The sequence below is a fragment of the Gouania willdenowi genome, chromosome 20 (genome assembly GCF_900634775.1).
Source record: "Gouania willdenowi chromosome 20, fGouWil2.1, whole genome shotgun sequence".
Lineage (NCBI taxonomy): Eukaryota > Metazoa > Chordata > Actinopteri > Blenniiformes > Gobiesocidae > Gouania > Gouania willdenowi.
Window position 1 is genome coordinate 1221712 of NC_041063.1, and position 1153433 is coordinate 2375144.

The 1153433-nt window shown below is 38.8% G+C and overlaps 8 protein-coding genes, 1 long non-coding RNA gene, 2 other non-coding genes and 1 pseudogene across 25 annotated transcripts; 5 read left to right on the forward strand and 7 right to left on the reverse strand.

Annotated features, from left to right (window-relative positions):
- Window positions 1-15868: 15868 nt before the first annotated feature.
- LOC114454246 (gap junction delta-4 protein-like) lies at window positions 15869-17345 on the reverse strand. Its single transcript, XM_028434561.1, has 2 exons — window positions 17188-17345; window positions 15869-17100 (listed from the first exon to the last, which is right to left on the reverse strand). The coding sequence occupies exons 1-2, from the start codon at window positions 17249-17251 to the stop codon at window positions 15971-15973; spliced, it is 1194 nt and encodes a 397-aa protein (XP_028290362.1). The 5' UTR covers window positions 17252-17345; the 3' UTR covers window positions 15869-15970.
- Window positions 17346-20333: 2988 nt separating this feature from the next.
- Window positions 20334-103701, reverse strand: LOC114454183 (cyclin-Y). 7 transcript variants are annotated; one of them, XM_028434445.1, is made up of 13 exons: window positions 103399-103701; window positions 103090-103314; window positions 55695-55769; window positions 51544-51564; window positions 49121-49155; window positions 49023-49046; window positions 46543-46643; window positions 46415-46450; window positions 43620-43677; window positions 43330-43449; window positions 35586-35752; window positions 24369-24531; window positions 20334-21603 (listed from the first exon to the last, which is right to left on the reverse strand). In XM_028434445.1, the coding sequence occupies exons 2-13, from the start codon at window positions 103244-103246 to the stop codon at window positions 21487-21489; spliced, it is 1074 nt and encodes a 357-aa protein (XP_028290246.1). In that variant the 5' UTR covers window positions 103247-103314; window positions 103399-103701; the 3' UTR covers window positions 20334-21486. The 7 variants fall into 7 exon arrangements, with proteins under 7 accessions (XP_028290246.1, XP_028290245.1, XP_028290247.1 ...); XM_028434444.1 differs by having other exon boundaries at window positions 103090-103317; XM_028434446.1 differs by lacking the exon at window positions 51544-51564 and having other exon boundaries at window positions 103090-103701.
- LOC114454607 (uncharacterized) lies at window positions 85019-85136 on the forward strand (annotated as a pseudogene).
- A 7578-nt stretch (window positions 103702-111279) lies between the features above and the next one.
- Window positions 111280-114969, reverse strand: LOC114454475 (cyclic AMP-responsive element-binding protein-like). The gene is made up of 3 exons (XM_028434977.1): window positions 114578-114969; window positions 111704-111833; window positions 111280-111629 (listed from the first exon to the last, which is right to left on the reverse strand). Exons 1-3 carry the CDS (start codon window positions 114612-114614, stop codon window positions 111485-111487), a joined length of 312 nt encoding a protein of 103 aa, XP_028290778.1. The 5' UTR covers window positions 114615-114969; the 3' UTR covers window positions 111280-111484.
- A 5126-nt stretch (window positions 114970-120095) lies between these two features.
- Window positions 120096-144150, reverse strand: LOC114454103 (cullin-2-like). Of its 4 annotated transcripts, none has more exons than XM_028434290.1 (21): window positions 143980-144150; window positions 143113-143251; window positions 142783-142885; window positions 138325-138419; window positions 136700-136778; window positions 134969-135051; window positions 134718-134814; window positions 132416-132526; window positions 129422-129584; window positions 128080-128261; window positions 126293-126400; window positions 126106-126165; window positions 125892-126020; window positions 125725-125811; window positions 125485-125637; window positions 125330-125407; window positions 125170-125236; window positions 122477-122679; window positions 122296-122397; window positions 121952-122068; window positions 120096-120374 (listed from the first exon to the last, which is right to left on the reverse strand). In XM_028434290.1, exons 2-21 carry the CDS (start codon window positions 143229-143231, stop codon window positions 120243-120245), a joined length of 2268 nt encoding a protein of 755 aa, XP_028290091.1. In that variant the 5' UTR covers window positions 143232-143251; window positions 143980-144150; the 3' UTR covers window positions 120096-120242. The 4 variants fall into 4 exon arrangements, with proteins under 4 accessions (XP_028290091.1, XP_028290093.1, XP_028290092.1 ...); XM_028434292.1 differs by having other exon boundaries at window positions 143972-144150; XM_028434291.1 differs by having other exon boundaries at window positions 143968-144150.
- Window positions 144151-194745: 50595 nt separating this feature from the next.
- On the forward strand, window positions 194746-196798 carry LOC114454318 (uncharacterized). The gene is made up of 2 exons (XR_003672529.1): window positions 194746-195318; window positions 196518-196798. It is a non-coding gene; the product is annotated as an uncharacterized LOC114454318 (long non-coding RNA).
- A 13984-nt stretch (window positions 196799-210782) lies between these two features.
- LOC114454167 (cullin-2-like) lies at window positions 210783-235295 on the reverse strand. Of its 4 annotated transcripts, none has more exons than XM_028434417.1 (21): window positions 235125-235295; window positions 233508-233646; window positions 233178-233280; window positions 231378-231472; window positions 229727-229832; window positions 227997-228079; window positions 227746-227842; window positions 225316-225426; window positions 222357-222519; window positions 221015-221196; window positions 217488-217595; window positions 217301-217360; window positions 217087-217215; window positions 216920-217006; window positions 216680-216832; window positions 216525-216602; window positions 216365-216431; window positions 213326-213528; window positions 213145-213246; window positions 212849-212965; window positions 210783-210949 (listed from the first exon to the last, which is right to left on the reverse strand). In XM_028434417.1, the coding sequence occupies exons 2-21, from the start codon at window positions 233624-233626 to the stop codon at window positions 210818-210820; spliced, it is 2295 nt and encodes a 764-aa protein (XP_028290218.1). In that variant the 5' UTR covers window positions 233627-233646; window positions 235125-235295; the 3' UTR covers window positions 210783-210817. The 4 variants fall into 4 exon arrangements, with proteins under 4 accessions (XP_028290218.1, XP_028290220.1, XP_028290217.1 ...); XM_028434419.1 differs by having other exon boundaries at window positions 221072-221196; window positions 235117-235295; XM_028434416.1 differs by having other exon boundaries at window positions 235117-235295.
- A 76276-nt stretch (window positions 235296-311571) lies between these two features.
- On the reverse strand, window positions 311572-365366 carry LOC114454232 (cullin-2). Its single transcript, XM_028434540.1, has 21 exons — window positions 365247-365366; window positions 364325-364463; window positions 364094-364196; window positions 363350-363444; window positions 357366-357471; window positions 350322-350404; window positions 350071-350167; window positions 346716-346826; window positions 321310-321472; window positions 320025-320149; window positions 318435-318542; window positions 318247-318306; window positions 318033-318161; window positions 317866-317952; window positions 317626-317778; window positions 317468-317545; window positions 317308-317374; window positions 314312-314514; window positions 314131-314232; window positions 313847-313963; window positions 311572-311945 (listed from the first exon to the last, which is right to left on the reverse strand). Exons 2-21 carry the CDS (start codon window positions 364441-364443, stop codon window positions 311814-311816), a joined length of 2238 nt encoding a protein of 745 aa, XP_028290341.1. The 5' UTR covers window positions 364444-364463; window positions 365247-365366; the 3' UTR covers window positions 311572-311813.
- Window positions 365367-371917: 6551 nt separating this feature from the next.
- On the forward strand, window positions 371918-371989 carry trnaw-cca (transfer RNA tryptophan (anticodon CCA)). Its single transcript has one exon. It is a non-coding gene; the product is annotated as a tRNA-Trp (tRNA).
- Window positions 371990-383023: 11034 nt separating this feature from the next.
- On the forward strand, window positions 383024-946041 carry LOC114453931 (partitioning defective 3 homolog). 3 transcript variants are annotated; one of them, XM_028433953.1, is made up of 24 exons: window positions 383024-383538; window positions 459163-459261; window positions 559633-559807; window positions 595322-595506; window positions 599829-599966; window positions 629779-629888; window positions 633350-633433; window positions 643756-643881; window positions 648452-648679; window positions 649684-649874; window positions 665132-665271; window positions 665515-665643; window positions 687703-687888; window positions 689149-689319; window positions 720684-720825; window positions 741084-741270; window positions 757376-757524; window positions 777793-778026; window positions 785906-786128; window positions 821046-821174; window positions 829992-830294; window positions 921579-921699; window positions 935905-936020; window positions 941958-946041. In XM_028433953.1, exons 1-24 carry the CDS (start codon window positions 383419-383421, stop codon window positions 942376-942378), a joined length of 4107 nt encoding a protein of 1368 aa, XP_028289754.1. In that variant the 5' UTR covers window positions 383024-383418; the 3' UTR covers window positions 942379-946041. The 3 variants fall into 3 exon arrangements, with proteins under 3 accessions (XP_028289754.1, XP_028289756.1, XP_028289755.1); XM_028433955.1 differs by lacking the exons at window positions 921579-921699; window positions 941958-946041 and having other exon boundaries at window positions 935905-936006; XM_028433954.1 differs by lacking the exons at window positions 921579-921699; window positions 935905-936020; window positions 941958-946041 and adding an exon at window positions 876327-876504.
- Window positions 451238-451309, reverse strand: trnaw-cca (transfer RNA tryptophan (anticodon CCA)). Its single transcript has one exon. It is a non-coding gene; the product is annotated as a tRNA-Trp (tRNA).
- Window positions 946042-1093197: 147156 nt separating the features above from the next.
- On the forward strand, window positions 1093198-1095473 carry LOC114454518 (sperm-associated antigen 6-like). The gene has a single exon (XM_028435067.1). The coding sequence runs from the start codon at window positions 1093452-1093454 to the stop codon at window positions 1095471-1095473; it is 2022 nt and encodes a 673-aa protein (XP_028290868.1). The 5' UTR covers window positions 1093198-1093451.
- Window positions 1095474-1153433: the final 57960 nt, after the last annotated feature.

Here is a 1153433-nt window from a genome sequence, read left to right on the forward strand (position 1 = left end):
TTTTGCCTAAAAAAAATCTCTGATTTTTTAAAGGAAAATTCGAGTTTTGATTCAATTTGCAATTTTTTTTTCTTTTTTCAATGAACTTAAAAATGACAGCAGACATTAGATTTATTGTCAAAAGTACAACTTTACTGCAGTGATTGTCCTCAAGAGTTAAAATGTATAGAACAATAAAGTAAATGAGGTTCTGTCATTCAACTATTTCAAGCTTTAACCAGGTTTAAGTTAAAGTGCAACAGTCACTTCACTGATTAAGAAATTAGATAACTACATATTTTATAACATGTAACATTACAATTAATAAAATAATAAACTCTTCCCTTAGCATCTCAGCTTAGTGTGAATAAAACATTAAACATGCCTGTGACACACACATATAGCTACTCAGAGGGTAAACACATGTAAACAAAGAGGGGGCGGGCTCACATCACACTACGGTAACCCACAGGGACGGAACGCAAAAAAAAATGGAAAAAACAAAAATTTCTTTTATTTAACTTTAAAATTTGCAAAAAAATATCATGTTTATCTAAAAATTCTATAAATCAATTAAATTGATTTTTTTGCCCCGCCCTACTTTTTTTTTTAAAATTCTACTCAAGTGCAAATAAGTTGTACCTAAAATACTCAAGTACAAGTAAGAATAGCTGAATTAAAAAGTACTCTAAGTAAAAGTAACTGTTACTTTCACTCCCCCACATTTATTGTTGGTAATAAAACATGGTTCCCTCACATACAGTAAACATCTCATGTAGAAACTTATAAAGGATAAGATGAAATTTTGCACAATTAGAACTTATTTTATTTTCTACAAAGGCATCTTTATAAAATAAAAGGTTTGTCAAAATGTACAATAATAATAATAAAAGATAACACCAATTAATTCAATTTAAAATAAAAATATATATGTATATGTACATTTATGAACTATAACTTATTATGAAAATAACCAGAATTCACTGCTGTTTTGTTGCGGTACATTACGTTTAATCTGATTGGTCGGTTATGATGTGATGCATTTGATTGTTGTCTAGTCATTTCAGTATTTGTAGTTTCACAATGAACGTTGATCATTTAAAAAACATATTTAAGTACAAGTAAAAATATTGATTTAGAAATATACAAAAAAAAGTACAAGTATCCATAAAAGAAACTCAATTACAGTAATGTTAGTACTTATAATCCATTACTTTCACTTCTGCTTCCATCTTATCTCCAAAGTCCTGACCTAACTGTGAATCATCTGCTTTCTTTAGCTTTCACATCCATCCTTGTGTTTGGGACGATACGTATATGAAGTTCACCAGACAAAATTATGATTGTGTAAGGGGAAAAAGGAATCAAAAAATGCAGTTTAAAGTTTGGCAAACTCTGGACATATTTACATATACTACATACATACAGTACATACAACCATTTCATGTCAATAGGGATATTAAAAATAAATAAGACCAATTTGTCTGACTGAAACAGAACGCAAAACCAGAGACTGAAAAATCCACATTAGCCTAACATTAAAACCAAATCATGTCATTGTGACATTTTTCAAAATAAAATTTCTTTCGTAATATTGCGATACCATTCGTACCATCATATACAGTATCTAATGATATTTTTATAATGCGATATCCAGTGGTGACAGTAATGAATTATATATATATTTGAGTTGAATACTTAAAGTGTTTTTTTTGAGTATCTATATTTTACTTGAGTATTACTTTTGGGGGATACTTCTTACTTTTACTCCACTATATTTTAAAAAAGACAAATATTGTACTTTTTACGACATTAGCTACTCTGTCAGTTCATGTTTATTTATTGCTTCAGTTCTGATATTAAAAAGTTTCTGTTCATCCTCATCCCAGTTCTACCAAACATTTAATACGTAATGTGTGTCAATGCAACAGCCAATCAGAATGAGGCAGGTCACGGATCATAGTTTAGACGATCGCTTTGGCAGAGATTAAACCTGAGAAGGACAAAGATCTTCCTCCTGAGCATGCATTTTTTAAAAAGTGACTCCTATTTATAAAGAAAAACAGCAGTTTAATGTCTGGTTGGCTAAACAGCAGAACATTGCATTATTAGGGGCTATTTTTATCTAATCTACTAGTAGATTGTACTGTAGTGGAGGAAGGCTTACAGAGAGGCTATAGGACTGTTTATTATTATGATTATTATGGAACATAATGGCTTAGATTCTTGTTCAGCTGAAAAAAGCCCAAAATGTTCCTGGTTTTCTTAAAGAACTAAATGATGCGTCACTAAAAACTAAATCAGATTGAAATGAGTAGTCTGAACATGATGAGGACATGATGGGCCAAAAGTTCATTAAAATGACACAAATTTAGCATGGCTAGGCTAAAAGTTCCTCTGCTTTACGAATACTACATAATGTTGTTCATACACAGGCTTGGGAACATTATTTTCCTTGTTGTTATTGATAGAAGCATAACCTGTGATGAACATTGTCATGGAAAAATAAGGTTGGGACATTCAGACCTAAACTATCACATAAAATACAATCTTTAAAGTTAGATAGAAGAGCCAAATATGGCTGTAAAGCTACAGAGAATAATGCTACGTGATAAAATGTGAAACCTCTGTCATATGTTGGGATATTGTTGACTTGGAGAGTAAAAATGTTAGGGGTGTCCCGATCCGATAAATATATTGGATATCGGTTCAATATCAGCCAGAAAACAAATATCGAATTTTATCGGATTGTATCTAAAATCTCCGCTATATATTATATGTATTCAATTGTAGAATAATGTAGATATTATGTTGAATGTATAAATGTATGTAACAAACTGGTTAATAATAAATAGGTCAGTTTTTCTCATTCCTATTGTTGTTGACTATTGTTCTCTGTTTGAATAACATCACATGATCAAACCTTTTCAAACAAACCACACTACAAAATAAGTCATAAAAGTATGTGTGATTTGTGGTGATAATGTATCGGTTTGATATCGGTATCGGCCAATACCCAAGGCAGCAATATCGGTATCGTATCGGAAGTGAAAAAGTTATTTTGGGACATCCCTAAAAAATGTCATTATTTGTGAGGATGCAGGAGAATCGTTAACGACTCCTACATCATTTGTCATATTTTGACAAATAAGCTTCAGTTTATTTAAGCTGTGCTTTTATCATTTGTAACTTTTGAACTTTTTGACTTAATACATTTTTGGTGAAACTGCATTGCCTGCGAATGCTAATGCTAGGTTAGTGCTAATGCTAGGTTCATTCTAATGCTAGATTAATGTTAATGCTAGGCTAATGCTAGATTAATACTATTGCAAGGTCACTGGTAATGCTAGGCTAATGCTAATGTTAGGTTAATGCTATTGTTAGGCTAATGTTAATACTATTGCTAGGTTAATACTAGCAGCACTGCCAAGCCTCACCCTTTTAGTGTGACAGTCACGTAATTTGACGCATTCTCACACCACACTTGACATTTCTCATGCTTATATTTCCCCATTCAGTACTCTTTTGGTTTTTTCGTGATAATGAATTTGGTCCTCGCGGGTTGCCGTAGGTCGAGTAACTCTGATTGACTGACCGAGATATGTATATGTATGTAACTATCCAGTTTTGTTCACGGTTAATATTGCTGTGTGTGTGTGTGTTTGTTTACTCGTATAAAAAACTAACTCACTCTTTCTCTCTCTTGAAACTTGGCAGCCCTGGTTAATGCTAATGCTAGGTTAGTGCGAAGAAAGTGTCTATTTGTATGGTTGCCGTACGGACAACCCCCGGTGCTATTCGTATGTTTTCTAAAGTACACGTACCTAGCGTCTTTGGGTTAGCTTGTAACCCAATAATGCAACAATTATTAGAGTTAGGGTTAGGTTTAGTCTTAGTCACGTGACCTAAACTGACCAATGAGGGGCGCTGCATACTGATAGAATGTCGGTATATTGACACGGTAACCGTACGGATAGCCACTGCCTACTGCTAATGCTATCTAATGCTAGCTAATGCAGTGCGACACAGGCCAGCACCTGCATCCTCACTTGCATTTTCTTCAAGAAAATCGAATATTCCATTTACAGTTAACATCAATAAAAAAGAAAAATGCTCTTTTTCCATCTGAGCTGATGGCAGCTGTAAACATGCAAACTTGTGACGTTCAATGAAAGCTAGTGTTTGTGTGAAGAACTTCCTGTTTAGATCCAGGTCAGTGAGCTGTTTGGACTGATGCTGAGGCTCTACTAGAGTTCAGCAGGGTAACAGGAGAACGTTTGACACTGAAAGAGTTGGAACCCAAACATTCATACTGTGGTTTAGCCACAGAATTCATGACTAAAGAGTGTCAGCCTTTGCTAACGTGTCAGACTGCATTTCTGCTGTTATTAGTGAGGTCATCATCAGCCTGGCAAACCTGTCACGTCCAATCAGCTCAAAGCAAACGGAGTCACTCGCAGCATCTGGAGCAACTGCCATTTTCCAGCTACGCAGCATCTTATTATATCAATTGATTCATTGGGCCGTGACACAATCTGTTATTCATGTGTTCACACGCAGGCACATGCATGTACACATAAATAGACTTCATTGAACATCACCTTGTTTTTAATCAGACAAAGTCTGTGTGAGACTAAAGTATCTCTGATCTTATTGTGTGTTTTTAGCAGAACGTTTAATATTTCCTTTCACACGCACACACCAACAGAAGTTTTAGCACTTCTCCTACTATCGGTAACATGCAGACAGCCACGCCCTGAGGCTAAACCCAGGGTGACCTGATAACTGTCTGCCAGGTAGAGGGGTGGGTGTTCTTCCAGGAAATGAATGGTTGTCCTCTGACCACTGACCTGCAGCTCTGTTTACGCAACACGTGAGCTTGTCACAAGTCCTTGAAAAGTAAAACATTGGAGAAAAATTGCCAGGAATCTCCAGTGATTTACTACAAACGAGAAGAGTCGACATTTGACTTTAAGGAGCAAATAATGGGTTAATCGTCACGTTTTACCTTCACCAAGGAGGTAATATTTTCACTGGCTTAAGTGCTTAAATTATTTTGTCATTTTGTCTATATTTGTTGTTGTTTGTGTTATGATTCAGTTTGTCTGTTTGTTGTTTTGTAATTTTTTTTTTTGTTAATTTTGTACATATTTGTATAGTTTGTGAGGAACTTTTCTGAATTTCTTGTATTATTTTGTTTATCTTTGCTGTTTTGTGTATGTACATCTTTATAGTTGTCTTGTGTGTATTTTTTGTAACTTTGGGGGATTTACAACATTAGAGTGAGCGCTGCATATCTGATGTAATGATAGAAGGTAACCATTGACTCAAGATGACCATACAAGGATTGCTGATGCCTTGGAGGAGTCACATGTTCCTCTGTGAGGTGGTAAATGTTTCCATAACACTTTGATTCAATCCAAAACTATATAAATTAAAGTAGAAACACTAGTTTTAGTGAATCCTATCACTCCAAACAGGGATTCATGATGGGAAAAATCTTTGTGAGGTTGAGGCAAAATACATTTGTAGTTATGAGGTGAGTTTAAATCCTTTGATCCATGCCTGGAAAACCTTCACTTTGCAAACCAAGATGTTTAGCGATGAGGAGAGAGGTGGCTAATGAGGTGCCTGCATCAAAAACAATCCAAACTGTTCAGGGGAATACTTACTTTTAGCTTTACTCACAAATGGTAGAACAGCAAACTATCCAACACTGGCTACACATATTCACACAAAGAAGAGACAAGCATTCAAAAATACATTACATCAGTTTTAAAGATGAAAAAAAACACTATTGAGTGCAGTTTCTTAGTCTATTCAGTGCTTCATTTCAGTGTGTGTTCAAATCTATTAGATTAGATTCCCTTTATTTAATATGAATATCATAATTACATTGGTTACCCAGATGTATTGTTTTGAGTGTGTTAAAGGTAACAGAAATGATAGGAAAGTAAAGTTAAAGTGACTAAACCACAGTAAATAAAGTCAAAGTTTAGTGCCTTTAAAAACCAAATCACACAAACCAGAAAGTTATTTTTTACATTAATAAATAAAAGGTTTGGTTTTCCTTATCAGATAAAAGCAGCATGGGAGAAAAAGTTTAAATCCTCTTTAAAGAACGCCGACCAAATTTAGATTGATGAGAATAACAGGCAACTCAAGGCAAGGCAAGGCAAATTTATTTATATAGCGCATTTCATACTCAAGGCAACTCAATGTGCTTTACATGATAAAACATTCAATTGTTTAAAATCAATAAGAACATTCAAAATCATCAGTAAAATCAATTAAAATCATCAGTAAAATCATCATTACATCAACAACATGACCATAAATCTCTCTCAATCATATGCAGTAGAGAAAAAAAGTGCCTTTAACTTTGATTTAAAAATGTTCACATGTGATGCTGACTTCAGCTCTGCTGCAGTTTGTTCCACTTCTTTGCAGCATAACAACTAAAAGCAGCATCACCATGTTTACTGTGAACTCTGGGCTCCACTATCTGATCTGTGTCCATAGATCTGAGAGACCTGCTGGGTTCATACCTGACTAACATCTCACTGATGTATTCTGGACCAAACCCATTCACAGATTTATACACCAGCAGCAGAACTTTACAGTCTATTCTGAGGCTGACTGGGAGCCAGTGTAAAGACTTTAAAACTGGAGTAATGTGTTCTAACCTCTTTGTTCTGGTTAAGACCTGAGCTGCAGCGTTCTGAACCAGCTGTAGCTGTTTGATGAAGACCATTACAATAGTCCAGTCTGCTGGAGATAAAAGCATGGACCAGTTTCTCCTGATCTTTCTGAGTCATTAAACCTTTCACTCTGGAGATGTTCTTTGTGACTCAGTGTCACACACAACCTCCTTTAACACACCCTCAGTCTGACGGTATGAAAGCAGGGCTTTTCAATCTTGGGTTCATGACCCCATGTGGGGTCGCCTGAAAATTACTGATCAAAAATATATTTCAAAATGCAAAAATCATAATTCTTTTTCAAATTAAAACACAAAACCTTAAACAACGGTATTCTATACTTTCACTTTATCAAATATAAATTCAAAATAAATGTAGTTCATATGAAATGCAGTTTAAAAAACAAGAGAAAAAGGAAGTAAAATAAATAAATCAATAAAATGCAGTATAAAAATATCTGAACTGGAACATCTTTATGCACTAGTCCTGGCTATACTCTGTATTTGTTACATATCATAACAAACATAATCACAAACTAATTATAGAAAGAAAAAAGTTTGAATGAACTACGGCCATGCTACTCCACGCCGAATAACACGTACCACGTTCCTGAGAATTCAGTCAAATGACTCGGTTCCACTGAGTAAAAAAAAGGCTGTAGACATCCGCTCATAGAATATTCATGTCAAATTAAAGCCTGATTAAACGAGCATTAACGGAGGAGGAGTCATTTGAAGAATGGCTCCCCCGTGACACATACGGAGTAATGGTCCCCATTCATATGTTGGTATCAATGATTCGGTAAAACCAACTGTCGCAATATTTGACTCACAAATAAATGAGAAAACGACTTTAATGGAAATTGCAGAAAGAGGTGGGGGGTGGGGGGGGACGGGGGGCAGGTTCTTTGGCCCTCTAATGTAATTGTGTGAGGCATAATCATAAACTATGTTGAATTACCTTTGAAACAATATATCACGCAACTATGTTCCCATAAATTTGGAAACTACCTGAAATTGGGGGTGGTCCCCCTACCCCATTTAAAAAAAAGGCGTCTCATCATATTAATTCATAGAGTATTCATACCAAACTGTCAGAGGAGAAGTCATTGACAGATGACATATCATAATGCTTTTTTTCAATTAATATCTAGATCAAAGCCTCTACCTTCAAAATAAGGGGAAAATATAAAATATGTTTTAGGTGTAATGACCCCTACCAACCAGAGACCATTGCATAATATTTCAGTGAAGGCCTGGATTTCTTATCTTGCTAAATATACGAGGTGTAAAAGTGTAACTTTTTCTTAAAACTGTCCTTGCGCCAAAAAAAAGAATGCATTAAAGTTAATTCTGCTATCAATTAATGACAAGGCTGGAATATTTTCATTAAAAATAGTTCACTTTGGTACTCGCTTTTTTCTTTTTAAATACTGCATATTAGGGGTGTCCCGATCCGATACCAGCCAGAAAACGAATATTGGATTTCATCGGACTGCAACTATCGACCAATACTCAAAGCTGCAATATTGATATCGTATCGGAAGTGAAAAAGTTGTATCAGGACATCCCTACTACATATTTAGTGTAAAATTATTGGTTCAACTGATAAAAAAGTCCATAAAAACATAAAAAGGGTTTGAAAATTATAATACATTTTATATCTATGGGTAGGTCTGAAATAGTTGAAAAGATTTGAATCGGTGGAAGTAAAAATACAATTCATGGACTACATTTTATAGCCACACAAGGTGTCCATTTAAAGGTGTGCACAAGGGTTAAGATTAAAACGTTGGGTCCATTATTAGAAAAAGGTCTGAATTCCCAAGCATCTCCAGCCCAAAACTCCCATCCCAGTCCTTTATGACACATCAGACGCTCTGCGTTTTGTTTGCTGGTGTCTGTCTCTCCTCTCAAACCTAACAGCACCAATCATTGCTAAATACACACTCTAACCTCATCATCCCAACAATTTCCCTTTGTTGAGCCTCTCAGAGCTGCATGCACAGGCCTGACCACTACACACACACACACACACTGTAATTATCAGCTAAAAGCCATTTAGATGCCTTCAACAGGAGAAAGTCTGAGAGTTTGTTTAAGAAAGGCTTCACACAGACTGGGCAGGGTTCAGCCAAGGATCGGACTGGAGCTGAGAAACCTGCGGGTCACCTCTGAGGTAATGTTTGTTTATAATCAGGGGCCATTTTCGAGAGACGCCACAGATCTGAGGAGGTGATCGGGCTTTCCCCGTCTAACTGCCACTGGATGGGAACTCAAGAGGAACTTCTTCAAACTGAAGAAATCTACGTGTGTCGGTGATTGAATCTTATCATGTCTTGATTAACTCGGATAAAAATGTCAATCAAATAAAAATGGAACTTGTATTATTTGAATCCTTTCACAGATTACACCCAAAGACGATGAACAATAGCATCAAACTGTGAACTTTCCATTTATATTGATGGTGAAGCTCCTGACCTTCACTCCATGCACTTTATTCCCAGTTGGGCTTTTATTTCTCCAGATGTTGAAGCTCAGCTTTCTGAGCTCCATCAGATTTATGGCATCAAGGGGACTCAGGGAACCAGATTGGATAAGAAATGAGTAACTTGTGGCCTATGGGGCCACATGCGGCCCTCATTCTGAATTTGTGTGGCTCAGAAAAGTTAAATGTACAAATTGGCTTCAAAAACACATAAAATGGTAGAAAAATATGCACAAAAACCAGCAAAAATACAAAAAAAATAAACAAAAAACAAACAGCAAATATACACAAATCACTGCAAAAATACACAAAATGTCTCCAAAAACATATGTACACAACAGTAAAAACAAATGCACAAAAAGATAACAAAACTAAACACAACAAAAATGCCCCCATTGGTAGCAAAAAAAAAGTACAGGAAAACACAGCAAAAGTAAACAAAAAAATACACAAAAGGGCCTGTACTACAAAGATGGATACATATATCAGGGTTATCACTCCATTAACAGGCTTCATTTGACCAAACATTCTTAATCACAGAGCAGCTGTACTACAAAGCAGGTTATCAACACATTCATTTAAAGACAGCAGTTTTCAACCTGGCTGTGTGCGCACTCATAAAAGGGGAGGAGTTTGCAGCATCTAACCAAACATGCAAATACGGTAAAACCACAGGCTAAAATACAGAGGCTGCACCTGAATAGTCCCACCTTTCTCCTTTCCTATCCACTTTTCCTTAATCCCGTGGGTAACATCACAGGGTTAAGGAAAAGTGTTAGAGGAGGTGTTAGGAAAAGGCCATCACGTTCGTTTTGACAATCAGACGCACTTCCACTAGGTGACGTAATAATCTGACAGGTTAGTGGCGTCTGTTGTGGTGAAAAAACTACACATTTCAACTATATTAAACATTTCTTATAAGTGTACAGATGTAAAGGACATCTAAAAACATGGCAACATTAACAACTCACATTTTGTACAGAAATGTCAAGAAAAATGAGCTCATGTCAATAAGACAGAGGCTGTGTTTGAAATCACATACTAACGTCTCTCTATACGGCTCTGATACTAACGTACAACTCATAATGAGTATATAGTGCGTTCACATTAGACAGTATTAAAAGTTTGAGTATGAAATACAAATGTATTCTATATCAGATATAGTATACATATATAGTAATACATAAAAAATATTTGTATATAATATATCTGAACATTTTTTAAATATGCACACTAGTCATACTCAACCACCCCCTTGACCTGAAAGCATCTCTTCTTGTTTTCCTTCTTAACCGGAAGTTTAGTCAGTAACACAATGACGTGAAATGTGTTTCTGTGAGATTTATGGATCAAATGAGCACATGTTGATATTCTACTTGGTCACGTTCTCACTTAAATGTTTTCAGAACTTTCAAAAAATGGAGAATCAACATCAATCAATCAATCAATCTTTATTTGTATAGCTCCAAATCATAACCAATGGTATCTCAAGACACTTTACAGTAGAGCAGTCTTAAGGACGGACTCTTCATTTTATGGATACACACATATGCATATATACGTATATACACATACATATGTATCCCACACCCAACATGAATTCATCATGGCGGCAAGGAAAACCTTCTGTTAAGCAGCAGGAACCTTGTGTGGATCCCATTCCTATGATGAACAGCCATCCACGTTATGCTGTGTTGGGTGTGTCAAACATGTGCTTCAGGTTTTGGTTCTTGTAGGTTCCAAATGCATCTTGGGAAACTTGGAAGTATACTTCAGTGGGAACGCTCATCATCTTAACCATCCTAATAGTCCATATTAGATATATATAGATATAAAACATGGAGATGGTTTAAGGGGTGGATCTAATCTGTTTGAAGAGCTACATCAACAACAGAGTTCAGGTTGTTCAGGTCAACACAGGTTTAGACATTACCTGTGGTGTCCAACAGGGGTCAGTACTGGGCCCTAAACTATTTACTTATTTTATATAAAGTCTCAGATTTTCTTGTTTCTTGCATTTGCTGATGACATGAATATCTTAGATGTTAAAAATGGTCCAGAATGAATTGTGTAAACTTAAATGCTGGTTGGACAAAAACAAAGTGTCACTAAAAGTAAATAACACAAAGTTTAGGTTCTGTGGAAATAAAAAAAAATTGATAATAAAATTGAATTGGATATTGATTATGTATTAATTGAAAGAGTCTAATTCTGATTGACAATAAACTCTGCTGGAGACCATACTGTACATAAAATATCTGTGCTGAAAATATCAACAAGTATTGGAATAATCAGTAGAACAAAGTACAAAAATATCCACAGGATATTTTTTCTTCATGTTATGAATAATCATTAACTAATATTGACTTTGTCCTGGTTCCATGTCATGCGCTGCCATTGTACATTCTAGTCGTTAATATCTCCAGTTTAGGAGATATTAAAAAGGCTCCTCAAGATATCAAAGGCTTTTGAGCAAACCGAGTAATTTGAGTAATTAAAACACTGTATAACCAGAACAAGACCGAATTTATTATACTGTAGTCTATGTGTGTCAAAATAAAGGTCAGGGGGCCAAGCCTGGCCTTTTGTTCACAGCCCACATAAGAAAAAGCAAAATTGACAGAGAAAAAAATAATCAATGTGTAAATTATTAAATAATTCAGTTGTAGATATCTCAGTTCCTCCAAATTCACAAATTTAATGAAACTCCACAATATTTGCAGGGGCTCATAGGTTTTCTGTGTTTATTTCACATGACTTCAGTCATTTTTAATCGCAAAATGTGAAATGAACTCACAAATTTCTTAAAATCCTGTCATTTCTCACAAACATTGCCAGCATTTTGACTAAAACGCCAGTAGAGGGCAGTATTACCTTAGCATTCTGTTACAGCTAAGGTATTAATTAAATCCCTTTCATTGTCACATATGAACATGATTAAACGCATGGTATTTAATTTGTTGTTCAAGTAGTTTTATTAAATTTTACCTTGAAAAAAAAAAGATACAATTCTGGCAATGATGTAAAACAACTATATGATAATTCACCACACACTGATATTTTACATTTTTGCAGGTGCTATATACAAACAAACAATCTAACATTTGTCATGTTTTTTTGGTGAAATGCAATTCCGTTTGTTTTTGTCAGATGATTCATCTCCTGGTCGCTCAAAGACCCCTGGGTGGGTGGGTGGGTGGGTGGGGGGAGAAAGTTTCTTTTGTTGTCATCTTCAAAAAGACAACAAGAGGGAAAAGACCAAGGTGTCCCATTACAAACAGCACTATTGAAACACGTCATGTGCTGATTCTTTTGATGGTTTTAGGCCTACAGGTTAGAGCAGTGGTTCTCAACCTTTTCAGCCCCCGACCCCCAAGATAAAGGTTCCAGAGAGCGGGGACCCCCACTGTAGCTGAAGGTGGTTGAACACAGACACGAACATTGAAGAACAGTCATGTGGAGACAGGACCATCTATAAGGGGGAATAAATAGGAGAGATTTTTGGGGTCCATCCATAAAGTCAGTAAATGATGGTTTATTGTTCTATGAATCTGTGATAACCACATTTATTTATTCATCTGAATAATATCCACTGTTATCCAGGATATTTACTATTATTTGTGCCATAGTATATAGTCATCTTAAAGATGTAAATCCTTGTTTTAATCAGACATAAAATGGGTTAAAAGTGAACAAAATGGTGGAAATGGGAAGGACTCGTCGTACGTTCACGGAGGTTTGGACTCCAAAGGCAAACCAGCAGGGGCTGTTTACGGAAATTTGGAGATCCAGAAGCGGGTGATGGAGCTGAGTTTCAGGGACTGTCACACTGAGCTGTCTAACATTCAAGAACAAAACTGTTTTTTGTGTGTGTTTCTTTGCGTTGTGTATTTTTGTTGTTTTGTTATTGTTGTGTATATCTTGCGTTGGGGGGTGCACAAAAATGAAGGAATGACACTCGAACACCTGCTTCAACACTCTTAGCTGAGTTGGAACAGGTGTAAGTATGGTATAAAAATCAATAATGAAAAAAGGTTTTATGCTTTACTGCAGCCTCACCCCTGTTTTACAGTATTAAATTTGAACTACTTTTTAGAGTCTTACCTATAAAAATAAAAATATATATATACTGTATATTTTTTGGTAATTTTGCTATTTTTATGCTTTAGTAGCCACACTGTAAACAAAAGTCAGTAAAATATACAGACTGTCAAATTCCAACAGTAAAGGAGCATAAATCCCAAAACTTCATTTTACTGTATTAAATACATCAAATAACAGTTAATTGTGAGACTGGACAAAACTTTATTTTTACGGTAATGAAATGTTGAAATGACAAAGATTTTCTGTAGAAACAAATAAATATACTTACATTTTAAAAGTAAATTTTGTAATGGAAAAAATGTCTGACAACCATAGATTTTACAGCATTGTAAAACCCTACGATGGACTGGTGCCCTGTCCAGGGTGTACCGCCACCCAGCGCCCAATGAGAGCCGGGGATTAGCACAGGCAGACCCCCGCGACCCTGACAAACAGGAATAAGTGGGTCTGAAAATGTATGGATGGATGTTTGGGCAAAACTACATCCTACGGGGTTGTGCACATATCAGCAGTAAAGGACAATAACATACATATATATATATTTATTTATTTTTAATTCAGAAACTGATTCACTGCAGACCTAACTATTAATGTGCATATCATTGTTAACCTTTTCACCAAAAAAAACTCAACAGCTAAAAAAGATGTTTAAAATGAAGTATATGGTTGCTGAATAAAATTGATTTCAAGTATCTTTTTTAATTTAAGTTATTATTCAAAAACAACTTTGTTTTGTTATGTCTCACGCCATATTATCAGACCACCTTAACCCCAATTTCCACTGGATGCGGCTCCGCTGCGTTTCGTCTCCACTGTGCCACCGGAGCTGATAGGTTTCCACTTTAGTCTATGTATTAATTTCCACCAGGTCCGCGGACAGCGGAGAAAAAACGGATCGGTGACGTGGCGCAGCGGAGACGTATCCAGTGGAAACCCCCAGTAAGTGTTTTATTTTCAAGTTAGTTGGGTCCTCTTAGTTTAAGGTACACTCCAACACAGTAGGTGGCGGTAGTGCACCTGCAACACTAAACAAAACAAATCTCTGCTGAGATGTGTGCAGATCGCTCTTTTTACCTGGACACCTGTTGACCTTGCTAACGGACGCAGTTTCGAATTCATACCAGAGCCATTTTAGCTGCTGGGACCACAGCATCTTTGAACTTTTTAGGTGCTTTCACACCGAACGCAACTGAAGTGACTGCTTACATTACTGACTGATTACATTAAAATCAATGTAAATGACGCAATCCCAAGTAATCTCCTCTCCAAGCGACGTAATTTGAGCAATGAGGTTGCGCTCGTCTTCGTCGCTCAAAGTTGAAAAATCTGAACTTTTTATAAGTAGCAGATTTGAGTGGCCAAAAAACAGACAAAAAAGTGGTCAATATTGGCTTAAAGTGGGAGAAATTAGGGGATGGGGGGTTTGGGTAATGAAATTTAAGTAGAAACTATTAGTTTAAACTGGCAAATAATGCATGACAAATCGTGAATGTGGTTAAATTGGCCAAGAAATAAGCATGAAATATGAATATGATGAAAAGAGATTAAAAGTGACAATAATGGGTCAACATATGAAACATTAGGTGGGAAAAGTGGTGGAAAGGGTTTAAAAGTGGAAAAAATGTGCATAAAATGCATTGAAATTTGATGGAAAAGTGTCCGAAATGGGAGTAATGTGGCAAAAATGCATTAAAATGAGGAAAAAATATGACAAGATAAAGTGATGAAAATGGGTTAAAATATGGCAAGTCTGTTGTAGTTGCAAAAAAAAGTGTTGAAATAAGCAACAAAAAAAAAAAAAAAAAGTGCTCTAATTGTTCAGAAAATACTTTTAATTTCTTGAAGGCATCTGGCGACCCCAAACGCGGTCCTGACCCCAAGGTTGAGAGCCCTTGGGTTAGAAAATGTAAAGGAGAGCCCTCAGTGCAGATTCCGTTCATCTTGATTAGCGTGTGAGCGTCATCAGTAGAAGCTTTGATCAAAGTAGCAACACATCAGAGAAGAAGTGATATCCTGGACGCCAACAGGCAGTGTTCCTCTTCTAAGCTCAGCTGCCTCTATTTGGAGTGTAAGGTTTGTATTCCTGCTAAGCTCCGGGACGCCCTGAAATAGAGTGACAAGCTGTCCCCATAAATACCCAGTCCCTCCAGGGGAATGTAAGTGCTTTGTGATCTTGTGTCAGCTTTGCTCTGAAGGTGTGGAGACTTTGTTATTCTGTGAGTCTGGTAAGAGCACCTTTGTCAACCTTTCATTTTGGTCATCTAAACACCAAACACAAGGCCTGGGGGCTGTACGTGTCCACCGTCACCCCTGTGACCCCTGCACAAAAGTAAGGTGTCATTCATCAGCGTCAGAGGGTGGGGGGTGTTTGTGTACTTAGGATGGCCTTCGTATACACAGTGTGTCAGAGACATGGGATAGAACTAACATGTGAAGAACAGGTGGCTCGTGCTCCCTCAGACATCCGGCAAGGGTGAGGTTTAGCTCAAGGACACACAAGGCTCGGGTATCCTCATTTGTTTAGTTTGGAGGGTGTGTTGAATACTTGTCACTTTGCATCACTGGGAGTTTAGTTCAAATGGCAAGAACAATACACACACATACAGTAATACCTCAGCAGAGGAATTCTTCCTTAGAAATGGCCCCAGAAGAACCCACAGCTCACTCATTTTCTCCATCAGCAGGAGATAAAGGATGAGTTACACCCATTCAGATCTTTTTTCCTGCCCATCGTCCTTGGTTTGTACCACTGTGTACGTACCCACCCCTTTACTGCAGAATGTTGTTGTGGAAACATTAACTGGAGCTGCTGACCCAACAGCAGGCAAGCTAAGATCCCGTCTGGGTGGAGGGGGAGGTTTGAGTCGGCTACGTTTGCTCACTCGAATGGATCTGGGTGTCCCGGGGACCTCCTGCGGACATAGAGCCAGCTCGCTACCGTTGCACTCCTCATGGGAAAACAAACAGCCATTATTCAGGTTAGTAGTTATCGGTGAACTGCGATCCAAGGAGGGAAGTTCTTGAGCTAAATTGTGCATCACTCCTCCACTGGACCCCTGGCTGCCTCGCCTTCTCCGAAAACTTCCCATTTGAACAGGTGGGGGCTCCATATCAGAGTGACCAAAGGAGCAGATTGGGTCAGTTCGTCTGGATGCTCCTTTGGCAGAAACTAAACATTGCTCCTCTTCTTCAAATTGTCCCTTTGCCATCCTCTTCTTCTTGTTCTTCTGTCTCACTGAGCGTTTAATGGCACAGACAAAGTCTAGTATGTTTAAAAGGAGGGACAGAGCGGCAACACCCTGCATAAAGTTGAGCATTATGGTTTTCTCAGTAGGCCTGGAGATGTAGCAGTCCACCTGAGTGGTGCAGGGAGGATACTGGCACAGAAACCTCCTTGGGATGTAAAAACCAAACAAATAGTAATGAGCTGCTCCAAATCCCGCCTCTAGCAGAATCCGAAACAGCAGCTGAAGGATGTAAGCTCCTGTGAAACAACCCTGCTGACCCCCCAATAGAAGCAGCTGGTTTGATGGGAACTTAATAGAAGCTTTGGAGTTTCCCGAGGTGTCCAGTTCCACTGTAAGTGCATTAGACACTTTGTGAACCACATAAATGACAAAAATGGTGAAAGGAAGACTCAAGGTGACAAGCTGGACCAGCCAGAACCGCAGGAGCGAGATCGGAGAGAAGAAGTCGTAGCAAACATTGGCACAGCCTGGTTGGATGGTGTTACACACGAACCGGTCCTGCTCATCCTGGTAGAGAGGGTAGCCGGCAAAGATGAGGACCAGGATCCGGAGGAGGACCATCACAATGACCCACACCTTCCCTACGAGGTGAGCCACCAGTTCAAAGTTACACATTATTTAATAAAATAAAAATCCAGATGACACTATGTTTATTTAGTTTTACTCACCCATTAAAGTGATGCTGTGATTGACAGAGATAAAAAGGATGTCACAGGCACTTGATCCTGCCATGCTTCCAAAACTTTTCCACGTTTGGATTTCCAGGTCAAAAGCTTCCAACAGCTAGAGTTTTCATCCACTGGTCATCATCCCAATGCTTCAGTGTGGCTTCCAGCCAGACAATAGCCACACAATCCACATCAACGACAAGTCTCAAGAGTCCTTATAGTGTCTGGTCCCTGTGGGAGAATTCCAGTCTGGTCAGATTTGGAACGATCCAGGTTGTTGGAAAGCCCTTTGGTCGTACCTCTTCCACTGTTCCCCACAGACAACTGTCTGTCCTCAGACAACAGAAGACGGGAGCGTGCCCCATTGTCGGTCTATTCTTAACACTCTTCCAACGGCACGTCGTCGTCCTGGCATTGCTGAGATATTTTAGTACCGTCGGCAGAACTTACAGGACAGGAACAAGCTCCTGGAAAACTTGGTCTTAATGGTGCATTTAAGTTGTGTGATACAGAAGCGAGCAGCTCTGTTGTCCTACCTATTTTTGCTATAAAATGTGATATTGGTCAACATCGGTATCAGGTTTTTCCAGATGCTGTTGTTTGAGAGTATATCTTAAATAATATGGCACTTTTTCCATCACTGAACTTCAATTAAGTATTATTGCTTTGCACAGATGATTTTTGTTTGTTGAATACATCCAATTGATGTATTGATATATTGATATGTATGTATATATATATATTTTGTATATTTATATAGTTTGTTTTGATCTTCAAAATATTCAAACGTCAACTGAAAACATTACCTATGCATGTTTTAAAATCAATGTGGCAATTTTAAGTTGATAACTAATTTCATCATACATTTATTGGACTATAGCAAGAATCAAACTAAATCTTCTCAGTAAATTAGGCCTACAGATAAAAGTTTTGGCAGACATTAACAATAACAATAAAAATGGCTTTTTTCTAGGAGACTCAAAACACGAGACAGAAACCATTATTAATTCACACCAGTCACTCTCATCAGTCATACCGGTGGTGGTCAGCTACAACGTAGCCACAGCTGCCCTGGGGCAGACTGACAGAATCGTGGCTGCCATTTCACACCTACGGCCTCACTGATCACTAACAACATTCATGCTCAATTCATACCCATTCATACGAGGCAATGTGGGTAAAGTGCCTTGCCTAAGGACACAACAACAATACTTGGATCGAGTGGGATTTTTTTTTTTACATTTATAAAGATGACTTCAATGCGGAATATTCCAATATTTGGATATTTTGTGCATTAGGAATGATTGATCTAACAAAGCTATTAAAATAGTCTTGTAAGGTTTATGTCTTATGGTTCCATCAGGAACATCAAGTTCTATTAGCCTCCAGGTAAAAAACTGCAACTACAGAGAATTAAGGGGAAAAAAAAACATAATTTTGTTTCAAATCATTTCAAGGATATTTTTTGTTTATGTCCCGCTTAATTTTTTATTATAATTCTGTTTAGAATAAAGCTCTGGTTCGTCAAAAAAGAAAACTAATTTGTAGATCAGAACACACAACAGACTAAAGCACACAGACTAAAAAAACAAAACAACAGTTGTTGGTTTTATACTGAAAATTTGGTCAAAGAAATCTCCAAATTAAGAAGAACTGTAAAAATTAGGAATTTCTCAGTAATCCACATGGACATAGGACACGTTCATCTACTTCTTCCATTCAGTGGTGAGAGCAAATGCTTTCAAGGTGTGGTCAGACCTTCAAAAACCAGGAAACATCCTTGTATCTACCCTGCGGTGGGAGCAGATGACTCGTTTCCCCATTGCACAGACTGATATAATCACTTATTAAAATTCTTGGTGTTTTCTGAATGAATTTGGGTTCCAGCATGAACTAAACCATTCAGTGAACTACAATAGCTCCTGTTTTCCCCTTAGACCATCTTTTATGAAACTGTAAGAATAATTTACTTGCATTGATATGGTTGTTTGCTTGGGGCAGGGATCTTTGAGCTAAAACCAGTTTTCTGACTTGTTTTTTTGCATCATCTCTTGGTTTGTCAAAACACGGTTCGTGATCTGGACTGGGGGTCTTTTAGTGGTCCAGGAAGTGCAATTCCCCCTGAAGACCCCTAGGGGACAGTCTAACCCAGGGGTGAGGAAATCATTTTAGTTCAGGGGCCAAAAATGGACCTGTTTGATCTTAAAGCCTAATTTAAGGTTCTGCGTAAAATCCTGACTACCAGTCAAGGCAACGCATTGACGGATAGACAGCTAGGGCTGTGATTGGTCAGCTCCAAACCTCAACCCCAGTCACTGCCTTTTCCAGTCACAACGCCATGTTTTAACTTTTAGCGTAGCGATACAAGAGTTGTTTCTACAGTGGATTGAGTGACAGAGAGAACCGAGACGGACTAAAAGTGCCAGAGCTTTATTATTTCCTTTCATGGCTGCAGCACGTGAAACACTGTCAAACGGGGTCAATCAAGGCCAAAAGGTGTGTGTTTACTGTTATCACTACTTTGCCTCGTCTCTGTACCTACAGTGTGTGTGTTTTATTAACAGTAAACAATGACCAACATGCTGTGGAGGCTGGGTTAGGGTTGAACTTTAAACCAGGCTTAAGAGGGCCTCAGATTTAAGGAGGGAAAATGAGTAATTTCAACAAACAATTTGGAGTTTCATTGACTGTGTGTATTTGGAGAGGCTGAGATCAGTACAACTCAATTCGTTGGTCATTTACACAATGACTAATTTTGACTTTTACCTACGGGCAGAATTGGATGCTCTAAAAGGTCGGATTTGGCCCCCGGGCCTTGAGTTTGACACGTGTTCGTCAATAAACAGGAGTTTTTATTTTCAGGTCAGCCTAATGTGTGGTTAACCATCAAAATCTAATGAATCACATCAAAACCAAACAGAGATAAAATGCTTTTAAATTGCTCATCAAACACTGAATTTAACCAAGTTTTGGTTAAGACTATAAACTAAACAGAAATAACAACACTTCTTAATGAGTTATTTTTGACTTACCTGATAATGCTAATATTTTCTCTGCTGTTTGAAAGCTCTGTATAAAAGGTGTTCTATGACTTTAATCTGAAGCGTGTGGAAATGCTGTGAAAACAATGTTCCCTTCAAGAATCCTAAAAGAGCCAGATGTTTATTACTCTTATATCTTATACAACATGGGACACATAAAATGGCATTTCCCGCAGTGCAAACAAAAACAGGGGTCCATCATTTAAATGTTAATACTTCACCACTCTGCTGACATTGATTTGTGGTAGAAACAGAGAATCAGACGTACTGTATGTACTGCCCTCTGCTGTACAGTAGAAACTCATTCCATATAAATAATCACATTGCTCTGCTGTTTTCTTACAATTCAGTCTACAGATTTTTTTTGCACACTGGTGCAGTATTTACACTAGACAAAGACTATTTACCAAAAAGTTATACAATTTATGATTTAGTACGTAGTGTGTAAAGTCTGAGTCCTGGTCCTCGTTGTGTGTTTACAGAGCGTATTACAGGCACCACAGGTCGGGACAATGGCAGTGAAAAGAGATGAATGAAGCTCTACGGCACGGCTCGTATCAGACACGCTCGCTCTCTCTGTGTGTGTGTGTGTGTGTGTGTGTGTGTGTGTGTGTGTGTGTGTGTGTGTGTGTGTGTGTGTGTGTGTGTGTGTGTGTGTGTGTGTGTGTGTGTGTGTGTGTGTGTGTGCTTCAAACAATGAAATGCAGGAATAATATTGCTTCATGTGGTTGGTAACAAATGGCCCTGAATCTGGAACGAGAAGTTTGCATGTGAGGTCCCCACAAAGATGGTCGCTGATATGTGGTCCTGGAATATGGACAAACTTCCCACAAAGCATCTGAGCTTTTCTAGTTCCACATCAGAAGATTCTCTCACAGTAAGCAAATGAATCCAAACGTCCTCCATCATCACCAGCTGTCACCAGAGTCCTGTTTATTCCTCTTGTAGATTATGATCGTTCTTTTCCCCACAAACAGACGAGTCTGCGTTTCCGTGTCACAGTCACTGCATGTTTGTTTGGTTCTGAGAAAGCGGCCACTTCCACCTCTTTATGTACAACAACCAGAGAAAGTGCAATCACACTCGTCAGGGTGTGTGTGTATGTTTGCGTGTGTGTGTGTGTGTGTGTGTGTGTGTGTGTGTGTGTGTGTGTGTGTGTGTGTGTGTGTGTGTGTGTGTGTGTGTGTTTGAGACAGACGTTGATCCTGCCCTGGTTTTCCAGCTCACCAAACCAACCAATCCAGTGCAGACGTGTGCGTTAGGAAATAACGGCCGGACACCACCGCACCACGGCCAGGTTGTCGGCGCTCACCGACCGCTTCTTGGCTAGTTTCCTTAAGTGTTTGTATTTGTCGTCACACAAACGTGCGATGGCCTGAAAAAAAACCCCAAACATCACGAGTAAGACACAGCCAATCAGATTTATAAACTGTATTCAGAATAAAATTTAAAAAAATGACATTTCTAATTACCAACATGTATACATTAAATATCACTATTCTTTCATATTTACGAAGCCCCTAAAGTCAAATTAACAAACTTTTGCGAGATCGCATAAAACTAGGGCGTGTAAAACAAAAAACAACCAAAAAAACACCTCAAGTAAAGGACAAAAAGCCCCTAAAGTGCCTTAAAGAGGCATCGTTTCCCAACTTTTTAGGAACATGATTCATCCAAAGTGAGATAAAGTCACAAATATAAAAAGGTACGACTGTATTACCAGTTTGCACTAGGGGCTGAACACACTCGTCGATTAGTCGACTTTAGTGTTGTCTCGCGACTCTGTCCACGTAACATCGACTAGTCGCAGTACCTGACTTTTGCCCAAGATGGCAGCGCAACACAGCAAATGAGGGTCCTAGTACCCCTGCACAGCAAGGCACCACAACATACAGTGTTTCTCGCTCCTTCCTGGTTTGTGCTCAAACTGCAGCTGGTAGGCAGATACTACGGCTAATATACATGCTAACGTTAGCTGTAGTGGTAACATGTCTGTGTATTAAGCAGATCTGGAAAACATCAGTAACGCAGGACGGAAGCTCCTTTAGCGGCGAAAGACCGCTGTTGTACCAAAATCTGTGACCCGAAAAAATCTGTGACCGCAGGTGGCGACAGTTCCACTCCTGCGGCTTATCGGCGTACATTTACTCCCCCTTAAACACGTATGTAATTTTTCTCCAGTCTGCATTTACTTCACCCACCAGAGCGTCATGTTTAAGGGGGAGTAAATAGCTCCTGAATAGCTACAAAGAGGTTTAGCACTCTTCTTCTCTACCGCAGAGAAGCCGCAGCGGTCACAGATTTTTTCGGGTCACAGACTTTGGCACAACACTAGCTTCGGTGAAGGAAGCTATTAAGGAGCTATTTACCCCCCCTTAAACATGACGCTCCAGTGTGTGAAGTAAATACAGACTGGAGAAAAATTACAAACGTGTTGTAAGGGGAGTAAATGTCTGCCGAGAAGCCGCAGGGGTTGGAATTGTCACCACCTGCGGTCACAGATTTTTGCACAACGCCGGTACTTGGCTGCCACTCGGCTCAGCTTCAGCTCTTGGTGACGTCGTCAACACGACTAGTATGCACATAAAGTCGACCTTTAAAATGATGTAGTCGTTCAACCCCTAGTTTGCACTTCCAGATATAAATAGTATGTTAAGTAAGTACGTAAGAAACAAACAATATCCAAGCAATCAGTGACATATCAGTCCCTGCTTCATCTTCACCTGTAATTTAGAGAAATTGCAGGATTTTGGAAAATATGAGTTCTTTCAAACAATTGAAATAAAAAATGACAGCCATCATATGATACAATCAAAGGGGAAACTGTGAGCAACACAATTATTGCTCAGTGTTATTGCATTTCTGTATTTGGAGGAGCTGAGATATCTACAACTGATTTATTTGGTAATTTACACAATGATTCATGTTTTCTGTCATTTTTACATCCTCCTGCAGGCCACATTGGATGCTCTAAAGCACATGTGAAAATCAAGGCCCAGGTGCCAAATATAGTCCTTCAGAGCATTCAATTTAACCCACAGGAGAAAGTGAAAATTAAAGGTAGGGTAGGTGATTTTCAAAAGCTAGCATAATTTTGAATGTAGCCTCCCCGACGGCTGCAAGCTGCTGCAGTAGAGGAGCTCAGCTCATCGTTTGTATTGTGTAGAAACTACGTTGTCTCATGTCTCATTCAGCAATAAGTAAACAATAAAATTTACCATTATGTATGTTAAAAAAACGTAACCAAAAACTCTGTTTTAACTGTCAGCGGTGACGCGCTTTCTGTGTGAGCTCGTGCATGTGATGGATCAAGAATGAGCAGGAAGACAGAGAGACGTGATTTGTTTTTTTTTCCATTGGTCAAAGTTATTACAGATTTACAGCTGCTACAAATGATGGATTTTCTTTGTTCCTTCTTCAGAGCACATACGATCTTAATTTCTGTCAGGACATAAAGACAGTTTCAACCAAAAACTTGAAAAGTGTATCTGGAGAAAATCACCTACCCTAGCTTTAATCAGTTTCAAATTGTTGTTGAAAGAACTATTTTATTCCACAAAATCTCCCCAAATTAATTAAAAATTGGTCAAAATAAATAAATAAATGAAGGACATTTAAGAATCTGTCACTTGTTGTTTAGATATTGTTGATGGCTTCCATATTTTATATATAATTTATAACTTGGTTGGTTTTTCCACCTAAAACCTGCGGCCCACTTGTGATCAAACTGGTTCATATTTGGCCCCTGAACTAAAATAAGTTTGACACCCCTGCATTAATGGGAGGGATTTGGCCCCCAGGCCTTGAGTTTGATGCGTGATGTGAAGGATTACTAAGGATAGTATTTCACTGCATATGTTGACTAAGAACTCAATCAGTGATGTTTGTGGAAGGATGACTCAGCATGTTTGAGGAAAAATGACTCAGCAGCAGCTGATATTCACTGAGGTTAATTACACAGCAGCAGCGTCCTGTCCTTCACCCTGCAGACAAACTAGCATCAGCGTTGTGTGAAGCTAACGCTAATTATCCAAATGACCTCGGCTCATTGTTCACATCCTGCGGCCGCACTAATTTAGTGTTAGACTAACCAATTTACTTTTTTAGAATGTTCTACAAAGACTGCACAGTGTGTTTCACCTCCAGTTTGCGAGCCTTGTCCCTGCTGAGAGGTTCCAGGGGTAAGCTGAGGTTGTTGGCCTCCGCTAAGGAGCGCAGGTCAAAGTAATACTTGGCGTAGACGCTGGACGGCACGTTGATGTTGAACTGCAGCAGCTCCAGGAACTGACGCTCCAGCTCGTTCCTTCAAACACAAGGAGGGACGCTTTTTAAAATCCAACACAAACGTTTGGTTACGTTTCAAACAATGCATTAATATTTAATGCTTGAGCAAAAAGGAGACAACAGAGTTAATCTATGGCCTCACAGTGGGATCCAAAGGCTCTGTGTGAATCACCACTTCCACCCACAGACACCACAGTGGAAGCTATGGAAGCTATGGAAGGGGTGTTAATCACATCTCATTAAAATGCTTTTCTCATGTATTGGATCAGAACTGACAGCTCTGCGTGTTGACATCCACCCTCATCTCTCAGCACCTCAGCAGTGCATCCAACAAACCCATCCATCCATCTCTTCTTCTTCCACACCCACACACATTTAGAAGCACGCAGAAACAGGAGCTAAATTTAGCCTCCTCTGCATCCAAATTTGCCTTAATAATCATTGATCGATGTTGCATGTATAGAAACAAAACTAATTGTTTAGATGATTGAAATGTGCAGGAAAGATTGTTTCTTATCTTAGAAATAAATGATTAAATATTCCACTGAAGCCACAAACCAACCAAAGCATTACGCAGTAATTCTAACTTTTTTCTAAGGCTGGGAAATGTGGACGAAAACTCATAAATATTTTTTTCTGAAAATGGCGATTTGCCCCACTGCTGAATGACCTAGGATCTGGCTCTAATGAGGTCAACACACAACCTTCTGGAACTGCAAAGACTGAAAGTGCTTCAGGAAAACAAAAGTGACATGGTAGGCCAAAGCAACAACCTCACACACTGATAGTGGGAGACGTTTCTGTTAAAGATGCTCAGAAGATGTTTAGCAGCAACGTGAAAGTGATCTGCTTACCTAATGACACAGTATCAGACCTGGCTGACAAAATCTTGCATATCGTTGCAGATTACCCACATTTGAAAAATGTTGTGATTCATTTTGGGTTAAATGACTTAGCCAAGGAGGAGTCTGAGGTGTTAAAGCAGGATTTCACCCATCTGCTAAAAACTGTGAGCTGTTTACAGCCTAAAGTGTTCATCAGTGGCCCGATACCTCCAGTCCGCAAAAGAGATCTGAAATTCTCAAGGATTTACTCTTTGAATAAATTTCTGTCTTCGGCTTGTGCTGCCATTTCACTAAATTTTATAAAAAAATTTCCTATTTTTTGGGAACGTCATCATCTTTTTAGAGCAGATGGACTGTGTCTAAACAAGGCTGGAGTAAAACTCTTCACATCCAACTTGTTTTACTTCACCAGTCACACTGCTATCAGTTCTGATAAAGACAGAGGACAACATGTACCATCGGAGAACAAAACAACAAGGAAAGAACATGGAGTCGATGAGCTTCCAGCAAAAAATAAAAATCGCCAATATGAAAAGGTCAACCCAACCCCCACATCTCAGGACCCACCTGCTTCACCCCAAAATTCACCTACTTCCACCTCATCCAGCTTCTTTCCTACCCCTGCCTTCTTAGATTTAACTGCCCAGATGAACGAGCTGGTTCTGGCTGGCACAAGACTAACACCCCACCCTTTACCCCACCACGGTCCCATCTTATCTCCTCTTAAGAACCAATCAGCACCACCCATCCCTCCTCGACGATATCAGACCCAGGATCACTCTTCTTCTCAGGCCAGCTGTGTTCATCTTAGAGCGACACAGTTCTGATGTGTGCTGGGTCTAGACTGCAATAGCTCTATTTTTAGGAACAACCAGAAAAAGTCAGGGCCTTATGGAGTTAATGCAGCTTCTTTAATTCCTGTGGTGACAGGTAACACAGGTAAAATTGTGAAATTAAAGAAAAGCAAAAAGCTTTATAGAGATAAAAATGTGACTCCTATAACATGTCATTCAAAGAGTCCACCAGTGTCTCCAGTAAAGTCTTTAAAATTAGCTCTTCTTAATGTTAGATCTCTTGTTAACAAGTCACTAATAATTAATGATTTTATTTTGACACATCACTTGGACTTTTTATTTCTTAATGAAACGTGGTTGAATGATGGTATCAGTAATACTATTCTCAATGAAAGTGCACCACAAGACTTTATTTATTTCAATAAGTGTCGTACTTACAGGAAAGGTGGTGGAGTTGCTGCCATTTTTAAATCAATATTTCAGTGCAAAGAAATAACTTTTGGGGATTTTATCTCCTTTGAATATATGTCATTCTAACTGAAGGGTGATTCAAGAGTTCTGTTTTTAGTCTTTTATAGACCCCCAAAATATTCTGGAGAATACATGGATGAGTTTGCTGAACTACTGTCAGTTGTATGCACTGAATACAACTTTTTAATAATAACAGGTGACTTAAATATTCATGTAGACAATAACATGGACAATACTGCCAAAGAACTGTATGCTTTAATGGATACTTACACAACATGTGACTGGTCCGACACACACTCAAGGTCACACTTTGGATCTGGTTATCTCTAAAGGTGTTGATATCTCTGCTGTTGATGTAAGAGACTTAGCTCTATCTGATCATTTCTGTGTCTTTTTTTACCTAGAGACTGTAACATCTGTTTCCCCTAGTTATGTGTGTTTAAAGAAAAGGTACATAAATGACAACACAAGTGCACAGTTTATGGAAGCCATAGCAATGACACCAACATTGAGTGCTGAGACAGTTGATGATCTTCTGGATGAGTATAATAGAAAAGTCTGTAATGTCATAGATGTGGTGGCTCCAATCAAAACTAAGAGAAAACCAAACACACAGAAAACACCTTGGAGGAGGACTGAGATAATGCAGAATTTGAAATCTGACTGTAGAAGAGCTGAGCGTAAATGGAGATCAACAAAACTCCAAATTCATCTAGAACTATACAAAATAAGTCTGCGAAAAGTCAATGATGGCTTGTTCAAAGCAAGGCAGCAATACTTTTCTGAAATTATTGCCAAAAATGTCAACAACTCTCGCACGTTGTTTTCTGTATTTGAAAAGCTCACAACCCCCCCAGATCAGATAGCCCCTGAATTACTGTCAGCTGGAAAATGCAATGAATTTGCTGTATATTTCAATGAAAAAATACAATCAATAAGGTCAAACATCAGAACAAACCAGCAAAATCACAAAAAGCTTGAACAGCTTCAACCACTGAAGGATGAGTCAACTACAATGTTAGAGTTTATTACAGTGAACCCAAAAACAATAGAGGAGACTGTTCAGCAGCTGAATCCATCAACATGTTGCCGTGACACAATACCCTCAAACTTCTTTAAAACTGTTGTAAAGTCAATTGTCACTGATTTGTGTCAGATAATTAACTGCTCATTCCAATCAGGCACCGTACCAAAATCCCTGAAAGTAGCTGCTGTGAAACCTCTGTTTAAAAAGAGAACACTGGATGCCTCTATACTGGCTAACTATAGACCAATCAGCAACCTTCCATTCATGGCCAAGATCATTGAGAAGGTGGTCTTCAATCAACTGAGTCAATTCTTAACATTCAACAAAATATTTGATAAATTTTAGTCAGGTTTTCGTTCTCATTACAGCACTGAAACTGATCTGATCAAAGTGATCAATGACATAAAGTTGAACACTGATTCAGGAAAAGTATCTGTTCTCATTCTATTGGTGCTGCATTTGACACTGTAGATCATACAATTTTGTTGCACAGTGCAAACATGGGTTGGACTAAATGGAAAAATAATGCAATGGTTTAAGTCATACTTGGAGGAGCAAAGCTATTTTGTAAGCATTAGAAACTTTGAATCTGACAGATTACCAATGTCCTGTGGGGTTCCTCAGGGCTCTGTTCTTGGACCTCTTCTGTTTAGCCTTTATATGCTTCCTTTAGGACAAATTTTACAGAACTGTAAGGTTGATTATCAGAGCTCTGCAGATGACACACAACTATATCTATCACTGAACCCAGATGACTATGGTCCCATTGAGGTGTTGTGTGACTGTTTAGAAAAAGTAAACTGCTGGATGAGTGAAAACTTCCTTCAACTAAACCATGACAAGATGGAGGTGATTGTCTTTGGTAACAAGGAAAAGAGGACTACTGTCAGCAAGTATCTAGAGTCTCGATCTTTAAAAGATAAAGACCAAGTCAAAAACCTTGGTGTTCTGATTGACTCAGATCTTACATTCAGCAGTCAGATCAAATCTATCACAAAACCAGCTTCAACCACCTAAAGAACATCTCCAGAGTGAAAGGTTTAATGGCTCAGAAAGATCAGGAGAAACTGCTTTTATCTCCAGCAGACTGGACTATTGTAATGGTCTTCTGACTGGAATCCCCCAAAAGAGCATCAAACAGCTACAGCTCGGGTCTTAACCAGAACAAAGAGGTCAGAACACATTACTCCAGTTTTAAAGTCTTTACACTGGCTCCCAGTCAGCCTCAGAACAGACTTCAAAGTTCTGCTGCTGGTGTATAAATCTGTGAATGGGTTTGGTCCAGAATACATCAGTGACATGTTAGTCAGGTATAAACCCACCAGGTCTCTCAGAACTATGAACACAGGTCATATAGTGGAGCCCAGAACTCACAGTAAACATGGGGATGCTGCTTTTAGTTGTTATGCTGCAAAGAAGTGGAACAAACTGCCAGCAGAGCTGAAGTCAGCATCACATGTGAACATTTTTAAATCAAAGTTAAAGGCACATTTTTTCTCTACTGCATATGACTGAGAGAGAGATTTTTGGTCATGCTGTTGATGTCATGATGATTTTACTGATGATTTTAATTGATTTTACTGATGATTTTAAATGTTCTATCATGTAAAGCACATTGAGTTGCCTTGAGTATGAAATGCGCTATACAAATAAATTTGCCTTGCCTTGCCATGCCTAAACAATGCATCGTTAGCGGACCTCCCGGCACGTTGCAGCTAAGCGGCGGCCGGTGTTTTGAGTGTGCATGTTGAGCGGCTGCGTTGCATCACCGCGGCAGTGTGCAAGCTGCGTTTTGTGGTGTTGCTCCAGTTAGATTCACTGGGAGCACAGTTTGATCACTCCAGGCTGGTGCGCTCGCTGGCCTGAGTGAAGTTCCATCATTGAAGCCGCTGCAGTTTGGCGGTTATCAATATAACTATTATTAATTTAATTATTATTTGTATATAATTAATATAATTATCATAAATATTATTTTTATATAATAATAATTTGTGTAATTATTATTTATATCATAATATTATCAATAAAATGAATAATATTAATTAATATTAAGGAAGAATTGGAGAAGAATGGACTGCCATTTGTGTCTCTCCTGCATGGCCCACCTTCAGGCAGAGGACGGTCACGACGGGCAGGCTAATGTCGACGATAACGCTGACTCGTCGCCAGATCTGGCTGGCAAAGTCCCCTCTATCCGAGCCATGTCGCAGAACATTGCATTCTCTTCCGGTTGTGCCGGGCTGGACCTTTGGCCCAGCGGCATTGCAGGCCTTGGAGCGTAGCGTGCAGGCTGGCCAAGCGAGGCAGCAGTTTGCCAGTTTGCGCCAGGCTCCCCATGCCCCTCCTAGGCAGGGACATTTGGCAGGAATGGGTGCAGATCACCCATATCTACGGCCGACTGCTCATCCGTCTGGGCAGCCCAAGGGCCTGCAGGTCACAGTGCCAGGAAATCGGCAACGCCGTGAAGCCACACGTCCGTCTGCACAGAGGCCAAGGGGTTCTGCACCAAGTCGCCGCCCCCCTAGAGCCCCAAGGGGCAAGGGGGACGGAATCTGAACCTCAGGAGCCGGTCGTCTGACTCTTTTCCCTAGAGCAGCTCCTTTGCTGGGAAGAGCAGACCACAGACCCTTGGGTAGTGTCCACGCTATCCAGAGGTTACACATTACAGTTCCGACGCTGGCCCCCTACATTCAGCGGGATCAAACACACTGTGGTCAGAAAACCCATAAAATCCCTTGTGCTACGTCACGAGGTAGTCACCCTTCTGGGGAAGGGTGCCATCGAGCTCGTGGAACCGGAGGCTTGCCTCAGCGGGTTTTCTTGTGCCCAAAAATGAGGGCGGATTTCGCCCAATCCTGGACTTGAGGGGGTTGAAGCAGTTTCTCAAAAATCTCCCCTTCCATATGCTGCATGTAGCAGATGTCCTTTGGACTGTCTCAGCAGGAGACTGGTTGGTGACGGTTGATCTGAAAGATGCTTACTTTCATGTTCCCATTGCCCCTCATCACAGACCGTTCCTTCGTTTCATGTACATGGACACGGTTTATCAGTTCAGGGTTCTGCCATTTGGGCTATCCCTGGCCCCTCGAATATTTACCCGGTGTGTGGGAGCTGCTCTGTCACCGTTACAGGCCAGCGGAGTTTCAATACTCCCCTATCTGGACAACTGGCTCGTCATTTCCCCGACTCTGGAGCAGGTGTTGAGGGACACTGCTGCTCTTCTCAGTCACGTAGGCAATCTAGGCCTCAAGGTGAATTATGCCAAGAGCAACCTCGTACCCAGCCAGGTGGTGAGGTACTTGGGGCTTGTGCTGGATTTCTCAGTAATGCGGGCCTCCCTCTCTCCAGAGCGAGTCTCCGCCATCCTAGGCTTTCTACGGTGTTTCCAGCATGGCGCCCTCCTGCAGTATGGCCTGGTCCTGCGACTCATGGGGAAGTTGGCCTCGGCATCCATGGTCGTACCACTGGGGCTTCTAACACTGTGCCCGTTTCAGGTGTGGATGAGCAGCCTGCATTTAGACCCCAGCTGCCACCGGCACAAGGTGGTCAGGGTGTCTGCCCAGTGTTTCCTTACCCTCCGACCCTGGAGGAAGAAATACTTAATGTCGGGTGTACCCATGGGGAGGGTAGCCTCCCGCCGGGAGGTTGTCGAGACGGACGCCTCTCTTATGAGTTGGGGTGCTGTGTGGCAGTCCAGGACTGTCAGGGGCCTGTGGAGTGCCCAGCAGAAGCGGCAGCACATAAATGGGTTGGAACTTCAGGCTGTATTCCTGGCGATCAGGCACTTTCTCAATGTTCTGAAAGATCGGCATGTCCTCATCCGGTCAGACAATATCTCAGCTGTGTACCATATCAACCACCAGGGCGGCACCAGATCTCTGACGTGTCTGCGGGTGGCACACCGGCTCCTCACGTGGGCTTACCCCAACTTCCTGAGCCTCCAGGCAATGCATGTTCCTGGTCTCGGGAACACTGCCATGGATCTCCTCTCCTGTCAGAAGCCTCCATCCAGGGAGTGGAGACTTCACCCCGAGGTGGTGGCTGTGATATGGGCCACGTTTGGCAGAGCAGCAGTGGACCTCTTTGCCTCAGAGGCAGCAACTCACCAGCAACTCACTGCCCTCTCTGATAAAAGAGACCAGACCCCTCGGGCGGGACGCCCTGGCGCACACCTGGCCAGACGGCCTACTTTATGCATCTCCTCCACTCCCCCTCATACCAGCAATGCTTCACAGGTCTCTGCCTTCTTCTGGTTGCCCCATGCTGGCCAGGAAGACCATGGTTCCCGCTGTTGCTCAAACTCCTGCGGGTATACAGTGGCGTCTTCCGGAGAGGAAAGACCTCCTGTCTCAGGTCAACGGCCGCATATGGCACCCGAGTCCGGGTCATCTGAGGCTGTTCTTGTGGCCCCTTTAGTCGTGGACCCACTTTTGGCATCCTGCGATAGGGCAGTTGCCCACACAATTTTAAACTGTCGAGCACCATTCACCAGGGCACTTTACGCTAACAGGTGGAGGCTATTTGTGGAGTGGTGTCACTCTAACAACAAGGTGCCGGGGACATGTTTAGTGGTGGCAATACTGCATTTCCTGCAGTCAGTTTTTGACAAAAACAGGACTACTTCCACCCTCAGGGTGTATGTGGCTGCTATTTCGGCCAATCATACAAAGGTGGATGGCCAGACAGTGGATTGTTTAGGGGAAAAGTCTGGGTTACTCACGCCGAAATAGAAAACTCAAAATATCTCGAATCTCGATAAAAGCATACATCCACCAGAAACAACGAATGCTGTACTTGTATTTTTCCACAAATGTTCAGAAATTAATTTGTTTGTTATTATCTCTCTATAAAAGCAAGGAATTTCACTGTGTGTGTGTGCGTGCGTGCATGCGATTGGTGACGTGGAATGGAATGTAACCAATCAAGAAGCGAGCTGACTGAGGAACAAGTAATGCTGTGTTCAAGACGAGTTAAGCGAGAGCACTTGGAAATTTCTCAAACATGACACAACAGAACACGTCTGAACCGAATGAAGCCAACGTCTCTTTAAGCATAAACCCAACGTCTCTTTAAGCATGAACCCGTTTCAACCAGCCATATCCGTGCGTGCGCATGCAATAATCCGATGAGAGTTGCTTTAATATCAGCTTTATTTACTAGTCTAAACTAAGCAGCTGTGTGTGACACTAGGCAAGGCAAGGCAAGGCAAGGCAAATTTATTTATATAGCGCATTTCATACTCAAGGCAACTCAATGTGCTTTACATGATAAAACATTCAATTGTTTAAAATCAATAAGAACATTTAAATCAATAAGAACAATTAAAATCATCAGTAAAATCAATTAAAATCATCAGTAAAATCATCATTACATCAACAACATGACCAAAAATCTCTCTCTCAATCATATGCAGTAGAGAAAAAAAGTGCCTTTAACTTTGATTTAAAAATGTTCACATTGGATGCTGACTTCAGCTCCGCTGGCAGTTTGTTCCACTTCTTTGCAGCATAACAACTAAAAGCAGCATCACCATGTTTACTGTGAACTCTGGGCTCCACTATCTGATCTGTGTCCATAGATCTGAGAGACCTGCTGGGTTCATACCTGACTAACATGTCACTGATGTATTCTGGACCAAACCCATTCACAGATTTATACACCAGCAGCAGAACTTTAAAGTCTATTCTGAGGCTGACTGGGAGCCAGTGTAAAGACTTTAAAACTGGAGTAATGTGCTCTGACCTCTTTGTTCTGGTTAAGACCCGAGCTGCAGCGTTCTGAACCAGCTGTAGCTGTTTGATGCTCTTTTGGGGGATTCCTGTCAGAAGACCATTACAATAGTCCAGTCTGCTGGAGATAAAAGCATGGACCAGTTTCTCCTGATCTTTCTGAGCCATTAAACCTTTCACTCTGGAGATGTTCTTTAAGTGGTAGAAGGCTGTTTTTGTGATAGATTTGATCTGACTGCTGAATGTAAGATCTGAGTCAATCAGAACACCAAGGTTTTTGACTTGGTCTTTAGCTTTTAAAGATCGAGACTCAAGATACTTGCTGACAGCAGTCCTCTTTTCCTTGTTACCAAAGACAATCACCTCCGTCTTGTCATGGTTTAGTTGAAGGAAGTTTTCACTCATCCAGCAGTTTACTTTTTCTAAGCAGTCACACAACATCTCAATGGGACCATAGTCATCTGGGTTCAGTGATAGATATAGTTGTGTGTCATCTGCATAGCTCTGATAATCAACCTTACAGTTCTGTAAAATTTGTCCTAAAGGAAGCATGTAAAGGTTAAACAGAAGGGGTCCAAGAACAGATCCCTGAGGAACCCCACAGGACATTGGTAATCTGTCAGATTCAAAGTTTCCAATGCTTACAAAATAGCTTCGCTCCTCCAAGTATGACTTAAACCATTGCATTACTACTACACTACTACACACTACGTGTGTGTGTTCCTCAAATATCTCTGCAGATCAGGTTCAAGGATGTGCAACGTCGGATTTCATGTAAACTGAGATGTGTAAGAATTTGAAGATGAAAGATACTGTTTTATTTCTTGATGTCAATTTATTTTTATTTTAAACTGTTTTTAAGTTGTCATTTACATGATCAATATAAATCACATCAAATTAAATCAAATATTATTCTATATAATTTTAACTGTATATAATGTAATACACTGTATTGTCTTCATTGAGAAGGTATTTTTGGCTCCAGGAGGAATTAAATCCAGGTGAGATGAGGTTAAATGGTTCCTTGTCGAGTAAAGGTTACAGACCCCTGACCAGGGAAGAGGGTTAGGAGACCCCACTATCAGAGCTGGACCCTCTGAATTTAATTACATAGGGTGAAACAATGCAGATGCTGAGTTGGTTATGTTACTGTTAACTTAATTCAAGTACAGCCTTTCTGCAAAATAAAAAAAACAGAATACATGTAACCTGTTGTTATGCTTTGCCGTTATTTAAAAAAAAATTGTGACGTCTTCTTTTGAAATTATATGAAATAAATGACCTGTTATTTCAGCCACTGCTTGTTGCAAAAAAACTTGTCATTGTCAATCTTTACTTCAAACAAAACTACGGTACTCCAGGTAAGTCAACTGTTCATCAGCATGTATGTCTATGCTGTACACTACCCCCAATCAAAAAAAGGGTGCGACCAAATTCTGTGCTGGTGTGACCAACTGGAAAAGTTAGTGTAGAGCCCTGAAAAGGTCTAAAATGGTGAAAAAGATAATGAAATAAGATTTTAAAATTAGAGTGGCCAAGAACAGACAGAAAAGGTAGTAAAAAGGGTTAAAAGTGGCAAAAAAAGTAGGAACAATTATAGTTTAAACTGGCAAATAATTGGCATGACAAATCATTAATGTGGTCAAATTGGCAAACAAACAAGCATGGAATATGATGAAAAGAAGTTAAACATGACAATAATGGGTCAACATATGCAACATATGCAATGTGTTAAAAGGCATTGGAATTTGATGAAGTAGATGATCTAAAAGAAGTAGCAGAAATGGGAGTAATGTAGCAAAAATGCATTAAAAGGAGCAAAAATATGGCAAGAAAAGTGATGAAAATATGTTCAAATATGGCAAATTTGGTGTAATTGCAGAAAAATGGTTTAAAAAAGAAAGCAAAAATGGGCTGAATTTCAAAATAAATATTTCTAGTTTCTTGAAGGCAAATGCATGCGCTACAGGTATTTTGCAGTTGGAAAGATCAGATGCTATTAAATTGGGAGCTGTATAGGTCAGACCGTTAAAGCTGAATCTTGTTGGATATAAGCCTTAATGCATAAAGGAAACTAGCTAATTCAGCAGCTAACGCTAACCTAATGTATTAGCCACTAGTGAGTGAAATTCCTCTTTTAGTGCTGAAGAGAAGTGTCTAGGTTGCTTGCGTGGCGTGGGATTGTCACCATTATTTCAGACACTTACATGTCCTCCACTGTGATATCTTTGAGAATTTGGCAGTAGTCCACATTCCAGACGGCCTGGTCGTCCCAGACTTTGGAGGCCAGGAGGATGGCGCCCAACACAATACGCTTCCAGTTGGCGGGACAGATGTCGATCTCAGCGTAGGTCAGAAGTCTTTCCAGGTACACCTGAGACAAAGATACACGTTACGTATGGTTACTATTTTAGAGTCATAGACGTATAACAAAAGTGTGCGAGACCATGTTGTGAAGCTTAAATCTAATTATGCATTATCAATTATCATTTGAATGGTAATAAATCAATTTATTCAAGGAAATCAACTTTTTATAAACAATGAGAATATTATCAAATTTCTAGACAAAATTTGACAGATGTTTCCACAACAAACACACAAAAAGATTCCAAAAATGCACAAAAAAAAATCCGACACACACAACAACAACAACAACAGAGAAACACAACAGCAAATATACAAATGACTCCAAAGACACACAAAATCACAACAAATATTCAGAAAATGACAGAAACATATGCAAAATTACAAGAACACACAATGGGCAATTAAAAACATTGATTTTGAATACTACAAAACCCACAAAACGACTACTATATACTGTAACACAAAAAGATAATTTGTTTAATGTATTACACAAACAAAAGGAGTCCAAATAGACAAAATTCCAAAAAAAAAAAAACAATCAACTCCAAAAACACAAAAAATGACAACTAAAATTCAGACAATGACAGAAAAAAAAACTAATAAAGAAAAAACTTTAAAAAACAATGACTGAGAAATAAAATCCAAAAACACACAACCTTAATTAACAAAATCACAAAAAGACAACAAACGAAGACACAAAAGCCTTTGTTCTTTCCTGGACAGTTGTTTAGATTGCTCATTATATTATATATTATAGTGATAATGTGGCCCTTGGATAAGACAATCACACGTGTGGCTCTGCTGTGATTAATTATCTGGTTCATTAAAGTGACTGTTTATAGTGACTGAAGCATCTCAGCAGCAGCGCTCACACTATAATGAGCCATTCAGCGTTTCATAAAACACCAGTGGTCGCTAGATGAGCATGGCTCTGGTGTCATGTGACCCACAATGAGATCCAGAGGGTGAGACAAAGCTAAAGAGAGGAGGACAGGTTGTTGTTGTTTGATGGTGTCATTTTGCAGCCTGCGCCGACACTACATCAGGCTCTAATTGGACGAGTCGTGCTGGGCTGGGATTAGTGCCTGCAGGCCGTGGTTGGCCGCTTTCTGCCGTGGAACCATTCAGCAAACGGAGACGACAGCCTGTGTGATTTAATGGCTGGACCTCATGCTGCTCAACTCACAATATAAACAGCACAACAGAAAAAAAAGGAGGAGGTGGTGTTTGTTTTTTGTTCCACCACAATGAAGCCAGAGGGTTAAAGTCTGGTGATCACTTCTATCACTAGATGATCTAAAAAATAAAACTATAAATATATTCCTTACAAATGTGGGACAGTGTTGGTTCTGTTAAAGTGAAATAGTATTCATGAATTGTTTCTTTTGACATACTATAATTATATATCGTTATACTAAATATCCAATAGCCCTTATATTAATTATCCATAAACAAAATATATTCTTACAAAACATAATTCAAACCGATCATTTCATTTTTTCGATCTGATTTCAAACCTATCTAAAGAACAAAATAAGCTTTAATTCATCACTATAACCTGACAGCTTTGATTGTTTGTTCATATTATTATGAATCTTGTTTCATTTTTTTCTACTGTAATGTGTACACTTACTATTTAATCCTTATTTAATTAAAACTTTTAAACTAAATTATGTACGTTTTTCTTTCTCTTTCTTTCGTGTTTATTATTTTTATTTTGTATTAATTATTAATTATTTTTTTATTTTGTAATATTTCTTGAGCATCTGTAACACAGGTAATTTCCCCCTGAGATAAATAAAGTACTTCTGATTGTGATTACTTAAACAACGAGACAATCAGATATAAACAACCTCACGGACAGACAGTTTATCAATAAAGACAGATTGAGATCAAGTGCAAAAATCTAACAAATGCAAAGTCTGCCTTTTAAATACTAAACTTAATACACATTGAACAACTCATATACATATACCAAATAAATCAAAAAAGCACAATGTTAAATAACTGATCAATCAATAATCTTGTATGTAATTTGTATTGTTTTAAATTATGTTCTCATTTAATACATTTTGATTACAATTAATCACAATTACTGAGCCTAAAATAAATAACCTAATATAAGTTAACCTTCCTGTTGTGTTAGCCTTCTGTTAGCATTCTCTTCTCTGGTCTTTGGAGAGAGCAGACGTGTTTTCGTTTGCTCCGATAACACGACCTTGGCTACAGCTGGCTACAGCTGGCTACAGCTGAACAGCCTGAACAGCCTGAAAAACTGGGCCCAAGACTGAAGGAAAATGGTGAAAAAACCGCAGGGAGGCCCTTCAGAACCCAATTCCGGTTTGGAAGAGGTCAAGGAGATGATACGCGAGGGTCTACAAAACCTATCTGCCGAGATAAAGTCGTTGGAAAAGACGCTGGAAAACTCACTGGAAAGACTACAAAGCGAAACAAAGGTACTGAAAGAAAAGAATGAAAGAAATGCTGAAGAGATAAAATTGTTGAACGCGAGGGTTGAACAGCTGGAACAAAAGGAAAGAGAGAAAGATGTCATCATCACAGGCCTAAAGATAAAACCCAGGAGTGACGAAGAAACAAAATCGATTGAACAACAGGTCATTGACTTCCTGAAGTCGAAGGACATTGTCCTGAACCCTGACAACATCAACTCCTGCCATCTCCTGCCAAAGAGAAATGATACCAGAGCTGTAAAAATAACCTTCACGAATATAAAATTCAAAGGAGAAATACTCAAGCAAAGAAATAAACTCAAGGGAACGAAGGTGTACATCAATGAAAACCTGACGAAACAAAATGCAAGCATTGCATGGAAGGCACGTCAAATAAAAAAAGAAGGAAAGATTGTCAAGACTTGGTCAAAAAACTGCAGGATTTACATCCTGGAAGAAGAGGACGGAAAACCAGTTCTTATCAAAACGATGGACAACTTGGGAAAATATGAAGGATCCACCTAAACAACAACACTACTGATGGTAATCATGGATATGGACCCAGATTTATATAAACACTGGAAACAAAACTCAGACTGTGATTATTTTACGGAGACCGATTTAAATGTGAAACCAAGAGTAAAAAAGGTCTGTCATTTATTCATTTCAATTACTAGGTGGTGGGGTGATTAAGGATTACATTAAATTTAAATTCAAAGTGTTTATTGTCATATGTGCAGTTAGAAACACGTTTTTTTTTATACAATGAAATTACGGCCTTGCTTATGAGCTGGGATATAATAATGTGTTTATACAAGTTAAATCTAACAGTGGAAAATACAACACTGCCAATAAAACTAACAACAGCAGTTAGAAACATGCTTATGAACTAAGATATATTACATTAAAATACTGCCTTGCTTGTGAACTGGGATGTAGTGATGTGTTTATACAAGTTGGATCTGATCCCATCATCAGACAGTGGAGGATACAACACTGCCAATGGAACTAACAACAGCTGGATTACCCTTGATGTAGAGACAAAACAAGGTGACATTGTGGATGAAAAGGGAAAAACCTTCCAAACACCTTCGAAAGAGGAACTATTCTTGAACTGGAGGAATGCTAACAACGTCTGGCAGGGAACAAGGCCAACGCAAACAAAGATAGAGAGGACAACACTGACTACAGATGGACGTTCAGAAGAAATCAAGAATGTTTGACCAGAGAGACATGTAAACCCATGTAAATTTGCGATGGTAAAACAGGGGACGGGACCCGGATAAGCAAACTGCTTCTCTCGTCTCCTTTTTCGGCATGTACAAAAAAAAAAAAAAAAAAAAGTGAATGTAACCATGTCGGAAATAAACTGAATAAATAAATAAATCTCTAATGAAAACAGGTCCTAAATCAGCTGTAAATACACTGAATACAAATATCCATCATCTAATTTATTTCCTATCTATTGGTTACATTGTTAGGCTTCCTAATCAATGAAAATATAGGTTTTAATAATTATGGTGTGGTCGTCTGATACGTTTTGTGTCAGTGTACCCCTAGATTAATTTTTTATGTAAATGGTAAAATGTGAGAAAGCTTTATATGTACATGTGTGTCAAACTGTAACATGGTTCCCCAGTTATGCGTTAAATTATAATTGACCTTTTCTTATAGAATTTTCATGGCAATTACAATTACAAAATCAATTATCTGAACTCAATTACAATTTATTTACGATTACGACAGCAACATTTTATGAAAATTACAATTACAATTGTGCCATAATTGTAATTAATTACAATTCTAATGGACTCCAACCCTGCCGCTCATTAGGTTAATTTAAATTCAGTTGATCAAAACAATCAATAAACCTGATCAGATTCAGTAAACCATTGATTCCTGAGGGAAAATCAGGTGACGTTAATGGCGCGTTCACACCAAACGCGTCAGGTGTACATAGACAATATATGGTGGACACGCTTCTCGGAGCGTCAAGAGGTCCCGCTGTGCGTCCCGTGCCTCCTGTGTGGCGCATTTTGTAGCTTTACGTGCGGCGGACGCAGCACGTTTTGAGATTTCAAGCTTCAAGCCTCCAATGCGACAGACGCTTGAGTTGAGATTGTTGAATTTTTTAAAAAACACAAACTGGAGACAGATGGACAGGGACTCTTCTATAATAAGAGCATAATAAAGTTGTATTATGGCTTCATACACATACAAAGTCTTTTTATCATTGATTCCTTCAATCGTTAGTTAGAGGATGGTTTGCTCTTTCTTACTACAGGGTGAACACAAACACCTCGCTACAATTTGATGACGCGTTCCCACTTTGATGACGAATTCCACTGAGCTGGAGAAGCCGCGCCTCCAGGAAGCTCTCTGCCTTGATTGACATGTAAACAGACACGCCCACGAATGTGTGCATTGAGCATGAGCTCGGCTACGGAGTGGGTGGGAGGAGGGCGGGCTGTCCTCTGGCCCTACGTCACCACGTGGCGAGGAGGAAGTCAGTGTCCCATCGATAGACACGCCCACTCATGAATATGCATAAGTAGGCCACAAATCAGCCTGTTTGTGTAGAGTTGCTCAGAAAGTGACTTTTTAGAGGCTGAAACTCTGGAAAACAGGCGAGTTTGGGAAAATAAACCTCAAATACTATGTTTTTGGGGTTCTTGGAACAAATGGAGATGATGAAAAAAAGCATGACATGTGACCTTTAATATTACTTATTTTCTTATTTCTTACGTTTATGTTTAATTATGGTTTTCTTTTTTATTAGTATGTATTCTGTTTCCTCACAGGAGTTAAAAAGTAATATTTTTTGAAAAAATTGGATAATATTTAAAAAAAAAAAAAACTGAATTTAAAAAAGTAACGTGGAAAACATGGAATTTGGAAAAAAAACAAATGAATTTTAAAGGGCCCTGAGTGCTTGTTTTTCTATTGACTTGATTGAGTGTCTCTCTGATGCTTCTCAGGTTTGAACAACTACAGAATAATTTCACTCTATTCTAACAAAAGCTGTTTGTTTTCCTCTTTACTGTGAGATCAGAGCTATCAGTTGAGATAAAGACACATTAGTGAATCACCTTTATTCACAATCTGACCAACAACGCTGTAGTTCATACATGCTCCCTTTCCTTGTTCCAGGGCTAAAAATCCAATTTGACTGGATTTTTGCTGAGAGCACATGCTGAACGGGTCTATTCCATCCCCTGGAGAAAACTCCCTCCTTCTCTATGATGTAATAACTGCCTGGCTGCTTTTATCTCCTCTCTGCTCTACTGTTGGCTGTGTCAGCTGAGATAACTTCATCCTCCAACAGCCAAAAGCTCAATTTAACTCCTGGCTGCTTGCCAGCATCTTTTTATTTTTTGCTCTGTGGGAACTGAGAGGCGCAACATTTGTCAAGCTGTGCATTTGAGAGTCTTAAACAAGGATTTTTGTTTCCAAGAGATCACCTGCAGCTACAACCATAAGAGTGTCAGTCCTATTGGTTTCATGTTGCTCTGTGCACAAAAAAAAAAAACTTTCCTCCTGTACTGGGACACAAAGTGAGGAAAAAGGAGACACACATTGATCTGTGACTGCTAAGGATATCCTTTGTGCTGCTTGGATCAACGTTTAATCCCATATATTTTAAAGGTCCCATACTATGCAAATGTCACTTTTTAATGTTTTAAAACAGTTATATGCATCTCCATAGCCTCAGTATTAACTCATTGCCTGCCAGCTATTTTCACAACATAAACCCCCCTCGCTGCCAGCCATTTTAGAGCATGTTCACTGATATTTTAAGACCCACAGAACATTTTTTACTATGACTATGTATAATCTGAAACCAGATTCTGAAAGAATAGACTCTTTACTTTCATCATAAAAAAATATGTTTCGTTCTTCTGTAATCAGCAGTTGAATATCAGTAAGTTTCACAGAAAATGTCAATTTTTGACCCGAAAGCTGAGAAATCAGGCTTTTTGTGAAAAAAAAAAAAAAAAAAAACTATCAAGCAGAACATTGTCTTTGAGGCTAATGTTTTCAGCTTTAGTGACACCTCAAACATCTGAACATTGGTTCCTTCTATCAAACAATAAATCAACACTGAGACTGGGCTTTTGATTCAAAGTGTTTGTTGTCATTTGCACAGTAAAGGAACATGTTTGGTTGCACAATGAAATGCGGCATCGTGAAACGCTCTGAGTCTCACGCTTGTTGAATGTCTTTTAACACGACTGACACATTCCTAATAGTCCTCCTAGATCCACACATGCTCTGCTCCAAGTGTGCGCTGCTTTAAATCTACCATCTTACACTCTTTTTTCCATTTTCTCCCTCATAATCTCTTCACCTCCTTCTGTGCAGTTTATAACCATCACTAATTTCTCAACCCAAAGTGCAGTGCTGCCATCTACAGGGCAGGAGTTGGTGACTACACCACAGTAGAAGTCTTCTATATAATGGGAGACCTCTGCCACAGTGCTTCCTCGCAACCCCTGTGATAAAACATAGTCGACGTACATATTCGTCAATGGCAGTGAACGTTCAGATTTGAAATGCCGTATATGTACATCAAAGGCAGTGAGTTAATCTCCAAAAGTGAAAATGTATGATTCCACCATCCCTGGTTTGCTCTATATGTTGTGGAAAGTGTGCTCAAACAGGCAAGTTGGAGTTTGTTCCGTTTATGATGTCATAAGAGGAATAACTGCCCCTCCACTACTCCTGCAATTTGAGCTCCACCCTCACTATTTACTTTGTGGGTAAACAGACGTAATTAAGGCAGGACGCCACACACAAGTGTATTTTTCCTCCCATCAGCTGAGCCTCTCAGGACCCAATGGAAAGATTTTATGTTTGCTGGTTGTTAACAACACCTCATAACTGAAGCACAGTCATAGAAGATGTAAGTTCATATAATTTTGTAAAGTTGTTTTATGCTACCCACAATGATTTTCAAACAGATGTAATATTTATTTCATTTTGGAACCTTATTTACAGATTCAGACTTAGGGAACTAACTTCCAAATGAAATACATCACTTTGAAATTTGTTCCTAGAAGCACGAAAAAAAAAATAGTTTATTGTGTTGCACGCCTGAAAATAAAAATACGTGAGAGTTTCACGATGTGCGTACCAAAGTGACGATGGCACACTCCGCAGTGAGCTGCGCTGCGCTGAACAGCGTCCTCACAAAGCGATAGATCTGCTTCTGCTCTGGATCGTGTTTGTCGTAATCTGCTGGAACCTCGGATTTCTACAACAAACCAAATGACAACAAAAAATAAAAATCTCAAAAAACACACTGGAGATCTCCATGTTATTTCATTCACATGATGAGCCTATTGCTTGTCCTACTGATGAACTCTGACTGATGTACAACTTGTACAGGATGAAAAGTTGTGTTAAAGTGAGTACGGTACTTACCGAGAGCGGATGTAGTTTTTCATCAAAAATGTCTAACACCATTCTACCATCAACGTCCCTGAAATCACAAAGTAAAAAGTCACATCATGAGTGCATGGAAGAAATTATAATAAAACATGGAAATTGTTTTTTTCCATATTTTTACTGCAACCACATGATCACTTAACACATCTGAGTCTTTTTGCTTTCACACTTACCTATTATTCATTTGAACACGCCTTTAAACAATTAATGGTCAGCCAACACCGTGTGACTTTATTTAGTTTTCAATTCCAACTTCCATTTAGCAGCAGAATGCTCCTGACAAAGTTCTAAAAATCAGAGCATTTCTGGCATTTAAACCATTCTTCAAAATTGTCAGTCAGGTGAAGGCTACAGACCACGTTGGTTTAGTTTAAAGTGTTGGCTAAATACTTAGGCTTTTGAAATTAAAGGCAAACACTTCGGAAAGCAGTGGTTCCCAAATAAGGGTGTAACAAATATCGCAATATTTATTTACGCAAATATCGTATTGACCCAAAAAATGTCCATATAGATCTTTTTAATTATGTTTTTAAACAAAAATAATAATAATTGCGCTAAACATACTGTATGCATAGCATGTAAATGCCCGGTAACTGTCAGTGAACCACATCAGACCTTATTAATCTACCTCACTCCTCTATGCATTTTAGCTGAAAGTTAAATGCACTTTATTTTCATAAAACATACTGGGCACTTTTATAGATGAATGTGGTTACTTTGTATTTTTTAAGAATTTGAGAATTTAACAGAACCAGAATCTGATGTAGAATCAGAAGTTAAACTATTTTGAAAAATGTAATTTGACAGTTTGATAAACATTCCACTTGTTTTTACAGAACTGTAAGGTTGATTATCAGAGCTACGCAGATGACACACAACTATATCTATCACTGAACCCAGATGACCATGGTCCCATTGAGGTGTTGTGTGACTGTTTAGAAAAAGTAAACTGCTGGATGAGTGAAAACTTCCTTCAACTAAACCATGACAAGATGGAGGTGATTGTCTTTGGTAAAAAGGAAAAGAGGACTGCTGTCAGCAATTATCTAGAGTCTCGATCTTTAAAAGCTAAAGACCAAGTCAAAAACCTTGGTGTTCTGATTGACTCAGATCTTACATTCAGCATCAGATCAAATCTATCACAAAAACATCTTCTACCACCTAAAGAACATCTCCAGAGTAAAAGGTTTAATGACTCAGAAAGATCAGGAGAAACTGGTCCATGCTTTTATCTCCAGCAGACTGGACTATTGTAATGGTCTTCATCAAACATCTACAGCTGGTTCAGAACGCTGCAGCTCAGGTCTGAACCAGAACAAAGAGGTCAGAACACATTAGTCCAGTTTTAAAGTCTTTACACTGGCTCCCAGTCAGCCTCAGAGGAGACTGTAAAGTTCTGCTGCTGGTTATAAATCTGTGAATGGGTTTGGTCCAGAATACATCAGTGAGATGTTAGTCAGGTATGAACCCAGCAGGTCTCTGAGATCTATGAACACAGGTCAGATAGTGGAGCCTAGAGCTCACAGTAACCATGGTGATGCTGCTTTTAGTTGTTATGCTGCAAAGAAGTGGAACAAACTGCAGCAGAGCTGAAGTCAGCATCACGTGAACATTTTTAAATCAAAGTTAAAGGCACTTTTTTTCTCTACTGTGTATGATTGAGAAAGAGATTTATGGTCATGTTGTTGATGTAATCTGTTTGTTGATGATTTTAAATGTTTTTTGCTGCCGACTAGATTTTAAGCCGTTGAATGTTTTCTGTTGCACTTTTTGATCATGTAAAGCACATTGAGTTGCCTTGTGTATGAAATGCACTTTACAAATACATTTGCCTTTTGATATTTGTGCTTGAATTAGAGTTAGTTACTATTTACTTGTTCTTGTAAGTATAAAAAAATGAAATAAATTGTATTTCATACCATCTTGTACTTGTAAAGGTGAAATTTGTAATTACTGATATCGCGATGTGAATCGTGAATTGTATCGTAAGACCAGATTCACGGCAATGCACGGCCTTGCTGAACATTGAGCATGAATAATCAAAAAATATTTAAATTCTTTGCACTCAAATAACTTTATTAATACTGTTCTAAAATATGTGATTGTACATTATTTGTTATTTTCATGAGTTTCAAAGAAGAAGTGCCCATTTTTACCTTTTTCAATAAAGGGTAAATTTTTTAGCAAATTTTGCAAAAATGTAGCTGTGATAGCAGGTTGGGGTGGGGGGGCCTAAAAATGTTTTATTCTTCAAGGGGGGCAAAATAGAAAAACTTTGAGAACCCCTAAAAGAACTTAAAAGCATCGATGTCATAGTACATTAATGGTCAGACTGTCTCGACTTTTCATTCATTTATTTATTATTATAAAAAAGCTCTTTTATAATTAAAGTTATTGTGCATTAGACGATTGGTTACAATTATTATTAATAACATTAGAGTCCATAAAATGCACACACTCTCTAACCACAACCTATTTTTATGAATGTGAACAATGAGACATTGAATTTTAAATACGAAACTGATGCAGTTCTGAGTCTTGATCTTAATTTATCAATAAATTATTTTGGCAAATATGATGCAATAAGTGTAGTTTTTACTGGTAGTAAAAAAGAAACTCATAAAACTGGTTTTGGCCACTTGTGATGTTTGTTTTTGCTTCCAGGCACCAGTGCATGTGTGTCTAGAAGTTTACAGTCCTTCAAAGAGTAATTTCAGCTTCATTTAAAAACTAAAAGAATTGAATTAAAAAAGAAAAATACTTTATCTTACCTGTTTTTTATGTGATAGTATATCGCTAGGGCTACACTGTAAAACAACAACAACAACATGGAAAGAAATCAACATTTTCAGCTTCACTTTGACCATATTTAATCATTGAATGCAGCTCAGTTAGTTACCATTTGATTGTGTATTTGAGGTTGGGTTGACTGACAGTGCTGTCGTCGATGAATATTGTGGAACACGAGCTGTACTTTCGCCTCACGGTGCCAGAATGATGCTGTTCATATACATTCCATTAAAGAAAACACACACACACACGGGTCAATTTCTATTTGCGTCACACACAGACCAGACAACGGCCTCCTGGTGAGGACGGTTCAGGAAGTGGAGCACCTGCTGCCCCCGAGCTCACTCTGTCCTCCGTCACAGCTAACGATGCTACAGGCACTAACACGACTGAAAACAACCTTTTTCCACTGAAAACATTTCTATCATCAAACCAACACTTGTTTTCTTTCTTAATAATAAATTCTATTATTGATAATTTACTTTTATATATTTTATTTTAAGGGTTCTGGGGTGGCCGATACATTTAAAGGAATACTCAACCCAAAATACAAAGACAGCTAAACTGAAAGATGCACAAGCAAATTGGCTGAAATCTCCAAAATTGTGAATCCCACTAGTAAAAAATATGTTATGAGCATTAGAAGCTAAAAGTTAATAATCATGACTCCAAAAACATTTCTTACACAAATTAGTAATGTTTTGTTCAGCTTTAGAAGGGCTCAGATGGTAGAGGGGTCGTCTTCTGATCAAGAGGTTGGGGCTTCGATCCCAGTCAATACCTGTCTATAGGTCGAAGTGTATTGTAAAGCGATTTGAGACTACCTAAGTGTAGGGATAAAGAGCTATATAAATCAACACTATTTACCATTATCTAAGGTGCATTCATGTGATGGGTTGCGTATCACTTTAAGTAGCTTCAAAAACACAGGAGGGGATGAAAATGCATTTTTTGTTAAAACTACATCTGTAACAAACATCAAACTAAAGTGGGGTACACACATAAAGATAATCAAGCCGTGTGTGTTCCCTTTCCCGACCAAGGACAGATTATCTTATGTTTTATATGATCATCCAATCAGAAGATACTGTGGTGTGTTAGGACTCAGTAAATTTGTCTCAATAATCTGCTTGAAATGGGTCAGGGACGACAATCGTGAATATTAAACGTATTCAAAATTTACGATAAAAACTCCTCGTGTGTGTGTGCGCGTGCGTGCATGCGTGCGTAAGCAGACGACTCACGATTCATGGACGTGTGATCGGTGACGTGGAACGTAATGTAACCAATCAAGAAGCGAGCTGACTGAGGAACAAGTAATGCTACGTTCAAGGCAACTCAGAATTTTCAACTCAGCCTTTCAGAGTTAAAAATTCTGATATCTGAGTTTAACCGAGTTAAGCGGGAGCACTTGGAAATTTCTCAAACATGACAACAGAACACGTCTGAACCGAATGAAGCCGACGTCTCTTTAAGCATGAACCCGCTTCAACCAGCCATATCCGTGCATGCATTGATCCGATGAGAGTTGCTTTAATATCAGCTTTATTTACTAGTCTAAACTAAGCAGCTCCGTGTGACACTACTACACGGTACGTGGGTCTTTCTCACGCTAATCGAAACACATCACCTGACTGTTTATTTACTGCGCAGCGTTCGAACCCGTCCCAAGCTCATAGTATCAGAATCAGAAAGGTTTTTTTTTTTGGCCAAGTGCAGCCTAAAACAGCCCAAGAAATTTAACTTGGCAGTAACCATAAAAAATAAGCCAGAATCTGGTCGGTCGGGTTCGGGCAAAGAATTGAAGCTGTAGCCGACCGCTATAGAGTTCAATATTTTTTCCAACTTTATCGAGTAGGAGTTCTGACTTCAGGTGGCGTTCCAAATCACTTTTTCAAAGTAGGAGGTTAAAAAATCCCAAGTTAAAAGTTGCTTGGAATGCAGCATTAAGGTGCGTTCACACCGAAAGCGACTCTGGCAACTAGATTACATTTAAAATCAATGTAAATCACACAATGTCAAGCGACGTGACTCATGCAATATCAGCGACTCAATCGCACAATTGGAGTCGCTGGAAGTCGCTCAACATTGAAAATGTTGAACCTTTCAAGCGACTTTGAGTGACGCTGTATCGCGATATTCAATCGGCAATGAGTTTCTCCCGGCGTCACGTCATGAGGGCTAGATGAAGTGAAGAAGCCAGCAAAAAGCGCAACTATGTTCAAGCGACTCATCAGGGGCCATTGAAGTAATATAGTCGCTGAAGTCGTGTTCATTGTGAACGCACCTTTAGATCACATTCTTAGATCACTTGTTTGGTCACGTGAGATTTCTGTCTTGGAAGAAGATCGGTGGTGGAACTGAATGGTTTTGTGCTCTCACACAAACTGCTCATTGCCTGGTTTTTAATCATCTGTTACAGATAGAAAATCTCTTGAAATTTAGAAAATCCTTATGCGTGTACCCTTCAAAATGCTCCTATGGATGGAAGGCTAAATGCGAGGATGCACATGACTACATGTCATTAATGAAGTGATGAAAAACAGAGCGACAAGGATCAAAACTGAGTAAAATCAAAGGAGGATTTACCTTGTTTTCCGAAATGTGTGTAAACTTGCAAAAATACAAGACACTCAAATTACTTTCTGCAAATTATTATTTAAAAAACGTTATTTGATGTCACTTACATGGTTGATGTAAAGGCTTTTCCGTTTTTCCCGCACTGCAAAAGAAAGAAGAAGACAGGCGTTACATCGTGATTGTCAACAGTATCGGTGCATGAGCCCCAGAGGCAGAGAGCAGCTTTAACCCACAGTTATCACATCAATTTATACAGAATGAGACAAAAAAAACCTCACAGTTTACATACATTACAGCCGGGAAAGCAGCTGTAATGAAAAACATGGAAATCTTTATCTACCCCCTACATTAGAAAACAGCTTTCCTTGAGTTTTTGGACTGATTTGGGATCATTCTGGAATAAATATGATGCATGGACTTTGAACATCTTGGTTGTATCAGAACAAATTTGGCACCTACACACGTGTGTTTATTTGCGTCAATGTATCTCGAATGCTCGCTCTTGGTATCTCAAGACACAAAAGGAGGAAACAGAGCAGATGGAAAAAAAGAGAGGAAAATAGTTCACATTCACGCAGCGCAATGTCTCAGATTTTTCAACCCTCTTACGTTTTCTACTGGCATGCCACACGTTTATCTGCAGAGCCATCGTGATAGTATCTGTGCTTTCTATGATATAATTATCACGCGTTCCTGTTTTTGTGTTGATTCAAAATGGAAAAAATCTGTGTTGATCTTCTCTAAGGATAGAGAGTCAAACTAACATTTAATTTAAAAGTTGTTCTCTACCACTACCGATCCCAAAAACTCTGCCAAACTTACATTTATGATGTTTTCACAGAAACATCATAAATCATCATAAAACAGAAAGTTGTGCCAAACAATGGTGGATGTTAATACTGTGGCTTCAATGGACAAACCCGATGACGGATTAAATTTTAATTAACATACTATGGCAAACAGTGCAAACAAACCAGAACTAAAACAGAATCAAGCCAATCACTTTCTTCCTAATATCAGAAATGTCACTTCAAATATTCTCCAGGATTCCCAATCCCACAATGCAAAGCAAATGACCCCATGTGTCAACAAACCCCATTGTTTGGGATAGAGTCAAAAATAAAATCACAAGCAACTACTTCATTTGTTGATCTACAAAATCTATAAACGTCGTGATTTCTGATTGTGTTATTAAATGCGAGTTATCGTCCCCAGTTTCTTTAAAGAATAAAGATTAAGGCTTCCTCCTCTAGTATTTGTCTTACTACCAGGTAATATCCTTACAAGTTAAAGAAAACCCTGAAAAGATGGATAAGATGTATTTGTGTGATGCTACTGTTAGATAGATATACTGTACTTACTTAAACATGTTTTAAATTTGACTTGATACACGTTAGCTTTTAAATATTTTTTGGCGTAGCCATGCAGAGTTTTGCATCATAGACCACAAACATGAAAAAACACAGATAATAATTTTGCACCATACATAACAAAAGACTGATAACTATTCAAACTAAACACTCCAAACTTAAAGTTAATCTTGCTGGAATAGTTTGCAAAAGTATTTAAATCCCCACATTTTTTAATTGGGGATTTTTTAATTTAGGGATTAAATTTTTAAATCACTAAATTTCCAAATTTGTATTTTTGTTGAATTATATATTTTATATTTGTGTTATTTTTTTGCATACATTCTATTTACATAACTAGTGTTTTTCTATTTTTGTTTTTGTTTTATACTATTCGTTTTTTACTCTATTAATTCTTTGAGGACTTAACGGGGAACATGGGAACGTTATTTCATTATGTACATGTTATGCACATAATGATGAATCAAAATCACTGAATCCTTAAATGACTTCTGTAGCAGTTCAGGCACAAATTTATGAATTAGTAAAATATCAATAAAAAGAAAACAAAACAAGAAGACAGTCATCAACATCTCCTGCCAGATTAGTTGTCAATATAACTCACAACCTTTTCCCAAATATCTTAAATCTAAGAACATAGATGTATACATAAGAAAATATTATCACATCAGAATATAAAATTACTAACTATCTTAAAAGGTTTCTAACAAACCCTTTGAAGATACCTCAAACAGAGTAAAAAAAAACAGATCAAGGGCAATAACTCCGGAAAAGGTATTTGCGTACTTCTCATTTTCGAACTCCATCAAGGTATTGATACCCTGAAGCCGCACACCAAATTTGGTAATCGTATCTTAAACAGTTTCTGTGAAAAGCTGTCCCCTTTAACAGACGGACGAAGCTCAAACCTATGTCCTCCTTCCACACTTTGTGGTGGGGGATAATAAAGCAGTAGATGTAAACTACATTAGCCTCTAATGCTGTGGGGTTTTCTTTTAAACGACAGAGAAATAACAGATATATAAACAAAGAATGACATCAGCAGCAAAGGCCTGAAAACAGAACATGTAGAAGACTACACCACAGTGAGACTGCACCACGCTGAGCCAGACACTGAGCATAAAGGTCAGCCTGCTCACTGACAACACTCACAATCTTACCTTTTCTGTTGGACACAGCAACTGAAAAACAAAAGCTCAAGTTGGATCTATTTGTTCACAACAAAGACTGTACCTAAAAAAAAAAATCACCTTTAATCAATGTTTCCATAAATCCTCGGGGATATCAAATGTCTCTCTGGGCAGAAAGTAACAAATAGAACTAAATTCCAGAACATTAAACCAGCCTTCATGCTACAAATTCCAAAAACGCACAGGCTAATTCACGCTGCACGCTTACAGAAAACTGATTAAGCTTCTTATCATCAAGTAAGGAGATTATGTCACAAGTAGATTTAAAAAAACAAATATTTTACTTAAACTTTCTAATCCCATGAGTCTGTTATACTTGAGTATTCAGAACAGGAATGATCAAAACTCCTCAGTTTTTATCTGTATGAGGGTTTTAGTCTGGATTCATTTATCCACAAAGCACATAGTGGGTGACATTATGATCCTTAAAAATGCTTTTTTATCTTCCCAGTTTAAATCTCCACAATCGACTGATGTCAGTGTTTGAAACAATCACAAGCTAAGAAGCTAAAGCTGTGGAAATATCATCATGTTTGGAGTTGTATATTATTAGAAATACCCAGTATCTTGATGCATAAAGCATTTTATTGTCATCTGAGGTTCTAGTGCTGTTGCACTGTAAATGAACGATGTAGTACAGACAGAACTGGCGGCCCGGGGGCCACATATGGGCCTCACTCTAATTTTGTGTGGCTCCAAAAGCAATTCCCCAAAAATTGTTATTCAAGAAGTTAGAAGGAATATGAAAATAACTCCCAAAACACACAAATCTGCAGCAAAATGCACAAGGTACACCAAAAAAAAAAAAATTACATAAAATATAGACACAACAACCACTTAAACAAAATGACCACAAAACATTACAGAATAGCTTTACAAACACACAAACTGAACAAAATTACACAAAATGACAGGAAAACACAGAAAGTGACCCCGAAAATACACAAAATGATTGAAAAATGACAAAACCACAAACAAAGACAAAAGAAAAAAAACATTTTCCCCTCAGTATTAATGCTGTGATTGGTCATTATACTAAATGCTGACATGAATCAAATGATGAAATAAAACACCGAACATGTTTCATTCAGAGCTTTTAACAAACCTTTAACTGTGTTTGTAACTTTATTTTGTTAAATCTGCCTTACTAAAACAAAAGACATGAATTGAACTGCTTTAGATCTTTCTAATTCAACTCTTTTACAATGCAAAAATAGAGAAATTTAAACATATACCAACAGACAAGTCCATGTCCATCTACAAATAACTAATATATAGTGAAGGCTTCCAATTCCCCATATTGTGGTTCAATGTTGACCTATTTCCGTTTAATTTGTGTTTCCTCGGCTTTCCCTAATCAGATGTCATTACAGGTCATTAAACTTCCCCAAATTATGCCAAAAACAGTTATGGAGTCATCCATTTCAATAGTTTACATTAATTTTATATTTGTACTCAGCAGAAATGAGCTGAAACTATTTAGAGCAAGGTTTGGAGTTCAGCAGTTAGCTAGTTAGACATTAGTCCAATCGCTTCACAGCTAAATAATTGTTTATGTTTCTTTAATGGTGTTTTACAATGTTGATTTTATTAGATGGCTAAATGCTTATTCATGTGGATCTTGTTGGGTTTTTTCTTCATTATGAATTTTATATTTTGATAAGCACATTGAGACGACTTTGTTGTAAATTGCGCTATACAAATAAAGTTGAATTTAACTGAATTGAATTGAATTAATAACTCGCCAGCAGAAACATATGGAATTGTCATTGGTGTTGACATTGATGGTCTCAATTTGGAACGCCCTGCCTACCCAACCCAACCCTCGTGCTCACGACACGTCACTGTTCAAAGGGGGGGAGCAGCAGAAAAAGTTCAGGAACTACTGGTTTAGTCCCTGACATTGAACTATTTATTTCCATTTCAGAAAGTAAAATCTCTCATATTACATCAGAATTTACACAACAAATTACATTTCCGTCACTCTGACCACATGTTTATGAAGATAAACTGTCTGGATGTGTGTGATATTTTGCCAAAACATTAATGCTGCAAAAACAAATCGATGTAATTGATAATAAATTATCAAATGCATCGATTCGTCGTGTTGCGCGACAATGTCTCGGAACTGTGACGTCACTGTCATGGAGACGGCGCGGAGCAAGAAAAGGAGAGGAGAAGAAGAGCACGGGATGATGGCGGAGGCAGAGAAAAGGATTAAAAACAAAGTGTCGAAAGTGTGGGAGCACGTTAAGTTAAACGATAAAAAAACACAGGTAATTTGCAACATTTGCAAGTCGGACCTGGTATGGCACGGGAGTACGACCGCAATGATGCAGCACCTGAGACGTAGGCATGTCGGAGTGGAAAGCGGAAAGGAGAGCTCAGTAAGTGACGAAACTTTGTCAGGTTTTAGGTGTGAAAGGTGGTTCCAGCTGCACCAAAGTGTGCTGGAGGAGGCTTGGCAGGCAGAGATGTCAAACAGGAGAACCTTCACCTGTAAGTGATAATGTGTGGGACGAATCTGTGTGTCACTGTGTTGTGCAATTACCGTTACATATTTTACACATCTTAAGTTTAGAAATATTATATAATACAAGTCTTGGTAACAGTTTTTTTGGATTTAATGTTCATTTATTATTGCTCCTAAATCTCAGGTCCCTTTATGCAACAAAAATACCTCATTTTTATGCACATAAAACCTTTTTTTATATAGCATTTATTTGTGTGTTTTTATGTTATTACAGATGTTTGATAAAGCAAAGCAATTCAAAACTGTTTTATTATTTATGATTTTATATCTTATCAGCTCTGGGACATTTCAACTGAGAACATTTTATGCACTTTTTGTACTGTTTTTTTTTTAACTAATGTTCTGTTATGTACCTTATTGCGTTTAAGTTTAGAAACATTATAAAAACAAGTCCTGGTAACAGTTTTTGATTTGGATTTAATGTTTGTTGTTATTGCTCTGAAATCTCAGGTCCCTTTAAACAAACATTTAAAAAATGTTTTTAATAATTCATGATTTGATATCTCATCAGCTTTGGGACATTTCAAATGAGAACATGTGCACTTTTTGTACTGTTGTCTGTTTTAACTGTAATGTTAAATAAAGAGATGGAAGGAAAAAAAAACATGTTTCCCTTTATTCCCATTTTAAAAAATGTTCCCCGTAAATCTGATTAATCGATTATAAAAGGTTAGATTAATCGATTACTAAAATAATCGTTTGTTGCAGCCCTACAAAACATGCATGTACGGAAATATTCATAGCCATGCTGCAATTTCCACTTTATTTTGTTTTAAAAAAAATTAAAGAATATTGTCATTTTCTTTTCAGGAAATGAATGCCGTTTTTTTCATTTGTTTTCCATAACCATAAGAAAATTGAGGCAATACTTTACTTGCATGTGCAGTGAGAGATTGTCAGGTGTGCCTAGGAAATTACTCAATTTCACCTAATTACTAGTCTAAAAAATATTTTTTTTGTGCTGCCACGAGCCCCTCCCCATTATATTATTAGTATTATTATTATAATTATTATTATTAGTATTATTAATAAAAATAATAATAATAATAATAATAATAATAATAATAATAACATATTTATGTATTATGTATTATCAAAATAAAATATAAAATTACATGATATAAAAAAATACATTATATAAACAATATTTAACAGAATAGTTATAGTTCAATTGTAGTTAAGTTCTAATCATATTTTGTTTCTATGTTTTTATCCCTCCCACAATGTATATCAAGTATACAAACTATTGAACATGATTTGTTTGATTAGTTTTCTGGACACTTAATAAGAATTGCTGCATATTATTAATTGTACTTTTAATTTTTGCTGTTCATTTGATTCCTATTAAACCACTTATAAGAATGACTGTATATTGTTCATTGCACTTTTTACTAGAAAGAAGAAATGTGAAATATCATGAAAACCTTTTTTGTGTTTAAATGATTCCTATTCAAGACACTTTGATAAGAATAATTATATTATTAATATAATATAGGCTACAAAGTTTCATTTCTAATTTTATTCAACCAACAAATCATTTCAGCCCTAAAGGAAAACATTTAATAAATGGGTTTAAATCAGGACTCACCATCAGTTTGAGACTTGCTAAGGAAGATGGTACTGGCTCTGGGATGATCCGATGGATTATACTCCATTGGAAGATCTGAAAACAGAAAAATAAACAAGGGAAATGCTTACAGGTGCTTAAGTAGATGATTGGAATTACTTCACAGAGCATAAATAATCAGCACTCTATTGCTCAGGTGTCAAACACAGACTTTTCTTATTCTCAAGTGGGCCCCAGACTAAAGGTGGGGGATATTATAATATTACAGTGCCAGGGTTGGCATTTGTAAGTAAGGCACCGACAATATCCAAGCAATAAATGACTGATAGGAGTCCTCGCAAGATCTTCACTTCAGATTTCCTTCATTTTGTGATCAATTTTTGGATGATTTGGGGGAGTTTTGTCAGAATTTGCAGGATTTTCAAAAATTCTTTCCACAGTTTGCGGTTAAAAATCAGATAAAAACACAGAAACATTGTGAGCCCCTCCAGACATTAGGAATTTTTATTGTATTTGTGAATTTGGAGGGATAAAGTTATTTAAAGGGGTGGTATTGTGAAAAAATTATGATATACATCTCTTTAGCCTCATTCAGAGGGCCAAAGTTGAAAACGTTGTTTCCTCCCTCCTTTGTTATTCCACATCTAACTAAAATCTAACTAAAAAGCAAGGGACATCTGTGTGCGTGTGCGTGTGTGGAGCAAATATCTCCCCGACGCGGTGCAAGTTCGACCTGAAACTCGGTCAACAGGTTCCAAATACCCCAAGTGTGTGTATCTGTTATTTTGGAGTAATTTGGTCATTTACAAATGTTTATTTTAATTTTATTTCACTTCTGGACGGCCCCCGAAATGAAACCTATTCAACTTTTGACCTCAGGGTGTGAGGGGGCGCTAGCGCACCATCTGTTGAGAGACGACTTCCAGCATCCATTTTGAAGGCGAAACAGATGAACTGTGAATCAACTGCTATTCATCCACGTTCCAAATACCCCGAGTGTGTGCATCTGTTATTTTAGAGTAATTTGGTGATGAAAAACGCTCAAAACATTAATTTCATAATTACGGCTCCCTCGGTAAGAGCGCGCTACTTCCGGTTCCGGGTTCATGACGTCACCGTGTCGCAGGTTGTTTGGGTTAAAAAAAAAAAAGGTCAATATTAAAAACGTTTTTGTACCGCTAAAAGTCATTAAAGTTAATATTTCATGGTTATTTAATATTATTTCCGTGATTCCAAACTTCCTTTAAATCTCCGGTCACGGACTTCACTTCCTGTTTTGTCTCATGACTGTGAGCAGTGGCTGTGCTGATGAAGGGTTAGTCTACCTTATCACAAACTATCTGATTATTCAGACAGAGGAATGTAATGTTTTTGTGGTCCACAACACGGCTCTACTTTGATTATTGTTTGTTCTGCGCAAGGGTAAGTGTTCTTATATTATTCTATGTGCTAAGAAAGGATGCTAGCAGTTACAATGTAAACACACACACGCACACGGCTGATGCGGAGCACACAGAGCCGTTTAGAGAGAGTTGCGACTTTGGTGTTGCAAAACGTTTATTTTTCGGGATACTTCCGTGTCTCTCTTAGCAAGACGCGCGTGTGTGAAGATAACGCACGGAGGAGATGGATGTAGACGCACACACACGGTATTTATAATAAAATAATAAAATGTACTAAATGAGTAAAAAAAAAACTAAACAATAATAATAAAAAAAATTACTCTAGAATAACACTACAATGGCAACAAAAAACAATTATTATACAAAAACAACAGAAAGTTTTGAGTTTTACGTTCTGTTTTGCGCAGTTTTGTTGTTTTTCTGATTGGCAAAATACACAAAATGACAAAAGAATCACACTACAATGGCAACAAAAAAACTATAATTATACAAAAACACAACAGAAAGATACACAAATACTCATGACTTCAAAAAACATACATTACAGAAAAATACACCAAACAAAAAAAATATAAAATTGAGTTAAAAAAAACACATTTATCATGTTCATATATATTACAGAAAAATACAATGCGGGTGCACGGAGGAGATGGATGTAGACACACACACCCACAGTATTTATAACAAAAAGATACTAAATGTGTAAAATAAAACCAAAAACTAAACAATATTTATACAAAAAGTACACACAATTAAAACATAAAGGCATAACAATACACAAAATTAAATATTTATACAAAAAAATACACAAAATGACAACAGAATCACACTACAATGGCAACAAAAAACTATATTTATACAAAAACACAACAGAAAGATACACAAATACACATAATGACTCCAAAAACATACATTACAGAAAAATACACCAAACAAAAAAAATATAAAAGTGAGTTAAAAAAAAACAACAAACACATTTATCATGTTCACCTCTATGTACATCCAATCTTCAAACATGTACTCATTTGGCCATAATTAACTCTACTGAAGCTCCCACATGAATGATTACTTCCAACGGGCACTGTACTAGTTTTGTAAAAAGTCAGCTCCAATTGGATTTTTCTCGAATTGTGACGTCACCTAACGGAAACTCCTCCTACTGACAATCCTGGCTCCTCCCTCTCAAACTAGCTCACAGGTAAAACAAACATAGCAAAGGCAGGTTGATATTACACCTAAGCAATTTATTCAAATATTACGTGTAAGTGAAAGACACATCAAACGCCTCTGAATGCTTTGGATTGATTGTATTGAGTTTTAATAAATGCTCTGGGTTCAATAAAAACCTGTAGAAAAAATACAATAAAACACCAGATTGTGTGTGCACACAACATCCTGCAATTACAGTAAAAAGATAAAGTTGGATTAAGTTCAGAGGTTGACTATCAACCAGGGTTGGGGTCAATTACATTTTCAATTACAATTACGTCTTCAATTATCCATGTTCAATTACAACTCAACTACAATTAAGTTGACTGACATTTTTTCCCCAATTACAATTAAAATGATTATTTTTCAACTAAAAGTCAATTACAATTACATTCTCAATTACTTTAGTTCAAATTAAATTAATCCCAATTACTGAGTAAATAAGCCGATAAAACAACAATCTTCTGATGAGAACCGGTTGGTTTGGATCCATGTCCTAAATCAACTGTAAAATACACCAATAAATATCATATTAGTGTCTTTGGTGTGGGTGTCTGAGTCAGTGTACCCCTTAATTTCAGTTTATTTAAAGAAGAAAAAAAAATATATAAATATATATACTCAAGAGAACTGAAATGTAATGGGCAAACTTGATATGAAACATATTTTAATAATTAACTGCATACGTGTAAGTCAGAGAACTGTAACATGGTTACCCAGTTTTGTGTTTTAATTAAAATTCCCATGCCAATTACAATTACAAAGTCAATTATCTGACCTCAATTACAATGAAATTATAATTACAACAGCAACAGATGTTTTCAATTACAGTTACAATTATAATCACGAAATAATTGTAATTAATTATCAATTACACAATTGCATCTATAATTGACCTCAACCCTGCTATCAACCTGGTCATTTCCTGTGAGAAAAGAAAAAAGTGCCAACAGTGCCGCCATCCTGCTGTGTGAACGGAATAACACAAAAATCACAAACTCATCAGAAAGAGCAGCTGGCAGGAGAAACAGCAATAAATGAAGAACCAATGTTGTTCCAACAGATGATGAAGTCGTGTATGTGTGTGTGTGCACTAAATAAAAACCAGGGGCATCATGTACAACAGGTACGTACGCCCCAAAAATGTGCGCACGTCAAAACCCTGATGTTCAGAAACTGGAGTGGGCGTGGAAATGTGCGGTGTTTCACATCAAGTCCTGAGGTGGCGTACGTACGTTATTACATAGTTGATGCTTTAGATTCTAAGGATTTATGAGGCACACAACCAAAATAATACAACACATTTACACATGAACCTCTGAGCTGCTGTTGACATGTAGCATTTACACATTTTTTGTGAGTTACAGTTTTTAATTTTTTTTTAAAATGAGTCAGATACATGTTGTTCACTACCTGTCAGAGTTCTGTGAGCTGATCTACTACAGGTGATCAGACGCCCTCTGAGATACACACACTTACGCCTGAACACAACCATCATTAGCAGCCACACGCACATGCACACGCACTCCAGACTGATCACCGCAGTCGACCGGTGCGTGTGTTTGTATCACAGGGGGTCGTATCGGGCACAGGAGGGAGGCGGTGGGGTTGGCGACTGACGTACCGGTAAACGGACTTCACTTTTATGGATTGCTTTAATACCAAAGCTTTTTACGCTGAGTCATATTAATCGGTTACTAGGGATGTAACGATTAATCGTAAGGCAGTTAAAAATCGATTCATAGGTATCACAATTGATATCGATCTTCTGAAAATTGAATCGCAGTACTTTTTTTAACCAGCAGAGGTTATCCTATCCAGAAGTGTAGGCGGCGGGCGGAGTCTGCTAATACTTTCTTTCTGGCTGCCTTCTACTCTTAAATATGTTAATAAATGATTCATTACCCCTTCAGCACCGAAAGAATATCTGCAATATTACATGAATACCTGTAAACGTCACGTTATTCTATTAGCTCTGTCTGCTAGCATAGCATCTCTTCTTCACTGCTCGATTAGCTGCATGCCAACCGAACACTGAGTTACCAGCGCCCTCTGCTGGTCCAAACAAATATCTGACGTAAATACAGGGCAATGACGTTTTTTTTTTTTTTTTAAAGTCCAATTGTTAAGGCACAAAATACATTTTCAGTTGCACTTTTAAAAAGAAAAAGAACTATTATGCAGTTTTGCATTGTTTATTATAGAACCAGAATTTAAATTAATAAGCTTCTTCTTCATTTGTATTATCCCTTTATTTATTTAATTCAAGATTTATTTTTAGTTAAATTGCATTATTTTGAATAGTTTATCAAGGGATTCTTTTGACAATGAAAAATAAAAGGAAAATAGTACCGTATTTTCTAAAAAATAAAGGAATATTTTTCAATCATCGTTTGTCTACAGTCTCATTTTGTAAAATAAATCGTGAGAGAATCGTATCGTGAACCCAGTATCGTGAATCGAATCGTATCGGGAGTTGAGTGAATCGTTACATCCCTATCGGTTACACATTCACAGCCTGTTGGATGATCGGGAGACAGAGACACACATTAAGCCTGATGTGCATTAGATTGTCATATTTTGCAATTATTATCATTATTATTATTATTAGCAGTAGTAGTAGTGTACTGTGTGTGTCTATATTAATGTTTATATTAATTCTAGTATCTTCACTGTTGAAACATCTCCATCTTACATGTTGCTCTTGGAGTAAAATGTTTTAAAATCTCTTCTTTCCTGTGTTACTGGTGGTAAGAGCGGCAGCTTTTTCTGATGACGCTCAGTGGAATCCCTGTGACAATCTCATTTCAATATGATTTACATATGTAAATGATTCACATGTTCAAATGATAGGTGCGTGGATCCCATCCTACACACAGATTTAAACATCGGAATTTTTACGAGCGTACGCCTGTCTCTGGATTGAGACGTACGCTTTTTTCACACCATTTTAATTTACACGCAAGTTTTTGTATTTGAGGCCCCTGGTTACAGTTCAGCCCAATCATTTCTAAGTGTTTAAGGTTAAAAATCCAACAAAAATCGTAACCAAAGAACAATTTATAAATGGTGAATAGAATACACAGGCCTTTTTTCTCTAATGGGTGGAATCTATAACAAAAATCAATTTATGGTAACTAACTAATGAGGAAAAAAAAACATTAAAATGCTGCCTTTGTATTTAAGTCAAAAAGTCAAAGTCGGCTTTATTGTCAAATCCACTACATGTACAAGAGGGGTCAGGTGGTAGTGGGTCGTCTTCTGATCGAGAGGTTGGGGGTTCGATCCCAGTACCTGACTATGTGTCGAAGTGTCCTTGGGCAAGACACTGAACCCTAAGTTGCTCCCAGTGGTCGACTAGCACCTTGCATGGCAGTCCTGTCCCACTGGTGTGTGAATGTGAGAGTGATTGGGTGAATGAGCTGATATGTAAAGTGCTTTGAGACTGTTTCAGTGGTGATAAAGCTCTATATAAAATCAAGTCCATTTACCATTTACCATTTACAAGACATGTAGAGATTCAAAATCACTATTCTCTCCGCCCCACACATTTACAGACACAAAAACAGGACAATGTAGAATATATAAATTGTAAATACTAGACAACAACAACAACACAAGTATTACAATATTTATAAGTGTCTTTCTATATTATTTATATATTTATAGGGCTTAATGGGGGACATGGGTTCATACTTTCATTCTGCACAAGTTCACTCATCAGTACCCAAGACACACACATACAGTATATATATATATATATATATATATATATATATATATATATATATATATATATATATATATATATATATATATTTGTCGACCTAAAAAAACTTATTGTTGGAAAGAAAATTAGTATCTTAATTTCTTTGATTTACTTCAAATTAAAAAAAGACAAATAATAAATCAAGGCTATTTTTGCATAACGTAATTTACTGGTGCTCTAGAGATTATATATAGAGAAGGTTCTTGACCTTTTTAGCACACGTCCCCCGAAGCAAAGGTGCCAGAGACCACCACCATACCTGAAGGTGGTTGAACAGAGAAATGTACATTTAAGAACAGTCATGTATTTGTGCCATAGTATATAGTGAAGTCATCTTAAAAATGTAAATCCTTGTTTTAATGAGAAATAAAATGGGTTAAACTTGGGGTTTTAAAAACCACACAAATTAGTTCAGAGTTGCAAATTCGCATGGCCAAAACCTGACTGAAAAAGTGGTAAAAATGGTTTAAAGCGTCAATTTTTGAACAATTAGTTTAAACCGTCAAATAATGGACATGACAAATCGTAAAAGTGTTTAAATTGGCCAAAATAAGCATGAAATATGGTGAAAAAGAGGTTAAAAGTGACAATAATGGGTCAATATCGGCAACATTAGGTGGGGAGAGCGGTGGAAAGCAACAAAAATGTATTGAAAGAGAAAAGATGTGCAGAAAAGGCATTGAAATTTGATAGAGAAGTGGCATAAATGGGAGTAATGTAGCAAAAATGTAATAAAAGAAGCAAAAATATGGCAAGGAAAGGTGATATAGATGGGTTTAACTATGGCAAGTTTGGTGTAGTTGCAGAAAAAGGGTAAAAATAAGCAAAAATGGGCTCAAATTGTTTTAAGGCATCTGGCTATCCTTCCATTGTCTTGTGACCCCAAGGTTACACATTTCTAACTACTGGCATGGGATGTCATTTAAATTAGAATACGTGTTCGAAGATGAATCAATTTTAATTTTGTTTTCATTTATTGGCCTACCAATCCAATTAAAACCTTCTACTGCAATGTCTTTTATCATTGAAGCACTCAGAGAAAAGTCTAATTTCTCAGTAATGGATAATTCTGCCATCACTTGGAAAAAGTCTGATAAAATTGTGTCTGTATTTTTATTTAATGCCATTCGAAGGAGGAAGGTGACTGTTAAAGAAGCATCCCAACTCCTTCGGATGCATTTTGGGATTTTAGGATGCTTTTCTATAGAAACAGTGACTTGCCTGCAGCAGCTTCTCCAGCATGTAAGATCACTCACTGAATGTAGGCAGATTGATTAACACTGGACAACCATGAGTTAATCTGGTGATTTTCAGGACCAAGTTACAAGGCAAGGCAAAGCAATTTATTTGTATAGTATTTCAAACACAAGGCAACTTAATGTGCTTTACATGATGAAAAAGTTCAACAGAAAACATTCAACAGAAAACATTCAACAGCTTAAAATCAACAAGAATATTAAAATCAGCAGTAAAAACATTTAAAATCAACAACCAAAAATCTCCCTCTCAATCATACGCAGCAGAAAAAAAAAGTGCCTTTAACTTTGATATAAAAATGTTCACAATGGATGCTGATTTTAGCTCTAATGGCAGTTTGTTCCACTTCTTTGCAGCATAACAACTAAACTCTGGGCTCCACTATCTGACCTGTGTCCATAGATCTGAGAGACCTGCTGGGTTCATACCTAACTAACATCTCACTGATGTATTCTGGACCAAACCCATTCAAACATTTATACACCAGCAGCAGAACATTAAAGTCTATTCTGAGGCTGACTGGGAGCTAGATCTTTAAAACTGGAGTAATGTGCTCTGACCTCTTTGTTCTGGTTCAGACCCGAGCTGCAGCGTTCTGAACCAGCTGTAGCTGTTTGATGCTCTTTTGAGGGGTTTCTGTCAGAAGACCATTACAATAGTCCAGTCTGCTGGAGATAAAAGCATGGACCAGTTTCTCCTGATCTTTCTGACTCATTAAACCTTTCAAGAATATCAGATCTGAGTCAATCAGAACACCAAGATTGAGACTCTAGATACTCACTGACAGCAGTCCTCTTTTCCTTGTTACCAAAGACAATCACCTCCATCTTGTCATGACTTAGTTGAAGGAAGTTTTCACACATCCAGAAGTTTACTTTTTCTAAGGAGTCACACAACACCTCAATGGGACCATAGTCATCTACACAAGAAGGCCCTACTTTCAATACACGTAATGAACTTGTTGGATGTTTGCATGAGGAATTTGCATGTGAAGTTAAGTCATGGGAGGATGACTGTGTGAATGTAGAAATCTACAAACGACTGTATGGTGACATTTGTGTTCTATAGTAGTTTCATAGTAATCCCTGTACTTTCACAATTTGGTTAGTTAGGTCATTTAGTATCAATAGATTATGGATAATTAGATCAACATTTCCAATGTGGCTGCAGTATACAGTGCCTTGCCCAAATTAAAAAAAAAAAAGTCACACCTTTAGCTTTAACTGTGGCACGTTCTCTGTGGCCATGTTGTAAATGTCATACTAACGTACTACTCACACTAAGTCTGACGTCAAAATGAGTATGTAGTGCATTCACATTAGATAGTATGAAAAGATTATGTGATAATTACCTGGATGTATACTATATGAAGATTTTTTTAAGTACACAAGGTGTACTAGTCATACTCAACCACCCCATGATGCATTGCAAGGAATGTAAAATGGTCCTTAGACCTGCTTCAAGCTGAAAATCAAACATCCCGTGTTCAAAATAAAAGTATCTCTTCTTGTCTTCCATTAGTTTTTCTAACTCTTTTGTAAATAGGGCTTTTTTTATGTTAACCAGAAGTTTGGTCAGTGGCACAATGGAGGGTTTCCAAAAATCTCAAATGTCAGAATAATATGTCAGAATGAAATGTGTTTCCACAAGTTTCATGGATCAAAAGAGCACATGGTAATATTCTACTTAGTCACTTTCTCACTTAAAATGTTTTCAGAGCTTTCGAAGGTGGAGAATCAAGATATTTAGCCTCAGTGTGATTCAGGTTGTTTTTGTTGTAAGTTTGAAATGCATCTTGGGAAATTTGGAAGTATACTTCAGTGGGAACAGTCATCATTGATCATTAGCCTAATCATACTTATAGTATATAGTAGACAGTATGGTTTAATACTCTAAGCAACTTGCAACCATTGACTTGTATTACCAATATTACTTGTGTGACCATGATGTAGCACATGCAATGAGTGTGCAAACAATGTGGGTAAGGCTCCTCCCATAATCAGCTAAGTATTTTGTTGAATGATGTCATTCAGTGAAACAGGAAGAGTCAGGGAATGACCAACGCCCAGAAAGACAAAGGAAGAGAAGGAAAATATGGTCAGTGAATGTAAGGATTGAGGGTCAAAGGTCAGAAAGAGCAGAAACTAAGGAGGTGAAAATGACAAGATGTGATTGACAAGAAGGGTGCAAAAAAACTGCAGGTGAGAGTCAGGGATGCTGATAAAAGTGGAAAACACACTAATGCAGCGTTCACACAGGATGCGCCATGAAATGTCCGCATGTCCAGATTACATACAAAGTCAATGGATAGATGAGGCCCAGATGCGAAATCTTTCCTGTGCAGTGGTGCGGTCCGATCCGCACGTCAAGAGCGTTTTGGCCGCGCGAGCGCGCTCCTGATTTTACGCATATCCGCACATTCGCAACAGTTGCAAATATTGAACTCCTGCAACTGTTGCGCATGACGAAAGCCAATCAGAGACTCTGTTGACGATGACGTCAGGCCGTCAACAAAAAGAGATGGATGCATGTCCAGCTTTTTTTCTCTCTCTCTCACACAGAGCCTTTTTTCATCTCCGCTGTGTTTTCTGTCCACATTTACTGCAGCGATGATCTCTGCGTGTGTGTCTGCACCTGCTTGTCAGTCGTACTATTTTCTGGGACTAAAACTATCACCGCAAACTGTTCCAGATTTCATAAATCATATTGCTCCCCCTGCATTTATTTATTTTCATTTCCTCCTCCCATATTTTTGCTCCCCCTGGGAGATCCGCCTACTATACATATTTATTAAGGGGAAATGCGCTAAATGGATTGAGGGCACATTGGGAAGCGCAGCGGCGGCGCACTCCTGATTCCCTGAACTTTGTACTCCTAATTAGCGCGTGGAGTGACATTTACACACGTTTTAATATGATTAAACCTTTAGTGAATCCGCCCCTCAGAATGTACCTGAGATCACAGAGACTTTGCTATTGTCTCCAAACTCTTTTGAACTGTGCTCAAGAGCCACTTAAAGAGCCTCAAAGGACGGACGGACGCACGGACAGACGCACGCACGCACGCACACACACACACACACACCCCAAACTCCAAATCACATATACAGTGTAGGAGGAAGTGCAACACATCTACTGCAGCCTTGCATAGTGTGTGTCATACATTATGAACACATTCTTAAATCAAAGGTGTGTTAACAGGAAGATGAGCTCATTGTGTGTCAACCACCATGGTTTAGACTGGTGTTAGTTACCATGGCCACACCCATTACTTTGTTCACCACGAGTGTTTCCAACCTATGAACTCCAGCGTACAACTTCCTCAGTTTCAGGAAGCAGAGAGGAAATTAAGTCATGGGTTACATATTTTTAGGATGTAAAAGAGGGAGTGTGTCAGAGTGAAGGGTTTCAATCTTTTAAACATTGTGTTTAAAATGTAAAACTGCCAAATGCATGCATGAAGTACAATTTGTTCAGTGTATTCTTAAAGCCCATGGCTCATTCCAAATGGCCCATGCAATTCTGACTCAAAAAAGTCTGATAATTATACCAATTGTTCCATGATTATTCAAAAGCCACATTGTACATTTTTAGTTTGATCGGATTAATACTTTTTGAGATATGGCCAATTTAGTGAGGGGTGTATGTGTCAATTTTTGCACGTCCTTATTTATCTTCCATTTTTAGCTTTCAATATCTCAGGAACTACATCACATAGGAAACTGAAATGTATCTGGTGGACATGCCAGAACCTCAAATTTGGAAATACGTTTGTTGGGGTTTGGGTCTGGAACACTTTTGGTCCTTCAGTAAACAACTTAGCATAAGCCTCAGCTCCCTGTAATTTGATCATCTTTGAGCTATGAACATAGACTGTTCATATCACTAATGATTAGTCACATGCATTGGTTCTTGGGCTCTTGAAATCTAAAAAAAATGTTTTTTTTTTCTATTTTCATTGGTCCATAACTGCATGTGACAATGTAAGAAAAAAAATCTGATCTCTGTTTTAACTTATAGTATAAAAGTTATTCTTTATTGGGATATAAAACCATTTTTCTTCATGCGACTTCTTCATTTCTATTTGTTTTTAACTCCAACTTGGGGATATAATGGCATGAATCAAACAAAACCTTTGGGAAACAAGTAAAAGTCTAAATCGTTCTTTTTTACCCATCCTCATATTTGTGTGTGTGCACACCCTTATGCTTAAGTACAGCCTACTATGACAAATTTCCTGTAATTAAGGTTTAATAAATATATAATAACACATAATAAAATAATAATTACGTTTTCTCTCGACATTCTTGTCCCATCAATAAAAGGACACACCATGTGGAATATGAATATGTGGCATTATTACGCAGACAGATTCATTGGTTTTGTTTTTTATTCAAGGCCATCTTTGGTTTGCTGCTTCCCTACCGTTGTAGTTATGTGACCCAAAAACCCAGATGTAACAACAGCCTGAGCTCCAAAAAATTATTTTTACTCATGGTTCCGACTGTCCGTATTAGAGTGGGCCAAAAATGTGTTCTTCTTTGCAAAAACACATTTATCTCACAGAGTTGGCCTCAATGGGAGAGTTTATGCAACATTTCCAGCAACTTGTCACAAAAACTTCACCATGATCTTATTTTAGCTCATTTTTCTTTGACTATTTGGTGGATATTACAGTGTTATCTTTCATAAGCCGTTATTCTGTGACTGTGCCTTTTTAATGCTTTTCGTGTACTTGTCATATGTGCTATTTATTTGTTTTGAAAATATTTCAGTCTTATTTTGACACCGTAACTTGTGCTGCTGCTTACCTTAACCAGGACACACTTGGAAAACAGATTGTTAATCTAAATGTGGTTCTCCTGTCTAATTAATAAGGGTATAAGAAAAAAATCAATTCGCCATTATATCACAATATTTCACTGCGCCGTTATCGTATTGATCCAAAAAATGTCCAAATCAATTATATATATATATATATATATATATATATATATATATATATATATATATATTTTTATTTAATGAAAAAAACAGATGCGTAGCACGTAAACGCCCGGTCACTAGATGTCAGTGAATCACATCAGACCTTATTAAACTACATCACTCCTCAATGCATTTTAGTTTGGAAGTTGATTGCACTTTATTTTCATAAAACATACTGGGCTCTTAGATGTATGTGGTTACTCTATTTTAAGAATGTAAGAACTTACTACAATCAAAATCTGTTGTAGTAGCTAAAGTTTAACTTTTTGGAAAATGTAATTTGGCAGTTTGATAAACATTCTACTTGTTTTTGATGCTGGTACTTGAATAGTTAGTTACCATTTACATCAGGGGTGGCCAATCCTGGTCCTCAAGAGCCACTATCAGCATGTTTTAGATGTTTCCCTCTTCCAACACACCTGATTCACATGATTAACTCATCATCCAGCTCTGCAGAAGCCTGATAACGATCCTGGTCATTTCAATCAGGTGTGTTTGAAGAGGGAAACATCTAAAACATGCTGGATAGTGGCTCTTGAGGACCAGGATTGGCCACCCCTGATTTACATGTTTTCACAAGTTTAACAAAAAATGAAACTAATTGTATTTCATACCATTTTATACTTGTAAATGTGAAATATACACATGATATATCACAATTTGTATCGTATTGTTTAGTATTGAGATATATCGTATCGTGACATGCAAATCGTATCAGATTCAAAAAAAAAAGAGAAGGAATTAAAAAACAAAACAAACATGAATATCTAATAGTTTCGGTTGCAGATATAGAACAGATTTCCTTTTTTAAAGTATTGTGACATTATTTAACTAAATCAGACTGGTGTTAGCCCGGTGAAAATGTGACATTGTGTGATGAGATTAAAAGACTGAGCGAAGCGAGCACAAAAAAAAAAAAAGAGTGACACAAACAAGTGACGGATGTCTGGGGGTGGAGTCGTCGACGGGCAGGAAGAGGTTTTATTTCCCCTGCACCCAGCTGGGAGCTGTGAACCTTCCCTCCCCACCCTCACATCCTCTGTTGACTGTAACCAGGCAACGCTGGCTTGGAACCATTCAGAGGAAGAGGCAGACCCATCAAACACAGACAGACCGCTACTACTGCCATAAAGCTGAATATACAGTTTATCATTGTACATTAATACAGACTTTTATGGTGAGTGCACAATCCAAAGCCTCTCATAGCTTTATATTTAGCCCAGTGTACTGCACTGCCCCATGATATATTCCTGTCTTAAAATGTGTTTTCAGGCCAGAGGGCCATCACTGTGACACTATAATTAGGAAATTATGGACTAATCAGACAAATGTGAAGGTTTGGACTGTTGTGCCAGAGATTCAATTTGAACCCCATGGCAAAAATAAATAATAGCACAACATTTTCGCATGGATAGTTATTTTTTCCAAAGAGAAACATTCATATTTGATACCATTCCTAAAGTAGAGCCCTATAAAATCCACGTTAAAGGAATTGCGAACACACAAACACCGTCGAAACCACCACAAACACCGTCTAAACCACCACAAACACCGTCTAAACCACCGCAAACACCGTCTAAACCACCACAAACACCATCTAAACCACCACAAACACCATCTAAACCACCACAAACACCATCTAAACCAGCATAAACACTGTCTAAACTACCAAAAAACTACACAAATCATCACTGATACACTGTGTGTGTCAAATTTAATTTTAAAAATAAATACATAAATGTTAATATAAAAATACATAATAATAATAAACCCTTTTTTACTATTTGTAGGTCAAATACGTGACACCAAAAAATTACGATACCAAATATGTAGTAACTTATATATGTGCTATTTTTTTTTTTGTTACTTACTAAATAACTTCTGTATTTTTTTCTATTCAAAGTGTCAAAATATCTTGTGATGCGACTGTCTGGCCATGACTGATGTTTTGAAAAAATCTTCAAAATTACTAGAACAGAACGAAAATAGAGCAGAACATACATTTGAATAGATTTAAAGTATTTCTATCTTTATTTTGATCATTATATTCATTCAAACCTTGCCTGATGATTTTATGAAATATCATGCAGTGAAATCCTTATATGTCAATATTAAATATGACTGTAATATAATGTAATTACCTGAAGCAGGTGTTAAATCTATCTTTGGTTACAATGCAAACTGATAGTGTTAAAGAATTCTGCTTTACAGCAGGAGACCAAAAGAATCCCTTGATAAACTATTCAAAACAATGCAATTTAACTAAAAATAAATCTTGAATGAAATAAATAAAGGAATAATACAAATGAAGAAGCCTATTAATTTAAATTCTGGTTCTATAATAAACAATGCAAAACTGCATAATAGTTCCTTTTCTTTTTAAAAGTGCAACTGAAAATGTATTTTGTGCCTTAATTAAAAAAACAAAAAACAGTCTGCACTGTATTTACGTCAGATATTTGTTTGGACCAGCAGAGGGCGCTGGTAACTCAGTGGTCGGTTGCCATGCAGATATTCTGTGCAGTGAAGAAGATATGCTATTCTAGCAGACAGAGCTAATAAAAAAAAGTGACTTTTACAGATATTCACGTAATATTACAGATATTCTTTCGGTGCTAAAGGGGTAAGGCATCATTTATGAACATATTTAAGAGTAGAAGACGGCCAGACACAAAGTCGAAGCAGATTCCGCCCGCCGCCTCAGCATTTGGACAAGAAAAGGATAAACAGATAAAATTACTGCGACTCAATTTTCAGAAAATCAATATCAACCGTGATACCTATGAATCGATTTTTAACTGCCATACGATTAATCGTTACATCCCTAATTTGTTGTATGATTTAGTGATGCACTGAACACTTTTATTCAACGAAACAAGATGTAATTACGCCAGCAAACACCCACCGTGGTTAGCTAGTGTCTGTATACGAGCCAACGTGTCCGTGGAGCAGCCGTTTTTAACGCATCTGAGCTCTAAAGCATCTTCTAAGCAGAGGTTTGCACTCAAGTGTGAATTATGTTCCTTTGTTACATCGACACGCAGCGCTGTCGACACATGGACCCGGAGAGCTGATGAGATGATGAAATAACATTTCATTTAATTATCTTTCAGCACATATGCCTGTACATTTTTTACTGTAATTAATGTATGAGTTTAAGATTTTATGTAGTACTTTATATTGTGCAATGTTGGAATATCACTGCTAAATAAATATTTTCATATATTTTTAATTGATTTAATCTTTGAAGTAATAATATTAATTTATACAATTACAATTATATAATAGTAAGGTTAGTTTAGAGTTTAGAGTTTATTACAGTGAACCCAAAAACAATAGAGGAGACTGTTCAGCAGCTGAATCCATCAACATGTTGCCTTGACACAATACCCTCAAACTTCTTTAAAACTGTTGTAAAGTCAATTGTCACTGATTTGTGTCAGATAATTAACTGCTCATTCCAATCAGGCACCGTACCAAAATCCCTGAAAGTAGCTGCTGTTAAACCTCTGTTAAAAAAGAGAACACTGGATGCCTCTATACTGGCTAACTATAGACCAATCAGCAACCTTCCATTCATAGCTAAGATCATTGAGAAGGTGGTCTTCAACCAACTGAGTGAATTCTTAACATTCAACAAAATATTTGATAAATTTCAGTCAGGTTTTCGTTCTCATCACAGCACTGAAACTGCTCTTATCAAAGTGATCAATGACATAAGGTTGAACACTGATTCAGGAAAAGTATCTGTTCTCATTCTGTTGGATCTAAGTGCTGCATTTGACACTGTAGATCATACAATTTTGTTGCACAGATTGCAAACATGGGTTGGACTAAATGGAAAAGTAATGCAATGGTTTAAGTCATACTTGGAGGAGCGAAGCTATTTTGTAAGCATTGGAAACTTTGAATCTGACAGATTACCAATGTCCTGTGGGGTTCCTCAGGGATCTGTTCTTGGACCCCTTCTGTTTAGCCTTTACATGCTTCCTTTAGGACAAATTTTACAGAACTGTAAGGTTGATTATCAGAGCTATGCAGATGACACACAACTATATCTATCACTGAACCCAGATGACCATGGTCCCATTGAGGTGTTGTGTGACTGTTTAGAAAAAATAAACTGCTGGATGAGTGAAAACTTCCTTCAACTAAACCATGACAAGACGGAGGTGATTGTCTTTGGTAACAAGGAAAAGAGGACTGCTGTCAGCAATTATCTTGAGTCTCGATCTTTAAAAGCTAAAGACCAAGTCAAAAACCTTGGTGTTCTGATTGACTCAGATCTTACATTCAGCAGTCAGATCAAATCTATCACAAAAACAGCCTTCTACCACCTAAAGAACATCTCCAGAGTGAAAGGTTTAATGGCTCAGAAAGATCAGGAGAAACTGGTCCATGCTTTTATCTCCAGCAGACTGGACTATTGTAATGGTCTTCTGACAGGAATCCCCCAAAAGAGCATCAAACATCTACAGCTGGTTCAGAACGCTGCAGCTCAGGTCTGAACCAGAACAAAGAGGTCAGAGCACATTACTCCAGTTTTAAAGTCTTTACACTGGCTCCCAGTCAGCCTCAGAATAGACTTTAAAGTTCTGCTGCTGGTGTATAAATCTGTGAATGGGTTTGGTCCGGAATACATCAGTGACATGTTAGTCAGGTATGAACCCAGCAGGTCAGAGTTCACAGTAAACATGGTGATGCTGCTTTTAGTTGTTATGCTGCAAAGGAGTGGAACAAACTGCCAGCGGAGCTGAAGTCAGCATCCAATGTGAACATTTTTAAATCAAAGTTAAAGGCACTTTTTTTCTCTACTGCATATGATTGAGAGAGAGATTTTTTGTCATGTTGATGTAATGATGATTTTACTGATGATTTTAATTGATTTTACTGATGATTTTAAATGTTCTTATTGATTTTAAACAATTGAATGTTTTATCATGTAAAGCACATTGAGTTGCCTTGAGTATGAAATGCGCTATATAAATAAATTTGCCTTGCCTTGCCTTGCCTTGGCTAGTACACTTTCACACAGCCATAATTTTGATTATACTAATAACTGGCATAATAATTTATTTTGCTGTTTTGGTTTTGGCCTAGAATTTTCATTTCTGTACATCCCTCGTTTGATTATTTGATTACATTCATATCCAGGTCTCCCATAGTACCGCTAGTTGTTATTAGAGTTGTGCATCAAGCACTTAATTGTGTTTACAGCAATTTTTTTTTTTTTTTTGTAAATGTTTGTTTAGGCAGGAAATGAGTAAACTACCCACATACTTACATGTTGGACAGTTGTCAGCCTAAATTAACTAATCAGATGCACACACACATTCTCCCCACAGTCAATTCAGGTACTCCAATAAGGTACTCTCTTAAAACCGTTTAGAAGACTAGAACAGAAAGAAGCCTGGTATTTAATAAGACTAGACCTTTATTAGCCCATGGGTCGACATTAAGTCAATCTTGTATTTTCAAGCCAAGCATAAAAAACATATAGAATTAAAGACAGCACTGTTTTATTTCATTATTTTCGAAATCTGCTAATACTTTCTTTCTGGCCGCCTTCTACTCTTAAACATGTTCATAAATGATTCCTTACCCCTTTAGCACCGAAAGAATATCTGTAATATTACGTGAATATCTGTAAAAGTCACGTTTTTCTATTAGCTCAGTCTGCTAGCATAGCATCTCTTCTTCACTGCAAAATATCTGCATGCCAACCGACCACTGGGTTACCAGCGCCCTCTGCTGGTTCAATGAAATATCTGACCTAAATACAGTAAAATGACTGTTTTTTTTTTTTTTTTTAAGTCCAATTGTTAAGGCACAAAATACATTTTCAGTTGCACTTTTAATAAGAAAAAGAACTATTATGCAGTTTTGTATTGTTTACTATAGAACCAGAATTTAAATAATAAGCTTCTTCTTCATTTGTATTATTACTTTATTTATTTCATTCAAGATTTATTTTTAGTTAAATTGCATTGTTTTGAATAGTTTATCAAGGGATTCTTTTGACAATGAAAAATAGTATAGTATTTTCCCAAAAAAAATAAAGGAATATTTTTCAGTCATTTATATACAGTCCCATTTTGTAAAATAAATCGTGAGAGAATCGTATCGTGAACCCAGTATCGTGAATCAAATCGTATCGGGAGTTGAGTGAACCGTTACATCCCTAACTACTACTATAATACAGAATATGCAAAGTGCTTAAGTCGAGATGTTTTTGGAGAATTTTCTACATCATAGCTGTGGATTAGTTAGTTTGGTCACTAAAAATGCCAGAAATACTGCTCATTCTGCTTTTGTTTGACAGAACACAGTCTCTCTCCATCTGTGGTGACACAAGAAGTCACTGTTAAATACTTTTGAAAACAAAGTTGGTTTCTATAATGCTTTACAAAATTAAAACATTTAGTCTGTGATAAAATGCAAATAATATCCAATTTAAGCTCCCAATTACAAGATAAAATGGCTCCAGAGTCCGATTCCTAAAAGATAATTGAACCATGTGTTTTGTGAACCATTGTTCCAGGTAAAGCTGGATAAAAATAGCTTTTTAAATCAAAATATGAATTGAAGAAAATCCGAAAATTGCCCTTTTCCTTTAACTAACATCCTCAGCTATTCTATTTCATCTTTGTTCTGCACACCTCTGACTTCATTCCCTCTTCCAGCATGTTTGCTCAGAAACGTGATGTGGGTCACCAGCAAAACAAACACATCGTTTTGAACTATAAATAAATACACAGCACTCTGAACTTTGTGTATATTATGGTGAATGCAGTCACATACTAGGTTACATGCATTCTACATGTATGTACATGTTAGACATGCACTGTTATTGGCAGCTGCACTGATGGTGACTGAGGCGGTGCAGTACAGTACCTAATGCAATGGGTTTTTTATTTCCTCATTAGCATAGCATCCATTCCCCAAGGAAGCAACACTCGTTTATTTTCATTTTGAATTAGACAGGTATTACTTGTGCTAGCGATGACAGTGTGCAGTGATACATGACTTCCTCTTTAGAATGAATGTGCGACAAGTACAGTACTACAGTGTAGCAAAAAAGTATTTAGTCAGCCACTAATTGTGCAAGTTCTCCCACTTAAAAAGATGAGAGAGGCCTGTAATTTTCATCATAGGTAAACCTCACCTATGAGAGACAAAATGAGAAAAAAATCCAGAAAATCACATTGTAGGATTTTTAATGAATTTATTTGCAAATTATGGTGGAAAATATGTACTTGGTCAAAAACAAAAGTTAATCTCAATACTTTGTAATGTACCCTTTGTTGTCAATGACAGAGGTTAAACATTTTCTTCACAAGGTTTTCACACACTGTTGCTGGTATTATGGCCCATTCCTCCATGCAGATCTTCTCGAAAGCAGTGATGTTCTAGAGGAGGACTTTCAACTCCCTCCAAAGATTTTTTATGGGGTTGAGATCTGGAGACTGGCTAGGCCACTCTAGGACCTTGAAATGCTTCTTACGAAGCCACTCCTTCATTGCCCGGGCAATGTGTTTGGGATCATTGTCGTGCTGAAAGACCCAGCCATGTTTCATCTTCAGTGCCCTTGCTGATGGAAGGAGGTTTTCACTCAAAATCTCACGATACATGGCCCCATTAATTCTTTCCTTTACACGGATCAGTCGTCCTGGTCCCTTAGCAGAGAAACAGCCCCAAAGCATAATGTTACCACCCCCATGCTTTACAGTAGGTATGGTGTTCTATCTCTTCCAAACACGACGAGTTGAGTTTTTACCAAAAAATTATTTTTTGGTTTTATCTGACCATATGACATTCACCCAATCCTCTTCTGGATCATCTAAATGCTCTCTAGTAAACTTCAGATGGGCCTGGACATGTAGTGGCTTAAGCAGGGGGACACGTCTGGTACTGCAGGATTTGAGTCCCTGGTGGCGTAGTGTGTTACTGATGGTAGCCTTTGTTACTTTGGTCCCAGCTCTCTGCAGGTCATTCACTAGGTCCCCCGTGTGGTTCTGGGATTTTTGCTCAACGTTCTTGTGATCATTTTGTCCCCAAGGGGTGAGATCTTGCGTGGAGCCCCAGATTGAGGGAGATTATCAGTGGTCTTGTATGTTTTCCATTTTCTAATAATTGCTCCCACAGTTTATTTCTTCACACCACGCTGCTTACCTATTGCAGAATCAGTCTTCCCAGCCTGGTGCAGATCTACAATTTAGTTTCTGGTGTCCTTGGACAGCTCATTGGTCTTGGCCATAGTGGAATTTGGAGTGTGACTGTTTGAGGTTGTGGACAGGTGTCTTTTAAACTGATAACCAGTTCAAACAGGTGCCATTAAAGGGGACATATCATGCTAAATCCACTTTTTTAGCCCTTAAATGCATTTTGTTGTTTATTTAGAGTGCTTAGAAGTACAGAAAAAAATCAAATTAGTCTCTTCAGGGGCTCCGTAGATATCTTTATATTCTGTTTTGCTCATATTTTTCAATCTGTTTCGATTTTTCTATTCTCTATTACGTTTTTTGAACTATTACATCACAGTATTTGCAGCGGAACTGCCAAATTAGTACATCAACTCCAGGTCCAACACTTTGAGCAATCCGCCATTTTTATTTCTCGCTTTTATTTTGTAGTCCAAGCTCAAGGATGCCGAAGTTACGAGAGGACAAGTCAAAATGTTGGGTTGTTGGATGTAGTAACCCACACGCTTCATTACACCGTCTCCCAGCATCAGAACCTTTTCGAAGTGCCTGGTTGAGTTTTATTTTTCACAGAAATGTACCCACATCTGTGGGTAAGGTCATTTTTGTGTGCGCAAAGCACTTCAAGGATGACTGCTTGGCGCCAGTATAAAGAAGGATTTGCAGAAAGACTTTGTCTGATTGAGGGTTCAATTCTTTCCATCTTTGGAGACGACAAACAGAGCACTTCGGTAAGCTGTAAATAACGCTAAAAAGTGTGATAAGACGTCCCTGTCATTGTTTTGTTAGCATTAGCAGTTGCACCGTCTTCAGACTTCATGTTAGCGCTGTGTGCTCGTTTTAGATCCTTGATGATATGGCCTACGTGATTTAAGTCTAAAGTTTTCATTAGTCATTTCATTTTGCCGTTTTTGTCTCCGAAAAGACTGTATTAAAATGCATTTTGTGACGTTAGCTTGGCGCTAGCGTTAGCTCGGTTCTTGTGTTAGCTCACTTGTTAGGGTTCTGCAGGTTCATCATCTTCATTTTCATCTCGCTCCGCCGGGTCAGACTCTGGCTGGAACATGTAAGGCTGGATGGACAAGTCTTCTGTTGTTGACATTTTGTAAATAACCTCTGAATAAAAAGTTTATGCGCCGCTACATAGCCGTATCTCTTCTATCAAACTACAAAAATGGCCGAGCAGGGTGGAGTTCAACCGAGTGTCACCTGAAGAGGGGGCGGGGTATGGAGTGTCTCATTTGCATTTAAAGAGACCGCACCAAAACGAGTTGCTCTCAGAAGCACATCAGAAAAGGGGTAGAAAAGGGGCCTGTGGAGCTATAATAATGAGGAATTCATACCCAAGCATTGCAGTTCCGCTTTATATAGACCACAGCTGTATGATATATATGTAAAAAGGAAGGATTTAAAACCATGATATGTCCCCTTTAACACAGGTGAGGAGTGGAGGACAGAGGAGCCTCTTAAAGAAGAAATTACAGGTCTGTGAGAGACAGAAATCTTGCTTGTTTGTAGATGACCAAATACTTATTTTACTGAGGGATTTATCAATTAATTCATTAAAAATCCGACAATGTCATTTTCTGGATTTTTTTTCTTCTCATTTTGTCTTTCATAGTTGAGGTTTACCTGTGATGATTAGGAAAAATAAAGGCAACTTACACTTGAACGGGTTTTGGTTAGCAGTGGATTTAGCAGTAAGAGTGTTGGAGGAAATGATGGTGATCATGGTGGAGTAGGAGTATCAAGGAAGCAGACAGGTGTTCCACCTAAATAAGCTGGAAGCTTTGGAAGCTGTTGACAAAGTTTCAGGTCGAACAGATACTGCGTCGTAATGACATTATCTCCACAAACACACACATCAAGGAAAGGCGATTTGGCACGCTCTGGGGTGATCGGTCGGTGCGCCTGGGGCGACTTGCAGCGTCCCCTTGGTACCCTAGGCGGCTATGGGCGTGGTCGTCGTCCCTGGGGGGCGCTGCTCTTGGTGCTGCTTCCGTTCCGGGTCCTTCTGGCCTGGGGTCCGGTCCATGCTTGCCCTGGGCCCGCCGGAGGGCGCCCACTGGCTGCCCATTCGGCGTGGCTCTGGCCGTCTGCTGGGCGTGGGCCTTGGCTCTCCTGCTGGGGTCCCGGACGGGGGGCTCTCTGGGCCCTCCCTTCGGGGGGTTGGGTGCTTGAGTGTGGGTGGGTAGGGGTGGGGCGGGATGCTGGCGGGGGGCCTTGGGGTTGGGAGTTTGGTGCTCGGCTGCTTGGAGCTTCCTCGGATGTGTGCGTGGGGGGCAGTGGCTGCTTCTCGGCCTGGGATCTTGGGGGCGTCTGGGGGGCTGCTCCGCCGTGGGGGGGTGGCCTGGGGCTCCTTGGCCCCCACTCTTTCTGCTGTCCTGGCTGCATCTGCGGGCCCGGAGCAGTTCCTGGGTTTGCGGTAGCGGTTTTTGCACATTTACTAGTATACGATGCAATGGCACGCCTTGGGATGTGGGATAGAACTCATACTGGGCTTAACTTTAGACAGGTTCATCCCAAATACCTGCTTTAGGTACTACCACTCACTCATTCCCCCTGTCCACAGCCACCAACTTTATAGCTAAGTTTCACACTTGTCACCATACTGGGTAGATTACACAACATAATAAGCACAATATGTTCTACAACTTCACATCTCACTCTCACTGTAAAATAATCTATTCTTCCCCACCCTTTCTATTTCCTACCTTGAGTCTCTCCTTCTTGCTCCCTTTCCCCTCCCCCTTCACCTAGGTGTAACACTGCTCTCCCTTTTTATATCCTCCCTATAATAAAAGGTTTCTTACCCTTCCTTAAGGAGGGCTGGTGATGGTCACAATTGCGCAATAAAATAAATAATTTTTTGTTAATTCCAATAACTAAACATGCATTGCTGTCTCATATTGATTGCACTTCTTGTAGTGTCGACTTTTGACAGCATGTGCAGACAAGTAGAAAAAAAAAAGATCCCTTTAACATACATTTGGAATGGATACAAAAATATATGATTAATATCACATGATTAATTAAGAGGAAATATTTTAATCGATTGGCAGCCCTAATAAATACGCATTTTCATGTTTAAAAAAACTGTTGATAGTTTTCTGTATTTGTATGAAAACATCATTTTTATATAGACACGGATGGTAGCAGACTTCTCTAATCTGATTGTTTTTTTGGCTTTGTTTAAATGGACTCAAACATTGGTGGATGTGGACAAAGGTTTTCCCTTTAAAAATACATTACATTGCACATAGTGAAACAAGACAGTGGAGGAGCAGAAGGATCCAGATTTTATTAGACCTCATGATGTGTAACAAAGAACTAGTGATCTACATTTTTGTTTTAACAATCACGATCATTAGAAAACGTTCAGTTTCAGGGGCTTTATTGACGTCTATCAGAAAGATTGTTACATAGCTGCATAGATTTGTCATTTCTACATGTTACATTATTCTGCAATAACCTTAATACTAGTTATTTTTAAAGTAACATTTTCAAAATTGGTGCTAAGTTTTAGAATAAACACAAAGAAAAATAATCCATTGCTTCTGATTAAACTACGTCGCATTACATGCTCTTATGGACTCAAACTAATGCTAAAGAAGGGGGAAAAGAATAGAAATACTACTCCAACATCATATTCAGAGACACTTCGTCTTGCTTTAATGAGTGTCAGGGAATTGCCCTCTTTGTCTTCATCAGAGCAGGCAGAAGGCGGACGTAACGACATGTATTTCTCCAGAGACATCAGCGTGGGGAGAGGATGCTCTAGCAGGTAATTTGTGGACTGTAGATGCAGCTGCCCCCGACGAGACCATCAAAGCAAATGAGACGGCAGAATGAGGGTGTCACAGGCAATTGAGTTTTCATTAACACCCAGCAACAAGTTGATTTGTTTGGAAAATGAAAACTGTTCCATCTTAAACAACCTTCTGTTCCTTTGAGGACTAACAGAGTTTCAGAGTAAAAGAAATGTAGATGAATCCTATTTATGAAGCTGAAAATAGCATCAGCCGACACGATTCAGCCTCTCAAACAGTCATTGTAGGACTGGGTATCGCCAGGTACTTCGCAATATGATATATTTTGATTTATTTTTGCCCGCGATAATGATATTTTCCCGATACAGCGATATTACGACAGTCGATACATCGATATACTGCACTGAATCAATTTCACGTGAATAGCCAAGTAAAAACAGTGGCTCTTCTTAACACACACTGACCATAACTAGTCACATGTCCTTGTGTTACATTTAAGTCTTTAAGGGAAGGTTGATACTAAATAATGCTTCACTAAAATATTGTTAATAACGTTTGTGCAAATTAAATTTAAATCAATAAAAACTAAATGAATGTGGAGTATTATCAACTTCTCCATAAACATAGACACATATCAGTGCTGCTTAACAAGCAGAATTAACTGCATATGAAAAATAAACATTTCAGTCAGTGCATTACCCTGGCATCGATGGTCTCGTCCACAGCAACACGCGACTTTTCCCACAGATCTTCTGTAGCTCTGATTAGATGATGTTCAAACACTCTGAGCAAGTGAAACTGATTAAAGTTGATGATTTCCGTAGATTTTAAGTTTAGACACCATTTCGGGTGTTTTAAGCGATGTTTAATGCAGCCAAGACGGGAGGAGCGCTCCCCGAAAACATTTCCCTATATTAAAACATTCCTTGCCTCACGGTGACGCATTTCATGCCGATTCTGTCCATTTGATTCAGTTGTTGCGGATTTTATATATGTTTTAGAGGGCCCTATACTTAACTTGTGTAATAAGGGAAAAATATAGATATTTGGTGCCAGTGAATCGATAACGTACTGTTAGAAGAACCCTTGCGATATATTGTCAAATCGATATTTTGGCACACCCTTACCCGGGGTTTCCACTGGATACGTCTCCGCTGCGCCACGGCACCAATCTGGTTTTTCACCGCTGTCCGCCGTCCGGTAATTCACACCGGTTGCGTTTTGAGTGCGTCACGGTGCGCTCTGGTTGAACAACTGTGACGTCACGAGACAGAGCAGTTCTCATAATATTCATATAATCGCGCGAGAACGCAGTTAAATGTATGTGTTATAAACGCAACAATAAACAGATAAACAGGTCAGTGTTCCTAACGAAGGAGAACAAGAAGGTTGGACTCTGGATTTGTCACAGCCACATTTTTTAGCATTTTAAACTACCTCACTCCTCAATGCTTTTTAGCTTGAAGTTGATTGCAGTTTATAAACATACTGGACACTTTGATAGATGTAAAAATAAAAAATAAATAAAAATAGAATCTGAATCTGTTGTAGAAGCTACAGTTGAACTTTTTTGAAAAATTTAATTTGACAATTTGATAAACATACCACTTTGTTTTTGATATTAGTACATGAATTACGTTAAGTTTACTTGTTCTTGCAAGTTTTTAAAAAATTGAATGAATTGTACTTCATACATATCTCCATGTATATCATATTGTGACATGCAAATTGAGAATTCAATGCAACACCGACTTTAACCTCAAACGGACTATTTGTCTCGCGCAAAATATGATTTACTTCGACTTCACCATCTTCAATAGAACTAAATCCAGGTTTTGAGACAATATCACACATTTACAACAATATGTTTTGGCTTTGTCAAGTGTAGAAAACGGCTGGACATCAAATCTTGTGTAATCTTGTGCTTGTTTTGTAAAGATATTAAATTAATGACAATAGTAACTCCTTTAATCGTATTAAGTAACTGATTAAGTGTTTGCCATGATTGCCAAACACTTGATTGACGAAAGACAAGAAAACAGAAACGAAAATGTTTTTACTGATACGTAGATGCTATAGAAATGTGTAAAACTGATGCAAAATTGGGTACATTTTTAAAGGGAAAATCAGAGCCTCTACAATAGTTATTTGACTACTACAAACTCTTATCTTTATGTACCATTAAATACTTAATTTAGTTTGAAAAAAAAATAGTTTTTTTAATTTAATTTTGATTCAAATACTTATTTGGAATTCCCCATAGAAGGACATTTCAAATGAAGGCAGTAAATTCAACTTTACATAGGTCATTAACAATCCAAACATAATTAAGAGCCGTGCATAAAATAAAGAGAAAAAAAACTACGGTACTATAATGAACAGTAAATGTAGGTCAACATGTCTGGAATTTATAGTAAAGAGACACCTCAGGCTCATCAAGCAGCCATGAATAATCCATGGCTTGATTTCAATTAGCCTGCGAGCAACACTCACCCATGTGTGTTAGAAAATAACTAAGTTTACCATAGATGAGACAAACTCGTCACTCATTGACAGAAGTCTATGTGTAAATAAAACCCAAACAGAGGTCTGGTTCCTCCTCAGAGGAACATATTACATTACATGTAATCTCGCTTCACTTTTACTTTCAGCAACTGGAATACATTGTTTTGTAATTAAAGTGGAGTGAAAATAGCACCTCTTGGTTTAAAGTGTCTACAGAGATGTAGACTTTGTGTTTCTCTCCAGGACAAAACTTGAATTTGTAGCTTGGACAATATCGACGATGAAAAGGCATATTTAATATTTAATGTAATGGTAATTTACACACTTCAGAAAACAGAAGCTCAGGCTGTGTGAACTTGAAGTCATGCTGATGGAACCTTAAGCTGCTCCAGCAGACAAGATCAAGTTAAAGTTTAAACAGATTTTAACCGAGTCCATGAACTGCCCATGCAACTGCTCAGAATAAATGTTAATGCATTTTACAAAGCATTTATTCATTCTGTGCCTCATGTTTTATGACAATAAATATAACCTGGATTTATTTTTTAGTTGTAACCTGCTCCCAAAGTTACTTGTTAATTTGTATATTTTTCTGTATTTTTGTGGTCGGTGTTTTGTCTATCATTGTTCTTCTTTTGTGTGATTTTAATATATTGTAATGTATGTTTTGGAATTGTATGTTTTCAGTATTTTTTGTTGATCTTTTGAAGTTTTATTGTCCTTTTACATATTTTTTGTAATTTTTAAAATTTCAAATTAATTTCCTTCATTTTTGTTATTGTCTTTTTGTATATTTTTCTGTAATTTTGTATGTTTTTTGTGTTTTTGTAGTTTTAATTCTCCGTTTACGTATTTTTTGTAATTTAATTTGCATTTTTTTTTTTAAGTAATTTTGTTTATTTTTGTTGTTCTTTGAGTAAATTTTACTTTTATTTTTTGTATCGTGTCATTTTGTGTATATCTGTTATTTGGGTGTAATTTCAGCATCTTTTTGTGTAATCTTGTATTTGTGTATTTTTTGGAGTCAATGTTTTTATAATTTTGTTGTTATTTTAAGAAATATTATTGCCTTTTTGTGTATTTTTGCATTCTTGTGCTTTTTGTTTTGTGTAATTTCCTTCCTTCATTTCATTTTGTATATTTATTAATAATTTTGTTCATTTTGTATGCAACTGTATTGTCCGTTTGTGACCTGCTTCCTGATTGTTTTTCACAATCAAACCAATCTGTTTATGCTGCTGTAGCTCAAATAGGAAAATGTAGTTTGATATGAATGAACTATTTACAATTATAAAGGGTAAAAAACAGAAATGCATTTATGAATGCTGCATTATTTTTTTATAGCTACAAAGCACTCCAACCAAACAAGCCACCAGTAGCTGCAGTATTTCACCAATAATTCTGCCTCATCAGCAATCAATTACTTAACATCTTTATTGAAGCCATAAAATAAACAACTCCTGCAGGCGTGAGTTAAGATAAATCAGCTGTCAGGGGAAACATGGCCTTCATGCATCTTTTTCTCAGGTTAGTGTATGTTACCTTCAAACAAACTGGGAATTAAACCACTGCAGGTGGAAGAAATGGACCGTCTACAAGGCCCTTCATGGAGGCACTACAGAACTCCAACTTTAAAACTAGCATGCATCTAATTGTATTGTTAGATTGTTCCTCTGTACCCCAGACATGAACTGTTCATTTGATTGTGTGTATATGTCTGTTTATAGATGATTAACAATAAAAAAAAAAGCAAGTTTAAACTGATGGGTTTTCAATGACTCGCTCTACTCATAAGCAGGCACTTAAAAGACCAGGGTGTTCACTTTGGGTCCCAAAAATAGACAAGAATGTGTCTATTTGTATGGTTGCCGTATGGACAATCAACGGTGCTATTGGTACGTTTACCAAAGTACAGATACGTAGCATCTTAGGATTATGTTTATGGTGAGGTTTAGTCTTAGTCACCATAGGCGGAGTTTGAGATTCTTGCCAGGGGGGGAGCAAAAAAATAAATATATATATATATATATATATATATATATATATGTGTGTGTGTGTGTGTGTGTGTGTGTACGTTTCTAAAGCTGTATTATGGACCTGCCAAAATACAGTAAATCCAAAATGCAGCTTGAAATGCTCAGCCTCCACTGTAACATAAAGAGAGTAAAGTTGCTCAAATTAAGCAGTGTTATTTATTATGTTCTACATGATCTATCATAAAACACTGGATACATGTGCTTTAATTTAACTGTGGCCACACCAGCCTGTCATTGCCCGTTCCCGTTAGATCTTGGAAGCTAAGCAGGTCTGGGCCTGGTTAGTAGTTGGATGGGAGACCACTGAGAATTCCAGGTGCCACAGTGGGGTGGCAGTCGCTGCAGTGGTATCTGTCATTGTGTCCTTGGGCAAGGCACTTCACCTACATTGCCTAGTATGAACGTAGTGTATGAGTGAGTGTTGGTGGTGGTCGGAGGGGCCGATGGCGCACTATGGCAGCCTCGCTTCCGTCAGTCTGCACCAGGGCAGCTGTGGCTACAACAGTAGTTTGCCACCACTAAGTGTGGAGTGAAAGAATAATGCCTAAATTCTGTAAAGCGTCTATGATAAAGTGCTATATAAAATTGATGCATTATTATTATTATTACTGTCAGTTGTAAAACACTAAGTTAAACAATAGGTAGGAGAGAATAAAATCATCCATATGGATTAAAAGCATTTAAAAGTCCAACAACGTAGATTATTGCATTTAAAGTCTCTAACAACGTAACTCCACAGTCCGCATTTGAAAATTTATGGTAGCAAAATATTGTAGTTATACATGTAAATATTTACTACGCTATTAGTGCGAATGTGCCTGTAGGAGGCTTTCACGCGTAGGATTATTTTCCACTACACCAGCTTGTTTTTTCAGTGTCTATGGATCACCCGCGGTGTCCTCCATGTTGTAAACAAAGCACTCAGCTGCTACGGGAAGCAGGAGGGTCAAATGTCATCGGCTGCTTGTCCTTTAAAACTTTTTTACTTGGTTTTATTTTGTAAACCTCTGAATTTTATATCGCTGTTTTTATTCTTTCCTAGTCACTGTGTTTTTTGGCACTTAAAATATTTGTATATTGTGTAAGTTAGAAACATTTTGACCACTACGGGGGGCAATGCCCCACCTGCCCCCGCAAACTCCATGGAAAATAATACCAAATACTTACACTGTTGCTTAGATCCAAAACAAAAAAGCTAAGATTTTACAAACACTTTTCAGTAATTTGGTGAACATCTTGTTTATTTTTTTTTTTTTTTATCAATTCGTAAATCTCTAAAATGTGTATTTTCCTATGTTTAATTTTTCTAGGACAGCCTTGAAGTAAAAGCAAAATAATCCAGTTTGCCTAACTTTAAAAAGTCAGTTCTTAACTACATCATACTAAATGAAATTAAATAAAATGTATGTGTATATATTTAGAAATTGATTTGGATGAATTCATGCATTCAAACTTTTTGATTTTAAATAAAAATGTGTTGTGAAAGTCTAAATTACTTAACAAAATTAATAAGAAATACCTGAAATATGTTAAATTTACAAAAGAGAGGTATTTGTGTCCAACAAAAGCATATTTTGCTGTTTAGATACAATAAAACTAAAATAGATCGAAGTCATCTATGACCTGGAGTGTCTTTAGCAAACGTAAACAAAGTGCGTAAGAAAAAAAAAGTTTTAGATTTAAGGATGCATATAAGAACGTTTGTGCTCATTTTGATTATTTAAATCTGTGATTTATTCTGTTATTTAAAGTGTCAATATGTCATGCGGTGCGACTGTGCAGCCATGGTTGTTGTTTTGAAAAAATCTTTAATATTACTCTAAATCTATTCAAATTTTTTTTGTGCCCTATTTTAGTTCTACTATAGTCCTGTATAACATTTCAAAGTATTTCTATTTTTATTTACAACACAATTTTCATGCAAACCTTGCCTAATAATGCCCATTTTAGTAAATATCATGCGGTGGAATTCCTTATTCGTCAATGACCCTAATATTTTTGTAATAAAAATTACGGTCCTGAGGTTCTCATGGAAAAGTAGTGGAAATATTGTGCCCCTTTGGAACCCAGTGGCAGGTTGGGACCGAACATCAGTATCAGGAATGTGCGATATTTTATAGTTTATGATTTATTGTCAAAAATATTCTCACCGGTAAGAATTTGTCATCCCACGATATAAACGATAAATTCCCATGTCGGAAATTAGCGAGGCTCAATTGGCTCAATTTAGCCAAGAATGCCCCAAAAAAAACCTTGTTCCACAGGACAAAACTGTCCCTGTTTGATGTCAACTTATTATTCTCTGTAGCGAAACGTTGTTCATGGGAGCTCAGCAGCGAAGCCTCCACGGCGTGCACCACGCCTCCCGCCCCCAGCTCTCACACTCACAGACGGCGGTGCTCGTCACAACTACCTGAAGCTGCCAAGATGCGATACATCATGAACCACTACTTGGTTAAAACCAAACAACCATCCAACAAAGTGAACCAATCCAAGTTCCTCCATCAGATCCACCCTAAGTTCCACAAACACGGGTACAGAGATGAACCTGGAGCAACGATTATGAACTGGAAACTCAACTAAAGCTAACTATGCTAAGCTAACCCACTGACACACAGACTGAGCTAAGAGCTAATGCTAACCACTCAATATAAGGAATAATAGACCAAGTAAAAGAACTCGTCTTACTGTCATAAACCACAGAGAGCCATAGATTTGTTTATGGTCAGATTTAATACTTGTATGGAACAATAAAAACTAAACATGTCACACAATGTGTGAAATAAATATTAGCATAAATAATAATTATTCATTTGTCCAAACTTGTGAAACGCAATATTTTTAATTATATTTTACGTGTTCACAGACAAAGCTGGTCCCATTAGACTAATGTAACTATTGAGATTATTACACATAAATATACTGAATGATTAAATCATCAGCTTGATCTGGTTTAATTATAGGAAATCAGAGAGCTATTTTTTAACCATAACTTTATGTAACTCATAAGATAAATGAAACAAGATTCAACAGCAGTAAAAACACTGATGGAGTTATTTGTGCTTTTCTTGTGCTTTTTTTTTTTAGAAAATAATTTCATAATTTCATTTTTTCATAAGGAGCTTCAACTCCCACCTCCGGGAAAACTTCAACCATGTCTCGGAGGAGGCGGGGGACATTGAGTCCGAGTGGGCCATGTTCCATGCCTCTGTTGCTGAGGCGGCTGATCGGTGCTGTGGCCGCAAGGTAGTCGGTGCCTGTTGTGGCGGCAATACCCGGACCCGTTGGTGGACACCGGGGGTGAGGGATGCCGTCAAGCTGAAGAAGGAGTCCTACCGGGCCTTTTGAAGACCTCCTCAATCCCACCAACACGCCTTCCAATCAGGAAGCAGGGGCCGGGGAACAGAGAGTGGTCTCTCCTATCTCTGGGGCTGAGGTTGCCGAGGTGGTTAAAAAGCTCCTCGGTGGCAGGGCCCCGGGTGTGGATGAGATCCACCCGGAGTTCCTCAAGGCCCTGGATGTTGTGGAGCTGTCATGGCTGACACGACTCTGCAACATCGCGTGGACATCAGGGGCAGTGCCTCTGGATTGGCAGACCGGGGTAGTGGTCCCCCTTTTTAAGAAGGGGGACCGGAGGGTGTGTTCCAATTATAGAGTGATCACACTCCTCAGCCTCCCCGGTAAGGTCTATTCAGGGGTACTGGAGAGGAGGGTCTGCCGGATAGTTGAACCTCGGATTCAGGAGGAGCAATGTGGTTTTCGTCCTGGCCGTGGAACTGTGGACCAGCTCTACACCCTCAGCAGGGTCCTTGAGGGGTCATGGGAATTTTCCCAACCAGTCCACATGTGTTTTGTGGACCTGGAAAAGGCATTTGACCGTGTCCCTCGGGGATTCCTGTGGGGGGTCCTCCGGGAGTATGGGGTATTGAACCTCCTGATAGGAGCTGTTCGTTCCCTGTATGACCGGATTCAGGGTCTGGTCCGCATTGCCGGCAGTAAGTCGAAATCATTTCCGGTGAGGGTTGGACTCCGCCAGGGCTGCCCTTTGTCACCGATTCTGTTCATAACTTAGGGCGTTGAGGGGGTCCGGTTCGGGGGCCTCAGTATTGCATCACTGCTTTTTGCAGATGATGTGGTCCTGTTGGCTCCAACATACCGTGACCTTCAACTCTCACTGAATCGGTTCGCAGCAGAGTGTGAAGTGGCCGGAATGAGAATCAGCACCTCCAAATCCGAGTCCATGGTTCTCGACCTGAAAAAGGTGGAGTGCCTTCTCCGGGTTGGAGATGAGGTTCTGCCCCAGGTGATGCCCCCTGGACGCCTCCCTAGTGAGGCGTTCAGGGCAAGTCCCTCCGGAAGGAGGCCCCGGGGAAGACCCAGCACACGCTGGAGAGACTATGTCTCTCGGCTGGCCTGGGAAGGTCTCGGGGTTCCCCGGAAGAGCTGGAGGAAGTGGCCGGGGAGAGGGAAGTCTGGGCCTCCCTACTGAGGATGCTGCCCCCGTGACCCGGAAACGGCTAAGCGGAAGAAGATAGATAGATGGATGGATGGATGGATGGAATTTCATTTTAGGTCAGGAAATAAATTAATTTAGTACAACAACACTAATAGAGTGACCCACATGCACTGATTTTTATTGTGTTGATGGATTCAAATATATTTGTGTTTGTTTAATGAACCTGTTTACACTTTAAGTTGGGAATTGTTTTATTTATTTATAGTTTTTTTTTTTTTTTTTCGTGATGTTTATCGTTATCATGATAAATACCAGAAATTATCTGGACAATTTTTTTAGTCCATATCGCCCATCCCTAATCAGCATCCACTAATGACAGTTAGCCTCCAAACACAAGATTTTTAATGCAGTGTTATAGGGATGTAACGATTCACTCAACTCCCGATGCGATTCGATTCACGATACTGGGTTCACGATACGATTTTCTCACGATTTATTTTACAAAATGGGAATGTTGACATTCCCATATTTTTTGGGGGAAAATACTGTACTATTTTCCTTTTATTTTTCATTGTCAAAAGAATCCCTTGATAAACTATTCAAAATAATGCAATTTAACTAAAAATAAATCTTGAATTAAATAAATAAAGGAATGATACAAATGAAGAAACCTATTAATTTAAATTCTGGTTCTATAATAAACAATTCAAAACTGCATAATAGTTATTATTCTTTTTAAAAGTGCAACTGAAAATGTATTTTGTGCCTTAACAATTGGACTTTAAAAAAAAAAAAACAGTCATTTTACTGTATTTACGTCAGATATTTGTTTAGACCAACAGAGGGCGCTGGTAACCCAGTGGTCGGTTGGCATGCAGTTATTCCACCAGTGAAGAAGAGACGCTATGCTAGCAGACAGGTTTAACAGTAAATGGCGGCCAGAAAGAAAATAGTAGCAGATTCCGCCCGTCACGTCCGCTTCTGGAAGGATTAATATATAGCGCCCTCTGCTGGTTAAAAAAGTACTGCGATTTAATTTTCAGAGCATCGATGTGAACAGTGGTACCTATGAACCGATTTTTAACTGCCTTACGATTAATCGTTACATCCCTACAGTGTTATATTAGGGTGTAGGAAAAACTGATTCTGCGATATATCGCAATATTTCACCGTGCGATTATCGTATTGAACCAAAAAATTTCCAAATTGATTTTTGAATCATGTTTTTTAACAAAAAATAACCTTTAATTGCGCTAACATATGCGTAGCACGTAAACGCCCAGTCATTCTGTGTCAGTGAACCACATCAGTCCTTATTAAATGATCTCACTCCTCAATGCATTTTAGCTGGAAGTTGGACGTACTGGGCACTTTTACAGATGTATGTGGTTTCTTTCGTCTTCTTTTTTTTTTAAGAATTTAACAACTTAACAGAATCTGTTGTAGAAGTAAAAGTGTGAATAAAACATTAAACATGCCTGTGGCACACATATAGCTAGCTACTCAAAGAGTAAACACATGTAAACATAGAGGGGGCGGGCTCACATTGTGCTACGTTAACCCACAAGGATGGAACGTGTAAGACTTCGGCACAGAAAGACGGACGCTCATAAAAACAGGGATGTAAAGATTAATCGTGAGGCAGTTAATAATCAATTCAAAGGTGTCACGATTCACATCGATACTCTGAAATTGAATCGCAGTACTTGAAAAAAAAAAAAAGTTTTTTTTATTTTATTTTATTTATTTTTTTACTACAACAGAGGGCGCTATCTTTTTAGAATTTGAAATTCAGGATGCACCACCGTGTTTTAAATCAGAAGTGTGGAAGCATTTTGGCTTCCCCAAGACAAAATGAAAGAGATAAGAAAGAAAGAACATGTGAAATCTAAGGTCAGAGGGTCACAGAGAGGAACGGGACAAACGAGAGAGAGAGAGAGAGAGAGAGAGAGAGAGAGAGAGAGAGAGAGAAAATGAACGCCATAGTTTGTTTATTGATATTATTTCTTTGATATTGAATTTGTTTTAAAGTCCAATTGTTAAGGCACAAAATACATTTTCAGTTGCACTTTTAAAAAGAAAAAGAACTATTATGCAGTTTTGCATTGTTTACTATAGAGCCAGAATTTAAATGAATAGGCTTTTTCTTCATTTGTACTATTTCTTTATTTATTTCATTCAGGATTTATTTTTAATTAAATTGCAAGGTTTTGCATAATTTATCAAGGGATTGTTTTGACAATGAAAGATAAAATAAAAATACATTTTTATTTTTATGTTCGAAGGAAGAAATGAATATTTTTCAGTCATCATTTGTTTACAGTTTCATTTTGTAAAATAAATAGTAAGAGAATTGTATCGTGAACCCAGTATCGTGAATCGAATCGTATCGGGAGTTGAGTGAATTGTTACATCCCTACAATGAAATGTCTGGGTCTCCTCTTTTGTCTACACGTACCGCGTCATGTTTACTCAGAGAGAAGTGGTCATGTAGGTACATCATGTTCTGTGTTTCCATGGCACTTTTGTGACACATTTCAATATTGAAACGTCTAAAATACCTCTTCATGAAAAAAAAAAAAAATACTTTTTTGCAATATTTGAGGGTTTTTTCAAAATGTGGGTGTTTCCATCAGCAGTTTTTATTACACTATATAGATTTTGCACATTTCAGAGGGTAATGGAAACACAGCTAATGCCTTTTATACTTTATATAGTCTGTCATTTATACGTTGAAGTGTAAACAAGGGCAGAATAATGTTGAAATTGCTCTTGTCCCGCCTAAAATCTAACTGCTCCAAATTTGGCATTTGAAAATGAATTTGACAGCTTTGTTTGAGCCCGATATGTAAACAACGACACAAAATATTACAAAAGAAAATGTAATAAAACCTTAAATGTAATAACTGATCAATAATGTAACGAGATTCTCAGCCCAAAACGTTAAAACTTTTTGCCCAAAGTGTAACAAGATGTTACATTATGGGGCAGACAAAACATTGTGTGTATTACACCATAGAGTGAGTCAATCATTTAGGAATTATTATATCATATTGCATCAATGTAAAGTAGCATCATATACAGATACGTAAAATATATATATATATATATATATTGTTAGGAAGCAAGAACTCCCTCACAACTAAAATGTTGAATATTTGTTAAATGTAGATTTCAAACATGTATTTAATTGGTTTTGCAAGTGAGAAATTGTGTTTAATATATTTTGTAAAATTCTTGTTTTATTACAATTATGAAGGGTTCAGTTTTGGTTAAAGAAATGAGAGGCATTGATTGAGGAGGCGGAGCCTCGGGCCTATAAAAGCAGGTGAGGAGGGGAGAACAAGCCAAGATGGCTCCTGCAGCACACATGGAGAGGGAAATGTCTGAGCAGGTGTAACCCAGGTTTGTGTTTATCAAAGTGAAAGCATGTTATAAACAACAGTAATAAAAAAGAATTAAATAAATGTGAAAAGGGTTATTAAATAGGTAAATATGATAAAATGTTTTAAAATGTTTTTCATATTTTATTTATTTATAAGAATTTGTTAAAAGTTTAAAACTGTTAATTTGTGGGTTATTTGTTCAATCTACTTTAATAATAATAATTTTAAAAAAAGTGTATCTTCCTATTAAGCACGCAGCTGCGTGACCCATGTGATTAGCATCAGCCAACCGGATTGTTTCCCGGAAATGTACCTGCTAGGCGAGGGAGACATGCACGGAGCTGCTGCTGCGGTGCTGCTGCGGGGAAGGAAGAAAGGAGAGCAGAAAACAAGTCTAAAAGTTGTTGGATAAGTATTTTTGCTTTCCAACCTGTTCCAGTGCGGAGATTGGTATCGTGATAAACGGGACTTGGTGAGTGAGAGAAATTTATTTTTTTATTTTTTTATTTCATGTAAATGTAAAGCTATGGTAGCGTATTTATGTTGTTTTTGGTAAAATGTGAAGGTGTAAAGTGCATTTAAAAGCTAAATGAAGGCACAAACTCTGTTCGCTATTTCCGTCTTTCTGCTCGTGTCCGCCATTACGTGATGGCGGTGCTGCTTCAAAAAGCAACATTTACGGACAGAAATGCACATTATCGTTGTTTTAGAGCTACCCAGTGTTTTTATTTTATGTATTCATACCCATTTTATGTTGTGTATGATAGGCCATTTAGTGTGGGTTGAAAAATATCCAGCTAAAGTGAACTTTGAAGAAGACGTGTTTGAAACAAGATGGCGAGCCGCTCTCGAACCAGCCTTCGAACCACGTGGACCTTCTGAGCTGTGCATCTGCCTCGAGTGCTACGCCCTCTGCTGATAGGTGCATGGTTTTCATCTGAACTGGTAGGATTCACCCATACTTCTGCAACACTGCAAAAGATAAAGACTGAACTGAACTGCTAAGTCAGAGTGAAGGGAGAAGAGACTTTTTTCTGTGAAATACAGATTTGATTCAGCCTTTTGCTGAATTCTTTTTATTTCTATTTTTTGTATTTTTATTTTCTAATAATTGTAAAAGGGTATTTTACAATGGTGTTTGTTGTAAACAAACTGTCCAACTTAAAAGGTACCTAAATGTGATTCAAACTAATTAGTTAGCTTTTACCTTGAACCACTTGAATAAAAGTAACTTGAATATAAAATTAACTAAAAGGTTGCAACCAGTAAAACTCAAAATAGATCTGAAACTGAATTAAACACAAAAAGGGTTTAACAAAAAGGGATTCACACAAAATTGTGATTTTTCTATTGTATGTTTTATGTTGTCATTGTTGTATGTACTTATTCTTATTTTATTTTTCTAATACAAGCCGGCTATTTAAACTTATCCTCTGGTCTGTGGTCTTTTACTTACATTTCTGTAGTGTTAAGCTGTGAATTTCTCCAGCAGTCGTACCTTACCAAATTCTTCTGGTCCATTCTTGTGTGATACACTATTAGATGACATTACCCTGTAATTACCCCACTAGGGCGTTACACAGGTCTGAATTGAACCCCTTGATGGAGTATTTGTTTTTGATAATTCTCTCCTTGTTTTTCCTGTTGTTTAAAGAAGATATGCTGTCTGGACTGAAAGCAGAAAATAAATGGACTTATATTTTTTAAACCTGAATTGCTCCCAGTGACTTTGTCCTAAGCTTGCCATGACACAACCTTTTGCCTTGTAACATATATATATATATATATATATATATATATATATATATATTTATTTTTTATTAAGGCTGCAATGATGAGTCGACATAATCGATAATGTCGACTACAAAAAAACCATCGACGCGGATTTTATAGCAGCGATGCATCGTTTAATCTAACTAAAAAGCAAGGGAGGTCTGTGTATGTGCGTGCAGTAAATATCTCCCCGACGCTTTCCGAGTTCGACCTGAAACTCGGTCAACGGGTTCCAAATACCCTGAGTGTGTGAATCTGTTATTTTTGAGTAATTTGGTCATTTCAAAATGTTTATTTTAATTTTAATTCACTTCTGGACGGCCCCGAAATGAAACCTATTCAACTTTTGACCTCAGGGTGTGAGGGGGCGCTAGCGCACCATCTATATCTATTTCACTACACAGCTCCTCATGCAAGCAAGAGTCACGTGTGCGGCCACTCCTCCTCCACTTCCTCCTGTGCCATGCTATTGTTAGCTTCTCAAACATGGGAACTCTCTGAATAGATCATTTGAAACCGTCAGCCACTGGTGAGTCTTTTACAGACACGTTTCTCATTGTTTAAATCATATAACTGTTGTTTAATAACGCGCTGTTTCACTAGAGTCAGTATTGAACTCAAACTGTTCAATTCTCCATCTGGAAAACTGCAGATTCTCTGTGGTGCCGTGCATGGAAGTTAAGCTCTGACCACTCGGTTCGAAGGTAAACAATGATTTTTGTTTTTTAAAAAAGACAGCAGAATTGTAGGTAATACTTTAATTTACTTACTCACTTATGTAGTTGGGAGTTTTACGTTCTGTTTTGCGCAGTTTTGTTGTTTTTCTGATTGGTGCTACAATCACTATGGAGTTTGGTTATCAGCGTCTCAAACTTGACACGGAACACACACACACACAAGGTATTTATTTATTTATAATAAAAATACACTAAATGAGTAAAGTAAAACACAAAAAGACAACTGAAAGAATAAAAAATACACATAACTCCAAAAAATATACATTACAGAAAAATACAATGCGGGTGCACGAAGGAGATGGATGTAGACACACACAGTATTGATAATAAATATACTAAATGTGTAAAATAAAACAAAAAACTAAATTATATTTATACAAAAAGTACACAAAATTGCAACAGAAATGCATAAACATACATAAAAATTAAATATTTATACAAAAAAATACACAAAATGACAACAGAATCACACTACAATGGCAACAAAAACGTATAATTATACAAAAACACAACAGAAAGATACAGAAATACACATAATGATTCCAAAAAACATACGTTACAGAAAAATACACCATACAAAAGTGAGTTAAAAAAAACAACAAACACATTTATCATGTTCATGTCCATCGCACACGATATCTAAAATAATAAATATAATTGTAGTTCAGTTCTACTAAAATACATCTATATAAATATCTAAAATAATAAATATAATTGTAGTTCAGCTCTAATAAAATACATCTATTTAAATATCTAAAATAATAAATAATTGTAGTTCAGCTCTAATAAAATACATCTATTTAAATATCTAAAATAATAAATGTAATTGTAGTTCCAGCTCTAATAAAATACATCTATTTAAATATTTAAAATAATAAATACAATTGTAGTTCAGCTCTAATAAAATACATCTAACTAAAAAGCAAGCGAGGTCTGTGTGTGCGTGTGGAGTTTTTTTAGCATATTATATTATTTTGTTATTGCAATTATTACTATTAATATCATAAGATTACTTTTATTACTATTACTACTTTCACTATTAATATTACTAGTACAGTGCTCGTCGGAAGTATGCATTCACGTGGGAGCTTAAGTAGAGTTAATTATGGCCAAATGAGTTCATGTTTGAAGATTGGATGTACAAAGAGGTGTACATAGTGTAACGGTTTAATTCTATGGGACATGAACATGATTAATGTGTTTGTTTTTTTTACTTTTATATTTTTTTGTTTGGTGTATTTTTCTGTAATGTATGTTTTTTGGAGTCATTATGTGTATTTGCATATCTTTTTGTTGTGTTTTTGTTCATTCTTTGTATAATTATAGTTTTTTTTTTTTTTTTTTTTTGCCATTGTAGTGTGATTCTGGAATCATTTTGTATATTTTTGTTCATTTCTGTTCATTTTGTGTATTTTTTTGTATAAATATTTATTTTTGTGTATTTTGAGTCATTTTCATATTTTTGTTGTATTTTTCTGTAACTGTTTTTTGGAGTCGTGTATTTTTTTTTATCTTTCAGTTGTCTTTTTGTGCATTTTTTGTATAATTGTTTTTGGTTGCTAGTAAAGTGCCTGTCGGAAATATGTAATCATATAAGTGGGAGGAGCTTAAGTAGAGTTGTCAATTATGGTCAAATGAGTATGTGTTTGAAGGTTGGATTAACAAAGAGGTGTACATACTCTGTAGTGTTATGAAGGAGTATATTTGTGGGTGCAAAATAAAATATCGTGTGATTTCCCTGTTCCCTGAACATGATACATAGATAAAAGTTGCACCAATGTTTGCTGGACTTAGGTAAATGAATAATAAATGTACCAGAGCATCCCATCTTTAGACCCTACTTCGGCAAGGAAAAACACAAAACCCAGTGGGAAAATTAATTACACACAAACATGTCATGTACATCCAACATACGACCATAGAGGAGAGTACAGTAAAGGTGCCCCTCTCCATTTATCCAGGCTTGGGACTAGTTATAAAGGGTTTATTTTTGCGGGTGCAAAATAAAACATCGTGTGCAATTTCCCTGGTTTAATTTTATGGGACATGAACATGATAAATGTGTTTGTTGTTTTTTTTTTTTTTTTAAACTCACTTTCATATTTTTTTGTTTGGTGTATTTTTCTGTAATGTATGTTTTTTGGAGTCATTATGTGTATTTGTGTATCTTTCTGTTGTGTTTTTGTATAATTATAGTTTTTTTGTGGCCATTGTAGTGTGATTCTATTGTCATTTTGTGTATTTTTTTGTATAAATATTTCATTTTGTGTATTGTTATGCATTTCTGTTGTAATTGTGCGTACTTTTTGTATAAATATTGTTTAGTTTTTGGTTTTATTTTACACATTTAGTATATTTTTATTATAAATACTGTGGGTGTGTGTGTCTACATCCATCTCCTCCGTGCACCCGCATTGTATTTTTCTGTAATGTATATGAACATGATAAATGTGTTTGTTGTTTTTTTTAAACTCACTTTTATATTTTTTTGTTTGGTGTATTTTTCTGTAATGTGTCCCTCCACAGTATGCATCTACGTATGTTTATAGCTAAGAAAGCTATGCTAAAGCTAATCGCATGGTGCCCGAGGTAATCTCGCAAGAATTCGTCAGCAAGCTTTGCGGCATTTCCATAAAACTATGTTTTTTTCAGTAGTCTGTGTGGTTAATAAACATTGACATTTTCTATCTTTGACCTGGTTTGATTCTGGATTGATAACAGTAGTCAAAAAAACTGTTGACAAATACTTTTGAACTAATAAACTTTTGTACTTTTTCACTTTTTAACAGAATTTTAAGCAGAAACCAAGGAATTAAACCAAGACTTAACCCCGGGAACTCCTGCGCCTGGAGCAATGGTGAGCTTTATGCATTTAACATTCAGTCTCTAACACACTCTCACTTGCTCACTCAGTAGAAGGTGGGGGGAAGCTAGCTAACAGTTCTCTCAACCCTCACGCTACTCATAATCCAAGGGTGTGCATCCCTTATTTTTCACTTTTTTGGCGATTACGTTTTCAAAAATTTTATTTTAAACTAAACGCGGGTTAAACCAAAAAGGACTTGCAAGATGGGAGGAGCGGCTGAGCCGCACGCACTACTATTACCGTTCTACAAATCACTTGGTTGTATCATGCCAAAAAAATCGACATGCAGAAAAAGAGCGGAAACGTGAGGCAATGCGGCAGGCATGTGATGCTGAGTCACCTGAAGTCCGAAATGCCCGCCTGGCTAGCAACGCTGCGCGTGATGCAAGACATCGTGTAGCAGAAACAGGTGAAGAACGGAAGAATCACCTGGCCAGTAACGCGATACAGCACGCCGTGCAGCAGAGACGAGTGAAGAACGTAATAATCGCTTGGCGAGCAACGCTGCGTGCGATACAGAACGCCGTGCAACAGAGACGAGTGAAGAACGGAATAATCGCTTGGCGAGCAACGCTGGGCGCGAGGTAACACGCCGTGCAGCAGAGACGAGTGAAGAACGGAATAATCGCTTGGCGAGCAATGCTGCGCGCGAGGTAACACGCCGTGCAGCAGAAACACCTCAGCAGCAGGAGAACCGACAAATAAGAGATGCCCTGTGCCATCAAGAAATGCGTCATGCATGCGTAGAACAGGCACGCAAAAACAATTGCAACCTTGCTCGGTGTGATGACAGAATTTTTTAAAGAAGAGATTTATGGTGATTTCACACGCACACTCAGTATCACCTCACTGTTTGAGTGTCCTACATGCGTACACTGCAATGCCTATGTATGGAAAGAGGAGAGGAAAGGATTCTGTTGCGTGTCTGGAAAAATGGACCTCACATACAATCTCAATAAACCTAAACCTGGCTCAATCCCACCACAGCCTCCAAATGCTATCAAGGACCTTTTCATGAATCAAAACTTTGTTAAACATGCTAAACAATACAACAAGGCATTGGCAATGGCAAACATTGGCATAAAAGAAATCGCTATTCCTGGTTTAAACCCAGGCATACGAATACAAGGAAAAGTTTTTCATTTCATTGCCGGCCCCCTTCCTGAACAGGGTCAAATGCCCAACTTTGCCCAGATCTTTGTATATCCAACCTTCAAACATATTCTCACTCTACTTAAGCTCCCACATGAATGCATACTTCCGACGGGCACTGTACTCGTCTTGTAAATTAACAATAAAATCTAGCCCGTGGCCACTTCCTGCAGCAGTACCTTATATTGACCACTAGGGACAGTGTTGCATCACCAACTTTGTGCAAGAGAGACAAGCGGAGCCCCAGTTTGTACACAGACAGAGAGAGGAGTGACATCACTGAACTGCTATTTACCGGATCTTTCATTTCTAATCACATGCAGTTGTGTTTGTTAGTTGTGACAGTCTGTGATTCTAATAGGTTTGAATTAATAATAGGTTTTATTGGGTCTGTGTGTACGTCTGAAAGCATGTTTATCACTGCACTGCATCAGTGAGTCAGTGACGTACCTGCTTTGAAATATTATTTTCTGCTGATATGAATGTTTATTATGAACAGTAAAGTTCTCTAATTTAACGTATTATTAACATGTGATTTGGATAACATTAATTAGACATTTCTTAACTTGTAAGGATTCTTTCAAACAACATATTATTTATTATTTTATTTTATGGACTTGATTTAAAAGGAACTCTGTGATTGGTTTAAACCTCATTACCTCCACAAGCTACAGACAGGTTAGATCCAGCTTTTTAAAGTTACTTATTTACTCTTTGTTTACTATTACTACTACTTTGTTCAAGACAACTGGCACTTTAAGTTTGTGATATTTAAGTTATTCATAATTTCATTGTGATTTTAAGTATATTTTATGTGTTGAATATAACAACTACACTACAAGTACATATTTTATGTCATTGTTTTAATTCTTGTGTAAAACATGCTGTCACAGTATAACAGGGACACGTTCACAGGTGGAAGGATTTAAGCAGTGCTGAAAAAACCAAAATATGTGATTCAAAACACAAAAATAATTGTGACTAATCGAAAAAATAATGGATAGATAAGTCGACTATAAAACTAGTCGTTAGTTATTTTTATTAAAGCATTTTTTTTTAACCTTGACATTTTTGGTAACTTTTCTGGGGGGTTTTTAAAAATTTTTTTTACATTCCATTCCATTTGAGGCTCAGCACTTTTGTTAGATTATTGACCAGTTAATACATTTCGGGTAGGGATCGACCGATATGGGGGTTTTTTTTTAGGGCCGATGCCATTTTTTTTCCCCTTAGCCGATGACCGATACGGTCTGCCGATTTTCTTGAGCCGATATTTGCAGCAGATACTACATTTGCTCCCTCAATTTACATCATAAAAATTACACAATGATGATAAGAAATGGTACAAGTCTCAATTAAAAAAAGAAACATTTATTGAAATTAACCAAGGTGAAGCAGAATGACACCAAGTAAAAAATATTGAACAAATAATAAACGCGTGATGTAGAACAAGAACAAGTAAAAATAATGTAAATAATGCAGATCAACGAACGCAGCAGCCCGCATCAGCCGATGCACGTGAAAAAACGCAAAAATTGGCCGATGTATTGGTCTATCACTAATTTTGGGTTTTATTTTCTGCTCCCTGCACTTTTAGTTCCATTGTTAGATGTACGCGCGATAGTGGAAATGATTGGTTATCTATTCAGTGAGGTCTCCGTCCTTTGATGGAACTGATTAAAACATCTAATTAGACCACGCAGGAGTTCAGACAGACTTTTTAAATAAAACAGTCACTGTGTGTTATGAAGAAGAGCTAACTAGCGTACACTGCTTTGGCCCTTCAGCCTCTACAGCTGTGACTGATCTGATGTTAATGAGAGCTGCTCTTCAGACGCATTAGATCCTAAACTATGTCCATCATCAGAGATGGTTCCTCTTCTTTCTGTCTGCTTTATCCTGACATACAGAACTTAATTTATCCACTGCTCTACACGTCACAAACTTATATTATATTCATTCATTTAACAGTGAAGGAACATTTATGTGGTCGGAATCAATGACCTCAGGTTGGAAATCTTTAACGCTGGTCCAACATTTAATCACAGAAAACTATGATTGTCTTATCCAAGGGCCACATTATGAGAAGAAATGTCAGCGTTTAAAATAATGATGGTTTAAAGCATTAATACTGGAAATATGAAATGTTTTGTTGGTTTAGTGTGTTGATAGAGTTATTTAATGTATATATGTTGTTGTCTTGTATATTTTTTGGTATTTTTAAAGTTGTCTTCTGGGTTTTCAAAGTCATTTTGTCTATTATTGTTGTTCTTTGGTGTGATTTTAATGTATTTTTTGTAATTTTGTATGTTTAGTGAGTATATTTGGGGTTTCTGTTGTTATTTTGTAGTTTTATTGACAATGTATTTTTTGTAATTTTGTATGTTTTCCTTCATTTTGTTGTTCTCTGTGTAACTTTATTGTACTTTTTTGTAATTTTAAATATATTTGTCATTTTTTAGTTCAATTTCAATGTCTTTTTGTGTAATTTTTGGGCTATCTTTTAAGGGTTTTTTGTCCTTTTGTGAATGATTGTCATTTTTTGTAATTTCCTTTTGTGAATTTTTGGGAAATTTTAATATTTAAATGTTTTGTTTCTTTTCTTGTTTTTTTTTGTGTAAATTAATTGTGTTTTTTTGCGTATTTCTCATAATTTTATATGCTTTTTGAATTACTTTGTTCATTTTTGTGTAACTTCATTTAATTTTTGTGTGTATTTCTCATAATTTTTAACACTTTTTTTAATAATTCAATTGGATTTTTATGTAATTTCATTTAGAGTTGGGCAATATATTATGATTCAAGATATAGCAATTTTTCTATTTTGGTGTTACAGAAAATGACAATATCACCTATATTGATATATATCAATAGTTTCTGAACTTTTTATTCATACAATCACACAGTACAAATCACATCATACAAGTATTTAATATGAGTTGTAGAGTACAGTCAAAAAGTGTTGTTCATTACAATTTTTCCATGTTTCTGAGATATATATATTTTTATGGCTTATTTTAGGAGTCGCTGCTTTCGTTACTATTCAGAACAGCATGAAAAGCACAGTTAGATAGATTACTAACCCAGACCTTACCCTTAACAAGCTAAACTACAGAACTCACTCACATGTGCTGTCCCTTAGAGGAGAAAAAGCCAAAAGTGGCACACATTGTTCAGCTGTTTGTTAATTAATGTGCCTGTGTGGAATTTTGCATCAGCAAATTTACGCCATATTTGTCTTTCTATTTAAGACTTTGAGTTAAAAAAAAAAAAAAAAAGGAAGTGTCTACTGATACGGAAATGTATCAACAGCCCCCGGTTCTACATTAGGATAACCGCACCGTGGGTTCAAATCCCACTTTTGTCATTTTTTTTTTTTTTTTGTTTTAACTTATTTAACACAGCAAAATTTCACCTTTAAAAATATATATACAAAAAAATAAATAAAAATTTTAGGGCATTTCCTGGATTAGGGATAGGGCTCAAATAAAAGGGTTAGCGAGGTAGCTAAAAATAAATATGAGCTAAAATAAAACTGACAGAACTTTAAGTCACGTGACCTAAACTGGCCAATGAGGGGCGCAGCGTATGAATAGACTGCTAGTCTATCGATACATTTCCATATCAATAGCCATAGCCATTAAAAAAACATTGAGATTAATACAGTTAATCGCAATTTTGAAAAAAAAATATCAAAATTGGAGTTTTGGCCCATATCGCTCAGCCCTAAGCTCTAGAATTGTTTAGTATCAGGATATATCGGGATACTGTATATCATATCGTGACATGTCAATCTTATTGTCAGCTTCATGGTAGTGTACACCCCTACTAATAATAATGTATTGGTTCTATTGAGCATGCATTGTGTGTGTATTCTAGTGTTGGTTCTAGCCCGGTTCGGAGCCTCTTACCGTCCAGGTTCTCCCTATCGCTGATGTGCTGCAGGTTACATCCCGTGTCTTCGCGGCTCAGCTCGGGCTCCGGTCGGTAGGGCTCCAGCCGGGAGTGGTGGTTGTTCCTCCGCTGTTTGGGGCTGGACGACACGCAGCAGGATGTGGTGTTGCCCATGGTTGGAGCAGCTTGGGCGGCTCTCCGCCTCCTTCACCCAGCTCCCTCTACCTCTGCCTCCGCTGCTGCTGCTGGGAACAACCGGAGGGAGAACGGGGCGGTAACGCGGATCCACAGCTGTGTCCCACCCTGCTCGTCCCTCTAATACTCACTTAGCAGGACAAGTGGAGCCATTTAAACATGACAGCGAACGCTAATATGGCCTGATATGTCAGCGGGGCAGCTCCCCCACAGCTCCGGTGTCACGGTCCACTCCCACGGCTCGTGGTCCTGCTCCGAGCCGTTCAGGTGTGCCTATAAACGGATGTCCGGGCCCCGCGTCTGTGCGGGGAGGCTAAGAGAGAGTAAAACATAGTGGTGGAGGTCTCCCGGTAGTAAAATGAGTTCTCACAGCGCTACATGGTTGCCAGAGTGCGGAGAGAAACAGAAACCCGCAAACTGCTACATCCGCTGCTGTGAGGCGTTCAAAGACTACCGGAGAAGTGGGAATTATTACCATCAAACAATTATTAAAATAAAAAAAAAGTGAAGGTTCGTTTATTTTGTTTTTGTTTTTTTAATAATCAAAACCATCTTACAGAAGTGTAGAGCTGCCACGGGGGAAATTTATATTTTGGATCACTATGGTATTTTCTTTTTATGGACTAATCAACAATCCCAGATTACAATGATAGTTTGTACAATATATTGATAACACATTTGAACAATATTATTATATTGTTCGTATAAAATAGGTATATTGTTTACATATTACATATTGTTTACAATATAGTTTTGCTTTGTTTGTACATTATAATATCACATTACAATATCATTATATTGCTTATAAAATATAACTACAGTATATTGTTTATACAATGTATTATCACGTTTGTACAATATAAATATATTGTTCATAAAATCTGAGTATATTTTTGTACAATTTATTAACACAGTTGTACAATATTATAGTGTTTGTATAATATTATACTGTTTGCAGAAATTAGAGATATTGTTGTACAATTTAAATTTGAGTCCATACCTGCCCATCATTGCCCGATCTCGTAAGAACTTGCAAGCTAAGCAGGTTATGATTATCGTATTGATCCAAAATAAAAATAAAAAAACGTTCAAACCAATGTTTTTAATTATGTTTTCTTAACAAAAATAAATAAATAATTTAATTGCGCTACCATATGTATATATGTCAGTGAACCAATCACTCCTCAATGCATTTTAGCTGGAAGTTAATTACACTTTATTAGAATTTAAGAACGCAACAGAATCAGAATCAAAAGTTAAACTTTGAAAAAAAAATAATAATTTGACACTTTGATAAACATAACACTTGTTTTGATATTTGTTCTTAACATACAGTTAGTTTCCATCTACTTGTCCTTGCAAGTTTACAAAAATAAATAAACTGTATTTTAGACCATTCTGTATTTGTAAAAGTGACATTTGACATTATTACTATTGTGATATATTGCGTTATATATCGTATTATTTAGTATTGGGATATATATCGTATTGTGACATGTAAATCGTAAATAGTATTGTATCGTGAGATTCATTACAATGCACAGCCCTACTTATTGCACAGCAGTAGGTGCTGTGTTTAATACATTAGAAGTAACTGGAATTCAATGATTTGGATCGTTGAGAAAACACTTATGGCAATATCTAGTGAAAGATATCTCTTTCATTTCTGCATTTTTCAACGTGTGTCTCTGGTCGACTCTGTTGTTTGCTACATGTGTTTCACGGTACATGTTTGTTCCAACATATTCACACACATTATGCACTGTTTTTACATGATTTTATGGTCAGTGAGTGAGCGGAGCAGAGCTAGACTACCCAGTAGTGTTGTGTTCAAGAACACACTATCCGAGACCAGAATGCACCGAGACCAAGACAAGACCAAGACCATCAACATTTTTTTTTTAAATTTAAAAAAATATATAAATAAATAAAATTATGACAAGGTTCGACAGTTAAATAACATTCTCTCTTCAGTTTTAATTTCTTTTAAATACATTTGACGGACAAAAAAGGTGCCTGCAAAAAATGAACCAATAAATTAAAACTACTACTGCTACTGATAAATTCACAATTATTTTACATATTTGAAAACAAGATTTTTATGTCAGCTGAATGTACAGCAAGTGTTTAAAAGTATTTCTGCCAAGAAATAACATGTCTAGTCACCTACACACACCACAGAGTGTTTCCTCTTTGCTTTGCTTTTACAAATGTATTCGTTGTGGTTCGTGAAACCAAATTTCACAACCAACAAGTTAGTGGACATGTTTAACTCCGCCTCTCTCTCCTGCTTGTGTGTGAGTGTGTCACACACGTCACTCAGTCACATTAAGGAAGGTTGTGGTCATTATACAGGGTGGATTAAAGAATGAATAAAGGATTGTTTTATCCAGTTCTTCTCATTGTTATTATCACATTATAAAAAAGTTTAAAAATAGCAGGAATTAGTGCTGGTCTCCAACGGTCATGAGGGAAAATCCCGAGTTCGAGACAAGACCGAGACCTTTAAAATTTGGTCTCAACTACTACAACACTACTACCCTGTGATTTGTGTCTACATCACATGTGTACCAGTCTCCCCTGTGTACGGTGCAAGAAGGAAGGCCCAGCCCAGAAGATAACTGTGTGCTTTTTTTTAAAACTTTTGAACAGAAACAGACAGAAAGACACACAGACTTGTTCTTCTGCATGTGGGCTTCGTCTGCTAAAACTTTAATTGTGATTATAACTAAAATAAACCACATTAAAATAGTACGACTCTTGTCATCTGTCCAATTAAAAGAACCGGGAAGAAAGTAGAGAAAAACTTTACAGTAGCTTATAGGTTTGTTTAATCGACAGTGTTAAAGAAAAGAGAAAAAAGAGTTGTTTTTAATTGACACTATACGACAGGGAATTATAACACCTTGACATTTTCTACTTCTCTTGTTTTATTCCAACTTTGTAGAGGAAGTGATGAAAATACAACATTTGGAAATGAAGTCATAAAATGCTCCTCCAAGTCCACAGGTGAAAGTAATGGATTACAAATACTCACGTTACTGTAATTGAGTTGCTTTTATGGATACTAGTACTTTTTTTAGTCTATTTTTAAATCAGCAATTTTACTTGTATTTCAGTACATTTTAAAAGTAAAGTCATTTGTTGCATTTCTACACCCGACCGTTACTGAGTAAATTATTAATTTTTTGTTTTAAAATTATCAACGGACATTGTGAAACTGCAAAAAATGAAATGACGATCAAATGCATCACATCATAGTCGACCAATCAGACGAAACCTAATGCACCGCATTAAAACAGCATTGAATGCTGATTATTTTCTCAGTTTTAGAGTTCATAAATGTACAGTAGCTATACTTAGAGCTTGATAATTATTTTTTTTATTATTATTATTATTTTGAAGTGAAGTCATTTCATTGGTGTTACTTCATTCAAAAAATAATTGTACATTTTTACAAACTTTTTATTATACAGATGCCTTTGTGGAAAATAAATGAAGTTCCAATTACGCAAGATTCAGTCTCTTCTTTTTTAAGTTTATACATGAGATGTTTACTGTTTGTAAACATACTTTTATGGACAGAATTTCTAGGCGCAGCCAGGGCATTGAGGGGGTCTGGTTTAGGGGTCTCAGGATCTCATCACTGCTTTTTGAAGATGATGTGGTGCTGTTGGCTCCATCAGTGACCTTCAACTCTCACTGTGTGAAGCGGCCAGGATGAAAATCAGCACCTCTAAATCCGAGTCCATGGTTCTTTACCAGAAAAAGGTGGAGTGCGTTCTCCGTGTTGGGGATGAAGTCCTGCCTCAAGTGGAGGAGTACAAGTACCTCAGAGTCAGAGTGAAAAGGGAGCTGAGTCGAAACGCAAGACTCTTGATTAACCGCTCAATCTACCTTCCTACCCTCACCTATGACCAAAAGAACTAGATCGTAGGTACAGGCGGCCGAAATGACTTTCCTCCGTAGGGTGGCAAGGCTCTAGAGATAGGGTGAGAAGCTCAGTCATCTGGAGGGGCTCGGAGTAGAGCCACTGCTCCACCACATTGAGAAGAGCCAGATGAGGTGGCTAGGGCTCCTAATTAGGATGCCCCCTGGTGCCACGGTCTGAGTTTGCCTCGTACTAAGATTGATTATGAGCATGTGCACTACTGGAAAATGAATTTTCACTAGTTCACTAGTGATGTTTTATTTTAAAATCAGTACAGCAATCTATGTGCATGGCTAATCCAGTACGGGTAAATCTCAGTACGTAGCAGTCATGTACTGAGATTGTGAGAGAATTTCGGTACGGAGGTTAACTCAGGCCGTGACACCAGACGCCTCCCTGGTGAGACGTTCAGGGCACGTCCTTCCGGAAGAAGACATCGATTAAGACTCAGCCGGGAACGCCTCTGGATCCCCCCGGAGGAGCCGGAAGAAGTAGCCAGGGAAAGGAAAGTCTGGGCCTCCCTGCTATGGATGCTGCCCCCGCGACCCGACAACGGATAAGCAGAAGAAAATGGATAGATGGATGTTTACTGTATGCAAGCGAACTGTGGCAAGATTTATTACCAAAAATAAACATGGGGGTTGAAAGTAACTAATAACTTTTACTTTGAGTACTATTTAATTGAGCTACTTTTTACTGAGAATTTTATGTATGACTTACTTGTAGTTGTACTTGTACTTGTAATTTCAATCAAGTAACAGTACTTCTACTTCAGTAAAATATATCAGTACTGTTTATACATCTGTCCAAATCACACAAAACAACATACATTTAACCACAATTTTTTCCAAATGTAAAAACATAAAAACAATAATGTTGAAATTAAACAAAAGGATAGAAAATGGCTACTCATCCTTAATCTCTGCAGGATTAGGTGGGCTATGCAGGGGTCAGTGTCAACTAAGTGGAATCCTTTGGAATTAAATCCATTAAGAAAATCCTCTGACTGTGGAGACCACGTGCACTATGCAGTGTACCTGATGCATATGTGACAGGGAAACAAACAGTGGTTTATCATCATATTGTTTTGGGGTGACACATGCTACAGTGCAGCCTGCTGGTTGTACAGCTGTAGTGCATGGTCAACCATATTTACTTTATAATATGTTACGGTTTATTTTATTCAGACAACTTTTTTTTTTTTTTTCAGGAAATGTACTTTTGTCCTTATGAGTTATTTCTGAACTCATGAGGAGACATCAAAGCCATCAGCAGATGCCTCTGAGGAAGACTGTCAGTTGACAGCCGAAACATGTCAGGAGATCAAAGTGGAAAAAAAAAATGTTTGATTAAAAGAAACCCAACATATTATTCAAAAAGAAGACAAAATCCTCTTTGCTGGAATTGTATTTCCTGTATTTTCTCTCCCTGCTTCAACCTAAATCACAAGTATCAAACTCAAGGCCCAGGGGCAGAATATGGCCCTTTAGTTGATCCAACTGGGCCCTCAGCAAAAGAAAGTAAGAAAACATAAAACCTTGTGTTAAATATCAACTAATGCAGCCAGTTGTAGATATGTCAGCCCCTTCATATACATAAATTCAATAAAACTTCCAGAGCTCAGAGTTTGCATGCATATGTCAATTTTAATTAAGATAACTATCTTTTTTTTGTTTTTTTTTGTTGAAATCCTGCAATTTTTCTACTGTTATTCCAAAAAAATCCTGCAAATTAAATTAAAACAATTGGTCACAAAACCAATGATATTTTGATATGTTCCATTTGAACATGAATTATATTACAGGGTGAATGCAGGTAAATCAAAGTTGGAAACGAGGTTTGTTTTTTGTTCATAATTTTCTGCATCGATGGTGGCAAAAAAAAAAAAAAGAAGCAAATTATGATCATGTTTATTGTCACAACAGAATAATATTGAACTAGCATCTACTTGTGCAGCAATAATCATTATTATGTGGACTATTAAACCCATTAGAAACTTTAAATACCACTGTGTGCGACCACATTAGGGAGTTTGATCAGGTGGAAGGTTTGTGGTCGATGTTTTGTTATACAGAACAGACAGGAATAAGGTTTTAGAATAGAACCAGGTGCAGGTCAAATTTCAGTGGTGTTTTGCATTGTTTCCTCTGTTTTGTTTCCACTCAGCAGCAAATCTACGCGTGGGAAAAGACAATCCCAGGCTGATTCTTCTTTGGTATCATCATTTCTCACCTGAAATCAATACTTTTTTATCATCCAAATCATTATTTACAAAATGAAATGTGTTTTCCACCTTGAGGCGTGTGTATTCTGCTACCTGTGGTTTGTGGGAAGCACTAATGACTGTATTTCAGCATACAGTATACTGTACCTCAGCATGTCGTCTAAAAACAACCATGAGAGCATAGAAGAGGCAGACAACAATAACATGAGAAATCTAAATAGGTTCTGTGTGAAACGGCTGCACGTCATGTTCTAGACTTGGAGATACAGGGATGAAACATAGTTTTTGAAACAGTTTATTTACAAATCTACAACTAATATTTAAGATGATTACAGGTGAACAATTGTGCTTTGAACCAGAACATCAATCAGGTTTTTTTTTAAAAGAATGTGATCTGGAAGAAAATAGTAATAAAAATGCAAGATATTAATTTCCATGTGACAAAAAAAATGGAATCAAAGCAGAATATGAATACAATCACCACTAAAGTGTGTTTTTCACTGTGCTCTAGACCAGTGGTTCTCAATCTTTCTCCCAAAAAATAAAGGTAAGTTTCAAATTAGAGCTAGTGGCCAAAAAACGGACAGAAAAAGTGATAAAAAAAAAAAAATGGCTTTAAAGTGGTCAAAATTGGGGAAGGGGGGACTAATGTTGTCTAAAAAGTAGGAACGATTGGTTTAAATTGGCATATAATGAGAAAATCATGAAGATGGTTAATTTGGCAAAAATAAGCATGAAATATTGTGGGAAAAGGTTAAAAGTAACAATAATGCGTCAACATGTGACATTAGGTGAAAAGCATTTATAAGTGAAAATGTCTTTAAAGTGGGAAGAATTTGCAGAAAACGTATTGAAATTTGATGGAAAAGTGGCAGAAATGGGAGTAATGTAGTAAAAATGCATTAAAAGGAGCAAAAGTCCTAAAAAGTATGATAAGAAAAAGTGATTAAAATGGGTTAACATATGGCAAGTTTGGTGGAGTTGCAGAAAAAGGGTAAAAATAAGCATAAATGGGCTCAAATTGCTGACCCCAAGGTTGAGAACCCCTGCTCTAAACTAATGAAAGCATTTAAAGCCTGTCCTGTATAGAAATGCACAACACATCCACTTATTAAAACTAAACTACATTAAGTTTTTTTTTAGATCACTAAAAAGACAACAAGTCTGTATTTAGAAAAATATTTTCTAAGGAATGTCAATGATCAGTCGGGAGGAGAATTATTCAGCTTTTGGTCATCGTGCGTCTTCAGTGACATCATAAGTCGTCAGGTGATCTGTGCGTTCCCTGAAGTCACTTTAAACACTTTGTTACTGGTTGTTTCCCTAATGGTAATGGCACATAGATTAATTAGAGCCTACACAAGACCAGTGGTTCTCAAACATTCTTAGGCTCAAGTACCCCTTTCTCTTACTTTTGAATCCAAGTACCCCCATTTGTCCGACTACAACATTTTGCCTTGAAAACTATTTAAAAACAACTCTAGAACATAATGATGGAATGAACACGTTGTAAAGAATCTCTTTTGTAAATAAGTGGAAAGAAACAGTGTTTACTGCAGTGGTTCCCAACCTTTCTTGGATCGTGACCCCATTTTGATATCAAGAATTTCTGGTGGCCCCCCAAAGAGAATTAGTTTTTGATCATGTTTGAGCTCAATTATATCATAATTATATTTTTACTGCATCTTAGTTGAACTAGATTTATATCTCAATAAGTGAAAATATAGAAATACAGTTGTTTAATAATAATTGAACATTTTCAAAAATCTATTTTACTTTTCACAAATTTCAGGCGACCCCATTTAAACTCCAGGCGACCCCACATGGGGTTTCAACCCCAAGGTTGAAAAACACTGGTTTAGTGGCTCTGGACCAAGACATATTTGTTAATTTTCCTCTCTCTCTTTCTCTCTACTACCCCCTGTGTTGTCATCATGTACCCCTAGGGGTACACACACCCCCATTTGAGAAACCCCGCACAAGACTATAGTGAAAAGTAAGGACAAAGCGTGTTTGCGTGAGTCTTTTTGATCATCCAATGAAAATAAAGCCGCAGCTCTATTTATTCCACTTTGGTTTGATAGACGTCTTTCAGGGCTGTGAGCTCCTCTATCAGAGTTCTGTTTTGATGTTCCAGCTTGGAAACACGGTTCTCCAAACATCTGACATATTCTTTCTTCTTTCGTCGACACTCACGGGCAGCTTCCCTGAAAAAACAGCAACAGTTGGAAGTCCTAGAATCTTGTTTCACATGATCATAATCTGTGACCTTATCAGTTACCTGTTTTTAAGTAGGCGCAGTTCCTTCTTCTGTGAGGCTACTGCCTGTGAGTGGGGGGCACTGGCCTTTTTTTCCTCCCCATGATGGAGGCTGGAGGTGGCTTGAGGAAGCTTCATGCCAGTTCCAGAGCCTGGAAACACAAGTGATGAAGTTCAAACTAAGTCTTCTATTAACCTTTGAACCTCTAGCTGTAGGTCAGAACAAAGATGGCTTATACATGAATTATCGTTATCATGAAATCTAGAGTAACAAAACATCTGTGATAGAATTGTTGGATCTATTTTCAGCTTTCAACAATATTTCAACAATATTTCAACCTGGTTCTCATGTATTAGTGATCCAGATTATATATTTAAAACATAATGTGGTATGCCTCAGGGCTCAGTCTGAGGACCCATTTTATTCCTCCTTGATCGACAGAATCAGTTATTTCACCAATATCTAAAAAAAAAACACTTTTCTGCTGATTAGTGATGATGTACATTGTTTTCACTGAGAACATTTCAGTTTACAATATAATTATAGAATAGATTCTTTTTAGGATAATTCGTCCCCCAAATTTAGTCTGTTTTTTATTGACCAGGGCACAGAATATATATTGACACTCCTGATACATTATTAGTTCATTAGCTAAATTACATTAAAAATGTTCCATTAAAACCTATTGGAACAGTGAAATCCCTGTCCCCCCAGCGCCCCTGTTAGTCATGACTAATACACTTTATATCAGCCCTACAGGGGTTATACTGAGTCTGAGGAGTTATACTGACTTTGAGGGGTTATACTGACTCTGAGGGGTTATACAGACTCTTAGGGGTTATATTGACTCTGAGGGGTTATACTGACTCTGAGGGGTTATACTGACTCTGAGGGGTTATATTGACTCTGAGGGGTTATACTGACTCTGAGGGGTTATATTGACTTGAAGGGCTTCAGCATATGTTTCCTCACTTGCATTTTCTTCAGAAATGCAGTTTATCTAATTATAATTACTTTTAAATCCAACTCTCTGAACTCCAAACGCTCTGACAGCCCATTAACAAACTGAATAAAAGTTTTTACAGCTCCACACAGGCAAACCCGGGATAATTAATCCCTAAAATTAAGCAATTTATTGGAGACTTCAGTTCATCTGCAAACCCGACCTGAAGGACATACAGTACAGTATGAGTGTTATCTTCTACTCCACAATGTCTTTACAGAAAGTGCTTTTATCACATGGATGGCTGTAGCAGCTTTTTTTAATGTATTTAAATTAAAGTGACTTGGACCATCTCCAGGTTGTACAGAATACTATCAGTCCGAGTCTTTACTCTTAAAGCTTTGCGTGATCAGACACAATTGTTATATTACTGAGGTGCACACACCTGCTTAAGCTCAGATCTGACCTTGACCAGGGGTTCTGAAGTCAAGAAACTAAGAATATTTTTGAACAATTTGAGCCCATTTTTGCTTTTTTTTAAAAAAAATTTCTGCAACTACACCAAACTTTTAATTTTTTATCCTATTTTCATCACTTTTTCTCTTCATTTATTTTTTTTTTTTTGCACCTTTTGTTGCTACATTTCTACCGTTTCTGCCACTTCTCTATCAAATTTCAATGTTTTTGCTGCACATTTTTTCCACTTTCAAGACATTTTCAGCACTTAACACTTTCCACCACTTTTCCCGACTAATCTCACATATGTTGATCCATTATTGTCACTTTTAACCTGTATGTTACCATATTTCATGGTTATTTTTGCCAATTTAACCACATTCATGCCCATTATTTACTTTTAAACTAATTCTAAATTGTTTCATCAACTTTTCAGCCAATATTGACACTTTGAACCCTTTTTACAAGTTTTTATGTCCATTTATTTTTGGCCACTCTAGTTTGCAACCTTTAAGCAATTTCCGTGGTTTTTAAAATCCCATTTCAGCACCATTTTCTACCATTTTTGGTCACTTTTAACCCATTTTATTTCTGATTAAAACAATGATTTACATCTTTAGGATCACTATAAACTATGGCGCAAATAATACTAAACTTCCTGGATAACAGTGGATATTATTCAGATGAATAAATAAATGTGGTTATCACAGATTCATAGAACAATGGACCATCATTTTACTGACTTTATGGATGGACCTCAAAAATCTCTCCCCTTTATTCCCCCTTATAGATGGTCCTGTCTCCACATGACTGTTCTTCAATGTTCATGTCTGTGTTCAACCACATTCATATAAAGTGGGGGTCCTACATTTTTTACTTCTTATTCTTTATTATATTTTCATCTTGTTGTACTTTTTGAAATGTGTTTCATGTTTTTCTATGTGTGAAAGGTGCTCTATAAATACATTTGCATACTTTCAGATCTTCTAAGCATGAAGTGGTGCAACGACTTCTGTTCATTGTTTGCTCATTGCCACTGGTGTCATGCTGCCTTGCTAATCAATGTGGTATGTGGACATTGTGTAATCTCAACACGGCCAGTTGCTGCTACTGCTGCTGACGTCAACGTATGTCTTATTCACTGGGTGCCATTTACAAGTTTGCTGTTGAGAGCCTGTTCCAGGAAATGCTGTGACGTCACCTACTTCTGCTATGTGCAGTGAGTGGGCGGAGCATTGAGGCATTTCAATGAGAGAGCTTTCCTATTTATGCAGCAAAATGAAATTAAAAAAACTAGACTAATGCATTCTGATCTCTTCCTTTGTATGAATGCCTTAGGACAGTTACATTTTTATTCATTTTTTTTTTTTAATCTATATGAAAAAGCAGTGAAGTAAGCGACTATAATCCAATCCTAACTGTATTTTAACCCCAGAATCAGCGATAAGTGAAAAAGATGAGAAGCCTGTTGTAAATAATTTGAAATACAAACATACCTGATGATTCAGTCTCTTCCTCCCCAGTCACAGCCATGCTGGTCCCAGTCTTTCCCAGTTTCTCAGGACAAACTGTTTCCTTCCAAGTCTTCTGTCTCACTAAAGTGGGACTGCTTCCAACAGCAAGAATTTACAAATTAGAGGCATTGACATCACCGTGACATCATTCCTGATGTCAACAACTCTCTCTCTCTCTCTCTCTCTCTCTCTGGCCTGTGACTCAGGGGCAGCTACTTTTTTTCTTCAGCGTGACCAGAGCTCGTCTTCATCATTACTTTGAAGCTTTGATGTAATGAGTCATGTGATGTTAAATTGTCCTTTGTGCCAAACGATGGTAGTCACATGAGGCTTACCATCTGAGAGTGGCATGGGAGCTGTGCTCTCAGATATGGGAAGGATGTAAATTTGGCTCCATAAAGACAATATTACTCGCAGTATTTGTATATGTGTATATATCCATCATTTTTATTATTATTATTCCTAGTGCAGTGCCAGTAGGAAGTATGTATTGATATAGAAAAGAAGGAGGTTAAGTAGCTTTTTCATGGATGGTCACATGAGGTTGTGTTTGAAGGTGGGATGTCGGGGACATGCGTTTTTAAATATATGACATCACTGTAGAGGTTGGACAGATGACATCATCACCGTAGAGCTAGGACAGATGACATCATCACCATAGAGCTAGGACTGATGACATCAGCACTGTAGAGGTAGGACTGATGACATCATCACTGTAGAGCTAGGACTGATGACATCATCACCATAGAGCTAGGACTGATGACATCATCACCATAGAGCTAGGACAGATGACATCAGCACTGTGGAGGTAGGACTGATGAGCTAGGACTGATGACATCATCACCATAGAGCTAGGACAGATGACATCATCACTGTCAAGGTAGGATTGATGACATCATCACTGAGTCCGTCCACTCAGAAGGGTGGGGCGTGGGGGTGATGCGTCTAAACAAATCCGATGTCGAACACCCTTGAACCAAGCAGCAGCCATGTTGAAACTCTCAGGTCTCAGGAACACACACACACACACACACACACACACACACACACACACACACACACACACACACACACACACACACACCTTAACGTGGTGGAGGGGTTTGAGTACCCGAATGATCCTGGGAGCTATGTTGTCGGGGGCTTAATGTCCCTGGTAGGGTCTCCCAAGGCAAACAGGTCCCAGGTGACGGGTCCGACTAAGAGCGGTTCAATAGCCATATATGAAAGAGGAAAAACAAAGGCAGATCACGTCGCCCGGATTGGCGCTACCGGGTCCCCACCTTGGAGCCAGGCCCGGGGTTGGGGCTCGAGTGCGAGCGCCTGGTGGCCGGGGCTTTACCAAAGGGGCAGAGCCCGAAAGGATGACGTGGGCCCGCCCTACCGTAGGCCCACCACCCGCAGGAGGGATCATATGAGGCCGGTGCAGTGTGGATCGGGCAGTTGTCCAGGGCGGGGGCCTTGGCGATCTGATCCCCGGCTACAGAAGCTCGCGTTAGGGACGTGGAATTTCGCCTCTCTGGCGGGGAAGGAGCCTGAGCTTGTGTGCGAGGTGGAGAAGTTCAGACAAGATATAGTCGGTCTCACCTCGACACATAACAAGGGCTCTGGAACCAACCTTCTCGACAGGGGTTGGACTCTCTTCTACTCTGGAGTCGCCAATGGTGAGAGGCGCCAGGCCGGGGTGGCTATACTGCTTGCCCCCCGACTTAGTGCCTGTACGTTGAAGTTTACCCCGGTAGACGAGAGGGTAGCCTCCCTCCGCCTTCGGGTGGGGGGACGGATCCTGACTGTTGTTTGTGCCTATGGGCCAAACAGCAGCTCGGAGTTTCCATCCTTCTTGGATTCCTTAGAGGGAGTACTGGAGAGTGCTCCTTCTGGGTATTCCCTCATTCTGCTGGGGGACTTCTACGCTCACGTTGGCAGCGACAGTGTGACCTGGTGGGGCGTGATTGGGAGGAACGGCCCCCGTGATCGGAACCCGAGCGGTGTTTTGTTGTTGGACTTCTGTGCTCGTCACAGATTGTCCATAACAAACACCATGTTCAAGCATAAGGGTGTCTATATGTGCACTTGGCACCAGGACACCCTAGGCCGCAGTTCGATGATCGACTTCGTAGGCGTGTCATCGGACTTGCAGCCGCATGTCTTGGACACTCGGGTGAAGAGAGGGGCGGAGCTGTCAACTGATCACCACCTGGTGGTGAGTTGGCTCCGATGGCGGGGGAGGATGCCGATTAGACCTGGCAGACCCAAACGTATAGTGAGGGTCTGCTGGGAACGCCTGGCAGAGTCTGCCGTTAGAAAGAGCTTCAACTCCCACCTCTGGGAAAACTTCAACCATGTCTCGGAGGAGGCGGGGGACATTGAGTCCGAGTGGGCCATGTTCCGTGCCTCTGTTGCTGAGGCGGCTGATTGGTGCTGTGGCCGCAAGGTAGTCGGTGCCTGTCGTGGTGGCAATACCCGAACCCGCTGGTGGACACCGGGGGTGAGGGATGCCGTCAAGCTGAAGAAGGAGTCCTACCGGGCCTTTTTGGCCTGTGGGACTGCGGAGGCAGCAGACAGGTACCAACGGGCCAAGCGGAGTGCAGCCACGGCGGTCACCGAGGCAAAAGCCCGGACATGGGAGGAGTTTGGTGAGGCTATGGAGAACGACTTCCGGACGGCTTCGAAGAGATTCTGGACCACCATCCAACGTCTCAGGAGGGGGAAGCAGTGCACCGTCAACACTATGTATGGTGCGGATGGTGCGCTGCTGACCTCGACTCGAGACGTTGTGGATCGGTGGGAGGGAATACTTCGAAGACCTCCTCAATCCCACCAACACGCCTTCCAATCAGGAAGCAGGGCCCGGGGCTGTCCTATCTCTGGGGCTGAGGTTGCCGAGGTGGTTAAAAAGCCCGGGGGTGGATGAGATCCGCCCGGAGTTCCTGAAGGCCCTGGATGTTGTGGGGCTGTCATGGCTGACACGACTCTGCAACATCGCGTGGACATCGGGGGCAGTGCCTCTGGATTGGCAGACCGGGGTAGTGGTCCCCCTTTTAAAGAAGGGGGACCAGAGAGTGTGTTCCAATTATAGAGGGATCACACTCCTCAGCCTCCCCGGTAAGGTCTATTCAGGGGTACTGGAGAGGAGGGTCCGCCGGATAGTTGAACCTTGGATTCAGGAGGAGCAGTGTGGTTTTCGTCCTGGCCGTGGAACTGTGGACCAGCTCTACACCCTCAGCAGGGTCCTTGAGGGGTCATGGGAATTTGCCCAACCAGTCCACATGTGTTTTGTGGACCTGGAAAAGGCATTTGACCGTGTCCCTCGGGGATTCCTGTGGGGGGGTCCTCCTGAACCTCCTGATAGGAGCTGTTCGTTCCCTGTATGACCGGAGTCAGAGTCTGGTCTGCATTGCCGGCAGTAAGTTGAAATCGATTCCGGTGAGGGTTGGACTCCGCCAGGGCTGCCCTTTGTCACCGATTCTGTTCATAACTTTTATGGACAGAATTTCTAGGCGCAGTCAGGGCGTTGAGGGAGTCCGGTTCGGGGGCCTCAGTATTGCATCACTGCTTTTTGCAGATGATGTGGTCCTGTTGGCTCCAACATACCGTGACCTTCAACTCTCACTGGATCGTTCGCAGCCGAGTGTGAAGCGGCCGGAATGAGAATCAGCACCTCCAAATCCGAGTCCATGGTTCTCGACCGGAAAAAGGTGGAGTGCCTTCTCCGGGTTGGAGATGAGGTTCTGCCCCTGGTGGAGGAGGTCAAGTACCTCGGGGTCTTGTTCACGAGTGAGGGATGGATGGAGCGAGAGATCGACAGGCGGATTGGTGCGGCGTCTGCAGTGATGCGGAGTCCGCACCGGTCCGTCATTGTAAAAAGGGAGTTGAGCCAAAAAGCGAAGCTCTCGATTTACAGGTCGGTCTACGTTCCAACCCTCACCTATGGTCATGAGCTTTGGGTCATGACCGAAAGAACAAGATCGCGGGTTACAAGCGGCCGAAATGAGTTTCCTCCGTAGGGTGGCTGGGCTCTCCCTTAGAGATAGGGTGAGAAGCTCAGTCATTCGGGAGGGGCTCAAAGTAGAGTCGCTGCTCCTCCGCATTGAGAAGAGCCAGATGAGGTGGCTCGGGCACCTAATTAGAATGCCACCTGGACGCCTCCCTAGTGAGGCGTTCAGGGCACGTCCCTCCGGAAGGAGGCCCCGGGGAAGACCCAGGACACGCTGGAGAGACTATGTCTCTCGGCTGGCCTGGGAACGTCTCGGGGTCCCCCCGGAAGAGCTGGAGGAAGTGGCCGAGGAGAGGGAAGTCTGGGCCTCCCTTCTGAGGATGCTGCCCCCGCGACCCGGAAACGGCTAAGCGGAAGAAGATGGATGGATGGATTTTTAACTGGTTTTCTCTTCCATACTGGGTTTTTTCCACCGGTTCCATTTTGCACTCCATAATAGAAAAACCGCTATAACTCTCTCATATACAATGTTCAAACAGCCTCATATTTGATACATATGATGGCTCTACAGCCCTAAACAAGACTGAATGTGAAAATTACCCATCATGCTTTGCGTTCTCAGATTAGAATAATAGAAAACCACTATAACTCTCATATAATGCTGTTTCTTGTGATGTGGATTCGATGACAAAAAGATGGTGTGGAAAAAGTCTTTGGACTAATGACTTGTAAACAATATGCAGTTTTTTAATACAAACAAAAGTCCTAAACAAGTAACAAAGAATGAAATTATTGCAAAACTCTGATGCTGGGAAGGAAAATCCCTCGTTTATATCTTTTGGGTAGGCCTCCCAATCTTTAACATTAGCTCATCAACATATAAGGAGTTAACTCAGTTCTGGGTACCAATATAAGGGAAAACCAAGTCTCACATATGGAACAGTTATTAGGTTGCCATGTCCCTGAATAACGACACCTGTGTCAACGTTCTTGTTGCCCCAAAAGACATAGACCTCCCCTTAATGTCAAAATAGGGTACCTCACAATCTATTACTCAAAGAGGAACTTTGTGGACACAGAATCTAAAGGCATGTTGTTTCCAACCTTCCATAACACCCCCAAATTCTTGTGAGATTAGTCATGGTGTTATTGCTTAAATCAGGGCTAATATCCCTGCAGGAAATTAAAGAGACAACGATAAAATAATAAAGAGTTAAAGTGAACAAATTGTTCTATGAATCTGTGATAACCACATTTATTTATTCTGAATAATATCCACTGTTATCCAGTAAGTTAAGCATTATTTGCTCCATAGTTTATAGTCATTAAATCCTTGTTTTAATCAGAAACAAAATTGGTTTAATGTGGTGGATAAGGTGGTTCCAAACTTAATTGAAGAAACTGCACAAAAAGTATTGAATACAAACTATTATTATAGGTGTAAATTGATGATAATTGCCTGTAAAAGAAATCCCCTTCACAATAAAACACAAAAAACAATTGAAAACAAAAATAACACAAACTACACTTTGTGTATTTTGAGCACAGTATAGATATTTTATTGCATTGTATTTCCTAATTTCAGCACATTTAACAAAGAAAAATAAAACACACAACTGCAAACATGAGAAAAGAAAGCTTGTCTAGCCAGCAACGTGTCATTGATGTTATTACGACTTGTTTTCATTTTTTCTGTGTCATCTGCGAAGCCTACGCCACGTAGCTGTACTCGTCTGCTGAGGCCTGAGTTCTTTCTAGATATTGTTTGTCGATTAGCACCTCGATGCACTTCTTTATCATGGTCACACCTGGGTTGAACCTGGCTTTGGACTGATTGATGACCTGAAAAAAAAATGATTGAAAGAAACAAATCATTACAAGTATTACACTAGATTATGTTCTCTCAGAAAATGATTGAATTCTCACATTTGTTAGATATATTGATTTGAAATTTTGTAAATTGCCCAATTAATGTTTTTTAAGTAAATGCTAACTATTGTTAGTGGTGAAAATTCACAATAAAACACAAAAACCCAATGAAAACAATAACATGTGTTTGTCATCAAGTCAGTACATTTCTACAAAGGGCAAACATGTTCCAAATACAAACTTATCTTTTTAGAACAAGTTTTCATTAAGTTTTGCTTTTATTTGGAAAAACACTCTTGACTCAGAGCACCACGGTTACAATGTAACCATACGTTCTCTATCATCTCGAGACAATCTCTTCACCCAGTTACATATTTCTTATCCATGGGGTAACTCTTTAAGATACCCCATGAGGAGACGGTGCAGCCCATAACCCAATACACCAATATGTGACAGACGAACTATCTACAAATGTACACTATTAACATACCAATCAGGTGAGGCCCTGCAAGACGCAAGGGCCGAACTTGAAAGGCAGTCTTATGGTTAACAGACCAGGCTGAGCCCAGAGAATGATGTCATCATGTTGCTTTTTCATAATAAAAACCAGGAAAAAAAAAAAAAAAAAAACAGCGCAACAGGTTGGTCGCTCCAGCTCTCATCAGTCTAGTTAACCAAATGACCTGAAGCTAATGAGCTGCTGAAACGTTGCTCGCTTGTTATTAAGGTATCTTAATGAAGCCTTAATCATGTGTTCATTTGAAATGTAAAAATCACAAATGATCAGGTTAATTTAATCAAAATGTAATTAAAATACAATACAATCACAAATCACAAAAGTGTACTCAGATAACCATGTGGCTGCTGTACAAATGGCAGCCAGGGAGGAACCCCGCCATAAGCCCATGAGGTAGCCACGCCACGAGTCAAGTGTGCCCAAACCTCGAATGGGACAGGCACCCTCGAGCGCACCTGCTGAATTCTTTCCACAACCCAGTGGGACTATCTAGATTTTGCCAGGGGCGTGCCCAATATACTGGTGTCAAAGGAGAAGAAAAGCTCATCAGTCTTTCGATAAGACCGTGTGCGCTGGATGTACTCTGCCAAAATCTTAACTGGGCATAGCATAGGCTGGCACCGGTCCTCCTGGTCTCCTTCAGAGGTCGTAACAGAATGCTGCTTAATTAACTGGAACAAGTGGAACCTTAGACAGAACAGCTGAATCTGGACAGAGAATTACACCTGATTGTGGGTGCATTTTCATATGCTGAACACACGCAGTCCAGATTTCTTGGGATTTGTACCCCTTATTAGCATGTGGAGTGACGTTTGCACACGTTTTAATACCCCTTTAGTGAATCCGCCCTTCACTCTCTTAGCGGAGGCTAATCACCAACAGAAATGCAGTCTGAATATGAACATGAATTATTCTTTAAAAACATCTAACAAACAAAGCATATTCCTACAAAATCTTTATCTCTGCCCCTGATTCTAAATAAATGCACTAAATGTAGAGAATGTGTATTGTAAAGGCTTTTACTATTGCTCACCTCTTGGACCAGGGCGTTGTGTTGAAGCACTTTGCGAGCTTTCATAATTCTCACAATAGCAGTTTGTAAATAAATTTTGCGGTCGTCATCTACTGCACATCTTGTCTGCTCCATTTCCTAAATATTAGACAGATATGTGAACAGGAATCTATATTCACACACACACACACACACACACACACACACACACACACACACACACACACACACACACACACACACACACACACACACACACACACACACACACACACACACACACACACACACACACACACACACACACACACACTCTCTCTCTAAAGCTTTAAGGATAATGATGAAGGTCTTATAATTTCTCTGACCTGTGGAGTGTCTTTCTGCATCGATGTTATGATCTTAAACTTTGTCCTCTTACTGGTGAAACTCATATTTAGTGAAAACGAAGACTCCGCTTCAATCTCCTCCTGTGAGCAAAGACAAAGTTATTCTGCGTTCATCCTATGAGGGGAAATTCTCATGCAGTGATTGATGTTGATGGGAGACCTTCTCAGAATCGTGACTGAGCATCTTGATGTCCAGGAGGGACTTGATGGTTTTCTGTAGCTCCTTCTCGTTGATCTGTGTGCCATCTTGGAGCTCCTTGTAGCTCACTGTCAGGCTGTTGTTGAACGCCAACAGTACGGCCATCTGGTAAGTGGTTACCGTGGCAACATAAGGCTTGGACAGATAATTCATCTTCACCTCACCTAAACAAAATATATTAAAAAAAAACAGCACCGTGAGACTAAAACAGTCATTGAGCATCATGTGAATGGGTCATTTTATGTTCTCTTATCTCAGTGAAAAATTGTGTCTGATTTGTTTTGAAGTGTAATTTTACAGCAATTTTTTGACTTCATTGGGGAAGTTTACTATTTGTTTTAGTAAAACTCCTCCATGAACTGCCACCTTCACATAGTAGAAAGGTTTGAGGACCCAAATGGTCCCAAGGCAAACAGGTCCCAGGTTACAGGTCAGACGAAGAGCGGTTCAAAAGCCACATATGATGAAAAAGGCAAAGGAAGTGCATATCGCCCAGATTGGTGCGACCAGTGCCCCACCCTTGAGCCAGGCATAGAGTTGGGGCTCGAGGGCGGGCACCTGGTGGACAGGTCACTGCCCATGGGCAATGGCCAAAAGGATGAAGTGTGTCCACTCTCCCGTAGGCTAACAACCTGCAGGAGGGATCATATGGGGCCGGTGAGATGTGGATCGGGCGGTATTCCAAGCAGAAACCTTGGCGATCCATTTCCCGCCTACAGAAGCTGGTGGGGAAGGAGCCCCAGCTTGTGTGAGAGGTTGAGAAGTTTAGACTAGATATAGGATTGGAACCTGAGCGGTGCTTTTGTTATTGGACTTCTTTGCTCATCACAGATTGTCCATAACAAGCACCATGTTCAGGCATAACGGTGTCCACATGTGCTGAGGACACCCTAGGCTGCAGTTTGATGATCAGCTTTGTAGTCGTGTCGCCGGACTTGCGGTCCCATGTCTTGGACATTTGAAGAGAGGGTCGGAGCTGTCAACCAATCACCAATGGTGGTGAGATGGCTGTGATGGCGGGGAGGATGCCGGTTAGACCTGGCAGACCCAAACATATTGTGAGGGTCTGTTAGGAACGTTTGGTTTAACCATGTCTCAGGGGTGGCACAGGATTTTAAGTCCATTGTTATGGTGGCTGGCCAGTGCTGTGTCCGTAGGGGAGTCGGTGCTTGTCGTGGCGGCAACATCCAATATTATACCCATTGGTGGACACCAGGGATGAGGGATGCCTTCAAGCTAAAGAATGAGTCCTATCGGGCCTTCTTGGCCTGTGGGACTCCGGAGGCTGCAGACTGGTATCGTTAGGCCAAGCAGAGTGCAGTCATGGCGGTCACCGAGGCAAAAACCCGGACATGGGAGGAATTTGGTGAGGCCATGGAGAACCATTTTTGGATGGCTTCGAAGAGGTTCTGGACCGCCATCCAGCATCTCAGGAGGGGGAAGCAAGCACTGTCAACACTGTGCATGTATAGTGGGGATGGTGCACTGCTGACCTCGACTTGAGACGTTGTGGATCGGAGGAAGGAAATTCTTTGAAGACCTCCTCAATCCCACCGACACGCCTTCTCGTGGTCCAACTATAGGGAGATCACACTCCTCAGCTTCCCTGGTAAGGTCTAAGGTACTGGAGAGGAGGGTTAGCCGGATAGTTGAACCTTGGATTCAGGAGGGGCAATGTGGTTTTCATCCTGGTTGCGGAACTGTGGACCAGCTCTACACCCTCAGCAGGGTCCTTGAGGGGTCATGGGAATTTGCCCAACCAGTCCACATGTGTTTTGTGGACCTGGAAAAGGCATTTGACCATGTCCCTCTAGTGTTCCTTGGGGGGTTCTCCGAGTAAGGGGTATCAGATCCCAGATATGGGCTGTTCGTTCCCTGTATGACCAGAGTCTGAGGTTGGTCCGCATTGCCAGCATTAAGTCAAACCCATTTCCAGTGGGGGTTTGACTCTGCCAGGGCTGCCCTTTGTCACTGATTCTGTTCATAAAATTTATAGAAAGAATTTCTAGGCACAGTCTGCGCTGAGGGGTCCGGTTCAGTAGCATCGAGATTTGGTCCAGAAAAAGATGGAGTGCCTTCTCTGGAGGAGTTAAAGTGTAGTGATGCAGAGTCTGCACCAATCAGCCGTAGTGAAGAGTGCAATTTACTGGTCAATCTTGGTTCCTTCCTTTACCAATGGTAATTAGCTCTGGGTCATTATTGAAATAACAAGACTGCAGGGACAAGTGGCCAAAATAAGTTTTCTCGGTAGGATGGCCGGGCTCTCCTTTAGAGATAGTGTGAGATGCTCAGTCATGCAGGAGGGGCTCAGTGTAGAGCTGTTGCTCCTCTGCATTGAGAAGAGCCAGATGTGGTGGCTTGGGCACCTAATTAGGATGCCCCTGGACGTCTCCCTGGTGAGGTGTTCAGGTCAAGTTCCTTCGGAAGGAGACCCCGAGAAAGACCCAGGATATGCTAGAGAGACTAAATCTCTCGGCTGGCCTGGGAACATTTCGGGAACCCCGGCAAGAGCTGGAAGAAGTAGCTGGGGAGAAGGAAGTCTGGGCTTCCCTGCTAAGATTGCTGCCCCCTCAACCCGACTACAATTAAGCAACAGAAGATGAATGGATGTTTTGGTAAAAGCATCAAAGCCATTTTGCTAATGAATTTATTACCTGTGCAAAGATAGTGTAGCCAGGTCAGCTTTCTCCCACTGAAGTGCTGATTATAGAAGAGCTCAAACTGTAAAACACAGATAAAAGTAAAGTTTAGCCCATAATCACATGACTTTTCGTTGAGCAGCTCTCATCACTGCTGCACAGCTGTGCGACTCACCATCTGCACGCTCTTCTCCAGCTCCTGGGGGATGGCGAGTGTGGACGAAGGGATTTGTGTGAGAGGCCACGCACCAGCCTGTGAAACCACAAGAGGACAAAAACAAAATATTAGAATAAGAAAAAAAAAACGATGAGAGTCTCTCTCTCACAGACCTGTAATACGTAGATCTGAAAGCTGATTCCTAGGTCCACCACTGTCTCCTGGGTCTTGATAAAATTGTTGAACTTGTTGTTGAGGTCCGCGCTTACGCTCATATCTGTGTACATTCTGTGCAGTTTGCTGGTAAACTCATAGCCACAAGTTTGCTGCAGGAAGGAAGAGGAGAGTGAGGAGAAATTTAAAAGGAAATAAAGCAAACAAACAAGGAAAAGCAAAGAAAAAAACTTGTTTACCTTTAGTTTGTTGATCATGGCTTCTTCTGAATCCATTGACAATGATAAACCATGTATTAACCGCTTAGCCAGCATTCTAGCATAAAACTGCAAAGACATTGAGAAAACAAGAGGATTTTACTTCCACAGAACCAAACATGTCCTGAAGTCATTAGGGTTCTCATTACCTTCTGAAATATATCTTTGTCATCTATGTACTTAAACACTGTGATGAAGCTGGTTAGCTTGTCTTCCACCTCGTTCTCCGTCATTCCTTTTGCCGACTTCTTCAGCAGATTGTCACAATATTTCGCCAGCTGGACAAAAACACCAGGAGGGACATGACCTTGACACGACACTGTTTCAAATCCAATCCTTGTTCCCATGTGTTTGTGTACTCACCAGTTCAGGGGCCTTGCAGATGGACTTGGGCTCTTTGAAGTTTACCACAGATGTCAAAGCCTAGGAAATAAAAAAGTTATTTTTATAAAATAATCAAAACTGAAACAGATGATGAAACATAGCAAAAACCAATGTTTGTCTATGAACAGAGCCTTTCAAACTAAGAGTTTAACAGTGAAATCATTACCTTATCAAGTGCACTCATGAAGTGATGATCTCCATTAAGAACCGTGTTAATAAGCTGAACAAATTTACTGTGGACCTCCAGCACTGACTCCACAAACAGGGTTGGCATCTGTTGAGAGAAAAAGACAAAGCTGCAGCAGAAAAGCAAAATTTCCTTAAGAATCTAAACATGGGAAAATATTTAACCCCATGTTTAAAAAGTCTGGATAAAAATACTGTTTACTAACAAACAGGATTGTAAAAGTACCTAAGAGTTTGGTAAATTTCCACAGAATCTTAAGCAAATTTGGGAATAATCAAAAATATAAACTTTTATGGAATTAACCGGCAACTGCAAGTAAATTTAAAAAGCAAACCCCAAACCCACTTTTTCGTGCTGAATACATATGTATTTGGGTATTAAGTAGTGCTATTGATTAATCCTAGTCCAACTTTTAACAATTGAGTAAAGGTATTTTAATTTTAGTTGTAGAGTTACTGGCCACTAAGGGTTGAACGCCGGCTATTAAAAGTGATTTTTGCTATTGACTAAAACAGATTATTTGAATTCCCCTGCGCCATCAACTTCCACTGTTGGCCCCGCCCCTCCTATAACAGCTGAGAGGTATATAATGTTCCGTGTGTGAAACAGCCTCTGTAGAGAGGCAGATTCTGCACTAATGAGAGGGTTCATCAAGCTATAGGTGTACGCATTCCCATCTGTCTCTGTGTGTGCGCGAACGTGCATGTACTTATCACTGCAGTGTGTGTGTGTGTGTGTACTAAATATTTATACACAAAAGACAACAGAAATGAGAAAAACTACACCAAAAAAAGATACAAATGACTCCAGAATCACACTACTTATGGCAACAAAAAACAATAATTATACAAAAAATGCACAAATGATGTAAAACAAAAAAACTAAACAATATTTATACAGGAAGTACACAAAACAATAACAGAAATGCACAAAAATATACAAAAAGGCTCCAAAAACACAAAATTACTCCAAAAAACATATATTACAGAAAAATACACTAAACGACAACAAAAACATGAAAATGACTCAAAATACACTAAACTAAATACTTATACAAAAAATACACTAAAATGACAACAAAAATGCACGAAACTACACCAAAAAAAAAAAAAAAACAACTAAAATACACAAAATGACTCCAGAATCACTACAATGGCAACAAAAAACATTAATTGTACAAAAAATGCATAAAAACACAACTGAAAGGTAAAAAAAAAATACACATAATGATGACTTCAAAAAACATACATTACAGAAAAATACAACAAAAATATGAAAATGGCTGAAAATACACAAAACTAAATATTTATACAAAAAATACACAAAACTAAATATTTACACAAAATGACTCCAGAATCACTACAATGGTAACAAAAACAATAACAATGCAAAAAATGCACAAAAACACAACATAAAGTTACAAAAATACACACAAAAAACAAATTATAAAAAAAAAACAGCAAACATGTATGCACACCAAGACAACAGAAAGATTCACAAATACACAAGACTCCAAAAAACATACGTTTTCAGAAAAATACACCAAACAAAAAAATATAAAAATGATGATGAAGTCATGCACATGTCCCATAGAATTAAACCAGTAAAATTGCACCCCCATTTTGCACCCGCAAATACCCCTTATGCTCCCACATGAATGCATACTTCCGACGGGCAGTGTACTAGTCATTTAAAATTACTCAAATGGGTCAACTCTTTAGGACAAAAAGTCCATGGTGTGCCTTTAAGTTTCCATGAAAATTTACCAGAAATTTTCTGCTACTTTCGTGCCAACAAGCTGTTGAATGTGTGGGTTGACTAACATTTTCCTGAGAGAGGTTGCTGGTCCCTCGAATGCCCTCGTTGTGGATATGGACCTGCAGCTCCTGAATCATCTGAGGCAACCCATTAGACACAGCCCGTAACAGTGTGTACATGTTAGCCATGTCTGAAGAAAGAAGAAAATCACACAAACACAAAAGCATGAAGCTAATGCAACACATTTACATCCACATCTCCAGTAACATTTGATGTGCCACAAGCTTTTAAGACAGCTGTAATTATCTTCTGCTTGAAAAGTCTACTACCCAAGATTCAAGTGATTTGTCCAATTATAGGCCAATATCCAAACTTCCTCTTGTTTCAAAAACCCTTGAAAAAATCTTTGCAGGTCAACTATGTGACCATCTATATAGGAACAATTTATACAAGAACTTTCAGTCTGGCTTTACAGCCCATCACAGCACAGAGACTTAGTAAAAGTAAACAATGAGATCTCCTTTTAGCATCAGACAGAGGGTTGGTCTTAGTCTTGGTCCTCTTAGATCTCAGTGCAGCCTTTGATACAGTGGATCATAATTTATTGCTGCAGAGACTGGAAAGGGGGATTAAAGAAACAGCACTAAGTTGGTTTAAAAACTATAAATCAGACAGAACCCACTTTGTTCAGGTTAATAATCTCTCCTCAGAACACACCAGAGTTAATCATGGAGTTACACAAGGTTCAGTTTTAGGACCAATAATCTTTACATTACATATGCTTCCACTAGGTAACATGATTAGAAACTATAATATAAATGACCATTGCTATGCAGATGATACAGCTTTATTTGTCAATGAAATCAGATGAAACTCATCAGTTACGAAAACTCCAGGCCTATCATATCATGTTTTGCTGCAGTCTGCCTCCTCCTCTCCCTTCTCTTTTTTCTGTTTCATGTGTCTTGACGCTGGAGCTGGCAGTTCCTGATCTGTGGTTCACGACTCAACTAGTCTGGGACACTCTGATGTTCTATCTCTCTAACCTATTTTGTTCTCCTCTCTCTGTCCACTAACCTCAACCAGTCGAAGCAGATGGCTGCCACCTCTGAATCTGGTTCTGCTGGAGATTTATTTCAGTCAAAGGGAGTTTTTTCTCCCCACTGCAGCTGATGCTTGTTCAGGTGGATTTGTTGTTTTTTGTCTTGACAATTTTATATTCTGATAAGTGCTACGAGATTACTATTGTTGTAATTAATGCCCTATAAATAAAGTTGAATTGAATTGAATATTGAGGAAACAAATAAGGTACAAATAAAAGAAAAACCTAGAAAGGATCAGAGTACAGACCCTCTCTCTTCTCCTGTCGGATGATGTTCTGACACTCCCCGTGCAGGAACTGAAGGTGATCTGCCACCATCCTCTGCTGGCATTCATGGATGACTTTGGAATAGGAGCTAGGGTGCAGATACTTAATACACCGCACCTCTTCATCTTTCAACCGCGCCAAAACCTGAAAGAAGAAAAAGAGAAAGAGATGAGAATTAAAAAGTCAAGCATTGTTCACATCAGTAGAATGTTGTCTATAGAGCGTCAAGCTGTGCTTTACAACAATCTTCTACATCAACTACCATGTAAGGAGAAGATTTTTGTCAGACAGCTGATGTCACTTCAGCCGACAGTTTCTTCAATAATGAAAAACAAAAGGTTGTTTATGGCGTTACTGCTTATATTTGAAGATTTCAAGAAATCATGAAATGCTTGTCTTGTTCTTTGATGTTCAAAAACCCTAGGGCTGCAACGATTCCTTGAATACCTTGGTAACAACAAATGATCAATTTCTTATAATATATTTGTATCCATTTTCTTTTTAATTTATTTTAATTATTATTATTATTATTATTATTATTATTATTATTATTATTATTATTATTATTATTATTATTATTATTTACTTTACCTGGTTGTGTCATCTTAAGTTAAAAACACATCTAGTGGAGTCTTTTAAAGATAAATAGGCTTTTCTTTCCTACCCAGGGGTTGAACACAGGACCTTCTTGCTGTGAGGCAGACGTGCCAACCACAAAGCCGCAGATGAATACCACTAAAACATGCTCATTTTTAAAATAAAGGTTAGGATTTAAGTCAAAGTATTGTAAACAAACGTAATAATAACTAAATAATAAGTTCTTGATTTGATATTTTTACATTTAAGCTGTGAGCGTCAGAAAGTAGTTCTTAAGACGAGAGTTAATTTTTGCAGCCTTGTTCAGAAAAGCTCAAAGAGGAAGATGAATAACATCTTTATTTTGTGTTAAACAACATTTTGTTCAAAACCTATGTTTTAACCCAACAGTGATCATGGAAGAAGTCATGTTGCATTCCTGCAGCTGTAAACTGGGTCAGATTATGATAGGATATATAGTCAATGCGCCCTGTCCAGGGTGTACCCCCGCCCAGCGCCCTATGAGAGCCGGAGATTGGGACCGGCAGACCCCCGCGACCCTGATAAACGGGAATAAGCGGGTATGAAAATGGATGGCTGGATATAGTCAATGAGCGTGTTCTGATGGAGCTTCCTATCCTATACCAGCCAAACCCTGACTCTCACAGCGAGGCAACACATCAAACAGGCAGCTCTGGTAAACTGGAAGGCTTCAATGACAGAACCTGTTTACGTGCTGGAAGGAAAACTCAATCACATCAAACTGCTCACTGTCAGAAAGAAAGAAGGAAAAGGGGGGCGACTTTCAAAGGTTGCCCTGTGGTTTGCTAATACTGATTAATGCTCTCAACCCTCCTATTGTCCTCAAATATTATTAATTAACACATTTTATCCTTGGGGTCAGGTTGACCCCAAGGATATTTGCGTCCTGAAATAATTTTTGTTCACCAGGTTTTTGTGTCAAACACTTTGTTTATTTGTTGAATACATAAATAAGCCTTCGATAAGGAAACCTTGAGTTGTTCTCTAGCACCCTCATCAGGCCAAACTTTTAAATTAGAATTAATTTATCTTGAATACTTTTAATCCAAATCTTCTGAAATTTACTGACAATTTAATGATCACAATATGAACCCCATTGGTTTTGGTGGTGATATGATCTTTCCTACAGCGCCACAATCAGGTCAAACTTTCATCAAAAATCTTTTCTAATTTGGGGTGCACATTCATGACTCTCACAGAATGAACCATTTCTACCATGGTATTGCTCAGATGTGTTGAAATATAACAGCTCCGCGTGTCCATGGAAAATTTGGCCCGTTTCCTGCCGCGTTATTACAACATTCTGTTTTGGTTAGCTTTTTTCGGTGAGAAAAGTGTTTCGGCTGAAAATCCAAAATGGCCCAAAAGGGCATTTTGGGTTTTCGGCTGAAAATTTTTGGTGGCCGGAATTTCAGCACATCATTAATAAGCATATTTATTAACTTATCTTTATCTACTATTTTGTAACATATTTGGAGTCATTCACTATAATCCGTAATCCGAGTTTGGGACCGGCAGTGGCTGAGTTAAAAAAAAAAATATTTCTTTCTTAGTTTATGATTTTCGGTTTTTTTTTGTTTTGTTTTTTTTGCAGTACACACAGAGCATATTGAGGAACGATTTGGTTAAAGTGCTGCCATGCAAGCTTTTATGTTTGCACCTCCCGTAGTTTGCATGAACCAATGTCCTTGCAGGAATAGCCAGCCCTCTACAGTGCAGAGTAGTAGGTCACACACACACACACACACACACACACACACACACACACACACACACACACACACACACACACACACACACACACACACACACACACACACACACACACACACACACACACACACACACACACACACGTCCATGGTGTGGGAACGTTCTCATGAGAATATTGTCATCCCCCCTACCCCCACCATGACATGTATCAACTCAAAAGTATCAACTCTGCACCTGGAGTTGTGGGGATGTAAGGCCACACATGGGTGACACACAGAGTTTTACACAGCTAAAACAGCTTGTCATCTAATTGACCCCAGACGAACACCAATGCATGCAATATGTGTGATAATTGTATGCTTAATCAACTGTATCCATCAAATTAGGAAAAATCATGAAATATGAAGCAAAAAAAAAATCAACTATTATTTCTTGAATGATAAACATTGAATGGGGTCAAATTGACCCCAAGGATAATAAGGAGGGTAAGTCACTGCGCTAACACAACATGTCCACAGCGTTACAATAAAGTAAAAGTGCTGCTCGTGTGCAGACAACAGTCACACATCAGGGTTGAATTGTACCAACTCAAACCCACTGGTAGCAGCATTTTCATCTTTTTCTTGGACCTCCAGTGTTCTTACCTTCTCCATGTACTGTGAGCAGTTGGATTCCTGGAGGAAGTTGGAGGCTTCCTGTTTGTAATACTCTCCTGTCTTTATCAGAAATGGACCTTCAAAGATTTCCTGATAAAACTGTCACCACAGGGAGAGAACATCAACTTAGCATACATGCAAACAAAATGCACAAAGTGACAAAACTACTTAATATGGTTTTTTATTGTGACCTCAATGGTCCCAACATCAATGTCTGATTTGATCTGCAGTGCATTAAAAACAAGCATCTCAGATTTTCTTTCAGGTTTCTAAAGCACAGTGTGAAAACAAACTGAGTCAAATCAAGAGGTTCAAATTATCTGCCTTTCTCTGCACATTTGAGCTGAGTCTCCAATTATCCTGTACTAAAAACAGCTTATAGGGGACATATCATGCTAAATCCACTTTTTTAGCCCTTAAATGCATTTTGTTGTGTGTTTAGAAGTACAGAAAAGTTCAAATTAGTCTCTTCAGGTGCTCCGTTGATATCTTTATATTCTGTTTTGGTCAAATTTTTCAATCCGTTTCAATTTTTCGATTCTCTATTTAACAGTATTGCAGCAGAACTGCCAAATTAGGACATCGACTCCAGGCCCAACACTTTGAGTAATCCACCATTTTTATTCCTCACTTTTATTTTGTAGTCCAAGCTCAAGGATGCCGAAGTTACGAGAGGATAAGATGTTCGATTGTTGGATGTAGTAACCCACCGTCTCCCAGCATCAGAACCTTTTTGAAGTGCCTGCTTGAGTTTTATTTTTCACGGAAATGTACCCACATCTGTGGGTAAGGTCATTTTTGTGTGCGCGAAGCACTTCAAGGATGACGCTAGCGCCAAGCTAACGTCACAATACGCATTTTAATAGTCTTTTCGCTAACATATGAAGACGGTGCAACTGCTAATGCTAACAAAACAATGACAGGGACGTCTTATCACACTTTTTAGCGTTATTTACAGCTTACTGAAGTGCTCTGTTCATCGTCTCCAAAGATAGAAGGATTTGAACCCTCAATCAGACAAAGTCATTCGGCAAATCCTTCTTTATACTGGTGGAGGTTGCTGAAGCAGCGTTAGCTCGGCGCTTGTGTTAGCTCACTTGCAAACATCCATATGAAGACGTTGTTCTGCAGGTTCATCATCATCATTTTCATCTCGCTCCGCCGGGTTCGACTCTGACTCGAACATGTAAGGCTGGATGGACAAGTCTTCCGTTGTTGACATTTTGTAAATAACGTGTGAATAAACATTTTCTGCGCCGCTAAATAATCGTATCTCTTCTATCAAACTACAAAAAATGGCCGAACAGGGTGGAGTTGAACCGAGTGTCAGCTCTGCAACCTGGAGAGGGGGCGGGGTATGAAGTGTCTCATTTGCATTTAAAGAGACCGCACCAAAACTGCTGTTTTGGTGCTCTCAGAAGAACATCAGAAAAGGGGCAGAAAAGGGGTGGAGCTATAATAATGAGGAATTCAGACCCAAGCATTGCAGTTCAGCTTTATATAGACCACAACTGTATGATTTATATGTAAAAAGGAAGGATTTAAAAGCATGATATGTCTCCTTTAAGGAACTTAAGTAGGGCCTCACAGTTTCCGGGATCACGGAAAAAAAAAATGGAGAAACAGAATTCACATTTTTCTTTTACTGTCCATCTCTCTCTCTCTTAACTTAAAATCAGGCCCCAGCATGACACTGAAATACCTCACATGCAAATTTTGGGACATTTTTTCATTGGCTAACGTCGCACTTGTGATGCTATCTTGTGTGAATTCTTCCTGTTTTTGTATTTAAATCATCTAAATCTGTGGTTCCCAAACTTATCAGTCCCGTACCCCTTCAGACATTTAACCTGAAGCTATGTACCCCCTACTGCTGCACACTTAAAAAACACAATAATGTAATGCCATATAAAATATAGCCCTACAGTGAAATTTGTCTATGAATTTTACATATCATGTTAAGGAATCATATATAAATAAAAAGAATAATAATCTGTAAGCATGAATGTTCATGTGTGCAGTTTATACAGTTGATAATATGGCCATGTTATTAATGTTGTACGTGTATGTATGCACTTAAATATTCTTTCAGGTGATTACCTGGCAAACAACACCGTTATTGTGCTAGTTTCAGTTCGCATTGCATGTGCGTTGCATATGTGAATGAGACACTGGTTCACCAGTGAAGCATACCCTTTATGGTGAGAGTTATTGGATTTATGATCATTAGTTTAATAATCCCATTTTTTTGTTAAAACCAATATGACTGCTTAGTGTTTGGTTGTCTCACCTTAAGAGGAAATTTCTTCTTATACTGTTCAACATGAACAAAGGAGTTGATGACCCCGTGGATTACTTTCTGGTTTGGGTTCTCACCACATCGATCACTGTACGGTAAAATGAAGAAGTTAAAGACTTGTTAAGTGGTTAAAATAAGTGTGAACTACTTTTAAGTTGTAGAATTAAAAAAATCCTCTGTCCAGCATTTGAAATTAATGAACATAAATAAAAACAAGGAATGTGTGAAGAGACACCACCTACTTTTTGATTTCTTTGAGCAACATGCTAATCAGGACCACCTGAAGGGGTTCGATCATTAGCTTCCTCCACATATCCAGTGCCAACTAGAATGACAAAACAGAAGCAATCAAATAAGCACAGAATACTCACAGTGTAACACAGACTAGGGATGAAGAATCCATTGAATTTTAGTTGTGATTTTGGCCTCCACGATTACATTTACCTGACAGTCAGCCATTTTCACATTTAAAATGGGGGCTCTGCTGCATTTCTAATCAGACACTTTCTGAACCCCAGTGGTCAGCCAATCACCAAAGGGCGACCACATGATTAAGGCTGCATTAAGCTACAAAATAACAAGCGAGCAATGATTCAGGTCACTCTGTAAACTAGACTGATGAGAGCGAGTCATCAGCGAGTCATCAACTTGCAGCGCTGCTTTTTTTTTTTTTTTTTTTTTTTTACTAGTTTTGACTATAAAAAAGCGGGTCTGGGTAATCCGCCGAAAATCTGGAATTCCATACACACACAGTATAGCCTTTCCGACAGAATTCCGGAAGGCTATACTGTGTGTGACAAAATTCCAGGACCCAGAAAAAGCATCATGTTGACATGCTCTGGGCTCAGTCCGGTCTGTTAACCATAAGCCCCGCCCCTCTCTGCCAGGTGGAAATAAAACATGGATCCGTCATCCAGATGTCCATTTATACCTCTCCTTGTTTTTCCTCTGAGGGTGCGTTCACACCGATGGATCCTAGAGCGGTTAAAACACTCCAGGATCCGTTTGCTTTAAGACAGAAAAACACTGCGATTTTTTTAATTGTCATACTCAGCTCCAGTTCAGTTGGGGTCAATTATAATTGTAATTGCGTAATTGATAATGATTTACAATTACGGCACAATTGTAATTGTAATTTTGATCAAATGTTGCTGTCGTAATTGTAATTAAATTGTAACTGAGTTCAAATAATTGACTTAGTAGATGTAATTGCCATGACAATTCTATAAAAAATTTCAATTTTCAAGTTTTTTTTAAAAAATGTTAAACAAAAAGCTGCTCTGGGTTTAATTGAGCATTTGCACTTTTTATTTCTTGAAACAATTTATTTCCAAATTCAGTATCAATAGTGAGTGCTAAATTCACCAGGTGTTCAAAAGGTAACATATTTAACTTGTTTTCATGTACTAATTATTGAAAAAAATAAAAGATATGGAATTTGCTGGTTTAATAACCCTGTTTTATTCTTGAAGGGATGTTTGTTTTACTTTTCACTTTTTCACTTAAGTACATTTAGTAGCATGTACAATACTTTTTTACTTTTACTCAAGTAAGAGAGCAACTTCTACACTTTGACCAGTTATTTTTTATTCAAGTATCTATACTTTTACTTGGGTACTGAAGACTAGTACTTTTGCCATCTCTGGCCCGTAGTATTTTTAAAGTTATTGGGTAAATTTTGGTATTTATCATCATTCTTTAATAAAGTTTTTCATTCGCATTCTAAACTGTTCACATATTGTTTGTTAAAAAGTAGTTAAAAAAAATTACAGACGTTGTCCCTGACAGGATATAAATAATCATGATTACTTACAATATTGATCCAAATAATCATTGGTTGTCATTTAGACCATTATCGTGCAGCTCTAACACAGACAGGACAAAAGCTGCAGATTTGGATGCTTAATCCCATTTGTTTGAATTTCATTTGTTTTGTAGAAGTGCTTGTAATAGTGGTGGGTGTGGCCTATTACCTCGCCGATCTCCCTGTAGTCGTACTGCATGTATTCTTCTGACAGTTTGTTCTTCTTGATTAACTGTGTATTCAGGTATCTATCAATGACAAGAAAATAGTTAAATGTAGAACAAAGCACATTAAACAACAAACTAAACTAAAACTAATTAAAAACCAAGAACCAATGAAAACTAAACTGCAGGACAAAAAAAAATTCCCTTCGAGGAAACAAAACATTTATCTCATTATTTTGTATTTATATCTAAAGGGAGCAAAACAAAAACTTTCTCACTATTATTTCCATCTAATGAACCAATGCTATCTGAAAATGATGATACACATTGGTCATTGAAAAAATATATCAACATTCAGCAATGACAAAAGCAAAAGCCTTGTTTTTAGTATAATATATATGATCATTCCATTTCATTTCACAAATGGCTCACGCACTTCGGTCTCAAAAAAAATCTGCCATTTTTAACAATTGTTTTTTAATTATTCAATTGCCACACTGTAAATTTTCAGCTTGATCAAATTAATAATTTTTTGAGATATGGACAATTTAGTGAGAGTAATATGCGTCGATTTTCACTTATTTAATAGAAATGCAGCTCCACATACTCTCTGAGAACATACAAAAAATTCTGCTATATATGTCCTATTATGAGGGGCTGGCATGTCCGCCAGATAGGATGTATGGCAGATGTTTTTGTATATTCTGAGAGAGTGGGTGCATTTGCCATTTTTCTCAAAATTAAAAAAGTCTGTATGTAAAGCAAGTCTACTAAATCCTGCAGAGTTCAATAATAATAACAATTGAAGTCCTTTTACTTTATTCATATTACAGATAAAAACATGAGCCATGCGACATTCTCACACTACTGCGTGAGCCTGACTTTATCTCACTGAGGTAAAATAAAAAGGCAGTGATACATGGGTAGACTGCTGGAAAAAAGACATAAAAATAGATCAGAAACAACAATTTACATGACAAAAGCCTGATGACAAATGCTCTGCATGGAAGGTGCTATTTATGAGAGAACAGAAAGACTAGGAAAAGATAGTACAGTCTGTAAGAAAAAAGTGTAAAAAATTTTTTTTTTGGGCCGTGACATGCTGACCTAACAAAAGTAGAATAAAGCTAAACTGTCTTCATTTGGACTCCCTGTTATGCTATCAACCAAGCGTCTAACGATTAGTTTTAACGATGATTCAATACGAATCACGATTCAGTAACTTTTTCTTAGCTAAAATAATAATTCAACCATGGGATTGTGAAAGAAACTCCTGGATAATGTACAGTGCATGTGAACTTTCGTATATTCCTCATGTTTCTTGTAGGGGAATCATCTATAAATGTATTATGTACATTAACATACAAGTAAACATTTAATATCCAATGTATTCACATTTCATTAGAATAAAGTCCAACCAACACTTCAGTTTAAATTAACAGGATGTTCACCTTTTCTGCTCTAATTTTTAATGAATACACATTAGGTTTTTGTTTAACATAACGTCTTTAATATTAAAACACATCCATATAAAGTCCAGTTGGATTGTGCGAACATGAATTGATTAATCGATCTAATACATGAATCATTACACCCTTACTATCAACTCATCTCCAGCAGCCATGTTTACCTGTACAAGCAGTCCATGCCGTCTGCTCCTTTGCTGTACTCATCCCAGTATCTGTAGTACATCACTAAAACCTTCTCCTCTAACTCCAGGACTTTCTAAAAAAAACCAAAAACAAACAAAATAAAAGATGAGAGTCGCTGCAGAGGCAAAAAATGAAGTGCTGGCGTAGTGAGTTAGGGGTGTGCATTGCCATGAATCTGACGATACGATTAACAATTAGCATGTCATGATACAATATATCCTGATATTAAATGACACGATATACATTGTGATATCAATAATTACACATTTCACCTTTGCAGCAGGCTAAGTACACACTAACCAAGGAGATCAGAGTAACCAAGAGGTGCTACACTGAGAAGCTAAAACAAAGCTTCTCAAACAAAGTCCCTTCAGAAGTGTGGAAAGGCCTGCGTGAGGTTACTAACTACAGGAAACCCTCCCCCCACCCTGCAGGTAACAATAGACTGGCTAAAGACCTGAATAGCTTTTACTGCAGGTTTTCACACCCACCCCCCAGCTCATTAGCATCAGCCCATCACCTGGACTCTGCCCCACACTGTAAAAAGCAGGATTGAGGTCAATTAATATCCATTAAAGAATTATTAGTAACTAATACTCAATAAAATACATATATGCAGTTTGAAATCAGTTTATGTTGATTTAAACTATTTTTTTATTTTTTTTAAATTTAATTTCACATGGTTTTTGGTTGGATAAAATAAGCAAAAGTAGAGTAGAGTAGAGTAGAGTTTAATTAAAATTTATTAGAACCACCAAGAAAACAAAAATTGATAAATTCTACTCATTTAAAAATATCTAGTTTTAACCACGAAGTGCTTCCACCCAGAGTCCTTTGCGCCGAATGGGATCAGAGGTCATCACGTGCTTCGCGCTTTTTTTTGCTGTCTTTGGATGCAGGTCGTGCAGGTCCTCCATTGAACGCAGGTAAGACCTTTTCAATTATCATTTTAAACAAGTAGAGTTTATATCGCATGTAACGTTAGCAAGTTAACATAGGATTGAGCACCATTGTGTGAAAAAAATTTAACTAATGACGATTGTGTCAGGGTTTGGTTTTCGGTTTTCTTTTTTCCCCCGTTTTTTTTTTTTTTTAAACCTTGTAGGCTTACTGAACAGACAAGGCGGTTGGTACAGCGCTGGGTTACAACGTTGAAACTTTACAGCTCTTTTCGGAAGCAACTTTCTGCAAAATAATGTTAAACCGTACAAAAATTTAAGAAACTTGCTAAAATATCAATCTTTTCGGTGGATTCAAATTCCTCCCCCGCTTTCAAATGCTCAAACTTGCAACCTCTCTAGTGGTGAGAGGTTTTTGTTTTTTAAGATCTGCACATTGGCTGTCACGTTTGCTCCATTGCACGTTGACTTAGATATGTCTGTTTGTCCAAACTGTATTTGCAGGAAGAGCCCTTTGCTGAAATTCCTCAGATAGGTATGTATAACATGCACCACAAAATAAGCTGGAATAACATGCTTCATACAGATTGCAACTTCCCTACATGATGAAACTGATTGATGGATTGTCAAATTTCAGCAGAAAAAAATACAACCAATGACTGTTTTATCTTTACAATTGATTCTTGCATAATTTTCCTCACAGTATTTTCTATCGATTAGAATTTGATCAGGTTGACCCTACTTAATCCAACTTTTTTTTTGCAATAATTGGGCAGACAACAATTATAGAATATTTTCGAGATGTCATACTCAATCAAAGGTGCACAAATCCCCTTCCTCTTAAAAAAGTCGTGACAAACAGTTTAATAATTAGCCATTCTTCGACTTTTTTTTTCTTCTTACCTAAATTATTATAGGATTTGGCGAATGGGATGGCAGTGTAAGATCTGCAAATCTTTTTCTGCTACCAAGGGGAATCTACTAAAGCATTACAGACAACAACACGCAACATTTGGCCGTGGACAGCTCCAACCATGTCTGTATGAAAGTTGCCCTTGCACATTTAAAACACAAGGAGCCCTTCGGACACACTTGTCCAGATATCATGCAGCCAAAGACACTTCAAAAACTAACTGAAATGATGGATTTGTGATTAAGCACACCTAAAGCTAAATGACTAAATAACCTGACAAATCTGTTGTATAGCAATGGGTGATTGTTTTTTTCTTTTTTTAATTTTTTTTTTTTTATGCAAGATGAACTCTTAGACTGAATTAAGACTTGTTGAAATGGGAATGACTTTTAGATCTTGGCACTCTGTGTTAACTAAACTTGAACAAAATCCTATGGAAATAAAGTCTTGGTATTTGGAAACAATGATCTTACTTTATCCATCATGTCGACTGGTATGTGTTTGTTACTTAAACTGTAAAATTTAGATAGATTAGTGGTGTATATAAAACTGGAGGATGGTGATTATTTTTGTCTTTTCAGGCAACAAGCAATCCAAGCATCACTACTACCAGAGATCTTGTAATTCAGTGCCTGATGGTTTACCTTGGGGAACATACCGATCAACTCTTTAAAGAGTTTAATGTAAGTTGATGTGAATGTTTAAAACAGAAAAATGCAATTTAACTAACTGGCACATTGGCCTTTAATGAGAACGTTTCTCTGTTACAAGAGAGAGAAATTATCAACCTTAACAGCTAAAATATAGATATTTTAGAGCTTCACTATTTCATGTTCTACTAAAACTATTGCTTTTCTATTTCTTCAAAGGGTTAGTAGGATTTTGGAAGATAAAGGGTTTCGAAGTTTTCTTTTGGCATGACAGTGAAATACCCCATGTTTTTTTTGTTTTTAGGATGCTGATGGAGACAGTGTGTCACAAGACCTTGCTGAACAAGGGATGAAAATATACAAAATCAAGACCAAACTGTCAGAGGACTGTGATGACATTGGTATTGTGGTGGAGGGGGTGAAAGTTCTGGCTGCTCTGGGTAATGTTCCAAGGGCTTGCGCCATGCTTGTTGGATTGACATATGCAGTGGATCTTGCCTATCCCAAAGAACTAAGGTACACCTTGGAAGTATTCCAGAAACTCTTCCTTGAACTGGATTTTGCAAGGCTATCACCAAAAGTGAACAGCCTCAAGATTAAGTTGCTTACTTAAAAATGAACTATCATGAAGTGAAAGGGATGTGAGGTCACACTCAGCAATTTTACGCGATTACCTTTGATGCTTTAATAAATCTCTTTCACTCTCTCAATGATGCACTTGTCAAGTTAGACCCCACCCAGGTGGCACCTGTTGTTTGACAGGCTGTATTTGTTATCTCTTGTTTTAGTGTGTGTGACATTTATTGAGAAGTGTGAAAACTTTTAAAAACTAAGATGGATGAAACATTTGTTAAACTTTATTTCTTTTGCATCTACTTCAGTAGTCTTGAAGCTGTTTTTTTGGGGGGTTTTTTTTTCAACATGCTCAGTAACATTGTTACTGATGCTTTGTCATAGGTGTTATTTACTCAAATTTACAGTTTTCCAGTCAAAGTAAAAAAAAAAAAGATTAAAGTTGTCTTTAGTCTAAGCAATGTTGGGTTCAAATTTAGTTTTTAATGTTTACCATTGAGCCAAAGTTGTACATTCTAGCCTTGTAACAGTAGAACTGTATTTGTATTTTGTTTCTTTTTAGGTTGAGATTTAAAGGAAAAGTCCCGTTTTTTAAAACCTGCACCTTATTTATTGCATGAAATACGTTTGTAAACTCACCCGGACAATTTTGGAGTTACTTGAAGTCTATCAGGAGATATTTACATCCATCACGCTGGCGTACATATCCATTCAATGGAAGTGGTCGGGGCAACGTCATTTCAGCCTCTAAATAAGACATTATCAGCCACAAAGGGGCTTCATTTCACCAGTGTTTAGTTATTAGCTGTACTATCCCTCTGTGCCTTCAGAGCCGCTTTGTTGTCATCCTTTTTAAATGCTTTACTAAGATTCTTCTGTGGTTTCCTGAAACTTTACTAAGATTCCTTTCGTTTTCCTGAAACCACAGAAGAAGAATAGTCTTCTGACCAATTTGATTTTGATTCTGATTACAAGAAAAAAATTGCATGAAATACAATTTATTTCATTTTTTAAAAAAAACTTTCAAGAACAAGTAAATGATAACTAACTGTAATTCAAGTACCGTTTATAAAACCAAAGTAACCACATACTTCTATAAAAGTGTCCAGTATGTCTTAAATAATAAACAATCAAAATTAATAAAATGCAATTACCTTGTAAGTTAAAATGTATTGAGTAGTGAGGTAGATTAACAAGGTCTGATGTGGTTCACTGACATCTAGTGACTGGGCGTTTACGTGCTAATCATGTTAGCACAATTAAATGTTTTTTACGTTAAAAAAACATGATAAAAAAAATCGATTTGGAAAATCTTTGGATTAATACGATAATCACACAGTGATAGATTACGATAGATCGCCGAATAGATTTTTTCTTAAACCCTTAGTTGTGAGTGCTTACCTTATACAACTGCTTCACATGATTCTCAAGAAAAGACTTGGTCTCTGTATATAGTCGTTCACTGAGAGGCTCTGGATGTGCAACGCACAAGGCATAAATGTCACTGGTGGAAGAATTAAGGAAGAACAAGCCTCAATGTGCACAGATATGCATATTTATGTACCAGTACCTATGGAGGTTCAATACATGCAATAACAAAGAAAGATTACTATTGCCATTTAACAGTAAAAGATTATAAAAATCTAATAAATACATATACATATATCTGAAGAGAGGCTAAACACGTGTGTCAGGAGATGCTCTATTGATCTGAGGAATCAGAAAGGATACAAATAGCGATTCTTCCAAGTGGCTTTTTCTACATGGTCCAGCATCACAACAGCCTTGATTGTGGTGAGTAACTTGTTCCATGTCTCGTCAAAATCCACCACCCGAGGTTGTGAGGACATTGTACAAATTCCCCTACAATCTGAAAAGACAAGAATATACTGGTGAATTAAATGAAGACAGTGCCAAAATTATGAAATAAAAATTAGGTTAGCTAAGATAACAATCTTAAATTAACAACAATCAATAAAGGAACCTAAAATTCAATATCAGTCAAGGGAAATACATCAGAAACATGGTCAGAAATGTCTGCATCACTATCAAAACATTTGCTCACATGTCAACTACAACTACAGCAACAGCAGCAGCATTAATATTACATTAAGTCATAGCCAAAGTGCAAATAATCACACAAAGGATTCACACTTCACAACATAAATTGTTTAAAGTTTATTGACAGTATGTCAAGAGGAAAATCTCGGCCCTGTGACTGTTTGTCGCCATCCACTGAATTACCACCTTTTATGTTAGATCTTAGTGAATTGACCCTTAAATGTGTAAATTACTTTACATATAATAAAACGAGCAATATTTACTCACTTGATTCTGGAATATCACTGAATTAGTCATTAACATTTACAATATCAAAAGAAATTCACTTTCTGTCAAACGCTGCTCAGAAACCAGCCTCAGAAACCTTGGGGTTGTTTTTGATCAGTCCATGTTTTTGCTGTTCTTATGATATTTATGCACTCTTGTTTTATTATTCTATTGTGTTGCACTTGTACTTTTACCACAACTTTGTACAGCACTTTGTGACTTTATCTGCAAAAAGCGCTTTATAAATAAACTACTTACTTACTAACTTACTGAAAGCTTCTGCTGGTCAATCTTTACGGGGTGTTTCAAGGATATTAAAATACTTTAGTCGTGTCTGACAGTCCTTCGTGTAGTCAGTCCTGAAGAATCTGCATCATCTTTGAAGTTAGCTTGCGTTACCATGACTACCTGTCAACATTGAGCTGTTCTAAAAAGCTGCTGATTGTGACATCATAAAGCACACTTCAGCACATTATTTGGTCTTTTTTTTTGGACGTCCAGACGACTACATTACATTCAAAATGTATCTATCTATCGATAAAAGCAAAAAAGGTCTGTGTGTGTGCGTGTGTGTGTGTGTGTGTGTGTGTGTGTGTGTGTGTGTGGAGCGAATATCTCTCTGACACGGTACAATTTCAACCTGAAACTTAGTCAATGGGTTCCAAATACCCCAAGTGTGTTCCTCCTTTATTTTGGAGTAATTTGGTGTGGCAAAATGTTAAAAACGTAAATTTTAAGATTATTATGGCCCTCTCGGTAATGAGCGCGGTATTGAGTGCGATACTTCTGGTTCCGGGTTCATGACATCACTGTGTGATTGGGTTTAAAAAGAAGAGAAAAAGGTCATTATTAAAAAGTTTTTGTATTGCTTAAAGTCATTTAAGTCAAAATTTCATGGTTATTATGTGCATGATGCGCACGTTTGTGAGAGATATTTATAATAAAAATACGCAAAATGAGTAAAAATATAACAAAAAACTAAACAATATTTATAGAAAAAGTACACAAAATGACAACAGAAATGCACAAAAATATACAAAAAGGCTCCAAAAACACACAAAGTGACTCCTGAATACATACATTACAGAAAATACACCAAATAACAAAAAAATATAAAAATGACTCAAAATAAACAAAAATAAATATTTATACACAAAATGACAACAAAAATGCACATAACTACACCAAGAAAGATACAAAAATACACAAAACGACTCCAGAATCACACTACAATGGTAACAAAAAAACTATACTTATACAAAAAATGCACAAAAACACAACAGAAAAATACAAAAATACACATAATGACTCCAAAAAACATACACTACAGAAAAATACACCAAACAAAAAAAATATAAAAATGAGTAAAAAAAACTTGTTCATAACCCCGGTTCTATGAGTAATTTGAGTGAGATGTCGCACTATGGGATGCAACCTCTGTCTGCATTCCTCAGAAGCAAATTTTTCAATCTGCAAATCCTGATTGGCCAGAGAAGCGTGTCTGTCTGCTAGGGGGAGACCCACCTCATATAAAAGGAGGACGTGGACAGGTGCGCACCATTCAAAATAGGCACCTCTTCTCCTCGTTCGAGCAAAAAGAGTTGTGTGGTGAGACATATTACTCATAGAACCGGGGTTATATACATAACCTAAAGTTCTATTTCATAATATTTTGTGAGATGTCTCACTATGGGATATGGAAACTCCCGTAGTGCAGACATGCTCATCGAGCGGTACCAGCCCCAGGGCAGAAGTCTGATCAAATCAGGACAGTAAAACCACGCATGGGGCGGAATTGTCCAGTATGTAAATGCGGACAAATGTGAGGGGCGAGGTCCAACCTGCTGCTCCACAGATGTCCTGAACAGACACTCCCCTGAACAAAGCCCAGGATGTGGCAAGACCCTGAGTCGAGTGAGCATGCAGACCCTGACACGAGTACGCCAAAGCAATAGCCTCCACCACCCAGTGTGAGAGGCGTTGCTTAGTAACAGGCATCCCCTTACGGGGATTGGCCCAGGAGACAAACAGCTGATCACTCCTCCTGAGGCCCCTCGTCATATCCACATAAGTGCGGATCGCACAAACTGGACATAACACATCCGACCGCAGCTCACCTTGTGAGGCAGAAAAGGCCAAAAGGTCAATGGGAGAACACGAGCCCACAACCTTCGGCACAAAAGCCGGGTTGGGTCTCAGGATGATTCTCGCATCACCTGGGAAAAGCTGAGTGCACAACGGATGAACCGAGAGCTGATGTCACTGACCCTCTTGGCCGAAGCCAGAGCCAGCAAGAGAGGCGAACTTCATGGTTTGAAAGGGGGACGTTTAAGTCCCTACAAAACCACCGCCAGATCCCACGCGCCCGCTTCATAAACCGGCAGATCAGCGGGTGCTGATGGCCGATTTATCCCCAAAGCCAACGTAACATGCGGCGATCGCCGCGAAATACACTTTCACAGTGGAAAAAGCTTTGTTTTTGTCAATCAGGTCTTGTAGAAATGGCAAAATCACTCCCACCAGGCACTGAAAAGGGATGTGTTTCCTCTTCCCCTGTGAACAGGTCCACCTTGACCTGACCGTAACGGGCCCATAGCTTAGCCGCACCACCTCTGGGTACAGCATCCTTTCCCCATAAAGCGGCGCGCTCCTGGACAACAGGGTGGCGCCCACGTTCATGATCCCCAGAATGTGCGTTTCTCTCAGGAATGCATGAGCATGCTGAAGGTGTATTTCCTGAGGCACTTGTCCAGGGCCCGTAGGTCCAGGATGGGACAGATCCTGGATCCCCCTTGTTTGGTGACCAGAAAGTACATGGAGTAGAACCCCTCCCGAGACCAAGCGGGAGGGACCACTGAGATCGCACCCTTGCTGAGCAGGGATGTGATTTCCTCTTGTGACTCTCCGTGGTCCCGAGAGTGATTCATGCCGATGAAACGGGGAGGGACAAATGCAAACTGGGCGGGCCTCCACGAGGCTGTGACGGAGTTGGCTGGGGAACGGAAGGTCTCGCTGCTTTAACCCTCGGACCCTGGGGAGGAGCCTGAGGGAAGGCTCTTCATTGCACCGGTGGAGACGTGAGAAAGGGTTTCCTGGGGAGGCAGAGGTGGAGAGCCTCATCGTCACTCTTTTTTTCCTCGCAGCGCCGCTGCATCGAGGACAAACCGGAGCCGAAAATCCCTTGTGGAACAACGAGGGCATTCAGGATGACACTTTTCTCCCCTTTTAACAATTTGGCCAAGTCGAGCCAGCTGGCCCGCTCCTGGATAACCATGTTACCCATCACCTTCCCCCAGTGTTACTTTTGACAGTAACTAGTACTGTAACACAATATTTTTAAAAGAAATAACACAGTTACCGTTACAATATGCTGCGTTTGTTCGTTACTTTGCTAGCTGCAGTGTACTTCCTGTTTACAGTGGCGCTACATATTTTTGCAGGACGCCATGCCAACCTCGCTAAAACAGAAGAAGAAGAAACATTGTCAGCGTGTCTCTGTTTACATCACGTGCACCAATCATGGCGAGTCAATGCGTGAGCAGGCCTTGCTTCTCAGAGTGGAAATACGCATATTATTTTACTCATCTGTCTCGAAAAGATGCATCGGTGATGCCGGGGCCGAGGCTCACTATTTTTTCGCAGTGAAGGACAGCACCTGCCAAGCAAAGCAAAGTAAGAGCTGTATTTTTTACCCACTTCTCGACTAGTTGTGGTCCAAAGCAGGTGCTAGTTCTGCCAGTGTCCGGCGACTGGAATAAAGAAAATCCGCCTGTGGACAGTTAAGCTGGCAAAAAAAATGCAAGATAGCTGAGAGGAGAAGAGGTGTTTGAATGGTGCGCGCCTGGAAATTAAACTCTGACCACTCAGTTCGAAGGTAAACAATAATTTTTGTTAAAAAAAAAAAAAAAAAAAAAAAAAAGACAGCCGCATTGTAGATAATACTTTGATTTACTTACTCACTCATGTAGTTTAGAGCTTTACATTTTGTTTTGCGCAGTTTTGTTGTTTTTTCTGATTGGCGCTACAATGGCTATGGAGTTTGGTTATCAGCGTCTCAAACATTTCACGGGAACACACACACACACCACACATAAAAAACAAAAACATTTATGTAAGTTAAGGTACTTTTTTTTCCATTGCTAATAAAAAAAAATCCGCTTGTTCCTGTTTTCAGGGAGGTGGGGGTCTGCTGGTGCCTTTATTCAGGTCTCATTGGGTGTTAGGCGGGGGTAGAGCCCTTTAGTGAGAGAGTTGCTACAACAGAAGTCCAAAATGCTTCACTGTCACGTGATTCATGTAAAACTGAATTTGTTCCTGGAAGTTTGTGGCGGGCCCTTCGAATCCATTGATTACTCGTGACATACGTAACTGGGATTTTCGGTTATATGTCATGAATAACTGCATTGATTGACAATATTTATACAGTACACCATTATATGTATGTGTACATACAATATATATTTATGTAGTTCCATAATGGTTTTTTCCTAACGTAAATTTGTATTAATAATTAGTCTAAACAGCTAACCTGCCTTTTTTTTTTTTACATAGTTAAGGTCAGCATTAATTTGGTTAAAAAACGTGTTAAGTATTGTATACAGGATGTATTGCTTTGAATTTTCTTTAATTTTCTTAAAAAAGGGGTCACTAAAAAACACCACATCCAAACAGGACACATTAAAACATATTTATTATGTTCATACATATATAAAAATAAACATTAGATTTTTTTACTATGCACTTATGTACCAAGATAAATTCATTAAATAAAAGTCAAGACAAATTCAGAAACAATAATAACTTGTCATGCAGTTTGCTGTGCTGTATAGGGATGCACCAATCGTTCTGAAAAAAGAGCGAAAATGTTTGGCTTCCCAACCAAACCAGAGAGGAGAAAGAAATGGTTAGCCACAGTCAGCAGTAGCAAACTAAAAAATAAAAATCAGGATTATAACAATAAAAAAAATGTGAAGCAATCATTTTCAAACACTTAATTTGCACTTGTTCCACAAATAACACAATTGAAAACCTTATTGTTTGATAAAAAAAAAAAGAAGATATGTAGCCTATGAGAGTAGATAAAACGAAAAGTTACGAATGTAACTATGGTTCCATGAATCCCGAATGACCGCCAGAGGCGGTGCTTTAAGCACTGAATATTCCCCTTCGCGCATGCGCAGTGCAAGTATGTATACCAACAATGTCACCCGTGACCCCTGGATGACCCAGAGGAAGTTTATATCTTCCGGTATCACTCCAGGGTACATTCCTACAAAATCTTCTAGCGAGCACACGAGGGTTCTGTGTGACAAAGAGCTCTGGCAGTCATTCGGGATTCATAGAACCATAGTTACATTCGTAACTCTTCATTCTATTTCATCCCTGCTGACCGCCAGAGGCGGTGCTTTAAGCACTGAATGACTTGTACCAGAAAAGTCATGAAGAATCCTGCTTACCACCCTTCAGTGTGTAGGATCAGAGGACTCTGGCCGAAGGACCACAAGGTCCGCCCATCTGCAGAGAGACGGAAGCAAGCCTTACTGTCCCTCCAACAGGACTGCAGCTCCCTCAGATAATCCCCTGAATGAGGAATAGTGAAAGCTGTGGGGGCAGGCCTGCGCCTGAAGAAGGCGCTTGCAGATGCTGCCTCTGCCTGCTGTGGGACAACTGTGTGCAGCCGCTGTAGAGCCAGGCACATGACAGCGCGCATGGAGTTGTCTTCCACCTCGGCCCCTGAACTGTGATCTGAGTAGTGGGAGCCCTGCTCAGACACCTGGGATCCGACATCCAAATTCTCCCCATAATCACAGAAATGGCTAGCCGAAGCAGCCAAAGAGAATGTGTCCTTCTCGGGCAGCAGCGTTGGCATTGGGGGAGAGAGTGCCGCGTCAGCCACCAGGGGAATAACCTGGCCAGCAGGGATCTCATCTGAGCCATTTCAGCAGACAGCTGCTCGACTTTAGATGATAACCCACTATGGTCAGACTTTGTTCTCTTCCTGGAGGGGGCAGCTGCCGCAGCCTCTGCCCGCCTCTTGGAGCGTGTCTGACGGGTCGGAGGTGGCTGGCCTGGGGGGAGGTCGACTACGGCTACTGAGCCTTCCACCCCCGCCAACCTGGTAACCCTGGCCGCACGAGGCAAGTAGCTGCAGTTCATGCAGGTATTTCCTGACAGTGCCTCCCCCAGGTGCTCAGTACCAAGGCATGTGGGGCATAGGTTGTGGCCATCCTCTGGCTGTAAAGAAATCCCACAAGAAGTGCAGGTATGTGAGCCATCCATCGTAGATTCACTGAGAAGTCACTGATTTCAACACAGGCATTCAACAAAGGGAGGGGGCACGCACGCCGCCTGTCTGGTATCACCCTGCACTCCTCGGCTTAGCCTGAGCGCGGACCCGTAGGTTGGGCGAGTATAGGGACCGTATACTGGGGAAGGGAGCACGCACACTGCCTGCACAGTAGAAGCCAAATATGCTAAACAAAAAACAACCACTGTACTGTGGTCCTCACCCAAACTGGGCTCTTTAACAGAAGATGACACTAGCTTAGCCGGTGAAGCTAATGTAAACAAATCCACGCTGGGCTCCGGGCGTGCGCACACAACCCACCAGCAAACAAATAAAGTCGGCTAACGTAAATTTTGGGAGTATGCTGCTCAAATGCAGCCTTCACCGACCATCTCTTTCATTTTTATTTCATAAAGACAACCGTTGATCTGCCGAATAAGCGGCTACTTACCTTGTCAGCGTGTGTCGTCGGGACCAAACACAAACCATAGGCTGGGGGGAGGCGGCGCTAACGCGGCCTTTGCCAACAGAGGTTGCTAATGGGTGAAGCTACCGCTACCCAAACACTCACCGTCGCAGCTCTTGGAGGGCAAATGCACGCAGCTCCGACCTACCACGGTCACGGAGCTACTAGCGACGGCAGCTGTATGCACAGTATTCCAGTAACTGCACGCGAGAAGAAAAAAGGAAAGTACCCTGGAGTGATACCGGAAGATATAAACTTCCTCTGGGTCATCCAGGGGTCACGGGTGACATTGCTGGTATACATACTCGCACTTTGCATGCGCAAAGGGGAAAATTCAGTGCTTAAAGCACCGCCTCTGGTGGTCAGCAGGGATGAAATAGAACTGTGTGAAGTAAACGCTGTGTATCTGCTATTGAGCCCTTCATTTTCTAAGAAGAATTTAGATTTTTTTTCTTTTGAACATGAATACAACAGCAGTGTATCTCACAATGAAAAAAATTAATAGTAATAAAAAATAAAAATAAAAATAAAAATTTACTAGTTTAGTGGGGGATGATTAACTCACATGCCTTAATGCACACGTTAATGGGTTTAGATACGCTGATAATAATAATAACGTCTTTCCGTTCAAAAGTGCATAAACAGGCTAATCAGTTCTAGCTCCATTGGCTGCAATAGTAAACTGATCACTTACGGGAACAATTGTGAGGCTCCATGAGCCGCCATTGCTGTAAAAAAAAACAACCATCTCTCTGTATACAGTTCTGGGCGGGGGTACACCCTTGACAGGGCACCAGTCCATTGCAGCGACAACACTATGTCAATGTCAGCTTTATTTATATAGCACACTAAAACAGCCAGCTGCATACCAAATTTTCAGTGAGGAGAATAAATATATAACACCATAAAACAAGATATTAAACAACAATAAGACTAATAAAACATAAAAACATTTTAAAAATGAAAAATAAAAAAAATGAAATTATAATAAAAACTCTTTAAGCTCTGCTGAAGGCCAGGGCAAACAAGTAAGTTTTGAGCTTAGTTTTAAAAGAGGACATGCTGTCGGCAGTCCGCACAGCTAGAGGTAGTGCATTCCAGAGGGTGGGAGCTGCCACAGAAATAGAACGGTCACCTCTGGATTTTAAAACAGCCATCTGGTTGGCTGACCTCAGAGCTCTGGAGGGCCAGGTCAGCCAGGTACTGGGGGGCCAGCCCATTCAGGGACATAAAAACCAATAATAAAAAAACCTTAAAATCAATCCTGTATTTTGCTGGACGCCGGTGCAGACAGTACAGGAGTTATGTGCTCACGTCTTTTGGTCCCAGTTACATGACGGGCCGCTGCATTTTGGACGAACTGTAGGCGGTTGAGTTCGGACTGACCGATGCCATCATAAAGAGAGTTACAGTAGTCCAAACATTTTCTTGCTTCTCTCGATGAGGACAGTCACACTCAGTCTCTCTGTTTCTTCCTCCCTTCCGTTCTTATCTTTCCCAGCTGCTGTAAGCCTAATAAGAGCCTCTCTCTGCAACTCATCCAAAACCGGAATAATGTAATTAATTAGTTGGTCTCTCAGTGCTATTGATCAGATTTTTTTGACGAAAAGAACCAGGGTGGTGAACCCGCATGTCCAAGCGGGACGTTTGCGGCTGGATACGCACTTGACCCTTGGAACAAGTGGCGAGTTGTGTGTCTGTCCATCCTTTCCGTGGAAGACGTGGAGGACATCTACATGATTGGAATAATAATAGTAGGCATGCTGCTGATCGGAGCTGGTGGCTTCCTAATCTATCGAAAAGTCCGTACTACGCTGGCGACTGTTTTGGAAAAGCTGCCAGTGATTTCTGAAGGATGTAGCAGGGCTCTGAACACTCAGACTCATGTGTTGATCGATATCAAAAGCAAACAAGAGCTGCTTTTTGATCATCTACGCATTATGGATAACAACTGGGAGAAGTTGGAGACCCGGCTTGGAAGTGGAAGTTAGGCCACTCATTGGATTACAGCAGAGAGACCCAGGACAGGAGGCTATTGAAAATTGACATAGCCTGTATCAAATCACATTACTCATCTCACTTTCGGCTCCCCAGGCAGCCAAGGCTAAAGGTTGTCTCATCTCTTATCACCAGGATGTTTTTGCAGACGGCGGCTCTTACCCCCCACTCCCTCCCCCCGCTCCTTCCCTACATTCCCACCTGGAACTGTTGATGCTGAATGTTGCATGGGGCCATGACATTCTCCCCTAAATCTTTTCTCTTTGAGCAGGTACCTCATCAAGAGCACCTGCTTGATTGGCTGCAGGAGTGAGTCTGCTGGCTATTTAAGGCCTGCACTTCATTCTGAGAGGAGAGCTGGGACAGACTGGAGAGGATGCAGGGCTGGGCTGAGCACATGCTTCATTTTGTTGTATTTATTTAGTTTATTATTTTAGCTTGGTCTGGGAGTGACCGGTAGTCAATGTTTTCGTTTATATATTTAGTTTAATCCCAGTTTTCTAATTTAGGGAGGGGGAGCAGCTTCAACGGTCCTGTAGGGGTTGGCCTGCCTCCCCCTGCATTTTGTTGGTTTCAGCTGGAGCGTCCAGGCCCTTTTAGTTTTTCACTTTTGGTGAGTTTTGATTTATTTCATTAAAAACACTTAAATGAATCTTTGTGTGATGTCCTCAATTATGTTCTGGTCTTCTTATTTTAAGCCATTTGTTCTTTTTGTACTTTCCTTGAGGAGACCATAACATAATGGGGGCTTGTCCAAAAATTAATTGATAATTTATATTAAAATTGTAGATTTTTTTTTCTTTCCTGAATTGGAAATGTATTGGACATTTTTTGGTGTGCACAGTATATTAGCTATTTGTGAAACTGCATTCAAAATTAATGGAGCAGTATAGAGTAATTTAACTTTAATGTAGTTTTGAAGTTGGTTATTTCTATTGGTAAGCCTAAATTTTTGTACACCCCTATTTAGGACATCACTTTGAGCAGTTATTTTTGCATCTGCTCTTCAGTCTCTCGTCAGTTAGTTTTACATGCGAGCGTTTTGTGGCCTTCAGCCTAAATTGCTTTTGCAATTTATTTTTTTTGCGCTCTTTTGTCGCTTTGCGATGAATTGTCCGTGCAACCACTTTCTGCCTTATACAATTTGATAGCAGAATTAATTGCGCTAATTTGTTTTGCAGTTTGTGATTAAAGTTTAAGGTAGGTGGTAAAATTCTTGTAAAAATGGAATTTAATCGAGAAGATTTTGTTAAGCAGCCTACCCTTGAGGTTTTTAATAAATGCACGAAGGATAACCTGATTAATATTGTATATTAAAATCTCAAATATAAAAGCAAAGAAGAGAATAAAACTTGAGTTGTGGGCTGAATTGTTTGAAAAGGGTGTGTTGCCTGACTCTTGTGTGGCCATGTCACCAGTTCGATCAGATGGTTCTGATTCTAATATCAAGAAGTTAGAGTTGGAGCTGGAGTTACGCCGCATAGAGTTACAAGACAAGGCAGATGAAAGAGCAGCCAGACTTAAAGAACAAGAGTTAAAAGCTAGTATCCAAATAAAACAGTTAGAAGAGGAGACTAAACGGGAAATACGTTTGAAAGAACTAGAGCTTAATGGTAATGTGTTCTGACCTCTTTGTTCTGGTTAAGACCCGAGCTGTAGCTGTTTGATGCTCTTTTGGGGGATTCCAGTCAGAAGACCATTACAATAGTCCAGTCTGCTGGAGATAAAAGCATGGACCAGTTTCTCCTGATCTTTCTGAGCCATTAAACCTTTCACTCTGGAGATGTTCTTTAGGTGGTTGAAGCTGGTTTTGTGATAGATTTGATCTGACTGCTGAATGTAAGATCTGAGTCAATCAGAACACCAAGGTTTTTGACTTGGTCTTTATCTTTTAAAGATCGAGACTCTAGATACTTGCTGACAGTAGTCCTCTTTTCCTTGTTACCAAAGACAATCACCTCCATCTTGTCATGGTTTAGTTGAAGGAAGTTTTCACTCATCCAGCAGTTTACTTTTTCTAAACAGTCACACAACACCTCAATGGGACCATAGTCATCTGGGTTCAGTGATAGATATAGTTGTGTGTCATCTGCAGAGCTCTGATAATCAACCTTACAGTTCTGTAAAATTTGTCCTAAAGGAAGCATATAAAGGCTAAACAGAAGAGGTCCAAGAACAGAGCCCTGAGGAACCCCACAGGACATTGGTAATCTGTCAGATTCAAAGTTTCTAATGCTTACAAAATAGCTTTGCTCCTCCAAGTATGACTTAAACCATTGCATTATTTTTCCATTTAGTCCAACCCATGTTTGCACTGTGCAACAAAATTGTATGATCTACAGTGTCAAATGCAGCACCAATAGAATGAGAACAGATACTTTTCCTGAATCAGTGTTCAACTTTATGTCATTGATCACTTTGATCAGATCAGTTTCAGTGCTGTAATGAGAACGAAAACCTGACTAAAATTTATCAAATATTTTGTTGAATGTTAAGAATTGACTCAGTTGATTGAAGACCACCTTCTCAATGATCTTAGCTATGAATGGAAGGTTGCTGATTGGTCTATAGTTAGCCAGTATAGAGGCATCCAGTATTCTCTTTTTTAACAGAGGTTTAACAGCAGCTACTTTCAGGGATTTTGGTACGGTGCCTGATTGGAATGAGCAGTTAATTATCTGACACAAATCAGTGACAATTGACTTTACAACAGTTTTAAAGAAGTTTGAGGGTATTGTGTCACGGCAACATGTTGATGGATTCAGCTGCTGAACAGTCTCCTCTATTGTTTTTGGGTTCACTGTAATAAACTCTAACATTGTAGTTGACTCATCCTTCAGTGGTTGAAGCTGTTCAAGCTTTTTGTGATTTTGCTGGTTTGTTCTGATGTTTGACCTTATTGATTGTATTTTTTCATTGAAATATACAGCAAATTCATTGCATTTTCCAGCTGACAGTAATTCAGGGGCTATCTGATCTGGGGGGGTTGTGAGCTTTTCAAATACAGAAAACAACGTGCGAGAGTTGTTGACATTTTTGGCAATAATTTCAGAAAAGTATTGCTGCCTTGCTTTGAACAACCCATCATTGAATTTTCGCAGACTTATTTTGTATAGTTCTAGATGAATTTGGAGTTTTGTTGATCTCCATTTACGCTCAGCTCTTCTACAGTCAGATTTCAAATTCTGCATTATCTCAGTCCTCCTCCAAGGTGTTTTCTGTGTGTTTGGTTTTCTCTTAGTTTTGATTGGAGCCACCACATCTATGACATTACAGACTTTTCTATTATACTCATCCAGAAGATCATCAACTGTCTCAGCACTCAATGTTGGTGTCATTGCTATGGCTTCCATAAACTGTGCACTTGTGTTGTCATTTATGTACCTTTTCTTTAAACACACAGAAGTAGGGGAAACAGATGTTACAGTCTCTAGGTCAAAAAAGACACAGAAATGATCAGATAGAGCTAAGTCTCTTACATCAACAGCAGAGATATCAACACCTTTAGAGATAACCAGATCCAAAGTGTGACCTTGAGTGTGTGTCGGACCAGTCACATGTTGTGTAAGACCAAAGGTATCCATTAAAGCATACAGTTCTTTGGCAGTATTGTCCATGTTATTGTCTACATGAATATTTAAGTCACCTGTTATTATTAAAAAGTTGTATTCAGTGCATACAACTGACAGCAGTTCAGCAAACTCATCCATGAATTCTCCAGAATATTTTGGGGGTCTATAAACTACTAAAAACAGAACTCTTGAATCACCCTTCAGTTAGAATGACATATATTCAAAGGAGATAAAATCCCCAAATATTATTTCTTTGCACTGAAATATTGATTTAAAATTGGCAGCAACTCCACGACCTTTCCTGCAAGTACGACACTTATTGAAATAAATAAAGTCTTGTGGTGAACTTTCATTGAGAATAGTATTACTGATACCATCATTCAACCACGTTTCATTTAGAAATAAAAAGTCCAAGTGATGTGTCAAAATAATATCATTAATTAGTAGTGACTTGTTAACAAGAGATCTAACATTAAGAAGACTTTACTGGAGACACTGGTGGACTTTTTGAATGACATGTTATATAGGCAAATTTTTATCTAGCTTTTTGCTTTTCTTTAATTTCACAATTTTACCTGTGTTACCTGTCACCACAGGAATTAAAGAAGCTGCATTAACTCCATAGGGCCCTGACTTTTTCTGGTTGTTCCTAAAAATAGAGCTATTGCAGTCTAGACCCAGCACACATCAGAACTGTGTCGCTCTAAGATGAACACAACTGGCCTGAGGATAAGAGTGATCCTGGGCCTGGTATCATTGAGGAGGGATGGGTGGTGCAGATTGGTTCTTTAGAGGAGATAAGATGGGACCATGGTGGGGTAAAGGGTGGGGTGTTAGTCTTGTGCCAGCCAGAACCAGCTCGTTCATCTGGGCAGTTAAATCTAAGAAGGCAGGGGTAGGAGAGAAGCTGGATGAGGTGGAAGTAGGTGAATTTTGGGGTGAAGCAGGTGGGTCCTGAGATGTGGGGGTTGGGTTGACCTCTTCATTTTGGCGATTTGTATTTCTTGCTGGAAGCTCATCGACTCCATGTTCTTTCCTTGTTGTTTTGTTCTCCGATGGTACATGTTGTCCTCTGTCTTTATCAGAACTGATAGCAGTGTGACTGGTGAAGTAAAACAAGTTGGATGTGAAGCGTTTTACTCCAGCCTTGTTTAGACACAGTCCATCTGCTCTAAAAAGATGACGACGTTCCCAAAAAATAGGAAAATTTTCTATAAAATTTAGTGAAAGGGCAGCACAAGCCGAAGACAAAAATTTATTCAAAGAGTAAATCCTTGAGAATTTCAGATCTCCTTTGCGGACTGGAGGTATCGGGCCACTGATGAACACTTTAGGCTGTAAACAGCTCACAGTTTTTAGCAGATGGGTGAAATCCTGCTTTAACACCTCAGACTCCTCCTTGGCTAAGTCATTTAACCCAAAATGAATCACAACATTTTTCAAATGTGAGTAATCTGCAACGATATGCAAGATTTTGTCAGCCAGGTCTGATACTGTGTCATTAGGTAAGCAGATCACTTTCACGTTGCTGTTAAACATCTTCTGAGCATCTTTAACAGAAACGTCTCCCACTATCAGTGTGTGAGGTTGTTGCTTTGGCCTACCATGTCACTTTTGTTTTCCTGAAGCACTTTCAGTCTTCGCAGTTCCAGAAGGTTGTGTGTTGACCTCATTAGAGCCAGATCCTAGGTCATTCAGCAGTGGGGCAAATTGATTACCCAGTTCTACATGAAACTGGGTTTGTGACTTGGTGATACTCCTTCCTTTAGCAGATGTCCACTTTTGTGCCTGGGCAGACAAGGGAGTTGATGTTGAGGCTGCAGTCTGTGAAGGCAGTGGAGGCCAGTCCGTCTCATTATTGATATCAGGGTGCTTTGCTTGGACCGTTAGCCTTTGAAGTGGATATGATTTTTTCTTAGGCTTAGCTCCCAGAGTATTCCAAGGAGGACTCGCAACTGTTGGCTTATCAACGGGAACAGTATCCTCCCTAGGCCTGATAGCTTTGTTAGCACGGGCTGGTAGCGAGTTAGCTTCATCCACTCCGCTGTTTTGAAACAGCGGCACAGTCGTATCATTATCATATCCACAGTGTCCATTAACCTCAAAGTTTACTTGTATTCCTCGCACTGTAGTCTCCAGTTCAGTAATCTTTTGGAGAAGACTGCTGTATTCTGTTGTGGAGAAAGCCATTCTTCTGCTAGTTAGCTTGCTACTTGTAGCTAGCTAGCTTGCTACTTAGCTTTCCAGTTGAGCCAGCAAATAAAAAAGCAGTAGATGATAACCTCAGAGCCAGAGTCAGATGGTAAATGATAGAGTTTGATGTTGAGGTATCGTATCATTTCTCAGAAGAAAAAGTTCATGTTGAGTAAATAAATTCCTCTGTGAGCTCCGCTCTGCTCTTTTGCTGCTGTCAGCTCAGCTGCCGGAAGTGTAAAGAAAATAATGATTATTGAAAGGAAATTACACCTGAGTGGCTTAACAAACAACAAATACAGGTATTAGCAATATCGTTCTGTTTACAGCACACCTCAGGTCATACTGCAGTCCATTTTTGCAAATTTCCATAGCTCTGGGTATGGAAACTTCATGGACTGTAGCCTGTCATGACGTACACAAAAGAACATCTTCCATTTAGACATTAGAATAGACAGTCATGTTTGAGTTATGATATTAACCTTAAAGGTATTGTAGACGATGTTTAGCATCTGGGTGGATCATCAAGACTATTGGTCCTCCTAATTGTCAATCGTGTTTACGAAAGGCCATCGTACGTGCTCGTGCTCGTGCCCGGTGTGCACCGGGTCCTTTGAAAATGGATTTTCACTTACCGGTGGCGAGTCTGACAAAGTGGGAAAAGTGCAAATCTTCTTTTCTAAGGTAAGCTTGTATGACCGATGTCCACACCAACTTGTAAACAGAGCTGTGCACGAGGAAAACGGGGCTCGTGCACGCTCTCCCGCACACGTAGGCGTGTTGCGCATGCGCGTTTTTTTTCAAAATGTGGAGAGGACTATTCTTTTTCAAACATCGTCTACAATACCTTTAAGTAAAATGAATGACAATAGGAATCATACAAAAAATATTAACATGACAAATGTTTAATAACTTCCCTCTGGCATAACAAATGCCAATTGATAAGGGACTGTGGTTGTATGTGCTATTAACCAGACTTGTTAAAAAGCCCATCACTTTGTCCAGCAGCTCTTCAATGATGTCCAGGAGGATGAAACCTTCCCAGCAATGACTGCCTGCAAACATACTTATTTTGGCAGAAAGCTCAGAGTAAATGTACCAAGGCTAACATATGTTTCACTTTAATAATACATTCATCTTGTTTTTACCAAAAATAATGACAGTAGTTGACTCCAATTTAATTTTCCAACTCACTTCAAGATGTTGCCTTTGGCCTTTATGATGACTTCTTTTGTTGACAGCATGCTGAGCCATTTCCTAAAATGTTATTAACAGTATTCACATGGTAAAAAAAAATGGTTACTCTTATTAAGTACTGTACATTAGATCTGTTGTGTATTTTTTGTGTCCTCACCACAAGCATGTTAAAAGATGTCCTCACTCAGGATCCCAACATGTGTAAATGTGGTGACCACATCATATTGGTCCTTCATCAAGACACACAAAGACATGAGTTAGTGCACAGCTGTTAACACTTTTCACTCACATTAACCGGCTCTCAGAGTGGAAAGCTAAAAGGCCTGTTGGAGTACAGGTGATCTCGTTGTTTGGATGGTGTGTTGTGGAGTCTGAAAAAAACAAACAAAATATATTTTTTTATTTCTAGAGATCGAGCAGGATTGACATTTGCAGGTACCTTCGGAGGCGGGAAGCCCCGTGATGAAATCGAGAGCGATGGAGGCCCAGGGGCGATGTGGCACCAAGAGAGGGCGTAGGAGACCCACGGCACATTGACAAGGATCCTTGTGTTGGGCTCACACTGAGCAGGCAGTGACATACTCTCCGACCTCCCGCTCCATGCGGGGCCACAAGAAGCATTGGCGAATTACAGCCATGGTTCTGTGTATTCCGAGATGACACATGAACTTGCTGGTATGGGAACACTGAATAACCTCTGCCCAGAGGGCGGTAGGGACAAAGTTGGAAGGCCTCCCGGGTGGCTCCGGTTCCTCGCCAAGGGCCCTGCTGCCACTGGTTTCTATTGGCCAGTGCAAGGCACCGACCAAGACAGAGGAAAAGAGAATGTTAGTGGATTCAAAAGAGGATTCATATCCGCGTCGGGATTGGCTGGTCTGCTGGCTGGGTGCACCGGGCGCCGTGGGCGCCATTCCGGGGCGGGGGCGTCCCGGGGGTGGATCCGTGGTCTGGGTGTCCGGGGGCGTGCTCTCCTGTCATCTGCCCGGGGACCGGCCGCGGCGCGTGGCGGCGCTGCGCAGCCTTGGGCGGGGCGGGGCTGGTGGCCTGGGGCCCGCTGTCGTCCGGGGTGTGCTGGCGTCGGGGGGGTGTCTCGTGCCGGTGCGTGGGTCGTCGGGGATCGCCTCCGTGGGGGGGGGGGGGCTCTACTGGCGCCGTTGGTGTGGGATGGCGGTACCGGGCTGGGGGTGCTTCGGTACTCGGGCTTGCCGGTCCGTGGCTGGCGGGGTGGCCCTGCTTGGCGGTAGATGGTGTCCTCTTTCGTCGGGGGGGCCGGGGCCGCCTCCCGGTGGAGAGTGTTATATCGTGGCGCCGGGTGGGCCTGTGCTGGCCCTGGTGCGGGCACGGGCCTCCCCCCTGCTCGGCCGCCCTCCTTGGCGGCGGGGGGGCGTCGCTCTGGGCCGGCGTGCGGCGGGGGTCGCCCCCTGGAGCACCGGGGGATGGGGTTGGTGCCTGGCTGCGCCCGGGGGTGGGGGGTGCCGCCGTGCTCCGCGGGGCCGTCGCGGTCTGGGGGGGTGCCGTGGGGGGGGTCTCCGGCTTTGCTGCTCCGGGGCCCGCAGTGCCGCTTGCCCGTCTGCACCATCTACCCTCTCGCGTGGCCCGCCATGCGGACGGGCCCGGCTCGCACCAGACAGGCCTCCTACATGTACACTTCACCTCACTCCCAGCTGGTCTGGCTCACTCACATAATGCACCACACACCCATACCCAACCCTTGGGGGGCTGGATGGTGGGACTGGGGGTGGAGGGGGCCGCCACCTGTGTCACTATGTAGTGGCGTGGGGGCGGCACTCCCACCTCTAGTTACCATACTAATCCCTCCAATTTTAATCGCACTTCAACATGCCACCCCCCGGAGGGTGTACTCACCTACACCCTCCGGCCTATTACACCACATACACATATATCCACAGAGGCAGGATGGGGAGCACCGCTCCCCTCCTTCCCCCTTCTTTTAATTACACCCCATATATTCACTAAACACACATTCACACAGGGGATAGGGAAGTGCCTCTCCATTGGGGAATGGAGAGGCACCATAACAGGGTGGTGGGTTGGTTCACATATTTGGGCCTCTCCGGTGGGGGCCTGGCTCCTCTGTTGGTGGCTGGGCCACTGCTTAGAGTAAAAATACATCAGGATGGTGCGGTCGGGCGTGGCGGTGGGTCTCGGGGGGGCTTTGCTGGGGTCTCTCCTTGCGGGGTCTTTCCGGGCGGTGTCGGCCTGGTGGGGCGCGGGGGTGCTTCCTCCCCTTGGGTGTGGCTGGGTGCTTGTTTCGTCTCCTGGTGGCCTTGGGGGCGGGCCCCGCGGTGTGCGGGCCCGGGGCGGCCTGCCTCGCCGGTTTGGGGGGTGGGTGTGCTGGGGGTGTGCTGGTGTCCTCGCCGGGGTTGGGGCGGGGTTGCTTGGCGCCTCGGGGTGATGCTGTTTACTGGGGGGCGGCGCTAGCTGTTCCGGTGGTGGAGGTTGCTGTCGGCCGCCTGGTGGGTCTATCCTGCCGTTTGCGGACTGGTGGGTGGGTCCGGGGCATCTTTGGCTGGGGGCTGCTGTCCCGCACTTGATGTGTGCCATTGGGGTGCCTCCGTCCCCGCGGTGGGGATCGCCGGTTGCTCGCGGGCCGGCGGGGGGCGCTGCTCCGTGGCTGGCGCTGTCCGGGGGGCGGCGGGCCCTGGGCTGCTGGCCGTGGGCTGTCCGGGGCTGTGCGGTCCTGCTGGGCCGTGGCCGGGTCCCGGGCGGGGGTGGGGGATGCGTCCCGGGGGGCTTGGCCCGGGGGCTTGCCCTTGGGGGGTCCTGGTCCCGGGGGGTGCTCCTGGGGCCCGGGGTGCTTGGCCTGCTTGCCGGGCCGGTCCTGGCGGGGGTCTTTCGGGGCGGGTGGCGCGTGCCGCGCCCTTGCGTACCTACTGGTACGGCCCCTGCTTGGGCAGTGCCCCGTGAGGTAGGGTGTCGGGGGCCGGAATAGGGGGCCACATCCCGGCGGGGCGGTCTGGCTTGGCCCTTGGAGGGGGCACTGGCTTTAAAAAAAAAAAAAAAAAAACTGAAGCTCGTGGCGCGGGCGGCATCAGTGAAGGGTGATCTGGGGCGCCGTGGGGGGCTAGGTTGGGGTGCCTGGGGGCCGGCGGGGAGACTCCCAGCGGCCCCCTGGTGCCTTATGCGGCTTGGGGTGTGGTCGTCCTCCCTGGGCGGGCTGCTCCTGGTGCTGCATCCGTTCCGGGTCCTTCTGGCCTGGGGTCGGGCCCCTGCTGGCTCTGGGCTCGCCGGCGGGTGCCCACTGGCTGCCTGTTCGGCGCGGTTCTGGTCGTCTGCTGGGCGTGGGCTTCGGCTCCTCCGCTGGGGCCTCGGGCAGGGAGTTCTCTGGGCCCTCCCCTCGGGGGGTTGGGGGTGGGGTGGGGGGGTGGGGGGGGTCGATGGGGTGGGGGGTCTGGGGGTTGGGGGTGGGATCGGTGGTGTGGTGCGCTGGGTCCTTGGCTCCTTGGGGCTTTCTCGGGTGTGTATGGGGGGGGCGATGGCTGCCTCTCAGCTTGGGATCTTGGGGGCGTTCGGGGGACTGCTTGGCCGTGGGGTGGTCGCCGGGGGCCCTTAGGCTGCCTGCTCTTGCTGCTGGCCTGACTGCTTCTTCGGGCCCGGGGGCGGCTCTTGGGTTTTGCAGTGGCGGTACTTGGAAATACATTTGTCATGGATGCACTGGCCTTGGGCTGTGGGATAACACTCATACTGGGCTCAACCTTAGACACGTTGTTCCCAAATACCTGTTTTATGGAATTTCCACTCACCTCTTCCTCTGTTCACAGCCACCACCATTATTCCTAAACCACACACTGGTCACCAAACTGGCTTGACAACACAACAATAAACACAATATACACAACCACAATTTCACATCGCATCACTTAAAACTATTCCCCACCCATTCCATATCCTATCTTGTATCCCTCTTCCCTGTTAACTTCCCCACCCCCCTCCAACCCCTCACCTTGGTGTAACACTGCCCTCTCTTTTTTACATCCTCCCTTTAATAAAGTATTTCTTACCCTTCCCTAGGGAGGGCTGGTGACGGTCACAATTATGCAATGAAATAAATAAATTTATTTCATTGCAATAATAAAATATGCATTGCTGTCAAAAGATTGCACTTCTTGTAGTGTTAACCTTCGACAGCATGTGCAGACAAGGTAAAAAAAAAGAAAAAAAAAAACAAAAAAACAAAAAAAACAAAAGAGGATTCATGATTGCCATTAATGCGAAAAAGAGCATCTGGCTTACCGTTGTTGGAGCCTGGACGATACGACAAGGTGAAATCAAAGCCCACCTAGCTTGTCTAGGGTTGAGTCTCTTAGCCGAGTGCACATACTCAAGGTTGTGATGGTCATTTCCCCACTAAAAAGGGGCAAGTCGCACCCTCTAACCCATGGCACCACTCCTCCAGTGCTACCTTGACAGCAAGCCGCTCATGATTCCCAACATCGTAGTTCCTCTTCGCGGCCGACACCTTACGAAAGTGGAACGCGCAGAGGTGGAGCTTCTTGTCTGCCGGTGATCACTGAGACAGAATGGCCCCTATGCCTACATTGGATGCGTCAACCACAAACACAAACTGAAGTTGAGGGTCAGGCTGGGTGGGGATTGGGGCGGACATGAAGGCTGTCTTAAGTCTCCTGAAGGTAGCGTCCACAGCCTGAGTCCAGGAGAACCTGGTTTGTGGAGAGGTAAGCACATGGAGAGGCAAGGCAATAGAACAATAATGCCGAATGAAGAGTCTGTAAAAATTGGCAAACCCTAGGAAGCGTTGTAGCTCCTTCCTGGACTCAGGGACCGGCCACTCAACTATCGCATTAATCTTAGCCGGGTACATCTCGGTCTTGCCGGCAGACACTCTAAACCCCAGAATGGATACAAAAGGAACATGAAAAAATTGATGAGTGAGTAATCACTGTAGGACCTGTCTAACATGTCTCTCCTAGGTTTCCAGGTCAGTGGAAAAAATTAGGGATGCACCGAATATTCGGCCACCGAATATATTTGGCAGAATATTGCAAAAAAAAGGAACATTCGGCCTTCGGTTTTGTATATTCTATATTAAACAGCAGTGTTTGTTTTAGTTGTTAGTTAGTTGAAGAGGGAGGAGCTCACATTCTAAATGGCGTGTTCGGTGACGTCACCTGCCAACGTGGGCAAAATCCAACTGTCCCGTTTAAAGCTGACTTTTTACAAAATGTGGAATAACAAGAGAAGGAGGAAACAGAACTTTTTACGCTTTGGCCATCTGAATGAGGCTAAAGGATGTATATCACTGTAGCAAAATAATTATAAAGTCAATTTTTTTCATCACACCTCCCCTTTAATGCACTTTAGCTTTTTTTTGGAATGAATGTTTTGTTTTACATCTACAGAAGGTGGAGAAGATGCTGCTCCTCACCTCCTCAGAGAAAGACATTTTGCTACTAAACGCCAACAAAGAAATTACCAAACTACGGGAAGAGATTATTATTATTATTTTCTAACGAGCTAAAAAAGAAAGACGAATTACTTACCAAATATACAGGCACGGTTGTACAGCAGTCAGTAGCGCTGTCATCCTTCTTCCATAATATTCCATGTGACAATGACACAGTTCCCTGGGAGAATCCGGGTCCAGGACTGTCCTGTTCCACAACACACCTGCCATCGTGGGCTGAGGTCATTGTGTGGTGCGTTTGAGTGCGCTCGGAAATCTGGGACCTTTTCAATACAGTTGTTCACGTTGTGGTTTTGTGCCGTTTGCTAAATTGGTGTTTTGTTTAACTGGCCATGGATCACTATTAAATAAAATACAATGGAATTAACTGTATTAATGAATTCAATTGATTATCTCAACCTAAATTAAAAGGAAATAATGATTGCATTGTTGTATTCAAAGTACATGAAGGGAAATCATGATTGTATTGTATTTTTGGATTCAAAGTACATGAAGTATATAAAAGTTGATTGTGTTGTAAATTATATTATGCATTGAAACTTCGTGTTGGCCTTGTTCCCTGCCAGACGTTGTTAGCATTCCTCCAGTGCAAGAATAGTTCCTCTTTCGAAGGTGTTTGGAAGGTTTTTCCCTTTTCGTCCATAGTGTCACCACTCGGGAATGTCTCTTTTGGACACACAAGTTTGCAGCTTGTTTTGTCTCTACGTCAAGGTTAATCCAGCTGTTGTTAGTTCTATTGGCAATGTTGTATTTTCCACTGTTAGATTTAACTTGTATAAACACATTATTATATCTTAGTCATAAGCAAGGTAGTAATTTCATTGTACAGGAAAACGTGTTTCTAACTGCACATATGACAATAAACACATTGAATTTAAATTTAATGTAATCCTTAATCACCCCACCACCTAGCAATTGAAATGAATAAATGACAGACCTTTTTTACTCTTGGTTTCCACATTTAATTCAGTCTCCGTAAAATAATCACAGTCTGAGTTTTGTTTCCAGTGTTTATATAGATCTGGGTCCATATCCATGATTACCATCAGTAATGTTGTTGTTTAGGTGGATCCTTCATATTTTCCCGTCTTCCATCGTTTTGATGAGGATTGGTTTTCTGTTCTGTTCTCCCAGTGGTGTGATGTAAATTCTGCAGTTCCTTGTCCACGTCTTTAAAATCTTTACTCCTTTTTTTATTTGGCGTGCCTTCCATGCATTTTTTTTTTGTCAGGTTTTCATTAATAAAAACCTTCGTTTCCTTCAGTTTTCTTCCTTGCTTCAGTAGTTCTCCTTTGAATTTCATATTCGTGAAGGTTATTTTTACAGCTCTGTTATCATTTTTCTTTGGCAGGAGATGGCAGGAGTTGATGTTGTCAGGGTTCAGGACTATGTCTTTCGACTCCAGGTAGTCAATGACCTGTTGTTCAATCGATTTTGTTTCTTCGTCACTCGCGTAACTCCTGGGTTTTATTTTTAGGCCCGTGATGATGACATCTTTCTCTCATTCCTTTTGTTCCAGCTGCTCAACCCTGGCGTTCAACAATTTTATCTCTTCAGCATTTCTTTCAGTACCTTTGCTTCGCTTTGTAGGTTTTCCAGTGAGTTTTCCAGCGTCTTTTCCAACGACTTTATCTCGGCAGATAGGTTTTGTAGACCCTCGTGTACCATCTCCTTGACCTCTTCCAAAACCGAATTGGGTTCTGAAGGGCCTCCCTGCGATTTTTTCACCATTTTCCTTCAGTCTTGGGCCCAATTTTTCAGGCTGTTCAGCTGTAGCCAGCTGTAGCCAAGGTCGTGTTATCGGAGCGAATGAAAACACGTCTGCTCTCTCCAAAGACCATAGATAAGCCCTTTACTCAAAACACAGAGCACATACACCCCATAAACACTGTACTGAGCAGTACAGAACAACATGCAACTGTAGCCGGCTTGTCTGCACTGGCCGACTAGAAACTTTCTGCGTTGTGTTGTATGCGTTATTGAGCTGAGCCACACACAGGGGTTTGCCATTCAGGAAGGTAATTTACTGTGTGAAACACAAAATAACATCAGTACAGCCACTCCACGTTTCTTTTTTTTTGTTTGTTTCTTTTTTTTTTCTTGTCTGCACATGCTGTCAAAGGTCAACACTACAAGAAGTGCAATCATTATGAGACAGAAATGCGTGTTTTGTTATTGCAATAAAAAAAATTGATTAATTTTATTGCTTAATTGTGACCGTCACCAGCCCTCCCTAAGGAAGGGTAAGAAATCTTTTATTATAGGGAGGATATAAAAAGGGAGAGCAGTGTTACACCTAAGTGGAGGGGGAGGGGAAAGGGAGCAGGGAGGAGAGACTCAAGGTAGGAAATAGAAAGGGTGGGGAAGAATAGATTGTTTTACAGCGAGGGTGAAATGTGAAGTTGGAGAACATATTGTGCTTAGTATGTTGTGTAATCAAGCCAGTATAGTGACAAATGTGAAGCATAGCTATAATGGTGGTGGCTGTGGACAGGGGGAATGAGTGAGTGGTAGTACCTAAAGCAGGTATTTGGTATTAACGTGTCTAAAGTTAAGCCCAGTATGAGTTTTATCCCATATCCCAAGGCATGCCAGTGCATCGTATATGTGCAAAAAACCGCTACCGCAAACCCAGGAACTGCCCCGGGCCCGCAGATGTAGCCAGGCCAGCAGAAAGAGTGGGGACCAGGGAGCCCCAGGCCACCCCCCCACGGCCGAGCAACCCCCAGACACCCCCAAGATCCCAGGCTGAGAGGCAGCCACCGCCCCCCACACACATCCGAGGACGCCCCAAGCAGCCGAGCACCGAGCGCATCCCGCAGAGGTCAGCACCCCCCAGCGCGCCCACCCCCCACACCGGCGCGGCAGGCCACCCCAGACCCACACGCCGCAAGGCGTTCCCCCAAGGCAACCAGGAGACGAGACAAGCACCAAGCCCCACCCGTAGGAAAGGGGCACCCCCACGCCCCACCAGGCCGGCACCACCCAGAGAGACCCTGCAAAAAGAGCCCCCAGCCCCACCATCCAGCCCCCCAAGGGTTGGGTATGTGAGTGTGGTGCAACAAGTGGGTGAGCCAGACCAGCTGGGAGTAAGTGATGTGAAGTGCCCATGTAGGAAGCCTGTCTGGTAGGACCCTGGCCCATCCACATGGTGGGCCGCCGGAGAGGGTAGATTGTGCAGACGGGCACGCGGCACTGCGGGCCCCAGGGACGCGCCGAGCAGCACAACCGGAGACCCCCCCCCAGGCAGAACCAGGCACCAGCCACATCTCCCAGCAGCCCAGGAGGCGACCCCCGCCGCCAGCCGGCCCAGAGCGGACCGCCCCGCCAAAGCAGGCAGCGGCCAAGCAGGAGAGAGGCCAGCCCCCACACCAGGGCACGTCCGCCTCACAGCAAGAAGGTCCTGGGTTCAAGCCCTGGGGTGGACACTTGGGTCATTTCTGTGTGGAGTTTGCATGTTCTCCCCGTGCTGCGTGGGTTTTCTCCGGGTCCTCCGGCTTCCTCCCACAATCCAAAAACATGACTGTAAGGTTGATTGGGGTCTCTAAATTGCCCATAGGAGTGAATGAATGAGTGAGTGGGTATCTGTCTGTGTTGCCTTGTGATGGACTGGCGCCCTGTCCAGGGTGTACCCCCGCCCAGCGCCCTATGAGAGCCGGAGATTGGCACCGGCAGACCCCCGTGACCCTGATAAAACGGGAATAAGCGGGTATGAAGATGGATGGATGGATGAAAACAAAACTGTTGAACTGGTGAACAAAGCCATACGGCATATAAATATGAATCAGCTGTTCCCTGGGTGCACTGAGAGCAGATGTCTGTTGGGGAGAAACCCATTTCATACATCTTCTGTTGGGTAATGTGTGATCTGTGGAGGACCTTGTATTGAATTAGCTGAAGATTTGTGTTTTTAGTCATCTTTAAAGTATTACAACAAATTTCTGTCCAGAAATCGGTGTTCATAGTGATTGAGAGTTCAGCTTCCCATTTAGTGATTGGTAAGTGATTAGAGTTAGTGTTCAAGAGTGCTCTTTATATTTTTGAGAGTTCTTTTGATTTTGTTGAGATTTTTTTCATACATATGGCCAGCTCTGGAGGTTGTAAAGTGATTAAATTTATTGCCGTATTTTTCTTAATTGTCTCTGTTACTTGTAAGTACTGAAGAAAATTACTTTTATTTATATTGAATGTTTGGGGTAGATTGTTATACATATGTATGTCCTGAGCTTATCATTTTCGAAGAGGTCTTGGAGATCAATAATTCCGCTCTCTTCCCATGTTTTTAGATAGAGCGGTATTTCTCTGTTTCTAAAGTCGGGGTTGTGCCAGATTGGCGACAGCACGCTAGTTTTTAATTGAACATTTGTAATGTCCAGGTCTTTCCACCACGCAGTCAGGGTGCAGGCAATCAGTGGGTTTTTCAGAAATCAGAAATCAGAATCAGAAATGTTTTATTTGCCATGTACAGTTTTAAGGACAGTACAAGGAATTTGACTTGGTGGTTGGTGCACAAAACAAGCAACAAAAAGAAATAAAAGAAATAAAAACAAAACAACAAAGAACAACCCAGCAACAATAATAATAATAATAATGATAAATATAAAGGATGAGGGATAAATAAAGGATAGATAGAGAATGAAGGATAAATAGGATAAATATAAATATATATATACAGTGCAGCAGGTATCAAGCTGGTGGAGGTGGTGATCGGGTGGGGGGGGTTCAGTGGGTGACTTGGGGTGTGTTCATGTGGATGGTGGCAGAGGGAAAGAAGCTGTTTTTGTGTCTGGAGGTTCTGGTCCTGATGGACCGAAACCTCCTACCAGAAGGGAGAGATTGAAACAGTTTATGACCGGGGTGGGAGGGGTCGGCCACAATCTTTCCTGCACGCCTCAAAATCCTGGAGGCGTACAGGTCCTGGAGGGAGGGCAGATTGCAGCCGATGACCTTCTCTGCAGAGTGGATGATACGCTGCAGTCTGGCCTTGTCCTTGGCCGTAGCTGCAGCGTACCAGATGGTGATGGAGGAGCAGAGGATGGACTGGATGATGGAGCTGTAGAAGTTCACCATCATCTTTGTTGGCAGACTGAACTTCTTCAGCTGCCGCAGAAAGTACATCCTCTGCTGAGCTTTTTTGATAAGGGAGCTGATGTTCAGCTCCCACTTGAGGTCCTGAGTGATGATGGTCCCCAGGAAGCGGAAGTACTCTACAGAGCTCACTGTAGAGTCTCCCAGGGTGAGGGGGGTGAGGGGGGCTGGGTTCTTCCTGAAGTCTGCTATCATCTCCACTGTCTTTAAAGCATTGAGCTCCAGGTTGTTCTGGCTGCACCAGGACACCAGCCGGTCTGTCTCCCACCTGTAGTCAGACTCGTCTCCATCAGCGATGAGACCGATGATGGTCGTGTCGTCTGCAAACTTCAGGAGTTTGACCGACTGGTGAGAGGAGGTGCAGCTGTTGGTGTACAGGGAGAAGAGCAGAGGAGAAAGAACACAGCCCTGAGGAGATCCAGTGCTGATGGTCCGGGGAGCAGAGATGGTTTTTCCCAGCTTCACGTGCTGCTTCCTGTCAGACAGGAAGTCTGTGATCCACCTGCAGGTGGAGTCTGGCACGTTCAGCTGGGAAAGCTTGTCCTGAAGGAGAGCTGGTATTATTGTATTAAAAGCAGAGCTGAAGTCCACAAACAGGATCCTGGCGTAGGAGCCTGGGGAGTCCAGGTGCTGGAGGATGAAGTGGAGAGCCAGGTTACAGCATCGTCTACGGACCTGTTGGATCTATAGGCAAACTGCAGGGGGTCCAGGTGGGGGTCGGTGATGTCCTTGATGTGGGAGAGCATGAGGCGTTCAAAGGACTTCATGACCACAGATGTCAGAGCGATGGGTCTGTAGTCATTAAGTCCTGTGATCCTCAGCTTTTTAGGGACAGGAACGATGGTGGAGGCCTTAAAACAGGCTGGTACGGTGCATGTCTCCAGTGAGGTGTTAAAAATGTCTGTGAACACTGGAGACAGCTGATCAGCACAGTGCTTTAAGGTAGAGGGAGAGACAGAGTCCGGTCCACAAGCCTTACGGGGGTTTTGTCTCCTGAAAAGTCTATTCACATCTCTCTCTTTGATGGAGAAAGGTGTCTCTGTAGGAGGGGGGGAGGAGGGGGGGAAGATAGGGGAGATAACCTCTGTAGGCAGCTGGGGTGAAACTGTAGCTTTGATGTGGGGGGTGAAGGTGTTGGAGTGAGGCTGGTCAGAGGTGTGAGGGGGGTTGGAGTCAGGTCTGTCCCATTGTCTGTCAAATCTACAATAAGCAGTTATGACTTTGGAGGGTCGCAGTGATAAAAGGGAGATCAAAGAGTTTAATATGTTTGCAGTCTAGCTGTTCTATTTCTAGCCAGGTGTTATGGTATTCTTTTGGTTTTAGCCATTTTGTTAAATATAGAATTTGGTTTGCTAGGTAATAATGCGTGAAATTAGGGGCTTCCAACCCACCCTCGCTTTTATTTTTTTTGGAGGGTTGAAAGGCTTATTTTTGGTTTTTTATTCCTAGCATAGAATTTTGTAATTACAGAATCTAATCTTTTGAACCATTGTGTTGGTGGTTTCAGCAGGATCATAGAGAACAGATAGTTTATTTTAGGTAAGATTTTCATTTTAACTGAGGCTATTCTGCCAAGGAGTGAGATAGGGAGATTGTTCCATCTCTGTGGATCTTCTGTGACTTTATCCAACAGTGGATCCAGGTTCAGTTTAATTAATTCATTTAGGCTTGGTGATATATTTAAGCCTAGATATTTAATTGTATTTGTGGGGGAGGGGTATTGTGGGTTTTGGGTTGCTGGGTTCCATGAATTTTTCGTTAAAGGAAGGATTGATGATTTTGACCAGTTAATGGAATAGTCTGATAGTTTTGTAGGAGGAGATGAGTTATTATTAATGGGTTATATAACTAAGAATATTAATTATAATAATTAATATTACTTCAAATTTGCGGGGTGCCACTCCTTTTAACAGGAGAAATATGTCTAAGTTTTTAGACTAAACTCATCAATGTGAAACCAGGGAAAAATGAATTCTACCAGCAACATCTACACCATCATCACAGCTTTAATGAATCAGAGGAATCAAAGATTATGTTTAACCTTTTATTCAAAAGTCAACAATTAACACAGTCAAAATACCAATTGAAATGGGATAATTAAATCCTGATAAAATGCATTTCTAGGCTAATAAAAGTGAGGATTATATGTAATAAAGTGAAATCACTAATCTAGGAGGATGCTAGTCTACTAAATATTGAATAAAAATGCAGGATACATATTCGAATAATAAGATCATAAAATCAAAGAATAAAATAAAGAGAGCTCATAACAAAGAGAGGAGGACGGACAAAGGGGAGACGAACAAACGTGAATGAGATTTACTGTGTGTGGAGCATGTTGTTAGTGCGTGTAAGTTTGTAGTTATGGAAATATGTATGTGATCTATTGTGGGTGAAGTTGCTGATGAAAGTTCATTCTTGTACCTGGAAGGTGATGTCAGGTTGGACCTGGAGGTGCTGTTGAAGCAATGTAGCAGGACGTGCCACCGTTGGATTCTGTTATGTTTCACAGAGTGTAGCCCCTTCAGCCGATCCAGGCGGTTTCTGGCCTTCGCAGCTGGCTTAGAGAATGGCTCGTGGCTCACCCCAATGGGTCGCAGGCCGGGCTTCTGTCGGCTGTTACGCACGTCACTAGAGGCTGGATTCGTTCGAACCAAGCAGCTGTTGTTTCCAAAATCTAACTGTTTCAACTAAAAATAAAATAAAAAGATGAGGAGGGAAAGGAAATGCGTTGAGTATTGAAACGCCAGCGTCCCAAGGAACTAAAGTTTCTGGCGGCGTTCTTCCTTTTAAAAGCTTATTTTTGGGACTTGCCTCCTGAAGAGGGAACTTCGTTGATTGGTTTAAAGTTGTCAGCGTCTCAGCTGGCTGCCTTTGGGTGTGTCTTGGTGTGTGTGTGTGAGACAAAAGACAGACGACAAAGGGATGATTCTAAACATAAAAGAATGCCTAATAATTAATTCCACATATTTCAAAACATCTTTTCAACATCATATCTTGAAATATCATGTATTACGAAAGAGTTTGATACCAAACACAACTAGAAACTAGCCTAGAATCACTTTAGGAACCAATTAATGAATTTTACTTGTAATTACTCATACACATAAATGTCAAAAATCATGTTATACCTCTTCTTAACTATAGGGTTGCAGTAGGTACCTCAAACTAACTTTTGTGATGTTTTCTGGTATTTTTAAGCACTTTTAAATGATGAAACACTTAAAATAGCATTCTGTTGGTTATTGGATTACATGAAACGAGTGGGATCGAATCAGACAATATTTGCAATTTCGATTTTTGTATAAATCATTCCAAAAATGTTTTCATTTGTAATTTTTCAAACATAATACAATTTCTTTGTTCTCCCTTCTTCCCGCGGAGACATCTCAGTTAAAGGGCCTGGTAAGTGTCCTTCTGTGACATCTCACCACAGGGGGTCAAAGGGCATTGGGACCATTCTTTGAACTTACAGCATCCCAACAGTATCTGTTTAAACAGGGGGAGAAGAGGGATGTTCTTCTTTTGATCGTAAATGTTGCAGAGAGGTGCTATAGGGGGAAAACTGTCCTTGGATTCTCCTGTCCTTTTGTTCGGCAGGAAGAGGAGAAGGCCCCCCCTCCCTGTGGGGAGTCGTAAAAAGAAGGGTTCGTACTGAATACTTCAAAGAGTTGGTTCAGTCTCTGTGGCTCCGGTATTGAGTTCAAAGACCACATAGTGGGGTTAGCTCTGCATCTCAAAGTTGCATGGGCAGTTGTGTGTAAACAGTTCGTGATAACAAAAACAGTCTCCTTGGTTAATTCCTGCTAGCAAAAGGGGGGAGGCTTGACGCTTGATGTGGTTTAGTTTCCTACAGTTTAGAGAAGCTGTTTATTAATTTAGATACTTCTTCTAATGAGGATTGGGGTTCTTCCAGATAGAGTAAAATATCATCCGCATAAAGATTAATTTTGTGTTCTGAAATGGATGAGTGGATTCATTTAATAACAGTATTCTGACAAACAGCTGCTGCGAGAGGTTCAACAAATATTGCAAAAAGCAAAGGTGAGAGTGGGCAACCTTGTCTCGTTCCCCTCTGCAGTGTGAAGCTTTGGGATGTTATTTTGTTTGTGGTTACTGAGGCCTTAGGTTTAGAGTATAGGGTGGAGATCCATTGTATGAATGATTCTCCAAAGCCAAATTTGCCAAGGACAGCAAGGAGGAACGACCAGTTGACTCTATCGAATGCTTTCTCTGCTTCAAGTGACAAGATTATTGTATTTTTTTTTTAGAGTTCTGTGCCATGTTGATCAAATTAAACAGTCTTCTAACATTGTCTGTGGAGTGTCTATTTTTAATAAATCCTGTCTGGTCTTGGTATAAAATTGACTGAACTACTTTCTCTAACCTGGAAGTGAGTGCTTTGGAAATAATTTTTATGTCTGTGTTAATAAGTGAGATGGGACGGTAACTTGAGGGTAACATGGGGTTTTTGTCTGGTTTAAGTAATAATTTGATGTTTAATGTATTCATGTGACCTCCTACATAACCTTTATTTTTAATTTCTGTTACTACTCTGAAAAAGAGCGGGGCCAGCATTGACCAGAAATGTTTTAGGAATTCAGCAGAGAACCCATCCGGACCAGGTGCTTTGCCTGTTGACATGCTATCCAAAGCATTTTGTAGTTCTTGTAAGGTTAATGGTGAGTCTAAGGTGGTTTTCTGATCTATGGTGAGCTGAGGTAGGTTTAAGTTATTGAGGAAGGTTTTAATATTTTTAAGGTCAGGGTTTAAGTTAGATGAGTATAAATTTTGATAATAATCATTAAAAACCTTATTAATGTCCTGAGGTAAGTTTAAAGTTTGACCTGAATTATCAGTGATTGCCGCTATGAAATAGTTTTCTTTGTTGTGTTTAAGCTGATTTGCTAAATATTTGCCTGATTTATTATTGTAGTCAAAGTTTTTGTACCGTAATTGCTGCAAAATGAAATCAGTTTTTTTTTTAGATAAAACGATGTTTAGATTAAGTTTTGTATTTTGGAGTTTTTTCCATAAAAGTTCAGACGGGTTAGCTGCGTATTCTTCTGTAAGTTTCTTCATTTTTTTCTTCAATCGTTTTTTCTGCTATCTGTTCCTGTTCATTTTACCAAATTCACTGTCATTAAGTAATGAAGTATTACAATCCCACAGAAATCTCATGTCTGCTTCCTCATAGAACTAAGTTTTTTTTTTTTTTTTTTTAATCAATTTATCCATTTTTTTAAAAACATGGTCAAATAATTTACAGATAAATTCCTCCCTGCATAGCAATTCCACATTTTTCACATGAGCAATGAATCATTCACAAAAAAATATACATCACATGAAACAAAACAAAATACTTAACAAATATGTACAATATATTGTCTACACACCTGTGTGAAACACAAAATAACAACATTACAGCCACTCTGTTTTACAATCCCACAGAAATCTGCAAAAAAAAACAAAGAAAAAGGTGCCACAGTAATGTGACCCGGGGTTTCCACTGGATACGTCTCCGCTGCGCCACGGCACCGATCCGGTTTTTCACTGCTGTCCGCCGTCCGGTAATTCACACCGGTTGCGTTTTGAGAGCACCGCGGTGCGCTATGGTTGAACGACTGTGACGTCACGAGACAGAGCAGTTCTCACGATATTTAAATAATCACGTGAGAACGCAGTTAAATGTATGTGTTATAAACACAACAATAAACAGATAAAAAGGTCAGTGTTCCTAATGAAGATGAACAAGCTGGACTCTCTGGATTTGTCGTAGTCACATTTTTTATCAACAGCCAACAGAGAAGAGATAAAACTGCACCAGTAAAACATGAACTAAATCAAGGTGTCTGCAGTTTACAGTGAGTTACAGTATGAGAGGAAACAATGTAGTGGATGTGATTTTGTTTTTAAACATTATGACGTTTTGGTGATGTATTTACTTGAAATATAATCTGAAGTGTTATTTTGAAAAGTAACCCGACAATTTATTGCGGAGTACATGCTTAATTTCCTGTTTAGCTTCATTTGCTCTGTGCTGATTGATGCGTCGTGTTCCAGTGTCCGCCAGAAATAGAAGCCCTGTGTATATCTGGTGGAGGGCACCGGACTACCACATCTGGGAAGGAGCAGACACACACCGCAGCGGACCCGGTGGAAATTAACACATAGAAACCTATCAGCTCCGGTGACGTAATGCAGCAGAGCCGCATCCAGTGGAAATTGTGGGTGAGACTACACTAGTTAGCTTACATACACGTGCTAACAGTATTGTACTAACATAAAAAACGCTATTTCACACATCAACTACTAACAGAAATAATGGCAAAACCTAATAAAGTATAAATAATGTCTAAATATAACCTAACAAAAGTCTAACTATATAAAACTATAACATTTTAACCAGGAGAGCTGATGCAGATGCTCCTGTCTGCTTCCTCTTAGAACTGAAGTAAAACCCACTCACAGGAAGTAGAGGCACCTTCTAAATAAAAACCTCCATATAAAATATTACAAAATAAAACCAAATACAGCCCTTTTTTTTTTTTTTTTTAAATCAAGGAAACAGGACTTAGGGGAAATTGATTACTAGTAAGACCACATAGGCTACACAACACTAAACACTAAAGCCCACAATAGAGGAGTTAATCATAAAAATCTTATCAAAATTAAAACTACAAAAACAACACAAAACAATGAAAAAACCATTAAATGTGGACTATTAAATATCAGATTGCTTTCGTTTAAATCTTAGTGAGTGATCTTATAACTTATCAGTTAGGTGTATCATACCTCATGGAAACTTGGCTCAAAAGTGAAGATTTTATTGCTCTTAATGAAGCCAGCCCTCCCAATTATGGTAATCACCATATTCCCCATGAGAGTGGTCGGGGAGGAGGAGTGGCAGCAGTTTTTCACTCAAGCTTATCAGTTACCCCAAAAACCAAACTTAACCAAAATTCATTCAAAAGCCTCTCACTTGAAATTTGTAATCCCAAAAACAAGATAGAAAAACCCACTTTACTGGTTATAGTTTACCATCCTCCTAGTCCATATTCAGAGTTTCTCTCTGAATTCTCTGACTTTCTCACTGATCTGGGCCCAGTTGTTCAAAGGTAATCCGATCGGATTTTGGATAATGGATTGGTTTAAATCTTGAAAATGGGTTGATCGAAACCAAAAATGAATTCTGAGATCGGATTAGATCACGTAATCCAATCTTGGTTTTGATCTGGATAAAACCCTCAGTTTGGGTTGTTCAAAACTTTTTAGTAGGATCGGGATAGCTTTGATCCAAAAAAACAGGATTATTCTGATCCCAGCAGTTGGGAGGATTCAGGGGGGATTTCAGGAACAAAATGCAATTTTAATTAAATTCCAACTGGTCAAATAATTAACATTCATCGTGTAGTAAATATACATTTATGTATTGATTTTTTTTAACCTAGTTTTCAAACCATACAGTTGACATTTTATACTACTTTGCATCACAGACCAGTAATGTAGAAACAAAATAATCCACTCAATAGCTGTCAAAATCAAACGAAAGAGTATTCAATTCTAATTCTAATTGGAAACTTAATATTTACAGACACATCCAAAAATCATTGTTCAAAAATAGTTTCTGACGATGGCATCCCTTACTGCATGATCAGTTACTCTCTCATTCTGAGAAAAAGTCGGAGGTATGTCTTCGTTTTCAGCTGGCTCAGCAGGTGCATCATTAACCTCATCACAGAGAGGGACATTCCGCTTTGTAGCAATATTGTGCAGGACAATACAAGCAAGTATTATGTTGCACACTCCTTGGGGTTCCACTCGCAAGTAGTTGAGGCACGCAAAGCGCCTCTTCAGAACTCCATTTAGACGCTCAATGGCACACCTTGTTTTGGAATGAGCAGTGTTGAAGTGTGCCTGCTCAGGTGTGTTCGGTGCAAGAAAAGGGGTCATCAGCCATAGTAGGAGCGGATAGGCACTGCCCCCTAATATTATGCCATCTGGTCAGTTGGTCTGGAGCTTTCTGTATAGAGCGCTTTCCCTCAGGATACGTGCGTTGTGGACAGACCCAGGCCACTTCACAACACAGTTTGTGATGAGGAGGTCAGCATCACCCACAAGTTGTATGTTTATGCTGTGCCTTCCCTTCCTGTTGATGTACTCCCACTCTCTCTCATGGGGGGCTTGTATACACACGAGTGCAACCAATAACCCCAATAGTATTGGGCATGCTCCCCAAGAGTAAGAACTTGCGCTTGGTCTGGGAAATCTGGTCATCCCTTGGAAAACAAACAAACTGATTGACCAGGCTGGCCAAAGTTACTGACAGAGCTTTCACCACCTTACTCACAGTTGATTTGTCCACTCCTATACTGTCACCAACAACTTGGTAAAAAGACCCAGATGCATAGAAACGCAGAGCAATGAGGACCTGCTCTTCCACTGACAAACTGTGACTCCTTCTGGTTCTGCGTTGAAGCTCTGGCCTGACAAGGTCTGCAATGTATTTAATATCAGCATTCCCAAACCGAAATCGAGCATAAAGCTCCTCATTAGTGTATTGCTCTAGTGGTTTTGAACGCTAAACATACACCCTTCTACTGTATTCTCTCCTTCTAAAATGATAATGGCGATGGACTATACCTGCCATGTCACTGGCCCTGTGAAAGTCCTCTGAGAAAGACTAAATGAGATGGCTGTCTGATGAGCTGATGTGCTTCACCTTGTTCTCAATCAATCGATCCTGCCCAGGGCCTATAAAACCTCTGTGCACCACCAAACAGGTGGAACCATGGACTCAAAAGGATCTAATTTTACAGTGGCAGAAACCCATGCACTGCTGGAAGGTGTAAGGCATCGTTATGCCTTAATAGTAGGACGTTTTAGTTCTACAAAGGGAGGAGAACTGACCAACAAGAAGAAAAACGATGTTTGGGCAGAAATCACAAAGAATGTAAATGCCACAGGATCTGGCCAGAAGAGGACGACTGATCAGATCAAATTTAGATGGAAGAATCTAAAGGCCAAAGCAACAAAGGACCACTCAGAGGCAAAAAAAACTCAAACAGGCAACAAGCCCTTCAAGAGAGGTGAATACACTGACTATGTTCTTGACATTATTGGAGGGGAGCATTCACAAGCTCTACATGGGATTCAAGGTGTTGCAGGCGATGGTGAGCCCACAGCTGAAGGGATAGGTGAATCAGATCCTACTGATGCAGAGGTAACGGTGATCCTTGATCTCAGTACAGTTACTGTGGAAGAAGTTGGAAAAGGTGGATCTGCACAAGTAGAGACACTTACCACTGCAACAGGAAATCAAAGACGCTTAAAACATCCTTTGCCAAACAAAGATGATGATGATGCCTACAGGGCACTTCTTAAAAGAGAAACTGAGCAAGCAGAGGTACAGATTCGCCTGGCAGAGGAACAAATTACTTTAACCAGACTGCAGCAAACCAAAGCCAAACTTGAGATTCATCTTCTGAAAGCACATCTTCAAATGTCTGATCATTCCACAGAAGAAGACGGCTGAATGTGTGTGTGCATTCCTCATGTTTCAAGGTTGAATTTGAAATATGGAATGTGATATGGTCTGGCTGGTCAAAAGATATTGAAAATGGGATGTTTGTATTTTCTTTTTGTTTTCTTCAAATGAATACACTTTGAGTTACTCCATGCTGGCTATTCTACTTTTTTGTTTTTACGCACCTAGTGGCCTTCAATGTGATATGCAGTCTAATATAGAGCACACATTATCTGGATTTGGTAATCTTGAAAATTTGAATTTGGATCAGACTGATCCAATCCTACTGTTATGGTCATTTTTATATTCATCATCATATCGTCAAATGTATGTTCATGTGTACAATTTGTCATGTTTTAATACATGATGACTCCATTACTCTTTACACTTTTGAACAGCTGAATCATGATTAAACAGTACAGAGCGTACTCAGTGCACAGAGCCAAGGCCAGAGTCTCTGCTCGCATGCAGCACACACTATCAAGGAGATAAGAGTGGCGCCACATCTTCTTCATAACATGTACGTCTTCATCATCCTCAAATCTTTCCACTATTGGGCATCTGACTCCCCCCTCCTCCTTACCCCAGAGTGGAACTTTGCTCTTATCTGTATAAAAAGCTTAAGCTTTGAAACTGTTAGTCAGAGCGTTGGAACGGGTCTTGAACGGGTTTTGCATTTTTGCTTTGCCACCAGCCTTTGTTTTTCATTCTGTCAGGATGGAAGCTTCTTCTTTACTCCTTTTTATTTTATCTTATAATAAATCTTTTTTATAAAACCATCAATGCTCCGCCTGGACTCCATCATTCAACCAGAGCAATAAATCATGTCTCCAAATGAGGTCAACCGTAAATTCAGCCGTAACACTACTTTGCTTTGAACAACTGGGATAAAACTGAGACGGATTACATGATCCTGGATAATGAAAAAGGGATTTCAGAATTCGGATAGTTTTTATCCAGATTACACCTTTTGAACAACTGGGCCCTGGTGCTGAGCACTAATAAAGCAATCATAGTAGGTGACTTTAACATTCATGTTGATGATGAAAACAACAGCTTAAATAAATTATTTATCTCACTATTAGATTAAATCGGCTTTACACAACATGTAAACAAACCAACTGATTATCTTAATCATCCCTCCAAGGGCGTCTCCTCCTCAGCCTCCAGAGATCCCTCCTCTCCAGGCACCAAGGGCTCTGCGTCTTCTCATCTGAGGACCCCCGTCCTCCAACCCTGAGGGCTCTGCTTCTTCTCATCGAAGGACCCCCGTCCTCCAACCCTGAGGGCCCTGCTTCATTTCATCTGTTGACCCCTGTTTGCAAACTGGAGGACTCCACTCCTACACAACTGACAATCGTGGCTCCTACCCTGGAGTTTTTCATCTCTCCGCCCACCCAGTGAAACCACTACGCCAGGTTTCTTCAACTCAAGGTCGGTAAACTCTTTTACTTTCCAGGAACGTAATTGATTAGAATTTCGAAGGATCGAGAATCTAATCAAAAGGGGGGAGATGTAGGAGGTCATGTCAGACAGATACCACGGCACACTTCTTGACCACTTTGGTCAGAGAACAGTTTCCTCCTTTTTCCCTTTCAAACAAAGAGCTGAGAGCAGGAATTTATGACTGTTTGTCCTAACACAACTCAGAACCAGTGGAAACCTGCTGACTGAACTAGCTGTGAAACGTGCTGAACAAGGAACAGAACCGTCCAGCCTAACACAGGCCAGAACCAGGTCCAGGAAAGGACCCTTTCGTACACACTCCAGTGGTCCAGAGCCAAGCTTTGCTGCTTCAGACTTCTCTCGCCAGTCCGCTCTGCCACAAGGAAGGACCACCGACCACGGACCCATCAGAACCGAGGTACACTTGATCTCAAATTCTTTTTTTTTTTTTCCAAAATGTGTTTATTAGATTTTTCAACAGACAAAAAATAGGCATCACAGCAAGGTGACAAAGAAAAAAAAGAAAAAAAAACATTTACAATTGGAGCCAAACAAAATTACAGGAGTCAAGGCAAAATGTTGGTGAAAGCAAAATACTGACAGCCTGACACAATGTCTAAACGATAAGGTAAAGTGTCTGTAGTTTAATCCCCTTGGGCCCAAGCCCCCCACCCCACCCCACCCCTTATTGGCCACCAGAACACAGCACCACACACACACACACACACACACACACACACACACACACACACACACACACACACACACACAAAAGAAATTAAGAAAAGAGAGAAAAAATAAATACATTTCAAAAATAAATAAATAAAATAAAATAAACCACACACCACAAAATAATGGAAAAAGGGGCAAAGAGAGACACCTCAAAGGGTCACATCACTAACTTCAGGGGTTAGGTCAATATTTTTCACATGACTCAGCAAGGGATTCCAGATCTCCCAAAAGGCTTCGAGAGATCCCTTTAAAGAATATCGCAACTTCTCAAGACGGACACAGGCTTTTGTTACCTCTAGACTGGATTATTGTAATTCTCTTTTAGCAGGCTGCCCGAGCAAGTCGCTTAAGACACTTCAGCTGGTTCAAAATGCTGCAGCACGTGTACTGACTAAAACTAGGAGAAGAGATCACATTACTCCTGTATTAGCCTCTCTGCGTTGGCTTCCCATAAAATATAGAATAGAATTCAAGATTCTTCTTCTCACTTATAAAGCCCTAAATGGACAGGCACCAGTCTATCTCAAGGAGCTTGTAGTGCCATACAATCCCCCCAGAACACTACGCTCTCAAAATGCTGGACTACTCATTGTTCCATTCATCTCTAAAAGTAGTATAGGAGGAAGAGCTTTCAGTTATCAGGCCCCACTTCTCTGGAACCATCTACCAACCACGGTTCGGGGGGCAGACACCCTCTCTACCTTTAAGGTTAGGCTCAAAACATTCCTCTTTGATAAAGCTTTTAGTTAGGAACCAGCTCATAGCTCATAATTAAGATGCAATAGGCATAGACTGCCGGGGGGGGGGGTCTGGCATGCTCGGTTGGAGAGAGGTTGGAGAGGGCGTTAAGAGAGAGGTCATTTAGGTTAGAGAGGGACCGGAGAGGGTCCCATTCCTCTTTCAAACACTCCCTCTATGTCTGCTTACTCCCTTGTGTGTTTGCTCCTGTACTCCTTCTGGCTTTTGTCTTGCAGGTCCGTGGGATCCTCAGTGTGGAGTTACAGAGACTCAGCGGCTCTGTCTCCACCCTTTTCTCTGCACACACCCAACACAGCATAACGTGGATGGCTGTTCATCATAGGAATGGGATCCACACAAGGTTCCTGCTGCTTAACAGAAGGTTTTCCTTGCCGCCATGATGAATTCATGTTGGGTGTGGGATACATATGTATGTGTATATACGTATATATGCATATGTGTGTATCCATAAAATGAAGAGTCCGTCCTTAAGACTGCTCTAGTGTAAAGTGCCTTGAGATACCATTGGTTATGATTTGGCGCTATACAAATAAAGATTGATTGATTGATTGATAAGACCTCCCGGATCCACCTATTGTGCGATGGGGGGGTGGCTTGCTTCCATTGAAGAAGAATGGCACGTCTGGCCAGGAGAGTCGTAAAAGCTATAAGACGTTTCGCTGCAGAAGACAAGTCAGGAGTCTGTGACAAGCCGGAAAGAGCAGTCAGTGGATCAGGGGGGACAGGGGCAGCAAGAATTTGGCTGAGGGTTTTGAATATGTCTGACCAAAATTTGGTCAGCCTAGGACAGGTCCAAAACATATGTACATGGTTGGCTGGGGTTTGGTTGCATCTATTGCATGCATTGCTTTTACCTGGGAATATCTTAGCTAGTCTGTCATTGGTGTAGTGTGCTTTATGAAGGACCTTACATTGTAATAGACCATGTCTGGCACAGATGGACGAGGACTGCGTTAGGTAGAGAATCTTGTTCCACTGCTCAGTTGAAATAGAGATACCCAGATCGCTTCCCCAGGACTCTCGAAGAGAGATCACAGGTGAAGGGTTCAGAGAGTTAATTTTGCCTGAGACAACCGAGATGATTCGCTTATGGTTCGGTGAGAGGAGAAGAAACTGGTCAATTTCAGATTCGGGAGGTCGATTGGGGAAATGGGGGAACAACCCCTGCACAAAATGTCTAATCTGGAAATAACGAAAAAGGTGGCTGTTGGGTGGATTAAATTTAGCGGAGAGTGAAGAGAATGAAAGGAAGATCCCACTTTCGTACAGACTGTCAAGGGTTACAAGGCCTTTAGTTGACCAAACACGGTAAACAGAGTCTGTGAGAGAGGGAGGAAATGCAGAGTTATTCAGAATAGGTACATGCAATGAGGCTCTATGCAGGCCATAGTATTTACGAAATTGAAGCCAGATCTTAATGGTGTGTAGGACCACTGGGTTGTCCGCAGTGTTGGAGGTCTGGGTGGGTAGTTGTGAACAGACCACTGAGGCAGGAGAGCACCTGAGTGAAGAGACTTCCATTAGGGCCCATGCTGGGGATTCGGGAATGGAGTGAACGCATAGCCAATATGGCAGTTTCACAATATTGCAGGCCCAATAAAACGTGCGGAAATTTGGCAGGGCAAAGCCACCTTCTGATTTAGCTAACTGGAGCGTCGATCTCTTAATACGGGCGGGCTTGCCACCCCAAATAAAGGCACTGAGTATTTGATCCAGCTTAGTAAAGAAGGCTTTGTTAATCAGGAGAGGAACATGTTGAAAAAGATACAGAAATTTGGGTACCACCACCATTTTAATCAGATTAATGCGACCAGCAACAGACAAGGGGAGTGAAGCCCACCGGGAGATATCCAGTTTGCACCTCTCGAGTTGTGGTTGGAAATTCTCAATAAAAAGGCTTTTAAAAGAAGTGGAAATAAATATGCCCAAATATTTGAAGCCGTCCACGGCTATTTTAAAGGGAAAGGACGTCAGTGAGAGGGCTCTGGCTGAAGGATTAACAGGTAGTAGTTCACTCTTTTGTAAATTAAGTTTATAGCCAGATAGCTTTCCGAAACAATCTAAAATGTCAAGTATTGCACGAAGGGAAGAGAGAGGGTTGGAGACGTATAAGAGGAGATCGTCTGCGTATAATGACAATTTATGTATCAGGCCGTGCCGGATAATACCCTCAAATTTGTCGTCGCTACGAAGCCAAATGGCTAAGGGCTCTATGGCTAAGTTAAATAACAGGGGAGAAAGGGGACACCCTTGGCGTGTTCCCCGTTGAAGCAGAAAAGGTTGAGAAAAGGTGCTGTTAGTTCGAACAAAAGCACATGGGGATGCGTAGAGGAGCCGAATCCAGGAGATAAAGTTAGGATGAAACCCGAATTTGCCCAAAATATAAAAAAGATAATTCCACTCCACCCTATCGAAGGCCTTCTCTGCATCTAACGATACAATTATCTCTGGAGAGTGTGATGGGGTTGCATACAGAACATTAAAAAGCCTCCTAGTGTTAGAATATGAGTGTCTGCCCTGAGTGAAACCTGTCTGATCTGGTGAGATGACACTTGTCATCACTCGCTGGAGACGAGTAGCTAAAACTTTGGACAGTATTTTAAAGTCCACATTTAACAAAGAGATTGGTCTGTAGCTGCCGCAGCAAGTTGGGTCCCTATTTTTTTTAAGCAGTAGTGATATTGAAGCCTGTGAGAAGGTGTCGGGTAATTTACCTGTGGAAAAAGATTCATTATAAACTCTGGTTAGTATAGGGACTAGCAGGGTAGAAAAGGCTTTATAGAATTCGATCCCAAAACCATCTGGGCCTGGTGACTTTCCACTTTGTATCGATTGGATGGCAGTTTGAATCTCTATGGGGGAGATGGCACGACCCATTTCCTCTGCCACTGAGTCGTTGATTTTAGGGTAATAAAGTGATGAGAGAGGGCTGGAAGACAGAGACAGATCCGAACTGCATTCAGAAGCATAGAGTTTGGAGTAGTATTCACGGAAAGCTGAATTAATATCAATCGGGTTGGACACCACACTCCCTGATGGCGCTGTGATTTTAGTTATCGGCCTAGAGGCCTCCACAGCCCTAGCCTGATGGGCCAAAAGTTTCCCCGCCCTGTCGCCATGCTCAAAGAAGAGTTGTTTTGTTTACCTCAGCTGTTTTTCTGCTCTATGTGAGGTCAGAATATCATATTCTGCCTGCAATAAGACCCGTTTATTGTACATGTCTGGGGCGGGGGAAGATGCGTAGAGTGTATCGATATTCCCTAACTCAACCTCAATTGCCTGTAATCTTGCCCTTTCACCCCTTCTCAGCCGAGAAATATATGAAATTATCTAGCCTCGGATTACAGCCTTAAGGGCCTCCCAAAGCGTTGCATCGGAAACAGCCGTTGTATCATTGAACTCACGGTAGGATTTGATTTGCTCACTCATGAAATGTTTAAATTCTTTATCAGTCAAATTCTGGGAGGGGAATTTCCAGAGGCCTGGGGAGAGCCTGGGAGTGGGAAAATTAATGTCTAAGGAGGTGGGAGCATGGTCAGACACTGCTATAGGATGATATTTACAGTCGCTAATTTGGTGCAGTAATTTGTTATCAATTAGAAAAAAGTCTATCCTTGAGAAGGTGTGATGAACATGTGAGAAGAAAGAGTACATTTTAACATCAGGGTTTCTAAATCTCCAGGGGTCTGAGAGACCTAACTGTGTCACGTGAAATTGTAGCCTGCTGGCTGCTTTAGAAAGTGAGAGATTGCCAGGGTGGGATTTGTCTAAACTGACATTCTGCACTAAATTGAAGTCACCTCCAATCAGTAAATGGTGATTATCTAAATTAGGGATTTTAGAAAAAAAAATAGAAAAGAATTTATCATCATCCCATGTTGGTGCATAGATACAAGCTAGAATAACTGGGAGGTTCTGCAGCATGCCTGTCACAATAACATAGCGTCCATCTGTGTCAGAAATAGTTGAAGAATGATCAAACATGACATTTTTAGAAATAATGATAGCTGCCCCCCGCGACCTATCTGAAAATCTTGAATTAAATATGTGACTCATCCATGACCTCTTGGCCCGGGAGACATCCGATGACTTGAGGTGGGTCTCCTGTAGAAAAACTATGTCTCCTTTGAGTTCTTTTATACGCGTTAGTACCTTATTTATTTTGGTGGGCCTGTTCATGCCTTTTGTGTTCCAGGAGATCAAGCGGAGTCCGTTACCTGGCTGAGTCATGGAGATAGACACCCAAAAGTAAAGATAATAGTGATGATGTGTGCTCCGTTGCCCCACTTCTGTGAAGGATGTGAAAGAAGAAATAAAATATAAACACACACACACACCAACAACAAAGAGATGAGACACACACACACATAAACACACACACACACACACACACACACACACACACACCTGATTAAGGCCAAATCAACACTCAAATCTCGATACAAACCATATCCGAGCAACATAGCTCAAGACTTCCGAGCATCTGGCGAGTCAAAAATCTCGCTTACCCGATTGTGAAAAAATAAATAGATAACTATGTAAACAAAGTCCCTCTTAATTAAAAAGTATTAGTATGCGGGACAGTAACAAAAGGAAAACTGTGACAGAAAAGACCAAATAACGATAGTATTCAGTTTAAACATTAACACAATAGCTTTCAAAATGTGGATGTGAGGGGAAAAGGAGGAAAGCAACCAAAGGAAGGGAGAAAAAAGAAAGAGGTTACTGACGGCATTGTCACTGAACTGGGTAAACTGAATAACAATAATATATGAAAAATAACAAGACTGTTTGGCCAAAAGGTCAACGTAAACAATATTTAAGGCTGTAAAAACCCCTCAGTGCAAATAATCCTCATTGCAGAACAGGTAAAACGGATCCCGCTGGAACAGAACAAGCAGCAGTGATACCTCAGTCATGAAGGGCTGCCAGCTCCTTTAGCGTGTTATCCGCGTAAGGCCCATTGCCGGTGTAGCAACCCACCATTGCATTCAGTAAACAAGGCACAGCAAGCAACATTTCTTAGGAAGTAGTAGGTGGGTAAATAAAATAAGGTCAATCATTATCCGGCCGAAAGGAAGCGATGAATTGTTTCGCTTCCTCGACTGAGAAAAGCCTCTTCTTACCCCCTTCCGTGGTCGTGATGGTCAGCCGAGCAGGGAAAACCAAAGCTGGTTTCAGGCCGAGTTTATAAAGTTCCGAAAGCACCTCCCGATATTTGCTGCGTTGTTCCATCACCTCTGGGGCGTAGTCCTCGAAGATGGCAATCGGCGATCCCTTGTAATGTAGTTTGCCTCTCCTGGTCCTGGCCTCCCGTATAATTTTGTCCTTCTGCTGGTAGCGGTGCAGCCGCACAATGACGGCCCTCGGCCTTTCTCCCGGTTTAGGCTTAGCAGTTAGCGCTCTGTGCGCACGGTCCAGCTCGGGTGGTGTAGGAAGGATGTCGGGTCCCAGGACCTCAGAAAGCAGTTCAGCAAAGAAGGTAGATGGCCGGGGCCCCTCAATGGATTCCGGCAGCCCGACAATTCGGAGATTATTGCGGCGGCTGCGTGACTCCAGGTCAGTGACTTTAGCTTGTAGCTTAGCATTGCCATCCCGCAACGTGGTGAACTGTGACTCCAGAGCCTCGAGGCGCTCATCATGCTGGGCGGAATTTGACTCCAGCATGTTTATTTGATGGGTTTGTTCCGTTACAGCAGCCTCAATGCGACTGAGCTTCATCTCAAAAGTCACAAATGTCGCCCTTATTTCAGTGAGAATAGCTGCCTTATGCTCTTCCAGCAGGGAGGCCAACGAAGCCATGCTAACCTCGGTCCCGCTGGGTTCGGGGGGGTCTGGTTTACTAATTATGTCCTTCTTCCCCTGTCTGTTCATCTTCGATGTCATATTTGCGCTGGCACTGTTGCAACGTTACCGTCCACTTATATTACACTTTTAGCGAAGTTAGGGGTTGTTTAGAAAGTTAAATAAGAAAAGTTACGGGAGCGCGATCCAGACCGCGACTACTTCATTCCACTCGCTCCAGGAAGTCTCACCTTGATCTCAAATTCTAATCGGGCCTAAAATAATTGCAGCCACATGATTCCAAACTGATCATATCATAGCCCTCACACACACCCACACACACACACTCTCTCACACACACACTGAATTCATGCTACTTTTCTTTCTTTCTTTCTCTACTAAGCTTTTACCTTTAAAGTGTATATACATTTATCCTTAGTTTAGTGAGCGTAGCGCTCTTTTAGCTTTATTGTGTTAGTAGGTTTTAACTTATTTTGATTAACAAATGTTTATACTTTGAGAAGTTGTCTGTGGTTTATGAAAATATTACAATCATAAGGTTTGTTATATGGAGAGTAGACAGTCTTGAGAAGAGTTCACAACCCTGGATGACAAGGTATTAATAACTAATTAAGTGATCTGAAACACTTTAATTCAAATTCAGATGGCACCTCTTAGCAAATTACTGTAATATTATAATAATTAATATTATAAATCTTATCACTCCTTGTCCAAGCTCATCCTCCAACATTACACCCTTAGTTATCACCATATTCCCCGAGAATGGTCGGGGAGGAGAAGTGGCAGCAGTTTTTCACTCACGCTTGTCACCGCAAAAACCACACTTAACCAAAATTCATTCAAAAGCCTCTCCCTTGAAATTTGTAGTCCCAAAATCAAAATAGAAAAACCCACTTTATTGGTTATAGTTTACCGTCCTCCTAGTCCATATTCAGAGTTTCTCTCTGAATTCTCTGACTTTCTCACTGATCTGGTGCTGAGCACTAAAAAAGCTATCATAGTAGGTGACTTTAACATTCACGTTGATGATGAAAACAACAGCTTAAATAAATTCCTTACCTCGCTATTAGATTAAATCGGCTTTACACAACATGTAAACAAACCAACTCATTATCTTAATCATGCCCTGGACCTTGTTCTATGGTTATTGATCACCTGACAATATATCCTCAAAATCATCTTCTTTCAGATCACTTCCTGTTATCATTTAAATTCAGAATATGTGCCTGCTTAAACTCTGAGAGAAGAGTACACTATAGTCGATCACTGTCTGAAAATGCTGTAGCTAGATTTAAAGATTTAGCTCCATCATTGCTTACCTCTGATCCATATATCTCAACAGAGAGTCGCAATCAATGTCCTACGACAGAAAAAAAAGATGATCTTATCAACAACGCAATGTTGTCACTGCACACAGCTCTGAATGCTGTTGCCCCGCTTAAAAATAAGATGATATTTCATAAAAAGGCTGCCCTCTGGTATAAATCTGAATTGCGTCTTTTAAAACAGTGGCTCTCTTAAAACATGGAAGAAGTTCATATTGCTTGGAGAAAGAGTTTAACTTATAAAAAGCACTTCACGAAGCTAGAACCTCCTATTACCCAATTTTAATAGAGGAAAACAAAAACAATCCTCGGTTTATTTTCAACACTGTAGCCAGGCTCACAAAAAGCCACAGCTCTGTCGAACCCTCTTTTCCGGTCAACCTGAGCAGTGATGACTTCATCAACTTCTTTACTGATAAAATTCTAACAATTAGAAAAAAATCTAATGTCCCCCCTGCAGGAGTGCTTAATAATGTCTTAAACAAACTAGCTCCTGAAATTATTTTTGTATCTTTGTATTTTTGTATCTTTTATTTACATAGTTTCACTACAATTGGTCTATCTGAACTGACCTCAATAGTTAGCGCTGGATTGGTTTAAATCCTATTTATCAGACAGAACCCACTTTGTTCGTGTTAATAATCTATCCTCAGCGCATGCCAGAGTTCATCATGGAGTTCCAGAAAGTTCAGTTTTGGAACCAATACTCTTTACATTATATATGCTTCCATTAGGTTTCATTATCAGAGAACATGATATAAATTTCCATTGCTATACAGATGATACACAGCTCTATTTGTCAATGAAATCAGATGAAACTCATCAGTTATTAAAACTCCAGGCTTATCTTAAAGACATCACATCCTGGATGAGCTGTAACTTTCTCCATCTTAACCAGGATAAAACCGAAGTGATTTTATTTGGTCCAAAACACCTTAGAGATAAATTATCAGAGCAAATAGTGTCTCTGGATGGCATTACTCTGTCACCTAGCACCACAGTAAAAAAAAAAAAAAACTTAGGCATTATCTTTGATACTGTCTTATCTTTTAACTCTCATATTAAACAAATCACAAAGACAGGCTTCTTCCACCTCTGTAATATCTCTACTTTCAGGATGTCCCAATAACTTACTAAAAAGTCTCCAGTTAATTCAGAATGCTGCAGCTAGAATACTAACAGGAGAGAGCATATTTCTCCAGTAATGGCTTCCCTTCATTGGCCTCCTGTAAAATTTAGAATAGAGTTTAAAATCCGCCTGTTAACATACAAAGCTCTGCACGATCAAGCTCCTGTATATCTTAAAGACCTATTAGTGTCTTATCGTCCGGGCAGAACACTCCGTTCTCAGTTTGCTGGCCTTCTGAAAGTTCCTAACGTGTCTAGAAGTAGAACAGGAGGAAGAGCTTTCAGCTACCAGGCTCCTCGCCTTTGGAACCAGCTTCCAGTCTCAGTACGGGAGGCTGCTACTCTCTCCACCTTTAAGGCTAAACTCAAAACCTACCTATATGCTGAAGCGCATACTGTATAATAGCATTAACTTAACCGCTAGAGCGGACATGGGCTTGTCCGTAAACAGTCACATTTTACAGTCCTTGGAGTTGATGTTAGATTTCATATTAATGGGAGGAGATCCAAATTGTGATGTAGCTGGTTAAGATTTACAGTCCGCATAAACAGGACTGAATCATAACATAATCTAATTGCGAATGCGAACATGGGCTCATCTGTAAAAGGTTGCATTTACTGGTTCAATAAACGGGAGGAGATTCAAATTCAAATTATTGACTAGGCCACTGGGAGTGAGGCCCAAGGCCAAGGCAGGCTGACTTGATAATACTGTATCATGTTTTTCTGCAGTCAGTGCCTTCTCCTCGTCCTTCCCTCTCTGCTATGTTTTAGGTGTCGTGAAGCTGATAATGGCAGTTCATGATCTGCAGTTCACGGCTCAACTAGTCTGGGACACTCTGATGTTCTAGCTCTCTATCCTGTTCTGTTGGTCCTTCTGTCCACTAACCCCAACCAGTCCACGCAGATGGCTGCCACCTCTGAACCTGGTTCTAACGGAGATTTATTCCTGTTAAAAGAAAGTTGTTTCTTCCCACTGTCGCTAAATGCTTGTTCATGTGGATCTTGTTGGTTTTTTTTATTTCTTTTTTCCTATTATAAATTTTATATTTTGTTAATCGCATTGAGATGACTTTGTTGTAAATTGCGCTATACAAATAAAGTTGAATTGAATTGAAATTATTTGAAGGCCTATTTTTATGAAAAGCAAAGGCTACTGGAATATTTTTTTAAAAAGTCACAATATTCAATAAACATTTACTTTCTTTAAAAAAACATGTCTAAAAATGTAAAAAATTTATTCTAGGCTATTTATGCACTATCTAAAAAAATAGTCAAAAAACTCGATATTCGGCCAAGCGTTTATATTTTATTCGGCTTCGGCTTCAAATTTTCATTTCGGTGCATCCCTAGAAAAAATTTAAATGTCAATGTAAACAAACAAACTTATTGAACATGTCGCTAAGGATATCATTTACAAATGCTTGGAACACAGCCGGTGCATTAGTGAGCCCAAATGGCATGACGAGATACTCATAATGACCACTAGGAGTGTTAAAGGCAGTTTTCCACTCATCTCCCTTTCGTCCGAAAGTAAAAGTTCCCTGCCCGTCTGTCAGTCCTCTCTTTGTCGTGAGACTAAAACATTTAGTCCTCATCCGTAGTTTTCCCGTAAATATCCAAATATCACTAAACAGATCAAGATTCAATCTGAAAACCGAAAAACGCTGCATGTCTGTTTTTTATTTTCTGTATTTCTGTTTGGTTTTAAGTCATTAAAACAAAATAACCACATCATTGATTTGGTTTTAAAACGGAATAACCAAAGAACGACATAGACAGATTTTTCATCATCAGTAAACAGACTCATAACAGAGCTGCGACAGAAAAGCAAAGACTGAGTTTGGAATAAGTGAGCATGACATGCTGAGAGATGAACTTGTGTTAAGTATCACAGACTGTCACCTAAAAAAAGACTGTTACAGGAAAGACATCTAACGTTACACAGAGCAATAGAAATATGCAAAGCAAACGAGCAAGAAAAGACTGAACATGGAGTGCAAGAAGTTCCAGTGGATGGTGAAGTACACGAGAACCCACACAGGCAAGAAACTATTCAAATGTGATGTTTGTAGGAAATGTTTTACCCATAAAACTCACTTGCAGTCACACATGAAAATCCACACTGGAAAAAAAAACATTTTTTCAACAAATGTGATGTTAGTAGGAAATGTTTCCTCTGTAACGTCAACCTTAGGAGATGCATTAGAATCCACACTGGATAGATACCATTCAAATGTGATGTTTGTAGGAAAGTTTTTAGCTTTAAGACTCACCTGCAGTCACACATGAAAATCCACACAGGAGAGAACCATTTATATGTGATGTTTGTAGGAAATGTTTTACCCGTAAGGATTACCTGCAGTCACATGTGAGAATGCACAAAGAAGAGAAACCATTCAAATAAACAAAAGTCTGAACTGAAGGTCCACAAGAAAGTATACACATTGGAAAATACTTTAATGTGTGTCGTGTAGTAAGTATTTTCTTGATAGTTGTTAATTTCTTTTGTAGTTTATTTTAGCTACATTGGTTTAGGTATAGTTGAAGTTGAAGTGTAGTTGTAGTTTTTTTAAATGAGCTTTTTCAGTAAGTCATAACAAAGATTAGTTAGTGAACTAAACATTAACTAGTAGCGAGCAAACTCAACATGGGTCCAGTGGTGTACGTGTGGTGTACGTGTGTGTCCAGACTGTTGCCAGGTACATTAGTCCCACTCTGGCTTTCTAAAAGCTGGCAGCAGAAAAAATAAACTCAGCAGCAGGACAGCTTTGAAAACCTTCTGAAAAAGGATGTTGTCCAGCCCAACACACATCCAAGAAGTAAATAACCAGGAAGCAGGAGCCTTCGCACACTTCAGTGGCATTTAGTGGTCAGCTGAACAGCTGAAGTGTAAGAGGAAGCACCGTGGGATCAAACAGGATGGGCTATAAGGATGAGGAACTTTCTAAACTTGCAGTTTTCTGTCTTGACGCACCAGAGGAAGACAAGATAATTCTAAAGACCTTATTTCCTCCACAACGATAAAAATAAAGGGACACTTCCTTTAGAGGGTTTGCCATTATGTTCTATCACAGCAGATTTGAAGTCTCTCAGACAACATGATGGATCAATAGTTATTTATCTTGCATCCCAACTAACAACAACAAGAAAACACGGCCTGGGAGATCCTTCAATAATGCCATATATTTTATTATATTGACTAAATTCCTCCTCTATATAAAACTAGACTCTCCTTGTCTAGACAATATGTTATTGTGGAATATATCACACCTGAGGTTTATTCCATAAAGTAGGTTATGTTCAAACTCTGAGTATGTTCAGGCTCAAATGAAGGAAGCTGAGTATCTCATTCCTAAACGCAAGGTATGTTCTTCTCTGAGTATGTTACCATGGCAACATTGTCCATGAACTAAACCTGGTCTCTGGCAGGTTTTATCAAAGAAACCCTGGGTTTCTACCTGGCTCCGCCCACCTGAACACCGTTTATGAACACTGTTAAGTACTCTCTTAATTGTCCTGTACTTGATAGGACGAGAGATCCACTCAGAAGACGTTTGACAGGAATTTACTCTGACATCAGGTTTCTTTACTGCGTTTTTTTTATTAGTTGTAGCAGGTAGCAATGCCTTCAGTCTTTTGGCAGTCTTTAGGTAGTCTTTAGATCTTTAGGTAAAAAACCTTAAACACGAACAGCACTTAATTAATGTAGTAACAGAAACTGTATAACAACATTTTTATAATTACTCAGTTAATAAAATTTGGTATAATTTTACTCTGTCAAACACATTGTAATCAAAATAATTCTTACAATACCTTAAGTTCACATTGTAAATATTTCATACATTTAAACAAGATTCATCATTCTTAAATTAAATATTTTTCTTTATATTTTAACCATATTGTTTATATTTTACTCTAATACGTAATATACCCAATTTTCAAGCACTTAAATTATATCAAAATAATGTTTTAATCTTAATTCACAACAAAAGCAGTACATACTTGGTCACATTTGAGAAATACAGAGCGTCCCTGAATGCAACATTGTTGTACACATTTAAGACTGTGAATGCAACAAGCTCTTACCGGCAGTGTCTTCTCTTATGAGCGAGTTAGTTTGTAGTAGAGAAAGTCCTCCAAACATGCCGTCCATGGTACAGCCGTTCACGTGCTCTCTGATCCTTGCTGCTGCAGACAGCATGCCAAACACTCATAGGGCTTTTCCACCGGGCAGGAGCTGGTGCTAACTTGGAGCTAGCGCGTGTTTTGGCTCCGGGCCATTCTGTTTCCAACAACATAGCATCAGCTCTCGGAGCCAAAAACTGGGGCTACGCTGGTCCCACTTAGCTTCTGGGCTACAGCTCAGCTCTGAAGTGGGTCCGCGGTCCTCTAAAAAGGAAAAGCATCTTTTTTAAGCTGGCGAGCGGCTGGTCACGTTATTGCAAATCCGACAAATTTTTTTTTAAAAGTGAGTCCAAAGTAAGTTCAAGAAGATAGAGCAGTGGTCAGTGGAGGAGAACATTGTTTCCTGGTTCTGTTGGTGTCTGAAGAGATTCAGTGGAAAGAGGACGGAGCCCCACGGACCAAACAGAACTACAACCATGGAGGAGCTGGTTCTGTAGAACTGCTAATAATCCTGGTAACTTTGATTTCACCCTGTTGTTAAACTACTACCAATATTAACTTGCTACAATATTCCCTCATCAATATTATGAACGTTACGTCTAACGTGGTGCAGGCTAGCCAGTTAGCCGCTGGCTAGCTAGGAAACCATAACAATGCTTTAATATTCCTGAAAGCAGCAGTAATATTTCATTGATCTGTATTCAGAACATCCCTTATTGTTACACAATGATCATGTAATAATATTACTGAACTATGTGGTAACAACGTTTCTGATCATTTCAGAGTTAGATTTAAAGGTTCATCTGTAGCTCAGCTCGTCTTCATCTCAGAACAAATCCAGTTAGATTCATTCATTCTATGCAAACATGATCAATATTATCTGTTGGTCCATCCTAAAATATCATTTGTTTATGAACAAATTAAACTATTATTAAGAACTAATATTGTTTTCTATTCCTGGACAAAACCAGGCACATTCTTATTCAAAAAGCATTGCACACTCTTTCTTGTACAATTGTTTTACTATATTTGAGTTACTGTCTCGAAGTTCGGGGAAATACATACATGACGAACATCCAACCGTTATTTATAATGTAAAAAAGATCCATCAGACTCAGACGTAACGCTGGATACAGAGAACACACACATGGATTATTGTTAAAAACTCCAGATCTCATCAAACTCAAAACTGTTCAAATGATTTATAAAACAAGTAAAGGTTCACTTCCAAAAGTGTTGCAGAAAAGATTTTTAGAGCGAGAAGGGGAAAATAATTTGTGTATAACAATATCAGGTTAAATTATGGAACCACATAAGGGATGAAACAAAACATAAATCAGTTTAAAAAGTTTTTTTAAATCATATATTGTTATGAAGTATAAGTAAGAAGAGTAACAATTTCACCAAGTACATGGCATATATACATTCATGTGTATGTACATATGTATATATGTTTGATGTGAATGTATAAATAAAACTTGTATAGAATATATAGTTAAAATAGTAATATAAGCTAAATATTTTTTGTGTGATTATCTAGAGAACCTTGTTTAGTTTTATTGTGATAAGGTAGGTTTGTATAAGCTTTGCTTCAAACTACACACTTTTAACTTAAGGATTACACAGTTGAGTGTTTGTTTTTGTATTTTCTTATTGTGGAGAATGCTGAAATAAATAATAAATTCAAATATTATTTTTAATGCTTCTCTGCAGGAAAAAAAGAAGGAAGATGTTAATGCAGATGTTCTTCCATGGCGCAGTCAGCGACTCGGTTCATGGACCAGAACCAGGGCCAGGACTACGTCCATGGTCCATAACCTCCAGCTCATGATGAACTCCACAACACTGGTGTTGATTCTGGAGTAGACAGAATCAGGCTTTGGCCATTTCTAATAGAAAACCCACAATCATTTAAGTAAATGTTAATATATATTGAGTTGATTTGTACATCTATTTTTACTTTGTGTAAATAAAGTTACTTATTTTGTATTCTACAAGGACTTTGTTCATTATTTGTTGCCTACTTGTAAGCACACACACGTATTTTATTTCTATTCAGTTAATTTAATTACTCTTTACATCCACTTTTTTGCCCGAAGATAGAAACATAACCTGCTGTAGGACACACTATTAGGTTTGTATTTTTTTATTTTGATACATTTATAGAATTAAAAAGTTCATATAATACTCACCTATTAAGTAGGACAATTAAATAGAATGCAATTAAGATTTCTTCAATTCAAAATGTATTGAAACAAATCAAAGAGCAGCAATAGGTATAAAACATGTTGGAGTCAATAAGGTGTCATTGATCATTAATAACACAAGTTGAACAACATGATGAGGACACAAACATTTTAATAAAGCATCCATTCAGTCACACACAGTAAGTCCTTGGTCCAAATATATATGAATGAAATGACATCAGGACACGTTAGTTTGACACAAACTTGTTCTGATTCTGGTCGTATTGAGTCCCACCAACAGCATGGTCACGGACGTGCACAGTCAGCATTAAGAGCATCTATAATGATAAACATACCAAAATCAACTTATTGTCTTTATCTGCTGTACTTATGCAGGCGTAGTTGAAGCTAAGTAGCTTAGCAAATGCTAACACGGTCATTGTTAAGCAATAAAACGTCTTTGATAATGACCTGTGTTCACAAATGTTGCAGATTCCTGTGACTCCAATGAAGATGGTTACATTTGTTCAGCAGAATCTTTACGTAGGATAAGATTGTATTCATACGATGTCAACAGTCAAAACATGGGCTTCATTATGGCGCAGGTGCTCATGGGTAGACTGTTACGTAATCAGTGACGTACTGACGTATTGTGGTGACGCAAGGACGTGGCTCCAACTTGCCCCTGCTGCGGTGGAAAACCAAACCGGTTCTTCAGCTAAACAGGTCTAGCTCTGAAGTAGCTCTGGCACCAACCCCAGCTCTGTGCTCTTGGTGGAAAAGCCCTAACAGATGCCCTGCTGATTACCCACACGTGTGCACCTACTGAGCCACTCAGGTATGCAGCAGAGGAGGCAGAGCTCACCAACAGCCCGCCCATTGTTTGACCCAAAAAACACTTTAATGAACCTTAACACTTTTCTCTGAAACACATTAGTAACATCACACACCACAGACGTGTTCACATCATGACTAATGTTATGCTGCTTTATGTTTTTTTTTTGTTTCTTTTTAACATTGTGGATATAGATCATTAAATGAAAGTCACTGAGAGGTTGATCTGCATTAAAACATCTACTGACGTCTGTAGTAAAGTTCTCTGAATACAAATCTGTGGATAATATAAAGGAGGAGATGTCATTCTGCCCCAGGGCAGCTGTGGCTACAACAGTAGCTTACCACCACTAAGTGTGGAGTGAAAGAATAATGCCTTAATTCTGTAAAGCGACTTTGAGTGTCTATGATAAAGCGCGATATAAAATTGATGCCTTATTATTATTAATTTAAATGAATCCACTTTTAAGGCTCAATTGTTGTTTTATATTATTATACAGTTAAATCTGTAGATCACACATCTTCGAAGATATGATGGCACAGTGAATTGTGACGCTGCGCTTGGGAGCGATGGGTCGCGGGTTCGCGTCCCACTTCGGTGCTTTTTTAGGATGTTGAGATGACTCTGGCGACAATATTACATTAAAAATCAATATAATTGATTCGATATCAAGCGACAGTCACTGTCTTTATATCCAGTGTAACAGGAGGACTCTCTATGCAGCCATCCTATGCTGCTGCTGCCATGTCTCATCAGACACATTTTATTTATATTATTCACCACTCATCACGTCACTGAAGCAAAAAAGTGATGAAGCAACCAAAAAGTGTGACTAATTACGGGTGATTTAAACCACTATAGTCACTGAAGACTGAACACACCTTTAGAACAGGCTCATATTCCTCAAACACTGGCTTATTTCACCATCAGGTTGAATAAATCACTCTCTTCCGTTTGGTTGTCATGGCAGCTCGAGTTGATCTCTGATCCATTGATGATGGCACGTAAATAACCCAAGGTTTACATACTCAGGGCTGATTGACCCACTTCATACCAGCTGTAATGGAATCAGATACACAGAGTTTCCCATCGCTGGGTATGTTGACCCAGAGTTTATGGATAGACTCAGAGTTTGTTAACCCTCCTTTATGGAACACACCTCTGTAGCATTACAGTCAACAACACCAGTTGGTAAAAACATAAAACATCGATTTTTTTTTTGTTTATGAAGAAAAATTCCAGACCAGAGGGTGAAAAAGTAAACAATTTAACTAGAAAACCCTCTTAAAAATAACAAAAACATACATAATGACAGAAAAATATACAAAACAACAACAAAACATTGAAAAAGCCCATGAAACAACGAGTAAAATACACAAATGACTCAAAACAATCCAAGCAACAACAAACAGATGCAAAATGACATTAAATTAATATACAAAATGACTTGCACAAATACACAAAACAACAACAAAAACACACAATAGACACAAAATTGCATGAAAATATACAAAATGACTCCAAAGAAATACACAAAACCTTTGTTCTGTCCTGTATTAATTGATTGGTCATTATTCTAAATGCAGACCTGAATGTTCATAACGTGGCCCTTGGATCAGATAATGACATTTCTGTGTAAATGTTACTACTAGGGGTGTGAAAAAAATTGATTTCACAATATATCACGATTTTTTGGGTGCAAATTTTAAATCGATATATATATATATATTAATTTAATCAATATTTTTGTGTTCAGATCAGTGTTTAAACTAATAGAATAGGATAAATTATTTTTTCTTATTTTTGCGCATTGTCAGTAACTCAAGGTGATTTATCCTTAATGTTCTCACTTACAGTTGTTACAATGCCGTCATTATGTTGTCATGGTTACTTTGAAACTTCTACACAGTAGAAGAAACTTGTTGCACTTTATTTTATTATGACAATGTGTAACACTGTATTTTCTTTTTTTCAGTGAAAATGTGCAAAAACACTAATAATAAATAATAAATAGGATGTTTTGAAGTAAATAGTTTTGACTCATGATGAACATAAACAGCAACTTGATTTTTCATCTCTACATTTAATTTTGATATTAACTGGGTCGGATATCGTATCGTGACTAGGAATGTGCGATATTTTATCGTTTATGATTTATCGTCAAAAAATATTCTCACCGGTAAGAATATGTAACCCCACGATATAAGCGATAAATTCCCATGTCCTAAATTAGCGAGGGCCACTGGCCATTTGTCCCTCAATTTAGCCAAGAATGCCCCAAAAACCTTGTTCCACAGGACAAAAGTGTCCCTGTTTGTGGTTTACTTATTATTCTCCGGAACAGAACGCTGTTTGCGGAAGCTCCGCAGCGAAGCCTCCGCGGCCACGGTGTACACCACCACTGCTCCCGCCCCTCAGCCCTCACACCACACACAGACGGCGGTAATCGTCATGGCTACCTGAAGCTGTGATACATCATGGACCACTACTTGGTTAAAACCAGACAACCATCCAACAAAATGAACCTATTCAAGTTCCTCCATGAGATCCACAAACACGGGTACAGAGATGAACCTGTAGCAACGATTATGAACTGGAAACTCAACTAAAGCTAACTATGCTAAGCTAACCCACTGACACACAGACTGGGCTAAGAGCTAATGCTAACCACTATATGGAATAGGCCAAGTTAAAAGAACACGTCTTACTGTCATAAAACCACAGAGAGCCATAGATTTGTTTATGGTCAGGTTTAACACTTGTATGAAAGAATAAAAACTAAACATGTCACACGTTGTGTGAAATAAATATTAGCATAAATAATAATTATTCATTTGTCCAAACTTGTGAAACGCAATATTTTCTAATTATATTTCACATGTTCACAGACAAAGCTGGTCCCATTAGACTAATGTAACTATTGAAATTATTACACATAAATATACTGAATGATTAAATCATCAGCTTGATCTGGTTTAATTATAGGAAATCAAAGTTATTTATTATTTTTTTTTTTAGAAAATAATTTCATTTTAAGTGAGGAAATAAATTAATTACATACAATAACACTAATAGAGTGACCCACATGCACTAACATATTTCATAAAATATCAGCTCATGAACTCTTTGAGTCAGCAGTTATTGCAGCTTTTTTAATGTGGTGTATTCACATTTATTTGTGTTTGTAAGGAACCTGTTTACACTTTAATTTGGGAATTGTTTTATTTATTTGTAGTTTTTTTTTTTTATTTATCATGATGTTTATCGTTATCGTGATAAATGCCAGAAATTATCTGGACAATTTTTTTTAGTCCATATCACCCATCCCTAATCGTGACCCACATATCGTATTGCAACATCCTTGCCAATACTCACCCCTCGTTACTACTACCTCCAAGTGGTTAGTTTTTTCCATTACAATGGTCTAAATCAGAGAGCATCAGTTTCTCAGTCCAGCAGCAGACCTCCACTCTTAGATCCCCTCCACCGTCAGAAGGATGTGACATCAGGAAATAAAGTTAAAAAACAAAACAAAAATGAAATCGATACATTGCCTTCAAAGGTTCATTGGCTAGATACTTCCGGAAGGTTTTTCTGCATTTTATTATCTTTATGAACCCGATTCATCAATAGTGTTACATTCAAAAACAAAGTGGTAGCAAATAGGCTGTCACATTGTTGACCTTTGACCTCTGCTGGAGGTGCAGCTTTTGAAGCCCCAAGACCTTCCACCTGCGCCTCTATCAAGCAACTTTTCCCCCTTCGATCCTCTCCTCGCTGTCATCCTCCTACTGTACGTCTTCTTCCTCTGGTCACTTCTCCTCTATCTCTATCTCATCCTCTCTTTGTCATTCCCCTTCTCCCAGGGCGGTGACCAGACGTAGCAAATTAGAAACATGCGTCACATGCAGCCACTAATTACAGCGCTACAGCCGTCAGCGACTCACGCGGACACGTGTCAGGAATGACGGAGGTGAAGAGGGAAAAGGTTAATTCTGTGTCACGGAATCTGATTATATCTTTATAATTACAAATCGACTTACTCTCTACCCAAAAAGTCAGTGAGAAAATTGTTTTTGATACCAAACATTTATTTGGATACCACTTAAATAAAAACAACATTTAAGATCCAAAACCATTTTCTCAAAGAAACAACTCAGACAAAAGAAGTGTTATATTAGCAGCATTGCTGTTACATAAGGAATAGCAATGCACACTATTATCATCCCGTTGTTGGTATTGTTCGATATTGGGTTTAACTGATAATGACTCTTTCAACATTGAATCCTGATACCGGAACTCATTCATTGCATTTGTAGATGCCATATCTTCTGTCGAGGCGTGAACAAGCATCGCCATTTTGGGGAGCAAACTGCAGAATTGTTTATAAATTAATGAAGGCACGAGCCAACATGGTTTGACATGTTTTATAAAACATGAGCTTAAGTACTTTTATAATTTTGCAAAAAATAAATAAAAAAAATAAACTGATGACGTGACAATTTTCAGCTATGTAATGTCGGCATTTGCCATCAGACATGATTAGGAGCATGCAGAATAATTCTGCATGTTAATTCCACTACAGAAACTAGATCTCTGCAATTAAGAGAGAGGAAAAATACATAATGGTATCAATATATATTATTGGCCAAATGGGTTGTAAAATATTGGCTATCGGCCAAAAATACAACATGGTGCATCACTATAATAAACTCTAAATATACTGTAAAGGGCAGTTCAAAATTATAGGTCATAAGTTTTAAATATCACACTATATATATATATATATATATATATATATATATATATATATATATATATATATATTAGTTTGCATTGTTTATAGCTGAAACGGAATGTTTAGTTTTTAATGGTGCCGTCTGCTGCACAGCACTTTATTTCAATAGAGGAATAGCCAATAGTTCACCAAAATGTTGAAGTCTTTACTCACTGATGTAAAAATGTTGTTCATAAAATAAAATAAATTGTGAAATTTGGTTCAAGCTTTTTTTGAGTAAACAGTTTCATTTGAGTAAACAGTTGCATATATTGTCATTGATAAGTTTACTTTTTGCATAGACATTTTTGAGTAAAAAAAAAAAAAAAATGTATATATATATATATATTCAAGTTCATATCTTTATTTTAAAGCAGCATGGATTAATTTTAAGTATGCGCTACGTGCTATCGTGTTCATAGTACTTCTTGCCATTGCTTTCTATTGTCATTGTTAATTAAGTTGACCATCACATGCAAGACTAGTAGCACTTACTAAAGAAACACTGAAGTTTATGAAAAGATCAATGCAAAAAGTAAACTAAGCTTTGTGAGTAATCTCATTACATTTTAGTTCTGTACTCACAGATTGGATGGGATTAGTTGTTGCAAAAGCAGCGTGGCTTTTATCTTCTGTGCAATGGTTATTTCCTCATGGCGCATCACTGCCACCTATTGGTCGGGTGTGAGATCATAAACTGACACCCGGAAACTAATTGCATTATCTGTATTTTATTATTAGTAACATCTTTTTCAAACATGAACCTTATTCCTAGGGATGCTACTTTCATATTATGAATGAAATAAACCATCTTTCTAAAGTTCAAATTGCTTTATTGTTGACAGAGAACACCAACTTCCTCATCTGGCCTTTCACATTAAGAGCTCTACACTTGTAATCAACTTTTAAAGAGCAATCAAACTCTAAGGAGGTTTTGGCTTCATAAAATTCACTGATTATGGGTGGGGCTCATAGGGCAGTTAAGACACGCCCATTTTACACTATAGTATATAATCTTCAAAGAACAATCTATGCCAGGAGTGTCAAACTCATTTTATTTTAGGAGCCAAATATGGAGCAGTTTGGCCACAGATTTTAGGCGGGAAAATTAGTAATTTAATCATTATTGTGCTCTCGTTTGTATTTCTACATATAAATAAATATGTACGACACTGATTATATAAAAGCTATAAGTGACATATCAGTCCCTGCAGAATCTTGATTTTTAATTTATTAGATTTTGGGATCCATTTTACATACCCCCTGCTGGCTGGCTGCAGTATAAGTCATAAATCCCGCCTCCTCCATGATAACAGATGGGATTTGGGTCAAACTGTAAAGTTAAAATACTTGTCACATATTTTTTTTTTCCAAACCTAAACTCTGCTGTGATCATTAGTTATTATCACCCTACATTGTGTTCAGGTGCTCATTATTCTGTGGTTTGTTTTTAAATAAGTTATTTTTGGTTGAAATACGAGATTTGACATCATATATTACGATGACTGACAACCGATGATTGGGCACTATGCTAAATGGGCGGGGCCTGTTACCAGGGCTCCTCCCACAGGACCCAACTGTACAGACTGGCTCCAAATTATGTCAAATTTGCAAGATGGCTGCACTCCTAAGCGCTGTATAATGGCTTCAAGAATGTTAGGTGGGAACTATGGAGGACATCACATCCATTATTTTCACTGTCTATGGCCAGATTATCGATATATATAAAAACTAGATGACTTCCCTGTGCAGTTAAACAACAGGGAGCGACGTAGCAAAGTGGCAGCCATCTTACCTTAGACAGCTGGCCCCGCTCATTATATCGGTGTCAATGGTACATGTACTATTTAAATAACCCTTATTTGCTCAATTTTCAAAAGGTTTGATTTGTTATAAACGTCAGAGACATAGCTGTCAAGTTTCCCGTTTTGGCCGGGAAACTCCCATGTTTCACTCCCCTTTCCCGCCATCTTCCCCTATTATTATCCCGTCTATTTCCAATCGCTCTATAAAAGCAAGAGAGTTCTGCGTGTGTGTGTGTGTAGCGAATATCTCCCCGACGCAGTGTCTTTTCGACCTGAAACTTTGTCAATGGCTTCCACATACCCCAAGTGTGTGCATCCGTTTCTTTGGAGTAATTTGGTGTTGCAAAACGATCATTTTAATTTTAAGATTGCGGGCCTTTTTCACTATTGAACGTGGTACTTCCGGTTCTGGTTCATGACGTCACTGTCACAGTTTGTTTGGGTTCAAAAAAGTTCAATATTAAAAAAAAATTTGTACTGCTAAAAGTTATTTAAGATAATATTTAATGGTTTATTTAATATGTATTGGTATTTAATGACTTTCATTCATAAATTCATGTAGATAGCTTTTGATACGTTTTGCAAGAATTTGGGCAAGTATTAGTCAGTGTTAAGCAGAGTAATAGGTCTCCAATTTTTGATTAATTGTGGATCTTTACCTGGTTTTGGAATGAGACATATGACACCTTGTTTCATGCTAGAATACATTTATTCCTTGATTATACAATTGTTGAACAGATTCAATAAAGGTTTTTCAATGATTTCCCAAAAATGCAGATAGAATTCTGTTGTAAGTACATCGCACCCTGGAGACCTGCTTTATATATATATATATATATATATATATATATATATATACTAAATTTTGATGCCTCAAAGTCCTAAGTAGGTGGCCAGAGTGTCCCAACCCAAAAAAGGTTGGTAACCTCTGGGTTAATGTGAAGAAAAAAGAAAACATGTATAATAATGCAAAAATACTAGTGTAACAAATAAATAACACACTAGGGCTCAGGAACTGACTGCGAAAAAGGTCAACAGAAATAGGTTCGGCTGTAGAGCCAAGGTGTGTGAATAATTGGACACAGACACAAGGATTTCGTTTTAGTATATGTATATTAAAGATATTATATATAGTAAAGATATTTGGAGTCAATTTATATTGATATATATTATTAGTTGTTATTAATAATCAGGTATAGGCAATAAACAAACAAACAAAATACAATTACAAAACAAAGACAATATTTTCTTCTTTCAAAACTTGTAGTCAAAGTTCAGTTCAAGGTTCATTTCCTTTGGTGAGTTCAGTTCAGTTTGTTTGATTTCGCTAAGTTGGAAAGCGAAGGGTTTTGCAAAGTTCTTTCGCATTGGGGGAAAAAAATTACAAAACAGAAAAGGTCCCCAGGGTATAATCCACGTATTAGGTCTGAGTGTCCGAGGAAACAAAAAGATCAAATATTCCTACCGCGATGCAGCGGTGGTTGGGTGGTGGCTCGCCATCTAGTGGTCGAGAGTGGTAGGTGATCCAGAACTAACATAAAAACCTGACCTATAAAACAAGGCCAACAACAATCAGTCAAAAAGGAATTAACTTAAGTACATTTTAAAACAGAAAATACATTCACCTTAGCACATTTAAACAATTTGTCATTGTTAAATAAATAAACAGTTATAAATAAATGCTATAAATCATAGCAGAAAAATCCATATCAAGGTAAATCATATTGAAGCTTCATTCTATATATTCAGAGATCAAAGGGAATAAAGTGCACTTTTAAATCAACATCATTAGCTGTAAAGCTGTCATATCATATAAATTAAACATGCATGTTTTAAATAGATTCTTCAAATAAATCATTGTTGTAGCACAACAGATCATTTCATTTAGTAGGTCAAAGCCTATTCAAGACCACATAGCCGAATGGGCATTTCTTTCAAAAAGTAACAGAAATGGTCAAAATCAATCAAAACTACAAAAAGCGAAGTATTATCTTACTACAATACTATTCATTTAACAATTTGGCTTTGATTATAAATTAGAAAATAAAAGGATTACTTAAATAAAAGTGCAAATGGTCAGACTGACCATGTGTGTTCCGCAGCTAATGTTGGCTTAATTTTGCAGGAATTTCAATGGAGTCTGGTACACCACAAATCCGCAAAATACTTAGTGAAACACATTGAAGTACAATGTGAAACGACTCACCGGTGAGTGGAGAGATCTAGGTTATAGAAGATGTTCATCCAGGTATTTCTTATGAAGGTTTTGTTTCAGTGGTGATTTTCAATCAGTAAGCCGACCATGCAGACGCCACAGTGAGAGCAGCCATCACAGCATTCAGTGGAGCAAACAAGAGTGAAGGGGGAGGAGCCAGGAACTTTAAAGGTGTAGCGCGGGCTCATCACAATAAAACCATGGCAGGAAGTTGGCCTCTAGTTCACATGGGTTACACTAGCATAGTACTTGGGCCGGAAAAATAGTGTACTTAACTTACAGCTGGGGCCCAATATTATGGATTGTACCCAGGGCCCAAAATATGGTGCGACATCCCTGCCTCTCCTGTTAGGTGTTTTACAAAATCACAAAATATTTAATATTTCAATAAACTATTACATTTCCAGTAGCCACATATATTTTTGCTGCAGTTACCCTCTGTGCCTTATTATTTTACAACCATTTTATATAGCGCTTTTCTGGGTACTCAAAGTCGCTTTACAATGAAGGGAGCAGTGTTGGGGTTCGGTGTCTTGCTCAAGGGCACCTGGGCAGTGCTTAAGAAGTGCCCTGGCACCTCTCCAGCTACCAGGACAATTTCCGTTTTTTGGTCCGCACCGGAACTTGAACCGGCGACCCTCCGGTTCCCCACCGATTTCCCTACGGGCATGTGCCGCCCAGTGAAATCGTTATTTTATGGTCAGATAGTGGAGCATAACAATGATTGATTTCAGGAATGTATTGGATACATTGATGAGATGTGAACCTTAAGTCTATGCGTGATTGTAAAGATCTACTTGAGTTGGTCTATGTAAATTCAGTGGTTTGAAGATTTAAGAAGCGCCATGCGTCCAACAGTCAGCTGTTCTGATATAAAGGAGGTGCATTTAAATCTTGTTCGCTGTGTAGCTCTCGGTGGTAATCTGTCAAGAACATCATCTGGGGCGTCATTGAAGTCCCCTCCTATGAGCAGTATAGCATCCTATTTAGTTTGCAGCTTTTTTCATTTAAAGGCGCAGTCTGCAACTCTTATAAAAGTGACTTTTTGTCAGATTTGCTAAAGCTGTCACTATGTAAGGACAGCTTTATATCAAACTAGTAGTTAGTGTGTAAAAAACAGGCTCATTGAGCCCCGCCCCCTGCTGCCTTTGGCAGATTGCCAGAATGCACCACGACCGAGCCAAAAGAACCAATCAGAGCCAGGCTTGTGTTTACTGGGGTGTCTGACAGCTGTTGCTCACAGTCCCTGCCCTTTTCCAGAGCTAGAGTGCCGTCTTTTTTTTTTTTTTTTTTTTCACAGTGTATGGTCTGGAGGAGCAGAAGATGGAATTAGTGACTTTTCTGCTTGAAAGGTAATTACTACTGCTTGATTTACATTATGTTTGATTTATAATTGTTACACTAGAACTCTGTAGTGCATGTGTTGTTCATGTGCGCGCAGCAGCCTCCGTGTGAGCTGCTGTGACACTGTGTTGTTGCTGCTGCTGAGGTGTGTGCACATTGAGAGAGAAGCACTGCAGTAACATGCTTTTAACAGAACATGTTAGACTACCATTAGCTTGTTAGCTCTTCTGATGGAGGGACTTTGGAAAGTTTGGAGGCAGGGCAAGAGAGCTTGGGGGGAGGGAGGGACAGAGAGGGATCTGAGAGTTGCAGACTGCACCTATAATGACAAGTATAATACACCTCCCGTCATCACGACATTGAAGTTTCTATTATATCTGCATTACATTTGTTCAGGAGTACGGCGACCTCTGCTGAATGTTATGTGCCATGGTTGAAATAACGAAAATCGCCCCATTGATTTTTTTCTTGTAAACAACTAATGAGCGTTTCTCCACCTACATAATAAAAATATCGCTTTTCTCTTGATACTGTCTCGAATTTGTGATGGCATGCTATACAAATGGCCCAGCTTACCGTCGACTCACCCAGCTCAAGTCGGCACTGCGCGGTGTTATTTATTATTTATTCAGTTTATTTCCGACATGGTTAAATTCACTTTTTTTTTTTTTTTTTTTGTACATGCCAAAAAAGGAGACGAGAGAAGCAGTTTGCTTATCTGGGTCCCATCCCGTTTTACCATCGCAAATTTACATGAGTTTACATGTCTCTCTGGTCAAACATTCTTGAGTTGTTCTGAACAGTCCTTTTTTGTGTATTCTCATCTGTAGTCAGTGTTGTCTTTTTTTTTTTTTATTCCTCCTCCTCTCTATCGTTGTTCGTGTTGGCCTTGTTCCCTGCCAGACGTTGTTAGCATTCCTCCAGTTCAAGAATAGTTCTTCTTTCGAAGGTGTTTGGAAGGTTTTTCCCTTTTCATCCATAATGTCACCACTCGGGAATGTCTCTTTTGGACACACAAGTTTGCAGATTGTTTTGTCTCTACATCAAGGTTAATCCAGTTGTTGTTAGTTCTATTAGCAGTGTTGTATTTTCCACTGTTAGATTTAACTTGTATAAACACATTATTATATCTTAGTTCATAAGCAAGGTACTAATTTCATTGTACAGGAAAACGTGTTTCTAACTGCACATATGACAATAAACACTTTGAATTTAAATTTATTGTAATCCTTAATCACCCCACCACCTAGCAATTGAAATTAATAAATGACAGACCTTTTTTACTCTTGGTTTCCACATTTAATTCAGTCTCCGTAAAATAATCACAGTCTGAGTTTTGTTTCCAGTGTTTATATAGATCTGGGTCCATATCCATGATTACCATCAGTAATGTTGTTGTTTAGGTGGATCCTTCGTATTTTCCCGTCTTTCATCGTTTTGATGAGGATTGGTTTTCCGTTCTCTTCTCCCAGTGGTGTGATGTAAATCCTGCAGTTCCTTGTCCACGTCTTTAGAATCTTTCCTCCTTTTTTTATTTGGCGTGCCTTCCATGCGATGCTTGCATTTTTTTTGTCAGGCTTTCATTAATAAAAACCTTCATTTCCTTCAGCTTTCTTCCTTGCTTCAGTAGTTCTCCTTTGAATTTCATATTCGTGAAGGTTATTTTTACAGCTCTGTTATCATTTTTCTTTGGCAGGAGTTGATGTTGTCAGGGTTCAGGACAATGTCCTTCGACTCCAGGTAGTCAATGACCTGTTGTTCAATCGATTTTGTTTCTTCGTCACTCTCGTAACTCCTGGGTTTTATCTTTAGGCCTGTGATGATGACATCTTTCTCTCATTCCTTTTGTTCCAGCTGTTCAACCCTGGCGTTCAACAGTTTTATCTCTTCAGCATTTCTTTCATTCTTTTCTTTCAGTACCTTTGCTTCGCTTTGTAGGTTTTCCAGTGAGTTTTCCAGCGTCTTTTCCAATGACTTTCTCTCGGCAGATAGGTTTCGTAGGTTCTGAAGGGCCTCCCTGCGGTTTTTTCACCATTTTCCTTCAGTCTTGGGCCCATTTTTTCAGACTGTTCAGCTCTAGCCAAGGTCGTGTTATCGGAGCGAATGAAAACACGTCTGCTCTCTCCAAAGACCAGAAACACGAAAAGCCTCCGCAGGAGGCTGGCGTGTCAGGCGAGCCTCTCCGGAGAGGACCCCTTCTTACCTCCTCACGGCATCCCCGCCCCAGCGGTGGAAGAGAAAACAGCCCTGGGGAACACTGGGGCTGCTCATGGTTCCAGCTGGGGGCTCCCAGCTTGACCTGGCTGACATCTTCCCACACGAGGAGGATATCCTTGTGATAAGATAGCGGGCTGGAGGACAGACACTCCTCTCCGATCCGGATGAAGAAGATGAAGTCTTCATCACCCCAGCTTGAGGCCTGCAGCCTTCTGCCTCTGTAGCCTCTCAGGGGGAAGATGAGAGCTCAACACCTTTCTCCCTTCTCGCAAGCTACAATGGATGTGTATAGATGCGCTGCGGTGTGGTAAGTTCTCCCCGTCTTACCTGAGCCTCTGGTTGAGGCAGCCTGTGTTACTATGTATTACTAAAATGAAAAGACATGACCAACCTTTACATAAAACCCTTCAGTGTTTTTATTCATTTATTGGACAAGGAGCAGGAACATGTATGTCCACTTATTTCTTTACATTTGAAATTTTTTTACAATGGATTTCCTAATTTCAGCATATTTAACAAAAAAGAAAATAAAACACACAACTGCAAACATGAGAAAAGAAAGCTTGTCTAGCCAGCAACGTGCCATTGATGTTATTACGACTTGTTTTCATTTTTTCTGTGTCATCTGCGAAGCCTACGCCACGTAGCTGTACTCGTCTGCTGAGGTCTGACTTCTTTCTAGATATTGTTTGTCGATTAGCACCTCGATGCACTTCTTTATCATGCTCACACTTGGGTTGAACCTGGCTTTGGACTGATTGATGACCTGAAAAAAAAATGATTGGAAGAAACAAATCATTACAAGTATTACACTAGATTATATTCTCTCAGAAAATGGGAGAATTCTCACATTTGTTAGATATACTGATTTTAAAATCAGAAAATTGTCAACTAACTATTGTTAGTGGTACATATTGATACCAATGGGCTGCAAAAACTAATCTCTTTCACAATAAAACACAAAAACCCGATGAAAACAATAACATGTGTTTGTCATCAAGTCAGTACATTTCTACAAAGGGCAAACATGTTCCAAATACAAACTTATCTTTTTTAGAACAAGTTTTCATTAAGTTTTGCTTTTATTTGGAAATATAAAAACACTGTTCACTCAGAGAACCACGGTTACAATGTAACCATACGTTCTCTATCGTCTCGAGACAATCTCTTCACCCAGTTACATATTTCTTATCCATGGGGTAACTCTTTAAGATACCCCATGAGGAGACGGTGCAGCCCATAACCCAATACACCGATATGTGACAGACGAACTATCTACAAATGTACACTATTAACATACCAATCAGGTGAGGCCCTGCAAGACGCAAGGGCCAAGCTTGAAAGGCAGAGGCACTTCTTAGGTCAGAAAGACCCAACGAACCCTGATTAAGGACCCGCAAGAGGCAAAGGATAACACCGTCAAAGAAGACTGGAGATGACAAGTAAGTCACAAGGAAGACCCCACACATCGGCAGAGGCCTGCTCTTTGTCCAGTTGTCTAGCGACGAGCCACGCCCAGCACTTGCTCTGCAAAGGAGGGACTGGCGGCTTTAGTCGATAAATTCTAACAGAGGTGGACTCAGATGACCATGTGGCTGCTGCAAAAATGGCAGTCAGGAAGGCACCCTGCCACAAGCCCATGAGGTAGCCACGAGCTGAATGTGCCCGACCTCTGGACAGGACAGGCACCCCCCCGAGCGCACATATGCACAGGGACATCCGAGATTTTGCCAGGGGCGTGCCCAATTTCCTGGTGTCAAAGGAGAAGAAAGCTCATCAGTCTATCTATAAGACCGTGTGCGCTGGATGTACTCTGCCAAAATCTTAACCAGACATACAGTAGCATAGTGGCATAGAGGTGGTAAGAGAGCGCAGCTTAATGAACTGGGACAAGTGGAACTCGTATAAAACCTTAGGCAGAACATCTGAATCTGGACGGAGAATTACGCCCCTCCAAGGAACCTTCCAAGAAACCCACTCTGCACCACAGCAGACACAGACACCACACGCAGTGCCTGAGGCGTTCAGCTGTTTCTCTCCCTCACACACACACTTTACTCTGCATTTTCTCTTTCAGTGGCTGTTAATATTGACTATTGTTTCATTTAAATTATTTTCTTATACTCGAAAGGTGAAATAGAGCCTTTTTTTCCTCTCCGCTCTGTATTATGTCAACATTCACTGCAGCTATGATCTCTGTGTGCGAGTTTATACCTGCCTGTAAGTCGTACTATTTTCATCGCAGGAACAGTCACCGCAAACAGTTCCAGATTTTGATGAATTGCATTGCGCTCACTGCATTTATTTATTTGCATTTCCCCCTCCCATTTTTTTGCACCCCTTATGAGATCTGCTTACATTACATATTCATCAGAGGGAAATGGGCTAAATGGATTGTGGATTTCCTGATTTCTTGGGATTTATACCCCTTATTAGCGCGTGGAGTAATGTTTGCACACGTTTTAATACCCCTTTAGTGAATCCGCCCTTCACTTTCTTAGCGGAGGTTAATCACCAACAGAAATGCAGTCTGAATATGAACATGATTTATTCTTTAAAAAAATCTAACAAACAAAGCATATTCCTACAAAATCTTTATGATGACTCTAAATAAATGCACTAAATGTAGAGAATGTGTATTGTAAAGGCTTTTACTATTGCTCACCTCTTGGATCAGGGGGTTGTGTTGAAGCACTTTGCGAGCTTTCATAATTCTCACAACAGCAGCTTGTAAATACATTTTGCGGTCGTCATCTACTGCACATCTTGTCTGCTCCATTTCCTAAATATTAGGCAGATATGTGAACATGAATCTATATTCACACACACACACACACACACACACACACACACACACACACACACACACACACACACACACACACACACACGCACACACACTCACACACTCTCTCTCTAAAGCTTTAAGGATAATGATGAAGGTCTTATAATTTCTCTGACCTGTGGAGTGTCTTTCTGCATCGATGTTATGATCTTAAACTTTGTCCTCTTACTGGTGAAACTCATATTTAGTGAAAACGAAGACTCCGCTTCAATCTCCTCCTGTGAGCAAAGACAAAGTTATTCTGCGTTCATCCTATGAGGGGAAATTCTCATGCAGTGATTGATGTTGATGGGAGACCTTCTCAGAATCTTGACTGAGCATCTTGATGTCCAGGAGGGACTTGATGGTTTTCTGTAGCTCCTTCTCGTTGATCTGTGTGCCATCTTGGAGCTCCTTGTAGCTCACTGTCAGGCTGTTGTTGAACGCCAACAGTATGGCCATCTGGTAAGTGGTTACCGTGGCAACATAAGGCTTGGACAGATAATTCATCTTCACCTCACCTAAACAAAATATATTAAAAAAAAACAGCACCGTGAGACTAAAACAGTCATTGAGCATCATGTGAATGGGTCATTTTATGTTCTCTTATCTCAGTGAAAAATTGTGTTTGATTTGTTTTGAAGTGTAATTTTACAGCAATTTTTTGACTTCATTGGGGAAGTTTACTATTTGTTTTAGTAAAACTCCCCATGAACTGCCACCTTCACATAGTGGAGGTACCCAAATGGACCTGGGAATTATGTTGTCAAGGGTTTAATGCCGCTGGTAGTGTCCTGGTAGGCTCGAGGGCGGGCGCCTGGTGGCCAGGTCTCTGGTCATAGGCAACGACCAGGCACAGACCGAAAGGAAAAAGTGTGCCCACCCTGCAGGAGGGACCGTAGGGGGCCGGTGAGATGTGGATCGAGCGGTATTCCAAGCAGAAACCTTGGCGATCCATTTCCCGCCTACAGAAGCTGGTGGGGAAGGAGCCCCAGCTTGTGTGTGAGGTTGAGAAGTTTAGACTAGATATAGGATTGGAACCTGAGCGGTGCTTTTGTTATTGGACTTCTTTGCTCATCACAGATTGTCCATAACAAGCACCATGTTCAGGCATAACGGTGTCCACATGTGATGAGGACACCCTAGGCTGCAGTTTGATGATCAGCTTTGTAGTCGTGTCGCCGGACTTGCGGTCCCATGTCTTAGACACTTAGGTGAAGAGAGGGTCGGAGCTGTCAACCAACCACCAGCTGGTGGTGAGATGGATGCAATGGGCGAGAAGGATACCGTTTAGACCTGGCAGACCCAAACCTATTGTGAGGGTCTGTTAGGAACGTTTGGTTTGACCATGTCTTGGGGGAGGCAGGGGACTTTAAGTCCGGGTTGGCCATGTACCGTACCCCTGTTGTTGAGGCGACCAACCAGTACTATGGCTGTAGGGTAGTTGGTGCCTCTTGTGGCGGCAACATCTAATACGATACCCACTGGTGGACACCGGGGTGAGGGATGCCTTCAAGCTAAAGAATGAGTCCTATCGGGCCTTCTTTGCCTGTGGGACTCCGGAGGCTGCAGACAGATACCGTTGGGCCAAGCAGAGTGCAGCCACGGCAGTCACCGATGCAAAAACCCAGACATGGGAGGAGTATGGTGGGGCCATGGAGAATGATTTCTGGATGGCTTCTAAGAGATTCTGGACCACCACCCAGCGTCTCAAAATGGGGCAAGCGAGGCACTGTCAACACTCGACTCGAGACATTGTGGATCAGTGGTGGGAATACTTCGAAGACCTCCTCAATTCCACCAACACGCCTTCCAGTGGTCCAACTATACTTCTCAGCTTCCCTGGTAAGGTCTATTCAGGGGTACTGGAGAGGAGGGTTGGTTGAATCGTCAAACCTCGGATTCAGGAGGGGCAATGTGGTTTTCACCCTGACCGCGGAACTGTGGACCAGCTCTACACCCTCAGTAGGGTCCTTGAGGGTGCATGGAAATTTGCCTAACCAGTACACATGCATATTGTGGACTTGGAGAAGGAATTTCACCATGACCCTCACGGATCCCTGGAGGGTTCTCCGGGTAAGGGGTATCGGAGCAGCTGATACAGCCTGTCTGTTCCCTATAAGACCGGAGTCTGAGCTTGGTTTGCATTGCCGGTGTCACGGTCTGAGTTTACCTCCGTACTGAGATTCCTCTTACAAACTCAATACGTGACTGTTATATACTGAGATGTACCCGTGCTGGATTAGCCATGCACAGAGATTGCTGTATAGATTTAAACATCACGTTAGTCAACCATTGATTAAAAAAAAAATCGACCACTTGATAAAAAAATATGATTGTCATGATCAGATTTATATGAATACTTGTAACAATTAATCGTAAGGCAGTTAAAAATCGATTCATAGGTATCACGGTTTATATCGATTTTCTGAAAATTGAATTGCAGTACTTTTTTTAAACAGCGCTATATATTTATCCTTCTCTTGTCCAAATGCTGAGGCGGTGGGCGGAATCTGCTACTACTTTCTTTCTGGCCGCCTTAGACTCTCACACATGTTCATAAATGATTCCTTACCCCTTTAGCAAAGAATATCTGTAATATTACGAGAATATCTGTAAAAGTCACGTTTTTCTATTAGCTCTGTCTGCTAGCATAGCACCTCTTCTTCACTGCACAAAATAGCTGCATCCCAACCGAACACTGGGTTACCAGCGCCCTCTGCTGGTCCAAACAAATATCTGATGTAAATACAGTGGTACAAAATACATTTTCAGTTGCACTTTTAAAAAGAAAAATAACTATTATGCAGATTTGCATTGTTTACTATAGAACCAGATGTTAAATTAATAGGCTTCTTCTTCATTTGTATTATTACTTTATTTATTTCATTCAAGATTTATTTTGAGTTAAATTGCATTGTTTTGAATAGTTTATCAAGGGATTCTTTTGACAATGAAAAATAAAAGGAAAATAATACAGTATTTTCTAGTTTTTTATCAAAAAAAAAAGGCAAATTTTTCAATCATCATGCTCATAATCAATCTTAGTAGGAGGTAAACTCAGACTGTGACACAGGCATTAGGTCGAACCTGTTTCCAGTGAGGGTTCAACACCGCCAGGGCTGCCCTTTGGCAATGATTCTGTTCATAAAATGTATGTACAAAATTCCTAGGAGCAAACCAGCGCGCTGAGGGGGTCCGGTATAGTAGCCTATAGATATAGTCACCCTGGGAAGAGGGAAGTCTGGGCGCCCCCGCTAAGGATGCTGCCCTGCAACCCGACTACAATTAAGCAACAGAAGATGAATGGATGTTTTGGTAAAAGCATCAAAGCCATTTTGCTGATGAATTTATTACCTGTGCAAAGATAGTGTAGCCAGGTCAGCTTTCTCCCACTGAAGTGCTGATTATAGAAGAGCTCAAACTGTAAAACACAGATAAAAGTAAAGTTTAGCCCATAATCACATGACTTTTCGTTGAGCAGCTCTCATCACTGCTGCACAGCTGTGCGACTCACCATCTGCACGCTCTTCTCCAGCTCCTGGGGGATGGCGAGTGTGGACGAAGGGATTTGTGTGAGAGGCCACGCACCAGCCTGTGAAACCACAAGAGGACAAAAACAAAATATTAGAATAAGAAAAAAAAAACGATGAGAGTCTCTCTCTCACAGACCTGTAATACGTAGATCTGAAAGCTGATTCCTAGGTCCACCACTGTCTCCTGGGTCTTGATAAAATTGTTGAACTTGTTGTTGAGGTCCGCGCTTACGCTCATATCTGTGTACATTCTGTGCAGTTTGCTGGTAAACTCATAGCCACAAGTTTGCTGCAGGAAGGAAGAGGAGAGTGAGGAGAAATTTAAAAGGAAATAAAGCAAACAAACAAGGAAAAGCAAAGAAAAAAACTTGTTTACCTTTAGTTTGTTGATCATGGCTTCTTCTGAATCCATTGACAATGATAAACCATGTATTAACCGCTTAGCCAGCATTCTAGCATAAAACTGCAAAGACATTGAGAAAACAAGAGGATTTTACTTCCACAGAACCAAACATGTCCTGAAGTCATTAGGGTTCTCATTACCTTCTGAAATATATCTTTGTCATCTATGTACTTAAACACTGTGATGAAGCTGGTTAGCTTGTCTTCCACCTCGTTCTCCGTCATTCCTTTTGCCGACTTCTTCAGCAGATTGTCACAATATTTCGCCAGCTGGACAAAAACACCAGGAGGGACATGACCTTGACACGACACTGTTTCAAATCCAATCCTTGTTCCCATGTGTTTGTGTACTAACCAGTTCAGGGGCCTTGCAGATGGACTTGGGCTCTTTGAAGTTTACCACAGATGTCAAAGCCTAGGAAATAAAAAAGTTATTTTTATAAAATAATCAAAACTGAAACAGATGATGAAACATAGCAAAAACCAATGTTTGTCTATGAACAGAGCCTTTCAAACTAAGAGTTTAACAGTGAAATCATTACCTTATCAAGTGCACTCATGAAGTGATGATCTCCATTAAGAACCGTGTTAATAAGCTGAACAAATTTACTGTGGACCTCCAGCACTGACTCCACAAACAGGGTTGGCATCTGTTGAGAGAAAAAGACAAAGCTGCAGCAGAAAAGCAAAATTTCCTTAAGAATCTAAACATGGGAAAATATTTAACCCCATGTTTAAAAAGTCTGGATAAAAATACTGTTTACTAACAAACAGGATTGTAAAAGTACCTAAGAGTTTGGTAAATTTCCACAGAATCTTAAGCAAATTTGGGAATAATCAAAAATATAAACTTTTATGGAATTAACCGGCAACTGCAAGTAAATTTAAAAAGCAAACCCGAAACCCACTTTTTCGTGCTGAATACATATGTATTTGGGTATTAAGTAGTGCTATTGATTAATCCTAGTCCAACTTTTAACAATTGAGTAAAGGTATTTTAATTTTAGTTGTAGAGTTACTGGCCACTAAGGGTTGAACGCCGGCTATTAAAAGTGAATTTTGCTATTGACTAAAACAGATTATTTGAATTCCCCTGCGCCATCAACTTCCACTGTTGGCCCCGCCCGTCCTATAACAGCTGAGAGGTATATAATGTTCCGTGTGTGAAACAGCCCCGCTGTAGCGGGGCAGATTCTGCACTAATGAGAGGGTTCATCAAGCTATAGGTGTACGCATTCCCATCTGTCTCTGTGTGTGCGCGAACGTGCATGTACTTATCACTGCAGTGTGTGTGTGTGTGTGGCCGTGGTGTTCTGAGGCCCATGGCGAGAGTAGAGCAGGGACTGTTTGTGAGTAATATATCGTCTGTGGGGTTGTGTGTTTATGCTTTTGAGCTGTGTATTATATATAGTAGATGAGCAGGCAGTGGTCTGTTACTGCCAGCGTTGACCGGCTCTGTGAGTGGGCGTGGCTTACAACGTCAGGAGTAAAGCCCTTAATTAAGGTTTTAAATTTCCTCCCTAGTGGCAGGTCAGCAGAAAGCAGGGGTTTAGTTACTCTTTAAATAAGTTATGGTGATATTTTAGGCAATGCTAAAATATATTTTCCCAAATATATTTAATATTCTTCTTCGGGGCTATCTTTCAGTTTTGAAATTTTTCCATTATTTCCAATGAAAAGTTTCCAGCTTTTTACATTCACAGAATATTTCCACCCTTGTTAAAATGTTATATTTTTGAATTTTATTATTTTGAATGGATGCTAACATTTATTAGATATGATCCAGTGGTTTACAGTTCACCAAGTCAAATTCCTCGTGTGTATAACATAAAATTACTCACAATTTCCAGTTAATTTTAATAAATAATTCCCATGAAAAGTCCAGATTTTTGATTATTTTGGCCACTAGGGGCGCTAGACCGGTAACTTTCACGCAAGCGCCCCTAGTGGCCACAAGCACCGCAGCACTGTTGCAAAATCAACAAACAGTCAGTCGGGCCACACCGCAGTCGTCAGCCCCCTTCACCGAGAGTCTGCACGGCGGCCGGGGTCGGGGCGGACGGGCGATCCCACACACGCCGGGTCGCCGTCCCCCGGCAAAGGGGGCCAACAATGGTGGCGAGGCCAGGGAGTAGGGGAGAAACGCTACCAACACAGCGAGGCATGCAGAACACCGGGTCTCCGGCGGCGGGGAGAAGAGTGCGGGGGTGGCGGCTGCTCCTCCAGCCCATACTCCAGCCCATAGACTGTAGCCGTAGCGTGAGCCCAGCCATGCTTTGCACCCCAGCCCTTCAAGCCAATCTTTATCCCTAAGGTACGGATCTGACATGCCGACTTCCTTTACTAAAGAATTCACATTTAACTGAACTATCGCAGCGATTAGTGCACCATTAACCCAACATGCAATTACCATATTGTGCTCTTTTGGCTGTAAACAGAAGCTAACACGTTTCAGCTACTCACAGAAAAGGCGCCGGGTCGGGAAATACCCATATGTTGTGACGTACGTAACTATATATATCCGAGCCTGTGGTCACGTGACTGCCGTAAAGTGAAACGTTCCCCAGGCATTCTCCAGGTCACTTGACCTGGTGAAAGACTGTCCGTCTCCTCCAAACTTACATAGTCGGTATTTCAAGAGGGAAGCCCCGCTCGGAGCATTGATACTGTCAAGCGCTGTATATGTTACTTTGACCGTACGTTATTTAGACCGAACAGACCTCACCCGGAAGTTATTGACAGCAATGGCTGCTGTGTTGAAAGCTGCACATTTCTTCGAGGCGCATGTGTGAGAGAGAACCAACAGAGGAGATTAGAGTCCCAGGTAGAGAGTCTCACACACACAACACACACCCGTCGATCAGGTGCGCTTCACTATCGATCATCGTCTACGTGACATGCGTGCAGGTATGTGAGTGTTGAGTGTATAACGAACCACCATTTAGTCCGGTTACAGTCTGTGTCAAGACACCCGTCCATATGGTGGTAGTGACTGTAGTGTTATGCTCTAAGTCAGATATAAGTGTTAACATGTTACATAGACAGTGCTGCATAGTGAAGGTCACCTGATTACTGCAGCTTCACTCACGACACACCTGCCACTACATCTAACTACTGAAAATAGATAAGTTTAGTGAAAGTTAGGCAGGTACACATGGATGGACTGGTGGCATAAATTTAGAATGGATTCACCCCCCCAAACACACACACACACTAAACAACAACAAAAATATGAAAATACACAAAACTAAATATTTATACACAAAAGACAACAGAAATGAGAACAACTACACCAAAAAAAGATACAAATGACTCCAGAATCACACTACTTAAGGCAACAAAAACAATAATTATACAAAAAAAAGCACAAATGACGTAAAACAAAAAACTAAACAATATTTATACAGGAAGTACACAAAACAATAACAGAAATGCACAAAAATATACAAAAAGGCTCCAAAAACACAAAATTACTCCAAAAAACATATATTACAGAAAAATACATTAAACGACAACAAAAACATGAAAATGACTCAAAATACACTAAACTAAATACTTATACAAAAAATACACTAAAATGACAACAAAAATGCACGAAACTACACCAAAAAAAAAAAAAAAAAACAACTAAAATACACAAAATGACTCCAGAATCACTACAATGGTAACAAAAACAATAACAATGCAAAAAATGCACAAAAACACAACATAAAGATACAAAAATACACATGACTCCAAAAAACAAATTATAAAAAAAAAAACAGCAAACATGTATGCACACCAAGACAACAGAAAGATACACAAATACACAAGACTCCAAAAAACATACGTTACAGAAAAATACACCAAACAAAAAAATATAAAAATGATGATGAAGTCATGCACATGTCCCATAGAAATATACCAGTAAAATTGCACCCCCATTTTGCACCCGCAAATACCCCTTATGCTCCCGCATGAATGCATACTTCCGACGGGCAGTGTACTAGTCATTTAAAATTACTCAAATGGGTCAACTCTTTAGGACAAAAAGTCCATGGTGTGCCTTTAAGTTTCCATGAAAATTTACCAGAAATTTTCCGCTACTTTCGTGCCAACAAGCTGTTGAATGTGTGGGTTGACTAACATTTTCCTGAGAGAGGTTGCTGGTCCATCGAATGCCCTTGTTGTGGATATGGACCTGCAGCTCCTGAATCATCTGAGGCAACCCATTAGACACAGCCCGTAACAGTGTGTACATGTTAGCCATGTCTGAAGAAAGAAGAAAATCACACAAACACAAAAGCATGAAGCTAATGCAACACATTTACATCCACATCTCCAGTAACATTTGATGTGCCACAAGCTTTTAAGACAGCTGTAATTATCTTCTGCTTGAAAAGTCTACTACCCAAGATTCAAGTGATTTGTCCAATTATAGGCCAATATCCAAACTTCCTCTTGTTTCAAAAACCCTTGAAAAAATCTTTGCAGGTCAACTATGTGACCATCTATATAGGAACAATTTATACAAGAACTTTCAGTCTGGCTTTATAGCCCATCACAGCACAGAGCCTTAGTAAAAGTAAACAATGAGATCTCCTTTTAGCATCAGACAGAGGGTTGGTCTTAGTCTTGGTCCTCTTAGATCTCAGTGCAGCCTTTGATACAGTGGATCATAATTTATTGCTGCAGAGACTGGAAAGGGGGATTAAAGAAACAGCACTAAGTTGGTTTAAAAACTATAAATCAGACAGAACCCACTTTGTTCAGGTTAATAATCTCTCCTCAGAACACACCAGAGTTAATCATGGAGTTACACAAGGTTCAGTTTTAGGACCAATAATCTTTACATTACATATGCTTCCACTAGGTAACATGATTAGAAACTATAATATAAATGGCCATTGCTATGCAGATGATACAGCTTTATTTGTCAATGAAATCAGATGAAACTCATCAGTTACGAAAACTCCAGGCCTATCATATCATGTTTTTCTGCAGTCTGCCTCCTCCTCTCCCTTCTCTTTTTTCTGTTTCATGTGTCTTGACGCTGGAGCTGGCAGTTCCTGATCTGTGGTTCACGACTCAACTAGTCTGGGACACTCTGATGTTCTATCTCTCTATCCTGTTTTGTTCTCCTCTTTCTGTCCACTAACCTCAACCAGTCGAAGCAGATGGCTGCCACCTCTGAATCTGGTTCTGCTGGAGATTTATTTCAGTCAAAGGGAGTTTTTTCTCCCCACTGCAGCTGATGCTTGTTCAGGTGGATTTGTTGTTTTTTGTCTTGACAATTTTATATTCTGATAAGTGCTACGAGATTACTATTGTTGTAATTAATGCCCTATAAATAAAGTTGAATTGAATTGAATATTGAGGAAACAAATAAGGTACAAATAAAAGAAAAACCTAGAAAGGATCAGAGTACAGACCCTCTCTCTTCTCCTGTCGGATGATGTTCTGACACTCCCCGTGCAGGAACTGAAGGTGATCTGCCACCATCCTCTGCTGGCATTCATGTATGACTTTGGAATAGGAGCTAGGGTGCAGATACTTAATACACCGCACCTCTTCATCTTTCAACCGCGCCAAAACCTGAAAGAAGAAAAAGAGAAAGAGATGAGGATTAAAAAGTCAAGCATTGTTCACATCAGTAGAATGTTGTCTATAGAGCGTCAAGCTGTGCTTTACAACAATCTTCTACATCAACTACCATGTAAGGAGAAGATTTTTGTCAGACAGCTGATGTCACTTCAGCCGACAGTTTCTTCAATAATGAAAAACAAAAGGTTGTTTATGGCGTTACTGCTTATATTTGAAGATTTCAAGAAATCATGAAATGCTTGTCTTGTTCTTTGATGTTCAAAAACCCTAGGGCTGCAACGATTCCTTGAATACCTTGGTAACAACAAATGATCAATTTCTTATAATATATTTGTATCCATTTTCTTTTTAATTTATTTTAATTATTATTATTATTATTATTATTATTATTATTATTATTATTATTATCATTATTATTATTATAATTATTATTATTATTATTATTATTATTATTATTATTATTATTATTATTATTATTATTATTATTTACTTTACCTGGTTGTGTCATATTAAGTTAGAAACACATCTAGTGGAGTCTTTTAAAGATAAATAGGCTTTTCTTTCCTACCCAGGGGTTGAACACACAACCACAAAGCCGCAGATGAATACCACTAAAACATGCTCATTTTTAAAATAAAGGTTAGGATTTAAGTCAAAGTATTGTAAACAAACGTAATAATAACTAAATAATAAGTTCTTGATTTGATATTTTTACATTTAAGCTGTGAGCGTCAGAAAGTAGTTCTTAAGACGAGAGTTAATTTTTGCAGCCTTGTTCAGAAAAGCTCAAAGAGGAAGATGAATAGCATCTTTATTTTGTGTAAAACAACATTTTGTTCAAAACCTATGTTTTAACCCAACAGTGATCATGGAAGAAGTCATGTTGCATTCCTGCAGCTGTAAACTGGGTCAGATTATGATAGGATATATAGTCAATGCGCCCTGTCCAGGGTGTACCCCCGCCCAGCGCCCTATGAGAGCCGGAGATTGGGACCGGCAGACCCCCGCGACCCTGATAAACGGGAATAAGCGGGTATGAAAATGGATGGCTGGATATAGTCAATGAGCGTGTTCTGATGGAGCTTCCTATCCTATACCAGCCAAACCCTGACTCTCACAGCGAGGCAACACATCAAACAGGCAGCTCTGGTAAACTGGAAGGCTTCAATGACAGAACCTGTTTACGTGCTGGAAGGAAAACTCAATCACATCAAACTGCTCACTGTCAGAAAGAAAGAAGGAAAAGGGGGGCGACTTTCAAAGGTTGCCCTGTGGTTTGCTAATACTGATTAATGCTCTCAACCCTCCTATTGTCCTCAAATATTATTAATTAACACATTTTATCCTTGGGGTCAGGTTGACCCCAAGGATATTTGCGTCCTGAAATAATTTTTGTTCACCAGGTTTTTGTGTCAAACACTTTGTTTATTTGTTGAATACATAAATAAGCCTTCGATAAGGAAACCTTGAGTTGTTCTCTAGCACCCTCATCAGGCCAAACTTTTAAATTAGAATTAATTTATCTTGAATACTTTTAATCCAAATCTTCTGAAATTTACTGACAATTTAATGATCACAATATGAACCCCATTGGTTTTGGTGGTGATATGATCTTTCCTACAGCGCCACAATCAGGTCAAACTTTCATCAAAAATCTTTTCTAATTTGGGGTGCACATTCATGACTCTCACAGAATGAACCATTTCTACCATGGTATTGCTCAGATGTGTTGAAATATAACAGCTCCGCGTGTCCATGGAAAATTTGGCCCGTTTCCTGCCGCGTTATTACAACATTCTGTTTTGGTTAGCTTTTTTCGGTGAGAAAAGTGTTTCGGCTGAAAATCCAAAATGGCCCAAAAGGGCATTTTGGGTTTTCGGCTGAAAATTTTTGGTGGCCGGAATTTCAGCACATCATTAATAAGCATATTTATTAACTTATCTTTATCTACTATTTTGTAACATATTTGAAGTCATTCACTATAATCCGTAATCCGAGTTTGGGACCGGCAGTGGCTGAGTTAAAAAAAAAAATATTTCTTTCTTAGTTTATGATTTTCGTTTTTTTTTTGTTTTTTTTTTTTTGCAGTACACACAGAGCATATTGAGGAACGATTTGGTTAAAGTGCTGCCATGCAAGCTTTTATGTTTGCACCTCCCGTAGTTTGCATGAACCAATGTCCTTGCAGGAATAGCCAGCCCTCTACAGTGCGGAGTAGTAGGTCACACACACACACACACACACACACACACACACACACACACACACACACACACACACACACACACGTCCATGGTGTGGGAACGTTCTCATGAGAATATTGTCATCCCCCCTACCCCCACCATGACATGTATCAACTCAAAAGTATCAACTCTGCACCTGGAGTTGTGGGGATGTAAGGCCACACATGGGTGACACACAGAGTTTTACACAGCTAAAACAGCTTGTCATCTAATTGACCCCAGACGAACACCAATGCATGCAATATGTGTGATAATTGTATGCTTAATCAACTGTATCCATCAAATTAGGAAAAATCATGAAATATGAAGCAAAAATAATCAACTATTATTTCTTGAATGATAAACATTGAATGGGGTCAAATTGACCCCAAGGATAATAAGGAGGGTAAGTCACTGCGCTAACACAACATATCCACAGCGTTACAATAAAGTAAAAGTGCTGCTCGTGTGCAGACAACAGTCACACATCAGGGTTGAATTGTACCAACTCAAACCCACTGGTAGCAGCATTTTCATCTTTTTCTTGGACCTCCAGTGTTCTTACCTTCTCCATGTACTGTGAGCAGTTGGATTCCTGGAGGAAGTTGGAGGCTTCCTGTTTGTAATACTCTCCTGTCTTTATCAGAAATGGACCTTCAAAGATTTCCTGATAAAACTGTCACCACAGGGAGAGAACATCAACTTAGCATACATGCAAACAAAATGCACAAAGTGACAAAACTACTTAATATGGCTTTTTATTGTGACCTCAATGGTCCCAACATCAATGTCTGATTTGATCTGCAGTGCATTAAAAACAAGCATCTCAGATTTTCTTTCAGGTTTCTAAAGCACAGTGTGAAAACAAACTGAGTCAAATCAAGAGGTTCAAATTATCTGCCTTTCTCTGCACATTTGAGCTGAGTCTCCAATTATCCTGTACTAAAAACAGCTTATAGGGGACATATCATGCTAAATCCACTTTTTTAGCCCATAAATGCATTTTGTTGTATATTTAGAGTGTTTAGAAGTACAGAAAAGTTCAAATTAGTCTCTTCAGGTGCTCCGTTGATATCATTATATTCTGTTTTGGTCAAATTTTTCAATCCGTTTAGATTTTTCGATTCTCTATTATGTTTTCTGAACAATGACGTCACAGTATTTGCAGGGGAACTGCCAAATTAGGACATCGACTCCAGGCCCAACACTTTGAGTAATCTACTATTTTTATTCCTCACTTTTATTTTGTAGTCCAAGCTCAAGGATGCCGAAGTTACGAGAGGATAAGATGTTCGGTTGTTGGATGTAGTAACCCACCGTCTCCCAACATCAGAACCTTTTCGAAGTGCCTGCTTGAGTTTTATTTTTCACGGAAATGTACCCACATCTGTGGGTAAGGTCATTTTTGTGTGCGCGAAGCACTTCAAGGATGACGCTAGCGCCAAGCTAACGTCACAATACGCATTTTAATAGTCTTTTCAGACACAAAAACGGCAAAATGAAATGACTACTGAAAACTTTAGACTTAAATTAAATCACGTAGGCCATATCATCAAGGATCTAAAACGAGCACACAACGCTAACATATGAAGAGGGTGCAACTGCTAATGCTAACAAAACAATGACAGGGACGTCTTATCACACTTTTTAGCGTTATTTACAGCTTACTGAAGTGCTCTGTTCATCGTCTCCAAAGATAGAAGGAATTGAACCCTCAATCAGACAAAGTCTTTCGGCAAATCCTTCTTTATACTGGTGGAGGTTGCTGAAGCAGCGTTAGCTCGGTGCTTGTGTTAGCTCACTTGTTAACATCCATATGAAGACGTTGTTCTGCAGGTTCATCATCATCATTTTCATCTCGCTCCGCCGGGTTCGACTCTGGCTCAAACATGTAAGGCTGGATGGACAAGTCTTCCGATGTTGACATTTTGTAAATAACGTGTGAATAAACATTTTCTGCGCCGCTAAATAATCGTATCTCTTCTATCAAACTACAAAAAATGGCCGAACAGGGTGGAGTTGAACCGAGTGTCAGCTCTGCAACCTGGAGAGGGGGCGGGGTATGAAGTGTCTCATTTGCATTTAAAGAGACCGCACCAAAACTGCTGTTTTGGTGCTCTCAGAAGAACATCAGAAAAGGGGCAGAAAAGGGGTGGAGCTATAATAATGAGGAATTCAGACCCAAGCATTGCAGTTCCGCTTTATATAGACCACAACTGTATGATTTATATGTAAAAAGGAAGGATTTAAAAGCATGATATGTCTCCTTTAAGGAACTTAAGTAGGGCCTCACAGTTTCCGGGATCACGGAAAAAAAAAATGGAGAAACAGAATTCACATTTTTCTTTTACTGTCCATCTCTCTCTCTCTTAACTTAAAATCAGGCCCCAGCATGACACTGAAATACCTCACATGCAAATTTTGGGACATTTTTTCATTGGCTAACGTCGCACTTGTGATGCTATCTTGTGTGAATTCTTCCTGTTTTTGTATTTAAATCATCTAAATCTGTGGTTCCCAAACTTATCAGTCCCGTACCCCTTCAGACATTTAACCTGAAGCTATGTACCCCCTACTGCTGCACACTTAAAAAACACAATAATGTAATGCCATATAAAATATAGCCCTACAGTGAAATTTGTCTATGAATTTTACATATCATGTTAAGGAATCATATATAAATAAAAAGAATAATAATCTGTAAGCATGAATGTTCATGTGTGCAGTTTATACAGTTGATAATATGGCCATGTTATTAATGTTGTACGTGTATGTATGCACTTAAATATTCTTTCAGGTGATTACCTGGCAAACAACACCGTTATTGTGCTAGTTTCAGTTCGCATTGCATGTGCGTTGCATATGTGAATGAGACACTGGTTCACCAGTGAAGCATACCCTTTATGGTGAGAGTTATTGGATTTATGATCATTAGTTTAATAATCCCATTTTTTTGTTAAAACCAATATGACTGCTTAGTGTTTGGTTGTCTCACCTTAAGAGGAAATTTCTTCTTATACTGTTCAACATGAACAAAGGAGTTGATGACCCCGTGGATTACTTTCTGGTTTGGGTTCTCACCACATCGATCACTGTACGGTAAAATGAAGAAGTTAAAGACTTGTTAAGTGGTTAAAATAAGTGTGAACTACTTTTAAGTTGTAGAATTAAAAAAATCCTCTGTCCAGCATTTGAAATTAATGAACATAAATAAAAACAAGGAATGTGTGAAGAGACACCACCTACTTTTTGATTTCTTTGAGCAACATGCTAATCAGGACCACCTGAAGGGGTTCGATCATTAGCTTCCTCCACATATCCAGTGCCAACTAGAATGACAAAACAGAAGCAATCAAATAAGCACAGAATACTCACAGTGTAACACAGACTAGGGATGAAGAATCCATTGAATTTTAGTTGTGATTTTGGCCTCCACGATTACATTTACCTGACAGTCAGCCATTTTCACATTTAAAATGGGGGCTCTGCTGCATTTCTAATCAGACACTTTCTGAACCCCAGTGGTCAGCCAATCACCAAAGGGCGACCACATGATTAAGGCTGCATTAAGCTACAAAATAACAAGCGAGCAATGATTCAGGTCACTCTGTAAACTAGACTGATGAGAGCGAGTCATCAGCGAGTCATCAACTTGCAGCGCTGCTTTTTTTTTTTTTTTTTTTTTTTACTAGTTTTGACTATAAAAAAGCGGGTCTGGGTAATCCGCCGAAAATCTGGAATTCCATACACACACAGTATAGCCTTTCCAACAGAATTCCGGAAGGCTATACTGTGTGTGACGAAATTCCAGGACCCAGAAAAAGCATCATGTTGACATGCTCTGGGCTCAGTCCGGTCTGTTAACCATAAGCCCCGCCCCTCTCTGCCAGGTGGAAATAAAACATGGATCCGTCATCCAGATGTCCATTTATACCTCTCCTTGTTTTTCCTCTGAGGGTGCGTTCACACCGATGGATCCTAGAGCGGTTAAAACACTCCAGGATCCGTTTGCTTTAAGACAGAAAAACACTGCGATTTTTTTCATTGTCATACTCAGCTCCAGTTCAGTTGGGGTCAATTATAATTGTAATTGCGTAATTGATAATGATTTACAATTACGGCACAATTGTAATTGTAATTTTGATCAAATGTTGCTGTCGTAATTGTAATTAAATTGTAACTGAGTTCAAATAATTGACTTAGTAGATGTAATTGCCATGACAATTCTATAAAAAATTTCAATTGTCAAGTTTTTTTTAAAAAATGTTAAACAAAAAGCTGCTCTGGGTTTAATTGAGCATTTGCACTTTTTATTTCTTGAAACAATTTATTTCCAAATTCAGTATCAATAGTGAGTGCTAAATTCACCAGGTGTTCAAAAGGTAACATATTTAACTTGTTTTCATGTACTAATTATTGAAAAAAATAAAAGATATGGAATTTGCTGGTTTAATAACCCTGTTTTATTCTTGAAGGGATGTTTGTTTTACTTTTCACTTTTTCACTTAAGTACATTTAGTAGCATGTACAATACTTTTTTACTTTTACTCAAGTAAGAGAGCAACTTCAACACTTTGACCAGTTATTTTTTATTCAAGTATCTATACTTTTACTTGGGTACTGAAGACTAGTACTTTTGCCATCTCTGGCCCGTAGTATTTTTAAAGTTATTGGGTAAATTTTGGTATTTATCATCATTCTTTAATAAAGTTTTTCATTCGCATTCTAAACTGTTCACATATTGTTTGTTAAAAAGTAGTTAAAAAAAATTACAGACGTTGTCCCTGACAGGATATAAATAATCGTGATTACTTACAATATTGATCCAAATAATCATTGGTTGTCATTTAGACCATTATCGTGCAGCTCTAACACAGACAGGACAAAAGCTGCAGATTTGGATGTTTAATCCCATTTGTTTGAATTTCATTTGTTTTGTAGAAGTGCTTGTAATAGTGGTGGGTGTGGCCTATTACCTCTCCGATCTCCATCAGTTGTTTGTTCATGTTCACTCCCCTGTCGTCGTACTGCATGTATTCTTCTGTCAGTTTGTGCTTCTTGATGAAATGTGTATTCAGGTATCTGATCAATGACAAGAAAATAGTTCAATGTAAAACAAAGCACATTAAACAACAAACTAAACTAAAACTAATTAAAAACCAAGAACCAATGAAAACTAAACTGCAGGACAAAAAAAATTCCCTTCGAGGAAACAAAACATTTATCTCATTATTTTGTATTTATATCTAAAGGGAGCAAAACAAAAACTTTCTCACTATTATTTCCATCTAATGAACCAATGCTATCTGAAAATGATGATACACATTGGTCATTGAAAAAATATATCAACATTCAGCAATGACAAAAGCAAAAGCCTTGTTTTTAGTATAATATATATGATCATTCCATTTCATTTCACAAATGGCTCACGCACTTCGGTCTCAAAAAAAATCTGCCATTTTTACCAATTGTTTTTTAATTATTCAATTGCCACACTGTAAATTTTCAGCTTGATCAAATTAATACTTTTTGAGATATGGACAATTTAGTGAGAGTAATATGCGTCGATTTTCACTTATTTAATAGAAATGCAGCTCCACATACTCTCTGAGAACATACAAAAAATTCTGCTATATATGTCCTATTATGAGGGGCTGGCATGTCCGCCAGATAGGATGTATGGCAGATGTTTTTGTATATTCTGAGAGAGTGGGTGCATTTGCCATTTTTCTCAAAATTAAAAAAGTCTGTATGTAAAGCAAGTCTACTAAATCCTGCAGAGTTCAATAATAATAACAATTGAAGTCCTTTTACTTTATTCATATTACAGATAAAAACATGAGCCATGCGACATTCTCACACTACTGCGTGAGCCTGACTTTATCTCACTGAGGTAAAATAAAAAGGCAGTGATACATGGGTAGACTGCTGGAAAAAAGACATAAAAATAGATCAGAAACAACAATTTACATGACAAAAGCCTGATGACAAATGCTCTGCATGGAAGGTGCTATTTATGAGAGAACAGAAAGACTAGGAAAAGATAGTACAGTCTGTAAGAAAAAAGTGTAAAAAATTTTTTTTTTGGGCCGTGACATGCTGACCTAACAAAAGTAGAATAAAGCTAAACTGTCTTCATTTGGACTCCCTGTTATGCTATCAACCAAGCGTCTAACGATTAGTTTTAACGATGATTCAATACGAATCACGATTCAGTAACTTTTTCTTAGCTAAAATAATAATTCAACCATGGGATTGTGAAAGAAACTCCTGGATAATGTACAGTGCATGTGAACTTTCGTATATTCCTCATGTTTCTTGTAGGGGAATCATCTATAAATGTATTATGTACATTAACATACAAGTAAACATTTAATATCCAATGTATTCACATTTCATTAGAATAAAGTCCAACCAACACTTCAGTTTAAATTAACAGGATGTTCACCTTTTCTGCTCTAATTTTTAATGAATACACATTAGGTTTTTGTTTAACATAACGTCTTTAATATTAAAACACATCCATATAAAGTCCAGTTGGATTGTGCGAACATGAATTGATTAATCGATCTAATACATGAATCATTACACCCTTACTATCAACTCATCTCCAGCAGCCATGTTTACCTGTACAAGCAGTCCATGCCGTCTGCTCCTTTGCTGTACTCATCCCAGTATCTGTAGTACATCACTAAAACCTTCTCCTCTAACTCCAGGACTTTCTAAAAAAAACCAAAAACAAACAAAATAAAAGATGAGAGTCGCTGCAGAGGCAAAAAATGAAGTGCTGGCGTAGTGAGTTAGGGGTGTGCATTGCCATGAATCTGACGATACGATTAACAATTAGCATGTCATGATACAATATATCCTGATATTAAATGACACGATATACATTGTGATATCAATAATTACACATTTCACCTTTACAGCAGGCTAAGTACACACTAACCAAGGAGATCAGAGTAACCAAGAGGTGCTACACTGAGAAGCTAAAACAAAGCTTCTCAAACAAAGTCCCTTCAGAAGTGTGGAAAGGCCTGCGTGAGGTTACTAACTACAGGAAACCCTCCCCCCACCCTGCAGGTAACAATAGACTGGCTAAAGACCTGAATAGCTTTTACTGCAGGTTTTCACACCCACCCCCCAGCTCATTAGCATCAGCCCATCACCTGGACTCTGCCCCAGGAGCTGCTGATCATGTTCTACACCTCCATCATTCAGTCTGTTCTGTGCACCTCCATCACTGTCTGGTTTGGATCTACAACCAAACTAGACAGACACAGACTACAAAGGATAATCAGGACTGCAGAAAAGATCATTGGTGTTGATCTGCCCTCCATCCAAGACTTATACCTGTCCAGGGTCAGGAAACGGGCAGGTAGCATCACTGCAGACCCCTCACACCCTGCACACAATCTGTTTAAACTCCTCCCCTCCGGCAGATGCTATAGATCACTGTACGCCAAAACTACCCGCCATAAAAACAGTTTCTTCCCCCAGGCTGTCACTGTGATCAACTCTTTACAATCAAAGAGTGTCAGTCCTTTTTCTGTTACTGTAAAATAACCTGGAACTAAACATAACAACCCTGGATCAACCTGTCACTGAGAATGTTCATGGACATAATATTTTCATTTAAATGTTCACCTGCACTACTCATCAATGCACTACTGCACTATCATCTTATTATTATTATTGTAGTTTTATTGTATTTTTATTTCATTTCATTATTATTATTATTATTATTATTATTATTATTATTATTATTATTATTATTATTATTATCTTGTTTTTTATTTAGTTTGCACATATTAGTCTAACTACTCTTTATATTTATGTTATACTTCTTTTTTTATTTAATTTTCTTTATTCTAGTTGATTGTTATTATTTAATGTTTTACACTATCAGAGAAAGCACAGGGCACCAAGACAAATTCCTCGTGTGTATTCAATAGATTACTTGGTCAATAAAGTTGATTTTGATTTTGATTCCGATTACAAGAAAAAAATTGCATGAAATACAATTTATTTCATTTTTTAAAAAAAACTTTCAAGAACAAGTAAATGATAACTAACTGTAATTCAAGTACCGTTTATAAAACCAAAGTAACCACATACTTCTATAAAAGTGTCCAGTATGTCTTAAATAATAAACAATCAAAATTAATAAAATGCAATTACCTTGTAAGTTAAAATGTATTGAGTAGTGAGGTAGATTAACAAGGTCTGATGTGGTTCACTGACATCTAGTGACTGGGCGTTTACGTGCTAATCATGTTAGCACAATTAAATGTTTTTTACGTTAAAAAACATGATAAAAAAAATCGATTTGGAAAATCTTTGGATTAATACGATAATCACACAGTGATAGATTACGATAGATCGCCGAATAGATTTTTTCTTAAACCCTTAGTTGTGAGTGCTTACCTTATACAACTGCTTCACATGATTCTCAAGAAAAGACTTGGTCTCTGTATATAGTCGTTCACTGAGAGGCTCTGGATGTGCAACGCACAAGGCATAAATGTCACTGGTGGAAGAATTAAGGAAGAACAAGCCTTAATGTGCACAGATATGCATATTTATGTACCAGTACCTATGGAGGTTCAATACATGCAATAACAAAGAAAGATTACTATTGCCATTTAACAGTAAAAGATTATAAAAATCTAATAAATACATATACATATATCTGAAGAGAGGCTAAACACGTGTGTCAGGAGATGCTCTATTGATCTGAGGAATCAGAAAGGATACAAATAGCGATTCTTCCAAGTGGCTTTTTCTACATGGTCCAGCATCACAACAGCCTTGATTGTGGTGAGTAACTTGTTCCATGTCTCGTCAAAATCCACCACCCGAGGTTTTGAGGACATTGTACAAATTCCCCTACAATCTGAAAAGACAAGAATATACTGGTGAATTAAATGAAGACAGTGCCAAAATTATGAAATAAAAATTAGGTTAGCTAAGATAACAATCTTAAATTAACAACAATCAATAAAGGAACCTAAAATTCAATATCAGTCAAGGGAAATACATCAGAAACATGGTCAGAAATGTCTGCATCACTATCAAAACATTTGCTCACATGTCAACTACAACTACAGCAACAGCAGCAGCAGTAATATTACATTAAGTCATAGCCAAAGTGCAAATAATCACACAAAGGATTCACATTTCACAACACAAATTGTTTAAAGTTTATTGACAGTATGTCAAGAGGAAAATCTCGGCCCTGTGACTGTTTGTCGCCATCCACTGAATTACCACCTTTTATGTTAGATCTTAGTGAATTGACCCTTAAATGTGTAAATTACTTTACATATAATAAAACGAGCAATATGTACTCACTTGATTCTGGAATATCACTGAATTAGTCATTAATAGGGATGTAACGATTCACTCAACTCCCGATACGATTCGATTCACGATACTGGGTTCACGATACGATTCTCTCACGATTTATTTTAAAAAATGGGACTGTAGACAAATACTGTATTATTTTCCTTTTATTTTTCATTGTCAAAAGAATCCCTTGATAAACTACTCAAAACAATGCAATTTAACTAAAAATAAACCTTGAATGAAATAAACAAAGGAATAATACAAATGAAAATGAAGCCTATTAATTTAAATTCTGGTTCTATAATAAACAATGCAAAACTGCATAATAGTTCTTTTTCTTTTTAAAAGTGCAACTGAAAATGTATTTTGTGCCTTAACAATTGGACTTTAAAAAAAAAAAAAATTACGTCATATTTGTTTGGACCAGCAGAGGGCGCTGGTAACACAGTGGTCTATTGGCATGCAGATATCTTGCAGTGAAGAAGAGAAGCTATGCTAGCAGACAGAGCTAATAGAAAAACGTGACTTTTACAGATATTCAAGTAATATTACAGATATTCTTTCGGTGCTAAAGGGGTAATGAATCATTTATTAACATATTTAAGAGTAGAAGGCGGCCAGAAAGAAAGTATTAGCAGACTCCGCCCGCCGCCTACACTTGTGGATAGCGCCCTCTGCTGGTTAAAAAAAGTACTGCGATTCAATTTTCAGAAAATTGATATCAACCGTGATACCTATGAATCGATTTTTAACTGCCTTACGATTAATCGTTACATCCCTAGTCATTAACATTTACAATATCAAAAGAAATTCACTTTCTGTCAAACGCTGCTCAGAAACCAGCCTCAGAAACCTTGGGGTTGTTTTTGATCAGTCCATGTTTTTGCTGTTCTTATGATATTTATGCACTCTTGTTTTATTAATCTATTGTGTTGCACTTGTACTTTTACCACAACTTTGTACAGCACTTTGTGATTTTATCTGCAAAAAGCGCTTTATAAATAAACTACTTACTTACTAACTTACTGAAAGCTTCTGCTGGTCAATCTTTACGGGGTGTTTCAAGGATATTAAAATACTTTAGTCGTGTCTGACAGTCCTTCGTGTAGTCAGTCCTGAAGAATCTGCATCATCTTTGAAGTTAGCTTGCGTTACCATGACTACCTGTCAACATTGAGCTGTTCTAAAAAGCTGCTGATTGTGACATCATAAAGCACACTTCAGCACATTATTTGGTCTTTTTTTTTGGACGTCCAGACGACTACATTACATTCAAAATGTATCTATCTATCGATAAAAGCAAAAAAGGTCTGTGTGTGTGCGTGTGTGTGTGTGTGTGTGTGTGTGTGTGTGTGTGTGTGGAGCGAATATCTCTCTGACACGGTACAATTTCGACCTGAAACTTAGTCAATGGGTTCCAAATACCCCAAGTGTGTTCCTCCTTTATTTTGGAGTAATTTGGTGTGGCAAAATGTTAAAAACGTAAATTTTAAGATTATTATGGCCCTCTCGGTAATGAGCGCGGTATTGAGTGCGATACTTCTGGTTCCGGGTTCATGACATCACTGTGTGATTGGGTTAAAAAAAAAGAGAAAAAGGTCATTATTAAAAAGTTTTTGTATTGCTTAAAGTCATTTAAGTCAAAATTTCATGGTTATTATGTGCATGATGCGCACGTTTGTGAGAGATAACGCACGGAGGTATTTATAATAAAAATACGCAAAATGAGTAAAAATAAAACTAAACAATATTTATAGAAAAAGTACACAAAATGACAACAGAAATGCACAAAAAAATACAAAAAGGCTCCAAAAACACACAAAGTGACTCCTGAATACATACATTACAGAAAATACACCAAATAACAAAAAAATATAAAAATGACTCAAAATAAACAAAAATAAATATTTATACACAAAATGACAACAAAAATGCACATAACTACACCAAGAAAGATACAAAAATACACAAAACGACTCCAGAATCACACTACAATGGTAACAAAAAAACTATAATTATACAAAAAATGCACAAAAACACAACAGAAAAATACAAAAATACACATAATGACTCCAAAAAACATACACTACAGAAAAATACACCAAACAAAAAAAATATAAAAATGAGTAAAAAAAACTTGTTTATAACCCCGGTTCTATGAGTAATTTGAGTGAGATGTCGCACTATGGGATGCAACCTCTGTCTGCATTCCTCAGAAGCAAATTTTTCAATCTGCAAATCCTGATTGGCCAGAGAAGCGTGTCTGTCTGCTAGGGGGAGACCCACCTCATATAAAAGGAGGACGTGGACAGGTGCGCACCATTCAAAATAGGCACCTCTTCTCCTCGTTCGAGCAAAAAGGGTTGTGTGGTGAGACATATTACTCATAGAACCGGGGTTATGTACATAACCTAAAGTTCTATTTCATAATATTTTGTGAGATGTCTCACTATGAGATATGGAAACTCCCGTAGTGTAGACATGCTCATCAAGCGGTACCAGCCCCAGGGCAGAAGTCTGATCAAATCAGGACAGTAAAACCACGCATGGGGCGGAAACGTCCAGTATGTAAATGCGGACAAACGTGAGGGGCGAGGTCCAACCTGCTGCTCCACAGATGTCCTGAACAGACACTCCCCTGAACAAAGCCCAGGATGTGGCAAGACCCCGAGTCGAGTGAGCATGCAGACCCTGACACGAGTACGCCAAAGCAATAGCCTCCACCACCCAGTGTGAGAGGCGTTGCTTAGTAACAGGCATCCCCTTACGGGGATTGGCCCAGGAGACAAACAGCTGATCACTCCTCCTGAGGCCCCTCGTCATATCTACATAAGTGCGGATCGCACAAACTGGACATAACACATCCGACCGCAGCTCACCTTGTGAGGCAGAAAAGGCCAAAAGGTCAATGGGAGAACACGAGCCCACAACCTTCGGCACAAAAGCCGGGTTGGGTCTCAGGATGATCCTCGCATCACCTGGGAAAAGCTGAGTGCACAACGGATGAACCGAGAGCTGATGTCACTGACCCTCTTGGCCGAAGCCAGAGCCAGCAAGAGAGGCGAACTTCATGGTTTGAAAGGGGGACGTTTAAGTCCCTACAAAACCACCGCCAGATCCCACGCGCCCGCTTCATAAACCGGCAGATCAGCGGGTGCTGATGGCCGATTTATCCCCAAAGCCAACGTAACATGCGGCGATCGCCGCGAAATACACTTTCACAGTGGAAAAAGCTTTGTTTTTGTCAATCAGGTCTTGTAGAAATGGCAAAATCACTCCCATCAGGCACTGAAAAGGGATGTGTTTCCTCTTCCCCTGTGAACAGGTCCACCTTGACCTGACCGTAACGGGCCCATAGCTTAGCCGCACCACCTCTGGGTACAGCATCCTCTCCCCATAAAGCGGCGCGCTCCTGGACAACAGGGTGGCGCCCACGTTCATGATCCCCAGAATGTGCGTTGCTCTCAGGAATGCGTGAGCATGCTGAAGGTGTATTTCCTGAGGCACTTGTCCAGGGCCCGTAGGTCCAGGATGGGACAGATCCTGGTTCCCCCTTGTTTGGGGACCAGAAAGTACATGGAGTAGAACCCCTCCCGAGACCAAGCGGGAGGGACCACTGAGATCGCACCCTTGCTGAGCAGGGATGTGATTTCCTCTTGTGACTCTCCGTGGGCCCGAGAGTGATTCATGCCGATGAAACGGGGAGGGACAGATGCAAACTGGGCGGGCCTCCACGAGGCTGTGACGGAGTTGGCTGGGGAACGGAAGGTCTAGCTGCTTTAACCCGCGGACCCTGGGGAGCAGCCTGAGGGAAGGCTCTTCGTTGCACCGGTGGAGACGTGAGAAAGGGTTTCCTGGGGAGGCAGAGGTGGAGAGCCTCATCGTCATTCTTTTTCTCCTCGCAGTGCCGCTGCATCGAGGACAAACCGGAGCCGAAAATCCCTTGTGGAACAACGAGGGCATTGAGGATGACACTTTTCTCCCCTTTTAACAATTTGGCCAAGTCGAGCCAGCTGGCCCGCTCCTGGATAACCATGTTACCCATCACCTTCCCCCAGTGTTACTTTTGACAGTAACTAGTACTGTAACACAATATTTTTAAAAGAAATAACACAGTTACCGTTACAATATGCTGCGTTTGTTCGTTACTTTGCTAGCTGCAGTGTACTTCCTGTTTACAGTGGCGCTACATATTTTTGCAGGACACCATGCCAACCTCGCTAAAACAGAAGAAGAAGAAACATTGTCAGCGTGTCTCTGTTTACATCACGTGCACCAATCATGGCGAGTCAATGCGTGAGCAGGCCTTGCTTCTCAGAGTGGAAATACGCATATTATTTTACTCATCTGTCTCGAAAAGATGCATCGGTGATGCCGGGGCCGAGGCTCGGAGGTTCACTATTTTTTGGCAGTGAAGGACAGCACCTACCAAGCAAAGCAAGGTAAGAGCTGTATTTTTTACCCACTTCTCGACTAGTTGTGGTCCAAAGCAGGTGCTAGTTCTGCCAGTGTCCGGCGACTGGAATAAAGAAAATCCGCCTGTGGACAGTTAAGCTGGCAAAAAAAAAACGCAAGATAGCTGAGAGGAGAAGAGGTGTTTGAATGGTGCGTGCCTGGAAATTAAACTCTGACCACTCAGTTCGAAGGTAAACAATGATTTTTGTTAAAAAAAAATAAAAAAAAAAGACAGCCGAATTATAGATAATACTTTGATTTACTTACTCACTCATGTAGTTTAGAGCTTTACATTTTGTTTTGCGCAGTTTTGTTGTTTTTTCTGATTGGCGCTACAATGGCTATGGAGTTTGGTTATCAGTGTCTCAAACATTTCACGGGAACACACACACACACCACACATAAAAAACAAAAACATTTATGTAAGTTAAGGTACTTTTTTTTCCATTGCTAATAAAAAAAATCCGCTTGTTCCTGTTTTCAGGGAGGTGGGGGTCTGCTGGTGCCTTTATTCAGGTCTCATTGGGTGTTAGGCGGGGGTAGAGCCCTTTAGTGAGAGAGTTGCTACAACAGAAGTCCAAAATGCTTCACTGTCACGTGATTCATGTAAAACTGAATTTGTTCCTGGAAGTTTGTGGCGGGCCCTTCGAATCCATTGATTACTCGTGACATACGTAACTGGGATTTTCGGTTATATGTCATGAATAACTGCATTGATTGACAATATTTATACAGTACACCATTATATGTATGTGTACATACAATATATATTTATGTAGTTCCATAATGGTTTTTTTTCCTAACGTAAATTTGTATTAATAATTAGTCTAAACAGCTAACCTGCCTTTTTTTTTTTTACATAGTTAAGGTCAGCATTAATTTGGTTAAAAAACGTGTTAAGTATTGTATACAGAATGTATTGCTTTGAATTTTCTTTAATTTTCTTAAAAAAGGGGTCACTAAAAAACACCACATCCAAACAGGACACATTAAAACATATTTATTATGTTCATACATATATAAAAATAGACATTAGATTTTTTTACTATGCACTTATGTACCAAGATAAATTCATTAAATAAAAGTCTAACAAATTCAGAAACAATAATAACTTGTCATGCAGTTTGCTGTTTAACTTCAAAAGAAGCTGTCGGAAAGTGGAACGGTTGTGGAAAACAACTAAACTGGAAGTGCATCGACTCCATCTTAAGGAAAAGATAATGGAGCTAAATGAAATAATAAAGCGCGCCCGCTCTACTTATTTCACTAACCTTGTTCTACAAAATAAGAGAAACCCCAGAGTCTTGTTCAACACTATTGAACATCTTGTTACACCCCCACCGTCCCATGTCCCTGTACACACAAGGGATGATTGTAACATGTTTTTAAACTTCTTTGTAAATAAAGTAGAAGATATTAGGGCCAGTATCACGACTCCTTTGGTCAGCTTGTGCACTTCTGTAGCTCCCGTCAGCACATGGTCCTCCTTCTCTCCTGTCAGCCTACAGGATATTCAGGATCTAGTGAGAAAAATGAAACCCACATCGAGCCCTGTGGATATTATTCCAACCTCACTGCTTTTAAATGTTTTTGATGAAGTCGGTCCATGGTTGGTGAAACTGATCAACCTTTCACTTAAATCCGGCACAGTCCCCAGCTACTTTAAACACGCCCTAGTAAATCCCATTCTCAAAAAGCCTAATCTTGATCCAGGTCAGCCTATAAACTACCGGCCCATATCTAAGCTTCCCTTCATGTCAAAAATGATGGAAAAAGTGGTAGCCAAGCAGCTAACATCAATCATGGAAGATAATGATCTTTATGATAAATATCAATCTGGTTTTAGGTCGATCCACTCCACTGAAACTGCCCTTGTGAAGGTTTCCAGTGACGTGATGATGGCTGCTGATTCTGGTCGCTACACAGTTTTAACTTTATTGGATTTAACATCTGCTTTCGACACCGTAGATCACAACACACTGATCCATCGTCTCAAATCAGAAATGGGGTTTTCCGGTGCTGTACTACAGTGGTTTGCCTCGTATATAAATGGTAGAACTTTTAATGTGGCTTTTAATGATGTAATGTCCAATGTGTCCACCCTGTCATGTGGAGTACCCCAGGGCTCTGTTCTGGGGCCTGTTTTGTTTTTATTGTACCTGATGCCTCTTGGTCGGTTGATCCGTGGTTTTAAAAATGTTTCTTATCATTTTTATGCTGATGATATCCAGTTATACTGCTCTTTTAATGACTCAGAGTCTCACTTTTTACCTGAGTTCTTGGACTGTATCTCATGCATCAAAAACTGGTTTTCATCAAACTACCTCCAGATAAACCCCAACAAAACAGAAACTCTGATCATCGCCCCTGATAAAAAGATCCCACTTATTAAGAACTCTCTCGGTGATTTGGGTTCATCAGTGAAATCCAGCATCAGAAATCTTGGGGTTGTGTTTAACCAATCGATGTCTTTGGAGGGCCACTGTCGTCAACTGACTAAAAACTGTTTTTACCATCTGAGAAATATCTCAAAAGTGAGGCATCTACTGTCCAAACCTGATCTGGAACTGGTCATCCATGCTTTTATTTCGTCCCGCATTGACTACTGTAACTCAGTTTTTACCTGTTTTAATAAGTCGACCCTGTGTAAACTCCAAATGGTTCAAAATGCTGCTGCCAGACTTTTGACCGGTACGTCCAGAACATCACACATTACCCCGATACTTTCCTCCCTGCACTGGCTCCCTGTCAATTTCCGAATTGAATATAAAATACTGGTTCTAACATTCCGGGCTTTGCATGGCCAGGCTCCTCTATACATTTCAGACATGTTGTGTCCCTACACTTCAGGACGCAGCCTTCGATCCTCAGGTCAGGGTCTACTAAGGTTCCCAAAAACTAAATTTAAAACCAGAGGAGACCTGGCGTTCCAGGCTGCAGCCCCCAGACTCTGGAATGGTCTGCCCCAGTCTCTCCGGGAGATGAACTGTGTGGACACTTTTAAAAAACATTTGAAGACTTCGCTTTTCAAAAAAGCTTTTAGTTAACAAAATTTTATTTTTAATTTTTACTGCCCTTTTATGATGATACACATGTGATGTAAATGTATGTTTATTGTTTCTGTGTACAGCACTTTGTGATTTTATCTGCAAAAAGCGCTTTATAAATAAATACTTACTTACTTACTTACTTACTTACTTACTTACTTACTGTGCTGTATAGGGATGCACCAATCATTCTGAAAAAAAGAGCGAAAATGTTTGGCTTCCCAACCAAACCAGAGAGGAGAAAGAAATGGTTAGCCACAGTCAGCAGTAGCAAACTAAAAAATAAAAATCAGGATTATAACAATAAAAAAAATGTGAAGCAATCATTTTCAAACACTTAATTTGCACTTGTTCCACAAATAACACAATTGAAAACCTTATTGTTTGATAAAAAAAAAAAAAAAGAAGATATGTAGCCTATGAGAGTAGATAAAACGAAAAGTTACGAATGTAACTATGGTTCCATGAATCCTGAATGACCGGTGCTTTAAGCACTGAATATTCCCCTTCGCGCATGCGCAGTGCAAGTATGTATACCAACAATGTCACCCGTGACCCCCGGATGACCCAGAGGAAGTTTATATCTTCCGGTATCACTCCAGGGTACATTCCTACAAAATCTTCTAGCGAGCACACGAGGGTTCTGTGTGACAAAGAGCTCTGGCAGTCATTCGGGATTCATAGAACCATAGTTACATTCGTAATTCTTCGTTCTATTTCATCCCTGCTGACCACCAGAGGCGGTGCTTTAAGCACTGAATGACTTGTACCAGAAAAGTCATGAAGAATCCTGCTTACCACCCTTCAGTGTGTAGGATCAGAGGACTCTGGCCGAAGGACCACAAGGTCCGCCCATCTGCAGAGAGACGGAAGCAAGCCTTACTGTCCCTCCAACAGGACTGCAGCTCCCTCAGATAATCCCCTGAATGAGGAATAGTGAAAGCTGTGGGGGCAGGCCTGCGCCTGAAGAAGGCGCTTGCAGATGCTGCCTCTGCCTGCTGTGGGACAACTGTGTGCAGCCGCTGTAGAGCCAGGCACATGACAGCGCGCATGGAGTTGTCTTCCACCTCGGCCCTTGAACTGTGATCTGAGGAGTGGGAGCCCTGCTCAGACACCTGGGATCCGACATCCAAATTCTCCCCATAATCACAGAAATGGCTAGCCGAAGCAGCCAAAGAGAGTGTGTCCTTCTCGGGCAGCAGCGTTGGCATTAGGGGAGAGAGTGCCACGTCAGCCACCAGGGGAATAACCGGCTGGCTGTCGGCCAGCAGGGATCTCATCTGAGCCATTTCAGCAGACAGCTGCTCGACTTTAGATGATAACCCACTATGGTCAGACTTTGTTCTCTTCCTGGAGGGGGCAGCTCCCGCAGCCTCTTTCCGCCTCTTGGAGCGTGTCTGACGGGTCGGAGGTGGCTGGCCTGGGGGGAGGTCGACTACGGCTACTGAGCCTTCCACCCCCGCCAACCTGGCAACCCTGGCTGCCCGAGGCAAGTAGCTGCAGTTCATGCAGGGATTGCCTGACAGCGCCTCCCCCAGGTGCTCAGGACCAAGGCATGTGGGGCATAGGTTGTGGCCATCCTCTGGCTGTAAAGAAACCCCACAAGATGTGCAGGTATGTGAGCCATCCATCGTAGCTTCACTGAGAAGTCACTGATTTCAACAAAGGTATTCAACAAAGGGAGGGGGCACGCACGCCGCCTGTCTGGTATCACCCTGCACTCCTCGGCTTAGCCTGAGCGCGGACGCCGTAGGTTGGGCGAGTATAGGGACCGTATACTGGGGAAGGGAGCACGCACGCTGCCTGCACAGTAGAGGCCCAATATGCTAAACAAAAAACAACCACTGTACTGTGGTCCTCACCCAAACTGGGCTCTTTAACAGAAGATGACACTAGCTTAGCCGGTGAAGCTAATGTAAACAAATCCACGCTGGGCTCCGGGCGTGCGCACACAACCCACCAGCAAACAAATAAAGTCGGCTAACGTAAATTTTGGGAGTATGCTGCTCAAATGCAGCCTTCACCGACCATCTCTTTCATTTTTATTTTCTAAAGACAACCGTTGATCTGCCGAATAAGCGGCTACTTACCTTGTCAGCGTGTGTCGTCGGGACCAAACACAAACCATAGGCTGGGGGGAGGCGGCGCTAACGCGGCCTTTGCCAACAGAGGTTGCTAATGGGTGAAGCTACCGCTACCCAAACACTCACCGTCGCAGCTCTTGGAGGGCAAATGCACGCAGCTCCGACCTACCACGGTCACGGAGCTACTAGCGACGGCAGCTGTATGCACAGTATTCCAGTAACTGCACGCGAGAAGAAAAAAGGAAAGTACCCTGGAGTGATACCGGAAGATATAAACTTCCTCTGGGTCATCCAGGGGTCACGGGTGACATTGCTGGTATACATACTCGCACTGCGCATGCGCAAAGGGGAAAATTCAGTGCTTAAAGCACCGCCTCTGGTGGTCAGCAGGGATGAAATAGAACTGTGTGAAGTAAACGCAGTGTATCTGCTATTTAGCCCTTCATTTTCTAAGAAGAATTTAGATTTTTTTTCTTTTGAACATGAATACAACAGCAGTGTATCTCACAATGAAAAAAATTAATAGTAATAAAAAATAAAAATAAAAATAAAAATTTACTAGTTTAGTGGGGGATGATTAACTCACATGCCTTAATGCACACGTTAATGGGTTTAGATACGCTGATAATAATAATAACGTCTTACCGTTCAAAAGTGCATAAACAGTCTAATCAGTTCTAGCTCCATTGGCTGCAATAGTAAACTGATCACTTACGGGAACAATTGTGAGGCTCCATGAGCCGCCATTGCTGTAAAAAAAAACAACCATCTCTCTGTATACAGTTCTGGGCGGGGGTACACCCTTGACAGGGCACCAGTCCATCGCAGCGACAACACTATGTCAATGTCAGCTTTATTTATATAGCACACTAAAACAGCCAGCTGCATACCAAATTTTCAGTGAGGAGAATAAATATATAACACCATAAACCAAGATATTAAACAACAATAAGACTAATAAAACATAAAAAAAAAATTAAAATGAAAAATAAAAAAAATGAAATTAAAATAAAAACTCTTTAAGCTCTGCTGAAGGCCAGGGCAAACAAGTAAGTTTTGAGCTTAGTTTTAAAAGAGGACATGCTGTCGGCAGTCCGTACAGCTAGAGGTAGTGCATTCCAGAGGGTGGGAGCTGCCACAGAAATAGAACGGTCACCTCTGGATTTTAAAACAGCCATCTGGTTGGCTGACCTCAGAGCTCTGGAGGGCCAGGTCAGCCAGGTACTGGGGGGCCAGCCCATTCAGGGACATAAAAACCAATAATAAAAAAACCTTAAAATCAATCCTGTATTTTGCTGGACGCGGGTGCAGACAGTACAGGAGTTATGTGCTCACGTCTTTTGGTCCCAGTTACATGACGGGCCGCTGCATTTTGGATGAACTGTAGGCGGTTGAGCTCGGACTGACCGATGCCATCATAAAGAGAGTTACAGTAGTCCAAACATTTTCTTGCTTCTCTCGATGAGGACAGTCACACTCAGTCTCTCTGTTTCTCCCTCCCTTCCGTTCTTATCTTTCCCAGCTGCTGTAAGCCTAATAAGAGCCTCTCTCTGCAACTCATCCAAAACCGGAATAATGTAATTAATTAGTTGGTCTCTCAGTGCTATTGATCAGATTTTTTCGACGAAAAGAACCGGGGTGGTGAACCCGCATGTCCAAGCGGGACGTTTGCGGCTGGATACGCACTTGACCCTTGGAACAAGTGGCGAGTTGTGTGTCTGTCCATCCTTTCCGTGGAAGACGTGGAGGACATCTACATGATTGGAATAATAATAGTAGGCATGCTGCTGATCGGAGCTGGTGGCTTCCTAATCTATCGAAAAGTCCGTACTACGCTGGCGACTGTTTTGGAAAAGCTGCCAGTGATTTCTGAAGGATGTAGCAGGGCTCTGAACACTCAGACTCATGTGTTGATCGATATCAAAAGCAAACAAGAGCTGCTTTTTGATCATCTACGCATTATGGATAACAACTGGGAGAAGTTGGAGACCCGGCTTGGAAGTGGAAGTTAGGCCACTCATTGGATTACAGCAGAGAGACCCAGGACAGAAGGCTATTGAAAATTGACATAGCCTGTATCAAATCACATTACTCATCTCACTTTCGGCTCCCCAGGCAGCCAAGGCTAAAGCCAAGGTTGTCTCATCTCTTATCACCAGGATGTTTCTGCAGACGGCGGCTCTTACCCCCCACTCCCTCCCCCCGCTCCTTCCCTACATTCCCACCTGGAACTGTTGATGCTGAATGTTGCATGGGGCCATGACATTCTCCCCTAAATCTTTTCTCTTTGAGCAGGTACCTCATCAAGAGCACCTGCTTGATTGGCTGCAGGAGTGAGTCTGCTGGCTATTTAAGGCCTGCACTTCATTCTGTGAGGAGAGCTGGGACAGACTGGAGAGGATGCAGGGCTGGGCTGAGCACATGCTTCATTTTGTTGTATTTATTTAGTTTATTATTTTAGCTTGGTCTGGGAGTGACCGGTAGTCAATGTTTTCGTTTATATATTTAGTTTAATCCCAGTTTTCTAATTTAGGGAGGGGGAGCAGCTTCAACGGTCCTGTAGGGGTTGGCCTGCCTCCCCCTGCTATTTGTTGGTTTCAGCTGGAGCTTCCAGGCCCTTTTAGTTTTTCACTTTTGGTGAGTTTTGATTTATTTAATTAAAAACACTTAAATGAATATTTGTGTGATGTCCTCAATTATGTTCTGGTCTTCTTATTTTAAGCCATTTGTTCTTTTTGTACTTTCCTTGAGGAGACCATAACATAATGGGGGCTTGTCCAAAAATTAATTCATCATTTATATTAAAATTGTAGATTTTTTTTTCTTTCCTGAATTGGAAATGTATTGGACATTTTTTGGTGTGCACAGTATAAGTTTTGAGGTTTAGACTTATTGTGTCCACCTCAATTGATTTTTTTTGATAGGCTATTTGTGAAACTGCATTCAAAATTAATGGAGCAGTATAGAGTAATTTAACTTTAATGTAGTTTTGAAGTTGGTTATTTCTATTGGTAAGCCTAAATTTTTGTACACCCCTATTTAGGACATCACTTTGAGCAGTTATTTTTGCATTTGCTCTTCAGTCTCTCGTCAGTTAGTTTTACATGCGAGCGTTTTGTGGCCTTCAGCCTAAATTGCTTTTGCAATTTATTTTTTTTGCGCTCTTTTGTCGCTTTGCGATGAATTGTCCGTGCAACCACTTTCTGCCTTATACAATTTGATAGCAGAATTAATTGCGCTAATTTGTTTTTCAGTTTGTGATTAAAGTTTAAGGTAGGTGGTAAAATTCTTGTAAAAATGGAATTTAATCGAGAAGATTTTGTTAAGCAGCCTACCCTTGAGGTTTTTAATAAATGCACGAAGGATAACCTGATTAATATTGTATATTAAAATCTAAATATAAAAGCAAAGAAGAGAATAAAACTTGAGTTGTGGGCTGAATTGTTTGAAAAGGGTGTGTTGCCTGACTCTTGTGTGGCCATGTCACCAGTTCGATCAGATGGTTCTGATTCTAATATCAAGAAGTTAGAGTTGGAGCTGGAGTTACGCCGCATAGAGTTACAAGACAAGGCAGATGAAAGAGCAGCCAGACTTAAAGAACAAGAGTTAAAAGCTAGTATCCAAATAAAACAGTTAGAAGAGGAGACTAAACGGGAAATACGTTTGAAAGAACTAGAGCTTAAACAAGTTACTTTTAATGGCGGTCGTGAAGATTCCGGTTTTGATATTAATAAATGCATTCGTATGATTCCTCCCTTTAATGCTAAGGACGTGGATAAATACTTTGTTCTCTTTGAATGTATGGCGGACACTTTAAAATGGCCTAAGAATGTTTGGCCGTTATTGTTGCAGAGTGTACTAACTGGGAAAGCTCAAGAGGCATATGCATCGTTATCAGCGATAGATTGTCTTGACTATGACACGGTTAAAGCTTTGGTACTCAGAGCTTTTGAATTGGTGCCTGAGGCCTATAGGCAAAAGTTCCGCCGGTTTGAGAAATCTAACGGTTACACATTTGCAGAGTTTGGCCGAGTAAAAGAGGCACTATTTGATCGCTGGTGTCTGTCTTCAAAAGTCACAGCGTTTGATCAGCTGCGTGAACTCATCCTGCTGGAAGAGTTTAAGAACTGCCTACCAGTAAGGATTGCAACTTATGTTAATGAGCAAAAGGCTACAACTCTGTCAGCTGCAGCTGTTCTTGCAGACGAGTATGTACTTGCCCACAAGGACAGTTTTGATAGGACGCACTCGTCCTCAGAACGAAGCTTTGATCCTCCATGTCGCAAACCTTACTCTTTTCAATTAGACAAATCAAATTCTTTTCACGTAGACCCGGCAAAATCATCTGTTAAACGTGTGAGTGAGGGGAAGCAAGGTAAAACCGAATTGGAGGAGGGAGCTAAGGAATGGTTTACTTGCAATTATTGTAAAAAAATTGGTCACACCATTAGGAGATGTTATGCTCTTAAAACTAAGTCTCAGCCACATAAAACTGTTGCCTTGATTAAAAGTCAGTCGTCTTCATTACTTCCTGTTGCAGTAGAGTCAGTGTGCAGTCCAGACACCGAATTCCAGCCATTCCTTATGAAAGGTTTTGTCTCTCTGAAGGAAGGGGACCCAAAAGTACCTACTAATATAATCAGGGACACCGCTTCCAACCAGTCTATAATTCTAGAGAATGTTCTTCCATTTTCAGAGGAGTCTGCCATTAAATCAAATGTTCTTGTCAGAGGATATGATATGCATTTTGTGGGCCTTCCACTGCACAATGTTTTTCTTGAGTCCGATTTAGTCAAAGGGCGTGTTAAGGTGGGGCTCTGTGCGCAACTTCCAATCAAAGGGGTTACTCTTCTACTGGGTAATGATTTGGCTGGTGGTAAAATGCTCATTAGTCTGGAGGTCATTTCTGTTGCTTCGCAAGAAAACACTGATGATTTAGGCTTAAGATTCCCGAACGTGTTTTCAGTCTGTGCTGTGACTAGAGCGATGACAGAGCGTCAGAAACTGCTGTCTGAGGTGGAGCTGTAGGACAGTTTTCTAGTTGACAGTTCGGGTTCTACATCTGTCTCTCCAGAAGCTGCCGTCGGTTCTGTTTGGTTACCTCAAATTGATCCAAAAAAATCAATGTCTCGTGGACAGCTGGTTGCTGATCAAAAACGGGATGCTTCATTAGCTCCTCTTTTCGAAAAAGTTGTTTCAGAGGAGGATTTAGAGGACACGACAACTGGCTTTTTCTTAAAAGATGATGTGCTCATGCGTAAGTGGATGCCACGATGGCTGTCTGGCCATGATGATTGGGGGGTGGTGAATCAAGTAGTTATCCCTCAAGCATACCGTAGTGAAGTGTTAAAGCTAGCACATGATAACCCACTTTCTGGCCACCTAGAGATTAATAAGACTTTTGATCGCATATTGCGGTATTTTTTCTGGCCAGGCCTAAAAGTGATGTGTGTCGCCATTGCAAAACGTGTCATGTCTGTCAGGTTGCTTAAAGTCAGTCCATCCCTCCATATCCGCTGTATCCAATCCCTGTTATCGGTGAACCGTTCGAATATGTGCAGATTGATTGTGTTGGGCCTTTGCCTCGCACTAAGAGTGGTAACAAGTTCCTCTTGACCATTATGTGCACAGCGACTCGTTTTCCTGAGGCTATTCCATTGCGTTCTGTTACAGCCTCAGCTGTTGTTAAAGCATTGGTGAAGTTTTTCTCTGTTTTTGGCCTACCTAGAGTAGCTCAGTCTGACCAGGGTACTAACTTTATGTCATGCGTGTTTTCCCAAGCAATGAAACAGCTTAACATTAGACATCTGTGTTCAAGCGCATACCACCCAGAAAGTCAGGGGGCAATTGAACGTTTTCATAGAACTTTAAAGTCTATGTTGCGCACTTACTGCCTCGAGTTTGAAAAGGACTGGGATGAAGGTATCCATCTCCTCCTCTTTGCTGTTCGTGAGGTAGTACAGGAATCCCTCGGCTTTAGTCCTGCTGAACTGGTGTTTGCACACACGGTCAGAGGGCCCCTAAAGCTTGTGCAAGAGAAGTGGCTAGGTGATAGCAAGCCTCAAAATTTGCTTGTGTAGCGGTCAGTACGGGGCTCCCTTTTCTTAATTAAGAAGGTAAGGCCACTTCAGGAAGTGTCCTGTATAAAGGTCCTCCATGTCTGGTGATCAGTCTCGACTGCTGCTGGCTGGTGACAGGTGTGCTTTCAATCGCTCCCTCGGTTTCTTTTTAGCATTTTAACCTGCTGTTTAACACATCCTTCTGGTTTTAGAGCTGTTTTAGGATTCTGGTGGCAGCTATTTCCCCCATTGTTTTGAGCAGTTTTAAGGTAGGACAGGTATTTTAATATTTAGTTTATTTTTGTGTATTTGGGTTTTAACATCTGTTTACCTTTTAATTCCAGATTTTAGCCTGCTACTGTTTTGTTTAGAGTTTGTTTAGAGTTTGTTTGTTATCTTTTTTTTGTATATAGTGGAAACCCTATTTTAGCTCTGCACCAGTAAAGTTATACAGTCCCTGGGTCTTTTAGTTGTTTCCCTTGGGTGTGCTTGGGAGGGGGGAGAGTTGGCCCTTATTTTTGTGTTGCACTAAAGGCTTTTGTTATTTAATGTGCGTTTGTGGGTAGCACTTTTTGGTTTGTTTGGGTTGGGGCTACTTCCTCTCCAGCCACCCTTGCTTAGTTGTGTTAATCTTGTTTTTATTTTTTTCGATTCTGTTTGGTCCTGGCTCAGGGGCTGTAATGTCTTAATTGAATGTGTACTTTTAATATAGACTCCTGGTCTTAATAAATTTGAATTCCATCGTTTGAAAACACTGTCTCTGCCTATTTTTTACAAACTTATCTGTGTGTCCTTGGATATTATTATTGCTTTAGTTATTTTACCATTAGTTGTTTTAAATTCAGTATCTCCTTGGTCACACTTGACTATGTGTCTAAGTTCCGTTTCAAACTTCACCGTGCTTGTGAACTAGCTAAAGAGAACATGACTGTTGCACAGAAGAAAATGAAGTCATGGTTTGATAAAGATGCCAAAAGCACGAGTTTTTCTCCTGGTGATAAAGTACTGGTTTTGCTGACCATTCTTGGCTCTGCTTTGCAGGCACGTTACAGTGGCCCATATTTGGTTAAAAAGAAGGTTGGTGATCGAGATTACATCATTGACACCCCTGACCGACGACGACGGAGTAGGCTCTGTCATATTCCATCCATCCATCCATCCATTTTCTTACCCGCTTATTCCCGTTTAACAGGGTCGCGGGGGTCTGCCGGTGCCAATCTCCGGCTCTCATAGGGCGCTTGGCGGGGGTACACCCTGGACAGGGCGCCAGTCCATCACAGGGCAACAGAGACACAGACAACCATTCACTCTCTCATTCACTCCTATGGGCAATTTAGAGACTCCAATCAACCTTACAGTCATGTTTTTGGATTGTGGGAAGAAGCCGGAGTACCCGGAGGAAACCCACGCAGCACGGGGAGAACATGCAAACTCCACACAGAAAGGACCCAAGTGTCCACCCCAGGGCTTGAACCCAGGACCTTCTTGCTGTGAGGCGGACGTGCTAACCACTAAGCCATGTCATATTAACATGTTAAAACCTTATTTTGACAGAGACTCCCCATTCGTTACCAATCCTTCTGAGGGCACAGAGAGCAGTGTAACATCGGAGTTGTCCAGTGGGAGTGGTGATCTGAACAAGGTAACTCTGACACTTTCGAGCACCACTGACATCTCTCCTGAATCTCAGGATGATGACGATGACGTGGTAGGCATCTCCCCTGATGTTGCTCATGGGCGACTTAAAAACTCAGAAGTGCTTGATAATCTTAATAATAATAATAATAATAATACATTTTATTTAAAAGCGCCTTTCAGAACACCCAAGGACACTGTACAGGGCAGTCATTAAAATAAACACAATAAAAACAGCAGAATAAAACAGATAAAAACAAGTACAATGGAATAAAACAGGGTACAGTGTTGGTGTGGTGAATGTGTGACTAGATGCAGAAGGATTGTCTGAAGAGGTGAGTTTTGAGTTGTGATTTGAAGAGTGGGAGGGAGTCTATGGTACGGAGGTTAGTGGGGAGCGAATTCCAGAGCTGGAGGGCACAGTAGCTGAATGCTCTGTGCCCCATGGTGATGAGTTTGGCCGGAGGTACAGAGAGTTGGAGAGTGGAGGAAGAGCGGAGTGTGCGGGCAGGGGTGGCGATGTGGAGGAGGTCAGATATGTACGAAGGGGCCAGGTTATGAAGTGCTTTGAAGGTGATGAGGAGTATTTTGAAGTTGATCCTTTGTTTTATGGGAAGCCAGTGAAGTTGTTGTAGGATGGGGGTGATGTGGTGAGTGGAGGGGGTCCGTGTGATGATTCGTGCAGCAGAGTTCTGGAGGAGCTGCAGTTTCTGGAGGGATTTTTTGGGGAGGCCGAAGAGAAGTGAATTGCAATAATCAATGCGGGAGGTGACGAGGCTGTGGACAAGGATGGTGGTGGTGTGGGGAGTGAGAGAGGGGCGGAGACGAGAAATGTTCCGCAGGTGAAAATAGGCGGACCGGGTGATGTTGTTAATGTGTGAGTGGAAGGAAAGTGTACTGTCGAGGATGACACCCAGACTCTTAACCTGAGGGGAAGGAAGGAAAGAGGAGTTGTTGAAGGAAATATGGAAACTGTTGGATTTTGAGAGAGTGGATGAGGTGCCTACAAGGAGGACTTCTGTTTTGGAACTATTGAGTTTAAGGAAGTTGGAAGAGAACCAAGAATTAATGTCTTGTAAACAGAGGGTAAGGGAGGAAATAGGAAGAGAAGAAGATGGTTTGGTAGAGAGGTAGAGCTGGGTGTCATCCGCATAGCAGTGGAAATGGATATTATGTTTACGGAGGATGTGACCAAGTGGAAGAATGTAGATGATGAAGAGAAGGGGCCCCAGGACAGAGCCCTGAGGCACGCCAGCAGGGACAGGGAAGGTGTTGGACTTGTGAGAGTTGAGTTGGATGAATTGTGTACGGCCAGAAAGATAGGAAGTGAACCAGGCGAGGGGGGTGTGAGTGATGCCGATTGAGGAGAGTCTGTCAAGGAGAATGGAGTGAGAAATCGTATCGAAAGCTGCGGTGAGGTCGAGGAGAATGAGAATGGAGAGTAAACCAGAGTCTGAAGCTATGAGGAGGTCATTGGTAATTTTCAGGAGGGCTGTTTCAGTGCTGTGAAGGGGACGGAAACCGGATTGAAACTGCTCGTAAATATTGTTCGTGATGAGATGATTGTGGAGTTGGGTGGCGACAGATTTTTCAAGTATTTTGGAGATGAAGGGGAGATTTGAAATGGGACGGAGGTTGTTGAAGTTGGAGGGATCCAGACCAGGTTTTTTTAGGATGGGTGTGACTATGGCGGTTTTGAATGAGAGAGGGACAGTACCAGTGATGAGAGAAGAGTGGATGATATTGGTGATAAGGGGGGCAAGTGAAAGGAGGCAGGATTTAACAATGACTGTAGGGAGGGGGTCGAGCTGGCAGGTTGAGGGTTTAGAATTGACGATAAAATCGGAAATGGCTTGGATGGTGGGGAGGATGAAGCCGGAGAATGTAGTTGCCAGGGATGAGTGGGGGGCTGAGGAATCCACTCCAGAAATTGCAGCTCCGTGTGAGGTCAGTTGTTGATGGATGGTGGATATCTTGGAGACGAAGAAGGACATGAGTGAGTTGCAGAAGTCAGCAGATTGCATGTGGTGGGGGAGAGAGTCGGGGGTTTTGTGATATTGGTGAGGAGAGAGAAGAGAGTTTTAGAGTTATGTTGATTGGAGTGAATTAGACCAGAGTAGTAGACGGATTTAGCAGAGGAGAGATGATCTTTGTATTGAATGATGTGGTTATTGTACATTTGTTTATGTATGGAGAGTCCAGTTTTGTTACAAAGCGGTTCGAGTTGTCGACCTTGAGATTTGAGCAGACGGAGGGCGGGGGTGAACCAGGGTGCTGAGCGGGTGAAGGAGACAGGTCGAGTTTTGAGTGGAGCGTGAATTTCCAGAAGGTTATGGAGATTATGGTTGTCGTGGGAGGAAATGGTTCGGGGGAGAATAAGTTTGGAAAGAGAGAGGTTTATGTTGAATGTGATGAGCGAATGGTGAGAGTATGGGAGTGAATGGGGTTTACAGTCAGTGGGAGTGAGACCAGAGCAGCAGACTAGATCCAGGATGTGACCTTTACAGTGAGTAGGGAAGTGGATGTGTTGTTGTAAACCAAAACTATTTAAACAGGATGAGAAGTCTTTGGAGAGAGCATTAATGTTATTGTCCATATGGATATTAAAGTCACCAAGGAGGATTATGTTTTGAGATATGGATGAAAAATGTGTCAGTAGGTGGGAGAAATCATTTAAAAACTCCTTGTTAGGTTTTGGTGGGCGGTAGATGGTGGCAACAGCTGTAGGAGAAGGTCCAGGCAGCAGTGAGGCGGAGTACTCAAAGGAAGAGAAGACAGGAGCAGCAGGCAGAGGCACGACCTTCCAACTCTCGCGGTGAAGCATCGCGAGACCTCTGCCCCGCCGGCCGGAAGTGCGGGGCTGGGAGATGTAAACAAACCCCGGCGGAGCGGACTCGTTCAAAGAGGCGAAGTCATTTGGCTGTTGCCACGTTTCGGTCAGACAGAGGAAGTCCAGCTTTCGGTCCAGAATGACATCGCGGATCAGTTGCCCTTTGGTGCTGAGTGAGCGGATGTTGAGGAGGCCAAAGCTGACGGTGGTAGAGCTGGTCTTAGCCGCCGCGGAGTTAGCCGACCTAGCCGGGCTGGCTAGGACGCTGTGGTCAACATCCCGGGCAGCGTTGCGGGAACGGCGACGTGCGGTGGACCACATTGACTTTATTTGATGAGAGTCATTGAACTGGAACTTACGGCGAGAGCCACGGTGGACGTACCTCCGACGGGGCTGGAAAGCAATGTCCGGGGGGATGTCGAGCCCGAGCCCAGGCAGCAGAGGAGGAGTGGAGACATGGAGCCGAAGTTTTAAAAGTACAGCAGCTGAGTATTGGAGGAGTGCATCGGTTTGCAGGTGGACGAGGGACACGATGAACCAGATGACAGCAAACCAGCGGGCTGATTGGTAGATCAGCATCTTTTACCGAAGTAGGAATATGAGAGCCGGTGGTCCCAGGTAAGAATGTGACAAAAAAGCGGCCACTGATGCGGCTGACAGCAGCAAACTAACATAGATTTGGGTTGTAGGCCGACAATCCTTTAGTCACTGTGTGATCACAATGTCCAACACTGTAGAAAACAGTGTTTTAATCCGTTGTTTGTTTGGTTGAGCAGCGGCTGCAAAACGCTCCACATTGGTTGCAACATGATATTGATGTTGGTGATTCCCCACCGATAAAACAGCATGCTGTTATGGCCATTTTTATATTCATCATCATATCGTCAAATGTATGTTCATTTGTACAATTTGTCATGTTTTAATACATGATGACTCCATTACTCTTTACACTTTTGAACAGCTGAATCATGATTAAACAGTACAGATCGTATTGTACTCAGTGCAGCACAGAGTCTCTGCCAAGGCCTGAGTCTCTGCTCACATGCAGATATACACGAACGCACACACTATCAAGGACAGATAAGAGTGGCGCCAAATCTTCCTCATAATATAAACGTCTTCATCATCCTCAAATGTTTCCACTGTTGCATCTGACTCCCCCCTTCTCCTCTGCCTCAGGGTGGAACGTCTTATGTTATCTATATAAAAGCTTAAGCTGTGAAACGGTCAGGGGGAGCGGCTCTGCCTTCGGACGTCCGGCCGGACGGTCACTAATTTTTGTTCCATCTTTGTCTTTTTTTTTTTTACTTAGTTATATAATAAATCTTTTCTTATAAAATCATCAATGCTCTGACTGGACTCCATCATTCAACCAGAGCAATAAATCATGTCTCCAAATGAGGTCAACCGCAAATTCTGCCGTAACAATGCTTATCGTGTTAACCCTGAAAAACGGCTTTGTCTCCAAAAACAGGTGAATTACATGCTTGAAAACGGCATAGCTGTACCTAGCACAAGTGCTTGGAGTTCACCTTGTCTCTTAGCTGCCAAGTGCGATGGCTCGGATTGGTTTTGTGCTGATTATCGACGAGTAAATGAAGTCACTAAACCAGAGTGTTATCCTTTGCCCAGAGTGGATGACTGTGTCGACAAAGTTGGCTGTGCCAAGTACGTCACTAAACTTGATCTGCTAAAAGGCTACTGGCAGGTACCGTTATATAAATATATATATATATATATATATATATAACACCGAGGGCCCAAGTAATATCTGCCTTTGTGACCCCTGACTCTTTTCTTGAGTACACTGTAATGCCATTTGGAGTCAGAAATGCGCCGGCTACATTTCAGCGTTTGGTCAATATGATTTTGTTAGGTTTATCGGACTGCAACGCTTACCTGGATGATATCGTCATTTATTCAACCACATGGGACGAACACATTCAGCAACTCCGAGCAGTGTTTGGCCGGTTGAGTGAGGCTAATCTCACATTAAACCTTGCCAAATGCGAGTTTGGGCAGGCTATAATTGTATACCTTGGTAAAGTTGTGGGTCGAGGTCAAGTTAAGCCTGTGCACGCTAAAGTGGAAGCAGTCCTTTTGTTTCCTCGGCCTTCCACTCACCGTGGCTTAATGCGATTTTTGGGAATGGCAGGTTATTACCAAAGTTTTTGTAGGAACTTTTCTGCTGTCGCAGCCCCCCTAACTGACCTGTTGAGTCCAAAGGTGCCCTACAAATGGTCTCCGAGCTGTCAACACTCTTTTGATAGTATTAAAGCATTGTTGACGAATGCACCAGTGCTCGCTGCACCGGTAATTGAGCAGCCGTTTAAGCTTGCTGTGGATGCGAGTGATGTAGGGGTGGGTGCTGCCCTGATGCAGGATGGGGATGATGGGATTGAGCACCCAGTTTCATATTACTCAAAGAAACTCAATCAGCACCAACTGGCTTATTCAACAGTGGAGAAGGAGGCATTGGCGCTTGTTTTGGCCCTCAAGCATTTTGAGGTTTATGTGAGTTCCTCTAGTGAACCAACCCTCGTGTATAATGACCACAATCCCCTTGTTTTTCTGCGGCAGATGCGGAACACAAACCGCAGGTTGATGAGGTGGTCCATATTTTTGCAGGGGGTCAATCTGGAGGTCAGGCACATCCGTGGCAGGGATAATGTCCTGGCCGACACATTGTCACGCTGTTTGTCAGACGACCAAATAAGACCACAGTTTTATTTTCATACAGGGACAAAATGTATTGAATTAAGTTAACAGTAACATAACCAACTTAGCATCTGCATTGTTTCACCCCATGAATTAAATTCAGAGGGTCCAGCTCTGATAGTGGGGTCTCCTAACCCTCTTCCCCTGGTCAGGGGTCTGCAACCTTTACTCTACAAGGAACCATTTAACCTCATCTCACCTGGATTAAAGTCCTCCTGGAGCCATAAATACCTTCTCAATGAAGACAATACAGTGTATTAAATTATATACTGTTAAAATTATATAGAATAATGTTTAATTTAATTTGATTTACAGCATATTGATCATGTAAATGGAAACTTAAACAGTTTAAAATAAAATTAAATAAATAAAACAGTATCTTTCATCTTCAAATTCTTACACATCTCAGTTTACATGAACACAATGTTATATAAACATTTTTTTACTTAACGTATTTGAAAGGCTACAAAACGTAACTTGAATTTAATAACACATGATCATGTGATCAACACATGCTAACTACTCATTTCTTGCCACATATAAAACATGCATATTTAACCTGTACATTGGTGATTAAATGAATCTGTTCCCACACAATTAAAATCTCTATTTTCTTCCAGAATAGTGTTTTTGTTGGTTTAGTTATTTTACCAGAGATTTAAAACTTAAGGTTAGCCACAGGTGCAGGAAAGTTGATGGTCTGTAGATGTTGTAGGAGGTGAAGTAGGAATGTGCTGAGTCATTGTACAACGTGATTTATTATAGGTTAACAAATTATGTCTTGATTTTATTTGTCATTAATCATTAATAGCCTCTGTAAAAAAATTTTAAAAAACTTCATTTCATACACAATTAACACAATGTGCTTTACTTGATCAAAAACATCAGGTAAAGCACAGAAAACATTAAACAGCTTAAAATCAATAAGATCATTAAAGTCAGCAAAAAAAAAAAAAAAACAACCAAAAAACACATTTAACTTTATCTTCAGTAAAATCATTCAAAATTATTAACAACCTGACCAAAACTCTTGGTACGCAGTAGAGAAAACACAAACACACAGAACTGATCCTTGTGTCTCTTCAGCTGCTCCTCAGAGTCCAGAGCTCAATGTATTTTATTAGTTTCTGTCGTCCCTCCGTAGACATGTTTTTGCACATGTAATGAGCCATGAGTTGTTTCTCACTTATGACACAAAATGAAAGGCAAGGCAAGGCAAATTTATTTGTATAGCGCATTTCATCCTCAAGGCAACTCAATGTGCTTTACATGATAAAACATTAAATTGTTTAAAATCAATAAGAACATTTAAAATCATCAGTAAAATCAATTAAAATCATCAGTAAAATCATCATGACATCAACAACATGACCAAAAATCTATCTCTCAATCATATGCAGTAGAGAAAAAAAGTTCCTTTAACTTTGATTTAAAAATGTTCACATGTGATGCTGACTAAAACACAAACGTCACAGAGCCTGTGCGTCTTAAAGACTTGGGTACAACATTGCACAACTCCACACGCGCATGACTAACTGAGAATAAGCCGGCAGTTACAACAAACACCTCCATAGTGCCTTTAACTTTGATTTAAAAATGTTCACATGAGATGCTGACTTCAGCACTCCTGGCAGTTTGTTCCACTTCTTTGCAGCATAACAACTAAAAGCAGCATCACAATGTTTACTGTGAGCTCTGGGCTCCACTATCTGACCTGTGTCCATAGATCTGAGAGACATGCTGGGTTCATACCTGACTAACATGTCACTGATGTATTCTGGACCAAACCCATTCACAGATTTACACACCAGCAGCAGAACTTTAAAGTCTATTCTGAGGCTGACTGGGAGCCAGTGTAAATACTTTAAAACTGGAGTAATGTGTTCTAACCTCTTTGTTCTGGTTCAGACCTGAGCTGCAGCGTTCTGAACCAGCTGTAGATGTTTGATGAAGACCATTACAATAGTCCAGTCTGCTGGAGATAAAAGCATGGACCAGTTTCTCCTGATCTTTCTGAGTCATTAAACCTTTCACTCTGGAGATGTTCTTTAGGTGGTAGAAGATGTTTTTGTGATAGATTTGATCTGATGCTGAATGTCAGATCTGAGTCAATCAGAACACCAAGGTTTTTGACTTGGTCTTTATCTTTTAAAGATCGAGACTCTAGATACTCACTGACAGCAGTCCTCTTTTCCTTGTTACCAAAGACAATCACCTCCATCTTGTCATGGTTTAGTTGAAGGAAGTTTTCACTCATCCAGCAGTTTACTTTTTCTAAGCAGTCACACAACACCTCAAAGGGACCATAGTCATCTGGGTTCAGTGATAGATATACGTAGTTGTGTGTCATCTGCGTAGCTCTGATAATCAACCATACAGTTCTGTAAAATGTGTCCTAAAGGAAGCATATAAAGGCTAAACAGAAGAGGTCCAAGAACAGAGCCCTCAGGAACCCCACAGGACATTGGTAATCTGTCAGATTCAAAGTTTCCAATGCTTACAAAATAGCTTCGCTCCTCCAAGTATGACTTAAACCATTGCATTACTTTTCCATTTAGTCCAACCCATGTTTGCAATCTGTGCAACAAAATTGTATGATCTACAGTGTCAAATGCAGCACTGAGATCCATTAGAATGAGAACAGATACTTTTCCTGAATCAGTGTTCAACCTTATGTCATTGATCACTTTGATCAGATCAGTTTCTGTGCTGTGATGAGAACAAAAACCTGACTGAAATTTATCAAATATTTTGTCGAATGTTAAGAATTGACTCAATTGGTTGAAGACCACCTTCTCAATGATCTTGGCCATGAATGGAAGGTTGCTGATTGGTCTATAGTTAGCCAGTATAGAGGCATCCAGTGTTCTCTTTTTTAACAGAGGTTTAACAGCAGCTACTTTCAGGGATTTTGGTACGGTGCCTGATTGGGATGAGCAGTTAATTATCTGACACAAATCAGTGACAATTGACTTTACAACAGTTTTAAAGAAGTTTGAGGGTATTGTGTCAAGGCAACACGTTGATGGATTCAGCTGCTGAACAGTCTCCTCTATTGTTTTTGGGTTCACTGTAATAAACTCTAACATTGTAGTTGACTCATCCCTCAGTGGTTGAAGCTGTTCAATCTTTTTGTGATTTTGCTGGTTTGTTCTGATGTTTGACCTTATTGATTGTATTTTTTCATTGAAATATACAGCAAATTCATTGCATTTTCCAGCTGACAGTAATTCAGGGGCTATCTGATCTGGGGGGGTTGTGAGCTTTTCAAATACAGAAAACAACGTGCGAGCGTTGTTGACATTTTTGGCAATAATTTCAGAAAAGTATTGCTGCCTTGCTTTGAACAAGCCATCATTGAATTTTCGCTGACTTATTTTGTATAGTTCTAGATGAATTTGGAGTTTTGTTGATCTCCATTTACGCTCAGCTCTTCTACAGTCAGATTTCAAATTCTGCATTATCTCAGTCCTCCTCCAAGGTGTTTTCTGTGTGTTTGGTTTTCTCTTAGTTTTGATTGGAGCCACCACATCTATGACATTACAGACTTTTCCATTATACTCATCCAGAAGATCATCAACTGTCTCAGCACTCAATGTTGGTGTCATTGCTATGGCTTCCATAAACTGTGCACTTGTGTTGTCATTTATGTACCTTTTCTTTAAACACACAGAAGTAGGGGAAACAGATGTTACAGTCTCTAGGTCAAAAAAGACACAGAAATGATCAGATAGAGCTAAGTCTCTTACATCAACAGCAGAGATATCAACACCTTTAGAGATAACCAGATCCAAAGTGTGACCTTGAGTGTGTGTCGGACCAGTCACATGTTGTGTAAGACCAAAAGTATCCATTAAAGCATACAGTTCTTTGGCAGTATTGTCCATGTTATTGTCTACATGAATATTTAAGTCACCTGTTATTATTAAAAAGTTGTATTCAGTGCATACAACTGACAGCAGTTCAGCAAACTCATCCATGAATTCTCCAGAATATTTTGGGGGTCTATAAACTACTAAAAACAGAACTCTTGAAACACCCTTCAGTTAGAATGACATATATTCAAAGGAGATAAAATCCCCAAATATTATTTCTTTGCACTGAAATATTGATTTAAAAATGGCAGCAACTCCACCACCTTTCCTGTAAGTACGACTATTATTGAAATAAATAAAGTCTTGTGGTGAACTTTCATTGAGAATAGTATTACTGATACCATCATTCAACCACGTTTCATTAAGAAATAAAAAGTCCAAGTGATGTGTCAAAATAATATCATTAATTAGTAGTGACTTGTTAACAAGAGATCTAACATTAAGAAGACTTTACTGGAGACACTGGTGGACTTTTTGAATGACATGTTATATAGGCAAATTTTTATCTAGCTTTTTGCTTTTCTTTAATTTCACAATTTTACCTGTGTTACCTGTCACCACAGGAATTAAAAAAGCTGCATTAACTCCATAGGGCCCTGACTTTTTCTGGTTGTTCCTAAAAATAGAGCTATTGCAGTCTAGACCCAGCACACATCAGAACTGTGTCGCTCTAAGATGAACACAGCTGGCCTGAGGAGAAGAGTGATCCTGGGCCTGGTATCATTGAGGAGGGATGGGTGGTGCAGATTGGTTCTTTAGAGGAGATAAGATGGGACCATGGTGGGGTAAAGGGTGGGGTGTCAGTCTTGTGCCAGCCAGAACCAGCTCGTTCATCTGGGCAGTTAAATCTAAGAAGGCAGGGGTAGGAGAGAAGCTGGATGAGGTGGAAGTAGGTGAATTTTGGGGTGAAGCAGGTGAGTCCTGAGATGTGGGGGTTGGGTTGACCTCTTCATTTTGGCGATTTTTATTTCTTGCTGGAAGCTCATCGACTCCATGTTCTTTCCTTGTTGTTTTGTTCTCCGATGGTACATGTTGTCCTCTGTCTTTATTATAACTGATAGCAGTGTGACTGGTGAAGTAAAACAAGTTGGATGTGAAGCGTTTTACTCCAGCCTTGTTTAGACACAGTCCATCTGCTCTAAAAAGATGACGACGTTCCCAAAAAATAGGAAAATTTTCTATAAAATTTAGTGAAAGGGCAGCACAAGCCGAAGACAAAAATTTATTCAAAGAGTAAATCCTTGAGAATTTCAGATCTCCTTTGCGGACTGGAGGTATCGGGCCACTGATGAACACTTTAGGCTGTAAACAGCTCACAGTTTTTAGCAGATGGGTGAAATCCTGCTTTAACACCTCAGACTCCTCCTGGCTAAATCATTTAACCCAAAATGAATCACAACATTTTTCAAATGTGAGTAATCTGCAACGATATGCAAGATTTTGTCAGCCAGGTCTGATACTGTGTCATTAGGTAAGCAGATCACTTTCACGTTGCTGTTAAACATCTTCTGAGCATCTTTAACAGAAACATCTCCCACTATCAGTGTGTGAGGTTGTTGCTTTGGCCTACCATGTCACTTTTGTTTTCCTGAAGCACTTTCAGTCTTCGCAGTTCCAGAAGGTTGTGTGTTGACCTCATTAGAGCCAGATCCTAGGTCATTCAGCAGTGGGGCAAATCGATTACCCAGTTCTACATGAAACTGGGTTTGTGACTTGGTGATACTCCTGCCTTTAGCAGATGTCCACTTTTGTGCCTGGGCAGACAAGGGAGTTGATGTTGAGGCTGCAGTCTGCGAAGGCAGTGGAGGCCAGTCCGTCTCATTATTGATATCAGGGCGCTTTGCTCGGCCCGTTAGTCTTTGAAGTGGATATTTATTTTTTTCTTAGGCTTAGCTCCCAGAGTATTCCAAGGAGGACTCGCAACTGTTGGCTTATCAACGGCCTGATAGCTTTGTTAGCACGGGCTGGTAGCGAGTTAGCTTTATCCACTCCGCTGTTTTGAAACAGCGGCACAGTCGTATCATTATCATATCCACAGTGTCCATTAACCTCAATGTTTACTTGTATTCCTCGCACTGTAGTCTCCAGTTCAATAATCTTTTGGAGAAGACTGCTGTATTCTGTTGTGGAGAAAGCCATTCTTCTGCTAGTTAGCTTGCTACTTGTAGCTAGCTAGCTTGCTACTTAGCTTTCCAGTTGAGCCAGCAAATAAAAAAGCAGTAGATGATTACCTCAGAGCCAGAGTCAGATGGTAAATGATAGAGTTTGATGTTGAGGTATCGTATCATTTCTCAGAAGAAAAAGTTCATGTTTAGGAAATAAATTCCTCTGTGAGCTCCGCTCTGCTCTTTTGCTGCTGTCAGCTCAACTGCCGGAAGTGTAAAGAAAATAATGATTATTGAAAGGAAATTACACCTGAGTGGCTTAACAAACAACAAATACAGGTATTAGCAATATCGTTCTGTTTACAGCACACCTCAGGTCATACTGCAGTCCATTTTTGCAAATTTCCATAGCTCTGGGTATGGAAACTTCATGGACTGTAGCCTGTCATGACGTACACAAAAAAACATCTTCCATTTAGACATTAGAATAGACAGTCATGTTTCAGTTACGATATTAACCTTAAAGGTATTGTAGACGATGTTTAGCATCTGGGTGGATCATCAAGACTATTGGTCCTCCTAATTGTCAATCGTGTTTACAAAAGGCCATCGTACGTGCTCGTGCTCGTGCCCGGTGTGCACCGGGTCCTTTGAAAATGGATTTTCACTTACCGGTGGCGAGTCTGACATAGTGGGAAAAGTGCAAATCTTCTTTTGTAAGGTAAGCTTGTATGACCGATGTCCACACCAACTTGTAAACAGAGCTGTGCACGAGGAAAACGGGGCTCGTGCACGCTCTCCCGCACACGTAGGCGTGTTGCGCATGCACGTTTTTTTTCAAAATGTGGAGAGGACTTTTCTTTTTTAAACATCGTCCACAATACCTTTATGTAAAATTAATGACAATAGGAATCATACAAAAAATATTAACATGACAAATGTTTAATAACTTCCCTCTGGCATAACAAATGCCAATTGATAAGGGACTGTGGTTGTATGTGCTATTAACCAGACTTGCTAAAAAGCCCATCACTTTGTCCAGCAGCTCTTCAATGATGTCCAGGAGGATGAAACCTTCCCAGCAATGACTGCCTGCAAACATACTTATTTTGGCAGAAAGCTCAGAGTAAATGTACCAAGGCTAACACATGTTTCACTTTAATAATACATTCATCTTGTTTTTACCAAAAATAATGACAGTAGTTGACTCCAATTTAATTTTCCAACTCACTTCAAGATGTTGCCTTTGGCCATTATGGTGACTTCTTTTGTTGACAGCATGCTGAGCCATTTCCTAAAATGTTATTAACAGTATTCACATGGTAAAAAAGAAATGGTTACTCTTATTAAGTACTGTACATTAGATCTGTTGTGTATTTTTTGTGTCCTCACCACAAGCATGTTAAAAGATGTCCTCACTCAGGATCCCAACATGTGTAAATGTGGTGACCACATCATATTGGTCCTTCATCAAGACACACAAAGACATGAGTTAGTGCACAGCTGTTAACACTTTTCACTCACATTAACCGGCTCTCAGAGTGGAAAGCTAAAAGGCCTGTTGGAGTACAGGTGGTCTCGTTGTTTGGATGGTGTGTTGTGGAGTCTGAAAAAAACAAACAAAATATATTTTTTTATTTCTAGAGATCGAGCAGGATTGACATTTGCAGGTACCTTCGGAGGCGGGAAGCCCCGTGATGAAATCGAGAGCGATGGAGGCCCAGGGGCGATGTGGCACCAAGAGAGGGCGTAGGAGACCCACGGCACATTGACAAGGATCCTTGTGTTGGGCTCACACTGAGCAGGCAGTGACATACTCTCCGACCTCCCGCTCCATGCGGGGCCACAAGAAGCATTGGCGAATTACAGCCATGGTTCTGTGTATTCCAAGATGACACATGAACTTGCTGGTATGGGAACACTGAATAACCTCTGCCCAGAGGGAGGTAGGGACAAAGTTGGAAGGCCTCCCGGGTGGCTCCGGTTCCTCGCCAAGGGCCCTGCTGCCACTGGTTTCTATTGGCCAGTGCAAGGCACCGACCAAGACAGAGGAAAAGAGAATGTTAGTGGGTTCAAAAGAGGATTCATGATTGCCATTAATGCGAAAAAGAGCATCTGGCTTACCGTTCTTGGAGCCTGGACGATACGACAAGGTGAAATCAAAGCCCACCTAGCTTGTCTAGGGTTGAGTCTCTTAGCCGAGTGCACATACTCAAGGTTGTGATGGTCATTTCCCCACTAAAAAGGGGCAAGTCGCACCCTCTAACCCATGGCACCACTCCTCCAGTGCTACCTTGACAGCAAGCCGCTCATGATTCCCAACATCGTAGTTCCTCTTCGCAGCCGACACCTTACGAAAGTGGAACGCGCAGAGGTGGAGCTTCTTGTCTGCCGGTGATCACTGAGACAGAATGGCCCCTATGCCTACATTGGACGCGTCAACCACAAACACAAACTGAAGTTGAGGGTCAGGCTGGGTGGGGATTGGGGCGGATATGAAGGCTGTCTTAAGTCTCCTGAAGGCAGCGTCCACAGCCTGAGTCCAGGAGAACCTGGTTTGTGGAGAGGTAAGCACATGGAGAGGCAAGGCAATAGAACAATAATGCCGAATGAAGAGTCTGTAAAAATTGGCAAACCCTAGGAAAGCGTTGTAGCTCCTTCCTGGACTCAGGGACTGGCCACTCAACTATCGCATTAATCTTAGCCGGGTACATCTCGGTCTTGCCGGCAGACACTATAAACCCCAGAAAGGATACAACAGGAACATGAAAAAATTAATGAGTGAGTAATCACTGTAGGACCTGTCTAACATGTCTCTCCTAGGTTTCCAGGTCAGTGGAAAAAATTAGGGATGCACCGAATATTCGGCCACCGAATATATTTGGCAGAATATTGCAAAAAAAGGAACATTCGGCCTTCGGTTTTGTATATTCTATATTAAACAGCAGCGTTTGTTTTAGTTGTTAGTTAGTTGAAGAGGGAGGAGCTCACATTCTAAATGGCGTGTTCGGTGATGTCACCTGCCAACGTGGGCAAAATCCAACTGTCCTGTTTAAAGCTGACTTTTTACAAAATGTGGAATAACAAGAGAAGGAGGAAACAGAACTTTTTACGCTTTGGCCATCTGAATGAGGCTAAAGGATGTATATCACTGTAGCAAAACCATTATAAAGTAAATTTTTTTCATCATACCTCCCCTTTAATGCACTTTAGCTTTTTTTTGGAATGAATGTTTTGTTTTACATCTACAGAAGGTGGAGAAGATGCTGCTCCTCACCTCCTCAGAGAAAGACATTTTGCTACTAAACGCCAACAAAGAAATTACCAAACTACGGGAAGAGATTATCGCCTTTCTAACGAGCTAAAAAAGAAAGACGAATTACTTACCAAATATACAGGCACGGTTGTACAGCGGTCAGTAGCGCTGTCATCCTTCTTCCATAATATTCCATGTGACAATGACACAGTTCCCTGGGAGAATCCGGGTCCAGGACTGTCCTGTTCCACAACACACCTGCCATCGTGGGCTGAGGTCATTGTGTGGTGCGTTTGAGTGTGCTCGGAAATCTGGGACCTTTTCAATACAGTTGTTCACGTTGTGGTTTTGTGCCGTTTGCTAAATTGGTGTTTGGTTTAACTGGCCATGGATCACTATTAAATAAAATGCAATGGAATTAACTGTATTAATGAATTCAATTGATTATCTCAACCTAAATTAAAAGGAAATAATGATTGCATTGTTGTATTCAAAGTACATGAAGGGAAATCATGATTGTATTGTTGTATTTTTGGATTCAAAGTACATGAAGTATATAAAAGTTGATTGTGTTGTAAATTATATTATGCATAGAAACTGGAAAAATATGGAAATAATAGTTTCATCGTAAATAATATCTGACTCTATTCTTATACATATCAAGTAAATGTCATAAAATGAAATATATATATATAAATGTACTTATTTAATATATAATGGAAATGTACTGTTTTTGATAATGTTATAATTTATTCAATAACTGTGTTAGACTTTGTAATGAATATTTACACTGTGTTCAAGGTTTTTCACCTGCAAAATAAATGGGGAAAAGAAACTTAAGCCACGTCATTTGACAGTGAATCCCAGAAAAAAAAATCTTCAGTCCTGTGGGAACTGTGCAGAAAAGAAAGGGTCCACCTAACAGGTATAGAACGATTTAGTCGTCTAATACAGCAGCACAACTTCTTACAATTCTGCTGCAAACGCCATAATTTCACATTTGTTGATAACTTTGACCTCTTTTGGAAACGTGCTGATCTATTCAAAAAAGACGGTGTCCACCCTAATTTACATGGAGCACAAATGCTGAAATTAAATCTACGGTCTGTGATTCACAACTCCACAAGCGCATGGCTAGCTGAGAATAAACCGGCAGTTACAACAAACACTTATTATTTATTTATTTATTTATTCAGTTTATTTCCGACATGGTTGCATTCACTTTTTACATTTTTTTTTTTTTTTTTTTTTTGTACATGCCAAAAAAGGAGACGAGAGAAGCAGTTTGCTTATCTGGGTCCCGTCCCCTGTTTTACCATCGCAAATTTACATGGGTTTACATGTCTCTCTGGTCAAACATTCTTGAGTTGTTCTGAACAGTCCTTTTTTGTGTATTCTCATCTGTAGTCAGAGTTGTCTTTTTTTTTTTTATTCCTCCTCCTCTCTATCGTTGTTCGTGTTGGCCTTGTTCCCTGCCAGACGTTGTTAGCATTCCTCCAGTGCAAGAATAGTTCCTCTTTCGAAGGTGTTTGGAAGTTTTTTTCCCTTTTCATCCATAATGTCACCACTCGGGAATGTCTCTTTTGGACACACAAGTTTGCAGCTTGTTTTGTCTCTACATCAAGGTTAATCCAGCTGTTGTTAGTTCTATTGGCAGTGTTGTATTTTCCACTGTTAGATTTAACTTGTATAAACACATTATTATATCTTAGTTCATAAGCAAGGTAGTAATTTCATTGTACAGGAAAACGTGTTTCTAACTGCACATATGACAATAAACACATTGAAGTTAAATTTAATGTAATCCTTAATCACCCCACTATCTAGCAATTGAAATGAATAAATGACAGACCTTTTTTACTCTTGGTTTCCACATTTAATTCAGTCTCCGTAAAATAATCACAGTCTGAGTTTTGTTTCCAGTGTTTATATAGATCTGGGTCCATATCCATGATTACCATCAGTAATGTTGTTGTTTAGGTGGATCCTTCGTTTTTTCCCGTCTTCCATCGTTTTGATGAGGATTGGTTTTCTGTTCTCTTCTTCCAGTGGTGTGATGTAAATTCTGCAGTTCCTTGACCACGTCTTTAAAATCTTTCCTCCTTTTTTTATTTGGCGTGCCTTCCATGCATTTTTTTTTGTCAGGTTTTCATTAATAAAAACCTTTGTTTCCTTCAGTTTTCTTCCTTGCTTCAGTAGTTCTCCTTTGAATTTTATATTCGTGAAGGTTATTTTTACAGCTCTGTTATCATTTTTCTTTGGCAGGAGATGATGTTGTCAGGGTTCAGGACTATGTCTTTCGACTCCAGGTAGTCAATGACCTGTTGTTCAATCGATTTTGTTTCTTCGTCACTCGCGTAACTCCTGGGTTTTATTTTTAGGCCCGTGATGATGACATCTTTCTCTCTTTCCTTTTGTTCCAGCTGCTCAACCCTGGCGTTCAACAATTTTATCTCTTCAGCATTTCTTTCAGTACCTTTGCTTCGCTTTGTTGGTTTTCCAGTGAGTTTTCCAGCGTCTTTTCCAACAACTTTATCTCGGCAGATAGGTTTTGTAGACCCTCGCATATCATCTCCTTGACCTCTTCCAAAACCGAATTGGGTTCTGAAGGGCCTCCCTGCGGTTTTTTCACCATTTTCCTTCAGCCTTGGGCCCAATTTTTCAGGCTGTTCAGCTGTAGCCAGCTGTAGCCAAGGTCGTGTTATCGGAGCGAATGAAAACACGTCTGCTCTCTCCAAAGACCATAGATAAGCCCTTTACTCCAAACACAGAGCACATACACCCCATAAAAAATGTACTGAGCAGTACAGAACAACATGCAACTTGTCTGCACTGGCCGACTAGAAACTTTCTGCGTTGTGTTGTATGCGTTATTGAGCTGAGTTACACACAGGGGTTTGCCATTCAGGAAGGTAATTTACTGTGTGAAACACAAAATAACATCAGTACAGCCACTCCACGTTTGTTTTTTTTTTCTTTTCTGCACATGCTGTCAAAGCTACAAGAAGTGCAATCATTATGAGACAGCAATGCGTGTTTTGTTATTGCAATAAAATAAATTGATTTATTTTATTGCTTTATTGTGACTGTCACCAGCCCTCCCTAAGGAAGGGTAAGAAATCTTTTATTATAGGGAGGATATAAAAAGGGAGAGCAGTGTTACACCTAAGTGGAGGGGGAGGGGAAAGGGAGCAGGGAGGAGAGACTCAAGGTAGGAAATAGAAAGGGTGGGGAAGAATAGATTGTTTTACAGTGAGGGTGAAATGTGAAGTTGGAGAACATATTGTGCTTAGTATGTTGTGTAATCAAGCCAGTATAGTGACAAATGTGAAGCATAGCTATAATGGTGGTGGCTGTGGACAGGGGGAATGAGTGAGTGGTAGTACCTAAAGCAGGTATTTGGTATTAACGTGTCTAAAGTTAAGCCCAGTATGAGTTTTATCCCACATCCCGAGGCGTGCCAGTGCATCGTATATGTGCAAAAAACCGCTACCGCAAACCCAGGAACTGCCCCGGGCCCGCAGATGTAGCCAGGCCAGCAGAAAGAGTGGGGACCAAGGAGCCCCAGGCCACCCCCCCACGGCCGAGCAACCCCCAGACACCCCCAAGATCCCAGGCTGAGAGGCAGCCACCGCCCCCCACACACATCCGAGGACGCCCCAAGCAGCCGAGCACCGAGCGCATCCTGCAGAGATCAGCACCCCCCAGCGCGCTCACCCCCCACACCGGCGCGGCAGGCCACCCCAGACCCACACGCCGCAAGGCGTGCCCCCAAGGCAACCAGGAGACGAGACAAGCACCAAGCCCCACCCGTAGGGAAGGGGCACCCCCACGCCCCACCAGGCCGGCACCACCCAGAGAGACCCTGCAAAAAGAGCCCCCAGCCCCACCATCCAGCCCCCCAAGGGTTGGGTATGTGAGTGTGGTGCAACAAGTGGGTGAGCCAGACCAGCTGGGAGTAAGTGATGTGAAGTGCCCATGTAGGAAGCCTGTCTGGTAGGACCCTGGCCCATCCACATGGTGGGCCGCCGGAGAGGGTAGATGGTGCAGACGGGCACGCGGGCCACAGGGACGCGCCGAGCAGCACAACCGGAGCCCCCCCCCCCCCCCAGGCAGAACCAGGCACCAGCCACATCTCCCAGCAGCCCAGGAGGCGACCCCCGCCGCCAGCCGGCCCAGAGCGGACCGCCCCGCCAAAGCAGGCGGCGGCCAAGCAGGAGAGAGGCCAGCCCCCACACCAGGGCCAGCGCAGGCTCGCACGACACCACGACATACAGTAGCACCCTCCACAGGTGGGCGGCCCGGCCCACCCCGCTAGTGGCACCCTCATTGAAGGCGCGCCCTAGGGAACCAGGCCAAGGCGCCCAGACGGACTGGCGGAGAAACCCACCGCAACATCCCGCCACCCAACAACCCAGGACGCAGGAGCAGCCACTCCCAGCACCACCCCCACCCCGGACCCCCCCGTCCCAAAGCCATTAACCCCACCACCCCAGACCCCCAGACGAGCCAACCCCCAAGCTACCCACCCGGCACAGCCACACCCGCCCCCCAAGCGAAGGCCACAGCCCCCACACCAGCATCCCGGGCCAACAGGAGCCCCCCATGCCAAACCCAACGGGAGAGCAGGTGCAGAGCGAAGGCGGAGGAGGGAGGGAGGACGAGACAGGGGGACAGAGAGCAAGAGGAAAGAGTGGCAGAGAAACACGCAGGCCCCCAGCCCCAAGGGCCACCCAGACGTGCACAAAGGGGGCAGGAGAGCAACACCAAACTGCACAGGGACCACGAGAGCACCCAAAAGGGACGCAGAGGCACCCAAAACACCCCAGCAACCCACTCAAGCCACCCAGGTCAAGGCCACCCCACAAGCCCATGGAGGTCCAGGGCTACAGTTAGATCAGTGTGTTATTAAAGAGTGGTGCTGGCAGTTGCTTGCAGGCTAGATCATCAGGCTAAAAATGAAAAATCGAGATTCAATGCAATTAGAAAAGGAATCCAACGCTCCTTAAAGCAGGTTATTTTATTTTTTCTGAGAGCAGACATCTTTTCCATGGAAATAAATTCTATGAGGAGATTACGCCATTGGTTTATGCTTAACGATTTTTTATCTTTCGAATTCAGTAATATTGTTTTTCTTGCAATGGCGAGTGCCGCAAGGATGGATTGTGATTGGTTTGCTGGAATATCAAGCATAGTCAGGTCTCCTAACAGACATAGATTTGGAGATAGAGGAATCCTGCAGTTCAAAATGGAGGACAGTTTTTCAGTGATTAGAAACCAAAACTGGGCGTACGTCCGCACGTCCGCCTCACAGCAAGAAGGTCCTGGGTTCAAGCCCTGGGGTGGACACTTGGGTCATTTCTGTGTGGAGTTTGCATGTTCTCCCCGTGCTGCGTGGGTTTTCTCCGGGTCCTCCGGCTTCCTCCCACAATCCAAAAACATGACTGTAAGGTTGATTGGGGTCTCTAAATTGCCCATAGGAGTGAATGAATGAGTGAGTGGGTATCTGTCTGTGTTGCCCTGTGATGGACTGGCGCCCTGTCCAGGGTGTACCCCCGCCCAGCCCCCTATGAGAGCCGGAGATTGGCACCGGCAGACCCCCGCGACCCTGATAAAACAGGAATAAGCGGGTATGAAGATGGATGGATGGATGAAAACAAAACTGTTGAACTGGCGAACAAAGCCATACGGCATGTAAATATGAATCAGCTGTTCCCTGGGTGCACTGAGAGCAGATGTCTGTTGGGGAGAAACCCATTTTATGCATCTTCTGTTGGGTAATGCGTGATCTGTGGAGGACCTTGTATTGAATTAGCTGAAGATTTGTGTTTTTAGTCATCTTAAAAGTATTACAACAAATTTCTGTCCAGAAATCGGTGTTCGTAGTGATTGAGAGTTCAGCTTCCCATTTAGTGATTGGTAAGTGATTAGAGTTAGTGTTCAAGAGTGCTCTGTATATTTTTGAGAGTTCTTTTGATTTTGTTGAGATTTTTTTCATACATATGGCCAGCTCTGGAGGTTGTAAGGTGATTAAATCTATTGCCGTATTTTTCTTAATTGTCTCTGTTACTTGTAAGTACTGAAGAAAATTACTTTTATTTATATTGAATGTTTGGGTTAGATTGTTATACATATGTATGTCCTGAGCTCATCATTTTCGAAGAGGTCTTGGAGATCAATAATTCCGCTCTCTTCCCATGTTTTTAGATAGAGCGGTATTTCTCTGTTTCTAAAGTCGGGGTTGTGCCAGATTGGAGACAGCACGCTAGTTTTTAATTGAACATTTGTAATGTCCAGGTCTTTCCACCACGCAGTCAGGGTGGAGGCAATCAGTGGGTTTTTAAAGCAGTTATGAGGTTGGAGGGTCGCAGTGATAAAAGGGAGATCAAAGAGTTTAATATGTTTACAGTCTAGCTGTTCTATTTCTAGCCAGGTGTTATGGTATTCTTTTGGTTTTAGCCATTCTGTTAAATATAGAATTTGGTTTGCTAGGTAATAATGCGTGAAATTAGGGGCTTCCAACCCACCCTCGCTTTTATTTTTTTTGGAGGGTTGAAAGGCTTATTTTTGGTTTTTTATTCCTAGCATAGAATTTTGTAATTACAGAATCTAATCTTTTGAACCATTGTGTTGGTGGTTTCAGCAGGATCATAGAGAACAGATAGTTTATTTTAGGTAAGATTTTCATTTTAACTGAGGCTATTCTGCCAAGGAGTGAGATAGGGAGATTGTTCCATCTCCGTGGATCTTCTGTGACTTTATCCAACAGTGGATCCAGGTTCAGTTTAATTCATTCATTTAGGTTTGGTGATATATTTAAGCCTAGATATTTAATTATATTTGTGGGGGAGGGGTATTGTGGGTTTTGGGTTGCTGGGTTCCATGAATTTTTCGTTAAAGGAAGGATTGATGATTTTGACCAGTTAATGGAATAGTCTGATAGTTTAGAGAAGCTGTTTATTAATTTAAATACTTCTTCTAATGAGGATTGGGGTTCTTCCAGATAGAGTAAAATATCATCCGCATAAAGATTAATTTTGTGTTCTGAAATGGATGAGTGGATTCATTTAATAACAGTATTCTGACAAACAGCTGCTGCGAGAGGTTCAACAAATATTGCAAAAAGCAAAGGTGAGAGTGGGCAACCTTGTCTGGTTCCCCTCTGCAGTGTGAAGCTTTGGGATGTTATTTTGTTTGTGGTTACTGAGGCCTTAGGTTTAGAGTATAGGGTGGAGATCCATTGTATGAATGATTCTCCAAAGCCAAATTTGCCAAGGACAGCAAGGAGGAACGACCAGTTGACTCTTTCGAATGCTTTCTCTGCTTCAAGTGACAAGATTATTGGTTTTTTTTTTAGAGTTCTGTGCCATGTTGATCAAATTAAACAGTCTTCTAACATTGTCTGTGGAGTGTCTATTTTTAATAAATCCTGTCTGGTCTTGGTATATAATTGACTGAACTACTTTCTCTAACCTGGAAGTGAGTGCTTTGGAAATAATTTTTATGTCTGTGTTAATAAGTGAGATGGGACGGTAACTTGAGGGTAACATGGGGTTTTTGTCTGGTTTAAGTAATAATTTGATGTTTAATGTATTCATGTGACCTCCTACATAACCTTTATTTTTAATTTCTGTTACTACTCTGAAAAAGAGCGGAGCCAGCATTGACCAGAAATGTTTTATGAATTCAGCAGAGAACCCATCCGGACCAGGTGCTTTGCCTGTTGACATGCTATCCAAAGCATTTTGTAGTTCTTGTAAGGTTAATGGTGAGTCTAAGGTGGTTTTCTGATCTATGGTGAGCTGAGGTAGGTTTAAGTTATTGAGGAAGGTTTTAATATCTTTAAGGTCAGGGTTTAAGTTAGATGAGTATAAATTTTGATAATGATCATTAAAAACCTTATTAATGTCCTGAGGTAAGTTTAAAGTTTGACCTGAATTATCAGTGATTGCCGCTATGAAATAGTTTTCTTTGTTGTGTTTAAGCTGATTTGCTAAATATTTGCCTGATTTATTATTGTAGTCAAAGTTTTTGTACCGTAATTGCTGCAAAGTGAAATCAGTTTTTTTTAGATAAAATGATGTTTAGATTAAGTTTTGTATTTTGGAGTTTTTTCCATAAAAGTTCAGACGGGTTAGCTGCGTATTCTTCTGTAAGTTTCTTAATTTTTTCTTCAATCGTTTTTTCTGCTATCTGTTCCTGTTTTTTTCTTATAAGAAGAGTTTGATATAATCTTTCCTCTGATGACAGCCTTGTTGGTTTCCCATAGAAAGGACGGTGACACTTCCAGAGAATCATTTGTTAATAGAAAGTTATCATTTTACCAAATTCACTGTCATTAAGTAATGAAGTATTACAATCCCACAGAAATCTCATGTCTGCTTCCTCATAGAACTAAGTTTTTTTTTTTTTTTTTTTAATCAATTTATCCATTTTTTAAAAACATGGTCAAATAATTTACAGATAAATTCCTCCCTGCATAGCAATTCCACATTTTTCACATGAGCAATGAATCATTCACAAAAAATATACATCACATGAAACAAAACAAAATAATTAACAAATATGTACAATATATTGTCTACACACCTGAGTGAAACACAAAATAACAACATTACAGCCACTCTGTTTTACAATCCCACAGAAATCTGCAAAAAAAAAACAAAGAAAAAGGTGCCACAGTAATGTGACCCGGGGTTTCCACTGGATACGTCTCCGCTGCGCCACGGCACCGATCCGGTTTTTCACCGCTGTCCGCCATCCGGTAATTCACACCGGTTGCGTTTTGAGAGCACCGCGGTGCGCTATGGTTGAACGACTGTGACGTCACGAGACAGAGCAGTTCTCACGATATTTAAATAATCACGTGAGAACGCAGTTAAATGTATGTGTTATAAACACAACAATAAACAGATAAAAAGGTCAGTGTTCCTCACGAAGGAGAACAAGCTGGACTCTCTGGATTTGTCGTAGTCACATTTTTTATCAACAGCCAACAGAGAAGAGATAAAACTGCACCAGTAAAACATGAACTAAATCAAGGTGTCTGCAGTTTACGGTGAGTTACAGTATGAGAGGAAACAATATAGTGGATGTGATTTTGTTTTTAAACATTATGACGTTTTGGTGATGTATTTACTTGAAATATAATCTGAAGTGTTATTTTGAAAAGTAACCCGACAATTTATTGCGGAGTACATGCTTAATTTCCTGTTTAGCTTCATTTGCTCTGTGCTGATTGATGCGTCGTGTTCCAGTGTCCGCCAGAAATAGAAGCCATGTGTATATCTGGTGGAGGGCACCGGACTACCACATCTGGGAAGGAGCAGACACGCACTGCAGCGGACCCGGTGGAAATTAACACATAGAAACCTATCAGCTCCGGTGACGTAATGCAGCAGAGCCGCATCCAGTGGAAATTGCGGGTGAGACTACACTAGTTAGCTTACATACACGTGCTAACAGTATTGTACTAACATAAAAAACGCTATTTCACACATCAACTACTCACAGAAATAATGGCAAAACCTAATAAAGTATAAATAATATCTAAATATAACCTAACAAAAGTCTAACTATATAAAACTATAACATTTTAACCAGGAGAGCTGATGCAGATGCTCCTGTCCGCTTCCTCTTAGAACTGAAGTAAAACCCACTCACAGGAAGTAGAGGCACCTTCTAAATAAAAACCTGAATATAAAATATTACAAAATAAAACCAAATACAGCCCTTTTTTTTTTTTTAATCAAGAAAACAGGACTTAGGGGAAATTGATTACTAGTAAGACCACATAGGCTACACAACACTAAACACTAAAGCCCACAATAGAGGAGTTAACCATAAAAATCTTAAAATTAAACTACAAAAAATTAAAACTACAAAAACAACACAAAACAATGAAAAAACCATTAAATGTGGACTATTAAATATCAGATTGCTTTCGTCTAAATCTTAGTGAGTGATCTTATAACTTATCATCAGTTAGGTGTATCATACCTCATGGAAACTTGGCTCAAAAGTGAAGATTTTATTGCTCTTAATGAAGCCAGCCCTCCCAATTATGGTAATCACCATATTCCCCATGAGAGTGGTCGGGGAGGAGGAGTGGCAGCAGTTTTTCACTCAAGCTTATCAGTTACCCCAAAAACCAAACTTAACCAAAATTCATTCAAAAGCCTCTCACTTGAAATTTGTAATCCCAAAAACAAGATAGAAAAACCCACTTTACTGGTTATAGTTTACCATCCTCCTAGTCCATATTCAGAGTTTCTCTCTGAATTCTCTGACTTTCTCACTGATCTGGGCCCAGTTGTTCAAAGGTAATCCGATCGGATTTTGGATAATGGATTGGTTTAAATCTTGAAAATGGGTTGATCAAAACCAAAAATGAATTCTGAGATCGGATTAGATCACGTAATCCAATCTTGGTTTTGATCTGGATAAAACCCTCAGTTTGGGTTGTTCAAAACTTTTTAGTAGGATCGGGATAACTTTGATCCAAAAAAACAGGATTATTCTGATCCCAGCAGTTGGGAGGATTGAGGGGGGATTTCAGGAACAAAATGCAATTTTAATTAAATTCCAACTGGTCAAATAATTAACATTCATCGTGTAGTAAATATACATTTATGTATTGATTTTTTTTAACCTAGTTTTCAAACCATACAGTTGACATTTTATACTACTTTGCATCACAGACCAGTAATGTAGAAATAAAATAATCCACTCAATAGCTGTCAAAATCAAACGAAAGAGTATTCAGTTCTAATTCTAATTGGAAACTTAATATTTACAGACACATCCAAAAATCATTGTTTAAAAATAGTTTCTGACAATGGCATCCCTTACTGCATGATCAGTTACTCTCTCATTCTGAGAAAAAGTCGGAGGTATGTCTTCGTTTTCAGCTGGCTCAGCAGGTGCATCATTAACCTCATCACAGAGAGGGACATTCCGCTTTGTAGCAATATTGTGCAGGACAATACAAGCAAGTATTATGTTGCACACTCCTTGGGGTTCCACTCGCAAGTAGTTGAGGCACGCAAAGCGCCTCTTCAGAACTCCATTTAGACGCTCAATGGCACACCTTGTTTTGGAATGAGCAGTGTTGAAGTGTGCCTGCTCAGGTGTGTTCGGTGCAAGAAAAGGGGTCATCAGCCATGGTAGGAGCGGATAGGCACTGCCCCCTAATATTATGCCATCTGGTCAGTTGGTCTGGAGCTTTCTGTATAGAGTGCTTTCCCTCAGGATACGTGCGTTGTGGACAGACCCAGGCCACTTCACAACACAGTTTGTGATGAGGAGGTCAGCATCACCCACAAGTTGTATGTTTATGCTGTGCCTTCCCTTCCTGTTGATGTACTCCCACTCTCTCTCATGGGGGGCTTGTATACACACGAGTGCAACCAATAACCCCAATAGTATTGGGCATGCTCCCCAAGAGTAAGAACTTGCGCTTGGTCTGGGAAATCTGGTCATCCCTTGGAAAACAAACAAACTGATTGACCAGGCTGGCCAAAGTTACTGACAGAGCTTTCACCACCTTACTCACAGTTGATTTGTCCACTCCTATACTGTCACCAACAACTTGGTAAAAAGACCCAGATGCATAGAAACGCAGAGCAATGAGGACCTGCTCTTCCACTGACAAACTGTGACTCCTTCTGGTTCTGCGTTGAAGCTCTGGCCTGACAAGGTCTGCAATGTATTTAATATCAGCATTCCCAAACCGAAATCGAGCATAAAGCTCCTCATTAGTGTATTGCTCTAGTGGTTTTGAACGCTAAACATACACCCTTCTACTGTATTCTCTCCTTCTAAAATGATAATGGCGATGGACTATACCTGCCATGTCACTGGCCCTGTGTAAGTCCTCTGAGAAAGACTAAATGAGATGGCTGTCTGATGAGCTGATGTGCTTCACCTTGTTCTCAATCAATCGATCCTGCCCAGGGCCTATAAAACATCTGTGCACCACCAAACAGGTGGAACCATGGACTCAAAAGGATCTAATTTTACAGTGGCAGAAACCCATGCACTGCTGGAAGGTGTAAGGCATCGTTATGCCTTAATAGTAGGATGTTTTAGTTCTACAAAGGGAGGAGGACTGACCAACAAGAAGAAAAACGATGTTTGGGCAGAAATCACAAAGAATGTAAATGCCACAGGATCTGGCCAGAAGAGGACGACTGATCAGCTCAAATTTAGATGGAAGAATCTAAAGGCCAAAGCAACAAAGGACCACTCAGAGGCAAAAAAAACTCAAACAGGCAACAAGCCCTTCAAGAGAGGTGAATACACTGACTATGTTCTTGACATTATTGGAGGGGAGCATTCACAAGCTCTACATGGGATTCAAGGTGTTGCAGGCGATGGTGAGCCCACAGCTGAAGGGATAGGTGAATCAGATCCTACTGATGCAGAGGTAATGGTGATCCTTGATCTCAGTACAGTTACTGTGGAAGAAGTTGGAAAAGGTGGATCTGCACAAGTAGAGACACTTACCACTGCAACAGGAAATCAAAGACGCTTAAAACATCCTTTGCCAAACAAAGATGATGATGATGCCTACAGGGCACTTCTTAAAAGAGAAACTGAGCAAGCAGAGGTACAGATTCGCCTGGCAGAGGAACAAATTACTTTAACCAGACTGCAGCAAACCAAAGCCAAACTTGAGATTCGTCTTCTGAAAGCACATCTTCAAATGTCTGATCATTCCACAGAAGAAGACGGCTGAATGTGTGTGTGCATTCCTCATGTTTCAAGGTTGAATTTGAAATATAGAATGTGATATGGTCTGGCTGGTCAAAAGATATTGAAAATGGGATGTTTGTATTTTCTGTGCTTTCTTTTTGTTTTCTTCAAATGAATACACTTTGAGTTACTCCATGCTGGCTATTCTACTTGTTTGTTTTTACGCACCTAGTGGCCTTCAATGTGATATGCAGTCTAATATAGAGCACACATTATCTGGATTTGGTAATCTTGAAAATTTGAATTTGGATCAGACTGATCCAATCCTACTTTGCTTTGAACAACTGGGATAAAACTGAGAGGGATTACATGATCCTGGATAATGAAAAAGGGATTTCAGAATTCGGATAGTTTTTATCCAGATTACACCTTTTGAACAACTGGGCCCTGGTGCTGAGCACTAATAAAGCAATCATAGTAGGTGACTTTAACATTCACGTTGATGATGAAAACAACAGCTTAAATAAATTATTTATCTCACTATTAGATTAAATCGGCTTTACACAACATGTAAACAAACCAACTCATTATCTTAATCATGCCCTGGACCTTGTTCCAGGGCATCCCTCCAAGGGCGTCTCCTCCTCAGCCTCCAGAGATCCCTCCTCTCCAGGCACCAAGGGCTCTGCTTCTTCTCATCTGAGGACCCCCGTCCTCCAACCCTGAGGGCTCTGCTTCTTCTCATCGGAGGACCCCCGTCCTCCAACCCTGAGGGCCCTGCTTCATTTCATCTGTTGACCCCTCTTTGCAACCTGGAGGACTCTACTCCTACACAACTGACAATCGTGGCTCCTACCCTGGCGTTTTTCATCTCTCCGCCCACCCAGTGAAACCCCTACGCCAGGTTTCTTCAACTCAAGGTCGGTAAACTCTTTTACTTTCCAGGAACGTAATTGATTAGAATTTCGAAGGATCGAGAATCTAATCAAAAGGGGGGAGATGTAGGAGGTCATGTCAGACAGATACCACGGCACACTTCTTGACCACTTTGGTCAGAGAACAGTTTCCTCCTTTTTCCCTTTCAAACAAAGAGCTGAGAGCAGAAATTTATGACTGTTTGTCCTAACACAACTCAGAACCAGTGGAAACCTGCTGACTGAACTAGCTGTGAAACGTGCTGAACAAGGAACAGAACCGTCCAGCCTAACACAGGCCAGAACCAGGTCCAGGAAAGGACCCTTTCGTACACACTCCAGTGGTCCAGAGCCAAGCTTTGCTGCTTCAGACTTCTCTCGCCAGTCCGCTCTGCCACAAGGAATCGGGCCTAAAATAATTGCAGCCACATGATTCCAAACTGATCTTATCATAGCCCTCACACACACCCACACACACACACTCTCTCACACACACACTGAATTCATGCTACTTTTCTTTCTTTCTTTCTCTACTAAGCTTTTACCTTTAAAGTGTATATACATTTATCCTTAGTTTAGTGAGCGTAGCGCTCTTTTAACTTTATTGTGTTAGTAGGTTTTAACTTGTTTTGATTAACAAACGTTTATACTTTGAGAAGTTGTCTGTGGTTTATGAAAATATTACAATCATAAGGTTTGTTATATGTAGAGTAGACAGTCTTGAGAAGAGTTCACAACCCTGGATGACAAGGTATTAATAACTAATTAAGTGATCTGAAACACTTTAACTCAAATTCAGATGGCACCTCTTGGCAAATTACTGTAATATTATAATAATTAATATTATAAATCTTATCACTCCTTGTCCAAGCTCATCCTCCAACATTACACCCTTAGTTATCACCATATTCCCAGAGAATGGTCGGGGAGGAGAAGTGGCAGCAGTTTTTCACTCACGCTTGTCACCCCAAAAACCACACTTAACCAAAATTCATTCAAAAGCCTCTCCCTTGAAATTTGTAGTCCCAAAATCAAAATAGAAAAACCCACTTTATTGGTTATAGTTTACCGTCCTCCTAGTCCATATTCAGAGTTTCTCTCTGAATTCTCTGACTTTCTCACTGATCTGGTGCTGAGCACTAAAAAAGCTATCATAGTAGGTGACTTTAACATTCACGTTGATGATGAAAACAACAGCTTAAATAAATTAATTACCTCGCTATTAGATTAAATCGGCTTTACACAACATGTAAACAAACCAACTCGTTATCTTAATCATGCCCTGGACCTTGTTCTATGGTCATTGATCACCTGACAATATATCCTCAAAATCATATTCTTTCAGATCACTTCCTGTTATCATTTAAATTCAGAATATCTGCCTGCTTAAACTCTGAGAGAAGAGTACACTATAGTAGATCATTGTCTGAAAATGCTGTAGCTAGATTTAAAGATTTAGCTCCATCATTGCTTACCTCTGATCCATATATCTCAACAGAGAGTCGCTAGAGAAAAAGATGATCTTATCAACAGTGCAATGTTGTCACTGCACACAGCTCTGAATGCTGTTGCCCCGCTTAAAAATAAGATGATATTTCATAAAAAGGTTGCCCTCTGGTATAAATCTGAATTGCGTCTTTTAAAACAGTGGCTCTCTTAAAACATGGAAGAAGTTCATATTGCTTGGAGAAAGAGTTTAACTTATAAAAAGCACTTCACGAAGCTAGAACCTCCTATTACCCAATTTTAATAGAGGAAAACAAAAACAATCCTCGGTTTATTTTCAACACTGTAGCCAGGCTCACAAAAAGCCACAGCTCTGTCGAACCCTCTTTTCCGGTCAACCTGAGCAGTGATGACTTCATCAACTTCTTTACTGATAAAATTCTGACAATTAGAAAAAAATCTAATGTCCCCCCTGCAGGAGTGCTTAATAATGTCTTAAACAAACTAGCTCCTGAAATTACCCCAACATGTATCTTTTATTTACATAGTTTCACTCCAATTGGTCTATCTGAACTGACCTCAATAGTTGGCGCTGGATTGGTTTAAATCCTATTTATCAGACAGAACCCACTTTGTTCGTGTTAATAATCTATCCTCAGCGCATGCCAGAGTTCATCATGGAGTTCCAGAAAGTTCAGTTTTGGAACCAATACTCTTTACATTATATATGCTTCCATTAGGTTACATTATCAGAGAACATGACGTGGTGACGTATCGTGGTGACGTATCGATCATTTCCTGTTTACGCTCTACCGCTGCTTGCAGCGCTCTACTACTGTGTTCTGCTAACTCTAATCAAACTTGTTGTCATTGATATTTTAGCCTTGAAAACACTTGTTTTAATTTTTTACCGTACAGTTAAACGTACGAAGGTTAAGTAAAAAGCAATCTCGCCTCTTATAGGCAGTACAATCTCCTTTAAACTTCCTTTTGTCCTTAGCTTAGCTTAGCTTAAATTTAGCACCTATGGCTTCCTTCTCCTCCCCTCCGCTCTCCTGCCCGGTGTGTCAGATGTTTAGTTACTCCTCGTCCTCCTTTAGGGACAATGGTAGTTGCATAAAGTGTAGCGTACTGTTAGATATGGAGGCGAGGATCAACAATCTGGAGAAGCGGTTCCGCACCCCTGATACCAAAACCGAAGCTAGCAAGCAGGACCTAGCCGGTGCGGACCGTGCTAGCTCTAGCTTAGCCTCCCCCCCGGCCAGCAATGAGTGGGTTACTGTCCGTGGTAAGCATAGTCGAAGGTCAAAAAGCCGCTCGGGACACCACCATGTTCACGTCTCAAACAGGTTCTCCCCCCTCTGTGAGGACAACACACTCACCGGGGAACAAACTCTGATAATTGGCGACTCCATAGTGAGAAACGTGAAGCTAGCGAAGTCAGCGGGCATTGTGAGGTGCATCCCAGGGGCCAGAGCGGGCGACATAGAATCAAATCTAAAGTTGCTGGCAAAGAGTAATCGTAAGTTTGATAGGATAGTCCTCCATGTCGGCACTAATGACTCCCGACGTCGCCAGTCGGAAGCAACCAAAGTGAACATTGAATCAGTTTGTGCTTATGCTAAAACAATGTCGGACTCCGTAATTTTCTCTGGTCCTTTACCAAATCTGACCAGTGATGACATGTATAGCCGCATGTCATCATTTAACCGCTGGCTATCGAGGTGGTGTCCAGAAAACGAGGTGGGCTTCATTGATAATTGGAGATCCTTCTGGGGAAAACCGAACCTGATAGGAAGAGATGGAATCCATCCTACTTTGGAGGGAGCATCTCTACTATCAGAAAACATGGCACATTTATGACATCTCATGAATGAGACCATGTTACAGAGGGGGAGTCCTCCACGCCCCTCTGCGCTTGCCTTAGGACAGTTTCCCTCCCATTGCTATCAGGATAGCTGTGTTCATCGCCATGACAACTGTTGTGATGGTGATGAATATTATTTTATGGAGACGGTGTCAGTCCCCCGACCCATATTTCACAATGATTTTAACATAAAATCAAATAAAAGAGCTATCAATTATAAAAATCTGAAAAAAATTAAAATCTCAAATCTAGAAACACCAAAACATAAAACCATTAGATGTGCTCTATTAAATATTAGATCACTGAGATCCAAATCTCTACTAGTAAATGACCTTATCTCAGAAAATAACTTTGATTTATTCTGTTTAACTGAAACATGGCTGTATCAAGATGAATATGTTAGTTTAAATGAAGCCACTCCTCCCAGTCATTTAAATACTCATATGCCACGAGACATAGGCCGTGGAGGTGGTGTAGCAGCTATTTATCATTCCTCTCTCCTAATCTATCCTAAACCAAAGGCCAATTACACTTCCTTTGAAAGCCTGGTTCTAAATTTATCTCATACTGAATCAAAAACCTGCCAGCCAGTCTTATTTGCGATAATTTACCGTCCTCCAGGCCCTTATTCTGAATTTCTATCAGAATTCTCTGAGTTTATATCAAACTTAGTCCTCAGTTCTGATAAAATACTGATAGTAGGAGATTTTAATATCCATGTGGACAAAGATAGTGATAGCCTGAGCTCAGCCTTTATGTCCCTAATAGACTCAGTTGGCTTTTTTCAAACTATTAATGAAGCTACTCATCGTTTAAATCATACTCTTGATCTTGTTCTAACATATGGCCTTGATATTAATGAACTAAAAGTCTACCCTGAAAATCCTCTGCTATCAGATCACTTTTTAATATCTTTTAACATTATCCTAGAGGATCTCGCACTGTGCAATAAAATAGTTACAAGTAGAAATCTATCCAACAGTGCTGTGGCTAAATTTAAAGAGGCCATTCCTGCTGCCTTAAACTCAGTGCACCATCCAATAAATAACTATGACATTAATTATAGTCCCTCTCAACTGGATCTGCTTGTCGATAGCTCTGCTAGTCTACTAAAATCCACCTTGGACTCAATTGCCCCATTGAGGGAAAAAACTATTAAACGTCAGAGGAAAGCTCCGTGGTTTAGCTCTGAAACTCACACACTCAAACAAACAACCCGTAAATTAGAGAGAATGTGGCGCTCCAATAAAACAGAGGAGTCACGAATACTTTGGCAAGAAAGCCATAGTAAATACATGACAGCCTTACGACATAGTCGATCTACATACTACTCCTCACTAATTGAAGGAAATAAAAATAATCCGAGGTACCTTTTCAGCACTGTAGCCAGGCTAACACAAAGTCAGAGCTCTATTGAGCCCATGATTCCTCTAGCCCTCAGCTGTGAGGACTTTATGACATTTTTTAACGATAAAATTCACAAGATTAGAGATAAAATTAGCCACTCCCTGCCTTCACCTGGGCCTGCTGTACCATTAAATGTAAATAGGCCTAACCTAAACTGTTTCACACATATAGGACTTCAGGAACTTAACTCTATTATTTCATCCTCCAAACCATCGACCTGCCTTTCAGATCCGATCCCAACTAAGCTGTTTAAAGAAGTTATTCCCCTAGTCTGCCCATCTTTGTTGGAGACAATAAATATATCCCTATCAATAGGCTACGTGCCACAGTCCTTTAAAGTAGCTGTAATCAAACCCCTTCTCAAAAAACCTACTCTTGATTCCAGCACTTTAGCAAACTACAGGCCTATATATAATCTTCCTTTTATTTCAAAGATTCTTGAGAAAGTTGTGGCAGCTCAGCTCTGTGAATTTCTTCAAAACAACAGCCTGTTCGAGGACTTCCAGTCAGGCTTTAGAGCTCAACACAGCACAGAGACTGCTTTAGTTAAAGTAATTAATGATCTACTCTGGGCTTCAGATGAAGGACGACTCTCAGTGCTGGTTTTATTAGATCTTAGTGCAGCTTTTGACACTATAGATCACTATATTCTACTAGAGAGATTAGAGAAATTACTTGGAATCACAGGGACTGCCCTAAACTGGTTTAAGTCCTACCTATCTGATAGGTACCAGTTTGTACACGTGAATAATAAGTCTTCTGTGTACACTAAAGTAAGCTACGGGGTTCCTCAGGGCTCTGTGCTAGGTCCAATCCTCTTCTGTATCTATATGATCCCCCTTGGTAATGTTATGAGAAAATACTCTGTTAACTTCCACTGCTATGCTGATGATACCCAACTGTATGTATCAATGAAGCCAGGTGAGACAAATCAGCTATCTAAACTTGAGGCCTGTCTAAAGGACATTAGGGCCTGGATGGACCAAAATTTTCTTCTTCTCAACTCAGACAAGACTGAGGTCATTGTACTGGGCCCGCGACACCTTAGAGAAACCTATGCTAGCCTAACTGCCCTAGATGGCATTACTCTGGCACAAAGCACAACTGTTAGAAACCTTGGGGTTCTATTTGATCAGGACTTATCCTTCAACTCTCACATAAAACAAACTTCAACAACTGCCTTCTTTCATCTCCGTAACATTGCTAAAATCAGATCTATCCTGTCTCAGGGCGACGCCGAAAAGCTAGTCCATGCTTTTGTTACCTCTCGACTGGATTATTGTAATTCTCTTTTAGCAGGCTGCCCGAGCAAGTCGCTTAAGACACTTCAGCTGGTTCAAAATGCTGCAGCACGTGTACTGACTAAAACTAGGAGAAGAGATCACATTACTCCTGTATTAGCCTCTCTGCATTGGCTTCCCATAAAATATAGAATAGAATTCAAGATTCTTCTTCTCACTTATAAAGCCCTAAATGGACAGGCACCAGTCTATCTCAAGGAGCTTGTAGTGCCATACAATCCCCCCAGAACACTACGCTCTCAAAATGCTGGACTACTCGTTGTTCCATTCATCTCTAAAAGTAGTATAGGAGGAAGAGCTTTCAGTTATCAGGCCCCACTTCTCTGGAACCATCTACCAACCACGGTTCGGGGGGCAGACACCCTCTCTACCTTTAAGGTTAGGCTCAAAACATTCCTCTTTGATAAAGCTTTTAGTTAGGAACCAGCTCATAGCTCATAATTAAGATGCAATAGGCATAGACTGCCGGGGGGGGGGGTCTGGCATGCTCGGTTGGAGAGAGGTTGGAGAGGGCGTTAAGAGAGAGGTCATTTAGGTTAGAGAGGGACCGGAGAGGGTCCCATTCCTCTTTCAAACACTCCCTCTATGTCTGCTTCTTCCCTTGTGTGTTTGCTCCTGTACTCCTTCTGGCTTTTGTCTTGCAGGTCCGTGGGATCCTCAGTGTGGAGTTACAGAGACTCAGCGGCTCTGTCTCCACCCTTTCCTCTGCACACACCCAACACAGCATAACGTGGATGGCTGTTCATCATAGGAATGGGATCCACACAAGGTTCCTGCTGCTTAACAGAAGGTTTTCCTTGCCGCCATGATGAATTCATGTTGGGTGTGGGATACATATGTATGTGTATATACGTATATATGCATATGTGTGTATCCATAAAATGAAGAGTCCATCCTTAAGACTGCTCTACTGTAAAGTGCCTTGAGATACCATTGGTTATGATTTGGCGCTATACAAATAAAGATTGATTGATTGATTGAACATGATATAAATTTCCATTGCTATACAGATGATACACAGCTCTATTTGTCAATTAAATCAGATGAAACTCATCAGTTATTAAAACTCCAGGCTTGTCTTAAAGACATCACATCCTGGATGAGCTGTAGCTTTCTCCATCTTAACCAGGATAAAACCGAAGTGATTATATTTGGTCCAAAACACCTTAGAGATAAATTATCAGAGCAAATAGAGTAATGCCATCCAGAGACACTGTCACCCAGCACCACAGTAAAAAAAAAACTTAGGCGTTATCTTTGATACTGACTTATCTTTTAACTCTCATATTAAACAAATCACAAAGACAGGCTTCTTCCACCTCTGTAATATCTCTACTTTCAGGATGTCCCAATAACTTACTAAAAAGTCTCCAGTTAATTCAGAATGCTGCAGCTAGAATACTAACAGGAGAGAGCATATTTCTCCAGTAATGGCTTCCCTTCATTGGCCTCCTGTAAAATTTAGAATAGAGTTTAAAATCCGCCTGTTAACATACAAAGCTCTGCACGATCAAGCTCCTGTATATCTTAAAGACCTATTAGTGTCTTATCGTCCGGGCAGAACACTCCGTTCTCAGTTTGCTGGCCTTCTGAAAGTTCCTAACGTGTCTAGAAGTAGAACAGGAGGAGGAGCTTTCAGCTACCAGGCTCCTCGCCTTTGGAAACAGCTTCCAGTCTCAGTACGGGAGGCTGCTACTCTCTCCACCTTTAAGGCTAAACTCAAAACCTACCTATATGCTGAAGCGCATACTGTATAATAGCATTAACTTAACCGCTGGAGCGGACATGGGGTTGTCCGTAAACAGTCGCATTTTACAGTCCTTGGAGTTGATGTTAGATTTCATATTAATGGGAGGAGATCCAAATTGTGATGCAGCTGGTTACGATTTACAGTCCGCATAAACAGGACTGAATCATAACTAATTGCTAATGCGAACATGGGCTCATCTGTAAAAGGTTGCATTTACTGGTTCAATAAATGGGAGGAGATTCAAATTCAAATTATTGACTAGGCCACTGGGAGTGAGGCCCAAGGCCAAGGCAGGCTGACTTGATAATACTGTATCATGTTTTTCTGCAGTCAGTGCCTTCTCCTCGTCCTTCTCTCTCTGCTATGTTTTAGGTGTCGTGAAGCTGATAATGGCAGTTCATGATCTGCGGTTCACGGCTCAACTAGTCTGGGACACTCTGATGTTCTATCTCTCTATCCTGTTCTGTTGGTCCTTCTGTCCACTAAGCCCAACCAGTCCACGCAGATGGCTGCCACCTCTGAACCTGGTTCTGCTGGAGATTTATTCCTGTTAAAAGAAAGTTGTTTCTTCCCACTGTCGCTAAATGCTTGTTCATGTGGATCTTGTTGGTTTTTTTTATTTCTTCTTTCCTATTATGAATTTTATATTTTGTTAATCGCATTGAGATGACTTTGTTGTAAATTGCGCTATACAAATAAAGTTGAATTGAATTGAAATTATTTGAAGGCCTAATATAAATGAAAAACTTTTTCGTGCTTTTTATGAAAAACAAAGGCTACTGGAATATTTTTTTAAAAAGTCACAATATTCAATAAACATTTACTTTCTTTAAAAAAAACATGTCTAAAAATGTAAAAAAAATTATTCTAGGCTATTTATGCACTATCTAAAAAAATAGTTAAAAAACTCGATATTCGGCCAAGCGTTTATATTTTATTCGGCTTCGGCTTCAAATTTTCATTTCGGTGCATCCCTAGAAAAAATTTAAATGTCAATGTAAACAAACAAACTTATTGAACATGTCGCTAAGGATATCATTTACAAAATGCTTGGAACACAGCCGGTGCATTAGTGAGCCCAAATGGCATGACGAGATACTCATAATGACCACTAGGAGTGTTAAAGGCAGTTTTCCACTCATCTCCCTTTCGTCCGAAAGTAAAAGTTCCCTGCCCGTCTGTCAGTCCTCTCTTTGTCGTGAGATTAAAACATTTAGTCCTCATCCATAGTTTTCCCGTAAATATCCAAATATCACTAAACAGATCAAGATTCAATCTGAAAACCAAAAAACGCTGCATGTCTGTTTTTTATTTTCTGTATTTCTGTTTGGTTTTAAGTCATTAAAACAAAATAACCACATCATTGATTTGGTTTTAAAACGGAATAACCAAAGAACGACGTAGACAGATTTTTCATCATCAGTAAACAGACTCATAACAGAGCTGCGACAGAAAAGCAAAGACTGAGTTTGGAATAAGTGAGCATGACATGCTGAGAGATGAACTTGTGTTAAGTATCACAGACTGTCACCTAAAAAAAGACTGTTACAGGAAAGACATCTAACGTTACACAGAGCAATAGAAATATGCAAAGCAAACGAGCAAGAAAAGACTGAACATGGAGTGCAAGAAGTTCCAGTGGATGGTGAAGTACACGAGAACCCACACAGGCAAGAAACTATTCAAATGTGATGTTTGTAGGAAATGTTTTACCCATAAAACTCACTTGCAGTCACACATGAAAATCCACACTGGAAAAAAAAACATTTTTTCAACAAATGTGATGTTAGTAGGAAATGTTTCCTCTGTAACGTCAACCTTAGGAGATGCATTAGAATCCACACTGGATAGATACCATTCAAATGTGATGTTTGTAGGAAAGTTTTTAGCTTTAAGACTCACCTGCAGTCACACATGAAAATCCACACAGGAGAGAACCATTTATATGTGATGTTTGTAGGAAATGTTTTACCCGTAAGGATTACCTGCAGTCACATGTGAGAATGCACAAAGAAGAGAAACCATTCAAATAAACAAAAGTCTGAACTGAAGGTCCACAAGAAAGTATACACATTGGAAAATACTTTAATGTGTGTCGTGTAGTAAGTATTTTCTTGATAGTTGTTAATTTTTTTTGTAGTTTATTTTAGCTACATTGGTTTAGGTATAGTTGAAGTTGAAGTGTAGTTGTAGTTTTTTTAAATGAGCTTTTTCAGTAAGTCATAACAAAGATTAGTTAGTGAACTAAACATTAACTAGTAGCGAGCAAACTCAACATGGGTCCAGTGGTGTACGTGTGGTGTACGTGTGTGTCCAGACTGTTGCCAGGTACATTAGTCCCACTCTGGCTTTCTAAAAGCTGGCAGCAGAAAAAATAAACTCAGCAGCAGGACAGCTTTGAAAACCTTCTGAAAAAGGATGTTGTCCAGCCCAACACACATCCAAGAAGTAAATAACCAGGAAGCAGGAGCCTTCGCACACTTCAGTGGCATTTAGTGGTCAGCTGAACAGCTGAAGTGTAAGAGGAAGCACCGTGGGATCAAACAGGATGGGCTATAAGGATGAGGAACTTTCTAAACTTGCAGTTTTCTGTCTTGACGCACCAGAGGAAGACAAGATAATTCTAAAGACCTTATTTCCTCCACAACGATAAAAATAAAGGGACACTTCCTTTAGAGGGTTTGCCATTATGTTCTATCACAGCAGATTTGAAGTCTCTCAGACAACATGATGGATCAATAGTTATTTATCTTGCATCCCAACTAACAACAACAAGAAAACACGGCCTGGGAGATCCTTCAATAATGCCATATATTTTATTATATTGACTAAATTCCTCCTCTATATAAAACTAGACTCTCCTTGTCTAGACAATATGTTATTGTGGAATATATCACACCTGAGGTTTATTCCATAAAGTAGGTTATGTTCAAACTCTGAGTATGTTCAGGCTCAAATGAAGGAAGCTGAGTATCTCATTCCTAAACGCAAGGTATGTTCTTCTCTGAGTATGTTACCATGGCAACATTGTCCATGAACTAAACCTGGTCTCTGGCAGGTTTTATCAAAGAAACCCTGGGTTTCTACCTGGCTCCGCCCACCTGAACACCGTTTATGAACACTGTTAAGTACTCTCTTAATTGTCCTGTACTTGATAGGACGAGAGATCCACTCAGAAGACGTTTGACAGGAATTTACTCTGACATCAGGTTTCTTTACTGCGTTTTTTTTATTAGTTGTAGCAGGTAGCAATGCCTTCAGTCTTTTGGCAGTCTTTAGGTAGTCTTTAGATCTTTAGGTAAAAAACCTTAAACACGAACAGCACTTAATTAATGTAGTAACAGAAACTGTATAACAACATTTTTATAATTACTCAGTTAATAAAATTTGGTATAATTTTACTCTGTCAAACACATTGTAATCAAAATAATTCTTACAATACCTTAAGTTCACATTGTAAATATTTCATACATTTAAACAAGATTCATCATTCTTAAATTAAATATTTTTCTTTATATTTTAACCATATTGTTTATATTTTACTCTAATACGTAATATACCCAATTTTCAAGCACTTAAATTATATCAAAATAATGTTTTAATCTAATTCACAACAAAAGCAGTACATACTTGGTCACATTTGAGAAATACAGAGCGTCCCTGAATGCAACATTGTTGTACACATTTAAGACTGTGAATGCAACAAGCTCTTACCGGCAGTGTCTTCTCTTATGAGCGAGTTAGTTTGTAGTAGAGAAAGTCCTCCAAACATGCCGTCCATGGTACAGCCGTTCACGTGCTCTCTGATCCTTGCTGCTGCAGACAGCATGCCAAACACTCATAGGGCTTTTCCACCGGGCAGGAGCTGGTGCTAACTTGGAGCTAGCGCGTGTTTTGGCTCCGGGCCATTCTGTTTCCAACAACATAGCATCAGCTCTCGGAGCCAAAAACTGGGGCTACGCTGGTCCCACTTAGCTTCTGGGCTACAGCTCAGCTCTGAAGTGGGTCCGCGGTCCTCTAAAAAGGAAAAGCATCTTTTTTAAGCTGGCGAGCGGCTGGTCACGTTATTGCAAATCCGACAAATTTTTTTTAAAAGTGAGTCCAAAGTAAGTTCAAGAAGATAGAGCAGTGGTCAGTGGAGGAGAACATTGTTTCCTGGTTCTGTTGGTGTCTGAAGAGATTCAGTGGAAAGAGGACGGAGCCCCACGGACCAAACAGAACTACAACCATGGAGGAGCTGGTTCTGTAGAACTGTTAATAATCCTGGTAACTTTGATTTCACCCTGTTGTTAAACTACTACCAATATTAACTTGCTACAATATTCCCTCATCAATATTATGAACGTTACGTCTAACGTGGTGCAGGCTAGCCAGTTAGCCGCTGGCTAGCTAGGAAACCATAACAATGCTTTAATATTCCTGAAAGCAGCAGTAATATTTCATTGATCTGTATTCAGAACATCCCTTATTGTTACACAATGATCATGTAATAATATTACTGAACTATGTGGTAACAACGTTTCTGATCATTTCAGAGTTAGATTTAAAGGTTCATCTGTAGCTCAGCTCGTCTTCATCTCAGAACAAATCCAGTTAGATTCATTCATTCTATGCAAACATGATCAATATTATCTGTTGGTCCATCCTAAAATATCATTTGTTTATGAACAAATTAAACTATTATTAAGAACTAATATTGTTTTCTATTCCTGGACAAAACCAGGCACATTCTTATTCAAAAAGCATTGCACACTCTTTCTTGTACAATTGTTTTACTATATTTGAGTTACTGTCTCGAAGTTCGGGGAAATACATACATGACGAACATCCAACCGTTATTTATAATGTAAAAAAGATCCATCAGACTCAGACGTAACGCTGGATACAGAGAACACACACATGGATTATTGTTAAAAACTCCAGATCTCATCAAACTCAAAACTGTTCAAATGATTTATAAAACAAGTAAAGGTTCACTTCCAAAAGTGTTGCAGAAAAGATTTTTAGAGCGAGAAGGGGAAAATAATTTGTGTATAACAATATCAGGTTAAATTATGGAACCGCATAAGGGATGAAACAAAACATAAATCAGTTTAAAAAGTTTTTTTAAATCATATATTGTTATGAAGTATAAGAAAGAAGAGTAACAATTTCACCAAGTACATGGCATATATACATTCATGTGTATGTACATATGTATATATGTTTGATGTGAATGTATAAATAAAACTTGTATAGAATATATAGTTAAAATAGTAATATAAGCTAAATATTTTTTGTGTGATTATCTAGAGAACCTTGTTTAGTTTTATTGTGATAAGGTAGGTTTGTATAAGCTTTGCTTCAAACTACACACTTTTAACTTAAGGATTACACAGTTGAGTGTTTGTTTTTGTATTTTCTTATTGTGGAGAATGCTGAAATAAATAATAAATTCAAATATTATTTTTAATGCTTCTCTGCAGGAAAAAAAGAAGGAAGATGTTAATGCAGATGTTCTTCCATGGCGCAGTCAGCGACTCGGTTCATGGACCAGAACCAGGGCCAGGACTACGTCCATGATCCATAACCTCCAGCTCATGATGAACTCCACAACACTGGTGTTGATTCTGGAGTAGACAGAATCAGGCTTTGGCCATTTCTAATAGAAAACCCACAATCATTTAAGTAAATGTTAATATATATTGAGTTGATTTGTACATCTATTTTTACTTTGTGTAAATAAAGTTACTTATTTTGTATTCTACAAGGACTTTGTTCATTATTTGTTGCCTACTTGTAAGCACACACACGTATTTTATTTCTATTCAGTTAATTTAATTACTCTTTACATCCACTTTTTTGCCCGAAGATAGAAACATAACCTGCTGTAGGACACACTATTAGGTTTGTATTTTTTTATTTTGATACATTTATAGAATTAAAAAGTTCATATAATACTCACCTATTAAGTAGGACAATTAAATAGAATGCAATTAAGATTTCTTCAATTCAAAATGTATTGAAACAAATCAAAGAGCAGCAATAGGTATAAAACATGTTGGAGTCAATAAGGTGTCATTGATCATTAATAACACAAGTTGAACAACATGATGAGGACACAAACATTTTAATAAAGCATCCATTCAGTCACACACAGTAAGTCCTTGGTCCAAATATATATGAATGAAATGACATCAGGACACGTTAGTTTGACACAAACTTGTTCTGATTCTGGTCGTATTGAGTCCCACCAACAGCATGGTCACGGACGTGCACAGTCAGCATTAAGAGCATCTATAATGATAAACATATCAAAATCAACTTATTGTCTTTATCTGCTGTACTTATGCAGGCGTAGTTGAAGCTAAGTAGCTTAGCAAATGCTAACACGGTCATTGTTAAGCAATAAAACGTCTTTGATAATTACCTGTGTTCACAAATGTTGCAGATTCCTGTGACTCCAATGAAGATGGTTACATTTGTTCAGCAGAATCTTTACGTAGGATAAGATTGTATTCATACGATGTCAACAGTCAAAACATGGGCTTCATTATGGCGCAGGTGCTCATGGGTAGACTGTTACGTAATCAGTGACGTACTGACGTATTGTGGTGACGCAAGGACGTGGCTCCAACTTGCCCCTGCTGCGGTGGAAAACCAAACCGGTTCTTCAGCTAAACAGGTCTAGCTCTGAAGTAGCTCTGGCACCAACCCCAGCTCTGTGCTCTTGGTGGAAAAGCCCTAACAGATGCCCTGCTGATTACCCACACGTGTGCACCTACTGAGCCACTCAGGTATGCAGCAGAGGAGGCAGAGCTCACCAACAGCCCGCCCATTGTTTGACCCAAAAAACACTTTAATGAACCTTAACACTTTTCTCTGAAACACATTAGTAACATCACACACCACAGACGTGTTCACATCATGACTAATGTTATGCTGCTTTATGTTTTTTTTTTTGTTTCTTTTTAACATTGTGGATATAGATCATTAAATGAAAGTCACTGAGAGGTTGATCTGCATTAAAACATCTACTGACGTCTGTAGTAAAGTTCTCTGAATACAAATCTGTGGATAATATAAAGGAGGAGATGTCAGTCTGCCCCAGGGCAGCTGTGGCTACAACAGTAGCTTACCACCACTAAGTGTGGAGTGAAAGAATAATGCTTTAATTCTGCAAAGCGACTTTGAGTGTCTATGATAAAGCGCTATATAAAACTGATGCATTATTATTATTAATTTAAATGAATCCACTTTTAAGGCTCAATTGTTGTTTTATATTATTATACAGTTAAATCTGTAGATCACACATCTTTGAAGATATGATGGCACAGTGAATTGTGACGCTGCGCTTGGGAGCGATGGGTCGCGGGTTCGCGTCCCACTTTGGTGCTTTTTTAGGATGTTGAGATGACTCTGGAGACAATATTACATTAAAAATCAATATAATTGATTCGATATCAAGCGACAGTCACTGTCTTTATATCCAGTCTAACAGGAGGACTCTCTATGCAGCCATCCTATGCTGCTGCTGCCATGTCTCATCAGACACATTTTATTTATATTATTCACCACTCGTCACGTCACTGAAGCAAAAAAGTGATGAAGCAACCAAAAAGTGTGACTAATTACGGGTGATTTAAACCACTATAGTCGCTGAAGACTGAACACACCTTTAGAACAGGCTCATATTAATCAAACAACGGCTTATTTCACCCATTACGGTGAATAAATCACTATTTTCCGTTTGGTTGCCATGGCAGCTCGAGTTGATCTCTGATCTATTGATGATGGCACGTAAATAACCTAAGGTTTACATACTCAGGGCTGATTGACCCACTTCATACCAGCTGTAATGGAATCAGATACACAGAGTTTCCCATTGCTGGGTTTGTTGACCCAGAGTTTATGGATAGACTCAGAGTTTGTTAACCCTCCTTTATGGAACACACCTCTGTAGCATTACAGTCAACAACACCAGTTGGTAAAAACATAAAACATCAATTTTTTTTTTTTTTATGAAGAAAAATTCCAGACCAGAGGGTGAAAAAGTAAACAATTTAACTAGAAAACCCTCTTAAAAATAACAAAAACATACATAATGACAGAAAAATATACAAAACAACAACAAAACATTGAAAAAGCCCATGAAACAACGAGTAAAATACACAAATGACTCAAAACAATCCAAGCAACAACAAACAGATGCAAAATGACATTAAATTAATATACAAAATGACTTGCACAAATACACAAAACAACAACAAAAACACACAATAGACACAAAATTGCATGAAAATATACAAAATGACTCCAAAGAAATACACAAAACCTTTGTTCTGTCCTGTATTAATTGATTGGTCATTATTCTAAATGCAGACCTGAATGTTCATAACGTGGCCCTTGGATCAGATAATGACATTTCTGTGTAAATGTTACTACTAGGGGTGTGAAATTTTTTTTAAATCGATATATATATATATATATATTAATTTAATCAATATTTTTGTGTTCAGATCAGTGTTTAAACTAATAGAATAGGATAAATTATTTTTTCTTATTTTTGTGCATTGTCAGTAACTCAAGGTGATTTATCCTTAATGTTCTCACTTACAGTTGTTACAATGCCGTCATTATGTTCCTGAGCCAAGGAAGAGAGCAGACGTGTTTTTTCAGAGCTCTGGGAAAGCTATACTAGCGTCTGATAACGCGACCTTGATTACCAGCGAGCAGCGACCAGCTGCATCTGAAGAGAGAGAAAACTGGGCCCAGAAAATGCCACCAAAAATGGAAGAGAACTTTAAGCTCCTCAAAGAAGAGTTTAAAGAAATGATTAAGGACATGATTAAGGACATGAGACAGGATTTCACGTCCTTAGGAGAGGAACTATCTACGAAGATGGAGATGAAGATGGAGAACATGACGAATGCCTTGGAGAAATCATTGAAAATACTGGAGAATGATGTCAAGGTACTGAAAGAAGAAAATGCAAAGAATGTTGAAAAGATAAAAACGCTGGATGCGAGGGTTGAAGATTTGGAAAGAAAAGAAAGAGAAAAGGATGTCATCATCACGGGCCTAAAGATAAGGCCAAGGAGCTACGCCAGTGCAACAAGACAAACAGAGGATCCGACCATCGAAGACGAAAAATCGATTGAAGAACAGGTGATTGATTACCTGGACTCGAAAGGTATTGAAGTGAACCCAGACAACATCAATTACTGCCAGCTGCTGCCAAAACGCAAAGACACCAGAGATGTGAAAATTACATTCACCAACGTGAAATATAAAGCTGAAATAATGAAACAAGGAAGAAAACTGGCGGGAACGATGGTGTTTATGAACGAGAACCTGACGAAGCAGAATGCAAGTATCGCATGGAAAGCACGCCAACTGAAGAAAGGAGGGAAAATTGTGAAAACTTGGACCAGAGGCTGCAGGATTTACATTACACCCCTAGGAGGAGAAAATGGAAAACCCGTTCTACTCCAAAGGATGGAAGACCTGGAAAAATACGAATGAGGTGCCTAAAAGTCAAGAACACTGATAAAAGTCATGGATATGGACAGAACCACTAAAAATCATCCACAACATCATCAACATCAACAACGGGAGATTAATCAAGTAGACGAAGTGGACCCAAATAACTTTTCACATTGGAAACAATACACGAACTGCCATTACTACACAGAGAATGACTTCAAAGTGGAAACAAAGAAGGAAAAAGGTCTGTCACTTGTTCACTGTAATTGTCGCAGTATGTATGCAAATTTTGAAGACATTAAGGATTACATCTCTACTTTGTATAGGTTTGATATAATAGCACTATCAGAAACTTGGATGACAGAAAAAAAAGGCATGGATTTTTATGATAAAAGGATATAAATTTGTCTATAAGAACAGATTATATAAGCCAGGAGGAGGGGTAGCACTATTCATAAAAGAAAATATTGAGATGGAGATTATAGAGTCTTTGAGTTTAACTGTGGAAGAAGTAATGGAATGTATAACAGTGAAAATTACAAGTCCAGAGGAACGTAAGATAATAATCTGTTGTTTGTATCGTGCACCTGACTGTAAAATAGACATATTTAATGAGAAATTAACTAAAATGATAGAAGAAATTAAAAATAAGAGATTATTGATATGTGGAGACTTCAATATAAACATTTTAAATCCTTTAAAAAATACACACATTGAAGACTTCACCAATTGCATGTACACAAATGGATTAAAACCTCTCATAACGCAACCAACCAGAATTAATAAACACAGCTCAACACTGATAGATAACATCTTCACAAACATACAAAACACAGATGTAAAGAATGGTATATTAATAAATGACATCTCTGATCATTTACCAATATTTATGATACTAAACACAAAAGAGAAGAAGAACCGTGAAAATCATAACACACAGACATACAGGAGACTGGAAGGAGAAAAACAACTAGAAAACTTTAAACAACAGATAAAAAGAGAGACGTGGGAGAGTGTCTTCAAGGAAGAAGACGTGAACGTAGCATATGACACATTTACAGACACAATAACGACAATATACGATAAATGCTGCCCTTTGAAACACATAACAACCAAAAGTAAAATAAACAATGTACCATGGATTAATAAAAAAAATAGCCAACGTATGCAAAAAGAAAAACATATTATATAAAAAATATATAACAGAAAAAAACATTAAAAGCAGAACTACGTTACAAAAAATACAGAAACAAAGTTAATAATTTACTAAGAGAAAAAAAAAGAGAATATTATGAAAAACAATTAAAAGAGAATAAAAACAAAAACAAAAAATTGTGGGAAATAATAAACAATATAACCATGCGCAAATGCAAAGAAAAAAATGCAGACCATTTTATAATAAACAATGTAAAAGAATACAATAAAAACATAATAGCACAAGAACTCAACAGTTTTTTCATAAATACTGGAAAAAACACAGAGAAAGGAATAAATAAACACCCAACACTTAAATGGAACCATTATGACAATGAGAAGAAAGACATTGATAAGTACCTTGTACTTGAAGAAGTAACAGAAGCAGAGGTGGAGAGAATAATCACTACCTGTACCTCAAAAAAATCCAGAGACGTTAATAATCTAACTATGAGTCTAATAAAAACCATAACAGCTGAAATAACCCCTCCACTAACATATATAAGTAATCTCTCATTCAAGAATGGTGTTTTCCCAGAAAAGATGAAAATTGCAAAAATCAAACCGATTTACAAGGGTGGAGAAAAATGGAATTTTACTAATTATCGACCTATATCAATATTACCACAATTATCAAAAATTCTGGAAAAACTGTTCATGAACAGACTCGACAAATTTATAGAAGACAATAATATACTACATGAAGGACAATATGGATTTAGAAAAGGACGTTCAACAGCAATGGCTATAATTGACATCACGGAGAATATAAGAGAAGCATTAGAAAAAAAACTATTTGTATTCGGAATTTTTCTGGACCTAAAAAAAGCCTTTGACACAATTAATCACGATATTCTTGAACAAAAACTTCAAAATTACGGAATAAAGTACAACGCCTTAAAATGGATTAAAGGATATATGACAAATAGGAAACAATATGTTGACTTTGAAGAACACATATCAAAATGCCAACCTATACAATGTGGTGTTCCACAGGGTTCAATTTTAGGGCCAAAACTGTTCATTCTATACATAAACGACATTTTCAAAGTCTCAAATTGCCTCAAACTAACGTTGTTTGCAGATGACACAACCATTCTATGCACAGGCAAAGACATTAACACTCTAATAGAGTCAACAAATGAGGAACTATTAAAAATTCAAACTTGGTTAGATGTAAACAAATTAGCCCTAAACGTCAGTAAAACAAAATTCATTAATTTCGAAAAGAGAAATAAAATGGTAGATATAAGACTGAAACTAAACATGGAAATAATAGAACAAGTAAAAGAATATAGGGTACTAGGAGTGTGGATGGACGACAAGCTGACCTGGAAAAAACATATACAAATAGTTAAAAACAAAGTTGCCAAAAGCAGTTACATCCTATGGAAGCTTTAACAAATCCTACATACCAAATCACTTAAAACAATCTATTCTTCACTCATAGCATCGCACTTAAACTACTGCTCCGAAATATGGGGAAATAACCACAAAACGTATCTTGAACCACTATTTAAACAACAAAAAAAAGCTATAAGAATTTTACATAAAGTACCATACAACACACACACAAACGATTTATTTGAGAAGTCAAAATACCTAAAACTGCAAGAAATAATACACTACAACACACAAATACACGCATTTAGGGCTGCATCAAAAAAACTACCACATCGAATACAAAAACGTTTCACATACAATCAAAATCCCTATGAATTCAGACATAATAATATGTTTAGACCAAATAGGGTCATATCAAACGTTGGCAAACATAGTACTGTGCATAGAGCCATGAACCTCTGGAACAGCCTTGACGAAGAGACACAACAGTCAGACAATCTGAAACAATTTAAGGACAAAACGAGGAGTACATTTTTACACACATACAGATCTCAAGTCAACTCTTCATTGAACGCTACAGCCCGAGGAAATACGGAAGAAAAAGACTGTGAGGAGGAGTAACAACAGGAACAATGACTGCAGACGAGAACACATCACAAAAAAAAAAAAGGGACAAAAAAAAAAAAAAAAAAAAAAAAAAAAAAGGGAAGAAAGGAGGTTGGATGTAAAATTATCTGTGTTCAAATTAGGGGACAGATCTGGATAAGCATAATGCTTTTTTCCGTCGCCCTTTCCGGCATGAAAAAGGACAAAAAAAGGACAAAAAAAAACAAAAAAACAATGATGTGATTTTGCTCTGAATGTCAAATGAATTTCTGTGAATGCGACCATGTCGGAAATGAACTGAATAAATAAAAATAAAATAAATGGTTACTTTGAAACTTCTACACAGTAGAAGAAACTTGTTGCACTTTATTTTATTATGACAATGTGTAACACTGTATTTTCTTTTTTTCAGTGAAAATGTGCAAAAACACTAATAATAAATAATAAATAGGATGTTTTGAAGTAAATAGTTTTGACTCATGATGAACATAAACAGCAACTTGATTTTTCATCTCTACATTTAATTTTGATATTAACTGGGTCGGATATCGTATCGTGACTAGGAATGTGCGATATTTTATCGTTTATGATTTATCGTCAAAAAATATTCTCACCGGTAAGAATATGTAACCCCACGATATAAGCGATAAATTCCCATGTCCTAAATTAGCGAGGGCCACTGGCCATTTGTCCCTCAATTTAGCCAAGAATGCCCCAAAAACCTTGTTCCACAGGACAAAAGTGTCCCTGTTTGTGGTTTACTTATTATTCTCCGGAACAGAACGCTGTTTGCGGAAGCTCCGCAGCGAAGCCTCCGCGGCCACGGTGTACACCACCACTGCTCCCGCCCCTCAGCCCTCACACCACACACAGACGGCGGTAATCGTCATGGCTACCTGAAGCTGTGATACATCATGGACCACTACTTGGTTAAAACCAGACAACCATCCAACAAAATGAACCTATTCAAGTTCCTCCATGAGATCCACAAACACGGGTACAGAGATGAACCTGTAGCAACGATTATGAACTGGAAACTCAACTAAAGCTAACTATGCTAAGCTAACCCACTGACACACAGACTGGGCTAAGAGCTAATGCTAACCACTATATGGAATAGGCCAAGTTAAAAGAACACGTCTTACTGTCATAAAACCACAGAGAGCCATAGATTTGTTTATGGTCAGGTTTAACACTTGTATGAAAGAATAAAAACTAAACATGTCACACGTTGTGTGAAATAAATATTAGCATAAATAATAATTATTCATTTGTCCAAACTTGTGAAACGCAATATTTTCTAATTATATTTCACATGTTCACAGACAAAGCTGGTCCCATTAGACTAATGTAACTATTGAAATTATTACACATAAATATACTGAATGATTAAATCATCAGCTTGATCTGGTTTAATTATAGGAAATCAAAGTTATTTATTATTTTTTTTTTTAGAAAATAATTTCATTTTAAGTGAGGAAATAAATTAATTACATACAATAACACTAATAGAGTGACCCACATGCACTAACATATTTCATAAAATATCAGCTCATGAACTCTTTGAGTCAGCAGTTATTGCAGCTTTTTTAATGTGGTGTATTCACATTTATTTGTGTTTGTAAGGAACCTGTTTACACTTTAAGTTGGGAATTGTTTTATTTATTTGTAGTTTTTTTTTTTTATTTATCATGATGTTTATCGTTATCGTGATAAATGCCAGAAATTATCTGGACAATTTTTTTTAGTCCATATCACCCATCCCTAATCGTGACCCACATATCGTATTGCAACATCCTTGCCAATACATACCCCTCGTTACTACTACCTCCAAGTGGTTAGTTTTTTCCATTACAATGGTCTAAATCAGAGAGCATCAGTTTCTCAGTCCAGCAGCAGACCTCCACTCTTAGATCCCCTCCACCGTCAGAAGGATGTGACATCAGGAAATAAAGTTAAAAAACAAAACAAAAATGAAATCGATACATTGCCTTCAAAGGTTCATTGGCTAGATACTTCCGGAAGGTTTTTCTGCATTTTATTATCTTTATGAACCCGATTCATCAATAGTGTTACATTCAAAAACAAAGTGGTAGCAAATAGGCTGTCACATTGTTGACCTTTGACCTCTGCTGGAGGTGCAGCTTTTGAAGCCCCAAGACCTTCCACCTGCGCCTCTATCAAGCAACTTTTCCCCCTTCGATCCTCTCCTCGCTGTCATCCTCCTACTGTACGTCTTCTTCCTCTGGTCACTTCTCCTCTATCTCTATCTCATCCTCTCTTTGTCATTCCCCTTCTCCCAGGGCGGTGACCAGACGTAGCAAATTAGAAACATGCGTCACATGCAGCCACTAATTACAGCGCTACAGCCGTCAGCGACTCACGCGGAGACGTGTCAGGAATGACGGAGGTGAAGAGGGAAAAGGTTAATTCTGTGTCACGGAATCTGATTATATCTTTATAATTACAAATCGACTTACTCTCTACCCAAAAAGTCAGTGAGAAAATTGTTTTTGATACCAAACATTTATTTGGATACCACTTAAATAAAAACAACATTTAAGATCCAAAACCATTTTCTCAAAGAAACAACTCAGACAAAAGAAGTGTTATATTAGCAGCATTGCTGTTACATAAGGAATAGCAATGCACACTATTATCATCCCGTTGTTGGTATTGTTCGATATTGGGTTTAACTGATAATGACTCTTTCAACATTGAATCCTGATACCGGAACTCATTCATTGCATTTGTAGATGCCATATCTTCTGTCGAGGCGTGAACAAGCATCGCCATTTTGGGGAGCAAACTGCAGAATTGTTTATAAATTAATGAAGGCACGAGCCAACATGGTTTGACATGTTTTATAAAACATGAGCTTAAGTACTTTTATAATTTTGCAAAAAATAAATAAAAAAATAAACTGATGACGTGACAATTTTCAGCTATGTAATGTCGGCATTTGCCATCAGACATGATTAGGAGCATGCAGAATAATTCTGCATGTTAATTCCACTACAGAAACTAGATCTCTGCAATTAAGAGAGAGGAAAAATACATAATGGTATCAATATATATTATTGGCCAAATGGGTTGTAAAATATTGGCTATCGGCCAAAAATACAACATGGTGCATCACTACAATAAACTCTAAATATACTGTAAAGGGCAGTTCAAAATTATAGGTCATAAGTTTTAAATATCACACTATATATATATATATATATATTAGTTTGCATTGTTTATAGCTGAAACGGAATGTTTAGTTTTTAATGGTGCCGTCTGCTGCACAGCACTTTATTTCAATAGAGGAATAGCCAATAGTTCACCAAAATGTTGAAGTCTTTACTCACTGATGTAAAAATGTTGTTCATAAAATAAAATAAATTGTGAAATTTGGTTCAAGCTTTTTTTGAGTAAACAGTTTCATTTGAGTAAACAGTTGCATATATTGTCATTGATAAGTTTACTTTTTGCATAGACATTTTTGAGTAAAAAAAAAAAAAAAATGTATATATATATATATATATATATTCAAGTTCATATCTTTATTTTAAAGCAGCATGGATTAATTTTAAGTATGCGCTACGTGCTATCGTGTTCATAGTACTTCTTGCCATTGCTTTCTATTGTCATTGTTAATTAAGTTGACCATCACATGCAAGACTAGTAGCACTTACTAAAGAAACACTGAAGTTTATGAAAAGATCAATGCAAAAAGTAAACTAAGCTTTGTGAGTAATCTCATTACATTTTAGTTCTGTACTCACAGATTGGATGGGATTAGTTGTTGCAAAAGCAGCGTGGCTTTTATCTTCTGTGCAATGGTTATTTCCTCATGGCGCATCACTGCCACCTATTGGTCGGGTGTGAGATCATAAACTGACACCCGGAAACTAATTGCATTATCTGTATTTTATTATTAGTAACATCTTTTTCAAACATGAACCTTATTCCTAGGGATGCTACTTTCATATTATGAATGAAATAAACCATCTTTCTAAAGTTCAAATTGCTTTATTGTTGACAGAGAACACCAACTTCCTCATCTGGCCTTTCACATTAAGAGCTCTACACTTGTAATCAACTTTTAAAGAGCAATCAAACTCTAAGGAGGTTTTGGCTTCATAAAATTCACTGATTATGGGTGGGGCTCATAGGGCAGTTAAGACACGCCCATTTTACACTATAGTATGTAATCTTCAAAGAACAATCTATGCCAGGAGTGTCAAACTCATTTTATTTTAGGAGCCAAATATGGAGCAGTTTGGCCACAGATTTTAGGCGGGAAAATTAGTAATTTAATCATTATTGTGCTCTCGTTTGTATTTCTACATATAAATAAATATGTACGACACTGATTATATAAAAGCTATAAGTGACATATCAGTCCCTGCAGAATCTTGATTTTTAATTTATTAGATTTTGGGATCCATTTTACATACCCCCTGCTGGCTGGCTGCAGTATAAGTCATAAATCCCGCCTCCTCCATGATAACAGATGGGATTTGGGTCAAACTGTAAAGTTAAAATACTTGTCACATATTTTTTTTTTCCAAACCTAAACTCTGCTGTGATCATTAGTTATTATCACCCTACATTGTGTTCAGGTGCTCATTATTCTGTGGTTTGTTTTTAAATAAGTTATTTTTGGTTGAAATACGAGATTTGACATCATATATTACGATGACTGACAACCGATGATTGGGCACTATGCTAAATGGGCGGGGCCTGTTACCAGGGCTCCTCCCACAGGACCCAACTGTACAGACTGGCTCCAAATTATGTCAAATTTGCAAGATGGCTGCACTCCTAAGCGCTGTATAATGGCTTCAAGAATGTTAGGTGGGAACTATGGAGGACGTCACATCCATTATTTTCACTGTCTATGGCCAGATTATCGATATATATAAAAACTAGATGACTTCCCTGTGCAGTTAAACAACAGGGAGCGACGTAGCAAAGTGGCAGCCATCTTACCTTAGACAGCTGGCCCCGCTCATTATATCGGTGTCAATGGTACATGTACTATTTAAATAACCCTTATTTGCTCAATTTTCAAAAGGTTTGATTTGTTATAAACGTCAGAGACATAGCTGTCAAGTTTCCCGTTTTGGCCGGGAAACTCCCATGTTTCACTCCCCTTTCCCACCATCTTCCCCTATTATTATCCCGTCTATTTCCAATCGCTCTATAAAAGCAAGAGAGTTCTGCGTGTGTGTGTGTAGCGAATATCTCCCCGACCTGAAACTTTGTCAATGGCTTCCACATACCCCAAGTGTGTGCATCCGTTATTTTGGATTAATTTGGTGTTGCAAAACGATCATTTTAATTTTAAGATTGCGGGCCTTTTTCACTATTGAACGTGGTACTTCCGGTTCTGGTTCATGACGTCACTGTCACAATTTGTTTGGGTTCAAAAAAGTTCAATATTAAAAAAAAATTTGTACTGCTAAAAGTTATTTAAGATAATATTTAATGGTTTATTTAATATGTATTAGTATTTAATGACTTTCATTCATAAATTCATGTAGATAGCTTTTGATACGTTTTGCAAGAATTTGGGCAAGTATTAGTCAGTGTTAAGCAGAGTAATAGGTCTCCAATTTTTGATTAATTGTGGATCTTTACCTGGTTTTGGAATGAGACATATGACACCTTGTTTCATGCTAGAATACATTTATTCCTTGATTATACAATTGTTGAACAGATTCAATAAAGGTTTTTCAATGATTTCCCAAAAATGCAGATAGAATTCTGTTGTAAGTACATCGCACCCTGGAGACCTGTTTTATATATATATATATATATATATATATATATATATATATATATATATATATATATAAAAACTGTCCCAAAACGCAAAGAAATAAAGGAGGTGAAAAAGAGGGAAATCAACTGCTTACTCAATTCTTCAGAGGTGAGCTTTAAAACACACAGCATTTCGTTTGAAATTAACTACATGCACTCGCACATATAAATGCTGGAACATTCCTTTTGGACATCAAATCTTGATTAGAAATACGTTTTTAATATATATATATATATGATTATTTTTTTTTACGACTAAATTTTGATGCCTCAAAGTCCTAAGTAGGTGGCCAGAGTGTCCCAACCCAAAAAAGGTTGGTAACCTCTGGGTTAATGTGAAGAAAAAAGAAAACATGTATAATAATGCAAAAATACTAGTGTAACAAATAAATAACACACTAGGGCTCAGGAACTGACTGCGAAAAAGGTCAACAGAAATAGGTTCGGCTGTAGAGCCAAAGTGTGTGAATAATTGGACACAGACACAAGGATTTCGTTTTAGTATATGTATATTAAAGATATTATATATAGTAAAGATATTTGGAGTCAATTTATATTGATATATATTATTAGTTGTTATTAATAATCAGGTATAGGCAATAAACAAACAAACAAAATACAATTACAAAACAAAGACAATATTTTCTTCTTTCAAAACTTGTAGTCAAAGTTCAGTTCAAGGTTCATTTCCTTTGGTGAGTTCAGTTCAGTTTGTTTGATTTCGCTAAGTTGGAAAGCGAAGGGTTTTGCAAAGTTCTTTCGCATTGGGGGAAAAAAATTACAAAACAGAAAAGGTCCCCAGGGTATAATCCACGTATTAGGTCTGAGTGTCCGAGGAAACAAAAAGATCAAATATTCCTACCGCGATGCAGCGGTGGTTGGGTGGTGGCTCGCCATCTAGTGGTCGAGAGTGGTAGGTGATCCACGACTAACATAAAAACCTGACCTATAAAACAAGGCCAACAACAATCAGTCAAAAAGGAATTAACTTAAGTACATTTTAAAACAGAAAATACATTCACCTTAGCACATTTAAACAATTTGTCATTGTTAAATAAATAAACAGTTATAAATAAATGCTATAAATCATAGCAGAAAAATCCATATCAAGGTAAATCATATTGAAGCTTCATTCTATATATTCAGAGATCAAAGGGAATAAAGTGCACTTTTAAATCAACATCATTAGCTGTAAAGCTGTCATATCATATAAATTAAACATGCATGTTTTAAATAGATTCTTCAAATAAATCATTGTTGTAGCACAACAGATCATTTCATTTAGTAGGTCAAAGCCTATTCAAGACCACATAGCCGAATGGGCATTTCTTTCAAAAAGTAACAGAAATGGTCAAAATCAATCAAAACTACAAAAAGCGAAGTATTATCTTACTATAATACTATTCATTTAACAATTTGGCTTTGATTATAAATTAGAAAATAAAAGGATTACTTAAATAAAAGTGCAAATGGTCAGACTGACCATGTGTGTTCCGCAGCTAATGTTGGCTTAATTTTGCAGGAATTTCAATGGAGTCTCGTACACCACAAATCCGCAAAATACTTAGTGAAACACATTGAAGTACAATGTGAAACGACTCACCGGTGAGTGGAGAGATCTAGGTTATAGAAGATGTTCATCCAGGTATTTCTTATGAAGGTTTTGTTTCAGTGGTGATTTTCAATCAGTAAGCCGACCATGCAGACGCCACAGTGAGAGCAGCCATCACAGCATTCAGTGGAGCAAACAAGAGTGAAGGGGGAGGAGCCAGGAACTTTAAAGGTGTAGCGCGGGCTCATCACAATAAAACCATGGCAGGAAGTTGGCCTCTAGTTCACATGGGTTACACTAGCATAGTACTTGGGCGGGAAAAATAGTGTACTTAACTTACAGCTGGGACCCAATATTATGGATTGTACCCAGGGCCCAAAATATGGTGCGACATCCCTGCCTCTCCTGTTAGGTGTTTTACAAAATCACAAAATATTTAATATTTCAATAAACTATTACATTTCCAGTAGCCACATATATTTTTGCTGCAGTTACCCTCTGTGCCTTATTATTTTACAACCATTTTATATAGCGCTTTTCTGGGTACTCAAAGTCGCTTTACAATGAAGGGAGCAGTGTTGGGGTTCGGTGTCTTGCTCAAGGGCACCTGGGCAGTGCTTAAGAAGTGCCCTGGCACCTCTCCAGCTACCAGGACAATTTCCGTTTTTTGGTCCGCACCGGAACTTGAACCGGCGACCCTCCGGTTCCCCACCGATTTCCCTACGGGCATGTGCCGCCCAGTGAAATCGTTATTTTATGGTCAGATAGTGGAGCATAACAATGATTGATTTCAGGAATGTATTGGATACATTGATGAGATGTGAACCTTAAGTCTATGCGTGATTGTAAAGATCTACTTGAGTTGGTCTATGTAAATTCAGTGGTTTGAAGATTTAAGAAGCGCCATGCGTCCAACAGTCAGCTGTTCTGATATAAAGGAGGTGCATTTAAATCTTGTTCGCTGTGTAGCTCTCGGTGGTAATCTGTCAAGAACATCATCTGGGGCGTCATTGAAGTCCCCTCCTATGATCAGTATAGCATCCTATTTAGTTTGCAGCTTTTTTCATTTAAAGGCGCAGTCTGCAACTCTTAAAAGTGACTTTTTGTCAGATTTGCTAAAGCTGTCACTATGTAAGGACAGCTTTATAGCAAACTCGTAGTTAGTGTGTAAAAACAGGCTCATTGAGCCCCGCCCCCTGCTGCCTTTGGCAGATTGCCAGAATGCACCACGACCGAGCAAAAAGAACCAATCAGAGCCAGGCTTGTGTTTACTGGGCTGTCTGACAGCTGTTGCTCACAGTCCCTGCCCTTTTCCAGAGCTAGAGTGCCGTCTTTTTTTTTTTTTTTTTTTTTCACAGTGTATGGTCTGGAGGAGCAGAAGATGGAATTAGTGACTTTTCTGCTTGAAAGGTAATTACTACTGCTTGATTTACATTATGTTTGATTTATAATTGTTACACTAGAACTCTGTAGTGCATGTGTTGTTCATGTGCGCGCAGCAGCCTCCGTGTGAGCTGCTGTGACACTGTGTTGTTGCTGCTGCTGAGGTGTGTGCACATTGAGAGAGAAGCACTGCAGTAACATGCTTTTAACAGAACATGTTAGACTACCATTAGCTTGTTAGCTCTTCTGATGGAGGGACTTTGGAAAGTTTGGAGGCAGGGCAAGAGAGCTTGGGGGAGGGAGGGACAAAGAGGGATCTGAGAGTTGCAGACTGCACCTATAATGACAAGTATAATACACCTCCCGTCATCACCACATTGAAGTTTCTATTATATCTGCATTACATTTGTTCAGGAGTACGGCGACCTCTGCCGAATGTTATGTGCCATTGTTGAAATAACGAAAATCGCCCCATTGATTTTTTTCTTGTAAACAACTAATGAGCGTTTCTCCACCTACATAATAAAAATATAGCTTTTCTCTTGATACTGTCTCGAATTTGTATTGGCATGCTATACAAATGGCCCAGCTTACCGTCGACTCACCCAGCTCAAGTCGGCACTGCGCGGTGTTATTTATTATTTATTCAGTTTATTTCCGACATGGTTAAATTCACTTTTTTTTTTTTTTTTTTGTACATGCCAAAAAAGGAGACGAGAGAAGCAGTTTGCTTATCTGGGTCCCGTCCCGTTTTACCATCGCAAATTTACATGAGTTTACATGTCTCTCTGGTCAAACATTCTTGAGTTGTTCTGAACAGTCCTTTTTTGTGTATTCTCATCTGTAGTCAGTGTTGTCTTTTTTTTTTTTTTTTATTCCTCCTCCTCTCTATCGTTGTTCGTGTTGGCCTTGTTCCCTGCCAGACGTTGTTAGCGTTCCTCCAGTTCAAGAATAGTTCCTCTTTCGAAGGTGTTTGGAAGGTTTTTCCCTTTTCATCCATAATGTCACCACTCGGGAATGTCTCTTTTGGACACACAAGTTTGCAGATTGTTTTGTCTCTACATCAAGGTTAATCCAGTTGTTGTTAGTTCTATTAGCAGTGTTGTATTTTCCACTGTTAGATTTAACTTGTATAAACACATTATTATATCTTAGTTCATAAGCAAGGTAGTAATTTCATTGTACAGGAAAACGTGTTTCTAACTGCACATATGACAATAAACACTTTGAATTTAAATTTATTGTAATCCTTAATCACCCCACCACCTAGCAATTGAAATTAATAAATGACATACCTTTTTTACTCTTGGTTTCCACATTTAATTCAGTCTCCGTAAAATAATCACAGTCTGAGTTTTGTTTCCAGTGTTTATATAGATCTGGGTCCATATCCATGATTACCATCAGTAATGTTGTTTAGGTGGATCCTTCGTATTTTCCCGTCTTTCATCGTTTTGATGAGGATTGGTTTTCCGTTCTCTTCTCCCAGTGGTGTGATGTAAATCCTGCAGTTCCTTGTCCACGTCTTTAGAATCTTTCCTCCTTTTTTTATTTGGCGTGCCTTCCATGCGATGCTTGCATTTTTTTTGTCAGGCTTTCATTAATAAAAACCTTCATTTCCTTCAGCTTTCTTCCTTGCTTCAGTAGTTCTCCTTTGAATTTCATATTCGTGAAGGTTATTTTTACAGCTCTGTTATCATTTTTCTTTGGCAGGAGATGGCAGGAGTTGATGTTGTCAGGGTTCAGGACAATGTCCTTCGACTCCAGGTAGTCAATGACCTGTTGTTCAATCGATTTTGTTTCTTCGTCACTCGCGTAACTCCTGGGTTTTATCTTTAGGCCTGTGATGATGACATCTTTCTCTCATTCCTTTTGTTCCAGCTGTTCAACCCTGGCGTTCAACAGTTTTATCTCTTCAGCATTTCTTTTATTCTTTTCTTTCAGTACCTTTGCTTCGCTTTGTAGGTTTTCCAGTGAGTTTTCCAGCATCTTTTCCAACGACTTTCTCTCGGCAGATAGGTTTCGTAGACCCTCGCATATCATCTCCTTGACCTCTTCCAAAACCGAATTGGGTTCTGAAGGGCCTCCCTGCGGTTTTTTCACCATTTTCCTTCAGTCTTGGGCCCAATTTTTCAGACTGTTCAGCTGTAGCCAAGGTCGTGTTATCGGAGCGAATGAAAACACGTCTGCTCTCTCCAAAGACCAGAAACACAAAAAGCCTCCACAGGAGGCTGGCGTGTCAGGCGAGCCTCTCCGGAGAGGACCCCTTCTTACCTCCTCACGGCATCCCCGCCCCAGTGGTGGAAGAGAAAACAGCACTGGGGCTGCTCATGGTTCCAGCTGGGGGCTCCCAGCTTGACCTTGCTGACATCTTCCCACACGAGGAGGATATCCTTGTGATAAGACAGCGGGGTGGAGGACAGACACTCCTCTCCGATCCGGATGAAGAAGATGAAGTCTTCATCACCCCAGCTTGAGGCTTGCAGCCTTCTGCCTCTGTAGCCTCTCAGGGGGAAGATGAGAGCTCAACACCTTTCTCCCTTCTCGCAAGCTACGATGGATGTGTATAGATGCGCTGCGGTGTGGTAAGTTCTCCCCGTCTTACCTGAGCCTCTGGTTGAGGCAGCCTGTGTTACTATGTATTACTAAAATGAAAAGACATGACCAACCTTTACATAAAACCCTTCAGTGTTTTTATTCATTTATTGGACAAGGAGCAGGAACATGTATGTCCACTTATTTCTTTACATTTGAAATTTTATTACAATGGATTTCCTAATTTCAGCATATTTAACAAAAAAGAAAATAAAACACACAACTGCAAACATGAGAAAAGAAAGCTTGTCTAGCCAGCAACGTGTCATTGATGTTATTACGACTTGTTTTCATTTTTTCTGTGTCATCTGCGAAGCCTACGCCACGTAGCTGTACTCGTCTGCTGAGGTCTGACTTCTTTCTAGATATTGTTTGTCGATTAGCACCTCGATGCACTTCTTTATCATGCTCACACTTGGGTTGAACCTGGCTTTGGACTGATTGATGACCTGAAAAAAAAATGATTGGAAGAAACAAATCAATACAAGTATTACACTAGATTATGTTCTCTCAGAAAATGGGAGAATTCTCACATTTGTTAGATATACTGATTTTAAAATCAGAAAATTGTCAACTAACTATTGTTAGTGGTACATATTGATACCAATGGGCTGCAAAAACAAATCTCTTTCACAATAAAACACAAAAACCCAATGAAAACAATAACGTGTGTTTGTCATCAAGTCAGTACATTTCTACAAAGGGCAAACATGTTCCAAATACAAACTTATATTTTTAGAACAAGTTTTCATTAAGTTTTTCTTTTATTTGGAAATATAAAAACACTCTTCACTCAGAGAACCACGGTTACAATGTAACCATACGTTCTCTATCGTCTCGAGACAATCTCTTCACCCAGTTACATATTTCTTATCCATGGGGTAACTCTTTAAGATACCCCATGAGGAGACGGTGCAGCCCATAACCCAATACACCGATATGTGACGGACGAACTATCTACAAATGTACACTATTAACATACCAATCAGGTGAGGCCCTGCCAGACGCAAGGGCCAAGCTTGAAAGGCAGAGGCACTTCTTAGGTCAGAAAGACCCAACGAACCCTGATTAAGGACCCGCAAGAGGCAAAGGATAACACCGTTAAAGAAGACTGGAGATGACAAGTAAGTCACAAGGAAGACCCCACACATCGGCAGAGGCCTGCTCTTTGTCCAGTTATCTAGCGACGAGCCACGGCCAGCACTTGCTCTGCAAAGGAGGGACTGGCGGCTATATTTAGTCGATAAATTCTAACAGAGGTGGACTCAGATGACCATGTGGCTGCTGCAAAAATGGCAGTCAGGAAGGCACCCTGCCACAAGCCCATGAGGTAGCCACGAGCTGAATGTGCCCGACCTCTGGACAGGACAGGCACCCCCCCGAGCGCACATATGCACAGGGACATCCGAGATTTTGCCAGGGGTGTGCCCAATTTCCTGGTGTCAAAGGAGAAGAAAGCTCATCAGTCTATCTATAAGACTGTGTGCGCTGGATGTACTCTGCCAAAATCTTAACCAGACATACAGTAGCATAGTGGCATAGAGGTGGTAAGAGAGCGCAGCTTAATGAACTGGGACAAGTGGAACTCGTATAAAACCTTAGGCAGAACAGCTGAATCTGGACGGAGAATTACGCCCCTCCAAGGAACCTTCCAAGAAACCCACTCTGCACCACAGCAGACACAGACACCACATGCAGTGCCTGAGGCGTTCAGCTGTTTCTCTCCCTCACACACACACTTTACTCTGCATTTTCTCTTTCAGTGGCTGTTAATATTGACTATTGTTTCATTTAAATTATTTTCTTATACTCGAAAGGTGAAATAGAGCCTTTTTTTCCTCTCCGCTCTGTATTATGTCAACATTCACTGCAGCTATGATCTCTGTGTGCGAGTTTATACCTGCCTGTAAGTCGTACTATTTTCATCGCAGGAACAGTCACCGCAAACAGTTCCAGATTTGATGAATTGCATTGCGCTCACTGCATTTATTTATTTGCATTTCCCCCTCCCATTTTTTTGCACCCCTTATGAGATCCGCTTACATTACATATTCATCAGAGGGAAATGGGCTAAATGGATTGTGGATTTCCTGATTTCTTGGGATTTATACCCCTTATTAGCGCGTGGAGTAATGTTTGCACACGTTTTAATACCCCTTTAGTGAATCCGCCCTTCACTCTCTTAGCGGAGGTTAATCACCAACAGAAATGCAGTCTGAATATGAACATGATTTATTCTTTAAAAAAATCTAACAAACAAAGCATATTCCTACAAAATCTTTATGATGACTCTAAATAAATGCACTAAATGTAGAGAATGTGTATTGTAAAGGCTTTTACTATTGCTCACCTCTTGGATCAGGGCGTTGTGTCGAAGCACTTTGCGAGCTTTCATAATTCTCACAATAGCAGCTTGTAAATACATTTTGCGGTCGTCATCTACTGCACATCTTGTCTGCTCCATTTCCTAAATATTAGGCAGATATGTGAACAGGAATCTATATTCACACACACACACACACACACACACACACACACACACACACACACACACACACACCCACACACACACACACACACACTCTCTATCTAAAGCTTTAAGGATAATGATGAAGGTCTTATAATTTCTCTGACCTGTGGAGTGTCTTTCTGCATCGATGTTGTGATCTTAAACTTTGTCCTCTTACTGGTGAAACTCATATTTAGTGAAAACGAAGACTCCGCTTCAATCTCCTCCTGTGAGCAAACACAAAGTTATTCTGCGTTCATCCTATGAGGGGAAATTCTCATGCAGTGATTGCTGTTGATGGGAGACCTTCTCAGAATCGTGACTGAGCATCTTGATGTCCAGGAGGGACTTGATGGTTTTCTGTAGCTCCTTCTCGTTGATCTGTGTGCCATCTTGGAGCTCCTTGTAGCTCACTGTCAGGCTGTTGTTGAACGCCAACAGTATGGCCATCTGGTAGGTGGTTACCATGGCAACATAAGGCTTGGACAGATAATTCATCTTCACCTCACCTAAACAAAATATATTAAAAAAAAACAGCACCGTGAGACTAAAACAGTCATTGAGCGTCATGTGAATGGGTCATTTTATGTTCTCTTATCTCAGTGAAAAATTGTGTTTGATTTGTTTTGAAGTGTAATTTTACAGCAATTTTTTGACTTCATTGGGGAAGTTTACAATTTGTTTTAGTAAAACTCCCCATGAACTGCCACCTTCACATAGTGGAGGTACCCAAATGGACCTGGGAATTATGTTGTCAAGGGTTTAATTCCGCTGGTAGTGTCCTGGTAGGCTCGAGGGCAGGCGCCTGGTGGCCAGGTCTCTGCCCATAGGCAACGACCAGGCACAGACCGAAAGGATAAAGTGTGCCCACCCTGCAGGAGGGATCGTATGGGGCCGGTGAGATGTGGATCGAGCGGTATTCCAAGCGGAAACCTTGGCGATCCATTTCCCGCCTACAGAAGCTGGTGGGGAAGGAGCCCCAGCTTGTGTGTGAGGTTGAGAAGTTTAGACTAGATAAAGGATCGGAACCTGAGCGGTGCTTTTGTTATTGGACTTCTTTTGCTCATCACAGATTGTCCATAACAAGCACCATGTTCAGGCATAAGGGTGTCCACATGTGCTGAGGACACCCTAGGCCACAGTTTGATGATTGAGACTTAGGTGAAGAGAGGGTCGGAGCTGTCAACCAATTACCAGCTGGTGGTGAGATGGATGCAATGGGCGGGAAGGATGCCGTTTAGACCTGGCAGACCCAAACATATTGTGAGGGTCTGTTAGGAACGTTTGGTTTGACCATGTCTTGGGGGAGGCAGGGGACTTTAAGTCCGGGTTGGCCATGTACCGTACCCCTGTTGTTGAGGCGACCAACCAGTACTATGGCTGTAGGGTAGTTGGTGCCTCTTGTGGCGGCAACATCTAATACGATACCCACTGGTGGACACCGGGGTGAGGGATGCTTTCAAGCTAAAGAATGAGTCCTATCGGGCCTTCTTTGCCTGTGGGACTCCGGAGGCTGCAGACAGATACCGTTGGGCCAAGCAGAGTGCAGCCACGGCAGTCACCGATGCAAAAACCCAGACATGGGAGGAGTATGGTGGGGCCATGGAGAATGATTTCCGGATGGCTTCTAAGAGATTCTGGACCACCATCCAGCGTCTCAAAACGGGGCAAGCGAGGCACTGTCAACACTCGACTCGAGACATTGTGGATCAGTGGTGGGAATACTTCGAAGACCTCCTCAATCCCACCAACACGCCTTCCAGTGGTCCAACTATACTTCTCAGCTTCCCTGGTAAGGTCTATTCAAGGGTACTGGAGAGGAGGGTTGGTTGAATAGTCAAACCTCGGATTCAGGAGGGGCAATGTGGTTTTCACCCTGACCGCGGAACTGTGGACCAGCTCTACACCCTCAGTAGGGTCCTTGAGGGTGCATGAAAATTTGCCTAACCAGTACACATGCATATTGTGGACTTGGAGAAGGAATTTCACCATGTCCCTCTCGGATCCCTGGAGGGTTCTCCGGGTAAGGGGTATCGGAGCAGCTGATACAGCCTGTCTGTTCCCTATAAGACCGGAGTCTGAGCTTGGTTTGCATTGCCGGTGTCACGGTCTGAGTTTACCTCCGTACTGAGATTCTCTTACAAACTCAATACGTGACTGTTATGTACTGAGATGTACCCGTGCTGGATTAGCCATGCACAGAGATTGCTGTATAGATTTAAACATCACGTTAGTCAACCATTGATTAAAAAAAAAATCGACCACTTGATAAAAAAATATGATTGTCATGATCAGATTTATATGAATACTTGTAACAATTAATCGTAAGGCAGTTAAAAATCGATTCATAGGTATCACGGTTTATATCGATTTTCTGAAAATTGAATTGCAGTACTTTTTTTAAACAGCGCTATATATTTATCCTTCTCTTGTCCAAATGCTGAGGCGGTGGGCGGAATCTGCTACTACTTTCTTTCTGGCCGCCTTAGACTCTCACACATGTTCATAAATGATTCCTTACCCCTTTAGCAAAGAATATCTGTAATATTACGAGAATATCTGTAAAAGTCACGTTTTTCTATTAGCTCTGTCTGCTAGCATAGCACCTCTTCTTCACTGCACAAAATAGCTGCATCCCAACCGAACACTGGGTTACCAGCGCCCTCTGCTGGTCCAAACAAATATCTGATGTAAATACAGTGGTACAAAATACATTTTCAGTTGCACTTTTAAAAAGAAAAATAACTATTATGCAGTTTTGCATTGTTTACTATAGAACCAGAATTTAAATTAATAGGCTTCGTCTTCATTTGTATTATTACTTTATTTATTTCATTCAAGATTTATTTTGAGTTAAATTGCATTGTTTTGAATAGTTTATCAAGGGATTCTTTTGACAATGAAAAATAAAAAGAAAATAATACAGTATTTTCTAGTTTTTTACCTAAAAAAAAGGCAAATTTTTCAATCATCATGCTCATAATCAATCTTAGTAGGAGGTAAACTCAGACTGTGACAAAGGCATTAGGTCGAACCTGTTTCCAGTGAGGGTTAAACTCCGCCAGGGCTGCCCTTTGGCAATGATTCTGTTCATAAAATGTATGGACAAAATTCCTAGGAGCAAACCAGCGCGCTGAGGGGGTCCGGTATAATAGCCTATAGATATAGTCACCCTGGGAAGAGGGAAGTCTGGGCGCCCCCGCTAAGGACGCTGCCCTGCAACCCGACTACAATTAAGCAACAGAAGATGAATGGATGTTTTGGTAAACGCATCAAAGCCATTTTGCTGATGAATTTATTACCTGTGCAAAGATAGTGTAGCCAGGTCAGCTTTCTCCCACTGAAGTGCTGATTATAGAAGAGCTCAAACTGTAAAACACAGATAAAAGTAAAGTTTAGCCCATAATCACATGACTTTTCGTTGAGCAGCTCTCATCTCTGCTACACAGCTGTGCGACTCACCATCTGCACGCTCTTCTCCAGCTCCTGGGGGATGGCGAATGTGGACGAAGGGATGTGTGTGAGAGGCCACGCACCAGCCTGTGAAACCACAAGAGGACAAAAACAAAATATTAGAATAAGAAAAAAAAAAAAACGGTGAAAGTCTCTCTCTCACAGACCTGTAATACGTAGATCTGAAAGCTGATTCCTAGGTCCACCACTGTCTCCTGGGTCTTGATAAAATTGTTGAACTTGTTGTTGAGGTCCGCGCTTACGCTCATATCTGTGTACATTCTGTGCAGTTTGCTGGTAAACTCATAGCCACAAGCTTGCTGCAGGAAGGAAGAGGAGAGTGAGGAGAAATTTAAAAGGAAATAAAGCAAACAAACAAGGAAAAGCAAAGAAAAAAACTTGTTTACCTTTAGTTTGTTGATCATGGCTTCTTCTGAATCCATTGACAATGATAAACCATGTATTAACCGCTTAGCCAGCATTCTAGCATAAAACTGCAAAGACATTGAGAAAACAAGAGGATTTTACTTCCACAGAACCAAACATGTCCTGTAGTCATTAGGGTTCTCATTACCTTCTGAAATATATCTTTGTCATCTATGTACTTAAACACTGTGATGAAGCTGGTTAGCTTGTCTTCCACCTCGTTCTCCGTCATTCCTTTTGCCGACTTCTTCAGCAGATTGTCACAATATTTCGCCAGCTGGACAAAAACACCAGGAGGGACATGACCTTGACACGACACTGTTTCAAATCCAATCCTTGTTCCCATGTGTTTGTGTACTAACCAGTTCAGGGGCCTTGCAGATGGACTTGGGCTCTTTGAAGTTTACCACAGATGTCAAAGCCTAAGGAAATAAAAAAGTTATTTTTATAAAATAATCAAAACTGAAACAGATGATGAAACATAGCAAAAACCAATGTTTGTCTATGAACAGAGCCTTTCAAACTAAGAGTTTAACAGTGAAATCATTACCTTATCAAGTGCACTCATGAAGTGCTGATCTCCATTAAGAACCGTGTTAATAAGCTGAACAAATTTACTGTGGACCTCCAGCACTGACTCCACAAACAGGGTTGGCATCTATTGAGAGAAAAAGACAAAGCTGCAGCAGAAAAGCAAAATTTCCTTAAGAATCTAAACATGGGAAAATATTGAACCCCATGTTTAACTCTTTCAGTGCCAGCCATTTAAAAAAAATTCAACCCCCTCAGTGTCAGCCGCTTTAGAGCATTTTGACTGATTTTTAAAGACCCACAGAATATTTTGTACTATGACAATCTCAATTCTTGTTTCTCGCTTGTTTCGTTCTTCTGTAATCCGCAGTTGAATAAAGGCAAGTTTCACACAAAGCACCAGTTTATGACAAAAAAAGTCTTTTTTTTTTTGCTTTAGGGACACCTCGACATTGGTTTCCTTCTATAAAACTACAAAAACAACACTGAGACTGGGCTTTTGATGGCTAAATTATTATTATTTTGCTATCTATGTAAGAGTTGAACTGTATTTGTTACTGTTACTGTATTTTGGCATTCCTCCAAGTCTCTCCCCTTTAGTTCCCAAACACGCAACTTCCTTCTCATCCCGGACATGCCAAGTCTCACCGCTTGGCCAATTTTTTATCGTTGTCACCATCGCCACACTCAATAGTCCACTCAGGTCCCACACATGCTCTGGTCGAGTGTGCGCTGCTGTGAGCTGCTGGGAACTTCAACATTAACTCCTGTAGTGCCATTTTCTGTCTCGTAAGCTCTTTTCCTTTTCCACCCGTTATGAGCTCTGCCCATAACGGGTGATCTCTCATCCAAAGGTGCGCCGCTGCCACCTACATGTAACCAGTTGGTCACTACAGCATGGAACAAGTTAGACATTCCCCGGAGAGCTTTGTCACACTGTCTCCTATTAACACCAGCCGAAAAACACAATTCACGTCTATAGACGTGAATTTTTTTTTATTTTATTTATTTATTTATTCAGTTTATTTTGGACATGGTTACATTCACTTTCACATTTACAAATTTTTTTTTTTTGTACATGCCGAAAAAGGAGACGAGAGAAGCAGTTTGCTTATCTAAGTCCAGTCCCCTGTATGAATGGCACTCCATGAGTTAAAAAGCCTGGATAAAAATACTGTTTAATGACAAATACGATTGCAAAGGGCTGAAAATTCTGCCAACTAACCAGAAACTACAAATAATTTAAATAACTGATAACAATGCTAAAATATATTTTCCTAACTATATTTAACATTCTTCTTAAGGGCTAACTTTCATTTTAGAAATTTTCCCATTATTCCAAAAGAAAGTTTCCAGCTTTTTACATTCACAGAATTTTGCAACCCTTGTTAAAATGTTATATTTTGAATGGATGTTAATATTTATTTGGTATGATACAGTGATTTAAAATTACTCGCAATTTCTGGTTAATTTCAATTAACAATTACCTTGAAAAGTCCAGATTTTTGAATATTCCCAAAGTTCCCAACCCTAAGTTTTCATGAAAATTTACCAGAAATGTTCTGCTACTTTCGTGCCAACAAGCTGTTGAATGTGTGGGTTGACTAACATTTTCCTGAGAGAGGTTACTGGTCCCTCGAATGCCCTCGTTGTGGATATGGACCTGCAGCTCCTGAATCATGTGAGGCAACCCATTAGACACAGCCCGTAACAGTGTGTACATGTTAGCCATGTCTGAAGAAAGAAGAAAATCACACAAACACAAAAGCATGAAGCTAATGCAACACATTTACATCCACATCTCCAGTAACATTTGATGTGCCACAAGCTTTTAAGACAGCTGTAATTATCTTCTGCTTGAAAAGTCTACTACCCAAGATTCAAGTGATTTGTCCAATTATAGGCCAATATCCAAACTTCCTCTTGTTTCAAAAACCCTTGAAAAAATCTTTGCAGGTCAACTATGTGACCATCTATATAGGAACAATTTATACAAGAACTTTCAGTCTGGCTTTATAGCCCATCACAGCACAGAGACTTAGTAAAAGTAAACAATGAGATCTCCTTTTAGCATCAGACAGAGGGTTGGTCTTAGTCTTGGTCCTCTTAGATCTCAGTGCAGCCTTTGATACAGTGGATCATAATTTATTGCTGCAGAGACTGGAAAGGGGGATTAAAGAAACAGCACTAAGTTGGTTTAAAAACTATAAATCAGACAGAACCCACTTTGTTCAGGTTAATAATCTCTCCTCAGAACACACCAGAGTTAATCATGGAGTTACACAAGGTTCAGTTTTAGGACCAATAATCTTTACATTACATATGCTTCCACTAGGTAACATGATTAGAAACTATAATATAAATGGCCATTGCTATGCAGATGATACAGCTTTATTTGTCAATGAAATCAGATGAAACTCATCAGTTATGAAAACTCCAGGCCTATCATATCATGTTTTTCTGCAGTCTGCCTCCTCCTCTCCCTTCTCTTTTTTCTGTTTCATGTGTCTTGACGCTGGAGCTGGCAGTTCCTGATCTGTGGTTCACGACTCAATTAGTCTGGGACACTCTGATGTTCTATCTCTCTATCCTGTTTTGTTCTCCGCTTTCTGTCCACTAACCTCAACCAGTCGAAGCAGATGGCTGCCACCTCTGAACCTGGTTCTGCTGGAGATTTATTTCAGTCAAAGGGAGTTTTTTCTCCCCACTGCAGCTGATGCTTGTTCAGGTGGATTTGTTGTTTTTTGTCTTGACAATTTTATATTCTGATAAGTGCTACGAGATTACTATTGTTGTAATTAATGCCCTATAAATAAAGTTGAATTGAATTGAATGTTGAGGAAACAAATAAGGTACAAATAAAAGAAAAACCTAGAAAGGATCAGAGTACAGACCCTCTCTCTTCTCCTGTCGGATGATGTTCTGACACTCCCCGTGCAGGAACTGAAGGTGATCTGCCACCATCCTCTGCTGGCATTCATGGATGACTTTGGAATAGGAGCTAGGGTGCAGATACTTTCTACACCGCACCTCTTCATCTTTCAACCGCGCCAAAACCTGAAAGAAGAAAAAGAGAAAGAGATGAGGATTAAAAAGTCAAGCATTGTTCACATCAGTAGAATGTTGTCTATAGAGCGTCAAGCTGTGCTTTACAACAATCTTGTAAAGTATACAGTAGTCCCTCATTATATTGCGGTTCACCTTTCGCGGCCTCGTTGTTTAGCGGATTTTTTTTACAGTGTATGTAATTTTAGATGCATTTTTTCACAGCTTATGAACGTGCATTGTGTTCTGCGTCCTGATTGGCTAATGCTGCGTTCACCCACCAGCAACACATCCAACTTGGTGAATTTCACTGCCTGCTGAAGCGAGGAGCTGTGCTCCTTTATCTCCTCTCACAAACATAAACCACCAGTAAAAAAAAGCCGGTGTGATTAGCAGCTAATGCTATCCTAGCTCAGTGCTACAGAGAGAACTTTTACCTGCTGCTACCACCTCCTCGCTGATTCTCCTCCATGCCAAATCCTTCCTAGTCCGGTCCCGGTCATAAAGGCTGTGTCATACAGCTCCAGGTGGTCACACACAGCTTCTACTCCATGGATGAATGGGTGAACAGACCAGTGTCCATGTTGACGGCCTGATGTCATCGTCAACAAAGACTCTGAATGCATTCGGCATCAATGTCTGATCGCTAGCAGTGTGACTCTGAAGTGCTGTATGTTTGAAAACAGGTTTATGTTTTAAAATCTACGAAGGTATGAACATTGAGAGTGTTTAAACGAGAGAAATGTTAATTTCTCTCTGAGAAAAGTGTATCAAGTGTGGGGTGATGGGTTTCACAGCCTTAAAACATGTATAATAATTATAGAAAAATAAAGCTGACTACTTCGCATATTTCGCCTATTGCGGGTTATTTTTAGAACGTAATCCCCATGATAAACGAGGGACAACTGTATCAACTACCATCTTAGGAGAAGATTTTTGTCAGACAACTGATGAAAAAAGCGAAAAACAAAAAGTTGGCGTAATTGGTTATAATTGAAGACTTCAAGAAATTTCAAGAAACTTCAAGAAGACTAAAGAAGAGTCAAGAAGACTTAAATGCTTCTTTTGTTCTTGGATGTTCAAAAACACTAGGGCTGCAATGATTCCTCGAATACCTTGATTACAGTATGATCGATGAATTGTCTTTGCCTCGAAACCAAGTTGTTTATTATTATTATTTCAGATTCAGTTTCAGTTACATCTCTCCAAGAAACACAAAAAAACTATCACATATAACATGGACGTACAAGAGCAGGAGTACTGTGGGTTGCAGGCCACAAGGTGGTGCCCCGTATCTTAGATAAAAATTGGGAAAACAGGAGGAAAGGAGAGGGGAAAAAAGAGAGGTCCTAAACTATGTTCCCTTTGGGGAGCACAGTGTAGGACTAGGAAAAACACTTTAGCATACAGGTAAAAAAATCACAATTACAACAAAAATTTGAGGACATAGCACAAATGGTCGGGGGAGGGGACTTGGGGAGGGGAGGATTGCAGCCAGCCGCAGGGGGGCGCGCGTGCAGCCTCTTATAGGAGCCTCGCTCACCACTCCTGCTTCCACTATGTGGGAGGAAGGGGGACTGGGGGCCAAAGAAGCTTCATTCTGTACAGTTCACCCCATGAAACAACCTTGGGTAGATCTGACTCAGAAACAAAGTTCCAAGGTGGTGGTGGTGTGGAGGAGGAGGAGGGGGACGGAGTGTCATTTGACAAAAATATCCAGGAGAATGGACAAATAACCCGGCCTTGAACTGCTGGCTTGGGGAGTCAAATGACAGTAACGATATGATTTCAGCAGGCTGAACACAATTTTCTATTCAGCTCTGAAATCCGGGTCTCGAGCAATAAATCCAAGGAGTCCATCGTGTACCCAGCTGGAAACGTTTCGGCGGGACAGGCGGGCTCACTACTGACCGTTTTTTGTCAGAAAATTCTTCTTGAAAAGGAAACAAAGTGGTTGAAAATATCAAGTGATTAGTCTTACTTGCTGTTGTATTTTTAAATTGTGTTTTGATTAAACAAAAGTATAAGTAGAATATATATATCAAATATTTCATGACCAAAATATTCGATAGCTGCAACTTTAAAACAAACAAATAAACAACTGGTTTCTGGCCAACAGATGATGATGTCTGTTTGTATTTTTTTTAAATGAAGGATTCTGGGTTCCCATCCATTAGAGCTGCATCAAGTAAGAAAATAACTTACAAAATCCTACAAGCTCAAAGTCTCTTTGGAATCGCATTCGGAAAAAGTAAAAACAAATAAAAGGTAGACGGATTAAGCAATATAAAGCATTACAGCTGGTAAAGTTATTTAATGTAAATGCAATAAATGAAAATGAATGACATCTTTATTTTGTGTTAAACAACTTGTTTGTAAAACCCACGTTTTAACACAACGGTGATCATGGAAACAGACAACATGTTGCATTCCTGCAGCTGTAAACTGGGTCTGGTTCTGACGAAGCTTCTTATCAAATTGCCCGATCTCGTGAGATCTCGTGAGATCCCAGGCTGGGTCTGGTCAGTAGTTGGATGGGAGACCACTGAGAATTCCAGGTGCCACAGTGGGGTGGCAGTCATCCCAGTGGTATCTGTCATTGTGTCCTTGGGCAAGACACTTCATCTACATTGCCTAGTATGAATGTAGTGTGTGAGTGAGTGTTGGTGGTGGTCGGAGGGGCCGATGGCGCACTATGGCAGCCTTGCTTCCATTAGTCTGCCCCTGGGCAGCTGTGGCTACAATAATAGCTTACCACCACTAAGTGTGGAGTGAAAGAAGAATCCCTTAACTCTGCAAGGCGACATTGAGTATCCAAAAAGTGCTATATAAAATTGACGTATTATTATTATTACTATCATATATCAGCCTACCCTAAATCTCACAGCGAGGCAACACATCAAACAGGCAGCTCTGGTAGACTGGAAGGCTTCAATGACAGAACCTGTTTACGTGCTGGAAGGAAAACTCAATCATATCAAAAGGCTCACTGTCAAACAAATGAAAAATAGAAGGAAAAGGGGGGCGACTTTCAAAGGTTGCCCTGTGGTATGTAACGCTAACCTGAGATATTAGCGCTAATACTTAACGCTCTCAACCCTCCTATTATCCTCAAATATTATTAACACATTTTACCCTTGGGGTCAATCTGACCCCAGAAATTTTTGACTACAGAAATTTATTTTTGTTCACCAAGGTTTAGTGTCAAACACTTTGTTTATTTGTTGAATACATAAATAAGCCTTTGATAATGAAACCTTGACTTGTTCTCTAGCATCACCATCAGGCCAAACATTTAAATTAGAATGAATTTATCTTGAACAGTTTTAATCCAAATCTTCTCAAATTTACTGACAATATTATTGACCACAAGAGTATGAACCCCATTGGTTTTGGTGATATGATCTTTTCTACAGCGCCACAATCAGGTCAAACTTTAATCAAAAATCTTTTCTAATTTGGGGTATGCATGCATGACTCTCACGGAATGAACCATTTTAAATAATGTTGGTGACCCCCCGCCCCCCTTCATCCTATACACATTAGGGATGCACCGAAATAAAAATTATAAGCCTAAACCAAAAACCGAAAAAGCTAAGGCCGAAAACCGAAACACCAAAATAAATTAATAAAATGATTATTGAAATTATTAGTCCCATAGCATTTATGACTCTGAATGTGTATTAACCTCACTAAAATTAAAACACTGAATCAATCAATATTAATGCTTCAAAGAATAAATACATCAAAAATATGATATCATTTATTTAGCACTGATATTCCAAACAATGCACACTCATACATTAAATAATAATGTACAGACCTATAACTGACTGAGCTGCTGGAAGAAAGTCACATTAAATATGTTCTCTCATTAAAACACAAACGTCACAGAGCCTGTGCGTCTTAAAGACTTGGGTACAACATTGCACAACTCCACACGCGCATGACTAACTGAGAATAAGCCGGCAGTTACAACAAACACCTCCATAGTGCCTTTAACTTTGATTTAAAAATGTTCACATGAGATGCTGACTTCAGCACTCCTGGCAGTTTGTTCCACTTCTTTACAGCATAACAACTAAACATAGCATCACCATGTTTACTGTGAGCTCTGGTCTCCACGATCTGACCTGTGTCCATAGATCTGTGAGCTCTGGGCTCCACTATCTGACCTGTGTCCATAGATCTGAGAGACCTGCTGGGTTCACACCTGACTAACATCTCACTGATGTATTCTGAACCAAACCCATTCACAGATTTATAAACCAGCAGCAGCACTTTACAGTCTATTCTGAGGCTGACTGGGAGCCAGTGTAAAGACTTTAAAACTGGAGCAATGTGTTCTGATCACTTTGTTCTGGTTAAGATCCGAGCTGCAGCGTTCTGAACCAGCTGTAGCTGTTTGATGCTCTTTTGGGGGATTCCTGTCAGAAGACCATTACAATAGTCCAGTCTGCTGGAGATAAAAGCATGGACCAGTTTCTCCTGATCTTTCTGAGTCATTAAACCTTTCACTCTGGAGATGTTTTTTAGGTGGTAGAAGCTGTTTTTGTGATAGATTTGATCTGATCGCTGAATGTCAGATCTGAGTCAATCAGAACACCAAGGTTTTTGACTTAGCTTTTAAAGATCGAGACTCAAGATACTTGCTGATAGCAGTCCTCTTTTCCTTGTTACCAAAGACAATCACCTCCATCTTGTCATGGTTTAGTTGAAGGAAGTTTTCACTCATCCACCAGTTTACATTTTCTAAGCAGTCACACAACACCTCAATGGGACCATAGTCATCTGGGTTCAGTGATAGATATAGTTGTGTGTCATATGCGTAGCTCTGATAATCAACCTTACAGTTCCGTAAAATTTGTCCAAAAGGAAGCATATAAAGGCTAAACAGAAGAGGTCCAAGAACAGAGCCCTGAGGAACCCCACAGGACATTGGTAATCTGTCAGATTCAAAGTTTCCAATGCTTACAAAATAACTTCGCTCCTCCAAGTAGGACTTAAACCATTGCATTACTTTTGCAATCTGTGCAACAAAATTGTATGATCTACAGTGTCAAATGCAGCACTTAGATCCAATAGAATGAGAATAGAATTTTCCTGAATCAGTGTTCAACCCTTTGTCATTCATCACTTTGATAAGAGCAGTTTCTGTGCTGTGATGAGAACAAAAACCTGACTGAAATTTATCAAATATTTTGTTGAATGTTAAAAATTGACTCAGTTGGTTGAAGATCACCTTCTCAATGATCTTGGCTATGAATGGAAGGTTGCTGATTGGTCTATAGTTAACCAGAATAGAGGCATCCAGTGTTGTCTTTTTTAACAGATGTAGGGAATCAAATTCTCCAAGTTGAACTCTGACTGAGATACTAGTCTCACCACTGAACAAAGTCAGAAGGTCTATCTCTCACTGTGAAATGAAATCGTGCCCCACAATGGGACCTTCTCCCAATTAAAGTCTGAACAAAGAAACATGATAATCCAAGCACAGTTTTGCTCCTTTTATCACCTCTCTGTTACATTACGATCAAAAGGAAACAATCAGTCAATGTTCACATGCTAAGTTTTCAAACTCTGGGCTCCGACCCCCTGCAGATTTTGTCACCTCCAGAACCTAAACCAGAGGTCCCACAGGACGTTGGAATAATACCAGCTTAATGTTTCCTGCTGAAATGAGAACATGTACTTGTTTGAAAAGTCACAAAAGAAAGCATTATTAGAATGGTTCATGCAGAAATTTAAATAGCAAATATTGTCTGTCCTATGCCATTCTTCAGGTAATTCAATAACCAACAGAATGTTATTTTTAAAATGTTTCATCATTTAAAAGATGCTTGAAATACTAAAAAACATAACAAAGCTTAGTTTAAGTTATTTACAGTTAACCATATGGTAAAGAAACAGCCTAACATGAATTTTGACATTCAGGTTTATGAAGTACTATGCTATTTTTCAGCCGTGTCTGGTATCTAACTGTTTCATAATAGATGATATATTAAGATATGATGTTGAAAAGATGTTTTGAAATATGTGGAATTAATTATTAGGCATTTCTCCATGTTTAGGAACTCCCTCTGTTGTCTATGTCATTCCACATCACCCCACACTTGAGACACACCCACAAGCTGAAAGCAGAGAAATTGACCAATCACCGATATGATCTCACAATGATCAACCAAGACACCTCCTCCAAAAGTCGTCTCTAAATTCTTTTAAAAAAAGAAACTCCAAACTTCAGTTTTAGACGCGGGCGTTCATGCTTACACGTGTTCCCTCATGTTTCCAGTCTTTCATTTCATTTTTCTTTTATTTGTAGTTGCATCAGTTAAGACTTTTCAAGAACCTTGCTCGCAGCAAAAGCGTAAGACGCAAAAGAGCATGCCTGAAAGCCGACCTTCCAACATCTGAATTGTGGACCAAACCACTACTGTTAACTACAATACGTCCTCATTCAATACATCCTCATACTTACACTCCACTCACAATTCACCACATATGTTTGTCCGTTCTCCCCTGTCTGTCTTTCCCTCTTTGTTTTATGAGCTCACTTTATGATTCTATTCTTTGATTTTACAACAGTTAGTCTAGATTAGTTTAGAATAGTGATTCATTTTACTACATGTAATCCTCACTTTTATTAGCTTGGAAATGCATTTCATCATGGTTTAATCACCACATTGTTCTCATTTCTTACTGAATTATGCAAATAAAAGGTTAAACTGTAAACGTTCATTCCTCTGATTTATTAAAGCTGTGTATTTTAGGTGTAGATGTGCTGTACAAATCCACTTCCCTGATTTAATACTTTGTTCAGTCTAAAGAAAAACTTAGACATATTTCCTCTTTTTAAGAGGTGGCACCCAGGAATTCGTTGAGCTAATATTAATAATCAAAATTAATATTCTCATTCATATAACCCATTATTAACTACCCTTATCCTCCTACACAGAGGTTTCACAGCAGCTACTTTCAGGGATTTTGGTACAGTGCCTGATTAGAAAGAGCAGTTAATTATCTGACACAAATCAGTGACAACTGACTTTACAACAGTTTTAAAGAAGTTTGAGGGTATTGTGTCAAGGCAACACGTTGATGGATTCAGCTGCTGAACAGTTTCCTCTATTGTTTTTGGGTTCACTGTAATAAACTATAACATTGTAGTTAACTCATCCCTCAGTGGGTGAAGCTGTTCAAGCTTTTTGTTATTTTGCTGGTTTGTTCTGATGTTTGACCTTATTGATTTTATTTTTTCATTGAAATATAAAGCAAATTCATTGCTTTTTCCAGTTGACAGTAATTCAGGGGCTATCTGATCTGGAGCGGGTTGTGAGCTTTTCAATTACAGAAAACAATGTGCGAGAGTTGTTGACATTTTTGGCAATAATTTCAGAAAAGTATTGGTGCCTTGTTTTGAACAAGCCATCATTGAATTTTTGCAGACTCATTTTGTACATTTCTAGATGAATTTGTATTTTTGTTGATCTCCATTTACGCTCAGCTCTTCTACAATCAGATTTAAAATTCTGCATTATCTCAGTCCTCCTCCAAGGTGTTTTCTGTGTGTTTGGTTTTCTTTTAGTTTTGAGTGGTGCCACCACATCTATGACAATACAGACTTTAGTATTAAACTCATCCAAAAGATTATCGACTGTTTCAGCACTCAAGGTTGGTGTCATTTCTATGGCTTCCATAAACTGTGGACGTGTTGTCATTTATGTACCTTTTCTTTAAACACAGAAGTAGGGGGAACAGATGTTGGTCTCTAAGTAAAAAAAGAGAGAAATGATCAGATAGAGCTAAGTCTCTTACATCAACAGCAGAGATATCAACACCTTTAGAGATAATCAGATCCAAAGTGTGACCTTGAGTGTGTGTTGGACCAGTCGCATGTTGTATAAGACTAAAAGTGTCCATTAAAACATACAGTTCTTTGGCAGTATTGTCCCTGTTATTGTCTATATGAATATTAAAGTCACCTGTTATTATTAAAAAGTTGTATTCAGTGCATACAACTAACAGCAGTTCAGCAAACTCATCCATGAATTCTCCAGAAAATTTTGGGGGTCAATAAAAGACTAAAAACAGAACTTTTGAATCACCCATCAGTAAGAACAACATATATTCAAAAGAGATAAAATCACTAAATGTTTTTTCTTTGCACTGAAATTTTGATTTAAAGATGGCAGCAACTCCACCACTTTTCCTGCTTTCGTCTTGTTTTGAAAATTATAATCTAACTGGTTTCTGAGTTATATTCATATTTCTTGTTTCAAAATGTTTCTCATTCATTCATCTCTTATCACACATATATGACAGCCACAACCCACAAAACATCCAAAGCAATCTAATTGGCTCCCGAAAACACGTCGACCAATAGAATGGCTTAGACCACGATAAAACCTAGGCGCAAAATTAAAATCATTGGATTTTGGTTGTGGCCGCTAAGATGCCCACTGCATTGTTACGTACATGTAACCCTTAGTTTAAATATAAGTTACACAAATAACCAGTAGTTTGAGTTTTAGCTTAGTGTGGTGAATTAGCTCGTTCTCTGTTTACCTCATAAACCAGGCCCGAGACAGAAAATAACTCAGAGCAAAAAAACATTTATTTTCTCTCTGGGGGAAACTCAAAGTGTCCTTTTTTTTTTTTTACAAGGTGACAATATCATTCAGGGATTTTTCCACATGTTCATATAATCACGGAAACACATCAAGGAAATAAATCAATCCCCACCAAGCGCTTGGTTATTAAAGGTTTCTTTTCTCTGTATTATTCGTTGGGGCCCATACGGTGGTGCACTTTGATTACTCACGAACACCTCATGGTCCGAGGTGAGTAAAGGCAAGGTGAACTCCTCTCCTGAGGTCGATTGGTGTCCTGGTGTTGGCTCCGCGGCATGCGTCCTGGTGCTGGTTCAGCGACGTCAGTGGGTGACCGAGAGAGCTGCGGCGTGCATCCAGCCTCGGATCGCCCCGTCAGCGTGGATGACCAGGTGAGCTGCAGCGTGCGTCCAGCCTCGGATCAGCGTGGATGACCAGGTGAGCTGCGGCGTGCGTCCAGCCTCGGATCAGCGTGGATGACCAGGTGAGCTGCAGCGTGCGTCCAGCCTCGGATCAGCGTGGATGACCAGGTGAGCTGCGGCGTGCGTCCAGCCTCGGATCAGCGTGGATGACCAGGTGAGCTGCAGCGTGCGTCCAGCCTCGGATCAGGGTGGATAACCAGGTGAGCTGCAGCGTGCGTCCAGCCTCGGATCAGCGTGGATGACCAGGTGAGCTGCAGCGTGCGTCCCCACACGGATCAACAGGTGACGGTTTCTTTCCGGTCAGCGTCGGAGCAGACGATCCACGGTGCGTGTCTCCACGCGAATCAACAGGTGACGGTTTCTTTCCCATCAGCGTCGGAGCAGACGATCAGCAGTGTGCATCTCCACCCTGATCAACAGGTGACAGTCTCTTTTTCTTTCTCCTCCCAGTCCAATTACCTGCTGCTTTTTAATACCTCCCCCCGGCTCCTCCTTCATTGGACACAGAGCCCCCTGCGCCATCTCATTGGGTAGCATTATCCACACAACTACAGTGCAACACCTTTCATTTACAATAGCGTTACACTCTCCCCCCACTGAGAAAACAGCATGCCCCCATGCTGACCCACCTTACATAGGAACCTATGTGAACAGCAGATTTCTTCAATAGGAGACTCATGCAGATAAAACAGGTACAATAGAAAGTAATGATGATGACTTAGACCTACAGGTCATACATTGTGCAAAAGGATTACACCACCATGTATAACAAACCGTGGGGTATTCGGGAAAATGCGTAACAGATCCCTGCACTGCTCGAGTACTTTTGTGCCTAGCGACTACAGATGGCACCTTAGACTCTCCTAGCTTTGAATATGCCAGCCATTCAATTGGCTTTCGTTCCCTTGCTGACCTCCTTAACACTGGTTCAGAATGGGTGTCAATAGGTAAACTTGGAGGGGTCTCAACTGAGCTTATAGGCCCTGATTCTGTGACCTCCTTTGATTCAACATTTATTAGTACTGCGACAGGGGGGTCTTCCACAGCTACTGGCACTTCTGCAGCAGTGACAGGAGCGTGGACTGGCCTTGCATCCTCCTCTGAGGGAGCAGTAATGTCCATAATGTTTTCAGCTGTGACATCTTCAACATAATGTCCATATTCAGACTCCAGGTCCAAGGAGTCTGGTTCAACATCCTTCGCTTTCCGGTAACGCAGGGCTCTTGGAGATGGAGTCGATGTTACGACAACCTCAGGATTCCAATTTACTTCTTGTCCCAAAGGTAAAAGTTGATTTCGATGCATCACTTTTATGGGTCCTGACCCATCTGAAGATTTCAGGCGGTAAACGGGGAGATCAGGCATTTGACTCTCTACAACATAAGGTTTTGGACACCAGCGATCAGCCAACTTTTGTTTTCCCTTTAAACCAAGGTTGCGAATGAGCACTTTGTCGCCTGACTGTACACTGTGATACCGGACTTTTTGATCATATCTTGTTTTGTTACTCTGATTCATCTTGGAGGAAATGGCTTGGGCCACCCGAAAGGTGGCATCCAACTCCTTCATCTTTGACACATATTTTAAATAGGATGTGTCAGAGGTGCCATCAGCAGACACACCAAACTGAAGGTCAATGGGGAGTCGGGCCTCTCTGCCAAACATTAAAAAATATGGGGAAAATCCAGTGGCCTCATTGGGAGTGCAGTTGTAGGCGTGTACTAGCTGTGTAATGTGCTGACTCTGGTTTTAAGGTCCCTAACATGTTCAATAGAGTCCTATTAAATCTTTCGGGTTGAGGGTCACCCTGTGGATGGTAGGGTGTTGTTCTCGACTTTCTCACCCCCAACATGGTTAACATTTCTTTCACTAGCCTACTTTTGAAGTCTCGGCCCTGATCTGAATGTATGCGATTCGGTAGCCCGTAGTGAATAAAATACTTGTCCCACAGAGTTCGTGCAACCGTCACGGCTTTCTGATCGCGAGTTGGGAATGCCTGAGCATAGCGAGTATAATGATGTGTCACTACTAATACATTACAGATGTTTTTTGAATCGGGCTCTAGGGACAGAAAGTCAATACATACAAGATCCATGGGACCTGAACTTTGAACATGTGAAAGGGGTGCTGCTTTATGTGAAAGTGTTTTCCTTTTGATACAGCACTCACACGTCTTGCAATAAGTCTCTACATCTAACCTCATATGGGGCCAAAAACGGTCTGAGATTAGTGCATATGTTTTGTCTACACCTACATGCCCATGGTTGTCGTGTAAAGATTTAAGGATTAGGCTATGGAACTGTTTGGGGAGCACAAGCTGCTGCTGGGACTGCTGATAGCACTTCATGAGTGTTCGGTATAAAAGGCCCTGCTTTATACCTAGTTTTTCCCACTCTCATTTTAATATTTTAAACTTTTAATTTGGACTGATCCAGCTTGACAAAGGGCTCTTACTCCTGCCACTGGAATCTTTTTGCATTCCCCATTTGCATTACTGGTGGGATATGGACGTCGAGACAATGCGTCTGCATCAAGATTTTGCTTACCAGGTCTGTATTTTAGACTAAAGTTATAGGTTGATAGAGCTGAGAGCCAACGGTGACCAGTGGCGTCTAGTTTGGCTGATGTTAGAATGTATGTTAATTGATTATCTGTCCTTACTTGTACAGTTGCGCCATAAAGGTAATCATGTAATTTGTCCACAATAGCCCATTTGAGAGCTAAAAATTCTAATTTATGCACTGGATAGTTTTTTTCAGCAGGGGAAAGACTTCTGCTAATGAAAGCTACTGGGCTGAGACCATTATCCTGCTCTTGATAGCGCACCGCTCCCAGCCCATCCAAGCTCGCATTGACATGAAGAACATATGGCTGTTTTGGATCGGCAAACACCAACACAGGGGCTTTTGTGAGTTGTGTTTTGAGCTCTTGAAAGGTTTGATCACATTCTTTAGTCCACCGAGGACCAAAAGGTTCAGAGAATTGAAAGTAAGTCTTGTCAGAGGGTTTTTCAGACATTGCTCTTTTTACATTTTGTAGAAGCCATGATTTATTTGTTAAAATATCTCTGTTTAATATGTGTAGCATTTACCTGACCTGTAGATGGGCGGGGCATGCAGGTTATTTAGATTGCCATGGTGATCGCACAGGTGTGGTCAATCAGTTTTTGGACGGTACTCAAGGGTAATCAAGGTATTCCCGGGCTCTTGTGAATGGCTTTTCTTTGTTTTACTGGACATTTGAGAGGCACATTTTTTGTATTCACGATCCCTGTTTATTTGCAAGATTAAAAAGTCAAAACACCAACAGGCTATTTTTCATATTCTTTACCAAGAAGTACCTGTCAGAACAACTATCCCTGCACCACCAGAAGTGAACCTAGTTAAAGGACTTGTTCGAGGAGGATAACCTTTCAGCAGTTCATTCAATGGATAATAGAGCTTAGAAAAGTCTTTGACAAATCGGCAGTAGTAGCCACAAAATCCAAGGAAAGATCTAAGCTCAGTCACTGTTTGGGGTTTTGGCCAGGATAAAACAGCTTCAATCTTGGAGGGATCAGTTGCAATCCCATCTCGTGAAACTACATGGCCGACATAGGTGACAGAAGTACGTCCAAATTTACATTTGTCAAGTGATAGTTTAAGGCCTTCTTCTTTGAGTCAATCTAGCACCTTAAGTAGGTGCTCTTCATGTTCTTGTAGGGTTCGACCAAAAACAATTAAGTCATCAAGATAAACTAACACCTCAAGGAAATTCATATCGCCAACAGTCTGTTCCATGACTCGTTGAAAGGCAGCAGGTGCACCAGTGACCCCTTGAGGCATTCGCTCAAACTGATAAAAACCCAAAGGGCATATAAATGCTGTCTTCTCCTTGTTTGACTCATTCATTGGTATTTTATAATAACCACTCCTTAAATCAAGGACACTAAACCATTTGCTGCCTGACAGACAACGAAGTGCATCCTCAATCTTTGGAGCCGTAGACTGATCTGGTATGGTTCTGAGATTAAGAGTTCGGTAGTCAATACACATGCGTACTTTCCATGACTTTTTCCGCACAATGACTATTGGGGATGCATAGGGGCTACGTGATTCAGAAACTATGGCAGTGTTCTGCAGCTCTTGTAGATCTTGTCTAACATCCTCAAAATCAGCTGGTGCTATGCGCCTAGACCTTTCTCAAAAAGGTCGGGCATCTTTGAGTCGAATTTCATGTGTAGTACTCTTAGAACACCCAACATCCCATTCATGTTGAGAAAAGACTTCTTGTCGTTGTATCATTTTTTCAAACAATCGCCTTTTGTCTGCCTCTGCCATGGGAGAAGTACCAAAGTCACATGCAGAGGGTGTTCATTTACTCTCATTTTTCACCTGCCCGGGATTCTTTTGCATAGGTATGGGCATTACTGGAAAGATGTGAGCTACCGGAGTGCCCCTTCTTAAGCATATTTCTTTTGTGGAAAGATTCTTAACAGTGACCGTAATATGTTTACTGAGAGCGACTGTTGCTAGATGAACTTCAGGTCTCACCCACAGTTCTTCTGGGGAAGATCTATTGGTAGGCTGATCAATCAAGGCTAACTTATCTGAGAAACTTTTAGGACTTTTGGGGCGGCCTGTAATTTTACATACTTGGCCTGGCTGTAAAGTAATTGGTTTAGATTAAATGAACCAAACTGTCCCATGTTCATCTACATTTTCAAGTGTATCAGATTGTGTAAGGTTTACATAAGCTTCCTTAAGTGCAGGGTGTATGGTCAGGGAATGCATAAACTGTTCGCCTGCCTGGTCTTTACAAAACTGAAACATTTTCCTCACAAGCTTAGTGTTTGTACCAACGAGTATAGCTACATCATCTTTCTCATGGTCAGGACACAATAAAGCTAATGTAGAAACAGTCTGTGCCACCCCAGTAACAGCGGCTGTGAATTCCAGTTTAATAGACAGGTATCCATCATAAGGATACTGCTCAGTACTTAAACCCCAAAGCTCAAGGTCTGTAAGTGGATGAATAGGTATATGTTCCAGGTATTTATTATAAAAGCTACGATACAGAATAGTGACCACTGACCCACTATCTAAAATAGCTTTTGCATAAATACCTTCTACTTGTAAAGGTACAACAGTTCTGGGACCTGTTAAACCTTCGGGTATCCCTTTTCCATGTGGTGCTACAGATGGCTGACCTTGGGTGGAACGTGTGTCACATGAAACCATGGGCCGCTCCTTTACATGGCTCCGGAGAAGTTTCCCGACTGTCTTTTTGCTTTGATTAGCTTTTGATATACTTTTCTCAGGTCTTCCGCATTTGTGCAGCCTCATTTTGTATGTCCATCCTGTCCACAATGGTAGCAAAAAACACCTGGTGGTAGGGATTTGAATGGCCTCTCATTAGGTGAATGTTCTGTGGCAGCAGCGTTCACTACCCGAGTTGGAGGTCTAGAATCGGAAGTGGGATTATGAGATGCTGAGGTAGGAACTGGAGTATTAAGGAGTTTAGCTACTTGCAAAAAATTGTTTTTACTTCGCTACGCAGGCTGTTCAGCTCGGATGTAACTGAGGACTGTGGTACAACAGCAGTGGTAGCAGCAACGGCAGTTTTCATTCCTTCCCTGGCACTTATCCAGTCCTCTTCCTGTCTTACCTCCCGCATTAGCTGAGAAAAGGAGGGAGGGTTCTCTAAAGTGTGACTCATTCTTATCCGTAGGGCAACCATGTCATGAGTGACTGCACCTTTAATGAGTTGTTCCATCCGTGCTCGATTCATCTCTGCAGCCGTTATCCCACCTTTAAGAAGAGCACGGTGAAGGAGTTTATCAAGGCGGTACAGAAAATCAGATAGGTTTTCTACTCTCTTTTGAAAGGTGTGTCTGTATTTAGCTAAAATGTCCATGCCAGTTTCTGTTGTTCCATAAACAACAACTGGAAAAGAAAGCTCGAGGAGATACGGAGAAAAAGGACAGTGAGGAGGAGTAACAACAGGAACAATGACTGCAGACGAGAACACATCACATAAAAAAGGAAAGAAAAAAAAAAACGTTAATGAAAAGATTAAATTATGGTATGAAGAAGATAAGAATGTTTGACAAGGGAAAAAACAAGGTTTGATGTAAAATTATCTGTGTTCAAATCAGGGGACGGATCTGGATAAGCAAGATGCTTTTTTCTGTCGCCCTTTCCGGCATGCAAAAGGACAAAAAAAAAAAAAAAAAAAGAAAGAAAAAAAAAAAAAACAATGATGTGATTTTGCTCTGAATGTCAAAGTGAATTTCTGTGATTGCAACCATGTTGGAAATGAACTGAATAAATAAATAAAAATAAATAAATAAACTGTCGATTTCAGCTAAATATGCAGTGGCGGTAGCAGTCGACGTGCTTACTTTAAGAAACCGAACAATGTCAGCAGCAGGCCCCTTTAAAATTTCTACTATCCGCTGTCTCTTGGCAGCATCATTACATTGCCATTCACTAATCATTTGTGTGGCTTGCTCCATCCAGGATTCATATTCTTCCTCACCAGAAGGTACAGGTTTAATTCCAGAAAAGAGCCTCAACTTTCTGTAGCTGGGTACATCAATTGGTGCTTGGTTACATTTATCCACCAGCTTACTGATCACATTTACTAAATCTAGGGATGTAACGATTTACTCAACTCCCGATACGATTCGATTCACAATACTGGGTTCACGAACGATTCTCTCACGATTTATTTTACAAAATCGGACTGTAGACAATTTTTTTTTTTGGGAAAAAAACTAGAAAATACGGTACTATTTTCCTTTTATTTTTCATTGTCAAAAGAATTCCTTGATAAACTATTCAAAACAATGCAATTTAACTAAAAATAAATCTTGAATGAAATAAATAAAGGCATAATACAAATGAAAATGAAGCCTATTAATTTAAATTCTGGTTCTATAATAAACAATGCAAAACTGCATAATAGTTCTTTTTCTTTTTAAAAGTGCAACTGAAAATGTATTTTGTGCCTTAACAATTGGACTTTAAAAAAAAACAAAAACAAAAAACAGTCATTTTACTGTATTTACGTCAGATATTTGTTTAGACCAGCAGAGGGCGCTGGTAACGCAGTGGTCGGTTGGCATGCAGTTATTCCACCAGTGAAGAAGAGAAGCTATGCTAGCAGACAGAGCTAAGAGAAAAACGTGACTTTTACAGATATTCAAGTAATATTACAGATATTCTTTCAGTGCTAAAGGGGTAATGAATCATTTATTAACATATTTAAGAGTAGAAGGCGGCCAGAAAGAAAGTATTAGCAGACTCCGCCTGCCGCCTACACTTGTGGATAGCGATATCTGCTGGTTAAAAAAAGTACTGCGATTCGATTTTTAACTGCCGATTAATCGTTACATCCCTAACTAAATCTATATTTACATCTTGTTTTGGAGCGTGCATTTTTTCTATAATGTCCTGCACATCTTCAATGGACCTACCCTCTTCTTCTAAGAGTTTAAAAAGTTTTGTGTTGAATGCATCACCCTTCAATTTAGCTGAGGAGGGGTCTAGACTCCCTACAACATCAACAACCCAGGGCCCTGCTTCCCCTTCAATCCCTATTTCAGGAGGTACAAGGTCAGACTGTAAGTCTGGATTACTGGTCTCAACTGAAATGAACAATTTTGTACCAGTGGAGTCCCCCTGGCTATCACGTTAGTACGACCAAACACTTTAACGGTACCCAATACTTTATTTACAGTCTCCCTGCTAGTCTCAATGGGTACGTTGCTAAGCAAAATAGCTTGAGCGGGATTAACGGCCTTATGCAAACTCCACTCAATGACTCTGGAAAAATCCATTTTAAACTCAGAACTCTTAAGCACACCCTGAATAAAAAAACAAAATAATTCAATTCAATTCATATAACTCATATGAATGATACAATTATTGCTTATGTGGAAAACAGAGAAAATCTCGGTGGGACCTCCAAAATGTAACCCTTAGTTTATATATAAGTTACAAAAATAACCAGTATTTTGAGTTTTAGCTTAGTGTGGTGAATTAGCTCGTTCTCTGTTTACCTCATAAACCAGGCCCGAGACAAAATATAACTCAGAACAAAAAAACATTTATTTTCTCTCTGGGGGAAACTCAAAGTGTCCTTTTTTTTTTTTTTTACAAGGTGACAATATCATTCAGGGTTTTTTCCATCTGTTCATATAATCAAGGAAATAAATCAAGGAAATAAATCAATCCCCACCAAGCACTTGGTTATTAAAGGTTTTTCTTCCTCTGTATTATTCGTTGGGCCCATACGGTGGTGCACTTTGATTACTCACGAACACCTCATGGTCCGAGGTGAGTAAAGGCAAGGTGAACTCCTCTCCTGAGGTCGATTGGTGTCCTGGTGTTGGCTCCACGGCATGCGTCCTCAACTCAGAACCAGTGGAAACTTGCTGAACATGGAACAGAACCGTCCAGCCTAACACAGGCCAGGTCCAGGAAAGGACCCTTTCGGACACCAGCTCACCTTAACCCCACAGGGCCTGCCTCCAGTGAAGGCGACCCACAGGCCCACCAACTTTTGTGTGACCTCTTCAAAAGGGGGGACGCACACAAACTCTACATGCCTGTCACACTCGAAAATGTTTTTCCTCAACTTGCATTTCTGGACACAGGGGCAGACATTTCCATCATGTCCACCTCCATTTTTGCAGAATTTCGCAGCCGCACTAGAAATCCTAACATAAGGCTACCAACTCAAAAGTGCCGCCTTGACATCCAATCATTTGGTGATAACATCACCACCATCACCAAAAAGGCTTTGATTCGGATTAACATAGGCGATGACACAATCAGCATACTCTGCCAAAATCCATCGAATAAAACGGTTGCTATCCCCAAATCCTTTCCCTTAGGCTGGTTAATAAAAACAAACCGCCATAATTCGGAACCGAACGCTCCCTCAAAAGTGGAAGCATTTTCTGCGCTCATCTTGAATGACAACGACAGAGTTTATCAATCAAAATCACATGATGCGAACATACTACGAACGGCTAACACCCTAGCAAACAGCATGACACACAAAACAGACTTCACCAAGTCCACAGAACCAATAGGTTACGTGCTAAAACCCTTGACTGGCGACCCAGTCAGGACTCCTTCGCTCAAAACGACACGGGTCCTAACCGCTCAACCGAGCATCAAAGGTGCTGCCAGCACCACACCTGACCAAAAATAAAGCACCTACTTTCCATCCATTTAGCTAGCGCCACCTTGAGCTTTGACCCACCCAGGTATACCAAACCCGACATGATACCCGCTATCACTCGCTCTCGTGCAGCTAATACGACTAATGGCCCACACACCTCGCAGCTCGCTGCATCGTTTTACCCAACCCAGTTAACACCAACCTGAGCTTGCTTCGTTCCGAAGACCCAACCATCTCCTACATAGTTCGGCACTTTAAGGATCCTACGGCGAGCAATCCTGCTCCCCCCGATACACTCAATGTTTCAACTCGGCCATTTTTTTTTTTCTGCTGTCCGCCGCTTCTCGCACGCTGTCAGTCGCATCGACATTTGTGCTTCTGCGGACGCCCAAACACCCGCGTTTGTGTGTCCTCAGAACCAAAGGGGGGGGGGGGGGGATGACACAAGGACACACATACGATGCGCACTTCACCGGAAACAGAAACGTCAAGGCCACAAAAACATCATCACGACGGATCGCAGATTGATTACACAGGAAAAATAACATTACAGACCACACCAGAAGTGTGTCCAATCTGATGCCATACTCACCAAAATCTATCACCAAGACAATCAAATTTGGCCTCAACCTGAATAGATGACACAACAGTGTATTCAGATGATATACATAGGTAAACTAGCTTACCTCAAAGGCAAAATCCCTCATTAACCACTTCAACTGGTTGATCTGTAACCATCCAACCAGAAAACCTTACAGATCACATCTCAAAGTTAGCGAACCTACCAACGCACTCCTTTGTATAGAGACTTCCGAATTTAAGCAGAGACTGAGCTAAATTAGGACATAGGAAAAATGCTCCTTTCTTTTCTTCTCCATCTCTGTCTTTAAAACTTAATTTTTGTTTATTTCAATGCACCACACTTTTGTTTCTTTGTGTGCGCACCAGGAGTAAAATCCAGGCCACACCTTTTAAGTAAACCCTTCATTTTCTGCATTCAACACAACATTATCTTGCCTACATGAAGGACACGCACTGTACACACAGCCTGGCCTCGTCGGACTCCAGCAGCTCCTGCCTACACCGACTGCCAGCCTGTGCAGTTGACCTTCAACACCACAGGGCGTCTCCTCCTCATCTTCCAGAGACCCCTCCTCTCCAGCCTCTAAGGGCGTCTCCTCCTCAGCCTCCAGAGACCCCTCCTCTCCAGCCTCCAAGGGCGTCTCCTCCTCAGCCTCCAGAGATCCCTCCTCTCCAGCCACCAAGGGCTCTGCGTCTTCTCATCTGAGGACCCCCGTCCTCCAACCCTGAGGGCTCTGCTTCTTCTCATCGGAGGACCCCCGTCCTCCAACCCTGAGGGCCCTGCTTCTTTTCATCTGTTGACCCCTCTTTGCAACCTGGAGGACTCCACTCCTTCACAACTGACAATTGTGGCTCCTACCCTGGAGTTTTTCATCTCTCCGCCCACCCAGTGAAACCCCTACGCCAGGTTTCTTCAACTCGCGGGCGGTAAAATCTTTTACTTTCCAGGAACGTAATTGATTAGAATTTCGAAGGATCGAGAATCTAATCAAAAGGGGGGAGATGTAGGAGGTCATGTCAGACAGATACCACGGCACACTTCTTGACCACTTTGGTCAGAGAACAGTTTCCTCCTTTTTCCCTTTCAAACAAAGAGCTGAGAGAAGGAATTTATGACTGTTTGTCCTAACACAACTCAGAACCAGTGGAAACCTGCTGACTGAACTAGCTGTGAAACGTGCTGAACAAGGAACAGAACCGTCCAGCCTAACACAGGCCAGAACCAGGTCAAGGAAAGGACCCTTTCGTACACACTCCAGCGGTCCAGAGCCAAGCTTTGCTGCTTCAGACTTCTCTCGCCAGTCCAGTCTGCCACAAGGAAGGACCACCGACCACGGACCCATCAGAACCGAGGTACACTTGATCTCAAATTCTAATCGGGCCTAAAATAATTGCAGCCACATGAATCCAAACTGATCTTATCATAGCCCTCACACACACACACTCTCTCACACACACACTGAATTCATACTACTTTTCTTTCTTTCTTTCCTTCTTTCTCTACTAAGCTTTTACCTTTAAAGTGCATATACATTTATCCTTAGTTTAGTGAGCGTAGCGCTCTTTTAGCTTTATTGTGTTAGTAGGTTTTAACTTGTTTTGATTAACAAATGTTTATACTTTGAGAAGTTGTCTGTGGTTTATGAAAATATTACAATCATAAGGTTTGTTATATGGAGAGTAGACAGTCTTGAGAAGAGTTCACAACCCTGGATGACAAGGTATTAATAACTAATTAAGTGATCTGAAACACTAACTCAAATTCAGATGGCACCTCTTGGCAAATTACTGTAATATTAATGATAATTAATATTATAAATCTTATCACTCCTTGTCCAAGCTCATCCTCCAACATTACACCCTTAGTTATCATCATATTCCCCGAGAATGGTCGGGGAGAAGTGGCAGCAGTTTTTCACTCACGCTTGTCACCCCAAAAACCACACTTAACCAAAATTCATTCAAAAGCCTCTCCCTTGAAATTTGTAGTCCCAAAAACAAAATACAAAAACCCACTTTATTGGTTATAGTTTACCGTCCTCCTAGTCCATATTCAGAGTTTCTCTCTGAATTCTCTGACTTTCTCACTGATCTGGTGCTGAGCACTAAAAAAGCTATCATAGTAGGTGACTTTAACATTCACGTTGATGATGAAAACAACAGCTTAAATAAATTCCTTACCTCGCTATTAGATTAAATCGGCTTTACACAACATGTAAACAAACCAACTCATTATCTTAATCATGCCCTGGACTTTGTTCTATGGTTATTGATCACCTGACAATATATCCTCAAAATCATATTCTTTCAGATCACTTCCTGTTATCATTTAAATTCAGAATATCTGCCTGCTTAAACTCTGAGAGAAGAGTACACTATAGTAGATCACTGTCTGAAAATGCTGTAGCTAGATTTAAAGATTTAGCTCCATCATTGCTTACCTCTGATCCATATATCTCAACAGAGAGTCGCAATCAATGTCCTACGACAGAAAAAAAAGATGATCTTATCAACAACGCAATGTTGTCACTGCACACAGCTCTGGATGCAGTTGCCCCGCTTAAAAATAAGATGATATTTCATAAAAAAGTTGCCCCCTGGTATACATCTGAATTGCATCTTTTAAAACAGGCATTTCGAAAATTAGAAAGGAAGTGGCTCTCCTCAAACATGGTAGAACTTCATACTGCCTGGAGAGAAAGTTTTTTAGCTTATAAAAAGCACTTCGCAAAGCTAGAACCTCCTATTATTCAACTTTAATAGAGGAAAACAAAAACAATCCTCAGTTTCTATTCAACACTGTAGCCAGGCTCACAAAAAGCCACAGCTCTGTCGAACCCTCTATTCCGGTCAACCTGAGCAGTGATGACTTCATCAACTTCTTTACTGAAAAAATTCCAACAATTAGAAACAAAGCTAATGTCCCCCCTGCAGGCGTGCTCAACAATTTCTTAAACAATACAACTCCTGAAATATCCCCAACATGTATCTTTTATTTACATAGTTTCACTCCAATTGGTCTATCTGAACTGACCTGATCTTCATCTACTGCAGCAGAGACTGGAAAGCATTTGTGTGATTAAACAAACAGCACTGGGTTGGTTTAAATCCTATTTATCAGACAGAACCTTTGAACTTTGTTCATGTTAATAATCTCTCCTCAGCGCACGCCAGAGTTAATCATTGAGTTCAACAAGGTTCAGTTTTGGGACTAATACTCTTTGCATTATATATGCTTCCACTGGGTAACATTATCAGAAAACATAATGTAAATTTCTATTGCTATGCAGATGATACACAGCTTTATCTCTCAATGAAATCAGATGAAACTCATCAGTTATTAAAACTCCAGGCTTATCTTAAAGACATCACATCCTGGATGAGCTGTAACTTTCTCCTTCTTAACCAGGATAAAACCTAAGTGATTTTATTTGGTCCAAAACACGTTAGAGAAAAATTGTCAGAGCAAATAGTGTATCTGGATGGCATTACTCTGTCACCCAGCACCACAGTAGAAAAAACTTAGGCGTTATCTTTGATACTGACTTATCTTTTAACTCTCATATTAAACAAATCACAAGGACAGCCTTCTTCCACCGCCGTAATATCTCTAAAATCAGGAATATCTTGGCCCAGAGTGACGCTGAATTATAACATAATCTAATCACTAGAGCAGACATGGGCTCGTCTGTAAACGGTTGCATTTACTGGTTCAATAAACCGGAAGAGATTCAACTTCTGACGTAGCTGGTTATGATTTACAGTCCGCATAAACAGGACTGAATCATAACAAGATCTGATCGCTAGAGCGAACATGGGCTCGTCTGTAAACGGTCGCATTTTCTGGTTCAATAAACAGGAAGAGATTCAAATTCTGATGTAGCTGGTTATGATTTACAGTCCGCATAAAAAGGACTGAATCATAACAAAATCTGATCACTGTGAACGGTCACATTTACAGACCTTGGTGTCACTGTTAGCTTACCAATAAATTGAAAGATATTTGTCACTTTTGTAATAAGTATTGACTAGGCCACTGGGAGTGAGGCCCAAGGCCAAGGCAGGCTGACTTGATGATAATGTATCATGTTTTTCTGCAGCCAGTGCCTACTCCTCGCCCTTCTCTGTCTTCTCTATTTCAGCTGTTGTGAAGCTGATGATGGCAGTTCCTTATCTGTGGTTCACGGCTCAACTAGTCTGGGACACTCTGATGTTCTATCTCTCTATCCTGTTCTGTTGGTCCTTCTGTCCACTAAGCCCAACCAGTCGAGGCAGATGGCTGCCACCTCTGAACCTGGTTCTGCTGGAGATTTCTTCCTGTTAAAAGGGAGTTGTTTCTTCCCACTGTCGCTAAATGCTTGTTCATGTGGATCTTGTTGGGTTTTTTCTTTCTTATTATGAATTTTATATTTTGATAAGCGCATTGAGATGACTTTGTTGTAAATTGTGCTATACAAATAAAGTTGAGTTGAAAAACTAACCCATGCATTTGTTACATCTTGACTAGATTATCGTAATTCCCTACTTTCAGGATGTCCAAATAACTCACTAAAAAGTCTCCAGTTAATTCAGAATGCTGCAGCTAGAATACTAACAGGAGAGAGCATATTTCTCCAGTAATGGCTTCCCTTCATTGGCTTCCTGTAAAATCTAGAATAGAGTTTAAAATCCTCCTGTTAACATACAAAGCTCTACATGATCAAGCTCCTATGTGTCTTAGAGACCTGTTAGTGCCATATCGTTTGGGCAGATCACACCGCTCTCAGTCTGCTGGTCTCCTGGAAGTTCCTAAAGTGTCTAGAAGTCGAACAGGAGGCAGAGCATTCAGCGACCAGGCGACTCGCCTTTAGAACCAGCTCCCAGTCTTAGTACAGGAGGCTGCTACTCTCTCCACCTTTAAAAGTAAACTCAAAACCTACTTATTCGCTAAAGTGTATACCGTATAATAGTGTTAACCTAACCACTAGAAAAAAAGCCCTACACCTAAAAATTGGAACTAAGAACTAAGATTACAGTATATAGTAACACACCAACATTATATTCAAACACGACCCACCATCTACACATAGCTCTTGTGGGCTGCAATGGGTCGATGTCCAGTCAAACACAGCTGTGCCGGGTTGTAGACAACCCCCCACTTCTGTCCCTCATTGCATAACCCATCATACTGCTCACACTGCTCACATATATATATATATAGTTTTTTCCTGCGGTCTGTGCCTTCTCCTCGCCCTCCGCTATTTCTGTTTCAGGTGTCTTGATGCTGGAGCTGGCGGTTCCTGATCGATGGCTCACAGCTCAACTAGTCTGGGACACCCGGATGGACTATCCTTCTATCCTATTCTGTTTGCCCTTCTGTTCACTAACCCCAACCAGTCGAAGCGGATGGCTGCCACCTCTGAACCTGGTTCCGCTGGAGATTTCTTCTCATAAAAAGAGGGAGAGTTTCTTCCCACTGTTGCTAAATGCTTGTTCATGTGAATCTTGTTGAGTTCTTTCTTTTTGACTATGGACTTTATATTTTGTTCAGCGCTTTGAGATGACTGTTATATTTTGCGCTATATAAAGAAAGTTTAATTGAATTGAATTGAACAAGTAAAAATCTTTTTTTTTTTCTCCAAGTAATCATCTTTATAACGCGGACCAAGTACAGTCGTGATTAGGGATGGGAATCGAAAACCGTTTTTTTCTGAGAACCGGTTCCCAGCAATCCAATTCCTAGGAAATGTTTGTTTGCTTGCCTGTCATTTCTGCTTATCGGTTCCTCTTACGTCGCAAATACGTAACGATGAACTCCTCCAGGTCCTGTATATTGTGTTTATGCTAGCACTAAGTGAAGCTCCTTCCACCATATAGTTGTTTGCTGTCCACCGCAGAGAATCCACCTCCTCCACCCGCAGCTGCGCTGTCCTCCGTGCTGTGTTTGTAGCATCTCTGTAGCTACGCTACTCACTTCCGGGTTCTGTACACTCGCGCTAAAGTTGCTTCTTGCACAGACTTTTTTTTCAAAAACAACAAACTTCAGCAAGAACACACACCTCGTCTCCAGTTTATGTTCTCATAACAAATAATCAGACATGGGAGACATGGGTCACACACAGAGTTTTACACAGCTAAAACAGCTTGTCATCTAATTGACCCCAGACGAACACCAATGCATGCAATATGTGTGATAATTGTATGCTTAATCAACTGTATCCATCAAATTAGGAAAAATCATGAAATATGAAGCAAAAAAAAAATCAACTATTATTTCTTGAATGATAAACATTGAATGGGGTCAAATTGACCCCAAGGATAATAAGGAGGGTAAGTCACTGCGCTAACACAACATGTCCACAGCGTTACAACAAAGTAAAAGTGCTGCTCGTGTGCAGACAACAGTCACACATCAGGGTTGAATTGTACCAACTCAAACCCACTGGTAGCAGCATTTTCATCTTTTTCTTGGACCTCCAGTGTTCTTACCTTCTCCATGTACTGTGAGCAGTTGGATTCCTGGAGGAAGTTGGAGGCTTCCTGTTTGTAATACTCTCCTGTCTTTATCAGAAATGGACCTTCAAAGATTTCCTGATAAAACTGTCACCACAGGGAGAGAACATCAACTTAGCATACATGCAAACAAAATGCACAAAGTGACAAAACTACTTAATATGGTTTTTTATTGTGACCTCAATGGTCCCAACATCAATGTCTGATTTGATCTGCAGTGCATTAAAAACAAGCATCTCAGATTTTCTTTCAGGTTTCTAAAGCACAGTGTGAAAACAAACTGAGTCAAATCAAGAGGTTAAAATTATCTGCCTTTCTCTGCACATTTGAGCTGAGTCTCCAATTATCCTGTACTAAAAACAGCTTATAGGGGACATATCATGCTAAATCCACTTTTTTAGCCCTTAAATGCATTTTGTTGTGTGTTTAGAAGTACAGAAAAGTTCAAATTAGTCTCTTCAGGTGCTCCGTTGATATCTTTATATTCTGTTTTGGTCAAATTTTTCAATCCGTTTAGATTTTTCGATTCTCTATTATGTTTTTTGAACAATGACGTCACAGTAATTGCAGGGGAACTGCCAAATTAGGACATCGACTCCAGGCCCAACACTTTGAGTAATCTACTATTTTTATTCCTCACTTTTATTTTGTAGTCCAAGCTCAAGGATGCCGAAGTTACGAGAGGATAAGATGTTCGATTGTTGGATGTAGTAACCCACCGTCTCCCAGCATCAGAACCTTTTCGAAGTGCCTGTTTGAGTTTTATTTTTCACGGAAATGTACCCACATCTGTGGGTAAGGTCATTTTTGTGTGCGCGAAGCACTTCAAGGATGACGCTAGCGCCAAGCTAACGTCACAATACGCATTTTAATAGTCTTTTCAGACACAAAAACGGCAAAATGAAATGACTAATGAAAACTTTAGACTTAAATTAAATCACGTAGGCCATATCATCAAGGATCTAAAACGAGCACACAACGCTAACATATGAAGAGGGTGCAACTGCTAATGCTAACAAAACAATGACAGGGACGTCTTATCACACTTTTTAGCGTTATTTACAGCTTACTGAAGTGCTCTGTTCATCGTCTCCAAAGATAGAAGGAATTGAACCCTCAATCAGACAAAGTCTTTCGGCAAATCCTTCTTTATACTGGTGGAGGTTGCTGAAGCAGCGTTAGCTCGGCGCTTGTGTTAGCTCACTTGCAAACATCCATATGAAGACGTTGTTCTGCAGGTTCATCATCATCATTTTCATCTCGCTCCGCCGGGTTCGACTCTGGCTCGAACATGTAAGGCTGGATGGACAAGTCTTCCGATGTTGACATTTTGTAAATAACGTGTGAATAAACATTTTCTGCGCCGCTAAATAATCGTATCTCTTCTATCAAACTACAAAAAATGGCCGAACAGGGTGGAGTTGAACCGAGTGTCAGCTCTGCAACCTGGAGAGGGGGCGGGGTATGAAGTGTCTCATTTGCATTTAAAGAGACCGCACCAAAACTGCTGTTTTGGTGCTCTCAGAAGAACATCAGAAAAGGGGTGGAGCTATAATAATGAGGAATTCAGACCCAAGCATTGCAGTTCCGCTTTATATAGACCACAACTGTATGATTTAGTTGTAAAAAGGAAGGATTTAAAAGCATGATATGTCTCCTTTAAGGAACTTAAGTAGGGCCTCACAGTTTCCGGGAAAAAAAATGGAGAAACAGAATTCACATTTTTCTTTTACTGTCCATCTCTCTCTCTCTTAACTTAAAATCAGGCCCCAGCATGACACTGAAATACCTCACATGCAAATTTTGGGACATTTTTTCATTGGCTAACGTCGCACTTGTGATGCTATCTTGTGTGAATTCTTCCTGTTTTTGTATTTAAATCATCTAAATCTGTGGTTCCCAAACTTATCAGTCCCGTACCCCTTCAGACATTTAACCTGAAGCTATGTACCCCCTACTGCTGCACAATTAAAAAACACAATAATGTAATGCCATATAAAATATAGCCCTACAGTGAAATTTGTCTATGAATTTTACATATCATGTTAAGGAATCATATATAAATAAAAAGAATAATAATCTGTAAGCACACAAGCAAACATCCTATTCACAATGATCACTTGTTAGCTTCCAAGTGACATCCACGAGGGCTAGCATCTTGAGCCGCCGTACACCTTGAATATTGTGTGTTGCTGTCGTTGGCAGGTGACGCTTAGGTAACTGTAGACTGACTAGTGGTCACGGTCCATGTGGAAGGACATTTATCTTATCAGCCACAGGCATAAATCAATCATTGCGAGAACAGCACGACTGGCCATATAATGAATTTGCTTACCAGTAGAAGGCAGTCTTACAAACGTCAATGTCTAATTTGTGGCAATGCATGTAGGCTCCTGCCTGCTGCCCTATTTCTATTCTAGTTTCCAATAATCCGTGTACCTTTCATTCTTTGGAATCACAGACGGACTTTTACTGTCAGACATAAAAAGGAGCAACGCATAAGTCACATTACTGATGAACTGTTGAATTAAATGGATGTTATGAAAAGCATGCATTATGCGATAAAGGAACCAGAGGCGGTGTAATGAATCTACTGTTGCTCCTCGTTTTTTGTAATCTATTTCCATGTGTGTTGACGGCTACTGTTAGTGGGTAGCGGTATTATAATGTGCAAAAAATATATTTTTTACTGCCTTCAAAAATGTGTTATTGTTTTTGCTTAAGTGCCTAATCGTAGAAATTCTAACATCTATTGTTCTATTGTTGAGCAGTTTTTTACGAGCTCAAACATCCACAGATTGCATGAAATCAGGAGCAGGACCAGAAAACTGCTGAAATAAATCCTAATTCAAAGAACGAAAAGTACATGGATTACCAATGTTTTTTATTTTTATTTACATACCCCATGTGACAATTTGGTTTCCTCCTAGGGGTACCCGTACCCCACTTTCTCTAGATATAAGACAATATCTACAATAATTGTAGATATAGGACGTGACGTGATGTGATTCACACGCGCATGTGTTTACCAGAACGATTTTCATTTCTTCAAATATTGCTGTTTTTGACAGGTGAAGCTGAGCTGGTGAGTCACAATATGTAGATGTTAAACCTGTGTCGACTACAATGAATGTTCATGTGTGCAGTTTATACAGCTGATAATATGGCCATGTTATTAATGTTGTGCGTGTGTATGTATATACTAAATAGTAAAGCATACCCTTTACGGTGAGAGTTATTGGATTTATGGCAGTTAGTTTAATAAACCCGTACAATTATTGTGTTATTCTTGTTAAAACCAATATGACTGCTTAGTGTTTGGTTGTCTCACCTTAAGAGGAAATTTCTTCTTATACTGTTCAACATGAACAAAGGAGTTGATGACCCCGTGGATTACTTTCTGGTTTGGGTTCTCACCACATCGATCACTGTACGGTAAAATGAAGAAGTTAAAGACTTGTTAAGTGGTTAAAATAAGTGTGAACTACTTTTAAGTTGTAGAATTAAAAAAATCCTCTGTCCAGCATTTGAAATTAATGAACATAAATAAAAACAAGGAATGTGTGAAGAGACACCACCTACTTTTTGATTTCTTTGAGCAACATGCTAATCAGGACCACCTGAAGGGGTTCGATCATTAGCTTCCTCCACATATCCAGTGCCAACTAGAATGACAAAACAGAAGCAATCAAATAAGCACAGAATACTCACAGTGTAACACAGACTAGGGATGAAGAATCCATTGAATTTTAGTTGTGATTTTGGCCTCCACGATTACATTTACCTGACAGTCAGCCATTTTCACATTTAAAATGGGGGCTCTGCTGCATTTCTAATCAGACACTTTCTGAACCCCAGTGGTCAGCCAATCACCAAAGGGCGACCACATGATTAAGGCTGCATTAAGCTACAAAATAACAAGCGAGCAATGATTCAGGTCACTCTGTAAACTAGACTGATGAGAGCGAGTCATGTCAAGCAACCAACTTGCATCATGTTGTCATGCTCTTGGATCAGCCTGGTCTGTTAACCATAAGCCCCGCCCTTCTGCTTCAGCTGTCAGCTGGGACGTAGCCAGGTGGAAATAAAATGTGGATCTGTCATCCAGATGTCAGTCTAAACCTCTCCCTCCTTGTTTTTCCTCTGAGGGTGCGTTCACACAGACAGATCCTAGAGCGGTTAAAACACTCCAGGATCCGTTTGCTTTGTTAAGGCAGGAAAACATTGTGCAATTTTACTCAGCACCAGGTCAAATCAGGGTTGGAGTCAATTATAATTGTGTAATTGATAATTCATTACAATTATGGCATAATTATAATTTTGAAAAAAATTTGCTGTCGTAATTAAATTGTAATTGAGTTCAGATAATTCTCTTAAGATTTACAATTATAATTTAACACAAAACTCGGGAACCATATTACAGTTCAATGTACATTTCTACACATTTGTAGTTAATAATTATTAAAATATGTTTCATATCAAGCTTTCCCACATTTTACCATTTAAAAAAGATATAAACTGAGGGGTACAGTACACGGACACAAAAAAAGCTGAGATGCCCAAACCAAAAATATTCAAACCTGTATTTCGTTGATGAGGAAGCCAAACAATTAACCAAGGAAATAAATTACATGATAGGTATTTGTTTTTAGTGTATATTTAGGAGACGTTATCATAAGTAGGTTTTACATGATCAGGATTTTTAGGCCGATCACCAATTAGTGAATCAGGTTTTTTTTTTTTTTAGGTACAGGTACAGATTCACAGAAAATCAAACAATATCATGTTTCGGGACCTAAACGCAGCCTTGTAACTGTGAGGGAGTGGAAGAGTTGAAGAATTTCCATGCAGGACCTGAACATAACATCGCAAGCACAAGAGCGCTTTTAAAAACGCGATGCAGATCGAGCACTTGCTAAAAACATGGCAGATGAAAATGTGAGCTGCACTCCAGCACTTGAAAACCATTTAAAGGGGACATATCATGGTTTTAAATCCTTCCTTTTTACATATAAATCATACAGTTGTGGTCTATATAAAGCTGAACTGCAATGCTTGGGTCTGAATTCCTCATTATTATAGCTCCACACGCCCCTTTTCTACCCCTTTTCTGATGTGCTTCTGAGAGCAACTCGTTTTGGTGCGGTCTCTTTAAATGCAAATGAGACACTTCATACCCCGCCCCCTCTTCAGGTGACACTCGGTTCAACTCCACCCTGCTCGGCCATTTTTGTAGTTTGATAGAAGAGATACGGCTATGTAGCGGCGCATAAACTTTTTATTCAGAGGTTATTTACAAAATGTCAACAACAGAAGACTTGTCCATCCAGCCTTACATGTTCGAGCCAGAGTCGGACCCGGCGGAGCGAGATGAAAATGAAGATGATGAACCTGCAGAACCCTAACAAGTGAGCTAACACAAGCACCGAGCTAACGCTAGCGCCGAGCTAACGATAGCGCCAAGCTAACGTCACGAAATGCATTTTAATACAGTCTTTTCAAAGACAAAAACGGCAAAATGAAATGACTAATGAAAACTTTAGACTTAAATTAAATCACGTAGGCCATATCATCAAGGATCTAAAACGAGCACACAGCGCTAACATATGAAGTCTGAAGACAGTGCAACTGCTAATGCTAACAAAACAATGACAGGGACGTCTTATCATCACACTTTTTAGCGTTATTTACAGCTTACCGAAGTGCTCTGTTCGTCGTCTCCAAAGATAGAAGGAATTGACCCCTCAATCAGACAAAGTCTTTCGGCAAATCCTTCTTTAAACTGGCGAAGCGGTCATCCTTGAAGTGCTTCGCGCACACAAAAATGATCTTACCCACAGATGTGGGTACATTTCCGTGAAAAATAAAACTCAACCAGGCACTTCAAAAAGGTTCTGATGCTGGGAGACGGTGTAATGAAGCGTGTGGGTTACTACATCCAACAACCCAACATTTTGACTTATCCTCTCGTAACTTCGGCATCCTTGAGCTTGGACTACAAAATAAAAGCGAGAAATAAAAATGGCGGATTCCTCGAAGTGTTGGACCTGGAGTTGATGTACTAATTTGGCAGTTCCGCTGCAAATACTGTGATGTAATAGTTCAAAAAGCGTAATAGAGAATAGAAAAATCGAAACAGATTGAAAAATATGAGCAAAACAGAATATAAAGATATCTACGGAGCACCTGAAGAGACTAATTTGATTTTTTCTGTACTTCTAAGCACTCTAAATATAAAACAAAATGCATTTAAGGGCTAAAAAAGTGGATTTAGCATGATATGTCCCCTTTAATTTAGTCCATGAACAGCAGCTGTGTCGACTAAAAGCCTACATCAGCATTATCATTATTCATAGGTGCACAGCGGATGTGGGGCGCAAACGCAAGCACACGCTCACACACAAGCGCGAGCACTTCTGTGTCCACCATCACCCTGAAACGGACAGAAGTGTCCGGTTTGAAAGCGAAATTAAACGGGAGCCCATCGCTCTGCTCTAGGACTCTCCCTTTTAACAAGCGCGTACACAAATACACACGCTGCTCAGCCGCTTTCAGAGCCAGGAGACTGGGGAAGAAGTCCGGTGCTCAGCTGCTCCGGCTCCAACTGAGAGACATTTTGGCTCAAAATGGGCCTAAAAACACACAGCGTATGCCTGCCTTAAACCGGTGTGAAAGCACTCTAACACTACATTTAGAATGCAGATTTTAATGCACAATTCAGATTTTTTCAAAGAATCAGGTTTTTTTGTGTGTAATCATTCATATTACATATTAAATGCATCTTCAATCACTTTGGAGTATGAACAGAATGCGACCCTAAAGTGAAGAGGTCCTAATGCTACACACGACCCTGCAGGTACGTAACGGAAGTAGATATGGAGGTGTCCAGTGTGGGACTGTGTCGCACTGAGAATTTTATTCCCAACAGAAGTCAGCACTACATAACTTTAAGGAGAGGGAAAAAGAAGAGAGTCAGGTTAACTCAGAATTATGATGTTTTTGCATGGTAATGACGTAGAAGCGTCATTACCGAAGCGTTTCGGCCGTTCAGACTGCAGTCGCGTTTCAATTCGATTTAGGACCACATATAAAAATAATTCATGTACTGTTCGTTGTTCGGCTATTCCATTTTAAAACCAAATCAAAATAAAAACAAAGGGTGTGGTTATTTTGTTTTACTGACTTAAAACCAAAACAGAAAACCAGACAAGAAGCATTTTTCTGTTTTAAAATTAAATCTTGTTCTGTTTGTGAAATATCTGTATATTTACAGGGAAACTAGGATGAGCGCTTTATATTTTAATCTCACCACATAGGGAGGACTGACAGAACTGGTGAATTGAAACGTTTACGTTATTAATACATAAATAAATTTAAAAAAAAAAAATATATATATATATATATATATATATATGGATGTGATGCAAGACATGCACATGATATGTGATTAAAGAAACCAGAGGTGGTGTAATCAATCGGCTGGTGCTCCTCATTTCTAGTGATCAACTTCCATGTGTGTTGACGGCTGCTGTTAATGGCTCACAGTATTATAATGTGCCCTCAAAAAAGCTGTAATTGTTTTTGCAAAAGTGTCAAATAGTAGAAGTTCTAACATCTATTGTTCCTCACACCAGCCTCACAGTCGATAGTCACCTGGTTATTTGGATACTATTTGGAATGTAACACTGTTAAGATTGTCTACATCATAAAACAATTAGCTTAAAACGTGAGCAGCTTTATACGAGCTGAAACATCCACCAGAAAACTTCTGAAATAAATCCTAAACAGTCCAACTGTGTGAGGAGACCTGGTCCAGGACTTGTGGAGGTAAACCAGGTGTAGTGGACTTTAGTTCTCGCTCTAATTACCCCGTAAATATGCAAATATCTCACAAACAGAACAAGATTTTTTTTGAAACAGAAAAACACTGCTTATCTGGTTTTTGGTTTTTCTGTATTTCTGTTTAGGAATTAAGTCAGTAACCACACCATTTATTTGTTATTTTGATTTGGTTTTAAAATGGAATAACCAAAGAACTAAGGGTACACAGATTCAAAATGATTCGGAATTGTGCTGTTCAGATTGGATACAGGTCGCGTATGGGCAAAAAGATCGGATTTGGGTTGCATTTGCCTGCAGTGTAAACCTAGCCTTATGGCGTATTCACACAAAACGCGTCGAAAGCGGCAGGTGTACATTCACAATATATGGTGGACGTGCCTCTAGGGAGTGTCGGAGGTCCCGCTGCACATCCCGCTCCTCCTGTGCGGCGCGTTTTGAAGCTTTTCGCGTGGCGGACGCTTTTGACGTGCGTGGAGTGTGGATTGTTGAACATTTGGAGGCATATCGCGGCGGGTCGACCATTCAGGAGCGTTCCCCAACTGTGACAAATTCAGAATAATGAGGAAAAAAAACACTAACCGGAGAAAGATGGACAGGTGCTCTTCTGCTGGAATAAAGCGCCTGTAGTTGGTGTCCTGGTAGAAGATGCGAGCGCTGATGCGGTCAGCAGGTCGTCAAACTGGGCCCGAGACAGACGGAAGTAGCGCTGAAAGCGACTCTCGTCCGAACGCAGCTCTGGTGAATCCACAAACAGCACCGAAGCGCAAACGAAGCAAGCCACTCTCTCGATAATGTAGAGCCGATGAACGGGAGCAGCACGGAACTCCAAACTTTATTCTCCATTCACCCACACTTCTCTATAGCCCTCTGACATCACAGTGGACACACTGAGTCACACCAAAATACATCAGACCGGAAACACCGCCTTCTCAACACAATGTTCCCCACCACTTCACAGTCACTGGGTGAATTATGAACGTAAATGATCGCCACAATATCATCCATTGTATGAACACCACCGGCAACAGAGAATCCCCTCCCCTCGACATGCATCCAAAGCATCTTCATCATGGTCACATGCGTCTGTATTCAATCAGCCCAAGCGTCCAACTACACGCAAGGCACGATTTTGACGCCCAAAACGCGTTTGATGTGAACGTACCATTAGACTCTCTCTCACACAAGAGGGATATCATACCTGACCCGAGTCCGACGAAACCAGACAGGTCGGGCCGCGTGTGTCGGCACTCGGGGCACAAACAACCTGTGTGACTCTCAGCAACAAGTTGACATGATAATACCCCATAAATTTAATGTGGATGTGAGTCAAAAAAACTGGATGGTTTAGTATTACATTTAGTTTTAAGTTTTTGTTATTGGTTAACCATGAGCATCTCTAGTCTGGACTTGTTTCGGATTCAGGGCAAGTGACGTTAAACAAGTCAAATGTAAAGAGTGCAGCACAGTTGTGTCTGCCAATCACAACCAATCTGTTCAACCACCTGAAAAAAACATCACAAACTCAAATACGATAAATGAATGATGGCTAAAGCCTGATATTATATGCTACTGTGACAGGTCCTGACGCTGTAGCATATTTCAGGCTTAAAGCTAATGTTGCTTCACTAAATCTGTGTCTGTGTCCAGCGGATACTCAAAAAAAAAAATACACAACATCAACCAATCAAAATTCAATGACAATTCATGACGTTTGGTTGCTGAGGAAGCGGTGAAGTTAGTGAAGTTAGACGGAATATATGGAGACGATGAGGGGGATGCTGAGCGTCACTATAAGGACTTAGGAGGACGATTAAGTCGTTGAATTCTCTTGTTTATAGAGGAAAACAAATGTTCTACTCTTACAGACAGCTATATAGAGGAGAGAACATGGAATATGTAACAGACTGATCACAGCTGCTCAGGTAGCAGAGGCTCCGCCCCCTGAGCTGAGCTCTGCAGACAAGGGAGGCTGTGACTCTGAGGAAGGACAACAGCAGGAGTCCAGATAAGGACAGTGTCCTCCCATAGTCCAAAGGATCTGTGTCTAATGTTTTTCTGGTCCTGACACAGTCAGAACAATGTGCATCATCATCCACTGGTACAAAGACACAGATGATACCCAGAAAGCCCCCAAAGGCAGACTGAAGTGCAGGCTTTGCCTCCAAGTGGACAACAGGAGATGGGACACACTCTGAGGTGTCAGGCCTGTGATGAGTCCCTCTGTCTTATTGCGGACAATAACGGTTTGTTTTAGTGGCACAAATAATTTGAAAAAATAAATAAAATAAATGTGGAAAACGCCTGAGGCATTTCCTTTCCTTTTTTTTTATGTATATGAAATTTTTTTTTGTAAAATTGTACATACGTTATTGATAATTACACTGCATTCCCATTCATCAAATATACAGTATGGTAATATGGTCAATTAACTACAAATTCATATAGCTGAAGTTGTGCTGAAAAAACTGATACCAAACAAGGCAAGCTAAGCCGTTTTTAAGGTGAGATATAAAGGTAATATCAAAAGTAGTCAAAAACGGCCAGTTATACCCTGGACTCCAGAGGGTTAAAATAAATAAATACAGACGTTTTCCCTAACAGGATGAATAATCGTGATTACTTACAATATTGATCCAATTAATCAATGGTTATCATTTAGACCATAATCGTGCAGCTCTAACACAGACAGGACAAAAGCTGCAGACTTGGATGCTTAATCCCATCTGTTTGAATTTCACTCGTTTTGTAGAAGTGCTTGTAATAGTGGTGGGTGTGGCCTATTACCTCTCCGATCTCCATCAGTGGTTCGTTCATGTCCACTCCCCCGTAGCCGTACTGCAAGTCTGCTTCTGTCAGTTTGTTCTTCTTGATGAACTGTGTATTCAGGTATCTGATGAATGAAAAGAAAATATCGATCTCATTATTTTGTATTTATCTCTGAAGGGAGTAAATAAAAATATTTTCACCATTATTTCCCTCTAATGAACCTATGCTACCTGAAAATGATGATACACATTGGACATTAAAAACACTACATGTTAGGAATAGGATATTACTCCAAACAATGCAATGTGGTGTACACAAACACAAGCAAAGAAGGAGAATAGAAAGAAAGAAAGACTGAAAGAAAGGAAGAAGAAAGAAAAGCGAGAGACAAAACCATTAAAAGATACATGAGATAGTTACAATCCTTCTTCAACACACACCCTTGTTTCTAATATAATTATTATAGGCATCAAGAATTCTACCGCAAGAAGCCACGTAGCAAGGTCACAATGCTGGATGGAAAGAATTTGAGACTGTGAACAAGATCTGCTACCTAAGATCTACTATCACTTCCACCTAGGGATGTAACGATTAATCGTAAGGCAGTTAAAAATCGATACATAGGTATCACGATTGACATCGATAATGTGAAAATTGAATCAGTACTTTTTTTAACCAGCAGAGGGCGCTATCCAGAAGTGCTGGCTGCGAGCAGAATCTGCTAATACTTTCTTTCTGGCCGCCTTCTACTTTTAAACATGTTCATAAATGATTCCTTACCCCTTTAACGCCGAAAAAATATCTGCAATATTACGTGAATATCTGTAAAAGTCAAGTTTTTCTATTAGCTCTGCCTGCTAGCGTAGCATTTCTTCTTCACTGAAAGATATCTGCATGCCAACCGACCACTGGGTTATCAGCGCCCTCTGCTGGTCCAAACAAATATATGACATAATTACAGTGAAATGACTGTTTTTTAAGTCCAATTGTTAAGGCACAAAAATACATTTTCAGTTGCACTTTTAAAAAGAAAAGGAACTATTATGCAGTTTTGCATTGTTTACTATAGAACCAGAATTTCAATTAATAGGCTTCTTCTTTATTTGTATTATTCCTTTATTTATTTCATTCAAGATTTATTTTTAGTTAAATTGCATTGTTTTGAATAGTTTATCAAGGGATTCTTTTGACAATAAAAAAATAAAAGGAAAACAGTATAGTTTTTTTCAAAAGTCATCATTTTCCTATAGTCCCATTTTGTAAAAAAAATCGTGAGAGAATCGTATCGTGAACCCAGTAGCGTGAATCAAATCGTATCGGGAGTTGAGTGAATCATTACAGCCCTACTTCCACCACATCATTGGATGATCAACGTAATAGGCAAGGCTGCAACAACTTTCAGAAAACTGATGAAGAGTATGGGAAAACAAGAGACTCGGGCTGCCAACTTTGGTCGTTTAGTCGACTAATTGGTCGATGCCGTCGTGGTTGACAAAGATTTTCATTGGTCGACCAAACTTATTAAATATGCAGAGACTTTGACTTTCAATTTCAGCATTAAAAGTTGTTAATTATTTGCAAAATAATACAATTATAATGGGTGACATTTGTGCGATTTTAATAATGTAGGCTACTGATATATTTTGTAAGTAGACAGGCTTTTTTCCCTGTTAACTCTCGCCGCTGTCAACGCAACGCCGCATGTGCTCAGTCCACATGCATAGCAGACGGCAGCATCAACCTGTCTCTCATCCGCACACTCATTCTGCTGTGCAAAGAGGATCCAGTTTCGACGAAATAAAGGATTACATTAAAGACCGAAGCAAATGTGACCCTACAGAGTCACTGGTGTGTGGAAACAAAATCAGGGCAGATACCCCAGGCTCCACTGTAAATTTTTGTTTGATGGGATGAATACTTTTTGAGATATAGACAATTTAGTGAGGGGGGAAATGTGTCATATTTTGCTCGTCTTATTGTTCCTCCATTTTCAGCTTCCAATATCTCAGGAACTACATCACATAGGATGCTGAACTTTGGTATAAATAATACAACTCTACCTACTCTCTTAAAACAGTGGTTCTCAAACCGTTTGGCTCAAGTACCCCTATTCTCTTACTTTTGAATGCAAGTACCTCCTTATGAAGCATAATGATGGAATGAATGAGTAATAACACACATTTAAAATAATCTCATTTTGTAAATAAGTGTAATGAAACAGTATTTAGTGTCTCCTGAATACATTTATTTTTATAGTTTTTATCATTTATGGTCATCTCTCTCCTGATGTGGAACCAACACTGATCCTTGTATTTGCAGTTCATGTTCTAATCGAGATCATTTCTATCATCATTTTGTGTGTTTTTGGAGTGATTTAGTGTATTTTGTTGTTGTTTCCATGTTCTTTTCTCTTAATTTGTGTATTTTTGTTGTTTTTGTGTGTTGTTGGTATAGTTTAAATGATTCTATCTCAGTGTGTGTGTTTTCGGTGTTGTTTGGTTATGTGTGGTTATTTTTGTGTATTCTGTAGTGGTCTTGTGTAATCTTTTCTCATTTAGTGTGTTTTTGTTGTTGTTTTGCATGTTGCTGGAAATAGAAAGTATTTTTCTCCCTTAGTGTGTGTTTTTGGTTTAATTTTGTGCATTTTGTTGTTTTTTGTCTGTTCTTTTTATTATTCAGTAAATTTTTCTTAAAAAAATGTCAGTTTCCAATGTGATGTAGTTCCTGAAATATTGGAAGCTCAAAATGGAAGAATAAAATAAGAATGAGCATAAACATATACCCCTCATCGTCCATATCTCAAAAAGTATTCATCCAATCAAACAAAAAATGTACAGTGTGGCTATTGGATTATTAAAAAACAAATGGTAAAAAAATAACATTTTTTGGAAACCAAAGTGCATGGGATGTTCAGAAAATTTGTTGAAATGAAATAGAATGACCCTGTAGAAATTCCCAGCCTCTACTATGGAGCATAAAACCCCCTGAACAAACCAAAATTCATGAAGAAAAAAAGAAGAAAAAGAAGCATAGAAAGTAGAAATTGTAGACGTATTTGGTTCTTTTTTCCAGACATTAAGTGTAAAAGTAAATGACAGATGTTACTCTTCACCTTTTTTCGCGACATCGCCGAAACTGTCAAAGAAATTTAATGTCTGGAAAAAAGAACCAGAAACTGTCTACAGTAGTAAGAAGACATAATGAACGTTTTTGAGCTATTACGAGAAAGAAGATATTGAAGAACAAAGAAAAAGAAGAAAAAAAAAAGAAAGATTCTTAGAAATATGTTGAGCATCAGAAAAGAAAGAAAGCTGCTGCTGATTAAAACTCCTCAGACAAGAGACTTAAATAATGGAGAAAACTAATCTTGCATCCACTCTAGGCAAACTCAGTTTGCGTTGCATGATGATGTGAATGAGATAAATGAACTCCTGTCTCTTATTCAGAATACTAGTACACCACTAGTGCATTTATATGTCTATTATTTTTTGGCTGGAAGCCCTTAAATTAACCACCTACATTAAAGCTAGGGTAGGCAATTTTCTCCAGATACACTTTTTAAATTTTTGGTTGAAATTGTCTTTATGTCCTGATCTTATGTGCTCTGAAAAAACATAAGAAGAAAATCCATCTTCTGTAGCAGCTGTAAACCTGTAATAACTTCGACCAATGGGAAAAAAACGAAGTGTTTTTTTAACCAATCACGTCTCCCTTTCTCCCTGCTCGTTCTTGATCCCTCGCATGCACGAGCTCACACTGAAAGCACGTCACTGCTGACAGAGTTAAAACAGAGTTTTTGGTCATGTTTTTTAACATATATGATGGTAAAGTTTATTGTTTATTTATTGCTGAATGAGACATGAGACAACAACGTTTCTACACAATACAAACGATGAGCTTAGTTCTGCTCCTTCTGCAGCAACTGTGCTCGTGCATGTGAGTGAGACGGAGCACGGGGGGGGGGGGGGGGCAAGGGGGTTAAAGGCGGAGCCGTCGGAGAGGCTACATTCAAAATCATGCTAGCTTTTGAAAATTACCTACCCTCCATTTAAATGCTGTCATTAACCCTCTGCAGAGTTAATAGTTAATAAACACATTCACATGAACACTACAGAGACGAGCGAAGTATCTTACTTAACGGAATGGTAAACAGGTGTGTTTGTAAATAAACTAGGTGTGATGTACAGCTTTTACAAACGAATGATGCGTGTAAAGGAAATCCCTTGAGGCAAACAGCAGGTAATTACTCAGTCTAGAGCAGGGCTGTCTAACTCATTCTAGTTCAGTGGCCACATATTTTATGCAGGAAAATTAGTCATTTCATTTATCGTGCCCTTGTTTGCACTTCTACGTATACATAAAATAAAAAATGTGTAAGAAACCGACAATAGCCAAACAATAAGTGACATATCAGTACCAACAGGGTCTTTTCTTTAAATGTCCTTGATTTTGGGACAAATTTCTATTTAATTAAGGAAAAAGTTACGGAATAATCTCAGGAAAATTGAAAGATTTTGTAAGAATTTAGATTTTTTTCCTCAACAGTTTAACATTAAAAATAACTGCCATAATGTGATATAAGCACTGGGAAAACTGTAAACCCCTGCAAATATTGTTGAGTTTCATTCACACAATGATTCCTGTTTTCTCTGTCATTTTTACTTTCTCCTGTGGGCTGAATTGGATGCTCCAAATGACCGGATTTGGCCTCCGGGCCTTGAGTTTGACACATTTGGTCTAGAGCAGTGGTTCCCAAACTCTTCCCAGTCCCGTACCTCTTCAGACATTTAACCTGAAGCCATCAACCCCCTACCGCTGCACACCTAAAAAACATGTAATGGAGTGTTTTTCAACCTTGGAGTCGTGTCTCCATGTAGATAATCATAACACAACACACAAAACAATCTTAATATTCTATACTTTCACCTTCTCAATATAAATCAAAAGCTAAATCAAGAAAGAAAGAAAAAATGTGTGATATTAAAATAGGGTCACGACGCAAAAAAATTGGGAACCACTGATGTAATGTATTATACAATGTAGCCCTACAGTGAAATGTGTCTCAGAATTTTACCTATCCTGTTGAGGAACAATATAAAACAATAACATAGGTGGACTGCTGGGAAAGACACGTAAAAATAGAAATCAGAAATAACAATTTATATGACAAAAGCCTGATTTCAGGATGCGCTTTTCAAAATTAAATGAGGTATTATGTGAGACCTGTAGTAATATTGGAACACACACACACACACACACATACACAAACAAGGAGGACACGCGCACACACACACACGGAGGACCAGTGCGCGCACACACGCGTGGAGGGTGGGCCGATAAAAAAAGACCCAGCCCGAGAGAACACAACCCGAACCTGTCCGACAATATTCACATCTGTTTGCAGTAGGCTTGGGTGGTAATACGGTATTAGCGTTTACCGCCCAGCCTAGTGCGCACAGATGTTGAATGATCTGTTGTGAGTTATAAACATGAAGAGCAACTTCATGTGATGCTACATAATTGAAACTACAATGTTTATATTGCACGGTAATTTTCACAGTTACCAAGCGGAGGATCACACAGGCAGCATCGGGGGTAGCTAAATGGCGGCAGGGGTTCTCGGGGTCCTCAGGTAAAGACAGGAGCATCCGAGTCAATCGCCTATATTAAATAGACAGTGTGGCTGATGTATGCGTTTCTCGGTTATGCAGATTGTACTGATTTAAAAAAAACAACAACAGAAATCCCCCCTACGCTGCAGAAAACTGAACGTGGGAGGCGCCATCGCTCCATAGGGGAGCAAAATTACAAAGACGTGGGTCCCTACGCTCAACAGCGCTAGTGAGAACCCTGCATACATATTAGGGTTTTGTTTAACATAACGTCTTTAATATTAAAACACATCCATATAAAGTCCAGTTGGATTGTGAGAGCATGAATTGATTAATCGATCTAATACATGAATCATTACACCCTTACTCATCTCCAGCAGCCATGTTTACCTGTACAAGCAGTCCATGTAGTCTGCTCCTTTGCTGTACTCATCCCAGTATCTGTAGTACATCACTAAAACCTTCTCCTCCGACTCCAGGACTTTCTAAAAAAAACCAAAAACAAACAAAATAAAAGATGAGTCGGCAGCGTAGTGAGTTAGGGGTGTGCATTGCCATGAATCTGCTGATAAGATAAACAATTATCCCGATATTAAATGACACGATATACATTGTGATGTCAATAATTACACATTTCACCTTTACAAGAAAAAAATTGTATAAAATACAATGTTTTTTATTTTTTTTAAACTTGCAAGAACAAGTAAATTGTAACTAACTGTAATTCAAGTGCAAACATCAAAAACAAGTGTTATGTTTATCAAACAAATTACATTTTTTAAAAAAGTAACTTTTGCTTCGACAGCAGATTCTGATTATTAAAAATAAATTATATAAATCTATGAAACTGTCCAGTATGTTTTATGAAAATAAAGTGTCATCAACTTCCAGCTAAAATGTATTGAGTAGTGAGGTAGATTAACAAGGTCTGATGGTGGTTCACTGACACATAGTAACTGGGCGCTTACCTGCAAATCACGTTAGCACAATTAAATTTTTTTTTTTGTCCTTTAAAAACATGTTGAAAGAAATCAATTTGGAAAATTTTGGGATTTACACGATAATCGCACAGTGAAATTTTACGATAGATCGCCGAATAGATTTTTTCTTAAACCCTTAGTTGTGAGTGCTTACCTTATACAACTGCCTCACATGATTCTCAAGAAAAGACTTGGTCTCTGTATATAGTCGTTCACCGAGAGGCTCTGGATATGCAACGCACAAGGCATAAATGTCACTGGTGGAAGAATTAAGGAAGAACAAGCCTTAATGTGCACAGATATGCATATTTATGTACCAGTACCTATGGAGGTTCAATACATGCAATAACAAAGAAAGATTACTATGACAAATCAGACAGGATACGAAAAGCGATCGTTCCAAGTGGCTCTTTCTACATGGTCCAGCATCACAACAGCCTTGATTGTGGTGAGTAACTTGTTCCATGTCTCGTCAAAATCCACCACCCGAGGTTTTAAGGACATTGTACAAATTCCCCTACAATCTGAAAAGACAAGAATACACTGGTGAATTAAATGAAGACAGTGCCAAAATTATGAAATAAAAATAAGGTTAGCGAAGATAACGTGTAACAATCAATAAAGGAACCTAAAATTCAATATCAGTCAAGGGAAATACATCAGAAACATGGTCAGAAATGTCTGCATCACTATCAAAACATTTGCTCACATGTCAACTACAACTACAGCAACAGCAGCAGCAGTAATATTACATTAAGTCATAGCCAAAGTGCAAATAATCACACAAAGGATTCACATTTCACAACATAAATTGTTTAAAGTTTATTGACAGTATGTCAAGAGGAAAATATCGGCCCTGTGACTGTTTGTCGCCATCCATACCAGTCGCTTTCACGTCCCTGGATAAGATTGCCAAATCACTATGCTGTTTTCTGTTTCATTAATAGCCATAATTTAATCATACACACTTATAATAAGACTGTGTTATTACTACGCAGTGTCTGCTTTAATAAAAACTACGACAGAGTCAGCAAAATTGAGGTTACATGCTAGCGGAATGCCAATCCCAAAATAGGAAGGCTAGCTAAAATGCTATGTAATGTCTCGCTAGCATGCTAGTGCTTCCTGCCCGTGTACACACGGTTCATTCTAGCTAGCTAGCTAGCCGTAACTCAGCTACCGCTAGCAAATTCGCATCTTCTCCACATTTCACTCCACGTTTGCACTGGCAGCTTGGCAACACATGTCACTAGTGTGAAACAGAACAGGGGGCTGAGGCCAGGAGAGGACTTGAGGATATAACGTACCTCAGTGGAGGACTGAGTTGTTGTAAAAAGTCCGGTTTCTCCGCTGCTGTCACAGGGTTGTTCTTCTCACTCACTGGGCTTCCCTGCTTTTTGGATTCTACCATTGAACTGTTACCGGGGGGTGTATTATTGGCAATCATAACTTCAACCAAAGTAATATGTGTTCAATAAAACCAGAAATGGATTAAAAAAATACATTATTATGTATTATTTAGTATAAAGTCGCAGGTGATAAAAAAAGGTTACGGGCAAATTTAGAGGATCCAGTTTTCAAAAGCCCCCATGTCTCAGTGGTATTGCCCCAAACTACGGCAACGTCTGAGGAAAAGCCCTGATGACAAACACAAATATTTGAGAATTGTTTTAATTTGTTTTATCCTTATTTCAATCACATAGTTTACAAATTAATCCTCACAATAAATCCACAAATAAGAACGGCCTCTTCGATTTTTAATACACAGTTTTCCAGCACAGTTTTCAAAAACTTACCGTATATTTCTTCTTCTAAAAAAAAAGAAAGAAAAAGAAACCACAAGTAAGTGCACTGATAAAGGAACCAATAGGCGGTATAAGCCAGTGTTCTCAAACTTGGGGTCAGGACCCCATTGCGGAGTCGCGAGAACTATATATATATATATATATATATATATATATATATATAGCGATCTGTTTTACCCTTTTTCTACAACGACACCAAACTTGCCATAATTGTAATCTATTTTGGCTCATTACATCAATTTATGCCACTTCTCCATCAAATTTCAATGCCTTTTCTGCACATTTTTCAACTTTCAAGATATTTTGGGCACTTATAAACCCTTTCTACCACTTTTCTACCTAATGTTGCATATGTTAAGTTGACCCATTATTGTCATTTTAATCTCTTTTCATCATATTTCATGCTTACTTTACCAAATGTAACCACATTAACAATTTGTCATGTCTATTATTTGCCAGTTTAAACTAATTGTTCCTACTTTTTAAATTAAATTGCAATGGTCTTCCCTCCAATAATTTCTGCCACTTTTTAGCTAATATTGACGCTTTGAACCATTTTCACCACTTTTTCCTCTCCGTTTTTGACCACTCTAATTTTATTTCAGATTAAAACAAGGATGTACATCTTTAAAATGACTATATACTGTAGTATACTATGGCACAAATAATAATAAATAGTTGTTGATAGTTTACAGGAGACAGACATCTCTTAATACCTTAGTCTTATAAGGTTGATGCATTTTCCTTCAAAGTCAATACCAAACAAGGACAATGTATCCAGTGTGATTAATATTCATTGATCTAGCAAATGGTAAATGGACTTGATTTATACAGCGCTTTATCACCACACTGAAGCAGTCTCAAAGCGCTTTACACATCAGCTCATTCACCCAATCACTCTCACATTCACACACCAGTGGGACAGGACTGCCATGCAAGGCACTAGTCGACCACTGGGAGCAACTTAGGGTTCAGTGTCTTGCCCAAGGACACTTCGACACATAGTCAGGTACTGGTATCGAACCCCCAACCTCTCGATCAGAGGACGACCCACTACCACCTGACCCACGGTCGCCCCGTGCAACGAGTTCCTATTGTATAGTGGTGTTGTTATCCCATATAATTCTAATTTTTATTTTTTATTTCAACTAATTAAAAGAAATAAGAAAGTACAGCAGGGTTGCATTTGTCACAAATATGATGATTATTTTGATGGCATATCCTCATATATCCTCCTATTTATTGTTTTAAGAATGACAGGTTATTACTAAATACAAAAAAATAATGCAAACTAGAATAATTTAATTTCCTGAAGCGAGGTGCTTGCCCGCGTCACTGCATTAACTTAGCATAGCATTAGCACGAGCAAAAAGATTAGCATTAGCCTTTCATTAACATTAACCTAGCATTAGCCTAGCAATGGCATATTAGCCAAACATTAGCATTTATCTAGCATTAGCATTAACCTAGCATTAGCTTTTGCCTAACTATAACATTAACCTAGCATTAGCACTAACCTAGCATTAACATTAACCAAGCGTTAGCATTCGCCTAGCAATAGCATAAACATAGCATTAGCACTAACCTAGCATTAGCACGAACCTAGCAATAGCATTAACCAAGTGTTAGTATTCGCCTAGCTATTGCATAATGGGGCGACCGTGGCTCAGGTGGTAGTGGGTCGTCTTTATTTTTTTGGCGCTTGTCTCATCTCCTAGTTGCCTTGGGGGCGTGCCTCTCGGCGTGTGGGTCCGGGGCGGCTTGCCGCGCCGGTGTGGGGGGTGGGCGCGCTGGGGGGTGCCGGCGTCTGCGCCGGGGTTGGGGCGGGGTTGCTTGGCGCTCCGGGGTGGTGCTCTTTGCTGGGGGGCGGCTCTAGCTGTTCCGGGGGTTGAGGTCGGTATCGGCCACTTGGTAGGTCTGTCCTGCTATCTGCGGGCTGGCGGCTGGGGGGGTTCTGTGCCTTTGGCTGGGGGCTGTTGCTCCGCATCGATTGTGTGCCATTGGGGTCCCTCTCTCCTGTGGTGGCGGCCGCCGGTCGCTCTTGCGCCGGGGGGGCATTGCCCCATGGCTTGCGCTGTCCGGTGGGGGGCGGGACCTGGGCAGCTGTCTTTGTGCCGTCTGGGGCTGCGCGGTCTTGCTGGGTTGTGGCCTGTTCGTGGGCTGGGGGGTGGGGGGGTGCCCCCCGCGGAGGTCTGGCCCGGGGGCTCGCCCTTGGGGGTTCTTTGTCCTCCGGTGGTGCCCTTTGGGTCCGGCGGGTCTGGCCGGCTGGCTGGGCCGGTCCTGGCAGGGGTCTTCCAGGGCGGGTGGTACGGGCCGCGCCCTGCCATACCTGCGGGTGCGGCCCCGGGTGGCCCCGGCTTGGGCGGCGCCCCGTGAGCCGGGCTCTGCAGGAAAGGCAATCTGGCGCGTTCTGGGGTGCCTGGTCGGTGTGCCTGGGGGCCGGCGGGGCGGCTTGCAGCATCTCCTTGGTGCCCTCGGCAACTATGGGCGTGGTTGTCGTCCCTGGGGGCGCTGCTCTCGGTGCTGCTTCCGTTCCGGGTCCTTCTGCTAGCTCTGGGCCCACCGGCGGGCGCCCGCCAGCTGCCCGTTCTGCGCGGCTCTGGCCGTCTGCTGGCGGGGGGCCTTGGGGTTGGGGGTAGGGGTTGGTGGGGGGATGCGCTGGGTGCTCGGCTGCTTGGGGCTTCCTCGGATGTGTGTGTGGGGGGCGGTGGCTCCCTCTCGGCCTGGGATCTTGGGGGCATCTGGGGGGTTGCTCGGCCGCGGGGGGGTTGCCTGGGGCTCCCTGGCCTCCGCTCTTTCTGCTGGCCTGGCTGCATCTGCGGGCCCAGGGCAGTTCCTGGGTTTGCAGTAGCGGTTTTTTTTTGCACATATACTGGTATACGATGCACTGGCACACCTTGGGATGTGGGATAAAACTCATACTGGGCTTAACCTTAGACACGTTAATCCCAAATACCTGCTTTAGGTACTACCATTCACTCATTCCCCCTGTTCACAGCCACCACCATTATAGCTAAGCTTCACACTTGTCACCATACTGGCTGGATTACACAACATAATAAGCACAATTTATTTTACCACCTCACATCTCACCCTCACTGCAAAACAGTCTATTCTTCCCCACCTTTTCTATTTCCTGCCTTGAGTCTCTCCTCCCTGCTCCCTTTCCCCTCCCCTTCCCCCTCCCCCTCCACTTAGGTGTAACACTGCTCTCCCTTTTTATATCCTCCCTATAATAAAAGATTTCTTACCCTTCCTTAGGGAGGGCTGGTGATGGTCACAATTAAGCAATAAAATAAATCAATGTATTTTATTGCAATAACAAAATATGCATTGCTGTCTCATAATGATTGCACTTCCTGTGGTGTTGACCTTTGACAGCATGTGCAGACAAGTAAAAAAAAAAAAAAAAAAAAAAAATAGTGGGTCGTCTTCTGATCGAGTGGTTGGGGGTTCGATCCCAGTACCTGACTATGTGTCGAAGTGTCCTTGGGCAAGACACTGAACCCTAAGTTGCTCCCAGTGGTCGACTAGCACCTTGCATGGCAGTCCTGTCCCACTAGTGTGTGAATGTGAGAGTGATTGGGTGAATGAGCTGATATGTAAAGTGCTTTGAGACTGTTTCAGTGGTGATAAAGCTCTATATAAATCTAGTCCATTTACCATTTTTACCATTTACCACAAACATAGCATTAGCACTAACCTAGAATTAGCTAAGCATTAAACTAGCATTAGCAATAAGGTTGAAAAAGGTTGACATGGTTTGTAGGTAGTAGCTGAACATGTTAAAGGTTGAAAAATCGGTTAAAGAATGGCTGGAGATGAAGAGCTTGAAATTTGAAAAAGCTGAAATTTCCAAAAGAAATTAATGGGAAATAAAATTAAAAAGTTTAAAAGTTACAAATGATAAAAGCACAAGCATAAATCTTGAGAACTTTCTGAATTTTTTGATAGCTTACTTGTCAAAGTGATTAATTAATTAGTGAAGAAGCCTCCTGTATCCTCCCTTATTAATTAATGAATCACTTATTTAGAGAGGATGCCTCCTGTTTTTATTAAACTCATCATGAAATGAATGCACTGCTATCCTTAGTTTTACCAGCAGAGGGTGATATTCAGGACCGTTCATTCATTCATTCGATTTCAGACCCACTTATTCCTGTTCAAGGTCGCGGTGGTCTGCCGGTGCCAATCTCCGGCTCTCATTGGGCGCAGGGCAACACAGACAAACAACCACTCACTCTCATTCACTCCTATTGGCAATTTAGAGACTCCAATCAACCTTACAGTCATGTTTTTGGATTGTGGGAGGAAGCCGGAGTACCCGGAAAACTGACCATTTAAAATAATATTAGATGTATTTAAATAATTAGGAAAAATACGTAGAGGCTTCCTAATTTAATTAAAACGATAATAATAATGATAATAATAATTACATATAAATTATACATTTGATTTTGTAAGCGCCTTTCAAACACAAGGACACAGTGTACAGTAATAAAGCAGAATAATAAACAGTATACATGCATCTAAAGCATTGGTTCTTAACCTTTCCATCCCACGACTATAAAGGTAGATATATTGCAAAATGGGAGAGCTTGTAGAATGTGATATGAACTTGTAGAATATGACGTGAGCTTGTATATGAAATAAAAATAAAAATCCACACACGTGAAATTAATTTCATGTCATAAATGATGACAACTGCAAACTTGTAATCCAACATTTACTCGTATGTTCTTTTAATTACTTGTGTCAATTATCATTTGCAATCACAACTCTGCAGTTCGGGGTTGTGTGGATTTTGCTACCACACACCACTCACATCTCTGGTACCAGTTTTTAACACTGCTGCCTCACCACATCTGTGGTTTTCTGGATAACCTGATGGCCGTGGTTTTGGTACAATTTCTTTGACACCACCTCCTTCAGGCTCTCTGTTGGTAGCAGCAGCTGGAGCACCCCCTCATCCTCAATCGGCCCTGAATAACCGAGGATACAGTAGGCCCTCCTTCTGCACAATACGTTCCCACTGCTTAATCAAACCCTCCTTCTCTAGCTGGCTTGGGACCCTCTGCTGGCTCCAAAACTTAATAAAGGCCCCAATCAAAGGGACAGCCCACTGGAGCACCTTTAAATCTTGCAGGTCGTGAGATGTTAAGGCGGTAATGGTAGACTGCGTTACAGCTGGATGGGGTTGAACACTCCTCTCAGTAATGGCCTCAGAGACCCCAGTTCCAGGTAGATGGGGTGCCAGGCAAGTCTGATCCTAATTTGTGGTTCTCTGCCTGGAAAGAGTATCTGCATTTTTATTTACTTGGTCAGGACGGTACTTCACACTGAAGTCAAATGCAGACAGCTCAGCCACCCTCATGTCCAGGTGGCTCAGCGGGTTGTTATCTGACAATACCATGCAACACTGGCCCCAGAGATAGTCTTAAAACAATTCAGCCATTGCCCACTTCATGGCCAACATCTCCAGCTTCATAGAGCTATAGTTCTTCTCTGCATTTTGCAGGCTGTGACTGGCATAGGCGCCAAGTCTCACTCTACCTTCCTACAACACTTATTATATACACAAATTAAATATTTTTCTGGGTACGCAATTTTGTCAAGGTCATTCAACCGCAAACCACTTTTTCTTTAGAATGCAACCAACCAAATTTAGTTTTTCAAAAATAGCAGTTAGAATATTTTTCAAAACATAAATCTATATATTTTCCTTTGCAACATGCATTTCACAGCATGCCTGGGAAAATAAAAGTTCCCTTTAAAATAAAAGACAAGTCCAACATGAGAGACGTTAAGTTTTTGGGGATTATTTGACCAGCTGTCCGCGACCCACCATATACAGGTGTGTGACCTACATTAGTCCGACACCATTCCATCCATGTGCATCTCACCTCACGACACAATATTAAAACATTCATAGCTGTCGCAAAAATATTGCAGTGTGTTACTGTTGACCTTCGATTGCATATGCAAACAAGGTGTAAAAAAAAAAAAAAAAACAAAATACAAAGAAAAAATACTTTTGTCACCGTACACACCACTTTGAGATGATGGTTTTACATTTATTCATCGCTTTTGGAAAAGGGGGAAAAGAAGACCACCGTCGTATGTTTACATTGTGTAAGCTATATAGTAATATCTACCCTACAGTATTGTAACGAGACCTCGTGGCGCAACGGTAGCGCGTCTGACTCCAGATCAGAAGGTTGCGTGTTCAAATCACGTCGGGGTCAATATTTTTGTCCCAATTTTTCCTTACCTAAACTTTATTTAATAACACAATTCTTTTAGAGTATTTGAAGCAACCATTAGCCTACGGTCTACAAACGGCCCTCAAAATTAACACACACAATTACTCCAATAATGCACAAAAGGACGAGAAAAATACCCAAAAGGACAAAAAAAAAAAAAAAATACAGAAAATGACGACCAGAAAATCCCAAAAAAAGTCCACAGGACGACTACAATAACACAATGAACAAGAGAAAAATATACGAAATGAGAAAAAAAAAAAAAAAAAAAAACTTACAACACTCAAAATGACAGCAAAAAGGCACCTAGTGACCCCAAAAACACACACAAGACAACGCAAAAAACACCAAATGATCATAAAAACAGTGTTTATTTTTGTTTTCAACCTGTTTCATTGTGAAGGGGATTTCTTTAGCAGGCCACTACCTTCAGTTTACACTCTAATTATAGTTTATATCAATTAAAAATATTTTTTGGGGTAATTTCTTCAATTATGATCATTTAATATTTGCTGAACATGTTTTAATCTAATAATTAATATGATAATTATTCTATTCCGTGAGAGAAACTGATACAGTGTAATACTTCTTACAGTCTGCAGATGGGGCTGCTTAGTCATTGTGCTTATTGTGGCTTTTGTGTTGGTGCTCAGTAGAAATACATAAAGCTTCAAACCAAAGACATCTGACTGGAATTCATTTTTCCAAAAGAAAGAGCTCATAAATTTTCTTTACTTGCTCACCTGAGCAAAATCAATTTAGTTTTTTTACACCTTATGGCACAATAACTGACAGAGTTGAAGTTAAACTAAAGGTTAAAGGCTTTCAGCCTTAATAATGAAAGCTTCTTAGATAAGGGTTGTTTTTTCTTGGAAGGAACAATAATTATTTATGCCTCACCTTACACAACGCTCTAGTCTAATGTTTTGCCAATTTCTGTTGAAAAATGTCAGCCATGGTAGAGTACATCTTAAAAAGCAGAACTGAAGTTATTTATTTCACTGTAAATCAAACATTATCTAATAACAGTTTTTCTTGCACAAACTTCAGTTTATTGGGAATGTTTTTGGCCAGAGGAAACATTTGCAAGTAGCATTGCAACCCCCAGGTACTGATCTATTTAGAGCCTGTTATATAGATATTATAGGAATCAGACTGACACTGTAAGTTATTGCTTAAGTTAATCAGAAAAAAGCATAAACTTCACAGAGAGCAGCAGCATCATTATAATATAAGGGTGTAAGAAAAAATTGATTTGGCGCAATTATTGTATCGATCCAAAAATGTCCAAACTGATTTTTTAGTCTTGTTTTTTTAAAAACTTTAAACTTAAAAAAAAATAATTGCGCAAACATATGCATACTTTAAAAAAATAATAATAATAATTTGAGAACTTCAGAGAACCAGAATCTGTTTTAAAAGCAAAATCTAAACCTTTGCGAAAAAAATAATTTGACAGTTTGAGAAACATACCACTTGATTTTTCATTTTTTTTATATTGTTACTTGAATTACAGCTGATCACCATTTACTTGTTCTCCCAAGTTTTAAAAAAATTTAATAAATTCATTAAATTGTATCTCATACCATTTTTACTTGTAAAGGTGACATTTCGCGATATATCACGATGTATATGGTATTGTTTAGTTTTGGGATATATTGTATTGTAACATCAAAATCGTATCATATCGTGCACACCCCTATTAGTATATAAATCGACTGGCTCTATGTTCTAAAAGTTCAGGACTCACTGTGTCCTCACTGAGCCGTTTCTTGCTATAACCAGCTCCAGAATTCTCATTAAATCCAATTTTTGTTCAGTCCCTACAATCAACTCAAATCTTTCTATTATGAACAATGAATGTTTGAATAAGAAATCCTGTCATATTGTGTATTCTCCATCTTTCAGTCAGCACTGTTGAGTAATGTATACAATTCTGCTAAAATGAGATATTTGAGTTGAGGCGAGCTGAAAGATAGAGAGAATTACATCAATGAGTGTGAAGAGAACGTTGAATTCCCGTGTGCTGAGAAAGATCCGTTACATCATTGGAGCGAGTTCAGCGTTCAGAATGACCTCCTCCAAATACTGTATGGAACCATGCTGGAGCACGTCTGACATGAAGCAACAACACAACAACACATTATACACACATGCACTCGTGTACATACACATTCACAAATGAACACATATTCACACAGGCACATACACACGCACACGTTCACACATGAACACATGCACAAATAAACACAAACACACGTCCATACACACGTACTTAAACACGTACAAACATACACACGTACATGCACATAGACTCATGCACATACACACATATATATACACACATCCACAGTCATACACATATCTATTGCAATAACTTGTTAAACTTTAACCTTTAACCTGAGCTCATTAACACAGAGGCAGGAAAATAAATCAAAGGTTGTAAACGCTTTAAAAAGAAAAGCAGGTGATTGTTAATGAGTCATATTAAGTTAATGCTGCCGTCAACAAACACTATCAGTTCTATCGACACAGATAAAGACAGTGTCGACCTCATAGATCAATACATTAAAGGTAATTCCAAATATTGGGTTTGTTGACAAATGGTCATGTGACTTGAACTTGGGAAAAGTTTCACGCTTTGCATTGTGGAATGTGGAATCTCGTAAAAGAATGTAAAGATGGCGTTGAAGCAGAAAAGTGTCATGACAGATTAATCAAAGATAGACTAAATCAGTGCTGACACACACAGGAAGTAGAATCCACTCTGTTTTATATGACATGATGATGAGCTCATGTGAAATGCATCACGCTATCATGCTACATTTGTGATGCGAGGTTAGACTTAAATTTACAGTAATAAGTGTTTTTACTTCATTTTTTGTATTTCTTCACCAGACAAGGAAGACAAAGGATTCCCTTCATGCCATTTTGAATCTTTGCAAACTCCCTGCATGTAATACAAACATCTCTGCATCCAAAAGTGTTTTGCTGACATAATGTGGAAGTCATACAAACACAAGCTCCCCTTTGCCCTCACGGCTAAACCAAAATAAAGAGCTGTACATCACCCGGTCTGCAGATTGTTGAGTGATTCCAAGTCCCAAAGCATGTTCTGAGAGATGCACAGCTACAGACTTCCCACCTTCCTGCATTCCTAAAGTGCAGCGGACACATTGGCCATGTTTACACGGGAGCTTTAATTCCTCTTTAAAGCAGAATAAAAGTAAAATCCTGTTTAAACTAACCTTGTAAACACTTAATTACTTTAATTGTGATTTAAACTTAAATTTGATTTAGGTGGCTGGTTTACTCCATCTTTAATTCCAAATTAAATAAATCCTCTATTTTGTAAACACTTAATTCCACTTTCACTTATTTATGATCATTCTTCGTTTGCACGACTTGCCGCGATGATCCAACATGGCGGCCCGGATTAGAGCTGAGACTTTTTATTAAAAAAACATTAAAAAACATGGATATAATGAAAAGAGTGGATGGACAGAAGCATAAACACAGACACATGGACTTATTACACAAACGGACATCGGCAAACGTAACAGGCTTCATCAGACGGGTGAGACGAAGACCCGTAAACCAAGTAAATGTGTCCCCGTACTGCATTCACAGGCTGTAATATCAAAGTTTATCAATTTAACAGTTGTTAGAGCTACTAACTTTACAACGGAGCAAATATTTATCCCTGGTTATTGTTTTCTGGAGTTTTACTGGGATTTATTTACCGGTGATTGGTTCATATTTCCCTTACGCTCCGCAGACCAAAGTGTGTTATTGTTGAGCTGCTGCTTCGAAGCTATAATCAAAATAAAAGTGAAAATCGTTCTCATGGCTGGTCTTCTGTTTTACAGCCGATAATGAAAAGTTTGTTGTGTTTTTTTCCCGATAGACGCGATACGTCACATTCTCCCCCTGTCCAATCCGAGCCTTCCAACCCCCAGACCTAAAGTGGAATTAACTAAAGCCTGATAAACCTGTTTTCCATGTAAACCTCTATTCAGAGTTACTATTACCATGTAAACACAAAGCAGAACACTTTAATTCCGAATGAGTTAATTCGGAATAACTAATTCTGAATTAAATATCAAGTAACCTTGGCCACTGTTACACTTGGAAGACTCCACAACCGATCACAGTGGTAGTTTAGGGATCCAAAGAAGTAGTGTTGTACTCAAGACCCTGTTCTCCAAAACCAAGGCTGTGTTCCAAACCTCACACTCCGTACTACACGTTTTTCACCTTTTAAAAACAAATCAAACTTGCAACAATTTACACTGCAGACCTGTTTTGAGCTCTTTTCCAAAAGTAAAACCACATCAGTAGTTTGGTTTTACCAATAACGAAAATCACAAGGTTTGGGGTAGATGATTAAACAATAATCTACACTACAAAAAGAAGTGCAAAAAGAAAAATGCCACAGTTTGTGGATATTTAAATGTAAAAATATAAATTTAAAAATAACTTCCATCAGCTTACAGGACTAAAGCTCCTAAAAGTCAAACATTCTACAAAAAATAAAGAAAAAGTGCAGCATTATAACATGTTCGAAAGTCAATGTGTAATGAGTAGAATTAACAAGGCACAGGTTCATTGTTCTCACACTTAATGCACTTGTACTAGAGTAGCGGGGTTTTTATTGATATCCAATGCCATGAACTCCATCATTTTCCTCATTGTTGCTTTGCTCTTTTCGCTGCTGATAAGCTCTAACAGCGGCCCACTGACTCTTTGCTAGCTTTAGCTTTAGCATTAGTTGATTGCCAGCTTCAAATACTGCATACTTAGTGTGGTAGTTTCTTAAATGGTGAACGAGGTAGCTGACGGGTCTGGGTAAAAGCCGGAATTCCAATTCCAGCGGAATTCCAAGCCAAACACACATACAAATTTCGGCGGAATTCCGGGCCACACACACACACATGTGAATTTTGGCGGAATTCTGAACCACACACACACACACACACATTGCACTTAGTAAACGGTCCCCCGAACCATTTCCTCAAAACAAAACGTTCCTTGCCTCACGCTGACAGCATTTCATACCGATTCTGTCCATTTCCGCGTTCGACAGTGGATCCTGTTTTCATTGGTCGATTCTGTGATTCCGTTCGCGATTCTTTATAATGCCCTGAATAATAATAATAATAATAATAATAATAATAATAATAATAATAATGGTTGTCACAAAATCCCACCTGACACCTTGGACAAAGAGGATTATCATTTGGAGCTGCATAGCAGCAGCCCTGGGTTTCACATCATAACATGTTTACAATACTGACATCGATTGATCAGTGCATCCTTACTTTGCATACTATCTAATGTGAACGCACGTCATAATAACTTTGACATCAGACTTAGTATGAGTAGTACGTTAGTATGACATTTCAAACAGTCCTAGATTTGCCCAAGATGTTTGGGAATCAAGACTGAATCAAGATTTTCTCTGTAATTTGACAAAGAAAAACAATTCAATCCACTTTATTTATATAGCACATTTAAACAACAAAACGTTTCCAAAGTGCTGCACATGAGATCATGAAAACAATAAAACAAAAAAAATGCAAATGAGCTCCACCACTAAATGAGTATAAAACAATAAATATAAATAAAAACACATTAAAAACAATATATAGAAATAAATAACTATGAAAATAAATAAGAACAATGAAATAGATAAAAAGTCACAGGGGACTACACAACTTACGCGGTGCTAAAAGCCACGGTGGGGGCTCTTCGGACATGGAGGGGCAGAGCGTTCCACAGCTTAGGGCTGACAACAGAAAACGCAGTGTCCCCCCTGGTTTTACAGTTTGTCCTCGGAACCTCAAGCTGGAGCTTGCCCTCAAACCTCAGAGCGCGTGGAGGTCGGTGAATTTGGATGAGGTCTGCAATGTAATGAGGGGCCAGTCCATTCAAAGCTTTAAAAACAAAAAACAACATTTTAAAATCAAGTCTAAAATTAACAGGGAGCCAGTGCAAAGACGCAAGAATTGGGGTGCTATGTTCAAGATTTTTGGTGCCTGTTAAAAGTCGTGCCACAGCATTCTGGACTAACTGCAAGCGGGAAAGTGCTTTATGGCTGATGCCCGAGTAAAGTGCGTTGCAGTAGTCCAGACGACTTGAAATAAAAGCATGCACGACTTGCTCGAGAAGATTCAAAGATAAAATGGCTTAACTTTGGATAAAAGACGAAGATGATAAAAGCCCAATTTTAAAATGCCGTTGATCTGTTTATCAAGTTTAAAATCGCTGTCTATGGTGACGCCAATACTGGTGACTTCGGGATGCAAATAATTTTATGAGTGGTCCCAAGTCAGTGAGAGTTGATTTCTGTTTTTCCCTCATTCAATTTTGTAAAATTCTGGGCTAACCAAGCCTTGCTGTCACACAGACAGTTGAGAAGGGGTGTCAGGGTGCTGTGGTCATTTTTGGCAAAAGGCATATAAATTTGACAGCCATCAGCGTAGAAGTGGTAAGACATGCTATGCTTCTTAAAAATCTCTCCAAGTGGGAGGAGGTACAAAGAAAAAAGAATGGGTCCCAGGATAGATCTCTGGGGGACTCCACAATGATGCAGGGCAGAAGAAGAGGTGGAGTCTCCCAGTCTGACAGAGAAGGACCTCCCCGACAGGTAGGACTTAAATCATTCCAACGCGGTCCCCCTGACACCCACGCGATCTCTTAGGAGGTTTAAAAGAGTTGTGTGGTCGACTGTGTCAAAAGCAGCCGTCAGGTCTAACAGCACTAAAATGGCAGAGCCTCCAGAATCAGCCATTAAAAGCAGGTCATTACAAACCTTTAAAAGTGCAGAGTCAGTACTATGCAATGCTTTGTAACCTGACTGAAAAAACAGTGTCTGCAAAATATGAAAAAATCTAAAATATTGACAAATTTGTCCAACTACGTTATTACAAAAATAAATCCTTGCATGTATTTAAAAGCCACTGATAGAATTATTTAAAATATCTGATGTTTATTAGTCAGGTGAATGAAATTAAGTGTTCAGATGGATTTCTGACTAAATATTAGATGGTCTGATGTCTCAGTGTTTGCAGGCGTTTTATGCTGAGTGGAAAAGATTTTCCATCAGTAAGCTAATGCTAACGCTAAATGTTTGAAGTCATATAACAAAGTGAATGAATCAGGAACAGTTCCAAGTTCCAAGTCTCTTTGTTATCACATTATTGAAGTTGAAAAATAGCAGATCAGTGCCTCCCTCGAGTCCGAGACCGAGTCCAGATCAAGATCTTCAAAATGTGGTCTTGAGCAGGGACGCCAATCCCAAGTGGTTGTGTCCCCCCCCCTTCAATTAAGTTGTCTCCCCTAAAAAATCCCATCGTAATCACAATAAATCTTTTAAAATAGTATAATAATATTTTATTGACTTTAAAATACAAGTCACGCTGCTTATAAACACATTGCATTGTTTGACGATTTTAGCAATTGAAATATTGTTCCCCACATTTATGTAGGCTATTATTACTTTTAGTGTTACGTTCTATTCTAGATTTATTGATTTTAACCCTTAGATGCATAAGTGGGTCAAAAATGACCCAGTGACATTATTTTCTTTCAATATCTTTGAAATTGAAATTTGTTATTGTTTCATATTCTAGGTATTCCTCAAAAAAAATAGATTTGATAGAAGATTTAATTGAGCTTTTATACATTTGAAGCGCTTCATCATAGACACTCAAAGCGCTTTACAGAATTAATGGATTATTCTTTCACTCCACACTTAGTGGTGGTAAGCTACTATTGTAGCCACAGCTGCCCTGGGGCAAACTGATGAAAGGGAGGCTGCCATAGTGAACCATTGGCACCTCTGACCACCACCAACACTCGCTCACACACTACATTCATACTAGGCAAAGTGAGTGAAGTGCCTTGCCCAAGGACACAATGACAGATACCACTGCAGTGACTGTCCCCCACTGTGGCCTCTGGAATTCTCAGTGGTCTCTTGTCCAATTACTAACCCAGGCCCAGACCTGCATAGGTTCAGAGATCAGCCAATGACAGGCTGGTGTGGCCAGCTATGTCAGAAAGAAAGCAATGGCTGTTGTGCCCCTGAGCACGATGCACCACGACAAAATGGTAAATGAAAATAGCAGGAAAAAAACAGAAGTGATCACATTCCACAAGTCCAAAGGAGGTGTAGACACCATGGACCATGGTACAACATGCTGACATTGCCACCCTGATGCCTACACCTTCTTCACCTCTCAGCATCCTGATTTCAAGAGTGGTATCACCAACGCACGACGGCTCTTCCTTAATGACCTCTCGAATAAGCTGGTGACACCACACATGAGGAGTCGTATGGGAGGCTGCCCCCAACTGCAAACCCTGATCAGTGAGGCAATGGGAAGGTGTGGGGTAACAAAAGTCACAGCCACAAGAAAGAGGCAGACAAGGCCAACAAAAGAGAAAGAGGTGTCAGATCTGCCCACGTCACAAAGATTGCAAAGTCAACAACAACTGTGGCAAATGCAATGTACCTGTGTGCAATGATCACAGCCAGAAGCAGATAGTTTGTGACAAATGCAACACACGCACACTTTTCTATTGCTATGTTCTGTGCAATCAATTTTATTTGTTTTAAATTATTATTGTTCAAAATGTTTGAACCTGTTCCAAATGTTAAAAAGTGAAAAATAAAAATAACTCAAAGATGAAATAATTCTTGTGTGTACAATACAAAACATAACACAAATGATAAGTCTTAACAAAAATGGCACAAAAACGCATTGATTCTAATACAGGTCATTTTTGACCTACTTATGGAACAGTGTAGCGTCCAGTCACTCATTTATCTAAGGGTTAAAGAGAGTAATTTAATCTTGAAGTTACTTCAACAAATGCAGTTTCTCATTTTTTTAAATAAAATTGTGTTAATTTCAAATCAATTGTGTCCTCTTATTAAAATTAACTGTTTTTACATAGATTTTTAGGTGAGATGCTTGTATACATGGATATGTAGTTCATAGTGCTGTGACATTTAGGTCAAAACATTTTTCATTTAATAAAGTTGTGTATATTTTTAAGTGTTATGGCACTATTTATAATTTGTGTTAAGTTTTGTGTATTCTTTAGCTAATGTTTAGGGTGTGGGACAGAAATCAGAGTTTTATTGGATTCTGCAAAACCATCCAAATCATCAGCGTCAGTCAGCATGTGTGAGCCTGTGTGTTTTTCAGGGGTGAAGTATGCAAATATATACAGTTATTCAGCCCAAACACTTCAGGCATCTTTCTACTTTTTATTGCATGTAACATGTAGTCTTTCTTTATGATTCTAAATCTGTGACGCTCCTCACAAAGTTTTCAGCTTTTTTTTTTTTTACACTGAAGTGGATCGTATATTATATCTCACCTCAGGCTGATTTTTCATCCTACTGGTGTTTAATCTGTATTCAATACAACACATTAGTAGATGCTTGGTGATCAGCAGAATTATGGATACAGCTTCTGATGTCAGATCCAAGTGCGCTAACGTGGAACAGTATTACTACAGTGGTACATGGCGGTGTTCAAACTGGCATACTTACAGTATGTACTATTCATGATAAGTTTGACGTCAAAATTAGTATGTAGTTCATTCACATTAGATACAAGGTCTGATGTGGTTCACTGACACATGACCAGACGTTTAGGTGTTATGCATATATTAGCATAATTAAATGTTTTTTTTTTTCATTTAAAAAACATTAAAAAAAATCAATTTGGACATTTTTTGGATTGATACAATAATCGCACAGTGAAATACCGCAATATATCGCAGAAACGATTTTTTCTCACACCCTCACGTTGCGGTCACATCGGATGCGTCACGAAATGTTCGTGTGTCAGATGACAGTCAATTGATAGACGCGACACAGAAGCAAAATCTTTGCAGTGTGGGCTGAGCGCTCCTGATTTTTCGTCATATTCACACATTTGCAAGAGTTGAAAATCTTGAACTCCAGCAACTTTTTCGCATGACTCGCAGGCCCGAAAGCCAATCAGAGTCCTCGTTGACAATGACGTCAGGCCGTCAACAAGAAAAACATTCTTTACCGCCAAAAAACTCATAGAAGAAGAAGAAACCATTCATGTAGTGCTGCAAACAGATATTGGATTGAAGCATGGAGGAGAAGCTCATTGTAGCTGTTTGTGAATGACCGGAGCTGTACGATACGGCTCTTCCTCTTCAAAAAGAGGTAAAGAGCAGCAATTTGCCTGGGGTCCTCTATAGTTGAGTGTGAAAAGAAACTTTTTGGGAGTCTGTCAATACTAATAATACTAATAATAATATTAATAATAATAATAATAATAATAATAATAATAATAATATTAATAATAATAATAATAATAATAAGAAGAAGAAGAAGAAGAAGAAGAAGAAGAAGAAGAAGAAGAAGAAGAAGAAGAATGATAACAGAGCTGAGAGAAGTTAATAAAGTTACATTTGTGGACGCAAAATGCTGCACAGGTGCATTTATTAACAAACAGCTGATCAATACATGCCAATTTTGGCTTTTTCTCCTATTAGAGACAGCATGTGTGAGTGAGTTCTGGAGAGTGGCTTGTTTAGGGGAAGGTCTGGGTTAGGACTCACTCAGAAATCCATCAAACTATGCTTTTTTATGCTGTTATGAGAAGTAGTGAAAGCAGCAACTCTTTGAAAATAAAGTATTTTGATATAAAATAAGCTATAATATAAATACACAATATTGTAAATTTCTATATCGCCAAAATAGAAAATTTGAATCTCGATATATTGCCCAGATCTAAACGATATTAATAATAATGAATAATCAAAATATTGAATAATGAAATGATGTGTTGCTGTAATTTCTATAAACACATGTTGAACACAGTGCTTGTTGCTCTGTTCTCCAACAGTGTGTAGCGGAGGTGTGTGCGTTACGCACACATTCCTGATCCTGCTGTGACATGTGGCCTCTCTCTCTCTCTCTCTCTCTCTCTCTCTCTCTCTCTCTCTCTGTCTCTCTCTGTCTGTCTGTTGTCAGTTGTCCAGTTGTGCGCCCTCACCGTGCACCGCAGCCTCTGCTTCTCAACTTGGTGTGAAAGACAGACAGACAGACAGACTGACTGACTGACTGACTGACTGACTGAGTGAGTGAGTGAGTGAGTGAGTGAGTGAGTCCAACACGGCACAGAGAGACGCCACCAGAACTAGACCCAATCCTGAACCCAGAACTAGACCCAGAACCAGACACAGTCCTAAACCTAGACCCAGACCGCACCGCTGGATTCTCCTCCGTGGACACCCAGAGAGGATCCCGGATCGCGCCCAGTGGATTAGTGTCTTTCCGCTCCCACTCGGGGATGGTCACCACCGCTTGGATGTGTGATTTTTCCATTTGGAGTTAACGTCGCGCGGGTGACATGAAAGTGACGGTGTGCTTCGGACGGACCCGGGTGGTCGTTCCCTGTGGAGATGGGAATATTAAAGTGGAGAACCTGATAGAACAAGCAGCCATGAGGTATAAAAAGGCCATTGGAAAGGTAAGCCCCGTCCGCGCTCTTTGCCCTGCCTGCTGCCTGCTGCAGCCTGCGGGCTTTCACAACGTGACGCACCGGGCGCACAAGGAGCCTCAACATGGCGCTTTATTCCCTCAGAGAGGGACAGGGAGGGACAGGGAGAGACAGCCAGCAGAGGACTGGGAGAGTCCAGTGGGAAAGTTTCCATGTATCCAACCTCTCCATGCGAGAAAAGCGCAACAACTGAGCGCAGAGTCTCTGACAGTGTGTGCGCTGCACATGCCATTGTTTCTGACTCAAAAGTGACGTAGACAGTCTTTTATTTAACTTTAACGTTTGAATTAAGGGTGTAAGAAAAGAAAAAAAAGGAAACATTTAGCGATATATATCGCGATATTTTACGGCAGGAATATCATATCAATAACAAATATGTTCAAATCGATTTTTTAAATCATGTTTTTAAACGAATACAACATTTAGTTGTGCTAACATATGCATAGCAGGTGTCAGTGAAGCACATCAGACCTTGATAAACTACTGTACTGATTGAACTTTATTTTCATAAAACATAGTGGAATCTGTTGTAGAAGCAAAAGTTAAACTTTTTTTGAAAAATGTAATTTGACAGTTTGATAAACATTCCACTTGTTTTAGATATTGGTGCTTGAATTACAGTTAGATACCATTTACTTGTTTCATTCATCATTTTGTACTTTCAAAGGTGAAATTCGTAATTATTGATATCATGATGTCTATCGTATTTTGTAGTATTGGGATATATTGTATCGTGACATGAAAATCGTGAATTGTATCGTATCGTCAGATTCATAGCAATGCACACCCCTAGTTTGAATGTGTTGCTCTAATGTCTGATATGAAACTAAAGTTTCAAACTGATAAAGATTGGCTGTGTGGAACTTTGTGTAATGGGGGCTGATCACTCTGTGAGACACTATAAAAGCCTAACTTTGCTACTTTTACTATTACTGTTATTATTACTATTAGTGTTATTATTACTATTACTATTACTGTTATTATTACTATTACTGTTATTATTACTATTAGTGTTATTATTACTATTACTATTACTGTTATTATTGCTATTACTATTACTGTGATTATTACTATTACTATTACTGCTATTATTACTATTACTATTACTGTTATTATTACTATTACTATTGCTGTAATTATTACTATTACTATTACTGTTATTATTACTATTAGTGTTATTATTACTATTACTATTACTGTGATTATTACTATTACTAGTAATGTTATTATTACTATTACTATTACTGTGATTATTACTATTACTAGTACTATGGTTAATACCAGGGGTTTTCCTTCTCAATTGAAACACAAGAAATCTGGAAAAACCCGTTTTTTTGCATTAACTTCTGCAGGTGTATCTTTTCTCTCTCTCTCTCTCATTGAGGTCAAACAGTGACAACTGTAGGTCAACATTCCAAAGAATCACACAAACTACACTCACACACATACACGCTCCTCTGTTTACCATGCAGTGCTGCTTGGTTTTCATCGGTTCAGCAGAATGAAGGCGACTGATCCATTGATCCATGCAGTGGGACTGTAAACGTAGACGTGTTTTCCCCCCTGAACTGCTGGACGAGGACTACTACTATTATACTACTACACCAATTATCAGAGAAGATCATTGCACCTGAAGCTTTATATCGCACAAATCTCTCACTGTGAATCTGAATGGTACGGAAGAGGATTAGGGCCAATTTTGATAGAGAAAATACGTTTTGGTAAATCAAGGATATAGTAAAAATGTCGAGATTTATATAGCACTTTATAACCACTGAGGTAGTTCCAAAGCGCTTCACAATATCTGCTCATTCACACACCAATGGGACTGAACGTGCAAGGAAACTTCGACACGCAGATGCGTACTAGGAATGTGCGGTATTTTATCGTTTATGATTTATCGTCAAACACATTCTCACTGGTAAGAATATGTAATCCCACGATATAAATGATAAATTCCCATGTCAAAAATTAGCGAGGGCCACTGGCCATTTGTCCCTCAATTTAGCCAAGAATGCCCATAAAATCCTTGTTCCACAGGCCAAAATTGTCCCTGTATGTTGTCAACTTATTATTCTCTGTAGCGGAACGCTGCTTCTGCGGCCGCGGTGTACACCATCCCTCCCGCCCCCAATCTCTCACACCCACAAGCATCGGTGCTCGTCACGGCTACCTGAAGCTGCCAAGATGCGATATATCATGAACCACTACTTGGTTAAGACCAGACAACCATCCAACAAAGTGAACCAATCCAAGTTCCTCCATCAGATCCACCCAAAGTTCTACAAACACGGGTACAGAGATGAACATAACACATAAATATACTGAATGATTAAATCATCAGCTTGATCTGGTTTAATTATAGGAAATCAGAGTTATTTATTAACCATAACTTTATGTAACTCATAAAATAAATGAAACAAGATTCATCAGCAGTAAAAACACTGATGGAGTTATTTGTGCTTTTCGTGTGCTTTTTTTTTTTTAGAAAATAATTTCATTTTAAGTGAGAAAATAAATTAATTTAGTACAATAACACTAATAGAGTGATTTTTAATGTGTTGATGTATTCAAATGTATTTGTGTTTGTAAGGAACCTGTTTACACTTTAAGTTGGGAATTGTTTTATTTATTTGTAGTTTTTTTTTATTTATCGTGATGTTTATCGTTATTGTGATAAATACCAGGAATTATTGGAATAATTTTTTTTTTGTCCATATCGCCCATCCCTAATGCATACAGACTGGAATTGAACCATAACCTCTCGATCAGAGAACGACCCCTCTACCCCTCTAAATTTAAACTTTAATCTTGTCTTTTTGACTTGAATCTTGACATTATATTCCAACTTTATTCTTGAAATTTCAACTTTAATCTTGATTTGCCCAAAATTATTTTCTCCATTGTAATTGCCCCTAATCCTCTTTCGTAGGTAAGACTATTGCACCTGCAGCTTTATATCGCAGTAATCTAACAGTGTATGAATCTGAACCTCCTTCAGTTGCGTGCTCACATGTTTTTATGCAGCTTTTATTCCGAAAGCTAACTTTGCTCCGTCATGAATTTATCATACTCATAAAAGGATATTAACTTCTATAAAAGGAAGTTCAGCTTTGAAAGCTTTTTAAAGTGTTGACAGCAGGATGGAGAAGGGTTCGAGACACAAGGCTAAACCTTTGAATAGAAGACGTCTCAGAAACATCACTGAATCAGTAAAACAAGTGTTTGTTGTTGCAGAGACACATTTATAGGACTTTTATTAAATACAGAAATCACAAAATCCTTCATCTATCATAGTGGTTTTTAACCTGCACACAGTAAAAATCAGTGACATGAAATACTTTCCATTAAAGTAGTTTGTAAAAAATAAATTACAGTAACAATGATATCTAGGGATGCACCGAATATTCGGTAACCAAATATATTCGGAATATTGCATAAAAAGCCACATTTGGCCTTCGGTGGAGTGAGTTAAAAGCAAGGTCGGATAGTAGCGTGTGACGCAATCAAACAACGTACCGTGATTTTGAGTCAGAAAAGTGTGTGTGTGTTGCTGCAGAACCAGCAGCAGTAGCGCCTCCTTTCCACACACAAACACAGCCAGACTCTCTCCTTACCGCTCTCCCTCGTTCATCACTGTGTAAGAGTTGGAAACTGTCCAATTCCACAACCGAGTCCGTTGTTAGCGCTGTGAGCCATGAATCTGTAAACATCCCCATCGTTTCCATCTTACACTACACCGGGTCTCTCAGCATAGACTGGTGTAGCATTAGCACAGAGTGCTAACAGCTGATGTGTATAAACAATGGGTCCATGGCTCCAAGAAGTGACTCCCAACACGATCAGCAGCAGAAAAAGTAGTGCAGTTTGTATTTACATATATGGCAATAAAGTACAATATATATTCTATATTAAACAGCAGTGTTGTTTTAGCTGTTAGATAGTTGGAGAGGGAGGAGCTCACATTCTAGGAGGCGTGTTAGGTGACGTCACCTGCCAACGTGGTCAAAATTCAACTGTCTTGTTTAAAGCTGACTTTGTTTTTACAAAATGTGGAATAACAAGAGAGGAAACAGAACTTTTTACACTTTGTTCCTCTGAATGAGGCTAAAGGACATTTATCACTGTAGATAAACCATTATAAAGTCATTTTTTCATCATACCTCCCCTTTAATGCACTTGAAAAAAATGAAAAACTTTGTTGTTAGTTAGTGGAATATTTAAAAAATGTCAGAATGTTCAATAAACATTTACTTACTTTAAAAAAAAACATGTCTAAAAATGTATTCTAGGCTAGTTATGCACTATTTAAAAAAATGATGAAAAACTTAAGAACTGCATTCGATATTCGGTGTACGGCCAAGCGTTTATATTTTATTTGGCTTCAGCTTCGGCCACAAATTTTTATTTTGGTGCATCCCTAACGATAACAATTATATTCTTAAATATTAATTATAAAAATTAGACGTAAAAGCGTCTATGTGTCTGAATAAGATACATATACTTTTGTTTTGAATAAATTATATTTGATTTTTCCAATTATAAAGGTTTGTGTGAATGCACTGATGAAGCTTGCAGAGTTCAGTATCTCCAATAAGGTTAAGAATCACTGACCTATGATATATTCTAGTTAAGGTCGTCCCAGGTCACATCAGGTGAAGCAGGAACAGATACAGACTGAAGTTAACCGGATGTGATGGAGGAAACCAGAGTAGTGTGAAGCATTGTGGGAATAAAACACATGATCATATTTCTACCTCCTATTCTCCTGAGGGGAGGAGAATCCTCTGAAGTTGAGAATGATGAAATTCACAGTTTTAGACTGACACATTCAATATACTCCCAAAATCATACCAAACATGTAAAATAGGGTTATTTGAGTTAACTTCTGTCAGTAATTACATTTTTATATGCATTAGACTTATAGAAGCCAGTTACGTTGAAATCACACCTAGAGTTACACTTGTTAGACACTGCCACGGGTTTTACATAAAAAATAAATGTCCCAAAACATGTAAGTGAGGTTTAGTCTGTGTCATACAACTGTTTACATAAAATTTTCAGCAAAATACCAGATAAACCTCACATTTTGCACAAAATTCTACACTGCCGTGTGATTACATAGTGTAAGATTTCTAATAAGATTAAGAGCAAAAACTGATTTCTTTGATCATTTGCTTCACTTGCTACTAGGGATGTCCCAATACAACTTTTTCACTTCCAATACGTTACGATATTGCAGCCTTGAGTGCTGGCCGATACCGATATCGATCCAATACGATATCAGCATGAATCATAGATACTTTCCTTACTTATTTTGTAGTGTGGAATGTTAGAAAAGCCTTGGTCAAGTGATGTTACTCAAACAGAGAACAATAGTCAGCAACAGTAGGGATGAGAAAAACTGACCTATTTATTATTAATCAATTGCTTGCATACATTTATACCTACAACTAGGGATGGGCGATATGGACTAAAGAAATGAACCCCATAATTTCTGGTATTTATCACGATAATGATAAACATCACGATAAATAAAAAAACTATAAATAAATAAAACAATTCCCAACTTAAAGTGTAAACAGGTTGCTTACAAACACAAATACATTTGAATACACTAACACATTAAGAAAGGCTACAATATCTGCTGACTCAAAGAGCTCATGAGCTCTTTTTATGGAATATATCAGTGCATGCGGACTACTCTATTAGTGTTATTGTACGAAATTAATTTATTTCCTAACTTTTTTACTGTTGCTGAATCTTGTTTCATTTATCTTATGAGTTACATAAAGTTTTGGTTAATAAATAATTCTTTTTTTTATTAAAGTCCAATTGTTAAGGCACAAAATACATTTTCAGTTGCACTTTTAAAAAGAAAAAGAACTACTATGCAGTTTAGCATTGTTTACTATAGAACCAGAATTTAAATTGATAGGCTTCTTCTTCATTTGTATTATTCTTTTATTTATTTCAGTCAAGATTTATTTTTAGTTAAATTGCATTATTTTGAATAGTTTATCAAGGGATTCTTTTGACAATGAAAAATAAAAGGAAAACAGTATAGTTTTTTTTTAGTTTTTTCCCAAAAAAAATAAAGGAATATTTTTCAGTCATCATTTGTCTACAGTCCCATTTTGTAAAATAAATCGCGAGAGAATCGTATCGTGAACCCAGTATTGTGAATCGTATCGGGAGTTGAGTGAATCGTTACATCTCTACCAATGGCCCTCGCTAATTTCCGACATGGGAATTTATCGTTTATATCGTGGGAGGACATATTCTTACCGGTGAGAATATTTTAGACGATAAATCATAAACGATAAAATATCGCACATTCCTACCTACAACATAATATCTGCAGTGTTCTACTATTGAATAAATATAAAATATATCATAGATTTTAGATGCAGTCCGATAAAATCCGATATTTGTTTTCTGGCTGATATCGGAAAAAAATGATTCACATTTGGTTTTACAATCCAGAACATGAATTCTGCATTCTCCCTAAATTTTTCGTTATCATAAAAAATCAGACATCGATGGCAGTTGGCACTGATGTGCACATCTGAGATCCAAGAGTCACGCGCTACCAACGGATTTAATTCCAGTTCTGTTATAAAAGCACAAACATTCTGCTTGTAAAATCATACCTGATGAGCATTAAGCATCTCTTTGTGAGCATTTGGTTTACACAATTAAACAAAACATGTTTCTTTAGATAAAAATCATTTCCACAGACACATTCCATTTGCTTCCTTATCTGAATGTTATGAAATGAAAACTGATGATTTAGAAAACCCATCTTTTTGCGCTGGGTATGCAAGTATTATTAAGCTTCAACATTAGTGTAGTGCATATGAAAATAATAAATAGAAAATATGTTTTAAGAACGGCAAGCAATTCAGAAAAAAATGTTAATACAAGATCTGATACTAACATAGATTATACAATGGGTGATGAATTAATGACACTCTTTAATATTAAAGTATAAATGTAGGCCTTAAGACATGTAGTTTCTAACTTTACCTAATGTAAAAAAGTAGTTTATATACATTAGTAAATGCATGTACCTCCCATTAAAAAAAAAATTCACAATACACACAAAACTTTCTGAAAACAAAATTTTCTGACAAAAGACAAAACATCAACGTAATCGGCAAAAGGATAACAAGAATAACTTCATAATATACAAAACGTCAACAGAAATACACAAAAACGGTTGAAAACTATAGAAATTGATTAAAAAACTACACAAAATGGCTCCAAAAAACATAAATTTACATCAATAAAGCAAGACGTCAACAAAAATCAACAAAAGGACAATAAAAATACACAAAATGACAACAAATATACACACAAATAACCAAAAAATGTACAAAACTTCAACAAAAATACACAAAGATGATTCCAAACACAGGAACCAAAATACACAAAACAACTCCAAAACACACAAAGCAACAACAAAAAACACACAAAATGGAATAAAAATCTACAAATACACAAAACAAAAGCAAAATCTTGGTGATTTATCCAATTACTACCGTAAATGTTGATTATGTGATGCTCAGATCAAAGAATCACCTGTTGTGATAGAAGGGTCCCGTCTCAGTCTTAGCACATTGTAATGCTGGTGTAGCAGGGTCAAAGGGTGAAAAGTTTACCCAGTAAATCTTTGTTTAACTTGTCTAATCAGGCTGAATAAACCAATAACTTATCACAATAAACCAAAAACTTATCACAATAAACCAATAACTTATCACAATAAACCAAAAACTTATCACAATAAACCAATAACTTATCACAATAAACCAATAACTTATCACAATGAACCAGTAACTTATCACAATAAACCAATAACTTATCACAATAAACCAATAACTTATCACAATGAACCAGTAACTTATCACAATAAACCAATAACTTATCACAATAAACCAATAACTTATCACAATAAACCAGTAATTATCACAAAGCTTGACAACGAGGTTCCAAATGCATCTTGGGAAACTACTTGGGAAGTATACGTCAGTGGGATTGGTCACCATCCGAATCATACTTAAAACAGTACTGTATATACTCACTGAGTTAGTGTACAGTACAGAATACGGTATACTATTTCCAACACAGCAATAGACAGACTGGATTAATGGATTTTTGTTGGGATAGATACTTGAGTTGCGTCTGGAAAAGTTTTCTAGAAAAAAGCGTTTTTGGAAGTTCGGCAGGACACAGATGTACCCCCAACTGGCCGACCATCACAGGCCAACCAAACAAAAGAACATTGAGACTGTCAGGCACCAAATTCTTATTATGTATCTGTTGAGTCTTTACAGAGCTGTATTATTACACAGATTCAGCTTTCTCTCCGTTTTTCTGAACTTATTAGACCCAAATGTTGGCTGAAGCTCTGAGGCGCACAATGTAATTTTCTCTTCCTTTGGGAAATCTACAAATACTGGAACGTCACAACATAGTCAACATGTTGAAATACACACGTATGTAATGTGTAAAGTTTTTTTCCATATTAAAGAAACCTTTCAGCTGTAATCAATGACTGTGATGAAATCTTTACAGGGCTTTGTTCTAATGCTGACAGGATCACTTCATACATACAGTTTTTGGACATTTGTGCAGGATGTCTATGTCTTGCTGAACCACATACTGAAGGAGCTCTATTGGATTTGGATCTTGTGACTGTGGATAACTCTGAACTCATTGTCATGTTCAATAACTCAATTATAAAGGATTTGAGCTATGTGTTATCCTATTGTAAGAGGCTCATAAAGATGTAGTCCAGCAGGGGGTGGTGGGTAAAATATGGATTAGTTGATACTTAGAGGCCTAAAGTGAGTCAACACCATTATAATAACATAATCAAAAACTATTAATACAATACATAATGGATTAAGTTATTTCTTTTTCTTTTCTTGGCTTTTCCCAACCTGCTGAGTGTCAAAGGTACATTTGATAATATTTACTGTACCTTCTAGCATGAATAGAAGAGATAGAAATGATATTTGTCAGGGTTTGTGATCTGTTTGGTATATCTTGGGTTCATTACCTCCACCAAAGATGTCATAATTTCCCCTGTGTTTATTTGTTTGTTTCTATTAGCAGGATTACGTCAAAATTACTGAACAGATTTTGACAAACATTTTCACCAAAGATAAACCTAATTCCAGTAAGTTCATTATGTCTTCTTTTTGAAATATATTAAGGTTTTGTTTATTCAAACAACTTTTTTTGGGAAAGTTTTATCACCTGACTTTTTTCGACTGTCAACTATTAGTCTTATATTTCACAGACAGACCTTACGCCATGGAAGATACCATTTGATTTTGGAGGGGATGCGGATCAATATACTGATGCTGGATCAGTTTTAAAAATCCCGAAATCCCTATCTCTCATCATTGGCAAAATTTTAAAAATTCATATCTTTGTTCATAATTGACGTTTTGCAAAAGTCCCGCCCACGTTGTTTACTTCTGCAAGGTCCCGACATTTTCCTGACTTTCTCTCGTCTGTAATGCCTGGGAAAAGTCTCCTGGTGCGCATCAGTGACTGTTTTTGGAGCAATACCTGTGTGAAATCCTCCAGATCCAGGCAAAAGTGGTTACAATATGCTGTGGAGGGATATATTCAACATATTGAAACAAACAATGACTGTTTGTTGATTTTTGCGACACTAGGGCCGCTTGACGTGAAAGTAACAGGTCTAGCACCCCTAGTGGCCAAAGGTTACACAGTATGCCTTAAATAACAGCGAAGCATAACAACAGGTTACATGTATTGTGTTTTTTTTATTTTGCAGAAAGGCTGTACTTGAATTAAGTTAACAGTAACATAACCAACTTAGCATCTGCATTGTTTCACCCCATGGAATTAAATTGAGAGGGTCCAGCTCTGATAGTGGGGTCTCCTAACCCTCTTCCCCTGGTCAGGGGTCTGCAACCTTTACTCTACAAGGAACCATTTAACCTCATCTCACTTGGAGGGCTACAAAACGTAACATGAATTTAATAACACATGATCATGTGATCAACACATGATAATTACTCATTTCTTGCCACACATAAAACATTTTTAGGTTAACAAATTGTTTTGTCATTAATCATTAATTTCTCATTAGAGCTACAGAAGATAGGATCATTTAAATTAGGTTAATTTAAACTAAGTTGATCAAAACTTAATCATTAGACCTGATCAGATTCAGTACATCATTGATCCCTGAGAGGAAATCAGGTGACATTAATGCAGTTCTCATACATCTTTATATGACATATAAATAATTAAAAAGGAGCAGTTAGAATAATCTCTGTCACTACAACTTATATCTACCTTTTAATTGTATCTTACTTTATTTTTTACATACATTTTTGTTTAATTATGAGTTTTTTTAATTTATTGGTATTTATTTTGTTTCCTCACAGGAGTTAAAAACTAATATTTTCTTTGCTGTAGTTGTCCTCTGCTTTGAGGTTAGATGTGTTCTGTGGTTAAGGATGAATTTTTTATTTTTTTTTTTTACACCTTTTGGTTATTATAAGTTCAAGAAACGGACACCTTGTCATCATTAGTCAAACCAAAAAGCTGATGTTTATTGAATTATATTTCTGTTGTGTGTCTAAACCATACCTGTCAAGGATCCCGTTTTGGCCGAGAAACTCCCGTATTTCACCGCTCTTTCGGTATTAGTATTTTCCTGTAAATATCTCGTATTATAATGTAATAATAATTAAAAGATGCCTTACTAAACTGAACGCCGTCACTAACTTCGCGAGAACTTCCACCTGAAATGGCCTGAGTGGCAGTTCTCATGAGATTAGTGCTGACATCAGCAACAAACCCAGAAACAACTCAGAACAGAGATGATGAATGAAGACGATCCGGCAAAAAAAACAAAGAACTCGTGTGAATACCTTAGAAAATGGGACAGAAAGTTTACCTTCCTAAAGAGCAGCAGTTACACGTTCTGTTAGATTAATAACTGATATTATAACGTCTACCACAGCAGAAGGAACCACGTAAGTCACCATGAAAAATCAGCCAATCACAAGATCCACAAATATACACTGTTTTATAAAGTGTTAAATAATGTAAAGTCTGTAATAAATGTGTCTAATAAGTCATTAGTGAATACCAGAGAACCACATGAGTGAGTATGAGAAATTATAATAAAATATATAATAAAATAAAATGTTAATGTCTAACTTAAAGACAAACAATGTGAAATTAACAGTAAATATGCAACATGTTGACTTGTATATAAACTGTAAGTATATTAAATAAACACATGTGCTTCATATACATTTATGTATATATATATATATATATATATATATATATATATATATATATATATATATATTATAGCTTATTTGTATCAAATTACTAGTTTTAGGAGTCTCTGCTTTTACTTCTCAGAACAACATGTAAAGCTCAGTTAGATGATTAATGAGTGCGTCCTAACCCAGACCTTCCCCATAACAAGCTACACTACAGAACTCACTCACACGTGCTGTCCCTTACAGGTAAAAAAGCCAATAGTAGCACATATTGATCAGCGTTTTTTGATTTCTTGTACATTTATCTTAAAATATAAAGGATACTGGAGCTTGGTTGGGTGGGGGGGACGGCTCGTAGCGGGCCCCAGAAAATTTCCCTTATTTTCAAATCCAAAACTTGACAGGTATGATCTAAACCCTGATTGGCTGTTTTTAAAAACATACTCAGACTAACCCAATCCATAACAGAAACCATGTCAAATGAACTAAAATGACCACTCTTCTAATTGTTACATTTAGTTGCTACCATGTGATTTGCTAATTAACTAATTCTAAATGTGAGCATATGTCTTGGAAATTCCGGGACAACCTAAAAACTATTGCTTTTCTCAAACGCTGATTCTGAATCTAGGAGAATACTTTAACATATCTACAGTCGAGTAGAGATAACCACAACCTTTAAAACAAGTATATGTTTTTAAATTGGTTGTGTTTCTGTTCCATGTATTACCTCAAGAAAATACAAGTTGACTTTCATCATTTTCCAAGGACAAAATAAAAAGGTCAATACTCAACATTGCCATCTTTTTCAAAGAATTATTAAGTTTTATTGAATGTAAAAGTTAGGTTTCTGTGTTTGTTTGAGTTAGTGGGAGCGACTTGTGTACATTAAACATTCACTGTGTCCTTGACTCCTGCTTTTCAACTCAGAGTCTTTCTTGGATGAAGGTTTAAATACCACAGAGCATGAATGGTTTGTAACAGGAACATTTCTTTGTTGATTGAATGGCCTTTTTCAAGTGTTACTTACTTCTCTGTTTGAGCTTTGACTGATAGCTACAGCCAAGTATGTATATGCATAATATACAGTATATACTCAGCTGTGCTAGAACACTGTTGGACAGGAAAAGAGGAAAAGCTTTTTAAGGGCCTGTCAGTGTGAATTAACTTACTCCACTCTGCTTATGTAATGTAATAGAGTCATGTGAATGCAACTAAGAGAGGTGGTAGGAGAGGGTTGACTGGAGACGGCCATGAGGGATGATGGGATGGGAAGAGATTGATTGAGACAAAGTATGAAGACTTCTACAGTTCAGCTGTGGTCAAGCAGCAATCATTGTTTTCTACCTCAGCAGAGAGCAAAGCCCTCAAAAACCTCTCAATGCCTTGTCATAATCTCTACTCTTATGCCTTTAGTTTTCCAACTTTTTTCCAATAATGGGCTTCCTGTCCATTTACTACCAAGTACTACCGCTGCTTTCCGGGCTCATATGTTGACTGTTAGGCTTTGATTAAATGATCACACCTGCTGCTCCATGTTCACAGAAGCATTAAGAAAAGATGTGCCAGGCCTCGTATGTACTCAATCACTGTCTAACTAACTACTGTAGATACTCCATGCAGAGAGATGTAGCAATAGTAATAGCAGAAAGATAATTACAGGGCATAACCCTTTCATTTCACGCATAGGTTTTAACTGCATGTTTATAGCTCATGGTCGTGATGAAGTGTTGACAGTGAAAGTAGTCTTTTCAAATATAATGAGACAATGCAGAAACATAACTGAAGTGAACAAAAATGTCTACTTTTTCAATTTTCATGGCTTACCTTATTTTCGATTTTGACTTGGGCTCTTTTTAAGTGTGTTCATCATATTTGCACTACTTTTGAGGGTCTTACTATAGCTTTATCTAAAAAAAGTTATACTTTTTTCATTTGTATGCCTTACTATAGCCTTATATCTGATTCTACCAAGGTTTTTAATGAAGAAATAACAATGAATGATTACTCAACATATTTGCAATGTTAAGGAAAGCTCATGACTTTTCATATTTTTGTTAACTGAAAAAATTTAATTAAATACCTTTTTTTTTGTTTTTTATTTGCAAATCATTTTCCTTGTTGCTGGAGTCCAGAGTGGTGTAAATATAACCTAAATAATGATTGAAATTAGTACTGAATGAAAGAGTTCAGATCATAGATATACATTTATTATATAGAGGGAGATAAGAGACGTTTGGCATTTGGAAGTTGAGCGAAATAGTAAAAAAAATGCACGCCATCTTGTCTGGGGCTAACTATGCATAGCAGCCAGTAGGGATGGGTGATATGAACAAAAAAAATTAACCCCATAATTTCTGGTATTTATCACGATAACGATAAACATCACGATAAATAAAAAAAGCTATAAATAAATAAAACAATTCCCAACTTAAAGTGTAAACAGGTTCCTTACAAACACAAATAAATCTGAATATATAATCACTAGACTGCTGACTCAAAGAGTTCATGAGTTGATATTTTATGGAATACATTAGTGCATGTGGGTCACTGTATCAGTGTTATTGTATGTAATTCATTTATTTCCTCACTTAAAATGAAATTATTTCTAAAAAAAAAGCACATGAAAAGCACAAATAACTGTGTTTTTACTGCTGATGAATCTTGTTTCATTTATCTTATGAGTTACATAAAGTTATGGTTAATAAATAATTCTCTGATTTCCTGTAATTAAACCAGATCAAGCTGATGATTTAATCATTCAGTATATTTATGTGTAATAATCGAGTTACATTAGTCTAATTTGACCAGCTTTGTCTTGTGAATACGTGAAATATAATTAAAAAATAATGAATAGTGAATAGCATTTATGCTAACATTTATTTCACACAATGTGTGACATGTTTAGTTTTTATTCTTTCATACAAGAATCTGACCATAAACAAATCAGTGAATCTCTGCGGTTTTATGACAGTAAGACTTTTTATTTGGTCTGTTTCTTATATGGAGTGGTTAGCATTAGCTATTAGCCCAGTCTGTGTTGTTAGCACTAAAGATAGACCTTACACCATGGAAGATTCCACTAAATGTTTTAGGGAATTCAGATTAATATACTGATTCTGGATTGTATCAAATCTTTATCTCATCATTGACAATGGTTTTTTTAAATTCATATCTTGTAATTGACTGATATTTAACTCAGTTATGTTGGTTGGTTCTCCTCTACAGTTCATTCAAATCAAACCCGAATGGCACATTTTTGGGAAAAAATGGTGTTGCCCATACATTTAGACCTACTGTATGGTTATTAATGGGGATAGACATTTCTTCCAAGCCTAAAGTGTGAATGGTAGACACACGATCAGGATAACTGATCAAATAACTGCCAATATCTGGCAGAGATGATCATTGGTGCTTGGTGGAGGTTTGCATTCTCTGAATGCTCTAGTTTATTAATGAAATGCTAATTGTTGCGTTTTGTTATATATCACTAAAACATTCTATTTTGGGATGAAGTAGACAGCTGATTATCCTGATTATTTAGGAGCCATATCCATTCTCATGTGTTTCTATGGTTCTGGTCATTTAAACTTGGTCAGAAGCTTTAGACTCATTTATTGTTCATAATACTAAAAGAAAACAAGTGTACATTTGGAATAGTGTAGGTAAACAATCTTTGTAAATTAAATGAATGTCAGCCTTTATGGTGTAAATGCGAGTGCTGTTGCTGAGACAACGTGCACAAAGTTGCACAGTCATCTAAAAACTAATCAATATATGTTGCATCAGTAGCATGGCTGTAATCTCAACGAACACTGCTATTGTTCTGTTGGGCGTGTTGTATTATGAATTAGAATGATGGTCATTTAGTTTATATCAGTTTAAATGTGCATGTGTTAGTTTGAAGGTGCACATGTGCACTTTTTTAATCAGACAAACTTTCAAAGCTGCGTTTGGTTGAGAGGTGACATCAGGGCCAGGTTTAAACATGTGGGTCACTGTGTGAATGAAGGACTCTTCTTAAACCTGTCTGGCCCCCTGATAACACAACAGTCTGGCGTGCTTCCACACTCATGTGAGCAGCATCAAGGACAATAACAGCCCAGTCTCAGACTCTTATCTAATCTAAACAGTGCTTCTTCTCAGGGCCATGCTGAAATGACCTTGGGACTTTCCCGACTGAGAAGCCTTACTTTCAGGTGTAAACACAGGTGACGACTAATGCACGTCGTAGAGGCTACAGAGAGAACAACTGCCCTGGACACTGAAAGAAAAGGATTTTGCTCGAGACTCTAACCAAAAGCTGGGAGAGTTTATGTCAGTGGCAGTCGACCAACTATGCTTACAGGCTTCTTGCCATGTTGACCTCTGCCAGAGTTTCAAATGCCATGTCCATGCCAAACCGTTGCAAGGCTGGTTTTCTGTTTTTTGAGGGTTTTTTTGTATTCTGAACTTATTCCGTGGTGTCATTGGGTTTATTTCACAGCTGAATCACAATAAATTCCTTCCATTGACAAAATGTTTACAGATTTCAGAGGACTTGAGAATAGTCTTTTTTAACGTGTAAACCTGCTTCTTTTTGTTTTCATGTTAAATACAATCAGGGTCAAATTGTACTTCCTATATTCTTACTTAACTGGAAAACTAAAAATAGAAATGTGAGCTAATCTATTATTTCAGAGAATATATTGTATTGTAGATGTAGAATATTTTGTGTTTATATTGTTAACTATTGCTAACAGTACGTGTGTTAAAGCTGCTCGAAACAATATATATTTTTTTTTATCAGATAAAGACAGCATAGGCCTCATATATGAATAAATCAAAGATCATTTGATCAGGAAAAAGAGTTTGAAGGTTGAAGTTGCCGCTCGAAAGTTTATTTTGATCTTTTATTGGCATGCTTGGAAAATTTGGTGTTTTTGCAATAATCAGTAACGGACATTTTTTCTACCAATTCTACAAGAGTTTAAGGTCTTTTAAAGATGTTTTTCTTTTTATTGTATATAAGTGTTCAAAAACAAACAGATTACTGTATTCAGGTTAACCCCAGGTGTTATTCACAACTTTGATATCAAAGTACAATTTTTTTTTGAGCAAATTAATATTGGCTCTAAATATTGGTTATCAGCTTTGGCCCTAAAAAAGAATTCCATATCTGATCGTCCCTTACTTATATATATATATATATATATATATATATATATATGTATATATGATTAAAACATTATTTTATTATAAATGGTCTGATGCCAAAGAGTTGGACTTAATCAGACACAACATTTACAACATTTACTACACCTTAGAACATTTACTACACCTTAGAACATTTACTACACTTTACAACATTTACTACACTTTTCAACATTTACTACGCCTTAGAACATTTACTATACCTTAGAACATTTACTACACTTTACAACATTTACTACACCTTACAACATTTACTACACCTTACAACATTTACTACACCTTAGAACATTTACTACACCTTAGAACATTTACTACACTTTACAACATTTACTACACCTTACAACATTTACTACACCTTACAACATTTACTACACTTTTCAACATTTACTATACCTTAGAACATTTACTACACCTTACAACATTTACTACACTTTTCATCATTTACTACACCTTAGAACATTTACTACACCTTAGAACATTTACTACACTTTACAACATTTACTACACCTTACAACATTTACTACACCTTAGAATATTTACTACACTTTACAACATTTACTACACTTTTCAACATTTACTACACCTTAGAACATTTACTATACCTTAGAACATTTACTACACTTTACAACATTTACTACACCTTACAACATTTACTACACCTTACAACATTTACTACACCTTAGAACATTTACTACACCTTAGAACATTTACTACACTTTACAACATTTACTACACCTTACAACATTTACTACACCTTACAACATTTACTACACTTTTCAACATTTACTACACCTTAGAACATTTACTACACCTTACAACATTTACTACACTTTTCAACATTTACTACACCTTAGTACATTTACTACACCTTAGAACATTTACTACACTTTACAACATTTACTACACCTTACAACATTTACTACACCTTACAACATTTACTACACTTTTCAACATTTACTACACCTTAGAACATTTACTACACCTTAGAACATTTACTACACTTTACAACATTTACTACATTTACTACACCTTAGAACATTTACTACACGGGGCTGGGCTACCGTGTGGGGATCGGGGGGTGCGGTCGGGCGTGGCGGGGCGGTGGGTCTCTGGGGGGTGTGGAGGAGTGTTGCTGGGGGCTCCCTTTGCGGGGTCTCTCCGGGCGGTGCCGGCCTGGTGGGGCGTGGGGGTGCCCCTTCCCTGCGGGTGGGGCTTGGCGCTTGTCTCATTTCCTGGTTGCCTTGGGGGCGTGCCTCGCGGCGTGTGGGTCCGGGGTGGCTTGCCGCGCCAGTGTGGGGGGTGGGCGCGCTGGGGGGTGCCGGCGTCTGCGCTGGGGTTGGGGCGGGGTTGCTTGGCGCTCCGGGGTGGTGCTCTTTGCTGGGGGGCGGCTCTAGCTGTTCCGGGGGTTGAGGTCGGTATCGGCCACTTGGTAGGTCTGTCCTGCTATCTGCGGGCTGGCGGGTGGGCATTTCCCCGTGGCCTGCGCTGTCTGGTGGGGGGCGGGACCTGGGCAGCTGTCTTTGTGCCGTCTGGGGCTGCGCGGTCTTGCTGGGTTGTGGCCTGTTCGTGGGCTGGGGAGTGGGGGGGTGCACCCCACGGAGGTCTGGCCCGGGGGCTCGCCCTTGGGGGTTCCCTGTCCTGCGGTGGTGCCCTTTGGGTCCGGCGGGTCTGGCCGGTTGGCTGGGCCGGTCCTGACGGGGGTCTGCCGGGGCGGGTGGTACGGGCCGCGCCCTGCCATACCTGCGGGTGCGGCAGGGCGGCGCCCATTGAGCCGTGCTCTGCGGTGTGGCTGGGCCCTTTGGTGGGGGGGGTGGCGTCTGGGGCGCATCGCGCGGGCGGCATCAAGGAAAGGCGATCTGGCGCGCTCTGGGGTGCCTGGTCGGTGCGCCTGGGGGCCGGCGGGGCGGCTTGCAGCATCCCCTTGGTGCCCTCGGCGACTTTGGGCGTGGTTGTCGTCCCTGGGGGCGCGGCTCTGGCCGTCTGCTGGGCGGGGGCCTTGGCTCCTCTGCTGGGGTCTCGGGCGGGGGACTCTCTCGGCCCTTCCCTCGGGGGGTTGGGTGCTTGGGTGTGGGTGGGTGGGTGGGGGGGCTGGATGCTGGCGGGGGGCCTTGGGGTTGGGGGTTGGGGTCGGTGGGGGGATGCGCTGGGTGCTCGACTGCTTGGGGCTTCCTCGGATGTGTGTGTGTGGGGGGCGGTGGCAGCCTCTCGGCCTGGGATCTTGGGGGCGTCTGGGGGGTTGCTCGGCCACGGGGAGGTTGCCGGGGGCTCCCCGGCCCCCGCTCTTTCTGCTGGCCTGGCTGCATCTGCGGGCCCGAGGCGGTTCCTGGGCTTGCAGTCGCGTTTTTTTTTTTTTTGCACATATACTGGTATACGATGCACTGGCACACCTTGGGATGTGGGATAAAACTCATACTGGGCTTAACCTTAGACACGTTAATACCAAATACCTGCTTTAGGTACTACCATTCACTCATTCCTCCTGTTCACAGCCACCACCATTATAGCTAAGCTTCACACTTGTCACTATACTGGCTGGATTACACAACATAATAAGCACAATATATTCTACAACCTCACATCTCACCCTCACTGCAAAACAGTCTATTCTTCCCCACCTTTTCTATTTCCTGCCTTGAGTCTCTCCTCCCTGATCCCTTTCCCCTCCCCTTCCCCCTCCCCCTCCACTTAGGTGTAACACTGCTCTCCCTTTTTATATCCTCCCTATAATAAAAGATTTCTTACCCTTCCTTAGGGAGGGCTGGTGATGGTCACAATTAAGCAATAAAATAAATCAATGTATTTTATTGCAATAACAAAATATGCATTGCTGTCTCATAATGATTGCACTTCCTGTGGTGTTGACCTTTGACAGCATGTGCAGACAAGTAGAAAAAAACAAAAAAACAAAAAAAAGAACATTTACTACACTTAGAACAAAGCCTTACGACTCTGATTCAGATTGATGGATCAAATCTAAAGAACACACTAACCTTAACATGACTTCTGATCCGGTCGTGTCATGTCAGTCAAATCTGCTTTACTCTGTACAGTTGGAGAAAACATAAAAGAGGGAATTTAGCAGCTATTTATAAAAATAATCTACTGTATGAAGTAATCTCAGAAAACTCAGTACCGTGTATTTTCCATTTGCCATTTTGACTCACACCAATCTACTTCCTGATTATAGTGATCCACTAATTGAAGGAAATCTTCAACATTTAAAGAAACTTAAAATGACTGATAAAATAAAAAGTAAATAAAAATAAAATAAAAGGTCAGCAACATACCTTTGCTGCATCTAGTGTACTAGAAGAAAAACAACAATGGAGGGTAGAGAGTCAGCATTTCATAATCTTGAGGGAAAAGTGATGCCAGGATATTGTATCGAGTACTAATAATAATGCAACATACTTGATTACTTATCGTCTGACTTCTTTGTATTATGTACTGCATACACTAACTCAGCATAAAAAAACGATGCTTGTTCATAGATTCTTGTTCATTACAATTCACATTTTCAATCCATACAGTTGAATACGTTGGCTGACTCTTTGTAATTACAACAGCTTCAACTTTTCTGGGAATGCTTTTTACAAAGTTAAGGAGTGTGTTTATACCAATTTTAACCGTTTCTCCAGAAGAGCATATTTGAGGTCGGCCACTGATGTTGGACGTCAAGGCCGGGCTTTGTTCCACTCTTATTCATGCCAAATGTTTCTATTGAGTTGAGGTTTGGACCCAGTTCATGCCAGTTAAGTTGAACCACACTAACTTGCTCATTTATGTATTTTCTGGATTTTGCTTTTTGCACCTATTTTCAACATTCTTGGTACAGGAAGTGTTCATCCCCAAACAGTTCACACAATGTTGGGAGTGGGTAATTGTAGAAAATTGCTTGGTATGCTGAGTTCATTTCATTTGAAATGAGGGGCCGAGCCCAACTTCTTAAAGACAACCCATCAGAGTTTTACACTTGGCACAATGCAGTCGGACAAGTAGACGTTCTGTTCTTTGTACAACCACCAAACCCAGAGTCATCCATCAGTCTCAGATGGAGAAGTATGAGTTATCCCTCCAGAGAACACATCTACACTATTCTAGAGTCACTACTGTATCCAATATTGTGTATTGCACTTGGTGATGTAGGACTAAAATGTAGTGCTTGACCATAGAATCTCATTCCATTAGGCTTTTGAGAGTGACCGTTCTTTCACCAATGTTTGTAGAAGAAGAAGTCTGCCTTGCTTGGTCCTTAATTTTATACAGATGAATCAAAGAAATGAAATATTTTTCGGCTTTACAGACGTATTTGAGAGAGAAAAGAAGCATACATCATGGTTTGTGAAGGAAAATCATTCTTAGCATTCTGTGTGCTTTTCCTCGTTGTTGTGTTTTAGAAGCTTACATGGTTCCTTCTCTGCCTTGTTAAAGACTGTTCCATTCAGTGATGGTAGAAACTGTTGTGGTTTTTCACTATGAGGTCAGAAAGGGTTACCATGTTAGCTCTGCAAGGAAAATTGCTCTTCCGAGATAGTTTCTGTTATACAATCATCTCTAGACAAAGGCAGAGCTGTTCTGAAGGCTGATATCTTTGTTTGGCTGAGTTGATATTCATTGGGAGCGTCCAATGAAACATGGCTTTGTGGATTGGTAGGTAAAATGGTTTTGTATTGGGAATATGACTTTCAATTTGAAGGTTATGGGTGCGTCTGTAGTCCCTCCTATCTCCTTTCCTATTCACGTTTCCTAAACCCCGGTAGTGTTTAAGTGGCGGCCATGTTAAGGAGCGTTCCAATTCTCTAAAAGCTAAGGAAAAGAGGCTCAATGCTTCTTTTATAATCTCCTTTGGCCTAGTAAACAGTGATGCATCCTTTACCATAGGAGACCACATAATGCTGCCCCACAATCCCTGGCGGCAACAACATTTAAAGAGACCTGCTCATCTGAGCATTCATAGAAACTCCCGATGACTGAAAAGGGATGCAGACAATTGAAGTTACCAATACAATAATATACCTTGAACAACTTTAAATAATCTAAAAACCCATATATATACTATGAGTGTTATGCAGATGTTGTAATTATGGATTATAACTGACATAAAACAGAGCACTCTGTCATTTGAGGAAAAGGTATCTTTAGCCAAATTATGTTTTATTCCACATATTTCATTCACCTTGGAATGCTTTGTGCAGGTGTGCAGTTCCCCCTGGGATTAAGAAAGGAATTCGGATTCTGATTACATTTGTATGCATATAGCGTTATGTAAGCCTATAATTTCCATAAATGTAACAATTTCATAAAATCATACTTTTTTAGATTAACATTGATTTCTGAATGGACGGTGAGTGTGAGTAACCATTCTCAATGTGACGTTCTTTTAGTTTCACTTTTGTTCCTCGTAGCCTCATTCAAACCTTGTGATATTTAAGCTTATATCAGTGGTTAGAGGCACAGGGGACAGTGTTTTAAATGAGCTTTTAGTACTGGTGGTATACGTCACTAACCTTCTGATTATTACGTCACCTAGTGGAAGTGTGTCTGATTGTCACAACAACGTTATGGCCTTTTTCTAATCCTTTAGGAAGTCTCCTAAGACCTTTCCTTAACCATGTGATGTCATTCACGGGGTTAAGGAAAGGTGGATAGGAAAGGAGATAGGAGGGACTATGTCCATGTCATTTCTTCTTCTAACTTTAAATGCCAAAGCTATCACCAGCAGGAAAATCAGGCAGTATAAGATTCACATGACAGTGGTTAGTGGCTCAAAGGATTGGAGAAGAAGAAGAAGATGACCACAGACTGTTTCCATTACCATCTGTGCACTGTATTAGTCTGGTATAGTTTCTGTGTGAGAACTAAATCGTCTTAACTCCAAAGACTTGGATAAAGGCCACGTTGCTTTTTGTTGTGTTCGGAGCAGTCCTCAGAAGCTCTTTCAGCAAGTCCCTCCTGTTTTTAACATCCCACGTTTTCGTGAGATGACAATTTCTCCCTCAAGCTGGATCCTACTATGAGCAAGTTGGAGCAAAGGCCAACTATGTGGCTGGTGATGTTTCGACTTGCAGACCATGCCAGGCCCTCGTGGGTGTGATCCAGTGTTTCGTCAACAACTTTTTTCTGTGGTTTGGTTTGTGAAGAACAAACAGTTTGAGAAAAGAAATAAAGCGTAATTGAAGGCATCAACATGCACAGATTCTTCACCATGCATGAAGGTGTTCTAGAGCAGCACATGGTCTAGAATTAAAGGTTATACAGGGACAAATTAGAAATGTTGTTGGTTTGCACAGGTTGAAGGTATTTGGTTGGAATCCACCCAGATGAACATTCTGTTTGCATGATCTTCTCCAGTGCGTGCGTCTTATTTAAGTATTCTGGTTTTCAGTTGTAAACATGGCTGTTAGGTTGGTTAGTTAACCCATATTTGAGTGAATTTGTACACAACTTTATTCATATACCCACTTCAGAGTACAATGTATATTAAAAAACAAAATTACCTAAATCTCAAACAGTAAACATGGATAAATTCAACAAAAAAGCAAAATACCTCAAAACAATGAACTTGTGCCATTCTCCCAGTGTTGTAATTTGTAATCATTACTGCTGATTCAAAAGTCTCATTTCCACATTGGTTAATTCATTTTTAATCAGATTTCATTACAGGCTATTAAACTTTTCAAAATCATGCAATTATTCACAATTAATGGTGTTAACTATTGTAATTCATTTCCTATTTATAAACCGCAGTAGTGAGCCGTTACAATCCCGTGCTGAGATCACGGCAGACTTTGTTTGACATCCAGCCATTTGCTACACTTGCTAAAGCTAAACATCTGACCACTAGTTTTACAGCAAAAAATATTGTGAAAATGTGTGTTATTATTGTCAACAAAACATGCCAATAAGGGTTTAGAAAGTGTCATATTTCAGAAGGTAAAGCCTGTAATTTTTCAGATGTTGTGCAAGAGTTGACATTTCTGTTTCTCTGACCATCTCCTTATGACAACATATTGGGTTTAAATGTGTAATATTTTCCCAAAACATGTATGCAAGTGCAAATTTAGTGTCATTGCAATTTGCACTTGATTTTGTTAAAAAAAAAAAAAGGTTAAAAGTAATGATAATAATATTGACATTTACATGTTTTCAGGACGTTTTCGGCAATCATGGAAAATTGGAGGAAATAGATGAATTTAACCTTAATAGATTTAGAAGTAGATGGTGATGAACGACCAAAGGTTTTGTTGCTTGGGTACATCCTGATCAGGACAACAGTCTGTTTCAGAGGAAACACTTATCGTTGTATTTTAAATCAAAGGCCACTTTAGAGACTTTGATTAACTTTACATAATGTTTTTGGAAATGAGGAGGCTGTTTCTGTTCCAGCTTTATTTTGGATGGATTCTCATGATACTAACATTTTCAACTTGATACCGATACTCAGGAAAATATTCGGCACTCGATACCATTTTCAAAACCACAAGGATTAAATAAAAAATGACCCCCAGAATTTTATAGAAATATTTTTATTAACAAAAGATAAGCAAAATACCCTCTATTACAACATGTAACAATTAACAGAACCACAGGTTAAATAATAATAATAAAGAGTTCAATATTGCTAATGTTTGGATTTTTATCTTCCATGTTTCAAAAACAGATTTTATCTTGAAACGTTCTCAGCTTCTACTTCTTAGTTTAAACAGTTTTAATGTTTACCTACTAACTGTACAGGGATCATCAACACAATACCAAACATTTATTTCACACTTGGTCCAGCAAAGTATATTTTATCTTTAACTTAAACACACTATTATACAAACTAAGGGAAAAGATAAGACATCTTAGTTTCATAACATGGATTCTAACAACATTTGAGGTGTTTTGGCTTCTCGTGATTAAAAGTCATCACTTGATTTGGATGGTTATTTAATTTTCTATCACAGAAGAAGTTTTCATGCACTGTTTCCTGTTTTAAGTTAACTTAATATTGCAGAAAATGAGTAAGTCAATGCTTTTTATTGTTACCATGCAGAAATATGTGCATTATCACAATAGGCATTTTCAGAGAAAACCTCTGTTTTGGGAATAAAATGTGCTGTTTTTCTCTGGTGATTGATTAAAAAACATTTGATTAAAAAGACATTTCATATTATATAGTGAATGCATACCAGGAACCTTTTTGCTATGCTTTGGAAATGAACAAAATAAGGGTAAAAATGTGTTGAGGTTTACTTTCATTCTGCAGAACATAGATTTATAGTGTTTTAATTAGGAAAGAATGTAGTGAGAAGTAAAATAAAACCTTTACGGTCTGGTTGATGTTGCAGGTTTTTTCCCCTCAGGCTTTTATTGCAATACCACGGAGCAGTTCTCCAGTGATACATGACCTTATGTTATGGCCTTGTTGTGCATGCCCTTTGGAGTGCACGCGGAAGTCACTTCTTAGCGTTTCAACAAAGATGTGATTGCTGCCCAAGGCCAACACGTTCTTCATGAGAAAATGATTCACCAAAGACTTTTCTTTAAAATTGACACAAGCCCAGAGGAGCTATCACATCACATGATGGATGGTTTTTATCTTTTTTTTCCTCCACATTCAGATCAAACGCAGGGAAATTGGAAATCAGAGCTGGAAAGTGGAGGACAAAATTGCTGCTGGCTTTATTTTGACTGATTTAATTTATCTTTTAATCTCAGCCATGTTCGCAGGGATAAAGCACACAATAGAACAACTGTGAACATAAACAGACAGTATGTAATCAATCCAATTATTGAATTAATCATGGAACCACATTGTAGAAGCTATTTAAATTTACCTTGACTTTAGACACAGTGGTTTATCAAACAAGCCTCTGGTTTGGCTGGCTAACTGACTGAAAGATCTTGACTAATAAAAATGTAAAGTTGGGGATTTACCCTCACGTAGTAATTTCCTAGCCAGACGTTTTCTCTGGTCACACATCATGTTCTCTGGGATGATCAGGCTTTGCTTGAACTGTGAAATTGGGTCAATGGGCATTACTTAGTAGAAGTGGAAACAGACTGAATCACATGCATTTATGTCCAAACTTTAACTAATGAAAGCATGAGTTACTTTTCCTAATCTGTATTTTATAATGGTTATTTTTAGTTAAAAATGATAGTCATACTAAATATTACCAGCAACTCACAAAACGACAACAAAAACACCAAAATAAGAGAGAAAATATACTGAATAATAAAAAGAACAGAAAAACAACACCAAAATACACAAAATGACACAAAAACACACACTAAGAAAGAAAAATACTTACTATTCTCAGCAACACACAAAATGACAAAAAATACACAAGATCACTACAAAATACACACAAATAACAGAGAAACATACAAAACGACATAAACAGCCAAACGACAACAAAAACACACACACTGAGAGAGAACAATTTAAATAATACCATCCATCCATCCATCCTCTCCCGCTTAGCCGTTTCCGGGTCGCGGGGGCAGCATCCTCAGTAGGGAGGCCCAGACTTCCCTCTCCCCGGCCACTTCCTCCAGCTCTTCCGGGGGACCCCAAGACGTTCCCAGGCCAGCCGAGAGACATAGTCTCTCCAGCGTGTCCTGGGTCTTCCCCGGGGCCTCCTTCCGGAGGGACGTGCCCTGAACGCCTCCCTAGTGAGGCATCCTAATTAGGTGCCCGAGCCACCTCATCTGGCTCTTCTCGATGCGGAGGAGCAGCGACTCTACTTTGAGCCCCTCCTGAATGACAGAGCTTCTCACCCTATCTCTAAGGGAGAGCCCAGCCACCCTATGGAGGAAACTCATTTCGGCCGCTTGTACCCGTGATCTTGTTCTTTTGGTCATGACCCAAAGTTCATGACCATAGGTGAGGGTTGGAACGTAGACCGACCTGTAAATCGAGAGCTTCGCTTTTTGGCTCAGCTCCCTTTTTACAATGACGGACCGGTGCAGACTCTGCATCACGATCATCAACGATTTCGACTTACTGCCGGCAATGCGGACCAGACTCTGACTCCGGTCATACAGGGAACGAACAGCTCCTATCAGGAGGTTCGATACCCCATACTGCCGGAGGACCCCCCACAGAAATCCCCGAGGGACACGGTCAAATGCCTTTTCCAGGTCCACAAAACACATGTGGACTGGTTGGGCAAATTCCCATGACCCCTCAAGGACCCTGCTGAGGGTGTAGAGCTGGTCCACAGTTCCACGGCCAGGACGAAAACCACATTGCTCCTCCTGAATCCGAGGTTCAACTATCCGGCGGACCCTCCTCTCCAGTACCCCTGAATAGACCTTACCGGGGAGGCTGAGGAGTGTGATCCCTCTATAATTGGAACACACCCTTTGGTCCCCCTTCTTAAAAAGGGGGACCACCACCCTGGTCTGCCAATCCAGAGGCACTGCCCCCGATGTCCACGCGATGTTGCAGAGTCGTGTCAGCCATGACAGCCCCACAACATCCAGGGCCTTGAGGAACTCCGGGCGGATCTCATCCACCCCCGGAGCCCTGCCACCGAGGAGCTTTTTAACCACCTCGGCAACTTCAGCCCCAGAGATAGGAGAGCCCACTCTCGGGTCCCTGGGCCCTGCTTCCTGATTGGAAGGCGTGTCGGTGGGATTGAGGAGGTTTTTGAAGTATTCCCCCCACCGATCCACAACGTCTCGAGTCGAGGTCAGCAGCGCACCATCCGCACCATACATAGTGTTGACGGTGCACTGCTTCCCCCTCCTGAGACGCCGGATGGTGGTCCAGAATCTCTTCGAAGCCGTCCGGAAGTCGTTCTCCATGGCCTCACCAAACTCCTCCCATGTCCGGGCTTTTGCCTCGGTGACTGCCGTGGCTGCACTCCGCTTGGCCCGTCGGTACCTGTCTGCTGCCTCCAGAGTCCCACAGGCCAAAAAGGCCCGGTAGGACTCCTTCTTCAGCTTGAGGGTATCCCTCACCCCCGGTGTCCACCAATGGGTTCGGGTATTGCCGCCACGACAGGCACCGACTACCTTGCGGCCACAGCACCGATCAGCCGCCTCAGCAACAGAGGCACGGAACATGGCCCACTCGGACTCAATGTCCCCCGCCTCCTCCGAGACATGGTTGAAGTTTTTTCGGAGGTGGAAGTTGAAGCTCCTTCTGACAGGAGACTCTGCCAGGCGTTCCCAGCAGACCCTCACTATACGTTTGGGTCTGCCAGGTCTAACCGGCATCCTCCCCCGCCATCGGAGCCAACTCACCACCAGGTGGTGATCAGTTGACAGCTCCGCCCCTCTCTTTACCCGAGTGTCCAAGACATGCGGCCGCAAGTCCGATGACACGACTACGAAGTCGATCATTGAACTGCGGCCTAGGGTGTCCTGGTGCCAAGTGCAGATATGGACACCCTTATGTTTGAACATGGTGTTTGTTATGGACAATCTGTGACGAGCACAGAAGTCCAACAACAAAACACCGCTCGGGTTCCGATCAGAACCAAGAATAATACCAACAACACACAATAACGACTACAGAAACACACAAAATAAGAGAAAAATATACTGAATATTGCGCAGAAAAGACAAACAACAAAACAAAATGACACCAAAAACATACAAAATGATGACAGAAACGATATTGATTGAACATGAACTGAAAATACATACAAATAAATCTATTCAGGAGGCATTAAATACAGTTTTATTTCCACTTATTTAAAAAATGAAATTATTTCAAACATATGTTATCACTCAGTCATTCCATCATTATGATCTATAGTTGTTTTTTCATAGTACTCTGAGCAAAATGTCAGACATAAAGTCGGACATTGCATTTAAAAGTAAGAGAAAGGGGGTATTTTAGCCAAAACAGTTTGAGAACCACTGCTTTAGGTCACAGGCCAATGGATGATTGCTCAGATTGACTTTTAAAGTTAGTTTCCTATTCAAACAAGGCTGTGTGTTTCTTCACAGAGTTTAAGGCAAAGGCGTGTGGTAAATAGATAACAGATGAGGCTGATCTCGCCTGTTCTGAGCTTATGTTGACGCTGGTGTACCACTGACAGATCACCAATCTCCCACCCTGTGATTAGCGATCAGTGACGCCCCAAGAAAATACACAGCCTAAAAGTAGCGTCTGTTTTTTAGCAAACGTATCATTTCATCTCCAAAAATGTCTGCCTGGATGATGTAGGAGAGAAAATCAGAGTTGCTGTGTTTGGGGATTTCAGATAATGGATAGAAAACGCCCTGTGGTTGGTTGTCATGAGAAGGTACCATGTCACTATCTTTGTCTATTTAATGTCAATATAAGTGGGAGTATTTGAAGAACATGGGTTTTTGAATTTCCCTCTCCAACTGAGCAAGTGGAACCACCCTTCATTCATCTAAGACACCTACAGGTATGTGTTTTCTTAGATAAAAGGACAAGGTTTGGTCTCTTCTGCTTTGATCTAGTGCTCTATAGAAATTGAATATTAGAAATGTTCTTTATCTTTGAGTATTGAGACTATTTTGTAGGTTTTTTACAGTAAATCGAGCTAACTCAAGCTTCTGTAAAGCTTAAAACACGTTATAGCTGATTAACTCCGCCAAAGAGTTTGTTTTTCTATCCGTCTGTCTGTTAATGTGAGTATTTGTTGGTCAGCTGATAGACAATGTCAAAAGATTTTGGAGATGATCCAGAATGCACTGTAGATACAGTATCCAGAAGACATTTTTAGAGCAAGATGAATATTTCAAAAAGTTATGAACTGATTTAAATGAATTTGGTGAGCTGATCTAAACTTTGAGCTCTCTGTGTGCTCACCTTTGTTCTAGTAAATCACATGAACATTTGCAGAACCATAAAGTAGTTAAAAGTAATCATCAGATTAGGAAAAGTCCCAAAAGGTTCCTAAAAGTTGTGCTATGGATCCTTGGGTGTGTTGGAGAAGTGAACCTTTTATTAAGTAATTTCTCATAACTTAATAAACTTGAACACTGTTTGAATTTAGAAAGAATAGAAGTAATCAGTACTAATAATTACATGTACTAACATTCATGCTCTTCAACTGTTAACAAATCACACTCCCCGCAAACTGTATAATGCACATTTTAAAGGTGAACAAATGATAAAGATCAGTCTGTGCTACTCTGCACATGCTCAGTAGCTGCTTGATCTTTGCGTAAGAACTCTACACCCGATAAATATCTCCACGTTTGTTTGTTTGTTCCTAACTAGGGAAGCTTTGTGGCCTAAGCCGAATAAAATATGAACTCTTGGCCGAATACCGAATGTTAAGTTTTTCATTATTTTTTTTAATAGTGCATAAATAGCCTAGAATACATTTTTAGACATGTTTTTTTTTAAAGAAAGTAAATGTTTATTGAATATTCTGACATTTTTTTTAAATATTCCAGTAGCCTTTGCTTTTCAAAAAAAGCACAACATTTTTCATTTATATTAGGCCTTCAAATAAAATAAATTATGCATTAAAAAAAAGGAGCTACAGTCTAGGAGGCGTGTTAGGTGAGTCACCTACCAACTTGGTCTCGTTTAAAGCTGACTTTTTATAAAATGTGTAATAACAAACTTTGTTCCTCTGAATGAGGCTAAATGATGTTTATCACTGTAGCAGAACCAGTAGAAATAGAAATTTTTTCATCATACCTCCCCTTTAATGTACTTCAGTTTTTTATTTTATTTTAAGGCCTAATATAAATGAAAAACTTTGTTGTTGCTTTTTTTGAAAAGCAAAGGCTACTGGAATATTTAAAAAATGTCAGAATATTCAATAAACATTTACTTTCTTTAAAAAAAAATGTCTAAAAATGTATTCTAGGCCAGTGATTCTCAACTGGTGGGTCGCGGACCTGTACTAGGTGGGCCGCGGACAGCTGGGGAAAAATAAATAAATAGCCTACTCTCATGATTGACTTGTCTTTTATTTTGAAAGAAACTTTTCTTTTGACAAGCATGCTGTGAAATGCATGTTACACAGGAAAATACATTTATTCATGTTTTTAAAAAGATTATATATGTGTGTGTTTTCAAAAGCTATTTTTGAAAAAATTTTATTTGGTTGGTTGAATTTTCAAAAAAAAAAAAAAGTGAGTCGAGATTTAATGACCGTGGCAAAATGTGGGTCCCATGGTGAGACCAGTTGAGAACCCCTGTTCTAGGCTATTTATGCGCTATTAAAAGAAACTGTGAAAAACTTAACAACCACATTTGATATTCGGTATTATTCGGTATTCGGCCAAGCAATTATAGTTTATTTAGCTTCAGTCACAAATTTTCATTTCGGTGCATCCCTAGTTTTAGCATCTCAACACACACAAACCCTCACATTTCTTGGTGGAAAAACAGTCCAATCTGGCAACAATGACTTGTTGCCTTGTTTCTTCAGCTGCCGATTCAAACAGACGCAGTGGTATTTGTTTGATTCTTCACCAGCCAAAATGTCTAGTAACGCTACAATGGTATCCACCAAAGTTCATTTTTACCCACATTTGGCTGGTGTTAATTTAAAGCCCTGCCTGCATCATCTGCACTTCAATTTTCTAGATTTCATCACCAATTTTTATTTTAATTTGTGAAAATTTGTTTAATAATTTGAGGAAAATTGCAAGATTTTTGGAAAAACGTAGTTCTTTAAACAATTTGAGATTAGATTTGACTGCTATCATGTGATATAAGCATGGGAAAAATATTGTTGAACTTGTGTATTTGGAGGAGCTTAGACATCTACAACTGATTCATGGTTTACATTCAGTTTAACCGAATCATCAGAATGCCAATAAAATAGAGACATTTGACTCCTGTGTTCTAAAGCAAAGACTCTGGGAGTGTTTGTGTTTCTGTGCAGATGAGGGACCTGGTTCAGCCGGTTTCTCTTTGTCAGTCCTCTGTATGTCAGCCTGAGCCATTTCCCAACAAACCCTCATGTGTAGATGACGGAGTAGTACCCTGAGGGTCAGTCACCTGCACGTTGTTAACTGTTGTTTCAACAGACTATCTTCTTGTGCTTGATTTTTGCATCAGCGTCTGTTAGATGTAAGAGCAACCAAATGTGTCAATGGAAACACTTAAATAATGTTGGCTTGTGGATGACATCATCGTTTGTGGTCACTACAATAGAAGCTGTAAATTCTTGCCAACAAAGCAGATTAATTGTTTTTGTGTCGTTTGAATAAATTGAAAAGCTGTATTGTTGGGATTGAGATCCGCATTGCTAGATAGAAGCTGCTCTTTATCATCTTCTATAGGCAAGGGTTCTCAACTTTGGGGTCAGGACCCCATTTTGGGTTGTGAGAGACTGAGAGAGGGTCGACAGATGTCTTCAAGAAACTAAGAATATTTTTTTAACAATTTGAGCCCATTTTTGCTTATTTTTATTTTCCTTGGTCCCCCTTGAAAATGATATGTTGCATTTCAAGAGGCTTTCTATAAAGACATTTCTGCAACTACAACAAACTTGCCATATTTTCATCACTTTCTCTTGCCATATTTTTGCTCCTTTTAATGCATTTTTGTTACATTACTTCTATTTCTACCACTTCATCACATTTCAATGCCTTTTCTGTACATTTTTTCAACATTCAAGACATTTTCAAACCCTTTCCACCACTTTTCCCACCTAATGTTGCATAAATATTTACCCTTTATTGAAACTTTTAACCTCCTTTCACCATATTTCATGCCTATTTTTTGCCAATTCAACAGATTCATGATTTGACATGGCCATTATTTGCCAGTAATTGTTCCTACTTCTTAAATAACTATACCCCAATTTCTGTCACTTTTAAGCCAATATTGACACTTTAAACCCTTTTTTTACCACTTATTCTGTCCCTTTTTGCCTACTCTAATTGGCAACTTTTAACCAATTTCTGTGGTTTTTAAAATTCATTTCACCACCATTTTTGGTCACTTTTAACCCATTTTATTTATTTATCTTTAAGATGACTATATACTATGGCACAAATAATAACAACAGTGGATATTATTCAGATGAATAAATAAATGTAGTTATCACAGATTCATAGAACAATAAACCATCATTTTACTGACTTTATGGATGGACCCCAAAAATCTCTCCCCTTTATTCCCCCTTATAGATGGTCCTGTCTCCACATGACTGTTCTTCTATGTTCATGTCTGTGTTCAACCACCTTCAGCTACAGTGGGGGTCCCCAGTCACTTGAACTTTTGTTTTGGTAGTCGTGGGCTGAAAAGATTGAGAACCACATGTTCTAAGGGACTATTTAATTTCTCCACCCGTCGTACTCATCAACATTTCTCTTGTAACAAAGCGACAGTGTCCCTTAACTGTCCTTTGGTGCTCATCATCTCACACTGAACCTCCACTGTGGTGGTCCTGAAGAGGATTGATGGTTTTTCCCTTTGTCATCATTGACTTTAACGACCGTAGCACCAGTGAAAGCATTTGGATGATGGAGGAACCAGGAAGTCGTACAAGACGATACAATAGTGCTTACTTTGCAATTCACTTCACACACACTATAGGGGCACAGCTGGCTTGGAGAGTTTCATTCCATTTTTGTGCTTGTGTATCTTTCCCTGAACTTCCCTCAAGAATCTTTGACCTTTACCTGATTCCCCACGTGGGAATTCTGTTTCAAGGAAGGTTTTATAATTAAGAAGGATGGGAAGATGCTTCACTGTAGGTCAAAAAAAAAAGAAAAGCAAGAATAACAGCAGCCCATCAAGATGAGCTTCTGGATTATTTTTCTCAAGTCCAACATTCAAGTTATGTCCAACATTGTGGCCTTGTTTTGCTTTTAAATACGTTTGTTGGATTATATTGCGTGTGTGTGTGTGCATGTATGTGTGTGTGTGTGTGCGTGTGTGCATGTATGTGTGTGTGTGCATGTATGTGTGTGTGCGTGTGTGTGTGTGTGCATGTATGTGTGTGTGTGTGTGCGTGTGTGCATGTACGTGTGTGTGTGCATGTATGTGTGTGTGCGTGTGTGTGTGTGTGCATGTATGTGTGTGCGTGTGTGTGTGTGCATGTATGTGTGTGTTTGTGTGTGCGTGTGTGCGTGTGCGTGTGTGTGTGTGCGCGTGTGTGTGTGTGCATGTATGTGTGTGTGTGTGTGTGAATGTATGTGCGTGTGTGTGTATGTGTGCGTGCATGCGTGTGTATATTCCTACTCCTGGTGGTGTAATCGTGTCCCTAATTGATTTGTTGATGTAGACACTGAGCTGATTAGGTTTAATATGGTAGCACAGCCTCTGGTCATTGTTGTCCACAGTTCATTCATTCCATTCTTCTCACTCACTCTTCATCTCCTTCAGTATCTGCACTTGTCTGTTTGTTTTTATTCTTTTTCCTGCAGCTCTGAGTCACACATACTGCTGACATAATCTGCCCCAAAATGCTTAAATGTGCTTTTTTTTAACCTTCCAATAGCATTTCTGTCATGAGGGAGCATGTGTTTGAAACCTGCTGAGAGAGAAAAAAGTAATGGTGCAGAACAATGTTAGAATGGAAATGAAAATGTTGCTGTGTGTTTCTTTTTTTTCTGTCTCTTTTTTGTCTTCTTAGAAACAGTGCTGCCTGTTTCTTAGTGTTAGACCAGTGGTTGGTTCCCAAAAAAACCTCTTTTTGACCCCATGTTGATATCACACATTTCTGGCAACTCCAGACACATTCATTTATTCATTTTCATTTTCAGACCCACTTTATCCTGTTCAGGGTCGTGGGGGAACTCCAGACACATTTGTTTTTTATTTTTTGGGAATTAGTTCTGATCATTATATGTGTGTCCCGATCTGATATCGATATCGGATATCGATCCAATATCAGCCCGAAAATGAATATCGGATTCATTTTTTTTTCTTCTTTTTTTGCAATTCATTTTTTTTATTCATTTTATTCAATTGTAGAATTCTGTAGATATTATGTTGAAGGTTAAAATGTATGTAACCAATTGGTTAATAATAAATGGGTCAGTTCCACACTATAAAACAAGTAATTATTCTTTTTTTTCAAAGAAAAAAAAAAAAAATCAAACTTGGAAATTTGTATGATTCATGCTGAAAGAAAGAAAGAAATTAAAACAGACCAAATAACGGTGGATTTATTAAAAATGAAAGACACTCTCTGACGATAAAAACCACCATGAATGGAGGTTCAAATGGATTTGAAAACAAAGGAGGAAACTGAGCCTATAAAGGTAAGATCAGTTTAATTTCTGGATCAATAAATGTTCTGATTTTGTGGAGCTAGTCTTTGTGTTCATTAATTTAAGTGTAAATAGATGCTTTTAATGTGTGAGACAATTTAGGACAGAGTATTTGTGTGTTTGTTTAAACTTTGTGTGTGTGTGTGTGTCCATCTGAGCTTATTTATCTCCATCACTTTCAGTTTTCCTTTTGATGAACATGACATTATCTAACTCTTCTTTTATTTCTTCTTCTTTAAGTCCATGCAGAGTGGACACGCCCCTCCCTGGACATTAAAACCATGAGCTGATCCTAGTTTCCATCATCTGGTCTAGACCCATCACTTCTACAGACAACAGAATAAAGCTCAGAGTCAACATGGGATGCACTTATTTATTGAAATGTATATTAAATGATTATTTAATTTTCTGTAATTTTATTTTTTAGGAGATGTTTTTAATTGTTTCAATAATTTAGAGACTTAAGGAACAGATTGTTATAATGCATAATAAAGGTGATTTACTTGAGTCAGCACTAATTTCAGTTTGTTTTTAAGTCTTTGTATAAAAATACTTTAACAGGACAACAATGATGTGCAGAGCTGCAGTAATGGTGGCCTCATACAATAATAATAATAATAATAATAACCACTGCACACACCACCAGAGAAGCTTCCAGTGAATAATTTACAAATAAAAAATAAACTTCACTGATGGTGACATTGAGATCTCAATGTCACCATCAGTGAACTTTTTTTTTTTGTAAATTATTCATTGGACGCTTAGATATTGTGTGACAAAGATATCGAAGTTTGTTGTTTTGAGAAGAGTCATATTAATGATTAAAAGTTATGATTGTATTATATTCTAAAGTTTAGGATTATCTGGCTCGTCTTCCTTTCTTTCTGTTCACAGCATAACTTTATATTTAGTTCTATAAAATGTGTTTACAGTTAATTTTACTGATTATTGTTACACATCATCCTGCATGTGCATTATATACAGTATAAATGTGTAGATTTAACTGTTGGAGAAACTATTTTATTAAATACAAAGCAAACGACATGCAAACAGAAAAACAAAGGTAGAAATAGTTTATTTAAATTATGAAATTAGTGAGTTGTTAAAGTGCTGAGGTGCAGCGGAGGGTCTTCTTCTGCAGAGACGTGATGATGAGGGGTCAGAGTAAAACCCAAAATTCCATGGTACTTTTGAGGGTATAAACATGCATATAAACACATTACTGGTATATTAACCCATATAAACCAAAAAATATAGAAATGGGACATTTTACAGCTGCATATGTGTAACATATTACTGGTATTATGAGAACAGGACACATGTAGATTTCTGAGCAATTCATTATAGTTGTGCAGGACTAACAGGAAGTCCACATACTGATAATTGGTATTGTCACATGTGCACTAACACGACACGACCTAAGAAGAGAACTAAAATAAGATTAAAAATAAATAAATAGTTTACAGTTTTGTTCCAGGTTCTGCTGTCATAATATTCCCATCCTTGTACTTCCAATGTTTAAATGTTTTGTTTTTAAGGTTCATGTTACATTTTGCAAAAGGTTGCACTTTATTTCTGGCTTATTGATTTTTGTTTGGAAAATTATTACCCTTTCTTTCAGACATTTCATTTATTTGGGCTTGTATTTGTGATGTTCTGTTTTTGGTTACATTTAGATGAATAAATTAATACACAACACTTTGCTTCCCAAGACACTGTGTTTGTTTTCATTCTACAGAGTATGTGTCCCAGAACACTGAAACACCATATATATATATATTTATATAATTTATACATTAGCAGCAGTACAATGTCCAATTTCCATTTTTTTCTGGGTTATATAATAGCCAACCACATGTGTCCTGTCCACAAAATACCAGTAATATGTTACACATTTGCAGCAGTAAAATGTCCCATTTCCATATTTTCTGGTTTATATGGGTTAATATACCAGTAATATGTGTTTATATGTATATTTATACCCTCGGAAATTCCCGGACCTGATGATGAGCTGCTACACTCCGTTACTGTCCCGCTGTCGGCTGAACAAAGAGAAGTCCTGACGGTCATGTTGTCCTCTTCCTCCATGAGTTCTCTGTGGTGTGTGCGCATGCGCGGCCAACCGTGCCAGACTGGCACCTCTTCTTCACTGCAAGAATTTCTGCATGCCAACCGACCACTGGGTTACCAGCGCCCTCTGCTGGTCCAAACAAATATCTGACGTAAATACAGTGCAGACTGTTTTTTTTTAAAGTCCAATTGTTAAGTCACAAAATACATTTTAAGTTGCACTTTTAAAAAGAAAAGGAACTATTATGTAGTTTCGCATTGTTTACTATAGAACCAGGATTTAAATTAATAGGCTTCTTCTTCATTTGTATTATTCCTTTATTTATTTCATTCAAGATTTATTTTTAGTTAAATTGCATTGTTTTGAATAGTTTATCAAGGGATTCTTTTGATATTGAAAAATTGAAGGAAAATAGTACTGTATTTTCCCCAAAAAAATAAAGGAATATTTTTCAGTCATTTGTCTACAGTCCCATTTTGCATAATAAATTGTGAGAGAATCGTGTCGTGAACCCAGTTTCGTGAATCGTATCGGAAGTTGAGTGAATTGTTACATCCCTACAAATGACTGAAAAATATTCCTTTATGCAATTTAACTAAAAATAAATCTTGAATGAAATAAATAAAGGAATAATACAAATGAAGAAGAAGCCTATTAATTTAAATTCTGGTTCTATAGTAAACAATGCAAAACTGAATAATAGTTCTTTTTCTTATTAAAAGTGCAATTGAAAATGTATTTTGTGCCTTAACAATTGGACTTTAAAAAAAAAAAAAAAAACAGTAATTTCACTGTATTTACGTCAGATATTTGTTTGGACCAGCAGAGGGCGCTGGTAACCCAGTGATTGGTTGGCATGCAGCCATTCCAGCAGTGAAGAAGAGATGCTATGCTAGCAGACAGAGCTAATAGAAAAACGTGACTCTTACAGATATTCACGTAATATTACAGATATTCTTTCGGTGCTAAAGGGGTAAGGAATCATTTATTAACGTGTTTAAGAGTAGAAGGCAGCCAGAAAGAAAGTAGTAGGAGATTCCGCCCGCCACCAACACTTCTGGACAAGAGAAGGATAAATATATATATATGAAAAAAAGTACTGCGATTCAATTTGCACAGCATCGATGTGAACCGTGATACCTATGAATCCATTTTTAACTGCCGTACGTAGTGTCATACTAGCCATCCCTGAGCAGCAATGGGGAACAATGGTGTGGTGCCCAGGGAACTGTTGGAGGTTGAGGGCTCAGCATCCCACAGTAATGGCCCAGGAGAGATTTGAACTGGTGATCCTCCATCTACATGCCTACAGCTTTAACCACTAGGCCACCACTCCCAGAATACAATTGATTGAGATTGTGTTTGTTGTTTTAAATATGAACAAAAAATAATAGTAATTCATGTAATTTTAATGATTATTCAAAGAAATATTATTTATTTATACTGTTTGTTTATATAATTTGAGTCAGTAATTTAAAAAAAAAATAAAACAATTACTAGATATTTCAGGTGACCCCATTTGAATTCCGGGCGACCCTACATGGGGTCACGACCCCAAGGCTAAAAAACTTTGTGTTAGACATTTACGCTCAGCATGAGAAACCATAATATCTTTGCTTTTTCCGCAGAAAATCATCTCTTTAGTGTAAATCCTGAGTTATGTAGTTTAATCTTTCACACTCACTCATCCAACATGTCCAACAACCCTCTTTTGAGTTTGGGTGAGTTTGTTCCGACGTATTATGGAAAAATCACTTTATAATGGTTTTGCTGCAGTGACATACATTCATTTAGCCTCATTCAGAGGGTCAAAGTTGAAAAAGGTCTGTTTCTTCCCTCCCTTGTTATTCCACATTTTGTAAAGAGTCAGCTTTAAACGGGACAGGGGGATTTTTCTCACGTTGTAACGTCACAACTCTTACTGTAATGTACAGTTTTTTGGCTGAAAACAATAACGAGTATGTGGATAGCAAAATCAAATTACCACAGTGGTCAGCCTCTCAGAGCGAGGCATGAAGTCTGCGTCTACCTCTGTGATACCCTAGTAGTCCGTCCTGATTTGTAAATGAAACACAATGTATGTTTGCTGGACACATAGGAATCTATTGTTCCTAAAGGACAACACACACACACACACACACACACACACACACACACACACACACACACACACACACACACCTTAAGGTAAGAGTAATGTTTATTTTAATGCTACCACTGACTCTGAATGCATTATTTTGTACTTTTTTATTCTTACTTGAACTTTCTTTTGGAATAAATAAAATAAACATATATCGCAATGTTAAGGAATTCATGTTTTTTTTTTATTTTAGATATGCAAATCAACATGTATAAATTACTTTTAGTCAATTAATGAGGAGATAATCGATAATCGAAAAATGGAAAAATGAATCGCTAGAGTAATTGTTTAAAAAATAATCGTTTATCCCAGCCCTAACATCCACTCATGCATATGTATGAAGGCCCCAAAACAGCCTGTTTTTAGAAGCGTCATTAAAGTGACTTTTCAGAGGCTAAAACTCAGGAAAACAGTCGAGTTTGGGAAAATAAACCTCAAATACTATGTTTTTGGGGTTCTTAGAACAAATAGAGATGGGTAAAAAATAGCTTAATACTGGACCTTTAATGGAGAACATGTAAAATGTTGTAACAACATAAACCAAGCTATTGTTTCAGGGTTGTGAATGTTATTTTTTACACATTTTGGACAGAGCAAAGCTTTACAGTACATGGTGAAATGGTAGTTAACAATTGTGTGTATTTATTCCAGACTTGTGTGAAGTAAGTGTTAACAGCTGAAGTGTGTTAGTTTTTAGAGTTTGTCTGCAGTGTTACACAAATCCCAAGTCCCTGATAACAATGATCACACAGATTACATGCATGTTACCTAACATTTTGTAACACTGTGTGTGAGGTCTTTACATGTTAGAGACCATTTTCCTTTATTTTCTGTTATGATGACAGTATCAATAACTAAGTAACGTTATTTACATATTCCATTGTGTCTATGTCTGTGTTTGAAATCACATATTAACATACCACTACATACTCAAAATGAGTGTGTAGTGCATTCATATTAGATGGTATGAAAAGATTGAGTATGTGAGAAATACCCGCAGATGTATGCTACAGTAAACTGTATAGAGTCATTTTTTAAGTATGCATGGCAGGGATATCCCGATACAGCTATAACACTTCCGATATGATACCGATATTGCAGCCTTGCGTATCAGCCGATACCGATATTGATCCAATACAATATCAGCATGAATCATACATATAACTTATTTTGTAGTGTGGAATGTTAGAAAAGTCTTGATCAAGTGATGTTACTCAATCAGAGAACACTAGTCAGCAACAGTAGGTTCATTTATTTCAGTGTGAACCACAGTCACCTATGGATAGAAGTGATGATGATGGTGATTTAAGATGCAGTCCGATAAAATTCGATGTTCGTTTTCTGGCTGATATCGGACTGATATCAATATCGGATCGGGACACCTCTAATGCACGGTCATACTCGGCCGCCCCATGATGCATTGCGAGTGGAATGTAAAATAGTCCTGGGTCTGGCTCTTCTTTTTAAGTTAACCAGAAATGTTGTCAGTAGCACAATGGAGGGTCTCATCATCCTAATCATACTAATAGTAGACATTATATACTCATTGAGTTTGTCGTGTATAGTATAGAGTGTGACATTTCAGACACAGCTGATGTTTCTTAGTGTTGAAGAGTGTGAAATCAAGCCTTTGCTCAACATTTTTCATTTTTGCCTAAAATTGATATATAGTAGACAGTAGGAGAAATGAAAAAAATTGATTTGGCGATATTTTTAAGTTTTTTAATTATTTATTTTTTACCTTTATTTATCCAGGAAAGTCTTTTCCACTACAGGAGACATTGTAACTGCACAAAAAAGTGCTCTGAAACCTGAGCATGTTGACAGCTTGTGTTTATCTCTCTATAAAAGCAAGGAACGTCTGTGTGTGTGTGTGTGTGTGTGTGTGTGTGCGTGTGTGTGTGTGTGTGTGTGTGTGTGTGTGTGTGTGTGTGGAGCAAATATCTCCCTGACGCGGTACGAGTTCGACCTGAAACTTAGTCAACGGGTTCCAAATACCCCGAGTGTGTGTATCTGTTATTTTGGAGTAATTTGGTCATTTCAAAATGTTTATTTTAATTTTATTTCACTTCTGGACGGCCCCGAAATGAAACCTATTCAACTTTTGACCTCAGGGTGTGAGGGGGCGCTAGCGCACCATCTATATCTATTTCACTACACAGCTCCTCACCCGAGCAAGAGTCACGTGTGTGGCCAGAGCCAATCGCTGCACACACAGCCAAGCAGACACGGACTGTAAACACACGAGTGAGAGAGGAAGATATTTTAGACCGGAGAGGGGAGAGGAGTGTCTGAGCAGCTGTGCTCGCACTTCCTCCTGTGCCATGCTATTGTTAGCATCTCAAACAGTCAGCCACTGGTGAGTCTTTTACAGACACGTTTCCCATTGTATAAACCATATAACTGTTGTTCAATAACGCGCTGTTTCACTAGAGTTGTTATTGACCTCAACCTGTTCAATACTTCATCTGGAAAACTGCAGATTCTCTGTGGTGCCGTGCATGGAAGTTAAGCTCTGACCACTCGGTTTGAAGGTAAACAATAATTTTTGTTTTTTTAAAAAAGACAGCAGAATTGTAGATAATACTTTAATTTACTTACTCACTCATGTAGTTTGGAGCTTTACGTTTTGTTTTGCGCAGTTTTGTTGTTTTTCTGATTGGCGCTACAATCACTATGGAGTTTGGTTATCAGCGTCTCAAACTTGACACGGAACACACACACACGGTATTTATTTATTTATAATAAAAAAATATACTAAATGAGTAAAATAAAACACAAAAATGCACAAAAAGACAACTGAAAGATAAAAAAAATACACATTAATCCAAATAAACATACATTATAGAAAAATACAACAAAAATATGAAAATGACTCAAATACACAAAACTAAATATTTATACATAAAAAATACACAAAAGACAACAGAAATGCAAAAAACTACACTAAAAAAGATACAAAATGATTCCAGAATCACACTACTTAAAGCAACAAAAAACAATAATTATACAAAAAATGCACAAATGACATAAAACAAAAAACTAAACAACATTTATACAGTAAGTACACAAAACAACAACAGAAATGCACAAAAATATACAAAAAGGCTCCAAAAACACACAAAATGATTCCAAAAAACATATAATACAAAAAAATACACCAAACAACAACAAAAACATGAAAATGACTCAAAATACACTAAACTAAATACTTATACAAAAAATACACTAAAATGACAACAGAAATGCATGAAAATACACCAAAAAAACCAAACTAAAATACACAAAATGATTACAGAATTACTATAATGGCAACAAAAAACAATAATTATACAAAAAATGCACAAAAACACAACAGAAAGATACAAAAATACACATAATGATTCCAAAAACATACATTACAGAAAAATACATCAAACAAAAAAAATATAAAAATGAGTATAAAAACAACAAACACATTTATCATGTTCATGTCCCATAAAATTAAACCAGGGAAATCACACACATTATTTTACTTTGCACCCACAAATAAACACCTTTTTAACACTACAGAGTACAGAGTATGTACACCTCTTTGTATATCCAACCTTCAAACACATACTCATTTGGCCATAATTAACTTTACTTAAGCTCCCACATGAATGCATTCTTCTGACGGGCACTTTACTAGTTCAATAAAATATAAAAGGAAATGATAAACTTACTGCATTTATTTGTTGTTCTTAACATATACCTCAGTCAAGTTGCACTGAAGTCATGTTGCACTGAAGTCAAAGTTACTTTAAAAGCCACAGGCAGATTGTATGTTATTTTTTCAAGTTGTTGGCACATGTCATGTTAAAGCCAATGTTATGAGTGTAAAATATGCCAATAAAATATATTTCATACATAATGTTGGAGGTTAGAAACTCACTCTAGAGTTCCGAGTGGCCTTGAACGCAGCATTACTGCTCCTTAAGTATTCAGTATCCCTTTCCGACTTTCCACACATTCTCACGCCCCACCCACGTCCTATACTGTTCCTCTTTAACGTAACACCGACAGGAAAAGATCTTTCTGATTATTTCAGCAGTTTGTAGCTTGGCATAAATTCCACACAAACAACATGGATGTATAGAGGAGTATCTGTGGAAACAGTGGATCACCTAATGCTGGGCATCATCAGACATGCAGAGGAATGCTGTTGGGTGGTGTATACTGTGTGTGAAAAGATGATGTTTACCTGAGAACAAAACTAATCAAAAGCTCTGCTCTACTGACTGTTGATGATCACACAGAGGCATTTTTATTGTGCTGGGGTTTAACGTGCTACAGTTGTATGTAAGCACCATTTGAATGAACAATAAGAGGCTTACAAAAACGTTGTCCAAGTTAAATAACCAATAAAAAGCAAACCGTCATCACCATGTACTGTAAAGCTTTGCTCTGTCCAAAATGTGTAAAAAATAACAACCCTGAAACAATAGCTTGGTTTATGTTGTTACAACAATTATCGATTATCTCAATTGTCGATATCTAAAAGTAATTTATACATGTTGATTTACATATCTAAAATGAAAAAAAAAAAACATGAATTCCTTAACATTGCAATATATGTTTATTTTATTTATTCCAAAATAAAGTTCAAGTAAGAATATAAAAGTACAAAATAATGCATTCAGAGTCAGTGGTAGCATTAAAATAAACATTCCTGTTACCTTAAGAGGTTTGTGTGTGTGTGTGTGTGTGTGTGTGTGTGTTTGTGCTACAACACACACACAAGCATAGCTTGCACTTCTGTATTCCCATTTCAAAATGTCTGCGTCAGTTTACACATTTACATATTTCCGCTTCGTTTCCGTTTGATCTGTTTTCCCTGATCAGATGTCATTACAGGCAACTAAACGTGTTGAAATTGTGCCATATTCACTGTATACAGTTAATGGAGTGAACTCATTTATACACAGCAGAAATTCTATGAAACATGCATTTTTTCTGAGATCACGGCCAACACTAAAACCAGACGTTTTGCAGTGAAGAATATCATGAAAATGTGTGATATTGTCCCAGAACATTTTGGTGATGATTATATGATTTAGTCTATAGTTATTTCCATTTCAGAAGGTGAAGTCTGTCATATCGGATCATATTATGTCAGATTTGGTGTGAGAATCAACATTTCCGTCTCTCTGACCAACTGAGTAACCAGACAAATTGCGTGTAAATGTGTGATATTTTCCCAAAACATGCATTTTAGTGTCTATTCAGTGTCAAATTGCAATTTCCGCTTGATTTTGCGAAAATAAAATAAAATAAAAAACCTCTGTTTTCCATGATCATGAAAAATCTGATTCTACATAGTTTGAACTGTGTTTAGGATGTTAATGTAGAAGAAAGTACCAGTGATAGTGACAGTCATACTTACCTTAAAACTAGGAAGGCGGAGGAATGTGATGAAATAATTCAGGTGTGAGGAAACACTATTGTGTAACATAGAATGATTGACAGCAGTGCCAGGAGTATGTCAGGTCTAACTGATATAAGTGTTGAAGCTGTGTTTTGGCTGATAATGAGGCTGATGAGAGGCTTTTGGATTGTTCAAAGCTTTGTGACTACTTTGTTGGTTGTAATGAAAGCACTGTTGACATCAAATCTGTATAAACACATGACTTGAGTTCAGCAGAAAAAGCTAAAAAGTTTAGTACCAGTGAAGAAAAGCAGTAAAATAACTAATGTTTTCAAGTGAATGATGTAGAAATAATTAAAAGTCATTGTTCAGAGTGGTAATTCACAGCATTTACATGTAACCTATAGAAATGTGTGATAATTATGTGTTCACTGCATAGGTTTTTCCTTATATAAATGTTATTATATTACATGCTAACTTTTTATGACCTCCATGCAACCACTACAACCATTACACTGTCTGCCTCAGGTGTTTTCCTTTGTGTGGTAAGTTTACTATGATGCACAATATGTAATTCTTGCTTTTCTTTTCCAAATCTACTCAAGAGTTTAGTTCTAACTTTACTTGTGATTCTTTGTTTAGCATCATAAATAAGAATAAACCATCCACACAGATTTATTTATTTATTTATTTTTTAAATCAAGGAAGTGCATTAAAATGTTTGACTGTGCACATGCAAATTCTTGCCAAATACATTTTCAGTGTTCTTTAAAAAAAGATAATTATCAGAATTTTATCTCAAAAGCTGAAATTTGTACAGGTATTTTATGTCACTCTCAACATCTTTATAACTGAATTTTTGACAGCTATTTTAAATCTGCCTTTTTCATGTACTAATTAGCTCAGTGACATCCAAAATGTTGGAATGAAATGTTTCTACATGAATTGTATGGACCAAACGACCACATGTTGATTTTCTACTTGGTCGCTTTCTCACTTTATATGTTTTCAGAACTTTCAAAGTAAAGGTGGAGAATCAACAGAGATATTTAGCTTGAGTGTGACTCAGGTTTTTGTTGTTGTACGTTCCAAATGTATCTTGGGAAACTTGGAAGTATACTTCATTGGGAATGATCATCATCTTAATCATACTTATAGTATTTAGTAGACAGTTTTAGGGCCGGGACAACGCATCGACGTAATCAACGACGTCAACGTAAAAAATACGTCAACGGAAAATGGCGGCGGCGGAGAATAACGCGAGTGGCTCCTCTGAGTTTCAAACGTGCAAGGCAGTGAAGGCACGCACTCGTTCGTCAAAAGTAGCTGTTCCCCGTAACCCTTGTTCTTTACCAGCAGCAGCGCATGCGCGCACACACACGCACACGCACACAGTGAGCTGCCGTCTCCTACTGCCTTTTTATTTTTTATTGAATACTACCTCTGAATGCATTATTTTGTACTTTTATATTGTTACTTGAACTTTATTTTGGAATTCTGAGTTGAAGAGCAATAAGCATATATTGCAATTTTGAGGAATTCATGTTTTTTTTTCATGTTACTTTTAGTCAATTAATGGGGAAATCATTGATAATCGAATCGAATTGAGTCGAAATTAAAAATTAATTGTTAGATTAATTGATGCATTGAAAATAATATTCGCTAGATTAATCGTTTAAGAAATAATCATTTATCCCAGCCCTAGACATTATATACTCATTGAGTTTGTAGTGCATAGTACGGAATGTGCCATTTGGAACACAGCCGATGTTTCTTGGTGTTGAAGATTGTGAGTTCAAGTCTTTGCTCAACATTTCCATTTTTGCCTGAAATTACCTGGTGATTTTAATTAGTTTTCTACTAAATGTAGTGTGCTATGAACCTGATAGATCAGTAATAATAAATAACATACTTCTCTTGCGTTGCCAGCCGTATAGTTTGTTACTGCTGATGTTGTCCATGGTTGTGGATTCTTGGAATCAGTGTGCACACACAGTACTTTAGTAATTAGTCATGTGTGCCAACCTTAGCTGAATAGCATAGTGTTGTCATGGGTGTGGAGGAGGGAAAAATCTGCTCCAAAACTGAAAGATTTACAGTTAACTTCAAACTAGGTTAAATTTCTTAACATTTCTACATTTTTGCCTTCCTAGTTCTGTTATGCATTTCTCATTAGTCATTTCCCATCCAAAAAAATGTAATCATGCAACCAGTCATAGTTCGGTGATATCCAAAGATGTACTAAGATGTTCCCATGATGCAATCCTCTGATTAGCACAAAGCACTTGTAGTGTTTAGTGGTAAAACTGGTTTTCCTTTTCTCTGATGGTAAGTGGGCCAGCTGTGTGTGAATGTTGCAGCACAGATGTGCTAAAGGAGGGGCTCTGCCTTAACATGAGAACAAAGGTTTGCCACTCCCTCCTCCCTCCTTCATGCACCATACATCTCACTGTGTGCATTACACTTGTTTTCGGCTTTTACATCGCTATGGTCTAAACTCAGGCTGGGAATTATTCCACTTTAAATTGGCTTGATTTGTGTTTACGGTAAACTTTTTAATCAAACCTCTGATGCAGTTGCATGAGCTACTCACCGTTACTGGAGTAAAGACTTCTCTGGGCAGACAAACATAGTGACTCATCTATTGGTCAAAGTGAGCGAGTAAGAGCACAAGGAAATCCCAGTTGTTTAATTGTGGCATTCCATTAACGGTTCTCCAGCCCACCCACAATGCCGTGCGGTCCATGTCATTTTTGATGCTTCCAGTGTTTGGACCGAGCCGAGAGCGTTTGTGTTCACAGTGAACGTGAATCGGTCTAAATTTAGATAGGATACGCTGGCCAAAACAAATGCTCTAGAATTCAGTGTGAACCAGTGTTAATTACATTGAGCAAATATTTTTGTCATTATTTTCATCATGAATAGATTTTTGTGGACAAAAACAAAACAAAAACTAAAAAAGAAGCAATTGATCGAGACTAAAACTATGACTAAATTGATTGACAATATCGTCAACAAATAAAATATGAGACGAAAATAGACCGAGACGTAAATCAGGGAGCGATGTCGCCTGGAGTTCATCCTAATCTCCTTGTATTATTCATATACAGGCGTTTAGTCTGGAATCGCTCATGGTGTTTGAGTTCTGGTGGCTGAGTGGGGGCGGGACAAACACGCGCAGAGTAACCAATCAAACGATGAGCGAAGTCAGCAGATGAAAACAGCATGTAGTACGGTACAGACTTATGGTTTTAAAGCCTCTTCTTGTTGTGGTTTCAACAATATATTCAGGTCTTTTAAAACAGAGCAGATGCATAGCAGCTATGCATGGTCTTCTCCGTGTCGGCTGCCATGTTTGTTTTGATACTGCTTTGCGAAGGGGATGTGACATTTTTCCTGTTCGGCTCTCATTGGCTCAACCTGTCACTACCTAATCTTTTCACAAAGTGCGTCTACATCCAGTCGGTCTATTTTACAGCAGTTCGTGGACTAAGGTCAAAACCCTGCTATTTAAGAATGATAAAACTATTATGTTTTGAGCGAATTCCGAATTATTTTGGTTTTTATCTTATTTTCTGTTTGGTTTTGAGTTTATGATCTTTGACATTTGCACTATTTGTTTTGTATAAATTGAGTTGCAAATTAATACATTTTTGTTTGCATTATTATGGGAGAAATATACCTTTTCAAACTGCTTTTGTATTGAAATAAAGACACAGTTGTGTTGAATTAGTTACAATTGTGTTTTATATATTACATATACACACATAAATTACAGTAGGTTTAGTTTTGTTCCTATACCAGCGGTAAAAAAATTGTCTAGTAAATCTGTTATTGATTTAGTCGACTAAATTGCTTGGTATTTTAGTCGACTACAATAAGACAAAAATGAAAACAAATCAGATGACTAAATCCAGACTAAAACTAAAAAAAATGTAGTCAAAAGGCTAAGACTAAAACTAATTTAAAATTTCTTGTCAAAATTAACACTGGTGTGAACACACCCTGAGAAAAATCAGTTTTCATATACCTGTAATATTATATATGATGCTGCTGGTTACACAATCATTGACCCAAGTCAATAGGAATGTGACAAAATTTTGTGGCATGAAATTTCACGAGAAAAAAAAAATCAGTGACACAAAATTCAAGTAAACAAAGCTAAGACACTGCAGTGTTTACAAGATGGCGGAAAACGCAGATGCTCCATCGACTCATAAGTTGGTTGTATGTACTGAACCACCTGGCTGAAACAGTGACCGAGCAAACAGCGCGGTCAGCGCGCGCTTGTCTGCATATGAGCCAACGTGTCCGTGGAGCGGCTGCATTTCAACAGATGTGAGCACTAAAGCCTCTTCTAAGCAGAGATTGAGACAGAACATGGAGTAAAAACAGTGAAATGTTCACTCTCAGGTGCTACTCAAAGCTAATAAACAGTTAGAGTCCACGCCATAGACACGATTGGGAAATAAAAGCTACGAGCTCCAAACACAAGTGATATATGAATAATACAAAACATTAGTGCAGTACTGAAGGAGGAGCTAATTAAGTCCAAAGCATAAAGGCCCTAAGACAAAAGCTTTATAAACGTTTATGTTGGAGAAATAATCAAATAAAAAAGTTAGATGAGTACATTTGTTTTCATTCTTTATTTGTTAAGCAAAACACTCCCACACACAACTCAACACAGATTTTTTATATCACATTGTGAGTATTTTGTATCGTGAGCCTTATATCTCATTTCATATCGTACTGTGAGTTGACTATTTGGTTATACCCCTACAAGTCACACGTCTGCATTCTGTTGAAGTTAGGCTGTATCTTTAGTAGGGGTGAGTATTGGCAAGGATGTTGCAATACGATATGTATCACGATACTCTGGTCACGATGCAGTATTATCACGATATCACGGTATATTGCGATATTCTGCCCTGTTAATATCAAAATTAAATGTAGAGATGAAAAATTAAGTTGCTGTATATGTTCATCAGAATATGTTGATCATTCAGAGGACACATTGAGTCAAAAATCTTTGCTTCAAAACAGCTTATTTATTATTATTATTATTATTATTATTATTATTATTATTATTATTATTATTATTATTATTATATCTACGGCGCAATCTATTGGAGGTGTGGCACAATTTTCAAAGTTTTTCTGTAGGAACAGGATCTGGTCAACATGCCCAGTAGTTAGGCTGCTCTGCTGAGAAGTGACAATGTCTCCACAGATCCACGAAAATTTGAAAAATACAATTAGAAAAATATTGTTCAAATATCAGAAAAAAGTAAAATAATAATAATATATATATTTTTTAAATTTATAAAAAAAAATTTAAAATCGCAATCGCAATTTTAGTAATCTATTATTGAAAAAAAATAACCACCATTATTTTAGTCATAATTGAAATCACGATTATTCAAACGACTAGGCTAGTTTTGGCTTTGAGAGGGGTGGGGCAAAGGGGAGGAGCTTGCATGTGCATGGATTAAACAACTCAAAGTTAGTATTAATAACCTGTGTGTGCCAAGCTTTATTATTTTTAGATGTCTGAAATAGTGTTTGTTTCATTCAGGGAATAAAACATATGTATAAAAAAATAAAAATAAAATATTTTATTTTATTACAATTTATTTTTTTATCATTTTTTCTCGATTATGTTATTTTTGTAATCGTTAGGTGTAATAATCAAAATCGTAATTGAATTTTGATTAATTGAGCAGCCCTATCGTATCGTGAGTTGACTATTTCGTTACACCCCAACAAGTCACACGTCTGCATTCTGTTGAGGTTAGGCTGTATTTTCAGTAACCTTTAAATGTATGGCTATACAATACGTGAAAATCATTGCCATTTATTTTTCACTTAATAATTGTTTAACTTCTAAAAATACATTCTGAGATGTCACTATTCTGGGGTTGCAGTTTTAATATTTGCCAAAACTGGAAACTCCTGTATTTAAACATTAAAGAGTAGCTGTAACATAATGGAGCCTCATTTTACATATAGATCAGAGGAAGTTCCTCTTTCAGATACACACAGCCTGTGTGACCTCCTGTGTGACATCTGTGAAACAACAGTATGTTGTCACATCTCCACTTTTTGGGCTTCATGCAAATGTGTTGAAACTATGCAGACGACTCCCACTGTCACACTATAAACACAGAAAACTTTCACTTGCAGTAATGCAACGAGCGTGTCTGTTTGAAATGAAACGTTGTTCTGAGTCACCTCAAAGGTTCACATCTGCAACACATTCAGCTGTTGTTGCTCATTGTGGTGAAACAGATGGCTCACACTGGTCACCTCCCAGTGGTTTTAGGATGGAAAATGTGCCTTTTCAGAAACATGAAACTTGCACCTTATGTTTCTTCTGCTTCTATTAACAGATTGAATTTTCCATCCAACTTGGAAAAAATATTTGACTTTTAATGTAGACTGTGCAGGGTTTGTCTAAGGCTGAGGTATTAAAGAGTAAATTTAAACTACTCTATTAACACACCAATGAATAAACATTGCTATAGCTCATTGTTAGCAGCTCCACAGATTTGTGTGCTTATAGTAATTTAGTTTTATAGTTTTATACTTTTGGAGTTATAAAGTCAATTATAATTTTCATTATTGCTTTTATGAGTTGTACAAAACCACATAATGCTAAAAAAAAAAAACAAGCAATTAAATAAAGCTCATACATGTTCATTTGCATGAAAAGAGTTGATTAAAAGAAGAATAATTGACTTTACTTCAAATAAATATGCAAACTTGTTCCGTTAAAAAAACAAATGTATGTAGACTGATCAATTAGACTTTATTAGCTTATAATTTAATCAAATATAATTGGTTTAAGTCAACATAAATTGTTTTTTTAAGGCAATAAGTTTGCATATTTATTTTCTACAATGGGTCTAAGTATGTGTATGTGTTGCTTCATTTTCTAAATAGATAAGACTAGGGATGCACTGAATATTCGGCCACCAAATATATTCGGCCGAATATTGCAAAAACAGCCACATTCGGCCTCGGTTTAGTGAGTTAAAAGCAAGGCCGAATAGTAGCATGTGATGCAATGACGCAATCAAACAACGTGCAATGATTTTGATTTGGAAAAGTGTGTGCGCGTGGCTGCAGAACTAGCAGTAGCTCCTTCTTTCCGCACACAAACACAGCCAGACTCTTTCCTTACCGCTCTCTGTCGTCTGTCACTGCGTAAAAGTTGGAAGCCATTCAATTCCACAACCGAGTCCATTGTTAGCGCTGTGAGCCACAAATCCGTAAACATCCCCATCGTTTCCTCCTTACACTTCACCGGGTTTCTCTGCATAAACTGGTGTAGCATTAGCATGGAGTGCTAACAGCTGATGTGTGTAAACAATGGGTCCATGGCTCCAAGCAGTGACTCCCAACACGATCGGTAGTTTGAGCGTCCAGTAGTGCAGTCTGTATTTACATATATGACAATAGTATAATATATATTCTATATTAAACCACAGTGTGGTTTTAGCACATATTTTCATTTTGGTGCATCCCTAGATAAGACTAAACTAAAACACGTTAGACTACATTGTTCTGCAGTAGTTCCGGATGCAGGAGCATTGTTTTAGGATGTTCTCTGACTCTATCACAGGTTTGTTTGTGGCTGTGAATGAATGGATCCCTCAAGCAGAAACTGCTGCCGTCAGCTTTACAAAAAGATTTAAAAACCAATGAGCCACAATAGGTCATCTTTATTGTTAGGCACCTGAGAAAGAATACATTTGATGTACAAAGACTTTGACTATGAAAAATGTTGCTGTGCCAGTTGTACAGTACAGTAGTTATTCTGATGTAAATAAAGGTCTTGCAATAGGTAATTCCATGTCATTTCAACAAATGTGTTTTATATTCCATCAAAGAGTAACTTTTATTCTATAAATCAAAACAGAAATCAGATTTTTTTTCTTACATTCAAACATGCAGTTATGTGCCAATGAAAATAGTAGAATAGACAGTAAATGATCTATTAGCAGGTATTCTGTGGTCCTACCTGTATATAAACAGTAAATATCACATCACATATCTTGATTTTACACAGTGTTTCACATTGTTTCACGTTCATTGTGCAGCCAACCTTTATTTTAAGGTTTTTTGTTCTACATAGAAGCACCAGTGGTTAATACAAGAACACCAACAAAGCCATTCCAAACGCACACACTGAGTTCTGTTCAACGATGTCGCGCATAGATATGAAAACATGTTTTGTGTGTGTTTTGCTGTAAAGTTTGGTTCAATGCTGCCCAGACATGCTTATACTTATTTAACAACTACGTATACTGTGCATAAAGTTTGTTTAAAGTAAGTTGTTCATACAGAGATGTACAGGTCTGATGCTGTAATGCTCAGTTAAACTAGTCATAGTCACGCTGCAAAATGCCTCATAATGATACATTTATACAAATCACTTATACGTAATTCCATGTCATTTATTTCAACAGATGGCTCACACACCAATCAAACATGTTTTTGTTTGATTGGTTAAATAACTTTTGAGTTGTGGCTAATTTAGTGAGTGGGGAATGTGTCCTTATTGTTCTTCTATTTTCAGCTTCCAGTATCTCAGTAACTACATTATATAGGAATATAATGAAATTTAGTATAGTAATACGGTGGTGAAATAACCCAAAGTTGGAGTCCAAAATAAAAGTCTCATAAAGAAATCTGTCATAAAAGTATTTTTTTAGATTTCAGTTGACTGTTATCCAACAGCCAATGCATATATGTGACTAATCATTAGTGATGTGAACAGTCTATGTTCATAGCTCAAAGCTGATCACATTACAGGAAGCTGAGGCTTATGCTGAGTTGTTTACTGAAGACATACCTGTACATGTTCCAGACCCAAACCCCAACAAACTTATTTCAAATTTTGAGGAGCTGGCATGTCCACCAGATAGAATGTATAGCAGATCTCTTTGTACAGTATATTCTGAGAGAGTAGGTGGAGCTGTATTAATGTATTAAATTTCAGTTTCCTCACTAAATTGGCCATATCTCAAAAAGTGTTCATCTGATCAAACTAAAGAGACTGGAATGCATGACATAGAATGACCCATTAAAAAACTAAACTAAAACTCTTCCATTGGTATAAAAAACATGAAATAGTTTCTTGTTGTCAATGGAAAAATCTGTACACAATTGAAATCACCAAAGTATTTGGATAATGATGCTTTGGATGTAGTTCAGGTAGCTACAGACCCAGTATCATATTTCATACCTGCTGTGACCCAAAGTGGGATCATATCGATCTCAAAATGATTCATTTCAAAGATGTGCCGTTTTTAGTCACTGGAGTCGTGCATACATGCACAAAACTTTTTTTTAAAATACTTATGACGTATTCTACTAAGTCTTAACATGAAACATATTTGAGTTCTGTGGTCATATTTATGGTACAATTACGACTGAAGTGGTTTGTCTCCAATAGCAACTTATAGCATGACTGTTTATTTCAGACAGGTTGCTCACAAACAAGCTGATAAAAACTTGATTTAAGCAACCAGGTGAACAGGATTTCTGATAGTTAAGATTAACTGTACATTTGTATTTCTTTACAGTTAACCATTTTTAATAAGTTTTTAATATTAGTGGATAGAATAAGTTATTCTAGAGTACTTTCTTCAGGTACTGATTGTAAATAACCATACTGGTAAGTAAAAATAGATTCAGCGATATATATATTATCAGACATTAAATGTTATTTTTCCAAAACTTAATCCAAAATCCAAAAAGGCAGAATGAAGAAATCAGGGAACAAAAAGTAGCAGGACACGAGGAGGGAAGACAATGACATTAACAATGATCCAGCAGTCTTACTGTGTCCAAGCACTCAGCTAAATAGTGAGGGAAACTTGATTGGGAATGGGCCACACCTGGGTGGAAACATGAGGGAGCTAATCAGTCACAAACCAAGCACACAGACATCACTGGGGGGGTGGAGCCACAAGCAGGAATACCTGAAACACAAACAAGAGTTATACTAGAACACAGAATAAACAAAGACAAAAGTACTAAACACAAACCAAACAGAACCTGACAGATTATTGCTTTTTTATCACATTTTTTGACTATCAAACTATTTAATTGTGCATAGCATGTAAACACCCAGTCACTATGTGTCAGTGAACCACATCAGACCTTAGTAAACTACCTCACTCCTGTATGCTTTTTAGCTTGGAAGTTGACGTAACGATTAATCATAAGGCAGTTAAAAATCGATTCAAAGGTATCATGGTTCACATCGATATTCTGGAAATTGAATCGCAGTACTTTTTTAAACAGCAGAGGGCGCTATATATATATATATATATATATATATATATATATATATATATATATATATATGTATATATATATATCTCTTGTTTAACAGTGTAGGCTGCAGGCGGAATCTGCTACTACTTTCTTTCTGGCCGCCTTCTGCTCTCAAACGTGTTCATAAATGATTCCTTACCCCTTTAGCACCAAAAGAATATCTGTAATATTACATGAATATCTGTAAAAGTCACATTTTTCTATTAGCTCTGTCTGCTAGCGCATAGCATCTCTTCTTCACTGCTAGAATAACTACATGCCAACCGACCACCGGGTTACCAGCGTCCTCTGCTGGTCCAAACAAATATCTGATGTAAATACAGTGCAATGACTTTTTTTAAAGTCCAATTGTTAAGGCACAAAAAACATTTTTAGTTGCACTTTTAAAAAGAAAAATAACTATTATTAATAGGCTTCTTCTTCATTTGTATTATTCCTTTATATATTTTATTATTATTTTTTGCAATTTTAGTTAAATTGCATTGTTTTGAATAGTTTATCAAAGGATTCTTTTGACAATGAAAAACAAAAGGAAAATATTACAGTATTTTCTATTTTTTTTCCCAAAAAAAAATAAAGTAATATTTTTCAATCATTATTTGTCTACAGTCCCATTTTGTAAAATAAATCGTGAGAGAATTGTATCGTGAGTGAATCGTTACATCTCTAATGTGGTTACTTTAAAAAAAATAAGAACTTAACAGAATCCGAATCTGTTGTAGAAGCTATATAAACTTTTTTTAATAATTGAATTTGACAGTTTAATAAACATACCACTTGTTTTTAATATTGGTTCATGAATTGCTGTTGAGTCAGGATCACTTTAGTCAAATTGTTTTATTTAGCATGCAGTTTAGATTTGGCAGTAAGGCTCTGTTCTGGGACCTCACTGCCCTTCCAGCAGCTGCGTGGAAACCCCAAAGCGAAGGGAGATCCCCCCTCTCTCTTCCATGAGCTACATGGAAGGGCATAAGCAGAGAGAGTGGTCAGCATGACCCCCTGGAACAGAAGCACAGACATTAGATGGCAACAGGAGACACTTGCTGCATTTCCATTACCCTTGAAAATACGCAAAATCTAAATAGCGCAATAACAGCTGGTAATGGAAACACCTGAATTTTGAAAAAAAACTCAAATATCACTAAAAACGCTTTCATGAGGAGGAATTGATGCGTTTTGATATTAAACACTTATTTCTTAGCATTATATTTTAAATTGATTACTGCCACATTAAACATGAAACAACAAAGGAAGGATGAGAGTTGGAGTTACTGGAGGTTTCTGTCAATGGAAACACGTTCAAAGCGCAATTATACTTTGTCAACATCAAGAAACATCGCTTTTATTTGGCGAAAATCTGTATTGGAAACCTGGCTACTGTTTAATCAGACAGACGAGGAGGAGCCGGCGTGTTGCAGTGGTTTAAATACAGCGCCGTGACAAACTCTAACCAATGGGAAGCATGGAACATGGTCATCTGGATGAAGAACTGAATTAGGGGATGGATTCTGTCAATTGTTAACAGCTACTGTCAGCTGATGAGGCATATTGTAGCGTGACTGAGTCAGTCTTTCTTCTACGCCACCAAGTCTGAAGTTTTGTGTTTGAATTGATTTAATGATCATCATCTTTTATTATGAGAGCAGTGAATTAGATCCTCATGGGATACAATCTGTAGGAATTATTTATTTATTTCTCTCTCTCTGTTTAACTGTTTCCATTACAGATTTTTAAAATAAAAGCGATATTTCTAGGTGTTGACAACGTATAATTGTGCTTTAAACGTGTTTTCATTGAACGTTGCTTAGGACAGGAGCCTCGTAACTCACGTGAAATCTCATTCTGCGAGACTTCGCTGCAGGAAGACGGACGCTGTAAACCTCCTTATAACACTCTGTATTCCTTTGTTGTTTCACGTCTAATGTGGCAGTAAAAATATTAAAGTATAATGTTAAGAAATGTCTCCTCTTCTGCCCACACGTACCGCATCACGTTTTCTCTGAGAGAAGTGGTCATGTGACCAGGAACATCACATTCTGTGAAGTAGGAATGTGCAATATTTTATCGTTTATGATTTATTGTCAGAAACATTCTCACCGGTAAGAATATGTCATCACTCGATATAACGATAAATTCACATGTTGGACCATTTGTCCCTCAATTTAGCCAAGAATGCCCCAAAAAAACTGTTCCACGGGACAAAACTGCCCCTGTTCGTTGTCAACAACTTATTCTCTGGAGCAGAACGCTGTTTACGGCAGCTCTGCTGTGCACCATTGTGTGAAATAAATGTTAGCATAAATACTAATGTCACTATTAATTCATCCCAATTTGTGAAATATTTTTGTTCACAGACAAAGCTGGTCCCATTAGACTAATATAACTATTGAGATTATTACACATAAATATTCTGAATGATTAAATCATCAGCTTGATCTGGTTTAATTATAGGAAATCAGTTATTTATCGATCATAACTTTATGTAACTCATAAGATAAATGAAACAAGATTCAGCAACAATAAAACCACTAATGAAGTTATTTTTGCTTTTCATGTGCTTTTTTTTAGAAAATAATTTCATTTTAAGTGAGGAAATAAATTAATTACATACAATAACACTAATAGATAGAACCACATGTAGTAATATATTCCTTAAAATATCAGCTCATGAACTCTGTGAGTCAGCAGTGTCTAGTTTTGATGTATTCAGATTTATTTGTGTTTGTAAGGAACCTGTTTACAGTAAGTTGTGAATTTTTTTCATTTTATTTATAGTTTTTATTTATCGTGATTTTTATCGTTATCGTGATAAATACCAGAAATTATTTTTTTTGTAAATATTGCCCACCCCTACTCTGATGTGTATTTGTGGAAAAAGTGTTTCCATGATGCTTTTATGACACTTTTCTTTATCCAAAAGTCTGAAATTCCTCCTCATGAAAGCGTAACAACTTTTTAGTGATATTTCAGTGTTTTTTCAAAATTTCGATGTTTCCATTACCAGTTTTTATTGCACTATTTAGATTTTGCAAATTTTCAAGGGTAATGGAAATGCAGCCGCTCGCTCTCTCTCTCTCTCTCTCTCACACACACACACACACGCACACACACACACACACACACACACACACACACACACACTGACCTGCTTTGCTTCTCAGGCAGACCAGATGCTGAGCTTTCCACGTTGCACTTGTCATGAGAGGTGAGGTCACAGAGTTCTGGTGAAACAAGATTTTAACGAATCCAAGTCGTCGTATGAAGGAGATCACGCATCAGGAAGATTGATCTATGATTACATAACTCATAATCACAAAGCTGTGAGAAGAACAACTGCATTAGATGTAAAAAGCCAACAGGGTAAATATATATATATATATATACAGTATATATATAGATATCTTAAGGAGACTCATTTTTGAGCCATTGAGGCTCATTTCTGGAAGCTTTTAGTTTGAATGTCACTAGGCTGTAGAATTTGGCTGTAGCACAGATGCTGATCCCTTACTAACCCCTTTGGCTGCTTCCCACCTAATACAGATACATGTATGATAATAAAGTCTTATACTGTGGCTTGTTGTAGTAAAACGATGCTCAAACGACTGGATCACTAAACTTGATCATGTACTGTAAATGCTACTGAATGACTCATTCACTTGTAATTGGGCTTGTTGATACAATAAAACAGGAATGAATAATGTGGAGCGTTGAGGTGGGGCAGAAATATAAGATATTGAATTCAAACTTAAGGTTTACAATAAAATGTGTTTCTTACCCCTTTCCCTATCTTAGATATTGGTCACTGGCGGCCTGGGCCCTCCGTCTTACTTTGCCCCGAAGTTTGTTTCCCTCAAAATTGTAAAGTTAATTTGACATATGATGAGAAAAGCAGAACATAAAATGAAGACAACTACTGAAAAATACAAAAAAACACCAAAAATACACAAACCTATAGAAAAAATATAGAAACAACAGTAAAAACACACAAAATGTATTAAAAAGACAATAAATTATTTAAGAAAAATACACTAAAGCTTTTTTTATGTCATGTATTAATGCTCAGATTGGTCATTATTCTAAATGATGACACAAATGTTAAATGTTGGAACAGAACTTTATGTATATATTTATTTTTTACCAGGGAGTGTTGTAAAGATACATATAGGGGACTAACACTAATGGATCCCAGCCCTTATGTTGACTATCTATGGTGGCAATGGTTGATGAAGATACAGATGGAGCTTAAATGGAGTCTGATACTTGTTCCGTTTGTTTGACCTTCCTATTCCGTATTTTTTTTTTTGCTGTAGTGAACAGAAACCATGAACTATTATTTCAGAAATATTGTCGTCATCGTGAATATTGTGGTACCACCCCAATTATAACACTGTTTAAGCCCTGTGTGTAAACATTGTGTACGAAATGCCTTTGGAGTTATTGCAATTTTTATCCATTTTAGCCAATCAGGGTTTGTATATCATTTACTTGGCACGTCATAGTTACTACTATGTATATTGGTTTAATGTTATTCTATAGTAAAATTATATTTGAATTGGGAGTGTGACGATATCTCGATACGGCGATATATCGCAATATTTTTCCGCACGATCGATTATCGATATGCTCCCGCTAAGAAAACCTTTTCTGCTTTTTCACTAAAATGTTGAAGTAACCAATATTTTGTTTACTGGAATATTGTACTGTCATGGTGTCACTGGTAAGAAAGACCCTATTTTTTGTTTACAGAAAGCACTATCGTTTATATTGGTATGTTGACACTTATTTACAGAAATGTTGCACTAAAATAGTGTCACTGTTCATAGGACACTTTTTATATTTATTGTCTTTCAGAAATATAAAATAAAAAAAAATATATTTTTTCACTTAATCTTTTTTTTTCTTGTTATGTCATAGATTATCGTAGATTGATTTCTGACCAATATATCTATAATCGCAGTATCGTCATATCGTGAGATAATCGTTATCGTGAGTGTTGTATCGCATATTGTATCGTGAGGTACTCAGAGGTTCGTCCGTCACCACGTAAAAGTTGGAATTCCACAACCGAGTTCTTTGTTAGCGCTGTGAGCCACAAATCCGTAAACATCGCCATCTTTTCCCGACACGATCGGCAGCAGATAAAGTAGTGCAGTTTGGGCGTCCAGTAGTGCAGTTTGTATTTACATATAATATATATTCTATATTAAACAGCAGTGTTGTTTTAGCTGTTAGTGGAGAGGGAGGAGCTCACATTCTAGGAGGCGTGTTAGGTGACGTCACCTGCCAACGTGGGCAAAATCCAACTGTCTTGTTTAAAGCTGACTTTGTTTTTACAAAATGTGGAATAACAAGAGATTAAACATCTGAGTGCATTGAGATCATTGTGAATTAGGGATGTAACGATTAATCGTAAGGCAGTTAAAAATCGATTCATAGGTATCACGGTTGACATCGATAGTTTGAAAATTGAATCGGAATACTTTTTTTAAACAGCAGAGGGCTATATATTTATCCCTTCTCTTGTCCAGCAGTGTACCGGCGGGCGGAATCTGCTACTGTTTTCTTTCTGGCTGCCTTCTACTCTTACAAGTTAATGCTAGATGTTAATAAATATATATATATTCTATATTAAACAGCAGTGTTGTTTTAGCTGTTAGTGGAGAGGGAGGAGCTCACATTCTAGGAGGCGTGTTAGGTGACGTCACCTGCCAACGTGGGCAAAATCCAACTGTCTCGTTTAAAGCTGACTTTGTTTTTACAAAATGTGGAATAACAAGAGATTAAACAGAACTTTTTACACTTTGTCCCTCTGAATGAGGCTAAAGGACATTTATCACTGTAGATAAATCATTATAAAGTGATTTTTTTTCATTATGCCTCCCCTTTAATGCACTTCATAAAGGGCTAATATAAATGAAAAAACTTTGCTGTGCTTTTTTTTTTTAAAAAATACTGGAATATTTTAAAAAAATGTCAAAATATTCAATAAACATTTACTTTCTTTAAAGAAAAAATGTCTAAATATATATTCTAGGCTATTTATGCACTTTTAAAAAAATAGTGAAACACTTTACAACCACATTTGGTATTCGGTATACAGCCAAGCGTTTATATTTTATTCTGCTTCCACTTAGGCCGCAAATTTTAATTTCAGTGCATCCCTAAGTTTTTATCATTTCTGGTCATCTCCTGCCTGCTGTGGCACCAAAACTGACCATTTTTATATTAGTTCACGTTCTAATCAAGGTCATTTCCACCATCAATATTGTAATATTCATTATTATTCAGTATTATACATTACCTGTAACACTGTATGAAAAAGCACATTGCAAAAATGTTGGTTTTATTTGAGGATAGAATAATTTCCAGACATATGTAATTTAATTATGTTAAATATGTTTTTAAAGCACTTTCTCAATAAAAAGAATGGAGTTAATTCGTGCTGTATTATCAAAAATAGATGATGAAACAAGAGTTCTGTGTTGTTACGCATTGTGATGCATAATCTAATCGAATCATGTGACCAGTAAAGATTCATAATTAAATAACCTTAAGCTTTTTTTTTATCATTAAGATAAGCAATGCTGTAAATAAATGGGACCAAGGAAACATTTTAAAAGTAGCTAAAAAGCCCTTACATTGGTTGTTTCAGATGACTACAGCTTTCACTCTATATTCATTCATTCCAAACAGAAAAAGTCTTCATGAGATTAGTTTCACGCACCAAGGATGTTGGTAATCATTGGATGTCTGTGATGCTTGTAATTCCATGACTGTTTAACCACCTGTGTCACATGCCTCACATCGCTGAACTGAAAGCGATAATGATGTGCTACTTTGGAACGCACAGCGCAGTGTGTTACTACACAAAGGCAGAAAGCTCGTCACATACTTTACACATGTTGCTGGTTGTCCTTTGACATGCCAGTATTTCTTGTCATTAAATCTGTCAACATTAGTCTGTCTGTTTCGTAACGATTATTATATAATGAATCACCAGCTGTAGCTCAACACACAAACAATTCCTTTTAATGAAAAACTGATGAATATGAACTTCAAAGCAGTGTGCAGACCAAGCACATGCACATTTCCCCAGTGACTGTACAGTTTAGATGAGACGACATTCATCTTAGAACAGGGCTCTTCAATTGGTGGCCTGAGGGCCAGGTCTGGCCCCTGAGCCACCCTGTAATGACTCTTTTCACCTCAGACAGACTAACAACATTTTTAACAATAACTGGCAGTACCTGTCACATTTATCACCTTTTATCACATTGTCCAAACCAAGCATGTAGGTGTAGATATGTGTTAGTAAAGGGTATAATTTAAGGTGCCATTTCATTTATCCTGGCTCATTTGCAACATTTATTGCTTTTCTATGGCGCTGCATATATTTTCATACTGCAGCAGAAAGCAATGAGAACATAGTTACATGTGGTTGGAGTTTGGCTGAAAATGACTCTACGAGCTTAAGGTCAACTCTTACATTTGGGGCACGTTTGAGAAAAAAAATTGTCCTGTTGGTCTGAGAAAAGTTTTTGTTTTCAGGAACATTTTTACCCACTGAAATATCAAGTGTGTGTTGCTTAAAGGGGACATATCATGTTTTTAAATCCTTCCTTTTTACATATAAATCATACAGTTGTGGTGTATATAAAGTGGAACTGCAATGCTTGGGTCTGAATTCCTCATTATTATAGCTCCACCCCTTTTCTGCCCCTTTTCTGATGTGCTTCTGAGAGCAACTCGTTTTGGTGCGGTCTCTTTAAATGCAAATGAGACACTTCATACCCCGCCCCCTCTCCAGGTTGCAGAGCTGACACTCGGTTCAACTCCACCCTGTTCAGCCATTTTTGTAGTTTGATAGAAGAGATACGATTATTTAGCGGCGCAGAAAATGTTTATTCACACGTTATTTACACAATGTCAACAACAAAATACTTGTCCATCCAGCCTTACATGTTCCAGCCAGAGTCTGACCCGGCGGAGCGAGATGAAAATGATGATGATGAACCTGCAGAAGCCTAACAAGTGAGCTAACACAACCACCGAGCTAACGCTAGCGCCAAGCAAACGTCACGAAATGCAGAGACAAAAACGGCAAAATGAAATGACTAATGAAAACTTTAGACTTAAATTAAATCACGTAGGCCATATCATCAAGGATCTAAAACTAGCACACAACGCTAACATATGAAGACGGTGTAACTGCTAATGCTAACAAAACAATGACAGGGACGTCTTATCATCACACTTTTTAGCATTATTTACAGCTTACTGAAGTGCTCTGTTCATCGTCTCCAAAGATAGAAGGAATTGAACCCTCAATCAGACAAAGTCTTTCTGTAAATCCTTCTTTATACTGGTGGAGGTTGATGAAGCAGTCATCATTGAAGTGCTTCACACACACAAAAATGACCTTACCCACAGATGTGGGTACATTTCCGTGAAAAATAAAAGTCAACCAGGCACTTTGAAAAGGTTCTGATGCTGGGAGACGTTGTAATGAAGCATGTGGGTTACTACATCCAACAACCGAACATTTTGATTTCTCCTCTCGTAACTTCAGCATCCTGGAGCTTGGACTACAAAATAAAAGCGAGAAATAAAAATGGCGGATTGCTCGAAGTGTTGGGCCTGGAGTTGATGTACTAATTTGGCAGTTCTGCTGCAATACTGTGACGTGATTGTTCAAAAAACATAATAGAGAATCGAAAAATAGAAACAGATTGAAAAATATGACCAAAACAGAATATAAAGATATCTATGGAGCACCTGAAGAGACTAATTTTAACTTTTCTGTACTTTTAAACACTCTAAATATACAACAAAATGCATTTAAGGGCTAAAAAAGTGGATTTAGCATGATATGTCCCCTTTAATAAAGCAGAAAAAATCCTCTGTTTCGAGTTCCTCAAGTTTTTCTATGAAGATTTTCAGAAATTTTCCTTTTTCTTTCCACTCCGTTATCATCAACCGTATCCATGGAAACCCGATAACAATTTTATGATGTTGAATTTTAAAAAGGCAAAGAATAACATTGGGTATTAGAACAGGAACCATTGAGTTGTAGCTCATTGTGTGATGGCTGTGACCAACTTTCATGTTGTCCATTCCAGTGGAATGACCTTCATCATTCAACCCCATGTTAAACAACTAGTTCTGATTAATTACGGCCGGGCTCATGGAACGTCTCCGTGCCGAATAGCACGTACCATGTTCCCGAGAATTCAGTGAAATGACTCGGTTCCACTGAGTACAACAAATGAAATTGTGCGACATAAAATCGTAATCTACGTTGAATTGCCTTTGAAACGATATATCACACAACGCGTCCCTCCCTTTTAAAAAGGTCTCCAAGAGGCTCTTGACATCTGCTCATAGAATATCCATGTCAAATTACAGCCTGATTCAACAAGCATTAAGAGGAGTAGTAATTTGAAAAATGGGGTCCCCTGGCACCCCCGTTGCACATATGGAGTAATGGGCCCCATTCATATATTAGTATGTTTTTAATGATTTGGTACCACTAACTGTTGCAATATTTGACTCACAAATAATTGACAAAACGACTTTAATGGAAATTGCCTAAAAATGGGTGGGGGGCCCCCGGACCCCTAATCAAATTGTGCGAGTCATTATCGTAATCTACATTGAATTACCTTTGAAATGATATCACACAACTATGTTCTTATGAATTTGGAAATTACCGGAAATGGGGGGTGGGCCCCTACCCCATTTTAAAAAAAAGGGCTGAGAGTGTTTCATCATATTCATTCATAAAGTATTCATACCACCTGCATTCCAACCTAAGGAGAACTAACGGAGGAGTGGTCATTTGAAAAATGGCCCCCTGGCGCCCTGTGACACGTACGCGGTAATGGGCCACATTATTATATACTGTATTGGTATGTGCCAATGATTCGGTATCACCAACCGTCGTAATGAGAAATCGAGCTCTGAGCGTCTATGCGTACACATCCATAGATTATAGCTACCAAATTTCACCCCAATCCCATTTTAACTTGTGTACACATCAAGAAGAAGAAGTAGATGTAGAAGTAAAAGTAGAAGAAGAAGATGAAGATGAAGAAGAAGAACGTGTGCTGCTCATATAACACAGCTAACATGGAACATTAAGTGAGCTACAGCAACCTTTAAATTCCATGATTCTCTACATCCCAAATGTGCCCCTAATAAAAACATTTGCCCTTAAAGGAGTGTATGCTACGCTTCGATGAGAAACCCATGAGTCCATCTTACAAAAATCAATATTGGATTCAACCAATGAGAGGAAGTTGAGGCCATTGTAATAGAGGTTTTTGATCATTTACATTCCCGCTTGAAAAATTGTTTCTCACTCCAGACTTCTTGAATAACTGTCTAAGAATGCATTCATTGCAACAGAAGAAAAGACCTTTTTGTTTTGGTTCAGAACTGGTTCATTTACTGGTAGGAATGTGACCAGTTTATACCAGAAACAAATGGGAGTCAAACTGTTTTGGTTTTATTAAGGTTTGTATTTTCATTAAACACTCCAGTATGAAACAGCCAAGGACGCATGCGACACAGAGCTGATTCAAATCCTGATTTTGCTTCTGATTGATTAGGGAACATCAATGCGTTTTCTGATTCATTAGTGTGTTATTGTTACACATAGCTGTGTGTATCACGTAAACAGCATTTTAACCAAGCTAACAAACTGCATCTTTTTGACACGCACTAAGTACAACTCACATCTTCAGAGAACATTTCTATTGAAAATAAAGGTGGATCATTGTGGATGTTGGAGATATCTTCACATGTGGGTTTATTTGGAGAAGTTCAAGATCACATGACAAAGTGTGAAACACTAATAAAGACTGTAAATGTGTCATTTTCCATTAACACTCCTGAAAAATTTACATTTTAACATTTGAAAGAGAAACAAGTGGCTCATTGATAGAGTGGGTTGTCCAGAAACCAAAAGGTTGGGGGTTCAAATCCTGCTCTATCCAAGTAATTTGCATTGTGTCCCTGGGCAAGGCACTTTACCCACATTGCCTTGTAGGAATGGGTGTGAAATGTGCATGAAGGAGGTCAGAGGGGCTGTAGGCACATAATGGCAGCCACACTTCTGTCAGTATGCCCCAGGGTGGCTGTGGCTACATTGTAGCTTACAACCACCACTATGATTGGTGTGAATGAACAATGGTTTCAGTAGCATCCTCTGAGTCTTCTTGAAAAAAGAAGTTAAAAAAACCCCAAAATGTTATTAATATATATATATTAAAGAGTAAATAAACACCAAAGCCACTTTTTCTGCTAAAAAACAAATGTTTTGTTTTTGATTCAATTTGTCATGTAATTGACTGCCCTCTATGGGTAGAAACCAGGTTATTACAATCAAATTTTGCTGTTGGCTGAGAATGGTGGTTTGTAACATGTTGGTGGCTAATTTAATCTCGAACCACCACTGTTGGCTCCGCCCCTTCTATAAAAACTACTATCTGTGGACTGCATTGTGTGGTGAGTGCATTGAGATCATTGTGAATTAGGGATGTAACGATTAATCGTAAGGCAGTTAAAAATCGATTCATAGGTATCACAATTGACATCGATAGTTTGAAAATTGAATCGGAATACTTTTTTTAAACAGCAGAGGGCTATATATTTATCCCTTCTCTTGTCCAGCAGTGTACCGGCGGGCGGAATCAGCTACTATTTTCTTTCTGGCTGCCTTCTACTCTTACAAGTTAATGCTAGATGTTAATAAATGATTCCTTAGCCCTTTAGCACCGAAAGAATATTTGTAATATTACGTGAATTTCTGTAAAAAACACGTTTTTCTATTAGCTCTGTCTGCTAGCATACCATCTCTTCTTCACCGCTAGATTAGCTGCATGCCAACCGACCACTGGGCTACCAAACAAATATCTGACATAAATCAGTGAAATGACGTTTTTTTTTAAAGTCCAATTGTTAAGGCGCAAAATACATTTTCAGTTGCACTTTTAAAAAGAAAAGGAACTATTATGCAGTTTTGCATTGTTTACTATAGAACCAGAATTTAAATTAATAGGCTTCTTCTTCATTTGTATTATTCCTTTATATACTGTATTTCATTCAAGATTTATTTTTAGTTAAATTGCATTGTTTCGAATAGTTTATCAAGGGATTCTTTTGACAATGAAAAATAAAAGGAAAATAATACAGTATTTTCTAGTTTTTTTCCCCAAAAAAAATAAAGGAATATTTTTCAGTCATCATTTGTCTACAGTCCCATTTTGTAAAATAAATCGTGAGAGAATCGCATCGTGAACCCAGTATCGTGAATCGAATCGTATCGGGAGTTGAGTGAATTGTTACATCCCTATTGTGAATACAGAGGTATAGTGAGTAGTTAGCGTAGCACTGATGGTTTTTTACATATTTTATAGTACAGACTTGGCGCGTCTTAACTGCTCCAGGTGTTCACGCCCATAATCAAGGCATTTTTTGAGTTTCCAGCCTCGACGCACGCCAGCCAAACCTTCAGGATTTAATTACACCTAAATGTCTCTATATATGAGTCACTGCCCAATGAGTCTTTAAATGTAAACAGGTGGATTTGAAATGTGTTCTGTACAGTGTTACTTTAGTCTTTTGACTAAAATGCAACAGACTTTAGGTCAAAATGTCGTCACAAGGACTAACTTAAGTCTTTAATTTAAGATTTTAGTTGAACAAATCTGTTACGGGTATGGTAATGTGATATATCCCACCTCCACGCAACAAAAGTAGTGTTGATTGGATACCTTTCAAGAAAGATTGGATTATTATTATTATTTGAAAGAAATATCCGTATATTATGATATAGTTTTGGTTCATGTATTTTTTTTCAATTAGTCATAGTATAGTTATTTTAAGTTAAGAAAATCTAGTCGATGAAAACTATGCAAATAATGTTTTAGTCAACAAAATACTGGGTCTGTATGCTATCCTAAGATTTTTGTATCCATGACTTTTGTCAGTTTATTAACTAATACAGTATTACACATTTGTTTTTTAATTATACTGGAATGAAAGAGCTGCAAGAAGAACTAAAAGAGCTTTGACCCCGATGTGATTTGAACACACAACCTTCTGATCTGGAGTCAGACGCGCTACCGTTGCGCCACGAGGTCTTGCAGATCACTGGAGATTTCCACTTTATCGCAGCCTTGTGGGAATAGCCACACTTTCCAAACCTGAGGTTGCAATCATAAAACACACACAGGCCACAGGCGCAGGTTCTCCTTTTCCCGGGATGTTATCCCCCTCATCAGTTCTCTCTCCAACCTTTCTATGTGTGGTCTTTAACTGCAGCAAGCAATCCACTCTGTTACAAAGACACAGACGCAGAGCTTATGTTGCGAGTGTGTGTGTGTCAGAGACAAAGAACAAAAGCCTTTCTGTTCCTCCTCTTGTACTGAATCATCACATAAGCAGATACCTGATTCCACCAGGATGGAATTGTGTCTCTCTTTCAGTCCATCATAGATGTATCAAGCTCACAATTGTCAGAACAGGTCAGTAGGGCAGGAACTGAATGACTGGCATGTTAGACTCTCTGTCGCGCTCTTTATATGTGATCATATCTGTTGTTAGGAATACAAAAGAGTGAAAACCTGCAGATCTGTTCAGTGCAAACGTTCAACCAGTCACACAATAGAAAAGCAGCAGGAACAATGCCTTAGAGCAGTGGTTCCAAAACTTTTCACAGTCCCCGTACCCCTTCAAACAATTAACCTGAAGCCATGTACCCCCTACTGCTGCACACCTAAAAACATAATAATGTAATATCATATACAATGTACCCCTACAGTGAATTTTACCTATCCTGTTGAGGAATAATATATAATAATAATAACTAGAATATTTGCATTTCAAGTGAGGATACAGATGCTGGCCCACGTCACACTGCATTAGCTTATCATTGGCATTACCTAGCATTAGTAGTATCTAGCATCGGCATTAGTCTAGCAATAACTTAACAATAGCAATAACCTAGCATCATCATTAGCATTAGCATTATCTAGCATCGGCATTAGTCGAGCAATAACCTAGCATCATCATTAGCATTACCCTAGCATTACCGTTAGCCTATCAATAGCATTAGCCTAGCATTAGCATTCACCTAGCATTAGCTTAGCATTGGCAATGACCTAGCATTAACCTAGCATTATCATTCACCTAACATCAACTTTAACCCAGTATTAGCATTAGCCTAACAATAACCTAGCAATCGTATTAACCTAGCATCATCATTAACATTAGCATAGCAATAGCATTAACATAGCATAGCAATAGCATTAACCTGACATCCTCATTAACATTAGCATAGCAATAATATGAACTTAGCATGAGCATAACAATAGCATTAACCTAGCATCATCATTAACATTAGCATAGCAATAGCATTAATATAGTATTAGCATAGCAATAGCATTAACCTGGCATCATCATTAACATTAGCATAGCAATAATATTAACTTAGCATTAGCCTGGCCATTTTATTGATCTATTATTAGCCTTAACCTAGCATTATCATTAGCCGAGCATTATTAACCTAGTATTAGCTTATCAATAGCAGTAACCTAGCATTAGCATTCACCTAACATTAACCCAATATTAGCATTAGCCTAACAATAACCTAGCAATAGCATTAACCTAGCATCATCATTAACATTAGCATAGCAATAGCAATAACCTAGCATTAGTATTAGCCTAGCATTTTTATTGATCTAGTTTTAGCTTTAACTCAGCATTATCATTAGCCTAGCATTAGCATTAGCCTAACATTTTTATTGATCTAGTTTTAGCTTTAACCCAGCATTATCATTAGCCTAGCATTAACATTAACCTAGCATTAGCTTAGCAATAGCAATAACCTGGCATCATCATTAATATTAGCATAGCAATAGCATTAACCTGGCATCATCATTAACATTAGCATAGCAATAGCATTAACCTAGCATTAGTATTAGCCTAGCATTTTTATTGATCTAGTTTTAGCTTTAACTCAGCATTATCATTAGCCTAGCATTAGCATTAGCCTAACATTTTTATTGATCTAGTTTTAGCTTTAACCCAGCATTATCATTAGCCTAGCATTAACATTAACCTAGCATTAGCTTAGCAATAGCAATAACCTAGCATTAGCATTCACCTAACATTAGCTTTAACCCAGCATTAGCATTAGCCTAGCAATAGCATTAGCCTAGCATTAACATCAACTGCTCTATTTATATTCTAGTTTCCAAAGTTGTCAGTGTTTTTAATTTTCATACCCCCATGACAATTTGCGTACCCCTGGGGGTACCTGTACCCCACTTTGGGAACCTCGGGCTTAGAGTTACTGTTCAGTTTTAACTATACTGTAGCTATACCAGATATGAATAGCAAGTGACATGTTTTAAAAAAAAATAATTTGAGGGCCACATTATCAACTTTCATGACGGGATTTAGGATTATGATCAATATGAGCATTAATAGGAAAGTGTCTTTGTTTGTTGCCTTTTTGTGTGATTTTGGAGCGTTGTCAGTTTTTCTAATCATTATGTGTGTTTTGTTGTTATTTTGTGTGTTTTTGTTGTCATTTTGTAAAGGTGATCTTGTTTTGTGTATTTTTGTTTGTAAATTTTCTGATTAAGTGCTCTATTTATGCATCAGTTTACCTTATGTAATTTTTCAATTTTTTTGCTGTTTTATTTTGTTACTTGTGTACTTTTGTTGTACATTTTGCTGTCGTTTTGTGTGTTTTTGGAGCATTATGTTTGCTTTCATATCCTTCCAACTTATTGAATTACAATTTATTTGGGGATGTGTTTTGGGGGCCACACACAATTTAACCAAGGGTCGCAGGTGTCACCCGGGCAACCTGTTGCCAACGTCTGCACACACTTCCTTTGCTGACCTGTGGGGGCAGCAGCATGCCTCTACTCTGCTGTATTTAAACTATAGAAAAAGAACAAAAATGGAGGGTGTGTCCGAATAGTCCCTCCTATCTCCTTTCCTACACACTTTTCCTTATTCCTGTGGATGTCGTCACAGGGTTAAGGAAAGGTGTTAGGAGAGGAGTTAGGAAAAGGCCATCCCATTTTTTTTGACAATCAGACGCACGTAATAATCTGACGTCCTCCAAGGTTAGTGACATCTGCCCTGGTGAAAAAACTACAAATTTCTGTAAATGGACTAAAAACACATTTATTACACTTTCCGCTGATATAATATCAAAAATCACAAGGTTCAGATGTAAATTTACGAGGAACAAAAGGTAAACTAAAAGAAGGTCACATTGAGAATGGTTGTTTACACTTACCTTCCACTCACTAATATGAAATATGTTGAATAAAACATAATATTATTGCATTGGTAACTTACTCGATCTCTGTTACTTATCGTGCGTTTCCGTATGTGCTCGAGTGTGCATTTCCTTTTAAATGTTGTCGCCACAAGGAATTGTGGGTCATCATTATCTTGTCTCCTTTGGTAAAGGATGTATCAGTGTTTCCTAGGCTAAAGGAGGTTATAAAGGAAGCATTGAGCCTCTTTTCCTGAGCTTAAAGAGAACTCGGACGCTCTTTATTATGGCCACCACTTAAACAGGGTGAAGGAACAGTGGATAGGAAAGGAGATAGGAAAGGACATAGGAGGGACTATTCTGACACAGCCAGTGGGTCAAAATCTGAAGGTATGACGCAATGTGTACCAATTAATTTAAAATGTTGAATGTTAGACTTTAATTGTAATTATTTTGTTCTCCATTTGTTGTTTTGTTTGGCTTTTTTTCAATTGGCACATGTCATATGTCAGTTGATATTAAATGTCACTGACAAACTAAAAACAGCTTAAACAGTGACAAACAGCTTATATTAAATATGGAAAGTTGCCACATCAAAACAGAACTTTTTACAAAGAAGAAATAATCATTTCTCACACGTATTGATCTGCACTGTATGTTAAATATATTAGCAGGTTATTATCTCACCTGCTCAATGTAAATATGTGAATTGTAACATTGGTTCCCTTAGGTCATTGGTGTCAAACTCATTTTAGTTCAGGAGCCAAATATGGAGCAGTTTATCTTCAGTGGCCGCAGATTTTATACATGAAAATAAGTAATTTAATCATTATTATGCTCTATTTGCACTTCCACGTTTAAAAATGCACTGAAAATATCTAAGCAGTAAGTGACAGATACCAGTCCCTGCAGGATTTTCATTTTCAATTTCATTGAAATTGTGACCCATTTTTCAGTAATTTGAGGAAATTTTGTGAAATAATTTGAAGAATATTGCAAGATTTTGGAAAAATTGAGAGTTCTTTTAACAATTTAAGATGAAAGACGACTGCCAGTATGTGATATAAGCGTGAGCCCTGCTAATATGGTGGACTTTAACCCTCTGGGGCCTGAGGCGTTTTTGCTGTTTTTTCATTGTGTTTGATTTGATCTTTATATTTCATATAAAAAAATCAATTCCATTAATTTATCATTTTTTCATGAGAACCTCCCAAATATGACTGTGAGGTTTTTTTTAATATGGCGTACTGTATTAACACTAGGCAAGGCAAGGCAAGGCAAATTTATTTATATAGCGCATTTCATACTCAAGGCAACTCAATGTGCTTTACATGATAAAACATTCAATTGTTTAAAATCAATAAGAACATTTAAATCAATAAGAACAATTAAAATCATCAGTAAAATCAATTAAAATCATCAGTAAAATCATCATTACATCAACAACATGACAAAAAATCTCTCTCTCAATCATATGCAGTAGAGAAAAAGTGCCTTTAACTTTGATTTAAAAATGTTCACATGTGATGCTGACTTCAGCTCCGCTGGCAGTTTGTTCCACTTCTTTGCAGCATAACAACTAAAAGCAGCATCACCATGTTTACTGTGAGCTCTGGGCTCCACTATCTGACCTGTGTCCATAGATCTGAGAGACCTGCTGGGTTCATACCTGACTAACATGTCACTGATGTATTCTGGACCAAACCCATTCACAGATTTATACACCAGCAGCAGAACTTTAAAGTCTATCCTGAGGCTGACTGGGAGCCAGTGTAAAGACTTTAAAACTGGAGTAATGTGCTCTGACCTCTTTGTTCTGGTTCAGACCTGAGCTGCAGCGTTCTGAACCAGCTGTAGCTGTTTGATGCTCTTTTGGGGGATTCCTGTCAGAAGACCATTACAATAGTCCAGTCTGCTGGAGATAAAAGCATGGACCAGTTTCTCCTGATCTTTCTGAGCCATTAAACCTTTCACTCTGGAGATGTTCTTTAGGTGGTAGAAGATGTTTTTGTGATAGATTTGATCTGACTGCTGAATATAAAAACTAAATTTGAGTGGGAAAAGTTAGGTTTTTTTACTATAAAAGTCACAAACATTTTTAATGAATCATTTTTATTGCTTGTATAGCAAATCTAAACTATACATTTTAAAAACCTATATACAGATGATTCAAAAAACACAGTTATATATAGCTATTTACAGTGAAATGAAAGCAATGTCTCAGGCGATTTTATACAACTATTTAAAAAAAGTATGAATCACAAATACTCATTGAGTTGAAAATAAAATAATAAACAAATACACTAGACACTACACTACACTACACTCTAATCTCACTACACACTAACTAAACAGTCAAATCACAGTAATTATCACTATTATCTCAAATCTCTCAACTCACCCTCTCTTTCTCTGTCTCTGTTTACCTGTTGCTTGAAAACAAAATTCGTGCTATATGTGGACATGATGATTGGACAATGGCCTTCTTCTTCTCAACCAATAGAAAACAGCTATAATGAGACGTTTCAGTGTTGTTCGAACACTTTCACTTTGGTTTTAGACGCGCTCTGCAGTGTCTTCCTCCACTGACAGCTCAAGATAATGTCACAAAAAAACACACATACATTTTCCCCCATAACTCCACTTCGCTGCGCTTTTCCGCTATTGGCTCTTTAAAACGATCATGTGATCAGGACGCACCGGCGTGTCCATCGGCCCCAGAGGATGGGTTGGAGATTTCTACAACTGACTGAATTGATAATTTACACAGTAATTCGTGGTTTCTCCGACTGTTTTTGCTTTCTGCTGCGGGCCGAATAGGATACTCTAAAGGGCCGGATTTGGCCCCCGGGCCTTGAGTTTGACACAAGTGCCTTAAGGACTTTTTAAAGTGATTAGACTTTAACCTTACCTGAGAGCACTCAACATTCTTACTGTGTGTCAATAAGACCGAGTGCTTGAAACTAAGAAAAGAATAATAATAATCAAGTTCAGAAATAGGTTCCAATGGTTTTTAAATGTTTTTATTCATTTTAATTCCCTGTGATGTTAAACATTGAATCTTTATTTCCATTATTGTCAAATACAATGAACTTTTAGCTGTCTGTGTAAAATCTCTCTGCTTTAAGATAAAGGACTAAAAGTTGGAGGCGGAGCAAAGAGATCCGTGTGCTTTTGGTTCTGTTATTTTTCTCCTTCTATTCAAGAATGAATTTTTGATCATGTTTATCAGATTAGTGATGAGTTGCGTCAACTCAGATATTTTCATAGTGCATTTTATTATAACTACATTTACATCTGAGAAAGTGAAAGTATACAATGTAGTTGTTTAAGGTTGTGTGTTGTGTTTTATTTTGAAAGAATAATCATTTTAAACAGCAATTTAATTAATTACTTTTTAGACAACTCTCTTTAAATTCCAGGGGACTTCAGATGGGGTCACAACCCGAAGGTTGAAAAACACCGCTGTAAACCTGATTCTACTGGTGATATTTTAGGTGATGCTAAAACATATTTTTCCAACTATATTTAACATCCCTGTTAAAGGCCAACTTTCAATTTAGAATATTTTTTGTTCATTCCCGAGAAAAGTTTCCAACTTTGAAAATCCCTGAATTCTGTAACCCTAGAGTTGTAATGTTTTGATTGTATTAAATTGAATATGTGCTATTTGTTTTGTTTGGATATGATACAGTTATTTAACTTAATCACACAATTTCTGGTTGATTCTGATACATAATTAGCGTGAAAAGTTTATATTTTTTTAATATTTCTACAGTAGGTAGCCATTATTACAGTGAGTACATCAATTTATTTAAGTTTTAGCTAACAATGCTTAGCTTTGAAACAATACATTAACATTAAATGAATATATATTTTCATTCATGGCCTACAATCATGCTCAAATAATGTAGTTAGTGGAAAATAATCAATAAAATATTCAACCAAGGTCTGCTGACTATGAAGCTGAGTTTACTATGTGATGTTTGTATGAGGTAATAACTCTTATGATGAATAAATGTGACAGTTTGAAGGCATCAGCGTGACAGGGAGTGTCTGTGATTGTGGAATGACAGCAGGAATGATGTTTCCTCTGTGAGCGAGGCGTCACGCTGATCAGCTGTGATCTGTTCAGTGTCAGTGAGAGGCAGAAAAACAGCAGCTGGAGGTGAAACCAGGGCAACAGAAAGTGAAAGTTGAACAGCGTCACTGAGGAAGAGGTTGTTCACATTGTTTTAAGGTGGATTTTAAAAGTAATATTAATATTATAATTAAAGCCATTGTAGAGCCAGTTTTTAATAAGCAGTAATAAACCCTTACTTTATGCAGAACGTGTTTAAACATTTTTTTATTGATTGCAATTTGCTTTGAAGCCAAACAGGTGATGACAGCCTATTTAGCGCTAATGCTAACGGCACAGTGTATTCTCTACGTTCCCATAGAGCAGTTAGAGCTGTGTGCTTCATCCATCAAACAGGGGACTTTCAATATTTCATAACTGCTGTCGGCGATGGTTGTAAGTCGGCCCATAAATATGTCAGAGCCAGCTGACAGGATCATGACATTGTGATTCCAGGCTCATTTGGCTCAGCTGCATTAATATGTTTGAGGGATTTACCTACAAATCCCACGTCGATACGATGCAAATAAAGCTGATCTCATTGCTGAGCTTAAACTGTTTGTTCTTTCCTCCAGGACACCGGCTACTGGGTCCAGGTCCACAGGTTGGAGCACGAGGGGGGGATCCTGGACCTGGATGACATGCTGTGTGATGTCGTGGATGACAAAGACAGGGTGAGTCCAATGTTCCAAACACTGTGAAAAAGGAATGGCCGTGTTGTAAATGTGATACTAACATACAACTCATACTAAGCCTGACCTCATACTGAGGATGTAGTGCGTTCACATTAGATAGTATAGAACTTGTCATACTCAGCTGTCCCATGATGCATTGCAAGTGGAATGTAAAATGGTCCTTAGACCATCTTCATGCAAAAAATCAAACATCTCCTTTTCAAAATAAAAGCATTTCTTTTGTCAGAAGCACAATAGAGGGTCTCCGAAAATCTGAAATGACGGAATGGAAAGTGTTTTCCACGTGTTTTATCAATCAAATCACCACATGTTGATATTCTACTTGGTCACTTTCTCACTTAAAATGTTTTCAGAACTTTCAAAGGAGATATTTAGCTTCAGCGTGCTATAGGTGGTTAGTTTAACATGTTGAATAATGGGAATGACACATCTTGAATGTGGTTAAATTGGCCAAAATAAGCATAAATTATGGATAAAATGGGCTAAAAGTGACATAATGGCTCAACTTATGTGACATTAGGTGAGAAAAGTGGTGGAAATATCTTGAAAGTGGAAAAAATGTGCAGAAAAGTCATTGAAATTTGATGGAGAAGTGTCAGAAAAAGTGATGAAAATAGGTTAAAATATTGTTTGGTGTAGTTGCAGAAAAAGGGTAAAAATAGGCAAAAATGGGCTCAAGTTGTTGAGAAAATATTCTTAGTTTCTTACATAATATGTGTTTTCCATGAGATTTATGGATCAAATGAGCACATGTTGACTGTGCTTCAGGTTTTGGCCATTGAAGGTTGGAAATGCATCTTAGGAAACGTGAAGTCTACTTCAGTGGGAACGGTCACCATCCTAACTATATTTATAATAGACAGTATCTACTCATTAAGTTTGTAGCTCGCCATTTTCAACACAGCCAGTGAACAAAGGTTTCCTCCACATGTGTGTGTGATTACACCTGTGTGCTTTCACTGGGTCATGACCTCAGAATGGTTTACACACACAACCCACTGGTGCTCTCCTTCATGTTTTAGCTTTAATCATTTTGGCGCGTTGGCATCGCTCCACAGCTTTCCTGTCAGTGTGCTGTGATCTATGACCTGCTGCACTTTAATGTGTGTGTGAGAGTGTGTGTCGCTGTGTTTGTCAGTACAACAGTGAATAAGTGAACATATGCTGGAGGCAACACCATCTCATCATGTCCTCTACACATACTGTGAGAGATTACCCACAATCCCGCTGCTTCCTTTCCATAGGAGCAGTGCTGACTCCACCTGAGTCATGAGCGGTTGTGCTTTATTGTGTGCTACAACTTAATAGAAAGAGTCTTAGAGGTGGTTTAAAGGAATGTTTGCTATTTATGGTGGAATACAGGGGGATATATTTAGACTAAAATAAGGCATTTTAAATAAATAATAAATAAACCTCCATCAAGCCCCAGATCTCCTCTTTGCCAGATATTCACAGTAATGTGGAAGAAATGTGTCTCCATTAATATCAGTAGGACAGTAGGTCCAAATGTATGGGCACTAAGGCTGAACGATTAATTTTTGATATTACCGCGATATCATAAAACACAATTTTCTAATTGTAAAGGCTTTTTTTTTATTTTATTTTATTTTATTTTTCTTGTCCTGTTAAGTTCAGAGAGTGTTTAAGAACTACAGTCCACATGTTTACAGTACATGTTAATGAAACGTGAAGTTAGATATTTGAAGAGGTAAAACCACACATTTCTTTGCTTTATTGTTGTAATCTGTGCTTTAAAATGTACATTTTATATTTATTTAAAGTTTAAATAAATTTGAAATTGTTGATTATGAAACAGATTGATTTATTGCTTGTGTTCATTGAAAAATACAAGACAAGAGGCCCTTGAAAAAATAATCACATATTAAATCGCAATCACAATATTGAGGAAAAAAAACACAATTAGATTATTTTCCAAAATCGTTCAGCCCTAACGAGCACCCCCATTTCTTTATTTTTGTTAAAAAAATCACGATATAATGCACATCCTGGATCTGATCTGAATAAAACTCAGTGAGTCAAATTTAATAAAGATCAGTCAATTTTGAACCAATATATACATTTTTTGAAATTTCACCAATGATAAGCAATTTTTTAAACTGATCCAGAATCAGTTTATTAAAATAATCCCCACCAAAATGTTATGGAATTTTCTAAGGGTGTAAGAAAAAAATCAATTTGGCGATATATTGTGATATTTCACTGTGACCGCGCTATAATCAAAAATGTCGAAATCGATTTTATTACTTTTAACAAAAAAACCTATTTAAGTGTGTTAACATGCATAGCATGTAAACTCCCAGTCACTAGGTGTCAGTGAACCACATTATTAAACTACGTCACTCCTCTATCCATTTTAACTGGATGTTGATTGTACTTTATTTCCATAAAACATACTGGACACTTTTATAGATGTGTGTGGTTATTTTTTTAGAAAATTCAGAATCTGTTGTACAAGCAAAAGTTACACATTTTGAAAATAGTTTTTTGACAGTTTGATAAACATACCACTTGTTTTTGAACTTGAATTACACTTAGTTACCATTTACTTCTTCTCAGAAGTAAAAAAAATAAATAAATAAATTGTATTTCATACCATTTTTGTAAAAGTGAAATTTGTAATTATTGATATCGTGATATATGTTGTATTGTTTAGTATCGGCTTATATCAGGATATATCGTATCGTCTGATTCATGTCAATGAATACACACCCCTAGAACCTTCCTTTGCATCATTTTACCAAAATCTGTTTTGATGTAAATCTGCTACCAGACAAACAAATAAACAAACATTAAAGTTTTACTACCTTGGTAACAAAAGGTTATTTTGAAGGTAATGTGTTGTTGGGATGGTGATCTTCTCCCACCCTGATAGCACGCATACGTCTCGCCGATGTCGGCCTCAGATCGTGCGTCGCTTTCGACTCCTAATGTGTCATTTTGTGTGTTTTTCCCCCAAAATCAGTGATTCTACTTATAAAACTGTAGAAGTGTAAAATGTCACTTTTATGAAGCTGTTTTTGTGCTGAGGCTCTTTTGGCTTTATGCTGAGCTAAATAAAGGTTATAAAAAGCTGTAGAGAGGTTGCGCTAAGCATCTTTAATCCATCGTCCAAACATCGGCCAAACGCAGATGACTCAGCAACGTCTGACCACGTCTGATCAGTGCCGATGCATCTTCATTCATTGTGCCGACGTCAGCGAGATGTATGTGTGCTATCAGGGCAGCTACTCAATGCATGAGGTAATAACTCATTGACACGATGCCAGTGTTTTTCTCAGTCAGAAAATCACACACACTTTGACTTTTTCACAGAAAGTTCCCAGAACAAACTCACAATCTTGGCCTATTTATGGTCAAACCCATGATATGTTAGCTGTGAGGCAGCTTTGCTAATGCTAATGCTAACCTCTGCCCATCATTAAACAATTTATGTATAATTAGCTTGAATAATGTTCCCTAATAGTATCTTTTTGTTTCAAATGTATGTTTTATGGTTTTTTGAGGCATAAAACATGCAGAAAACCATCAGTGTTGAAAATGACTTTTATAACACATTGGAAAACAGATGAAATGTCCTTAATTATCAAAAGTATCTTGTGAAAAGATATACTGAAGTATCAGTAAAAACGTTTATTGTCAACAATACTTTTTTCTTTTAAAAATGTTTAAAACGAAACAGCTGATCTTAAACATCTGTAACATCTGTTCGTGTATTGTTATGAATGAATAAAATGTGATGTCTTTGAATAAAATGTCAACGCAGGGTTATTAACACGAGACTAGAATAGTTCCATTAAAATATTGTGTGTGTGTGTGTTAATGCCACCGTATGTGATACTAGTAGCAACGTTAAACTTGTTAATTGAACTGTAGAAATAAAGGTTTTAGATAAATAAAATGGCTAAACACTCTTTAACTCCATAAACACAAGACGCTAGCTCTTCATTCTGTTTCTTTTAGAGGTTTCCCTCTAAAAGTTGTGAGGTAAAAAAAAGCTACAGGTGGAAGTTTCATTCCCTAAGGAGGTACTGTAGCTATCACATCTCACAGCAGCACCACACACACATTCAGCTGTTATTTGACATTTCAGGAACTTCAATGTTGTCTTCATCGGTTTAAAATAATGGCGTTTGTTTTTCAGTAAAGGGGTAATCTAACTAATTACTTTTTATGCCGTTAATGTTACTGAACATTAAATGTGGTGCGTTACATGTATTGATTGAATAAACTGTGATCAGAAAGCATCCCTGGCTTCATACTCAGCTGTAGTGAGGAGGTGTTAAAAACAAGGTGAGCGATTATGATTGGCTAAGGCGGAGTCATGTGTCATGGTAGCCAATCAGAGCCAGTGTTTTTACTCATGTGCATGCACACACACACACACACACACACACACGCTACAGATTTGATGAATCAGCAGAGATGGTGAGCGTGGAACAGTCTGATGAAAAGGTACTTACTAATAATTACTTTATATTAATTATGGTCAAAGACAAGAACGTACATGTGAAGTGTTCATTATATCCAGGTGTGAAGACTTTGTCCACATCTGTTGTAAACAACTCTAATTTAATGAAGCATCTCACAACAACACACACATCTAAAAAATCTGAATTCTTTGACATATAGCAACTTTTTTTTTTTTTTTTTTTTTAACAGTAACGCACATAGTTACTTTCCTTGGTAATGAGTTACTTTTATTATAGAGTAATTCAGTTACTAACACAGTAGTGAGTAACTATAACTAATTACTTTTTTAATCTAACGTTCCCAACACTGGTGTTCATCTCAAACACAGTCACTACAGATAATACAGAACGATCAACAACATGAGCAGTGTCAAAGAAACAAAGTTACAGTATATCTTACATATTTTAATTGTAGGAGAACAAAAGTAAAAACAACAAAGAACCCACTCACCTTTCACTGCTGAGTCAAATGGCAAAAAGAATGCAGTTGATTGGTCGGCACTAATGTGTGCTTGTGTACATGTATTCTTACATGTACACACTTTTATTGCAGCATCTGTGATATTTGTTATGGAACGTATGGTACATTAGTTTGGTATTTCTCTGTAGTGTTGAAAGTAAATCTGGTTACATTAATATGGGAGAAAAAGAATGACTCAGTGTGAATGTAGACATTTTAAATAAACCTTGTTCATTTGTAACTTTAAGCCTTAAACTGTGGAATAATAAGGTTCATTTAAACAATGTGTTTAGATAACTGAGCAAATAAAGTCAAGTTTCCGTTACACAGAAGCAAAAAAAGTGACAAACGAGTTAGTCTGAGTGTTTTGATCATTATAAATAAATCAACAAGTTTCCTTAATCACATCAAATATATACTTTCAGTGCTTTTTTAGAGTTAAAAGCATTAAAATTAGCCAATACCAGAAAAATCATAAATACAGAGTTATTCAAAGCATCCTTTTAATGGTATTTTATAGTCATTTTTGTATGACCTCCATCATTTATATTCCATTATATCAGATTCTAGGAAACACGTGTTTCTACAGATATTTAAATTTGATCTGTTTCTATTTTTAATTTAATTTCAATGAGACGTCATGTGTGTGTGTGTGTGTCTGCATGTGTTCACCTGATGAGTGTGGAGTGGTTGCCTGGCAACGCATAGGTGGGGTCATCCATCCATTGTTACATTTAAAAGCACATGTTTTATTAAAATATAATGTAATTATAGTCATCTGGACCATTTCAGTTATAGTCTAGTTTTAGTCAACTAAATTTATTACAGATGTAGTCGACTACAACGTAAAGAATAAAAAAAGATTTAATCACATTGATCAATCTGATTTTTAGTATTAATATTTGTAAATACACACAGACAGATTTATTGTGATCACTGATTAATATAACATCAGTTTTGATTGAATTTCATCCCATGTGACATAAATAAACAAATAATATCTATATATATTGATATAGTAAAATATTATGAAATATATTTTGATATAGTTTTTCTTAGTATGTTTTTCTTTATAAAATAATTAGTCATAGTCTAAAAAAACATCGATATTAAAATATTCAATGAAAATTATGAGGTTAACAAACAAATGCTCATTCATCCATCCTTCCATCCATCCATCATCCATCATCCATCCATCCATCCATCATCCATCATCCATCATCCATCCATCCATCCATCCAATCATCCATCATCCATCCATCCATCATCCATCCATCCATCCATCATCCATCCATCCATCCATCCAACCATCCATCCATCATCCATCATCCATCCATCCATCCATCCACCCTTCTCTCCATCCATTCATCCATCCATCCATCCATCCACCCTTCTCTCCATCATCCATCCATCCATCCATCCATTCATCCATCCATCCATCCATCCATCCATCCATCCATCCATCCATCCATCATCCATCCATCCATCATCCATCATCCATCCATCCATCCATCCATCCATCCAACCATCCATCCATCATCCATCCATCCATCATCCATCCATCCATCCATCCATCCACCCTTCTCTCCATCCATCCATCCATCCATCCATTCATCCATCCATCCATCCATCCATCCATCCATCCATCCAACCATCCACACACAAAGACAAAACACATTTTCTCATCATCTGATTTAAACTGTGAACACATGCTCCCTCTAGTGGTTTTCTCCCTCATTGCAGTTTTCCTGGTGACTTAAACTAAATTTATTTAAGTTCTTATTTTGGTAACGTGTTGAAAAACCAACTACAAATTGATGAATGCAGTGAAACATTTATAACGTACGAGTAGAGATGAGTCTTTAGAGAACAGCAGTGGATTGAACTCTGTGCATTTTCTGAACGTCAAGTGGGATTGTGGGTAATAATTACCAATGTCTGCACTGGTCAGAGATGGAAAAGGGTTAAAAGTGTGGTACTGGTTGATACTGGTTGGTACTGGAGGAACAGCCCCATGTTCTTTTTGTGAGCGTGCATGTTGAGGGTTAAACTTGCAGCTTTGTGTGCACTTGTTGTATTTAGTTGTAGAGGTAAATCCAGTCTGTCCAGTTCCCTGTTTGTTCCCAGTTAGAACAGAATAACAGACAGTCTGTTTATCCCAGCTTACATTATACGCTGTACTCTCATTAACACAATTTACAACTTGCTTTGCATCAGCTGGAAAGCCAATCATGTTTTTATATCATTAGATGTGACGAAAGAACCTTAAAATAAAATAAAAAATGAACAAAGGATTGCACACAACACAGTTTGGTAATATCTTAAATACACAGGATATTAAAGTGTGTATCATAGGTAAACATGATTATGCATAAATTAATGAATAAATAAATATATAGTCATCTTTAAATGTGTGTAAATATATTAAGATATACAGTAGATAAAATAGTGTATGTAATATTAAGTTAAGATGTCTAACATGATTTATATATGAAAAAAGATTGGTTGATTTATATAATAAATACAATTATACAAACAGGATCGCAAATTCACCCGCCGTAAACAGCTCATAATAGACAGTAAATTATATATTATTTAATTTAACAACAATGACATATAATGAAAAACGTGCATATGTTTGTTTAAAGTAAGTTGTTCATACAGTAGAGATGTAAGGATTAATCGTAAGGCACTTAAAAAACGATTCATCACGGTTCACATCGATACTCTGAAAATTGAATCGCAGTACTTTTTTAAAACAGCAGAGGGCACTATATATATATATATATATATATATATATATATATATATATATATATATCCTTCTCTTGTCCAGAAGCGTAGGCGGTGGGCAGAATTGCCTACTACTTTTAAACATGTTCATTAATGATTCTTTACTCCTTTAGCACCAAAAGAATATCTGTAATATTACGTGAATATCTGTAAAAGTCACATTTTTCTATTAGCTCTGTCTGCTAGCATAGCATCTCTTCTTCACTGCAAGAATATCTGCATGCCAACTGACCACTGGGTTACCAGCGCCCTCTGCTGGTCCAAACAAATATCTGATGTAAATACAGTGCAATGACTGTTTTTTTTAAAAAGTCCAATTGTTAAGGCACAAAATACATTTTCAGTTGCACTTCTAAAAAGAAAATGAACTATTATGCAGTTTTGCATTGTTTACTATAGAACCAGAATTTAAATTAAAGGCTTCTTCTTCATTTGTATTATTCCTTTATTTATTTTATTCAGGATTTATTTTTAGTTAAATTGTATTGTTTTGAATAGTTTATCAAGGGATTCTTTTGACAATGAAAAATAAAAGGAAAATAGTACAAGAAAAAATAAAGGAATATTTTTCAGTCATTTATGTACAGTCCGAATCGTATCGGGAGTTGAGTGAATCGTTACATCCCTATCATACAGAGATGTACAGGTCTGATGCTGTAATGCTCAGTTAAATGAATAGTCACGCTGCAAAATGCTACATAATGATACATTTATACAAATAGAAACTTATGCGAGTTTAAAAAAACTCAAAAGAAGATGTATTTACTGTATATTCGCCTGTTAAGTCTGTGTTTTTTATTGACCTAATGCTGACAGGTTGTGATAACACAGATTTATTACAGGCGACTGACTACATGGAGTGGTTTATTCTGCAGAATAATCTCATTTGAATGTTTTCTTCACGTCTTTTAATAAAGTGCAGCTTCTGCTCATCAATGCATTTATAATCTCAATGTTTTTTCTTTCTCCCGTACCCCTTCAGACATTTACCGTGAAGCCATGTACCCCGTACTCCTGCACACTTAAAAACATAATAATGTAATGTCACATACGACGTAGCCCTACAACACAAATCTGGCCGTTTAGAACATCACATTTGGCCTGCAGGAGAAAGTTAAAAAGTCGATAAATCAGCTCAGATATCTCAGATATCTAAATACACAAATTCAATGTATATTCCACAATATTTGGAGAATTGCTTTTTTCCCATGTTTTTATTATTTTTAGTTATTTTACGGAGGATTTTTTTTTTTGTTATACTTTGTTTTGCATTTGTTGACTGGATTTATTACCGATGTGTTTGACTAACAGTTGGTGCCTTAATGTTGGAAGTAGCTGGATATTGTTGTTGGATTTTTTAGGCCTGGTAATAAAAAATAATCAATATTGGAAACGTATTATTTATTTTTGCTTATTTTTATTTATTCAAACAGGTAAAAAAAGAAAAAAGGAAAATAAAGAATAAATGAAAAATATTTGAAGTGCTCAGGCTAAAATTAAAGAGCCAATAAAAACATGTGTAGGATAAAAATAATATTACTTTGCTTGATCATGTGTAAGAAAACACAAAAGAATAGAATAGAGTACATCTTTATTGAATTCACTTGTTGCTGCAACACAATAAAAAAAGTTGAAATAACAAAAAAATTCCAACATAAGATAATAGTGCAAAAGGTAAGAAACCAAAAAAAAATAAAAAATCTAAATGTGCAAATGACAAATGAAAAGAAAGTGAATCAGAAAGAATGCACACAACATCTTTAAAAGTACATTTTTCCATCTTCCTTTTTTGTTTCCTTTCAGAATGCGGAGGTGGTATAGATATGACTTTTATAGATTTATGATAAATTATGGATGGAAACACATACTATACGCTTTAAACACCATCACCTCATTGAATGTATTTATCACACGTTTTAACCGTTTAAAATGTCTGAGAAGCTAATTTAGTGATTTGTTTTGATAGTTTTAGTAACACAGGCTACATAACAGTGTTAACACTAGTAATCTCACGGTAGTAATCTCTGTTTAAAAAGATAATACAATTATGGTACATGAGCCAATGTGTAAAGATGTTCATTTTGAGGGTTGTCTGCCTAAAAAAAAACGTTTATTTCTCAGTAAAATAAAAGAACTGAACCGTTTCATTTGTGTATTAAATACTGAAACAAAAGTCAGCAGATTATCTTTGTAAGTTTTCATACAATGTGACATTCTACAGTGTTTTTGCTCAGACTCGCATTATGTAATGGGTTTGTACTGTTAAAAATGTCCTCCGAGTGCGTGTGTGTGTGTGTGTGTGTGTGTGTGTGCATGCTGCAGCTTGTTAACCTGTGGGATGATTTCACCTCTATATAGTTTTATCTCCTTCTATTCATTTTCCTTATATACTACCTATTTAATATTTCTCCACTGATGCTGAATCTGTTGCCTAACGTTAAATATTGTGTATTTTATAATAAAAAACAGCTTTTCACAACTTGTCTTGTAATGTCATTGAAATGATTAAAGAAGAAAGCATAAACGTAGATGAAGCTCCAGAGCCTGAGGTTAAACGACCATAATGTTGTTGTTGTGATTGCGATCAAATGACTCCATGAGCACACACTCATTCATGGCAACAGTGCAATGAAAATAACACGTAGAGTACGGAGATGGGTGTGAAATTCTAATCTGTTTCTGTTCAGCTGAGCTCAGTAAAGAGGAAAATTGTAAGTGATATGGCCAATTAGACTTAATTATATTGAACTTTAATGGTCATTGCATTGCTTTGCCGTTAGCAATTAAACACATTCAGTAACTGATGGAAATTTCACTGCAAGAGAAAAACCTATTGTGTCATTTACTGTGTTTGTGCGCAGCAGCAAGTAAATGATAAGTGACTATTAGAGCAGAGCAAATGGAATCGTCTGAATTCAAAATAAAACAGTGAGGATTCATTTTCAACAGTCAATCCCACCATCATGTAAATCGTCCAAAATTTGTAATTCAAGAATTAGAAGTAATAGGAAGCATATCATAATAAAGAAAAACTTTAAAACTACACAAAATGACAGAAAAAAATGCAGAAAATGTCAACTAAAGTACACAATGTAACAACAATAAAGCAATAAAATACTATAAAACACTCAAAACAACAACACATGTAAATAAAATGATTCCAAAGATACACAAAGTAACAGATTAATACTTCAAACAACAACTAAAACTAAGTAAAAGACTAAAAAACTGCAAAAAATGACAAACAAAAATATACAAAATGTCAACTAAAGCACACAAAGTAACAACAAAAACACTTAAAAGCAATAAAATAAGTACAAAACACCCAAAACAAGAACACGTGTATATAAAATGATTCCAAAGATACACAAAATAACAACTAAAACTAAGTAAATTACTCAAAAACTACACAAAAAAAATCTGAAAATGGCTGAAAAGTGAACAAAAAATATGACGAGTTCTTCTCTTTAGTCTCAGGAAAGTGAGTCTTCCTTTGTGTGAATGTTACTGTGTTGATTTGTTGTTTAGAGCAGGGGTTCTCAACCTTGGGACCAGGACCTCTTTTGGGGCCATGAGACACTGGGAGGGATTCACCAGAAGAATATTTTTTGAACAATTTGACCTCATTTTTGCTTATTTTTCCTTTTTTTTTGCAACTAAACTAAACTTACCATATTTTAATCTATTTTCAATCCCCTTTTCTTGTCATATTTTTGCTCCTTTTAATACATTTTTGCTACATTTTAAATTTCAATGTTTTTTCCACTTTCAAGACATTTTCGACACTTATAAACCCTTTCCACCAATTTCCCCACTTTATGTCGCATATCTTCACCCATTATTGTAACTTTTAACCTATTTTCACCATATTTCAAGATTATCTTTTGCCAGTTGAACCACATTTACAGTTCCCCATGCCCATTATCTGCCAGTTTAAACTAACTGTTCAAATATTGACACTTTGACCCCTTTTTACCACTTTTCCTGTCCGTTTTTGGCCACTGTAATTTGTAACTTTTAACTACTTTATCCCATTTCACCACCTTTTCCACCATTTTTGGACACTTTTAACCCATTTTATTTCTAAATAAAACAATGATTTAAATCACCATAAATTATGGCACAATAATAGTAAACATCCTGGATAACAGTGGATATTATTCAGATGAATAAATAAATGTAGTTATCACAGATTCATAGAACAATGGACCATCATTTTACTGACTTTATCGATGGACCCCAAAAATCTCTCCCCTTTATTCCCCCTTATAGATGGTCCTGTCTCCACATGACTGTTCTTCAATGTTCATGTCTGTGTTCAACCACATTGTGTAAATGTAAAGTGTGGGTCCCCCCTCTCTGGAACCTGTATTTTGGGGGTCGTGGGCTGAAAAGGTTGAGAACCGCTGTTCTAAAGGGAGACTGATGGGTAATAATCTATACTATAATTCAAGGGACGTCTGTGTGTGCGTGCGTGTGTGTGTGTGTGTGTGTGGAGGAAATATCTCCCAGACGCGTTGCGAGTTCGACCTGACACTTGGTCAACGGGTTCCAAATACCCCAAGTAAGTTAGTAAGTAAGTAGTTTATTCATAAAGCGCTTTTTGCAGATAAAAATCAAGTGTGTGTATCTGTTATTTTGGAGTAATTTGGTCATTTCAAAATGTTTATTTTAATTTTATTTCACTTCTGGACGGCCCCGAAATGAAACCTATTCAACTTTTGACCTCAGGGTGTGAGGGGACGTTTTTGTACCGCTAAAACTCATTTAAATTAATATTTCATGGTTATTTAATATTATTCCCGTGATTCCAAACACTTTAAATCTCGGGTCACAGACTTCACTTCCTCCTTCGTCTCCATGAATGTGGGCGGTGCCTGTGCTGATGGTCGTTACCTTATCGCAAACATTCTGATTCTTCAGACAGAGGAATGTAACGTTTTTGTGGGCGGGTGGGTCCTCAATGATTATTATTTGTTCTGCACAATGGTGAGTGTTTCTTCTCATATTCTACTGTGTGCTAAGAAAGATGCTAGCAGCTACAATGTAAACAAACACACACACACACACGCACGCACGCACACACACGCACACACACAGTATTTATAATAAAAATATACTAAATGAGTAAAATAAAACTAAAAACTAACAATATTTATACAAAAAGTACACAAAATGACAACAGAAAATATACAAAAAGGCTCCAAAAACACACAAAATTACTTCAAAATACATACATTACAGGAAAAATACACCAAACAACAACAAACATATGAAAATGACTCAAAATAAACAAAACTAAATATTTATACAAAAATACACAAAATAACAACAGCAATGCACAAAACTACACTAAAAAAGAAACAAAAATACACAAAAAGATTCCGGAATCACACTGCATTGGCAACAAAAAAACTATTATACAAAAAATGCACAAAAAGACAACAGAAAGATACAAAAATATGCAATTATACACCTTATGTATCTCAAATGAATCCATACTTCCGACGGTTACTGTACTAGTAATAATAATAATAATAAGTGGTGATGGTTTGAGGAGCTTATTACCAGAGGTGAGACATGGAGACTCTTCAGAGGAGGTATTGAGTGCACACACGGGGGTCGGAGGTGAACACGTGCGTCATTAACAGGAAAACACTCATTAAACTGGAATACCTGAATCAGCACTTTATGTTTTACAGCAGGTGACAGACAGTGCAGTTACACAAAGGAAACACAGGGGGGCACCATAGCACAAGGTGTAGTAGACCTTCATGTCTAATACACAATAACAGACACAGTTCTTTTAAAGGACAATTAAAAATCATTTCTGAGAATCAGCATGAACACAACAGAGTCTTTAATACGCGTCCAGTTCATAATGAGGATCACATGACTCCTGCTGTCCAGCTCCTTCGACAATTGGCTGTTTTTTGGCCTCCAATGTTGGCAGTGTGATGACGGGGGCTGCTGGGGGCCAAGCGGGTACCTGTGCTGGGTTTACATCAAGCTGTGAGTGAACGTGGCCAAGGCTAAAGCTGGGTGCTAGCAGCTGCTCCATGCTAGCAGTACACAGTCAGGGGAAATCACACACCAATTAGTGTGTGTGTGTGTGTGTGTGTGTGTGTGTGTGTGTGTGTGTGTGTGTGTGTGTGTGTGTGTGTGTGTGTGTGTGTGTGTGCGTGCGTGCGTGCGTGCGTGCGTGCGTGCGTGCGTGCGTGTGTGTGTGTCTGGTTGGCTCCGACATGCCCTCACGTCTCACACATTGTTGAGATAATGTTTTTATTTTAAAGACGAAAAAGCTGCGAGAGCTAAATTTACTAAATATTTAAATATTAAACATGAGCTGATGAGATAAATTAATGCCAATGACTGAGCAGTTGATGATTTAAAATGAAAATTAGGGATGTCCGGGTGTCCACTACGGTGGCTTAGCGGTTAGCACAGCAAGAAGGTCCTGGGTTCAAGCCCTGGGGTGGACACCTGGGTCTTTTCTGTGTGGAGTTTGCATGTTCTCCCCGTGCTGTGTGGGTTTCCTCCGGGTACTCCGGCTTCCTCCCACAATCCAAAAACATGACTGTAAGGTTGATTGGAGTCTCTAAATTGCCCATAGGAGTGAGTGGTTGTTTGTCTCTGTCGCCCTGAGATGGACTGGAGCCCTGTGTACCGGTGTACCCCCGCCCAGCGCCCAATGAAAGCCGGAAATTGGCACCGGCAGACCCCCGCGACCCTGATAAACGGGAATTGGCGGGTTTGAAGATGTATGGGTGGATGGTTCAAAGTGATATTGAGTTAGGGCTGGGCGATGTATTGCGTTTTCTATTTTGGCGATATAGAAAATGAGTATGAATATGGAGATCTATTTCTCATTTAGTTTTTAAACCACATGTTTTAGGAGTCGTTGCTTCACTACTTCTCAGAACTGCATTAAAAAGCACAGTTAGAACCCAGACCTTCCCCTAAACAAGCCACACTATAGAACTCACTCACACGTGCTGTCCTTTATAGGAGAAAAAGCCAAAAGTGGCACATATTGTGCAGCTGTTTGTTAATAAATATGACTGTGATCTGTTTTTCATCAACACATTTAACCCTGGATTTTCTTTTTGGCAAGACTTTATTTTAATTAAAATCATCAAGATAAATATTGTATATCGGTATTTTGAGAAAAAATATCAAGATATGAGTTTTAGTCCATATTGCTCAGCTCTATAATGAGTCAACATATGACATTAGATACAAAAAGTGGTGGAAAGGGTTTATAAGTGCAGAAAATGTGTTTAAGTGGGGAAAATGTGCAGAAAAGGTATTGAAATTTGATGGAGAAGTGGAAGAAAATGGGTATAAAGTAGCAAAAATGCATTAAAACTAACAAAAATATGGTAAGAAAAAGTGAAGAAAATGGGTTAAAATATGGTGAGTTTGGTTTAGTTTCAGAAAAAAGGTAAAAATTAGCAAAGATGGGATCAAATTGTTAAAAAAAAATCTTAGTTTCTTGAAGGCATTAAGGTTGAGATTAGAACCCCTGGACTAGAGCATCCAGACGTATAAACACACTAATATACGTAAATACTGCCTTCTAGAGGTTCAGAAGTGACTGTCTGGTCGTCTACAGAGAAAACATTAGTCATCCAACTAAAAAAACAACATTATGATGGCACCTATATTTATCCATGGAAGACTGACTCTGTTAAATCTGTCTTTTATATGTGTTATAATTAACATAGACATACAGCTGTTATCCTGTTGTTGAGTTTAATCAGTAAAGGATACACACATTCTGAGTCTCACACACACACACACACACACACACACACACACACACACACACACACACACACACACACACTGCTGCTGTCAGCTGTAATTGGCCTGTAAGGACAGGGTCAGCGCTGCTTCCTGAACGTCTCTGGGTGCTCGTGGGTTTTTCTCCTCACGTCCACTGCTCTGCTCAGACTCGTGGGCAGCAACGAGCACTTTTTCATTTGACTTTCCTCTGGGCCTCTGAATTTATTATCTGCTCTTTTGTTTTTCTTCCTGGTTTTTGAACCGTACTTTGCTGGGGAAAGATTTGTTGAGCACATTTTGTTTTGGAGCAGCTCCCCTTTTCCCACTTATCCTGGTATTAACTCTCACAGCGCTGGGGCTTAAATCATGGCTATCACTTCCTACACTGTAGTTGGATTGTTAAGGTCAGAAACACACATTTAGTACAAACTGAGTTACCAAAATGTTAGCCATTATACCTGGAGTATAAATTAAAGACAAAAAAATAAATAGTTATGTTCTACTGGGAAAAAGTGAGTAAGCAGCAGAAATTTTGGTTAAATGTCTAAGACAGATGTGGGTAACTAGTGGTCCGGGATAGGCCACATGACGTACAAACCCATACAATATACACTAGACAACAAAATACACAAAATGACTCCAAAAACACACAAAGTGATTTTACAAAACAACAAAAAAATAAAAATGACTCTAAAATGACAGCAAATACAAAATGAGAGAAAGGTCAACAAAAATGACAACTAAAAAACACAAGGCAACAAAAAGAAATACACAAAATGACGACAAAAAGAGAAAAAAAGCCCTTTGTTCTCGTGTGTTAAAGCTCAAATTGGTTATTATTCTAAATGCTAATATGAATTTCATTAGTGTGATCCTCGTGATTAGACAATCACAGTTTTGTGGCCCCTTTCATAACAGTTGCCTACCTTTGGTCAGTTAGACTTATTACAGAGACATTAGGGCTTGTTATCATTAAAAAAAAAGAAATCTATATTGTTTTTTACATTTCTAAAGGCCTATTGCATGGCGTAATGAAACCCGTTCTATTGGAGTCACAGTACAGCACTTGCTGTGGAGTCTGCATTGTCATTTTATCTGTTGATAAAACTCCAGTTTCAGCTGCACAGCAGTACACTGGGTCAGATTGTTTTCTATTCGTACTGAAAAACAGCAGGAAGGACCTTTTATTCCTCCAGCTCCTGAAATCAGGCCATGTCAACAAGTCTCCATTTCACCCTAAAGACAAGTCTACTCTGCGCTTCACCCAGGTGTCCCTGATTATTCCTCCATGACAGGTTCCCTTCAGAAACAGAACCTCTGCTAAGGAGCCAAATCTTCCGTGAAGGGCTGTCAGACAGTGACGGGGTGTTTAACCAAAGCCGTGGATAGGCAGTAGCAGTACTAGAGTAATGCTAGACCTCCATCTTTGTGTTGTGCTACACTATGTCGGCTGTGGGTGACAATGACAACTGTCAGGGCGGCTTTGGTTCCTCTGTCTGGATACTTTGCCAAACAAGCCTAAGAAATGCTGTGGTAGGTAGCTCTGAGGACCCTGGCATCACCCTAAGGGGCTGAATTATGTCAGGCACCATGAGACAAACCTTAAACTGATGTGACAGACACAGACTCCCGACTGGGATGCTTCCCTCCCCCACTCCCTAAAAACCCTGAAGGTTGTTGGTAGGAGAACAAATCTAACAGAGCAGTTGCTTCTCATCATTTTGCAGTTGCTGCACTAACTCCAGCCTTTGGCGTCAAACGTTGGCCTGGTTTTCCTGAAACGTGCTTGTTGTCTTACTCACAGTGTGGTTTTGGATTTGTTGTGTCTCTCCCAGGAGGAAACCGTCATCCACGTATGTCGTCTTCATCTGAGCTCATGCACTCAGCCATGCTTTCTCACCTGCCCGTTATTTGTATTTGTATGCATTGAAAGTCACAGAATCAAGAAGGAAAAAAAAAATCTCATAGAGAAAACTTCAATCTCCCATCAATTGCTTTTTCTTTTGTATATAGACCCATTTTCCTTGCACTTTGTCGCCTCTCAGCTGCTTGTTAAACCAAGCGAGAGTGTCCTATGCATAACAAGTATCCCCCAGTAGCTTTTGTCTCAAGAGTATCAGCACCACAAGTAGCTGTTTCAACCCATGACTACTTCTCTCCCAAACCTCAGATAATTACCCTCGCCGATCCAAAGTTAACTCCAAGGTTAAGTATAAAAAATGGGTATTGTTTTGACTTTCAGAGTGCAAAGCTCTTGTACAGCTCCGCTGAATTTATTTTAAAGTCTGTAGATATATTAAGTGTTAAGGCTTTAAGCAGGTTGTGGGTCACTGTGTGACCCTTTCAGTAATTATTTTAGCTCAAGTTTATTCAAGGTCTCAGTAATGAACAGTTGGCTATTAGTGTCGTATTCAAGACCACACTAGCCGAGACCAAGACTTGCCCGAGCCCAGAATGCATTGGGTGCATTGAGTCCAGACCTAGTCAAGACCAATACTGAGACAAACCGAGACCCTCACAAGACTAAGACCATAACAATGAATTTGAAAAACCATGACTTTGTTAAACAGTTAAAGAGCATTCTCTCTTTACTTTTACTTTTCCTACTCTACGAACAAGACAAGGTTTCTCTTTCATAGCAAAACATGCAAAAATCCCAATCCTGGACAATTTTGTTCAGCTAAGCCACTGATAGGTTCTGAAAATCCGAGGTTTATTTGTTTGGAGAACGAGGCCTAAAGTAAGTGTTCAGAGGGATTTCTGACGAGAAATAAGATGGACTGTTCAGTAAGATAACGCTAAATGTTTTAAGTCAAACATCATTTAATCAGGAACAGCTTCAAATGCTTCCAATTGTTACCACACTAGAACAGCAGATCAGTGCTTGTCTCGACTGGTCTTGATAGAAAATCTCGTCAGGTCAGTTCGAGACTGAAACAAGGCTCTTGAGGTCGACACAAGACCAAAACCTTCAAAATGTCTTGACGCCAAGACAAGTCTTGAAAGCTGAAATACCATTGGCTATTACAAAGTAGTTTTTTTAACATAGATGAAAAAAATTAAAAAAGAGAAATGGCAGATACAAAATATCCAGAAAAGAAGAAATGACTATGTAAAGGATTAAAAACGGTGTGAGAAAGAAGCCGTACACAAAGACAGATGAAAGGAGTAAAGAGCGGTGGAGACATACAGGCAGCGCCATTGGCTAAGCGGCGTCTGGCCCTGCCGTTTGGCGTTGGATGGAGCTGAAGTTGATTCTGGCACAGCGACGGAGGGAGATTGCCTGGCCAGGAACTTAAGCCTTGTTTGGAGAGCTTTGGATGGTTCTATTGTGGCAGATTGAAAGCGGAATCGCCTCAAACCCTGTTGGTGTATGTTCTCATTGCCTCTCTTAATATGCGCAAAGGCTAAAGGCCTTTTCAGATTATGCTGTGCTATGCTAAAACACTGAAGGCTTACAGAGAGGCTGAAGCATCCAGTGCTTTCTTTCCTACGGCCTCTAGTTGAGAGGATTTGTCCCACTCTGTCTTTTGGGAACAGTTTTTAACATACAGTACATAGCATGGGGTAGACAACGGACAAAACAGACACGACTGTACAGTAACATGTATGTTTGGGATGAGAATTACAGCAATAATACACAATATGGACAAACGTCTTCGGACGAATGATGAAATAGAAGTTTATTTAAATAGGGACGAAACAATCATACGTAGTTCCAATACAGTGAATGCAATTCAAATTCTGTTCTATATCAAAATATTATGCTGCTGACATTATTAGAATTGTCACAGTGATGATCAGAGACAGTGTTTAAAATCACTTCAGAGCACAGGGACTGAGATGTACCACAATATTTAATGCTACAATTTCTCAAATTTATGCCCTTTTTCTCAAATTTAAAGCTTTTAATGCCTTAAATTTGACTACATCAAATTTAATGCCTTACCTTTCTAAGGATTTAAAGACCGTCTACCCTGGTTTGTGTGTATACGCATGCCGTGCGTGCTTCCGATCACACTGTTTACGTCTCCTCCGCTGGTACGAGGCTCTGCTGCTACACAGGCCGTTGGATGTAGCCGCTGTAGCAATCCAAAGCTAGAGTCTACCGGACTCTTAACTGTTTTATTTACCTAAATCTAAGATTGACTGGTGGTCGTGTACTATTTTAGAATAATTACGCTGCAGGTTCACTGAGAAATTATTAGAACTGACTGAGTTATCTGCTGTGTAATATCCGTTGCTAACGCTAACCTCTGCAGCCACAGCCGACAGGCACGCAGCCAAATACACATCATATGTCAATATATCGAGGCTGGAAAACATTTTCAATTAATTTATTGATTATCTGCCTAAATTTGCGCTACATTACCTTGTTTCAGCGACGCTTGTATAAACAGCATGTGGATACTTTCGGTTCAGATGCTGCATCATTGAAGTCGTACTGCTGTGGTATGACACGTATTGTTTGCGTATTGACGCGCTAATTCTGTGCGGTCCCTGCGCATATAGTGCGTGTCATAGGAATGTAACGATGCCTCGAGGCACAATATTTGTCTCGAGGAATTTTTGTAACCGAGTTAATAAATGTGGCATGTATCACAAACATGTAGGCGTGAGCTAAGTCCGTGTCATAGATATATTTATATTTTATTTTCAGGCTTGTAGCTTGAGATGAGCTAAATTTGACATTATTGTCGACTTGCTAGGCATTCAGTCGTGCGTTTTCTGGTGAAAAATCCTGTGTAAATGTGTGATATTGACCCACAACATGTATGTGAGGTATTTATGCATTGCTTTTTCTGTTTCAGAATGTTAATTCTGGTGTTTTCCATCAATTTTTTGTCATCACATAAATTTTAGTCCCTATACTGTATAGTGTACTGTATGTTTAAACAAAGGATAACTACTTTGTTAGGTCATGTGGTCAAGCATAAACAAAGAGGGACAAACAACAAACATTTGTTATTTTTGATAGACATCAATAGAACACACTACCAGTTGTCAAGGTCGTAGATATATATTAATTATTAAGTAAGTGCTTTAGATGTGACACAAGGGCTTAATTCAAGAGGCAGAGGAGGGAACAGCTTATTGGGTGTTATATATGGTAAGTTTGGTTTCACAATATATCTTTACTTTATTACCGTAAATATTACAAAAAAAAATCTTCTGATTCTGATTTTTACCAGTGGATGATACGCCCCAAATTTCTACAATACACAACAATTAACAAATGAGAAGATTAACTTACAGGAAGAACGCTGGTTAAAAGCACCTTTACATTTACTAATGCATTGAAGATAACATATGTAGGACTGTTTTGATCTATTTTAATATGGTAATTATCACCCAAAGCATATGATAGACTCAAGGTCTATTTAAGAGACAAAATAACAAAAAGTAGTAGCCTAACAAGTCATTTTTTCAAAAGACACCGTGTGGAAAGAGCTCGTGTAAATTTTACACTGTGAATAAATTTAAGTGGAAAACTGTCCTCGTAAGAACTTTCCAGGGCTTTTGTTGCAAAACCAGCATACATTTTGTAACAGTTGAAAATAAAACACCCCAGTGACTGTACACTGTGCATATTTAAAGGATCTCCTCTGTCTTTGAAATGTCTCTGTCTCCATTGTATTTGCTTCTTTATCTGCATGCACTTGAAAAAGAAAAGCTCTGAAGGCTGTGTGCATTCATTAAGGCCATGGAGGGCATCTGAAGGTCAGTCCACCAATTTAAGAGAATATATCTCACAAATATGCCTCCTATCCAAAAGGATTTTATAGGTAGAATTGTCCAAAGCCATGTTCATCAATGATGTGTCCTGTTCTCCCTCTTTGTTAGTAATTGTATACGTGTGTATGTACGCCGTTATTAGTCAAAAATCTTCAAAGTCCCTGCATGAATGTCTTTTGTCTCTTGTGCCAAAGCCCTAGGCCTAGCTTATTGTGTGTATGTGTTTGTGAGCCAGTGTGTATGTGAGAAAGTAGCATCCTATTCCCATTTGGAAGTCAGCGGGGAGTTTGCCTCTAAAAGGACCGAATAATAGTTGTTCATTTATCTCTGAAGACACACAAGCACGAGCGTCTGCAGGGTCAGAAGCTCTGTCCTCTATACATGCATTAGCGTCTACACAGGAAGCTGAATTCTTCCCTGTCACTAACTCTGTCTGGCTTTTTTTTTTATTCAACCACTTGCATCGTATACAAGTCTTTATTCAGTCACTAACACTGTGTGTGGCCTCACCTCTCTACGACACCCCCACAGGACACACAAACAGTCCTCTTCATCACACTAATGTGTTTAGTTTTATGGCCAAGTGGTCCAGATGTCTTCCCTTTTGAAGCGGATGTGTAATCTGATGTCTTAGCGTTGCCTGTTTGTGTAGAACATGTATGTTTAAGTTATCACTGATATAGACAGGAGGACAATAACCAATGTTTCTTTGAGTGTGTGAAGCAGCCACTAATTCATTGTCCCAGCGACTTTACAAAAGGGTTGACTGTAGTTATTTAGTCCCTATTTATAAAGTAAAATACTCTATTTAGGCTGCCAGTTTCCCTGACGTTAAGGAGAATTTCTGTTTCAAATTTTCCTTAATTCAGTTTCAGAGTATACCCATTTCTGCGCCAACTTAGGGTCATTTCATGTCATTTCAACAACTTTTCAGGACATCCCATGCCCACGCACTTTCACACAATTCAGAAATGTTTATCAATTGTTCCCTAATAATTCACACTGTAAAGTTTTAGTGTGATCAGATCGATCAGTGAAAAACTGTAGTATTATATACTGTACTATTATCATAAGACACAGAGACAAGCTACAATAACCTCATGTAAAGGATTTTCAATACTGGCGAGTTGGATTGTAAAATAAAAATGAAGAAGTTACATAAAGAAAAATGGTTTAATATCCCAAGAAAAAAGAATCTTTATGCCAAAAAAGTTCTTTTTCAGAATTTAAGACACTATCACCCAGGAATCAATGCATATATGTGACTAATCATCAAAGCTGAACATATTACAACATATCCAAACCCTGACAAACCCATTTCCAAGTTTGAGGAGCTGGCATGTCCACCAGATAGAATGTATAGCAGATATTTTTATATATTCTGAGAGAGTGGGTGGAGCTGTATTACTTTACCAAACCTCAGTTTCCTATGTGATGTAGTTCCTGAGATATTGGAAGCTGAAAATGGAAGAAAAATAAGGACGCACGATAATCGACACATACCTTCCTCACTAAATTGGCCATATCTCAAAAAGTATTCATCTGATCAAACTAAAAAATGCCAATTGAATAATCATGGAACAATTATTTATCTTTTGTGAATTTCTTTATGAAATGACATGGAATGACCCTTTATCCATTTCCTTTTCATTGTCTTATTTAGTTTATTTTACTGGCTATAGAAATTCCTGAAATCATACCTAACATGCTAAATAATGTTAGTAGAGTCAATTATTGTCATACATTTATTATTTGTAAGCTTTGGAAGACTTGGAAGAAATTTGACTTGTCAAATACCATCAAAATGCAGGATACACATGTGTGATATAGGAATTTCCTTTTCATACTCTGCGTACTCCTGAGCAGTCGTATGATTGCGTTTTGCCATATTTAAAACAAGAGCAGCCCTAACTGCTTGTGTTGAACGTCGCTTTGGATAAAAGCTTCTGCTAAATTAAATTGTCATTTGTGAAATTGAAAGATAATGAGCAGTATTTGATATACTGTACTGTATTCGTCTGTTTACTATACTTATTAAACACTCAGTCATCTGTTTTTCGTGGAGAAAGAGAGATAGATATTGTCTGAAAACATACATGTAAAGGCCTGAATTTAAATAAGGTGAAAAAAAGCCAGCATCAGATCATAAAGTACACATCCTCCATTCATTTTCCATGATCCATAGTCACTAGCATATTAATGGGAGCTGCTATAATGTTGATGTGTCAAATATGGGTTGTGTGGTTAGTTTGTTAAAATCAGAATGGTAATACTCACGTTATTGTAATTGAGTTGCTTTTATGGGTACCTGTACTTTTTTGAGTATATTTGTAAATCAGTATTTTTACTTGTACTCCAGTATTTTTTAAAATAAGTAATTTGTTACATTTCTACACCCAACCATTACTGATGAAATTATAATTCTTTTGTTTTTAAAATGATCAGTGGACATTGTGAAACTACATAAAATAAAATGACCATGTTCTTAGTCGTGTTATTTCTGATAAAGGCCGAGCCATTTTCCTGGGTTCAGGTTGTGGTTATGTTGTTACCCACATGGCACAGTGTTCATACATTTAGCTACGTATACTTACAGCCTGTGCAGTTTTTTATTTTCAATTCAATATGTTGGTGTTATCTTTTTTTTATTAAAGAATTGTACATTTTGACAAACCTTTTATTTTATACAGATGCCTTTGTGGAAAATAAATTAAGTTATTTAAGTTGTGCTAGAGTTAGTCGCTTCCTTTTTAAGTTTATACATGAGATGTTTACTGTATGCAACGGAACCATTCTTACTGTTTATGAGCACAACATATGACGTATTATTTCACTTGTATTTTCTATTATTTTTGGAAATAAGACTAGTCAAAAAGACAATTCTCAAACACAGCGGAATGTAAATGTTCTCGTCTGTTAAAAAAACAATAAATGACTTTATAAAGACACTTTTAAACACTGTTAAATATTAATGTTTCAATCTGTCACAATAATGTACTTTAAATGAAAGTTTAGGTGTAATTTTTTTAATCTCTTGACAGCACTAACTTTTATTTTGAGTACTAATTAGATGAGTTACTTTCTACTTGTACATGAGTATTTTATGTATGACTTAGTTGTACTTGAGTACAATTTTAATGAAGTAACAGTACTTATTTTTGAGTAGGATATATCAGCACTATTTAACTTTTTACTGGTTAAAATATACTTGAGTGTCCTGCAAAGGTTATGAGGTTGACAGTAAGTCATGCTCTTTTATTTTGATAGGACTCTCATTCATTCATATGGTTTTAAAGTTAGCAACAGCACTTTGCTACGGCTAATATTTCAGTTTTTGTGTCACTGCAGTCAGTGTTTGACCTAGGGCTGGGCAAAAAATATATAAAATATTTAATCGGTTTATCAAATTTCTAGATAAAAGCGATTTTTATTTTGCAAATTCGAGTTTAAAAAAAAAAATTCCCACCACAGTTTTTCTGACTTTTTCCCGTTCCGTCCTTGTGGGTTACCGTAGTGTGATGTGAGCCCGCCCCCTCTTTGTTTACATGTGTTTACCCTCTGAGTAGCTATATGTGTGTGTCACAGGCATGTTTAATGTTTTATTCACACTAAGCTGAGATGCTAAGGGAAGAGTTTATTATTTTATTAATTGTAATGTTACATGTTGTTGTTTCACTTTAACTTTAAATCACTGTAGTAAAGTTGTACTTCAGTCATTTTTAAGTGCACTGAAAAAAACAAAACAAATCGAAGATCGAGATTAATTTTATTTATTATTTTTCGTCCTGCCCTATTTTGTCATTAGCTCAGCCACGTGAACACATAATGAGACTTGATGTTGCGTTGTGTCATTCACACAGATAGCTACAACGCTAGCAGTCTGTCAGCTAGCATTTCTAGTTTCCTTAGTGTCACATGAAGAAACAAATGGTGATGATATAACATTAGTGGAAAAAGAAACGGGTTAAATAAAAGTGAAACATATTTCAACGCATTATTCACACATTTTTTGCTCTGAGAATCGACAGCACAAACATTGTTTTTCAGTGGAAAAGATAACAACCGTGCTTTTATCCATCAGTGAAATAATGATGAGTGTCACAGCAACAGCAGGTTGTTAATAATTCACTAAACAGAACAAAAAAATAGCAGGCGTGACAGATGTGCTACCTACATGTATTCAGCTACATCCTGTGCAACAACAGCAGTGAAACTCACCCTTATTAACCAGTGGCCTGTTTTTCTGTTGTTTTTCATGTAATATGCTCTTTGCTGCTCATTCACTCACACATACACACACACTTCTAAGTAAGCTGCAGTGGGTGGTTGGGTTTGTAAGCAGGTTAGTGGGTTAGTAGAATATGGATTAGGTGTTGGTGTGTATGTTTAATCCAAAAGTAGAACATTGCATCAACACTGGCTAATATTTTATTCAACACAGCCATACTGCTTAATATGAAGAAGACAATGGTGGAAGCAAACGATACAAACACATTCTGTGGTGTTTTTTAAACCAAGCCTTGCAGCATTGTTCCTTGGTGTAAAAACACCAACCACTTGTTTCACACACACCGTCCCCTCAGCCGGAGGAAAGCAGACAATTCCCCCAAGGCCTGGCCTTTGTGCACATGTGCACAGACGTGTGAGTGAGCGCTCTCTGTGTGCAGCTCCAATTAACGGGGCCTCTTAGCCGAGGTGTGGCACCTGAGACCAGGCGAGCCGCGCTGGGAGTTTCCCTCCTTTAGCGCAGCATTAGCAGAGCCGGCCCCCCTGCTTTAGCCTAACAAAGAAGTCATTGTAGCGCTTCATTCTAACAACAAGCAGCACAGATCAGGACTTTAAAGGGATCCTCCACTGTTTTTACAAATGTGGCATAAAATCTTGTACTTATTAGAAGATCTATACATAACTAAGCACATTATTTTACAGCATATTTGTTTTATTATCTTTTAAAAATGGGACTACTTTACTGTTTTGGAGCCTGTGGCTGTGTTCGAAATCTCATACAAACATACTACACTCTACAAAAAGTATATACTGTCTACTATATACTATAAGTATGATTAGGATGATGAGTGTTCCCACTGAAGTATACTTACAAGTTTCCCAAGATGCATTTGGAACCAACAACAACAAAAACTCAAAACACACTGAGGATAAATATCTCTGTTGATTCTCAACTTTTAAAAGTTCTGAAAACATTTTAAGTGAGAAAGTGACCAAGTAGAATATCAACATTTGCTCATTTGATCCATAAAACTCACAGAAACAAATTTCATGCCGACATTTCGGTGATTTTCAGAGACGAGATGCTTTTATTTTAAAACAGAGGTTTTTAGCTTTAACCCGGTCCCAGGACGTTTTCATGTTCTGCTCGCAATGCATCATGGGTCGGTGTGCTCACCGTGTATACTCAGGAAATTATCCCACATCAGTTACTTCTAGATATTTCTCTAGTAGTCAATCTTTTCATGCTATCTAATGTGAATACACTCCATACTCATTTCAGACTGAGCTTTTTTCGGTCAAAATGGCAACTTGTGCTACTATTGGTTGCTCTAAATAATCAGGAAAAGTTAACAGCCCATGATTTACTCGCTAACTTCAGCCATAGTGTCAGCCGCGCACTGTTTAAGGGAGAGTAAAGGTCCCTTAAGAGAGCTCTACGGTAATTCTCTGCTTTATTGTGTCCTCCACGATTCCTATTTTGAAAAGTTATATAAACAAATATGGTGCAAAATAATGCATTTTTTCAAGTACATTTTAAAGGTTTTAAGCCACATTTGTGAAAACAGTGAAGGAAACCCCTTTAACATCACACTTAGTGCAGAATAAATCATCATAAAATTCAATGCTAAAATATGTTTTTTTATAAGCACTAATAAGGATCATACCATCATAAAAGTCTGAGGAAAAGCATTTTTCATCCTCTTACTAAAGATTGATCATATAACTGAGTTCCATGTGTTGCTTGTTTTATATTTTTTAACACTACCTTCTTTATTTTCCCTGCGCTGAATAGAAAACAAGCACACGAAAGCATTTGATACTCGACATTAGGCACTAACACTTTTTGTCTTCAACCCTGCACACACTTAGACACACACTTAGACACACACTTACACACACCAGTCCACCAGATGGGTCCTGTGCTGTAATTGTGTTGACGACAGGCATGACGGTGGGTCGTCTCAGCTGTCTGGACAGCGGTCTGGGTGTACAGTGACATTAATGCAGTACTCCTTCATGCAGTACACACTTCCTGTTGCCTCCACCTCACCACTGACTTAATCCAGATCAAGAACAGGCAGGGCAGGCACACAGGAAGTAGAACGTATAGACACCTATTATTCCTTGCACTGAAAAGAGCTGGAAATAACGTTTTTATCCCCCGCCACAAAGTGAAAGAGGGATATAGGTTTTAGCTTTGTCCGTCCTTCCGAGCGTCCGTTAGTCCGAGTTAAAGTGGACAGCTTTTTTCAGAAACTGTTTAAAATAGGATATCAATACCTTGATGGAATTATTATTAGTTATTGCCCTTCTTCCATTTTTCTTTACTCTGGGTGAGTTTGTGTGTTTTGACCTACCACTGTTGCCGTAGTAGTCGGAAGTCACCATCTTGAAAACACATGGTCTACTGGTCTCTACTAAGTTCTTGTATTTTCAGCTTGAATAAACATATGGTCATGAGTATGTTTACGTGTACTGTTTGATAACACTCCTTAGACTGTGTTTGTGAAAGCTAAGCATTACATAAATCACTGCCGATCTTGGTAAATGTTAGCATGAGCATATGCATGGGTTTTTCTATAGGCGTTAGCATGAAGCTAGCAGACATTTTGTATAGTGTGGAAGTTTGAGCTCCATCCATCTGCCTGTCTGAGTTAAAGGGGACAGCTTTTCTCAGAAACTGTTTAATATAGGATAACCAAATTCGGTGTGTGGCTTCAGGGTATCAGTACCTTAATGGAGTTCGAAAATGAGAAGCGCACAATCAGTTTTTCTGGAGTTATTGCCCTTGTTTCGTTTTTTTTAGCCGGGGATGACTGTCTTCTTGTTTACAAATAATTCCCGCAAGTTCATTTTGTCTTATTTTTTGAATAATAGGTGAACGTTTCTTTTATTCAGACAACTTTTTTTTCACTTTTTTGATATCCTGACGTGTTTCAACTGTCAACTGTCAGTCTTCCTCAGGGGCGCCTGCTAATCGTGTTGACGTGTCCTTATGAGTTCTGTCTGAAAGAACTGTGAAGTTGGCCTCCTGTCGCTAAACAGTACTTGTGATTCTGATAAATACTTTATAATTACCCTACATGGTTTTCCTTTCTTACTAGTTCTCACTTTAAAACTTTATCCAACTTCTTTCCACTTTATCTATTTATTTCTTCCCCCTTCCCAGTTTGCAGTTTGTCTGGGTTCCAAAAAAGCCTGTGTTGTCTGTAGATCAGACACTTCACCTCCATTGCTACGAACCTCTGCTGCTTTTATGTGGAGTCATTTATAATTCTGTGGGGAAGACCCAGCAGAAGCGAGATATGTGGGGTGTGCGTGGAGCTGCATAGGTTGATATCAACATCAAAGAACGTCTTCCCGCCATGCTGCCTGTGGCGTTCCACACGCAGCAGCACAGCGTCTGCTTCCCTTCACAAAGCTATAGGTCTGTACCTGAATATACGGGATGGTAGGCCTCCATTTGTATGTCTGGTGTGTATAAACCATCGTCTGTGGATGGTTTCACAGCAATACTTCTGTCATGAACTTATTCATGTGAACACGTCACAGGTATGAGTGGGTTTAGGTTTTACACCAAGTGGGAACAAATGCATGCATGGACACACGCACGCACGCACGCACACACACACACACACACACACACACACACACTCACACACTCACACACACACACACACACACACACACACACACACACACACACACACACTCACACACACACACACACACACACACACACACACACACACACACACACACACCACACACACACACAGGCCTGTCCTAGAGCTTTTTTATTGTATTGTAATGTAGCAAAGGAGAAAACACATTTATTTGCATTTATACTCACGTCAAACAAGCAGTAAAAATATGAAACCCTTTAAACAGGATCCAACACTGTTGTTTAGAAAGTTGAGTGAAAATTCAATTTAAATACATTAAAAGCAGCTGGAGTTGAAAATTTTGACGAAAATCCAATAAACACCCCAGATAGCACGCATACGTCGGCATGCGTCATTTTGTGTGTTTTTCCCCCAAAATCAGTGATTCTACTTATAAAACTGTAGAAGTGTAAAATGTCACTTTTATGAAGCTGTTTTTGTGCTGAGGCTCTTTTGGCTATATGCTGCTGAAAATACATTTATGATCATGAACTGTTCTCTCTTTATTTAGTCCACACATAATAAGCTATTTAGTGGTAGTATATTGTTGTTGTTGTTGTTGTTGTTGTTGTTGTTGTTGTTGTTGTTGTTGTTGTTGTTGTTGTTGCTGTTGTTGCTGTGATATTGCCATATTTCTATCAGATTTAAGTAAATACTTGACTATGGATATGGAGCTAAATAAATGTTATAAAAAGCTGTAGAGAGGTTGCGCTGAGCATCTTTATTCCATCGTCCAAACATCGGCCAAACGCAGATGTCTCAGCGACGTCTGACCAATGAGCAAAAGCTCTCCATAATACGTACGTAGATGTATGTGTTCTATCAGGGACAGCGTAAACCTCATAGATCAATTTATCAAAGATAATTTGCTCAAGCAAAAGATGCAAAAGGTTGAAATTGCTGCTCAAAAGTTGGTTTTGATCTCCACTCTACTCTCTTTTTGACATTTTCAGAAAAGTTTTGTGCTTTGCATTGTGGGATTTGGAGTCCTGTAGACGGATGCATGACGGTGTTTTTCCTTTATTCTTACTGTGATTTCTTGAGTTTTTTCACCAGACAAGGAGGACAGTGATTGGATTGACTCCATTTCAGTTTGTTCCCTATATTCCTGATATCACCTCACTCTGCGACACATTTATTTTCGGGCAGACTCACATATTCATTTTCTGTATAAGTCCCAAAATAACATTTGTTTTATTGTTTTTCAGTAAAAACACAAAGTTTGTGCTGGGAGGCACTTTGGCAGAGGTTTTTTTTTAATGCAAACTAAAGACATCACGTTAAGAATGAGGTACGGAACTGCAGATCCCATGATGCAATGCGCAAAACTTTTCCAACAATGTCAATAAACCGAGTGTTTACAGTGGAGATTAAAACAAACTTTCAAGTGTTAATTTAAACTTTTTACATCTTTTTTGAGCAAATGATCTTTGATTTATTGATTGTTGAGGCTTAAACTACTGTATGTCTTTATCTGATAAACAAAATGTAGGCGCCAGCGTCCATCCATCTTTTCATTCATTCATTCATTCATTCATTCATCCATCCATCCATTCATTCATTCATTCATTCAGTCATTCATCCATCCATCCATCCATCCATCCATCCATCCATCCATCCATCCATCCGATTCCAAAGAGAGAGAGTGTTGATAGTGTCGTCTGATTAAAAACAAAATTACATCAATGTATAACTTATGTTTTCTTTTAAGGGTTCAATAGAAATTGAATTGATCCCATATTAATCAGATGCATATGAGACATTTACATTAGATCTGAGCAGGAGACACAGCAGTGAGAGCAGACAGAACCTGATACAGTCCTTGTCTTCTGCTTCTTCTTCTTTTTCTGGGCCATTAAGGAAATTCGACAAATGCAAACTACTCTAAAGGGACAACAGGGAATTCTCCATCTGTACGAAACCCCCTCTTGTTCCACACAGACTGTGTCCGCTGTGGCAGGCGCCCGTCACTGATTGCATACATCAGACCAAGTATAATCACCTCTCCAGGGTGCTAGAATGATCCACTGGTTGAAATGGGAGCTGCTGCCTTGGTCATAAGTTAAAGCTTCTTTAGTTGAAATACTGTTTATTTACACCAGGGGTCACTGTGGTGTCACAGTTGGACCATGTTAGGAAGTTGGAGTCTCAGTAGTAATACACATTGCTTTAGGTAAACCTCATTAAAATATAAGATTTAAGGTTATATAACAGCTTGAATTACTTGCATTCCTCCAATGTTCGATGAATCTTCCTGATTTTGCTTTGTATAAAATGAGTCAAGGTGGAAGAAGTTTGGGGCAAGACAATCAAAGCATGAAAACAAAGTGCTGAGTAGGTCCAGGTATTTGGGACTATCACGTTACCCCGGTGCTGAAGCATACTTGTCTTTTCTTAGGCATGTTGACCAGGCTATTCAGCAGCATCCGTCCACATCAGGAGAACTCAATGGTCTATGGATGATCACACACGGCTGAGAGGAGCTCTCAGTAACCCAACACTATCCATCCTGACCATACAATGCTGTGAACTTAGTCTAACTTTTCTAGCACTGTGAGAACTGAATTTGTTTCGTTACTGATGCTCTGCAGTTTTTGAGGTGAACAGTCAGAATGAATAACTCAAGCGTGAAGTAGAAAGCAGACGCTCTTCCTTCTGTCCTACCGCCACCTTGAAGCAGGTGGAAACGAGTGGAAAGACTGTCTTCTCTGGAGGCAGATGGAGTGGGAGAATGTCCCCATTTATTATCCACTGTTCTCCTCCTCCTCAGACAGTTGCCTTACACCATGCGTGAAATAGCTCCAAATGCTTTCCCTTTGTCTATTGACAGGACTGTTGTTATGCTTTACATTAGGACTCATAAAGTTTGTACAAGTAGGATTCACCCGACTTTCTCTGGGAAATATGAAACCACAAGGACACACGCACGCACGCACGCACGCACGCACGCACGCACACACGCACACACACACACACACACACACACACACACACACACACAAGTTGAAAAGGTATGAGCACAGACACAAAGTATCTCACTGTAAAAACTGTCAGGTTTAAAACTGATTGTAGACAATATGAGTGTGAAGCTCTTTCCTCCATCTTTAAAAACAAAAGGATAGGATGTGAATGATTATGATGCAAAACGCAATGTTGTCCGTGACGAAATGTTGAAATAAGTTCTAGTAGTTTTCAGTTTACCTTCCATCAACTGGATCTTAGGATTGTAAAGTATGTATGAATTTCATTTAGGAAAACAACTTGAAATGTTGCAATGTGTGACTTTAGACCAGACGGGGCCACAGGAGGCTCCTGAAGTGTTGAGTTTGAAACTCCTTGTCAAGAAAATGTTTTATTACCTGCAATGAGCCTATTTTTGCTTATTTTTCTTTCTTTCTTTCTTTTTTTATCACTTTTTCTTGCCATATTTTTGCTCATTTTAATACATTTTTGCTAAATTACTCCCATTTCTGCCACTTCTCTGTCAAATTACAATACATTTTCTGCACATTCTTTCTACTTCCTGGATAACAGTGGATATTATTCAGATGAATAAATAAATGTGGTTATCACAGACTCCTATAGCAAAATATCATCATTTTGTTGACTTTATGGATGGACCCCAAAAACCCCTCTCCTTTAACCCCTCTGATAGATGGCCTTATCATATTAATGAAAACTAAAAAGTAATAACAAAAACATAACAAACAAACACTTAAATGCAATAAAATACTACAAAACATTAAAAAAACAGCACATATAAATGATTCCAAAGACACACAAAAGTGTGACAAAGCAATACCCAAAACTACAACAAAAAACAAAAAAGTACTCAAACTGTACAAATTGATAATAAAAAATATCATGACAGAAAAATACACAAAACAACTCGACAAATGGATATTATTCAGATGAATAAATAAATGTGGTTATCACAGATTCATTGAACAATAAACCATCATTTTACTGACTTTATTGATGGACCCCAAAAATCTCTCCCCTTTATTCCCTCTTATAGATGGTCCTGTCTCCACATGACTGTTCTAGAATGTTTATGTCTGTGTTCAACTGCCTTCGGCTACAGTGGGGGTCCCCGCGCTCTGGGACCTTTATTTTGAAAAAGTTGAGAACCACTGTTCTAGATAACCTGAACTGAACACCTAAGGTTTGTGTCTCATTTTCATCCTGCCTGATGGAATTGATGATCGTGCATTGTGCTCAACCCTCCTCACTGACATTAAGATGACATAGAAGGAAGTGCGTATTGCTTTTATCAGTCACACAGAGAGCATACACGTAAGTCCTTCAACTCATCCAATCCATTGTAATACTCTCCCTCATCCTTTGGCGTAGAAATCTCCCTTCTGCGTACTTCATCAAACTTCCCAGCACTTTAAAGCCCTAAGCCTCCTGCCTCGGCACTCCCACCGTACACATCTTTGAAGCATCGCTCATCGGCAGTGCTGCACAGTTCTCTGAGCTTACGCAATGAAAGCCTAATGGTTAACTTTGAGGCTTAAACCCCTGTTGATCAAGTCAAGCAGCTATCATGTGTGCATTGTGCTGGCAAAGTTTGAAGACGAGCGGAGAGGGGATTGTCAATAGATGAAGGAGTGTGTGAGGAGATGGGCGGAGCACTTGGGAGAAACCTGTTAATGTGTGTTTAAGTCGGAAAAACTCTCCTCTCTCAAACTTTGTGTAAAGAAGCAGCTTTGGGAATCCTTTAGACCTGGATTTATGCTGCACAGCACCAACCTCGTGTCAGTCAGGGTTACATAACCTCTGCTGAAACTTTGTCTCCACTCGGCACCACTGAGCGACATGAAAAGGTGTTGTGATGGAAATCCTTTCGGGAACAGCTTAATGCTGACAGAATGAGAAAAGTTTCAAAGCTGTCTCCATTATACTGTAGGTTATAGGCAGCCATACCAATCCACTCCCACTTTGCATTCATCTACTCTGTTGTACATCAGGTGTGACGACAGTTAAACCACTGGGTGATGTTGCACTTACGGTGATGGTGATGGGTGAGTGTTCTGTGACTCTTAAAACTAATGGGGCTTGAGATGATGCTGGTGATGTAACGGCCTGTGATAACAATGTGTTAACCTCGTGCCTTAAGTGTGTGTGATTGTGATCTTACCTCGCCATCAAGGACGCAGTCATTGAAGACTGCTATCAAATACACAGAGTGGCTACAAATCATAACCAAACTGGGTACAAACTGTCTATAATATAATAATCTTAATAATGGAAAGTCTAGGGCTGTGTTCAAAATGTAATACTGACATACTACTCATGTAGTGTGTTCACATTAGATAGTATAGAAAGATTGAATACGAAATACTTGGATGTATACTATATGGGGACATTTTTAAGTATGCACAGCAGGAACACTAGTCATACTCAACCGCCCTATGATGCATTACTAGCAGAATGTAAAATGGTCCTGGGACTGGCTTCAAGCTAAAAGTTAAATGTCCCATTTTCAAAATGAAAGCATCTCTTGTCTTCCATTAGTTTTTTAATGCTTTTGTAAATAGAGATCTTGTTTTGAAGTTAAACAGAAGTTTAGTCAGTAACACAATGGCGAGTTACCGAAAATCTCCCAAATGTCGGCATGAAATGTGTTACCATGATTTTTATGGATCAAATGAGCACATGTTGATATTGTCCTTGGTCACTTTCTCACTTTAACATCACAGCTGACCTAACATGGCTTGTATTTTAAGTTATCAAATTGTTCTAAAAAGTACTTCAAATGTGTTTTTTTTAAAAAAAGCTAATATTTGTTTATTAATAACACATTTAATACATTTTATGTTATATACATTTCCAGAACAGACATTCTTGAAGATTATATTTCGTGTCACCTTCATGAGAAAGAAGTGTTGGAAACGTCATACTAACGTATTAATACCAAGTTTGACATCAAAATGAGTATGTAGTGCATTCACCTTAGATAGAATGGAAAGATTCTACTTGGTCACTTTTTCACTTTAAATGTTTTCAGAACTTTCAAAGTAAAGGTGGAGAATCAACAGAGATATTTATCCTCAGTGTGATTCAGGTTTTTGTTGTTGTAGGTTCCAAATGCATCTTGGGAAACTTGTAAGTATACTTCAGTGGGAACGCTCATCATCCTATACAATCATACTTATAGACAGTATTTAGGAGACAGTATACACTCATTGAGTTTGTAGTGCATAGTATGGAGTTTGCCATTTCAAACACATCCTTGGTTTTTATGTACTTTGCTGTTAATATTTAGTGCTACAGTGACTTTGGTCATTTACCAGCCAGCCAGCAATCACGTTTTACAGCAGAGACACACAACGATGTCTTTATTTCCTTTTCTTCTTTCAACCAACACTTGTTTTCGGCCCAGAGCGTCTGGTATTTATTGCCCTCCTCCTCGTGAACACATTGTTGGGGTTTTCCTAAGTGACGGCATGCAGAGGAGTCATTGTAAAATAAACAGTGGAGACTTGTTTAAAATATGTCACTGGTAACCAGTTGATTGGACTGAGCCTGCATGTGTGGAACAGCTGTTTATATCTGTTGATATAAAAGCTATATATTTTTTTATAAACGTACATTTAGAATATAAAAACACTTTCGGTTAAGTGAGGCTTGAAATCATTTACAATTATTAGAAATAGATGAGTGTGATATGTCTATGCATATGATGGATATAATTAAGATTACAATTTGAATATATTTAATGAAATATTAAGAAAAAAATGTACATTAGTTGTTGGTAATTTTTGCTGCAGATGAGCAACAATTAAATACTAAAAAACACAGACGGTATTTAAGATAGAAACATTCTCTTTAATAACATGATTTCAAATTTTTCATTTATAAAGTGAAGGAATACATTTCTCTCAGTTTATAAAAAATGATTTATTTTTTTATTTAAATTGTTGTGTATTTTTATGTGCAGTTGAAATGACTGACTCATTATTGTTTCTAAAAGTGTATGATTTGATGAAAATAAGAAAATGTATCAATAATTGTTATTATCAAATCACAACACTTGTAGAATCACAATATTTATTGAAATGGCACCCAAGTATCGTGATAAAATGGAATCAGGACCACAGCATATGGTCCCAGCACTAACAGACATGTAGTAAATAGTAATGTTACTTGATTGAAATTGTACTCAAGTACAAGTAAGTCATACATAAAATACTCAAGTACAAGTAAGTCATACATAAAATACTCAAGTACAAGTAAGTCATACATAAAATACTCAAGTACAAGTAAGTTATACATAAAATACTCAAGTACAAGTAAGTCATACATAAAATACTCAAGTACAAGTAAGTCATACATAAAATACTCAAGTACACCCCATGTTTTACGTCTTACCACGGTTCCCACAGTAAACGTCTCATGTATAAACTTGAAAAAGAAGAGACACAATCTGTCACAATTAAAACTAAGGCTGGGGCGATTTTGCCTAAAAAAAAAAAATCAACAATTTTTTAAAGAAAAATTCGAGTTTCGATTAAATTTTCGATTTTTTTCTCAATGCATTAAAAAATGACTGCAGACATCAGATATATTGTCAAAAGTGCAACTGTATTGCTGTGATTGTCCTCAAGAGTTAAAAAGCGTAGAACACAATATAAAGTAAATAATGCCTTAGTCATTCAACTATTTCAACCTTTAACCAGGTTTAAGCAAAAGTGCAACAGCAACTTCACTGTAGCTTCAATTTTCTGATTAAGAAATCAGATAAATACATATTTTATAACATGTAACATTACAATTAAAAAAATAAATAAATAAACTCTACCCAAAAAATATATATATATTTTTTTTTTTCTTCTTTTACTTGAATTTGCAAAATGAAAATCGTTTTTATCTACAAATTTGATAAATTGAATTGGAAGTTAATTTGTTATATAAAATAAAAACTATTCAATACAGTTTTGGCGCCATGCATTACGTTTAATCTGATTGGTCGGCTATGATGTGATGTATTTGATTGTTTTCTGGTCATTTCATTTTTAGTAGTTTCACAATGTCTGTTGATCATTTTAAAACTATAAAAATATAATAATTTACTCAGTAACGGTTGGGTGTAGAAATGTAACAAATAACTTTACTTCATAGTATTCAAGAAATATACTCAAAAACTACAAGTACTGATAAAAGCAACTTCATTACAGTAACGTGAGTACTTGTAATCTGTTACTTTCACCTCTGCGTTCATATAACATGAGATTGGATGTAACAGTATGCTGGTCATAAGAGAAATACACTGCAATCAAATAAATATTAATGGGTCAGAATCTAATTTCAAAGGCCTTCAACTTTAATAACACATAGCAGCATTCAATAAGAATAAACAGCTTTTGTAGTTTCACTAATGTCTGTTGATCATTTTGAAACAAAAATGATAATAATTTACTCTGTAACGGTTGGGTGTAGAAATATAACAAATGACTTACTTCTTTTAAAACAGACTTAAGTACAAGTAAAGTAACTGATTTAGAAATATTCTGTACTCATCAAAGCAACTCAATCACAGTAACGTGAGTACTTGTAATCCATTACTTTCACCTCTGTAGACATGTTACATGGTTAAATGGTTCCTTCGTTTTATTCCCACGTCTAAAGTCGAGCCTTTGGTTCAAAGTTTCAGTTTCATCTCCATCTTAACTCTGTTGCTTCTTTTGAGCCGATTACAGTGGAGCGCTGATGCACAGAGGCTGTTAATGAGGGAATGGTTAGAGTGTTAGCATGAAGCGGAATGGAGAACGCTCCACACCTCATCTCTCTGCCCACACAGCCACTGATAGCAGCCTCATTATGCATCAAATAGCCCTAAATGGCCGTTAGACTGCTTTGCTTATCTGGATGAGCAGCTCCCCTTAGGCTGCGTGTAATCGGAGTCTGTGTGTGCGTGAGTGTGTGTGTGTCCTTCAGATGTGTGTGTGTGTAAAAGTCTATGTTCAAGGCACGTATTTTGACTTTAAACTTAGATTTTCTGCGTTCATGCTCTTGTCGTACTTTGTGGGTTTGCGTACCATTCCCACTGTTTGTTGTGGTACCACATAAATCATGCGTGTCTGTCTGTGCACACCCGAGTCGACGCTTGTTTACCAGACTGCTTATGTACGGCTTCAACCCTCTCACCCCCTCTTCCCTACTCGCTTACATTAGCTGGTGCTACTGATAAAGAGCTACGATAACGCAGCCTATCACGTGAAGTAATCCGCAGAGAGGAAAGGCTCGCAGCGAGAACGCCATCCTTCCTTCCACCTCTTTTTTTCATCCATCCACATGTTAAACCAATTAACAGTAATTACTGCGCCACCTCAGGCGGAGCTTCTTTCTGCTGGCTCCGCTGTTTGGTCCTCATCATGACGCTAACACGAAAAGAGGCTCTGAGATGTGTCGGGAAGCGGGTCATTAGAGTTTATTGGCTGAGGGAGGTTGATTTCCCTTGATGGTCCCAGTAGGAGTCTGCTAAAGTTGGACTGTGTGCTCATACAGCTGAGTTTACACATCAGTCCACTTTGAGTGGTTTTGGCTGCTCTTTTAGTGGACCATTGGAGAGCAATGGTACAGGTCGCCGATAAAGCCTTCTCATTTATTACATTAGACTGTCATTGCTCTTAAAATAATAACAACATGACAAGCTGTGACAACTTTGTGTTCCAGTTTGAGCTGAAATGTTAGTTTTCCTCCCGCTGTGCTGATAAGTACAGCCTAATTTTATTTAAAGGTGAAATGGTCACCTTTAAATGAGTTAGAAAGTCTGAGAACAAGCTGGTTTTAATTTAATTTAATGATAGTGTCTTAAAATAAAAGTATCATATATGTGTTTTTCTTAAACATTGAGTTATGGCGTGGTGATACAAATAGGACACTCGGGGCCCAACATTTAATACTGATTGAATTTTAGGGTTAGGGTTAGACTTTTAGAAATATATTTGTTTAAGTTTAGGCCTCTATACCTCTGAGGTCTGTGTTTAAACCCCTGATGGTGCCTTTATTTATCATAAAAACATGTAAGTAACTTGTTCTTTAGATGGGATTCTATTAGCGTCTAATAGTCATAGAGATAAACTGCTTTGTAGCACATTATTCCAGCTTACTCTTGGCAGAAGTCAGAGTTCATGTTCTGGTTACCAGTTTATCCAGGACTCCAAAACAGACAACCATGACACTTCTGGATCAAGGAATCTTTGATATCTCCAGCAAAACCATGCAACTCTACAAGCTCCTTAAAACACTTTAGGAGCGACTTTATTTGTATGCTTTTAAATTCACCTTGTCATGCATCGGTCACAGACCACAGTTTACCAACAGTAACTGTGTTTCCATTACCTTTAGAAACACCCAAAATCTAAATAGTGCAATAAATACTGGTACGACTAAGACTAAACCTAACCCTAACCCTAAAAATTGTTGTGATATAGGGTTATAACCTAACTCTAACCCTAAGACGCTACGTACGTGTACTTTGGTAAACGTACCACTAGCACCGGAGGTTGTCTGTACGTCAACCGTACGAATAGACACTTTCTTAAAAAAACACACAAATATTCACGTAAACATTTTTACGTTTTTTCGTGAGGAGGTAATTCAGACATTTCGATAATGAAATGCATCACAAAAGCTCAATAGAAACGCTTTTTCCGCGGTTTGTCACAGGACGTGACATACCTGGTCACATGACCACTTCTCTCCGAGAAAACATGGCACGATACTTGTGGACAGAAGAGGAGACGGAGATATTTCTTAGCATTATATTTAAAGAAATTATTAGTGCCACAATAGACAGCAAACAACAAAGAAATGCTATTTTGTAAGGAGGTTTGAGCAGCTACCATCCAGCAGCAAAGTCTCACAGGATGAGATTTGAGGGGAGTTAAGAGGCTCCAAAACAACATTGAATGGAAACACATTCAAAGTGCGATTATACCTTGTCGACATTGAGAAATATTGCTTTTATTTTGCTAAAAACTGTAACGGAAACAGAACTAATGAGGCTCAATGGATTGTCCTTAGCCAATAATGATAGAATATGTTGATATGTGTGTACGCTTGCACAAACACAAATGAACCTCAACCTTTCATATTCTAAGAAGTGGCGAGCGATCCAGGACACACACAGGTCTGTCACTTCTCCTGCTGGGATGTGATGAACTCACTCTGTTTCTTTTCATTTACATCCTGACTGTTGATACTAGACTCACGCTCAGAGGTATACACACACACACACACATAGACACACCCCAACTGCTTCTACCAGCCATGGGACCATGATCTCATCATGTGAACACTCCCCCACTTCCTGGTGCGGGGTTGGCACCTCTCCCATGAATTATTAAGGAGTCTTTTATATCAGAGCTCTTGATATTGGTGAATGATGCCCTGTGCAATTTTGTCAGCTCAATAATAGATGAGGTGAGGGGCAAGGGTATTGATCAATATTTTTTTGGGGGGAGAAGAGACATGTCATGGTATTCTAATCTCACTCATGATTGGAGGAAAATGTATTTTCTATATTTTATGGTAGTTTTTCTTTTATAACTTTAACTCCTCAATGTAATTTTTAAGATCTTTTCCTCTACAACTTTGAATATCTGTTACAATTTTTGTGCTGCTTGTCTGAAGTACACATATGCTTCACAGTGAATTAGAATATGATTAAAATTCCCTTTATTTGAATAATTGAATAGGAGACTTGTTGTAGTGCAGTGCTACTAGAGCCTGGGTTCAAGTCCTAAGTAGGGCGGCAAAGCGTTCAAGTGAAATTAGAAATTAAAACCCCAACTGATGTGGGAATTTTAGGACCAATACCAATATTAGGTTTTTTTGTTTTTTTCAAAAAAGCCTATATCTCATTGTATCTACCGTTAACCGATGCATCGGCCGATAACAATATATTGTGCGATATATGAAACAAGAACATTGATATACACAGAATATATGTATGTTACAAATGTAATTATGGGCTCATTTGGGATGTTAAAATGATGGAATTTAAAGGTTTCAGCTGCTCACCTAATGTTCCATGTTAACTGTGCTGTATGAGCAGCAGTGCTGAATTCTTCCTAAAGTCACTCAACGACATAATGACCACAGCATTATTATCCCATTATTATTATTATCCCAAAGAAAGTTTTCACCAGCGGAGCCTTGTTGTTGTAGCAGCATGTGGCGCATGCCGATGATGACATCATCATTTGTTACTGTGTGACCGTGGCTAAAACAAATCATGGCTTCAAGCATTCTGTTCATGTCCCTCCCTGGTTCCGAAAGAATTCGCCAGACACAGACCGATGTGGAGAACTCGGGTTAGAGGGAGGGGCTACACGTCAATCTGGCTCTTGCCAGGTTAGGATTTTTAATACATACTGTACTTATTTTTCAGTGGGTAATTTTTTTCCTGCAAACAATATGTTAAAAGTATCAGGCCTGGATATATTTTTTTTCCAAAAAAAGCCCCTAATGGAAATTTCAGCAATATACTGTACATAAACACAAATTATTTTAATAACCAAAATATGATTCAAGAAAAAGAGGCATAACACTACTAAGTTAAAATAAGAAACATTAATTAGTAACACTGTCAACATAAAGACTGTAAATTCATTGATAAATAAGAAAAACAAACTGTATTTCTGGAATACAATGTAAAAAAAACCCAAAAATGAATGTGGCTCAAAATTAAAAACAGTAAACTTTGATAAAGCAGAAATATGGTAGCCTATAATAAAATAGTCCATTGTGTATTTTGCTGAATACGTGCTATAGACCTGTGACTCTGTACTGGAAGTGCACATTTAGTTTTACAGAAATTCTCCAAGATTTGAAAACTTGGAATTAAAACAATTCAACATTGTAGATTCCTGAGGATATTTGAGAGCTTTTAAGTGGCTTCCCACTAGTGTGGTTCAGCAGTAGACTACACAGCCATTATGAAGACTGCCTACTTCACAGCTGTTCAGGGGACAGTTATTCAGACTTTCCACTAGGTGGTTTAGCCCCAAAATATAATTGCTAAAAAAGCTGGTTGTTCACAAAGAGCTGTATCCAAGATTGTTATTGGAATGTAGAGGAGAAGGAAAATGTGCTGCCAGTAGGTAAAACCACAGCCGGAGAAATACTGTCAAGAAAAGATTTTTCAAGAATTTTGGTAGATTTATAAGGAGTGCACAGTGGCTTTAGTTAATGCTTCAAGAGCCACCACAGACTGACGTATCCAGGCCACGCGCTGCATTCCTTGTCAAGCAACTCTTCAGATTAAACTACATTTTTTCTTTTTTGTTCAGAAATTATTTGAGGCTGGAGGAAGAATGGAGAACCGAGAGTTTCCACCAACAGTGTGGATTTGGGTTGCCATGTCAAGTACTGATGTTGGTCTACTTTGTTTTATTAAGATCGAAGTCAATGCAGTCATCTGTCTGGATCGGGTGCTACGTTCTCCCATCTGTTAAAAAACTTTAGGTATGATTTCATTTTCCAGATGGACTTCACACCTGCCCACATAGCTAGATACAGTATACCAGTGCCAGTATGTCTATAGACATTGACAACTGGTGGCACAGGGGCCACAGGCAGCGCTCGGTCCTTCATGTTTTCCTTGCCGCCATGATGAATTCATGTTGGGTGTGGGATACATATGTATGTGTATATACGTATATATGCATATGTGTGTATCCATAAAATGAAGAGTCCGTCCTTAAGACTGCTCCACTGTAAAGTGTCTTGAGATACCATTGGTTATGATTTGGCGCTATACAAATAAAGATTGAGATTGATTGATTCATAAACTGACTCCAAAAACATATGAAACAACAACAAATATGCACAAAATTACACAAGATTACAGAAAAATACACTAAACAACTACTAGGCAATACTACTACTACTGTAAAATACATAAAACAAAGACAGGCAAAATGAACGGAAAATACAGTATACACTCTGGTTATTATTTTAAATGCTGACATAAATGTCGATAATTTGGCACCCAGATAAGGCACCCATCTGTTGACTATGGTACCACTGTGCTGACTTGTCTGATCTCAAATCATTTCATTTGTAATGGGATGTCATTATTCAATAAGCATAACTTTTTTTTATACTTTCATAGGAAAGCTGCCCATTAATCAAAATCCAAAACAAGGTTCATTGGAACATAAAAGGCCACAGTATTATTTCTCAAGCCTAAATCATGAAACAATAGTGTGTAAAACTATATAAATATAGAACATTTGTAGGGTGAGTACATTAAACAGTATAAATAAATTCAGTTTAAAATTACAATAAATAAAAAAGGCAAAGGCTTGCACACCACTAAAATGGGGTCCGTAACCACACTCCTGGGTCTGAACCCCAAAATATACAGAACCTCTGCCGTCATTTATTATACATTTTTGTATTGTGGGGACAGAGGTAAGACTCAGCAAACCCAACAATAACCAGTATAGATGAGCTGAAGGCTGAACATTGCATCCATCCATTCATCCATCCATCCATCCATCCATTTTCTGACCCGCTTGTTCCTGTTTTCAGGGTCTCTGGGTGCTAGCGGTGCAGTTGGTTTTCTTGAATTGTCATATTGATGATTTTATGAATTTAGGCCATACAAGCTCCAAATCACTGTTAAGTTTTTGAGACATCCTTTAAAACATAAATAAATAAATAGTAGCATAGAGCTATAGTTGAAGAGAAAGCTTGGCGTCCAGGCTAAATGTCTGCAGTATTTTGTTTTGTCGTATCTGGTTGAGCTTCAGCCTCTGTCTCTCAGCTGCATGGTGGTGGTTTAATGGCTGCGGGGCTGCAGGGGAGCAGTGACCTGTGCAAACCTCCAGCTGCTGACTGCTCCCTGTAGCCTTTAGCTAATTCAATAAAAGCCATTCAGACTGACTGCAGCCAACATCTGTGTGAGCATCAGTCCGAGTCATTGGGACCATGTTTAATGCTCAACTTACTGCTTGACTTCAGTTTTAGGGGCTGCGTGTGCACTCATTTAGAATTAAATGTGTCCCTTTTCCAATCTAAAAACTTGAGCCCATATTTCTATAGACAGTAGTTGCTCCAGATAAAAGATGAACAACTAACATAAACTTTCTAAACACAAAACACTGAAAGGATTGTCGACACATATGAGTTATTTACCTTTATGTTTAATTTATTGTATTTAATTTATTTTTAAAAAAAAGCTGTAACGGGTAAAGTGCCAAATTGAGGGCTTTTCTGTGCACAGGGGAATATTAATGTTGGTACGTCCAAACACATTTGTGACTGTCACGTTAGCACTCAGCGACGATACTGAATTCCAAAGGTAACGTATCTGACAGCAGCGTGGTGTTGCTCATCTCCTCGTCTCACTTTTTCCATCTGTCAACTGTCGAAGGACATAAAAGATGGAAGGAAGGAGAAAAGAGGATGTCTTTGTCTGTGGATGCAGGGAATAGATAGTGTGTGTGTGTGTGTGAGATTGCTGAAAGGGAGGAGGAGGTATCACGTTACCCCATCCCCCTTTGCCCCTTATGCTGTCTCCAGGTTTTATCAGTCCTCTCCTCCTCCAAATTAAATTAAATTTTCTCCAAGATGTGGTGAATAGTGTGTGTGTGTGTGTGTGTGTGTGTGTGTGTGTGGGGGGGGGGGGGGGTACTGAAACAAGGAAGCGAAACGTGACCAGCAGGCTTTACTTCATCAGACCAGCAAGGAGCTCTGTGTGTGTGTGTGTGTGTGTGTGTGTGTGTGTGTGTGTGTGTGTACGCGCGCCTATCTCTGGGATGAACGCAGTGTCACATCAGAAATGTTGCAAAGTACTTCCTGTGTCCTCACACACACACACACACACACCACACACACACACACAACAAAACCACACACACCCACACACAAACAAACCACACACACACACACACACACACACACAGCTGATTGGGTCTGTTTGTCGTGTGGTGAAAATGGACAGAAGATGAAAATAAAAACAAAATCTCAGAAACAGTCACTGTTTGTTGTTGGAATTTCCTTAAAAAAAAAGTGGTTATTTTATTTTTGTTTTAAAATAAAAAATTAAGGTTCAAATTTACTGCATTTTTCTTTATAAGGTTTGAGAAGTAAAAAACAAAAACTGGTTGATTTTCATTTTCTGTTTCTAAAAACCAACAAAAAAAAAATAAAATGAAAAGGTTCTCTTTTCTTCAGACAGTATTTTTCTGCTGACATGTTTTGACTGCCAGTTTTCCTCAGAGGCATCTGCTGATTGCTTTGATAGTACAGAAAAAAAAAAAAAAAAAACACCATTTTTTTTCCATATTGCGTGACCAGAATTTGCCGTTTTCAAATGTAAGGCGATTATGTTGCAGGAAATTTGGCATATCAGTTTGCTCCACTTGGAGACATCCAGTGCAGCCGAGTGATTACGTAGTGCGAGAGTTTGAACAAGATTATGAGTGAAATTTTGCAATTAACACGATGAAGTCCCAGCACTAGTAAAAACACACGACAGTAATTCTCCTAAGGAGGACAACATCTAAAGGAAAGTGGCTGATGGGAATCCCCAAAGGTGAATGTATAGGTACAGGAGCACAGTTCAAAACGTTGCATACATTCTGGATGCCTAAATATGTCAGCCATTAACAACTAAAACCCATTTTGTTTATACAGTGTCTATTCGTACGGTCCGTATCCATACGGACAACCTACGATGCTATTGGTACGTTTACCAAACTACACGTACATAGGTTAGGGTTAGGTTGAGGATTAGGATTAGGGTTAGGTTTAGGGCAAGGTTTTGTCTTAGTCACGTGACCTAAACTGACCAATGAGGGGCGTTGCGTACAGATAGAATGTCGGTATATTGATAAGTCAACCGTAGCCACTGCCTTTTGTTTATTATATAATATCTGGTTTCTTTACAGGTATTACTGCCTGTCATGTGAGCCTGTTATGCATCTTTTCAGGGCTTTGCTTTGTGAATTCTGTGAGATTGCTTGGCCTTTTATCTTGACTTCTTTTTTTTACTCAGATATCTTTAGCAATACGGTTGATCTGCAATCCTTCCCTCTGAACTCTAAGCAATACAAGCACGGTGCCTCCAGTTGTATACTCAGCAGTCATCAGAGTTTAAAAGCAGACGAGAAGCTTTAGTGAAGCTGTAAATTCTTCAGTTTAAAGGTTGGTCTTACCTGGAAATAAACATCTTTGACAGCTTTTAAGTGCTTCTGTGGAGATAACAGCCCAATGTCCCTTTAAGGAAGTGTTGGTTAAAACACACTCATAGTTAGTATCAAGTACACACACACACACACACACACAGTCATTATCTTTCATGTGAGGCTCCACCTTTTCAGACCTCACCAACGTTGACTAATTGAATTCATTAACTGTGCAGTCACAGGCCGCTTATTGTATTCCCAGTTATTTACAGGTCTATTTAAAAAGCAACAATGCAGAGGAAATGTCAAGTTATTGCTTGAATGACATTCTGTGGCCGTCCGGCTTGTGTGCACACATGTAGTATCTATGAATGATTTAGTGTGGCGCCTAAACAATGTCAACAGAAAAGCTCTCCCGCTCCTCGTGGCTTTGTTTTATGGCCAAAATGTCTCGGAACCCATTTAACCCAAGTCAATGCGTGTATGTTTAAACGTGTGTGGATAAGTCAAGAAGGGTTAAATGGTATAGTGGAGGAGGAAAGGAGAGAACCCTGGGGAAGGTTTCTATTCCAAACCAAATAAGATCCAACATCTAGCATGATTTTAGAAACCGTCCCCAAGGCCTACTTAACAAAATATCTGAGTTTTCAGTTGTGGGAACGGCCTGTTTGGTCCCCTTTTCTTCTGTTATTCTACACATGATCTATTTGGACATGCCATGAAATATTCTTTTTTTAAAGCCGGTTCTGTTTTCAGTGATTTATTGCATTAATTTGTGAAGTGTAACATGGTGGAATGGCACTCCGGGGCCCACACCTGGACTTTCAATGTTGGTTTTCATTTCCTTGCATTGTAACATCATTGAGGCATCGCACACTCACCAACATCAGTGCTTGTTTTATGAGCTGAAGTCACTTTGGATTTTTCTTTAAATATGTTAAGGTTTCATTTATTCAGAGGACTTTTTTTCAGGACATTTTCAGGAAATTGACCTGTTTCGACTGTTAAATGCCAGTCTTCTTCAGAGGCATCTGCTGATTGCTTCGATGCATCCTTGACTTATGTGTAAAAAATCCAGCAAGTTCTTTTTGTCTTCTTTTTGAATAATATGGTAAGGTTTCATTTTTTCAGAAAACTAATTTTCAGGAAATTTACTTTCTTCTGACATGTTTCAACTGTCAACTGCCAGTCTTCTTCAGAGGCGTCTGCTGATCGCTTTGATGTGTCCTTGACTTCCACATAATAATTCCAGCAGGTTAATTTTGTCTTCTTTTTGAATAATATGTTAAGGATCAAAGCACATTTCCTGAAAAACAATTGTCTGAATAAATGAAACTTTAAAAATATATAGATTTCTGTAAGTCTCCTGTTTATGGTCGTTTAATAGACAGGCTGTGTTTGCATAGCACACTCGACTTCAGTGGTGTGTATCTCACCCCTCTTGACGTATGTGAATGTTAAACATTGTGTGTCAGTGTGTGTGCAGACTGTGTCACGACCAGATTTAGATGTTCCAGCGAGGTGCACGTGTTCCCACCACAACACGGTTGTTTGACAGGTGACGATGACCTGCGCTGAGGTGTGACTTTCTCATCCATGGATGTTTTAAATGGACTCATGAGTCACGCACAGCCTTGTTTTGTTATAAATGTTAATTATAATTTACTCTGCATGGATCATAAGAGGTGTTTTGAGGAGTGAGAACGTCAAACATTAACATGCGTGTTAGGCTTAAGTGAGGATTGAATTAAAATAGTAATAATTATCATAATTTCTCATGCACAAATGGATAATAATAATAATGTAAATATGAACCAGTACCATTTAATTTGCAATACATTGTCATGATGGTATCAAAAAGACTACAAACGGCACATTTTAATATGATATATACAATATTTTCACTTCCGATACAATACTGATGTTGCAGCCTTGGGTGTTACTGATACCGATATTAATCTGATACAATATCAGCACGGATAATAAATACTTTTATTAGTTATTTTGTAGTGTGAAATGTTAGAAAAGGCTTTATCACGTGATATTATTTAAACAGAGAACAATAGTCAGCAGCAACATGTATGAGGTAAACTGACAGTTCATTAATAACTCAGGGATTACATCAGTTTTTACTTTGATTTGATTTATTTATTTCAAACATTTAAACAGAATATCATAGGAAACAAAGAAAAGGAAAAGATTCTCAACACAATTTTGCAACATTTTACATACTTCTACTATTTAATCCCACCCCCTATGCATAAATTCCTTGTTTGGTAATTATAATAATATATATAATAATAAACACATAAACTCTTCATTTCACCTAACAACGTTTTACAAATGATTTAAAAAACACAAATTCACTGTCAACATACAGTGCATCAAAATACAATTTTACAAAAAGCAAACAAACAAACGGCACCATAAATATATAGGGTAAACAAAATGTACATTTATTGCTCAGGATTGTCCTCACTATATCTAAAATCTTGTATTTTCTTTTTTTAAACCTTAAACATAAGAGTACTCTACAATTGGGGGAATATATATATATATATATATATATATATATAGAAGACCCTGAAATACAACCTCAATAAATACAGTAAAAACAAAATATGATATAATTTGATACTCTTTTTTATTTGGGCTGATCTCGGACCGATATCATATATCAATATTGGATCGGGTCACCCTATATGCAAGTAATACTTCTTCATTTACAGGTTTATCTTCACTAATAAAACATGATTTTGGTCTGGGGTGAAAATGTAAGTACGGGTAGCGTAAATGATGACAAAAAAACTTTTTTTTGTCTTACAAAAATGAGATGATGAAGAGCCAATCAGGTAATTATTTGACAAACGTGCCAAAGGGTTATAACGGTCAGGAACTAGGAGTGTTGGCAGATCTTGTGTATTGCTCAAGAGACAAAGATAGAAATGTGTGTCGGTGCAAATTTGTCACAAAGGCTTCTTTTGTGAATAATTCCTCGTGCACAGCTGAGTCTTAAGTGCCCTTTGCTGCCTAAATTATACAGTTCCAACACATTTTTACCTAATCCACGAGAAGGACTTTCATGGCTTTAGTTACATAAATCAGTAGAGTGATGGTCATCATAACTTAACTATAATCATAATCACGGTAACCTTCAGCAGCCTATGGTTAGTACTAAAACAATCTGTACTGACGTGTCAGGCTGAAGAAAAGACTTTTGTACTTCTAGGATGGACAATGAAATTTAACTTAAAGGATTGATTTTCCTCAAATAAAACTTGACTAAAATGTGACTAAAACCAATGTCTAAAGAACACAGGGAAATGACAGATGTGGTCTAATGGTTAAAGAAGTGGGTTTAGGAACTGGAGGGTCACTGGTGTGGGCCCTTGAGCAAGGCCCTTAACCCTAACACTGACCACTCGTCGTAGTTCGCTGTGGCTGCCCACAGCTCTTCAGAGGTAGGTTAAAAGTAGAAAACCAATTAAGTAAGTGTATTATTATTATTATTATGAGGAAAACCCTCCTCAGAAAGCTTGGTCTTGGCCCTGACTACAACATTAAAACTAACTAGTTTTCTGAATTGTCTGCTCTTGGTTGAATATTTTCCTATTTGGTTTCATTTAAAGTTTTGAGGATATTTCAAAGGAGCGTTACCACAACTCTCTTTTCGACAGAAATGTGACCTGTTTTCATCTTTAGTGCATTAAGAGATTTGTTGCTACCTGGAGATGTGCTTAATGGAAAGGTAAAGCCCTCAGACGTTGATGTTTTGGAACATAACCATGCCAACCCTAAAACCTCATCCATGGATAGTGATCTAGGTTTTGGGCAGAGAAATGAGTCTCTCGGTGTCTGAGTGTAGATCCTGAGTGGGAGTGTGTGTGCAAAGCATTACACAGGTCCGCTGCTGTAACTGAAGAGCTCGCGTTCTCGGAGGACGTTTGTCGGCAGTAATTTGGATGATGGACCCAGACTGTTCCGAACTCTTTCTGCCATCTGTTGTTAGGATTACTGGATGGTGGACAATGCTCGTATTGCCTGTGAGGTATATGACTGTGGAAAGGATTATCAAGTCAGGAGACAAATGAGTCTTTTGTCACAGAAAACAGTCAGAGTGCAAGTTATTGTTGTATTATTTTAGTTGGAATTTATAAACTCGTCACTAAATTCCCATCACTCAACGGAATGATCGCAGAAATGAATGAACTTCAAATGATGATTGTCTTTAAACTAAATATTTTAATACAGTACTAGTACTGCAATGGCAACAATCATTGAATAATGCTTTTAACTGTCAAGTTGCCAGATTGGCTATCACATGTTTTCTTATCCAATGTGTAAAGATCGATATCAGAAGGTTAGCCAAAATATCCCTTAACAATAAATTATATGTTTGTAATATACAATATGTTTCTGAATTGAGAAAGCTTGCATTGAGCCTCTTCCCCTCTGAGTAACCCAAACCTATGCAAATATTGAATGTTTTCTCTGCTTATGTTGTTGGTTTAAGTCCTGGTGGGGTTCTTCTACGGCTGGAGTTTTGTTTGGTTTGGGATCCTGCTTTAGTTCTTTGTTCCTTATTTGGTTCTTGGTTAATTCAAGTTATGTTTAGGTTTCGTGCCTATGACTGTTGGATTTGGAATCCTGTTTGGTCTTTTCCATATGTAGGTGCTAAGAGAGTGATTAGGCTCCCTCCTGTTTCCACTCAGGTGTGCCTCACATCCTGATTGCCTCCTTGTACTATTTAAGGAGTGTTTGTATAGTGAGGTTTCCTGCCTCTGCCTTTTGGATTTGGAATTCTGTTTCCAGTCTTGTCAGGATGTGTGTGTAAAGAGAGAGACAAGGCCTCCTCCTGTTTCCACTCAGGTGTGCCTTTCATCCAGATTGCGTTCTCCTACTATTTAAGGATTGTTTGAATATAGAGTGTGTCAGTGTATTGTCTCTGGTACTTTACTCCTGTTGGTGTTCTGCTGTTCCTTAATCGGTCACTTTTGGTTTGTAGTTGCACTTTTCCAAGTGTTTTTTACTTTGTTAGTTAGTTTTTTAGACCTTGTTGTTTTTCATTTAAAATGGAGATCCTAGATGCCTGTTTTTCAGCTGTAGTTGGTAATTCCTCCTTGAGTGTTTGTACCATGTACTGTACCTGTACTCCTGGAAACTGACTTTGCATCATGTGTCTTAGTTTTGAATGGAAATGATTTGTGGTGTACTTTACAGATTCAAAGATGGCTATGTAGTAGATAAACTCTACATCTTCTTGCTGTACTGTGTTGGCTGAAATAAATAAAAGCTAAGTTTAGGAAAAAAAAAAGGAGAATCTGTTAAAACGTCAACTCTAACGCCTCACACCACCTTAGGTGGAACATTGGGTTACACCAACTACAACCTGTTCATCCATACTCTCATTCTGTTCCTTCTACATCAGGGTTAATCTTCCCTTCTCTGAATTATGTGATTCTACCCTAAATTCCATCCCTTTCCATCTTTCCTTTAATTACCCCCATCCTCATCTGTCTGTCAGTGCTGCTGTGTTTCTCATCATGACCATAATGGACAGCGGAGCATGTCTGTGGTCAGCTTTTACATAAACCTTCACATTTGTCAGCCAAAGACTTCAACGCTTCTCAATGCATGCCCAGACCCACCGAATATTATGTGTTAAATTCATTCAGCAGCTGTTTATTATTACTGCCTGCTCGTGTGTGTTCTGAAAGTTAAAGACCTTTGAATGTAAAGTTTGAGCCTTTCATATTTATTTGATTGCAGTGTTAAATAGTGTGTATTCTTAAGGGACATGTATTTCATTTATGACCTTTAGATACATCTCATCTCATGTTATATGAATGCAGAGGTGAGGGTAACGGATTAAAGTACTCACGTTACATTGTTACATTTTTACACCCAACAGTTACTGAGTAAATTATTGTTTCTTGTAAATGATCAACGGACATTGTGAAACTACAAAACATATCAAAACAATCAAATGCATCACATCATAGCCGACCAGTCAGATTAAACATAACGCATCGTGTTAAAAGAGCATTGAATGCTGGTTATTTTAGCCTGAGAATTTTTTTTTAATTTGATGTTGAATTCATTGGTGTGATTTGATTTTAAAGAGATTTATACATTTGGTAACGTTTTTGTTGAAGTTTTACACAAAAGGCTAACATTACGCTGTCACTCGCCGTCATTAGCATACATAAGGTGTCATGAAGGCTGTCATTAGGTGTTGTTAGCTAAATTATGACACATTTGAAGCAATTTTGGCATTTTCTGGGTTAGGTGGAGGGATCTAGTGGGGTTAGGTAGGGTTCAGGGTTAGGGTAAGGAACAACACTTAATGACACCCTATTCATGCTAATGACAGTGTAATGTCAGCCTTTCTGTATAAAACTTCAAGTAAAGTGTTACCATTAGCTTTTTGGAGATTGTATAGAATAGACTGGGGTGTCTTAACAGCTGCAGGAGCCCCGCCCATATTCTAGACATTTTTATTTTTGCATTTCCAGTCTAGATGCACGTCAGCAAAAATGTCTGGGTTTAGTTACTTTTTAAAAACTAAAATTGAAATAATTTTAAACTAGAGGCGAGATATTGTAGATGATGGCTTATTAAGCAAATTCTAGCAATTTCTGTTAATTTTAATGTAAATTATGACACCTTTGGAGCTATGTGGGTATTATCTGTGTTAGGTGGAGGGTTATGTAGGGTTAGGGTTAAGATTAGGGTTAAGGTTAGGGGTTGGGTTAGGTTTAGGGTTAGGGTTAAGGTTAGGGTTAGGGTTAGGGTTAGGGTTAAGGTTAAGGTAAAGGTTAAAGTTAGGGTTAGGGTTAGGTTTAGGTTAAGGTTAAGGTTTAGGGTTAGGGTTAAGGTTAGGGTTAGGGTTAGGGTTAGAGTTAAGGTTAAGGGTTAGGGTTTAGGTTAAGGGTTAGGGTTTAGGTTAAGTTTAGGGTTTAAGGTTAAGGTTAAGGGTAACAACCAACACTTAATGACAGCCTTCATGACACATTATTCATGCTCATGACAGGTGTTATGTCATAATAATGACAGCGTAATGTCAGCCTTCATGTAATAAACTTCAAGTAAAGTGTTACCGTACATTTTGACAAATCGTTTATACATAAGATATTTACTGTATGCAAGGGAACTGTGGCAACATTTATTACCAACAACAAACATGGGTTAGGGTTGAGGGGGTATTAGTAACTTTTACTATTTTACTTTTACTAAGTACTATTTAATTGAGCTACTTTTTACTTGTACATGAGTATTTTATGTAGGATGTACTTGTACAAATTTCAATAAAGTAACAGTACTTTCACTTGAATAGGATACAGTATGTCAGTACTCTTACTCCTCAGTATGAATGCTAGCAGAAAAACTGTAGCTAACCAACCTGCTCCAGCTGTAACCTCTTCATAACAAATAGCTGCCTGCTGGAGAAGAGCTCATATAAATACTTATTATAGCACCTAATTGTCTTTCTGCAGGCTCAGGGATCGCGCCCTGGTTCGCTAAATTGAGCCCAGAGTGGCATTCATCAGCATCCTTTGTTATTCTTCCTCCTGCTTCTCTGACTGGAGGTAATTGGCAGTAGAATAATGCCAGCTGATCAGTCCACCTATGGAGAGGCATGCCTTGGATAGATTAGCTTCACACCGGCGCCATCAGCCAATAGAATCACAGATATGAAGCAGCTCTAATGGAGCAGAGAAGATCAGAGGGGATGGAGTGGAATAAGAAGTATTAGGTTGTGTTTAAAAGACCTATTTAGCACACGGAGAAGGTGAATATTTTTTTATTGTTGCCTGTCATATTCAGAGAGCAGGAACACGGTAACAATAGCTATTGAGCTGACTTTGTGCTGTGGCACTTCTTTACAGCAAACGGCATTTTGGTTACTGCATAAAAGAGTCAAAAGCAGCTCTCCACAGATTTGCATAATGTGAACTCTAAACCTAAATGGAACCCTGGCTTTTTGCTTAGATTAAAGAGGACAATCACAAGGTGCTCGACACACACACACACACACACACACACACACACACACACACACACACACACACACACACACACACACACACACACACACACACACACACACACGCACACACACGCACACACATGTATTACAGAACATCATGAGGTAATCTTAGCTGTTTTGATCATTCAAAACAGGTTGCAGGTTCACACAAATGAAATTAGTTTCCCCTAAATAAAATCTGCAAGTTTAGATGCATTGAATAAGATTGATTTCCTCGACTATGAAACAATTAATATTGTTTGCAAACATTAATGCTGATATCCGTAGTCTCGATGTCCCGCCCTAAACAGCTACACTTCCTTCCACTGGCTCTGCAATCTACCAGAAGCCACGCCTCTACTTTTCTGCACACGCATCGCGGAACATAATAAGATCGCATTGGGTCGCATTGATATAGGTCTATGGGTCAGGTAAGAGCCAGAATCATATTTACCTGTTTGCTGTTGTTTCTTTGTTTCCGTGCACAGTTCCGCATTCACTTTGATTGACAGTCTCAAAAACAGGAAGTAGAAGCCTATTGGCTGGGCACACTCGGGGTCTATAGGATGAAGGATGGACTTATATACATTCATGTATATGAATGACCACCGGCAGTAAACCATAGTAAAAGACTAGTTAGAGAATTTTATACATTTCAAAAAAATCCATTCTCATAAACTCCAGATATCAGCTTTAAGGGTGTCCCGATCCAAAGCTGATATTAGACATCATCCGATATCAGCAAAAGCATTAGCATCAATCTATCTATATACACACACACTACTGGTCAAAAGTTTTAGAACAGCCTCATTTTTCCAGTTATTTATTGCAGTTCAAGTCGTGCACGTCCAATGATTAGCTTGAAATGATACAAAGGTAAGAACTGAACAGCCAGAGTTTTAAAAAAAAAGGTTTGGTTTCCCAAAACTGAAAAATAATGTACATTTCAGAATTATACAAATAGGACTTTTTCAGGGAACATGAAGCGGGTTAATAATTTAAATCTGTTCTGCAGAAATGAAGGTTGAATCAGCTTTGAAAGCTGATGCTATTAATTCCTACAGGTATTCACACTTTTCTTGGTTACTTCCAACCACCTCTGTCGGCATAACAGCAGTGTTTGAACACACTGTGGTACCCTCAGACCCTCATGAGCATCAGGTGAACAGTATTGTTCAAGGATTCATCATTTCTTTTTCAACTCAAATTTCTTATTTATTCTATGCTTTCATTTCAGAGTGCAATGACACAATAAACTGAATCATTTTCAGTAAAAAAATGGAAAAAGTGTGATGTTCTAAAACCTGTGATCGGTAGTGTACGTGTGTGTAACAACGACGCGAAATGTAGCAAGACCCGAATTGTTATGAAATAAAATGAAATAAAACCAGAAATGTAATTACTGGTCAATAATATAACAAAAGTACTGAGCCTGAAATGTAATAATAATAATTAAAAAAAATGTAATAAAACTTGTTGTTACATAGCGGGCTCTAACAAGCCTGCATCTAAAATGTCCTTTTCCTAAATGTTTATGATTAAGATAAACTATTGGTTATTATTATTGGTTTTTAATGTATTTATTGATGTTATTTTGAGTGTTTTTTTTAATTTATTTAATTGAATTGTAAATGATTCTTGTGTTTAGGGTTAAAATGTATGTAACCCATTTGTTAATATTAAATGCTTGAGTTTTTCTCATACTTTATATGTTGTTGTTGACTTGTTTTGTTAAAGCCTTTTCTAACATTTCATAATAAATAACAAGTAATAAAAGTATGATTTGAGCTGATATCGTATCGGATCAACATTGGTATCGACCAATACCCAAGGCTGCAATATTGGCATAGTAACGGAAGTGAAAAAGTTGTAAAGCTACTCTCTCATTTATTTACACGTCCACACTTACAGTCAACCATCCTCATACACACGCACTAAAAACACATAGAAGTATTTTTGTTGTATTAAAAATGACTCAATAAAGTGGCGTCACTGACACAACTCAAATGCCCACATTTTGCAGAATGACAGTTGAATCTCAACCCCATTACCCTGACAGTATTGTGTTATCAGTCCCTGGAGTCTGACCTGCTATATTCAGCTCAAATAGATTCACCAGCAGCTGGATTTACATCCTCAAATAGAAACTCTGCACTCCAGGCTGCTACTGCTGAAAATATGTGTGGAAAGTCTCATGAGGCAGAAATATGCTTTACTTCACTGGCAAACACTGCTAAAAAGGTGCATGAACTATATTTATTAGTCAGATGAATTCAGTATTATCCTTAAGTATGAGGCCAGTTAGGATTATGTTCATTATTGATGCTGTGGTTGGTTAAAGTGCCAAATTCTATCCATCAATAAAGTGTTGCTATGTTTCATATCTACAGTAGAACCTTCGGGAATCATGGCCTTGAATAACTGTAGTGAACCTGGTAATTTGGTCAATGTGTTGTAAAATTTAATAAACTTGCTACTTTATCCAAACAACAACTTTGTAATGATATGTTGGGTTAAACAGGGCCTCCAATTTTCCATGATAATGAAAAACTGAACCACCTTTGTTTTGTTTTTTTCTAAAATCAGGCCTGAATATGATGCAGAAATACCTCAGATGCATGTTTTTGGAAAATATCATGTATTGACACTATTTTTCCTCTGACACTTTGTGACTGAACGTCTATCAGGTGTAGCAAATGGACAAATAAGTCAAATTTCACTCAATCTCATTCAAAGTCTCATGCTACATATTTACATGGTTGCAAGGGATTTTGTGCAAAACTTGAGGGGGATCGGCTTGTTTGCTGTGTTACTCTGAAAATAAAATGGAAATATCTCAACGACATGGACTAAATCCTTACTTATATTTTTTCAGACCATATTGCACATTTCCATGTTATTTTACCCATAAAACAGGTGCAAATGTAACATTTTTTCTTGTGATTTCTGGGTAAACCTGTCATCAGAAGTGCATAAAATGTAAAATCATTAACAGTAGTAGACTTTATAAATGAATAAAAATAGATACAGTTTTTTACAGTGTACACACAAACAATGCAATTCTGTGACACAACAAACCATTGAAAAACAAAAAAATACAACCTATTTTAAAATTTAGAATAATATACTATAATACAATATAACACAGGTATAGTGCAAATGTCTTGAGGGAACAATAACAACAATAACAACAATGGTGCAAAATCCCAAAGCAATGTAAAACAGTGCAATCAAAATTTAAAATAAAATTTAAAGGTTTTAGTACAAGGACATCTCCTGTTTGGTTTTACTAGTCAGTAACACAAATCTTAAAACCAAAGAACACGATGTGCAAACAACACAGTAGAATTATATAGAATAGAACAAGAATTAAAATAAAATAAATGTAAATATGGGCAGAAGATTAGCAGGTATAGTTACAGATTTTTAATGTTAATATTGAATTAAGAGAAAACATGTACAGCGATTGTAATTGGTATGTTTCACATTTATTATACCTTTGTAAATTATTATTTAAAAAAAAAATAATAATAATAATTGGGGGGATGCAATTTGGCACCCCTGAAGCAGATGGCGCCCGAGGCGGCCGCCTTTGTTGCCTGTTGGGATGGCCGGCCCTGCGTCTATGTGTACAATTCCGTTTTTTTTTCAAATCTGACCCAGGCCACTTTCATAACGGGATATAAATCCGATACATATCTGATATTTGTAATACGACTGCTGTCTGAACGGCCAGGTAGTGTTCTATCCAACCATTACGTCACGTACGATAGCGTCATAAGCGGGTAACGGAGGGAGTGAGTTCTTAAAATGAATAAATAACTATTGTATTATACACATATTATCAGTGACACACACATGTCGAGATGAGATGCCTCCATATTTACTTCCATAAAAAGTGTGTGCTCATGGAGTACCTCAGGACCTTTTTTGTACATGCAGGTTTCACTTCAGGGCCACATTCCGTTCATACACCAAACTGTTAGAGGACACATTTAATGTGTAATATGAACGAGCACACATAAAAATTCTGATTTTTCAAAATTATCCAAATGCAGTAAGAAAGAAGCCTTAATGGGGAATTAAAAAATAAATCAGAAATGGGAAAACTGAGGCAGAAATGGGGATACTTTGAAACAGAAAAATTGAGTAACTCATTAATAACTTCATATAGGTTTTTGAATAAAGGAATAAATTAATACGATGTATTTTTAATCGGATGTTCTGACGATGCTTTGTGAAAACAACTCCTCTGGCATCGTGTCATGAGTGTACAGTTTCACAGTGTATTTATTGTGTTATAATGAGCTACGATGCTAAGTACTACCTGTAGCACTAGCAGGAAAAGACTAATGGTGTGATTTCCCTTCTTTGATTTAGTTGTCGGTGCTGTCAAGTGTTTGTTTCCATGCCTCTGCCCAAGGGCAGGATGTATGTCCCAAAGAGAGCGAGTGAAAAGGAAGAGACGACATGAGAAGTAAAGAGAGTTTATTGTGATGAAAGTGACAGTGACACCAGGCTTATTGCCTAGTCAAACACACACACAGCTGCTGCCACACACGCAGCCTGACCCAGTAATGGAGGCCAATCAAATCTGCTCATTGGGAGCAGGGGACTGGGCCGTCGGCGCGGTAACTGAGCCGAAACAGACTCATTCTGCTGCTGTCATACACCAGAAATAGGCCGACTTCAGTCTCTGTGAGGTTCCTACCACTTCTTCAGCTCCGCTGCACTCCGCACCCCCGCCGATGAGAATTTATGCATTTATTTTGTGATGCAATTTCACCAGGAATGAACGCAAACGTGCGTTTCTAGAGTTGAGCTTTTTTCTTAAATAAAAGTCAAGCCTACGTTGAAGCATTGGAGGACGGAGCTGAAAGGTGACAGATGGTGGATTGATGGTGGATGGTATTTTTCATTGTCTCCAACCTCGTAATCAGATTGTAGTGTAATGAGGCTGTAGGGGAAGGGGGGGGGGGCAATTATGTGTTCAAAATGAGCTCAGCTCCTCTGCGCTGAGATTCCAGTCTCCCGTTCCTGGTCGTGGGAGTCTCTGCCTGGAAATGGCCCAGATTGGTCCCCACAGGGTTTAAAATGGCCCTCCACTGATGGCTTGGTGTGATTGGAGATTGAGGCTGAATGTGTGTGTGTGATTCTGTGTCATCTTGTTGATTCAATCTAAAAATGCTAACTAACAGGTTCTGAGTGTACTAGGGCTGGACGATATGGAGCAAAATTCATATTTTGATACTTTTTATCAAAATGGCGATGTACGATATAAATCTTGATCATTTTGATTCAAATAAAGTTTGTCCAGAAAGACAATCCAGGGTTAAATTTGCTGATGCAAAATACTGCACAGACTAAAATAACAACTTAACAGATAATCACACAAAAGAACAACGCAGTTATTTAATAGAACAACACAAGACAAAGAAGAGAAAAAAAATGCACAATGGGACAAGAAAAATACATAAATGAACAACAAAAATTCACCAAAAAAAAAATCCCCAAAAACATACAAATAAATGGAGAAATACACAAAAGAACAACAGAAACACTTAATAGGACACAAAAAGAAAAACAAAAATGCAAAGTGGGGCAACAACATAAATACCAAAAAATACACAAAATGACTGAGAAAGACATTAAAAATGACCAAAAATTACACAAAAGAACAACAAAAATACAAAGAGTAGGAGAATAAAATACACAATGGGATTGGGACATTTATTAACAAACAGCTGCACATTAATTGCTACTTTTGCTTTTTTCTTCTCCTATACTAGACAGCATGTGTGAGTGAGTTCTGTAGTGTGTGTTTTTTAGAGGAAGGTCTGTGTCAGGATGCACTTAGTGATCATCTATCTGTGCTTTTCATGCTGTAGTGAAAGGAGCGACTGATAAAACAAGTATTTTATACTATATCAATATAGACAATATTGTAATTTTCCATATCGCCAAAATAGAAAACTTGATATATCTTGAATCTCGATATATCGCCAAGCCCTGTTGCTTGATTTAAATTGTACTCAAGTACAAGTAAGTCATACAAATAAACTTACAAGTGAAAAGTAGCTTAATTAAATAGTAGTAGGAGTTACTAGTTACTTTCATTATGTTTAATCTGATTGGTTCGCTATGATGTGATGCATTTGATTGTTTTCTGGTCATTTCATCTTTTGTACTTTCACAATGTCTGTTGATCATTTTAAAACAATAAAAATAATAATGATGTACTTAGTAATAGGGCTGGGCCATATGGACCAAAAGTCATATTTCAATATTTTTCCTCAAAATGGCGATATACAATATAAATCTTGATAATTTTAATTCAAATGAAGTCTGACCAAAAAGAAAATTCAGGCTCATTTTGCTGATGAAAAATTATATATATATATATAATATATCTATTATATCGCCAAAATAGAAAACGCGTTATATCTTGAATCTTGATATATCACCCAATCTATTACTTTTACCTCTACATTTACCCAGTGCACCAAAGCATCTCATCCAACCCAGTCCACAGGATTATGCAGATGAGCTAATGTCATCATCCAATCAGGAGAGTTTCATCATTTGTTAGCATGCGCTAAACCATCTGTCATTATCTCCCTGATTAAAGGATTTACAGGCAGTCAAATGTGAACAGCTTTTTTTTTCCTAATCAAATCTTCATTGTGTGTGTGTGTGTGTGTGTGTGTGTGTGTGTGTGTGTGTGTGTGTGTGTGTTCATCCATATGATCATATCTGTTTATTAATTAGACTTTAGAGAGTGTTACCAACAAACGACTGTATGTGGCAGCGCCAGATTCTTTTTTTCTCTGCTATACCTGAAGAAGAAGAAAAAGGTGAAATGGATTAAAATGAATTGGTGGAGTTTCTCCTTAAAACCAGATGACAGTAAACAAACACATCAACAATATTTTATGTCTTCTTCTTCTTCTTCTTCTTCTTCTTCTTCTTCTGCTGCTGCCCTCCTTCCTCCTGACATATCGCCGTGTGTCTGGAGGGGCTTTGAAGAGCCGTGTAAACCCACTTTTCTGGAACCGTTTGTATCGTGCAGCTTGCCTTCATGCAACCAACCCCGTGAACGCCTCCAGACACACTCCAATTAGCATAATTTCCAATTTCAAACAACTTTTTTCTCCATTTCTTTCCTTCAGTTTTACTCACGCTACATTCACATGACATCGTCTCTATTCCAAAGGGAGTTTTCAGTTGAAAAAGCAAAGAAAGAGTCAGCATGGAAGGGAACTATAGTCACATGCTAATAACCCTTCTATTGCCCTTTGTCTCTCCTTTTAGAACCACTTCATTTATTATGAAAGGTACTTCTCTAATACTGGTTCCCATCAGGCTTGATGCATTCGAGTCGCCATAGCTACCGTTACTTGGTCTATTTTACCTCATCAGATACGTGTTTTGTCTCTGAAAGTACTCATTAGATATTTATTGATATTTATTATTCTTGTCTGTTCTAAATCGAGGCTTCACTCCAACATATTTTTGCTGCGTATCATCTGAATCTGACTCTGTTTTTTCCTGAATCTCATCTGTATGCTTACATCCATCACACTGCGGTGTGCACCCGTCTCTCCGCTCTGCTTCTTTCTTCCTCTCGTAGGTGATGCTGAGTTGCTTGGATACTTGTTTGTTTTTGGTTGAAGGGGTTGGCTGGAGTTAAAGTGTGAATGGAAAGACATAACAATCACCACACGGATATGAACGCACTGAAGTTAGAAGACTGACGGTGTAAGAATACATTGATTCGGCGATATATTTAGAGCCCTATAAAATTAGTTTTATTTTTTTCCTAATTCTGTTTAATTTTTTCCCAAATTACGTGTTTTCCACTTAATTTTTTATCAAATTACATTTTTTTTAGAAATATTAATCATTTTTTTTTAAAGAAAATATAGTTTTTTTTTTCCTGAAAGATATTTCAATTTTAACAAATTTCTTTAATATTTTTTACATTTAAATGCATATGCGTTTTCTTTTTGCAATATTAATTTTTTTATTTTCAGAAAATATTCAAAATAAATACTAATAATAATTAAAAAAAAACATATTTAAACAAAAATGTATGCTAAAAATAAAGTATGATATAATTAATAGGTAGATATAAGGTGTACTGTGAAGAAATAAAATATATACTAATATATATATATATATATTTTAAATAATGAGTAAGATACAATTAAAAGGTAGATATAAGTTGTAGTGACATGGATTATTCTTTTTAATTATTTATATGCCATATCATGATGTATGGGAGCAGCATTAATGTCACCGTTTTCCCTCTTAGGGATCAATACTTGAATCTGATCAGGTTTATTGATTAAGCTTTGATCAACTTAATTTAAATTAACCTAATTTAAATGATCCTGATGACATCATTCCAGACCATAATGATTACACAAAAATAAATAGATGCAAGGATGCGTCAGTTATTTTACCACAAGGGGCCAAAATATTTCACAGTATCAGAAGTTACAGACTTTTACAGGCACAGCAAAGTTAAACAGGCACTGGTGGCTCTGTATTTAGACGATGTTTATGGTGGTTTAGAAGGTGTTTATGGTGGTTTAGATGGTGTTTATGGTGGTTGAGATGGTGTTTGTGGTGGTTTAGATGGTGTTTGTGGTGGTTTAGAAGGTGTTTATGGTGGTTTAGATGGTGTTTATGGTGGTTTAGATGGTGTTTGTGGTGGTTTAGAAGGTGTTTATGGTGGTTTAGATGGTGTTTGTGGTGGTTTAGATGGTGTTTATGGTGGTTTAGATGGTGTTTGTGGTGGTTTAGAAGGTGTTTATGGTGGTTTAGATGGTGTTTATGGTGGTTTAGATGGTGTTTATGGTGGTTGAGATGGTGTTTGTGGTGGTTTAGATGGTGTTTGTGGTGGTTTAGAAGGTGTTTATGGTGGTTTAGATGGTGTTTGTGGTGGTTTAGATGGTGTTTGTGGTGGTTTAGAAGGTGTTTATGGTGGTTTAGATGGTGTTCGTGGTGGTTTAGAAGGTGTTTATGGTGGTTTAGATGGTGTTTGTGGTGGTTTAGATGGTGTTTATGGTGGTTTAGATGGTGTTTGTGGTGGTTTAGAAAGTGTTTATGGTGGTTTAGATGGTGTTTGTGGTGGTTTAGATAGTGTTTGTGGTGGTTTAGAAGGTGTTTGTGGTGGTTTAGATGGTGTTTGTGGTGGTTTAGATGGTGTTTATGGTGGTTTAGATGGTGTTTGTGGTGGTTTAGATGGTGTTTGTGGTGGTTTAGATGGTGTTTATGGTAGTTTAGATGGTGTTTGTGGTGGTTTAGAAGGTGTTTATGGTGGTTTGGATGGTGTTTGTGGCGGTTTAGATAGTGTTTGTGGTGGTTTAGATGGTGTTTGTGGGAGTTTAGATGGTGTTTATGGTGGTTTAGATGGTGTTTGTGGTGGTTTAGATGGTGTTTGTGGTGGTTTAGATGGTGTTTATGGTGGTTTAGATGGTGTTTATGGTAGTTTAGATGGTGTTTGTGGTGGTTTAGATGGTGTTTATGGTAGTTTAAATGGTGTTTGTGGTGGTTTAGATGGTGTTTGTGGTGGTTTAGATGGTGTTTATGGTAGTTTAGATGGTGTTTATGGTAGTTTAGATGGTGTTTGTGGTGGTTTAGAAGGTGTTTGTGGTGGTTTAGAAGGTGTTTGTGGTGGTTTAGATGGTGTTTATGGTTGTTTAGATGGTGTTCATGGTAGTTTAGACGGTGTTTAATGCAGCCAGGACAGGATGGGGGAGGGCGGTGCATCTAATGAGCGCTCCCCGGAAACATTTGCCCATAAAAAAAAAACGTTCTTTGCCTCACGGGGACGGCGTTCCATGCAGATTTTGTCTATTTCCGCGTTTATCTATTTTCATTGGTCGATTCCGTCCGCAATTCTTTTAACGCAGATTTTATATGGCCCTATATATTGGGCCAAATTATCTTATTGATCCAAAAAATGCCCGGTCACATCAGACCTTATTAATCTACCTCACACCTCAATGCATTTTAGCTTGGAAGTTGATTTTTTCTTAAAACACTGGGCACTTTTATAGATGTATGTAGTTCCTATTTTTCATGAAGTTAAGAACTTAACAATCAGAATCTGTTGTAGAAGCACATAGTGAAACTTTTTTGAAAAATTTAACTAGACACATTGATAAACACCACTTGTTTTTGATATTGGTACTTAAAAAATTGTATTTCATACCATTTTGTAATTGCAAAGGTGAAATTTGTAATTATTGATATTGTGATATATTGCGATATACAGTATATTGTATTGTTTAGTATCGTGACATGCAAATTGTGAATCGTATCATCAGAGGAAACGATGGGGAGGATGTCTGTCACCTGGTGCTCATTACAACCCCATCACACTTTATTTCTTTCCTCCCGCTTTTCTTTTCATATATTTGCCAGAACGAACATGACATGAGAGAAACATCACAACTTCTGTCTTTCTGCAAATTATTAATGTATTGACTTTCTGTGAATTATTGATAAATGCTTTGAGATTGAATGGAGCTTTATGTGTAGATGGAGCTGTTTATATTTACCTCATAACACACACACACACACACGTCCAGCTGCAAATCTTTGCATCGCGGTGCTCGCTCACCCCCTCACCCTTAATTTCTACCTTGTTAATAACCATTGCCTCTCTCTGTTTCCAAGACAACCTCTCCATCAGCCTCTCATGGTAGTGCTGCCATTGGTATTGCTGATGTTCCGTGTGCTTGTGTGTGTGTATGTGTGTGTGTATTATTTAACTTGTGCTCCTTCTTCCCTCTTTTGTATGAGATATTGAAGATGAAGAGACAGTCAAGATTGAATATTGATTTTTGATAGGCTATGTCTAAACTGTCTTCACACAGGGGCATCCTGGGATAAATTAGAAGTGAACTCATCAAAACTTTTTAAGGTTGACATATTGTAGAGAACTACGAGCAGTAGTGATGTGCAGCCACTGAAATAACTTCTTGTGGAGCAGGAGAACGAGTCGGGCTCCAAGGGGTTGAGGTCCATGCTGAAGTGAATTGACTTGAATTTAACAATTTTATTTAAAGAAATCGTTTGGATTTCACCTTGAATTTTAATCAAATTTAATTGTTTTAGTAAACAATGCCATCTTAGTGAATATAATAATTTGGATTATCTATTGTAAAATTAAATGAACTTTTATTTATTTATTTATTTATTTTTAGCAAAAAACCCAATCATATTCTGAATCAGGATTTAATTTGTCAAGTACAGGTGGAAAAAGGCAGGTCCTACACTTTGTTCCCTTTAGGGAGCACAGTGTCGGACTAGAAAATTCCTCCTCAGTATATATGCACCAAAAACAAAACACAATCACAGCAAAAATTCGAGAACATACTGTAGCACGTGGGCAGGGGGTGGGAAGGCTTTGAAACATGATCCTGTTCACTTCATTCAGCCCTTCGCAGATGACCTTGGGTGAATTTGATTCAGAAACAAAGTAGGAGGAGAAGGAGGGGGACAGAGGGTCAATTCTACACAAACATCCCGGAGAATAGATGAACTGACCTTAAATGGCTGGCTTGTGAGGAGAGCCAATGATGATAAGCAATTTGTTTTTGGTTTGGCTGAGCACAATTTCTTTGAGCCTTGAGTCCTGGTCTCAGGTAGTAAATTCAGTTTTGTGGACTTTTCTCGAAAGCTGAGCTGTTAACTTCTTCAAGTTAGATTCAATCTCACGTAGATGTTCTAAAGTAACATCCTGCTTACTTTTGAGTTTATTTATTGCATCAGTCTGAGTGTTAAGAGCCCTGAACATCCATCAAAAATGACTGGCAGCCTTCCCAAAGTATCTGCCAACGTAATCTGGACTTTGCAATAGATCAGAAAGCTGCCAGCACCAATCAGCAGCATACATGCGACCGTAAATCCAATTATGTAGACGTCTTCCACGTCTTAGACAGACAGACCGACACATGATCCTCCACCTCCCCCAGGAGTCCATCGTGTTCCCAAACTTTTCTGGATCATGACCCCATTTTCATATCACATGTCAGGTGACCAAAAAAGTTTTTTCAGAATTAGTTTTTAAACACGTTTGTTTGTGTTTTAATTTTAAAAGGAATAATAAAAAAAATGTTTTGTATTTTCATCAACACATTTCAGGCGACCACATAGGGTCACGACCCCAAAGGTTGAAAAACCCTGACCTAATGATATGTTAGGCAGGGCTTCCGATTTTTAATGATGACAGAAAATGGACTGAAAATGTAGAATTGAAGTTCTGAAGACCCCAATATGACTTGGATATTTTAGAACACACATTATCATGCTTTCTTTTCCCAGAAATGTCTAGAAAGTGTACCAAACGGATGAATGTCTCAAATGTTGCTCATAGTCTCGTTCAGTTTGTGCTAAAATGTTAATTTCCTTTTTTTCCCACATGTGCTGTTCCACTCGTCTGTGGCTTGATTCTCATCCAACAGGTAAGTTATTTAATGCTCCCCATCCTTAGGATACGCTTTCATCATTTGTGTTAACCCCGTCAAACCAGATCCCCCCCCCCCCCCCCACACACACACACACACACACACACTCCCACCCACTCACTCAGCCTCTTCCATTGAACTCATCCCACTTTCCTCCTTCAGCTGTCGTCTTAGTGGAACTCTTTGATGGCTTCCATCTGGTGGGTCGCTGGTTTTGTTTTGAAGAGATGTTTGTTCATCTTCCTCGTCCGAAGCGAAGTGCTCGGACGTGCACGATTGTGTGTTTACTGTGAGACAGTGGTGTTGATAAATGGGCTGTCAGTGCTACATCCAGATGGAAGTAGGTCTCGTATAATAGGATTCCATGATGGCTGAGAGCCCAGCTGGGATCAGTGTCAAAGTAAAGGCAGGCTCAGTAGAGAGGAAACAGGACCATGGACGTATGATGAGTGTTAAATAGTCAAAATATCACTTTTTATTTCAGTTAGAGAATCCTAAAACAAACATTGTTCTATTAAAATGAGGTGAATTGGATAGAAATAACTTAATAAGCTTCGTCTTTCCTGTCGAGCATGTGTAAAAACTTCACACAATCTACAATAACTTGACTCTAAATTAAAATAACTTCAATTTTAATCGTTAAAGAGTAGCTAAACTGCAGCAGGTATGCTAACTAGCTACTCAATACTCACTATATCTCTCAATACAACCTGTTTGCCATAGATTGCACAGTTGACAGGTGCTAGTTTCTATAAGAGGGGCGGGGCCAACAGTGGTAGTTTGTGAAAGACATCACAAACCACCATTCTTAGCCAATAGCTAAATGTGATTGTAATAGCTGGGTTTCAACCCATAGAGGGCAGTCACTCTTACATTGATACAACAAAATATGTCAAATGTAAACACTTTGACTAAACTGTCAAGAGCTGGAGTAGGATCAATAAACATTACGTCATACTGAAATACATTTGTTTTTAGCAGAATTCTTTTTTTTTTAGATGTAGTTACTGTACTTTTTATTGATGTTTTCATCTAGTTTTTTTTTTTGAGAAAAATTGCCTTCATTACAGTCATAGTGTCAACAGTCATTAAGCCTTTGTTTGTATTTAACCTTACTCTTGTTTTAGTCTAATGAAAGTAAGGGTGGGAATCTTTAGGCACCTCACGATTCAATTCGATTACAGTTATAGGCTTAGATTATCAATCGATCAGTCTCAATGTGTGTCTTAGTTTCTCACCATGACCACTGATGAATTGCTGTTTTGAAAAACATAGCCATTGCATTGTATTTCATACCATTTTGTAATTGTAAAGGTGAAATTTGTAATTATTGATATTGTGATAAATTGCGATATATATTGTATTGTTTAGTATCGGGATATATCGTTTCGTGACATGCAAATTGTGAATCGTATCGCCAGAGGAAACGATGGGGAGGATGTCTGTCACCTGGTACTCATTACAACCCCATCACACAGTATTTGGAACCCGTTGACTGAGTTTCAGGTCGAACTCGCATCGCGTCAGGGAGATATCTGCTCCACACACACACACACACACACACACACAGACCTTTCCGTCATTATAGTATAGATATGTGTGAGGCTGCCTTGTCTCTATGTGAAACAGACAGATAGAATAAATAAAATAATCTTAAAGAACATATTGACACTAAATATTTGGAAGATTTATGACCTGGATTTCAACCTAGCTAAATATCTTCTTTTTAAATCCTGGGGCACCTCAAAGGAAATCACCAAAAGTCTTATGTTGTTGCAGAGATAAAGTGATATGTAGGATTGAGTGAAAGCTTTAATAATGTCTGCAAAAGCATTGTGGAGGAAGAGGCAACCGTAATTTATTTAAAGTATTTCAGTGTGGGTGGCACCTCCAGTACCTGACAGCCGTGTGAATGGATCAGCACCTCTCGTTTAAAAAGGAACAGCACCTGCAGTAAAACAAAGACTCAACTTTTCCAAAGTTTCTTTGTCATCGTGTGACAAATATCAGCTGGAGTTTCTTTGTTTTTAAAGGCTTTAAAATGTCAGTTTCAACCACTGTCAGATGCACAAACACACACAGAGGAAAGTTTATTGAAATGAAAGGCCCAGGAGCACCCAACAGTCCTGGTTGGTTTGTGGTGAAGAATCTGATCTTTCCACAATGTCTCTGGGTCTGTGATGGAGGACAGTCTCACCAATAGGGTTTGGCATCAATTGGTCCCGGGACTAACTTTAAGATTCTCCCAGATTCGTATTTTGATTCCTACTTTTAATACCCAGTTCACCGAAGCAAACACGAAGCCGCCGCCATCTTAAAATAATCAGAATCGGGAAGCGTTAGGAATCACAATCAAAAAGAGGAATTGGAATCGCAACGGGAATCGTTCAAATTCAAACGATACCCAACTCTACTCACCAAAGGACAAATGACCCCAAATGAAGAGACACATGTCAACAGTGAGACCACAGACAAGAGTTACACTTACAGACACACGTCTAAAAAGAAATAGGCTACAACATTCAGAGGTGATGTTACTGTAAGTCAATTCAAAGGTATTGGACCTATTGCTCTTTTGCATGTCTCAGTTTCTTAAATTGGTCAACTCCTGGTTACACCTTTTGTTTTATTACCCCAGGAACACAGTCCTTTTGTCTCCTTTTCCTATAACTGATGGATGCTGTCTCTCAACGCCTATGAAAGCCTCTCTTGTAGCTTTTAAGACATTTTCAACGGGAGCACAGAGGACGACTAGTGTCTTCTCCTCGTCCAGCAGACCAGCAGCTCTCAGCAGTTCAGCACTCGCCTAAAACCACTATTCAGTGAACATTAGAGAGAGAGGGAGAGACAACTGTAACGTGTGCTAATTGACTCGCCTTGTCCAATGTTGAGAAAAACCTCCAAACTTCTGCAAACCTCACATTTGAACTCCTGTTTGGGACAGAAGGCAGATTCACATCGAGGATTACAGTTTTGGTTTCAAGCAGCCTACTCGACTGGGCGACCATGGCTCAGTGGTTGAGTGGGTCGGCCAATAACCGAAGAGTTGGGGTTTGAATCCCACTCTAGCCAAGCCTTTGTATGTATGAATGTAGTGTGTGTTGGTGGTGGTCGGAGGGACCGATGGCGCACTATGGCAGCCTGGCTTCTGTCAGTCTGCCCCTAGGTAGCTGTGGCTACAATAGTAGCTTATCACCACTGTGTGTGGAGTGAAAGAATAATGCACATCAATGTAAAGCGCTTTGAGTGTCTATTCAAAAACACTGTATATTATTATTAATCCTGGAGGTAATTCACCCAGGATGCAACTGAAACAGCAGTTTTACCAAAGAGGAAATGCATGTTTCCATGAATTTTATAAATTTACATTTTTTTTTTAATATTCCAGGCTACTAGCCTGCTCCCAATTAGGCTAAAGGGCAGGCTAGGCTAATACTGCGGCTCATTTAACATTTAGTTCCCAACTGATCTCAATTAGTTTCTTACATTTATTTTAATAAAAACACATCGTCAAAACTAATATTACAGATCTCAAAGACACTTTACGTTACATGTTCTTGACCATTTTTTTTTTTTTATTAAACCACATTATTTACATTTTGATCCTTTCAATGACATAGCACGTTTCCCAATCAACAGAATCAGAATCAGAATTATTTTATTAATCCCAGGGGGAAATTACTTTTGTTACAGCCAAAAACATCACAAATAAAAGAATAAAATGTTTAACAAAGACGAAAGAAACAATAAATGTTAAATAAGTGTATAATTAAGTAAAAGACTGTTAAAGATAAGTATACACACACATTACAGTAGTAAAAAATAAAGTAAGATAGATAATAATAATAATACAAATATACAAATATAATAAAGATATTTACAACAATCAAGCAGTGAGCTTACAGTGATGCATTATACAGTTTGATCATCACAGGCAGGAATGATTTCCTGTGGTGTTCTGTGGAGCACCGTGGTTGAACCAGCCTGGTGCTGAAGGGGCTTCTGTGACTGACCAGCACATCATGGAGTGGGTGGGACTCATTGACCAAGATGGCCTCCACCTTGGACAGGCTCCTCCACTCTGTCACCACTGTCAGAGAGTCCAGTTTAATCCCCACAACGTCACTGACCTTGTGGATGAATCTGTTGAGTCTGTTGGTGTCTGTGACCCTCAGTCTGTTCCTCCAGCAAACAACAGCGTAGAGGATCACACTCACCACCACTGACTCATAAAACATCCTCAGCATTTTTCTGCAGATGTTGAAGGACCTCAGAAAATAGAGGCTTTGGTCCTTCCTGTAGAGGGAGTCAGTGTTCCTGCTCCAGTCCAGTTTATTGTCAGTCACCATTCCCAGATATTTCTATCACAATGTCCACACTGGATGGAGACAGAGCTGACTGGCCTCTTGTTTCTCCTCATGTCCACAACCAGCTCCTTGGTCTTTGTCACATAGAGCTGTAGATGGTTCAGCTCACTCCATGTGTTGTCTACAGCAGCCCTGGACTCCACCTCATCCTCCAACCACTGCAGAGTCATCAGAGAACTTCTGGAGATGACAGGTGCAGTAGTTAAAGTCCATGGTGTAGGTGGTGAAGAGGAAGGGAGAGAGGACAGACCCTTGAGGGGCCACGCCCCGGTGTTGCTGACCACTTAGTCAGACACACAGTGTCTCAGGCGTACATACTGTGGTCTGCCAGTTAAGTAGTCCACAATCCAGGACACTACGGAGGAGTCAACCAGCATATCTGTCAGCTTCTCACCCAGTAGAGAAGCTGACAAAGAGTTCATGAGGCCTTTTCATCAGCATGTTGTCAATGTTTGAAACTTAACTTTATCAAGCTGCCTGTGAAAAAACATCTGCATGTTCCTGCAGTGACTTTCAGTGTGAAACTCAATCAGCTGCTGCAGACAGGTGCACGACTCACTTTGTGACAAGTTACTTTGGAAAAGTAGGGATTTTTCTGAAGGCTTTCATTTGTGGAATAGAACATGACTCCTGACTGCATATTATCCCTGAAAACTGACGTTTAGCGCATGCAGATGTTGCTTAAGCTGCCCTGGTGTTGCTTCACTTTTTCTAATCATCTTCACATGCTAATCCCTGAACAATGTCACTTTTTAAATGGGAAATCAAGCAGCCACAGCTTTTAGTTCAACATTTGGTCAAACTTTCCTGGAACTGACAACCTTTATTATTGAATAGCTGTTGTACTTGGGACAGTTGTGACTATTGAAGTAAAGGTAGGCCCTAAGAGTCAAAGCGTTGGCACATTACTGGACTTCTGCAGAAGATAAATGGCATCATATGTTTGCCATAAGCTGCACTTGGCCAATCAGTCATTATCTTTCTGTCTTTCTTTGATGGTGAAATTGGCAGATTTACGTTGACTTTGGCTGGCCTAAAACTACACATTTCATAGCTTTAAATATATACAATAGTCGAGAGGTTTGGCTGTAATTGTAGATCGTCTGAGTTTCCATTTTCAAACCTTTCCATTTCCACATCAGTTTACATATTTCAATGTTGGTTCCATTTCATCAGCTTTCCCTCATTAGATGTCATTACAGATCATTAAGCTTCCTGAAATTGTGCAAGCATGCTGCGTTTAGTCAAACTATTGCCATTCATTTAACATTTTTACAAAGTAAAAATGCATTTGTTTTATAGTGAAAAATGTGATATTATTCCAAAACATGTAATTAAGGATTTAGTTCATGCCTTATAGCTATTTCCATTTCAGAAGGTGAAGTCCATAGTGCGTGATATATTGTTGGATTTTCTTTTCTCTGACTACCTGGTTATGAAGACAAACTGCGTGTACATGCATCCAGGTCGTCATCACACATAAGAACTTGTTACATTACCCTTGGAAATGCACAAAATCTAAATATCGCAATAATAAGTGGTAAGAAAACACCTGAATGTAGAGAAAAACACTCAAATAGTGCTGAAGAGCTTTTATGCTTTTATGACAAGATTGTTCAGGTGTTCCATTATAGAAATGCATCACAAAAGAACTATGGAAACGCTTACACGTCACAGGACGTGACGTTCCTGGTCACATGACCACTTCTCTCTGAGAAAGCATGGAGTAAGTATTGCATTTGAGAAAAATATTACTGCCATATTAGACAGCGAGCAAAAAAGGAATGCAAAGAGGTTCAGAAACAACCTTCAATGGAAACACGTTCAAATCGCAGTTATAGAAGAAACATTGCTTTTATTTAATAAAAAAAAAAAAAAGCACAGCTAATGACTTCTCTGGTTGAATAAAGCTAGAGAAACACTTCCTTTCAGACAGTATAACTCATCTTATTAACATAACTAAAGTAGGCAGGGTTTTGAAGGAGCTTGTTGGAAACATTTTCTTTGTTAATCTTAATGATAGGTGATAATTTACTCTTTAAAAGATCATTTTTAATGACAGAAACACAACTGCTATCCAAAGGTTTATTTATTTATTTTTCATTTTGCTGCTCCTGCAACCACCAACAACTTCCATCACCATCACCATTTCATATTACAGCATTAATACTGGTAGTTGATGTGCAAATATTTGATCCTGCTGTCAAATCCCAAATCACACAGATCAATTTTCTGAGATATTACCACTCAACTTGAAGGGCTTTGGACGAGTGTATTGATTTTTATTTATTTATTTAACTTTTGGCGCATTCTTTCCCCTATGGTACATCAAATCAAAGCTTTTTTTAATATGTTGTAAATACTCTCTTTATTTGTCCCTCAGAGTGACAACGAAGGCTGACATTTCCCTCTTTATCTTTTACATTTTTATTGGATTTCCTTCCTCACTCGGTGTCCTGTTTGGTCTTATTTCAGTAAAAATGGCAGGAACTCACATCACCGTCTAATTGTGTCTGAAAGTGCACCAAAATAACAAAGCTGAAATATTTGTGGGCAGAAAGAAAGCAAGAAACGGTCTTTTGTCTGCATGCCATCAGGCTAATGAGGCAGAGCCAGGCATGGTGGATGCATAGCTAATGAGCAGCCTCTCCATCTCTGCGGGGATCACCTGGCACGTCTAACGGTCACATAAATTCTCATTTATAGGTCATAATCTGTCATTTATGTACATGAGCTCCCCCAATTAGGGACTCAGGCCCTCCAGACTGATGACTCTCTGGGGGATGCACAGCGCTGGTGCCCTGGCACTCACAGAGCCCCATTAGTGACAAACCACGACCCAGTGTCCCAGTTGACCTGTGAGTGCTGCTGGTAGCCTGGCTCATAAATGATACTGGTACTGGAGAAGTGGTCAGTGTGTTTTTTTTTTTTGTTTTTTCATTTGAGTGTCTGTCAGTTCAACCGGTGTCTGAATGGCAGGAAATCACCCCATTTCTTTGTGAGGGAAGCAAGACAAAAGAGAAAAAAGAAGCTTTGTTCTTGTGCTGCCATTTACTCTTCAATTGTTGCCATTTCAGCGGACATTTGCTATTCTATTACTGGTTGCAAAAATAATTGCATGAGATGTGTGGCCTGAATTTGAATTGTAAATAAATCTAATTAGAAGAAGAAATATGCATTGTCAATGAATTGGGACATTTAACTCCTTCCCAGTAGGAATCGGCAAAAGGCCAAGCAGTTGTTTTCCCAGTTTGCCTCATTTTGGAGGAGATGCAGGTATTATGTGAGGAATCCTGAAGGTTCTCCACTACGTCCAACCAGGAAGAAGAGTTGGAAATGAGCAATAAAGTCTTTATACATCAGTTGCATTCACTTAAATGCATTGGAACTGTACATTTGTTTCACCCCTATTTAAAATAAATTATATTCTATGTTGTGAAGATAAAAGGACAAGATGCAAGTTTTAAGGTGAACTTGTTGGAAAGCGTTCAAATGTTACTCCCTTTATTTAACTACAAAAGTATAATTGATCAAAAAGACATTTTTTCTAATTTATACAAAAATTATCCAGTGTTAATATTCTGACGTTAGAGTAAAAAGAACAAAATACAGGGTTATTATAACACCTAATATGTCTAGGAGTAAATCACAATAATTTTAGTTTAAATTATGGTCGTTGAAACAATATTTCACTGCTAGTGTTACATTGGCTTTAATTTCTTGACATTTTTACACTGGTACCCTAGTAGAATACAATCAACTCTATAGCATTAGTCAGTGTTAGATTGACTCTGACTCGGTGTTGAGGTTTTAACACACTTTCAAAAGTGTTGAATTACGGAGTTAAATATTTCATGTGTTAAATTTATCACTCGGAGTCAAACTTAAGGCCTGCTAATGTTCCAAAATATTGATTTCCAACAAGTTCCACATTCTTTAACCAACACACTGATGATGTTCTTCTTATTTTTTCTTTCCAAACAGACAAACTGAGAAACAAGTCAGATGGTCAAAACACAACTGAGAACATAGTATCAGAACATTTTCATACTTATCTTCAACATGAATCTTATGTTTAGCGTTAGATAAATAGAAGAAAAGTTACTAATTTTGGTGTTTTACCATGGATTTACCTAGACTATGTACTGTTGCATTCCTTTTATTATTCAACGATTGAAGAGCAGGGTTGCTACTGTAACTACACATCATTGGTACGGTAAAACTAACCTCTCACGACAATTTATGATTTGATTGGAAACTATACCCCACTATCAAATATTTTTTGCTAAATGAGAAAATATGCTGTTCCCTTTTTGTTTTTGTTTTCAGAAGCATGCTGTGAGGAGTCCGATTAATCCTTGTTTTGTCCTCGGGTCAAAATGACCTGGTTCTGTGTTTAACAATCTTGAAAAATCCCTCGTAAATATATTATTTCACATTGGTTTGAAACTGCATACTGTCCTACTTGTGCTTATGTAATTGAATGAGAAGTTGTTTTGTTCTTCCATTCTGTACCTGTTTTATTATACTGTTCACTTCTAACACAATGTAAGGTTAATTATGTGTTTGTACAGAATCAAATAGATTTGCTGTTTAAAGTTCAAATAAGCTGCTGTTTTAAGTGTTGAGTGAAGGCCGTTCATTTTGACCGATAGGACCTCGGCTGCATACTGAGTATGAGGACCACACAAGGGTTAAGTTAGTTATAGTTATAATTGTCGCTAGAACAAAAAACTAAAGTTCTCGTATCTACAGCCAGTGTTTTGCCCAATAAAGTGAAAGATCCTGTTATCAGACTGTGAACATCACGCTGAGAGAGGGTCATATTCAAACTGCCCACACTGTTATGACCTGAGGATGAACCTCACTAGTTAGCCCCTGCTGACCCATTCCAAATACAATATGCACTGCTGCTGCTGCTTTCCCAGAAAGTCGATTTTGTTTCTTTCAGCTTCAGTTTCCTCTGGGGGATCTTTCAGTTCACCACATCATGTCATCAAAGTCACATTCAGTTCTTTTCCTCTTTGTCTTTTACTGTCTAAGTGAGTCTTTTCTTTGGTTCCGAGATTCTCTTTTTTTGAAACCCTCTCAAAGTGGTTTTTACTTAAACGAGAGCCAACAGGGTAAGTCAGTGCCTTCAAGTGTCAAATTGGTCAGTCCACATGGATTTTCCTCAAAGGGACAATGTCTGATATCCAAGAGAAAAATAGAAGAGAAGGAAGGAATGTGGGCCAGGCAGTCAGCTGAGCTTTTTACTCAGTGAGACAACAGAAAGCTTTTTCAGGTTTCGATCCACTACATTACACAAGCTGACTTTTTGCTCAGCATGACCATTTTAGAGATGCAAAGTGAGCACAAAGACCCCTCAAAGCATTTGTTCCTTAATGTCTGCGTATGTCGTCATAGGTGAACAATACTTTTAGTGCATCTTGGCATGCTGTATTCTTGCAAAAAATAAAACAATATTTTATTGCATAACTGTGACATCACCAGCCCTTCCTAAAGAAGGATAAGCTAAACCTTATTTGGGGAAATATAAAAAGAAAGGGCAGTGGTACACCTGAGCGAGGGGAGAAATACAGGGGAAAAGAAGTTAGGGAGGACAGGACAAAGAAGGACAAGAGCGGGCTGTTGCTATAATATGTCACTATGAAGAGAAAGGTGAATAGAGGGAGTGAGTGTGTGTGTACGAGTATGACAGAGCTATTTGTTTGAGTTATGTCTTAACATAACCTCTCCCAAAGCCCCAGACATAAGTGTGTGTGAGAACTGCCGTGGACCCATGAGACCACAGGGTAGTCAGCCACAGACGGGGCCCAAGGAGGTTTAAACCACCCCCGCAGATGCCCCCCAAGTTCAAGGCCACACAGAGGCACCCAACCAATGTCTTCAGTATACCCATGGGACCAAAGGCCCAGCGCGCCCAGCTGCCCCTCAAGAGGGCCCAGCTCCACTGCCAACAACGCATTATGTACCAACCCCCCCGGACCATCCACTCCACCACAATATGGAGGGACCACTGCAAAAAAAACTTCAGTGCACACACCAGAACAATTCAGGACCCACTGCCCCATGACATGATGCCACCCACAAGGAGGAGGCACTTATCCCCCTAGTGACAGAAGACACCACCAAGAAACCTCAGCCGCACACCCGACACAAAACATCCCCCGGCGCCAACGCAACACAGCAAAGGCCAGGCCCCGAGCCACCGACCCCGCACTGCAAGCAAGACACCACCAACCAGCGCCCACACACGTTCGCCCAGTTAAACAAAAAGAAGCCCTCACCCACCTGTCCACAAACGATGCCACGTGGCATCACTGCCCGCTGCCCCGCCCCACTTCCCCACTCGCCGATCTAAGCCTAGTCAGAAGGCCAAATGTGGTTACAGATTTCACTAATTTGCTACTTGTGAAGTATTCTATAGATAGTTCTCAGGACTTATTTTACCAAACAAGTATAAGAGGAGTTGGATGTGTTGTGATTCACCTCCAAATTTTTTGAGCAAAGTACTCACTGTCCATAGTTTGACGCTTCTGTATTATTTAAACCTACTGTCATGACTGTAACAGAAAGGGAAACTTTTGGCATTTTTAGAGTGGAACTGTCAGTTTTATGGACAGCAGAGAGGATAGATAAAACAAATGCATCCAACAGCTCAGAAGTGCAATAGAGGATCTGGAAGGTAAGGGCAGCTAGAATAAATTTTAGACTTCACTGACCCTTAGTTTTTACCTGAAGAACCAACACTGACACTTTTATTGCTTCTACGACTCTGTAGCACTTTGTTTATCCACTGCTCTGGATGAGGCTCCGATGTGTCCCTGACTCTTCCATTATATTCTTGTTGACATTCATTCCTGGGCTGATATTGCAGTCTCTGCTGGTTAGTAGTTAGCTCTGAATAATACATATTAAGTAATGAGCTGCCCAAATGGATCAGTGGACAGTCAGTTAGGCCTTGCATAAAGCAATCAATTATTCGATCAATAGCCCTCATTAGGCCATCGTATAGTTAAGCTGCATGTATGGGCCTCTGGTTGAAATAAATAATTGACAAGGGAAACTAAGGGAAAATGGAAAGCAGGTGCTGCCACATGTCTGATGTTGTAGTATTTTTCAAGAAACAGAGACAGTTATGAAGATCTTTGCTTGAATGGAACACAGTGCATTTGATATATATATATATATATATATTTATTTTTTTTATTTTTTTTTTTAATGCAAGCAGAACTATATGAGTGAGATCTCTTGCAGTCTTGCTCTTGTCCTGCCTGCTGTTCATACTAGGCAGCTACCTTTGAAAACCCTATTTGATTTGAGCCAAGTGAGTCCCCAACATCACAAGAATTACATGTTGCAGGTTTTGTGTGGTTAGCTTTCAAAGGAGTGCTGTGGAAGTGAACAAAAAAAAAGTACAATGACTGCCATCCTCTGCGGGACACTCTGACTGAACTGGAGAGTTGTTTTAGCGTCTGACTGTTCCATCCAAAGTGTTTGAAGGAGAGGCACCGCAAATCATTTCTTCTACTGCTTCTGTCAGACGTTACAACAAACAGGACACACACACAAAAACACACAGTGACACCATAATCATCACCGCTGACAAATACCTGTATATGATTTATATTTACATGCCTATGCTGTTGGAGTTTGTGACACAATTATTATAATTATTATCATACTGTAGTTATTGATGTTTCATGTATTTATTTGCAATGTTTGATGTGCTATTTTTTCTTATTGTTCTTGCTGCAGTAACAACCCACATTTGCCCCATGTGGGATCAATAAAGGTTTATCTTATCTGAAGACATTAAAGAAGACAATGTCCTAATTTTACTATTTTGGGCCAACAAAAGCCTTTAATGTCATAGTTTGTAAATTTCTAAACTTTGGCTTCAGTGTATTTATTATTAACAGATGGGTATTTTTGTTTTTGTTTTTGCAAAGTTGGAAAAATACATTATGAAAAAGAACCCCAACGAAGATGAGTTCCTAGAAAATATGTCACCTCTGTGTTAGTGTTAGTTTGTCTTGGCTTTAAGAGTTGACACACCATATTTCAAAATTACTCGTGGCCTTAAACAACTTTGGTGCTTATATTTATAGTTATTTTTTTGCTGAGGGTATTAAACTTTCATTGCGACATTGCTATGGACGGACATTCTTGTGATCAAAGCAAAATGTAAAGATACTGGAAAAAACGTGTCATATTAGGTGCATGAAGGTAAGAAAATGTCACAGCCCACTTTGGCATGCGTTCAAAGCAGCTACATGCTTAGCGCCATGCTGCGCTGAATACTGTAAAAATTCTGACACACTTTTTAGTCCCGGGTTAGCAATCGGTGATTCGCAACAGCAGCGGTTACTTCCATTCTAATGAGCACTGTGACCCGCGCCCAACACAAAGTCGCAGAAGGGGGCAATGGTGGGAAACGGAGCCAAGCCAAAAACGTTGGCGCCAGTCGTACACGGTGCTAATCTGGATGAGGTGGAGTCGAGCGAGATCAGAGTCCACCACTACCATTGATGCCTATTCCCATGGGAGCCTTTAAAACAACACACATACACACACAATGACCACAAAATCCTATCAAACAGATCAGAGAATAGCCTATATCCAAGTTTTTGTTTTGTAAAAAGGTAATACTACGGAGTAATATATAGAATTGGTAGATTTGTTCTTAATTAACCAAAAAAAACCACCTCAAGATCCTGTTTATATCAGAGAATCGTAAGTGTCTAGCATCCATCATTAGGCTAACCAACAGTAGTCCCATGTTCAGTGTCTTAACTCCCCTTCCTGCCATAAGTGGCCATGTTTCCTTCTTCTAATTACAAACAGCAGTTTGGAATCAGACCTGAATGGTTGTCTAGGTGTTAATTGGTTTGAAGGACTGCTAACAGGAGACGAACAGGGGAAAGGTGCATTAGCATGGTGCATGTGGCTCATAAATAGCACGGTGTGGCCTTGGAGCTGTCATGGCTTGTTTAGAGCTGCTCTGGGTTCTGTCGTCTCTTTAGGTGGTCTTTGATAAAAGACATGCCTACAAGGTACAAAGAACACATGTTTGGTGAAGAAAAGTCCTGGACTAAAAAGATCTTCTACAAACACACATGCACTCTTTGAAGCCTTACAAAATCAATCACCATCTCATGTGAATTCCATTGGAAAGTATTGGTGACATCATGTGAAAATGGTAAAGACAATAATAAGATTAGATTTTTAATATAACTAAGTTGGTGTGTTTATGTCTTGAAAGCTGCTGTAGTAAATCTCATTTGTATAGGGTTGGTTTCTGAGGACTGTGAGATTAGGCCATGGCAATTTATTGAGATTTTTTTTTTTTGTATTAAAATACTTGCTTTAGGAGTCACTGCTAAAAGAAAAAGCTGAAAGTGGCAACTATTGTGCTGCTTTTTGTTAATAAATGTGCCTGTGTGGAGTTTTGAATTCCCAAATTTAAATGTCTTAAGAATTGCCATTCTGGTAAGATGTTATTGAGTGAAAAATATCAAGATTCATATCGTATATCCCTATTTCGAGTGAAAATATTGAGATAGGAGTTTTGTTCCTTATCGCTCAGCCCTACGTGAGATCATGACCAGGGCAGTCTGGCCTTGTCGAGGTTTGTTTGGAAGCTTTCTGTAATGCGTGTCAAAGATATTTTCTCCTCAGAATTGATCAAATCTGTAGCTGTATCTTATTATGTAGAAATTCCACACATCCTCCATCCTCCAGGAGGTAAATCTGCGGATTCTTCCCCTTCAACGCCACAGCCTACACATCTATTGAAAAGGGAGATTAAACTTTTGGGAAGCCTTTGGTTGCACCTTAAGACACTCCTGCTTTACATGCCTGCCAAGGCCCATTTTCTCCACACATGAGCTATCCACCTGCAGGAAGATCTGAGGTTTTACTCCCACTGTATGCTCCACTTTCCAAAATGGGCCTTTGAGCTTGACTGAGAGGATTTGCAACAGTCTACAGTATTGTGGAAGCTGGATCTCCTGCTGATGTTGGCATGGTGTCATGGAACAGGCTGCTGGCTTTGCTTTGGTCAGAAAATGTGCCTCAGTATGGTTAAGGCATTGGTCACTTTTACCATTGTCTTAAAATTCATTGATGCCAGTTTAGAATGAACATTTAGAGCAAAAATGGGCAACTTTTATCACATGGGAAGCAGAAAAAAATGTGATTGTCTGACCCACATTATCAACATTAATGTCAGCATGAAGAAAGAACAAAGGTTTTTGGGGGTTTTAGGGTTGTTTTATACTGTATATTTTTTCTTTCATTTTTATATATTTATTTTTGTATTTCAGTAATTGTATATATTTTTATTGTAATTTAGTGTGTTTTGTAGTGATTTTGTATATTGTTATTGTAGTTTTTGGAGTCATTTTAGTGTTTTTTGATGTTTTGAAGTAATTTCACGTATTTCTGTTTGTGTATTTTTGTGTGTTTGTGGATTTCTTTTTGTATTGTCCTATGACACTGATCAGAATATGTAATCAAGGGGTACATAAGTTTCTTATTAACTCCAATGTCTATGGAAAGAAATATATCTATCACTCACAGCTAGAGCCAATATTCCATGACAGTCCAGAAATGATTTTGTAAGAAATGACTTTATGTGTAAAAAGATAAGAAACAAAATGAGGACATGCTAACTCAGAGTGCAAATGTGATTGCTTTGTTTTCTTAGAGCCAAGACGTTTGAGTAGAATAAAACATAAATAACTCCACATTAAAAGCAAGGGAAAAGCTAAAAGATTATGTTTGAACAAACAGCAGAAAGTCAGAGTTGTTTTTTAATCATGCAGACCAAGGAGAGTCTCTGCTAGTTCTTCAGTGTAAGATCAATCAAGTGGGGCTCTTTTTTCCTCCACCTTTCAATCTTACATCTTGTTATCCTCTTTATCCTAGGGCTAAAATATATTTGTGGTGTTTTTATCAAAACCCTCCGAGTTTTGGACGAGTTTGAACAATTTTTTTCCTGCCAACACTAATGTGTCTCGTACATGAGTTGTTTTGCCTTCAGGCCTTTGCGTTCACAGATGGAAACTCCTGGCCAAGTATTGACATATGGTACCTTAAATTACCATCCCAGTGATTTGGATGAGAATAAGCACATCCAAGTCCATGGTTTTTGACCGGAAGAAGGTGGAGTGCCTTCTCCGGGTTGGGGATGAGATCTTGGCTCAAGTGGAGGAGTTTAAGTAATTTGGGGTTTTGGTCACGAGTGAGGGAAGAATGGAGTGAGAGATCGACAGGCAGATTGGTGTGTTGTCTGCAGTGATGCAGAGTCTGCAGCGATCCGTTGTGTTGAAGAGGGAGTTGAACAGAAAGGCAAAACTCTCGATTTACCAGTCAGTCTTGGTTCCTGCCCTCACCAATGGTCATGAGCTTTGGGTCAAGACCAAAATAACTAGATTTTGGGTATAAGCGACTAAAATGAGTTTTACAGACACAGCAAAGTTAAGGAGGCACTGGTCGACTCTGTGTTTCGGAGTCACTAATGATTTGTGTAGTTTTTTGGCAGTTTAGACGATGTTTCGGGTGATTTAGGCGGTGTTTGAAGTGGTGGGGAGGGCGGTGCACTTAATGAGCGCTCCCAAGAAACATTTCCCCATAAAAAAGGTCCTCTTTCTCACAGTGATGGCATTTCATCCCCTGGTTTGTGAGTGTGTGTGCGTGATTGTTGCTGCGATGACAGTGTGTGTGATTGCTGTGTGTTGTTGCTGAGCTGTCAATGCATGGAGTTGCTTCGTTCCTCAGACAAAGGTCTTCTCTGCCTTTTTTTGCTGGTTTCACCATGATATGTTTGAGAAAAGTGAATTTGTAGACAACCGTGTGCAGCCACGGGGCTAGTCATAATCTAGCATTAGTTTGTATTGATTTGCCATAAACCAGTACGTCTTGCTACCGAGTCGGAAGCAGGAAAGTTGCAAGTGTTGTTTTCTGGCCAGAGACAGCAGGGGGAGATGGAAGAACCCCCAATCACCCCATAAACACTTCTTTACCCTCACAGGGACCATTAATCTTAAATAGTTACTGAGTTCTGCTTTAACTCCATTACTCATATTAAGCACAAATTTAGTTTATTAGCCTGTAATGATATTTGATTTTGAAAAGTTGATAAAACATGGGGGAAAAAAACAAAACGGTAAACTGATGCAACGTTGACAGAAATGGGTAAACTGTAAAAATGCAATTTGGGAAATTTTGAAAGGTAAGCTCAAAGGCTGTAGGTGTGTGTTAGGAGGCAGTTCACTGCTTAAGATGTGCAGCTCAGAAAAGATGGCAGTAAACAGAACTGGTGACGTGCCCTAAGGCCTGATCCTGTCACCAGGGCTGCCAGTTCAGCATTGATTGGGGGTGGAGTTGAATCACTGTCAGCTAATGGTTCCTTGCCAAGACCAGAGTTGTCCCCCCTTTTTACCTCCTGTCTGTATACAGCACACCTGCTCCAACCTCCTGGGAATTCCCCTACACTATGAACAGCACAAACTCAAGCATCCAGTGCTGATTAAAAGGCATCGTGTTATTACTTGTCTGTGTTGAGCAGACAATTTCACAGATTGCAATATCTCCAAACAGTGCATTTTTACTACATGTAATCAGTATGTTTGCACTCAACTCTGTCTGGTTGTGGTATCAGTTACTAATTTTGGGGTGGTTTGTAGTTATTGGGATGCAAGGAATCAGGTCAAGGGACTAATGAACTTGCTTCTTGGTCCAAGAATACAGTCACAACGAATAGCAGGTGACCAGGAGATAACATCTGTGGTATCTGATACCAAGTAGATTTGAGCTCTTCCGGTATCACCAAGTGAAAGTGTGCCAACTGTACAAATTAAGTTTTCCAAAATCAAACCTTCTTCGATATGATGTTTAGCTCTAAAACAAAGGCAGTTCAATTTGTTCTGAAAATGTTCTCCTTGGAAAGATCAAAACCTAACAAGAAAAGATATACAATATGTTAAGGCAGAAGCTCTTATTCTCAGGTCTCACTTTACAAAGTCTATATTTCTCTTTTAGAGGTTGGATTGTTCCTTGTTGTTTTTCAAAAGAACATAGGCCTTCAGTGTTTTTGGACGTAAATAATGACTGAATTAATCTCTGTGGGTTTAAAGCTGTGGTTCTCAAACTTTTTTGGCCAAAGAAAGTACCCCATTCCTCTTATTTCTGCATCTAAGTACCGTCTTTGTCCGACTACAACATTTTGCTCAGAGTACTATAAAAAAACAACTATAGAGCATCATGATGGAATGAATGAGTGATACACGTTTCAAAGAATTCCAATGAAACAGTATTTTGTGCCTCTGAATGAATTTATTTCTACAGTTTTTATTGTTAACGGTCATTTCCTGCCTGGTGTGGGACCAACACTGACCCATTTTCTAATCAAAAGATCAGTTTCATCATCAAAATGATGATCATCATTTCAAACAAAAAATAAACAATATAAAACCCCATATTTTTAACACTTTAGTTTGTTAATTTTCCAATTTCTCTCTCTCAAGTACACCCTGTAGTGTTATTGCGTACCCCTTTTTAATAAACACTGGTTTAAAGTGTTAAACCAAATGACCATTCCTTCTAGCTCTTGAAATGTAGTCTCTTGTCCCCATTTGGTTTTTAGCCCCCCAACCCTCTCAGCTCAGATCAATGCTCTTCTACAACCAGCACATGTTCCCAAGGTTGTTCCAAGGAGAAACTGCCGAAATGCAACCTTTCCAATCTGTTTTATTTGAACCTTTGAGGACAGGTATGGAATAAAGCTGGACCTTTAGTGAAAGACTTTCTTGGTATGCTATTAGCATGTGACCAGCATGCACTGCTGAAGGACGGTGAGTGTTCTTGTTGTTTGAATAATCTGGCATCTTTGTTTTTATTTTCATTGACTGACTTTTGTATCAGCACCAATGAGAAATGGTTCCATTCTCCTGCAGCGATAATACAGTGACATACCATAACCTCCAATAATTAGTCTTTGTGTCCAAGTGTGACGGACCCGGGTTTCCCTTTCAAACATAAATATTGTTTTTCTCTGAGGAAGTCATGGGAACCCTCTGGCCTAAAAGCAGCGTCACACTTTCTCCCAAGGTCGTCAAGCTGAGCTAACCAGTCCCCTCACCCCGTTGTAACTAACTAGGCCATGAGCTGTGGCATCTCCATCTATCACAGGCTTGATAAGGGTTAACTTTAATTACACCCTCCGCTCCTCACAGGGATCTGTATCTCTTTTCTCTCTCTAACAGACTCCCATCCATCCATCCTGCCTTAAAGATCCCTCCCAGTGAAGGCTATAGCATGTCACTGTCCCAATGCTTGGGCCTCAGTAAGTCGATCCAACAGGAAATCAATAGCTGGGCCTAATGCTGAATAATTGAGGTTACGGGAGTTCAGTGGCACTCCCCAGACGGAGGCCCCCTCCTCCTTATGGAACTTCACATTGTGCTCAGGGTGGGGTGCACGACGTCCTCACGTCTCCTCCTCTGTATTGCTGATCATATTGCATGATGTGGAAGATGAAATTGAGAAATATAATAATAATAGTAATAATCATTAAAAAAAAAACTAAATCAAAATCAAAAAATGAAAAAAAGAAGGTGAACTGTTAATGTCTTTCATCTGCAGCAAGTTTAAATGTTCAAAAGGAAGTAAGAATAAATTCAAACTTATTTATTGTTTCCCCTTTTTACATCACAATCTCCAATCAAGGTTTTATGTTTAATTCCCGATAATAATAATAATATTTACCTTAATTTTCTCATATTCAGCCACAAATACATAGTAACTAGTAAAGTATACATTATTTATATACCAATATAGCAAATATATGATTCATTTCTTAGCTTGTTGATCAGAGGGCAGATTAATGACTATGTTATAACAACTAAATGTAATATTTATTACATCCTTGTGTTTTTAAACAAATAACTCACTTATTACAGATGATTTACTTTTGTTCTGAAATCACATATTAGAAGGAAATGACCTTTTTGCTTGACTTGACACTGTTCTCAAACGAGCTTGCAAACCATATGTGTATTATTATTAGAATACATAGATTTTTGATAAGCATGCTGTACTTTCTACATTCTAACACCTCATTAAATATCGGCCCTCTCTGTAGCGCTTGCTCCTGTGCTACTGTAAGTGTGACATGCACTAGAGGGCACAAGCTGCTTTGTAAAATCTGAGAGAGGGTTAGCTGTGTTAGTTAGAAGAGCTTTAGCTTTGCAGTGCTGATCTAATAAAGTAGTTGATATATAAATATTGATTTTCTACAGCAGATGTGTTGACCTTCAGCCAGGTTTGATTACATGTGGAGCTTGTTTGGAAAACTTCAACTCCGTCAGCGTTTGTTTTTGACAGTTTTCCGGCCAGCTCTGTCTGAGGACACACACATTTCTCTCCAGCCAAAGCCTTCCTGTTGTTGCTCTGTTAGATGTTGCACTTGTCTTCTGCCAGGTAACCAGCAGGAAGAGGAGGAAGCAGGAAGAAAAGACGCTGTAGCCAGCATCCTCGCTGTTCAACCTGAAACTTTTGTGCTGAACTTTCTATTTGGTGTTTGTTTGTTTGTTTGTTTGTTTTCCACAAAGTACGGATACACACACCGAAGGTTGTGCTTCATTTTTCTGCACAATTCATAAATCATACAAGACATGCGATGATGTGAGGATAGGAGGTCTTGTCTTGCACTGCACTTGTAGACAATAAAGCAACTCAACACTTCTTCTCAGAAAGCTAACTTTTTTAGTGTCCTGTCAATGTGTATGTGTTGGTAAAAGTGGAGTTCTTCTCTACCCTTCAGGCTATGGCCGCCCATGTCTGCAGATGGCTGATAATGACAGTAGTGCCCCCGCTGGCTAGTTCTGGATCTGTGTGAGTGTGTGCCATGGGTGTATGTTGGCTCAATTACTGGTCAATTCTCTGCCAACAATTGGGTGTTCAGCTTCACTTGGCTACATCTTTGTTGGCTCCTTGACTGACTGGCAGAACTTTATCTATTTTTGTCTTCCGGCTCAATGGCGCATTCGTCAATGTTCTTGATATCACACTAACCGATTGTCTGATTGGAATAGTGCTTTGCACTTCTGCCTCACAACAACAAAGACCCAAGGGTTGGCTCCTGTGGTTGAGACCTGCAATATGTCCGTGTTACACGTTCAATTGAGTGAATTTATCTTTACAATGATAGAAAGACACAAAACTAAAGAAGTAAAAAGCATCGTCTTTCTGAACGCTTGGTCACCACAAGCAAGTTAACTTTTTTAACCCTCCTCGAAAGGATCATAATTATGGTTTGTATTCATTCTAAAGTTGAGTAAATTTAACTTACAACTCAGGTCATCAGGTGTTTCAAGACTTTTAACATGGGCGACCTTGGCTCAGGTGGCAGAGGGGTCGTCTTTGATCCCTGGGCTGTACCTGCAATGTGTCCAAGTGTCCTTGGGAAAGACACTTAACCCTAAGTTGATCCCAGTGATTGATTAGCGCCTTGCATGGCAGCTCTGTCCCACTGCTGTGTGAATGGGTGTATAAGCTGATATTGTGAGATTGGTGGTGTGACGGTTTAGGAAGTGGGCTTGAAATCTGAGGGTCAAGAGTTTGAATCCAACCTCAGCCTACCCAGGCAGACATGATAATAACAATAATAAGGGCACTTTACGGAGTGATTAAAAACACACAAAAAACAAACATAAAACAATGAAGTCAATACAATCAACATTAGTACAACATTAAAATGGTGAAGTAACTGATAGCATTGGCCTCTTATCAGTGGAGCTAACATACTAATGGGTTTACAGTCAATGATCTTATGCATATCTGGCTCTGCTTTCAACAGATGAGCCTGCTGAGTTTTTTTGTTGATGTTTTTTTTTTGTCTGAAGTGTATGTTGTATAATTTCAAAGTCCTTCTTTCCGCATGTTAAGCAGTCCTCCTCTGTTGTTGGTCCATGCCTGCAGACAAACCCTGTATAGAAACACATGGATGGCCTTCGTTATTTATTGTTTGATTACTTGTCAAATAAACCACTCTGCTGCACTGTAAAGCAACTTGTACACCTCACATATCGACAATGGACGTTTCGAAGCTCTTGCCTAGTATGATAGACTATAGCTATTGGCATTATGCTACACATCAAAGTGAAAGGTCACTCACAGCAAAGAGATACAGAGGATACTGATTAATTAGTGCTGAGTACAGACAGCTCCATGGTATGGCACTGGTAAATGTTTGCCTCTCCTGGTTTTTTCTACTTTTGTAAAAATGTTCAGCACACCTGGCTTTCTGTAAGGCCTCGTCAAAGATATGGCTCTTTTTCTATTCTGTCATCTCAACTCCTGTGTCTGTTATTCATTTCTGCGTCTTTTCATCCCTTTACACCAGGGGACAGGAATGTTTGAAGCTCTCCTTCTCTTTCTTTACTGCTTTTTCTTTGTGCGTGCGTATTTTGTCAAGGTCTTTGGCCGGATATACTTTCTCCCAGCTTTGTGAATAACCAATTAAAGACTGAAGGGCACTGTCAGTATGATTTTTTTGAAGCCAACGCTATAGTAGAGGAATACTAAACAAAGGACTTTTGGGGCTTTTGTGCACAGGCCAGGCATGTGTCTGTGCTTACAGCTGCTTGAGTTAAGGTTGGTTTGCAAGTGAGGCTAACATATAGAATGTCTGCTTGTTGCTTTAAGTCTAGAGAGGCATTAGTGGGGATGACAGTCCAAGCAGGTAGGTCATGACATTGATTAGATTTCTTGAGGACCAATTTTAGGTTGTAACAACTGATTGTGCCCTCATTAACCAGGTTTAGGAAGCTTATATTAAAAGACTTGACAATCAATAAGGAATGATTTGAGGCAGTTTCTTACCCTTTGCAATAATTTTGGACACTGTTAATCTTTAAACATATTTGCCGCTATTTTGGGGCAGCGCAGCATGTGTGCACAACTAGAGCTGAGCGATAAAATGATAGGGATATACTGTACAGTATATCGCGATAGAGATGTAATCAATATCAATAGAAAATATATGCGATAGAGTGTTTGATAATTTTAGTGAACTCCGTTAGAAAAAACCCGGAAACAACCCCCGACCCAGAACCGCAAGGCATTCTGGGGGATGTAGGCAGAGGAACGGCTTGAACCGCTTCAAAGTTGCTATGTCTTGAAAAGACCACTTGAAAAGATCCGAGATTCCTTCCTTCTATACACACACACACACACACACACACACACACACACACACACACACACACACACACACACACACACACACACACACACACACACACACACACACACACACAGCTCTGCTCATCACAGCAGACAACAAAGTGAACCAGTCCAAGATCCTCCACCATATCCCACAAACTTGTTGACAGAGAGAGAGATGCATGCTGGAAGCTCCGCTAAAGCATGCTAAGCTAAGCTAAGCTAACCCACCGACACATAAGACTGGGCTTAGAGCTAACGCTAACAACTGAACAAAAGAAAGAGACCAATAAAAAGATTTACTTACAGTATGGTAAGATTTACACTTGTATGGAAGGATAAAAGCTGACATGTCACACATCGTATGAAATAACTTCATTAAATTATATTTCACGTGTTCACAGACAAAGCTGACCATATTAAACAGTAATGTATCTATTGTGATTATTACTCCAGAATATCCCATTAGCAATGCTCTCAGTAATTAATGATCTGGTTTAATTATAGTAAATCAGAGAGATATTTATCAACCATAACTTTATGTAACGTATTATCAGATATAAAATTCAAAAGATTCAGCAGCAGTGATTTATTTTTTTAATATAATTTCATTATAAATGAGGAAGTAAATGCAAAATTGGCACATAATATTTTCTTAATACATACCCTACTGTTCGATTCATGTCAGAGATGTTAGTTCTACCTCAGGTGTACACTGATTATTTATAAAATGTGTTGCACATTTTGTTTTTAAATGGTAAAGATTACGTTTAAATTTTTGTCTGGCCATTATTTTGAATAGGTGAAAAAATCCTGAATCAGTATTTATCGAGATCCACTGATATGAAACACTGTCACTATCGTGATACGTATTTCAGGCATATCGCCCAACCCTATGCACAACGCACCTTGAGGTTGATTTATTTTCTTAATATTATTCCTTTGGTGGTCTTTGTAAGTACAAAAACCATTGCCTGGAACAGTACCAGTCCACAGACTATTTGGTAAAAGGATCCACATCTGAATTACGTTAAGTAAGATATTCACAGATTTCATTTTCTCACGGTCAAAAGGTGGCACAAGCACAATCTACACTTCTCTGAGCCAAAGCTCACACTTTCCTTGTCAGAATGCATTCCTGCCCTACATTGAGTCATCAGCACTGAATGTACAGCCATGGGTCATTCTTATAGAAGTATTTGACTTAGTGTTCAAGACTCATTGAAGGACATTCTGATAGAAGTAGTAGAGTTTATTGCTGTGGTTTCCCAATGCTAAAAAACATGTAATGTTGATTTAATAATAATAATAATCATCATCAAACAACAAAGTTTACAGGTCAGAGTGAATGCATTTATGTGTAAAGTCAGGTGTTCAATCAGGTGTGATGCCTTTAAAAGTGTATACAACAGTCTAAAGTAAAGTGAGGGTATACAACCTTGTGTTATTATGATAATAAAATGAAATGTAAGTGGGCTGTTGGTACTTGTTTGGTTTGCAATATTTTAGGTATTAGGTTGTACACTATTAGCTTGTGTCAAGTGTTTAATTGAGGTCGTGTTATGTTTATGTCTTTTGCTCTAATGAACATACCCTGATTACTCTCATGAAGATGCCATCTTCTTCTTTTTAATGGCTCCCTCTTTGGCTCTACTCCATCTCACTCCAAGTTGCACACAGTGCAGGTCCTTTTTAAGTCTTCAATAAAAACCCTACCATTTATTTCCCAGTGCAGAATGGGGTTATATTGTACTCATGATCAGAGGTTAGAAGGTATTAATATACATGGAGGAATATGTCAGGGGCACAGTAGGATTTTTCCTCTGTCAGCATTGCGTAGGCCTTACAACCTGCAACCTAATGTGTGAATTCATTTCCCCAAACGCAGACCGCAGAAGAAACTTCAAAGGCTGAACTTATCCTGGTGGATTTGAAAAGGATGAGCGTCTAATCTGGTCAAACTTTGCTGCCTCCGTATATTTTCTCACCGCCTCATCGTAGACTGTAATACCCCTCCTGTGTCGTGTTTGTTCATCTTCCACCTCCTGAGTTATCTTTTTTTTTTTTAAAGTGAGTGAAATGATGACTTCATGTTTCAGCGTTAACCAATATTAAACCACCTTTTGTCTGCTTGTTTGGGGATTATATTTTGTATATCTTTTTGTCATTCATTTTGCTTCCTGCCTTTGCACTTCTACGCTTCTCAAAACAGGAATCTATGATGCATGAATTAGGTTTGGCTTAGCTATGTGTGTGTCATAATTTCCGGTGTGGCATTAAGTTTGCCTGCAGGGCATTCTTCCTCAGCATCAACCCTGTGTGACAGCACCTGAAATATATATGTTTCCTAGGGCTTGGTGCCATTGGAGAGTTATATCTACTGTAATGCTGGTGATTGCAGGCGAGAGTTCTCACAAACTATTCTCTGAATGTTTAATGGCCTCAATGAGCAGCAAAAACACAGCAATAACCACTTTGTGGGATTGTTCAACTGTGTAAGAAACAATAGCTGGTAGCGATGTGAAATATTGAAAACTGTGTTGTAACTTTAAAATTGGAAGGTTTTTCCAGTGTAATAAGGTCACATATCACTACGTTGTCTAAGGGAAGTGAGCCAACAAAAGTGAAAGCATTTATTCTACTTTGGCATTGAAGAATATCTAAAAATATATCAGCTAATGGTCAAATTGGCTGTCGTTGACGGATGATGAAAACGCCCCTGACTCTCTGACGATGTGACACAGTGGATGGATGGATAGATGCATGGTTGGGTGAGTAGTGTGTGGATGAGAGATGGTGGGGGCAGAGCTATTACTCAATAAGTTTGAAGTCCTTGGAGTTCCTGCTGGAGTGAGTAGCTCCGTCAGTTTCCACCGTTACTATACCTGTAATAACTTTTTACCCCTGATGCCCTTGCAGTAAAATGATGATAAATGCCAAGAAGGGGAGCTGAAACATTGCCTGTGATTGTGTGTGTGCACGCGTGCATGTGTGTGTTTATTCTTTCTGGGCTTTGGTGATAACTCAGATATTGTCGAGCTTTAGTGGCACCTGGCCACAGTCGTGTTTGCTTTGTCTTGTTGCACATTTATTGTCTGCTTACAATTAAAACTGCCTCCGACAATCCCTATCAGCTCTTTTACAATATATAAAGTTTCACAAATCAAAAAGTCAAAGGCTTCCATAAAACATGACACTTTACTCACAAACTAATGTCGAAGGTTGAATTTGCGGTTCACAAAAATGTTGTGACGTGAACTTTGGAAAAAGTTTTGCACATTGTATTGTGGGATTTGGAATCCAGTAAAATAATGCAAAGATGGCGCCAAATTGGAATAGTTTCATGACAAGAAAGCGAGGATGGTTAAATGAGCATCATCCTTTTTCGTGGTTTTGCCACAGTTTATCTGAAATGCTTCACCTTATCACGCAAAATGTATATAATACAAGGTTAGAGTGTCATCTTCAAAGTTTGTGATATTTATAAATGTGTTTTTACTTCATTCTTACCGTGATGCCATTTTTGTTCTTTCAATTGCAAAGGTTTTAAGGTGTTTCCATGGAAGCCACAAAGTCAACATTCGTCATAGTTTTTCCACATCTTTCAATCTGTGGAAACAGCAGAAATGTGTTGGGATGTGACTTTGTCAGTGTGTTTGAGAGTATTGGAGGAGAATCACTTGGATGAAATACAGGGATGTAAAATCTTAGGGGTCATCAATGGCAGGTACCAATACCAAAACTCAATGAGGTATCAGCACAGATATAGAAGCAACATCATACTTTTATAGTAGGATGCATTTGTCCCCAACTTGGACTTTGCTCTTTAGTTGAAGGTAAGATTGCAGGTTTTATTTGGATTGCCAATTCTCAGCTGTTGCACTATGAAATAGCCGCTGCAGCAGATATGAATTAGTGTCATAGGATCGCAGAGCAGGGATTACGGATCTTTGTTGGCAATATTCTAGCTTCCCCAGGACTGCTAATAATCCACTCTATGAAGAACAGCACTTTTCTACCCGTTCCAATCTTAATACCATGTGCTTGCAAATCAGAGGCGGACGCAGCGATCAATGCTGGTGATGAGAGAATAACCTAAAGAGTTTATCTAAAAAATACCTGATTCTCTCCTCAGCTGCTCCCTTCTGATCTGTTTTTCTCCACCTTGTTGCCAGAAGCCGGAAAGACATCAAAGAGTGCAAACATGAAAGTAGCCCTTAGATTTGTTTTTCAGAGGCCCTATCTTGCTGCTTGCTCTGTTATAGATATGGAAATGCTGAATACAAAATAGAGCACGCGCTGAGGTTGCAGTGAAGGCCTCGCCTCAGCTGACTTTTTTTCCTTCATATTTTCGCTCCTTCTAAAATCCTTCACCGTGTCTCATCCTTCATCATCTTCTCTCACCTTCCTGAGCTTCAGTCTCTGCCACCAGCCCTCAGGCTTGAAGGTAGATAGGGGTTGATTGGCAGCTGCTGTGACTGTCAGTGGAACCGGCTGAGAGTGGATGAGTGTCAGCCTTGCTCCAGGGGCTTAAGGCAGCTGCAGTGCAGAAGCTCTGCTGGAAAAAGAGGGAGTTCCATGAAACAGGACTCAGACAGCTCTTCTCTTCTTCTTGCTTCTCTCATGTGAAGCAGGTAGGAGTTATAGCTTTTTAATTGCTCCATCTCCCCCATAGACTAGAAACTGAAATATTTTTTGAACTTTTAATGTCTGATGCGTTCTCCCTCTTCCTCTCCCACCGTTGGTTTGGATATGTGTGAGTTTCTATCCGTAGGTTGCTGCAGAAATATATTTCTTTATTCCTTCCTGTTTCTTCTGAATTCTCCTCATCTGCTGTCATGCTATTTGAGAATTAGCCATGGGTTTTTCCTCCAACAATCACTTCCTATTAAACTTCTTCAGACTTTTGAAAAAAACATTTCAATTCAACTCAATAAACATTCGTACACAATTCCCAGCAGCTACAGTGGGAAGAAAAAAAAACTAAAGTTTTTAAGTGGCTGTGACCAATTTCCACACGGAGAGAAATGTTTAGCGAGAGCTTTCTTTGCTCTGTTTCTCCAGAACTGTGCTTTCAACAGCAAGAGCTGCATCAGTTTTCCCTCTGGCCAAGTTTGTCCTCACCAGAGTGGACAGGATGATGATGAAGAGAACTGTAAAAAGACCAGAAACTTAGATGGCCATATATTCTCTTAAGACCCCCACGGAGGGTTTTCATCTGCTTTTGTCCAAGTCGTGACCACACATTGCCACATACATCGTTCTTTACGATCTGTTTTGTGTATTTGGCATCTCCTCAAACAACTGATGAAAAATAATGATGTGTATCATTAGCTTCATTTCCATTACCCTTGGAAATGAAGCTAAATGGAAACAGCACAATAAAAACAGGTAATGGAAACACCTGAATTTTGAAAAATCCCTGAAATATTGCTATAAAGTTTTGACACTTTCATAAGGAGGTATTTCAGATGTTTTGATATAGAAAAGCAAATACACAGAAGTGTACCTGTTCATGTGATGTACCTGGTCACATGACATGAAAACGTGTAAACAGAAGAGGAGACCAAGACATTCTTTAGCATTACAGTATACCTTAAAGGTATTATTGCCACATTAGACGTTAAACAACATTGGAATACAAAGTGTTATAAGGAGGTTCTGAGTGTCCGTCTTCCTGCAGCGAAGTGTCACGAGATGAGATTTCACGGGAGTTACGAAGCCCCCAACAACGTTTAAAAGAAACGCATTCAAATATCTGTGGAGTTAAAATCATGGCAATATACATTTTTTTTTACTGGTATTTGTGCGTTAATATGCAAGGTGGAAAATTAGGGCCAAATATGACTTTTGCCACTAATTTTCTGCTCTGTATGTCTTTATAAGAAATGTATGTTACCGTGAGTAAAACATGATTGTGAGTTTGCAAGGTTTAGGCATTATTTTAACTTCTCTTAGCCAAACACATGAGCAGGATAAGATGTTACCCAGTCTGGAAGGTTCATCTTAAATGCAGAATAACCAATAAGGATTTTGTTATTACGTGAAAAGAGTGTCATTGCATTTGGCTGAATTTAAACAATACCTATAAAAGAGCTTTGTAAAGGGATGCACGGCATTACAAAATGGACTTAATTAAAGGGTTTAGAAATGAATCGCACTGTACCACAATACCAGCAGGAGTGTTTACAACTGCTCTGAATGAGCAGCTGGCAGGCAGCACACTTGTCTGGTTGCAGCATATGACGTGTAGACTTCATAAATGTTTCTATGTAGAACGAGGCACTGAATCTTGATAAGTATTTCTTAAAGGATACGATATTTTTTCAGATAGAAATAGTGTAGGTAATCCTTATAGATCAATAAATCGTAGATCATTGGCTTGAAAGCAAATATGTAAAAGGTTGAAATTGCTGATTGAAAGTTTGTTTTGATTTTCACTGTAAACACTGTTAGTTACATTTTTGGAAAAGTTTAGTTCATTGCATTATGGGATATGTAGTCTCGTAGATGGATGCAGTGAAGTGTTTTTACTTCGTTCTTACTGTGATTTCTTGTGTTTTCCCCAAAAACTCTGCTAAAGTGACTTCCCAACACATCAGGTCAGGCGTTGGTTTGAATGCTACCAGATTACAATGAAAACCGGTACTACTTGGTACTACTCAATCGACATCCTCATCCTCACACAACAAATGAAATATCTGTCTTAAGGTCTGTGGTGGACCATTCCCAGTGGGTGTAATGTGGGATCCAACATAGACAAACTTATCTTTCAGCTAGCCGCGGACAAAGATGCCAGCTAGTTTCCACCTCTCTTGCCCGCTGGACTACATCTTTGTTCTGTCGATTCGCCACAAGGAAATAAGCAAATCTGGATTAAATTGAACGTGTGGCAGAGTGAGGTGATATGACGGGTAATACTGGGAACAAACCAGAACAAAAATGGTGTCAAGCCAATCCGTCCAACAGCCACAAGAAATCACAATAAGAATTAAGTAAAAACACTTTTATGCATCCATCTTAAAGGACCCCAAATCCCACAATACAACGTGTGAAACGTTCCGACAATGTCAACAAACGGATTGTTTACAGGGCAGAGCAAAACAAACTTTTGAGAGGAAATGATCTTCGATTCTTTATCAGCAGTGGTGAAAGCAACAGTACTCTTGTTACTCTTATTGAGTTGCTTTTAAGGGTACTTGTATTTTTTTGAGTATATTTCTAAATTGGTCATTTAGTTCTAATTGTGCAAGATTTAGTCTTTTCCTTTGTTTATACATGAGATGTTTACTGTATGCAAGGGAACCGAGGCAAGATTTATTACCAAAAATAGACATGGTGAAAATAACTAGTGACTTTTACTTTAAGAACTATTTAAGCTACTTTTTACTTTCATTTGAATATTTTATATATGACTTACTTGTACTTGTACTTGAGTACAATTTCAAACAAGTAAAAGAACTTCTACTTGAGTAGGATATATCAGTATTCCTTACACCTCTGTTTATCAGGTAAAATTTCATCCTCCGGCAGCTTAAAAAGACACTTCAGCCACACTGCCTTTGCATTATAAAAATGATCACATAAATACATGTTACCAAGCCAGAAGGATTCCATTTCAGCAATATTTAGCCTACTAGCTCTTAGCTCTTTGCACCCTCCCACACTGAGTCCCTTAAATTGTACCTCTTCCTTCAAATGGCTTCAACTCAAATAAAAAGGTCCCCTATTTTGTAGCAGCAGATCGTTTTCTTTTATTGTCTCCTTTTGTAAATCTGCAATAAACCCTTAGAGGAGCAATGCAATTTCAAGACGGCAGTGGAACGTGATTAGAGCCAACTGCGTGAAGCTTTCTGTGATAGAGTTCATATCAGTGATGGCACCAGGAATGAGAAGAAACTTCTGAGGGAAGGAAAAAAAAAAAAACCCGTCTGCTTTAATTGTGCATGAAACAGCATGAAAGATGTCGCCGTGAGTTACGACAACAGTAAACCACTAAGGCACACTCACAGCAAGGCATAAATCCAGATGCAGACACACACACAAACACATGCACACTTAAGCATCATCCTCTGCATATGAATTAAATCAAAAGCGAGAGCAGGGGCTTCTAAACTCGTTTATATGCAGATTTGGCCGCGTCTGGGTGATGAAAAAACAGCAAATACATGGAAAAAATCATCTCACGCTATTTTTACCAACAGACAAATACGATGAGGGTACACTAAAGCTGTTTGCACCCAACAGCAGCTAATGCCTTCTTTGTTTGCTCCTCTCTTCTTTTTCACAGTTTTCCATGACACAGATTTGCAGGTAGCACATTAAAAAGGACTCGTCTCCTGTCTGTAATATCCACCCATTTGTTCAAAGTAGCATGATGGGCATCACACTGGTCATACTGTAGTGCCTGGGTGAAAAACAGAGGTTCATCTCTGTGAAAACAGGTGATACTGGTGGGGAAAGCCACTTGGAACTGCTATAAATTATTTTCACAACTCACAATTTATGCTGCAATTCAGGATGATGTGCATGTGTCTTTGGAAAAGAGAAAAAAAGCTTAAGTTTGTAGGAATATATTGTCTTTTTTGTATATATATTGATTGATTTTTATTTTATTGTTTTAATATATATGGGATTAAATAAACATGTAGGTGTCTGTTTGCTCCTATAACAATATTTACCATCAACAATTACACTGCTCACAATATGGACACAAAAAAAAAAAAAAAACCATTAATAAATAAAACAATGCCCAACTTAAAGTGTATTTTATGTAATATATTAGTGCATGCGGATCGCTCTATTAGTGTTATTGTACGAACTTAATTTATTTCCTCATTATTATTCTTACCGGTGAGAATGTTCTTGACCATAAATCATAAACGATAAAATATTGCACATTCCTATTAGGGACTTTGTAATCACATAACAAAGCAACGTTTTTCAGTTTAAATGGAAAATTGGTGTATGAGAACAATAAATGAGATAACCATAAATTTAAGTAAGCTATATGCATGCTTTTCTGGAAGTTTCATGAACATTCTAAAACAAACTCTTTTCTTCTCTATTAAAATGAGTGTCTATTCGTACGGTTGCCGTACGGACAATCCCCGGTGCTATTGGTACGTTTACCGAATTACACGTACGTAGCGTGTTTGTGTTAGTGTTAGGTTATAACCCTATATTACAACAATTTTTAGGGTTAGGTTTAGTCTTAGTCACATGACATGAACTGGCCAATGAGGTACGGACAGAATGTTGGTGTATTGATAACCGTACGAATAGCCACTGCCTTAAATTAATAAGCACCACTGAGTACAGTACATTCCATAGAAGTAGTGTTATTTTTCTGTAAGTAATTAATCACACTTAACGCATTAAAGTCTTAGCCCTAGTTGTGATAAATCATTACTAAACCAGAGAGCTAGATTGACAGGTGAGAAAAACTGTTCATTTTAACATGACATTACTTTTATTAAAATGCAGAAATATGCTCTCCTTTGCTTATTCAGAGCTTTTTTTCTGTAGCTTTGTCACAGTTTTATACTGTTGTACATTCTTTTCTTCACTAAACAGGTAATCCACAACAACCAACCACTAGCTGAACAATTTTAATACCATATTATTTCCATACAAGGATCCAGCTGCTTGCTACGTCACATTTTCCCACCTAACATTCTCTGCATTTTTTACGATTGGTGTCAACATTTCCTCCAGCTGAATTACTGTGATTTTATGTAATAGATAAATGTGTGGAACCTACTGCCATGTAATATAATATAATTACTGTGCTAATGAATAAATGATCTCTGAGCTGATTCTATGAAACTGGATGGTTTACTCAGCATTTTACAGAACTTTTTGGTGCTTTGGTTTCTCTACAGCCTAGGTTCCCAAAGTGGGGTACGGGTACCCCCAGAGGTTACCACATTGTCATAGGTGGTACGTGGATAAAAATGTAAAACACTGACAACTTTGGAAACTAGAATATAAATAAAGCAGTTAATGTTAATGCTAGGTTAATGCTAATGCTAGGCTAATGCTAATGTTAGGTTCATGCTAGGTTATTGTTATTGCTAACTAATGCTAGGTTAATGCTAATGCTAATGTTAGGCTCATGCTAGGTTATTGTTATTGCTAACTAATGCTAGGTTAATACTAATGCTAGGTTAATGCTATTGCTAGGCTTATGATAATGCTAGGTTAAAGCTAATACTAGGTCAATATACATGATAGGTAATGCTATTGCTAGGTCAATGCTATTGCTAACTAATGCTAGGTTAATGCTATTGCTATGGTAATGATAATGCTAGGTTAAAGCTAATACTAGGTCAATATAAATGATAGGTAATGCTATTGCTAGGTTTATGCTATTGCTAACTAATGCTAGGTTAATGCTATTGCTATGGTAATGATAATGCTAGATTAAAGCTAATACTAGGTCAATATCAATGGTAGGCTAATGCTAGGTTCAAGTTATTGTGATAATTATGTCAATGATGATGCTAGGTTAATCCTATTGTTAGGCTAATGGTAATTATTATTATTATTATTCCTCAACAGGATCTTTTTTTAAAGTGTGCAGGAGTAGGGGGTACATGGCTTCAGGTTAATTGTTTTAAGGGGTACGGGACAGTGAAACGTTTTGGAACCCCTGCTCTACAGAATGAAGGGAACTTCCTACTGTTGATAGAAATTGATTCACTGCAACCAATTGTTTTTGTATTTGTTTCCTGTAACACTCGTACATTCAATGTTGAAGTGCATTTTACTGAACCCTGTCACATAATAATGGCCACATACATTATTTATTATTCTTCCTGTAGAAAATATATTTCCATTCCTATTTATTCTCTCTCTCTCTCTCTCTCTCTCTCTCTCTCTCTCTCTCTCTCTCTCTCTCTCTCTCTCTCTCTCTCTCTCCAGTTGGTTGCAGTTTATGAGGAACAGGATCCTCACAATGGAGGTGATGGCACCAGTGCCAGCTCAACAGGAACCCACAGCCCAGAGCCCTATGCCAGTGAGATAAGTTCAGCCTCGGCTTTCCAACCGTATCAAGCTGACAGTGAAATCGAAGTCACTCCATCTGCTCTACGATCCAGTGAGTTCAAAACAATGCTTGATTTCTCTCACGCAACACACGTCATGCTGTCTTTATTTGTCTTTGGACCAGGGCCGGCCCTAGCCTTTTTGGTTGTTGGTCCCTAGCCTTTTTGGTTGTTGGTCCCTAGCCTTTTTGGTTGTTGGTCCCTAGCCTTTTTGGTTGTTGGTCCCTAGCCTTTTTGGTTGTTGGTCCCTAGCCTTTTTGGTTGTTGGTCCCTAGCCTTTTTGGTTGTTGGTCCCTAGCCTTTTTGGTTGTTGGTCCCTAGCCTTTTTGGTTGTTGGTCCCTAGCCTTTTTGGTTGTTGGTCCCTAGCCTTTTTGGTTGTTGGTCCCTAGCCTTTTTGGTGCCCTTTTATTTTATTTTTTTCATGGACGATGTCATGATGATAATGGTCATATGTTTCCTGTGTAGTTTAGTTTCAGAATTTTTCATAATTATTTTGAAACTTAAAGAGCTCATAAAGAATTCCAATCCAAATAAATTATAATTTGATAAGTAATAATAAAAAAATTGGTATTACTATCAATAATAATAATAATAATAATAATAATAATAATAATAATAATAATAATAATAATAATAGATTAATAATTGAATAAAGAAAAATATAATTTTCAGATCATCGTATCTGCTAAACCTAATATCATGTTTCGAGCCTTTGTCAAACTCGATGCACAGGGGCCAAATTTGGCTCTTTGGAGAATCTAACTTGGCCTGCAAGAGAAATCATGAATTGTTGCATAAATTAAGCTCAACAATATTTTGAGGGGCTCACAGTGCTTTTATTGCATGATGGCAGTCATTGTTTACGTTAAACTGTTGAAAAACACCTCAAAATTCTTACAAAATCTTTTATCTTTCTTCAAATTATTATAAAACATTTTCCTCAATAAAGTAGATATTGGTCACTAATCTAGGACATTTAAAGACCCTGTTGGGACTGATATCTGTGACTTCATGCTTGAATATTGTTGGTTTCTCATGTATTTTGTATTTTATGTATACATACAAGTGCAAACAAGGGCACAATAATGTTGTAATGACAGCATGAAATCTGTGGCCCTCTTGAGATTAAACGGCTCCGTATTTGGCCCCTGAACTGAAATGAGTTTGACGCCCTGATGTATCGAATTGTATTGTGAACCGAGTACAAGTGTTGGGCTGGAAATCAAGCTGTAGTGTTGGACTGTGGATGTTTAAAACATCTTTGAAAGTTTGAAAGCAACTTTCTCCCCCAAAACTTTCAACCGAACCCTTGGTACGTCATTGTGGAACGTAGCGGCCCAAGTGAGTTTTATTTGACATTGTTGGGTGTTGGCAGAGTGGAATGTCTGTCAGAACTGAGCCGTGTGTCCAGGGAAAAGCTTTATGGTAACTCAGACAGACAGGTAGGAACCCAGGCCACGCTCACAATTGAGACACGGTGGGAGACGCAGTCATGCATGAGCTGGAGCATGCATACCAATGCGAGGTGGACACACACACACATACACACACTGCCTGAAAGTGGCACTTACATGTCGGTGACTCTTACGTTGCATATGTCCACATATTCACGTGCCGTGAAGTGGAACCAGAGAGCTGTCAGCTTTCTTTATAGTCCAACACTCCACATATTGGACAGTGACATTGACTGATACAACTATTGACTTTGGGTGGAGGATTTACCACTTAACAGCATCTAATAATACCATAGATTATCAGAGATATGTATGTTAGCAGTGTTCCTATTCTATGATTTGATATTGAAATGGTTTTAGCTTTCTCATTACATACAGCAATAGTTGTCACGCAAAGAAGAAACACATACAACTGCTGCAAAGACTGCAATGCGTAGTAAATTGTGACAATATATTGCAATATTAAAACAAAGAGCAGAAAAAAAGTAGGTGAAGCGTTCCAATCCGTGTACCCATTTTTCTTTGGTTATTTCATTTCAAAAACAAATTAAAAAATATAAAAAATGGGTTGGTATTTTTGCTTTATGAATTTAAAACCAGAAACAGGAAAACAGAAAAGCCAAAAACCAAACAAGCAGCGTTTTTCTGTTTAAAAATAAAATTTTGTTTTGTTTGTGGGATATTTAGAGGGAAACTAGGACTAGAGCTTCATGTTTTAATCTCACCACACACAGAGGACACACAGACAGACTTTTATTCTGCTGTGTTTGATAAAAAATCATCTTTTATCATGTTTTCCACCTCACACTGATGGCAGAGGTGTAATTTGTGTGTCAATGACGTTTTGTTAAAGAGTTATTGATGCTGAAAGTCTGAATCTGTGAATATCTGCCATCTTTACAGTGTTACGGTCCAAATAGTATCCAGATAATCTGGTGACTGGGTGGACTTTTGCTCCCGGTCCGTACATAAAAAGAAGCAACACATAAGTCACATTACTGATGAATTGAAATGTTATTAATACATAAATAAATCAAAACCAAAAAATGGATGTTATGTAAAACATGCACATGATATGTGGAACCAGAGGTGGTGTAATGATTCTACTGGTCCTCCTTGTTTCTTGTGATCAACTTCCGTGTGTGTTGACGGCTGCTGTTAGCGGTATTTATAACGTGCAAAATAAACATTTTTACTGCCCTCAAAAAAGCTGTAATTGTTTTTGTAAAAGTGTCAAATGGTAAAAGTTCTAAAATCTATTGTTCCTCACACCAGCCTCACAGTTAATAGTCAGTCACCAGTTTATTTAGATACTATTTGGTAACACTGTGAAACAAAACATAAATGTGAACAGCTTTTTATGAGCTAAAACATCCACACACAGAAAACATGAGCAGGACCAGAAAACTGCTGAAATAAATCCTAAACATTGTGTGAGGAGACCTGGTCCAGGACCTGGGGAGGAAAACCAGGTGTAGTGACTTCAGTTCTTGTTCTAATTTCCCCGTAAATATAAACAATATCACACTAACAGAACAAGTAAAAAAAAAAAGAAAAATAAATAAAAACAGAAAAACACTGGTTTTTGGTTTTTCTGTATTTCTGGTTTGGTTTTAAATCAGTAAAACAAAATAACCACACTGTTTATTTGTTATTTTGATTCGGTTTAAAACAGAACAACCAAAGAACGAAGGGTACACAGATTCCTTTCCATCTCTGCTACATCTGTCTGGTGCCAGCGTGTCTTTCCAACTGTAGGAAACAAAGTCATTGTTCAAAGGACTGAATGTAGCCTGTAGCTAATGTTGTTGAAAAGGAACATGTCCATATCTTAAATCTGAGCTTTTTTAGTTTGATGTCTTAAAAAACTTGTTATCCAAAGTTTATGAACAGATGATAATTTAAGACTGGCAGGAATCATATTTGTAGAATGGCACTTTGTAAACTTTAAATAGGAAAAAAAAAAAATAATAATTTTTATCGCGACCTCTGACTATCTACTGCCCCTAGTGGTTAGTGATGCTTCATCTGAATTTGCAGATGTGTGTTCTACAGGTGGCCAACAGCTGGTTGTTTTTTTTCATTTTGGAAAACGAGGGCTCTGCACTAACTCGTGAACATGTGGAATATGGTAAGTAACGAAATAGTAAACTCACGATTAGGCCTGGGCAATATAGCGAGTCAAGATATATTGAGATTCCCATTTTCGCCTATTTCAATATTCTTTATTTTATTTTATAGCTTATGTTTTAATAAATTACTCATTTTAGGAGAAGAAGGCAAAAGTGGTGCATACTGTGCAGCTGTTTGTAAAGAAATGAACCTCTGTGACATTTTACATCAGCAAATGTAACTTTATTGAGATAAACATATTGAGATTTATATCATATACAGTATTGCCACTCCCAGTAAGTACGTATGCACAGTGCGAGCATTGCCCCACAATGAATCTGGACATTTGTGAGTGTTGATTATTCCTGAAGTGGATTAAAAACAACAACTTTCCATCGCGCTGCTACCACCTCATACGGTATATACCTCATACATAGACCATAGACTGTAAAAAGTACGGACAATGCACGCTCATGAGGAAGTGAAGCTTTTTTTTTTTGAGCTCCCCCTGCTGACTGGCTGCAGTATAGGTCATAAGCCCCGCCTCCTCAATGATAACAGAAGTGATGTGGGTCAAACTGTGAAGTTAAAATACTCATCACATCATTTTTTTCCAAACCTAAACTCTGCTGTGATCATTAGTTATTATCACCCTACAATGTGTTCAAGTGCAAATTTTTCCTAAGTTATTTGAGGTTGAAATACGAGATTTGACGTCATATATGACGATGATCAACAGCTTTGGATTTTGCGTAGCTTTCTTTGTGAATAGCGTAAGCAGTTACATCGTGAATGAAAGACGAGACACCATTAAACTTTTCCGTTCACTTTTTTTGTCTTTTTTGAGCTACTAGTACTAGTTTTAACCTCTATGATCTGATCATCTGAACATGACGTTGGTAGAATTTCCAGAGGGAAAGATATGTAAGTTATTGACGTAGCTGGGCTGTGGAACTCATCAGGGCATTACGCTAAATGGGCGGGGCGTGTTACCAGGGCTCCTCCCGCTGGACCCTACTGCACAGACTCTGGCTCCAAATGACGTCAAATTTGCAAGATGGAAGCGCCCCTAAGCGATATAAAAAGATATTTTGGCTTCAAGAACGTTGAATGGGAACAGCTACAGTGCACGCCCACTGATGCATACGTCATTACAAAAGTCAGAACTGCATCAAGTGAGTGTCGTACGTAAATATGTACATTGGTGTGAGCCGAGTCGGGGGGAACGTGCAGGTGTGCACTGCTGCTTTGGTAGTGCATGGATTACCAGCGTGAGTGTGTACTCAGAGATTAAGTGTTCAGTAAATGTTTGCATGTGTCGGGTCATTGAGTCAGTTTCCATCTGGTGTTTTCCACCATTTTAATTTATCATTTATCTTTTGCTAGCATCAGCTTGTTGTTTACATTGTTTTCTCATAATTGTAAGTTACTGTTAGCCGTAACCACCCACACAACATTTCAGCGCTAAATTTATACCTCGGAATCAATGACTGTGACAATAGATTAGACAGAAGACAACATAATGATAGGTTTTGTGTTGTACTAGCAAGAATTGACCATCAAGAGCATTTGTTTCTTTTCACAGGAAACGTTTTGTCATTGGAAACTTCACATATGCTCCATATTATATCCTGTAACTTCTGAATACTTTAGAAGTTTCTTTATATCAAGCGACAAGATGCTTGGAATTACATATCCGTGGTCAGGCAGATGTACAACACAGACAAGCGATGGTCCCTCCAGAGCAGCAGATGAGCAAATTACTGGCAGCAGGATTGCATATCAGACATCAAAGTGTAGCGGCGGCGCCCGTGGCAGCTGTTCTCCGAGGCAGAGAATTATAACTATTTAAAATCATCGTCTATGAGAGCTATATTGATTGTTTTTCCCCTCCTACAACTCCCAAAGTCCCAAACTCTACCTCTCACTGTTTTTCCACCCGCCTCCACCTCCTCAGGGAGCCGATTCTGGATTTCAATACCAACACGAGCTACGCAGGTCAAACTGCTAATAATTGGATTGGAGATGAGATGTAAATTACAGTAATGAATGTAATTTTCCCGTAATTTTACGGACACTGAAGCTGGCAGCGCGTGTATTGTTCTCTGAATTTGAGTCCTTCAGAAGTAAGAGAACGTGTCATAAAACTTTAAATTGAAGCTTGATCTTAATGGCTCTTACTTTGATGCTAAATGCTTTGCTTTTTGTTGCTCAAAGACTCTTTTTTTCCCTCATTTTACTGGTGACCCAGAAATTGACTTTTGCTTTTGCTTTTCCATTTAGATGTGTTTTTTATGAATTAAGAGACTCAGAGGAGAGAGATGTAATGCAGGGAATTAGCAGGCTTTTATTGCTCAATTAGGGCCAAGGTGAACAAAGTAAGAGAATAGATGGTAGTTGATGGTAGCCGAGTGGCTTTTTCAATGACGAGCCTTTTTAAAAATACACAAAATGACTCCAAAAACACAAATTACGATGACAAAAATACATAAAATGACAAAAAATATATATACGCCAACAATCAAAACACACAAAAATGACACACATTACACAAGACGACACAAAAATACACAAAATCAGGTTAAAAAATAAACAAAACTACAGAAAATGTTTCTAAAAATACACATAAAACATCAACAAAAACAAAAATATACAAATTGACAACAATAGTAGACAAAATACAGCAGCAAAAATTAATCTAAAAAGACAAAACAACCAAACCACACGACCACAACCACAAGACAAAAAAATGATGCAATATGACAACAAAAATGCGCAACATTACACAAGACAACTACAAAAATACACACGTTCTGGGGAAAAAAATGTATAAAACAACAAAAACACACAAAATTGTTCAAAATTGCGCACAAAACATCAACAAAAACACAGAATGACAACCAAAATACACAAAATAGCAGCAAAGATAGACAAAACAACACAAAAACCAACAAAATGAATCCAAAAATACACACAAAACAACAAAAATATACAAATTGACAACAATAATAGACAAAATATCAGCAAAGATAAACAAACCAAGATTAAAAAAAAAGAAAATATTCTAAAAATACCAAACAACACAACCTTACACAAAATGAGACAAAAAAATGATGCAATATGACAAACAAAATGCACATCATTACACAAGACAACTACAAAAATATACAAATTCTGGGAATTGTTTTTTACAAAACAACAAAAATACACAAAAAAATGCACACAAAACATCAACAAAAACACAGAATGACAACCAAAATACACAAAATTGCAGCAAAGATAGACAAAACAACACGAAAAACAAACAAAATGAATCCAAAAACAAAAAACACAAACAAAATGAGAGAAAAATATACGAAATGACAACAAAAATACACAAACTAGCAGCAAAGATAGACAAAAATTACAAGAAAAATACACAAAATGAATCAAAAATTACAAAACAATACAACAAAAACACACAGAAAGCCTTTTTCTTTTCTGTATTAATGCTCAGATTGGTAATTTTTCCAAATGCTGACATGAATGTTGATCATATGGGCTGTGAATCAGAAAATCCTATTTTTGTGCTTCCCACAGTGATAACGTTTGCCCACCTCTGCCCTACAGTGATAAAGCTGTACAATACTTTCACAAACTGTCCTCTGAAGATCTGAAGTATTTATTTTTTATTCTTTTATTGTTACAGCTAAAGTGTTCCAACACTACAATACACCTGAGACAGGTTTGAAAGGCTATACCAGCAGGTCCCAGTGCTAATAATCAATCAATGATAATTGATTAATCTTAATGATCATTTTAGACTCAAATCCCCATAGATGTAATAAGTTGTTATTCAATTCACACCTCCTATCTTTGAGTCCTACTTAGGTCCGTCTGGTAGATGAGTGAGGGGCTTCTCTGCCCCTTCATTGAATCTTCTGACTCTGGGCTCCTCTTTTATTCCTTAAGCTGTGTGGTGAAAGGGTTGCTGTAACTCCATTAGAGAGATTGCCCATGGGGAATGTGTGTTGAGGTGGACACCTTCAACAAAAACACACTCATTTAATCACATTGGCTTAGTGATCTGTTGCTGAAGAGACTCCCACCACCAGCCAAGGCCATCTAGAAGTCACCGCAAGACACACAGCATCAGATCACACAGAGCTACACAACCTGGACAACACAACAAAGTTACATTTACCTTCCTGTTGGCCGTCATTTTCTTTTTCAACCAGAAGCATTTTAGAGCTGATGAGAGATTTCATATCCTCTCAGGCTGTGTTCGACATGGCACACTCCATACTGTACACCAGGGTTTCCCAACCAGGGGTACGCGTACCCCAAGGGGTAAGTGAGCACATTGCAGGGGAAATGTGGAAAAATTTAGAATTTATTTCTAAGGTAACAAAAAAAACATTCTCAGTGAAATTCAGATGAAATAAAATGACTTGCGTTGAATATTCCGTGTTATGTTCTACTTTTGGAGAATCATGAACACGTGTGAGTGAGGGGGTTCTCATGGTATGACAAAAAGGCTCAATGCGTACACAAGACAAGAAAGGTTGGGAACCACTGCTATGCACAATAAACTTAATGAGTACATACTGTCTACTATATAAGTATAATTAGGATGATGAGCGTTCCCTATGAAGTATACTTTCAAGTTTCCCAAGATGCATTTGGAACCTACAACGACAAAAACCTGAATCACACTGAGATGAAATATCTCTGTTGATTCTCCACCTTTAAAAGTTCTGAAAATATTTTAAGTGAGAAAGTGACCAAGTAGAATATCAACATTTGGTCATTTGATCCATAAAACTCACAAAAACACATTTCATGCCGACATTTCAGAGATTTTTTTGGAGACCTTCCATTGTGCTACTGATTTCAACTTCAAAACAAGAGCCCTAAAGTGTTCAAAATAATAATAATAATGTCAGACAAGAAGAGATGCTTTTGTTTTGAAAAGGTTTTTTTTTTTTTTTTTTGATTGATGTTTGATTTGTAGCTTGAAGTCACGAGTTTGCATCCGACTGAGTTTGCATTGTACTAAGATTGTATATGCATTTTTAAATATTTTTTTAGAGAAAATTATACTTTTATTTACTTAATCATTAAGTCCATTATTGATTAATTAGAATTTTTGGTAACTGGGGCAACTGAGGAACCAATCAATCAATCAATCAATCAAATAACTGTACATTTCCATAAAGATCGGCCAATTAAGAAGCAAGATTAATTTTTTAAATTTTGCCAATGATTAAAAATAGGGATTTTTTTGGGGGGGGTGGGGGGGTTGAAACTGATCCAGAATCATTATATTAATCTGGATTCCCTCCAATATTTAATGGAATTTTTATTGGCGTTCAATACAATCAGACATCCAATCGTTCAATACTTCTGATGTAATTTTGCTAACAGAAACAAAAATAAAATAGAACCAATACTTCATTGGTGAAGCTAATGAACAGCTGTTCAATCAATGTAGCATACAGCACTAAAAGAACTGCACAAATGGTCTCAGATTGTGTCTCGATTGAGATTAAACCACTAAAAAAGTCTACTTTGCATAAAACACTGGTTCCTTTGTCTTTTGTGTTTAAAAACCGTGTTTTAATGACTAAAGTTTAGCTTTAGGTAATTGAAGTCTGAAGTAAGAGACTGCCATCTCTGTTGCAGTAATGTGATTAAATGCTGACTTCAAGGAGCTACAAAGCAACACAATTAGCTGTTAAGTACTTACACCTTTTCCCACAATTCACCTCCATCCATAAAGTCAGTTTGTGCTGAAGTCAATTTGTTAGATAAATGGAGGAAACACCAACGACCCCTCACTGTGTTTTATAGCAATGGAAACAGAGAAGGATCCCTTTTCCTTTTCTTCTTCCATATCCACTGGATTTCTAAAATAAATGATGAAACGGCTTTTTAACGACTCGTCTGTTGAGAATCATTTGTCACCACAGCCTTGTCTCCAAATCTGACCCAACAGAACAACTAAGCAGTTATTTAAACCTGAATAAACTAAACAGGAAAACACATTCAGAGATTTTTATCTTCCCCAGTAATTTATCACTGCTGATAAAAACGTCCATGGGAGAGATATGCTTTACAGTTTTAGAAAGTCTGAAGTCAGGCTTCATCAACTCTCATCATTCTTGCATAAATGTACAATGAAATAATTAACAACATAAACATGCATCAATAATCAGCTTCTTACCTCAAAGACTGGGTTCACTCGTGGAGTTTCCATGTCTCTTGCTTTTCTCACAGTATTTCTTGCGATGTGATTTGAGTAGAGTGGAATAGGCCTTCACACCTTTGTGAACCTGAATAGAAAGCATGCATTTTAAAGAGTAACAGATGAATTATTTGTGCGTGTTTTAGCAGTGGCACTTTTAAATCTGAGTCCTTGGGTCAGAACTTAACAAAGTTGGGCTTTTATAGGTTTTGATTCACAAAAACTCAAATGATACCATGTTTCGGTACCTAAACGCATATTTGCATCTGTGAGGGAGTGGAAAAGCAGATGATATTCCACGATGGACGTAAGAGAACGTAATAATGTTGGTAACTTTATGTTCAATCAACAAAGCAAGCATGGCTGATCGAAAGTGTTTGGAAGTATGGCTAAACTTTTCAGTATTTGTGACGCAAAGGCTGGAGTTATTGAAGTCTCTTCCACTCTTTACAGCAGCAGATACAGTATAGTCAGTGTAGATGTGGAGAGGGCTTGGCTTTTGACACCGGTTTATTCAGGGACTCGGTCTGAATGGGCGCAGGGCATCTGATCATTTTATCACCTTGGTTTGGTTCGGTTTGCGTTCACAGCGCCACTTCTGATCTGCTCCAAACAGCCTCTGGTGCAGTTACATGAGCTAACCAGTTACTGGAGTAGAGACTTGTCTCGGCAGAAAAACAGAAACCTGAAGAAGAGTTTCTCATCTATTGATCAAAGTGAGTGCTTAATAATGCTGAGAAACTTCTGAATTTTCCATCAGTTATTTCACAACATTCAACAAGTTGCTGTGCTTTAGGTGGTTTTAGTGCCTTGTTTTGCACCATTGCCAGTTCTGCTGACCACCCACAATGCCGTGTGCTTGAAGTAATCTCCGGTACTTCCTGTTTTTAGTCTGCTTCGAGCGTGGTTGTATCAAATCGCTCTAGACATTGATTGGAAACGCTCTGATACCAGCAGAAACAATCACTCTAGAATTCACCTGACTTCATTTGCATGTTCACGTTGCCCCAACAAGGCCCCCAATCGTGTCTAGAATACTCTAGAGTACGTCGGTGTGAATGCACTCTTAGTTGACATGTACATGCACAAGGAACAAAGATAAACAGTAAAGCTGTTGATTGTACCGTTATTTATTTTTTTCTTATCTGTTATAAACATATTGCCCTCAGTGGAACCCCACCAAACACATTTTTCCAGAGGGAGAATGAAAAGAACAGGATTAAAATCATATGGTATAGTTTTGATAAATCTCATAAATTGACAAGTGAATATGTCTAAGTGAAAAAAAAATATGTTGTTAAAAGACATGATTATCAAATATATTATCATTTGTTACCACATCGTTCAGTACCAATATTACCTGGGTATCGATACCGTCAAGTCAAGTTTATTTGTACAGCACATTTCATGTACGAGACAACGTAATGTGCCTCACAGCAACACTAAACACACAAATACATTCAAAATCAATCAATACAATTACATTAAAATTGCTTAGAATACAATCATTTGCCATAAGCAGCAGTAAATAAGTATGCTTTCAGCCTGGACTTAAACATATTCAGACCGTATCAGATCCAATGTGAAAGGTTCCATCCCTAATACTGATTTAATCCGTCTCACCCAGTCTAAACCCCTTTTTTTCCCACCTGTGTCGCTGGAGAGGCTATTAGTTATGTCAACTCTTAATCATACTCACACTTATTGTTGTTGTGGGGGGGGCTGACATGTTGCCCAGGGTGGGTCTTTAAACACCCGAGGAGCGGGCGTTGTTCTCACAATAACTGGGAATATTCATCATTAAAGCACTTCATACTATCATAATATCATCAAGAGTTTATTATAGCTAATTACTGCAACTGCTGGCATTGCTAAATGGTGGAAACAGTTTTGGTAATGAAGTGTGTAGTGCTGGGAGGGGTGAAAGTCTCCACTCAGCACTGCTGGGAATGTGCTACCACTAGTACTCCTATTATTACGACTAGCTATAAAACATCAGCTAGACAGCTGAATCATGTCGGCAGAGAAAGTTTACAAGTGCCAGTTTGTCGGAGCAGTTCTACGTGTCATAATTACAGCTGCACAGAACCATTTTTAAACTGTAGTACATGCAGGGACACATTCCATCAGTGAGTGGCTCTGACCCCTGGACAGAGATCATGGGAAGGGAGCAAGAGCGAGGCTACGCTAATGTCCTCTCACCATAAAAGACACTCAGCGAAATGATATCCAGAGGAATTATGTGTCTGCCTGTCACTGTATGACAGATGGTATTTCTACATTTACATTCTTACAACATTCCCCACACACTATTCATTTTTCAGAGACACTCTTATTGTATTTGAGTAGAAGAAGCTTACCTGAATGTACAATTATATAGAATTAAACAGACAATTTTTACAGCCACACACATTCACTCACATGGGCAATTTGGATGAAGCTCATATAACGTACATGTTTTTTTTTTTCTTTGTTCTCCTGATTTATCAAAATGCTTTACTTTTGTATTGTTTTGGTGTTAAGAACAAGAATACATTTATTTTCAGCTGTGAAAATCTATGCAAAATACTCATATGCAACAATCAGCACATGACACTCATAAACTAAGGCAGGGCACATTTATTTGTATAGCACATTTCATTACAATTAGCAGTAAAAACATTAAATCAACAATATTTTGGTTAAAAATGTCCCTCTCAATCATATGCAGTAGAGAAAGAGTGCTTTTAACTTTGATTTAAAAATGTTCACATGTGATGCTGACTTCAGCTCTGCTGCAGTTTGTTCCACTTCTTTGCAGCATAACAACTAAAAGCAGCATCACCATGTTTACTGTGAGCTCTGGGCTCCACTATCTGACCTGTGTCCATAGATCTGAGAGACCTGCTGGGTTCATACCTGACTAACATCTCACTGATGTATTCTGGACCAAACCCATTCACACATTTATACACCAGCAGCAGAACTTTACAGTCTCCTCTGAGGCTGACTGGGAGCCATTGTAAATACTTGGGAGTAATGCGTTCTGAGACATCTTTCACTCTGGAGATGTTCTTTAGGTGGTAGAAGATGTTTTTGTGATAGATTTGATCTGATGCTGAATGTAAGATCTGAGTCAATCAGAACACCAAGGTTTTTGACTTGGTGTTAATCTTTTAAAGATGGAGACTCAAGGTACTCACTGATAGCGGTTCTCTTTTCCTTGTTTCCAAAGACAATCACCTCCATCTTGTCATGATTTAGTTTCCTTCATTCAGCAGTTTATATTGTCTAAGCTTTGTAGAAAGTTAATGGTAGCAGGAAAAACACCAACAAGCAGTTAATGTTTCTTTTCAAACTGAGTTTGTGACAACCCTGAACTTCTTTTGTTTTTTAAGAGGTAGACCTAAACTTTTTATCGTAATAAGTTTTTTAAATTTCAAGCAAATGACGCCACTAAGTTCACACTGACGATCACGAGGCAAAAAAGTTCTTAGCATTGCTTGTTCTTGCTTTTCCAACTCATTTTATTTTTCACTCGAAGCTTTATTTACAGCATTTTTTTTTTAATGATCTTAGATAAGTTGTGCTTGCATCAATATTGCAAACAAATCATTAAAAAAAGACAAAAACTAGGATTTACATGTGGCCCATTTTCCTGAATCTACCTTTTATCGACAAAATACAATATCAGTCAGTAAGTAAATAGGTTGTTTTTTGCTGTAAGGTTTAATGATGCATTTATGTCTTTATAACAAAGAATCTGAAAAAAAAATCAGAAATCAATGGCAACTCAATTCAATCCCCTTTATTATGCATTTTAACAATCTGTCCTTGAAAAGTCTCACGTATACCTTCTTGAAATCACTCAATAATTGAGAAACATCCTAGAAATTAAAACAATAACAAAAAAGTCAAGACTTACAGAACAGTAAATCATCTATAAATATATACACCAGTTAAATCTACTGTTATTTGGTCTCTTTTAATCTCTCTCTGTCTTTCTCTTCCTCTTTTCCTCGTGTGTGACCATTTCATCCAAACAAAGCGGCATCTTCAATAATTATGTGACGTTTGGGTAAAATGATCGTAATGACATCATATTGGCTGTAAAGAGACAATCGTTAGCTTTCTGAAACTGGTGGAATTTCTCAGATATAGCAAATGTTAGCGGAGTTACGGTGTCATGGTCCGAGTTTACCTCCGTACTGAGATTCTCTTACAATCAATCAATCAATCAATCAATCAATCAATCAATCAATCAATCAATCAATCAATCAATCAATATTTTATTTGTATAGCGCCAAATCATAACCAATGGTATCTCAAGGCACTTTACAGTAGAGCAGTCTTAAGGACGGACTCTTCATTTTATGGATACACACATATGCATATATACGTATATACACATACATATGTATCCCACACCCAACATGAATTCATCATGGCGGCAAGGAAAACCTTCTGTTAAGCAGCAGGAACCTTGTGTGGATCCCATTCCTATGATGAACAGCCATCCACGTTATGCTGTGTTGGGTGTGTGCAGAGGAAAGGGTGGAGACAGAGTTGTTGAGACTCTGTAACTCCACACTAAGGATCCCACGGACCTGCAAGACAAAAGCCAGAAGGAGTACAGGAGCAAACACACAAGGGAAGAAGCAGAGATAGAGGGAGTGTTTGAGAGAGCAGTCTATGCCTATTGCATCTTCATTATGAGCTATGAGCTGGTTCCTAACTAAAAGCTTTACCAAAGAGGAATGTTTTGAGCCTAACCTTAAAGGTAGAGAGGGTGTCTGCCCCCCGAACCGTGGTTGGTAGATGGTTCCAGAGAAGTGGGGCCTGATAACTGAAAGCTCTTCCTCCTATACTACTTTTAGAGATGAATGGAACAACGAGTAGTCCAGCATTTTGAGAGCGTAGTGTTCTGGGGGGATTGTATGGCACTACAAGCTCCTTGAGATAGACTGGTGCCTGTCCATTTAGGGCTTTATAAGTGAGAAGAAGAATCTTGAATTCTATTCTATATTTTATGTGAAGCCAATGCAGAGAGGCTAATACAGGAGTAATGTGATCTCTTCTCCTAGTTTTAGTCAGTACACGTGCTGCAGCATTTTGAACCAGCTGAAGTGTCTTAAGCGACTTGCTCGGGCAGCCTGCTAAAAGAGAATTACAATAATCCAGTCTAGAGGTAACAAAAGCATGGACTAGTTTTTCGGCGTCGCCCTGAGACAGGATAGATCTGATTTTAGCAATGTTACGGAGATGAAAGAAGGCAGTTCTTGAAGTTTGTTTTATGTGAGAGTTGAAGGATAAATCCTGATCAAATAGAACCCCAAGGTTTCTAACAGTTGTGCTTCGTGCCAGAGTAATGCCATCTAGGGCAGTTAGGCTAGCATAGGTTTCTCTAAGGTGTCGTGGGCCCAGTACAATGACCTCAGTCTTGTCTCAGTACGTGACTGCTACGTACTGAAATGTACCCGTGCAGGATTAGCCATGCACACAGATTACTGTACTGATTTTAAAAAATGCATAAAACATCACCAGTCCATCGATAAAAAATCGACTATTGATAACTAAATATGATTGTCATGATCAGATTTATGTGAATACATCAGTTTATTATTGTAAAGTTACATTAGGTTAACTGTTATTTAATGCAGTGTATATTATAATCATGTTTTTTTGGAAAAAAAATGATTCCTTCACCATGAAGAAGATGAACCTCTCCATCCTTTCTTTGTGGCGTTGGAACCTCTCCTGCCTCGTATATTGTTCATTTTTCTCCAAGAAAAGGAGCCATTCAGCACTCGTCAGAAAACATTAGCTTTGAACATTCACTTTAATGGCAGAAGTAGAAAAACTAACAGCGGAACTAGCAAAAATTCATTTTTAATCCATCTCAGTACGAGGTAAACTCAGACCGTGACACTCATCTTTCAAATTAACTTGTCCTCGAGATGCGTTCAGGGTCCCTGGGAAACCTGGAAAATATCAATAATAATATCCCTGCAAAGCCTGGACAAGACGTGGAAAGAGGGCGTGTCGGGGTAAATCTGGACATGTGGTCACCCTAACAAAAACAATTGGGTTCACAAAATCCAAGCAAAAAATTCTGATTATACATGACGAACATTTGACATTCACATACAGATTATCTTAAAGTAATCATTGAACCATAAATGCACATAATGTTACCAGGCCTCAAATGCATCAGTGGTAAATTAGACTTTATGTTGTGTTGTGATTATCATTAGTCATCAGTCATTGAGAATCTTTGTGGTTTATTCAGACAGTGTCTGATGAGGGTCACATTTGGCCAAGAGGAACCATTGGTGCTCTGTGTGGGATAAATGCACTCAGGGTTACGGCCTCTTTAGCATGTCTTTGTCTTCAGGCTCTGGATCCCAGTGGACACGCACACACACACACACACGCACGCACACACACACACACACACACCCACACGCACACACACACACACACACACACACGCACGCACGCACGCACACGCACGCACGCACACACACACACGCACACACACGCATGCATGCACGCGCACGCACACACACACACACGCACACGCACGCACGCACACACACACGCACACACACACACACACACACACACACACACACACACACACACACACACACACACGGCTGCAGCTCCTGCACTGAGCTCATTAGTCCTCTAATGGGAGTGTTTCTGCTGTGCCAGCACTTTTCCATTGTCTTCCACAGGGAGGTCACCTGTAGGATCGGTCTGGCTCTCAGCCCACGTGAGAAGACGCTCACAGGTGAAGCCGTAGGCGTGTCCTGGCAGCCACGTGTTAGTGAACATAGGCACACATTAATGGCACAGTTACAGGGTTTATATCAGCACTGACATGTAATCACTGCTGTATGCATTAATGCACACCAACAGGGAAAATTAATAGCCTTAATAAAAATGCTTCAGAAAATGTGTTTAATTTTTGGGTCTTTATGAAATCAAGAAAATCTCACTTCAAAGTTAAATTTTTATATATAACTACATATATATATATATATACGGAAAAGAAAGGTTAAAGGGTACCTGTAGTGAAAGTGTATATAACAAAAAATGTGTTTAATGTATTACCAATTAACAAAATATGTGCACTGTTTAATAAAAAAACACATTAAAAGGACTTTTTAGAATGATCTAAACCTTCTGGGACAAACCACGGAAAGTCACCATTTTTGACAGGATATGACACATTTTCGTTGGTCGGCCTGGCCTGTCGCTTTAAAAAAAATGGTGCATTGTGGTAAATAGAGGCGTGACAGGTCTGTTTACATTATGGGAAGTGTAATTTTTCTGCTGGCTCTTAGCACTAAGCAGCCATATGTATCCACTTGTGTTGTTATTTGGCAAATTAGAGACGCATAATAAACTATTCGCTTTACACTCCGCTATCGTTCAGAAACTGTAGACCAGCGGAATACTGTTGCCTAGCAACAGCTCACAGGAATCAACAAAAGTGCGTCATATCCTGACCAAAATGGCGACTTCATAGTTTATGCCCGAAGGTAGAAAATCTGTATAAAAAGTCCTTTTAACGTGTTTTGTTTTAATAAAAAGGTGCACATATTTAGTTTTTTGGTAATCCGTTAAAATATTTTTTGTTATATACATTTTCACTACAGGTACCCTTTAAGCCTACTTTTAATGTTATGTTCTACCAGATGTATTCCTCATATGTGTAAAATAAGTACTTCAGTAATATAATAATATATATATATATATATATAAAACAACTATTTTATCGCTCCGCAAAAATTTTAAACAAGGCGGTGTTGAGTGGAAAATCAGTGACCAGGGCGGACCAATCACAGCGCTTACATTCCAGGATGTTTGGGAGTCAGTTTGTGGCTCTAATGGCTCTAACAGGTAGGGCTGAGTCTGTCCGATGACGCTGCTAGCGCTAGCTTCCATTTTGACTATAGGTTTTGTCCTCCTACTGTACACGGAGGCGGCGCCCTTCCCGCGTGTGAGCGTGGTTCCAGCGCCTCTAACTGACACGCCCCAGGGTCTCAGAGCAGAGAGAAGTACTTGTTATTCCATGATTTTGAGACTAAATTTTATATACTTAGCAATTTTTTTCATCTTTGAAATTTGGCTCAGTGGTCAATGACACATGTTTCTGTGATGTGACAAACTCATAACACACATTTATTTCTGCTTTAAGTGTTTCCCTTTACTTTGATATTTTGAGTTTGTGCATGTTTCTTTAAATCCACAGTAGTCCTAAATTACACAAACCCTTTAACCGCATCTTGAAGAAAGACAGAAAACCTTTGGTGGTAAATGTTTTTTTTGTTTTATTTTAATGCTTGTGGGACAGAGAATTGTCTGCTTGGTCTCAGCTTCATTAAAGCCTGTCATGGCCTGTCTCTCCCATCTTCTGCTTTGCATCACATCCAGAATGATCCAGTCCTCCTCAAAGTTCTTTAGGAATCCCTCCCTCCCTCCTCCCCCTCCCCCTCGCTGCCACGTTCCCATCTTCCCACAAACATGATTGCTTTCAGACTAGTTATTTTGGCTCGGAATAAATGTTTTGATCAAAGCAAAATCATTTGTGTATGATTTTCTCACAGAGCAATTCTATCTGTACATTGAGGTCAAACCAGCCTACAGTCACTGAGAGTCATGTGACGTGTACATGAGGGTGAGAGAGCATGAAACCACTGTGTAAACAGTGCTTGTTTCCAGCTCAGCAGTTATTTTGCATGATATTCTTCTTGATTTTTAAAGTGACCTCTTTGAGAACTCTTTGACATTCGAGTGGTAAGACATAGTCAGACATACAGTAAGTCTGTACAGGAAAAGCCCATGATGATTGATTTATGAAATGTCTTATGCCAGCGGAGCACTTTCTATTGGCTCTCTTTCCTCTTGGCATTTCCCTTTAGACTAAAGACTTCTTCTTCTTCTCCAGTATTTTGTGCTTGTGTTTGTGCGCACGTCTCCCGTCCAGTAAACATGCTTCCCAATGGCGTAGGAGTTCAATGTAAAGGAGATGTGAGCACAAAAGCAAAAGTAACAATTTCTCAGAAATAAAATTACCATAACTTACAAAAAAATCCAATGAAATTCATTTGTGCTTATGTACATTTTCTTTTTCTTTCTTTGTTTAGTGTTTATTCTTTTCATTTGTAATATTTCTCCAGTGTCTGTGACATAATCAATCTCCTCCTGGGATAAATAAAGTACTTCTGATTCTGATTAATATTTTTATTTGCAGCCCGGTACGTAAAGAGTAACTAAATCCCCAGGTTTGTGCTGTTCTGCCACTAGGGGGAAATAAAAAAAAATAGGTCTTGATTATGGGTGTTGCTCCTAGAGTAGTTAAGACACGCCCAGTCACAGCAGCCCCGCCTCCACAGCACTGCACAGTTCCACATGGAGCTGTCAATCAATGCTCACTTAGGGCTGTGAGAGGAGGAAACCTAGACCCTCCTCTAATATTTTATATTAGGGGCGGGGCCAACAGTGACGGTTAGTGACATCACTGATCTAATCTCAGCTAATAGCAAAATTCAGTTGCAATAGCAGTTCAACCCCTAGAGGGCAGTCACTCTGACAGTTTACAACTTTACACTAAATTACTTAGACTAAAATGTGAAGAGTGAGACTAGAGTCAATAAACTATATTACTTCATACCTATTTCTAGATGTATTCAGCACAAAAAGTGGTTTTATGGTGTAACTAAACCCCCTGGTTTTGCCTGACCTTGATTATGGGCGGGGCTCATGGAGCAGTTAAGACATGCAAATTCCTGTCTATAAAATCTCCAAAGAACAATCTAGGCTATGCTAACTAGCTACTCAGTACTCACTACATCTCTCTATTCCCAATTATCTTAGTCCAATCTACTAACCACAGGTTGCAGAGTCCACAGGTGTTATTTTTTTAGGAGGGGCGGGGCCAACAGTGGCTCACAATGGTCCAATGACGTCACAGAATTTTGTTCCTTGTCAATAGCAAAATTCAATTGTAATAGCGTTTTCAACCCATAGAGGGCAGTCACTCTTACATTTTACAACAAAATGCGTAAAATTGAAATGTATTGAGAGTTGGACTAGAATCAATCAACAGCAGAACGTAACGTCAAATACTTTTGTTTTCAGCTGGGCTTTCGTTACTATTTAATGGTCCAGTTTCTTGTGTTTACATATTTGCCTCAATCCCTCAGAGGAAATTGGACATACATCATGTGATCCATGGCAGGAATAAATACAGGTTTATTAAAGCTGATATCCGGAGTTTCTGAGAAATCTACGTTCATGTATAATTCTTTTGAAATGCGAAGAAAATACCTAACGAGTCTTTTACTTTGGTCTACTGCTGGTGGTCATTCATATACATTAATGTATATAAGTCCCGCCTTCGTCCTATAGACCCCTATACAAATGAAACGAGCGCCGTGATTGCTCAGCCAAAAGTCTTCTACTTCCTGTTTTTGAGACTGTCAATCAAAGTGAATGTGGAACTGTGCACGGAAACAATGCCACGTGTCACAACAGCAAACATGTAAATATGATTTTGGCTCTTACCTGACCCATAGACATATATCAATGTGACCTGATGTGACCTTGTTATGTTCTGCGATACGCGTGCAGAAAATTAGAGGCGTGGCTTCTGGTAGATTGGGAGGCAGTGGGAGGAAGTGGGCGGGACATCGAGACGCCCTTTCAGAAACTCCGGATATCAGTTTTAAGAGTGAAGTTTATTGCAAAATATTTTTTTATCTGAACAAAGTATTGAAGTCTCATACATAGATTTACAGAACGTTCTAATTGAAAACCTGCAATGAACCCAACAATAATACAACTTTTAGGACTTTGTAAGCAAACTGAGTAAAACCCATTCAGAAAACATACAGAGGTCATAATTTACAATCTCGTGCCATGAGGCAGTGATAGTCATATTTCTTATTTTTTTTGAAGAAAAAGAACTTGGTTGACTGAAGGATTTTCTTAGTTCAACGTCTCCTTTTTGAAGACATCAGTGTTTGGAAATGTACAACGCAAAGGCAAAACAATCTAACTAAAACTGATTACTATAACTAAGTATAAATGATCTGAGCAGCAGCAGACACTAAGCAGAACATGTTTCTTTAACCTCAGACTGTAACATTGCTAATGAAGCTATCCGCTGTGTTTCCATTGAGTTATTTTCTCCCCTTGCTTTCTTTTGCTGTGCGTATGTTTAGATAAGAGACGGGAAACTCCCTCTGATTTTGTCTGATTGATGAACCTGTCACTTTGCTCAGTGTGTGACCAGTCAAACAAGCACTAAGCTGATGTTAGTTTGTGTTGAGAGTTGAAAGTCTTTGCACGTTCACACTGGCCCTAGGTCTGAATCCTAAATCAGACCAACGTGAGAATTTCAGTTGGGTTTAAAGTGTGAGGCAATGCCCTAAATGTAGGTGGCAGGAAATATTTAGATTTAAACTCAGCGTGACAGGACAACTAAGCCCCACACACGCTTCAAAGGCTCTTCAAATAAATGTATATGTTCAGATAAATCCATGAAAAAGAACTGAAAAACACATCTTATGGCTTCAGGACTTCAAAGGCTGTTGCTGTTAAATTTCATCATTCTGCTCCTCACAGTACGATCAACAGCTCAGGGTGTGAGACACTCAACTATTGTCCAGTCTCTATCTATTACTACATGTGCTCTTAAAGGTTCCCTCCACTGTTTTTATAAAGTGGCCTAAAACATTTTAAATGTACTTATCAGAAGATCTATGCCTAACAAAACACTTTGTTTTGCACCATATTTGTTTTGTAAGCTTTTATAAAGGGGGGCTACTTTACACTTTTAGAGCCTGTGTTCCGCCATCTTGAAATCACGTGATTGATGATGTCACACGGCCCCACTGACCTATTGGATTGAAGCATTCAACCTACTTTTAGATCATTTAGCAGCTTTTTCAGTCAACTTGTGCTGCTTTTGGTTGCTCTAAATAACCAAGAAAAGTTAAAGATGCGGATGTAGCTCTCTTTTGTTTACTGCTGGTGTATAAATGTGTGAATGGGTTTGGTCCAGAATACATCAGTGACATGTTAGTCAGGTATGAACCCAGCATGTCTCTCAGATCTATGGACACAGGTCAGATAGTGGAGCCCAGAGCTCACAGATCTATGAACACAGGTCAGATAGTGGAGCCCAGAGCTCACAGTAAACATGGTGATGCTGCTTTTAGTTGTTATGCTGCAAAGAAGTGGAACAAACTGCAGCAGAGCTGAAGTCAGCATCTAATGTGAACATTTTTAAATCAAAGTTAAAGGCACTTTTTTTCTCTACTGTGTATGATTGAGAGATTTTTTGTCATGTTGTTGATGTCATGATGATTTTAATTGATTTTACTGATAGTTTTAAATGTTCTTATTGATTTTAAACAATTGAATGTTTTATCATGTAAAGCACATTGAGTTGCCTTGAGTATGAAATGCGCTATACAAATAAATTTGCCTTGCCTTGCCTTGCCTTGAAAGAGAATAAAAACAATTGTGATCTGTGACCGCAGGTGGCAACAGTTCCAACTCTGCGGTTTTGTAGTCGACAATGAAGCAGAGAGGAAGAGCTTTCCAAAGGGACCTTAACTCCCTTTTAAACAGAGGTGAAACTGTCATTCCCTGTGGTCACTGTGTTTATCTTCTTTCCCTAAACAAAAGAGGGTTACATCAGCATATTTAATGTTTCCTGATTATTTTTGCTCAGAATATTATTGACAAAAACAACTATGGAGTGTATTGATGGAATGAATAAGTGATGACACACATTTCAAAGAATCTAATTTTGTAAATATGTGGAATGAAACCATATTTAGTGTCTCATGAATAGATTAATTTTTCTAGTTTTGGTGTGGGACAAAGACTGACATTTATATTCTCAGTTCATGTTCTCATCAAGATCATTTCCTTCATCATTATAAAATTATCATATTTAACCAAAAAATACACATTATAAAACCCCTTATTTTTTATGCTTTCATTTGTAATGTTCTACGCTGTCTCTCTCTCTCTCTCTCAAGTACCCCCTGTAGTGCCATTGCGTACCCCTAGGAGTACACGTACCCCCACTTCAGAAACACTGATTTAGAGCAATCAAAAGTAGTAGTCATTTTGACCAAAAAAGCTGCTAAATGATCTAAAAATCAGGCTGAATGCTTCACTCCAATAGGAAACCATGGGATGTTTACAGGCAGTGGGGCCGTGTGACATCATCAATCACATGATTTCTAGATGGAGGAACACAGGCTCTAAAACTGCAAAGTAGGCCCTTTATTAAAAGTGAATGAAAACGAATATGGTGCAAAATAATGCATTTTGTTTGGCATACATGTTCTAATAAGTTCATTTTAAAGGTTTTCGTGCCACGTTTGTAAAAGCAGTGGAGGATCCCTTTAAGATGTACACAGTATTTTATTCAAAGCATGTCATTATAAAACTCTGCTAACTAATCTGTGGAATACCACCTTGTGATATCTGTTTTAAAAAGCAGTATAGAGTGGCACACTTTGTGATTTATGACTTTTTAAGTGCCTCACGTAACCGCACTAATGTTACTGCTACTGTGTGACTCACGTTAAAGTCCCATTAAACTGCTATTCACTCCTAAAACCTGACAATTAATGCGTAAAATGATCTTATAGGCGATATTTGTGGCTACCTTGTTTCCTAATTGCATATTTTTCTTACTAAGGGTGATACTTGAATGAAATATACAGAAGTAGTTTCATTTTTTAAATCTCTCCCATTGCTCCCTGCTTAGATTTTAACTTTTAATAAAATCCTCCCGTTCTTTATGAAGCTACAACTCATCAGTTATGTCTGTTGTAATCACATGTGTTTTTAGGGATCTTGGTTTAAAATCCTTAAACACAACATATGTTTCCATAGTGGAGAATAAGTTTAGCATCGACTGAGTGTGAGCTCAGTGAATTAGTCTGATTCACATTAACAACAGGCCACACAAACTTTATTTATATAATAAATGACATAAACCCTGCTGTTCTCAGGTGTCATTTCATAGAAGTTTTCTTTCTTTTCAATCAGAACAAAAGCTGTTGTTCAGTCTTTGTTAGTGTTTGTGATGCTTTTAGATGAAGACTTTCTGCCACAAAGTCAGGTTTAATATACAGTACATACTGCAAATGTGTCTAAAAAAATAATTATTTTGTGTATTTTAGTTGTTGTAAATTTTGTTTTTTGGTCATTTTTTAAATACATTTTTCTCTCATTTTGTGTGTTTTTGTTGTCAAAATATGAGGGGTTTTTTTGCATCATTTTTTTAATATTTTTGTTGTTGTTTTGGAGTCTTTTTTGTGTGTTTTTGTTGTCCTTTCCTATCATTTTGTGTGTTTTTGGAGTTTTGTTGTGTATATTTGTAGTCCTTTCATGATTTTTTTCTTCATGTGTTTTCTTTTGTTATGTGATTTTGTCATTTTTGCTGTTGTTTTAGAGTTAGTTTTAAAGATGTACTTTTGTTCACCTTTTTAACATAATTTCCTGTTATTTTAAGTGGTTTTTGGAGTCTTTTTTTGTATGTTCTTGTTGTCCTTTTATGTATTTTTTCTGCCATTTTGTGTAATTTTGGTGTTATTTTATGCATTTTCTTTGGGGGCCACACAGACCTAGACCAAGAGCTGGATGTGGCCCCCCAGGCTGCCAGTTGTCCATGTCTGTTATAGTATCACAAATAATCAGAGACACAAAACTCACAGAAATCTAATATTATCTAGATCTTTTTTTCTGTAACACAAACTATTTTTAGTGATAAAATCTTTATTTAATCTTTAAAACCAGGTGCTTTCAATTCAGATCTAAAAGGGTGGAACATTTCTGATATTGGACACCTTTAAACTATTTTTACTACTATAAGTGATGCAGTTACTAAAAGTCAGACAAAGGGTGTTGGCTGTTATCACTGGACTTCATGTTCTTACCTTTGGCTTCTGACAAAGATGAACCATTGTTTTCAATCATTGGCGACTTTACTATGAGTTAGATTTATGGCCCGTATCACTAAAAGCCCCCTCCACAAGACCCTCCATGATGGAAAAGCACTAAATAGTTCCTGTGTTGCTGTTTTTGTCTGGTTTTAGGTTGTTTTTATTCGTTGATTAGCAGCTCCCACGAGGCCTTAGTGTGCAGGGGGGTCCTGTCTATATAAGGATAGAGATATGATGTTACATGGACGTTGATAACATTAAGATTATTTCTTTCTTGGGTTATTAAAGGAGCATTATTCATCTGGATATCATCTGCAGCAGAACATTCTTGAGCAGATGGCCATACTGTACACATACTGTACATCAATGTTTCCTGTCTCGTGTTGGCTAAAAACTTTAGGTTGTTACATCTGATTTCTTACTTACTATACATATAGATTTTATATTTACTATGTTTTTTTAAAAGACAATAATGGACAGCTATGTGGAAATATTTACACTTTTTAATTACATTTTAGACACAAAATGAAAACCTACAAGCATTTTCTAGGTTTGCAGTTAAGCATTACAATAATTATTAGGGGTGTGTATTGCCTGGGAATACGATTCATATCCTGATACAACACGATACAATATATCCCGATATTAAACTATAAGGCGATTATTGCGATTTTTTGTTTATACTGTATATATGACTTAAGAAACAACTAATCTGTAAATTTGTACACCTTCATAAGAACAATATGTATGAAATATTCAGTTTCCTGCCCAAGGACTGTCAGACCTGTACAGAGTTGAAAAAATAAAAGTCTTTAATACAAACTCCCCAAAAATACAAACTAATAACCTGACAAAGTGTAAATCAAAGTGAATAAAAAAAAAAAACTCTCATGAGAACCCACACAGAAGCTCTAAAATTGACTGACTAAACAAGGAAAACAGACATGAGCAGGTCGGGTTGATGGTCCAAAAGACCAGCACACATTCAATGTTCAAGCACTCCTTAAGTAGAGAGGGTAATCAGGAAGATGGGCTTCACCTTGGAGAAAGAACAGACTATTTCTCCCAGAAATAAGTGTGAGAGAGAGAGAGAGTCGTAAAGAGCAAAGTGTTTTCTTTAGCAAATCATCATTGGAGTTCGATCCTCAGTCATCAGACAATGTCCACTGCTGTCAGATATTTAAACTTTGTCGTACTTTCTTGACATTCCATCCAATAAGGGTTTGCTAAACATTTCATATGAGCTCCTTAAGTGGTATCTTTGACCCATTTCAGCCTTGGGGTGACCAGCAGTCTTTGACAATCTTTTTCATATTTAATTTCTCTCTCTACAGTCTTGGTTCCCACAGCTTCAGTGCTGTCCTGTTTTTACTCCTGTGGAGGATTCAGGTCTCTGTGTTTTCAGTGGAAAGTCCTCCACGCTGATCCCAGTGGACATAAATATGTGGTTGGGGAGAGAGTTAAAACAGCTCAATGCCATAATTTATTCAGACATTGAACTTGCCGGAGCTTGAAATATTCAAAGTAACCCTGGAAGAAAAAAAAGGCTTTTAGATATTTTATGAAACCATGGAAGCTTGGCATTTATATTTAAATCAGTTCAGTGGGAAAGTGGACTCTGAGTACGCCAAGGCCAGAAGGCCACAAGAGATCCTCCAGATTGTGTCCGTCCCTGGTGTGCAGGTAGAACCTTTGCATTTGTAGACGTACAGGGACTCGACCTCGTTTAATCTGTAACCTCTAACCTTCAGTTTATTCTTATCATTTAAATTCCCTTGGATTTAACATTTAGAAATCATTCTATTTCACTTTATAGATTAAAATACATTTATTGCCTTCTTTGTATCCAACCAAACGTTGTAATAAAGATTGTCGCACTTTCATAGTGAGCATTTATACTTTATTGGTTTATTCCACAATCTTGTTATTTTGATCTTCAATAGGACAAGTGTGAGTTTTTTGGTTAATCTTTGTCAGTTGTCATTGACTTAAAGTATTTGAAATGACAATAATGAGATTATGACTAAAGGATACATGTGAATGAAAACTATATCAAAATATATCAGTATTTACGTTTCTTCTTTGGAAGGTATCCAAAGGTGGGACAAGCCATGTGGTCTTACGCGTTGATCACATCAAATCTTTCTGTGTGTATTTACAACATGAATATTAGGAATGCACCAATTCTTGGCTGAAACCAAAACCCAAAAATGAGAAAACCAAGGCCGAAGACTGAAACTAAAGTAAAACTTGGGTAAAGCATCTGCTGACAGACTCTCAAGCTGAATTTATGCAGCTGATGTGTCTTTTATATTTTTTTGAGCGTTAGAAGAAGACAATGTAGACTGGCGCTTCAAATATACCAATCTCAACATACTCAGCCTCACCAACTCTACACCAATCTGTAACTTTTGTCTTGTCCGACATCTTAAGTACGACGCTCATATAACTAGACTTCCTAACTCAGCCCTGCAAAAACAATTTCTGTTCCGCTCTAATAATAAACCATATACCTGTGACATATAGAAAAACTACCATAAACTTACCAGCCTTTATTCTATTCAACTCCAACGGGAAATGCAAGATAAGTGAAGGTTCCTGCCTCTGGTAGAGCAAATCCTTGGCACCCAACCCACTGAAGCAGTGGAAGGAGAAAATTGAGGATGATGATGAGCAGAGACACAGCATCAACGTGACGCAGAAACATGAATGACTGTGCTCAGATATATTGAAATATGGACACTCTGCGAACACGTTGGCTCGTCTAAAGACAAGCATGGGAGTCATGACAACATCCTGTTTCAGCCGCGTGATTTCCCTGAAAAAGATCTTAATGTCATTTATTTAACTAAGACTAGACTATAACTGAAATAGTCCTGATTACTACATTTTGACAAATGCCAAATAGCATATTAGCCAAAAGACTAAATCTAAATCTTAATTTGCTGTCAAAATCAACACTACCTATGACATTATTAATTTTGTGACGTTTAATAAACAGATGAATGCTTGTATAAAAAAGCTACATCTAAACCTTTCCAGCCAGTAATGGATTCAAAGATATTAAGGCCTGTGGAGTTCATCACAGTGAATCCTGAGCCACAGTGATATTCGCCTGCTTGCAATGGTTAATATGTCTTCTTTGAACCCCTCCAAGTAACTCTTACTGACTTGATTTACATTCTAATTAATATCTAAGGTGGAGAAATGTGACGGGGTTTGTTTAGTTTAATATCCATCATATTAGGAGAAATACAAGAACTCAAGCATAGTCAATTCCGACTGTCCTCTCTGTGACCTTATCAGTATGCTGAAGCACCAGCTCTATTTAGTTGGCAGCCAGTCAGAAAGAAATGGCCACTCCCTAACGTCCAGGTACAATCAGGGTTATTTACTTCATTCCATTTCAGTGATTGGAAACCTCTAGAGGTAATGCATTAGAAATGTTTTTACCTCTGGGTTGGAAGTTTGAATTAGTAAAGGGCACAGGCAAGAAAATAGTTTGCAAAGAAGTGTCATTAAGGTAGTGCTATTCATAAGAAAATGAATCAAAACTGAGGGGAAATGTCTGTGCTGGTGTCTTATCTGCTGTAATCCTTTCAGGCCAATTTATTTCCCATCCAACAAGGCGAGTGTGAAAGATAAATAAAGGCCAAAGCAATACGAGGTGATAGCCCATGGAGAGACAAACCTCCCTGTGGTGGTTCTACGTCTCTGACCCTCCACCCCGACCATAATCACTCACTTTGGGGGCGGGATCAGGGTTTGGGTTTATTTACCTCTCTTCCTTCAAACCGTCTCACTCTCCCATCAGTGCAGATCGATTCCTAGCTTGGTCTGAAAAAGCAGCGCTGGTTATTATACTTGGGACCAGAAAAACTCTTCTGAGCACCAGGATAATCCCATCACAAATTAAGTAGAGGGATATTGGTTAGGGAGAACAGGGAGGGAGAAGGTTCTTCATGTGGTGACCTTGTGAGCAGCCAAACACATAAACAAGAATGCCCCCTGTTTTTTTTATTTTATTTTTTATTATATGGTAGTGTCTAAGAGCCTGTACCTACGATGGATCAGCATTCATTAAATAGAAGCCTATTTAAGCCTTTTGGAGATTAAACTTGATCCATGTATGAACACAATCACCAACAAACCCCCTCCCATCCTCATCAACTTCATTCACCCCCCACACCCCACCCCCTTAACACACACCTCCGTCACCTCATGCCAGGTTAAACAACAGCTGGGGAAGCTACTTGAAACAAAGGCGTTGGACCCCCAAGGTCTCAGTCTCAGGGTCTGTAGGACATGTGGTGCCCAGCTGTCTGTGGTATGACAACACCTCAACCTGATCCTGAGGGTGGTGAAGGTCCACCTGCTGTAGAAAATGTCATACCTTGTACCAACACCAAAGGAGAAGACGTCTTCCATTGGATAGGCTGATATTGGCCCATCTCAGGACTTAACACTAGCATGACCAGAGTGGTGTCATTTGACACCTATACCTTTAATGTCCAAGCTGGTGTCAGATGGCGGGTGTGAACAACTCAGCTTGTGACCATTGTTATGTTACTGAGGCCACTACTCCCCCCTCAGCTAGGGTGGGGGGGTGGCTAGGTAGGTTCCAGGACACAAAGACCTTTTGTATTCTCCTTTGTGTTTCCCATACAGCAGCTACATAGAGGTTGCAACTTATATTTCAACTTTTGCAACAGAAAGTAGTAATAGTGAGACGGCAACAGTTTGTTTGCATTCTTGGTGAAATTTATTTAATAGAGATTTTGTGAACATTTCTGGCACTGCCACACCTCCTTTATGCATTTGCCACATGCAAACTTGTCACAATACATACAACGCTTGGTGGCACGGTTTTTCCTGCAGCAACACTTCACCTGGCACAATGCCCTTTTCCCCACATCAGGTGTGGGTGGTTGTTGCTGAAGGTTTTGCTCATTCACCTCCTTGGCTGCCATGTGAGACCAGGCAAGCTCATTTGCAAGCTCCAGCAAGAAGTCCACCCTCCTCTCCTTGACCCCAGTGCATGCCTGATAAAGCACATGTGCGTTCAGCGCTGCAATGTCAATCATGTTGTAAAACACAGCGACTGGCCAACGCCGTGTTCCTGAACGCACAGTGTACTTTCGAACCATCTGGTCCATGACATCCACACTGCATTTCATGCTGTTGTAGTCGGTGACTGTGTTCGGCTTTTTTTTCCGAGTAGCCTCAGTCTCCACCACGCTGTGCACGCTACTGAGGAGGCAGACAGTCTTCTTTCGTTTGGGCACATAAACAGTCAGTGTGGCACCAGAGGTTGAAAACACTTGTGTGCTGAATTCCTCACGGGCCAAATTATTTTTAGCTGAATCTGGAAGCTCCCGGCGAATCTTATTGACTGTGCCAAGGAGGGTGGTCTTCCGGCTGTGCAGTCGACGTGCTAGTGACAATGAAGTGAAAAAATTGTCGATTGTAACAATTCTTCCTTTGTCCATAAACGGTTCCATAAGCTTCATCACCACATTTTCAGACAATCTCTCCCCAGGTGGACGACTGGGGTCTTTGCCAAGATATGGGATGATTTTGCACACATACTTGGATTTAAGGTCACATGCCACACAGAACTTGATACCAAACTTGTCCGGCTTCGTTGCAATGTATTGCAAGAAACAGCAGCGAGTCTTAGTTGGAAAAAGTTGCTCATCTATGGTGATGTGCCTGCCTGGGTTGTACGAAGTGATGCGGTTGGCAACAAAAGACCCCCAAACGTCAGAGATTGCAGCAAACCGGTCAGTCGCAACTCGTTCACCACGTGTGTCCTTGTCGTCGAAGCGTAGATGCTGAATGATGTCCTTGAAATGGTTTCGAGCCATAATCCTGTTGACCAGGGGCGGTCCCAGTTTTGCTGACCATGTGTCATGCAGCGATGGAAGGCGGACAATCCCCCACAGAAGCAGGATGGCAATGAACGCCATTAGTTCAGGTATGGCCATGAACCAGTTCTCATGTTGTGTCTGGAGTGCATGCTGGACAGTCCACTCCTGAATGGTCCGAAGCATTTCCAGAGTTATGAAGCAGAAGAAACTCTGTAAGCGACTCGTCACCTTTCTTCTGGCCAAAGCAGTTGGCTCTCCATCTGTGACGTGACCTTCAATTGGGCTGTGATGGAGAGGCCTTCCGACCTGTTCTTCACGCCACACTGTGCCGTCTTTTGCCGTCTCTGTCAGCCGCTCGTGTGTCTCCAGGCAACCTCTCTTTTCTGAAGGTGGCGAATCCTCCTCATGTATAGGGTGATCATATTTTTGAGATGTGATTAATGAAACATTAAAAACACAACTGCCATAATCAGCAAACAAAAAAAAGGATGTTTAGAAAATCTTACCGGAAGAAATTTCAGAGTCAGAACTCAGCTGAAGGGATATTTCTTCTCCATCGGAGTCACAGGGGTTGGCGTCATTTAGGATCATCTCCAAAGCCTGCTGAGAGCTGTAAACTTTTGACATCCTTGCTTCTCAGTCGCCAGAGTCAGTGAAATATCTGCCCTGAGTTGGCTATTTTTTCACCTTGAGGTGATAAGCCTTTTCAAACTTTCACTATGGTTCAGTACTTCCGCATTGGGTCAAAGGTCAAGAGGGATAATGTCAGCATAACTGATGGTGTAAACAGAGATTGAGATTGTTTTTCCCTGTTGAAGCATTGATTCTTTGTGCATCTTGTGCACTTTCTTCAAATTTGTAAAATAATAGCTTAATAAAATAATTCATGGACCTGGTTAGTGAATGGTGGACCTCGTGAATCTACCTTTTTAAAGTGAGAACTCAAACAGTCCTTTTCACACTCGGAAATCTTTCTTTACCATAAATAGCAACAATACATTTGATTTATAAGCACAAAAACAATAAAAGTAAATAGTGAAAATACAGGAGTAGGAAACAGGAGCTTGGTTGCTTTATTACTGTTTTTATTTTTCTAATTTTATTTATTGTGGTTTATTAATTGATCACAACACACATGGCTCATATTAATTTGGCCATTCTTATCCAATAATTCCATATAATGTTATTTGGATTAACAAACATCTACCTGGGAGAAACTGGTTTCTCAACACTGGCCATCATTTACACCAACCCCCAAAGTTTGTCACTGCCTAGCTGCACATTCCTATCGAATGGCTTTATTTACATAAGAGAGGTGGCCCCACTGAGTTGCAAATGAGTGTCATTTGGCGGCCTCTGGGCAGGGCAGCAGGAGTAAGAAAACCTTGGGCATGCTAGTGTTAAAGGAGACCCTCTAAAAACAATTCCCAACTTAAAGTGTTAAAATGTTCTTTAAAAACACAAAAGAAAGTGAATACATCAACACTAGAATCTTCTTCAGTACACATTTAAAAACAAGTTTGTGCATATTGGTCATTCCATTAGTGTTATTGCATATAACTAATTTATTTCCTCATTTATAATGAAAACATTTTCTAAAAAAAAAATAAAAAAGCACATGAAAAGCAAAAAAAACTACATTAGTGTTTTTACTGTTTAATACAAACCACTGCTGCTGAATCTAGTGTAGTTTATATCTGATGAGTTACATGAAGTTAAGTTATGGTTGATAAACATCTCTCTGATTACTATAATTAAACCAGATCATCTAAAATATAAAGAATTTATGCATTTTATTCAAAGATTCATTTACGATTTTTCAGCCTGGTATGGGATGGTATTAATGTTTGTAAATACACACCGACAGATTTGATGATCGCTACGTAAGACCCCATGATGACATGAGTTCAGATTGGATTTCCTCCCATGTGACGAAATTATTGCTTCCTTTTGTTAGTCGACAAAAAATATTAACATATTTTGATATGGTTTTTGTCCTCATGTAGTTTTTATAATTAGTCATAGTCTAGTTTTTTGCCACCTAAGAAAAATGTACTTGATGAGAACTAGGACAAAACATTTTAGTCAACAAAATTAACACTGGTCTATACTTGTAGACTTGATAATTGTTTCTAAAGATGTCGGATGTTTGCTTTGTGTATGAGTTTAGCATTGGGCCTAGAGCTGCAATCGGACCTGACAGTCTCCAAATCGGTTCAATAACGAGTCAAGAACAAGCCGTTTATACGTTTTTAAACATCCAAAGCCAAAGATCTTCAGCCATACTTGGGCCAAAAATAACAATAAAAAAGTCAGTCTATTGTGTATAAAGCAGTAAGTATGACACGGTCGATCGTTAAGTCCAGATCATTTTAATGTTTATTATGTGAACAAGCATTTGTATTCCAATCCTCTCAAGATGTAGCATTACTATATGAGCTCATTCAGCAAGTGATTAAACAGAGGACAATTATTTCTCATCTTCTTCTTAGTTGTAAGCAGATTAATCCACCTCATGAGCTAAAGAGACATTAGCCTATTAATCCAAAATAAAGCATACACACTGTTATCATTGCTTCTAATAACCTATTAACACTTAAACAAACACTGTGAGGCTTTTAAAAACTATGTATCTTGTAGAAATCTGTGTAGAAGTGTTTTCAACTTTTTCGAAACATGAATAAAAATGCTGATGAATACATCCTCTGAGGCCTCTCTCCTTTTTTTGAAGTTTTTAATCATCGTCTTTTTCGTGCTCCCATTCCCGGTCTGCTTGGATTTTTATGTCATCACTAATTTCATCATATCTAATCATGCTGGACGATAATTACACTCCCTGTATAAGGTGAATATCATTACATCTACAACAACTAAAAGCAAACCATCCATTACTGAAAGGAGCAGAAGTTTATTACCTGTCCTTATTGGATCTCGAGTGTAATTTAAAAGTAGACCCACCATGACGGGCCATGTCTGGCCACAAGAACTGGTTTCTTGATTCAATTCCCTTGCTTTTGTCAGGAGTGCTCCGAGCAGTAGATGAAATAAATGAAACACATTTCAAATAAAGTAATGCATATTGTATTAAGGAGTGCCTTTGAGACTTGTTGAGTTTTCCATATGAAACACTTTAGAAATCCGACTTGTTCGTCAATGATATTGTTTATTGAGGTTTTTTGACATATTTATGTACTTGTTTGCATATTAACTCTCTAACTCTAACATATGAGTGGAAAGTTTGGAAGCTTTAAAGCACATTGCTGGCATTTAATAGCAGTCATTGTGTTTGAGTCCTGAATGTGGAAGGCTAACTATTGCTTGTCTTCATGAACTCTGTCTAGTAATGGGCAATGCCGGCTTAAATATAGTGTTTTGATGAGTGGAAAATGGTCCCTGTCGACAAATAGAAAAGCAAAACATATGCTTGGATCTAAAATATAGCTGTAGAAGTGTTTATGTTTACAGGTAATCAACTTTATTACTGGTCACGACACTGCTCTCTGAGGTACAATAAGCATCTACACTCTGATACAGCTAAACCCCAAATGTGCTATTTGTAGAGGTCATTTATTATTAATGTGAAATAATTACAGAGTAATATTGTAAGACACCTTTTAGTTTATGAAGCCTCTAGCTTTATACAGTCTCTTACCGTATTCTTGTTATGATTTAACAACCTTTTGAAACAAGAGGTGTAATATTTAACAAGAATATCATAGAGTGTCTGAATAGAACATCGTCATTCATGGCTGCTTCTACAGACGGTGGAGACGCTGCTCCTCACCTGCCGTCAGAGAAAGACATTTTACTATTAAACGCCAACAAAGAAATGACCAAACTACGGGAAGAGATTTGTCGCCTTTCTAACGAGGTAAAAAAGAAAGATGAACTACTCACCCAGTACACAGTCACGGTTGTCAGTAGCGCTGTCATCCTTCCTCAATAGTACTCCATGTAACAACGATACAGTCCCCTGGGAAAATCCGGGTTCAAAACTGTCCTGTTTTACGCCACGCCTGCCATTGATCATAAGCCAACACCTTCAAGTACAGCTTTTGTTATAATTTACATTTATTATCAAAAACTGGGATTTTCTTGGTTTTTCTAAGGGAAAGGGTTGGGATTCTAATCCTGAATTTAATCTTGATATTACTTGTATGTTTAGTCATTATTCAGGTCTTTCTCTCAGATTACTCCACACATGCCTTTAGAAATAACGTCTGACCTTCATTTAGTGACGAGTGCAACATCCTGGTTACTACAACTAACAAATCTGCTTGGCATTTTGAGAGATTTTAAGTAGGATTCAGTAAAACTCCCTGGATTTCCTTTGGTAACAAAGTGCTGGTTTTTCTACTGTGTGGCGCAACTTTCTGTTGATTCTTTTAGATGCTCCATTCAACCATACAGACTGTTCTAACTGTGGATACTGTGGGATCCTTTTGGGGTTCACTGTAGGTATAATGGTAATGAGATTAAATAAACACATTTACACTCTTGTTCCGTTTTGGTCTTTTTTAGCTGTTTTCAAACTATTGTGATTTTTAAGCATCTACAGTACATTCAATTCTTTATTTTTAGGGAAAAGACAAGCCTAACATGCACAATGATTGGTTTTTATGGAACTTTAAAAAATCTGAAAACACAGCACATTTTTTCTCATTTTGATTAGTGTTCTGCTATTATTAACATTATTATCATTGTTATTGTTTGGATTGTTTGACAGTTTGTGAGATTATGGAATTTGATTCCAGCCTCATTGCAGTGAACTGTTGCGTCTTCTGGGATCCAAAAGTTGATTTAGAGAAAGTACATGTTGTCTCTCCATTCGTCTTTTTAAAATAACTGCTTCATGATATAGATCATATGTTTTAATTTCTATGCCTTTATGAAACTTTCATATACTCAAATCTTTTTACCTTCCTCCCCTTTCCACAGATATGGCTCTAAATGTCCGTCGAAGCAGCGATCCGTCTATGGCTGACGTTCCTACTGATCAGTTACTGGTTGGTCCAGATGAACCGTCCCGAAAGAACCCAGCTCGTTGGTCCACAACTGCTGGTTCCCATAAGTACAGCCACAAACCCAACCAAAACCGAGGCACAGGCAGCCTGGACAGAAAGGTGAGCTCCTCAGCCTATAATTATGCAAAAATATTTCTGACTTTGTGATTTGAGGCAAAGCAAGGGTGTGAAGAACTCAACTGATCTCATTTACATTGTTTGGTTTCATGTTGAGTCTTTATGCTTGTGACGGCTTTGTTTCAGGTTTGACTAGGGCAGCTTTCCAGAAGGGTACAAGTGGGGTCATGGGTGTAAACCTTCAGTTTGCAAACTAACTTTGTCTTTTCGGTGGCCACTAACTCCACTAACTGATTCCACTGGGATTGGCACTGTACTTCCAATGTTTCTTTACAGCAGCACAAAGTTGGTCGAGTAGGATTGCACTCCTGCAAGTTCTCACAAGGGTTATTCTTTGTCATTTCAGCAAATTCAAAAATGACAAATTATTATTAGACACAGAGGCCAGCTACAATGGCTTCATGTAAAGGTTTTTCATTATTGACAAATGGGGAAATAACCCAAAGTTAGGGTCCAAAATAAAAATAAAGAAGTCACATAAAGAAAATGTGTTTTATATCCCAAGAATAAAGTAATCTTTATACTATAAATGTAAACTTTTTTCGGATTTCAAGAGACTATCACACAAGAACCAATGCATACAGTATATATGACGAATCATTAGTGATGTGAACAGTCTATGTTCATAGCTCAAAGCTGATAAACTTACCGAGGACATATGCTCAGTTGTTTACTGAAGGCCCAAATATTGTTCCAGACCCATAACCCTGACAAACATTTTTCCAATTCTGAAGGGCTGGCATGTCCACCAGATAGGATGTATAGCAGATATTTTTGTATATAGTGAGAGAGTAGGTGGAGCTGTATTACTATACCACATTTCAGTTTCCTATGTGATGTAGTTCCTGAGATACTGGAAGCTGAAAATGGAAGAAAAATAAGGATGACTGAAAATATTTATATCTAAACAATTCATTTGACCAAACTGAAAGTGTGCCTTTTGAATAATCGCGGAACTATTGGGAAAAATGTGTACATTTTTTTAGACCGAAGTGTGTGCGCGCCATTTGTGAAATGACATAAAATGACCCATATGTCAGATAAAGTCGTCAATATCTAGATCTGTAAGAATTAATGTATCTTCTCCTTTTAATCTGATGGAATTAACAAATAGATGCAAGTCCTTTTTAATTTGAATTGAAGCAAGATCGGTCAACACATTTAAGAAAAACATACTCATAAAACAAGATAGAGGCGACTTTCATTAGAATTGTCACTTGAAATGACTTGTAGGATAATGTGAATAGAATCAACACATTTTCTGCTCTAAATCTGCTGATCACGACTCCTTTTCTCTTTTTCCACGTAACGGCACACATACAGGATGGAAAGTCTTTATCTGTATCTCTTTCCCACTGATAACAGCTCTTCTTCTCATCGTTTAAAGAAAGATGAGCTGAGCCTGTAAAACCTTTGTTTCTTTAGTCAAAAATCACCCCCATTCAGAGTTTTTAGGTCTTTGTAAAAAGATCAAATAAAAATGACTAAAACCAGCTCGTATTCCTCTACCCTGCTGTCTCTGAAGAAGAGGGACATAAAACACCTTTTTTATACAATGACTGCCCCCCACACGGTGCTGTAAGACCTTTACTTCATGCAGTGAAGGGTGTGTTTCCAATCAGGGAGTGATGTTAAAAAGGAGACGTGATGGAGTGCTTTGAACGTGAGGCAGCAGCCCTGCACATGATTAGCATGCAGGGAAGAGAAGGATGTTAATCCCATTTAAAGACACTTTAGTTGTTACAGGCCACACTATGGACCATCACAAACTGGTGCTAAAATACTGGAAAGGGTGGAGCTTAATGTGGCAAATTGATCATTAGAATATTTAGAAAATAAAGAAAGAACCACTTTGGATGCATTTAACACCATCGGACACAAGAGTTTTTTCTCCCTAAATTAAGTTTAGCTAAATATTTAACAGTGTACCCGTACCCCTTGAGACATTTAGTCTGAACCCATGTACCCCCCACTTTTGTACTCTTAAAAAACATAATAATGTAATATCATATCAAATGTAGCCCTACTGTGAATTTTACCTAGCCTGTTGAGGAATAATATATAATCAGAATCTAGAATATTTGCATTTCCTGAAGAAAATACAAGTGAGGATGCAGGTGCTGGCCCGTGTCGCACTGCATTAGCTTATCATTGGCATTAGCATTATCTAGCATTAGCCTAGCAATTGCAATAACCTAGCAATAGCATTAACCTAGCATTAACATAGCAATAGAATTAGCCTAGGATTACCATTAACATTGACCTAACATTAGCTTTTACCTAGCATTAGCTCAGCAATAGCATTAACCTAGCAATAGTATTAACCTGGCATCAACATTAACATTAGCACAGCAACAGCATTAGCCTAGCATTAATATTAACCTAATATTAACTTTAATATAGCATTATCATTAGCCTAGCAATCGCATTAACCTAGCATTAACCGTAACCTAGCAATAACTTAGCAATAACATTAACCTAGCATTAACATAGCAATAGAATTAGCCTAGCATTAGCCTAGAATTAACATTGACCTAGCATTAGCTTTAACCTAGCATTAGCCCAGCATTGGCATTAACCTAGCATTAGCCTAGCATTAACATTCACTTAGCATTAGCCCAGCAATAGCATTAACCTAGCATTAACATTAACTGTTCTATTTATATTCTAGTTTCCAATGTTGTCATTTTTATTCACGTACCCCCTATGACAATACGCGTACCCATGGGGGTACCCGTACCCCACTTTGGGAACCTAGGGTGTAAATGATTGTAAACTTTCATTGAGTACTGAAGATATCAATAAACTATTTTTACTGGAAAAGTTTGATTTAGTTTTAGTCATAGTCTTTAGATTAAAATGCAATTTAGTTTTACTGAAACGTAGATATCAGGACTATTTCAGAGTTAGTCTAGTTTTAGTCAACTAAATGGCATTAGTCGACTAAAATATAATGCATTTTTTAAAGCTTCAAATACTATTTATCAACCTGATATTGAACGATATTAGGTTTTGTTTGGCCTTCATTGTAACAACAATAGTTTTTATATTAATACCTTCCAAAAAAAACTGAGTTCTGATTTTATTTTGTCATATGTAAACAGTATTACTGACTAGCTTTTATTAGTAGACAAAAGTATCAACAAGTTTTGATTTAGGGGTCTAGGGGTACACAATGACACTACAGGTGGTACTTGAGAGAGAGAGAGAGACCCCAGAGAGAGACCCCAGCCTCACTAATCCAAGTCAATCTAAAGTCAAACAAGTTCATCAACTCATCATTAGTCCACAGTGAGATTATGTACTGTACATTCTATTGTTGTACTCAATATACTGTATCGATGCACTTGTAACACATTCACCAAAGTTATTGCATGAATTGATCATACTGTATATATATGCAAATTCTTATCTAAAGTCTGATTTAGTTACATTACTGTATGAAATATTTATAGTTTGCAACATTCACTGTAATCCAAGAATATATTATTTTTTCTTTTCACTGACACGTCCAATATTTCATATCATGTGTGTGGTCGCTCTCCTTGGCCACATTACGTTCCCGCGACTTCTCTACTTCATTCAGGCGGAATCCAACACTTTTCAAGCCGTTATCAACTCTATTTACAATTTACTAGCGGACAGCACAGGTTTAGCATTTTCACTTGGGATTGTAGTGAATCAGGCTCCGATGGGATTAGGTGGCTCAGTGTGAGCCTGTTAGTTTATGACTTTCCCTGGGTTTTTACAACCTGATCTGTGGTCAGTGTGTGGGAGAGCGTTCCTTTGTCACGCTGAGACTGAGACTGCGATGCTATCAGGGCTGTCAGACACTATAGTACAGCAGTCCAGCCCTGTTTTACTGTCCCTGTCTGCAGCCTTTCCTCAGGCTCTTTCATGCTCATTAGAAATCACACGGGGGCTTGTAACCCCATCCAGGGGATAAGCATCTCCCCTCTTTCTTAAAACCAATGTTATCTTCCTGCATGGTGTTTGGGTGCTAATTTGAGACTTTAAAAGCATTTTCTTTTTACTTGTTTTTCTTTGGCAGTATCAATTATCTATAGTCCTCTTCTAATAATCAAATATAACCAGTTTCCAAGGTTTTTTTTGTCTTTTTTCTGTTGTTAACATCCATCCATTTGCACAAAGCACTTCACTGAAATTATCCAAATGGTTTGTTTCGTAGCTTTAGAATGCAAGCACTTGACCAAGTATTAAAAAAAACTTTCCTCCCCATTGAGATTTTATTTATTATCTAGTTTTATGAGTATTTTCATCTTTTCTCCATCTGTGTTGTGTAGGGGAAAGGAGCTCATGCTTACCGGAGTCTTCCTCGTGATGCGAATGGCTGGTCCACTCAGTTCCAGAGAGACATGAACCGATTGTCTCTTAGCAGCAACCACCCAATGGTGGACAAGTGGCTCGACCGACAAGAACACGTAAGAAATCCAGATCAAATTCTTCTTTCCATTGCATACTTTGTGTTTTATGATGATAAAACTAGCACAACTACAATAGTAAGTTGTAAGATAGTTCAGAGTAACGTATTAGTAAAGCTACAATGTTAATTGTGTCTAACTATTCTCATTGGGTGAGGGAATTAAAAAATACAAATAGATTTGTTGGCTTTAACTCTTTATTTACTACAAATATTTATAGTGCTCCTTTTAAACTTGAACAACTTGATCCAAAACTATTTCAGACATAAAACAAATAATTATTCTGTAAAAAAGAACATATTACCAAAAGTACAGCTACACTTATTGTTATGTATTTAAACGGTAAAGCTTTAGTTTAGCCTTTGTTTATATTTCTATAAATGGATCTTCAGAGACGCCGTCCCCGTTGTTACATGTGTCGTCATCGGCTATGTGTGAACGTGTGAAAGTGCAAACTAAAGACAACCAGTCCATCTCCCATGTCTGATTACTTGTTATGAGAACATAAACTGGAGACGAGGTGTGTTCTTGCTGAAGTTTGTTGTTTTTGGAAGAAAAGTCTGAGCAAGAAGCAAGTTTAGCGCGAGTGTACAGAAGTGAGTAGCGTAGCTACAGAGACGCTACAAACACAGCACGGAGGACAGCGCAGCTGCGGGTGGAGGAGGTGGATTCTCTACGGTGGACAGCAAACAACTATATGGTGGGAGGAGCTTCACTTAGTGCTAGCATAAACACAATATACAGGACCTGTAGGAGTTTATCGTTACGTATTTGCGATGTCAGAGCAACCGATTAGCAGAATTGACAGGCAAGCAAACAAACGATTCCTAGGAATTGGATTGCTGGGAACCGGTTCTCAGAAATAACCCGTTTTCGATTCCGATCCCTAATTGTTTCTATGCTCTGGCTTAGAAACTCTCTCTCTTTTTATTTACGTTTGTACTTACATATACTCTCATTGTGGATTTCCTTTTCAAGAAAACGTTAAATAGTAATGTTATTTATTGTGAAACATTATGATACAGTCCCTCAAAGATCTCGCAGCCAAGTTCATGCTAACGTTCTCCAACTGCGATCTAATTTACTCCTTTTTAATCTCTGAAAGAAAATGTGTAATTTTTCCAAAAAATGTTTTGTTCTGAGTAACTTTAACAACATCTAGTTTCACCTCCATTTACTGTAACTGTAAACCCTTCAACATTAGCCCTAGCCGTTTAAAAGTGTTGGCATCGCAAAATAATTGCATTAATCGCGTTAATCAGTAAAAAATAAAATAAAATACAGGAAAATTAAATGTTTTATTTTTTACACACAGATAACAGAATATCTTTGTTATATTTGTTGCTATAGAAGAGGATCAGCAGTGATCAGTAGTGATCAGTGATGCCTAGAGGGACTCGTTGCTCACTGCTCAGTCCGTCACACACTTCACACTGGTTTCTCTGTGGCTGTACTTTCCATAAAGCAACAGTGTACACTGTTAGCCTGCTCACTTCACACCTTCTAGTTCTGTCGGCACTTTGTTATTGCCTCTGCCCGTGGCCGTTCCATCGGCTCCTCAGCCTGACAGAGGAGAAAAAATATAAGCTCTCTTTAAAACTTATTAAAAGTGACAGAGGTTTTCTGCAGGGAGAGCAGAAATGACCTTGGAAATTGTTGAACACGGCAAGCATGATATAGAGAGGATTTCCTGTCAGTCTAACCACATCTCCACCTCTGTTCGCTGCGCTGAGGTGTTTAATCGATTCTCTTTCACAGTAAATAATAGGAGAAATGTATGAAGGTAGATATGTTGCAAAATGTGAGAGTTTGCAGAATGTGATGTGAGGTTGTAAAATGTGATGTTTTTCATTTACTGGCGGTAAATACTGTTTATAAACTACTTTTCTCACGTGAATCTGTGCTGCTTGAGGTTTGCAACACATTTTGCGAGATGTCGGTAGTAAAACAGATTTGTACTTGTAGAAATGCCCCCCTCCCCGCTTTCCCGTGTGTGTGACCAATCAGATGGGAGGAATTTGTGCTGTGTTAGGGCTGGGCTGGGATAGAATGAGTCAAATAATCCAAAACTCAAATAATTTTGTGCGTCCTCTAGAATGAACACAGAATTTCTCCAAAAACACACCACATTACAAAAGAATCCACAAAAAGACAAAATGACACCCGAGACAACGAGAAAAAATGCACCAAAATAACAGAAAAAATCACAACATATTGTAACTGACATATTACTATTTGTTAAAATACTAAAATAATTATTTAACAGCAATTATTAAGGATGCAACAATTTCCCTAACAAAGCGCCTGCAAAGACAAACATATCAGCATAAATGAATGTATGATTTTAAATCTACTTATGTTTATCACATGTCTAGGTTATATACATGTCGTGCACCCACAGGTCATCAGTCCTGCACTTATGGATGCTAATCTTTTTATGTTTGTTTAACTGGTCAGTATATTTCATTTTCCTGTCAGCTGGTTTCCTCTGAAATTTAAGAAGCAGTGTCTCCTAAATCCCCTGTGACACACACACACACACACACACACACACACACACACACACACACACACACACACACACACACACACACACACGAATGATGGCCTCTTATCCTTCACCCATAAATACAGACGTGCACACATTTCAATCTGTCTGATTTGCTCTTTATTGTCGTATTTGTGGCCTTGATGGAGGCCATTACCATAATCTGTACTAGAGTTGTACAAGCTGCCAATCATAAACATATTACATTCTTGCTAATGTAGAGAAAGTAATGTGTTTGTGCTGTATCAGTGAAACTCAATTTGGGTGTTTTATTGCACAATTTGGAATCATTAAAAATCACAAATGATGATCCTTATATGATCCAAATGTTTAATGATCAAGTTATGATGATGACTGGGTAATAGGATTATATATTTTACAAACGAGGGGAAAAAGCATCCGTAGTTCCTTACAGTAGAGAAAACACAGGCTTCATCTGACATCTATTAATACAGTATATTAAAATTAATATATTGTCTGAAATTTAAATGAAGGAATAAAGCTAGAAATTTTGTGATTTGCATATTTTTCAATAATAATATTAATTCATAGTTTTTCTATAATTAGGGGCCAAGCAGCCAAAGCTGCCAGGATAAATTTTAGATTAAAAATTTAATGAATTTAAAAAACTAACTACAAATCAATATTTTATGCTAGAGATTTTAAACTTTCACCAAAATGTAGCACCAATGCAGAATAAACGTTTGTACATTTAAACCAATTGCAAACGTTGAAATCCAATACTCTGATTTAATTTTTTTTTAAACTGTAATACGTGTTGAACCTTTTTTTTGCTCATTTGACATCAAACGATGCACAAAATTTTGATTTATGATAAATTTAGCTCACAGTTTATCAAAATGTTTGATAATAAACAGTAATGTAAACACTTACAGATTCTTGCTTTCTTTTTTTTTTTTTTTTTTTTCAGCATTTTGAAATTTGCTCTAATGTGAACAATTGGAGTCGATGCAAAAAAAATCGTAATTATTTTTCACTGATAATCCATGTTAAAGACAAATGACCAATATCTTCATGGTGTCTAGATATAATTGGTGTATTTTCTGATTTTTGTCTCAATAACATATTTTTTTTACAGTTATTTAAAATTTGCCTTTAAACGCTAACTGCTGCTGTCTTGCACACAGGTGACTGGATTAGTCCTTTAAGGCTCTATTCTCCCATGTCTAAAAAGCCACGCAGCAGTGCTGTTTGTGGCTGTGTGCTATTCTCCCCCTGTACTTAAGTCAGTCACTGCGTGCCTTCATCCCAGTTACGCACTGTGGGTGGAGCAGCCCTGAAATGTGGGCGTTCCCATTCAAATCTGGCTTTACACGCATTCTCCGTTGTGTGTAAGTCCTTTTCCTCTTACGTTCTTCCTGGAATAAGTGCAGCGCCCCCATAAGGTGAAACATTATATTTACCAGTTCTAGACGAGACCAAAAGTGTTACATTTAATTATATTTTACTCGTGCATCAGCTGTGTGTGTGTGTGTGTGTGTGTGTGTGTGTGTGTGTGTGTGTGTGTGTGTGTGTGTGTGCGTGTGCGTGTGTGTGTGTGTGTGTGTGTGTGTGTGTGTGTGTGTGTGTGTGTGCGTTTGTGTGTGTGTGTGTGTGTTGCTGCTGTAGCTCGTTACAAACTGACAGATATCAGACTGATTAAAATGGTGAAGATGGTGATGATGATGATGATGATGATGATGATGATGATCAAGGAGAGAGATTTTAACTGTGACTCAAACAGAATGTGGCCGATCCTCTAGTAATCTGATCAATAATCTGATCAAATCAACCTGTTACATTGTTTATCAATGAAGGCGTTTCAAAATAAAAGTTAACTTTATCATTTTCACAGATTTCAATGACATTTACAAGTGTTGGGAAAACTCCATGTTTCGTGATTTCTAGACAGCCCAAAAAAATGACATCACCACCTCCTTTCCTTCAGCCCGCCTTCATTCACAGACTATGCGGTTTTTGGCTACATACGCGCGGTGGGCGTGTCAGGAACCTGGACTGGAGAATACGTGTAGGAGAGAAGCGCGTAACTGCAGGCACGCAAAAAAACGCTAAAGTCCAGACGGGAAAATAGAGCCCTTAGTGAAGCTACAGTTGACATTTCCATGTGCTAAATAACTCAGTGACATAGACATTAGCAGTGTTTGAAATGGCACGTCCTATACACTACAAACTCACTGAGTACATACTGTCTACTATATACTATAAGTATGAATAGGATGATGAGCGTTCCCAGTATACATCCAAGTTTCCCAAGATGCATTTCAAACCTACAACAACAAAAACTTGAATCACACTGAGGATAAATATCTCTGTTTTTCTGATTCTCCACCTTTACTTTGAAAGTTCTGAAAACATTTTAAGTGAGAAAGTGACCAAGTAGAATATCAACATGTGCTCATTTGATTCATAAAACTTGCGGAAAACACATTTCATGTTGACATTTCTGAGATTTTTGGAAACCCTCCATTGTGCTTCTGACAAAACTTCCTGTTAACTTCAAAACAAGAGTCCTATTTACAAAATGGTAAAAAAAAAAAAAAAAAAAGCAACAAAAAAAAACTAATAGAAGACAAGAAGAGGTACTTTTAGTTTGGAAAGGAGATGTTTGATCTTTAGCTTGAAGACGGTCCCAGGGCGATTTTACGTTCCGCCCACAGTGCATCATGGGAGGGTTGATTATGACTATTTCTGTTAAAAATTCTCACGTTTTTCTACTATTAAATGTGAACACATTACATACAAATATTTGCGTTAGACTTAGTATGAATAGTACATTAGTATGATATTTACAACACAGCCACAGTTTATTACAGTAGGTAACACAAAACCATTATATCAGCCCTAATGATAGCATTTAGCATTATTCTACACAGTTTATAAATGACCAACAGTAAGAGTTTTAATACTTCTGTGCACGTATTGCAACCATCCACTATTGCACTCTTATCATTTGCTCTTGTACGTATAAATAGTTAATAAGTCGAACAGTTTTAAATTTACAACACACTTTCTAAGCCCTTGGGCAGGTCAGTACAAAAGTTAGTAGTTGATTTTGTGCAGTTGTTGTTTAGTGAACTTGGTCTTTTCTTCTGACTCTAGTGGTTGGTAAAGTGAACACAGCCTCAGGCGAGCCCGCGGCCATTTAAAAGCATCGACACGTGGAGAGAAAACTGGAAGAAAACCCCAATATTCTCTTTATTTCTTTGGCCTCGACCCATCTCTTCTTCCTTTTATTCTCTTTTTCATTCTACACCTTTGACTGCTTTTGTAGCAAACCACACGTGTTTTTCTGCTTTTTGATCAATTTCAACACATTTTTGATGACATCACCTCAGTACCTGATCATTGCACCCAGTCTCCCTCTATGTGCGTTTCTCTAGCACAGTCCTAATGAATTATTCAGCATCAACTCTCAGGAAGGAAAGATAAGTCATGGGTTCTTATCAATATTTTTAGCATTGATTTCAATCGCCTTAAAAGTGATTGTGACCGAAGAAACAAACCTGAATGTTTCACACAAAGAGATTATATTAAAGATACTACTGCAAGAGTTTGAGTTCTTCAAATCCACCATTTTCCCTCAAAATTGTAACACAACTTTTTATTCTTATTCAATACTTGTCTCTTGAAAAGTTGGAAACAAAAGCTGTACCACAATGATTCCCAACCACGGAATGGGGGTATCTTATGTGGGCTAGTGGATACATTGATCAACTTAAATGCTTTTCCAATGGTTGTGGAACGATACTCCGATGACATATTAAAGGAAAACATCAACATGAGCAACAATCATCTGGCACTGCTGTGGGCTTAAAACAAAACGTCTGACCTATACAGGTCAAGAAGGAGATTGGTGGAATATGATTTGTATTGAAATTTATTGTATTTCAATATAAATGTATATCAAACTTGAAAATTATAGGTTACCTTGATCAGTAAAAACAAAAACTGGATTAGTCTTAACTAATCTTTTAAAGTATGTTTTACTGTTAAACGATTTAAAGCAGAACTAAGTAACGTGTGCTTAGCACTCCCCCTAAAGGTCTCTTTTGGTTATGTCACTGTCGTAAACACGCTGCACCCCACGCCACCTGCCCCACCCCACAGCTACATGTGCACCTTTACTCTCCCAAGACATTAGCAACCGATCACTGAAAAATCCTAATCCAACAGTGACACTAAGGGTGCTTTCACACATATAGTCCCATGTGACCATGTAAACAGTACGAGGAAGAGAGACAAGTAAAATAAATAAATGATGTGGGAGTAATACGGAAGGAAGTGTGGAAATGTGTGTGTGTGCTGACAAAGCAGCCCTGAAGATGGATGGATGGATGGATGGATGGGTGAATGGATAGATAGATAGATAGATAGATAGATAGATAGATAGATAGATAGATAGATAGATAGATAGATAGATAGATAGATAGATGGACATTTGTGTGTGTGCTGCCCGATGGAGCGCTGGATTGTGGTGTGTGTGCATGCGGCAACAATGTCATTTTTTGTTGTATATAAAATGCTCAAAGTTATATTTTAATGTGACTGTTTTGCTGATATATATTGTGTATATTTCATCCTTCAGTGTCAACCTGAAGCAGTAGCTTGTGTTCTATAAGGTTGTCTGTGTGCGTGCATGTGTGTGTGCATGTGTGTGTGTGAGTATGTGTGTGTGTGTGTGTGTGAACAGGTAATTCACACTGTCGGTAGTGTCATTTCATTCCTTCACTTCACAGCAGGGAAAATAGATTGTAAATGAGCAATTATAAAGCCAATGCTACTTAGCATCTCATTATGAACTTAATGTCTTTGTTGACAACAAACCGCAGTGGAAATCAACAAGAGCTTTCATTTGTGTTTTTGAGTCTTATACAGAGACTCAGCGGTTCCCAATCTATCAGCATCCAGAAGGGTTCCTCACTCGGCTCTGTTTACACATTAGCATTCAGGCGGGCTCTCCTCTATCTCCCACATACACATAGACACACACAGAGGGAGGCAGAATGAGAATGACAGAAATAAGTGCTTACCCATTCTGAACTACTTTCACAACTTAATCCCAAAGCCACAGGACGGGAGACAAATGTGGCTCCAAGGACGAGGTGAGAAAAGGCCTCCAGCCGCTGGGAACCAACAATTACAAAGTAATTATCTTTATTTACAACGCGGTCGGGGTCAATTATATTTTCCAGTTACAATTACGTTTTCAATTACCCATGTTCAATGACAATTCAATTACGATTACAGTGACCACCATTTTTTCCAATTACAATTCAATTACAATTATTTCTTAATCCTCAAAGTCAATCACAATTACGTTCTCAATTACTAAAGTTCTATTACAATTAATCAAAATTACTTACCCTCAAATAAAAAACATAATAAAAGTTAACCTTCCTCTTGTGTTAGCTTTCCATAAAATACACTAAAATCTAGGGCTGCCATCTTTGATCGTTTAGTCGACAAATTGGTCGATGCCATCGTGGTCGACCAAGATTTTCATTGGTCGACCAGCAATGGTATCAGTTTCAATATCGATAAAAAAAATAAATAAATAAACAAAAAATGCACTTATATAGGTGATTAGGATTAAATATCAAATTCAATTTATTTCATGCCTAAACATGATTCTATGTCCAACAACAGCTGTTGTGAGTGAGTGCAGGTTACAAAAAAAAAAAAAAAAGCATTAAGACAGGCCTGAATTGAATCAATCCTTTTTCTGCACAAGAACATGGATTATCTTTATATTTGATATGTGGATTATGTAAACAGATCCACTGCTGTCTCTGGTGCAGCGGGGCACACTGCGCAGCTGTGTTTGACGTACATTTGTTTCCCTGTGCGCTGATCTGTTCTGTTGACAGGTTATTAATAAAAGCAGGCTTAAAGCGTAAATATGTCATTTGTATGAGGAAAAAACAGGTTTGAATTGTCGGGCTCTGATATAAATACTTGAATAAGGTTCATATCATAAATGAAATGGTGTTTAAAAGCAAATTGGCACCACAAAACGTCAAACAAAATACTGTATGTGTCCCTCTTTTCTTTCCTCCTCGTCCTCCTCTGCACCTGCTCATTCCTTCTCCTTATTTTTTTTGTCGACTAATCACTACGTGTGCCATAGTCTTGGTCGACCAACCATTTCCGTGGTTGACTACAGCCCTGTTAAAAACAAATATATGTCATCTAATTTCTTTCCTATCTATTGATTACCTTGTTAGGCTTCATAATCAATTAAAATATGGCTTTTTATATTTTAGGTGTGGGCATCTGAGCCTCTTTTGTGTCAGTATACCCCTACATTTATTTATTTTTAAATAGTACAATGTGGGAAAGCTTGATATGGAACATATTTTAATAATTTTAACTACATGTGTGTAGAACTGTACATATAACTGTAACATGGTTCTCCAGTTTATTATATATTATATAAATTATAAATAAATTACAATTACTAAGTAAATTATCCAAACTCAATCACAATTTAATTACGATTACGACAGCAACAGGTTTTTAAAATTACAATTACAATTATAATTATGCCATAATTGTAATTAATTATAAATTACGCGATTACAATTATAATTGACCCCAACCTTGGCTTTGTTCTTATTTTCTGCCTTTGAATGTGACACTTTCCATTGTCCAATGCATTATTCATTTTTAAAGAAAATGGTTTTTTTTTTTTGTTGTTGTCATTTTACTTTACTTGAAGTTTTATACATAAGGCTGACATTACACTGTTATATTCGTTAAATCATGAAGCCTATAGAGCTATGTTGGCATTTTATGGGTTAGGTGTAGGGATGTCATAATAATGTCAGCCTTTATGTATAAAACGTCAAGTAAATTGTTACCTTTTTTAAAAAAAGATAAAAATTGTGGGTTTTTGTCTCCAAAAAGTCATTAATTTGTGAATAAACAGCTTTGAAACCCAATAAATGTAACATAAATATTTCAGGAAAACCTAAAACACATAAATATAGTTGAACTAATATGGTCTAGTGATTTTTAAGCATAAATATGTTTAATTTAATGGTTTAATCTTAGTATAGATCAGTGAGAAGCTAATCTACATGAATAACTAATTGCTCAATAATAACCCAGCCCTCTATCTAATTAAATGTTAGGGTCTCTATATGCTTCCAACAAATACACACTGATGTATAATTGCTTCGGCTCATTGTATTTGGCCTTTAGGATTGTTATCTGTGACACTAATTCATTAATAAAAAAAAAGGAAAATAAGTGGCAGCTAAAGTGATCACTGCAAAAATGTACTAGAAAGGGCTAAAATACATGAATAATGACAAAATAGCAAAATAATGTGAGTTTGAAATAATTAAAGATATGGTTTGTAAAGGTCATGAGATGTTTTCTTATTTTTTTCACTGTGCTAGAAATGCCAGAGTTTTGCTGTATGTGTGTGTTTAATTTTATTCTGCTACTGTAAGTGCTTTCTCATCAATAGTTCACAGTCTTCCTCATCAATGTTTCAAAACCAATTGTATTTTTACTTCCAATTTTAGTTTGTAAGGATTTCATAAGGGGCCAAATCTGGCCCTTAAAATTATCTATATTGGCTGGAGGAAATAAAAATGATTTGAAAAAAATGCAGATGTAGATATTTCAGTTCCTCCAAATTCACAAATTCAATAAAAACAGTCTTAATCTATTTGTATTTCTCCAATTTTCTGAAATCCAGCAATTTCTTACAAACAATCCATTAAAACTGCCGTAACAGAGATTTATCACAAAATTAAGGCATTTTCAAGTGAAGATCCAGCACTGATGTCTGTCATTATTATGAATACTTGAATATTGTAAATAATGTTAAAATTGCTATTTTTTCCACCTAAAAATTGTGGCCCACTTGAGATGAAACTGCTTTATATTTGACTAACTCTTTAATTTTTTCTTTGTTCTTTTTACTTGTAAAGTATGACATTATGGACACGTTTTCTACAGTTCTCACCTTAATACAAGTAGATATTCTAAGTCCTTTAGGTTGGACCTACTCTACCATCTCTTCCATGTAATTGCCTTTTCTTCTCTTCTCACTGTTTTCTTCTTTCTTCTCCTGTATCCACGTCTACATTACAGCGACGGTGCCGCGGCGGCCGATCTCTCAGTCGTGAACATTGTAATTCTTGATTGGAGTTCATGCGTTCGCCGTCTACGATTTGCTCCGTGAAGTGAAAAATCACTTTCTCAATGAGAATAATTGAACACGGGCAGGGGGGTGCCAGCTCATTACCCACAAATCACAGGGAGTTGGGGCACCTTCGCCGAAGACAATAATGACTTCGGGGAATTTAAAGAGGTCCGCCAGCGTGGAGCCAATCCAGCGCGGGCAGCAGTAAATATTGCTGAGATAGGAACAAGCTCTGACTTTTAAAAACTGTTTCTCAAGGTCAGTTCATTATTTTTTTTTAGTTCTTTCTTTCTTTTTCACTCACTTGAGCCAAATGAATTCTAAAGATGGCTCAGTCATGGTTGTGATAAAAACATAAAGGACTAACACTGATTTAAAATAGTGTTTATTTAATGAAGAACTTCATTTTTGGGTCAGAAGATTTACTTGAACTTCCAACTGTTACAAAGGTCTTGAATACTTTTCTTTTGATTTCTCTACTTTTGGCGAGGACACTCTTCTTGTTTTCCCTAATCTGTATCTTAAGAATATATCACACATGTTGACTCTCAACACTTTGCTAAATGGGTCCACTGTGCTACAATGAGCTCTATTGTCACCGTTTTATAAGTTCCTTACATGAGGACTGATGCTTTTAAGGCCTCGGCCGACAGTAAACATCCACATCTCACTGCCTTGGAGAACCATGAAACTAAGAGTTCTTTGCCATCTTGGTCAAAGAGAGTTGAATCAAAGGCATTGGATACGCAGAAAATGGTCACAGTTGGAGGCAGACAGAAAGGGTTGAGGTATTTTCTTTAAAAAGCCTTGGAGATGCAGATAGAAAACGCTCTGTAAACAGAAGAGGGGGGGTTAATGGTTATAAGTCCATTTTTAGTGCTTGTATACAGATGTAACCATGGTAACTGTCCACTTGAAGATGCATCACTAAGGTTTCATTATTGGGATTTGGTCCAATTGTAAAATGTTTGTAGATAAGCTTCTGTTTCCTTTTATACATAAATATTCTACCAAATAAAATATTGCAGGAACATAGACAAGTAATGGAGTTCTGGATAAAGACAAAACTTTGGCTTGAAATAGAAGTTTAATCATTAAATTTCAAGGCAGGTGAAAGTACAAACTATCTTCCAACAATAGCTTCGAATTTGAAAACTTTGAGAAAGAAAAAATAATAAAATAAGAATACAATTAAAGTTGAGTAATTATATATTTTCCACCATTTATTTGAACATTTGTCTTTACTTTCTTTGATAGTTCCTTTACATAATAAATCCACCAAGTCTTCTTTTTTAATCATATGTTGAGGCCTTAACTTGTGTTTTTACTGTTCCATTGATGTTTTAGAAGATACAAATGTTTTTATTCATTTCAGGGGACAAATTGTGTTAGTTATACTTGATGTTGCTGGTCTGATTTGAGTTGGATTTATAGATAAGCACATTTTTAGACATGCAAAATGCTAATGGTAAACCATTTTTTATTCACGTTATAGTCAAATAGGAGGAGAGAAACTCTGTCCTAGAGACTATAGACGATCTTTAAACTATTACCAAATTAAAGACGTTGTTTGTAAATATACACAAAATCAGAGTAAAGTGTACTTCCATTAAAAAAAAAAAAGTTTCCTGATATTAGATAACCCAAAAGAACCCCCACCTCAAGACCCTGTGAGTTTAGAGACAGAATAAATAATAGACATCAATACAAAAATGAACAATCTCTTCTTCTATGAACTGAGCTTTACTCGTATTACTCATACAAGTTAGTCGTCTACTGCTAGGATGACGTATAAAAAGACTCTAGCCACACACAGTCAGTTACGTCTGATGCTAAATTAGGCCAGAATGTCACAATGCATCATAGGATGACTCAAGTATCTTCCTTTGTTTTTTTTTGGGTGATTACTGTGAACACCCACTATAGCGCCCAATGAGAGCTGGAGATATGCTCTAGCAGACCCCCGGGAAGGCTGTACAAAGGAGCAAGCGGTTCAGAAAATAGATGGAAAATGGATTAATTATTGTGAATTCAAAACCACCAAGAAAGCATTATTAGTATATGTTTTTTTTTTTCCTTTCTTTATTCCAGCTGAGGGACTTTTTTTTCTGGCCATGGGAGTGGTTGTGTAGTGCATTATCATAGGTTTATCATATATTTTTACACATAGTTTATTTGTCTTGTTAACCTGAAGGATTTCCTATTGAAAAAATGACAAGGAGACATTTTGAGCTGGAATGTTTTTGTTGAGTTTGTGTGTGTGTGTGTGTGTGTGTGTGTGTGTGTGCGTGTGTGTGTGCGTGTGCGTGTGCGTGTGTGGTTTAACAATAGTGATCCTCTGTCTGACTGTTGTAGCAACACTCATGATTTCCCTTCTGTTGTATCTCATTAGTGATTGCAATCACTTAAAGTGTTGAGTAAGCGTCCTCATCAGCTCTAAATAGCACTTTTCTTTGATCCGTCAATATTCTTCTTCTTCTTCTTCTTCTTCTTCTTCTTCTTCTTCTTCTTCTTCTTCTTCTTCTTCTTCTTCTTCTTCTTCTTCTTCTTCTTCTTCTTCTTCTTCTTCTTCTTCTTCTTCTTCTCCTTCTCCTTCTTCAATCAATATCGAGTTGAAACTTAATCATTGCAATCACGGCAGTTTTGAAATCCAACAATGAGTCCACATGAGAATCCCTAACACTAAAAGATCCCCATAGGGTCAGATTTTAAATCCAGTCTGCCTCTCGATGAATTCTTCTTATCCGTATCTCCTTAATTTTTTTTTTTTGACCCCGCCCTCTTAGATTACCTTGGCTATGGTGGAGCCTTTTGGGACCTCTCTTTATTACTGGCCCCCAGCAGGCCCCTCATCTCCACACAGCCCTCTTCATTTAGAACCGGCTGAGAGCACAGACTCGGCCAAATGGCTTTCTGTCTCCCTCTTATCCAAGAATTTCAGCTCCCAATTAAAACTAAATGGAAAGTCCCCCCACCACCCCCCACCTCCCTCCCCCTCCACTATAACCACCACCCTGTGCTGCTCCCGTGACGCTACAGATGAGGCTCTGCTCATCGCTCACCCCACCTGCTCAAACAAGGCAGCAAATAATGGCTCATCTGTAGATAGACCAAGTAATAACCTACTGTGATGTGTACAAAAGCTTTGGGTTCTACTAAAATATTAACTTCATTTTATTACCTAACCTTCTTTATTTGTCCACTACTTTATGTTTGATTTGATTTTGTAATATAATGCAGGGTTTCTCAAATAGGGTGACATGTAGCCCTAGGGGGACACGATGGTACTGCAGGGTTTACTCGAAATAGAGAGAAAGAAAGTGGAACATTAACAAATGACATCATTCATTTTTATATATATTCAAAATATGGGCTTTTGTTAAGTTTATTTTTAGTTAGCAAGTTCTGACAAACCACGGCCGTGCCCACGGAACGTCTCCGTGCCGAATAGCACGTACCACGTTGCCGAGAATTCAGTCAAATAACTCGGTTCCACCCTGTAAAACAAATGAAATTGTGCAACGTGAAATTGTGAAACGATATATCACACGACTATGTTCAGATAAATTTAGAAACTACCGGAAAAGGGCGTGGGCCCCCGGGCCCCTTGAGACCCTAATCAATTTGTGTGAGGCATAATCATTATTTATGTTGATCTGTCTTTGAAACAATATATCACATGACTATGTTCCCATAAATTTGGAAATTACCAGAAATGAGACCCTTTTGGGCCCCAAATCGAAAATCAGGCTCAATGCGTCGATGCGTACACATCCGTAGATTATAGCTACCAAATTTAATCCCAATCCGTTCACGAATAACAGAGGATTAGTGATTTTAAATCGTGAACACAACAACAACAACAACAACAAAATGATATTCATAATAATGTTGATGAAAATGATCTTGATTAGAACATGAACTGAAAACAAAGGTCACTCAACTATAGAAATGCATTCATTCAGGATACCCTAAATACGTTCCAATAATTTACAATGAGATTCTTTAAAATCTCATTCATTCCATCAATATGCTTTATAATTGTTTTTTTTTACAGTATTCTGGATTCAGAAATAAGAGAAAGGAAGTACTTGAGAAACACTGGTATAATGAATATACTTATAGCATGGATTAGAATGTGAGTTTTCCTATTTTATTCCACCATTAAGACACTTAGTAAATTAAAAAACTGCTTCTTAACACAACATAAAACAAATGTATATAAATGTAATTCAGATATTATATGGCGATTTTCCCATTTAAATTCAAACAGACGTTATCATTTTTACCCATGGGAACATTTATTCACTGACCTTCACAGTTTAAAAGATGGATTAAGCTTTGGGAGCAGTAGAAATCAGACTGTCCTCCCACTTAATAAGCTCAAAATGATGATTAATCTGTGTAAAGCACCACAGAGCTCTATGTGATGCATGGCTAAAAGATCCTTGATTCAGCTGGGACGACCCGTTCACCAGAGCTGCACACTTTCCTACTGGGTTTATTGGTTTACCGTCTGAGATGGTAAACTCCATACTACTCACTACAAACTCAATGAGTATATACTGTCTACTATATAGATGCATTTCCAACCTACAACCACAAAAACCCTGAATCACACTAAATATCTCTGTTGATTTTCCACCTTTACTTTGAAAGTTCTGAAAACATTGGAAGTGAGAAAGTGACCAAGTAGAATATCAACACGTGCTCATTTGATCCATAAAACTCGCGGAAACGCATTTCATGCCGACATTTTGGAGACCCGTCATTGTGCTACTGATTAAACTTCCCCTTTAGCCCCTTAATAAAAAAAAAATAATTTATATTATTGTTTCACGAACTCTGCCAGTGAATCGATTCAACTTAAACCTTTAGGACCATTATGTGTTATGGTGATTTTGCTCATTTTACACTGTATGTACTTATTAATAGCAGCCTCTCTGATGGTTCGTACGCTGTGTTCGAAATGTCACACTCCGTAATATACACTACAAATTCAATGAGTACATACTGTCAACTAAAGAACGGATACACCGAATATTCGGTAAACAAATATATTCGGCCGAATTTTGCAAAAAAAAGCAACATTCGGCCTTCGGTTTAGTGAGTTAAAAGCAAAGTCAAATAGTAGCGTGTGACGCAATCAAACAACGTGCAGTGATTTAGAGTCAGAAAAGCACAGCAGCAGCAGCAGCAGCTCCTCCTTTCCACACACAAACACAGCCAGACTCTCTCTGTTCCGCTCTCCGTCGTCCGTCACTGCGTAAAAGTTGGAAACCATCCAGTTCCACAACCGAGTCCGTTGTTAGCGCTGTGAGCCATGAATCTGTAAACATCCCCATCGTTTCCACCTTACACTACACCGGGTCTCTCTGCATAGACTGGTGTAGCATTAGCACGGAGCGCTAGCAGCTGATGTATGTAAACAATGGGTCCTTGGCTCCAAGCAGTGACTCCCAACACGATTGGCAGCAGAAAAAGTAGTGCAGTTTGAGCATATATGGCAATAAAGTACAATATATATTCTATATTAAACAGCAGTGTTGTTTTAGCTGTTAGTGGAGAAGGAGGAGCTCACATTCTAGGAGGTGTGTTAGGTGACATCACCTGCCAACGTGGGCAAAATCCAACTGTCTCGTTTAAGGGGGAGGGAGGAGGAGGGAGGAAACAGAACTTTTTACCCTTTGTCCCTCTGAATGAGGCTAAGTAATGTATATCACTGTAGCAAAACCATTATAAAGTCATTATTTCATCATACCTCTCCTTTAATGCACTTAAGTGTTTTTTTGGAATGCGTGTTTTGTTTTATTTGAAGGGTTAATATAAATGAAAAACTTTGTTGTGCTTTTTTTTTGAAAAGCAAAGACTACTGGAATATTTAAAAATGTCAGAAAATTCAATAAACATTTACTTTCTTTAAAAAAACATATCTAAAACATATCATACAATTTTCATTTTGGTGCATCTCTGTACTAACGTATGATAAGGATGATGAGCGTTCCCACTGAAATATACTTCAAAGTATTCAAGTAGAATATCTTCTGGTTAACTTCAAAATAAGAGCCCTGTTTACAAAAGAGTTAAAAAAAAACAAATGGAAGACCAGAAGATATGCTTTTGTTTTGAAAAGGAGATGTTTGATTTTTAGCTTGAAGGCGGTCCCTGGATGATTTTACATTCTGCTCGAAATGCATCAAAATGTGCCGATATAGTATACTGTATATCCGGGTATTTCTCGCGTACTCAATGTGAACACACTACATACTCATTTTGATCTCAGACTTAGCGTGAGTAGTATGTTACGATGCGATTTTGAACACAACCCATGTTTTAAGACTGTCATGACATCCTATTTTAGGTTTTTTTTTCCCTCCAAAACAAAGAAAAGTAAATAATTGATTTAAATCGTTGTTGAACTAATTCAGATTTGAAAACAACTTCACTTCATTTACGAAGCCTGATTCCCAAAGCCTCCTGTCACAAAACCTCTGAACAATCAATGGCAACAGTGACTCCATTTGTCGTAGTTCCTACTGGCGTTGAACCTTCAGCTCTGTGGCACAGGAGAGGTCTATTCCAGCTGCAGCTTTTATTGATGAGGTTTCACAAAAGTCTCTGGCTTTGGGTCCAGGGTATTGACCTGAGGATTGATTTAAGCCTTCATAATTAGCGGGCCTTATTTGATTAAAGTGCAATTTAACGATACAGTAAGCAGAGCAGCTCTGCAGCTGATATATCAGCTCAGGTCTGATCAAAAACAGCCACTGGAACAAAGACGGTTTGAGAGGAAGTGAGAAGGAAACAAACAAAAGGCTTAATGTTGAGATACAGGGAGTTAAGAGATGTTTAAAGGAGCGTCAGTCGACAAACAGGACATTGTCTTTTTACATTTTACCTTCAAATTAAGATGGAAACGAACACAAAGCACCATCAATAATGTAATTGACTTAACAGTATTAGGTATATCCTGTCCCATTGATCTGCTTTGAACTCAATCTAAATTTAATGTTTATGATAATAAAAACCCAACAGTGTACCTCCAATAGGAAAACAATTTAAATAGTAGTTTATAAAAGCCTCAACATTTATGTAAATGTTTGTAATAGAAAGCAAGTATTTCTCTACAGTGCAGCACAATAATACTTCTGGTGTATTTTGAAATTGACCCTTGAATTGTATTTAAATAGTTTATGGTACCTTACATACTGTAAAAATACATGAGCAACAGGACGTCACTCCTCACACTTATTGGCCCATCAACAACAGCATAAATGCAAGGTTTTTAAAGGAATAAAAGTCAAATTAAGACTTTAAAAGAGTAAAAGCCAAACATTTGCTTCACATGAAAAATTGAAACCCTTTTGCTCTCTTAAAAAGTGGACGCCATGGCCAGAAAACTAACCTAAATTAAAATTAAATACATAAATGAAAAAAAAAAATAATTTTATAAAATGAAGTAATAGTAATTCATGATTTCAAACTGAGAACCTGCCTACCCAAAAGAATATGCAGATAAATGACTCATTTCAGATAGAGATAAAAACACAACAAACACGTTAGTGAAAAACTAATAATTACATTTTGTAAATTATTTTTTTATGAAGAAGGTATAACCCAGGAAGCAGGAATTTTGATCACATTTGTAATAAATTATCAACTTATAAATGATATATGAAAACTTTTTTTGTTTGTATTTAAAACATATAAAGGATATAGGTTTTACCAGACTACATTTTGTTTTTGATGGTATGATTTAAAGGGTGATGGGCAGAGTTAGGTTTAGGTGTAAGCCTTTGATACATAGAAGAAGAAGAAAACAGGGGATTTTGACCACTTATTTAATCAAGGGTTGGTTTTTTTGTCCATTGGGATTTTATTCCACTGGCATTTGGCCTATTGGGTCCTTTATGGATTTTGAGAATCACACGTAGTACACTCACTTCATCAGATGACTCTGACACAAATGCTTCAACCAGGCAGGTACCATATACAAGAAATTGATTTCCAATGTGCTCTTCCATTATCTACCTTTTTATGTGTAATGGACAAGTGTGTCTCTAACCATGCAGGGTTAGAGTCCAGTGAGTTCAACGCATTTTAAAAGCCTGCTTAGAAACTACGTAAGTGAAGCTTGAATATGGATTATTGGTGTTAACGTCAAATGTAAAGGAAAAAAATCACTAAACAGGCCATTCATTTGTACCAAACTTTGGATCTGTTACATCTTATTTTGGTGGTCGGTTTGTAACCTGTAACCTTACAGCTACACCTAATATTAGCTAATGTAGTGGTATTTGTATTGTTGACCTGACTGAAGCTTTAATCAGCGTTTGTAATAGCAGATTCACGCCCCTCCGCTCCTCATCTCAAACAAAAAAAATTCCCATTATAAAAAGTAAAAGTACGTCTTATCAGGAATGCAGGACTTGCAGATGCCCTGCTTTGAACAAGGCTAATACTCTTGGGTGAAGAGAGTGAAAAATGCAACACATGTCCTCATCAGAAGACTAGCACCGCCTTGGCTTCGTCACTTGGCACACAAACACAGAGCTGTCAACTCAAACCCTCCCTCAGTAATGATTCTTTTTCTCTAATAGTTAGATTAAAAGCAGGGGTCACTCGGCTTTTATTCTCTTCCAAATGGAGTTTTTAGTCCAACAGAGAGCCAACGTTGGGCCAAAGAAATGAAACATTCACTTGAAGATAGTCTCATAAAATCCATTTGGTTTAGGGTTTTAATTTGTTTTACTTTTCTTTTTTTTTGCCTAATATTACAATAAAGACTATTATAACATATAAATGGTAAGAAAATATAATAAAGATATTTACATCTCTGCTGACAACCACTAAGTGCCATTTAGGGAACTTGTGGTTTGGATGAAGCGGGTCATTATGACCCTTTCATCATCCACTAACCAGTTTACCTCTTGGGTCAGCCTTTTATAATGTACCCTTATCCTCAACATGCATGTGAATAAGTGTCTCACCATCTTAGTTAGTGTGATGTATGACTTGCTTTAATAGCAGTGGAGTCTTGAGGACTGGCAGGTAATGAAGGGTAAAGGCTGGTTGAGAGGGTTGGGCCAGGTCATTGGGTACACCAGTCATGTCCAATCTAATAAGAGAGGCCTAATTTAGCCCTAATGGTGGCTTCCTCTGAGCAGAAGAAACTCTTATGTTACATCTGAATAATCATTGTAGGCTGAAGTCTGACATGATGGGACAAAGCCTCCCTACACCCCTGACCTGGAGTCCTTTCAGATCCTGCTTTGAAAAGTGTCCTCTTTGGATTTTCAAGTTTGAACTAGATTCAAGTCTGTGTATGCTGCTGTGAAGATTATGGATTCAGTTGGTATCAAAATGTTTGAATAATGGTTAGATGAGATCAAGACTGCTTTGTTAACCAGCTGCCTATCTATCATTGTCTCTAGTAGTAGGCTCCTCTCTCTAGTTCAGTGTTTAGTCCAACTGAAAGCTACAGGGAACACTTTTTTTTTTAACAGATAGACATATTTTAGGCCTCATGGATCAATAAATAAAAAAAAAAAAAAACATTACTTACTGTTGTGGCGGTTTTGATTAATGAGACGGTTGCTTTAGGGTTGCTGGTCAGATGCGGACACAGAGTTTATTATGTATAGGGTTGGAACAGACTGGTGTCATGTACTGAGTGGGCATTGTACTGAGATTGTATATGCGCATGCGCGCACATGCGCACTACCGGAAAATTAATTTTTGCTAAAAAAATAATAATTCATTTTTGTTTATTTTTGTTTTCAAAGTGAACAGATAAGTGTTTTATTTGTTTATTAGATTAAGTTAGGGTTATAATCTCAGTACGGGGGTAAACCCAGTATGTGACACCGGTCTGGGATTTGGAGGTAAACCAGTTTTGAGCATGTGTGTGACTCAGTGATTATGCCACTGTTCAGTGCTCTCAGTGTTATGTATGTTGCTGATAGTTGTAATCATAACATACGTAGCGGAGCCTCCTCAGGCAGAGACCTTAGTGTGTGCTATCAGTGTATGATGGTATCTGGCCTGCTTAGGGCAGTCTGACCAGAACTCACCAGGAGAGAGTTCTGTAATCACCTTTAAACAAATGTTGAAGGTTGAAATTGTTGTTTTCGTCTGCACCATAAACATTGTGTTTGTTGACAAATGGACATGGCATGAACTCCGGATAAGTTTCTTGCATTGCATTGTGGGATGTGGAGTCCTGAAGACAGATGCAAAGAAGTGATTTGAATTCATTCTTGTCTTGATTAACTGTGTTTCTTTGCCCGACAAGGAGGACAGTGATTGGCTGAAGACCTTTTGTGCTGTGGTTAGAATATTCCATGTGATCATGTCAATACGCAAGACATTCAACTTCTGCCGGATTCAGATTTTTCCGTCCAAGCCACGACAGAAACTTCCACTTGTTTTGTCAACAACTTTCAATCCTTGAAAACAACAAAAATTTGGCAGGGTTTTTGGGGTCACACTGGCATCAGTCGTGGATGAAAACTTGTTCAACTGGTAACAAAATATTATTACGCCATTTCTTTACCATCGAACCAAACTGGTCAGGTCATAGGTGAGGGTAGGAACCAAGAATGGCTGATAAATTGAGAGCCTCCCCTTTTGGCTCTACTGTCTAGTCACCACGACTGACCGGTGGGTGCAGACTCCGCATCACTTAAGATGCCACACCGAGCCGCCTGTCGGCCTCTCGCTCCATCCCTTCACTCACTCGTGAAGAAGTACTTGAACTCCTCCACTTGGGGCAGCTTGGAGAAGGTACTTCACCTTTTTCTGGTTGAGAACCATGGACCGGACTTTATCACTAAGTGAAAATGAATTATCACTTCCACCAAGGAGGTAAATTTTACACTACTATTTATTTATTTATTCATTTTTGTTTGTTTGTCTGTTAGCAGGATTACGTCAAAAGTACTAACCAAAAACGTAAAAGAAGATCAGGATCAATATACTGGTTCTGTATCAGCTTGAAACGTGTATGAACCTCTATGTTCACAACTTTAAGCTGGTTCTGCAGGACTTTCTGCTGGTGACTTCAAAGTGTGTACCAATGATCTGGACCACTGATCCAGATAACTGCAAATATCTGGCAAAGAGGATGTTTGGATCTTGGCAGAAGTGCTCTTTTCTTTCTAATAGTTTCCTTTTTGACTAGTCTATTGTTTCAGTAAGGGGTAAGTGTCCCTTTGTGCAATTAGGTCTACCAAAATAGAACAGGATGCTAGTCTATGTGAATATTTCTACAGTCTTTTTGCCAATCGTTCTGCTTTGACCGCCTATTGTTTACTATGAGATATTTCTATAGCCTGTAACATGGCAGGAACAGTCAGACTATAGAGTAAAGTAGTCATGGAACGTGTGTTCATCCCATGGAGCTGTCACACTCTCATCAGCCACTAAAGGATGAACAGCAGCCAGACACCTCTCACTGTGACCTTTCAACTTGTCCTTGTTAAGACCTTGATGCCAAAGTTAAACCCAGGAGGAAGGCCCCTCCCCCGCCAATTCCCAAGTCACTTCCCCTTTAACAACTACTGTACATGTCGCTTTTTTGCACGTGGTCAACACCAGGTCACTCATGCACACACACACACACACACACACACACGCACACACGCACACACACGCACACACACACACACACACACACACACACACACACACACACACACACACACACACACACACACACACACACACACACACACACACACACACACACACACACACACACACACACACACACACACACACACATTCTCAGTCGGCCTGATTTTGGACACTACATGATGGCGGCTGACAGCGGTTCAACATGTCGCCTTTGCCCCAATCCCTCTGGCAGCCGGTGTGTGTGTGTGTGTGTGTGTGTGTGTGTGTTAGTGTTGTGGTAGTCAAGACCGGTCTTGAGACCAAATTTTAAAGGTCTCGGTCTTGTCTCGGACTCTGAAGCATTTTGACTCTGTCTTGTCTTGGACTCGGGATTTTCCATCAAGACCGTTCGAGACCAGCACTAATTCCTGCTATTTTTAAACTTTTTTATAATGTGATAATAACAAATATTCATTATTTAATCCACCCTGTATAATGACCACAACCTTCCTTAATGTGACTGAGTGACGTGTGTGACACACTCATACGTGTGTGGCTACGGTGTCAGTTTGGACCGCGGAGCGCAAGGGAGATATGAACTAATCACCAGTAAAAATCCCAGTAAAACTCCAGAAAACAATCACCAGTAATAAATATTATCTCCCTGGTAAAGACAGTAGCTCTAACAACTGGTAAAATGATAAACTGATGATATTACAGCCTGTGAAGGATGGATAGGGGACGCACTTACTCTGCTTCTGGGTCCTAGTGCCAGCCTCCCTGTGCCGTTTACCGTGTGTACTGAGGTCCGTGTGTGTTTAATAAGTCTGTGTGTGTCCGTGTTAAAGTCTGCATGTTTATGCATCTGTCCATCCACTCTTTTCATTATATCCATGCTTTTTAAGGCTTTATTACATAGTATTGGCTGTAGTCCGGGCCGCCGCCATATTGGTTTATGTCGTCACCAGCGCGTCATCACCACAAGTTGCACAAGCGCAGAATCAGTCAAATAACTGTAAAGAGGTTTTATATTAGTCTATTTTCTTTTTAAAGTGGTGTTTTTTTGTGGCTTTAGACTCCAATTACATTTATGTATATAATGTGTTCCCTACAATATAAACAGGTTCACAATGTAATTATTTTTAATAGTTTCTGTTTTCACTGTATCCAGAATAATAATAATAATTCTCAACAATAACTATTGATTGATTTGTCACATGACTTTTCCAGGGTTTGAGTTTGTTTTATTTAGTTTCACATCTACCTGTAGCTCTATGTTTTTTACACTGATGACAACTTGTTTGTAGTTTTATTTCAGAAAGTTTCACTTTTACAGTTACAGTTGGAAACCTTTGTTAATTGAATATCCTAATTACATTACAGCAACCAAATTAAACTATATCAACTAAGTGAATTAATAAAATAACCTGTGTAAAGGCTTTTTCAAACTAAAAAATTATCTTGTGAAATCTGTGACCTGTTGACCTGCACAACTCAAAGAATCAGAATCAAGAATCATTATTTCTTGAAATACTTTTAAACACCATCCATCCACCTTCATACCCGCTTATTCCCGTTTAACAGGGTCGCAGGGGTCTGCCGGTGCCAATCGGCTCTCATAGGGCGATGGGTGGGGGTACACCCTGGACAGGGCTCCAGTCCATCACAGGGCAACACAGACACAGACAACCATTCACTCTCTCATTCACTCCTATGGGCAATTTAGAGACTCCAATCCACCTTACAGTCATGTTTTTGGATTGTGGGAGGAAGCCGGAGTACCCGGAGGAAACCCACGCAGCACGGGGAGAACATGCAAACTCCACACAGAAAGGACCCAAGTGTCCACCCCAGGGCTTGAACCCAGGACCTTCTTGCTGTGGGGCGGATGTGCTAACCACTAAGTCACCGTGCGCCCACTTTTTGCAGGCACCTTTTTTGTCCGTCAAATGTATTTAAAATAAACTAAAATTAAAGAGAGAATGTTATTTAACTGTTGAACCTTGCCATAATTGTATTTATTCATAGATTTTTTTAAATTGAAAAAAAAAATGTTTATGGTCTTGGTCTTGGTCTCGGTCTCGGCTTGTCTCTGTCTTGGTCTTGACTCGGTCTCGGCTCCCGAAAGTCTTGGTCTTGTCTTGGTCTCGGTGCATTCTGGTCTCGGGCAAGTCTTGGTCTCGGATAGTGCGGTCTTGAACACAACACTAGTGTGTGTGTTAACAGTAACAGGGCTTTGCACTTTGCAACTTTAACATCTCCCTGTAATGTCCTCCATTTTTTGCTATTCCCTCTATAATCTAATGCTTCTGCTGTCCAATGGCCACGCCGCTAACTCTCACTTCTGCTTCCGTTCACTGTCAAAAAAGGATAGTAGGTTGTTTGTCGTTGCTCTAAGCCCCGCCTCCTGCTCTGGACGATGAGTGACACAGAAAGAGAGAGCAAGCTTGAACTGAATGGCTGCAGTTGAAGTTGAAAAGCCTTGTTGCATTCCCACTCTGCTGGTTACCAAGGGATCAACAGGCTGTTAAAAGCACTCAAGGGAAGAGGAAATGGATGTTTTAGAAAACGGGGCAGAGGAAAAATTTCTGAGTGATGGAGAGACAAAGAAGTAGAGCAGAGAGGGAGGGGTGAGGGGCAGGCAGAGGTTGATGTATATTTAGCCCGTGTTCCCTCCTCTTGTGTCATTCAGCACTCAGCTTCCCCATTGTTGGAAGGACAGACACGTAAAGGTGTGCAGGGAAACTTGGCACCCAGAGAGTGATTGTAAAAGAAGGAAAAGCTTCTTTTTAGACATTTGCAAAGAGTCCTTTACAGACCAAGAGTCAGGAACCTACAATGGCTTTGTTGATTGGATGAAATGACCAATATTAGTGGCACTCAAAAATGGTTGACCTATGGAAAATAAAATGTGTTTTAACCCAACCTTCTTTGACTCATGTAGAATGAAAGGTTGTTTACAAGATTCTAAGTGAGGAAAATGTTTTTCCATAATCATTACCTAAAGAATCAGAAGGGTTTTTCATCATCAGATTGGACATGGTTTCAGTCTGTTTGATAGTCAGGCTGCATTTTTCTTCATTTATGTTATTACAGAGTAGAAATACAAATAATCAACAGTAAAGAAAATAAATCAAAGCTCTTGTTTGTGTTGTGCATGAATAATCTTTGTGTTCTGAGAACATGAAGCATTTTTTTTGTTTGGTTTGAAAGCCAGTTAATGAAATGAATCAAATTAAGTCTTTCAAGTAGAAAAAAAAACGCTCTACCTCTACCACTTTGATTATTTAATGTTCTTTCTTTATCACCTTTTCAGCTTGTTCTTTACCTGCTCTTTTTCATTTAATGGTCACTTTTTTTCATGCAGTTCTCATGCCATTCTCTGATATTTTCATGTGTCAGATTCATATTCTGCACCTGATTTTGATTTGGGAAATGTGGAAGTGAAGAGGACCTTCATCTTTCAGCTCTGAGCACTGTTGGGGCAGCTCAGTCTTACAGCGTCCATGAAAACACAAACATTACAGCATGTACGTTTTTTTTTTAGTGTGTGGCAACTTGATTTTCAGCTGCTCCGTGAGTCCGTGGATAAATTGGCCAGTTTCCAGACAAGCGTGTGCGCTGACCGCGGTGTTTGCTCGCGTCATCACAACATCTTGTTTGGGCCCAAAAATGCACTTTTGGGCCATTTTTGGACGAAGATTTTTTGTGGCCAAAATTTCGGTGCATCACTAACCCAAACTGTAAATCAAATGTTCTAATATGATGCAATCGCACAAAATATCTTTAAATTTAAACACCAGAGTTTGAAAGTTGTGTCCCACAGCACGAAAAGGATTGCAACCAAAAATATAAACAGTCCCTCTTTTTCGTGACGTTTCCCCATCTATTTCTGTATTCATCACACTTATACACATTTAATGTTTTTATGTCATCCTTTTAAACATTTAAATGATAAAAGGCCCAATGTTCTCCCAAGTGAGGTATTTGTAGCTTAAAGGACTGGACTCATAACTAAGAGATTGTTGCTAAGAGCAACTGTTACTTCAAAATGATTGCATGTCCGTGATACTGTTGATACACTGCATCAGCTCATCTTTCGGATTATTGTGTCTAATAAGATGAAATCGCAGAACATCTATGGTTTTATCTTCACCTAACCTCTTCATACTTCTTTCCGTCTCCATGCATATATATTTAAAAATTACCTTTTCCCCAGACACGGGTTTGTTTAAAATGAAGCCATGGGAATATGTAGACCCTGGAGACACAGGACCTCAGCTGACACATAATTATAAGCAGGGTGTTGGGTTCACTGACTCATTTTATAAGCAGAGAAGAGACAGACATGTATGGTGATACGAGGTCCTTAAAGGTAGACCACTGATAAAAATATCTTGACCTCTCCAAGCCCCTGACTAATAAAAAAATATTTAAAAAAAAGTGACAGATATTCTGCAGCGTGCGTCACCAATGACACCAATGGCCCTGGCAAAGGGTTGAATTTATTTTCATAAAAGATTCAGAAAGGTTCGGGACCTTTTAGGACATGCTTGACAATTTATTAAATGAGGAATCAGAGCGTGAGGGGGAGGGATGGGGGCTGTTACCATCTGGTTGCTGACAAGCACGAATACAAGAAAACTAAGATCAGCGACGGCAGTACAATGTTCACTCTGTGTCACTTAAACTACAGATATTCCCTCTGTTGCTAACCTTCAGCTGCTGATGACTGGTGGGAAATGAACCAGTGTTATAAGATATGTCTCCTTCCTTTTCTTACATGTGGGATGTCATCAGTGCATGTAAGTGCCCCACTCACTCAGTACCTTCCCCATAAAGAGAGCTCTAAATGAAGATTTTATCCCCCATTAAGGAGACAGTGCAGCCGCTCGCTGTCTGGTCTCAGAGCCTAGTTAAGTCCTCAGACGTCTGACTTGTCGGTAAAAGCCGCCGCCTCCTCCTGGCCCTGTTGCCTAATGGCAGAGAGACGAGTACATGAAATGAAGAGTCCGAGAAACGGACGACAGCGGAACAGCGGAAGCTTCTGCTCACTCTGTTCGTGCTTCCATTATTTTAAAGAGCAAGCGATGGTGCCACGCCCTTTGGTGTCGGACTGTGTGTGGTGGTGGTGGTGGTGGTGGTGGTGGTGGGTGGGCAAAGGGTGCTGAGTATTCCTGCTGCATCAGGCCATAGCTACCACTCCCTTTAAAACAGTGCAACTAATGGTATGACCCTAGTGCTGGGATAAACGATTATTTTTTAAACAATTAATTTAGCAATAATTTTTTCGATGCATCGATTAATCTAACGATTATTTTTTTCCCAGTTCGATTCGATTCGATTATCTCACCATTAATTTACTAAAAGTAGTTTACACATGTTGATTTTCATATCGAAAATGAAAAAAAACATGAATTCCTTAACATTCCAATATATGTTTATTGCTCTTCAACTAAAAATTCCAAAATAAAGTTCAAGAATATAAAAGTACAAAATAATGCATTCAGAGTCAGAAGTAGCATTAAAATAAACTTTTCTTTTACCTTAAGAGGTGTGTGTGTGTGTGTGTGTGTGTGTGTGTGTGTGTGTGTGTGTGTGTGTGTGTGTGTGTGTGTGTGCGTGCGTGCGTGCGTGTGTTGTCCTTCAGGAAGTTTTAAGGGAAAAATAAAAGGTCAAACTGCAAAGGAAAATCTCCAATAGATTGCTATGTGTCCAGCAAACATACATTGTGTTTCATTTACAAATCAGGACGGACTACTAGGGTATCACAGTGGTATGGAAATGTTTTCTTTCATCGCGGGTGCGCGCTTACGGCTGCTGCCGCTGATGTCATGGCGGGTGTTTCCTCACGTCAACTCGCTGCCGTCCGTTCACACCTGGGATAAAGGACGAGGATTACAGGGAACAGCTACCTTCAACAAACGAGTGCGTGCCTTCGCTCCCTTGCACTTTTGAAACTCGGATGAGCCACTCATGTTACTTATTCTTTGGCGCCGTCATCTTTGTTTTGGTTGGACGACGCATCAGCGCGCAACATTTGCGTCGACGTGTTTTTTCCGTCGACGTCATTGATTTCGTTGACTCGTTGTTCAGGCCCTATACGACCTGCATGCGCTCCCATATCAGGTAGTCTGAAATGTGGATGTGACAAGGAACGGGAGATAGACAGCAGCAGGAAACCATGTCTTTCATCAAGAATATTCAATAAACCAATTAAATACAGTAGAACTGATTTATAAATTGCAAGCAATGGATATGGAGTCATTAGGTTATTGTGAATAAAAAATAAAGCTATATAAGGATGCAAGTATAGTTTCCGTGTGAATAACTTACAGTATAGGGGCCCAACCAGATGGTTTGTACCCAGGGCCCAAAATGTGGTGCTACGCCCCTGGCCACGCCCTCAAACGTCTGGGGGACTTTGTCTCTGAAGTCACTGTATTTTCTTCTTGGTTGTAGAGATGTTTCCAAAAAATCGTTGATTGTAGGGGTGTTCATTGCCATTAATCTGAAAATACAATTCACAATTTTCATGTCACAATACAATATATCCTGATCAGGGTTGGGGTCAATTATAGTTGTAATGAATACCAATATTTTCATTGATGAGGAACCCTAACAAGGTAACCAAGAGATTTCATATGATTATTTATTAAAGTCATTTAACTTTAGTAATATGTAATTGCAATTGATTTTCTGGGGGAAAAGAATAATTTTAATTTAATTTAATTGTAATTGGAAAAAAATGCCAGTCACTGTAATCATAATTGAGTTGTAATTGAACATGGAAAATTATAGAAAAAATATAATTTATGATGTAAAATGTAATTGACCCCAACCCTGATCCTGATACTAAACAAAACGATATATATCACAATGTCAATAATTACAAATTTCACCTTTATCAAAATGGTATAAAATACATTTTTTTATTATTATATATTTTTTTTAAACTTGTGAGAAAAAGTAAATGGTTCTTAAATTCTTTGAAAAAAGTAACTACATACATCTATTAAAGTGTCCAGTATGTTTTTTTGCAATCAACTTCCAGTTAAAACGCATAGAGGAGTGACGTAGTTTAACAAGGTCTGATGTGGTTCACTGACACCTAGTGGCCAGGAGTTTTCGTGCTATGCACATGTTAGCGCAATTGGATGTTTTCTCATTCAAAAAATTGTTTTGGACATTTTTTTTGATACGATAATCGCACGGTGAAATATTCTAATATATCCCCAAATCAGTTTTTTCTTACACCGTTATGTGATTGCATTACTGTCTCTGTCCTTCTGTCTGAGAATAGAGTAACTTTTCCTCCAGGTAATGGGATTAGAAATCAGAAAAGGGATGTACTGTAGTGAGGAGGGGGTGAAATGCAAGCACTGCCATAAAGAATTGGGCACATGGAGTCAGTCAGTCTTTTTGTAATGTTGTTGAAGCAGTTTTTTGATTAAGTCTGTTTTTTTTAGGAGGAGGAAGAACATGATGAGCGGAGGAACCATGAAAGGAGGATTGAACGAATAGAACCCGTTGGAAGAGCCGATTCTTCACTGGAACACTCACATATGTTACATCTCGAGTGAGTGACGTCCACGACATTGTTTGTCTTTCCCAACTCCAAAAACAGAATGTCCATTTCCGACTACTAATATTTTTAATATCGGATCTAATCATAAATTGATCCCTCATTGTTTATGGGTATCTTCTGTCACATCGGGGGCCACAAATGTGTGGTCACACATCAACAATATTCATGTCAGCATTTAGAATAAATGACCAATCTAAGCATTAATACAGAAGAGAGCAAAGTTTTGTATATTTTTGGAGTCATTTTGTGTTGTTTTTTTGTTGTCCTTTTTGTGCACTTGTCATGTCATTTTGTGTGATTTCTTGTCAGTTTGTGTGTTTTTGGAGTAATTTTTGTTGTCTTTTTGTGTATTTCTCTCTTTAATTGTGTGATTTTGGAGTCATTCTGTCTATTATTATTTCCTGCCACAAAGTGTGGAAGGGCGATATAGGTTTGAGCTCTATCTGTGTGTCCAACAGTGCATACGTCCGCCTGAGTTAAAGGGGACAGCTTTTCTCAGAAACGGTTTAAGAGTTCGAAAATGAGAAGAGTGCAAATATTTTTTCCGGTTATTGCCCTTGTGCTGTTTTTTTACTCTGTTCCAGGTATCTTCAAAGAGGCTTTTCTTAGAAACTGTTTAAGATAGTAATTTTATATTCTGAAGTGATAATGTTTCTTTATGTATACATCTAAGTTTGTAGATCTAGGACATTTAAAAAAAAGGTTGTGAGTTATAATGAGAACCATTTTGGTGCGGAATGTTGGTGTCTTCTTGTTGTTGTTTTTATGTGTATTCTTTTTGTAGTATTTTTGTGTGCTTTTGGAGTCCTTTTGTATATTTCTGTTGCCTTTTTGTGTATTTCTGTCTATTTGTGTGATTTTAAAGTTGTTCTGTGCATTTTTGTTTTTATGTGCATTATTCTGTCATTTTGTGCATTTTTGGAGTCATTTTGGTATTTTTGTTTTCTTGTGATGTAATTTTCTGTAGTTTTTGAGTATTCTTTACATTATTGTTATTTTTGTTGTTATTTTGGGTACTTTTCTGTCATTTTGTGCTTTTTGTTTGAACACCACACAGAAATACAACGAGGGCCACATGTGGCCCCCAGGCCTTCAGTTTCCCAAGTCTGCCTTACATCGTTAATTAATGGTAGAAATCCAAAGCCTTTCAAGAGGTGTGCTTTTCATAAAGACAATGGATTAGGTTTATATAAATGAGCGCAGTCAGCTACATCTATAGCCATATCTGTCTAGAGGCATTCTAATGGAAGTGTTGCTGTCATTTTACATTCAATGTGCTCTGAGCCCAACCAAATACTGACAAAGAAGTGTTGGCTAAGTGTGTTGGCTATGAACACAAAGGATGTATGGAGCTTCAAAGCACCAACCCTGCAGTTATGTTGTGACCCACTCTGCCTCAAAAGTGACAGTGGCCGCTTCATACCAGGACAATACAGATTACCAAAGATGGAAAAAAAGTCATATAGTTTTAATGATGTTGCTTTACACTTATTTAAAAAACCAAGAAACAAAAATGATCTGTTTAGTAACCATGGCTTCTGTGATTATTCGATAGGCTTAATATTAATTTTTAGTTGGATTGGATGAAGAGTTTTGGAGATATGACCAATTTAGTGAGGGGTGTATGTGTCGATTTTTGCTCGTTTTTATTTTTCTTCCATTTTCAGCTTCCAATATCTCAGGAACTACACCACACAGAAAACTGATATTTGGTATATTAATACAGCTCCACTTACTGTCTCAGAATATATAAAGATATCTGCTATACATCCTATCTGGTGGACATGCCAGCTCCTCAAACATGGAGTTAGTGTGTGTTTGGTTCTGGAACATGTTTGGTCCTTCACTAAACAACTTAGCATATGCCTCAGCTCCCTGTAATATGATCAGCTTTGAGCTATGAACATAGACTGTTCATTAGTGATGTGAACAGTCACACATATGCATTGGTTCTTGGGTGACAATCTCTTGAAATCTGAGAAAAAAATACTTTTTTTTAAAAAACTTTTTTCATTGGCCCATAGCTGCATGTGTAGAAAAAAAATCTACAATGACCTCATTAAAAGGATTCAACATTGGTGAGTGGTGAACTAGCCGCAAATTTGGGGTTTAAATGAAAATGAAAAATTGTTTTATATCCCAAGAAAGAGTAACCAACGAAAATCGACACGTACCCCCCTCACTATATTGGCCATATCTCAAAAAGTATTCATCCAATCAAACTAAAGATTTACAGTGTGGCTATTGAATTATTAAAGCTGATATTTGTCACGGTCCGGTGTGGGCCCAAATGCAAGGAGAGATGGGGGCAGGATAGAGGCATCTTTCTTGGAACCAGTCCATGTTTATTCCTCTTAAAACAAAACTTAAATCCAAAACAGGAGGGAGCAGGAACAGGGAGCAAGACCAGACACAGTTGAAAACAAAGAGGGAGACAACGAACCTGACATCATACAACGAACCAGCAACCACACTGTGACCAAGCACACATTTAAATAGTGGAGGAGGCCTGATTAGGAATGGACCACACCTGGGTGAAAACATGAGGGACCTAATCAATCACCAACCAAGCACAGACATCACTGGGGGGTGGAGCCACAAGCAGGAATCCCTGAAACACAGACAAGAGTTAACACAAGACTAGACTCAAAATAAACAAAGACACAGAATAACTAAACTTAACCAACAGAACATGACAATATCTGGAGTTTCTGAGACAACATCTCGATGTCCCGCCCTCAACAGCTCCACTTCCTCCTCTGCATCTCCCAATCTACCAGAAGCTACGCCTCTACGCTTGTGCACACACATTGCAAAACATAACAAAGTTGTATAACTACAATGCTTTCTTGCATTTGTATGAGTTTATAGGACAATAATGTATATGAATGACCATTGGCAGTAGACCATAGTAAAAGACTAGTTTGGGATTTTTTCTCATTTAAAAAAAATCATACATAAACATAGATTTCTCAGAAACTCTGGATATCAGCTTTAAAGAACAAATGGTAAAAATGTCAAAAAAAAAATTAAACCAAAGTGCGTGGGATGTCCTGAAAATGTGTTGAAATGACCAAATGATGAACATCTGGATTGACGTGTGCTCAGCTTCACGTCTCTATCTCCTCAATAGAAGCACATCTGCGATCCTCCTCCATTTGCTTACACGTTTTCAATTCATTTGCTCTCTTACCACAACAGTCTGATCCTAATCACTTAATTGGAGTCTCCATTTGGATCACTAATTGACCCCGAGGTCCAGCAGCCAGTCATTGTAATGGATGACTTTCCCAATAAAAAAAAACAATGCAGCCCCCACCAATATGGCCTCCATCCCTACATCCTATTGACCTATTGCCATGTTTGACTGTGTCGTCTTTTACATTTTGTATTTTTAGATTTTCCTGACTTCCCTGTTATTTGTATTTGTCTCATCCATCAATGTCCTGCAGAAATATGCTAAAGCCGGTGGAAGTGTCCAATAAGGGGGGACCGCTGGGGATCCACGTGGTGGCCTTCAGTTCATACGATGTCAGGTAAGGTATTACACTGCTTTATTATCCATCGCCACAAAGTGTGAAGGGGTTTAAGCTCCGTCCGTCCTTCCCAGTTAAAGGGGACAGCTTTTCTCAGAAACTGTTTAAGATGAAATAACAAAATTCAGTGTGTGGCTTCAGGGTATCAATACCTTGATGGAGTTCGAAAATGAGAAGCGCACAATTAGTTATTGTACTTGTTCTGTTTTTTTTTTTTGCTCTGTTCAAGGTATCTTCAAAGGGGACAGTTTTTCTTAGAAACCGTTTAAGATAGTTGGTAATTTTATATTCTGATGTGATAATATTTTCTTATATATACATCTAAGTTCTTAGATTTAGGACATTTAGGAAAAGGTTGTGAGTTATAATGAGAACCAATCTGGTGGGAGATGTTGATGACTATGTCTTCTTCTACATATTTTGGTGAGAAAACTGCATATTTATTTAATAGCATTTATCTCTTCCTTTTTTGTACACTTTGCACACCTGGGTTGGTGTCCATAATATTTGTAATTACGCAATTGATCATTAATTCTAATTATGATGTTATTATAATTGGAGTTGGAAAAAATCTCTTGTAATTGGGTTCAGATTATTTACTTTGTAAATGTAATTGTCATGAAAATTCTATGAAACCTGTCATTTACAATGTAATTAAATACAATGTTATAATTCTATTTCTTACACATATGTAGTTTACAATTATTAAAATATGCTTCATATCATAGATCATTTTACCATTTAAAAATAACTTAAATCTATGGCTATACTGACAGAAAAAAGACGCCAACATCAAAAATATTAATACCAACATTTTTATTGATTAGGAGGTCTAACAAGGTAAACAAGAAATGAGAAACAATTTAGATGATATGTAACATTTTTAGTGTATTTTACAGCTGATTTAAGGGTCAAAAGTAATCGTAAGAGATGCTAACGGAAAGCTAACGCAAGAGCTTTTATTTTATGTTGTTACTTATTAAAGGCTCAGTATTTGTGATTAATTGTCATTGAACTTCAGTAAATGAGAACATAATTTACATTTTAACTAATCATAATGGAGATGTAATTAAACATGGATGATTGAAAATGTAATTGTAATTGACCCCATTCCTGTATCACACTGTGGTATTATTACTATTTTTTTTTAATTGTGTACTCTAACGTACAGTATAAGGACCAGCTTTGAGATTCAACATGATTTTTAATTTTCTGGAACTCTTTTGCCATTTATTTTAAACAACTGATGAAAGTGTCAGTATGACAGAAGAAGCAAGACGTTAGTCCTCATTTTTATGGTCATTCCAGCAAAAAGAAAGGACAGAAGTGTTGGTCAAAATTTAATCAAACTAAAAGCTTATGTATAACACAAATTAGGCTGCTCGGCACAGCACCAAGGTGAATGTGACGACTCAGCGCGGGGAGACGGAAGGTTAGAGGATGAGGTGAGAAGAGTGAGTGAGCAGATGAAATGGGGTGACATTCGAGGGTGAGGACGGCTGTGAGTAAAAATGGCTGCAGACGACGCTAATCTCATTGCTGTTTATAGGCAAGTATCAGGAAAGCATATTTAGCAGTGACCTCTTGTTGTCTCTGAGGGAGGCAACGTTTTGCTGAGTCAGAGGAGAAAATCCTGAATGATAGTTTTGAATGAACCAGTGGTGTTGCTCAAATCCAGCTGTGTTTGGGGTCACCAGCACGCTGTACACGTGTAGTAGGGTTGGGCTCAGTTATAATTGCAATATTGTTTTTGACATTTGGATTGTCTTTCCCGTGACAATCCAAATATCAAACAAAAGAAAAACGCTGATTTTCTGGTTTTTTATTTTTCTGTATTTCTGGTTTTAAGTCAGAAAAATTAAATAACCAAATAATATCTGTTATTTTTATTTAGTTTTAAAACGTATTAAACCAAAGAACAAAGGGTACATGGACTTTATTGTATTGATAGACGTTCATTGAGTAGCTAGTGGCTTGAATGCATTCATAATTCTATTTGTGAAAGAATCTAATGGACTATATGCAGCACAGTGTAAATAAAGCACATCATGCGAGGCAAACTGTTCATCCGGCCATAGAGCCGTATCTATTCCACATGAAAGCCTGTAGCCATGACAATGTAGTATTTGTATTTCCTGGTTCCACCACTGCTTTCATGACAGTGTTGGGTCATTCTGGTCCTGGTCCTTCTTCAGCTCACCATCTCCCATTATCCTAGTCATATAAAGCAGCTCTGCAGAAGGTCTGATTACATGCCACTTACTGCAGTCCGGTACAGCAGACAGAAAACATTTAAAAAATACAACACAGCAATTTTCCGCAGCTTGTTTGAATTAACGTTCCATCCTGTTGCATTTACATGAACCATTAAATGTTTCTTCCATTTGCTTCAAGGTTCTCTTTATTTCCCACAAAGTTTAATTGTATTTCCTGAGTAGTAACATTAGCTAAAGCTGCACGACTGCTAAATGTTTTCTCCGTGATTTCCTGCACTAATAGCCATCGGGTCTTCTATTAACATGGCTGTGATAAGACTTAGTGTCTGGTCAGTGGAATGATGCTAATGGCTCCAGCCCTGCTCTTTCCTGTGTGCTGTGAGCATGCACGGGACAGGAGGCATTAGCCTCAGCAGAGCTGTCATTAGTGTCTAGACCAGGGCCAGAGGGTCAGACAGGCAACAACAGCAGACAGCAAGCAATGCTCTGCAGCATCAGCGGCCTCCGTTCTGGCTCAGTGCGTCGACACATTGACTCAAATCAGAAGAGACAGCAGTAGGACAGAGCTGAAAAGACTCGCCTAAAATTAGACTCTTACTATGCACTTTGTAAATATCTACTCATCCTTATATAAGCATCTTTTTTCACATCAAAATTTTTCATCTCGGTGCTCACATAAATGTACAGCAGTTGTTCTCAAACAAAGGTTCCAGAGCCTGGGGACCCCCACTGTAGCTGAAGGTGGTTGAACACAGACATGAACATTGAAGAACAGTCATATGGAGACAGGACCATCTATAAGGGGACAGATTTTGGGGTCCATCCATAAAGTCAGTAAAATGATGGTCTATTGTTCTATGAATCTGTGATAACCACATTTATTTATTCATCTGAATAATATCCACTGTTATCCAGGAACATTTATTATCATTATAGTCATCTTAAAGATGGAAATCCTTGTTTTAATCAGAAATAAAATGGTTTAAAATAAACAAGCAAATATCATCAATGTGGCTGAATTGGTAACAATAAACATGAAATATGGTGAAGAGGTTAAAAGTGATAATAATGGGTCAATCTATGCGACATTAGGTGGGAAAAGTGGTGGAAAGGGTTTATACGTGCCTTAAATGTCATGAAAGTGGAGTAAATGTGCAGAAAAGGAATTACAATTGGCGGAATAGTGTCAGGAATAAGAGTAAAACTGCACTGAAAACTACAGAAATTGGTTAAAAGTTGGAAAGTGTCTATTCATACGGTTGCCGTACGGACAACCACCGGGGCTATTCGTACGTTTACCAAAGTACACGTACGTAGCCTCTTAATGTTAGGTTATCACCCTATATTGCAACAATTTTTAGGGTTAGGTTTAGTCTTAACTAAACTGGCCAATGAGGGGCGCTGCGTACAGGTAGAATGTCGGTATATTGATACGGCAACCGTATTGATACCCACTGCCTACATGTTGCAAATAGGTGGCCAAAAACAAACAGAAAAAGTAAAAACAAAAAAAGCTTCAAAAGTGTCAATTTTGGTTTTAAAGTGGAAGAAAAAAGTAGGATTACTCAGTTTAAACTGGTAAATAATGGGCATGATAATCATGGATGTTTTTAAATTTTCAACAATATGCATTAAAGGTATTCTGGACGATGTTATTTTGGCTTCAACTTCCAGGTGGATCACCTTATTTATTGGTCCTCCTAGTTGTCAATCATTCTGATGATATGTTTACGTAAGGCCGTCGTACGTGCTCGTGCACGGTGCACATTGGGTCCTTTGAGAATGGATTTTCAGTTACCAGTGGCGAGTCTGACATAGTGGGAAAAGTGCAAATCTTCTTTTGAAGGTAAGCTAGCTTGTATGAGTGATGCTGACTCCAACTTGTAAACAGAGCTGTGCACGACTAAAACTGGGCTCGTGCACGCTCTTTCGCACACGTAGGCGTTCTCTTTTTAGCAGGTAGAGTGTTGCACATGTGAATAGGGCGTTTCTTTTCTAAACCTCAGGAAAATCGTCCTCTATGCCTTTAAATATGGTGAAAAGAAGTTATAAGTAATAATAATTGGTCAACATATGCGACATTAGGTGGAAAAGTGGCAGAAAGGGTTTATAAGTGCCCAGTGGAAGAAATGTGCAGAAAATGCATTGTAATTTGATAGAGAAGTGTCAGAAATGGGAGTAATGTAGTAAACATGGATAAAAAGAAGCCAAAATATGGCAAGAAAAAATTATGGAATCAGGTTAAAATATGCATTGCTGTTAAAAGATTGCACTTCTTGTAGTGTTAACCTTCAACAGCATGTGCAGACAAAAAAAAAAAAAAAAAAAAGGTTAAAATATGGCAAGTTTGATGTAGTTGCAGATAAAGGGTAAAAATAAGTACAAATGGGCTCAAATAGTTAAAAAAAACCAAAAACATTCTTTCTTAAAGGCATCTGGCGACCTCCTCCTCTTGACCCTAAGTTTGGGAACCCCTGGTGTACAGCACCAGCTGCACATCAGCACACAGATGCACGTCCCTCCTTTCAGATGCAGTCTGCGTCTGATGAACTTCTCATTCCGTGACCAGTTTGGATTGTAAACAAACTGTGGACATAATTGCCTTGCACAAATGAATCCTGATTGGATTGTTATTCGATTAAAGGTAATGGATGTGAGCAGGTGTTACTTCTCAATACTGCTGTACAGCCACAAGATGGAGTAAAGGAGGCTTCAGAATATCTTTCTTTTGCTTCTTAGAGATATAATTTCACTGATTTGCAGCTCAAATCTTCAAAAAATATCTCAAAAATAAAAGCCCCCAGATCAGCAGGATGAAGGATTAAAAGGACGAATATTTATTAAAGTCATCACAACATCAGTTTGGTAAATGTTTAAAAGATGCTGCTTCATGTGTGTCTGTAAACACTGATCCGACTGTTATCCAGGCGACTGGCAGCAGCTTATAGATCAGGAGGCATTAGCAGATGGCTACGCTGAAAACCTTGTTTTAAGGTTGCCACATTATACAACCATACAACCAATTAGAGCAGTGTACTATGAGGGGCCTTGTGTGTCAGTGAAATGCTAAATAGCTTTCCAAATCTGGCCTTGACGTCTGCACTGAGCAGCAGCATCGCAATTATGTGCTGCCGCTTGTGTTTAGTGGAAAGACGGTGAAAATAGAAAGAATTAAAAAGGGCAGCTCACGTACCGTACTTGGTTTGAGCAAAATTTGTTCAAATTATTTTTCCATCCACGATTGCCCTCTTTCAGGGTTGCGGGGCAAATTCTGTTTGAAAATATTCAAATATGTCGTTTTTGGGTTAAAGAAAAACAACTGATCTGACTCACCTCATTAAGTGTCTCAGTACACTTTACTCTGTAAAGCATGTTCTCATCGCATGTCAATGCATGTCATCATCCAGGGAGCACAATGTAGAGTTTAGAGATGGAATAAGTGTTAATTAGCAAGGTTAAGGTAACCCTTAACATAAAACATGAAGTCATGGTTTACTTACTCAGTGACTAACAGTAATGCTGCGTTCACACCGAATGCGTCTTCTGCGGCACCGGATGCGTCTGCCGCACAAAAGGTTCCGCAGATTTCACAGAATCGAAAAATTTCCCTATTTGCTTCATATGCGAGTTTGAAGCAAAGTTCCGCCAACCAACGACACATCCAACTCGGGCAGTTTCACTACCTGCTGAAGTGAGGAGCTGTGCTCCTTTTTCTCCTCTCATAAACATAAACCACCAGTGAAAAAAGCGTGATTGGCGGCTAATGCTATGCTAGCTCAGTGCTACAGAGAGAACTTTTACCTGCTACTACCACCTCCTCGCTGATTCTCCTCCACGTCTAATCCTTCCTAGTCTGGTCCCGGTTATAAAGGCCGTGTCATACAGCTCCAGGTGGTCACACACAGCTTCTACTCCATGGTTGAATGGGTGAACAGACCAGTGTCCGTGTTGACATGACGTCATCGTCAACAAAGACTCTGAATGGCTTTCATCATGCAAAACAGTCGCACGAATGTGTGAATATGACAAAAAATTGGGAACACGCTCACACTACCAACGCACTTAACGTGCGGATCGGACCGAAAGCTTTCACATCTGGGCCGTGTCTATCCATTGACTTTGTATGTAATCTGGTCGCACGAACATTTTGTGACGCATCCGGTGTGAACGCAGCTTAACAGCTTGAGCTGTCCCCATACAACTTATTCACTTCTGATACAATATCTATATTGCAGTCTTCCATGTTGGCCGATATCAATATCTATCCAATACAATATCATCACAAATCAAACCTACTTTTATTACTTATTTGGAATACAAAAGACTTGATCAAGTGACAAAATAACCTTGATAAATCCAATAAAACAATATATACATTGTTGGATGTTTTAGATACAGGCCAATATAATCCAATACTCTTATTTATTTATTTATGAAAAGGACACCCTTAGTAACCAAAGTCAATAAAGTAATCAATGAAACCTTTGAGATGCACATCAGTCTACTAACTTTGCTCAAGCTAACATCCACTTCCTGAGTAATGCTGAGATTAAATTCTTATTTCAGAATTCACAATTTCAATATAATGTGCCAATATTAACATATTTCACAACCTTGAAATTTGTTACAATTTTTTACTTAATTTTTATTTATTTTTTTAATCGGAAAAGCCTTCATTTTCTGAATAACTGATGATTATTGATTTGTGTCTGATAAAAGCTACTTCAGGAGTTTAAGTAAATCATATCGTCCGCTGTTTGAAACACTCACCAGAATCTACAGACACATCACTTCCTTTTCCTCCTCCCTTATTTGACCACAGAAATAATCAATGAATTATTTCTCCTGCTGCTCTGAATCTTTTATCTATTTTTCTATCTTGCATCCTTTAGAGAGTGACATAATTCAAATGGCCAAATATTATTAGATTTATATGTATGAGACACCACTGGAATGCTTAGAATTCACCTTTTCAGAATCTGTAAATAACTGGTCAACATATTCATGCTTTTTTTCATGGCGCGTGAAATTTTCATTAGTAACTAATTTGGACCTTTCTCTGAAAAACATCTAAAGTAGCTTTATTTATTAATTTCATTGAAATGCATATCAGTAAACATGCTGTAATAAACAGGGACTATGAGAGGGCGTTTAGCTGCCATTTTTCTCCTTTAAAAAAGTGTCCTTGGCCCTGAATAGTTTGAGAAAGCCTGTTTTAAAGTATTTGTTGCACGTTTTTCCCAAAAGTGTTGATGAAATGACATGGCTGTAAACCTCCTTGGGTGTTTATTACAGCACAGCCAGCTCTCATCTTAAGCTGCAGCACAGTCAACTGCAGCATCCCCAGAAGCCATGAAATGTTCTCCGTGTAGTTTGTCTGGATTAGTTCTGGCAACTCACCTCATCATTCCTTTAGAAGTGCTCAAAGAGAGCGAGGCCGAAGGCAGGACAGCAGGATGGACAGGAGCTTAAAAACAAGTTTGATTCTCACTTCACGCTAAAAAAAGTTTTAGAAAGTTTTATTAAGTTCCAAAGTTTAGAAAGTTGCCTTGTTAACCACTGGGTCTGATGATTTAGTTGTGATGTTGATTCAGACGCATAAAGGTGATCTGTTTATCCTAGCTGACTTAGGCTACAACGTTGTTTATGACATAAACATGATTCTGGTCTATTATACACAGTTTCCTTCTGGCATTTGGTTGATTTAGAAACTCTAAATTCCTTTCATATTCACATTTTGCAATTGGAAGGAAACCAGAATTCCAGGTGAATGCCACAGTGAAGGAGAACATGCAAACTAAACACAGGTAGACAGGGTTTGGTAGTTCAAGTATTTGGATGACTCATTATGTTCTATCTCATGTATTATGTAAAACATTCATTTATTGTGGGAATACGAACCCGATCTACACCATTCAAATGTCTAAATGCTCCACTGCATAGTGACAATACTGCTAATTCATTTGAGAGATGCTACCACCTATACTTTCAATGGAATATTAGGTTTTATGCTTTTACTGTAAACTGCTCTATCGCTGTCAATTTTTTAACTCACAGACACAATTTTAGTACTAAAATGTTGCCCACAGTCTAATCTACAATTCTAAGAAATTTTTAGATGTTGACCTCTGACAAAATAAATTTATATGATTTTTTTAATTGACCCTGTTTTTAATGATTAATGCAAATCTTAACCGATTTACACCATTCAAAGAACAAACTACGTAGGCAATGGCGCTACAGGGGGTAGAGAGAGAGAGAGAGAGAGAGAGAGAGAGAGAGAGAGAGAGATGGGAAATAAGAGAATAATATACTAAATAATAAAAACAGACAAACAACAACAAAATACACAAAATGACACCAAAAAACATCTTGCTATTACCAGCAACACACAAAACAACAACAAAGACACTAAATGAGAGAAAAATACAGAAAAATAACAGAAACATATACAAAATGACATAAGAAAACAACCAAACGACATCAAAAACACACACACTGAGAGAATAATTTAAATAATAACAACAATCAAAAAACAACAACAAAACACAAAATAAGAGAAAAATATACAGACCTCCACCAAGCAGCTCAAGCTCAGCCAACACCCTCCGGTCACGTTAACATGATTAACTCAGGATTACATGACTACCTGTCAACATTGAGCTGTTGACTCTGAGAGAACCTATGACATCATCACAAGTTCCACAGTGTGGATGGGAAAATGAATGCGATTTAAATATTTCTATATATTTTCTTTTGAACATCACCAACATTTAATCACCTCTTCTTTCTCCCATTTATCAATTTTTTTTTCCAAATCCGTTCATAGCTTTTCAAATTATCTTGCTAACTGACAGATAAATGGAGGGTAAAACATAAGTGCAGAGCGGTAAGGAGGAAGAAAATGCAAGTGAGGATGCAGGTGCTAGCCTTGCCACACTGCATTAGCTTAGCGTTAGCATTAGCGTATCATAGCATAGAATTCTGACATAATCACTGTAGATGACATCATCACTTTGAACATTCTAATTGGACAATGATGACATAGTTGATGACATCATCATCATTCTAATTGGAACACTGATGACATCACTGTTGATGACATCATCAGTTTTCTACAACAATGTTTAGCAATAGTTCCACAGTGTGGATGGGAAAAAAATGGGATATACTGTATATATATATATATATATATATATATAATTTTGTCCCATTTATCAAGTTATACAGTTATATAGTACATGTAATTCTTAGTACTGATTACTTCTATTCTTTCTAACTTCAAACAGTGTTCAAGTTTGTTTATTAAGTTATGAGAATATACTTTATAAAAGGTTCACCCAAAGATCCATATTACACCTTTTAAGCATCGTTACAATTTTTTTAAATTAAATGTTTATATTTTTTATCATTTTAATGTATTTCTGCAATCAACTGAAATAAAAACTATTTAAGAAACATGAATGCTTAAATGAATTCTGGGGCTCATAATGTCGTTTATTCTCTCTGGTGGAATCTCTGGTTGGCTGATAACTACTATCCATGCTGGCTAGTGATCTCAATAGTTCATTTAAAGCCCTGTGTGTAATGTACTAAAAATTTATTTTACTTGCAAATTGATGTCAGTTTAGATGTTAGTTCGATGGTTACTTTAAAAGTCAACATTTCGGCAAGTATGTGTGTGGAACAAATTAGCAGCATGTGTGGTATTATGGAGCCATTAGTTTGTCCTTATATTGGCTTTTTTTTACCAAATAGAAAGTCCTACAACGCTTCTTACACATACTGTAAACTACATTTACAGACAAACAGGAGAACTGCAATGTTGAACAAGTGTGAACAAGGAATTCATTTTTATGCTTAGATTAAATCCATGTGAGACGTCACTGTACTCCCTTAGCCTTGCTAACCTGAGAAAAGTCAGAGCTGCAATGACTAAATCTCTTTTAGACTAATCGGTTAGCTAGCTAACAACAGTATGCGTTAGCATTAGCTGTGCCATAGGTCTGGATATATTTGTTTTTGATAAGTTGTTATACCAAACCAAAGGTCCCTGAGATGACTTCCTAATGTCCATCGTGTACTCTGCTGTATGTTATCTTGTAGGACTCAAGGACTGATGGTGAAACGTTTAGAGCGCGGCGGCAAAGCCGAGCAGGAGCGACTCTTCCAGGAAAACGACTGCATCGTCATGATTAACCAGGGAGACATTCGGAATCTGCGCTTTGAACAGTAAGCTCTAACACTGCTCCTCGTGTACTTTCCCATGTGTGTTTGTTTTTATGTTATTATGCTATAGGTTCAATCTCTGCACTTTCCTTCCCCACTTAAAAACCTCGGACACAGTGTTTTTCTGAACACTGAGTGATTGGGTTCACACTGCGAGAAAGAAAATAGTTTTGCTGTTGACGAGTGAGTGAAAACCAAAACTGCAGGAAAGCCGTGACGCCCACATGGCTGAACAATAAAGCAAAGCTAGTCCAAACACATTGGCCTCCTGTAATAGGTTGTCCTTCCTTTACTACCGCTGTGACCTCTCAACCATAACTCCATGCACTCTAACATCGATTCATGGCTCCTCTTCATTTCCTAAAGTGGAATAAATACATGAGACTGACACCTCCAACCTTATTTTATCAACACCTCTAAAACCCACTTCTCCCTCACCACACATCATATTTCTGAAAGTCACACCTACACATGTTGCTTTGAATTTTAAAGCATTTTTCTTCCATACACATTAGTGCACATATGCTACATGTTCCAAACTAACAAATCTATGGCTGTGTTAGAAATGTCACACCTTATACTACACACTACAAACTCATTGGCCCTCATTTATCAACCTTTTGTGAAAATGGGTGCAAATTTCAGTGCACATTAGGTCGTATGACAGGACCAATGTGTGATTCATGATATATTGGTACCTGACCAATCCCAGCAAACAAATGATCGGGTGTTGATAAATCCGGCGGCTGAAAATACACTTTTCCAATATGAAAATTCTCACATCTGAGGTGGAGTAAAGCAAAGATGTTCTTTTTGACAATGTGAAATCTGGAAATTAAGAAGCTCATTTAAACACTATGTGGAATAAAATCAGCTATTGATGTCTGCCCCCCTGTGTGCTCTGGGAGCATCTTCACAACAGAGATCCTGGAAACACACGAGATATGACATTGCTATCGGCCTCAGTCCGCACTCTTTGGACAATAAATATCACATTAAAATAAAATAACAATCAAAACACTTTAAAAAAGCCTTAAAAATGACTAAATATTGTCCTTTGTCTGTGTTTATTAGGCCTTCAGCCAGTTTCATTTGTAGTCACATTACCATTTACTGCAGAGCATTTGTAAAAGTTAAGGAACTATTTACATTTGAAATTATGAATGAGGTCCTATTTCCTCCTTACAGCACATCACTGGGGGCTGTATGGTTATGGTTACAGGAAATAGGACCTCATTCCCTAAGACACAGCAACGCAGCACATCCCGAGTGTGTGCGTGCGTGCACTGGATGAACCTATTTGTACCGCTAGCAGAGTTTTTAGCAGGGTTTGTTCAATTAATTTTAATAATCTGTATGTGTGTTTGCTTATGTTTAAATGACAGCTCAGGTTTGTTTTATACTTTATTTTAAATCACAAATCACACGCTCAGAATTGCTGACATGTGGTCAGAACTGACGTGAGATTTGATTGTAGCGTACGCTCACATCAAAAATGATAAATACCGAAGTCTGTGTGAATTTGGTCAAATGCACGACATACGCTCAGATCTGAACGTACGAACGATTGATGATGAGCGTTCCCACTGAAGTATACCTTCATGTTTTCAAAGATGCCTTTCAAACCTATAACGACAAAAACCTGAATCACACTGAGGTTAAATATCTCTGTTGATTCTTCATCTTTGAAAGTTCTGAAATCATTTTAAGAGAGAAAGTGACCAAGTAGAATATCAACATGTGCTCATTTGATCCATAAAACTCACGTAGACACATTTCATTCCGACATTTCGGAGATTTTTGGAAACCCTACATTGTGCTACTGACAAAACTTTCAGTTATCAAAAGCCCTATTTACAAAAGTGATAAACTGATGGAAGACAAGAAGAAATGCTTTTGTTTTGAAAAGGGGATTTTTCATTTTGCATTCCGCTCGCAATGCATCATGGGGTGGTTGAGTATGACTAGCATGCCCACCGTGCATATTTGAAATATATCCCCATATAGTATACATCCGGGTATTTCTCATATACTCAATCTTTCCATACTATCTAATGTGAACGCGCTACATACTCATTTTAACGTAGTATAAGTAGTACGTTAGTATGACATTTCCAACCCAGCCTGTTACTTCTCCTTTAGGCCTGAGGCAGGGTGGTGATGTTCACTTAAGTCCTCCTAGCATGAAATCACACCTTCCAGTTTGGGTATAACTGCTAATCACAACATGTGAATGAAGCGTTGGAAATCAACATTGTTTCCCACAAATGGGATTTTGATGTAAAAGAGGTTCCAGACCAGTGTTATTTCTCAGCCTTCTCCGATTAGCCCGCTCTGCCAAACGCACTTCTCTTTTCCGCAGCCTCCAGATGCAAATTGGCTTTCTGAGTTTTGCATAAGAAAGAGGTGAAGGAGCCCCGCTTCCATCTCCCTGTCCCCCTCCCCTCCCTCATCACCTCCTTACCCCCCTTCCTTCTTGATTGTGTGCCAGAGTGAGTGACAATTTTAACTGATAGTCTAATCGCATTAGATTGTTTTGCATGGGTAAATATTTTGAGGCGCTTAATCTAACTGAATGTAATGATACATTGATGGGGGTAATTTATTATTCAATCAGGCCTGCGTGGAGGCTGATTACAAGATAAATTGTATTGTATATGCGTGGGAGGCAAAATTTGTCTACAAGTACACTCATTCGCTCATGCAATCTTCACCCCTGAGTGTGCACATGTGAGGCCTTAGAATTAGAATATTATCTCCGTAATAAAGAAGAGACCAAATTCCACAGAAGTAATTTAGTGCAGAACGCTCGCCTCGACACCGTGAATATAGATGTAAGTGGCGCCGTTATAATTTAGCTAAAGCGACGTACACACACACACACACACACACAAGAATTTTCTGAATCTGAAGAGGTGTTTTATCTGTTTCAGACTTACAAATGAAGATGAAAAATCAGACAGAGAACAGTTTTGATTGCACTGTGTATGTTTGCTCCGATAATGTCAACACACACACACACACACACACACACACACACACACACACACACACACACACACACACACACACACACACACACACACACACACACACACACACTCAATACCAAGTCTCCAAGACAGAAAGCTTGCGTTATTAAACGAGATCCAACAACGTAACCTAAAGCGACGTCAGCAACTAGTTTACATTCAAACACAATGCAAATGACGCAACATCAAGCGACCTCCCTTCAAGTGTCGCGACTTGCACAATTCTTGCGACTCAATTATGCATTCTGAGTCGCTCGTCATTGTCTGTAGAGCCACTTCTTCAACTTACCGGGGCCAAAACGAAAGTGAGACACTCCTTGAATAAGGCTTTTAAATTCTAAGTATATTTTAACTCACTCACTGCCATTAACATAAAAATACGTCATTTCAAATCCATACGCTCACTGCCATTGACATAATTTTAGATCAATTGTGTTTTTTGATGCTGGTTGCTCGGAAACACTCTGTCGGAGGTCCCTCATGAATATCGGATCTGTAGTGTGATGTAGTGACCGACTGGAGGCATGTAGGTGGCAGCAGCGCACCAAGATCAGCCATGGGTAACATCATCGATGGGGAGGGAGAACCCAGGGACGAGGCAGAAAATGGCGCTACGAGAGAAGACGGTGAAGCTCCCAGCAGTTCACTGCAGCGCACAGTTAACCAGAGCGTGTGTCCACCTAACTGGACTATTGAGAGTGTTGGGATTGTGAGTGAAAACGATCAACAATTCAGGGCAAGCAGTGACACTCGGCATTTCCGGTAATAGGAGGAAGTTGCGTCTGTGGAGACTGACCTTCATCCAAGCTTGATATTAAATATATTTTAATAATTGTTAACTCCATATGTGTAGAACTGTTTATATAACTGTAACGTGGTCCCCTAGTTTTGTGTTAAATTATAATTGGCATTGAATTTTATAGATTTTTCATGGCAATTACAAATACAAAATCAACTATTTAAACACAACTACAATTTAATTATGACTACGACAGCATTTAAAAAAAAAATACAATTACGCCATTATTATAATTAATTATCAGTTAATATCAATTACAATTGACCCCAACCCTGTCACAGCTCTCTGCTAGCCAACCCATCAGTCCGTTATTCAGCCTTAACATGTGCACATGCGTATGCGTGTGTTTGTGTGTGTGCGTGCGTGTGTTCACTTTGGGCCTAATCAAAGCTTCCCTGGAGCATGATTAATAATCTATTAGTGGATTGTTGAGTCAGCTTATGGCCATACTATTTTAATCACACACAGTCATTTTCACTGACGTAAAAGTACAGCACACAGTACATATACAGTGTGTGTCTGCACTAATGCACCATTGGCCCCTCTTATCTGCAACTTGTAGTGATGCTGGTAATTATAGATAATGTAAGTTCTGTATACAGCGCCAACCTGCAATTACATGCTAACCTCAAATCATCCTATCTTCGTTTTGCCACCACTGCATCTTCTCTTATCGTACTATATCATCTTCCTCTTCTCACATCTCTTATCAAAAAATAAAGCACATTTATTTCTGTCTCAGAGCGCAAAAGATCTTCAAGCAAGCCATGAGGAGCCCTCTCATCCTCTTTCACGTGGTTCCTGCAGCCATGAAGAGACAGTATGAGCTGCTGTGCAACCACAACCACCTCAGCTCACCTCAGACCAACAGAGTCCGCTTCAGCCAAGCCTCCCAGCAGTCCAGTGACAGGTCCAGCCTGGTGGGAAGTCTGGCATCCAGATCTGGACCACAACCTGGCTACAGCCACAAGTAGGTTGGACCTCTGAAGCTATTATTTGTGGAATGATGAGAAGAAAAGTTGTGTGAAAGTAGGCAACATCAGCGACATTATATTGTGTTTTACTCTATAGATTTGTTTTATTCTCCTAAACTGACTCAATATTTTTTTATGATTCAATCTGGTGGAATTAAGTTAACGTGGGATACCAACATTCTGAGAGATGCTTAGGATGAATATTGTTGGGTGGGACAAACATGTGCTCCAATAAAGTGTACACACATCACCTCAGCAGTGTGATGTTTTAATGCAGTGTTTATGATATTGTATATGTCTCATTCAACCATAAACAAACTTAAAATGACAGGTATGCAATAATTTCCACTTTTTAATACGATGGTTATTTTTAGTCACTTTTTTTATGTTATTGTATTTGGCAATTGGTTCAATCAATTGAAAATTGCCAAATATACTGTTCTCGTAGGAGTTCTTATTATTCTTATTTTTTTTCCACAACTCCTTTGTTGTGGAACTCCCTAGGCAATTAATGCAGCACTAATGACACGTCATCTCATAGGAGCAGTGACGTGCCGTGACCACTAGGGTTGGGTAGGCACGTTGCTAATCGAGACCACCAATGACAATTTCATATGTTTCTGCTGAAAAGTGTTAATTCAACTTTATTTGTATAAAGCTAAAGCTATCTCAGAATGTGTAACACTTCACTTCCGCGTCACGTACTTTGGCAAATCGGTAATGGAGAAAACAAATAACGGTGTTGGTTTTTTGCTTTTGTACCAAAGTAAAAAGAGCTTGAATTTGAAAAACAAGGTGTTTTCTGTTTTTTCATTTTTGTTTTGGAAACAAAAATCAAATGAGTGTTTTTTTTGTATTTCATGTTTTTGTTACATAATGAAAAACGGATGAACGAATGATAAACGGATTTTGACTGAATGTTTAAGAATAGACATTCTTCCACATGTAATTAATGCATGCCTCAAAGTGTATTTTTGATTTTTGATTCTTTCTCTTCCAGTAATCATCAGGGCCCCCTGGCAGGCAGTACCCCAGAAACAAGTCGACGCTACGCCCCATCACCCCACACATTGGTCTCCAGGACTCCGTCCGTTACCTCGCCGTCCTTACAGCGCAGGATCAGCACCAACCTGCCAAACAGCTCCTATTCAATGAACAAAGGCCGAAGATTCAACATCCAGCTAAAGAAAGGTTAGACCTTTGCACTAGTGTTAAAACCTCCTATTATCCCTGGGCTCTATTTAACTACATTCAGTGTTTATCATTCAAAAAACAATAGTTGACTTTTCCTAATTAGATGGGTGCATTTTATTATTTATTTATTTTTTCAATGTACTAAACACATGTTGCACACATTGGTGTTCTTCTGTTTTAGCTTTGGGTGTGTGACCCCTGGTGCAGAGATGATACATGACATTGTGTAAATTAAAAAAGTATGTTTATGAGAGGAAAGGGTGGGTGTGTGTGTGGGGGGGGTCACCAACATCAATCAATATGGTTCAGTCATGAATGTGCACTCCAAATTAGAAAATGTTTGGATGGAAAATGTTCAAGATACACTATAACTCTGAAACTGAAAGTTTGACCTGATGTTATTTGACCCCAAACTGTGTTGGGGTCGATTGCATTTTTTTAATTACAATTACGTCTTCAATTATCCATGTTCAATTACAACGCAATTACGATTACGGTGACCGGCATTTTTTTCCTAATTACAATTATTATTTTCCCCCTGAAATCAATTACAATTATGTCCTCAATTATTAAAGTGAAATTACTAAAGTACAATTACAATTAATCACATTTACTGAGCCTTTACTGAGCATCTACAGCCTCAGCTGTAAAATACACTAAAAAATATTATCCAATCTGTTTCTAATCCTTTGGTTGCCTTGTTAGGCTTCCTAATCCATGAAAATATTGGTATTAATGTTTTGATTGTGGGCGTCTGAGCTTTTTTCTGTCAGTTTACCCCTAGATTTCAACTTGTTTTAAATGGTACAATGATCCTTAAGAGAAGAGGTGAATGTGATATGAAACATATTTTAATAAAGGTTTACTACATAGGACTATGTGTAAACCATAGAACTATAACTCGGTTCTCCAGTTTTGCATTTAATTACACTAGTACAGTGCCCGTCGGAGGTATGTATTCATATTGACATTAACAGGAGTTCCACAATGTGGATGGGAAAATTAATGGTATATATACTGTATTTCTATATATTTTCTTTTGGTAGCCAGAACATCACCAAAATGTAATCAGCTGTTCTTTGGCCCATTATCAACATTTCATCAAAATCCGTTCATTCCTTTTCAAGTTATCGTGTACAGACAGCGTCGCACTGCATTAGCTTAGCATGGAACAAAAGAACAGATGACATCATCAGTGTTCTAAATCTTTAACAGAAGTTCCACAGTGTGGATTGGTCATTTCAAATTGGTTTTGGAATGACCAAATTACTCCAAAATTACAGATGCACACACTTGGGGTATTTGGAAGCTGTTGACAAAGTTTCAGGTCGAACAAATACCGCGTCGGGGAGATAATCGCTCCACACACACAGACCATTCTTGCATTATAGATCGATATATTGTAAATGACAGTTTGTATGAAATGTCTATGCCAATTACAATGTCAATCTGAACTCAATTATAATTACAACAGCAACATGTTTTTTTTTTCAATTACATCAGAATTGTTATTACAGTTTTTTTGGATTGCTTAAGCATGATTTTCAAGATAGGGCCCGTGTTTTCAAAACACTACACACAATTAGCAAAACACTACAGATCATTTACATAATTAAACACTCTTGTAAAAACTATACACTTCTTTTTAAAAACCACACTTTGTTACCATATGAAACACGTTTCACATTACTGTACTCTGTTTGCACGAGTTACACTCTGCTGTGATAAACCTAAAACACTTTTAGCACTTCTACTTCCCTATGATTACAGTAGGCTACTATCAACAAAGTACAAATATTATGTAAATTCACCAAACACTACACATGGAGGTTCATAATACAGAAACAAAAAAAAAAAAAGCTACACATGGTCTCTTCGTCTAGCTGGATCTGGCCAGAGAATTTCATCTACATCGCAGGCAATGTCGTCAATAGCAAGACACCTTGGAAAGAAACGTCTTGAATGACGAATCCACCCTTGCATTGCTGCTACCTCCGTCTGGTCACAGGCCTCCTCCATGGATTGGATGAGGGGTACCTCAGCCTGGAAACGGAGGTCATATACCTTCCACCGCCATGCTGAGAAAAACTCTTCTCTAGGGTTGAGGAATGGAGAGTATGGTGGAAGAAATGTGGATGTTGCTGAAACCAGTTCTGAACCAGAGCAGAGCGATGGAAAGACACATTGTTACATTACCCCCACGTTGCCCTGGGACATTGACTATAGCCCTGTGGCCAAAGATGTTTCTGTCCCTCCTTCGTGTTCTCGTCAGGTTGAACTCAGCCTCATCTACGTACATGAACTCATGCTGGATCTCCTCTCCATCCATTTGTAGAACTCTCTGAAGAACAGTATCAGGCAAAATTGTGTAGTTCAGTGTAGATCTAATATACATATTACAGTAAAAGATTATGATACAGTATGCATGATCACACTGCTAAAGTGAATACATACCTCTGCATAATCATGCCGCAGTCGTTTCACCCTTTTGGAATTGTGCTCGAAAGACACTGGATAAATTAGCTTCATTTGAATATGGTTCGTTTTTAGGATGTGTGTCAGTGTTGATGTCCAGACCTGATGGACATTGTTGAATATGGTTATTGATAATGTTAGCTTGGAGCTGATTGAGTGTTATTGCATTGTTGGTTAAAACTATGTTTACTATCTCCCTCTCTTGCTGTTCTGTGAAAATGGGAGGCCCCTCCCCCTTGTCGTTCCCGACCCTCAATCCTATGTAGAAAAAAAAAAAAAAGAACAGTATACAATACAAGTCATTTCACAGGAAGAGGTAACAGAAGTGCTGATAGTGCATAGATTACAGTACTGTAAGCAATTACTGAAACCGTGCTGATATTTGATATGATGATATTTTTATAATACCTATTTTCCAGTCGAAATGTTCTTATCACACTTGCCACTGTAGATCGGCTTAGATTTGGCTGTACTCACAGTCCAGCCTCCCTCAGCGTCAGGCCGTGGTTGACAACGTGGTCAACCAGTGTTGCACGGATCTCATTTGTCAGATTAGGTCCTCTTTGAGAACCTTCTTGTCTTCTTCTGTTGATTCCTCTTCTTCTCCTTCTCCTTCTCTTCTTCTTCTTCTTCTTCTTCTTCTTCTTCTTCTTCTTCTTCTTCTTCTTCTTCTTCTTCTTCTTCTTCTTCTTCTTCTTCTTCTTCTTCTTCTTCTTCTTCTTCTTCTTCTTCTTCTTCTTCTTCTTCTTCTTCTTCTTCTTCTTCTTCTTCTTCCTTCCTCCTCCTCCTCCCTCCTCCTCCTCCTCCTCCTCCTCCTCCTCCTCCTCCTCCTCCTCCTCCTCCTCCTCCTCCTCCTCCTTGTCGTCGTCTTATTCTTTCTCTGACTCTTTCCATTGTGCTTGAAGACCAATGAACTCACCTGCTGCTTTTTATAGGGCTTACACACCTGATTGGTGTGTCTACAATTAAACAAACGAGTGTTTTCACACCTGATGACTGTGTTGAACCAACTGGTTGGACGGTGTGGTCATGTGACAGTCAGTGCTTTGGTATTTAAGGAAGTGACTTCGTGATAGATTTTTGTGTGTAATGTATGTTAAGTGTGTTTAGTGTTTTACAAATCACTGTGTAGAGTTTAGCAACAAGTGTGAGGTTGACAATGTGCTTATAGTTGTGTAAATATGGGCTGATGTTTTGCTTCTTGAGTGTAAGGTTTTTCTAATAGTGTACGACTTTTAATTTTAGTGTGGAAGCAATCCAATAAAACTGTAATTACAGATTACGCTATAGAAATTATAATTGACCCCAACCCTGGTTCATACTCTTGTTGTCATTAAAGTTGTCAGTAGATTTGGATGAAAACTATTGAAGATAAATGAATTGTAATTAAAAAGTTTGGCCTGATGGTGGCGCTAGAGAGCAGGTCAAGGTTTCATTATTAAGGGGTTATTAATGTATTCAACAAATAAACAAAATGCCTGACATATAAACTTGGTCAGTCATTTTCTAAAAAAAAATCATTTTCTGGAGGCAAATATGCCTGTGGTCAGATTGACCCCAATGTTAAAATGTGTTTGTAATATTTGATGTTTTCAGTTTTGTTCTGCATTTGTCATTGTGTAACATCTCTCACAAGCTGCAGAATCCTGATAAATCACAAGGTCTCTGTTATGTTTAACATTTGAATATCAATGTTGTTTGGATATCAGACAAGAAAAATACATTTGTCTTTTTAATTATATTCATGATTTGGGGCATCTTAGCGTGAGGTGGGAATATGTGACAGTCAGTTGATTTTTCCTTCAAGTTAAGGACAAATATCATTTTTTTGGCTGATTAAACTGCCACTAAAATATCTGTTTAAACCCATGTTGACAGATTCCACACTTATCTGCACAGAATTGGCAGAAATCTCAGCAATTTTAATAATACTTTACCATCAAAAGTACAGGAGTTGCTTCACAGGTCGTCACCTTCACAATAATAAAAGTCATGGACTGTACGATTTTAACATTTACCCTCACGTACACTTCCATGTAAGATGCAAACACACTTTGAATGTAATTCATTAACACAGCAAATAGGCTTGTCTTCCTGTTTTAGCCTCTGTCACTTTCTATCAGATAAAAAAGGACAAAAGGGCATTTCATCATTTGTGTGTGTTTAATTTTTACTGAGCAAACAGTAGGTCATACATCGTCTTCTTCTTTGTCTTTCACAAAGTTTTGAAACAACTTCTCATCTTTCTCCTTAGCTGTGTCTTCAAACAAAGCAATGTGTGTACTTTGATTTATTTAAGGCTCCAGCAGTGGCTGACGTATAAAACCTCAGTGATCTAAGCTTCCAGCTCAAGTGGATGTGTTTGCTGACTTGGACTGACTTTTTTTTTCCAACGCTGCGTTCACGGGGGTTCATCGTGGGGTAACTGCCAGACTTTGTCTCATTTTTGTCAGTTTTAAGAGGAATCTCCCACTGTTGGTAGTGAAACGAAGCAGCGTGAAGATGACATGCTTTAGTCCTGCATTTTCTCTCCTCACTGTTTCTCTTCTGAGTGGAAGGAGCAGATGCTCAAAGCTGGCATCAAGTCCTCGTCACAGCACTGGGGGGGATAGTGTAGCGACGGAAGGCAGCAGTACAAGCTAAATAAGACCCACTCTACTCTGGGGAAACACAGTTACAAGCTGCATTAAAATGATTGGCAAAGGTTTCAAAGTGCAGTGGAAGTTCTACATATTTGGTTTTGTAATGTCATCAAGTTCTAAGTCCTTCTGGGGAACATACAACGCCTATTTTAAATCAAATCCAAATAAAGAATCTTTTTAAATATTATGTTAACGTTTCGTTCATTCAAAAAAATTACTTTGATCTCCCGGCATGTTTTCACTGTCAACTGCCAGTCTTCTTCAGAGGCGTCTGCTGATCGCTTTGATGTTTCCTTGACTTCCACTTAATAATTCCAGCACGTTCTTTGTGTCTTCTTTTCAAAAAATATATTTAGGTTTCTTCTATTGCTTGTCAGGAAATGTACTTCCTGACATATTCCATGTCTTTGATGTTTCCTTGACTTTTGTGTAATAATTCCAACAAGTTCTTTTTGTCTTCTTTTTACTATTCAAAATATATTATTACGTGGAAGTCAGGGAAACATCAAAGCAATCAGCAGACGCCTCTGACGAAGACTGACAGTTGACAGTCGAAACATTTCAGGTAGATGAATACAAGTTTGCACCGTGCTCGCGCTTCACTATATATCGCGGCAGCCAATGAGGAGGCTCCTTTGTGGGCTCTGCTCACCCCTCCTTTCTCTAAATCCTGTGATTGGGTGACCGCCAAGACTTTGTCTTCTGGGTTTTATTAACTAAAATAATTCATTATAAGGCACAGACAGCACACAAACGTATGATTTTTTCAGACATTATTACTTTTATGATATACTATATATATATATATATATATATATATAATGAGATTTTTATTTATTTTTTTTAATTAAAGAAAATAAATCGAGCACCCCAGCTTTAACTCTATTTGACCTGAGCCGACCTGGTTATATCCTGAAATGAGAAATGTGATCTATCAGAGTTCATGCTATGATTTTGCCCTTTTCAGAACTTTTGAAGTATGCGTGCTTCTACCAGAGAGAAAGAAACGGTCTTAGATAACATTGCTGAGGATTTCATCAGACTTCTGGAATGGATGTGTCAGCCTTGGAAAGCACAAACCATTTGTAGAAACTAATTATTCTCACAGTGTTGTCAAACGGAAAATGGAAGCGAACACTCAAAGTGCCACTGAAATCCATGTTGACAGATCTGTTTGATTGCACACTTACACTACTTTTGTTGTTGACTTGCTCTGATGATTGCGGTTGAGTCGGGGCGGCTCACGCTTCCACGCAGCCAAATCAAATCTTCAATGGCCAATTATCAAGAGAGCCTAATAAAAGACAGCTGTCGTTCAGTAAATCTGATGTCTAATTAATTTATTGGATTTAGGATTTTGACAAATTTCAAGAGGAATACAATTATGTGTTAGTTCTGCTTTTACCACTAAAACAAGACCTAAATGGTTGATTCTTCAGGGCCTGATTGGAAGCTGTGACTGTAAACAGGAGTTTGATGGTTGATTCTGATCATTCGGATAAATGTTGTGTGAAAGAGATAGAATCACATGCTAACATACTACTCATACTGCTCATACTACGACTGATGTCAAAATTAGTATTTAGTGCGTTGACATTAGAAATATGAAAAGATTGAGTACACAAGAAATACCTGGATGTACATTATATGGTTAAATTTATTAAGTATGCACGGTGGGCACACTAGTCATACTGATGCATGTGAGCGGAACGTAGAATGGTCCTGGGACTGGTTTCAAGCTAAAAATAAAACATTCCCTTTTCAAAACAAAAGCATCTCTCCTTGTCTTCCAGTAGTTTTTAACCCTTTTGTAAATAGGACTCTTGTTTTGAAGTTAGCAGGAAGTTTTGTCAGTAGCACAATGGAGGGTCTCTGCTATCCGACAAAGCAGGTCAGACAGACATTAGGTATTTATATCAGAGCCCGACCTGAAACCGACAATTAACACCTATTTTTTCCTCATATAAATGAAATATTTACGTTTGCTTTAGTGGTAAACCTGCTTTTATTAATGAACTGTTAATGTCAACATCAGATCAGTGCACGGGGAAACAAACGCACGTCAAACACAGGTGTGAAGTGAATCTATTTACATAATCCACGTATGAAATATAAGGATAATCCATGTTGTTGTGCAGAAAAAGATTTGATTCATTAGTGAATGCTTGTGCTTCAGGCCTGTCTTAATTTGCTCCCTCGCTTCTCTGATCTACTCTGAGGAAAGTGCAGTGACAAGTGAAGAACACAGCACACGCTCACACAGCTGTTGCTGGACATAAATCATTATATTGATATTTAATCCTTATCACCTCTATAAGTGCTTTGCATTTTTTTTAAACGATATTGACACTGATACCGTTGCTGGTCGACCAATGAAAATCTTGGTTGATTACGACGGCATCGACCAATTAATGACTAAACGACCAAAGTTGGCAGCCCTAGAAAGTACATGTTTGAAAAAATAAGACAAAAATAAAACCAAAAAATTAAACTTAAAAAAGTTTTACTCCAAGGGCCACATTATTCATATTTTAATATTTAATAATATAGAAACAAGGGTTATGTTTTGTTTTGTTTTTGTCACTACATACACCAAGGAGGAAATATTTTCACTGGCATTTATTTATTTGTATTTTTGCATGATTTTGTCAAAAGTAAATAATGTTTTTTTTACGCCATGGAAGATTCCATTACATTTTGGAGGTTATCTGGATCAATATACTGATCATTTTGTGTAGTTTTGTAATCATCTTGTTTATTTTTGGTGTAATTCTGTGTATTTGTGTTACCATTTTGTGTCTTTCTACTGTTGTTTTTGCATATTTTTCTTACATTTTGTGCGTTTACTTTGGGTGTTTGAGGAATGGATGTGGCCCCTGGGCCCCCAGTTGCCCATGTCTGATACAAAGAGTGTGATAAACAACAGGCTGCTACACAGACCATAAACTTCTTACAAAACGTTCAACACTAAAGAACTTACTCACATGTTTGAGAGAAAAGAGAAATAACTCAATCAGAACTAAACAATGATAAGGTTTTTATTTTTGCTCTTTATCTGTTTTGTTTTATTTTTATTTTGCAGCTTTTCATCTTTCATTTTGCAGTAAGGGAACTTAATTCACGTAACCCATTTCCCACCTGTGACTTTGACCCAAAATGGTCTTTCTCATATAACTTTATTAAGATAAAAATACATATACCTCGACATATGGATTTTTGCTTTTTTTTTTTTATCTCCCAGTCCAAGTTCTGCACATCTCTGCTCAAGTAAAAGCAAAAGCAAATCACTTCAGTTTTCTAGTCACACCACGGGGAACTTTTGGACCTTTGATGAATAAAGGATGCTACCTTTGGTCATTTTCAGTTTCTGAGTGAGAACTCAACCATGAGTATCTTTGGTTAAGCTTTCAGCTTTGACTGTTGCAGGAGAGTTTGGATGATTCATCCCGCTTATCTGCTTGCAAAGTGAAAAATAGAAAGTCCAACTCTAGCATGCAGGAATCAAGTTCTACAGAAAGCAGAAGATGTTGCTCTGGTGAACACATTATATATGGCTGAAGACTTCAAATAACATGCAAAGACACTGAGAAATAATGCAGGGCATGCTTCTTCTGTTCAACAATCCCTGCTCTGTTAACACACCTCAACAATGGAGAGATCACAAAACATCCTGCTGAACTTTCCTTCTATAATCACTTTTTTTGTGTTTAGAAAAAGTCGCGTCTCAGTTTTTCTTCTTCGGGTTGCTTGTTCATTACCAGCATCACTGTCAGCAAGACGACAACCTAGCTCAGCAGTCTACGGTCCTAAAGAGACATGCAGGGGGAAAGTAGGTCACAATGAAATAAGCTGCTATTTCCACATGAATAATAATAACTAAAAACTTTCAATCAAACCGACTTCTTAACTTATCTCGCCAAGCCTGGAACAGGGTCAGGTTAGTGCAGTGGTTTTTAACCTTTTCAGCCCGACCCCCAAAATAAAGCCTCTAGAAACCGGGGACCCCCACTGTACCTGAAGGTGGTTGAACACAGACATTAGGGTGGCCCTTAAAAATATAAGTATGAAATTAAAACCTCTCACCCCCTCAATTTGTTCCACTTATGAAGAAAGAATTCCAAATTGTGTTTTGATCATATTTAAAGGTGCCCCTCAAGGTCTAAAACTTGGCACTATTGTGCATATTTCTTATTATATATTATATGCTGTACAAGCAGCTTATGAACTTCTTCTGCACTAGTCAGGATTGGGCTACTTCTAATGGAGACAGGTCCATCTATAATGGGGAGAGATTTTGGGGGTCCATCCATAAAGTCAGCAAAATGATGGTCCATTGTTCTATGAATCTGTGATAACCACATTTATTTATTCATCTGAATAATATCCACTGTTATCTGGGAAAATTATTAATATTTGCACTATCGTAAAATAGAAATCTTAAAGATGTAAACCCTTGTTTTAATCAGAAATAAAATGTTTGAAAGTGACCAAAAATGGTGGAAAAGGTGGTGAAATGGGATTTTAAAAACCACATAAATTGGTTAAAAGTTGCAAATTAGAGTGGATAAAAACAGAAAGGGTTCAAAATGTCAATATTGAAACAATAAGTTTAAACTGGCAAACAATAGGCATGACAAATCATGAATGTGGCTTCAGTTGGCAAAAATAAGCATGGATTATGGTGAAAAAAAGTTAAAAGTGACAAAATGGGTTAACGTGTGTATGGGGAAAGTGGTGGAAAGGGTTTATAAGTGCTGAAAATGTCTTGAAAGTAGAAAGAATGTGCAGAAAAAGTATTTGAGGGCGAAGTGCCAGAAATGGGAGTAATGTAGCAAAAATGCATTAAAATGAGGTAAAATAGGGAAAGAAAAAGTGACGAAAATAGATTAAAATATGGCAAGTTTGGTGTAGTTGTAGAAAAAGGGTAAAAACAAGCAAAAAGTAGCTCAAATTGTTCAAAAAATAATAATAATTCTTGAAGGCATCTGGCAACCCCCTCCCAGTGTCTCTCGACTCCAAATGGGGTCCTGACCCCAAGGTTGAGAACCCCTGAGTTAGCGCACTCTGAGATCCTAAACACTTCATTTAATACTTTTGCTGCATCAATTGTGTTGCATTTGTTAAATATTTGATCTAACTTGCTCTAGGATTTACCTTAGTCCCCATCTGACATTTGAAACCATTAATTGCTTTTATTTGACAAATGTTGGTGTGGTCAGTACGAAAGGTCACGTCTACAATCCTCTTATTGTATTTGCCTCCTTCAACTTGACCAGCAATTCATATTCATTTAACGTATCTTAAAGGTCAGCCTTAAAATCTGTAGCAAAAAGCTTCACATCGCAGTAGAAAAATGCTTTCTCAGATTCAATGCTTGGATGACATCTTCCTTTAGTTTCCATTGTAAGACGAACACAATCATTTCATAAAGATAGATTTACCCCATCACATGTTCAATACATGTTGTTTAGGAATCTGTCATATGTCGTGCTACAGGAATGGATTTTTTACTTTTACTTTACTTAAAAAACACCTAACGAAGAACCTCTAGGTCAGGGGTGTCCAACTCATTTTAGTTCAGGGGCCAATACCGACCAGTTTGACCTTAAGTGGGCCACAGATTTTAGGTGGGAAAAAGAGCAAATTCAACTTTAATGTGCCCTGGTTTGCACTTCCTCGTATAAATGATATATAAACGATAAAGTATATCAGTCCCTGCAGGACCTTCACTTAAATGTCCTTCATTTTGTCAATTTGTGGATATTTTGTGAATAATTGAAGGAAAATTCTTCTTCTTTCAACAATTCAAGATTAAAAATGGCTGCCGTCATGTAATATAGGAACTGGAAAACTGACCTCTGAAAATATTGTGGATTTTAACATTTCATGTTTTATGTTTTTTCTATCATTTTTACTTTCTCACGCAGGCCAACTTTGATGCTCTAAAGCAGTGGATCTCAAACAGTTTTGGCTCAAAAACCCATGTACCCTTTGTTCTTTGGTTATTTAGTTTCAAAACTAAATTGAAAAAACGGGTTGGTTTTTTGGTTTTATGAATTTAAAACCAGAAACAAAAAAACAGAAAAACGGAAAAACCAAAAAACCAAACAAGCAGCGTTTTTTTTCTGTTTAAAAATAAAATTTTGTTTTGTTTGTGGGATATTTGGACAGGGAAACTAGGACTAGAGCTTCATGTTTTAATCTCACCACACACAGAGGACACACAGACAGACTTTTATTCTGCTGTGTTTGATAAAAAAATCATCTTTTATCATGTTTTCCACCTCACACCGATGACAGAGGTGTAATTTGTGGGTCGATAACGTTTTGTTAAAGAGTTATTGATGCTGAAAGTCTGAATCTGTGAATATCTGCCATCTTTACAGTGTTACGGTCCAAATAGTATCCAGATAATCTGGTGCCTGGGTGGACTTTTGCTCCAGGACATAAAAAGAAGCAACACATAAGTCACATTACTGGTGAATTGAAACGTTATTAATACATAAATAAATCAAAACCAAAAAATGGATGTTATGTAAAACATGCACATGATATGTGGAACCAGAGGTGGTGTAATGATTCTACTGGTCCTCCTTGTTTTTTGTGATCAACTTCCATGTGTGTTGACGACTGCTGTTAGTCGTATTTATAACGTGCAAAATAAACATTTTTACTGCCCTCAAAAAAGCTGTGATTGTTTTTGCAAAAGTGTCAAATGGTAAAAGTTCTAAAATCTATTGTTCCTCACACCAGCCTCACAGTTAATAGTCAGTCACCAGTTTATTTAGATACTATTTGGTAACACTGTGAAACAAAACATTAACGTGAACAGCTTTTTACGAGCTAAAACATCCACACACGTGAGCAGGACCAGAAAACTGCTGAAATAAATCCTAAACATTGTGTGAGGAGACCTGGTCCAGGACCTGGGGAGGAAAACCAGGTGTAGTGACTTCATGTCTTGCTCTAATTTCCCCATTAACTCATTCAGTGCCAGCCATTTTCATATTTTCTACCCCCCTCAGTGCCAGCTGTTTTTGAACATTTTGACTGATTTTAAAGACCTATAGAATTTTTTCTACTATGACTATCTGAAATCTGAATTTGAAAAAAAAAGAATTTGTTTCTGGCTCGTTTCGTTCATTTGTAATCAGCCGTTCAATAGAGCAAGTTTTACACAAATCTTCAGTTTCAGAGCAAAAAGCTGAGAAAAAAGCCTTTTTCTAAAAAAAATTCCTGTCAGTGACTTTAAAGCTTTTTTTTGCTTTAATTTGGAGTTGAATGGATTTCTTACTGTATTTTGGCGTTCCTCCAACTTTCTCTCCCGTCAGTCTGCACACACGTAACTGCGTTCCTCATTTTTTTTTATTGTTTTATCTCACCATCACCACACTATCCATGAGTTCCACACATGCTCTGGTTGAGAGTGTGCTGCTGTGCGCTGCTGGGAACGTCAACTCTGTATGTAGCGCCATTTTCTGTCTCTTAAACTCCTTTCCTCCTCTCCCTCTGAGCTCTGCAGAGCATGGATGATCTCTGATCCAAAGGTGCGCTGCTACCTCCTACATGTCACCTATTATTTTGCTATCTGGCTCACAGGCTGGGGGTATTTTGTACCCCCCCCCCCAACACGCATTGATGACCCATTTAGCCTGGTTAGTTGATGGTTTTATCTCACCATCTCAACATTATCAATAATCCACTCAGGTCCACACATGTTCTGTGTTAGTGTGTGGAGCTGTGAGCTGCTGGATGCGTCACAATATCACTCTATAGCACCATAATCTCACTTGTTCCTGCGTCTTTCCTCCTTTGCTGGGTAGCATCAGTGGCTAATCTCTCATCTAAAGGTGCACTGCTGCCATCTTCAGGGTACAGTTGGTCACTACAACACCCCACAGCTTAGATATTGATGAGGGACCTCCGCCAGGGTGTTTTCTAGTAATCCCCGTGAAAAAACGCAAATGACGAGTTATTTCGTCAATGGCACTGAGCGTTTGGATTTGAAATGACGAGTTATCTCGTCAATGGCACTGAGTGAGTTAATATCACACAAACAGTTTAAAAAATAAAATAAAATAAATAGTAAAACAAAATAACCACACTGTTTATTTGTTATTTTGATTTGGTTTTAAAACGGAATAACCAAAGAATGAAGGGTACACGGATTCTCAAGTACCCCCTTTCTCCTATTTCTGAATCGAAGTACCCTCTTTTTCCGACTACAATTTGCAGAGAATACTATGAAAAAACAACTATAAATCATTATGATGGAATGAATGAGCGATGAAACACATTTTAAAGAATCTGATTTTTCAAATAAGTGGAATGAAACAGTATTTAATGCTTACTAAATAGAATTATTGCTATATTTCCAGCCCCTTTCCAGTTCACCCCTTGTATTTTCAGTTCATATTCTAATCGAGATCATTTCCATCATCATTATTAATATGATTATCATTTTTACCTAAAAATAAACAAGATAAACCCCCATATTTTTTATGCTTTTATTTGTTAATTTTCCACTCTCCAGCTCAAGTACCCTCTGTAATGCCATTGCGTACCCCTTAAGGTACACATACACTCATTTGAGAAACAGTGCTCTAAAGGGCCGGATTTGACCCCCGGGTCTTGAGTTTGACACGTGCTCTAAGAAATACTCTATTTGTGTTGTTTCTTTGTTTTTTGCAAGCTAGACTCAAAAAACCAAATTTCAGACACATCGTGATGGCAAACTACTTTAAAAAGCTAAACATGGCAGAATAAAAGTTTGAACCAATCATGGGAAAATTCCTGCTTTATGATTCCAAGCCACGTGAGCCCAAGTTACAGAAAAATGAAAAGCAAGGCTTAGTTGAGATTTTCATTAGCTAATTTAAGACACCACTGAACTGTTGTGAATGCTGCTTTTTTGGGAACACTTTATAAATGAGTCATGAAGTGTTATGTCGGACAGAATAGAAAGAAGGAAATAATGTAATAAAGGAGCAAAACAGAAACGATTTTATAAGTAAATGTAAGCTACATCTGTTGCCACAGTTGCTGGAATTTAAATGCTATCCTCCAATCCCGCACCACATTAAAATATACAGCAACAAAGCATGAAAGCATGCACCAGCAGGCACAGTATGCCAAAGGTAGAATGCAGTTGTGAAGATGAGACAGTAATGTGTCATTCTTTGGTTCACCTTAGCAGTAAGACACATTTAGACAAACTATCAACCCAGTTATATGTTCACTATTATGTGCCTATACCCAATACACAGGTGTGTAACTACTGCACGTAGTGTTTTACTCAAGACCACACTATTCAAGGCCAAGACATGCCTGAGGCCAGACAGACCAAGACAAGATCAAGACTTTTTGGGGACTAGAACAAGACAACACCAACACCATTATAACCTATTAGAAAAACCATGACAAGGTTGAGCAGTTAAAGGGCATTATCTCTATATTTTAAGTTTTCTTTCTTTTCTGAAACTCTTTCAAAGCACAACATGAAAACATCTCAAATCTTCTAAAATCTCAAAACCAAAGTTAGTCTCAAGTACTCTGATTGCAATTATGGTAAAGTTTAAAGCTTTTGTTAAAGAAGAAACTCCACTAATAGTGCAGTCAAGTTACATAAATGTACATTAAATATGTTCAATTGCTTTAAGTTTTTTTTTTACCTGGTGGTGAATGGTAGGTTCATTGTCAAGCAAGTGGCCTTTTAACCAAAGGGTCATTACTGTGGGCCCTTGTGCAAAGCTATAAACCTTAACTTCTCTCCAAGTGCTTCACTGTTGCTGCCCACTATTCTTTGGGGTAGTGAAATAATTCTGTGTATGTACTTGTGTATATGACACGACAGTCATCCTTTCTTCCCATTGTCAATAGTTAGTCCAATAAAGGCACCATAACTAAATATTGCTTCTTTGATGTGCCCTGGGATTTGCACCAACGCAGAGAAAATACTGTCCATCTCATTCCAACTGGCCCAACAACCATTAACAAGTACATTTAAGCATTCACATGAAGCATGGGTAATGTGTTTTGCCCCTGGACACAATATTGGAATCTATACATTTCTCTAGACATGATATAACATGTTATTCATTCTTTTTTTTGTAATTATCTTATTACAATTACGTCCAGGTCCGGAGGGTCTCGGATTCAGCATCACATCCAGGGACGTCCCCATCGGCGGCAGCGCTCCCATTTACGTTAAAAACATCCTTCCACGTGGAGCTGCCATCCAAGATGGCCGACTGAAAGCTGGAGATCGCCTCCTAGGGGTGAGACTGGCACTTTAAGACAAATCTTCTCTTTCATTTTTTTGCTAATTCAGCGTTGGCTAAACGTCAGTCAGACCCAAATAATAATCAAGGTTTATTTCAAACACGAATAAAGTTTGGTTTAAAGTCATTGTTGTGGAGCTGATTTGATCAAACTGTGTGTGTGTGTGTGTGTGTCTGTGTGTGTGTGTGTGTGTGTGTGTGTGTGTGTGTGTGTGTGTGTGTGTGTGTGTGTGTGTGCAGGTTAGCGGAGTGGATCTAACTGGTAAGAGCCAGGAGGAAGTAGTTTCCCTTCTGAGAGCCACGCCCATGGACGGGGCTGTGAATCTGCAGGTGATTCGTCAAGAGGACTCCCTGCTCCCTCGAGAAGTGGTCAGTACACAAGGAGCTCTCATGCTGTGTTCACGCGGACACAAAATCTCGCCTAACGCCCCTAGTGGGACGCTTGTGCTGACTGAATCACACACCGAGTGTCTTCTACCCTCAGTGACAAGCGTCCAAACAAGATGGGAAGAGAGCATGTTGAGCGCGTTTTGGGAAGGGGCTTCTCTGTTACCGGTGAAAAGTTTAAATAACTTACCTGAGACACCGACCTCCTCACTACTCCTCCTCCAAGCAAGGTCCTTTCTATTTCTGTCTCGATAGTAATAGCTTGGAACAACTTAAGAACTACTATTCAGATACAATCAGAGAAACTGCATAGGAATATAATTTTAAAGCATAAATAAAGGAGAACCAGAGGCTCAGGCAGTAGCAAATATACATTTTCTTCTCTAAAGGAAATTTTAATTAAGATTTGAAGGTGGGTTTGAAAAATTTTGTTTTGTATTGTTTCTTAAAATAAATGGTCAAGTTAAAGTTTTTTTTTTTTTTTTGTTTTTTTTGTGATACAAATGAGATGATCTGACACCAATCGTTAACAACAATTAGAATTAAAATTAAAAAAATATATATATATATACATACCCCTATATTTCATCAACCTATTAAAGCAAGAATTAAGTATATGAATAAATACATAAATAAACAAACAAAAAAAGCCATTTGTTGTCTAAGTCATTGTGGTTAAGTCTTTTACTTTAAGTCATTAATGCCTCAATTACAGTACCATGCAAAATAAATAAATAATATATATTAAAGATTAAATCGACGCTTTCGCCTTTAATTGGCCATGTAATGTTATTACATTAATGGAATTGTCCTCTGCATTTAACCCATCCCTGAGGAGCAGTGGGCAGCCATTTTGCTGTGCCTGGGGAGCAGTTGGGGGTTAAGGGACTTGCTCAACATCCCACAGTGATGGCTCAGGTGAGGCTTGAACCGGCAACCCTCCGATTACAAGCCCAGCTTCCTTAACCACTAGGCCACCACTATATATATATATATATATATATATATATATATATATATATATATATATATATATATATATATATATATATATATATATTTAACCAAATAGTATCATTTCATAATGATCATGTGCCTTACATTCCAAACCTGTCTGCTACACTGTCCAGTTGACCTCTAATGCACATTGTTTTTATTTATAACATTTCATTAAACAAACTAATAGCGACTCAATCAACTTTTCTTTCAGGACTTATTGATCAAATTACCTCCAAGTAGTTTATTTTCCTAACAATAGATGTGAGTGTTAGCATTGGATAAGTGATTGTTTTCATTCTTTATGGAATGGTTTTACGTGGTGTTCCCGACCAGGAGACACAAAAACAAACACACAGTTGGAAGCTCTTGTCAGACACTTGGTGTATGTCGGGGTGACTTTTTCTGTCTGCAGCAGATGGTGAGGCCACTGCCCTCATCCTACTGCTCCCTGTGTCTCTGACAGCAGGCTGGCATACCAGGGCTCCGTAAACTTCACCTCAGTAATTACGTAACGCTCAGTCTGCGTTTGAGCTGCTGACCCCACCAGAGGAGCTGAACAACCTGTAGAACAATGAAACAATAGCTGTGGATTGTTTTCATTTTTTGACATGGAGTTAAAACCTCTGTTCATCATAACATGTCGGGCTTAGTCTGAAACTGTTCTATTGGTTCTATTGATTGGATTTATTTCGACAGTTGAACTCAAACCTGTTGTTTACAGGTTAAATCCAGTTTGTACTTGTACCAGAATAATGTAACAGATTAATTCACACGTGGATCATTGTGTAAAAAATTATCAAACATTTCAGATGTAGATATTACCCATCCTTCAAATTCCCAAATTCAAGGCAAGGCAAATGTATTTGTATAGTACATTTCATACACAAGGCAACTCAATGTGCTTTACATGATCAGAAAGTGCAACAGAAAACATTCAACAGCTTAAAATCTACATCATTTAAAATAATCAGTAAAATCATTTAAAATCATCAACAAACACATTACATCAACACCATTACCAAAAATATCCCTCCAAATTCAATGAAACGCTACAGTACTGCAGGGACTGGTTATTTTTCTGTGCAGTCATTTTAATCACAATATAATCATACATGTCAAAACAACGATCCAGTGTTCTAACTTCTTAAAAACAATACCTCAAAATTGCTCTAAATTACACTAAAAAAGATCCAGCACTGATATCTGTCATTTCTTTTTGCTTGAACTTAGTAGTGCCTTACTTCTTTCTGCCTTTAATCTACGGTCAGTTTGGATCTTACTAAGATCCAAACTGCTAAGTATTTGGCCCAAAACTAAAATGAGTTTGACATTATTGTTGTAGAGGCATTTTAAAAAAGTCCATCATGAAACACTGAATATATCGTTCATCCCTACTAGATACAGAGATGGGACAATATACGATACTGGGCTCACAATACCGATATGGAACAATATCTTGGAAAGTAAAAAAGACCCCCCAAAAAAATGCAGTTTGAAAAATAACCATGATTTTTTTTTTCTTTTTTCTATTATTTATTTTGTATTAATTCTGGGCACGCTTACATATTCTCATGACAGGGGCATGACGTTTTCAACTCAAGTAAATAAAATAAACAAACCAATAAATGAGAACAAGAAATGTCACACTCCGTATACACTACAAATGATGAGCGTTCCCACTGAAGTATACTTCCAAGTTTCCCAAGATGCATTTGGAACCGACAAGGACAAAAACCTGAATCACACTGAGGCTAAATATCTGTTTATTCTCCACCTTTAAAAGTTCTGAAAACATTTTAAGTAAAAAAGTGACCAAGTAGAATATCAACATGTGCTCATTTAATCCATAAAACTCTCACATACACATTTAATGCAGACATTTCAGAGATTTAGGTATTTCTTGTATACTGAATCTTTTCATACTATCTAATGTGAACACACTACATAATACATCATTTTGACGTCAGACTTAGCATGAGTAGTACGTTAGTAGGACATTTCCAACACAGACTTGGTCTCCTGCAGTTGAAAAGACATGCTTGCTCTGGACAGATGTAGCAGAGATGGAAAGATTTGCAATATTGCAATACCTCTCGTATCATCGATGATGTATCTTTTGACCTTTTGATATCGTCATATCTTGCACCGTTCTAGCCCTACTATCTACTAATCTGTCTTTCCAAGCATTTCGCCTGCTCTCTCTCTCTCTCTCTCGGCCAGATTCTACATGTAGACATGATAGAGCGCTGGCTAGCATTTAATCGCTTTCCAGGAGAGATTAGTAGCTCATACTGTCACACACAGTTCCACATTACTCAGCAGGGTTTTTACAAATCTCCATAATCTGCCCACGGAGTTTTATAAAAAGGCAAAAGCTCTCCTGTGTGATTGTTATGTGATTGTATCTGTAACTATACTACCTTTAAATTAGTGTGTCTCTGCTGTCATTCGTGTGAATCCCTGAATGTGTTCCAGTAATATTCCTGAGTGACAGGACAGACACTGCAGGACAGACACACATTAACAGACCAGAGTCCTCGTTATAAAGATGTCATTCTGTAGACGTCTTCTTTGTGTGCCTAACATTTTCCTGCTGATGTTTAATGTCAACGCTGAAATCCCTTCATGCTTCCTTTTGTGTCCGTGTTTCATTGTGTGGTTGGATCAATGTACCCCTCCCTACGTATTTGCATTGTATTCCTAATTACCACTGTTGGTGTGTATTTTAACATGTGCTCCAAGGCTAAAGCTTCCGATAGCTTTCATTAAAAACATTGCCTGCTTGCTATGAGGAGAAAAGGTTAACGAGCAGGATGTGATTTTTTCTCATTGGAATATGTTTTTCACCACTCTCGACATCAATAGACAATTTCAGACAGACTCAATATGCTCTGTCAGTTTTGCAGCTCTAACCTTTACCAGACTGTGAACCCATCAATACAAAGGTTGCTATTGAATGCTAACTCTGTAACCCACTCACCCGCTGCAATCATCTTCTGACAAACTTTGAGAAAATAAGAATAATTCTGTACAACGTGGCAGTGTTGTTGGTCCTGTTAGTGCATAAAGTAACAGGTAGGTGATAGGGAAACATCTTGATTGCACCTCTTCATTCTAGTGCTTTAACACATTTCAGGTCTGACCTTTCTGCTGTTGGAAGAAGTTCTCTGTGATTTTAGGGTTTAAGTCCACATGCAGCACTGTTTTTTTTTTTTCACTGTTTCCACCTTTTCCCACAAGCAAGTAAAACAGCAACAAATGCACATTTCAGGAATAAAGTATTTTGACCAAAGGGCCAACTAGTGATGAGACATCACTCAATTTTCACTAATATACACTGTGTTTCTGGATAGCAGTGTTACTAAAAAAAAAGTAATTCATTTGTAGTTACTCGTTACTTCTGGACATTTTAGTGAGATTACTTTACCCGTTGCTACGTTTGAAAAGTAACTTCACTACCTAATACTTTACTTTCCCATTTCTTAATTTTAGCGTGTTGATACATAGACAAACATCACTCGGCCTGTCCATAGTGATTATGGATTTGATTGATTGATTATCTTCCACTTTATTAATCCCACAACAGTGAAAGTTGCTCGTTACAGCAGCAAACAAATAAAAAATTAAATACACAATAAGTAAATACTCGTAAAAATGTAATAAGTGGAGGCCTTCCATGAAATATTATAATTTTTCAAAATGACTGAACAGTGTGAGTGGAAAGACTAAAAACAGCACATTTAGGTTGTGCTGCTATTGTTCAGTCTGATCTACAGTTGTAATGAACCACCTGATGATTGTATACATGTATTTATTCAGTACAAACCCCAACAACATAGTATTTGAGCTTTATTTTCCTAAACTCACCTTTTTTTACAGAGTTTTAGCCTCTGAAAAGTGACTTTCTGAGCAGTTCTAGAAACAGGCTGTTTTGGGGCCTACTTATGCATGGGCGTGTCTATAGATCCAGACTTCAAGTCTTGCTGATCAGTGATCATCAAAGCAATTTTATTTTGCTATCCACACACTGTTGTTGTTGTTTTCAGCCAAAAAACTGCAAATTACAGTAAAACGCATGGATATTTAAGCATCTATTGTGATTGTGAGTCTGACAAATGCTGCTCCACTGCGTGTGTGCGCGTGTGCTTGTGTGCGTGTCAGCAGCAGCAGAGTGAATCAGCTGCTGCTGCTTGAAACACTCACCAGAGCTGCTATGTCACTTTCTTCTCATCATCTCCACTACTTACTACTTATTACAGGAATAGTCTATTTAAGTTTTGTCCAACCGGTGCGTCGCATTGTGTCACAAACATGTCAGATCATGTCAAAGGCGATACGAGGCGATATAACGGATAGCAAAAATGGAACTGCTTCGGGTGGGAGGGGTTGCTCAGGGAGGGGTTAAATGCAGACAACACATTTTGTGTATGTAGCGTTACATAAATGACAATAAAGTATAATGTACATTCTATATTAAACCTGTGCAGACTGGATAAGAAAGGAAACAATGACCATCAAAACAGATGTTCTTCAGCCGCTCGAATGTCTTTAGCTCCGAGAGAGTGGGCGTGTATGTTCACTTCCTTTCAGACTTTTGTGATGTCACAAAAGTCTGAACCGGAGAGACGACTTGTTTTTCAGAAGAGCTCAGATCGCATATTTACTGCAACAACTAAGGCTGCAGCTGCTGCGCTCCTTCCATCCCCTGGAGCACGTCTTTGACCATCTCGTGTTTGTCAAGCTGTGCGAGCCTCAGCTCATCCACGCTGCCAACAGCTCCTGATACTCGTTTTTCAACGTTCCGTTCACAGTGACGTCCAGTGGCTGTGCCAGTTTAGTCATCCTACCAAAGATGAGGGCTGTACACAGTAGGGGTTGAACAGACTAGTCGACTATTCAATTCAATTCAATTCAACTTTATTTATATAGCGCAAAATACACAATCTCACAGCGCTGAACAAAATATAAAGTCCATAGTAAAAAAGAAAGAACCCAACAAGATCCACAGCAACAAGCATTTAGCAACAGTGGGAAGAAAAAACGCCCTCTTTTTATGGGAAGATTTTGACTTTAGTGTTGTCTCACGACTCTGTCCACGTGACGTCGACTTGTCGCTGTACCTGACTTTTGCCCAAGATGACGGCGCAACACAGTTAACAATGGTTCTAGTACCCCTGCACAGCAAGGCAGCACAACATCAAGCTCCTTCCTGGTTTTGTACTCAAACTGCAGCTGGTAGGTAGATACTACGGCTAATATACATGCTAACGTTAGCTGTAGTGGCAACATGTCTGTGTATTAAGCAGATCTGGAAAACATCAGCAGTGCAGGACGGAGGCTACGTTAGCGGGATAAGACCGCTGTTGTGCCAAAATCTGTGATCCGAAAAAATCTGTGACCACAGGTGGCGACAGTTCCAACTCCTGCGGCTTCTCGGCGGACATTTACTCCCCCTTAAACACGTTTGTAATTCTTCCTCCGTCTGCATTCACTTCACCCACCGGAGAGTCATGTTTAAATAGCTCCTTAGATTTTTTCAGGTCACAGACTTTGGCACACGTCACGACTCGTTGACGTCGACTCAACTAGTATGCACATAAAGTCGACCTATAAAATTATGAAGTCATTCAACCCCTAGTACACAGTCTATCCTCCCGGCAGCCAGTTTTGTGTCAAATGTGTGTCTGCTCTTACCGCTGCGCTGTAACAGCAGACTATACACAGGAAAATACGAGTAACGCCGGAAATATTTAAGTGTGCGTTACTTTACTTCGTTACCCAAAAAAGTAATATGAATACTGTAACGTGTTACTTTATAGCATGTTATACTACCTAAAAATATCCCAGTAATGTATACAACATGTTAAAATGAATATAAAAAAAGACACAGTAACATCATACTTCTTTTAGTAATTCTACTGTATAGATCATCATGTATTCTTTTAACAAGGAAACATTTTCATATTCTATAGATTTATTGTTGTTACGGCTTGATACATCAGTTATCATAGCAGAAGTATGAGATAAATACCAAACTATCAATCTGCTTTCACTACACAGTAAAATAGTGTTTTGAGTCTTTGGGATGCTAACTTTACTGTACATTATAGTAAAACATTACATTTTCCACCTGAAACTGAAAACCTCCAAACATCCATGTCCTTATTAGATTCTAATCACTATAATTTATGCTAAGTGATAGATTGTAATAGGACACACACAGTGGGGTCCTAAACATGCACATATGCTACAGCGCTAAAGCTAAAACTGTCCATGATTGCTCCGACATCATTCTGTGACCCTCCATCAACGCCCGCCTTTACTTGGGATCAGACTCTGGGATGAACAAATGGGCTCATGTACCCTCTGTTGTACCACATAAGAGCAATTAAACAGTACATTAAAATCCCGTCTTTATGATTATATCACACTTGTCACTGGCCTATTAGTAGCTATATCTGCCAAGCAATGAGAATCTTAATTGCACAATTAATTCCAGCCTCTGATTAATGTGACAGACAAATTTATGGCTGGTGTGAATGCTGAGGAGGCAGCAGACGGCCAAATGCATGGCTAGGTTGGTGACAATTATAGCACGCTAATAGCCACTTTCAGAAGTACCAGCCTCACTGGCCTGCTTTCAAATTTCTTTTGGATTTTTATTTATTTTTTCACCTCTGGACACAATTAAAGCAGCTAGAAGTATTTGAAGATAGATTTAGCCAAAATGATACAGTTGTATTTTATGGCACGTCTTCACTACAATAACTCAAAATCAATGACTCAGCAGTGGTCGTTGGCGAAGTTGGCATTTTTCAACATTCGCGCTATGAGGAGTTAGAGATGCAGTTTAGCCTTTATTTTATTTTATTTCTAAACCACACAACTTAAGTGCGTAAACCAGGGGTACCCACACTTTTTCAGCACTTCTTCTATCACGGACAATCTACTGTGTAAATATAATTATATTCTATATTTACATTATTACATACGGAAGCATAGAGCTGCCACAGGGAAAATATATTTTGAATCACTCCTTTGTAAAAGCAATATAATTATATTGTACATTATGATTTTATATTGTTAGTACAATAATTATATTATTCTTGCAATATAATTATATAATTTGTGCAATATAACAATATTGTTCATACAATAAAATATCAGATTTGTACAAGATAATAATATTGTACAAACGTGATGTTATATTCATTGTACAATATAATTACAATATACAATTATAATTATATTGTTTATAATTATTATAATTAAGTTAAGTTATTATTGTTTATAATTATATTGTACAGACATTATAATTATATTGTTTATATATTGTACAAACGATATAATTATTGTACTAACAATATATATTCACTTCAATTCATCTTTTTTGTATCGCGTAATTTACAAGTCATCTCAATGCGCTTATCAAAATATAAAATTCATAATAAGAAAGATAAAACTCAACAAGATTATATTATATATGAACAATAAACAGTATGTTGTACAAACATGTTATATTGTTTGTACAATATAATATCACATTTGTACAAGATAATTATATTGTACAAACATGATTTTGTATTGCTCATACAATATGACTATATTGTGCAAACAATATATTTATATTGTACAAACATACTGTGTGCTCTACGCTTCTGTAATTACAATGATTAAATAATTATTCAGTATATGTACAATATTGAAATATAATAATAATATTGAAACAGTGACGCTTAAAAACTGAGTTGGATTGAAATGTATTCTAACCGCATTTGTTTTATAAAAAATGTTCCTATCAATAGTTAATCTAATCATATCTAGTTATAACTTCATATCAAATGTTCCACTTTGCACATTATTTTTGAAAAATTTTGTGTCTTTCTCATTGGAAAAAAGTGTGATTTTATGACAGAAAGGGCATGAAAACATAAAAAAATACAGAAATATAATTAAAACTGTACATCTATGGTTAGGTCAGCAGTTGTTGAAAAGATCTGGTGAGAAAAATATTCATGTATGACATTTTGACACTTTTTTTATGAAGGGTTCCGTTTTGGTACCTAAGGTGAAAAAGGGGAACTTTGTCACTATCAACATCTGTCATTGTTTTAGCACAATTGAATCCATCAAAAACAGAGAAATGTCACTTTGGCGTTTGGTGTTTTTTTGTGGGTCAACCTGGCATAAGTCGTGGATGAGAACAACCTTTGGATGAAATACAGAAAATGACCTCAGCAGATTAGCAGGAACGTTTGGTTTTGTCACAGTTAACTTTAAATAAGGTGGAGGATTATATATCCATGTACGCAGGGTCTGAAAGCATTATTTGACAATATAAAACCTACATGTTGTAAGAATAGAAGCGTTAAGAGTTATGTCAACAAACTGTTTCTTTTCCTGATTCTAAATCAATACAATAGTTTCCAGAGAGAGGACATCGTTTCCTTTTATAATCAACCCTCAAACAGAGTAACACAGCTGGCTTATGATGAGACTTCACACTACAGTAAGGCTACCGTTCATGATTTGCTCGTATTAAAGTTGGAAGCAAAGAACAGACGTATGAAGCTGTATTGATTTCCTCGCTGCAGAGATCCATTTACCAAGTCGGTAGAGGGAGAAATGAAATGATAGCATGCTAACACAACACCATCCCCACAGTCTGTGGAGGCAACTAAATTATATACAGATTTGTTGAGTCTGAGCCAAGTTTACTTCCCCGCATTCATTCCCTTGGTTTTTTTTATCACATTGTGGGTGTTTTTCAAAATAATACATGCAAAACTAGAAAAAGACACCCAATCGACAGCTTTCTTTTCTTTTTGTCAAAGTCAAAGACCAATTTTACTTTGATTCCGTCGGCGTAGTAACTTTTTGATATTACAAATTTCCTTTAACCTCACATGCCACAGCCTACATCTTTGACTGCTTTAGCGCTGCAGCTCTGAGATGATGATAAACCTCTTGGCTTCCTCTTCTGAAGCTGTGATAAACAGTGGCATCACAAGCTCGGCACAATCTGCAGCCATGCCAAAAAAATGACATCTGTGGTGTTAATATAATTGGATGTCTTTCTGAGTAATGTTTTGGTCTATCCTTTAGAGGAGGGATGATGTCATGTGGTCCAGCTTTTGTTGGAAATCTTATAGTATTATCAGTGGGTTTTTATATGTGAGCAAGTTTCTTCTGATACTTTGATGTTGTAAAGCCGAGGCAACAAACTCTGGAGATGAGTCATTCCTTAGTGGAGCAGAGTTTTTAGGGCGCTGTAACCTTTATTTTTTTGCATGCTGCGTAATGTAAGAAACCAGGTCCTACAATATAATTTGGGGGTAATCAGCAAAGTGCACCCTCAAAATCGCTAACACATCCTCAGTAAATTAAGCCTGTAAATACAGGTTTGACTCAGGTCAAGTGAAATTACAAGAATTGTTAGCGCTGGAACAACAGAATGCAGAAAAACACATTGTTAAGCCTCGGGTTGGAAACCTGCAATTAGCAATAAGTGCATCAATGGACATTTCAGATGTTTCTTAAAGGTCATTTTGTGGATGAATATTCCTTTAGGGGCACATTTGGGAAAAATCATGCAGATTTACAGCACTTTTCCTTCTCTGTTATCATCAACCTCATCCATGGAAACCCGAGAACAACTTTTAATGTTATTTTTTAAAAAGGCAATGGAGAACATTAGGTATTAGAACAGGAACCATTGAGTTGTACCTCAGTGTGTGATGGCTGTGACCAACGTAACGGAGTGGAAAGACCACCATCATCATTCAACCCCATGTTAATCAAACTTTAGGAAGAATTCAGCACAGATAACGTGGAACATTAAGTGAGCTGCTGCAACCTTTAAATTCCATAATTTTCAACACCACAGCATAATTATAGATAGTGGAAAGGTATGGGTTAAAAATAGTTTTAGTAAACTGTACAACCTTCATCCTCTACTGATGTTTCTCATCATTTTATTTGGTCATTCCTCTTTTCTCTTCGCTGACATAATGTGACGTTGATAAACTCCTGTATTCCACACCCAACATCAATAGATTTTTTTTTCCACCCAATGAATGACCAGATTCTGAAACATGCTCTGTCATAATTAAAGCAAATGCTGCCAAGCGTAGTTGAAGGAAATGCCAGGCCGGTTAACGGTTTCTGAGCTTGACTCGTCTGCGCCACCTGCTTTCGTTTAGCACTTTTCAGCAGCTGTTCTGATAATTACGCTTGCTGTCAGCTCGACAAACGGGAGGGCGCAGCGCAGCATTGTGCTACGCCGATAAACAAGGTAGTTAAAGCCACTTATGGCGACACAGTTACTCTCCCGAAGGGGGTTCAGCGTCTGTTTCCAGAACACATAATAGCTTGAAGTGTGCTTGTGCAGTTGGACATTGCAAAGCACATTTTATCCACCATTAGCTTGAAATTAGAAGCATCTGCTTCATGATTTACATGCTGTGGCATAAAAACAACATTGCCAGTTACCATATCTTGTATATTTTTATTATTTACAGAATTACCTAAAAATATTTGGGTACCAATTCTTTATTGTCCAGGAGATGACATTCTTAAATTAAAAGTCTCGTACTAAAGTTCAGATGTTTTACATACAGTATATAATGACATATACTGGTTTTCAGAAGTTTAATGGATGCAATAAAGCTGTCGGCAGTAATCCTTAGTTTTAAAATCTTACCTGTATTTCATACAAAACACGCTGCCAAAGTGACTTTGTTTGTACCAAAACCATGGCAAATGTTAATTTTCCATCCAAAATGGCCAAAATTGACTGTCTCGCGTAGTGATGTCATATCACAGGCAAAACCATATACACACCAGAACAAAAATAGCACCAAGCAAAACATTTTTCTTCTTGCCTGGCAAAGAAACACAAGAAAGCACAGTAAGAAAGAAGTAAAGACAATTCTTAAATGTCAGAAATGTAACTTTGAACATTCCATTGGATTCCAAACAATCCAAACAGGGTTTTAAACCTCTTCTGTTGCTTGATTCATGGTATGTTTTGACCAAACCCCAACACATACATGACATTTAGACCACAGGGAACTGTTTTAAAAATAATATGTCACCTTTAAAAAACAGCTAGTTTTAAACTTCTTGAGTGTGTTTTGTTGTCCCTGTGCTCCATAGTCACTCAGTAAATAGACGGTCCTTTTGTATTATGTCAGAGTCAAAATCCACTATTTGCCAATATAACATATGACGTGATTTACTGCTGCTAGTGGTGCGTTTACTGCCACTCCAAGTGTAACCGTTCACCTTTGTGTCACTCATTGTAACCTAAATGTCTGATTAATAGGTTACTGGTATTTAATATTCATTCTCTTTGTCAAAGGAAAGGAAATATTTTACACTACTTATCATGTGTGCACAAACTTTCTAATTACACCCATGGCTGATTTATTTCCGTCTTTCTAAATTCATTTCTTACGACCTTTATGTCACATCATTGGGCCAATGTTTGGAATAAAGTTTCCAGCCGTGTTAATTGTTTTGGGCAGTGATGTGCGGAGAACTCAGTGTTCTGTTTGAATAGAGGAAACTGCAAATAATGTGCACACATATCATTCTCACATGCACCGTCTGTTGCTGTCTTCCCGTAGCTGACGCTTCATGTTGGTATGAGTACAGATATGTTTAGGGTAAACTGTATAAGTAGAACTGTCAGACTGTATTTATTCTCTTTTATCACTGCTTACTCTGCTGAATGCAGGTAATAGGCAATTGTTTATAATTGTATTACAATATAACTTGTATTATTATGGAATGTCATTCGTAAAATGTCAAAAGATAAATAGATAATTTAAGAATCTTCTGATTGGTTGACTTTGACTTACTATTACTAACTATTACTTCATATAATAATCAATAATCACATTGAATACTGGTCACATCAAAATAAATAGAAATTACTTCTTTAAACATAAAAAAGTAAAAAAAAAAGAATCAAAATAACAACATTTTTATTTTAAGAATATTGTTTTAATTATTCTAGACCCTGGACCATTACATGCAGCCCAGTTGCAACTGTGACATAAACAGTGTTGGTCAGTAACGCGTTACTAGGTAACAGTAATGTGTTACTGGGTAACAGTAATGTGTTACTGGGTAACAGTAATGTGTTACTGGGTAACAGTAATGCGTTACTAGGTAACAGTAATGTGTTACTAGGTAACAGTAATGCGTTACTAGGTAACAGTAATGCGTTACTGGGTAACAGTAATGTGTTACTAGATAACAGTAATGCGTTACTAGGTAACAGTAATGTGTTACTGGGTAACAGTAATGTGTTACTGGGTAACAGTAATGCGTTACTAGGTAACAGTAATGCGTTACTGGGTAACAGTAATGCGTTACTGGGTAACAGTAATGCGTTACTGGGTAACAGTAATGCGTTACTAGGTAACAGTAATGCGTTACTAGGTAACAGTAATGCGTTACTAGGTAACAGTAATGCGTTACTGAGTAACAGTAATGCGTTACTGGGTAACGGTAATGCGTTACTAGGTAACGGTAATGTGTTACTAGGTAACGGTAATGTGTTACTGGGTAACAGTAATGCGTTACTAGGTATCGGTAATGCGTTACTAGGTAACAGTAATGCGTTACTAGGTAACGGTAATGCGTTACTGGGTAACGGTAATGCGTTACTAGGTAACAGTAATGCGTTACTAGGTAACAGTAATGTGTTACTAGGTAACAGTAATGCGTTACTAGGTAACAGTAATGTGTTACTGGGTAACAGTAATGTGTTACTAGGTAACAGTAATGCGTTACTAGGTAACAGTAATGTGTTACTGGGTAACAGTAATGTGTTACTAGATAACAGTAATGCGTTACTAGGTAACAGTAATGCGTTACTAGGTAACAGTAATGCGTTACTGGGTAACAGTAATGTGTTACTAGATAACAGTAATGCGTTACTAGGTAACAGTAATGCGTTACTAGGTAACAGTAATGCGTTACTGGGTAACAGTAATGTGTTACTAGATAACAGTAATGCGTTACTAGGTAACAGTAATGCGTTACTGGGTAACAGTAATGTGTTACTGGGTAACAGTAATGCGTTACTAGGTAACAGTAATGCGTTACTAGGTAACAGTAATGCGTTACTAGGTAACAGTAATGCGTTACTGGGTAACAGTAATGTGTTACTAGGTAACAGTAATGCGTTACTAGGTAACAGTAATGTGTTACTAGGTAACAGTAATGTGCTACTAGGTAACGCGTTACTGTAATCATCTTACTTTTGCGGTAATGCAGTAATCTAACGCATCATTTTTTCAAATCTGGTAATCAGATTATAGTTACTTAGCCGAATAACTATGCGTTACTTGATCGCCATGTTTTGCTATCAGAATAAAGCATTATTTACACTTTCATTGTAAATTTAACCCCAAGACCAGTACCGGGTCTCATTCAGATGACGTCACACTAATATGCGACGTCATCTGAATGAGACCGTCTACCGCAAGCTGCTGACTTAGCAAAACAAATGCAGCATGGAGCCGTCAGAAAAGTACGCTTTCACGAGTTGGAAATACAACCATTATTTTATGTTTGTTGGCATAAGTGGAAAGAATATTGTTGTTTGTTGTCAAGGAACACCTTTTTAGTTCAGGCGTATTGTTTGAGAAGCTTCTTTTAATGAGGTACAATCACTGTTTCACCTGCCCCAATGTTCCATTAAATCGTAGAAACAAAGAGCAAACTCTATTTCTGTGCGGAGCCCATGTCATATGTTTTGTTACTATTATGACACTAACATAAAGCAAGATTTTGCTTTACACTGTGATCTATAGCTGCATATTTATTTAATTTATTTGTGGATCTGTGGCTCCAACTGTTTATATTATTTGTCTACATTTTTATTTAGTAGGACACTAAGAAAAAAAGATTTTTTTTGTATAGAATTTTGCAAATATACCATTGTTAATGTAAAAATAAAGTTCTTATTGCCGGACATTTGTATGGTCCTTTAAAAATATAAGTACTTTGTAATCAGTAGTTAGATTACATTTGAAATAAAGTAACTAAAGTAATAATCGGATTACTTTTTGAAAAAGTAATCAGTAATCTGTAATCTGATTACTTTTCCTGAGTAACTTGACGATCACTGGACATAAATGAAGGAACCTATTGTTCCGTGGCAAAGATGATTTTCTCATGTTTGTCGTGTTGCTAGGATATTATTATTATTATTACTTTTTTTTTTGTTATGAATTTCAAACAGATTTTTTAAAAATTGGAAGTTATCTCCCTAACTGTATTTGCACCCATGGGTGGTCCATCTGTGAGGTAAAAAAAGAATATAGTTTCAGATTAGAACCCTGCATTACGTTTTGGTATCCAGAAGTAGATTCAGGAAGAAAAACAAGATGTTTTAGAGGTGGCACAAGCTGCTCAAAGTTTCCTGGAAATTGACTTGTTACATATACATTATACATATACAACAAGAGACTCCGCCAACGCGTTAATCAAGCAGATTATATAGGGAAGCACATCAGTGATTTTGTTACCACCAGCAGGATGTTTTGTTTTTTTAAACTCTGAATCTGCCAAAAACACAATTCCTAAGAATTCCTCCAGCAGATGTCAACAAAGCTTCAGTGCTTGCTGGATTTTCTAAGTAACATTTGTATTTCACTTTGTTTTTGCAGAACAAAACCACAAATTATTCCAACTAGTACAGTACCTGTTGGAAATGTGTATTCATATAGTGGGAGGAGCTTAAGTAGAGTTATCAATTATGGCCAAATGAGTATGTGTTTGAAGGTTGGATGTACAAAAAGGTGTACATACTCTGTACTCTGTAGTGTTATAAAGGGCTTTATTTGTGTGTGCAAAATAAAATAACGTGTACGATTTCCCTGCTTTAATTCTGTGGGACATGCGCATGATAAATGTGTTTTTTTTACTCATTTTTATATTTTTATCATTTGGTGTATTTTTCTGTAATGTACAGTATGTGTTTTGGAGTCATTTTGTGTGTTTTTGGAGCCTTTTTGTTTATATTTACAGTTATTTTGTTGTAATTTTGTGTGTTTCTGGAGTCCATTTGTGTATTTTTGTGTCGTTCTGTGTACTTTTTGTATAAATATTGTTTAGTTTTTTTATTTATTTTACTCATTTAGTATATTTTAATTATAAATACCTCGTGTGTGTGTGTGTGTGTGTTTGTAAATTGACTATTTCAATCCAAACAAATCCCACGTTGCTAAGCTTTGAGCCAAGCTGCAGCTATGTAGCAGATATGAGCTCTGTCTGTCCCTGAACACCAGAGATATTTGAGACACAGACACACATACACACAGAGATTCCTTGCTTTAATAGATAGATATTAGCCTTTTTTTTTATTTGTGCAACCTCTAAATATTAATTTATTTGCATAGAATTTGGACCCAATTAATTTAGGCAGGTATAGAACCAAATGCAGGGTTCTAATGTACAGAATCTAAAATAAAAAATTGTGGACCACTCTACTGAGACCTAGCTCAAATCTTAACTTGTACAATTTCCCCCAGCCCTAACCTTGTCCACCCTAATATTAGCTGACTCTATCATTTTGAACAACACAAGTTAGTGCACTGGTCAACGCCTCCATCTTTTACAGCAGGGTATTGATTCCCTGCATGACTTTTTTTCATCTAAAGGATATTTTTATTCAAAGAAGCATGAAAATTCTTTAGAAGAAAAATGAGGGAAGTGCATTAGAATGCACAAATGAACAGATTAATTAGCATGAGTTTTCAATCCTCCGTAAGATTAGGTTGTTACATGTAAAGTCTACATTCCCTTTGTGTTTGCATTGGCTTTCTATGGTACTTATGGGTAACTGATGACGTTCCTCATTTGGAAACATGCATTTAATTTAGGTGGATTCTTACCCCATGTGTGAATTCTGTTAGCCCTGTGCTCTATGAAGAATAAGTAATGATGATCTTTTTTTTCTTCTTTCTTTGTTATTGGTGTGTTGCAACCAACTTGAATAGGTGTAAATCACCTACTCTACATGTTTTATTTCATGACTTTGTGTGTGAAGGACAACAAGTCAAGCAACTGTCGGGCAAATATGGTATTTACATGAGGTTTAAGCACTAGTGTTCCTTTGAATCAAGGGGCGCTTTGGCCTTTTTACACTAGACACCCTCATCAAAGGTGGTCAGCTACAGGGTGATACAGAATGAGGTTGCTTCCCATAACTGTTTCCCACTCTTTCCTTTTTCCAATTTACACTCGGTGTGTGCCCTTTGATATTTTTCTCCCTTGGAAGTTGCGCTGTGATCTTTTCCTTTGAAGTGATCTGTGGCTGAGGTGAGTCCTTCACCGTCATTGTTATACCAACGTTTTCAGTGACATGTGTGCTGATGCTCTGCAAACTGTGGTTTTGTTCCCGTCGCTGTGCTTCACTCGACTGACTTGACTGGTTTCTTTGTAAGAAATACTGGTCAATGCGATTCCCTTATCTCTGCTCCCTCAAACATCCTCACGAGGCAGGATAAATATCAACAAAGAGGGAATGTATTTAGTCACAGATTACAGAAATATATCTAATACAAAACTATTCCAGATAAACAAACTGATGCTATCAAATTAATACAAGCTTGGAGTTAGTTCATAACTGGTGTTTAATGCTTTTACATGTGTGAGCCTGTAACATTTCTTTTTCTTCCTTTGAACATCACTTGACTGAATGTCAGTAGCTTTGTGCACGCCGCCCCAGGTGCACTCACTGGGCAGAGCGTGGAAAAATAAGAAAACTCTTTTTTTCCCCTCATGTTCAGAGGTAGCAGAATCCAACTCTGCTGAAGTTAAATGGGTGCAGCAAGGCCTGTCAAGGCCTGACAAACTCATTCTTGGCTAGCGGCGCTTGTTCCTGTCTGATGAAAATGTTACACCGCTCTCTCATTCTGTGCCTCAGCCCCCTATTCCCAGAACTAGACTCTGAGTGGGCGGTTATACCATTATCATTCCACTCTAGGATGTGCTTGCTCAGATACACACACACGGGCTACACACTGCCACAGTGCCATCATCAGCGTGGAGGCCAAAGGTTTAACACAGGGCTAAAGACTGATAGCGAGCTTAGGTGCTTTGTAAAATAGCAGCAGTTAAAGCCTATTGAGAGTTTTACTGGAGGCATTTGACAAGAACTGGATTTGTAACATTTTCTTTTAATATTTGCTCTTGCTTCTGCTATCAAACCATGTTTTACATTTTCTTTTTTCTTCTGCTGTGTGCTTCTTTCTGAGATGACAAGAACAGGTGATGTTTAGAGTCAAATTGAATGCTGACCTGCTCAAGGTCCAGTTACAGACAAGTGTTCTGCCATTTTAAAGGAGGGAAGAGGGGCAGAGAGGAGAGATTTCTAAAGAGTCTCTGGCTGAACGCATGCATGGCTGCTGCCTCATAACTCCTCAAAACCTGTGCTCTGTCTTTTTTCCTCTTTTTTTCTGTTAGCTGTAAAGAACACAGACACAAGCACTAATGAAAGAGGATTCAGGATGTATGGCAGTGGTGGTTGTCCTAAAAAATAACCAAAGTCTTTCAGGCAATTAAAGCTTTCTGTAGAAAAGCCTAAATTTGTTGTCGCACATGTTCAGGTTAATTATTGGTTGAAGAAATACTTTTTTCAAGAAAAGTACGAACACCCCAAACATCTAAGCAACGCTATTCAATGCCAGTCATTAAAGGTTATATCTGTAGAGCCTTTGATTGTTTGTAAACATTATGACATATTTTGTTGGGCGGGGCTTAGCCTGGAGGCAAACTCACCCGCACTGTTAAACAATGGGGAGCAACGTAGCAACGTGGCGGCCATCTTACCTCAGACAACTGGCCCCACTCATTACATTAATGTCAATGGTGTAGGTACTATTTCAATAACCCTAACTTACTCAATTTTCAACCAATTTTCTAACAGAAAGTGGCAATTTCAACATGTACAAGCATCCTATGACATACCTATGTATAATAATATATTTTATGGAGTTAAAGGTATTTTTATTTAAGCTGATCACTCACCTTCCAACAACTATTGTAGAGCACGTCAGAATGTCAGAACATCTTTTGTCTGAGGTAAGATGGCCTCCGTTGAGTTACGCTGGCGAATTCCGCTTGCATGATCTAGTGTTTATATATATCTATGCTTTAGACAGCGGCGTTTCCTGTTTTTGCCTCCAGCGTGACACGGTTTATTAAGGGGTCTATAGTGAACTTTAATTGATACTAGATGTTTTGTTGGGTTTTTTTTTCCTTTTAAAGTAGCAGTGAGTATATTTAAACCTGACATTTCCTCATACATGCTCACTGCAATATTGCGCGTCAGAGTTGTATCAGGTGTTCTGGCACAATCAGTATCTCAACTAAATGCTGATTCTGGTTGCACTGGTAGAGCCACTGTTAGCCGCCGGCTTCTGTGGCTGATGGTGGCTAACACAAGGTGGCTCAAGTTCATGAGTAAATTCAGACTTTAGCCATCGGAACGACTGGAACCACCATTTTGTTGGGTTACAGGATTTGCCAAAACATCCACTACTTGGATAGGCAGGGCATTGTATAGTGCGTATAGCATTTAACATAGCACGGTTACGTCCAAAGGCAGCATAGAGAGCTGCCGTTTTACGTAAATGGTTTTTATCTTGTGGAACTGACTGCGCATGCGCAAACACATAAAAATACGTTATAAAACAGAGGCACAGCAGCAATATGCTTTTGGGAGGGGTGTGGCCTCCTCCTGCCTTACTCAGCGCAGCAGTGAGACTTCTCTGCCGTACCAGGAAATAGCGATGTGTAGTCATTTGGGCTATGAAAAGCACAAAATGCTGACACTTTCAAACTTATAGGTACTGTAGGCTATCGGAAATGGAAAAATAAACAATTTATAATTATAGTATAATAAAGCAAATAATCAAAATATGAATTCACCCTTGGGTAGGCACTGCCTACCTTGCATACCCTGACTGCTCGTCACTGCGTAGTAGGTAGTGTACATTAACAGAAACAGAGCAGCCATGCAAGACCCTTGATTTCTATTGGGACCTACTCGGTGATTAATGCCTTGCCCCAGAACACTAACAGACAGAGCAGTAAACCTGGAATTGAACTGCCAACCTGTCGTGTAGGAAAGGCCTCTTTTACACTTACAATCATAGTTGACTTTTGTATAAGGGTTGACCGATAAGGGTTTTTTTTAGGACCAATACAGATATTGATTATTAGTAATCAAGGAAACCAATAACTGTTATTTAGAACCAATATTCATTTGTTGTGAAAATTAAACTTTTGGTGTCAAAATGTTGAATTACACACTTGGGATTAGACTGAATATACAGTATACCTTTTGTTTTTTTACACTGATCTATAATAATAAAAAGACCTTTAACTGTTGGAGAATAAACTCTGACACAAATATGAAAAGGTTTAAGCTATGTTTTTATAATATAAAAACAAAAAGTGTAGAGTTTACTGAAACACATTTTTTTAAAAAAGAATGGTGACTGTATAAAAGCCAAAAGAACGCATTATGAAATAAACATATTTTATCAGCTAAAAAAACATCCAATAACAAAATATATTAAAATTTCTGCCATTATTATTAGTCGTATGTATGTAAGAAGTTCATAGTTTAAGCTTGGGGGAATGTAAAACCAGCAGGATTGCAGCACCTGAGGTAAATATGTGTTTTATATATATGTTTTATATATGTGTTTTATATACATCTCAACTCCTGTTTGTCTGCAAGCGAGGAAATAAAACTCACAAAAGGTACCATTTAGACTCCAGTGAAAATCCTCAGACAACAGATGACAGTGCTTTCTGGATGAGGTATTTTCCACATGGATTGTTTGTGTTCAATGTTTACTCTCGACTAAAAATCCTCACAATTTTTTTTTTGGCTGTTGCAACACCAGCATTTTCAACAACAGCCACAACAAAGCAGAGGCGGATCCTTAACCTGTGTCAAATGATCTTTTAAAGGCATGTTGTTCCAAGGAAACCGCCATCGTCTGAGCGTCAAATTGCTACCTGGTACCTTAAAAGTTTTCAGCCATGCTGCTGTTGTTCCACACCAAGCTCCACGTAGTGGAAAGGAATTAGTGGTTCTCATCCAGACAGCGCAGGCCTTTCACATTGACAGCGGAGGATATGTGTCATGCTCGTTGTCTGCTCGCGCTTTTTTCCCAGCGTGTTTTAGCTGGTGCTTGTTTTCAATTTTCTTGTCATTCACTTTCTCCTTTTCTCTCACCTTTTTGTTCATCCTTTGTTCTCTTTCTCTATCTGAACGCAACACTGGCTCTAGTGGCTCGCAACAATAGTTGATCAACTTTTGCAAGTAAGTCGTCTTGTGCAAATTTAACTCAAATGAAACTTGTGAGAATCAAGCATATGATTAAGTGCAAAGTCAGTTTACAGCCTAACATGCAATACTTTTATACGTCCACATAAATTATTTCTGTTTAGCTATTATAACAATGCCCATGCCTTCTGTATCTTAACTATTTGTGTAAGGGTCAATGACGTGACACCTAAATATTCTGTCTAATGCATTTATTTTAGCTAAAAAGTGTTTATACGCATAAAAAATACCAAATAGGTTGTAACTTAGTATATACTGTACGTATGTGCTCACCCACATTGTTTTTTCTTCTTTTTTTTTTCTTTTGTTACTGAATTACTTCTGTAATTTATTCTGTTATTCAACGTGTCAAATTTCTGGCCATGATGACCGTTACTCTAAATCTTCAAATTCAAATTCATGTTCTGCTCTATTTTAGTTATATTATATTAATGTATAAGATTTCAAAGTATTTCTATTTTTTATGCAAACCTTGCCCGATGATGCCCATATTCTGAAAAATGATGTGGTGAAAATCCTTAAACGTCATTGACCCATAAATATGGCTAAAATTGCATTCATGATCATGATCACGTCATGATTGTATGAATGCATGAATGACTTTTTAACGAGTCTAAGTGTAATTTATTTCGTGAACTTCTCTCTATTCTCCTCAGACAGAGGAAGACGACCTGGTTTTGACCTATGACGGTGCGCAGGAGTTCATGACCTTTGAGATCCCACTGAATGACTCGGGCTCTGCAGGTTTGGGGGTCAGTGTCAAAGGGAACCGGTCTAAGGAAAGTCACGCTGACCTTGGCATCTTCGTCAAATCTATTATCAACGGAGGTGCTGCAAGTAAGGCAAGTAGCTACCACCAGCACCATCACAGAGAGCTCCAAATACCTTCCACAAATGGCCCTGGTTTGGTTCACTACACTCAATGGAAAGCTGTTTGAGCAGACATGTGACATCAGTGACATCAACCATTATTAATCTCCAAATGCACTCACTTTTGGTTTACTAGTGCAATGGTTCTAAAAACTTAATTGGCTCGAGGACCCGACTACAGCATTTTGCTTAGAATGATATGGAAAAAAACATATAGAGCGAAATTATAATGATGATTCCCATCATAATTATTAAGATTATAATTTTTAACGAAATCCCCATGTAATTTTTTCATTTGTTAATTTTCCGCTCACTCTCTATGAAGTACCCCCTGTAGTGTCACTGCATACTCCTATGGGCACACGTACCCACATTTGAGAAGCAGTGGCCACAGTTACATGATGGGTTTTTTTTCGGACTTAGTTATTTCGAATTAAATCATACGGAATTAAGGTGTTCTAAACAAAACAATATTTTATGAGTATAGATGGCGTACGGCTGTGCGAGTAGACCTTTCTAGTAAAGAATCCTCTACCAGTAGTAGATAATTTTGTGTCACTAGTAAAGTCTACTCGTGCACTACTACGCCAAAAACCTTTACTAGTAAAAACGTTTTACTAGTACTTCCAGTACACTCAAAATATCTCACTAGTAGTACTAGTAGAATGTTATTAGTCTACTAGTAGTTCTCATAAAGCCAAACGATTCTCTAGCAGTACTAGTAGACCTAATGTAAAGGAAGTAGGAGGGATTTTACCCAAACTCTACTTATGTACTAGTAAACCAGAGTTAAGTTCATTTACTGTAATATTGGTTAATATCACTGAAATCAAATTAATGCTCAAACAGCTTTCCATAGCACTCTTTCATTGAACTTGTAAATATGTAAAGGAACAGGATTCTGTTGATTCGCGGCAAAACTAAAATGACTCGGGATAATCAGAATGATTGAGACAGTGTGGTGGTCACATGATGTTTTTTTTTTGGATCAGATGCTGTGCTCTAAATGTCATTTTCTGGTTATCGATGATGTCACTGATCATTTGCAGAAATAAAGGTGGTGCCAGTGATTAGGAGAGACTGGCCATAGATATCTTTAATATTTGCAGAAAAAAACAAACTCTTTGTGTCTCAGATTTTGCCTCTGGTGTCGCTGCAGAATTCTCCTTTTTAAAAACTTCTGACGGTGCAATCTTTCTGCTAGCTTTTCTCATGATGGTGTTTATCTGCAGGACGGGCGTCTGCGTGTCAATGACCAGCTTATTGCTGTAAATGGTGAATCGCTGCTTGAGAAAACCAATCAGGAGGCCATGGAAACGCTCCGTAAATCGATGTCAGTCGAGGGAAACAAGCGAGGGATGATCCAGCTCATCGTGGCCCGGCGTGTACCAAAACTCACTGAGGTAAAGTCAATAGTTAGAGTCCAGTCAGACTGGTGGACCGTGTACTAATTCAAATGAAGGTGAACTTTAAAGCCCCACCTGTGCCCATTGCCCCCCAAATAATCCTGACAAATAACACATTTTCAAATTTGTTAGTAACAACATGTTTCATAATAAATCAAAAACTAAATTAAACTAATCACCTGCATAAAAACAAATGTCAAAATGCAGGAAATAATGAAACATTGTTTACAAACTGTAACAAAAAGCTTAAGAAAACCAAATAAGAAATAATTTTTCCAAGTTTTTGTAAAGTACATGCTCATTATTTTTGCACTTTAGTTCAACTTTACATTTTGTTCCTGTTTCATATCTAATTCTCTCTAATAATTCAACATTTTTATGCTCATTATTACTTTCTTCATATGTAGGCATTTTGTTTAGTGTTAATAAACTTTAGAAAGTGTCTATTTGCCGTATGGACAACCCCCGGTACTAGTGGTACGGTTATTAAAGTACGTTGCGTCTTAGGTTTAGGGTTAGGTTTAGGTTTAGTTTTAAACTGGCCAAATTGGGGCGCTGCGTATGGATAAAATGTCGGTATATTGATACGGCAACCGTACAGATAGCCACCGCCTAAACTTTGTTGTCAATGAAGAAAAGCATTTGAAGAGTAACCAACTAACCTGCCACGAGGAAAAAAATTCCAAAAATGCCTTGATTATGGGCGGGGCTCCTGGAGCAGTTAAGACACGCCCACTTTACACTACAAAATTTTTAAAGAACAATCTATGCTATGCTAACTAGCTACTCATTACTCAATATACCTCTCTATTCACTCTTCTCTCAATCCAGCCTACTCACCACAGATTGTAGAGCCCACAGGTGCTAGTTTTTATAAAAAGGGCGGGGCTTACAGTGCTTTTTTGTGACGCAAGATTGTTCCAAAAAAGTTACATGATCTTGTTCTCAGCCATTAGCAAAATTCCATTTTAAAAGCAGGGTTTCAACCCATAGAGGGCAGTAACTCTGACATTTTACAACAAATTATGCCAAATTGACTAAAATTTTGAGATTTGGACCAGGATCAATCAACAGCACTACTTAGCACCCAAATATATTTGTATTCAGCAGAAACAAAGTGGTTTTGGGGTTTAGTAACTCTTTAAGAAGATTGGTAGGACATTGAAAATGCCCTCCTGTTTGTCACACCCCACCTGTCATACCTTCATTCCCCACCAGGGGGGCGCACTGCACACTTTTAGAAGCACTGTACTAATATGTCAAAGAAGACCATTCATCTGTCATTAATGTAAAGCATGTATGGATACAGACTATAGCGCAGTAAGTACAATATGGGGACATTTATAACTATGAAATGAAGATAAGCAATGAGTGACATTTGGTCATATTTTGGCTGAATAATAAATATTACAGATTTCTCTCCTTCGTGCCAATGGCCTTAATCCCATCCCCAGAGACTTTGCGCATTCAGAGATAGCAACGGGAGAATCTTCATGAAGCGACGCAGAGCCATGCAAATCTTCAACCAATCCCATTTCCTTTGTGAGATGGATGATAGCGCCTCAATCCACCCTCTTCTTTGCACCATTTTTATCCAGCGCGGGTCTTGATACGGTATCTAAGAAGCACTTGACTGACTTTTGATTGACAGCTTTGCTGAATAATACAGTAGGGAAGGCAGATAAGGATTGTGCATTATGGAGGGATGAAAATTTGTCCACTGTTATATTGATGGTACCTCCGCCTCCTTCTCTGGAAGAAAAAAAAAAGAAGCGATGGTGGTGAACGTGTTTTGTGATGCTCATTGTCAGAATTCCCATGTAAATACATTCCTGATGTTGTTGACGATCAGTCAGCTTGTGGCAGCCTGAGGTAATAGATCAGGTTTGATTAGTGTTGCCTGGACTCTAATTGGAGTCTACGTCCTGTGGCTGGGTGTCAGTTTGGAGAGGCGTGCTGAGACGCTGCTTCCTTCCTAATGCCCTTCACCCTCTATGCTCACACCCTCCCCGTAGCTTTGTGGTGTTTTTTCCTTTTCCTTCACAACCAACCCTACAGCTAGAAATATGTGTATTGTTGGAATTCTCCTTTTTCCAACAAAAACTCTAGAACAGGCAGGATACGAAGAGGAAGGCTAGGTTTTTTTTAATAGAATACCAAAGAAATATATGATTACTTTGGAGCTTTTGTTGTTGTCTGCTGGATATGAGGATTAAAAGCGATGCCTCATGTTGTGATGATAATGTGTTTAAAGCTTACTGGACATAGACTTATTTGTGATGGGTTTGCATGTACTCCCTCACAGTTTGTGGGCTTGGGTTGGGTATTCTTCGGTCATGGACAGGGATAGACTTTTTCAATGTAGAGCAGGAGCATCAACTAGCAGCTTTCAGGCAACATCTGTCTGGCCTGTCACAGTCTCCACACGGCTCGCGGTCATTAGAACAAGTAATGAAGAATAAAATAGAAATGAACTGCATAATAATTCCAGCAAGTTTGTTGTTTTCTTCTTGAATAATATGTTAATGTTTTATTATTCTCTGCCACAAAGTGTGGAACGTGGATATAGGTTTGAGCTCCGTCCATCCGTCCGTGCGTCCATTCGTCTGAGTTAAAGGGGACAGCTTTTATCAGAAACCGTTTAAGATAAGCTAACCAAATTCTGTGTGTGGCTTCAGGGTATCAATACCTTGATGGAGTTCAAAAATGAGAAGTGTGCAAATATTTTTTCTGGAGTTATTTTTATTGACTGTGTTCGAGGTATCTTCAAAGGGGACAGCATTTCTAAGAAACTGTTTAAGAAAGGATAACTAAATTTGGTGTGTGGGTTCAAGGTACCTATACCTTGATGGAGTTTGAAAATGAGAAGCACACAATTCTTCTTTCCGGAGTTTTTTTTTTACTCTGTTCAAGGTATCTTCAAAGGGGACAGCATTTGTTAGAAACCGTTTAAGATTGTTAGTAATTTTATATTCTGATGTGATAATATTTTCTTATGTATACATCTAAGTTCTTAGATTTAAGACATTTAGGAAAAAGATGTATTATAATGACAACCAATCTGGTGAGGGATGTTGATGACTATGTCTCCTTGTTTATTCAGAAAACTGTTTTTCAGGAAGTTTACTTTGATCTCCTGACATGTTTTGACTGTCAACTGCCAGTCCTCTTCAGAGGTGTCTGCTGATAACTTTGATGTGTTCTTGACTTTTTTTGGGACTTTTTTGAATAATATGTTAAGGTTTCATATATTCAGACAAAGGGGTTTCAAAGAAGACAAAAAGAACTTGCTGGAATCATTAATCAAAAGTCAAGGACACATCAAAGCGATCAGGAGATCAAAGTTAATTTCCTGAAAAACAGTTGTCTGAATAATTGAAACCTTAACATATTTAAAATGAACTGAGTTCTTTAGATTGAGTGTGTACGGGAGGTTGCATGTGTGAGAATCAAGACTTGATTGCTCTGCGTGCCCTGCCTTACGTTGTGTCCTATAGGGTGGAGCATGCCACGGCAGGTAGTTTTTTCTTGTTTGCATTTGAGTTAAAACCATCTTTCCTGAATGCGTCCATTAAATGTTAGAATAAATTAATTTATTCACTACGTTTTGAGTATTGTAGATAAAAGATTATAGATTTTGCTTTCATCTTTAATCTTGTTTTGGGGTTCAAACATGTATTGCATATACTACAATCTGAAAGCTTTTTCTCACCTCTCTGTCTCCTCCTTCCCTTGTCGTGATCTCCTGCCTGGGAGAACGGACACTGGTCCGTCCTGGGAAACATCAACCACAAGGTTCAATGAGATCTTTTTCTACGTACAGTCGCTCTCACATTACTTTCAATATTTTACCAGCAGATCAAAAACCCACTGGTAAGGAGATGGGCTGGTACTCTGATTAGCTACTGCTTAAAGCATTCATTGTTATTCATTGCAGCATGTGACTGGTATATGAAACAAACATGCTGATGGTCTTCCTGAGATCACACCCAACATCTGTCATCACAGTGGGGCCACAAAAATGTGAATGTATACGATCCGAGGGCCATATTATCAACGTTCATGTCAACATTTAGAGAAATGAGAAATTTGACCATTAATACAGGAAGGAACAAAGACTTGTGGGTTTTTATGTGTTTTTCTGTCATTTTTGTCGTTGTTTTCTTTGTTTTTCGTCTCGTGTTGATGTTTTGTGAGATTTGTCTTTAGTTTTGTGTTTTCATTGTTGTTTTGTGTGTTTTTCTGTCATTTTTGTATATTTTTGTTGTATTGTTGTTTGTGGTTGCTTGGTGTGTTTTCATTGTTTTTTTTAATGTTTTTGGGGGCAGTTTAGGTTTTTTGTTGTCAGTCCGTCTATTTTGTGTCTTTTTGGGGTAATTTCGTGTATTATTCCAAAATCTTGTTATTTTGGGTATTTTTGTATTTTCATTGTTTTTTTTTTAATGTTTTGGGGGGCAGTTTATTTTTTTGTTGTTCATTTTTGTTGTTTTGTGTGTTATGAGTCATTTTTTTGTGTTTTGGGTTCATTTAGTGTATTACTCTACAATGTTGTACATTGGGTTATTTAGTTATTTTTGCGTTTGTTGTATTGTATTGGTGTGTATTTTTCATTTGGTGTGTTTTGGAGTCATTTTACTCATTCACTTTGAGAGGTCACACAAAATTGGGACTGAGGGCCCCCAGTTATCCATGTGTGCCCTACATAGTAGTTTTATCAGGTCCCTTTAAGTGGGGAGTTCTATTAATTCTAATCCATGCAAGAAATTGGAAACTGCTATAATTCGTATAAATTTAAGATCTCCATGAAGAAAGCAGAAAGTGAACGTGGCCACAGGCCCCCCGCTGCTCTCGGTGCATCTGGCGGCCAGGCAGATATGTGAGGAGCCAGCAGCAGTTTGCTACTGTCACCCAGCCCAACGCCCGTAAGCACTGGAGGCCAGCATTGAAATGAATCAGATCCATCACTGTCTGCAGGGGAGAGGAGCTGCTGCTGGAGCCTCATGCATCACAGCAAAGTAGGGGGGAGGACTTCATTGGGTGCAGCATATCCAGGCCATCTCACACTTTGAAATTTGTATTGATTTTCAATGTCACTGCTTTGGGCAAAAAGAAGACAGTCTTTGCTAAGGTAGACTCATTCTAACCTTTGAAATGTAAACTCGTGCAAAGGCCGATAATAGAAAAGAAACAGCATTTGTCATGTATAGTTAACTATCCTTCATAAAAATCTAAATTAAAATCCTTTGTATCTGCAGTGGGATCATCTACGTTCACATATTACACACAAGGCTTGATTAGATGGTGCTTTACACAGTACATGACATTTAGAAATAGGTCTGTGTATTAAAAAGAAGCTTCAAAAGACGTGATGTAAGACCCGAGTTAAATCCCTTCTAGCCTTCTGTTATTCAATAATTCATTTAGCTTATTTTAGTCGATTAAAATATTCTAGCTGGTCAATCTTTTCCTTCCAGTTTGTGTGGCAGTGTCAGACTCTACCACCCAGTAATACCCATCGCTCCTGAAAACTTAACAAAATTAACCAAAACAGTCAAGATAACTAAAAATACACAGAAATAATTGAGAAATTTACAAAATGACATAAAAAATATGCAAAATGACTCGAAAAACAAGCAAAAAGAACTAAAAAAAATTTAAACCACAGAAAAATACACAAAACAACAACAAAATTACAGGCAAACACAAAATTATTTAAAATGACATCAGAAATACACAAAATGAAGCAAAAGTTGCATACAATGACTAAAAATACACACTTATAACAGAACCATTTCAATAAAAGTACCCAAAATTACACAAGACAACTGCAAAAAAATGGAAAAGTAAATGAAATCACGACACAAATATACAAAATGATTAAAATAAACATACAGAATGACTCAACAACTTACAAAGGACAACAAAAATACACAAAAATACACAAAATAAAAATAATTTAAAAAAAAAAGATGTCAACAAAACAGAGAACTACAGAGTTAATAGAAAACTAAATAAAACCACAACACAAATACACAAAATGACAAAAAAAAGAAGTTTCAACATATTCAGTAAGTTGTGCAACAGTATTACATGGTGTGGTTGAGCTCATATCATCATGTCATCGACACTACAGACATTTTGACTTTAGAAGCTCATTTTTTAAACGTCTCCTTCAGGCTATGGTGTCAGGTGTTCTGGAACCTTCAAACCAGTTCTATCCTCCACAGTCATGGTCTCCTCCTACAGCGCCATTTTTCTTTCCCTGCCAAAACCATGTGTTTCAATAAGTTCATACTGGTGCAGACTAATGATTTAGCCAATACGGAGCCATGTCTTTTAAATGAAAACACATCAGCTGTTAAATTCAAGTATAACACAGCAACATGGTTGAGTGTCTGCTGAATTCTGTTTACAGACCCAAACACCAGATCATATTCAAAGCACAACGACACAATAAATTATTTCTATTTCTACTCACTAAGATATTTTTCCATGAGCAGAAAATTAATTTTTCCCATTCCTGTTTGAATACTCTGGCCTAGATAGCCATGTGATATGATTGGTTACTGCCAATTTGTTTGAAGTACTGTAATTGTATCTCTACTTCAGAGACTATAAATTATTCTACCCATATTTGACTCTTATTAATTTCTCATTCTTAAGCAATTCGTTTTACGAGAAATCATTTTAATTCCATTTTTTTGTACTCGACGTGCACTTTCTGGAAGTTCTTCCAAGTTTTCAAAACGTCTGGTGGCTGAAAGGAACCGTGTTTGTTCTTTGTTTACACGGCCAAATATTTAATAATCCATTTACCAACTTCAAAGGTTCAATAAAAACACTATCAGGCAACACCAGACCTGTTCAATTTAACTCTAAATGCCTGAATTTGATACATTATGGAATGTTTTATTGTTGTGTAAACAGAACAGTCCAGGAAAGAATGCTTATTGTTGTTGATATGAACTTACTGGAATAAATGAAACTAAAGAACTGAGAACACTCTAAAAGCTGTCCAAACAGGGAAAAATAAACTGTTCATTTAAAACATTTTAAAATAGTATTTCAAATATTCATTTATTTACTCGCTTTTTTCTGATTTTCCAATGATCAGAATCAGAATCAGAAGAATTTTATTCTTCACACACACTCAACAAATATTACAAATGAAAAGAATAAACGCTAAACAAAGATAGAAAACTAAAATAATAAAATAAGTAAAATACTGGATTAAATACACACATGACAGTAGAATAAATAAAATGAGATAAACAAGAATAATACAAATATAAATATAAACAATATTTACAAATATAATCGATATATACAAGAATCAGAATCTATGCACCATTCAACCCTAAAAACTATAAATGTCTTTAGATCTTAACAGAAGTCTCACCCCTGCTGTAGAGGAAGGATGTAGAATTGATTATGTTTTATTATTGATTTAAACATAATTTATGTTGAATTTTTTCATCATTAAAGCTGATATCCAGAGTTTCTGAGAAATCTGTTTATGTATGATTCTTTGAAAATGCATATAATTGGTAGAGGCAGGGGGAAGAAGTAACGCTGTTTAGGGCGGGACATCGAGACGTTTCTCAAGGTTCAGCAAGGCCGTTCCAGCACCCCTCACCCCCCCTTCATGACTTTACACCCCCTCATTTGGTAACCACTCCCCAGTCTTTTGTCTCTTCATGGTTCTAATCTGGCGTGTGGCCCAAACTGGCAAATAGACCATTATACAACAAGACCAAAGACGTCTGCTAATCTACAGCCATTCTAAAAACTAATTCCAACAAAGGAAAGATTATTTGAAAAGTACAAAAACCACTAATGTCGAAAGATTTGAGTTTGTGTTCAGGCAGAATTCTGATCCTGAGCACGCACTGACCCCATCACCTCTTCTTCTTATCACTTAAAGAACCAGATTTGATGGGCTTTGTTTAAGAACGTGGCAACAGGCGGAGAAGTTTGAGATATTACTAGGATCTTTATCATGAATGTGTCTCTAAGCAGACACGCTGATGATAAGCATGGGTTTCATATAATCTGAGAGGTTGCTTATGCTCGTGCTTTCTTCCACTCATTGACTGTGTTAAGAACCCTTATTTGTTGTTATCTTCTAACTCTCTGACAGTGTGTAGTGGTGATTGCAATGAGAAACATATGCACATCAGAAACAGATCCTTCATTCTTTAGTTGTTTCAAAAGAAATGCTTTGCTCAGTTTACACAAAGACAGACTGGGATGAATTATCCCTCAGTGCTATTACCACACTGGTGCTCCACTGGAGAGTTCTCATGATCATTCATCAGATGAGCTCCAGCCTTAGCGTTAGCATAGCGGTGCTATCATTTGAGGGCCTTCACTCCTACAACAGACCCCTCAACCATAGGCAGAGTGTGAGATTCTTACCAGGGGGCAAAAGAAAACATATAATTAAATATATAGACCGTCTCGAGATTTGCAACAATCCCAATGTGTGTAACACAATAATGCAAAAATGATTAGTAATATAATTGATAATGTTGACTACAAAAATTTGGTCAACGCGTTATAACGTTGACCTTCCCGAACACGGGTCAAAATGCATGTTCATGTGTCATATATTCTTTGAAAGCTCAGAATCTTCCGTTTTTAACCATATAAACCATTATAAGACACAACTATCATGACAATTATTTTGTCAAACGTGGGAAAAAAATGGTGATAAAGAAACCAGCACTCCTCACCTTTAAAGCAATGCCATGTCTGACTGAATCCATATATTCCATCAAAAGTGGTCTCAAAATCCAATGAATACCAGCATGTAGTCCACAAACTGCCGTAAAAAAAAATGTAATGTCCTATTTTCAAGAAGAAAGTTTTGCCCTGCTTTTTTCTTACTTTTTTATCTCTGTGAGGCTGACCGTGTTATCAAAAATCCTCTATTTTGGATTAATGTTGTATAATAATAATAAAAACAGGCCGGCGGCCGCTTTCTGCTTCGTTTTTGCTGCAGTACCATACATGAACTGCTGGGCACACTGTTGCTTCACCATTTACAATGTGAAGAAGAATTGTGCAACAGAAGAAGAATTAAGTCAAATGACTCAAACGCAAAGAACAACACATGAATTCATATATATTTTGTCACTTTATGGCATTTAAGATATTTGTATATTATTTACATTATATTAAGAATTGGATTTTTTCAAATGAATTTGGGAAAACTGTAATACAAACTTGTGACCACTAGGGGGACAATGCTCCCCCTGCCCCTCCGCAAACTCAGGGTAATCCCTTACCATTCTAATGACTCCATTTCCAAAATGTATTTCCTCTAGCTGTTCTTTTCTCTTCTTTTTTAGCTCAGCAAAGCGTCAATGTACACTCCCAGAGACCATACGGATGTGGGCCACATCATTCAATGTTCCGGCATTTTCTGCATTCTTCTGGCCCATCTAATATAGATGAGAGCCAACATGGGCCCTAATATGATCCTGCAAATGTGAGCTAGTTACCTTGAAACATATTTGGGCCAGTTTTGGTTGAATTATGAGAAGTTAGCACACGTGTCAAAAAAATGGCCCGGGGGCCAAATTGGGCCCTTTGGAGCATCCAATTCGGCCCGCAGGAGAAAATACAAATGACGGCAAAAACAAGAATCATTATGTAAATGAAACTCATCAATTTTTCTAGAGGCTCACAGTTTTTTCAGTGCTTTTATCACAATGATTGCAGTCATTTTTAATGCTAAACTGTAGAAAAAACTGTGTCAATGTAGATGTGCCAACCAGTGACACCAGTATAGTGCAATATTCCATTAAACAATATATTGGTTCTTTCAACAAACAGTGACAACCTTTCTGTGAAAACCTACCTGCACATTTTAGTAAAAAGAAGAAAAGGTTTTGAAAAATAATAAAATAAATCTTAAAGGTCCTATATCATGCAAATCAACTTTTTTGATCTTCTAACCTTGTTACAATGTTAATTTCTTATGAAAAACACCACCAAAGTATTGTTGGGTTTCCTTCCTGCGTCTCTGAGAAATCCTCAATAATCCTGCTTTCTGAGCTCTTTTTCTGCACTTTTCTGAAAAACGAGTTGTTCAATTGCTAGTGATGTCACTAGCATTATGAACCGTCCCCTCCAGGAAGTGCCTGCTGCCGGTGACCCGCCTCCATGGTGAACACTGCAGTGTAGGCACCCAGGGAGCCTTTGACATGTGACCCAATGCGGTTGAGGTGATAAACAAATGATTATAATTTTAAATGCACTATTCCTGTATTTAATAAAGATGAGGAGGAAAAGAAAGTGAATTAGCAGCTTAAAACTCTGGTGAGTGTTTGAACACAGCGCGGCGACGGACTCACACAATAGCCGCTTAATTATCCATGTATTTCACTGTAATGTGCAGTGTTTTGGCTAACAACAATAACAGTGTGGATAGCAAGAGAAATGGCTTTGGTGATCACTGAGGGAGTCATGCAGGAGCCTCACAGGCAAGTCAGCGTATAGACACGCCCACTCATGAATATGCATAAGCAGGCAGCAAACAGCCCATTGGTCAGAAAGTGACATTTCAGAGGCTAAAACTGTGGAAAACAGGTGAGTTTGAGAAATTAAACCTCAAATACTATGTTTTTGGGGTTCTTAGAACAAATGGAGATGATGGTGAAAAATAGTATGATATGGAACCTTTAAATCCCCCCCCCCCCCCCCCCCCCCCCCAAAAAAAAATTCATATTATTATTATTTTTTAAATTGATACTTAGCCCGAGAATATCAATAATCGACCGTATGAAAAAAAATTCGATCTATTTGGTCTGTCCTTGGCTGACGTCTGGAATTGTGAGGGCTTGGTTGTGGCAAACGGGCGGAGCATCCATCTGCCATCATTCCATGTGGTATGCAGTGTTTGGAATGACGGCGTTTAAAGCGATTATGATTGGCTAAGGCAGAGTCATGTGTCATGGTAGCCAATCAGAGCCAGTGTTTTTACTCATGTGCACGCACACACACACACACACACACACACACACACACACACACACACACACACACACACACACACTACAGATTTGATGAATCAGCAGAGATAGTGAGCGTGGAACAATCTGATGAAAAGTTGTCATTTTTAAGGTGGCGATACTTACACTACTTTATATTAATTATGGTCAAAGACAAGAACGTACATGTGAAGTGTTCATTATATCCAGGAGTGAAGACTTTGTCCACATCTGTAGAAAACAACTCTAATTTAATGAAGCATCTCACAACGACACACATCTAAAAAATCTGAATTCTTTGACATATAGCAACTTTTTTTTTTTTTTAACAGTAACACAAATAGTTACTTTCCTTGGTAATGAGTTACTTTTATTATTAGTAGTGAGTAACTATAACTAATTACTTCTTTAAAGTAACGTTCCCAACACTGGCGGTATGTGTGCCAGATATGGACCAGAAGATTTTTGTATTCATATATTTTTGTCATTTGGAACAAGAAATGCAAAGTGGCTCAGACAATTTAGTCCCCGTAGAAATGTAAACATATGGACTTGTGTTTAGTCATTTTTCCAAACCACTGATGTCGTTTCACTATGTTAGCATGTCGACTACTTCCTGCTACATCTCAGCTAATAAAGGACTGTAGTGTACTTTCTCTCTATGTAATATTTTATCTGAAATTATAAATGGATTAACTAAAACTCTACATTTCCATCATTATTTAGCATTACACTGATCAATACTAATTAGTGTTTTAACTGAATGTTTTCAAGAGCAAAACTAAAAAGTGTTGCTCGTGATTTGTCAAAAGAAAATAGTTTGACACAAATTATAGCCAGCTGCAGTTTTAATCATCCTCCTAATTAAAGATAATATTTACCAGACTTGTTTGACAGTTCCTGATAAAGAATCTGTCAACACTTAGATTTCAAATTGGTGTCTATTCTGGGAGGAATGTCACCCTATGTGTGCCAGATACTAATTCACCTTCTCTCACACACACACGTGGTATTATTTAAACTCATGGTAAGGTAAGGCAAGGTAAATGTGTTTACAGCACATTTCATACACAAGACCATTCAATGGGATTTACATAATTAAAAAGTCTGTTTGAAATCAACAATTGAAGCATTAGAGGATTAAAAGGTTTACAACCTAATGATTTGAAAAGAAAAACCAAAAGAAGTTTGAGTTTTCCTTGCGTCCTTTGGAGGTTGAACAAAACTTGACAATACATAAGTAAAAACCTAAAAGTTCAGGCAGTCCCTGTCATGTATTGCTATAATGATTTTACCAATGCTCGAGGTAAATCTCCTTAATAAAAATGGAATTACAGTATGTACTATACCAGTGGTGTACCATACCAAGCTTTTCCCAGTCCCGTACCCCCTCAGACATTTAACGTGAAGCCATGAACCCCTACTCCTGCACACTTAAAAAATAAATAAATAAATAAATGTACAATTTTGGCACTACAGTGACTTTTTCATGCAGTTTCACTGAGAAACAATTAATTTTTTCATAACCCTATAACTGTGAAATACAACTGTACAACATTAATGAGAAGGGTGAGGTTGAGAGGAAGCACATACAGTAACTCTGCAATGAGTCTTCTCCACACAAGATCTTGTTTTCTATTTTGTTTTTTTCATGTTTGTCAAAACTGAAAATCTACTTTCAAGTACATGGTTGCAAAGGGCATCAAAGTCTTGATAGCGCGTTTGGCTAGCGCAAAACAATGTAGCTCTTGTCATCTTTGTGGTTTTTAGTTGAAAATGTGCGTACCCCACTTTGGGAACCGAGGCACCATTTTTTATTCCATTTATTCATTTATTAGGACAGTGTACAAACACTTTGTTATAAAAACAGAGATGTTTGTACTAAACTCTAGCTTAATAGCTCATTTCCATCTGTAGTTGCATGTCTTCTTTGGCCAAAAAAAAAATATTAATTTTATTTTAATTGAAATTTTGTCTTAGACATGTTCTTTAATGACCATATTTAGTAATATGGTCAGGTGATTACCAGACAAACCGTAGCTGTTCTAATATTGATGATAAGAAGCAGATCCTTCCCAAGAGACATTTTTCTGTCCTTTTATCTCAACATTGTTGCATCAGAAGTCTTTGAAAGTTAATCTAACAGCCGGTTATGTAAAAGGAATGACTTTCAGTCCTGTGCTTTGCATGAAACAAGCTTCGTTTGTAATCTACTCCAGTGTTGTTGCTGTTTGTCACTACAAGAAGGCTAATGCAAAAAGACAAGGGGAAGGAAGTGGCTGGTCCCAAAGAAAGACGCTCACTCGGATGAGAGAAGGGCTGATCAATAAAGCCTTGAGAGAGCTATCAATCAGAGCCCCGGCCTAGTAAATTATGCTTTTATTGGTATTGAGCTGACCACTGCTGTGAGTGACTTGAAAACATTGAAGTATTGGCCCTCAATGGAGGAAAGAGAGGGATTTGGTAGCGACTGTCCCCTCTGCTGAGTTAATGTGAACTGATTGAGCTGCAGTGGAATCATGACGTGTAAGAACGACTGCGTCCATGTTGTTCTAGAACATTAGGGTGATCCATGGAGTGGGCCAACGTAAGGGCACAGAGTGGTGCACTCTGGGAAATGCTGTTTCCGTTAGACGCTACTACTAAATGGAGGAAAGTAGATCGCAGCGCAGCGAAATGCAATTCCAGCGCTGGCGGGCCCTCGTTCCCAGCCGGCTCTCAGAGGACTAACTCATTTAGGAGCGGCGGGGGAAACTCAATAGCACCAATTGAGGGAATAATATATTGAATCTAGTGGTTGAGTGGGCTGCTTGGACGGCGTGGATGATTGTGGAGGTGAAGTGTGTGCTCTACTTTCTGAAAACCCAATTGTTGTTAAGCAACACACACACACACACACACACACACACACACACACACACACACACACACACACACACACACACACACACACACACACACACACACACACACACACACACACACACACACACACACAGACACACACACACACACACACACACTTGCATGCACATTTTGCCTATATTTTTAGTGATATCCTGTCCATTGAATACAAAAATGTCAGTGTGATTACTTTTTTTCACTCAGCAAAGTTTAATATTAATTATTTAGCTAATTCGGTCACTGCAAATTTTAAAGACCGTGTAAAGCAAATTCTGACATTTTCTTTTAAACACATTAAATGAGTCATAAATGTTTTCCTTAACACATGTGCAAAGCCATTCAAACATTTATAATGTAATTGTGGAGCTATATGGCTTCAAAAACTGTGTTTCTAATTTCTGTGTTCAGGATTTAATGGGCGGGTCAGAAATCATAGCCGCGTTACGTAACGGAGCCATCATTAGCATAAACCCGCCCCTGCACACCCAACTTCAGCGGCCTCCAGCAGGCGCACTTCAGCCCCTAGCCGAAAACAAACCACATATTAGGACTCTGGTGCCACATTTTCCATGAAATTACCACGTTTAATGCCACAATCCCAGGGAGGGATGCACATATTCGGACTCAGGCGTAGCAGACCTTTCCGCTGATATCTTGTTTGGCCCGACCCGACCACTTTTGGAAGCACTATCGATGCTGGAGCCGCTTTCACACTGCTCTCTCCCATAGACACAGTAAGGAGGCAGCGCCCTTCTCGTGTGTGGGCGTGATTCCAGCGCCTCTAACTGACACGCCCCCAGCGTTTCAGAGCAGAGAGAAGTGCTTGTTTTTCCATGATTTTGAGACCTCATTTTACATACTTTTTTTCATCTTTCAAATTTGGCTCAGTGGTCAATGACACATTTTTCTGCTTTAAACGGACTCTGTGTATCATCAGGGTGTATTTTGGTTATTATCTATTTTTAGTCTGCTAAATTTTAGTCAAGAGTTTATACATTTTCTGAACCTTCAGTTACCATGAATCAACCTTTAATGGAGGCTTTTAAGGCTTGTTCCATTTTCCATGTAACAAAACTACTTTTGGTTAGTCACTGTCTGAAAAAGAAACTTAGTTCTGATTGGATTTCATCACGTGTGAATATTTTTATAAACAACAATTGTAATAATGTAGTTATTGTCATTTAGCAGACAAAATAATTTAGTCAACTAATGAAAACTGCTTCCAATTAGGTTTTTACTGGTCAGTACATTTTATTTTTGTCTTGGTGTTCTTGAACATCGCAGTGATCTCCACTGTTATTCACACTGAAGGCGCCTCTAGGTTCGAACATTTAAAATACCAACCCAGTGGACCCAGTGAAGTGATGAGTGCTGTTAGACATTGTTATTTAACATCCCACCTGTTTAAAATGACATAGCACTGCTTTCACGTAGGGATGGTCACAGACTCAGGCCAAATGGGTGGAGAACAGTTGGTAACATCAACACAAGATGAACTGTGTCACTCGTCAATGCATTGAACACGTTTCCTCTGTCCAGTGTTTGACTGCTTTACATCACTGCATTCAACGCTTTGCATTGCACTTGATTTATTTTTTTATTTATTCAGTTCATTTCCGACATGGTTGCAATCACAGAAATTCACTTTGACATTCAGAGCAGAAATCACATCGTCAGCGTTTTTTTTTTTTTTGCATGCAGGAAAGGGCGACGGAAAAAAGCAGTTTGCTTATCTAAATCCGTCCCCTGCTTTGAACACAGAAAATTTTACATTTTCCTGGTCAAACATTCTTATCTTCATACCACTCTTCGTGAAGATTGAGTCGATGGCGCTCAATGACCAGTTGATGAGTTCCATGTCGTCGCTGTGTTGATCTTGTTTTCGTGTAGGAATATCCTCCGTGTCTTCTCTTTAAATCTTGTCAGATTTTCGGATTGTTTTGTCTCTGCATCAAGGTTATTCCAGAGGTTCATGGCTCTATACACAGCACTATGTTTCCCAATGTTGGATTTGACCCTGTCTAGTCTAAACACATTATTATGTCTGAAGTCATAGGCATTTTGTTTGTATGTGAAAGGTTTTTTAAATGAAGCCCTAAATGCGTGTATTTGTGTGTTGTAGTGTATCATTTCTTGCAGTTTTAGGTATTTTGCCTTCTCAAATAGTTCGTTTGTGTGTGCGTTGTGTGATGCTTTATGTAAATTTCTTATAGCTTTTTTTTGTAGTTTAAATAATGGTTCAAGATACGTTTTGTAGTTATTTCCCCATATTTCGGAGCAGTAATTTAAGTGCGATGCTATGAGTGAAGAATAGATTGTTTTAAGTGATTTGGTATGTAGGATTTGTTGAAGCTTCCATAGGATGTAACTGCTTTTGGCAACTTTGTTTTATGTTTTTTCCAGGTCAGCTTGTCGTCCATCCACACTCCTAGTACCCTATATTCTTTTACTTGTTCTATTATTTCCATGTTTAGTTTCAGTCTTATATCTCCTGTTATTTTTTTCTTTCCGAAATTGATGAATTTTGTTTTGCTGACGTTTAGGGCTAGTTTATATACATCTAACCATGTCTGGATTTTTGATAATTCTTCATTTGTTGATTCTATTAGAGTTTTAATGTCTTTAACTGAGCATAGGATGGTTGTATCGTCTGCAAACAACGTTAGTTTGAGACAATTTGAAACTTTGAAAATGTCGTTTATGTATAAAATGAACAGTTTTGGCCCTAAAATTGAACCCTGTGGAACACCACATTGTATGGTTTGGCATTTTGATGTGTGTTCTTCAAAGTCAACATATTGTCTCTTATTTGTCATATAGCTTTTAATCCATTTTAAGGCGTTGTGCTGTATTCTGTAATTTTGAAGTTTTTGTTCAAGAATATCATGATTAATTGTGTCAAAGGCTTTTTTTAGGTCCAGAAAAATTCCGAATCCAAATAGTTTTTTTTTCTAATGCTTCTCTTATATTCTCCGTGATGTCAATTATAGCCATTGCTGTTGAACGTCCTTTTCTAAAGCCATATTGTCCTTCATGTAGTATATTATTGTCTTCTATAAATTTGTCAAGTCTGTTCATGAACAGTTTTTCCAGAATTTTTGATAATTGCGGTAATATTGATATAGGTCGATAATTAGTGAAATTCCATTTTTCTCCACCCTTGTAAATCGGTCTGATTTTTGCATTTTTCATTTTGTCTGGGAAAACACCATTCTTAAATGATAGATTACTTATATATGTTAGTGGCGGGGTTATTTCAGCTGTTATGGTTTTTATTAGACTCATAGTTAGATTATTAACGTCTCTGGATTTTTTTGAAGTACAGGTTGTAATTATTCTATCCACCTCTGCTTCTGTTGCTTTTTCAAGTATGAAATACTTATCAATGTCTTTCTTCTCATTGTCAAAATGGTTCCATTTAAGTGTTGGGTGTTGTTTGATCCCTTTCTCTGTCTTTTCCAGTATTTATGAAAAAATTGTTGAGTTCTTGTGCTATTTTGTTTTTATTGTATTCTTTTACGTTGTTTATTATAAAATGGTCTGTATATTTTTCTTTACTTTTACGCATGGCTATGGAGTTTATAATTTCCCACAATTTTTGTTTTTTGTTTTTATTCTCTTTTAATTGTTTTTCATAATATTCTCTTTTTTTTCTCTTAGTAGATTATTGACTTTGTTTCTGTATTTTTTATAACGTACTTCTGCTTTCAATGTTTTTTTTGTAATATATTTTTTATATAATATGTTTTTCTTTTTGCATATGTTGGCTATTTTCTTATTAACCCATGGTATTTTGTTTGTTTTACTTTTGATTGTTATTTGTTTCAAAGGGCAGCATTTATATTTATCGTATATTGTTGTTATTGTGTCTGTAAATGTGTCTTGTTCATTGAAAACACTCTCCCACGTCTCTCTTTTTATCTGTTGTTTAAAGTTTTCTAGTTGTTTTTCTCCTTCCAGTCTTCGTTATGTCAATGTGTTAAGTATTGTAAATATTGGTAAATGATCAGAGATGTCATTTATTAATATACCACTCATTAGATCTGAGATTTGTATGTTTGTGAAGATGTTGTCTATCAGTGTTGAGCCGTGTTTATTAATTCTGGTTGGTTTCGTTATTAATCCATTTGTGTACATGTAATTAGTAAAGTCTTCAATGTGTGTATTTTTTAAAGGATTTAAAATGTTTATATTGAAGTCTCCACATATCAATAATCTCTTACATTTAGTTTTTTCTATCATTTTGGCTAGTTTCTCATTAAATATGTCCATTTTACAGTCAAGTGCACGATACAAACAACAGATTATTATCTTCTGTCCCTCTGGACTTGTAATTTTGATGAAGTAAGACTTAGACGCAACTGCTCTGCCATTGAAATCCATTTCATGAAGCTCTCTACGCACAGTTCCTGAGCTAATCTGAAGAGCATATGAAGTCTGACTCAGAAGGTTAATGACCTCTGTATTAGCAGTTGATGGTGGAACATGTAGTAGCTAAGAAACTTCTTGGCTATCACTGTACTAATGGTGGAAATGGTGGAACTGAACTCCACACAGTGACCCATTTCACTAATGTTAGTTGGAGTCTTAATGCTTAGCTGCTGGATTTTTCTACACCTTTGGACATGGAGGTGATTGGAAAACCAGGATTCAATGATTTGCATAGCTGAGAAAATGCTTTTGGCAATATAGTGTGTATAGGTATATATTAGGAAACCAAAAAAACTCTATCTTAATCCCTATTCACACAGGATTAGTTTTACCTAAGGACCACATGTAATAAATAAATGACCCCCCAACGTCTGAGATTTTGCTGAAATTTACGGACATTGGGAACGTCAGCTGGGATTAGACCGTCGTGAGACAGTTTAGTTTTACCCTACTGGTGATGTGTTGTATTAGTAATTGCATGTTGTCAATGATGCAATTCATTGACAACATGCAATTGTTGTCAATGAATTGACAACTATAGTAATCCTATAGTAATAGGATTACTATTGCAACAACAAAAATTCTGGGATATGATGTCATAGGGAACGTGTCAACGTGCTGTGTAAAACAAATTAAAATATATATATATATATATATATAAAATAGAATAAAAAAACCAAACAAGCAGCATTTTTTTTTCTGTTTTAAAATTAAATCTGCTTCTGTTTGTGTGATATTTGGATATTTACAGGGAAACTAGGACTAGAGCTTCATGTTTTAATCTCACCACACACAGAGGACACACAGACAGACTTTTATTCTGCTGTGTTTGATAAAAAATCATCTTGTATCATGTTTTCCACCTCACACTGATGACAGAGGTGTAATTTATGTCGATAACGTTTTGTTAAAGAGTTATTGATGCTGAAAGTCTGAATCTGTGAATATCTGCCAACTTTACCAAACTGTGTTATAGTACACATTACTGATGAAATGAAATGTTATTAATACATAAATAAATCAAAACCAAAAAATGTATGTCATGTAAAACATGCACATGATATGTGGAACCAGAGGTGGTGTAATGATTCTAATGGTCCTCCTTGTTTCTTGTGATCAACTTCCGTGTGTGTTGACGGCTGCTGTTAGCGGTATTTATAACGTGCAAAATAAACATTTTTACTGCCCTCAAAAAAGCTGTAATTATTTTTGTAAAAGTGTCAAATGGTAAAAGTTCTAAAATCAATTGTTCCTCACACCAGCCTCACAGTTAATCACAGTCAGTCACCAGTTTATTTAGATACTATTTGGACCGAAACACTGCGAAACACAACATAAACGTGTGCAGCTTTTTATGAGCTAAAACATCCACAGACTGAATGAAAACATTAACAGGACCAGAAAACTCAAAGAACAAAGGGTACACGGATTTAGATCCCGCCCATTTCTGTTTAAATCACAGAGATGCTTATTCACATTGGATTATCACATGACCTCAGAGTTCAGCAAAATATAGTAGGTCATTTATGGGGGAATTTTTACTTTACAAATTACTGACATGAGCCCTATTCGCACAGGATTGGTTTTACCTAGGGACCACATGCCATTTGTAATAATTGCGGAGAATGTCTGTGATGTTAATCCCGTGATCTGATGCATTATTACGTGTCGTTTTGTGTCACGGTCTGAGTTTACCTTGTACTGAGATTGATTATGAGCATGTATGTGCACGCATGACGCACAACCATAACCCTAACCTTAACCAAAAACCTAATCCAATAAACTAATAAAACACGTCCGTTCACTTTGAAAACAAAACTAAACAAAACAATTGTTTTTTTTAGCAAAACTTATTTTTCTGGTAGTGCGTATGTGCATATATACTCATCGATCTCAGTACGAGGTAAACTCAGACCATGACACGGTTTGTAGCCTTTTATTTAATACATTTGGCTAGCGCTAGCAGTAACAGCACCTAGCTGTGGTTAAAAGCCTGCAAAGTTGTTTTAACATCAACTCACACTGTTTCACGTTGTCAGATGTCTGTAAATTTCAGCACAATCTCAGGCTTGAGTTATCCCGGGTGAATGCGCCAAATAAAAAGCAGACGTTGGGGGTTTATTTATTTATTACATGTGGTCTCTAGGTAAAACTAATCCAGTGCGAATAGGGCTTTTGTCTCATCTGTCCACAAAACATTCTCCAAGAAGGCTTGAGGCTTACCCAGGTACATGTTTGCCAACTCCAGTCTGTCTTTTTTATGTCTGTTATGCAGTTGGTTCTCCTCCTGCCATAACGCTGATCCTCATTCAGATTACGACGTACAGTCCAAGCTGAATTTGTGTGGAAGTTGACTGAAGATGTTTATTCTATCTATCCTGCATTGCATTCTTTCATCAACTTTTCTCTTCCATCCTCGTCCAGGTAGATTAGCCACAGTTCCATTAGTTATAAACTTCTTGATGATATTACGCACAGTGGACAAATGAACTTGAAGATCCCTGGATATGGTCTTGTGGTAGAGGGGCCGTCCTCTGATCAAGAAGTTCGGGGTTCGACCCTGGTCTATACCAGTCTATGTGTTGAAGTGTCCTTGTGCAAGACACTGAATCCCTAGATGCTCCCAGTGGTTGACTAGCACCAACTTCAGGTGTGATTTCTATATTTCCAGGACTTGTTACTTGTCTCAGTTGAGTTTAAACAAGCGTCACATGTTCAAAAATAGTGATTTTAAAGGGTGTTGTGTGTAATATTTTGTACATTTTGGGGGCGGTGGTTTCTGCTTTTTGTGTTTTTTTAATGCACTAAAAGGAAATAAACAAGAACATTTGCAATTGCAACTATTTCTGGGAGAAACTGTGTTGAAAAATTCCCAGGGTGCCAATTCTTTTGTCCATGACTGTACATGTAAATATGCATGGATTTGGTTTCATGTGGCTACCATACAGAACTATCTTTTTTTGTTTGTGTTTCAGTTTTTTTACTCAAACCAGTGATTAATACTTTAACATATCTTTATCCGTAAAGATTAGTTTGCTGTGTTGGATTTATTTTGTCACAATGTCTATGCTGTAATTGTGAGTCTCATATTATAATTCAGGGAAATATTGCTAGATATAGTGGTATATTCAGACAAAACATAATTTTAGGAGCATTTAAGCTGCTGTTATGCCAATTTCCTAATTCCTGTCATGTTTTGGAGAAATTGCTGAGGAAAAAAAGCCCATTGGGAAGCTTGTGCGATAGACGAGGCTCTAGGTGGATGTGAGAAGTTAATGAAAGTAGGGTAGGTAGAGAGGTGAGTTCTGCCAAGGGTGGGATACAGCAGCTTATGGATTGTAATTACAGCATTATGGGTAATGCTGAGTGGATTAGGGCCACAGAAACAGGCTCAGACCAGGATGGAAGACCAGGAAATGTGGACTAGACGTTATTAGCCTGAGTTGACAGTTAAGGACCTTTCCTATCAAAAAAAAAACCCTTTGATTCTTCTGCGTTTCTGTGCTCTCAAGGTCAAAGACATGCAGATGCAAAGGCAATTCCTCCCCCGACATAAAGTGAATCCATAAATTACTCACCATCTCAGTGCATTCAAACAAAGACTAAAAAAGCACGGCTTGAATGGACGAGTGTTTAAAGGAGTCCATTGAGAGCATCTGACCGTGAAGTCACAGAGCTTTGCCCTTTCTCTCAGTCAACAGGATAATCCACTTTAAAAATGACTAGATTAAGACAGATTAAACACATGAAGAGGTGATGAAAAGCATCGGCAAGAAAGGCTTCACATCTCACAAACAGGACAAACAGAAAACATCGTGCCTCAAACAAAAAAGCTTAATTATCGTCATCCTTAGATCAAATCCAGAGGTGAAAGTAATGGATTACAAGTACTTACATTACTGTAATTAAGTTGCTTTTATGGGTACTTTTAAGTAATTTGTGATAATTCTGAGTAAATTATAAGAATTGTACATGACAAACCTTTTTATTTTATACAGATGCCTTTGTGGAAAATAAATTACGTTCCAATTGTGCAATATTTGATTTCTTCCTTGTTAAGTTTCTTCATGAGATGTTTACTGTATGCAAGGGAACCGTGGCAAGATTTATTACCAAAAAATAAACACTGGGGGGTGAAAGTAACTAGTAACTTTTACTTTGAGTACTATTTAAATAAGCTACATTTTATTTGGTATTTGGTGCATAACTTACTTGTACTTGAGTACAATTTCAATCAAGTAACTGTACTGCTACTTGAGTAGAATACATCTGTACTCGTTACATCTCTTAATTAATCTGCAGTTTCTCGTACAATAACATTATTGTGGCTTAAATCATCTTGCCATGTTTGGCATTATTACGTTAAAATGTTCCAGGTATGTAGAAATGTAAATGCACCAGTCAGTAAACATGTGCACATCGGTAAACATAGACTTTGAGCTGAATCATTAGTATGCACAGACAGAGATTTTATTAAAGCTGAATACACACAGAACAAAGTGCTGCAATTTTGCCTGCAAGATGTGTTTAGTCCAGTATCTATTTGTCAAAAAAGAAAATTAATGCTGTTCAAATTAGCTATTGTCACTGTAGCAACTGACAGAACAGCCTATATATATATATATATATATATATATATATATATATATATATATATATATATATATATATATAAATGTACTTTATACTTGGCACAGTCTACACATAATTGCGTTTTATCTGCACTTTTGTACCATTTCTTCCATCAGCAAGACTTTTCATCAATTACTCAAAACATTCCACTCTACTTAATTTCTGCTTGTGTCACATTTTGTGTCAGATTAAAAATAGAGAGCCGATGAATAAAAGAAAAAGAAGTCAAGTGAAATTCTATTCAATTTCAACAATTTCAGCCTGAGTGAGTCAGAATTATCCAGTGACATGCTTTTAATTAAAGGGCTGCCGGTGAGCGGGCGCCGCTCGTAATTGGGTTGACCTAAATGTATGCACACATGCAGACACGTGTTTAGGAAATACCACGAGACAGGTCCGTCAATCAGAGGGTTCCTCATACGTTTCCACTGATACTGTTTAGATTTTGGCTCAGGCAATATTTTGGTCGAGCCTGATGTTTTAAGCCACTCGTGAGGACATTGTCGGCTTTGTGTGACTTGTGAGTACATCAAGGTAACATAACATAAAACATGATGAGGTACAATGTAATACCACCTTCAAAGGCTGAACGATTAATTGCATTTGAGATATTATCGCAATATCATAAAACACAATTATTTTTTTTTCTTGTACTGTCCTGTTAAGTTCAGAGTGTTTAAGAAGTGCAGTCCACATGTTTACATGTTAATGAAACGTAAAGCTAGTTAGATGTGTTGAAGAGATAAAGCCACAGATTTGTTTGCATCATTGTTGTAATCTGTGCTTTACAATTTATATTTTATATTTGTTTAAAGTTTAAATAAATCTGAAATTGTTGATAATGAAACAGATTGATTTATTGCTTGTGCTCATTGAAAAATACAAGACAAGAGGCCCTTGAAAAAATGATTGCATATTAAATCGCAATATTGAGGAAAAAAAAATCACAATTAGATTATTTTACGAAATCGTTCAGCCCTACCACCTTCAATGTGTTAAACGTTTTAACACACTTGACACTTTTTATTTCTTCATGAAATTGTGATTGTGAAAATCATCACATTCACAATTTAGCTTCTGATAGCAGCTTTTAAAAGCTGAAGAAAACTGGAACTTCAAAAATGTTCTCATTTTGTAGGTATGATTAAACTGCTGGGAAACGATCATTTTAATATCCAATAAAAACATAGTGTAGACCTCATAGATCGATTCATCAAGGATAATTTGCTCGAAAAAATATGTTAAAGGTTGAATTTGCTGCTCGACAGTTGCTTTAATCTCCACTGTAAACACTTTCTTTTTGACATTGTTGGAAAAGTTTCTGCCATTGCATTGTGGGATGTGGTGTTTGTCCCTAAAAACTCTGCCAAAGTGACTTCCCAACACATTTCTGGTGTTTTTCTCAAAAAGTTGTGGCAAAATCACAAACATGAATGTTTCATGGATTGAGGTGATATCATGTGGAATACAAACTAGAACAAAAATGTTGTCCTCCTTGTCTCGAGAAGAAAAACAAGAAATCATTGTAAGAATGAAATAAAAACACTTCTATACATTCATCTACGGGACTCCACATCCCACAATGCAATGTGCAAAACATTTCCGAACATGTGTTTACCCACTAAACATCCGATGTCCACGGACCTCCAGATCACGTTCATAACGAGTCGGTCGGTCTGGACCACATCTGCACGTCTATATGACGTCCAAAATAGATCGGCATCTGACGTCATGACCACGACCTCGTCTGGACCTTGATATAACGATGAATGTTTGAAGCAGATTCACATATGAAATTTAAAGAGCCTTGCATTTCCACACTCAGTCACAGACACATGCGTGTGTATGTGCTTCTGTTTATTAAAAATCATTATTCAGTATTATCCACAGTCACTAAGTATATATCCAAGTGTACTTCATCAACATTTATGCTTTGCAATGTTTTTAAGAACTAATTAATGTCGCGCTCCCATTGAGCAAGTCAGCGTTGAGAAGACGTCTTGTTCGGACGTTGTCGTGTCAACGAACGCACAGACTACAAGAACCTCAATATTGCATATAAACATTACAATACCCCTAAAATGAATGGTGTTGTATGCTTTTATAGTGCAAAACAGTTATTAAAATGTATTTTATTGCTGTATTTTGTCATAGTCTTTCAGACAATTAATTTGGTAAACATTTCAAATAACTGACAATGTAACTTTATTAAAAATATGTAGATAGAAAAGATGGTCGAATCCTGGTCAAATGTTCATATGTCCAGACGACGTCTGAAAAAGACGTAAAAACTTTCATTCTGCACCGGCCAAAGACGTTTTTCAACTTCAGGCCATCACGTCATTTCGACGTTGTTTCAACATCGGTCTGCTCAGTGGGTACGGTGGAGATGAAAACAAACTTTTAACCTTCCATTTCTTTTTTTGTTTTTTATTTGAGAAAATTATTTTTGAATTATTGATGTATTTCCAGTGCCGGCCCAGCCTATACGCAGACTAAGCAGCTGCTCAGGGCCCCCGGCCACTAGAGGGCCCCCAACCTGACAACCCCACTTGTATGTTCCTGGTCCTGCTGTGCATTGTGTGCAGCAAAACTGGAATCACCTACTACTCTTAAACATGCTCATAAATGATTCCTTACCCCTTTAGCACCAAAAGAATATCTGCAAAAGTCACGTTTTTCTATTAGCTCTATCTGATAGCATAGCATCTCTTCTTCACTGCTGGAATAGCTTCATCCCAGCCGACCACTGGGTTACCAGCGCCCTCTGCTGGTCAAACAAATATCTGATGTAAATACAGTACACTGACTAAAATGTAATCTCTATTATGAAATAACTAATAACTTTCCCGTTTTTCATGTCGTAGGCTTGTCAATCACCAAAGGTTCTGTTTGCTGCTTTTTCCCCATGGCCATGTTTGCACCTTTTAATTTGTTTTACTTTTAAATGTGACCAGCAATGGCTTGTTTTATGATTCACTAGGATTTAACAATTATTTATTTTAATTGTTTTTTTTATTTTAGTGTTCGTTAAAACCGTATTTCAAGATTCTGCCTTTTTGTAAGACTCTATGTAAGTATAGTTAATCAATGTCTTATAATAACACATAATCATAATTTCAAAATTCCATTCAATTTTTTACAAAAACACGGTGGGCGTCTCTAGCACTTCTGGCGTTTGACTTTATAAGCATGAAACAGACATTGTGTTTGTTTGTTAATTGACTTGGGTGTGTTTGTTCTGCAGCGAGATTGAAATATTTCAGTTAACTTTTTTTCAATACTTACATTTGGAGTGTTTACCTGCAGTTCTCTGTTTGCTTTACTTGAATTTAAAAACACTTTACTATTTTACATTACTTTTGACTGGTAATGATTGCATGTTACAAAAAAAAAAACAGGAATTGGGAAATTTCTTTGTCCTTTCAGTTTAAATTGAGGTTTGGAACTATGTAGTGTAAGTTTCAATTAACAGGAATGACAAATAAATTATAGTTGTATATGCACCAAAATGTTTTTGTTTAACCAAAAATGTTTTACGTGCGCTGGGCAATATGGGCCCCATATACTGATTTTGCTTGGGGCCCCCAAATGACCTGGGTGGGCCCTGTGTATCTGTTGTTGATCTATGTCTTTATCTAATAAAATAGTTTTTGATTTTAGCAGTTTTAACATGAAAATGTCAGGAAAACAAGGTCCCATACACATGCACAAAGACACACACAATCTGCCTATCAAATAGTCTTGTACCGTTGACCCCCGACATGGAAAACATCATCTAGAACCGTGGTTCCCAATATTTTGTCACAATTATATTGTTGTGACGATCTGCCTGAGTGCTCTGAGCGCGTAATGCTGGGTGCATGTGCCGCTCCAATCACACGCCGGTGCGCGCTAACGCTGCTCCGTGGCGCGCTTCAACAGATGAGCGCATTCGTCACCCTATGAACGGCCTCTGGCTGTGAACAACAGGGCTGAGAACAGCTGAAACGTGCACTGACAATACGCACAGGAAAAGGACTGAAACCAAAGGTCTACTGGTGAACTCATAATGACTGGACTGTTAAAATGTGAACTCATCATTGTACAATTAATTTGCTGTGTTAATTAAGTTGTTTATATGAGGAGAGAAAATAGTTTAAAATTTGCTTAAAACCTTGTTTCTGTATTTAATAAATAGTATTTAAAATATAGCACATTTCGTGAAGTGAAAATATTTAATTCATGTATGAAAATAGTATAATATAAAAGTATTTCTGTTGAAATTGTTAGATTAAATTTGTAATATCTGCAATTGATATAACCATAAGGAAGAAGGTTTCAGGTTATAAAAGTAGACCTTTTTTCTGTTTGGTTAAAACCTAATTTTACAGATTACTACCTGCATTGATTTAATTAAGAAAAAGTTTAAAATATACTTTTACCAAATTAAATATACTTACTTGAAATTGTGTTTATTTGTACTTACCTTATTTGATGAAAAATGATGAACTTATTTGCATTGTGTTTTGTGTTCAAAGGTTTTTCACATTTCTTGTCACTGGAAAGAATAAAAGTATGAACGAGTGAAATCCTGAGTTTGGTCAAGTTCTTCCTTTTTCAAGTGTGGGAATCCATGACGTTATGAAGACACTTGACACATCCATTATTATTGGAATATACAACTACACAAAAACAATTATATTTTAATTTATATGCCCTCATTTCATTATACAGAGGCAAACTCTTTACTTAAAGACAATTATTAAAAATAAAAAAACCCATTAAAACAGAGAAAATGGAGCTATTTTGCACAATAGGTGTTCCTTCACATTTTTACTTGTCCTTTGGTGTACCTTGGGCACTAAAACTGATCTAGAATACAGAACTCTACATACATACTGTACATCAGTGTTTTTTTAATCCCTGTCTTTTGTAATTAATGTACTTCTTAGAAACTACATTGGAGGTATGACCACCTCCAATGCCTGCTTCATTTTTGTCCCCATAAAACATTCAACTTGAGAAGAAGGGGGTTGATTTAGTTTGTGTTTGTGCAACTGGGAATTAATGACCCAGTAACCCAAATGAGCCCAGGACAAAAGGAAAATCTTGAAAATTTCCCACCTGTCAAGGGAACAAACGTGTATTGGCCCAGTCTTTGTCATTCTTATTAATTCCCTGTTAAAGTGTCAGATTATTAATGAATGCAGGGGTTGTCAACCTATTTTTGCCACTTTTTTTGCAACTTTTAACCAATTTCTGTGTTTTTTAAAATCCCATTTCATCCCATTTTTCACCATTTTTGGTCCCTTTAAACTAATTTTATTTTTGATTAAAACAAGAATTTTGATATTTACAATGACTATAAACTATGGCGCAAATAATAATAATCTTTGTGGATAACCGTGGGTATTATTCAGATAATAGTGATGTTTATCTTTTTAAAATAATGACACAGCAAAAAAAAAAAAAAATCAGCCTTACAAAAGAACTGGTTGAAAGTTGGCCACCAACAGTGATTCAATGAGGAATATTTTGAAGGAAATATATTCAATTGAAAAATAGACCTGAGAACTCAGTTGAGACATTTTGGACAAAGCTGGACTTAATTAATGAACTATAAGACAAATACTGAATATTTACATTTTTTATGTTCATGGAACATAAAAAAAAATAATAAAACGTTTTAAAAAAAACAAAAATGAATAATGAATAAATGTGGTTATCACAGATTCATAGAACAATGGACCATCATTTTACTGACTTTATGAATGGACCCCAAAAATCTCTCCCCTTATAGATGGTCCTGTCTCCACATGACTGTTCTTCAATGTTCATGTCTGTGTTCAACCACCTTCAGCTACAGTGGGGGTCCCCGCTCTCTGGAACCTTTATTTTGGGGGTTGTGGACTAAAAAGGTTGAGAACCACTGATTTAATACATTACCCTGACTGTTCAATTCCTGCCATGTGATATATTCACTAACTCTACATGTACATTTTTTGTGGCCACTATGTTGAAATAGACAGACAGGCTGTTGAAACACACACACACACACACACACACACGGTCTGTGTTCAGAGTCCCAGACCTAAAGTCATGTTCTGCTGTCAGCACTGACACACTCAGTGAATGTACAGTGAGCTCAATACCCAGCATTCCACAGCACATTGACCCTGGGGTAAATGCCACTGGCCCATTTACGGGTGCTTAATGTTAGAGACAGCTGCACATTGGCCTATAGGAAATCTATGCAGCTTCTCCAAGCTTCAATACCACTGGACCCATTTACCTCTGCTCCGCTGCACAATAGCAGTATGAGCTGAGATGGACATTAAAGCCCTTATTCCATTAGTTACTCCGATACTGATAACGCCACGTTTGTAGAGACGTAATCATAGACTGTTTTCAATAATTCTAACTTTGATCTTTAAGGTCATTTGGTGTGTTTGATTAACTGTAAGGCTTATTAATCTTTCAGTCCACTGCATAGTTTAGACTCAAGACTTTTAAATAATAACATGTTGACTTGGGATGAAGAAGGAAGTCATTAGATCAAAGAAAATCCCAACATCTGTGCCTCCATATTTTCGTGGCTCAGTTTTTGGCAAAATGTTATTTTGCCATTGCTGGTGATTGCTGTCTGGCAGACTCAACCTCATTTTATTTTTATATTTTTTTATATACCTTCACATGCTGTCTAAGGTCAGCACTATATGTAGTACAATCTTTTTTGTGATGACAATGCATGTTTTGTTACTGCAATCGAATAAATGAATGTATTTTATTGCATAATTGTGACCATCACCAGCCCTCCATAAGGAAGGGTAAGACACCCTTTATTATAGAGAGGATATAGAAAGAGAGGGCAGTGTGGGGGAAGGGAACAGGGGAGAGAGTGTCAGGGTAGGACAATGGAAAAGCCTTTTTTTAATGCTGTATAAATCCAAGCTATAACATTAATATAAATATGCAAATAATGCTGAATTTGTCACTACAGTTCGTGTCTATTGTAGTTTTTTTTTTAAATTGTGTAATCAACCCTCACAAGTTCACAGTCAGATTTCATATAAATACCAAATTTTATTATTAATTGTTATATTTAGAGTAAAATGATAGACATGTTCTTATGTTGCTAAGAATGAACTAAATCAAATCTGTCAGAGTTTTCCTGTGATTGTCTCTGTCTGCTAACACACACCACAAGCGTATTTGCTAAAACAGTAAGAATCTGTTTAGCGGTAGTAGTAAGAGATTAAACAAATACTTCCACTTAAAGTCACCTTTTCTCCAAATCATTTATTTAGTCTACGCTGGGTTTTTTTTAGTTATTATTAACTATTAGTCACAAAAACAATAGTTATTTGTTATTCATATGATGTTTTTTATTGTTTGGATTCTGTATCTATATTTCAACAGCGCTTTATGTGTGTTGATTAGGGATGTAACGATTAATCGTAAGGCAGTTAAAAATCGATTCATAAGTATCACGATTCACATCAATACTATGAAAATTGAATCGCAGTACTTATTCTATCCAGAAGTGTTGGCGGCGGGCGGAATCTGCTAATACTTTATTTCTGGCCACCTTCTACTTTTAAACATGTTCATAATATTACGTGAATATTTGTAAAAGTCACGTTTTTCTATTAGCTCTGTCTGCTAGCATAGCATCTCTTCTTCAGTGCAAGATATCTGCATGCCAACCGACCACTGGGTTACCAGCACCCTCTGCTTGTCCAAACAAATATCTGACGTTAATCAATGCAATGACTGTTTTCTTTTTTTTTAAGTCTAATTGTTAAGGCACAAAATGCATTTTCAGTTGCACTTTTAAAAAGAACTATTCTGCAGTTTTGCATTGTTTACTATAGAACCAGAATTTAAATTAATAGGCTTCTTCTTCATTTGTGTTATTCCTTTATTTATTTCATTCAAGATTTATTTTTAGTTAAATTGCATTGTTTTGAATAGTTTTTCAAGGGATTCTTTTGACAATGAAAAATAAAAGGAAAACAGTATAGTATTTTTCCCCCCAAAAAATACAGGAATATTTTTCAGTCATCATTTTTTTACAGTCCCGTTTTGTAAAATGAATCGTGAGGGAATCGTATCGTGAACCCAGTATCGTGAATCGTATCGAGAGTTGAGTGAATCGTTACATTCCTAGTGTTGAAGTATTCTATATTGTTTTCCATGTGATGTCACTATGCACTTTGTTCCCCTGTGGTTATTTAAGGTGCTTTATACTATAAATAAAGTTGGACTGAATTATACAATTTGTTGTGCTGATGTATTTAAAATTACCCTAGCATAAAAAAAAGTTGAATTTTCAGGAACAGCTTGTGATTTGGTAGTTTAAACTGTGGAACTCATCTGTTTTACATATTCTTTGTTGTTGGTCTGTTTTTTTAGGAAAATGCTGGTAGTCCACCACCGTTGGATCTTTCTGGTAGCTCAGATCTTCAAAGCCATGAGCGCATGATCTCTCACTCTCATTTTGAGACCACTGAAAGCTTGGACAACACCAGACAAACCAATTCAATCGCACGCATCGGTAAGTGTTTCATATCATGGACATTGTACCAGATAAATGGACTAGGCTAGTTTACGAAGATCTCAAACTAAATGTCTGTTGATGCGCTATTTCTTTACTGCTGCGCCTCATCTTCTAAGATTGCAGCACATGTTGGCGCGCATTCAGACGTGGTTGAGTGGTCATTACTTTCTGAGAATGCATTGAATTCATTCAACTACGTAGGATACAGAATAATGATAATGTAAGACTACTTTATACAGCTGTTGCCTCTCAGTTGGACTTCGGTTTGTTTAGTACTGTCAAACGATTAACATTTGGGCAGTGGCTATCCGTACGGTTGCCGTATCAATATACGGACATTCTATCCTTACGCAGCGCCCCTCATTGGCCAGTTTAGGTCAAGTGACTAAGACTAAACCTAACCCTAACCTTAAAAATTGTTGTGATATTGGGTTATAACCTAACCCTAAGATGTTACGTTTGTGTACTTCGGTAATCGTACCAGGCAACCGTACAAATAGACACTTTCTAAATTTTTTAGTTAATCGTAATTTTTAATTATTATTTTTGAAATTTTCTGAATCTCTGTGCATTGTGTCATGGCAATATAAATGGAACGTAGAAGCAACTCAGAGCCACAAAATTAATTGCAAAGTGGTTGTTTTGGTGCATCATTGGTACAAAACATTTAACATCATATGACAAAATAATAACCACATGTTAAATGCCTTTTTCTACCAATGAAGCCCTTTGAAGAATATCAACAGTAAACTTTTGGATGGTCCCTCTGCTAAAATTAGGCTGAATGCTTCACTCCAATAGAAAACAATAGGATGTGGGGACGTGTGACATCATCAGTCATGTGATTTTAAGATGGAGGAAAGCAGGCTCTAAAACTGTACAGTAGTCCCATGTTTTTAAAAAAAGGCAATAAAATGAATATGGTGCAAAGTAATGTTTTTTGTGATGCATGGATCTTCTAATAGGTCCTCAAAAGTGAAATTTGATATGGGGCTTATCAGTAAACATCCAGGGCTTTAGCCCAAGTAGCTGCGCCCTAACCCCGCCCCACCGTTAGTTGAAGTCATTTTTTTATTTTGAATTTATTATTGTCTATAAGCATTACAGGGTTAGTAGATGCTGTTTCATGCTGTAACGTTTGCTCACAGTTTTACAGTCACAGACTTTCTCTTTTTTTCAATCAGCCCCAAAATGTGTTAAAATGTAAAAAGAAAAATCAGGCCACACATGTTTTAATTCACATTATTTGGTTAAAAAAATGGTTCTACTCCATGATTAATACATTTTCCTCAGGATTTGGTACTGTCTGTAATCCGACGCCCACAGATCAATTTGACATTAAGAGCAGCTCTACGGAGCTACGATGACTTGCTCCCTCCTTTAAAGCCTCGACCAGCATCACCATCGAAGCCTCACTATTCAAACCTTGCAGGGATTACTGTCAGGAACGATCCTTCCCACTTTCCCTCTGCTGCAGCCCGGTTTCACCTCGCTCAATTTCCATTCTTCCATCAACGGAGATCTCGACACCTTAAGACTGTATTAGAAATGGGAATTTAGATCAGATCTGACCAAATCACTGCTGTCAGCACATTCTTTTCACTTGTGCGGTACTGCCACAGGGTAAATTGCATTCCCTTATGTGTAACTTAGAAACAGTATTCAATTGATGGGCTAGACTCGTAAAATAGTGATCTATGAATAATTAAACATTTATTTCAACAGTATTTAAAAGCATATTTGGTCACATGTAGCTGGGAATATAGGCTGTTATAAATTGTGAAGAGAATAATTTTAAACTTAAACATTTTTAAATGATATTAAATGGGCACACAGCTCTATAGCTCCGAGTTGCAGAATTGAATCTCCCTGCCTTGTAAATTAATACAAATCAAACACAAATAATGAATACATGTTGGGGCAGTGCTGTATTCTATTGTAGTAAAGGTCACATGAGTTTAATTAAAAACCTGAGGATTGGTCGAAAGTAAGTTTTTGAAATGTTAATGTTTTGTGTTTTTGTCAGTTCTTCTAGCAGGCCAATCCCAAACAATATCCTAGAGATCTATTCTTCTTTTCACAAGTTTTAGACTTAAAGTCACACCGTGGACTTTTTGACCTAAAGAGTTGACCCATATAAGTTATTTGAAATGATTCCTCAGACCAATACACAACGCTGACAGTATCAATGCTCCGAGCGGGGGCTTCCCTCTTGAAATGCCCACTATGTAAGTTTGGAGAGATGGACCGCCTTTCACCGGGTCATGTGACCTGGAGAATGCCTGGTGAACGTTTCACTTTACGTCAGTCACGTGACCACAGGCTCAGATATATACTGTATAGTTCCCATGTGACGTCACAACATACGGGCATTTCTTGACCCGCCGCCATTGTTGTTGTAGGCAGCTGAAACGGGTTAGCCAGTGTTTACAGCCAAATGAGCACAATATGGTAGTTTAGTGTTGGGTTAATGGTGCACTAATCACCGTGATAGTTCAGTTAAACATGGATTCTTTAGTGGGGGAAGTCGGCATGTCAGATCTGTAACTTCGGGATAAAGATTGGCTCTCGGCTGGGTTAGAAGTGGGCCCACCTAGCCGCGTCGGCTCGCCTCACCCCCCCCCTCCCTGGCCTCGCTGCCATTGTCTGCGGCGTGCGTGGGGTCTGCAGTCCGCCCTGACCCCTGCCGACGCGGCGAGGCGGTGAGGTGGGCCCGCTTCTCCGGCAATGGGGAGAAGAGTGCGGCGGTGGCGGCTGCTCCTCCAGCCCATAAACTGTTGCCGCGGCGTGAGCCCAGCCCCGCTTCACACCCCAGCCCTTAGAGCCAATCCTTATCCTGAAGTTACAGGTCAACTACTGTCTGCATACACAATCAAAAGACAAGGGAGGCTGGTCCCACTGACTGTTTGGTGATTTTTGTGACAGTGCTGCGGCGCTTGTAGCCACTAGGGGAGCTTGAAATTAAAGTCACAGGTCTAGCGCCCCTAGTGGCCACAAGTTACACAGTGTGCCTTGAAATTGTACATTTATTTCATGAAGTAATAAAGTCAGATGTGTAACATAGAACAAAGACTTTACAACCATTAAAATCCATCAAAAGGAACTTTAAGATTTAATCTGAAGCTAACGGAGAGCCACAACAAAATACTGCTTGTGATAGATGTGCAACAATGGCTTTTAAGAAAAACGTAAAAGTTTTGAGATATTTTGAAGATGTGTTTAAACTTTGAGGTTTGAGTATTTTAAACAACATATTATTTTGATTGGGTTTGTTAGATTCCATTTTTATTAAATACAACTACAACACACACAAATATGAAACTATCATCAGCGTAACTATAGACTTTAGGCTCTATATGGCTGGAAACTCTTCTGTGTTCATCTTTAGTTTCTTTGCTTCCTAAAAATCATCTATTTCTCTCTGATCTCTTTCCACTGTCTGTTTTTCTCCTTCTTCTCTCACTTCTTCTGTCCCCCGTCTTTGAGTTACAGTCTTCAACATACATTTGTAATACAAAACTTATCCAAACTTCTTTCCATTCTGACCTTCTCCAAAGTGCTTTCCCACAAGAATGGTGCCACTGTTCATGGAAGATCTGAGACAGTGTCAAAGTCATCTGGTGCTTAATTAAGGCTCCAGATCAATAGGGCTCACGTCTCACTCCACCTTCTCTTCTGTTTCTTTCTCTGCCATCTCTTCTGCCTCTTTCTTTTACACTCCTCCATTGTGTGTCTCTCTCTCCTGTCTTGAATGAAATGTTCTCAAATTGGTTGCTTTTGTCCCAGTTATTATTTATTCCACTGGCTTTCCAGACGCAGCCTTTTAAGAATGCAGCTCATATCACGAGCGGTATTTGCGGGCGCACTGATGGAAAACTACTTCTAAACTTCAAGGTTTAATTCTGCCAAACAGGAGTGAAAAAAGCCATGTGGAAAAGTTTCAGGGGTGGAGGTGTGGAGGGTGCTTAAGCAGCACTTTTTTTTTTTAAGTACAACCAAAGCTCAGGGAAGTCTCTGATCTTTGACTCGTCTGTGGAAAACTGTCAGCTTCTTTTTTGTGTCTCAGGGCTGCCTCTGATTCGTTCCCTTATTAACCTGTGCAGACTTTCTGACAGCTCTTCATCTTGTAAACTGACACATCTTGTCAATTCAATTGTTTACATTTTTGGTACGGTATGTGCTGAGTCTTTTGTCTTCAGTTGAATTCATGCTCTACCATCACCTAGATGGTATGTGATATCTAGTGGAATCTGTTCATTACAATATCTAAAATAATTATCTCTTTACTTCCTGGCGTGTTTGGAGTGAAGGAGTGATTTTTGTAGCCAAAATAACTTTAGTAATGAAAAGTTTCTGGATTTTAATATATGGCTTTTCTGCTTCACAGCTAGAGGTTCTTTAGCCAGTTGAGATCTCGATCGATCTTATTTTTTAAAGTAATTTCTTAAATTACTTAATAATTACTCTATTGAATTACTTGTTTAAACAATAGAGTTATAGTTATAGTTATAATAATATACTGCAGCATTATATACATTTGTAATTATTTAAAAGGGCTTAAAATAGTGGTGTTAGAATAAATTTATTTCATTTTCAGTACGATCCTGATATTGCACCCTTGAACTTAGGCCGATACCAATATCAATCTGATACGATATCAACATGAATCATACATACTTTTATTATTTTAATTTGTACTGTGTGTGTGTGTGTGTTTTTTTTTAATCAGTGGGTTATATACATTTGAACCTTAAACATATGAATCTTCAATAATATAAAATAAATGATTAAAAAAAATAATTTACAGGACCCAGAAAAATAATAATCAATAAATCCAGTAAATATCATGTTTAACTTAAACATGAAAATATTCTGCAATAAAACTCTAAGAAAAATAACCAGTAAACTTATAAAATAAATAAAAACAAATTATCCTTTAAAAAAAAAAAAGCTCCTGGATAAATATGCTGCAGAGGAATTTGGAAGGGTCTGCTTTTATCAGAGTGCTTATTATGGAGATTTTAGATGTAGGCTGATATTATCCAATCTGATTTTTTTTTTTTTTATTTATTTTGCTGATAGTCGACCGATTTCTGATACCAATATCAAATCAAGAGTCTCCTAACTTAAAACTGTCAAGGTACACAGCAAATCCAGCATGCCCAAATTAACAGTGTCAGAACACTTTTAAAGTGCCTATATGGGTCCACACCAGAGAGTGTTAATTTAACTCTTTTTGGAGAGTTGGTACCTTAACTCTAATTAAGTGTCAAATACTACATCTGTCTGGAGTTAATAATTTAACACTTAGTAACACTAACTCAGTGTTAGAGTCTAAATATTAACTCTACAAGAGTTATTTGTAAATAATACTAAAAAAGGTATACATTTAGTTTTTAACTTTTAGAATTTCCTTGGGAAATAAACATTTAAGAGGCAATGATTTTCTGAAATATGTTTATTTCAAAAGATGCATCACAATAAAAAAACAATTTCTAAAACATGTAACAATGTGGAACAATGTACATGCTCTCACTTTCATTAGAATATTGCTTATCTGTCATATGTGAGCTGGTCAATGCAAATAACAGCATTTTTATTATTATTTTATTTCAATACATTATGCATGTAAGTGTTGATCAGGATAAGTCCACCCTCTGTGAAAAGTTGAGACTGAAAGCTGAATTTCTCCATAACTGAAAGAAATTAAGAGAATTAAAATGTCATAAACTATTAAAACCACCAATTCAAGTTGTTCACTCACAGGTAATTAGTCTATACCAATTTAAATTGCACATAAATACAAACCCTCTTGAAGAAACTGGAGGAAATGGAAGCATTCACCACTTTGTGGAACTTTAATGTACTTCTGCACTCCCCCATATTCTACCTTTGCATCTCCTGCATGGAGATCATACCAGAAGTTGTGTAAGCCCAATTATTTTACAAGAAGACAATTGTAGATACTATTGTCCATCTTTAAAGGCATTTTTATACTCAAAAGTAAGTAAGTAAATAACATTTATTTATATAGCGCTTTTTGCAGATAACAATCACAAAGTGTTTTACAATAACAGAGAACAGTCCTTGTTTGTTAAAATTGTGCTCTCTTAATCAACGCACACAGACAATAGTTAGTGCTATATGCTAATCTAAATGTTAACGTAGAACCCAATCAGAACATCTGCTACCGCTGCTACATCGGTTTTTGTTGGGAGATACCGTAGTTTTCAAGTCGTGGCATGTCAACCTTTCACGATCTGAAAATTGCCTTAGGTGTACAGTAGTCTCTTGTTGTTTCACGGGATTTTTACAGTGCAATTTTGGATGCATTTTTTTACAGTGTATGAACGCACATTGTGTTCTGCGTCCTGATTGGCTAATGTTGCGTTCACCCAACAGCAACACAATCAACTGGGTGAGTTTCACTGCCTGCTGAAGTGAGGAGCTGTGCTCCTTTTTCTCCTCTCATAAACATAAACCAACAATGAAAAAAGCCGGTATGATTAGTGGCTAATGCTATGCTAGCTCAGTGCTACAGAGAGAACTTTTACCTGCTACTACCACCTCCTCACTGATTCTCCTCCACACCTAATCCTTCCTAGTCTGGTCCTGGTTATAAAGGGCGTGTCATACAGCTCCAGGTGGTCACACACAGCTTCTACTCTATGGTTGAATGGGTGAACAGACCAGTGTCTGTGTTGACGACCTGACATCATCGTCAACAAAGACTCTGAATGCATTCAGCATCAATGTGTGATCACTAGCAGTGTGACTCTGAAGTGCTGTATGTTTGAAAACAGATTTATGTTTTAAAATCTACAAAGTTTTGAACTTTGAGTGTTTAAAACCACTTCCTTTTTTTCAGGGACAAATGGAACACAATATTACCTTAAATGATATCGGCGAAATATTCATTCATTATTTGGTCTGGTTACTACCGTTCACGTCGGAACCGGTGCCATATTGGTACCCCGTTTTGGTACCCAACCCTAGCTTGGACTAAAGCAACTATAGTCATAAATGATTCATAATGAACCTCCCAAATGTAGGAGTTTCATCTTTTTTATAAACATTTGTAAACAAGACAAAACAACAACATACATTTGGTCATCCATTTGTCGTTATGAAAGAAAAAATAAAAATAATAGGAGATATAAGTCAGTTTGTACATAAATGGCTCAACGATTACTTTCCAAGTTTACATACATGATCCATTTTTCTCAATTAACATAAAATATACCCATCTTCTGGTTCAATGCAAAAGTAATTTTGTCCATATTCTCAATATTAGCCATAATATTATCCCAGTCAGTCTGTGTTGGAGGATCAGGCTGTAACCACTTTCGAGTCACTGCCTTTTTAGTGGGCGCTAATATTATCTTCAGCAGGTATTTATCCCGATTTGGAAGGTGAGCTGGAATGTTGCTCAGGTAGATCGTTTGAAAAGAACAGTCGATCACGCCACTGAAAATACTTTTAATTGCTTGTGCAACCTCATCCCAGTACGGTCCAATCTGCAGGCAATCCCAAAAGATGTGAAAGTGGTCTGCCATCTGCTCCCCACATTTCCTCCAACACAGACCCAGTCAGAGCACCCTGCACACCTCTGATTTTTTTGGGTAACAAAGTATCTTATCACTCTTACTTTTTTTCCATGTTTTCCACACAAAAATGTTTCAGATCATCAAACAAATTTATACATTAGTCAAACATAACACAAGTAAACACAAAATGCTGTTTCCTTTTCAAAACAAAAGCATCTCTTCTTGTCTTCCATCAGTTCTTTAACGCTTTTATAAATAGGGCAATCCGAAAAAGCTCCGAAATGTTGGCATGAAATGTATATATGTGAGTTTTATGGATGAAATGAGCACATGTTGATATTCTACTTGGTCACTTTCTCACTTAAAATATTTTCAGAACTTTCAAAGTAAAGGTGGAGAATCAACAGATATTTAACCTCAGTGTGATTCAGGTTTTTGTCGTTGTAGGTTCCAAATGCATCTTGGGAAACTTGGAAGTATACTTCAGTGGGAACGCTCATCATCCTAATCATACTTATAGTGTATAGTATATACTCATTGAGTTTGTAGTGTGCCATTTCAAACACAGCATATAAGTCATTGGGGAGGCTGCTATTGCTAAGTACTTACAAGTGTAAAATAAGCAAAATCACCTTAAAACATTATGGTTCTAAAGGTTTTAGTTGAATCAATTCACTGGCAGAATCCCTGAAACAATAATATACAGTTTTTTTTAAGGGGTTAACGTTCAGAAGATTTTTAAGAAAAATAGCTCAAATTTCCTGTGTCAATTTGGTAAGCGACTCAGATTTACTTGTGTACATAAATTGTGTCATTATAAGCAGAACTATGCTTAATTAGTACAGTAGGTGCACACTTGAGTTGAGAAAGTCTAAATGTGCTCTTTCAATAAGTGTCACCTCTTTAAGGTTTGATTTAGTTGATGCAGTGTTCAGTTAAGTTGAGCCCTCACTCTGTCAGACAGGCTCTAATGTATTTTCCAGTGTGGATGGCATGTGTCTGCAGGCGAGGCAGAGACTAGATGTTTCCACTCCATCTTGTTTGCAGTGTTTTTTCACATGCACTCAGACATATTGCCTTCTGTGTGAGATGTGGCAGTTGTGGTTAGAGGACAGATGTTGAGATGAATCTATAGCAAGGTCATGAAACACTCAGTTGTTAGGGCTTGACTGACAGCTTCATGTTGTGTGTCTTTCTATCTGGTGTTTCATCATGGCAAGTTTTGGCAATATGTTTTTTCTTCACATAAATGCTTCATTTCTTAGATCAGACATGGACAACATGTGAAGCTCAGTATAATTTTATGCGAACAGACAAAACAAATGCACAAAATGAGTACAAAAACAACTAAAATGACAGTAAAAATACAAAAAAACACAACAAAAACATACAAACGATTCCCAAAACATAGAAAAACAGAACAAAAATACAAAGAAGGACTCCAACATCCAAAACCATATAAAAATATACAAATTAATGAATAAGATAGAACATTAAAATAAATAAATGCAAAACTACACAAAAAAAAGACCCCAGACACATAAAATGACTACAAAAACACACAATAATAATAATAATAATAATAATAATAATAATAATAATAATAATTACAACATAAACACACTAAATGACCCTCAAAATACACAAGACCACAACAAAAACATACAATATGATTCCCAAAACATCCAAAATCACAACAAAAATTAAAAAAAACGACACAAAACTCACAAAACCAGAACAAAAATACATAAATGACAAAAAAGATGCAAAAGAAATCCAAAAACATACAAAATTAAAACCAAACTACACAAAATGTAAAAAAAAAAAATTACCTTAGATACAAAATTACTCCAAAAACACACAAAGTGACACTAAAAACATACAACACCCATAATGCTCAGATTGGTCATCGCTGACTACGTTGATAATCTGACTGTGACAGACAATGTACCACTTTGTGGCTCCTGTTGTGATAAATGAGAGCATTTCTAACTTAGAATATGTTCTTCAAGTGAAACTAATTTTAATAATGTCAGCCATAATATGTTATTCATACAAAACTATGATTACTGAGAAAACATTGGGTACATGGATAGCAATATATATATATATATATATATATATATATATATATATATATATATATATATATATATATAATTTAATTATTGCTTGCGTCTGCTGAATGGTCACTCAAATAGACTAAAATAATGTAAAGGGGATGGAGTGGTTTGCTGCTCAATAAAGAGTTATTGTAGATGGTTCAGTGCCAAACATGCCTGTTGTTGTAATATGTTTGTCCTCCAAAAATAAAAGAACTTAAAGAGCTCTACCCTTCTATTGAAGCTTTTTTTTTAAGTTTTCATTTATTTATTTTTCTATTTTACCCACATATATTAAAAGTAGTTCCTGGGTCAGCTGGACAGAGATGCAGAGTTACTTTAATGGGAAAGCAAATCATTTCATCATCTTCTGGTGCCTATCCCACCTGGCCATGACGTGAAGATATTTGCTTCTGGACATGGGGGTTATTGAGTATGCTGAATCCATTTTTATTGGGATCCGCACTGGCAACCCAATGGTTCCTACTGAAAATCAAGAAATCTAAAATGACCACTAAAACGTGCATTTGGCCACAAAGCTCATGTTCCTATGTCAAACAGAACCAAAGTTATGGCAAGGCTAACATTTGCAGTATGGATGGCGGCCATCTAGGATCTTGCTCTGAGCACAATTTACAGTATTTTAAGATAGATTTTTGATTTCCACTGAGAACATGCTTCTATCTGAAATAGAACCAAAGCAATGACAAAATACCAAATTGGTAATACGGAGGGTGGCCATCTCAGATTTTTTTATTTTATTTTAAGTGGGAACAGTTGTTTTGCCAGCATGGATCCTGTTAAAAATGGATTCACCATACTCAAAAACCCAATGTACATGTACATTGTCATGCTTTCTTCCAGAAGTGAACATCTTTTGGACACATCTTCCAGACTACCATAGTTGGTTTATTGTAGAGCTAACAATCACAGACATATTTACACCTCAGCTATGTTATACTCAATAAACCTACAGACATACCCATAGGCTTCTGAATGGTCCCCCGTTGGAATCACACCCATGTGTTATGAAAACTTGGTGGCCATGTTTTCAACCATTCTGCTTTTTGATCGATAATGGGACAAAATATACTGTAGGATGACCATGACGACCTTTGTTATTAAGGCGGTAAAGGGACGTCATATTGATTGAGGGATATTTTCCCTGTAGTATTTTGGAAACCATTTGTGTGCGTACGTGGGATCCATCTGATCAATACTCACAGATAATCCCATTCTACGTTTTCCTCAGTGAGGTATCATGTTGTCAGGTGTAGCTTCACACATGCTCACAATATGTGTCCCTGTGTTGTAGCCAGAGGCTGAATCTGAGCCTAAATAAAATACTTTTTTTTTTTTTTTTTTTTACTTTCCCTTCATCTTTACTTTTCTACTTATTCCAGGGTTTTAAAAAAACCATGATCTGGCAAACAAAGCTTCTCTATCCAAAACACCAACAATCTATTTTTTATGAGAATTAAGCAAAATATATTGCATTTTAGAGAGGTTTGAACAGTTCATTGGCTGCTGCTGGTTGTTTTGCTTGGAATGAAAATTAAGACCATGAACCATCTGTGCATGAAACCATTTGGTCAAAATTTGTGTTAACCATCTTTTTCTACATTAAAAGTAAGTTTAAGCTTTTTTATTTTCATGGAGTTGTATGTAATGTGACCTGAAATGAAGTTTGAGGTGTTAAGAGTACTGAAGTATCCTACTCAAGTAGAAGTATTATTACTTGATTAAAATTCGACTCAAGTACAAGTCAGTCATACATAAAATACTCAATTACAAGTAAAAAGAAGCTTAATTAAATAGTATTCAAAGGAAAAGTTACTCGTTACTTTCACCCTCGCACATTTTTTGGTAATAAATCTTGCCACGTACAGTGAACATCTCATGTATAAACTTAAAACGGAAAAGACCAAATCTTTATTTTCCACTAAAGCATCCATATAAAATAATCATTGTTTTTTGTTTTCTTTAGATAAAAAAACACCAATGAATTCAATACAAAATTTAAAAAATTGCCAGGCTCTAAGTATAGCTTAACTTATGAACTGTAAAACTTGAGAAAATAACCGGCATTAAATGCTGTTTTGGTGCAGTGCATTACGTTTAATCTGATTGGTCGGCTATGATGTAATGCATTTGATTGTTGTCTGGTCATTTCATTTTTAGTAGTTTCACAATGTCTGTTGATTATTTTAAATAAAAAAAATATATAATTTATTCAGTAACGGTTGGGTGTAGAAATATAACAAATGACTTCTTTTAAAACGTACTTAAGTATAAGTAAAATAAGAAAAATGATTTAGAAATATACTTAAAAATGTATAGAAACTCAATTACAGTAACTTCAGTAGTCGTAATCTGTTACCATATCTATGGTAACGATAAATATCAGATATTCAGTATTGGACAATATCAACAGCAAAAATCTAATATTGATGTAATAAGGAAGAAAAAAGTGCTGACTATGTGGCATTAACATGTAACCACTCCCCTTCTGAAAACAAAGACAAAAAAGAAATGTATGTTTTTTATTTTAACAAAGTTAACACACTGATCTTTGGAGATTTATTTTATTTTTATGTGTTATCTTTTCTACCTGTGAACTTACAGTAAGTGTGAAAATGGCTCCATGATGTCTCTTTCTATCTCATCCTGGTTATTGATCAATCTTCTAAATGTTATAATCAGTTCCATTGACAAGAGAGCGTTCTGTTAAACATGGTGAAATCTTGTCAGAATAACTAAACCGTCCCCTGGTATATTTAAAGTCTTGGTATCTGACTAGTACGTACTTAGCATGATTACTAGCTGCTACCCGTGTATGGATCTGATTGCTTTGGCTCCAAAGATCAACTAATGATCTCTCCTTCTGTCAGATCAATAGGCCAAAGTGTCAGAGGCAGAGAAAGACAGGGAGACGGAAGGTACTAGAAAGTGCCAGTGTGTGATGGACATAAATTGGGATGATTGCACAGGAGAAAGAAGATGGAATAGGTGGATTAGCATGACCCCTCACCTTCTAGCTCAATGTTTCAACAGGCGTTGCTCAGTGAAAAGGCAGAACAAGAGGAGTAGAGAGCTGTGATGCCTTTGGATGGATGCAGGTTGGTGGCCCCCAGAGCCACAGAGCTCATCCATCTCTGTCTCCACTCTCAAACGCATCACGACTACAATAAGGTGGAGGAGCTTTGCTGGCCGTGCTTTCAGTGCTTTTCAGAATTAGTGGTTAGCGTACTCAGAGGAGTGTGTTTATTTCAGCAGATTTGTTGTTTTAACAGTCAGTGCTTGGATGGTGTGCTGTAAGTACATGTGTTTATGTTCTGCTGCTGTACATCAGAGGAACTCTTTTTAACTCAGGCCATAAACCACAATAAAATAATCATGTTGCCATCGACAACCCTTTGTTCATCCATGACTTTAGCTCAAAACTAATTCCAAAACGCTTTTTTCTTCCTCACTTCTGTGAAATTCTGTGACTTCCTGATCATAATCAGGGTATTGTTTGTTTCCATGGGACTGCATATAATTGTATACACATACGATTATGTGTAAAATAATTGTTTACAAAGTACTATGACAACAAGCAAAATGCTGCATTAAAGGTCCAGTATCATGTTATTTTTCACACATCTCCAATTGTTATAAGAACCCCAACAACAACAACATAGTGAGGTTTATTTTCTCAAACTCACCTGTTTACTGGAGTTTTAGCCTCTGAAAACAGCCTGTTTTGGGGCCTTCATGCATATGCATGAGTGGGCGTGTCTTTAGACGCAGACTTCACACCACAGCTGATCACCATAGCGATTGTCTTTTGCTATCCACGCACTTGTTATTGTTTTAAACATTAGTGTTGTGCTCAAGACCACAGTATCCGAGACCATGGCTGTGTCCAAATAATCCCTCCTATCTCCTTTCCTATCCACTTTTTCTTCACCCCCGGATGTGTTGAAGTGGTGGCCATGATAAAGAGCATTCAAATTGTCTTTAAGCTAAAGAAAGGAGGCTCAGTGCTTCCTTTAAAACCTCCTTTAGCCTAGGAAACACTGATCCATCCTTTACCAATGGAAACCACATAATGCTGATTCCTTGCGGTGACAACATTTAAAAGGACACGCACACCCGAACACTCACGGAAACAACTAATGAAGATCATGTAAATTACCAATGCAATAATATGACTTGAACAACTATAAATAATCTAAACCCATATATTGAGATATGTAAATCATATTATCAGATTATAACTGACATAAAACAGACACTGTGGTTTTAAGAAAAAGGAATCAGAGACATTTTTATCCACATTTTGTTTAATTCAACATAATTCATATTTGTGAGTTGAAGGTGAGTGTGAGCAATTATTCTCAATGTGACGTTCTTTTAGTTTACCTTTAGTTTCTCATCGCCTGGTAGCCTTTGATTTACATTCAAACCGTGTGATTTTTGAGATTATATCAGCGGAAAGTGTTTTAAAGGGGACATATCATACTAAATCCACTTTTTTAGCCCTTAAATGCATTTTGATGTATATTTAGATTGTTTAGAAGTACAGAAAAGTTCAAATTCGTCTCTTCAGGTGCTCCATAGATATCTTTATATTCTGTTTTGCTCATATTTTTCAATCTGTTTTGATTTTTCGATTCTCTATTACGTTTTTTGAACAATCACGTCACAGTATTGCAGCAGAACTGCCAAATTAGTACATCAACTCCAGGCCCAACACTTCGAGCAATCCGCCATTTTTATTTCTCGCTTTTATTTTGTAGTCCAAGCTCCAGGATGCAGAAGTTACGAGAGGATAAGTCAAAATGTTGGGTTGTTGGATGTAGTAACCCACACGCTTCATTACACCGTCTCCCAGCATCAGAACCTTTTCAAAGTGGCTGGTTGAGTTTTATTTTTCACAGAAATGTATCCACATCTGTGGGTAAGGTCATTTTTCAATGATGACTGCTTCATCAACCTCCACCAGTATAAAGAAGGATTTACAGAAAGACTTTGTCTGATTGAGGGTTCAATTCCTTCTATCTTTGGAGACGACGAACAGAGCACTTCAGTAAGCTTTAAATAACGCTAAAAAGTGATGATAAGACGTCCCTGGCATTGTTTTGTTAGCATTAGCAGTTGCACCGTCTTCATATGTTAGCGTTGTGTGCTTGTTTTAGATCCTTGATGATATGGCCTACGTGATTTAATTTAAGTCTAAAGTTTTCATTAGTCATTTCATTTTGCCGTTTTTGTCTTTGAAAAGACTGTATTAAAATGCATTTCGTGACGTTAGCTTGGTGCTAGCGTTAGCTCGGTGCTTGTGTTAGCTCACTTGTTAGGGTTCTGCAGGTTCATCATCTTCATTTTCATCTCGCTCCGCTGGGTCAGACTCTGGCTCGAACATGTAAGGCTGGATGGACGTTATTTACAAAGTTATTTTGTAAATAACGTGTGAATAAACTTTTTCTGCGTACAGTAGCCGTATCTCTTCTATCAAACTACAAAAATGGCCGAGCAGGGTGGAGTTGAACCTGGAGAGGGGGCGGGGTATGAAGTGTCTCATTAGCATTTAAAGAGACCACACCAAAACGAGTTGCTCTCAGAAGCACATCAGAAAAGGGGTAGAAAAGGGGTGGAGCTATAATAATGAGGAATTCAGACCCAAGCAGTGCAGTTCCGCTTTATATAGAGCACAACTGTATGATTTATATGTAAAAAGGGATGATTTAAAACCATGATATGTCCCCTTTAAATGCCTGTTTTCGTCGTCCATTTTTGGAAATTTGTAGTTTTTTCACCACATCACTAACCTTTGCAACCGTCGAGTTAGTGCATTTGATTGTCAAAACAAACGTGGTCGCCTTTTCCTAACACCTTTCCTTAACCTCGTGATGTCATCCACGGGATTAGGGAAAAGTGGATAGGAAAGGAGATAGGAGGGAATATTTGGACACACCCCAAGACTTGCTCAAGACTGGAATGCACCAAGACCAAGACAAGACCAAGACTTTGGGGAATTAAGACCATACAAGTTAAAATCCATGACAAGGTTCAACTATTAAAGAGCATTCTTTTTTATTTTAAATACGTTTGACAAAATCAAAGTGTCTGTAACTCATTTAAAGCACAACATGCAAAAATCTTACACCTTCATAAAACGGTTCAACTACATTTCTATATTTCAGGTTGTGTTTTTCTAGTGCAGTGCTTCCTGATGTGTTGATTCATCCATCTATCTCTCTATGTCTATGTCTCCCACCTTTTTCAGAATGCTGGTACACGTTTTCATCAAAGTAAAATAAATCAGTAATGAGAACCCTTGTATGTGGTTTCCACGTACTGGTCCAACTTCAAAACAAATTGGACAAAACTGAAAGAAACACAGAAACTAAAGTTGGACTTTATCCCAGATAGATTTGAACAAAGTATTATAGCAAAGTTAACCTGGCCACAGATATGTTGTGTCTCTGTGAAGCATGTGAAAATAACTCTAATTTCATGATATAACACTAAGTTTGGTTTCCAGATTACACATGTATATTTGCTGATCTAGCCCAAGCAAAATAGTAAACATCTCCCAGTTGTATTGAGTCCAGCCACAGGAGATTGAGTATAGGTTTAGAGGGTTACACACAGGCTCATTTATCACATGAGGATAGACTGTGAGATCAATTTAGGTGGAGCAAATGTAGCTCAGACATTATTTAGGTTTAGGATAGATTAGATAAAGCAGATTGGTCTCATTTGGATTGTATGTGTTCATCGTGATTAATGGTGAGTCGTTGAATGGGTGATGGGTTTAGTTTGGTTGGATTTACATGTCTTAGTTTATCTTACTGTACAGGAGGAAATTCAATTACCTGTAGATGTCCGTCCAGCTGACCGAGTGACAAATGGTTCTCATTTCACGTGTACAACCATCCTGATTGGACAAGATGATCAGTTCAGAGACAGAAGGATGAAGTACCAACTGATGGAGAGGCAGGAAGGGGAGTGACCTTGTGCAGCAAGAAACAGAAGAAAAGTGTTTACCCAAAGAAACATCAGATTAAATCGAAAATTGTTTTATTGAATTCATTTTTCAAGTTCTTCAAATTATTATTTATTTATTTTATTAAACTAAACTGTAGCATATTCTTGTTTAAGGTAAAATGTCTGTAACCCATTATTAATATGTATTTATTCTTGTTGATTATTGTTCTGTTTGAGTAATATCATATTATCAGGCCTTTAGTTTAGGGAACAGCTAGTAACCATTCATTAGTAGCTTATTAGTATGCAAATTAGTAACATATTGACTCTTAATTAGTCATTAAGTACTTATTAATGCCTTATTCTGCATGGCCTTATTATACAACCAGTAAGACAATAACTAAGTGTTTTCCCTCAATAACCTCAGAATTATTACTTATTACTAGTAAGTTAGGAAGTTGTTGTATATGAATTCAGATCTCAACATGCTAGGGTTAGGGTTAACGTTAGCCCTTATCCTAATCCTAACCTTAATCCTAATCTTAATCCTTAAGTGTATAATAATGCATTAATAAGAATAAATGATTAGTAAGTACTTAAGGATAACTAAATAAGAGCCAATATGTTGCTAATGCTAATAAGCCACTACTTAATGGATAATAGCTGTTCCCTATAATAAAGTGTGATCAAAAAAGGAAGTAAAAGTGTTTATGACTGGTTCTAATTTCTTATCAGATCGATAGAAGTATCAATATTTTATCGGGAAAACCCCTACCTTTTTTATTTAGGAATTTATCTACATTTTTCTAGTGATATTATTAATTTCAATCCAGAATAATTTTATTTTTTTTGTGATTTATAGGTGCTGTATTTAATGAAATGTTTTAGAAAATCCTAATTTTCCACGTATTTTTCTCGCTCAGAGGAAATGACCTCTATAAATCGGTCCTTTTTGTCTCACAGTTTGTTTTATGACTTTTTGATTTGCTGTTTTCTGTTGTTGATTGGAATACGGATGTACTTCCACAATGTGCCTCAGCTAAACTATATTAGCTGTGGTGGAATTTCTCTCAAAGACATTGTTGTTGTCTGCTTTTTGTGATTACAGGCAAAAGTTCAAGGCTATTAGAATTTCAAAATAGCAAAAATGGAAATCAAAGATGAGAAGGATGTTTGTCTGATGCTAAACACGTGTGCGACTGAATCTTTGATTTCATGTTCTCATAACTTTGATTTCTTGATCTTTGTTGGTATATATGAATGATTAATTTTCAGAATGAGTGCTCCTCCTTCTATTTAATAATGCCACTTATCATGCACTCTAACAACCCTACCTCTGCCCTTGGTATGAACATTCCCCATTGACTTTGACTGAGGAGCTGTAAAAGGAGCATCCTCAGCATGGAGAGCAAAGTTAGACAGAATACAGATGTGTTCAGCTCTTCAGCTTCTCAGGTTTGTTCTTAGAAAGAAGAGAAGGAGATTATAGAGGAAACTTGAATCCTCAACTTTTGTCGGTGACATTAGCAAACAGAACTCTGGATGGTGGACACACTGCTGACCATGATAATCTTTTTAACAGATGGAGTCATAACGTAGGCCTCACAGATCAATACATTGAAGAACAATTACTCAAACAAATGTTTGAAATTGCCACTCAAAAGTTTGTTATGATCTCCACCTTTAATATTGCGTTTGTTGAAAAACGGAAACAGTTGAATAGGCCAAATGAAGGGTCGTCGTTATATCATAACAAATACTTTGAAAAATGTTTAACAAGAATTTGCATCAAGTGAATCATGCTTTTCCTTCTCTGGCCAAGAAACACACTGAAACACTTTATGACTCTATTCTCCCATGTGTGTAAGTCCAAAAACTGTGTGTTATTCTCCTTTTCCTCTTATGCGCTTCTAACCCTGGAATAAGTGCAGCACCCCGATAATGTGAAACATTATATTGCACTAGAAATATGGACTTAGTTATATTTGAAGCCACAGGGACTTGTGTGTCACCCAGCAGCAGCTGTGATCACTCAGCTGCTGCTGCTCGATTAAAACTCTGACAGACGCAGACTTCTGTCCACGTTGGTCACAGTGATTCAACTATTTTCATACTATGTCCAACGTAAAGTCACAGTTTGATCCACTACAGAGTGAAACAAGCTGTCATATGCAGATGAGGATGAAACACAAACTGTTCCCACACATATTTTGATGAGGCTCAGCTCAGGTTGGTTTTTAAACTATTTATATTTAAAAACTGCGTATTATTGAAGTGAATAGTTCTGTTTCACTGCAACCATCTCTCTGTATTAAAGCAGGACGCTCTGTGGCTGCATTATTTCCTCATATCTCCATGTTCTGTGATTTCTAGACAGCCCAAAAAAATGACATCACCGCCTACTTTCCTTCAGCCCGCCTTCTTTCACAGACCACGCGTATTTGCTCTACTTATGCGCGGTGGGCGTGTCAGGAACCTGGACCGGAGAATACGTGTAGGAGAGAAGTGCGTACCTGCAGGCGCGCAAAAAAATGGGAGAATAGACCCCCTTAGTGAACTTTTCCGTTTCGGCGCCATCTTGTATTCTTCTACGGGGTTCCAAATCCCACAATGCACAGAACTTTGCTAAAATCCAAATCACATGACCATTTGTCAACAAACCGTTTGATTTACGGTGGAAATCAAAACAAACTTTCAAGCAGCAATTTCTACCTTCTACATTTGTTTGTGAGTAAATAATCTGTGATATTTTTTTCTTCTATGAGGCCTAAACTATGGTTGTGTTTGAAATGTCATAGTAATGTACTACTCACACTACGTCTGATGTCAAGTATGCACGGTGGCCACACTAGTCATACTTAACCGCCCATGATGCATTGCCAGTGGAATGTAAATTTGTCCTGGGACCAGCTTCAAGCTAAAAGTCAAACGTTTTGTAAATATGGCTCTTGTTTTGAAGTTTAGCCAAAGAAAAAGTCAGTTGCACAATGAAGGGTCTCCGAAAGTCTCCAAAATGTGTTTCTGTGAGTTTTATGAATCAAATGAGCACATTTTGATATTCTACTTGGTCACGTTCTCACTTAAAATATTTTCAGAACTTTCAAATTAAAGGTGCAGAATCAACAGAGATATTTAGCCTCAGTGTGATTCAGGGTTTTGTTGTAGGTTTGAAATGCATCTTTGGAAACTTGGAAGTCTAACATAAGCAGGTAAAGACTAAATAAATCATAAATATACAAAAAGCTAAACTCTATACATTTTCCCAAATGTTTACCTATTAAATGAAAGCAATCATAGTTTTCATGTTCATTGAACAAAATTGCTCTGTTCCTGTTTGTTGCATAAATTACATGAAATGAGATCTTGTGATGATACATTACAGCACTCAAATTGTAATTATTTAATGATGTAATCCAACAATAGGAAAATAACTTGTTCTTTATTTTATATTTTAACACACTAATTGTATGTCCCAGTAAAAGTAAAAGCTGATTAACTCAGCCTATAACCATAACTAACTCTAGCCTGTTAAACACACGTTTGAAAGGTTGTGTTTTAATGAACAAACAAAAAGGAGCTCGTACTGACTTATTTACCACCTCACATCCTTGTTGTCGCTTCCCATCAGGAAACTGCCAGCTCTCCCCAACCGTGAACATGCCTCAGGATGACATAGTGATGATCGAAGACGATAGGCCGCCCCTGCTTCCTGCCCACCTCTCCGACCAATCATCCTCCAGTTCTCATGATGACATGGGCTTCGTAGGAGAGAACCCTGCGCCTTGGATTCATGAACTACCCAATCAAGATGAATGGTAAGCGACAGCTTGCGGTGAAGGTAGCTGAATAATTTATGACTGATGGACTTCAGACGGTTCCAGTTTGATAGGAAACAGGGCAGCACTTCTCAGTGTGGATTAGTGCTTTATTTTATTTTGTGTTTGGGACCGAGTGCACCATCAAGACCATTGTTCATAAATGGATTACACAGAGAAAACCTTGCATTGTATTGGGAGCTTAAATTCCTCTTTGAAGCAGAATAAAAGTTAATTCCCCTTTAAAGTGAAACTTGTTTAACACTTCATTTCTAATGCTAATTTAATTCGGAATTAAACTTAAATCCAAATTAAGTGGCTGGTTTATTCCGATTTTAAATCCTAATTAGATAATTCCTCTTTCTTGTAAACACTTAACTTGCTTAATTCCGCTTTAAGTTCATTCGGGTCGTTCTGCGCTTGCGCGACTTGTGGTGATGACGCGCTGGTGACGATTTAATCCAAGATGGCAGCGGCCTGGACTCCAGCCAAGACTATTTAATAAAAGACATGGATATAATGAAAAGAGTGGATGGATGGAAGCATAAACATGCTGACTTTGACACGGACACACAGACTTATTAAACACACATGGACCTAGTTAAACACAGTAAACAGAACAGGCTTCACCGGACGGCTGGCACTAGGACCTCGGAGGCAGAGAAAATGCGTCCCCGTACTGTACGTACAGACTGTAATGTCACCAGTTTATCATTTTACCAGTTGTTAGAGCTACTATCTTTATCAGGGGATCAACTATTTATTCCTGGTGATTGTTTTCCAGAGTTTTACTGGGTTTTATTTACAGGTGATTAGTTCCTATCTCCCTTCTGCTCCGCGGTCCAAACTGAAACTGTGTGTTATTGTGGAGCTGCTGCTTCTGAAAACACTTCTCATGTGGGGTCTTCTGTGTTACAGCCGAGAATAAAAGGTTTGTTAAGTGTTTTTCCCGATAGTTGTGATACGCCCACTTTCCAATCAGAGCCTTCCCAACCCGCTGTCCTAAAGCGGAATTGAATAAAGCCAAATAAACCGGTTATCCATGTAAACCTCAATTCGGAAATTACTATTTCCATGTAAACACAGAGCAGAACACTTTAATTCTGAATGATTTCATTCAGAATAACTAATTACGAATAAAAAAAACATCATGTAACCGTGGCCAATGATAGAAAGTTCACACCAAAAGGAGGTGAATCTTTGGATTTTAAACTTTTAATGCACCTGTGTCAAACTCAAATCTGGCCCTTTAGTCCATTCAGTTCCATTCAATTAAGGTAAAAATTATTATCTAAATTGCTAAATAATTCAGTTATAAATATATCGGCCCTTTTAAATACACGCATTTAATGAAACTGCACAATATTTGGAGGAGTGCAATTTTCCCATGCTTTTATTACACGTTGTTTCAAGAACTAAATGTTCCTGAAATTATTTCACATAATTGTCCCAAATTAAATAGAAAAGTTAGGCACAGAATCAATTAAATTTAAAAGAGAAAATCCAGCAGGAACTGATGACTGATGTCACTTACTGCCTGAATATTGTTGGAGCCTTACATGCGTTATGTATCATTTATACGTCGTGTAAAATGCAAACTTGGGGACATTCATGTTGAAATAGCTCGTTTTCCCACCTAAAATCTGTGGCCCACATAAGATCCAACTACTTTATATTTGGCCCCTGAACTAAAATGAGTTCGACACCCCAGCTTTAATGTGTCTCCTGTTGTACTTACATTTATGTAAAATGTACCAGTACGTGATGTGCATCACCTATTGTCCTTACGGAAAACAATGCATTAATCCATACTTACAAGGGGTGGGAAAAAATATAAATTTGATATGTAGTCATTTTTTTTTTTTAGGATAAGAAAATAAGTGTCAGATCTACACACTTACATCAATGGAAGTAAAAAAAAAAAAAAAGTATGCAGATTGTTTTTTTTCCACACAAATATGCTTATGCTCTGGCACCTTGGCAGATGGGGTTGTCAGTGCGGTGATTCTACTTTGGATAAGAAAATAAGAAAATTATAATCACAATAATTCTCATTGAATGTTATCAACGTGGTGCATATAATATGTACCAAATGCCAGACAAACTGACTGACTTATATGCATTGTTTTGTTTTATTTGGAGCTATATGACTCAGATATTGTTTATAGAAGTGTTCAATTCAACTTTTTCTACTATTAAATTGCATGCAATAATTAATCAATTAGAAATAGCATATTAATATAGCATGATTATAGGAGCTTTAAAGCTTTTGTCACTAATGAACGTTTTCTTCATTTTCTCCATTTACGTCGATTGTTATTATGAATGCGTGGATATGTGTCATTCACGTGAGTTTTATTGGAGCGATTAGGTTGGTCTGCAGCATAAGGCACACACACACACACACACACACACACACACACACAAACATTAAAGCATGCTGTATTCTTCAGCCTTGGGTTATTTTGAATAATTTATTTCCTCCAAATCGCACACACAGACGGACACACACGACGCACAAACACCTTTTCTTTCTCCTATGTCTAATAGTTGCTTAAATGCAGGATGTGGCAACTTATAGTATTTCTCATACACATGCATGTATACACACACACACACACACACACACACAGGGGATGTGGGTCAGACACACTCTAGTCTAGTGTCACTGTTACTTCTTAATTAGGCTCTGTATGGATAGACTGAATATGTATGGTACAGAACTGTGGAAGCCTGACCTTTGCGGTGAGACGGGGCCTTCTCCAAGGTCTCAGCTACATACATACATTACATACAGTAGGTAAAAAAAACACTTAAAATCATTGTTAATGCTAATTTATCTTCATGTCCTTTCTCCTGCCTTTACTCAGCAGCTTATTTCTGCCATTAATTGTCTAATTATTAACACCAAAGGTCTCACATATGATATTACAATTAGTTTCATTGCATCTTTAATTTATGGAAAATCTAAATACCCTTTAAGCACCTGCATGGTGCAGAACGATGAATCTAAACCCATGTTTTTTCTCCCCCCTAATGTATTTACATGTTACACTTCTATCTTTTTTCTCTTTTTCCATTTCTAGTGTTAATAGGTTGAACTCCAAGATTAATGGTTTGTTATGAAGGTAGAAATCCCACGTACAGTAGGAGGCAAAGTGTGACCTGCTTTACCCTTGACATTTAAAACTTATTCTTCAATGATGGTGGTTGACGGTTGTTCATATTTTACATTAGATGATAGCATTTAAGGGAATCTACTCATTATTATTTGCTAATACATATTAGTACACATGCATAAAAACATGAATCAACTTGAAGCTTTACTATAAAAAATAGCTTTTGTCCTTCAAATTATGCATTCATTCACAGTCCAGAGCTACATTACGCTGACTGTATTTCCTCATTTATTTTTTCATGAAAACAGTCACAACTACCAAAAAGAACAAGCTATAGAACATGTATAGAACATTAATGTCACAGTGTGAATAATAAATCTTGAATGGTGCATATCTAAGTACAGTAATGCAGTTAAAGTACATTTTTATTTGTCTAAAACAGTGTGTTCAAAAAAAGATCCTAAATGCTTAATAATGTATTTACCCATAAGTGTCCCAACAGGGATTTAAATAAAGTTATTGAAAAATAATACATGCTATTTGTTTTTGGTGTGTTCAAAGTTTAGAAAAGGTTAAATTACTTTCTAAGTGGAAATCCTGGCTTGTTTATACACTTGTGTGTGTGGAAACACAACATCCTAATAGCTATAGGACCCAAATATATATAATATAAATGAATGAATGTAAAGCTGATAATGGTTAATACTGTATCTTACCACCATTGCAGCATCATTGTTTTTACTGTATATCTCATGAAATTTGAAAAACAGAAATCAAACAACCACTTGTATTTTGTGTTTCAATTTCCTTTTCTGAATGGAAAATACAAAGACCAAAACATACAGTGACTTACCAGTAGTGACTCTGTAGCTAACTGAGCTCTTCTCTCCTCTTTATTCTGTTTCTAGCTCATGTTGGAAGGTTTTTTTCACTGCTACAAAAAAAAAAAATAAAAAATGTAAAAAAAAGTAGTCAACCATAAACCATTTATCATAAAGGGTGACAGCTAAACGTTTGATTAACAATTGATTTTGTGTTTAAACAAAAAAATAAAGAAATACAAAAATTGGAAAATTGGGAGCCTGATGTGTGCGGCTAACAACAAGCTAACGTTATGTTGAATGTTTGGTAGTGCACACAAACATTGCGGATTTCTATGGTTACAGTGAATTTCTAACATTAAATACCAAACTCACAGAGAAATCATTCATTAGCTTTCGAGGGGAACACTTACCTGATCTAAAGTGAAGACTGCAAAGCCGCGTGTGTTGAGTTGGAAGCCAAACACCGCCATCAGCGTTTTGGCTGTTTATTGCCGCCAACCACTTAGATATTCCCTTAGTAGGATCACGAATCTGATAGCATCCAACAGCACAACATTGCTCTGACATGATAGCGACTACCTGTACCTGTAGACCTCCAAATGATGACGTCACGCAGAATGTCCCTATATACTGGATTATCTATATACTGGATTATCTATATACTGGATTATCTATATACTGGATTATCTATATACTGGATTAGCTATATACTGGATTATCTATATACTGGATTAGCTATATACTGGATTATCTATATACTGGATTATCTATATACTGGATTATCTATATACTGGATTATCTATATACTGGATTATCTATATACTGTATTATCTATATACTGGATTATCTATATACTGGATTATCTATATACTGGATTATCTATATACTGGATTATCTATATACTGGATTATCTATATACTGGATTATCTATACACTGGATTAGCTATATACTGGATTATCTATATACTGGATTATCTATATTCTGGATTAGCTATATACTGGATTATCGATATACTGGATTATCTATATACTGGATTAGCTATATACTGGATTATCCATATACTGAACGTAAAGATATTAACTGGAATATCAACCTGCCAGTGCTATGTTTGTTTTACCTGTGAGCTAGTTTGAGAGGGAGGAGCTCACATTCTTATAGGGTAGGAGGAGCCAGGATTGTCAGGAGGAGGAGTTTCTGCGGAAAATTCAACTCGCCTGTTTAGAGCTGACTTTTTACAAAATGTGGAATAACAAGGGAGGGAGGAAACAGAACTTTTTCAACTTTGGAATGAGGCTAAAGGGATGTATATCACTGTAGCAACACCATTGTAAAGTGTTATTTTTATAATACTGCCCCTTTAAGATTGTGTCATTTTGCTGATGCTTCTACTCAGGTGTTTTCAATCTCCTAATTACTCCCTTGCACTATTTAAGGAGTCCATCAAACCAGCTGTTTGCTCATCTCCATGTCTATTCAGCAATGGTGCATTCCATCCACCCTATCATCCATCAATCTTTGCATATACTGTATCTGTCCATTCATACTGTATGCCTAATTATCTGTTTAGTCTTACAGTGAAGCCTGTCCTAGCCAACATAACTTGTCACAACTTGTAGCGAGAGATACATTTCATTTGTACATGTATAATGTATTTAATAAACATTTTTACTAGGCTAGGGGAAAGCCGCTACGCTGCTTCTTGAATGCTGATAGGAGGTGAGGGCCATCCAGAGCTCAGAGAATCACACACAAATCTTGCAGAGACACACACACGAGACGTGTTCAATCCCCCAATATCTCAGCCAGCTGTGCAGAGCTGTGTTTGTGTTGGTTATGTTGAAAATGTCAGTGCGTAGGGTTAAAGAGTGTGTGAAAGTGAATCAAGGCCGAGATGGAAATCAGCAGATGTGGTTTGTCAGCTTTCAGGCCATAAATAAAGCTGGTAAATTATGAAGGTTCGTCTGAGCGTCTGGGTTGTGACCTGCCTCATCAATCCCTGAGCAAAGTCTACCTCCTTCTTCATTAGTCAAGAGCCAAACAGGAAGAGCTACATCTAAATGATTTACTATAGAACAGATCCGATGCACTGTTCGATAGGACGGCGGGATTATCGGAATAAAGAGGATGATGAACGCTTCTTGTCCTCACGCCAATGGAATGTGTTTATAGGAGCTGTGATAAGAATGTCTGCTGGTTCCACCTGGTTTTCATCTAGGAACCATTGATGAGTGTTTTTTTTGTAGTTATCAGGACATGTCAACTTTTTTTTTTGCAGATTCCTTGTAATGGCCCCTCAGTTTCCTAACAGGTGTACATTTTAAAGTGTTTTAAAGTGTCTGCAGAATGGACATTATATTCTCATATCATTGACTCTGCAACTCCCACTGAATCCTAATCCAATGATTCCAACCTTAAAACTGACACCAAAACAAGGAAAAAAAGCACTTTAAAGTAATGCTGCATTCAGTCTATGTTTTAAATACAATTCAACATATGCACCTGATTTAAAACTGCATTTAAACAAAAATGCTCCTGAGAGAGAATGTCTCTGCTACCTCATGCTTTGTGCTTAGATTTTTCAGAGAAAGTCATTATTCACTTTAGTTGTTTATTTGAAGACAGACAAATTTCTATTTTACAACAATAAATATAACTGTCGACAAAAATTTGAAATACAATGTTTGATTTTGACATATTTTGCTGAGCGTTGCTCTGTTCAGAACACGTCACAAAATATATGTAGGATCCACCAAATGTAACATAATTTTTCTTTGTTAAGTAACTTACGCTTAAAGACTCTGTTTGTAATTCATATGAAAGAGGAGAAACATTATAAATCTAGGGGTATACTGACAGGAAAAAAACACAGACGCCCAACATTAAAACCAATATTTTCATTGATAAGGTAACCTAACAAGGTAACCAAGAGATAAAAAAACAAAAAAAAAAACAAATAGATGATAGATAATGTTTTTTTTAGTGTGGTTTACAACTGATTTAAAACATGGGTCAAAATTGATCCGTTATCATAAGAGATGCTAATAGAAAGCTAACTAAAGAAGAAGGTTGCATTTTATGGGATTATTTGACAAAGGCTCAGTAACTGTGATTCATTGTAATTGAACTTTAGTAATTGACATGGTAATTGTAATTTACTTTCAGGGGAAAAAATATAATAGTAATTTTTGTTGTAATTTAAAAAACAATTTGGTCACAATTTGGTGCAGTTGAGTTACAATTAAACATGGATCATTGACGACACAATTGTAACTGAAAAATATAATTGACCCAAAACCGGACACTGAGTTCATGATACGATATGACACACAATATTGTTTCACATTATGATATTTTGAAAAGAGATATAAAACACAAAAAACATTTAATGTATTTATTTGTTTCAATATTAAAAAAAAAAAAAAAAAACTAAATAGGAATTTATATGTTTAATTCAGTTCCAAACTGAATGCAAAAACTATTCATGACAGTCTAAATCAAGAACCACACAGCTATATATGGCCTTCAACATGATATTCCTGTAAAATATCCACACACACATTTTCTTTGCTGAACTGTGGGGGCAGCAACATGCCTCTGCTGCATATAGTCTACTAGAAGAAGAAGAATAATGGAGGGAAAAAGCAACAACTTTCATCCACTAGGGGCAATGTCCCAACCCAGTTGTTTGTAATTCTCTTCAGTTTGCACCTGATTGTGGATGAGGCTGACAGAGGGAAGGATTGGTGTCAGTTGTCATTAAGGTGGAAGTAGAAACCAACTGACAGGTAGAGAGATCAAGAGAAAGAAAAGCTGGAATATAGAGACAGAGAGAAGTCCTTCTCTATCGTTCCAAAATGTCACAAGTGGAAACATCATATCTCAGACAGCCCTGACACACTCTGTCAAACAGCAGAGATGGAAAAGGACTCCTGACAAACATCCACACATACAGAAGATGAGGCGTGCACAAGCCCTCGCAGTCTCATGAGTGTCGAGGTACACATTGGCTGGTAAACATTTTCTCCGATTAACATATAAAGTGAAAAAGGTCCGGACAGACACGGGCAAACAAACTTTGCAGACAGACTGCCTCCCTCAGTTGACTTCCTAATAGTCTCCATCATCAGCAGTGGAACCAGGGATCACAAGTGTTCCATTAAGCAAATGTTTTTCCATCAAGCTATCAGCATAACTACATTTAAATTCAAACAACACACAGACACACACAGACCTACACAAATGCAAATGCACACAGTTGTTTTCTTAAAAGGAACCTCATTTTCTCTTCTTTTGCATCAGTGGTTCTCAACCTTTTCAGACCACGACCCCAAACTAAAGGTACCTGAAGGTGGTTGAACACAAACATGAACATTGAAGAACAGTCATGTGGAGACAGGACCATCTATAAGGGGGAATAAAGGGGAGAGATTTTTGGGGTCCATCCATAAAGTCAGTAAAATGATGGTCCATTGTTCTATGAATCTGTGATAACCACATTTATTTATTCATCTGAATAATATCCACTGTTATCCAGGAAGTTTATTATTATTTGCACCATAGTATATAGTCATCTTAAAGATCCTTGTTTCAATCAGAAATAAAATGGGTTAACAGTAGGGATGTAACGATTAATCGTAAGGCAGTTAAAAATCGATTCATAGGTATCACGGTTGATATCGATTTTCTGAAAATTGAATCGCAGTACTTTTTTTAACCACAAGTGTAGGCGGCGGGCGGAGTCTGCTAATACTTTCTTTCTGGCCGCCTTCTACTCTTAAATATGTTAATAAATGATTCATTACCCCTTAAGCACCGAAAGAATATCTGTAACATTACTTGAATATCTGTAAAAGTCACGTTTTTCTATTAGCTCTGTCTGCTAGCATAGCTTCTCTTCTTCACTGCAAGATATCTGCATGCCAACCGACCACTGTGTTACCAGCGCCCTCTGCTGGTCCAAACAAATATGACGTAAATTAGTGCAATGACGGTTTTTTTTTTTTTAAAGTCCAATTGTTAAGGCACAAAATACATTTTGCAGTTGTGCAGTTTTGCATTGTTTATTATAGAACCAGAATTTAAATTAATAGGCTTCATTTTCATTTGTATTATTCCTTTATTTATTTCATTCAAGATTTATTTTTAGTTAAATTGCATTGTTTTGAATAGTTTATCAAGGAATTCTTTTGACAATGAAAAATAAAAGGAAAATAATACTGTATTTTAGCACTGCTTTTTGTATTTTTATACTGTATACGTTATGACTGCAGTCAGTCCAGGTTTTACAACTTTTGTATTAAAAGAACATGAAGCTCAGGAAAAAAATGTTTTATTTAATTGCTCCACAGCTTTGCCAACAAAATGTTTACATTTGCTCATTTGACATTTTGACTCTGTTTAGAGAGTACATCTCTCAGTAACTCTGATCAGGTAAAGCAGTGCCTCCTGAAACATAGTGTGGTCATTGTTGACCACGGTATCAAAAAGGAGGGACGTATCAGGAAATCTTTCTCCAAACAGCTGCTCGGCCTGACACCGCTGTTCCTCGGATGCAAATGGGTCAGAACCAAAGGTTGACACCCATGTGAGAGAAGACCCCAATTTCATTTCATACACATTTGCAGCCTCAGCAGCATCTGGTAACAGCTCTGGGGGAATTCTTTTTGGACAACCATGGCCTGCAAGATTATTTGGTATCCTCTACCTAAAATAGAATATTATGTTTAAACTTTCAAATAACATGAATCAAGTTGACATGAACTTATGAATATTACAGATGAATTACCTGGTATCCTATGAGCGTTCCAGGACTTTACAACCCTGCTCAGTCCAATTCGGCTCACGTGGCATGTGAGATTGGAGACACAAAATTTGTTTACATTGTCCTGCATGTCAAGTATTTCTTTATCCTGGAGATGAACGAGAGCCTGCTTTAGGGGATAGTTCACCCTGTTGTTGACCTCTGGCCAAATCCTTTCCACACGGAGGTTCTGTTTGAACATTTTCCAAATGTGGTGATAAATTAGATCAAAGTACTCATTAAAATGTTTACAGGATAGATTTTTTGGGGTTGAAAAAATGCAAAGACAAAGCCAAAAATGAATAACTAAACCTCAGATATCCCTGACTTACAAGATTAAATGATAGATGAGAAATATTTCCCTGTCACTATTGTGATGTATACCTGGCTAACTTCACTGACGTTTGGAACCCATATCATTAAAAACACTTATTAATAGTTATTAATAAATTATCAAGACAAAACTCACCCTTGAGGAAGTTGTTTGGATGTAAGGTCATCTGCTCAGGTTGGATCTGTGTTGAGACAACTTCTCTTGCATGTACAGAGTCAGGTAGAACTCCCTGCCATGGTCTACTCTGAGTTGGTCCCACATGCCATTATTGGAAACTGCTTTCCTGTTTAAGACATTTGTAGGTTATAATTGTGCATCAGTGATTCAATAATGACATTAACAGCAGTTTCCTCTCCATTAAACCAAAATAAGTTACATTTTGGTAGCGAAATAAAATATTTATGCTTGCTCTTTTAACACAAGATTAAACTCTAAGAGGTTTAATAAGTTGATTAAACAAAACCATAGCACAGCAATGTCTTTGTTAAAAACAAGGATTTGATTTTTTGCCAGTAAAAGTTTATCACCATTTTTCATCAAAAGATAAAACTTTATAAAGTACAAGAAGAAACCCCTTGAATGGCTAAAATCTTGCAAAAATGACTAACAATCTAATGAAATGATCTGCAAGAGACGTTCTTGTACATGTATTTATAATAGCTTTAAAAATTGAGCAATTTTTAAATGTTAGTTTTGCACACAAACATTTAAATATATATATATATATATATACAGTATATATATATATATACATATATATTTATATATTTTTTACTTTTAATAATCTTACCTGTAAACATCGTCATAAATAATAAGGTTGTTCTTTATTGCCATGGTGGATTCAGCAACAATTTGGCTGCTGAATCCATCAATCGCCAACACGTGTGTCACTCCAAACATCGCCAGCTTCTCATTTTGATCCATGTGAAGCTTGTGTCTCATATACTCTGCATGATTAGGAAATGGATTCAAATTGCGGGTTCCCTGGTACAACAACAACAACAAAAAAACTATGGTTAATTATCTTTAGACCTTATGCCATTCCACTTTGTTCTGTTAATCTGAACTGAACTTTAAAAAAACATTTTGGTCAAATTTCATGTTGTCAACTTACCTGGCGACGCAACTCGTGATAAGGTTGGTGGATCTCTCTCAGAACCCTTCCTACTCGAGGTTCTCCTACCTTCACCCCTACAGACGACAGGTCTCCTGTCATGAATTTCGGACCATAAGATGGACCTGTCTGTTGGGTTTGAGAATAAAGACATTTAATAAATAACTAAAATAACACAGTTAGCAAAGCAAACATTAATTAAAGTTTCTACAAATATAATGGCATGCTGGATGTAATAATTGAAATCGTAATGGAATTTTGATTAATTGCACAATGTCATCAGTTTAAACACATACATGGGCCCTTCACCTGAAAATAGGGCAAGAACATTAGTGTAGTTTAGAAGTTGTTTTGTTGTTTTAAGATCAATGATTTTATTTTTTGTCAGCTATCACATAAGAAAGGGTTAAAGTTTGTGATAAAGAAAATGGTTTATCTATTCTAATATATTAATTTAGCCCACTTTATTCAATTGTTATTGTTCGTTACCTGAAATAATCTCAGACCTTCCGATTTGTATTTACCGTTGAGGACTTACGACTCCTGGTTTTAGAAGTATGTTAAATAAATGCTTCTAAACTAAAATAAATGTGATGGCTGAAAAGCTATAGCAATCTTAAAATGTAATATGGTTTCGATGCTAAATGCTAGCAGGTTACCTTGGACGCTAAACGTAACTACAAGTAAGAGACAAATCGTAAGACACTAATATCACTATCGCAACAATATTAATCAAATGCCCAAGTATATTTTAATATTGTCTATTGCTGACATGATCGCTCTTTCCAACTGTGCATCCGAGACATGTCCATTTTGCTTCAGCTGGTGTTGGGCACAGAACCTCCTCACGGACATTTCGGAGGACTTAGGGACTCCTAAATTGTGCAAAGCTAGAGATATCTCAGCATAGGTGTTGCCATCTGCAAAAAACTTCGCTACTAACTCCTTATATTCTTCCAGTCCGGCCATGACAAATCTAGGGACAGGTGATTTATGTCTGTGGTCAAGGTAAACACGTCACTTCCGGGTCACGTATTCTGGTCTATAACGGTAATGGAGAAAACCGATAAAGGTGTTCATTTTCCCTTTTTCGTTTTCTTTACTGAAGCAAAAGAGTTTTAATTAGAAAAACAAGGCATTTTCCGTTTTCTCATTTTGGTTTTGGAAACAAATATCAAATAATGAGTGTTTTTCTCGTTTTTCATGTTTTTGTTACGTAATAAAAAACGAATGAACGGATGATACACGGATTAAGAACCCCTGCCTTCGAGCACATCTCACATGTTCCGTGTTCACTTATTGCCTTTGTGTTGGTGTGTTCTACATTAGGTCTGTCAAAGATACACACAACACTTTCACACACATACCCATGAATAAGGCAAATATGTGCCAACTACACTCAATCAAACTAAACAACTCCTTTGTACATGTCATAAAGTTTGCAGTCTTTTAAAAAGTTGATTGGAGTTGGGGGTGAAACAAATACGTGTGTCACAAGACTAAGTGTGAGCGTGAAGAACTTTGAGCACAAACCACTTAGCAACAAGACCCACATGCAGGTTGACACATTCAGGTTCCTGCGAGGGAGCCGGAGACAGGAACAAGCTGATGTAAAATGCAAGTTAGCCGTGGATTTGCCTGTGAGCCATCTTCAACGCTGGTTAATTTTAGATGATGTGGGAGAGAGAGACTTTGAACAGGGACGGAAACATCTGCTCACCAAGGAGGAAATAGCATATAAATGCTGCACAGATGAGAGAATGTGGAATACAAACAATCTGAGGAAGATGATGGAGGTGCTGTGCCCTTTTTTTAACCTTCTAAAATGAGTAATTACTGAGAAAACTTAATGATAAACTTTATCCTAATACACATTCCATACTTTTATCAGTGAATAAGAACACTCAGAACTCAAACCTCCAACAAACACCAAATCTCCTCTTTGCCAGATATTTTCAGGTATCTGGATTAATGATCGTGATCATTCACATTTTAAAGGAATTGATATCTCCATAAATAACCATAGATTTAAATCTAAATGTAAAGTATGGGCACCCTCTTTTTTTTAAGAATCTGAAGGAAATGCGGAAATATGGATACGATCTGGATGAAATTTGGTGAGATACGTGAGAAACCAATTTGACATAACTTAGTCAAACTTCATGAAGATTGGTTTATTACAAATCAAGATATTAATTTTTTAAATTTTCCATTTTATTGAATGCTTTACATGTAATCAATCATGAACATTTTAAAACCATCAAACATAAGGCAGAATTGAATGAAAGTAGAGGCTTATTATACCTGAAAAGTTACAAGAAACAATTTACAACCCCCTGATAATATACTGATCGCATCAACAGTTTCTCAAAGAGATTTCCAGCAGTAATTGTCCTCACCTGATAGAGACGTTCATCAACATCTTTCTGAAAGAAGAAACCTCTTTCTTTAACCAGTGGACTTGTGTGAGACCTTGTAAATGTTGGACTCGATTTGTCCATTTTTTTCTGTCCACGTTTCTTCAAGATGGATTCTCCTGGTGTTCACAAACACCAGGAGAATCCATCTTGTGCTGCTCCAGCCCTTACCCTTTCGTAAGCAAACCAAACCGATTAGAACCAATCACGAGGCAGTGTTGTGGTTTAGGGCGGGATATCCGGGTGTGACGAAGGCAGAAGCGCCAAAGCAAAACTGGCGCGGGGAGAGAAACTAGCTGGGCTACCGCTATTAGCATCGCTCTGAATAGAAAGATGTCGACGCAGGAGGATGAACGTGTGAAAGTTGCTATAAACTCAGTTTTAGAAGAATCCAGCTTTTCCTTTTTGAAAAAGCAACAGCTTGAGGCGCTTTGTGCATTTTTGGACGGTAAAGACGTATGTTTTCGCCTGCGGAGCCTTGTTGTTGTTGTTGCCATAGCAGCATATCTGCTGTGTGATTGGCTAAAACAAATCATGGTGGGCAGGCGCTTCGCCCAATCAGCTTCAAGCATTTTGTTCATGTCCCTCCCTGGTTCCGAAAGGATTCGCCTGACACTGACCCAGGTCAATGTGGAGAAATTGAGTTAGAGGGAGGGGCTACACAATAATCTGGTTCTTGCCAGGTTAGCGACCAGTAGCTAATGCATGTGTGTGACGATCTCAGGCATGTTGGATAAGGGCTTTGTTAGTTACATTTTCATAACAACTACGATGGTAGACTGTCTGATGCGTAGAGTGTTTTTTGTACAGTTTTGAGGTCATATTTAAACCTCAACATAGTTTTCATCATGCAAATTGACCCTCTGTTCCATTTTGTCCAGCACACCTCGGAGCACTGGATTCCTTGGCCCTGAAAATGGTAGATTAACTGTCAAAATAGAAGCTCCAGGTTATTTAGACGCTGAGATATTGACGAAAATGTGTTTCACAGCAGCCATTTTTTTTAAATCCAAGATGGCGGCTACTTAGAACTTGGGGCAAATGAAAACATTGCTTTTCTCAGTGCTTATACTATAAGGTTTCCAAAAATGTATAGTTTTCATACTTCACACACAAAAATCCAACGAAAGCTAAAATCTAAACATAGTGAATCTGATTATAATCCTCATCCACTTCATTAGATAACAGTTTAAAGTAATATGATTATGATTATGATTGCTCGATGTCTTTTGATAATGATGGGACAAAAGTTAACATGAACTAAACTGAAACCAAACCATCATTGTTTTTTGTCCTTCAAATCCTCAATATCCCCGTATCTTAGCTGGCTTGTCTTTCATTCTATAAATGTTTAGAGAGACAAAATACAGGCAAGAGTGAATCAAATCTATATTCAGCTTGAAAACATGTCCTTTCAAACCTGTCCCGTCTCAGTCACGCTCCGACAGATGACATTTGTGGAGTCAAAAAAAAGAAATAAAAACCGAAAGAGGGCATGCTGGTTTTTGTGAGCTTGGCAAGATGAGGGGGAGAGAAATAGAACAAACGATGATGAATAAATGAATAATACATCGGAGCTGTCACTCATCTCTTCCTGCTCCACATTCTGACTCTTCCTGTATGATGTGGAGTAGGTCCTGCGAGGCTGTCTGATCCTAGTTGGGATTGTCAGGTGTGGTTGATGGCAAATTGACGCGTTGACATCGACCCCTCATTGACAAGTTAGATCTCTCTTGTTTATTGTGCTGACAGCCTAAATAACATCTGCAAAACCCAAAGATGTCAGAGATGCTACAACCCTGTGAAAACTCAAACTTTGGATAAACTTAGTGTGAGCTTGTCTTTTTTCACAGGGGAGATTAGATCAATTAATTGATTCCCTACAAGGAGTTAATGGTTGTGATTGATGAATGTCTACAGACCAAACCACTCAATGACGGTGGACTCATGCATCTATTGTTACACTGCATACCAACTCGCACCTTAATTGTAAATGCACGTTCTCTGTCCGCCTCTCCAAACCTTCTTTTTCCCTCGCTCCCGTCCGATTTTCAATTAAGATCCAGACAGAGATAGAGCATCTCAAAGGAACACACTCTGTGCGGTTGGACCAGGCAAAGGCTTCAGACATATGGGAGGAGGGGGATTATTGAGTAGCCATGACCCCACGGTACCTAACCTCACTAGGGCTTTATGCCACTACCGTATTCCTCCTGAATTCACCAGCAGAAGTGGAAGTGTCCTTGATTAGGGAAGTCATTGAAATGGAAGATTCAAACTGATCAGTATTTAATGCTGATATTCTTATCTGATAGAAATGGCGTCTTTTCTGCTGAGCACTGGGTCTGTATGAATATTAATTGGTGGTATTTGCATATCGGCTCATCTGTTATTATCAAAGCCCCCTGTGCTCCATAATGTGCATGTGTTACAGTGGAAGTTCATTCACTTTTGTTTCTCCTTCCATGTGTTTTTTTCATCCCATATCCACTGCAGCTCCCTGAGTCCAGATGCAGATCCAGACGGAACGTTCCAAAGAGAAGGTTTCGCTCGACAGAGCATGTCAGAGAAACGGACCAAGCTGTTTGACAGCCCTGCACAACTGGACGTCATCAAGAACCACAAGTCCAAGAGTATGGACCTAGGTAAACCATCCATTAATCCATCATCCATCCATCATCCATCCATCCATCCACTACATTTTGTATAAATAGTGTATATGCTTTGAACATTAGTTCACTGGTTCTCAACCAGGGATTCGTGTACCCCTAGGGTTACGTGAACATGTTGCTGACGGCACTTGGAAACAATTATACATTTATTTCTAGCATAATTACTCATTTTATATCCAATTTCAGACACTGTACAGGTCCACGAGAGAGTTTTTTTCCACCTTTTGACATTAAACAGCATCAATGAAAAAAACATAACAATATGACATTATTTTATGACAAAATCCTTCCTAATTTGTTGAAGATGATCAAGATACCAAATATTTAAGTATATATATTCTAACATGCATGAATGCACGAAAGGAAAAGTTAATACTGAGTTTACTAGTTGCCTCTTTTAAGATGAGAATATTTAGTTGTAGATTGTCAGAGGGGAAAGCAGGAGCAAATAATCAAAACTCTGTTTAAAATCAGAGTAAACTGTACATGTTGACATGTATAAGCTATTGTTGCTTAAATAAAACAAGGGGGTATTGGGGTAATAATTAAGAGATGGGGTTTATTTTATATTATCCAGTCCAAAAAAATATGTTCTTGGACTAAAACATCAAGCATCACTGTATTCATATTTTTGTTTATTTGGTACTTAATGTTTACTTTTTAAACATTACATTGATGTAGACATGTGGACGAGCATTCACGCTCATATTGGTATAGTGGACTGTTAAACCTGCTATAGTTATGTGGCATTGGTTTCTGGAAACAAACAGTTGTGTAAATAAAGACAGCAAACATTAGTTGCATAAACAGATATTCTGCCGATTGCAACAAGACCACAGCATGGTTTATTCACTTCATCAAGTGATGCCAAGGCTTTTGTCAGGTTGATTTACTGGACCTTAAACTTTGTATCCAGGTTGTCAAAAAAGGACTTTTGCTTTGTTAAAAAGCTTAATGACTGTCCGGACACATAGTACTCCAAGCTGATGGAGAAGAGTTTACTTTCCTTACACATATTGCACTGCATCTGTATTTAGGTTGTATGTTTATGCTGTTAGTGTCACTGCTTGACAACATTTCATTCATGAAAAAAAGGTTGTATTAAATCAATTATTCGGAAGATGAAAAGAGAGAAAATTCAAACGCGAACGTCTCGATGTCCCGCCCTAAACAGCTCCACTTCCTCCCCCTTCCTCTGCCAGTCTACTAAAAGCCACGCCTCTACTTTTGTGCACGAGCATAGCGGAACATTGGGTTGCATTGATGTAGGTCTATGAGTCATCGTTATTCTTTTGGCGATGGACATTTCTGAAATAAGAGCCAAGCGCTCCTCCATGATGCTATGCTACTCAGAGTGATACCTGTTTGCTGTTGTGATGCACGGCCTTGTTTCTGTGCACGCGCATTCACTTTGATCGACAGTCTCCACTACAGGGAGTCAAAGCCTATTGACTGGGCGATCGCGGCCCGATTTGCAGTTTGTATAGGGGTCTATAGGACAAAGGAAGGACTTATATACATTGATGTATATGAATGACCACTGGCAGTAGACCATAGTAAAAGACTAGTTAGGTATTTTTTTGCATTTCAAAAGAATGATACAAAACTCTGGATATGAGCTTTAAAGGAGGGCTTTTATTTAATGTTTGAAATTGTATTGATTGTGATATATACATTAAAGCAAATATTGTATTATATGGAAAAAATATTTTTTTATTGCAAGTCATTTAATTCACTAGTATTTGTTTGTTCTTTAACTTTACAGAACATTTATTTCCATGAAACTTCAGACAATCCAGCAGATAATTTACACTTATCTAGGACTGAGAAAACAAATAAACTAAGGGCACCTAATACCTTTGTCAACTCTTACTGTATATAATGTTCAAAAATACACTTTTTTTTCAAAGAGTATCAAACTCAGTTCATGGAGGGTTGTAGTTTCAATGCCACCTGGCTCATTAACACACATTTTAAAAGTATTACTTACCATTAATTTGATAATCACTACTCTAGCTGTTTTTAGGTCTACTGAGCACATAGAAAAGCTGGTCATTAGTTTTCAGGGAGCTCTCATGTCGTTGATATAATTTATTTTGACCATTATTATAAGTGTAGAGCATTTTTCAATCCAGCTTGACTCAAAATGCACAGAAAACTGTAAAGGGTCATCAATGCAAATTTAGTAATTGTGGATTTGTCTTTGATCTCTGCAAGTGTCCAGTCAGAATGCTTTCATCCTCAAGAATGATTTTAGGTTTACTCTAACCACCCTTTTGAAAGGACAAGGGAGAAAATATGTTTTTCCCTTGTGCTAATGTCCAACTAGCGTCAAGCCTATATTTTTGGTAAATGCCTACATTAGAATGAAGGCCTTATAGTAGCTAGCTCTCAGCTACATGACCGACACCATGTTATGTGCTCTCAAAAGAGGTCCCTTCATGTCCATGACCATCTTCTGGTCCAGGAAGGGTTATACACATGGGAAATTAAGGAACGTAGAAAAACAGTCATGCTCAAGGGTTCACCACCAACTCTCTTCTGTCTTTCAAATCCCACGAGCCTCTAGTCAGTCAACCAGTGCAAACCAGAAAAGGCCAAGCACAATGTCCTCCACGGTGAGTCTCTAGTGATGGGAAGGCCAATGATGTGCACAGCCCCACTCATATTTATGCCAACATGCAGACTGTATCCAGGGAAGGATTCAGTGGGAGTTTAGAACCCCCCACCCATCCCGCTACCCCCTCTGAGTCTGAGGCAGACGCTGTCATTTCTCGGATCACTGACTAATCATAACAGACAAGCCAACTCTCTCCAACATGTAGCCCAGAGAAAATCTCCTTTTCCCACACAGACTCGTGTTGGTCCACAGCTCTGTGGGGTCTACGTTTTATAACAATGTCTACGTTTTATAACAAGGCTACTGTCAGAAAGTTCATACTAACGTACCACTCATACTAAGTTTGACGTCAAAATTAGTATGTGTGTTCACATTAGATAGTATGAAAAGATTGAGTACATGATAACTACCTGAATGTATACTATATCGGGACATTCTCAGCTTTGGTCAACTTTGGTTGTTGTAAAGCGCTTTAGAAATAAAACTTGATTGATTGGTTGGTTGAAGTATTCACGGTGGGCACACTAGTCATACTCAACCATCCCATGATGCATTGTGAGAGGAGTGTAAAATCGTCCTGGGGCCGATGTCACGGTCTGAGTTTACCTCCGTGCTGAGGTTATAACCCTAACTCTAACATAATGCAATAAACAAATAAAACACGTGTCCATTCACTTTGAAAACAAAATGAAACAAAAAATTTTTTTTTTTTGCAAAAATCCTTTTTCGGTAGTGTGCATGCGCATAAACAGTAGTCCCTCGTTTATCACGGGGGTTACATTCTAAAAATAAACCACAATAGGCGAAATCCGCAAAGTAGTTAGCTATATTTTTTTACAATTATACATTATTATTATTATACATGTTTTAAGGCTGTAAAACCCCTCACCACACATTTTATACACTTTTCTCAGACAGGAATGAACATTTCTCTCTGTTTAAACATTCTCACAGTTCAAACCTTCATAGATTTTAAAACATAAACCTGTTTTCAAACATACAGCACTACAGAGTCACACTGCTAGTGATCAAACATTGATGCTGAACGCATTCAGAGTCTGTTGACGATGACGTCACATCAACACGAACACTGGTCTGTTCACCCATTCAACCATGGAGTAGAAGCTGTGTGTGACCACCTGGAGCTCTATGACACGCCCTTTATGACCAGGACCAGACTAGGAAGGATTAGGTGTGGAGGAGAATCAGTGAGGAGGTGGTAGTAGCAGGTAAAAGTTCTCTCTGTAGCACTGAGCTAGCATAGCATTAGCCGCTAATCACACCGGCTTTTTTCACTGGTGGTTTATGTTTATGAGAGGAGAAAAAGGAGCACAGCTCCTCACTTCAGCAGGCAGTGAAACTCACCCAGTTGAATGTGTTGATGATGGGTGAACGCAACATTAGCCAATCAGGACGCAGAACACAATGCACGTCCATACGCTGTAAAAAATGCATCCAAATTTGCACTGTAAAAAAAAAATTGCGAAAAGTGAGGGACAACTGTATGCCCATATACAATCTCAGTACGGTGTGAACTCAGACTATGACTCCGTCTTCAAGCTAAAAATCAAACATCCCTTTTTGTTTTAAGGTTAACCAGAAGTTTTGAATCTCTGAAATATCAGCATGATGGGGTGGGTGCACGAGCCCGCGCTCGCCAGCCTGACCAGTCTACTTCTTGACCAAAATATAAAGAATTGTCTTGAACATTTAACATGGATTTAAGCTTTTAGGCTCTGGGTGAGTAACATGACATTTAAACCATCAATAGGCAAGTTGGTTAAGTTAGTTATTGAGAATTTCATTCAAACCTGAGCCAGAGTTGGTTCTAATACAGAAACATTATTCTGTTCCACAGAACATTAGAAATGAGCTCTTTGAATTCCAGTTTTCACTCTACCAAAAAGTACATCTATGTTTTGTTCCACCTCAGCTGTGAGGACGCTGATTTTTATCTCGGAAACATTTATTTCCCTGCCAATGTTTGTTTGACCTCTGTGGGCGGGGCATCCGAACCTGGAAAATTTGAGGGCATAACACGTTGATGACGGTTGAATTCAGCCACCGGATTCATCAAACCTGATCATTTGTACGCTGGGATTGGTCAAATACAAATGTTTCATAAATCCCACGTTGGATCTGTCGTACAAACCAAATGTGCACCCCGTTTTCACGCAAGGTTGATAAATGAGGGCCATTGGGTTTGCATTGTGCAGTACGTAGTGTGCCATTTTGTTTTTTTTTTTTTTTTTTTTCACCTTGTCTGCACATGCTGTTGAAGGTTAACACTACAAGAAGTGCAATCTTTTAACAGCAATGCATATTTTATTATTGCAATTAAATAAATGAATTTATTTGATTGCATAATTGTGACCATCACCAGCCCTCCCTAGGGAAGGGTAAATACTTTATTAAAGGGAGGATGTAAAAAAGAGAGGGCAGTGTTACACCAGGGTGAGGGGGGTGGGGGGGGGGAGTTAACAGGGAGGAGGGATACAAGATAGGAAAACGAATGGGTGGGGAGTAGTCAATAAGTTTCAAGTGATGTGATGTGAAATTGTGGTTGTGTATATTGTGCTTATTGTTGTGTTATCAAGCCAGTCTGGTGACCAGTGTGCGGCTTAGGAATAATGGTGGTGGCTGTGAGCAGAGGAGGAAGTGAGTGGAAGTTACATAAAACAGGTATTTGGGAACAACGTGTCTATGGTTGAGCCCAGTATGAGTGTTATCCCACAGCCCAAGGCCAGTGCGTCCATGACAAATGTGATTCCAAGAGCCGCTACTGCAAAACCCATGAGCCGCCCCCGGGCCCGAAGAAGCAGTCGGGCCAGCAGAAAGAGCGAGAGATCTAGGGGCCCCCGGCGACCACCCCACGGCCAAGCAGCCCCCCGAACGCCCCCAAGGTCCCAAGCCGAGAGGCTGCCATTGCCCCCCCCATACACACCCGAAAAGCCCCCAAGGAGCCAAGGACCCAGCGCACCACGCCACCGACTCCAACCCCCAACCCCCAGGCCCCCCAGCCCCCCACCCCCCCCACCACCACCCACACCCCCGCGCCCAGCCCCCCCGAGGGGAGGGCCCAGAGAGCCCCCCGCCCGAGACCCCAGCGGAGGAGCCAAAGCCCACGCCCAGCAGACGACCAGAGCCACGCCGAACGGGCAGCCGGCGGGCACCCGCCGGTGAGCCCAGAGCCAGCAGGGACCCGACCCCAGGCCAGGAGGACCCGGAATGGATGCAGCACCAGGAGCAGCCCGCCCAGGGCGAACGACCACACCCCAAGCCGCATAAGGCACTAGGGGGCCGCTGGGGGTCCCCCCGCCGGTCCCCAGGTACCCCAACCTAGCCCCCCCGGGCGCCCCAGATGCTGATGCCGCCTGCGCCACGAGCTTCAGTTCTTTAAAGCCAGGGCCCCCTCCAGAGGCCAAGCCAGACCGCCCCGCCGGGATGTGGCCCCCTAATCTGGCCCCGACACCCTGCCTCACGGGGGATTGCCCAAGCAGGGGCCGCACCAGAAGGTATGCAAGGGCGCGGCACGCGCCACCCGCCCCAGAAGACCCCCGCCAGGACCGGCCCGGCCAGCCGGTCAAGCACCCCGGGCCCCTGGAGCAACCCCAGGGACCAGGACCCCCCAAGGGCAAGCCCCCGGGCCAAGCCCCCCGGGACGCGCCCCCCACCCCAGCCCAGGTCCCGGCCACAGCCCAGCAGGACCGCACAGCCCCAGACGGCACAAGGCCAGCAGCCCAGGGCCCGCCGCCCCCCGGACAGCGCAAACCACGGGGCAGCGCCCCCCGCCGGCCCGCGAGCAACCGGCGACCCCCACCGCGGGGACGGAGGCACCCCAACGGCACACATCCAGCGCGGGACAGCAGCCCCCAGCCAAAGATGCCCCGGACCCACCCACCAGTCCGCAGATGGCAGGACATACCCACCAGGCGGCCGAAAGCAACCTCAACCACCGGAACAGCTAACGCCGCCCCCCAGTAAACAGCATCATCCCGAGGCGCCAAACAACCCTGCCCCAACCCCGGTGAGGACACCAGCACCCCCCCAGCACACCCACCCCCCAAACCGGCGAGGCAGGCCACCCCGGGCCCGCACACCGCGGGGCCCGCCCCCAAGGCCACCAGGAGAGAAAGCAAGCACCAAGCCACACCCAAGTGGGAGAAGCACCCCCGCGCCCCACCCGGCCGACACAGCCCGGAAAGACCCCGCAAGGAGAGACCCCGGCAAAGCCCCCCCGAGACCCACCACCACGCCCGACCGCACCATCTTGATGTACTTTTACTCTATGCAGTGGCCCAGCCACCAACAGAGGGGCCAGGCCCCCACCGGAGAGGCCCAAATATGTGTACCAACCCACCACCCTGTTATGGTGCCTCTCCATTCCCCAATGGAGAGGCACTTCCCGATCCCGTGTGTGAATGTGTGTGTTTGGTGAATGTATGGGGTGTAATTAAAAGAAGGGGGATGGAGGGGAGCGGTGCTCCCCCTCCAGCCTCTGTGGATTTATGTGTATAATAGGCCGGAGGTTGTAAATGATGATACACCCTCCGGGGGGTGGCATGTTGAGATGCTATTAAAATTGGAGGGATTAGTAGGGCAACTAGAGGTGGGAGGGCCGCCCCCACGCCACTACATAGTAACACAGGTGGCGGCCCCCTCCACCCCCAGCCCCACCATCCAGCCCCCCAAGGGTTGGGTATCGGTGTGTGGTGCATTTTGTGAGTGAGCCAGACCAGCTTGGAGTGGGGTGAAGTGAACATGTAGGAGGCCTGTCCAGTGTGAGCCGGGCCCGTCCGCGTGGCGGGCCACGCGAGAGGGTAGATGGCGCAGACGGGCAAGTGGCACTGCGGGCCCCGGAACAGCACAGTCGGAGACCCCCCCCCACGGCACCCCCCAGACCGCGCCAGCCCCGCGGAGCACGGCGACACCCCCCACCCCCGGGCACAGCCAGGCACCAACCCCATCCCCCGGCGCCCCAGGGGGCGACCCCCGCCGCCCGCCGGCCCGGAGCAACGCCACCCCGCCACCAAGGGGAGCGGCCGAGCAGGGGGGAGGCCCATGCCCGCACCAGGGCCAGCACAGGCCCACCCGGCGCCACGATACAACACTCTCCACCGGGAGGCGGCCCCGGCCCCCCCGACGAGAGAGGACGCCATCCACCGCCAAGCAGGGCCATCCCGCCAGCCACGGACCGGCAAGCCAGAGTACCGAAGCACCCCCAGCCCGGAACCGCCCCCCCACACCAACGGCGCCAATAGAGCCCCCCCCCCCCACGGAGGCAATCCCCGACGACCCACGCACCGGCACGAGACACCCCCCCGACGCCAGCACACCCCGAACAACAGCGGGCCCGAGGCCACCAGCCCCGCCCCGCCCAAGGCTGCGCAGTGCCGCCACGAGCCGCGGCCGGTCCCCGGGCAGATGGCCGGAGAGCACCCCCCCGGACACGTAGCCCAAGGATCCGCCCCCGGGGCACCCCCGCCCCGGAATCGCGCCTACGGCGCCCGGTGCACCCAGCCAGCAGACCAGTCAATCAGTAGTGTGCCATTTTGAACACGCCCAATCTCGTTAGATCTCTGAAGCTAAGCAGGTCTGGGCCTGGTTAGTAGATGGATGGAGACCTCTGACAGTTCCAGGGGCCACAGTGGGGTACAGTCGGTCCAGTGATATCTGTCATTGTGTCCTTGGGCAAGGCACTTCAACCACATTGCCTAGTATGAATGTAGTGTGTGAGTGAGTGTTGGTGGTGGTCGGAGGGACAGATGGCACACTATGGCAGCCCAACTTCTGTCAGTCTGCCCCAAGGAAGCTGTGGCTCAATAGTAACTTACCACCACTAAGTGTGGAGTGAAATAATAATGCCTTGTAAAATGCTTTGAGCCACCAAAATAAGGCGCTATATAAATCTAATTCATTATTATTATTATTATTATTATTATTATTATTATTATTATTATAGTAATATAAGTAAACACAGCTGGTCGGTGGATCAGCTTACTCTTTTTGATCTAGAATTCATTTCCATTATTTCTATTTCCATTAGGAGATAATCGGCTGTTAGGAAGAACAGAGAGTGAAATGGATATGGTGAAAATGAGAATGATAATGTTCTCATTATCACAAATGGACATTTTATCAATGGGATAAATCTGAATTCTTACTAGAAGTCGGCTTTAAAAGAGAGTTTAGTAAAGCAGTGTTAATTTAAAGAGTTGTTTTTTGTTGTTTTCATATCCGCATCAATAACTGGCGCCGTCGCTCCTCTACAAATCTCCATCATGACTGCATCATATTGTTGTTATTAAGATCCCACTGAGAGTAAGTGCATTGTTATAGATGGAATTCAGAATAACATCTTGTTGGCTTCCCCTTCCTCAAGCCCTAAATAAATTTATGAGTTATCCCTAATGAGATCAATCAAAACCCATCAGTGAGAGCATGAACACAGTCATTTGGTTCAGGAAATGGTAAATGTGTTCCCGTCATAAGAACTTTTGAGTGAAAGGTTTGTTTAATAAATAGAAACAGACCCCAGAGTTCAAACTGGATGATTGTCTGTTACGCCAATAAAAATCTATTGCACTTCAATGTATCTTAGAGGCTTTTAGAATACTGATTATTCCATAAAATTATTACATCAAAGCCACAGAATGAAAATACATTTAATAAGCTAAAAAATAAATTGGTGCTCCTTCATTTTCTAAGAAGCAGCAGGTTTGAAGCCCCTCACTTTTCACTAACATGTTTATGAAGACGATATGTTCTTTCAAGTCCTGGAATAGTTAACGCTCTCAAAAAAAAGAAAAGAAAAAAGAAACATGCACCCCATAGACTCTCATTTTCTGTTGTCACTAGGTATCTTTGTCAGCCCTTTTAATAGTGTCCCAGGTGCTCCCAAATCACATCAGCAGATGGATTTCATGACTTTAAAGCCCCTCATTGTTAAAATGTGCTAAATGAGATTGACACCCCGTGGTTAGATCCCATTTAATAGGAAACAAGATTGAGTAAAAAGGAGAAGGGATGTTTGCTGCCTTGTAAGACTTGTGATGGAAAGCCTTAACCATGAAGTGCAAACCCTTGCATGCAGAAAACACAAAATATTGGATTGAAGCACATAGAAATGAATATAGTCTTTTTAGTAAGTAAGTAAGTAAGTAGTTTATTTATAAAGCGCTTTTTGCAGATAAAATCACAAGGTGCTGTACAGAGTTGTGGTAAAAGTACAAGTGCAACACAATAGAATAATAAAACAAGAGTGCATAAATATCATAAGAACAGCAACATTAAAGGATAAATAAAAAATTAAAATCCAGTAACTAAAAGCTTTTCTCTAAAGTGTAGTCTTCAACAGTTTTTTAAAAGTGACCACACAGTTGAGCTCCCTGAGAAACTGGTGCAGGTTATTCCAGAGTCTGGGAGCTACAGCCTGGAACGCCAGGTCTCCTCTGGTTTTAAATTGAGTTTTTGGGGTCTTTAGGAGACCCTGACCTGAAGACCGAAGGCATTTCCCTGATGAGTAGGGGCACAACAAGTCCCAGATATGTTTAGGGGCCTGACCATGTAATGCTCGGAACATGAGAACTAATATTTTATATTCTATGCAAAACTTAACTGGGAGCCAGTGCAGAGTAGCAAGAATGGGGTGATGTGGGATGTTCTAGAAGCACCAGTTAAAAGTCTGGCAGCAGCGTTCTGAACGATCTGGAGTCTGTTTAGGGTCGACTTATTAAAACAAGTAAAAACAGAATTACAGTAGTCGATACGAGATGATATAAATGTGTGTATGACCAGTTCCAGATCTGATTTTGATAAAAGATGCCTCACTTTAGAGATATTTCTCAGGTGGTAAAAACAGTTTTTAGTCAATTGACGAAAACAACCCCAAGGTTTCTGAGGCTGGTTTTAACAGATGAGTCCAGATCACCAAGAGAGTTTTTAATTAGAGGATGTTTTTATCAGGAGCAATGATCAGAGTTTCTGTTTTGTTTGAATTTATCTGGAGATAATTTGATGACAACCAGTTTTTGATACAGGATATACAGTCTAAGATCTCTGATAAAAAATGAAACTCTGAGTCATTAAAGGAGCAGTACAACTGGATATCATCAGCATAAAAATGATAAGACACATTTTTAAAACCACGGATCAACCGACCAAGAGGCATCAGATATAATAAAAACAAAACAGGCCCCAGAACAGAGCCCTGGGCTACTCCACATGACAGGTTGGACATATTGGACATAACATCGTTAATAGCAACATTAAAGGTTCTTCCATTAATGTAAGAGGTAAACCACTGGAGAACAGTACCAGAAAACCCCATCTCAGATTTGAGTCGATCAACCAGTATACTATAATCTACTGTATCAAAGGCAGCTGTCAGATCAAGTAAAACTAAAACTGTGTAACGACCAGAGTCAGCGGCCATCATCACTTCACTAGAAACCTTCAGAAGAGCAGTTTCAGTGGAGTGGGTTGATCTAAAACCAGACTGATATTTATCATAAATATCATGCTGTTCCATGTATGAGGTTAGCTGCTTAGCAAGCATTTTCTCCATGATTTTAGACATGAAGGGAAGCTTAGATATGGGCCGGTAGTTTATAGGCTCCCCCGGATCAAGATTGGGTTTTTTAAGAATGGGGTTCATTATTGCATGTTTAAAAAAGCTGGGGACCGAGCCAGATAAAAGTGAGAGGTTTATCAATTTTACCACCCAAGGACCAACAACATCAAAAACGTTTAAAAGCAGAGAAGTAGGAACAATGTCTACAGTGCTCGATGAGGGTTTCATCTTTCCTACTAAAACCTGAACATCCTGTAGGCTGACAGGAGTGAAGGAGGACCATGAGCTCACAGGGGCTGATGCAGTGCACAAGCTAACCAAGGGAGGAGTGATGCTAGCCCTGATATCTTGTACTTTATTTACAAAGAAATTTAAAAAATTGTTACAGTCTTCCTGTGTGTGTACAGGCACATGGGACGGTGAGGGTGCAACAAGATTTTCAATAGTATTGAACAAAACATTGGAGTTTCTCTTATTTTGCAAAACAAGATTAGTAAAATAAGCAGAGCGGGCATGCTTTATTAATTCATTTAGCTCCATTATCTTTTCTTTTAAATAGAGTCTGTGCACCTCTAGTTTAGTGGTTTTCCACAACCGTTCCACTTTTCGGCAGCTTCTCCTAAAGCTAAAAATAGCTTCATTCATCCACGGACAAGGTTTCTTATTAGAGCCTGGAGTATTTTTAGCTGGTGCTACTGTGTCCAAAACAGACAGACAATGGCTATTGAAGTTTGTCATAAAAGTGTCAACATCATCACAACTAGCTAATGTAGTTGGATCGAAAGAGGCAGAAAATCCACTGATTGCTGCTTCATTAAGAATGCGTCTCCGCTTTTTCACATTAGAAGTAGTCTGTACCAGTGTGATTGGCAGATTAAATATGATACAGCAATGGTCGCTTATTTGTAAGTCTTCAATACCTAGATGGTCAATTATTAAACCAAAAGAAAAGACCAAATCTAAAGTATGACCTTTAGTGTGTGTTGGACCTGACACATGTTGCACAAAGTGAAAAGAGTCCATTAGAGACATCAACTCAGCTGCCATAGGACAGGACGAATTATCAACATGTAGATTAAAATCACCAAGGATTAATACACTCTCCAGCTTAACAATAGATGACATAAACTCAGAGAATTCATCTAGGAATAAACGAGCAGGACCAGGAGGTCGGTAAATTAAAACGCAATAAAAAGAGTGTTCATTTCCAACCTTACACATCTGGAGCTCGAAGGAGTTGAACGCGTTTATGTCCAACAGTCTGCAGCTGAAAGCGTCTCGGTATAGGAGCGCTAATCCTCCTCCACGCCATGTAAGCATGGAGTTCCAAACACGGAGCAGTCCGGAGGGCACAGCTCATTAAGGTGAACGTAGTTATCTTCCCATTGCCATGTCTCCGTAATGAACATCAGATCCAAACTGCGGAACATAAAAAGGTCCTTCAGGAGGTGAGATTTGTTGGCTAGCGATCTAGCATTCTGCAAGCCGAGGCGTAGAGTCACTTCCTCGTCGGCCTGTGTAGAGCTGCGGCGCAGTGGACGAAGCCACCCGTGATCCACACCCCGATGCCGGTGACGGCATCTGCGGAGCGGCGCTTCGAGCGGCAGGTGACGCAAGCCTGAGACCAGGGCGGGACAAGTAAAAACACTAATGAAGTTATTTGTGCTTTTCATGTGCTTTTTTTTCAGAAAATAATTTCATTTTAAGTCAGGAAATAAATTAATTACATACAATAACACTAATAGTGACCCACATGTAATAATATATTCCATAAATTATCAGCTCATGAACTCTTTGAGTCAGCAGTTATTGTAGCCTTTTTTAATGTGTCTAGTTTTGATGTATTCATATTTATTTGTGTTTGTAAGGAACCTGTTTACACTTTAAGTTGGAAATAGTTTTATTTGTTTATGTTTTTTGTATTTTTTTTGTGATGTTTATTGTTATCGTGATAAATGCCAAAAATTATCGGGATATTTGTTTTAGTCCATATCACCCATCCCTATTTACACCTAATCATTATTAACCAGCTTTGTCTCATTCATATCAACAATCTCTTTTGTAAAAGAGACCTGGCCATAAATGGGAGCTCATAAATAAACCTGTAGAGTATGTAGTAAATGATCAGGGCCTAAAACTAGACTAGATTCTACCTTCTGATGAACACATTAGCCATCAGTCATGGCAATGACAGTTTCTCAGGAGCACATGTTTAACGTGTGCAGGACGTCCTCTGTTGGGATAATGATTCACAGTTGGCAGGTACATCAGCAACGCGTCGCCCCAGGGACAGCTCACTCCTCCTGGGATACCTGGACATGGCCTTAGTCCAACCTCTTTGGAGGCTATTTTTAACCTAATTACCCTTTTACCGCCCTACTTAGGGCCCCGACTTTCTGAATAAATTATGTGTAATGGAGCCCTTGTCTGTACACCATTCCTTACATGCAAAAGCCGATGGTGAATAATGGCCTGAATGCATAGTTTCAGCTCCACTAATTATACTATGGGCTTCTGTTCCTGTAATAACCACTGCTGATTTATTCATGGGGTGTGCCGTAGCTCCTCTTCAACGTTTAATGGCAATGAATCTTCTCCAATTAACTGTCCTTGCCCATGTCCAGCCAAAGGAATGCTACGTGTTGGACACGTGCGTTGAGTCCTCATCCACTCCATAGTCTATATTTTGTTTGATCATCTTTTTCTAGTTTCCTTCAGGTTATTTTTCATTCCTCATGCAAACATGTGGGGAGTGGCCAACGCATGTCTGCATGCGATGGGGAATATGTATTTCCATTCCTCTGAATAAGAGCGAGATGAGGAGCAAAGCTCTGAGGTTACTGTTGTGTGATGGGAATCACATTATAGAGGGTTATTCAGAGAGCTGTCCGTCAAACTCTCCCAGGAGAGCCGAGGATTCTTCAGATAAAAACAAAGACAGGTTTGTTCCAGTTGGGCCTATTGACATATTCCCTCTCTTGCTCGCCCCGCTCTCTCCCTCACACATCCTCTTTGTCTCCGCACTCCTCCCTCCCAGTCATTCAATCTGCCCAAAAGAGACAATGGTGAGCTGTATTGTGGAGCAGAGTACTGAGCATGAGGATAATTCCCTGTTTCCAAGTACAGCAGATGTCATTTGTGTTCCCTTGAACTGTTGTGTTCGCTGTAACTCTAACATGCAATCCCAGTGCGCCGACCGTACTGCTTGGTTGGTACATGCCCTCAACTGACAGGCGTAAGTTTCAAAACCCTGATTTACATGGCATTTGTACTGGGTTGATTGAGTTTTCTTCAGAAACCATAAAACATAACATTATTCTTCCTCTGCACAGCATCACTGCTGGCTTTTCCCTCTCTTCTGGCCATCCTCTATTGTTTTTTGTGAATTGAAATGAAGTATTTTAGTTGCTGAGATGGATTGATTGATAGTTCCTTCAGGATTTTGTACTTTTTCTGATACCCGTAGTGAACTTCAATTGTAATAATAGCATAAAATACTTAGGGTTGTATTCATTCATAGATCTGGATTGAAATTGTTGAAGCGATTTGGATGAATGAAACTACGTCATGCTTTAGGGTTGCTGGTCAGATGCGTACACAGGGTTTTGGGGAACAGACCGGTCTGGGATCAAATCAAATCAAGCCTTCTGTTGTGTGCCTCAGTGAATCTGCTGCTAACCGTAACCAGTGCTCTCTGGGTTATGTATCAATTTGAATTTAGTTTTTATTTTGTCTGTCTTCACAAAAACAATACAGAACAAAACAACACTCAATTGTGTAATTCTTCAGCCGAAAGGATGTAAGTTGAAGCAAAGCTTACAGTATACACACCTACCCCATCACAACAAAACAAGCTTCTCTACATCAGTGGTTCCTGTACGCCTTCAGACTTTTAACATGTACCCCGTACTCCTGCACACAAAAACATAATAATATAATGTCACATAATATAGCCCTACAGGAAAAATGTATTGTTAAGGGGTCGTATATATTTCATTATTGAATTTTCTGAAGAAAATGCAAGTGAGGATGCAGGTGCTGGCCCGCGTCATTGAACACTGGATTAACATTAGCCTAGGGTTAGCATTACCCTAGCATTGGCCTATCATTAGCATTAGCTAGCATTAGTTAATATAAGCTTTAGCCTAGCATCAACATTAACATTAACCTAGCATTAGCATTTACATGAGCCTAATATTAGCATTAGCCTAGCATTAACATTAGCATTAACCTATCATTAGCATTGACATAGCACTAGCGTTTGTCTAATGTTAGCATTAGCTAGTATTAACTAGCATTAGCTTAGCTTTAGCATTACCTTAGTATTAGTACTAGTACCCCCTATGACAATTTGCGTACCCCTGGGGGTACCCGTACCCCACTTTGGGAACCACGGCTGTACATAATATCAAACACAAAAAATAATTTGACTTATATTACTATTTTCACAATATATATTCCAGTTTATACATTCACATCAAACATATATACATACACATGAATGTACATGACGTGCATAATATTAATATTATATTTCATATTTATGACACACATTTCATCCATTGCATTTTGAGTGGCAATATATAAACTAATAAAAACCTTTTATTATGTTTATTACGTATTCATGTATTTTATACCATGATATACATATTATATATTATTGCTGTCCCATGGTAAATTGTTGCAGTTCTTTCTTACACTTACTAACGATATATGATGTAAAAAGCTTTTTAAACTGGTTTATGTTGGTGCTTTGTTTTATTTCATCCTTTAGGCGCTTCCATAATTTAACCCCTGCTATTGTTATACTCACCTTTTTCACTTGTTCTAGCTTATTGGATCTTGAAATGTAGTTTTACTCCCCTTCTCTCTCTAAAAATCTTTTCTACAACCCTTTTGGAAGTGTTATAGATTGTTTGAACAGTTTTAAGTTGGATGAGTTATGATAGTTTTAAATCTGGTGTTTTTAACAATAATCCATGCGTTAGGTATCAGTCTGATGGATCTTTTTTACATTATGAATAATGGTTGGATGTTCGTCATGTATGTATTTCCCTAAACTTCTAGACTGTAACTCAAATATGGTAAAATAAGAGTACAATAAAGAGTGTGCAATGCTTTTTGATTGAGAATGTATCTTGTTTTGCACAGGACATCAATAGAAAAACTTCTCACCAACTTCCCTTTCATTTATTTAATGTGTGACTTCCAGCTGATCCTGTGGTCCAAGATCACACCCAAAAAGTTGACTTTGTTCACTCTTTCTATGTTAACATTGGCTATATTTACTTTTACATCTACATTTTTTCTCTGATTTTCAAATAACATAATTATAGTTTTATTTAGTTTATTTGTTAATCAGAGAAAAAATCTAGATGTCGCTGATAGCCATAGTCATAATAGAGATATGATGGTTTCTGACCAGAACTGAACAAGAGAGAGTTACTGTTATTACATATCAGAAATATTGATTGTAATGGTTGAGCAATCATCCACTCAAATCAATTGAAACTGAAACCATCAATCAAAATCATCAATGAAACACATTATTTTTCCTTTTTGTTTAAAATCAACGGTATTTCATTTAAATGTCTGAAACGTTTTGGCAATCAAATACATCAAAATTGTGTAATTTTTTTCTAGCTTTTGGTAAAATGTAACAGATTGTGTTAAATGTATGTTTTAAAGTGGATCAAAGGCCCCTGAATCAAATCAAAATCTAATTGTGGCAAACTATGTGATGATGGCAAATATCGTACAGTTTTCCAAAGAACTAATATATGTGATTTACACGCCTAATATTAGTAGAGGTTCAGTCAGGTGATGTTCATCATAAGTATTTGTCAAGCAGCCAAAGGTGCTAAATTTCAGCCATCATTTTTGCACTTAAAAATGAAAAGTTTTTATTTATTTTATTGTTTATTTTAGGCACACTGTGTAACTTTCACGTCAAGCGTCCCTCGTGGCCACAGGCGGTGCAGCACTGTCGCAAAAATCACCAAACAGTCAGTGGGACCAGCCTCCCTTGTCTTTTGGTTGTGTATGCAGACAGTAGTTGACCTGTAACTTCAGGATAAGGATTGGCTCTACGGGCTGGGTTGGTCGGGCTATGCTGCGACATGGTGCTGGGCTGGAGGAGCAGCCGCTGCCGCCGCCCTCCTCTCCCCGCCACCGGAGGCCCGGCGCTTGGCCCTCCCCGCCGCGTCCGTGGCACCCTCCCACTCCCTTGCCTTGCCGCCGTTGTCGGCCCCCTTCGCCGGGGGTTGAGGAGAACGGCTGATGGGGGATGGGCGACCTGGCGTGCGTGGGGTGGTGTCCGGCGCCGGGCAGAAGCTGAGCCGGTAGAGGGGGCCGGGTCTTGGCGGCGTCTTTTTAGCCTCCTCAGAAGCAGTTTTAAACTTTTTACTTGCCTCGGCCATGACCAGGAGTCAAACAGAGCCTGTGGTCACATGCCTGCCATAAAATGATACGCTGGCATGCATTCTCCAGGTCACATGACCTGGCCAAAGATGGTTTGTCTCTCCAAACTTACATTGTCGGTATTTCAAGAGGGAAGCTCCGCTCGGAGCATTGATACTGTCAAATGCTGTATATTGGTCTGAAGAATCATTTAAAATAACTCATATGGGTCAACTCTTTAAGTCACAAAGTCTGCGGTGTGCCTTTAATGATGAATAAATTAGAAAATTATTTTTTTCTTGTCATTTTTCCTTTGGAAAAAAAATATTGTGTCAATCTCGTTAAACACAACATCTCGTAACTTATCGTGTTGTGAACTCCGTCTATTGCCTACCCCTTTAAAATGGTAGTGGACTTGCTTGGTTTAAGGCTTAAGCAGTGACCACGAAAAATAAATATTTAACCTAGCCACCATTGGTGCAAGTGTTCCAACAGTACCAGAAATGTTTAAACATCTTAATCCAGATTAATATTTTGAGACATTTTCAGATTCCTGTTCATATGGTGAAGCAGGGATGTGTAAGTGGTAGTTATGCCATTTTTTTTTATTGTAGTATATTGATTGTTTTTCAGCTTTATACTTTCTAAATGAAGACTACCGTACCATGCAGTGGTGGAACACGGCCCATTTAGGCCACTTAAAACAAGTTAAACATCCTGTTGATTCTATCTGTCGGTGTGTATGTTTTTGCTGTTACTCTGTGGGACAGCGGCTCCTGAAGAGTCCCTGTATGGGCTACAGGCTTAGAAACATAAACACTGTTAACATATGTGTGTTCTGTTCGAGGAAGCCTCCGAGCCAAGCCTGCGTTGGAAAACTAGCAGGAAGTGTAATCGGCAGCATTTATTTACACCACTCAAACCCACAGAGGAAACAGCGGACCACACTTACCACATGTGGAGGGTCTTTATAGTCTGCAGGGAGTCGTAAAAACACAATGCTGCTCTGTCAAGCTCCATGTGTTCTCTATGAATCCCTGCTCCATACAAGTTTTCATTTAATTATTCTTCTTTTGGCTAAAATATAAGATCAAATAATCAAAACAGCTTTTTATTATTTGTAAAGCCCACAGTGTATTTCATTGGGATCCGGTGTTGGTTAGGCCAAACAGACACTTTTTGTTCTAATCCTGAAAATACCACATTTGGCAAAGGGTGTGACACATTTCCAGTAAATAAATCTGAACTCTAAACCCGTAGTAGTGGTGTTTACCTCTTAAGTCACCAAAATCCAATAAAGCTCTGAAATTCAATGGCCATGGTTACATGATTTTCTATTCGGAATTGGTACAGTAGTCCCTCGCTAAATCGCGGTTCACCTTTCGCGGCCTCTGTGTTTCGCTGATTTTTTTAACAGTGCAATTTTGGATGCATTTTTTTTTGCAACGTATGAACGCGTATTGTGTTCTGCCGGTTTATTTGCCTTTATTCATTCTGCTTTCGGTCTGGGGGTTGGGAAGGCTCTGATTGGACAGGGGGAGAACGTGACATATCACATCTATCGGGAAAAAAAACCACATAATAAACCTTTTATTTTCAGCTACAACACAGAAGACCACACATGAAAATTGTTTTCACCTTTATTTTGATTTTAGTTTTGAAGCAGCAGCCTGACAATAACACGGTTTCATTTTCACCCACTGAGCAAAAGGAGAGAGATAGAGGTCTGTGCATTGGTCAATCAAAGCCAGCTGTTAAGCAACAGCTGTTTTGCCTCCACTCCACAGGAGTGTTTACAAGATAGAGGAATTATTTAATTTTGAATAAACCAGCTACCTAATTTGGATTTAAATTTAATTCAGAATTAAATTAGCATTAATATTAAGTGTTTACTAGGTCAGTTTAAAGAAGAATTGACTTTTATTTTGCTTTAAAGAGGAATTAAAGTTCCAACGTAAACGTGGCCATTGTGTGTACTGAACTTTGCATGATGTCAAATCAGAACAAAGGGGACAGAAAATCAACAGACTTCTTGTTTACCAGGTAGCAGGTATGCTAAGAGCTCTGGGGAGCTGACTGATGCTCACTGATGAAATGAAATACCAATACCAGAGTCGTGCTCCACTTACATACCTTAAACAAACCCCTGGCAAGCATTGGAAAAATAATTACACATTAATGAGTCTGGCTCTGCTGGTGTAGGAGGTTGACTGTGGAATGCTGGCTAGGGTTTTTCTCCCACCTATACACAGGAACTAAGCCTGTTGTGTTGAGGTTGCTCTACTATGTATAAATAGACCCTCAATGTTCTGTAACATTGGGTAAATAAAGCCAATATTCTGTTTTATTTAATAAGGTGCACAGCAATGTCGAAATATTTTTTTATATCTCCTGTCAAGTAATGTGTTAAAATTCAGCAGTTCACATAAATCCCTTTGATTGTGAAAATCCTTGTTTCCCTTTCATAGTGATCTTTTTATGTGTTAATCTTCAGCGACAATCTCTCCCTCTGAAGATAAACCACTCTTCACATGCTTCACTGCTCAGAGAATTACACCATTTTCTTGTTTGTTTCAATAGCCAAGCTTAAATCATTTTCTTTGTCACCATAAACCATCTTTTTAAACTGTCACTAACCTTTATTCTTTAGGATCTAGCGAACCAGAGGTTGAACCCTTGCCTGGTCCAAAGAAGTCCAACTCCCTCGAAAGCCTTCATAAGGCCATGGCTGAAGTGCCGTTTAACGGGGAAGTCACCGTGGACTTGTCGCGATCACGGATCAGCAGAGGCCGTGGCTGCAACGAAAGTTTCCGTGCTGCAATCGACAAATCATACGAGAAACCGAATGTCAGTGTGGCAGAAGAAGAGGCCAGCATGGACACACGTAAGTTTACACCAGTAGGGATGGGAATTGATTGGTATTTAGTGATTCCGATTTCATTATTGATACTGCTTATTGATTCGATTACTTACCGATTCTCCTATCGATTCTCATTGGGTGAGGGAATTGAGTCACACCAATGGATTTGTTTGCTTTAACTCTTTATTATCTCATCATTTTCTCTTTAATTTCCTGCAGGGATATTAGCTCTTTTTTTATCCACCATAGGCAGGTATAGATTGTTTTCACTGGATAATAATATGGACAATATATGACACTTTGACTACAAACATTTGATAATATTTATAGTGCTCCTTTTGAACTTGAACAACTTGATCCAAAACTAATTCAGACATAAAACAAATATTCTGTAAAAAAGAACATATTAACCAAAAGCACTTATCAACTGTGGTAGATTCACACTCCCTTTGCAGAAAAATGTGTATGTTTGCCATGTCAGGAAGGATACGAGAATGTTCTGTACTTAGGGTGTCTCCAGATGTGGAGAACACCCTTTCAGATGGTGTTGAGGATCCTTGGACACAGAGATATTTCTCAGCTAAAGCTGACGCCAATGGCGTCAGAGGGTGGCGCCGTCTTTGGTTGGGATAAGAGGAAGGCTTCTTTATAGTTGGACTTCTTCATCCTCTGTTTGGACTATGTAGGGACCTATAAAATCCACATTAACGGAATCGTGGACGGAATCACGGAAATCGACCAATGAAGTCGGAATCTTGGAACCGGCTCTCAGAAAGAACCGGTTTTTGATTCTCATCCCTACACACCAGTCGGTAGGGTTGTGGTACTCAAGACCGGCCTTGGTCTTGAAACCGATCTCAAGACCACATTTTGAAGGTCTTGGTCTTGTCTCGGTCTCAGACTGGCTCGACGCAGGAAAACCAGCTCAGACCTGCAGTTCTTCAACTTCATTAGTGTGATAATAAGGAGAAGCACTTAGAACTGTTCCTGATTGATTTCATTTGTATTTTGACGTTAGCTCACTGATTGTTCTGCGTCCTTGGAAATCTTTTACAGTCAATGCCACAGATAAAAATCTTATTTTTTAGATATTTTAAATAGTTTTGTATTCATCACTGGCTTTTAAATGCATACAATGATTTTTTGTTGTTACAAGAATTCAGTTGACCTAATTTGTCAAAATTCAAGATTTTTGCATGTTGTGCTTTGAAAGAGTTGCAGACTCTTTGTTTTTGTCAACTTTAAGAGAGAATGTTCTTCAACTGGTGTGTAACATTTTCATGGTCTTAGTCTCGTATGGGTTTGTCTCGGTCTTGGTCTTAAAGGTGCAGTCTGCAACTCTTATGAAAGTGACTTTTTGTCATATTTGCTAAAGCTGTCACTATGTAAGGACAGATTTACATCAAACAAGTAGTTTATGTGAAAAACAGCTGTTGGTCACAAGCCCCTTGGTCTTGTCTTGGTCTCAGATAGTGTGGTCTTGAGTACGGCTTTCAGATCTAAAACACAAGACTTTATTACAAAATCAAAATAATGTAGAAAAAGAAAGGGAGTGAAAAAAAAGTTGAAAATCTATTACAAATAGGAAAATGTCAAAAGGCATCTTTTTGAACGGTTTATCTAGGATTTTCTGGTTTGACCAAATGCCATTAGGGGCACATTAGCCAAATTGACTAAATGTTGTTGAACCAGGATCCCAACATAACTCAAGTAATAATGGAACAGAACCTTAAAAAAAAAAAAAACAATCTTATCCATCTTTTAATTTTGTGAATTTAGGAACGATCAAGTCCAGAACCACGTGAAGGTCTTTGTGACGAGAACATATCATTTTATTCTTTTTTTTTTTCTTTTCCTTGTTATTATCACATGAAATAAGCCTTGTCGTGGCATGCTACCATTTTGCTTTCTCCAGTTTGTTTGAGATCAAGAGAAGAGTTGATCTTTTAATGTTCAATAAAGAAAGTGACAACATATTCATACTGGCAGTGAATGTAGGTCAACTGCATAAAAGCTCTCAGTTCTACAGAATCTAACTGGGAGGGAAGTTAACTAGGTTAGTGTCTCCCAGCTGTTGTCAGTATGTGTGCAACAAAGCACATGTGCAATTAGAGTCTAGGTTACAAACTCATTAATATTTACATCGTTCATGCCAATTGGAAGTGTTAAGAGATTGTGACAGCGAGGCTCACGTGGGAGCCTGTATGTGCTTTAAGTGCAGTGGCATGTAGTTCAATGATGTGCGCGGGAGAAACAGATTCCACTGATCCCACATTTGTTACAGGCTTTTAAAGCAAAGTGCTATTTCCGATGATTATCAATATAAGGCATGCCATTGTTTCCCTTGGTTAGACGTTTGCACGCCTTGCCTCAGTATGTTTTATGGTGTACTTTACCAAGACGAGAAGGATTCATTTATTCAATGCTGTGAAAGCAAGACAAAAAGAGCTCATAAGGCATGTGTCCTGCTTTTGAGTGAATGGATCCATCCCTACTTAGTGTTTGATGACAGAAAGTCATACAGTGGCTACAGAGAGACAGCAGTCGGAGGCTTTCCGACAGGTAATAACGCAGGAGTAATCACTCAATATATATTTCCATTCACCATTAAAAGATTCCATTAAAAGAGCAGGGGGACATTTTAAAGAGCAGGAATGATTTGCCTGAAATCCTTTGTTCTGGTAAGCTCTGTCGGCAAGGCGCTAAATACAGCCTTATCTTAGGGAAGAAAAATGGGGAAAGCAGCTATTTTCCCCTGCTGCTGTATATTGCATTCTCCCCATGATATTCAAATAACTCTGTTTTTCAATTTAGATAAAAGCAGCCAGTCTGTGCTCGTCAGTGAGGTTAATAGTCAAAGTTGACAGATAAGCCTGCCTTCCTCTGCCACCAGACTTTTATTTACATAAAATAAGAATGTGGCATCACCTCAAGAAAATGTGTCCCCAAAAGATATCCTACGGAGCAAAAACGCCTTCCCCTCGTGCTACTTTGTGTTGTATCATTTCAAAAGAAAATGGAAAATACTCTCCGCTGAGTAAAAAGCCCCTCTTTTATAAATCAGAAAAAAAGAGGAATATATCCTTTCCTGTCACAACCTTCAATGACGGCTCCGCCCAAATATGTGCCAGAATGAAAGCAGAAAAGTTTAATGGTCGACTTCATGAAATGTTTTCTTGTCTTTGTCTGGCAGTAAAATAAGCTTTCACTGTTCTGAAGCTTTCATCAATGCCTCAGCTGTCATTCCAGAACATCAGCCATTTTCCATTTGACTTCTATCAAAACTGCCATTGATGGCCTCACTGTTTGATGTCACACTTCTGTTATTTCTTCCCCTCGTGTCCATCTGTTTCCCTTTCTTTTATTAAAAGCTCAATAGTGCAGCAGATTAGTAAAAAATAAATCGTTCACTTTGGAATAAAAGCATGAAATTTGGCACGAAGGGCCACTATTTTGGAAAAAGGCGTTAGCCACTCAAAAATTCAATATGGCACCCATTTTTCAAGATGACCGCCATTGCTATTCAGTGGTTATTATATAACCAAAAAATACTTGGATTGGGCCAAACAAGGTGTCAGCGGAAAGGTCTTGTCTGCTCGAGTCTGAATATGTGCATCCCCCCCGGGTAGAGTCGGAACTGCACCCGCTAGAGGCGAAACACTCAGTCGCCTCAAAAAATTTACATCTGGTCAAACAAGGTGTCAGCAGAAAGGTCTGGTCCTCCCAAGGCAGTGGAAGTTTGGTGTTTCCCTGCACCAGGGGTAAACTCAGAGGACTATGAGCAAAAGGGAGCAACTTTGATGCTGCTTTCTCCCATTGACCCACATATTCAGACTTGGGGTGCCACTTTATTTAACAAAATAATCACGTTTTGTACCGCAATTGTGTGTTTTGCCTCTAGTGGGCGCAGTTCTAACTCTAATCGGGGGGGATGCACATATTCGGTCACGGCAGGACCAGGCCTTTCCCCTGACACCTCGTTTGAACAGCAATGGCCATCTTGACAAATGGCCGCCATATTGAATTTTTGAGTGGCCTAGACCTTTTTCCAAAATAGTGGCCCTTAGAGAGTATCTGTGCCAAATGTCATGCTTTTATACCGAAGTGAACAATTCTCTTGAAATATGCAATTAATCTGCTGCACTACAATTAAAAACTGTCGTTAGAAATTATGTATTGCCTGTGGATTGGCCAACTTGGTAAAATAGTACGACATTATCTCGACCTTTGTCACAAACAGATAAAGCTGTAACTTAAAATACACATATGTTACGGGTTCCAAGGCTTACGAACCACAGCAACAAAAAGATTTTGGTTTTGGTGTCTGGAAAACACAGGATTCAGAGTAATGAAGACACGAGCCGCACATATCTCTTCCCAGGTTACCTCTCTTTATTACATGGAATTGTGGCGACCGTGGCTCAGGTGGTAGTGGGTCGTCTTCTGATCGAGAGGTTGGGGGTTCGATCCCAGTACCTGACTATGTGTCGAAGTGTCCTTGGGCAAGACACTGAACCCTAAGTTGCTCCCAGTGGTGGACTAGCGCCTTGCATGGCAGTCCTGTCCCACTGGTGTGTGAATGTGAGAGTGATTGGGTGAATGAGCTGATATGTAAAGCGCTACCACTAATCCATATTAATACTGTTTAAACCCGTTTCCAGACTGACACATTTAACATAGAAAATTTACTATTTAACTCTTCACAGTTTTTACAAACAAACTTACCTACTGCTTCTTTAAGCTCAACTTACTGTAACCTATTTCTGCAGTGAACTGAAACAGCATTTTCTTACCAAACTTATTACAAAAATAACTCAGAGCAGAATATTTGTGTGTGCAGCATCTCAGTATCCCAAATATTGTTAATACATTTCACAAACCACATTCATAACATGTACAGGAAGCCACAAATACACAAATTACAGTATACATTGCACTATACAATGGTGCGCCACGTGTGTCACTTCAACTTGCCGAACGGCGAGCTACCTCCGCTCGTAAGTCCTTATTTAATGACAAAACACACTCACAAACCATGCCTATCTCTCTCTCTATTAGATATTTAGCTTCCAGTATTATTTCTGTGTGATTTTCAGAACGTACTAACCTGGAAAACACAGGTAAAGGATTCAGAGTAATGAAGACACGAGCCGCACATTTCTCTTCCCAGGTTACCTCTGACGGACGGGGCGGAAACCCCCACCTAAAAGGGACCGGGTTGAGCCATCACCCACGCACATTGGTTCCGCTCTTTTCCTTCCATTGAATTTCAGGCTTCAGTTCACAACAAATGTGAAATTAATTATTTTTGAGGGCTTCAATGATTAGTTAATCCCAATAATGGGCTGTTTGACTCCTCTACATTAACAAAATAAAGTGCTGAACAGGACACAGAAACAATATCAAAAATAATATCTTTCAGAAATAATATCTAAGAAATAATATACAAAAATGTGATTATACATTTTGAATGGATCACACATACACAAAGTAAAATGCTAAAATAATAATAATAAACGACCTCTCTCCACCCACTTACTGTTCTGGTTCATTCACAATTCATCTGTTCAGTTAAAAACGTATTAAAGACTGAATCAACCTCATGTAGTTTAGGAGGAGTAGTGGCTCTACTCACGCGTGATCTAGATGTTCAAGATCGTCAAAGTCTCTCTTTATCCATAAAACTAATTCCAGCGGCTTGTTTAGCATATTCCTTCTTTGGTCATTAATTAGACATGCTCAAAAAAAGAAAAAAACATTTACAAAGTTCTGTATTTATATTTTCTTAAATTGCTAGAACACTCAGAAAAGTAGAATTTAAAAAGAGTGCGAGTGGAACATCAAGATGTGAGAAGCATTTATCATTAGCTGTGTTTCCTTTACTCATGGAAATGTGCAAATTCTAAATAGCACAATAAAAACTGATAATGGAAACACGTTCAAAGTGCAATTATACTTTGTCGAAATTTTAGAAGTATCACTTTTGATTTGTGAAAAACTTTAATTGAAACATAGCTATTGAATCCTGAAGTAATTTAATTAATTGTAATAGTCACTGTTATTATTTTAAGTTTTGGGAAGTTGCTACAACAAAAAAATACTGATTTAACTAAGGCAGTGTCACTGGGTGGATACCTTATAGTGTCTGAACCAAGAGACTAGTTAGTCCATGTCCATATGAAAAAGGTTGTTTTTCATCTTCATTTTTCCAGCAGATGTGCACATCATTAATGTTTACTTTCTGTTTTCAATAAGCTAAGCTCTAATCCGAAGCCTCTAAATTCATTTCATTTAGAGTTTCTTTCTTTTTTTGTAATTTATCTAAAGTGTAAAGTTTGGATTGAAATATTATTTTGTGGACTCCCTTTAAAACATGCAGATGTATTGGCTCACAGTCCTGTAGTCCTCTGGAAGTTCCAAATTACAATGTTTAGCATGTTATCTGCAGCTTGGCCTCATTAAGCTGTAGCTACATTAGCACCAGTGCTAATCTCAATCATTTGAATAACCAGATCCAGCTCACAGCTGCTATTCTCCAAATTCACTCATAAGTGGATGATTAGCAGGCAGCAGATTGAGGGATTGACCAAAATTCACTTCCAGAGCTGGATTCCAGAATCATAGCAGTAGATAAATGAAAAGGGAAGATCGAGATGCTACCATTGATCTTGGATACGTTTTACCTGCATGGCTCTCAGATCTGCCCGTGTTTGGAGTTTTAACAAAGAGGTGATGCTACAGTTCCACAGATCACAATAGAAAACACAACGTTTTCCCTTTGAAATGCCAAACAATGTTTTTGTATTGATTCTATAGTATTCCCTTTCTCTCTTCCATCAAAGAGAGAACTTCTAAAGCAACCTACAAGATTGCAGTACATGGCAATCAGAAAAAGTTTTATCCATCATCTACTCACCATATTTATAATACGTAGACCTGCAACGTTGTTCATGTTTTTTAAACGTATAATTACTGAGGGATTAATTGCATTTTTCAGATGAGTTCTTAGAATAGAATAGAATAGCCTTTTATTATTATCATTACATAACATGTAATGAGATAGAGCTCCCCATAAAAATACAAACATAAGAATAATAATAAGAATACAATATAAATAGATTTAAAAAAAGTTCACACACTCATATCAGTATTAACATAATACTGTGCCAGCATATTGCATAGAAACTATTGCACATTACCCAGTATATTGCACCAGTTAGATAATATTGCATAACAGTGTATGGTATTGTAGATTTAGTGCATATGAGAGTTCAGAATGGTTATGCCTTTCGGAAAGAAACTGTTCTTGAGTCTGTTTGTTCTAGCTTTGATACATCTGTAGCGCCTACCAGAGGGCAACAGGTTGAACATGTGGAAACCAGGGTGTGAACTGTCCTTGATGATGCTATGTGCTCTGTTGAGGCAGATGTGATGGAAACTATGAGTTTAATCATCCTTTGCAGTTTGGGTGAAATTAGCAAAGATATAATTAAGAACTGTACTCATGACATATTTCATTCAGTCATGTCTGTTTTTTCTCCAACAGAGGAAGATAAAAATAAGTTTCCTTGGGATTTTTTTTTTTTTAAGAATGTACACAACTAAGATGGCTTGAGGCTGCAGCTAAGTGGGAATGTATTCAGCTGAATTCTATTCTCACTTGGTTGGTTATGTAAATATAGTCTTGTCTAATGAGGCTTATGAATTCAGTGTGCATTCTTCAAAGCTGCTGTACCTATTGGGATTTTGTTTTTTTTAATATTCCTTCTAATGTTACCAAAAAAAAAAAGATTTAATCTTCTAAAGCATTAGAAAAGAAGAAAGATTGTTGGTTATCCTCAGATACCAAGAACCTAGATGATAATTGTTTTTGTTCCTTCTTTTTTGCTGATCTTTTATCCAGTGGATGAGGACACAGAGGAAAGCTCCAGGTCTGGCCCTGGGTCATCACATGGTGACCTCACCACAGTGACTGTTGGACTGAATGGAGACATCCCCAAAGAAGAAACCGTGATTGACTCGGACAAGGCTGTGGGCAAGGAAACCAAGAAGTCGGTCAAGGAGAAAGACAAAGACAAGAACAAAGCCAAGAAAGGTGTTCTGAAGGGCCTTGGTGAGATGTTCAGGTAGGACTTCCATGAGTTTTATGGAAATGTTAATCAGTAACCTCTTTCCTTAGTTTCTACGTGTACCTTTCACGGTTCATATTCCCCTGATGAAATGATTTCAACACAAAATAGGAGACACAACCAGAGATGCATGATGAAAAATAATCCCACGTCCATCCATTGAATGCGACATAGCAAGCTGTTGGGGTAGTCACGTTATTTATTTCAGTTTTCTGCTTGTTTAAACCTTGCATAAATTAGAGGCGGTGCTAACTGTAACCCTGCCGTGTGTTGCTTTCATGCGGATTACTTTAATGGGATTAGTTAGTGTATCTGGATGCACAGCTCAGGAAGAAACAATAAAGACTACAAGTGTGTTTGAGGTCATGACTGAGAAATGTGAATAGATGCTTCCTCTTCCAACATTTGAGCTTTTCTATTTTCTGTAAACAGGTTTTTACGCACGGTTGGAATGTGTGATGAATCCCAAAGGCCATTAATGTGTGCTATACATGTCTAGATGTAAAGATGTACAGAGGGATGCATGTTTAAGTTGTTAAAGTAACTCAAAGTTCTGATTGAGTTACTTCCAGAGTATAGTTTATATAGAGTTTATTGAATCTCTAGAACGTTCGGTTTATATTTTCTGCCAACTTTAAAATGAAATTTCAGTTATAAAGCAAATTACATTTCATTTTCAAGTTAATACAAAAAGTAAATTACTTGTAACCAGAGGGTCGCTGGTTCGAAACCTACTGTGGGTCATCACTACGGTAACCCATAACTGCCCCTCAATGCCTCAAGGGTGCGAAAGAAAAGAAGACAGTGTCAGGTTAGAAAGGTGCACTATTTTACTTTTGGGTTATACAAATGGATTTGGACAAACTGAAAACTTTAAGTTGGGTAAATGCAAAACATTGATCTGAGAACAATTAGATCCATATCAGTCCAGTCCATATTAGGAATGTAACACATTATGTTAATTAACATGTCAAAAATAATTGTTTTTATTTTTTTTTTCTGATGCAATGTTTTTTTTTATATTTTGTATGTTAATAGTGAAAAACTAATAAACAATAAATTATTAAAAGACACAGAAGCAAACTACAATGGCCTGATGCAAAGGATTTGAAAAAATAAATAAAAATGAAGAAGTCACATAAAGAATACTTATATCCCAAGGAAGGTTAACATTTATACTATAAATTAAAACAGAGATTAGATTTTTTTTTCATACATTCCCCCTTGCAGTTTTCACCAATGAATAAAATAAAAATAAAAAATAAAAAAAATTTCAAGAACCAATGCATATACAGTATGTGACTAATCTTTAGTGATGTGAACAGTCTATGTACATTGCTCAAAACTGATCATATTACAGGGAGCTGAGGCATATGCTAAGTTGTTTCTGAAGGCCCAAATATGTTCCAGACCCAAACCACAATAAACTGTTTTCCAATTTCAAAGAGCTGGTATGTCCAGCAGATAGGATGTATAGAGGACATATTTGTATATTCTGAGAGAGTGAATGGAGCTGTATTATTATACCAAATTTCAGTTTCCTATGTGGTGTAATATTGAGATATTTGAAGCAGAAAATGGAAGAAAAACAAGGACGCACAAATATCGACACAATTTTTTGAGACCGAAGAGTGTGGAATGGCCTGAGAATTTGTTGAAATGATTTGGATTGATGTTTGTGAAAGAGTTTAACTCATTTAGGTGCCAGCAATTAAAACAATTTGATTGAATTGGTTCAACTATTTTCTTTTTCCAGTGGAGCATGCCTTTTTTTGTTCTATCGTTATTAATTATCTTTTATCGTCAATCACTTAAGAGTTGCTACATATATACATTTACTGGCACAGCCGTTGCTCTCTGAATGCAAAGAGGAAACCTTTCAAAACCTTTGTGGCTTAAGTCACGTACTCGTCATTCGTCTCCGTTGCTCTTTTTCCTCTTTAAGCCGTGACAGCTTTCACACCTTTTCTCTCTCTGCCTGTTCTCTTACACGCCACATCATGGTTACAGATGGCAAAGAACTGAGGCGAGAAGAAATGTCCCACCGGCTGACACGGAAAACTTTTTTTAAAGCAGAAAATGCCTCGCGGTCAAAAGTGAGGTGAGGAGAGGAGAATGAAAGCTGTTCAGTGGTGGGTTCTCTCTTTTAGCACGTCTAATAGAAGTTTTGATGCTTTTTAGAGAGAAAAAGCTTTCGAGGGATGATGTATCTGACAAAAAAGTTTGGCTGAATTCTGAACACCAAGTCGGATTTTGCATCACGTGGAGTTTTCTGTTTGTCTACAAGATTCACATTTCACTTGGAAATGATCCTGATTGGGTTAATCCTTTGCACTGCTTGGTTTTTCATTTGCATAAAATGGACACTTGATTTCTCCAGCATTCCTCACACGTGCAGCTTCCACTCACATTCTCCCTCTGAGGAGATTTCAAGGAGCTCGCAGCGGGCTGCAATTTGACTTCATTTGCATGCAGGCAGGTCTTTGGACAGCCTAATGAACGTGTAGCACGCGCCCATTTAATGGGCAGCCCTGATTGGGAGTGCATTAACATCAGAACCAGGGAAAAGGAAGATGACCTAATACAGACTGAGGGAGACAGTGTGAGAGAAATACTGCGAGTGTAAGAGTGAGTGAAAGTGTGAGAGTGCATGATGAAAAGAAAATTGACTGCCTAAAGCCCATTGGCAAAAAAAAAAAAAACCCAAAAATGGTAGCGGCTTTTCCCGCTGTTCCGGTTTCATACTTTATAGCAGATGTAGGCAACTGGCGGCCCAGGGGCCACATGTGGCCTTTGTGCGGCCACCCAAAGTAAACGCACAAAATGACTTCAAAAACACACAAGATGACAGAAAAATACACAAAAAATCCCAGCAAAAAATTTAAAAATATACCGAATGACTCCAAATATGCAAAAATATAATCAAAAAATACTCAGAAACTACCTCCAAAGGCACAAAATTAAAGGAAAATGTAAAAAAAAAAAAAAAACAACTTCCAAAACACAAAAAAGGAGAGGAAAAAACCACAAAATGACAGAAGAATACACAAAACAAAAGCACAAATATACAGAATGACTGCAAAAAAACACAGGACTACTAATATACAAAAAAAAAAAAAAAAAAAAATCCACATAAATGTGTTCCAGAAACACAAAATAATAGCAAATACTGTATGAACAGGATGACACAACATACCTCTAAAAACACAAAACCAGAAATTAGAAGAACATTTACAAAATTACTTCAAAATGACATTAAATAACAAAATGACTTGTATTAATGTTCTGATTGGCCATGATTCTAAATGATAACATGAATGTTGATAATGTGCCCCTTCCCTCGGATCAGACAACATTTTTGTGGCCCCGCTGTGATAAAAGTTGCCCATCTCTGCTTTATAGGGTGCGAGGCTGTCTGGTAATGAGCTTGGTACATTTCACTAATGTATATCCTTTAATCTTATGAATGGATAGCAGTGTGCATGGGTGCATTGGATACGAAATGGGCCTTGGGCTGTACTATGCACTGTTATTCCAAGGAAGTCTTGTGCATGCTTGTAAGATTGGGTCCCTGTCTGCGTTCAGTGCATCAGAGGTAACGTAGCGACCCAGAATCATTGTATCACATTATTCCTGTCTCTTCTAGTGGATAACTCGTGAACGTAACCATCCAGTCCAATCAGATCTGTTTAGATGTTAGAGAGACTTTGCCCAGGGCATGGTTAGCATGTTAGCAGACAATGATGCCTTGCCCGGCCAGGAATAGTGCCTTAAACCAGCCTAATGAGGTGGTGTTTCTGTGCTCTGTGACTGACCGACCCCCTTCATCAAAGCGTCATCAACATCTCTTGATGTGGTAATGTCTTTGTGGCTGTGGCAGGAAAGGAATAGCTCCCAAGCTATCAGAGGGAGCTTTTGGTTTTCATGATAAAATAAATCCTTGACCTATTTAAAAAAGATTTGTGTCACACTTAACATTGTTCAACAGCAGTCGTTATATACAAGTGCTCAGAGACATAAAAACAGGGTATGGTTCAATAGCAGCACTCTGGAGCTTCCAATCTGCTTTTTTTATGGTTGTTTTTTTCCTACTGGAATCATGAAAATTAAAGCCTGCAAAGCAGTACAGCTAGTTCAAATAAAGGTCAAGATCTTTATTAGCAGCGTTTCTGGTTTTCCTTTGTGTGACTGGTATTCAATCTAAAACATTGAAAAGTTTACATATTTACGTAACTATTTTAAAAACGACAAGTAGAAGTATAGCTCAGTCAAAATGTTAAGGTAAAATACTGTAGTACTTGCATAAAATATTACTCGGGTAGTGGGCTTGTAATCCGATGGTCACAGGTTCAAATCCAACCTGGTCCATCACTGGCCACGTTTACATGGGAGCTTTAATTCCTCTTTAAAGCAGAATAACAGTTAATTCCTATTTAACCTGACCTTGTAAACACTTAATTCCTAATGCTAATTTCATTCTGAATTAAACTTAATCCTAAAGTAGGTGGCTGGTTTATTCTGTTTTTAATTCTGATTTAAATAATTCCTCTTTCTTGTAAACAGTTATCAACACTTAAAGCCGCTTTAAGTTAATGCAGGTCGTTTTGCGCATTTGCGACTTGCAGCGATGATGCGCTGGGTGATGACATAATCCAACATGGCGGCCCGAACTAGAGCTGAGCCTTAAAAGACATGGATATAATGAAAAGAGTGGATGGACGGAAGCATAAACATAAACACACATTAACACGGACACGTGGATTTATTACACGCTCGGAGATCAGCAAACGGAACGGCTTCATCGGACGAGTGAAGCCTGTTAAACCGGAGACGGAGTAAATACGTCCCCGTACTGCTGCACAGGCTGTAATTATCACCATGTTTATCATTGTCCCAGTTGTTAGAGATACTATCTTTACCAGAGAGCAAATATTTATTCTTGGTTATTGTTTCTGGAGTTTTACTGGACTTTATTTACAGGTGATTAGTTCATATCTCTTCCTCTCCGTGGACCAAAGTGTGTTATTGTCCAGCTGCTGCTTCAAAACTACAATCAAAATAAAGGTGAAAACAGTTCTCATGTGTGGTGTTCTGTGTTATAGCCAACAATAAAATGTTTGTTGTGTGTTTCTCCCGATAGACGTGATACGTCACATTATCCCCTGTCCAATCAGAGCCTTCCCAACATCCGGACCTAAAACGGAATTAACTAAAGCTGAATAAACCGGTTTTCCATGTCAACCTCAATTCGGGAATTACTATTTTCATGTAAACACGAAGAAGAAACCTTTAATTAAGAATTATTTAATTTGGAATAACTAATTCCAAATTATAAAACATCGTGTGGCTGTGGCCAGTGTGGATATTGAGCAAGTCCTTTAACCCTTACTGCTCGCATTGTAAGTCGCTTTGGATAAAAGCGTCTGATAAATGGAATGATAATCTTGTAATCATGTATTGAAAGTAATTAAAAATCTCCAACATAATTTTCATCATCATAATAGCAGATAAGAAAACAAAACCATTACATATAGAAAATATGAAGGAGCGTGAAGAAGACGATCGGCTGCTGCAGAAACTAAAAGAAAGGCCTTGGATGGAAACTGGGGACTCGGGGGAGGTGGGGGTGGAGGTGGGGGTGTGAGCAGAGAGGGAGCGTGTGCACTGGAGTGAACTGGGGCACAGGGGAGAGAGAGAGGAAAGGAGGATAAAAGGAAACAGAGCTGGGCGATGGTTAAAAAAAAAAGGAGCTTTACTCGGCTGCAGTCACGGCATCATGCTACTGTCTGCCTGCCTGCAGGGACCATCCAGGATCTTGGCTGATTTTGTGTGTTTCGTTGTGTGCTCGTCTGTTTATGTGAATGCACGTGAGCTTTTGGAAGCTGCTTGTATATTTGCATTTGTGTGTGTGTGTGTGTGTGTGTGTGTGTGTGTGCGCAAGTAACACACATTTGGCCATGTGGGTAGGGATGAAAAGACTGCTTTAATGGGCTCCAGTATTACCCTCATCTTGGCTCCCAGTGGGGGACGAGATGAGGGTATTCTGATAAGTGGCATGCCTCACGCCAAGCCATCAGCTGATACTAGAGATCAATGTGACAGCGTCGTACCCCCAATTGGGTTCCTCGCTCTTCCTCAGCTCCACCGAGCTCACAAGCTTCTCCCCACAAAGGCAGCTTCACTCAACACACACTCAATCTGAGCCTGTGTTCAAAATCACATACTAACAATCTACTCATACTACGTCTGACATCATCGTGAGTATGTAGTGTGTTCTCATTAGATCGAGAGTGTGAGAAATACCCGGAAGTATACTGTATGGGAGAGGTGGGCAACTTCTATTACAGCGGGGGCCACGAAAATGTGTTAGTTTGATTGAAGGGCCACATCATAATAATGAGAAAGAATAATGAGCAATCTGAACATTAACACAGGAAACAGCAAATCATTTTTATTGTAATTTTGTTTGTTTTTCTGTATGTATGTTTGTTGTTGTCTTACTCGTTGTCAGGCATTTTGTGCATTTCTGTTGTCCTTTTGAGTGTTATTCCTGTGAAATATCTGTTTTTTGGAGTCACTTTGTTCATTTCTGTTGTTGTGTCGCTTGTTTATTGGTACTGTGGGTTTGCAGAGTCATTTTTTGTAAGTACGTAAGTAATGTTTTGTTTCTATAGCACCTTTCACAGACAGAGGTCACAAGGTGTTTACATATCCACTCATTCACACTCACATTCACACGCCAATGGGACAGAGCTGCCATGCAAGGCACTCGTCAACCACTGGGAGCAACTTGGGGGTTCAGTGTCTTGCCCAAGGACACTTCGACACATAGACCAGTATAGACCGGGATCAAACCACCAACCTCTCGATCAAAGGACGACCCCTCTACCACCTGAGCCACGTTCTTGTTTTTTGTGTACTTTTATTCTCATTTTATGCAATTTTGTATATTTATTTGCATTAGCATTACTGTTTTTGTTTTGTTCATTTTTGTAGTAGTTTTGTGTGTTTTTTAGGTATTTTCTGTGTTTTTTTTGTCTTTTACTGTATTTTAATTCAATGTTGTAATTCTTGGTATTTTTTTTTACTGTATTCTTGCTTTTATTTGTGTATCTTTTTGTCATTTTGTATGTTTACTTTGGGGGCCGCATAAAATTAGACAGAGAGCCGCATGTGGGGACATTTTTCAAGTATGCACGATGGGCACACTAGTCATAGTCAACCGCCCCATGATGCATTGCAAACGTAAAATGGTCCTAAGACCAGCTTCAAGCTAAAAAACAAACATCCCCTTTTCAAAACAATAGCATCTCTTCTTGTCTTCCATTAGTTTTTTTAACTCTTGGTCAAGGTGACAAGTCAACCCTTTGTCTGTTTAGCGACTGGGTTAAATAAAGTGATATTTACAACGGAGATATTTGGCCTCAGTGTGTTTCCTGTTTTTGTCGTTGTAGGTTCCAAATGCATTTTGGGAAACTTGGAAGTATACTTCAGTGGGAACGCTCATCATCCTAATCATACTACAGTATATAGTCTTCAGTATATACTCATTGAGTATGTAGTGCACAGTACGGAGTATACCATTTCAAACACAGCGTGTGTGTGTGTGTGTGTGTGTGTGTGTGTGTGTGTGTGTGTGTGTGTGTGTGTGTGTGTGTGTGTGTGTGTGTGTGTGTGTGTGAACAACTTTTAGCGGGTTAGCCGGTTTGTTTGATCATTAGCACACCTGCATGACACAGGCATTAGTTCAGCTTTTACTACACACACACACACACACACACGCTACCATATGCTTGTAGTATTACGCCACAGTTTATTTGGAGACAGTAATTAGCCGCCTCCACATGTGGGCCCTGACATCTGCTGGATGCAATCTGAGAGAAAATGATAATTGTTCTTATTTTAGTCATCATACTGTTCATGATGAGGCAGTGAAGGCGAGCACAGAGCACGTTATCCACAGCCTGTACGTGAGGAGTGGCATGAATACATTCTTGAAGAAACATAGAAAATATCCTATTGTTTGTATGTAGAAGTGTTGAATCTGATGTTACCTTAAAAGAATACATGGTCTTACTGTATGCTGGGTCGTAGAGGTGGGCGATTCCATCCAAAATATAAAAAAACATTGATACCAATGTAGGTATTGGTAATAAATGATCCCAGTTTAAAAATATAAATTTCCTCTTTTTTAATAACATTTGTTGTGATGATTTATATATTTATATTTGTTTATATTTTTGTATTGCAGTTTCTCAACTCTTTACCTCAAAAACGATTCTGTTTTAATTTGCTCTTTTGTGACATATTTTTTGCATTTTGTTCAAGAAAAAAAATCCAGACATAGCAATGTTTGTTTTGTTACTGTTCTATTATTATTTTTTGCACAAAAATAAGGTTTCTTGTATGAATGAACCAGGGGTGGCCAATCCTGGTCCTCAAGAGCCACTATCCAGCATGTTTTAGATGTTTCCCTCTTCAAACACACCTGATTGAAATGACCAGGATCGTTATCAGGCTTCTGCAGAGCTGGATGATGAGTTAATCATGTGAATCAGGTGTGTTTGAAGAAGGAAAGATCTAAAACATGCTGATAGTGGCTCTTGAGGACCAGGATTGGCCACCCCTGGAATAAAGTATTTTGTAGTCACATATAAACGTTGCCCTTATTCTCTTCTTTGTTTAACAAAGTAATTCAAATGGAAAATCACAATAACAGCTCCCGGTAAATGTACCATTGTGCATCACAAACAGTATTGGATTGGTATCGGCGGTGATACTGGTCCTGTATTTACTTGGTATCGGATAGATACCAAATCTTGCGTCCACTTGCCCACTGCTATTGGTTTGTGTCATTGTTGATAAGATTCTCTTGTTTTCATGTCTGGGTCAGGTTAACAAAGCATCAGCTTTCAGAAGACAAACCTACATTGTAAATAGTGACACAAGCGCAAGCGTCAGCCTTGAATTGTTTGAAATCTGTGGCTGATCTTCATCCTTGACCTTGATGAGAACTCAATAACTAAAAGATGTAAGTGGCTCCACGTTAAGAAGAAACATCACGTCGGCAGTCCTGAAAAACATCCTTTTAAATAGCTCGATCACAGCATTAGTTTCCCTCTTTCTCTGAAGTCGGTGCTTAACTCCATCGACCAATTTGTTTTTGTTGTGTTTGAGCTTGCAAATGTGTCCTTGGAGTGTGCCATCTCAATACTTTGTTCCCAGACACTCACTAAGGAGGTGCAGCGGGGAGCAAACAACTAGCAAGAACCACTTTACTGAGAAACAAAGCACCAACGTCATAGAAAACAGCAAAAAGAGCTGCAATCGGTTAAATAAGTGAACCCCTCTTATGTTAAAAAAGGTGAACATCAGAGTCAGCTTCTCATTGTAAAGGACACTTGATGAAAGCTTGAAGGAGGGGCTGGAGTGCACGCCACTGTAACTTTGTCCAGGACAAGAAGAATGAAAGATGATGTTCTGGAGCACTGGCTGCTTGGCTGTCCGCCTGCATGCACTTCCTCTGCTTTTGGCCACTCAATGCAAATGTGATCGGGCAGCTGTGGGCCTCTGTTGGACAGCTCTGGAGTAATTAGGTTTAGAATGATCATGCTGTGCTCCACGATAGACCTTGAAGCAGAGGGAGTAGTAGCGACGATGTGTGTGTGTGTGTGTGCGTGTGCCTGTGAGAGATGGTGTTGCACCGTGGGGTTAATTGAATCTCAAATCTCGTCAGCCTGAAAGGCCTGAAATGAGATCCGCCGATGTCTCCGACGCTGCGTCTGCTGCAGAGGGCTGCAAACATGACTGAATTCATAAAGTGTGTTATTAAAGAGCTCAAATTAAGTGTAGCAGTGCTCCCTTCCATACTCGACCAGGCCTATGACTACTAATGACCAAGCCCCCAGTGGAATCTCAACCAGAAGGCTTCTCTTCTCTAGTTACCGCCTTCCTACAAAAAACAACTACCCTATGTATCATCCAATCTCCCGTCTGCTTGTTTCTGTATTTGGAGACACTTTGAAACAACTTTGAAGCCTTTTTTTTGTAGCTTTGATGAATCAGAGAGAAAATATTGTCGGTGCATCACCTGAGGTAGATCTGAAATATGATGAGAACAAATGTATGTGGATCAGAAAACACCACCATCCCATTGTGCTTTTCAGAGCAGTACAAATAAATCACTAATGGTCGCTTTAATAAACCATTGTATGTTCTGGTCTCAGGAAGAAAAAAAAAGTATTGGTTCTATTGTAAATGCAGAGCATGTCTGATATTGCAGAGACAGAGGTGAAATGCATTGGGGGATCTATTTATTTCCCCCTATGTGCTATGTAAATGTGCTACAGTAGGAATCATTACTAGTTTGCTCAGGCTTCTACACGGCTTAGCATGTAATGAAACAGAAGCTTTTGGCTGAAATGACCTTTCCCATTCGCTGCATTCCCACCTGCTGATGTGCTCACACACTTTAACATGTTAGTAAGAGGATTGCTGAGAGGAGAGATACGTTCACAGGGATGGAACAGGAGGACGAGGTGCTGGGAAAATTGGTTTTGAATTACAAAGGTAATATCGATCAATGTTGAATTACACCTCCGATTTCCATCAAAGACAAGCAATTAATGCCAGGAACCATGTTTCTCTGTTCGGCTGCTGTCTCAACATGTGCTAAGGAGGCAAACCACAGTTGTCTTATTTTTCTCATCTCCTTGCCTTGTCTGTCATGGTTTAATCAAGATTTTGCTTTTCTATGAGTTTCTTATACAAATCTTTATTTGGCTCCCTGCATCACTATCTGCATTTCCATTAGCCTTGGAAATGTGCAAAATCTATATAGTGCAATAAAAACTGGCAATAGGAACACCTACATTTAGAAGAAAAAAAAATATTGCAAAAAAGTTTTACTCTTTCATGAGGTTTTTCAGACATCACATGACATGATGTCACTAAGCGGGTAAAAACAAATCGATGCAGCAATTGTCTAAAAATTGTCAAAATAAATTTTTTAATTATGTTTTTTTTAACGTAAAAACCATTTAATTGCACTAACCTGTGCATGGCACGTAAATGCCCGGTCATATAAAACACACTGGATACTTTTATAGATGTATGTGGTGACTTAAAATAATTGAAGAATTTAACACAATCAGAATTTGTTGTAGAAGCAAAAGTTAAAGTTTTTTGAAAAATGTAATATGACAGTGTGATAAACATACCACTTGTTTTTAATATTGGTCCTTGAATTACAGTTATTTACCAATTTTTGTTCTCACAAGTTTAAAACAAATGAAATGAATTGTATTTCATACAATTTTGTACTTGTAAAGGTGAAATCTAATTATTGATATATATTGTGATGTATATCGTGTTTAGTGTTGGAATACATCGTATTGTGACTTGTATCGTGTCGTCACATTCATGGCAATGCTCACCCCTACTGGTCACATGACCATTTCTTTCATATAAAACATGGTGCGGTACAATCAAAGGAATGCAGAGCGTTATAAGGATGTTTTTAGCGTCCATCTTCCTTCCGTCCATCTTGCGGGATGAGATTTCACCAGAGTTACGAGGCTCCTCCTCAAAACGACCTTTAACGGAAACACGTTCAAAGCACAATTATACTTTCAAAATAACATGAAAAAACTGTAATGGAAACACAGCTAGCTCCCAATGAGAGCCGGAGATTGGCACCGGCAGATCCCTGTAACCCTGAAAAAACAGGAGCAAGTGGGCCTGAAAATGGATAGATGGATGGATGGAAACACAGCTACTTAGATCAAATGCTTTAGCCTCTTTCATCTCTTGGTGAATAAGTTGTCGGATGGGGGGCGGAGTCGAGAGTAGAATGAGGAGGATGTGATGACAGATGAAGAAGGACAAAGCAGCAGATAAAGACCAGGTAATGTTTCCACCCACAGATCCATATCATGTCGCGCTCAAGGCTCCTGAAAGATAACTGCGTAGAGGGGTATGTATACTGGAGTGGCCCTAAATCATGCGATTGTAGTTGTAGTCGAATATGAAAGTGGATACAAGTAAAATGTAAAGATTGGGTGAAATTGGGAGGAGGTAAAATGGCTGTGTGAGCTTTAGTTCAGTAATAGTGATTCTTCCTCAACCTTTTTTTTCACCCTAAAGCAGGTACTTAATGTGTCATAAATCAGCTCAGTTCCCACAACATAAAATCTAATGTGTGTGTAGGTTGTATGTGCATAATTTCTCCTCCTATTTAATTTATCTCATTTATTTGCGCTGACACTGTGTAATTGATTTTTTTTTTTTTTTGATGGAGGAATTCCACATGCAGCTTGTTTGATGTGATCTACAACCCCTATGGTTGTAATCCTGTCAGTGCTTCGCCCACCAGCCTCACCCGGCCCAGCCAGAGGAGTTTCCGCTGTTATTTATATACCCTTCTGTGATGTATGTACGCGATCCATCCCAAAGATTTCTCCGGATTCCTGCTCCTGCTCATCCTCACTTTATTCACCATTACTGTCAATCCCTTCACTTTTTCTCATGTATCCGCACGTACGATCCTATCCTCCCTCTCTGCTGCCCAGGGATTCATTGTGGCATTGACAGGAAGACCTCTCCCGTCTCTCTCCGAATGCTGGGAGGGATGTTTATCATGGATCAGCAGTTCTGCTGTCTCCCCTCTCCAATGGACTTAAATACATGGCTCAGGCCGCTGCACGCACATGCCTTTATTTCTCAGTATGACGTTTATCAGACAGAAAAACCTGCCTCACTTGTTTTCCCGCCTGTCTTTTAGGAAAGATTCCTGAAAATTAGGCTTTTGAGTGATATAAATAATAATAATCTGTGTGCCTATTAGTACAGTGTTCATTTTGTTAAGTCAGTTTTTGACGACTACATTTTTAAGTGAAAATGAGACTTAAGCTGTGTTTCCATTACCCATGGAAATGTGCAAAATCTAAATATCATAATATTTCGAATAAACACTCAAATATCGCAATGATATTTTTTTTGTTTTTATGAGGTTTTTCAGATGTTTTGATATTGAAATATATCGCAAAAGCGCAATTGAAACCCTTTTGCCGCAATTTCTGACATACCTGGTCACCACACTTCTCAGCATTATATTTGAGAAATATATTACTGTTCTACAAGGAATGTAGAGTATCTTATGAGGTGGTTTGGAGAGTGGATGAAATTTTTACGGGAGTTACGAAGCTCCAAAACAACCATCAATGGAAAGCTTTGTCGTAATTTTTTTAAATTTCACCTTAAACAAGTTCGGACGAACTACGGCCGAGCCAGCGGATCATCTTCGCGCTGAATAGCATGTGCCACATTCCTGAGAATTCAGTCAAATGACTAGGTTCCACCTAGTAAAAAAATGTGGCCCCTGGCACATACGGAGTAATGGGCCCCATTCATATTTTACTATGTTTTTAATGATTCGTTATCACCAACTGTCGCAATATTTGACAAAACGACTTTAATGGAAATTGCCAAAATAAAAGGGGGTGGACCGCTCGGGCCCCTAATGGAATTGTGCGAGGCATAATTGTAATCTACGTTGAATTACCTTTGAAACAATATATCATACGACTATGTTCCCATAAATTTGGAATTTACCGGAAATGGGGGGTGGGCCCCATTTAAAAAAAAAAAAAATGGCTCCGAGTGTCTCATCATGTTCATTCATGGAGTATTCATACCAAACTGCATTCTGATCTAAGGAGAACTGATGGAGGAGTCGTCTTTGACACGTATGTGGTATGTGTCAATGATTTGGTAATATTTGACTCGCAAATAAATGACAAATCAATTTTAGTTTTCTTTTTTCTTTTGGGGCTCCATGGGCCCAAAATCGAAAATTGGGCTTTGAGCGTGATGGTTGTAGTGGAGTAGTGATTTTAACTAGTGTACACAACAACAACAACAATAACAATGTGTTTTGAGTCGTGTATATCAAAATATATAGATTTTTTCTTGAACTAGTAAAAAGTAAACTATAATTTCGTCACATGGCTCAAAATCCAATCAGAACTGATGTGATCATGTGGTCTCACAGTATGCATTGATCACATAAGATCTGTCTGTGTGTATTTACATGATATGTATTATAAATACATCTAATATCAGGTTGATCAATTGGAATCAAATCTAATAAAATAATGCATAAACTCTTATGCTTTATATTTTAGTCGACTATATATTTAACAGATATAGTAGACTAAAACCTTCAAAAATAGACTATAACTGAAATTTCAATAAAAGGGAAGTTGTATTTTAGTCATAAGACTGAAAGTAAATCAAAATTAGCTGTCAAAGTTAACCATGTATAATAATAATAATAATAATAATAATAATAATAATAATAATAATAATAATAATAATAATAATAATTGTTAACCAAGTATTAGCAACATGTGGTTAAATGTTGTGAAATTCACTGTAGTTTTATTCACTTTTTCAAAATAAAGGTTTATGTTTGTGATAAATGACAAACGTTAAGGCATGAGCTGGAGGCCAAGCTGAGGACACACAGAGAGTGGCAGTGATCAGAATGGTCCATTAGGAATGCAGTGTGGTGTACTGTATGTAGGTCAGAGAGGGGCTACCTCCTCCCCCTCATTCTCCCCCTCCTCCTCTTTCTTCTTCATCCTTTCACATGTGGACTTGTTTGGTTGAACATTAGCCAAAACCAAATATTAAATTATATGCTCCATATGAGCTTGTGTTTATGCATGGCTGGACGTTCGTCATAAATGTCAAGTAATTTTGTTGAAGTGTAATTTGAAAACGTGTGCGAGATAAATACAATAAAAAAATATTTTTTATGGTTTAAACTGCACACACACACACACACACTCACGCACACTGCTCAAAGTGCTTGTAGAATGTAAATCATCCTGGAGTAATCCCATTCTCACAGCGCTCGTGTATTTTAAACAAATGGATGTATGAATATGTTTAGACTGTTTATTTGTGTAGTAATGAGAGGCTTTAATCAGGGGGTGTCTGCGATTTGAAAGGTTCCTCTAAGTGTTGACAAAAACACCCTCACTCTTGCATACACACACACACACACACACACACACACACACACTGCACATACAGGCATTGCAGTGATTTATGTGAAACATTAAAGGCAATCATGCCGGGGTGGGCCTTGTCCTTTGTTGGTAAAGCTCTTTGAAATATAGAAACACCAAGCTGTTACCTAATATCAAGGCACTGACAAACGATGTTTCTGTGAATGATAAACACAAAAAAAGAAATGAAAGACAGACTTTTTATTAAGGAAAAAAAAAACTATATCAATAATTGTAATCGCATTTCTATGAAAAAGGAATTTTGCCCCATCTTGTGATTTTATTTTTGTTGGATGTTTGGTCACACTAACTGTTATCAGGAAATTAAACGCTGAGTTAAAAAACAAAACAACAACTTGTATTTTCAGTTTTTTTCCCAGAAGTTATAATCTGACAATTCTTAGATTATATATACTGTATATATATATATATATATATATATATATTTTTTTTTTTTTTTAATGGAGAAAAAGTCAATGACTATTTGAATTCAAAGCCATTTTCTTAGGCAAGTGTGCTTCAGATGTGAAACAATACTAAACATTTTTAAATATTGCACCAACAGTTAAGGTGAAGGATTCATACTAAAAGCGTACGTGCTTTGAAAATGGCTGAATTATGAAACTGTGTGTATGTACGCCTGTAAGAACCATTTCCTTTTGTAAATCCCAGTCTCGCTAGAGGTTTTAGAGTTGGATTCCATCGACACACCCACATTCTACCATGAATAGTTAATGCAAAGGACCTCATTAATGAATCAGAATCAGTTTGATTGTTTTTAGACAATACAAAGAATTTTACTTGGTGGACGTTCACTTGGTAATATTTTTTGCGTTTAAATAAGCCGATTGATCAAAGGCATTTTAAACTCAATCATGAAAGAGAATGCGACAATGAAAAGATGCAGATGAAAGTAGAGGTGCTTGTTTTTAATAGAGGCCATTATTTCATTGAAACAGAAGAGGAACACTAATAAAAGACAAGCGAGTGAGTGCCACAGAGTGCAGTATATGATGAAAAAATGGTCTGGTCTGAAGGCGGAGGTCAAAAGGAGAGTGGTATCGTTGTTGGAAAAGGGTTAAAGAGGGGACATTAAACAGAGTCATGTGAAAAGGAAGTGGTTGTCTGATGATTATTTTGGTTGGTCCTGACACCATAGCCTGCCTGTCTCTGTGAGTCACACCCAGTGAGTCGATGCCTGACATTGTCCTGCAAACACACCATCAGTGAAGTCATAGACATGTCATTTCATGTCAGAGATTGCCAGCTTCATCAAAGATCTTACTTGGAAAAAAAGAAGAAATGTACTTACATTACGAGCAACGTGTGTGTCAGGATGAATGAGTCATGTGATGAGCCAGGCCACTGTGTACTTAATCTGTCTGAAGCCAGTTTTAGGCACAGATAACTTGTACATTGATTGTATTCACATTTATTAACCAATCTGTTAACAATGTAATTAAATGTTAAACTAACCCAATATTTCCCTCAAAGAGCAAACAGCACGGCCTGCTGTGAATATGAATATGAATGAATGAATGAATATTAACTTTTGTCACTCAGCAAAATGTTTGCTGACGCTCGGTCACGATGCATTCACAACGGTTTAGTCCCGAACATGGTCCGAATGGGCAGCGGACAGCTGATAATTGTATCATTTTGGTTTGGCTCGGTTTGCGTTCAGAGCTCAACTTCTGATCCGCTCCAAACAGACGTTGGTGCAGTTACTTGAGCTAATCACTAGATGGTGGTATTACTGGAGTAAAGACTTGTCTAGGCAGAGAAACAGAAACCTGAAGAAGAGGCTCTCATCTATTGGTCAAAGCGAGCGCTTAACTCACTCACTGCCATTGACGTAAAATTACGTAATTTCAAATCCAAACGTTCGCTGCTATTGATGTATACGCCAATTGTGTTTTTTGACTGGGGTTGCTAGGAGACAGTGTGACGAGTTCTCCCATGAATATCAGGCTTGTGCTATGATGTAGTGACCAACTGGTGGCATGCAGGTGGCAGCAGCGCACTTTTGGATGAGAGATTAGCCATGATGGACAGAGGACAGAGGAAGAGGAAAGGAGTTTTCGAGGCAGAAAATGGCTCAAAGCAACGCACACTCGACCAGAGCATGTGTGGAACTAAGTGGACTAATGAGAGTGACGATCGTGAGAGAAAACAATCAACAAACCAAGGCAAGCAGTGACACTCGGTGTGTCCGAGTGTAGGACGAAGTTACGTGTGCACAGACTGACGGGGATGAACGCCAAAATACAGTAAGAAAACCATTCAGTTCTGATTCAGATAGCAAAATAATAATATTGCCATCAAAAGCCTGGTCTCAGTGTTGTTTTTTTAGCACCCCCCAGTCTGAAAATGTGTAATATTATTAATATAAACACTACACAGAGTAAACGTCAACAGAGTAAACAAGCTTGTTGACGTTTTGGTCCCTCTCGACCTATGAACCCGCAGGTCGCGCATGCACAGTTCCAGAGTGTGAAAAGGCTTATTAACCTCATTTTTATCATTATCACATAACGTTAGCCAGTTGTTTAGTTTTAGCTACTGTGCTAGTGCTAGCACTGGTGCTGCTAAGTGCTTCAAAGACACGGCATTGCTTTAGTATAATGCTGTGTTGTGTGGCCAAATGTTTGGACCTATTGTATGTGTTACCACCTTTGGCCACAGATCCCTCTCGCAGGAATTACAGGTGACGATCCCCGAGGTGTCGTCTTTCTTTGTTAAATGCAGCCAGACTTGAGATAGTTTTTGCCGGTATGACATTTCTTCACAGTGCATCGCATGTAAAAGATCAGCTCACCTCTGCAGCTTGTGTGTATAACGTGACGTCATCGAACATTTGCAAGTGGGGTACGTTTGTCTCCCCGTGCTGCATGGGTTTCCTCCGGGTACTCCAGCTTCCTCCCACAATCCAAAAACATGACCGTTATGTTGATTGGAGTCTCTAAATTGCCCGTAAGAGTGAATGTGAGTGTAAGTGGTCCCTGCGATGGACTGGCGCCCTGTCCAGTGTGTACCCCCGCCTAGCGCTCAGTTTAAGCCGGAGATAGGCACCGGCAGACCCCCGCGACCCTGAAATACAGGAACAAGCGGGTCTGAAAATGGATGAATGGGTACGTTTGTTTACAGTGGCGGCGCAGCCCGGGAAGAGTCGATAGCGGAATCGTAAAGGGTATTTGTTAGCGATTCCAAAGAATTGTTTGACTAAGAACCGGTTCCCAAATAAAACCAGTTAACGATGCACATCCCTACCTGTGACTGACCGTTCTCCACATTAACAGCACACTCTTTATTTTAGTCCTAAACTTCTACCATTTCCCTCATTTTCTGCAATCAGAAGCGTCTCATAATCCCTGGTTGTCTATTTGTGGTGACAGTTAAATCACTGATGCAATGTAGTTGTTGATCATTGGTCATGCATACAGGCTGGAGAAAAAAAAAGACGGCATTTCTGAACGATACATTTTGAAAGCAAGGAATGTGGAGCGAGGCAAATGGTATCAGAATCGCAGGAATAGAAAATAGCAAGTGACATGGAAGAAAAGATCAATTTCAAAACCGAAAACAATTTTCTGAAACTGTGGTATTGCATGAATTCCCATGCATCTGTCAGAAAATAGTCATTTGCATTAAATAACCTCTATATGGTAAACAGGGGTGGGGTGGGGGTAGAGCTACAGAGCTAGGGATTGACTGAGGAGGAAGTGTTTGAAGAGACAGATCTGGGCTGGCTACGAATAGTTTTTCTATTTCATATTTCAGCAGAAAGACCACATGTAGCGCCACTAAAAGTGAACATTCTAATGTGATGGTGTCAGCTGGGAAAACTAAGATGCTTAGAAGTTTGTACTAGAAGTCATTTCTATAGCGATTCCCCCACAGTGTTGCTCCTCCTACTGGGGCTTGGCCTGATAGCATGAATAAATGCATGCCGTGCCTCCACAGTGCACCACTTGCTGCATTCCCACCTTGGATGAACCATTTCAGCTCCAGTCCTCCTCACTGTACTTCTTTCCACTGTTGTCACACCACAGCTAGAGGAATTAAGCCTGACTTGCCTGCAGAGCCAATCACAAACACTCTCTCCTCATGCTTTTTTTCAAAGGATAATCGATCGATGCGGTCAGATTGGGTTCTCAGAGCACATCAATGTAACTGTATCTAGTGGTGGAGGCAGATTCTATAGCATGGCGAGGAATGTGTAACTACTAGGCATGCAACAATTCTCAATAACATTGAACTGTTTGGTACGGCATCCACGGTTCAATACTGACTTGTAAACTGAGTTTTTTTTACGGTTTGACGTATAGGCTCCGCACATGGCTTTGACTGTGTGCCTTAGTGTGCCTGTGAGTCAGTGCGCAGGGGTTAGGAAACCCCGCCACGTCAGTTAAATAACCAATCATAACGCTCTAAAGTTTGGTGATGCTGACAACAACATGATTTACTTTTAGCATGGTTAGCATGGTTAGCATGGTTAGCTGTGAGGAGCAGCACCGCAATCTTTAAAGTCAGCAATGTGGGAACATTTCACTTTCAAGCTAAATGTGGATTTTGTTGGGTTCTTTTTCTTACTATAGACTTTATATTTTATTAAGCGCACTGAAATGACTTTGTAGAGTGTAAAGAGAAAATGATGAATGAAAAAATGAGCGTCTATAAATATTATTTTACTTGTGTCGCTTATTTAAATATTAAGTAACACCATCAACTGAAAGGCAACAGTCCCTCCCAGTGCCTTTGTTCACATGTGCCCCACTTGTTTAATGAAACACAAAAAAATAACAAAGGCAGTAGGTGTTCATCACCAGGGATTGGCAGTCATTTTCAGTGCTTGGAGATGTGGGTTTCCATCATCTTATAAATCCATGTTTCAAAATAAATGGCAAGTTTATTTATTGAAAGTAGTGCAATTTTTTTTTTTTTTTTTTTTTTTTTTTGAACGAATCCTTTCATAGTTTGTATATGGACTGCCAGGGGTAAGCACTTGCCTTTGAATGTTTCATTTTAGAGTAAATGTATTTTATTTTTTATTTTAAGCTTTGTTTATTTCATATCATACAATACACCATACATAGAAATGTGTATGAATTTTGTTTTGCTTCAAAGTAAAATAAAATGGTTTAAAATGAAAAAAAAAAAAAAAATGCTGTCTTTCTTAATTCCTTGCTGTTCTTTAAAATTGACTGGGCTGACTGTATTGTTGCATCCCTAGTAGCTATAATAAAAATGTTACAAATAACTCTGTCTGAAAGATCGTCCAAGCAGTTGCTGTTGTTGTTGACATAGTGATTTATTTCAGGCCTCAAACTCTGTAGCATCGTAGTAACAGTTTGTCCAAATTGTAGCTTACTAGTAAAGTGCCCGTCAGAAGTATGCATTCATGTGGGAGCTTAAGTAGAGTGAATTATGGCCAAATGAGTACAGTGTATGTGTTTGAAGGTTGGATGTACAAAGAGGTGTACATACTCTGTACTCTGTATTATAAAGGGGTTTATATGTGGGTGCAAAGTAAAATAGTGCGTGTGATTTCCCTGGTTTATTTTTATGGGACATGAACATGATAAATGTGTTTGTTGTTTTTTTTTACTCACTTTTATATATTTTTTGTTTGGTGTATCTTTCTGTAGTGTATGTTTTTGGAGTCATTATGTGTATTTGCGTATATTTCTGTTGTGTTTTTGTGCATTTTTTGTATAGTTATAGTTTTTTTGTTGCCATTGTAGTGTGATTCTCGAGTCATTTTGTGTAATTTTGTTCATTTCTGTTATTTTGTGTATTTTTTGTATCAGTATTTAGTTTTGTGCATTTCTGTTGTCATTTTAGTGTATTTTTTGTATAAGTATTTAGTTTAGTGTATTTTGAGTCATTTTCATATTTTTGTTGTTTGGTGTATTTTTCTGTAATATATGTTTTTTCTCTCTCACACGCGCTGCAGAGAAATGTGTAGCTTTCAACACAGCAGCCATTGCCGTCAATCACTTCTGGGTGAGGTCTGTTCGGTCTAAATAGCGTACGGGCAAACTAACGTTTTGAAACGACATCATCACCAAATAAGAAAAGGGGTTTATTTTCGGGTGCAAAATAAAACAGCGTGTGTGATTTCCCTGGTTTAATTCTATGGGACATGAACATGATAAATGTGTTTGTTGTTTTTTTTTTTTTTTACTCACTTTTATATTTTTTTGTTTGGTGTAATTTGAGTCATTTTCATATTTTTGTTGTATTTTTCTGTAATGTATGTTTTTTGGAGTCATGTGTATTTTTTCTTCTTTCAGTTGTCTTTTTGTGCATTGTTTTGTGTTTTATTTTACTCATTTAGTATATTTCAATAAATAAATAAATACTGTGTGTGTGTGTTGCGTGAAATGTTTGAGACGCTGATAACCAAACTCCATAGACATTGTAGCGCCAATCAGAAAAGTAACAAAACTGCGCAAAACAAAACGTAAAACTCCAAACTACATGAGTGAGTAAATGATTTAAAGTATTATCTACAATTTGGCTGTCTTTTTTAAAAAAACAAAAATCATTGTTTACCTTCGAACCGAGTGGTCAGAGCTTAACTTCCATGCACGACACCACAGAGAATCTGCAGTTTTCCAGATGAAGTATTGAACAGTTTGAGGTCAATAACGACTCTAGTGAAACAGCGCGTTATTGAACAACAGTTATATGGTTTATACAATGGGAAACGTGTCTGTAAAAGACTCACCAGTGGCTGACGGTTTCAAATGATCTATTCAGAGAGCTCCCGTGTTTCGGTCTAAACTATCTTCCTCTCTCACACTCGTGTGTTTACAGTCCGTGTCTGCTTGGCTGTGTGTGCAGCGATTGGCTCTGGCCGCACACGTGACTCTTGCTCGGGTGAGGAGCTGTGTAGTGAAATAGATATAGATGGTGCGCTAGCGCCCCCTCACACCCTGAGGTCAAAAGTTGAAAAGGTTTCATTTCGGGGCCGTCCAGAAGTGAAATAAAATTAAAATAAACATTGTGAAATGACCAAATTACTCCAAAATAACAGATACACACACTCGGAGAATTTGGAATCCGTTGACCAAGTTTCAGGTCCAACTCGCACCGCGTCGGGGAGATATTTGCTCCACAAGCACGCGCGCACACACACACACACACAGACGTTCCTTGCTTTTTAGTTAGATGGGATGTTTGGACAGAGAACAGAAATCCAGGTTGGAGATTATGAGTATCATGGGGGTGGGGGGGTTATTGTCTAGTAGCACTAGGAGGCCAAAGGAACTGAAAGGAAAACATTTACCCAAAGTTTATGTGAAAGTCATGTCCCTAGAAAGTGAAATCGTGCTGCTTAATACGTGCTGATGATCGTCAGGTCACAGTTAGACAATACCCTTCCCTCTTCACTCATCTGCTCTCAGTTTAGTTTGTGCTCCATGAGGTGCAGCACTGCATTAAAAACCTGCTGGGCTTCGATTTGCCATTTGGTTAAGGGCAGAGGAAATGGAATAACAGCTGCTTGAGTAAATCCATCCTTGTGGGAGAGATATTAGATATTGATTCCAGTATTTGCTAATGCTATTTATTAGAGATACTACCTTTTTGTTTTTATCCAAGTTTTTTCATTTCCAATTTCAGATATTAACTGAACCTAATTCTAGATAATATTGTATATGGGCAAACTTTTTGTTGAAAATCATGGAATTTAAAGGGTGCAGTAGCTCACTTATGCGCGTTCACACCGAATAAAAAAATGTCCCCATTGGCTTCATATGCACGTCTGAAGTGAAGCACCGCCCACTAGTGACACATCCAACTCGGTGTGTTTCACTGCCTGCAGAAGTGAGGAGCTGTGCTCCTTTTTCTCCTCTCATAAACATAAACCACTATGTGATTAGCGGCTAACGCTATCCTAGCTTAGTGCCGACTTTCAAAGATGAAAACTTCAGAGAGAACTTTTACCTGCTACTACCACCTCCTCGCTGATTCTCCTCCACGCAAAATCCTTTCTAGTCCAGTCCTGGTTAAAAAGGGCGTGTCATACAGCTCCAGATGGTCACACACAGCTTCTACTCCATGGCTGAATGGGTGAACAGACCGGTGTCCATGTTGAAAGCCTGACGTCTTCGTCAGACTCTGATTGGCTTTTGTCATGTGAAACAGTTGAAGGAGTTCTATATTTTCAACTCGAGCGAATGTGCGAATATGATAAAAAATTGGGAGCACGCTCACAGGACCAACACACTTACCGTGTGGATCGAACCACGCAGGAAAGATTTTGCATCTGGGCCGCATCTATCCATTGACTTTGTATGTAATCTTGTCGCACGAACATTTCGTGATGCAGTCGGTGTGAACGCAGCATTAAAGCTGCTATCCGGACTTTCTGAGAAACATCTCGATATCCCTTTCTCGATATCCCGTCCTAAACATTCTCACTTCCTCCCACTGCCTCTGCCAATCTCCCAGAAGCCACGCCTCTACTTTTCTGCATGTGCATCGCGGAACATAACAAGATCGCATCGAGTCGCATTTGATATAGGTCTATGTAGGAGCCAAAATCTGTTTCCGTGCTGTTCCGCATTTACTTTGATTGACAGTCTCAAAAACAGGAAGTCGAAGCCTATTGGCTGGGCACACTCGGCAATCGTTTCCATTTGTATAGGAGTCTGTAGGACGAAGGAGGGACTTATTTACATTAATGTATATGAATGACCACCGGCAGTAGACCATAGTAAAAGACTACTTAGGTATTTTTTCACATTTCAAAGAATCATACATAAACATAGATTTCTCAGATATCAGCTTTTATGTTCCATGTTAGCAGCAGTGCTGAAATCTTCCTATTTTTTGTTCAATATGGGATTCAGTGATGAAGGCCTTTCCACTCCGATACCTTTTTGTGGTAACGGAGTGGAATGGAAAATGGAAAACGTTGTTTCACAGCCATCACACACTGAGCTACAACTCAATGGGTGTTATTATTACCTTATAATCAAAATGCTGTTCTCAGGTTTCCATGGATACGGTCGATGATAACGAAGTGGAAAGGAAACGTCCAGAAAATTGTCAATCAAACTTGTATTTCAAAAAAAAAACATGCAGAACAAAAAAGCGAGGATTTTTTTTTTTTGTTTTATTAAGCAGCAAACACTGGATATTTCAGTGGGTACATTTTTTTCCTGAAAACAATTTGTTAAAAAGTGTTAAGCCCGGACAACTAACTTAACTTCAGTGATGCAAAACTTGCCATCATGTTTTTTTTTACATCTCTCAACACACATTGTTTTTTCAATATTGATGGAAAAATTAATACCGATGATTACATTTTATGGGCAAATATCAGTCAATAATTTCTGTTGACTGATAATAGCACCCATCTCTACAATTTATGTTTAGAAAACTAACGATTAGTTATGACAAATGCATTAGTTTTTGCTTGTTTACGTGTTTGTCCTTTTTTACAGACATTTTAAAATGCATTGATCTTTGTTACATTATTAGGACATAATATAGTGAAGCCCTAATACCCAATATTATGCATTGTCACTGAATTTGCTGCAATAACAATTACTCTGTCTTTAAATATGATGCATCATCACTAAAGAGCTCAAATGAGTTTTTATCTAAGCTGAATCAATAATGATATTAGATAATTAACGACATTAGGTTTGAACCCCTAAAGTAAAACTTCATTATTCTATGTTGATTAAAGTTGAATACAGAAGTTATACATTAAAACACTATATAATCAGTGCTACATTTATCAAACACATTACTGATGAGAAAAATACTGCGCCCATCAATATGTTTTATGTACACAGTCACTTATTATTGGAACTCAGTCATAGAAAACATTAGTTGGGTGAAACGTATAGATCACATAATCAATCATTTGTCCTGAGAACAAGAGACGGTAAGTGATTATTAGCTGTCACCTGAATAGCATAATAATGAAAGTTCAAATGTATGAACTTTGTTTTAGGCTGTGGAGACAGATGTAGCTTACCTCCACCAGTACTACTGATGTGTGAATGAAATAGAAGAAGAAGCAGAAAGCAGTGTATGAATTATTCTCTTTAGCTAAAATAACTTTAGCTAAGAACAATACCTAAAGGACAAAGTGAAGGCCATTGCATAACTAAACAATAAAACAATACCTACATATATATTCTATGAATAATACATACTGTACATCACTTAATACCTAAATATATGCCATACATTCTATTTATTTGTTGTGCAGTCTATTTTTGCACTCACCAATCAAACAGTTAAACCAGTGTGGACAGCCTTCTTATGTGCTTTACACTTATTTGTACGTGCTAACGTACATTATGGTATATATTTAGGTATTAAGTTGTTTATTTGTTTCTTTGTTCGTTAACTGTTTTTCAGGAAATTTACTTTGATCTCCTGATGTGTTTCAACTGTCAACTGCCAGTCTTCGTCAGAGGCGTCTGCTGATCACTTTGATATTTCCTTGACTTCTACGTAATAATTCCAGCAAGTCATTTTTGTCTTCTTTTTTAATAATATGCTATGGTTACATTTATGTCTGGAGATCAAAGTAAATTTCCTGAAAACCAATCGTCTGAATTAATGAAACCATTACATATTATTATTTAAAATGAACCCAATAATAACTTGCTGGAATTATTGTTTGTTTGATTATTTGATAGAGAAAATGTACATTTATTAACTTTCCAGTAAATGTACCAGAGTTAGGCAACAGCTTTTTTCCATCTGTTATCCCTGGACATATTAATAATAATAATAATAGCAATATACATCAATATTAGTACAAAAAAATCAAATAAATTCCATTCATAAAACTGTGTGAAACACATTAATTAAACGGTTCAATATACATTAACAATTGAACATTAAGGGGAAGGGCCATTGCAGTGTCATGAGCAATTTCATTAATTCATTCAGTCATTCATTCATTTATGTCTTTGTTTTTATTTATGGCAAAGTTGATCCTCCATACAAATGTAGTCTTATCAGTCCCTAAAGGTCCAAATCATGCTATTTTTCACCCATCTCTTTTTGAAAAGTCATTTTCTGAGCAACTCTACACAAACAGGCTGATTTGCTGCCTGACGGGACACTGACTTCCTCCCCCCGCACGGTGACGTAGGGCCAGAGGACGGCCCACCCTCCTCCCACCCACTCCGTGGCTGAGCTCATGCTGCTTTATAAACATGAGACAGAGCTGTAGAAAATACATACATAGCACTGCTTGAAGGACGCTGACGTGCTCACCTTCGTGGGCGTGTCTGTTTACATGTCAATCACTGCAGAGAGCTTTCTGGAGGCGTGGCTTCTCCAGCTCAGTGCTGCGTCAAATTTGTCATCAAAGTGGGAACGTGTCATTAAGTTGCAGTGAGGTGTTTGTGCTCACCCTGTAGTAAGAAAGGAGCAAATCACCCTCTAACTAATGATTGATGGAATTAATGATAAAAACACTTTATGCATGTGTATGAAGTCCTAATAGACCTTTATGATGTTCATGGCACAGAAAAGTCCATTTTGCGTAACATGAGCCATTTAATGCTGAATTGATTGTTCAGCTTTTTCTCATCAATACAATAATCACTTTTCTGTACTTTTCTTTGTAGGAATGAATTTTCAGTTTTTAGATTGTGTATCAGCAATGGAGGGATAGATATTTATTTTACTGTTTGAGTCGATGAGGCTCAGATCAGATCCTACATTAGACGTGTCTCCTCACCTCTGCAGGTTTGGATCAACTTTCAGGTTGATTGAGCTGAAGAACCATCACAATTCTCTGTCAGCCTTTGAAATTGTCTTCTCATTACTTTCTCAAATTGAGAAACGTGGCCATTCTTATTTTTGTTCTGTCTCTCCCGGCTCCAGGTATGAGTAATGGCAAAAGGTTGATTGCATATGATGAGTCCATCATCTGCATCACTGTATCACATTCTTGCATTAAGTGGTTCTAGAAAGAGGTGAGAGCTGTTTCTACTACTAACTCATTTTACCCTTGTGGTCAGTCTGACCCCAGGGACTTTTGCCTCCACGAAATTATTTTCAGAAAATTGTTGACCAAGTTATTGTATCAGACCGTCACTTTGTTAATTTATTGAAAACTCAAAAAAACATTGACCTGTTCTCTAGCATCACCATCAGGCCAAACTTTTAAATTAGAATTCATTTATCTTGAATAGTTTTCATCCAAATCTTCTCAAATTTACTGACAACATTAATGACCACTAGAGTATGAATCCTATTGGTTGTGGTGAGGATATGATCTTTCCTGCAGCGCCATCATCAGGTTCAACTTTCAATTCAATTCAATTAATCTTTATTTATATATCGCAAAATATAACAAAGTCATCTCAAAGTGCTGAACAAAATATAAAGTCATAGTAAAAAAGAAAGAACTCATCAAGATCCACATAAACAAGTAATTAGCAACAGTGGGAAGAAAAAACTCCCTCTTTTTTATAGGAAGAAATTTCCAGCGGAACCAGGGTCAGAGGTGGCAGCATTACGCTTCTACTGGTTGGGTTTAGTGAACAGAAGGACAAACAGACAAGGATAAAAGGATAGTGTCCCAGACTAGTTGAGCCGTGAGAACATCTATCAGAAACCCCCAGCTCCAGCATCAAGACACCTGAAACAGAAAAGAGAGCCCTAGGAGGGCGAGGAGAAAGCACAGACTGCAGAAAAAACATGATACACTATGATACACTCGTTCCTAGCGGTTAGGTTAATATTAAACGTCTTGTGGCATCTTCCATGCTCTGAAATGCTACCACTACAGACGAGGTTTCGTCTTGTACTGGTCACATGTATCGATCTATGGGGTGGACATCAGTGTAAATGGTATGAAGCAGTGTGAGCAGTATGATGGGTTAAAAACTTTCAGTTTTAGAGTTAGTCTATCTCTAAAACTTTTCTAATTTGACAGTAAACCTTTTAGGACATTTTAAAGAGAGAGAGAGAGAGAGAAATATACACACAGCACAATGAGGAATTATTTGGATAAAAAGCTGCCTTCCAAGCTCATATACTTTGTGTTCAGCACATCGAAAAAATATCATTATGATAATGTTATGCTTAATTGATTGTCCCCATCAAATTAGGAAAAGTAATGAATATGAAGCAAACACATAGTCAATTATTATTTTTAACATTGATTGGGGTCAAATTAATCCCAAGGATAATAGGAGGGTTAAGGCTTCATACTACTGTGTAGTAAACTGAACAAAAAATCAACTGGGCTTTGCAGAATAGGCACATTATTCTGTAAATGTGTTTACAATGATGTTTTAGTGACATTATCACACTGTAAATCAGTGAAGTAGACGTATGAGGCGTCAGTATCTGAGGCATATGATGTATTTGTGAAAGCAGACGCTGTATTTGCAAACATTGTTCTGTAGGCTGCAGGTACGGTAACTAATGTCAAATGCAGCATCAGCCATCATCACAGCGATATTATAGCAGGTATCATTTATGACTGTCACATGCAAGGAAGATTATGCAGCACCCTAATGAGAGCTGATAGCCAATCAGTCACTGCCACGGCCAAACGCTGACGGATCGCATAAAGCAGTAAAGATTCTGAAGAAAAACAGACTGGAAGTCATAAATTATCCCTCGTATCAGTCAGGACTGTGTTTGTCATAATAGTGCTTATCAAATGTGCTCATCACTCAACAGCTCCTTACTCGTGCTCATGTTTAAAAAATGTCACTGGATGCAACCTCCCACTCTCCCCCCTCGTTTCTTTGTTTCCAGTGTGTTTTTCTTCTTATCACTGAGACCTGTTGTGTGATGAGATGCAGGCTTAGGAGAACATGAACCTATCTATATATATATATATATGTTTATTTTTTATTTTTATTATTCTGTTATTGTAGATAATGTAATATATTTGTACATAATAATTACTTTGACAGTTACTTTGTATTAAGTACTTCTTCTATTCACTTATTTGATCAAATTAACAATAATAATTACATCTTAACAATAAAAAACAATCACTAAGTAAGTTATTGTGAAAATGCAAAAATATTAAATAATGTATTAAATAAAATAACAGCATGGTACAACCGACCACTATGTTTTATCCCTACTCAATTATTGTGGAAATGCTAAGCAATCCCACAATCCTTAGAGTCCTTGATTAGGTCTGCTAGAGTGTGACAGTTGTTGCTCTTTTACTTTTAGAAAAACTGCTGTTGAAGCTTTATTTCTGCAGCTACAGCCACAATTTATAGCTTCAAATGTGGCTACAATCTTCTTCTACTTTTAGTGGGAATGCATAAGTAGGACTTTTCTTCTATGTGCAGCAGTAGCTCAGTGTGATCAGAACTTTCTTCAAGCAATCATCAAGTGGATCCTGGTTTCTTTAACTCTAAATAACTGTTTGTTAAATCCTCAATGACTGAACATAATGCTGTTAGTTCTGCCTACAATTGTCTTAGCTTTCGGTAGTGTGCACCAACTTGTTTTTATTAACAATAACACACACAACCAAAGGAGTTGGAAATTCTTTTTCACAAAGTGCTGTACAACATCCCATTTAATTATATATAAAATATATTCAAAACACATAAAACACTGTAAAACCCCAGTATAGAGAAGACAACATAACAAAACACTTAACAAATAGAACAAACCGCGATATGACAAACTAATGACGTGCACATGAAGTTCTTTGAGTGTGAGACTGCTCGGGATTAGTATATTTTGTATTTAAAATCAATTTGATGCAATTTTTGTAGTAAATATGAAATAGTAAAATATTATATTAAACACATATGTCGTAGGGGCAATGTCACCGATGTGCAGTCGACCTTTTTTGGAGCCAAAATGTCAAGGTCAAGGTCACGTCAAGTGTCAAAAAACAAAAATTTCCATATCTTTACAAATATTTATTGTTCACGTATGATGCTTACATTTAAAAGCTCATCTCAAGTGCAGTATTTTATTTCATGGGACCAAAGCTAATTGAGATACAGTGCTCAGACTGGTACCATTGAACAACATTTCCTCCGCTCAAGGTCATATTTAAGGTCAAGGTCAGTCTTCTGCTTTTCCTGCATTATTACTTTCAATTTAATTAGTAAAAAGAATAAACGTGTCAACACTTTTTTTTTTAATTGCCAAATACAGGTCTTGCCTAGTTTAATTTGTAATTGTAATTGGGATGGAAATGCTATACATTTCAATTACAATTTAATTAAATTTAAAACCATGTTGCAGTTCTATGGCTTACACATACATAGTTAATAATTATTAAAATGTGTTTTAAGACTTCTCTCTACCTGTCAGTTCACTTGAAAATCATTTTACCATTAAAAATGAATAAATAAATCTTGGGGTATACTGACAGAAAAAAGAATCAGACGCCCACACCAACAATAATAATACCAATATTTTCATTGATTAGAAGCAGAACAAGATAAAAAGAGATGAGAAACACATTGGTTTATAGTTTAGTATTTACAGCTGATTTTGGTCAGACATTGATCAAAACTGACCTGTTATCATGGATGAAGAATGTTTTATGTCCTTATGTAATAAAAGTTTGGTAATTGTGATTAATTGAATTTGAACTTTAGTAATTGAGAATGTAACAGTAATTGACTTGCAAGGGAAAAATAATCATTGTAATTGAAAAAATCACCGTATTTCTAATTGAGTTATAATTGAAAAGTGGAATAGACCCCAACCCTGGGTGCCAGAAAACAATTTCTTTACTCTCTCAGAAACTATGAAATTGTAAAAATATTACTGTTGTTCATATATGGGCGTCTTTTCCTCTGCTTCACTATGTGTCCCTAAGGCCCAGCTCAGGTTGTTGTGGTGAACAGTGGAGCCATGTTGTCAGTGAAGCAGTTAAGCTAGCGATAGCGCTCTAATAGCTCTGATTGTATTTCCCCCCCTCCCCCGCCCCCGCTTTGATGTTGGCCTCTCTCAACCCTGCCATGATCGCAAAATAGCCTCTCTTTTGGGAGCTGCTTTTCAACGCGGGTTTTGCAAGTTCAATCATCCAATATTTTTCATTTGAGGAAATCGTTCACGTTATTGATGTTATTCCAAAAGGGAAAAGAACTTGTAAAGCAGAAGTTTCGCTCCTATGGGGAGGTGTGAGTTCTTCGAGGGGGGGATAATTGTAGATAAAAGCTGATTTCTTTTTGAAGTTATTGAAAGCCCAAGAGTGCAACAAAAGAGAAGTTCACCTGCTGGGGTGATTGATAGACGTTATTACTATATGCAGACTTAGCGTGGGGTTTTATGTCTGATTAGGGCCAATTGTTGATTATTTAATTAGGTAATGTTGCTTTATGTGTTAGAAAACAGCCCACACACATCATGTTTTCCTGTTCTACAAATCCAAAATCTCTGACTGCACCACAACCAAAAAAATAATAAGTCTTCTTTGAAAATGCCAAATAATAAACACGTGAAAGAAGCAATCTCCTTTTGCATCACATGTATTTGCCTGCACTGGCTCAAAGTCAACCTCGTCTGAAGTCAAATATTTTCAGCTTTCACGGAAAGTTGTTTACCTGTCAAAGTGTAGACATATATAAAGATAAAAATAAACATTGAGGCAACTTGGGGGTGGCAGACCTGAAAGCGTATTGTCTGCTCTGTCAGAAAATGAATAAGACTTCCTCATATTGCCCTGGTAGAACATCACATATCTGTGTGTGATGCAGGAAAATAGCTCAAATATGCTCATTTAATAAAGTTGGATTATTCTGTGTTAATATGTATTTATTTTCTTCACACTATGTGCACTTTACTGTGTAATGTATTGTTTGTATAGCCTTATTAACTAAAACTGGAGACATTTGATCCCAGCTTGGACAATACTCACACAAAATGAGCAGAATAGTAATGATTTTACAAAATAATGTGGTTTGTTGTCCTGGCTTAGCATTTCTTGGTCAGTTTCTCAGGCCAGAGTCTCTGTTTTGCCAATTTCTATCAAAACTGTCTAAAACTCTCTGTAGGAAACCATTATGAATGGGAATATATATAATGATACATTCCGAACATGAATACAGGGGAAAAACTAAGTGTTTTATGTGTGTTTTTCTTGTGATTTTGTTGTAATCTTTGTTTTTTGTTTTTTTTTCAATGTATGTTTTTGAAGTCATTCTGTGTATCTTTGCTATTATTTTCTGTGTTATGTCAGTTTGTGTTTTTTTTTTTGGTCAGATTTAATATTTTCTGTTATTTTTGTATACTTTTGCTGGTGTTTTGTCATTTTGTTTATTTTATTGAAATTTTGTATATTTTACTATATATTTGTATATTTTTGTTGTCCTCATTGTGTCTTTTTTAATATTTTTTTAGAGTCATTTTGTGCATTGTTTGTAGTCATTTTTGTGTATATATTGAGTCATTTTGTCTGTTTACTTTTGGGGACGCACAACATTAGTTTGAGGGCTGCATTTGGCCCCCGCACCGCCAGTTGTTTACATCTGGTGTAGACTGTGGACAACATGATGATGATGATGATGATGATGATGATGATGATGATGATGAGGGCCATTATTTAGCTGTTTGGTTCTAGTTTCAGACTGGATGGAATTTTGAGTTTGGATGTGAAACTTTAAAAATGATTTTATTGTTTATCATATTTTCAAATTTAATTAAAAACTTGAAAGGCTCATAAAGAGATCAATATCAAATATTTCAACAATTATGAAATCTATACATAAATTAAAAAAAGACATATAATTGTTTTTTTTCCTCTTTCTTTTCAAAGTATCCTATCATATTGATCATTACAGACAATATTGTATCATATCATGATTTTAGGGTATCCTCCCACCATTAGAAACTGTTTCATAACCCTGGCCTTGTTTTGATGGTAGTGCTGACATTTGGAGGTTAAAGGCTCAATAATGTTAAATACAACTTTAAATAACAACACTGACTTAAAATAACATACATGTATTTGGTGCTTTTTCTAATCTTGTTTCTATACATTTTTTGCCTCAAAACTGTACCACAAAAGTTTGGGGGTCGATTATTATTATTATATTATATCAATGTGCTCCAATCGATGCAAAAAAAGCCTTAAAGCTCAGTTCATCAGTGCCTGCAATCCTTCCATTTTCTTTTGGCTGTTTTCCACTTCTTCCACAGCTGGTCTGACACCATTAGTTTTTCCCCCTCTGTCACATCACATCATTGATGCAGTTTTTCTGGAGTTCTGTGCACATGTAGAAGGTCTTTGGCCATCCAGAGGGTTTTTGTGACTGATAAGGTCTTAGACACGGAATTGACATAATAGAGTTGTGGATATGTTGTGTATTTGTGAACAAACTGACTTGTAAATGTACTGCAGCACTGTACCTGTCAAACACATGTTCTCAGGCATCAGTCTGACGTCAGTCGGCGAGTACTGAGCACAAGCAATTGGTCTGGAAGCATGCGTTGCCTCTATGTATTTGTACCTAATAATTTGCTGTTATATTGTTCTTGAAATCTCTCTCTAGACATTCAAATGTAAAAGTTTGTCAGCTGAAGATGCTGCTTATTTTCGTCACTTTTTGTCATTGTCTCCTGTACCTTCAAACCTAAATCATGAGCTGTCACTGCTCCCATCACTCCAAGTAAACTGCAGAGCTCCTGCACCAAGTACATACATAGCTCATCCTTTCTACAGAAAGACGCATGTCTTTACTGCTTTTTAAGGCTAATGTGGGGCATTGAGTTTATATTGAAGGTGGTTGAACACAGACATGAACATTGAAGAACAGTCATGTGGAGACAGGACCATCTATGGGGGGAATAAAGGGGAGAGATTTTTGGGGTCCATCCATAAAGTCAGTAAAATTATGGTCTATTGTTCTATGAATCTGTGATAACCACATTTATTTATTCATCTGAATAATGTCCACTGATATCCAGGAAGATTTATTAATATTTGCCTCATAGTATATAAGTGTTATTATTTTAATCAATAACAAAATGGGTTGAAAGTGTAAAAAATGGTTGAAAAGGCAGTGAAATTGGTCAAAAGTTGCAAATTAGAGTGACCAAAAACCAGCAGAAAAGTGGTAAAAAGGGTTGAAAGTGTCAGTGTTGGCTTATAAGTGGACCGAATGGGAGGGGTTCAAAAAGTAGGAACAATCATTTTAAACTGGCAAATAATGGGTGTGACTAATCATGATTGTGGTTAAATTGGCAAAAACAATATGGTGAAAATAGGTTAAAAGTGACATAAATGGGTCAATATACAGTATGTGGGAAAAGTGGTGGAAAGGGTATACAGTAAAAGTGCTGGAAATGTCTTGAAAGTGGAAGAAATGTTTAGAAAAGGTATTGAAATTTGATGGAGAAGTGGCAGAAATTTGAGTAATGTAGCAAAAATGTATTAAAAGGAGGAAAAATATGGCAAGAAAAAGTGATGAAAATGGGTCAAAGTATGGCAAGTTTGGCTCAAATTTTTCAAAAAATATTCTTAGTTTCTCTACCTCCACCTACCTCATGTGTCTCGCGACCCCTAATGGGGTCCCTACCCCAATATCGAGAACCACTGCTCTATGGAGATGTTTCAGTATGGGGATTTGCAGATTTTTTTTAAGTATTGTGATTGCATTTATATGAAAGAAGCTGAGCTATCTTTTTAATACTGTACATGTGCACTGTGCAGCTCCTGAGCACAACACAAACAAAACCTGGAGATTTTGACACTTTGACACTTTAATTTCCTTCTGAGTAATTCTTGCTGGATTTTTACAGACAAAAGGAAGAGACACAAAAAAAAAAACTCTTAGGTGAATGAAAATTATTATGCTCTCGATTTTAAAGCCTTTCCATCCTGTTTAATTTTTCCTCTTAGGTTTGGAAAGCATAAGAAGGATGAGCAGCCAGAGGACAAGATGGAGAAGAAGGGCTCTCGTAAATCCAAAGCTGAGGACGTGCAAGTGTCAGAAGAGGAGACCCTGTGCATGAGGCTGGAACAAGAAAGGTGAAAACAAGCTTAAAATGAGCAAACTACCTCCCATTTTCAGCTTCCAGTGTCTCAGGAACAACATCACATAGGAAACTGAATAGTGGTATAGTAATACAGCTCCACCTACTCTCTCAGAATATACAAAAATATTGGCTATACTACATCATATCTGGTGGACATGCAAGCCCCACAAAATTGGAACATAGTTTGTTGAGATTTGGGTCTGGAACATATTTGGGCCTTCAGTAAACAACTTAGCATATGCCTCAGCTCCCAGTACGGTTATCAGCTTTAAGCTATGAACATAGACTGTTCACATCACTAATGATTAGTCATATATATGCATTGGTTCTTGGGTGACAGACTTGAAATCCAACAAAAATATTTTTCTACTATTTTCATTGGCCCATAACTGCAAAATCTAATCTCTGTTTTAATTTATAGCATAAAGATTACTCTTTCTTGGGATATTTTTTTTATCTTGGACCCCAAGTTTGGGGCTCTTTCACCATTCGCCCATATTGAAAAGTCTTGACATGAGGCCATTGTAGCTTGCTAATTGAATTATTAAGGAATAATTGGTAAAAAAAAATCTGAATATTTCTGAATATTTGGAGACTGAAGTGCGTGGGATCTCCTGAAAATGTGTTGAAATGACATGGATTGACCCCTAAGTGATTCAGGTCCCTTTCCTTTTTTATCAGGACATTAAATCAATCATTTATGGATCGTTGTTGTTAGTGCCATTCTGAGGCGCTGACCTCCTAATGGGCCTTGCGGGCCTCTGTAGAACTGGCATGATTGAATGCTGTGCATTATAATAGTGAAATTGACGGAGCTCTGCATTTGTCTTCTCCTTCAGTTTGCCCAGGTTGTTAATCGTTTAAGAATACACTGTTTCTCTTTGTCCGCCCCTCTTGGCTCCGTGTCCTCCATGTAGGCGGACATCGGCACATCCAGAAGAATGAGGCAGGCCATCGGTTTGGCATCGTGCACCTCATCCTTCACAGACAAGCCCCATTTAATTCTCCCAGTGGGGGGAAGACAACAGTGGTGGTGGGGTGAATGAAAAGACAGCTTGCTGCCTCCATTGTTCCCCATCAGCCAAATGAACTCAGTAATCAAACCGCTGTTGGTAATGACAGTTAATTGAATAGAAACAATAGGGCTTGATAGCACTGCTTCTTACGGGGAAGGCGGGTACGATGGGTGCATTGCACCACAGATGAACAAGTGTATACAGGAAGAAAAGCAAACGTGTCACAAAGGCTCTGCTCACCCTGATGAATGGAACATCTGCAGGCCTCGCTCGGAGACGCTGCAGCCCCCTTTCTTTTTAAAATTCACCATTGACTTTCATTGAGTGTCCTCTCCATTGAGAGATTTGACCCTTCACTGGCAGAAGGCCGAACACATTTCCCTCTCAGAACCCACGAGACCAGTGGGCATGTTCCTCCATCCAGATCTGTCCCACTTCGAGCTTTAACACAAGCCCAAACCATGCATGCAATATGGATCGTGCATCGCTCGACAACAAGCACAGCTGCCTGCTTCCTTTTCTTTCCTCGCTGTCTGTATTCTTGTCTGCCTCCTTGTATTATGGCACATTCTCATTCCCTGTCTTGTTTATGTCTGTTCTGCATTTGTGAACCCCAATCCCAGCTCCCTGTGCAAGAGAGCACAAACTAGCTTTTGTTTGGTGTGCATGCGTGTGTGCGTGAGTATGTGTGTTACCTATTTCCACACTGGAGCGTGCAGCTACGCTACGACTGTCCCTCTGCAAATGAAAAGAGAATCCTGAGGGAAATAGCAACAATCAACAAACCTGCCAAAACTTTGGTATTCCTTCATCACTTTGCAAAAGTATTTAAAGGATAGTCAACACACATTACAAAGACTGCTCAACTGAAAGACTAAGACTAGTAGGAATGAAAAGCACTTTAGATTACTCAAAGAAGTGTGACATGCATAAAAGTCCAATTGGTTTGATGAGGTTTCCTTGCTCAAAGGCACCTCAGCAGTGCTCGAGAGGTACCTCTCCAGCTACCAGAACAACTTCTGTATTTTTATTTTTTTTTTGGGTCCGCACAGGTTCCCAAACCAAGTCCCTACTGACTGAGCTACTGGCCTTCTATAGCAGATCTAGTATTGCACACTAGTGTGACACAGCACAATAAGCTGCTATTGCACAAGACCTGGTAGATTACAATGCATAAGATAGAGATCAAATGTTCCAGAGTGCTTTTATAATACTAGGACACCTGTCAACACACACTGTCCTGATTCGCCCGACATTAGCGATCAATAATTTAAGTTTGCAGTTCTGACCATAGCTTTTACTGATTAAATAAAGAAGTTGGAACAGGAGTGAAACAGATTACAGCACAAGGCTTCTCCATTTACCCAGAAATAAAGTAGCTGTGCACATACATTTTAGATATTCAAAGTGAACAGAACAGGCTTCTATTAGTTTATGGTTTGATCCCTGCAGACAGAGTGCATTAGTTTGCAGTAAAATGGAACTCTTTCTCTGATTTTTTAGTTCATTATGCATTAAAATGGATGAAGAAAAGCGTATGAAAAACACTGATAGTTGTGTCAAGATGAAATGTGTTTATCTGCGTCAATGTAAATATAAATCTGGCTGATTTTAATCACCATAGGTGTAACCTGTGATTGGGCTGATATCAGTGTTCAGCAAAGCCGACTGCTGTCTTTTTCTGGCCGTGGAAAATATCTGGGGTCCTCCTATCTGATTGGCTCCTGTTGATTGCACCTGGTTTTCATTCATGTGAAGCCATGGGGTGATGAGAGAGACAGAAAGGAACACAGGATAGGCAGTGTTAGTGAAGCATCCATCAGGCTGTCCCTTATCTCAGCGCAGGCTCAGGCTGAAACTCTATTTTCCAGGTCAAAGTGGGAAAGCTCACAAAGCCAGGCTGACGACGTCTCTTTTTTATTTGCTGCCTGGACTGAACTCCATTCTCACTGTCTTTTCTGTGGCCACTGATTATGATGTCCATTCTGTCTTATCTGCCTGGCTCCGCTTGGCTTCTAATCAGCTGCCAGCACTTGTCTGCCACTCTACTTGTTTCCGCTCCCCAGACCACAGCAGCACTGCACATCACGTTTTATTCTCAAACATGGTCTGACTTCCTTCTGCTGGTTTATGCTGAGTGGATAAAGATTTCCTGGACAGTATTTCTTTAACAGTCAGCAGAATTTACTTTGGACTGAACTCATTAGATTAGACGACTTTACTTAAAGTAAGTGGACTTGAAGTCATTAACTCCAATACCTAACATAAAGATAATTTGCTCTCCTTTCATTATTACTTTTATGTGTCACTGATTGTGATACCCGATAATAATATTGTTCCACTCAGTTGAACTTTGGTACTTAAGTGTAATTTGGATAGCAAGTTTAAAGGAAGCTGGCAGTGGCTGATCAGGAAGTATTGTGTTTGTAGTTGTGTAGATGCACACTGCACACTGTCATCTTCTACTAGTGTTTTACTCAAGACCAAACTATCCGAGACAAAGACTTCCCTGTGACCAGAATGCAGAGAGAACAAGACAAAACCAAGACTTTTGGGAGTCAAGTTCAAGGCCAAGACAAGACGAGAAGAGACAAAAGAGATCAAGATCATGAAAAATTCATTCTTAAAACCATCACCAGATTAAATAGGTAATAATATCTGTCATACCACTGGGGTTAAGCTACATTTTAGCCACCTACCAACAAAAACGTGGCTGTCGTTTCGCGCCTACAGCCCCTCTGACCAATACCAACATTCATACCCATTCATCTGAGGCAAATTGGGTAAAATGCCTTGCCCACAGACACAACAACCATGGCATGGATAGAGTGGGATTTGAAACCCCAACTGTTGGGTTATTAGACGACCCGCTCTACCACTGAGCCCAAGCCCTCTATAGTAAGTTTTCACCTTATGTATTCATATAATGAAACAGACCTCATTGACCCGTGTCATTAGAAATGCAGTTACAGCCAGCGTGAATGTTATTCAGAAATACTGACTGACAGGAAAAATAGTTGAGAGGTGAAAAAGCTGAAAACGAAGGACATTGAAGAAAGCAAAGCATCATGTGGCTGACACATAATTTTCTTGAAGGCACAGACTGTCAGTGGATTAGGTTCTGAACTTTAACTGCCCCCAGAACCTCAGCATTAGGTTGTCTAGACTGTCTCTTTGCCAGTAGGAAAATCTCTTCTCCTATACTGTTGTGAAGAGCATGTATGAAAATATTCAGCTTTCCTTATACATACAGCCTGATGATTAAAAAATTTGAAATAGAATGAGACGACCACAAGATCTCTGTCAAATCTCACAGTTCAAATAAAAACATAGGGAAGGTCCCGTGGTGACTTGTAATTGGAGCTCTTATAAAATTATTGTCTTTAAGGGGCAGCTTTCTCCTGTTGGATCATGAATTGGCCAATGGAGTATGTATAGTGTAGTAAATGTGGGTTTGTAGAGTAGAAGGAGGGAAAAGTTGGCACGTCTGTGGTACTTTTCTCAGGCCTCATCAGCAGAAAAACAGCCTAATCATTTTTCTCCAGAAACATATTTTCTAATTGCCTATTGATCTGTTGTTTCAAAGATTTATTATCTTTGAAACATGGAAGTGTCAGGAGATGATACACTGTATTTATAGTATTATTTTTTCTAATGGTTTTAAAAACTCTGTGTCCTCCTTTCAAAACAAAACTTAGGCAAAATGATTAGTTCCAACAGTTGAAAAGATTTCTATTTTAAACCTGATGTTCTTTCCAAACGTCCTCACTGTTAGTTTCACTTTTTCATTTTTCAATTTTTTTTTCTACGATGAAAAAGAAATTGTCCCTAAAGCAAAAAATTTACATTTAACCGGGGTGCCCAGTGATCATAACCAACACCCCCATTGCAATGTACATGCCCTGCAGAATGAGCAGGTGTAAAGGTGCGTTCATGCCAAACGCGACTTTAGCAACTCTGGCAACTAGATTTCATTCAAAATCAATGTAAATGATGTGACACCAAACAATGTCAAGCAACCTCGCTTCAAGCAACCTCGCTTCAAGCAACGTGACTCACTGTATTTTGGCATCCGTCATTCTCCACACACGCAACTTCCTCCTCCTCCCGGACATGCCGAGTGTCACGTCACCACTTGCCCTGTTTTTTTGATTGTTTTCTCTCACCATTGCCACACTCTCAATAGTCCACTTAGTACCACACATGCTCTGGTTGAGTGTGCACTGCTGTGAGCTGGTGTGAACTTCAGCATTAACTCGCGTAGCACCATTTTCTGTCTCGTAAACTCCTTTCTTCTCCCTCTGACCTCTGCCCATCACGGGTGATCTCTCATCCAAAGGTGCTCTGCTGCCACCTACATGTCACCCGTTGGTCACTACATCATTGTACAAGCGTCGATATTCACAGGAGACCTCCTAGCATCCCCAGCCGAAAAACCCTATTCACGTCTATAGTCTTTGGCAGTCAACATTACTAAACCAAATGGTGTCTTTAGATGTCAATGGCAGTCAATGAGTTAAACATAATATCACTTAGTTAGTAGTTGTTTAATGTTACATTCAATAGCTGATGCAATTTAGAAAATATTGCATAATGGATGTCAAAGGCAATTGCTCCATTGTACAATGCTATATGATAGATAAGTGATGGACACAACTGGCATTCCCTGTACCACATTTTTGATACTAACCATGCTACACTCGCAGACCTTTGTTACTACTACACATTAAAACATTTGATAAAATATTTTGGAAACATTTTGGAGATGTTTTGAAAAAAAGTGTGGGAACCGTGGACTATTTTCAAGCGACTCATCACGGGCGATTTAAGCAACTATAGTCGCTGAAGTTGGTGTGAATGTACCTTCAGTCACATTAGCGCCTCTGATGTTCCGTGATTGCGAAAAACAGACGGAAAAAATTTAATTCACTTCCTGAATATTTTTTTTCAATTTCTAATTGAATGTCAAGAAAGTGTGACAAAATTACAATTATGTCAAATTCTACACAAATGAAACACTAATTATCCTATTTGAAATCTTTAGCTACCTATTTTATCTGGTGACACATCATGGCAGAAGTATCTACAGTCACATGTCTGCGCAGGGATTCGTGCAAAACATGAGTGCGATTTGCCTTTTGGCGGTAATTTGTTTTTTTGGGGGGGTTTTGGGACCATATAGCACATTTCCATGTAATTTTCCTTGTTTAAAAAGGTGGCTAAGAAACTAGCAGGGTGGCTAACGTCGCCCTTGCAATACAATCTTGCGTGATAAAAGTAATAACATAAATTGGGTCCATTTAACCGAGTTAGCATGTTTTGTACAATTTTGGGAAGTTTAAAAGCCAGTAAAGTGAAACAAATAAGTAACATACAATGAAAGTGTAAAGTGACGCAGAAATGTGTGAACCCTAAAATGGAATTTTGAAAAATTTTAAACAAAATCAGAGGCCCTACGTATTTGTGTGACGTCCTGTGTCTTTTCTCGTGAAATTTCGTATTGTGACCCCTCCCATCACTCATCTTGCTTCATTAAATTGCACACACTTGGAATAATGACGACTTTGTGAGAGCAAATTGGTCCCTTAAGTACCATATATTCCATTCAAAGATCAATTTGACAGAGCGACTGTTGAACCGTAAGCCAAAGATGAAGCCACAACACTATGTGATTGCCCAGCTTTCCCTGTCTGACAGCCAAACCAAGCTGGAATTGGCCTGTCACTGAAAGGTGGCAGGTTGAGATTGTTGATATATTTTTCCAACAAATACAGAGAAAGCTCTTCTTTCTCCTACAAGTGAGAGTTTCATAAAAAATACCCCTCAGGAATGGTGGAAAAGAAAATCTTGACTACACACAAGACACTAGTTGTAAAGTTGTGGGAGTATTATCATTTTTATTGACTTGCACTTATAAGCCTTATTGATGTCAGACTCATGAGGCCTTGAGGAGAAGTCTGTGTCTTTTAGCCTCGACCATTATCTCATCCCAAATGTCAACATTGCAGTTTTTATGAGTATGATTATTCCATAAAATGCCAGAGGGGATCGGAGGGTCCTGCGATCCCAGTAGTAATATTGTCCTCCTTTTCCTGGCAGAGATCTGACATCACTGTATCCAGAATAGCAGGTGAATGGACTTCTGGGATTTCTTCTTCTCTGTCACATGTTGTGTATTTCCTGGCCTCACAAATTTGTAATTGGTTTTATCATTGGCAACAATGTGAGAAAGAAAAAAAAAACATCATAAACAAGAGTTGTAGACAACTGCATGTCATAGAGAATTGCATCAGGTTTCTATTTAAAACCCAGTTGTACAGATTATGTTGAAAAAATAGGATTTTCACAAGACCGTCAATGGGTAGAATGGGAAAAGTGGGTTAATCTGACTCTGAAAAATGCTGATTGTTAGAAAAGTGATTACTGTTGTAAAAACACAGACATAGGGATGATATTTCTAGGGGGGGGGGCTCATTGTGTCCCAAACTTGTCAGTCACCTGCAGAGAGCAGCAGTGGAGGTCAGAGGTTAGCTATGTCCTGAGGTAATGGGGATGTCAAGGACCAGTGGGAGCTAACACGCTTGTATCCGCATACAGACGAGTGCACATCCCTTCAGCGCATCCAACATCTGGAACCAGTGAGCAGGCCAGTGGCTGCTGCAAGGGCCTCAGTGGGAGGTCAATTCCCCCCTTTGTTCCCTGTGTCCACCCCCTCTCCCCCTCTCCGCTGTCCACACCTTCTGCTCCTTGCATCTTTAGCATCCTGGTTCCCATGGTAGGACCAGGACTGAGTGTCGTTAGCTGCAGACAGACGGGTATTCACATGGAGCCGTGCTGTGAGGCGGGGAAGGTCCTGAAAGGCTTTGTTGTGTGGAAGTGATCATGGAGAGATCGGCGGAATTGAGTAAAAAAGAAAGGGGCGGAGCCATGGTCCCATGTTTGCTTGTTAAAATCACAGAGGGATTAGTTTCAATGAGACAGTAATTCATACCAAGTCACATCCTAACAGTTGTAGTTCCTGCGTTATCTCATTAATTGGGGAACTATATTTTATCACTAATGATAAATATCTATGTAAACTGTTGATATGCTGTTGCCTCCATTAGATTTTTTTAAAATGTTCAAAAAACAAATTATAACATGTCTTGCAATCTTGTGTCCTGCTATGGTATAAATTTACTGCAGAGCAAGTGGCCAAAACAATTTAAAATATCTGGAGAATTAACTTAAGACAGGAGATACAATTATCATTAATTGGAGATCAGGAAGGAAAAGAAGCTGAAAGTGTTCCTGGACAAATGAAACTAAGGGCATTCAATGCAAACCTTGGTGCCAATGATTGGATTGTAGTGCAAAGAGAAGAATGAAGGTTATTTCTCTCTTTAGAAATGAAGACAGCAATCACCTTCAATTCACAGTGTTAAACTAGAGTTATTCAAAAAACCTACTTTTGGCTAAAAATGACTTAACAAGTTAGTTGTTACCAAACCTATATCCTTGAAACAATGGCTGAAAAAGTCAAAATTCCAAATCCCCAGTATCATGTATGGATATAATGTATTAACAAACGTTTTTTTTGTATTATTATCAAGGTTATATTAGGTTATATTAGGGTTACGGTTGGGTTTAGATGCGGCCATTCATTAATCTGATCAATATTTTGATGTAGTGTAGAAGAAGAGTGAGAATCCGGAGAATCCAGTCAACTCACCTAACATCTGTTGCTCACAAGGTTGTGGACATTAATGGAAAAATAACTTAGAGTATATGTGTCTTCTCTATGTGTTTTAAAGAATACAAGCCAAGACACGAGAACTCAGAGAGAGACAGGCCAAGGAGAGGGAATACGCCGAGATCCAGGACGTCGTCAGCCGCACTTTCAGCTCGGATGAGGAGCACACATATGCTGGCATCGGCTCGTTGAACTCGTCCGTGGACGACAGCAGTATCGACCCTTACAGCATCCACTACCACATTCCCCAGACTCCACAGAGCCCTCCACCTGCCGTGAGCCATCAGGATAACGGCCAACCCCTGGAGGCGCTGTACGCTCAGGTCAACAAGCCTCGTAATGGACGCCCTGCCTCTATGAACAGGTAGGCCCCATTTAGCAAAGAAGAACCTCTTTATTTTGAAGTCATTTGAGTGATGGAACAAGCTCTCTCAGGGTGTGTTCACACATGTGAGTCCTTGAGCGTTTTAATTGCTCTAGGTTTTGTTTTAGCCTATGCGAACATAGTGTAGAGTGGATAAGGCAAGATAATTCCACTTTGGTTTAATATCAATGGTAAATGGTAAATGGACGAGTGCTTTATCACCACACTGAAGCAGTGCCAAAGCGCATATCAGCTCATTCACCCAATCACTCTCACATTCACACACCAATGGGACAAGGCGCTAGTCGACCACTGGTAGTGTCTTGCCCAAGGACACTTCGACACATAGTCAGGTACTGGGATCGAACCCCCAACCTCTTGATCAGAAGCTGACCCTCTACCACCTGAACCACGGTCGCACTGACTCAATGGTTTTGTTGCGTTTTCATTCCATTGATTTTTCTATGAAAAATAATATTTTAAGGTTGAATGTATCTAAAACCAGAAGTTGAGTAATTGGCAGGACTTTTACTTTCAGTTTTGAGCAATTCAAAGTTATCATGAATGTAAACCGAGCTAAATCAATGTGTAAAGATTATCAGCCGTTCTCTGACCCATTCAGTCCAGAATCTCCCCATGTGGAAGAAGCTTCAGTAGTTTTTTACATCAGTGTACTTCATTTACACCTCATCCATAATATATGAGCTGTGATTGTATTTGTTTACCTGCACTTGTCAGGGGTGACACGTAGTTCACAGAAAAGCAATGAATTACACATAGGGTTTTATCGCATTCTTTGTCCCACAGGCTTTGCCCCTTGTGCGAGTGATTAAAATTCACAAAGTGAAAAAACAACAAATGCTGAAATGCTCCATGTGTCAGAATTTAATGTCAGGCAGTCTGTTTTTGCAATGTTTTTTTTTTCTTCCCTATTATCCTCGGATCATGAGTAATCCTCCTCTGCCTCTCGCACACCTTGGCATCCAGTCACGCTGAATCTGACTTTAGTTTTCCAGTCACTGGAGGGATTTCGTTGCTGATCCGTGTCAATACAAATTTTTGATTGAGTGGCAATACTATGCTAAGCCAGGTTATTGTTCATAGGTAAACACCAAAAAGTCAGAGCAGTGCGACGTTTCACCTCAAATACATGGAATATGATTCACTTTTAATATACGTAAAAATGTAGTTAAAACCAGAGGTGTAAAGAGTACTAATATATCCTACTCAAGTAGAAGTACTGTTACTTGATTTAAATTATACTCAAGTACATGTACAAGTAAGTCATACATAAAATACTTCTATACAACCTAAACGTAGCTCAATTAAATAGTACTCAAAGTAAAAGTTACAAGTTACTTTCACCCCCTATGTTTATTTTTGGTAATACATTTTGCCACGGTTCCCTTGCATACAGTAAACATCTCATGTATAAAATTCTAAAGGAAGTGGTGAAATATTGCACAATTGAAACTGGAATCTGTATAAAATAAAAGGTCTGGCAAACTGTTTAATTCTTAAAAAAATTGAAATAACACCAATTAATTCAATTCAAAATAAAGAAATGATCAGGCTCTAAGTATAGCTAAATGTATGAACTGTAAAACAGTGCCATTACAAATGTGCCATGAGGGTAACAACATTGGGCGTTGATCAGAAAAGGCACATCTAACAACATATGGATTATGTTCAATATGCCTTTAAAGAGACGGAAATAAAAAAATCATCACGATAAACAATAATTTACTCGGTAACGGTTTGGTGTAGAAATGTAACAATTTACTTTGCTTTTTTTTTAAAATGTACTTAAGTACCATTAAAAGTACTGATTTAGAAATATACTCCAAAAAGTACAATTACCCATAAAATCAATGCAATTACAGTAACGTGAGCACTTACTATCTATTACTTTCACCTTTGGTTAAAACGTTATGCATAAATGTGTTGTACCAGAAAACAAAAAGACTTAACATTACTATAAATAAAGTATATTTTTGAAGGAACGTGAACGTCTTCCTCTGTTGGATGCTGTTCACTGAAGCTCCTCATGTTTCCTCATGTAGAAAGAGAAAGTGGAGGCTAAAGTAGAGCTGCCTTAAAGATCATGTCTATTGGGTAAAAGTACCATAACATGAGGTTATTAAGGGATCAGAAGCTACAACCTTTAGTGATTGACATGTGTCACCTTGGGGGAATGGTGACCTTTCACTGCGTGGCCCTGGAGCCGGGGCGTAGGGGGGTTTGTGTGTGTGACTGAAACAGGGCACCTCTGTGTAAGTGTGTTTTTAAGAGGATTTCTAGAGACAGGTTCTCCATCCTGCCCTCAATGACGGACAGAGCAAAAATAACAAGGTTATCCATCCCCTGTGATAGCGGGCTAAATCCACATGCCAATATATCCAAGGCTTAGCGGAGGCCGGCTTCATCCAAATATCTAAAGTCAAGGTTACGGCCACATGGTTCCTGAGGACGGCCTTGATAAAGTCACACCAACTATCAATCATAATCAGATCTCCTTCTCGTATTGGGCAGCTGTCGACTCTAATCCTGACGGGTTGGTGAATGCAACCCGTGAGACAGTGCTGGACTGTGTGGTGTATGGTAGATCACTGATCGAAAAGCATGATCCTATTGATTTCCAGTGTGATTATCAATGCTTTCATCAGTTGTACAGTATATCTAAACAACTAAGGAAAATGTATTATTGGCTTTGGCTATAATTGTAATGGTTTTCCTATTGAAAAAGTTAGTGCACTATTATGTATTTTGTTGAACTTTGTTGTTGTTAGTTTCTTTTTTGACTTGTATGTCATTGTTTTAACAACTGTAAAGTGTAAAAACAGTTTTTGAAAAGTACTTCTAGATAAAACGTATTATTATTATTATTATTATTATTATTATTATTATTATTATTATTCAGAATTTGCATACAGTGCAAAGTTTTCCATGATCTTTTAGCTGTGCATACCTATATTGATTTATTTTTGCCCTATGTTGTTAAAGGTACATTGTGTAACTTGTGGCCACTAGGGGCGCTAGACCGGTAACTTTCACTCAAGCGCTCCTAGTGGCCACAAGCGCCGCAGCACTGTCGCAAAAATCACCAAACAGTCAGTGGGACCAGCCTCCCTTGTCTTTTGATTGTGTATGCAGACAGTAGTTGACCTGTAACTTCAGGATAAGGATTGGCTCTACGGGCTGGGTTGTAAAGCTGCTACAGTCTGTGGGCTGGAGTATGGGCTAGAGGAGCAGCCGCCCTTCTCTCCCTGCCGCTGGAGTCCCGGCGCTCAGCCTTCCTCGCAGTGTCAGTGGCGATCCCCCCCTACTCCCTGGCCTTTCCGCAGTCGGAGTCGGTACAGTCCCCTTTGACCCCTGTCGAAGGCGGGCCTACAATGGCGTTGAGGTCACGGAGTCGGTGGAAAGCACCACCGACGCAGTGAGGAGGGCTGATCGCCAGGACTCCAGCAGCGGCTGCTCCTCCAGCCCATTGACTATAGCCGCGCTGCGAGCCCAGCCCCGCTTCGCACCCCAGCCCCGAGAGCCAATCCTTATCCCGAAGTTACAGATCTGACATGCCGACTTCCCTTACTAAAGAATCCACGTTTAACTGAACTATCGCGGTGTTTAGTGCACCATTAACCTATCATGAAACTACCATATTGTGCTCATTTGGCTGTAAACACTGGCTAACTCGTTTGAGCTGCCTACAACAACAACGGCGCTGGGTCGGGAGATGCCTGTATGTTATGACGTCACGTGCTAACTATGTATATCTGAGCCTGTTGTCACATGACTGCTGTACAGTGAAACGTTCTCCAGGCATTCTCCAGGTCACATGACATGGTGAAAGGCGGTCCATCTCTCCAAACTTACATAGTCGGTATTTCAAGAGGGAAGCCCCCGCTCTGAGCATTGATACTGTCAGCGTTGTGTATTGGTCTGAGGAATCATTTCAAATAACTCATGGGTCAACTCTTTAGGTCAAAAAGTCCACGGTGTGACTTTAATCATTGTTCTTTCGTAATGTGTTCTATTTAAAATAGGAGCCATACTCATTTATAAATTATTCAACATACAAATATTTTTGTCTTCTTGTTTACTTCTGCATCCTAGATATACAGAGCTCTCTCTGCCACAAGCATATTTTAGCAGCCTACTGTAAGCTCAATGCCACATCGTAATCAGAGGTATATAAGCTTATGCTTTGTCTGAAGTTTGAGCATGGAATACAGTGTGGTATTATTTTACCTCGATGGGATTAGCTTTGGCAAGTGTTATTGTGTGATTTGTTTTGAAATTGGCACTGCAGGTTCCACGCTGGGTTTTGGTATTACACCTCTAGCTACTTTGCATATCTTGAGAAAAACAGCCGTATGTCGGTGATGTTTTTCTTACCATCATTTCAAACAACATTTTTATTTCCCTTTTTTTGATCATGATTTGAACAAAGAAGCTTAAAACATGTTTTGAACATATGTCGTGGTTTTTGGAAATTTGCTTTTCATAACTAAATTAAATTGGAATTGTTTTTGTATAATACAATAATGCAAAATGCTTGTGCATCCAAGTTTGCAGTCATTTTTAATAAATCTAGGTAACAAAATTGGAAAGAAAACTGTGAAAAGTGCCATCACAAATTTCACATTTTTAATGATATTTTTAATCAAATTTGAACTTATATGATGGTGTAGTCATTGAAGTAAGTCATAGAACTATGACCCACATGCACATGACCAGTGTCAAGAGATGCAATGAATACCTTGCCAGCCCAAAACTGTTAAAAAAACTAAACAATAAAAGCAGGGAGAGAATAAAAAACATGAAAAATCAATTATTAACAAAAATACCGTTAAACTGTTCCTGACTCAGGCCTGACTAAATGAAAAGATGTCTGAAGTGATCAACCTCAAGGCTTCTTTTTCTCGCCTTTTTATTTTATTCTATAATTTTCTTTTAGCCTAATATTTACTACAATGTTTCTTTCTTTAAAAAAAAAAAAATACATTAAAGATATATATTGCATAATTGTGATTATCACCCTATGGAAGGGTAGGCTAAACTTTAATAGGGAAAAAAGATGTAGAAATAGTGGGCAGTGTTACAACTGAGTGAGGGGCAATTAAGTGGTTATAGTGGACGAGAGGATGAGAGTGAGGCTATTTTGCTCACAGCCCTCACTCTCACTCTCATGCTGTTGGTAGAGTGAGTTGCTACTATTGTAAATGAGTGAAATCTACTGATGTAATGACATATGTAGAGATAATATGTATAGAACACATCTTACTACTTAGATACTGTACTATGAAGATAAGAGTGACTAGAGTGAGTAGATGTGTGCTTAGAATGGTGACAGAGCCATTTGTTGGAAGCTAACATTTCTAAGTTATGTCACAATGAGACCAATTAGCCAGATCGACCTCATGTCGGTGCAAACAAACAATGTTATTTATCATCTTACATTGATATATAGTCCTTTGTGCCAAAAGATGGCAGTCACATGAGGTTTACCATGTGAGAGCGGCGTGAGAGCTGTGTTTCAGATATGGGAAGGATGTTAATTTGTGACACATCATCAGTAGTGTTCCTTTGAATCAGGGGGTATTTCAGCCTTTTAAACACTAGACACCATCGTAAAAGGTGGTCAGCTACAGGGTGATCAAGCCTGAGCTTGGGTCCCATAACTGTTTCCCATCCTCTCCTATTTGCAGGTTTAGGCCTCCTCACACTGTGCCCTATGGAAAAAGTGTGTCTCAATGTTTTAGTGTATGTTTATTACAACATTATAGTTCCACATAAAGGTCTAGCACTGTAGCGATTTCGTTTTTTTATAGTAGAAAAGAGTATAATAAAACTTTGTGCGAGAACTGGCTCACTCATTTCAGTTGTCGGTAGTCTGCTGATCTCCAGCTCTTGAAGGGTGCCAGGTGGGGAGAGGGTACACCGTGGATAGGGTGCCGGTCCATCAGAGCAACTCAAACTCTAAACATGACAAACTGTTCTAAATAATATTAACAACCACATTGTCAGACATTAGCCAACTTGAGAAAAAAAATGGCACCGTGGGAATGTGTCCATTACTGTAAGTTGTCAGACAACAAATCTTTCAGTGCCTTCAATTCACATTTCTTTGGATACATTTTTGGCCAACGTTGTCCTGAGGTGTGTTGGCTGTAGCTAACTCATAGTCCACAATATAAAATCATCGCTTGGCATGTAGGTCTCAGTTGTGCTTTATGTGCATTAATTTAATTTCTCCATAAAACCATTCACCCTGGTCTTGGTGCAGCGTACAAAGCTGAACCCTTGTTTACCTTCTGCAGTTTATGAGAGAAGGCTGCAGCTGAAAAAATAATATGTGCCTCTCTCTCTAATAGAGCTTTCATAATGGAGCCCTAATGGGAAGGTCAGTGTGACTGTAAACCCAGAATGAGTCAGACTTGAACTCATAAAAATCTTCTTAGATGCGAGGACCCTCGGTTGCTGTGGGCGTCCACAGATCCTGCCCGTTTTTGTGATATCAGGTTTAACGGTTCCTCTGTAGGCTCACTGTACAACATTGTTAGTTTATTACAAACCTCCTTCATAGTAGAACTGGCAGCTCCAGTTGTGTTTTAACAATGCTGTAAGAATGATGGCAACCAAGAGAAATGTAAAGATTTATTTGTTTTCACTTTGTTAAAACTAAAATAGAAAGCAAAAATAGATAACATTGACCACCCTAAAATGTGCAACTCTTCAGAGTGGTCTTTAACCACGTTTATATAATAGCAATAGACATACCCTTTTAAAGGCTACTTAGTACATTTTAATTCTAAGCTCTATCAAAAAATCATATATAATAATACTTACAGATCAGTTTGGTTATTTTCTTTAAATGTAGAGCAACCAGGAGTGAAACAATCTCATCAGACACGGTCGCTGCCCTTTTGCTTAACTCAGATACGGTATGTTGTCAGTGATGTCGAGCAATAGCATTTAGTGCTGCTGGTGCCTAAGATTATAGCCTAAGATCATAGCTACAAATAAAGCATCTGACTGCCTAAGAATATAAATATAAATAATTAAATAACAATAAGGCACTTTATTCTATATGTTTTAGAATTTCCCCCCATCCCAAGGTATGACCACAGGTGACTGTCATCTTCTACCAAAAGAGATGATGTTGGTTTGGTGACGTCCTTGTGCACTGCTGTGGTAGCATAATGGGCATCCCACAGATACATTCAATCCTGGCACAAACCAGAAGTTGTTTTTATTGTGCTCCAGAATAATTATATTAATCTTTCAATTTGTTGAGTAACAAGGTGGCAAAAATATAATTAACTGAATTTTAAATGTAGTAAAAGTAAAAGTGTTGATTAAAAAAGAAAAAAAAAAAAACTCAAGTAAAGTACAAATTATACAAAAAACAACTTAAGTATTGAAACAAAGTACATTGACTTCATTGATACATATCTGTTAATAATTAAACCATATTCAAGAAAATGTAGAGAGAAGCACAACATAAACACAAACATATTCATAGAAATCAGGTCGGAGCCAATGTAAACACTGAACCAGAATCAATGACTTGTCATTATCCTTATGTATTTTAAGGTATCAAATACTGTAGTTCAAAAAAGTACTTTAAACGCATTTAAAACATGACCAGAACAGCTACTATTTAAGATTGTTTTGTTTCACGTCATCCTCACAAGAAAGTAGAAATAAAGGATGACCTTTCTGGACAGGCAGCTGACAAGTCAACTCTTTGTCTGTTGAGAGACCAGGTTGAATAAAATGTATTAGAATATCCTGAATGTTGAGCCCCAATAAAATACCCTCACACTTTCTGGGTGCTCAGTGTGATTTGGAGGGATGCAAACATAAAACAAAGATTGTAATGTTTGATCAAACTTCTCAGAGCCTGAGCTTCAAAGCGTAATATCGACACACAGAGAAATGAAAAGCAAACTTATAAGGTCTTAGAAAGACTCAAACTGGCCGTTGTGTTTCTTCCTCTTCACTTGATCCACAATAAACTCGGTCAAAACCTTTTCAATTTCATTAGTGGATCACTAATGCATTTTCAGCATCTTATTGAAAGGTCAGGCCTTTCATATTAAGAGAACGTTGAGTACTTCTGCCTCCTGTCTCATCAGCTCCCTCCTTCGAGCCTCAAAGATGACCTGTGAGCTGGAATACATTAACTGGCTGCACAACATTCAACCACACTTTGCTGATGGAGAATAATCCACTGTTGTTCAAAAAACAAAGCAATACGCTCGTCAAACGGGCAGATATGCTTTCATCCCTTCTGTTTCACAGATGCTGCCTCCAAAGAACCCATTGTGTCTCTTTTATCATGCCATCAGGAGTTTTGGATGAAAAAACATAACAGTAACATTCCAATAGCATCACATTATCATTCGCCTGTATTATGTGTTGCGTTTTCTGAATGGATTTTTCGATGACTCCGTTAAAGTAATAGAGATGGGAGAATGGCTACACGCCACCTCGGTTAGACAATCACTGAACCACTCCAAAATAATCACTTTTTTATTGTTTGCTGTCTCTTATTCAGCTTCTGTAATTAACTCCGCAATCAACAATCAGTCTCCGTGATTTTTATTGTCTATGTTTTAATTTAAATGCAATCAAATGCAGATTAACCACATTTTCCGACCGCAACATCTGTAGCTTTGATTAAGCCCTACCTCTCAATAATTCATTGGTAAATAAATGAATCTTTTATGGCCGTGCATCAGCATTAAGACTTTATTAACTGCTCGCAAGTATCTAATAGCGTGCTCAAGACTGTAAAATTGATATCAACTCTCAGGAACAAATGTGCTTTTAAGAGGATGCAATATATCAATGAGAAGTGAAGACAGTTCACTAACTTCACAGTGTCTCAGTTTGTCCAGGGCTTTGCTCCCAATGTGTGCCAAGTTAAACACATTTTAAAGAGTGAGTGCCGACTCCATCTTATTGAATTCCCACAGCTGCACCAGCTTGTTTTGTTTGCCGCTGACATCTGCCCACATTCCCTTCAAGTCTTTATGTGAACGTGAAATTAATGCCACCAAATGTGTGCTTTAGTGGCTTCTTTCGTTTAAAGTGAGAGGTGAAAAAGAAAGCACCGACACAATAGTAAGAGTTCATCGAGGCTGTTTGCTCCTGCTGAGAGAAGTGGCAGTTTAAAAAAAGGGCCGTTAATGCTTTTTTTGTGTGTTAGAGATTAAAAAAGGTCGTCTCCTAGTAGTGCACTAGCATTGCATGAGGTGGTATCAGCATTCCAAAGGTTTAAGGTAACAACCATTCAGTAGATGGACGTGTTACCCGAGAACTTGGTCAGTAGGAAATCTGTTGCTTTCTTCTTCTTGCGCCACTGTCTAAGCAGAACTTTGTTTTTACCAGAATGTAAAAAAGAATCTGAAAGTGATTGCAGTACAATCAGTTTTATGGTATTTTCTCTGGCCACACCTGTTTTTCTGGGTGTGGGCGTGGCTCTTTATCTCCAGTAAAAGGCGATTTAAATGATTCTGCATACCAAGAAATATTGGACAATACTTTGCTTCCAACTTTGTGGGAATAGTTTCAAAACAAAACATCACTGTTTCCCACCCAGATAGCAAAATTATTCTGGTCCATATCTGGTCCAGTGGTCCACACCTGACATGTTTATACCACATATCACATGGAATTATGGCACTTGGCACTCCAATCCTGTTTGTCAAATCTTGGCCCCAACCAAGCCATCACAATGCCCAAAAGTAAAAATGTTACCTTAGATATGGGCCACTTTTGGCTCACATCCAGATTAGTCAATGCTAACTTGTCATAATTTAGCTAAAACTCACCCACACATGTTTCAAGATAACTGGCCCACATTTTAAGCATCATATGTAGGCCAATTTTGGCTCACATCTATTTTGTACGGACCTGAAGAATACCAAAAGTTCTGGATTGTTGCGAGATGTGGCCCACATCCGTATGCTATGTGGGCAGTGCTCAAAGCCAGAGCCCTGACCTCAACCCCATCGATCACCATTGGGATTATTCTTCTCATCCAATATCAGCACCTAAGCCAAAACCCTTTCAAGAAGAGTGAAAGGTGCGGACGAGGGACTATATATATATATATATATATATATATATATATATATATATATATAAACCCAGAGCTTATTTTAACCTCCCAGATTTTAACTGGAACCTATTTGATTGGATCCAGCACCTCATTAAAAAATTTAAATAAAAAATTCCAACCCTTTTTTCACTTTTAGGTGTTTAATAAAAGTTTGAAGTATTATATTTGTACAGCTTCGTCTTTTTTTTGAGTTGAAATCACTGGAAATTTCATTGTAAACACAAAATTGAATGTAGACAGAGGGAATGTGAGGAAGAGAGTGAGTCAAGCCACTCCCCCACACTACGAGGGTGATTTTGCACAAAAATAGTTTCTCTGTCAGCATTGAAGACGGTAGAAAATGGCTAAGAATAAGCTTTTTTAGGCTAATAAGTTGTTTTTGTGGAAATCGTAAAGGAGAGTAGCAGCACTTGTTAGCTTAACGACTAGCAGCAGCTGTCCTGCACCTATCCAGTGGACATGAGGAGGACTCTGGGTGGAGTCACGATGCTGCTACTACTACTGAAAGACAAGACAGGCCTCGGCTGTTAAATATGATAAAAAGTTGCGAGGATACAAAGTTCTGCATGGCTGATTTTTTTTTTTCTTTTTGTGGCTATTTTGGCAAATAAAGGAAAGCATGCATTTTATTTTTATTTTCTGCTCTGCTGCTGATTCATTAGATGAGTTGTGGCCTTATTTTATGGGTGTAAAAGTTTGTAAATATTTTGTATTTGTGGGTTTTTGTGTTCTGAAAGTTTAGTGACCTTTGTGGCTAAATTAGCAGTGATTTTGCGCTATCGTTGTTGCTGAAACACAACATATTTTGCCAGCTGTGCTTCTTTAACGATGATTGGTTGTTTGTGTTCACGCGTGACATTATTAGCCCATTTAGTTAGCAAAAGGCGCTTTAAAAAATATATTCCGTGACTATTTTGCCTCTTTCTCTTACAGCCGGAACCACACCCGGCATTTGTTCTGGGACCTGATTAAGCGCTGTATTAACCTATATGTGTTTGAAATGGTTGACTGTTTATGGAACCGTCATTCAACTGAATACTTTTGACCTCTATAAGTGTTGGAATTAACCTGTAGCTTTGCCTTTGCAGTCACCTTTGTTTTCCTTTAAACAAAACCTTCCAGCATGGGTTAAAACAGGGTAGACCAAGATTAATGGTGCTTGTTTGTCGTCAGTTCCTTTACAATTTTGGAAAATCTCCCCGTAAACCATGTTATTTGGTTATGAAAAGAGGGAGCAACTGGGGCACACACATCTCCACATTGTGCACAAGGCCTTAAACCCAAAATACACATGAGCCCTTATTGCATTGGTTCTACACAGATAGTAACGTGTATCTCCGAGGCAAAGCGAGTGAATTATATTCCTATTTCTTCTTTTTTCTTTTTTTAACCCTTATGCACCAGAAGTGGCCCTGTGGGATAGATGGAGCACACAGAAGGCAATTTATACTGGGTTTGTACCATTGGATTCATTTAGGAAAGCAAACAGCCTGAGAGAAGATTGAAGAAGAAGGGAGACGAGAGAGAGAGAGAGAAATCCCACCTCCCTTTCAACTACATCAAGTGAATCAGGCTGATTAAGGTTGCAGTACAGTATTTTATCAACGTCCTTGGAAGCCTGGGAGATATTATGCACACTGTACCTAATGAATTTTCAGAAGAACATGAAAGGAAAAGGGGGGGAGTTTGTCATTTAGTACATACGTGCCCCAGAAGAATAAATAGGGAATAAGAGCAGGATGGGGGGGTAGGGGGTTGAATATAGCCAAAGGCTGTTTGTTGATCAGCACTGGAGGGCATCCCATTCCCAGCATTCAGCTGCTGCAAATAGACACTTAATCCCTCAACCTTTGGTGATGTCTGACACAGTAACTCACTGTTTCACTGCGTAAAAAGCTTGATCTGCCATTCCTGACAAGAATTTAGTTAGAAATGGAAGATTTGTATTGATAATGTCAAACACCAAAAATGGGATTGGTCTTTGTCTAAACTCAATCAGTGGGAAATGTGTTTTGTTGTGTGATCTTGTTGAGACAATCTAAGAGTCGCTGGTCAGATAAACATAGGGTTTCATGTTAAAGTTGCAGAGACAGACAAACAGGCCTGACGTTACAAACTTTTATGGGTCAATGACGTGACACCTAAATATTTTGGTTAACTGCATTTCTCATAGTTAGAAAAAAGGTTTAAATGCATGAAAAAGTTGTAGTAACTTAGTATACATGCCGTTACTTTTGATTTTTTTTTACTTACTTACTTTTGTAGTTTAAAGCTCGGGTAGTTGATTTCCTCCAGATACACTTTTTAAGTTTTTGGTTGAAATTTTCTTTATGTCCTGACAGAAATGATGATCTTTTTATGTGCTCTGAAAAAGGAAAAAGAAAATCCATCTTCTGTAGCAGCTGTAAACCTGTAATAACTTCGACCAATGGAAAAAAAACGAACCGTTCTTTTTAACCAATCACGTTTCCCTGTCTCCCTGCTCGTTCTCGATCCCTCGCATGCACGAGCTCACACTGAAAGCGCGTCACCGCTGACAGAGTTATTGGTCATGTTTTTTAACATATATGATGGTAAAGTTTATTGTTTATTTATTGCTGAATGAGACATGAGACAACAACGTTTCTACACAATACAAACGATGAGCTTAGTTCTGCTCCTTCTGCAGCAGCTGTGCTCGAGCACGTGAGTGAGACGGAACACGGGGGGAGGGGCGAGGGGGGTAAAGGCGGAGCCATCAGGAAGGCCACATTCAAAATCATGCTAGCTTTTGAAAATCGCCGACCCTACCTTTAATCTGTTATTCAAGGTGTCAAAATATTACATGTTGCTACTGTATGGCCATGACTGCTTTTTTGAAAAAAATCTTTCAAATTACTTGAAATCCATGAAATTTTATGTTCTGCCCTAATTTAGTCACATAATAGTCCTGTTTAGATTTCAAAGTATTTTTATTTTCATCATAATATCAATGCAAATCTTGCCCAATAATGAAATATCATCCAAAAAAAATCCTTATGGGTCATTGACCCTTATACAGGTTTAGTCCCATTGAGAAAAACAAGGTCTCATTTTCTAGAGAGACCTGTTTTGGACAACATATAACACTTAAGAAGAGTTACAAACATATTAGGTGCAGCAAAAATTCATACAAAGTCAAATTCTTAGCAGAGCAAGTACAGATACTAAAACAGGAACAGGTATAATCTTAAATCTGTTGCTAATAACAGCATTTAAACCATGTTGAAGTCACTACTAAACTGGAGCTAGCCTGTGCTCAGGGCTTTGTGGTGACTTTTCTGCAGCACTGTGAGCACAGGTTATAGTTCATAACTGAAAACATGGAGTTATTATCTACTTCAGAATAGTACACACCATCATACGTGTGTTTGATAAACATGAGAAGTCTGTGAAAGAAACCACTTTTCCAATGATAGATAACCCAATTTCATAAATTAATCACGGGTCCTCTTTGCCAGCTTAGCTTGGTCGTTTCATCTTAGCCGCCGTCACAAAGCCTCTACAGAAATAAGTCAGGTGAGGAATGTGATTGAGAGGCAGGTGACTGCAGAGCGAGGGCTAGCACTACGAACCGTGTCAGTGAGCAGATGACACTCATACCTCTTCATCCCCCCTCAGCGTACTTTGATCTTTAGCTTCAGCTGCAGCACATGTAAACAAACTGTACACACGGAAAGTGACCTCAGATTGACAGGAGGGAGTCTGAACTGCTGCCCTTCGGCTTCTGTCGCAGTTGGAGCCAATGGTGTGAAGGTTCACTGTGGGTAAGATGGTAGAGGTGTGTGGTGATTAGCTTTGATCCCTGTTGACAAAAAACAGTCATTTCATCAAAGATTTTTTGCTCTTATCAACACGGTGAGATACAGCTTTTGAATTGTAATGATTACATAATCAGATTACACTCTCTATTGATTAATCAAAGATACATTTTTGGGAAAAAAGAAAAAAACACCATGAGACCATTTTAAGCTGCTAGTTATCTCATTCACTACCAGCCCTTTTCAGAGCAGCCAACCCCATATTGCCAGGCGTTTTAGACAATTTTCACTGATTTTTTAAGTCCCACAGAATATGTTGTACTTTGATAATCTGACATCTGAAAGATTAGACTCTCTAGTTTCATTAGAAAAAATTATTTTGTTTCTAGCTTGTTTCGTTCTTCTGTAATCTGCAGTTGAATAGATTCAAGTTTCACACAAATCACCAGTTTGTGACAAAAAGCTGAGAAAAACGTTTTTCTGAAATAACCTACTAGTGACTTTGAAGCAATATTTTTTGCTTTAGTGACACTTTTACATTGGTTTCCTTCTATAAAACTACAAAAACAACACTGAGACCAAGCTTTTGATGGCAACATTATTATTATTTTGCTATCTAGGTCAGAGTTGAATGGATTTCTGACTGTATTTTGGCATTCCTCCAAGTCCCTCCCCCGTCATTTTCCCCAACTTCCTCCTCATCCTGGACATGCCGAGTGTCAGCACTCGCTTTTTTGATTGTTTTCGCTCACCTTCCCGACACTCTCAATAGTCCACACATGCTCTGGTCGAGTGTGCGCTGCTGTGAGCTGCTGGGAACTTCAGCATCAACTCTCGTAGCGCCATTTTCTGTCTTGTATACTTTATTCCTCTTTCTCTGAGCTCTGCATATCATGGTGATCTCTCATCCAAAGGTGTGCTGCTGCCACCTACATGTCACCTGTTATTTTGCTATCTGGCTCACGGTTGAATATTTTGCTTAATTGTATTTTGTATCTCCTCCCCCCGCCACGTAACTTCCTCTTCCTCCCGACACAAATGACCCATTTGGCCTGGTTAGTTGATGGTTTTATCTCACGATCGCAACATTAGCAATAATGCACGCAGATCCACACATATTCTGTGTTAGTATGTGGTGTTGTGAGCTGCTGGATACTTCACAATATCACTCTGTAGCGCCATAATTTCCCTCGTCCCTGCTTCTCCCTCCTTAGCTAATGGTAGCATCAGAGGCTAATCTATCATCCAAAGGTGCACTGCTGCCACCTACATGTCACCAGTTGGTCACTACATCATGGTACAAGCTCGATATTCACAGGAGAGCTTCATCACACTGTCTCCTAGCAACCCCAGCTGAAAAACACAATTGACGTCTTTAGACGTCTTTGGCAGTCAATGAGTTAAAGTAATTAATGTACTGATATCTACCAATGCATTTTTAATTCTTGCAACACCTGCTAAACTGCAGCAATATAATCTAGATCAGGGGTGCCCAATTTATTTTAATTGAAGGGCCAAAAAGCAATCGCGGTGGGGGGCCGCAGGCCAAAACTAAACATTCATGTTGTCAGGCATGAAATTAAAAATGCCAACATCACTGTGCAAAATAAACACTTAAAGTAGCTTTAAAATGGAAGAACACTTTTCTTCATTTTGTTTCATGACATAAAATCCTGATGCATCTAAATCTAAAGACATTTAGTGCAATATAAATTCAACAAAATGGGACACAACAACCTGCCTATACGTTCGAAATACTACATTTTCACTGCCTTGAAAAGATATTTTAAAACTCAAGAAAAATAATGAAATTGGACATCAAGATTTTTTTTCCTTATAAATCACTGTACTGTATTACTTTAAGTTTGGTTGATATTAACTATAGAAAGCAGAACATGCTCCAATGTGACTGAAAAAGATGAAGAAAAATCTTGTTTAAAAAAAAAAAGACATTTGGTGCATCGAGAAACATGAAATACAAAATGACCTTATGGGACAAAATGCTACATCCATCACTACAGGGAACAAACACGGAGGGTTTTTGTGCCCTCCATAGTTTTCTTAATGCCCCCCATTTAATACCACCTGGCATCGACTCGACTTAAACAACATAATATTCTAATGAATATTGGTGCATTATGTGCACCAATTACACAACGGACAAAGCAGACTGATCAGAATACAACTGTATCAATGTACAGTATCAAGAACATAGTTCTCCCTAATGAAAGGCCAGCCAGGTTGTACAAGACACAGAATTAGAAATACCTGGCTTACATGTGTGCAAACCACTTGTTGCATACCGCACAACCAGTGGCAACCAGGCAATAGATCTATTAACGGAGCTGTATCCATTTTCTTTTTTTTCCCACAGTACACCATTATCTTTCCAGGCCTCATGACTTGAACAAGCTTTCTGCAGCAAAATCGGATCTTACCAAAAGCCTTTGTAATTATAGAAGCTGAACGGGTGAATACATCCTAAATCCTCCAGAGAAGCCACTGACACATTCCATCTGTTTTAAGCTGGTGAGGCGGTATTAGAATACTGCACTGTCTTCTTTTTGTGAAAAACAAAACATATCACATCAGGTTAATTGACGAGAATGGGCGATTTAGTATTGTATGTATTAACTATTCATAATATTCCTGTTGTTATTCTTGACACAAAAACAATATGTATGTGATTTTCTTCCCATTGTTGGACAACCACAACCTTTTTCAATTTCATTGGTAAATGTGTGTTTGTAGAAGCTCAGTGTATAACCTTAGGTCATAGTGGTCTCATTGTGCGGCCGATAGTCCATCATCTCATGTTGGCAGATTCAAACTGAAATACCCCGTAATGCCTGAGGGCTTCTCTAGAACTGATTCTGTCTACTGCAAACTGTTTTTAGACATAGAAACAACACCATGGCGCCTCCAACCAAATTGGACAAGTGCTCAGTTAGGTCACCTGAGTCGGAGTTGTTTGAGCCTTTCTTGGAGACCTAATAAACCTCATAGAGGCCACCAGACATTTCTAATGCTCTCAGTATGCCTGTAAAAAGCACTCTTGCTTTTTCACAACAGAATAATGGCTGTACATGGTCTTGTTGCTCCTCTGTAAAGGGTTAATGATGTCATTGCAGATGATTGTAGAGCAACAGCCTTAACGCTTGGACAATTTTCACAGAAAAGCCCACAAATCCAATGAACTCACATTAGTATTAGTCTGCTTTCTATTAAATGCTCTGTGATTCGTTGGACTAGAAGACATTAAGGCTGAAGTGAATAACCAAAGGCATTTTAACTTAGTCAGACTTGTTGAATGGGTTCAGTGATTGGACAATAATAAGTGGCAGACCCTTTTAAAAGCTGCTATATTTAGGTTTTGTTTTATCTGTAATTACCAAGTTACACAGCTTTGTTTTCAATGCATGAGACTTTTGATACAAGAATTCAGCAGCTTATTAAAGCCTTAATTTTAAAAAGTTTTTATGTTGGTCTTTCACAGACAGCATCAAAACAAATGTTTCATGATGTTTATCATCACGTATGCAGCCCATAAGCATAGTGTATTACAACTTTGGAATAAATCTCATTAATGTGCTAATGTTGGACTTTTCATTTGTGCCACTCTGAGATAGCTTCAGTAGGAATAAAATCATATTTATGAGTTTAGACTTGTATCACTCCCAATACAGACTATTTAAAGCAAAATTTAAAGCTTCATAACACAGATAAAGACATAGTGTAGGACTCATAGATCAATAAATCAAAGGTTTTTTCTTTGCCCGAAAAAGGTTGAGGTTGAAATTGCAGCTTACGAAATTGTTTTCAGCTCCATCACAAACATTGGGTTTGGGATTGGGAGTTCCGTAGAAGTATGTAAAGACGGTGCTAATTATTGCTTCAGTCATACCATGATTTCTTGTATTTCTACGCCAGACAATTAATACATTGGCCATAAGTGTCATACTCATTAGATAGTATAAAAAGATGAACATGTGAGACATACCCGGATGTATGCTATATCAGGACATTTTCTAAGTATGCACGGTGGGCACACTAGTCATACTCAATCATCCCATGATGCATTGCGAGCGGAATGTAAAATGGTCCTGGGACCAACTTCAGGTTAAAAATCAAACATCCCCCTTTTCAAAATAAAAGCATCTCTTCTTGTCTTCTATCAGTTTTTAACGCTTTTGTAAATGGGGCTCTTGTTTTGAAGTTAACCAGAAGTTAAATATGGAATCTCCGAAATGTCGGAATTAAACATCTATACAAGAGTTTCATGGATCAAATGAGCACATGTTGATATTCTACTTGGTCATTTTCTATCTTAAAATGTTTTCAGAATTTTCAAAGGTGCCTTTGTGTGGTTCAGGTTTTTGTCGTTGCAGGTTCCAAATGCATCTTGGGGAACTTGGAAATATACTTCAATGGGAACGCTCATCATCCTAATTATAATTATAGTATATAGTAGACAGTTTGAGTTTGTTGTGTATAGTACGTTATCAAACACAGCCAATGATTCGCTTTACTCCATTTTTCTTCTGGTTTTTTTCATTGTGTTTTAATACGACTTTACATGGCAAGACAATACATTTCAGCTGTATTCAGGTGTTCCTTTGAAAAGCCACATTATTCATATCCACCATTGTTTTGGCACAACTTCTATCAATCTGTAAAAATACCACAAATGTCTCTTTGGCGCTACAGTTTAAAAAACTTTATGGATCATCCCTGGCAGCTTTAAGTCAACCAAAATTGAAAGGTTTTTTTACATATCGGTAAATCTTGCCAATAGTCGATTATATGTCGTCCCTATCCGCTCCCATACCTGACGACAGGTTTTTTTTCCTGCTCCACCATCCTTTAGCTTCACTGCCTGAAGACTCGTAAGTATCCCTTTGAGAGCCATTGTCCCACACACATTTGTCTTCTCCGCCATGATTAAACACAAAGAATAAGCCCCATCCTGCAGTTATATGGCCATCATTACGACTCGCTGCCAGGTCGACCTGAAGTCTTTTTCTGCTGGAGTAATGGCCATGTTTTAGTGCAAGTCAGGGGCGTCAATTAAAACCCATCACTTCTTTACTGCCTTTTGTAGGATGTCGTGGTTTATATCAAAGCAAAGGCGCTAGGCTACATTATGTAAGCAGTTTATGATTTTCTGTTTATGGCTGAAGGTTGTTATGTATGTTCTGCGCTACACGTTGATGCCTGTGAGCAACTTTTCCTGTTACTTTTTTGTTTGCGTCAGTTTCTTATGTTTAAATAATGTATCAGACTCGCAGATGACTGAGTACATTGATTTATTAGAGTGCTTGATCATGTTGATCTGACTAATGACTGGGAATAAAGTGGCACTCAGACATAGAAGCATTCTGTGGTAGGAAGTAATACCAGTCACAGGGAGCTTCTTCCTTCTTCTGATCCTCTAAAATATGTAGGTAATGTGTAAATATGGGATTGAAGTTATATCTCTTAACCATGGGGTCAGACTTATAAAGGTACATTTGTGGTTGTCTCAGAAAATGACTACATTTACAAGCTTAAAAACTGTTTGTTTGGCCTCTGATGGAGTTCATAGCAGTGTTTGTATAAGGATTATGAGAAAAAAGAACTTGCTTGAATCTGAATACACACTCTGCAAAGGTGCGGCATATACAGCAAGTTTATTCAAATTTAATGAGACTGTCAATTATAACCTTGAAGGGTAACTGTAGTGGGGATGTATAAAAGATAAAATATGTTCACCATAAAATAAAATAGGTGCACATTTATTTGAAAATAATGCATTTAAAGAAACACAATTAATGGGATCAGCCATGATTTCCATGATGTGACATTAAGTCGTTGAATTCAGTGCAGTGTTTACATGACTTTTTTTGGTTCTTTTTTCCACATGATCAACTCCTGACTGCTCTACTAGCACTTTTAAAGAAACTTATCCAACTAAACTTATATGTGGCCTCTTGTTAAGAGCTTCCAATTAAAATGCATTACAGGTGCCTTTAACTCATGTGTGCACAATCCCAGGTTGATCCTAGCAGATTTAGCCTAACAGGCCATTGCCTTGAGTCATTAAGCCACCATTCAAAATATCAAAATATTTTCCTACATCAATTCTTTTTCTACTTCAGTCTACTTTGAACATGGTTGCAGGGAGGTCTCTTGAGTTTAAATTAAGTAAACAGAATACATCTATACTAGACCTGTGAATCTCCGATTCGATACGCACCTCGATAAACTACCCACGATACGATACATTAGCGATACATTGAATCTTCTGGTGATACGATGCAAGATGATTCGTCCCTGTTAACGATTCGATACGATTTGATATTGATTTGATGGCGATTTGATGTGTTTTTGTGTAATACGATGCAATGCAACATGATACAAATAAATTATACCAAAAATGTAAATAGTAAATAAGAAACTGCAGTTCAGTGGTACGAGAGGCAGAGTATTTATTGTATTCCTGATAAGCATAAAATGTAATATCTAATTTCTAACATCTACTAGTATCTCTCTATGCATCACTTCATGTAACTTCTCTTTAGCCTCTGAAAAAACACAACAACAAACAGGCCTTTTATTTTCACCAGTAGGGTTGGGATTTAGAACCAGATTCAACATTAGGAACAGGAAGTGGTTCCTCATTTAGAACCTGTTTATCACACTGTCACAACTTAAACAGTGACATCGTCTCTGTCAATCAGTGACTTAAAGTCACACTTTCATATTCCTGTCTGCCATATTTACTAATATGAACTGTTCAGCAGGTATTAGACCAATACAGTAGCATTAACATTTATAATATGAATAATACTAATAATAACCTTTCACTATTAGATCTTTCACAACTGATTGTGCAAAGAAAGATGCAGCTAATATTTTTCACATTTTTTACAAACCATCTGGTCAAGTTTACCATCTTTCTACGTCTGATTTTTAGTTTTTGGGTGCGTTATGTCAGCTATAGCTGCTGCTGATGCTCTCACTGACCTCCATGTTTTTATAATTAGTTGCGGTATTAATGTGCTCCCCGACTTCAGTCCGTGTTCGAAACAGAGCACGAAGCAGTGGTTATGCATTCAATGAGCCTCGAAAACACAGGATAGAATGAAATACAACATGAAAACATCAGGAACAAGCGGGTCAGAAAATGGATGGATGATGGGTGAGTGAAAAAAACGTATCCAATAAGTTCCACTGGAACACAGCTCTGCACATCGGCCAGGTAAAAACCACATCAGTGCTCTGTGTAATGATGTTTTCTACAAAAGCCAACCTTGTAGTTTTGCAGCGACCCATGTCATTGCTTGTCCCCTCGTCGATGGTCGATCACGATGACCCCTCCATTGAAAGAGAACAAAAAAAAGTATGGACCCCTTGCTTTAGGCTAACACACAAAAACTGAACATCACACTAAAATAACATGACAGCCAAGTGTACCAACCTAACAAACATTCAAACTCTGCTCAGGATAGCCAACGTTAGTTTAAACTCCTACCCATCAACAAAACATTAAAAAACATCTGCATCATCTGCGTCTTATCTTTGACAGTAAGGCCATGCATTAACGTAATCATTTTCAATAAAGTTTAGCTGATTGATTGTGCTATTGTTTTTAAAAATGTAATAATCTGCATGTACATGGTGACTACATTATCAGATTAAAAGCCAAAGTGATTAAAATGGCATCATGTAACTACTTTGATGTATTTGATAGAAATGCACTAATTCCTTTTGGTATAAACTCTTATCTTTTATATCTTTTATCAGTATCCATGTAACCAGAAGTATTTTAAATCAAGTTTTAAGAGGAAAGAGACACATTTTGCTTTTTTTGTTCTATTATATCCTCAAAATTATGTAAAAACTAGCTCACTTAAAAATTATCATGTTAGTGCTTTTCGTTTTCTTCTTTCTTTTTAATTTTTTTTGCAAAGTATTAGAAAGGCTGTTGACATCATACTTCTATACACTTTTCTCCCTTTCTTCTGTAAGCTTTCTCATAACTATAAATATCCCTCTCCATCTTACTACACGAGTCAAAGCTCTAAAGTTTGTCTGTACAAGAAAGCGTGTGTTTAGTGAGCGCGTGTAGAAACTGTGGTTGTTGCCTATCCGTGTTCTCCATAATCACAGTGAATCTCATCAGACATCTGTTACACACTCAACCATGTTTGTGGTGTATTTGATCAGGGCCAAGAAATCGCTGTCATAGTCCTGGGACATCATCAACAAAAAGATCAAATACATAGAGTTTTGTTAATAGCTGTTAGTTGATGTATCTACTTCTGTTTATGTAAAGTTGAGCTATTAGTTATTTTTTTGGATAAAGACAGCCTGTCATCTTTTAATTTAACTTGTTGCTTTTAACAAATATACCTGGTTCTTGTCTTTTAACCTAATTTACATTTATTTACAAGTGCCTGAAGTGTGGAATTTGTTGGCAATAACTTTACCATTGAGGAAATAGTGATTTATGTGAGTGGTTTGAACACAAATTGCATTTGATTCTTAAAAGAGAGATTGGGAAAAAAAAGCCGAAAAGGCCCTAAAAACAGTCAAAATTAGGGATTGTTCACATTTAAACCGATACTAGGTACCTATGAATAGATATCTTTACTCAACAGTACACATTTTTATACTTTAGTGTGTTAATAAATGATAAATAATACAATCTCAAAATGGTCCAATTTATGATTTTTATTTGTCATAATAACATTAACATCAATAATAATGATTAAAACAGTAACATATTTTTACATATATATCAAACCAACATCCAATTGTTTGTATTGAATATTGTAACATTTGTTTCACACATGAAAACCGTTCACTACAACTACCCAGTGTTTTTATATCATCACTAATATTGCCCTAATGAAAATGCACTTAGGGGCCGGGACAATGCGTCGACTTAATCACTGTAAATACGTCGACGCAAAATGTGCGCGCCGATGCGTTGTTCGACCAAAACAAAGATGGCGGCGCTAAAGAATAAATGACACAAGTGGTTCCTCCGAGTTTCATAAGTGCAAGGCAGTGAAGGCATGCACTCGTTTGTTGAAGGTAGATGTTCCCCATAACCCTTGTCCTTTATCGCTGGTGTGATCGGACGGCAGCGCACTGGGAACACCTGCTGTGACATCAGCGGCAACAGCAGCTGCATGCGCGCACACGCGCTTACACACGCGATGAAGAAATTCATGTTTCTTTTTTCATTTAAGATATGTAAATCACCATGTATAAATGACTTTTAGTAAATTGATGGGGAGATAATTGATAATCGAAGTGAGTCAAATTGAATTGAACTGGAAAAATGAATCGTTAGAATAATCGTTGCATCGAAAAAATAATCGCTAGATTAATGGTTTAAAAAATAATCATTTATCCCAGCCCTACCTTACAGTCACAAGGATGTGTTTAGGTCCTGAAACATGATACCGTTGAATTTTACAAGAATCTGTTCCAGGTAGTACCTAAAAAAATACTGAATTTGGTATCCATCCCTAGTCATAATGTAAAGGTAGAGAATAATGACATCAGTTTCTATACTTGGATCTGGAGTCCTTCCACATATTTCATCCATCCTTCATCAGTTCATTATTGCTTTTATTCTCATCTTCCTCTCCTGTTGCGCTCTTTCAATGCCCACCGTGCACTTCCCGTCGCTCTCTTTATCCGTCTTTCTTTTCCAATTTTCCACCAATGCCAGGGATTCTGAACGAGCCCAGCCTATCAAGACAAAATAAGCATGTTCTCTAAGGCTCTGATTCATCTGAACAAAGGGAGGCTGGAAGAGCGAGAGAGAGAGAGAGAGAGAAGGATGGATGACAAGAGGGAGAGGCAGAATGGGAGAGCGATGCTGGAGTGTACCCTTAAATGGCTGTGGACTATAAACCCCTACAGCTTCCTCATCTGGCTGGATTTTTCCTAATAGCCTCTTGGACTATTTCTGGGTCCCCTTTTAAATGCAAGGAGGGTGGAAGTGAATACAGTGAAAGGGTGGGAGGGAAGCAGAGGGGGGCTTTTGTGTGTGCGTACGTGTGTGTGTGTGTGTGAGGCAGTGAATAAATACACACTGACTCGTGGCCCGACCACTGGGTTTGGGTACGTAGGGACTCACTGTTGCCACTGGAGACGAAGGGAAGAATTGAAAAGAGGAACAAGCATGCACACACACGCACACATACACACACACACACATAATTTCCAATTTCCAACCCGTGACACAAATCCTTCACTTAATATTCATGCAGAAAGCTGTTATGCTTCTTCACCAGCCCGTTAGCGGTGAAGGGCTCCAGGTTAGGTGGTGGGTGAGCAAAGGAGGTGAAGGGGGTCACATTTTAATCAGCAGCAACAAAAGAATAGATGCAAAATGAAGGAAACCGTTCACCACTCCAAGTCCTTTCTGAATCTGTCTGATGGTTGCGACGTGACCCGTAATTAAACTGTCAGCAGAACGTCTCATCTACAGTATTTAACGCCATACTTCATGAATGTAGTGTGGTTAGCTTAGCATGTGTCGAACCTATTCTTCGTCTTTCTTCCTGTAATTTTAAGAGAGAACCAGCCTTACAAACGATACATATTCTTTTTTCTTCTTCTCTAGGCTGAGTAATTTTTTTTAGCTGTGCCACTTAAATGAAACTCTTCAGTCTGGGGGTTGAAGTATTAGTTCAGTGTTTTTCAACCTTGGGGTCGGTCAGTTTAAATGGGGTCGCCTGAAATGTCTAGTAATTAAGAATTTTTAAAAATGGCTATTTTTTGAATCATTGTTTTTCAAATTAAAACACACAATCTAAACAAAAAAAAGTATTTGGGGTCACCAGAAATTCTTGATATCAAAATGGGGTCATGACCCAAAAAAGCGTGGGAACCACTGTAGTCTCTTCCACGCATCGATGAAGGAACCTGAAGGAAACAATTGTGATTAGAAATGACTGAGTTTATTGACCAACCCATAGAAGTCATAACATGTGATATCTGTAGGCATCAGTGTCGGTTTTTCCACTAATAAGGAAAAAATCATATGTGACATCATATTAAAAAAGGACTATGGCACTTTTTCCGTTACTAAAGTTGAAAAAGTGGAATACATCCAGTACGGCATCACTTTAAAAGTAGCCTTAGAGGTCGATTTGCACTGGATTCGTTTTACCTAGAGACCACATGTAATAAATAAATGACCCCCAACGTCTGCTTTTTATGTGGTGCAATCACACGGGATAACCACAGCCTGACATCTGACAACGTCAAACAGTGTGAGTTGATGTGAAAACAACTTTGCAGGCTTTTAACCACAGCTAGGTGCTGTTACTGCTAGCGCTAGCCAGCTATATTACATAGAAGGCTACTAACAGAAAAAATGTATTTAAATTCTTACCGCACAGTGCAAAGCACAACGTGATCTACCATTTGTTTCTGATATTGCTCCTCCTCTTTTTGTTGCCGTACGTTACGTACCGATAAGGTTTTGGTGGCCCGGGACCCAAAAGCTTTTCTAAACACTCCAATGCAAGTAAATAAACATGCGTCCCAGTGACGCAGTCTGAGTTTACCACGTACTGAAATCAATTATGAGCATATATGTGCATGTGCACGACCGGAAAATTAATTTTTGCTAAAAAAAAATAATAATTCAGTTTTGTTTTTTTCTGTTGTCAAAGTGAACGGACAGGTGTTTTATTAGTTTATTGGGTTAGGGTTAGGGTTGCACATATATGCTCATAATCGATCTCAGTATGAGGTAAACTCAGACTGTGACACCGGAAACAAAACAACGCTTATCAACGCATCAGATCCCGCCCATTTCTGTCCAAATCACACAGAGGCCTATTCACATTGGATTAGTATTATCACAGGACCTCAGAGTTCAGCAAAACATAGTCGGTCATTTATGGGGAATTTTTACTTTACAAACTACTGACATGGCCGATTCGCATGGAATTAACATCACAGACATTCTCCACCATTATTACAAGTAGCATGTGGTCCGTATAGGTTAAACGAATGCTGTGTGAATAGGGCTTTAGAGGGCTATGTCTGTATTAGTAAATATTGAAAATGAAAAGTTTAGTGTTGTACAATACTGGCATACTAGATATCAACAAGAAGCTAATATCAATAATCCTTAACAAATATTAATTGTTGTAAACTGTATTATGTTCCTTTTTTTTAACTCTGAGAATATGAATTTGTTGTATGATTTGATTCAGTAAATGGTTATTTTGCAGGGATGTCAAACCTATTGTAGTTCAGGGGCTAAATATGGAGCAGTTTGATCTCAAGTGGGCCACAGATTTTATGCTTGAAAACGAGTAATAGCAACATTATTGTGCCATACACTTCTATGTATACATGAAATAAAAAATATTTAAGAAACATACAATATCCTAGCAATAAGTGTTATGCCATAATTTGAAGAAAACTGAAAGATTTTGTAAGAATTTAGATTTTTTTTTTTGGCTGCCATCATGAGATATAAGCACTAGGAAAACTGTGGCCCCAGTAAATATTGCTGAGTTTCATTCACACAATGGTTCATGTTTTCTCTGTCATTTTCTCCTGCGGGCCAAATTGGATGCTCCAAACGACCGGATTTGGCCTCCGGGCCTTAAGTTTAACATACTGTATGTGCTTTAGGGGTTTCACAGGTCCAACATGTGCATTTTATTCATTTTTATATTTATTTTGTACATTGTACAGTATGTATGTATTTCCTACTATTATTTAATCAAATTGTGATTAATGAGAAAAATGAACAAGGACAAATAGGTGGAATCTGCAACTAGCGTCAGAAAAATGAATGGTGTGTGTTTTTTTCTGGCATATGAGGGAAATTATGCACACAGACATACGCACACAGACAAGATGGACTAACATCACTAGAATAATAAGCGGACAGCCCTGAGAATGAATGCAGAGGGTCATTCAGCCCACCCACACCTGCCTGTTGAGGCCACAGTGTACGACTCCCATCCCATCATTTATCCGCTCATCCCACAGTCGTACAAGATGTTTCCAGTTTCCAACGTGCTCCATAACTCAGCTCCTCCCCTCCTCTGAGACGCTCCTCCAACGCCACCTCTCTGCACTTCTGCTCCCTGGCTTTCATCATCCCCATCAGTCTGTCTTTAATAAAACAACCACTGGAGATATGAGAGGCAACAGCCTGCAACCCTCCATGTAACTCTCCACATATCTGGCAGCCTCATCGCTGCAGGCCTGGGGGAGAGCAATGAGGCAGACGTGGATGGGGGTGCTCCTCGGGGACACTTTGGGAAAAATGGCAGCAATAGAGTCAACAGGGGCTATAAGTCAGCGGGCTAGCTCCGTGATGCTGTGACACAGTTATTGACCATATAAACTAGAGCTGTCACTGTGTCCTTATTGCTCACGCTCACGTGAGACCATCTTTTTTCCTTTATTTACTTATTGCCTTTTAACCAGCTTTGGCCTCCTCTGTTAAGTTTTCTTCATTCGCATGAGATTGATGCCTCCAGCTAAAATATTTAGCTCCTCTGTTGTTGTGTTGCTTTGTTTTTCTTATTTTTTCCCGCGGTCTGACTGAGAATAAAACACAGGCATTGGCACGTTTACAGGACGTAGATGTTAATTAGGTGGCGGTGTGCCTGCAGTGAGCTGACAGGAAGGAAACACAGACCTGGAGTTTTCAGCTGTCAACTCACGTTTCACTTTTTCTTTATAATGTCACATTATGAAAGTGACTCAGCAGGAGTTTTATAGATCTATGTTTAATAGATAATGAATATATCTGAAATAGTACCAAGGAACTGGGAAACTTTACACCTTTTTCTTTGTTTTCTTTGTATATTTTCTTAATATCAAACACAAAAAGCCATTCATCATGTCTTTGGTACTGATTGTGGTACAGTTTCCAACTATGACGCTCCATTCTTTATCAGTTTCAATCATTTTTGTACACAATAGGGTCATTCCATGTCATTTCAACACAGTTTCAGGACTTCCCACTCACTTTGGTCTAAAAGATTTCTGACATTTTTAGTACATTTTTGCCAATCATTCCTTAATAATTCAGTGGGTACACTGTAAATATTTAGTTTGATCAGATGAATACTTTTTGAGAATTTTTTTTTATGTTACGAGTGAAAAACTAATAAACACAACATTATTATAAGACACAGAGCGAGGTACAATGACCTCATGTAAAGGATTTTCAATATCAGCGAGTGGGGTCCAAAAAAAATTAATAAAGAAGACGCATTAAAAAAATGGTTTTGTATCCCAAAAAAGAGTAATCTTTATACTATAAATTAGAATAGAGATCAGATTTTTTCTTACATTCCCACATGCAGTTATGGGCCAATGAAAATGGTAAAAATATTTTTTTGTTTACTGAAAGCCCAAATATGTTCCAGACCCAAACCCCAACAAATGTCTTTTTAATTTTGAGGGGCTGACATGTCAACCAGATAGGATGTATAGCAGATAGGATGTATAGCAGAAAGGATGTATAGCAGATAGGATGTATAGCAGATAGGATGTATAGCAGATAGGATGTATAGCAGATAGGATGTATAACAGATAGGATGTATAGCAGATAGGATGTATAGCAGATAGGATGTATAGCAGATAGGATGTATAGCAGATAGGATGTATAGCAGATAGGATGTATAGCAGATAGGATGTATAACAGATATGATGTATAGCAGATAGGATGTATAGCAGATAGGATGTATAACAGATAGGATGTATAGCAGAAAGGATGTATAACAGATAGGATGTATAGCAGATAGGATGTATAGCAGATAGGATGTATATCAGATAGGATGTATAGCAGATAGGATGTATAGCAGATAGGATGTATATCAGATAGGATGTATAGCAGATAGGATGTATAGCAGATAGGATGTATAGCAGATAGGATGTAAAGCAGATAGGATGTATAGCAGATAGGATGTATATCAGATAGGATGTATAGCAGATAGGATGTATAACAGATAGGATGTATAACAGATAGGATGTATAGCAGATAGGATGTATAACAGATAGGATGTATAGCAGATCTTCCAAATATATATATATAGATTTTGTATATTATGAGAGAGTAGGTGGAGCTGTATTACTATAACACATTTCAGTTTCATGTAGTTTATTTTTTATTTCTTTATTATTATTATTATTATTATTATTATTATTATTATTATTATTATTATTATTATTATTATTATTATTATTATTATTATTATTATTATTATTATTTTGCAACATACAAGACAGAAGAAGACAGGAACAAACAACACTGTGATAGCCTGACAGCATACTACTGTGTGTGTGTGTGTGTGTGTGTGTGCGTGCGTGCGTGCGTGTGTGTGTGAGAGAGAGAAACAGGAGGAAAGTGATGAAGAGAGGACAAAATTAATATTAACAACAAAATAAGATATAAACACTGCATTGAATCAATTCTGCCTCTTGCAACCTGCCTACGTTCCCCTAGAGCTACACATAGATTCCCTACTAAACCTTTATAAAGTGAATGCAGGTGTAACTATATTTATTACCACTAATGCTATAGTGAAGAGTTGCTTGTATGTTGTTTCCTCTGTGTTCTGTGACATTATTTAACCACCAAACACCAGGTTTGTCATTTTTTAAGCAGAGTAGCAATGAGGTCAAGGTCTTTCCAACCAGTCAGTAATGAAACTTGGCTCTGATTGAAATACATTTTCTTTTCAATAGACACATATGATTTCATTCTTTTATCTCAGTTCACCTGTCAAACATACCAGCTACAAATATACTGGGAGTGGTGGTCGATGGGTGTGCCAAATACTTAGAGATTGAATACTAAATGTTTAACTTATTAATATCTTCTTTTTGTCTGAAATGATATTGAAAAATGTATCATACAATAAAACTGACTAACGACTGTGAATAATAACTTACATAAAGTATCCAAACCATTACATTAATGTTTGGACATGCAACTTTTAGCCGTTTATTTACAATTCTACAACTTTGCCAAAATCATGAAATTGTTGAACAACGACCGTTACCCACTAGCGACATATCCAAGGAAAACTATGGTATTTATAGCTTAAGTAATAATTCCTGTTTATTCTTCCCAAGAGGGAAATAAAATATCCACCTTTGTTTGCAAATTTTGACAAAGTGTTTGCACAGGGAAAAAGTAATTTGAGACTTTCTTTAGTAATTTCACTATAACCTTCTCTCTTTCCACGCATCTTTTCTCCGTTGCTCTCAGACTGAATGAGCTCTTCTTTCAAACACACACACTAGGACTGCCTTTGCGCCCTGAGGTGTAGGTGTCAATCACCCATCAGGTTCCCAGGTCAATTTGCCAGGCTGCCAAATGTGTTGTATCAGTGTGCTTCCCGGTGTCAAGAGCCTTCATTATAGGCCAAAGGCTAAACCAAGGAAGTGACGGAGGCTTTTCTAATCATTATTTCCAACCCCCCGTGACCTCCTAACCTCCTTGTGCTTTCTGCCCCTCACCAGTACCACCACCACCCACACCTGGCTCTAACAGCGTCACAACCTTTAACAAACTCGTGCTGTGTTTACCTGCAGGCTGCGGTCGTCGCCTGCTGTGAATCTAGATGGGGTTCCACCTACTTCCAGCTCATTCCCTCCTTTTTTTCCTATTTTGTCACGTTCTAATTCTACTTTGAGTGCCCCGAGGAGATTGTGGAAAACGAAGTGGCCTCAGAGAGAAGTTTTCCCACAGTGCACCCTGCAGGGTGCCTACTAGTTCTTGGGTCATTCCATGTCATTTCAACAAATTCAGAATTTTTTACTAGTTGTTCCATGAATATTCAATAGGGAAGCCATACATTTTTAGTTTGAGCAGATTAATACTTTTTGAGATATGGGCAGTTTAGTGAGGGGGGTATTGTTGATTTTCCTTATTTTTCTTCCATTTTTAGCTTCCAACATCTCAGGAACTACACCACATAGTAAACTGAACTTTGACACAGTAATACAGCTCCATCTACTCTCTCGGAATATACAAAAAGATTTTCTATACATCCTACCTGGTGGACATGCTCGCTCCCCCAAAATTGGAAAAAAGATTGTTGGGGTTTGGCGATCCACCATATTTGGGCCTTCAGTAAAAAAAATAGCATATACCTCATCTCCCTGTAATGTGATAAGCTTTGAGCTATGAACATAGACTGTTCACACCACTAATGGTTTGTCACATATATGCATTGGTTCTTGGGTGACAGTCTCTTGAATCTCGAAAAAATATTGTAGTCGGAAATATTCCATATTGGAAATCCTTTACATGAGGCCATTGTAGCTTACCTTTGTCTTATAATCATTTTTGTTTATTAGTTTTTCACTAGTAACCTGTCTATAATTGTTGGATGGATGACTTACTGTCCTAAATATTCCTGTGATTAAATGGCCGCCTATTGTAAAGTCAGTGTCAGAGATGCTTGTGCTGTGATTAAAAAAGGTTTCTTCTCCTACCTGCCTGTTCTGCACAGTATCAGTCTGATCAGTTCAACCACCCTGCAGCATCCCGTGTGTGGAATCACATTATCAGCAATGGTATTTCACCCCTGAATATTATTTCACGAATCAATTATCTGTCATTTCAGCATCTGTCTGAAGAATCGCTTGCAATTAGCCCGTAGGTGTAACAGAGCTGTTATCTGTCTTACCTTCTTGCCTGTGTGCTGGTCAGGCTAGATGACAGGAGCTTAGATGGCTTTTCATGCACATTAGCCTAACACAATTAAACTAATTATTGATTTTTGTTTCGCCCTTATGCAATTGACGGCCTAGATAAGGCTCGGTAACATCTTAAAAGCCTCCTATTTCTGTGTGGATTAGAGCAAATGACTAGAAATACGTGAGCGATGGCAGAGGATAAGTTTATTTTTACTTTTTGAACTCCACGAGGCTGCTTGGGCCACAGAGATTCCTATTATGAGAGACCTACATACAGAGAAGTAAACAAGGTTATCTGCAGACCTTGATGGCTTCACTTCACTAACACAAAGGCTCTAGTGTTTGTTTACCAATCTACCTTATCAGAAAGCAAATGAATCACAAACAGCTTCTGTGTGTGTATTAATATCGTCCTTGTATTGGGTTTAGTCACAGAACATAACACACACGCTGCATCGCAATCAACACACACTGACACTGACTTTTTATTCTAAAATACACGTTTACATATAAAGAGCTGACTCCACACTGTAGGTTTTCCAATGCTGTGACAGACAGAATGCCAAATGTATTGTATACATGTACAAAATCAAAGACTTACGATTAAGCGTCGACTTACACCGCAGTCGTTTTAAAATCCTAACCACCTTAACGTCTTTTTTCAAACAGGACCAGTAAACTAAAGGCTGAGTCAGTATAGCTTCACATTTAAAGAAACAAAGCCTGTGAGCTGGAAGTTATTGCTCCTGTAATATATATATATATATATATATATAAGGAAAGGTCACCCTGTCACGAAAATAACAATCTTTCGTGCTGTGTGAAATGACTTTTAAGCTTGATGTGTTTCAATTGGAAGTTATTTTGTGCATTTGTATCTTATTACAACACTTCATTCAGAGTTATGGTTAAAGTAATAACTTCCATTAAAATGCATTGCTTTGCAATCCCCACCAGGAAGTGCTACAACATTTCATGACATGCAGCACAAATAAAAAACTAGTAAATATTGTGTCCTGTAGCACGTAAAATACGAGGGAATCGTGTTGTGGCACACAAAAAATTTACAATACAAGAATTTGTGTTGTTGGATAATGCAAAATAAGATTATTTTAATAATAACATTATAATAATATTATAACAATAACATTATAATAATAATAATGATGATGATGATTATACAAAATTATAAAATATAGAAAATTTCCATTTCAAAGTCCGTGTTGTGTCAGTGTCACGAACTTTGTGAGCGTGGGCTGACATGAAATAATAAATCAATCACTACGTTGATGTTATGCCATATGTTTGTCTCAGATTGTTCTACAGTCTGAAATGTAGAACGCAGATCTTTCTTCTTAACTCCCAAATGTGTACATTTATGAAAGTGTTTTCTCTGGTGATTATTAACATTATCAAGATGCTTTTTAGCTTTTTAGAAGCTATCGTGATCTTTTTAGAATCACGGCAAGTTCAAAACGTGTAACTTGATTTTATTATTCAATGACATTGTCATTATTAATGTCGACACCAGGTCAGGGTTTGACTTAATAGTTGTTTTCTCCTCTATTTTGAGGCTGTTAAACAGTGTTTACAGTGTGTGCAATGGTTTAAGAGAAAGATGATCCAACACAACATATTTAATGTTTATGTTTTTATTATGGGTCCCCATTAGATGGTACCATAGTAACCAGCTTGTCTTTCTGGGGTCCACAGAGACAACCATCAAATACAAAACTTCAATATTTCAATGAAAAATGAACTATTACAATTAATAATATACCCTTTTTTTTTTTTTTTTTTTTAAATTGTCAACACCACAGGAAGTGCAATCATTATGAGACAGCAATGCATATTTTGTTATTGCAATAAAAAACATTGATTTATTTTATTGCTTAATTGTGACCATCACCAGCCCTCCCTAAGGAAGGGTAAGAAATCTTTTATTATAGGGAGGATATAAAAAGGGAGAGCAGTGTTAGGGAATCCCCAAGGGCGAGCCCCCGGGCCAGACCTCAGTGGGGAGCACCCCCCCACCCCCCAGCCCATGAACAGGCCACAACCCAGCAAGACCGCGCAGCCCCAGACGGCACAAAGACAGCTGCCCAGGTCCCGCCCCCCACCGGACAGCGCAGGCCACGGGGCAATGCCCCCCCCGGCACAAGAGCGACCGGCGGCCGCCACCACAGGAGAGAGGGACCCCAACGGCACACAACCGATGCGGAGCAGCAGCCCCCAGCCGAAGGCGCAGAACCCACCCACCCGCCAGCCCGCAAATAGCAGGACAGACCCACCAAGTGGCCGATACCGACCTCAACCCCCGGAACAGCTAGAGCCGCATACGCCGGCACCCCCCAGCGCGCTCACCCCCCACACCGGCACGGCAAGCCGCCCCGGACCCACACGCCGCGAGGCACGCCCCCAAGGCAACCAGGAAACAAGACAAGCGCCAAGTCCCACTCACAGGGAAGGGGCACCCCCACGCTCCACCAGGCCGGCACCGCCCGGAGAGACCCCGCAAAGGGAGCCCCCAGCAACACCCCTCCACACCCCCCAGAGACCCACCGCCCCGCCATGCCCGACCGCACCCCCCGATCCCCACACGGTAGCCCAGCCATCAACAGACGGGCCGGGCCCCCACCCGACAGGCCCAGATGTGTGAATTTACCCACCACCCTGTTCTGGTGCCTCTCCATTCCCCAATGGGGAATTGTTTTTTTTAGTTAATTCATCTTGACCTGTTTTACTGTGATTCCAATAAAGCCATAAGGAATGAATGATAAGTCCCATTCATCCCACCATGTGGCTCTTGACCAGAATAAGAGCAGAACAGAACCTCTCCTGGTGTTTCTGTTCCACTAATGAAGTGTATCAGGAGTTACTCAAAGACCACAGATCATTCTTAAAGCATTTAGGAAGTGTGTTAATCCTTTCCCCCTTACCAGGTGCTGAGAGAAAAGATAACCTAGTAGACAATGCCAACGAGCAGGCCTCTCCATATGGTCCTATGTGACCATATGTGTGTGTGTGTGTGTGTGTGTGTGTGTGTGTGTGTGTGTGTGTGTGTGTGTGTGTGTGTGTGTGTGTGTGTGTGTGTGTGTGTGTGTGTGTGTGTGTGTGTGTGTGTGTGTGTGTGTGTGTGTGTGTGTGTGTGTGTGTGTGTGTGCTGCTAAGCAATGGAGATGATGGGAGGAACAGGCTATGAGGGGAAAACAAGTGTGAGTGAGGCCGTTGTCTTTGTTTTTGGAAGTCTAAATGGGGGATTAGTGGCTTGCTGATGTTGTCTGTCACTAGCCACGCAGTGGGGACCACCACTCTGAAGGGCCACGACTCAATGAAAGTGACCACAGTGAGTGTGGGCGGCCTGGCTTAAAGCGGCCGCTGACTGATGTGTGTCTGAAAGCTACTGGATCATTCCTCACAAACACTGCTTATGCTGTGCACATCAAGAGATTTACAGACATGAACAACTCGGTCCACAGACTTGACTCAAAGGGATTAAAATATGAATATTTGGTCATGTAAACATGAAAATAAACAATAGGGAAGTTGTATGATTATGATTCTGAATAAAATGTGAAACTTTTCAAAATTGGACAAAACCATTGCATCAGTGGAATTACTAGAGTTTCTGTCCCGTAATTTTTAATACTGTAATAGTCCCAAGACTCAGTTCTGTAACTATTTCCACTCGTTGTACGGAACGAAATTAGCTTCTAAATAGAAACGCAAATAGTCACTTTTCAAATTGCATATAGCCTTTATCAGCTGCCATTTAAAACATAGTCTTAAATCAGCAACATGGTGACCCTTCCTTTTCTAGATTTGAGCTCAAATATGGTTGAAAATTTAAATTTTAAATTATTTTGCATTTAGGTCTTCAAACTTTTGACAAGTAGTGTATGTGCTTGCTGAAATTTTTCTCTTTAACCGCAGAACGGTTATATTCAACGATAATGCAAAAATATCTAAAGATTGGGTCAGGCTAGGGGTGTGATTATAGGTCAGTTTGATACCCAGGAACATTGAGTTTAATAGTGTCTTGCATGAATAAAGAAGATCATATAAAGTAATTAGTATTGCTTCTGGCAAGAGAAAACAAATGGTTTGAGAGAAGGGTAAAGGAATTCATTCTTTTAAAACAGGAATTGCCATCCTCTACCAGAGGAGAGGAGTTGAGACACAACCCCTCTAATATATCTATACTCATCATCTCTTCACTCCTTGTATGCCTTAACGCCAATCTATCTGCGTCAAATGATACCAGGGAACTTTAGCATGCTAGTAACATACAACAGGTTAATCAAGGCTAATCAACTCCACTGGACTTAAAAACAAGTGAGAACTGAAGAAACCTCTTGGCCACACCAGCCTGTCATTGCCCGTTCCTGTTAGATCTATGAAGCTAAGCAGGTCTGGGCCTGGTTAGTAGTTGGATGAGAGACCACTAAGAATGCCAGGTGCCACAGTGGGGTGGCAGTCGCTCCAGTGGTATCTGTCATTGTGTCCTTGGGCAAGGCAGTTCACCTACATTGCCTAAAATGAACGTAGTGTGTGAGTGAGTGTTGGTGGTGGTCGGAGGGGCCGATGGCGCATTATGGCAGCCTCGATTCTGTCAGTCTGCCCCAGGGCAGCTATGGCTACAATAGTAGCTTACCACCACTAAGTGTGGAGTGAAAGAATAATACCTTAATTCTGTAAAGCGTCTTTGAGTGTCTTTGATAAAGCGCTATATAAAATTGATGCATTATTATTATTATTATTATTATTATTAATAAGATGTGAAACGTCATCAAGCCAATCTAAGATATGAGAATCCATCCTATTAAATCTCTTTTTGACAGGTCGGCTACAAGATTTAGGTGATTCGGTTTAGAGCAGACACTGTGACACCAATATGGATATTTAGGTTTTTAGGAACAATGATTGGATTTAGTAAAAAACAAGTTGTATCAGTAATGTTATAAATCAGTGTATTATAGATTTATGAAACAAGTTATTACTTTTAATTGTATTTAAGTCTTGTCAAAATGACCAAATGAATACACGCTGGCCAAGAAAGTGTTTATTTGAACAAGTGATTATGATTTTAAAAAAATTCAGAGTAATAATTCACAGCTCATTATCTGCTTTTAACATATTAGCATTGTTGTTAAAATGCTCTGTTTTTTTACCTCTTTTATAACTAGACTTGTTTGCCACTCACTCATTCTATCCCACTTAAAATACTGTCCAGTGACAGTATTAAATCTGATTTAATAAAGTTACAGGCTGCTCAAGTTAAATTAGCATTAGGATGTTCATAGAGCACAAGAGTCTGTGATATGCATATACTGTATGTCTACACGTCTGCTAATGCTACTGCAGAACAACATTAGCACCAATAACCCGTCTAGCCTAACTAATCAACTACTGAGAACTTCTGCACATGGTAACAGCAATAGTGGAGCTGCTGTTTCCCTCTTAGGTTTATAGAACTGTGGGAAAAAAAACAGTTCATCAAAAATCTACCATTAATCTTGAGACATCTTGTTGGATGTGTATCTGTCTAAATTGCATATACCCCCATTTAGATTCTAATGTAAGTTTGATTTTTTTTTTTAGTGTCAGAACTTTAATGTGTCTTAATGGCGTGCTTGTTTTGTACAGTTTTTCTATGTATTCTATTGCATTAACTTTGTGGGATCCCAGGGAAGACCAGAGGCTCAATCATGGGTCCCCAATGGGGATCCTTAAATAAACTAAACTAAATTATTGATTTTCTTTGAAGATCCTTATGTGTTGAAGGCTTTATTGTTCAGTTGCAGATCAAGGCAAACCTTTAAACTGACAATGCCGTGCCAACAAAGGCGGCGGAATGACCTCCTTCCTGACCCTAGATCCCATTGTGCGCCTCGGTATGAAAACAGCCGCTATGATGGTGGTGGGGGGGGTGGGGGGGGCGGCTGTCACGTTACATTCATTATAAAAACCAGATAAAAGTGCAGTACAGCATGCCTCCCCAGTTACCTCACCGCCCACACACAGGCATTCACATTTCTGGCAGCCCCTATTGTAAATACCCTGTTTCATGGCTTCACTGTTTAAGAAAGAGGAAAAAACATAATCTGTAGAACTTGGAGCGTCAACTTCTATTTGGCAGAGACTAAAGACATTGAGGTTTCTTTGGTCCTTTGTACATTTGTATTCATACCTGAATTGCCAACAACAGTGTCAGAATACAGAAGGCCTCTTGAAGCTGTAACCTATATTTATATGATGGATTCTTTCATTATGGATTTGTTTCTTGCATTGTTTTACCTAAAATACTTGAGTTTGTCAAACTTTTGAAATAGAAAAGTTTGAAAGTGTGTTTATGTCTAATATTGCTCTGTGTGGAAGACTTACTGGCACTTTGTGGAAGCATGGTTTTGTCTGTTTGCAGACGTCAACGTATAAATGACTGAAAGAATGCAATTCAAACACAAAAGTAGAAATAACTGGGTAAACTGAGACACTGTGATTGCAGCCTTTCTTTCTGTTCTTTTTTTTGTGCAGTTTGTGATACTCTGCTTTTGTCAGGGGGAGAAAGAGGGGCGATATGGCGATAAAATTCCATGCTGAGTGTGATGGAACATGACACAAAGGTGGCTGCTGCTCCACAGCTTTTCCACTTCTCCCTCTCACGCTGAGTGAATGTTTCCTTTCCTGCTATTTTTCTACTTTGCAACATGAGCAGCAGAGATACGATACATGTTTCACTGCCACTTTTCTAACAGAAGGTGTTGAATCACCTTCGACTGAGCCTCTTTCATAATGTTCTTTAGTTGAATGACCCTCAAACACTTTTAGATTTTAAAGGGCCCATGTTAAGCTAAATGGACTTTTCTGTGTTTTAAACATGATAAAGGTCTATTATGGCTTCATAAACATGCCCAAAGTGTTTTTATCATTGATTCCATCAATCGTTAGTTAGAGGGTGATTTACTCCTTTCTTACTACAGGGTGAGCACAAACACCTCACTACAATTTGATGACGCGTTCCCACTTTGATGACAAATTTGACGCGGCACTGAGCTGGAGAAGCCACGCCTCCAGGAAGCTCTCTGCAGTGATGACATGTAAACAGACACGCCCACGAAGGTGAGCATGTCAGCGTCCTTCGTGCAGTGCTATGTATGTAATTTCTACATGTATGTAGCGGTGAACGCCCCGCCCCCACGCTCTGTCTCATGTACAGTATATAAAGCAGCATGAGCTCGGCTATAGAGTGGGTGGGAGAAGGGAGGGCCGTTCTCTGACCTTACGTCACCGTGCGGGGAGGAGGAAGTCAGTGTCCCGTCTATAGACACGCCCACTCATGAAAGTAGGCCGCAAATCAGCCTGTTTGTGTAGAGTTGCTCAGAAAGTGACTTTTCAGAGGCTAAAACTTTGGAAAACAGGTGAGTTTGGGAAAATAAACCTCAAATACAATTTTTTTGGGGTTCTTAGAACAAATGGAGATGGGTGAAAAATAGCATGATATGGACCTTTAATATTAGCACCCCAGCTAATGCAACTACAACTATGGCTAGGGATATGTTTGAACATTTTTAAAACTTTTCTAATAACGGGTTGGGATTCAATACACTGGCATTTTGTCCACCGTTATTCTAACCATTGGGATTTTTGATTTTGTTTTTAAATCTTATTGAACATCTCCTGATAGAGCAGTGTATCCACCGCACTGTGAATAATACCACATCTATTCTTGCCAAAGGGGAAGATTGTTGTCTTTTAATCCGACATTGTATGTGTAATGTTTGTTTTTAAAAATATTTTTTACTTGCTTTTGATGCAATCAGTGGTTCAAACTTTGGGAGCATAAACTTACTAGTCACACTCATAACTTGTCAAAGCTGGGACTGGAAATAAAGTGGCAATGTGACCCCAGACACTCTTTTATTAGAGATGAGACGATACACTGAGTTCACAATTCAATACGCAATATTGAGATTAATAATGATATGATAATAAATGACAGAAAAATATTATTTAAAAAATTAATTCAACGTTGAACTCTATGAGCTTTTCAAGTTTCAAAATGAACCTAAAAAAATAAAAATAAATACACTAGATTTATATTTTTAAAGTGCAAATAAATAAAGTAAATAAGTAGAATGAAACAGTATTTAGATTTATGTGATTTATTTATTTATTTCTATAGTTTTTATCATTTACAGCCATTTCCTGCTTGGTGTGGGAACCAAGACTGACTCTTGTATTTTCAGTTCATGTTCAAATCATTTCTATCATAATTTTGTGCAATTTTGGTGTCATTTTGTGTATTTTGTTTGTCTGCTTTTTTTTTCTTGTGCAGTATATTTTTCTCTTATTTTGTGTTTTTGTTGTTTTGTGGGTAATATTTAGTATGATTATCATTTTTAACTCAAAAAAAACATTATAAAACCCCATATTTTCAATCATTTCATTTGTTATTCCCCCCCCCCTCCCTCCCTCTCTCTCAAGCACCCCATGTAGTGCCATTGAGTGTACCCATATTTGTAAAAACACTGCTATAGACTCTAAATAAGATTTATTATTATATTTAATGTGTGTTTTGTAACCTTTTCCTGTATTTTGGTTTCACCCAGTCTAATTTTCTTCAGTTTTTTTGGCTTTAGAGCCATCATGTTTCATGTGTTCATTTTGAAACATAACTTGTGAATTTTCTCACACTCAGGGAGATGATTCCAATGTTTATTTGAAACGATAGCAACAGTGAAACCACAGGTTCATTATTTCCTTTTGTTTTACTCACTCACTGAATATGAAGTTAACAGGATTACTTTAGTGACTGCTGCTTTCTATTAAACATTTATCCTCATGATCTATTTTCTTATGTTTTGTTATAGTATTTATACTTTACTTTAGTTGTGGATTTTTTTTGGCTTAATTCTTTTCTTTGTTTAGATTGTAACTCATTAGAAAAGTACTTGGTATTTGATTATGTTCGGCATGAAGTAACACTTTGGTTTTTAACTGATTTTAAAGACAGTTGGGGAATCATTTTTGCCCAATATTTATCAAATTGATTCTTTTTTACATTAATGACACAGGAAAACTCACTTTATGAAGCGTAGTGCTAGTCATAGTAGTCTGAAAATATGGAACTGCCACTTTCCTTTTTATTGGTGAATGTTGGCTTTATAATGCCTCTGCACAACATGAAAGAATTAATAATGATCATAAAATGTCAAGTTGTTGTTTTTTGGTGATTATGAGTGTCCGTGGGCCTGTGCTCCCTGCACTTTAAAGATCAGGTTACAATGACCACCTTGTCCTGCAACTGTGGGAAGAACAGTGTAAGACAAAAACCTTTGGAGAGACGTAACACAGCCTGTTTTCACAAACCCAACCACAAATAAGCGCTAAAAGTCATCGCACAGCAATCTAGTCAATTAAATGTTGCAAAGCCTTAATATGCGTCATGTGTCATAAAAAGGCGTCTGTTTATGAGTTGAAAAGAAAAGTGACGCAAAGAGTTGAAAGGAGCACCCTGAGCAACTGCATTCCTGGTTTCTGGCTCTCGTCAAACATTGTTTCATTTGGAATCATGTGATTTTGCTCTGATTAGGGCTTTTTCTACATTTTTGCACTTAGTTTGAACATTTTAATTTCATTACAGAGATGAAACAGAGAGGAAAATCCATTTACAAGCCTGTTTTTCCTTTTATTTATTTTTTTTTTTTATTTATTCAGTTCATTTCCGACTTTTCCATTTTAACTCATGGATATGCTCTTTATAGACTAAAACCTCCAAAGTGGTTATGTCTCCATCTCTGATTTTTTTTTATATTTAGAAGAAAAAGGGATTTCCAGTTCACGGTTGGGCTACGATAGCAATTCTTTTCACTTGTTTTGATCTTAGGTAACAAGTAAAGGCTTCCGCAGACGGTAGAAGATGCTGGCAGCGTGGCACGCCGGGGAAAGTGGCTTTGATAGTTGAAATTAATGAGGCTGGATATGTTTGGCTTCGCTCATTATGCCTACACATAGACCCTAAACCCTGGGGGCCCCCAGAACTCTGCGTCTTGTGTCTGTGCCATGATCTTACCGTCTCCAGATTCAGAGGCGCTCCCACCTCTTTTCTCTGTTTCCTTTTCGCTACTTGTTTCCTGTCTCTGTCTGTGCGTGTCTCCGCTCACACCTCCCCCCATCTGTGCTTGTGTGCCGTATGGTAGAAGGAGATAATATAATCAGCTGTGCATTGTGAGAACAATGAGCACGTGGGGTTGGGTTGACAAGAAGCAGACTTCTCTTCAAACGCTACCTTAACATACCACTTCAGCCCTGTTGCTGAGGGAGGCGTGGGGGCGAAGCGTCTCCAAAGGTTCCTCACTCGGTCAAAGAAGCTGAAAAAGAAGATTTTGTTTGAGCCAGATTGTATTTGTGTGTGTGTTTTTCTAGAAAACTAGTGATTTAATAGTCGTACCTATATGTGCGTGTGTTGACAGGCTTGAGGTTGGTCCTGAGATAAAGCAAACATCTGTTAGTCTGTTCTTATCTCTGGCACAGCGGCTGGCACGCCGTCGTAGGAGGCTCCATCTAATCAGAGCAGACACACAGTTGTGTTGGGGGCTGGGGGTGAACATGGCTGCCAGCTCACTGGCCCATCCTGCTTCAGAGCTGGCAATTTAATTTAAATGCAGTCAATGTTTATTATCTGCTCTTACTCTTTACAATCTACATTTATTTTTTGCAGATTAATGACATAAAGCAAGTATACATGATGTGCAGCTTCTTAAAAATACAAACTGATGATACATAACTAACTGTAGAATGTTTTGTGTTTTTGCAACCATGAACTGTGGTATTTAAGATTGTTTTTGAAGGTCTTATCTGATCTACTATTCTTCTACTTCACTAATGTGTTAATAAGGGACACCCTGTACCTGATTAATTAATGCTCATGCCTGTTTCCTGCTTTTTTTTTTTTTTTATTGATGCTCTTTCTGTTCTTTTTTTTCAATTCATATTTCTTTGTTTTCATCACTGTATTTGCTGTTGTTGTTTTAACCGGTAAAGTGTCTGATTTTCTTGAAAATCTAATTTACACAAAATGTGTTATTATTATTATTATTATTATTATTATTATTATTATTATTATTATTATTATTATTATTAATAATAATAATAATAATAATAATAATAATAATAATATTGTAATATAACTTCAAACATTTAGCGTTAGTGTTGTATTTCTATTTAGATCTATTTCTGACGACTTACGGTACTTTAGGTCTCATTCGCCTGAGAAATAAATCTCTTATTTTCAAACGTAGTTGCTTGGATAAACATATTATTTTGTGCAAGAATGCAGTTGAAGGAATTTGTCAAGATTTTTGCATGTTTAGCTTTGAAAGAGTTCCAGACATCTTGTTTTGGTCAGTCAAATGTATTGAAAATATAAGTAGAATTAAAGGGATAATGCTTTTAATGGTTCATCTTGTCTGTCTGTGGCACACTGGTGAGCCTTGCTGCCTCTCAGTGCAGGGATCGTGGGTTCAAGTCCCACTGTAGACCTCCAACTTGTCTCCATCATGCCCTGCAATAGACTAGGGTCCTATGCAGGGGGTTACACCGTCTTACGTCCTTAGGTTTCAGTATCCCCTGTGACCAGGTATAGAAGACGAGACGGGATCTTGTCATGACTTTTAAAATAGATTTTTAGTCTTAAGTAGTCTCAGTTGGTCTTGGGCTTGGTCTTGACCCCAAAAGTCTTGGTCTTGTCTTGGTGCATTCTGATCTCTGGCAAATCTTGCATAGTGTCATCTTGAGTACAGCACTACTGACAATGATTTGACTACATTGTAATCTTTGATCCTGTAAATGTATCCTAATTTCATCATTAATCCCATTCCGTTAAAAAGTTGCTCAGTACTGATTGATTGTAGCAGTGGACAAAGATGTATAATCAAGACTTAGATGTTAATAGTGCATTGGTGTAAATATACACACTTTGTTTAGTCATTTTTTGTAGCAGTTGATTTCTATCTATCTTTTAGCAGTTCAACAATGTCAACTCTTTCTAACTGGCACAAGTCAAAAATAATTCATTCCATTAACCTTGACGTGGATTGTGTGATATTGACTTCAAGGCCTTCTCGATGTGTTCCATGATTGATTCAGGTCTGCTTCCATGTTTTAGCTATCGAGAGGATTGGTTTTGCTTTGCTTACTGTGTGTGTGTGTGTCACGGTAACTAGCAGTGACATTGGTTCACAGTGCAGTATGGATCAGGTCTGTAGGAGGTCTAATGAAACTTAGTTAGACCTGTAACCACGTGTCTCCATGCATCGCTCTGCCAATCATACGATTGGATGGGGTTGATACACAGCCACTGTAACACTCAGTGAGGCTTCGAGAGCACCCGAGGTACGTGACATGTGCACTTTAAACACCAGTACAATCAGGCCCAGTCAAAGCCATGCTTGTTCAGAGTTTTACATTCTTTACATTTGTCCAAAGGAATAATTGAACTTGGACATGGAGGTACTATTTATTTGTTTGTCTGTTATTATGATTATGTCGTTAATCGATTTTGGTGAAATTTAAACCAACGTTATGAAAAATTCCATGAAATTTTGAGGGGATCCAGATCAATATACTGAATCTGGGTGTTTCAAAAATAAATAAATTAATCCCTTATATCTTGGTTCGTAATTGACTTCGTTATGAAATATGACTCATTTATGTCAGGTTGGTTCCTTAATGAATCCACTGAGTTTCATTTGAATGGGATCTGGATTGCGAGTTTCATTGTCCATCCATCCATCCATTTTCAAACCCACTTGCTCCTGTCTCACAGGGTCGCGGGGGTCTGCCGGTGCCAATCTCCGGCTCTCATTGGGCGCTGGGCGGGGGTACACCCTGGACAGGGCGCCAGTCCATCGCAGGAGTTTCATTGTGATTTTTCAAAGCAAAAAGAAAAAGAAAAGGGGATGTCCTATACATTTGAACCTACTGTGTCTATTAATGGGAATACACTGTCTTCCAAGCATTTATAGTGTGATTGATCATGGTACCATGATCAGGATCAATAATCTAGATCAGTGGTTCTCAGACATTTTTGGCTCTAGTACTTCCTTTGTCTTATTTCAAGTACTTCCTTTGTCCAACGACAACATTTTGCTCAGAAATCTATTAAAAAACTATTATAGAGCATAATAATAGAATTAATAATTGATAACACACATTTTGGAGAAAATCGGATATAACAGTATTTAGTGCCTCCTGAATAGATATATTTCTATAGTTTTTATAATTTCTGGTCATCTCCCTCCTGGTGTGGGATCAACACTGACCCTCGTATTTTTAGTTCATGTTATAATCAAGATCATTTCCATCATCTTTCTCATTATTATCATTTTTAGATAAAAATAAAACCCTGTATTTTTAATGCTTTCATTTGTTAATTTAGCTCTCTCTCTCTCTCTCTCTCTCTCTCTCTCTCTCTCTCTCTCTCTCTCTACCCCCTGTAGTGCCCTTGTCTACCCCTAGAGGTACACATACCCCCATTTGAGAAACACTAATCTACTGTAGATAAACCCCCGCGACCCTGATAAACGGGAATAAGCGGGTATGAAAATGGATGGATGGATAATCTAGATAACTGTGAATATCTGGCAAAGAGGAGATTTGGTGGTTTGCACTGTCTGAGTGCTCTTGTTGAATATCCTATGTCTCTTAACAAACTTTATACTAAAATTATTGTTGTTTAGTTTTGTTTTATTCCAACTGTCATTTATTTCACTTGAAGAGAAAAGCCGTCTTTACTTCACCCTAACTGTAAGTCAACAATGATTATTTCACCTACTCATCTCAGTAATGAAAATGTATTCCATCTAAAGTAGCTTCTATTCATTGGCATTAATTCACATGTGATCATGTGAGCTAACGGTTGAATGATGCGTCATTGAACAAAACTCCAATGGGATTCAAATGACGAGGTTAGAACAATGAAGAAGGTGATCAATAACATTTTATTCAAAAAAAAAAAAAAGAGAGACTGAATAGTTCATAACCGTCACCTTCACTACAAAATGAGCAAAGTTTCAATTTCTTAAGTGACTAAATTAGCTCTGGAAAATTACTCACATTTATTCTAAATTAGATGCCAGAAAATGATAATACCCTTTTAACCAGCGATAATGGTACCCATCTGTGGGGTGCTTTTTCCTTGACTTGCTACCTAATGGGGCTCTCCATTGGCTCCTGATTCACCGTCTTCCCTTCCAAAAGTCAAAAGTCACACACCAAACCTCTACATAATGACTTAATTAATGCAATTTTCTTTTTTAATCCTGACCATGACCACTCTGAGAGGGGGACCTTTGACTTGTGTACCTCAGACCCTGCTGCCTCTCTAATGCTGAGTCTTAACATGTGTCACTTTCACTGCAGCACCGCCTGTTCAGATGAATACCAAGAGGAAACCCTGCTTGTCAGAGGAAATTATAGCATCACATCTCATGTTGGAGAAAAGCCAGAAGTCTTCTTGTTTACACACATGTCATCTAACGCTGGACTTGAAAAGACAGACTCTTTCTGCTAAGCAAACATTCAGGGTTTTAAGAGATTGTGGTGAACTGAAACTCTGTGACTTAGGGGAAAGAACGTGTCCGGAAGGGTTATGGCAGTCCTGTCAAAGCCGGTGGGGAGAGAGGGAAGCTAAACAGGCGCAAAAATGCTTCTGGTTTGTTTCCAAGTTCCAGTGTCAGTCTGGACTAACAAGGAATCTGTGCGTTATGTCCTGTGTGTTTTAACAGAACAAATGCATGACATATTGTGGTTCAAACTCAAATGGATGGGTAGTTTGCTTTGAAAATAAAACATGTTTGGAAGACATTTGCTGCTTATTTTCCTTTAACATTTTCCTCAATCTCATCACTGCTGTTCAAAATCACAAATTTTAATGTTTGATCCACCCAAATGTGGTATGTCCCTGTTTTGCAAATTAAATGACATCCTAACTTGTAATTTATTCTTATATTTTCAATCATACTCAAATTACTGATTTAATTTTTACAAGTAAGTGTTAAAAGTCCATACTAAGATCATACATCCGAGGCTATATAGTCACATTACGTTTAAGATGCAAATTCAGACCTCTGTTCAATACCAAAGAATACTCAGAATTGACAGAAAGCTGCTTTCTTTTTCTTTCATTATCTAATTACATCATGTGAATGTCCCTCATAAGACATGAATTCATGTTGGGTGTGGGATACATATGTATGTGTATATACGTATATATGCATATGTGTGTATCCATAAAATGAAGAGTCCGTCCTTAAGAATGCTCCACTGTAAAGTGTCTTGAGATACCATTGGTTATGATTTGGCGCTATACAAATAAAGATTGATTGATTGATTGATTGACATGTAATGCTTTGAAGAAACTCCTCCCTCTTTTGTTTGTTCTTTCACAACATTCAACAATGGAGCAGCAACAAGTTGCCGAGCTTTTAGTGGTTTTAATACCTTGTTTTGCATTGTTTCAGGTTTGTGCACTCTAGGTCACCGCCGGTACTTCCTGTGTTTGATCTGCTCCGAGAGCGGTTGTGTTCACTGCACTCTCAATTGCTCTAGACTTTGCTCCGAGACCGACAACAGCAACCGCTCTAAAATTTGCCGTTCACAGCTTTTTAACCGCTCTAGGATAAGAAGTGTTTTCTCTTATTTGTATCATCTCCATGATTATTTCTGCTATTCCACTTTGACGAGACAGTTGTTTCAGACATATCTTGACTAAACTCATCCAGGAATACAGGATTACTCTGCCCTAACTCATTATTCAGGTTTTGTGAAATAGGCTATACACGCCTGGTACTGGATTGAAATAACTGATTTCACTCACCTTCAGAGTTTTACTAGGGCCAATGGTTCCAGAGTGAGGTATTAGGTGGAAAACTATATCTTGTACAAGAATTTAAGTTTCCGCCTCACTTTCCAAAATCAAGTTACTGAAAGAAAACTTTAAAAGCAAAAGTGATAACGTTGAATCAACTATGCTCTGAAGTTCCACCTTCCAGGGACAGTCTTTGTGTGTCAGTTGAAAATGTTGCAAAGCAGTAACTAGGACCAAACCTTGGACTTTGAAACCTTCCAACTCGTACCTCTGGGGGTAGGCAGGCATGAAGCAGATAAACCTGAGCCTTCACATCTTTTTTCATAGTTCTCTGAATAAAGCTGTGATGTGGTTGTTTGAAAAACCTTCATTTCAGGTGTCCTGTTGTGAGTCATTGATGTTACCTTATAAAAGTGAGTGCTGTGTGCTGTGACAATCTACCATGGTAATTGTTTCTATAATTAACACACTTTGGCCAAGGACTGAAAACCACCAGTGGTTTGATAGTCCCTCAAAAGTTCAAGTTTTTTCAAAATTTATTTGTTTATTATTTTAGTCGGATTTAAATGATTGTAAGAAAATAAACAAGCATCACTAAGCATGGTGTATTGACTTTACCTCCTCTATGGTGTTTCCATGGGAACCTGAGGGCTTGTTGGGAGTCCAAGTTATTTTGTTGGACGCTGGGTGAAGTACTTGAGCTCTGGTAGCTATCATCAGTGTGGAACAGGTGGCAGGTTGTAAACTATCAGCCTCTCCTGTTCACAACATTTGGTGCTTGTAAATGGGCTTCATCGTGCTGTGCACGTCCTCAGGAGGACTGAAACAAGCTCTCAAGCACAGTTCTACACATATTTACAAGTACAGTAATATACACAAGATAAATATAGAAAAAGAGAAAATAATTATTATACTGAGTAGGAATGGGGAGTATTGGATATATAATAAGGTTACAATTAATGTCAGAACAATTGTAATAAAAGCATTGAGATCATACTGGTTATGTAATTCGATTGTTGAGATGACATTGCTTAAAAGCACATTGATTCGCTTTGTGTAATAAACGACCTTGCCTTCATTTCTTTTTGTTTCAAACTGGGACAAAAAAGACGAAAACGATTTGTGTACAAGGAAACCCCAACAGATCCATGTACACTTACAGCAATGCATAATACGTTTGATCCAAAAAGAGTGGAAAAAAGAGAGTTATTGAATCCCACTCCCATTTCTTAATTATACAATTTTAACAAATTGATTCCTTAGTCTGTTTGGTCTTCTAATCATATACAAAATAGATCAGGAAGACTGGCTAACTAATAATCTGCATGATTTGCAATTATACAGTAAAGTTCAGTAAAATACCATCAAGGGTTAACATTATGATAAAAACAGGCCCAACCTTCACCTTCTCGTTTGAATCTTATTTTAATCAGCTCATATACTGTATATCTATAAAGAACCCTAAAGGTGATTATTTCCCAGGGAAATACAATGGTTTCATCTGTACTGGTGGACATAATTGTGGTTGTTTTATTTAGCAAAATAATTACTTCAGATCTGTTTTAGAGAAATGAACTTAAAGAACTAAACACATTGGAAACATGGACAATACTGTAGATTCATCAAAGATAATGTTTATACAGTACACATTTACATTTTTTAAAACAATGGCTCGGAGACTCTTGGATTATAAGACCTGAGTTTGGGAGATGCTGTGTTCAATAGTATGGATACATATAGAAATACTTTATATCGCACAAACACTAGCAGTATATGTAAGTCGAATAAAATAAATGTGTTAGCTGCACATGCTAAACGGAATGTCATTTTCAGGTTTAAGTTTATCAGAAAAGAATCTATAAAAAGCTATTTAGTCTAAATGTTTTTGTCTTTCTTATCTTGTTGATAGCCTTCAGCTGTCTCTCTGTGAGTGTGCTACATGAATGCGTATGGGTGGAGGTAATTGCTTTTGAGTCTTAGCAGGAGGGCAAAGCATAATGTTTGGAAAATAGCAACCAAACATGCTCTGATCCCCCAAAGACCTCGGCTTCTTCTTACAGACTATTCATATGCCACATGGTGTGGTGCCAAGCAACAAGAACAAAAACAAGATTTCACACACAGGAACTTCTTTCTATTCCTGTTTGTCCTGGAGAAGTTACATCAGCTAATGTCTCTGAATACATATGCAAGTCACAGTGCTTGATTACTTCTCAATGCTTTTGCTATTATTGAAATTAGCACCAGATCATGCACATGCAGCTCTTTCATAGTGTGTCTCCATGAAATGATCTACAACACAGTTCTGGAGATGTAGTTTAGGTGGTTAAAGATTGTTTTTGTAATTGATTTAATCTGACTGCTGAATGTCAGATCTAAGTTGATCAGAACACCAGGGTTTGGGACTTAGTCTTCAGCTTTTAAAGATCGAGACTCAAGGTACTTGCTGAAAGCAGTCTTTTCTCTGTTATGAAAGACAATCAACTCCATCTTTTCATGATTTAGTTGAAAAAAAGTTTTCATTATGTGACAGCCCCTTCCAGGATGCGTGCCCAAAAGGATTGAGGGGCTGCAACATAAAAGACGCAGAACAGAAATCAAGCTTTTTAAAGTATTTATATAAAGTCATTAAATGTAGAAACATAATCACAAATAACTCAACAAAACAAAAGGGACTGGATATCCTGGCCAAACTAAACAAAAGTAGGAAGGACACTGAGCCTATACAGGGTCATCGCACTGAGCGTCCACCCACTAAACTACAAAAAGTACAAAACACAAAATCTAAAGAAACATGAAACAGGACTACCAGAAATCTAAATGTATAAAACTGTTGAGTGTGGAGCTGAAGAACTCTCCCCACATGTCGAATGCTGTTCCTCTTCTCTCCTGGTCCTCTCAGCCCTTTTATACAGCTCCTGCTCCCTCTCCACCTGATTACTGATTGGAATCAGGTGTGTTAGCTCCAACCATAACACTCATCCAGCTGGTAACCTTTTCTAAGCAGTCCCACAACACCTCTATATGACCATAGTCATCTGGGTTCAGTGATAGATATAGGTGTGTGTCATCTGCGTAGCTCTGATAATCAACCTTACAGTTCTGTAAAATGTGTCCTAAAGGAAGCATGTAAAGGCTAAACAGAAGAGGTCCAAGAACAGATCCCTGAGGAACCCCACAGGACATTGTTAATTTGTCAGATTCAAAGTTTCCAATGCTTACAAAATAACTTCGCTCCTCCATGTAGGACTTTAACCATTGCATTACTTTTCCATTTAGTCCAACCCATGTTTGTAATCTGGGCAACAGGAACAGGAACTTTTTGTTTAGTTGTGATGTCTGCATTTTTAATTCAAGTTGGTTTTAGGTGTTTAGTTCTCTCTCCAATTTGGTACTTGTTGAATTTTTTGTATCTTTATGGACAATCTTGACTTGTACTTTGTTGTTTATATATGTTTATATTTTCTCAGTAGCTTATCATTTTTAAAATTGTTTTGTACTTTGACAAAGTTTTATTGTCAATATTGCCCTTCCTTGCAGTCCCTGTTTTAAAGACTTATTACCTTAAAGTCATAAAATATAGATTTCACAGTGAAATAAATTGAGAAATGCTACATTCTTACATAGACAGGAACACACATTTGTAAACATGACCATGTTTATTGGGCCCATTTTAAGACACACAATGTACTTGAGTACCTCAGGTGGCATGGAAACTCATGATTTTCATCATATATCCGCTGACCTTCCTAAAACCACATCACCAACACTTAGACACACAATAATTCCCATAACAATTTGAGACAGGTGTGTTTTGTTTACTGCCATGACACTAGAGAAGAAGAGCAACAAAACAAGGGCCTTGTAGGCTACTTATTTACCCACACACTATCTGCACTTCAGCATGCACAATTTGCTCCGTGCACACTTCGGCGGCCGTATCCTTGCTTTTACACGATTCGGATCCAAACAATTTATACTTGTTTGAACATCCACACAGACCACGTTTTTGCGTAAAGCACAGCCTTCACACATGTACTCACACCTGACACATCGAGCAGTGGAAGCACACTCTTTCACAGTCCGAGGTGGCTTCATAGCATGTGATTTAAAGCTCATTTTGTTTGTTGCAATTGCATCCTCTCCCATCTCGGTGCACTGTCCACTGGTAAAATAACAGGCTCTGGGCTCTTCCACAAAACCCATAGGACCACACTTGAATCATTGCTACAATTTGAGCTATCAGATCATAATGGGAGGATGAGATTGCCTTGCTTTTCCTCCCAACATGTGTATGTGTGACTGAATGTGTCCATGTAGGGGAGCTAAGCAGTTTTGTATTTTCCAGGCCTGTAGGCTTAGGTTAATGTGTTTAGATAGGACAAATTTGCGCCTCCATTTTCAAAAAAAGAGGTAAAGGTAGTTATTCTTTGTAGCCCTGCTGCTGTTTCACATCAGAGCTTCAGATCTTAATTAGCTGAAAAAAACCCCTCATTTACTCCTTTGTAAGCTGTTGCTGTCTCCTAATTATAGCTCTTACAGAGCTCTTCCAGCTTTAATAATGCTGTTTATTGTATTGTTATTTTGTGTCTGTATCTGTAACTGTTACTTTGATATATTTGAGTCATTGTGCAGCTTGTCTCTCACACTAATAGGTCAGGATTTCAGTTTGTGTCGATATCAAACTTAATTCTCTCACCAAGAAAACGTTTCCATTAAAAAAAATGTTCATTTTGAAACTACTGCTATGAAGAACTTTTTAAAGGAACATTAAGCTCTGCCTATTTCAGAACAATTTCATCAACTTCAACTCTGCTAAAAATGTCACGTATTAAGTCATGCATAAGATTTTTTGTCATACTGTTGTCATCCGCGAAACACAAATAACAAGTAAAATAAAGTTGTAATTCTCAAACAACCCAAGTAAGAGCTCTGAACTGCGGCCATGTTTGCTGTGAAGCCACGTGGAGAAGAAGTGCTGCAGCCAGACTTATCAGAACACAACCATGGACACAGCAAAGTGAAGAAAGTGAAACATTTTTTACTTTTCACACACGAATGCGAGTGAATCTGAGCATGTGTTGTAGATAAACATTCCGGTTGAAGGATTAATTCAGCCTTATCAATATGAACCCTATGAGCGATGAGGAAGTAGTCAGCCCACTGTCAGAACAGCAAATAAAGCTGTCTGTGCTCAGACTGTAGACGAAGACACACTGAAATGTACAAATACAGTTTATATTTGAGCTTTAAAGTTTATATTGAAGGTATTGAAGACTTTGGCTTCAGCTACTGGAGCCACCTTCAGGCTCGAAAAGAAAAACTTACACCACTGGAACCATCATTTTGTTGGGCCACAGAATTCAGTGACAGTAATTGGTGTAATGTTACATGTGTGTACATATGATGGTTCCTAAGCTGTTGTCAGTGTGAGACCAGACAACACTATGTTTTCATCCAATGGCAATAGTTAAGGCTTGGTAAACCGAAATATTTGACACAACACTTGCTACATTAAAGCTGCTACATAGAAACGTCTCGATGTTGCGCCCAATCTGCCAGAAGCCACGCCTCTAATTTTCTGCATGCGCATCGCAGAAGATAACAAGGTTGCATCAGGTCACATTGATATACAGTAGGTCTATGGGTCAGGTAAGAGCCAAAATCATATTTACCTGTTTGTTGTTGTGACGCACAGCTTTGTTTCCGTGCACAGTTCAGCATTCACTTTGATTGACAGTCTCAAAAACAGGAAGTTTCCAGTTGTATGGGGGTCTATAGGACAAAGGAGGGACTTATATACATTCATGTATATGAACGACCACCGGCAGTAAACCATAGTAAAAGACTAGTTAGGTATTTTTTTGCATTTCAAAAGAATGATACATAAACATAGATTTCTCAGAAACTCTGGATATCAGCTTTAATATAATGTTCGACCTGTGAACCAGAATGCAATAGTGCTGCCAGGTGAAACTTTGGAGTTTGTGCTATTCATAAGACACCCATTAATTTAGTTTGTGTTCATTTTGTTTTTTTGTTGTTTTTTTTGAAGCGATGAAGACCAGAAAATGGCAGTCGCCCACAATGAAAGATTTTGGTTTTGTTGGGAACTGCTGCACTGGGCTATCACTCGTGTATTGTGTTTCATTACAATAGTTATTGTTGTGTCTATTCACCATTGTACAAGTTAAGTCAAATTTTAAATGTTTTGATAATATATTTTCAAATTTACAAAATTGAACAATGAAATAGGTACGGTATATGAACCACCAGTTGACCAGCTGCTACCGAAGCCTGCAGCCATTTATCAACCACGAGTAAGAAAGCAACGCCGAAACTACCATGTCGCCTTGTCGTAAGTTCATTTTGAACCTGGTTTTTCACTTTGCAAAAGTAGAACACCATTAAAGCATTGTTTTATGTAGTAACTCTGCCCTATATTTGGTAATGTCACACTATTTTCAGCATTTGTTTTTGCTTTGTTTTTGGAATTTTTCTCTTTTTTCCACAATCTCCATGCATTGAACACAAATCCCATGTATGGCCATTCTCTGAAAAGCAGCCCAGCAATGTGAAAATGCTAAATTTAAAGTTAAGACAATAATGTAAAATATTTCATGGACTTTTCTTTTCCATCACCAGCTACATTAGAGAGATCTGAACTACATGATTGGCGGCAATTCCTTTGTGTTGAAAATATTGTATTATGTGAGTTTTCTGTTTCTGGTTAATGTTGGTCATTTCTGTGTTGTTTCAATGGTTTCTGTTCCATCTTTTGTGGTTTTCTGTATGGGTCGTAGTAGTTTAATCCTCTATAATCCTCTGCCTCACAAGTTTTTTTTTAATTTTTTCAACATATTCATAATACATTTACATTTGCATCATTTTTGTTAAAGCTATTTTTTAATCATATTTATTGCATATAATGGTACGTCCACATTTTTTTGAGTTGACATCTCACTATAGTTGTGGAACAGAAAATTATACAGTAAAAAAAGAGCAGAAGAAATGGCCCCAGGTCTGGAGACACTGTTATTACATATCTGCCAGTGCCACCACAAGAGCAGCAAGGTCAATTTTTCCTCCGTGAATGGAAAGTAATTTAACATCAGCTTTGTAATGGCAAGCCTTGGTCAGGGTGGCGAGCACTCTCTTTTTTTTTTTTCCCCCCCTTGGGCTAATGATCGCCTTTGACAGAGAAATGGCCACCGCGCTTTTCACCACAGCCCTTATTCCGCTCACATTGATCCCTCTGCCTATTTTCACACAGTAATGGATGGCATTGTCTCCCCCTTGCTGCTGTTAGTACAAATAATTACGAATCAATATGCACTCAAGGCCACACATCAGAATATAATTTTAACACATGATTTATTTCTACCAATGCTGCACTGCCCTTCCCATCTGCACAAGTCAATGTTGGGTGGCTTTAGTGAGCGACTCCTACGCCTTCCCACGGGATCAATCAGCGCAATCAGCCCTCGATTGTCGCGGCTGAATGAAAGGAGCTACACTGTGTTAGTGCACCGACACCAACATGGCTGTTACATCACTGATAGCAAATACACACCATGTATTTTAATATTCATCTATTTATTATAACATTAAACCTTGAGAAGTTAGTGTTGGATTATTGTTTTTATACAACGTATTAATGCTCATCACCAACTCTATTCAAAGTCATTAATAACAATTGCACAATATATTTTGGGAGTGTAACAATCCATCGATCGGGATCGATTTTAATCATTGGTTAAGCTTTGATCCAATCAAATTGATGGAAACTTAAACCATCGTTCAACAATAAAATAAATATTTTTATTTAAATGACTGAAAAAGTTTCACTAAAAAAACTTCAAAAATCCTGATTTTGTTTCTTCTTCTGGTTTCAGGTGAAATTTAACTGACTGTCTATGATATTGATTAATTTAATATTGATTAAAGGGCCCTGAATCAAATGAAATTGTGGCAGACTTTGTGACATCAACAAGGAATCAATATAATATCGTATCATTATTATTACTGGTAATTTACACATTACCCTAATAACTTATTACATGTGCAAACTTTTAAACAATACATTAAAAAAATTACACTCTAAGAAGTAACACAAAGAGGGTTAAATATATTGTTGATGTATAATCTTTTATTCAATAACACATTTTAGAAATTCACAAAATGAAATAAAGATGTTTTAATTAAATTAAGAATTGTCATTTTTTATTAATATTTATTCAAACAATATGTAGATTATACTGCAAAGACAGCAGGACAAGACAAATATTAGATTACGATAAAAAAAAACATGTTTTTCATTGATAATGTTCAATAATACACATTGTATTTTGGACTGACAAAAGGAGGTTTCACATTCTGAACTATGTGAAAAGATACATTTTGACAGGTTGTTGCTTAAGGCAGTCCAGAAAATAACAAGTATGGCACAAAGTTACTACTGCAGTCAATTTAAAGAGTCTTACTAAACCATGCACACTCAGTAAGGTGCTGTTATGTTCGAGGGAGGAATTCTTTCTGGCAGTTTCTTTTACTAACAATTGTGTTTATGGGATTGAAGTGGGTTTAGGAAGAAGTTGGAGGCTAAAATAGAACAGAAAGTTAAGCGGCACATGGTCTGCTTCCACCTTTAGGTACAAGTCAATCAGCGCCATCCTTCCATTGGTTTAGGTCAGTGGTTCCCAAACCGGGGTGCATGAGCACACGGATTTAACAAATGATTACAAATTGTTGGGAAATGTTCCTAGTTCTTTTTTAGGCTTTTTATTTTTTTTTAGCAAATTCACCACAAACTACCAGTAATAATGCATAATGCTCAATAAATTACTTTATGTTCTTGTAATTTATTTAAACAGGATTTTTTTTATGCTGTAGAAGCCATTTTATCACACTTCTGGCAATAGGAGACAATAATTAGCTACATTTTTACAAAGGAGATGCTATTTATTTGCTATTGAAGTCATCACACATACTGTAAGTTGCATGATATATTCTTTTTAAAAAATTTACACTTGACAAAAATGCATGGGACAAAAAAGATTGGGAACCACTGATTTAGGTTATTCTGTGATGAGATCTACCCCCCCCCCCCCCCCCCCCCCAACCACCACCACCACCACCAACAGAAACACTCCATCTGTCAAAGCTCTGTAACTGTTCACCAGTTGAAATGGGAGGCCTTGCTGGTGAGATCAAAAAATACTGTTGGGAAATGTTTGACTTTTCCAGCACAGGCACACTTTCTAAGGTACAATCCTAGTCTACACAATCAGGAAGTGAGAGGTACATGAACTCCATCTACACCCTATAAACCCCTGAAGGAACTCCTGCACACACTGGACATGAACTCATAGCAGAGTCATCATGTACAGCAGACAAACTGGAAAGACCTGAAGGCAGAGTTTTCACCAGTACAAAGCCAACATTAGGTGTTCGATGTGTTCTGGTCTATTAGTTGTGCTGAAGTGGAACAAGCAGCTGTTGGAGGTCACGTTAGGCAATCAATGTGTTTCCTGTGTCAGATATAGAAACACGGGACAAATAAAGGATTTTTAGCAAAGCTCGTCAGCAGAAGAAGAGATTCTCTTTGATAACTTTCTACTGCTGAGACACGAGTCCATCTCCATTCTGCTCATCATTTCTATCTCTTCACACTCTATCACTATTTCACTCTAACTTTTGATCTATACCTCATATGCTGATTTGACAAAAAACCAAAGCACATTTTTTGTGGGGAATTTAGTCACAAGGATGAGGTCAACATGTTCATCTTCATTCAATTCAATGCTAAAAATGCCAAAAGTCTATAAAAGAGAAGTGTTAAAAGCAATGTTTACAGTCATTAACTATTGGAGAGAAAAGAAACATTTGTTGAGAGATATTCTTTTTTCTCTGCTGTTTCTTTTGTTTTCCCCACATGACTTTCTCTCAGACATCCTCCAATATTATGTTTCCCCTGTTTATACTCACAGTTGTTTGTGTTGACCTCTAAATGACTAGGCTCCACGTTCTGTTTGGAAACTTTTATTTCCACAGTTTTTAGTTGGAGGTACTTCTGATGAGCACAACTGTACAGATGTTTCACCCTCACTTGTGCACCAACCTCTTTCTCATCAACATGGAAATAATCATTTTTCCAAAATCAAAAATGAAAGACATGTTTTCTCTACTTTGTCTCTAAATCTTGCAACTTTCCAACTCCTCTTAGTGATTTTTTCCCCAAAAGCGACGATTGACAAATCTAGCAACTTCTTCTTGTGTTACTAAGGTTTTTTGATGTTTTAGTGACTGAAAGTGCGTCTAGTTCTGCATTTACTGTGTAAATGTCCGCATTGAGGTTGTTGCCTTTCCACCTGAATATGTTTGTGCTTTTACACGTCACTTCTCCACATTGTTCTTCCATTTTCAGGCTTGCTTTTCCGTATTACCTAATGCCTCAGTGGGGACTGTTCTTGCCGAAAAACCTGCCATTGCACAGTCACTACATAGTAATGCCCTTGCAGGGTCAGGCTCCTTCTTACATCAGTGATCTGATCCAGCCTTACACCCTGCTCGGGCTCTGAGGTTTTTAGATCAAAATCTGCTGATGGTTCCTCACATTTGTTTTTGGACCAGAGGAGACCGATTCTTCCAGGCTATGGAACGAGCTTTCGCTCTCTCTGCGTTCTATTGACTCTGCCGACACCTTCAAAAGCCAACTTAAGACCTTTTATTTGTTCAAGCTTTTAATTAGCTACTCTTGGGCTGCTATGATTTGATGTTGTCTTGGCCTTTTAAACTGTGTACACTTTTTTTGCTTTTAAACTGTGTTGTGAAGCACTTTTTGTCTGTGGAAGGTGCTATAGAAATAAATGTTACTTACTTTCCCAAAACAGCTCATGGACTCTGTTTGGTAAAAGAACTCTGATTGGCTGTAAAGGAGTGTCATGCTCCTTGTGTTCTAAAGCTTACATACAGGGCCAAGAGAAGGAGCAGAGGTCAGGTGTCCTCTCAGAACACTATGAATTACAATATGCTGAAAGGTTAGTGTGGATATTTGACCAAATGAGGATAAAAAAAAAAAAAAAAAACATACATACTGCAGCTTTAATTTTAAACGGGAGACTAGGGCCCTTAGTAAATAAGGCACTTAGTTGATGTTGTGCTAATGTTACGAGAATATGACATTTTCCATAAATAACATGTTGGCTAGTTTTGCTCTATCTTCCTTTATTTGAAGGTGACATTGAACCTCATCCTTCACATTGAACCTCATCCTTCACAAATCCTCCTCACTTTTCCATCTCTTCATTACTAAACGACCTCTGGTAGAGATGCTTCTAATTAAAAGTGGACCCTGTCAGCTTTCCCACTTGGACAGAGCGTCCGTGTTTAGTCGTGCACCTGCCAACACAGACGGATCCAACTCATCACTTCTTGTTCTGCAGCCATTACCTGAACAACAGTGGGCTAATGAACACTGGCAGGAAGCAGGGCTGGGGCTCACTTTCCTCCTGCTCTGAATTTTTACCTTTTTTCTTTTTCTTTACTCACTCTATTGGAAAAAGTCATGATGCACTTTCACAGTGGTGGCTTTCTTCTTTAATGAATGTGGGCAGATTTGAATAACTCAAAGTTTTTTCACTCCAACCTAATCTTTAGCCTTACTCTAATCAACCCTGGCGCTGCCTTTTTAACTTCTTAACGTTTTCTGTGTGATGGAGTGAAGCAGGGCCGGATAGAGGCATTAAAATGTAGGTGCTGTCAGGCTAATCTCTTTCAATCCACCCTTGGTTGCTCTTATTACTCTGCCATGGCATGTTGTTATCTTTTCTTCCTTTCTCATTGTATTACAAGTTGCAGAGGTGATTTTTCACAATGGGAAAGCCTGGAATATGCTGCTGTTTCAGCAGCAGGAAACACCTCTGGCTGTAAATTGAATATGGATCTCCTTTCTTTGGTATCAAATAGAGAATAATCTTTGTATGGCCTAAGTTGATAAAGGCATGATGTGTTTATTGGTCTACAGTTCAATGTAATAAATCTTTTTCACTTTTTTTTCAGTCATGGGAATTTCTCCATTACTTACAATCTATTGGAAACAACTCTGAGATCCCAAGAAAATAAGTGACATAATTCTCCTCGTTCTCCTGACATGGATATGACATCTATTCCTGAGTCCTTCTGTTATTCCTTGGAAACCGATCCCCCGGAGCAAAACGGCACAGTGAGATACAGCTAAAGTGATTTGAGCATTTAACGCTTGCGTTAGATTCAGCAAGGATAAAAATCTTTGGGGAGGAATCGGCACCATCTCTGTCAGCCGTAATGCCTCGCCGCGGGGAAAGAAAGCAATAAAAGTGCAGAGATAAGATGAACTGATGGTGCGCGCTGTTTTGCTACTAATGATGTTGTTGGTGGGTTTAATTGTATTTTTCCCTACAATGTTTTTTCGCTGGCTTTATTTTTGCAGATGTGAAAGCAATTGTCAGTCATTTGTGTGCTGACGTACATTGCTTTAGGTGGAGGAGGTGGAGGAGGTGAGGTGAAGTGTTTCAGGGTCTTCTTTACAAGTGAGGGTTAGAGAAATGATGAGAATGTAAGACAGTTTTGTCCTGATTTCTCCCCTTTCTGACCAAGGAAGGAAAACCGCAGTTTATTTTATGTCTCATAAAATGATCCTATTCGATTATTCTGTGGTTTGAGGTGTGAGTTTGTCAGGGAAAATGGGTTGATTGGAAAAACTTGTTAGGCATTTACGACCAAATGTTTCATTTTGTGGGGACAGCTGACAACTAACTCCGTGAATCGTGACGTAAAACGGAATGTAGCCAATCAAAAAGTGAGCTGAATAAAGTGCAAAGTAATATTTCCATCATTCCCACCCCTCGTGTCTCATCTTCCATATTGCATGTTGTGCTTTTGGTTGTTGCTATGTTTCTTAGATCACATTTGATCGTGCAAGATTTGTGGCCTAGAGGAATAGATTGTAGATCACTGGTGAGACAGAATTGTTCTGTGTGTGGTGAGATGTGTTGAGATTACTCGAGCTCTCACACAGAACGATCAAAACAGTTTAATTCTTTATTTTTTTAATCTTCATGTGTGGAGTCTGCAACCAGCCCAGTTTCACTCACTTTTGATAATGACACAAAATTTACTTTGATCATTTTTTGTGTGCGTTTCAACATGATTTCTACATATTTTACTTGCTGCAGAACACAATACATTTTCTTGTGATGCAACGCAAAATCATTTTGTGACGTGTGTCACAAAATGTTGTGGTTCTGTCTGGTGAGGGTTACAAAGTGATGCATTGTAATGGGTTTATCACATTAAAATTGATATCCAGAGTATATTTATGTATGATTCTTTTGAAATTCATAAAAATACCTAACTAGTCTTTTACTATGGTCTACTGTCAGTGGTCATTTATATACATTAATGTATATAAGTCCCTCCTTCATCCTATAGACCTCTATACAAATGGAAACCATCGCAGAGTGTGTCCAGTCAACAGGCTTCCACTTCCTGTTTTTGAGTCTGTCAATCAAAGTGAGTGCAGAACTGTGCACGGATAAAAGGCCGTGTGTCACAACAGCAAACAGGTAAATATGATTTTGGCTCTTAGCTGACCCATAGACCAAAATTAATGCGACCTGATGTGACCTTGTTATGTTCCGCGCTGCGCATGTAGAAAATTAGAGGTGTGGCTTCTGGTAGATTGGCAGAGGCAATGGGAGGAAGTGGAGCTGTTGAGTTTGGGACATCGAGACATTTCTCAGAAACTCCGGATAGCAGCTTTAACCATAACCATAAATCAAGTGTAACAAGATGCAGTTGCACAAAATAACTTTGACTCAAAACACTTTGAGTTTAAAAATTGTGTCCGCAGCACAAAAAAACGCAGCACTTGTAGTGGCAGTGTAACAGATAAAAAAATATCCTTTTAGATTTAGAAAATCCTCTCGTGTGAACCCTGCTCACATCAAAGGATTGCATCACCAGCCTTTCAACCCATCAGGTCTGCCGAAGTAGATCATGATTGTTGTAGGTTTGCAATCCCTTTTTCAACAGAAGATGGCACATTATGATTCATCATCACTTAATATGGTATCGTTTTACAACCTTACTTTTACAGTTTTTAAAGCTCTGATAAAGAGAAACTAGTTAAAAACTAAATTCATCCCAGCAGAGCTATTACGCTCAACACTTGTACCCTCTTAACATCCGTCTTTTAGTTTGTCAGATGAGGATTATGACATACAGTAGATGCCCCAGCAGCTGGAAGGCTGCACATCTGTGGATGATTCTTGTTCAGGTCCCCTGTGTACTGTGATACATGTGCACCAGGAACTGATTAAAAAGTGAGTGGTGAAGCGGTGAAGAGCTAAAGGTTTCAGGTTTTATAGCCTGCCGTCAAATTGTCCTAACATCGATTTGTGGACTTCACTCCAAACAGCGTTTATTTATGGAGCTTTGTGTGCAGGCTGTGAGTCACCTGCAGGAATCATCTCCTTTGATCAGAAAATCCACCTGTTAGAGCCTAACCATGTGCTACTGATATGAATTATGGAGAAAGGTTGAAATGATGCAAACCATATTTGACCTGTGAGCCAAGCAGTTTAATCCTACTGTAGAAGCAGCAAAAGCGTTTCAGGATTTAATGAACTTAGGATCTGTATGAAATAGATTACCACCAGATTCTACTGTAGATTTGTCCAACACACCATCATTAAAATACAGTTGTCAAAAAAGGACAGACTGTAAGTAGTTGTTTGAAATCATTGAATTCACAGTGGGTCATCTCTCAAGATAACTTTCCCATGTGTATAGGGTACCATTCGGAATATAGTAAATAATTACAATGATTTGTGCAAAATAACTACTTAAATTATCCAGTTTGATTGTATTTTTAGTATAAATGTTAGTTATAAAGTCAAGACTTTGATTAAAGCTGCTGAATAATTATTATAATGTTTTTTTATCAGATAAAGATGAAAAACGTTTGTTTTGATCTCCCCTATAAACACTCTTTATAAACATTGTCAGAAAAGTTTTGTGCATTGCATTGTGGGATGTGGAGTCCTGTTGAAGGATAATTTTACTTCATTCCTATCATGATTTCTTGCCTTTGCCCCCCAAAAACTTGTGGAAAAACAATGGCTGCTGTTCATTTTGGAGTTTACACGGAAAGATCCGAATCCGACAGAAATTAAATTTCTTGCAGAGTGAGATAATATCACGGGAAATACCATGACATTACATAAAACACAAGCAATCACAGTAAGAATAAGGATAAACACTTCCATGCATCCACCTATGGGTCTCCAATGTCATTTAGAGAGTGTTTACAGTGGAAATCAAAAAACTTTCAAATGGCAATTTTAAACTTGTCTTTCTTTTTTGTTAAAGAAAATAATCTTTGTTTGTTTTTTATCTATATGTCTTTATCTGATTAAAAAATGATCATCTGTACCTTTCAAGGAGAGATTTTTGTAAATAATGGTTTTGCTTTGCAAACTTCTGCAAGTTTACTTTAAATTACTCATTTGTACACTTTTTTTATGTTGTGTTTTCACATCAAAATATATTGTCTTACTGTAACCCCAAATGATAATGGGGTTGTTTTCTATCTCAATGCCTTTTTAATATAAACTGAAAGAAAGAATATGTTTACTAGACATAAAATTGTGATTTATCACACTTGGCATGTTAAATGGATTATATTGAAAGAATTCAATTATAAAATGTAAATATTAGCTATTTAAGTTCATATAAAATATTTTTTTTATTGTGTATCAGAAGTTGTAACTTTGTAAGCTATGTTAGCGTTTATTTTTGGATGCTATTGTTGTGTTTACTTTCTTAGAGTCATCAATTATTAAAGAGCTATCCAACATAAAGTAACATAGGCCAAGGTTATTTTATGTTTGTGTTATATCAATACTCACATTTCAATGAGTCTGATCTATAACACAAATACAAAATAAAAAATAGAATTGCTGTTAGGTCTTTGTCACCAGGGCAAAAGATTTAAGAAGGAATCCCACACATCGTTTTCACTTTTCCAAGAATTTAAGTGTTTCAAAGGAAATAACATGTCATAAACATTTATAGGTTTTCAATCACCTCGCCAATAAAAAGGCTGGCTGGTATAGAGTGAGTATACAAGGTAACTGAATGAACCCAACTCTTAGGTTACAGTCGTCCTTAGTGTAGGAAAAAAAAATGCAACATAATTATTTCAGCGTTTCTTGCCAGCTGGATACACGAGAAGGTCAGGGAACAGCATGTGGAGAAGCTTATCTCCATGTTGATGCCAGCTTCCATATGGCAGCAAACAAGAGGAAAGGGCCCTGGCCCCGCACATAGCAGCATGGCACAGGACAACTCCTACAGATAAAACACAACACCACACTGAGGCAGAGCGAGCCACACTGATTGTCATGACAGCGTCACACAGCTTGGTTGGCTGAGCGCAGGAAGGAAGGAGAGGCGGAGGTTAACGAAACAATCACAGATAACACCATGCGCTTGGTGCTGTTCCATCTTTGTCTCATTCGCGAAACAAAACCATGTTTCCGACCTGAAAGGAAACAAAGAGTTAGACTTTCTTTACTTATGAAGTGGAGTTTGACCTCCGTGTGGAAACTCCACGTTTACGTGTAGAAGCTTGGTGAGAAGATGGACTCTCCTTTTTTTTACCCGTCATTCCGTTGCTCATTATTTAACCACCCACCATGACCTTACCGTTCATCAGGTTACCATGGCACCAAAATCCCTGTGGCAACCCAAGGCTGAGCGTCATCAATCACATTTTACTGTGTAGCACTGCTTTTAATCTCCACCCACTGACGGCTTTATTTGATCCCATCTATTTAGAGGGCTTTCAATGGTCAGTCCATCTTCAGAAGAATGCCAGGGTGTGCATGTGCATATGTGAGGGGGTTTCTATACATGGTCACAGGCGTGTGAACATGCTTTTATCTCAACCCCCTTTACTTTGACCTTCTTAGTTAACACTAGTCTGGTCCCGGACTCGGCCTAAATGGGCGGAGGACAGGTGATCATTTTTATGGCTGGGACTCTAACAGGTTAATTGCGATTACATAATTACCAAAAATTAACGCTCTTTAACACTCCAAACATAGCGGAACCTTTCTTTTTTCAAGAGTTCCTGATATACCTATAATACTGACGCACAGACTACAATAACAAGACATGAGACTGTTGTCCTTTGTTTGCGTTAATTTAAGTTTATAAAAACACTGGATGGTAAACAAAAGCCCAGTTGTGTGCAAATTGAGCAAGGAAGAGTTTGCCGATAACCGTGCCCCCGCTACCACCTCAATGCTAAACATGTAGCAGGTAGCACGGACATGCAACATGCTTTGAGCACGCCGTGTCTCCAATCCACACCGGACAAGATGACAGGGTTCAGAGCCAAAATGAATTAAGTCCACGACTGACAAATGAACAAAGTCACAGGATAAATATTATTATCTGAAGAAGAGAAAAAGCAACAAGTTCAGTGTTCAATTATTGTATTAAAGCCCTTGGGACTCATCTCATATACAACAGATTGTAAATAGCTACGTTCAAGTCTGTTGAAAACAATAAATGACTTAATAAAGCCATTTTGTTATATATCAATCTTCATCTCACACAATAATGTCATTAATTTAAATGAAAATACTTCAAGTTAAGGAGTTTTTTCAGTATTTTTTGGTAAGATTAAAAAAAGATAATTCGATAAATTAATTACAGAGCATAATTCATTTATCACTCATTCTTTAATTCTAATAATTTCATCACCTTAATTTGGATCGGTTTGCGTTCAGAGCACAACTTCTGATCCACTCCAAACAGCCTCTGGTGCAGTTACATCAACTAACCACTTGAGGGGGGCGTGACTGGAGTAGAGACTTCTCTTGGCAGAAAAACAAAAACCTAAAGAAGGAACTTTTAACAATGGGCCAAAGTGAGCACTTAAGAGTTCTCAGTAACGTTTTCCTTCTCTGTTTGTTCTTTTATAACATTCAACAATGGAGCAGCAACAAGTTGCTGTGCTTTTGGTGGTTTTAAAGCCATGTTTTGTGCCGTCGCCAGCTAGTACGCTCTGTCATCGCCGATACTTCCTGTGTTTGATCCATTCCGAGAGCGGTTGTGTTCATGGCACTCCTAATTGTTCTAGGCTTCGATTGGAAATGCTCCTCTCATAGACCAACACAGACAACTACTCTAGAACTTTCCTGTTTGATTCACTCTAGATTTCGTTTGTGTGTTCACACCGCCCAAATGAGGAGGACTATCCAAGCAAACAAATCCTAGAGTGTTATAACCACTTTAATGGTGTGAATGCACCCTGAAGTATCATGCAGTGGTCTGCAATCATCCCTCCCGGAATCTGATAAATCCTGACTTTTCCCAGACGTTACTCCAATTATGTGACTTCATTTAATTAGCAGGGAACTTGGCACCTTCCAGACAGCTTCAACTCGTCTTGTTCACTTATTCACCTTGTTTCAATGCAACCCTGAGAGCGCCACTATCAAAACACAAGCCAACAAAACTCCCTCTTGGCACCATCGCACTTTACTATAATTCTTCAGGTCACAATCATGTCTGCGACTCAATCACCCAAACAAGCCTCTAGACTGCTGAAGGTGAGCTCCAGAGGAGTTATTGCTCAGCTGATGTTAGGTAAAGCATTTGGGTTTCACGACTCAATGCTCTGAGAGCCATTTCAGTAACCATCCCATTGATTTGCACGTGCACAAATGAGATGCTTCTGTAACAGCAGAGACCCCTGACTGCCAGTAGCAGGTGCCCATCAGAGATTGTATGAGTGGTGATCAATAAAATGTGAAAGCAGAGTCGAGGCTCAGGCCTGAAAAAAATAAAAATCAAAGCTGTGAAAGAAAGTATAAAAATATCTAAAGAAGAAAACCAATGCTTTAAAGCTGCTTCCACAATCAATTTGAATCAGATAAAATCATAGTGAATCCAACATTATTTACTCCAAAAAGAAATGAAAAAATGGAAATTGATGCTTGAAAGTGTGTTTTCCCCTTCACTGTAAACGCTTTGTTTGTTGACATTTTTACTCATTGCATTGTGGGATGTGGATCCCCGTAAACGGATACATAGAAGTGTTTTTATTTCATTCTTACCGTTAATTCTTGTGTTTCTTTGCCAGACAAAAAGGACAGAGGTTCGCTTGACACCATTTTTGTTCAACTTTGTTCCGGGTATATCAGAATTAAGTAAAAACACTTCTCTGTGACTCCACATCCCACAATGCAATGCACAGAAAAAAACAGTGTAGATTAAATAAATCTTTCAAGCATCAGTTTGAACCTTTTACATCTTTTTTTATTTATTTATTTTTTTTTTATTTATTTAAGCAAATTATCTTTGATTTATTGATCCATGAGGCCTACACTATGGATGATCTAATTAGTAACCATAGGAGAATCTTAGAATGGATAAAATAGATCTAAGATCAGTTATCAGTTATTATCAGTTATCAAGTCATATTTAGTCTTGTTCAATATCTCAAAGGTATGTTGACAAAATCCGAAAAGAAAACTTGAAAAATCCTTATTTTTGTTATTTAAACATTTTTGTTACAATTCCAAATCTATGAATCCAATTCACAATACAATAACTGTTAATATTAATATTTACTACTTTTCTTTTGAATACTCAAATGAATTAAATATTCAGGGTCCATGTATCTTTTGTCAATGTAATTCCATGGTGGTTAGAACATTGTATGAACTACTCCAGGCAAAAGATTAGGCTTATGCTTTCCAGTCCTTGTGAGATTGAGCCAGTGTGTTAGAATAACAGTCGTCATGAGATGTGATGATGGTCTTCTTGTTCTCTCTTGTTCTGTAAGGGCTGTTCAGGAATAGCACATATGCCTAGAGTTCATTATTAGCGATTTTCCTCTTGAAAGAGCACGACGTGCCTAGCCCACTTACATACCAGGATCTGTGTGGAGTGGGCCTGTCATGTGTTTAGTGTTCCTATTCAACACAGTAAATTAAATTGAAAGTGCCTGTAGAAGAAAAGTGTCATTTTGAACCATTAGCGCATGTCTTGCAAGGTTGTCATTTACTGTAGTGAAATGGATAGTTGACCTAAAGGAGAAATAGAAGATTTTTCATACGGATCGTACATTAGAAACACCATTTCATTGGAATTTTAGGTGCATTACATACTAGTAAAATGTTTTAATCTCTGATCAAAAACTGAAAAATGAATACCAAATTACTCTGTTACTTTAATTAAGGGGGCTTATTCCCCCTTTTTAATTGCAAGCAATGTGTGGCCGTCCCATGATCACACCCCTTTTGGAAATTGGCTTTTTGTGAACAGCAGCCAATTGGCAGCGAGTCTTTACTGCTACCAGCTGCTTCATTGAGGTGTGCGGCCTCTTGTTTACACATCAATCCACTTTCCCTCTTATTTCTTTCCTCTTATTAATCTTTACAAGATCCCAGAGCATGGCACGAGCTAAGCTTTGCTTTATAAACAGGCCTTTGAGGCTTGTTAAAGTTATTTTCAGAAATGCATTTGAGAAACAAACGATACCAGTTGTTGGGTAAATGAAATTTCTCCTTTTTTGTTCGCTGACAATGATGGATACGAATAGAGGGTGTTAGCATGTCTACGTAAAGGGCTATAAGATTGTGTTTGATCCTTTTTCTATGATGCACTGCCTGAATTGCCCTGGAGTGTAATTCTCTAAATATTGCAAATTTAATGGAGACATATCATGCTTTTAAGTCCTTCCTTTTTACATATAAATCATACAGTTGTGCTCTATATAAAGCTGAACTGCAATGCTTGGGTCTGAATTCCTCATTATTATAGCTTCACCCCTTTTCTACCCCTTTTCTGATGTGCTTCTGAGAGCAACTCGTTTTGGTGCGGCCTCTTTAAATCCAAATGAGACACTTCATACCCCGCCCCCTCTCCAGGTTGCAGAGGTGACACTCGGTTCAACTCCACCCTGTTCGACCATTTTTGTAGTTTGATAGAAGAGATACGATTATTTAGCGGCGCAGAAAATGTTTATTCACACATTATTTACAAAATGTCAACAACGTTAGACTTGTCCATCCAGCTTTACATGTTCCAGCCAGAGTCTGACCCGGCGGAGCGAGATGAAAATGATGATGATGAACCTGCAGAACCCTAACAAGTGAGCTAACACAAGCACCGAGCTAACACAAGCACCGAGCTAACGTCACGAAATGCATGTTAATACAGTCTTTTCAGAGACAATAACGGCAAAATGAAATGACTAATGAAAACTTTAGACTTAAATGAAATCACGTAGGCCATATCATCAAGGATCTAAAACGAGCACACAACGCTAACATATGAAGACGGTGTAACTGCTAATGCTAACAAAACAATGACAGGGACGTCTTATCATCACACTTTTTAGCGTTATTTACAGCTTATCGAAGTGCTCTGTTCATCGTCTCCAAAGATAGAAGGAATTGAACCCTCAATCAGACAAAGTCTTTCTGTAAATCCTTCTTTATACTGGCAGAGGTTGATGAAGCAGTCATCATTGAAGTGCTTCACACACACAAAAATGACCTTACCCACAGATGTGGGTACATTTCTGTGAAAAATAAAACTCAACCAGCCACTTTGAAAAGGTTCTGATGCTGGGAGACGTTGTAATGAAGCGTGTGGGTTACTACATCCAACAACCCAACATTTTGACTTATCCTCTCGTAACTTCTGCATCCTGGAGCTTGGACTACAAAATAAAAACGGGAAATAAAAATGGTGGATTGCTCGAAGTGTTGGGCCTGGAGTTGATGTCCTAATTTGGCAGTTCTGCTGCAAATACTGTGACGTTATTGTTCAAAAAAACAATAGAAAAATAGAAACAGATTGAAAAATATGATCAAAACAGAATATAAAGATATCTATGGAGCACCTGAAGAGATTATTTTGAACTTTTCTGTACTTTTAAACACTCTAAATATACAACAAAATGCATTTAAGGGCTAAAAAAGTGGATTTAGCATGATATGTCCCCTTTAAGATGTTCATAAAACAATAAGAAGAAAAAAAAAAACACTCGACTGATTACATGAAATTGGTATAATCATACTATTTAGTACATGTTCTCCTTTAAAACTGGACAACAAAAGTAGTTTTGAGTGATACCTTCCAAAAAAGAAACTAAGTTCTGATTGGATTTCATCACATGAGAAAATTATAGTTTGTGTTTTATTAGCAAAAAAAAAAAACTAAAATGTTTTGATCTAGTTCTTGTTTTTTCAATTCGTCATAGTCTCATTTTGATTAATTATAAAGTAAATTTTGTCAAATTTTTTTTAACACTGATTACTTGATTATTTCATCTGTTGCTAAATCACCAAATATTTTTCTTCAGTCGGAAAGAATACAAATGTGAGAAAAAAAATTCAGGAAATAAGAATCCATTCGTTGAAAAGTCACCGGAGCTTAAATCCAATTTACACAACATGTGGAGTTATCCTTAAGCCTGTCAGAGCTGTTGACAGGAAAAGCTGTCACTTTCCATACGGTCATATGGTCACAATCAACACTCTAGTTATTCATGGGTCTCATCCCTCACACGGTCACCAATACAGAAATCCACATAAGGTAGCTCACCACAGAACACATAGAACAATATTATTTTATATATTCCTTTATTATCATTTCACCCTTTTTGTTCTTTTTAAAATAATATTAATCTTGTTGGGTGGTTTTGGTTGGTGAGTTAAAATCATTTGATCTACCAAGGTCAAAAAAGAACAAATGGTGTTGTTTAAATAGCCAATTCTTTCTTTTTTAATTTTCTGCATTTAATATGTTATGTTTAGAAAATGAAACAACCCAAATACATGTGCACTATTTTTGGTTATTGGTGGGACAACAAGTTCTGATGAACTACGGCTGGTCCGGATAGCACGTATCACATTCAGTGAAATAACTCGCTTTCATTGAGCAAAACAAATTAAATTGTCTGACGTAAAATCATAATCTACGTTGAATTGCCTTTGAAACTATATATCACACGACTACGTTCTGATAATTTTATAGGGGTGTGCCCCCATCCACCCCCCCATTTCAAAAAGGTCTCAGAGCGGCTCCTGACACCCACTCATAGAAAATCCATGTCAAATTACAGCCCGATTTCACAAGCATTAACGAAGGAGTAGTCATTTGAAAAATGGGGCCCCCGTGTCACATACGGAGTAATGGGCCCCATTCATATGTTGGTATATGTCAATGATTCGGTACCACCAACTGTCGCAATATTTGACTCACAAATAAATGAAAAAACGACTGTAATGGAAATGGCCTAATCAAACGGTGTGAGCAAAACAAATGAAATTGTCTGACGTAAAATCATGATCTACGTTGAATTACCTTTGAAACGATATATCACACGATTATGTTCCCATAAATTTGGAAATTACCAGAAATCGGGGGTGGGCCCTTGGGCCCCATTTAAAAATAGGGCTCAAAGCGTCTCATCATATGAATTCATAGAGTATTCATACCAAACTGTATTCCGATCTAACGAGAACTAACGGAGGAGTAGTCATTTGAAGAATGGGGCCCCTGGATCCCCCTGGTGCCCCCGTGACATGTATGGGATAATAGAACCAATTTAGATATTGGTATGTGCCAATGATTCGGTACTATCAACTGTCATAATCTTTGACTCGCAAATCAATAAAAAATCAACTTTCTTTTGGGGCCCTTAGCCTAAAATAGAAAGTCGGGCTCCAAGCGTTGATGCGTACACATCCATAGATTATAACTATCAAATTTTAGACCAGATCCATTTAGGAATAACAGAGGAGTAGTGATTTTAACTAGTGTACACAACAACAAGAAGAACAACAAAGTGAGTGGCGTTTTGAGTCCGGTAGCCCAGCCTAAAAATGCCCTAGTAATGGCACTCCAAACACTGGGGGGTAATTAAAAGGATCCCCTCCACTTAATGTCTTTGTTCCCTTGGCCCCTCCCCTCTCCCAGTGCCCTTATGTACTGGAGTTTAGGATAATGAGCATTTGTGTAAATCGCTCCACATAATTGCTTGTTGGCGGATGTCGTGACAGAATCTTAATTTCGTTTTGACCCAATGCTGCACTTACTCACACATCAGCAACGCAGTTGCCATCTGTGGGTAAAGCCACGGCCGCTTGGCTTGTGTTTATCCACAGTAGGGACTAATGCCCCTTCACTTGTTGGAGACGGGGAGGGGCGGGGGCGGGGGGCGGGGGGCGGGGGGGGGGGGGGGTGACGGTGCTCTATCGTCACTTTTTTGCTGCTTCTTCAGTTAAAACGGAATCGAAGCACATGCACAACGTGCCACCTAACCAGGCCTGAATAATTCTTTTGGACATTACAAGGCTCATAAGAAGTTAGTCTGAGTGCTTTGTCATGTCACTTCTAAAATATGGCTCTTTATAGGGGGTTTTGTCCATTGGCAAATAGCCTTGCCAAAGGGAAAAAACTCTTTTAAGAGATGAAATAAGTGAATTGCCAGTGAAAGGAGTTTTATGTGAGTCTTTTCTTATCCGTGTGATATCCAGGCCAAATATCTCTCATAAAGCAGCTGTTTTTTCCTCTGTGGCAGCTGAGAGTGAATTAGATAGATTTTTTTTTTTTTTTTTTTTGCTGCCTTCTTCCCATTCCTGTTTTTCACCCTCAATGCTTTGGCTGAGTTTATGTTTTCCTTACTCGGAGGGGAGTCTAGTGTTAGGATTAGAGGAGATTAGGCAACGTTCTGGTTTGTTATAGCAGCTAATATCAGGGGAAGTCCGATAGTCACCTCCAATGAAAAGCAAGATGAAAAACTAAAGTGTTGGTGATGGAAATTAAAATTGTTGGACTGAGAATAGAGCAATGTTACGTGTTCCGGCTTTTTTTTTCTTCCTAGCTTCTGTTTGGTGGAGAAAAACTATAGAGCTTCATACCCGACAGTTTGAGAATCCTCGGCTTAAGATAATAAACAACCCAGACTGTCTCAGTTGCATTCAATGCTTCATGGGATCGGGGTGAACTCAGGGTGTTTCAGATTGAGAATGTATGTACACTTGGAGTGTTGCCATGACTACTGTCTTTTATATAAAAAGCTTGTCATGGCTGCCCTGAGAGCTTTTGGTTGTGCTGAACTTATACGGTCACGGCGCTCTAGAGTCTCTAGAGAGAACAAAGACACTTTGGGAAAATCTTTTGGCCTCAGTGTACAGTCACGAGATGAGCTCCAGGATACACATAGCCTTCAGTGTTGGGCAAGAATAGGGTCCTTTAAGAGTTCAGTATTGGCTTCACACTTCCCTCTACTCCAAGTTTTGTTTTTCCTTTTTGTTGGGGTTGAGGATTATTAATTTAAACTAATTGACAGTAAATAATATGATTATACAATTACACTATTATTGACCTTTTCCATGCCATGATTATAGACTGCCCCTGCTCCTAATTAGCATGGCGGTCACTCAAGGGCTAAAGGCGATGATAATTATTGAAAATATAATCACAGCCAATGGGAATTTGTATGTAGTATGTGTTGATCATGGTAATGGAAAATGGGGGCGAATAAAGACCCAACTGTCACGTTTTGATTGATTGATGGTTAATAGGAGCTTATGGATGCGTGCGTACGATGGTACCGATGAGGTTCGTCGTAGCTCTGGCTGTTTAATACAGCGTTACATCTTCATTAAAGCTTAGAGCAGCCACTGTCATAGATCAGATCAGTGACAGGCCAACATCAGGTCAGGCTGGCTTAATAATGATGTCATGAATGTTAGGGTCATGGGTTTAAGTGGCATTAGCATATGTAGATCCAGCTTATGGAGGGTAATACAAACAAATTCAAGCCAATGTTGTTCAAAAAGTATAAATTACAACTGAAAATCTTGTTTTTGGATTTGTCATTTTGAGGTAAATGTTACTTTGTGTTGACATTTGCATGTGAAGGCCATGTTTGTTCTGATAGCATACTAAGGACATGATGTTTAGCTCTAATCAATCAACGGCCACTATTGACTCAATATTTCTAAATTGAATTTATCAAAGTACTTCAAACTTTTCCCACCATTTTTGATATATCTTGGTCAACATCCATAGAGACCATATGGTGCAGTATGCGCTGTAGTGTCTGCTTTGATAGAGTCATACCACTTACACTTATTTCCCTCATGACAGCCTTGATAGTTACCCTTTGATTGTTTTCAACATCTCGCTAGATATTTCCTGCTAGCTGGGGTGACACTACTGACTTGTGATCTGGTCCTTTGAGGTTTTTGACTGTGTGAAATCTATAGCAGGATGATGCTTTGCACCTGAAATAGTTTGGCAATTATTTTTGGATGTTTTTTCTTCCTTTGTGCCATTTGCAATGCATGATCTCAAGTCATCATTGAGCTCTTTGGTCGTTGCTATGGCAAGTCTTGATTTGAAAATGACTGAAATGGTTTTTTGACAAAAGCAAGTCAACGTTTAAAAAACACTTTCAACCCTCATAGAGAATGGTTCCTTTGAACATTCTTAATTTAATTCAACACCTTTAACAGGGTCCTACATCCTCTCCTAAATACAGTCTTTCCTTTGCACTTGATCTATTAATGTATTTAAACAGTAACTCAGGCTGATCTCATTATTGCCTTTGACCTGTACTAGGTTACTTCTTTTGAACAGACAAAAATCATTGACCATGATTCTATAATACGCCTTCTTTATTCTTCTCCTTGTCCCTCCATCTGTCACTATCTGACAACCTTTTGACCTTCACATTGATTATTACCCAATATTGATAGCTTCCATTGAAATGATAGTACAAGCCTTGTTTTTCTTTTTGTCTGAACGTATGTGTGTGCGCCCGTCTGTCTGCGTAGCCATTACCAGGGGTCGTGACCCCTGACCTCATCTTCCATCTGTTTGAATTTCCGAACAGGGCTCCAACAGTTAATCCAATCATAGAGACAACAGCCGCAGCGCAGACAGTACAAGATGGCAGGGGATGGTCAGAGTATGGGGGGATATAAGCCCCATTTATTTTATTTTCTTCTGTACCTCGATTCATTTCTTTTAAGTATCACGAAACCAGTAATCCCCCCCCTTTACCTCCCAATCCATCACCACTTAAAGGTTTGAACCAGCTGTGCCAGACACACAAAATGTAGGAAATCCATCCTTTTGATTCGGCTTTATTGCCCCCTCTATCAATATTGTTATTGCTTAAAATGGATCAGGCTCTCACTAGACACTGACTGACAGACATCCCATAGTGCCTCTCTTGTTAATTAAGTGTAGAGGACGTAGTAAACGGAATACTAGAAAAGACAATTCAGATCCTTGTTGTGTGTGGGACATTAAGGAAAGTGCTCTGAATTATTTACGGGCGACTCGTGGCTCACCTGCTGAGGATGACGCACCGACATTTGGTAAGGGAGCAATTGCTTCTATTTCACACAGTGTGATACTGTGTGAAAGTAAATGAGATTTCTTACAGGTGTAAGTCATTGTAAATTAATTTCAGAGACCTAAGTGCCCATAATGAAAGCGAAAACATCTGTTCTGCTTGTTAGCCGCTGGAAGAAGGCTGAAAAAGAGAAATACCCTGTACATAAACAGGGAGGTGAACCTTCAACTGAAAGTATTGTTAAGGTTTAGCATTATCAAATGTACATATATGAGTCACGTGTTGCTAATGCGTATTTGCTCTTTGCTAGAATAACCCAACAACAGTGTGTTGTGTTATCAAAACTGGCTCATTGGATCAGCGCATTCCTATGATGAGATGTTAAAAAAATACTTTACCAGTGTTTGAATAAACTTTAAAGTCCATCCGTCTATCTGTAACTGCTTTATTCTACTCTTAGAGTTGTGAGTGTCTTATTTTGGCACTAACCTTTAAACCACAGTGCTGCCCATTACTTCAAAGTTAGTTTTTAAAGCCCAGGCACAGTCATGTTTTTCTACAAGTGAGTTTTTGATCAAACATCATGAATACAACCCTAGTCTCTTCTACCTTCAGAAAAACACAAAGCTCTGCTGCCGCTGCTGTGCTGAGAGTCAAGGCCACAAAAGAAGTTTAAGCTCCCTAATAAGACGCCTACAGGCCAGAAAACAGCTGGAGGATGAAAAGGTTTTTGAAAGCTGTGTTAAGAAGTAACTCAATCGGATTCTGCTTGGGTGTTGTTTTGGTGTTTAAGGTAATAGATTTATGGCATGTTTGAGTGAAGGCCCATCAGGTTGAGATGCTATTGGAAGTTTCGGTTGCACTAAAAGCTGCATTATGTAATTTTTTTTTGGTGTTAATTGGTCAAAAATCTATAATCATCTTTGAGCAAATTGTAATCCAAAGTGTTCTGAGTGAATCTGTTCTCTTTCTTCTGGCCCTGTAAATGAGCTTTATAAATCAGAGATCTTTCTACCAACAGGGTGATTCCATGAGCTGTTTTAAGCATTACTATTGGCTGCTCAAGCTGCTCGTTTTAAGTCAATGCGTGTGCACAATCTGAGAGTAGGGACAGTCCCATGGCATTATATTCAAGTAGAAGTCTCTAACGCGACTTTTGGCATAGCAGTTACACAGCAAAGCAAGGGGGGGAGCGTGGAGTGCCTCTAGATTCTACAAACTGCAGCTTTAAGGCTTCGGTTTTACACTTGTTTACCAATTTATCACTCTATCAGTGTTACAGCCATTAGTTTACCAGTACAACATTAAAATCATTCTACAACACTTGTTCTGCCAGCGTCATAAGGAGATTGGTTTCCCTTGTCACACAGTTTGATAATACATATAAAGGCAAAGTTAAAGTTAGGCTGTGAATGAAAGTGAAGAGAAAACAAAGAAAATTCATAGATGATTGTTTACGTGACAGGCGTTTCAGGGCTGTCTGCTGCTGATTTGCTAATGAAACATCCTACCATCGTTGATGATTGTTGCTAAGACGTGCTCACTGATATCAATGAATTAGATGTTGGATATAATATCATATAAAAAAATCTCTTTAATACATTCATCCAATGATTCAATTTGGACTAAACCATCCGTGTCAAGTGATTGAATAAAATGAAAACTATAACAAGAGCACTGAGAGCATCCAAACCTCTGCCAAGCGCCAAATCTCCTCTTTGCCAGATATTGCCAGTTTACTGGATCAGTGATCCTGATCATGGTACCATCATCATTCATACTTTAAAAGCTTGGAATAAATTTCAATCTCCATTAATAACAATACAGTAGGCCCAATTGAATGGGCACCCCAATTTTTTTAAAGAAAATTTGCGATGAAATGTGTAATCAGGATCCAATGAGGTAATTGAGAAACCAACCTGACTTAACTGATTCAAATTTCATAAAGATTGGTCAATTATGATTATTATTATTATTATTATTATTATTATTATTATTATTATTATTATTATTATTATTATTATTATTATTATTATTATTATTATTATTCTGCCAATGATGAGAGAACGATAAGTTTTTTTGAGTTTTGAAACTCATCCAGAATCAGTATTGATCCAGATCACCTCCAAAACATAATGAAATCTTCCATGGCATTATGTCTTTGTTTGGTTTAAAATGTTATCAAAATGCACTTTTGGCGTTATCCTGCTAACAGACAAACAAACAAAACACCAGTAAATATCACCTCCTTTGCTGCACTAATAAAGCTTTTTATTTGTTGTGCACTTTTTTTTGTGCATCTCAAAGGCTCCAAACAACAGGGAAATCAAGATAAATTCATCCTCTGTGACATAAAATGATTCAAACATTATAAAAACCAAAGGACTCTACAAACTACACAAAGAATATTTTACATATTGAAATTGTATTATGAATTCAATTGTGCTAACCTAGTTTTAAATGATATATTTGTGACTTGGCCTTTAAATGAGTCACAAAATATGGACTGTGTTTTTGGTCTCCTAATGTGAGGCTAGTTATTAGCCTATAAAAGCTGAATCTAAAGCCTCATAAAAGCTGACTTAACCTGTCTAAATAGAGGTTTGGCCTCTGGCCTTCACACCTTATTTAACAGTGGCTCCTAACCCAGAGAGGAATGTTAACGCATCAGATGCATTTGTACGGCATAAACAGCTGAAGCCTGATGCAGTGAGAGATCATTTGTTTTTCACCCTTAACAGAGGCTTTACAAGTCCTGTGTAAATTCATACTCCTGATGTATTAAAGGAATAAAATATTTACTGTCTTAGTTCTGGGACGTGGTCCAGGGAATAAGTTTGCATATAACTTTTGAATCACGTGACTTGGACTGTTTGCATGCAGTGCAGCCTCAGTGCAGTAACACTACACTGATGATGCATGAGTGTGAGTGAACTGAATCTTAAGTTAAATCCCAAATTCCTAGCATTATATATCACTGGAATCCAAATCACATGGCTTTGGTTATTTGTGGATTTCCAACTTTACTAACTATTATATGAGGAAAACGTTCATGTCCAGAGTTGGTTCTCATGTATTTATTTGGCAACATCTGTCAGGAACAATCACTCATCCTGTACATCATGTGGAGATATAAAAAGTGCTGAGATTAGTGATGGCAGACAAAAAAGAACAGCACACATATGACCTATTGGTTGTTTATTTTCTACTGTATCTGTTTGGACAGATTATTTAAAATGACGATGGATGGGTTAGGGTTAGGGTAACTTGTGCACATGGGCAGAATAAACTGACCTAAGTGGCATGATTTAATGATTGTTTCCCAAATATTAAAGTGAATTTTGGCTTTTAAGGAAAAACGTCAAAAGCCTAAAAGTATTATTTGATGCAAATGTACAAAGTACTGTATTGGTGTGTATAATATAGCTGAAAGAAGATGGTTAAACTGACTGATATGTCCTACATATCTTTAAAGTTTCCTGAACCGATAATGCTTTGATTAGTTATTTTTTTTTTGTAGCTTTTTGATTGATTGATTGTTTATTCTGAGTTTAATGTACATTACATATACACACGACTCTTTTTGAATTAACATACTTTCATATATACATAAACTGGAAAAGGAGTGGGAAGAAGTAAACTTATAAGTTCCCACCCCTGTAATTGTCATTATTCATATCAGTGGTTGCTTTCTTTCACAATACAGTAAACATAACAGATAAACAGTTTACATGCAAAAAACATACATATGCATATACACATAATTATATCTATTTTTTTATTTTATTTATTCAGTTTATTTCCAACATGGTTGCATTCACAGAAGTTTTGTTATTCTAGGAGACGAGAGAAGCAGTTTGCTTATCCAAGTCCCGTCCCCTGTTTTGAACACAGAAAATTTACATCAAAGCTTGTCTCTCTGGTCAAACAGTCTTAGGTTGTTCTGAACACAATTTCATTTTTTTTATTTTGTTTGTCCTTTTTTATGTAGGATTTATTCTCATCTGTAGTCAGTGTTGTCTTTTTTTTATTCCTCCTCCTCTCCATCGTTGTTCGTGTCGTCCTTGTTCCCTGCAGATTTCATCCCCAGACGTTGTTTGCGTTCCTCCAGTTCAAAAGAAAAGTTCATCTTCTTTCGAAGTTCCTTGTTATCTTCAGATAGATTTCTTAGCATACGAAGGATTAGAAAGGCACATACCCCCATCATTAGCAGGCCAGTGATCATGACCCCTAACAGGTAGAGGTCCTCCACATCTTCCACTGAGAGGATTGAGAGGCACAGCATTGGGAATGTCTCTTTTGGACACGCTGGCTCGTGTTGTTGTGATCTTCTGTTCGTGAAGATTGAGTCGATTGTGTTCATTGACCAGTTGATAAGTTCCATCTCGTTGATGTGTTGATCTCGTATTTGTGTAAGAATGTGTTCCAAGTTTTTTTCTTTATATCTAGTCAAGTTTGCAGCTTGTTTTGTCTCTACACATATACTGTAAGTATATAAAATGATGTGTTACCAACAATGGTATACTGTAAATTCTTTAGTATATCACAATCTAATGTCAAGCTCGTAACTGATTTTTATTTTTTTCTATATATTTATGTCATTCTTATACTAAGAACATCTCCTACATTGTTCACCTAGATACCTTTATATTTATTTATTTCAGTTACGTTATAGTTCAGCATCTTCAAGCACAACAATCTTTTTAGCACTGTTATTGCCTTTTATTACATATATATATATATATATATATATATATATATATATATATATATATATATATAATTTTATTTTTTTTATTTTTTAGCTGTAGCTCAAACATCTGCAGTATGAAATGTCTCGATTTGGTTGCGTTAATTCAAATTGGCCCCATTTCTGAACTTTGTGACTCAGGTTGAACCAAATTAACTTTGGATAAAGAGCACCTGTTTCCTGCCATCTGTCCTTCATGCAGTTACAGCTGCTGCCGTCCCTTCGAGAGAATAATCTGAGAAACATTTTCAGCGTGCACCTGAGCACCTCTCTGTATCCGGCGACACAAGCAGTTTCACTGGCCTCAAGTCACTGCTTTTTCTTTTAGCATGAAGGCCACAAACCAATTTTTGGATGTTAAAAAATAACAGCAACAAACCCAACATGTAGCTTTAGTTCATGTGTTGTGGAAAGGCCTTACCAAACTCAACACAACCACATCTTAAAACATTCAGACAAAATAGCCTTGGGTAAGTTCCAGTACATTTTTTGGTGTCCAAATTGTTTTAGGGAAAGGAACACACGGCACAAATAAATCATCACTTTTAGTTCTATCTCTGTTAGTTTTTCTATTTTATTCTTGAAAATGCTCACAGGCAGAGGTGTAAAGAGTACCTATGTATCCTCCTGATTTAGAAGTACTGTTACTTGATTGAAATTGTACTCATGTACAAGTAAGTTATACATAAAATAGTCAAGTACATGTAAGAAGTAGCTACATTACATAGTACTCAAAGTAAAAGTTACTAGTTTTGTTATTAAATCTTGCCATGGTTCCCTTTTCCAAAGGTTTGTCAAAATGTACAACTCTTAAAAAAAAATCAATTTAAAAAATAGATAAAGATATTTATCTCTAAGTACAGCTACATTTATAAGCTCTAAAACAGTGCCATGCCAAAAGTACCATGTGGGTAACACCATAATATTTAGAAAACCCAACCTGAACCAAAGAAAGTGGCTGAGCTTTGATCAGAATTGGCATGAATTATGGATTATGTTCAATGTGCCTTCAAGAGACCATAAAAACAGAAATAAAAATAATAATAATCACAAAAAAATAATGATTTACTCAGTAACGGTTGGGTCTAGAAATGTAATAAATGACTTTACTTCTTTTGAAACGTACTTTAGGAAAATTACTAATTTAGAAATTTACTAAAAAAGTACAAATATTTGAAACTAAACTAAAGTGACCGAAAAAGGTGGTGAAATCTAAAAGCAACTCTTGAACTTGGATGTTTGTCTGATTTTCAAAAGTTTAAGACTAAAATCTAACTTACCTCAACATTAACAGTCAAAGGACAGAAGATGTCTACAGCTTCTCTGAAAATGTAAACAGCAGCATGAAGGCAGATTGCTCACTTATCAAACTGAGGCAATAATAGATTCTGTGTTCAGACTGATAAAGAAAACTTTGAAATTAGGCCCAGCGAAGCAATAGTTAGCTTCTCTGTTTCCTCTCATTGATCACAAACATGCATGATGTTACTTGGGGTCAGTTCATTTAAAAATCTGTTGCTGTCGTACTTAATTAAATTGTAATTGAGTTCAGATAATTGACTTTGTAATTGTAATTGCCATGAAATGGGGATCAAAAAATTGATTCATTATAATTAATTATAATTCAACACAAAACTGGGGAACCATGTTACAGTTCTATGTCCAGTTCTACACATGTAGTTAACAATTATTAAAATATGTTCCATAACAAGGTTTCCTACATTTTACCATTTAAATTTAGTTTTTGTTTTTACAGCTGATTTAGGACCCGTTATCATAACGGATGCTAACAGGAAGCTAACACAACAGGAAGGTTGACTTTTATTAGATTATTTATTACAGGCTCAGTAATTGTGATTAATTGTATTTGAACTTTAGTAATTCAGAACGTAATTGCAATTGACCTTCTGAGGATAAAAAAGAATTGTAATTTAATTGTAATTGGAAAAATTGCTGATGTAATTGTAACTGAAAAATGTAAGTGACCCCAACTCTGCTTGGGGTCACTATATTATACCATAAGAATGAATAGGTGAATCTGTTTCCATGGTGTAACCCAACTTCTATCAAACATGAGCAGACATAGGAATAAATACAGTTTGAAAAGAAAAGCACATGCAATGGAGGTTGATCATTTATTTATTGAAGCAGTTTGTATCGAGTGATGAGACATTTCAGGTTTCTATTAGGACAATTCTCTGTTCTCACCAGAAAAGTGGGAGATGAAATGTACGCTGGGAGCCTGCCTCGGTGCATAACCTCTTCAGGACAAGCAGCTCCACGTGCCTGACTTTTTCCACTTGCTAATCAGAGCTCCATACTTCCCAGTCACGCCACCATCGTAGTCCACGTATACATCCCACATGATGGCCTCTTAAGACCCCATCTGTGATGCCTAGTAGGAAAAAGGCAGCACACAGACGTAACTGCAGCTACTATCCCTGTCTCAAAGTGGGCTTCTCAACTGACGAGGCGCCGCTGTCGATGTATCAGTCACAGGAGGATATGGGTGAAGTCAGAGCCTAACAAATCCAGGGTATTATCAGGCCTTTGCCCAGCATGCAGCTGTCACTTACCAGGCTAGTGGGAGAGGATAAGGGGCACAGAGGGGAATTCATGACCTATCCCTGTAACCACAGAGGAGGATTGAAGCGTTTCAAGATAAAACACATGGACGGAAGGAGAAAAGAACTAAAACAAAACTGATGAGGTAAGAAATAAAACTGGAATTCATTTTATCACTGGGGGAAAAAAAAAGAAATAAAATGAAGCAAGATGCAAATGCCAGGGGTTGGAAAATATGGTTCAAATACTTTTATTTGATATTTGGCCAAAAATCCCGATAAAACGAGCAATGTATGCTGATTTCTGTGAAGATGTATGAAAATATGTTTCATCTTTCTCCTCCAGCAGTAATGCAGATCTAATCTCCTTCTATCATTCTGGTAGGTCCCAAAGCCGGTGCATTTGCAGCGAAATGCCTCGTCTTTCTGCCCCTGAAATAAATGAAAGTCCACAAGGCAATTGAATAATGATGAGCTAAGCTTTTAACTTGATGCAAGATTGCCAAAGGGTCCAAACTTAAGAAGTTTGCCCCTCATCTGTAGCACAGAGATACCGGGGCGAGCCTCGAAAACCAGATAATCTGATTGAATTTCAATCATCTGTGATCAGATAAAAAAATAACTGAAATCTCCCAAAGCTCCTGTCAAACTTCATGTCATGAAGTTTCATACCATCCTCTTCCCAACTGGCTCAAACTGGCTTCTGGCCTAAGGTATGCTCATATGATCCATATTATACTCTCGGTGATTGGATTACTCCTTTATTGGCCCGTGGCAGTGTTTATGGGGCATGTTGAGACTCTGCGCGGCTTTGATCCAACAACAGAAGCAAATAGGAGCGATGTGGCATAGTTTGCATCTTTGGCTTAAGCCCTGTGGTGTGTGAGACATCTGCCAAATCCTCCTGGATCAAAGGATGACCATTACACAAAAAGGCGTCCACGTAACCCTCCAACTGGCTGTGCAGCACTCATGACCCCTGTCAACAGGTCTGTTTTTAAAAACACAGGTGGAATGAACTCAAACACATGGATAGAAACAAAGGATACACTGTTGGGTCCTCACGCATTGCTACATATAACCAGGCTACAATGCTTAGTGTGGAAAAAGCTAATTATGGCCTAGAAAAACAGAAGTTACAAAACACTAACCACAATTTATAGCTGCTGGAGACAATATATATATTTTTATCTAATAAAAACTTAGTGTAGGTGTCATAGATCGAAAAAAAAAAGATGTAAAAGGTTGTAATTACAGATCAAATCTTTGCTCCACAGTAAACACTCACTTATTTCATGCATTGCATCGTGAGATGTGGAGTACCTCAGATCAAGGGTTCTCAACCTTGGGGTTAGGATTCCAATTTGGGTTGCGAGAAACTGGGAGCTTGTCACCAGATACATTCAAGGAACTATGAATTTGAGCCCATTTTTGCACATTTTTACCCTTTTTCTGCAACTACTCAAAACTTAGATTATTATTATGTTATATTTTAACCCATTTGTATCACTTTTTTTGCCATATTTTTGCTCCTTTTAATGCATTTCTGCCAATTCATCATATTTCAATGCCTTTTCTGCACATTGTTTCCACTTTCAAGACATTTTTGGCACTTATAAAGTCTTTCCACTACTTTTTCCACCTAATGTCACTTTTAATTACTTATTACCATATTTCATGGTTATTTTGGCCAGTTTAACCACATTCACGATTTGTCATGCCCATTATTTGCTAGTTTAAATTAAATGTTCCTAACGATACTTTTTAAATGACATTACCCCAACCCTGCCTTCATTTCTGCCACTTTTAACCCCATATTAACACTTTTTACCACTTTTTATGTACGTATTTGGCCACTCTAATTTACAACTTGTAATCAATTTCTGTGTTTTTTAAAATCCTCATTTCATACCTTTTTTGCCATTTTTGGTCACTTTTGACTTTCTTGGTCGAGCTCCCTTTTCTGATCAAAACAAGGATTCACATCTTTAAGAGAAAAAACACTTCTATTGTTCTATAGTGTCTATTCCGGACTCCACATCCCACAATAGAATGAGTGAAACTTTCCGGTGTTTCGAGCTAATGATCTTTGATTTATTGATCTATGAGTCTGAGACTATGTCTTTATCTGTCAAAAAAATATCATCTCAAGGGCATAGAAGTTTATTGCTCATTGGCCTTAAAGTCTGTATTCCCCTACACCTGTTCTGGCTAGTTTTACACTCTTCCATTTTTATTTGTGGATACTTAAAGTATTGATGCAACTGGACCTAGTCTGTTGGATGCAAAATAGTAGAAACTTAGAAGTTTTTGATGTTTCAATGTGCAAGAGTTTGCCAAGAACATTACGGCAACCCTTACCTAATCTGTACCTCTACAGATAAACTGAGTAGTTCAGGCCTTTCCAAACTTGTTTGATCCAACTAGTGTGGCCAACATTATGGAATAAACCTAAATATAATACCTAAAAACAGCTTTGAACCCTGGTGGTGTGTCTCGGCTCTTCATGAATGCAGCTTCACAGCTTCATCCCTGTCGATAGGCCTCTAGGATAAGCCTTTGGATTGGCTATAAATACAGCTGTGGTGTCGCTATACAGAGCGTAACATGAGAAGTTAGGGGACTAGCAAAAAAGAAAGATAGGTGGATGATTTGTTGCCTCTGTCTGTTATTTCTGTGTTGTTGGGATGTGTTTATAGACATTTCGTGGTTTAAGGAATGTTTTACCGGTAAATTCCACATCTTATCTCCTTATAGATAAATGACAGTAGATAGATGTCATATGTCACTGTATCTCCTCTTATGCGTTTTAATGATGACAGTAACTTATTTTCTAGACTGTTTATTTTAACTGCCATAAACCATCATGATGCAGACAGTAAGTCTGTTCCCTCGAGAACTCTGATGCAACCTGTGACCTTTCATTCGTTTGCATAAACACATGACTTGTAGCAAGCTGATGAGTCTTCATGGTCATTCATATTCTCTCATACCTTTCTGCTGCTGAATAAGGAGCCCCTTCCTCATTGGGTGGTGCCCCTCAGGGTTGGGGTCAATCAAATTTCATAAAATTACGTTTTCAATTACAGTGACACATTTCTTTTCCAATTACAATTATTATTTTCCCCCTGCAAGTAAATTACATTTATGTTCTAAATTATTAAAGCTCAATTATAATTTTACTAACTTTATTTGTATAAAACAGCCCAAAAGTGCTTTACGAATGATCTCATGTCTTATCTCTGTAGTATGTATTTTGGTGTTCTGTGTATGCTTGTCATTTATAGGTCTGGTGATTGTATGTGTGTGTATGTTGTGGTTTTAGCATCTTTAAATTTGAGTGCATTGAGCTTTATAATTTGTATTTATGTTACAGTCACACTATTGTCACTCTGTAGAATCGTATTGTCCCTATTTAAATACAATTCTATGATATTCTAACTCAAACCCACTAGCCCTTAACCTTTACCACCTGCATGGGTGTAAAGATTCACCCACACACTAAATACAGTAAGCCTTAGAACTGTAACATGGTCCTCAAGTTTTGTGATCAACTTGTAATCAACAATTTTTGTAGAACTTCCATGCCAATCACAATTATAATGTCAATTATCTGAACTCAATTACAATTAAATCATGATTATAATATGACAACATATTTGTTTAATTACAATTATAATTAGGGATGCACCGAATATTCAACCACCAAATATATTCGGCCTTCAGTTTGGTGAGCTAAAAGCAAGGCCAAATAGTAGCGTGTGACGCAATGATGCAATCAAACAACGTGCAGTGATTTCGAGTCAGAAAAGTGTGTGTGCATTACTGTAGAACCAGAGCAGCAGCAGCTCCTCCTTTCTGCACACAAACACAGCCAGACTCTCTCCTTCCCGCTCTCCGTCGTCCGTCACCGAGTCCGTTGTTAGCGCTGTGAGCCACGAATCCGTAAACATCCCCATCGTTTCCTCCTCAGTTCACAAGTGATGTAGGGTCTCTCTGCATAGACTAGTGTAGCATTAGCACATAGCATTAACAGCTGATGTGTGTAAACAATGGGTACATTTATATTTTATTCGGCTTCGGCCACAAATTTTCATTTCGGTGCATCTCTAATTATAATTACACAATATTTGTAATTAAATATCAATTACGCGACCCCAACGCTGGTGCACCTCATACTTTACAGTCTTTATAGACTATCAATGTGCATTTTTATACACAAACCTGATATATTGTGAATCATCACACCAACTAACGAGGCAAGACCTGGATTCGGCAATTAAAAATTTTATTTGCAAAATGTATGGGAAAAAAATCAATATCATCCACCTTCATACCCGCTTATTCCCATTTATCAGGGTCGCAGGGGTCTGCCGGTGCCAATCTCCGGCTCTCATAGGGCGCTGGGCGGGGGTACACCCTGGACAGGGCTCCAGTCCATCACAGGGCAACACAGACAGACAACCACTCACTCATTCATTCATTCACTCCTATGGGCAATTTAGAGACTCCAATCAACCATACAGTCATGTTTTTGGATTGTGGGAGGAAGCCGGAGTACCTGGAGGAAACCCACGCAGCACGGGGAGAACATGCAAACTCCACACAGAAAAGACCCAAGTGTCCACCCCAGGGCTTGAACCCAGGACCTTCTTGCTGTGAGGCGGACGTGCGAACCACTAAGCCACCGTGCGCCCAATCAATATCATAAATAATGTATATTTATGTATATATCACAATGTGTATATTTTGTTGTTGAGTAATGTCCCTTAATTTTTTTAATTTATTTTTTCTTGTAATTAAATTGAAAGTAATAATGCAGGAAAAACAGAAGACTGACCTTGACCTTAAATATGACCTTGAATGAAGGTCAAGGTTTAACACATTTAAAGGAAATGTTATTCAATGGTACTAGTCTGAGCACTGTATCTCAATTTTGGCCAAGTTGATTCTTGTTTAGGGCTGGACAGTCATCATGTGTATCAAATATGAGGCTGTTTGAACTTTGTATGAGTGTTATAGCGGTGGCACCAGTCACACAGAACACTGACCTTGACCTGAAATATGACCTTGAACGAAGGTCAAGGTCACACATTGAAAGGAAATGTTGCTCAATGTAGCACTGTGTCTCAATGTGTGGCCAAGTTATAGGGGAAAAAGGTCTTTTTATTTATGATGTCATGAACTTTGACCCCTACCTATCTTTTTACTGGTAGGTCGTACAGATTTGGTCCCACAAAATAAAATACTCCACTTGAGTTGAGCTTTTCAGAAATGTACGATAAATATTCGTAGAGATATAGAAAATGTTGGTCTTGGTGTGACTTTGACTTTGCCTTTTTGGCGCAAAAAAAGATCGACTGCACACCCTTGACATTGCCCCTATGAGATGACATACGTGTAATTAGTGCAGCGCTAATAGCCTAGGAAGAGTTTCACGACAAAGGAGTTGCGGAAGAAAAATAATAATAACTCCTACGATTACAATTTTCAATTGCCAAATACAATAACAAGTTTAAGGGAGTCGGCAAAAATATCCCACACAAATACAACTGCTAAGATGTTTCCCTTAAACCTATCCATCTTTTTCCCCTCGTAGTGGGTGGAGAACCAAAAAGAGAAGCTCTAGTAGATAATGGACATGCCTCCTTTGAACTAGCGTGACTAATTCATCCCTTGTTAAGTTTCTCCCCTACCTTCCAGCACCTACTCAGTGTAATTTATGCTTGCAACACGTTGGTGGATGTAATGTAGCACATTTACATTTCTTTCCAAAGCTCAACCTGCTTCCATTTTACACAGAACTGCTTCAAAAACTGAACCAGTATTTAAGATAATCAATCGATTGATCGATGAATGTCAGAGTCGGTTAGAGGAGGGCAGTAGGTGGTATGAAGTGTTTACAGCTTGAGATTTGTGGATCATGCAACCCAATGGTGGATGTTTGAGATACAGATAACATGACTCAGCAAACTCTTATTTTACAATATGTAATATCCAGTACAAGTTATTCAGAATAAGGACATCATATTTTCACAGGCTTATATTTAGGTGTTTGTCTTTTAGCATAATAACTCAAAAGTACTGAACAATTTTTGACAAAATTTGAACCAAACAGACCTTACACCGTAAAAGATCACATGACATTTTTAAGGGTATCTGGATCAATATACTGATTCTGGATTTATTCTAAAACTGAGAAATCTTTATTTATCACTGGCAAAATGTTTAAAAATGCACATCTTTTTTTCTAATTGACCCATTTTTATGAAATTTGACTTCGTTATGTCAGTTTGGTTTTTTACCAAGTTTAGATTGGATGGGATCTGGATTAGATTATACTTTATTTTATCCCACAATGCGGAAATTCACACACTACAGCAGCCAAAGACCCAAAGAGCTAGCAAACAAGAAAGCTAAATACAAATACAGAAAGGAATAATTGTACAATAAAAATAAAATAAATAATAGATATTGGTTAAGTTAACAGTACAGAAATAAAATATACATAAATAAGTGGGGTTTTACAATTAGGACTAAGTAATATTTCACATAGTCAGGCTGTGGAGGAACATTATTATTCGCAGATGAGGAAAAAAATAAATAAATCAAAATGTGCATTTTATTGCAATTTAAAATAAAAAATTTAATTTGCGTGCCCATATATTCGGACCTACTGTATGGTTATTAATGGTGATACAACTTTTTTTTTTTTTTTACAAGCCTTGAAAGTGTAAATAATCATGGATCAATGATCAGGATCAGGATGAGGTCGCAGGATCCATGAGTTAATTCTTATTTGCAAGAATTCATGTGGAATCTTTGGCTTGGTAGAAATAGGTTGTTTGACTATTACAGAAAACTGTCTAACAGCTTTTGATAATGTGTTTGGTTTTGAATGATTTTCATTGATTTAATTGATTTTGTAATAAACTATTAAAAGTAAAACATCTTAACGAAAGATTTACATCAAGCCTCCATCCAAAAACCAAAGTAAATGTAAAATGTATGCACCCAGCACTCCTGCATAGGTATGAATAATATATGTATATATAGGAATTAAATAGCCATGTATATCACGTAAAATAGATTTTATTCAGGCAATAAGAACACCACCATGACTGTCTCACGTCATGCTTCAGGTTTCATTACGCTACAATCCATGTGTCCTTTCATGAGCCACAGTTTGTAGCACTTTTAATGAAGCCTGATTGACAGTGTGTCCTAGTGCCCATTATCATCAGGAGGATGTGCTTATTCTAATCTGTAATTATCGCTGTAATTTTGCTCCAAATTTCCGAGGCCCAAATGAGCAATCACGGTGCCACCTGTAAGTGCTGCTCTGAAAGACACACTGACAGGGTAGTGGGTCCTTTTACAGCACGTGTGTCAAATGCAAGGTCTGGAGGCCAAAACCGGCCCTTTAGAGCATCAAATGTGGCCCACTCGAGAAAAAACATTGTATATTTTTGTAAATTACAACTAATTCAGTTGTAGATATCTCAGCCTCATCAAATACAAAAATTCAATCAAAATCCACAATATTTGCAGAGCTCAGTTTCCCATTCTTATATTACATGACGGCAGTCATTTTTAAATTCAATTCAATTCAAATTTTTCTCAAATTATTCCATAATAATAAATAATAATAAATCAGGGAAATTGAATTGAAGATCATGCAGGGACTGATATGTTCACATACTTTATCATTTATATGTTAGAGTGCAAACCAGACATGTGTCAAACTGAAGGTCTTAGGGCCAAGTCCGGCCCTTTAGAGCATCAAATTTGGCCCGCTCAAGTAAAAATTTGATAAAAAACCATGAAACATTTGATAAATTAGCAACTATTTCACTTGTAGATATTTCAGCCCCTCCAAATTCAAAAATTCCATTAAAATCTTCAGTATTTGCTGAGCTCAGTTTTCCAGGCATTTTTAAGCTGAAATTGTAAGAACACTCAAATTTTCCAAATTCTGGATTCATTTCCTTAAATTATTCTACAAAATGTCCCCAAATTCCCAAAATCAGGGACATTTAAGTGAAGATCCTGCAGGGACTGATATAATCATATACTTGATCATTTACAGTATTTGTGGAAGTGCAAACAACAGCACATTAATGTTAAATTGACTCTTTTTACCTACAAACAATCTGTGGCCCAAAAGCTCAAACTGCACCGTATTTGACCCTTGAACTAAAATGTGTTTGACACCCCTTCCTACACTATCTTCTAGGCTTTGTTTCCGGCTCTTTATTTTCTGCTCCCAGCCCTGTGAGAGACTTGGGCCGCTTCATCTTGTTCTTCTCTCTTTTTCTCACATGCTCATGATTAACCTTTCCCTTTTTGTACTCTGCACCGTCCACTAGAGCACCCCTCCTACCCTAATCTCCTGCTCCTTCCCTCACCCTATCCTCTGCACTCTATACATCCCTGCGCCCCCATCCCTTCTCTCTGCAACACATTCCTAACCTTTGGCCACTTTCATCCCTGTGGCATGCATAAATGCAGGCCTATTATCAAGGCAGTTGTCCCATCATAATTATGCATTTTGTCATCCGCTGCTTCTGTGGCTAGTGATAAAAGGCAAGCCTGATTAAGCTGAGGGAAGCTATTGATTCCTATTGACAGGCCCATCAAAGCCCTTTTATGAAGGGGATGTAAATGAGGGTTTTCCTCAGTGTTTAATGACTACGCACCATAAAAGGCCAACATTTTTCTGCAGTCTAAACGACGCATGCATCTCACACAATGGTGCACATGGGAGACGTTTAGTTACGAGGGATGTTTGCAGTCGACGAGGGTGGGAAGAAAAAGCATCTAGAAGGTCAGACAGCGCACAAAAAGAAGTCACAACTGTCAGATCCAGAGATTTCCTGTGCAATTTACAGGGTTGGTAAAGTGGTCAGGTGATGCATTCAAACGGGGGAAAAACCCCACTGGAAAGAATATATCAGCTAAAGGTGCTTCAAAATGAAAGCTGCTGTATTGGATTTGTCTAAAACCCCATAATACCTGACTCACTCTCTTCCTTTCTTAATTGCAGCAGTCAGATCACTCCCAGTAACCATGACCGGATACAGAGATTGAGGCATGAGTTCCAGCAAGCTAAACAAGAGCAAGATCTGGACGACCATCAGCATACCTATAGCCTTGACCCATCGTGGGTAAGTGTTTGATTGTTTTCAAACTACAAAGAGGGTACCAAAACTCAGAAAAATTGTTCAGAATATAACCTCAAATGAATCTGCATTGTTATAAATGTACATGTTAGGCCTTAAAGGCATTTATACACACTTTTAAATTAAGGTTTTACAACAAAGTCTGGAGCGGATCAAACAGGCAAGTCCTAGAGATATTATTTCTGTCCGTCTGTGGGCATTTCCAAACAAAGCCGAGTGTGATGAGATGTGCTATGAATGCAAGCGCGTGCGGAGCGGACTGAAAACAGGAAGTGTCAGCAATCACATCGATTGCATGGCATTGTGGGTGGTCAGGAGAGCCGGTGACTGCGCAAAACAGGGCTTTAAAACCACCAAAAGTATGACAACTTGTTGCTGCTGTATTGTTGAATGTTGTTAAAGAACCAACGAAGGAAGGAGACGTTTCTGTTCACTCTTAACTTATTCAGTGCCAGCCATTTTCAGATTTTCTACCCCCCTCAGTGACAGCCGTTTTTGAGCATTTTGACTGATTTTAAAGACCCACACAATAATTTCTACTATGACTATCTGAAATCTGACACCAGATTCCGAAAGACTGAAGCCTCTACTTTCATCAAAAAAAAATATATTGTTTGTGGCTCGTTTCGTTCTTTTGTAATTTTGAAAAGAGCAAGTTTGACACAAATCTTTAGTTTCAGAGCAAAAAGCTGAGAAAAAAGCCTTTTTCTAAAAAAAAAAAAAACACTGTCAGTGACTTTAAAGCTATTTTTTTTTGCTTTAGTGACAACTCTAACATCTGAACATTGTTTCTTTATATGAAACAAAAAAACACTGAGACCAGGCTTTTGATGAGAAAATTATTATTATTTTGCTCTCTATTATAAAAAGAAGAAAAAAAAAAAAAATAAATAAATAAATATTTTGCTCTCTAGGTCAGAGTTGAATAGATTTCTTACTGTATTTTGGCATTCCTCCAACTTTATCTCCCGTCAGTCTGCACACACGTAACTTCCTCCTCCTCGAGGACATGCCGAATCTCACTGCTCGCCCCTTTTTATCTCACCATTGCCACACTCCAATAATCCGCTAAAGTTCCACACATGTTCTGATCGTCTGTGCGCTTGTAGGAACATCAACATCATCTCTCGTAGCGCCATTTTCTGTCTCGTAAACTCCTTTCCTCTCCCTCTGAGCTCTGCATTCAAAGGTGCGCTGCTACCACCTCCATGTCACCTATTATTTTGCTATCTGACTCACAGTTGAGGGAACTCATCAATATCTAGTTCTAGTAATCTCCGTGAAAAAACACAAATGTTTTCTCGTCAATGGCACTGAGTGAGTTAATAGATGGGTCAATAGTTTCTGTTTCTCTGCTCCAGCAACGGCCCGGATAGCAGTTTTTTCATTTTTATTTGCTTCCGTAGTCTTCAATAAGTATGTTTAGTCCTCCTGACCAGACTCCTGCTATAGAAACAGTGAATATACTGATAAATAAAGTGTGATACTGACTGCTGTTTTCTTCTCCAGTTCATGGAAATATTTCAATTCTGAAGCAACGATGTATTTCTTTAAGTGCAATGTTGAAGGTTGAATTAGTACAATAGATATTAATGGTCTCTCTTAAGCTACAACATGTTTCGAACAAACTTCATATCTGTGAATGTCCTCCATACACATACACATATTTAAAGAATGACGCTGGTAAATATTTTTACTGTTTCTTTCTTAAATGAAAACAATTTTCTTCATCTTTTTGACTTTTCAGTCCATCTTATTGAAAACACACAATAAATAAGTTGTTGAATTGCATTGCTTTTCTGGTCAAATAGATTTTCTTCCCTTCGTATTAACTAATAATTGATCTTCTTTACAAAATGTATTTGAACATATGTGGATGAAATAATTTAATCAGATACAGATATTTTAGTTGACTGTAATGGTTGTTAATAAGATGCTATTGTGAAAAGGATTCTGCTATAATTAAATCTACTTTTATATTTTATCTTCTGCTGCTGTTTAACAATGTTTATTTTCCTCTAAAGTGAGAAGTTGCTTAAACCCATTGATGGATTTAAGATTTCACATGTTTGAATTATATTATTTTATATGTAAATGTATTTATATAGTACATTTAAGATGAAAAGTGTTCTAAATGACTTTATCGTGAGACTAACAGTGGAACCAGTCTCACTTCTCAGGAAATGAAATTGGCAGAACAAAGCAGGGATCTGGGTACAACGTCATTACTTATTGCCTCCCCAATGTGCGTCAGATGTCTGATTCTTTGATCTGTTCCGACAGCGAACATCCAACCACTGCCAAACCATCTGACTCAAGTTGCAAAAGCTTCAAGTTTCATTTCTAAACTTGGGCAAATTTGGTTGACAAATTTTCAATTTCTGGGCTCAACCTTTGACATGAGGCTAATTGCTGATGACGGCTCTCCGTCTGGCTCCTAATAGTCTAGCGAATGGGATGGACTTTTGGGAAGAAGAGGAATAGAGAGGAACTTTGATGACATGTGACTATGAAAGAGTTTTAGTTGATTTTAGAGCAGAGAAAAACTAAAGCCAAGCCGAGCTTCTTTTTAACTTCCATAAAACATGAATAAAAGGATTTTTAAATAAAAAATTCAAATGACAATTTGAGAGGTATAATCTGTTTCAGCAGTGGGATTTACCTTTCATAAATGAAAAAAATCATCAACCTAATTTCTTTGTTAAATCATTTAGAGTTGTTCTGAATTCCCATCAGCTTTGACTTCAACTTCAAACACATTAGTTCATCTTTCCAAAGCCTGTGAGTGATGATCTCAATACAAAGCAACACTTACTTATTAGTCAATGGCAAATTTGTAGTGGAAGTTCTCCCAAATTATAATAATATGATAAAAGCATAAAGATTTATAAAATAAACAACCTTAATGAAATATATAACATTTCTGGGGTAAGTATATCTGTGCTTGACTTAAGTGTTATTTTAGGGGAATACTTTTATTTTACTATTACTTTCACTCCACTACATTTGAAAGACAAATATTGTACTTGCTTGGTGCATAATTAAAAAAAAAAAAAATTAAGTTGGTAACCACCTCACAGGAGGAAGAAAATGCAGCAATGTGTTGATAACAAGACACATTTGAATTATGTCTGTTCTTTAGGACTAGGAGTATGAGAGGAGAAAGCCAAGAAACCTGGGACCATCTACATTTCAATTTGAGATGCAGACAACACAAAATCAATTTTGGACCCGTTTCAGAAAAGAAGAAGAGTGGATAAAACGCTCTACGATTCGTTTGCTCTGATAGTCCGGCTCGTTTGGGCGGTGTGAACACAAAAACAAAGTGGATCAAACTGGCAAATTCTAGAGCGATTGTTTATGCCTGTCTCAGAGCGTTTCCAATCAAATCGTAGAGCGATTAGGTACGCTGTGAATGCTAGCACGTTCTGAGCGGTCTAAAAACAGGAAGTATCCGAGATTACGTTTAGAGCACGGCATTGTGGGTGGTCAGGAACAACACGTGATCGTGCAAAAAAGGACCACCAAAAGCAACTTGTTGCTGCTCCGTTGTTGAATGTTGTTGCTCATTTTGACCAATAGATGAGAGCCTCTTCTTCAGGTTTCTGCTTTTCTCTACTCCAGTAACAGCCCCTCAACTGGTTAGCTCATGGAACTGCACCAGAGGCTGTTTGGAGCAGTTCAGAATTTGTGAGGGGCTACACATCAATCTGGCTCTTGCCAGACTATTAGAAACTCACGGACACTAAGAAAACTACAAAAAAGACTAGTGTTGTGACCTTCTTGACCTTGTTGCAGACAAAGCACAGCTATTTTCAAAATGACATTTAAAATATAAAGACATTATCATTTTTACTGTAAATTACTTGGTGTGGCTGGCTTCTACACTTTTATCTTCTTTCTGCTGTCTAAAACAATTTGGAAAGTCCACAGCAGCATACTTTCTACCACAAGAAAGCATTATTTATTTTCTCTGAATTTGTGTTCTTATTCGTCTTAGTGTTAGCTGTAAACAAGAAAAAAGAACAAAAACAACCTTTGAACGGACATTCATTACTGTTTTCTTAATCCCTCTTTCTTTTCCAAGTCACCCTAAGATGTTAACTGTTTGTTCAGTCTTTTTCTCTGAGCCTACCAGATCCTAATTGTGTGTGATTGTTGACATTGTTTGGCATACCACTGCTGCTCCACAAGTAATAAGATACTGGGCCAGCCCTTGAGTATTGAAGTCTATTTCATTCAACCTCTTTCATGTTATTTTAGTCCTGAGAACAAGGTTTCACGACGGTAGAGCTTGTTAGGAAGATCCATGCATGCCTGTGCTTTACACTGACACTGATTAGAGGAACAAAAGTAAGTCATGTTACAGTGTCGTCCAAAAGTGGAGCCAATGTGAAGAAAGAGAGAAAAAGGAAGAAAGTGGCAGTGTTTTCTGAAGCTCCATTAGAGGTATTTTTCATTCAAATTTACTGTAAACCTGTTTCATCTGTAAATGTTGTTCACGCTGATAAAAGAGAAACCCTAATTGCCCTCACGTTTATAAATAATAACACTCACTATGTATAGCCAGTAAAAGAAATGCCCTAGCAGGCGTTTAAATGCCAACCACATCAAAGTGTAAGAAGTTCTCAGCATCACTCAGTAATGGCTCTATTAGATATGGTTCAACAATACAGAATAAAACAACAGTCTAAGAGTTCCAATCCTGAAATAACTACACAATGTATAATAATGTAATGAATGGCATAAGCATAGTAATATTTCATTGGTTCTTTACATTATTTTAATCTAGATTTGAGTTGCAGTGTTGATAAATTATAGTTTCACCTAAATAAAATATTTTCTTTGATATTCTCGATCAGTCTTTCTCAAATGTGGGTATGTGTACCCCTAGGGGTACAGGATGGCACTACAGGGGATACTTGATGCTGCGTTCACACCGGATGCGTCACGAAATGTCCGTATATCAAGATTACATACAAAGTCAATGGAGCGATGCGGCCCAGATGCGAAATCTTACCCGTGCGGCAGCGCGGTCCGATCCGCGCTCCCGATTTTACGCATATCTGCACATTCGCAAGACTTGAAAATATTGAACTCCTGCAACTGTTTCGCATGATGAAAGCCAGTCAGAGTCTTTGTTGACAATGACGTCAGGCCGTCAACATGGACACTGGTCTGTTCACCCATTCAACCATGGAGTAGAAGCTGTGTGACCACCTGGAGCTGTATGACACGCCCTTTATAACCAGGACCGCACTAGGAAGGATTAGGTGTGGAGGAGAATCAGTGAGGAGGTGGTAGTAGCAGGTAAAAGTTCTCTCTGTAGCACTGAGCTAGCATAGCATTAGCCGCTAATCACACCGGCTTTTTTCACTGTTGGTTTATGTTTATGAGAGGAGAAAAAGCAGGCAGTGAAACTCACCCAGTTGGATGTGTCGCTGGTGGGCAGGACTTTGCTTCAGATGTGCGTATGAAGCGAATGGGGACATTTTTTGATCCTGCGGTACGTTTCTTGTGGCAGATGCATCTGGTGCCGCAGAAGACGCATTTGGTGTGAACCCAGCTGGGGGGGCGGGGGGGGGGGGGGGGATTTGCAAAATTAAATCATTAAAAATATGGGGTTTTACAATGTTTATTTTCAGCTAAAAGTGATAATCATACTAAATGTTTTCAGCAACTCACAACACAACGACAACAAAAACACACAAAAGAAGAGAAAAATATACTGAATAATAAAAAGAACAGACAATCAACAACAAAATATACAAAATAACAGCAAAAACACACGCACTAAAAGAGAAAAAATCCTACTATTATCAGCAACACACAAAACAACAACAAAGACACACTAAATGAGAGGAAAATACACAAGATTACTACAAAAAAACAGAGAAACATACAAAACTACATAAAAAACAACCAGACGACACCAAAAAAAACACACACACTGAGAGATAATGATTTAAATAATACCACACAACAACAAAAATACACAAAATAAGACATTATACTGACTGATAAAAAGGACAAACAACAACAAAATACACAAAATGACACAAAACACACAAAATTGTGATAGAAATGATCTTGATTAGAATGTTCTAATGTTCTAGTCAGACAAAGGGGGAACCTGAATTCAGAAATAAGACAAAGGGGGTGCTTAAGCCAAAAACGTTTGAGAACCACTGTTCTTGATCATTCCAGATAGACTTATCTATCCGACAGAGGGGAAATTCAATTCATTACAGCAGCAACAAGAGTAAAAGTATTGTAGACACAAGCTTCTCCGTGAACTTTTGATTTCCTCTCATTGTCCAAGGTCTTGTGCTGTGTGGTGGCTTCATTGAATACTCAATAGGCATGAGTCAGGTTGTGTGGAATTGGAATTATTTGTCCTGCTATAGACTTATATCCTGTTTATCTAGAACAGGCTGCAGCATTTCCCAATAGCTTTGTGCAGGACAATAAGGTATAGAGAATGAATCAATGAAGGAACGAACTCACAGCAAGAGGGACTTTGGTTCCACTTCCAGGGCCGACAGTGGTTCTTTCTAAGTGGAGTATGCTTGTTCTGCCTATGATTACATGAGTTTCTCTGAAGCTAATCCGGTGCTTTTCCATTTTCCTTAAACATGGCTGCTGAATGATTTGGTGTTTAAAAAAAAAAAAAAAAAACCTGTATGATCGAGTGGCTATTCCTTCTCCCACCCAAAAGGACTTCTATCTTTGGGTTTGTGTGTCTCGGTAATCTCAGCCATCATAACGTCGGTGGCGCACTGTTTAAGGGAGAGTAAAGGCCCCTTAGGAGAGCTCTTCTTCTCTGCCTCATTGTCTACTACGAAACCGCAGAGTTGGAACAATTTATTTATTTTTTTTATTGGTTGATAAAATAGGTTTACATTGGCATCTTTAACTTTTCCAAGTTGTCATTCTGACCAAAGGATCTAAAAACCAGGCTGAATGCTTCACTGTGATGGGAAAGATGGCAGAACAAGGCTCTAAAACTCTAAGTATTCCTATTTTTTTTAAAAAGCAATTAAATAAATATGGTGCATAATGTGTTTTCATTATGCAAAGTTCCTCTAATAAGTACATTTCAAAGATTTTAGGCCAAACTTGTAAAAACAATACAGGATCTCTTTAAGTCAGACTGTCAGTACAGACTACACAAGCACATGTTTTCTTTAGAGCTGGTATTGCATGCTAGACATAAGTCATAAGCCTTTACTTATATTATTTTCTATCTTTAGTGTAAACAACCTAGTATTTTTACAGTGTACATTCATGTATATCACCAATGACTAGTCCTGACTTTAAAAACGTACTGTGAAAAATAATCTTTCAAAAGGCAAGCCTGAAAACATTGCCAGTGGACAATGGAACAATGATGATCTTGATAAGTTGCAGGTACAGCAACAGCATCCGGAGTTCTGTGAAGGAGGGGGCCCTCGCTCCCTGTGTGTTCAATCTCAGCTGTTCTCTGGGGTGTTGAAGTCTGAGCTCAGGTCAGTCTTTAAGCTACGACTCCAACTTAATTAAATAATGACCATGATACCTCTGTGCCTGCCTATCATGCGCCCCCCAGCCAACACACATAATTAGAGTCGACATATTTGCTCTCCCACCCTTCCTTCTTTCTCTGAGAGGGGATTTCCAGATGTTCGTCATAAAGCAAGTTGTGTTTTCTTAAAGACTTGCTTTTTTTTCTCTTTCATTCTTCTGTCTTTCCCCAAACAAAATCCACTTTTGTTGTGAGGTTCAAGCACCAATGAGCATGACCACAGAAATGGCTTGAAAGCGATCCATCGTTGCCTAAGATCAAACATCAGCTTTTAAACTATGCATTTATGGCAATTCATTTGATTTGATATCATATCATCTTGGCGCTACCATGACATGTTTTCACAACAGGAAAAGAAGAAAATCTTGTGCACTTACGGTGAAACCCTTCAAAACTTAACCCTTTCTTTAAATTCAATGAAGACATTGTTTTCCAATGAATGCCTTTTTTGTTACAATGTCCTAAAAGACTCATATGAAGCTGCTATCTGAGCCCTAATGTACACCAGGCAACCAGTTCAACATCATTTGGGGAGAAAAAGGCAGTCTGAACAAATGATTCCCAGGGCAAATCTGAACCCAAAGTTGACAGCTTAAGAAAACTGCTAATACTCTCATACAAAGTTTAAAACATACAAGGCAGAAAAACAACGTAAATAATGCTTGGAGAATGATTATTCCAGAACCCTATGCCAATAACCTGTTGGGTCAGGTATTCCCTTACCAGCTCTATGATAAAATATGTTGGAAAACACTGCTAGTTGAGGAGTTTTGTGGACATATGAAGTAATAACAGTGAACTATTACATTCTGAAGGTATTTTGCAATAATGCAAAACGTTCTTATGGATCCCCAACACGATTCCAGGTGATGGTGATAGTTTCAGTTTTCTGGCTTGCCAAGACAACTTCTATAGTTACTTTCTTTATGTGCTAGATTAAAACACATCACTTTGCAATTTGGTCAAGACATTTGAGTACTAGTGTTGTGGTACTCCAGATCGGACTGGCTGAATTTGAGATTACCATCAAGACCGATTGAGACCAGCACTGTTCTGCTATTCTCCAACTTCATTAATGTGATGATAAGAAGAAGCATTTGGAACTGTTTCTGCATAGCAGTTGAGTTTTTTTTTCCATTGCATCTTGACATGGTAATTGAACTGATTATCATTGACATGTCAACATTCTTCACAGTTTATCCAAGCGCACTAATAGCAGCTTTCATATATGAGCTTTTGATGACTATTGTTTGTTTTAGAGCAAAGTAATGGAGCGTGCTTTACTGATCTTATAGTTACAGCCATAATAGGCGCAAGCACAAAACATCATGTTTGGACAATGGCTGTCAGACAAACAATCACAAAGTGATGAGACTTCGTTGGATGTCTGAAATGGATTTCATCAGAAGTAAATTAAATAATGTGTACTACCAAATCAGACACAGAAAATACATATTGTTCTCTGTTTGTGCTCAGATTTAAGCTTATAACACATAGTGTTTTTCTTTTGTTTTTTTAAGTTCCAAAGACTTTGAGATAAAACCTGTGGTGTTTCAATTGCTTATTTGTTTGAATTCAATCAAAACTTTGTTTGTATAGAAATTTTTTTACACACAATCAGCTCAAAGTTTCTTAACAATATAGATACGAGAATAAAAACAACAACCCAGTATCATTATCCACTCATGGCCCCCAAAAACAAACAGATAATAATCAGTAAGAAGCAAGGATAAAATGGTAAATACTGTGGTTGAATGTGGGCGGACCAGTGAGGAAGTGTCTTATTAAGAGCAGTCAAATTCAATCCGACTGGGGAAACAGTGGTGTAAAAAAGATTAAAATATTAATTAATCATAATAACCATAGGAGGCATAAAAATAATTAGTTAAATAAATACACATGATTAAATATTAATACAAAGTGCATAAGAGTTTATTAAATGAAAAGATATCAAATACAATATATATAAAAATAAGTAAGTAATTAATGGGAAGAATAAACGTCTTAATAAGATAATGGTGTAAAGGAGAAGTAAAAGCAGGTGTTTTATTTAAAGGCCATTGTTTCACGGTGGGTTATTATTTGTGTTTTAAAAGTCTTAATATTCTTTCTAACCCATATCTCTGGTAGGCTTCACATTGTAAATATGCCTTGCTGTGATTTTTTGTATTTGCTCTTGGAGATACTAAGTCCTGTGTCAGAGGACAAGGAGAACCATGTGAGTTCATATGGATTAATAAAGGAGTTCATTCAGAGAGGTACGAAGGAGCTGTTATTCTGACATTTTAAAACCAATACACTTACGTTAAAATCGATCGTGAAGCTAACTGGGAGTAAATGCAGCAATTTTACAACTGGATGGTGTGAGATCTTCTTCTAGTTTTTAGTTAAAATATGCGTAGCAGAATTTGTTAGGAAGACCACAGGCCTCCTTGTTGGCCTGAGAGAGATTTGGGCAAACTGTTTTACTATTTGAAGAAAATTATTGATGTGTGGAATAAAAGTGAGCTCAGAGTCAAGAAGAACACCAGGATTTTAACTTTTAACTCACTCTTCTATGAATTCTTTTTTGACAATATCACTTCTATTAATGTACTTGGCGTTCTGTGCATAGCAAACATGTCCTTAAGTGATGTGGGGATTTTGACAATGGTGTTTTAGGCCAGTGACTAGGAAATGGTCGACCACACTGCTTGCTTTCAGACGAATCCTTGGCCTGAAGCTACACAGCCATGCAACCACAAATGGACTGTGCTTGAGTATAATAAATTGGTGGAATTGGGGCAGCACGCTGACTCCTAGAGACAATCATTACGCAGCTGGACGTTTGTTGGGATGTGGTGTTTCACTAGCAGTCTCTCACTTTTCCTCTTGGTCTGCCCATTAGCCACGTAAACCGCTTCCATGTGTGTGTTTGTGTACGCTATGGCGTGCCTGTCTTAAACCCATCCCCTATGCAGTGGCCTGTAAACAGAGCGTCATGAGAAGAGTGTGTGGAAAGCCACATGTCAGTTCTGACTCATCACGCCTCTGAGCTTTGATGTCGGAAGGCTTTTTGACTAGTTTGGTTTTGAGTTTAGTTCCCACACAGCTGCTGTCCACATCGCTGCTTTGGGATAACTGCAACCATTTTCATAATTGTTCCCCCGACTGACTTTTCTGTTCAAACAAGTGAATAATTGCAGTTTTTGTCTATCACACCAAGACAGCAGCGGAGAGATAAAAGCATTCTGTATTGACATCATTTTTCACATTATTGGATAAAAACGAACACGGACATCCCTTTGATTTGATTTCAACAAATGTCATGTTTTATATGACATTGTGTTCCAGGCTCAACATGGTCTAATGTGATTCTCCATACAAAGATAATGGCATTACGCTGACTGATTTTTTTCCCTGGATATTTCTCATGCATCGTTCTTCGCTCGGTGTCATTCACTCTCATTTTTTGCTTACAGTGTAAAGCCCCTGTAAATGTTTCTTGCTGCTGATTTTCTGAAACTGCTAGAGCTCCAATACTTTACAATGATGTCCTGTACTTTAATATCAATTAAGGCTCACATCTAAGGCCCTGCCTCAGATTTTTCTAGGTCTGTCAAACTCAAGGCCCGGGGTCCAAATCTGTCTCTTTAAAGCATCCAAATTGACCTACAAGTAAAAATGACAGAAAAAACATGGATCATTGCGTTAATAACCAAAGATTTCAGTTATAGATATCTCAGTCCCTCGAAGTTAAAGGAAACTCCACAATATTTGCAGGAGGTCGCTATTTTGATTTACCTGTATCACATGACTTCATTTTCCCCAAATCCTACATTTCTTACATTGAATCCTACAAAATTGTGTCACAAAGTGAAGAAAGTTTGAAGTGGAGATCCTACAGGGACTGATTTATTGCTTGGATATTGTTGGTACATTACATAATCTATATATCAGATATTTGTCGAAGTATGAACTAGGGTATAATAATGTTGAAATCATGATTTACCACTCAAAACTCCTGAGCAAAATTCAGCTAGACATTGTTGAATTAAGTCTTTAATCTTTTTATTTGTTGGTCAGTTTGTTTGCATTTGATACAAGCTAAATAGAGCCTGCTATGTTCTTGCAAATATGTATATAATTTGATATCATCCTTGTAACTCTACTTCCACTTCACTAATGTTCTCCAATTACTTAAATTCTGGAGAGCATGCACTACACGTTCATACAACAGTTGTGAAAGAGAGAATGACTAATTTACAATCCTTGCAATGTTACACAGTTTGTACAATGTAGTCTTATTGGTAATGATTTGACCTTTGCTATTCTTTCATTTGGCGTTCCACAAGGCTCAGTTTTAGGAACCCGTGCATATTCCCTCCTTATAGTTTTTTTTTTCTTGGTTGAACCTTTTATCTACCCCTATTGTTATGGTGTTGATCTAAAATTACTTATAATAATGATTAGATTTATGTACCACTTTTTAGAAGGAGACTCAATCCTTCACAGCTGCCCTGGTGCATACTGACAGATGTGTAACTGCCATTTTGATCACCACCAACAGTCATGCACAATTCATACCCATTCATACGAGGCAATGTGGGTAAAAGTGCCTTGCCCAAGGACACAACGACAATGACTTGGATAGAGCAGGATTCAAACCCCCTTACAAAGAGTATTAGATTAGGCTTTGATTTAGTTGTGAATGTATTAAAGCATTGATATTCCCAGACGTTTTACAATTTGAGGAAAAAAAGGTATCTGGACTCCTGAAACTCCCACATTGAGTTAGAGAAGCTTGTTGTTGCGACGAACCCGGAAACATGTGATTCCAATTGACTTCACCCTTTGATAAAAACTGTGTTTGAGGACCCAAAGGGCTTGAGAAAGAACTTGATCTGAAGTAAAATGTTATTGCAGCTGCATGAGTGAAGAAGAAACTCACCGTTTCATGGACACAAAATGTTAGAAAGAAGATGTCAGGTTGATTGACAGGCTTTCATTCAACCAACACATCCTTAACTTATCAGTTGATTCTTTTTATTTTTAACCTGCAACTTTAGACAACTTGTGAATCATTCTTTGTTTTCCATAACCTTTTTTGAAACTGTGCGTGTTTGCTGTCTATCACCACTCTCTAACATGTCTCTGTCTGAGTCTTGTGTAAACTGACACTGGGTTGAGCCGCGCTTACGACACCTCTCCAACTAACTTGTGTTTAATTGGCTTGTCGGGTTCTTTAATGAGCCTGCTCATTAGAACCATGCTGGTGTTGAGGGAAATAATATCTCCATGTCAACCACACAGATGATCATAAGACTAATGCAGACATACACCTAGTTATGTGCCGAAGAAGAAATTGGAGAATGTTATTATGATCACAGCTGTTCATCAAAATGGGAATTTTGGAGTAATACTTGGCATCACTAAATGTGAAGTATTGAAATCAATGCTTTTGATCTTGTTTTCAGGGTTTGAATGTTCTGGATGAACAAAAGTTTGTTTGTAAAGTGTTTTAAGGATACATTCTTAGCAGGTCACACATTTTTACACTTTTTTCACTGACTTAGAATTGTAACAATACACCCCCAACGTTTATCTCATCAAGGACCCCCATCAATGAGATTTAACTTTCATTAGAAATTCAAACTTAACAATCGGCAGAACATAAGTCTGTGTTGTTTTGATTTATTGCCACTGTGGTTAATTCTTCATTTACATATATTATATATATTTATTTAAGTTCTTGGAAATCCTTTCATTGGAGATAATTTTTTCCCTCAGATAGTGACGACTTTTAACCTTTTTAAAGATGTTATACATCTGTAAATAGTGTATTAAAGGGGATATTTCTACTAAAAAGATGTGATACAAACTGACTCAAAGACACAATAAGAGGCAATAACAATGATAGTACCTTAAAATATGATGACTGTCAACACTGAATATTTAAAAACAAATCATAAGAAATACAATAAACATTAAGAAATAATGAAAATCTTTTTGAACCAATAAACAAAATGCATTTTTTTTAATCTGCATACAGCAACCCTAATCCTAAATATATATTTATAACCCTTTAACCTAAATGTAGTACTTACAATAAATATGGGGTTGGGATTCTATCCACTGGGATTTTGACTGTTGGGATTTTGTTTGTTGGAAGAGTATGTTGTAAAGGCATACATTTTATTTCAGATTTTACCTGTGAGGAAGTTGGTATTGTAGTTTATTTACTTAAGCAGCCGTGGATATGTAACGCATCTAGTCAAGAAGACAATGAGTGTTTTGAAACCTCATGTTTGTCTTGTATCTCAGCTTGTAATGATTCCAAACTGACTTCAGTGTTTTCAGACAAAGTCCTTAATCAGCATTATCAAGGGAGTGTTGGTCCACGAGCACAGCTGCATTTCTCTGATCACAATCACCTTGGAATCACACCAACTAACTAGATGTTCCCCAAGGGAAGCCTGATGCTCAGGAGGCGTCACACTGTCAAATCACCTGCTGTGTTCAGGGAAATGAGGAGAATATTCCACCATCTCAGCACCACAACGTGTGTGTGCGTGTGTGAACAAGCATTTTTTGGAAGTCCGTTTTTGCTTACTCAGCCCCATTTCTCTGGTTTCATGTTTCACCAGGTGAGCAATGGGACGGAGGTGCAGAGTGGGCTTCAATCAGTGACAGTGGACAATACCACCCCCAAACAGCAGCAGGAAGAACAAGATGGATATCAGCAGGACAACCCCCTGCCACGGTAATCTTCTTCTTCCTTTTTTCTCCTCCTTCTTCCTTTTCCTTCTTCTTTCTTCTTCCTTCTTTTCCTTCTTCTTCCTTCTTTTCCTTCTTCTCCCCCCCAGCGTTTCTCATCACCCTTTCTCAAATTGCCCATTTCACTTTTGAGTTCCATCAAATCCCTCCGTCCACTTTGCATTACTTTTTGGCACAACCACAAAAACTTTCACTTCATTTACTTGACATTCAGATAAGATGGAGAAAACATATTTAAATAAAATCATTTATTCTTATCTCTTTGAATCATTTGTCGTTAAACTTTATTAAGTGGAGGCTGACCTTGGTGGAAAGCGTGACTTTGTCCTTTTCGTGCTTTTGCTGAATGGCACTATTGATATTTGAAAAGGTTTCACGATGCCAAAGACCACAGACAATTTTTTTTACTAACTGATAAGCTGTGAGTAAAATTCACTCTATCTTACATTTTGAGGATTGAAGAGGAATGAGTTTTGAGGGATATCACATCATCTTTAACTCGCTTCTGAAGTTTTCACCTCATGATTTTTTGAGTCCTTTTTGCATGTCCACCATCGTGGGGGGAATATCTCAAAATCTAAGGCTTTACAAACTTGACAGAATGAGTGATGAAGGGTATTTAACTCTTGTAGCATAAACTATTTTCTTAAACACTCGTTTAGAGGAAGCAAAGGAAAGTATTATTTATTTGAATGATCTTGTTCAAACAAAGTAAGAGCCCTTAGTGTGAGGCCTTTTCTCTGCACCAACACCAATAACTTCTTCATAGAAACAACCTTTCTCCCTCCTTCTCCAGTGAGCAGACACGGCTAAGTCGATTAAAACATGTTCTTGTCCATAGCTATGGATTCACACTCTACACTGACACATAATCAATGTGCTGTGTATAAGCCAACTAATCTATACATTCTCTTCACTGCTGCTATCTCCTGGCATCTCATGTGATGTGACAGTTGCCTTCAGGCCTTGCCTCTCACTCAGAGATTCTCCTGGGAAAGTTGGGTTTAAAAATGAGAATGACGTTTGCTATGCATTCCTTTTATAATCTCAGAGGCTCTTTGAGCAACAAGTCGCATGAGCTCAGGCTTAACGCTTGACCTGGGTAAGCATTCTCAGAGTTTGTCTTAGCCGCGGCTCCTCATTAAGGGGCTACTTTTCCAAATTATCAAGCATAATCATTCCAAACACCCACCACCCCCTCATTCTGTCATACTCTTATAAAACAGGAAGCTTGAGAATTGGACATTCTCCTACTAAAAACCCCTCCAGCCTGAAGTGCTTCCAGAGTAGACCATGATAGCCAGTTATCTAATGACGGCCAGGCTTAGCTCACTGTCTGCGATGTGAGGATGGTAAAGCACGAATGAAGGCTTGTTTTTGGAACAGGATTAGCAGTGACAGGCAGTGAAAACCAAGAGGGGGGTGGGGGGATGTTTTAGTCGAGTGGAGTGTCTGCTGATTAGCCAAAATGCGACACAATTGTGCACAAAATTGTGCATAGCTTCACATGCTGTCAAGATAAGGCTTTAAGCTGCGGTTTGCCAGTAGCTTCCACATCGCAAGTACTGTGTGCATGCCTCTGCCAAAATAACCAGGTTTCACACGAAAAAGAAAACATTATTCAAGATTTGTAGACGGTTTATTTGTGCAAAATGGATGTGATGGTTTCATTGCCCATTGGATTCTTTTAGGGCTTTTCCTACTCATTTTATTTCATATGTGTGTGTGTGTGTGTGTGTGTGTGTGTGTGTGTGTGTGTGTGTGTGTGTGTGTGTGTGTGTGTGTGTAAGTTTTCCCCAACTTCTCATAAATTCAGATTTTTCCCAGCTGCTTAAAAGAAACACACAGCGCCCACAAATTTAGCGTCAAGCCAACTTCCTGGCTTTGTTTGTTATTTTCTGTCATTCTAAATTTACCCCGCTCTTTGGTATGATGTACTTCCCTTCCACTCCCTTTGTAAATGTAACTAATCTACTTTGTGGCATATATTGGCACAAGAGCAGAGGTGATAAGAGAACAAAATCTTCCTGAAACATCAATCACCGTACAATTCCTATGGGACAAAGTCTTCTAAGTGTTCTCTGTTTAGCTCTTAAAAACCTAAAAAGGTCACAGTGGAAATGTGTACTGCTGCCTCATGCAACAGGCGTCCAAGTTTTCTAAACAAGAGGCTCCCTTGACAATGATGCTCTCGTAGTCTGCGAGCCAAGCCACAGTGTACATGCATGGCAGTTTGCCCAGACAGCTAAACCCAAATACATAGCATGTGGTGGGGCTTTATCTGCAGACAGCTTCCACATTTGTGCTACCACCAACTGCACCCAGGCCGCAGACATAAAGTCATGTACATTCAATCAGCATATGCGTTTGTCCTCTTTTACATCAAATGTAAAAAGACCAAACATGATTTCCCCTGCGAACCTGCCTTGGACGTTACGCAATATTCGTCAAGTGCTGCAACTTAGGAATCTTAGAAAACCCTTTGAAATACTAGCCACAAAGAAAATTATCTAAACTATTGTCCAATGATAGATCTTGGACGATGTACTTCTTAGCCCGACTGCGATTTTAGCGTAGAAAACATGGAGCAGTTGGGTCGTGTGCAAATGAAACAATAGCTTAAGGTGCAAATGCTGCGTTTATGGGAACTCAAAATTCTGGAATTTCCAAACTTCTATTTGAAAAAAGTGCATTGGAAGGCCACCAACCATACAAACATGAATTACTTTATTTCAGCCATGTTTTGAAGATATTTCGATGTGTTGAAGATGGACATTGGAATTTTCAACTTGGAAAAGCCGATTTCTGAGTGTGATTGAATGCAGCATTAGCCCTACTGTTAAAAGCCATGCAAGCTGGAGCTCTTGTTGGCCCAAAACTGCTCGTAATTCTATCTAGCGCCTCTTTAAGGTAATAATGTAGAATGTCTTGTCGTGTGAAACAGTAGTGGTATGAAAGGTTTGATTTAAAAGAAGATTTTATGGTTACGGGTTTAATTCATGGGAACAAAACCTGCGAACATGTTCACCCCATTGTTGCTTAGGTTAAGAGCATGAACCTATTGACTCTGATTTAAATGCATGTATTACTGTATGTGTTTATCCCTTTGAATCCACATGCGTACACACACACACACCCTTTATAAGCCACGTCTTATTATATTAAGAACTTGGTGGATATATTTATTTTTGATAGCTCTTAGTATAGCTGTGATTAAAATCTGCTTTTGTCAGATTTTCTTACATTTACTTAATACAAATAATTAATTTGATGCACTGAAAGAAAAAAAATACTCAAAGATATAATACATAATTGACCTGTGAGGCTTGTCAGAGTCAACGACTTGGAAGCCTTCACGCAATGAATGAAGATGTAGCCTCCCTTCACCTCTGGTATATTCATTTTGCTCTGATTGCATGGCTAAATAAATTACTTTTTTTCTTTCTGAGTAAATAAATTACTGAATTGCCAGAACATTTTACAGTGTGCTTGTTATCATTGCACATGATACACAAACGCCCACATTTTCACCAAATAATCCCTTTGGGTTCATGAAAAATGGCTTTTTCAAAAGAAATCATCAAATTTAAGACTTTGAACTGAATTTGTAGCAACAATAAAAAAAAAGGCTGCATATTTCAGGGACAGTTCAGCAAGTTTAATTTGGGAGATTTTCATTGCAGATTCTCTGTACAATAAGGAATAAAATATATAATCAATAACTTGAGCTAGAAAACTATATTTTTTTAGTTTTGGTAAGCTGCCAGCACATGTACTTTATTGCTATTGGCCCTGGCCTGGAAATGACATTGATCAATGAAATGACATTGACACACGGCATAATGGGGTGTGTATTGTCAGGCATCTGCCGATACGATTGGTATCCCGATACATATGTCGCGATACGATATGATATATCGGTGATTATTGCGATTTTCTTTTTAATATATGACTTAAGAAACAATATGTATATGTACATTTTTACACCTTAATGAGAACATTATGTATGAAATATATTTTATTGGCATATTTTATGCTTAAAACATTGGCTTTTACATGACGTGCCAACAACTTCAAATAAAAAAAAAATAACAACAATCTGCCTGTGGCTTTTAAACCAACTTTGACTTTAGTGCAACTTAACTGAGGTATATGAACAACAAATAAATGCAGAAAGTTTGTACTTTCTTTTTAGATTTTATTGAAAAAACACAAGCTGGTCAAGATGTTCAGATCATATTTGTGTAGTTACAATGTCTCCTGCAGTGGAAAATAATTTCCTGGTTAACTAAATTAAAAAAATAAAAAATCGATATGGATGCATTTTGAATTGATCCAAGAATCGCGCAACGTAATATCACGATAGATCAATTTTTTTCAACTGGCATATGTTTTTTTTTTGCTTATTTTTTATTGCTGTGAACACCTGTACTCAGTTATTAATCTATAATTAGGGGAAGAACAGCCATTTGATTATAGATTGTTTTGTTGCTACATAAAGAAGCGATAATTAATGATTTTGCAGAAACTCCAGCACACAAATCTTTTTTTTTGTACCCTGCATAATTGTAATTATGTTCTCAAAGGCAATGTAACTACTGTACATACTCAACTATAGGGTTATAGGTAAATATAGGCACATAAAATTATATATATATATATATATATGTATTTACTTATAGACAAAAGTGAAAGGAGGGACTGTTTCTGGTTCCTCTGATCCTTTTTGGAATGTGCCAGACTTGCATGTGTTTGGGCGTAAAGCATGCCAGGCCATGTCTCCCTTTACACACGTTAAGAAGGGAACGCAGAAGCCTTTTAAGCTCACAGTGGGTCATTGAGGTGGGAATGGTATTTCTCTTTGCACCCTTAAAGCAAAAAGTCCTGTCAGGTTTTCCATGGCACATCATGCCTAATGGATCCTCATAATAGAGTAGCAGACTAACACCTAACCAAAGAGTTCCCAAATATATATCTGTGGAGCTTATTCCTGGGTAGGAGGATATACATGGGGGAAATTATGCTGAGCTAGCATAAAGGACTGAATTTTATAATAAATATTTGCAAGAACTGAAATGTAGTCAAGGGAAGATTGGTAGAAGACTGTGTGACCTAATATTATTCTTTTTGTTTTGTTAAGTACAAACCATTCTACATTCATAATCGAGTTAAAAGCGTGTTTTTGCCATCATGTTTTTTTTTTCACCAGTGTTTGTTTGTTTCTTTGTTAACAGGATTACATCAAAAGTACATACCAGATATTGATGAAATTCTAACCAAAGATAGAGCTTAGACCATGAAAGATACATAACATTTTGGAGATTTGTTGCTATCTATTTAGTTTGGATCATCTTTAAAAAAATAAAAAAATTGTATTTCTCATCAGCAAAATTTTTAAAAATGTGTATCTTCACAATTGTCAGACATTTAAAAGATTTTGATTTATCTCACTGAGCGTCATCTTGATCGGATCCAAAATATGCATTGTCATCATTTTTTAAAAAAAATGGTGTTGGGTTAACCCAATGCATTTGGACCTACTGTATGGTTATTAATGGGGATAGAAATGATTTACAACTAAATGGCAAAGAAGATATTTGGCACTTGGCGGTGGTTTACCTTCTGAGTGCTCTTGTGGAACTAATTTACAAGTGTGTGGCTCTGGTTTTTACATCCAGTGTCTTTTACATCTTTTTCTTTATATCCTTTATTTTTTTAATTCTGAGGGATTGTGCAGAAGATGTGACAGAGTTTACTTATGTTGGGTAAAGGCCACTGCCAAAACTAGTCCTGTTCTGTTTAATCTCCCCGTTACCAATACAGATCAAAGAAAGGAGGAGAAAACCCTTTAAGTAGAATGACCTACTGTTGTTTAAAGTGTCTCACTCATCACCTCACTTTACCCTTTCACCTTTGTCTTTAGGCTACCCCGTAAGAACCACAGCTCCTTATCCCAAGGCTCATGGGACAAGGTCTACGCACCATCAGAGAGATTCCAGACTCCAAAGGACAACCCGCGCTTATCTGGGGGCCAGAACGGTTTCCTGGGAACCTCCAGCTTTAACGCACGGGTTCTTCTGGAGACCCAGGAGCTTCTGAGACAGGAGCAAAGACGCAGAGAGCAGGAGGCCAACAAGACCAGACCACTGCCCTCTGTGCAGGACATTCCTGGGGGTGGAACCTACGAGCACAACAGAGACCTTACCCAAACCCCAGTGCCGGCTCCACCTCAGACTAAGGGCCCCTACAGGCAGGATGTTCCCCCGTCACCTTCTCAGCTCGCTAAGCTTAGCCGGATTCAGAGTTCAGAAAAAGGACGGCTGTTTTACTCTGGAGACATATAGGACTGCCACAAGGAAACACAAAGATGTCAAATAACCTTTTATTACCAAAAAAAAATAATTTTTTTATACAAAGTGTTGATATTTAAAGAGATGGTTAATGATCTTTTTAGTTACATAATTCAAAATTGATTGGACATGTTTGTCAAGAATTATGCTCATCTATATGTACAGTATAAAAGTGCCTCTTTTACTGAATGTTGACTTTTTGTACACACTACTTACATTAGATATTATGCCTGCTGGATTTTGGGTTAACTGGGTTCGTCCAAAGCTAGTGTTATAAATGTAACCCAGCACAGCTGATTGTTGACCAGTCTTATTCAAGCATATACCAAATATTATTTCACATAGATCTTCTAAATATCCTACAGCTGCACAATATTTTAGAAAAGACAGCCTTTGGCTAATGGGGAAATAATATCCAATAAAATTGATTTTTTTGTATTTGCTATTAATTGTACTTTTAGGCGTACAACAAAGTGACATAATTTTCTACAATTTAGGAACATTGTGATAGAGTATATACTACTCAAATTATTGTGTGTCAAATACTTTTTGAACAAGCCAGACTTTAATGACTTAACTATTTTTTTACTCATTCTGTGTTCTGCATCATCTTTCTAAGAGACCAAAATGCTGTATATTTCCATATTCATTGGGTTTACTTGGTGACATTCAAGCAATTGTGTTTTCGCTTTTGTCATTTTTCAGACTCAAGTCCAAAGGAGTTTGTGAGAATATAACTGGTGCTTTTAGATTGACTTTTAGTTTGTGTTGCTGTGTGTTCGTGAATTCGCTTGTGATTTGTGCACCGCCATGTCGCTCAGATTAAGATGATTTATTCTAGGGGGCAGATTCATGAACTTTCTCTTTAATTTAATGGGTTTGAGGGTTTTGCCCCCTCGTGCCCCTGTAATAGCTACATTTTAAATGTGCAAATCACAACCTTATTTGGCTCATAATCTGCAGTGATCACCTTGGTAGATTCACATTTAACAAGAAATTAATCAAACATCTCTATGCTGGTTATCATGCCATGTTCAACCTTTTTTTGAAGGAAGCTTTTTTTTACTTCTACGCTGACTATCGATTTGTTTGGTTTTCGATGAGTTCCAATTAGCTCCTCAGCAACTAGGGGGTAAAAACGACCTTTAAATCTTTAGATTTCCCATTCAACTCCTCTTTTTTGTTGAATCCATATTCAAATGAGGTCAGGCCAAAGTAACATTTATGCACTTTTTAAGAATTGAATGTGGTTGTTGGTGTGTGGATAAATGAGACGCAACAGCATCATTGCCAATGCAACGCTGGCCTTGACCCCCTTGAACAATAACTTTTGTAGGTTTCTCAGTTGTTGCTAGCTGAACTATTCACCAGGTTGATAACATTGGAAGCTACATCAGCTGTTCAAAGGGTGAGCTCAGGGAAGGACCGCCTATATGTACGCTGCATACAATAGAGCTGATTTTGTTTTCTTTCATGATTATATCCATTGATGGAAATAAAAACCAAGGCTTTTTGACATCTCTATTCATAATTACACAATATACAGTTCAAAGTCAGTGTGAGGAAGTGATTTTGGGCAATGTCTTTTACTTACTTTGGGCGTATTCACATTACGGCCCACTGTTCAGTATCAAGCCGAAAGTACAAATGCCCCACCTTTGTTTTCCCTCACTGACTTGCACTTACACTAGACTTAGGCTTAGTTTACACAGGTATGGTAACCTCAAACACATATGTAATCACTTTGATATACAGCACGATAATGGTGCAACGTCAAGTAAAGAAGATTTTGCCAAAAACTTTCAAACGTCCCTGGTTCTTCTCCAGTTACTGCTAGACAATTCTTCCATTTTGCCATTGCTATTGTGGTGGAGGGATGGTCGCACGCTGCAAATGTCTCACCTGTCGAATTCTTAACCATTTTTGCGTGTTACTAAGTGTACCATGCTCATAATAAACCTCTTTAACTATTGCCGCAGTACCGTTTCACTTACACTAACCACAATAGTCTGAGAAAAGTGCTTGGGCACAGGACGGATGGCCTAGTCTGAGTTTGCCTCTAGTCTATGGGATTCAAACAATTAGTATTTCATTATCATTGGCGCAATAGAATTCTGTCACTCTGGTACCAAGAATAGGGATTCCTAAATCATGCTCTGTAAAACAAGAAAAAAGTTAACAACTGAAAGAAATGTGAGCCAAAATATATAATATATTTGACTAAAACCAAGAACTTTCACTAACCATTCAGTTTCAGAAAAACTGTCATGAGTGAAAATATTAAAAAGGGTTAATGAAGGTAATAATAAAGGCTTGGGTGTATTTAGCACTTTTTATTGTCAGCCGTGATACACTGAGTTCTTTCTAACAGGGTTAACGCAGAATTAGCTTCAATAACTTCAATCCACAATCCATGCTCTAATGGCGACAGGTGTTCAACAGACTCAACAGCTACAACGTGCTGTGACACACATGCTGTGCGCTAAATAAGGCCAAATGTTTCATTCGATACCAACATTGAACGAATGAAAAGGAGAAGTTGCCAAATGAGTAAAATAAAAGACCTTTAGCAGTCGCTGATAGTTCAACTATGTTTAATAGGTATGAAATATGCAGCAGCACTCTTAGAATTCCTTTGGTCTTTGATGGAGCAGAACAATGACAGAAAATGAAAAGGAAGGTTGCTCAGTAATCCATTTTTTGAGTCATTTTCATAATTTTTGTGTAGTCAACAGCAAGTGGAAAACACTTCATTTTAAAGAGAATTTCCAGTTAAAACGAGCACTAAAAAGCTTGTTTGTCTAGCATTTTTTTCCACTTTTCCTGTGTGTGGGCGGACATGTGTTTTAGTGTCTGTGAATGTTGCCAGTAACTGAATGCTGCATTATGTCTGTGAGTATGTCTTGGCAGCCATATGATCTACTTGGCTTGTTGTGTGGGTGCAAAGCAGAGGAGTTGGAAGGAGAGAAGATGGGAGTCCTGACCTTGTAGATTATTTAGTCAGTGGAGTAATCATAACTATTCCTCTGAGAACGCAGTACAAACAAGAGGTTACCCACAAGGCAGCATTCACTCTCTCTGTCTTTCCCTTTATTCCCTACATTTATCTCACACAGCGTGTTTAGTGTTACTGACTTTGCTTTGTGTGAATCAAAGCAGTGGGAGTGTGTGATTGTTTGTGTGCGATGGTGGTCATCTCCAAAACTCTGTAACTGATATATATTTATAAGCAGGGGTTGCCCCAGCTCCACGTTATGAGTTTTTTTTTCTCTTCTTCTCATAAGCAAATGTGATCATATCCCTAATGTAGATTTATTATTCCTGTTGTCTAATTATTTTTTTCACCCCGCAGCCTCTGAGATAGAGATTTTTTACCATAAAACTATGGTTTCAGGCTTTTATTTTCCAACCCTGCAGAATGAGAAATATACCATTATCGTTACACTGAGTTCACACAGCCATCCTTCATTATGTTGTATTATCCAATATACAGTAATATTCTGGTAAATATGATAAATATATATAAGCAGCAAGCAATTTTCCGTTTTATGAGAGTGTATAACTATGAAATGTTTCTCCTGTTGTCTGTACATATCAACATTCTTTTTCAGTGAATAAATGCAGGGTGATTCCATCCTTGTTCCAGTAATTTATCTTTGTTTTTCTTTCACACTCACAAACGCTCTCTGTTTTTGATGAGACGCCCATGATGTGAAGATGTAGAAAATAAAGGGAAATAATGAACATCCTTTTGTGAAACTGTGATTGTACAACATTGTACTGATTTATGATTTAGAAACGGAACACAGGATCTCTATCGGGGCACATGCATTGGAACTTTTAACTTATTTAGTTTCCTATATTAACATATGAAAGAAATTAAAAATCAACACCTCTCAATAAAGAATTTAATCTATATGATTGAGAATTTATTGGACTTCTACAGATTTTACCTCAGTTAAAATATTTTCTTGATTGGAAAAACTCAAGGCTCTTATTTTAATTTGGTTCTGGGTTCTAAAAACCTTGTTTTCTTTTTTTTTTTCAGGTGAATTATCCTGCTTTACTTACAGTTTACACCTCATGCAAAACGCATGGCCCGGGGGCCAAATACGGCTTTTTGGAGCATCCAATTTCACCCACAGAAGAAAGTAAAAATAACAGAGGAAGCATAAATCATGTGAAGATAAAACTCAATATTTGCAGGGGCTCACATTATGGTTATATCTCTTGATTGCAGGTTTTTAATGTTAAACAGTTAGAAAAAAAAATACAAAAATGTTACAAAATCCTTTAATTTTCCTCAAATTATGGCATTTTTCTCTTAATTAAATAGAAATTGGTCCCAAAACTAGGAAATGTAGCGTATAAACCCTGTTGGGGCTGATATCTGTTACTTATTGGTTGGATTTCTTAGTTTCTTACATACTGTATTTTATCATTTATGTATACGTAGAAGTGCAAACTACGGCACAATAATTTTGTAATATTTGGTTTTCCAGCATACAATCTGTGGCCCACTTGAGATCAAACAGCTCTGTATTTGACCCCTGAATTAAAATGTGTTTGACGCCCCTGCTTTACACCAATGGCTAAGAATTAGAATAAGTTACATTTGTATTTGTTACGTTAAAAAAGATTATGAATGTATTATGTATTTTTGTAGCTGGAGCTTAAGTTACACCAACAGAAGCTAGCTTTAATAAACTAAGCAAGCTCACTTTTGACCTGATAATGTGTTGATTTGATGATTTCATAATATATTGATTAGGAAGGATTTTCTGTCCTTAATTGGACTCCTGAAACTGAAGGGATTCAAACAAATGTAAAATCCTCATTTAAATTCTGAGGGGAGATTAATTTGTACATGATGTTGTGGATGTAGTCATATTTTATTCACTTCAGGTCAATAGGTCAATATTATCAATGTGTTGATTTGGCGTCTGTGGGTTTTTTGTGCTGGTTTATGTTGCATTGAGCTCAGTTTAGTGCAGAAATGAAACTTTTATCACAGCATTTTAGTTTATTATTTTTATTTTATATATTTTCCATTCATTTTTTAAATTTCACTTTTGTGTGTTTTGGAAGATCTTTTATGGGTTTATTGGTTTGTATAGTGTGTGGTATTGTGCTTCTGTTGTTTTACAGGTATTTTTAGATGTGAGGTTTTTTCACATTGTTTTGTGTAATTTTCTTTTATTGTGTGTGTTTATTTTTGAGACTGCACAAAATGAGTCTGATGGCCGCATGGGGCCCCCTGACCACCAGTTGCCCATGTCTGGTTTAGGGTATATTCTTCATTAATTTGTTCAGTTGGTTTTGTGAGAAAATTGGCTCTATTTCAGTCATCTTGATTTTAAACCATGGGTCATTTCTTTAGTTGGGTTTTTATTATCTTGTTTATGTCCTATTTTAGTAATTGTTTAGTACTTTATGGATTTCTGTTCGTTTTCAGTTTTATCTTTCTATGTGGTTCTTGGATCCTGTGTGATAACAAAACCTGGTTCTTCCGGATGCTTTGGTGACTGATCAATTTTTTATTTTTTATTTTTTTTCCTGTCTCCACACAGGTGTGCCAACTTCCCTGATTGTATGCCTCTTACAACTGAAGGTGTGTTTGAACACTAAGCGAGTGTGTACGCATTGGCTGTCGGTCTGTGCTCCCTTCCCCTGGATTCTGCTTGATTTATGTTTCTACTTTTTCCATGTTTGATTTACACATTGTGGCTTTTTGATTTGTAATTATTTCATTCGTTTGACATTTTATTTTGCTTTTCTGGAGTGAATATCAACGTGTTATTCTGCTCTTTTGGTTCATCTTTCCTTTCCACCCAGCACTACCACATCCTGACATCCACTATTGTAGCACCGCATACCCTACAGTTATCATATGCAATAGTTTATTCATTTTTCAGTCAAATATCACTAAATCCTCCTGTACTGTTTTGTGTCCAAACCTGCTGCAATATAATTTTATTTTTACACAGTTTATCATCCACCACACATACTGTATACATATTTAAGGACAGAAAAGAATGTGGAAAAGAATACACAAAACCAATTTGTTAATTATTTTCTGCATAGGCTAAATTTATTGTATCTCTTTGCTATAGACCCTTTGATTGTTTGTAAACATTGTGACATATTTTGTTGGGCGGGGCTTAGCCTGGAGCCAAACCACCATAAATACAGTATATATAAACACTGGGGGGGTCTATTTTCCCACCTGGACTTTTTTGGGGCTATACAGAAATCACAGAACATGGATTTTTACCAACATTTGTAAATGTCATTGAAATACCAGAAAATGATAAAGTTCACTTTTAATTTGAAATGCCTTTGTTGATAAACAATGTAACAAGTTGATATGATCAGATTATTGATCAGATTATTGCAGTGTGACTGAGGATCGGCCGCATTCTTCTGTCCTAGTCACAGTTAAAATCTCTCCTTGATCATCATCATCATCACTGTAAAGCGTGACTGAGTTAGATGTGCTGGAGATATGAGGAAATAACTCGGCTGCAGAGCGTCCTGCTTTAATACAGAGAGATGTTTACAGTGAAACAGAACTATTAACTTCCATAATGCACAGTTTTAAATATAAATAGTTTAAAGTGACCTGAGCTGAGCCTCATTAAAATATGTGTGGGAACAGTTTGTGTTCCATCCTCATCTGCATACGACAACTTGTTTCACTCTGTAGTGGATCAAACTGTGACTTTACGTTGGACATAGTATGAAAATAGTTGAATCACTGTGATCAACATGGACAGAAGTCTGTGTCTGTCAAAGTTTTAATTAATCGCGCAGCAGCAGCTGAGTGATCACAGCTGCTGCTGCGTGACGCACGAGTCCCTGCGGCTTCAAATGTAACTAAGTCCATATTTCTAGTGCAATATAGTGCTTCACCTTATCGGGGCGCTGCACTTATTCCAGGGTTAGAAGTGCGTAAGAGGAAAAGGACTTACGCACACCAGAGAATGCACAGAAAGCCAGATTTAAATGGGAACGCCCACATTTCAGAGTTGTTCCACCCACAGTGCGTACCTGGGATGAAGGTGCGCAGCGACTGACTTAAGTATAGGGGGAGAAGAGCCCGAAATGACTTACCCGCTCTGTTAGACAATGGCGACCATCTGACCTCAGACAGCTGGCCCCCGCTCATTTCATCAATGTCAATGGTGCATATACTATTTAAATAATTCTAACTTGATCAATTTTCAACCACTTTTCGAACGGCAAGCAGGAATTTCAACATGTACAAGCAACTTATGTCATACCTACGAATAATAAGGTTTGTAATAAGACCAAATCAGTCAATCTTTCATTGAGTTAAGAGTATTTTTGTTTAAGCCGATTGCTCACCTTCCAACAGCTGCCGTAGAGCGCGTCAGAATGTCAGAAGTCTGAGGTAAGACGGCCGCGGTTGAGCTACACTGGTGAATCCCGCTTGCGTCAGTATGACGAAGCTCTTCTGTGAATATCTAACTTGTACAATGATGTAGTGACCACCAGGTGACATGTAGGTGGTAGCAGAGCACCTTTGGATGAGAGATCACCATGATGTGCAGAGCTCAGAGGGAGAGGAAAGGGGTTTACGAGACAGAAAATGGCGCTATGAGAGATGATGCTGAAGCTCACACTCAACCAGAGCATGTGTGGAACTAAGTGGAGTATTGAGACTGTGGCAATGGTGAAAGAAAATCATCAAAAAACGAGGCAAGCGGTGACACTCGGCATGACCGTCATGAGGAGGAAGTTGCGTATGTGGAGAATGACGGGGGAGAGACTTGGAGGAACGCCAAAATACAGTAAGAAATCCATTCAACTCTGACATAGATAGTAAAATAATAATAATTACAATAATTAATGTTAAGGTGTCACTAAAGGAAAAAAAAAAAAAAATGCTTCAAAGTCATTTTTCTCAGCTTTTTGTCTCAAACTGGTGATTTGTTTGAAACTTGCCTCTATTCAACTGCTGATTACAGAAGAACGGAACAAGCTAGAAACAAAATATTTTTTTCTGATAAAACTAGAGACTTTAATCTTTCAGAATCAGATTTCAGATTGTCATTGTACAAAATTTTCTCTGGGTCTTAAGAAATACCTGGCATTGATTGGTTGGCTGCTCTGAAAAGGGCTGGCAGTGAATGAGTTAATGGGTCTTTAGTAACAAGGGAATATCCCCATTGTGTGATATATATATATATATATATATATATATATATATATATATATATATATATATATATATATATATATTTAAAAAGTTAAAGTAAAAAAAAGAAAACATTCTAGTCTGAAAATGTACTTCCACTATTCTAAAATCTAAAGTGGTTAAATTACCTTCTGATCTCATGTATTTTTTATTTCATTTTCACTCCTTCAACAAATGAAAGTCAGAGCCAGGAAATAAAAGCCACTCAAATTCTCCCAACTGCTCCTTTAATCACTGTCGGTATGTTTTCCTGGAGCTACAGTGTTGCTCCAGTGTCAGTTGCTCACAGTGTGGTTTCCATAATGGTTAAAAAAAATGTACCACATCCTGGCTCTCTGATCTATGTGTCTGATGGGTCACAGTAACAGTTAGCCAGGAGGCTTTCCTTACAGCTGGGTCAACTTTTATCAACATCCTGTGATGGCAGGACAAGAGTCAAATTTATGATGCTTCGCTCAAAGGAAAAAAAAAAAGTAGATTTTAGAGACGGCGCAGCCAAATTTAGCCTCATTCTGAAGAAAGGAGAGGCTTCTGAAAGGCTCCATCTGTCAAAGTTAAAATATCCTCCAAAGCACATGCATTAGAGATAAAGACATCCACTCATCTATATGTCACCTTTGAGGATAAGAGTAACATTAAGGTGACGAAAGAGAGTGGGCCAAACTGTGAGAGGACAGAGTGGTTTTAACCCTCTAATGCTGCAGGGATGATTTTAGCAGCACATCTGAAGTAAGTGTGCTTTGAAACTCCTTAGTGAGGCACATCCATGCCTTCCATATTATCTCTGAGTGAGGGTCAATAGAGCAAATGGAGAGAAATGATCCTGCACTTCTTTCGGCACGTCTTGATGCACTTTTGAGTTTCGACTTTTGTCAGTGATCATTGGAAAAGCTTCATCTGACTGGATTTCTGTCCTTCACCACATTTTCACCTCAGAACAAATCTGTCCTGGTCACCAAACCATCGACAGATGAAACATCACTTAAATTAATCAGATGAAATGTTCTGTTGTCAAGTTGATTTATACGGAGCCCCAATCAACATGACATGGTAAAAAAAAAAAAAAAAAAAAAAATTCATGGTAAAACATGCCATTTCCTGTTTACAACAGCCACGGTGAGTTTGCATGTGATGTGTCTGTACACACAGAGCTACATACACTCACTTATATTAACACTTTGAACGGTTGGACAACATGAATAAAAGCAACACGGTATCCACGAGCACAGCTCAGCACCTGCTCCTCTTTGATTGCATGTGCTGTTGCTACAGCAACAAGTTGCTAATCACCAGGAATGTAGTATTTTGTGCGCACATTATACTTATTTCATGGCCACAGATTAGAATTTTTTTTTTTACCATGTCATGTCTGGGGCTCCGTAGATTTATCACTAAATCAACATCACAAATTGACCTCACGGCATCTTCAAAACTGGAACCTACTTCCAACCAGGGTGGGAGTCAATTATTTTAAAAATTACAATTACATCTTCAATTATCCATGTTCAATGACAACTCAATTACGATTACATTGACCTGTTGTTTTCCAATTACAATTATTATTTTTCCCCTGAAAGTAAATTACAATTACATTCTCAATTACTAAAGTTAAATCACAATTACTGAGCCTTTGATAAAACTTAACCTTGCTCTTGAGTTAGCATCTGTTAGCATCTCTTATGATAACGCGTCAGTTTCGACCCATGTCTTCAATTGGCTGTAAAATACACATACATATTATCTATCATCTAATTTGTTCCTCATCTCTTAGTTACCTTGTTAGGCTTCCTAATCAATGAAAATATTGGTATTAATTAATTAATAAAGTCTGAGCCTTTTTTCTGTCACTATACCCCTAGTTTTCAAATTGTTTTTAAATGGTAAAATGATCAAGAGAACTGAAGGCAAACTTAATATGAAACAAGCTTTCATAATTATTAACTATGTAAGTGTAAGACATAGAACTGTAACATGGTTCCCCAGTTTTGCATTTGATTAGTTTTTTTTTTATAGAAATTCCATGCCAATTACAATTACAATTCACTTACGATTACAACAGCAACATGTTTTTTTTGTTTTTTTCCAATTACAATTACCTCATACTTATTAATAATTAATAATTATTATTAATAATTAATTACCAATTACATGATTACAAATATAAGTGATCCTAACCCTGCTTCCAACCATTCATTGAAAATTACACAAATGTTTTTAAAAACCCTTTCCTTGTAAATTATTGTAAATCTACTGCTGACATTTTTGTATTAAACTATCAAAGGTCCAGTATTATGTTATTTCTCACCCATTTCTATTTGTTCCAAGAACCCCAATAACAGTATTTAAGGTTTATTTTCCCAAACTCACCCGTTTCCTGGAGTTTTAGCCTCTGAAAAGTCACTTTAATGAGGTTTCTAAAAACAGGCTGTTTTGGGGTCTTCATGCATATGCATGAGTGGGCGTGTCTTTAGACGCAGACTTTATGCCTCGCTCTTGAAGAGGGTGATCACCTTAGCAAATTTCTATGCTATCCACACACTTGTTATTGTTTTCAGCCAAAAAACTGCACATTACAGTAAAACGCATGGCTATTTAAGCAGCTATTGTGAGTCCGAAAAACTTTGTTCAACGGTGTGAGTTTATCTCATCAGCAGCGGAGTCAGTCAGCTGTTTCAAACACTCAGAGCTGCGACGTCACTTTCTTGTCATCCTCACCTATTCTGTCTGTAGGAATAGTCCATTTAAGGTGATAATCAACCGTTTTGTTCAACCACTGCATCACAGTGGGTCACAAACACGTCAGATCATGTCAAAGGTGATATGAGGCAATGTAACAGCTACTAAAAATGGAACTGATTATGCTCTTCAGATTGAACATAAATATATCATCCGTAGACAAAGGGACTAGAGGTTAAGGGAGCAGGTTTGTAATCGTAGCGTCACTGGTTCTAATCTCCCTGGTCATCACTGTGGGATGTTGTTTAGTCCCTTATATTAACACTAGCTGCTCCTTGGGTGCTACACCATGGCACTGCTCCTCAGGGAGGGGTTAAATTCAGAGAACACATTTAGTGTATGTAGCCTTTACATTTATGACAATAAAGTATAATGTACTGTATATTCTATTTTAAACCACAGCAATTACTTAACCTCTTATAAGGGAGGAAGAGCCAGGATTGTCAGGAGGAGGAGCTTCCGCGTTGTGACATCACTACGTGAGAAAAATCCAACTGTCCCGTTTGGAGCTGACTTGTGGAATAACAAGGGAGGGAGGAAACAGAACTTTTTCAACTTTGACCCTCTGAATGAGGCTAAAGGATGTACATCACTGTTGCAAAACCATTATAAAGTGATTTTTTCATAATACTGCCCCTTTAAAGCTGCAGTGTTAGCTAATTAAGCTAACCAGTAGCATTACGTTTCCTTACATTTCTATCTAAATCAACAAATAATTGTTAAAAAGGAAGTAGTTTACAAGGAATTCTATCAAACGTAATCAAATCTTCATATAAACGTCACATCCATAGCTGTTTGTGTTGTTTATCACATTTCAATGACATAAAGGTTGGATAAATGCGTCCTAAAAAATTTCAGATACGTATTGGATTTTGAAGCTTGAATGAAAGTGGCCTGGGTTGGATTTTTAAAAATCAGATTTGAGAATCAGATTTTTAGCCGCGTTCGCCTGCCATCTGAACGTAGCCTTTTGTTATTGCTGAATACCAAAGAGTTTGGTAATGCTTCTGTGATAACGTACAGTCGCCTTTAGAAGGAAGAGAAAATGTGGAACTCCTAAAACATTTCAGAATGGTAAGATCACTTTTATAGATCTGGTAAAAACTCTTGGATGTGATTTGTGTTTAAGTGAAATGGGCGTGTACGATACCGTCATGACCATAAAACTTACATCAGACGTGTAAAACCAGATGAAGTAGCCACAGAGGTATTAGAGAGTGTTTAATTTTAGCGTGATACACAACACAAAATGTAACCTGCTCTGCTTTATGAGCTTGCACTCTCCACTCTTTCATTCCTCAGGGAATGGTAAAGCTTTCTCTGGTCTTGCACTGTCCCGTCGTTACTCACGTTGAAACAGATCTGCAGAGTGTTTAATCGTGTACCTCGTGCATTCCGCCTTCATCATAATGCCCATAATAAAACCCGTAAGCGACTCTGGGTGATCAAAAGCAGACGATCAGTCAGCCAGTTTGATTTCATCACTCTACTTTATCCTCCTGACCCCTGTGAAACAGACCAGCAGACCCGTGTGAGCAAGTGCAAGCGTGTCATACAAGAAGCAGATGGGGTTTGTGTGATGTGTATCATGAGTGAAAAGTCAAGAAAAAATGTTTTCACTTCCCTTCCAGCCAAGTAGGAGTCACCTGGTTTAGGTTGAGGAGCACGTTTCTTTCTCTCGTCCACCATCAGCCGACTGTGGAACTCCTAAAGTGGAAACTCACTCTGTGCAAGAAAAAAAACACACACACACACACACACACACACACACACACACACACACACACACACACACACACACACACACACACACACACACACACACACACACACACACACACACACACACACACAAGACATTCACAGTCACACGCACACACCTGGGGGTACTTCAACAAAGCTTCAGGCAACATCTGGCGTGTGTGTGTGATGAAAGGAAGGTTTCTGCCATGTGTGGGCAAAAGAACAAGTTTGTGTGTGTGTGTGAGGAAACCTTAAAAAAGTTAGTCTTAAAGAATATTTTTTACAGTATGTACATTTGATTTGTTTAGATGGTATCCCTGGTAACTGAACATTTTATGGTTGATTAGAAATGGGGTTTGAGTTCATGAAATCTATACGATACAGTGTTTTGAAAAGGGAAAATGACGAAAAAAATACATTATTTTTTGTATTATTAGCATTATTTGTTAAAAACAACTCTGCATGATGTTAGTTTCAGACGGAATATGCAAAATAAAAAATAAAATCATGAAGACTTTTCCTTTTTAAAGTGCAAAAACTTCCACTGCCACACTGGACAATTCATGGCATTCTGAAAAGAACAACACACCTATTATATGTCCGTATATCATAATTATGACCTTCTTAAAAAAAAAAAAAAACAACAGCAAATTGGCTCAAAATATAAACAATACATATCCAAAAAATGCAAAAACAACTTTAAAAAAGTACACAAAAGGACAATAAAAATATACACGTCATTTTCCACCCAAGTCTTCGTCCTTGAGGGCACTAGTATTAGGTGTTAGAATGGACCCTTCCTGATCTGTGGTTGGCTTTTTGACTGGCTTGGAATTCTCTGATGTTCTTTCTCTCTTTCCTCTTCTATTTCCTTCTCACTGTTTAACCTGAACCAGTCCTGCACATGGCTGCTACCTCTGAGTCTGTTTTTAACTTCCTGTTAAAAGAGGCTTTTTATTCTCCATCGTTGGTGATGCTTGCACATGTGTTTTATCTATTATTATCATGATAATACAGAAGCTGATTAGGGCCAATTTTGATGGAGAAAATCATTTTGTGGAAATGAAGAATAAAGTAAAAATGTCGAGAATAAATGTAGAGATAAAAGTTGAAATTTTGAAAAAGAAGTTGGAAAAAGTCGAAAAGATGAAAATACATTTTACATTTTGAAAATGAACTCAAAATACAATACCGTGATATAAGTTAAATCTACGGACGCTGATTAAGGCCATTACACCATTTAATAATCTACTAAATGCCTTGTGTCAATGAATGTGATAAACTATACTTCAAAGCTGGGTTTAATAACAAAGATATTCTTTCTCTTTTAGCTCATAAACACAGCATTATAATCTATTTGTATATCTGTATCATATTTGTACATTTTGTATTATTTTTGTAAATATCTATCACATTCGTATATAATTTGTATATTATTATTAAATACAATCTTTATTTTTTACTGCTGTAATGTGTGTGTATCTGATCCTTATTTTTAACAGTTGTACTTAATTATACACTTAATTAATGTTTATTCGTTCTTTTGTCTTTGTTAAACTTTTTATTCTTTTATTTGTGATTTTTCTTAAATGGCTGTAACGTAAGCAATTTCCCCCTGGGATTAAAAAAGAAATTCTGATTCTGATATTTAAGGACTTTAAAGAGATATTGGCAAAAACTGAATCTGTTCAGAATAAAAACCAGTGAAGTTTGGAAAAGTTGGAGCGTTCAGTCCATCTGTGGATATTGAGGAGCAACGGAAACAAATTAGGGCCAGTTTGGATGAAGACTGTTGTTGTATATGGTGAACTGGCCCTAGTCTGCTTCTTTAAATATGACTTTATTAGAAAACTTTTATCACAATATTGTATTTTGAGTTTATTTTCCAAAATTTCGACTTCAATCTTGTTTTTTCGACTTTAATCTCGCCATTTTATTTCAACTTTATTCTCAAAGTTTTAACTTTATTCACAACATTTCGACTTCATTCTTGATTGTCCAAAATGATGGTGCGGAAACAATACTATAGCTACTAATACTACCCTATGAATGTTTGTCCCATTAAAAACAATACTATACCCTCTGTACCGCCTCAGTCTGATTGTCACTCTTTGTAAACTGCAGCCTAATTCAATTACAAGGCCACCCAAGTGAAGATACCATTGCTTCAGCACATGTATATCATCAACTGTAAGGTCACCATCTTATCTTACAAGGCATTGCTGATCTGTGCGCGCCATAGAATGAACATTTCCTCTAGCCGAAATCCGGCTTCTCCTTCCTACAAGTGCTCCCTGGGTATTTCTCCCCTTCCTGAGTCCTGAGCCAGTTTAACCTGAGAAGCCTTGTTTTTTCCACACTGCCACCCATGGAGCATTACACGCTGCCTGGGAGCGTTCACTGCAGCCCTGACGCCGACGGCAGAGCGGGGAGGACTTCCCCACAAATAAAGAGCAACAATTAAGATAACAAGTGAGCACATGTGAGACACCGCTTTGATGTTTTATTCCAGCTTTTTTATTCATGAGGTCACCACAGAACCGATGGAGACGCACATGGAACAGTGTGAAGAGCGTCGGTCGGGCTTCTAACGCAGCTTTATTGCACAGATAAACTGTTATAGTCAAATCTGGCTCTTGTTTAGCACGACTCTGATTTGCTGTTAGGCCTGTAAAGTGTTGTGTGCCAACATGTCTGTACTAAAAAAGCCTACGTCCATTACCTATTTCTTCATGGGGAAACTGTGAGACTATAGCACTGGCAGATCCCCACATGATAAGGGCGTTGTGAATCTGCGGGTTTGGCAGAGGAGTCAGAGGAAATGTTACTTTTGGAACATTCAATCATTCAATAACAGACATTTAACAAACATAAATTAAATAAACAGGAATAACGATTCTTAATGGAAACATGATAATCATCTGCAAAGCTGTTGACTCAAGGCAAACCTCCTAAAACTGCTTCACATTTAATCTAGTTGGTGTTATTTTCATCTCTCCTCTTTCTTGGCATGGGACAGAGCTTCTCACTTTGCAATTTATATGATAAATCACAAAGTAAAATGTACTTCAATAACTAATTAAAATCATTTTCAATCACTAAAGCTTGTAGCGAGATATTATGAGATATCCAAAACACCACTGTTATAATTATTAACATAAGCTTTTAATATTATATTTTCACAATGTGTATGTTTTTATTGATTAAAGTGTATAAATGAAGTGTTAATGTAGTATTATTGATACATCAGTGGTTTAGAATTATTATGTTATACTAGCAGGATTTGTACATTACAATAGACGGGTTCCTCTGAGATGAATTTGATTATTTATTTATGTTGTATACTATTGGTGGAGACTTTATATTGTTTTATACAAATTAACAGGGTTTACAGTGTGGTTGTGTATGACTGGCTTTGTTTATAATAGATAACGGGTATGTTCTGTTAGGAGGGTCAAACGCTGGGATGGACAGAAAAAACATGATTTGTTTTCAAATTAATTTCATAGTAAAAAAAATGTTCATCAAACTCAAAAATGAACCAATAGATTAATCAGTACAATCAATAACTAGATTACTCATAGCTAAAAACATATTACATGATTATAAAAAGTCTGTTTTTTTTTACTTATTGATACAGATTTGAAATGTATTTATTCAGACAAAATAGAAATACTGTAGAAAATCATTGATCAATGTCTATATGTGTCTATTATAGGTAGTTTTTCCTTCAGGTATTAGAAATTCTGTTTTAAAAGTTGAAAAGTCTGAAAGACCCTGAGCTAATGGGAAAAGAAAAATGAATGACCAAAAATCCTGGCTCGAGATGGTTCTTAATAAGAATCAGAATATAATTTAACTTCTAGGAAAAGTGGATTTATTTTCTCAGCTCAAACAGAGTGGCATGGACTCCTTCGACAGGGTCCCTGTACCAACATCTGTAGTTCTTTGGTCCAATCACAGGGACGGAAATGATACGTAAGTAAGTAAAACAAGGAATGACACAAACTACAGTCTTTGAAATTGTAATGTAATGTTTGAGGCATTCTGGTAAACACTGTAGCATTAGAAATGCAAATATGTGCAGCACTTTGCATCTCTTAATAATCTTTTTTATTTTAACCAAAGTCAGGTTTTTTCTTTGTTTTCAACATCAAATATTTCAATTATTCTACTTGGATGATAAGAATATCTAATTATTGTTATCAGCACATTGTTGTTTCCACCTTCACCTGTCGTAATAATTGGGATGCTGTGAAACTATTTATTTAGCAATTTACTAAGGAACAATGGCAATGTGAGTTAAGCTTGAAATACAATGTCTATTATGACAATCTTTTTCATGCGTGTTTGATCTGTGTTTACCTGACTTGCCCCATTTTGTGCTTAATAAGACACGTATTCATATATTTATATTCTAACACATAACAGCCCTGACTGCTTGTTTGTGGTATAGAGCAGTGGTTCCCAACCTTTTTTGTCTTGTGTACCCCTTGAGCCGTTTTGTCATCCCATGAGTACCCCCTCACTCATGTGTGTGCATGATTCTTCAAAAGTAGAACACAACACACCTGAATATTCAAAGCGTCATTTTATTTCCTATTCTTAAATTGAACAAATAATATTCAGGCATTATCTTATTCAACTCAAATTGAACATAAAATGGTGTTGCCTTCAGGGCAATAAAAATGATAAATATAAGAAATAATATTATAATAAACATTTTTATTATTAATACTGTATTATTAATACTAATACATTATTATTAAAGAAAAATTAGAAAGTTGAAATTAGAAAAAATATAAATAAATACCAAAAAAATAATTAACCTGCATGTGTTATATATAACTTTTATGAGATTTCCCACAAAACGAGCTTCTTTGAACATGTCTCATTTGAACTTGAAAAATCAGAAACAAAACACTGAACAACTGTAATTTAAACTCACTGTATTAGCTGTACTTTCTTTTCTTCATCTGGGCATTAATGAGACACTTGAGCTTGCTTGTCTTTCAAAAGCTTTGATAGTTCTGGGGACAGTGTGGAAACATCTGCTACCAGGCTGTTCTCCACATCCAGTCTGTTCCTCTGCTTGGTTTTAATGTGTGTCAAAGCTGAGAATGTCACCTCACACATATACCTAAGTAGAACCAAAAGGCAAAAGCTCAATCAATGCATGTTTTCCCAGCTCAGGATACTCCTTCTCCACATCACACCAGAACTCAGTCAATGTCTTCTCATCAAAGGTCATTTTCAGACCCTGATCACATGATAAATCCATCAGATGCTCCTGCAGCCTTGCAGGAAGTTTGCTGCAGCTCTCACTCACAATAAATGGGTTCCTCACCCAATCCAGTCCTTCTGACTTTTTTTTCAATGTCCTGAAAATACTGGTTGAAATCCATGCAAAGTTTGGACAGATGTGCTTGCACCAGTTTGACTACTGGACCCCTGGCAACATCAGTGGTGGCAAGATGGGAATCAAGTAGTGGAAAACAGCTGACATCTCCATCATCACATTTGTTCTCCCATAGTTTGAGCTTTTTTGTGAATCCTTTAATTTTGTCATACATTTTAAGGATGTGTGACTCCTTTCCCTGAAGCGATAGGTTGAGCTCGTTCAGTTTGGTAAATATATCGGCGCGATACGCCAGGCGCCCCGCCCACTCAGCATCCTCAAACACTAAAGCAAGAGGATGCTGATGCTGCGTCAGAAACACAGAAACTTCACTGCGCAGTTCATAAAGTCTGTTTTCCCACGGGACAGCCAGCGGACGTCCGTGTGAAGCAAAAGCTGTCCGTGCTCTGTACCGCTCTCATCACAAAGAGTTTCAAACAATCTGTGATTCAGTGGCTGCCCGGGATTGGATGAAATGAATCACCTTCACAGCATCATCCATAACATTGCTTAAATCAGGGCTCATTCGCTTACTTGCCAGTGCCTCGCGGTGAATAATACAATGCAGCCATTTAATGTCGGGATTTACCTTTTTTACGTGTCCGAAAAGTCCCTTCACACTCCCCGTCATCGCAGCAGCTCCATCAGTACAGATGTGACCGCAGGTTTTCCACTGTAAATCGTGTTCTTTGAAAAAGATATCTATAATTTGGAACATTTGTTCCCCGGTTGTCTTTCCTGGGAGCTTTTTGCAAAATAAAATATGCTCATTTATGTCCGACACATCTTTGTAACGAACGAAGGCCAGGAGCTGAGCATCACCGCTCACATCTGTCATTTCATCCAGCTGCAAAGCCAACTGACCGGCTTTTTTAATTTTTTTCACTACTTGTTCAATAATATTCACTGACATATCATCAATCCGACGGGACATGGTGTTGTTCGACAAGGGGATTTTCTTGAGTGTGTCGGCTGCTTTCTTGTCGATCATAATTTCAGCCATAGGTAGAACGAGCTCTTCAACAATCGAGTGAGGCTTTTTTGATTTTGCCACGAGCAGGGATACGGTGTAAGATGCCTTCAGTGCTTTGTTTGACACACTCGTAGCCTTCATCATTACATTCTGTCTTGATTTAAACTCCGACAATTTACGTTTGTAAAATTCCTCAGTTTTACCGACACTTTTCAAGTGTTTGGTACTCTGGTGTCGCTGTAAATGGGCTGGCTTCATGGAGTTATTTGCCAGGATTTCACCGCAAAAGAAGCACTGAGGCTGCGGCGGGTCCGCGGACGTAGGAGTGAATCCAAATAAAACATAGTTTTCACTATACAGCCTTGGTTTAGGTTTGGCATCTTTCTTGCGTTTGTCGGCAGGCTCCTCCCCCCTCCTGTATCCACAGCAACAGGACGTTTCATCCATCTATCCATATTTACACCTGCTGCAGGTAAAAAGGGTTCCGCTGTTTTGATTGTGCCACAGGTTATTCTCTCCCCAGGGAAACAAGTCATAGCGCAACAGAATTATAAAATGACTGAGAATATTTATTTTATTTTTATCTTGGAAATCAATTCTTAATTTTTCCACGTACCCCCTGCAATGTGCTCACGTACCCCTAGGGGTACGCGTACCCCTGGTTGGGAAACACTGGTATAGAGCTATAGAAACAGAAATCATCCACTTATCTGTTTTCTTCAAAGATCTACATGGGAATACATCCCATAATCTCTGCATGGTTTGCACATGATTGGCTGAGAACAATTACTCTGACAAAGACACTATTCTCCCTCTTACCCTCCACTTTCCTCTTTACCCCAAGTCTTTATAAATGTATAAATACCTAGATGTACTGTATATAGGCCATGTGGGTGTGGCAAAGAACAAAATCAAACCTATGAACCCTGACAATCGGAGTCAGTTAATGACAATTTTTTGTTCCATTATTTGATGCATCTAGCCCTGTATACATGTATTTTTCAGTTCATATCAGGCATGCATTTTGTATTTATTGTTAAAATTGTGGATACTATGTTCTCTCATATCTCTCATATCATATCTCACTTAGAATGTCGAACAGCTCTGGTGATCCAAATGTGTACAATACTTTAGCTAATAAGTCTTGGGAGTATTTTTTTTAGCAAATAATATTGTTTGCTAGAGATTCAGAAGAAGCAGAAATCTAATTTGATACATACTATGTTTTCTATATATTACTGCTATAGCAATCCAACTATGTTTAAGATGTGGGATGTTAAATATCACAACAAGTGTCAATCCTGGTCATATTTTCTGATATATTTCATAAACTTAAATCAGTTTTAACTTTGTGAGGTAGTAGAAACTTTGTTTTAGAGTCAAATTAAAGGTGTTTATACACAGTTTCTGGTATAAAATATAATAATAATAATAATTATTATTATTATTAAAATTGTCCTGAGACCGTCTTCAAGCTAAACATCAAACATCCTTTTTTCAAAACAAAAGCATCTTTTCTTGTCTTTCATTAGTTTTTTGACACTATTGTAATTAGGGCTCTTATTTTGAAGTTAATGTAAGTTTTGTCAGTTGCACAATGGAGGGTTTCAGAAAATCTCTGAAATGTCTGCATTAAATGTGTATGCAAGAGTTTAATGAATCAAATTAGCACAAGTTGATATTGTACTTGGTCACTTTCTCACTTAAAATGTTTTCAGAAGTTTCAAAGGTGGAGAATCAACAGAGATATTTATCCTCAGTGTAGGTTCAGGTTTTTGTTATTGTAGGTTTGAAATGCATCTTGAAAAATTATACTTTGGTGGGAATGCTCATTGGTCATCATACTATAGTATATAGTAGATGGTATATACTCACTGAGTTAGTAGTGACATTTTAAACACAGCCTTTTGTCTTTTTATTGTGCCCCTGATTTCTTTTTTTTCTTTCTTTTTTTTTAAATACATCAACCACGAAACAATACTTCCTTATGAATGAAACAGCTGTGAAAAAATCCCAGTATTTCCCATTGCTTCCCCTCTTTGTTCTACCTGATCCTCCGTCTCAGAAAAGAACCTTCTCCACAGTGAGGGCGGTGGGCTCTCTGTCTTCTCTGTGGGATCCACACAGGTGTTAAATGATGGGAGGGTGAGGGTCCTGGAGAGGAAGAGTAAAGCAGATTAAAGAGAGAAAGCATGGTGTTCCTTTAGGACGCGGAGGAGGAGGGTGTGGATTATTTAACTGCAGAGGAGGATAGGAGGGGCTGGGTGGAAGGCTGACACCTGTGAGTGAGCACACCGGGAGGGGGGCGAGCTCACCAGAAAGAGGGCGACCATCTGTTGCAGTCGCATGAAATGGAAACAAGAGGCACAGAGCACCTTCAACCAAGTCCAAAAATATTAATGATGCTCTGCTGATGCATATCAAACACACATCTGTGCTTTCCTGACTGTAAATAACCAGATTAAAGCCTGACCCACATTCTTCACTGATCCTCTGTACCCTGCTAACCACACACCACATTGACCACACCTGCTCTGGATCCTTGATTACCTCTATCACAGACTTCTTTTTTTTTTTTCTCCCCAAAGTCACGTGACGCTAAAGCCTCATTATTGTTTCATTATTGTATTATTGATTGATCTGGTAGCATAAATGCCCCCAAACCAAACAATCTATAGACTAAATAACCCTAATTGGATTTTAGGTTTGTTTTTTGCGAAAAACATTAATCTGGCTTTGATTGTAGACGCAATTGAGCGTGAGTGATTTATCGTTGCCTTCACGGTAGCTGCCATTTGGCAAGGTTACAGAACTTAACTTTGTGAAAAAAACAATTGTGTCATACTTTATGGATACAGATTGTTTGTTAAGAGCAAAGTTATTAGCTGAATAACGCGTTTGCATAACTGTGTAGCTGGTTTTTACGTGTACTGCTACTTAATAAGATTACAATGTGCTTATGACAATAGAGAAAAGACGCTTTTTCTAAATTTCAAGGCAGAATCTTGTATCCCTCTGAGAATCTGGCATATGTGATGTGATATCTTCCATGTATAAAACCTAGCATATTCAATGTCTCTACTGAATGAGAATGAAGAACTGTGCTCTGGTTGGTAAATCAGAAAGCTGAAATATAATCTGTGCTAAATCTCTTTGCAAGACCTAAAGTCGATGAGATCACAAGCTTTTTTCTGATGTAGTTTGGTGAAAGGTTGGGAAACAGTTGCTTGACTAACCAGTGGAAAGACAAGTGTGTATTATATTACCAGAAGTCATTTGGTATTTGGTCAAGGGCAAGTTACGACACATCAGTTGCCTTTATAGAAAGGTAAAATCTAATGTAAAGACTAATCTACAATGTTCGAATATCTGCTCCATTCATCTAAATGTTCGCACATGAGCTTTTTATGACCTTCACTGGCAGCGGTTCTTTCCCAAATACTAGACTTATTACTTTCACGTAAAAAACACGTTTTGTTCCAACAAGTTCTTTGTGTCTTCTTTTTGAATAAAAGGTTTTCTTTTACACAACTTTTTACAGGAAATTACACATCAAAGCGATTAGCAGACGCTTATGAGGAAGACTGGCAGTTTGCAGTTGAAAAATATCAGATGCTCAAAGTAAATTTCCTGAAAAAAGTTGAGTTGAATAAAATAAATTTAGTGTCTCCTAGTACGTAATACGTATCCATATACCGGCTTTCTATCGGTACAAAAGATGACCAGAAGTCACATGATCATTCCGTGTGGTTAGGGTTAGTTAGTCTGTACCGTAGTTAAGGGTTAGGGTTATGGTTAGGGTTGGGTTAGTTAGTCTGCAACGTAGGTTAGGGGTAGTTAGTCCATAAAGTAGGTTAGGGTTAGTTAGTCCATAACGTAGGTTAGGGTTAGTTAGTCCATAACGTAGTTTAGGATTATGGTTAGGGGTAGTTAGTCCATAACGTAGGTTAGGGTTAGTTAGTCCATAACGTAGGTTAGGGTTAGTTAGTCCATAACGTAGGTTAGGGTTAGTTAGTCCATAACGTAGGTTAGGGTTAGTTAGTCCGTAACGTAGTTTAGGATTATGGTTAGGGGTAGTTAGTCCATAACGTAGTTTAGGGTTAGTTAGTCCATAACGTAGTTTAGGATTAGGGTTACGGTTAGGGTTAATTAGTTTATAACGTTGGTTAGGGTTATTCCATAATGTAGGTTAGGGTTAGTTAGTCCGTAATGGAGGTTAGGGTTTGGGTTACGGACTAACTAGGATTAGTTAGTCCATAAAGTATGTTAGGGTTATGGTTAGTTGACATATTAATACAAACGGAAGTACAAGTGCGTAGCGTCTCATTGGCCAGTTTAGGTCATGTGGTGCATCTATCACGTTACCTCAACTGGCCAATGAAGGGCCAATTTTGGTCACTTTTTTTTTTTTTTTTTTTTTTTTTTTTTTTTTTTTTTTTTCTCTTGTCTGCACATTCTGTCGAAGGTTAACACTACAAGAAGTGCAATCTTTTAACAGCAATGCATATTTTGTTATTGCAATTAAATAAATTTATTTATTTCATTGCATAATTGTGACCATCACCAGCCCTCCCTAGGGAAGGGTAAGAAATACTTTATTAAAGGGAGGATGTAAAAAAAGAGAGGGCAGTGTTACACCAAGGTGAGGGGTTGGAGAGGGGTGGGGAAGTTAACAGGGAAGAGGAATACAAGATAGGAAATGGAATGGGTGGGGAGTAGTCGATAGATTTCAAGTGATGCGATGTGAAATTGTGGTTGTGTATATTGTGCTTATTGTTGAGTTATCAAGCCAGTTTGGTGACCTGTGTGCGGCTTAGGAATAATGGTGGTGGCTGTGAGCAGAGGAAGAAGTGAGTGGAAATTCCATAAAACAGGTATTTGGGAACAACGTGTCTGTGGTTGAGCCCAGTATGAGTGTTATCCCACAGCCCAAGGCCAGTGCATCCATGACAAATGTATTTCCAAGAACCGCCACTGCAAAACCCACGAGCCGCCCCCGGGCCCCGGAAGCAGCCAGGCCAGCAGCAAGAGCGGGCAACCCGGGGGCTCCCGGCGACCACCACACGGCCAAGCAGCCCCCCGAACGCCCCCAAGATCCCAAACCGAGAGGCAACCATCGCCCCCCCCATACACACCCGAGAAAGCCCCAAGGAGCCAAGGACCCAGCGCACCACGCCACCAATCCAACCCCCAACCCCCAGACCCCCCACCCCATCCCCCCCCACCCCCCCCACACCCCCGCGCCCAACCCCCCGAGGGGAGGGCCCAGAGAGCTCCCCGCCCGAGACCCCAGCGGAGGAGCCGAAGCCCACGCCCAGCAGACGACCAGAGCCACGCCGAACGGGCAGCCGGCGGGCACCCGCCGCCGGGCCCAGAGCTAGCAGGGACCCGACCCCAGGCCAGAGGGACCCGGAATGAACGCAGCACCAGGAGCAGCCCGCCCAGGGAGGACGACCACACCCCAAGCCGCATAAGGCACCAGGGGGCCGCCGGGAGTCTCCCCGTCGGCCCCCAGGCACCCCAACCTAGCCCCCCATGGCGCCCCAAATCACCTATTGTTGATGTCGCCCGCGCCACGGGCTTTAGTTTTTTTTATTTTTTATTTTTTTTTTTTTTTAAAAGCCAGGGCCCCCTCCAAGGGCCAAGCCAGACCGCCTTGTGCATCCCCAGCACCCTGCCTCACGGGGCACTGCCCAAGCAGGGGCCGTACCATTAGGTATGCAAGGGCGCGGCACGCGGCACCCGCCCCGAAAGACCCCCGCCAGGACCGGCCCGGCCAGCCAGCCAATCACCCCGGGCCCCAGGAGCACCCCCCGGGACCAGGACCCCCCAAGGGCAAGTCCCCGGGCCAAGCCCCCCGGGACGCACCCCCCACCCCCGCCCAGGACCCGGCCACAGCCCAGCAGGACCGCACAGCCCCGGACAGCCCAAGGCCAGCAGCCCAGGGCCCGCCGCCCCCCGGGCAGCGCCAGCCACGGAGCAGCGCCACCCACCGGCCCGCGAGCAACCGGCGATCCCCACCGCGGGGACGGAGGCACCCCAAAGGCACACATCAAGTGCGGAACCGCAGCCCCGAGCCAAAGATGCCCCGGACCCACCCACCAGTCCGCAGATGGCAGGACAGACCCACCAGGCGGCCGACAGCAACCTCCACCACCGGAACAGCTAGCGCCGCCCCCCAGTAAACAGCATCGCTCCGAGGCACCTAGCAACCCCGCCCCAACCCCGGTGAGGACACCAGCACACCCCCAGCACACCCACCCCCCAAACCGGCGAGGCAGGCCGCCCCAGGCCCGCACACCGCGGGGCCCGCCCCCAAGGCCACCAGCCGACGAAACAAGCACCAAGCCCCACCCAAGGGGAGGAAGCGTCCCCGCGCTCCACCAGGCCGACACCGCCCGGAAAGACCCCGCAAGGAGAGACCCCAGCAAAGCCCCCCCGAGACCCACCGCCACGCCCGACCACACCATCCTGATGTATTTTCACTCTATGTAGTGGCCCAGCCACCAACAGAGGGGCCAGGCCCCCACCGGAGAGGCCCAAATATGTGAGCCAACCCACCACCCTGTTATGGTGCCTCTCCATTCCCCAATGGAGAGGCACTTCCCTATCCCCTGTGTGAGTGTGTGTGTTCAGTGAATGTATGGGGTGTAATTAAAAGAAGGGGGATGGAGGGGAGCGGTGCTCCCCATCCTACCTCTGTGGATATACGTGTATGTGGTGTAATAGGCCGGAGGGTGTAAGTGAGGGTACACCCTCCGGGGGGTGGCATGTTGAGGTGTGATTAAAATTGGAGGGATTAGTAGGGTAACTAGAGGTGGGAGTGCCGCCCCCACGCCACTACATAGTGACACAGGTGGCGGCCCCCTCCACCCCCAGTCCCACCATCCAGCCCCCCAAGGGTTGGGTATGGGTGTGTGGTGCATATTGTGAATGGGCCAGACCAGCTGGGAGTGAGGTGAAGTGTACATGTAGGAGGACTGTCCGGTGCGAGCCGGGCCCGTCCGCGTGGCGGGCCACGCGAGATGGTAGAAGGTGCAGACGGGCAAGCGGCACTGTGGGCCCCGGAGCAGCAAAGCCGGAGACCCCCCCCACGGCACCCCCCAGACTGCGACGGCCCCGCGGAGCACAGCGGCACCCCCCACCCCCGGGCGCAGCCAGGCACCAACCCCGTCCCCCGGTGCCCCAGGGAGCGACCCCCGCCGCACGCCGGCCCAGAGCGACGCCCCTCCGCCGCCAAGGAGAGCGGCCGAGCAGGGGGAGGCCCGTGCCCGCACCAGGGCCAGCACAGGCCCACCCGGCGCCACGACACAACACCCTCCACCAGAAGGCGGCCCCGGCCCCCCCGACGAAAGAGGACACCATCCACCGCCAAGCAGGGCCACCCCGCCAGCCATGGACCGGCAAGCCCGAGTACCGAAGCACCCCCAGCCCGGTACCGCCATCCCACACCAACGGCGCCAGAAGAGCCCCCCCCCCCCCCACGGAGGGGACCCCCGACGACCCACGCACCGGCACGAGACACCCCCCCGACGCCAGCGCACCCCGGACGACAGCGGGCCCCAGGCCACCAGCCCCGCCCCACCCAAGGCTGCGCAGCGCCGCCACGAGCCGCGGCCGGTCCCCGGGCAGATGACAGGAGAGCACGCCCCCGGACACCCAGACCACGGATCCACCCCCAGGACACCCCCGCCCCGGAATGGCGCCCACGGCGCCCGGTGCGCCCAGCCAGCAGACCAGCCAATCCCGACGCGGATCCACCAGGCCAAGAGCCACGCGCCGCGCCCCCGCACACCCACCCAACACGACCCCCGGGGAGGCCCCATAGCACCCCCCACCCCACACCCCCAGCCGTACTGGCCACACCGGAGGGGGGCCCCGCCCGGCCCGTCACGCAAGCGACATCCCTGGCGAAGGCGCGCCCCAGGGAGCCAAGCCGAGGACCCGCAAGGGCCGACGGAGCAACCCACGGCCACACCCCGCCACCCAGCAACCCAGGAGGCAATCGCCGACCCCGGGCAGCAGCCACCCCCAAAGCCGCCCACACCCCGGATCCCCCCGGACCGGAGCCACGGACCCCACCACCCCAGGCCCCCCAACGGGACCACCCCCCAGCCAACCCATCCGGCACGGCACCGCCCGCCCCCCAGGCGGGAGCAACAGCCCCCCCACCAGCCCCCAGGCAAACGGGAGCCCCCCAAACCCAGCCCAACCGGATGGCGGGCACAAGAGCAAAGGAGGAGGGGGGGGAGGACGAGACAGGGGGACAGGGAGCAAGGGGAAGGAGCGGCAGAGGAGCACGCAGGGCCCCAGCCCCAGAGGCCAACCAGATGCGCATGCAAGGGGCAACAGCGCCAAATCGAACAGCCCTGGGACCCTGTGAACACCCAGAAGGAATGCACACCCGCGCCGAGGCAGCCAGGCACCCCGGCAACCCTCCCCAGCCAACCCGGCCAGGACTACCCCAGAGGCCCAAGGGCGGCCCAGGCCTACAGTTGGACTAGTGCGTTAGTAAAAAGTGGTGCTGGCAGTCGCTTGCAGGCTAGATCATGAGGCTTTAAAAATTTAGATTTAATGCAATTAAAAAAGGAGTCCAACGCTCCTCAAAGCACATTATTTTTTTTTGTTTTCTGAGAGCAGACATCTTTTCCATGGAGATAAATTCTGTGAGGAGATTTTGCCATTGGTTTATGTTTAAGGATTTTTTGTCTTTCCAATTTAGTAATATTGTTTTTTTTGCTATGGCTAGTGCCGCAAGGATTGATTGTGATCGGTTTGCGGGAAGTTGAAGCATTGTCAGGTCTCCTATCAGACAAAGATTTAGAGATAAAGGAATTCTGCAGTCCAAAATGGAGGACAGTTTTTCAGTAACTAGAATCCAAAAGTGTTGCACTGGGGAGCAAAGCCATAAGGCATGTAAATAGGAATCCGCTGTATTCTGGGTGCACTGAGAGCAGATGTCTGTTGGGGAGAAGCCCATTTTATGCATTTTCTGTTGGGTAATGTGGGATCTGTGGAGGACCTTGTATTGAATTAGCTGAAGATTTGTGTTTTTCGTCATCTTAAAAGTATTACGACAAATTTCTGTCCAGAAATCAATGCTCGGGGTGATTGAGAGTTCGGCCTCCCACTTAGCGATTGGTAAGTAATTACAGTTGGTGATCGAGAGAGCTCTGTATATTTTTGAGAGTTTTTTTGATTTTGTTGAGATTTTTTTCATATATATAGCCAGTTCTGGAGGTTGTAAAGTAGTTAAGTCTAGTGGAGTAGTTTTCTTTATTGTTTCTGTTACTTGTAAGTACTGTAGAAAGTTACATTTATTTATACCGAAAGCTTGGGTTAGATTATTATATGTCCTAAGCTTGTCATTTTCAAAGAGGTCTTGGAGATGAGTGATTCCACTCTCTTCCCATGTCTTCAGATAAAGTGGTGTTTTTTTATTTTTAAAGTCGGGGTTGTGCCAGATTGGAGACAGTATACTAGTTTTTAATTGAACATTTGTGATGTCCAGGGCTTTCCACCATGCAGTCAGTGTGGAGGCAATTAGTGGGTTTTTAAAGCAGTTGTGATGTTTGAGGGTCGCAGTGATAAAAGGGAGATCAGAGAGTTTAATGTGTTTGCAGTCTAACTGTTCTATTTCTAGCCAGGTGTTGTAGTAATCTTTTGGTTTTAGCCATTCTGTTAAATATAATATTTGGTTTGCTAAGTAATAATGCATGAAATTAGGGGCTTCTAAACCACCCTCGTCTTTGTTTTTTTGAAGGGTTGAAAGGCTTATTTTAGGTTTTTTATTTCTAGCATAGAATTTTGTAGTTGCAGAGTCTAGTCTTTGAAACCATTGTTTTGGTGGTTTTAGTGGTATCATTGAGAACAGGTAGTTTATTTTAGGTAAGATTTTCATTTTAACTGAGGCTATCCTGCCAAGTAGTGAGATGGGGAGATTGTTCCATCTCCGCAGATCTTCTGTGACTTTGTCCAACATCGGATCATGATTTAGTTTAATTAATTCATTTAAGTTTGGTGATATATTTAAGCCTAGATATCTAATTGTATTTGTGGTGGAGGGGTGTTGTGGATTTTGGTTTGCAGGATTCCATGAATTTTTTGTCAAAGGGAGGATTGATGATTTTGTCCAGTTAATGGAATAGTCTGATAATTTAGAGAAGCTGTTTATTAGATTAAATACTTCCTCCAAAGAGGATTGTGGTTCTTCCAAATAGAGTAAGATGTCATCCGCGTAAAGATTAATTTTGTGTTCTGAGATGGATGAGTGGATTCCTTTAATAACAGAGTTCTGACGTACAGCTGCTGCGAGAGGTTCAACGAATATTGCAAAAAGCAAAGGTGAGAGTGGGCAGCCTTGTCTGGTTCCCCTCTGCAGTGTGAAGCTTTGGGATGTTATTTTGTTTGTGGTTACTGAAGCCTTAGGTTTATTGTACAGGGTGGAGATCCATTGGATGAATGATTCTCCGAAGCCAAATTTGCCAAGGACAGTTAGGAGGAACGACCAGTTGACTCTATCAAATGCTTTTTCTGCATCGAGTGACAAGATTATTTTTTTCCTTTTAGAGTTCTGTGCCATGTTGATCATATTAAACAGTCTTCTCACATTGTCTGTGGAGTGTCTATTTTTAATAAATCCTGTCTGGTCTTGGTGTATAATTGACTGTACTACTTTCTCTAACCTGGATGTGAGTGCTTTGGAAATAATTTTTAAGTCTGTGTTAATAAGTGAGATGGGACGATAGCTTGAGGGTAACATGGGGTTCTTGTCTGGTTTAAGTAACAATTTAATGTTCGCTGTATTCATGTGACCTCCTACATAACCTTTATTTTTGATCTCTGTTACTACTCTGAAAAATAGTGGAGCCAGCATTGACCAGAAATGTTTTAGGAATTCAGCAGGGAACCCATCTGGACCTGGTGCTTTGCCTGTTGACATGCTGTCTAAAGCATTTTGTAATTCTTGTAAGGTTAATGGTGAGTCTAAGGTGGTTTTCTGATCTATAGTGAGCTGTGGTAGGTTTAGTTTATTAAGAAAGGTTTTAATATCTTCCGGGTCAGGGTTTAAATTTGATGAGTATAAGTTTTGATAATAATCATGAAAAATGTTATTAATGTCCTGAGGTAGGTTTAAAGTTTGACCTGCATTATCAGAAATTGCTGCTATAAAGGAATTTTCTTTATTGTGTTTGAGCTGATTTGCTAAATATTTGCCTGATTTATTATTGTAGTCAAAGTTTTTGTATCTTAATTGTTGCAAAATGAAGTCGGTTTTTTTAGATAAGATGATATCCAGATTAAGTTTTGTATTTTGGAGTTTTTCCCATAAAAGTTCAGACGGGTTAGCTGCGTATTCTTCCGTAAGTTTTTTGATCTTTTCTTCAGTTGTTTTTTCTGTTATCTGTTCCTGTTTTTTCTTAAAAGAAGAGTATGATATAATCTTCCCTCTAATGACAGCCTTGCCAGTTTCCCAGAGTAAGGACGGTGATATTTCCGGGGAGTCGTTTGTCAATAGAAAGTCCTCCCATTCTTTTCTTATAATTTTTTCAAATTTACTGTCATTAAGTAATGAGGTGTTAAAGCGCCATAGAGAGGATACTTTCTGATTAGAGTCACACTGCAGGGAGAGGGATATTGGGGCATGATCGCTAATAATTATAGGATGTATTTTAGAGGACATCTTATGTACGATGGAATTATTTGAAAGAAAAAAGTCAATTCGGGAGAAGGATTTATGCACGGGGGAGAAGAAGGTATATTCTTTTTTAGTTGGGTTATTCAGTCTCCATACATCTCCTATTCCAAGATCTTCCATGTAATCCATTAATACTTTAGCGGATCGAGATGGTTTTGTATTTGAGCACTTACTAGATCTGTCCAATGATGTGTTGAGCACCAGATTGAAGTCACCTCCGATGATTAAAGATGAGTCTGCAGAAAGGTCTGAAAGCTCTGAGAAAATTCTATGGAAAAAATCAGGGTCATCATTATTGGGGGCATATATATTTAGAATTGTGAAACATTTGTTATAGATTACTACTTTGATAATAATATATCTACCCTCTGGGTCTATGACGGAGTTGATTATGTTAACGGGTAACCTTTTGTTGAGAAGAACCGAGACTCCTCTTTGTCTGGAATTGAAACATGATATATATATCTTGTTAAAATTTGAATCTGTCAGGGATTTTTCTTCTGATTTAAGTAAGTGAGTTTCTTGAAAGAAGACAATGTCTGCATTTAATCTTGATACATAGTCAAATATCTTAATCTTTTTAGCCTGCGAGCGAATGCCACGCACATTCCAAGAAGCTACTGTAAACTGATACATAGTATAAGGTGAGTGTTAGTCCATACCGGTGTGAGCATAAGTGAGAATCTGTGAGCATTTGTGCACTGTGTTGTAAAAAGCTTGGATGCAAGGAAAGAAAGAAGAGGAGACATATTTATCATGCGATAGCACCACGGGGTAAAGGACTGGATTGAATAGGTTAGTGAAAAGCACAAACATACAATGACAACATCCAATATCAAAAGAGTAAAAGGAGCAAGGGGTAATTATAGGAGGTATAGGAGGTGGGGGGTGTTGCGGGTGTTGAGTGAGTATGAAACAAAAAAAAGAGTGAGGGGTTCGAGACGAGTGAGTTGACATGAGGGTAGAGAGTGTCCTGTGAGAGAGTACGTGCCAAAAAGTGTTTACCAAAATCTAAGCCAATATGTAGCATACATACAAACATACATACATACACACACGTGTCTATATATACCTATCCATGTTTTTATTTTAGTGTTATTATTATCTTTATGTATTTATTTATTTTAATTATTATTATTGTTATATATATATTTATTTATTTATTTTTTATTTTTGGAGTTATCATTATTTTATATTTATTTCCTCTATTTATATATATATATATATATATATATATATATATGCATACATATACACATATACATACACATACATATATAAACATATACATACATACACATATGCATACATATACATACATACACACATGCATACATATACATACATACACACATGCATACATATACATACATACACACATCTACATACACATATAAACACACACATATATATATATATATATATATACATATATATACATATACACATATATATATATATATATATATATATATATATATACACACACACATACATATACATACACATACACACACATCTAGACACACTTTTTTTTTTTTTTTTTTTTTAAATGTATTTATTGTTTTTATTTGCTTTTTTTTTTTTTTTTTTTTAATGTACGGATATATATATATACATACACACACATACAACACATATATTTATTTAAACTTTTTTTTTTTTTTTTTTTTTTTTTAAATAATGCTACCTTAGCTTCACCATAAGTGGAGAATTATCCTTTCAATGTTAACTCACATAACACCTGTTTTTTTTTTGTTTTGTTTTTTTTACTTCATTATTATTATTATTTTTAGATTTGTCTTTCTCAGTAGAGCCAGGGCGTGATGTTTAAGTCCCTAAACAGTTGGCCATCTATGTAAAGCTTGTCTACGACCAGTTTGGAATTTTTGCCTTTCTGTCGGTTTTCTTTAAAGATAGGATACAGGGTTTTTCGACGTTCGTTTATTTCCCGAGGGAATTGATCGTTCATGCCGAATTGCGTACCTTTAAGTTCCCGACCTTTACTTTTAACCTGGATCTTCTGTTGAAAGTGCTCAAATTTGGCAATGATGGGACGTGGACGGTTTCCTCTACGTGGTCCGAGGCGATGGACACGGTGAAATGTGATGTTTTTCACGGTTTCTGCCGGGATTTTAAGCGCCGACGACATGAAGTCTTTCAACAGAGCATGTGGGTCATCGTTGGGGGTTTCTGGAATACCTGAGAATATTACGTTGTCTCTCATACTGCGAGATTGGATATCCAGGACTGACTCTTTAAGAAACTTGTTTTCTTTTTTCAGCTCTTTTACCTCGGAGCTCACCGCAGATAAAGCCGAATGGATATCATGATTATCTTTTTGTAAGTCCTGGATTTGTTGATAGGCAAATTCCAGGCTGACTTTCATTTCCTGAACGTCTCGGTGCAGTAAGTCGAGCACATCCAGCCTCTTAATTATGGTCTGTAGGAGTTCCGTGTGGGATTCTACCTCGAGGTCTGATGTATCGGTGGCCGAATCGTTTTTCCGGCGCTTCGCCGACTTACCTGATGTACTGGCTTTTGGTCCGGACTCCATCACGTACTCAGCGTAATATCTATCTATGAAGTCCTCGAGGTCCTCCACTCTGGCTGGTGAGAGGGCACTTGAAGCTGGCCAATGAGGGGCCAGTTTAGGTCACGTGATAGGTCAACTATCACGTGACCTAAACTGGCCAATGATGGGCGTTGCGTACAGATAGAATGTTGGTATATAGAAACGCGTTACGTATTGACAACCACTGCCTAAAAGAAAACCTTAACATACAAGTTTTGTTGTCTTAGCTTGAGTTCCTCTCCTATTTGGATAAACTGCATTTAAATAATGAACAGACGACACTGATTGAGGAAAACCAATGCATTCCTAAATCCATTGATGTGCTTGACAAAAAACAGATGTGATAAAATAACATGTTTTTAAATGATTCAGTATTGTATAATTTTTTCCACTTGTGGGCTGAATAAGTATAAGAAAGGATTAAACCTGCAGTAGTAGTCAACACTTCCCCATGGTTTTCCTCAGAGCAGCTGTGGAGTCGACGTGCACGCGTTGTGTATTTGCTTCCTTTGCTCTCCAGCCTCCTGATGTGTTCCAGGCATCGCACTTTGATTCTCCAGCACATGTGGCTTCCATCGCAGCCACGGCCAGCGGCTCCTTTCTTCCACAGTGACAGTGAATATCTTTAATGGTGACGGTGTTTTGTTTCTCCTGTCTCTGGGGATAGATAATAGGAAGCGCTCTCCTTTTGAGGCGAGAGGGGCCAGAAGAGGCTCTGTAAACATGAGGGAATTAAGATTAATCACACACCAGAGATGGTGTTCCCACTTTAATAATCAGTATTGATTACTGCCACCTTACATCTGCACCAACAGCTGCTGTAGGTGGGGGGGGGGGACTGTCACCCAGGGCTGGTCCACCCAACTCTTCCCCCTATTAAATTGTTGTGTGCTCAGCGGAGATATGTTGCATAGAATGCAATATTCAATAAATAAATCTTAAATGTCCAACAATACAATGAAGCATAATCTAATTATCTTAGCACATCTAGGAACAATATGATGCCATGGTTCTGTGTGTGTCTTCTATTAGCCATTTTTATGATCATAATATCAGAGTTTAGAAATATATACAAAAAAATGGTTAAATCAGTTTATTTGTTTTCTTTTATATTGAAGAAATAGAGTTTTTTAGAGCCACACATGAAGATATGTCATCAGACAGGAGGTTTCGGTCATAAATATTGAATAAGTTCAGTATTTACGATTATTTGCCTCATTCAGTTTGGGAGCCGATTATTGGGACAATTTCACTCCAGTTATATCTCAGACCACAGAATAATCTAATAAAATAATCTGGCGTTTGGCGTCCTTGGACAGGAGTGGGGAAAATGCAACAAAAACAGAATATCTTTGTGTGTGTCCCATGAATAAATGCTTTGCATAGGGAACAAGTGTTTATTCTGGACCAATTGTTCCTTTGCAGCAGGCAGGACATGGAGTCACACTATTGTTGTCTGGTCAATAATTCAAAAAAAACAAAAAAAACCATAGTAATCACAAAAATCAATGATGTACTGCAAAGTCACGGTTTCCAAGAGACAGTGACAGATATTGCTGTGTTTTTCATTGTTAGTGTGTAGTAGGCTCTGACTCTGTTGCTTTGGTTTGAACACACACACAATGTTTTCACATGACCTCAAGAGCTAGACTGCCCTGTCATATATGGATTAATCACATTTGGACCTACGTGTAAACAGAATAGAAGACCAGGATATTTCTAAGCATTATACTGTACTTTATACTATACTTTAAAATTATTAGTGCCACATTAGACATTAAACAACAAAGGAATACTGAGTGTTCTAAGGAGGTTCTGAGGGTCCGTCCAGGGCCGACTTTAGGGTCATTCGGTGCCCTAGGCAAGAGTGGACTTTGACACCCCCCGCAACCAATGAATGAAAAAAAATCGATAAAGTTTAATTTTTTTTTCAAGTCTATACACAGTGTGTACACATTAATAATTACTTTAAATGTCAAGACAAAAACAATGCAATTCTGGGACAAAACAAACCATTGAAAAAAATACAACCTATTTTTAAATTTAGAATAATACACTATAATACAATATTATAACACCTGCAGTTACAGGAACAGTGCAAATATCTCGATGGAACAATAACAAAAAATGATGCAAAATCCAAAATCAATGTAAAACTGCATCAAAAAGTTAAAATAAGATATGAAAGTTTCAGTCCAAGGAAATTTCTACTTTCCTATTTGGTTTTACTAGTCAGTATCACAAATGTGCAAACAACACAACATAATTATGTAGAATAGAACAAGAATTAAAATAAAACAAAATAAATTTAAATATGGGCAGAAGATTCGTATGTATAGTTACAGGTTTTTAATATTAATATTCAATTAAGAGAAAACATGTACAGTGATTGTAAAGGGTGTGTTTCACGTTTATTATACATTTTCAAATTATTATTTAAATTTTGTTTTTGGGAGGGTGCCATTTGGCGGCCGCCTGAGTTGCCTGAGCTGAAGGCCGGCCCTGCGTCCGTCTTTCTGCAGCTAAGTATTGCGGGAGGAAATTTCACAGATGATGCGAGGCTTCTGTCCAAAACAACGTTTAATGGGAACACGTTCAAAGCACAAACATACTTTGTTGACATTTAGAAATATATTTAGCAAAAATCTGTAACGGAAACAAAGCTCATGGCTTCTTCTGCTAGCCACCTGTGTGTGTATCTTACTTGTGACTAGGGGTGTGTATTGCCTGGCATCTGGCAATACGATTCATATCTCGATACATATGTCACGATATGATACGACATGTTTTGATATTAAAGTATAAGGCAATTATTGCGTTTTTTTTTTTTTTTAATATTTGACTTAACCAACTTTGCCTTCAGCTCAACATAGCTTTAGCGCAACATGGCTTTAGTGCAACTTAACTGAGGTATATGAGAACATGCAGGAAGTTAGGACTTTATTTTTAGATTTTATTGAAAAAATGGTAAAAGGTAAATGGACTTGATTTTATTTAGCGCTTTATCACCACACTGAAGCAGTCCTAAAGTGCTTTACATATCAGCTCATTCACCCAATCACTCTCACATTCACACACCAATGGACAGGACTGCCATGGAAGGCACTAGTTGACCACTGGGAGCAACTTAGGGTTCAGTGTCTTGCCCAAGGACACTTCGACACATAGTCAGGTACTGGGATCGAACCCCCAACCTCTCGATCAGAAGACGACCCTCTACCGCCTGAGCCACGGTCGCACACAAGCATAGGTTTTAGCACACTTCTTTGTGCAGTTACAATGTCTGCTGCAGTGGAAAATATATTTATGGTTAAATAAAAGGTAAAAAATAAATAAATACATTAAAAAAAATTGAAATAGATATGGATGCATTTTGAATCTGAGAATTGTGCGATGTAATATCGCGATATATCACCAAATCAATTTTTTTTCAACACCCCTACTTGTCACTGTAACTAGATTAAACCACATTGAAATAGTATTACAGTAGTCCCTCGTTTATCACGGGGTTACGTTCTAAAAATAACCCGCAATATGCAAAGTAGTCAGCTTTATTTTTCACATTTTTACATGTTTTAAGGCTGTAAAACCCCTCACCACACACTTTATACACTTTTCTCAGACAGGAATTAATTGTTTAAACTCTCTCACTGTTCAAACCTTTGTAGATTTTAAAACATACAGCGCTTCAGAGTCACACTGTTAGTGATCAGACATTGATGCCAAACGCATTCAGTCTTTGTTGACGATGACGTCAGGCCATCAACATGGACACCGGTCTGTTAACCCATTCAACCATGGAGTAGAAGCTGTGTATGACCACCTGGAGCTTATAACCGGGACCGCACTAGGAAGGATTTGGAGTGGAAGCCCGCAAAAGGTGAACCGTGATATAGTGAGGGGAAACTGTACTTTATCTTGTCATCTGTCCTCGGAGCAGTTCAATAAAATGATTGGGAAAGAAAGTAGAGAAAAACCTTACACAGTGGATGAACACAAAGTAAAAGTAATGTAGGAAATACCTGGACTCTGACCTGGCAACAGACTGAGTGTTGCTAATAATAATTAAAGAAAAGCAGAGGGGTTTCTCTGAATGAGAACATGCACCACTGTGACCCCTCAATAGCCTTTCTCTATCTACACTGCCTGAAGCAAAGCATGCTGGGAGAAAAAAGGCCAGAAGGGACAGTTTGATTGGCATCTACACCATGTGGATCTGAACCAGAGGGCAAGTTAGAGACAAATCCTCACTCACAATGTACAAGTACGTGTGATTCTAAAGGTGACAGGAATGAGTGATAAGAGCTCTACTTTGTGACGTTCTATTGGAATAATCACACAATCATGCTGTCAGGTGTGGCCACAAGTCCTCACGCTTTGCCAAGGTCCATTAAAACTATTCAGAGAGCAGCACCTCTAGGTAATGATGTGGCAAAACAACAGATCAATAAAAGCATTTATTTACAATGACTTTCAAAGTGGAATTCATTCCTGCAGTTTTTCTAAACAATAACGACAGTGACTAAGTTCTACTACGTCGTGATTGTTCAGATTATTGGCAAAGACTGCTTTGTTACTTCTATCTGCACTCACTAAATATGCACTATTTATTTGTTTTGTATACTTGGTAAACACTGCGGATGCATTTAAAGGTTAGATTTCAGCTGCAAAGGGCATCGATTTACAGATCTGCATGAAACATATGAGGTTATTTTTGAAGTTGAGTGTGTTTTTCTAAACATAATAATAGCATCACATTTACAAGGACCTGGCTTTTAAGTTTTGAATTGATTGAGCTCATATTGGTTCTGCACTAAACAACGCAGGCTGGCAGAGTTTCAGACATAAGCTTCTGAACACAAAGTAGTTTGAATCCTCAAACGGGTAGATATGTGTTTGGTGGATTAATGGTTGAGCTTCTGTATTTCTTAAAGGGGCAGTATTAGGAAAAATCCCTTTATAATGGTTTTGTTACAGTGATATACATTCTTTAAGTCTCATTCAGAGGGCCAAAGTGGAAACAAATTGTTTCCTCCCTCCCTTGTAATTTAACATTTTGTAAAAAGTCAGCTCCAAACTGGTGAATTGGATTTTTCTGGTGGTATGACATCACAACACAAAAACTCCTCCTCTTGACAATCGTGGCTCCTCCTACCCTACATAAAAATGTGAGCGCCTCCCTCTCAAACTACCTCACAGTTAAAACAAATATAGCAATGGCAGGATGATATTACAGTTAATATCACAATTAATACCTGCATATAATCCAGTTTATAGATAAACCAAAGAGCGCTCACAATCAGTTTCACCTTTAGTACCTCGTATCGCCTTTATGGGATGAACTGACAAGTTTTTGACCCAATGCGATGCAGCGGTTGGACAAAACAATGGACTATCGTCATAAATTGACTATTTCTCTGGTCAGAAGAAGTGAGATGGAGAAGAAAGCGACAGCAGCTCATCTGAGTGTTTGAAACAGCTGACTGAGCCGATAGTTGAGAGTTTACTTCCCTGTGGAGCAGAGTGAGAGGTCACCATCAGTTCCATTTATAGTAGTCGTTATACCATCTCGTATCACTTTTATGGGATGATCCGACGTGTTTGTGACCCAATGCTACGTGGCGGTGGAACAAAATAATGGACTATTGTTTTAAATGGACTATTCTGTGGTCAGACGGGGTAAGGGGGAGAAGGAAAACTGTTGATTTATTGCTACTGCTGCTGCTATAAACACACGCTGAAGCATGAAGGCCCAAAGAACAGCTTGTTTTCAGGAGCACACTGAAAGTGACTTTTCAGAGGCTAAAAATCCAAAAAAAAACAGCAAAGTTTGGGAAAATAAACCTCAAACACTATGTTGTTAGGGTTTTTAGAACAATTGGAGATGGGTAAAAAATAGCATCATACTGGACCTTTAATGGTCTACTGACAGCAGAACACTCCACTACCAGGGTTCTGGTTTACTGGATGTTACCCAAGTAACAAAAGTCAGGTACAGGCATGATGATAATGTAGGATAACCTAATAAAAACAGAATATAATCTGCCGTGTTTAGTCAGAACTGGCAAAATCAGGACAAAAAGATCTAGATTTTCTTCATGTGTTTACAGAGCTTGAAAGTAGAATGGGCAGCAGTGCGTTCAGCTATCAGGCTCCTTACTTAAAGCTGATACCCAGAGGTTCTGAGAGGACATCTCAATGTCCAGCTCTCAACAGCTCCACTTCTTCGCCCTGCCTCTGCCAATCTACCAGAAACAGAACTTAACAAGGTTGCATCAGGATGCATTGATATAGGTCTATAAGGTCAGGTAAAAACCAAAATCATATTTACCTGTTTAGCTGTTATGACGCACGGCTTTGTTTCCGTGCCCAGTTCCGAATTAACTTTGATTGACAGTCTCAAAAACAGGAAGTCAAAGCCTAATGGCTGGATGCACTCAGCGATGGTTTCCATTTGTATAGGGGTCCATAGGACGAAGGAGGGACAAAATACCCCCAGCCCGATAGCAAAAAAATAGATGACATGTAGGAGGTAGCAGCGCACCTTTGGATGATCCATGCTCAACAGAGCTCAGAGTGAGAGGAGGAAAATGGCGCCACGTACGAGAGTTAACGTTCCCAGCAGCGCACACTTGAGCAGAGCATGTGTGGAACTCACGGATAATGTGGCGATGGTGAGATAAAACGATAAAAAGAACAGGGAATGCAATGACACTCTGCATGTCGGGGAGGAAGAGGAATTTACGTGTGTGCAGACTGACGGGAGAGACACTTGAAGGAACGTCAAAATACTGTAAAAAATACATTCAACTCTGACCCAGATATATAAATAATCATTTTGCCATCAAAAGCCCTGTCTGTGTTTTTTTGTTTTTGTTTTATATAAGGAAACAATGTTCAGATATTAAAGTTGTCACTAAAGCAAAAAAAAAAAAAACAGCTTTAAAGTCACTGACGGTATTTTTTTAGAAAAAGGCTTTTTTCTCAACTTTTTGCTCTGAAACTGAAGATTTGTGTAAAACTTGCTCTATTGAACGGCTGATTACAAAAGAACGAAACGAGCCAGAAACAAATTCTTTTTTTTTCAAATTCGGATTTCAGATAGTCATAGTAGAAAATATTCTGTGGGTCTTTAAAATCAGTCAAAATGCTCAAAAACAGCTGGCACTGAGGGGGTAGAAAATCTGAAAATGGCTGGCACTGAATGAGTTCTTTAAAGAACCAGGTCCCAGTTCCAGTACGGAAGGCCGGTTTTAAGGCTAAACTTAAGCGTACAGTTAGTGCTAAACCTTTTTTTTCAAATACTGACGCTTTTTTGACTTAATGATTCTCTGCAGTTCTTTCTATCTTGTTCTGTTCTCCTCTGTTTGTCCACGAACCCCAACCAGTCCAGATGACTGCTACCTCTGAGCCTGGTTCTGTTGGACGTTTCTTCCTGTTAAAATTTACTTTTTCCCTCTTCAACACTTGCTCACGAGGAATTGTTGGGTTTCTTTATTAAAACATAAATATGTTACATTATTATTGGTGATGAGTGCTTTGAAATGACTGTGGGGTTTGGCACGATATTAATAAAAAAGAATTTAATAACAATGCCACAACCCTCCTCGTCATTCCTCTGGGCCTTTTATCACCAATGCACCACAGGGATGAATTACAAAATAAATAATTGTATACAGTATATTACAAGGAGAAACAGTCCAAAGCTAAATTAGATAATACTATCTCCCGTAGAGTTGTTTTTGAAAGAAATAAAGAAAGGCATGTTGTTTTTTTGCAAACAGTCAAGGAAAATCATGTATGATGAATTCAGAGAAAACAACCTGTCACTGTAAAAATGTGTGATCCTCATTATAGTTACTGGTTGAAGAGACAAATGGTGATGGGTTGTAACACGAGGCTAAAGCCACTATTATTCACATCAGAAATGTATCTGTGATTCCAGGGCAGCTATTCTGACAGCACTCACAAGATTAGGTTTTGGAGGTTTGAAATGTAAGATGATTGCTGTCCAAACTATGACAGCAGAGGACAGAGCGGCCAGGCTTAATTGTGTGCCTTTTCAGAATGCTTATCTCTGTTAATAATCATTCCTTTGTGGGTGTATGAATGTGTAGCCGTGGAGTGTTGGAAACATCTATCAGGATGTCTAATGGAGCCTTGGTTTAATGGGAAATGGCAGTTTTTAGATGTAAGGGCACAGAAACACAAACATTAGTATTAGTGATAGTAAACGTGTGAAGGAAGACGAGAGGGCAGAACACTGTTTTTGATTTGTGTTGGATATTTTAAGCGAGCCACCTCAGCTGTGTAACAAAAAAGTATGTTTTTGCTTTCAGTGGGATCTAATATTATATTATAAAGTTCATACCTAGTGTGAAATGTCTGATTTGCACACACATATCTGTGAATTTGGGACTTAAGTGAATTATGTGTCTATTTGTCGTCATTTACAGCTAATGCTGTGAATGCTATAAAGCTGGACTGTGCTTACGCTAACATTAGTTAATGTTGCACTTAGCATATCATTTACAAGATTAAATGTGGGGAAATTAAAGGGTTGAAAGAAAATCAATATGTACTTCGTCCACTTGCCAGAACCTCCAGCATCTTTAATACGTACACCTGAAAAAGCCTTCCCAGCCTTTACTCTTCAATGCACTTGCTAAAAGTGTGTGAATAAGCAGTGGCTGGTATGGCAGTCAAGTCTTTTTTTTTGTTCAATAAGGCCTAAAATTTAAAATGAAAAAAATAAATAAATAATAACATTAGAGAGTGCGTACTGTCTAATAGTAATTTAAATGAAATTTGGTGAGCTGATAGACAATGTCAAAAGGAAGACTCATTTGGAATTAATCTGGAGGGAATTGTAGATACAGCATCCAGAAGATGTTTTTGAGGAAGGATATTTCAAAATGTCACAAATGTATTTAAATAAAAGTCAAGTTTAAATCAAGCTGATCTAAACTTGACTTTGTTAGTGCCTTTCAAACACCATCGCCTTTATGGAGCATGTGGGATAAACCACTTCTATAATCTTAGAAAATTAGCTTTGTTTGCACACTGTTTTTTTTTTTTTTTAAGTATTTGCCAGTTCCAGCAGATGCAAAAGTTTCAAACACAAGGTTGTTCATCTCACTGAATAAATCCACACTTAAGTCTCCCATTTTTATATAAATATAAATAAAAACAGCACTTATGTAAGATTTTTTTTTATATATAATTAACTTTTGGCAGACAGAACATCAATACAGTAATTTACTAAACTGTTCAGTTCTGAAGACAAATACACATTTTCATTTTACTTGGGTACATTTTTGCAAAAGGTTGTAGCTAGGGATGCACCGAAATGAAAATTTGAGGCCAAAGCTAAAGCCGAATAAAATATAAACACTTACCCAATACCGAATGCGATTGTTTAATATTTTCCCTTTTTTTTTTAAAAAAAAAACAGTGCATGAATAGCCTAGAATACATTTTTAGACATGTTTTTTTTTAAAGATAGTTAATGTTTATTGAATATTATGACTTTTTTTTAAATATTCCAGTCTTTGCTTTTAATAAAAAGCACAACAAAATATATATATTAGCCCTTCAAATAAAACAAAACATGCATTCCAAAAAAAAGCTTAAGTGCATTAAAGGGGAGGTATGATGAAAAAAATCACTTAATAATGGTTTTGCTACAGTGATATACATTATTTAGAGAGACAAAGTGTAAAAAGTTCTGTTTCCTCTCTCGTTATTCCACATTTGGTAAAATGTCAGCTTTAAACGAGACAGTTGGATTGTGCCCACGTTGGCAGGTGACGTCACCTAACACGCCTCCTAGAACGTAAGCTCCTCCCTCTCCAATTATCTAACAGCTAAAACAAATACTATGGTTTAATATAAAATATATATTTTACTTTATTGCCATATATTTAAATGCAAACTGCACAACTGGACGCTCAAACTGTACTACTTTTTCTGCTGCCGATCGTGTTGGAAATCACTGTTTGGAGCCACGGACCCATTGTTTACACACATCAGTGCTAGCACTCCGTGCTAATGCTACACCAGTCTATGCAGAGAGACCCGGTGTAGTGTAAGGTGGAACGTGATGGGGATGTTTACAGATTCGTGGCTCACAGCGCTAACAATGGACTCGGTTGTGGAATTGGACGGTTTCCAACTTTTCGCGGTGACGGACGACAGAGAGCAGAAAACCCCTCCGACCACCACCAACACTCACTAACACACCACATTCATACTAGGGTAAAGCGCCTTGCCAAAGGGACACAATGACAGATACCACTTTGGTGACTGTCCCCCACTGTGGCACCTGGAATTCTCTGTGGTCTTCCATTCAACTACTGACCAGGCCCAGACCTGCTTAGCGAGAAAGATCTAACGAGATCGGGCAATGACAGGCTGGTATGGCCACAAAGGCTTCACTCTACTTCCAGCTTATTGCCACAATCATCTTATTTGATATAATAGGGCTGATAGGTATTAGTAATCCCCTCCAAATGAATGCAATGGTTAGCTCCAGGTTAAAATAATTGAATATTTATCAGTTAATATTAGTATGATAATAGGTATCATTGGTACAAGGTATTGGTCAAGGGCCTTTAGAGCCAGATGAGATTAAGTATCTCTCTCCTTTGCACTGAGTAATCCAGTAACTTCTAAGGAGATCAGATTGTATCACATGACCAAAGGTTACCTGCAATACTTTTCAGCGTGTAATCAGCAATTTGCAATGGATTGTTCTTTAATAGCACCCTTGCTAGCCTTGTTAATCTATTATCATTTACCCTTGTGTAATTTTATATTAAACTGGATGACAATTCATTAGGTGGGTCCGGAAGCTCTTAAGGACTCGACACACCGCAATTACACCCCTTAGTGGAGGGTCCTGACCCATGGACCTGCAGTTATAACAGTGATACTAATGTGCTGAAAGTGAAAGAAGAGGACGAGTAAAGGGACAAGATGGCTGTCAGTGTCAGGATAAGGCCCCAGTCAGCATGACAGGAAGAAGTGGGTGTCATGTTCTGTAATTATATAGTGAGGAGCCGGGGCCCCAACATTTAAAACAAGTTGGAGGAGTGGAGATTTAATTAAAAAAAAAAAAAAAAAAGAACCATTTCGGAACAACAAGGTCAAAGAAATGGGTTTTGGAACACACAATATGTAAGAATGCTTCATAATAGCATAAAAACCTAAATTATACATCAATATTTACAGTATCATTTTAAAATGGCATGACATGCATGACAAGAGCCAATTCAACTTTTGTAGGTAAATGATATTACAACATTTACTTTAGATGTGGTAGCCATAATAGGAATATGTATATGAATATTTCAGCCAAATTTCATTTTTGGATATTTCAGTTTTATTCAATCTAACTTTTAACACTTTAAGCATGTGTTTTCTCAACTGTTTAACCACAAAGTGTTGGATTTCACACCTGAAAATGAAATTAGATCAATGTTTGTCTGTCATAAATGCCCAGTGGGTTTCTACAATAAGTGATCACTCAGCCCTAATCTTTACATTTTATATGCCTATAGCCTGAAATGTTCACTTCATGCACAGGGCTGTGGTGGTCTTGTGGTTAAAGAACTAGGCTTGTAGTCACAAAGTCACTAACGCCAAAAAAACTCAGTAGGGCTATAATAAATATTAAAAAGGGTGACAAACATTTCAAACAGCAACCGATTTGAGGTAAGTCTATAAGCGCCTCAAAATAGAGGTAAAAATAGAGGTAACAGTAAGGCATTAAAAAGGGCGATAAAATTTAAAACGCCTCAAAACAGAGGTAAGGTTACATATAGTTAGGCATGAAAAGGGCGAAAAAATTTTAAACACCTCAAAATGGAGATGAAGGTATACTCCTATTTGTAAGATTCTCAAGCCCTCCACCTCTAGCGCTACTTAGGGGCACTGTTTCCGTGCTTTTCTTTTCTATTTTCTTTTTAGTGGTGCTGTGAGTGAGTGGCCTGAGTCCCACCTGCAGGAGGCAAACAGCAGCCCCATAAAGGCAGCACCCTGGTCTTCAGTCTCTGCCAGATTGCTGAACTACTCAGAGCTCTTCAATGAGATCCTTCGTTCATTTGGCTCCTGTTCCTGCTTTGTTCTGCCTGGCCTCTGCCTGTTCTTGCTCGTCTGCCTGCCAGCCTGCCTTAGCCTGTTGGGGTCGTGCAGACCGATACCTGCCTGATCATCTGCCTTCTCGGAATCCCCAGCCCTCCTGTCCCCGTCAGCTTCAGACTCTGCCTCCACCCCATTGCCTGCCATCCTCACCCTCGGTCCCTCCTCCCTGGACATTCAGTTTAACCTTGCTCTTTCTAGCGCACCCCAGGTTAGTTTCCGTCCTTGCTTAGTCCATCACTACCTATTCGCATCTGCTAAACCCCTCCAGTTAATCCTTCTCTTCACTCTTCCACCAGGTCTTGCCAGCTTCCTCCGTTTATTGAAATAAAACAGTTAATTTCAGTTCTGTCTCCGTGTGTTTGTTATCTGCACCTGAGCTCTTACTTGACCCCGTAACAGAGATGGGTGGAGCATTTTGAAAGCATTTGAATCAGAACCACCGCAAATGACAAAAAAAAGAAAAAAAATCATTTTAGGATTCAGTCATCTCATTTGGCCATAATTGACAACTCTACTTAAGCTCCTCCCACTATACAAATACATACTTCTGATGGGCCCTGTACTAGTTTTATAAAAACAAGAAGAACAAATGAACAACAGATAATGATAATAAACCCGGTATTTAAATATTTCAACAGGAAACAAACGAGTCGAGGCTTCTGACTGCGTCTAGAAGTCAAACAGAAACTCACACATACATGATGGCCGCAGGCTAACTGACCAGTGAGTTTGTATGATAACATCAGAAAATAAGGAAGGGTGGTCCCCATTCTGTTCACCATGTATCAACCAGCTCTCAACTGTCAGACGTTACAGCTGCCGTCGAGCTGCTTCTGCTCGCTGTCACATTTGTTTTCTTCTCAAGTCATAAAATCCAGATCCTGACAGCAGGGTAGGAATGAAGGCAGCACAAATGATTTTCCACGCTGAGCTCCAGACGCACAACATGAAGGGGATCCAATAATGTCAGAGTGTGAGGAAAAACAAACAAGATAGATAGAATATTGTTTTGTCTTATGTCTTAATATTTTTATTAAAGTCCATTTCATATGAAGACTGAGTACAACCTTCATCCATGTTGTCCTTCTCAGAACATCAGGGTGTCAAAAACTAGGACAGATTCAAGAAAACGTCCTCCATTAGCTTACTAGATATTTACTGGAACATACAAGTTCTCAAGACCTCCACATTTCTTACATTCTTTTACATAAATACAATATGACTATTACATTATGGAATAGGCCAAATATGTTTCTCCTAATAGTGTAATAATGGTATTATATCATAGTTAGTCATTGATTTATGGTATAAAGAGCTTATTGCTTCAATGTAGAGTGTAGTATCAGAAAGAAATGCGTAAATACTATGTGTTTGTGTGTGTATATATATATACAGTATATAGAGAGATATTTTATGACTTTTTTGATGACAATTCAAGTCTTGTTACATTTTTGGGTTGTTGTTAAATATCAGGCCCTAACAAAAGCCATTTTAAACCATGTAACATCTGTAAAGATTAAAGAATTAACATTTTTTTTTAAAATAAGCAGTAGAGCTAAAGAGGGAGTAGAATATAAAGCTCGCTGCTAATCCTGCACCGCTGTTATTACGGTAACGGTTCCTACTATACAAGTAATTCTACACGACGGTACTACTGTGGATTACGATACTACCGGTGCCAGTTTCCGCTACATAGCGGCTGCCTCTACTCTCCTCCCGGCTTCTCACTGCACAGTCTAAACTCACTGCACGCTATTCACCTAAAAACACACCAACATGGAAACCGAACTCCACAGCTGCTGAATGATTGGCTGTTTGCCTGTCACTGGTGACCTCCAGAGATATGATAGGCTGCTTCCGCACGCTGGGTCCGCCCGTCTGTTAGCTGATTGGCTGTTCATGTGTTTCTGCCGGGGGAATGACATGGCAGATGCACCGGGCCCGAGCGCGAGTCTGCTGTGGCGCTGACTCCAAAAGTCCCATTTAGAACTATTTTGGCTTTAAACGAAGCAGAGACAGTAAAGCAATAGGAGATCTACTGTGCAGGCGCTGTCACCAGCTATAGGAGCGATCTTTTTTATTTACAGATTTTTACAATGTACAAACAATTTTTACAAATTATATACATATAAAAGAGGGATCACATCCAATCTCATAAAACACCAGTGACGTCACCCAGAAAATACATACAAATATAGTTTTCTCGGGGAATCATTTCCTGTTAATTGTATTTTATCCTCTATGGTTTATTATGATGGAGAAGAAGTATTATTGTTGAATACATTTTCTTTTTTTTTTTTAAAGTGAATTTGTTTCCCTAAGTTGATTATTTGTATTAGTTAAACATAAATTGATGTGCAAATGAAACTAAATATTTTTTTTTTTTAAATTCATTTATTCATTTTTTTATTGCTTTTATTGCTTATATACTTTTGTTCATGTACTTTTATCATGCACCAAACAACTCTTTAAGTAAGTATTAAGTATTTCTACTTTGTACAAATAGTTCATAAAAATAATAATAATATAAAAAGGCTTCAGTATCGCGATATTACCCGGAACCGTGATACTTTGTCTGGTATAGTATTGTGGTTACTCATTTTGAGAGTATTGTGACATTTCTATATGGGAGTAGTCAGCAGTGAGGTTCATGAGAAAAGTGAGATTTAGCTCGTCATGAAGTCGTGCTTCTCTGGGAATGCTTGGTAGATTCTGCAGCACCTCTGGATGTGATTCCCAACAGTTGGAACGTTACAAATCAAAGCATGGTCTGAGATTTTCCATAGACAAACACTGTTCATACAGAGACGTTAGTATTAGGCCTACTGTCCAAATATCAGGTTATAGGGCTAATTAGATACTAAAGTTCATAAAACATGAAATAATATAAAACATGAAATAATAACAAGGACAGACACAACAACCACATAAAGAAACACAATGACTACAAAAACACACATTACAGAATAACCCCAAAGACAGCCAAATTGTTAACAAATATACAGAAAACAGCAAAAATACCGAAAGTGACCCCAAAAACCTAAATGACAGAAAAATGCACAAAATTACCACAAGAACACAAAAAATTACAAAAATACGAATAATATACATTTGTATATATATATATATATATATATATTGTATATATACATATAAGAAAAAATTATATGTTAGACCTGCTCTCTTTTAGCCAGCAGGTTGTGTTTGTATATATACATATAAGAAAAAATTATATGTTAGACCTGCTCTCTTTTAGCCAGCAGGTTGTGTTTGTATGGCTCCACTAAAAGGTTCATTGCATTGGTCTCTAGCTTTAGCTTGCTTACTAAACTGGGAGAGGTTTCAGTGTGCTGGGAGTCATCCAAAAATCAGATGGGTGGAATAAGTCAACCTTTAAATAAGCCCTTGTTAAATCTGAGACGTTAGATAAATCACAATGTTATATATTCAAAAATAAAGCTGTGCTATTTTCAGCTGACTCAACAAATATCAAGTGAGCAGTAAAATCTCTGAGGCAACTTTTATTGGTGACTAGCATGCATATTTTATTTCAATTCTCGAATGTACAAAACAAAAGTATCAAACTCATGGTCAGAAAACACCAGAACTCTTTTAAAAGCTTAGACTTCACATGAAAAGCCCTTTTGGAGTTGGTAAATCCTTCGTTTAAAATGATAGAACACTGCTGTCAGGAACACTGACCAATTCTCTTCTTTGGAATCACAAAAAAACATCTCACACATGTATGATGTGTCTCATTTCAATAGCCAATACCAAAAAAACGTAAATGTTTACCAAGGGCCTGATTTACTAATGGTTTGTATATGTAAAAACATAAGCAAACAACATTGCATTTGTGTTAAAAGATCTACAGGCGATCTACCAAACCCACACTATCAGGATCGCTTCCATCAAACGTGCAAAATAGGACATGTGCGTCTAATTAATATGCACGTAACAGTGGGTGCAGGAAATGCAAATACATTTTTTATTTTTATTTTTTATCTATTTGTTTTATGTGGATATCACAATTACATTGATTACACAGATGTATTGATTTTAGTGTGTCAGCACACCTGGCTAATTTGACACACCTGTCCACAGGAGCCTTTTAAAGGGATAAAAATAACAGAAGGAAATAAAAAGTAAGGAGGAAAAATTGCACTGTACAAAACATTACGACAATAAAAGAAAATCAATATTCAAATTAAAATCCAGTCAGTTATCGATGGGTTTCCACTTAGCAGGTCACCCAAGTCACCGATTTGACCTGATTTCAGCCGTGTCATGCCGCTAACATGCGTTGTGTGGGGTTGCTCAAACAGAGCGAAGCCAGGGGAAAATACAACACAGTTTTATTACATTCCTAAAATAATAACTAGTCAAGGAGAACAAACACAATGTCTGTCCACGGAACGGAGAAACAAATGGCTCGCCGTCATCAACAGGAAAGCTTTCCGACCTGATCGAGAAAAGCGACATAATAAAGTCTGTAGTGATCATTTCATCACAGGTAAGTGTTTACAGTATACATGCATCTCTTGTCGGTCCGCCAAAAAGTTATGTTTTCATATAAATACACAACATCATTGGAAAGCCACGATTCTTGTGATTGAAACCATACAAAGCATTTAACGATTCAACAACCACAGCCGAAGTTATCAAAGCTTCTGTCAGATCAATCAAAAAGTACAGTATTATGGGCAGTAATGCTCCTTGCCTTGGTTGCCAACCGCCGTAAAACTACAGAGAAGAAGAAGTAAAGTAAAATGTCATCATATTTTTGAAGCCTCATATTGACCAGGTAAAAAACAATATTCCAGGTGAAAAACAACATTCCAGCAAACCATCCTCTCTGCTTGTCAAAGGTTCACACACACCCGTCGCTATATGCCTCCAAAGACTTGTATGCTTTCATTTCATCCAATGTGTAGGCACTTACACTGTTCACCAGATAGTTTACAATGTCTGGATACAAAATGGCCTGGACCGTATCTACGTATTCTGCTTTCCTGACCTCGTACGGATCTTTGTTGTCGATTTCACTCAACTTCTGTAAATACTTCGCTTTGCAAGATGCATTCAAACAATCTCTGTAGATCGTTTGTTCATTTTGGCTATTTTTATCCAGCTTTGACGTCATTTTGAAAGCTTCGGGAGACAAAAATGTATCGTGTCAGGATGTATACAATGAAAGCTGCCACAAAATGGTGAACTACAGAATTGTGGGAAATTCGTGACGTCATCAAAAACCCATCTATAGGGTAGAAGAAACATAGGCAAGAAAGAAAACAGTTAAAACTATAATTTGTAAACACTGTTGTTTTGATTTTAGTTATTGTTTGAGTCATTTTTCAAAAGCATTGTCTTTAGTCACTAATTTCAGAGAGAGTTCCACAGTTTTTCTCCTTTTATAGAGAGGACAGACTGACCATATGAAGTCCTGCATCTTGTGATTCTTTTAGTACAAGCAGTTTCATTCACTAATAAAGCATTTGATTTAGAGAGACATTAATTTAGCACATTTGACTGTCATTTCTATGCACGACTACTGAAAACATGATTGAGCAGAGACTCAATTCTGCCTCTGTCAACATTTTTTAATAATTCACCTGACACATGTCTAGACCTGAGGGATGACAACCTTGTTCTCACATGCATTCGTTTGCAAACACGCAACAATGTTTGTATGCAAACTTTACGGCATTCAGGGAGCAAGGTATATTAGAGCACCCCTTTTAATATTAAAGGTATATCGCTTGTTTGACCCGTCAAATACATCAGCGTCCTAAATAAACTTGCTTGCTTTACAAAAAGAGTTTTAATTTTCACTTTACGTCTCCCCGAAATAGAGTGTTAACTAATACCTGGAGGCTAGCACTGGAATAATTGGCACTTAAGAGATGAAAAGGGTGTCAGAGAATTAATCACAGCATTAAAAGTGCAGATAGCAACAGCCTCAAAGCCTCTGAGAGAAGAAAACAGAGTCTGTAAGAAGAACAGAGAGCGATAGGTGTGTTGAAAGTTATCTCTACCCTGGAGCATAAAGGGAGTGTAAAACACAGATGAAGCTTCAAAGCTTCATCCAGAAAGGAGAGCCACTCAGCGACACATAACTTCATCTTCAAATCGTCATGAAAGCCAAGTAATAGTAATCGATTGTCTTTTCTTTCTTTCTTTTCCTCTTCTTGTCTTTTATTTTCAACTTTGTCGCAAGTTTTTAAGTTGGGTTTCTGTTTTTTTTCCCTTGTGAAAGTAAAGGGTGACGAAGAAGCGCTTTAATCTCCAGCTGATTGCTGAGATGTTATGGCTTTGACTGAGGCTGACAGTAGCTGTCATGGCTGTCAAATGGCTTGGTCTGCAGCATATCAAACTGCAGGTTATGGAGTGACTGGTGACATGCTCAATCAGCCATTAAAGAGAAATCACTGTAAGTGGTCCATGGCTGCTGACAATCATTCATCATGGGGAAGAGGCTCCTGGGCCCAAATTGGAATAAAAGGTGATTGCAGAAATGTGGTGCAAGCAACCTTTTGCTCTAAGGGCAGATAAAGGTATGATTTCTCTGTCTGATGATATATTCTATCATTTATTCACTGACATCAGAATGAAGATTTTGGTCATGAGAAAGCATCAATAACTAGACACCATTTTTTAAAAAAACACTTCACAAGGTAAAAATTAAGCAAACTAACATCTTTTCTATAATGCATTTTTACAAATTAATTCAGTTTAACTTTATCTATATTAAATATTCTTTGTCACAAACACAATTACACACAGTACAATTATAGAATGAATACAATTATACCTATATACAGAAATATTTTTATCAAATAAAGTGAATAAATATGATGAGAAGAGGATGCATGTTTTATACAGCAACAAATACAACAAAGTCATTTTAAGGCACCGATCAGAAAAAATAAAGTTATGTTGATATCAAAAGCTAATAGTCTATATCCTAGGTTCCCAAAAAGGGGTACAGGTACCCCCAGGGGTACGTAAGTTGTCGTAGTGGGTACGTGGACAATAAATAAAAACACTGCCAACTGGAAACTAGAATATAAATAGATCAGTTAATGTTAATGCTAGGTTAATGCTAATGCTAGATAAACGTTATTGTTCGGTTAATGCTAATGCTGGGTTAAAGCTAATGTTAGGTGAATGCTAATGCTAGGCTAATGATAGGTTATTGCTATTGATAGGGGTGCCAAGTTTTAGAAAATGACAAGAGTGAGACTTTAGTGACCTGATGCGTTTTTTAAACACAGCTTTGACCTGTTTTAACATTGATTTCTACCTTAAAACTAATGTCCTCACCTCCATGCCAGCAGCTCTCCTTGCACCGTGGCCTCCTAATGCTAGTTTTAATTACTGACATGCAAACACCAAAAGCATGACAAAGGTGACAACAAAAGCCATTGTAGGGGGTCTGGGGGGATCCTTCCCAGATACATTTTTTAGATTTGAACACAAATTAAACAATCTGCAACACTCTAAATAGTACAAAACATTTATTTACACCACTTAAGTTGTGGTTTGTGAAAAAAACCACAACTTTATATATATATATATATGTAACTAAATTTGCAAAATATTAAGTACAATATTAAAAAAAAAATATTGCCATGCGGCCATTGGTCTAATGTTAATGCAGCCCCCAACGTAAATGTACAAAATGACAGAAAAATACACAAAACAAGAGCAAGATAACACAAAAAATGACAAAGAATTACAACATTGCAGGAAAATACAGTAAAATACAAGCGAAAAACACAAAAATACTCCAAAAACACACAAAACTGCTACAAAAATGAGCAAAAAGCAACAGTAATACACACAAATGCTCAGAAAAATATACAACATTAAAAGTAAAGGACAATAAAAGTACACAAAAAGATAGAAATACACAAAGATTACTCCGAAAATGCAAAATGGCAGCACAAATACACAATATGACTGCAAATAAACATATTTTTTAGGAAAAATACACAAAAAGTCTACAGTAATGCACAATATGACTGACAATGAGTAAGACAACAACAAACATACACAGAATGACACAAAGACACAAAATGACACAAATACACAAAATTACTATAAAAAAGTCTTTTGTGGCCCATTTATGATAGAAGTTGCCAATATATTTGTACAAGTTATGAATATTAATTCATTACTTTTAGCATTGTTTGGTGTATGATAAGAGTACATGTACAAAAGCATATAAGCAAAAAAAAAACAAAGAAAAGTTATAATTTATATGGTTGAAATAAAATAATCATTCAGTTTCCTTTAGACATTTAACTATATAAATAATCAACTTAAGATAACAAATCCACTGTCTTTTAAAAAAATCTATTTGACAATCATGTTTCTTCTCCTACATAATAAACCATAGAGGACAAAATACAATAAACAGGAAGTGATTCCCTGTGACAATTTTTTTTTTTTTTTAATGTATTTTGTAGGTGCTGTATACTGTGGTTCAGCTGACAAAAACACACAAATAGCCAATCAGCTAACAGACGGGTGGTACCAGTGTGCAGAAACAGCCTATCATATCCCCGGACGTCACCAGTGACAGGTAAACAGCCAATCATTCAGCAGCTATGTTGTTTAGTTGCAGTGGTTGCCATGTTGGTTTGTTTTCAAGTAAGTAGCATGCAGTGAACGTAGAGTGTGCAGTAAGAGGTCAGGAGGACAGTAGAGGCAGCTATGACGAGGACGACTGGGATTGGTTATCTCGGTCAGTCAATCAGAGTTACTCGAACTACGGTAAACCGCGAGGACCAAAGTTTATCATCATGAAAAAAATAAATAGACTATTGAATGGGGAAATATATGCGTGAGAAATGTGTGGCGTGTGGTGTGAGAATGGGTCAAATTGCGTGACTGTCACACTCAAAGGGTGAGACTTCGCAGCTCTGCAATTTTTAAGCTAATGCTAGGTTGATGCTAGGCTAATGCTATTGCGAGGCTAATATTAATGATGATCCTAGGTTAACGCTATTGCTAGGTTATTGCTAGGCTAATGCTAATGCAAGCTAATGATAAGCTAATGCAGTGTGACGCGGGCCAGCAACTGCATCTTCATGTATTTTTTTCAGGAAATGCAAATGTTTTAATTATTATTATTGTACATTATTCTTTAACAGGTAAAATTCACTGTTGGACCTTATTCTATTCCTGTGTGCAGGAGTAGGGGGTACATGGCTTCAGGTTAAATGTCTGAAGGGGCACAGGACTGTGAAAAGTTTGTGAACCACTGGTCTATATGAATGATTAATATAATATTTTTGAAGGTTATTTAATATTTTTAATACCAGCTTTATTAATAAATGGCATTTAGAATGATGTTTTCTGCCAGTGAAGTAAAGTAAAAGCATCCTTACTTTACAAGTTCAGGTATCTATTGGGGAATAACTGTTTTAATTTATTATTAGAATAAGAGAAAGCAGTATGTCAAATATGAATATACAATTCCATGTTGTACAATGTAAGAGGCCCTCCTGCCATTCATGTAACTCGTAAATTATTTTTCAAAAGTATATGATACAGTTCTTACTGTATCTTCCCATAAATGGAAAGATCAAGTTAATAAAATCAGTGTAGACAGTATTGGGAGCTCAGGTTTCAATGAGAATAACTGACACATACATTAAATACTTTTAGTTGTGCTGTTTCCAGTGGATTTCCTATTTTTAAAGAAATGTGTGTGATTGTATTTAGCTTCATGTGAATATATTTTCATTTCCATCAAAGCAATGCCTGTTCACGGTTCCTTTGTTGTAATCATTGATATTTTGCCTCTTTTTTTTTTTTTTTTTTTTTACTGTCTTTTGAAAATAATGTGAATGTTTGTAATATTAAACTTTATTTGTCATCTTTCAGCCGTTATGTTTTTCCAAGATCAACCGACTGAGCCTTGAGGCTTTTAGAATTAGCATTGCTGACATCTCTTGCCAAGTTTTAAAAAGACAATTCTGTCAGATTTATGACGGGTTAGGCTTTAAGCATTAGCCCCGATTAAGATAAAACAGCACCATTCAAACTGAAAAGTTAACCGTTTTGGCTTAATAATCTCTTCTGATGGAAACAATGCAGGATGGATTTTAGTTTGAACTGATGACTATTTCAACATTTTTATTTAACTACCTTTTGTTTTAACATTGCATTTCTTTGCTTTAACTATTATTCTGCATGCCTTGGCAAATTGTAGTGCATTTTTTGTATTATTGTTGATATAAAGTAATAAACTTGTATTCATATTTTTACCAATCCACACCACGGAATGCCATTAAATAACACTATCAATTAATGCAATCTGCAAAACATATTAAACACACTGCATACAAGGATTTCATAGTTTTGCTTGGTAAATTCTGTAATTTTCACTACATAATGGTGTTTTCTGAGCTAATTTGCCTTTCCACTGAACCAAAAAAGCCAATGACTGCATGATAAACACAAGTATGGTAAAATATGAAGCGCTATTACTGTATACTTGGATTCATGAGCTCTACAGGTCATAAATAACCCATCATATGTACTATTTTATGTGGAAAAAAGTAAACGTTTTTGATTTGTTGGTCGGTCTGTCCTCCAGCTTCTCATCCATCCATCTGCTATACAGTCAAAACAAAACAAAGAACTTAGTTGGGGTCTAGCTAAAGTGGAATGTTACATTATTGTACTCTCAACAACCCTTTCTATTAAACATCTGAAACTTTCCAAAGATCCTTACCCGACGGGTCAACTGTAAACCAGAAATGATAGACCAATAAAAACTGTAGGTTTGTGGGTTTGGTGTTTCGATTTACGGAGCCATCGTGGAAAGTTTTCTGGCATGAAAGGAAATGTAGAGCAGGTCTAGGTTCATATGCTGCTCCTGCTGTGTCCGTTTTCAGCACAAAACAAAGAACAAAAGGTAAAATAAAACGGAGGTTGTTGTTGTAAAAGCCTGGACTAAAAACCCTCCGGGCTAAAGTTTGAGGAGTCTGTCAAACATATTGCCAATTCTTGTAAAAGCTTTTAAAAAGCCTTTTGTAGGGATCAACAAACGGTTGAAGAAGGAATGGAAGGGAAGGTGAGGAAAGAGATGCCACAAACCTTAATCCTCTAAACTTTTTCCATAAGAAAGCACTTTTTTAATTCCAGACTCATCTTTCCTTGGGGAGGAACTCTTATCATCCGTCTCTTTCTTCCTTTCCCTGCCTCCCTGTGTTTCCTTTCCCCTTTCCTTCTCTTCGATGCATCTGCCAGGTATGATAAGGCAGATAAACGCTACCTTTACAGGGCTATTAAAACCCTTTCCCCTGCAGTTCAGAAATGATTATCGCCCCGGGCCCATAGTTACAGGTTAGCCTATAGTTCACCTCCATCTGCCCATATCGGGGGTGACTCTTTGAGGCTTAGGGCTGGCTGGGTGGGTGAAGATTATATGCGTCACCAAAATTGCTTGAATACCAGGGGATGGCGGCAAAGGCGGGAGGGAGGAGGAGAAAAAAGGTGTAAAAGAAATGAAAAGAGCAGGAGTTCTAACACCCACAAAGCTGTGGCAGAAGATAAGGGATGCAGTGACAGCTCTACCTCCCTCGATAAGGAGCTTTCACTGACTTTTTGTGGGACATATTGTCAGTAAAGGGCGGTCACAATCAGTCTAAAAGAAAGCCAAATAGCACTGTACAATTCCAAGAAATATTTTCATTGTCGAGAGATTTATTGATGATATGATCAACAGACCCATAAAAACATGCAATGCTTCATTGATGTTAATAAAATGTGATCTCATTTTTAAACAAGTCCAACTTAACTCCATTTTTCAAACGCTAAACCAATTACTAGACTAACAAAAGTGACTCATTTTGATCAAACTTGATTTTTACATATAATATGAATACTTTGAAGGTCATAAAGATTTATGTCCAAAATAGATGCAGCCACATGCAGAGCTACTTTTAATCTCATTCTTCTGGAAATAATCATGCCTTAAAGCATTTTTCTCAAGGCATTTGGTCATTAATCATTTCATCATTAAAATACAAAATGTTACAAGATCTCCTCATAGACCTATAAGTGTTTTCGAGACAATGACTTTAGAGGTGCGTGGCTTCTTTTCACAAAAGTTTTCATTTAATAAATTTGTTCTTAAGACTTAATGGTAGAGTAGCTAACCACAACCAAAGACTAGTTGGAAATAACTTTGTCTGAACTGAAGGAAAATGTTGATATCTGATGTTGATATTCCTATGCTTATTCAATGTGGTGAAATATAATTTGTGTTTAAATCAAACTAATCATAAGTCTTCTTCTCGAGTCACCACACAGCTGTGGTCTATTGGACCACGCATCTCCTTGCATTCTGGTGTAGGACGTTTAGGTCTTTTTGGGAAGAAGAGGTTGGTTTGGCAGGCTAAAACATGTTCTGTAGAAGGAATATCTAAAGGAGCAGTTTTAAGAGCCAATCTTTAGTAATTGAAGGTACAGTTAACTCGTCTAAACTTCCTTCCCACCAGTCGACAAAAATCAGTCCAGTGGAACAGCAACCTGGTGACCCATGGTCCAGTCTGTTCCTCCCAACGTAGGTATAATCCAACATGAGCATGTTATTGCATTTAATGTCTCAACATGGCCAAAGAATATATTCATATCGAGAAATCCTATTGCGGTGTATCCCAGTGTAAAAGCAGCCAAAGATCCATTGTATTGTAATAAATACATATTTAAAGAAATGGTAAAAAAGTGAAAATGTGTTCCAATTGTACTTATTTAGGAGAATATGTTGATTGATAAACTTTTCTTTTGCCTCAGTTTCAGTATTATTTTCACCTGACTTTAGGCATTAGTTAAAGTTACACAGCTGTATACACAAGCAAATCTTTATGGGAAGGTTAAATAAAAATCCCTCAAAGGACTGAAGCAGTGTCATTTACAAACACTCAAAAATCGCTTACAGGATGCATTTGTCAGCTGCTGAGACAGCTACAGTATCTCTCTTCTCGTATGGATATTTCCTGACAGCCAGCTCTGTCTCCTAAATCCTCTCAAGCATCACGTCTGCTCTACGGAGATATCAACCTCAGCACGAGCCACCGCTACATCTCTCCTGTTACCTGCTCCATACTTTTCAGTCAGCAGCTGACTGATGGTCGCCTTCCCATCAGGACATGCCACTTATTGGAGTTAATTTTTGATAGAATTTGACCATTTTCTTTTTGTTCCCAATGTGATATAGCAGTGGTTCTCAACCTTTTCAGCCCACGACCCCCAAAATAAAAGTGCAAGTGACTGGGGACCCCCCACTGTAGCTGAAATTGGTTGAACACGGACATGAACATTGAAGAACAGTCATGTGGAGACAGGACCATCTATAAGGGGGAATAAAGGGGAGGGATTTTTGGGGTCAATCCATAAAGTCAGTAAAATGATGGTTTATTGTTCTATGAATCTGTGATAACCACATTTATTTATTCATCTGAATAATTTTCACTGTTATCTAAGAAGTTTGTTATTATTTGTGCCACAGTATATAGTCATCTTAAAGATGTAAATCCTTGTTTTAATCAGAAAAAAAATGGATTCAAAAACAAACAGAAAAGTAGTCAAAATATTGGCTTAAAAGTGGCGTAAATCAGGGCAGTGGAAACAATTAGTTTAAACTGGCAAATAATGGGCATGCCAAAGTGTGAAAATGGTTAAAATGGCAAAAAAATAAGCATGAAACATGGTGAAAAGAGGTTTAAAGTTAAATAAATAGGTCAACATCTGCAACATTAGGTGAGTGGAAAGTAGTGGAAAGGGTTTAAAGGTGCTGAAAATGTCTTAAAAGTGGAAAAAAAGTGCAGAAAAGGCAATTAAATTTGATTGAAAAGTGGCAGAAATGGGAGTAATGTAGCAAAATGCATCAAAATATGGCAAGAAAAAGATGCAAATAGGTTAATGTGTAGTTGGTGTAGTTCCAGAAAAGGTCTGAAAACGAGCAAAAACGGGCTCAAATTGTTCAAAAAATATTCTTAGTTTCTCAAAGGCATCTGGCGACTCTCAATTATTCGCGACCCCAAATGTTGTTGAGAACCCCTGTGATAAAGAACACTGAAGGGACTGATGTGCAGCTCCAGTGTTTATTAGCTCCACAAAGGTTGAAATGTTGCCCATTGAATGTCTCAGAATTTTACAAACTCAGTAAGCCGACAGCTCAGACACCCAGTCGAGGTAGCAATATTAGCATTCATTTAATCAAGCTTGGAAAGTGTCTTCTCTCATTGACCTGAGCTCGTGTTACTGTATAATTACACACTGTTAGACACACTCATCCTGTAAAGTTGGTGACCCTCACAATCTGCATTATGAATTAAAACAGGTCTCACAACAGGACAAATTATCAGTCAGTCGAACCACCAAATTCATTTTTAATGTAAAGCTTGATAACAAGTCACAAGGGAGCAAGTAAGTATGTGGTTAATAAGACCAACTGGGAAGCCTAAAGGTCATTGGTATGAAATTGTCTCGTGTGTTTCCTTCCGTTCATTATGTGAAGTAGAAAGAACCAAAAGATGAAGTTTAATGATTGATGTTAAATGCCAAAATTACTTGTTATTCTGGCGTTTAAAGGAATTATAACAGAATGGGGGGGGCGACTATATTGTCCTACATTAGAGACATTAAAGATGTGTACATGCAGATGTGGTTTATGTGTGAAATTAAAAGAAAAAACTGTATGTAAAGCCAGAAATTGATGGCAACAAATGCTCCGTTCTGAGCTCTGTGAAGTGTCTGCTTTGTGCCAATCAAATCGACAGCTTTTCTTTTGACCTTGCGACACGCACTGACTTGTTTTACCATTCAAAAACATAACAAAGCACCTTTGAGCTGCTCCTTTAACGCCTGCTTCAAGCCAGCGCTTCAGTTAAGGTGATTGGATCTGCTCAGCCATGCAGTCCACAGCATGCCGAGAGCTTTTCACCTCCATGTTTAATGAGCTATGTTCAGGTCCACTCCACATTCATCTCGTTCCATTATTGGCTTCAAAAAGCTTTCAAAATGTCATTTGAGCACTCAGTCTATTTAACGAAGTGCTTATTCATCTGAGAGCCGACCGTCCTCCTCTTCAAAGGAGCCATTTAAAAAGTAACTGTATCAAACAATGACAGAAAATTAGGAAAGGTTGTAAAAGTTTTTCTAAACTCTTACATATTGTGGAGTGTATTTGCAGAAAGTTACATGAAGTTATAAATGTTGTAGTTTTTGTGATTACTTCTACCGTGGAATGTAATTTGTAGCATCACTCGTGTATTCATTGGGGTCTGTGTTGTCTGTATTCAGCGACAAAATGTAAGGCTGGGTTCACACCAACGGATCCTAGAGTAATTAAAATGCTTTAGGATTTGTTTGTCTGTAAAAGCCCACGCATTTATGCCCTAACCCTAACCCTAACCATAACCCTAACCCTAACCCTAACCCTAACCCTTACCCTAACCATAACCATAACCCTAACCCTAACCCTAACCCTAACCATAACCATAACCCGAACAGGCAAACAAAGTCTAGAGCGGATCAGGAGACTAAAAAATAGCAGCCTCGTCTGAACTATAGTTGCTTAAACCAGTGGTTCCCAATCTTTTTGTCCCGTACACCCGCTTCACTTTTTTTTCAATTATGTGTACCCCCTCTTCATATCATAAGTACCCTCTCAGTAATGTGATATACTTTTTCATTTGTGCTCTCTTAAACGTGTCTTGAATGTGTCTCGAACATTGGTACACTAAGGCTTCATCTACAAATTCAAAACAATGAGTGGAATTTAAAGTGAAGTTTAACTACAACTTTTATGTGACTACCTCAATTGTAAGTAAATACAGTCTCCTTTGTAAATAGTACTTCATTTTTGTTTCCTATTGTCAGAAGTGTGATAAAAAGACCTCTACAGCATAAGTTAATCCTGTTTCAATAAATGACAAGACAATATAGTATTTTCTTTTTAAATGAATAATTAAATCTTTACGAGTACCCCCTGCAATGTGCTCCTGTGCCCCTAGGGGTACACATACCTCTGTTTGGGAACCCCTGCCTTAAACCTCATAATTTCGGTTAGTTTTTTCAAACATCCACACATGCCTCCCCCATTCATTGCTTTCACTGTCGATTTCGATGACAACATTTTTTGGCATAATTTTTGTAAACTATATTTTTTAAGTGACAATAACTAGAGAATGACTAATTGAAAAAAATTAAAATACATGTGAATGAAAACTATATCAAAACATAATTGATATTTTTGTTAAAAACTGACAACGTTCACATAGGACGAAATCCAAAGAGAACTTAGTTTATTTATTCCAAGTTATCCAATCGAAACTACTTTTGTTGTTTGGAAGGCGGGACAAGCCTTAATACCATCCCATTACAAGTTGATACAGTAAATTGTAATTGAAGATTTAGAAAATGCATAAACCTCCATGCATTATACTTTAGTCCAGTGGATCCCAATCTTTTTTGACTTAAGTACCACCTTCCTCTTATTTCTGAATCCAAGTACCCCCTTATGTCCGACTACAACATTTTGTTAAAAACACTATGAAAAAAAACAAAAAACTATAGAGCATAATGATGGAATGAGTAATTGTTAACACACATTCAAAAAAATCACATTTTATGTAATGAAACAGTGCCTCCTGAATAGATTTATTTCTGTAATTTATTGCCTGATGTGGGACCAACACTTACCTTTGTATTTTCAGTTAATGTTCTAATCAAGATCATTGTCATATTTTTCAACTAAAAATAAACCTTAAAATACCCCATATTTTTAATGCTTTTAATATCCACTCTGTCTCAAGCACCCCCTGTAGTGCCATCGCTTACCACTATTTGATAAACACTGCTTTAGTTGTCTACATCTGAAACATTTAGTTTTCTAAAACTAGACTAAAACTGAAGTATACCCGATGAATTGACTAAACTAAGTTGCACTTTAGTCAAAAGACTACCCTACCCTAAGACTACGACAAAAACTAAATCAAAATTTGCTGTTAAAATGAAGAAGTATTTGTTCTCATTCTATTGGATCTAAGTGCTGCATTTGACACTGTAGATCATACAATTTTGTTGCACAAATTACAAACATGGGTTGGACTAAATGGAAAAGTAATGCAATGGTTTAAGTCCTATTTGGAGGAGAGAAGTTGTTTTGTAAGCATTGGAAACTTTGAATCTGACAGATTACCAATGTCCTGTGGGGTTCCTCAGGGATCTGTTCTTGGACCTCTTCTGTTTAGCCTTTATATTGTTATACGCTTTATATATAGGACAAATTTTACAGAACTGTAAGGTTGATTATCAGAGCTACGCAGATGACACACAACTATATCTATCACTGAACCCAGATGACTATGGTCCCATTGAGGTGTTGTGTGACTGCTTAGAAAAAGTAAACTGCTGGATGAGTGAAAACTTCCTTCAACTAAACCATGACAAGATGGAGGTGATTGTCTTTGGTAACAAGGAAAAGAGGACTGCTGTCAGCAAGTATCTGAGTCTCAATCTTTAAAAGCTAAAGACCAAGTCAAAAACCTTGGTGTTCTGATTGACTCAGATTTAACATTCAGCAGTCAGATCAAATCTTCTACCACCTAAAGAACATCTCCAGAGTGAAAGGTTTAATGACTCAGAAAGATCAGGAGAAACTGGTCCATGCTTTTATCTCCAGCAGACTGGACTATTGTAATGGTCTTCTGACAGGAATCTCCCAAAAGAGCATCAAACAGCTACAGCTGGTTCAGAACGCTGCAGCTCAGGTCTGAACCAGAACAAAGAGGTCAGAACACATTACTCCAGTTTTAAAGTCTTTACACTGGCTCCCAGTCAGCCTCAGGATAGACTTTAAAGTTCTGCTGCTGGTGTATACATCTGTGAATGGGTTTGGTCCAGAATACATCAGTGACATGTTAGTCAGGTATGAACCCAGCAGGTCTCTCAGATCTATGGACACAGGTCAGATAGTGGAGCCCAGAGCTCACAGTAAACATGGTGATGCTGCTTTTAGTTGTTATGCTGCAAAGAAGTGGAACAAACTGCAGCAGAGCTGAAGTCAGCTTCACATGTGAACATTTAAAATCAAAGTTAAAGTCACTTTTTTTCTACTGCATGTGATTGAGAGAGAGATTTTTAGTCATGTTATTGTTGATGTAATATGTTTGTTGTTTATTTGTAACACATCTATTTTGGCCAATAGGAACACTCTACAATTTGCAGTAAAAATGCTCCATGATTCACCGATGTGAACGCAGCATTCTCACACCTATTCACTTTCATGGTCAATTATTAGTTTCTAATTAACCTACTGTTATCTGGAGATGTTTATTTGCAGCCCAGTCTCACAGAGTTAGATACTTTTACCTTTTCCTGCTTAGCAGCACGATTTTGTCTTGAAGTCCTGCAGGGAACGCTATTTATTGGTGCTGCGCGTCACAAGTTATTGTGGCACTTTGCAATGCATTATGATGGGGGTTTTCACCTGAACCATGACCGTCTTACCCAAGCCCAAACTCTGAATAAAGTGTTGATGTTCATTGTGAACAAGAAAGTCATTTTCTACGCCACCGAACCATCTTACACTCCTACGTCACACATCTGTATGAAAACCCACAAAACGTTGAATGGAATTCTGCTATGAGAACATTTTTAAATGCACTATTTAAATAGAAGGATGAATTGAATCATTAAAATGCTTTATTTAAAATGTTTAGTTTTGTTTTTTCACTGCAACAACATCACAATCTTGAAATAGTTACTTTAAGATAAACAAAGATCATGGATAACTTATCTTTTTCTACAAGTAAAAAAATTGTGACTCTTGTAATGAAGTAGCACTTTTAGAGGGTTGATCTTATCTTGTTGTAAAAAATCCTCTGACTCAGATTCAATGCTGCTTTTAAAGTGCTTTTAAAAGAATGAATAGCAAGAGCAAAAATACAGTATACTGTACATCCCATTGTTTAACGTTTGGTGTGAACTTGTTTATTTAGGAAGCAAAACCAAATCTCTAACAGATTCCCTTTAATGTCATATGTTTTTCCTTTTTTTCCTCCATGAAGGTTATTTATATTACTGTGATGTTATGAGGTACAGTGTACAGCTGTCTATCTTAATCGAGGCCTTTCAATGATTCAATAATTTCCTCCCTCACATGTTCAGCGTGTCTCCTCTGTAAATTGATGATTTTCTATTTTTCTGAACCAGAACAACCACCCCACACACCCCCTCACACACGCCCCCCACCCCTCCACCATCCTCGTGCTAAAACCATTCAAGCAATTTTCTTTCTTTCTGCCTCGTAATAAGGGGTTATTGGCAAATGTATCTCTGCCCTGATGGTGAATGCCAGAAAGTCCATCATCAATTAAACGCCAGCATGGCACAGAATGGGTCTGCAGCCAAGCGCTGATGCTCACTCTGATACAATTATTTCATTTTGAGGAACAGATGCAATTAGATTTGGAAAAGGGTTTTTCATGAAAAAGAAGGAAATCAATGGCCTAGCCTGGTTGTCATTGGGTCCATTTTAATAAATCTTAATAGACACGGCATCAAACCTTGTGGTTGGAATGGGAAATTTGGTACTGACAGAAAATATAGGATAAACTGAGGAAGCTAAGACATAGCAATGGTTATATTCTGAGGTTTAAGCTGAATGAATGGATTTTATTTCCACATAAAGGGAGGAGGGAAAGCAGTGGAACCATCAGTGTGAATATACTAATGCACACTGGACATCCCGTCTAATTCAATTTAGGTGTACATTGTAGCTGTAGACTAAGTAATGGTATTAGACCCTCACCCAATACTGCATGGATTATATTTGACATGAGCCTATAGAGGCTATTGTCATGTTAGGTTTTGTGATTGATTTATGTGTCTTTGTGTTTAGTATATTCATATAACATCTGTTTAAGATTCATTTTGTATTGTCTTGTCTTTTTAACCGTCAAGGTTATTGTGAACTTGAGTCTTTGTTTTATAAAGCATATGAAACCCAAGGGTGAGGACCTACTGCTGCCATTTGTCAAAATCTGCGGCAGAAGAAATCAAACAACAACATAGTGTAGGCCTCATAGATCAATGAATCCAAGATCCAAGAAATTGCCACTAGAAAGTTTGTTTTGATCTCCACTCTAAACACTTGGAAAAGTTTTGTGCATTGCATTGTGGGAAGCGAAGTCCCACAGACCGATGCATAGAAGTGTTTTTACTTCATTCTTCCTGAGGTTTCTTGTGTTTTCCCCTGAAACTCTGCCAAAGTGACTTCCCAACACATTACTGGAGTTTTCACTGAAAGTCGTGGCAAAACAATGGTGGATGTTTATTTTGAGGCTTACATGGTGAGACTCGTATCCAGCCATATGGAGTGTCTGATGGAGTGAGGTGATTTCACTGGGAATACTGGGAACAAACTACAGCAAAAATGCTGTCAAGCCAATCATGTTCCTCCTTACCTGGTGGAAAAACACAAGAAATCAGTAAAAACACTTGATCCCATAATGCATTATGTGAAACTTTTCCAACAATGTCAATAAGAGATTTATTGTAGTCCATAGTGCATCAAAAATCAGCAGCTATGTTACTTACAGGGTTTTTTATTTCCACTTTGGAGCGATTCAAAAAGTGCACTGTTAACCATACCTGTCAAGTATCCTGTTTTGGCCGGGAAACTCCCGTATTTTACCCCTCTTTCCCGCCATTTTCCCGTATTATTATAAAATATATTGAGATATGAGTTTTGGTTCATATCACCAGCCCTAGTAGGAATGTTCACAGCATTTCAATGTTAATAAAGGTCAACCTACCAGATTATAATCACATAATTGTATTTAGTAAGTGGTTGACAAGTGGGTGTTTTAGATTTCTTGTACATCTATCTTAAAATATAAGGGATACTGGAGCTTGGTTGGGCTGGTGGGACGGCTGGTAGTGGGCTCCAGAAAATTTCCCTTATTTTCAAATCCAAAACGTGACAGGTATGCTGTTAACACAAACACCAACTTCGGTTTGGAAGAAGCGATCAGCAGCCAATCAGCTTCAATACTGACTCAGTCATTACTTCAGTCATTACTCTTTGAAAACAGAGGCTCCCACTTCCAAGTTTGACCAGTGGACAGAAAATGAGGCACTCGCCAACAATATTTATACAAAAACATTCCAGAATCACACTGCAATGGCAACAAAAAACAATAATTATACAAAAAATGCACAAAAAGAAAACAGAAAGATACAAAATACACATAATTACTGCAAAAACATACATTACATAAAAATACATAAAAAAATAATTAAAAATGAGTAACAAAAACAATAATTACACAAAAAATGCACAAAAACACAACAGAAAGATACAACAATACGCAATTATACCCCTTATGCTCCCGCATGAATGCATACTTTTGACGGGCACTGTACTAGTAATACTGATGCACAGACCTCAACACATGAAACGGGTGAACCTGAGGAGAAATTGTTCATGTGGTTCGTGGGCATTAATTTTAGTTTAAATAATAACACCAGATGGTAAACAAAAGCCTAGTTGTATGCCAATTGTGCAAGAAAGAGTTTGCCGATTATTCTTCTAGCCTCCACGACCGGATCTTGCCGGAGTAGGATCCGGCACCTCCCAGATTTATTCCAGCCCTTCATTCGCTTTTTGGTGTTTTGATTACATTTTGAAGTATTATATTTAGACAGCTGTGTCTTTTATTGAGTTGAAATCACTGAAAATGTACACACAAAATTGAAGGTAAAAACTGAGCATAAATGAGAGAGAACAAAGTCAAGCCACGCCCACTCTGTGATTTTGCGCAAAAATAGTTTCTCTGTTCGCTTGGAAAAAAAAAGCAGTTGGATTTAAAGAGCTGTTTTAAGCCAATAAGTGAAGCTAAGCCAGAGGTAAAGAAGTCCAAGGTTGTTTCTTTGGAAATCGCGGAGGAGAGCAGCAGCAGCGTAGCAGTAGCAGCACCTGTAGCAAAGATGCTAATGCAGGAGCAACAGACAGGACACAGGAGGACAACTATCCAGGGACATGTGGAGGACAGAGAGAAGAGAAGGACATGATGGGTAAAGTTCTGCCATGGACATTGAAGTTTGGACAGAGGCTAAATTCAAAGCTAAGATAAGCTGCTACTCTAGGCTTATGAAAGACAAAGCAGGCCTTGACATATTGCAAGAATACAAAGTTCTCCATGGCTGTTTCTTGGAAGTTTTGACAAATAATTCATTTACTGTTGTGCTGCTGATTGATTAGAGGAGTTATGGTGTATTTGTGGGTTATTGTGTTTTGAAAATATAGTGATCTTTGTGATGATCAATTAGCGGTGATTTTGAGCTGTCTTTGTTGCTGAAACACAGCAGATTTGACAGCTGTCACTCATAGAGTGAGACAATGTCTGTGCTTCTTTAACGCTGATTCATTATTCTTTTATTAAACATTTAGGTTCATTGGTTGTTTATGTTCACATGATATTATTGACCCATTTAGTTAGCAAAAGGCGCTTTAAAAATGTATTCCGTGATATGTTTGTCTCGCTCTTACTGCCGGAGCAACACCCGGCGTTTATTCCGGGACCTGATGATTAAGCACTTAGTAGCACCTTAATGCTAACATGTAGCAGCTATCATCTTAATGCTAACATGTAGCAGCTATCACCTTAATGCAAACATGTAGCAGCTTGCATCTAAATGCTAACATGTAGCAGCTAGTACCTCAATGCTAACATGTAGCAGCTTGCACCTAAATGCTAACATGTAGCAGCTAGTACCTCAATGCTAACATGTAGCAGCTAGCACCTCAATGCTAACATGTAGCAGCTTGCATCTAAATGCTAATATGTAGCAGCTATCATCTTAATGTTAACATGTAGCAGCTATCACCTCAATGCTAACATGTAGCAGCTTGCACCGCAATGCTAACATGTAGCAGCTTGCACCTCAATGCTAACATGTAGCAGTTAGCACCTCAATGCTAACGTGTAGCAGCTATCATCTTAATGCTAACATGTAGCAGCTATCACCTTAATGCTAACATGTAGCAGCTAGCACCTCAATGCTAACATGTAGCAGCTAGCACCTCAATGCTAACATGTAGCAGCTATCATCTTAATGCTAACATGTAGCAGCTATCACCTTAATGCTAACATGTAGCAGCTAGCACCTCAATGCTAACATGTAGCAGCTATCATCTTAATGCTAACATGTAGCAGCTATCACCTTAATGCTAACATGTAGCAGCTAGCACCTCAATGCTAACATGTAGCAGCTAGCACCTCAATGCTAACATGTAGCAGCTAGCACCTCAATGCTAACATGTAGCAGCTAGCAGGGACAATAGTCCTAGTGGAGCAGACAGTGTCTCCAATCCACACTGACACTCAGACAGGGTTCAGAACCAAAATGAATAAATCCATGAGTGACAAATGAACAAAGTCAGTGATAAATGATTGTAGTGACAGTCGACCACTGTGTGGTAGAGGATGTGGGCGGGGCTAAAAGCGCTGCTACAGATAGCATCGTCTGACCCACCTTATTAACTACTATGTAGAAAAAACTATTTCAAAGTCAACTCATCAGCTTCATTAGTTGGTGTTTATTTCATGCCACAGAGATTCTAACTAATTCTATCTAATTACAAAGTCTCTAATTGTTTACTTTATCTATTTTTTTATTGAGTCCCATCACAATTTTTTTTTTAATTGTATTTTGTATTGTTTATTTATCTCATCTAGTTGAGATAATGAGTACAATTTCTACAATAAAGTATCTTACATTTTAAATCTTGATCACAAGCTGTAGCAGTGGCAGCTTAATGACAAAAATCATCAGACAATTTTCCTTTTCTTTGTATATAGCTATCTTAACTAAAACTACGAGAAAGTCTAGCCTCAATAGTTTGCAATGATAATGAATAAATATTCAAATTTAGACGGGATTCAGTGAAGTAAACATGCTAAATATAGTGACTTCAGATCTGTTTTTGAAAGTGAAGACGGTTATTGTCGCTGGGTTTTAAACATAATAGAGTTCATGTGACCATGTGCCAACAAGCCGTGGTCATCATATTTTATTTACATTGTTTATGGCTGCTCCCCAATGAGGCCGGGCAGGGGCCTTGCCAGTGGAGGAGGGGGGCGGATGAATGATTCAGTACTCAGTGGGGCTTCAGGAACAAGCCAACGATTTTACATATTTATAAAGTCAGAGGTGTTGTTGAGCTGTTTGTGTTACCCCAGAGGTCAAAACTACAGTAGGATCACTGCAGCATGTTGTTACCTAACACACGTTTTGTGACCTTCTACAAGCACAGAGGAGCAGCGACATGAAAACAGCCTCATTAAAGTCATTGTGCTCTGAAACCTTGAAATACATCAAGTCTTTTGAAAACCAGAATAGACAATGACTATGAAAACGTCTCATTTATTTTAGGAAACAGATTCCTGAACTGCAAATACACCCTAAAATGTTGACGTCTCTGAGCCAATACTTTATTTATGCTGCCAAAGTCTGAGAGCTGTCTTCACATACTGAAAGGATGAAGCAGTTACACATATGTTCCTCATGTGTGTGCCCACAGTCAATGAAACTATTTCCTGCCAATCCAGAAGGACAAGAACAAAAGTAACGCACAATATCCTTTTTCTACTCACAGGGAGAACGTTTACAGAAAACAGCCTCACTGATCAAGGTTTTTCTTGATATTTAGGATATCAGAAGTTATACGTTTTAGGACTTAAGAGGAGCATAATATGTCTAACAGACCTGCTTCCAGAAAGGAAGTGTCTCCTACTACGTAATACGTATCCATATACCGGCATTCTATCCGTATGAAAGATGACGTTAGCGGAAGTCACGTGACCATTCCGTAAGGTTAGGGTTAGTTAGTCCGTAATGTAGTTTAGGGTTAGGTTAAGGGTTGGGGTTAGGGTTAGTTACTCCGTATGTAGGTTAGGGTTACAGTTAGTTAGTCCGCATTGTAGGTTAGGTTAAGGGTTAGTTAGTCTGTATGTAGGTTAGGGTTAGTTAGTCTATAACATAGGTTAGGGTTAGTTAGTCCATAACGTAGGTTAGGGTTAGGGTTAGTTAGTCTGTAACCTGGTTAGGGTTAGTTAGTCTGTAACGTAGCTTTGGGTTAGGGTTAGTTAGTCCGTAACGTAGGTTAGGGTTAGTTAGTCTGTAACGTAGCTTTGGGTTAGGGTTAGTTAGTCCGTAACGTAGGTTAGGGTTAGGGTTAGTTAGTCCGTAACGTAGGTTAGGGTTAGGGTTAGTTAGTCCGTAACGTAGGTTTGGGTTAGGGTTAGTTAGTCCGTAACGTAGGTTAGGGTTAGGGTTAGTTAGTCCGTAACGTAGGTTAGGGTTAGGGTTAGTTAGTCCGTAACGTAGGTTAGGGTTAGGGTTAGTTAGTCTGTAACATAGTTGACGTATTAATACAAACGGAAGTACAAGTGCGTAGTGTCTCATTGGCCAGTTTAGGTCACATGTTGCACCTATGACGTTACCTAAACCGGCCAATAAGGGGCATTGAGTACGAATAGAATGCCGGGTACGTTTTACGTATTGGTAACTGGTTTTCATCAGGAGTGAACAAAGTCATCTAACGTTCATTTAATTAAAATACAAAGAAAAAAATGAGAGAGAACTATTTGAAGGCAGATTGACTGATAAACCTAAGCTATATTTTTATCTTTCCTTAAACATTAACAAGGATTACATTGGAATCACGATTCATTGTTGTCGATTCAATTCATGAACGATAATGGTTCATTTAGAACAATTCAATCTGAAACGATTCAGTGACTTGAAATCGACTCAGTAATATTTTAGCAAAGATAATAATTCAACCATTGTGACTGTGAAATAAATCCCTGAATACTGGACTGAGCTTTCATAAATTCCTGATGTTTCTTGCAAGGGAATCATCTATGAAATAATTATGAGCATAAACAAACAAATGAACGTTATTTAACGTCAAATGTATTCACATTTTATTTGAATTAAGTCCAACCAACACTTCAGTTTAAATTAACAGGATGTAAACTTTTCTGCTCTCATTTTTTCAATACTCAATAAGTTTTTATTAAAAATACATATTAGGTTTACCTGACTCTTCTGATTGCTTTTCAAAATAAAATTAATACAATATTAATATAAAAAATGAAGTGCAACAATATCTGTTCAAGTTCAATGAGCAGTGGGTGAACCTGCAACTTTTTGTTAAAACATGATAGAGTGGGTCGTCCAATAACAAAATGCTTCGGGTTCGAATCCCGCTCTAGTCAAGTCTTTGTCATTGTGTCCTAGGGCAAGGCACTAATATGAATTTGGTGTGTGAGTGAGTGTTGGCGGTGGTCAGTTGGTGCACCATGGCAGCCTCACTTCTGTCAGTCTGCCCCAGGGCAGCTGTGGCTACACTAGTAGCTTACCACCACTGTATGTGGAGTGAAAGAACAATGCACATCAATGTTCATTAAGTGCTTTAAGTGTTCACGCTATATAAAATAAATGCATTATTATTATTATTACCATAACGAGTCATCTGCGGAGCTAACCTGCTGCATGTGGGCAGTGACGTCTGTACCATTAAAAGCGCTTTTAAAACACATCCATATAAAGTCTGCCATGCTTAAATCTAATGCATTATTTCCTTGTTTTGATGCAATCGATTGATTACCTTTTAAATTTTTTTTAGATTGATATCTGTCATCCGGAAGGCCAGCATGCCTAGCACAGATTGATGTAGTTGGATCGTAGGAATATAAATTGATTTATTGTTGTCTATATGAGGTAAATAAATGAAATATTTTTAAAAAAAAGACACATTTAAGTTAGGAATCAGGCCCTTGAAATAGAATGTTTTATTTAATTCAGCAACTTTCTTATGTCATCTCATTTCCAACAGCTGTGTAAAACAGTAACTAACTTGTGTTTCATCATTTGTGGCTCCTAATTTTGCATTTACAAGCTCTTTTGTATGGTTTATATTGTGTACTCATTCTCTGAACTAAACCTGTGTTGCACTCTTTCTAACAATGAATCAAACTTGAATGAAAGGGACTTGAAATAACTGGCAATAAAGATATGTCCACATCAAATGCAACATTTTTAGTACCAGCTTTAAAATAAAAAAGGCAACATCACAGACCTTTAAATACAAAGGTCTCAGTCAGATCTTATTTCCTAATTATCTCCACACACCCAGCCTATACGCTGCTAATCAGCAGTCAACAGTGTTTGGCATTAAAGATGAGGGGGAAATGCCATGCTGGATAATGCTCACCTTCTTAACCAAAGGTTTATTCTCAGCCGTTTGTTGCCTTGGTGAAGAAGCTCCCGCTGTGAGCAGAAGCACACTGCATTATCAGTTCAGTGCGCTCAGAGAAGCTGCAGCATCACACAGAGCGTGATGGGCGCCCCTCATGGAGTGCAGATGGCCGTAGCATGGCCCTGGTGGAAATTACACTAAATAAAAAGCTCAGAAAAAGTCTCTCTGAGGATGTGACTAAACAAAGTCAGCCTACCTTCCCACCTGCAACGTCTGGCACCTCGCTTTTCCTTCCTGCCAATTAAAAGAGTGAACGAATCGCCAAGCCTCTAGGCCTGGTTTTGTATAATAGCATTTGCATAAAACAAGTCCATCTGTTTTGAAACCTTTATTTTTATTATTTTTTCTACTTTGACTGTAATGCGATAATGCTGTGAGCTCTGATTTGCCTTGCAGTTGATTTCCTTGTGGGCAAACAGGGAGAAAAAATAAAAGAGGTCTGAATCCCCATTAAATAAAAAGCCAGAGTCAGTGTGTGCGAGCGCATGACAGTTTGACACATAATCGTAATGAAATGCAGAAGTGAATGTGCAAAGAAAAAAGTTTGTCAATATTGGCTCTGTTTAAATGCTATTTGGACTGGACAGTGTTTGTTCTCAATTGGTAGCAGTGTTATATGCTTTATGTATTCAATGGATACTGTAATTCTTTAATGTTTGTGCTTCATTTTAGTAATTTAGGTCATGCATTTTAATGGTTCTTAGGGAATATTCTTCAATGCATAATTTAAAAAGATGGAAGAATGGAAATACACAATAACGCCATTAATATCTGTGTTGTAAATCAAACATTGCCCGAGGTTGTCAATTTGGTCTAAAAAGAAAAAGTTTTATAATTTGAAAGGATTTATATTCTAACACAACCTTGTATGTTCTCAGTTACAGGTTTTCTTTGTTTTCATGGACAATCCCAAGACATGTATAACGCATAAGTCTCTTGCAATTGACCTGTTTATGTAAAGTTATGGAAAACAATAAAGCTTTAATTTAGCGCAACTTAAAAACAAAAAAAAATCTGCCGCAAAATCAGGCATTTTTAAACACCAATAACTAATTATGCAGATAATGGAGCATTTCCTACAGCGTTGGACCTCATTGGCAAATGTTACTATTGGCTGCTTTGAAAGTTGCTAGAAGTTGATGGATGCCACAATTGCTTGTATGTGACACGTGCACATGGAAGAGGAACGACGACAGAAAAAGTATTTTTTAAAGTCTTGCGGAAGGTTGAAAATACCAACAAAGTTGCTAAGTTGTCAACACTTAGTTGAAAGTCTCACTAGCAGTGCAAACTGTTGTGTGGTAGATTTGATCGACACTCAGTATATTAGTTATTGAACTTATCATCAGGGTTGGGAGGATTACTTTAAAAAAGTAATCCAGTACAATTACAAGTTTCCTGTTAAATAATTGAATCAGTAACTTACTCTAAGTATCACTATATTATCAAAGTAATGTAACTGATTACTTTTAGTTACTTTTGGATTGCTTCAATACCAAACATGCAAATAAAGACACAAAAGGATAGAATATGTGCAACCTGCTCACTGTATTATTTTAAATAAACATAAAATCACCTTTTACCGTTACATTGTAATAAAGGACATGTTTTAGTTTAACACAGACGGAGATAACCCACAGTAACTTTTAATGAAAATTCTTGCCCGAATACCAAAACAGCAAAATAAATTATAATGCAAATAATTAGTCCCATTGCATATCTGGCTCTGAACCACTAGCATTAAAGCATTATAATTGTACTGTATATATTAATATTAATGCTTCAAAGAATAAATCAATTAAACATATAAAAATATCTCTTTAGCACTGACACTCCAACAATACACAATATGAAATAAAATAATAAAATGTTTAACCTGACCTCACTCATACATTAAATAATATTGTACTGGCTTATAACCGACTGAGCTGCTGGAAGAAAGTCAAATTAAGCATATTTTCTCATTAAAACAAAGTGCATTGAAGTTCTTGATGAAAATCATCTTCTTGGCTTTATTTATTATCCAAACATGTTTTTGGAGAGACGCACACACAGCTCTGTGTGCTCCGTGTTCTTTGTTTATCTGGGCGGTGTGCGCTGGTTTCATTTGAATCCCATCCAATGATCTTTACAACATGGACCATGTACAGTCGTGATAATGTTCAGAAGAATCGTGGCACAATTATAACAGCATATGAAACCAGAAGCTGTTGATGCGCAGCCGTCAGATTGTTGTGTAGGGGTTTCACGGAACTACAGTGTCTAGTACAGTGTATAGAAACATAAAGCACTGCTCCGTCAACTCTGCTAAGAAAACTCCTCAGTGCTCAGATGTATTAAATCCAGCCCTTGACTTAAATCCAGCACTTGACTGGAAACGTGTCCACGGACACGTTTCCAGTCAAGTGCGTGCTGCCCACGCTGTTTACTCCCGTTATCACAACATGTTTTAAGTGTTTATTTCTGCTGTGACGTGTCGCGCGCACTGTATCTGATGCACTGATGTATATTCTGGCTTGCTTTCAAAATGTAATCCCCATAAGTAGTCCCCATTTTTATAAAAAAGAAATAATTTAATTACATGTTTTTTTAATATACTGTAATGGATTACAGTTACATGATTTTTGTATCCAGATTACGTAATGCCGTTACTTGTAATCTGTTTCTTCCTAAACCTGACTATCATATACTGTAGGCTGGCCACACTGTGAGACATGGATTTTAGATTAAGTTCTGACTTTGTAAAGTCTCACTAAAGTACAGAGAGATTAATCATGCACAAGTATGACAGTCATTGGTTGTACCAGCAACAAAATGAAGAGGATACAATGCTAACCTTAAACATAGTCGTTTATGTACTTAGAAATCAATAGTACAGAAAAGAGACAGTAAGGATGTTGTGGCTCTAAAAGTAGACAACATTAAAAGGTAAGGGCAACTCCTGGCATAACGGAATTTCTTTCTTTCTTTTTTTTTTTTTACCACAACCTTAAAACTTTAATCTGAGATGTCAGAAATATTTTAGTGTGCAAGTGAAGAGGTGGCATGGGGGCGGTTTTTGGCATTAAATCAACTTTTCAAGACTTCAATAAAACCAGTGTAATGTATTTCATTGTACTTGCGTAAATGAGCTATTATGACCAGCCATCACTTGCCGTTAAAACAATAGATCTTTATATTTTCCTTTCAGCAGTGCAGTTGGGTGATAGATATGTACGGTACATATTAAGTGGGTATGTGGTATTGAGCTTTGAAATGTCTGATTTCTTAAACACTCAGCAGAAGCTCACTGCTATGGATGTCTGCGGAGCTGCCAGGCAGCCTAAACGGCTAATGTTGCGATCCTCAACAGATGGTGGACATGTGGGATAGCTTAGCCTCTGAATCCTTCCAAGTATGCTGCATGTGCACAATCATGGAAGTGCTTTTTTATGGGGAAGGACATCAGACAATGTCGTCATAATTTTAGTGTCTTTTAGATCAAAGAGCTTCATAACTTAGTACATTCTAAATTACAGAAAATATGTCTACATCCTTGCAATCTTCCATCTACATTTCACCAATTCAGAAAAGACTTTGAGCTATCTTTATTAACAGTCCGAAGCTCAATTTACTTATATCTAATGACTCACTGAACCTATTGTTTTTCAAGCAGTTCATGGAGGAACTTCTTTTCCAAGTCTTTAAATCTGCTCCACCTCACTTCTTTGTGAACCGTATTCCCTTTAGAAATCATTTGCCATCGTTTAGAGCTGCATTTTCTTTTTTGTAATTTAACACCAGAAATACTTAAATCGGGAGTTCATGAGTCTTTCATTCATACTCTTCAGATTGTTGGAACAGCATATTGTCCCATCTTACCAAGAATGGAAGGCAAGGCCACAACACAATCTAGCACCACAATACACCGTTCAGATTACAACAGGTACCGTAATTCACTCCTATGGTGAATAAATGCATATTGATAAGAAGTAATCTGAGAACCTGGAGAATGTGGAAGACTCAAGTATCTGGGAAAACCTGCACAAAAGGACTGAGACTAGAAGACATAGGCTGTGTTTGAAACGGCACACTCCGTACGATACACTACAAACTCAATGAGTATATACTGTCTACTATATGCTATGAATATGATTAAGATACTGACCGATGAAGAGCGTTCCCACTGAGGTATACTTCCAAGTTTACCAGGATGCATTTCAAACCTGTGCTACCGGCAAAACTTCCAGTTAACTTCAAAACAAGAGCCCTATTTTGGTTGAGTATGACTAGTGTGCCCACCGTGCATACTTAAAAAATGTCCCCACATAGTATACATCTGGGTATTTCTTGTGTACTCAATCTTTTCATACTATTTAATGTGAATGCACTACATACTAATTCTGATGTCGAACTTAGTATGAGTAGTACTTTAGTATTACATTTGAAACTTGGCCATAGACTTCTTGCTTTAGGCACTATTCCACCCAGAGTCAAATAACTTCCAAATGAGTTTACCTTGATGTTAGACAAGTTGCCTTCAAACAAAATGGGAAGCAGTTATAGATTTGTTTTTATAGACAAAAAGAGGAGCCCAGCATGACAGTCAGCATCTTCAAGTTACCACATCGAATCAGTGGGAGATTTCAAAAGCCGATTTAGTGCTCTGCTGAAAAAAGACGGACTTCAGATGCATCTTCTCCACAGGAGTGCGCAGGCTGACTGTATCCCTGGTGACACAAAGGTTTTATTGAGATGTGATATTTGCTTCTTTTTTCTTTCTCTTCCATCATGTCAAAATCTTAAATTAAGCTCTTTATGCAACAAACTGGCTTTTATTGTAATTTTTCAAGTGCTGTCAATTTTCCGTAATCATCATTTTGAGGTAGTCTTTACTAAAGCAATACAAGGACTGCATAACTTGTTACCATGGATGTAGAGATTACACAACAGCTTATGAAGCACCAAAATCATGATGATGTATGTTATGGGCATTGTTGCTTATATTTCATAAACCTCAATTCCCAGGGGGTCACTTGAGAACTTCCAACCGACCAAGGAAAGTACAACCTGATATAAGAAATTTAATAACAAATGTAGTTTTTTTTTATTTTACTGTACCCTGTGCTCATATTCCAGACTCAGAACAAGAGGAAATGGTCATGGCCCATCCAGTTATCTTTCCTAGCTTTACAGCTGCTGACAATCCAATCTCAAATGCCAGTATGCTGATATACCAATAAATTGAATTTCAAGCACCATATTGACAAGATTAAATGTGCCATAAACCGCAAGTGAGTGTCGGTAAAAAAAACTGTGCTGCAGCCAGCTTTGCTAGAGGAAGTACGTATAGCCATGATGCTGTGATTGATTTTAAAGAGTAACTACCATTAAACCCAGAGGTTTGGGCTGACGTGCGTCTAGGCTGGAAATTTAAAAGAAATGCCATAATTATGGGCAGGGCTACTGGAGCAGTTAAGACACACCCAGTCTATACAATAACATCTTAAAAGAACAATCTATGCTATGCTAACTAGTTACTCAATACTCACTATATGTCTGACCACAGACTGCAGAGTCCACAGGTGCCAGTAGTTGGACTATTAACAATCAACAACACTAATTCATGCCCAAATACATGTTTTCAGCAGAAACACTGGTTTTGCAGTTTAATTACTTGTTAATAGCCATGACAGTGTGATAAGTTTGATGTTCAGAATGAGGGTAGGGTTAGTGATGTCAATCACTAAATATAAAAAAAGAAAGAAAAGGCTGCTGTGATCATGAGCTGTGATCATGGAGTAGGTTCAACCATTTGCACCCATGTTTGTCCAATCAGTCTGGAAAACCCTTGTGACTATTACATGCATTTTAATTTCAACCATTGGACTTGGACTAGAAATAGAAAGGTGCTATGAAAAGAATATTTTAAAAGCATGGGATTAATTTGTTAGGTTCCCTGTTGGGTGCAATTTAATAATCTCTTTGTTTTGCCGCAGGAAATGAAGGATGCACATGGAAAAGCAACACACAGTGAAATAGCAAGAGACTGCTGTTACCGATAACAGGTTAATAAAACCAACAGCGTGAAAGAGAAAAGTGATTAGCAGTAAAATTAATAGATTGTAAAATATTGTACCACGGGAGTCATTTTAGTTGTTTTGTTGCAGATGGAAATAGGTTTTTTTTTTTACAAGTGTTGTTTTGAAAGCAATTTCATTTATTTGGAATAAAAGTTGTGATTTTCCCGCGGAGATTTCCACATTATGATTCGCCTGATGACAGCAGAGATGTTCATTTCCTACTTTTTTTTTAATCTCATTAGAAATGATTCATCAAGGGTTGTTGTTGTTACATTAGTATTTTTTTGACTGACTGGCCACGGTTAGATGATGTTTTCTTTTTTATTCGGAATTAAATCGTTCAGAATTAAAGTTTTCTGCTTCGTGTTTACATGAAAATAGTAATTCCCGAATTGAGGTTTACATGGATAACCGGTTTATTCGGCTTTAGGTCTGGGGGTTGGGAAGGCTCTGATTGGACAGGGAAAAACAGACAACAAACCTTTTATTACAGTCACCAATAAAACTTTTATTTTGATTGTAGTTTTGAAGCAGCAGCTCCACAATAACATACGTTTTCAGTTTGGCCCGTGGAGCGGAAGAGAGATAGGAACTAATCACCGGTAAATAAAGCCCAGGAAAACTCTGGAAAACAATCACCAGAAATAGATATTTTCTCCCTGGTAATGATAGTAGCTCTAACAGTATGTACAGACTGATATTACAGTCTGTACGGGGACGCATTTACTCCGCCTCCGGGTCCTAGTGCCAGCCGTCCGGTGAAGCCTGTTCTGTTTACTGTATTTACCGAGGTCCGTGTGTGTTTAATAAGTCTGTGTGTCCATGTGAAAGGCAGTGTTTATGCCTCCGTCCATCCACTCTTTTCATTATATCCATGTATTCTAACTTGGATTTAAGTTTAATTCAGAATTGAATTAGCTTTAGGAATTAACTGTTTACAAGGTCAGTTTAAAGAGGTATTCACTTTTATTCTGCTTTAAAGAGGAATTAAAGCTCCCATGTAAACGGGCCACTGTATAAAAAGCACAAGGTACATCTATCATTTTATTCTGATGTGCCAAAAAGAGACAGAAATGTATAGAAAAAGTTCAGACTTTGTCTCTATTCTTTTAACGTTTCCCAGAGCCCAGGTTGTCTTCAAAGAACTGTGATGTTATCTGAGTCCACTCTCCAATGCAGATCTCCTTCCATCAGCCTGTGATGGTCCCCCTTCTCCTTATCTCCCACGGCTCTTCTCTCAGAAACCCGAGGGGAGCCAACTGCTCACAGTGATAACAGCAAATAGGACGAGAAAAAAAAAAAAAACACGTAGATTTTCTGCTGCATTGTGTGTATTCCATTTCAATCTCTGTCTGAGGCTGGGAACGGTGAGGCATATGGGACGCCCTCTTCTGCATTGCAATATTAATAGAGATGTTACATAATTCATCTCTGTTTCTGTGTTTTTTTGGAGAGTCGTCCTCATAGTGTCACTGGCAGACCCTTTAAATATGACGATCCTGTGAAGCTGGAATGTAAAATCTTGACTGACTGGCTTTGCAACTTCTCGTGGGATGGGTTGATATTGGGATGGTAATGAGACGTTTCAGGAGAATGGATGAATTAATAAGCAGCCTACGGTCTGAGAGGAATAGTTCAAAGGGTGTCATAAAACAGGGGCTTTTTGTGCTTTGCTTTCAAATGAGAAGATCCATGATTTATTTAGGATTTGGACAGTCCATCAGTGCATAAATTATAGTTTTTTTGCACTCACAATATTGTGAGATGGAAAACAACATTTACAGACACTATTCCACACAATTATGGGACAGTTTGTGATCTTAAGGAGGAATTGCACTTGAAGTGCTTTTGGGTACTGAGGTAAGTATTCAGCCAATGCATCCCTTACATCTTCAAACACCACAGACTGGGTAATAATATGAAGTAAAAGCACACGTTCAACAATAATTAGCAGTGAATGTAAAAGAGAAGAATAACCATCGCATAGGACAATTAGGGCTGCCTTCACACCAGTATAGAACTGGATAATTTCATCACCTTTATTTGGCTCGGTTTGTGTTCATATCGCACTTTCTGATCCGCTTCAAACAGCCTCTGGTGCAGTTGCATGAAGTAGTTGCCTCTGGGTGCCAATATTGGACCAGAGACTTATCTAGGCAGACAAACAGAAAGCAGAAAAGAGTCTCTTCTATTGGACAAAGTGAGTGCGTAGGGGTGCGCAGAAAATTCCACCTGTTTTTTAAGGGCATTCAAAAATGGAGCATCAACAAACGCTTGTGGTGCTATTAATGGGCCCATGTTACGCTAAATGGACTTTTCTGTGCTTTAAACATCATAAAGTCCTATTAGACTTTAAAAAAAAAAAAAAAAAAAAAGTCCTATTAGGGCTTCATACACATGCACAAAGTGTTTTTTTTTTTTTTTATTGAGTCCATCAATTGTTAGTTAGAGGGTGATTTGCTCCTTTCTTACTGCAGGGTGAGCACAAACACCTCGCCCCAATTTGGATGACGAATTTCATGCAGCACTGAGCTGGAGAAGCCACGCCTCCAGGAAGCTTTCTGCCATGATTGACATGTAAACAGACACGCCCACGAAGGTGTGCATTTCAGAGTCCTTCGCACAGTGCTATGTATGTATTTTCTTTTTTTTTTTTTTTATTTCATTGCATAATTGTGACCATCACCAGCCCTCCCTAGGGAAGGGTAAGAAATACTTTATTAAAGGGAGGGTGTAAAAAAAGAGAGGGCAGTGTTACACCAAGGTGAGGGGTTGGAGAGGGGTGGGGAAGTTAACAGGGAAGAGGGATACAAGATAGGAAATGGAATGGGTGGGAGTAGTCGATAGGTTTCAAGTGATGCGATGTGAAATTGTGGTTGTGTATATTGTGCTTATTGTTGAGTTATCAAGCCAGTTTGGTGACCAGTGTGCGGCTTAGGAATAATGGTGGTGGCTGTGAACAGAGGAAGAAGTGAGTGGAAATTCCAAAAAACAGGTATTTGGGAACAACGTGTCTGTGGTTGAGCCCAGTATGAGTGTTATCCCACAGCCCAAGGCCAGTGCATCCATGACAAATGTATTTCCAAGAACCGCCACTGCAAAACCCACGAGCCGCCCAGCAGCAAGAGCGGGCAATCCGGGGGCCCCCGGCGACCACCCCACGGCCAAGCAGCCCCCCGAACGCCCCCAAGATCCTAAGCCGAGAGGCAACCATCGCCCCCCCCCTACACACCCGAGAAAGCCCCAAGGAGCCAAGGACCCAGCGCACCACGCCACCGACCCAACCCCCAACCCCCAGACCCCCCACCCCGCCCCCCCCACCCCCCCCCACACCCCCGCGCCCAACCCCCCGAGGGGAGGGCCCAGAGAGCCCCCCGCCCGAGACCCCAGCGGAGGAGCCGAAGCCCACGCCCAGCAGACGACCAGAGCCACGCCGAACGGGCAGCCGGCGGGCACCCGCCGCCGAGCCCAGAGCCAGCAGGGACCCGACCCCAGGCCAGAGGGACCCGGAATGGACGCAGCACCAGGAGCAGCCCGCCCAGGGAGGACGACCACACCCCAAGCCACATAAGGCACCAGGGGGCCGCCGGGAGTCTCCCCGCCGGCCCCCAGGCACCCCAACCTAGCCCCCCATGGCGCCCCAAATCACCTATTGTTGATGCCGCCCGCGCCACGGGCTTCAGTTTTTTTTTTTAAAGCCAGGGCCCCCTCCAAGGGCCAAGCCAGACCGCCTTGCCGGGATGTGGCCCCCTATGCATCCCCGACACCCTGCCTCACGGGGCACTGCCTAAGCAGGGGCCGTACCAGTAGGTATGCAAGGGTGCGGCACGCGGCACCCGCCCCGAAAGACCCCCGCCAGGACCGGCCCGGCCAGCCAGCCAATCATCCCGGGCCCCAGGAGCACCCCCCGGGACCAGGACCCCCCAAGGGCAAGCCCCCGGGCCAGGCCCCCCGCGACGCACCCCCCACCCCCGCCCAGGACCCGGCCACAGCCCAGCAGGACCGCACAGCCCCGGACAGCCCAAGGCCAGCAGCCCAGGGCCCGCTGCCCCCCGGGCAGCGCCAGCCACGGAGCAGCGCCCCCCACCGGCCCGCGAGCAACCGGCGATCCCCACCGCGGGGACGGAGGCACCCCAATGGCACACATCAAGTGCGGAACCGCAGCCCCGAGCCAAAGATGCCCCGGACCCACCCACCAGTCCGCAGATGGCAGGACAGACCCACCAGGCGGCCGACAGCAACCTCCACCACCGGAACAGCTAGCGCCGCCCCCCAGTAAACAGCATCGCTCCGAGGCACCAAGCAACCCCGCCCCAACCCCGGTGAGGACACCAGCACACCCCCAGCACACCCACCCCCCAAACCGGCGAGGCAGGCCGCCCCGGGCCCGCACACCGTGGGGCCCGCCCCCAAGGCCACCAGCCGACGAAACAAGCACCAAGCCACACCCAAGGGGAGGAAGCGCCCCCGCGCCCCACCAGGCCGACACCGCCCGGAAAGACCCCGCAAGGAGAGACCCCAGCAAAACCCCCCCGAGACCCACCGCCACGCCCGACCACACCATCCTGATGTATTTTTACTCTATGCAGTGGCCCAGCCACCAGCAGAGGGGCCAGGCCCCCACCGGAGAGGCCCAAATATGTGAACCAACCCACCACCCTGTTATGGTGCCTCTCCATTCCCCAATGGAGAGGCACTTCCCTATCCCCTGTGTGAGTGTGTGTGTTCAGTGAATGTATGGGGTGTAATTAAAAGAAGGGGGATGGAGGGGAGCGGTGCTCCCCATCCTGCCTCTGTGGATATATGTGTATGTGGTGTAATAGGCCGGAGGGTGTAAGTGAGGATACACCCTCCGGGGGGTGGCATGTTGAGGTGTGATTAAAATTGGAGGGATTAGTAGGGTAACTAGAGGTGGGAGTGCCGCCCCCACGCCACTACATAGTGACACAGGTGGCGGCCCCCTCCACCCCCAGTCCCACCATCCAGCCCCCCAAGGGTTGGGTATGGGTGTGTGGTGCATATTGTGAATTGTGTGGTGCATATTGTGAATGTTGTGTATGTATTTTCTACACTCTATGTATGTACCTGTGAACGCCCCGCCCCCACACTCTGTCTCGTGTTTATAAAGCAGCATGAGCTCAGCTACGGAGTGGGTGGGAGGAGGGTGGGCCGTCCTCTGGCCCTATGTCACTGTGCGGGGAGGACACGCCCACTCATGAATATGCATAAGTAGGCCTCAAATCAGCCTGTTTGTGTAGAGTTGATCAGAAAGTGACTTTTCAGAGGCTAAAACTCTGGAAAACAGGCGAGTTTGGGAAAATGAACCTCAAATACTATGTTTTTGTGGTTCTTAGAACAAATGGAGATGATGGTGAAAAATAGCATGATATGGGACTTTTAATGTCTTGTTTTGAGCTAGTTCTCCTGCCCACCTACAATGCCGTGTGAACGGTGTACATTTAAGGACATCCTCAGATCTAAGAGTGAGGTATCGTATCAGCAAAACAACCGCCAAATGAAACAGCGTCACTTGTCAATCCTTGTCAATAATAATAATAATAATAATAACTTTTTTTTACCCGGCCAATACAGTAATAGCCAGTCAATTGACCAAAAGTTATTACGTTACTGGTTCAGGACTTCTATTATGTTATTGGCCACTTATTACGTTATGAGCCAATTGCATTTTAAAAAGTGTATGTATGTTATTAGTTATAGAGTGGCTGAAAATGTTGTTTTTAAAAGAAAGCCCAGAAAAACACATTTCCTGAATGTTCAGAAGTTTTACCAAAAAAAAAACAGAAATGAAAAGTATGTGTTGAGTATTATTGGTAGCATCAGTATATTGTACTGTAAATTCCTGGGGCTAAATTTCTATGAATGATGAACATGTTTTATCTTTTCTCTATAGACATTGCACAGTCAGTCAATGTAAATCCACTGTAGTAAAGGTAGTCTGTTAGTAGAAGTTTGGTTTAACACAGAATAGACACAGGACTAACTCAGAGGTGTTGGATCATAACGACGTAAGAATTTTCTCGATTGTTATTAACTTTTATAATGTACAGAGAAAATGTTTTCATTTTTGAGATTTGCACAATTTTTACTCAATGTGATATATATATTGTGACACAATAAACCTTTTGGTAAAATCCATTTTCAGCCTAAAACATTTAAATAATCCATCCATTTTTGGTAAAGGGTGTGTGAAATATCATCAGCCATATTTAAATGAGGTTCCAAGCTTAAAGGGCTGTTGGTTGAACCCATGCCTTAATTTTTTTTTAGTGAGACAAATCGTTAATATCTCTTTTGACAGTATTCATATGACTTTGAATTCAGTTCTAGCACTAGCACATGCTGTGAATCAGCTAGTCCTAGTGCTGATTGAGGTTTTTTTCCTCATGCAGTAGAAATATGCAGATCTTCATTCCTCTCAGTACTTTCTGCTCCACAGATAATTTCTGGGTCACATTGTGGAGAATCTTTCCTCAACTGGAGCAATTTAACTTGGTCCTAACTTTTCAATCATGCATCTTCTTGATTGAACGGGCTCAGAGGATTGAAACTCTTCACATGTTTGTCATGCAACACCCAGTGGGATCCCAGTGCTTCCCAAGCGGTCCAGAATTAATTAGTTGTGGCCTAATAATGTGCAACAGGGACAGCGTGACCTGATGTTGTGATGCTGTGGACCTCAGAACCTCGCCACTTTACAGCTGGGAGAGGGAGGCCATGAGGAGGCGGAGTCAAATACCTCACATGTTTCTACTTTCGTCTTCTCGCTCCATGTTTTGTTGATGGAATGTTTTTTCTTTTACTTAAACATAATTTGTTTGCACTGTAAAAACCAACAAGTTAGTTCAACAAGGGATGTCAAAGTCAGTTTAGTTCAGGGGCCAATTATGGACCAGTTTGATCTCCAGTGGGCTACAGATTTTTAGGTGGGAAAAAGAACAATTTTAACATCAATTGTGCCATTTTTGTATAATTTAGAGGACTTTGGGTGGAATTGTTTGTAGGAAACTGCAAGATGGGTGGAAACATTTCCAAACAAAAACAACTGTATTCGTGTGATTTACACAAAGAAAAACTGCAAGCCCCTAAAAAATATTGTAGAATTCCATTAAATTTGTAAATTTGAGATATCTACAACTGAACTATTTGGTAATTTAATTTAATTGGTAATTGCCTTAAACTACAGTATATGCGTTGCATTACCAAAACAAAAAATACACATTTCATAAGTTAAAAGTACCTTTTAACATTACCATTTGGAAATCTCATTTTGCAAAATACTAACAAATTGTACTTCAACAGTATGCACACTTTACCAAAGATAAATGATAATGTACAAAATATCTCCACAGATTTTTAATGCAGCAGCAGATACTGTAACCCTGTAAAGGCATGTGCATCCCAGGTATGGAGAGCTATCAGGTGTTTTCCTTTCAGGTCCAGGGGTTCAGCACAAAGGAATAATAGAGGTGTTTAAAGGTAGCAGACATTTAAAAAGATTTGCTCTGATTAGCATCAGCCCAATTGGAAGCACTTTAGCTGTAAAAACGTAAGGTAATCTCAGGGACAATCGGCATAATGTAGGAGAGTTTGGCTGAGTCCCCAAGAAGGACAGGAAATAAACCAAATATAAATAATCCAATGGGAAGGAAAGCATTATGTAGCCAAGCCTTCATTCACTTTATCATAACTGAACATCCCATACTGTCATTGTTGACTTATTGTGAAACTCTGTTGATAGTGCAGAGTTTGGATTCTGGGCCACAGTGATGTATAGCTGGAGAGAGAGAAAAAAATGAAAATGGATGTAGGATTTGGCCTGGAGTATAATTAGCAGACGGTCTCTTGGTTAATCATTTCCTTCAGTGAGAGGCAGGATCTCTGGCCAAGTGAGTAATATAAATCGCTGGTGGAGAGATAAGCTTGAAATGGAGTCCCTCCGCCACTGTGTACAATAAACCAGCACCACATTTGTCAAGACTGCTATTGAAATGAACAGATGGACTTCCACATATGCAGCACAGAGAAGATTGATAAAGCATTTATCTACATGCTGTGATAATGTTTTGTTTGTTTAATAGAGGGTTGATTTTTACAATTGTGCAACTCTGCATAATGGCTGCACACAAAAACTTTAAGAACATTTGAACATTTTTGCTGTGTAGCATTTATTAAATGATTGATTTTGGTCAAATTAGCATTTGAAGTAGAAGTTTATTCAATTAATCACGACAACAACTCTCAGATTACCAAATTAGCAAGTATTAAGGTGTTACATCAACGTCTTAGGCATTATAATTGCATGATAAAAAGTTAACGTTTTTTATGGGATTTGTACCTCATACTTATGAATAGCTTGTGGACTCACTGCCAGAGTCTAGCATAGTCAGATGAGACGTTTCCTGGCTGAAAACTAACAGGAGGCAGTAATCGATTTTCGCCTGTCACCTGAATCTATGCAGCAACACCCACGGCATCACACTGCATTATATTAATATCTATTTCCCCCACTTCCTTTTTCAGCTCCTGTTTTGACAGCAGAAGCAGAGCAACCCCTGAGAAACTTGCTAGTTTGAAACTAGATATTTTTCAAGGTACATACATGATCACTTTTGGAAACCTGTGGGAGGTAAAGTGAAGTTTAGTAAAGCATGAGTTTTTGTAGAAATTTGATGCATTGTCAAAGGACATATTTATCTTTGAATTGAAAAGCTTTCATACTGAAGGTCACAGACTTCAAAATCTCTACAAGAAAAAAAAAAAAAAAACTTCTAACATGAATAATCCAGACAATTGAGAAAAAACCCCAATACATATAATAATAATAATAATAATAATAATAATAATAATAATAATAATAATAATAATAATAATAATAATAATAATAATAATAATAATAATAATATCTATATGATCCCCCTTGGTAATGTTATGAGAAAATACTCTGTTAACTTCCACTGCTATGCTGATGATACCCAACTGTATGTATCAATGAAGCCAGGTGAGACAAATCAGCTATCTAAACTTGAGGCCTGTCTAAAGGACATTAGGGCCTGGATGGACCAAAATTTTCTTCTTCTCAACTCAGACAAGACTGAGGTCATTGTACTGGGCCCACGACACCTTAGAGAAACCTATGCTAGCCTAACTGCCCTAGATGGCATTACTCTGGCACAAAGCACAACTGTTAGAAACCTTGGGGTTCTATTTGATCAGGACTTATCCTTCAACTCTCACATGAAAACAAACTTCAAGAACTGCCTTCTTTCATCTCCGTAACATTGCTAAAATCAGATCTATCCTGTCTCAGGGCGACGCCGAAAAACTAGTCCATGCTTTTGTTACCTCTAGACTGGATTATTGTAATTCTCTTTTAGCAGGCTGCCCGAGCAAGTCGCTTAAGACACTTCAGCTGGTTCAAAATGCTGCAGCACGTGTACTGACTAAAACTAGGAGAAGAGATCACATTACTCCTGTATTAGCCTCTCTGCATTGGCTTCCCATAAAATATAGAATAGAATTCAAGATTCTTCTTCTCACTTATAAAGCCCTAAATGGACAGGCACCAGTCTATCTCAAGGAGCTTGTAGTGCCATACAATCCCCCCAGAACACTACGCTCTCAAAATGCTGGACTACTCGTTGTTCCATTCATCTCTAAAAGTAGTATAGGAGGAAGAGCTTTCAGTTATCAGGCCCCACTTCTCTGGAACCATCTACCAACCACGGTTCGGGGGGCAGACACCCTCTCTACCTTTAAGGTTAGGCTCAAAACATTCCTCTTTGATAAAGCTTTTAGTTAGGAACCAGCTCATAGCTCATAATTAAGATGCAATAGGCATAGACTGCCGGGGGGGGGGGGTCTGGCATGCTCGGTTGGAGAGAGGTTGGAGAGGGCGTTAAGAGAGAGGTCATTTAGGTTAGAGAGGGACCGGAGAGGGTCCCATTCCTCTTTCAAACACTCCCTCTATGTCTGCTTCTTCCCTTGTGTGTTTGCTCCTGTACTCCTTCTGGCTTTTGTCTTGCAGGTCCGTGGGATCCTCAGTGTGGAGTTACAGAGACTCAGCGGCTCTGTCTCCACCCTTTCCTCTGCACACACCCAACACAGCATAACGTGGATGGCTGTTCATCATAGGAATGGGATCCACACAAGGTTCCTGCTGCTTAACAGAAGGTTTTCCTTGCCGCCATGATGAATTCATGTTGGGTGTGGGATACATATGTATGTGTATATACGTATATATGCATATGTGTGTATCCATAAAATGAAGAGTCCGTCCTTAAGACTGCTCTACTGTAAAGTGCCTTGAGATACCATTGGTTATGATTTGGCGCTATACAAATAAAGATTGATTGATTGATTGATTGAATAATAACTATCTAATCTGACTGTGTCAGATTGGATAGTTGTTTTGGTGACTTGCAAAACCTCCACTCTCTAAAGTATATCAGGGCTTGACCTCAGGTTATGGTCATGTCAACACAAATACATGGGAATCCCAGTCTGCTTAAGTAGCCTGTATTGTTCTTAGCCACCTTAAACAACAATATACACTTCATGTGCATAAATTAAAAGTATAAACAACGTTTTCACAGAATTTTCACAAGTCCTTGCAGTTCGCATTCAGCTAGAATTTCTCCTCTGTTCAGCTCACGAACTATAGCACTGAGTTCAGCTACTCAGTGAAAGGAAAAAGGAGAATTAGTCACCTTTGTTACAGCTCTCACTAGTTACACACGTCAGAGCTTCTCCTTAACCCGGGCTGTGTCCAAATAGTCCCTCCTATGTCCTTTCCTATCCACTTTTCCTTAACCCGAGAAGTGTTCAAGTGGCAGCCATGATAAGGAGTGTTCCATGTTTCTAAAAGCTAAGGAAATGAGGCTCAATGCTTTCTTTATGAGCTCCGTTAGCCTAGGAAACACTGATGCATCCTTTACCAAAGGAGACCACATAATCCTGACCCACTATTTTCTGTGGTGACAACATTTAAAGGGACCCACTCAACTGAGCTTTCACAAAAACTGAAAATGGCTGCATATCATGTAAGTTACCAATGTAATAATATGCCTTGAACAACTTGATATAATCTAAAACCCATATATTATGATATGCAAACCATATTATTAGATTATCACTGACATAAAATAAAGCACTTTGTCGTTCAAAAAAATGGTATCAGAAACATGTTTAGCCATATTATGTTTAATTCAACATATTTAATTCACCTAGGAATGCTTTGTGCAGTTGTACACGTGTACTCATACAACGTTATGTAGGCTAGGCTTATATCTTGCATAAATGTAACAATATAATAAAATCATATCATCATTTTACTTTGGATTAATGTTGATTTCTGAGTGGAAGGTGAATTTGAGCAACCATTCCCAATGTGATGTTCTTTTTAGTTTCACTTTTGTTCCTCGTAGCCTGGTAGCCTCTTTTCCTTTGATTTACACTCAAACCTTGTGATTTTTGAGATTATATCAGTTAGAGGCACAGGGAAAAGTGTTTTAAATGAACTTTTGATAGTTCATTTTTGTAACGTCACTAACCTTCACTGCCGTATGATTATTACGTCACCTAGTAGAAGTGCGTCTGATTGTCAAACCAACGTAATGGCCTTTCCCTAACTCCTTTAGGAAGCCTCCTAACTCTTTTCCTTAACCATGTGAAGTCATCCAGGGGGTTAAGGAAAAGTGGATAAGAAAGGAGATAAGAGGGACTATTCAGATGCAGCCCCGCCCTCTCCTGTCTATTACGTTTCATTCAATCCTTTCCCTACCCAACAACCATGAACTAAATAATATTAATTTGGAAGATCTTATGATATTATTAAATACATTTACCTTTAAAAAATCATTCAATACAAACAAAACTGTGTAATTGTTTTTTTTTTTTTTTTTCTCATATAAGCTAAGTACAGAAAAACATAAAAATGAAAATCCTCTGCTGCTGATTTTCTTCTTCTTTTTTAATTCACAATACTTTTATTGATGTTATACATAACATCTTAAAAAGGAAAAGGATGGAAAAGCCTGCTGCTTACAGTTCACATTCAGTCAATAATTAAACACACATGCATACCAGAAACAACCAAAGCATAATAATCACTAGTTAAAATCACAATTATAAAATAGCAGAAATATAACAGCAGTAAGAATATTAAATATTCAAACCACCAAGTTATTGTAGTGTAGTGCGTACAATTATTTTCATGTTTTTAAATTCTTTCCTTAACAATTAAAAACCTTCCACCCTCATAATCCCAAGGAACTCGGCTACTTTGCATATTGTTTATCAAAAACAAAAGCTGAAGTTATTGCTTTGTGGTCAAACACACCCCAGGATGCTCTCTGCTTGCAGAATGTAATGTCCCCACAGAAAGGCAATGTTTACTGGCCAAAAATGCTCAACAGATTATCACTAAAATGAAATTACTCATATTTTTAACCCTTTCATAATGTCAAACAAGAGAAGGAATCTTTTTGGTATGAGGTTAGTTGCCTTTGTCGGAATAGTCTGAATTATCAGTTTGAGTTTATTACAAGCTTCTTCATTGACACTTTGTCTTATAGTGGCATCCAGTTATCACTGAAAAAACCTTAAAGCCTTTTCGGCTTCCCTAGACTTGCTTAGAACCTTCCAGGCAGAATATAATTATATTAACTGTAAAGACAAAAAATGATTTCGAACTGCAATCACAAAAATATAACTATGTTTGGTTTGTTTAGAACAGACTGGTGATTAAAACTCAATGCCTCCAAAATTGACTGGTCCATCATAATCAATGGGCTAGTTTAGGATTTTTCTTTAAATATGTATTATATTCATTCCTCATAGTTATACTCTTTGTTTCATAGTTATACTCTTTGTTTCATAGTTTTCCTCTTGGTTGCACTGGTTCCAACCTCAGGTTAAGATTTGCAGGGCTGGCATTTATGTTAGAGCTTTTATCCAATCATATTTAGCCATCATGTGCTGCCAGTGTCTAAAATCTGCCCTCAGGTCTTCAGAATCAACAGTGCGGGCACCTGTAGCTTTAATGAATAGAAATTAAACTCTCGTGTTAACCAATCAGCTTTTGAGTTGGCTATTGTAGCCTGACCTGCTGTAGCACCAGTGTAGCACTGGAGCCAGCTAGCGGGCACAGTATGTTTTGATCGATACCGTAAGCCTGTGGAATCATCTTCGGCTTTTTCCGTATTGTGACATCATAGGGTAGACTCTAGAAAACGAGGTGGGCTTCATTGATAATTGGAGATCCTTCTGGGGAAAACCGAACCTGATAGGAAGAGATGGAATCCACCCTACTTTGGAGGGAGCATCTCTACTATCAGAAAACATGGCACATTTATGACATCTCATGAATGAGACCATGTTACAGAGGTGGAGTCCTCCACGCCCCTCTGCGCTTGCCTTAGGACAGTTTCCCTCCCATTGCTATTATGATAGCTGTGTTCATCGCCATGACAACTGTTGTGATGGTGATGAATATTATTTTATGGAGACGGTGTCTGTCCCCCGACCCATATTTCACAATGATTTTAACATAAAATCAATTAAAAGAGCTATCAATTATAAAAATCTGAAAAAAATATGAATCTCAAATCTAGAAACACCAAAACATAAAACCATTAGATGTGCTCTATTAAATATTAGATCACTGAGATCCAAATCTCTACTAGTAAATGACCTTATCTCAGAAAATAACTTTGATTTATTCTGTTTAACTGAAACATGGCTGTATCAAGATGAATATGTTAGTTTAAATGAAGCCACTCCTCCCAGTCATTTAAATACTCATATGCCACGAGACATAGGCCGTGGAGGTGGTGTAGCAGCTATTTATCATTCCTCTCTGCTAATCTATCCTAAACCAAAGGCCAATTACACTTCATTTGAAAGCCTGGTTCTAAATTTATCTCATACTGAATCAAAAACCTGCCAGCCAGTCTTATTTGTGATAATTTACCGTCCTCCAGGCCCTTATTCTGAATTTCTATCAGAATTCTCTGAGTTTATATCAAACTTAGTCCTCAGTTCTGATAAAATACTGATAGTAGGAGATTTTAATATCCATGTGGACAAAGATAGCGATAGCCTGAGCTCAGCCTTTATGTCCCTAATAGACTCAGTTGGCTTTTTTCAAACTATTAATGAAGCTACTCATCGTTTAAATCATACTCTTGATCTTGTTCTAACATATGGCCTTGATATTAATGAACTAAAAGTCTACCCTGAAAATCCTCTGCTATCAGATCACTTTTTAATATCTTTTAACATTATCCTAGAGGATCTCGCACTGTGCGATAAAATAGTTACGAGTAGAAATCTGTCCAACAGTGCTGTGGCTAAATTTAAAGAGGCCATTCCTGCTGCCTTAAACTCAGTGCACCATCCAATAAATAACTATGATATTAATTATAACCCCTCTCAACTGGATTTGCTTGTCGATAGCTCTGCTAGTCTACTAAAATCCACCTTGGACTCAATTGCCCCATTGAGGGAAAAAACTATTAAACGTCAGAGGAAAGCTCCGTGGTTTAGCTCTGAAACTCACACACTCAAACAAACAACCCGTAAATTAGAGAGAATGTGGCGCTCCAATAAAACAGAGGAGTCACGAATACTCTGGCAAGAAAGCCATAGTAAATACATGACAGCCTTACGACATAGTCGATCTACATACTATTCCTCACTAATTGAAGAAAATAAAAATAATCCGAGGTACCTTTTCAGCACTGTAGCCAGGCTAACACAAAGTCAGAGCTCTATTGAGCCCATGATTCCTCTAGCCCTCAGCTGTGAGGACTTTATGACATTTTTTAACGATAAAATTCATAAGATTAGAGATAAAATTAGCCACTACCTGCCTTCACCTGGGCCTGCTGTACCATTAAATGTAAATAGGCCTAACCTAAACTGTTTCACACATATAGGACTTCAGGAACTTAACTCTATTATTTCATCCCCCAAACCATCGACCTGCCTTTCAGATCCGATCCCAACTAAGCTGTTTAAAGAAGTTGTTCCCCTGGTCTGCCCATCTTTGTTGGAGACAATAAATATATCCCTATCAATAGGCTACGTGCCACAGTCCTTTAAAGTAGCTGTAATCAAACCCCTTCTCAAAAAACCTACTCTTGATTCCAGCACTTTAGCAAACTACAGGCCTATATCTAATCTTCCTTTTATTTCAAAGATTCTTGAGAAAGTTGTGGCGGCTCAGCTCTGTGAATTTCTTCAAAACAACAGCCTGTTCGAGGACTTCCAGTCAGGTTTTAGAGCTCAACACAACACAGAGACTGCTTTAGTTAAAGTAACTAATGATCTACTCTGGGCTTCAGATGAAGGACGACCCTCAGTGCTGGTTTTATTAGATCTTAGTGCAGCTTTTGACACTATAGATCACTATATTCTACTAGAGAGATTAGAGGAATTACTTGGAATCACAGGGACTGCCCTAAACTGGTTTAAGTCCTACCTATCTGATAGGTACCAGTTTGTACACGTGAATAATAAGTCTTCTGTGTACACTAAAGTAAGCTACGGGGTTCCTCAGGGCTCTGTGCTAGGTCCAATCCTCTTCTGTATCTATATGCTCCCCCTTGGTAATGTTATGAGAAAATACTCTGTGAACTTTCACTGCTATGCTGATGATACCCAACTGTATGTATCAATGAAGCCAGGTGAGACAAATCAGCTATCTAAACTTGAGGTCTGTCTAAAGGACATTAGGGCCTGGATGGACCAAAATTTTCTTCTTCTTAACTCAGACAAGACTGAGGTCATTGTACTGGGCCCACGACACCTTAGAGAAACCTATGCTAGCCTTACTGCCCTAGATGGCATTACTCTGGCACGAAGCACAACTGTTAGAAACCTTGGGGTTCTATTTGATCAGGACTTATCCTTCAACTCTCACATAAAAAAAAACTTCAAGAACTGCCTTCTTCCATCTCCGTAACATTGCTAAAATCAGATCTATCCTGTCTCAGGGCGACGCCGAAAAGCTAGTCCATGCTTTTGTTACCTCTCGACTGGATTATTGTAATTCTCTTTTAGCAGGCTGCCCGAGCAAGTCACTTAAGACACTTCAGCTGGTTCAAAATGCTGCAGCACGTGTACTGACTAAAACTAGGAGAAGAGATCACATTACTCCTGTATTAGCCTCTCTGCATTGGCTTCCCATAAAATATAGAATAGAATTCAAGATTCTTCTTCTCACTTATAAAGCCCTAAATGGACAGGCACCAGTCTATCTCGAGGTGCTTGTAGTGCCATACAATCCCCCCAGAACACTACGCTCTCAAATTGCTGGCCTACTCGTTGTTCCATTTGTCTCTAGAAGTAGTATAGGAGGAAGAGCTTTCAGTTATCAGGCCCCACTTCTCTGGAACCATCTACCAACCACGGTTCGGGGGGCAGACACCCTCTCTACCTTTAAGGTTAGGCTCAAAACATTCCTCTTTGGTAAAGCTTTTAGTTAGGAACCAGCTCATAGCTCATAGTTAAGATGCAATAGGCATAGACTGCCGGGGGGGGGGGGGTCTGGCATGCTCAGTTGGAGAGAGGTTGGAGAGGGCGTTAAGAGAGAGGTCATTTAGGTTAGAGAGGGACCGGAGAGGGTCCCATTCCTCTCTCAAACACTCCCTCTATGTCTGCTTCTTCCCTTGTGTGTTTGCTCCTGTACTCCTTCTGGCTTTTGTCTTGCAGGTCCGTGGGATCCTCAGTGTGGAGTTACAGAGTCTCAACAACTCTGTCTCCACCCTTTCCTCTGCACACACCCAACACAGCATAACGTGGATGGCTGTTCATCATAGGAATGGGATCCACACAAGGTTCCTGCTGCTTAACAGAAGGTTTTCCTTGCCGCCATGATGAATTCATGTTGGGTGTGGGATACATATGTATGTGTATATACGTATATATACATATGTGTGTATCCATAAAATGAAGAGTCCGTCCTTAAGACTGCTCTACTGTAAAGTGTCTTGAGATACCTTTGGTTATGATTTGGCGCTATACAAATAAAAGATTGATTGTTTGATTGATTGAAGCCTGTGGAATCATCTTTGGCTTTTTCCGTATTGTGACGTCATAGGGTAGACTCCACTTCTCCTTCGGATCTTGCCCAAGGGCCACTGGGTTGACTGGTAAAGGAACTGAAGGCGCAGGTGTGAAATGCACAGCCCGCCACTGATTTGTTGGGTATTAGTTTTCTGGACGATTTCATTTGATTAATTTTATTTTATATTTTTTCACAACTAGATTCCAAATTAAAATCCCACAGTCACCAACAACTTTTGGTTGGTGTATTTGAATTCAATGTCATATAAAAGCTCCAAATACAACATGGAATGCTAAACCCCAACATATCCACATGGGCAGGGATAGGCGACAATGAACAGGAGCAACTCCCTTTGAAACAGAAACAGCCGTGGCATCCATCTGCCTTCATCTGTTGTGGTTAGTGGAGATCAGAACAGAATAGAGAAAGAATGTCACAATCACAAATTGGTCAAACCGGTTGTGATACTCACCAACTTTTATGTACGTAAAGAAGAGACTGGTGATTGAACTAAAACATCTGCCTGTGCAACATACCAACCAACTCATCTCAGTCCTCCAGTGGAAATTTCTGCTTCCTCCCGAGTTCTGCAATTGCTAGTCTCACATGTGGCCAATAGCTAAAATCTGGTATTCTGCTTTTGGCTTTTCCCCTCTTGCTCTTACAAAGTTAATTTCTTTTCTGGATTTACATTTCATCAGTATCAGTAGCAGCTTTTAAAACACTGTGTCATGGTAGCTTCTGTAATGTCCTCACCACAAAGCTTTCAAGGACCGTATAGGATGTGATCAAATGAGCATCTTACTTTGCACAGTTGTTTATTATGTTTCTTGATCAAAGCCTTTTTCCATTTCCGTCCATGTGACCAAGTAACGTAGCGTCTGGTACCTGTTAATCAGTGGGCTGGAGCATGCTCACTGTTCTACAGCATTGCTACTCCATAACTGCATGGATCTTATTGTGAAACTTTTTTATTAACTTAACTTATTTCCACTGCCAAGGAGGTTGCTGAAAATCTCTAGCTCTCATCTTTGGTGAAACTTCAAAAATTCATATATCGATTCATAATAGATCAATATTCACAAAATTTGACTTGTGTTCGGTTGATTCCTCAAATACCTCATCGAGTTTCATTTGAATCAGATCTGAATTGAATACATGGAGGTGCCCATACATTTGGACCTACTGTATCATTATTATTAATGACATTTCTTCCAAGCCTTTAAAGGGTGAATGTTCTTGATACCATTATCAGGATTAAGGATCCAGATAACTGCCAATATCTGGCAAATTGGAGATTTGGTGCTTGAAAAAGGTTTGCGTTCTCTGAGTGCCAACCAAACACTTGTGTCCAAGCCATTGCTTCCAGTGTACAGCTCTTATCTTCAGTCTTACTCTTTAAAGCTTTGTATGAAACTCTACTACGAGACAAATTGCTGAAGAACATGACTTTGGTGGCTCCGGTCACTTTAAACACCAAATTTTGGCTAGAAAATGGCAATTGAAGCCTTTGTATAGCAATACTAGACAGGCTTCTTCTTTGACAGACCCATGTGTCAATGCAGAGACAGACTGATGGTTTGGTCAAGGAACAGGTATCAGTGGTGGCCTCAGAAGGTCAAGAAAGGTCTGTGTGTGTCCGTGGAGCGAATATCTCCCCGACGCAGTGTCTGATTGACCTGAAACTTTGTCAACGGCTTCCAAATACCCCAAGTGTGTGGAATTTTGGAGTAAGTTGGTCATTCCAAAACCAATTTAAAACCAATATGAAAAAAACAATCCACATTGTGGGACTCCGGTCAAACATTGTTTTAGAACACTGTTGATGTCATCAACAGTGATGTCATCAGAGTTCCAATCAGAATGTTCTAACTGATGATGTCATCAACAGTGACGTCATCATCAGTGTTCTACTCTATGCTAATGCTAAGCTAATGCAGTGCGAGTCTGTCTGTCTGTACACAATAACTTGAAAAGTTATGAATGAATTTCAATGAAATTTTCAGGAAATGTTGATAATGGGTCAGGGAACAGCTGATTACATATTGGTGATGTTCTAGCTACCAAAATAAAATGTATAGATATATATATCCCATTCATTTTCCTGAATACATACCTCCAACGGGCACTGTACTAGTGGGTATATAAAAGAAGAGAATGAAAGTGTTTGAGTGATTGTGGTGTTCTAAAAGCTCTGAGATTACAGTTTGTAGTAAGTATGGTATCAAACATGTTGCCAGGGCCTATTAGTGTAATTAGCTTCTGGTTTGATCTCTCTATGAGATACTTTAGGATGCTCAGTGCTGTGATTAACTCACAAGAATGATAATGTGATGCAACATATTGCAGATAAAAACATTTCCTGTGATTTCTAAAACACTGACTTTACAGCAGGTTTGCAAGGGTTGCTCCCTATTTCTCATCCAGCTAACTACAAAAATACACCATTATTAATTTAGATTCCAAGATCTTTTGTGTCTTCATTCTCAGAGGCTAAACATTAAAGGTCCAACAAAGAAACTAACTACCTACTTATAGTGCGAGTAGTACACTCCAATGTGTATTCCCAAAGTGTGGAAGCAGCAACTTTTGTTTTGACATGGTCAACAATTACCAATAGATATTTTTCTTTCCCCGAATAAAAAAAATTTAGAAGCAGACACTTGAGCAAAATAAATTTCAAAAGTCTTCAGTTTCCTCTGAAGGAAAGCGTGTCTTTTAATCAGTTAATTCTACGCAATCCAAATATATGTGCCTTTCATTGCTATGCTCTTGTGTTGTAGCTCATAGAGGTGGTGATTTCATTGTTTTGTTTGTCTGTTTTTCATTTTGAGTCTGCATGAAACTGTGGCTTATAATATGAATTAGTAGTGACTGTGATGAATTGCAGTGATCCTTATCCTAGGAGGCTTACTCTAAGAAGTCTTTCTCAAAAAAGACAGGATTTCACTATCTTTAAATGAGCTTGTTTTTACTGCAGCAGTCAACAGGCAGTTTGGAAATGTTGCTGTGTTCTGCTTAGTCTTTGGAAAATCTTCTAGAGTTTCTTAGAGGTGCATCTGTGTGCAAATTAATACATCAAGTCCAATTAAAGATTACTAAAAGCAGACGTTACAACACAGGGATGTAGTCCCTTGGACTGTGAACTGCAGATATATTCATTCCCTGCTCTGATATTTAAGTTGCTCTACATCTTTGTGTTGCTACTCAATGTTTTATTCATTCCCTAAATGAGCTGCCCTTGACTTGATGCATATTAGTGATGCAAAAGATCAACAGATGCCGAACATTAATGAGGACTGCAACGTTACAGATAAAGTAGAATATAGAAACCGAAAGGGAAAAAAAGGAATTAGAAGCTCCTTGTACTAGTGGGTTTTCTTTGACCAAAACAAGTAGTGTTTCACTTTTTCTGCTTAATTTTCTTTGGATTTCCTTACAGTTGTCTGCTTGTTAAAACCCTTGTTTTTTTAATTGTATTATTTCCACTACCAAGGAGGTCTTAGTTTCATTGGCTAGATCAATATACTGACTTTGGATCAGTTTACAACATCTCATCATTGGCAAAATTTCAAAAATTATTATCTCGATTTGTAATTGAACAATCTTTATGAAATTTGTCTCAGTTACTAGTGAAAATTACAAACATGTTGTAAAAGTCATCTTCTCTATGTTCTGCAATGATTGAATCAATATTATATTCATATATATATATATATATATATATATAAATTTTCCATACTATCTCTGTGGATATCGTCATGATGAAGGAAATTGATGTGGAATTTTTTGTTTACTAATGTATTTGAGAATTTTGGAAAATATGAGGGTCAAGAGACACCTGGACCATGTCGAGGGAGGGTGGGCGTGTGTGTGTGTCCGTGTGTGTGTGTGTGCGTGTGTGTTGTGATGCTATATCATTTATTTATTGTTATTTTTTTGGGAAAAACTTTTCTGTATACTGTACAAGAACAATAGCTACTGACATGCAGTATGTAAAGAATTGTCAAGGGTTTTCTTGTACCTATTGTATAAATTATGAAAAAAGTAATACAAAATTGATTACAAAAAATAGAAAATTGATTTTGTGTTTTATTGCAATATTTAAAAAAAAAATGGGTGTGTCCATACATTTAAACCAACTGTATGGTTATTGATTGGGATAGAAATTAAAGTGTGAATGATCATAGTATCATGATCAGGATCACTGATCCAGATAAATGATAACAATGTCAGGCAAAGAGGAGATTTGGCACTTGGCAAAGAAAGCAATATATAAAACATTGTGCCATATCGTCTCATTCATATGATACATGCACTAAAGATGCTCTGTGAAGCTGTAAAACTTTGACTTTTGTAAGGTATAATAAGTGTGTGTGTGAGGCTTAGAGCACATTCCATTTTAAGTTCCTTTGCTGCCTCATTCACTCAAAAAGGATTTCATGAGAATCTAAAACTGTATTATACATAATTTCCCAATGCAGCACTCATGTTATAGTTCTTTTCCATATTTTAAGGGTTCAGGAAGGCTTACCTAAAGCAGAAGATTAGAAACACTTGTAATACGAGGAGTTACTCTGCATTTTTCTTTTTTTGCTTGCTTTAACTAGACGTAGAATTTGTCAAGAGTATAAAAAGTTTCTTTTGTTTTCTTGCTGCATTAAAAGCGCACAGCAGAGGAGCCGGCTCCGCATCGCAATGGTAGCTCGATAAACGCATCATCTTCATCACTCTCGCACAGCGATTTCCCAGTAGTAGGTCTACTTGATGAAGTGCCAGATTCCCTCCCTGTTATTCTCTGTGCACCAGCCAAATGTCCACACGCATGAGTGTATTCATCACTCAGGTGGCACAAGCCTGGCTCTTATTTCATCTTCTTCTTTTATCCAAACCCAGGTGTGAATCACATTGGGCAGATTTTTCTTCTATAAGCACAACAATAACAGAGGTGTAATGGAAAACTCCAACACTCTGGTTAAATATGTTGTTAGCATGCAATTACGTTGTGTATGATACTGAGCTTGCAAATATTGAGATAATAAATTACTCACAAAGGATATTCTGGCCTATAATTGATTCATATGGTAGCAAAAAAAAAAAACATGAAAGGAAAAGCATATACATCATAAGTTACAAGAAGACTTGCAGCAATAAAAACGAAGCCCGGAGCTGTTGGCTCCTCAGACTGACATTTCTCTTTCTCTCTGACACCTGAATGAACTTCAATGTTTTCTGTTTTCCTTGTTTCCAGGCCAAAATACATAATAACAAGACAATCAGGTCTTTACATGCAGCGTGCAGCAGTGACGCCTGTGCTCGAGCTGTTTTATCATCTCCATCTAAATCCTCACAACATACCTGGAATTGCGTCAAATCCGCCCAAACTGCAGCATCAAGTACTTAAAGGCAGAAGCCTGGAGACATCAGATTAGTCCTCTACCCTGCCATTATAGCCTGCACAACCTCACATAATAAAACGAATCAAGGCTGGTGAGTGCTCACAGATATTTCCCACATCTTGCACACCATCCTCGCTCACACTGTTTTATTCAGAACTCCCTCAGTAAGCCGTCAAGGTTTGGAGCTAATGAAAATGGCTGGATAAAGGGCCTCTCTGATGAGCAACCACGTAGTTCCTCTCCCAGCACTTCAAAGAAGGAAGTAATAGAATTAGCTGGTCAATAGAGGGGGACTGACTGCAAATGTCACACAGAGCTAATCATCAGCTTAAAAAACATTCACTAAGACATGAGTCAGAGCCACGGTAGTTCAGCGACTCTGGGGCATGCACGGACCATCGGCTGCAGGGGATGCCCCTCCTCCTGGTCCGGATACAGCAGGACCTCAGACAGCACCTGCTATGGCAGTAAGTAGCGGGGCGAGCAGAGCCCAACAACATAGAAAGTCAATGGCCCCTGGGTATCAAACCAGATAAGAGGTTTCCATGGAAAGAATAAAAACAAACAATAAAAGACAAAACAAAAAAAAACTAAAAAAACTAATCAGTGTGAAATAGCTGAAGTTTAAATGAGACTCTGACTGGTTCAAAGGGATACGATTCTTTCAAAATATCCATTTGAACCAAAAGCGGTTGTTGTTTTTAAATCTCACTCTCAAATTGAACGCCTGCTCTGTCCTAAAGCTACACAATCGTTTCACAACTAAACAGTCTTTGTCTAGTTTCTTTCAGGTGGTTTTAACTTAGTTGTTTAGTTCATTATTAGCTTAATCCCACAAAAAAATCATTAGGTTCATCAAAAGTCAAATACCCAAACGTAGAATTACCATCACATAATTATTATGTCCTGACAATGTTGACCATATCTGACTTGAGGGCTGGTGAAAGTCACAAATATGTATTATAACTTCATGTTGAAAATGATGGTGTTGTAGGTTGTTCAGCTCTTGTGTATGAGGTTATGTAGTCTTGAAAGAGCTTGTGCTCTGCACAAGGTTCTCCAATCGGATGTGGATATGACCCAGATGAAACTTGGTAGGGAACCGAGATATGACGTTTCAAAATTTTGTCAATGATTTTTCAATTTTTGAAACGAATCCAGAGTCAGTATATTAATCCAGATCCCCTCAAAAATGTAATGGAATTTTCCATGGCAAAGGTCTATTGTTGGTTAAAAATGGGTCAAAATTGGTTTCCTTTCCTGTTGGCAGACAAATAATTAAATAAACACCTTTGAAAATATTACCTCCTTGGGGAAGGTAAATAAAACAGGAAAAAATGAAATTAACGAATACACTTTCTTTTTCTTCCTTTGTATCGCTTGATGCCTGTAATCCACTGAAAATTGATCTGCGACCTTGTTTTAGTCCCGACCCACATGTTTAGGACACCTTTTGTAATCAAAATATACAATAAAGTAGAGAAGTAAATAAGTGTCCTCTGTAAGGTTTGAATATTGATGTTATTAATCCCAATCTTCTGTTTATTACCGTTATGATCACATACTAGCCGTAAAGCGCAACATTCAGAAGACGTATATTTCTTCCCGATATCGACAGATGTACGGTCACTTTGTATGTTATTTTGATCATTTAAGTAGTAAATTACTTACATTTTTTAATTTATTTTTTAAGACACTTTGAACACAACTATGAACAAAAACCTAGCGTCCCATAGAAAAGCATGCAGAGGGTTGATTTGAAGATGATCAATGATGCTGTTTAACTACGGTGTTAGGAATTAGGCTTTTGACTGACAGACAAATGATGACAAATCTTTCTAATTCTCAAGATTTTTGTGCATTAACAGTGATTGTAGCCACCCACCTAAAAAGAGCTTCACGTTACTGCATTAGCACAGCTGTGGAGAGGAAATGGGAGTGAGCAGACAATGTGGCAAAAGTGGCATTAATATGGTGGGAAGGTTGGGGGAGGATTGAACACCCTGCGAGGTAAACAAGATTTGTCTGTATTTTTGCTGATGGCTGTCAGAACGGCAGCGCCTCAAGCCACAGATTCAGTGGCAGCTTAGGGTGCGTTGTGTATATCTCTGTGTGTATTTTGCTAAAAGTATGGCAGGCGTTAATTACCATGGGGAAAGGAGGCCAAGGTGGGTGGGTTGTTTGTTTGGCACTGAGATGAATGAGACGAGAGGGGCTCTGACTAAACCTCATCGACACGCCTCGACATCACCCCCAACCACCAGCGACGCGTGCCTTGCTTAATAGGGCAGCAGAGGAGTGTTCTTAAAAAGGGGAGGAGGGCTTGAAGGCTCATAAAGCCTTTGATCAGCAGTCCCCTGTGACATCAATTATCTATTAATGTGGAGCCGCAAAGCAGGAAGATGGAAAGCTGTCCTGGGTCACCTCCATTCTCAAACCACACTGCTTGATAATGACAGCTATTTAACCTGCTCGGCCCTGTGTGTGTGTGTGTGTGTGTGTGTGTGTGTGTGTGTGTGTGTGTGTGTGTGTGTGTGTGTGTGTGTGTGTGTGTGTGTGTGTGTGAAAAAGATGTCTATGTGTACAGCAGACATACATTGTGTTTAAAGGTGCAGTCTGCAACTCAAAGCTGTCACTATGTAAGGACAGCTTTACATCAAACTAGTAGCTTATGTAACAAAAACGGACTCATTGAGCCCCGCCCCCTGCTGCCCCTGCAGCCTTTGGCAGATTGCCAGAATGCACCGCGACCGAAACAAAAAGAACCAATCACAGCCAGGATTGTGTTTGATGGACTGTCTGACAGCTGTTTCTCACAGTCCCCGCCCCTTTCCTGGGGTTGTAGCGCCATCTTTTTTTACAGTGTATAGTCTGGAGGAGTAGAAGATGGAATTGGTGAAAAGTAATTACTGCTGCTTGCTTTACATTATGTTTGATTTGTAATTGTAATTGTATTGATGTGGTGTGTGAGTGAGTGATGGTGATGGTCTACTCGTGCACTTGTAAGGCAAGGCAAGACAAACTTATTTGTATAGCACATTTCGTACACAAGGCAACTCAGTGTGCTTTACATGATCAAAAAGTGCAACAGAAAACATTTAACGGCTTAAAAATCAATTAGAATTTTAAAATCATCAGCAAAAACATAACAAATACATAGTATGCAAAACGTTTACTAGAAAAAACTAATTTTTCATTTACAAGTACTACTAGTACTCACAAAATCTCACTAGTAGTACTAGTAGACTGTTTTTAGTCTGCTAGTTGTACTAGTAGACCTAATGTAAATGAAGTAGGAGGGATTATTACCTAATACAGATTCCTGATTGTTGTACTATTTTTTGATGCCAGTGCAAGTCTGAAATTACTTTCCCTGCCCTCTTATTAGCATACAGTATAATGTTTACTTTTAGTGCTAGTGACGCTATTTGCTTCACTATTAAAGCACTAGTAATTTACTCCACATGTGAGTACTAGTAGCGCTTAATTATATTTATCATATTTATGCTTAAATGGCTTTCCATGTGAGTCTATCATAGTACATCACCTCTTCAAAACCTCTTTTCTAAACACAGTTTCTTGCATTTTTTAACCTTTAATAAATCCTTCGCATAATTGAAAAAAACTACTTGTAACTGCATCTCGTTCTAAACGTCCTCGTAAGCTCCACCCCTCACTGTCCACCAATGCAACGCACTGTTGGCCTTATCACGCAGAGGTTTCTGTGACACATTTACATTCAGCTCATCCTAACGAGCATTCTTTATTCTAAGCCTCTCATTACCTTCCTCCTTCCGTCTCATCATCTGTCTTAGACACGTTTGGCATCACTGCAGGACATCTGGCACTGGCCAGACATTCCCCAGCCAATGACCAATGTCACTCATAACGAGAATATATGGGTCCATTAGCCTGCAGCTGATTATTTAATCATTTCTTAGATGACTTTAATTGAAATGGCATGATAAATGACCTAGAGGTTTGCTCCCCACTAAGAGGTCTGATTGGGCTTCCATCCTTGGCTGTGTCATACTGTGGTCACTTCACTCCTGAGCAGGTACAATGGTGATTGAAAGGAGGAATACAATTCAAATTAATACAACTTTTATGTGTTATGCTTCCACCCAGTGACAGCAGTTGGCCAAGGTGTAATGGTTATGGTGTTAGCTATCAGTACTTGTCCTTGTCCTAAATGGAGTATCTCGATAACCAATCTCTGGAATTAATTTATGTTTGGCACACAGTCAGTGTGATTGCTGTAAAGAAACCAAGAAATATTTCTTATTTATAATATTTCTTTTTAAGGCAAACAAACTGGTGGAGACAATTTTTAATTTTTTATTATCAAATAAAGACACAGACATAATTCTTACTGCAGTTTTTTTCCCAACACATTTCTGGGATTTTCAGGGCAAAATAATGGCAGATGTTTATTTTGGGGGTTCACACGGTAAGGGGCAGAATTGAATGTCTCATGAAGTGAAGTGATGTCATGGCAAATACCGTAAACAAATTAGAATAAAAATGGTATCAAATGAATCACTGTCATCCTTGTGTAGCGAAAGAAAACAAAATGAATCATGACAAAAATGAAGGTGAAAGAAAAAAAACTTCAATGCATTTGTGTACGGGACTCCACATCCCACAATGCAATGCACAAAACTTTTTCAGGTGTTTACGGTGCAGATTAAAAAAAAAAAATTATATCATAGCAAGACTGAGGATGAATAGGATTTATCATTCTTCAATAGACTTTACTGTATATAATTTACTTACTAATTATACTTCTATATAAAGATGCATGTGTGTCTTTTTTACGTGTATTTGTATGAAGAGCTGTGAGTGATCCTCAATGTGGCACAAACTTTATGCCCAATATTGTTTGTCAGCATTTTGAACATTGATCAATCTTTTATATCTGCTTATATTTATAGGATTCACAACCTGTTGGAGTCTATCCTAGCTTAGCATTGTCAATTAGACCGCTGCTCCATTACCCTTGGAAATACGCAAAAGCTAAACAGCACAAGAAAAACTGGTCATGGAAACACCTGAATTTCAGATAAACGCTCAATTATTGCTAAAACGTTTTTATGCTTTAATGAGGAGGTTTTTCAAATGTTTCGATGTTGAAATGTGCAAAGGAGACACTTTTTCCACAATTACACGCCATAGAACATGACATACCTGGTCACATGACCACGTCTCAGCGTAAACATGGTGTGGTACGTGTAGACAGAAGAAATGACAGAGACATTTCTTTGCATGTTATAAGGAGGTTTGGAGCGTCCATCTTTTTGCAGCGAAGTCACGTACGAGGCTCCAAAACAACCCTCAATGGAAACACTTTGAAAATGCAATTCTACTTTGTCAAAACCTCAATCATTTGTTCCTACCATGATTGTGGTGTCCTGATACAACCTAATGGGACTGAATCTTGAATACTATTCATTAACATTTTCTACAATCCCTAACATGTTGTTAATATTAATTTTAGGCCAAGTGGGCAACATCCACCAGCTACAATCGTTTGGGTCATTTTCTGCTCCCGTGCAGACCTATCTCATATCATTTACCAGATTTGAGCTGCCCATCAAATCATATAATGTATTCAAAATGCCAAGAAACAATCAGTTGCATCACAAAACTGACATTTGATCAGTTCAGCTTTATGGAAATGTAATCTGCAAGGCATTTTGTTAATACTCCCTCTCCACAACCTCAACACACTGAAGCTATCACAGTAAAATGTAAATGTATGCTGCACCTTTTGAATTTCATATTGCTGAAAAAAATAAATATTGTGCATAATAATAATGTTAGTGTACATAACAAAACACAATTGAACGACTGACATTACTGTTAGTGTAATAAAGCTAATATCAGAGTAGAATAGTAACAGCTCAACCTCACACATGACTCATGGTGCCCCATATGTTGGTGATATGGCTCTTGCTTTCTGCAATCTAGCTCACTTGGATTAGTAAGAGCTCTAATCTATTGATCCCATGGGAACGGTTCTCCATAAGTCTTTCAATGGCTTTCTACTTAAACCCTCATCAAAGGCTGAGGCAATGCACCCAGCGAGTTGTTTATGTCAATACGGTTAATGTAATGCACTTCATGGTTCCCCACTTGGACACCAATAAATATCCAGCTGCAGCTGCAGACCAAAATAAAGTTCAATAAGTGAGGGAATTATTTCTTCCCCCATGTTTATGAAAATAGTAAAAAAAAAAACAAAAAAACAGGGAGCGTTCAAAGACAGCACCAAGGAAATGCAAGGCAAATCCTGACGCTGAGCTTCAATCCCCTGACTGTCATATCCTGATCCTCTGCCTTTTCTTTCTTCTCCTCCTCTCTATAAACACATTACCGTCTCTGGATTCCAACCGCCTCGTCTTTGTTGCCTGTCGTCTCTGTGTCTTTGGTTAATGGTATGGGTAACCTATCATTGCATTGTGCACGTGTGATCCTAACTGACAGTTGAAAGGATCAGTGTCATGAATAAGCACATCGTCGAGCGTCAGACCTGACCTTTGCCATTTGAACGTTGATACACATCAGTAGACAAACACAGACACTATGAATAAAAGCCCATAGTGAAGAGCAAGCCTGTTGACGTGATGGACGGCAGAATGTAGCTTCTATAATTGGTGAAAGTAAATAACACTCCCAGTCAGGCCAATTAAGCTGCATCTTTCCTCTAATCTATCTACTATGAATTAAGTCTATTTGTTGTTCTTTGGAGCTGTGCAGGTACTGAGTCTATTTAGGCTGTCAAAAAATGCAATCTATGTTCTTGGAATTACACGCCCAATAAAATGGTTTGTTTTGCGCTGTGCTGGCTATCAGCAGAGGTGAAAAATGGTACACACATCTTTACGTGAAAGTATAAATAATGGTTTTAAGATATATTCTGATAAATGTTAAATGACTGAATATTAAAGGAGCTTTAAAAGAAGCAAAAAACCCATAAAAAAGTAGAAATTAATTTTTAAATTCAACAAAATATGTTCTTTGACACTCCAACAAAGCAAAAAATGTAATTGATTTAAAAGAGAAAATGCATAAACATGCTCAAAGTGTTTTTATCATTAATTCCATCAATCATTAGTTAGAGTGTGATTTACTCCTTTCTTACTACAGGGTGAGCACAAACATCTCGCTACAATTTGATGACGCATTTCTACTTTGATGACAAATTTGACGCGGCACTGAGCTGGAGAAGCCACGCCTCCAGGAAGTTTTCTGCCATGATTGACATGTAAACAGACACGCCCACGAAGGTGAGCATTTCAGCGTCCGTCGCGCAGTGCTATGTATGTATTTTCTACAGTCTATGCATTAACTCATGAACGCCCCGCCCCCACGCTCTGTCTCATGTATATAAAGCAGCATGAGCTCGGCTACGAAGTGGGTGGGAGGAGGGCGGGCCGTCTTCTGGCCCTACGTCACCTTGTGGGGAGGAGGAAGTCAGTGTCCCGTCTATAGACACACCCACTCATGAATATGCATAAGTAGGCCTCAAATCAGCCTGTTTGTGTAGAGTTGCTCAGAAAGTGACTTTTCAGAAGTTAAAACTCTGGAAAACAGGTGAGTTTGGGACGCTCCCTAATTTTTTTTGTGTGTGAGACAGACAAAAACACAGTGTAAGCCTCAGTGATCAATAAATCAAAGGTATTTATTCACAAACAAATGTCAAGGTTGAGATTATCGCTCGAAAGATTGTTTTGGACTCCGTCACAAACACTGGGTTTGTTGACTAATATTAATGTGACTTGTGCTTTGCATTGTTTGAATAAGAATCCAGTAGAATGTTCAAAGTTACATTTCTGAAATGTGTGTCTTTTTTTACTTCATTCTTACCACAATTTCTTGTGTTTCGTCGCCAGACCACGAAGACAGTGATTTTACTTGAAGCCATTTTTATTCTGGTTCGTTCATGACGTCACTCCACGAGACATTCAATTTTAGCTGTATTTGACTGTTTTCATGTAAAGCCACAAAATCAACATCCACCATTGTTTTTGGATCAACTTCCAATCTGTGAAAACACAGGAAATATCACTTTATCAAAGTTTTTGGGGTCACATTATTTTTGATAAAATACAGGTACAGTTTACAGAATGTTAATTGTGAGCTGGGGAGGGGAACCAGCCGACCCTGAATCCATGAAATAGTGGGTGACAAAGAAGACCAAGAAATGAATCTTTGAAAATCTTTATTTTTTACATTTCCTCCTCTTCACCCTACACATGAGCACACACAAGCATTGGTGTGAAGTCATCAGGTCCAGTGAAAAGAGCCAAATGTAATGGTGCATTCTACTTGGCTTTTCAGGTTGGGACAATTTCACGTTTGGTCGAGTGCAAACGGTGAAGAGGGAAAAATCCCAACCACTGATATTCTGATGGAAACTGCCATTCGCTTCTAAAATGGTTCATTCAGAGCATTTTTATTGCTCAATGATCCAAGGCAAGATTTTTTAGATAAAGACCAGGTGTTGGCATTACTTAAATGGTTGCTATCACTATATTTGCAATCTGGTTAAGAGACACGATTCCATGAGTTTTCACTAAGAGCCATATATAAAGATGTATTAGATGTATAGCTGGATAATAATATGTTGGCTTTTGCTTCAGTACATTTGTATCTGTTCGGTAACGTTTGGGAATAAACATTGAACTCGTAGGACATTGCACTGCCTGTAGTTATTACATTGATAGAATTCAATCTTATTGGTTACTCATGCAGACATTATATAAATGAGACACTGGAACATTGCATCAAAAAAATTGAAATAATGTGAGAAAGTGTTCATGAATTTTTTATTACGAACCAACATTCATTTGTGAGTAGAAACGACTTTTCCTCAGTGTTTTGCCTACTTATTGTCCCTGGCTCACCCAAGCTTTATGTAACTTATTACATCAGTGTATTTGATGTTTGTGTGACGTTGTTTGGTCCATGAGGTGCAACTGAGTGTTTGTAAAAGAGTGCACGTGTAAAAGATTTTATATTTAGCACATGAGACATTTGACAGTACATTCATAGCTTAGTTCAATCGTCTTTCTTGAGAATTCCCTACAGGGTAAGGGTTAGGGTTAATATTTGCAATACTAAAATAGCATAAAAAGGTATTATCAGTATGAATCTCGTGGAATTTGTATTGCTTTGTATCGCTATGATCACGCTACGTCTCATTATTAACTCTACATTTACAAACGCACTGTAGATCCTCCATTTATATCTTTAAAGCCCTGAAGCATGTTAGTCCACAATCCACAGTGTCTTGTCTCATTTTAGAATACATAAAAAATATTTGTCATATATTTACAGGTACATAAACAATCTTCATTTTATGAGCTCAACTCAACTTTGAGGAGCAGTGTGCAAGCAGTTAACAGCAGTTAAGTCAAGGGCCCACAGTCATGGCCCACAGCAGATTCAAACCAGCAAACCCTCCGGTTGACATAACAAATTTGAATTTGTTATCCTCTGCTGATATGGGTCCAGGTCTTGACGAAAGTCCCATGAGCAAAGAAGCCCAGACAGCCTTTTCCCTAAATGACCTCCCAATGAAACCATTCAGGAGAAACTTCCTCAGCTGAGCCATCTCAGACGCTTTATTTTGACGTAAAGTAATCGCATCTTTTCTCTGAGCCTCTAGCAGGTGTCTGAACTTCTCATTATATCCCTAAAGGCTGGGATACACTGTGTGATTTTTTCAATCGTTGCACTCAGCTCCAGCTCAAACTGTGCGACTCAGAGGCAGAGCCCAAACGTGCGCAGCTCACGATGCGTATTCTCACACTGTACGGTCTGACACTCTGACACGACCTGACTGCTCACACTGTACGTCCATACACGACAATGCAACGGAAATGCAACGTACAAATTAGAAGAAGAAGAAGAACACTGAAGCGTCACCATTAAAACAGACGAAGAAGAAAAACCCGGAAGTGGAGAGACACTCGCAAATCTCAGCAAAAACAGCTGTAAAAAAGAAAAGACGGCGATGTGATGGACCAGGCCAGGAGCTGGCTGGACAGACGTGGACAGTACAGTTCGTCAATTTTACAGCTGTCCTACGGTGTTCGCTCACGCGCAGTGTGAGCGAAGCAGTGCCGATTTGTGGCACTGCTTCAACTGTGCGATACCCTCACGAGGAACTCATGAGGAGCGACTGGATTTCAAACATGTTTGAAATTCTTACGGCCTACGATTGCTGATCGGGAGCTGGTTGTGAGGTGTTAATCGCTTCTCGTGACCCCATGTATACTACACGATGCACGACACACGATCTAGCAGAGACTCGCACGATCCCACAAAATAGTCGCACGAGTCAAAAATCGGCTCAAAATGGGCCAAAAAACGCACAGTGTATGCCTGTCTTACGGCTGGGCCCTAATAGCAAACTATTGATTGCCCATTGATTCCTTGTACTAACAATCTTGCTTTTCAAGAACTACCCAGAGTTCATGACCATAAGTTGAGAGTGAAATATTGGTCGACCTTTGATTTTAGAAGCTCTGCATTCAACTTCTGCGAATGCTAGCCCAGTCTTGATGTTGATCCCCTGCTTCAATCTCCTCGAAAATAGCTAAGATCCCAAGATACTTCAATAACTCAGCCTTCCCTGACCTGGCATAAACAATCTACCATCTTCTAATTTCTTCTAATCTTCATCCCAGTTACTTTACACTCCCTGCATGAGGTAGTGGCAATCGTTCAATGGGACAGGGAAAACCACATCATTTGGAGACAGCAGAGATGATATCCCTGAACTCAAGACCGTTCACCGATTGGCTTCAGTGATAGATGATTTGCCCTCACACTTCACTTACAGGCATCTACGTATATATTTGGACCAAAAACAGTCTCTCATGGAGCCATCATGCTACATGACAAGTTTTTTTTTCCTTTAGAAAAACAAATGTATTCTTAGTATTATTTGGAGTCGAATTGTAAAGGGCCAGTCAGTTGTTTTAGGGGCTCTATGTATCTTTTATTGAATGCCTCTTTGTTTTACCACACTTGATTTTAAAAAGTAGGTTGTTTTTATTAGGCTTTCTACAGAGCTGCATAATGAGATATTAATGGTATTCAGGTGTGTCAGAGCAGGAGGAAAACTTAAAACATTACTAAATAATGGCTCTGAATAGACCTCATTTCAAAACATTGTTTGTCTGCTACAATAATATATAATAATGTTGTAATTAACTGTTACAGTTTGATCTAAAGTTACATTGCATTGGCCACTACTCTGGGGAGATTAGATTTGTGGAGTCACTGACCGTAACAACAAAAAAAGAAAGGTTTTAGCAGATTAAATCACTGTGTGTAGGGGGATTAAATACAGTTTTTCTCATGTTCCCACTTCAGTTTGCTGCTCATCTATCAGTGTTTAATGTAGTCAATGCATTTGGTAATATTGTACTGTTTGCTCTCTTTTCCTTCTATTTAATACTATGTATTCATGCTAATTATTTCAATGTGATGTTGAAAAACCGATCTGAATTTATGCTAATCAGAAATCTGTGACATACATGAAGCAGAAGCAGTAGCCTATATGGCATTAGGGATTAGAAGCCCTGGAAAAGCTTTGAATGTCAAGTTAAAGCTAAATATCAACTGTTCTTCTTGGTATTCAGCTCTGGTCACATTACTATCCTATTGCAAACAAATGTATATACATATAGGGATATGGATGCTAATACAATTTTAAAATTCATTTTATGTCTGTAAAGGTTCTCAGCCATTCAGGTACTGGTAATTATTACTGGGCTTAGTTGAAGTTTTGCCTGAAAATGCTTTATCTCATGTTCTGTTTATATGTTCGGGCTCGTGTATCTATTAGGAGTCTAAGGCCTATTTGCCAGACTATTTGCTGTCTCTAGATTATCTTTGAGTGAGAAAATATCTCAAAGGAGCTGAAAAAATAATAATGTTATGAATCAGGTGTGGTATTCTAGTGATTTGTGTGAAGACTGTTTGGAGATTTGGTATGAGTATAAAGCTTTTGCAGTTATTCTTGAATCCTTTTTATGTTTTTGTTTATTATGATATTTAGCCTTATTTAGATACGTGTGAAAAGGATTGTGGTTGTAAGTTGATCGACTGATAGTAATAAACCTTTTTTGATGAACTGTGCATGAATCAGGACTTCAGTTCTACAAAACATGCATGTGCGAGTTGATGAGAATTACCTTGTATCAAAGTTGTTACTATGGTTGACACCCCATTGCTCACAATTTGCATAAATGAGTGGAGATGAATTAGAAATCCAATTTGCATTGTTTGCCATGTTGACAATAGATTACAAATGTATTAGCCAGCTGATGCTAATTCGTTTGGCAGCCTGTGTTGTTCTGATGAGAAATAAACGCAGTGAGTGGGTGCTGTATGTGAGTATGTGCACTGTTGTTTGTCATTGGTTTTATTTACCTTGCAGCCACTCCACAGGCTGCTAGCATATGGCTTATGATAATGAGAGTCCATAGCGGGTCTCTCACTGACTCATTCTCACATCAACTGTGAAGCAGCACCCTTCTTTGTTTCTTTTATGTGCACACTCTCAAATCTGATACTAGCTAGATCATTTACATGTGCCTCAATCCCAAAAGGAATTTCTTCTTGTTTTCTACCTCTTCTTTTTTTCACCTTACTTCTATTCAGGTGGGCTTTGTAAGAATAAAGCACTGTTTGTAATGTTAATTTCATATAACAGGATTGAAACCACAGTTTGTTATTTTTCACAACATCAAGGTCACTCAGCAAAAGCTCTATTGGAAGCAAAGACTGGATGACCATCACTGCTAAGCATGACCACCTACACCAGCTTTTACATGACGGAATTATGTAAAAACATCGAATTCCGAGGAGTTCACAGAAACTCATTCATTCTTGTACAAAGGCAAAGCTAAGCAAGCTTCTTAGGGATTCCTCTAACAAGGCATCACTAATCAGTGGCTCTATGTTAGGAAGCTCTACCCATGCAAGAAGAAGTCTCTCTGTCTGCTTGGTGCTGGTTAAAGTAATCTGTAGTTTTCAGAGAATCTGTGATTCCGTGTTGACGGTCGGCTTGAAAAGAAACCAAGGAATGAAAGAGTTTGTTCATGATTTTCACCGTGTAACAGAAAGGTGAAGGAAAAAAAACAAGCACTTTGATGGTGAGCAGATGGACATGTTTTCTTTATAGCACATCTAAGACCATGCTAAAATATGTTGAACAGGAATTATGGTTCTCATCTGTTGATTTTCAGAGCTATGCAGATGACACACACACACATATACATATATATATATATATATATATATATATATATATATATATATATATATATATATATATATATATCAGTGAACCCAGAGGTGTTATGTGACTGCTTTGAAAAGGTAAACTGCTGGATAAGTGAAAACTTTTTTTCCAACTAAATCATGACAAGATGGAGATGATTTTCTTTGGAAAAGATCTAGCCCAAGTCCAAAACCTTGACGTTCTGATTGACTCAATCACAAAAACAACTTCCACCACTTAAAGGGCCCATGTTAAGCTAAATCAACTTTTCTGTGCTTTAAACATCATAAAGTGCTATTGGGGCTTCATACACATGCCCAAAGAGTGTTTTCATTGATTCCTTCAATCGTTAGTTAGATGGTGATTTGCTCCTTTCTTACTGCAGGGCGAGCCCAAACACCTCACTCCAATTTAATGACAAAACCTGGGAGGACTGAGCTTCCGCTGTAGCTGCCCCTACCCTATGGAATTCCCTACCAAGACACATCCGCAACTGCACCGACCTCCCATCCTTCAAATCACTAGTTCAAGAACATCTCCTCAGTGAAAGGTCAGGAGAAGATGGTCAATGTTTTTATCTCCAGCAGTCTGGACTATTGTAATGGTCTTCATCAAACAGCTACAGCTGGTTCAGAACATGTCTATTGTAGCCTATATATATATATTTTAATTCCTTGTTATTATTTGTTATTTTATGGTTTTATGTTAATAGTTTTGGCTGCTAATACAATGTCAGTACTGTATGTATCACTTCTACACCTCTACTTATTGTACATTAAAAGCATTGGATAGTGGGCTGTGTCCTTGTACTTTTGTCCTACATCCTTTGCTGTTGTAATCCAACAAATTATAAACCCCTAAATTACAAGGTGTCACTTTACCTAAACTAGAAATATGCCTGTGACCACAATGTCCTCGGGCCAAAACCCCCTTCAGAGCGCCAGACGACAGGTTGTGCCTCAGCAGAAGTCGTCTTGTCTGGCAGGAGAGAGAACGTAAGGACCCTTTATCAGAGCATCTCATGCCCTGAGGTTGGTTGTCTGGTAACTTATAAATATCAAGGAAAAAGTCCCCGGACAGGTGCTCGACTGAGAAGAAGACAAACAGTCTCCTTCATATTGTCTCCCTGTTGAACGTGATATAGTTGCAGATGTCAGTGTCACAAAGCAAATTCGAGATGAGACTAAAATTGCCACACTAATTGTGAAATAGGTGGAGTTGGGATTAATTAAGGATTTGGAGCTGTGCAGTAATTGGAATTGAAAAACACAAGAGTTTCAGAAGCCTGTCTGAGCATGTGATGCTCTGTTCAAGTGTAATTTCAAAGCTCATTTTAATTTAGATACTTGGAGAGAGAGAAAACTAGCACTTTCTAACAAAACATTAATAGAAACATTCTCAAAAAGGAGAACAAACTTGATGTTTTTTATGTTAAAATGTCAAACTAAAACCAGAATATCTCTAATTCTCTGGCTCATTTGAAGGTCATGAAGTCCTGGCTTGCACTGTATTACCCAGCATCACTAACAAGTCCTCCCCTTTATATAGAACGTATTAAACCAATAGCTGGATTTTCCATTTAAAATTTTTCCCCAAGTCTGATTCTGGATTTAATGCTTCCTGTGCAATTTACACAACATTTTACCCATTTCTGTTTAATCATCTTTCCCTAATTGGATGCCATTACTGGCTATTAAACTTCCCGAAATTGTGCCAAACATGCATATTGTGGTTATGTAGTTAACACATTTTTTATTTCTCCTCTGTAGAAATGCAGTAAAAGCACACGCTGAAATTGTGCAGGATTATCTCTGTTTTTGCAACATTTGCTACATGTTTTTTGGTGAAAAATATTATAGAAATAAATATTGTCCCAAAACTAATAGGTGATTGTTTTGTCCTTGTTATACAGCTAATCCCACTTCAGGATGTACAGTTTGTCTCTGATATCACAAGATTCTTTAGTTACAAATTGAGTGTGTAAATGTGTGATATTGTCCAAAAATAATCCGTGTATCATTCGTTCATTTGCTTTTCATTATGTAACAAAAACATGAAAAACAAAACAAAAAAAACACTCATTATTTGATTTTTGTTTCCAAAACCAAAATGAAAAAACGGAAAACGCCTTGTTTTTCAAATTCAAGCTCTGTTGTTTTGGTACAGAAAATGAAAAACGGAACACGAACACCGTTATTTGTTTTCTCCATTACCGATTTGCCAAAGTACGTGATGCGGAAGTGAAGCGTTACTCATTCTGAGATATCTTAATCTCTGCAACACTTAGGAGTCTCTAAATCCTCTGAAATGTCCGTGAGGAGGTTCTGTGCCCAACACCAGCTAAAGCGAAAAGGACACTTTTCGGATGCAATTGGATACAGCGATCTCGTCATGCCGAACTGCCGTTAGCATAGCCGTTAGCGTTGGATGAGAGTACACTTCCGGGTCACGTACTTTGGCAAATCACTAATGGAGAAAATGAATAAAGGTGTTCGTTTTCCATTTTTTCATTTTAGTTTGGGTAACAAATATCAAATAATGAGTGTTTTTTTCTTTCTTTTTCATGTTTTTGATACATAATGAAAAACAAATGAACGAATGATACACGGATTAAAAATGAGCATTTGACATTATTTTCATTTTTCACAGAAATTATGGACACCTACTTAATTATCTTTTAAGACCAAGTTAAAATTACATACTGAAATGACAGGTGATATGATTCATGTTATTTTACGTTGAATGTTTCACCAGTTCTCTATAAATAAAGCAATGAAATGATGTAAAATTCAAATGAATGGCTCAGGTGTTAAAGTACAGTAAGTTGTTGATTAGCAATAAGCAACCACCTTTGTCTTTTAAAATGTTGATCCACATGCATACTTTTACATTTTGTCAATTAGAGCATAAATGTTGCATGAGGTAATGCTCTTGTGTCTCTTTGCAGTTGATTATTTTTTAGTTTGTTTTGAAATGCCACACAGTTTAGTCACAAAATATTACATTTCTACCTACAAAGCATACATGTGTTTTTGAGCGTTAGTAGTAAAAAGTATTGTTATAAGGAACAAGTATTTTAACAATCCTCATTGTTGCTATAGTGACTTGAAGAAGTGTATGATTAATGCAAAGATTACCACATTTTTGCTTCCATAACTTTCACTCCCAAGTTATTTTACTCTCACTAATCATAGTTTTAGGAGAGAGGAAGTATCCAGTGTTAAGTCCTGCACCTTATTGCAGAATTGATAAATGTTGCAATACTAAGTGGCTTGCTCAAACTGTTCTGGCACAAAATTGTAATTTATGAGGCCAGACCTTTCGATTCATCACAGACTGTACCTCTTTAGGCAGCCATGACATGTCATTATTGGGTATCACATTTCCCACTCATTGGCTCTCTAATCCAATAGTGCAGTGGTTTTAGCCAAACCTATGCTCGCAGGCTATTGCTTTGCAGTAATGGCCTTAAACCACCAATCGCTGCAATCAGGAACATGGATTAACGGACCAATAATGGAGGTTTATTTGACTTAGTGAAGACGTCATCAGACATCCCCATGGCATCACTGCGAACTCTAAGGGTGGGTTAACATCCGTTGTAGGTTTATTGTGGTAGTGTAGTGGACTTTTAGTGTCAATGGCATTTCTGCACCACAAATCAATGGAGTGCAGAATATGTTGGGATTTGTGCAGGAGAATGTATGCATTACTTTATAAAGCCATGGGTTTAGAAGATAGTAGAGAGATTAGTGGATTGGAGAAAAGTAATGTGAAGCAATGCCTAATGCTCAATATTCATCATTTACTATGCTTTGATGTATAGCAAGTTCAGTGAAGAGTTGTTATCACAGAGATTACCAGAAATGGAAAACAGAGAGTGAGTCTTGGTCTGGCTGTAGAGCCTCTCTGTGAAAGCTGTCAGCTGCTAATGGAACTCCTGTGTAGAGTGTCCGCTGTGCGGAGAGTGAGCGAAGCTGACATTATACATTATAACCAGTGATTTCTCCAGAGTTCATCTTAAACCTCCAAACCACTTTCCCAAGTCTCTGGTGTCCCTCTTTCTGGTGCTCACTCCACTAGTGTTATAGTATATTTAACTAGTCTTGGTGTGAAGACCACATTATGAAGGTCTTTGTCTTCTCTTGGTTTAGGACTGGCTAAATTCAGATTTTTCTGATCTGCTATTCTCAAACTTCCTTTAAGTGATAAGGAAAAGCACTTAGAACTGTTCCGATCAATTAATGTTGCATTTTGACTTCAAGCATTTACTGTTAGCTCACTGATTGTTCTGCCTACGAGTGCCTCAGACATCAGTCCAACACTTACTTTAGGCCTCAATCCACGTGCAAATAAACAACTTAGTTTCAGACAATCTAAATCATTCTAGACTTATCAGTGGATTTTAAATACATACAATGATTTTTTATTGTTTTTGGAAGAATTTTCTTATGAAGAAATTTGTCAAGATACAAAAATTTTGCATATTGTGATTTTTCGAGTTAAAAATATCTTTTTTCTATCAAATGTATTTAAAAGAAAACTAAAAATAAAGAGAGAATGTTCTTTACCTGTTCAACCTTATCATTATTTTTAAAATAAATTTATATGGTCTTGACTCGTTCTCGACTTATTCTGGTCATGGGCAAGTCTTGGGCCGTGTTTGAAATGGCATACTATCAAAGTACTCATACTAAGTTTAATTATTAATATGTAGTGCGGTCACATTATATAGTATGGAAATATTGAGTATGTGAGAAATACCCGGATGGGCACACTAGTTATACTCAACCGTCCCATGATTCATTTCAAACAGAATGTAAAAGAGCTAAAAATCAAATATCCCCTTTTTAAAAAAAAATAAAAAATCTCTTCTTGTCTTCCACTAGTTTTGAACTCTTTTGTAATTAGGGCTCTTATTTGAAGTTAACTTGAAGTTTTGTCCGTAGTAAATGGCGGACAAGTTTTATGGATCAAATGATGATGTTATTTTACTGAGCCACACTTAAAATGCTTTCAGAACTTTCAAAGGTGGCAATTAAACTGAGATATTTAGCTTCAGCGTGATTCAGGATTTTTTTGTTGTAGGTTCCAAATGCATCTTTGGAAACTTGGAAGTATACTTCAGTGGGAACGTCTTCATCCTAATCATACTTATAGTATATAGTAGACAGTATGTATATACTCATTGAGTTTGTAGTGTGTAGTATGGAGTGTGACATTTCAAACATAGTCTTGGATAGTGTGATCTTGAAACACTACTCTCCAAAACAAATCACAGCCATCATTGCTAAGTGTCATACTAAATTGTTTACTAGAATAAACCTAAGGGGGTCGTATATACCATTTTATTGGTTGGACGTGAGAGAAACTTTGAATTGATTTTTAATTAGTTTTTGGCTGCAGGGTTAAGTTTTAGTGCCAAAACAGTGTTGGACTGAAAATCTGTACAAAAAGCCTAAAATCTATAGGCTATCTTTAAAGCTGTGTCTATTCATCAAGTTAATAATTTAATCCTCATCTTTCTAAGATCACTCTGTCTATTACAGCTGTATTCACGCACAGTGTGCAAATCTTTGTTATACAGTTGTACAAAGATGAGTAGGCTACATCTAGTAATTGATTCTTATACTTGATTATACAAGGCTGGGACCTGTTACTTCCTGTGCTTACATCAAAGTCAGCCAAATATAGGAGGGCAGTATGAGGGCACGTCAAAGCGCCTTGCTAAGACTGTCACCGCTACTGAATCCAGGTGCTCTGAGGTGTTGGAGGACAGACACCGCACTTGTTCGCCATATAAATCAGCTCCTGAGCAGGTGCCACGGACAGAAATAGCACCTGTTGGCAGTATAAGTGAGCCATGTACCAACCTGCTAACACCCTCACCCTGCACCATGCCAGGGGACTTCCAGACCACTTTAAAAACAGATCCTATTCTAGGATCAGAGATGCTGCGGACTGCTGCAATTTGAGCTAACATCCAGAAATTCAAACTTAACAATGTTCCGCTGTTGCAATACAACATAGATGGCCTTTGACAACCCATATATCCTTTCTGTGCTGCTGGATTTCCGTCTGTCACATGGTCACGTATGTGTCAGTCTTGCTGCTACCAAGTTCAAATCTTATTATCTCAACACCCAGTCATGTGTGATTTGTATGGAATACATGTAAGCCGGAACACAGCTGGGAGATCTTGGTCACTGGAGTGTGTCCAATTCCGGGTGTCCCAGAGAGCTTGATTATGTGCTGAGCTCATGTCAGCAATGGAATTGGACTTGGTAATGTGTGTGTGTTTTTGTGTGTGTGTGTTTGCACCCTTTTCTTAGACATTTTGTGCTGCCCAAAATCCTTGGCGTCCTCATACAAAGAGGGTTGCATTAATCCAAAATTATTTGAATGCTTTCATGCTTTAAAATGTAGTTTTTTTCCACAAAAGGATGACATTATGCTCCACTTTTGGCTTTGAAAGCAATGATACAATGATAAAGGAAATAGTAGAAAAGAAAACAAATCTGTCTTGTCAGCGTGAGGGCCTCTGCGTTTTGTGTGGGTGTTAAAGGGTTAAAAGGTCAAGGCCTGCATTTGTGAAAAGGGCAGTAGCATCAGTTTGATTGAAGGCTTGTGAAGGATGTTGAAAGCGTCAGCGTTCAGGAATTAAGCGCTGTTTTACACTTCAGTGCTTTGTCTGTGCTCCACTGCTGTGTTTTTAGCACTGATTACATGTTGTTGCCCCCTAAACATGAGAAAATGGAGAAACCCAGACATCCACTTTGGCTCAGAGTTGATGTGCTAAAGCTAATCTATGTGAAGGACAGAGCGGTCAGTGGAGATGAACCGTGAACCTACCTCTCCCCAAATCCCACAGTATCCCCATGAATTAGGGCATCTTCTTTTGGCATGGTGGCTGTATTTCCATGTTAGGCAGCACCTGTCTCTACTCTGCAGTTCAGAGATGTTGCACTACCTGTGTATGCATGTACGCATTTTTGCTATTTTCTAGAGCAGGGGCTACCAGGTAGCCCCATCTTTTAATGTTTAATTTAACTGAAATACTGTGATCAGTGTGTTTAAGTGCTGCAGTTTTGATGTATGGGTTAACGTATGTTATATATAGTATGATATATACTGTATAAGATATATTCTTAAAAAAGCAAGGTGGATTTAAAATATGACATTCTTGTTACATTACACATGTTATACAATTAGTTAAAAGTTGTTTGTTGGTCGCTACTAAAATAGGAAAATGATACTTTTCTACGAAATATAATAAAAATGAAATAATTGCATCAATTAGGTTTTGAAGTTGCTGCTGATCTTAGCCTCTAATTAAAGTGAAACCATGAAAATGTATTATTTAAGACATGCTTTTCTAACTGGTAGCCTTTCAGACTAAACAATACCTATGCAGTAGCTCACCATTTCAGAAAGGTTGGTGACTCCTGTTCGAGAGCAACATTAGAAGGGAACTTCTCCTTTTCAAAGAAAGATTTGATCCTTAACTGCTGCTTCTCGTCTTTGTAAATGCTCTTCCAGATGGTGTCATCGTCTACGTATGAAAAAAACAATGTCACTCTGATAATAAATGAGACACAACAGATATAAAATGTGACATGCTGTTACTTTTTGTTTGACATGTAAAAAAGAAAATAATTGTAGCCCCGAAATAAGTAGAATATGCACATGAAATAGTAAATTGTGGCCGTGAAATAGTAATCAATAATACCTGAAGTGTATATAATATGTGGTTATAGTGTTCAGTTGACCGAGTAGTTATACAGTGGACAAACAATCATTTCTTCTCATTAGTGTGGCATCTTTCCCCTGCTAAAGCCACTTACAGTGTATCTTTTTTTTTTAATGACAGATATTGTACACGTTTTCTTACATGTGTTCATTTTTTCATTGTTTCGTCACATTATACATATTAAATACAATAAAAACATAGGATTAACAAAGTGTGAAAACACATAACTTCCTTTTTACAACAGCCGCAGTGAGTTCACTTTGCATAGAAAAGTCCAGAGTTGAGAACAGAGCTGCACACACACTCACTGGGGCTCCAAAGTACATCAAATAGTTGGCGTTGTATACCGTGTACAGTTTGATAGTATACAGTGTCAGCATCATTGGGGGGCATTTGCGCACAGTGCCCCCCGAGCTGACCTACTGTGCCCTCCCACACACACACTCTTCCCACTACAGGGGGAGCGTTTTATTAATCAAAGACACCTGATTGGCTATCGCAACTGACTGTGTCCACTAATCAAAATGTCCATGTTTTATGGAGTTTACGGCTGCTCCAATTGTTCAAACCGACAAAAGGAAAAGAGATTTTATAGAGTGCCGAAAATAGTGAACAAAGGTGAGAAATGTAAAAAGCTCACAGAACAACTCCGTAAAAATGGATTTTAAGCCCACGTCTGCGGTCAGGAGGAGCAGAGTCTGCTGATGTCTGTGTCTGTAGCGACCACTTGGTCAGAGGTATGTTAGCGAGCTAACTTTGTTTTTGTGGCTGTGTTTATATAGCATTATTACCTTCTTTCTTTCACCACTGCTGCAAAGTTGAACACCCAAATGCTATTTCACGACATCATAAAGTACTATTCAAGTATATATGTGTGACAAACCAACCTCAAGTATTCTTCAGTGTCAGGCTAACATCGTCGTGAAGATGTTTTTACATTATAGCCAATATTGCTGTGGAGGTTGTGGATCCACCTGCTCAGAAAAGAGTTATATGCCTCCATACCATATGCTGTTGGGTGTAGTAGGATCATGTTTAAATGTTGAATGGTGTTTTATCTATCCATTTTAAATATTGGTGTGCAGATTTTGAAGCCCCCCGTTTAATATTGCGTGGCGCTGACTCTGATAGTACAAGATGTTTTTAGTTCAAAACAACTATCAAAACATGTAATAATGATCCATTGTTTTTCAAAACAGATTAGTTCTTAGTTCTTTATGCTAGATACCATTACTCAAACCAAAATGGCCATGTTTACAAGGAAAAACCTAGTACCAATAAAGTAGTCAGTACTTGTAATTGAGTACCAGTACTGAGTTACAAGGACAAATCAAGAACAGTGACAGAACATAACAAGGCTCGGCGTAAAAGCACAAAACCGCAAAAATGACCAATAACAGTGTTGCATCTTCACTTTTAAAGAAAAACTGCTTTTCAAGCAAAAATTTTCAGAATCTCTCAGGCTTTCAGGTTGGTGCATATTTGTTTTCTACATTGTCCTTTCCCATCTTATGAATAATGCCAAAAATGGATATGCATTGTGTTTCATATGTTGCGGAGCCGCACAATGAGGGTTTGTTTAGTAGTTTAATAATAGAACAGCTTTTACATTTGTATTCCAACTATTTATGTCTCTCCTCTTATTATTTCTTATTAACAAAGTTTAGATACTTGAATCATTAAAAACTTGAGTTTTTGGGATTTTAGTAGGTGTAGAAATATATAAATGAAGAAGTCTTGAATACTAAGGCAGATCAGCCACCCTTTACCATCTACTTGTGCAAGTCTGTTCATGTTTACATTAATGGGGCTCTTTTGTTATATATAGCTGCATGTTTTGCTCTGGCTTTTCTTGAAAATAGGCCTCATCGGAGACTTGATGAGAACATACAAAATGAACATATGTTTGGAGGAAAAATCAATAGAGCTTAACCATTAGAAGGTAGCGGGATAAAAGGGCACTCAGTGATTTAGATAACAAGAGTATTTGGAACTGGTGAGACATTCTGACAAGGTCTGATTAGATGCTTGCTGTTCTTAAAGAAATATAAACCGCATTAAAGGCTAAAGACTGGACTTTTTGAAAGAACAAATAAGCTTCTGACAGCATAACAATACTTTCTGCTGTAACCAAATTTAATATAAAAAATAAAATTTGAATTCCATAGGCTGTCTAGGACTGAAATGTTATTGAGCTGGTAGTTTTAGTGCAGCCATTTTATTAACAAAGACTAATTCAACAAATGTAGGCTTTAGTCATTCATCAGACAGCAACAATATAGAAAAGCAACAACAGAGAAGCCAAAATCAATTAGATGTACCAACACAGCTCTTGAACTGTTTGAAAATAGTTGGATATATCTCAGAAAAGTTTTGGTCTTTGGGACACATTATTATGTTCAGGCCTGGAATCTATAAACATAAAAGCTGCATGTCTGGTAACCTTTTGGGGTAATATTTGATATTGGAACTAGTTTATGGCTCTTTTGTTGCATGAAAACCAAATTTTTCTCTTGCAGTAGATGATTTACCAGTGTACCATTGATTTTCGGAAAGTTTTGAACAAGAACAGGACATTTTTGTAGCTTAACATTCGCCACGTTTACATGGGAGCTTTTATCCTATTTAAAGTGGAAAAATAGTTAATTCCTCTTTAACCCGACCTTGTAAACATGCTAAATTAATTTAAACTTTATTCCGAATTAGGTGGCTGGTTTATTTCGTTTTTAATTCTGAATTAAATAATTCCTCTTCAGTTAACAAAACTTAAAGCCCCTGTGAGTTAATTCCGGTCGTTTTGCGCACGCTCGACTTGCGGCAATGACGCATTTGGTGACAACATAATCCAACATGGCCGCCTGGATTAGAGCTGACATAATAATAATAAGAGCCTTAAAACACATGGATCTATTGAAAAGAGTGGATGGACAAAGGCATAAACATGCAGACTTTCACACGGACACATGGACTTAATAAACACACACAAAGATCAGCAAACAAAGCTGGCTTCATCAGACGGATAATACTAAGACCCGGAGACGGAGTAAATGCATCCCCATACTGCTGAAGAGGCTGTAATATCACCAAGTTTATCACTGTAACGGTTATTAGCTACTATCTTTACCAGGGAGCAAATATTTATTCCTGGTTATTGTTTTCCGGGGTTTTACTGGACTTTATTTACTGGTGATTAGTTCCTATTTCTCTTCCTCTCCGTGGACCAAAGTGTGTTATTGTCCAGCTGCTGTTTCAAACTATAATCAAAATAAAGATGAAAACAGTTCTCATGTGTGGTCTGTGTTACAATTGCCAACAATAAAATGTTTGTTGTGTGTTTCTCCAGATAGACGTGATACGTCTCCCTGTCCAATCAGAGCCTTCCCATTCCCCAGAGCTAAAGCAGAATTAACTAAAACCAAATAAACCGGTTTTCCATGTAAACCTCAGTTCGGGAATTACTATTTCCATGTAAACATGAAGCGGAACACTTTAATTCCAAATGACTTCATTCGGAATATGTAAATCCGAATAAAAAAACATAATGTGATCTTAGCCATTGTCTACTGTAGTACTAGCTCTGTGTGAGAGCCATATCAAACTTTGTTTTTTGCTGGAGGAGCCCCAGCTACGGCCAATAAATAACCATTTATTATTTTAATAATTGCTCTGCAAGGTAGCCTTCAATAGCCTATTTCCCATATAACAGAAGCTTTGACGGTAGGCAAATAGCAGAGAATGGCTTTTCCACCATGCAAACAGTGAGTACAAAGACATGTTTGTCTCATTGCTTGAGATTGCCTCTCTTTGTTCTGCTCTGTCGCTTTTGATTCAGGCCATCAAGGTCATCGATTATCAAGTTGCATAGTAGAATTTCACTCAACTACCTAACCAAACAGCTTTGATTGACGTTAGCCAGAAACATCTTGCTAACATTGTTAGTTATTAACATTTTCCTCTCAGAGAGCCTGTCAGCACCAATTAGACTCGTGTCAGAAGACCTGAGAGCAGCCATTAGCTTGAATCCCCCGCCAACACATTTAGCCTCCAATGCTAATAAATGTAGACAACCTGGGCTTCAAGTATCCACATCATTGATGCATACCAAGGTCAACATGCAGGTTGCTATACTTCCAGCTGCAAACGTAGAGATGGATGTTGTTAAAAAAAAGACTAAATCACTGCAGGAAGATCAAGATCAAAAACTGTTTCTTTTAACTTCTTATATTTATAGCACTTTCATTTGCTGCATCCACAGAACACCTGTAATAGTTTCAGTCAATTTTTAAATTTAAATGTATAGAACAGAAAACATTGTCTATATTTTGTATGAATAAACATTTATGATTAAACTTTATATCAAAAACTTGAATTGAACCTTAGCTGGAATAAAAATAAGTTTTTATTATTTCCAATAATTAAAAAAAAATAATTTTAACATAAATATTTAGACAAGGTTGTTTCATAGTAAACTTCATTAAACTTCTGAACTTCAAGGCACATTGTGTAACTTTTGACCTGTAACTTTCATGTCAAGCACCCCTAGTGGACACAAGCGCCGCAGCACTGTCGCAAAAATCAACCAGCAGTCATTGGGGCCAGCCTCCCTTGTCTTTTGATTGTGGATGCCAGGGAGTAGGGGGGAGCACCACCTATGCAGCGAGACGAGCCAAGCACCGGGTCACCGGCAGCGGGAAGAGGAGGGGGGTGAGCCCAGCCCTGCTTCGCACTCTAGCTTGACTGACCCAGCCCTGAGAGCCAATCCTTATCTCAAAGTTACGAATCTGACTTGCCGACTTGACTAACTAAAGAATCCTTGTTTAACTCAACTCCCACGGTCATTAGTGCACCATTAATCCAACACTAAACAACCATATTGTGCTCTTTTGGCTGTAAACAGAGGCTAACTCGTTTCAGCTGCCTACAACAACAATGGCGCCAGGTCGGGAAATTGTGACGTCATGTGGGAACGTGACTGCCGTAACGTGAAATGTTCTCTAGGCATTCTCCAGGTCACATGACATGGTGAAAGACGGTCCATCTCTTCAAACTTACATAGCCGGTATTTCAAGAGGGAAGCCCCGCTCGGAGCATTGATACTGTCAAACAAGGAATCATTTATGATAACTCATATGGTTCAACTCTTTAGGTCAAAAAGTCCATGGTGTGCCTTTAAATTAACCTAATTTCCAAATAACTCACAAATAATTATAAATACGCCATTGAAGACTTTCCCAAACCATCTTACAGGGCTGCCTCTTCAATTTGTCAGGTTGCACAGTTGTTTTAGTTAAAAAATATACGGGAGAATGGACATGACCCCCGAGAGAACAGCTCCACTTCAGTCACCTTTATATTTGAAACTAGCTACGCATAGCAACCAGCTTCTGCCCATGTAAACCAGCATCAAAAGCAACATTGTTTACCTGTATAATAAATATTACAATATTTCTACATCATGTATTATGATATATGTATATAATGTAAACGATTATCATTGTATCTTATAATTCTACTGTATGATAACATTTCATTATGTGAATCATATATTAAAATTTCATAATAGTATCTACTATATTGCACATACATTATGCATCACAGCATTTGCCCATTAAAATATACAATTTTAGAATTAATTATATAAAATTACGATTTCATTAACATGTTAGTCACACTTCATTTCTTTTGATCTAGTTATAGTTAGAGCTTTACAGTGAATACCACTGCTTTTTTCTCAGTATTAAATAAATATTGCACTGTAATATTGTAAATAAGACAAGACAAAAAACTTGTCTTTAATTCAGTTATTTAAAGTGTAAATAATCCTGATACCATGATCACGATCACTGACCAAGATAACTGACAATAAAGAAGAGATTTGGAGCTTGGAGGAGGTTTGTGTCATGAGTGAACCCTTATTTGTTTATTTCTATTTTCTTTACCTTTCTTACCTTCATGCGGTTCTCTTCTTTTGTTTTCTCTGCAGTTAGCATTATTATTTTTAATGAGCTAGTAATAATTCATATTTTTGAGCTCATTCATAATCAATTTTACTATGTCTATGTTATCCTGATTCAGCATTAATCTTTGTGTTTTAATAAAAATATCACTTCATCTGTTTAGTTTTGCACATTTTATTAATTGTTTTAATAATTAATGGTACATTTTTACAAAGTGATTGTACTCAGGTTGTAACATAAAGTCACTAATGATTGCATATTTTTCAAATAATATCAAAATCTTCATAGAAAAACAGTTTGTGTTCACCGAGCTCGTATACGTAAATGTCCATCCATCTTCTTCCACTTATCCGTCGCCGGGTCGTGGGTGTCGCATCCTTTAGCAAGAAGGCCCAGACTTCCCTTTCCCCAGCTACTTCTTCCAGCTCCTGAGGGAGGATCCCCATGCAGCCGAAAGACATAGTCCCTCCAGCGTGTCTTGGGTCTTCCTCGAGGTCTCCTTCCGGAGAGACGTGCCCTGAATGTCTCACTAGGGAAGCCTCAGGGGGTCATCCTAATTAGGAGCCCAAGCCACCTGGCTTCTCTTAATGCAGAGGAGTAGCGGCTCTACTCTGAGCCCCTCCCGGTTGACTGAGCTTCTCACTCTATCTCTAAGGGAAAGCCCAGCCACCCTATGGAGGAAACTCACTTCGGCCACTTGTACCCGTGATCTTGTTCTTTCAGTCATGACCCAAAGCTCATGACCATAGGTGAGGGTAGAAACGTAGATCGACCGCTAAATGGAGAGCTTCGCCTTTTGGCTCAGCTCCCTCTTCACCACGACGGATCAGTGCAGACGCCACACCAATCTGCCCGTCAATCTCTTGCTCTATCCTTGAGGTACTTGAACTCCTTCACATGGGGCAGGACCTCATTCCCAACACGTAGTACGCACTCGACGTTCATATTTAAATGTACTTGACAACAGAAAGGGATTCTGATTCTGATTGTCATTCTCATTCTGATTCTGAGGGTGGATGCGCTTGAAGAGCCTCTTCCGCATCTTCGTGATGAATCTGTCCATCAAACTCTTTTTGTTCTTTGGAGATTCCTCCACCGTCACTGCTGGCTCTCCAACAGTACCAATGTACTCCAGATCACAGCTGACCTGGGCCTCGAGCTCCTTAGGGGGAAACGTGGAATTCAGAAGCGATGCTGAGTTGTGTCTGATGGCTGGAGAATTGGATAGAGAAGTGGACATGACTTCTTCAGGTTTCATAGCATCAACAACAGAAGATCCATAGAAAGAGGTCACAAAAGTCAGAGAAGGTGAAGGAGCCTGGCTCAATTCTTCACTGACAGTAACTTCTTGGTTCTCCCAAGGCTGAAACAGGGCCGTGATCTGTTCAGCTGTAACTTCAGCAATGTGGTGCAGCAACTTTGGAGAAAATGACTTCATCATCTTCCTCCTGATGTCTTCAGGGTAGGCTTCATGAAGTTTGTCTATGATGGAGGTAATCATTTCATCCCTGGTGGAGCGGGACATGTTGACTTCATGTACGGTGGAGCCTAGGGTCGCTAGAACACAATCCTCTACCGCTTTGGTGACTCCCACTGCCATCTTATCCAGCTTCATGGAAGGCCTTGTGAAGAGTACCTTTTGTTTAGGCACCCACAAGCCCAGCAGCACCTTTGGAACCACGTCCAAAACCACATCCCAGGGCTGCTGGAGACATTCAGAGCAGGAAGTTTGCTGATGCATCTCAGTGAGCGCTTTCCAAATGGCATGTGCCTCTTTTATTATCTTTGATGCCCTGTGAAATGGAATCATAAAGTTAGCTTCAAAGTAGCAGAAAAGCACCATGTGTGTAAACTGTAAATGTCTGTCAAATGTAGCTCACCTAAATTGTGGAGGCATGAGCTCTGAATCACTGAGCAGCCTTTGAGCATCCAGCTGAATGTCCCTCATCCTCATGCTGTTGTTGACCTCCCTTGCCATGCTGAGAAGCATCCTATCCTCATCATCATCATCGTTCTTCTGCAGCTGAAAGTCCAGCAGCTCCGCCCTTAGACTGTGTTTGCTCATTGCTTGGAGGTGCTGAGCAATGTCTTCAAAAGTTACCTCAGACAGAAGTTGGCTCTGATTCTGTAACCTCAGGAGTTCAGCCACCATAGCTACATGAACTTTGTAGGAGGGCATATGCTAACAGTCCTGAAAAATCTGTCTATAAACAGGAGTGTCGAACAGCACCTGGATGGGACAATAGGTGCCTTGTTCAAAAAGCTCCATCGATGCTCAGAGATATACACTCAGTGAGATTATACAGAAAGAAAAATACACAGAGTAATAAAAAAATCAACAAAAATAATTGAGTCAAAGAAAAGTCAAATAAGTAGCACTTAATGGAAATAATATGCTGAAGGAATGCTTAACTTGCAACACGAATGGACTCTTTGAGAGAAGATGAAAGAACTTTCAAGAAGGAGAGAACACTTTTCATGTAAACAGTCGTCATGACAACACAGTTCTGAGTTATGTTTGTTGACATAGCTGCAGGCATGGCAACAGAAAAAAAAATCTGAAATGTGTGTGTGTGTGGGGGGGTGTTAAAAAAATTCCAAATATTCGCAAGAAATCACAATTTTTTAATTTCAAATTGTTCAAAGAACTCTCAGATTTACACAAATTATCCAAATTTTAAAACTAATTGTTCAAGAAATCAAGCCTCAAGGGGGGGCTTAACCCGCAGGAGATGCACAGGATGAGGGCAAATGTAGCACACAAGCGCAAAACTTTACAGCTAACAAAGACTGATAAATTATTCATTATTATTTCAGTCAGTTTTTTGTTTTTGTTTTTTTTTAAAATAAAGTACGACAACAAACAGGTTTGCACAGTAACAGTATGTTTACAGAATAAAAAGTTGCGAGTGACTTGGTGGATGGAGGCATCAAAATGCCATCTGTTATTAAGGGTGGAAAAGTGGTATATCACTCTGTTGTGACTCAGATGCTGAAACTCATATGACTGCAAGACTGTGAAGTATTTTCTGACCAATTGTTTGATGCAGCCGATGCAGTACATTACAGAACCTTTCACATGAGAAGCTGCTTCCAGGCACTCTTAGGGCAACTTAGAAGTTTGCCTTCAGAGAGGGAAACATGTCTGAATGTTGTGCATTTAGAACCTCCTTCGTGAATTATAATAATAATCACTCCACGACTCCTATTGACCTGTAGGAATCAGGGCAGAAGAGCACACAGTGAGAAGGAAGAGAAAAAACATTTTTTTTTTTTTTTTTAATAAAACACCACCAAATTATTTAGGGAGGCTTAAGAATAACAATACCACTGCTTTGATTTACTGTCAAGCTTTGCATGTGATTCTGTCACTGAATGGTTCTTTATTGTGAAGAATTTGATAGACCTCCTGTTTTTAAGCAACCGTTTTTTGACCATTCCATGCAACCACCGAATGCTAACGTACCTTATCTCCTTATACAGTTTTTATGTTTGCCTTTGTGTTAGTTTTCAGCTTTAGTTGCCGCTTTAGTTTGTTACTTGTAGCGTCTGCCGCCTTTGTCGCAACATGTCCGATATTTAATCAGGTCTTTTATCCCGCCTATTTTTTTATTTATTTAATTGCATTGCGTTGCAGTTTGACTTGACAGCAGGCCCAAAGTGGCTAATCGGGAGGACTGGGACAATTCCCGGTGGGCCCGTTTGATGTTTACGCGCAATCCTGAATCATAACACGGTTTTGCAGATGCATTACATCCATGCACTCTGTCAGTTACAGGGGTGTCTAAATGCGGTCCTGGAGGGCCGGGGGTCCAACAGGTTTTCAATATGTTCCTGATCTAACACAACTGGGAGACTCGTTAGCAAAGCTGCTTCAGGATATCAGAAGTGTTGGCGCAGGCACACATTGACATCCTGGTGGACTGCGTTTAGGTGCGCCCCCCCCCCCATCTGCACCCCCACAGCCCATCAGCCTTGAATACCTACATAATTACGCTTTCAAAAAAAAAAAATCTGAATTAAAACTACATTTTTCTGAATGATTAATATTGACTAATCTTGCCATCTTTGTTTTTAATAAATGAAGCAGGTGAGTAATTATAGCTGAAGTTAGTGTAGTGGTCATGTTCTAAAGATCTCATGTTCATCCGTTCTAGTTCTCTTACGTGATGCTGATATAAATACATTTAATGAATTATGAGAAATAGAAAATTACTTTTCTTTGTAATGTATTAATGAAGCGATGTATTACTGTAATAAAATATGATTGCAAATTGTACATTATTTTTTTTGAGATTTGAAAAATAGTTCAAAAATAGTTTGTTTTAAAAAAGGGTTGCATTTTTTTTTACCTTTTTTTTTTTTAGCATTTTGTCACAATGGGGGGCACTGAGAGTTTTTCATTTTTCTAAGGGGGGTACAGCAGAAAAAGGTTTGTAACCACTGCCTTCATTGATAAGTGTAGATTTTGCTATTTTTGAAAAGGACTTTGTGTTGTAAAGACTAATGTTGGAGATGTGCCTTCATCAATTCTACATTATGAAGCAACCCTTACCTGCACTGAGTTGAAATATTTTAGAACAATTCACTGAAATACAAGTAAGTAAGTAAGTAAGTATTTATTTATAAAGCGCTTTTCGCAGATAAAAGACTTTAAAGAACAGCATGCTATTGTAGAATCAACATGTAAGGTTAGAAAATTATTTTTATAATAATATGTTTTGATCTAAAGTGGGCGGGTCTGAGGTATGAAGCTCCAGGGCTGAAAATGAGTCCCACTCCGGCCCTGGCTGACAGTGTATGAGCAGTGGAAAAAAGCTAGAAGTGGAGGAGGACATCCAACAGCCTCCACTTCACTGATTACCACCTGGAATCACAGGGTTATTGAGTGGTAAAAAGAAGTTGGCCAAGTGTTGAATTATTCAAGCAGTCATGTTGCCTTGAGTTGGTGGCACCTTTTGATGTATAGCACATAATTTTTGAAGTAAGGACGAGGGGATATACTGTACATTTCTAATATAGGAAACAAACAAAGGTTAATAAGCAATGTATATTCTACATAAAAATGCAAGTGACTTGGCGTTTGTATTCTGTATACAGTACTCACAAATACAGTCACTTTATTTTGAATACTCCTGCTGATAATTAAGCTTTGAAAGCTGCCATAACAAAAACAAGTTTTAGGAATTTGCAAGTTAATAGGAAATAAACGGCAAGTTATTGGGAAATTGATGATGGCCTTACTTTGTATTTTCACAAAGACTGTTAGGGCTGGGCGGTTTACCGGTTCATACCAAATACCGGTATATATTTTTGCTATGATATGCATTTTTAATATACTACCGTACCGGTATATTTGGTTACACAATGTGTAACGTGCTGCGCTGCATTTCAGATCGAACCCTTTTCAAGGTTGCACGGGGGAAAGGTAAACAGTAGTGCTCTGGTGTTATGTAAATGGCTTAGAGGAGAGGTAAGTCACGGGAGAGGAGAGGTAAGTCACTCAAGATGTTCTGAGAGTCACGTGACAGTCAGTGAAAATTCAACATGGCGACTCACTGCCTTGACTAGTCTACAACTCTGTTTATGTACACATATTAACGCTTCTTACCGTTAAATCCACGCCACAAACGAGAGTCGACCACACGCCCTCTCACCAGCCAGAGTGGAGGACCTCGAAGAGTTCATCGACCAGTATTACGCCGAGTACGTGGTGGAATACGGACCTAAAGCTCATCAGGTAAGTCTTCAAAACGTTGAAAGAACGAATCCTCTACAGACACGTCAGATCTTGAGGCAGAGTCTCACACGGAGGTCCTAAAATCCATCAATAAAAGGCTGGAAAGACTTTCAGGAAAAAAAGACGAGCCTGGAATTTGCCAACCAACAAATTCAGGACAATCACGATATTCATTTGGCTTTATCTGCGGTGACCTTGGAGGGAAAAGAGCTGAAAAATGAAAACAAGCTTCTTAAAGAGACAGTCCTGGATATCCAATCTAGCAGTATGCGAAACAACGTAATATTCTCAGGTATTCCAGAAACCCCCAACGAGGCTCTGCTGAAAAACTTCATGTCGTCTGTGCTTAAAATCCTGGCAGAAACCGGGAAAAACATCACCATTCACCGTGTCCATCGTCTCGTACCACGTAGAGGTAACCACCCATGCCCTATCATTGCCAAATTTGAACACTTTCAACAGAAAATCCAGGTTAAAAGTAAAGGTCGGGAACTTAAAGGTACGCAATTTGGCATGAATGATCAATTCCCGAAAACCGACAGAGAGGCAAAAATTCAAAACTGGTCGTAGACAAGCTTTACATAGATGTCAACTATTTAGGGATTTGAAGATCACCCCCTGGCTCTACTAAGAAAAACAAATAAATACAAAAAAAAACAAAAAAACAGGCGAGTCAATATTGAAAGGACAAATCTTCACAGTTAAGGTAGCACCATTTTAAAGGTAAAATGAATATTATATATATATATGCAGTATATATATATATATAAGTTCATAAGTACATCAAGGACAAGGCTCCAACAGATGACGTGCTCAGTGAATGTCTCAGACAATGGGGAACAGAAGATGAGGTGCTGGAGGTTCCGTCATGGGAGGACAAGCCCCTACACGGGATGTACCACCGAAACATAACTGAAGTGGCGGATATCAAGAAATCCTACCAATGGCCCGGGGGCGGATCCTTGGGCTACGTGTCCGGGGAGGTGCTCTCCGGCCATCTGCCCGGGGACCGGCCGCGGCTCGTGGCGGCGCTGCGCAGCCTTGGGCGGGGCGGGGCTGGTGGCCTTGGGCCCGCTGTTGTTCGGGGTGTGCTGGCGTCGGGGGGGTGTCTCGTGCCGGTGTGTGGGTCGTCGGGGATTGCCTCCGTGGGGGGGGGGGGGGGCTCTATTGGCGCCGTTGGTGTGGGGGGGCGGTTCCGGGCTGGGGGTGCTTCGGTACTCTGGCTTGCCGGTCCGTGGCTGGCGGGATGGCCCTGCTTGGCGGTGGATGGCGTCCTCTCTCGTCGGGGGGGCCGGGGCCGCCTCCCGGTGGAGAGTGTTGTATCGTGGCGCCGGGTGGGCCTGTGCTGGCCCTGGTGCGGGCATGGGCCTCCCCCCTGCTCGGCCGCTCCCCTTGGTGGCGGGGTGGCGTTGCTCCGGGCCGGCGGGCGGCGGGGGTCGCCCCCTGGGGCGCCGGGGGATGTTGTTGGTGCCTGGCTGTACCCGGGGGTGGGGGGTGTCGCCGTGCTCCGCGGGGCCGGCGCGGTCTGGGGGGTGCCGTGGGGGGGGGTCTCCGGCTGTGCTGTTCCGGGGCCCGCAGTGCCACTTGCCCGTCTGCGCCATCTACCCTCTCGCGTGGCCCGCCACGCGGACGGGCCCGGCTCACACTGGACAGGCCTCCTACATGTTCACTTCACCCCACTCCCAGCTGGTCTGGCTCACTCACTAAATGCACCACACACCAATACCCAACCCTTGGGGGGCTGGATGGTGGGGCTGGGGGTGGAGGGGCCCGCCACCTGTGTTACTATGTAGTGGCGTGGGGGCGGCCCTCCCACCTCTAGTTGCCCTACTAATCCCTCCAATTTTAATCGCATCTCAACATGTCACCCCCCGGAGGGTGTATCATCATTTACACCCTCCGGCCTATTACACCACATACACATAAATCCACAGAGGCTGGAGGGGGAGCACCGCTCCCCTCCATCCCCCTTCTTTTAATTACACCCCATACATTCACCAAACACACACATTCACACAGGGGATCGGGAAGTGCCTCTCCATTGGGGAATGGAGAGGCACCATAACAGGGTGGTGGGTTGGTACACATATTTGGGCCTCTCCGGTGGGGGCCTGGCCCCTCTGTTGGTGGCTGGGCCACTGCATAGAGTAAAAGCACATCAAGATGGTGCGGTCGGGCGTGGCGGTGGGTCTCGGGGGGGCTTTGCCGGGGTTTCTCCTTGCGGGGTCTTTCCGGGCTGTGTCGGCCGGGTGGGGCGCGGGGGTGCCTCTCCCCCTTGGGTGTGGCTTGGTGCTTGCTTTGTCTCCTGGTGGCCTTGGGGGCGGGCCCCGCGGTGTGCGGGCCCGGGGCGGCCTGCCTCGCCGGTTTGGGGGGTGGGTGTGCTGGGGGGGTGCTGGTGTCCTCACCGGGGTTGGGGCAGGGTTGTTTGGCGCCTCGGGATGATGCTGTTTACTGGGGGGGCGGCGTTAGCTGTTCCGATGGTTGAGGTTGCTTTCGGCCGCCTGGTGGGTATGTCCTGCCATCTGCGGACTGGTGGGTGGGTCCGGGGCATCTTTGGCTGGGGGCTGCTGTCCCGCGCTGGATGTGTGCCGATGGGGTGCCTCCGTCCCCGCGGTGGGGGTCGCCGGTTGCTCGCGGGCCGGCGGGGGGCGCTGCCCCGTGGCTTGCGCTGTCCGGGGGGCGGCGGGCCCTGGGCTGCTGGCCTTGTGCCGTCTGGGGCTGTGCGGTCCTGCTGGGCTGTGGCCGGGACCTGGGCTGGGGTGGGGGGCGCGTCCCGGGGGGCTTGGCCCGGGGGCTTGCCCTTGGGGGGTCCTGGTCCCTGGGGGTACTCCTGGGGCCCGGGGTGCTTGGCCGGCTGGCCGGGCCGGTCCTGGCGGGGGTCTTCTGGGGCGGGTGGCGCGTGCCGCGCCCTTGCATACCTTCTGGTGCGGCCCCTGCTTGGGCAGTCCCCCGTGAGGCAGAGTGTCGGGGTGGGATTAGGGGGCCACATCCCGGCGGGGCGGTCTGGCTTGGCCTCTGGAGGGGGCCCTGGCTTTAAAGAACTGAAGCTCGTGGCGCGGGCGGCATCAGCATCTGGGGCGCCCGGGGGGGCTGGGTTGGGGTGCCTGGGGACTGGCGGGGGGACTCCCAGCGGCCCCCTGGTGCCTTATGCGGCTTGGGGTGTGGTCGTTCGCCCTGGGCGGGCTGCTCCTGGTGCTGCATCCATTCCGGGTCCTCCTGGCCTGGGGTCGGGTCCTTGCTGGCTCTGGGCTCACCGGCGGGTGCCCGCCGGCTGCCTGTTCGGCGTGGCTCTGGTCGTCTGCTGGGCGTGGGCTTTGGCTCCTCCGCTGGGGTCTCGGGCGGGGGGCTCTCTGGGCCCTCCCCTCGGGCGGCTGGGCGCGGGGGTGTGGGTGGTGGTGGGGGGGTGGGGGGCTGGGGGGCCTGGGGGTTGGGGGTTGGAGTCGGTGGCGTGGTGCGCTTGGTCCTTGGCTCCTTGGGGGCTTTTCGGGTGTGTATGGGGGGGGCAATGGCAGCCTCTCGGCTTGGGACCTTGGGGGCGTTCGGGGGGCTGCTTGGCCGTGGGGTGGTCGCCGGGGGCCCCTAGATCTCTCGCTCTTTCTGCTGGCCCGACTGCTTCTTCGGGCCCGGGGGCGGCTCATGGGTTTTGCAGTAGCGGCTCTTGGAATCACATTTGTCATGGACGCACTGGCCTCGGGCTGTGGAATAACACTCATACTGGGCTCAACCATAGACACGTTGTTCCCAAATACCTGTTTTATGTAACTTCCACTCACTTCCTCCTCTGCTCACAGCCACCACCATTATTCCTAAGCCGCACACTGGTCACCAGACTGGCTTGATAACACAACAATAAGCACAATATACACAACCACAATTTCACATCACATCACTTGAAACTTATTGATTATTCCCCACCCATTCGTTTTCCTATCTTGTATCCCTCCTCCCTGTTAACTCCCCCCCCCCCACCCCCCTCACCCTGGTGTAACACTGCCCTCTCTCTTTTACATCCTCCCTTTAATAAAGTATTTACCCTTCCCTAGGGAGGGCTGGTGATGGTCACAATTATGCAATGAAATAAACTCATTTATTTAATTGCAATAATAACATATGCATTGCTGTTAAAAGATTGCACTTCTTGTAGTGTTAACCTTCAACAGCATGTGCAAACAAGGTGAAAAAAAAAAGAAATCCTACCAATGGCGAGACAGAGCCGGACTAAAGGACAGCACAGAGGCACTCATCATGGCTGCACAGGAGCAGGCCTTGAGCACCAGAGCAATAGAGGCCCAGATATATCACACCAGACAAGACCCCAGGTGTAGACTGTGCAAAGAGGCCAATGAGACAATCCAGCACATAACTGCAGGGTATAAGATGCTGGCAGGGAAAGCTTACATGGAGCGCCATAACCAAGTGACTGGTATAGTATACAGGAACATCTGTGCAGAGTATGGGCTGGAAACCCCAAGGTCAAATTGGGAAACACCTCCAAAGGTGGTAGAGAATGACCGAGCCAAGATCCTGTGGGACTTCCAGATACAGACGGACAGAATGGTAATGGCGAACCAACCGGACATTGTGGTGGTGGACAAAGAGCAGAGGAAAGCCGTTGTGGTCGACATAGCAATACCAAGCGACTTCAACATCAGGAAAAAGGAACACGAGAAACTAGAGAAATACCAGAGCCTCAGAGAAGAGTTGGAGAAAACCTGTAGGGTGAAGACATCAGTGGTGCCCGTGGTCATTGGGGCACTCGGGTCAGTGACCCCCAAACTGGAGGAGTGGCTCCAGCAGATCCCAGGAAATACATCAGACATCTCGATCCAGAAAAGTGCAGTTCTAGGAACAGCAAAGTTACTGTGCAGAACCCTCAAGATCCCAGGCCTCTGGTAGAGGACCCGAGCTTGGAGGAAAAAAGAGACCGCCCGCGGATGGTGAGGAAGAGTTTTATATATATATATATATATATATATATATATATATATATATATATATATATATATATATATATATATATGTTAAAAAAATAAAAATAATACAAATGAAATAAAATAATTAGAAAAAAATAATAACAATTTAAAAAGATAAAATAAAATAAAATAAAAAGTGAAGAAAAAACAATGTGTCTGTATATGTAAGTGGATGTGTGTGTACGTATGTCCATCCATCCATCCATCTTCTCCCGCTTAGCCGTTTCCGGGTCGCGGGGGCAGCATCCTCAGTAGGGAGGCCCAGACTTCCCTCTCCCCGGCCACTTCCTCCAGCTCTTCCGGGGGGACCCCGAGACGTTCCCAGGCCAGCCGAGAGACATAGTCTCTCCAGCGTGTCCTGGGTCTTCCCCGGGACCTCCTTCCGGAGGGACGTGCCCTGAACGCCTCCCTAGTGAGGCGTTCAGGGGGCATCCTAATTAGGTGCCCGAGCCACCTCATCTGGCTCTTCTCGATGCGGAGGAGCAGCGACTCTACTTTGAGCCCCTCCCGAATGACTGAGCTTCTCACCCTATCTCTAAGGGAGAGCCCAGCCACCCTACGGAGGAAACTCATTTCGGCCGCTTGTACCCGTGATCTTGTTCTTTCGGTCATGACCCAAAGTTCATGACCATAGGTGAGGGTTGGAACGTAGACCGACCTGTAAATCGAGAGCTTTGCTTTTTGGCTCAGCTCCCTCTTTACAATGACGGACTGGTGCAGACTCTGCATCACTGCAGACGCCGCACCAATCCGCCTGTCGATCTCTCGCTCCATCCTTCCCTCACTCGTGAACAAGACCCCGAGGTACTTGAACTCCTCCACCTGGGGCAGAACCTCATCTCCAACCCGGAGAAGGCACTCCACCTTTTTCCGGTCGAGAACCATGGACTCGGATTTGGAGGTGCTGATTCTCATTCCGGCCGCTTCACACTCGGCTGCGAACCGATCCAGTGAGAGTTGAAGGTCACGGTATGTTGGAGCCAACAGGACCACATCATCTGCAAAAAGAAGTGATGCAATACTGAGGCCCCCGAACTGGACCCCCTCAACGCCCTGACTGCGCCTAGAAATTCTGTCCATAAAAGTTATGAACAGAATCGGTGACAAAGGGCAGCCCTGGCGGAGTCCAACCCTCACGCGAAATGATTTCGACTTACTGCCGGCAATGCGGACCAGACTCTGACTCCGGTCATACAGGGAACGAACAGCTCCTATCAGGAGGTTCGATACCCCATACTCCCGGAGGACCCCCCACAGGAATCCCCGAGGGACACGGTCAAATGCCTTTTCCAGGTCCACAAAACACATGTGGACTGGTTGGGCAAATTCCCATGACCCCTCAAGGACCCTGCTGAGGGTGTAGAGCTGGTCCACAGTTCCACGGCCAGGACGAAAACCACATTGCTCCTCCTGAATCCGAGGTTCAACTATCCGGCGGACCCTCCTCTCCAGTACCCCTGAATAGACCTTACCGGGGAGGCTGAGGAGTGTGATCCCGCTATAATTGGAACACATCCTCCGGTCCCCCTTCTTAAAAAGGGGGACCACCACCCCGGTCTGCCAATCCAGAGGCACTGCTCCCGATGTCCACGCGATGTTGCAGAGTCGTGTCAGCCATGACAGCCCCACAACATCCAGGGCCAAGAGGAACTCCGGGCGGATCTCATCCACCCCCGGAGCCCTGCCACCGAGGAGCTTTTTAACCACCTCGGCAACCTCAGCCCCAGAGATAGGAGATCCCACTCTCTGGTCCCTGGGCCCTGCTTCCTGATTGGAAGGCGTGTCGGTGGGATTGAGGAGGTCTTCGAAGTATTCCCCCCACCGATCCACAATGTCTCGAGTTGAGGTCAGCAGCGCACCATCCGCACCATACATAGTGTTGACGGTGCACTGCTTCCCCCTCCTGAGACGCCGGATAGTGGTCCAGAATCTCTTGGAAGCCGTCCGGAAGTCGTTCTCCATGGCCTCACCAAACTCCTCCCATGTCCGGGCTTTTGCCTCGGCGACCGCCGTGGCTGCACTCCGCTTGGCCCGTCGGTACCTGTCTGCTGCCTCCGGAGTCCCACAGGCCAAAAAGGCCCGGTAGGACTCCTTCTTCAGCTTGACGGCATCCCTCACCCCCGGTGTCCACCAACGGGATCAGGTATTGCCGCCACGACAGGCACCGACTACCTTGCGGCCACAGCACCGATCAGCCGCCTCAGCAACAGAGGCGGCAGAGGTGGGAGTTGAAGCTCCTTCTGACGGGAGACTCTGCCAGGCGTTCCCAGCAGACCCTCACTATACGTTTGGGTCTGCCGGGTCTAACCGGCATCCTCCCCCGCCATCGGAGCCAACTCACCACCAGGTGGTGATCAGTTGACAGCTCCGCCCCTCTCTTTACCCGAGTGTCCAAGACATGCGGCCGCAAGTCCGATGACACGACTACAAAGTCGATCATTGAACTGCGGCCTAGGGTGTCCTGGTGCCAAGTGCACATATGGACACCCTTATGCTTGAACATGGTGTTTGTTATGGACAATCTGTGGCGAGCACAGAAGTCCAACAACAAAACACCGCTCGGGTTCCGATCAGGGGGGCCGTTCCTCCCAATCACGCCCCTCCAAGTCTTGCTGTCGCTGCCAACGTGAGCGTTGAAGTCCCCCAGCAGAACGAGGGAATCCCCAGAAGGAGCACTCTCCAGTACTCCCTCTAAGGAATCCAAGAAGGGTGGATACTCCGAGCTGCTGTTTGGCCCATAGGCACAAACAACAGTCATGATCCGTCCCCCCACCCGAAGGCGGAGGGAGGCTACCCTCTCGTCTACCGGGGTAAACTCCAACGTACAGGCACTAAGTCGGGGGGCAAGAAGTATAGCCACCCCGGCCCGGCGCCTCTCACCATTGGCGACTCCAGAGTAGAAGAGAGTCCAACCCCTGTCGAGAAGGCTGGTTCCAGAGCCCTTGTTATGTGTCGAGGTGAGACCGACTATATCTAGTCCGAACTTCTCCACCTCGCACACAAGTTCAGGCTCCTTCCCCGCCAGAGAGGTGACATTCCACGTCCCTAACGCTAGCTTCTGTAGCCGGGGATCAGATCGCCAAGGCCCCCGCCCTGGACGACTGCCCGATCCACACAGCACCGGCCCCATATGATCCCTCCTGCGGGTGGTGGGCCTACGGGAGGGCGGGCCCACGTCGTCCTTTCGGGCTCTGCCCGGCCGGGGCCCGTGGGCAAAGCCCCGGCCACCAGGCGCTCGCACTCGAACCTTTTCAACCCTGTGGTGATATTGCATGATAAGTATTTATCCTCTTTTTTCTTGCATCCAAGCTCTCTACGACACTGCTGTGCACCAATGCTCACAGACTTATGGTTATGCTTACATTTGTATGGACTAATCACCATTACTTTCTATGTCTCACTTTTCAATAACATCCTGGATGTGCATGGCATTCGTTCGCAGGTTAAAAAGATTAAGATATTTAATTATGTATCGAGATTAAATGCAGACATTGTTTTCTTTCAAGAAACTCACTTACTTCAATCAGAAGAAAAATCTCTGACAGACTCAAATTTTAACAAAATATATAATTCGTGTTTCAATTCCAAACAAAGAGTCTCGGTTCTTTTCAACAAAAGGTTGCTCTTTAACATAATCAACTCCACCATAGACCAAGAGGGTAGAAATATTATTATAAAAGTGGTAATCTATAGTAAATGTTTCACAATTCTAAACCTCTATGCCTCCAATAATGAAGACCCTGAATTCTTCCATAGAGTCTTTTCAGAGTTATCGGACCTATCTGCAGACTCATCATTAATCATCGGAGGTGACTTCAATCTGACACTCAACACATCATTGGACAGATCCAGTAAGTGCTCAAATACAAAACCATCTCGATCTGCTAAAGTATTAATGGATTACATGGAAGATCTTGGAATAGGAGATGTATGGAGACTAAACAACCCAACTAAAAAGGAATACACCTTCTTCTCCCCTGTGCATAAATCCTTCTACCGAATTGACTGCTTTCTCTCAAACAATTCCATCGCACATACAATTTCCTCTAAAATACATCCGATAATTATTAGCGATCATGCGCCGATATCCCTCACCCTGAAGTGTGACTCCAATCAGAAATTATCCTCTCTGTGACGCTTTAATACTTCATTACTTTCTATTAACAAACGACTCCCTGGAAGTGTCACCGTCCTTACTCTGGGAAACCGGTAAGGTTGTCATCAGAGGTAAGATGATATCATACTCTTCTTATAAGAAAAAACAGGAACACATAGCAGAAAAAAACAATTGAAGAAAAAATACGCAGATAACATGTCCGAATTTTCATTCAAAAAACTCAAAAATACAAAACTTAATTTGGACATCATTGTATCTAAAAAAAAAATGATTTTATTTTGCAACAATTGCGATACAAAAACTTTGATTACAATAATAAATCAGGCAAATATTTAGCAAATCAGCTCAAACACAACAAAGAAAATTCCTTTATAGCAGCAATTTCTGATAATTCAGGTCAAACTTTAAACTTACCTCAGCACATTAATAAGGTTTTTCATGATTATTATGAAAACCTATACTCATCTAACTTAAACCCTGACCCTGAAGATATTAAAACCTTCCTCAATAAACCTACCACAGCTCACCATAGATCAGAAAACCACCTTATACTCACCATTAACGTTACAAGAACTACAAAATGCTTTGGATAGCATGTCAACAGGCAAAGCACCAGGTCCGGATGGGTTCTCTGCTTAATTCCTAAAACACTTCTGGTCAATGCTGGCTCCGCTCTTTTTCAGAGTAGTAACAGAGATTAAAAATAAAGGTTATGTAGGAGGTCACATGAATACAGCGAACATTAAATTATTACTTAAACCAGGCAAAATCCCCATGTTACCCTCAAGCTACCATCCCATCTCACTTATTAACACAGATGTAGAGAACCAAATCCTCCAAGTTGATATTTGACCTAGGACACTAGTTTCACCAGTCAATGGAGTCAGAGACTCTGTCTCCTACTGTGAAATGCAAACGTGCCCCACAGGGATATCTTCTCCCTCTTCCTGTCCGAAAGGGGAACAGAATAATCCAAGAACAGTTTTGCTCCTGTGATCACCTCTCTGCTACATTACGATCAAAAGGAAACATTCAGTCAATGTTTACATGCTAAGTTTTCAAACTCTGGGCTCCGACCCCCTGCAGATGTTGTCACCTCCAGAACCCAAACCAGTGGTCACACAGGACGTTGGACTAACACTAGCTCTTCTGCTCAAATGAGAACAAAGAACATGTGCTTGTTTGGAGAGTCACAAAAGAAAGGATTATTGTTACGGTCCTGCAGAAATTGAAATTACAAATATTGTCTGTCCTATGCCACTCTTTTCATGTAATTCAATAACCAACAGAATGCTATTTTAAAATGTTTATCATTTAAAAGGTGCTTGAAATACTGGAAAACATCACAAAGCTTAGTTCAAGGTACTGAATGTTAACCATATGATAAAGAAAATTCCTTAACCCGAATTTTGTCATTCAGATTTATTAAGTACTAAACTATGCTATTTTTCAGCCGTGTCTGGTATCTAACTGTTTCATAATAGATGATATATTAAGATATGATGTTGAAAAGATGTTTTGAAATATGTGGAATTAATTATCAGACATTCTTCTTGTTGAGGAACTCCCTCTGTTGTCTATGTCATTCCTCTACACACCCACACTTGAGACACACCCACAAGCTGAAGGCAGAGGCAGTGACCAATCACCGATATGATCTCAGAATGATCAACCAAGACACCTCCTCCAAAAGGCGTTTCCAAATTCTTTTAAAAAAAGACGCGCTGCCCGAAACTTTAGTTTTGGACGCGGGCGTTCAAGCTCACACGTGTTTCCTCATGTTTTCAGTCTTTCATTTCATTTTTCTTTTATTTGTAGTTGCATCAGTTAGACTTTTTAAGAACCTTGCTCGCAGTGAAAGCCTAAGACGCAAAGGAGCGTGCCTGAAAGCCGACCTTCCAACATCTGAATTGTGGACCAAACCGTGGTCCCTCTTAGTCTGAAACCGGCTGCGATCATCCCAGAAGGGGTTGTGGATCGGCCAATGGAAACGCTGCTGTTTAACGAAACAGAACTCACGCCAGCGCAGCTATACTGCCACACGGACGCTGTTCCTGCAAACCCAGAACGTCTCCAGGTCCAACCAGACTGCATCTCAAGGTATGGACCAGTGAACAATAGACCAGCAGAACTGACTCACTTAAACTACCATACATCCTCATACTTACACTCCACTCACAATCCACCACATATAAGTTTGTCCGTCTGCCCCCGTCTGTCTTCCCTCTCTGTTTTATGATTGTATTCTTTGATTTTACAATAGTTAGTCTAGATTAGTTTAGAATAGTGATTCACTTTACTACATGTAATCCTCACTTTTATTAACTTAGAAATGCATTTCATCATGGTTTAATCACCACATTGTTCTCGTTTCTTACTGGATGATGCAAATAAAAGGTTAAACGTCATCTTTGATTCCTCTGATTCATTAAAGCTGTGATGATGGTGTAGATTTGCTGTTTGAATTCACTTCCCTGATTTAATACTTTGTTTAGTCTAAAGAAAAACTTAGACATATTTCCTCTTTTTAAGAGGTGGCACCCAGTAATTCGTTGAGCTATTATTAATAATCATAATTAATATCCTCATTCATATAACCCATTATTAACTACCCTGATCCTCCTACACAGACATAAAAATTATTTCCAAAGCACTCAGTTCCAGGTTAGAGAAAGTCGTACAGTCAATTATATACCAAGACCAGACAGGATTTATTAAAATAGACACTCCACAGACAATGTTAGAAGACTGTTTAATTTGATCAACATGTCACAGAACTCTAAAAAGAAAACAATAATCTTGTCACTTGATGCAGAAAAAGCATTTGATAGAGTCAACTGGTCATTCCTCCTTGCTGTTCTTGGCAAATTTGGCTTTGGAGAATCATTCATACAATGGATCTCCACCCTATACTCTAAACCTAAGGCCTCAGTAACCACAAACAAAATAACATCCCAAAGCTTCACCCTGCAGAGGGGAACCAGACAAGGTTGCCCACTCTCACCTTTGCTTTTTGCAATATTTGTTGAACATCTCACAGCAGCTGTTTGTCAGAACTCTGTTATTAAAGGAATCCACTCATCCATTTCAGAACACAAAATCAATCTTTATGCAGATGATATTTTACTCTATCTGGAAGAACCCCAATCCTCATTAGAATAATTATTTAATCTAATAAACAGCTTCTCTAAACTATCAGACTATTCCATTAACTGGTCAAAATCATCAATCCTCCCTTTAACAAAAAAATCATGGAACCCACAATACCCCTCCCCCACAAATACTATTAGATATCTAGGCTTAAATATATCACCAAACCTAAATGAATGAATTAAACTGAACCTAGATCTACTGTTGGATAAAGTCACAGAAGATCTACGAAGATTGAACAATCTTCCCATCTCACTCATTGGCAGAATAGCCTCAGTTAAAATGAAAATCTTACCTAAAATAAACTATCTGTTCTCTATGATCCACTGAAACCACCAACACAATGGTTCAAAAGATTAGATTCTGCAATTACAAAATTCTATGCTAGGAATAAAAAAACAAATATAAGCCTTTCAACTTTTCAAAAAAATAAAAGCGAGGGTGGGTTGGAAGCCCCTAATTTTAAACATTATTACCTAGCAAACCAAATTCTATATTTAACAGAATGGCTAAAACCAAAAGAATACCATAACACCTGGCTAGAAATAGAACAGCTAGACTGTAAACATATTAAACTCTTTGATCTCCCTTTTATCACTGTGACCCTCAAACGTCATAACTGCTTTAAAAACCCACTGATTGCCTCCACCCTGACTGCGTGGTGGAAAGCCCTGGACATTACAAATGTTCAATTAAAAACTAGCGTGCTGTCTCCAATCTGGTACAACCCCGACTTTAGAAACAGAGAAATACCGCTCTATCTAAAAACATGGGAAGAGAGCGGAATTATTGATCTCCAAGATCTCTTCAAAAATTATAAGCTCAGGACATATAACAACATAACCCAAACATTCAATATAAATAAAAGTAATTTTCTTCAGTACTTACAAGTAACAGAGACAATTAAGAAAAATACGGCAATAGATTTAATCACCTTACAACCTCCAGAACTGGCCATATATATGAAGAAAATCTCAACAAAAACAAAAAAACTCTCAAAAATATACAGAGCACTCTTGAACACTAACTCTAATCACTTACCAATCACTAAATGGGAAGCTGAACTCTCAATCACTACGAACACCGATTTCTGGACAGAAATTTGTTGAAATACTTTTAAGATGACTAAAAACACAAATCTTCAGCTAAATCAATACAAGGTCCTCCACAGATCCCACATTACCCAACAGAAGATGTATGAAATGGGTTTCTCCCAACAGACATCTGCTCTCAGTGCACCCAGGGAACAGCTGATTCATATTTACATGCCGTATGGCTTTGTTCGCCAGTTCAACAGTTTTGGTTTCTAATCACTGAAAAACTGTCCTCCATTTTGGACTGAAGGATTCCTCTATCTCCAAATCTATGTCTGTTAGGAGACCTGACTATGCTTGATCTTCAAGCAAACCAATCACAATCCATCCTGGCGACACTCACCACAGCAAAAAAAAAACAATATTAGTGAATTGGAAAGATAAAAAATCCTTAAACATAAACCAATGGCAAAATCTCCTCATAGAATATACATTATTTCCATGGAAAAGATGTCTGGCTCTGGGGGTGGCTACAGTTCGGGGGCAGCGCTTACATCCTGGGTTGCTGGGTGGTCACTCCGCCTGCCCGTCTGGGAGCTTCGACTTTGTTCCCTGGAGCACACCGTCGCCGAAGATATCGCTAGCGTGGTGGGCCGGGGGTGACCCCCCCTCCCCCCCTCCTTGGCTCACTTGGGGGACCGTGTGGGCCGGTGGGTGGGGGGGTTGTGGCTTTCGCCTGCCGATCGGGCGGAGCTGCGCCGGGTGGGTTAGCTTGGGGATGGGCCCATTGGGGGGCCTGGGGTGGTGGGGTTTGTGGCTCCTGCCCAGGGGGGTCTGGGGTGGGGTGGCCCTGGGGGTGGCTACTGCTCGGGGGCTGCACTTACATCCTGGGTCCCTGGGTGATCACTCCGCCTGCCTGTCTGGGCGCTTCGGCTTTGTTCCCTGGAGCGCACCGTCGCCGAAGATATCGCTTATTTTGTTTTTGTTTGTTAGTCGTCTTTTGTGGGGTTTTTTTTTTTTTTTTTAGTAAATATGTGTTTTTACTGTTGTTTACTGTGTTTTTGGAGTCATTTTAGGTAATTTTTTTGTAAATCTTGTGTGTTTTTGGAGTCCTTTTGTGTGTGTTTTTACTTATTTTTCTGTTATTTTGTGTGCATTTTTAGTCAGTTTTAGTAAATTCTTCTCTAACTTTGTGTGTTCCTGTTGACATTAGGTGGTTTTTTTGGAGTCATTATATTTGTTGTGATTTTGAGTTTTTGGTGTCATTTGTGTGTATTTGTGATGTTACTTTGTATAATTTTCAGTTATGTATATTAGTATATTTTTACTATTTTTGTAATATTATTATTAAATAATACAATTATTATTTTTTTTTATTATTGACTCAATATTTACTCATCATGACAGTGAAATAGACCATCCTAAGTCAATCTACTGCATTAATTCCTCTCTCAACCATTAGAAAATGCTGTGAACACCTGAATATGCATGAAAAAAAAAATACCGTCATGTTCCGTGAAACCATTTGAAAAATACAATGATTTATATTTTAGGTCATACCGCCCAGCACCAAAGACTGTGTAAGTTTTTTGTCAGACAAAATTTATTTTTCAAAGAGTGTGTAGAATTTCAAGTGATGCGTTTTCTTTGCATAGCTCTGATGTTTGACGTGTAGGTTACAGAGGGAGGTGTGTTTACATCCGTGGGTTCAATTCTACAAGTGAAAATGCAAATGTTGCTTGAGGAGTAGACAATATTCCCTGCACTTACAGCATACATGCATTCATTTCAGTGCCTTAGAAGAGAGATTTGTTTATTTATCGAAGTCAGAATTGAGAGATTAGGCACAAATTATTTATCATTGTGAAGAGCCACTGCAAAAACTGGGGCTCTGTGTCCCATGACTGCAGCTGTCTACACATTTTAAATGGCATCTCATGGCCTCATCCAGTGTCTGTAGTGTTGTTTGAACTCTCTACTGCTTATTTGGGACTTGCAATCTTCCACAAATGAAAATGAGGTTGAGGGAGGGGTGGGGAAAGAGTTGGGTGGGGGGGATTGGGGGGATAATGAATGAGAACGAGCAAGATGGCAGGAGATAAAGACCAACTTCTTTATGAGATGACCGTGGGAATGACAGCTGTGGAGGCAGAATCATTTGAATGCTGATCTGGGTTAATAAATAACTTTGTGAAACAGAGCACCTGGCTCAGTCTCCAGTGCGAGGGCCCACACTGGTTATTTACAAACCTTGCTTCAAATGAATTGTTCAGCTGCTTTGCGCTTGCTGGGATGAAATGCAACAATGACCTGCCCCTGGTGGTGGGAATAGATTGAAGTATTCATACTCTATTGAGAAACTCAGACCAGGGCTAATTGAAAGATCCCACTCCAGTTGAATTTATTAAAGCACTCATAATGGAAAATGGAACGTAGTAGAAGGTGAAAGGGATAATGAATGAATGTATTTGGAACCAAATGAGTAGTTTCATAAGGAACAGACATCTTTTGTTAAATGAATGTGCCAATAAACATTGTTTTACATTGTTCATCCTTCTAAATAAATGCAACCACAATTAGTGTGTTTAGTATACAAGTGCAGTGCCCGTAGGAAGTATGTTCTGCTATAGAAAAGTGGGAGGTTAAGTAGCTTTTTCATGGATGGTTTACATGGGAGCTTTAATTCCTCTTTAATTCAGAATGAAAGTTAAATCCTTTTTAAACTGATCTTCTAAACACTTAATTCCTAATGTAAATTTAATTCTGAATTAAACACACACACGCGCCCAAAGCGAGCAAAAAGTGAAGCCTCTCAAGCGGAGTGATGGAGCTCTAACGGCCGAGACTCCACGGGGCGGCCATGAAGCACCGTTCCTCCAGCCCCCCTGTCTCAGCTCAGCTATCCCAACACAGAGCAAAGATACGAATAAAATCACAAAGGACCCCTATCCTTTTTGGAGCTCTACAGCGTTTTTCCTTGGCGCTGTGTCACATATATATATATATATATATATATATATATATAAATATATATGAGAATCCAGAGGAACTGACAGAGCAGCCCAGAGCAAAGTGCCGGCACCCAATACACAGGACCCTCCCCCGAGCAGTAATCACCCCACGAGACGCCCCCTCCCCAGACTCCCCAGCCCCAGGGGCTTGCTTCACTGTTATTCTGCATTTCATCAGGAGTCAGAATTTTCCTTTGATGTTGATGATTTTACAGGTTCTGCTCAGCAACCAATCAGGAATCTGCATTTTCCATTGTTGTTAATGATGTCACAGGTACTTAGAATAAACGCAAATTAATCTGCAGTAAAGAGAATGCCACAGTGCAGAAAGTCCGAAGGTGGAAAAAATCAGTACAGTTAATTATTGTGAATGTTGCAACTAGATAAAAAAGGACACTTGTGGACAAGAAAAGCTTCGTTCTCTTTATGGTAGATGTATGGTAGAAACTGTTCGGCCCAAGCTGTCAAGAAAAAAGTTCATTAGATTTTGGTAATAACAACAGTAATAACTTTTAGGTTGGCAAGACAATTAAAGAGTCTGAGCAGTATTGCTCCCTGCCTTGGTTGTCAACCGCTGTAAAACTACACAAAAGAAGAAGAAGAAAAAGAATTAAAGAGTTTTCTGATCGACTCACCATGAATCAAGTAAAGATCATTAAGGTCTTTGACCAGTACCAGAGGTCAAGGCTACAATTTGTGAAGGAAGTTGCTGACTTGTCAAACAACCCCGTGAACATACCAATTCTCCAAAAGGCAAATGTGATTTCCCAGTTGCATCCACTTCTGTCCGACGTGGTTCCTAGTATCCAGCAAACTGCAGTTTTTGCTCTGGGCAAACTGGCAGACCACAGTAAAGAGTTAGCTACAATTGTGGTGAAGGAATACATCCTGCCTCCATTGTTTGAGTCTATTCTTTTTAAGAATATTTTTTTTAAGAAGGCTGTGACACTTGTGGTGAGTGCTGTGGCCAAACACTCCCCTGAGCTGTCCCAGGCTGTGGTGGACTGTGGTGCATTGGAAACTTTGGTACTCTGTTTGGAGGACTTCGACCCCGGGGTACAAGAGGCAGCCGCCTGGGCTCTGGGCATCATTGCACAACACAACGCAATGCTGTCTCAGGCTGTGGTGAATGCTGGTGCAGTCCCTATTTTGGTCACGTCCTTACAAGAGCCCGAGGTGGCCATCAAACGCAACGCAGCCTCTGCACTCAGTGAAATCTCCAAACACACACCTGAATTGGCTCAGATGGTGATGAACAATGGTGCCATCGCACACCTGGCACAGGTGATCTTCAGCCCAGATGCCAAACTGAAGAGGCAGGCACTGTCTGCTCTCAGTCAAATAAGTAAACACTCGGTAGACCTGGCTGAGATGGTGATCACGGCGAACATCTTCCCAGCAGTCATGGTCTGTTTCCGGGACCCGGATGTTTATGTAAAGAAAAATATAATAATCCTAATGAGGGACGTGGTCAAACACAGCGCAGACTTGTCTCAGGTGATTGTGAACTGTGGTGGTTTAGCAGAGGTGATGGACTACCTGGGCAAAAGCCATGGAAGCATGCGACTTCCCGGGATCATGATGCTGGGATATGTTGCAGCACATAGTGAAATCCTCGCTATGTCCGTCATCCTCTCCAAGGGGGTGCACCAGCTGGCCATCTGTCTGTCCGAGGAGAATGAGGATCACATCAAGGCAGCAACAGTATTGTCCATTGGTCAAATCGGACATCACACGCCAGAACACGCCAATGCTGTGGCCTCTGCAGGCCTACTGCCTAAAGTGCTGCAGCTCTACATGGAGGCCAGCAGCTCAGAGGACCTGCGGGTTAAAAGTGAGGAAACTCTGAAGAACATCTTGCAGAAGTGCACTTACCTGCCCAGTTTAGAGCCTCTCCTTTATGACGCTCCCAGCAACATACTCAAACATGTGCTCGGACAGTTCAGCGTGATGTTGCCTCATGACATCCAAGCTCGCCAAAAGTTTGTGAGAAGCGGTGGGTTGAGGAAAGTACAAGAGATCAATGCTGAGTCCGGCTCGGTTCTACAGGAACAGATCAATGCTGTAAACATCTGCTTTCCAAAGGAGATAGTCCAATATTACACACCTGGCTATTCAGAGAAGTTATTGGAGCTCTTGGAAAACAACCAACCAAGTTATGTGGACCATTTCACTTTAGAAACCCAAGAACAGCTATGCTGGCAGCACCAAATGGAAGTCATGGAGGCCCGAGAAACCCATCCCAGGGTCGAATCACCATGGCAGACGCCCCAGATGCCCCAGGCCGTGGAGCCGTGCTCCCCCCCTCCCCATACACACCCGAGGGAGCCCTGGAGACAAGGGACAGAAAGCACCTTGCCGCCGATTCTACCCCCACTCCGAGGCCCCCCGCCAGTACCTACCCATGCCACAATGTCCAACCACCCGGGGAAGGTTCAGGGAGCCCCCTGCCCAATACCACAAAAGAAAGGCCAACACTTACGCCCAGGGATATACCAGCGAACGCCCGCCAGTGGCCAAGTACACAGCCAGCAGAGGCCAGACCCCAAACCCAGAGGAAACGACCTACTCACCTCTTACACTGCCCTACATCAAAAGGAAATAAAACTGCGGCTCCAGACAGCCCACCATACTGATATGCAGACCACAGCACCGTAGGACATTGCCCAAGGGGTGTCACTCTCCACTACACCATGGAAGGGTGCTGCCAGCCTGTTTGCAAAGCCCATAAGCACCGGGGACCACCGTAGGCTAGCTGCTGATTAAGGCCCCCCCGGAGATGTGCAATGTGTAACACAAACCCCTGTTTGGGAACCACTGGTCTCGAGACGAAAAATATCTTGGAAACTTTGTTATGTTTTATTGTGTAACACATGTATATTTCTAGAAACATACAACTCACTTGTTTTCAGGTTTCTGCATAATATTTTTATTGGGTTTTCGGAAAAAAAAAGTAATTTTAATGGTTTAACAAGTTATAGATGATGAACTGGTGGAAACTGGAAACTGTAACTTGAAATGCCATGTATTGTCTATTATGTATTGTACTGTTCACAGTAGTTTAGTTTAGCTTGAAAGGACAAATCACAGCCATTGAGCTTCTGGCTTAGCGTCTGGGGGTCGTGTTTGGCTTCCTAGTCTTTGTAGTTTTACTGTTAGTTACCGTTAGTTACCGTAGTTGTTACTGTTAAGGGTTTACCCTAGGTGATCTGGTTTAATCCTGTTAATGCTCATCAACCTGTCTGTGTTACGGTTGTGAGTAATCTACAAAAAACCTTTAGTCTTAGCTTTTTTATTTTAAGCGCTGCTTAATATTAAAAGTTACACATCTTTTGTAAATACTTTCTACCATGTAGCATTCTCAATTGCATTTTCTCTGTTAATGCAGTTTGTCTCGCACCTAGGTTCCCAAAGTGGGGTACTGGTACTCCCAGGGGTACTCAAATTGGCATGGGGGGTACATGAATAGAAATGAAAAAAACAGCGCGGCAACATTGGATACTAGAATATAAATCAACCAGTAGTCAGGTGCCTCCATCCATTCCCACAAATTACACATGCAGAGGCCCCTAAAACAATGTCATCAAAAAAGGGCAAATATATTTTCCAAAAAAAAGAGGTTTGTCTATCACTTTTATATGCCAATAAGCTAATTAAATAAATAAAGCAAACAAGTGATATGTCTGTGTGCTTTTAAAGATTATTATTATTTTTTTATCATATATTGTTTCTCAACAGGATCGGTAAAATTCTTAGACAAATCTCACTCAGTTTGCAGTTCAAACAACCATGCAAGCAAATAATAATAATGATAAAAAAAAATAAATAAATAAATAAATAAATAATTGGAGGACTGGGAGGGGCAGGGGAAGTTGTGCGTGGGAATGGCTCTTGTGAACGGTTGAACGCAGTTGTGGGACGGCATTTTAATCACTCTACATGTATTTAAATGCAGTAAGCAGCCGGGACCGGGATAGAAGCTCAAGAGAGGAGCACACGAGTGGAGCACACTAGAAGAGTACACCAGAGAGAGTACCTGACAGTTGCTGTGTGCTGAATGTGGCTGAACAAAATAAAAGCCTCTAAACGTCTCCTGAGTCCCTGAGTGTGGCTATCGAACCCAGAACCTGTTATAAATAGCTTGGACTTATTTAGCGCTTTATTGATGAGAATCAAAGCATGTTACAGAAACCATTTATCATTCACACTAGTCAAACTAGTGGTGGTAAGCTACATTTTAGCCACAGCTGCCCTGGGGCAAACTAACAGAAGCGTGGCTGTCAATCCGCACCACCACCAACATTCATAAACATTGATATCAGGCAAGGTGGGTAAAGTGCCTTGCCCAAAGACACAACAACAATGACTAGGAGTGAGTGGGACTCGATACGCCAACCATTTGGTTATTGGACGACCAACTCCACTACTGACCCACAGCCGGCCATATGCAGCATTCTCACAATCTATTAGGAATTTCAAATTAAAGTACATAAATGATAATTCATGTTTCGATACTAAAAACCTCTCTAATAAATAAAGAAAATACAAAAAGTGACTAATTGATGTGTTTCATAAAGAAAACAGCATTGTTTGCAGAAGCTGGTGTCAAATGGTGATGGGTTTTTACTTAATTAGACATTTTTGTGGCATTCTGTGTATCTTTTTGATCTCCTATTAACCATAAACTCCAAGGCAACTTTAAACAAACTGGACCCAATGTCTCATTACATATTGATTTACATGGTTTTGACATCCGTTAAGACTATTCACAGGCCTGGGTATTTACCAATCTCGTTTGTACAGATATCTCCCAAGCAACATGTTTTCCAGACATCAGACCTTTTCACAAGTTAAATGAATATAAAATCCAGAAATGAGCAAGTTGAATGCCACTACTGTGGGTTTTTTTTTGGGGGGGGGGGTTAGACCCTTACCCTAACAAATGCAGCCTGAGCGCCTTTGGGGGATGGGTGAGAAATATCATTTAAATGCTCACTTAAACACAAACCTCTTAGATTTTCCATCCCCTACCACTTTATTGGCCTTACCTAATGAAAAACATGTTTCATCTACTTAATAATAATAGCCCTACCTTTCTCTGTTACTCCACCAATGCTGTGACTCTTGGATCAAACTCACTGAGCCTCTTATCAATATAGTCATTTTCTTAAACAACATGGTGCCTTAATGAGGAATTCTAATTAATATTCTAATTCTTTCCATAATTACTTGTGCTAAGTAATTATGAGCAGGGCCGATCCCTAATTTTGCCCCAGCTACAAATTGATGATAAGAGCCAGAGTTCATATATTCCATGTTCTCCTCAAAAAGGGAACTATCAAAAGTAATTAAAAAAGTCTTTTGATGATTTATTATGACCTCACAACTTATTTAGCTTAAGTCTCCCCAGCGTTCAACCTCATTGCTAATCATTGTGTGTGGAGTGACAGAGGTGTACGTGACATGTAGTGAAAAGAAACAGATGTGAAATTAAAGAGGGCTACCAAAGACATATAGAGAGAGACGCTATTGACACTGTTATCACTGTAATCTATCCAATGAAGACACAAATCTGTGGTTATGGCATATTTTTCCACAGAGGGTACATCCTGGATTGATTGGTAGTAAGGATGCCCCGACCGATTGGCACAGATTTTCCTTTTGGGGGATCGGCGATCGGCCGATCATTGCATATAAAACCGATCTTTTCTGGTGATCTGTTCTACCTCCGCAAAGGTGTTAAAGTCGGTGTTAAAGTCAGCCACTGTCCTGAACTGCACAGGATTACAACAACAGCTGGAGCAGCCGTTAGCTTAGCATGTCGGCAGTTTTACACAAAAAAAGAGAGCAAAGGATCGCAATTTGTAATTCCTATAAAGGCTGTTGGAATTACAAATGTGGATTGCTCCAAAGGTGGAGCTGCAAACAAAATGCTACCTCATTCACCATTTCATTAACCACCACACCGCTGAGCGTGGAGCATTTGAAGCTAGAAATCAAGCTAATGCTAATGCTAATGAAGTTCATGACTTTGGACATAAATAAAAACCTTCCACTAATAAACAAGTGACTGTAATATATGTGAGAACAACTAACCCGTCATGCTCATTCTGTTTATACCCTTTGACTTATAAAAATGTTACACATGCTGCACTTTTTTATTTATTATTTATTTAGCTTTTGTCCTGTTTTTGCATTTAAATATCTACAAAGCTGCTACATTTGGACATTTTTTATTTTTGCTTTACAAGGAAACTTAAAACTCAGGACACTTTATTGGTAGTTTAAGATGTTTTGTTAGTTTGTCCTGTAGATTATTAATATATCATCTACACCAAACCCTGTGATTTTCTTTATTTGTAAAACCAAAATACTGCTGTGCACCTGTTGGACACGTTTATTTAGTTTTTAAAATGTGAAAAATGTAAGACTAAAGGAAGTGATATAATTTAGTATTTTGGACAGCAATGTTCTAAACTTTTAATTTATATTTGAGATAACTACTCCATGTACACATTAGTATTGTTTCACAGGTATTGTTCAATGTTTTACAATAAAATAAGTTTGGAACATTCAAAGTGTATGATGTCAGTTATATAAAAAAAATTGGGATCGGCCAAAATCGGTATCGACCGGTCAGGCTGTTAAAAAAATCAGTGATCGGCCCCGAAAATTGCAATCGGTGCACCCCTAATGGTTAGTCCACTTTTACTATCCATTTCCTCTAAGTCTACAGTAGTGATAGGCTGAGACATCGGCCAGCCAATATTATTGGCCGATTTTGGCAATTTTTGCGTGCAACGGTATCAGAGCAGAAATATTTTTTACTTGTTCTACCTCATCTTTGTTAACTTCAATAAATGTAGCTTTTTTTTTAAAAAAAAATTGAGACTCTTACCATTTGTTATCATCATTGTGTAATTTAAAAAAAAATCGGCATTGGCTCTAAAAAAAATCTATATCGGTCTATCTCTAGTCTACAGCATTAAATGTTGCTTAAGATATAACAGTAGAGTAATTACCTCTGAGCGCTAAAGGACAAGTCCCCCTGATACTGTTTCTTTACTCATTTTTATCAGACTTACTCTGTCATCTTTAACTTAGTCCAACTATTAAGCTTAGAGCTCACTGTGCACGCTCTGGGAGATAGAACAGATCTCTCAATCATTAAAGGTATTTCCTTAAAACAACATGGTGCATTGATGAGGAATTCTAATTATCTTCAACCCAGTTTCACAGGGGATTGTGAAACTGTCACGTACATGAATCCATTGGTTCATGCGTACCAACATAATCGCCTCATTTTCTTTTTGCGCTGCATGGAACAAAATTCAAACTACTAAAATATTCCTTTTTTCCCCTCATGCATGCATATGTTGTCAGAATAATCCTAACCTTAATAAGGAAACATAAAAACACTGAACCCTAAATCCTAACCCCTTATATTCCTCAACCCTAACCCAGGGGACCTCAACCTTTTTTGGATCGTGACCCCATTTTGATAGCGCAATTTTATGGTGACCCCAATTACATTTTTTTATCTACATAGTAGCTAGACATTGTAGGTGACCCAACGCCACATGGGGTCACAACCCCAAGGTTGAAAAACACTGCCATGACCTAACAGGAAGTACAAAACCCAGGCCTTAAACTTGAAATAGACCAGAAATCTGTTCTGAGTGACAGGAAATAACTTCCATTTGAAATAAATCAGTTATGAATTTGTTGAAAGAATATGAGGTAATACTGCTGGCATGGACGAAACAATGGATTCAATAATTTACGTGACAGTCTCACAATATGCCATGAGATCGAGTTATTATTTTAAGTCTTTTCATAATGGCTAAAGCTAAGTGATCATGCAAAAGGATCATTTTGACTTAAGGAAATAAGGAACATGTTTTTACCATTTCACGTCTTCCAATCCTAAAGCACCATCAAACCTAATAAGGGTTTGAAGGTTTTACCTGCATTTAAAGCCTAACAACCTAAAAAAACTTTAAGTTTTAGAGCCTAAATATTTTATTATGGGATGGATTGTTAAGCCAAAGCCCAGCTAATACTATCTGACTCACTGTGACTTGTATGATTGTCCCCATGATTTCTGTCTTTTATGAGTGTGTCACGCTCAAGCATGGACGAGAACCCAAATGCACTACTCAGGAGTCAAAGTTCAAATAAAGAATCTTTTAATAAACAAGGTAACAATGTAAAATCACTCTCACAGAGGAAAAACAGCTGTAACAAAGGCAAGGACAAAGTATCAAATAATATTAGGCACAACCATGGCAAAACGAAGCAAAGTATCACAGGAATACAAAACCTGACCTGATGAAGAACGTGAAACATGGAATAAACGCTGGTTCTCTGGCTGCACACAACAAGACGAACTGGCACCGGACAACGGGAGACACAGACTATTTATACATGAGGTAGGGGAACACAGGTGGAACCAATCAGGGGCGGAGTTAACAATCACACTGGAGGGAAATCACACAAAGGGAGGAAGTCAGGATCTGAAATGAGAGGGAAGAGATGAGTATCAAAATAAAACAGGAAGTGGATGACAAAACAAAGACAAAAAAAACTAAACATAACTTAACATAACCTTCTGGACGTGACAGAGTGTTTGTGAGACTGCTGGCAGACTCACCAAATGGAAAGTGCACTAAAAAATAAAAATGTGTTATTAGTATTATAAAAGGTAGATTTTGAGCTTACATTGAAAAGTCTCAATAGGTAGGTTTTCATGTTGGTTTTTGTTGCTACTAGAGGGACTGCATACAGAATCATCTGCACACATCTATATCATTCAATCGGTTTTAGGACTGGAAATTATTACTATTACTAATAGGTCTATTACGTCTAGTCTTGTCTTTATATGTGAATTTATTACCATTGTTGATATTTTTCCTGTTCTGTTTAGTACTTGTTTGTGTATTTCTACTGTAGAAGTCTAAACAGATGATAAGATGAAAAATGTATCACAAATGGGGGTGGGATACAATAAGTCTTTCTTCTTCCCACTCTTTTTCGAGCAAACATATTATTGCAATTATAAGTGTACATGGATCGTATATAGTATTTTGAACATCTTTGATTGTTTTCTCTGTTAGAGCTTCCTTCTACACAAATAGTTTTTTGTTCCTTTTTGTTTTCTTTCTTATTCCTGTTTGAAACAAACAAATTAAAAAAATTGTAGTAATTTCTCGTATCATTAACAAAATTAAATCTACACTTTATTATCTATTTATTCTAGTGTCTTGTCTTTGTCCTGGAAAATAAAGCTTGTTAACCAACATTGTTGACAGAATTAACGTTGGTTCTTGGTAACAACATCAGAAACTACACCGTATAATTGTAATAGTAGCAGCGTTACACTATGAACATAATCTTCTAATTATGGAACTGGTCTGGAAATGTAGACTACTGGATCTTTCCTTACCTTCAGTTGCTTTCTCAGAGGGATTTCCTACATCATATCAAGAACCGTTGAGGTGGTCTTTTTAATGCACTTGTATTATGGGCATACTCTGTAATAATAAAAATGATTTGTGGAACTTCATTACTTTACAACAATATTACAGACCAAACTAATTCATAACGCTCTTCTTAAAAGATTCATCTGTCCTGGTTCTGGCTCTTACAGCTTTGAAACGGCTTTCTTTGTTTTCGTTTCTTATATCTTTGGTGTAACTTTCTGTGATGTCTTTCATGTTGCAGAAATGCATATTTTATTGAGTTACCCTATACAAATTCTGCTTTGCAGTCTCTAATATCATTACAAGTTCTGCCCTGTACCATTTCTTAAATTCTTTAGAAACACTGTTACTATTTGCAAAACAATGTTAATTTATGTATGGATAATAAAAACTAAAAGTTTCATCTTATACACAACAAAATAAAATAACCTAGATCTTCACTAACCCTTCCTCTACCTCAGAATGGTTTGGTCCTTGCCCATTGTGGTCATGATCACATGATGTTTTTTTTTAAAATTTGGAATTAGTTATTCCGAATTAAATCATTTGGAATTAAAGTGTTCTGCTTCGTGTTTACATGGAATTAGTAATTCCCGAATTGAGGTTTACAAGGAAAACCGGTTTATTCAGCTTTAGTTAATTCTGCTTTAGGTCTGGGGGTTGGGAAGGCTCTGATTGGACAGGGGGCGAACATGACGTATCACGTCTATCGGGAGAAACACACAACAAACATTTTATTGTTGGCTATAACACAGAACACCACACATGAGAACTGTTTTCACCTTTATTTTGATTGTAGTTTTGAAGCAGCAGCTGGACAATAACACACTTTGGTCCACGGAGAGGAAGAGATATGAACTAATCACCTGTAAATAAAGTCCAGTAAAACTCCAGAAAATAATAACCAAGAATAAATATTTGCTCCCTGGTAAAGATAGTATCTCTAACAACTGGGACAATGATAAACTTGGTGATAATTACTGCTTGTGAATGCAGTATGCATTTACTCCGTCTTCGGGTCTTAGTCACACCCGTCTGATGAAGCCGTTCGTTTGCTGATCTCCATGTGTGTGATAAGTCCATGTGCCCATGCCAATGTCCGCATGTTTATGCTTCCGTCCATCCACTCTTCATTATATCCATGTCTTTTAAGGCTCTTATTACCTTGTGTCGGCTCTATTCCGGGCCGCCATGTTGGATTATGTCGTCACCAAACGAGTCATCACCACAAGTCGCAAATGTGCAAAATGACAGAAACCAGCAGAAAAGTCACCTTTAATCTATGCTGACCCAATACAATGAAATCAATCCTTGCCAATATATAAACCCCAGTTCAGATTAGAGCCAGTTTACATTTCCAGAGTTTTCTCTACCCATTTCCTGGGGTTAAGGTTGTCAACCACACATAACCTAATGTCATTCAGTTTTTACTGATGCACTTTAAGGTCTTTGTTCCAATATGTGGCCATACCAGCCTGTTATCTGGGTAGATCTCTGAAGCTAAGCAGGTCTGGGCCTGGTTAGTAGATGATGGAGACCACTGAAAATTCCAGGTGCCACAGTCGGGGACAGTTACTGCACTGGTATCTGTCATTGTGTCCTTGGGCAAGGCACTTCACCCACATTGTCTATGAGTGTTGTAGTGAGTGCTATGGCTGCCTTGCCTCTGTCAGTCTGCGCCTGGGCAGCTGTGGCTACAATAGTAGCTTACCACCACTAAGTGTGGAGTGAAATAATAATGCCTTAATTATGTAAAGTGCTCTATGAGAGCTATGTATATAAAAGTGCTATATAAAATCCAATGCATTATTATTATCCCATTTACATAAGAAAGGATAATAATATGATTTGCCACAGATCTGCAATGTGTTTCTAGACATGCGTTATTTGTGTGCATGTGCACATGCACAGAAACTTAGAGAAATTATCTCAATCAACTTGAATGTAAATTTTGTTAAATTTGATTCAAGGATCCACCCCTTTTGCTGGGTTTCAGACACACTAGTTTGTTCCCCCACAGTGTTGTACTGTAGAACTAAATGTCATGGGATGAATCAAAACGTTGAGTTGTGGAATAACTGGAAGCAATATCAGGAGACGTGCTTTCCACTCACAAGTCGTGTTCAAATTCAGCAAAGCAGCGTAAATGTCATAAAGAGCAGATGAGGCCTTTGACCAAATCATTAGAACATTCAGGGTCACACCAACACCTCCGTCTGGGACAGTCATTATGTTTGAATAAACAGAGAGAGAGAAAGACAACTCCATAGAGAACATCAGAGGATATTCAGAATGAGACCATGAATTCCTTAATAAATACTTTTTTTCCAAATGTCTCGTATTCCTGCTTTTTTTGTTCAAAATTCAGTCACATGATGCTTACAGACTTTCATTATATTAATTTCACACCCCTGCATAATTCCCATAATGAAACAGTTTAATTAGGCTAGCTTTTTCTTAAGACTTTGCATACTTTTACATTATTCTTCATTGTTTATCTTTTATCTGGGGGCCCTGTGCAATTTGTTTAATATAATGTGTGCACTCTTTGCCAGGTGGTTTGTGCACAATAAATAAGAGCTTAAGTATTGGACTCTAGCTCCCAACTCTCTTTAACACGTTACCTTCAAGCTCTTTGTGTTTAGAAGCACAATGACTCACTTAAGAACAATTCAAGCTGTTTCTTTTATCTATGTTCTCTGTGTGGTCAACACATTTCCTAATAGCCCTTTTTGACTGTGGGGTTCTGTAGTCTTTAAACAGGTAATCACATTGTGTAATAAAAGCTGCTAAGAGTTCTCTAAAGTCATTTGGATTGATGGTCGTTTCCCTGCATCAATAAGCATCCACAGAGTTTCATGACACCCATACAGATCTAGAGTTACACTTCTCTTGCTTATTCTCGTTCATGTTCTAACGTTGGTAGAATTGAATTAAGTATGGATTCCGACTGCAGAAATTAGCCTAATTGAAAAAAAGTTTAAATTGGAGCACAGCCACGTCTAGCTCTAGGCAGCTAGATTGTGTCTCCATGAGTTTCGGTGATGCAGTCAGTGGAAACTAGCATGGCACCATGGTTCCCCTCCCCCATGGATGTTTTTCACTTTCAGCTGTTTCAACATATTACAGCCAAAAACCATCTCCAACCATCATCAGTTTATGCTTGTGAAGAGCCCATGTTCCATATTTTTAATGGTTATGAGCACAGTCATTTAGCAGGCTGCCAAGGGAGCCATCAGTCTGGTTGGTACATGGATGAAGTGTTGCTGGGCAGAGGGCTTCATCAAGTGTAGAGGACATGCATGAGAGCATGTCTGGCGAGAAAAAACAGACATGATGGAAATGAAAAGATGCATGAGTGGAGAAATAAAACAGAGGGATTTCATGTGTTTCCAACCCAATGGTGAAACATTTGTTCAAATTATGGGATTGTTTGAACATTTCCTCAAAAGATTTGATAAATTATCTTTGGTATCATTTTAAAATGACTTCTATACTGTATGATAAGATTAACTTTTTTTATGATATATATATGTGATTGATTTATTCACTTTTGTTGTTTACTAATTTAATTGACAACAAGTCCAAGGGGTTCTGTTAAAACCAATTTCAGCTGACAATGGACTTGGACTTGATTTTATATAGTTCTTTATCACCACACTGAAGCAGTCCCAAAGCGCTTTACATATCAGCTCATTCACCCATTCACTCTCACATTCACACACCAGTGGGACAGGACTGCCATGCAAGGCGCTAGTCGACCACTGGGAGCAACTTAGGGTTCAGTGTCTTGCCCAAGGACACTTCGACACATAGTCAGGTACTGGGATCGAACCCCCAACCTCTCAATCAGAAGACGACCCTCTACCACCTGAGCTACGGTCTCCCACAATGGACGACCCTAGGTAAGTAACACCCGACTCAACACACCAGTCCACTAAGTGAAGAGTTAAACTGACATAACAGAATAAAAATTTTATAAAGATCGTTCTATTACTAAGTGAGTTATGAATTTCTGAAATATTGCCAATGATGAGATAGGGAATTTTTTAAATTTTCAAACTGATCCAGAATCACTATATTGATCTGGATCCCCTCCAAAAATGATTGGAAGATCTATCATTGGTCCAGATTTTGTGAAAATCCATTAAGTTCATTTGACGTACTCCTTAACACCAGTGAAAATATGATCTCCTTGATGTAGGTAATTATATTGTTACTATCAAAGTAACATGGTCCCACATTATTTTTATAATACTTGCAAGAGCGGTACTAACTAGTCACAGCTTTTATTTATTCATTCATTGATGAACATGCTGTATGCTATGTGCTGTCCTCCCTCACCTCCAAACAGTTGGTAGCACTTTAACTAAATCTTGTCATTCAACAGGACGACTCCCAAACTGTTGTTCTTCCCGTCTGTTGAAAAGTGATAGTTAGCGCCTCTCATCGGAAACAGTTAATCCATTCTGACAACATCATGGTGCACACATTATATCTGGAGGAAAGGACCATTCTGAGTGCTTGACTCCCTGTAGCACAGCTATACCAAAGGGGTGTGGGGCTGGGGATTTCATATTTTATATACTGTAGGTCTAAGTACATTACAAATCCCACAGAGTCTCGCAAGTGCAGTGTTTCAACATAGCGTATAGATTGGATGTGACCAGAGCTTAATTTGGGCTGGATCCTGCTGGAGCAAGATCCGACAACTCGCAGATTCTGACCGGCACTTGTTTAATTGGATCCAGCAACTTGTTTATTTTTTTTGTAATTTTTTTCCATTTGTTTTTAGGTGTTTTAATTACATTTTGAAGTATTGTGTTTGGACAGCTGTGTCTCTTATTGAGTTGAAATCACTGGGATTGTTATTGTACACACAAAATTTTATGTAAAAACTGAGGGCGAGTGAGGAAGAGGGATGTGCATCGTTAATCGGTATCATTTGGGAACCGGTTCTTAGGCAAAAGATTCTTTGCTAACAAAAAACCCTTTACGATTCTGCTTTCAATTCTTCCACACACCACACACAAGTTGCTCATTGACGCACTTAGCAGCACCAGTGCTAGCACTAGCACAGCAGGTAAAACTAAACAACTCTCTATGCTGCACTAACTCCATTGACTCCTTTAAAATGCAGTTAAAGACACTTTTATACAGACAAGATTTTAATTCACCTCTTTTATTAACTTTGTGTTAATATTTTATTTTATTTTTCCTTATTTTGAAGGACTGTCTTGTATTGTATCTTTGTAAATCACTGTTTATTCTGTTTTGTGAAACACTGTGTTTTTACTGTAATTGTGATTTCTTTCTATGAAAGGTGTTATATAAATAACATACACACACTTACTTACGATTGTGTGATAATAAAAATGAGGCTAATTTAATATCCTAAGCCAATAGCCGCTTGACTTGTGGACTCATTTTATTGAGTATTGTTTATTTGTTTATTCAGGACTCATTTGAGTATTGTTTATTCTCAGCAGTGAATAATTAAGATTTATATTAATAAACCTGATATTTATTTTACTTGTTTTTCAGCCTGTTTTAGAATCAATAAGAGAATCGATAAAAAAACGAATCAATAAGCTGGAATTGATAAAGCATCGAAATTGCTAAATCCTTATCTATATACACCCGTAGTGAGAAAGAGAGGCCACGCCCCCACGCTACGTCTAAGGTATGATTTCCCACAAAGATTGTTTCTGTCAGCTTGGAAGACGTTAGAAAATGGCTGAAAGAAAAGGCTGTTGGATTGAATTTTTTTTTAAGCCAATAAGTGAAGCTTAGCCTGAGATAAAGAACTGAACTTTGTTTCTGTGAAAATGGCAAAGCAGCAGCAGCAGTTAGCGTAGCAAGTAGCAGCACCTGTAGCTTTAGCAGCACCATGGGAGGAGAACTATCCAGGGGACATGAGGCGCACTCAGGGACAGGGAGAACACGACGATGATTAAAGTTCTGATATTGACGTTAAGACCAGGAAAGAGGCTCAGTTCAAAGCTAAGATGAGCTGCTACTCTAGGTTTATAAAAGACAAGGCAGGCCTCGGCTGTGAAATATGTAACACAGTTGAGGATACAGAGTTCTCCTTCTCTTTTGGACAAATAAAAGTTAAGCAAACGTTATATTTTCATTTTCTGCTTTGCTGCTGATTCAATAGAGCAGTTTTAGTGTGGGTGTAAAAGTTTAAAGTGGCTAAATTAGCGGTGATTTTGTGCTGTCCTTGACGCTGAAACATGGCAGATTTTGACAGCTGTCAGTCAGAGTAAGACATAGATGCGCTCCGTAACAGGCTATTATAGGTGCTTCTTTAACGCTGATTCATCATTATTTTATTAAACATTAAGGTTTAATGGTAGTTTGTGTTCTTGTGATCATATTGGCTTATTTAGTTAGCAAAAGGCACTTTGAAATGTTTTTTTTATTCTGTGACACTTTTGTGTTTCTCATACTGCGGGAACAACACTCGGCCGGTGCTCCGGGACCTGATGATTTACAAATTAAGCACTTGATGTGACATTTTATAACCATGTGGATCATGGTCAGGGCCGGTTCTACGGGGGTTGCAACAGGACCAATTGCACCGGGCCAAGGCCTACGGGGGGGCCCCCCTCCCCAATCCTCCCAAAAAATTAAATTCTGATTATTATTAATATTATTATTATTATTATTAATAATAATATTTTTTTTTCCCCTTTTTTGGCCACTCAGTACAATTGGCCCTTTATGTTGCTCTTAAGGTTTTTTTTCTCCCCCCATTCGCACATGTGTGTGTTAGTAGTGGTAAGTGTTATATCAAAATACTTCTTCTGATAATAGTATCTGATACATTCACAATTGTCAGTAATAATAAATTAATAATTGATAGTTATTTTTGTAGTAATACAAAAAAAACTGTACAGCACTTTGGTTAGCTGAAGTTGCTTTTAAAATGTGCACATATGCACATAATTTGTTTTATAAATTATGATATTGTTCTCTACACGTCTGTTAATAAAGGTCCCTGTGTGACATGTGACATGTGGCTTTAACTGACTTTCCTTATTTTAAGGGTTTGCCTCTGAAAAAAGAAAGGAATAAGTACGTTATGCTATAATAGTTAGTGGAAACCCCAATTACATCACAGAGAAAGCATCAATATATATTGATTATTGCCATTTTGGTTCAATTAAATGCATCAAAGCATCATCTCAAGGCAAGGGCAAAATATCGAACTATATATTGTATATCGTGATATATCCTTGATAACTTGAAAATATTGAGATGAAAAAAATGGTCATATCGCCCAGCCCTAGTTGGTGGATGTTGCTAGTCGGGGTGGGTGTGTGTGTGTGGTGGTGGTGGGGGGGCCTATGTAATGGTTTTGCTTCCCGGTCAAGAACTTCATAGGACCGGCCCTGGTCATGGTAGTTTATTTGCTGGTTTGATTTTTCTGGCTGTAAGAGAAGAGTTACAGAAAGGTTTACTTGAGTTTGATTTATCCTGAACAAAAGTATTTTTATAAAATTCATATGCAATCAATTCGTAGAACGGAATAATGTGAGAACTATTTAACGGTTAAACTAGTTTGGACTATTGACCAAATTGATCAGGTCTGACAATTTAAACATGTGTTAAGCAGGCGAGAGAGCGAGATTAGCACAGAGGCTAACAAACTGTTTTTCTATGTATTGCTAAGGTAATACATTCTAAATTTTTTTTTTTTAAATCCAGTCCTATGTTTATTATTGTATGGTGATTTATTTATGACTGTTAAAGCTGATGGTGTACAGGTAAAATGTTTTCACATGTATTACAGTCTTAGGCAAATCTGTTGCTTGTGAAAATTATCTTCTGTTGCAAAGATTAGTGATGTTGCATTTCTGATTTAAGCCTTTTACTGTACAACCAACACTTTCATGGTGAGAAAAACAATAGTTTTAAGTACAGTATGTAATATTTTAATATATACTTTTGATTGATCTTATAATTCAAAAAGGTCTAATAAGCTTTTTTTTGATGCCAAAATAGAAGTTTCAAAGATCAAATAAATTTATACATTCCTTTTTTTTTTTTTTTTTTTTTTAATCTTGTCTGCACATGCTGTCAAAGGTCAACACTACAAGAAGTGCAATCATTATGAGACAGCAATGCATGTTTTGTTATTGCAATAAAATAAATTGATTTATTTTATTGCTTAATTGTGATCATCACCAGCCCTCCCTAAGGAAGGGTAAGAAATATTTTATTAGAGGGAGGATATAAAAAGGGAGAGCAGTGTTACACCTAAGTGGAGAGGGAGGGGGAGGGTAAAGGGAGCAGGGAGGAGAGACTCAAGGTAGGAAATAGAAAGGGTGGGGAGAATAGATTGTTTTACCGTGAGGGTGAGATGTGAAGTTGTGGAATATATAGTGCTTATTATGTTGTGTAATCAAGCCAGTGTAGTGACAAGTGTGAAGCTAAGCTATAATGGTGGTGGCTGTGGACAGAGGGAATGAGTGAATGGTAGTACCTATAGCAGGTATTTGGGATTAACGTGTCTAAAGTTAAGCCCAGTATGAGTTTTATCCCACATCCCAAGGCGTGCCAGTGCATCGTATATCAGTATATGTGCAAAAAACCGCTACTGCAAATCCAGGAACTGCCCCAGGCCCGCAAATGCAGCCAGGCCAGCAGAAAGAGTGTGGGCCAGGGAGCCCCAGGCCACCCCCCCATGGCCGAGCAACCCCCCAGATGCCCCCAAGATCCCAGGCTGAGGCCGCCACCGCCCCCCACACACACATCCGGGGAAGCCCCAAGCAGCCGAGCACCCAGCACATTCCGCCACCGACCCCAACCCCCAACCCCAAGGCCCCCCGCCAGAATCCCGCCACCCCCACCCACCCACACCCAAGCACCCAACCCCCGAGGGGAGGGCCCAGAGAGCCCCCCGCCCGAGACCGCAGCGGAGCCAAGGCCCACGCCCAGCTGACGGCCAGAGCTGTGCCGAAAGGGCAGCCAGCGGGCACTCGCCGGCGGGCCCAGAGCCAGCAGGGATCAGACCCTAGGACAGAAGGACCCGGAACGGAAGCAGCACCAAGAGCAGCGCCCCCAGGGACAGCGACCATGCCCATAGTCGCCGAGGGCACCAAGGGGATGCTGCAAGTTGCCCCACTGGCTCCCAGGCACCTCAGAGCGCGCCAGATCGCCTTTCCTTGATGCCGCCCGCGCGATGAGCCCTAGAAAGCTAGAGCCGCCCCCCAGCAAAGAGCACCATCCCGGAGTGCCAAGCAACCCCGCCCCAACCCCGGCGCAGAGGCCAGCACCCCCCAGCGCGACCACCCTCACCTCGGCGCGACAGGCCACCCCAGACCCACACATCGCGAGTCGCGCCCCCAAGGCAACCAGGAGATGAGACAAGCACCAAGCCCCACCCGTAGGAAAGGGGCCCCCCCATGCCCCACCAGGCCGGCACCGCCCGGAGAGACCCCGCAAAGAGAGCCCCCAGCAACAAGCCCCCACGCCCCTGAGAGACCCACCGCCCCGCCACACCCGACCGCACCCTCCCGATCCCCACACGGTGACCCAGCCATCAACAGAGGGGCCCGGCCCCCACCCAGAAGTGCCTCTCCATTGGGGAATGGAGAGGCACTTCCCTATCCCCTGAGTGAATGTATGAAGTGCTATTAAAAAGGGTGGATGGAGGAGAGCGGTGCCGCGGGGGTCTCTGGTTGTGTTGCTCGGCGCGTCCCTGGGGCCCGCAGTGCCGCGTGCCCGGAGAGGGTAGATGGCGCAGACGGGCACGCGGCACTGCGGGCCCCAGGGACGCGCCGAGCAACACAACCAGAGACCCCCGCGGCACCCCCCTGAACCATGCCGGCCGTACGGAGCACGGCGGGACCTCCCCCCCAGGCGGAGCCAGGCACCAGCCACATCCCCCAGCAGCCCAGAAACTCTGGCTGATGAAATAGTTTCCAGATTTAAAGCTTTAAAATGATACCTGATTATGATAAAGAGACCATGATGAGCTTTTGGCTCAAGAAAGAAAAAACTGCAAAATTTAAAAGTAAAAAATAATCAATTATTATTCTGAAAGATAAGCAACCAACAGTTAAGTATCACTGCCACTAAACTTTATGTGATATAACATGGCATATAACTTATAACATTTAATTATTGTCAAAAACACATTGGTTGTCACTCCATTATCATCACTACTCCTCAAATTCCCACCTTGCTATTTTGAAACTAGGCTTAGAAATTCCTTAAAGGTGACTGTTTTGGAGTTTTTTTTTTTTTTTTTTTCTTTACATTATCCTACTTTCTTTTCAGAGCAGTAATGTCAATAAAATTACAAAAACACTGAATCCACTCAAGCTGAAAATGTGTTGCAAATGCTGCTATTTTTTGATCTAAGGTGATACTGGGGTTGAGCTTTGTGAGAGCTTGTCTGCTGGCCACGGATAAAGCCTGTTTGGACATTATTAGTCAGCAGCTCTGAAGGTGATAATAATTATTGGTTGCTGTGTTAAGTAGAAGATCTGTTTGAAGGTATAGTTAATTTGGGTTCGTTCCAGATTTGACTTTGTGTGTTTCCACCTCTTCGGTTTGGCTAGATACTATATTAGATTTGCTACATGTAACCGTCATTTAGTGCATGCACATTATTTTGGCGGGTCCACTTCCTGACTTGCTCCCACTCAAGTGACATCCTCCCCAGTCGGTTGTGGCATGGTGTTTGTTAGCATTTCAAACAAACTATGGAAATTGACCAACTATACACCTTTGGATTGTAATATTTGGAGGCTCCATACTCTTTTACCATCGGGCCATGCATTTTTTAAAATAGATGGAACATACCTGTCAAGTATCCCGTTTTGGCTGGGAAACTCACGTATTTTTGCCATCATCCCATATTAGTATTATCCCGTAAATATTCTTTTCTATTTTAATGTAATAATAATTAAAAGATGAATAAACTTTCTTCTGCCTCTCTAAACTGAACGTTGTCACTAACCTCGATAGAACTGACACCTGATGTGGCCTGAGTGGCAGTTCTCATGAGATTAGTGCCGACAGCGGCAACAAACTCGGAAACAACTCAGAAGAGAGATGGATGGATGAAGACGTTCCGGTGAAAGAAACAAAGATCTGGCCCTGCTCCTGGACAAGCTCTCTCAGCTGAACGTGCCTGACTTCACCTGCAGGTGGATCAGAGACTTCCTGTCTGACAGGAGACAGCAGGACCATCAACACTGGTTCTCTGCAAGGCTGCGTTCTTTCTCATCTGCTCTTCTCCCTGTACACTAACAACTGCACCTCCAGCCACCAGTCTGTCTGGCTCCTCAAGTTTGCAGATGACACCACCCTCATTGGCCCCATCACTGATAGGGATGAGTCTGCCTACAGATGTGAGGCTGACCATCTAGCGACCTGGTGCAGCGACAACAACCTCTAGCTTGGCGCTCTGAAGACACTGAAGATGGTTGTGGACATTTGCAGTCTCCCCCGGCCCCATCACCAGTGACTCCACGGTGTAAACTGTGGAGTCTTTCCGCTTCCTGGGGACCACTATCGCCCAAGACCTCAACTGGGAGCTGAACATAACCTCCCTCATCAACAAAGGACAGCAGAGGATGTGATTCCTGCGGCAGCTGAGGAAGTTCTACCTGCCAAAGACCATGATGGTGCACTTCTACACTGTCATCATCGAGTCCATCCTCTCCTCCTCCATCACAGTGTGGTACACTGCTGCCACAGCAAAGGACAAGTGCAGACTGAAGCTTGTCATTCGCTCTGCAAAAAAGGTCCACGTTCTGTACACCTCCAGGACCCTGAGGCGTGCGGGTAAGGTTTTGGTCGACCCCTCTCACCCTGCACATGGACTGTTTGAAAGTTGAGAGTTCTACCCTCTGGTAAGAGGCTGCGGTCCATCAGGACCAAAACCTCCCACCACAAGAACAGTTTCTTCCCCCCAGCTGTCAGCCTGATGAACAATGTCCCTGCCCTCCCCCTCCCCCTCCTCCCACATAACACAGACTCTCATCAGCCCCACAGTCAGAAAACATCACAGTAATGTGAAGGTTGAAACTGTTTAATATGCGTTGCATTAAGGCTCACTGGACTTTACATGTATTTTCTTTATGGTTCCCTTGTACATTTTGTGTTTTTTATTATTCTTTATATTTGAAATTTTCTCTTTTTTTAAATTCTACTGAATATATTGTTAATTGCTTTTCATATTTGATTTATTTAAGTACTTGTTATTTTAGCCTTGTTTTTTCTTTCACACCAACAAACCAAGACAAATTCCTTGTACTGTATATGTAAATGTACTTGGCAATAAAAAAAACAATTCTGATTCTGATTCATGAAATGTCAAATTATTGAACTGAACTTTTGCACATCTGCATAGCCTGTTGCGTTCTTGCAAGTCCTGGCCATTGAATGAATGCATTTGGTTTTTGTTATCTGGTACTTTTTGTTTTCCCATATTTTTACGACCCAACTACATTAATATATATTTTTTGGTTTTACTTATAACAATACAATCAAAAATAACTCTGGTCTCTTGTTTTTCATTCACATTTTTGGCTCCTATAAAAAACCATTGTCTGTTGCGCTGGCCACTGTATTCATAGTCAGTTTACGGTTACCTAGTCCCTAACTAGCGTTCAAACATACTCGTTACCTCTGGTTTTACTGTGACTTCTTTAGTTCTACTTTACTCGCCACAATATTTACACCTTAAAGCAGATGCTTAGATAAAACTGGCTGAAAACTCTTTCCCAACTTTTAACTTTAAAGATCAAATGTAGTTTGCAGCAGCCAAAGAAAGTAATTACTGGAAAATATCCCATTATGAAAAGATGACTATATCTCAACTAATTGGTGTGCACAAACATTTAATTCAATTAATGGTTGAAAACTGTTTTTGAGTTGTGCTACAAATTTCAGTCTGCTTGGCACATTATGTTGCTTCTACACCCCCAACCCCCCTCTTCTCTTGCAATAATGATTGCTTTGCCTTCTATCTCCAAGCAGCAGTTGTGTTTATGCAGTGTCCGTGTCAAATAAGCAGCTAGCAGTTAATTTCATGATCTGTCGCAAGTCTATCTGACAGGAAGTAGATGACTGAGCCTGCACTTTCTTATCTGTCAATTCGTTCCTGTCCATCCCTTCTCAGTCTGGAGTCATATCACACACATGAGAAACAGGACTGAATTGCTTTCCAGGTGTTATCTGGAATGGCTCTGTTCAAACTGGAGAAGACTACTAGAGGCTGGTATTCTTCATACCAGGTTTAGAAGAAATAAACTGCACAAAAATTACCGGTTGTTGCACTTATTGACCATATTAAAAAAAAAAAAAAAAACTTTAAAATTCTGTTTGTATGCAGATGATGTTCTTGTTTCTACTATTGTATCTACTTAATTAAATTCACCAACAGTCCAAGAAACAATCCATGGAATGTAATTTTGCCATGACAGCAGTGATATCCTGTTGAGCGTTTCCATTGATTCCACTCTGTTTACTTTCAGCTTTCAGCGAAGACTTTGAAGCAGGGGTTCTCAAAACAAGCTTTCATTAAAAGATGAAATGTCAGAATTATCTACATGACACTTCTTAAGAGTCCTGGGAAATGTTTCATTAAATCAAAGAAACTGTGTGTGTGTTTGCCTGCTTTTAAGGTGCATGTGTAAGTATGCTGGTGTGTGTACCTAGCAGAGGATGTTACCAGTATTGAGGGATTAAAAAACAATGTATTCCAATCTGAAACCTGGCACGACAAGAGCAGATTCCAGAGGTAATGAAGTCCAGAATGTTTAGTGGAAACTTATTACAATATTTATCTGAGCTTCCCTCAATCAGTAACCAAAGAGGTCTCCTGCAACTTTTGTGCAGTTTATTTGCATAAGCATATCCCCTTACATAAGCATGGGAATTAAAATTCAAGTATTTTATAAATCAAAAAAACACAAAGCACTGAGGTAACGTAAGCTTTGCAGGGATAATTTAGTAATCTTCTAATCAGATCTACGATCTTAAACAAAGACACTGTATTCCTCTTTCCCTGCTGCACAAACACAGAGCAGGTGGGCCACTTTGCTATGTAAATCCACAGGCTGTCCGCCAAAACTACACGCAGCCTCGGAATTTGGAAGAAGACTTCGTCCTGGGGGAAAATACAGCAATATTCAAAGTATACAAAACAGTTTCTTCAAAGCCAAACAAAGTCAGAAATACAATCTCCCGCTTAACCAAATCTTATCAAAACAGCTGCTCACAGTGGTGCAGGAATATTTGTGGGAACGATAAAAGCAGCTGAACAAATGCCAGAAAGTAAACTTTGGTGTGTCTTTGTGAAACAGAAGGATGTTCTCCTTTAGAACGAGATCGGAAGATGGTGACGACTGTCAGCGTGATCATGTATTAGGTTTTTAGGTTATTGTGTAATGACTGGGCCACAATCACCAAAACAACAAATAACTTCATCCCTCAGTGGCAGAAAGCTGTTTTTTTTTTCTCCCTCCCACTCTCATGAACAATATTCGAGACGGGATGAAAAAGCAAAAACAACCCTGAGAGGAAAGACAAGGGTTTTTAAGAGCAGTTCCCACATACTCGCATGTCGGTGGGGGAGACTGGCTAATCTCAGCAGTTTGCTGATTGTTTTGTTTGGATCAATTATTGCATCTCAGACTTTCCAAAAAATCTGTTTAGTTGGAGAGCCTTTGTTTCCATGTAGATCACACTACACAAAAAAACGTCTTACATTTTCATTAAAGTACAAGGTTGTTTGTTGAAGTTATTCTTTTGAATCTGTTGCTTATTAAATGAAATAAACAAGTCAATACAATGTAACATTATTTACATAGCCCCACATACAACATCCATCACAAATAATAAAGATAGGTTTTACTTTAAAAAAAAAAACCAAAGCTTTTCATTTAAAAAACTCATGTTGAGAAAGCATCGGCAACGAGAAGGAAACCACTCATGGCAGATGGGGATGGTGTCTGCAGGACCGGCAAACCACAGATCAGAAACAATCAGTTCTAACACCAGGACACGCAGTGAAAAGAAAGAAAGAGAGAAAGAAACATGGTTAAAGCAACAACATTTAAAAGGTAAAGAGCTGCTCAGTGAATTAGAAAATGTTCCCCAGCAGCAAAACCAACAACAGCTAAAATAGAAAAAGGCTCAGGATTACCTGAAACAGCTTTAACTCTCTTTTCTCATGTAAGTTTTAATAGGTTTAGACTTAAAGGCAAATAAATCCAGCCTCTCATATGGTTCTATATGAGAAGAGCCTGATAACTGAACGCTCTACCTACCCTTTCTACTGTACTAACCTTGATTTTCCACTGAATGCGTCTCCACTGCGTTATGCTTCGTTCACACCGGATGCATCACGAAATGTTCATACGATCAGATTACATACAAAGTCAATGGATAGACGCGGCCCGGAGGCGAAATCTTTCCTGTGCGGCGACGCGGTCCAGATCCGCGAGTCAAGAGTGTGAGCTTTTTGTCATATCTCACATTCACAGTAGTTGAAAATATTAAACTCCAGCCAATCAGAGTCTTTGTTGACGATGACGTCAAGTCGTCAACACGGACACCGGTGTGTTCACCCATTCAACCATGGAGTAGAAGCTGTGTGTGACCACCTGGATCTGTATGACACAGCCTTTGGTGTGGAGGAGAATCAGCGAGGAGGTGGTACTAGCAGATAGAAGTTCTCTGTAGTTTTCATCTTTGAAAGTCGGCACAGAGCTAGGATAGCATTAGCCGCTAATCACACCGGCTTTTTTCCACTGGTGGTTTATGTTTATGAGAGGAGAAAAAGGAGCGCAGCTCCTCGCTTCAACAGGCAGTGAAACTCACTGAGTTGGATGTGTTGCTGGTGGGCGGTGCTTCACTTCAAACGTGCATATTAAGCGAATGGGGACATTTTTTGATCCTGCGGAATGTTCCGTGCGGCAGACGCGTCCGGTGCCACAGAAGACGCATTCGGTGTGAATGCAGCATTATGGCTTTGATCCGGTTTTGCTCCGCTGTCCGCCGTCCGGCAATCTCCAGCGGTTCCTTTTTGAGTACGCCACGGCGCATTCCGGCCAAACAACTGATGTCACGAGACCAAAGAGTTCTCATGATATTTACATAATTGTGCAAGAACGCAGTTAAAGGTACGTGTTATAAACGCAAAACAACAAACAGATAAACAGGTTCATGGTGTCGCCAATGACGTCTGAAAACCTCTTACCTGTTGACTCTCAAATCAAATCAAATCAAATCAAATGTATTCTTCCATGTAATCCTGTTTACAATTTCTGCATTGTAAATGATAGTCAGTACTTTTCACGTCAGAATAGGAGCATGTTGAAGACCGAGTCTTATTATACACGCCACTTTTTGTTCAGTAAAATAATGTCCAAGTAGATGGTCACCGATCAATTCTGAGAGATTTTTTACATTATAACAGGCACAACGTTACCAAATCAATTGTTTGTTATAAAAAAAAACAGAAAAGAAAGAAAAAAACAGAAAAACTTTTTTGTTTTTTACAGATGTCAATAGTTTAACGTATGTTTGATTTACAGATGACTGTAGTTTTCAATCAACAACATTTTATAAATGTGTTTAATTTGAACAATAGTATGATAATAAGTTTTTAAATTGTCATCCAATGAATTCCACAACATAATCCCAGTGACAACAAAACCTCTGTTTGAGTGGAGTGTGAACAAATGGTACAAAAGTTTCCTTTCCTCCTGCTGTTTTCATCTGTGATTAATATACATTTATTATAAATGTGCTCATTTGTTTTTGATTTTACACATGGCCAAGACAATTTTTAACTGAAAAACATCTGCAAATTTTAAAATATTACCTTCAATGAAAAGTTCATTAGTGAGGTGTGTTGGACCTTTGTCATTTATAATTCTTATGGTTTTCTTTTGGAGCAGGAAAACTTGGTCAGTAAAACTTTTGCATGCATTACCTCAGATCTCAATACAATATGTGAAATATGGGACAATTAGAGATGAATACATTCTAAACAATGCTCTTTCATCAAAAGTATACTTCACTTTATGTAATATGCCAATACATTTACTTATTTTTTTCTTTATGTATTCAATGTGAATCTTCCAATTCATTTTATCATCTAGCATGACTCCCAAAAATGTTATTTCTGAAACATTTTCAATAGCCAATGGTAATCTTCTGATCCCCATGCTTTTTTGTCCCAAATATCATACTTTATGTTATTTTTCCAATTTAAATACAAATCATTCCTGTCAAATCATGTTTTTAAATATGTCATTTCAGTTCCCATATCACTGATTAGTGTTTCTGGATCAGATCCGGTTTTGTACACAGTAGTGTCATCTGCAAATAAAAGAAAATCCATGTTTTTGCTGATCTCATAAATATCATTGATAAATAAAATGAAAAGTTTTGGCCCAATTACTGAACCATGTGGAATTCCTGATGTAATTGCTTTACTCTCAGATTTCTGAGTGTTTATTTGAGCATATTGTTGTTTAGATAGCTTTCCCACCATTTATACGCCTGCCCTTTTATACCATAATTTCTTAGTTTTGCCAACAATCATTTCTGATTTACAGTATCAAATGCTTTCTGTAAATCTAAAAAAATACTAACTATATATTGATTTTTATCAATTGCTGCTAATATTTCATCTGTTAAATGAGTGAGTGCAAGATAAGTTGATCTGTTGGATCTGAATCCATACTGGTGTTCAAAAAGTAAGTTTTGTTTCTGTGTAAACCATTTCTCTATGATTTTGGAAAACTGAGACAGTAATGACACTGGTCTATAGTTATTAAATACATGATCATCGCCATTTTTTAATATAATGGTATTATTGCATTACATTAGTACATTGATTGTAGAATTCTACTCCCTCCACTTTCAGCACTGTCATTTATGATTGTTTGGCTGGGTTTGGGGTCGGGGTCAGGGTTATAATGGGCCTGGTCCTGCCCATTATGATGTTTTGGTGATGTAGTTACTTGAAATATGACCGGAAATGTTTTATTTGGAAAAGTAACTGGATGTTTTAGTTAAGTATGTGCTTAACTTCCTGGTTTGCTGTATTTGCTCTATGCTGAGTTGATGCCTCGTGCTCCGCCATCCGCCATAATTAGAAGTCCTGCGTATCTCTGCTGGAGGGCTCCAGACTGTAGGAGCTGGGACGGAGCAAACACGCAGCGCACCAGACCCTGTGGAAATTAACACATAGACTGAAGTGAAACCTATCAGCTCCGCAGCAGATCTGTATCCAGTGGAAAAAGCATCCTGTAAACCAGTGGTGTACATCCTGTAAATACAACATTTTGCTTAGAAAACATATGTAAAAACAACTATACCTGTAAAGCATAATGATGGAATGAACGGGTGATAGAATCTCATTTTGTAAACAAGTGGAAATAAACATTATTTAGTGCAGTGATTCCCAACCTTTTTTGGATTGTGACATATTTTAATATTAAGTGTCTGGCGACTGCAAAGACATTTTTTTTTTCTACAAATCGTTTTTGATCAGCTTTGAGCTTCTTTTTTTTGTTTTACAACATTTTATTTTAACTAGATTTAGATTTCACAAAGTGAAAGTATAGAAATAGAGTTGTGTTGTTTTAAGTAAAACAAAAAAACACAATAATTAAAATAACTTCAGGCGACCCCACATGGGGTCCCAACCCCAAGGCTGAAATACACTGACTTAGTGGCTCCTGAATAGATTTATTTCTATAGTTTTTATCATTTCCAGTCATCTGATGCCTGGGGTGGGACCAAGACCAACACTTTATTTGTTAATTTTTCATTCTTTGTCTCTCTCTATCTCTCTCTCCCTCAAGTACCCCCTGTAGTGCCATTGCGTACTTCTAGGGGTACACATACCCCCATTTGAGAAAAACTGCCGTAAACACGCAACCTATTCAGTGTGTTTGCCTCTAATGGATATGCAACCCCAGCGAAGATGCTAGAGGGAGGTAATTGCTGGGAGAAGAAAATGCAAATAAATCAATTTAGCACACGCAATGTGATTTATTAACATTGCAATCATTAATTATCATATCTTTTTAGCACGTTTCATAGGCTAGTGTCAACATTTTTAGAACTGATGAACAATTTATTTTACAAATGCAACTTACTAAATAAATTTATTCATACTGAGTTAAAAAGGTTATACCCAGAGTCAGTATGTAAGTATGTTCAAAGCTAAAGTTAAATGGAAGCATGATTAGAACCAGCCCTAATATATACACAGAACTACTAAAATAGTACAAAATAACAGAAATGATTAATGGCTGATGTATTTACCATACTCATTAAACCTTTGAATATACTGAAATATGTTTAGTTTGTTGATTTTTTTCTTACTGTTGCCAAATGTTGGCTTTTTCAGCTGTAAAAAGAACTGATTAACATAGAAAAAGTATGACTGTTCACGTGCTCATTGACTCCAAACTTCCATTAACTTCTTTTTTCATGCGACAAGTAGTGGAAAACAACCAGGGGCAAGAAGGAAAGAAATAGTCCTTAGATGGAGGTGGTTCTCATGTGGTCTGTGGTTATGTATGTTCTACATTAATGGAGCCATTATTTCACCCCTTCCCTCTTTCAAAGAAGAGGTACCACTCAAATATATAAATCCAGAGAAATGTTTGCCTCAAGCTTTTTCACACGGTAGTGTAATGCAGGTGAGATTCAAATAAAGAATTTTGGTATTTATGTCATATTTCTTTCTTTTTATCAAATTTTAAGTGAAACGAATGCAAGGGTTACAACGATAATCATAATTCTGGGGGAAAATGAGCAGCAGGGGGTGAAGAAAACTCTTAAAGTGTTTAGGAAAGGTTTTAGATCATGACCTTGGTTTGAAAAGGAATTGGGCAATTTTATAATAATTCAATGCTCACATTAAATGTTCATCACTAAGCAAGTTTCTTCACTCTGTTAAAGTTTCACCTTAAAAAAATAAATAAAAATTGGATACTAGTCGCCTTATACATTTTGCAGGACTGAATCCCTAACGTATCCTGATTGATTGAAACCATTTTGGAAGCCAAAAAATCCTATAAGTGCTGATTTTAATCCAGCAGAAATGATTCGAGGCTGTATTCACAGGTGCCAAACCCTCCAATGGAAAAAACAAGGGCTACCAATGCTACTCATATTAGTTGCTAGCACTTTTCAAGGCACAATCATCGTTTCATGCAGCACTGGAATTAGCCACATCTGCATCCACTCCTCAGTGTTGCAAAATGATCAAATAATCATCATCTCAAACTTTAAGGGGACGACTTGATTGTTGTGCAGAGCAGGCCTTCCATTGAACGTCTGATTGCAACATTTCCATTTAGTTTGAAGATTACATGTTCTCGTTTTAAGTTTCTATTCAGTTTTTCTCTCTCACGCAATCCACGTTGGAAAGTCATATATATAAATGTATCCATTTGTGGTCCTCTAAGGCCTTTGGTACAGTTTTCCGATCATTGATATTCATATATATATATATATACACATTTTATTACAATCAATAGACTTGACAATGTAATAATTTGCTGTTTCTCTCTAACAGTGAAACTCTTGGTAAATAAAAAGGATAAAACCAACTTTTTAATAAAACTGGGGTCTAAGCCATAGGTTTGTAGGTTTGGGGTGAAAAACAAAACTATTATTGTGTAAAATGTTACAAAAGTGTAAAACTACATTGGGGATCAACGCACCAATAAAAGCATGTGGCCCTCGGTTTAATTGTGTCAGTAAATGCATAAAATAATTCTGAGACACAAGGTTAAAAAAGATTAAAAAAAATAAGCAAAGTGACAACAAAATTATACAAAATTACAAAAAAATACACGAAATGAGACAAAATGTACAAAAAGACAGCAAAAATTGAATGATTGTATTCTCTCCTATATTAATGCTCAGATCAGTTCTTATTCTAAATGCTAACATGAACTTTTATAATATGGCCCTTGGATCAAGTTTTTACATTTCTGTGGCTCACACAGGACATGATGCACTGCTGTATCATACATACGTACCATAAATATTGACATTAAGGACAAGAAATGGCAAAATTATATTTAGTTGATGCAATGATTATGAGGGGGTACTAGGTCCCTCTTGAAAAAGAGATTTCTAATCTCAACGAGGCTTTTTTCTGGTTAAATAGGGCTATAAATAAATTAGGATTTTCTCCCCTGTAAATGTTCGCTGCATCCAAAAAGTTTGAGAACTCCTGTGTTAAACAGAGGGTCGAATCAGTGTGTGGGAAAGGACGACAGGTTTGATAAGGGCTGTGAAAAACATCAGGATGGAGTCTTGTTACATCAGTCAGAGAAGACAAGAAGGCCTCATACCTGGAGTAGGAAACAACAACAACCAAGCAACCCTGGTGTATTCTTCTCTGTTTGACTCTTGTTTATTCCACAGAACCTGAAGCATGCAAATCAGTCCCAGTGCACAGTGTACACTGCTCCTAACAACAGACTGTAGAGGGATGTCAGCAGTGAGACTATGTGAAATCATGACTTCCTGCCATTTTGACACAACCACAGGACCACAGCGTGGCAACTTTCTCCTTCCATAGCAGTGTTTGTGAATGTATGCTGGTTGTTTATTTTCTACTCTTCAGCATTTGACAAAAATTAATAAGTTACCTTGTAATTAGGGCCCGGGCAACAACGGTGCATAGGACCCTATTGTAATAAACCTCATTATTGTCATTATTTGTATTCTTACAAAAAAGTGATCATATTTTTGAAGGCCTAAACACGTAAAAAAAAAAGTATGAAAATTCAAACGCACATTAGGACTGGTGAAAAATGTTGATATTGAAATTTTATATTTTGGGGGAATTGCACATGTGAATGGCAAAATCACTCCCATTGGGGGGGCTAATACGATTAGTTTCATGTACAGCTACAAAATTCTGTAGAATTCTGACATCATAACTGTAGAGGTAGGACTGATGACATCATCACTGTTGAGGTAGGACTGATGACATCATCACTGTAGACTAGAGGTAGGACTAATTACATCATCACTGTAGAAATAGGACAGATGACATCATAGACTGATGACATCATCACTTGGTCACTTGGTCCTACCTGGCTGCACTCCGTAGCCACATGCACGCCAGAGCCAATCAGTGGCGAGCCCACCTCCACGCCCTATTCATTTTGAACTTACAGTGATGATGTCATCAGTCCTATCTCCCCAGTGATGATGTTATCCCTATGTTCCAATGTCCTAATTCAATCACTGGAGAGCCCACCTCCATACTATCTTTTTATTTATCTCTTTGATTTGTTCTTCCTCTCCCATTGGAGAGCTGGGTATGGTATGTCCAGAGTTCCATGTTTTTCATGAGTTGCTTCAAGGCTTTTGCTCTTTTTATGATCAAAGACAATAAAAACATTATCAAGTAAATAAAAACTCATGTTGCAACATCGTAATGATTGCGCCATCGATGTGAGAAATGCAAAATCTGTCAAATCTGTGTGCTACTGTTTTCCTGCTGTCGTTCTCCTGGTACAAACTGCAAACAATGTAACTGGCTCCAGGTGGACAGTGGCCTATTGCTGCGTCATCACTCTATTAGAATAATAAAGTACCAGCCGAATTACCAGTGGACTCGAGTGTTTTGGATTTAGCAGCTGCAGACATTTATCAATGTTACATATATTACATTTATGCTGTAAAGAGTCTGTTTGTAACACTTTAAAAATATGTGCTGATTTATTGTAAACGGTATGAATTTATGGGATAATGGTAAAGAAGAAAAACTTGGACATCCCACGTTACAACCTACCCAAACTCTTGCAGACATTGTTGAGCAAGGTAGTTGGCAACTAGCTTGGGATTAAATAATTTTTAGTATTTATCAATAATGCAACTCCAGTTGTTAGTCGATAAAAATGAATGGCAATGGCATAACAACGGCGATGTGTGGTTATGGTTTGGCTAAGTAATTACTAATATCATTGTGTCACTTCTACTTTATCCTCTCTTTAACAACTCTACCTGCTCTCACTGCTTTTCTCTTTTAACTTCAATGTTCAAGGTTTTACTCTCATTACTTAATCAATGCTATTTCGGGGTCATGTTTGTAGTAGTAATGAATATGTTGTGGTTCAATGTTTACTCTGATAATGCTTATATAGTTTCACGGATGGTGGTTGAAAGTCCTCAGAGAAATGGAAGTAACCGCATTAGCTCAATGCTGTATAACCACACAGAGGCCCATGGGATGTCATTATGAAGGCACTGTTTACTGTCTTCATATTTGTAATTAACACAAGCTACGCTGATTAGTATTTGTCCCATTTAACCTAGATATGGATCTAGAAACAAAAAGAAAGTGGAACCAGAGAATCAGAAATACATGAAGGTGTTTATTCCTGACACTATTTTATTTTATGTGAGATTTTCCTTTTTTAAAACAAATTTAATGGTAGATTTCCTTCCCTCAAAGAAATCTGGTTCCAGGATTGAAGTTCAGTGGTTTTAAAAGGAAGGTATGTTTGGGGTTGAATCGCAAGAGTAAATGAAAAGAATTGGTTAAAAGGGATTGTGTGGTATCCCACACCTCAATGCGAGCCACATAATTCCGCATACACGGAAAGAGAGCACGGCCACATATTTACATGGGAAGAGAGCACTTAAAATCCCTAGGTTCCTTCTCTCCTTCCATTTCCCTGGCTTGTTGGAATAGAGAATGAAAAGAAAGGGGAGTGAAAATGAAGGAGAGAGGAATGGAAATAAAGTAGGAGAAATTGGACCATTTGAAATGTACCATATTTGGACTGTGATGCTAAAGTGCAAAGCCAGTGTGTGTGTGTCTGTGTGTGTGATAAAACAGGTGCAAAATGAAGGACTGATCTCCCATTGCAAACATGCTGTTTCAGTCTGTTTTCTTTTGCAGAGGAACAGCAAACAGCAATTTGCCCAGTTTCCTTTGGAATCCGTATTGTCTCGGTCCTTTGATAACATCATCTTGTTGGGTGACAGTCACTTTGATTTGCATTCTTTTGAAAAACTCATGAATTCATTGGAGAGAACAGGTGGGGGACTGTCTCTCTCTCTCTATCTATCTGTGTGTTGGGGGATTGCCTTCAGTTAATTCCCTGCCAATGTTTAATTCTGCTATTGGGAGGCAATGGGCGATTGTTCCAACAAATGCCAGCTTTACTTATCAGCAGCCTACCTCATCCTTGGTTATGTCAATCTCTTGCCAAGTGGTTCATAAATTGGTTAAAGCAGAGGAGTAGGATTTCATTAGCCGTTAGCTGATCTTATGAAGAAACAAAAAATAAATAAACTTGATGCGCTGTTCAAGTTTGATTTGGTTTATCTGATATGTCCCAGCAGATGTTTTCAATATATTCTGTTTCAACTACATACAGCAATAGCCTGGCAAGTGACAATGAGTAAGAAAGACCTTAAACTCCTAGAGAAAATCATTTTTGTGTTTGGAGTGGAGATTAAAACAAACATTCACAACATTTACATCTTGTTTTTCAAGCAAATGGTCCAAGCTATCTGTGTATTTATCTGGGTATTTGTCGGTACATATTATTGTCATATTTGAAGTTTTTATTGTTTTTGCTGTGTTTTTATATTTATTTTCTTCTCTCACTGGCACCTTGGAGTTGCACTCAAATTTCGTTGTACCCTGTACAAGGACAATAACAGGATATTCTATTCTATTCTATTCTAGATTTATAATTATGAGCCTTGCCCACTATGTCTTCATCTTCCCTAATAGCTTTAAGTCGTCATGTGGGTGATTACCCCAAATTAGGTGTGATTGAATGCATTTCTTGGCGTTTCTAAAGTTTCACATTGACTCAAGTGCAATAAGTGTGTTTTCCAGAAACAACATAGAAGTATTGAAAAACAATGTTATTATGTTGTTGCACCTGTTATCATTTTTACACACCTTCTATTAAATTTGATCCAAACACAAAAATTTGTTTTTCTATTTGTATATAACAGCTTCAGTAATTGAGTAACAGGATGGCTGTAGGAGGAGATGTTGGCTGCACTCAATAGCATCATCTGCTTTCATAGACGGCTTACAAAGATGCAGAAGACATAATCTCGATGGTCTCCTGACGTCGTTGTAACACTTACATCACTGGGTTCCCATTGTGGTTCTGCCAGAAAACAAAGAAACATTTGTCACTCCTTTCTGACACCAGCTTTACGTCTGGGAATCATGGTATGCATGTATTTTTATGGGGTGGTGAGCTCAGTTTTTGTTGGTTAAGTGCATGGTTTCTCAAAATCCAAAGGAAAATGGCGTTCAAACCTTTTTTTTACAGCATTAAAATAGGTGATTATTTTTTATTAAATGTAAGGGGATTTAACTTCAGCAGAAGCTGCACAGCAAGCAAATAGACTAAAGTGGATAATGCAGCATGAAAGATTTACCTGATTTACTGAGAATGAGTATCTTACTGGCCCCGTGGTTATTGGGTTATGCACTTTTTATGACACACCACAACTTGTATTTCTTAATTATAATTTGTGGACTCCAAAACAAATCGTTTGGACTTGGTCCAAAAGAACCTGCTCTGTTACTATTTTGAAATCTCGAAACCATAACTCAATCGAGGTTTTTTGGTGACCAGTATAAGAAGACTGTTAGGATTTAACTCAAGTCTCTGAAGGCTAAAGGCCAAGTCTGAAACCTCAGTGTTCTGATTGACTCAAATAGAAGGGTTCCTTCAGAGGTGCTCCATGATTTTATGGTCATAAGACTGGACTATTGTAATAGATCAAAGCACATTAGTCCAGGTTTGAAGTCTTTACAATGACTCTGCAGTCAGCCTCAGAATAAACTTCCAAGTTCTTCTTCTGGTGTATAAATAAGTGAATGAATCACAAAAACACACCAGTGACAAGTTAGTCGGGTGTTAACCCAGCAAGTCTCTCAGAGCTATGAACACAGGTCCGACAGTGGAGCCAAGACTGAAAATCAAGCATAAATCGACTTTTAGTTTTTACTGAATGCTTCAAAGTACTGCAGTCAGCTCCAAATGTTTTTAATTCAAGGTTAAACTATTACAGAGCTTTTTACACTGTCACAAATTGCCTGTCTTCATGATTCACGGCTCTTAAAGCTGCTTAAACACATAGATTACACTTCATAAACTGTACCTGCATGTCTTCCAAAAGCTGTTATCATCCACTACAAATGCCAGTGTGACCCAAAAACTCTGCCAAAGTGACATTTCTGAGGTTTTCACAGATTGAAAGTTGTTAAAAAAAAAAAAAACATGGTGGATGGGATAATGTGACTTCCATTGAAACACACGAAATTGGATTCATATCATATCACAGGGAACGAGATAAAGGAGAACAAAAGTGATGCATGTCAAGCTCGTCTGATGAAAATACGCAATGGTAAAAATGGAGTAAATGGGCAAAATTTCCATTAGGGGCACATTTGGGATGTTGAAAATCATGGAATTTAAATGTTGCAATAGCTCACTTAATTTCCCATGTTAGCTGTGCATAGCAGCAGTGTTGAAATCTTCCTCATTTTTGTTTAACATGGAGTTGAATGAAGAAGGTCATTCCACTGGAATGGACAACATGAAAGTTGGTCACAGCCATTACACACTGAGGTACATCTCAATGGTTCCTGTTGTTATTCCTAATGTCCTTCCTTGCCTTTTAAAAATCTACAACAAAAACTTATTCTCTGGTTTCCATGGATATGGTTGATGATAACGGAGTGGAAAGGAAAAAAGTGCTATAAACTATAGCGGAACTAGAAAGCAAGGTTTTTCTGCTTTATTAAGCAATACACACTTGATATTTCCGTGGCTAAAATTTTTCCTGAAAACAGTATGTTAAACAGCAGAAAATGTTTCCCATATGCATTTCAAAAGGAAACATCTCTCTTTTTTGAGGTTCAAGTCATGTGACCATTTGTCAACATTCAAAAACACACTTCACAATAGGTAATTTCTACCCTCTACATGTTGTTTGTGAGTAAATCCTTAGCCGAGGAAAACTTTTGGATGATATTCCGTTAAAGTTTTAAATAAAGTTATGTGGTTAGGCAACTTTAACATCACTTTGGATCTGAATCATTAACCTGGTCATTGATTAACTTTAATCACCTCTTCTTTTTGTGTTTTGTTATAATTTCAGCAATAGGAACAACTTCCACCAAATAGAAACAAGAGTTTTGGCTTGTCGCTGCTGTTCGATAATGTAAAGTTGCAAACACGTGCCAGGCTTTTCTGCTGCTCACGGTGTAATAAGCCAGAGTCCTGACAAACATAAGGTACCAGCTGGTCTGCACTCAATTCCATGGACATAATTTGTAAATGGTAAATGCTTTCATCTCGCACACACACACACACATGCACGCACGCATGCACGCACGCACGCACGCACGCACACACACACACACACACACACACGCTCTGGATGATTCTGTACCTAATCCAAATGATTCTGGTGCTGATGATGAACCCAGGGATCGAGGAAAGCAGAAGCGCATGACGGCAAAAAATCATTAGAAGTTACGCCAGAATTTGAGTTTAAATCTTTAACTCGGGGGATTTAAGTTTTGAATTTATTTCCTCTTCCACACTTCATGGCAGCTTTGATCATCTCTAGGTAAAAAAGTCAGTTTGCTGATAAACTTTAATTTCCCAGAGTCTCCCCGTGTGTGGATGGCAGAAGTTGCATATTAACCAAAGACAGAATTAGTCACTGTTTTTGAAGGATATAGCTTTTGAAAAAAAAGAAAAAAGAATGCTGACCCAGTTAAAACATAGCCTAGAAAAACACAAACTTGATGAACAAGGGCATCCTTGCCTTGTCAGGAATTTACATTGATAAACCTGAATGAGGGGCCAGTGCTGCCCCCGTCTCCCTTCTTTTTCTCTATCTGTCTTACATTGTGGCGCTTCGTGGCTTCATCAGCATTTTTCCTCCTGTTGACAGCGAGGGATTATTCAAGAGAGGAGGCATGAAATGATATGCAACCCACGCCCCCCAACACGGGACCACCCCCTCTGCCCCTCTGCCTTGTCTCTAAGTCTCCTGAATGCTGACCACGTAAGCCTGTGAGGCATGTGAACCCTGTGGCTTAAGGCAATCAATGTCAGGGAGGATTCTTACTACAAGTTTACAAACAGAGGAAAAAAAAACTAATAAATACATTAATAAAAATACAGAAATAAATTGGACAATTAAATAAATAAAAAATTAACAATACCAAAAAAAAAAAAACACTAAATAAACAAATTACAAATGAAAAACATTGAAACACATGCAATATAGAGTTGTTCAGATGAATGTGTGACTGAGGCCAACTTATAGGAAACAGTTTTGTTAGAGCCTGATATGGAACAACAACCCAAATTGTTATTGAAAACATTTTAATAAAACCTGAAATGTAATTAATTATCAATAATGTAACAAAACTGCTGAGCCCAAAATGTAATTAAAAAAAAATGTAATAAAACTCAAAATGTTAAAACTGAGCTCAAAACATAAAATGTAATAATTTTATTACATTTATGGATTAAAGGGCTTATTGTTCCAATTTGTGTGTACATACAGTATATTTATTTTTGGGTTTTATTACATTTTTTTTTTTTCTTATTACATTTCGGGCTCAGCACTTTTGTTTCATTATTGACCAGTTATTATATTTCAAGTTTTATTACCTTTGTTTTTTTAAAATAACAATTAATTACATTACGGGTTGTTGTTATGGATCGGGCTCTAACAAGCCTTTCAGAATAAAATGATAATGTCACTGTAAACCACAGATTACCTATTGTGTAGTAAGGATTTAAAAGTAATAAAATAATTCAGTGTAGTAACATATAATGTCCTTTGCTTTACTTTTATCAATTACCTGTCATAATTTTAAAGCATTCATTACCAAACAATAGCGTATTTTCCTGACAAGTATGCTTGCTAAAAAATTTGAAAAAATCTGTAAAAAAAAAAAAAGTATGCAATGGTAAAACACAGACACTGTTCATTGATCACTGTGGTTAAAAAAATGTAATGATTATGAGAGAACTGGTGAACTGTGCCTTTATTGACCTTCATTCAAACTTGTGTGGACTGAGTAAAGTTGTTTTTTATTGACATGCGTGGTATCTTGTGTGCACGGCCCCGGAAACGCTACTGATGTTGTCAAGCCAACACATATTGATTATTGGGTGTCACTGAGTGAAGTGTCTCTGAACCCTCAGTGTCTCATCTCCTCCTTTGAGTCATCGTGATGTTTCTCGTCTCTCTGGGAACTCACGCTGGCCTTTTAGTTGATGAATTCTCTCCATTTCTTGACTTTGACAAATCCTGCTTTATATCTTTACACTGAAAAAACCTTCAAGACCAGGATCAAAGATGAACACAATTTCTTGCACCTTAAAAATACATTATAACTCATCATACATTAATTTAGACTACAACTCAAAGTCAGGCTTTCTGATGACATTGCCTGTTTTCATGAATAGAAAATTGGTAAAAAAAAAAATAAAAATAAAAAATATTGTTTTAAAGACATACATGTTGAAAATTCCTTCATCTTGAACATAAAAACTGGTCAACTTGCTCAACCACACAAACCACTCTTCATGGCCAAGTAAAGTAATGACAGTAGACTATTTCATACAATATAGAACAGGATAATAAAAGATGCCTTTGGGAGTCATAGAACTCTTCAAAGGAAGCCGAACAAAAAAAGTCAGAGATTGATAAGAGTTACATCTTTCACATTAACGAAGGCCATTAATAGTTTTTTTTTCAAGGTTAGTTAGTTAGTTTCATCCAAAAAGGCATGATGAATTCATTTAGCTTCTGATTTCACCATAGAATTATTATAATGTGTGATTTTAAACATCCCTTATTTGTCATAAATGTATCCCATCTTGTGGTTTTATAGCAACCCCCAAATGCTAAATAGTTGGATGGATGGATGGATGGATGGATGGATGGACAGACCATTACAAATACATATGGAGGTCCAGTCAAATATTAGATATGACCAGTCCAGCAGCGATACATGCCTAAAAAGCATTTCTCTTTCTCTTTTCTGTTTGAGATGATACAAATGACCCTATTTAAATGACCTTTCCCACCATTTGTGCGCTTTCTAAAAGTGTTTACAGACTCGAGTTTGACTTTGCTTTTTTAAGGTTCCATGTATTTTGTTTATTTTTGTATTTTGTCTTGAATCATTCTGCTTTATCTTTGTGTAGCATGCTCAAACAATCATAAGAGCTAATAAATTATCTTTGTATATTCCTGAAAAGACGCCAGTAACAAAACAGTGTGCATGTATGTCACCTCACATTAGACAATGATGTATCTACAGTAGGCCAAACAGGGCCGAGCCATGCCTTGCAGCTTGCCAGACTATCTGCCTAGCAACATCTTATCTGAGGCTTGACAGATAAGCATAAAGAAATGCTGGTAAAAGGAATAATGGGTGAGTGTGGGTGGTCTTCAGAGCATGGCTGTCAGAAAGATCAGATCAAGGCCTGTGTGATTTATACGATGTTGCTCCTCCTGTTTTATAGTAAATGTGCACGTAATGGGTTGTGGATGTGCTGCTCACAGAACACACTAAGAGTAAGACTGCAATGAAAAAACAAGTCAAAAACCAAATTTACACCAACATCTATTTGTTTTCACACTAACCCTGAAACTGGACTTATTGCTGTTACATCCGCCAAGGAGGTCATGTTATTTCACCGACGTCCGTCCATTAGCAGGATATCTCAAAAATATCTGAATGGATTCAAGTTTAATAAAATTTTGAGCAAGGATATTTCAAAAAGTTTTGAACGGAAGGGAAATGCAGGCAGACTTGATAATAATGTATCATGTTTTTCTGCAGTCAGTGTCTTCTCCTCGTCCTTCTCTCTCTGCTATGTTTCAGGTGTTGTGAAGCTGATGATGTCAGTTCCTGATCTGTGGTTCACGGTTCAACTAGTCTGGGACACTCTGATGTTCTATCTCTCTATCCTGTTCTGTTGATCCTTCTGTCCACTAACCACAACCAGTCGACGCAGATGGCTGCCACCTCTGAACCTGGTTCTAACGGAGATTTATTCCTGTTAAAAGAGAGTTGTTTCTTCCCACTGTCGCTAAATGCTTGTTCATGTGGATCTTGTTGGGTTTTTTTCTTATTATTATGAATTTTATATTTTGATAGCGCTTTGAGATGACCTTTGTTATGCAAAATAAATAAAGATTGATTGATTGATTTAACTAAAATTTGGTTAGCTGATCTAAACTTGGAGGAGGTTTGTGCTTGGTGGAGTGGTCTTGCTATCACTGAGTTTTGAATGTTTAGTCAAAATGTATCTGCTTGATGACAGACTCCAAACTGAAACATCCTAGGTTAGCCAACAAATATGAAAAGTAGTTTTAAAGTACTATAATTAAACCCACCCCTAGTTTTATTCTATTACATTCTGTTGGTTTCTTTAAAAAAGAAAATCAGCCACTGTATCTCAACTGCTAATGCCAAGTTGTGGCCAATGACCACATTCTTGATTACCAAATATCTTTCATGAGAGTGCATCTTTGCTTCTTCCCTATCACTAAGAAATATCGAGCATAATATTAGGAGTTTTCTGAACTAACCAGTGAAGTGATTATGTGTTTAGATGGGACAGTAAGTCTTAGTCAGTATGTTAACCTGTCCAGCTTTGACTTTACCTATCGAGACTTGGGTAGACTTTGACCCTTCAGTCCTGTTAGTATTAAGGATAAGTGGTATTGAAATAATAAATGATACACGTATTTCCTATTACATACCTTCTGTTCACTGTGAAATCTAGTGCTAAGCTAGACCCTAGATTTTAATATTGACTATGACAACTGTTGCATTTTATCCTGATAATCACGTAAACAATTACCTGCACTCTTATCCAGCAGTTGTACAAAAATGATTTACTTTACAACAAAATGTCAATTGTTTGGAGTTGTGTAAAAGTTCTCTATATTGAGTGCATTCAATACGTCAACTTTAAAATCACCTGGGCTAAGATATTTAAATTGTATCAAACATTGGAAATTCAACCATTTTAATCAAGAAGTGAAGAAGGGGCAACAGAATAGGAAAGGTTGGAAGTCTGGCAGTTTGTACAACCATGATAAGGAAATACAATACTGGAAAGAAAAAAAAGTAGTGTATAAAGGAGATAACGACGTGATGATTTTATTCCATAAAGGATGGAACTGGGAGGAGGTGGAATTCATGATCACACAAACAGATTGATTTGGGCGAGGGGTTGAAAGTGAGCAAAGGCTGAAAGGCTGAAAGGCAATGTGGAGATGGACGGCCATGGTGGATGTCCACGTTATTGTTCTGGCAGCGCAATCTTCCCCAATCTTGGCAGTGTGTAATGGAGGGGCGAGAGATACCAGGTGTTGTTCCCTTCTCTATTCGGGAAGGCAGGACCACATGCCAGAGTGAATTGGATGAACCTTTTATTGTTTGGCCTGCACTCAGCTAGGTTACGGCTGTGGGGCTCCGCTGTTTGCAAAAACCCCCCAAGGAAAGGAGAATGAAAAGTGTGGGGCAGAAAGGTCTGACATGGAAACAAAACAACAGTGGTGAAAAGGAGAAAATCAAAATGATACATGTCTGCATGGTGCAGGTAAAGAAGCCATATCCTTTTACACAACAGTCATGGCAATTATTGTTAAAAGTACTAGCTTACTCTTCTCAGCCAGCCTGTAAGAGACATTGATTCTTTACATGCCAAACATTCTGTAACTTAAAAGATCTTGCCAATATAACATAGGAACAATAATAATGTAATATTTAATTAGACCAGGGCAAGTGGAACCTTACATGACATGAAACCATCATGTAAACTAATTTATTTGGTAATATTAATACACTAGAACTTAGACCCAATTTCAGTGGTTTATTGAATCATATTTATTCTATTTTATTTTCTCACTCGAGCACAGCAATCTGACATAATCCTGGACAAGATTTAAAAGCAATAGAGAACCTATTCACATTCAAAGAAAACAGAATAACAGGCAGGATTGGAACTTGTGACCCTCTAATTGGGAAGCAGTGTTGCCAACTGCTGCATGAGTGAGCAAGCAAAAGAGGAAGGAAAACAAAACAAAACATAAGCCCTAAACTCCAATACTCAGCTAACAATAATCGCCATTCAGACAACAACCGGTACTTTACAGAAATATGTTAACTACAGTATTTAACAGGCATTTAATCACTTTTTACTGAATAAATAAAAAAAAAATTAATTGAATTTGATCAATTTAGTTAAATACAACATATCTCATTGACACACGGGTATCTAATTGTATTTTTGTAATAACAAAAAAAAAAAAACACATGAGGAGTTACTTGTAAATATGTTGGCTGAATGTCACCAAAAAAACATAGGTTTTTAAATCCTAAAAAATTTAATTTCTATCACAAAAACATCAATACAGTTTTAAAATTGCCCTCCCTTAAAGTTGATATCTGGAGTTTCTGAGAAATCTATGTTTATGTCTGATTCTTTTGAAATTCATAAAAAATACTTAACTAGTCTTTTACTATGGTCTAATGCCAGTGGTCATTCATAAACATTTATGTATAAAGTCCCTCCTTTGTCCTATAGACCCTTATACAAATGGAAATGACCACACCAGCCAATAATACTTCCACTTCCTGTTTTTGAGACTGTCCATCAAAGTGAATGTGGAACTGTGCACGGAAACAAGGCTACGTGTCACAACAGCAAACAGGTAAATATGATTTAGATTTTTACCTGACCCATAGACCTATATCAATGTGACCTGATACAAACTTGTTATGTTTTGCGATGCGAGTGAAGAAAAGTAGAGGCGTGGCATCTGGTAGAGTGAGGCTGTTTAGGGCGGGACATAGAGATGTTTCTCAGAAACTCTGGACAGCAGCTTTAAGTGGAATTGAATGATGTTTAATAGGGTTAATGACCAATGCACTTCAATGATTTTGTCTGTCAACATTGAAAGACTGTCATGACTTTCATTCTTGCACGTTATTGCAGTTTTCTAACCCTTTTTTTGAGCATATAATGTTTTTTTGATCGACATGTGAAACAAAAATAAGGTGACGGTATGTTCCCTTTAAAAAAAAGACACGCGGCTCACTCAACAAATGACCTAAGATCCAAGCTAACCAGAATACACACAAACATTTTCATCATAACAAAAAGAAGAATGAGATATTCAAAAGAGCAGTGGATGGATTTTATTGGCACAAAAGAATGGAAATAAAAGACTATTAAAGCTCTTTTATTAGTGAAACAGTAATATTGTGTTCAGTCAACTAAGCATGACAAAACAAGCCAATACGCATCCTGCCACAGAGCTGATTATTGGCCATTATGTTTGTTTAGAGGACTTTGGTTGGACCCAAAAGGATTAGGGCTGATTTAGAGACTGAAGATGTGGATTTGGAGTGTGTGTGTGTGTGTGTGTGTGTGTGTGTGTGTGTGTGTGCGTGCGTGCGTGCGTGCGTGCGTGCGTGCGTGCGTGCGTGCGTGCGTGCGTGCGTGCGTGTGTGTGTGTGTGTGTGTGTGTGTGTGTGTGTGTGTGTGTAGAGAAACTGTTGGTATGAAAGTGCAAAGCAAATATTGTGCCTCTTTACAAACAGGGAGCTTTGTTACAAGCCACATTGGTCATAGAATAGGGTAATGAAATCAACTGCTGTTTCAACTCAAAGTGCACTAACGGAGGATGGGGGATAAATATGTATATATCAGGTCATTGTAGCTTGTAGGATTATTGCTCCATTAATAAAGCCTTTGCTTTGTGAGAGCCAAAAACACTACAAGAGGGAAAAAGAGAAAATCTGTACCAGTAGCTCTTTTTAAAAAAAATCTCGTTTCATTTGGACCTTTTTTATTTAAACCCAGAAACAATGTTTTGACCCTGTAAAGACCTTTTATTATCCTGGTGGCAGCACAGAGCCAGAGGCCAGCGTAGAGGCATTTGGCAGCAGATGATAATCCAGTGGGGGTGTTTTCACCTGTCTTTAGAAATAGAGCCTTCTTCCACAGGCAGGTCACCTCACAGAAGGCGTGAAGAGAAATCTATTACAGCCTCTGATGTGCTCTTTCTAGAGGACTATTAGAGATTCTGACCCTCTTCTCCTACTTTCTCCTTTCAACAGGCTAATGGTTTTCTCTTTTTTTTTTACTTATACTCGCCTGACTTCCATTTTCCATTTCTTTCCATGAAATACATTAATTTATTAAGGTATATACAGTATCATTGTTGATGTATTGTACTTGATCAACTAGAATTGAAACTTATGAGCAAAGTCATCATATCAATTCTCTTGAATGTACAATACATAAGATAGGGCTGGGGGGAAAAAAAATGATTTAATCGATTTATCGAATTTGTGTATAAAAATTATTTGTATTTTGCAAATTCAAGTTTAAAAAAATATATTTTTTTTTAAATTAATAAATTAATATTTTAATATTAATATTTTGTTATTGTATAATTTTACTACTATTTTATTAAAGGTATTGCTATTCTTATAATTATCATTATTTTCTTTTTCATTATTAATATTTTTATTATTGTTACTGGTGTTCTCATTGTTTTATTAGCATTGCTATATTATCATTATATTACCTTATAATTATTTAATTTTATTTTTATTAATAGTTTTTAGCATATTATATTATTTTATTACTATTAATATCATCATAACATTACTTTTATTACTATTAATACTTTCATTATTAATACTATATCCATATAATTCTCTTTGTATTATTAGCATTGCTATTTTACCTTCATATTTATAATCATTGTTTTATTAGCAATGCTACCTTTTTATCGTATTATTGTTACTGGATTCTTATTATATTACTTTGTTATTGCTATTATTACTATTATTATTATTATTATTAATATGACCATTACTATTATCACCTTTACTATTTTCACTAATAATATTATATCCCTATCAACATATTTATTATTAACAGGGCTCTACACAAACTTATCCAGTGGTGGCACTGGTGTGACAAACTTTCTCTGTTAGTCGAGGGATTGTAGAGTATAGACATATATGTTGATGAATTGTTGACTTAACTGGCTACCGTAGTTACCGTGTCTCTCTCAACAACCTGCGACGGATTATGTTTAAGAAGCACGCGCGCATGTGTGATAGATAACGCACGGAGGAGATGGCTGGCACACACACACACACACACACACACACACACACACACACACACACACACACACACACACACACACACACACACACACACACACACACACACATACACACACACACACACACGCACACACACACACACACACACACACACACTCACACACACAGTATTTATAATAAAAATATACTATATGAGTAAAAAAAAACTAAAAACTAAACAATATTTATACAAAAAGTACACAACATGACAACAGAAATGCATTAAAATATACAAAAAGGTTAAAAAAAACACTCAAAATTACTCTAAAAAACATACATTATAGAAAAATACACCAAACAACAAAAAACATATGAAAATGACTCAAAATACACAAAACTAAATATTTATACAAAAATACACAAAATAACAACAGAAATGCACAAAACTACACTAAAAAAGATACAAAATTATTCCAGAATCACACTACAATGGCAACAAAAAACAATAATTATACAAAAAATGCACAAAATGACAACAAAAAGATACAAAAATACACATAATGACTCCAAAAACATACATTACATAAAAATATATCAAACAAAAAAAATATAAAAATGAGTAGCAAAAACAATAATTAGACAAAAGATGCCCAAAAACACAACAGAAAGATACAAAAATACGCAATTATACCCCTTATGCTCCCGCATGAATGCATACTTCCGACGGGCACTGTACTAGTAATATAAATCTAGGGGTATACTGACACAAAAAAGGCTCAGACGCCCACACCAAAAATAGCAAAACCTATATTTTCATTGATTAGGAAGCCTAACAAGGAAACCAATAAATAGGAAATAAATTAGATTATAGATATTTGTTTTTAGTGTATTTGACAGCTGATTTAGGACCCGTTATCATAGGAGATGCTAGCAGAAAGCTAACACAACTTTTATTGGATTATTTATTTCAGGCTCAGTAATTGTGATTAATTGTAATTTAATTTTAGTAATTGAAAATTTGTAATTGACTTTCTGAGGATAAAAAAAAAATATTGTGATTTAGTTGTAATTGGAAAGAAATGGTCACTGTAATTTAATTTAAATTAAACATGGGTAATTGACCCCAACCCTGGTAACCATGAACCTATCAGAGGTAAAAATGTTGTGAGACATGAGTAAGTCTGTGCTTGCTAATTACTTTATCTCTGGTTGTGTAAAATAAATTTAATTAAGATGGGAAACTAAGCTGTAACCGTTTTCTTTGGATTGTTTGATATGACTGTGAAAAACTACAGTGGCTTTGTTTGTAATTGACTGAAATGTTCATTAGTTTTATCAGACGATAAGACGTTAGTCAGTTAGAAAGCCACACTATAACACTCACTTCTCATAATACTGTGTTTGGTTAAGTTGCACAAGAAACCTTGGTGTTGTTATAATGGCTTCAGCTGCTTTCTTATGGTCAGCTGACTCCAATAAAAAAGTCAAGGCTATCAAAGAAAATGTAAGAAAACTCTGTTTAACTTCTCTTTGTACTTCTTATATTTTTCACTTCAATTATTTTGTAACCTTGGACCAGGAATGAAAAGTTGAATTCTAAAGAACTCATTGGCAGTGAGGAGAAAATGTCCATGGTTATTATTACCTTAAATTAGTCTTGGACAGGGAATGTAATAAAAATGTTGGGTGACACGTCAAAGAAGATTACTAAAAAAGTTCTCCATCAAACAATTATCTAACCTTTACAAGCATCCCATCAGCCTACTGTATGTAGGAATAAACATTATATTTAGTTATTCAATTAAAATTCTGAGCCTTAGGACTCTCAGGTATTAAAGTGAAAATAGACCATGGAGAAAATTTAATATCTACAAGAAACCTGGCCTCATTTCTGAAACATTGATTTATAAAGCAGGCATACGCTGAGAAAATTAACTGGTAGAGAGACTGGAATGGATGGATTCAAAAAAATTAACAAGCAGTGGAGCAACTGGGAATAAAACGGAATGGGAAAACTGTTTTTGTCTCTCAACTGTTTCTAAAAAAGTAAATGACCAGAATGTCCAGAGCATCTCCAACGCTCAATAATGAAGCTTGACAGATGCAAGGACCGTCTGTTGTAGTTAATATGCTGTACAAGTGGAGGAAACAAAAGAAGTAGCTGCAACTTACTTCCTGTGTACAGGCTAGCTCTTAAAATAAGAAGCCCTCCAAGCTCACGTTTATCACAATGACCTTGTGACCCCTGACATCAGCAGCCCCAGTGCGTAATTATGAAAGGGTCTTTTAACATATATGGGAGTTGAAATAAGAGTGTCAGCCCCATTGGAGAAGCTGCTGCCTATTGTTTTGGTTCGGGCTCATCACAGAGAGTGTTGCTTTTAGGAAAAGTCACCCATGGGAACAATGGGACAGCAAGTGATGATGACATATACGTCTCGTCATTCAATCACAAATCCCCAAGAGTCCCATGATTTCCCCACATCACAAGAACAGAGTCGAGGCTTCTTCAACAAAAGCAAAACTTAATAGTAGGGCTGTGAGATGAACAGATGAATAAAATAACAAATGTTTCTTTGTAATTATTATGAAAGACTGAAGTACAATGACTACCTAAGTTTAACATTTGTTGTCCAAAAGCCTACACTGAACAACTGTCCTAAATGGTCAACATATGTCTTAGGTTTCACTTTAAAATCATGTAAATAATTAAAAATCAAGTGCTTGTTTTGTTCATCTTAAAGCCTTGGGCAGCCTTTATCCTGCTGCTGATTTATCACTTTCTATATGTTGGACCAAGTCCAAATGATACAGCCTAATGCGGAGAGGAAGCACACGACAATTGATCCCGTTGCTGATCTTATTAACTAGCACCAGCTAGTTGCTACTAGATGTCACAAGATGTATCGTCAAGTGTACAAGTGGTACCGCAAGATCCACACAACCTACTACACACCAGATTGTTATTTTTTATATTCCAATTGGGTTGAAAAGGCCACACGTAGAATAAGTATGTTAATTTGTCCCGAATTAAAGTTCAATAAAAGCCTGGTTATAATTCCAACTAAAATAACTTTGGTCCTCTTTCCTTTGCAAAAAAAATAATGTATCGTTATTGCAAGCCCATTGTCATCAAATGTACCATGAACTCAGTATATCGTCCCACCGCTACTATATACTAGGGCTCTATTCTCTCATGTGCGTAAGTCTAAAAAGCCGCACAGTGGCGCTGTTTTTGGCTGTGTGCTATTCTCCCCCTGTACTTAAGTCAGTCACTGCGTGCCTTCATCCCAGTTACGCGCTCTGGGTGGAGCAGCCATTAAATGTGGGCGTTCCCATTCAAATCTGGCTTTACGCGCATTCTCCGGTGTGTGTAAGTCCTTTTCCTCTTACGCACATCTAACCCTGGAAGTGCAGCGCCCCCATAAGGTGAAACATTGTATTGCACCAGATAAATGGATTTTGTTACATTTGAAGCCACACGGACTCGTGCGTCGTGCAGCAGCAGCTGTGATCACTCAGCTGCTGCTGCATGATTAATGAAAACTCTGACAGACACAGACTTCTGTCCATGTTGGTCACAGTGATTCAACTATTTTCATACTATGTCCAATGTAAAGTCACAGTTTGATCCACTACAGAGTTATATATATGCAGATGAGGACTGAACAAAAACTATTCCCACACATATTTTAAAGAGGCTCAGCTCAGGTCACTTTAAACTATTTATATTTAAAACTGTGTATCATGGAAGTTAATAGTTCTTTTTCACTGTAAACATCTCTCTGTATTAAAGCAGGACATTCTGCTGCTGAGTTATTTCCTCATATCTCCGGTGCATCTAACTTGGTCATGCTTTACAGTGATGATGATGATGATGATGATGATGTTGATGATGATGATGATGATCATGATGAAGACGATCAAGGAGAGAGATTTTAACTGTGACTCGGACAGAATGCGGCCGATCCTCAGTCACACTGCAATAATCTGATCAATGATCTGATCAAATCAACCTGTTACATTGTTTATCAACAAAGGCATTTCAAATTAAAAGAGAACTTTATCATTTTCACGGATTTCAATGACATTTACAAGTGTTGGGAAAACTCCATGTTCCGTGATTTCTAGACAGCCCAAAAAATCACTGCCTCTTTTCCTGCAGCCCGCCTTCATTCACAGACTACGCGGTTTTACTCTACTTACACGTGGTGGGCGTGTCAGGAACCTGGACCGGAGAATACGCATAGGAGCAAAGTGCGTAACTGCAGGCGCACAAAAAAGCGCTTAAGTCCAGACGGGAGAAAAGACCCCTTAATAAGTTGTCTATATCTACTGTATGGCTCTGGACCCCAATCCCACAACCCGTCCGAGCTAATGTGTCACAAACAAGCAACTAGGCAATGTTTTCATCTAGCAACTTTCAGGACAGCCAATAAAAACTTATCTTGCTGAGTGTTTGGCAACAATAGGGAAATACCTGAGAGATCAACAGCAGTTGTGACCAGTTGTGACCCATTTTATACAGTAAGTAAGTAAGTAAGTAAATTTTATTTCTATAGCGCTTTTCACAGATAAAATCACAAAGTGCTGTACAGGCAAAAATGAAACTAAAACAGCAGCAACCTCACAAAGCTGCTGAATATTCTAGGGCAAGAAAAAAAAACTAATTCAAAAACTCTCACAGGGTCTGAGGCTTGATAAAATTCACAGCCAAACAGTGTAATCCAACTCTGAAACTTTATCTATTAATGATTAAAATCTAGTATCTGCTGAGAACTTGACTTTGAGCAAAATAACTACTCATTTTTTTTTTGTTACCAGAGTAACTTCTGTGACTTGTAATCACTTTAATATGAACCTGTTGGCCCAGCATTTGTGCATCATTCCTGTTCTAATGCTAGCCTGATCATCACCGTGACTCTTATCAAGGCTAATGTATGTCATCTTTCAGTCTGAAGGAGGGTGCGGCAAATTGGAGTGGAAATGTCTCAGTCCGATTATTCAGCAGAGCCTGAACAGGTGCCATTACCAGTGACTGCATTGATCAAAGGTTCAATCAAATATCAAATCAGGCAAACATTGCCATCACAGGCATACAAATAAGATAATGAACATTGTCAATGCATCAACATTTTTTACTTTGAACAATGTGCCAAAACCCAGATGTCAATCCAAATAGGCTTTAGCCTTTGATTGATTCAGCTGATGGAACGGAGAAAGAAAGATAGATGCTTTGAAAACCTCTCAGTTTAAAGAAAAAGTTTCACCAGAGATGAAAATGATTAATCATTGTCCTCACTAAAACTGAGTGTTTATGCATTGAAGTGTCCTTGGGAATGACACTGACTGAACCCAAAGTTGGTCCAAATAGTTGACTAGCACCTTGAATGGTTGCTCTGTCCCAATGGTGCATGAATGGGTAAATGTGCTGATATTGTAAAGCACTTTGGGACTACTTTGTAAAAGAGTGCCATATAGTTCAAGTCCAGTGACGTGCAGTCAGGGTATTTTGATTATTTGTTTTAATTATAATTTATGTTTCAATTTCCGATAGCCTACAGTACCTGTAAGTTTGAAAGTGTCAACATGGCAAATCCCGACCCCTCTCCTATTTTCTGGTACAGCAGAGACGTTGCACAAGTCTCACTCTGTATGGCAGGAGGAGGCCACACCCTCTCCCAAAGGCGCATTGCTGCTCTGCCTCTGTTCCCATAGTGTGTTTTTATGTGTTTGCGCATGTGCAGTCAGTTCCCCAAGATGAAAATCATTTATGTAAAAAGGCAGCTCTCGATGCTGCCTTTGGACGTAACCGTACTATGCTAAATGCTATAAGTACATTCACAGTGCATTAGTGAATTGATATAGCGTGGCTGCTGCTACATTCTCTAGCTAGATACTTTCTTTTGAGGAAAAACAATAGCTTTTAAAAGATGGGAGACAACACCTGAGCTACCTGACCTTCAGCAAAGGTAAGGTCAGAAAATGTTTTGTACTTTCCACATTGAATGGTACAAAAGGAAGGATTGGCTTTGTTGATTCACCTCACTGAGGCTGTTCTGAGTTGTTGTTGTTGTTGCTGTTGTCATTTTCTTTGTTTTTCTGTGCTTCCAACACAAACAACAAATGCGCTCATCATGAGATATATCTTGTTCGGAGAGTATGGAGGCTACATTAGATAATTGTTTATGCTTCTTTTAATTGGGTCTTATGATGTTGATTTTGTTTGATTAACACTTGCCAGCTGAAACATCTGGAATTGTCATTGGTGTTGACATTGGTGGTCTCGATTTACAATGCCCTGTTTACCCAACCCTAGTGCTCACGACACGTCACTGTTCAAGTCCATTTACCTCTCTGTGAGAGTTACAGTAATTAGCTGTGATGTTTCCATAAGTCATTTTAGAGGTGTTGATGGTCTGTGAGGAAACTTTCTTTTTGTGAAATATCTGAATACATTTAAAAGCAAGAGCACTCAAAGAGCGCAAACCTCTGCCAAGCACCAAGTATCCTTTTTGCCAAATATTTGCAGTAATCTGGATCAGTAATCCTGATGATGGTACCATGAGCATTCACACTTTCAGATCAGTCAATTAAGAACTGAGTTTGGATATTTTAAAAATTTCACCAATGATTAAAGATAGGGCTAGGGCTATTCAAACAGATCCAGAATCAGTATATTGATCCAAATGCCCTCCAAAATTCAATAGAATCTTACATGATATTTGTTTTTATCTTTGGTTAAAGTTGTGTCAAAATCTGTTTGATAATTTTGATGTAATCCTGCTAACCGACAAACAAATGAATGAATGCTGGTGATAATATGACTTCCCTGGCAGAGGAAATGAAGGAAACGTCAGGAACAGGAGGCTCTGGTCAAACTTAAAAGAAGAGAGGTTGCTAGATGATCAGATGATGGGTTGTTGCAAACAGTATCCAACCCCTGATTAACATAAAAACATAAAAACAACAAAATCACCAGTGCTAAATCAAAATAACAACACAACAGTACTACCAGCATACTCCAGCCAAAAGTAACACAACTAACTGAAACAACAAACTTCACTTTTATGAATGCACCATTATTAATAACTTTTGGAGGCGTCTGTGTCTGAGTCCTTAATCATTTGCATCTTGAGCGTTTCCAGTGGTCTCCAGTTCTTGGATTCCGTCCATGAATCAATTCAATTGAATCATTTAAGCTCGCTGTGTTTATGTTGAGTTTTGAAGACTTTATGTCCTTTGTGTACTTAGATCTTTTAAGTCCTTTGAGAGGCTGCTTCTTCTGAGTCATGATTCAGCACTAAGTTCAATCTTTAACCTGGATTGTTCATTAACCAATCAGATGTAGTGCCGGGTGTGTGTCCTCCCCTGTTTTTCTCAACCCTTTAATCCACATCCTGTCCCTTGTCTCTTCACTTCAACACTGATTTGACTCACTGATTTGTTTTGCTGAGAGAGGAGGAAGAAGAACAGGCTTAAAGGTCCTTTAATGTCTGTCCTTGTTCTTCACAATCATGAATTCATAAAACCTTGCTTTCCTGCACAAATCCCTATTTTTGGTTGGTGATTAATTTCTACTTCTTACCCACTCTTTGAATAATATTCCTCTTCTTAGTGTGGTTTTCTTTCAATTCAAAATCCATTTTCTAATCTTCATTTTCCTTTGTTTAGTTTTTTTTTCAAAGGCCATTATATGTTTGTTTTTTTTTCATTGCTCCTACTTTTGTAGTTTAATTACTTATTTTCTTTTTGTCTACCTTTGCTATTCATTTTCTTTTCAATACTCGTCTGAATCTTTGAATTTTCATTTCCCTACTTGTCCTTTTGCCGATGTTGTTCTCCCTTCCAGACCAAATACCAATATTTCATCCTTCCACCAAATACAAGTGTCCATTGTAGAAAACTGACCATGCCATGCACCTCTACATTAATCTTTAGGCATTTAGTATTTCATTTATCTGTAACCTGGTAAAGTCTTTCAATAATTCTCGTTAGGAAATTAAATCAATCTGTTGTGTCCTTCCATCAGTTGTTAAACTATGAACACATAGTTTTAGTTGATAAATTCACAAAAAGTAGTGAATGTGCACCCTTATGCTCACTAATATAACCTCCCACTATTGCGTTGTTGTTTGCACAGGCAAAATATTCTCTCAATTACAGTTATTGGAGTGTAAAGCCAGTGAAGCATCCTTGTGTTTAATAGCTTATTCCATAGTAGCTTATTGGGTTGGATGACCCATCAGGCCTCAGTGAAGGGGGTCAGTTAATGGGCACTGTTTATTTATACTGTACATAATCCATAATTAAATGTTACATAAGAGCCAGGCTTGGCAATGTCAACAACCTTAAAAGGAAATGTTCCATCATATTTATATCAGTGAATATAAAGGAAGAAAACAGAGCATCCTAAGAACATATTTACTGAAAGTGATTGTGTGTTTGGGTCACACTGAGAGATGTGTTATCTCTCTGTGTGAACATTAGGTCTCATTAAAAACGTGTGAGACCTTTACTGCACCCCGTCCCTTCAGACATATGGTGGGGTCCTCCATTAGAATTCTATTTAGCTAATTATCAGGGCAGCATCCATTCAGACAAGTCACAAATTTTGCGCGACATGTGCACAAACACACACACGCACACCCACAATGTAGAAAAGGCCAAAGCTGTGGATTCACCCGTCACAATCAACAGGACTCCACAGGGCACAACTCTGTCACTGGGGAGAGCTCAGAGAACCCCACGATGGATGGCAATAGAAGCAGGAAGGAGAAAAGCATCAGCCATCTGGCTGACCTTCAACGTGCTGCTGTCAATACTAAAGAAGTTGACAGCACTAAATCAAGGCCAACCTTGGACTAGGTTTTTACTGGATCTCCTTGTATAAGACTACTTTTGTTGATTGCCATGACAACTGTTAAATCCTCAGTCTCTCCCTCAGAATTTGCCATCTATTTTATTGTATATTTTTTTCAAAGAACATTTTTATCACTTTCCTATTTTCTTGTTATTGAAAAAATTGTTTTAAAATTATTATTATTATTATTATTATTATTATTATTATTATTATTATTATTATTATTATTATTATTATTAACAGTGAGAACGTAATTGGCCCCCGTAGTACAGACCCAGCCCAGAAGGTCCAATCATGGACAAAGCATGGCAGTGTGTAAATACTGTTCCACTGTGAGCTGCTGGGATCAGCTGTGTGACAGTTTACAATCCCAGCTCATTACTATTTAACAATGCAGGAAAGAATTTCTCATTATCCGTGACCTCTTCACTTTCACTCTCTGACTCACCTTGGTCACCTCAGTAAAAATTACCTGGACACGCCACTACTTGCTAGACCTATTTTTTATTGTATTCTTTACATGGAAAGGTTGTCTTATCCATTTCAATGAAAAGACGTCACAAATATTAAACATCTGAAATCATGACACACCCCTTGTGTAGAGGCCTTATCAAAAGCTATGTTCACGCTGCAGGCAAATGTGACCCAAATCCTATCTCTTTGCCCATATGCGAACTGTATCCGATCTGTTAAAGACAGTCTGAACAGCACAATTCTGATTTTTTCAAATCTGACCCAGGTCACTTTCATATGTGGCCCTAAATCCGATACGTATTCGTTTTTTTGGCAAGGCGACTGCAGCCTGGACGGCCGAGGTGCTTTCTGTCCGACTCCTAATCATCACCATGCAAAAACGTAATATTCTGGACACCTTCATATTTACTTGCGTAAACACCGTAAGTGCCTGCGAAAGTCACGTGTCACCTTAGGACCTCTTCTGCGCATGCAGGTCATTCCAGGCTCGCATTCCGTTCATACTCCAAAATAATTGTCAAAGCATTCAAGGTAATATGAACAATCACACAAAAAAAGATCTGATTTTTGCATTGTGACCTGCAGTGTAAACGTAGTATTCAACACAGTAGGTTTTTTTTAATGGTGGATGTCTGAAGAACTGCTGAGTTAAAATCATAAATGCTCCATGAATAATTGTGTCTCATCCAGACAGACAGTTGACATTTTATATCACATTCAGAATTCATGTAATTGTTTGTGAATTTGAAGCTCGGACACTTATTTGTGCTTCACCCACACATTTACATGCAGGATCAGTGTGTTTGTGGCCTTTGAGGGCGAGCCTGGATTGGGGGTTTCCCCTCTGTGTATGTTTCCCCCAATGCCAACCCACCCCTACCCCCTAAGCCTGCAGGCGCTATCATGTGCAATCACCCACATCCACTGCAGATTCAAAAAGAAAGCCTGTCCCACATCCAGACTGTTCTCCATTCCTTAATGAATGTGGCATTTAGCTCATATTCATATGGTGCTAAAATTAGCATGCTAAACAAGAAGCGTTATGTTAAACAAAGCTTAGCAATTATACATCATCTGTAAGGCAAAGATTTACTACGGGTGACCTGCGAAGCCTACCACAGACATCCACTTAGTCCTGTTTCCACCCACCCATCCTTCATTAAAATGTTACACACAGAAAATATTAGCATAGCACTGAAGCAGAAACAGTGCGCCTCCGCGAGTAAAATGCTAAATTTTTTTGTATGCTTGGGTTGAAATTGCTCCGCCAACAAGAGGTAAAAAATCAATCAGATGTAATTTCTCAAGCATCAAAGCTACAGCCTGATGTTGACCCCCTGTCAGCTTATATGTGTTAACTATTCATAATGCTCACTATACCAGGCTCACAACACTGAAAGGTGTTATGGAAACAGAAGGAAGAGAGTAAGGGCTTAGTGGTTAGCACGTCCGCCCCACAGCAAGAAGGTCCTGGGTTCAAGCCCTGGGGTGGACACTTGGGTCCTTTCTGTGTGGAGTTTGCATGTTCTCCCCGTGCTGCGTGGGTTTCCTCCGGGTACTCCGGCTTCCTCCCACAATCCAAAAACATGATTGATTGGAGTCTCTAAATTGCCCATAGGAGTGAATGAGGGAGTGAATGGTTGTCTGTGTCTGTGTTGCCCTGTGATGGACTGGCGCCCTGTCCAGGGTGTACCCCAGCACCCTATGAGAGCCGGAGATTGGCACCGGCAGACCCCCGCGACCCTGTTAAACGGGAATAAGTGGGTATGAAAATGGATGGATGGATGGAAGGAAGAGAGTAAAGGACAGAAGTGTCATTTGTATCGTTGGAAGTGTCTTGGTTGTGCCTGTTTCAGAGCAAAGCTAACGGCTGGTTGACGTTTAAAGCAATAGTCAACGTTCTCGGCATAAATCAGAGGACGAGATGCTAAGGTTTCCCTTCAGAGCCAGTAATAGAGAGGTTACCAGTTGGGAGACACATGGTAATGACAGTCGTGCATACATCAGCAGGTTCGCTTACAGGAGTGTCTGTCAGGGCCTTAGAATAATGGTTCATACTGGATCAGGCAGAATTTATCCTTCAGGTCTGATAACTTATGATCTACCTTCAGACAGAAAGCCTCTTACAGCATATCAGTGCTAAATGTTTGTGTAGTGCTTTTTAAAGAAATTTTGAATTGAAATGTCAAACTATTGATTGCCATACCACAGCAATTTCGCATTTTCTTTACCTGAGGCCCAGTGACCCTAATTGATTTTTTTTTTTTTTACTGAGTTAAAGAGAAAGGCAAAAAAAGGCTGTATCTGGTGTTTAGTGCCATTGTGGACATTAGAGCTCAAAGGTAAAGACATAGAGTGACAGCATCTTTTTTCAAAGCAAATATTAACTCATCCTAACACAAATCATTTAATTGTTGCATACGTACGTACATGACCCTACATGAAAATGGGACTCTTCATTAAAGCCACAGCGGGGATGAATACCGAATTTGGTACTTTTTAAGGTACCGACCTAATTCCTTCGGTATTACCTGGTACCGATTCACGTACAATCAAACGGTACCATCTTTTGCTACCAAAACGCATCCTTGTGACTGTGAAGGAATGGAAGAGCAGGCAATTTCTCGTGCAGTACCTGAACACAACAGTGCATGCACATGATGTCAGTAGCTTTTTAGAATACGCTGCAGACTGAGCACCTGCCGAACCACCGTTCCATGCAGAAACAGGACAGGTGAAAAAGTGAGCTTCCCTCCTTAACAACATGCTTTATCGACTACAAGATAGTTGGAGAACAAGCTGCTAAAGGCTTCAGAGCTACGTCTGAAGCGTCGCGCAGATATTTCCTGGTTCTGTGGCGCGCACACACACACACCCATGCTCCTGTGTCCAACAACACCCTGAGAAAGACAGAAATGTTTGGTATTAAAGAGAAAGTATAAAGGAGCGCCTCGCCCGCTATTTAATCAGACTCTTCATTTACCTCGTAGCCACCAGCACTAGCACTGAACAAAATTCGGCAATTTTTGCTTTTCCCACATATGTTTTTACCTCTGTACACAAATGCAAGTGAAATACTTGTAATGTAGAACCCTGTCGAATAGAGCTGCTTTTTGATTTGTGCATTATACGGTTGCTTCATTACAAACAGTTAAATGTTGGTTTGATGTATTTGTTAAAGGTGTTTGTTGTTGTTATTATTATTATTATTATTATTATTATTATTATTATTATTATTATTATTATAAGTAAATAGGGCAAATTGAATTGTTTTGCGAATTTATTATTTACCATTTATTTACCCTTTATTTCGCGTACCGATACGATTCACAGGTACCGAGTATCAGTTGAAATGTGAAAGCTATCCATCCCCTAGTAGTGCCTGGTCTGTGTGTCTTAAAAGTTATATATCTATGTAAATGTATGTAAATATTAGCTTAGCAATAATTGAAGTCATGCATTACCATTAAAAGTAAACTATGACGTGATTGGTATATGAGGGTGTCATCTGCATCAGCTCTTTTATTCGTCCAGTTATCTATTTCTCAGGATACTGTGAACACTGTCACAGACTTGTATGATTCTCTCAGGTGTGTGTGGGGGTGTGCAAGCGTGTCATATTTTCAACAATAACTGGAAGCTATGGGCCCATCTGTGGACTTCCTTCTGTGCCTCTTGAGAGGGCCACAAAGGCTACTAATTATCCCTGACCTTCTGGCCGTCCCTCTCTCGCCCTCCCACTTTGGGCCCCTATGGCTCTTGCAGTTCTCCTCTCTTCCCGGGTGCTCCTTCTTCTATCTGCTTGCCCCCTCGCACGTTCAAAATAACCCCTCGGCTCAGCATCAGCTGCTAATTGCTGCCATTTCAGAGACAAAGAGAGCGTGTTTGGTGTTAGGCAATCCTGAAGGTCAGTCAAGGAGAAGAGCTCCAGTAACACCTGCGTGTCTGTCGAGGCTGGCTGGGTGTTTGGAATCACACTGCTTTGATGGGCACAGCTCTTTGTTTCATGGTGCTCAATTTATGGGTTTAATAGTGGTTTCAGCAGCAGTTATCAAGGCACAACGGTTTGTGTTTATCTGTAAAGGCAAACAAACATAGCTGGGTAATATGTTCATTTTACTGTCACACAATGATGCTATAATAAAATGAATCAAAGTTGAAAAAGTGCACACATATTAAATACTACATAAACAAGAGGTGGCATCCTCTTCTGTACCTAAACAATAAATCACAGGCACCCTTAGGAACATTTTCAATCAAAATCCAATGAATATTAAGGCATTGATCAATTTTTCATCTTGGTAGCAAAAAGTAATGAGGATGGATGGATAAAGAAGCAGACTATCCCTTATGTTTAACCCTGTCTTCCCCATTATGGAACCAAGAAAGTACTAGCTTATCTTATCACTATAACCTTGGTAATTCAGCCACATAGTTGTCCTAATTGTGAAAAATTTTACTTTTAAACTTAGTTCATGGCAAAAGGTTTACAAAATTGACTTTGGTGGTTAGTGTGATGCTACCAGGTACCATTACAGGAGGAGGGGCTTCCCTGGGAAGACAAAGAGAAATGAGATGAAGAGGCTCTATTTATGGGTCAAAACGAGCGCATATGATCACACGGAAATGTTTGGCCTTCTCCGCCTGTTCTTTCACAACATCCAACAAATGGAAACATTGTGAGTTTGGCCAAAACAATTGCGCTACAATTGGCTGCCTGATAGATTTTGTTTGTGTTCACGCTCAAACCTGGTGGACCATTCAGGCAAACTAATCTTAGTAAGAACATTGTAAACACTCTTGGATTCATCAGTGTGAACGCATCCTTAAGGCTCAAACATACCTGGGCGTACACCCGGGCCGGTCAATTAAGTGCAAAGCTCCGACTTTACGACCGCGCTGACGAGTGTCACACTAAACATTGCTCAGCATTGTATTGATCCGCATTAAACGTAACACCGACCTGCATTTCACCGCCTGGTGAAACAAAGCAGACAAGATGAACACAAGCTTAGAGGAGAGACTGGCAAATAAGCTACGGAAGTAGTGACACCTTTAAAATATGTCTCAAGAGTCCAAGGACTACAGAGAAGTACTAAGGATTGTGGAAAATATAGGATTTTAATGGAAACTACTTTGCTGCGCACAGAGTTCGCCCTATGTTTGAGCCTTTAGATTGCATGTTCTGTGTTTACCTGGTGATATGGTTTTAAACAAGTGTCTAATGTTTGTTAGAGTTTGATGAAACCTTGACATACAATTTGTCCATTTTGCAACAAAATGTGATTAATATGAGGTTTTTTTTAGTATGCCTCATGTAATTACTAAGTTTAATGTAATTACTGCCACATAGTCTGCTCATGTCCATTACCAAAACTTATCATAGTTTGCTAATGAAAGAAGAAACATTGCTGTGGTCTTGACATCTTATGATGTATGAGTTTGTGAAAAGGTGAACAGAATTTGTTTCTCCGTGCATGCTAAAGCCTCACAGCCCAGTCTTATACAGTTAATAGTCATGGATGAATGAAAGAAGTGAACATGGACAGTAATTAAGCCCCTGGCTTATTGAATTTCACACTTTTCAAATTTAGATTTATTAC

Excerpts from the sequence above, each read along its gene's own strand:
- LOC114454246 (XM_028434561.1), bottom strand. The coding sequence starts at position 17,251 with ATGGCAGGATCAAGTGCCTGTGACATCCTTTTTATCTCTGTCAATCAC. Across the intron at positions 17,101-17,187 it reads TCACAGCATCACTTTAATGG|GGAAGGTGTGGGTCATTGTG; the intron begins GTGAGTAAAACT and ends CTCACCTCGTAG.
- LOC114454183 (XM_028434445.1), bottom strand. The coding sequence starts at position 103,246 with ATGGGCAACACCACATCCTGCTGCGTGTCGTCCAGCCCCAAACAGCGG. Across the intron at positions 43,678-46,414 it reads TACTATCACATAAAAAACAG|GGACGTTGATGGTAGAATGG; the intron begins GTAAGATAAAGT and ends TTGTGATTTCAG. Across the intron at positions 24,532-35,585 it reads GATATCACAGTGGAGGACAT|GAACGAGCTGGAGCGTCAGT; the intron begins GTAAGTGTCTGA and ends TTGTGTTTGAAG.
- LOC114454475 (XM_028434977.1), bottom strand. The coding sequence starts at position 114,614 with ATGGCTGTGACTGGGGAGGAAGAGACTGAATCATCAG. Across the intron at positions 111,834-114,577 it reads GGAAGAGACTGAATCATCAG|GCTCTGGAACTGGCATGAAG; the intron begins GTATGTTTGTAT and ends TTGTGTTTCCAG. Across the intron at positions 111,630-111,703 it reads CTGCGCCTACTTAAAAACAG|GGAAGCTGCCCGTGAGTGTC; the intron begins GTAACTGATAAG and ends CTGTTTTTTCAG.
- LOC114454103 (XM_028434290.1), bottom strand. The coding sequence starts at position 143,231 with ATGTCCTCACAACCTCGGGTGGTGGATTTTGACGAGACATGGAACAAG. Across the intron at positions 126,021-126,105 it reads TCTGCAAGGCCCCTGAACTG|CTGGCGAAATATTGTGACAA; the intron begins GTGAGTACACAA and ends GTTTTTGTCCAG. Across the intron at positions 122,398-122,476 it reads TCAGTCACGATTCTGAGAAG|GAGGAGATTGAAGCGGAGTC; the intron begins GTCTCCCATCAA and ends CTTTGCTCACAG.
- LOC114454167 (XM_028434417.1), bottom strand. The coding sequence starts at position 233,626 with ATGTCCTCAAAACCTCGGGTGGTGGATTTTGACGAGACATGGAACAAG. Across the intron at positions 225,427-227,745 it reads AGAAGAAATTTCCTCTTAAG|TTTTATCAGGAAATCTTTGA; the intron begins GTGAGACAACCA and ends CTGTGGTGACAG. Across the intron at positions 210,950-212,848 it reads ACAACCCCCTGATCCAAGAG|GTCATCAATCAGTCCAAAGC; the intron begins GTGAGCAATAGT and ends TTTTTTTTTCAG.
- LOC114454232 (XM_028434540.1), bottom strand. The coding sequence starts at position 364,443 with ATGTCCTTAAAACCTCGGGTGGTGGATTTTGACGAGACATGGAACAAG. Across the intron at positions 350,168-350,321 it reads TTGCTCAAAGAAATCAAAAA|TGATCGATGTGGTGAGAACC; the intron begins GTAGGTGGTGTC and ends TTTACCGTACAG. Across the intron at positions 318,162-318,246 it reads TCTGCAAGGCCCCTGAACTG|CTGGCGAAATATTGTGACAA; the intron begins GTTAGTACACAA and ends GTTTTTGTCCAG.
- LOC114453931 (XM_028433953.1), top strand. The coding sequence starts at position 383,419 with ATGAAAGTGACGGTGTGCTTCGGACGGACCCGGGTGGTCGTTCCCTGT. Across the intron at positions 629,889-633,349 it reads TCACATATGTTACATCTCGA|AAATATGCTAAAGCCGGTGG; the intron begins GTGAGTGACGTC and ends AATGTCCTGCAG. Across the intron at positions 648,680-649,683 it reads CAACCTGGCTACAGCCACAA|TAATCATCAGGGCCCCCTGG; the intron begins GTAGGTTGGACC and ends TTTCTCTTCCAG.
- LOC114454518 (XM_028435067.1), top strand. The coding sequence starts at position 1,093,452 with ATGAATCAAGTAAAGATCATTAAGGTCTTTGACCAGTACCAGAGGTCA.